Genomic DNA, 1,153,433 nt, shown 5'->3' on the forward strand with positions numbered 1-1,153,433 from the left:
AATATTATTTAGTTCTTTTTTGTTAAAGTGAACTAAATAAAATTCTTGAGAAAGTCCTTTCCGAACAACGCCAGATTGGGTTCTCTTTTTCATAATGATTACTTGAACAGGGGAAAATCCAAGTATATCATTTATTCCATTTTTGATCTCTTCAGGTGATTTATAGTCACTTGAGAGTCCTTTCAAGACAACTTTGAACAAACGTTCAGTTTTGTCGTCATAAGTAAAAAATTTGTGCTTCTTCTCTTCAAGATGTTTGAGAAGAAGCTCACGATCTTTAAGAGTTTCCGGCAAAACGCGACAGTCTCCTTTCTTTGCGATTTGGAAGGAAACCTTGATTCCCCTAATGGAGTTCAAGATCTCCTGCCTAAATCCCCCAAATTCGGAACAACTGACCACGATAGGCGGCACTCTTTGCTTCCTCACTTGAATCAAAGAGCCTGGGCTAGAGGCTGCTTCGATTTGGTGTTCGGAAAATTTGTCTAGAGCATCGAACTGATTGCTCATTTCGATACAATTATTTATTTCACCCTTGGAAGAAAGTTCGCATTCCGGGGAAGCGTCCTTTCTTCCATTCTTGCCACGTGTAGTGACAGTTTTAAAACCCACTTTTTTGGAAGGAAGTAGTGAATTCAGAGATTCACCCTTCCTTTTGTTTGTTGTTGATACCATGTTTAGTTAATAAACGAAAGAAGACGTGACCTTCGAAAGGTTTTTTCCCAAGACGGTGTCCAAGAAGGATTACCACCGCTAGCTTTCGCCAACGGGTCCAACGAAAAATCGAAGGCACGGGTCCAAACAAGGATCGTAAAGGGATCAATAGTAGAAAAAATAGCACTGAAAAGTACCGTTTTTAATTTTAGCACTGAAAAGTACTGTTTGTGTAGCACTGAAAAGTACTGTTTTATTGCTTTAGGTTGTTTTTAAGAAAACTTCCAAGAGCAGAGAGAATTCGTGTACGCACAGCACGAAGGTACGATGCGCACTGGTTAATCATCACTAGTTTATCCAAACGCAAAGTGAATCAAAAGTGCCAAGAATAGGATCTGACTTCGCAAGTTGAAAGGACGTATGTGCTCTCATTATTATAACAAACAATAACGGCGCCAGCTGCGTCTGAATGCAGGTCAATTCGAGGATGGGAGGGAAATGTTGACGTGTTACTGGTATTTAGAAGCCGTTTGAAAGTTTGGATATGAGAAAGGATTATTTAAGGGTTTCGTTTTTGAGGACGGTACAATATAATTAGTGCTCATTTATGATCTAATTTCTCATTCTAATTATTTTAATGCCTATATTTTAATAAAACACAAACTATTCCTCTTCTTTAAACGCTTGTAAATATGACTGCCAAAAGGAAACACTCGTAAAAACGGTTGTCGTGCTTTGGAGGCGGGAGCTTTGTTGGGCTTGTGGAACATATATTGTCCTTTCACCGTTGTTGCCTTTTTATTGGTGATCCATTATTAAAAACTATATTAATGTTTGGCTAAACTTCAACCTCCCAGCCATCCACCAAGGGGTTGCGTTTCCAAGAATGTAATCGGAAACGCCGAAGAGATATTGGCCAAACGACGACGTTTCCGGTTTGGCGTTTTACAGCCATGTTTCATTGCTGGGATCGATTTTGGGCGTTGAGACGAGACGAACAAAAAAAAAAATTGGGTTGAGAATCAAATTGATAGGTAAGTTCATATGGAATTCGGAACGATGAATTTACGGGCATGTTCTCTTACAATGGCCCACAAAACAGAGCTGAAAGGTACCTATTCTCGTTTCACAACGACCAGTGAATGTGCTTCCGCAGCCGGCTATTACATAGTTTATGATTATGTGATTATATCATCGCCCAAAATGTTCTTACTCCGTACAGGGTGGGGCAGTAGAATTTAAAAGAAAGTTATTCTAACTAATCTTCAGAATGAACAAATAATTGCATGTGTATACAGTCCGATAAACTATGAGTGAAATTATGATCCATGTGCAGGCCTTGCGGAATTCGTTATCATTTGATTTTGAAGCATGATCAGAGCAAGCGAAGAAAAACATCCAATATTTATCGGTCTATGATCAGCAATGTATTGCAAGTTGCAACAAGCTTGATAAATAGCAGCAGCGAACGAAACACGTTTTTGTCGCTTATTTACCATTGGGGTTAGGTGTTTTATTTTACTGACATGAACATTCTATAGCAAAAGTGTTGGTTTGGACTTTTGGAGCTTGTTTAGACGACTTTTATCCCGTCGATCAAATTAAAGCTGTAGCATATGTTGATAAACAGACTCTCATGATGTGTTACGGATCGTGATTGTTACAGAGAGCGATAATTGAGAGATATTCTCAATTTTCTCAGAATTCAACCTCTGTTCCTGCGCACGAGATTTTTTTTTCATAATTTCACTCATACTGTTCTGTTCCAAATAAATGTTCCATAAAAGCCGATTTACATACAATATGCTAAACTTTGTTCCCGCATGAGTGATTAGGCTGAATTTTTACAAACAACAAATATAGAAAATTTTGCTATTCTGTAGACCTCTGATTAAACTTTTTCAGATGATTTCTGTGAAGCCATCTGTAGAGACTTCCTTTGAGATTAGTGTGCAAAATTATGAGAAAACTTCTGTTGAGTATTCTTCTGGGGCTTCTGTAGAGGCTTGGGTGAAGACTTTTGTTTAGAATTTTACTCAAATTTCATCGAAGATTTGAATAAGGGCCTCTGCAAAGACCAATGGAGAACTTTTTGTGGGAATCTTTGTTAAGAACTCTTTGGCCGAATGCCGTTTGCCGAAATCTAAAACAAAAGTGAACTACAGTTAGTATGAATTTATAATGAATTTCAAAGAACTTATTCAGCTTATTCATAAAGAAGGATAAATCATCACATTGATAAGCTTTTTAGTGTTAGTATTAGAAACAGTCAGTGCTGAAAGAAGAACACCCTAAATGTAAGCAGTTGTTCACTTCTTTGCTAGTGGTAATAGCCACCAACAGATGTTTTGGCATCGCATTTGTAGTTAGCTTTTGACAGTAACTAAAACGATTTAAGACTTATTCGTCCTTCTGCTGGATCAGGCTCAAATCGTACTAAGTAATATATGTCATAGTTTTGACATCAACAAGTCTTGGCTTCTTCTTTTTACAACGGAAAAACAGTATACTTCTTTGACGTAAGTGTTCATCGAGACGTTTATTGCTTTAAACAAGCAACGGTGCAGTGCTCAGTTCACATGTTGTAATCTTAATCTCGGAGGAGAATGACATCTCACCTAAATTAACCCTTGAGCTAAAAAATATGTTTTGAATAAAACGTATTATAAGCTTTAATTTCAATAACTATGACAAAAAATTTCTCGTGAAAGAACAGCCTATGATCAAAAGAAGGAGAAATTTCTTAAGAAAACTTAAGCAAGTGTAATGCATGTAATCATTTCATCAGTACAACTACAAAGAACTGCCGATGATTTGAAGAAGGAGAAAATCCCAATATAAATATAAGCTGAACTAATGCAGATAGTAATGGAACCAGTATAACTCGAAAGAGTAGCCTATGTTTAAATGAAGGGAAAAAATCTGATGAAATCAATAAAAGCTCTTGAATCCTTATTACACCGTTGGTAATCCAGTGGCGAATCAATCATCACCTCAGAGTCTTGACGTGATGTGTGGAATTTACAACTTCATCCTAAATCAAAGGGTCGATGTTATCATTCTCTTGGAGCTCTTCTATAGTGACAAACATCACGTCCCGTCACATCAAAACAACCAACAAACTAATTAGCTTATCAGTTATTGGGCCACACTTATGAATCCTATACATCAACGATGTAGCAGTTTGGATTTTTTGTTCATGATTCGGCCAAACGGCGTTCGGCCAAATTACTCTTTCGGCCAAATGGCGTTTGGCCAAACGGCATTCGGCCAAATGGCCGGACACCAATAAATGCTGTAAGAAAGACATCTGTTGTTAGTTCAGTCTGTGAAAAGTCTTATGTGGGTATTCCTGAAAAGACTGCACAATTTATGAAAATTACTTTGGAGTTTAAAAGTTGATCTTGAGATTTTTTTAAGGTTATTTAGGGAAAATACTATAGGGACTACTGTTGAGATTCGAAAAGACTTGTGTAGGACTTCTGTAAATATGTCTCTGAAGACTTTGCTTTGGGATTTCTGTAGATACTACTGTGGAAACTACTTGTGACGACTTCTGTTGAGATTACTGTGGAAACTTTCGTAGAGAGTTTTGATGACACTATTTTATAGCCTTATGTGGCGTTCAAAACTTCTTTAGAAATTGTTATGAAGGTTTCTGGTGAGACTTCCATGAATGAAATCTGTGATGATCTTGGAAGGCCTAAAAAAACATTGGATACTCGTTAGAGATTTTTGTTGAGTTTTCTGTAGAGGCGTGTTTGTTTTTGAAGGATATTGATTTTTTTCTTTGGAGGCTTCGGCGGATAATTTAAAAATACTTTTGTAAGGACTTCTGAGCAGACTTCTTCAAAATCTTCTTTAAAGCATTCAATGAAGGCTCCTGTAGATCCGTAGTAGTATGGCTCAGACTGCTTATGTGTAATCATCTATGAAGACCTCTGAAGTGGATCACTTGTGGATACTTGTGTAGTTTGTGTACCTGTGTAGAGGAATCTGTTCAGACTATTATCGTGTTTTCTGTGGAGACGTTTGTTGAGTTGTTTTTGGAGGCTATTGAATCTTTCGTGACAAATTTTATGAAGGCTTCTGCGAATTTCTGGGGAGACTTCTTCGGAAATTTCTGTGAAAACTTAAAAAAAAAATACTTCTATAAAAACTTTTGAGAAAGCTTCTTCGAAATATTCTTTAAAGCATTCAATGAAGGCTTATGTAGATCAGTAGTAGTATGGGTCAGACAGCACGTTCCTGGTGTTTTGAATGTTTCAGTAAAGACTTTCATGAATGCTTACATCTTATCATCTGTGAAGAGCTTTGAAGACATAAAAAAATCATTACATTATTGTGTGGAGAAATCTGTAGAGGGATGATTTAAATATGACGTCCATCATTTTTCGGGATTTCTAGACCCCCTCTTTCTGTAACGTTTTTTTTTCCAATACTTATTCACTGTCGTACTTCCGCAGAAACCTCATCATACACCAATTGATGAACATGATTTCTGAATGATCTTTATTGTTGGGTTTTCTGGGATGGAGGCATCTTTTGAGTTGATTTTGTTTGATTTTGGGATTGGCCATAATCTTCTTCAGTGTGCATAATTCAGTGCCTCTATTAATACAGGGTCAATAACGGCGCCGGTCACGTCCTTGCAGTCAGGTGGGATTGGGGGAAGGAATGTTAGTGTGTAACCTTTGCTATTTGGAGACCGTGTTTGCCTCTGCATCTACATAAAGGTTACTGGGAAGGATGTTTGTTAATGGGGAGGATCGTTGGGTCAAAGGATTCACTTTGATAAGTGATTAGACCATGATAAATAGTTTCTTGTCAAACATAAACATGCTTTTATGAAAATATAATATTTTCATTTGATATGAACAATATCTATGTGAAGGAAAATTATGCCGACACTTGAGGTGACGAACCATTCAAAATTTGTTGAACAAATATCTAAATGTAACATTCCTGCAGCTATCAGGACGAAAGCATGTGTTATTATATTTTACTTATTTGAAAAGAAACAAAAACTCGATTGGCTGGAACATCATAGAACACTCTTATTCTTATGCCAACACTTACAGTGGCGAACCATCCAAAGTTTGTTGAAATTCTTTGTGAATTTCTACAGGAATTTGCAGAGAATTCTTACCATGATTTCCTATATAAATTGCTCGATTTTTCTGCAGAGGTTCTTCCATAAGTTTCCCCAAAAGGATAATTATGAAGACGACTTCACGAATATTTTAAACCTTTTTTTTTGAAGATATCATCAGAAGTTTATTTTGAGATGTTTATGAAGGGTAACTTGAAAACGTCTGTAGAGACTACTGTTGTGATTAGAAAAGGCTTATATGGGACTTCTGTAAATACGTTTTTGGAGACTTTTGTTTAGATTTCTGTAGATACTCCCGTGGAATTTTTTTTGAAGACTTCTGTGAAGCCTTCTAAGGAGACTTTCGTGAAGACTTCTGAGGACACTTTAATAGAGTCTTATGTGGCGACTTAAACTTCTGCAGAATTTCTTTGAAGGAACCCCTATAAATGCTCATGTGGTATCATCTGTAAGTCCTCTGAAGTCTTGAAAAATCAAAATTTCCAGTGGTTTGTCGAGGGAACTCTCCAAGTCCTTGCATTGAAAAAACCTTCAGAAATTCCTTCAGAGATCATTGCAGATTTTTTCCGTTAGGTTTCTACAAACGCTATCTCAAGTGAAGATAGAGATTTTTATCAAGAAAATTTTCCGGAAATTTCGCCATTAATTTCTTGAACAATATTTTTACGGATTCCTTCTGGACATCTTCCAGAGATTTCTTCAAGAATTCATCTTTGTTCTGTCAAATAAATTGCAGAATGATTCTTCTGAAGGCATTAAATATGGAATTTTTCTCCTCATATTTTTCAGGTACTTGAAGTAACATGCTTCAAAAATATCAGATGATACTCATAGACGAGGGGATGACAAAAATCGAGGTCCGACGCCATTTTGGCATCCAAGATGGCAACCTTCGGTTGGAGAAAATCATTGAATACTTAAGCAATATAGTTATTTTCGAAACTGGCATGACGAGAGGATGAAGAAAAGCGATGTCCAACGTGATTTTCAAATTCATGATGGCTACCTTCTTCTCCTTCTTGGCATTACGTCCGCACTATGACAGAGCCTGCGTCTCAGCTTAGTGTTCTTATGAGCTCCTCCACAGTTATTAACAGAGAGTTTTCTTTGCCTAAGTTGTCACTTTTGCATTTGCTAGACATGACAAAACATAACATAAGCGTCCCTACGTTTCCATCCTTCCACCATTATAGCACGCCTTTCCAAACGCCTAATGCATAGGCAGTCTGCTAACCAAACAGCAAACCTTACTGCCATAAAATTATAGCAGCTCTACACATTCCCGCATGATCCGAGCAGCCAATAAAGCTCAAGCTCAATGATAGGATAGAAAGGGATAACTATACAATTTTGTTAATGGTATCTTTCTCCCAAAAGATAGATGATTACATCTAAGCAGATATGCTTGATCCATCAGTAATGAAAAATGCTATCAATTAATAGTGTCTATCAATTAATAGTGATAATCAATTGATAGAGATCTATCATCTTTCCATCGTTTTTCAAGAAGGGATAACAACCGATGATTTATACTATCAAAAGATAGCATTGGCGTAGCCCTGTTCAAAGCCCCCTCCAGAACCGTCCAGGCCCCCCCAGACTTTTTGATGATAATAAAATTAACATGCAACAAAATCTTCTGAATCAATGTACATGACTCTTGTAATTGACAAACATTTCTTCAATAGTTACATTATTTTGTTATAGAACAGTATAGCGAAAAAACCTCGATTGTCTTATACAGCATCAGCGTGGTGGTTCTGACTTTGGTGAATCACGCGACAACCGAAAGCAACCGTCCGGTTGTCGATCGATTGGTAACTGTTAGAACTAGCTTCTTGTTATATGCGGTAAGCGCAATTTTTCGACATATCTATTGCATAAATACCGTGGTATAAAAAAGTGGAAGTTTGATTCCAAAATTCAGTTTTTTTCTGAATAATCCAAGTAATTTTGTTTCAGCATAGAGCAGCACTGCATTCTGATTTATCATGTTTTTGGAGGATACCCTGCTCGAGGTGTGTGGTGATGATGATTACCCTTATGAGAATCCACTTAAGAAATCCATACATTAACTTCAACTCGTATTAGGTCCGAAAAAAATAAATGAAAAAATAGACAAAGTGACTATAGGAATTTCTCAGACAATACAATGCAGGAATTCTTGTCGAAAAATAAGGATCCACTTTCAAGAAATTTTGGCATGGCCAAGTTTTCTTCAAATGAATGGTGGAAGTTTAAGATGACGTAAAAAAAATGAAACAAAATCAACCATAGTGACCATAGCTCTCTTTGATTTAGATTTATATTTTTAAGTAGATTTGCATAAGTTATTTTATTGCTTAATCTATTTTTTTTTTCAAGAAAGGTTATTATTTCCAAAATTATTTGATTAATATTCAACAGATTTGTACACAATTTTTCATAAATGCATTAATTATATTGCATTAAATTTGCATTATAAAATTTTAGGTCAATCAAATACCTCAAAGAATATTTAAGGGTGGCTTCAGAAATTTTGCAAATCTTTTCGAAATTAGTCAAATAATATTGTGAGACTTGTTCATACTTTCAAAGCGAATTCATCCTGGTGGACATCCACTCCTATGTCTATTTTTTATTATCAAATTACTTTCGGAAAATGTTTCCGGATTCACCTTGAAAATGTTACTTTATCTTTCAAAAGTTCAGTTTTTGCTCGCAATTCCTCCAAAAAAATCATTAATTCTGTCAAATCTAATTCAGAGATGTTTCGCTGAAAGTTCTATTAGAAATTCTTCTTTGAATTGCTTTAAATAGTTTTCCCAAGAAATATTTCCAAAATATTTCACAAATTGCGTAAAAAAGTCTTCTATGTTTTCCTTTTTTTTTTGGTTCAAATATCCGGATAATTAAAGAATTAAAAAAAAAAAAATTTTGGAATGTCTTTTGTCCTCGAATCTTTATAGGAAATTTGTTGAAAACCTCCAGGAAAATTTTGCTTCCGAAATTAGTATAGCGGTAGAGGAGTCTGTAGCAAAATAATTGGGAAGGGAACACTTTTTTAAGATATTCATAAAGAAATTTATATTGATTTTCCTTAAAACATTTCTTTATAAATTGATTCTTGGTTTGAATTTTTGTGCGATACGAAAGCGGAAATTCTAGAGGCTTTCTGGCAGAATTCTAGAAAACCTGAAATCAAGGAAGGATAGCTTTTAAGGATAATTTCTAAAGAAGATCCTGATAGACCTTGAAAAATTTGTTTTATTTGTTAATTCATTAGAGAACTTTTTACTATCCTGTAATTTACATGTATAGAAAATATTATAAATTATCTTTTATTGTACCATTGCCCACCTATTATTCGACTTACTTCAACATTTTGTTGTTTCTCCTTCCTTCGCATAACGCTTTGAGGAACCTCATACAAAAATCTTTCCATACTCCCAGCAACGTTTTCAAGCATCTAAAAACGGTAAATTATACATGTTTTGAAAAATTTAAGGTTTTTTTATGAGTATGGTTTCTGATTTCTGAAAGTCCATCAGAAATTCTTGAACAAATTTTCAAAGTAATGCAAAAGTTTCCACTAAGATTTAAATTAGAATCTTACATTTTCGCGTTAAGCTTCTACAGTACTACAAAATAGTCGATAATAAACCTTCAAAAAAGTTTGTTTAGAATTTCTAGAGGTAGGAAATACCAATATGTTCATCATAGAATTATTTATCTTCAGAGTTCATACTAAATATTATATAAGATTCTAGTTACAAATACTTTCAGTAAAGATTGCATATGTTTTAACACGGATCATTTTCTATTATAAAAGAAGTCAAAAAATAACACGTTTGTATGCAGTAAATCCTACAAGAACCACATAAGCTTTTCTGTGAAGTACATTGTTAACATGTTTCAGAAATTTTTTAATTTCACGATAGAAATTCAGTGATCATATAATTTAATTATATTTAAGCTGCAATTATTCAAAAACTTATCAACAAAGTTATTTCAAACCTTTCGTTTTTTTAGAAATCTGATATGAAGTGATTCATAGAGGAATTTATAAAGCAATCCCTTAAAAAATATTAAGTTATTCCAGGAGTAGTTTTTGAACCGAAGAATGGATTATGTGATTAAATTTTTTTGTGTTATTTTTTTTATAAAAGTGTTTAATTTAGAATTTTTTTTTATTCGCAAAAAAAAATGAGTTATTTCTAGAACCTGAAAGAATACTTGATGGAACTTCTGGAGATTTTTTTGAGAAGTTTAAGTATGAATTGCAAGTGCTTAGTGAATCTGGTTAAAAATTTCTTCAATTTAAATCCCAAAAGATTTATTTTTCTATCTTTATTAACGAGATTTTTAGCTAGTTCATCTCGGGCCCACCGGCTTCACTTCCCTTCCGAAGGAAGCCGTCACTTTTTTTTTTCTCAGTGACGGGGATTGGATTCGATCCCAGGTCCTCGGCGTGAGAGGCGTGTGTTCTAACCACTACACCAGGTCCTTCCCCTAAATCCCAAAAGAATCGTTAGTGCGGTTTTAAGAAAAAAAAAATGCTTCGATGAATCTTTGGTATTTTTTTAGAAGAATCTACGGTAAACAAAAATATAATTCTCTAAGAAATCTCTGAACAAATTACTCGGGAATTTTTGATTATTTTCTCGGAAGAGTTTTTGGAAGTATTGCTTAATAAGGCATTTTTGAAAAATAAAATAAAATAAAAATTTTAGAGAGGATTTTAAAGGAAAGCGAGATGTAGCACCTTGATTTTAGATAAATCAAAAAAATAATTACCTGTGAAAAAATACAGATTTATTGCGGAGAGCTTCTTTAAGCAATCATGAATAACATTTCCCAATTGAATTCTTTTAAACTGCTCATGAAATTTTTGTGGAATATTGCTAGGAATCCTTAAAGTAACACCTGGGAGAGTCAATTAATATTTTTGCAGGATGTCTGGATAATTTTGCTACGATTTTTTCAAACAATTCTGTAGAGAAACCTTAGAAAGAAATTCAAAAGCAAAGTTGTAAAAACTGTTGGCGAACTCTCTGAAGAATTCGTGGAATGAATCCTTGCTTGGTGATCGTGAAGTAATTTTTGGTGAGAATCCTATATTTTGCTGCTCTATATTTGGAGAAATCCTTAGAAATCCTAAACAAATTAATGAACATAGGAGGATACTTTAACTAACAGTTGGAATTTATATGTAATGTGTACCTTGAGGACCTTCCAGGAGAAATTATTAAAAGAATTTGTAATGCATTCTCAAGCGGAATTCTTCAAATGATTTTTTAAGTTCGATAGAGATTCTTCGAGAAATTTTCTGATGAGATCAAAAAGTCTAAGAATGATTCTCTTGGGGAATCCCAGGACGAACCCAATGAAAACTAGTAAAGGAGTTCTTGGAAAAAGCACTGAAAAGTACGAATAAATTCTCGTAGGAATTCTCAGAGGAAACTCTTCAAAGCACATGATTGAATACCTAAAAAGATTAAAGAAGAAACACAAAAAACAATCCTTGTGAGCTTTTTGCTAGAATTCTTTCAGGATATTTGATTGGATACAACAAGAATGAATCTTTTTCGTAGCGATAATTTAAATTTACAAATATCACTGATATGCCGGCGAAATGAGACAAAATAAGAAATAAATGAAATCTGTAAAAACTACGAAAATTGTGAAAATTGTGATTATTGCGACCGACATTACTTCAGTAAAACAATTATTTGCTAGGCCCCTTCCCCTCCTCAGGAATAAAGCTACCAATAATGAATCTCCAAACTAATTTCGATTAATTTAAAGAGAAGAAATCCTGGTTTACTTTTGAAACAAAGTTTTGAATTTTGTATGAAAACAGCACAAGAATATTGATTTTTTTTTTGAGAAATGTCTGCAGTAATGACCGTTAAACACATTCGGCAAGTTTCTGATTTATAGGAAATTAAGAAAAAGCATATGGAGCGATTTCATGAGGAACATCGGAAAAAGTACTGGGATCTATCCTTAGAAACAATAGTAGATGAATTTTCTGAGAAACTTTCGATATTTTAGAGTAATCTTTGAAAGTATCTGGAAGAACGCAAATTATTTCTGCAGTTTTTGAAGTAATATATTGATGAAATCGTGGAAAAAAATGGAAAACTCCTGCAAACTTTATTGTGCAATTGTTCGAAAACCTCTTACTTTAGTTCCAAAATAATCGTTGATGTGACTTAAGAATATTGCAACTATTCCATACTTATGGTGGGTAGTGTATATATTCGTAGAGCATTACTTGGAATATTTTTGAAAGGATCCTTGAAAAGCTTCATGAACATGTGTTCAAGTATACTTTGAAAAATAAAAACAGTGTACGACGTCTTGAGGTACTTCTTAATACTTAAAGAAGTCTTTGACATTTTTGAAAATTCGGTAATACCTCTGTATAACGTAACTCGATCGATCAAAGTTTCGTTATATCGAAGCAAAGTACATTTTTTTTATTTTGTTCAATGAGCATATGTTTATGAGAAAATTATATAGAATTTATTTTGTTCACCAAGTAGGCATTTTCAGTCATTCTTATTTTTATGTTATCCCTTGTTCTATTTCTCTCATTCTGTTTGTGTTTTATTGTTTATATTTCACAGCTAGTGTTTAGCAGTTCATTCACGTTTCTAGAGCATAATGGTCGATTTTGACCAAATGTATTGATGGATTCTCTGGATAAATGCTGGGAACAATTAAGAAAGAGACAATAACGGATACCGTTTTGTCTCAAATTCCGAACAGACTCATATTCCGAACACTCGGTTTTTGTACGACGATTTGGTTGAAATGATTGTACCCCGTTTGTCATAAAGTCTTTTGGCATAAGGTCGTTTGGCATAAAGCCGTTTGACATAAAGTCGTTTGGTATAATGACCGTTTGGCATAATGGTCGTTTGGCATAATAGCCGTTTGGCATAATGATTGACTTAGAATGTATATAGGCATTTTCGAAGTTTTTACCGAGATCAACATCACCGAGCCCATAGCAACAATTTTTCGTAGGTTCTCAAGAAGCCTGGTGATTGTTCAAAGATATTCCAAGTTATGAATGTCAAAAATTGTAGTGACATTAGATAGCAGAACTAAATAAAACTCGTGACGGGTCTGTTTGAAGATCTATTCGGAATAATAATTTTCTCCACATCCCAGAACATATCTTTGAGCTTGTTGCGATGTACATATTTGGAAATAATAAATTGGCAAAGAAAGTTCACAATTACTAATAAAGAGAACGCGCATAGAATATATCGCTGCAGATCAAGCTCTGTCCCAGTTTTGACGTAACACTTGATGAAAATTACTTGTTTAAAGAAGGGAACATTTATTTGCAAAACCTTATCCCAAGATCTATAAATGCAGCATAATTCAATAAAAGCCTATATATAAGAGCAGCTTATTTTTCGTATAAAATGTTTAAGACCCTAACGCAAAAAAACTTCTCACAGCATAACTCAATTGAACAACACATTTTTGAATGAAAATATTTGTAGCAAAACTTTTAACAATTCAATATAAATTTTAATTTTGGAAGTGTACATCGAAAACACTGTCTATTATTGAAAGAAGGGAAAATTTGTGATTGAAGTAATATTTTTTCCAGCATATCTCGAAAAGAGATCATGTGTACGCAAAAAAAAAAGTTGAACATAGGCAAATTTTAAGGTAATTTTCATTTTAACAGCACGCCTTGCAAAAATTGATAAAACAGAAAAATATAAAAATGGTTAACATTTAGCTTAACTGAATAAGAATATATATTTAAAAAACAGTATAAATATAAAGAACAGCATATTTTTAAAAGAAGGCAAAATTTATTATTAAACCAATTTAATATTGGACGCCAAAAATAATTGCGGCATAATAAAAAGAAAAGACATCAAAAATTGCGTTCAGCATCATCGAACTGATTGTGCTACTTATCCCCGAATGTCGTTTCTTCGAATGTCAGTTCCCTGAGTGCCATTTCTCCGAATGACCCGTTTCCCCGAAAAGTTTAAATAAATGCTATAATACTCTTCCGTGGCTGGATGGTGAACGAGAAAGAACGATAAGCAATCAAAAGAAGGAGGTATTATGGCATTCTCGGCTACACACATGTCGGCAAAAATGCTGAAGACAGTATAACTCTAAAGAACCGCCAATTAAATAAAAGAGGGTGCATATCAAATGACCAGTTCATTCACCACCCTGAAATGTATAAAATTATGACAATTATGAATGCCAATTTTTTTTTCGGAGTAGCGGGATATTCCGGGAACTGGCATTCGGAGAACTGGCGTTCGGGATTACGACATTCGTGGAACCGATCTTCGGGAAAAAGTAGCACAACCCATCGAAGTAACTGCAGTCACCGATTTCTCGTTTCGCTGAAACGAAGTTGGAAACAAAAAACATCTAAAAATAAAGCTCCATAGAACAGCCTATGTTAATATAAAATAAGGTGAAATTTATTTAAGTTTAAAATCAACAGTTTTGTACCTCTAATTATACTTATATCATATTTGAAAATAAATATAAAATGTTTGAAAGAAGAGTAATTTTGTGCTAAATGTTTCAAAATCATCAGTGCATCAATTTATTCCAATAAAATAATAACTCAAATGAAGAATAAATATTTGAAAGAAGGGTAATTTCAAGATAAATAATAAAATACTATTGGCAATAACTTTTCTAATATGCTTTAGTTTATTCAAGAGCATATGATTGTTGAATAAAGTGACAATTTGTACCAAATAACTCCACAGCATGCCTGTTATCATCAGAAAGATTCAATAGAAACGTAAAAATGAAAGTCATCTAATGAAATTCTTAATTTCAGACTCATTACGCCAAACGACTATTATGCCAAACGACCATTATGCTGAACGACTTTATGCCAAATGACCATTATGCCAAATGCTTTTATGCCAAACGGCTTTATGCCAAACGACTTTATGCCAAATGACCTACCACCGGTTGAAATGTTTCGCTGAAATATGTCATCAAGTTACAAGGAAATGGCGGTCAATTGCAATTCAGTTTTAACGTATTCCAATCCATTGTATAACGCGCAAGTAGTGATGATTGTTTAGTTCGAGACCAGTAAAACTAGCTCAGAGAAATTTATTTGCGAAATTACTTATTCGAATACGATTTATTCGTGCTATTCAGAATTTGAATCAAGGTGTTCGGATTATGAGACAGAATGAACACAGTGTTCGGCATTTGAATCAAAATGTTGCTCCATACTTTTACGTAAAAACTATACTAGACAAGTTTATATAAACAATTTTATCGGCACACCCTACTCGTTAGACTTGGCGAAGAGATTAGAATTTTCACAATTATCAGCTAATTTGTGCCTATCAGATTCATTTGAAGTTACTGTTGTCCTTAATAGTTCGGAATATGAGTCAAAACAGTAGTTAAATAAATAGTTAAATAATTAGTGAAAAACTTAAAACAAAGTTATTTGAAATTTCTTGAAAGAACTTGAGAATAAATTTCGCTTCTTGCTCCCTTAAAAAGAATAGAGGGATTCATGAAGAAATCATAAGACAATTCTATAAATAAACAATAAATATTCCTGAAGAATTTCCCATTGAAGCTTCCAGAAATAGCTAGTTGAATTATTCGCGGTATTCCGGGAACATTCTTCGGGAGATTCGGGGAACTTTATCAGTTTTTGGAGAAATCCTAGAACACATTTGTGTAATAAAAAAAAATAAACAAAAATTCTTGGAGAAATCACTGGAAGAACCAATTGAGAACTTTCTTAAGAAATTCCTGGAGGAATCCATGAAGGATTTCTCTCTACATGAACATTTTAAAGAAATTCAATTTGGTTCGTTACACAATCTACATTTTTTCCATCCCACCCTGTCCATCACTGCAAGCAAACATATGCTTCTGCAGCGTAAGAGCATGTAATAAATTTCCTCTTTCTCCTGCTTCCAGGGGCCCCAATCTCTCATTGTTTGAAGCTTTACCTTGCAACTACTATTCCCGTGTGATTATAGTTATTTCATTGCTCACCCGAAATAATGTAATACTTCACTATTTCCACGAAACGGGTACCTACCTCCAGTATTAGGAGGCTTTCCCCCGCCAAAAATAAAAACCCTCCAATTCATTCTATGGAGCATTTCCAGCTTAAAACGTAAATCGCGTAAACGGTAAATTCTCTGAATTGAAAAATAAAACTAAAAAAACATCCAAACTTTTTTGTTCATCGTAATGATCGACTGGATGGAGCATGTGGGAGAGTTGCTTTCATCATTCATCAACTCTTTTCGTCATTTGAAACCGAAGTTTTTGAAATTTTGAATGTTTCGGTTGAAACACAGCTTAGTAAATATACTTTCACAGCTGTCTATTTGCCTTTTCAATGCACTGGGCAGCAAGTTAATTTGCTTCAAACTGACTTGCGGAAATTGATTCGCTATAAGACAAATTTTTTTGTCGTTGGTGATTTCAACGCCAAACATCGCTAATGAAGCAAAGCAATTCCAATGACAGAATTATTTGATGAGTGTTGTTCAGGATATTTCTCTCTCAATTCAATACCCTTCTACGATTGTTTTGGTTCGACTCTAGACGCGTTTGAAGCCAACTGATTACGGATGAAACGGGTCTCTCCGCCAAAGGACGAAGCCTGCTTGTCATCAAGTATCTTAGACTCATGCTTGATAAAAAATTTGCATTCAAAAATCACACTGAGGACATTCAAGCCAAATGTAATAAGTATATGAAATGTCTGTATCTACTTATTTACAGAAAATCATTTTTTTTTCTTTATAACAAACTTTTGATCCTTAAATAAATTTTCAGGCAAGCCATATTGTATGCTGTACCAATGTGAACTAGATAATGTAATGCCAGGAAGAAAGCTCTTCAGAGGATTCAAAATAAAAGTTTGGAAATGATTCTGAAGCTATCTTTCTGGTATAGTACCAGCGTTTTTTTTTTTCAATTGAACATCAAAAGTTTTTAAATTGAAACAAATGTCAAACATTCTTTTTTTTCAAAATCGTTGCAAATTTTGGAAATGTCATATCAGACAGCTACTAATTCATGCACCCTTTTTGAATTACATTGACCATATCCAGTCTGAACATATCATTTTTAGTCACATTTTGAACTGGAAACACTCTATACTCAGCTAACATCGATCCCGAAAACGATGTTCTGTGGTACCTACACCAGAGCGCTATTACTATTGCGTGACCCAACTTGCTTTACGATGTCGTTGTCGTCGTCGTCGTCGTCTTCACCATCGCAGTCGTTTCAATATTCAGGAACATTAGATCAACCAAATTACTGCTTCGAGGGGACACTTTCAGTTTAATGGACTTTGTGGAATGATGACGACGAGACAAGCGGGGGACACAGAAGGTGACGTGGTCGTTTGTACTAGATAAAAATCGAATAAATTTGAGTGTGTACTAATCAATAATTCGTTACTTTGCTATCAGTTGTGGATCGTTTGGGGTCGCCGCTAGAACTGAACTTTGGGAGAAATGTATGCATTGCGTTTAGGTAAATCGAATTGAACCATTTGATTTCGCCTGGTGGAATGAAGCGTCTGAGTGCGTAACTATATACTGAAGGTAGTCAATGCCGTAAGTACTGAATTTATTCCATCAATTATTCAGAACCACGGTAGGCAAAACACTTTTTTGTTGGTGAATAGAATTGAAGTTAATGGCTTTATTGATAACGTTACCAAACACATGAAACTATTGAGAGAAGGCTGCAATTCTATCATAATACAAAACAAAAAAGAGCTCAAAGCGATCTTGACACTCACAATTTTATAGTAAGGAATTCTAGTAGATCCACGATAAAGACCTTGGGCTTCAATTATTGCCGGAAAATGTTAAACCATTGGTTTTCTATAATTGTATTGGGCCTTCCTTAGCCGAGTGTTTAGAATCCGCGGCTACAAAGCAAAGCCATGCTGAAGGTGTCTGAGTTCAATTCCCGGTCGGTCCATGATCTTTCCGTAATGGAAATTTCCTTGACTACCCTGAGCATAGAGTATCATCGTACCTGCCACACGATTTATGAATGCGAAAATGGCAACTTTGACAAAGAAAGCTCTAAGTTAATAATTGTGGAAGTGCTCATAAGAACAATAAGCTGAGAAACAGGCTCTGTTCCAGTGCGGACGTAATGGCAATTAGAAGAATAGGAGTCCACATGAGTGTATACCTTATTGACTTATCGCCCAGAGATTATTGATTAGGTTCGTTGATCTGTAGACTTAAGCCCTAGAAAGGCAAGAATTACCAAGATACTGATACAGTGGAATCAACACTTGTTAGAAAACTGATTCCATTTCAAGAGAAGATTATTTTTTTAAATTGTTGCATTAGACTGGCTCTAACCAAACATTAGATGATGCGCTCAATCCCATATGTTTGAGCTTAAAATCCCATATTAACTTCAATTAAAATGCGCCAGCTCATAGAACGACCAAATGAGCTGAAACTTTCAGGAAGCTTTCTTCTAACTCTAAGGAATAATTCTGGAGGGTGCCCCGTGGAATTATACAACTTTAATTTTCTCTCATACTAAGCTGGGCCAGTCTATTGTTGCATACCATATGTCCAGCACTAAAAACCATTTTTCTGCCACTCGTTCAACACAAGTCCAGCAATAAATTTTCCATCGGTTCTTAAAAGCTTTCCATGAATCAGATTTTTCTGTATTGGGAATGACCCTCATAAAAAAAAAAGAAAGAAAACACCGAAATCTCATCGGCTTCATTGCATTTCCACTGATCTGCAAATTTGATTCGTCGGAACCGGGAGCCCGCGGTCGATTCTCCACTCTGCGAAAAGCGTGGTGGCCGCAAGGTGAAGTGAGTAAGCGATGATCCGATTCGATTTGGGACCGGTTGCCAACCGCGGGATATTGAAACATCAGGAAGCCACCGTGCAACCTCTTAGCTGAGGGTATGCGATATTTCGAATGTTTTCGTCAAACACCATCTGAAACAAAATACTGTGGAATAGCACGGAATCTATTGAGGCGAAATTTAAGATTAACAATTTCGTTTCCTTTTGCCATTTATAAAACAATCGTTTGTTGGTGAAACGGAATTTCGTGAAATATCGGGAAGAATTTTGGCCAAAAATTGCACAGTACGAACGAAACCTGTAAAATTATAGCGAGTTGAATGTAACAAAAAATGATAGATGTTTATGTGCGATCTAGAAATTACATTTCTGCTGGTTTGAAAATAAGCCATAATTAGCTACCAAACTAAAAGAATGAATATATAAAATGTTAGAGGGGTTGTGTGCAAGACACGACCGCAGTGTAGACGTTGGATAACCTTAGGCTGGTTTAAAATGGTGTGAATATGAACATGCTCTTAAAAATGAGTTTGATGAAAGGTCAATTGTTTTGTGGCTGTCGTTCACATAGTATAGTTTCACGTACCATATTTCGATTTTACCAAAATTGATTAGAGTGAAATAGTGAAATTCATTATAAGTTATATTATTCAAAACAACTTATAAGTAAACTCTTGATGGCCCTGAAAAGGGCCGATTATTTCATATGCTAAATTTCACTTGAACCGATTTCACAAATCACTGCACGTGCAGAAATTTTCAAAATATTCAAAAGCAATCTTTTGACTTGGAATAAATAAAGAAAGATTTTTGTGTGATCAGTTTGTAATATGAACATGATTTATTTTATGGAACTCTTTTAAACTGAGGCTGTTTTCTATTATTGAAACCAGAGATTATTATTATGATTCTTGTAGATTATTCACGATAGATATGACCTAGAGCTCCTTGAAAAAGAAAAACATTCAGCCGCTGTTATGTAAGCAACTTGGATGAGCATATACATATACAATTACGCCAGTGCATCAAATTGAGTAGATATTATATCAAAGCAAATCTTGTTGAAATCTCACACAAAATAAATTACGTGTACTCTACATTATTAAAAACTAGCCGTGCACAACCTCGTTGTGTGATAAATTATTGTTTTATTTGACGGAAATAAGTGCATTAGCCTGATATTATTTATATTAACTCTTTTGTGAAATGATCTTCTGGCCCTGACATTCAATGATGCTAGAACATCATTTGAAACTAGTGTGTGTCGTGAATGAAAACAAAATGCATAATACCCAAATTTGACTAGAATAAAATGAAACAAAACATCGGGATTCTATATTTGCTTCTTAATTTTTAAGCGTCTCACAACAAAACGGGATTTCCATAGATTTTAATATAAATATAGCTTTAAAGTGGTAAAAATCAAAATTTCACCGATAAAATATTTCAAAACTCTCTGATCAACAAACAAACACATAGACCATCAATTAATCTCCAGCGATAAGAACTCCTATTTGCATTCGATTTTTCTAATCTTCTTGTTCAGACATAGCGTGAGTCGTATTATTATTATTTTTTCCACCAGAGTTTGTGCTTGTTATAGTTTTATAAGCAAAAAATAAAGTATGACATGATTATTGAAAAAAATCAAACTCGATGAAAAAAATCGTTTTTTTACCTTATTTTATTTCGCCAATAACATGAAACAGTAGGCTGTGGAATTTTGACGTCTTCGAGAGATTTGTTTATTTCATCAAAATGAACTACTTTGCCGATCATGTCAAGCCTCTAGAACGTCGTAGTATAAAGTTAGATTGTGGCGCCACCTATACGGACGATTTATGACGTTTATGTCAGTTGATGGTCCACGTTGTTACGAAATACTTTGCCGTAAACACCAAATGCCGGAAATGCTTCGTTACCAAGCTATTAGTGGTCTATTTTGTAAATAGAGCAGAGTTCCGTGACTCATCTGTAGTCACTGTCGATCATAATAAGCATGCGTATTTAAGATGTCACCCGTTTGTGACAGTTGACGAAAAACTCGAGTGACAGAGCCGTGTCGAACAATTTTTTGGTCGACAGTGACTCCAGTCGAATCATTTTGATCGACTCGACTAATAAAATAGGGCCTCAACTCTAAATCGAACCATGCATTCAGCAAAAAATTGAACGTGGTAAACTACTGAACATGTTACAGTGGGATTCCGTTTTTAGCATGCTCCATTTTTGGCATGCTCCGTTTTTGGCACCCCCCGATTTTGGCAACAAAACGGATCCGTTTTTGGCAACATTTTTGAATACAACCAAAATAAGGACTTCATTTTATAAAGTGGACACCTTGTTTATGCTATATCTTTTTTATTTATTCTTGAAATCGTAAACGGTTTTCTGTGTATCGTTCAACTATTATTCTACAATATTATGAAATTACAGAAACTTACAAAATGCTTTCGGTTGAAGAACTAAATAGTTTTTGCAAAAACTCCTAAGAAAAACTAAGCTTTTAAAAACATCAATAATATTCCATCAGTTCCTGACGCTGAGTCACTTTAGTGATCTATTCCTTATGGTCAAATTTGCTGATACACCATCTTTTTGCTACCAGCAAAAAAGTAAAGTAATAAGCGTGTTCAAAACTGGTTTAGATTACTAAAGAAACTATATATGTATAAAAAAAAGCAAAATCTTGAGTTTTAAACGCATTCTTGGGTACCAAATTTACTCTTTATGGTCGTTTTATTGAAAAATCCCATACATTTAAAATTATATACGCATGTTTATCGATCTAAAGCAAACTGTAAGCGTTTTTCTCAAAATATTCTGATAGGTAGTCTCAGAATAACACATTCTGAAAATAATACATGCAAAATAAATTTGATTTAATTCAAGCAGTGTTCCCAATCTTGATGATTGTCATTGTGCTTTGAGTGGTCTTCTGAAAATAAATTATTTGTTTTTCTATTGTGCTTAAAGTATGACGTGGGGACTAAATCAGCAACTCTATGAAGGCGTAAGTTATTTTTATTATAAATACTATATTATTACTTCCGTCTGGACGTACTTCAAACCTTAAAATTCTACTCATATCAGTTCCATTTAAATTTAAGATATTTTGCTTTAAAAAAATTGATAAAAAATGATTTTATGATATCTGCAAAATTGCTTCTCCAAAAATAACTTGATATTTTTTAGCAAGCTTCTAATTGATGATGCTTTCTAAGTACAACCATTTTTTGAAAATTAAAAATATAAATTGTCGAATTTTCCTGCCGATTTTTAATAATCCTTGATTTTGATAACCTCCAAAAATCGACCGTTCTAAACGTTGTGCCTTATTAGTGTGAAATCATATTATTTTGGTAACTTTTTTATTACCACAGCATTGTACAATATTAGTCGAACGATGTACAGAAAACCGATTTCGATTTCATTGATAAATTAAAAAGATATTGCATGTCCAAAGTGTCCACTTTATAAAATGAACAGTCCTTAAGTAAATTTATGCAAGTGTTTTCGTGTCTTTTGCTTAAGTTATTTAAACAGCAGGTCAACTTTACACCGACTATGTTCCTGAGCTCCATCGTTTGCGATATTCCCAAATCCCACCATCTACTATGAGCTCACGTGCGCGCTTATTTTCTTCGGAATGGTCATTGGTCATGCATTCGCAACGTTTCATGGGTTCATTAATCTCCACCAGTATTTTAAGTAGAGACCAATCTTTTTTCTGGCATTCATACTGTATAACCAGCCCACTTGAGTCTGCCAGTAGGTAATACACTTAATAATAACCACTTTGATTTGGAAACTGATCGTTTGAACAAAGCACAAAACTTACACAAGAGCAACAATAAGTGTTTGACTCACACAGAGTTTCAATCAATTTTGTTACACTTTTTTTAGCTCGCTGTTTTTATTTTTATGGAATTACACGGGAAACAATTATGTAGTAAAATTTTACTATTGTAGCTGACTACTGGTACATTCGAACAGAACTCATTTTCATCCATCTGGTTTCAACTACAGACATGGTAAAATCAAGTACATTTATGATCTGCTGAACACTTAAGTTAACCTCCTCAAATGGTAGTTTTTACCGCAAAATTGTTATATTGTTATATTGTAATACAAACAAATAAAGCAAAAAGCCGTGTATCTTAAATTTTAGCGAATTTATTTAATATTGCGTAAATTGTGTTTTTAATGATCACTAACGAAATTTATTGTTTAAGAGATTCTGTAAGACGTAAGACCATTCAACATGCTATACAAAATTTGTAATCAAAGATACGGGCCCCATAAAATTACCAAATGTTCCTTACTAGCTGGGACTTTCCTAACTTTATTCTGGAGAAACCTCAGGGGATTCATGGGTTTAGAGGGCATCTCAGACATTTCAACAGATTCTGCAGATTCCTAGTGAACACTGGGGGTTTCTTGCGGGATCCTGAGAATTTGTAATTGTTTATTGGGAATGCTGGGAATTTCTTACAAAGTTTTGGGGATTTTTGAAAGGTTCATGGATTAGGGTTTAGTTGTTTTTGCTTGTCCTTTTGACTGCAGTCAGTTATTCATTAAGACGCTTTACTTTGTCAGAAATATAAATTATCAGAGCCATTCTTAACTCACCTTTTTTTTAATTTTACGCTAATGGCTTAAGCTTAAATTTAACATTCATTAAATCAAAAAACTTATACAGTTTTGTAATATCCAGAGCATGTCTTTTCTTAAAAAGACGTAAAGAATACAGTAATATATTTCATTGTTTTTTTTTTGCATCCTTACAAAGTTTCAAGGAAATATCCAGTAATTGAATAAAGGTCACTTAAGCGATTATTGATTCCACACGGCCCACAAATATAAATAGTGTGCATTTAGCTTATAAAAAATCTTTGAAAACATTTAAGCTATTAAAATTATGTAGAACGTATGTCACAATTAACATTACGGGGCAATAGATTCATAGCATAGTCCAATACTATAGAAATCTGCTTCAAAGTGGATCGTTCCGAAGTCTGGATGTTATATGATTCCATAAGGATGCTGTAGTAACATTTCCATGATGTTTTTAAAAGCAATAATTGAAAAATAAAATTAAAAAAATGGATTCCGATTTTGGCACGGTTCCGTTTTTGGCAACTGAAATTTCGACTTTGTTGCCATAAACGGAATCCCACTGTATTCAACTTCGCTAGACTTGAGAATCAACAGTCCACGGATCTTGAAGAACGTGAAAAAGTGCGTCTAATAGACGAGTATCTTAGGTGTCGGCTATTGTTATTCCTTCCTATTTTCGCTTCGCTTTGCAATTCGCGTCTACCCTGGCACGCCCATAATCTCAACGATTACCCCAATCCGTTACGTCATAGGATCGCCAACAGGATGAATGAGCGCATCGACAAACAGCAGCAAGTGGAAATCCTTGAATAACTATACCTACCGTCGCATTCATTTGGAGCTACCCCGTTTAACATAAATCCATTTGGCAAAACGACCGTTATGACAAAATATGTTATGCCAAATGGGTTTATGCCAAATGTCTTTATACCAAATGACGTTCCCTCCATTCATACCTCACCTGTCAAGTTGACAGAGTTCTACAACGAAATCGTAAAGCTCGCCAAATATGTACAACGTCCTTTCTGTGAGGAAATTCTTTGTTGATATAGACAACGAACATACCACTCTGCACCTTTTGTAGGTGACCACGATGCCCGTGGTGACAGGTGACCAAAATCCCGTGCAACGTTTCGTTTCGTATCGCCATGAGAAAATGCATATCGCATATCCTTACCTGTCTTACCTGTGTGTGGTGGGCGCTTGTTTCGGATGGGCAAGATATGAAACGATTTGCATAATTCAAAACCATCCTTCCCCTTTCACGGTCCAACGCTGCTGCCACTGCTGCAATCTGATATCGAGGAGAACGGATGAACGGTATACGATGCGAAGGATGCGCATCAGCAAGGATATGATATCGTCCGGAACCAATCGGAAAGGATCGAGAGACACGCGTCGTCAGTGGGTTCGCTTTGAAAATCAATTTTTATTGCTTTATCAAAAATAATTCTAAAAAGTAGATTTTCAAATTCTTGGTTTCCGTCTGCTTTTCTCGGGTTTTATTAGTTCCACTTTTTTGTTTACTTTTTATTCTGATTTGTTATTTACTTACTTATAATGAAGTGACTGAAGAGATTTCACTACTGTTAAAATTTACTTCCTTAATTCATTTTCGGCGATTGGTTTCTGCTTAGTTCCTTAATGTCTCACTTAATCATCACTTGTTTCTTTCTTGGTTACTCCTTTGTTTTTATTGTGTAGAAGAATCTGTGTGTTTTGTGTGTGTGATTTATCGACTTTATTGTTTAGCTTAAATCTATCTTTACCAGTTAAAAAGAGAAGTAGCTATAAAGATCAGGAGGTTTTCTCGGGGACACAAATACTCGTTCTCCGACTTCGGGCCTGCACGTTCACTTTTGGGGACCGTTTACATTACATCCTAGTTTGGTAGCGCAGTTCTTACGAGGGGTTTGACTTTTTCCCAAAAATCATGCAGTTTACTTTGTCAATCTTTGTCTTTTAGCTTCGTCTATTCACTCTTACACGTCTAATACATACACAGCGGGAAAATAAGTTATCAAATTTACCATCTAACGCTAGAGATCACCACTAAGCCTACGGAGGAAACGATAATGCAAGCGAGAGCGGAAATAATCGTACTACTGCTGCTCGGCCGAATGGCACTAGCTCCCGAGGGCATCCACGGAAGGTCCAGGATGCCTTTGGATGCACGTGGATTTGGCCCATCGGTGGGACCGATTAGTTCCTCTGGGCAGTACAGCTTCTCCTTGCCGACCTTGAACAGGTAAACCACTTCGGGCTTCTCCTCCTCGATGGCTTCGTTATCCAGGGCGGCATCCTCGAAATAGTCTCCGTCTTCGTCCAAGGGTGATTCCAAGAAAGACGAGTCTGCCGCTTGGTTCTGCCGGGGGTTGCTGTTGTAGGAGTTCTTGGTGCCGATGGTGCATTCGATTTTGTTCAGGCTTTCGCGAAGATCCTCGTTGCGGGTGCGGTTGCTCAGATCGTACACCCAGGAGAGCCGACAGTCGCAGATGAAGCGGTTGTCTGAAAGGAGAGAGATGGAAAGTGTCTTATGAAGATTGTTGAGCTTGTAAAGGTTTTATGTAGGTATTTAAGAAATGATTTTCAAGTATCTTGCAAGAAATGCGCAAAAACGATCAAAAATCTCTCCAGATATCTGCTAAGGATTTTGCCTGTGAAGCCATGAAATATCCCAATTGAATCTATTTTGAAACTGAATTATAGAACGAAGCCACACCTCGAATTTTCAAGAGCATTTGAGAACCAAACAGCGCTCCACGTTGAAAATTTATCCGGTTGGTCACCACCAGCAAGCAAGCAATTTGATCACTCTTCAATGCAAACGGTTGTCAGATTCTCCAAACTGGTGCACTTGAAAATTCCAAGTTTGGTTTACTTTTATGATCATCTTAAACACGTGGTCATTGAATTGAATTTCTAGACCCCACCGTTCCCACATCGTGGTCTTATGTCCATTCAAAAATTTTAAAATTCGTTTGGACTGTGGCCATTGGCCAGACACCATCCCCATCCCACCCTAAATGATAACGTGGTTTATGGACGACCCCAAAGGTTACCTCTACAAATCTTCCAGAAATTCCGTTTAACACTCTTCTTTGTATTTTCATGGAATTAATAGTGCATGAAAATACAATCTCTGAGAATTCGTTCAGGTATGTTTTTAATCTTCCAGTTATCCTTGAAATTCTTTCAGGAATGTTTTAACACTCCGGGCCTCATAATCAACAAAATCCCTTCTAGATCATTGCACATTGAACAATGGTACGGTATTGTGTCGCGTCATTGACCGTTGTATTAAATCTCCGCATATCGTTCAGGTTCATGCTTTTTTGAGTTTCAGCTAGGGTAGATGTACCAATTATGGATGCAATATGTCAACAGTATAGATAAAATTCAAGTTTTAACCGCGTTCCTAAAACGTAAGCATGACTTGTTGTTGTTAATTACTAGTTTGAAGCCTTGCGAAGCAGTTGAATTAAACAGTTTTAGTACTAAATTGACGTTAAGTTTCTAAAAATTGGTTTTAAAAAGCGTTGTCTATGTACCAATTATGGCAATAGCGTTCCTAGCATTCCACATAAAAGTGTTCCAATTATGGACTATCGAATATTTGCACAAAATGAACTCAAACATCATCCAGAGCTAATGATAATGCAACGCTTATATGTAATGAAGTGATTGCTCATGAAATTTTCCAAAAGTTTTGTGTTAAATACATGTTAAATCAATTTATCGCAATGGGTTCATGGGAGCAAATTAATTATCGAAAAGGAGTCGAAATGTAGTGAAAACGCAAATTATGATACAAAACAGCATTAATGAACTCACATTACCTTTACAGCGCCTAATTTTTACGAAAGAAAAGGGAAAATTCAAAAATCGAGTGTCACTGAAAACCCCCCTCTACCATGAAATTAGCATCTTCCGCTTGCGAACGTTTTCGAACGTGTGATTGAAAAATCTTAGCAATTGAGTACAAAACATGAAGATAATGCCATACCGAACCTTCCTGTCGTGGAAGTCACCCATAAAACAGCTTTATTTCTTTTATTTCATTAATCAAAAAATGTAAACAAACTGCCTCCAGAGTATCACCATAATTGGGCTCTCATACACTCCTTGTACCAGTTATCGACATAGTGGAAATAACACGATTTCCAGCTTAAAACAGTTGATTTGGTTGCTCACCAGCTAAATTTATTCATTTGTTCTCACTAGGCAACATACATTAATCTGTTGAAGCAGTTTTTCCGAATAAAAACATACATTTCGTAAGTGGTGTCCTTTAGCAAATTGCTAAGAAGGTGACATATGTGTGACGCAAAATTTTCAAACGTTCATTTTTCGAAGCTTATTGCACGAATGTTCTTAACAAGGTTTAGTTACCATCAAAAACAAATAGGTTTATCATTCCTGTGAATATTAGCCGTTAAATTCTCGTGAAACAATAACAAAAATCCGTTTTTGTTCCCACTATTGCCATAATTGGTACTTCTACCCTACCACACTTTCTTCATGCTGTCTTTTCTTTTTGCGGTGGATTCGTTTTTTATGGCTCTCACTGCCCGGTAAGCTCTCTGTTCTGTCAGGTACCGGCCACAGGCATACGGGTTCTGGCGACATTCTTCATATCGGTCGCTAGCGCACTCTTCATCGAGCCAGTCATTTCGTCTTCGTCGTTGACCAATGCCTATCATTTCCCGCGCCGTTGTTACCACAGCTTCGTGGATAGGGTCCCACAGACTGTTGATATCTCCAGAAACGTTGATTCTTCCCAACTGCTCGTCTAGCTGCTGGTGGTACTGTGCAGCTACTGCATCAGTCGACTAGCATTAGATGTTGAAGGTCGCAATATCCATGACACATCTTAGAAATGTTGCCCATCAGCAAGTACTTGGTCTATTTGGGAGCAGGCATTGTCACTCGGGTGTCGCCAGGTGCGTTTGCGGATATTCTTGCGTGCGAACTAATGATGGCAATCCTCTAGCAACAGCAAAGCATACAAGCCGCACGTTATTATCATTGGTAACGGAATTAAGGCTTTCCCTTTCAATGACGGGTCGGCAGTAGCCTTCTTTTCTGATCTGCGCATTTGCGTCGCCGTTGCCGCATCTTGTTTAAGGCACATTCCGTAGGACTTATATACGCTCTCATAGAATTCATCCTTCATGTCATCGAGCTTATCGTTCGTTGACCGATATATCTGATCAGGTTATAGTTGAAAAACTTGTCCTTTATTCTCAACACACAGATTCGGTCACGTTCCGGTTTCCAACGAATAACTCGCTTGTTCTGCTTCCCAATCACTATGAAGCCAACTCCACGTTCTGCTATGTCACCGCCGCACAGTGGGACGAAACTGAAAATTGACGGTCAAAACGTCTTAGAGGCGTTTTAGGCCATCGGTGTCTTCGGGACATTGTTTTGAATTAGCATCCCGAGTAATAATAAAACATCATTTTTAAATTATACTGAATAGGGCACCCGAGAAAAAAATATTTTTAAGGCGTTCATCACTTTAGCATAATTTTAGATCTATTTATTTTCAACAACTTCGCTTAACAAATCTGATTTTTTTAACTTCGTTTTCACGGTTAATTTTTTTGAATTTTACTTATTTTACCATAAATATCAGTTTTTTGACCATTTCTATGTTCAATGTGTTTTTTTTTAATACTTTTTTCTCGGGTGCCCTATTTTGATTTATTTTTTTTATTATTACTTGGGATGCTAATTCAAAACAATGTCCCGAAGACACCTTTAACTAAACTAAAACGCCTTTAAGAGGTTTTGACCGTCAATTTTCAGTTTCGTCCCACTGTGGCACCGCTGTTGACTGTTGATGTGTTGGCGATAGAATCCACCGCTCGGAACTCACGTTCCCCAGTTATCGGCCAGCGTACATACATTTTATTTTAGAAAACCATTGATCATGTTTGAGCAGAAATTGAAATTTTTAAAACACTCAAAATTTGTTCATACTTTATTGTACTTGAGAAAAATTACGAGAGATACTAGTTTTTACACCCGTTTGCTTGAAAATCAACATTCAAAGAAATCTCAAAAATGTCCTTGAGCACATATAGTAATTTTATACAACACTCATCATTTATTGCACCTAAAATTAAAAAAAAAAACATCTTTTTTTTCAAGCCTTTTCGCTTGTGAATCAAGTGACGTTATACAAATTTCCACAAGTTATTGCATTAAATTTCGGTTTACAGAAAAAAATACACTTGTTAAAGCAGTACAGTTGCTGGCTAGTTTTGTGTGCTATTTCATACCTACAGAATAATGCGAACTCGGACGAGGCCGTGGATATAAATAGAAAGCGTCGTGTTTGGATGGGCATCAAATTCTTCCGAAAGAGGTGCACTTGCCAAAAAGGACCACGCGATTATTGAGCTGAAATCGAATTCAGGTTAACTTCTGCGTCCATGAGTCCTCTCATGGCGTAGGGGTAACGCGCCCTAACTAGAGATCAGGGAGTCGTGAGTTCGACTCTCACTAAGAAAACGTGTAAGTTTTTCGCAAAACTTCACATCATTTTGTCCATTTAATCCAATTGCAAAGTATATGTAATGTTTAGCTTTTCGGTAGTTGTTAAACTACTTGTACCTTCTTCAGTGTCAGTTACTCGTATCCACTATCTACAATCTACTTTTTTGTTTCTCAGTTGTTTAAGGTAAGTGTAGGAATTGAGAAGGGTACTATAGAAGATATCAAATAAGCAGAAGGGCATATAGTTCCTGTAACAATGAAAAACTTAGCAAACGGGAAAAGACAATGACACATATAAGCATGACACATAACACTGCGGAACACGTTTTTGTCTCCAGCACCAAAATACCGCTATTCACTTAATTAAGGGTTGCTGAATCCATTGCCGTTTTCAGAAATATCATAGCACGTCTAGTTTTTGAGATATTGACTGTTGAAAATGCAAAAAATGACTATTTCAGCCAACTTGCATGCAAGTTTGCCAGCTTGTAAGGTAATATATTGGCATAATTTGCCACAGAACTCAAACTTCATGTGTATAACAATACTTATCATCAAAGTTTGTAATACTTTCGATGCGGAAAAGTTATTGTTTAATGGTTTAGAGAATTTTTGTATTTTGCCATATAGAAGAAACGAAGAATTTTGTATGGAGACTGCAAGCATGTTGAAAAAATCGGTTTAATCGAAATTTAATCGAGCAATTTCAATCAAATTATGTCTGAAATGAAAGTTCAAGTTCTATTTTGCATGTTTGATTTTGATTACAAAATTTTTTGATAAATTGTACCTTAAATTTCATGTAAACATGAATAAAACCAGTGTTTTATACAACTTAGGTGACCTGTAGCTAAAAATTGTGACGTGCTGGAACATTTCTGAGAATGGCATCAGATTAAGCAACTCCAAATCTACTAGAGACACATAATTTGATCCTTGAGACACGCAAAAATGTCATTTTTGTTACGCTGTGTAATCTTGTAAAGTGTTTCGAGCGATAAAGTTGTGCTGAAATTGCTACTAGTGCAATTCAGCTGATCCAGCCATTAGATTGGCATGTGCCAGTTCCTCTTTTTCACTCCTATTCCTTACTACTCATTCCTCACACCTCATTCCTAATTTCTCACTCCTAATTTCTCGTTCCTCACTCCTCATCCCTTACTCTCCGTTCCTAACTCATCATTCTCACTCCTAATTCTCTATTCCTCACTCCCCTTACTTTTCATTTCACATTACTCACTCCTCATTCCCTTTTCCTCACTCCTCACTGCTTACTCTTCATTCCACACTTCTCACTCTTCATTCCCCATTCATCAATCCTTACATCTCATTTCTCATTCCTCATTCCTCATAATTCACTCATCTCCTTCCTCACTCCTCATTCTTCGTTCTCCACTTCTCATTTTTCACTTCTCAATCCTCACTCCTCATTTCTCATTCCTCACTCCTCATTCCTCGATTCTCATACCGCATTATTTACTCCTTATTCCTCATTTTTCACTCCTCACTCCCCATTCTTCACTTCTCAGACCTCATTCCTCACTCCTCATTCCTCATTCTACACTACTCATTCTTTATTCTTCACTCCTTTGCTTTTGCTTTTGCTTCTGCAAACTCCATGTTAGGAGCGGCTCACAACAGGGTCTGTCCCCCATGTCAGGGGCGGCTGATCATCGTCCGAGCGCCAGAGAAGGACTCTAAGCTAAACTGCGCACAATGGTCCTCCGGACATTTAGGGGGAATGGTCCTCCGGAAATCTAGGGGGTTGGTGTCAGGCCCAGCAAGCCAACCATAATAACAGATCAGCACAGGAACGTCAGCGAGAGAATACGGACCGGAACAATCGGCAAAGACCACAGCGACGGAAATGGACTAGCGGTTGGAAACTCGTTACGTAGAACTGAAAATCTCTCAACTTCATCGGAAGTACTCGCATACTCTCCGATGTACTGAAGACCCGTGGTTTCGGTATCATAGCGCTGCAGGAGGTTTGCTGGACAGATGTTGCGAACGTTTAGAGGTAATCATACAATCTATCAGAGATGCGGCAACACACGTGAGCTGGGAACACCTTCTATAGTGATGGGTGATATGCAGAGGCGCGCGATCGGGTGGTGGCCGATTAACGAAAGAATGTGCAAGTTGAGGCTCAAATGCCGGTTCTTCAACTTCAGCATCATAAACGTGCATAGCTCTCACTCCGGAAGCACTGATGATGACAGAGACGCATTTTTTTAACGCTCAGATTGGCCAGGAGGAGGAGTTCTGACCGACGATTGGAAAGTTCAGCGCCCACCGGCTGACGAACGAGAACGGCCTACGACTGATATATTTTGCCGCCTCCAAGTATATGGCCATTCGTAGCACCTATTACCAGCACAGCCTCCCGTATCGGTATACCTGGAGATCACCTCAGCAGACAGAATCGCAAATCGACCACGTTTTGATCGATGGACGGCACTTCTCCGACATAACCGACGTCAAACCTATCGTGGCGCTAACATTGACTCCGACCACTACCTGGTGATGGTGAAACTGCGCCCAAAAATATCCGTCATCAACGATGTACGATACCGACGCCCGCCACGGCACAATCTCGAGCGGCTGAAACAACCGGATGTCGCCAAAGCGTACGCGCGGCATCTTGAGGCAGCGCTGCCGGCCGATAGGCCCTAGCCCCTCTTGAGGACTGCTGAAGGACAGTTAAAGCAGTCATTAACGAAGCTGCCGAAAGCATTGTCGGATATGTGGAAAGGAGCTCGACGAGGAGTGCCAGGAGATTGAAGCGAAAACCCGCCTATTGCAGGACAAAAAGCGTTGCCTGGAAGAGTTGGAATACCAAGAGATGGAGTTGCTGTACTATTCTCAAGAAACGCGGAAGTTCTGTCAGAAGCTGAACACATCCCGCAAAGATTTTGTGCCGCGAGCTGAAATGTGCCGGGATAAGAATTCGAGCATCTTGACGGACGGACGCGAGGTGATCGAAAGGTGGAAGCAGCACTACGATGAACACCTGAATGACGCAGAGAACACAGGCACAGAAGGTCAGGACAGCGAAGGCGATGGCTACGTCAGCGCAGCGGACAGTGGAAACCAACCAGCTCCCACGATGGGGGAAGTTAAGATTCTCCCAGATTCTCTTCCGTCGTCTATCACCTATAGCAAACGAGTTCGTGGGAAGTTATCAAGCAGGTTTCGTCGACGGCCGCTCGACAACGGACCAGATCTTTTCCGTGCGGCAAATTCTCCAGAAATGCCGTAAGTACCAGGTCCCTACGTAGCATTTGTTCATCGATTTCAAGGCGGCATACGATATTATTGACCGCGTTGAGCTATGGAAAATAGACTGGCCCTTAAACAAAAAAGTTGTAAAATTCAACGGGGCACCCCCTAGATATGTGCCTTGGAGTAATAGGAAAGCTCTCTCAAAATTTCAACTCATTTAGTTGCTCTCCCAGCTGGCGCATTCAATTCAAAGTTTGTATGGAATATTCGTCTCAAATATATTGAAAATTGACCCTATGTCACTGTTTCGTGTCGTACACTAGTTAATCGCGTTCAATTGAGCCCAGAATGACAAATTCACTAGTTAATACGCTAATGAACATAGTTGCCGAAGGTTGTATCTTGATTTAACCTCATTTTCATTAAGCTTTCAGTTGTTGAAAGTTAGGCTTAGATCAGCACTCCCGTACAATCACACATGTGCATGCACCTTGTGCCGCAGCTCGCCCAGCGTCATAGGTGGCTATGATGCGCTTAGTGGCTACCGCCCAGCTAAGTTGAAGGAATACTAAGCAATATTGCAAATCCACTTCAGATAGTTAAAACACCAACTTTATCAATTTTAATCATCATACAACCTTTTACTATATTGTTTGCTATAGTATCAAGTAGTGTTTTTGACATTCTGGGTTCAATTGAACACGATCAACAATTTTCCTGATTCAAACAGGAGATGATGTGCTATTTCCTATATGTTGGAGCTGAAAATCCCATATCAACTTCAATTCGATTGCGCCAGCTCATGGAACGACCAAATGAGCTGAAACTTTCAGGAAGTCTTCCTCTAACCCTAAAGAATAATCCTGGTGGGTGCCCCGTGGAATTATACAACTTTATTTTTCTCCCATACTAAGATGGGCCAGTCTAATGGAAAAGCATGGACGAGAACAGCTTTCCCGGGAAGCTCACAAGATTGATTAGAGCAACGATGGACGGTGTGCAAAACCGCGTGAAGGTTTCGGGTGAACATGCCAGTTCGTTCGAGTCTCGGCGGGGACTACGACAGGGCGACGGACTTTCGTGCCTGTTGTTCAATATTTCGCTTTAAGGTGTCATGCGGAGCGCCGGACTTAACAGTCGAGGCACGATTTTCACGAGATCCGGACAATTTGTTTTGTTCGCGGACGACATGGACATTATCGGGAGAAAATTTGAAAGAGTCGGGCTAATCCCTAATGCACGATGTTCAAAACGCTCATAAAACTGGTAGTCCTCTACGAGCATGAGACGTGGACTATGCTCTAGGAGGACTTGCAAGCTCTTGGGGGTTTCGAACGGCTAGTTCTAAGGACGATCTACGGCGGCGTGCAGGAGAACGGGGTGTGGCGGCGAAGGATGAACCAGGAGCTTGCTGAACTCTACGGCGAACCCAGTATCGTGAAGGTAGCCAAAGCTGGAAGGATACGCTGGGCAGGGCATGTTGCAAGAATGTCGGACAACAACCCTGTAAAGATGGTGTTCGCTACGAATCCGGTCGGAACAAGAAGACGTGGGGCGCAGCGAGCTAGGTGGATTGACCATGTGCACCAGGACCTGGAGAGCGTGGGTCACAGTCGAGGATGGAGAGAAGCGGCCATGAACCGAATGAATTGGCGAAATATTGTTGGCGAGGTTTTATCAAGATAATTGATGTAAAACCAAATAAATAAATACACAAATTGATACACCACTTGAACTTCACTTCTTGATAAATTCGGAATTTGATGAGGCATGGTGAATAATGCCCTGAAATCGATCCTTGTGCATACACAGCAAAACAAAAAATATCACATCGTTTTCACTGCAAATAACATGAGTTAAATGACGTGATTCGACCAACAACATCAGTTATTAAATGTTATTACATCAATTTGAATGCAATTTTTCGCATATTCACGACGCGAGTGAAGTGCAAAGAAAATTACGTGATACAGTCGAACCTCCATGAGTCGATGTTCCATTACTCGATATCGACTCATGGAATCATGCTAAAATCAAATTAGTAACCCCCTCGAACAGCTTTTTAAGTCATTTTTGATTCATTACTTGATATTTCCTTGAGTTCAAATATCGACTCACGGAGGTTTGACTATAGGATTACAATTTAATTTTCGCTGAGTACATTTGTCTAATAATTTTGTGACCCAATGTTTGAGAAACGATGTTTTAATTAAATCAAGTTTAACATTCAACTCTCAATGTTTTCAACTCGCTATAGCGAAATATACTTCTCAATTACAGTTGACTATCTAAATTTGAGAGCTCCAGAAGCATCAGGGGGATTAGAGACGTTTTCATCAATTTTGGTTTATTTTGGTTTGATTACTGGAAAATTTTATTGTTTCCAAATAGTTCGCAAAAAATAATTTACTTTCTGTGTCCCATACGATTTATATCTAGTGAAAAATTACTGAAAAACTTAAATGTCGTTGTTAGAAGCAACTTGCTGCTAATCCTCTCATATACATTTTAGATATTTTATTTTTTAAGATATTATTATTATTAAAACGAACACTTCGGTTCACGTCGTTGTTCAGGCCGAAGACAAATGTTGAATCCACCCTGTCTTCTTGTTTAAACATGATCAAGTTATTTTCAATTTTGATCCACTAAAGTAAAATCAGAAAAACTTACCTCTGATCGACAGAATCGCACTGTTGTTGACCAGGTTGTCCATGAGTGGAACGACATGACTGAAGCTCAGCGTTTCCAGCGAGTTCCCATCCAAATTCAGCAACACCAAGGCCGAAACACTGGTGAACGTTCCACTTTCCAGCGTCGTCAGCCGGTTGTTCTCTAAGTGCAAATAGTGCAGGTTGTTCAATCCGTCGAATGCTCGTTCGTCTAATTTCTGTTGGTTGGAAAATTAGAAAAAAGCAAATTTAGTCATCTATCCATTTCTATCGAAACTAGCTACGCACCTCAATTTTATTCCCATCCAGGAACAACATCTGCAGACTCCACAGGTCGGCAAACACCGTTGCGCCCACATAATTCACGTCATTGTATGACAGCTTCAACACCTTCAAATTCTCCAACCCCTTGAAGTATTCCTTGGCCAGCACCGAGATCATGTTCATCTCCAGCCGAAGCTCCTCCAATTTGGTTAGCTCAACAAATCCATTATCATGCAATTCCCCAATTGTATTATTCGCCAGGTTCAGTTTGATCAACATCGGCAGGTTGACGAATGCTTCTCGATCTATCCGTCGGATGTCGTTGTTCTCCAGCATAATCTCATCCAACGAAGGATGATTGGCGAAAGCATTGGCGTGCAGTGTTTTGATCTGATTGTTTGGCAGATTGATGGTCCGTAGCTCGGTCAGGTTGCCGAACGCGTACGGATAGATGTCCGAGATGATGCCATACTCGATGGTCAGCGTTCGGAGTTTCTTCAACGTGAAGAGCACGTCCGAAGGGATGTAGGTGAGGTTACCGGACTTGCGTACGGTGAACTTGAGATTCTCCAGGCTGGTCTGCGTGTGAAAGGCCAACCAGTTGGCGTCCTTTCGGGGCAGTTCCCCGTCGAATATCGAGCAGGATGCTTTCTGTGCTTTGGCGTGACCTTCCGGTGAGCAGTGGCAGGCCAGCTTCATGTTGATGTCCTCGGAGCAGAGATCTACCAGGGGAGTGGTGATCGTGGGCTGCGAGGCAGATATCTGTGTGGATTTGCCTTTTCGGTAGCTATCTTTTTCGTAGCTTCGGGCCATAGTCGTCTGCAGGAGGCTTGTGAAGGTGAGCGTTAGAAGGAATGCCAGGGCAGCCCAACTCGAGCTTCGCGAGGAGGGAGTCATGGTGGCTGAATTTCACGAGTTGACGGGCGTTGACGGGTCAATGTTCACCACTGAGGCCGAAGGTGACGGTGATGAGGCGGGGTAATCCTAGATGAAACGGATGATGGCAAACTGTGAAATGGAAGGGAGAGAAAAAACGGAAATGTAAACACCATTCGCTAATTGGTTTGATTTGATTTCGTTTGTAGTGAGTTACGCTTCGGTGGAAGCGAGCAAAGTTAGGTTTGCTGTTTGTTTCACGGACGAGGGTAACTAATCGGGATTGTTTGTTTTTGCTACTGAAGCGACGTTGTGTTTTCCTTTTGTAGGAGAGAAATGGAAAGAGCGATTCGTTTGGCTATGAAGTGTGTTTTTTAGGGAAAATGTCTAGTGAGGGTGAACAATCATTGGGCAATTATAGGATTAGAGGCTTGTTCTGAGTCAACAGAAAGTTGCATAATTGATTATCTGATGAGTATAGTAATTGAAATCAACCAGTTTCATTTGAAATCGAAAGTGTTTCAAAATTTCGCACTGAAAGGCGAAGCGTGATCATAGATGACTGTACAATTCGTAATTGCTACTCCGTGATTGACCAGAATAATCGAAGGTGCACATAGTTCCAATGAATGGGGCTTGGGATCAGTTTAGGATCCTCAATGTACACAAAAGAGCTCAAAATTTGGATGTCAATAACAGTGACGGCCACGTCCATACGATCATCAGGAAATTATGGAATGTTAGTTAGACAATTATTGTTACTTGAGACCGAGTGTACTTCTGCACTCCTCAGTTATCATGGAAAAGCCATTGACATTGTAGGATAAAGTAAGGATATGGAAGTCACCTTTTATTGGTGATTCGAACCAATATTCACGCCTAATCAGATTCGCCATGTATAAATTTAATAGGACGTCACTCTATCTTTGTGTGTGGTGTGCCTTCTGGACGATTCCAGACAGGATTCTTCAGACAGCAAATCCGTGATAGAACGTCGTTTCCAAAGTATCAATTTTAATGCTTTCTGGTCTAAGTGAGTTGCACCTAATTTTTAGGATTTATCGTAGCTCAATAGAGCTCATCAGACTTAGCAGTGAAAACCTTTTTAATATTCTTTGTAGATAGTTAGGAGTGCACGACAACCCGGATGATAACAAATATCGAGTCTAGTTCACAACACTGAAGACGGCCTAACAGTTGAGGTCGAAAGACGCATATCCTGTAAAGGTTACTAAGTCTATTTGAAATGAATGGTATAGTACTAAATTCGTTGTTGAAGGAGTAGGCTGTGTTTTGAAGGAGCTATGAAGTGCTTATTGGAAAATATCTTTAACACATCAACTTATCCTTTTCTTTTTATTTCGGGCGTTACTTCCCAACTGAGACAAATCCGCTCAACTTATTCCACCCATAAATTCTTGCACAGTGCCGTTGTCCACTTTATCTGCCATTTTTTTCAAGGAAACGTCTTAACCTGAAGGGTTTATGGACAAAAGGTCGAAAGACAAAAGGTCGAAAGACAAAAGGTCGAAAGACAAAAGGTCGAAAGACAAAAGGTCGAAAAGACAAAAGGTCGAAAGACGAAAGGTCGAAAACGATTTGCATAGTGGGAAATTTTTCCTTCCTAGTAAAAAGATTTTCGACCTTTTGTCCCTCCTATTTTGTTCTTTGACCTTTTGTTTTTTCGACCTTTTATCTTTCAACTTTTGTCCTTTCAACCTTTTGTCATAGATTCACCTAAAGATGTTTCTATTTCTTTTTATTTTGACTTAATTGTTAGACTTATGCTTGGTTATTCCCCAAGATTTTTCGATCTGTTGTATATATGAACATTTTGGTGAACTGATACTTTTTCACTAAAATTGACATTTTTATGCTAATATTGAGTTTGAGCTTGAACTTGTTTGGCCACCCTTGGTTGCTACTCCAGTAGGGAACCGGGGGGTAATATGCCCAAAGGGGGCGAAACGCGCCACCGTCGATTTGGACAAATGATGCTTCTCCTAATATATTTTTATGTGTTTTTCTTAACCAAATCGTATAAAAAAACGTATAAAAACGTTTTTCGCTGTTTTCGTTGCAATTTTGTGCGATTTCCAATGTCACTTTTAGGTCGATAAATAACCAAATTTCTGAAACTATTGCCGAGAGCTAACTTGTGCACTGCCATAGTTTGTAATACATGCAAAACATATGTTAAATTTTTCCTTAAAAAGCTTATTGAAGGACCTAAACCAGGGATAGGGCGCGACTCAAAACTATTTCGGTGCAGCACGCACTGCCGGAAGACAGCACGTTCAATTTGAAAGAGACGTGCTAGTGCAATATGAATTGTGTTGCACCCGTTCTTTTTTGTGTGCTAAAACTCCCATGTGCCGTTGCTAAGAATCTCTCTGAGCATTAGGCAAGGCTCTCTCAAATAACATCACTTTGCTTTGACGGAGTACGGATGGACGCCTTTCTCAAACGAACCACACAAACGTTTGTTTACTTCATAAATTTTACATGATTTCGCCTCACACATAGGGTAGATGTACCAATAGTGGAGGTACTAAGCATGATTGATCTTTATTTAACTGCAATTCAAGAAGCGCAATAAATGAACATATTAATGTTGTAGCGGGAAGTAACGATCATTGACTTAACGAGAAAAATGATTTCATCGCAGTTGCCAACGGCATGTCAGTGAAAACTGGTACCTCCACTATGGACCAATGCACGAGTTCACTGATTTGACGTTTGAGCACTTGTTGTTATGGTCACGTAAATACGTGGCACCGCTCAAAAGTCAAATAGTGAACTCGTGCATCGGTCCATAGGAACACTTTAACGCAACTATTGGTATAAATAAGAAAAGTTTCAACAATTTTAATGATATTTCATCAACTTTCAAGTAATTTGAACGCTGTTTTCAACTATTTGGTGTATCAACAAGCCAATATGTCGATTGACGGTGTCGATTCTGTGGTCAATGCAATAAAATCAGTGAAAATGGCGTTACCACAACAATAGGAACACCCACAACCAATGGATTACTTACCCTACTTCGATAATTTCGACGACTTCGGTATACTTTTCGTGTAGACCAGGAGTTTTGACAATATCCTGAACAAACGATTGCTTTGATTAGATTCAATATAACTGATAAAATGTTCGCGTGATCGTTGTGTTTATTGTTTTTAGGAACTGAGTCGGTGATCAACACATAAACAAACCAACTTCAAGCAAATTGTAGTTCGGTCGAACCTGAATCGGGTTGGGTTTGAAACTGTGATTCAGAACGGGTTGCGCCAGTTTCAATCTTGGTTCAAAAACGAATTCGACATATGTTATTGCTGTGTGCGTTTGAAACGCAAATATCAAATGCGGTAAGATTTTTTACCAGGAAGGCAAAGTCGAGAATTGCTTTTCCACGGAAGTGTCAAGAGTTTTGTCGTTTTTTTTTGACACCCCCCTCTCCCGAGGGAAGATTTGTAGTATGAAATTAAAAATAATTTGTCTAGCACGTAACAAACAACTTCCTGCCCCCTCCACATGATTGACCCTACACATAAATCCTTACTTAATAAAAGAAAGGCCTCTAATTACAAAATAATTTCCGAACATTGTAAAAAAATTCCTACGTCCTAGTTTAAAATTCACGTGCTTTCTACGTAAGGGTCTATTCACAAATTTGATAACGCTAAAGGGGGTGGGTGTCCTTAAGATGTTACAGCTCATACAAAATTTGAAAAATATTCATGCAAAATGCGTTACGAAGGGATTGGTGGGTGTCAACAATGGACGTTTTCGGCGTTATGAAATTTTTGAATAAACTCTAAAATTATTTTGAAGTAGCTAGCAAAAAATGATTCGACACCGCCGTCAGTCACATTCGTTCTCGATTATGTTTTCAATGAAAAGCACCAAACGAAGCACATTGTGCATTACTCAGAGTTTTAAAGAGCAGAGCTGGAGCTATCTTTTGTCTCTCACACAGTTACGGAAATACTCGCACCTTCTTTTGTGTCACTCAACAAAAACAGGAGACGCACGCAAAAGTCGGGTGCAGCACATGCATATTTTGCACTGCTCCGAGTTTTCTGCCATTCTGTGACCTAAACTTTAACCCGTTAACGCCCAAGGTATCTCACAATTGCAATTCAGCTCCGTTTTTGTTACTCATAGTCGTATTCCCATAAATTAAACCTTATTTCACCAAAAAAATTCAAGTCTATGGTGGGGATCCAAAAGAATTCTTGGAAGTGTGTCGTCCATATCTAGCTGTTCTATAAGTTTATTTTCGAGATAAATCAAATATATTTTCATGCAGTTCAACCCATTACAATGTAAATAAGTTGGAAAAAACTGCTGGTGAGGGGTAATTCATAAATTACGTCACGTACAGAAGAGGAAGGAGGGGGTTACAATGAAACGTGACTACCCATATAAAAATTGGAATCCATACAAAAATTGTGATACAGAAGAAAATTGAGGAGGATGAATATGGCAAAACTTTGCGTGATGTAATTTATGGACGTACCCTGATAAAGAAATTGCAACATAAAGAATAAAAATTTCAGAGGCAAAAGGTGTATGCCAGAACTAAATCATTTAGTGACTTCAATTCAATTTTCTGCTCTACCACGTAAGTAAGATACATACATACATACATTTCCATACATGTACATGTACAATAATGCACACTTAAACCATTTATACCAAAAACAAAATAAAATCTTACATCAAATATTTTGATTTAGAAAAAAACCTACAGATGTTTCAGAATAGTCTTCAAAAAGATAATATACAACTTGCCAGCTGATAATGGAAACATAACTATCAAAATATTTTTTCTGGTTCAAGTTATTAGTATACAATGTGACTCTGATCTGACAGTGATCGAAATTTATATTTGGCAATATCAAAATTTCATTAGTGCTGATCAAAACTTAGTCCTTCAGTCCAATGACAGTCAAATATTGGACTCCAACTATTACATGCTTTACAGATGTGGCACGGAAGCGTGCCCGCTCAAATTTCACAATTCTTGGACCGAGTGAGCTCAGCAAGGAAGGCTCTTTACTGCTACCTCAACGCGTCGCTGGTTCTAAAAAGTAAACAGTCATACAAAACTACGACCAAACAATGGCGAAGGCGTAATCAATTTTCTCGAAAACATTCATTTTGGGAATTAGGGTAATTTGCCTATTATTGCGGTATTCCCTATTATTGCGGTATAAGAATTAAACCCTCATTATTAATCGAAAACTCTGTTTACTATGGATATTATTGATGATTATGAAAGCTTATAGTATTCCCAAGCTGTAGCAGATGAATGCTTTAAAAATTAAACGATTTTGATCGTTGTAAGAACAGTTTCAAATGATGCATCAAGAAAAGCCTATATTTTTAACCAGCCTCTCTATCTACGGGCGGGTTTTCATAAGCTTAAATTTTTTAGTTTAAAATCAAAACAATTATATGTAGCGCGTATATCAGTTCAGTATGGATGTAGTTACATGATAGATATTGAATTTTGAATAAAAATTCTATATTTTTGAGAAAAAGCATATACCGCAATAATAGGACAATGAAAATAGCTTTTTGCCAATTATTGCGGTATCTGCAAAACTCATTCAAAAATTAAATATTTCAATAGTAATTTTATATGTAATTGCTGGAAACATTAATTATATTATTAGGATACTAAAAAGGGACATAATTTTGAGTTAATCATACATTTATTTAGTTGAACAAAAGGTTTATGTTTATTTTTACCATGTGATTCCTCTTATTTACAAATATTTTGCAAATAAACACAATGTATTACCAAAAAAATCACGTAAACTGACTGAAAATCGGAACTCATGCCAAAAATACGTTGGAAAAATAAGGTACAAGATGATCGCAAGGAAGCAATCCTTTAAACTTGTGTTGCTAGTGGTAAATATTTCTAAAAACATCAAAATTGTAGGTTATACTAAGGTCAACAAATTCATTTTTTATATAGCAACTAGTGGTCTTAGATGGCAGAACCTTGTCTATTCACTTTAACATTGTCCACCTACGACGAAAGAGGAGAACACCTACGACAGAAAATCATTCGATTCTGTTGATTTGTTTTCGAATCGTGACATAAAGTAATGCATTAGTTTTCCTCATAGATATGTCCAAAGTCACACAAACTGACAGTACCGTGCAGTGTCATTAACATGGAGGGAGCATAATTTCAATGCTCGAACATTGTGTGGTATTGAATGTATATGGAATGTAATAAAATCTATGATTTTTGATATACCGCAATAATAGGACGGCACTACCGCAATAATAGGACAAAATACCGCAATAATAGGACAGAGGAAGAGCTTCAGATTTATGTAAAAAAAATGTATGTATGATTCCAAATATTACTTTTTTACCTCACTATACTCCAGATAAAGGATAGTTTTAACACTTAACATTGCAAAATACTATAATATTTAGATTTTGGACACTGCAATACGATTTAAATTTCAACACCGTGCTTAAGTCCTCCATAATAGGACGGATACCCTAAGTAGAATTTTCTGATTAAATTGGCAACAACGCACTGTAGTAGCGCGTAGTAAATAACTGCTTGCAAACAATATCCTTCAAGCGCATTTATTACCTGTAATTTTGCGAATAATAATTTTTACTTTTCCACGTTTAAGTCATAAAACTGGTTCTGGACTTAGGTTGGCGGCTATTCAATTTTACTCTCATTTGACAGCCGCCCTTCACCCTTGGAGTTCAGTTCATGGGTTTGTCGTTGTTTTCGTTCTTCACTCCCTTCAAAAGATCAAGAGATCTAAATGGTGTCAAGGTTCATCTAAAAATGTAAGGAGCATTGCATCCGAAATAAGCGATTGTTGCTCGAATCGATAGTTAGTATCCATTGTTTTGATCTAGGGAGACCAATTTCTTATTGGTTGTTTCCTTGATGTTTTGCACATAAAAGCAATTCCCAGCTAATGCGTTTTTTTGCGAAAATATCTACTTTAGTTGATCATCGTTTTCGAAGATACCAAATTTTTCATCACTGGACTTCAATCATGCGAATGACTTCCAAACTAAGAAGGTTTTAGGCGAATAGCTTTCTTCGGATTTAATCCGTGGACTGATATGTAAGCGAATAAAATGTGTGCCCAGTAGTGACATTTAGGTGATTTCCAAAGTAATAAGGTTCCAGGCACTGTTGCATTTGAACGCGTTCGGTTTGCGTTCAAGTTCAAACCTTTGAACGAGGGATCAAGTAGGCTTGAACAATGAGCAGTTCAAAAATTTGAACCCGAGCGAGCGTAAATTGAACGTAAATTGAAAACTGTCTTCGTGGCAGATACACGACATATTTCAATGCGGAAGTTCAGCTAGGATGTTTGGAAACTTTAATGATTCCATATATTTGTAATGCCATGAATTCAATATGTTTTGATGTAGTTTTTCTGGGTTTCAGCTTCGTTGTGCATTTTAAAGTGAACGGGCCGTTCTTGAGCAGGTGCAGAATCTTGCACGAGAGTTCAATGCTTACTAGGTTCTTGTGCAAAATTAGAACGCGTTCAGTTCAAAATGCATCACTGCACAATGGTCGGAAAAAAGTGAAGTTTGGCCAAAACTATATTTATCGCCTTAATCGATGATATATGTAATCTAAATTTGTTATTTGGCGTTTTTGTTGTTTCAGAAGGGATTATTCACAAATTACGTAACTTTGAATAAAATATTTTTTTAAATTTAAAATTGTTATCAAACCAGGCTGAAAGCACAAATTTTGTTTATATTTGATCGAGTTTGATCAAAATGTGTATGAATAGTGGTTAAATAAATTTTAAATAAACTTTGTATGAAAAATATCGTCAAAATATATGTAAAATATTGAATTATTCAAATAGCTCTAACTTGCAAATTACCAAATTTCTGCAAAAATTTTAAAGTTTTTTTGTAAGATCTAAGGATGCTTTTTGATGTGCAATATTCGAAATGGCGGCGACATGACGCGACAAGAGTTGGGAGAATTTTCCAAACTGCTATGTTTCTGGGCGAATAGATCCCATTCAGTTGAACACTTTTGTCGAAGATACCAATTTCGAGAGTTCAATTTTTTTCAGTCTCATCGCTGGACTGATATAAAAAAATAAAATATTTGACCACTAGCGCCACCTTGTAAGTGTTTTCCGAACTAATATGGTTTTAAGCGAATAGGATTCATTTAGTTGTTCAACATTGTCCATGACACAAACTTTGTATCTAATCACTTGACTGAGATATTAGCTAATAAAATTTTTGCCCTCTAGCGCCATTTTGTCAGTGTTATAAGGTTTTATGTGACTGAGTATCATTTAGTTGTTCAACATTGTCCAAGACACCACTTTTGTATCTCATAACAGAACTGAGATGCAAGCAAATACAATATTTGCCCACTAGCGCAATCTAGTGAATGATTTCCGAACTAATAAGTTTTCGGACGAATAGATCTCATTCAGTTAAACACATTTGTCGTAGACACCAACGTTGTATATCAACACTGAACTGAGATACAAACAATCAAAATGTTCGACCATGAGTGCCATCTTTTGAGTGTTTTCCGAACAAATAAGGTTTTAGGTGAATAGTTCTCATTAAGTTGATCAACTTTATCGAAGACACCCATTTTGTATCTCGTAACTGGACTAAGATAGAAGCAAATAATGTTTTGGCTCACTAGCGCCATCTTGGGAGTGTTTTCCGAATTTATAAGGTTCTATGCGAATAGGTATTATTTAGTTGTTCAACTTTGTCGAAGACACCATTTTTGTATCTCATAACTGGGGTAAGATATAAGCAAATAAAGTTTTGACTCACTAGCGCCATCTTGGAAGTGTTTTCCGAATTTGTAAGGTTCTATGCGAATAGGTATTATTTAGTTATTCAACTATGTCGAAGACACCAATTTTGTATCTCATCGCTGGATTGAGATATAAACGAAGCAAATATTTGTACGCTGGAAAGTTGTTTCATATGTTGCCTATATATGCGATATTTGTTGGCGTCTGTGCGCCACCTGGTGAGTTAATTCTGAATTAAAATAGTTACCAAGTGGAAGTCAGCAGTCCTGTGATCAACTTTACAGAAGACAGTTTTCTCCTAAACCTCTTTATTTTCAAGATATTTGCACTACAAGTACTGTCCTATTTATAGGACGCTGGGCGTTCGGAGCTTCCCAACTAACATTCACTCATTTAACAAACACCATAATGGCAGTTTTATCCAGCATCATGTTTTATAACATTTTAATAATTTCCATGGCCAACCTTTGTTAAAGCATTGTTCACACAAATTTGGAGAAACTTTAAAGCATGTCGTTGAATACCGACTTTATTTTTCAGCTTTAAAAACGTTTTACAAGCATTTAGTTCAGCTTTTATACGGCTGGTCTAAAAATAATTAAAGACTAATAAAAACAAAAACAAATTTTCTAGGCACTTTATAAATGTAGTGTGCACTATTATTATGATAGTATAACAATCTTATATAAAAATCGCCTGTATACTGGATTCGAACACGAGACCTTCCAATCGTCAGCGGTATGCCTTGCCATCTGCGCCATCCTAGAATTGATGATTATACCGTCCATTGCAAAATATAAACTTCTCATAGCTGAATATTGACCATGTTCGAGCTTCTATTCGACAACGTCTAATCAACACATGGTACGCTAATCTACAACTGAACAAGCATATTATTCAGCTGCTGTTTAGTGCTGATCCAAGCTGAGTTCAGTCGGCTATTTTGAGCGAACAGTGAGAAAATTTATGTCGATGTTGGTCAAAATAATGTTTATTTACACAAAGTAAAAACAGTCTGAAATGATTAATATAATTTCATAATAAGTTTTAGTTTGTTCAAAAATGATTAATTAACTTAAATAATTTTATAAATTATAGTTTGATTATTTTTTTTATTTGTTTTTTTCATAAACCTATTACATATGCATTGAAGTAAAAGTTCTATGTATGAATATATTTGAATCATTTGAAGGGTTAGTCCTCAGAACCCACCTGAATAGAAAAATATTCGAATATCTTGATACGATTTTTATTTTCAGAAATGGCCAAGTAAATCATTTTTCTTAGAGCGCAGTATTTATTCAGTTGTGAAGAAATGTCATTTCAAATGTAGCTGGCTATAGAAATTTATTTAATCGATTCTGTCAAAGAAATTTCCATTTTTCTTGTACGGAAAAACACCCCGAGCAGGCGAAAAAAGCTTAACAATAGAAAATATAATATGGATAGCAAAAAGTGATATTAACTTGATAGATATATGATATAAAATATCTGGAAATGATATCTAAAATAAACTACTAGAACAAAATTGGCATGTCATATTTAGATTCTGCAAGATTTTACCATTAGCTGCGAGCTATTCATTAGATCTGCGTACATCAAATTTTTCATAGGTTTAGAAGTTCCAGGAACAAAACTTTGATATTGTCTTCAGATATTTTATCTCCTATGTCAATCAAGTCAATATCACGCTTTGTTTGTCAGTACTTTGCTCCTACTCGGAATACTTAGCTTAAATGTTTATTTTTGTTTTTCACAATAATTCTGCATTTCTGGAGACTGACCATGTTTATTTTCTGAACAGCTATTTGAAAAGTTTTAAGAAAGCATAATTTATGGGCTTTGAAATGCATTCGGAACTAAACACGAATTTCGGATATTTTGTCCATTTTATGAAATTTAGCTATAGTGTGATCGCTTTTACAAGGCTTATTTATTGCTGAACAATGTGTTTGTTAATCGTCATTTTGGCCTCTATTGGATCAACTGTTCTTATAATATACTGAAGCTGAATTAGGATTTTATAAGATACTTATTCAGCTCTTATTCATGCTTATGTTAAACATGTGGGAATAGCTGAAGTGCGACGCAAGTAAAACGTTAGTTCGTCTTCTGAATATCCTTTTATACATATACATTTGTTTAGTGGAATATTTGCTTTTTAATTGGGGGAAACATGTCTTGTTCAGCTCATTTGTAAAACAATCTTGACTAGTCGAATGAGAATCTTTGGAAACGTTTAATAAGTGGCGATTCAACTTTTGTTCATTCTAATGCATAACGTTGAACATTGATCTAAGTTTGTGTTAAAAAAAGCACCTTCTCAGCTCTTTATAGAGCAAATTTTTTATTCAGCTGCCATTACCATTATTGAACAATAATTAAACATGCATGCTTGTTTGTGGCTCTGAATTGTTAGTTGGGTTCTGTCCTATTTTTAGGACGCTGGGCGGATATGGATTAAACAACTAGCTTACCCAGCGTGGCTAGCCACGCTCTAACAAAATTTGAAAGCGGAAAGCTATGCATAATCTTCCAAAGATTGATAATGTCACAGATAACAGACGTTGAAGTCCGATATTAACCCTCTAATACCCAACCCCGCCTTTAGACGGGGTACACTTTGGAATTTTGTGTATTTTTTCGTAGTTCGGAAATCAAAATTATTTTATTTTTGGCTTAAACCTTGACTCATAACACGCATGTAAGAAAAGTTTTTTATGAATTTTAAAACTTTTTTGTATTTTTGAAAATTGTTTGAAAAATTGTATTTTGATATAACCTATAAATGCCCGGGGTTAATTTAACGTGTAATATAAAAAATCATATCTTTTATATTTTTCTATGATCGACCTATCACAAAAGAAGAGCCTGGTGGTATCAAAATAATTTCAAACCTGTTTTTCCGTTAGTTACACGGAAAATAAAATACGCTCCGAAAAAAAAAATTGAAAATTTAATATTTTTAAAAGTACCGCAAAAATTTAAATTTTTATTATTGCCAAAAATCAACAACCATAAATGGTTTCAAGAAAAAATGAAAAAAGCTAGGGATGTTCAAACATAAAAATTATAAAAATCAAAAACCAAAATTCAAAAATTTACGAATAAAAAAAAATAATTACCCAGAACGTGTTTAGAACGATTTTAGATAACGAAAAATAATACTTAAATCGAACATAAAAATTTGGGTATTAGAGGGTTAAAACTGTGTAAGACAATTAATGGTCATTTTAACCAGCAAGCAAGCAATTTGATTGATTTTCGACGCGAACAGTTCTCAGATTCTCCAGTCTTGTGCACTTGAAAATTTAAAGTTTGGCTTCGCTTCATAATCACCTTAACGTTCAACGCTCCGTCATCGTAATCATCGTCATCATCGAAACTTCAAAAGCAGTTTTTCTGTTCAAAACTAAACATTATTCGATGAAAATGTGTTTACTGTGTTTTGGTTGGAGAATAGAATACAGTGAACACATTTTCATGTGAATTTTCTTAATTTTGAACGAAAAAAACTGCTTTTGAAAATTTTGAAATCAATGACGGATCCTGCCACCTTAACATGACCCGACATTGACACGTATGATACTAATGACCGCCAAATCGCCTAAATTTATGCTCTGACCATACTCTATTTAGCACGTGGCATTAATGTTGTTGTAATGTTCTAATCTGAAATAATTACAGCCCTAATGCTGTCGTAGTGTTTCTTCAGCTGTGAAAATTCGAAAATTCCAGAACATTCTATGAATCGGAGAGAATAACATTCTCAAATATTCTACAGATCGCAGTGTTGCTGTGTTCCGAAATTTATTGTTGTCTTTCAAAATCACAGTTGTAATGACGCATGGAAATATTGACTCATAGAACAGGAATAATTTGGAAAGTTGTTAACAGTTTTTTTATTCAAAACTAAAATTTATTCCATGAAAATGTGTTCACTGTCTTTCGGTTGGAGAACAAAATACATTGAACACATTTTCCTGTAAATTTACTTGGTTTTGAACGAAAAACCTGCTTTTGAAAATTCAGAAATCAATGACGGATCCTGCCCCCTTAATATGTTTTTAGTTTCACTGTAAATAAAATAAAACTATTTGGCGGGCAAAAATCTGATTCAAACTCGTGTTTATAGGTTGGAACTGTAGAAACCCCTTCTGAACCACATATTTTACCCCAACCGAAGTTTACGATTTGATCACCGAACAACACGTTTCATCGAAGTCACACAAAATTGAGATCGATTCAAACAAAATCGAACGTTTCAACCAACCAATCATGTGTGAAATGTCAATACATTCTGAAAAACTGCTCTTTTGATGATTTCCTTCGCTGTATATTGCACAGCGCTTATCAATGTAATATGAAATTTTTGAAGCAGCATATATCTGCACAAAAATGATTTTGCAGCATGAGTGAACATAGATATATTGGTTCAGAATAGCTCGATTTGGTTTAACTTTTTTAAAAGAGCAGTTCCCAAAAATAAAAACGACTGTTTCGTCCAGGGTTGACCAGGCCCTACGTTGTGTTTCTTTATGGTCCCGGAGGGGCAGACGAATGAACGAACTTGAATTACTTTTACGATGATTTATTGCCCACCACCGAGAGGCAGTGCTCCTGCTCGGTGGGGGATACGAAACGTAACGATCACAACTTACAACTAACTATCACAGGGAATGATCTCTCTTATATATGCGAGAGGTAACAAAATGTACACATCGCATGTAGCATTGTTACATCGCTGTAATGCGCCGATAGCTAGCATCACGCAGCCCAAAGCAACAGCATGAAAGCAAACGGGCTGCTTGCTGCTAGCTGGGGCGAAATGAGACAAATTGAATGCACACTACGCTGCTCAGCGTTGCCAACCTTCCAGATTTGTCTGGAATATTCCAGATTTTTGAGGCCCCATTTTACAAAAATCTGGAAGATCCAGATAAAATTGTAAATGAATTTGTAAGGTTTTGTAAATAATTTGTAAGGTTTTCCATGTACGATATAAGCGATCCAGACTTTTCCAGACAAATTTTCAAAATCTTCCAGATTTTTGAAAAATTGACTTGGCATCCCTGACGCTGCTGCTGTTTTCGAGTGCGCCTACCATAGAAGCCATAGAAGCGAATGGGAGATAGCGTTGCGGTGAGACCGAACAACGACAACGATGAAAAGTTCTAGAATATTCTGTAAAATAACTGTTGTAGTTCTCTACAATTTGAAATTGTAATGTTCTAAGAATCAAATTCACTGTTGTAGCGCTCAGCGAAACTTTTCGGTGAAATATTTCAAAGCGTTACTGACAGACAGACAACTCTGGGATATTATATATATGATGATAACATCTGAACAAACGCTCCGATGTATGTAACCTATAAACAAGCATGATTGTGTGCGTACGTTTACGTTGGCCATGCTACGCCGAACTCAAGCGGGGCGTTTTACCCCGCAAAACAATACATATGCAGTTAAGCAGCATTTTTTAAAAACTGATTTATAAACCCCAGAAAAGCTAAAATGGATAGCTGTCTCTACTGTTTGGTAGAAAACATGTTTGTATTTAAAAAAGAGCATAAAATAATGTTTTTCAGATCTAAAATCGCTGTTGTCCTTAACCCCCAGTCTCCCTACCGCAAAATAACCAGCACTTACACAAGGAACCAACCAGATGACTGCTTGGGACTATCAGGCACCCTCAGTGTAGGGGAACTGGGTGTAATATGCACCTTTGGGGTATAACGCGCCACCCTTGTTTTGAACGAACGACGTGCTCTAAGACGCTGTTTGTCACCCGACATAATAGAAAATGTATAAAAATGCTTCTCTTTATATATTTTTAATTGTTATCCTGGCAAAAACCGTAAAAACACGAAAAAACATTTTTTGCTGTTTTTTTTTGAAATTTTGTGTTATTTTCTAGGTCATTTATCAGGGCGATAAGCAACAAAACTTTTGAAACTATCACCGAGAATCGCCATGTGCACTTCCAAAGTTTGTATTTCATGCAAAAAAAAAAAGTGTTGAATTTATCCATGAAACTCGTATTGAAGGACTAAAACTTTATACAACTCGTGGGGCAAAACGACCGCTCCTATTTCATAACACCATTCATAACAGCCGTTTAAATTCAAATTCCAGCAAACGTAATGTCATGCTGTAGTATACGTAGCGTTGCCAACCTTCTAGATTTGTCTGGAAAATTCCAGATTTTGAGGCTCCATTCTACAATAATCTGGAAGATCCAGATAAAATTTTTAACGCCTTTGTAAGGTTTTGTTAATAATTTGTAAGGTTCTCCATGTAGGAACAAGGAGATCCAGACTTTTCCAGACAATTTTTCAAAATCTTCCAGATTTTTGAAATAGTAATTTGACATTCCTGAATATACGTACCAATTTGAACCTTACAAATGCACTTTTTTCAACTCTGCATGTAAACTAAAATATAAAAATAACATCTGATCAAACGCCCTTAAGTATGCACCTTATGTGCAATCATGATTGGGCATGCGTGCACGCGTACGGTTAATGCCGAGCTCAGGTGGCGCGTTTTACCCCGCAAAAAATAAAAATGTAAAATTAAGTTTTTTTATAGTAGAGGCTTGCTTTTTGGTTAGCGCAAACTGCCTATGTATCAGGCGTACACAAAGGTGTGATATAATGATGGAAGAACAGCAGCGTTCTAGCAAATATTAAGATGTTTCAGGTCCTCCAACTAGTGGTCTATTCATTGATATCCAATATCACTCACATTCTTGAAGATGAAAAAAAATACTCGAAGACCTACGAAGGTCGGCTATTTTTATTCAAATGTCTCAAAAGGTTCACGAAAAAGTATTCGAACGCTCCCATTCGTTTGCGGAAATCTGCAGAGGCCTGCAAAAATCCGTAAAAAGGTCCGCGAAGGTCTACGATAATCTGCAAAAGACCACGATGATACATGAAAGTCAGTAAAGGTTAGCTGAGGTTCACGAAGAACTGCTTAAGCCTGAAAAGGTCTGCGAAAGTCCGTAAGTATCCACATAGTCTAAATCAGCAAAATAACATAGCGTGGTTGTACACAGCAAAAATATGGCATCAGATCATTAGACTGAACTAAATTGGGCCGAAGAACGTTAGGCTGAAGTTCGTTACGTCCAATGTATTATTATGCCGAACTTTGTGAGAACGAAGGGATCATTGAGTCGAAAACTTCAAAACTAAACAGGAACCATCAATTTTTCCTTCTTATATTATAGGTTGTTCTTTCATCCTAATAAAGCATTGGGTCTTATGACCCATTCAGCCTAACATGCTGCGGCCTAATGAACTTCGACCAAACATACTTCAGTCTAACGTATTTTGTCTTTTTTGTACTGGGTCATTAGGCTGAAGTATATCTGACCTAAGTTCATGAGGCTGAAGCATGTTAGGCCGAATGGTGTTAGGTATCAGAAATCCGACTCAGGTGGCACGTTCCCCTACAAATAAGAGATTTGTGTCTCGCTTATTGACAGCCTATATCATCGTTTACCTGAAGGGATGTGGGACTGTGATGGGAAAGGATGGTGAAAAGGTGGTAAGGAAGGGACAAAAGGTTCCATGAAGTAAAACCCTAAAAGTAAATTTTATCTATTCGTAGAACAGATCAATTTTCAGTCTTAGCAACTATACTGCATGAATGCTACATAGAGTTCTTGAATATGAGAACATAAAGTTCAGTATTATTTATAAATATAGAACAAAAATCTACTAGAAGAGTAGATTTTTTTTTTGTTTTAGCAGATTTTTCCTGCAAACATGGCTTACTTACAGCTTTTGAAAACTATAATTTAACCTGAAATTCAGTGTTTTCAGAAGATTATAAGAACAATCATCAACATTACAGATAAACAGACGATTACCTGTAGACATTGATTTAGTTCTCAAAATCATCCAACTACCAATTCCTATTGAAGGCTTCTGGAAGTGAAGTTTTTTAAGGACATCAGTGTCGCTTAAACTTTCGTTTGAGATCGAGGGCATGTTAAAGAACACCTTATGTTGGTTAAGACCGAATGATTGAATGTAGAACTTACAACCATCTACCGGTTTTTCATTTATTTCGTTCAGTCTCTTTTTCAACCAATCAGAGCTCTCTTCATTCTCTGTTGAGAATAAGATTTGACCGAAGAGAAGCCCATGACCGTTGAAACTTGAAATGAACTAAGTACTTAGATGAATCGGCTGGCAGTGTTGTGAGGAACTCAAATTTTAACAACTTAAACTTACAATCGAAATTTGATAACATGTGGTGGTATACTTGATGATCATCTGTTAGCTCGCTTGATGGCTGCAGTTTGAGAAATAGTCCCATATTTCCCAACACTATTTCTATTTTTATATCACTGCACAATAGACCTATTCATATTTTCAAAAATGTCGGGAAATCAACCAGTCAACCAATATTTAGATTTTTCATGTTAAAATGAACTTCTGGTCAAAATTTCAATCAATTTGGAGAAAAATTAGGTGTGCTTCAAATTAATTATGTATTTTTGGGCTAATTTCAAGCTATAAAAAATCATAACTACAGAACGGAACACCAAAAATTATTGGAAATACCTCTACACAGTAGTTGATTCAACTCTACGAACTTTTGTCGAACACGATTTTACGATTGGAGCAAGTTTTAACATAGTTTGGTTGAGGTTTGTGCTTCGAGGTTCTTGAAAATCACTATTTTTAGGAAGCGTTCTCTCTAAAAAACATACCTGTATGAAAATTTTTGATTTTTAGTTTCTAGAACATGATGACTACTCATATCTATAACTCAATCCCGTTGAAAGTTACAAGTTGTCTTACGAAAATAAATTGTAAAAAAATAGTAAATAAGGAAGCACATATGTGAATCCGCTGTGGGGGAGTAAAGAGCACCATCTTGAGCTTTGAGGAATGTAAAAAATGAACACGTTAGCACTGCTTTTTCTAAGTCGATGATGATGATTGTTTTCAAATCGTTCTGAATCGTCAATGAAGTGCGATCAAAACAATCATCAATCGGAAAGAAAAAGCAATGCTAACGTGTTCAATTCATTCATTCGTCGGTACATGTGTCATGCGTGATTTAACTATCATCAGGTTGCGATGCAGTGCTCGATCGTTGGGCAATTTTTGAAATTTATTGCCTTAGATAACATGTAAGCTGTCAATGGTTAATGAATTCACAGCTTTACGATGTTCTATTCCCGTTGAATATGGTCTAAAAAAATAATGTCAATGTGTGTTTTTGTACCATATATATTCAAAAAAACTGTGATTTCAGGGTAATACGAAGAATTTGATCAAACAATGTTAAAACTCGATTTGATCTTATTAGCGTGTTCGACAAACTTTAACAGAATAGAATTAGCTTTCAAGTAGTGGTAATAGCAAGTGGTTTTGATTTTCCAAATGCTAGTTATGATTTTTCAAACCTTGATATAAGCTCAAAAACACATTTTCAACTTGAAGCATATTGAAATCTTTATCAAGAGAGCTGAAAATTTGACCAGACATTGTTCTTAGCATGATAATTCGCAATACTGCTTGACCGGTAGATTTTCAGACATTTTTTCAAATATGAACATGTCTACTGCACAAGTTTATATGCTAAACCAACACAATAAAATCTGATGCACTAAAAGAAATGATTTATAGCGAAGATATTGACAATTCGAGTGACAATTAGAACCCAGACAACCAAAATGCACGTATAACGAAATCACATGGAGGCTTTGTATGTGCGAAATTTCACTTATAAGATGTCGCGAAAAGGCCTTCTACGTACAAAAGTGGAGGCAATATGCGTGCATATATTATGTGATGAATAATAACATACATTGCGAGTTTATAAATAATCTTCCGAACTAACCTGTGATCTTATGCGACTTAACTAATGATAATAAATGTTGATTTGACAGCTGCTACGGATTGATTCGACTTACTTTGTACGAGTGAAGCAAAATGTACAAATGAACTCAGAAAAAAGTGTTTTATGCGAGGAAACTCATCAATCTGGCGAGTTTATCCACTGTGTTTTGCGAGTTTGATGTAATTAGTATGAATAAACGAGTTGCAACGTGAACTTTAATGCGATTTCTGGTTGTCTGGGAAGTTTGGCAGTCAAAACATCGGCGAAGTTCGGCGTCGGCTTTCTAATTTGGTGCTTCGCCGACGCATAAGGATTGCCTTTGTCGGCGTAGCACTTCGGTAGAATGCCGACGCCAAACTTCGGCGAGCTTTCGGTGATATTTCATTTCTCTTATGAACTTCGGTCTAAAGCAGGGGGCCCTAGGGGGCCGTGAAGACTTCTCAGGGAGTCCGCGAAGCCATTATAAATGTGTCATTTTTTATTATTGATAAATAAATGCAAGGAATCTCTATATTGTTTGTTTTGCATATAGCATTAGAAGCGGCATTCCAATTTTTTATATTTCAAATATTAAAACATGAACTTGTTCATTTTTTAAGGACACAATGACACGATATTTTTTATGACAACGTTCCTAGAGGTGTACACAAAAAATCGTGTTTTACTTTTAGCTTAATCATTGGCAGAATTTTTCCTCCTAGTGAGCCCCCTGAAAATTTCTTGAAAGTTCCTTAGCGAACAAGGGAATTAAAAAAATGAAATTCTTCTGTGTTTTAAATTAATTAAGCCAATCTTCTCGAATTTGTTATCATAATTTTGGTGAGTTTTTTTTACTTATATCTGCCTTACTGATCCTTTAAAGATTTCTGCAAAGATTCTTGATTGGACAAGACTTTTGAAGAAACCCTGGCATAATTTTAACGAACTCACGTGGCTTCTTCAAATTTGCTAGTTTATAGAATGATTTCATGCAGCTTGCATGGACGACACCTAACTTTTCTTGGGAATTTTTTTTTTTTCGTAAATTTCGAAAATCTAGCGAAAATCTTTAAGATTTCGAACAGAACTTTACTGTACTATTGTGAATATTTTCAATTCAGCCAGCAAGAACATTTATTGGAAGCATCTCAACTTCCTGATTTTCCGTTGATTTGCGCAAGATCCTTCTCAGAAGTTTTTTTATCGGACTCTTAAAAAGATGTTTAGGGGCGATCCATTAATTACGTAAGACAATTTTCGGGGTTTTTCAACCCCCCCTCCCCCCATGGTAAGATTTTTTGTATGAAAATTAAAAATTAATTGTATGACGCGTAAGAAATCTCAAACCCCCCTCCCCCCATAAACCCTTACATAATTAATGGACAGCCCCTTAGTAAATTCTTGGTGAGATTATGCAAGTTGCTTACACTCTTAAAAGTAATGAAAATCACCTTGGACGTAATTCTGATTGTGAATGAATGATACATGATGTAAGTGATGGAACGATATAAAAACGTGTCCACTAAAATGTATTAAACAAAAAAAAAATTTACATGTTAAAGGATACGAACGCGATGGAATTGTGATCGACATGTCCAAAATCAGACACTAACGTATTAAAAAATTCGACACAAATTTACGTTGTTCAGCTTACTTTTATGTGCATCCCAAAAGACGTTAATCACATGATTTTTTGGGAGTGTGTAGTTTCAATGCTATTTTTAATTGAATACAAACATAATTTTTGGGTGTGCCTGCTGGTTCATAATGAGATCTTTGGAAGGCTTGCATAAACTTTCATTTCGAGACCATCCATTTTAGGGGTCCGCGGGATGTTTGTAGAACTTCAAAGGGGGTCGCAGCTGCAAAAAGGTTGAGAACCACTGGTCTAAAGTTAATCTCAATGCACAATATCGTAACAACACGATAGTGCTTCGATGAGAACGTCCAATACCGAAATCACTACCACTAACATTTAACGCGTTATAAGGCCGGAAGACTTAATATGAAGATGAGTCGAAGCCACACCTTAAATTTTCAAGAGCACATATCTGGAGATCCAGATATGATGATTTTTTTACCATCTATTGTAGCAAGGCATCTGTCTATAGCACTGGAATAATCTGAAAAGCGATTTGATGAAGATTGTGCTGTTGTTCATAAGCAGTCAGTCTCCTGTATGAAGGGCCAAAAACGGATGTGCGGACCCGCAAGCAGAGACACTTGCACGAAACCCGCGGCAGGGGAAAAGAATCTCTGGAGATCCAGTTATGCGTTCAAACTTAAATCTCAATCAATCAGTCACTCGCATGTGGTGACCAATCGATGATTTTCAGAGTGATCGGTTGTGTAGTTCTTTAGATTTGTGCTCTTGCAAATTTGAGGTTTGACTTTAATTCATCTTCACCTTAATTCCTCAAACCATGACAGTAGAAATCATACTTACGAAATTGATACGGAATACGACATTTGATCAACATATGGTACACCTATAACATGACCTTGGGATCAAAATTCCGGTTAAGGATTTGGCTTTGAGCCTTGCTGTATTAATATACTGCTTCGCGACTAAAAATGGGTGAACCAACGTGTGAAGTTCGATTTTTGATCAACTTTGCAGCATCGCGAGTCGCTTCGCTATAGTGCGCATCTATTGCCTTCACCGTGTGCATTATGCGCACTATTGAGAATCGAGTTGCGACGCGGCGAAGTTGATCAAAAATTCAACTTCGCACGTTGGCTAACCCATTTTTCAACGCGATGCAGTATAAACTAACGACATGGTGAACATTTTTACAAGTACCGTAAAACGGGGTAACTTTGATAGTTTTTTCGAAGAAAACTTGAATATTTATGCATGCTGTTTCAAATATTTTTAATTCATATTTTTAAAACAAGTACTGGTATCCTAACTATCGATTCCAGTTGATAGATTTCCAATAGATTTATTCTTAATGGATATATAATTTTTCATATAATCGAAAGTCGGTTTTCTGTTTTGGGGTAACTTTGATAATGGAGCATCACTCGAACAAAATTGAATGAATTACAGAACATTTGTAGGGCGTTGCATATCTTTAGGCGTTTAACGCTATATGGAAATTTCTGACTTAGATTACAAAAATGGTCCCAGTTTGTAAAAATAGTATTCGCTAAGAGTTTTGAGACCGAATTCGAGTTCTACTATAACTAGGCTATCAAGTATAAGTGACGAATTCATTATGACTCCATCAAATAGCGATCGTAGAACAGATTGTTTGATAGCATTTCAAAATTGCTAAAATCTTATAAATTTTCCATATTTGCATATAAATCCTCAAATGTATTTGATTCCAACGGAAATAGCTTTAACATGAAGTGTCATACTAATACTCTTTACTTTTGCATTCGTTTTGCTTAACAGATTAACAGGAACTTTGTTATTTCGTTTAGTATGTTGAGAGTCTCGCATTATCAAAGTTACCCGCATTATCAAAGTTACCCCGTTTTACGGTAACACTTTTTTCAGTGTCAGGTGTAACGCACTGTTTGCGTACATTGCGTATAAAATGCACTCTTTCTGACAAAGAAATTCAAAACGAGACTTGAAACATTTTCAAGTCAAAATGTTTTTGGTTTGCATCGTAATTAGGCTGATACAAATATTAATTTTCTTTTATGTCACCCCCCCTTCGAAAATCCGAAAATTTTGAAGGGGAGAAAAAAAAAGATTCATCATTTTTTTTGACATCAGTTAGGTTTTTTCAATTTACAAGTAAAAAACAAGTAAAAAAATGATCCAGAGGACGATTAAAAACAATTTAACAACTATCATTAAAAATAAAAAATTCGAAAAAATAACTTTTTTTTCATTTTTATTTGTTTGTTCCCTATTTATTTTTATCCCCCCCCCCTCGTACCTTCCAAGTGGTCTCGGACATAAAAGAAATTTAATATTTGTATCAGCCTTAACATGAAAACATAAATTTCAGTTCAAAGCTTCGGCACTATGATGATGCGTTAAAGCTGTGAGGGTTCTAGAAAGTACACCCAACCATCAGATGCAAAACCTTCCTCTATCTTACTCGTTTTTTTATAAAATCTGTAAACATCATGGAAAATAAAAGCCAAAATCATATACAAAATTTAAACAGTTCAGTGCTTTAAAATGTTCTTATGGCTATAATCAATTGTATATTTTTATAGCACTTCCAATATCATTAGAAAACTTCTTAACTTTGTTGTATAACGAATCCCAATGATTTCAATTGTTGATCAAATGTGAGAGCATTAATAAAATTGATGTGTGGTAGCATATTTTTTGTGAAGAGCGCATTAGTTACTGATGAATGAGGTGTGCACCGTTGGAGAGTTGGCGTTGCCCGAGCAATCGCTAGATGCTCACGAGATGGCAGAGCGATACGACCACCTTCGGGATATACCGGTTACATCGTTCAATAAAGGATTCAATTCGTCCAAGGATTCATATCGGATTGAATAATCTTCATACGATGGCGCCAATCGATGCCAGGTTAGGCGGATCAAGAGAACCGATAGCGGTCAAATCACCATTGGGGTGGACAATATACGACCCGAGTAATATAGTTGAATCGTCCAATGCTCATGTTGTCGGTTAGTTTGGGAGAGATAATCGGACTTTTCGTTAATGAAGCATATGAGTAGTAGTAGTGTTCTGGCGAAAGGTAGTCAACCGATGTAAGAGGAAAAAGTGACTGGTAGGTGATTCCGGAGTAACCGCTGAACGGCTACCGGAGTTACGGGCTGGGGAGTGTTGACGGCGCCGAGCTCTACCCCAAGCTGAGCAATGAGAGCGAGAAGTAAGAAGGGTCACCAAGACAAGCAATATGCGCGACCGGTCAACTGCGGTGGAAGGTCGTTGATGATGATGTGTTGTCAAAAGAAAAGTACAAAACATAAACAAAAACGAACGTGTCGGAAGATAGCTGATGTGGAGTTTGAGCAATCTTCTTAACAAATTAATTAGTTTTCTGTGTGAATATATCACGAAAAAGAAGTAGGTGAGATTGGTAATTATCCGAAACGATTTATTCGTAAGTAGGGCGGCTAATCCAATGGTAGTGTGTGTCCCAATAATAGTGGCAGTGCGGTTTAAACCATGTTACAGGCAAGTTTTAATTTTATGTGTTTTTTTCTAACATGGCCCTTGCTGAAATTATATGAATGTGTATAAAAAAAAATTGAATATTAGTAAGGAAGTAGTAGAGAACAATTAAAAACCTTAACTTATTTGCTCCTTTGCACCAGTTATAGTGGAACGTTCCTATAATAGTGAGTCTCAATGGGAAATCAGTGTAAACCACTATTATAGGAACAGAAGTTAGCCAATACCACTATTACTGGAACATGTTCCATTAATGGTGGAAATGATTTTTTGAGAGACCCAATGGTTTTGTAATTCCAGGATATTTTTTTACGTGAAAAAGAATAGAAAAGTTTTCAAATGACATATTCAAATATGAAAAACGAGCTTCCGTTATTTTTTAGCGATTTTTTATTCCTTAACCTGTTAATATTGCCTCTATCACTGGTACAGACGCCCTAATTATAATTTATGTATAACAGGAAGGACTTCTAATCAAAATCAGTACCGCATCGTTGCAAGAAGGACAGAGAGGGAATTATTTATTGTAAGTTTGAAGTCAATTAGAGTTCAGAGTAATTAAAATAAAATATTTTCAGTTTGAGCTGAGCGTAAAACGACTGCTACAAAAAAGAAGTTTTTATCTTGACCAATTCTGAACAGGACCCATCAGTGGAATATGTCCTGTTGGAATCGACTTTGCGTTAAAAATACGTGGTATAGTTATACATCGAAGTTGATCTGGGATTCCATGAGTAATTTGTTTCATGGACAGATCGTGTTCAACTGAGGAACTTTAATAAGTGAAGCGTACACGTGGAGGTTTATAACATGGAAGACTTATGTCAAATGACATGTAGTAGAGATAAACTCTCATAAATTTTGACTTTGTATTCAGTTTGAGCATTCCTTCGAAGTTTTTGATAACGAGTGAGTTGTTTAGTCCACACTTATGGTGAAACGGTTTAGAATCAACTTCTAAGATCGCACTAAAACTTCAAAGGCACAAATCTCGCGAAGAAAGTATCGAACGACAGTGCACTTTTTATTTTGGCTTTGTGCACTAGTGGAAAGCTTAAAATTAGAAGATTAGAAACGTTTGTCAACTATTTCTTCGATATAATGCTTTTGAAAACGTGAATAGGGACACAAGTCGGCTATTGTGACGGCCATCTTTGGATTCCGAGATGTTTCACCTTAAAAAGTATTCTTACAGAAAGCTCCCAAAATCGATTCTGTAGTGGTTAAACCCTTGCCAGAAACTTCAGGCTCGTATTGTGTGTTGATTGCATACAACCTAGGGCGATACACATACAACGATGTTGATTTACAGCTGAGAGAAAACTAAAAGAGGCGTAGTATAGAGCACACAAAATTATTGTTTTATGGAGTTTTATGAAATCTTCCGGGTGAGTACCCCACCATATTCCGGTAATTATTCATTGAAAATTCGTACTTTGTTGGCTTTTACCCATTAAATACTTAATATGGGTTCGCCAAGTGCCTTTTGAATCAAATTAGAACTCAAGGTATTTTGAAATCAAAGACTGGTCGATGTCTGTTCCCAAAAGCTTAAGCTTTGATTAGGCTGGATGCCGCTTCCTAGAAAATACAATCAGTTAAATTTTTTGCGGCACAAACACGATCCCTAAATTGATAGCTCAGGTGGATAGTTTATCAAGGGAATTTGCAGGATGTGCTTTGGTCTTTGCAAGATTGTTGTCTAAGCGTGTATGATTTTTCCAAACAGTTGTCAATATCTTTGATATTAAAATCTATAAAGCAAGGGACTTAAGCATCAGCCTTGGGGAAGTTACATATAGCTGATTCTGGTAGTTGTCAGTTGACCGAAAATGAAGCTCATGTGTTTTTCTGACAACAAATTGTACAAGAAATTATTCAATATTCCAGGTAGTTCATTTACGACAGTTTTAAAACAATATTGATATGGAAACTGAATCAAAAGCGACCTTAATCATGCTTAAATTAATTTCAAATGGCTTTTTCAGTTATCATCAACGCCATTTAGCTGATTTTATAACTTTATGATTTTTGTTATAAATCTATCAAAATCACAGAGACTGTTCTAATAAGATAACATTGGATTTGTAGACGTAGTTTCCAAACTGACTGGACACTTTAATTGAACACCTTAAGGCCCAAGTAAAAATGGTGCAAAAGTCAAAACTGAAAAAGCAGTTTTCTCTTTTTAAATAGACAAATCGAAGAAAATAAAAACACACAGCTCTTTTATTTGCCAAATAAAAAGGCTGTGTGTTTTTATTTTCATCAATTTGTTGTTATAAAAGGAGAAAACTGCTTTTTCAGTTCTGACTTTTGTGCCATTTTTTCTTGCACCTTAATGCTCAATAAAGTATAGACCCTTAGATCTACAGCGTAGCTGGTTTACTCTCGGTGTTATTTTGAACATGACATATACCCAGTAGAAGAATTGAACGCGAATTGATCTTTCAGTTCCTTGTGAGTTTCTGATCTGAGATTAATTTAAAGAAATGCTTTCTGTTTCACAGCTCCTACTCATTATTAAGTTTGAAGTTTGGTAGTGTTTTCAAATGAATTGGAGTGACCAATTTTTTTCCCATTTGTCATAGACACAATTAAGGATCTTTTGTGGATCTAAAAATCATTAGTAAAGCACGAAAATTTTACTCAATATGAAAGATTACACAGCCATTCCATGAAAAACCGATATAGTGGGTCACCGAACTCCGTGAAAATTTGCTATTTTGTTCCTTATCCGAAATAAGAATACACGTGTTTTTGGATTTTTTTTTGATTAGGGTGACCATTTCCAAAATAGGGTGACCAGAAAAATCGCGATTTTGCAAAATTTTTATTTGAAAAACTTTATAACTTTCGAACCGTTCGACCGATGTTTTAAATCTTTTGGGACGAAATGAAAGCTAAAGACTTTGACTTTTCAGAAAAAATATAAAATTTCACAAAAAATGTTTTTTTTACATGAAAAAATAAAACAATAATTTCCGTAGTTTCGTGTTTTGAAGGCCTCAGGACTAAAAGGGCTATTACTGTTGGCTATTAAATGGTCACCCTAATCAAAAAAGCCAAAAAAACGTGTGTACCTATTTCGGATAAGGAACAAAATAGCAAATTTTTACGGAATTACGGAACCCTAACAGAAACTCCAACTAAGTCCAACCCATTTAACGAAATCAGTGTCCTTAATTCAAAGACAATTCTGTTGCATGCACAGGACGGAAACTCTCCCAGTGTTGATATTGGAAAATTCAATTATACCATTAGGAAGCAAGCGAGCGTACTTACAGCGTGTACTGATATTCCCGACTGGTGCACACGCAACCCTCAATTAGAAATTGTTTGCCTAAGTCGACAAAGCGAAACAAAGCTGTTTTTTTCCTACCATTGTAGAAACTCTTTTCTTCCGACGCTCTGACTGAACAAACCACGATAAGGAAGGTTGGGGGATTCGTTAGTAAAAAGTGATGATGGCTGCACACAGGATGAAGCAACAGCCCCTAGGAGGTGAGTTTCAGTAGAAACGAAAAAGTGTAGGTTTGCAAATGTATGTGCCTCTAAGCTAATTAGAATACGCACCCTGGATGCGGATGGTGCCGGCTCTGATTTTAAGGCGATTAAATGTAAAACCACGCGCGCAAGGGAAGTTTATTGTTTTCACCCTTTCAACTGGCATTGTAGGAAGACTAATTGATTCGGTTTTTTGGTGAGTTGTTAGCAAGAACCATAACCGAGGAGGGAAGTCCTGGTCTGTGTTTTCAAACATAAGCTGATTTATTGTTTGTGAAAGGCTGAAGATTCTAAAGGACGGATTATTCGCACGGAATAAAATTCAGAGAGATGTGTCGCGAGTGAAATGTAGTATCAATATGAAAGTGTCTCGAAAATATGGTAGAGTGAGGTGGGGCTAAAGTTCGACCTTACTCAACCACGAATCTCTGAATTACAACTTCCTTCCAAAAAAGTGGGTTTTAAAACATTCACTAAACGTGACAAAAATGGAAGAAAGGACGTTTCTCCGAAATGCGCGCATTCTTCCAAGGGTGAAATGGTCAATGTTGATAATTGTATCGAAATGAACAATCACCTTTAGACAAATCTTCCGAACATCAAATCGAAGCAGCCTCTAGCCCAGGCTCCTCGATTCAAGTGAGGAAACAAAGAGTGCTGCCAACCGTGGTCAGTTGTTCCGAATTTGAGGGATTTAGGCAGGAGATCTTGTACTCTTAACACTACGCTGAGAAGCAGGCTCTATCCCAGTGAGTACGTAAATGCCAAGAAGAGGAAGAGAAGATCTTGAACTCTTGAAAGTATGCTTACATTCTGAACATAAGGCTTCTGCCTAGGAATCACTAGGTACTTATCAGAAGAGCGCCACATTGCTCTGATTCCTGCTGATAAGCAGAGGGTACAACAGCTGCGTTTCTTTTTTTGCCAACCAAATTCAGTTCTGAACCGGTGCTCTAATAATCGATACATAGAATCAGAACTGCATTTCCCTTATATTGCACTGACGGGTGCAACCATCATCGTCAAGTCAAGCCTATAAGCCCAGATAGACTCCCAACCGGGTGGGAACGTAAACAGAATCCACGGGAAGTCCGTTCGAATTCCTTCTATGTTTCCTCACGTTACCGGAGAATAGTTGTGAATGTTATCGAATTGCACAAAAAGAAAAAAAGCTAGGCACTAGAAACGGCTAAATCAGGACGAGGGTCGAACCTTTTGACGTATGAAGTTCATTTTTCAAACTCTCGTTTTTGGCTCATTGTTGCCGAAGTTAATCAAGCCCGTTCTTGGGACGTTCTGGGAGGCCATCAATTTCTGCTTCGAGGCCGCTTTCGCAATTCTATCGGCGGAGGAAACGTGAGTGAAGTCGAACGGTAACAAGAACGGAATTCGATGCCCGTAGGGTGAAATATGCCGGATAATTCATTACTTATTCTATTATTGTGTATCTGAGCAAATAATGGACGGGCATTCAGTCATGATTACCTCTGGTGTGTGTGATGGTTTTCGGTGCGTATATTGGGACTGTCGATGTGAACGGAACAAAAGGTGATAAAGGGAAAATAAATGAAGTTTTGTGCAAATATTGGATAACGCCATGCTGGCGTTTCTCGATGATCATAATTGTTCGTAGGATTCGTTCGAATTATTACGGCTCGTTACGGTACTTGGCTAGCGATTCGGCTGTTTGGTTGAGAAATACGACAATGCTGGATGGTTTAATATATTGTTCGTCATCTTTCCATTGACGAGAGAAATTGGAATTGCGTAATTATAGAATATGTTTGATGGTAGCTCATAACTTGCAAGGTTTCAGTCGACTATCATCGCGGATGGTAAACTTTAAAAACTATCCATGCTTGAAAACATCACCAGGAACTCATACTTTACTAAATATTTCTTATACTTCCATCATGTGCTTCCGAAGTTAAGAGCCTAAAGTAAAGTCTATCGAATAATATAGTTGATTTCTACGAAGGTATTAAAAATCTAGCAAAATATGTATGCAGTTATTCTTAGGCCGCTCTGAAGACGTCCCATGATTGATGCCAGAGTTACATATGGACTCCATATAATTTTGAAACGTTGAGAAAAATGTTTGTCAAAACTCAGTTTAACTTCAAGGCCTGTTTAATTCTAAAACTCTAAAACTCTCTAACCGATATGAAGCAGTTCATTATCCATCATTACGCCTGAATTGACCCATACTGACGTTGCTTAGTGTTTGATTTCTAGTTGAAAAGTCACCATTGTAATCCGGGCAAACAACATCGAGGCAATGATCCGATACACGATACACACACACATGGTAGGTATTCACAGTTTAAAACAGATTTTCCGATTGAGCAACCTCATCCATGGAGCTACTATTATTCAAATATTCCGCGCGGAACAATCAATTGCGATTCCATTGTTTGTGTTTCCAGAAAGGCTTTTGTCAATGTAATTGGAAAAAATCTCACCTTTCGCCACGGTCACATCGAGTGTAATGCAATGCATAGAATGACCTGTGTGGGAACTTATGGGCATAGAACGGAGGGAGGATCAGGGGTCAATGCTCCAATCCAATGGTGATTGGATTCGATTCTCGGTCGGTCCAGGATCTTTTCGCAATGGAAATTTCCTTGACTCCCTTGATCATTGTGTATCATCGTACTAACAACACCCAACAGACCAATGGAGAGTGCTCCGATTGTCGAAAAGCTTCTTCTGACTGGAAAAGGAAGGATAGTTTACTGCGTTACACTTACAATGCGTGTAAGTTACTGCCGCCGTCAGCGCATGGTTGTGAGGCCCATAATAGAAAACATTTTCCTATGGGAAGCGTGCGGGTGGTCATCGGTTTTTCAGTATGGATTAATGAAACAAAAAATATATTTTTTTTTTTTTTAATGATACAGATAGTTTTACCGCTATTTTTTCGACAATTTTATTCAAGGTGAAAAATTTCCCAGGATTTTTTTTTAAATTTTTAATAGATTGTTAAAGAAATTTTCTTCCGATTTCACTAAAAGACTTTCGTTCTACGATGCATAGTTCAGGAGATATGAATTTTTGAATTTTAAGGTACATAGGGAAATCGTGAAATTTCATCTAGAGTTCTCCGGGAAAATTTTTGAATCATGTATTCACGAGCCCTACCTCTGGTAAAACTTTCATACAAATCGGCGAACCTCCGGCCCAAACCTGTCAGATAATTAAAAAAAAAATGCCCAGGTACTGTATAAATTTGAGATGAACCTGCTATACATTCAACGCATTTTGATCATCTGACAACAAAAACTAAATTAAGGATAATTAGTAAATTTTGAATTATTTAGATTATACATTTATACATTTTTAGCATAGGTTATGGAAGATTTGTAATTTTCAGGGATGGACATAAAGCGATATTTTATCTAATTAATCGACATATGTCTCTGTGTCCGTTCATATTTTTATTCCATGGTAATCACAAACAGCAATTACTAGCTATCATAGATTACCAAGTAGGGTAAATGATGGCTTCGGCACCCTGAGAGTAATTTCGGCAGCACTAACTTATCGTTCTTGTTTAAATTTATCTACGGAACAAGAGTTAACTTCACTGTACTCAACATATTACTTGAACTATAATCTACCATGTAAATCACATCTTTCACAAAAATATTATATAACATGGGTTTTATCGTTAAATGAAATGCTTACGAAATTATCGTCATTCGTGAGCTGCCGAATAAAACAACACAAGAACAGCTTACAAAAACTCACCACTTTAAAAGGTCCAATTCTCCGCTCCAATGCCGATTTTTTCACAACAGCTACGCACCGATCACTTATTCACTATTGAACTTTTGATTTGTATATAGAACACTCGAAAATACTTAATTTTTAACTTTTAAATCACAAATTAAAATTAATGCACTTTGATTTCCAAGACAATCAATATTTTACGGGAACAGGTTGCCAGAAAACCAAATTCAATTACGGTGTATTTATTATTCACGATTTAAATTCACAGAAAAACACGACGAAAGAATGACGGAAATCGATGTGCGGCCCCATTTTGAAATCTTGGATTTCTTAATGGCGTCGCTCCTCTTTTTCTGTGATCCCCTCATCGTGCCCATTCCGAAAATACACATACAGTAAGGACCCAATTTTGTCAGCCCCTCAATGAATTTTAGGCTGACAGAATGGGGTACCTGACAAAATCGGGACATATTATTTTGTTCCTGTTTTTCAAATTTTGCAGTGTTACATAGTTACATGGACGTAAAAGGGGGTGATGGACATGGGCGTAGCCAGGTTGTTTATCCAGGTCTCTCCCTCCCCTTAACGTATTGGAAAATTGTTTGTTGATTCGTTGTGGTCCCTTTGATTAACAATTTTGCTCTGACCACTAAGACAAACGGAGTAAACCTGAATTCCTAGTTATACATGATCGTAAAATAATTTATGATTTTCTCCCAGAACACCAAAATTTTCAAAGAGCTTCATATTAAAATTTCTTTTATTTTTTTAAGAAACTCCTCCAAAATAGCATAAATAATTGCCTCGAAGCTCTTTTTGGAATTATTTTAGGAATAATTCAAGGAATTTTTTATCCGGAGATTTCCACTTAAATTTTCATCTTAAAACTCATCCAAAAGCGGTGTGGCATTTTTTCAAGGATTTGACCTGGAATGTTTGTAAAATATTTCTAACAGCATGAAAGCCAAGAAATTTTCTTTAGTTTCCAAGGATTTTTTTTTTTGGTGTGTTCTTAGCGCAAGAGTATTCATAAATTACATGAAGCCGTGAATAAATTTCAGAAATTATTCCTATACCAGTGGGATGATTCAATGCTTCAAAATGTTCTTGGTCAAATTCCTGGTCAAATTTCTGAAAATCCCAGAAAATATTGGAATTACAGAAGAATAGATTTTTATGAATCCTAGGTCAAAACCATCTTGGATTTCAATGGCGTCGGGCATCGATTTCCGTCATATCCTCATCGCGTTCGTTCCGAAAATGCCCGTATTGCATTGGTGTTCAATGATTTTACCAAACCGGAGGCCACCATCTTGGATTTCAAAATGGCGTCGGACATCGATTTCTGTCATCCCCTCGTCGCGCCCGTTCCGAAAATACCCATATTGCATGGATTTTCAACAATTCTTACACTCCTGAAGCCGCAACCTTGGGTTGCTAAATATGGAATTTAGTTAATTTTCTATATCCATCGTCCAACAATTTTTATTCTATAATATTATCAATTGATAAAGTCAGAACCTCTATCGTTGTAATTTGAGAGGTGTTGTACTGATAGTATCATCATGAGAATTTTTTGGGATAGGGATACTATCACTCTATCGTCTATCTCTGATAGAAACCATTCGCTCAGTGATACTATCAGGATACAAGTGATAGTATCATCTGGCTGAACTGATAGTATCAGTTGTCTATCAGATAGATGATAGTATCATCGTTTATCTGATAATTTTAGTGTCTGAACCTGGAATCGAACTAAGAATCTCTCGATCGATAGGCTCGTGCGCACTCCCCTCGTCTATCGACGCCTTGATGTGGGGTGTTGCTATAACGATACATAAAACTTTCGTATTGCAATAATCGTTCCATCTTTCTTAAGGCAAAATATATTAATTTATATAGTCCAGTTGGTGAATTCTGGTAAACAATTTCTTCGACGAGAAAAATTTTTCTTCCATTATTCATCAGCAAGAAAAATGTCTTTTCTTCGAAGTAAATACGCGCCGAAGATCGCCTACAGATCGCCGCGTGTAGAATTGATACGCAATAAGAACAAATCAACTGCAATAAGCCATTTTACGAGACAGTCGGTTGACGTTTTCTGGCGGGCCGCTCATTGTTATTGTTTTAAAAACTAGCATGATATGTGAATGGCGCTGGTAACGTTTTTGTTTGTTTTGTTTTGTTGGTGATGACATTTTCATCTCTTTCTGGCTAGTTTTCTACGCGGCTACATATCTGATGTTACCAGTAAATAAAATGAATTCTTCCCTACGCCATTATTGAATGAGCTCCTTTCAAATGTGACGCTAGAAGAAACGTAAATAAATGGGCCCGCCAGCAAGTTTCAAAGCTGGTAAACAAACAAAAAACATATGATTCGAAATGTCTCATAAAATGGCTTATGCTGTTCTCAATGTAGTCTACACTGAACAAAATCGCCCGCCTTGAATTGAATGATTTTTGCCTCAGCTGAGCCCCATGCATATTTTCAGACACGTTCAGGATGATTTTCATATTTGTCAAAACCATTTGTTTACAAATCACACTGGATGAAAATCATCCGATCTTGGAATGACTTTAATAGTTCCAAAAGATGTTCAACATTGAATGATTATCATACATAGATGTAAACAAACCAGTTCCATCCGCTTCATATTTTCAATAAATTAAAGTTGAATGTTAACAATTTCCAAACAATAATGGTTTTTCATGCTCAACTACATGCGTGCATTTAAGCATCATGATATTTTAGTTTTTTATTAATCAATATCAGAAGTATTCCCATGTGCATTGCAATTTCGGATTTGCAGGAGCTGGTGTCTCCTCAAAGCGTGGCCCGCAGTAAACATGTCGTGATCCATGATTTATGCACCAATATCACAGGGTAGAGCACGTTGTTGTTGTCGGTATTCTTGGAAATACTAAACAGATGCTAGAAATATCGATAAATATTGGTAATTATACACTTACCTATGAAATACACGAAGAAATACCCAAAGCCACGTTGCTGGAGCCATATTTGTTTATTGTTTACAAAGATAATTCGACATCTACGATCATTATCTTTCCACACGACGATAATTGAATGATTTTTGTTTTGGTACATCTGATAAGATAAAATCAGTCAAAAGTTGTATGTTTTCCATTTGTGTCACCTTCATTCAATTATCTAGTTATTGTCATACAGATGTGTACTAAAAGTCTTCGTAGAATTGGATGATTTTTGTTCAATAGTTAGTCGATGCATCATATTCTTATATTTTCATTCAAAATAAGGAATATGCAGGTTTGCAGCCGAGTGAATTATGAATCATTCAATAAAGGACAGGAGTTTTCTTTCAGTGTATATTTTTCTGCGTTGGCCCTTTTAACGAGTAGAACATAATGAGTGACGTTTAAATTCAGGCATAGTCAACAAATACGAAAAGTTACCAATACATAACCTAGTTTTTGTACAGTTTTCGATTGCCGAAGAGAACAATTTAGCTGCCGACAATAGTAATTGCATTGCCGATAAAAGAACAAGTGCCTCGTGACTTTGGTGAGGAAAAATAGATGATTTAGACAACAAAATAGTGTTTTGTGCATAATAATTACTAAATAAAGAGTGCTCAAGTGTAGTTCAGGTGTCTCCTGCTAATTGTTGTGCTTTATTGTTCTATATAATTGCCTTCTTAAAAGTTCAGCTGCTTAGGCTGCCGACAATATGTAAGTTCACCTACTTATCACGTTTTTAAGGATTGCGCCGAATACATGAAGTGTTGAATAAACTTGACTCTTAGATTTTTTGAAGTAATCCAATATATTTGGTTGATACCATCGTATTATAAATCTAGATTTGAATGGGTTATACTAGGGCACATGTGCACAACCTCATGCAAAATAAAGGTGTGCATAACGATCCAACACATTCAAATATGCTACACATTTGGGGCCCAGTGCGGAGTCGAATTTTGTGGCCCATAAAATAGTGGGGAAATTTGCTTTGACTAGACGCGATTCAGAATGCGGATAAAAAGTGGGTTCTTAACCTTCATAATAAAGCATATCAAGTCAATCAATATCTTTGATCCCTCTAGAGCAAAAAATAAATAAAATAAAAATAAAAAAGGAAAGAAAGCAAGCACATATGTGGCTAATAAACGGCAACTATTTTAAAAGTACTAATAAAGTCTGTTTTGGCCCAAATTTTACAGTTCTACCGAAAAGATCTTTTAATGAATTAATTTATCATCACTTATTCTGCTGGTTTCCGTTAGCTATTTGAACTGAGTTCATTCCAGAATTTGTTTTAAATATATAAATTTCGATATAACCTCCAGGCAATCTTTTACATCTTTTCAAAACGTAAACTTTTTTCTTTCTATATTCAGAAAATATCTCTAAAATATTTCAACTTTCTTATGACAGTTTAAGATAATGTTGATGAAAAACTCTTGAAGAAATCCTCAAACTTTATTTTCCTAATATAAAACTTTGGAGTTAAGTCAAAATGTTGAAACATCATTGAATTGAAACAGCTCGACTGGCATACAATCTTTAAAATTTTATAGCTTTTTATACAAAATAACAACATCATACCTGAACCCTGTGTTCATGTTTTAATTGATATCAGTCTAGCATTTCAAATGCTTACAATGTTTTATCAAATTACAACTTCGCTGTTTTAATATCAACTCCCATAAACATCCAGAACCTGATTTCTTTCACTTTATCGAGATATATTTTAGCCAGCCTTTTATGCATGTTAAAAAGACCGTGTATATCTGTTCTAAAGAAAGTTACTGAATTTTCCATTTTAAAAGACCTGGAGATCTGCTAGTAATAAAAATGCTTGTAAGTCAGTTACAGGTTTTCTCAAGTTCGACATATTTGGGGCCCCCAAATATTAGGTGATTCAGAAAGGATAACAGAAGAACGCATATTTGAACCAGAAAACGCGTTATTCTGTTGAGATCGTTGAAATCAACTCTCTACACTCAACTCAACTCTCTCTACAGAATAGTAAGGGGCCCCTAAAATTGTCAATTCAGATCTCTTCGTAACAAAATTTTGTCCTGCGTGTCTATTTTTAAGTTTGTAAGACATTGAATTTAACAACTAAGAAAAATTCTTACCATAATTTCGGGGCCCGATGCCGCCCGCACCCACAGCACCCCCCCCTAGCTACGCAACTGCTTTGTATTCAGCGGTTTCAACTTATTTTAAAGAATGTTGATAAACAGCTAAATGCCAAAGAAATGGTTTAATAACTGTTATCCATTTAACCTTAGTAAGGACCTTGGGTCTTTTTCGACCCATTTCAAAATTCAAATCAATGTAACTTTTGATTGAAAGAACCTAGCAATTTGAAACTTTCTGACAATTATTTTTTTGTGGGAAATTTTGTTTTTGCTCCGGTGGCCATTCCTGGGTTGTTTCGGTGGACCAGAAGAACTAAAGTGGTCATTCATCAATAATTGAACTAGAAGAATCACAGGGATTCAAAATCATGAAGAATGAGCCGCCGCATGCCTAGTTTTTGTACAAAAACTAAAATGACCCACAATACGGGCATCTCCGGTGGCCATTCCTTGGTTATTTCGGTAGGCCAGAAGAATCGAAGTGGGCATTTATCAATAATTGAACTAGCAGAGTCACAGGATTTCAAAATCATGAACAATGAGCCGTCGCATGCCTAGTTTTGGTACAAAAACTGAATTGACACACAAAACGGGTATCTCCGGTGGCCATTCCTTGGTTATTTCGGTGGGCCAGAAGAACCAAAGTGGTCATTCATCAATAATTGAACTAGAAGAGTCACAGATATTCAAAATCATAAAGATTGAGTTGTCGCATGCCTAGTTTTAGTACAATACTAAAATGACCCACAATACGGGTATCTCCGGTGGCCATTCCTTGGTTATTTCGGTGGGCCAGAAAAACCAAAGTGGTCATTTATCAATAATTGAACTAGCAGAGTCACAGGTATCCAAAATCATGAAGAATGAGTCGTCGCATGCCTAGTTTTGGTGCTAAAACTTAGTGGTCCCATATTACGGGTTTCCCGGTGGCCATTCCGGTGCTCCAAAAGGACCAGAATAATCATCCATTCATTCTTTTGGCAAAATACATCCAAACATAAAAAATCGTAAAGAATTGAACACAATTCATTTGGTTTTGGGGTCAAATCTTAGTAATTTAATCGAATTATCCAGATTGGCCATCTCCCGGGTCTCCAGGAACCAGTTCCGAATGGACCATACTGGACCAAATTTTTCAGGGAATGTGCGCCGGTAATTAGTTCCTCATTACAGAAAAAAAATTATGTCAAAATATCCATCAACCGAATAGTATCGATGTGAATTACATATACAGAACTGCGATGGGAACTTACTTTTCGGATGTTCCGGGTTTCCGGAACCGGGTATGGATAACTAAGTGATTTGAGAATCTCAATTCTTAGTCCACGTGAATACCTATTCAACAATATTCAATATTCAACAACGGTTCAGATTGCTTGTTTAGTTACGAAACTACAGGTCGTCAAAGTAAGGGTCTCTAAAGGGACTTTTTTCAGATGTAGCAGGTTCCCGGTGGCCACAGTGACCAAATCCGGATCTCCGAAAGGATTTCTGAAACTAGACATGTGTGCCCTTCATTCAAGCCCAACAGAACTAAATTCGGTCAACACACTGATTTTTGCGAGCTGTTTGAATTTTCGGGTCGAAAACGACCCTATGTCACAATTTGTAACTTTTTGTTAGGGACTAAGGAAGGTTAAGATCGCATTGATTCTTTGACCTGGGAAAAACACCGAGAACATGAATTCCCAAAACCATAATAGATAGCTAACTTACAATGTTGATTTAGAAAAATAATTTCGAAATTTACTCGGCATCGTAATGCCATATATGACTCTATGATACTACCCCGAAAGCCATTACCCCGAATGCATAACATTTTGAGACTTATTCTAGTTAGTGAGTGGGGAGATAATTGTACGATTCCTTGTGAGTATTTAACGAGTTTGGCGCAACAATGCATTTTTCAAATATTAGAAGATTTGTTTGGATTTGTCCTCTTATTTTGGTGAGATTCACATAGCCACATTGCAATGCTCAGAAGTGCAGCCCATTTCGAAAAGAAGGATGAATTTATTATGAAAAGGATTGCTATAATATGCACCAATTTAGGATATAGCAAAGTCTCTTTTTGGACGTCTGTACCCACTTCCTTTACTCATTTTGTAGGTGTCGGGCTACTAGCATTAAGATCTTCTTAAAGATTTTGTTTCGTAAACGATGGTAATGGAAGATCACCTGGAGATAGTCGCTGCAAGTTGTTGTTCTATGGAACCCGCTTGAAGACCAACTTGATTGACAGCCGTTCCGCTATAGCAAGGACACGTTAATACACTTGCACATGTTAGAAAAACGGCGGCCTCTGATTTTACGCTGCAGTAAAAACTTTCATTAGTTTGTAGGATCATTAATTTGAATTTCGATGAGATAACTACAAAATATATATTTTTTTAAGACAATGAAGAAATGATGATGGCAGAAAAGTGGTGAGCAAATCCATAAAAGAACTGTTTGTTTGAATACAAGAAGATAAAGAAAGGGGAAATTTCTGATTAGAATTATCGCAGGATTCACTTAAGTGAATTTCATCCTAGTTTTTCCAAACATTTTTTTAAAGGTTTCTCAAAAAAATCCTAAGCGATTTTCAAAAGTTTATTTAGCTTTTCAAACCAGCTAATACTGCAATAATGTTCCCAATAATTCGTCCGATCATTCTTACACAAACTTCTATAGAGACTATGTCCAATGTTTTCAAGAAATTCTTTTCGAAAACCCTAGGAAATATTATCCCGAGATTCGATTGATTTTTTTTTAATTATCTTAGGAGATTATCTAGGGAATACTTAAACTTCCTCAAGAGTCCAGGTGTTATTTCAGAGATCATAATTCATTAACAGTGACTTTAAAACTTCCCCTAGTTCTATATGAGATTACTTCATGATTTTTTTAAGAAGTGCCTCACGGATTTATTTTTCAGAAAAATTCCCATGGCAGTTTCCTGGAAACATTGCAAGAAAAAGAAAAAACGGTAGAGACTTACTTGAGAAAATCTCAAAGTATTACAGGAGAAATTTCTGCAGAAACCTCAAAAGAAATCTCTGGAGCATTTATTGAAGGTATTTTTAGAGAAATTCCTTGTTGTAATCTTATATAAATTCTCAAAGACACACACTTAGATTTTTTTCACGAGCTCGGCTGTGCAAATCTCGTTTTTCCAATTTTAACCGAGACTCAGCTAACAAATTGCCCGGTTGCTTAGCATCGAAGCACGATTTACTGATACTCGGCTTTTATTACCTGCGATCCCAGAAAAATTTGTTTGCCGACTACTCGGCTGTGCGGATATCGGTTAAAATTAGCCGAGATTTGGCATTTCAAATTTGGGCATTCCAAGAGCATCCTCTCGGGTGGTAAGTCCCATGTCTGTGGCTGCTGTTTAGTCAAAAAATGAATCCTGTGAACAAATGCGCCGGGCAGCTCCGAAAAACACCCTGATCGCCTTTCCTCAGGTACAACCAGGTTGAGTTCTTGAGGCATCCAAAACAATTTTTGTTGGAGAAATTTCCTTAGAAAATCCGTTAAACTCCTTGATAAAATTTCGGAGTTATATCTGAACATTTCATCTGAACAAATTTCAGATGAAATTCGTTGAGAAAATCAAGACTTTTCAAATAGATCTTAGATCTTGATATGTCTGCTTTGTTGTTAAAACGAATCAAACTCTTATCTTCTGGCATCTATTGGGTTTCGTTTTGTTTTTTTTTGGTTTCGGTTTGGTTTCTTTGCGGCCTTTTCTGGTTCCTATTAGGTCTCTAACTTCCTATTTTCAAAGCACTCAGCTACCACCAGCCCTGTAAAGATAGAAAGTCTTAGTGTTGTGGTAACGACTGGCATGAAAATGAGTGGGTTAAAAGCAAAAGGGTGTCAGTGAAAAAAAAACTAGTTTTAAGAAAATCAAGTTTTTCAGCAATTTTTCATTTTGTACCTACTGTATGAGAGTCAAAAACATGCCAGCTCACTAAGTATTATGTTATTTCTTCTGTTGAGCGGAAGAGTCACCTGAAAATATCATTAGAACGCTTGGAAACATTGGAATTTCTCCAATTAAAAACGTACACATCCCTTTGCATTTGAGCCCGTCAAATATAGTAACTTAAAATTTCCAGTATAAAATTCAATAGAGGTAAAACTTTTCTTAGCTTCACTGTGCACAAAATATTTGCCAACGTTTGTCCTACCCATAGTTTCGAACGTGGACGCGCCTCCGTTTGAGATATCGACCCATATGTTCAAATAAGGTTTTAAAATGACAGCCGTAATTTCTGTAGAGAAGTTTTCCAAAATAGTAGTAGGACACGCTCAGTCGAGTTTTTTGATAAAAAATAAAATGTTATCAATAAATTTAGTGTCTATTGTCTGAATCACATGATTCAGCATTCCTAAGTAAACTTAATAATCATCAGGATTACATCCAACATTCAAATGGTGAGATATATTTTAACGTTCCGTGTATGTTTCAAGACATTTCGCTGAAGAACATCTTTTGTTTAGATTCAGGAAAAAAACTTTTTTGTTTGGCAAAATTTCTTTGAAATTGAAAGGATATAACTTTGCTGGAGCAAGTACACCATAATTTGTACAAATAATAAAGCTGGTTGTTTCATTTCTATGAAAATGTTGACCTACCAAGTTTTGAACATCTTACAAAGGATTTTACACAAACACAAACAACTTTCCGGTGGCAACACTGTCCATAGCTTCATTCCAAAGCACTTAATGTGAAATACACAACACCACTGAGGACAAAAATTACTAGAGGAAAGGGTGGTTAAATGAATATCTAGAGGATATCATATTGTTTCTGATAGAAAAATGAGGAATTTGTAAAGTTATATGGCACAACATTAAAACTGGGGATGTTATCTATAGCAGCGACACAAATTTCGACTAAAATAGATAATTTTTCGATTGCAAACAAAAACAAAACGATGCAAATGTTCATTTTACTTGCACTATGTGGGTAAAATGAACAGCTTTTGGTAGTAAAATGAACATCATGCAGAATAAGTGAGCAAAACAAATATTTGTGAAAATCTCCATTGCGTATCTGAAATATATCCATTCAGGATTGTAACCCATTCAAAAAGAAATCTTTAAGTATCGAATTTGACATCACTTATATATAACGTTGTTTACCTCACTGAAAAACCTCAAGACCTCCTAGCTAAAAGATACAACAGTTCTAATTTTCGAACGTGGTTTTCTAATATCCAAGTTTTCATTGATATGTTCACTTCAATTGACGTCCGTGTTCACGCAAGTACTCCGAATTATGCTCTCAATCGTCTGGCGAGATAAAAAATCATTGAAATTTGTTTTCCCTCGATAAAAAGCACGGTTTTCATATTACCACCACTTCCCCTTTTATGTTATAATATTAAACAATTGTTGAAGCCCAATTTTTGAGCAAACGTTTTAAGCTTCGGCGTCCGTAAACTTTCGTGTTAAAGTTCAGAACCACTTCCTGTTCGGCCACGACGATAATCATCAGACTATTGCTCAAGCAGATTTTTCTAAGTGAAGGACTGCGATAGTGTGTTTTCACGAGATATGCAGAAGCAAATTTATGTTATCATCAGCAGAGGTTGGATTATGAGAAAATTGAGAGAATCACTCACTTATCCCTTCATGTAACGTTCATGATTTGCAGAACATCATGAATGCCTGTTTATCGTTTACTGCTTCAGCTCTGATTAGATCGGTGGGATAGCTGTGCATGCTAAAACCCCTCTACACAAGGATGACATTATTGTTATCAGGTGTTCGGGGATTGTTTATCGTGTCAGTAAAATAAAACACTTAACCTTTATGGTAAATAAAAGAGAAAAAAAAGGATTTTATAATCGCTTTCTCTTTGGGGCTCTCTATTGCAAAATGTGAAAAAGTTTGATAAATAAGAGCAATGAGCTTATTTATCAAACTTCTCACATTTTGCGATAGATTTCCTATCATGGACCGCTATAGATGGTATGCTTTTCTTTGCTTGATTTGATGGTGCTCCAAATCAAATGAGAACTGTATCATGTGTCCTAAGAAGTCCAGGAAATTCCTAACCCGAAAAGATCCTCGAGCGGTGGTGCTGGAACCAACGACCCTCAGTGCACAGTGGTCCAGGAATCAGTTTTACGCGGAAAGATGCTTTTTGAGCTTTAGAATGAAACATTAGACAAAAACGGTCTTCTACAAAGTTGTTTGTATTAGTTAAGCCCTTTGTTTGGTGTTACTGAAAATTAGGGTGGACCACATTTTCATAGAAATTGTGTAACTAACGCTCATGCAAAAATATTGATGATATCTATTTTAGTTCAAAAGTTATTAAAGTTTTCCTGCTTAAAAACCTTTGTTTTTCAAGGCATTTTATTAGAGTTACAAAAATAACACATCTGTAAATTTTTGATATAATATACAATTTTATTTTGTCTTTTGAATGCCGTCAAAAGATATGCCCCAATCAGAGATATTTACAATCAAAGTAGGCATATTTTTGAGAGAAAAACAACACTAACTCCTAAACGAAAGGAGAGAGCGAGTTTCTTCACTTACAAAATTACGCATTTTTTAAATCTCTAAAAGTGTTTCATAGACTACTTTGATGAGAAATTTGAATTGAAAACTCTAGAGCCAGAAAACCAGTTTTGTTCGGACCACCCTATGTCACCGTAGGAAAAAAGCTCTAAATCGGTCAATTTAAGAGATACAAAAAAACTTTTTTTGGCAAAGTTGCTTGAAATTGAATGGTCTACAACTTTGCTGAAGCATGTATAATATAATTTCTACAAATAAGAAAATTACTTCAATCATTTCTATGAAAATGTGGTCCACCCTAATTTTCAATAAAACCAAACAAAGGGCTCAACTAATACAAACAACTTTGTAGAAGACCGTTTTTGTCTAATGTTTCATTCTAAAGCTCAGAATGCATCTTTCCGCGTTAAACTGATTCCTGGACCATAGTGCAGTGTAGTCTTGCTGAACGAAATTCCCTACAAAAAAAACTACGAGTTGTGAATCAAACGAATGACATAGATTTGGCCCGAAAATTAAGCTGTCAAAACAAACCTTTCCGGTCCTGTTGAGCTCCTCCTTAAAACTTCGTTCCGACCTCATAACGTCTCCATTTGCAACACAACTTCCAAAGCAAAAGGGTTCACCATCGGATGAACTTCAACAACATTTCTAATTATGTTCCCCTTTCAGTTCCGCACCGGTTGTAAATCAGATTTTCACACCATAAAACCCAATCACCAGCATATTAATAATGATCAAAATTTTCTGACAGCTTCCCATGTGTGTGTATGTGGAAAAAGGGTCTCCTGCAGAGTTGCAAAGTTAATTCCGAAGCCCCTGTCCTGTAGTCGTCGTCGTTGCAGCTCGGAACAGCACTACCGCAAACAGCAAACAGCTGGGCGGAGGCAAAGGAGGGCCAAAAACAAAAACTATTTCACACAAGCCAGGACAAGGAAGCAAACCGAACCCCCTTTCTCACTATTCCATTCCTCTGGCCGCAAATCGCAACCGGATGAAAAATGACTCAAGCAGGATTTTCCATCCAAACTCTGTTATTGGAGGGGTCACGCAACGATGCATCCGATGGCCAGGATTTAATGGTTATTATAGGATCGTTACGTAAGTTTTGTAATGGGTACCTAATCCAGCTACAGCTTGCCTTTTTCCCCTTGATGTTTTCGACGACGACGGTAAGGCAACTTTCTAATGAGCGCAATGTGCACGCGTGTGAGAATTCCCTGCTGAGGCTGGTCCTAGAATTTCTTTCCCTAACAAGCTGCCCTCCTATAGGGAATGCCAACTTCTTGGCGAGATATTGATTGGATTTCTGCACAACTGCCTCCCGTGGTACGGTTCGATAAGGGGATGGTGGGGTATAGTGGTCCAGATTGAAAAAAAAATTGGTTAAAAGGTGTGAATTCTTAGTTGCCCTGGGTCCACGAAACGCCATAGGTCCTCCCTCAACAGGAGCAGTTCAATGGTGAACTTCCAGATGCCGTAGTTTTCGATCCATCTTCAATACTGCAGGGCCAATAACTTTTTTCTGCTCTCATGGCAATGTTACGCAACTCAGTCGATCACCAATTTTAATTATTTCGCATCCATGGAAAAACACACGATTTGAATACCTAAGTGAACTGAACAGACTCATTAATATGAATTAGATATATAGAACTTTCGGGCGGAAGTGGACTAATTTAAGCAGCTAAAGTGAAATTACACTAAGCATATTAATCCAAATTGTAGTAAACTGATTTTAACTGTCCTATTGACGATGGATTATCAATTGCTGAGCTCGTTTCATAACTACAGCTGTTAAAATGGATAAAATATGTTCACACACATCTTCATCGTGACAACGGTAGAAAAGGTTTGGTTGATGTATTTATTCAAAAACAATGATTGGTACCAAGTTTATTATGGATTGTGGGTTTTATTATGGGTTTTATTTTTGAGATCCCTCCAGGTATTCCGACATGGATTTTCTCAGAGTTTTTACAAATAGTATCTAGGAAAAAGTCTCCAAGAAGATCCAAGAGACTGTTACATGAATTATTCCATAAAACGAATTTATGGGTTTTCTCAAGGAATTTTCAAGAAAATCAAACAGGAACATCACTAGGAATTCATACAGAGAATTGTTCAGGGTTATCTCTAGGAATTCTCATCCGGATTGCCCCAAGTAATCGCTACAGATGGCTTTATGAATTCCGGTTGATTGTCTAATGAAACCATTGGCGTAAATACGGGGGGGCTTGGGGGGTCTAAGCCCCCCCTAGAAAAGTTCAAGCCTCCCCTAGAAAAATATATCTCTCATGCTAAGGTCGCATCTTGCTTAAATATTTTATTTTATCGAATGGGTCAAGCCCCCTCAAGGTTTGAGTTCAAGTGACGCTAATGAATGAAACCTTTTAGTGAACACTTCATGGTTTCCGGCTGGAACTCTTCTAGTATTGTATTCGTTGTCATAAAGTTCCTACAGAGCTTCCACAAACTACTCCAAAAATCTCTATGGATGCCTGAGAGAATGCATCAACTTCCAAGAGGAATCCATGGCGAATTATATAATAAAGCCTCCAAACATCTTTACTAGCATTATTCGCCAATGTTTACCTCGAGAATACTTAAAGAAAATCCCTCAAAGATTCCATCTTTAGGATAAATATATCCATATAATACATTTCTTCAGAAATTGTTACAGGAGGTCCAATTATTGATCAGGCATTCCTCAAACATTTTCCTAGAGATTTCATTGATTTCTCTTTACTTATTTTACCACGAATTTAACAAGGAATTTCATTAGTCATTCTTGTAGGAACTCCATAAAAACTCGTAAGATGATTAGAAGGATAGATTCATTTTTTTCTGTAATTTTGACATGATCCCTGCTGGCATTCATCTAGGATTTATAATGCGATTTTTCCAGAAGTTATTCATTTTATCAAAACCATTAATTTCTTTGACTTTTTGAAAACATCTCAAAGGGGTTTTTAAAAAGTATTTCAAAAGTACAAAGTACCTGTTTCAAGGATCTTTCAAAAACTGTGGCAGAGTTTCTGGAGAATTAACTGGAAACATTTATGGCAGAAATTCATGAAGAATTGTTAGAGGTATTTTTGAGGAACTGCAGGAAGTTTATTTTGAGAGAACTACTGAAATATTGTTTTTATAAGACCAGTGGATTCAGAAAATCAATAAATTATTAGAAGAATCCCTGCAGAAATTCTTGAAATTCCTTAGAAAAGTCCTAGACAAAATAAGAATCTTTGAAGCAATTACTCAATGCTAACATACACATTGAAACTCTTGGATAACTTTCTGAAGAAATCATTAATAATATCTGAAGAAATTCCTGAAGCAATCTCAGGATGAAAATTTAGAGGGATCCTGGAAGACATATCTGGAGGAATTCCACAAATAATACCAGGAAAAATTTCCAGAGAATTCGCAGAAAAAAACTCTTGAGCGTATTCCAAGATGAATTCCCCATAACCTGAAAGAAAACCAGGTTGAATATCCGGAAGAGTTTTACTGGATAAATCATTTATGGAATTCATGAGGAATTATTGAAAAAAGTCCAGAAAAAAGCCTTAAGTTAAACTCCTTGAGAAATCCCTAAGGGAAATGTCTGAAAGAACTCTTACGGAAAATTCCTGGAGGAAACTCTGTCACATATTTTTCGAGAATTTATTGACGAAATTTTTTGAAAAAATCTGTGAGTCAAGAAGGAATCTCTGAAGTAAATTTCTGGAGAAATCCTTAATAAAACAACACGAGAAACATTCGCGGGAAATTCTTAGATACGTTAGTAAAGACTTCATGATGGCATTTCTAAATCAATTCTTGGCGAAATTCTTGGAGGAATCATAAGTGGAATTCCTGTACAAATCCCTGGTGGATTTCCTAAACAATCCTCTGGTGAAATTTTACGAGGAAAACCTAGTAGAATGGCTTCCAGAATTCCTCCCAGTGAAATCCCTTCAAGAGTTCCTGATGAATGAAAACGAATTTCATTAAGTATCTTAGGTTGAATATGAAGAAGAATTAAAGGTGGAATTCCTGGAAGAATTTTAGATGGGATTCCTGGAAGAATTTCAGGTGGAATTCCTGAAAAATAAAACGAATTGGAATTCCTGGAAGAATTCCAGGTGGAATTTTTGGAAGAATTCCTGGAAGAGTTCCAGGTGGAATTTCTCGGAGAATTCCAAGTGAAACATCTGAAAGACTTCCAGGTGGGATTCCTTCAAGAATTCCCAGTGGAATTCCTGGAAGGATTCCAAATGGAATTGCTGGAAGAATTCCAAATGGAATTCCTGGAAGGATTCCCGTAAAAAATCCAGGTGGAATTCATGGAAGAATTATAGGTGGAATCCCCGAAAGGATTCTAGGTTGATCTCCTAGTAAAATTTCAAGTAGAGGTCCTGGAACAATTCCAGGAAGAATTCCTGGAAAAAACTCAAGTGGAATTTTTTGGAGAATTCCTAGAAGAATTTTTGGTTGAATTCCTAGGAGAATTCCTGGAATAATTCCAAGTGCAATTTCTGGAAGAATTCCTGGAAAAATTCCAGATGAAATCCCTGGAAAAAGAAATCCGGGTGGAAATCCTGGAAGAATTCAAGGTGAAATTCCTTTGAGAATTCCTGGAAGAATCCCAGTTGGAATTTTAAAGAATTCCTTTTTTAGAATTCCTTTTTAGATAATTCCTGGAAGAATTCCAGGTAGAATTCCTGGGATTCCTCGAACAATTCCAGGTGGGATACTTGGAAGACTCCGTGCTAGAATTCTTGAAACAATCAGCGGTGGAAATCCTGGTCGCAGAATCCTAAAAAAAACCTTACAGGAAATTCTGGACTCATCATTGATAGAATTTCTGGAGGAATTGCTAGTGCAATTCCTGTACAGAAAATAATACTCGGTGTAAATCCTGGTGGAATTTGTAATGAAGTTTCTTGTAGAATAAAATTTTTAGACGAATTCCAGAGTGGAATTTCTGGAGAAATTCTAGATGAAAGTCTTGTAGAGATCCCTAGTGGAGTTTCTATATGAAAATCAGATGTTATTCCTGAATACCTTCTTATATTCCTGAAGGAATCCCTTTAGATTTCCAGAATTAATCTCTGTAATTTCTGGTAAAATTTAATGTTGGAGTTCCTTGAAGGTTCCCTAAAAGTATCCTAGGTTGAATTCCAGAATAAAATTCTAGTGTCGTTTCAGGTAGAGTTCCCAAAGGAATCTCCAGAGTTTGAAAAGCAATAAATACACGTAGTTTTTGGAAAGCCCTTTATGAATATGTATACACACTCCGAAAAAATCATGGGATTTTACGTCTTTTGGATGCACATAAACGAAGCGAGCCAAATGACGTGAATTTGTTTCACATTTTAAATACGATGGTGTCTGATTCGGGAAATGTTAATCATAGCAACATCGTTTTCATGTCCTTCATCATGTAATATTACATTTTTCTTCCAATACATCTTTCAGAGACCATTTTTACGTCATTTCATCACTTACATCATGTGTCATTCAGTCATAATGTGAATTACGTTCGGAGTGATTTTCATTATTTTTAAGAATGTACCCTTAGAATATAGTTTTTCATCCCAAAATCAAATAAACCTATGCCTTGGAAACTTTTCGACTCTTCTGCAATGATTAATGAGGTATAAAGTTTTTGTTAAATTGTACCAAATGTTCTCAAAATTCAGCAAAGTTTCCAGTAAATAAGACTTTTAATTAAATTTCCTTTCTTCTCTACAATAAAACTTCGCCACTACTGTCATTTTTCTGCAGTTGAAAAAAAACCGCATCTCTAGCTGCACGGGCTCTGGGAGAACTTTCTGAAGCATTGGTTCGTATGGTTCGAATTATTATTTTCCTGAGATGCTCTGATTTTTTCGAGCTTTATTGCATATTGTATCATACGATTTTAAACCTCTATAATTGCTCCTCTGCTGGGACTGTCGATTTATTTTCCTTAGTTGATGTTGACTCGTTTCAATATCAAGTAATTGATTCCTTTGGCAACCAGGTCCATTCCAGTATTACAGTGAATTATGCTGATACAAACCGATGCCAAATAATTCTTTCACAAGACGGTTTCCGCCTTGTGCAAAAAGATTTCGATAAATCTTGAGCGTTTATTGAAAATAATGCAATGAAATTATAACTTATCGCTCATCGTTCTATATTCGTCATATCTATTTTCATTTTGGTCGCAATCAGTTTTGTTTCGTCTCACAACTTACGGTTCATTGTGATATAGTGTGTGGTAAAAAATACAACACTTGAACGTTTTTGTAAAATGTTTTACTAGAATAGCTAGATCTACGGGTTTCTTCCTCCATTCTCACAGCATGATGAAAAATGTGAATTTCCCTTGAAATTCATTGGCCTCATCAAAATACAGCCCAAATATATAAGCACAATAACTTTTGACTAAAGTGCATGACGGCTAACAGTGCAGCGAAAACAATCACAATCAAAGGAATCGTTTTCTACACCGAACATCACGCACACATTAATGCGCACAAGTATTTTGTTTTCAGTCCGGACGGATAAATAACTTTCTATATGTTCTCAATTATATGGTGTCATTGAGGGAATTTTATAAAATTTCGTGAATAATAGAGGTTTTACGGCGTATGATTGGAATGAAATCCTTCATTGAAGATGTACGAAGGTTTTCCAAGTGTCCGATGAAGACACAGAGACACAAGGAGCGGGAAAAAAATTGAAACGTTATGTGGTGTGGCTCAATCGATCACTAATCAGAATTTGCTTAGTACGTCTTCGTCCATGCGATTTCGTTGAATAAGTGCAATGTGGATAATTGAACAGAAGTTATTCATCGAAATACAGTAGTTATTTGGAATTTGATGCACAAATGGATGATGCATAACAGCTTCCACAAAATTACACTTGTAAAATTAATCTATATTGCAAGTAAGTTCGAATATCCATCGTAATGGAGCATTTCAAGTTTGATACATCGAATAATAACGCTTGCTACGAAGTAGATCGAAATCTTATATGAACATGTACATTAGAGCGGTTCAAAATTAAAAAAAAAAGTTTGAAAATCCAATTTTTCATATCTTCTTTGCGACCTTTACCATCAAAATAGTGTCCTGTGAAGTGTTCAGTTTTCTATGTGGTGATTTAAAGGTGGCCCAAATAAGATGTAGGTTTATATGGACATTACTATGGAGTAACTTTGAAAAATAGTGTTCCAAACACGTTAGTACTGGAATGTCAGTACAAACTTATCATCCCATAGGTCCACTGTGCAGCGCAAAGGTGACGCTGCCTGGTACGGCAAAAACAACGCACCCATTCCCTGGAAGTTGAGTTATTACAGCACAGCACAGAGCAACGGCAGCCAACGGCGGGCAAGAGGGCAAATTTGCCAATCTTCCATTAGCATCAGCCGTCAAGCCATCAAAACATTACACGCCTTGTCGGGTCGAATGCCGAAGCAGAGGAGATGCCTCCTAGTCTGTCAATCGTGGAGTGCCGTGGAGGCAGGGGGAGAGTCGATTTCCAAGAGCAACTTTAACAGACGAGACGAGAGGCTAATTTGAGCTAAAGTTTTCTTTTTTTTCGTCAGTCGGTTCGACTGCTTTTGATTGGCTCTGACGGTAAGTTACTTGAACTAAAGCCTTCAATCACAGGGAGTTACAGTGTTACCTACTGATGCCCATTTGAGCTCGGAAAGTTTTTCGAAAGGTTACAGGGAAGAGTTTGAACGAGCTGTCGAATTTTCTCTGCAGCGGGAATTGGAAATTTTTCCGGATTTTCTCTGGCAGTTGTCGGGGGGCTACCGAATGGTAAGTTCGACGATTGAATGGAAGTTGTCAGGGCTTATGATAAGCTTTTCCCGTCGGATTCTGACAATCGCTTCGAAAATATGCATGTCATTTAAGACCTGGTGAAGGCAACGGAGGAAAGTTCATCTGTCGATCCCGATTGACGTTCTGATTGGGTATTGGATATCCCCCGGTATCATTGGAATTGACAGATTTTCGCATTTATCGCGAAAATTACCACTTCGAAGAAATGCCAACGTTAATTGCGAACTGAAGTAAGCGTCCGAACGTCCATGTGAATTATAAAATACGATTTGTCCATAGCTGATGAGGTTACTACCTTCGTAGTCATGATTTGGAAATCTCACAGAAAAGAATCATAATTCGGTCACTAACAATTCTACCTTGGACGAAATTATTTAAGGTTTTACCAGTAGCAAATCAAAGCGTGTGACTTCAAAAACAATTTAAAATTCACTACTTTACTACTGTATTGCGACTTTTGCACCCATTTAGTCTTACCCCAAATTTCTTATTATCTCAGTCCTATCTCGCACACAATTTCGCAGCGCGAATGTATACAAGCAAGGTATGTCATAAGATAGATTGTTTTAGATTTTTGGCAGTTGGCCAGTTAGCCTACCTAGTTAAACAGATCTTGCTGTGCGCAATTGTATGATTTGTGCGCAATAAATCGTACTATGATAATTGTTGAGTTTAATCGGAGGAAAATGTCGCAGCGAACTACACTTTATCGAGGCATATATACAGGCCTCTACATGTTTTGGAATGTTTATGGCTTAACTTAGCTCAATGGAAGAACTACAAATTACCTCAAATTTTGATTGAACAAAATGTGTGAAAACTATGGATTTAAAGGTTATAGATCGGTTGAATTTTTGAAAAAGCAATATTGTTAAAAAAGCGATCTAGGGAAAGTCATGGCCATAGTGATTCTTTATTTGGTCATATGTGATATTTCTGTAATTATCACATTTTTTATCTGTTTGAATGTTTTACCATCAATATTGGGGATTTTCCCCTCCAATAGACTCACACCTAAAAAATGGTGTCCAACCAAAATATTCTCACACAATGTTTGTCATATATTGGATGGCGTCGTAGCTAACAAAACCAACACGTAACGCACATGTAACGTACACTGAGCGTGCGTCTGCGAAATTACCATATAAAATGACGTGTGAATATTTATTTTTCCACCTTGAAAATTTCCAGGGCAACAAAATGAACAATATCCTAAAATACACAACACCTTTAAAAATGTGGAGATATTGAAGCTATCACGTATGGCAAAATAGGGAACCACAATGTCCATAACTGATACACATACCTTAGTAGAATACGTCGAAACACCTCGGTGTCTTGGGCGCGTCTATTCATTAAGTGATAAGGAACAAATGCGCTGAAGGCATCAAGATGATTCGAGGCATATTTTTTCTACTAGATCACTTTTTAAATCGTTGAATTTTTTGTCAACCTATCTATAACTTTTCAATCAATAGTTTTCTTATAACTTTTTCTATAGTCATCAAAATCTGAATTATTTTGTAGTTCGTCACAGAAAACATGAAAAGAATCGGTTGAGGAACGACGGAAATATAGCTATCTGAAGTTGACCATTTTGCATGGGAAAACGGCTTTAGTGCATTTTTATATCCCATATTGCTGTTTTGATCATATAACTTTCTTTTTATGCTAACTTAAACCTTGTTATATGGAGACTATTTATGTGAACTCATATTACATTACCGTAATTTCGGGTGAAATTGATCATTTTCCACGGTTCTTCAGGTCTATTTTTAAGTGTTTTATTGATCTGTTAAATTGATTATTGGTGCGCTATTAGTAAGAAATAAAATCTCGTTAATAAAGTCAAACCAACCAACCAAAATCGCGTGTTTCGGTGATCAATTTCACTTGAATTTACGTTACTTTTTTAAAGAAGTTTATAAATCGGAGTAAAATCAATCAATACGGAAGATCGTGTTGAAATAAATAAATTTCACGGTGATTATAAGATTTGTTTAGCTTTTTTGATTGGTATTTCAGAACATTTGTATCCGTTGATAGCCTGAAATGTACAATACACCCGATTCTGTTTTTGCACGGGGGATGCGTACCGTGCAAAAAAGTTTTCAGTTCAAAATTTCAAAAACCGTGCAAAAAAAAGTAACACCATTTCTCGACGTTTCATGCAAAAATAAGGTTTTGGTGGAAAAAATGTATGGAAACTTTTTTTGCACGGCCGTGTAAAAAAAATCCGTGCAAAAACAGAATCGGGTGTACTGAACATTTTTAATATAATATTAAATATTAATGAAACATGGCTCGAATCAATGTAGATCCTTTCAATTTCGGGATCTTTATCAATGCTATCAAAATTTGTGCAAAATCAAACAACTGCTCGAGGTTAACATCTCTCTGAGTTTAAACAAGAACTTATTTAAATGACCGTTAGACCTAGAAGCGTAGCCAGTGACCAATCTGACAATCAAACTGCAGGAGGAAGCGAGATGGTGTGGAGACCGATTTTAGTTCGCACTAATGTCTCCTTCTAAAGCTTTCATCCTACACTGACCATTTCGTTTTTCTCCTTATCCTTACTTATTTGTTTATTTCTATCTCTTTTTCTTACTCTACATACTCCACCGACAGCTATGCTTTGCCTAGGGGGTACGCAGCCTGATACGGACTCGTAGCCGAGTTCCACTTGGTCCTTCGGTTGATCGTCGGCAGATATTCGGCTACCCGTCGAGCCCTAGGCTGATCTGCTAGCTGCTATGACCGATTGTAGTTTGTGTTTTGCCTTCACTGGCTCGTGAAACGACTTTCTCCACCTCGATTGCACCGATACCATGAACAAAGTGGTTCGACGTCAACGATTCCTCCGCTCCCGGTTCTAGACCGACAGGCGTTAGCGGCCGCAAATTAATCAGGTCTTCGGTCTCCGCAATCGTCCGAGCGTCGTTTAGCACGGTGAGTGCTGCTTTTACTGAGCAAACAAGTCGTTTCCAAACCCCTCCCATGTTGGGCACGTTTGGTGGGTTGAAATTCTACCACCCAGACAACCAGAAATCGCATGAAAGTTCACGTTACAACTCGTATATTCATACTAACTACATCAAACTCGCTAAACACCGTGGATAAACTCGTCCGATTGATGAGTTTCCTCGCATAAAACACTTCTTTTCTGAGTTCATTTGTACATTTTGTTTCGCCCCGTACACACGTACAAAGTAAATCGGATCAATCCGTAGCAGCTGTCAAATAATCATTTGTTATCATAAGTTAAGTCGCATAATATTACAGGTTAGTTCGGTAGAATATTTATACACTCGCATTGTATGATATTATTCATCACATAATATATGCACGCATATCGCCTCCACTTTTGTACGTAGAAGGCCGTTTCGCAACATCTTATAAGTGAAATTTTGCACATATAGAGCCTCCAGGTGATTTCGTTATACGTACATTTTGGTTGTCTGGGCAGGTTCTGGAATCCGTGAACTCGTCCTCGCTTACGGCTTGAATCTGCGACACGATTGCCCTGCTTGCTGTTTGGAAGTTCGTGTTGTTGTCGGAGTAGAACTCCAACGGTTTTCCTCTACGGTATCAGACACGCTTGAGTCTTCAGGCTGTGAGCGATCTCAAGGTGGACAGCCCTCGTCGTCATGCAGGTGAAGAGGCAGATGTAACGTTTCTCCGTTCTGCGGCCGACACGCCGGTATGGTTGAACGGATGTAGGTTCGGCGTGACACACGACTCCATCCTGGCATTCGTTGGGCGACATTTGTGCACCTTACACCAGACGCAGAAATTCCCGATACGCTTCATCTCTGCTCGCAAGTTTGCAATGCTGAACCGCTGCCGGATCTCGTTTACGGTAGTGGTTTTCAGCCTCCTTCTTCAGTGGTAACTACAGTTGAGAGATGGAAGGTGCAGTTGAAGGCAACGAAGCGGAGGGTTCGAAGACGAATCCGACGCTGAAGATGATGAAACCGGAGAAAGTGAAGCCAGGGAAAATGCTCGAGAAAGGCAAGTCGGGAAATATATAGCCTGGGAAAGCAGATCCGGCAAAAGTGAGTCCAAGTGATCCTAGAGGAGCCTATCGCAAACATTCGACGCCGAAAGTTACCCAGAAGCTCGCGAAGAAGTCGTTTGGAAGAGGTCCATTAAGTCTTCCTGAAGGTTTCCTGATTGGTCGCGGTGCAGATGAAACGCCCTTCGGACATCCGGAGATCATCAAGAAGGAAACGAAGAAGCACGGTAAGACGATGTAGAAGTTGGTAGAAGTTACCGTATCGGAAAATGAAAAGAGTTCCGAAGGAGAAGAAGAGAAGAAGAAAGTCTGGAAGAAGAAAGGAGCTGCGAGGAGGAAGAAGGCTGGGATGTTTGTCGAAGGCGTAGAAGAGGCGGGCTCCGAAGAAGAATATAGAAGAAGATCGCGTCAGAAACATGGATAAGCCGAAGAGTATCGACGTGTTCATCAACGAGGGCCGACGAAGGCGTAACTGTCCACCCAGCAGTTCTTGACCAGGAAGTTGCCTACGTTTTCCGGCAACCTGAAGGAGTCACCAATGTTCATTAGCAGCTACGAGACGTCGACGAAGGTGTGTGGCTTATCCGACATGGAGAATCTGGCGCGACTACAAGAGTGCCTGAAGGGAGAGGCGCTGGAAACGAGAAATTATCGAGAGGCTGCGCATGCTGTACGGTCAGCCAGAGCGTCTGCTAAAAATTGTTGATCTAACGCAAAGCTAAAATGCGTCGATGGCGCTCTTGTAGAATAGGAAGAAAGATCACCACAACCATTTAACTGACAAGATTTTTGCAATTTAAAGCACAGGAAACCGTAAATATTAATTTCAATTTGAAAAACTTACACAACCTAATCTCACTTTTGATCGCCAATACTGCTATCAAAAGTCCGCAACGAAGCGCCACCGAAAGCAGATCGGCTGGCGAGTTCAATCAGTTTCGGTGTATTAGCTCAGCAGCTTGACGATCACCATGAAGCCACTGGGCACATTTGGTGAACCCGATACTAATCCAGGAGTTACCGAAGAAGCTGTCCGCTGGAACGCAGCTTGAATGGGTGCTGTACAGGAGAAAGAGCAAACTCCTGACCCTGATGACCCTGTAGTGCATTTTGTTCTTCGTGTCCAAAATGTCAGATAGGAACAACCTCTTCCCAAGTAGCACGCGAAACATCTACCAAAGAGATGCTTTTCAAAAATGATTGCAATCGCGTATCAATAAAAACATCTGTAACTTACCTGGTTCTAGTTCGGTTGCATATCAGTATCAAAGCTCATAAAGTTTCATTTCCGTTCCAATAAACATGCATGTCATTCGTTGTTTGACGTTCAACATTTTTGAAACGACAAGATTTGCTGCAAATGTCCGTTGCAAATAGCAATAAAGTCAAGTTTATCAAGATGTTTTCAGCAACTTTTCAAACAAACTCTTGCAGCTTCTCCCAAAATGCCGGTTTTAATGTTATGTTTCAAATTACTTTTATTTAAAGCATTCGCAACTTGCATTCAATTTTCATTTCCATACTTACAACTCAAGAAGATTCATCCCAGTTGCGAAAAAGTTGCACTAAACTACGTGTATGACAGCTAGAATTTTGTTTGTTTCAATCCAGTTGCAATATGGTTGAGTTGCACCTTACGTATCATCTAACAACGAAAAAATGGTCTAGCAACAGTTTGTTTGTTTGAATGGCGTTTCTCATGTGTTGCGCGGAAGTTTTTGCGAAAAGTTTAGATTATTTCAGGCATGGTCTAATTTCACCAGTATTGAACTTATATTCCGAAGGGTGCAGTAAAGTTATAAGCAACAAACTTTGATTAATGGCCATGTGGTCGCTTTTATAGTGCATTGGCAAAGCAATTTTTCGAAGAGCTGGTGGAGTAGTGAGTAGTGGAGAAGATTGTGATCTTGTGGTTGGAAGTTTGATTCTCGTTCATATTTTTGTTTCCATTTTTATTTACTCAAGTATTTTGCAACAAATAAGCAATTTCGATATAACTTTTTTGCTATTTCTCATCGTAATAGGCTGATTTTCATCACGCCAATCTGTCATGAAACGGCCTACTTTCCTGCACTGAAGTATGCAGTGTGGGAATAGTCATTACGTAACTGAAACCAACTGTTTTGAGTTGCGTAATGAATCATTACACAACAATTTTTCAGAAATTGTAAAATAATGGTGAATGCATTCTGATATTATTTCTGATACCCTCAAGTGGTCTTCAACGAAATTGCAAAAAATGTTGTACATAACTCGTTGCAGAACTCGATAAATTTACGACTCGTGCTGTTAAAATCATCATTCTGCAACATGTTCCGTAAACTACTATAATATGTTGCAAACATGCGCTTTTTGCATTGCTATTCAGTGCAATTGTGATTTATATTTGCAACCATTGACAACTCGGATTAGTTGCAAGAGATAATTTTATTCTTGAGCTGAAACAAACTGTGCTGCTTCGGATCTTCTTATTCTTCTTCTTTCTGTCGTGGTCTTGAGGGAACGTCATTTGGTAGTTTATAGAGCCAGTTTCGGTTACTATATGTCCTAGGAACAATTCTGAAGTTGTCACGTTTAAAATAGTAAACCCCAGCAGAAAACTGTTGGTGAAGTGAGCGTCAATCATAATCCAAGTGTCAAGGTTCAAATTTGAACTTATTTTCAAATTTGAAGTTTAAATATGACGAAGCCGTTATTTTAGTGGGAAAATATGCCACGTACACGCTCTGTCGTGTTATCCAATAAAATGAACATTGAAAAATATATTTCAGGAAGTTATTGTTGAAAATTTGACCTACAATTGCACTTAATAGAAAAAAAAGAAAACAAGTATATAAACGAGAATCAAACTTTCAAACTCTTCGAACAATTGCATCATCAATGCACAACAAAGGAGATCACATTGCCAAGAAATAAAAACTTGTTGCTTATTACTCTGCTGCACCATAGCATAGCATAGCATAGACTGACTGTACATGTCAATGGTTGCTACTCCGTGATTGATCGGAACTGGTAAGAATTGCACTACGATCCAAATGAATTTGGGATGGGAGTTTCCGCTTACTCTCGAAGTGCAATTTTAGCAGATCTAATATTATTGATCAATAACGGCGCCGGCCAAGTCCTTACAGTCAGTTGGGATGGGGAAGGAATGTTAGGGTGTAATGATTGTTGCTTTTAGAGACCGAGAATACCTCTGCATCTGAACAATCACCATGGGAAGGGTGTTTATTAGTGAGGGAGGAAAAGATCTGGGAGTCACCTCTGGTCGATGATGCGATCCATGGACAAGGGGGAAATATACGACTTATATTTAAAGCTAGTGTTGTATTTATTCTCGAGAAAATGTTGGTAGAAGCTTTAAAAAATACGTCAACATCTATAATGTCGAACAATTCAAAAAATGTTTTTATTAATGACGAAAACTGAAAATTACATGTATATATTTTAAATTATATGAAACAGGAATAATGCCGACACTTGTAGTGACGAACTATACATAGTTTGTTTGAAAATTACATATGAGTATTACTGTGCATTTTGTCTCGATATGATAGAAGTTTTAAAAAATACTAGTAACGAGTAACTGACACTGAAGAAGACTGCAAGTGGTAGTCGAAATACGCGTATCTGTCAAAGATAAGCATTTAGGAGCGGAATTAAAAGGTACACGGTACTCCATCTACTTTAAAGTTTCTCTATTTGAGATTCTGCTCAGAGGATTCGAACATTCATTAAAGAGTTTAAAAAATACGTCAACATTCACAATGTCGAACAATTCAAAAGATAATTTTTAATAATGTCAAAAAGAGACAAATATATGTATATTGAAATTGTATAAGAAAAAAGCATAATGCCGACACTTATAGTGACGAACCATACAATGTTTGTTTTAAAATTACTTAAAAGTTACGCTTTCAAGAAAATATGTGTTATCACAAGCATGAAACGAACTCACCAGTTGGTAATCCATCCTCGACTGAACACAAAACTGACACTGACAGCAAAACTTCTTGGCGTCCCAAAAACAAACCGTCTTGCTTGTGCCTTCCAAATACCTACCCAGCAAGACGCTCCAAAACAGAAAAAAAAATCTTTGGAGACGAAAACTCGCGCGAAACCGTGAGCCATATCTATCGGACGACGCAAAACCGAACCGTCCTGCTTGGGCTTCACGAAGCACTACCATTACTCTGCTGCACCATTCGGAATAAAAGTCAGTCACTGGAGTAATAATGAAACACCTAAAATAACTAAGGCTCTTGCAAAAAGTTTTGTGCAACTTATGAGGAACACCATTTAAACAAACGAAATGGTACTAGAACATATTTTCGTTACATGCTACGTTAGGCGCAACTGAACTATATTGCAACTGGATTGAAACGAACAAACTAGTAGGGATCATACGTAAACCACGTGGTCATTTATAGGAGGAGGGAGGTTTGCCAAATGACCACGGTTCACACTTATTGTGGACAAACGGTTCAAAAAAATGTGTGGACAAATGACCACAACGGTACGGTGGGTCTGCAATCCCAAAAAAATTACCACGTGGGTAATGGACAGCCCCTAGCTGTCAAACACGTTGTTTAGTGCAACTTCCGCGCAACAGAGATGAATCTTCTTGAGTTGTGGGCATTGAAACGCAACCTAAATGAAATAAGCTTAAGTTGCGGATTTCTTATAGGAAAGCTATTTAAAACATAACATTAACAACGAAGTTTTGAGAAAAGTTGCAAGAGTTTGTTTGAAAAATTGTAAAACATATCCAGAAAACTAAACTTCATTTATATTTTTAGAGAACATTTGCATCAAATACCGTTGATTCAATAATTTTAAACGTCAAACACGAGGTGAAATGAAAATTAATTGGAACGGCAATGAAACTTCGAGGTTTTGATATTAATATGCAACGAAACTAGAACTAGCAAGTTTCAGAGTTAAATCATCAATTGAAATCGTTGAACCACTAGAGAGACGCGTAAAGAACTTGGACATTATAAATTTTCTTAGATATTTATGGAGAATGCTTAATAAAACGAGCCTCGAAAATGAATCTATGACAAAAGGTCGAAGGACAAAAGGTCGAATGACAAAAGGTCGAATGACAAAAGGTGGAATGACAGAAGGTCGAATGGACAAAAGGTCGAAGGGACAAAAGGTCGAATGGACAAAAGGTCGAATGGACAAAAGGTCGAATGACAAAAAAGGTCGAATGGACGAAAGGTCGAATGGACAAAAGGTCGAATGACGAAGAAGGTCGAATGACGAAGAAGGTCGAATGGACAACAATTTAGGAAGAACAAAAGGCTATACTCTTTAGATAAAAAAACAAGTTATTACAAGCGCTACAGCTAAAATAGACGCGAAGAAAATGCGCATATTTTCAGAAAGACCATACTGTGGGAGGTTCAATTTCAGCTGGTCAACGATCTTTTCGGGGTGAAATTTTGTTAGACTTTTCAGGTCGTAGTGCATCCAGAGTTACTGTGTACGTGCTGTAGCCTTATGTGCAAGAGCCACATTCCTTTCATGCTCACCCGTGCACTGTACATTTTGAGACCTATGTTGGTGTTCCTTGCTTTTTTAGGGTAATATCTCATCTCAATGCGTCTCATGCGCTTCGTCACATACGTTGTTCAAAAACAGCACAATAATTGATGTGAAGACACAATTTTAAAACGAGAATCGAATTTGTAGCTTCCGGATCGCGCGTCTTCGAGTGTACCATGTAGACCATCTAGACACCTGTATAATAAGGTAAAAATTGCTGTAGAGACTCTTCGTTACTGAGCAGTTGTTTTACAAATTGGATACCGATGGCGAGCGTAGCATCGAGCAGCGCATGTGTTGAATCTACCCGAGCGCGCGCTTTCAGAATTTTTGTGAACCTAGCGCAGCACACTACGATTCTGATGCGTTGAAAGGCGGTTTGGTTGGAGACTCGTTAGTTCATTTATGTTCTCCTGGTAATTATGTAACGCTAAGTGCATCGAGGAGCATGGCACTCGATCCGCTATGTGTTGGGATTCCGAGTGCTGGAATGCAGTAACTGGGGTTGTCATTCAGATTATACTGGAATTATAGCACCTATGGTGTGCCGCCATGAGTTGACTGCAGAGCAGAGGGTTCGCTCTGCGGAGGCTGGTTCCCTGTTACAATGTTCAAGACGGCTAGAAGAAGCAGTTTGCCTTGGCTTTTTCTTCTGCATATGATAAAGTGTTGCATCGGTTCGGGTTGCAGATCATCTCCTAATAAAAAGCATGATGCACAAATGCAAAAATGATCAAATTATCAGAAAAGCTCTCAGTAAATGCTAGTGTAGCTGAGAAGCAGACTCTATCCTAGTTGGGACCTAATTCCAGGAAGAGGATGATTATTTTTCCCTGATGCTTATTTAAATCAGTCGAAACCAACAGTCAGATAAAACTCTAATGCATAGCCCTAAAATAGCAAAACTTCAAAAGAAGCAAAATCTTTTGTTAGAAATGCAATTGAAATGCTTATAAACTCTGTAAAGTATGAAGAACAGCCTGTATTTAAAAAAAAAAAAATACAGGCAAGATGTACACACTTAGATCAAATCACCGACTTCGGTAATCTCATTACCGAAATCTCAACAGCTGAATGGTCGGTAATCGATTCGGTAAACGAATAAATTACTGACCATTCGGTAATTTGCGCGGTGGACCTCAGCTGTCAAAACTATCGAGTATTCGGTAAACGTTCACCGAAGATCTGTAGTTTCGGTGCACTGGATTTTTCTTCCGGAATAACACATTTTTTTAAGAAAATAAAACTAACGTAGACCTATATTTCACAACAGTTCACCTTTATTTTATCTTGAAATACTATGAACATGATTGGATAATCAGGGACCTAGCAGCATAGACCAAACCATGATGCAATGTTGCGGGGACTCGTGGGCTGTGGGAGAGCGGTGAAGCAGCGATCGTTGCATTCCTGTCACAAATAAGTATGTTAGTCCACATATAAATCATTTTTTGAGCTATTTCTCACTCACCTCTATCGTTTTTCCATGTCGAGCAAATATTTAGAGCACTGTTTGTACCGAAATAACTCAAACATGCACTCCACCAATAATTCAACGATGACAGAAAAAACATATAGGTAAATAATTAGACGCTGTGACTCAGCCGAATGACTGATTTCGGTAATTTGACCCATAGTTTACCGAAACTTCAGTATTTTTTTTACCGTTTTCGGTAATACTGTAAATTCACAGAAGGTTCGGTGATTTTTTTACAGCTCAACAAGATTTCACCGGAGACCGGTAATTTCACATCTGGTGGGCTGTCAAAAGCTCATAAATTACCGAAACTTCGGTACTTCTGTGAATTACAGATGTGTTTCGGTGAATTTATTTACCGAACTCTCACACTCTGTTTGAGTGTGTAAAAGTGAAATCTATGAAGAACGGTCGATTATAAAAGAAGGAATAACCGTCGATACAAGTGTCTACAACAGTATAAAACCATTATAATGTATACATTTATATATAACTCCAAAAGAACAGCCAATGTTTCAAAGAAGGACTCTATTGAAAATGTATCAAATAAAAAACTAATAATAATTACTTTATGCTTTGGAGTATCAAAATAATAACAACCGACATTCAGAAAATGAATCTTTTGTTTGGCAAATAATAGCATTAATACAAATTATTGCTCCAAACGATAGTTCTGAAGAACAGTTATCATCTATATCTAAAAGAAGGAAAAACTTCAGATGCAAAGGGAGGAATTTGTGATTAAAATGTTAGCAACAGAATGTACGATAATCCTTTCAACGGTACAATTTGGACCTTTCGTCCATTCGACCTTCTGTCCATTCGACCTTTTATCCATTCGACCTTTTGTCCATTCGACCTTTTTTCCATTCGACCTTTTGTCCATTCGACCTTTTGTCCATTCGACCTTTTGTCCTTCGACCTTTTGTCATTCGACCTTCTGTCCTTCGACCTTTTGTCCTACAACCCTCGAAAATGACAGCTTATGAACGGTAAAATTGAGACATTTCGTGTAAAATGTTTCCCATACAAAGTAGAGTGTACGAAATTTGAAGCTGTCCGTAATATGCACCAAAATTAGTTGCGGTTAAGCTTATGATCTGCGGTTTTGTGAAGAATTTCTCCACGTTTAAAGATTGGACTCGGAAAAAATGCGTTTTGGGTGTATTCCATCGCGTGGGTAAAAATTGATGAAATTTTCGGTAATACTAGTTTAGAGAGTTGCGTTTATTAGTGCACAGTTTTATCGCGTGAAGTAGTTTTCAAGATGTATTCTAAACAAGAAGAGCTACGCCAGAAAATCGTGGGCGCGGTGATCGATAATCCTGATCAGTTGCACATATGGATCAGCAAAAGACTTGGAATCCACCATGTCACCGTGTTTCGCGTTGTTTACATTTTCAGGAGACGGATAACATCGAGCGGCGCGCTGGAAGCGGTTGAAAACCGAAAACGGAATACCCAGAGAAGGCACGGCAGATAAGGCAGTACTTTAAGAACCTTTCCGCCCGAGGCATGGCCAAGAAGGTCAATTCGTCGAAGTAGTTCATCAGATTATGAAGCGGGCTGGGTTACGTGTTTTTAAAGCCAGGAAGGCGCCAAACCGAACTAACAAGCAAAACACGGTGGCCAAATGGCGTGCGCGGAAGCTGAACCGTGAGTGGCGACATGCATCAAGGCGGACACCAAACAAATTCCCGGCATTGAGTTTTTCTGTCGGTACGTCCCGAATGGAAGTTCCGGAAAGGTTCCGAAAGAGAGAGATGGACAAATTCGCGAAGAAGTACCTGTTGTGACAGGCGATCTGCGAGCGCGGACGGTACAGCAAGCCGTTCGTTACAACCGGAACCATAAGTGGGCAGATTTATAGAGAGGAATGCTTGCAGAAACGCTTGCTGCCCTTCCCCCGATCTCACCGTTCTGGCCGGATCTCGCTTCGTGCCATTACGCCAAGCCTGTAATGGATTGGTACGAAGTGAAGTGCGTTAATGTGGTCTCAAAAGAGGCGAACCTGTCAAATACACCAGAACTTCGTCCGATCGAAAGGTTTTGGGCGATAATGAAGAAGAAGTTCAAGAAAAGCGGAAAATATTCAAAACCGATGAAGCTTTGAAGAAAAACTGGGAGACATTTTGTAAGAAAGATGGGCAAAGTCTCGCCAAGATATAATGAGCAGTGTTAAAATACATGTACGAGCATTTAGCTTGGGGTAGGAAATTAGATTAATAAAATATTTCACAACATAGCTAATATATAGTTATTAATTCCCTGAAACTTTGAGAAGTGTCCGATTTAAAATGAACTTTTGGTGATCATTTTTGAGTGTCTCATTTTTCCGAGTCCAGTATTTATTCTCCTTACTCTTTGAAACTGCCTCTAGAGCCAGCCTACTCAGGAAAGAAAACAGGAAGAAATTACAATGCTTTAATAATCTTCTTTTCTTTGGCGTAACTTCCCAACTGAGACAGAGCCTGCTTCTCAGCTTAGTATTCTCATGAGCACTTTCACAGTTAGTTAACAACCGTGAGCTGTCTTTCCCAATTCACCAGTTTTGCATTCGTATATCATGTGCCAGGTACGAAGATACTCTATGCCCTGGGAAGTTGAGGAAATTTCCAACCCGAAATGATTCACGAACAGTGGGATTCGAACCCACGATCTTACTGACCGCTACTGTCATCTGGTCCCGTAATGCTCTGCTAAAACCATCCTCTAATCTATAAGAAAAGAACAATCTCACTAAATGGAAATTAATTACAGCAATTTTTCCCTTTCTAATCTCGCTGTCGTCCCCTTCCCAACCACCTAGTCCTAAAGATCGATCGTCGTCAGCTTGTTGATTTTTTTTTTCGTCCACGTCATCATGGCCCGACCCCTCATCGTCTCGTTTGTCAGAGCCTCAATCATTGACTGACTGACTGACTAGCTTCTCCGGATCGAGTGGTGCAAAGCCAACCGGAGGGCTTGACTTTTCCACCCTGCTCGTTTGTCGAACGAGGGTTTTTGTTCGATTTCGCAATTAGGTACTTTCCACTCGGCGCTGCTGTGCTTTCCGATTCCTTGTGTGTTAGTGTGTATGGGAGCGAAGTACCCACTTTTTTCGTTTTTTTCTTCCTGGTTGTTGCTTCCATCCACATCAGCAGCAGCAGGATCATCCATCGACGGGACGAGAGTGCCTACTCCAGTTACACATCTTTTCGCTTTTGAGAATGCGCTATGGACCAGAAATCGAAATTTTGCGCCAAAATTTCAAGCACTTTAATGGTGAACAACAATAAACATGAAAACAATATAATCTCAAATAAACGCGAAAAGCAGGAAATCAAGTTACTCAGTATTTCAGATTCCGACATGGATATTCGATTAGGCACCAAATTTTTCGTGTAACAAATTTGATTCGTTCCAACAAATCTGAAGGCTATTCTACTGGTCTTGCTCTTCTAGACATAGAAAAAGCATTCGACAGTGATTGGCATGAAGGCTTGATTGTAAAATTAAATAACTTAAATTTTCTAACATACATTGTTAGGAATATACAAAGTTATCTGTCAAATCGTACACTTCAGGTTAATTATCAGAATTCCAGTTCTGAAAGACTTCCTGGTGTTCCTCAAGGCAGCATTTTGGGACCAATATTATTCAATAATTTCACATCTGACTTACCTGAGTTACCTCAGGGATGTCAAAAATCTTTGTTTGCTGATGACACAGGCCTCTCCGTCAAAGGACGAAGCCTGTTTGTCATCTGTAGTCGATTGGAAATAAGTTTGGAATTTTTTCTTCATACTTGCATAACTCAACTAATAATATTCTCACAGAAACAAAAAGCACTTTATTTGAAACCAAGTAGGCATGTTTTTACGATGAGAGAGGTTACAATAAATTTGTCAGATGAAGTTAAGTATCTAGGGCTCATGCTAGATAAAAATTCAACTTTCAAAAATCATATTGAAGGCATTCAAGTCAAATGTAACAAATATATAAAATGTTTCTATCCACTTATTAACAGAAAATCAAAACTTTGTCTAAAAACAAGCTTTTGATCTTCAAACAAATTTTCAGACCAGCCATGTTGTACGCTGTATCAATATGGATTAGCTGTTGTAATACAAGGAAGAAAGTACTGCAGAAGATTTAAAATAGAATTTTGAAAATGATGCTGAATCTCTCTCCTTGGTATAGTGTAATAAGTTAAACAGAATATGAGATGATACTAGTGAAGGAATTAACAAAAAATCTAATAAAAAGTATTCAATAAAAAAATTGTACTTTTGTAGCAAAATTTGCAATTCTGGCCCATAGAATGTTCGGTCGACATGGATGGATGGGGGCAGCCAACATCGCTTGGATATTCGGTAGGAACGCATCCAGCAGGCTGTATTTTTCTCCTCGGAAATTTGCGAGAGGACTCAAGCCGGGCGTTGAAGACGAAGAAACGCGTGTTTTCAATTTGCTAAGGAAATCCTTCAACTTCCGCATGCTAGACGGACTTGAGTGGCTTGGGGTAGCGTGAACAACATCTGCTCAAGTAATTCAATATTGGTGTTGTTTGATGCGTACCAGCCTACCTATAAAATGGGGGAGGGGATGTTGCAACGAGCTTTTGATGATTTCCGTGAGACACTATCGGATATCAGTTAAGAAAAATAATAGCTCTGTAGGATCAGAATATATTTTTAAGACATTTCCAGGAATTGCCGTTTTGAAGAATTCAGCCAATCATTGCCTAGGTTACGAATGATAATGTTCACATGAACATTTCCGAGTTCTTTTGGCTGCTTTTCGAAACTAGATATACGTACGAATATTAGGGTATTGCTTAGCCGAGTGGTTAGAGTCCGCGGCTACAAAGCATAACCATGCTGAAGGTGTCGGGGTTCGATTCCCGGTCGGTCCAGAATCTTTTCGTAATGGAAATATTCTTAACTTCTCTGGACATAGAGTATAATTGTACCTGCCACACGATATACGAATGTGAAAAATGGCAACTTCGACAAAGAAAGCTCTCAGTTAATAACTGTGGAAGTGCTTATATGGGCACTAAGCTGAGAAGTAGGCTCTGTCCCAGTGAGGACGTAATACCAAGTAGAAGAAGATCTGGAATATCCACAGAAAGAACCAGAAGATCGGAACCCATAATTTCAAAGAATTTCAATTCAATTGTTTAAATTATTCCTTACTTTAATCGTTTTTCTAATCTTTTTTGTGTAGAGAAATAATTACCTGAAAAGAGAAAAAAGAACCTTGTTAGTAATTAAACTCATTTCTATCAATGCTGAAAATATTCAAACTTGCAGGTATTATAACTAGACATCAATCCCCAAAACCAATAACACCGATGAGCACTCATCCGTAGGACAATACTGATCGACGATAAAGCTCACTCATGTATTTTTCCCGCCCATTGAACCGTATCAAAGTAGGGTACGGCGGGGGATGTAATTCAATATCTCTCCCCTCCATTCGGCTCGGGAAAAAAAAAATTCTCCACTTCAGAAACATCAGCCCAAATCAAACGAAACCGAGGAAAAAAAAATAACGGATTAGCTCCGGTCGGCAAAGGCGAACCGCAAACAGGCAGTACGTGGAACTTGACCAGCTACTGCTGCTTGCTTCCACACAAGCCGGCCGGTGTCGAAAAGTTTCTGGCTTCACCACCGTATGTGTATAGAGTAAGGTGGGGCAAACGGTCCTTTTTGAAATTCCTAGCTCAACTCAAAACGAGTGTTAAAATTGTCATTGTGGTTCGAATGCTTTCTTATGACTTTCACCTCAAATATTATGAAGAAGTTTCCCTCGACATTGGCGTTTCCGGTCAGGAATCAAAAATTCAGCGGATTGATTATATCACATCCAACTTTTCGACCCTAGGTTGGAGCCTTCATCAGGAAAGAAGTTTAACAAGCGAGTCAAATTTGTCTTATCAATTTTTAGAGCTTCATTTAATTTTGGGATGGTTGTGACCATAACTTGTTTAGTTTTGTTTGTGAATCACACGCCAAAAATATATTAAAAACAAGAAAAAGCTTTCGTCAAAAAAAAAAATATTCCCCAAAAGTTTTGAAACGACCATTCCGTACCATTCCCATTTTAATTGTTCGTACGTTGTAATGCCTTTAATGTTTGTTCTTAGCATTTTAAATCACTTTTGTTTAACGAGCAATCGTGTAGTACAAAATTAAAAAGCTTTTTCTAATACGCCACCTGTGAAAAACAAGCGGTAACTGTGATTTAAATCGGTATGAAAAATTTCCATAGTACCTATGAACATGAGTGAATCTACATTCAGGCGGCTTGCATTTATCTGCTCGAAACTCGGTTCACGTGGAAAATTCCATAATTTAATTTCGCAGTAGAGAATATTTGAACGGAACAGAGAGCTATTTTCGGTATTATCACGATATCCAATCAAAAATTACATTGTACGCTCTCAGTACACCATCGTGAGGGAAATTGCGTCTTAGTTTTAAATAATATACCAATCCGAACGCGATCGACCATCATTTCAAAAGGAGTTCTTAAAGTGAACAATTCGGATTAGAGCAAGTTAAATCGAGTTTCAAGTAATCGATATTGAAAAATATCGTTTGAGTTTTTATAGCTAAACGCGATTAAATTTAAATAAAGTGAAAAATTCTAATTTGAAATTTAAATTGCAGAAGATTTACCTTTTTTTGAGTTCGGGTAGTTTTTGTTGGTGAACAAATGACCAGTAGTCCACACTGTGCCTTAGTGTGTTTCTTAAATCAGGTAAGCTCTAAAGTGACCATTTGTGAAGAAGTGAGTTATTATAAAATAACACGTTGTTTAGGCATAGCCCAATCAACGAGGGCAGTCAGTTTTGGGCGGTTAAAAAGGAATATCTAAGCCCGTTTCTGGTAGATTCTGGTCGGACTCTACGCGATCCCGACCACGTGGCTGCATTCCGCATTCTTCGACCCCAGATTCTGCCGGTTAGCTGCCTACACGTGCCATTAAGTGATCGTGGACCGTGCCAACTTAAGTGTCCCTACTACTGAACTACGAATACCGTTCATCGAGGCGAAACATTCGAACTGCTCGACCTTTAGTCGAGACACGTGGGGATTGAGCAGAAGAGCATCGAATCACCTTCAAACCATGTCATGTTGTGCGCTTTGAGTCACGTTCTAAGGCTCAGGACTCCACTTAGGCTTCGTTCTAAGGCTCAGGACTTTGATGGTTGCCTCGAAATTTAACATGTTGCATGCTAGCAATCTCCTCTTCAGTAGAGTATGACGTTAGTGCTCATGCTGAATACTATGTATGCCATATCAAGAATAATAATCAAGGATGAAATAATCAAAATATTCCTTTAGAGATCCTGATAACCTCTAGCTGGGTCTAGGAGTTTTCTAACTGGACCTTTTTATATTGGATTCCAGAGAAGTTTCAGTTAAAGGTTGTTTGCGTGATCTTGAGAATGTCCACTGCGCGAAATTTGTAAATTTGTAGTGAACTCCTAGTATTTCAAAGGGGGTTTTGAATTTCCAGCAGAGCACTGTTGATTTCTAGTGTCATTTTATGTTCAGTAATTTTAACAAAATCTTGAGGATTCTCAATTTGGGGATTGCTAGCACTCGTTTGGAAAGTCCTTGTAGACTTAAACGGTATTAGACTTAAAAAAAATCAGCAATATCGTAGCGGAATCCTTAAATTCCATACGATAACCTCAAATTCCCTCTTGGGCAGAATTCTAATCAAGATCCTGAGAGTTCTAGGCTAGATCCTGTAGATCCCTAGCAAGCTACTTCCGAGTCCAATCGGGTTCCTGTAGATCCTTAACGAGCAGCTTAAAGGTTACATAGCAGGTTCTTGCGAATATCCGTTGATTTCACATGGTTGATTTATCACATACCAGTGGTACCGGCAAACTTTGTCATGCCATCAAGAGGCTGTTGAAAAACGCCATGAAACGTCACGTATAAAATGATAGTTCCGTTCACTCCCGTTTGATCCAACTTACCCGTTCAAAATCCTGTGTTTTTATATTCACAATCACGTCGGAACACTTGAAGAACAAAATTATGAAAGAATTGCTTAAACCTGATAGCCTGTTTTCAAGCCATTTCGTGACATACGAACACCATTCAAGTAATAATTATATAGATAAGCACATTTTCTAAATCACAAATAAATTTCATATCATATTAAAGTTATAATAAGCATTGTTATGAGCTTATTTGTGTTTTGTACGAAATTACAAGCCTTAGTTCTAGATCATAAAAGCTTCATGCGGCTTGCGGCTCGCAAAGTGAGCATCACTGTTCAGCATCATTTTGCAATCATTTCTCTTGGAATATTATATTGATATTTCTATGGAAAACTCTTTTCAAGGTCTGGTCAATATTTTGTTTCAAAATTTATCATAATTTTTGTGTGCAGAAATTGATTTCAACTGTTTCTGTGTGATCCTTTGACTACAGTCAATCGATGAGAAATGAATTACCTTGCGAAAAATATTATTTTAAGAGCTATTTTCAAATTGTCAACTGATTTTTTTATGTTTCGTGTCAGCGAGAATTCATGTTTTTTATTTTGGAAAATACCTTCAAAAAATGTATTGTACTTTTGTATTTTAACACTGTTTTGATTAGTTTTTGAATAAAGGCCACAATAGTTTACACAAAGCCTTGAAACATCATTGAGGACATCTAAGCAATAAGAAGTGTGTTGATTGTTTTTCAAAATTTACATGACAGGTCAGTAGGTTCATAAAATACTCTTCTTCTTCTTTCTGGCGTTACGTCCCAACTGGGACAAAACCTGTTTCTCAGCTTAGTGTTCTTATGAGCACTTCCACAGTTATTAACTGAGAGCTTTCTATGCCGATTGACCATTTTTGCATATGTATATCGTGTGGCAGGTACGAAGATACTCTATGCCCTGGGATGTCGAAAAAAATTTCCAACCCAAAAAGATCCTCGACCGGTGGGATTCGAACCCACGACCCTCAGCTTGGTCTTGCTGAATAGCTGCGCGTTTACCGCTACGGCTATCAGGGCCCCTACTCCTACCCTACGAAAATCTGCTCCAAAGTGGACCTTTTCGAAGTCTGGCCATCTTTTAGATGATTTTACAAGATATTCTTGAAACAAAAAAAAATGGGTTCCGTTTTTGGCAACTTATAATTTTGAGTTTGTTGCTAAAAATGGAATACTACTGTACTTAAAAGCAAAATTAAACTTAAATTAAAAATATTATTCTTCACTCGGCTAGAAAACTATGTTTTTTGTTTTACAAAAAAAAAGTTTGCGTTGATTGCAATCGCCATAGAAAATCGTTCATTTCATAAAGCAATGGTATTTGATTGCGCTCCTAGTTTTTGTAGACTATCTTATTCAATTTTTTTTCTCAATTTTCAGATAATGATTTCAAAAGTCAAAGTAATCAATGCGCAAATTGTAAAAAACGGACTTTCTAACCAAATTTAAGAAGGCGACCCAATTCAAAATGGCCGCCAAATTTTGTTTGGGTTCAAATGAAAGCTATATTCTTCCTCTATATGATGCCACTAGGTTTTCTATGTATTCCAAGGGAAATATGAGACATATCACGCGAAGAAATACCTAGGATTTATTAAATAAATTTGTGAATCAATGGGATTTGTCGCAAACTGTTCAGTTACCCGGCGTACAAGGGGTATACCAATTTGAGAAAACCGAAAAGATCACCTTCTAATTTAACCTTCCTTAGTCCCTAATAAAAAGTTACAAATTGTGACTTAGGGTTGTTTTCGACCCAAAAATTCAAACAGCTCGCAAAAATCAGTGTGTTGACCGAATTTAGTTCCGTTGGGCTTAAATAAAGGGCACACATGTCTAGTTTTAGAAACCCTCCCGGAGATCCGGATTTGGTCACTGTGGCCATCGGGAACCTGCTACATATGAAAAAAGTCCCTTTAGAGACCCTTACTTTGACGACCTGTGGTTGTAACTAAACAAGTAATCTGAACCGTCCTCATATTGTTGAACAGGTATTCACGAGGACTGTGATTAGAGATTCTCAAATCACTTAGTTATTCATACCCGGTTCCGGAAACCCGGAACATCCGAAAAGTAAGTTTCCATCGCAGTTCTGAATATGTCATTCACATCGGTACTACTCGGTTGTTGGATGTTTTGGCATAATTTTTTTCTGTAATAAGAAACCAATTACCAGCGCACATTCCCTGAAAAATTCGGTCCAGTACGGTCCATGCGGAACCGGTTCCTGGAGTCCCGGGAGATGGCCAATCTGGACAAAAACTAGGCGTGCGACGGCTCAATCTTCATGATTTTGAATACCTGTGACTTTTCTAGTTCAATTATTGATGAATAACAACTTTGAATCTTCTAGCCCATCGAAATAACCCAGGCTGTGATGCATTTGAACGCGTTCAGTTCTCGTTCCAGTTCATTTTGTTGAACGCAGCGATCAAGTAGGCTTGAACATTGAGCAGTTCAAAAATATGAACCCGTGCGAGCCGAAAAATGAACGCAAGCAGTTTTGACTGATTTATGACAAAATCCAGGTCAAAGTTATGTTTTTGATGTGCATAATATCAAGGGCTGTATGATTTCTACATTCATGATACATTACGACGATTAATACATTCATTTCTCAAGTGGGAGCTCCAATCATTATTGTGAACTGAACGGGCCGTTCTTGAGCAACGGCAAGCTCTTGCTCGTAAGTTCATTGACTACTAAGTTCAAGTGCAAATTTGGCTCGGGCTCGGTTCACTTTTGGCTCGCGTTCAGTTCAAAACGCACCACTGAACCCAGGAATGACCTCCGGAGGTACCAGTATTGAGGGATATTTCAGTTTTTGTATATCGCTCTCTGTAACCATCACAGTGAATCAATTGTCACCCAACACGCAGCAACAAAGACATTGTCACCTCATATTCTTGTTGCAACAATTTTATTCCGCAACATGAGTTTATCATCACTTGAACAGAATATGACAAAGATCGATCACTACGTGCGCAGCGATTTTCTGGGCTTGACATTGCAATTTTCGAGAACTTTCTCCGTATTGGTAAACATTGACACATTATCAAACAGCATCTTTAAAACAAATTTGGTTTTGTGTTTAAAATAACTGATTAATCGCGAGTTGAAAAGGTGGTGTTGCGCTCTGTGATTTTCATGACAATCTTGCTATTGATTGTGTCCTTATCCGCAACAGTTGCGACAAACGATTGTGAGCGAGCTTGCTTTGTTGTTTGTTTTACGTCTATTTTGAAGGTAATTTGATTAACTGAACTATCATAATATACTGCACATTATGAGAGACAGCTTATCGTATACTGCTACAACTTTGATCAGAGTGGGGGGATAGCAGTGCATGATAAAACCCTTCTAAACATGCTCCAAACCTCCATTGTTTATCGGGCCAGTAAAGAAAAACACCTACCCCCAACGGTAAACAAGCGAGAAAAATGGATTTTATCATCGCTCACTCTTTGGGGCTCTCGTTCGCTGTTTCCATTTATCAGACTTGTAACAACTTGCGATACATTGACGATCGTGGACCGCAACAGATGGGATGTTTTTCTTTGCTTGCTTTGATCGTGCTTCATACTCAAATGAGAGCAAATTCTGCAATGCCTGCTTATAAATAATAAGGTGATTGCTTATAAAATTTCCCATAATTGTTGTGTTAATATGATAGTAAGTCAATTTATCACAAAGCGTTGATGGGAGCAACCAATTTAATTCGACAATATTGAGTATCCAAGAGTGTTTATAGAAACCATCTACTATGGAAACAAGTATTGGTAAACCATACAAAGCATCATAACTATAACAACAAGCATCGAAAGTCACAGTTGTCGGAGTAGCAAAAAAAAAAAAAGAATTTTGTCATATGTTTATAACATTTTTTTGAACTAGTACGGAGAGGGTTGACACCAATCTGTTCAAACCTAAAGGAGACCATGGCAACCATGTATATTTGATGGGACAGGAACACTTATTTTGACATTGGATCTGAGGAATCGTCACATTGGATTAGTTATTAAACAAATCTTGCTTTGAATTTGAATTTACCCAGCGCTTCTCCCTTATTTTTGGCAACGTACAATTTTTGACTAGGGATTTGTCCAAAGTCCCTTTTTACATAGGTTTAGTCGTCCATCAGCATACACCCGTTGTACTTGGTCAGAACTTGTTCGTACAACTTCCTTGCACGGGTTTTGGCAACCAGGTTTTGTTTCAATGTCCTGTTGGGCCGTTTGTTGGCGTGATACGACCGAAGTCCTTCTCGCGTACATATTCGCCGAACTGTACTGTGTGACGCAGCAAACACATTCGCCAAATCGCGCCCGCAGATCCCAGGATTCATTTGGACCACCCAGATGATCTTCGCTATTAGTTTTCGGTCATGTGTACTACTTCTACGGTTGTATTGTATTGCTCGATGCTAAACACGGTATTCGCAGTCGATTTTAAAAATATGAAAATAAGTATAAATCGTGATGCATTTTTTACCACTGAATAAACAAACCTTTCGGATTAAAACGCTGTCAAAAGTTTCTCATTATGACAACTTGAGGCGGTACGGTGATTAAAGAGAAAAAGCCAAAGACTAAGTGGAACAGACTTTAAATATCATCAGAATCAAACAGTTTTACTTTTCCTGTAGCCGTTAGCCATTAAATTCTAGTGAAGCAGTTTCTAGTAGAAACAATATTTGACGGAATATTTCGAAATATCGCATACAATTAACTTTTTGTTTTTTTCTTTTTGGAAAAAATATTATAGATCGAACTTTTTACCCACCTTACTCTATCTAGCGGACTTTGGGGCAAGTGTGCCATAGGGGCAAGTGTGCCACCCCTGCTTTCTATAAAAACTATAATATTTATTTTCTGTTTGAGCTTAACAATATGTTCCCTTATAGTTCACAATACAATGATCAAAATATGATGAAAATTGCACGATTTTTCACGTATTTACATCGACTTGTGCAAAGACAACCAAATTTGAGTGAATTTTTATAAGATTTCGTTGTTTCAAAATAGCATGGTGGAGGGTAAATTATTACCAGATTTTTCTAACGTTCTGTACATCGTGAAACTATTCAAATGTGTAAGTTATTGTGGCATTTGAACGAAAAAATTATTTAGTTTTACATACGAAATCCAGTTCGGTTGAAATGTATACTCATTGGGGCAAGTGTGCCACCTATTTGGTAAGTAAAAATTGTTGGAGTGAAATTTATAAAAATCATAATAATTAACCAACATGAGGCACCAGTAGTAGTTTCTGAAGTATAGTAGGGGAATAACTGACATTTTTGCCCCCAAAGTGATTTTTTTCTCAAAATATTCAATAATAACATGTTTTTCGGCTTATTAAGTACCGTTTTACATATCTTCATCAATATTTTACCGTTATTAAGTGCTGATCTAGTTAAATATTATACATATTCACCGTAATATAAGGGTAATACATATATTGTATTGAATGGAGACAAAAATAACCATTTTAGTTATTCGAATTGAATAATAGGGAGTTACGCATGTGTTGAACCTTGTTATAAAGCATCCCCTTATTACGGTAAACTTAAAATTATTTTTTAAACTATCGATTAGCGTCTGCTTTGTAAGTAATATTAATATGAAATTAAGAAAATTTCATTACAAGTAGAATTACATGCGATGTTCATTCGGTGGCCGTCTTGCCCCATAGTGTCGTAAAATAGGTTATTTTGGATGACATTTGAGAAGCTCCAAAACTAATACTTTTTGAAATAATTTTCTTTTTAAATGGCACAGTGGTTATGAAAAGATGTGAAACTAACATCATGAGGCTAAATTAATTGATTTTATAAGCTTTAGACAAAGTTAGAGAACAATTTGCTTAAGGTGGCACACTTGCCCCAAATTCCGCTACCACGCACATACTGCGGTTGGCAATCGAAATCAACAACCGAATGCCGAAAAGCGAGTGGAAGCCGTGAAGCGATAAAACCCAATAGCGTTCCGAAATTTGATATGGGGCTATGCGGGTGCTATGCTCACGTTTCTGAAGAATCATTTCTTCAGATATTTTCTTTGATGAGCTGGGATCCAACTACCGACGACGACGACGACGACGACGAAGATGATGAGAATAAACTAATATTAGCGAGGGTAATCGTCGAATCCACTTCTCTGAAGCGAATCGAATTAAACGGTTATTAGAGAAAGGCATCGTCTGGGAGCAACGTGGAACAATTCTACACCACTGAAGAAACGTTAATTCAATTCTGCCGGGATGTCTAGCACTGCCAACCCAAAATGGGAACCACCAGCTGACAGTTGGAAAGTCAGGCTCCTAAGCTGAGGATTGATATTAATGAACGAACATTTTGCCAACCATTCACTCGTTGAAGCACCGCCAGTATGAATAACGAACTGGGGCAGCGGAGAAAGATAGAGCGAAGTGACGCACCAAATTGTGGCAGCTTAGTGAGCTCCGATGGAATCGCTTACAAATTGCGCTAGCTTCCAGGGTGTATTGTCTTCCACTCAGCGATGCCAATTCTACGAAAATTTTCTTAAATCTACGAAATCGAAGACTTTCTTCGGAACTACGGTTTCCGTAGATAAACTCTAGGAAAATCTACGGATTGTTTTTATAATTCTAATAATGTATATTAAATCTACAGAATCAATGTATCGCAAATCTGGCATCGCTGCTTCCGCCTTGGATGACACCGTTTGCAGTCGACAAACAGAGATCGAGAAGATGAATACACTAAACTTTCAATCTCATCGCTCCTGTGACTAGACTTGACTAGAGATGGATGCGGGCCAACGAGAGTGATTCGGGGGAAAACGATGATTCATTCCGCAATTCCGGTCTTCAAGCTGGGTTGGGTGGCCCGAAGACCGAACCCTCAAACTCTGAACTCGAAACCGCAACCCGCCACTCTTGTTTCGCACGTCATTCTAAATTCATAACATCATATAGCATCTTTTCCGGGGTCCTGTTGGTCTCTCGACCCGAACCCGAAGCCAAGTGAACCTCTAATCCTCTTACACTCGAAGGTTTCTGGCTACTTCTTCCCACAGACGGCACGTAGCACGTTTCCTCCTAGCTTTCGGCTCAGCTGTTTCGTGGGAGGGTGGATGAAAAAAGTGAAACAACTACGAATCCTCAAGGCATCACTAATCTTACCGCAGGCAATCAATCCGACTTCCATCTTCTCCCAGGTCTAAACGAGACCACCAGCTTTGGAAGGGAATACAGCGTGGTCCACAAAAAAAATTAATGAAAACACCATATCACGCCTTACTTGTATGAAAAACGATGAAGGCCGATCAGATTTTAATACGTACAATAATCAAATCAACTTTTTTTTTTGCATTTTATTAAGATTTTGAAAAAAGTAGAAATTCAATCTACCAGGTCTTTTTCACTATCATTACAGCAAAAATAGTGCTCTGTGGAATTTTCAGCTTTTTAGATGATGATTTAAAGGTGACCCGAAGACAATATAGGTATTAATTTGTTTAGGAAATTACGAAACATTTTCAATTATGTTGTTAAGAATGATTTTTCGCTATTGAATTATTATTTTGTGCTAAAGTGTTTGGAACATTTGTCAGAGTTTTTCCATAGTTACTTTCATATAAACATACATCGGTTTTGGACTACCATTGAATCACCATAAAAAGCTGAAAATTTCACAGAACCATTTTTCTGTCGTGAGGATGATTAGGAAGATAATATAGATGAGATTTCTTAATGTTTTTGAATTTCTAATCGCCTCAAGAAAGTAGGTATTGACTTAAGCATTCTATTTTATTATAATTTGATAAATACAGGACTACCTCGATTAAGTTGGATCGATTTTACGTACAGTCAAAATAAAAAGTTTTCATGATGTTTTTAATTATGATACTTTTAATGATGTTTAAAAGTAATTTAATGATGTTTAATCAACTTTGAATATTAATTTTGTAAACTTAAAATTCGTTAGGTGTTTTCTATTAATTACACTCTGCTGGTGCTCATGTCTTGTGGATAAGTATTTCCCACCACCAGGCAACCGACATTTAGAGTTGGCGGGGTTGGTGGTCCAATGGCTTGTGCTTCATGAGCAGAAAATCAAGGGTTCAATCCGTATTCTCGTACTCTGTAGTTGTACTCTTTCACTTGCTTCTGTCTGCTATTCTTAATATATCACATTGCTAGCATTTGCTAGAACCCGAGACGGACAACAAAAACCGTTCCCGACTAGAACCACATAACAAAATTATACCACAATCCTATCAGCAGCAGTTAAAAATAACAAAAGTTGATATAATTTTGTTATCAAGATGACTTTGTTCTCATTTGTTATATTTTCAATAACACATTTATAACAACATTTGTTATAATTTTGACATCTCTTTTATAAGTTTGTTGCAAATACAATCCGATGTCACAAACAGTAACATGATTTGCAATAATTTTGTTGTTTTGTAACATCCTTGCAACACATTCTGTAATATTTTTGTTATAATTATAATAAGGTTTGTTATAATTTAGTTTTGATTGGTGCCAATTTTGTTAGAATTTTTGTTATTTTATCTACTAACGGTACATGTTTTATAACAACTGGTGATATAAAAACATCATATCAGGGGAACACATTCTGTTATAATCTTGTTTCTTCCGTTTGGTCGGGTTTCCTTACGCTTCCATTCTTTCATCATTATAGCACACCTTTCCTTACGCCTGATACATAGGCAGTCTGCTAGCCGAACAGCAAGCCTCTTTGCCATACAAAACATACCAGCACAACACCTTTCCGCATGAACAGGCGTAGACGCAGTTTTTTTGCCAAAAATCCAGGGAGCCAGTTTAATGCATCATCAATTCTCCCCCCCCCCCTTCCTCTCCTTGGTCTGCATTCTGACGTGACAGGTACCATTATCGCCTAAAAATAGAAGATCACCAGCACTTATACACTGAGGGTGTCTGTTAGTCCCAAGCAGTGACCTGGTTGATTCCTTGTGCAAGTGCAGCTGATCTGGCGATACTGGAGTAGCACGGGTAATCAAGCTCAAGCTCCCACCAGGCAACCATCATTGAAGGTTTTGAAGTATTTATTTCTTCAATGAAGCCAAAAGAAATTAATTCCCATATTCCAGTAGAGATTCTTTCAGAATTTTGTTTCATTTCTCCAGTTACTTGACATTCTTGGAGAAATCGTTTCAAAATAATAAGTAATTGCTTCAAAAAACAAGGCATTTTTTAAAAAAGCTTAATTAAGATTTTTGGCAAAAATTTCTCCATATTTGTTGTTTGGTTCGTCTCGTAGATTTCTACATAAACTACTCCAAGAATTTCTGAAGGAGTTTGAAGATTAATAGAGTTCCACTTATGAAAAGTTGAGGAATATCATCAATGATTGCTTCAAATTCCTCCTGGAATCCTCCAGGAATGGTACTCAGGAAAAAATAACAATCTTTTTTTAAAGAATACTGCCAACTATTTAGTAGGAATCAACAAGTAATCTCTTACAAGACTTCAATCAACAATTCCGCCATGAATCTCTTTTTTAAAAGAATTTCTTTGATTCATACTTTATGGCCTTCATTCAGAATCAACAACAGTAACTACTCCAAGTGTCTAAAAATGTCTCCGAGTTCACTTTTTTTTCCAAAGATTCATCTAAGAGATTTCTTACAGAATATTCACAGCAGAGGTGCGTCCACGTTCAAAACCAAAGGTAGGACAAACGTTGGAAAATATGTTGTGCACAGTGGAGCTAAGAAAGTTTTCAACTCTTTGGAATCGTATGCTGGACATTGCAAGTGTTTGTATTTGAGGGGTTCAAACGCAAAGGGGTGTAAGTGACATTTAAGTCAGTTTCAGACAATATTTGTAGGTGATTTTTCCGTGCAACAGAAAAAATAACACAATTCTTAGAAGACTGTTCTGTAAGAATTCAACAGAATCTTTTTCAAGCATTTACCCAAATGTTTAGATTTAACTTCGAAAATTTCTAAAGAATTTCATTTAGTGATTATTTCCCAAGGAATTTATCCACGAATTTTCCTAGGGAATTTCTTCTAGATTTTTTTTATAGGATACCTCCAGAATTCAACCTGGATTTTCTCAAAGAGGACCAGAAAAATGAAATTCCTCCAAAGAATATTTCAGATATCATCTGATTCCTCCAAAAAATCATTGAACATTTTTCAAAAAAGTCCTAACTCCTCCGAGATTTTATCTAGTGATTCATCCATCGATTGCCCTGGGACGTCCTTTAAAATTCCCGGTCAAAACGTCTTCTAATATTAAATCTATAAATTTTCCAGAAATTTCTGAGGATTTTCTGTAAAATTGTCTTTCAGGCTTTATAAAAGGTTTCGACTAGGGATTTCTCTTGAGTTACCTTCAGCGATTGTTCCAGAGATTCCTTTTTAGATTACTACAGAAATTCTTTAAGATTTTCTTTAGTAAGTCTTGAAAGTTTTTCAGAAATACTTTAAGAATGTTTCCATGAAAATGCCGGGGAAATAAATAAATAAATCTGCGAGGCATTTTGGAAAAAAAAAATTCGAAAGTTACCTCTGATAAAACTTGTATAAGTTTTAAAGTAAACAAGAATCTCTAAAATAATTCCTAAAAGAAGTTTTATAAAATATTATTGATAAATTGCTTAGACAATCAAAATCAATCCAATCTCGGGGTAGTATTCCGCAAAATTTTCCAAGAAAAAACATTGAACAGAATCTTTATAGAAATTTGTGTACTAATGATTGGAGGAATTATTGGAAAAAAAATGCTGTAGTATTTCTTTATGAGAAAACTAGAACAAGCTTTTCAAGAATGCATGGGAATTTTTTTAGAAATATTTTTAAAGAAGAGAAATTGGATAAAATGCTGGAGAAATTCAAAAACAAAATAAACTTTTTTCTAAGGAATTTTGGGTTTTTGGGAGGTAACGTGGATGAATTCCTAAGAGAATACTCATGGACAGGCGAACGAATTTGCAAGGGTGTCTTAAAAGAACCTCAAATTTTTTTTTCGTATCGGGTTCTAGCAAATGCTATGAACTGTGATAGATCAACTTAAGAGTCGAAGTTAGCAGCAAGTGAGAGAAAGCAACTACAAAGTACGAGGAAAGGGACGGGCCTAGGATTGAATACATGACCTTCTGCTTATGAAGCAGAAGCGGTAACCATTGGACCCCGTCGTTCCCACACTCCAGAAGCACTCATGATGACGAAAACACATTTAACGAGCAGCTCGAACGCGAGTACGACCACTGCTCAAGCAACGACGTCAAGAGGACGTCATAGGAGATTTGAACGCTCAGGTTGGCCAGGAGGAGGAGTTCAGACGTACGATTGGAAAGTTCAGCATCCACCGGCTGTACATCTGGAGATCACCTCAGCAGACAGAATCGCAAATCGACCACATTTTGATAGATGAACTGCACTTCTCCTACATAACCGACGTCAGAACCTATCGTGGTGCTAACTCCGACCACTGGTGATGGTGAAACTGCGCCCAAAACGATCCGTCATCAACGATGTACGGTACCAACGCCCGCCTCGGTACAATCTAGCGTGGCTTAAGCAACTGGATGTCGCCTATGCGTACGCGCCATCTTGAGGCGAGCTCGATGGGGCCCCTCTTGAGTACTGCTGGAGGACAGTCAAAGCTGCTATTAACGATTATGCTGAAAGCGTTGTCGGATATGTCGAACAGAGTTCAAGAAGCGATTAGTTCGACGAGAAGTGCCAGGAGGTTTTAGAGGAGAAAATGCAGAGTGGGAAACAGCAAATCCGCCTGTTCCGAGACTAAATGCGCCGCCTGGAAGAAGTGGAATGCCAAGAAATGGAGTTGCTGTACCGTTTTCAAGAAACGCGGAAGTTCTATTAGAAGCTCAACGCATCCCTTAAAGGCTTCGTGCCGCGAGCTGAAATGTGCCGGGATAGGAATGGGATCATCTTGACGGACGGACGCGAGGTGATTGAAAGGTGGAAACAACACTACGATGAACACCTGAATGGCGCAGAGAACACAGGCATAGAAAGTCAGGGCATTGAAGGCGATGGCTACGTCAGCACAGCGGACAGTGGAAACCAACCAGCTCCCACGATGGGGGAAGTTCAGGATGCCATTCAGCAGTTCGAAAACAACAAAGCCGTTGGCAAGGATGGTATCGGAGCCGAACTCATCAAGATGGGCCCGGACAGGATGGCTGCTTGTCTGCATCGGTTGATAGTCAGAATCTGGCAAACGGAACAACTACCGGAGGAATGGAAGCAAGGCGTTATATGCCCTATCTACAGAAAGGGCGACAAACTGGAGTGTGAAAATTATCGTGCAATCACCATCCTAAACGCCGCCTACAAAGTGCTATCCCAGATTCTCTTCCGTCGTCTGTCACCTATAGCAAACGAGTTCGTGGGAAGTTATCAAGCAGGTTCTTTTCCGTGCGGCAAATCCACCAGAAATACCGTGAGTACAGGTCCTTACGCACCATCTGTTCATCGATTTCAAGGCGGAATACGACGGTATTGACCGTGTAGAGCTATGGAAGATCATGGACGAGAACAGCTTTCCCGGGAAGCTCACAAGATTGATTTGAGCAACGATGGAAGGTGTGCAAAACTGCGTGAAGATCTCGGGCGAACACTCCAGTTCGTTCATGTCTCGGCGGGGACTACGACAGGGCGATGGACTTCCCAGACAACCAGAAATCGCATGAAAGTTCACGTAACAACTCGTTTATTCATACTAATTACATCAAACTCGCTAAACACCGTGGATAAACTCGTCAGATTGATGAGTTTCCTCGCATAAAACTCTTCTTTCGGAGTTCATTTGTACATTTTGTTTCGTCCCGTACACACGTACATAGTAAGTCGGACCAATCCGTAGCAGCTGTCAAATCATCATTTGTTATCATAAGTTAAGTCGCATAATATTGCAGGTTAGTTCGGTAGAATGTTTATACACTCGCATTGTATGTTATTATTCATCACATAATATATGCACGCATATCGCCTCCACTGTTGTACGTAGAAGGCCGTTTCGCAACATTTATGAGTGAAATTTTGCACATATAGAGCCTCCAGGTGATTTCGTTATATGTACATTTTGGTTGTCTGGGTTTCGTGCCCACTGTTCAATGTTGCGCTTGAAGGTGTCACGCGTAAAGCCGAACTTAACAGTCGATGCACGATTTTTACGAGATCCGGACAATTTGCTTGCTTGGCCGACGACATGGATATTATTGGAAGAAAATTTGTTCACCCGAAACGGGTATACCTTCGAGGTGGTGGACCAGTTTGTCTATCTTGAATCCTCACTGACGCCCTCAGACAGAGATACCCTCAGACAGGGCCTCAGTTTTGTCGAAATTCAACCCCTTATTGCGTACACGTTCTCTAAGACCTCCTCCATCTTCTTATACTAAACAAAGTTATATTTTCAAGAAATAAATGTGATTTTATAAGATGGAAGTTCATCATCAGAATATGTATCAAGCAAAGGCATTTTCTGTCTCTTTGAGTACAAAATCTTCGAGCTTTTTTTGTTTAGGGATATTGGTTAGTTAGGTTAAAAAATATAACAAAAATTGTGGTATATTGCGAAGTCTTGTTGGAATTTACATTCATCTACGATAACAATAAAAAATTACGCTGGTGTATGCTAAATTGAATTTCGTACAATTTTCGCATATTTTTATGGCCCACGCTGTGGAGAGCATAATGGCGTAGATACAAACAGAACACAATTATATTGCGATCAATGAATGCACGGCATTCGGAACCTAGCTAGAGAGTTCCAGAACCGTGGCGCTGGGGAATATAATCCAATCATGATGCGATGATGAAGTGGGGAATGATGCTGGAAGTGGATGGGGTGCTGATGCTTACCTAGTTGAGTCAGGAAACGAACACCTGCAGGCTGACTTGACGGAGGGTCAAGATACGGAATTCGGCGTATTGATGTTTCGATTTAACGGGGCCTTAAGTGCGGTCTGTTGGGAACGACTTCAGAAGTCAAATTGGAAGTGAGATGAAGCTCCAAACTGTATTATCCTGGAATCGGCTCCCAATTGAATGGAATGATTGGATGAGTACGGAAGCATAATAACTTTTCCCGGGTTCGATTCCCGGTCGGTTCAGGATCTTTTCGTAATGAAAAATACCCTTGCCATCGCTGGACTTAGAGTATCATCGTCCTTGCAACACGATATACGAATGCGGAAATGGCAACTTTGGCAAAGAAAGCTAATAACTGTGGAAGTGCTCATAAGAACACTAAGCTGAGAAGCAGGCTCTGTCAAAAGAGGACCAAGTGAATATTGAGTTGAAATCGAATTCAGGTTAACTTCTGTGTCCATGAGTCTTCTTGTGGTGTAGGGGTTACGCGCCCTATCTAGTGAATATGAAGTCGTGAGTTCGATACTCACCGAGGAGAAGTGTAGCTTTTTCACAAATTTCACTTCAATTTGCTTATTTATTCCAATTACAAAGTATACGTAATGTTTAGTGTTACGGTAGTTGTTCAAAGTTCCACTCGGCTGGTTAGCCGTAAACGATAAATCATAAATATTTTAAAAATATGTTTGATAAGCTCAAATTTCTTCTGGGGTAAAACAGATTTATTCAACTCCAGGAGAATGATTGGGTTATGTAGTTACGGTACAACGAGCAGAGTCCTGGGAGTCATGATTATATGAAAACACATCTGGTTTATCTGCATATGATATGTCCACCCATTCGAGGCAGTATGTATTGTTCCGAATCCAATCTAAGGATCCTTTTAGTTTCGGTGCAGACCGCAGAGAACGAGCTACTTCAAAAGTTTCCATATATAAGATGTTGTAGTGTCAATGGCATCATAGAAGTCTTTAGGGCGTATAGTATCCATTTAGGGTGCCAATGAAAATCGATTTTTCGAATTTCAAAAAATGATAGTGCTCAAAGGTTTTGTCTCCTCGAAAAAAGTCCCCATGCAAAATTTGAGCTCAATCGGACTTCATTAAGTGGACCCCCAAAGCGGTCAAATTTTGGCTTTTTTGACCCATGAAAAATCTCCAAAGGGGGGGGGGGGGGTACATGAAATTTCGGAAATCGAAATTTCTTTTGATGCCAGATGTCTTAGAAATGCATGAAACGTCGAGATCTGGTGTTATCTGGAAAACATTTTTTTTTTTGAAAAAATCGACCTTTTGGGACTTAGTAAATTTTTGAGTTGGGGGAGTGAATTGAATTTCAAACGAACGAAACGAATTCAATTGCTGAGAAATTCAAGGCAATAGTATTGAAACATATCCTATATCATTGTTGGCCACTGAAAGCATATTATATGTGATATTTCATTAGGGTGGTTCATTTACTTTCCATTGGGGTGGTCCTTTTTGTTAAAAAATAAAAAAAAAATAAAAAATAGAATTTTAACTGAATATTGAAGACAATAGTATTGGAGCATCTCTCACATTATCGTAAGCCATTTTCTACATTTAATATGTGGTATTTTATAAGAGTGGTTCACTTATTTTCCATTAGGGTGGGCCTTTCTGTAGAAAAATCATAATTTGAATGGAATATTAAAAACAATAGTATTTTATCACCACTTTCATCATCGTAGGGAATTTCCTTCATTAGATTCGTGATATTTTATAAGGGTGGCTCACTTATTTTCCATTGGTGTTTGCCGAAAATTAAAAAAAATCAAGAAATTTTGAATTTAATCCTTATTTGTAGCACAATAGTATTTTAACACCTCTTTTATAATCGTAGGCCATTGTCTTCATTTTTGTTTTGAGAGGCTTTAAATTCCTCTGAATTCATGCGCCTCTAGCTCCATTTGTTAACATATTTCATTAGGGAGTTTCCACAGACAAACAGACGTCACACTCTCATCATTGTCCATCGACCACAATTTTAACGGTCGATTCAAAAATATGGTTGGTGGCCAATTCGCCACCCGCAGCGCTCGCATCGGTTTTCTTCGCGTTTGACGTTTACACACTACCGCCATCTGTTGGCCTGTCGGCCAAACACACCGATTTTAGCATTGGGTGTACATGTCCTAATGACTATGATTTTGATCGAGATTTGTTCTAAGTGTTACGTCTGTTTGTCTGTGGAGTTTCTCTCATTTTCCATTAGGGTGCATCATTTTTCATATAGTTTGAAACCATGATTTCTCGCAAAAGTCTCGTCCACTTTCGTTAATTATGGTAATTGTACATTGTAAAAATTTTAACCTTAATATCTACAGACCGAAAGATTATGGTGTGGACTACTACATAATATTTGCGTAATGTTCGACGAAAAATGTAAAGGTAGCTTAGTTAACAACAAAAAAGTTTTCTAGAAAGCCTCTTATTGTTAAAAAGGTCCTTTTGAAAAGTTTTGCGTGATTTTCATTCGGAATGCAACACTTCATTAAGCTGAACCAGTTCGGAGTCCTCGTCTCATACAAAATCCGCTTGCTACTTCGTGATTTCAGATGCACTCATCTCAGCGATCAAGCATTGAGCCTCAGTGACCTTTCCAATTTAGTTTTGCAAATTCCGAAAGAAATTCCAGAGAAAATTCTGAAGGAAATTCTAGAGGAAATACCGAAGGAAATTCCAAAGGAAATTCCAACGGAAATTCCAGAGGGAATTACGAAGGAAATTCCAGTGGGAATTCTGAAGGAAATTCGAGTGGAAATTCCGAAAGAAATTCCAGAAATTCCAGACGAAATTTCTCAGGAAATTCCAGAGGAAATTTCGCAGGAAATTCTAGAGGAAATTCCAAAGGAAATTCTAGAAAAAATTCTGAAGGAAATTCCAGAGAAAATTCGGAAGGAAATTCCAGAGAAAATCCCGAAAGAAATTCCAGAGGAAATTCCAAAGGAAATTCCAGAGATCATTTCGAAGAAAATTCTAGGGGAAATACGGAATGAAATTCCAAAGGAAATTCCGAATGAAATTCCAGAGGAAAATCTAAAGGAAATTCCGGAGGAAATTTCGAAGATATTCCGAAGGAAATTCCAATGAAAATTCCGAAGGAAATACCGAAGGAAACTCCAGAGAAAATTCCGAAGGAAATTCCAGAGGAAACGAAAATTATAGAGGTACTTCCGAAGAAAATTCCGAAATAGTTTCAAAGCTTCAAAAGAAATTCCAAATGAAATTCCGAATCAAATTTAGCATGAAGCTCCAAAAGGAATTCCGAAGGAAACTCCAGAAGAAATTCCGAAGCAAATTGCAAAGTAAATTTCGACGAAAATAACGTAGAAAATTCCAAATCAAATCCCGAAGGTACCTCCAAAAGAAATTCCAAACGAAATTCCAAAGCAAATCCCGAAAGAAATTCAAAAGCAAATTCAAAAGGAAACTCCATAAAAATAAATCCGAATGGATTTTTGAAGGATGTTCCGAAGCAAATTCCAAAGAAAACTCGGACGAAAATTGCGCAGAAAATTCCAAATGAAATTCCGAAGCTAGCTCTAAAAGAAATCGCAAAGGAAATTCCATAAGAAATTTCAAAGGAACTTCCGAGGCGAATTCCAAAATAAATTCCGCAGGCAATTCCAGAAGAAATTCCGAAAGAAATTCCGAAGGAAACGCCAAAGAAAATTTTAAAAAACTGAAGAAGGAATACCGAAAGAAATTCCAAAGAAATCCAAAATAACTTCCTGAAGCAACTTACTGAAAGAAATTCATGAAGAAATTCCAAAGGAAATTCTGAAGTAAATGAGATATGAAGTTCCGAAGAATACAAAGGAATTTTAAAGGATACTCCTAAGAAAATTCCGAAAAACCAATTCGAAGGAAATTCTTAAGTAAATTCCGAAAAAAATCAACGGAAATTCCGATGAAAATTAAGTAAAAGAGTCCAAAGGAAAATTCCGTAAAAAATTCCAATCAAAACTTCTAAATAAATTTTCGAAATCTCCATAGGAAATTCCAAAGGTTATTCCAAAGGAAATTCCGAGGAAACTCTATAACAAATTTGGAAGTAAATTTCAAACGAAATTCCGAAAAAAATTTCAAAGCGAATTTTGAAGGAAGTAATAAAGGAATTCCAAAAGAAATTCTGAAGAAAATTTGATAAGTAGCCTCAAAGAAAACTGCAAAGGAATTTTAAAGGATACTCCTAAGGAAATTTCGACGGAAATTCCAAGGTTAATTCAGAAGGAAACAAAAAAAAATCCAACGGAATTTCCGAAGCAAATTTCAGAGGAAATTCTGACGAAAATTGCGTAGAAAATTGCAAAGCAAATTCCGAAAAAAATCCAAAGGAAATTCCGAAGGAAATTCCGTGGAAAATTCCAAAGGAAATTCTGAAAACTCCATAGGAAATTCCATAAAAAAATTCAAAGCAAATTCGGAATGAAATTCAAACAGGAATTTCTAAGGAAATTCCGAAGAAAAAATCACAGCTCCAAAAGAAATTCCAAAGGAAACTCGATGGAAACTTTCAAAATATAAGGGAAATCCCGAAAAAAAAATTAAAAAAACTGTATAAAATTCTAAAAGAAATTCTGAAGCACATTTCAAAAGACATTCCGACGACAATTCTGAAAAATATCCAAAGCATATTCAAAAGGGAATTTTTAAAGAAATTCCAAAAAAAATTCCAAAGCAAATCCCGAAGCAAATTGAAAAAAGGAAATTGAAAGGAAATTTCGTAGAAAATTTCTAAGGAACTTTCTATGGAATATCCAAGGCAAATTTGTAAGGAAATTCTCAAGAAAACTCTGTAGAAATTCCAAAAAAAATTGTAAAGGAAATTTCTAAGAATATTCCGCACTAAATTTCAAAGGTCCAAAAGAAATCCCAAATGAAATTCCGAAGAAAGCTCCAAAGAAAATTTCGAAGGAAATTGCAAAGTAAATTCCAATGCTTCGAAAGAAATTCCAAATAACATTTCGAATACAATTCTGAAGGAAGCGCCAAAGATAATTACACAGGAAATTCCGAAACAAACTCTAGAAGAAATTCGAAAGGAAACTCCAAAGAAAATTCCAAAGCAAATTTCAAAGGAAACTCAAAAAGAAACTCCGAAGTAAATTTCGAAGAAAATTCCAATGAAAAGTTCTGAATGAAATTCCGAAGGACGCTTCATAGGAAATTTCGAAGGAAATACCACAGAAAATTCAAAAGGGCACTTCTAAAGATACCGAAGAAAATTCCACAGGATATTCCGAAGCAAATTCAGGATAAATTTCCAATTTTGATGAAAATTCCGTAGAAAATTTCAAAGGAAATTTCGTAGAAAAGCCCAATTAAAATTTTCAAAAGGAATACGATTAAAATTCCAAAGGAAACTCCAAAGAAAATTCCGTTGAAAACTCCAACGAAAAAATCCATATGAAATTCCGACGAAATTTCTATAAGGAAATTTGTTACATCTTTGAAGAATAAACGAGAACTGATTGTTAAAACTGGAATTGCCTACGTTGTCACAACCGAATCGGGTGTACTATAGCATGCAGAAGGCAACGTACTTTTGTTTCGGGAATGAAGGAGCCCAAGGCTGAGAATCTCTTTTGAAAATATAAACTATACACTTTTGTTGCCCTTTATTGTCGCCCATCAAGCTATTGTCATAATTTGAATACGTCAAAAATTATTTCATTCCTTTTTTATCTGTATTTTGATTATGGCAGTTATAGTTGTGCTTCACTGAATTCACTGATTATTGTTATTGGAACGTTTTATTTTAACTATTCAAAGAAAACCTTAATGAAAATATCTTAACGAAGAGTTGCATGCCAATGAAGAATCATGATTCAAAACTATACAAACAAAGTTGATTTTTTAGATCTGTTGAGAATATTTTTTTAAATTTACAAATTAAATGATCACCCTTATGCAAAACTGAGGACAATAGCCCCAATGAAATATCACATATTATATGTTAACAGTTGCCTACGATGACATAGGAGATGTTTAATTACTCTTGTATTTACTATTCCATTCAAATTCTCAATTTTTTTTAAAGGACCACCGTAATGGAATATAAGTGAGCCTTCCCAATGAAATATCACTAATCTAATGAAGGAAATGGCCTACGATGATGAAAGAGGTGATAAAATACTATTGTTTTTAATATCCCATTCAAATTATGATTTTTCGACAGAAAAGCCCACCGTAATGGAAAATAAGTGAACCACCCAAATAAAATACCACATATTAAATGTAGAAAATGGCTTACGATAATGTGAGAGATGTTCCAATACTACTGTCTTCAATATTCAATTAAAATTCTATTTTTTAATTTTTTTTATTTTTTAACAAAAAGGACCACCCTAATGGAAAGTAAGTGAACCACCCTAATGAAATATCACATATAATATGCTTTCAGTGGCCAACAATGATATAGGATATGTTTCAATACTATTGCCTTGAATTTCTCAGCAATTGAATTCAAATCGTTCATATGAAATTCAATTCACTCCCCCAACTCAAAAATTTACTTAAATTTAATTTAAGTCCCAAAAGGTCGATTTTTTCAAAAAAAAAAAAAAAAAAAAAAAATTTCCAGATAACACCAGATCTTGACGTTTCATGCATTTCTAAGACATCTGGCATCAAAAGAAATTTCGATTTCCGAAATTTGGAGATTTTTCATGGGTCAAAAAAGCCAAACTTTGACCGCTTTGGGGGTCCACTTAATGAAGTCCGATTGAGCTCAAATTTTGCATGGGGACTTTTTTCGAGGAGACAAAACTTTTGAGCACTACCATTTTATGAAATTCGATGGCAAAATTTTTCCCATACATTCCATTGGCACCCTAGTATCCATGATAGTATTGCAAATTCCAAAGAAGATATATCGGTAGTCTGATAAAGATTCCTCATCTGACACTAACAATTTGTCTACTCGTGATTGATTTGGGCAGAGCGTTACATCTCTTCTTTATCAGATTAAGGATTGACGATTCAAATCTTAAGTTATCAAAGACCTAAACTACTCAAGTACCGTATTGCAGAGATTCCTAAAAAGCATCACAACAACTTAATCAAAGTCGCAAGCAACAGAATCGTCCATTACTAACAACTCACTAAAGAAACACTAACTTGTTCCATCACTGTCGATTGCTTCATCATCACAACGCTTACTCCTTCAACATCAAACCACTCGTAGGAAACAACCAAATAAAAGCATCATTATCTTCGACATCATCCCCAGTGTGCTTAAAAATCAAAGCATTGCTCTCTTACTGTTGCTGTTGTAGCTGCTGCCTCTATTGATGTTGCCTCTCAACCCCCTGCTAACAAAAACCAACCATCGAGTAGGAAGCACGATCCGACCGACCGAACTCGTCTTCCTTTCCGCCGCAAGCCTTCGGAGGGAGAGAACGTTCCCTCAACCAGATGGAGGCCGTTAATGTTTCAATCTAGATTTCCTAACAAAATTTTCGCCAAATTGAATCAAACCGTAAAGGAACGTGCCGTCGAACCGGGATGCGGATTGGCGACGACGGTATGTGTGATTATCTTGCCCTACAAGAAGCGTCGTCTTCGCGGAAGTTGGGCTGCTTTTGCGTCAACGCCGGCAAGAGGGGTGGGAGGACTTTTGACTGGCACTTATCAATTGTCAGCGTTGATTTCCTGATTCGATCGATGAATCGGAACGACGATGGTGCTCTTCTGGGAAGGGTCGAAACCGTAGTGCAAACCGAACCAATCGAGGCCGTCACAAGTGGGAAATTATGATACACTACGGCGCGTTGCCTGGCCAATATTTTCAAGTGACGAGAAATGAGATTTGTGATTGAGTTTCTGCGTTGGTTTATCCTACCTTATGGAGGGGTTTCTGTACGGGAGCAAGATTGAAAAGTACCAACAGACGAACACAGTTAAGTAAGTTTGATTTCTTTACATTATTGCAATGAAATTAGAACTGTGCCAAATTGAATAATTTTCTTGATTTATTATACGACCTAAACATTACGCTTATATTGCAGCTAGACAAAATTGTAAATTCCTGTTTGGTTATTTCATTTTGACGATTGGGATTATCTCTTTCTGCTTATGGTGGGACAGAGCGTGCATCTCACTGAAAAAATATGGTTGAATCATTTTTGGAAGCATCTGAAAAACTTTTCGTGTGCTGCTTGGGGTCTCTTCTAGCTAATCTCAGAACGATACATGAAAGCTACTACCAGCTGATACTGTGTTGGAACTAATGAGTGTAGTTCTCAAAGGCTCTTAGTCTTCATGAAGAAAGTTTCCGTATCACTGAATCGTCCAGTGTCCTATAATAAATGATTATTTCAAATGAAAAAAAAACATATTAATCAATGCGTGTCCATCAAACTCCCCAGACAGTAGATAAAACCTTATTGAAAGTGAAATGACTCAGAATAAACGGTGCGTTCCCTGAATTGTTGAAAGTTCATTTAATTTAAACTCATTCACTGCGATAAGCCGACCCTAGTTATCGGGACAACAGTTTGATCCCACAGTCCACCCACGCAATCATCACGAAAACCGTCCCATCGATCCCAACCACATTCCTGTCATTTATAACTCAATGAGTGGTCAATCGAATTGAATCGAATCGTACATGGATGGAACATTCCCCAGAAGCCACACCCGAAGAAGAAAACGAAACGAAACGGCCATCAGCGCTGAACGAGCATTTGCCAGGATTCCCGGGACTCGGGACTTGTGTGTTGTATGCTCCGTCCGGCTTATGCTACATCATCACCAATTAAAATGCAAATTCCAATTGCGAGCGCTTTCTTCATTATAAATTTAATTGAGACCATTCTCGGACGACTGACCGACAGACCGACCAACCGACCGACCGAAGAACCGAGACTGGCCACATAAACACAATTTTACTCTCTTCGAATGGCCACACTTCTGTTATGTACCGTAAATATGCAAGAATGCTTCATGATGATGGTAATGTTGTTTTCCCACGACCTGCTCTTCTGTGGTCCCCCGTATCGGGATCTCCGACCATTCCACACTGGGCCAGGAACGATCTTTTGGATTTATTTGCTCCTTAATTTGAAGGTGCAAGGTAGTAGGAAACATCACCGCGTAAATGGCGCTGCAATGCAAACTTGTTTATTGTGCGTCCGTAGCCGTAAAAAGGTTTAGAACGTGAAAAAATACGATAATTGTTGAAGACACCAAACTTCTATGACTTCGAATAACACTGTGTTTTCTCATATCACCAGTTGTTATAACACATTACTTAATGTGCAGTAGTTTTTATTCCGAAAATTCAAACAATAAATGCACCAAAATAATAATTCTATTGTTGTTATAACGAAACTATTACAAAACATGTTTCAAGGATGTCACAAAATAACAAAGTAATGCATATTGTGTTGTTGTTCATGATTACAAAAAACTTACAATTGCAATGTCAAAAATTGAACAAATGGTGTTATAAATGTTTGAAAAAAATTAACAAAGCCAGCTTTATAACATTTTATCAATATCTCTTATTTATAACAGCTGTTGATAGTAATGTGTTATAATCTTTTTATGTGTTTCTGGTCGGATCCGTAAGTGCTAGAAGTTTAGTCTGGCTAAATTCCACTCTTGGCCCAGTGTGCAGTCGTTTCTGCGCCCACCTCATCCCAGTCACTCAGATCCTGTTGAAGGAATTATAGAATTGTGCTTCGGAATATCTCGTTAGGATCTGAAGCAAGCATTCTCTGCCGGCTCGACGACCGAGGCGCTGACTGGCTCCGATGGGCTCGCTGGGAGTAGCTGCTGGTATCCTTTTGAAGTGAACCGGAAGGCTGCAGCAAGCAAATAACGTTTTCCGACTTCAAGTTGTACATTTTTCAAGCATCTGCTGCCGACTACTGCCGATGGAAAGCATAATGCATTCATGGTGATTAGAAACGATTGCCAATAGAAGAAAACTTAATTAGATATTTTCTGAGTTTGAAGTCGTTTGAACTGTTGGCCGGAAAGATGAAGGGAGTCTTCCTTAGCAGAGTGGTTAGAGTCTGCGGATATAAAGCAAAGCCATGCTGAAGGTGTCTGGGTTCGATTCCCGATTAGCCCATGATCTTTTCGTAAGGGAAATATCCTTGACTTCCCTAGTCATAGGGTATTATCCTAATTGCCACATGGTATACATTGACAAAGAAAGCTCTCAGTTAACAACTGTGGAAATGACCATTAGAACACTAAGATGAGAAGCAGGCTCTGTCCCAGTTGGGACGTAATGCCAAGAAGAAGAAGTAGAAGAAAAAGAGGAAAGATTATATGATGTCCATCAGACATTGACATTTCTCCTTTTATTTCCGGTTAATATACCAATCATCGCTTTACTTAAATTGTTCTTCAGTAATTACGCCACAATTTCTACAGAATCTTAGTAATGAATTCCTACAGCTATACTCCTGGTGCTTACACCAGGAATTCATTTATGGATTCATCAGTTCTTCGAGACTTCTGTCAATGATTCCTCCAGGATAATCCCATAAGTTCTTCACTAGGTGAGTTTTCATATTTGTTTAAAATTGCTGGCAGAATTTATGAGAAAACACTTTGAGAAACTCTTACATTCTGCATGATTTTAACAGAGTATTTACAGTCCTTCTTGATTATACTCGACGAATGTTTGGAAGTTTACTTTGAGATTTTTTCGAGGGGTGCTTGCAAAGCACTTCAAGGAATTGTTCAAAATTTCGATAGCGATGCTCATCCACTTTCTTCTGACGAAAACTCAGAACGATTTTTTGAAATTTTCTTAAGGTAGAATTCCTTGCTAATTTCTCACTGGAATTCCAAACATAAAACATGAAATCATCCAAAAAGGAATTGTTGGCGAAAGCCCTGGGAAAGTCAATGGATGAATAACTAGAGAAACCCTTGAGTTTCATCCGGAGAGCAGTTTTGGGATAGCTCCTGTAAGAAGGCCTGGAATGATTTCACGAGGAAACGATAAAAACATTTTTGGTGAAATAACTGGATAAATTTCATGAAAAAAAAATCCGCAATGATCGTATGCAGGTTTCATTAGAGAATTGTAAAAGTTCCTAACTGAATATTTAAGTAAACATTGAGGGAAACCTAAGAGATTTCTTCAAAAGAATTCCTAACAGAAACTTTATGAAAATTCCTGGAATAATCACGGTTAACCAGATTTCTTCCTTGAAAACTTCCATGGTATATAATTGAGGTAGTTCTTCAGAGAACTACTTGTATGATTAATTTTCAAGCTCGTGACACAATTCCTAATTATATTCCAAGAACCTACTGGAAACAGATTCAAGTTTTGAGACCCGAGCAGCAAGCATGTAATAAATGTAATTGGCGTAGGAACATGGAAAGCCAGGGGGCAGGCCCCTTCAAAACTTTTAATGAAATACAAATATATATTGAAAAAACTATATAATCCTGATGTGAAGAAAAATCTCTAGATTATTATTGAAAAAATACGCTTCAGTAGTTTCGTGTTTTTATTTTGTACAACAATAGTGGGAAACGCTTGTCGTACACAGCATCAGCGTGGCGGTTTTAACCTCGGTAAATCGCACGACAACTGAATGATTAATTGTCTTGCTGTCGTCAATATCCTAAAAATTCGATTCCCCACTTTTGTATTTTTTGCAGTGATTATGATTTCCCTAATATGAATTCACTTCAGAAATCTAAATGTTAACTTCAAATCCTATAATGCCCGACAAAACCAATTGAAAAAAACTAGGCATGTAAAACGAATTTCTTAGACAATGTATAGTGGACATTTTTAGCGAAATATAAAGAGTATTTCATTACAGATCTTTTCAAAGGATCTCAACCTGATTAGGTTTTCTTCAAACGGGTAGCAGAAATTTCAACTGGTGTAGTCCAACAGATTCGACCATGAAATTTCAGCAGGAAATTTTTTCTTTGATTTTGCTTCAATTGCTTAAAGTAATTTATAATGTTTTCAATTTTTCAGAAATTCTAACAAAAATTTGACTAATTTCCAACAAATGTATGGCACTTTATTTGAAAACCACCATTCGACATTCCTTGAAAATGTTTAATATAATCAAATTTGTCAAGGAATATTGAGTGATGGCTTCAGAACTTTTACTACAAATATCTTGGAAATTGATCAAATAATATGAGATTCGTCCACAAATCTTTTGATTCTGATGGAACCCCTTGATATATATTTTTTTTCGTGAATTCATTAGAGAGGTTTCCCCTTGAAACCATTCATCGCAAGAGAAAGATTAAAAATAATCGCTTCAACATATTATTGTTTCTCCTCCCTTCGCATGATACTTTCTTGCACAACGTTGTTCAGACACTTTTTCATACGCTTATCAACAACACTTTAGAAAATCAAAATAAAGTTAAATTCTAATAGGTAGATTTAAAAATTGCATAATTCCTACACGTTTTTTCTTAAAGTCCATAACGAATTTCTCAACATATGTTCGAAGAAATGCAGTCAAATCCTCCAAAACTTAATTATGGTAACATTTTTGGTTACGAATTTTACCATAAGACATCTTTGGCAATGTTTTTAAAAAAATATCGCCAATATTTTCGCGCTTTGTTTCTACAGTTTTACCACAATAGTCAATATGCTAACTAAAGTAAATCTTTGGAGTTCATGCAAAACATTTTCTAAGCTGTAAGATACTAATATCTTCAGTTAGAATTCCTACCGTTTTAACGATTATCATTGGGGGTTACCCATTTCGCATAAAGACGTTTCGCATAAGGACGTGTGGCTTAATGGACGTTTCGCATTTAAAAGAAGGCACATAATTCTCATTATGGCAAATGTCTATTATGCCAAACGTCCTTATGCGAAACGCCCTTATGCGAAATGTCCCACCCCCTTATTATTGTCTATAAAAGAGAAAGAAAAAGGAAGGAAAATTTTCCAACAGAAATTCAGTATACGTTATTCAAGTAATCTGTTATAAATTGGAAATGGATATAGAGTGATTCGTTGAGCAATTTATAAAGAATTGATTATAAAACTATTGAGATATTCCTGGAGTAGTTTTTGAATCAAAATTGTTAATTTGATGTGTATATTGATATTATTTATAATAATACATACTTACGTACGTACTTACCTTCTTGGAGAAATGTTTAGTATAATTTCAAAAAAACATTCTCTGGCGAAATTTTTCGAGATATTTTTTAAGCAATTTGAAAAAATGTCTTTGAGAAGTTTTGTGGTAAGATCAAAAATCCTAAAGAAACTTTAGGAAAAATCTGTAGAGTAATAACACCTGAACCCGGGAATGATTTTTTATGTGAAATCCAAGGAAGAACTAGAGCATCAAGAGACCAACAACTATATTTGGCCGGATTTGGTCGAAGTATTCCGGTTCCGGTAGGGTGTGATGTGGATCTTTTAAGACCATCATATAATTCCAAGATGCAACAGCTTAAAGTTCATGATTTTTCATCCAGATCAGACGATAGATAGATGCCATGTTGAAATTCAAACATAAGATTCTTCTTTTTGTTTCTGGAATTACTCCTCACCCAGGTAAGAGCATGCTTTTCAGCTAAGTGTCCTTGTAAGAAATGCTACTGGTATTTACTAAGAGCTTCCCTTGCTGATTGACCATTTTTGCATGTACAGGGGATAGGCAAAATGATTGAGATAGGCAACATTTTGCCCAAATTCAAATGCTTATGAAAAATGGATGAAATTGGATGCATCTGGAAGCAGTCGACGGCAAATTTGGTCCAGTTTTAGGAACTTCCTTGGCCATGCATATTGGCCACTGGACACCGGAGATGTTCCGGATTTTCTGAGGTCATGTCCAAATGTCATTTTTTCTGTCGCTTATATTTTTGTGCGGTGTAAAGTTAGATAGATGTTTGCAATTTTCCTAGAAACTAGAACTTATAGGAAGTTGAATGCCACCGGACGCATTAAGATTGGTTGGAAATCTTCAGAAATATGACCATTTCCGTAAAACTGGTTCCGGAAAGCATGGTCAGTCATGTTTGTATTTCCAATCATGTAAATATTATCCGGAGCTATATCCAAGTGGACATCAACCTTAAAAATGATGTTTCCTGCAGCGTATTCAGAACCATTAGATGCACAGACCACTCTATAGAACGTTCCAGGTGCCCTGGGGGAAGTGGTCAATTAGGAACATATCTGGAACCATATCAATATGGGCATCAAACTTCATGATTTTCAAAGGTTATGCTTTCCGAAGCATTTCCAGCACCACCGGCTGCCATGACCACTTTATAGTAGATTCCAGGTGCCCCGGGGATGTGTTTCTTTGTACCTGCCGTACTATATATACAGGGGATAGGTATATATAGTACGGCAGGTACAAAGAAACACTATGCTCTGGTAATTCGAGAAAGTCGAATCCAAAAAGATTCTCGATCGGTGTAATTCGAACCCATGCCCATGCCGTTACGGCCATATAGGCCTTCCAAACATAAAATTATCATACTAGAATAGCCTTTCCGTTAATGCTAATCATGTTTTTTTTTTTTATCTATGAGTAAAATCGACATTCTATGGCAGAAGAATTATAACTTTTGACAGTATTCGCAATTTTGAAAGCAGTTTAAATGGGGCTCCAGGTGTTCCTTAAAGAAAGTCTCCAAAAATTCCTCCAATAATTCCTATCAAACTATTTCCAGAGACTCTTCCAAAGATTTCTCTAGGGATTCATTCGGAGATTCCGGAAAATCGACCAAGATAGTCTCTACCGTAATCCCTACAGCGATTTCTTTAGGGGATTTTACCAGGGCTTTTGCCAGAGATTACTCTAGGAAGAACTTTTGTTCGCCATGAAATATTTTAGACCGGTTCTGACATGGAGATTACCTTCAGCAATTCGTTCATGAGTTTCCCCAGGAATTCCTCCAAGGCTAGTTCCGTTTCGTTTATTTAGAGATTTCGCAAGGAGTTCCTGCAAGAATGTCTCTAGTGATTCCTTCGTAGATTCCTCCAGTAACATTTTACTGGGATTCTTCAAGGAATTTCCCCAAGGATTCCTTTAGGATCTCTTCAAGGATTACTCAAGATATTTCACTAGTGATTTCTCCAGAGTTTCCTTCGATGATTCCTTCACGGATACATACAAAGATATCCCCAAGCAGTCCTCTCGATATTCATCCAGAAATTGTACCGACGATAATTTCCGGGATTCTTCCACAACCAATTCAGGGGTTTAACCATGAGTTCCTCCAAGGAATTCATCAGGAGTTCCTCCAGGTATTTTTACAGCTCAAAAACTCCTCAATGGATTCCTCAAGAATTTCTTCCAAGAACTCTCCCAGAATTTCCACCAGGAAAATCGCTACTTGACTTACTCCAAGGGTCTTTCCAGATAATGCTGCAGGATTCTCCAGAGATGTCTCGAGAGATTCGTTATGAGCCTCCAAAAAGCCAGAGATTCTTTCAAGAGTTACTCCTGAAAATCTTCCAGATATTCTCCCATGAATTTCTACATTAAAAAAAAGTCTACAAAAATTCCTCCAGTGAAATCTCTATTAATTATCCTTTCGGAAAATCTCTACGTGGATTCCTCTAGAGATTTCTACACAAATTCTTCCATGGATTTCACCAAGGATAATTCCAGGATTTTTTTCTACGGATACCACCAACAAAATCCCTATAGTGATTCTTCCTTTGATACCTTTAAGGAATCTCCAGGGATTACTCCAGAGATGCCTCCAGGAGCCCTTCAGTAATTGACTTAGATCATCCTACAGGAGTTTTTGTAGAGATTACTCTAGAAAATACCTCTACAGAGATTCCTCCATAGATTTCGCCAGTTTTTTTTTTAAGAATTCATACAAAGATTGCTCCAGAAAATCTCTTATAGTTTCCTCTAGATGAGCTGGTAGAGAATCTGGTGTATATTTTAATTAAATAAAATTCTACGATAAATTCCAGGAATTTCCAGGAACTCCTCCATAGGCTCCTGCAAAAATTTCTCCAAATTTTCATCCAGGAATTTTATTGCGGCTTCCTCCAGAGATTACTCTAGATTTTTTCAAGAGGTTCATCCAGGGATTGGTACAGGAAAAAAGTTCATGAAGGAATCTAAAAAAAAACGCGGGGAAGCACTGGCAGACTTCTTATTCTTTATGATGAAATCCCTGGAGAAGTTCATAGAGGAATCTGTGTAAGAAATTATGGAAGAATTCTCATAGGAATCCCCGGTCAATTTTTTAGAGGCCTAGAATGAATCTATGGAGATATTTCAAAGGGAATCCCTGATGCATTACCTGGAAAATTATTACAATAATTCATGTAGTGATTTCCTGGGAGAATTCATGATGGAAAATATTGAGAAATCTCTATAGGAACTTATGAAATTATTTCTTGTAGAATCCCTAGATGAACTTTCAGTGGTATCTCTGGAAGAATTCCTGGAATGATCACTCTCGAGAGGACTGCTTGACGAATATCTGGAGAAATATCAGAAGTAATCCTATGATAAATGGTAGTAGTTTAACCTGAAGAAAGCTTCGAAAACATCTCTGCTTAAATCCCTATAGAGATTTTCCTTGAGAAATCCTTAGAGTTTTGGAAGAAAATTTGGAGTTCCATATCTTTTATAAAAAGGTAAAAAACGAAAATTGATTAAAAAAAAATATTTTTGAGAGCGTTTCAAAGTCATGGGTAGTTTTTTACCCTTATGTGTCACTTTTTTGGTAAGGGCCGCTCCTCTCTTAGCACGAAAATGTTTCAGAAGTGTTTCCAATCCCGCGAACATTTGCCGGGAAATGAGATCTCCCGGGATTTCTGTTTCCGAAGATTCTTGAGGAATACATTTTGGTTTGGTGTCGATAGATATCTTTGTTGCAAATCACAACTGTTATACACAGTACAACAGCGCGACAGCCCGAAGATTACTACAGTTTTTTTTTTCTTTTTAATGGTAGGTATAAGGAATGCAATCTTCACTGATTCTTGAAAGGTACCTGGAATAAGTTTTCATAAAAAAACGGGGTATACTCTCAAATAAAAATTGAATTTTGGAAAAATCCTGAAAAAAAATCATGTAGACATTCCAGGAGGAATAGCTTTCAAAATGACTGGAGTCCATGGCCTCCGAGAGGAAAACCTCTGAAAGAATTGCTAGACTTTAGAACCAGTTCTGAAACATCTTCTATATGAAACGAAAACAGAAACCTTTGATCAATTTCCTGAAGAATCCTTAAAGCTATATTAGATAGCGTCTTTCGTGGAATTTTTTTTTGTCAAATCTTGGATATTTGGAGGCGCAGCATGACAAATCCCGCAAATTTCGGTCTTCCATAGAGTTGAGGTCCCAATGCGATGGCGTGACTATTAATCGCCACTACTAATCCTTGCTTACTGATATTTGCTTTTTTATCGTCTTTTGTTTTGAAACACCATACAAAGGATTAGTTTATCCTCGCGCGTCGAACGCGTACGAATTAATCCGGCAAAAATTGTGAACGTCATCCAATCACGATCCGTTTGCTTTCCGACCGTATCACATAGCCACACATGTTTACAGCGTAAACAAATTTGTGACAAAATTCCTGTCCAAGCACTTCAAACGGTCGGATAAATCCACAACTCAGCGTTTTTTTGTATTCCATTCATCCTCTCCAGCTATACTCTCGCATTATCCAATCGCAAACAACGATGGAAATTGGAGCGCACGAAAATTTTAAACTCAATCACAACAAACACAGACCAGAGCCTTCCCATACCTAACTCCTTTCGGCGCAATGGTATTAAATTATACGCTCCGTCAATCGGAAATGTAAACAAATACTTGTCCCTCCGCTGCTGCGCGCCGACAACCAAACTTCGGATCGGGGACGGATTTACACTCCGGATTTCACTCTTTCTCCGATTTCGTTTGTCCCCTCATAATTTTTATTTGAATTCAATCGACTACGACTGTTGTTTAGGGCAGGCAGGCGTGCGTCCGCTCTCCAGAGTTCCTTAACCTCACTTCTATACACTGCATTGACTCATTGTTCGAGAAAAAGATCTCCTCGAGTCAAAATAGCTTCCAGCAGTTTTTTATCGCTTTGTTTTACACATTGCTTGTATGCTTACGAGCGGAGGTATGTAAATGAAAGCAACTCGTTATTTGATGAAATATGGCAAGCGAGCGCGTTTGAAATATGACCGGGAAGGTTTCGTTTGTCGCCCGGTCGGGAATAGGAGAAGCATTTTTTCGCTCTGTCATTCCACGCTGTTCGGTTTGTCGTCCTATCGTGTGACACATGTCGAGGAAGACAATGCAGATACTTGAAGGGATTGCTCGTTGAGTTGGCAGGATCATGATGAAATAGGATGACATCTGGTTACCGGCTAACTGTTGATGGGTTATCTCATCAAAGGAAGGTGTTCGAAAGGAGAATTATTGGGTATGTAAACATAGGGTAACTGATCCAGGAATTTAACGGTATGCTTCTTTGATAATCTTCTTTGGGAGAAAACAGAACATTGACAGTCAACAATAAGTTGCTCTGAAAAAAAGATTGTTGGTCTCATCAACAGAGAATCAACAGGGAAAGTACCTGCTTCTAGTAACACGTCACCCTCTTATTTTGTTTTTTTTTTTAATTTAACAATAGATTTACTAATAACATTGTTATAAGATTACATTTCTATTTTGAACTTATATTCAAACTCAAAAGAAATCCAAACTTTTTCGTTTGTCGTAATGATCAACTGGATGGATCATGTGGCGGATTTTCTATCATCATTCATAGACGTATAAAACAACATTTTTTTGTCATTTTAAACCAATGTTTAGGGAGTGTTTCGCTTGAACCACAGTTTGGTAAATATACTTTCATGGACTGGACAGCAAATTTATTTGCTTCAAACTGACTTGCAGAAATCGACTAGCAATAAGTCAACATTTTTTGTCATTGGTGACTCTTATAACGTACATCGGTTATGGAATAATTCGCAAAGTAATCGCAACGGCAGAACTTTATTTGATGAGAGCTCTTCAGGATATTTTTCAATTCAATACTCTGCTAGCCCTACATGTTTTTCCTCTTCTAGAAACCCTTCTACGATTGATTTGGTCTTAATCGACTCTAGTCATCTTTGTAGCCAACTGATTACTCATGCTTTTGATTCTGATCATGTCCCTGTTACGTTTCAAATATACCATGAATCGATTATCAATCCTATCAGCTCCATTTTCAATTATTTTTGAGCCGACTGGAATACATATGAAACATATATCGATAGTGATCTTGATATTAACATTTCTTTACAAACAAAACTTGATATTGACAATGCTCTCGTAACTTTAACTAATTCCATTGTTGAATCAAGGGACATTGCAATTCCAAAATGTGAATTCAAATTCGAATTCTTGATTATAAACGATGACCTAAAACTCCCGTTTCGTCTCAAAAACGTGAGGAGAAGGCTATGTCAGCGCACTCGCGATAGTGCTATGTAAATTATATAGCAAGATCTACAAAAAGAAATTAAAAAAGGTCTCCATATAGAAACAAAAATTATTAAAGTATTTTTTTTTCAATTAGACCTTGGCTCTAAGCCCATTTTGAAATTATCTAAAATATCGAAAAAAACCTGGAAAGCCGTTTAAAGCTTTGAAAGAGGAAAGCAAATTATACCTAAACAAAGCTCAAACACTTGCTATGCAGTTTGAAAGCGCGCACAATTTTAATTTAGGATTTACTAGTCCAATCAAAAATCATCTCACTTAAGATTTCGAAATCATTTTCAATCAAGAGAACGATTTTGAAAATTCCTGGGAGACAGATTTGGAAGACGTTAAAACTTATATGAATATTATTTATTTATTTACATCATAACAATAATAACACAAATAACCTTCTAAGGGTTTTCAAAGTATATGCTACTATGCGATAATAATGCTAATGTACAAGACTAACTATTATAAAATAGCTCAATATTATTTTTGAATGAAGAATAATTCCTCGCACTCCTGCAGTTTCTAGGTAGTTTATTCCAAGCACTAATCGCTCGGTGCCGTAACGAAAGTTTTAAATTGCCAGAGGAGCTTCTGGGTACAACTAATAATGGTGTTCTTGGTGATCTGATATACGAGAAGAAATTTTCAAGTTATGATGAAGGATTATTTAAAATTTTGAAAGTTTGTGTACAAACCCTTAAACTTAGATGATTGTTGAAACTACGACCAAGCAGTAGATTGAAATATCTAGAGATATGATCGAATTTTCGAAGATTAAAAACATATCGAGTGATAGTGTTAAAAGCAAGATTGAGTTTACGAAAGTTGTTGTTAGAAACTAGAGAAAACAGTATGCCAGTTAGAAACTAGAGAAAACAGCACGTGTCAGTTGAAATCGAGTATGTTGAGGAGTACACTTTCTGAGACCAACGAGTGAATAGAGAGCTTTATACACTTTACTGCAAACAGCGTTGACTCGATCATTCCAAGTCAATTTGCAGTCCATGAGTATTCCTAAGTTTTTAACAACATCAGAGTATTCAATGAAATCATTATGTACTTTCACTTTTGGAGGATTTATTACTTTCATACGTTTGTTGCTAAAGATGATTGTTTGAGTTTTTTTTTCGCATTCAGTATTAATCCATTATGCACACACCAGCTCAAGATGTTTTGAATATCATTGTTTATTTTTTGGACATTATCATTTAAATTATTTATAGATTCAGAAATATATAGTTGGCAATCATTAGCATAAAGATGAAATTTACAAAAGGACAAAACAAGAGGTAAATCATTAATGTACATAGAGAACAGGAGAGGCCCAAGTATCGATCCCTGGGGTACACCACAAGGAACCAATATCTTGTCCGACATCGTGTTGTTAAAATCAACATATTGGGTTCGTCCTGATAAATAAGATTAAATTAAATTTACTGATAATGAATGCATTATAAATCCAAACTTTAATTTATTGCAAAGCATAACAGTTATCATCTTTTTATCTAGCGCTTCTCTCACATCATTCTCAACCTTGATCAAGGCTGTAATTGTGCTACAAGATTTTCGGTATCCTGATTGAAGGGGAGATAGTAATTTGTTAGAAATTAAGTATTCATCAAGTTGTCAAGTCATAGACTCAAATATCTTTGAGAGCGCATACAAAATGCTAATAGGACGATATTCACTTTCAACAGTCGGATTATCAGTTTTGCCAATAGGTACAACTTTTGCTGCTTTCCAAATCTCAGGGAACTCAGAGGTTGTTATGCAACAGTTGATAATATCAGTGATGTACGGTAAAGTTACCGATAAAGAAATTTTCAAAACATTCAGAGAAATGATATCATTGCCAACAGAGTCACACGACGCTGAAGTGAATTCAGTGAGAATTCCATTACTTGTTACTCCGCGAAATGAAAATCTTGATTGAGCATCGATACCAACAGGATTTTCGACAAAAGTTTCTGGAACAAAATGTGAAATGAAATAAGTATTAAGCGATGCAGCAGTGACATCACCGCCACCCGCTTTAGTATTGACTTGTTTAAGGCCTAAACGTTTGATATTGTTCCATAATTGTTTTGCAGGTAAATCAATGTTCAGTTTTGATGTAAAATATTCTTGTTTTTTTTTTCGTTTGATTTCTCTATTGGCTAAATTACGTAGACATTTGAAGTTATTCCATTTTCCACGATTACTTTTATCACGTTTCCAGCATTCATATGCTTCACTGCGATTTTTAAAAGCTCTACGGGCATGATTGTCGATCCAAGGGCTAATGGGATCTCTTGCCATTTTGTTATTCAAAGGAGCATGCTTATCAAGAACAGAAAAAAGAATTTCGTTAAAAGAATTGAGTTTCTCATTCACATTTGAACAGTAGTATAATCTGTCAAAACAGCAATCACGTAAATCAGATAAAAAAGTCTCATTATTTATTTTATGATAATCTCTAGCCCAGTACACTTCAGGCTTTGACTTTGAAATTTTAAATCTATAGTCTACACAGATAAAATCATGGTCACCAATACCACCCAGAGACGATTGATAAGCATTGCATATATTACCAGTACAGTTACCCATTAGTAAATCAATTACTGATGGTTGACAACCAGATTTATGACAAGTTGGCCAAGTGTCAATTAATTTTAGAAATAGGGAACTCAGTTGATCAATTAGTCTTCGAGTTTGTGGAGAATTATAGTTCAAAATGTTGATATTGAAGTCACCCATCACTAATATATTTGGTTCAGTGGAAGCAATTTCAGAAACAATATTAAATATATCATCCAACTTGGATATATTAACATCAGGAGGTTTGTAGACAACACCACACACTAAATTAGCGAGATTCAGTTTAATAAACAGATAGTCCGACGTCACTGTCTTTTCCAGATTTGCGTAAAATAGAGAATTTAGTATTTGATTTCAAATAAAAGGCAACTCCTCCACCACGTGATTTCTTACTGTTGCAGCGATCAGATCTTACTATTTTGTACCCGTTCAGTTCAACTGATTTGTTTGTTATGGATGGTTTCAGCCAAAATTCTACAATTGCTAAAATGTTAATTTCAGATTTTTCTAAAAACGTTTGATAATTGTCAATATTATTTGACAGACTTCTGGCATTATGCACACCAATTTTTAAAAAAAATCGGGTAAATTTCTCAAGGAAAGTTTTAGTTTGTAAATAGTTAAAGTAATGGAAATTAATGTTTTTCTCGGAAATAACTTCCTTAGTTTGTGCAGGATGTGGAAGTACGCTATTCAGTGTATAATTAGAATTCAAAGGTACATTAGCATTAAAGTCACTTACGTGTATTACATCGACAACATTTGATTCGATCGCATCTCGTTTTTTAACTGAAATTCGCGTATTTCTACACCTTCTGGCCAATTAAAACTATCACCAATTGAAGAAACTAAATCTTCCGAAACACTGATTTTAAATGATATGAAAGACAATCCGTTAACGTTCTTATTACGCGGAACAAGTTTAACGTATTTCACAATGGACTCATTTGTGTCAATGGTTTCCCGTAGATATTCAATGATGTCGTCTTCAGTTTGCTCAATGGTAAATGGAGTGATGTAAAATGATTTAAGTTGTTCCTCAGTAGATTCACGATTCCGAGTTTGACGATGTTTGCTGACAACTTTCAAACGGCAGTTCGTTTGCGGTACACCGTTAGAAACCGAAGCATGGGACGTTGGATGACTATCCCCAGCAGGAAGTGTGGTTCGCAAGATAGGGAATGCAGGAATAGTATCGGTTGGGCACCAGCAGGGTTTGAGGTAGCATTGATGGAGGCGGCGGCAGAGGTGGCGGTGGTAGGTGGCATAACGTTGGCGATAGTGGTGGTAGTTGAGATGGTAGCAGGAGAGACAGAGGTGACGGCGGTAGTGGCGAAGATGTTGGCGGCGGTAACATGAGAGGCAGAGTTGGTAACGTTCGCAGTCGTCTTGGAAACGACAGATGCATACGTTTTAGGACGAACACCTCATGGTTCGATATTAGCATTTGACACTGAATCATCCAACATAGCACCTTGATCTTCCTCAGGAAATACTATTGTGTTGTTGGCAGCATTAGAGTGCAGGGATGAGTCGAGGTTCAGACGATTAATACTGTTGTAAAAGTCAGTATGATCGTGAACAGTTGTACCAGAGAGGAAACGATGTACCCTTGTTGAAACGTCTGAATCTCGTCGCGCTGATGTTGTCAATGAGAGTACACTATTGAGTGTTTTCAGATTTTCGCCAAATTGTCCAATTCTCAAGTCCATCGAATCTACGCGCAGTAGAAGGTCTCGCATGGTCTTGATAATGAGCGCTTCACGGTCCATCACGCTAGGGTTGATATTGATTCGACATGACTCGCAAAACCACAGGAGTCCGACGTGGGCGGTCCAAGCTTTGAAATTCGTCGCATTAAGGCCAACGCATCTGGGATGGAAAACGCTTCCGCATAACCCACTGCACAAAACGCTCCTATCCGATCGCACAAGATTACTACAGCAAGCCTTGCATGCACCCATGATTCAAAAAAGTATGCCCCACCCTAAGTAAGTCCACACGGGATTTGAATTTCCCAACCAAAAGAAGAAACAAGAGTAGTATTGCTACGATGATATAAGTACATACACTATTAAGCTGCACCAAGCAATGTATTGCTTTCCCGAAATCAGCTGTTATTGTTCCACTGTATAGTACTGTTCGCTAAAGCCGGTGTTGAACCAGATCATGCACATCAATTGATGTTTCGGCTTTTGAGACCACCGAACGCACCAAGACACGCTCCTCTATCCAACACAACAGCACCGCTTGTATGAAGCGTGCAAATGCACAAGCAGAACAAATTAAGCAATATCAGTACTAGTCAACTGTGATTGCAGATACGAGCGTCGTGAATGTACAATTATATCACCTCAGCGCCACTAACACAAGTTGTTCAATTTTCGGTACTTTTCAGCGGTTCCAGATTGGCTACCCAGAATGAAAACACAATCTTTGAAGCACTTTTACACTAAGAAATTGATAGCATTTGTTTGACCTTCAGTTGCTTTTTGATATGCGAGTTATACTTTGGCAAATTCCAAAAACAAAATGTTTCAGGCGGTCAGGCCACAGACGAAATATCGATAATTAGTTCGGAGATATCAGAAGCGTGATTATAACTGAGTTGACTGGTGTATGGTCTATATATACTTACTTTTTATATTAATTCCTAAACAATCTTACTCTTACTTATTTAGAAAGTCTTACCTGTAAAGAAAAAAAAAATTGAATTAGTACAACTATTCCATAGCAGTTTGAAACTTTTAATCAAATATTTAAGAGTCATTTTCAGTATTCGTTTAAATCTACAATAACGTCTTGAACCGGCTTCGATTTATTCAGGCCTCCAACCATGACAACCACGCGAATGATTCCGTTTCAATTCCCAACATCATTTCTCGGAACGCCGTCTCGAACCGAATCGAAACAGCCAGTGCCGGTGCCAGCACGACAACCTTCCAAGGAAAACTGACAATCTTCACAAGTGCTCCCACAGATGTAATTTCGTTTCAAAACGAAAGCCAACCTCGACTTGGAATCACTTGAAACGAAAACTGTCACCCATAATTAGGAAGCCCAAGAGTGTTTCCTGTCTTGTTCCTTGTTCCCACTCTTGTGTGCCACCTTTAGCGTCCCTCCAACGTTCCCCGTCGTAATCATCATCGTTCTCGCACGAAACCAGGATCTTCGCTTTAATTAAAATCCCTCTTTGGCTTCCTCGCGCGTTGATTCATCCGGTGGGTCCTTCTCTACAGACGTATTCCCGTCTAGGAGGGTAGTACAATTAAAAGATTGTTTCAAGCGGGTACCTCTCGGTTTCTGCGCTTCACGCTTTTTTGTAGGGGAAGATGGTTCAAAATGGCAACTTGAGCTCAATCACATTATACAGAGAAATAATAAAGATTTACAAAAAAAAATGTAACATATTGCAATTATTCAAAGTATTTGCTTTTACAAAACTATATAAGGTGGAGCAAAAGTTTCATTTAAAAATTCCTAGCTCAATATAAAACAAATATTATAAATGTCATGGTGGTTGGAACGCTTTTCAAGTAAGGGACTTGCACTCCAAATATTATAGAAATTGACTGAAATTGGTAAAAATGATGACTATTCGTTGGTTTTAGCCGTGAAAATTGTAATTTTCGTTTGAACTTTCATGGAAGTAAAATCTTATTCGAATTTATGTTGTAAGGATAATAAAAGGATGCTTTGAGGTATAATGGTGGTGGTCTAAAGGATACCGCTACTGCTTCATGAGCAGAAGATCATGGGCTCAATTCCAGGCCCACTTCTATCCTCGTAATTTGTAGTTGTATCTTTCATTTGGTTCTATCTTCCACTCTTAATCTATCACACTTAAATTATTCGGCTTTAACAATCGCTAGAACCAGAGAAGGACTAGAAACTGTTTCCATTCTTCCATCATTATAGCACACCTTTTCTTACGTCTGATGCATAGGCAGTCTACTAACCAAAAAACAACTCTCTGCCATGCAATTACCTTACCCCTATAGCTTCCCGCATGAAATCGCGTAGATGCAGGAGTATATCCGGTCTTCCCTTAATTGGTCTGCATTCTGACGTGCCAGGCGCCATTGTTGCCTAAAATAGAAGATCATCAGCATTTATACACAGAGGATGATTGAGGAACCAAGCAGTCATCTGGTTGATTCCTTGGGTAAGTGCAGCTGACCTTGCGATACTGGAGTAGCCACCACGGGCGGCGAGCTTTGGAGGAAGGTGAAAGCCGTCAGTGGTAAGAGTAGGCATGTGCAAAAAGTGATCAGGGTAGAGGGAAGCTTCACTAACGATGCGGGTGAGGTTGTTGAGGCCTTTGCTGACCATTTCGCCAAGGTGTCAGCGAACAGCAATTTCAGTGATAAGTTCCTACGGGCGAAGTCGATAACCGAAGCGGAGTATAGCTACTCTGACGAAAGTCGCCGTATTCCTGAATTGGACTATAACAGAGATTTCAACTTGAACTAGCTCGAAAGGCCCTCAGTCGTGGCACTAGAAAGGCTGCGGATCCTGACTATATGAATTATCCTATCCTAAGGAGGCTACCTATTATCGGCCGGTTGGCTCTTTTGGATACTATGAACCAGGTATGGCGCTCCAGTGTCATTCCTTTGGAGTGAATAGAAGGTTTAGTTATTCCTATCCCCAAACCAGGGAAGGATAAGACGCTGACAGAGGTATGTAGACCTATGGTTAAACAACGCTTGTCAACGGATCCACCCACTGCAACACACATTTCAGTGCGGCTATGGGTCAGAGACGTTCTCTCAGAGCTCGATCGTTTATTGGACAAGGCCTCATCGGACGACTTACATGTAGAAATAGTCACCCTCGATGTGTCCAAGGCCTACGATATGCCATGGAGGCTTCCGATATTAGATACACTTAAGAAGTGGAACTTCCAGGGGCGCATGTTTAACCACGTGCAAAACTCTACGGAATCGATCGTTCAAGGTATGGAACGCAAGCGCGACTTCATCCACGAAGATGCTAGAGAACGGCATCCGCGAGGGTCTGTCTTCTCGACGAAGCTTTTTCTCATTGCGATGAATAGCGTTTTTGAACGCATACCCAAAGGAGTGCACATTATTTTGTACGCCGATGATGTTACCCTGGTCATGTTTGATAAATACGCTAGGTGTGTTAGGCATAATATATAAGAAGCTGTGGAATCGGTGGTCCGATCGTCAGATAGCGTAGGCTTTATGATTTCCCCTGAGAAGTCTAAGCTCATGAGCGTTTGCTTCAACCATCACCACTGACCGAGTCTCTCCGTCGTTAGCATCGGCGAGCAGGCAGTCAAGGCAGTACACGTTTGCTAAGCACACTAAGGCAGTTGAGGAATCTGTCAGCACCAAGTTGAACATTCTCCGGACCATTTGTGGCCATTCATCCGAGGCTTTCCACAGCACTTAAACTTAGGTTGCTAGGGCATTGATTGTCCCAAGCGTGCTATATGGTTTGGAACTCTGAAGCAGAGGGGACTCGTCAGTCCTCAAAATTCTAACCTCCTGTACAATGAGGCCCATATGGTTTGCTCAAGTGCGTTTAAATCTTCACCTGTGGTTGCCATTGCTCTACGTGGTAACTGAGTACATGGCGACCAAGCCCTTACCGGTCCTCGAGAGGGGAAGGCCCTTGGTTTAAAGGGCCTTTTCCTGGTGGCACAGGCTAACGGATACCGACTTACTCCTTTTGTGCACAATACCTTGATTGTGACAAAGGCTTTGGGATGAGCCGGCTTCGAAGGTCAACTGGAGTGTGAAGAAGCGGTGCGGTGCCAAAGCCAATCCTAATGTAGCCATGACTGCATATGGTGAAGTTACGACCCAGTATAGCGAAAGACCCTTCCTCTTCACTGATGACTCTTTGGTTCTTGACGAGGTCGGTTACGGTGTGCCTGGAAGTGCCGTAACCACTGCGGCCGGCTGTAGGCTGTGGTATCTTCTCAGCTGAGGCCGACACCCTGTTGCAGTTTTGTAAGCTCGCTACCGGGGTGCCCTACTGGCTGATTCCGCAAGCTGTCTCTCCACCATTGAGCATGGGCAGATTGGTCATCCGTGATTGATAGAAGTACGGCCATAACCTTTGTCTGGGTACCATTCCATACGGGTATCCCAGGCAAAGAGACTGTTGATAAACTAGCAAACCTGGGTCGTCATGCTCAACAGGAGGTACCTAGCATAGGAATTGCGAGACAATCCTAATCCAGATCAGAAAATTTTGATTCGGCTGAGGATCGGACATACTCGACTCACCCATGGGCCAAGGTTCAGGGGCGATACTGCGTATTGCCAGTCTTGCGATCAAAGGTTAGGTGCTCAAGCTCATCAGAGCTCTGTGTTACTACGACGATATTTGAGGGCTGTTCGTTAGAGAGGGTCGATGATACGGCACGCGAGATACCGTACTTGACATGGTTCTTTAGGTGGTAGCACTTTGCTTGAAGGTTGGCTTTCCAAGCTAGCGGTACGATTAGAGGTTAGGTTAGAGGTTAGGTGAGCCGGCGTGCTTGAGCTTCAATACTTAATTTTGGAGGTGGTGCTCTAATAAAGAGATCGTCGTTAGAGGGGTCGATTCTATGGCACGTGAAATGCTATACTCGACAGGTGTTATACACGGCAATAGCTTACTTTGAGGTAGTGCTCCAAGTAAGCGATACGTAGAGGGGTCGATGCCACATCTAGCTAAGCTGCTGTGGTGTTGTAGATGGCAATACCTAGCTAGGAGTTTAGCTATCATTTGAAGTTGAACTTGAAAGAAAACGACAAATGGGTTATGTCATAAAGTTCAAAGCTCAACGGGACATTCCACTGATAGAAGACCACTGACTTGTTTGTCTTGTTGATCCTTCGAAAGTGGAAACCAAGCTTTTCCAGGAAATTATTGAAATCATGATACATCAGGAATAGGTTTAGTTAGAGGTAAAAATGAGACGATGCGCTGGGGCGCAATTAATTAAAAATGAAATTTCCCTAATAAATATTTAAAAGACTACAAACAAGGCTTGTTTGTCACAGCATGTGTAAGGCTATGTAAGCTGTATGCTAATTTGCCTTGATGATCTAGATTAGCCAAGAACACCGTGGAACCCAGGCCTTCAGATCTTCAAGCGTAACCAGTGATCTCTCGAATGTTTATGAACAACATTAATAGTCACATAGGCTCATGAAAATATATCCCGTCAAGCTTTGAGTTCAACTACCGTTCAAGGTTGTACAAGAAGTTCTTTGAGAACTGGCCTTCAGATTTTAAAGCGTAATCAGTGACCTTTCGGAGAATTAGGAACAAGGTTGATATCTTTACGGGCTAATATAATTACACGCTACCAGAATTTGAGTTCAACGACTACTTAAGATTACCCAAAAACTACTTGAAGAAGGAGTCATCAGACCTACAAGCGCAAATAATGACAGAATCTTGCAAACTAGAATTATATGTATACCATGTTTTCAGTTCAACGACCTCTCAAGGCTATCCAAAACTTTCTTCAATACAATTTTTCAGATCTTCAAACGTGTGATCCCTTCAAAATTTATGAACAACATTTATATACAAACAGGCTCATGAACACATGTTCCGTCAAGGTTTGAGTTCAATGGCACTTTAGGGTTATACATGAATTTATGTACATGTATTCAGATCACAGCTGTTAAATGTTATGAATAACACGTGACTTTATCAATTGAATATTGCTAATATCATCCTTCCCCTTAGCTTAGCTTAGCTTAGCTTAGACTGACTACACATATCAATGGTTGCTATTCCGTGATTGACCGAAGTCAGTGAAAATGCACAAAGAATCAACTAGAAGTTCGGCTGGGATTGGCCATAATCTTCTTCAGTGTGCATAATTCAGTGCCTCTATTTATACATGGTCAATAACGGCGCCGGCCACGTCCTTGCAGTCAGGTGGGATTGAGGGAAGGAATGTTAGTGTTTAATCTTTGCTATTTGGAGACCGTGTTTGCCTCTGCATCTCCACAAAGGTTACTGGGAGGGATTTTTGTTAATGGGAAGGATCGTTGGGTCACAAGATTCACTTTGATAAGCGATTAGACCATGATAAATAATTATTTGTGAGATATAAACATGCTTATATGTAAATATAATATTTTCATTTGATATGAACAACATCTATGTAGAGAAAAAAATATGCCGACACTTGATGTGACGAACGTTTCAAAGTTTGTTGAATAAAGTGAACCTTTTGGAAGTCTACACTTGAAGTGTCGAACCATTCAAAGTTTTTTTTTAATTACAAAAATAAAGGTAAAAAGAAGAAAGTGTTTTGAATAAAAATAAAATTTAGACATAAATAATTTATGAATCAGAGTTTATGTCGACACTCACAGTGACGAACCATTCATATTTTTTTGAAAAATCATATTTACGTCTCACCGTTGTAACGATTAAGGGTGCAATCATACATATTTTATAGATTAGAAACAGTAGCATAAAACGAGCTCACCAATTGATCCGTCATCCTTGAGCAGCAACAATCCTCTTTGAACTTCACTCGTTTAATAGGCTATATAAAAGTACTCAGAGAAAATAGGCGTGCAACCCGTGAGGGAAAACAACTGACGACTGCTCGGGCTTTCTTGACGCACTGCCCAGGAGCAAGCGTCAACGTCGGAAGATCAAAAAGAACTAATCGAAAGCGGCACTTTTTCACTTTACTCGATCGACGCGCGACATGTTTGATCCTGCCCTCATCGCCGGCCCCCGCAGGAGCAAGCGTCAAGGTCGGAAGATCAAATACAACTCCATGCCATGGAATCGGAAGACCACACACTACGAACGCGAATCTCTTTTCGCACTCGCGCCACGCGGACCGATAACAATTGGTCTTGATTCCATCGCTCGGCCTGCAAGAGCATGCTATGGAATCGAAAGACCACACACTACAAACGCGAATCTCTTTTCGCACTCGCGCCACGCGGACCGATAACAATTGGTCTTGATTCCATCGCTCGGCCTGCAAGAGCATGCTATGGAATCGAAAGACCACACACTACAAACGCGAATCTCTTTTTCCTATTGCTAATATCATCCTTCCCCGTGGAAAAAGTCGTCGGAAAATGTTTTTCCCGGTGACCTTTTCCGAATTACTATCGGTTGGCAATATTTGCTGATGCGATATTTCGCTTGGAAGAATCTATGACAAAAGGTCGAAAGACAAAAGGTGGGTTCTATGAGCATTTTAAATTTTTAAAAAATTTGACATTCAACAGCACTGATTCAGATCTAAAAGCGTAATCAGTGAACCTTCGTAGATTCATGAATAAGGATTGTTCCCATATAGGATTATCAAAACATGTTCGGAAGATCTCTGGTTACGTTTCTGGATACAAAGACCTGCAGTCAAAGATGTTTTTGGATAACCGCAAGCTATTCATATCCCTACTGGAATCTGGTATGCTCTAACCTGAAAAAAATACTCAAATGCCCATAAACATTCATCGTCACCTTCTTAAACCCCACTTGGCGGGCGACCCTCCTCAGTACCATAAGGGGCTGTCCACGTAAGATGATTTTCAAAAGATTTCAATTTTTCAAGGTTTTTTAATTACCCTCAAAGCATTGTAATGGAAAGATTTTTTAGAACCCTCCCTTCCCATGTAGTTCTTTACGTAATTGGCAATCAATTTCAAAATTTTATTTTGAATCCTCTGCAGAGCTTTTGTCTTGGTATTACAAGAGCTAGTCCTTATTGGTACAGCATATAATAAGGCTGGCCTGAATATTTGTTTAAAGATCAAAAGCCTGTTCTTAAAACAAAGTTTAGATTTTTGGTAATTAGTGGATACAGACATTGTATATATTTGTTAAAATTGGCTTGTATGCCCCCAATGTGATTTTTGAAAGTTAAATTTTTATCTACCATGAGCCCTAGATACTTAACTTCATCTGACCAATTTACTGGAACCTCTCTCATTGTGACAGCATATCTGCTAGAAGGTTTCAAATAAAGGGCTTTTGGTTTATGTGGGAATTTCAAAAGTTGAATTTTAGGAAATTTCTTCCTGTTTTTCCAAGTATGAAGAAAAAATATAAAATTTCTTACAATCTTCTACAGATGACACGCAGGCTTTGTCCTCTGGCGGAGAGGCCTGTGTCATCCGCAAACAAATATTTTTGACATCCCTGAGGTAACTCAGGTGAGTCAGTTGTGAAAATATTGTTGAAAATTGGTTCCTTAATGCTGCCTTGAGGAACACCAATTCTTACAGGAAGTCTTTCAGACCTAGAGTTCTGATAAATAACCAGAAGTGTACGATTTGAGAGATAACTTATTTATTCTAAGAATGTACGCTCGATTTTTTTTTATTTCATAATCAATTCTTCATGCCCAATGCTGCAAATAAGAAGAGCAAGACCAGTAGAATTCCTTCAGATTTGTTGGGACGAATCAAATTTGTTACACGTAAAAGTTGAAGAGTGGTCGAATGTCCATGTCGGAACCCGAACTGTTCATTGGCAAAAATAGAATTTTCGATGATGTGGACCATCATTCTGGTCCAAATGACCTTTTCCAAAAGTTTACTGATGGAGGAAAGCAAGTTGATTGGATGATAGCTAGAAGCTTCTGCAGACTTTTTGACCGGTCTTAAAATTGGAACGACCTTGGCATTTTTCCATTTGTTAGGAAAAAATGCCAACTGAAAACATTTGTTAACTATATTAACCAAGAATGATAAGCTACTTTCTGGAAGTTGCATTTTGAACCACTTCCCTCAGCGGTGTGCTTTCTTCCGAGCATAGTTTCCGTTTCGGTCGCGTCGTCTTCAAGAGCACAAGGTCGTTTCCCACCCGTGTCTTCAAAGCATCCCCCCATCCCACTTTCGCATTATCGCCATGTTTGTATATTTGTTTATTCCGTTTTATCACTCGGATCGGATCCTTGCCTCGGGGCCCCCTTTTGTACATGGTAATGACGACGACCGAGAGACGACGACGTATATGTAAATGGGTAGCTCCTGGCCTAGCTCGATTCCATCACAAGCTGTCATTGTCAATTGTCAAATTCAATTATTTCCTTCTCTAGCTTTCAGGTTCCCTATCGGTTTGTTGGACTTGCCTCGGGCACACGGCTGTCATGTTCATATTCATCGACGACGAGGACGACAAAGCAACAACCGATACAGATCCTGGCCAGGAGCTGTGACTGGAGTGGGGCGTGGAAAGGACGAAAAAGATTTTCAAATGCGAAGAATTGCCAGCGGCGGTAGCTCGCCCTAATGGCCAAAGAAAGACATTTTCCACCGCTTCAGCGTGGCGCATTAATGGTATGCGGTATTTCGAATGATTTCATAAAATAGCGTTCGAATTTTTGGATTTCGTATCGAGTAAAATTCACTTCGTTTCGTAATGCAAAATGCTAAAACTTCCGTTTACTATCGACATGAAAAAATCCATTTCGCACACCCTTACGCTCCGGTTTGGTTTTGTCGAGCGAGTATCGGCAGCCGTTCGTTTCGTGTTAAACAATGGAAATGATATCGCTCGCTTTGGGCTCCGGGTGGAAAATAAGCTTGAGTTGAGTTGAGTGGCGTGTGGCTCCCCCGGGGTAATCGAGAACCGTATGAAGGGAATTATGATTAATGGCCCTTCGGTCGGGGAAGGAAAGACGGGTCCAGCATAGGAGGAAGTGCAACTACGACTAGCGATTGACTTAAAGGAAATCTTTCTAATTGCTGGAAGTTGAGAACAATTAATGGCGGGTAGATAATAAAGAGGGGAAATTGTGCAATAATTGCCTTTGACAATCGATAACATTTTCAATGTTTGTTTTGAAGTCGTTCCGGGAAATTGAGTACATGGAAAAGTAATTATCCTTGGGCTTTTGTTTGAGTACGACTATCATACAAGTCAGGCCTTCTGAAGCTCTGCTTTAAAGAAGTGCTATAAGAACATTGAGTTCATTGCCATTAAAAATAACTCCCGGGGGGATTCCAAGAGAATTCCCGTGAGCATTCCTGGATGAAAACCTGGAGGAACTCCGTAGAATACCTGGTGGAACTGTTGCGGGGAAGTTCCTGGAGAAACTTATGAGATGGAGAAACCCCGGAGGAATTTTGGAAGGTACTTCTGAAAAATTTCCGGTACAGTTTCTAAGGAATTCCTGAAGGAACTCCGAAGGAGTACCTGGATGCACTCCTACGGAATTCCCGGCGGGGCTCCGCAGACTTATCCGAAAGAACTGCAGAAAAATGTCTGATGGAGCTTCAGTGGAGTTTCGGAGGAATTGAGGAAGGAATTTATAGAGGAATTACAAAGGAATTCCTGAAAAAACACCGGAAGAATTCGCGGAAAAACTCCGAAAGAATTATTGAAGAAACCACGAAGAAAATCTGAGGGAATTATCGATGGAGTTCCGAAGGACTTACCAGAGGAACTCTGAAGGAATTCCTGGAGAATATCCGAATAAAATCATAGAATATCTAGGGTTACCATATTTGCTCTCATTGAAAAGAGTACATTTTTCAACTCTTTAAAAGAGTACTTAAGAGTACACTTGGCCTACCTTGAAAAAATTTAGATGTATTACTGATTAAAAATTTAGACATTTTCTCGGAAAAAAAATGTCTGATTCTGAATCACAGACACTTTTTCTACATTTCAATTAAAATTAAGTTTTCCAGGGGGACATTATTTTCAACTTTTCATCAAAGATTTTACGAAATTTAACTCTTATTTCTCTCACCAATTCTGAAATATGCTTTTTACTACAGTTAACTCTCCCTTACTCGATATTTCGTATCTCGATATCGAGTTAGAGAACCATAGTATTAGTCTTTTAAGTGCGTTTACTAAAAGTTCGTTTTCATGGCTACCTCGATGGTCCTTTGGATCGCATTTGCACTGGTTTTGTGTTCTGTGACTCGATACCTCCCTAGCTCGATAGTCCCTTCAATATCGAGTAAGTGAGAGTTAACTGTATATTGAACATGGATTTTTTTCAATCGATATATTTTAAAAGTCGTTCGACTTTTTATAATAATATTGTCTTTCAAATTCTTTCTTTACTACTTAGCAAGAATATTCTTATGGAAATGTAGAACAATATGAGTTTGTGAAGAAACCAGAAGAACTGAGAAGACTGAAACGTGGATCTAAATAGAACCTCAAGCATTTTCTTAGATTTATGTTTCATTATGTCGAAAATGGTGAATTATCTGTGTTATCCTGGGAAAAATGTTGATCTGGTTTCTTCAACAGGTTATTTGATTTGTTGATTATCGTTAATAATAACTGAAAAAGAGTACACTCGAGCTTGTTTAGCAAAAAAGAATAGTACACAAATTTTTAAGGGAAAAAGAGTACTTGTACTCTAAAAAGAGTACGTCTGGTAACCCTAAGAATATCTCTGGAGTGATTCCTAGAGGAGCTCCCGAAGCGTTCCTTTACTCCTGAACTCCAAGGTGATTGCTTGAGGATTTCCGAATAAATTCCTGGATAAACTAAGCAGGTAATCCGAAAAAAATTCCCGGTGGAGCTCCAAAAGAACAACTAAGGAATTGCTGGATCAAATCCAAAGGAATTTGTAGAGGAGCTTCGGAAGAATTTATGGAAGAACTGTGCCATTCCCGGTAAAACTCCGGAGAAACTTCCGAGAAACTGCAGGATGGAATCCAGAGGAATTGCTGGAGGAAATCTAGGGGAATTTCTTGCATAATGTTGAAGGACCTCCAAAGAAATTCCTGAAGGAACTCCGAAAGATTAGCAGGAGGAACTGCGAATCATTTTCAAAAGATACTCCGGAGAATTTCTTGAAGCTAGGATGGAGGGAATCACGGAGGATTTCTAGAGAAATTTCTGGAGGATCTTCAATGGAATTCCTAGAAGAACTGGAGGAACTCAGAGGAATTTCTGGTGGATCCATTAAAAAAATCCGAACAAATTCCCGGAAAATTTCTGAAAAAAGTTCTTGAGGAAATTCTGCAGGGAATCCGGAGAAATTGCTGGAGAAACTCTGAAAAAATCTTGGAGGAATGGGCAGCAACTCTGAAGGAGGAACTCTGAAGGAATTTCTTGGAGGAATTCCGCATGAGTTGCTGGAAGAACTCCGGAGAAATTTCTGAAGGAATGCGGATGAATTGCTGGAGGAATTCATTGGTTCATCCAGAAGAAATCCTGGAGGAATTCTTGAAAGCACTACGAAAAAAATCCAAAAAGAACTATGGAGGAAATCTACAAGAAGTCCCGGTGGAGCTCTTAAGGAATTTCCGGAGGAACTCTGAAGAAATTTCCGCAAGAATTTCTTCCTCGATAATTTCCTAAAGAATTTCAGGAGGAACTCTGAAGAAATTTTTGGAGGACCTCCAAAAGAATTCGGTATCAATTCTCTGAAAAAATCTTCGCAGGAATTTCTGGAGAAAATACCCGAGCAAAATCCCAAGAGGAAGACCTGGACGAAATACCAGCAGGAATTGCTATTGGAAATCCTTCGAGAAATTCCTAGAGAAAATCTTCGGAGAAGTTTTTAGGGGATATCTCCGAAGAGATCTTGAAATTCCGGAGGGATTCCTGGAGGAAACCTCCCAAAAAATTCCTCCAAAGAAATTTCTTGAGAAAATCCCCGGATGAGTTCCTGGGGTAAATCCCCGGGGGAATTTCCGCAAGAAATCCACAGAGGAATTCCAGGAGGAAATACCCGGAGCAATTGCTGGACGAAACCCCAGGAGAAATTGCTATTGGAAATCCTTTCTGGAGAAAATGGAGGAGTTCTTAGGGGATATCTCCGAAGAGATCTTGAAATTCCCGGAGGAATTCCTGGAGGAAATTTCCGAAGAAATTCCTGGTGAATGTTCCCAAAGAAATTCGCTGAAAAATCTCCAATGAAATTTCTAGAGAAAATCCTCGGAGGAATTGTTTTATTAAATCCCCGGAGGAATTCTTGGAGAAAATCCCCGAAAGAATTGCTGGACAAAATCTCCGCAAATTCCCTGAGAAATTCCTGGAGAAAATCCCCAGAGAAGTGCTTGATAAAAATATCCGTTGCAATTTCTGCAGAAAATCTCCGGTGGTGCTTCTGGAAAAAAATCCGGGCGAAACCTCTACAGAAATTCTTGAACGAAATCCTCGGAGGAAATGCTATTGAGCATCCCAGAGAAAGTCCTCAAAGGAATTCTTGGCGGACATTTTTGAAAGAATTACTGGAGGAAATCTCCGGGGGAATTTTTGCAAGAAATCCACTGAGATATTCCAGGAGGAAATTTCCGGAGCAATTACTGAACGAAATTCCTGGTGCAAATCTCCACAAAATTCAGGAATTTCCCGAATAAATTCTTTGAAAAGTACTTCAAGAAATTTGGATATAATGCCTGGTTAATAATGGAGGAATCACTCTCGAAAATCCTGTTAAACACATCGGAGGAACTTCGGTAGAATTTCTGAAAAAGCTGCTGAAACTTTCTGTAGGAGGGCTTCGTTAATGTATCTTCAGATGAGTTCCAGAAGAAATTCGTGAAAGAATCCATGGACTAATTCCCGAAGAAATTCCTTAAGGATTCCCTGGAGCAATCACCTGTTGATTCCTGGAAGTGTTTCTGTGTGAATTTTTGGAGGTTTCTTCGAAGGAATTGCTGGAAGAGGAATAAATATTGTTTAGAAAAACAGCACCGACGGAATATTGTTTCAGTTTTTACTTGGTGGCTGTCTCAGAGAGAAATATCCGAACTGGTAAATAAACATGTGTCAAACCAGTTTTGGGACAAATCTTGATCCAAATCTGACCAAAAATGGACCTGTCAGTAAGCCTGTTCCAAAAAAATAGACCATAAAACTGGAATAAAATTAAATTAAAAGATTATTTTTGCAATTTATCATCGTAATAGGCTGTTTTTCATCACGTCAATCTGTCATAAAACGGCCCACTTTTGTGCACTGAAGCAGTGCGGGAATAGTCATTACGAAACTGAAGTCAGTGCTATAATGCTTCATTAAGCAACTGTTTTGAGTTGCGTAATGAATTATAATACAACAGTACATTCCGACATAATTTCTGATACCCTTAAGTGGTCTTCTACGAAATTTCAAAAAAATTTTGTACACCCCAACCTCTTTTTACGACCGTTATCGTGGTGTCGTAAAAAAAATCGGTCGAAAAAAAAACCAGGGTAATAATTATGTTTTTGAATAATGCAACGTCTAGATGCAGAAATACTGATTCGAGATATTCGGTAAAGTTGAAGCATGGGTTGAGAACTTTCCAAAATGGCCGTTCAAGTTTTCATATTTTGGTAATAGATGGCAACACTGCTCGATTGTTATCAAAAGAGCCAATTTTATGGGGGTGTGATATACAAGTACCAAAAGAAATTAAAGATAACGATACCGAATGTTCACCAAAGTTGAAGGAAGTGTTGCGTGCCATACAGTCGACTGAATCACTAAAGTTCATGTGGCTGGCAACACTTTTTATGAAGAATAAAGTAAAGATCAAAACCATCAAACTTGAGCGGAACAGAAAAGTATAATGCTTAGCAACATAGAAAAACTCTTCAACTGTAATCCAGTTTTTCATGAAGGGTTCAAATTTTATTTCGTAGCTGGAAACACTGCTTAAGTGAAATTGCGCCACCAGGCAGTACAAGTGTGCATGCAAATTTTGTTTTGCGGATATCCCAGAATCCTGACCACTTCGAAAGATGGCGTCTTCGGCAACGTTGTTCAGTAGCTCAAGGACTATCATTATTCTAGCCAAAAGATTCGAGATTTTGCCACCAGGCGGCACTAGTGAGCATGAAACATTTGTTTTGCGGATATCTCAGGATCCTGGCCACTTAGACATATGGCGCCATTGGCAAAGTTGTTCAGTTGCTCAAGGATTATCATTATAAAAGCTATGAGATTCAAAATGTTGCCACCAGGCGACGCTAGTGAGCATGAAACTTGTGTTTTGCGGTTATCTTAGGATCCTAGCCATTTAGAAAGATGGCGCCTTCGGCAAAGTTGTTCAGTAGCTCAAACGCTATCATTATAAAAGCTATGATATTCAAAATTCCACCACCAGGTGGCGCTAGTGAGCACAGAACTTTTGTTTTGCGGATAGCTCAGAATCCTGACCACTTAGAAAGATGGCGTTTTCGGCAAAGCTGTTCATTAGCTCAAGGACTATCATTATTCTAGCCAAGAGATTCGAAATTTTGCCACCAGGCGGCGCTGATGAGCATAGAATTTTTATTTTCCGGATAGCTCAGGATCCTGACCACTTAGAAAAATGGCGTCTTCGGCAAAATTGTTCAGTAGCTCAAGGACTATCATTATTTTAGCCAAGAGATTCTAGATAGGCGGCACTAGTGTGCATGGAACATTAGTTTTCCGGATAGCTCAGCTGACCACTTAGCAAGATAGCGTCTTCGCCAGAGTTGTTCAGTAGCTCAAGGACTATCATTATAAAAGCTATGAGATTTGAAATTCCGCCACCAGGCAGCGCTAGTGAGCATGAAACTTTTGTTTTACGGATATCTTAGGATCCTGACTACATTGACATGACGTCTTGGGCAAAGTTGAGCTACTCAACAAGTTTACCGAAGGCTCCATCTCTCTAAGTGGTCAGGATCCTGAGATATCCGCAAAACAAATGTTTCATGCTCATTAGCGCCGCCTGGTGGCAAAATTTTGAACCTCACAGCGTTTATAATGATAGTCCTTGAGCTACTGAACAACTTTGCCGAAGACGCCATCTCTCTAAGTAGTCAGGATCTTGAGATATCCGAAAAACAAAATTTCGATGCTCACTAACGCCACCTAGCGGCAGAATTCCGCAATTCAATGACAACCATATGTTAGCCCTTCAACTACTGAACAATTTTGCTGAACATCATGATCCTCTATTTTGAATACTTTTTAAGATAATGATCATTTATAAAAACGGTCGTTAATCTGAATTTCGGTCGTAAAAAAGTGGTCGGAAAAAGAACCGTCGGTAAAAACACGGTCGTAAAAAGAGGTTGGAGTGTACGTAACTCGTTGCAGAACTCGATTTTCTCAGCACTCGTCGTAATCATCCTACTTGGTAAGCCTCGTAGGATAAATTTACGACTCGTGCTGTAAAAATCATCATTCTGCAACTTGTTCCGTAAACTACTATTGCAACACTGGTGCCAGCTCTAAATTTTACCATGGTCCAAAAATTTAGACCATACCAGTGATTTGGACCACCGGTGAAGTTGCCGTAAGTGTCCGGTGCAGTTAGATGTACAAAGGAGCGAGAAGAAATTTAAATCGTCATGTGTAGTGGCTTTGTCGATTGCTAATCAGATTTCTCTTGGTACATCTTCATCTATGCGATTTTGGTGAGAAAGTGCATAGCGAATAATTTATCTGAAATACAATAGTTTTATAGAATTTTAGGTGTACGAACCATAACGGCTTTCACAAAATTACACTTGGAAAATGAATTTAAAGTGTAAGTAAGTTTGAATATATGCCATACAAAAACATATGAACTTTGATACGACGAATAATAGAGCTTACGACGAAGTAGATAGAAACCCTAGCAGCTTCATCACGTACTCCAGGCGATCATATTGATTGACAAAAAAGTTTTAATCTCTTTTGAGTTTGGATCCAGTTTTCAAATAGGTTATAACTTCAATGTACATGATGTTACCTTTTTTTTTGTCATGAAACACTATCGGTTCTTGTTGGAAACATCTATATACGAGACATCAATTTTACCGATCATACTTCTGCGAAACGTTTGTATGAGAAATGGGCCACCGCCTGAAGAGATGCGTATAAGGCGACGATATTGATTGGTGAGCTCGTTCCATGGTAATAACACAAGAGAAACTGTAAAAATAGAATCTCGCATGTAATGCATCAACTAACGCATTAGGAATTTTTGAAAGTTTTTATGTAAAAACTGTTTTATGATCATTTTTAAAACAGATTGTTATTAAACATGGCAAATTTGCCTAATTTTTTATTCTTTTTTAATCTTTATTAATTGGTTTTCTTTATAAATTTTATTCTTGAGAACAACTGAAATTGACTGTGAATCGGAATCCGTTCCACTGTATTTAGCTCTGCACAAATTTTGAAAAAGATTGTTTATTTTTCTAGACACTTTTCTTATAACGTTTTCTGTTGATTGAAATTTATCAGATTAACGGTTCACATGAAAATTAACAAAAATATTTGTTAATTTTTCCATATTGTTATTTAAAAAACTACTTTATTTGGACCGCAATGTCCTGATCTAACACATAATTCAAAGCTTTGTTACGGTTGGGCAGGTGATGCAATCAACCTTGAAGTAAATTTTAAAACTATTAAAACATTCGCTGCAAGGAAATTCAAGCCAACTCAGTTCCTCTTGAACAATCACCGCTGCATTATTTATTTCTACTGAAACCACATGTAATCATCTAACCTTTAATTAGCTTCCCTCAGACTGTCATAATTTCCCTCCCATCCGTCGAACGGCAGATGCGGGAGAACCGTTCCAGCTGGTAATTACACCTTCCGACAACCGAACGCCCCTCTCTTCTTCGTTTCCCGACCGAAAAATCTTCAAACAAATGTCACTTCCAGAGCCTCGCCTCCGTTTTTCCAATCCCATAGCGGGACCCGCCTCTACACCACTAACTACCATCCGCCCAAAATCGATTACCAACGGAGCCACGTTCCGGAAACGAAAACGAAAGGGTTCCTCTCTGTACGACCAGTTCTACACTAATTCGTACCAGACCCATCTCCGCCTGTCAGTGTCGAACTCTGGCTGACTGCTCCCTTTCACCAACGTAAAGAAATAAAAATCAAATCCCAAATGCCATTAAGAACTCTGTTTTTGTTTTGTTGATGTAACTTTTCAACAACGAGGTTTTGTTTATTCTAGTCGCTGCTTTGGAGGTTCCCCGCGTTAAAAAGAGCTTCAAACAAAATATATTAACGAGAGCAATTCGGAACGATGAAAAAACAAGCGTTAGCGAAAGGGAAGAATCGTTCTCTGACGAGACGGTGCCACAGAGGAGTAACTGTATTGAAATGATGCAATCTTTAATAGTTAAGCACTTGGTTTAAAGTTGTTCTTATAACAATTTTCAAAAGGTTGTGATGGAACTGTTAGATTTGTTAGCAGTTTAAGTGAATGTTATTAATCATCAACTAACGTTTATAGCACAAACAAACAGCCGTAACACTTTCTTAAAATACATCGTCCAAATCACACCTTCATCATCTGGCAAGCACGTTGCACGAATTACTATTTTGTGCAACAAGACCTGCAGATGGCGGTAGTGCGAATCGTCAAACATGAAGAAAAACGATGTGGACGTCTCCGATTGCGAGCAGGCGTTGAAGAACTCGTTCTCAAGTGATTAAGAAGCACGATCAAAGCAAGCGAAGAAACCATCGCATCTGTAGCAGTCCATGGTCGGCGATGTATCGCAAGTTGTAACAAGTTTGATAAATAAGAGCAGCGAACGAGACTTTTTCTCTCTTGTGACCTCAAACATTCGATAGCAATAGTGTCCCCAGATTAAGAGCTTGTTTAGATGCTCCGATCTCATCAGAGCTGTAGCAGTGTACGATAAATAGTCTCTCATGATGTGCGGCAATACATGATTGTTACGGAGAGGGATAAGTAAGAGATTCTCTCAAGTTTCTCAGGATTCAATCTCTGATGGTGAGGTTTGAAACATAGCGAATTTGAAATGGTCGTAAAATTTGTGGTTGATGGCAATTCCAGCAGTGTTACGTCTGTTTGTCAGCGTACCATTAAACCAAAAATGTTACTTGGGAAGATCATTAAAGAGGCAAACAAACATTTTGGCCATGACTGACTTAAATTACTCCTGTGTGCGATAAGTAAACACACATAAAAAACAAAACGCATTTTTACCACATGAATAGGCACCACACAACACATTTGGGTAAAATCGAATTAAAACAATTGAAATCAGTCAGATATAAGCGAGCGATTACTGCGTCCAGCGGAAGTGGACAAACTGGGCTCTGTCCCTCCTCCAATATCGTCGGCGCAAAGGGCACATATTGAATAAACACAGAAAAAAATCCGAATATAGCTGGAAATAAAACCGTCTGACGATCCAAATCGACGAAAATCGAATAAACGGTCGTCACCAAACATAACCGACGAGCGCGCTAGTCCACTGACGCGTAAAATATGTCGCTCGATTAAATGGAAAATTTATTGAGCACTTTCCGCGGTGGGCGATTCGGCAGAGAAACGAAAAAAGGATTGGGAGCGGGGTCCACCGGTGTTCGAAAGTGTACGCTCGCAGTAGAGTGCACCTATTGTGTTGCAAGTGGGGGCACTTGAAGCCACTCGGTTATTGGTATAATTAAAAGTTTAAAGATTTTAAATCGATTGAAAAATGTATTTTCGATCGATGGAAAACGGTGTTTAAAAGTTTGTTAAATGGTACGATTGTCTGGTGCTTGAAGAGTTGACGATTGGTTGATAATGATCAGTGTCGCGGGAAATGGGTAGGTCGGGTAGGACATGTACTACACACAAAAACATCTGCGTAGGACAGTCAAATGATTGTGCTACGCATAATTTACAAAAAAAAAAAACTATGATCATCAGAAACTATTTATTATCTGCTCAAAATACATAAAAACTCGATCAAGATCGTACTTAATTTTTTAGAGAATCAAAAATCATCTCTGTATTCCACCATTAATCAATCAGGATTCCACTAGGAATCCTCTTAGGATTCCGCCGGTAATTCACTCAGGATTTAATCAAGAATTTTGACAGAAATCCATCAGGATTCCACTCAGGTTACCATTAGGAATTCACTTAGGATTCCAGAAGGATTTCACCAAGAATCTTCGCAGAATTTCACCAGGAATCTTCTCGGGTTTCCATCAGCAATCCTCTCAGGACTCCTTCAGGAATCCATTCGCAATTCTATCAGAAATACTCTCAGGATTCCACCCAAAACATTCTATCAGGATTCCATCAGGAATCCTCTCAGGATTTCACCAGAAATCCTTTTGATTTTAAATAAAACATTGCTATTCCTATTGCTTACTGAGGGCTATTTTGAATTTTGAATAGCCATCCGATTAGAGTTCAGAGTTGAGCAGATATGAAAGTTTTCATTGCCGGAAACGCCGATCTGCTCCGTATTGGGATAGAAATGATGATATGACATTTACTAATATAGAGGCCAGCAATTCACCGTTACCCTTCTAAATATTAAAGATTTGGTTGGGTGATAGTTTAGGAATCAATATAAGTGAGTGACTGGATTATGACCGTTGGGAGTGGTATTACTAAGAATGGTTATACTCACTCCATAGTCATCCGATGGTTGGATCGTCGTTATTTCTGCTAGTGTTCTGGCTTTTATTAAAACCTAGGCTTAAGCGCCACTCATAGTTTAAAATGAAATTATGATTCCCAATACTTACTATCCTTTAGTAATTTAGTTCAGTTAGTTTATAAGCGATATTAAAATATTGTTCTTTAGCATCGTACATTACAGAGATGAAATCGATCTAGTATGCGTTATTATCAAGCGATGCTTAAAGATTATCATATTCTGGGGTGATCTTCAGACGAGCCAGAATTTTTGGGGTTGTATACAAAACAAAGGCATAAAAAACAATGAACAATTTAATGGTGTCCTCCACTCTCAAAAAAAAAAAAATAAGTTCTATATTGATGATTGTACCCCGTTTGACATAGTGGCCATTTGGCATAAAGATTGACTTAGAATGAATATCGGTATTTTCGAAGCTTTTACCGAGATCAACACCACCGTGCCTATAGCAAATTTTTTGTAGGTTCTCAATGAGCGTGGTGGTTGTTCAGAGCAACAATTGTAGTGACATTAGAATGCATAAGAGGATTTTTTTTTATTTCCGTACGGGTTTGGGCCGAAAGGTCTCAGATTTTCATGAAACTTTTTCCACAGGCAGGGCTCATCAATATAAAAAAAAATTGAGAAAAATTCAGGGTCGCTTATATTCCCGGAAAACTCAGTTGAAAATTGTTTGTTTTCCCCTGACACTACTAACTTAGAAAAATCATTACTCAAGAAAAAAGCATCGTAAAAACAAAGTTTTTTTTTATGAAAATGAAAGCAAATTTTCTCAGGAATAAAAAAATATATTAACTGGAAACAGTTTTCCACAAAATTTTCCACCGTTGCGCATATTCGTGAAGAAAAGCCAGAAAAACTATATTCCAATTAGTGGAAAACTTTAAAAAATATATTTTTGAGAAGGTAAGTTCATAAGCTTTAATCGCTGAAATTTTTGAAATGGTATTTTTTTCATTTTTGAGTTATGGTCAATTTTGCTAAAAATGTGCAAATGTGTCATTTTCAGCCTTTTCTTTGAAAAATCATAGCTCAAGAGAAAAGCATCGTAGAAACAAAGTTTTTTTATGGAGAAAAAAAATGTTAACTGGAAAAAGTTTTCCACAAAATTTTCCACCGTTGAGAAAATTCGTAAAGAAAAGCCGGAAAAAACTATGGTCCAACTCGTGAAAAATTTTCAAAAAATATTTTTGAGAAGGTAATTTCACAAGCTTTAATCGCTGAAATTTTTGAAATGGTATTTTTTTCGTTTTGAGTTATGGTTATTAAATAAAATAAAAAATAATAATAATAATCTTGTTTGTTCCATAGAAAAGAAAGAATCCCTTTTCAGTGTAATGAAAAAATTGCGGCAGAAATAGTTTTTTTTTTTCAATTTTTTTAGCGGTGTAATTTTTCATGAAAAATATCATCCATTCCGACTTATACTTCATTAAAACCAATCCCATATCTTTTTTAGATGTTTTAGAAAATTTGCAATTGCTTTGATGAAAAATCTAGTATCATTCCAAACATTACATTCATTTCTTATATCTTGGTGTTCTGTGTTATTTGACAACACTATCATCCTAATTTGGTAAAACAAATTTAAGATTTAATTAACATTTTGTTAACAACATATTACATTTCATTTGCCGTAGCAGTTCAGTTTTTTTTTTTACAGGTGAGTTGATTTCACCTGCTTATAAGAGAAAAAAAAATGTTTTTAATATACTTAACCTAACTTAACCTAAACATATAACGCATTAATCGTGGCAATAGAAGATTGTAACGATTTTTGCCTGAAATTATTAATGATTGTATTTGACATTTGTTCCAATGTTTCAACATTGGATATTCTATGTAACTCATTGGTACTATACCAGGGAGGAAGCCTCAGAATCATTTTCAAAATTTTATTTTGAATTCTCTGCAGAGCTTTCTTCCTGGTATTACAACAGCTAGTCCATATTGGTACAGCATACAACATGGCTGGCCTGAAAATTTGTTTGAATATCAACAGCTTGTTCTTAAGACAAAGTTTTGATTTTCTATTAATAAGGGGATAGAGACATTTTACATATTTATTACATTTGGCTTGAATGCCCTCAATGTGATTTTTGAAAGTTAAATTCTTATCTAGCATGAGCCCTAGATACTTAACTTCATCTGACCAATTTATTGGAACCCCTCTCATCGTGACAACATGTCTACTTGAAGGTTTCAAATAAAGAGCTTTTGGTTTATGTGGGAATATTATTAGTTGAGTTTTGGAAGCATTAGGAGAAATCTTCCATTTTTGCAAGTATGAAGAAAAAATATCCAAACTTTTTTGCAATCGACTACAGATGACACGCAGGCTTCGTCCTTTGGCGGAGAGGCCTGTGTCATCCGCAAACAAAGATTTTTGACATCCCTGAGGTAACTCAGGTAAGTCAGATGTGAAAATATTGTATAATATTGGTCCCAAAATGCTGCCTTGAGGAACACCAGCTCTTACAGGAAGTCTTTCAGATCTGGAGTTCTGATAATTAACCTGAAGTGTTTGAAGATTTGACAGATAACTTTGAATTATTCTAACAATGTATGTTGGAAAATTAAAGTTTTTTAATTTTACAATCAAACCTTCATGCCAAACACTGTCGAATGCTTTTTCTATGTCTAGAAGAGCAAGACCAGTAGAATAGCCTTCAGATTTGTTGGAACGGATCAAATTTGTTACACGCAAAAGTTGATGAGTGGTCGAATGTCCATGGCGGAATCCGAACTGTTCATTGGCAAAAATTGAATTTTCGTTGATGTGGGCCATCATTCTGTTCAAAATAACCTTTTCAAAAAGTTTACTGATGGAGGAAAGCAAACTGATTGGACGATAGCTAGAAGCTTCTGCAGGATTTTTGTCTGGTTTTAAAATTGGAACAACCTTAGCATTTTTCCATTTGTCAGGAAAATATGCTAATTGAAAACATTTGTTAAATATATCAACTAAAAATGATAAGCTACTTTCTGGAAGTTTCTTGATGAGGATGTAGAAAATTCCATCATCGCCAGGAGCTTTCATGTTTTTGAAATTTTTAATAATAGTTCTCACTTCTTCCAAATCAGTCTCCCAGGCATTTTCGAAAACGTTCTCTTGATTGAGAATATTTTCGAACTCCTGAGTAACTTCATTTTCAATTGGACTAGTAAGTCCTAAATTAAAATTGTGCGCACTTTCAAACTGCATAGCAAGTTTTTGAGCTTTTTCGCAATTAGTTAGTAATAATTTGTTTTCCTCTTTCAATGCCGGTATTGGCTTCTGAGGTTTTTTCAAGATTTTAGATAATTTCCAAAAGAGCTTAGAGCCAGGGTCCAATTGAGAAATTTTATTTTCAAAATTTTTGTTTCTTAATTGAGCAAAACGTTTCTTGATTTCTTTCTGCAAATCCTGCCATATAATTTTCATAGCAGGATCGCGAGTGCGTTGAAATTGCCTTCTCCTCACGTTTTTAAGACGGATCAAGAGTTTAAGATCATCGTCTATAATCACGGATTCAAATTTTACTTCACATTTTGGAATTGCAATGCTCCGGGCTTCAACAATGGAATTTGTTAAAGTTTCAAGAGCATTGTCAATATCAAGTTTAGTTTCTAAAGAAATGTTAACATCAAGATTGGAGTCAACATACGTTTTATATATATTCCAGTTGGCTCGTAAATAATTGAAAGTGGAGCTGATAGGATTGAGAATCGCTTCTTGGGATATGTGAAATGTGACAGGGACATGATCAGAATCAAAATCAGCATGAGTAATCAGTTGGCTACAAAGATGACTAGAGTCGGTTAAGACCAAATCAATCGTAGATGGATTTCTAGAAGAGGAAAAACATGTGGGGCTATCAGGGTATTGAATTGAGAAATATCCTGAAGAGCACTCATCAAATAAAATTCTGCCGTTGGAATTACTTTGAGAATTATTCCATGACCGATGTTTGGCATTAAAGTCACCAATGACAAAAAATGTTGACTTATTGCGAGTCAATTTACGCAAGTCAGTTTGGAGAAAATTAACTTACTGCCCAGAGCATTGAAAAGGCAAATAGGCAGCTATGAAAGTATATTTACCAAACTGTGTTTCAACAGAAACACCTAAAGTTTCAAAAACTTTAGTTTCAAATGATGAAAACAGTTGATGTTTTATACGCCTATGAATGATGATTGCAACTCCCCCACATGCCCCATCAAGTCGATCATTACGATAAACAAAAAAGTTAGGATCTCTTTTGAGATTAGATCCAGGTTTTAAATACGTTTCGGTAATAACTGCTATATGCACGTTATTAACCGTAAGAAAATTAAACAGCTCGTCCTCTTTACCATTCAGAGAACGAGCATTCCAATTTAAAATATTTAAATTATTATTTGGATCCATTAGAAAAACGTAATCCAATAACAATTTGATTTGTAAATTTTACACCTACTTGGACTGCTTCAGTCATAGTGGTGGCTTTGAACATTGCATCAATCATTAGATTCAATTGTTCAGTTAGAAAATTAAAATCAGAGGCAGACATGTCATGTGATTTCCCATTGGAATTTCCGGTAGACGAAGAAGCGGAGTTACCTGTGGCGGTAGGGTTTGATGAAAAATCTTTGTTTTTCTGATGCTTCGATTGAAATATGGGTTTTCAAAGAAAAGGTCATTTTTCACAGAATTGGCCATAACTCAAAAACGAAAAAAAGTACATCTCAAAAATTTCAGCAATTAAAGCTTATGAAATTACCTTCTCAAAAAATATATTTTTGAAAGTTTGTCACTAATTGGAACATAATTTTTCCGGCTTTTCTTTACGAATTTTCTCAACGGTGAAAAATTTCGTGGAAAACTTTTTCCAGTTATTTTTTTTTTATTCCTGAGAAAATTTGCTTTCATTTTCATAAGAAACTTTGTTTCTACGATGCTTCTTTCTTTAGTTATGATTTTCAAAGAAAGGGCTCAAAATGGCACATTTGCACATTTTTTACAAAATTGGCCATAACTCAAGAACGAAAAAAAAATTCCATTTCAAAAATTTCAGCGATTAAAGCTTATAAAATTACCTCCTCAAAAATATTTTTTTGAAAATTTTCCACGAGTTGGAGCATAGTTTTTCCGACTTTTCTTTACGAATTTTCTCAACGGTGGAAAATTTTGTGGAAAACTGTTTCCAGTTATTTTTTTTTTATTCATGAGAAAATTTGCTTTCATTTTCATAAAAAAAACATTGTTTCTACGATGCTTCGTTCTTGAGTTATGATTTTTCAAAGTACTCTTGAGTAGTACTTTGTAGTGTTAGGGGAAAACAAAAAATATCTAACTGAGTTTTCCGGGAAAATAAGCGACCCTGAATTTTTCTCATTTTTTTTATTCATATATTGATGAGCCCTGCCTGTGGAAAAAAATTCATGAAATTCTGAGACCCTTCGGCTCACTTTGTACGGAAATAAAAAAAAATCCCCATAACTAAATTAAACTTGTGACGGATCGGGTGGAAGATCTTTTCGGAATGAATTTTTACTCCACATTCCAGAACATAGAGTATCTTTGAGCTTGTTGCGACATGCATAATTGAAAAAAGTAAATTGGAAAAGCAAGTTCGCAGTTATTGATAAAGGGATCGCTGATTGAATATTTCGCTGCAGTTTGGACGTAATACTTGATACAAATGACTTGGTAAAATAAGGGAAAATTTATTTGCAAAATATTAAAATCTCTTATCCAAAGTACTATTATTTCAGCATAATGCAAAAATAGCCTATATAGTGAGCAGATTATTTTTCGTTTAAAATGTTTAAGGCTCTAACGCAAAAAAATCTTCTCACAGAATAACTCAAATGAACAACACATTTTTGAAAAAAAAAATGTTTGTGGCAAAACTTTTGAACGATTCAATATAAATTTTAATTTTGGAAGTGTACATCAAAAACACTGTCTATTATCGAAAGAAGGAAAATTTTTTGATTGAAATAATATTTTTTCCAGTACATCTCGAAAAGAGATCATGTGTTCGAAAAAAATATGTTGAATATTGGTAGGTTCTAAAGTGATTATCATTCTAATAGCACGTCTTGCAAGAATTGATAAAACAGCAAAATATAAAAATGGTTAACATTTAGCTTAACTAAATAATAAAATTTAAAACAGTGTAAATATAAGGAAGAGCCTATTTTCAAAAGAAGGCAAAATTTATTATTAAACCAATAGAAGATTGGACGCCAAAATAAGTGCGACATAATACAACGAAAAGACCTCCAATATTTCGCTCAGAATCATCTAAGTGATTGTGCTACTTTTCCCCGAATGTCGTTTCTTCGAATGTCGTTTCTCCGAATGGCGGTTCCCCGAATGTCTCGTTTCCCCGAAAAGTGTTGCAGTTTAAAAAAAATGCTGTAATAGTCTTCAGTGGCTGGATGGTGAACGAGAAAGAACGATAAGCAATCAAAAGAAGAAAGTATTCTGTCATTCTCGGCTATACACATGTTGGCAAAAATGCTGAGGACGGTAAAACTCAAAAGAACCGCCAATTAAATAGAGAAGGGTGCTTATCAGATTACCAGTTCGTTCACCACCCTGAAATGTATAAAGTTACGACAATTATGAATGCCAAAAACTTTTCGGGGAAGTGGGTTATTCGGGGAACTGGCATTCGGGGTAACGACATTCGTGGAACCGACATTGGAGGAAAGTAGCACAACCCATCGAAGTTAATGCAGCAATCGATTTCTCTTTCGCTGATAACATGAGCAGATCAATGTTATCGATTGTCACCCTGTTGTCAGTTGGAAACAAAACAATATCTAAAAACTATAACCCAAAAAACAGCCTATGTATAAAAGAAGGTAAAATTTTATTTGTTAATCATATTTGGGAGAATGCGAGTAACTTCAACAACATCAAAAACATGATAGGTACATACCATGAACATACTCACGAAAAAGCTAAAAATATACTACCACTATGGTTATAAAAGGTTTAATTGTAAAATTTTTCTTCAGTCAAGCAAACGACACCAAACTAGTCAGTAAAAACTTAAAAGTGATTTTGTTCATTAAAATCTAACGAGCAACATGAGTAGTCGCTTTCTCAACTGTTGCAGGCCGTTTGCAGAAAAAAAGTGTTCGAAAGAGCTACGAAATCTCACCGAAAGCACCATAGATAAACTGAAAGCGGCTGGTTACGCTCCAATGTCTACATTGAATACAAATTTACGCATTTGTACGTCCTGCCGTTTAAACGTTGACAAACGGGCAGTCTGTACATCATCGGTGGATCAGGTTGCAGGAAGTTCGAAAACAACAACAACTGAGGAATTACTAGATGCACCGACAACAACTGAGGAGTTACCAGAAGTACCAAGTGCAGATAGTCTTGCCACGGTACCATCAGCGACATCTGTTTCAACAAATCAATCAGAAGATGAGTGCATCCAGAAGGTCAACATCGAACGCTTCAACGAAGGGATAGCTGGAATAAAAGTGACTCCGATTAAATGGACGAAGATGGGTTACGTCAATTATCCCGAGAAAAAATACCGTGAAATCAACGAAGCTGTACGAAGAAACCTCTTCAAATTAGGACCTGAGGATGTGGAAAATACAGACTACGATGAGGTAATTATGAATATGAAGGAAAGGTTCTCGAATCTAGCCACGAAGACGATGAAGTAAGTAGAGCTATGCCTGGCCAAAAAGATTATGTATCTGTAAAAAAAGATGGAAAGCGTCAAGCAATCCAAAAACGATTAATGATGACTACTTTGAAAGAAGCGTATACACGCTTCAAGGAAATTAACGAAAATATTAAGGTAGGTTTTTCCTCATTTGCAAGCCTTCGTCCAAGGCAATGCAAGCTTCTATCCAATTCAGGAACACATAATGTTTGTGTGTGCACAACACACGAAAATATTAACCTAATCTTACATAGTTTGAAAAGAATCAATTTATCAAAGGATATTAAAATGTTAACTGGTAGTCTTTTGTGTGAAAATACAACATCAAATTGCTATCTACGATCTTGTTCGGATTGCCCAGATTCTTCATCATTGGAAAATACTTTATTCGCTGAGTTTGAAGAAAATTATATTTTATTTTATTTTCGTGTAATCTGTTAATTCATTTTAATTTATACATATATACATATACATATAATATTTATACATATACATAATATTTATACATATAATATACATAATACTAATGAATACATGAAAACGACTTGTTTAATTCACGCAAGGCCCTTAACAATAAAATCAGCAACAAACTGCGGTTCCCGTAATAATTTACACCGAAAAAAGTTTTTTGTTTTCTACTAAATGTGAAAATTGTGACATGTTTGAAATGTCATAACTTTTTTGTTTATTGGTTTACCATCACCAAATTTTTATGGTAGATAGCTAATATAATGGACCGTTTTCCCTCAAAAAATTACGTTGGTATTCCGATAGGGTTTTGAGATATTTGAGTTTTTGTGACAAAAATGATGTTTTTTAATGCAAAAAAAAATTTTTTTTTACTGTGTGTATTTTTTTTGGAATCTTTATTTAGTTGTCTAACATTGTTTCTTTAGTTGTCTAACAATCGAACGAACCGTTTTTGCTGTGCAGCTTTTTGAATATTTTTGAACCATTTTCACATACACCCTTTTGAAAAGTTAGTCGTGACTCAACTTGAAGATTTGATATCGGAAAATGACGATTTAGATGGAACTGGAAAACTGTGCAAAGTTTCAGTTCAATAGAAAAAAATGAATTAAAAAATTTACCAAATTTTGGTGCTGTTGCTTGGAATCACTCCATATGCTTTGGTTTATTCAAGAGCATTTGATTGTTGAATAAAGTGACATTTTGTATCAATTGACTACACAACAATCCTGTTATCATCAGAAAGATTCAATAGAAACGTAAAAACGAATGCCATCTTAAGAAATTCTTGGTTTCAGACTCATTATGCCAAACGACTTTATGCCGAACGACTTTATGCCAAATGACCTACCGCCGATCTTGATCGAGTTTGTACGCATATTCCTGGAGGAATTCCAAAGGGATTCCTGGCAAGAATCTGTTACTTGGTAAAATCCTCAGAGAATTTGTTTTGGAAATCTGAGAAAATTACTAGTGGAATACTGAGAGGATTCCTGAAGGAATTCTTATAGAGTTTTTGGTGGAATCCTGAGGGGATTCCGAGTAGAATCCTGATGGAATGCCGAGTAGAATCCTGACAGGATGCTTGGTGGAATATTGAGAGTATTTCTGATAGCATTGTTAGTGGATTCCTGGGGGAATCCTGAAAGGATGGCTTGTGGAAACCTGAGAGAATTCCTGGTGAAATTCTGTGAAGATTCCTGGTGAAATCCTGGTGGTATTCTGAGGGAACTACTGGTAGAATCCTGAGAGGATTCCGGATGGAATCCTGTAAGAATTCTGGATGGAATCCTAAGAAGATACCTAGTGGAACCCTGAGAGGATTTCTAGTTGAATCCTGAGTGATTCCTGGTGGAATCTTGATGAGGACTCCCAATGGAATCCTGAGAGGATTACGGAAGGAATCATGAGATCATTCCGGGAGCAATCCTGAGAGGATTCCTGGTTGTATCGCGAGAAGATTTCTGATGGAATCTAAAAAGAATTTCTTGTGAAATATGAATGATTATATATTTTTATAACGAATGATTACAAAAGTTGATGCAGTGAATGATTCTAAAGATATAAAACTTTCTTAGTCTTGTGGTAACGACTGGCATGGAAAAGAGGGGGTAAGAAGGGATGTCAGTGACAGAAAACTAATTCTGAAAAAAAAAAAAATATATCTATTTTGAAGTTTTACAGTTATTTTTATTTCATAAAAATTGTGTGGGAGCCTAAAATAAAAACAAGCCAAACTTCTATGAATCATATTTTTTTTTCTATTGAATCAAAAAATCTGCTTCGAATATTGTATTGGCATTCCAAATCTAGTCACTTTCATTTTCCAGCCTATAATTTCACAGAGGTTGACAATTTTCTTGCTTCACTGTGCATAACATATTTTCCAACGTCCTACCAAGGGTTCCAAACGTGGACGTGCATCTGATAATGATTCTCGGAGAGTTTTCGATGTTAAAAATAATATAAATTTCAAACCCATTTCTTTTTTTATTGTGCCCTTGCTAGTAATCTCTGAACCAATAAGCAGGCTTGATAATACTCCTCAACATCATTAGAGTTCGGTGACATACTCTAGAACAGCGTGGGGCCTCTGTCTCTTTGCGAGAGAACGAAAAAATGCTAAGCGGAGAGGTAACGAAAAATGAGCGAGGAAGATGCAGCACAAAACACAACAGAGTAAAAATCCATCAAAACAGAGTGCCACAACTCCTCGAGGACTGTCTTGTTCGGGTGGAACCCTCAAGAGTTTTTTTTTATTTGAAGCGTGACTAAAAGTGAGCAGCGCAATAAAAAAGACAGTGTCCGATAAAATCCTCGCATATTTTTTTTTGCACTCTCACTCGAATCGCTTGCGGATCTGTGTTAAAAATTTTGAATTCCGTTTTTATTCCTCAGAAAAACGGTAAAATCGTCTGACCATCGGGAATACATTTTTGGAAATTCACGCATTTCAATGTTAGTAGAACTATAAAGTCATGAAAACCTAATTGTAGAATGAATATTTATGATTCCATGAACTTAAGTCCTTTCGAGTATTTCAAGAAAAAAATCGTCGCTATTTTTTGCTCATTACAATATTTACCACCGGTGCTTTGTAACCGAGTACATCGCAAAAATATTTAATTTAACCACTCGGGCAGCTGCAGACAGATTGTTAGCGGTAGTTATACCTATATCTTAACGCAGCTCTCCATCAGCCGCCTTACTACCGTATGATGTTGTGCAAAGCAGGAATCAGAAAATAAAAAGCCCCTCAAGAACCTCCCTCCTCACTCTTCTCCAGCGCGATGTAGCAATCCCAGCGGGCTCAACCCAGCGAAAGGGTGAAAATGCTATTATCCCCTTCTCGAGTGAATGTGTCCTTTGTTCCACACCGATCCAACTGACCGACCGACGAAAGCCCGCGCCAAAGGATACTCCCCGGTCCCGGTTCCCCATATGGAACCTCAACAGCTTCTCAGCGGGATAATGTTGATGTTCTTGCTGTTTTTTTTTTCTCTCGTGTTCTGCATCCTTCTCTCGACCCTCTTATATATCCTGCTCGACGTGGTGGTGTGTATCTACAGAAAACAACGAACAATTGCTATCGTCGGCCGTCGTCCTCGGATACGACAATCATATGTGACAGGAAGTAGATAGCAACGTAAGAACAAAAAACCGACCATCACCACACATATAAGTACACACACATCAGTGGTCGGGAATCCCCGAGAGAATGGGGTGAAAAGGGAACGAGAGGGGCCAGTCGCAACCCCAAAGGTCGCAGCTTCATTAAAGTGTTTTAATGAAAATGCCAGCTGACAGTCAGAGAGGAAACCCGGAGTCGGTCTTTGTCGTAGCAACTCGCTGTTGACTTTTTCTCGGTTCTCTCCAGTCCAGTGTGCTTCCGTTGTCCTCAGCAGCGCAAGCCAGAAGCCCGGTTGAAATCATGGGAAAATTTAATTCAAATCCCACAGCTGCATAGCCCTCGCAACAACGGGGTCAACTTCAGAAGCACGACTTGTGGGCAGCAACTAGGAAATTTGTAGGGTGAAGAACGATTTTGGCTGGATGAACCAATTTTAGCGAAATTTGTCCATAGAGAGGGTGAGCCGTTTCACATAATGACGTTGCTTACGATTTCATTTGAGGACGTTTCGCATAATTGGAAATTTGACACAAAGTCAATAATTCGCAATCTTCAAAATGCTACATGTTTTTATGACGTTTTGTCGCTAAATTCTTGTATCAAGCTCTTCAATGCAAAATGTCCATTATACTCAACGTCATATATTTCCATGACTTTTTCATTTAAATACAAAAATTTAAATAATTTTTACAAAATTTGACTAAAATAGGTCATTCTCCGAAACAGTTCTTCTACCCAATTTTCAGTTAAACAAAACATCTTTCTCGCAACATCACAGCACCGTTTAACCATGATGAGTAACCTAATTATTTTCGCTCGGATGCACTGCCTCTGCGGTCAGTTCAGAAAAGTACGGCTACAACAGTAACGATATGCGATATCTATAAAGATTCCTCAAAAGAGCATTCAAAACACATCACGAAATTACTCAGGGTTCTATCTAAGTGCATCATGCTGTGGATTTTGAGTGAATTCTGTTCAGGATTCTGAGTAAATTCCGCTAAACATTCTGAGTGAGCTATGCTCAGAACTCTGAGTGAATCTTGCTCAAGATTATGAGTGAATCCTCCTCAGAATTCTATATAATTTCTGTAGAGGATTCTAAATGAATTCTCTCTCAGAGTCCAGAGTGAATCGCGCTCAAGAATGTTAGTGAATAGTGCTCAGAATTTTGATTGAATCCTGCTCATGATTCTGGGTAAATACTGCTATTAATTCTTAATGAATCCTGCTCAGGGTTCTTTGGGTATTCTGCTTAGGATTTGGAGTGAATCTTTGTCAGAATCCTTAGTGAATACTGCTCAAGCTTCTGAGTGAATTCTGCTAAGGATCCTTAGCGAATCGTATTCAGGATTAAGAGTGAATCCTTTTCTGGATTGTGAGGGAATCCTGCTCAGGATTATTGCTCAGCGTTCAGAGTAAATCTCGCATAGAATTCTGAGTGAATTTTGCTCAGGATTCTGAGTCAATCATGCTCAGAATTCTGAGTAAATCCTGCTCAGGTGAATAATGCTCAGGATTCTGGGCGAATGATGCTTAGGATTTTGAGTGAATCCTGCTCTGGAATCTGAGTGGTTCATTATCAGAATTCTGAGTGATTGCTTCTCAGAATTCTGAACCGGACTCTCGCAGGATCCCAAGAAGGATTGACTCAGATTCCTAATTAGAATTTCTGAGTTAATCCTGCTCAGGATTCCTAATGAATCCTGCTCATGATTCTGAGTGAGTTCTGCTCATGATTCTAAGAGAATCTTCTATATAAATAAAAATGGAATGATGTTTGTATGTCACGAAATAAGTTGAGAACGAGTCAACGGATTTTCATAGTTCTTTTACTGTTGCATACAACAAGGGATGCGACGTGTTCGTGCGTTGAAAAAGTTTAGAAAAGTCTTCGGAATAGCCATTAAAATGAGAGAAAACTAATGTGACATTTTGTATGGGAGATGGCATGTCATTTTTCAACAGCCTACTTGATGGCAAGACGAAGTTTGCCGGGATCACTAGTTCTTAATAAATCATGTCCAGGATTCTGAGTGAATCCTGCTCAGGAGTCCGAGTGAACCATGCTAATAATTCTTTGTGAATCCGGCTTAAGAGTCAGAGTGAATCCTACTCAGGATTCTGAGTGAACCCTGCTCAGGATTCTGAGTGAATCCTTTTCATAATTGTTAGTTAATTCTGCTTAGGATTCTGAGTAAATCCTGCTCAGGATTCTTTGTGAATCCTGCTCAGAATTTTGAGTGATTCCTACTCAGGATTCTAAGTGAATTCTGCTCTGGATGCTGAATGAATTCTGATCAGGATTCGGAGTGAATCTTGCTCTTGATTCTGAGTGAATCCTGTTCATGGTTCAGAGTGAATTCTTTTCATAATTTTGAGTTCACTATTCTGAGTGAATCTTGTTCTTGATTCTGAGTAAATTCTGTCAGGATTCAGAGTGATTCCTGCTAAGAATACTAGTTGCTCAAGATTTTGAGTGAATTCTGTTCAGGATTCTGAGCGAATTCTATTCAGGATTCTGAGTGAACCCTGTTCTTGATTCTGAGTGAATTGCGGTTAGGATTCTGAGTGAACCCTCTTGATTCTGAGTGAGTCCTACTCAGAACCCAGAGTGAATCCTGCTCTTGATTCTGAGTGGATCTTGCTCTTGATTCTAAGTGGATCTTGCTCAGCATTCTGAGTGAATCCTGCTCAGGAATCGGAATGAATCCTTTTCAGGATTCAGAGTGATCATGATTCAGAGTGAATCCTGCTCAGGATTCTGAGTGAATCTTGCTCAAGATTCTGAGTGAATCTTGCCAAGGACTTTGAGTGAATCCTGCTCAGGATTGTGAGTGAATCCAGTTCAGGATTCAAAGTGAATCCTGCTCAGGATTCTGAGTATTTTAAGCTTAAGATTTTGAGTGAATTCTGCTCGGGATTCTGAGTGTATCTTGCTCAGGATTCTGAGTGATTCCTTTCAAAGATTCTAAGTGAGTTCCCTCTCCGGGTTCTGAGTGAATCTTGCCAAGGACGTTGAGTGAATCTTGCTCAGGATTCTAAGTGAATCCAGCTCAGGACTCAAAGTGAATCCTGCTCAGGATTCTGTATAAATCCAGCACAGGATTCAAAGTGATTCCTGCTCAGGATTCTGAGTAATTCCGGCTCAAGATTCTGAGTGAATTCTGCTCGGGATTCTGAGTATATCTTGCTCAGGATTCTGAATGATTCCTTTTAAAGATTCTAAGTGAATTCCCTCTACGGGTTCTGAGTGAATCGCGCTCAGAAATCTGAGTGAATCGTGTTCAGAATTCTGAGCAAATCATGCTTAAGATTCTGAGTCAATCCTACTCATAATTCTGAGTGAATCCTTTACTAGATTCTGAGTGATTCCTGCTCATGATTCTGAGTGAATCCTGCTAAGGATTCTGAGTGAATCCTGCCAGGCCTGGGAAAATACACTCACTCACCCGAACGGTACCGATAAAATATCTGCAAAGTATCTGCTGCTATCGAATGTTCAGTGATTGCCGAACGCTACTAGGGTGAGCGCAATCCCGACGAATCGCAAACGATCAGAGGCGCGTCCGCGTTCAAAACAATGGGTAGGACAAACGTTGTCAATTACCCTTGGGCACAATGAAACCAAGAAAAAAATTAACCCTGGACTGTAAATTGAATGTTACTGTACTTGAAGGGGCTCAAACGCAAACGGGGTGTAAGTGAATTTGGTCAGTTTCGAGTTGAGAAAATTCTAACGATATTTTAAGTTGATTTTTTCGTTCAACAGAGAGATGCATGTTATTTTTTTACTCCCATATAATTTGTATAGAATAAAAAGTTGCAGATAAAACTTCAATAAAGATTCTTGTCACTGACACCCCTTTGCTTCTTACCCTCTCATTTTCATGCCAGTTGTTACCATAAGCTACTAAGTGCCTTAAAATAGTAAACTAGAGACCTATTGCCGGAAAACAGACTTGGAAAAATCATAAAACTAATTAAAAACAGGCTGAAAAGAGACCAAACAGGAACCAAGAAAACCCAACGAAACCTCATGAGAGCCAGGTCATAATAGTTTTATATTTATCATAGCTTCAGAGTATATATTTATCTAGGATATAAGACTTTTTTTGAATTCATCGTGACATTACGTCAAGTATTGCTGTACCCATGTGTTTTTTCACGATTTTCTCTAGGAATTCTGGTGTTTGACAAAATGTTCAGATGTTACTCCGGAAATTTAAGTGATTATTTTTTCCACGTATATTCCTAGGGAATTTGTCCAAGTATTTTGTCAAGAATACCTTAAGAATTATACCTGGATTTTATCAAGGAGAATCACAGAAATGGAATCTCTCCAAAAAATATTTCAGAAATCATCTGAATTCTCTCAAAACTTCTTGAAGAAATTTTTTAAGAAACTCCCTACTTCTCCAGGATTTTATTTTATTGCCTTGATGCATCTTCCAAGATTCCTGGTCAAAACGTCTTTTAAAATTTAATCAATAACTTCTCTTGAAATTTCTAGGGATATCCTTTAAAATTGTCTCTCAAAATTTAGATAGGATTTCAACTAAAGATTTATCACTCATTATTTTTTTTGGGATTTATTCAAAGACACCTTCAGCAATTACTCCATACATACCTTCTTAAATTTCTACAGAAATTTCTCAAGAAATTCTTTGACATTTACGAAAGTTCTGAAGAGTTCTTCCAGAAATATATCCAGGGAAATGACAGTGAAATTTTTCTGAACAATAAATTAAAATACACCTGAATAAAATCCTAGTGTAACTTATGATAAAACTTGTGTAAGTTTTAAAGTCACCCTTCATGATCTTTGAAATTCCTGGACTCTTGAGGAAGGTTTAGAAGATTTTTAAGGTAATCTTTAAAAATCAATAGAATTTTGGGAAAGTTCTCCGCAGGATTTTCTGAAAATCTATCTCAAAAACTATTGGACAAAATCTATAAAAATGTCTAAGAATGATAGGAGGAACTATTGAAAAAAAAAATGCCGTAGTATAAACTAATGTGAAAACTTAAATAAACTTTTGAGGATTGCATGGATTTTTTTTAGAAACTTTGTAAGGGATATTTGTTTATACTGCAGACGAGATACTTGGATGAAAAAAATCAAGTAAATAATAGATTTGTTCGAAGAACCCCCTCAAGCAATATTGAAATTTTGGGAAGAAACGTGAATTCTTGAAGGGATTTACATGAACAGGCGTTACAGATACTCTGGAATAAACCTTTATGGATTTCCTCGGAAATAATTCTGTAGAATTCTTAGGAAGATCTCCTAGATTAACAACTGTATTAGTAAAAAATAGAGGAAATTCTATGACAGTTTTGTACCTAAGGAAATTCGTGGAGGTAGTAGGTTTGGACTTCTCAAGGATTTCCTGGAGCAAATTCTGGAGAAATATTTCTAAGCATCCTTAAAAAATCGCTGGAAGAATTTCTGGGAGAATTGATAGATAAATATTTAGTAGAATTTCTTGAGAAATCGTGTAGGAGGCCCTGAAAGTGTGCTGAATAAAATCAGTATGATAATTCCTGAAACTTTTACTTGGGTAATCTGAAACGAAATTCTTAAAGAGCCTGTTGAACCTTTTATAGTCTCTGAAGGTTTCTTTGGAGCCTGTACAATTTAGCATCACGATTCAACGCAAACAGAATAAGGAAGGAATAGACTTAAGAGACCATTTTGGTTAGAATAGATACTTAAGAGACCTTCCATTAAAAATAGAGATTTTTTTTTTATAGACTTGCATTAAAAAAAAAAACAAGTCTTTAGAAAGAAACCAACTACCAGGATCATTCATTGAATCAATTTTTGTTATTATTCATATTAAAAATTTGAATATCGTTTTCGAGTTTGTATGTATTTTGAACAGATGAAAAATATATAAACTATTTTTCAAGCTTTCAGCTGATCTTTTTTTTTGTGGAATCGTGGGTAGGACAATGCATTGACTGTCCTACTCAGTTGTTTTCGTGCGTAGTACATGTCCTACCTGTCCTACCCACTTCCCGCGCCACTGCAAACGATTGAGATAAACCGAAAATGAAAAGATATATCTTATATATATATTCGTATATATACGGAATACGGAGCGGAGAGAGCACCTATCCGCTCTTAAATGGGAGACACGAAAGAACGCGTTCGCCATTCAATCACTGAATGCTTTCTGCGAAATGTACAGATTTTGCGTTCACTGAATCATTTCGCCTTGTGTATTCCCAGTCAGTGAACGCTCTTCAGCTCTCAAACACGAATGCCACTCGTGCGGAATCGGAATGTAAAGAATCATTCGCTACAGCAATCGGATGCCTTCGGCACAAGGAGTCGGTAGTTAATCATTCTGTTGCCGTTTTTGTCTAACTTGTCGCTCGGTGAACAAGATGAAAGCGTATTGGAAATTGAAACACTCAGCTTGGTTGGAGAAACGGCAATCTCGCTCTTGACCGCTTGTGGAAGTGAGCGAGAGAAACGCAATATTTGAGTGAATATTTTCCATTGTTGATTTCTGCTCATGATTCTGACTTAATTGTGCTTAAAATTATGAGTGAATCCTGTTTAGGAATCAAAGTGAATCCTTTTCAGGTTTGTGAGTGAATCCTGTTCAGTATTTTGAGTGGATTCTGATCAGGATTTTGAGTGAATTCTAATCAGGACTCTGAGTGAATCCTACTAAGGATTCTGAGTGAATCCTACTTAGGATTCTGAGTGAATCCTACTAAGGATTCTAAGTGAATCCTACTGAGAATTCTTAATGAGTCCTGCTCAGTATTCTCAGTAAATCCTGCTCTGGTTTCTGAGTGAATCCTTCTCAGGATTCGGAGTGAAGATTATGAGTGATTTCTGCGCGGGATTGTGAGTATCTCCTGCTTAGGCTTCAGAGTGAATCCTTTTCAGAATTCTTCCAGGGGTGAATTCTAATCAGGAATCTAAGTGAATTCTAATCAGGAATCTGAGTGAATCCTACTAAGAATTCTGAATGAATCCTTCTCAGGATTCTGAGTGAAACCTGCTCGGGATTCTGAGTGAATCCTGCTCAGTATTCTGAGTGAATTCTGCTCAGGATTGTGAGTGAATTCTGCTCAGGATTCTGAATGAATTTCTCTCATGATTTTGAATGAATCCTGCTTAAAATTCTGAGTGAATCCTGCTTATGATTCTGAGTGAATTCTGAGAAAATCTTGCCCAGGATTCTGAGTGAATTCTGCTCAGAATTCAGAGTGAATCCATCCCAGGACTGTAAGTGAATCCTGCTCAGGATTCTGAGTGATTTCTGCTCAGGTCGAAGTTCGTTAGGCCGAAACTTCCAAAACTTAATAGGAATCAGAAATCAGAAATTCCTACTTTTATTATAAGCTACTCTTTCTTCGCTTTTAACTCATCCTGCTTAATGATACATTCGATTTTATGATTCATTTGACCCAATATACTTCAGTCTCAAGAAACTTAGTCCCAACATTCTTCAACCTAATGACCCAGCACCGTGCTTGGACGACATGCCTATTAAAGAAAGCACTTCACTAGGCAATGGACTAGCATGCAACGCCCAAGGGCGTAGGCGGAAAATATTCCTGAGGAAAACTAGCCCTGATTGAAGCGAGAAGTGAAACAAAACTCCTTGAATTGATGCCACCGAATGCTAGGTAACGCTAACCACATGGCCACGAAGGCCACACAATAAATTTAGAATGCCGACAAAAGGTTTTCAACCTATATGTGCACGTCTGATTAGTCTATAGACAATTTCTTTTTCTGAAATTTCAATTTAAAAAATTTTGAGTATTAGCTATGCCAAATGCATAAATTGATATTTTCACAACCAAGCTCAGGAAACAAAACAAAGCGGGCAGATCTTTCCAAGTGATTTCCAGAAAGGATAATGATCTTCATCAGTTTCTATATGCATCAAAAGGAGTTTTTCCTCGTTACCAGTTGACCACAGCCTTTCAGGTGCCTTCTTATGCTTTGCAAAGTACTTGGTAACCCGTGAAAATCTCTTGAGCACCCATTGAGAATTTTAATGTATGGCTTCCCAACTATTTGAATGTCTCTGAAAAACCCTAGATATCTCGTGACAGTCTTTTGGAAACCCCTGCAAAGTTCTGCTGTCACTTTAACCGCTTTTGAAATGTCAGAAAAACTTTGAAACCTCTTAAGAATCACTCGTAAGCTCATTGAAAACCCTTTGAAATGCTTAAGAATCTCTAAGAACGTCTAGGAGCCTCTTGGTAAACTAGGTAATCCCCTGAGAATCTTGGTAAATCCTACGGAAAGCTTAAACGACGTCTGAAAATCTTTTGAAAGTCCTGATTATCTTTCGAGGACGCTACGGAAACCTTCAAGTATGCTTTGGAAATCCCTTTTTTTCAGGATATTTTCAATCCTCTTGGGTATACAGTACTGTAACGGTTCGTAGTACATCCGTATCAGATTATCAAGGTCTTGTATCATTTAGATGTTAACAAATCAAGAAAACTTTTTTGTTGTAGGCTCTACTCCATGTTTGGCCACCGGATCGGTACGCAGCCTACCTACAGCTACATAAAACTTCAAGGCACTGACAAATAAAGGGCACTGCCCGTTTTCGACCATACCAAGATACCAAGAATTTGTATCGAATGGGGGCCATGGAGCTTTTTTTTTTCATTGAGTAGATCTTCGACAATCCAAAGACTAAGATTGGCCATCAGCCCATATAAACCCACCCCAGAGAGAGGTGGGCGAGGTAGTGTGGTTTAAAGGACACCGACCCCTATGATTCTACCACAGAACCGTAATTTATCTCAACATTGTGTAGATTCAGTCCCGGCCATTGCTATACACCAGACTGAAGTCCAGGATGCCGGTGAGGCCATCTGCAGCCTTTTCTCCAGTACGCTCATCAAGCATGGCACCGAAGGTCGCAGGAAAGGCATGGATCGATCAGGAGCAGTGAGGACATTGACAAAGGGGCCCCAAACGATAGAGCAGTGAAACAAGAAAGGTCAGAATAGTCCTAAGAAAGTGGGTGAAGTACGTTGTAAGTAAAAGTTAACTTCGCGCAACAGTAAGGATTAGCGTACCGATCCAAGAGATGTAGAATGTATACAGAGTTTCACTAGCCGCTGAGAAGAGTCACCTTCTGTGAACCGTCCTTAAGTAGACTGTAGCTGCCGGTGATCTGTCGAGAGTTACAGTACTGAACAGAAGAAAGTGGTCACTTTTCCGTACAAAATGATCAAGCTTGGAGGATGGAATCTCAAATTATAGTGCTTTGATTGACCTGTAATTTTCACCACATCTTGAACAATATTTTGAAATTTGCTAATTCGAAACACAACAACAGCTTTTCATAAACAAACTTTTATGCCATCGCATATCTCTCATTTTGATAAAAACGAAAAAAACGAACTATAATAAACCTTTGAATGGAAATATTTTTTTAAAACGCCCAGATAGCCGTAGCGGTAAACGCGCAGCTATTCAGCAAGACCAAGCTGAGGGCCGTGGGTTCGAATCCCACCGGTCGAGGATCTTTTCGGGTTGGAAATCTCGACTTCCCAGGGCATAGAGTATCTTCGTACTTGCCACACGATATACGCATGCAAAATGGTCATTGGCACAGTAAGTTATCAGTTAATAACTGTGGAAGTGCTCATAAGAACACTAAGCTGAGCAGCAGGCTCTGTCTCAGTGAGGACGTAATGCCAGAAGAAGAAGAAGAAAACGCCCATAAGTTGTTCTATTTTGTAAGACAAACAAGTTTGTAAAATAACATGTTTCGTAAAACTGATTATTTTCGAAATGTTTCCAAAAACTATATCTGTTAGTTTTTGCAAAAATAAAAAAATTGCAATAATTCGTAAGCTTGCGTTTGAAATATTGTGAATCTTCCGTTTCTAAAAAATCGTGTCCATGCATCCAAACTTGCCCATTTTGTATAATAAAAACGCCCAGTGCGTACTTTGTCATGTCCAGTGCTATGTTATCCAAAATCTAGTTAAACGAACTAACCCATTTTACAATTTATTGCAGTATTAGAGTTTGTTGTGAACACTCAAAATAAAAAAAAAAAATTCTGATATAGATTTGGCCGGAGTCTCAACATATCCTTTCAAGCTTCACAAGACACTTGTTTAATTAATTGTGATCATTCTTTACGGCTAACCAGCCATGGACAAATTTATGTAAAATTTGCGAAAAAGTTACACGTCTTCTCGGTGAGAATCGAACTCACGATTCCCTGTTCTCTAGACAGGGCACGTTACTCCTACGCCACGAGAGGACTCATGGACGCAGAAGTTAACCTGAATTCGATTTCAGCTCAATTGCAAGGTGGAATTGCAGAATATTTTGCCTCCATCGATTGGTAAAACGTTCTGGATGGACGAGATGCTTTTGAGGCGGCTATGACTCTCTCAAACATAATTGGGCATGTAATTGATCGGCATGTGCCCAAGAAAGCTTTCAATGGTAACAGGAAACCATGGATTACACGTGAGCTTAGTTCATTGAAAACCGCAAAAAGAGCAGCACTCAGGCATTATTGTAAGCACCGCACGATTCCGTTGCGTGATCAATATCGGAGTTTGAACGCCGAATACAAATTGCGAATTCGTGAAAGTTTTAGGCATTACCAACACGGAATCCAGCGAAACCTGCAGGCAAAGCCAACATCTTTTTGGAGTTATGTGAGTTCTCGACGGAAGGAGTCAGGTTTCCCTTCAACCATGACTCTTAATGGTATAGTTACCTCAGAGCCACAAAAAATCAGTCAACTTTTTGCTGACAAGTTTGCGAGTACTTTCTGCGATGAAATAATTTCCGATGAACAAGTCAACCAAGCTGCATCCAATGTTCCTTTGCTGGTAGGGAGCACTCTGAGCTCCCTCGACATCGATGACGCCGTGATATTCAGAGCTGCCTCGCAGTTAAAATCATCTTCAAACCTCGGACCTGACGGCATTCCAGTCGTTTTCGTTAAAAAATACATCGATAACCTCATCGCACCACTTCGACATGTATTGAACCTGTCACTATCTAGTGGGGTATTCCCGTATATTTGGAAAACCGCAATCATGTTTCCTGTCCACAAAAAAGAAGATCGATAGGACGTAAACAACTACCGTGGAATTTCGTCTTTGTCCTCCATTTCCAAGTTGTTAGAACTCATAGTCCTGGATGCATTGATGTCTCACAATAAGCAGTATCTGAGCGATGAACAACATGGCTTTATCTCGGGAAGATCTACCACTACAAATCTCCTGTGCCTCACGTCACATGTCACAAAGAGTTTTGCGAATAAAGCTCAAACGGATGTCATCTATACCGACTTGTCTGCGGCATTCGATAAGATCAATCACGCCATTACGATTGCCAAATTGGAAAAATATGGTGTCAGCGGTAACTTGTTGCGTTGGCTCAAAACATACCTGATTGGACGGAAACTCTCCGTTACTGTAGAAGGTTTTCGTTCAAAAGATTTTCTCGCCTCATCGGGAATCCCACAAGGAAGTCATCTTGGACCGCTAATATTCCTATTATACTTCAATGATGTCAACTACGTGCTTCATGGCCCTCGCTTATCCTATGCTGATGACTTAAAGCTTTATTCAAGGATTCGTTCTAAAGCCGATGCAATTCGGCTTCAACAAGAGTTGGACAACTTCAAGAACTGGTGTACCCTGAACTGTATGGTTGTTAACCCTGACAAGTGCAGCATTATTTCTTTTGCCAGAATTCGCGATCCTGTAGTTTTTGACTACAAGCTGCATGATACCGTAATTCAGCGAGTAGATCATGTGAAGGATCTAGGTGTAGTTTTAGGCAACCAGTTAACATTCAAACGGCATATTTCATATGTCGTAGAGACGGCATCCCGTACGTTAGGGTTTATCTTTCGCATCGCAAAGGACTTCACGAATGTGTATTGTATTAAATCGTTGTACTGTTCGCTAGTTCGATCCAATCTCGAATACTGCTCGGTCGTATGGCATCCTTACTATCAGAATGGTATAGACAGGATCGAATCAGTACAACGTCGCTTCATACGGTTCGCTCGTCGTCGACTTCCTTGGCGTGATCCATTCCATCTACCGAGCTATGAAAGTCGATGTCGAATAATACATATCGACACACTTCAAGTGCGAAGGGACGTTTCGAGAGCTCTATTTGTAGCCGGTACTTTACAAGGCCGGATTGACTGCCCTAATATTCTAGGGGCGGTGAACTTGAGCTCACCGAAGCCCCTCTTGAAGACTGCTGGAGTAGTCTCAAAGCAGCCATAAACAACGCAGCGGAAGGTGCCATTGGGTTCGTGGAAGCAAATCGACGGAACGGTTGGTTCGACGAGGAGTGTCAGACGGTTTTGGACGAGAAGAATGCAGCGCGGGCGATGATGCTGCAGCAAGGCACCCGTCAAAGCGTGGAACGATACAAACAGAAGCGAAGACAGCAAACCCATCTATTCCGGGATAAAAAGCGCCGCCTGGAAGAGTTGGAGTGCGAAGAGATGGAGCAGCTGTATCGTTCTCAAGAAACACGAAAGTTCTACAAGAAACTAAATGCATCCCGCAAAGGCTTTGTGCCGCGAGCCGAAATGTGCCGGGATAAGGATGGAGGTATCTTGACGGACGAACGTGAGGTGATTGAAAGGTGGAAGCAGCACTACGATGAACACCTAAACGGCGCAGAGGAGGAAGATCAAGACAGCAGGAGGAATGGCTTCATCAGTACGGCGGATGAGGGAGACGTGCTAACTCCCACAATAGGTGAAGTTAAGGATGCTATCAAACAGCTCAAGAACAACAAAGCAGCTGGAAAGGATGGTATTGGAGCGGAACTTATTAAAATGGGCCCGGACAGGTTGGCCACTTGTCTGCACCGATTGATAGCCAAGATCTGGGATACAGAACAGCTACCGGAGGAGGGAATAATATACCCAATATACAAAAAGGATGACAAGTTAGAATGTGAGAACTATCAAGCGATCACCATTCTTAATGCAGCCTATAAAGTGCTTTCCCAGATCATCTTCCGCCGTCTTTCGCCACTGGCAAGCAGATTTGTGGGAAGTTATCAAGCCGGTTTTGTGGATGGGCGATCGACGACAGACCAAATCTTTATGTTGTGGCAGATCCTCCAAAAGTGTCGCGAATATCAAGTCCCTACGCACCACCTATTCATCGATTTCAAAGCGGCCTATGATACCATCGACCGCGAAGAGCTATGGAAGATTATGGACGAGAATGGTTTTCCCGGGAAACTGACTAGACTGATCAAAGCAACGATGGATAGTGTACAGTGCTGTGTGAAGATATCGGGTGCATTATCGGACCCGTTTGAAACACGCAAAGGACTTCGACAAGGCGATGGTCTTTCCTGCCTCCTGTTCAATATTGCGCTTGAAGGTGTTATGAAACGGGCGGGCTTCAACATGCGGGGCACGATCTTCAATAAATCCAGCTAGTTCATTTGTTTCGCTGACGACGTGGACATTGTCGGAAGAACGTTCCAGGTGGTTGCTGAACAGTATACCAAGCTGAAACGTGAAGCAGATCGGGTTGGATTGAAGGTAAATACGTCGAAGACGAAATATCTGCTGGCTGGAGGAACCGAGCGCGATAGAGCTCGCATAGGCAGACGCGTGACGATCGACGGGGATGAGTGCGAGGTGGTGGACGAATAACAACTGCAGCAGAGAAATTCGAAGACGTATCATCGCCGGAAGTCGTGCTTACTATGGACTCCACAAGACCTTGTGGTCTGGTAAACTTCACTTCCGTACTAAGTGTACCATGTACAAGACGCTAATAAGACCGGTAGTCCTCTACGGGCATGAGACGTGGACAATGCTCGAAGAGGACCTACAAGCGCTAGGAGTTATTGAACGACGTGTGCTTAGTACGATCTTCGGCGGAGTATGTGAGAATGGCGTATGGAGGAGAAGAATGAACCACGAGGGGGACGGACCTGGTGTAGTGGTTAGAACACTCGCCTCTCACGCCGAGGACCTGGGATCGAATCCCATCCCCGACATAGTCACTAAAAATTTCAGTGACGACTTCCTTCGGAAGGGAAGTAAAGCCGTTGGTCCCGAGATGAACTAGCCCAGGGCTAAAAATCTCGTTAATAAAGATAGAAAAAAAAAATGAACCACGAGCTTGCGCAACTCTACGGTGAACCCAGTATCACGAAAGTTGCCAAAGCTGGAAGGGTACGATGGGCGGGACACGTTGTGAGAATGCCGGACAACAATCCCGCAAAAATGGTGATCAGCTCAAATCCGGCCAGTACAAGACGAAGGGGAGCGCAACGAGCTAGGTGGTTTGACCAAGTGGAGCAGGATCTTGGAAGTGTGGGGCGATCGAGGAATTGGAGGTTAGCAGCCATGGACCGAGTTAGTTGGCGTAACATTGTGGCGCAGGTCATGTCTTGAAGGACGTAGAGCCAGCAAAAGTAAAGTAAGTAAGAACTTGAACGTTCGTCCTAGAACACTTCGAAATAATTCGTTATTAAGACTACCTTTTGAACGCACTAATTACGGACAGAACAGCGCAATAATTGGCATGGTACGGACGTTCAATAGGGCCGCTTCTGTGTTTGATTTTAATTTGTCTCGTGAAACTGTTCGTCGTAATTTCTATGTACTATTTTCCAATTTAAATGACGGTTAGTGATATCCTTATGTGTTATATTTTTTATTGTTAACAAATTATGTATAGGTTAAGGCATCATTGGGACAATTGTTGTCTGTTGGTGTAATACATAATAAATAAATAATCACGTGGTCCTCTTTCGCAAAGCGCACCTCTTTCGGAAGAATTAGATGCCCATCTTAACACACTGCCTATCCTGAGAGCGCATTATTTATAAGGTATTGAAATACCACACACTACTCGCCAACGACGTGCTGGCTGAGAATTCTATAGTTACGGAACATAAGTCCGCTACTTGTTTAATTTATTATGATCATGGTGATTATTGAGCTGAAATCGAATTCAGGTTAACTTCTGCGTCCATGAGTCCTCTCGTGGCGTAGGAGTAACGTGCCCTGTCTAGAGAACAGGGAGTCGTGAGTTCGATTCTCACCGAGAAGAAGTGCATCTTTTTCGCAAATTTCACATCAATTTGTCCATTTAATCCAATTGCAAAGTATATGTAATGCTTAGTTTTTCGGTAGTTGTTTCACAAGACAGTTACCAGTGCAAGAAATTCCGTGCATCGACTCGTTTAGCATAAATCTGCAAAATTCATATCGCATACCCTTTCACAAAAGTGGTGGAAAATTTCAGATGATGTATTCTGCTTCCACCTGATAAGCTAGAGCTAATCATGCGGATGCTGCGATTGACGGTCAACTTATGCGACGACCAAAACCGATTCGTCTCGGTTTTTCCAAGCAAGCAATGCAGCGGCACAGCGCGCAGTCAACATTGGGCACAATTAGTGCTTTCCACGTTTCTCCACGGCCACGGGTCGGGTGGTTGTTGTGATTTCCGAGCAAATGAGATTCATTACTTGTCTGCTCGAAATTGTTTGGAACTACGAACTACTGGTATGCGCGGTAAGTGAATTGCGGTTTGAGGTTGGACTGAGTGCAGTTGAATTGAAGCGCAGATTTCTGGTTATTTTGCGAATTGTTTGAATCGGAATTGAGTTGGTTGGCATGTAATAGTGATTACACATATAATTTGGAGCGATATCAATTGTCATTGATATTTGCTGGAAATGTTGCTTACCCAAACAATGAACTTTAAATTGGTAACTAGGTATGTTTAGAACGCCAATTTAAGGAATTGATACAGATTTTGTGTGTCTAAAGTACACTTACTTACTACCGTATTTAATAGGAAGAAAGAGATCGTAAAAGTGGGTGGAGTGACAAAGATGGAATTCCAAAAACGTCTGGTTTACTCTCTGTAAACTTAAAAAATGAACCATTTTAACATCAACAGAAGATTATTTTTTGCAAATGAAGTGTAATGATGGACATTCAACCACGCATTAACTGTTTTATATAACGAACTTTAATCGTTCTAACCAATCTGAAGGGAATTCAACTCTTCTGGATATACCAGCGTTCGAAAGTGGCATAACAGGTCTTTAATTTCGTAACATACATTGTTGGAATTATTCAAAGTTATCTGTCAAATTGTACACTTCAGGATAATAATCCGAACATCAAGTCTGAAAGACTTCCTGTAAGAACTAATGCTCCTCAAGGCAGTACTCTGGGACCAATTTTGCACAATATTTTCACATCTGACTTACTTGAGTTACCTCAGGGATGTCAAAAATCATTGTTTGTGGATGATACAGGCCTCTGCGCCAATTGACGAAACCTGCGTGTCATCTGTAGTTGATTGCAAAAAAGTTTGAATATTTTTTCTTCATACTTGCAAAGGTGGAATATGTCTCACAATACTTCCAAAACTTAACTTAAAGTATTGCCACATAAACCAAAAGCTCTTTATTTGAAACCTTCAAGTAGACATGTTTTCACGATGAGAGGGGTTCAAATAATTTGGTAGATGATTTATGTATCCATATCTTATAAAAATTTATAATTTTTAGGCAACAAACATTTTGATTATCAATAGTTTATTCTAATCATTTCATGATATCGTATAAATAGCAGAAACTTTCAAATCAACAAAAAATCTGTAAACATGTCAAATTATATTAACAAACAAAACTCAGCACATCCTAAAACAAACCACGCATTAACTTTTCATCGACACTTCCCGACTGTTATCACTATTAAACATCACAACGAAAAATAATAATCCAACACGCACAAACTGTGCCGTGATTCATCCGATAATGGATTCAATTATGCGAAGTCAGCGCACCATGAGCATGCATATTAATGTTTTCCCGGTCCCGGTCGGTACTGTCACAACAAAAAATTTTGGCATCAACCAATACACCATAACAAATAAGGCACGCATGAATGGACGCGCTACTCCATAGACACGTGCGTGCCTTCTAACAAACATTATCGCCATCGGAACCCAGAAAAAGAAAATTATCCCGCGCTGAACGCTGCACTGGTGTTATTTTCCGCAAACAACTACCAGTGGAGACCAATGGGTGTTAGGGCGGTAAAATTTACAAAAAAATTAAAGAATTCAATTGGACCCTGGCTCTAAGCCCTCTTGGAAATTGTCTTGAATTAAACCTCGGAAGACAATTCCGGCATCAAAAGAGGAAAATAGATAGGTACTAACTAATTGCAAAGAAGCACAACACTTGCCACACATTTTTGAAAATTCCTGGGATATTGATTTGGAAGAAGTAAGAACTATTATTGAAAATTTCAAAAAATATGAAAGCCTCTGTCTATCATGACCTAAGAATCAGATTTTTATCCGTGTGTGTTTATACTCTTGTAAACTTCTGCAAAGCTCCGAACAGAATAAGCAACAAATTAATTTGTGTTTTTATAACCTTTTTTTTATTAAAGCTTGAATAAAAAATTTTGTAAATTATAAAAGAGATACGGGAGTAAGAACTTTTCAACTTTTCCTGCAATTCGACCCGCCCTAATGTGCATATCTCAACTGACGAGGTCAGCTTCCTGGATGGGCGACAGGGTACGCGCTGAGCATGAAGCATTTGGTTTCAATTACTCGCTCATTAGCATATGTTAATAATCGGCAGTTCCGATCACCTTCCGCTGCCCGCTGCCCGCTGCCGTTGTTGGTGCTGGACCACAGACAGAGTGACCCTCTGTCCAGTGCAGTCAGTGCTCATTATTGCCCAAAATTCGATGCAGTCAGCCAGCGTGTAGTGACATGCTGTTGTTGTGCCTTCCTGTTTACTTTTCATTATGGGTTTTGATGATCGTTGGCGTGGGCATTTGGATGGATGGGGGTGTCGACAGCATCCATCCTCTAGCAGGTGGTATTCTGAAATTGGGATCGCATCAACAGCCGCGAGTTATAGATTATACTTATCCAATAGATCCATTCCCGTTGGCCATTCCGAACAATTTTCGCATAAATTATGCAGCGAACAAGTTCTCCGCTAACCGCCATTTAATCAACTCCTTCTGGCATACATATAAACGTTCCAAACCATTCATCCATAATACATCGCAAAACTTAAATCCCTCTCTTTTGAACCGCCAACGGTACCCCATCACACAAAGCCGCATCGTGCTAACAACTAATTAACACTCCATCGGCACTCCTCCGAGCTCTTCTGCAGTCTAATCTAGTGGCTCGGCACGCGGAGAATGGGAAATCAATACCCCCGCCTTCGTACTTATAGGGTAGATGTTCCGGTATTGAATATAGTATTAGTATCACCAACCCGGATTATATACCGTTTTCTGATACAAATTCATATAAACTGTTGAACCATCTGAAATAATATGGCAACATTCGAAAAAATCTTAAAATTTTCTGAGAAAAATAAAAAAAAATAATCATATATATTAAAATTTTTGCTTCTCTATATTTTATTACGTCTGAATGTTCCTGGATATGCCATCTTCCATAAAAAAAAAACGAGAAGTGGGAAATTTGAGTACAGGAATGAAAAAGTTGACAAATATTGGTGCAAATCATCCAATATTTGCCACCCAAATTTTTGATAAACAAACAAAGTTCATATACAGTCTTTCTGTAAGTCCTACTAAGATATGTTCTGACTAGTTCATACAAAATAGTTTTCCTTAGGATAACGAATACAGCTTCACCTACCCTTATACCCTTTCTTTGCAGATGGTGTGCGCGTGGGGCGGGAGGAAAGGATAGAACGCACGGAACCCGCACATTATCTCGTTCTTGAGCTCGTTAAAATCTTCACCGTTCCTTCCGCAACGACGACCGAGTGAAAAACCGCAACGCGCTCGTACATTTATGCCGGGAGCCATCACACATAGTTGCTGCGGTTGGCGGTGTTTGTCAGTCGTGTACCGCGCGTTGGAACTCTGATTGACAATTACAAGCAGGACTAAATAGTGGGTACAGTTTGTGTCAGTAAACCTGGAAACTCTGAATAGATTTTATATGGACAATAGATGATACATTTCTGAGATAAGACATTCCTAATTTGACACTTTCATCCTCATATTAAACTCATTACAAATAAGGTGTGTTGTAATTCTGTTAGAATTTTCAACGATTTATATACGAAGAAGTGTCAAAATAAACCTGCAGATTCAAAAGACATAGACAATCCTACTACATATTCTAAGAAGCCCAGAAAGAAGAAGCGGTAAACGCGCAGTTATTCTGCAAGACAGAACTCAAGGTCATGGGTTCGAATCCCATCTGTCGAGGATCTTTTTGGACTGGAAATTTTCTCGACTTCCCAGGTCATAGAGTATCTTCGGATTTACCACACGGATACACACATGCAAAAATGGTCAATTGGCAAAGAAATCTCCCAGTTAATAACTGTGTAAGAGCTAATAAGAATACTAAGCAGAGAAGCAGGCCCTGTTCCAGTTGTGACGTAACGCCATAAAGTAGAAGAAAAGATATTCTAAAATCTAAGATTTAAAGTATACTCTTAAAATTGCAAAAGCCTTTTTATTCTCATTGAAACAAAGTATGTTTTTTTAACAAAATTGTGCGCAATTCAGGTGTCCATTAAAGTGCCACTTCCACCTATCGATAATCACATGTTTGTCCGTATTACTCCTGGGGAACATATTTGGAGTAATTCGCTGGGAAATCAATCCAAGATTAAATATTCGGAGAAGCTACTATTTCTGAAAAAAAACGTGGAAGGAAAAATGAGGAATTTATTAAACATATTTTGTATGATAAGTTCCTCAGAACTTCTGTATAAAGTGATTGTTTAGTTTACTAGAGAATTCACTCGTTGGAATCTATTTGCAGTTTTTTTTTGAAATTCCGTAATTTAATAATGAAAGATTCACACAATAAATAACAATAATGATCCATGCGAAAATTCTCGGGAAATATTTCAGGAGGAATCCCTGTGGAATTGTTTGGAAAAATCACTGGAAGAAATCCTGGAGGAATCGCACAGAATTTTCGAAGGAATCTCTAAAGGTGGAACTCCTGAAAGGATTTGTGAAAGATTTCTTGGAATAATTACGTCATAAAGCGATCGAATTTAAATTTCTTCAGGCATTCCTCGAAAAATCCGTCCTGAATTTACTCCAAAGATTTCGTCAAGATATAATTTACAGATTATTCCGAAAAATCCTCTAGATGTTTCTAGGAAGTTCCTGGGAAAATTTGATCTGGGTTGTAAAAATTTGTTCTGAGTTCCTTCAAGGAAATTCTTTCAAAAAATGTCCGGTGATTTTTTTAAAAGTTTCATGACTTTTTCAGGAATCACTCTAACAGTTCTTGTAGAGATTTAAAAGAATTGCTCCTGGAATTTCTTCAGGGATTTCTCGAAAAACGTCTCCAGGAATTTCTTCAAGGTTTCGCTGGGAAATAAAAAATCATAGAAATTTTCTGATTTCCTTTTAGTTGTTTCTTCAATGATTTTACCAGATGTTACTCAATGGATTTCTTAAGAAATTCCTGCAAGAATTTCTCCTGGGTTTATTCAATTGCTTCATCCAGGATCTCCCTCATGATTTATTGAAGAAATTTTATCAGAAATTTCTCCATGGATTCTTCCAGGAATTCAGTAATTTCTGAAAGAACTATTATAAAAAATCCTTCAGGAATTTCTTAAAGTGCTTCTTAGGGAATTTGTCTAGAGGTTTTTCTAGAATTTTCTATATTAATTTCTCTTGGGATTCCTCCAAAAATTCTGGCAGATATCTCCAAAGATCCCCCAGACATTCCTCCAGGAATATCTTCAGAAATATTTCTTCCAGGAATTTCCCAAGAAATTTTCTCAAATCTTTCAAAGATTTCTCCGGAAATACTCTGTGAATTTCTTCTAAACTTCAGCGTTTTCTAAATGGATTCCTCCAGAAATTATCCTTCGAAGATAACTTTAAGAATTCCTTGAGAGATTTATTAAGGGATTCTTCCAGAAACTCCGATGTATCGGAAAATTCCTCCAGCAGTATCTCCAAGTAAAAGTTTCTTCAGGGTTTTCTTCCATGATATTTTCAAGAATCACTTTGGAAGTTCTTGTGGTCTCCCTCATGTATTACCTTAGAAATTCTTTCAGAGATTCCAGAAAATCAGGAATTTTTCCAAGAAACCCTTCAGGAATATCTGAAAGTGTTTCTAAGGGACTTGCTCTTGTTTTTCCAAAATTTTATCCAATAACTTCTATAAAGATTCCTCCGAAAATTCTTCAGGGATTTCTCAAGGGATCTCCCCACACATTCCTCCAGACTTTTTTGCAGGAATACTAACAAGGATTCTTCTAGGAATTTCCCAAGAAATTTCTTATGCAATCTTTCAAAGATTTCTCCGGAGATGCTCAATGAATTTCTTCTAGAAAATTCTTCAGGGTTTTCTCAAGGGGTTCTTCCAGAAATTCCTTCAAAAATAACTTTAAAAATTCCTTCAGAGATATATTAAGGGATTCTCCAGAAGAACCTCCAAGTAAAAATTGTCTAGCAAACTTTTGAATAGTTTCTCCAGAGATTCTTGAATGACATTTCCAAGAATTACCCTAGAAGTTCTGGCGGAGATTCAAACAAATTTTTCCAGGAATATCACCAGGAATTCCTCGAATTGCCCCCAGAAACTTCTTCAGAGATTTCACGTGGCAATGATTTATAGTTTTTTTTTTATTTCTTCTAGTTGTCCCTTCAGTGATTCCACAAGGGTTCCGTACAATAATTTCTCCACACATTCCTCCAGAATTCTTTCAGAAATTCCTTCAGAGATTTATTCAGGGAATCTCCCAGGAACCTCGATGTATTAAAAATTCCTGCAGTAGAATCGCCAAATATATTGCTTTGAAACAATTAAGTGATTTTCCAGATATCCCCCTAGATGTTCCAGAAATTCCGTCAAATGTTCATCAAGAGATTCGTCCTGGAAATTCAAAAGGGGTCATACTAGGTCAACACTATAGGCATTTTTGAAGAAGTCTCTGGAGTAATATCTGGGTAGATCCATTAAGAAACTTCCTTAAGAGATCTTTGGAATAATTCTGGAGGAAACCCAGAAAAAATTCTTGCAGGAATTTCTGGAGGAATCCATTGAGCGAAAGTTGCTCAAAAGGCTATAGAAACCGTTATGTTATAACGGAATCTTTGGAACAGTTTATTGAGCGAATTCGTGTTAAAAACTCTGCAAGAACGTCTACTGCAATTCTTGAAAAACAATCATGGAGTAATACATGGAAAAATCTTTAAAGGATTTTCCTAGGTAACCCCTGAAGGAGCTCCTGGAAGAATAGAGGAGATATTTTTTTGCCGGAACCCCCGAAAAACACCCAGAGAAATCCCAGAAAGTCCTGAAGGTGGAATTTTTTGAAAAATCTCTAAATAATTTCCAGGTGAAATTTCTGGAAGGATTCTTCTGTTCTGTGTCCTCAATGAATTCATCCAGGTTCTCCCTCAAGATTCACTTTAGACATTCTTTCAGAGATTTATTCAGGTGCTTTTACAAGAAATCCGTCAGGAATATCTCAAAGTTTTTCTTAGGGAATTTCTCAACTTATTCCTCAAAAATTTCCTCTAAAAATAATTTCTCTAGGAATCCCTCCGAATATTCTTTAAGGGATTTCTCCAGGGATCTCCCCAGACGTTCCTTCAGGGATTTCTCAAGGAATACTAACAACAATTCTTCCAGGAATTTCCTAAGAAATTCTTTCAAAAATTTAAGAAGGAATCCTTCTAAAACTCCTTCAAAGATTCCATCAGAGATACTCTCTGAATTTCATCTATAAACTTCTTCTGGGTTTTCTCAAGGGATTCCTCAAGAAATTCATAAGAAGGCACCGTCAGAAATTCCTCCAATAATTTGTCCAGAAATTCTCCCAAAATTTTCTTCAGAGATTACCCTGAGAGTTTCTTTAGAAGATTTTAAGATAAATTCCTTGAGAGATTCCTGAATGAATTTCTTGGAAAATTTCAGGCAGAGACTCTGTTGGCATTCCTTAGAAAGTCCCTGAAGATCCCTGAAAAAAAATCTAAAAGTATTTACGGAGAAGTCCATAACGAAATTGTTGGAGAAATTTTAGAGAAATTACATGAGTAAGAACCATGATGACGTATTCCTGGAGGATTCCTTGTAAGAGTCGCCGGGAGAAATACCTGAAGGGATTCCTTGAAAACAGTCTCGAGTAATTCTCAAAGGAGATCTTTGGGAGAACTCTGGAGGAGACACAGAAGAGATTTTTGTAGGAATTTCTGGAGGAATTCATTGAGGGAAAAGCGGTTACATCACTGTAGAAAAAACTGTATGAATTTGAAATAAAAAAAAGTTAGTTATTCCCTAGCGAAATCTTTAAAAAGGTTCCTTGGAGATTTTTTCGAGGAATCCCTGGAGAAACTCCTGAGCGAATTCGTTTAAAAATCTCTGCAAGAATGTGTACAGTAATATCAGGAATTTTTTTAAGTATTTGCTTAAGGTGAAACAGTTTGGAATCAACTTCTAAGATTGCACTAAAACTTCAAAGGCACAAATTTCGCGAAGAAAGCATCCCACAACAGTGCACTTTTTATTTTGGCTTCGTGCACTAGCAGAAAGCCTAAAATAAGAAAATCAGGAACGTTTGCTAACTATTTCTCCAGTTTTGTGCCTTTGAAAACTTGAGTAGGGGGAGAAGTCGGTCATTGTGCCGGCCATCTTTGGATTCCGAGATGTTTCACATTAAGTAATCCCTGAAGGAACTCCTGGAAGAATTCTGATGCTATTTTTTGCAGGAACCCCCGAGAGACATTTAGAGGAATACCAGCAGGAATATCTGGAAAAATCTCTAAATTATTTCCTAGCAAAATTTTTGGAGTAATTTTATGGAAGTATTTTTCGAGTAAGGAACTCTCGGAGGAATCCATTGAGAAACTTCTAAGGGAAATCCTCGAGAAATCAAAAGAGAATTTTTTGGACAAATCCGTTTATGACACCTGGAGAAATCTTTTAAGGAATTTCTAGACTTATTCCTGGAGAAATCTTAGAGGAATCCTAGAAATTCCTAGTGAAAAATTTCAAGAAGGGATTTCCAAAAGAAATTTGTGTAGAAACTCCTTTCGATGTTCGTCAACCCTTTAGAAGGTTTTCAGGGAAATTTCTTGACAAAATTTCTGAATAAATCTCTTGAAAAATTCCAGGCTGAAACCCTGTAAGCATTCCCGAAAAAGTCTCTGAAGAAATTTCTTGAAGTATTTTTGTAGAAATCCATAAAGGGACTATGTATTGAAGAAATTTTTGAGAGAATAGTTGAGTAAGAAACATGATGACTTATTCCTGGAGTGTTCCTTGTAAAAGATCCTGGAGAAGTACCTGAAGGGATTCCTGGAAAAATATCTAAAGTTATTCTCGAAGGAGATCCTTGCAGGAATTCTGTAGGAAACCCAGAAAAGATTCTTACTGGAATTCCTGGAGGTATTCATTGAGAAAAAATTGGTAAATCTAAAGCAATCCCTGAAGATGCTCCTATGAGAGCTCTAAAGATATTTTTATGGGAATCCCCACTAAGCATCTAGACGAATGCCAGGAGGAATTTCTAGAAAAATTTAAATTATAGTTGTCTCTGGAGAAATCTTTGTGGAAATTCTTGGAGGAATCCCTTAAGAAATTCCTAGTACCTTTTCAGTAAAAGTTCAAGAAGTAGGAGTTCTGTAGGAGTTTCAAAAGAAATTTTGGAGAAATTCCAAAAGGATTTATTTGTAGAAATCCACGATGAGATTCTGAAGGAATCACTTGAAAATTCCTGTGGTCAGAATCTTTTGTAGGAATTTTTGGAAAAGTCTTGGAGAAATCCTAGAGAAAGTGCTGAAAGTGATCTTATAGGAATCTTTTGGAATTACAGGACGAATACCAGAAAATGACTGCATGAATTTCCAGGGGAATTCATGGAGAACGAATACCTTCAAAAACTTCTGGGGAATCACTGTAACAATTTCTGAAGAAATCTGTTGACAAATTCTGGAGGCATTCCTGAAAGTGTTCTTAGATAGCCTTAATTGAAAAAAAAAATCCCATGAGAAATTTTACCTCTCTATATATTTTTGGAGAAATTCCTGGAGAAATATCCGTAGAAATTGTTGGAGGAATCCCTTTAGAAATTCTTGGAGAAATCCCTTTAGAAATTCCTGGAGCAATTTCTGTAAAAGTTCAAGAAGAAATCTCTGTAGAAGTTACAGAAGAAAGTTCCACAGTTCCTGAGGGAGTTTTTTCGAAGAAACCTACGATGAATTTCCGGAAGAACCGTTTGAACATTCCTGGGGCAGAATCATTTGAAGGAATAGTCTTGGAGAAATCCTAGAGATAATCCTGAAGGTGTTCTTGGAGAAATCACATGGAATTTTAGGAGAAATATCTTAAAAAGACTGGATGCATTTCTAGAGGAATTCATGTGGAACGAAAACCTTCAAAAATTGCTGGCGAATCACTGTTACAAAATCTGGAGGAATCCTTGAAGAAATCTCTTGAAAATACTGTAGAAATCCCTGAAAGTGTTTTTAGATATCCATGGAATTTCTAGAGTAACGATTGAAAGAATTAAAGGAGGAATTCTAGAGAAATCTGAAGGGAACCCAGGAGTAGCTCTTGCAGAGATTCCTGGAGGAATCCCTTCAACGAATATCTGAAAGAACCTCTGGAGGAACATATGAATGGAGCTCTGAAACAATCTCTAAATTATTACATAGCGGCATCTTTGAGAACACCTTTGGAGTAGTTGTTCGAGGCCTCCCAGGAGAAGTTCTGGGGAAAATCCTGGGATAAATCTCTGGAGGCATTCCTTGAGTAATTTTAGAGGAATTTCTGGATAAATAATTGAATGAATTCCCGAAGGAATCCCTTGGGAAATCCCTGGAAGGAATGCACAGAGTATTCCTGGTGAAAACTTTGAAGGATGCCCTGGAAAAATTTCTAATAAACTGTTCTGGAAAACTCCTTCGAGATACTCTGCTTGCATTTTTGAAGAAATCATGGGAGGAATTCTTGAGAAGATCCTTGCAAATATTTCTGGAAAAATATTAAGAAAATCCCTTGACAAAATTATTGGAAGAACTCCTGGAAAAATTACTAAGTTAATTCTTTAAGAAACACTTAGCGGAGAAGCTCAGACCCAGTTGGAACGTAACGCCATAAAAAAGCAGAATACGGTTACAGACGGCTGCAAGAAAAGTTTGCCTCACCATCAGGAGGAGAAGAGCTGCTACCAAAACAATGAAAAGTTGATTTGAACTTCAATTTTAAACTGCGGTGGACGTACGCGATAGTAGGTAGATTTTGATGGTCTATACTTTTGGAACTGTTATAAATTTGGACCAAAAATATGGATCAGCAACCAAAACGACCTTAAGGTTGGTTTTTCGATTTTCAAATTGTTGCGTCGTGCAACGGGGGTTTGCTCTGTTGAGCTTGAACGGAACGATCTGTTGATCGTCCGCCAACCTGTTGCTTGGTGCAACAGGGCACAGGACCGATAGCTCGACTGGAATGGACTAGGGCTGACTCAAGCCTTCACGGAAGGCTTTTTGGCTTCCACTGATGGAGGAGGAAAAGATGATTTGCTTCACTTGATTAATGTATTCTTAACTTGCTTATGTTACACAGGTTGAAAGGAAACTGAATGAAACTGATTGAAACTGAATCGAAACTGAATTGAAACTGAATCGAAACTGAATCAAAACTGATGAATTGCTTGCGCATGCAAGCTGCTTATATAGGCTACAGGTAAACGAAATTCTTGCATGCGCAGCGATGTGGGGAATGATGGAAACTTCCACTACCTGGACGATGCTGCAGTGGGTTCGATGATGATGATGATGGTTGTGCTGGTGGTGGTGCAATGTGTCTGATGTACACGATCATGCTATATATAGCTGGCTAGATGGATGGCAATTGAATGAACAGATGAAGGGATGCAAATCGTGCTTTGGGGTATTGTCCGCTCCCTATATTGATGCTGCAAACCGGGTAGCGAAATGGAGGATGTTGATCATGGAATATTCCGCTGCTGCCTGCTGCCAGCGCTTCTCAAATTGCTTCTTGTGACGTCGGGACGGAACATTCTCCCCCCGGTTGAGACCTCGTATCAACAATTTCTTGCAGCGAAGGTTGATGTTGTCCTCGATGGGAAGGATAGGAACTTTGTTGATTGAATGATGAAGTGTTGAACTGCTGACTTGATTGTGGCGGAATGCTTGGAGGATTGACTCGCATCTGATGGCTGGTGTTGCTTGAAGACTTTGTTAATGACGTACTCGTTGAGTGGTACTTCCTGCTCACGATCCTCGGTTACTATGCTCTGGATGATCTCTCAGTTGCTTGGGTGGATGCATACAGAATACGTACTCCGGGATGGCTTCGCTGACTCGACATTGCATGGTGGATTCATCTGGTGGTTTCTCCTGCCTTGAGTTGATATGGGGGTGCTTGAACCACTAGTCGGTTTGACCGGTGGCATCATCTCGATCGATCTCTGGTACGGAGCTTCTCTCAATACCGGACGTAATCTGATGGGCATTAGGATTGTCTCCCTCACTGGACGGATTCCGGCTGTCGTCGGGATTGACATCGAGATCGGTGGAATTGTGGTTGAACGCTGGAACCACCTGGATACCGGATGACTTCCGGTTGACTCTGGACACGACTTCTTCGCTGGATACATCTCGTTCTTCTTCGGGATTGACTTGATCATCGGAAGGATGCCTGCTGACATTCGATGATTCGGCTTGAGACTCGCAGGAATTTCGGTCGGTGACAGGGCTAGCTTGGGTACCGGAGGAATACCGATCAGCAACATGAACGTCTTATGCTCTGGAAATATTTCGGTTGGCGACCGAAACGGCTTGGGAACCGGATGAGGGATACCGGTCAAATCTGGAGGCTTCTCTGGAATCGGATGGGCTCCGACAATACACGGGAATTCTTGCTGAACCGGTTGAGGTCCGGTCGCACAAGCTGGCTGCTTATGGATCGGATGGATTCTGGATACACACATGAACTGCTTGGGCACCATGGATGGATGGAACTCGCTTACAGCTGGAAATCGCTGGGACATCGGCTGGTATCTGGTCACACTGGATGGTTGCTTCAGTACCGGAAGTAACTTGATCACGAAGCTGGGATGCTTCGACACTGGTTGGAATCTTGCTACACGCTGGATAGGCTGCATTACCGAACTGGATTCGGTCAGGCTGGATGGAAACTTCAGTGCTGGAATAGATCCGGCCACACATGGGAATCGCTGCGGTGTTCGACGAGATCCGGTCAAACGGGATGATTGTTTCGACGCTGAACGGAATCTGGTTCTACATGAGAATCGCTTCGCGACCAGACACGATCCGATCGCACTCGGGAATTCTTTGTTGATTGAGCGGAATCTAGTCACACAAGGGATCCGCTGGGGCACCGGACGGGAGCCGGTTGCGCACTGGAATGAATTTACTGCTGGATACTGGAGTAGCTTGGACGCTGAAAGTACTTCTGTTGGCATCGGTACCAATCTGGGCGGTGGATGTAAACCGGGTGGCATGAGGAACGTCTTCGGCAACGCACCACATACGGTAGCTCTCTTGAATGGTGTCGGTCTCGGATGAATTCCAACCTGGTTGATTGGAATTGGAAACGTGTTCGTTGTTTGATGAACTGCTGTTACTCTCGATGTCGACAAACTTGGTTGACTCATTGCCGACGTGGAAATCCGCTGCTGGTGTCGGATTTGCTGGATTAGCTTGATGCTCACTCTGCTTGCTTGGAGGGTTGGACTTGTGTTGGTAGGCAACTGTTGTCACCTCTACACATCTCCTTGGCACTTTTCCACGGTAGGTGGAATCTTCATGGGTTGGTAGTTTTGGTAGCTCACATTGGGTTAGCACCTCTCCTTGTTGAATTGGCACACCTGCTCGTTGGGTTGATGCTTTCTCTCGTTGTGTTGCTTCTTCTTCTCGATGGCACTTCTGAACTATTGGAGCAACAGAAGGCGGGACAATCGGCGTTGGTGCCGACTTGCTCTTGATGACCTCGGCCAGTGTTGATCAGACTCATTTCCCCGAAATTCGAATTGTGAAGCCATGAACTGTTATAACTGTGCGTTGTATTCCTGAGATGGAGCGGGACGTGGTTGGGCTTGAGTGTTGCACATGGGATCCGACAGTTTCGATCTTGGTGGGCCGCAATTCAAGTTTCGGTGAAATGATTCGCACTCACTCACTCACTCATTTCATTTCACCGAAACTTGAATTGTGGCTCTCTGGGATCAAAATTGATCGATTTTGTGTGCAGTACTCAAGCTTAACCATCTGATTTTCTATCTTAGGAGGATAGATCATGGTTGTAGTAGTTCGTGGCTTCGTAGTTCGGAAAATGTTATTTTCGGGGAAATGAGTCTGTACAACACTGACCTCGGCTAGATCACCCTCGGAACGGACCAGGGCTGCTCCACACACAGGATTTAACTTCATGGCTGAAGTTTCAGCGCTTGGTGGCTGCAAGGAATGGATTGGGTTGACGGCAAACTGGCTCACCTTCAACTCGTTGGCTTGGGCTGGGAACAGCTGCTCTGGGAACATCTCTCTCTGTGGCGACGTGTTTGGCTTCTCCATCACGTCTGGAATCGGAACGGACTGTTCCGTCGGTGGACTCGGTGATCGGCTTCGAATCAGTGGGGTGCGCCAACGTGGTGCAGTGGTCGCAGCGAAGTAGTTGGATGATGTTGAACGATACTTCTGATACCTGTCACTGGTGCTCGGGAAAGAAAGCAACATGGTCTCCACCAGTAGACAGGCATCGTCGTGGAGGTCATCGAAGCGCTCATAATCCTTATCCACATCCGAATACCTCTCAACTGGGATTGTGGACAAGATCTCACCGTTCACTCTTTGGTACTGCTTGTAGAAGAACTGAAGCTCTCTTTGATATATCTTCACTTGTGCCAAACTCGGTTGATCGGTACTGTCTCTCACTAACTGCTGGTGGATCTTCTTCACTTTGGCGTCAATGAGGCTACGCTCGGCGAACAGCCTTTTGACGCTGGCCATTTCAGGACACTTCACACGCGCACGTCTTGTCTTGATATGAAACGGACTTTTTTCGTTTGCACTCACTACCACTTTGCTTTCGTTTCCTCTCCGCCAATGGAAACCTGGAATGTGTTCTCTATGCTCTTGTGTCGAGCTACCGGGCAGGAACAACAGCAATCCTCTTGGTAGGAAAGCTGATTGCTATCGGCGATAGCAATTGGATGAAATTGTCTCAATCTGTTGATTGACGACACACTCTGCTGCTGTTGCAGCCTTCAAGGAACTGGCTCCTCTATCCGGTTCGAAGGACCATATGTTGCGTCGTGCAACGGGGTTTTTGCTCTGGTGAGCATGAACGGACGATCTGTTGATCGTCCGCTAACCTGATGCTTGCTGCAACAGGGCACAGGACCGATAGCTCGACTGAAATGGACTACTGATGATTCAAGCCTTCACGGAAGGCTGCTTGGCTTCCAATGGTGGAGGAGGAAAAGATGATTTGCTTCACTTGATTAATGTATTCTTAACTTGGTTATGTTACACAGGTTGAAAGGAAACTGAATGAAACTGATTGAAACTGAATCGAAACTGAATTGAAACTGAATCGAAACTGAATCAAAACTGATGAATTGCTTGCGCATGCAAGCTGCTTATATAGGCTACAGGTAAACGAAATTCTTGCATGCGCAGCGATGTGGGGAATGATGGAAACTTCCACTACCTGGACGATGCTGCAGTGGGTTCGATGATGATGATGATGGTTGTGCTGGTGGTGGTGCAATGTGTCTGATGTACACGATCATGCTATATATAGCTGGCTAGATGGATGGCAATTGAATGAACAGATGAAGGGATGCAAATCGTGCTTTGGGGTATTGTCCGCTCCCTATATTGATGCTGCAAACCGGGTAGCGAAATGGAGGATGTTGATCATGGAATATTCCGCTGCTGCCTGCTGCCAGCGCTTCTCAAATTGCTTCTTGTGACGTCGGGACGGAACACAAATGGTTAGACCCTCAAAATTGTTCAAGGACCAGGTGTTGAATTCTGAGAAATATGAGAATATCTCTTACTTATTACTCTCTGTGACAATCATGATTCGCAACACATCAAGAAAATTCAGTTATCATCTTCTGCTACAGCTCTGATGTTATTTTATGATGCTAACAGTTCATAATAAAATCCACCCATGCAAGCTCCAAATTGGGGGGGCACCATTGCCATAGGATGTTCGGGAATTGTTTATTGTAAATGAGAGAGAAACGGGATTTATGATCGCTCTCTCTTTGGGGCTCTCGTTTGCTGCTGCTATTTATCAAGCTTGTTACAACTTGCGACACATTTCCGATCATGGAATAATACAGAAGGGATGTCTTTCTTCGCTTGCTTCAATATTCAATGGGGACGAATTCTGCAATGCCTGTCAAGAACAGAGCCAGACATGAGATTACCTATGTTTCTAGTAATTTTTAGATAAATACCACTCCAAATGTTAATAATTTACACACTCATCATGTACGACACAAACCCATCTCTGATCAGTAATCTGATGAACTCCCTTTATTCTGTTGCTATATTGGTTCATTCGCGTTCGATTGTGGTGATATTCCAGGCAAGCATGATTGTCACTTACAAGTCTCATTAGTGGCGAACCGAACACGTTCCCTAACCACAGAGGTACTCACTGTAAACAGGCGCTGTCAATGTTCTGCATTGATTGCAATGCAGTTGCATAGAGAAATCAAGCATCACTTAAAAAAAATCAATTCAATATTGATAATCGTCTTTTTTTTTGGAAAATTTAACTTCCTTTACAGTAAAAAATTGAAAATTGCCTTATTTTACGCTAAGAATTGTATTCTCAATTTCCAGAAAGTTCAAAGATAAGAGTTTGAATTTTGTTCAACGGTCCAGATCGAATCAAGTGACTTTGTTTTGAGCGATTTTCATGCAATCGTCTTAAGAGACTCAAGTAGGAGTAACAATTGTCACGTTCGAACAATCGTCAAACCACATTGATTCGCATTGCAATCAAACGGGGAACTCAACAAGCAATCTCAACTGCACGCAAGCAAGTTGTACATATCCACGTCCCATGTTGAAAGGGGGAGATCCGTTCGATTGAAAGGCGCCAATTCTAATGCAAAAAAGGGGAAATTGATGACCGACGACGAAGCACGGAGGATCAGTTTTTTCATAAAGGTGGTATAAACTCACTTTTTAACAGAATCTGTCAATCTGTCGAGAAACGGCTTACTTTGCTGCACGTAATAGCCATTACACAACTGAAATCAGTTGCATAATGAATATTATGCAACGCTTTTTCATTATGGAACTGCTTTGAGCTGAGCAATGAATCATTGGGCAATTCCTCAAGTGGTCTTTAACAACGACCACTTGAGGAATGTAATAAGCAACTCGTTGCAGGATTGTATTTTAAAATCATTCGTCGTCATAATCCCATTCGAAGCGCCTCGTTGGGTAAATGTACGACTCGTGCTATAAAAATATAAAAAAAAAATTGAAAAATTTAAAATTTTTGCCTCCAATGTTTTAAGTCTGAACCACTACGACGACTTTCATGTGGAGTGAAGGTGCAGTGTCGAACGCAATGCGTGCAAGGTGCAATTCCGTATTTCTGGGTTCTGGATGGCTAGCTGGCTGAATGCAGGCTGCTTTGAACTTTGCATAATATGTGCAGTGTAGTTGATTGACACGCACATCCGAGAGGCCTCCCTCTCGGATTGCTTGTTTTGTATTACACGCAATGCACCCATAAATTTGGCGGTGTTGAACACGTCTGATTCGTGGTGTGTTTGCAGGAGATTATGATGCTTCGATGAACGATGAATAAACGGACACGTTTTCAATGGGCTTGCATGGATACAAATTAATGAAAAAACTGCGCTGATAATATGACACTTTCGTTTTCAAAATTAAATTAATCCCTGTTACAAATAAGAATTATAATTTGGAAGCATTGGGAGAAATCTACCATTTCGGAAAGTATGAAGAAAAAATATCCAAACTTTTTGCAATCTACTACAGATGATATGCAGGCTTCGTCCTTTGGCGGAGAGGCCTGTGCCATCCGCAATAAAAAACTTTTGACCCTGGGGTGACTCAGGTAAGTCAGTTGAGAAAGCAATGTTAAATAAATTTTGTTGCAGACATTCTGTATAGTTGTTGAATGATTGAGAGTCTCTAGAAACTACATTGAAATTCCAAAAAGTCTCCTTGTCTTCAATAAAATTCTTAACTTATCATTTCAAATCAAATTCCCATTTCCAAACATGAAGTTCCTCACGTTTTTTTGGACGCCAGTAATCGATTCTATTGTTTTACCAAACCAATCATTCTCACAACAACACCAACCCCCCCTCCCCCACTACTGTGTTGAAATAGAGACAAGCAATCAATAAATCACACTGGAAGCCACTTTGAATTCATACCTGTCAGCGTTAAATAAATAACGACAAATTGCTTGTCTACAAATGGTGCCACAACTCCTCTCGTCAGTCGGGGCTCACCTGTAGGAAACCAGAAAGGAAAAGAAAAGAACAATCAGCATATGTATGTATGTTGCGGGTCTGGGTGGAAAACGGGTGTGAAGTGGTTTTGCTCCTTTGCTGATGCCCAGTCGGTATGGAGACGAAAAGTCACATCCACACACAACAATCTTGCAGTAAGTATTGTAGTCAGCCGTCAGAAGGGAATGACACTGGGGGAAAAAACAGTCATCAAATATTAACACCAAGTGTGACACAACCCAGTCACAGGGCCAAATCAGAACTGGCAGGGTGGAAGGTGCCCGGGTAAGAAATGTTATACAATCATTGCTTGTTTCTCATAAAATTCCACAAAAACAAAAGATATTCTAATTCATTTATGGTCAACAAAATAAAGCAAAATAATGTGGCAACAATTACTAAAATGGGATCCTAATACCTACAAACGGTTAAACAAACAGTTCGTTATTGTTTTGAATGATAATTCCCCTCATTAACAATATAATAAATGGTGCAATTATGGTTATAGTTGAAAATTCTCTATTATTCAACAATTCACAAACAATTTTGCTTTTAAATTGATTTCCAGAAACATTCAATACCATGAATGAACAAAACTGTATTTTGTTACAAAATAACTAATCGATTCACAAAAAATCAAAACTTTGTCTTAAGAACAAGCTTTTGATCTTCTAACAAATTTTCAGGCCAGCCATGTTGTATGCTGTACAAATATGGACTAGTTGTTGCTATACCAGGAAGAAAGCTCTGCATAGGATTCAAAATAAAATTTTGTAAGTTATTCTGAAGCTTCCTCCCTGGTATAGTACTAATAAGGTACAAAGCATATCCAATGTTAAATCATTGGTACAAATGTCGAACAAAATTATAAATAATTTAAGACAAAAATCGTTGCATCTTCTATTTTCGCGATAAATGCGTTAAATATTTAGGTTTAGTTAGGTTAAGTAAATTGAAAGCGTTTTTTTTCTCTTATAAGCAGGTGAAATCATCTCACCTGTGAAAATCTGAACTGCTACAGAAAATGAAATGTAATGTGTTGTCAACAAAATGATAATAAAAGCTGAATTTAATTTTACATAAATAAGATGATAGTGTTTTCTAACACAGATTTCCTAGATAAGAAATAATTTAGTGTTTGAAATGATACTAATAAAGAAAACAAAAAATATTATAGATTTAATCTTCAAATGAGAATAATGTAGCTTGTTGTTGTACAACAATGGTACATTTCTACCCGGGTGGTACTCGACCTAACCACATGGATCGCACTAGAATTAGAACAAAGTGCCCGTTCATTATGCAGCCCTGGTCCTCGTGTGTTCACACAAACGCACGCACACACTCACACATACTCATCATGACGCAACAGTTCCACCGAATGCTGCCAAGATAAAGCCGGGCGAAGGAATGAGGTGACATATTTTGATATATGGACTTGATGGTTGGTTTTTGCGTTTTATGGGATTTTTTTTCGGGAGTCCTTCGTTGCGTGACTAGGAGACGAGGACGAGGTCTAGGTTAAGTGGGGAGCGGGGATAATAACTATTTTTTGTGAATTGGACCACTTTTTTGGATAAGTGAATGGTCTCTTTGTTCTCGTGGGTTGATTTAGGCAGAATGTAGGATAGGAAAAGCTTACTAATTTCTCATGCATTGGTTGAAGGTGCGGGAAAAAGTGAGTTTAAGAGATTGGAGGTAAATTATCTATTACCCAGATAATCAGAATGTACGTATAACGGAATCGCCTTTTTCGTTATGCGATGCTTATATTTGCAAAGTTTCCGTTTAAAACGTTCGCCAAAAGACCTTGTACGTACAAAAGTGAAGGCAATACATGTGTATATCTTATATGATAAAAGTTAGCACGCAATGAGAGTATATAGATTTTATTGCATTTATTTTATTTTATTATCTGTAATCTAACGCGACATGATAAAAAAAGGTTGATTTGACAGATGCTACGAATTGATGCGAAAGGATATGGGATATAACAAAATGCGCTGTTGATCTCAGAAAATAGCGTTTTTTGCCAAGGAATTCTTCATTCAAACGATTTTTCGTCAAGATTTCATTTTAAAATCGAGAATATAACATCTGAAAGAATATGCAAAACACAGATATTTTAAATTGTCAATAAAATTCGAAACGTCATAGAGCAGAAAAAATCTAATGGAAACTTAAGAAGTTTAACCTTCTTAGGCACAAATTACGTTCTAGGGGGAGGGGGGAGTTTGTTCAAGCGTTACGATTCTTACAAAAAATTGAAATTTTTCATACAAAAAGCGTTACGGACGGGGGAGAGGGGGTACAAAAATTGCCAATTTTAGCGTTATATTTTTTTCTTTTTGGCGTTCGGTCCCAACTGAGCCAAAGCTGGCTTCTCAGCTTAGTGTTTTTATGAGCACTTTCCCAGTTATTAACTGAGAGCTTACATTGGCCATGTTGCTATTTTCACATTTGTATATAGTGTGACTGGTACGAGGATACTTTATATCCAGGAAAGACAATAAAATTTCCATTACGAAACAAACCCGGACCGACCGAGAATCGAATCTAGACACATTCAGCATGACTTTGCTTGGATGTAACAAACGGACCATCATGAAGGCCCCAATAAACCTAACAGCTGATGTTCAGTACATTACATGCACAATTATTGTATCAGCGGTGAAGATCTTCACAATGCCGGCTACTGAAAGAGAAAAAGCAATGATCTAACGTTCCATTTACTCGCCCATCACTCGGTCCTGGAAACAGCGTTCTTATAAAATTCAAAGGAGTCGCATAAGTTCGCTGTGGTTATCATGGTGCCAATATTTCCACTATGAAAGGCATACCTTGATTTTGAGTAGGCTCGCTAGGCTTTCAAGGAGGCTTCACGATCAGCTGAACGATCCGGCTTGAAAAACGTTCGTATAAAAGTTTCAGTCGTACAGTTTTGTTCAAAATCAGTCGATTGAATAAAACCCTTGCAAAACCATAGTTCAAATGGATGAAAATCGCTCAACTAATGGCAACTTTACCTCTCAAGATGAATTAGTCTTAGAATGATTGCTTCGTGAAACCCAAGCAGCACGGATTGTTTTTGCGTCGTAGAATGACAGAAATGTTTGATTTCGTTTTCGCGAGTCTTGGTGGGCAGTGCTTCGTAAAGCCCGAGCAAGCTGGCTCGTTATTCATTTAGCCCCTAAGCACATCCCAGTGAGCAAGGAATGGAAACGTGAATCTGAATGTCGGGTTAGATTCCACGTCCAGTCAAGAAGTTAAGGTAGGACATCTCCTTGTTACTTTGTACATGCGTTTTATCACAGAAGATGTCAATCAACAGTGATTAAACCCATAGAAAAATATGTGTTTTATTGTATCACGATCGGTGCTTTAGAATTTTTTTCATTTTTTCCTCGATTACATTTACCTTGACGTTCTGCGAAAGTGCAAAATTTCCATTGCAAAAAAAAATCCCTTCAAAGCTGTTCCCCAAATAAAAGGCGGAGAACTCTTGCTTTTAAATAAATACATTCCAACTGGAGCAATTATTTAGGTTCCTTGCTATCACAACTCGAGTTCTGAGTTTGTTGTCATTATACCAGCTGAGAATGACGTGCTTCAAAGATCTGTCAATATAATTTGTTTTAACAATGTTCATTGAAAGAACAATGTCCTCTATACCATTTAATACCAGTTACCGTTAACCCGAATGAACATACATTCTAAACAAGTAGCACTTTTTTGCTCTTACTGCTTATCAATACTGGATTTACTGGACAAAAACCTCGTTAAACATAGATCTTCACACTTCACTGTTTCCACTTTTGATCATTTTGGACAACATTGTCCTTATTCCAAGTGATCCCACAATTACTTGTAACTTTCCTTACTCTAGAGTATCGTTGCTTCACGGAAAAAATAAGCATATGGCTATTTGGAAAGAACTAAATAAAATAATATTGTATGTCACACTGATGGATCCCTTCCTGAAGGAAGAGCTGATGCTGGTGTATATTCTCGTGAGCTAAGGCTGACTAAATTTAACTTACTTGTGAGACACTGCACCGCACTGCACATATTTGTTTTTATGTGTGGATTAAAATCGGCACTTCAACAGAACGTATTTAGGCATAACAATATACTTCCTTTCAGATAGACAAGATACTATCAAAGCTGTAACTTCGATCAACTCCATGTCGAGATTCGGAACAAATCCAAATACCTTTCAAGTAGTCGGGCTACTGTTATCATACGGCACGCGCGGATTTATCTATTTTACAACCGTTTTTTTTTTTGGGTGGAATTATCGGTTTAAAATCGTTCAAACTACATTCGTTGGGAAGGTATCACCGGAGTGATTGAAGTTACAGTTGAGGAAAAAATCGCGTGTCTCGTACGAAAATTACAATCTAAACCAGGGCTGCCCAACGTACGGCCCGCGGGCCGCATCCTTTTTGAACCGCGGGCCGCAACCTTTTTGAACCGCGGGCCATATCGCAGAAATAATTTTGTGTTGCGGGCCACATTTTTGAACGCACAAATATTTGCATGAAGTTTGACGAAATTCAGTAAACAAAGTTCTTATAATCTGACAAAAATCAGTGAATGAAGTAAATTTCATTTGAAGAAATCGAAATATCTGTTTTTTTGATTTCTTCAAATGAAATTTACTTCATTCACTGATTTGTGTCAGATTATAAGAACATTATATTGCTGGTAAGTATCCTGCTGGATATTATTAGGATGTTCAGGATTTAATAAATATCATACCTGCGAATTCTGTCAAGTTCTGACCTAGTATTATTTACATGACCCAAAATGTACTAAAATCCTGATCAAGCTTTTACAAAAATCTTGGTCAGAATGTCCAGAATTATACAATAACCGTGCCTAAAATTCCTTCTAAATCTCAATCAATAATCATCTCGAAATGAAACCTTGAAATCTTTCTGAATGCTAAAAGTATTTCAAAAGAAACCTGCTCAAAATTTTATTATGAATTCGCTTAAGGTTCTGCAAAATCTTTCATAGCGTTACATTGTAATCTTGTCCAGGATTTTCGAAAAAATACGTATTGAATTTATTAAAAATTTTGGCTAGAGAATAGAATCCTGGAGAAAGTTCTGTAAGAAACGTGTCATTGTTATCCATGAAAGTCGTGTCCAGAATTCTTAAAATATCTTATTCAAGATTTTGTGAAAAGGCTTTTTTATGATCCTGCCAAGGATTCTGCGTCTCAGTTGTTAGTAAAATTTATTTCCGGTATTCGGAAAGAATATTAGTCTATTATTCAGAGAAATTATAAACGAAAGTTTTGCCTTTTGCCTATAACTTTTATTCAGGCTTTATTTTTTTTTAATTTCAGTGGAAGTCATTGTTGAAACATCAAGAATTTGAGATTTAGAATTAAACCATTCATAAAATTGAGTACCAAGATGATTAGAGAACAATTTAAATAATAACCAAGCTAAAATATTAGGTTGAAACTAAATTGAACATTGAATAGTCTTGGTTTGTTCTAACTTCGGGTTGATAGAATAGTCAACGGGCCAAATATGAAAAGAATCTTCGAACCCTCCGCGGGCCGCACAAAATGAGGTCGCGGGCCGTACGTTGGGCAGCCCTGCTCTAGTACGTCATCAAATATCAATGATACGAAATCGTACGATCTCCAAAATCGCAGCCGTAATGATTATATCACCGTCAACCGACAACTCCTAGGGTAAACGTTTCTCTGCTCAGTCGGCCAATAGTGCCTCCATTGATATAGACGAATAATGGATCAAGAACGTAGCCCCAGCATCATTATCTCCAACCTTGCATTGTATTTGGCCCTGAAAACGGACGAACAAATGTTATCACCATTCAGGTTTCCTCTAACGCATTCCAGCCAAGCTCGTCTTCACACATCCTCTGAACTAGATTGTCTGGAGTCGTGTCTCCACCGCATGTGGCAAGCATGCGGTCACGCATTGTGCGGAAACGCGGGCACACGAACAAAACGTGTTCCGCCGTTTCCTCTAAACCTGCACAAACTGGACATTCGGGAGAACCCGGTAGGCATGCTGTGAAATAATTTTCACTGATTAAACGGGAAAAAAAAACTATGTAACGAGGGCTCACAATCGATGGGAACCATGTGCACGATCTGTTTGAAATAGCCGAGCATTTTGTTGACTTTTGTCATCAAATATCTGCATCAAGTTCACAACAAAATCTCAAATCAAAAACAGAACAAGTCCTAGTACGTGATGATCCTTCGTATATGAACAAAGATTTGTCAATTCAGGGCCATTGTCGCAGCAAAAGGACATTCCACTGGAAACGACAACATAGGATACCCTATGATCAGACATCTAGCACCGCACTGGCAGGAAAACTAGCGATGCTTCAAACATACCGTTTTGTTTCAAATTCCGAACAGACTCATATTCCGAACACTCGGTTTTTGTATGGCGACTTAGTTGAAATGTTTCGCTGAAATATGTCATCAAATTATTACGAAATGGCTGTCAATTGCAATTAAATGTTAACGTCTTCAAATCTATTTTATAGCTCTGGAGTAGTGATGATTCTCTAGTTCAAGACCAGTAAGACTAGCTCAGATAAATTTATTTGCGAAATTATTCATTTGAATTCGTGCTGTTCGGAATTTGAGTCAAGGTGTTCGGAATATGAGACAGAATGAACACAGTGTTCGGCATTTGAATCAAAATGTTGCTCCATACTTTAACGTAAAAACAATAGTAAACAAGTTTAAAAAAATATTTTTTTCGGTACACCCAACAGCTAAGAGTTAGACATTGTGAAGAAATTTAAATTTTCACAAATATCACCTAATTTATGCATATCAGATGCATTTGAAGTCACTGCTGACCTTAAGTGTTCGGAATATGAGTCAAAACGGTACTGGGTAAAGGTTACGATTCCGAAATATAAATAATTTTATGTAAAAAGAAATGTGTGAAGTTTTCATGATTCTCTTTCCGGACGCATCCTTACGTTTGTCTTAAATTGCAGATAATTTGATTCGAATTCCGGACAGTTCATTAAAATCATAAACAAAAAAAATCATCATTTGAAATTTCCAATCCACTAAAGAGACATCGATGGCAGCTGAGCTTTAAAATTTGTATAGTTATCTATGGAAAGTTCTTATTAAAATGGGCATGAGCATGAGCATAGATGACCGTACAAATCGTAGTTGCTACTCCGTGATTGACCAAAACAATCGAAGTTGCACTAGGAATTTATTAATGGGGCTTGGGATTACACTGTTCGACAAAATATTTTTTTGGATGGATCAGGGACGCGTCTATATGGGTCCAGAAGTGCAAAAAAAGTGTAGAAAGAGGCCGTTTTCAAATGATTTGCAACACTCTTGGATTATTTTTTAACAAAGTTTGAAAATTTTGCATTTTTGATCACAAAAAGTGAAATAAGCAAAATATCAATATCTTTTTAAAATCAATTATTCAACCATTGAATTTGTCAAATCAATATTTTTAACACTGGACGACTTCAGGGAAACGTGCACTATTTCAGAAGAATATTGGCATCTATTTTATATATGAGTTTGGAATGTTAACGATCATTAAACAAGCAGATGAGGATGTGCACCATATAAATAATACATTTTTTTTCTATTTCACGCGTCTGGTTCATTATATAATAACTACGGAAAATGGATGTGTCTGTTATGTTTATATGGGCTGGTTGGTCTAATAAACTCTCAGCAGTAATACAAAATCAGGTTGGACACTGACATGTAAGTGGTCTTACATGAGCTAGTCGGTTTATCAGGAGGTGCACATCCTCACATGCTTGTTTAATGATCGTTAACATTCCACTCATATATAAAATAGATGCCAATATTCTTCTGAAATAGTGCACGTTTCCCTGAAGTCGTCCAGTGCTAAAAAATATTGATTTGACAAATTCAATAGTTGAATAATTGAATTTAAAAAGATGTTGATATTTTGCTTATTACATTTCTTGTGATCAAAAATGCAAAATTTTCAAACTTTGTCAAAAAATAATCCAAGTGTGCTGCAAATCATTTGAAAACGGCCTCTTTCTACACTTTTCTTGCACTTCTAGACCCATATAGACGCGTCCCTCATCCAACCAAAAATTGTATTTTGTCGAACAGTGTTAGCTTACCATTCTTCAATGTGCACAAATCGAGAGCTCAAATTTTAAAAGTCAATAACGGCGCCGACCACGTCCTTACGGTCATCGGGGAAGCGAAGAAATGCTAGTTAGACAACCGTTGTTACTAGAGACCGAGTATACCTCTGCATATGGACAGTTGTCATGGAAAGGATATTAGGTTAGTGGGATAAGGTAAAGATCTGGGAGTCACTAACGGTTGGTGATGCGATCCATGATATAATCACGCCTAATCGGATTCGCGATAAAATTCGATAAACAAATGTCCATCACTCGCCCACGCAAGAGCAAGCGACTCGATCTATAGATCAAACACTACTAACGGTCCGCGGCGCTTTCTCATTTCACTACTCGACCGACGCGTGACATGTTTGATCCTGCCCTCGTCACCCGCTCCCGCAGGAGCAAGCGTCAAGGTCGAAAGATCAAACAGAACTCTGGAAAGTTTTTATTAAAATGAGCCTCGAAAGTGAGAACTTTTGTACTGCAAATTTTGTAATATTTCTCATACAAAATAGTGTGTTCGGAATATGAATCGAAACGGTACGGAGTGTATCATGCAAAGGTTTTAATAAGGTGTTGTTAGATTTGACTGAGTATTGTAGGTTAAGATATTTGAAACTTTTTCATTGATTTTATGGCCCATGAATTTCTAATCACACTTGGTTTAGCAGACATACACCAAATTTTATAAAAAAAAATGCAGTCAACATTGACTTATCTCGTTTCAGCTACCTTTACCTCGATTCAACAACCATTCTGTCATTTTCCCAATGCTTTCCCCAGCCTAACCGCTCATTGCATAAATAGTTCCCATTCATGTAGTTTCACACTGATGGGATTGAATGCACTCATTCAAAAAAAAAAAACACCTCTCTCCGTTTGTAACACCGCCTTGCTTAAGTACCCGATACCGCACCGTCTCATCACACAGTTGGCAAGTGTCGATCCCGGCACTTGTTGACAAAACCCACAACCAGAGAACCAATTGCCGCCGTTACACCACAACAACAATATCGCCTTTCACTATTGCTCATAACCAAGAGAACCGCCCTTTGCTCCCGTTGAGGAATTTCCCATCATGATGGCCCACCTTCCATAGCACCATTAGGTACATTGTGATGACTGCCGCCTGTGTTGGGGCTGCTGACTGAACACAAATATGGAAACAAAAATAAATCCCAAGCTACACGAAGCTCTTCCACTACTACAGGTTCTGTCTCAGACTCATCACTTCTCGGTGCCTCGCCCCCGCCTTACACATATGGTGCCAAGCAGGAAGCTCACTAGCAGGCGAGTCTTCGTCGACGTCAACGCGTCCGCCTTCGTCATAAAAGGGAAAGGCAGTCAGAGTGGAAGTGCTCTGTTAGGTACCAGGTCGATCCCAGGGCGGCGGGTCTTTGCACGCGCGGTGTGTGTTTTCCTGTGATTCCAAATAAACATAAACATATCAGGATGGGAATATAAACAATACGGTGTACCGTACACGTAGACACTATCATATGCGAACTGAACGGGACAAGAAGCGGGCGTCGTCGTCATCATCATCGCTATCGCCCGATCGGTTACTCCTCCTGTGGGGATCCCAAAGGGGGAAAACCCTGCAAGGTGGAGTGTATATTAGGACCGATATCAGTTGCTCTAGATCTTGCCTAATGGGACTCGAATGGATGGGAAGGGGGGAAAACGATGCAGATTGAAAGCAAGTGAATCAGAATTTCTCCGTCATATTGTGGACGTCGATAACAAGGGAGACGACGGAAACAACGGACGGAAAGACGGAGCTATCGTTATGCATAGAAGGTAGAGATACGCTTCATGGCGTTGTTTTTAGAGGAACGTAAATATTAAAAACAATAATAAATAAATAGGAGCCATCTTGGACGTATGTGTTCACCACGTGGTCCATTGAAGGTGCAGCTGGTGAACGATAACCGATCAAACGACAAGGCTAATATCAGAACATTGTCTTGATTTGTGTGGGGGAAGGCAAACAGCAAGATGTCATCAATCGGGATAGGAATACCCAAGGCAGGGATGGGAAGGGTTTGACGACTTTTGTTTATCTTGAGGGTCGCCATCTAAAGGCAGTTTGTGGAAATAAGTGGAGTTTATCTCCTTCCATTAAAACACATTGGAGTATTGTTAGTTACACTGGAGAGTTTGTCAGACATTCTCATAGAAAAATATATGCGGCACGACATTGCAAACAAAATTTAAGCGTTTTCGTGTCTTATAGATAAATAATGTATCTCCAGTTGATTCTAAATTGATGAATCCAATACCGCTCTTGAAAAAAATCCAGCACGTCAAAATTTTGAGCTATATGGTCATATCTATCAAGCATGCAAAAAGGACTTAATTTTAAACACACGACATAAATTGATTAGAAAGTAGCGAAATTCAGAGCAAGTGTGCCACCCAAAGCAAGTTGTTCTCTTATTTTGTCCGAAGCTGATGAAAGCCTTCAATTTAGTTTCTTGATGCTAGTTTAATATTTTCTCATAACCACTGTGTTATTCAATATAAGAAGAATTTATAAAATTATTAGTTTTGGAGGTTTTCAAATATCATTCAAAATAATGTTCTTTCTAGCAAGTGTGTCACCTATATGGGGCAAGACGGCCACCGATTAAATATCAATTTAACTTCCCATAAAAGCATAACTGTGCCAAATGGAAAAAAGTAGGCATTGAGAAAATAGTGCTAAAAGTATATGATTACTCGCATAACTTGTGATCTTGCCCTTAAAGCCATTGGTAAACAAGTGTGTAGCTCCTTATTTCTATACAAAAGAATGGACCAGAATGAATAGATTTAAGAGGATCTTCTCTTCGGCTTAGTGTTGTTGAATAACGTGTAAATCAGTGTGCATCGTACCTTCGTGCTGTGCGTACACGAATTCTCTCTGCTCTTGGAAGTTTTCTTAAAAACTACCTAAAGCAATAAAACAGTACTACAAAAACAGTACTTTTCAGTGCTAAAATTAAAAACAGTACTTTTCAGTACTATTTTTTCTACTATTGATCCCTTTACGATTATTGTTTGGACCCGTGCCTTCGATTTTTCGTTGGACCCGTTGGCAAAAGCTAGCGGTGGTAATCCTTCTTGGACACCGTCTTGGGAAAAAACCTCTCGAAGGTCACGTCTTTTTCGTTTATTAACTAAACATGGTATCAACAACTAACAAAAGGAAGGATGAATCTCTGAATTCACTACTTCCTTCCAAAAAAGTGGGTTTTAAAACTGTCACTACACGTGGCAAGAATGGAAGAAAGGACGCTTCCCCGGAATGCGAAGTTTCTTCCAAGGGTGAAATGAATAATTGTATCGAAATGAGCAATCAGTTCGATGCTCTAGAGAAATTTTCCGAACACCAAATCGAAGCAGCCTCTAGCCCAGGCTCTAAAAAATTAAAACAATTTTTAACATTAGAGAATTGGGTTCCGTTTTTGGCAACTAAAAATTTCTACTTTGTTGCCAAAATCGAAATCTAACTGTATTAAAAATGTCATATTTCTGTACTCATTGAAACTAGAATAGCTCCAAAACGCATAACATTAGGGGTATGATGTCATCAAAAAAGTTTTTTCTTATTATATTTTCCATCTTTTTATAGGTTTCTAAATAATACTAGTGTTGAGTTTTTGATTATTTAAAAAAAAGGCACTATAACTTTATAGTATTCACATAATCAAAAAATAATTGCGCTAAATTTCCTTGCAAAACTCCGAGGGACCTGCTAAAACTATAAAAAATAAAGGTTTCACAAAATTACAATAAACTAGAAATATTTTATTGTTATTACTCGCTTAAATTGAACTTTTTTTTAATCTCAACGGAGCAACATCTAAACGTAATTTATTAGAGTTCTCTCCATAGAAAAAATGACTGTTTCATCCGTAGATAGAGCCCCCAAGTTTTCTGACGAAGTAACATTTTGGGACAGCATTATGTTTTCGTCATTACTTAAAATAACCTTTGAATAGCTCGCATTATGAAAGCCGCCGTTCTTTTCAGATATTCCAAATATCAACCAGTATGTTTTTACCGCGAAAAAAAATGCAAAACTAGTTTTAAATAAGTGTTGTAATTCTCTTCCTAATCCATGGATTGCATCACCGACCAACGATGACTCCCAGATCTTTTTCCTCCATCACCAATCAACGCCCTTCCCGTGGTGATTGTGGAGATGCAGAGGTATTCTCGGTCTCTAGAAGCAACAATCATTACACCCTAACATTTCTTCCCTATTCCAACTTGCTGTAAGGACTTTGGCGGCAAAGTTATTAATCAATAATATTAGATTTACTAGAAATGTACTTTGAGTGTACGTGGAGAATTCCATTCTTTATTCATTTGCGTCGAAGTACAATTCTTACTAGCACCGATCAATCACGGAGTACGAAAAATTGGGGGCCTTCCTTAGCCGAGTGATTAGAGTCCGCGGCTACAAAGCAAAGCCATGCTGGAGAAGTCTGGGTTCGATTCCCAGTCAGTCCAGGATCTTTTCGTAATGGAAATTTCCTTGACTTCTCTGGGCAGAGAGTATCATCGTACCTGCCACACGATATACGAATGCGAAGATGGCAACTTTGACAAAAAAGCTCTCAGTTAATAACTGTGGAAGTGCTCATCGAACACTACGCTGAGAATCATGCTTGCAGTCTTAGCAGTCGCCGATCTTTTATATTGAAACTTTGAGTATTTGATGTATGCATAAAAAAATTGACTTCGGTTATGCTTCCGGTTTAAGTTCCACATTTTTGGGGTATTTCGAAATGGAAATGATGGGGTAAATGTAGCAAATCTGAACAATACTTTAAAATTCAATATTTATTGTAGTTGTAGTTCAAGTTCAAGTAGGCAGTTTGGAAACAATTGGATACAAATGCTTAAATACTTCAATTTGCAAATAAAGCTCACAGCTCATTAATGTGGACGTTTTTGGTTGCTAGGCTAATTTTTAGGTCCATCAAACAAATCGATTACTTATTTCCATCCAGGCCACCGATACCGATGAACAGTCCAGAATGTATGAAAATGTTACCTTCGCCAACCCATGGATCAACCCACAAAGGTACAACATTAAAAAGCACTCAACCTCGATCCGTCGGTCCCCAAGGTCTGATAAACATCACCCCATCAGCTCCCACAGGAGATGGGAGCAGCCTCGGCCCAAATCGGTAATCAAATCCATTATCCGAAAAACGAAACGAGCCTTTCAACCTAATAAACTCTAATTCAACGGAAAGGTGACCTGACTTTCTCCCGAATGGCCTCCCCGTGTGTTACGTGTTCACAATTTACCGGTTGATAGTTCAGAGAAACATACCTTCCACTTCACTCAAGCCAAAAAAGTGCAACACGGTAAGATACTCCTCGTCAAGTACGAATACTCCTTCCAGTGACAGTTCGCCGTATTCGACACGCGGTCTGCTCGCCTTCGGCTCCCCATCCAAATTCTGATTTTATAACCGTAAAATTTTAATTAAAATTCGGATGGCTCCAGTTAATCACGTTGCCGTTTCGAGGAATCATCCTTCCTCATTTGCGCCTCCGCTTGCGGCCCAGAACAATAAAGTAAATTCCAACCGAATCGAGAGCAGAACTGGGAAGGGCAACCAGCCTTTAAAAGCATAGAAGTCCGGCAACGAACGGCACTGAGCACCAACTACCATCACCATATTAAACAATCACACTGCAATAAACATAATGCTGCTCCGGATTCACTGCTCCGCCGGTCTGGTAGTCTCTTGTTCGTAGTCGTGTGCTGCCGGAGTTGACCTGCAGCAGCGACTCTGCGATGATGACGACTGTTTGAATATTTTGCCGGTTGTTTCCCCGGTGTTGTTCCACAATAGTACCAGCACGGCAATGTTCATATGTCGAGTACCGTAATTTCGGGTGAAATTGATCATTTTTCACGGTTTTTTAGTCTGTTTTCTATAATGTTAACAATTCCAAACAACCAAATGAAGGAAAACAAGTACGAAGGTGAGCCTCATCGACTTATGTACCGAAATTTTCTAACAAATGTCATTTTAGTGTTAACAAATATCTCAATAATAAAAAATCAGAGGGTCTTATTTCGGAGTGAAATTGATCACTTGACAATGCCATTATTGTTAGTTTCCAAAACAACTCTATATGATAAATTTGAGCTCCCTGAATCCAAATATGCTTGTAAAATTCTTAACAATGCAATATTTATATAAATAACGAATAGTTAAATTTCAAGAATTACGCGGAAAACGCCTAAATGTATGCAATTTTCTAAGGAATTCAATGATATCTAACAGAAATTTAATTATTTCAACCATATGAGCTAATTGGTACGAGTTTTGGTGATGAAATCTGGTTTGGGGATATATCTCAAGCATCCTCACAAAATTTCAGGTTTATACCGTGTTCAAATCCTTGCTTATAAATAGAAGTTCATAGCTGTTTGTCAATACTGCACCGTGCATGATTTTGAAATTTTATGTTATTTTCATAGTTATTTTTTCATAGTCAAACTTCACAACACACAATTCTACAATAGTTACGACAAGCAACGTTCATTTACTGCAGCTAACATTGATATTTGTGCTCCATTACGAATAAATAAAATCGTGTGATACGATGATCATTTTCACCCTTCTGATCAATTACACCCGATTTTACGGTAAGTCGCCCAGAGGACGATAGCCTCCGACCTGGTTGGCTGGCTGGTGGAGAGAATGTTCGCATATGTAGTACCAACTCCATTGCGGCGACTGTCTCTGTGGTCGGTGCACAGTAAATTAGAACTAATTTTCCCCATCTTTGAACTTCATCACTTTCTTCTCGGCCGACACGACAGTGACGACGATGATGACGCGTTGCCACCATGTGTTGTGTGTGGGGAGAGGGACCTGGTTCTAGTTATATCCAGCGATGCCAGTTGTATATAAATAGATATTGAATGCAATATTTTATATCAATCTTTAAATTAACAGAACCCGTAAAAAAAATTTACAGAAATAAATTTTTGTTAAGGAATTCATCAGATTTATTATACAATTTTTGATAGTTTTTTTTATTGAACATAAATAAAGTGACAGTTGCCATTTTCATACTTGGTTTATTGATCCCAAAGCATATTCCATGTAAAATGTTGTACAAAACTGCGGCTGCTTGGGCACGTCAGGAGTTAATCATCAATATTAACCTTCTTTTCCCGAGCAGCCTAGATAGCCGCGTAGTGTCGGTAGCGGTTGTTTCAACTGGCTAAGAATTAACACTACGGACTGCCTGTTCCGGTGGTAAAAGTCCACCTCACAGGTGACCCCTAATTTATGGTGTGATGCGTACCGTGCCTAAGAATGAATGGTTAGGGGGGTCTAAATCAAACCTAACCGCAAACGGAGCCTGTGGGGTACCAGGGCGCCCTCCACAGTATTGAGTCCTTCCTGTGCTACCCGGAGCAATGGTGCAGGTGACCTTGTGTTTCTCCGAGATAATCGGCTGCCCTTCTTCAGTCTCTATCTTGAGGCTTAATAAGGGTGGGATTATGAATATGTTGACATTTAATTTAAATTATCACCTATATGGATTCGCATTATGCGTTTTACACAGTGTATTCTGTGCTCTTTCGCCTTTGGCGACTTTAAATAGATACCGATCTGGTTTTTTCGTTGCTGGTCTTTTTCGTGCTGAGATTGCAAAAAGCTTAATCCTGCCTAGTTTGGGTAGTGGCTACGGTTAGGTTAGCTCAGATCAATCTTCAGCATAAAAGAACAGCAACGATCAATCTTTGCAGACTCATGCAAAATGGTGCAGCCCAAGTGGCGCTAGTTCAAGAACCCTACTTTCGTAGAGGGAACTTCTATCTAGGTAACCTTGTGGACCCAGTTTTTGCTACTTTTAGCAAGCTTGAAATGGCAAACTCGCGCTCCATGCCCCGCGCATGCGTGCTCGTTAATAAAGCAATCGTTGCTACACTCATTTCTGAGTTAACTACCAGAGATGTATGTGCTGTCACAATCGATGTTTCTGTTGGTGACCTCAACAGGAAATACGTCTATTGTTCGGTATATTTACCACATGATGAACCATCCCCAACGGATGACTTCAAACGAGTTGTCGTACACTGCGTAACAAAAGGCCTTCCGCTGATTGTAGGCAGTGATGCCAATGCTCATCACATCATCTGGGGCAGCTCGGATATCAATTTGAGAGGCTCCAGTCTGATGGAATACTTAAGTAGTACAGACCTTGGATTACTTAACATAGACAATCGCCCAACCTTCATGGTTTCTAATAGAGAAGAAGTGTTAGACATAACGCTCTGCTCGAATAGAATCAGTCACGAGTTGACGAATTGGCATGTATCAGATGAGGAATCATTATCTGATCATCGCTACATCTTCTTTGAACATTCAAATGTAACTGCGCAGACTTTGCGTTTTAGGAATCCCCGGTCAACAAACTGGGAACTCTACATTGAATTGGTTGCGACCAAATTTCATGGATATTCTCCGTCCATTGAAAATCCAAGTGATCTGGATGATGCCGTTGATACTACAACATCCTACATTATGGAAGCTTTTGAAGAAGCATGTCCTCTGCGGTCTGTAAAGACTACAAGAGGGACCCCATGGTGGAATTCCGATCTGACTAGACTCAGGAAACAATGTAGAAGGAGTTGGAACAGACGCCGTTCAGCTGGATCAGAGTCGTTCAAGTCAGCTCGCAAGGCTTACAAGAAGGCTCTTCGTTCTGCTGAACGATCCGGCTGGAAAAACCTTTGTACAAATGTTTCCAGTTTGAGTGAAGTCAGTCGGTTGAACAAAATTCTTGCAAAATCTAAGGATTTCCAAGTGAACGAAATTCGCTTACCTAATGGTGACTTTACTTCTTCCGATGAAGAAGTTTTAGAATGTTTATTCAATACACACTTCCCCGGATGTGTGGACATAGCATCTACGGATGAACCAACTGTCTTTTCATGTAGTTACGAGTCTCTGGCCTCGGCTCGCAGTATCGTAACTACTGAATCGATTCAATGGGCACTTAATAGTTTTGCTCCTTTCAAATCTCCAGGAGCGGATGGGATTTATCCTGTTCTGCTCCAAAAGGGATTTGAGTCTATCAAACATGTTTTGAAAAAGCTACTTGTAAGCAGTTTTGCTACCGGGTACATTCCCAAATCCTGGCGTGATATTACTGTAAAGTTTATCCCAAAAGGAGGACGTGCGTCGTATGAGGAAGCGAAGAGTTTTAGACCAATCAGTCTGACCTCTTTTCTTCTGAAATGTCTGGAACGCATTATCGATCATCACATCCGTGATGTTTATTTGGCAAACATGCCTCTTCATGTGAATCAACATGCTTACCAATCTGGAAAGTCCACTGTGACTCTTTTACACAAAGTTGTATACGATATCGAGAAAGCATTCGCTCAGAAGCAATCGTGCTTGGGTGTTTTCTTGGATATTGAGGGTGCCTTTGACATAGGCTGACCATACGTACCGTATTTAACGGGACAGTACCGATTTCACAACCTTATCGAGCTGTCCCGTCGTATTATTGAAAAAGCCAAATTTGTCCCGTATTTTCGGAAATAAGATTCATTCCTCACAACATAATTTAAACTATTTTAAAAATAATCATAACTTGCTTATCTTTGTTTTCAATAGTTTTCAGTTTGTCAATCAGAGCCATATTTGAGTATACTACGAGTAGGGAGATGGATCTTATTCTTGGCACTTTTGATTCGCTTCGGTAGTTGGGTTTTTTGAAAGCTACTGAGCTCATATTTGGGCACAATATGCGTCGTATTGAACTGCTTCTTGTTGCAAAGTTTCAGACGATTCAGCCGAGAAACCCCCCCCCCCCCCCCATGCCAAAGTAAATCGTGGAAGTGCCCAAGTAGCTCTGCACCCTATAATATTTTATTAAAATGTTGTGTAATCACTCTTAACATGACAATGTTTTGCTTATTATTATTATTTGCTTTATCTGAGTAATTTTTCGTCCTTGGCGAGTGCCCCACTATCTTTTATGCTCATATAAATGACAAATTTTAATCAAATTTAGGTGAAGATACGAATTTTCCTAAATTTGGCCTAAGTAAAGCTGGAAGTCAGTTTTCTACTTGAGTATATAATTTTCTTAGATTTGTTAAGCAATTGAATCAATTGAATTGATATTTGTTCATATCTTCTTCCAAACGTTCGTTTGTTTTTTTACGAAACTTGACTCTAAACTAGAAATCCTTTATAAGAGAGATTCGCGGAAGCTGACATTTCTGTCAAAGTGTGAGCCAATCGAGCAGCGAGAGCTGTCAAAGTGTGAGCCAAACGTACATGCGTTATGTTTGTTTTAAACTTTTCTTGAGGAGTAATGTTATCCGCTTGAAATTATTCCGGTAAAAGTAATTTTGCATGAAGCAAAAATATGAAATATTTTTCTTTTTTAAATTTTTGTCAATGCGATTTTTAGTTGTTGATTTTTTAGGCTGTTTATTAGTTTGAATATGTAGCTCAAAGATCTATAACGAAACAAAATATTTTTTTTAGCGATGAGGAAGTCATGTCCGTGTTACAATATTGTTCTCGACGCCGAGCAAAATCAGCACTGCTGGTATGTCGCCAAATCTTTCCATTTTACTTCCGCTTATCTCTCTATAAAGGATCACTACTCTAAACTAGCTTGTTTCTGCCTTTCCAGAATCATGATTTTGACCAACATATTGAGGATATTCGCCGAATATATCACCAATACAAAAATAATTTATTGGGTTCCAAAAAATCCTAAGAGATTTTGAATGATTGAGTGAAGAATGATGCGGTTTAAAAAAAAACTTTCAAATCATAGAGAAATTATCTAATCAATTCTTAACATTATATTTAACAACAATTAATCTTTCATTATTGATACATCATTCATAAAACTAAATTCTGAAAAATAAATTGTTAGGAAGATTGCAATTTTCAATCAAAATCATCATTCAAAAATTGTCTCAATTTTTAATGAGTAGGCCCTACTCTTATTAAAAACCAGGAGCAAATTTTTTTATTTAAAATTCGAGAATTGTATCTCATTTTCTTAAGGCCATACAGAATGATAACTTTTTCTTGATAGTAAAATAAATGATTATAGATAATATATGCTTCAATGAATTCAATTTCCAATGTACATTCAGTTTTGAATAACTTTAACATTTGACTTGAATTTTTTAAAGGTTGCATACTTGTTTTTGACCTTGATTTCCAACTATTTTGTTGTTTTATTTATATGATGCAGTGGCTTAGCCAGAAATTATTTCTAGGAACTGTAGGGGTCTTTACAAGAAAATAAATTTTTGATCAGCAAACACAAAAAAAAAAACACTTTTTCAAACCTCCCCTTTTCTTGAATACGTTCAAAACTGCGAAACCATTCATATTGTATATTGCAATACCAAATTATCTTAGATTTATGCATAAAAATTGAAAAACAAGAACATCATAAAACAAATTCCGGATAATCGAATCCCGGATAATCTATTATTATTATTATTGTCTTTATTAACGAGACTTTCACAGGCCCGGATAATCTAGTCCGACCTGTATATTCATTAGGCGGCGTTTGATTAAAAACTCATAACTGTAACGCTTTCGGAACATTATATGTGATCAAAAATTAAGGTAAATGAAAAAAAATTGAACCTATATTTGTTTGACAAATTTTATAAATGTACAAAGCAGAATATATACAGGAAATTTAAATACATTCATGCATCTTTTTCATGTAATTATTTACTTTACTGACAGGAAATAGTATTCACTATGTAGTTCTAAGAGAATGCTGTTTCACAGAGATACATTTTCTAAGAAAATTGTTGTATTTCAGCACATTATTTAATCACAACAAAAATAAATAATCTACAATATGTATGGTTCGGAAAAATGTACGAGTGAGCTTGTAGTAGAAGATTTTGAATATAGATGAAGATTGTCTACCTTTTTATAAGCCTATGTCCCGTTTTTGTTCTTCATGTGTCCCGTTTTTGTTCTGTTTGGTTATGGTCAGCCTACTTTGACAACGTGTCTTTTGATGCCATATTGGAAGCCGCACGAAACCATGGGCTACCTACAATGATTACCAATTGGATTCATCAAATGCTCAAAAACCGACATCTCTTCTCGACATTGCGTCAAGCAGCGATTCGAAAATTGAGTGTTTGCGGATGCCCCCAAGGGGGAGTCTTGTCACCACTTTTGTGGAATCTCGTAGCAGATACGCTATTGAGGCAACTCAATAATTGCGGTTTTCCAACTTATGGATTTGCCGACGACTATCTAGCTCTAATAGTTGGTATGTGCATAAGCACCCTATTCGACCTGATGCAAAGTGCTCTTCAGATAGTCGAGAGTTGGTGTCGCCAATATGGCCTTTCGGTTAACCCGAATAAAACATCTATTGTTCTTTTTACGGAAAGACGAAACCGCGATGGAATTCGACCTTTACGTCTTTTTGGCACTGAGATTAATGTGACTGATCAAGTAAAGTATGTCGGAGTCATTCTAGATTCCAAACTTTTATGGACAGCTCACATTGATTTCAGAGTCAAAAAAGCTTGTATGGCCTTCGGTCAATGCCGGCGAACCTTTGGTAAAACTTGGGGCCTCAAACCCAAATATATCAAATGGATTTACACAACAGTTGTTCGACCAATATTGGCATATGGATGTCTTGTGTGGTGGCAAAAGGGCGAAGTGAGAACAATCCAATCAAAATTGGGCCATCTCCAAAGGATGTGCTTGATGGCGATGTCTGGTGCGTTCTCTACAACTCCCACAGCAGCGCTCGAGGCCCTTTTCGACGTTGCGCCACTACACATATATCTTAAACAAGAAGCACTTTCTTGCTCTTACCGTTTATGGGTACTGGATCTACTGGAGAAAAATCCAGTGAATCGTAGATCTACACACACTTCGTTGTTTCCACTTTTGGTGAATTGGGACAAAATTGTCCTTGCTCCCAGTGATCTCACAATTGCTTGTAACTTTCCTTACAGGACATTTACCACACAATTCCCTTCACGGGAAGAGTGGACGTCTGGCTATTTGGAAAGAAGTATATCAAACAATATAGTATGTTACACTGATGGCTCCCTTCTTGAAGGTAGAGCTGGTGCAGGAGTATATTCTCGTGAGCTAAGGCTGAATCAGTTTTACTCACTTGGTAGAAACTGCACCGTTTTTCAGGCGGAAATATTTGCCCTTATGTGTGGAGTGCAATCAGCACTTCAACAGCGCGTAATGGGTAAAGTCATATACTTCTGTTCAGATAGTCAAGCTGCTATAAAAGCTCTCGCTTCGGCCAACTCAAGGTCGAAGCTTGTTATCGCATGTCGAACTCAAATTGAGGAACTGAATTCAGTCAACTCTGTAAACCTTGTATGGGTACCTGGCCATTCTTCCATCGCTGGAAATGAATTGGCTGATGAGCTAGCTCGCGATGGAGCATCGCATGACTTCATTGGCCCTGAGCCGGCTATTCCAATTTCGAAGTGCTGGGTGAAGCTTCAGATAAACTCTTGGGCGGCAACTCAGCACAAGCAATATTGGAATAGTTTGGAGTCGTGTCGTCAAACAAAATTGTATATTACTGAGCCATCTCCAAAGGTGGCGAAGTATTTAACAAATCTGTCAAAGCAGAATTGCAGTCTCTTGGTCAGAGCGTTGACAGGCCACTGCCGACTCAACTATCACATGGCAAATATTCAGCGTGCTGACTCATTTGTGTGTGATAGTTGTGACTCCGATTATGGAACTTCGTATCACCTGATATGTAATTGTCCAGTTTTTGCGCAAATGCGATTCCAATTACTTGGTAAGCACTTATTAAGTGAAACTGAATACAGAAGCCTGAATCTTCAGGACATCCTGTTATTCTTAACCCGCTGTGGTAATGAGCTATAGGCTCTCTTTACGCTCATGCGTTTTGCAGTGCCCTTTTTAGGGCGCTGTTCGAACCCATTGTGGTATGGAGCTACATGCTCTCATTTCGCTTATGCGATCTTCCCTCTTTAAGGGACCCCACTCCTATTTCCTCCCATCTTTCCCTTCCCTTTCCTCTCCCATCGGGTAGATGATGAAATAGGCTCAAATATGGCGATGGCACAAATCTCCCAACTGGTGGGGAACGTGCCTTTGGAGCCGGCCTTCTGATACCTGATTGAACATAAATAAAGTGACAGTTGCCATTTTCATACTTGGTTTATTGATCCCAAAGCATATTCCATGTAAAATGTTGTACAAAACGATTCAGCAAAAGTGGTGTCAAATATTTGCTTCAAATGAGAGATAATATCTTAGACAAAGTTCAGATAACACAGCGCAAAAAAAAAATGCGGGTCTCAAGCATCAAATTATGTATCTCTAGTATATTTGGGGTTGCTGAATCTAATGGCATTCCCATCTCATCACAATTTTGCGCTACATGTCATCAAAGTTGTATAAAATAGTGGTTTTATTGATGTTTACATGGTATTTAAGGTATGATTTATCAAAACTTTTAGTGATCTGATCTATGAAGTAAGGGTATGCAATATGCATTTCTTCCATGCCGATACGAAACGAAACGATACGCGGAATATCTTGCGCTGATGATGACGAAACGAAACGAAATTTAAAAATGTTTCGTGTAACTCGATACGAAATCAAATATCTCACGGAATTTTTCGAAACGAAACGAAATTTTTGAATTTGTTTCGCGGAATACACGTTTAGATTTTTATTTTCTTCTCAAAAGCTGGAAATTTGACAATAGGCATAAAAAATCTATTTTTAAATTCTCTACCATATGGAAACCTTAGTGTTGCTCAGCGGAATCCCTACATGTTTCGGTAAAGATTTTTTTCTGTTTGTTTGAAATTTTCTTAATAATTTTATAAGGTTTCATTTCAACATATCTGACATTCACACAAGGCCATGAGTGGGTTTAATTTGAATGTTACAACTAAGTAGTGGGTCGAAAAGCAGTTACAAACATTGAAAACAATCTCAAAAATATTGAGAGGATCCCAAAAATAATTTGATTTTTAGAAATGCCTAACATTTTTTTTTAATCATGTGGATGTGATGTTATGCTAATATATACCATAAAACATGGAATAATGATATTCATTTTTTTTTTGCTGTACTTTATGCCTTGTGGCTTGAATGAATGAGATTGGGGACACAAGTCGATAAGTGATCATGAAAACACTAAACTGAGAAGCAGACTCTGTCCCATTTGGAACATAACGCCAGAAAGAAGAAGAGAAAAAGTAGAACAAAGAAATCACTGGAATATTTGCTTTAGTATTTGCTGGAGTATTCAATTAAATTAAATTTTAAAAAATCCATCAACACATACCTAAGAAATCAATCAAGATAAATTTAAAAGAACTGCAAAAGTAATAAACTCCAAGAGATATTGCGGCAGCAACTTAACCAGGATTACCTGTTGGGGTTAATTTAGGAGTTCCTAATAAATTTTCTGGAAAAACTTTGCATAAACTGTGAATTAATTCTTGGAGGGATCAAATCTGGACGAAGGCAAACTATTAGAGTATACCTCGTAGAAAATACTGAAGGTATTTCTATTATTTTGTAGAGCAAATACTGGAGAAATGATCCTATTTCAAAATCTGTGAATAAATTTCTGGACGATTTCTGGAAGAATTAAGGATTGTTGATATTACCTCATTTTCAGATTCTTTGTTTAATACTGACTACAAAATCACATTTTCACTAAATTTTGAACCTCGAGAGTATTTTAAAAAATATTTGAAAATTTCGAAAAAAAAAAGTTTTGAACCTGGACTACATAGCATAGAGGAATCGCAAATAAGACTGACAAGTTCATCCATGTTCGTTCAGACAATCCGTCTTTCAATGAGCTAAATTTAATGTTTGGCTTATTTTTTTTCTCGAGATTTAGATGTGCGAAAATCGAAAAAAAAAATGTTGCGATTTTCCATTTTGAAATACCCTAGGTACCCCACCAAACTTGAATCTATATCCGGAACCAATTTTGATGGTGCATGCAATGCATGAATCAAATTTATAACTGATTTGTAATTTTTCCTAGAATAAATCATCAAAATCGATCGAAAGATGGCGAAACAAGAGAATTTTGAAACTTGTTGTCGGTATTGAAAAGGGTAAGACCTTTGCCTTGCGGCATTTGACTTCCAATACTTGTAATGATATATTATCAATATTCGCATTTATTTTTAATTGGGGGTCGTGAGGAAATTATGTCACGTTATAACAGGAGAGAGGAGTTGATGGTGTGGTATAGCGTGAATAAACCTAGATTCATTTTTCGATATAAAATAATGTAGGTATGCATCTTCCTTGTTTATGGTGAATATAAATCGAAGGCATACCTCAGAATTTCAAGAGCACAAATCTAACGAACCCGACAGCGGTTCAAGCTGAACACTTGATCGATTGGCCATAGAGTAACCAATCGATAGAGTTTTCAGCTTGAATGGACGTCTGGTTCTTTAGATTTATGCTCTTGAAGATTTGAGGTGTGGCTTTGGATCACCTAAATCAACGCGATTTTTTACGGTGACAGCGACAAACAATCGCTGCGATTTCGCTGCTACATGTAGAGTTTTATGACACAACAACGAAATCGCGGCGATTTTTTGTCGCAATCGCGAAAAAAATCGTGTTGATTTGGGAGAGCCTTTACTCATTGATGCGTACTATTAGTTTTCTCTTCTATTCTCCCGCTGTTCTTATGCAGAGTTAAAAGTGACGTCATAGCGGAAAAGCAAGAGAGAGAATTAATGCGCGCATCAATAATCTGCACCACCTGAGCAAATCCAGAATATCAGGGACTCACGCTCCGCAGCTTTTTTTTTTTGACATTTGTGTACAAACAATTATTGCGATATATTAACGGATTTGCTCAAAAGGACCCCGGAGGAAACCGTGGTTCTGCTCTCTTCATTCTTATGGAAGATAACATTGCGGTAGTTCAGCAAACGCAGTTGTTCCTTTCCCGGGCTATTCGCCGCGAGGAATTTAGGGCAAATGGGCGTTTTTGGAAACTTTACAACGGCAGTGCAGTTTATCATATCCTGCGGACCAGTCAATACTACAGTCATCCCACAGTTATGGGTAGCACACAGATATGGATCAAAGTTGGATTAAACGGAGAATATCTCATCAAATAGAGTAGCAATTACGCAGAACCCATTTTACCTATGCGAACCATAAATCTATTCAGCATTGCAATCAACAATAACATGCTTAAACACCTTTTGTTCTATTCGTAGGAAATAAAATGTCATACATATGCCTAGAAGCGTTGATTCATATCTGTGGGGCATTGAAACCCATACCACAGTTATGAATCTAAGATACCGTCAAGCCACCATTCACCGTGCATTTAAGCAAAATTTGCACTTCAAAAAATTGTATAACTTTTCTAAATAATTTGAAGCGTACTAAAATATCACTACGTAGCGTGAAATTATATAATAATCCAGGGAAAATCTAAAACTAGTGATGCATAACAAAAAATTACTCAAAAATTATGTATGAATATGTCATGTTAAGGTCGCCTCGTACCGTTCTTTGTCACCATTTACCGTGCATACTAGTGCACCATTCGCCGTGCGTATGGTTTTCGTCATGATTCAATTTTGTATCTTGAAGAAACGTTGTTGATGGAGAAACTATGTTGCTAGTAGTGTGCGCACTCATTTTTAAGAGTACTCAAATCTTCATTTACAATAAAAACCATACAAAGTTAAAAAATTGGCTAAATAATTATTTTTTTCATTAAAATCGTTATAGGAGGTTTGACTGTATTGTCCAAACCACTCAAAAACTAAATATGAAGCAGGTCAATAACGACATAACAATAAATCTAATATTACCGAATAATTTCATGCCTTTTACACTAATGCACGGTAATAGGAACCATATACATAACCATAACACAATAAAACAATCTAATTTGCATAAAATCTCATTGCTCATACGATGAAATACATCTTACTAATAGTATCCAAAGTGAAAACTTGTTGGAATTTTGAAAAATGCCATACTCTGTCGTTAAAATGAAAAATTTGAATTTTTGGCGTTTCTACTAAGAGTATTGAAAAATCTCATTATCAAACAGAATTCACATGATTTTGACTACATAAACTAGTTTTTTAAAAATACTTTGTGACAAAAACTACTTCATTTCATCAGTTTTATCTCATTTTGCTGACAAAAGAATAATTTGTGAAAATTGTATGAATATTCCGTAGGAATTTTTAAATGTGCACGGTGAATGGAGGCCGCACGGTGACTGGTGACTTAACGGTAAGACGATTCCTAAAGAAACGCCAAAACGTATGCTTTCACTAGCACACCATTCGTTTGCCTCGCAGATAATTTGCTGTTATAGTGTTCTGATCCATGATATGAGTCGATTTGATTCATAATACGGACCCATTTTTGACTGTAGCTAGGAGTAGAAGCGAACGCTTAGCCTTTTTTTGTTCGAAATTAAACTTGAATTTCGCGAAATTCCGTTTTATTCCGTTTGTTTTCAATTTTCCGTGGAAATATTTTACCAATTTGGCGAAACGAAACGAAATTCCAAAATACAAATTTCGCCTGTGCGAGTTCCGTGGAATTCCGCGGAATTTCGTTTCGAAGCGTATTTGACGGAATCATTCGGTATTTCGCATACCCTTACTATGAAGTATGCAAAACAGGATTTCAACTTTCATTTGCGATATAATTTTGTTAAAATTGTACGATAAAATTAAGATCAAATTGACTTTTTCAACATTTTTGCAGTCTCTATAGAAAATTCTTAGTTTTTTTCATACGGCAAAAAAACAATACATAGGTAAAACATAAAAAAAATTTTGAGTGTCGCAAATTTTATGAATTTTGTTGATTAGTGGTTAGAGTCCGCTGCTATAAATCAAAACCATGCTGGGTTCAATTCCTGGTCGGTCCAGGATCTTTTCGTAATGAATTTTTCGTTGACTTACCTGGGCATAAGGCAATTTTGGCAAAGAAAACTATCAGGTAATAACTGTGGCAGTGCTCATAAAAACAATGAGAAGCAGGCTGTGTCCCAATGGGGACGGAATTCCAAGAAGAAGACGTTTTTTTTACACATAAAATTTTAGTTCTGTGAAAAAAAATACATAAAATTTTAGACTCAAATCGAAATTATGCATTTTCAACAGTCAATATCCCAAAAACTTAGCGTGCTATATTTCTGAAATCAGAGATGGATTAACTTTCATTCAACCAACATACTTTTCAATTCCTGAAAAACACACTAAAATGTTCAAAACTTTGTTTGTGTCTCGATAGATTTTGTTAAAATATTCAGAACTTCCCGAAAAACTCTTCTAGTTTGTGTATCAGAAAGCTTGCGAATATGGACCAAAAAAAAAAACCACAAGACCCCCAAATTGGCCAAATTCATTCAAAGGATATCTCAATACCCTGATGTGGTAGATGGTTGGTATTTTCGGCAAAATTCGATAGATCAATGGCGATCTGACAATAATAAATCTAATTGAGATTTTATCCGCTAGGTGGCGCTAGTAACAAATTTCCTTCAATCTTCTATATCTCGAGAGTCAAATAGGCTATAAAGTTGGTGTACAGTTGCTCATCAGATCAACGGCGAACTTTTATTTACGGTCCTGATTGGGAATTCATCCGCTAGGTGGTGTAATGTAATAATTTTCATTCAATAATATGTATATCAAGATCCTGATAAGCTAGGAGGTTAGTATCTTCGACAAAATTGTGTAGCAGATCAAGGGTTATATGACCGAGACAAACTGAATGGGAATTTATCCACTAGGTGGCCAAAGTATCAAATTTTCCTCAATTTTCTATAAGGTACCGTAAGGCAAGTGGGTAATGGATTTCGCATAGTTGGGATTCTTCAATTCCTAGAGACTTTAAATTAAAACAAATGAGGTGTATATTTTTAGCTAGACTCTCACCAAATATAAGCAGTATGCTGAAATTTTATGTAAAATTTAAGAAAAAAGTACAGAATAAGTTTTTGAAAAACGTCTCCTTACTTTTCACTTGCCCCACAAGTTTATCGTTTTGAACAATAAATTCAAAAACTAACAGTTATAGAGTAAGGTGGGGCAAAAGTTCGATTATAGTGGTATAATCGAAGTTTCCAGAAAAAACAATAGCAGTTGAAACAAAACACATACCATACAGTGAACCTTCAACATATTGGCTATAATATTGCTGAACAAACTTATGTCAAAATAATGACCAATGTTTAATCATAACAGTTTCAAAATTGTTTGTCTTAAACGAACTTTTGCCCCACCGGGGGGGCAAGAGTTCGAATCTAGTGTGGGGCTCAAGTTCGATGGCTAAAACACAAAATATCGATACTTTTATGACGGGCATACTTTACACCAACCGTAACTTAAGCTTGCCGAAAAATACACACTAAATTTTCATAAAAAATGCCCAAAATAACTCAAATGTGATAACAATTTAAAAAGATTTATGGATAAAAGGACGAAAGACAAAACGTCGAAAGGACAAAAAGTCGAAAGTACAAAAGGTCGAAAACGATTTGTTTCATGGGAAATTTCTCCTTCTTTGAAAAAAGACTTTCGACCTTTTGTCCCTTCTTTTTTGTTCTTCGACTTTTTGTCCTTTCGACTTTTCCTTGTCATCAAGTAGGCTGTTGAAAGACATCATGAAATCCCAATACAAAATGATCTATAAATCTACAAATCTATTCCTCACGGTGCCCCGACAGATCGTTATTATGCAAAAAAATTGTCCATCAATTCTGAGCACAGGGCTCGATTTCTGAGGTTACTTTGCACCTCTGGACCAATTTTTTAAAAAAAATTCTAGGAAGAATCTCGAGAAATCTTGATTTGAAGTTTTAGATCTAAAATTTCAATATAATCCTCATTAAAATGTTGCAATAGCACTGAAAAAACCTACAAAAACGCTCAAAAAGTTGGCCAAACTGTTCTCAACTAGTATAAAATTGTTACCGTTGTTATAATTAGACATTAACAACTAACTAAACTTACCAGAGTGGCTTAAGAATTTTTGTTTTCATAGATTTCTATAGTTTTTATACTTGTATAGTCGATTTAGAGCTAGTATCAATCATTTGTTTCAAATCTGGAATGATTTGGTACAATACACATGAACATACACGAATGTCTTTCACGGGGCCGCTGACCTCTACCTGAATGATGTAACTTTTTCTTCCGGCATTCTCACTAAATGACCAGCTCACTGAAGTTTGCCTATTTTATTCACACAATAGTTTTCGCTCCTGTTCTCAAATAAATGTACTTTTAGAGCCAATAATATGCGTTTTATACAGGGCAAATTGACAATGGTGATTCATTTAGGCATGCTTGCATTCATCGTTGTTCTGTTTGCATTTTTATTGAAAACTGATTTAGTTTTAGAAACACTTTTCAGTGTTCTGCGATAAAGGGTCGCGAGGTGTTTTGCCGAAGTTGTTAACAAAATAATTGATCTATGAAATCAGATAAGTCTTTATCAAGCAACAGTGTAGAAATGTTATTTCCCATTGCAAGTTGGTCCCTAAGCTGGTTACATAATCCATAAAAGGAGATATTCACAGCTAGTACACGTGTGTTATCATTATTATCGTACGTCATAAGTGTGTTCAGAATAATAGTAGTGAAAGCCGATTTTCATAAAAAATACTCAACTTTGGCATGCTGTTACTTTGTTTCCCTATGAGCAATCGGCTTTAAATTTAGAAAAATTCAAAAACTCAAAATACAGCAGATATACAAATAATGAAAACTACTATTATTTTGAACGATTTCGCCTGGTGCTTAACTTTTTAACCGGTAGTGTGAAAATTAACAAATTTTGTGATAATGAAATTGACTATATTTGTAGTTTACTGCCAAAATTTCATGCTGATTGCTCCTATGGAAAGAAAGTAACAGAATGCCAAATTTGAGCATTTTGTATGGAAATCGGCTTACACTACTATTATTCTGAACACAACTGTACATCTCCATCAAGCACTGCTTCAGCACCAACAAATCTGAATTTCCTTCTTTGTCTACATGCAACCATATACGTTTGGGCAGAGTACATGATATGACAAGCTTATCCTAGTTGTCCACCTTTAAAATAGTGAAACTCTGTTTTACTGCACTGCGGACGATTTCAATAAAGTCATCGTCTGCAAAATCAAGGAGTATATGCGACAAAACGCAATTTTGAACAGTAAATTCTGAAACTCATCTCCTTCCATTCCATGTAATTTCCCAAAAAAAAAAAATAGGCTCCTCGTCTACAATTCTTACACTTCATTGTATTTGCCAGCCTATCAGCTTTATGTTTTATTTTTAAGCATTTGATATTACCTGCTGCAGCTAGAATTTCGTTACTGAGTCGATCGTGATCTAGAAATCAATATATAGATTGGCGATAAATTCAAAAAAAAAAAAAAATAATAACGAAGATTGTTGCAGGTATATAGAGTGGAATTCCTGGTGATGCTGATCTAAAGTATAAAATACCTATTGAGGATTTGTTTGAAGTTGTTAAAGACTTAGTTAATTTTCGAACACTTGTGACATATGACAATCATGTTTCCCATGTAGTTATAATCCTGTTGTAGCTGGAATATTGAAAAGGATATTTTTACACAGAATGGTGAGGGCAGAACTCGGCGGAAAATTAGACATAAACATCAAGAGTAGTAAGTAGTAAGTAGTAGAAACAAATTTTTTTAAGCAAAATAAATACGGCAGACTTTGGTGGGCTGGTCACTTAGTGTGAAAGTCGAAAAATAAGCTGTAAATTACTTATATTCAGCATTGAATGTTTCACGTTTATCGAACGTAATATCAATTGTACATAAGAATTTATTGCTTAGATTTCATTCTATTGAACTAAGCCATGTAAAAACATACTTAAGCCACTCTGGTATGTTAAGTCAGTTTTAAATATACCTAATTATAACAATGGTAACAGTTATATGCTAGTTGAGAACAGTTTGGCCAACTTTTTGAGCGTTTTTGTAGTAATGTAAGGCCTTCGATATCGAGATCAACTAACAGAGAATTAGATTTCGTTAATAAAGTTGAAAAAAAAAATCTAAGATTATTCTCAGAAATTTTTCAGGGGGTTTCGTTGAATTTTCACAAGGATTCATTGAAAAATCTTCTAAAGATGCTCCAGAACTTTCTTCAGGGTTTGAAACATTGTTGTCATAAAAATATACTATGTGAACTCTTTTGTACATTATTCCAAGTTATATTTGAATAAAATGATACACGAAAAATTATTTTTTGTAATATATTATTGATACTTTGGAATCGTTTGTGAAAGATTCCGGGAAACGATTCCTGTGAAATATATTTAAGAAAATAATTTTAAAATCTTTGAAAGCACCACAGTTGGTATTCTGTGAGTTTTTTGTTTGAGAAACTCTTAAAGACATTGATAAAAGATTTCTTCTTAAAATCAGTGGAGTTGGAAACTCAAAAGTCATTCCTGGAGAAATCTATTGAAAACATGAAAAATAATTTTAAATTCTTCAAAAGTATGCCCATGCAAGTTCTTTAAAAGTTACACTTGAAGGAATTCCTGAAGAAATCTTTTTGAAATGTTTATGATAAAAGTGCTTACTTGTATCTATTAGACATTCTAGAGAAATTTCAGGTGGAATTCTCTGACGACTCTTTTGATGTTTTTTTTTCGAGAAACCCAGGAAAACATCTAAAAAATAATTAGGAGAACTCTAATTGAATCCCTGTAGCAACACTTTCTGTTTGAAATTTGTCCATTCCTTTCAAGAATGCTAGAAGCAACTCTTTTAGCAGATCTTTATTCAATCCCGAGAGGAATCTTTGGGAAATCCCTTAAAAGAATACTAAATTTATTTCTTAAAAATTTTAACAAACATTTAAATTTAAAGTGGAATAATAGCTAAAGTAATTTGAGTAGACAAATGAAGAGTTTGTGGTTGGTTCTTTAAAGAATTTGTGAATAAATTTCAGAGTACGTAATTCTAAGCAAATAATCGTCAAGGAATCCGTGAAGAACGTCTGGAGCGTTGCCTGAACATATCTTTAACCCGTATAGGTCTGAGTGAAAGCAAAAATTCTAAAACCCTTACCGCTTAGCGAATCCTTAATGGATTCAAATGATTTTTTTTTTCAGTATACTGGCACACATATCTAGTTTCTAGAAGTAGACAGAGGAACGCAAATTTCAAGTCACAGATAATTTCCGGAAACGGCTATAATGTGGCCTCTACATGACGCAATTTTAAGAAAATTGCATCAGTGTAAAACTTTTGAGAAACGATTGAATTGGATATCTATGAGTTTTGCATTTGATTAATTCTACAAATGACCATTTTCGGGTCTCGGGACGCCTCAAACTTACGATAAAGTGGACAATTTGTATCTGAACATCTGTGCCAAACTTATGAACACGCATTTTAGTGCACAATTATGTTTCATTTCTACTTTTCGAGAAATTAAACGGTTTAGTATCAAACAAAATATCAGATCTCAATGATTTATGCAAATTAAAATGATTGTCACTGTAGATAAACAAAGGTAACCTGTCATGTCCCAAAAAATAGCCCTTTTTAACCAGACTTGACCCAGTGACCCACCGGAATAACTCCGGCCGAGTTCCTTTGACTACTTCTAGAAACTAGAAATGTGAGCCAGTTAACTGACAAAAAATTATTTGAATCCGTTAAGAATTCGCTGAGCGGAGAGGGTTACAGTATTGTTGCTTTCACTCAGGCTTGTACGAGTTAAAGGAATTACTAGGATGCCAATATGGAAATTCTTATATTGGTCTATTTAAAGCATAATCGTAAAGAAATTCGAAAATTGTATCACTTTTCCACAAACAAACAGACGTAACAACTAGAATAATTATCAATTCAAGACATAGTAATGAGCAACATAGTATTTGGCAAAATGAAAACCAGGTGACGGATACAAACGACAAAATTTAACAATAGCGATTACGTGCCATGAATCAACTCGATTCGAAAGCCGTTGGTTAACTTCCAAATATTAGAATTGAGTGCTATTTTGCTGTACGATAAAAATAATGAAGGCATTACATCTGAATTTATACAACGTTCAGATTACGAGGAAGTAAAATGACATTCACTCAACACAGGATTATGCTGCAATATTTCAGATATTGATCGTAGTTTTGTTTCGACCAGAGAGGAAACAAAAATACCATCAGTGCGCCAGTAGCCGCTCATGCCCCTATTACGGCTCACTAGTGCAGAAACTGATGTTTTGTTTGAAAACGCAATCTTTTACGCATGGATATCTTCTAGCAACATTAACAACATTCAAATGAAGTAGTTTTACATATGTAATTTTTATTTGATTAAATAATTTGATGACGGCCTACTTTTCCTACTGCAAGAAATAGTGCTGAAAAGTGCTACTTTTCAGTACTAATATCAGTATCGAAAAGTAGTCTTTTCAGCACTGTTTTGAGAGTTCTCAAAATGACGTCGGATTGCATCCATACATCATCTATTCAATTTTTCTGAATTTCTTAATAACTTAGTCAACTAGGTTCTGATTCTACATCCGTTTGAGGAACCGAATTGATTCGGGTGAGGGATAGCTGTGAGGGATTGACTTTGAGGGATAGCTGAAATAAAACGTAAAGGAGGCAGTAAAATATGTAAGTCCACTACGAAAACAGACAGGAGATCCATGGGGCGATTCGTGTATATGTATTTCCAGACAATTCAGCACACGACTAACTAATAATATGGCTGAAAATTGCATACGGTGTCTTACCTGATCTTTCTTCGGAAGCTGAATGAACAATGGAAGTGAGAAAATTTGTGACAGTCATCCCACAGCCTACCTGATTGATAAATTACGCATGTTACTACGCATGAATGCCCATGTGGGTTTTCTTGAAATTTGTTTATTCTCCAAAAAATAATCTAACTGTAACGGCATTTTCGTAATTGCAAAAATGGTGCATGCAGCTCATTGCAAAACTCAATTTTCCAGCACTCTTTGTTTTTATCCAACACCGCAAGCCTCGTTGGATAAATGTACGGCTCTTGCTGAAAAAATCATCATTTTGCAACTTGTTGTTAGCTATTTTATAATGAGACGAATATGGTACACTGAAGATATTCACGTCTTTGATATCAAAATTGTTTATCAGTAAAGTTGCCCGCAATCGACAATTTTGACTTTTCAAGCCTATTTTGGAAAATATGTTTCGCTGAATCCATGCTTTTACAATCTGGCATCGCTGGCTTTATCCCGCATATGTACAAAATAGGTACGAATGCAAGTTCATTCTTTCGTTCTGCTCCAGTCTCGCACTAAGTTAGTTCGGGTGTGTGTTTCACAGCAATTTAGTTAGGACGGCCCGACGTACGTATGCCTGCCATGTAGGAAGAGGGATCCCAATAATCATAAACCATTTCCCCGTACGGCACTTTCGGTTTTGTAGGAATATGTTCTCCTGGGCTGGTTTGTTGCTGACATCATCTTTATAGTCGTCATCGTCACGAGCGCAAAGTAATGCGATATGGTAGAGACTCTGGCTGCTGCTACTGCGGTCTCGTGTTGGTCTGCCTACTCACTGCCGCATACATATTCTGTTTAGTTAAGTGATGCGTCTTCTCGGCAGTAAACGCTCCTTCTTCGGCCTCGGCTGGATATGACGTTCGGATGGAGTGTAATGGATTGAATCTAATCACGAGATGGTTACAGTGCACTTGTGGACTGGGTTTGATATCGTATCTTGTGGATTCACTTGATGCAAGAGGAAAAGTATGCAACATTATTGCAAATGGTTAGGAGCATTTAAATCTGTTACAGGAATCGGTAATCAATTGTTCGGTCAATGCATGGCCACTTCCCTGTAGACAAGGTACTAAGAATTTGCCAGATGATGAGTACGAGAGCTTGTGCTAAAAGAGCTTTAAAAGCGGTTTGATGATCACTTGGGATTTGAAGCTGGATATCGATTTCTCTCTGGTGAACACAGAGAAATTTATCGGTCCTAATAAACAAAAGTCTACGAAGTTTTTTCCAGTACTGTTAAATAGCATCAATGCCACGTGACTTTGACAATAATATTTTCTAATTGTTCAACCTTTGTTCCCAGAATTATATGCCATCAGATTTTTTATATATGTTACTATTCTTGAACAACTGTCTCTTGTACAAACCACAAGGTTACTCTCAGAAATGTTCCATACGTCACGATTTTGTGAGACAGGTCGTCAAAGTTGTAAAAAATACTGATGTTATTGATATTTGAAGGAAATTTAAACTATGATTTATCAATTTGTTTGTTAATTTGCAGCCTCCGTAAGCGCCGTCTCGTTAATGAACAGATAAAAAAGCTTTTTGAAATCACCAAGAAGGATCTTTTGAGTGAGGAAATTATTACAAGCTTCGTTGGTTCAAATTATTCCACACCTAAAAACTAATTTATGTAGTAAATATAACACATAAGTAACTATTCTTCTTCTCTATTGCGTTACGTCCAGAGACAGAGCCTGCTTCTCAGCTTAGTGTTCTTATGAGCACATCCTCAGTTATTATCTGAGAGCTTACTTTGCCAAATGACCATTTTTGTATGTGTATATCATGCGGCAAGAATGAAGATACTCTATGACACCGAGAAGCCGAGAAAATTCCTTTCACGTAAAGGTCCTCAACCGATGGGATTCGGATCCACGACCCTCGTCTTGGTCTTTCCGAACAGGTGCGCGTTTACCGCTACGGCTATCTAGCGCCCGCATAAATCAGCATACAAGCTGCTTAACATGCATGATAGTTGTAGTGGCGTAGTTAGAGTTTTCAGAGCCCGGTGCGGAGACAGATTTTAGGGCCCCCAAAATAGAGGGTCGCACCGCCGCACAGTGCTTCCAAGGGCCTAAATTCGTGGTCGAAAATATTTTGCACCCGAAAAGTTGGTTTTAGGGGTATGGTGTCTTCGGAGAAGTTGTTCGGGATGTTGAAGCCCTTCTTGAGAAAGTATTATTTTTTGTGATTCAAGGGAAATTTTCTGGTCAATTCGCTCGACAATATCCTGAAATTCCACTTTTCTGTAAATCATTGTTGTTTTTTATGCAATTCTACCTGGCAATCCAGATAAAATATTTGAAGGAACAGTTGATTTTGTTTGAGGAGGTATCCCCAGAGATACTAATAAAGGTATTATAAAAGGCATTATTGGTCAAATTCATTAAGGGCTTCTAAAACAATATTCTGTGGAAGAATCTTTTAAATAAAACTCGCTGAGAAGTACAAGTTCATTTTTGGAACTCTGTAGAATTTCCTAGAAAAAAAATGTGGTGGTATCACATAGAAGGTTTTATGTATGCGCTTGAAGAACTGATTACAGCAATGCCTGAAGTAAGTCCAGGACGAATTCATGAAAGACTTCCTTAAAAAAAAGGACGAATGCAAAATGGAAAGGTTTGAGGAATTATAATAAACTACTAAATAAATACTAACAAACTTAGAAAAACTTTATGGGGCATATTAAAAAATACAGAAAAAAAAACAAATGGTTAGAGAATCCCTGAAGTTGTGTGTAAAGGAAAAACTCCTGAAGGGATTTCCTGGCGTAACCTTGGAGGCAAAATGTGTCCCCAGAGGAATGCTTTGTTCAACCTTTGAAAAGATTCTGGAATATTTCCTGTACGAATTCTTGAAGAATTTTTGAAACAGAATCTAGATTAGGGCATTTACATGTACAGTTTTTCGTACAGAAACGCCAGATAGATAACACTGTTCGACAAAAAAAGTCGATCTGAATGCACAGAGAACGGACACCCCGGGATTGAAAGTATAAAAATAAACAAATATAATGGCATTTTCAGAATGTTCATGTCTGCCCCAGGTCATGTTTAAAATATACTTGAACATTTTGCATTTTTTATTTAAAAATCTAATCTAATCAATATCCCGACACAGTGTTTTATATTCAGGACAGCAGAATTCATGTGCCATATTATGCTAAACTTGAAATTCAATATGAAGAGTTGGAACAAGATTTGCATGTATTATCCCCCCCCCCTTTTTTGTACCCTCTCCATTTTGAAAGTATTGCAAATGATGAAATGTTTGATATAAATGGTTGAAATAAGCGATTTTAGTGATACTACAATCCACTAGCTATCTCTCCAGAAATATCGTGATTTGTGAACAACCCCTTTACAAAACTGTGGAACCATCCATAAATTGCGTGTTCATTTTAGGGGTGGAGTCTGTTCAAAGTTTACGTTTCAGGTAAAAAAAAAAATGAAGAGTTTATTAAAAAGGGGATTAAAACTACCAAAAATATAACTACGTGGTTTATGGAGGATCACTTGCAGGTTGTTTTGTTTCATGCTTACTTTAAAAAATTTAAAATCTAACAGGCTAACGAACTTTTTACTTATTTATATCAAATAGTTTGCTAGTGTAACAAATTCAATTATCAACAATCTTACTTGCGGATTACAGAATTATGCTTTCCCAAAAAAATACCCCAATCTTAAATCACTTAATTTCTATGCTAGTCAGGTGCAAGACTAGCGGAAATCGGAATTCTATAATGAATTTTCCGATACCTTGTTGAAAACAGTCACTAGTTTTACTATCAGGGTGACCGAAGTGATTCACCCGTACAGCGCGATACAAAACTACAAAACATGGTGGACTGCCATTTTCATTCACCCGCCTCCCGCCAACCGACTTCGATAGTAGTCTCAAGCGAACTCCATTTGTCCGTCGCCTTTTGCCGTTCAGATCTGATTCATTGATACTGAAAATTGAAATCAAACTCAAAACAGCTTCATATAAACACTCCGTATCTCTGTAGAATTGTCGAAAGTGCGGGAAAATTGCCTGCTAAAACCACAATTGCTTCAAATTGGTCGATGGGCTATCGTGATCACTTGGTTTCTAATTGCTAATCTGCTCTGATCATGTAGGGGCTGTACTGATGAGCGTCAATCCTCAACGAGCTCACCAACTCACCGCCTAACTCTTAGCTGAGCATCAACGGTGCCTAAGATCAACTGATTTTTGCTCATGAGCTGAGCATTTTCAATACCTGTTCGAGGTACAAAAACCTCCAGTATCCCATCAGAGGTATCGACATTATAATCTCACGACTTCTATTAACAGGAGGCAAAAACTATTTTAATGATTTATGCGGAATGTTTCCAAGCATTGCACAAAGTATTCGTAAAATATTTTTTTTTTAAGAATCATGCTCGGGATTCATCTATCAAGAGTACCTTTACTTTACGGTATTGCGGTATCGCGTGTTAATGTTTTTTTCTGGAATCAATGTCAGATTTTTTAGGAAAATCTATTTAAATTCATAGAACCCAAGTCTTAAGATATATTCAGGATATTTTACTCCATAAATGTCTCATTGGATCCCTACCATGAGGAATTCCAAAACGTAGTCATTAGATACCTGCGGAAACTTCTTTGAGAGTTCATTTTAGGTTTACTCCATGGATTCTTCAAGAATAAGCACCAGTTCCAGTGGTACATCTTCCAGATCTTCTAAATTCATCCAAAGATTCATTCAAAAACTTCATAAACTATATATTAAGGAAGACTTCCAAAATACTGACAGAAACGTGCTCAGAAGCTACGCTTGAGATTGTTTTAGGTATGCTTTCAGAAAGCCCAGCATAATCAGAGATTTCTACTTTAACTTTCTCAAGCATTCCTGGATAAATACACAAGAAGTTTCTGAACGAAAGTATATTAGAATTCCCGAATTTCTGGAGAAACATTTAATGAAATCCAAAAATATCCTTCCATGAATCTGATCTTAATGTATTTCTATAGGATTTTCCGGTTTAATGCACTGTGGGATCGTTAAAATGGTGGTAGGTCATTTGGCATAAAGTCGTTTGGCATAATGGTCATTTGGCATAATAGTCGTTTGGCATAATGAGTCTGAAACCAAGAATTTCTAAAGATGAGATTCGTTTCTACGTTTCTATTGAATCTTTCTGATGACATCAGGCTTGTTGTGGAGTCAATAATAGACAATAATTGATACAAAATTTCACTTCATTCTACAATCATATGCTCTTGAATAAACTAAAGTATATTAGGAAAGTTATTGTCAATAATGGCCATCTGATATGCACCCTTCTTTATTTGATTGGCGGTTCTTTCGATTTTTACCGTCCTCAATATTTTTGCCAACATGCGTATAGCCAAGAATGACAGAATACCTGCTTCTTTTGATTGCTTATCGTTCTTGTTCGTTCATCTTCCAGCCACTACAAACTATTATAGCACCTATTTAATCTGCATCACTTTTCGGGGAAACGAGTCATTCTAGGAACTGGCATTCGGGGAACCGACATTCAGAGAAACGACATTCGGGGAAAAGTAGGACAAGAGCTATGATTCTGAACGCAATTTTTGATGTCTTTCCGTTTTATTTTGCCACAATAGTTTCTGGTGTCCCATCTTCTGTTGTTTTAAACATAAATTTTGCCTTCTTCTAAAAATAGGCTGTTATTTATATTTATAATGTTTTGAATTTTATTGTTTAGTCAAGCAAAATGTTCACCATTTATATATTTCACAATACTTGCATGGTGTGCTGTTAGAATAATAATTACTTTAGAACCTGTAAATATTCAACATATTTTTTTGCAAACACAAGATCTCCTTTCAAGATATGTTGGAATAATATTATTTCAATGGCAAATTTTCCCTCGCTTCGATAATAGACAGTGTTTTTGATGTACACTTTCAAAATTAAAATTTATCGTTCAAAAGTTTTGCCATATATATTTTCTTTAAAAAATGTGTTGTTCATTTGAGTTATGTTGTGAGAAGATATTTAGTGTTAGAGCCTTAAACATTCGAAAAATAATCTGTTCTCGTATAAAGGCTATTTTTGCATGCTGCTGCAAAAATAGATCTTTGGATAAGAGCTTTTAATATTTTGCAAATAAATTTTTTCTTCTTCTACCAAATAATGTACATCAAGGACAGAGCTTGATCTGCAGCAAAATATGTGCGTTCCCTTTATTAATAACTGCGAACTTTCTTTGGCAATTTACTATTTTCAAACATGTATATCGCAACAACTCAACGATACTTTATGTTCTGGGATGTGGAGAAAATTATTATTCCGAAAAGATCTTCCACCAGACCCGTCACGAGCTTTATTAAGTTTTGCTCTCTAATGTCACTACAATTTTTGACATTCATAGCTTGGATTATCTCTGAACGACCACCACGCTTATTGAGAATTTACGAAAACAATTTGCTATGGGCTCAGTGGTGTTGATCTCGGTAAAAGCTTCGGAAATGCCGATAATCATTCTAACTCAATCATTATGCCAAACGGCCATTATGCCAAACGGCCATTATGCCAAACGGACATTATGCCAAACGACTTTATGACAAACGGCTTTATGCCAAACGACCTTATGCCAAACGACTTTATGTACAATCCGTTAAAATATATAATCCTTGAAAAAGTTACTGTGGCAAATGATGGAAAAATGTCCGTATTCTGAAGACAATCTAGATAAAATTCGTCAGAAATATTAGAAAAGCAACTTCGGATCAGTTTCTAGAAAAAAATAATTCGTTATTGTGTTTTGATAAGGGCTTATCTGCATTCATCGATTTCTTTTCATCGTTGCTCTCTTAGCATTAAGGTGTGTCCCACTAAGAATTGGAAGAAACAACTTTGGTTCTTATAACGTTTCTAATGGTCCAATTTAGAAGCTGAACCGTCCACGTGTGCTCTATGACAATAATAACATCACATGATTTTTTTCGCAGCTTAATTCGATCGCACTTCTGAGAAATTCAACATGGAAGAAGAGACAAGGGAAATAATTGCGCACAAAAATTAGGAAAAAAAAACTGTCTTGATCAGGAATAGAAATTGCAAAAGTGTTAGGTTTTTCAATAAATATTGTGTGGCTCGTTCTGAATAAGTACGTAGTAACTATTCAGGCAAACAGATCGCAATCCACAAAGGAAGCGTTGAGCAGTTACTGTGCACCGTCAGCTGTTTGGCCTAAACCGAACTTTTTGCCGTGCAGTACCGTGTAATGGATTCGACTTCGGATATTGAAGCCTCCGCAGACAACCAAATAGGGAACAAAATTGAAGAATTGTGGCCATATTCTGTACCATAAAGTTGTTTGATCAAGTGTTGACGGAATTTGAGGATTTTTTCATGATAGCTGATACCCACCTAATTGACCTCAACTCAGCCCAACTAAGAGTTTTTGGGTTATTATGAAGCGGAAACAAAGAGCGAATCAAAATATCGCCAAAACATCGACGAACTGTAAACTAAATGAGATGAATTTGTCAAATATATGGATGACAATAGGGTGCGCAAATTAATTAACCGTGTTCCGGAAAGAGTCCGACAATTTCTTATAAAAGGGGATGAATATTTCTTTATAATTTTTCCTTTGAAGCTTACAAGCAATGCAACATTTAAGTTGAAACAGAATTCATTTTTGTTGAATTATACGTAAACTATTCCAATTTGTGAATGTTCCTATTCTAAATGAGCCACACCTTATTGCAGAAAACTCGTTCTCTTTTCGAAACATGTTTTAGTGTTGTAGGATGAAAAAACACTAATTTTGTTTCATTGACAAGAAATATTACAATTTTTTATTGAATATAGCGGAGTTACTAGCAAAAATGAGGATCGATGAAGAGAAATCCCTCATGTCAGTTAGGCCCTTATGAAGTAGCAGTTTAGAATTACAAAAATATTCAAGAGAAAACCTTTTGGAAATTCAATAACGTGTAGAGAATGCCAGAAAAATTTTCGGGCGGAGTTAATAAGGTGATACATACGAATTTTCTGAACAAATTCCTTGAAAAGAAAAAGATCTGATAATCCTAAAGTAATTCAAGAAAAAAAAAACTTGAAAAAAAAAATTTGAGGAAATTCTTACATAAGGAAATGCTTGAAGGTAACCTCGGTAAAGTTCTTCAGAGATTTCTGTAAAAATATTTCACATTTTTTTTTTTTTTTGGGAGAAATAATGAGGGAATAGAAAATATTTCCAGAATTTCTACTTCAATTTCTACGGTACCGTAATTTCGGGTGAAATTGACCATTTTTCTACAACTTTTTCAATACCATACAACTAAATGCAGGATAACAAGTACGGCAGTGAACCTCATTGGCTCATGTTCCTAAATTTTCTAACAAATGTAATGTTAATGCTAAAAATCATTTCTTAAATAAAAAATCGGGGTATCTCATTTCGGGGTGAAATTGATCACTTGTCAATATGAATATGATTAGGTTTGAAATCAACTCTACATATTTAATTTGGACCTCCTTAATCCGAACATGCTTGCCAAATTCTTAACAAGTCAATATATTTGGAAAAAATCAATAACTAAATTCCAAGAAAACCGCGAGTAACGCTTAAATGTAGGCAATTTGGAACGGATTTTCCCAACATTCAACAGAAATTCAATTATTTCAACAAATTGAGCAACTTGATGCAAATTTTTATGATAAGATCTGTTTTGGGGACATATGTTAAGCATCCTCACAAACTTTCAGGCTGCCACTATGTCCACATCCTTGTTTAGAACTGGAAGTTTATGGATGCCTTTTAACACCACACCAAACATGATTCTGGAATTTTACATTATTTTCATAGAAATAAACATTCTTTGACACAAAAATCTTTACGACACACAATTCGACAATATCTAAGCCACACAACTTTCATTAACTACAGATTGCATCTATTTTGGTGCACTAGTTACAAGAAACAAAATCGAGTGGTATAGTGATCAATTACACCCGAATTTACGGTACCTCAAGATTAAAATTAGTTTATTTAATATGTGTTTTCTGTCTTTTACTGTCGACTCCCCATAACTCGATATCTAAGAGACCATCGACTTATCGAATTATTGAATTCTAGAATATACCAAAACCAAAAGTCCTAAAACCGAAGGAACAAATTTCGGTAATTTAAATATTTATATTATATGACAATATGATTATTTCTGTAAGAAAGTAATATTATTTTGGGTGAAAGTAGTTAAAACTGTTGATAGATTTTTTATTAAATGCTCGATAATCCATGATTTTTTTACTGACAATCAATATGTTTCTTTTCATGATTTTAAACTTTCATTACAACTTGCACGTATTTATACACCTCCAAACACGAATGAATCCAAGTTTCCCCGAATAAGAAGGATTTTCTAAACGTTATGAAGATAAATTTACCTCTTACGTGACATCGACTAGTGGAGATATCGAGTTATATCGAGTTATAGAAGATCGAGTTGATAAATCTCTGAGCTGTTTAGTAGAAAACCCAAAAGTACCGTAATCCGTGGTAACATTGATCAGCGGGGAAATATTGATCGGTATGACCCTTCTCGTAAAAAGTTCGATTGATCATTTATTGATGGAATATTTTCAAAGCATGAATGGTGCCTCTCCTTCTTACATTCATGTTGGGATCCCGGTATTACTTCCCCAATTGTCCATAATAAGTTCGGATTATAATACACGATTACGCAACATGTTCTATTTCAAACATCACTTTTATTCTAGCGATCAGATCACAACGACCGATCTGTCGCTCGCTTCGTACTTAACTGTCTATTCTCTAGTTCAATACAATCGAGGAACTACAATTCAAACCAAAATCCAATAGAGTCGTCTACAAATAATTTAAACTTAATTTTATTGATACAACATTCGGCTGACCTGACATTCATCCGTCCCGGATGGAAGATAAATCATCCGTCGTCACTATCGCCAACACTGCTTGTCGCATCCAACGAAGAGCTTTCTACCTGTTTCCACATATGCCGTTTGAAACATCTAGCAATAAATCGCCTTGGTTTGGCCGAGAACATCGAAGAGTTGCGCAAATCAAACTTACCAAAACGTAGTCGAAGAAGTCTTCTGCCACTGCGCTGTCGTTTTATGCACCGTTTTACTCGGACCAATGTGGTACCACTGAGAGATCGGGACCGTTCAAATTTGGGTTTCATTTCATCACTCATTGCTGAAGGAATGAGCTCAATTTCATCTACTGCTCCAGCGTTAGTGTTGTTTGTTCCGATCGTCACACGTTCCACGATATGTGAATCCAGACGCTTATAATCGATGGAAACAGCAGCACTATTGTTTGCACTCATGATAGCTACATGTTGATCGTTTTCGCAGCTACTTTCTTTGTTCAATTCAGTGCTATGGAATTGATCACACATTTCATTTATAGATGACTTTACCGATATGTTCACTTTTTTCAGATCATTGAAATCATTTTTGAACTCATTGAATTGACTCACAAGTTCTGATGTTCCTGTCGTCAAAAATAGTAAATGATTCGCAAGCTTTTTGCACATATTCGCCCAGGCGTCCGTTACAAAATCGTCTTGCTGTCCATCCATCTTCCAATCGTAAATCACGTTCATATCACTCAACGATGCTTCCCATTCGTTCAAGCCACCGTAGCGCGGGATTCCCGGACTAGCCCCCAAACTTGTTGGGATCCCGGCATGACTTCCCCAATTGTCCATAATAAGTTCGGATTATGATACACGATTACGCAACATGTTCTATTTCAAACATCACTTTTATTCTAGCGATCAGATCACAACGACCGATCTGTCGCTCGCTTCGTACTTAACTGTCTATTCTCTAGTTCAATACAATCGAGGAACTACAATTCAAACCGAAATCCAATAGAGTCGTCTGCAAATAATTTAAACCCAATTTTATTGATACAACATTCATAAGGTAATAAAAACTAAAATTTTTGCGAAAATCGCATTTCGTTCATGCGTAAATTAATTAACTTTTTGAATCAATGATTTTTATCATTATGGATGACACTATCGAAGATTCGTGTCTCACATGAGTTCTGCAACTGGAATGAGCACAGAAAATGACATCGCCGAAAACGTTTCCGTTGTCAAATCTCTCATAAGTTTATTCAGTTAAGCAACATTAACGAACTTCTATTAGGAATGCAGAATTTTCTTAGGAAATTGCCTACCTTTAGGCGTATTCCGCGGTTCAAAGAGTTTTTATTTTTGAATTAACTCAAAAAGTAAATGACTTGTAAGAGTTTGGTCTTCATATTCGGCTTCAGGGGCCATGATTTAAGTAAGCAACGACATTTTCAACATTACCGAATGTTGTTTACATGGGTGATCAATGGTACCCCATATCAGCTGAATCAAAAAATCACGTAAAACATTAGTTTAAACTTACTTAAATCTTTTGAAAACCGAAATACAGTATACAGTCACGAGCGGTGGGGCCAGTACTTGTATTAAAAATATAAAACTTGCCACATTTGCATTTTCAAATGAACAGTTTAAGAAATATCCCAAAAACTGATCAATGTTACCCTGGATTACGGTACCCTTGTAAACCTAGTGAAATTAAATGGTTAGTACTAAATTCGTTTTTTTTTTCATTTACTAATATAGAGTTGTTAAGAGCCGACTGTAGAACAATTATTTTCAAGAATCCTTGTGTTAAGTGAAGTTGCTAAGAAAACACTTGAAAAGTCCAGGAGTAAATTAAGTAGAACTTCTGTAAAATTCTCTCGAAGACTTCTTTGGAGATACCTGGACGATTTTTATTTGGTGAGTCACAAGTTCCATTTCATCATAATATTTTAGGGATTTTTTTCAAGGCCGATATCATTGAAAGGATGTTGATTCATGAAGTTATTCGAGGCAGGATCACAAAAACCACTAAGAGCATTGGCGTAGCTAGGATTTTTGTCTGGAGGGGGCCTAGGGGGGGCCTACCATATACCTGTTTTTACAGATGTATTATTATTATTATTTCTATTAGGGAGGTTTTTAGTCCACGGCTGGTTCATCTCCAACATACAGATATAATGTCGATCGCAATAATCACGATTTTCACAAATTTCGTATTTTTAACAGATTTGTATTGATTTTAATAATTTGTGATTTTGTCTCATTTCACGGCACATCCGTTTCATTTGTAGTTTAAATGTACAAATTCATTCTTTTTGTAATCCTTCAAGAATTTTAGTGAAAAAATCACAAGGAATGTCCTTTGTGATTCTTCCACGATTTTTACAATGAATCAATTATGTTCTTTGAAGAGATTCCTCTTAGAATTCCTAAGGAAATTTTGTTATAAATTATTTTCATCATTTTCAGTGCTTTCATCAAGAACTCTTTTACCAGTTTTCACGAAGTTCGTCCTGGGCTTTCCACAGAAAATCACGATCACCAAGCAAGGATTCATTTCACGAATTCCTCAGAACAGTTTGCTTTTGAAGCCCTACAGTGCTGTTTGAAAATAATCACAACAAAAATTATTCAGACTTCCCGAAAAAAAATATTCTGGGTGTTACTCTAAATGTTCCTCGTAATATTCCACAAAAATGTTATGATCAATTAGAAAGAATTCAATTGGGAAATTGTTATTCTCATGATTTCTCAAAGAAGTTCTCCGCCTATCTATCTGGAAGGAAGAACAGTTAAAATTGAGTCTCTGAAGAAGGTCCCAAACGGACTGGAACATTGAACAAAATAAAATAACAGTTTTTTAATTTTCTCAGGACTGAAAAGCCAATCTATCATCAACGCAGATCTACCTGCATTTTTTATTTTTTTCTAAAATCAAGGAGCAATATCTCTCATTCCTTCAAAACTTCCTCGGAATTTTAGTTTTATTCTCATTGCTTTGCTTAACTAAGAAATGTTTAAAAAATTCTAACATTTTTATAAAGTTTCTAGCGGAAACTGTTGAACTGTTCTATACTGTATTTTCCAGAGATTTCTTTTCTTCAAACCGCACTTACAAAATTCCCAAAAGAAAATCCCCCAAAAATTCCCGAAAGAATTTTTTTGAAGAAATTTTTCATCGATTTACTAAGATTTTGCAATTCATTCTTGAACTTCTCAAAAAAAAAATCTACAGAAATTCCATCAAGTATTATTTCAGGTTCTAGAAATGATTCCATTTTTTATTGGTAATTTCATGATTCTTTCATAAATAACATTTAAAAATTTATCCACTCTCCATACTTTGGGTTAAAAACTACTCCCTGAATATCTCAACACTTTTAGGAATTGCTTTACAAATTCACTCCATATCAGAATTCTTGAGAAACACGTACAAAAAAGGATGGAAAGAACTTTGTAGGTAATTTTTTAATAATTGCATCTGACATTTAATTCGGAAAAAATTACTACATTCCTGTCGTAAAATTCATAATCGTCTTTTATAATAAAAAATTATAGGTGTTTAAACGCAGCTTTACTGAAAGTAAAATAAAATCAAAATCTTAGATAATATTTTGTATGAATCCCGAAGTGTCATGATACTATATTGTGAACATATTGATGTAGTAAAAACCATTTTTTCCTACCTTTAGAAATATTAAACAAACTAACTTGAATAGTCTATTATCGATTATTTTGTAGTACAGTAGAAGTTAAATGAAGTATTGCTGGTATTTTTTAAGAACATTACTAAAGATGTATTGTACATTACTTTGAAAATTTGTTGATGAACTTTCAGAAATCAGGAACCATACGTTTAAGAATTCTGAAATTTTTCAAAACTCCTTCAATTTACCTTTTAAGATTCCATCAGAATCATCTTTATAAATTATCCTTGAAATCTATCCTTCTTTGACTTCTGGTTTTCTAGGATTCTGCCAGAAAGCCTCTAGAAATTCCGGCCAAAAGTATAGGAATTTGGAATCAGGCAATAATTGGTAAAATTATTTCTAAGGAAGTGTTTCAGGAAACATCAATAATATCCTTTCCCCCTTCCCAGTTATTTTACTACATGTTTCCCTACAAATTCCTTTTCCGCTGTGCTAACTTTGGAAGCTAAAGTTTTCCAGGGGTATTTCAACAAATTTCTTTTGAAGATTCGAAGGCAAGAGATGTTTCAAATACAATTTTCTTTCGAATTCATGAATCAACCGGAGATTTGAAGCAAAATTTCTAGAAAAAAAGCAAAGATGAATTTGACGCAACTTGTTATGTATTTTGGAAACATTTCTTAAGGACCATTGATGAGCGATGCAAAAGAATTTGTAATAAATTTTTTGTGAAATATTGAAAGAAATTCACATAATAATTTCTAGTAGAACTTCCAGTGAAATATCCCAGCATTAGATTTGACAGAAGTAACATTTTTTTGGCAAATCCGGGAACGTATTCCGGAATCAACTTGCTAATAAAAAGTAGACATAGAAGGAATGGATGTCCACCAGGAAGACTTCGCTTTGAAGGTATGAACAATATTATTTGATTAATTTCCATGAGATTTGCAAAAGATCTGAAGCCACCCTTCAGTATTCCTTGAGGAATTTGATAATTATAATATTCTATGAATAATATCAAAAAGTTATTTGAAAATAATTTGCTACAAATCTGTTGAAAATTGATCAAATAATTTATGAAATAATAAGTTTTCTTGAAATAATATAGTCAAAGCAATAAATGTATTCATGCGAATACTTAAAACATTAAATCAAAATCAAAGAAAGAATTTATTTATGGAATAACACTATGGCCGATTTTGTTACATTGTTTTAGCCATTAATCTGATAAAAATTTTCCCATGCCGAAATTCTTTGAAAGTCAAACCTTAATTTTCGTAGTAGTATTTTTAGTAATTTTGTGACAAAATTTGTGTCTGTTTTTTTCAATTATTATATGTTTTTAGTGAATTCTCATATGGGAAATTAATCGGACGGTTAAGCTTTCGATTTTCGCACGATTCACCGAAGTCAGAACAGCCGCGCTGATGCTGTGTAACGTAAACGAGGTTTTCTCAATATATTTGTACAACATTACATAACGTAACTACTGAAGCGATTTTTTTGTTAATAACAAGAGTCATGTACATAATTCCAGAAGAATTTGCGTCATCTTAAATCGGTTTTGTTTTATTTTTTTATTGTCATCAAAAATTCTGGGGGAGGGGCTGGATAATTCTGGAGGGGCCAGGCCCCCCTGGCCCCCCTGTTCCTACGCCAATGACTAAGAGCAATTTGCATAATATCTTGATATATAATTACTAGGAGTCGTTTGAAGATATATTGCGACTAATTAAATTCCGATTGTAATTCCTGGGACAAATTCGGAGAAATAACATGTTAATAAATTGAATTAGTGGAATTGCAAGACGAATACTGGAAAGAATCATAAACATTTGGAGCGAAAACATTATTGGACAGCTTCATGAATAAACTTGCTTGTATTGCTGAAGAAAATGTATTTAAAAAAATAATAGTGCATTTATTAGATAAATTCCTTGTAGAGTTTTAAGAAACATTTCATATTTATTCTCGGAAAAAAAAAACAAAAACAATTCAAAGAAAATATAGAAATAAATCCCTCATCCATACTGAATGAATTGACTTTGAGTTGCTTAAAGCTCTGCTGACGAACCTGTAACCTTTGATTTTTTTCCAGACAGCCATGGGGAATGCAACGGCCCCATCCTGCCCCTCTGGCTACGCTCATGGTGTGTGATCATATAAATATGGACCAAACCGATAAAAGAACAAAACAATAATAGTTGCCTTTTCTTCAATCGTTCGCTTGCATCTTTACAACGATAAATATAGCACTTATAATGGTTCTGTACCACAACTTTTGTTATTCTGGTATTTTTCAATATCGGAGTTCCGCTCAAGAGAATCATGAATTATTCCGAGTAAACATTCATTACTTCTTCGAAATTAAAAGACACTACACGTTAATGCTTCCAGTGGGCTAGTTGCCCTTTGAAGGAAGCACCACACTAGACAACGGACTAGCATGCAACGCCCAGTGGCACAGTCGGAAAACATTCCTCTCGAAAAGTTTTTCGGCCTGAGGCGGGAATCGAACCCACACTCCTTAGCACGATGCGGCTAAATGCCTCGGTGACACTAACCGCACGGCTACGAAGCCCACAAAATAATGCACCATCCTTCTCATAAATCGGTATGGAAATATTATTTTCAATTTGAACATTTGTTCCGAAGTTTGCTTAATCTATGAATTGCTATTGTAATGTATTTGGTTATGTGTCGCTATATGCAATGGTTTTGACTAGCCCGTGCGACTGATGAATATTTCATCAACTGTGATGGAAATTGTTGCTAAACGTGAAGAGTCTCTACAAGTAGCAACATTGCTATTTTTTGCTTCCCCATAATGGAATCCTCATAGGGGCCTTCCTTAACCGAGTGGTTAGAGTCCGCGGCTACAAAGCAAAGCCATGCAGAAGGTGTCTGGGTTCAATTCGGTCGGTCCATGATCTTTTCGTAATGGAAATTTCCTTGACTTCCCTGGGCATAGAGTATCATTGTACCTGCCACACGATATACGAATGCGAAAATAGCAACTATGGCAAAGAAAGCTCTGAGTTAATAACTGTGGAAGTGCTCATAAAAACACTAGGCTGAGAAGCAGGCTTTGTCCCAGTGAGGACGTAATGCCAAGAAGAAAAAGAATGGAGTTTCATTCTGTCTAGTTGAGTCCACACTGAAAGGTACCAGGTCAAATACTATAAGGAATCCATTTAGCAATCCGACAGTTATTGCAATTTCCCGGAATCAGAAATCAAATAACTTTGTGGAGGGATGAGTTTCCGTTTATTACCAACAGCAGATAGCTTTCATAAATTAAGATTTCTACGTAGTGACGTTCAACGGGCCTCATTAAATTTCCATAGAATGCTGTTTTTTATATCAAATATTTTCACCACAGATGTTTGCATACCTTCACTCTCATTCACTCACTTCTCAGAAAATGTTATTGCAAATGAGCCGTGGTCGAAGTTACACTGTATCGCCTACACACCAACCGCCTGATCCCTTGGGTTTCCAATCTAATCATGCACAATCTAGACACCCGCACAATATAATGTCACCTCTTCTGAAGTGGGCTAATCCGATGTCATTTCGCAAAGTGCCAAGCTGAATTAGATTGTAAAGGTGTAACCATTAATTGTAACGATCACCGACATCACAGACCTTTCTCCCGTTTGCCCTAGACCTCTGAACTATCCTCTTCAATGGAGTCATTCGTCACGTAACAATCGATTCGACAATTTATTACATCCACTTCAGCTGTGCGAAAGCCGGCTTAGAAGCAGCATCTACGTATACCTCGACGTCGTTGACAGTGATTGATTGTGACTCGACTGCCTTAAGCAAGCAGGATTTCCCAGAACCGTAAAGTCTTGTTCACCTATCATAATCGTCGGTCGTTACCAGCCTTCTACATTCATCATCTAACCTAGTGGCGCTAGGCTGTTTGTTTTTCAATCTTCACACAAACACCTACCTGAGGATAAGAGCGAGTTCTCGATGTGACGATGTGATGAGCTGAGACTACACACGTAATCCGGCAACGGTACACCACAGCCAACAAGCGACGCTAGAACTCCGGGTCCTGATGGAAACTCAATGTTGCCGAAGCCGTATTCCACGCTTTCTATTTCAGCAAACTCGCCCGTTCACATTCACTGATGTACGTAATTTTCACAGCTTTGGTACTGGCTTCGACTTCGCAAATCCGTTTCACTCACTATCTATCTTCAGCGACTAGAATATCCTTTCATCGTCGTCGACGTCGATCCAGTCACACAACGGCAGAGGTACTAATCTTCATTAAAGTTGACTACACTCCACTAGCTTTGAATAGGTTTCAATCTACCTCGGAAAACTCGCGACCCGCCGCAAATTTGGCCTTCGTCTTCTCAAGAATCACAACACTCGTGCCAAAATCTCACCTTCGTCGCACGTTCAATATATGCTAGCCCTATGTATACGCCGAAAGTTCCCGCAAACCTTACAAAGTGACACACTTTCACCGGGTATTCGTCCGTGGCCAGTCGCGTCTGGTTCAACACTTCCGCTCCGTCCGCGCGGTTATCCTAGACTGGATTGTGGAACGCGAAAGCAAGAGGTCAGAACCCCCACGAGCTAGAAACTTGCTTGCGAGCACCGTCGGAGAATGCATCCCAAAAGGAGTCAGACGCGGAGCACGTTCACAGAAGCGATTCCCAACGATGGACTGTGGAAATGTTCTCGCTTACTCTCTCGTGGTCTGAGTTTCTCTCGGAACAATCGCTCTCCATCATGCGCTTCGGAATTTCTCCAGACCAGGCCAGTCAGTCAGTCAATCGTCGTCGGCCTTGCCGTCTGTTTTCATTTTCCACTTGCTATCCACGCGGTGGAAAGCAGTTTTCCGATTGCATTAGAACAGAGGTTTCCAAATGGTTTTGACGTGAGATTCAACCTGCGTGTGAATCAACAAGTTGCAGATTGATATTTTTGAAGGGAATTGAAGACGCTTAGGCTCCGCAATTGTAATGTGATATGTAGCATTACTACGTCATCTTGCCATTCACTAACAGTAGTTTTCAATTAACCCTCAAAGCACCGGAAAATACCTTTTATTTTCGTTTGATGCTCCGGAACAAATATGAGCAATTCTCTCTGAAACCAGGCCGCCATCGGCACCCATCGTTAGAATTCCAATTTTATGTCACTGGTCGCTAGTTTTCGATAAAACTTAAGGGTAGTCCTTTCGGTTTTATTAAATTGGTGGAACCTTCGTACGCCAGCTAGCTGAACAGTTTGCGAAAAATCTCATTTTTTGATGAATCTTGGGTATTTCTACACGTGAAATGTCTTATATTTCCCTTGGAACACATACCAAACTTAGTGGCATCGTATAGTGAAAGGATACCCAGACAACCAAAATGTACGTATAACTAAATCACCTGGAGGCTTTATATGTGCAACATTTCACTTATAAGATGTCGCGAAAAGGCCTTCTACGTACAAAAGTGGAGGCGATATGCGTGCATACATTATGTGATGAATAATAATATACAATGCGAGTGTATAAATTTTCTACCGAACTAACCTGTGATCTTATCCGACTTAACTTATGATAACAAATGTTGATTTGACAGCTGCTACGGAGTGATCCGATTTTGTTTGTACGAGTGTACGAGACGAAACAAAATGTACAAGTGAACTCAGAAAAGAGGAGGTCATCTATCTGACGAGTTTATCCACGGTATTTTGCGGGTTTGATGTAATTAGTATGAATAAACGAGTTGTAACGTGAACTTTCATGCGATATCTGGTTGTCTGGGTATAGCTTTCATTTGAATTTAAAAAAAAATGAATTCTGAGAACACCATCAGAAAGCTGAAGAAAAAATGCGCAAGATAGGCTACAAAAACTAGGTGAGCAATGGTATTTACCCTATGAAATGAATTATTTTTTTTTAAATCATGCTTCACGATTTTGACGCGTATGGTGAGTGCAATCAATGCAAACATTATTTTTTGTACCACAAAGAAACAAGTTTTCAATCGTTGGTGTTTTATTCGATTCAGATGAAGAAAAGGAGTATTATTTTGAGTGAAATAATCTGGCGGCCTATACGATGCCACTAAGTTTGCTGTGTTCCAAAGGAAAAATACCCATGATTTATCAAGAAATGAGCTTTTTCGCAAACTGTTCTGGTAGCTGGCGTACGAGGGGTCCACCAATTTAAGAAAACCGAAAGGACCACCCTTAAGTTTTATTGAAAACTAGCGATCAGTGACATAAAATTGGAATCCTAACGATGGGTGCCGATGTCGGCCTGGTTTCAACGAGAATTACTCATATGCTCATTGAAATGCAGTTTTTACTATGATCGGTGGGATGAGTTGGACATCCTGTGAGTTGGGTTTTCAAACCGGAAATAAGTGTTCCCTAGTCACTTGAGCAACGAAATCAGGAAAGAACAACGTCATTGTTGATGCCTATTGATTGACAAATTATTCACTGCTTTTGGTTTACCGGAAGTGATCCTACAACCCGACATTGACCATATGGTAAAATTGACAACATTAAGATTTATGTCTTTCATTGGGTTTCTGAGAAGATTTCATGACAGTCAAGTAGCTGCTGGTCAAATTTATAGTTGTCCCACGGTTTCGGCTTTCACCCGGAAAATACTTCCAGAACCAAGTTCAGGCTTCCGCCCCATGCAAGAAGGTAAACCAAATGATGTATTCTTGCATTGGTTCGTTAGTTGAAGTCTAAAAATGGCTTAAACCTATAGCTAACTATTGGTTTCGTTGCTATATGTGTGAAAAACGTGACAAGGGAACACTTATATCTGGTTGAAAAACATGGCCAGACTCTAGGCCAGACCTGAACTTCCGATTTGAAAACCCTATTTGCATGAAATCCAATTCTTCTTTCACATATCTCATGAAAAACATATTCCTAGGAGTGTTCAAATGTTTCCTAGAGTAATTAAATCAATGCAATGAAATCGTGACAAACATAATCGCAAATGTTATTAATGAAAAGTTTTCGACCCTAGATAATTATACAGATAATGCATGTTATTCAAACAAATATTTCGAGCATCCCTTACGAGGCAGATTTGTGTAGATTGCGGATTTCGCATTCCAAAACCTTTAGTGCTTTTGCTATGCATGCTATAGGTTTGTAATTTTCGACAAAGTATTTTGGAATAAGTTGTTCTATATTTCAATCCCTTTAGATTTGATCTAGATAACTTATAACTGATCCTATCAGCTTCAACTATTGTTAAGAACGTCCTAGTTAAACACTTGTTTCTGCCATGTGTTTCAAAGAGACATTTTTTCAACAAAAATTTGCTTTTAGATTTGCGGAGAACATTTTTGAACAGATATATAAATTTTGGATCACACTCTTATATTATATTACTGAAAATAATCTAGAAAAACCTTTTTGTCCTTAACTGTTTGTCTACACACTTAATTTGTTTTACCGAGGCTGGCAAAAATAATTGCCGAGAACCCAACAGCTGAGATCTCGGCAAAAATCTCTTTAAAAGTTCGATGTGCCGATTGTTCCGTAAAATGTAAAATCAACCCAGCTATCAAAATTTAACGAAGAGATCGGTAATCCATTGCCCAAAATCTCGGCACACTATTACCGAAATCCGGCAAAATTTTTTCTTCCTTAGAAGAAGAATAAGAAGAAAATACTACACATAATTTATAATGATAAACACAAATTAATTTAAAGTAAATGTATTATTACATTACAAATGTATGAACCATCACCACTGTGGACATTTCGCTTTGCACTCAATTTGAGAAATGATGCACCTTTCCGTTTGAAGCAAAACCTCACTACAATTTTCGCTGCAATTTCATTTCGAAGAGTAGAAGGCTTTAACTATTGCTGACTCAAACTTGGCTGACTATTGTTGAACGGTTCATTTTAAGACACAATTTTACAATAAATTATGCGAATACTTAGGTTTATTACATGTACAAAAAATAAATACATGTAAGCGCTCTCCACCCTCATCCCGCTTTGCCGAAATTCAGTTAAAATATTTGTTTGTTGATCATTGTGGTAAAATAGATTATCGAGTCTCAGTTATTCACGTAAACTACCGATTTTCGTCCATTTGGATCTGTCAATATTGCAGATTTGTCAAAATTGAGCAATATTTTATGTATAAACCAAAATTCAAAGCACTAACATGTAGTGTTTTTCGACTTCAATTTGATAGCAGTAGTCCAGAGAACATATTTGAGTAGAAAGGAAAATAGGAGATTATACAAAAAAAAAATTATGATTAAAAAACTTCTAGGCATCCTATTTTTTAAGCTATTTGCTTATAAATCGAATTTCAAAACAATGACGTGTAGTTTTTTTTTTTTTTTTCGAAAAAAATGAGTAGTAGGTATGTGTTCAATGAGCAAGTTCGAGCAGAAATAGAAATTTATAATTACACTTACAATTTCTTCTACTCAAAACCTACGAAAAAACAGAGTGCTTCGTGAAGCCCAAGCAGGACGGCTCGGTTTTGCGTCGTCGGATAGATTTTGCTCACGGTTTCGCGCGTGTTTTCGTCTCCGAAGATTTTTTTTTCTGTTTTGGAGCGTCTTGCTGGGTAGGTATTTGGAAAGGCACAAGCAAGAAGGTTTGTTGTCGGGACGCCAAGAAGTTTTGCTGTCAGTGTCAGTTTTGTGTTCAGTCGAGGATGGATTGCCAACTGGTGAGTTCGTTTCATGCTTGTGATAGCACATGTTTTCTTGAGGGCGTGACTTTTAATTAACATTCTACAAAGTTTTTTTTAATATTGCTTGAAGGTTGTGTTGTCACGGGCATGGAGCGGACTCACCAGTTGACACTATAAGTGTCGGCATTATGCTTTTTTCTTATACAATTTCAAAACACATATATTTTTCTCTTTTTGACATTATTAAAAATTATCTTTTGAATTGTTAGACATTGTGAATGTTGGCGTATTTTTTTATAACTTCTACCATATCGAGACAATATGCACAGTAATACTTATATGTAATTTTCAAACAAACTATGTAAAGTTTGTCACTATAAGTGTCGGCATTATTCCTGTTTCATATAATTTAAAATATATACATGTAATTTTCAGTTTTCGTCATTAATAAAAACATGTTTTGAATTGTTCGACATTATAGATGTTGACGTATTTTTTAAAGCTTCTACCAAAAACTTCTCGAGACAAAAATACAAAACTAGCTTTAAATATAAGTCGTATATTTCCCCCTTGTCCATGGATCGCATCACTGACCAGAGGTGACTCCCAGATCTTTTCCTCCCTCACTAATAAACACCCTTCCCGTGGTGATTGTGGAGATGCAGAGGTATTCTCGGTCTCTAGAAGCAGCAATCATTACACCCTAACATTCCTTCCCCATCCCAACTGACTGTATGGACTTGGCCGGCGCCGTTATTGATCAATAATATTAGATATGCTAAAATTGCACTTCGAGAGTAAGCGGAAACTCCCATCCCTTATTCATTTGGATCGTAGTGCAATTCTTACCAGTTCCGTTCAATCACGGAGTAGCAACCATTGACATGTACAGTCAGTCTATACTATGCTCTATGCTATGCTACTCAAAACCTACGAAAAAACATAAATGTTCATGTTGCTAGCCTCTAAATCAATATTTAAAGCAAAGGCATGTAGTTTTTGCGGCATGGATTCGCTTTTAGGAATTCGGTAAATATGTTTGGGCATAAATATTATTTTTTTATTCATTCAAAATTTCTTCCGAAAGTACTTATTTTATTATAATGTTTTGTGTATAAATCGTGTTTCAAAGCGTTGACATTTAGTTTCTCTACATATATTTGATTGTACGGAAACAGTGCGTATGTTTGAGTAGAAAGATAAATGTTGGGATACACTCGGGATTTCTATCACATAAAAATTACAAAAAAAAAGGTTTTGTACCTGATTCCCAGTAGAAAAATAATTTAAAGCAACCATATTTACGCAACATAGTAAAATAAGTTCAGTGTTCATGTATAGGACAAATATAAATTTTTGATTACACTCATTTTTTTTTTGCGAGAAAATTTAAGACAAACAATATATTCTACAACTTTGCCTGTAATTCAAATTTTGAATATACGACATGCAGTTTTTTTCGTAATGAATTATATTAAACTAGGAAATAACTTGCAAGAAACACGGCATTTTAATCACCCACTTTAAAGTTATAACAAATGTCCCATTGTGTAAAAAGTGTTATTTTTTAATGTTTTAAACGAAAGTATTTAGAGCAGTATACTCTTTTACAAAAATGTTTGATTTAAAAAGAGAAACACGTCTGTAGAACAATATTTTCCTGAAAAATTCATTTTTTTTTTTCAAAATATATAAGAACCAAAACCAAAAAGTGCTGAAAAGTAGTAGTACTCCACAGTTCTATTTCTGGAGTTGATAAGAAATTAACCATCATAATTTCGTAAATTTTCAATTTTTTTTTTGCTTAAAACCGATGCAATGTTCATGAAAATCTCTCACTGCATTGCACTCTATAATTCAGTGATTGATTTTCATGAGGATAATTTTAAATGTGACCGGAAAAAAACTGTTTGTTCATTTTTAATGATTGCTGATGATTGAATGATGGATTCTTGAGCCTTAAATATTTGAGTGTCTTCAACGAATTATTTTATACTTTTCATTTACTTTGTCAACTAGCTTCTGCTTCTACATCCGTTGGGCGATATAAATTCAATTCAGGTGAGGAATTCTGAGTGAAAACAGAAATGATGTGCCTATACATTATCGACAGTTTTTGTTATAGCAAACTTTAAATCAAATGACTATTTTCTGTCTGTTCCAAGCCATACGGCTTTCTAAATATTTTTTTTATCGAAGAATCTTCGGTTTATTGCAGTATCTTCTTTATTTGTAGACAGTGGTTGAAAATGGTGAACAAAGTCTGTTCATACGTAACAGAAAAATGCTACCGCAACGGTGATTGTACTCTTACACTATTTTCTCCCAGCGGGGGGCGGACCTGGTGTAGTGGTTAGAACACACGCCTCTCACGCCGAGGACCTGGGATCGAATCCCATCCCCGAGATAGTCACTAAAAATTTCAGTGACGACTTCATTCGGATGGGAAGTAAAGCCGTTGGTCCCGAGATGAACTAGCCCAGGGCTAAAAATCTCGTTAATAAAGATAGAAAAAAAAAAAATTCTCCCGATCGTCCGAGCACGAACACAGCAGATATCATTGCATAATTTGTCACAAGCCCAATTATTTGGCGTATGGCCAAAACCGGTGCTTCTGCCCTAAGCAGACAAATTACGTGTTTGTCTGTTCACATCTTCTATAAAAACACACCGACATATCGTTTTGACTCATATTCCGAACACTTAAGGCCAATAGTGACTTCAAAAGCATCTGATAGGCATAAATTAGCTGATATTTTTGAAAATTTTAATTTCTTCGCGAAGTCTACCCGTTATCTGTTGGTTGTACTGATTAAAATGTTTATTCAAACTTGTTAGTATTATTTTTACATAAAAGAATGAAACAACATTTTTACTCAAATGCCGAACACTGCTTTCATTCTGTCTCATGTTCTGAACACCTTGATTCAAATTCCGAACAGCACGAACAAATCGTATTCGAATAAATAATTTCGCAAATAAATTTATCTGAGCTAGTTCTACTGGCCTTAAACTAGAGAATCATCACTACTCCCGAGGTATAAAATTGATTGGAAGACGTTGAAATTGAATTGCAATTGACTGCCATTTCCTGGTAATTTGATGACATAAACATTTCAACCTAGTCGCCATACAAAAACCGAGTGTTCGGAATATGAGTCTGTTCGGAATTTGAGACAAAACGGTACTTTACAAACACTTCGAATATTTCATGTCAGTGTGACTATTGTCGGCAGCCTCGCTTGCTTCGGCAGCTTTCCCATAAGAACTGCACTCGAATCTGTTCAGCAACACCAAATCAGCCGCATTTTGAAGCGTATTCATTTGAACTGACGACATCTCTGTCAAGCAAAAAAGTTCAGTATCGGAAATATCATCAGTGGGAAGCTGACAGAACAAAGAATAATCTGGTGTATTTTGATAGAAAAATACTGTAAATGTTGCGTTTCAATTATGATTGCCAATAATAGTCGAATGATACCGAAGTCAGAAATTTTTTTTTTTTTTTTATTATTTTAAGGCACTCCGTGCTCGTGGCCACTACTGTGCCGGAATCAGTTTATCTGTATCTTCCTTACCGATACAGTTCTATTTTTAACTAATCTATATTTACATCTGCTTTCGCTCCCTTCTGCTCTTTTGCTCTCACATCGAGCAGGTAGGAGAGTGCTCTGCTGTTGGTCCAATCGATTTACATAAGCCATAGTCCATTGCTCTTGCGCTGGTTCGTTTTGCCGTGTTCCTGAGTCGTTTGAGGCTAGCTGCCTGCGAAGTGGGTCAGTTTGTCTCAGTCACCATCTGACACTGACGGAGGATGGATGTGCTCCCCTAGGCACGGTCCTCCGTGCGGCGTCTTCTGGTGGCTGGACGAGTTATTTTTTTGGAGGGGCTGGGAATTGAATCCATGACCTTCCGCTTATGAAGCGAAAGCGTAACCTCAAGGCTACGGACCCCCCTAAGTCAGAAATTATCATGTAAGTTCTTTTTTGATCTTATTTTGCCTGTCTTATTCTAGAACAAAGTCCACGTCAAGTTAGCGTCGCAAATTTTCTCAAAGTGCTCAAGTATCGAGTAACGTTTTCAGTTTTGTATGCTTCTCGGAGTTTTTAAAATTTTTTCTAGAAAGATCAATGAAGCTTGCTTTCAAACAATCTTGTCCTTAGCTTTTCATAATCACAGCATAGGGGAAAATGTCAAGGAGATCTTCAGCTCGGTATATGTACGTTGCGAAATGCAAAAGGTGAAAAAGCTCGGAATGTACAGTATCCGACGCATCCGAGGATACCATATAGGGATACTAACAATATATTGATTTTTCAAAATCCGTAAGGATCGGATCGGGGAAGCACAAGATCACCTAGTGATCACACAATCTCAAGATCATCTGCAGAGCATAGTAGGTGCACAATAACGAGGCGGAATTTTGTCATGGTATTCAGTTTGTCACTATGTTTGTGTTAGACTGCCAAACCAATTATTCACTTGTAGTTATTCAAATATTGTGTTGCTTTTCCCCGAATATCGGTTCTCCGAACACATGACTCTTTTCCAAATAATCTATTCTCCTGAAAAGTTATGCAATTAAGAAAGTTCAAGAAATTTTCTCAGTAATGGGGTAATGAACTAGAAAAAAACGATAGTCAATCAAAAGAAGGAGATATTTGGTCGTTCTTTACAAAATATATATTGAAATAATCGTCAGAAATCGAAAGAATATCAGATGTCCGATTCATTCCCAACCGTGGAATTTATGAAAGAAACTACATTCTGAGAAAAGTATTAAAACGATGTACACTTAATGGTCAGCCAACCGATTATGAGTCTAGTGGTCCCATGTTCAAGGCTTGATGAAAACTGTTTTTTTCTATTTCCATTGGCGTCTTTTTTTTGATCGTAGAAATTTGGAAAGTCGGGTGAAATACAAATATGGCTTACAGTTTGGTAGGTAAATGGCCTTTCTCTGCATTCTATTACGAATAAATAGATTAAGGTAGAATGATGTGTATAACATAAGTTATAACAACCTAAATGTTAACTGAGGAGGCATGGAATGTGGCATGAACGAAAGTGCATTCTAGCAGCATAATGGAGAACGTCTGAGCAGCAGAGAGTATGATGATTATTCTCCGACGCACTCTCCTCTCTCCTCTCGCAACTGATTTCTCTCACATCCGAACGCACCTTCGCAGGATGCGTATTCTTCCATCTTCATCCGTTGCGGAGTCCCCTCTAGAGGGAACACACTGTAGACTTAAACTAGCGAAGGTTGGTTCGGTACAAAGTTACATTTTGCAACCTGGCCCCAGCAAACGAGGATGTATGGATGAGGAAGCAATGAAAGGAATTTGAAAATTCTTCACAGATCGTAAATCCAAATGAGGCTTAAACTTTAATGCCCTCCCTGTCCACCACTAAAAACGACCGGCAGCGTAACGCTTATTGGTGTTAGGTTCGAATTTTCACTTGCTTCCTCCGTGGAAGGTAAGGAGCTCACCGAGGGAGGTAAAGTTGCGAATAGACTCAGGTCACAGAGCGAGTTTACTTCGTCCGGTTTTTTTCTTTCGAAGGAATGGATATTAACCTACCTGCCGTATAATAGTAAACGGCCGAAGCTGCAGGTGAGGCGAGAAAAGGAATCGATCAAACTGGCAATTGAGCTGGAAGTTTTGGCTTGAGTGATAAAGGTGAGGCTGAAACAAATGAGCAAAACGTACGCCCCCGATTACGGACTGCTGATCATCTGGGATTGATAGGGGTGTGGAAGAGATTTGTTTCGAACTTTGTTTGGGAAACGAGCCGGGGCTGGATGGAGGTTATCATTGCGGTGATGGATTCGAAAGAAGGTGTTTTCAATGTTTACTCTATAAGTTTTCAATTGGGTAATATAAAATAACAATTTAGGATTCACAAACTCAATTGAAAATCAAGTTACTTGGGATTTCGAAAGTGTTCCTAATCAAGAGGATGTTTTTGAAAATTTCTGGGGGACTGATTTGAGAAAAGTGAGAAAAATCATCATCAAGAAACTTCCAGAAAGTAGCTTATCAGTCTTTCAACATATGTTTTCAGACAAATGGACAAATGCCAAGGTTGTACCAATTTAACCAGACAAAAATCCTGCAGAAGCTTCTAGTTAGAGTCCAATCAGTTTGCTTTCCTCCATCAGTAAACCTTTTGAGATGGTCATTTTGAACAGAATGATGGTCCACATCAACGAAAATTCAATTTTTGCCTCATCAACTTTTACGTTTAACAAATTTAATCCGTTTCAACAAATCTGAAGGCGTCTTGCTTTTCTAGACATAGAACAAGCATGCGACAGTGTTTTGCATGAAGGTTTGATTTTAAAATTAAAAAAAAACTTTAATTTTCAAACATACTTTGCCAGAAAAATCCAAATTTATCTGTAGAGCTGGTATTCCTCAAGGCACCATTTTGGGGCCAATATTATACAAAATGTTCACATCTGACTTACCTCAAACACCTCAGGGATGTAAAATATGCAATTTTCTATTGGCACGATTGATGCACAATATGTTTATGTTAAGTTAATTGAAAGCGATTTTTTTTTCTCTTACAAGCAACGCACCTGTAAAAAATTCGAACTGCTACGACAAATGAAATGTAATATTTTGATAACTTAATATAAATAAATGCTTAGGTTTATTTCACCAATTTATGATAAATCCAAATCCAATCCAAATCCTATTCAAATCCTTCGAAAACATCGTCAGCATGATTATGCTCTGGAATGTCCTTTAGTGTCGCAAATATGAAATGGTGCAGCGTCTGCAAAGACTCCACCTGCCTGCATGAAGGACATAACTTACGCAGCCCCAATGCTTCAAGTATCCAATATTCTGTGCAATAACAGCCCAGTGTTGATCTTTGCTCCGCAAACCTATTTTTACGACAGTATGCACCTTGCAGTATGATTCGACCCAGAAACCACCATAAACTGAAAATTGCTAGCAACCTGCTATCCTAATAGCATAAAATTTGTTTGACCTAAAACAATTTAGGTGGTCGGTCAACCATCCTCATTCTTCGGGTTCACACTTTTTGCCGTCGGATGATCCTCAAGGCCTTTTGAATCTGCTGAGTCTCCCTCAAAGCAAACACCAAACGGAGCAGAACGCATGAGTATACACACATATAACGAGCACACAGAATCTTGCTTCTCTCGGTGGGTCCATGGGCGTAGGAATAGAGGGTCCAGGGATGCGTGGTCACCCCATCCGAATCTTGCAGACCACTACCCCGGAATATTATGTTTAGTTGACGTATCGCTTTCAATTTGAACTTATTTAATAATGATTTTGAATATGGCAAAATAATGTTGATCTCACAGAAAGAATCAACTATCATAATTTGAAAGTGAGAATATATTTTGTACCATACCTACCTTGATGGCTACAGCGTAGCGTATTGTAGAGCTCCACCTTCGTCGGTCTAGGGCGAAACTTCTCCAGTTGCCCCGAACGTTTAGGGTTGCCAGGTCCTCTTCCACTGCGTACAGCCAGCGTATTCGTGGTCTTCCCGAAGCCGCCGACCTCTATCTGGTTCCCTGCTGAATATTATTTTCGCAATTCTTGCTTCCGACATTCGCACTTAGTGACCAGCCTATGAAGTCTGCCGTATTTTACACGCTTGTAAATATTCGCATCTGTGTACACTTGATACAACTCGTGATTCATGCGGATTCATACACACCATTTTCGAGTTTCCCACCGAGTATTGTCCGCAGCACTTTACGCTCGAGAACACCGAGAGCTTTCAGGTATGACTCTTTCAACGTCCACGCTTCGTGCCCGTAGAGAGCCACCGGAAGAATCAATGTTTTATACAGGGTGAATTTTGTTTAAATTTGCAAGCTGCGGGACCTAAGCTGGTTACGTAGTCCGTAAAAGGCCCTATTCGCAGCCGCAACACGTCTTTTCACTTCGTGGGAAACGTCGTTTTCACATGTCACAAGTGTTCCAAAGGAAACAAATTCTTCAACAACTTCAAACACATCCCCATCAAACACTACCTCAGCACCTACACTACCATGCCTGATTCTTTCTCTACCTGCAACCATGTACTTCATCTTGGTAGAATTAATGGTCAGGCCTATCCTCGCTGTCTCCCTCTTCAGAGGCACGAAGGCCTCTTCCACTGACCTGCTATCAATTCCAATTAGGTCTATATCGTCCGCAAAGCCAAGGATCATGTGCGACCTTGTGATAATAGCGCTATTCCTCTGCACGCCAGATCTCCTAATAGCACCCTCGAGTGCACTGTTGAACAAGAAATTCGAAAGTGCGTCCCCCGTCTAACGTCACGAACCAGTTTGACACCTCGTCTGCGATCCAAACACTTGATTTCGAACCATCCAGCGTAGCACGTATCAGCCTAATTTGTTTCGCCGGAAAACCATTTTCAGACATTATCTGCCAAAGCTCATTACTTTTCACTGAGTCGTACGCCACCTTGAAATCAATAAACAGATGGTGAGTCTGCAAGTTATACTCCCGGAATTTGTCTAGGATCATTCGCAAGCTAAACATCTGGTCCGTTGTCGAACGACCCTCACGAAAATCAGCTTGGTATTCGCCGACGAAGGACTCCTCGAGCGGTCGCAGGTCTGTTAAACGGGATGCGCGACAGAATTTTGTACGCCGAATTCAGCAGGGTAATTCCTCTGTAATTGGCACACTCCAGTCCGTGCCCTTTCTTGTAGATAGGGCGTATGAGGCCATCCAACCAGCCGGTGGGCAATTCTTCTTCCTCCCATACCTTCAGAAGTACTCGGTGGATCGACTAGTAAAGCTGCTTGCTTCCGTGCTTGAGAAGCTCAACCGGGATCTCGTCCTTCCCAGCAGTCTTACAGTTCTATAGCTCGCTGATAGCCTTTTTAACCTCTCCTATGGTCGGTGGGTCCACAGCTTGATCGTCGTCATCAATGTTAATCCTGTTCCTCGCTACATTTCCATTTCCACCGTCCAGCAATTGCTGAAAGTGCTCCTTCCACCTGGCGACCACCGCCGTTTTATAGGTCAGCAAATTCCCTTCTCGATCATTGCACATGGCGGACACTGGTACGGTATTGTGCCGCACACCATTGACCGTTGCATAGAATCTCCGCATATCATTCCGGTTCATGCTTTCTTGAGCATCAGCTACCACACTTTCTTCGTGCTGCCCTTTCTTTCTGCGGTGGAATCGCTTTTCTTCAGCTCTCGCTGCCCTGTACCGCTCTCTGTTTTGTCGGGTACCGGCCACAAGCATACGGCTTCTGGCGACATTCTTGATGTATGTCACTCTCTGGCACTCTTCATCGAACCAGTCGTTTCGTCTCCGTCGTTGACCAGTGCCGATCACTTCCCGCGCCGTTGTTGTCACAGCTTCGTGGATAGGGTCCCACAGGCTGTCGACGTCTCCAACAACGTTGATTCTTCCCAACTTCTCGTCTAGTTGCTGACGGTACTGTGCAGCTACCCCATCAGTCGACAAGCGTTGTATATTGAAGCGCAGCGTTCTGTTTGTTGTGGAACTCGTGACGCTGGATAACCGCGCCCGAAAAAAAAAGATAATGATCCGAGTCGATATTAGGGCCTCGAAGGTCCTGACATCTATGACATCTGAGAAATGTCGCCCATCAACCAGCACGTGGTCTATTCGGGAGCAGGCATCCCGAGCAAAAGCGAAATTCTGACCATCAAATCGAGATATTGTTTTGATTGACATAAGAGATAAAAGATCTGATGATAATATCAAAATTTTATTCCTGGAACTTCTGATCCATAGCAAAATTTGATGTTTGCAGATCAAATGAATAGCTCGCTGATATTGGTTAGATCTTACAAAAGCTAAATATGATATGCTAATGCTATTCCAGGAGTTAATTTTAGATATAATTTTCAGATCTTTTATCTCTTATATCTATCAAGTTAATATCACTTTTAGATGTCCATATCAAAATTTGCTATTACTAAGCATTTTTCACCTGCCCGGGATCGCCACTCGGGTGTCGCCCGGTGTGTTTGCGGATATTCTTTCGTGCGAAGTAGGTACTGCTGATTGCCATCCCTCTAGCAGCAGCGAAGGTTACTAGCCGCAGGCCATTATCATTGGTAACGGAATGAAGGCTTTCTGTTCCAATGGCGGGTTGGAAGAAATCTTCTTTCCCGATCTGCGCAATTGCGTCGCCGATGACTATCTTGACGTCTTGTTTTGGGCACTCTCCGTAGGCCTTATTCAGGCTGTCATAGAACGCCGACATTCCGCAGTTCACGAGCCAGGAGCCCTACACGCGCGGGTTCATTCAAAGTTCTAACGTTCCAAGATCCAACTTTCCAATCGTTGTCCTTTGTTTGTTGCCGGGTCTGTTACCGTAAAATCAATCCGTTTGCTCTTTTTTTGCCTTTCTTGGTTGGTGAAGAGTCTTCGATAGGCCACCTAACCAGGGTTGCGCTACCTACATCGTGCTAGAGGGGCTGCCTCCTCGGTGCTGACACGATACAGCAATGTCCGTTTGTTCTTTACATGATGATCACGGTCATAGCCATCACAACCATCCACCTTTATCAGGGCTTTGGACCTGTAGCTCTGGTTCTCAATAGTTTTAAGTTCTTTCGCACATGCTACTATAGTGAGCCGTCATGCGCTAGCGGTGTTGTACCATATTTGAACTAAATATGGTCAAACTACAATGTTGGTCTGACACCTCCTGTCGCCCAGTTTCGGAAAGCTTCATTTAATACATGATATCTTTGTAATTTTTGAACAAATGTCTTAAAATTATTAGTTTTTCATTTATTTTCATTTATTTTATTTATTAGAATGAAAATTCAAAACAAGACGTGAACATTTTTCATCATATATGATAGCGGTTTTTTGATGAACCATTAGTTCACTAAATAAAACTCAAATTACTCTTGTGAATGTTGCAAATTCATTCAATTGGCATCTTAATACTAATCCTGGAGTAAAAGCATTCAATGATGTGTAAATTTATAGAATTCGAGGCATTTCGAGATCGTGTCCGGTATTAGGGGCCACCTTTCAATATTGGTCAATTTGATTGATTGATTGACTCTTTATTAAGGGGAAATTCAGCCCGAGGCTGGTTCATCCCCATTGGTCAATTTGGTAAAAGGCAATGTCAAAATTCCATATAATATTTTCTAATTTATTTTTGTGCGCTACAAAAACGATAAATAGGCAAAAAAGACCGTATGAAATAGTGTTTGAATTACGAATTCAGCGACTTAGGTGTCCGGTACTGGAGGATCTCCCCCTACACAGCAAAAAATCCAGACCAAAACTCTCACATAATCATCTAAATAATACCTAGTGGAATACTTATGACCTGAGAGAGACTCGCGAAGAGGAAAAATATCAACGTCATATGCAGCCCAGATTCCCCTCTCACGAAACGTCAAATGCAGCCCATCGTTTTTATTGCTGAAAAAGTGAAAAGTATTGTGTTCAAAGTAAACTGTTATTAAAAACCTCAGTCAGCGGAGCAGTTTTTTCCAAAGTTGCTGATAAATCTAAGCAGAAGATTAATTATTTCTAATGTCTACTACGTTTGCTGGCATGAAATTTCACTTAAACGGCTATTTATGATCCGATGTGATGCAATCTCAATCATTTTCTTCTGAGAGGTACATGTGAGGGTTTGAACGGCTTGCGCATAATTGGTATAAACACAAAGGGGAATAAGAAAAAAACTCAGCAATCACAGAAAAAGAAGACCGTCTTTGCGAGTCTCGTCTCAGCTTATGACTATTGAAAGTTTTGTCTATTTTTTATTATTGAATTTCATTGGGAAATCTTACAGGTGAGCTTTCGATAGATTTTGAAACTGCTGACAAAATTTTATAGAAGTAAATTGTTTACCAAAAGAAATAATTGGTAATAAGGGCGTAAGATTTTTATTAAAAAATGTCACTGGTCCCTTAAGTTACCTACGTTGATAGTCTCCATATAAATATCTTGAAAAGCCAGATAAGAATGATTTACTCCAATTTTGTTGATAATAAATCATCAACAATTTCTATAAAACATTAAGATCAATTACTGAGTGCTAAGTGAAGCCCAAGCAGGATGGGTCATCTTTGCGTAGCCGAAGAAGTTTTTTTTCCTGTTTTCGCGCGTCTTTGGGCAGTGCTTCCTGAAGCTCGTATGCTTCAAGCTTAATGGTGATGGAATTGAATTTATTTGGAGCTCCCCTGTCAGCAAGTGATTATCAATTGGTGAGCTCGTTTCATGCTGCTGTTTCCAAAGAATGAAATAAATGTAAGGTACCGCGGGGCAAGTGGATAAATGGGGTGAGTGAAAACTATTGATATATTTTACTGAATATGTGAATAAACGTTTAAAACTCATGCGTAAACCTTTGAATCCATTGAGAACATTACGATAGGTATGAGATTTCTGAGATTTTTCAGTCATTATTGCACAATAGAGCGAAAAATTGTTAACCTGTCAACTGTTACTCCGTAACAAGGTGGCGGCGTACAATCTTATTTTAATATTTTCAGTGGAAAAAAGTTGGGGAAAATAATTTCCTGTACCACTTCTTAGTTGTCCTCTGTGACAGTTTCAAACTACAATAAAAAAAGTTTTAGAATCAATTCGACGTAGACCTAAAAATAACTAAATTTAAACATCGTCAATTTTCTGAAGTGAAAGGCAAGTGAAAAGTTTATCATTAGAGATTGAATTTGTGTTTTCTCTTTAAGTAGCCATAAGTAAACATGGTTCGCAATTATCATAGAAAAACATAACGTGCTGATAATTCAAGAAACACTATACTCAAGCGTTAAAAGCTATTAGAAATCATGGAACTTCTCTAAAAGATGTTGCCAAACATTACAATACTAATATGTCTACTTCGGGCAGCCAATTAAAAGGAAGACGTTGACTGAAAAGTTGCAATATTAGAGAACACACGGAAATCTCGTGGAATGTCTATGTAAAGCTAGTTCAAAACATAAAAATGGGGTATAGGTCTATCCACATAAAAAAGATTCTAAATACGTTATTGATGGATTCCGTTTGATTTCTCCCGAAGAGTTATTCGACGTCATATCCGACTTTCTCAAAAACAAATAACGAGCGGTGGAAATTCTATAGAGCAGAAATGCAATTGCTGTCCTATAATGCAAGAACTAACATTGGAAATGTTGCAGTTATAATGTTGTCGAATCATTTCAACTAGCATAACTGAATAGAAGAAAATTAAAATTAAAAGAATAACATTTTCTTTGTTTACATGTTACTTATGTTATTGTTCATTGGGAAGCCTTAACAAGTGTTAAAGCTAATAGAAATCGTGAATATAACTGTTTGTTTTTGAATTTATTGTTCAAAACGGTAAACTTTTCACTTGCCCCACTTTTGGGTAAAGTAAGGAGACATTTTTCAAAAACTTTTTCTGTATCTTTTTCTTCAATATTTCATAAAAATCAATTTCAGCATGCTGCTTATATTTGGTGGGAGTCAAGCTAAAAAATATACACGACCTCATTTGTTTCAATTTAAAGTCTCTAGGATTTGAAGAATCTCAACTATGCGAATTCCATTACCCACTTGCCCCACGGTACCTTACACTTTCTCTTTATCTAGAAAACGGTATGAATGTTGCATTTGTTTATTTATTCAAAAAACTAGTAATTGGTTGGACGCTCGGTGTCGGCGTACTATAATTCACATACCTTTACTTCTGCTTGTAATCACATAAAAACTTTGAATAGATCGACATAATAAGTGTCGACATATTTTCCACAGACAGAAGATTATTTTGATGCATGTTTCATGAATCAAATCACTTACCAAGCGCAACAAACTCTTTGAATGATTCGTCATTAGAGGTGTCAACATAATTTTGTACAACATAATAAATACATAAGTTTTTAGATTGAGGTTACATGAATCGCATCACTTACCAGATCCAGATTGTGTAGCTTCCCGAGCAAAGTCAAACATCAAAAAGAAAGCAAGTCAAAAACATATTCTGTTTTCAGCATCAAGTTCATATCATAATTTGATATCAATTTGTCATTGAAATATTCGATGTCATATTTTGTTTTCGTTCTGCTATCATTTAAAATTTTTGGTAATATTTTCATTTTTTATAATTATAAATTTATTCGTGCGACATGCATAAACACTATGAGGATATAAAAATGAAGCATTTATTTTGTCGCAGATTCGTTTCAATATCAATCGAAAATATGTATAACTCAATGAGTTCTCAATGATAGCAGCAACAGTTTTCAATTTGCTGTAACAAAAATGCTGTAGCAAAAATAGTATTCGTTTTGATTTCATTTGCTCTCATCTCTGATATTTTTACCGTTAAAACGACCAAAATGACAGCAAACTGAGTTATCGAAAATCGCGACATCACAACATCAAAATTAGTTTTCAATATGATCTCAAGCTTTGCTCGGGTTCTGAATCCTTCCCACTAACAAAAACTCATTCCCGTGACAATCATGTAGATGCAGAGATATACTCGGTCTTCAGTAACAATGGATGTCATAGGGGGGGACGGACCTGGTGTAGTGGTTAGAACACACGCCTCTCACGCCGAGGACCTGGGATCGAATCCCATCCCCGAGATAGTCACTGAAAATTTCAGTGACGACTTCCTTCGGAAGGGAAGTAAAGCCGTTGGTCCCGAGATGAACTAGCCCAGGGTTAAAAATCTCGTTAATAAAGATAGAAAAAAAAATGGATGTCATACTAACATTCCTTCCCTTCCCCGATTACCGTAAGGACGTGGCCAGTGCCGTTATTGACTTTATAACATTTGAAATTTTCGAAATTATACACTGAAGATGATATTCTACTTCCAAGCTCTTTCTGTTGGTTCCTTGTGCAATGTCGATTATTCTTGTCAATCACAGAGTGGCAACTACGAATTGTACGGTCATCAATGCTCATGTATATGCTCAAATCTTTAAGATCAATTACTCTCGACATGTTGTCATTGATTTTGCTATAAGTTTAAAGAAATATATACCAATAACTTCAGCAGTAATTCATTTAAGATTTAAGATTCAAACGAGTGGTAAAACGCAATGAAGTGTAAGTGACATCCTGACGGTTCTGACTTAGGTAAACTGTAAATTTATACTGTTTCCAAGTTTTCCGATGGTAATGAGGTGTTTTTTTTTTTGTCTAATAGAAGAAATAACATAATTTGTAGAAGATTGGCTTGATTTTTGGCTCAACAGAAAAAATGAAAAGAATCGGTTGAGAAACGGTGGAGATATAGCTATCTGAAGTAGACCATTTTGTATGGGAAAACGGCTTTGGTGCATTTTATATGTCCGATACTGTATATCTTGAAATCCTTGAACGATTGCAAGCGCACTTCTACTTGATATAAGTTTGGGTGACGATTTTTTTGCCAGTATGCTTTAAAAATATTTCAATCTGCAAATTTCCTTCGTTTATTAATATAGACACCTAGACTATCATTGATAAAATTATAAAATTAATTACGAACATAACATCAAAGATTTGAGGGGATTTAGTAGCAAAGCGGATGTAAGCGACGAGAACCTAGCTTGGAGAAAATCGATTTTGAAGTTTTTCCAGAAATTCTTCAAATGAAGAAGTTTACCGCATGTTCTCCTACAGTGCCAAAATAAATAAAATATCAATTGAGATCAATTTTATGAAATTTGCGTGGGGCGAGTTGACAACAGTGTGTTTGTGTCGTCTCGGCCCGATCGTTGCTCACCAATCAATCAATCATAGTAGAGTAGATTACAAAGGAAGACGTGTGTACCCTTCCGAATTGGTTGCAATTTCTCCTAAAATTCGATAAGGAATTCGTCCTAGGATTCCTGCCTAAAATATTAACAGGGATTCCTTTAGAAATTTCGTAAGAAATTTCTGCAGGGATGTCTTTAGTGTTGCCTAAAGTAAAATTTTTACTGGGAATCTTCCAGGAAATTTCTCCCAAAAATCTTGTAAGATCGATTTGAGGAATTCTTTCAGGACAGCTTCAGAATTTCCCCAGATAATTTTCAAGCGATTTCTTCTGGTATTCCTTCAGAGATTACTCTGGAAAATTTAGGATTCTTGCAGAGAATCTTCAATGGTACACTTTTCTAATTGTATGGAGGGATTATTAGAGTATGTTAATCCAGGTTTTTTTTCTCAAGAGTTACACTAGGACAATTCTTTTTAAGGATTACTCAAGATATTTTTTCTAGTGATTTCTTCAGAATTTCCTCCGATGATTCCTTCACGGAAACAGGTAGTCTTCTCAAGATTTTTCCAGGAGTTATTCCGGAAATTTCTTCCAGAAATCATTCACGGATCGCTCCAGGGATTCTTCCAGGAATTAATGCACAACTCACAAATTCCTCGAGATATTCTTGCAGGAATTATCCCAGAGTTACCACAAGGAAAATCGCGACATGAATTGTTTTAATGATGTCTCTATGTAATACTTCAGGAATTTCTGCAAGTACTCGTTCTGAGCCTCCAACAAATCCTTCGGGGATTCCTCCAATTTTCCTTCAGTGGTTATCCTTTAAATTTTTTGCAGGAATTTATTCTGAAATTATCGTAAGAACTATTTCAAGGACTACTTTAGGAGAATTTCTACAAAAATTCCTCCAGTCAATGCTCTACAATATTTCCTTTAGGAAAATCTCTTCATGGAATACTCCTGAAAATTTTCTGAGATTTCTCCAAAAATTACAGGAGTTTTACCAGGGATCTCTCTATACATTTTACCAGCAAATTCTCTACAGTGATTCTTCGTGGGGTACCTCCAAAGATTTCCAAAAGATCTTTCAGAAGCCTTTCAGAAATTCCTACAGGAGTTTCTCCAGAGGCTCATCCAGGGGATTTTCTAGTAATATTGCTACAGCGATTCCGGCAGATTTCTTCAGCTTTTCCATCAGGAACCTTACAAAGAATTGCTCCAGAAAAATCTCCAAATGATATCCTCTAGAAATTGTCCAAGGATGAGGTGGTAGACAATCATATGCACATTTGAATGAAATATGCTTTTCGTCTACGCAGTCTTGATTATAAAAAAGTCATTGAAAAAAAGACAGCGTAGCCAAAAAGCATATTATATGTTCCCGTGATTTTTTCATGAATTCTCCCATAGATTTCCTCAGAAATCTCTCGAAAGGCTCCTGCAAGAATTACTTCAGAGATTTTCCAGGAATTTAACCGGGGATTCCTCGGGTTCGATTCCCGCTTCAATCTGGAAAACTTTTCGTCAGGAACGTTGTACGATTGTGAAATTGGGCGTTGCATGCCAGTTCGTTGTCTAGTGTGATGCTCTTTTCAAAGCACAAACCGTTCACTGAAAGGCATTTACATGTAAGTGTGTTTTTTAAGGTTTCTGCAGGGATTGCTCCAGGAATCTCTTCAGGAGTTTATCCAGGTTTTTTTTAAACTTCTCTAGGAAAGGAGTTCCAAGAGGAACCTCTGAAAAAATCACAGATGAAATTTTGGATAAATTCTTATTCATTTAGATAAAACCTCTGGAGCGATTAATGGGTAAATCTACGTAGAAATTTCTAGAAAAAAAAATCCCCGGAGGATTTTTTGGAGGCCCACAATGAAGCTCCGGAGGAATTTTAAGGGGAATCCCTGTAAGATTACCTGGAAAAATGCTTAAAAGAATTTATGGAGCGATTTCTAGGATGCATGCCTAAGAGAATTCCTAAAGTAAACTCTTAAGGAATTCCTACAGAAATTCACGAAGTTATTTCTTGTAGAATCCCTAGATCATTTTTTCAGGAGAATTTCTGAAGCAATCTCGGAGGAAATCTCAGGAATAATTCGTAGAAGAATCTCTAAAAGACTACAAGAGAATATTCTGGAGAACTAACTGGATAAATATCTGGAACAATCATTGATGAAATCGTCGTATTGTACCTGGGAGAAAGCGTTAACAACCAACTTACAAATGCAACGCCAAAAATATAACAAATTTAATGTAATAAATCTGAACAAAGCCGGAGAGAAAATTGAGAATGGAAATCACATCGAGATAGGGAGATATGGAGATAAGGAGGTTATGGAGATGTGGAGCGTGAAAATGTATGCCGAATTAAGGGATCGAAAAAATCATCGACATAGATAGAGATATCGAGATGTAGAACATCTAGATGTGGAGAGTCGTTGTTTGTTGGTCCAATCCAGACATTTATGTATGGTTCAATCCGGACCTTTTGATATTCGCCGAGTACTCCATTTATTCCAAGGGCTCAAACACGTAAATGTTTCCTCGACATGAAAAAAACTGTGGAATTTCAATATTACATAATGAAAAAAAAAAGGAACGGTATGATCGATTTTTTATATAGTTTTGTGTAGTTATGTAGCATAGGAAGGTGAGTTATGTAGCATAGAGTTATGTGTAGTTATGTAGCATAGAGAAGTGAGAGTAAAAAGTGGTATCTCAAATGTGGACTGTACCTTGTTTGACACAATATAGAATAAAAACGTTATGACTTGCAGCAGGTAAAAATAGCCTTTCATTAATTCTGTGGGAAAATAAATGTGTTCTGTATTTCGGTAATCAGAAAGGTCAGAAAGAGTTTAATACACTCAAAATTTGAACCACATTCGGATACAGCTTACAATCTTTAAGTGAAATTCACGTTTAACTTCAGCAAGTTCTGACTTCAAAGAAATTTAAATTTTTCATCAATTGAGTTTTATTTACGTTTAGAATAAAAGTTCAGTAAACTTGATTCCAAAAAACTGAAGTAGCAATATACTGTATGGTAGTGAAATCACGATAAAATATGCCAATATGCCAAATATCCCATGTTGTAATTTGTACCACCAAATTACAACATGGGAGATCCGATTTGGAAGAGGGTTGGCCCAATTCGAACCTTTTGAAAGTTTTTTCCAAACATGTCTTGTCATATCCCAGTAAGAGATAGCAAAATCACACTGATAGACTAATTTCGCGCTGAATCCATACCGTTCAAAAGATATGGCCAAAAAACTGTTACTAGATCCGAATCGGACCATTTTTTCCTATAATTAATTTTTTTTTTGAAAACTACGAGACTAATAATTATTGCGACGGATATTACGTCTCCAAATCCCAGAAAACGATGAAACTAGACCCCCTCTTTAGAAATCCTAGTTATGCCACTGGGTGTAACCCGGCTTCGCTCTGTCACACACCGGGCTCCGGGAGCAACTTGGAAACGGAGCAGGTGCCAAAACACGTGATTGTGGGACGGTAAAGATTTATGGGTCCTCTGGTTCTTCCCGTTCCGACCCCGGTTGCGGACCCGGCTTCGGATGACCAATACAAATATACACGCGCACCAACACCATGCCAGCTCAGTCGAACGAAAATTGCTTTTTCATGCTTTTCCTTCAAGTTGGTACATCATCCCAAATTTTACTGCTTTTTGCAACGTTTCTATTTTTTTTTCTCTCTCTCATTTCGTCTGCATATCAGTCAGAGGGTCGCAAAAATCAAACCTCGGACGCCGGAGTTCGGAAAGGACACCGGAGAGAGTCGTAAACACGCAAAAAGACATTAGAATACGGATGAATTGCTTGCAGCGCTGGTTCTGTGGACTCCGAAAGGGAAGTGCAGATGAAACTGACATGTATACAGGAAGGGAGGGGACATGATAGTGACAAGGAATTATATCAACAGCATCAGGACATCGTGTACGTACTCCAGCACGAGAGCAGGAGTCAAATTCCATGAATTTTTAAGAACTATTCCCTCATCTCGGCATCCTTTCCATCCGTTTTTCCATTCCCGATAATCCATTTGTGAGCTGCAGAGGGAAGAGGGGGAAACAGGGAAAGTTGCTAAAGTTCATTGTTTCACTGGTTGATTGTATTTTCTCTTGTCAGTTTTATTTCGGAAAAAATAAACTGTACAGTGCAAGGTGAATTTGAAATGGGCAAAGAAGAAGTGGATTTTTTGGGAATAGGGAACAGAGGATATTTACCTGGTATTTGCGTAGAAGGGAGGATTTGTGAATGCGAAATGGTGCAAACCGACAGGTACTTTTTGCGAAATTTGCAGGTTATTTTGGATAGGGATTCAATTATTCATCACATATCATCGTACATTTCTTTTTTTTTTTTCGTTTTGATAGAAATCACAATAAAAGAAATGTTCGTATTGTATACTAATAGAGAAAAGCAAGTAGTACGACAGATACTCGGAAGAATATTTGTCTGTTTTTTTTAATTGGATAATACAGTGTCGATTAAAATTGCCCGGACACCCGGCCTTATTTCATTCAAAAATGAATATTTCCTCAACTTTTATCACCAGTGAGCATTCATTAAATACGAAGAACAATAAGAACAACAAAGAAAGATAAGCTATTTTCTAGCAATTTTACAATGGGAATAAACATCCATCATCCATAATTTTCCATATATTTGATCTTTTTAAATAATAATTCTCACTTCTTCCAAATCTGTCCCTCAAAAACTGTCGATACCCTTTTTTCAATTAAATGCGGAGCAACTAGATGTTCTTTTCAAACTGCATAGTATTGTTTGGGCTTTTCCGCAATATGTTGAATATATTTCTATGTATTCAACTTAGATGACTTCCTTAGAAAATATTTAACTTGCAGTTTTTAATATAGTTTACGAAATTGTTTTCTGAACATCAACGTTCCGATTACAAGTATTCAGAATAATTCGCAATTGTTTTAAACATTTCGTCTGTGATGATGAAATTTTGTATGAGTTGGGAAGTCAGTGTGTTAATTTAGTATTAAGGTGGCATCCACAAATAACGTAACGCTCTGGCGAGAGGGGGAAATAGACTCAAGCGTTACGGCTCATGAAAAAATTTAAAAATTTTCACACAAGAAGCGTTACGAAGGGTGGGGGGTAGGGGGTTGAAAATTTCCAATTTTAGCGTTACGTAATAAATGGATGCTGCCTAATATCTCTACGCCTCCAGTGTTCTATGCTTTCCCCCACAGTAAACTGCATGATATACATTAATCAGCTTTTACTCGTAAGTCATCTTTGAGTAATGTGCAAAAAAATAAGGTTTCAAATTGGTCAGTAGAAACAGCAGATTGTCGCCTTATTATGCTAAAAAACAGTCCTTTCTCCTCTACATTTCAAGAACGCCTTCTTATTTAATATATTAAAAAATATATTCGGTTCTATTTATGAAATGTACACCAATTACAATTTTGTTTGTAAATTTCGCTCAAACTTGGACGCCATAGCCATAGGTTTCAACCGTGGCTTCAATCATTTGTTTCAATTGTTAAGATAAAAAAATCTAAATCAGAAACAGACATGTTATCAGAAGTAGGTACCTTGGCTCCATCCCATTACCCCGAACACCACTACCCCAAATGAGCCATTACCCCGAATAATTCAGAATACAGCGCAGTACTTTCTGTAAGCAATAAAATAGAAGGAGCACGTAGGAGGCGTCTAACATTAGATAGAGACCAACGGAGGATAAATTACGACATACAATTTTCTTCTAATCCATATATTAACTGTTCCTTCTGTTGATGAATATTTTGTCCCTATTATTTTTATCAGAGATTCTACTTTCCGTTGAATATAGGCGGATCTATAGGATCTGTTAAAGTAATTATAAACATCATAGCTGCACGCATTTCATCAGTAATATTTCCTTCTTCCTAAAACAGACAGCTAACGTTACTAAGGGTAATTGATTGAATAATAATAAATCTTCGAGCTGTTTGGTGGAATACCTATAAATAAGTTGAGTTCTTCTTGTTATACGTTATAAAATTAAGATCTTTTACAGAACTGCTCACAAGTTTTCTCCCATTACAGTTTCTTAATCTGGCAGAGTTAATGTCCTGTTTTAGCTGTTATCGGGATTCAGGTCGTCGGGATTTCCTTGTGTCGATACATTTACAAGCTATTTAGCGTTTCTATACTACAACCCTGCAATTTTGATACAGTTGGTCTTATAGATGGTCCTTAAGAATGCTTCTTACGCAGACAGAATCATGATAACCATTCATTGTTGTTACTGCAAAACATGTGGGTGAGAAAACTGGATTGCAGTAGCATATTGAGGACTTTTGAGGGAACAGTATTTTTGGGTATTTCATTTTTTTTTCTCTGTTCGGATGCGCTACTGCGACCAGTATTTAGATCTATTGTGGCATTACCCGTATCCTTGATGTATAGTACATGTCGCATTACTCCATTTCCATTGATAGGTAATGAAGCATCGATTGCTGTACAGTTCTTGTTTTGATTCCTCAGATATTGATACAAATCGACTATGATGAAAAGGTTCCGCTATTTACACCCTTCATAGAAGGCGCGCCCCTGAGCAAACAAAATCGATTAAATTTCTGAGAAACCAAATCGGTACTACTGATGTTTGACCATGCAACGGAGCTCTAGTCCCATCCTTGTTCCGCTTTTAGTTTAGTCCCAGAAAAATACTAGAAAAAAGGGGTTTTATGCTAGCAGCAAAACCGAATCAAGCAAGAAAATTTGTTTAATAATCAGAATTCACGTGAGCCCTTGAATTACCAGCACTTACAGTCCTTGTTGAGTTAATACTCATGATTGTTATCCTGGCTTCAAGTGTAGTCTCGGGACTGACCAACTCCGAGTCTTTAACCGTCTGCTAAGTAAAATAGATTAATTTTCAGAAACAGTTGCCAGTAACAAGGATTTTGTACTGCGAATCCTTGAATTACCAAAACATATTACCCTAGCCCGACAAACAGGATGAGACCAGTGGTGGAAAAGTTCGCATCACGAAGCAGCTCACGAGTGTATACAAACGCATAACAAACATCACTGACTCGCGAACTGACTAGGTGTGAGTAAGTCCGCACCCGTTTGCTCGGGACAACATGTCAAAAGAAGTAGCAACAAGCTCGGGAACGTCTACTCGCGAGTAACAGAGCAAAGTGTGATTTATTATGGTTTTGACAGACAAATTAATTGTAAACCCATCAAATCGACAGTAAACTACTAGTTTGTGGTCAAAAACCCTTGGAAATCATAAATCTCGGAGGGGAAGCAGCTTTTTTCCTAAAAGCACAACATGACTCTGAACTGCTCCGAACAAGCTCGCGAATCACTTTTAGCTTCGGTTACTCGGGAACACGACAGATGCGAGTAAACCAGCGCTCTGACGCTCGGGAGCGTTTGGTTTTGTTTTTGTTCCAGTTCAGTAGAACTGCTCGCCACTTTCCATCACTGGATGAGACTAGGGTTCAAATTGGTAGATCTTACCCCGTAACGCACCACGAAAAGGTGATGTACCCGATATAGTTTTTATTCTCATATGAAATTTTCCCTTTTTTCAAACAGGCACTTCTCGGAGCATTGCTGTTATACATATTAAAATCATGATGCCGTTATGCATACGTTGCTAACTGATCATTGAATGGATCAAATTAACTAATGAATGCTTCCAATTGTTAGGCACAGTAATATTATCCTCGATATCTTTCTGACGATACATCATCACTGGAACAAAAATAACTTGTCTGTCCAACATTATCATGAGCACTTTCGCAGGTATTAACTGAGAGCTAGCTTCGTCAATTGATCATTTTTACATAAGTATGTCGAGTGACAAGGACGAAGATATTCTCTGCTCTGGAAACTCGCGAGTTTCAAACTACAAGTAATCCTCAACCATCAGGTTTGAACCTGCCACCCTCACCATAATCAGTTTTTAATAATATGGCGGTTTATGGTCCACAGTAATATTAAATATCTAATAAATGATTGAAATTCCACATCACATTACTCCACAATTATTAATCTCAAAACACTATGCTCTCGTGGTAATAACGTGCGGGGTAGTGTCATTGAGTCGAAATTATGTGTACCCGTAGCAACATTGGCATAGAAAGCAATTTCAAAAAGACAAAAAAAAAATCGAATGATTACCTGTTTTTGTGATGATAGTTATGATTGTTATACAAGCGATTGTTTATTAAAAAATTAAAAAATCACGCGTTTTCTAACATGAGCTTCGTTATAGTTCTACATACGTATTTCGGATAATTATCAGATGTTGATAGACTTCTGCTTAAGTCACCGCTTGTTTTTTTTATAAACTTTGGAACTTCAGCATGTTGTATCATAATTCTGTTGTTTGAACCTACAGTTAACAACATGCAAATCGTATAATTCTAAGCGCTTTTGATGTTCCATAAGAACTATTTTTTTGTTTATTTATTAGTGAAACTTTACACCAGAAACCATTCCGAATGCATTTGTGTCAGGAAGAAAAAAAATATAACTTTACCTTTTCAATTTTTACAATATTAAGCGTTCACAGTTTTGCATACAATCTTGTATCGCGTATATAGTTCAACAACATCGCATTTGTTTCGTGACTATTATCTAATACTTCTCCCAAGCTAAGCGAGTCGATGGCATATCTTCGTCTTTCCTGCTCATACTTTCTGCAGGGCACAATAAGATGTCGTACATCAATTACGGTTCCGCAACACTCGCAACTGGGCGGAGGCTCCTTCTTCAATAAAATATCAGAGAGGGTTGTGTATAAGACACGACCGCATGACGTTAACTACGCCAAGTGATTTTTTGCATTTGAATTTTAGTCGATTTTCATAGTTGCAGCCTTCCTTTAGTTCAAACTCTAACATAATATCGTGACGGTCCCAACATTTTAGATTTTTAATTGACACCCAGTATATTGCCGTAAGATGTAGTTAACATCAAAAGAAGAATGAGCGAATAAGCTGAAAATGATCTGCTTTTATAGTGCGCTTCCCAACCCAAAAGAATCGTAGAAGACAATATGAACGAGTTTGGTTGTGTAAGAAAGGGGTCGACATTTTTCCAATTTTCGACAGTCTATGGTCAAAAATCAAAAGCTTTCTCCATTCGAGTAAAATGTTGTATAAATTTCCGACCGATTGGTGGGAAAATATTGAAAATCTACCGATAAATGGCTGAGTTATTACCATTCAAAATCTTACATAATTTCGTGACGGTCGCAACATTTTAGATTTTCACATGACAACCAGTATATTGCCGTAAGACGTAGTTAACGTCAAAAAACGTAGAGTAAGTCGCGTATGTCCGATTCTTAGCCTCGTTAGTACGCGTTGATCGGCCGCATTGCCGATGTCCAGACACTTTTGCGTATTATGTTTGATCTCCCTCAACTTCGTGTCTCTCATTGCGTACCATTGAGTATCTCACCGGCGCCGTCGCTCGCAGAGCATCTTCGGCGGGGATAGGAGTGTCGACGGTCGGTTGCTATCGAGCCTCGTTTGCCAAGCGATATAAGCGTTTGCTTATATCTTTTGACCCAATTGATCAATTCTCAAAATTTTAACGGTATTGTGTGTAGGGAATTCGTTGCACCTCTAAATGCATCAACAAAAATGTTGATACCAGTGACTAATCCGGATACTCGGCCTCCTGTTCCACCATGCTTGATAAAATTCCAATATACAGTTGACTCTCCATATCTCTCTGTTCTTTATCTCGATTCTCTTCCTATGACGATAATTTCTATGGTTCCTTCAGTCTGCATACATTTTCTCTCTCTTTCCATATCTCGATATCCTCCTTATCTCGATATCACCATATCTCGATGTGCTCCTGTTGATTTTTTGTTCCGGTATCCGGCCATTTGGCCGAATGCCGTTTGGCCGAATTACGAATAAAAAAATCAGCAAATTGCTGCAATGCTGATGTGTAGGATTTTTAAGAGAGGCCCAGTAAATGGTCAGCTAATAAGTTTGTTTAATTGCCATGATGTGACGGGATGTCATGTTTGTCGCAATGTAAGTGCTTCAAGAGAATGATAAAACCATTGCTTACATTAAGGTTGTTCTTCTTTCAGCACTGACTGTCTGAATAAGTTTTTTGAGATTCAACATGGGAATTGATTACAAATGCATGCTAGCTGTATTTCACTATTGGTTTTCAATTTCGGCCAAACGGCATTCAGCCAAATTACCCTTTCGGCCAAATAGCGTTTGGCCAAACGGCATTCGGCTAAATAGCATTCGGTCAAACGGCTGGATGACCCGGAACCTTTTGTTCCAAATTTTCTCTCCGTATGTCAATATGACCATAATTAAAGGTGACTAGACTAGATTTTAGTGATTCATAACAATTTCAGAACGCGCTTGTTTATTTTTTTTTCTGGTAACGAAGTTATTTTCAATCCCCATTGCCCCCGGGTCCCCACATTTTAGGGGCACAAATCTTGACAAATTTATTTATAGTTGAACTTCTACAAATACTTAGAATCTATGAGATTGTACAAAATTTTTGAAATCGTATGATTTGAAAGATTATTTTTTTAAACAAATCCGGGATAATGGGAAAAATGTATGCAAATAAACTCAAATAAAATTACTTAAATCATATTTTAACATTCAGAATGGGTTTTTGTTAATTTCACGAGAAATGAAAACTCTAAGCAAGATTCAAAGAAGATTTGAACAAACAAGTAGAGTGTCATCCTTTTGCTCAAATCCCTAACGTTCTATAACGTGACTTTTCCAATTGTAACGTAAGCTTTCTCAACAAAATTCAAGACTTGATTCGAATGCATAAGTACCGATCAAGTTATAGGACTTCGTTATTTAAATATTTATTTTGAACGTGACTCTATCGATCCCACTGCAGGACTGGTAGTGTTTAAGTGCCTTAAATATGCGAACTTTAGAAACCTCTAGCTTAATAAAAGAGACCAGACCGGAACCAAAAAGAGACCGAAAATGTACCAAACAGGGAACAGAAATACAAAACGTAACCTAAAAAGAATCAGAATTTAGTGAGAACTTAAGTATTTTTCAATGATTTAGAGATTATTCCGAAGATTTCTAAATGAGTACGTCAAGTAAATATTTCCCGTGGAATTCCTTCACGAATTTTTTTAATAGAAATTCCTCCAATAGTTTTGTTTCCGATATCTTAAGAATACAACCTGGATTTTCTAGGAGTAACCGTAGAAATTACATAAGAGATTTCATCAGTAATTTCTCCAAAGATTCTTTTAGATATTTTACAAGGAAGTCCTTAGTCCTCCAGAATTTCATCCGGTGATTCTTACAACGATTTCTTAATAGTACATCCTTCAAGATTTACGTTTAGAACATCTTCAAACAAACTTTGTAAGACCTTTTAAAGTAACAACTGTAGAGTTCAGTTGAAAGATAAGTGAAAAAATATCTGGAGGATCCGCAAGTATGGTCTTTGGAAAAAAAATGGTGTAATCCCTGAGGCAATTACTAGAGGAATAACAAGAATTTCCTGGAGAAAAGTCTGGAACAAATCCTTTGAATAATCGCTGGAAGAACTTCTGGGAGAATCGGTAGGAGAATTTCTGAAACAAATAACTAACAGATTTCTTGAAGTGTTGAGACATTTGAGATGAAATTCTAGGAAAACCACGTAAAGACTTTAAAGTTTTCACTGGAGCCTGTAGCATATATCAGGATTCACTTCGATCAGAATAAGGAAGAAAGAGACTTCAGATACCATTCTAATTAAAATAGAGACCAAGTCTCTAGAAAAAGATCTACTACCAGCTTTACACCAATTTATTCTACTCTAAATTGTTAAGCAAAGTTGAACATACAACAACTTGAATATTAAAACATGTATAGAATAAGCATAAGAAGGAAATTATCTAATGAATGTTGGTGTTGAATAAGCCCCAAAATCATTGTATTTACCTGTAAACATACAAAATCAACAAAGGGAATAAAAAAGTAGTTAACGTAGTAGTAGTAGTACTAGTAGTACTCAACCTTGTACCAGTCAGTGGAATCGAGTAACTGACACTGAAGAAGGCTCCAATTTTTTCATTTATTTAGTTAACATCTACACAGATAACACTGAATCACCAATTTCACGCCACAATACTCGGTTCGTGGCCGCATCTCTCCATCCTCGGTTCTGCCCCACGCTCGCCAAATCGATACGCACTTGATCAACCCACCTAGCTCGCTGCGCTCCACGCCTTCTTGTACCAACCGGATCCGAAGCGAACACCATCTTTGCAGGGTTGTTGTCCGGCATTCTTGCAACATGCCCTGCCCATCGTATCCTTCCAGCTTTGGCCACCTTCTGGACCGCCGTAGAGTTGGGCGAGCTCGTGGTTCATCCTTCGCCGCCACACACCGTTCTCCTGCACACCGCCGAAGATCGTCCTAAGCACCCGACGTTCGAAGACTCCAAGTGCTTGCAGGTCCTCCTCGAGCATCGTCCACGTTTCATGCCCGTAGAGGACTACCGGCCTTATGAGCGTTTTGTACATGGTACATTTGGTGCGGGCGTGAATCTTTTTTGACCGCAGCTTCTTCTGGAGGCCATAGTAGGCCCGACTTCCACTGATGATGCGCCTCCGTATTTCACGGCTAACGTTATTGTCAGCCGTCAGCAAGGATCCAAGGTAGACGAACTCGTCCACCACCTCGAACATATCCCCGTCTATCGTAACACTGCTACCTAGGCGAGCCCTGTCGCGCTCGGCCCCACCAGCTAGCATGTACTTTGTCTTGGCCGCATTCACCACCAGTCCAACTTTTGCTGCCTCGCGTTTCAGGCGGGTGTACAGGTCTGCCACCTTTTCAAATGTTCGGCCGACGATGTCCATATCATCCGCGAAGCAAACAAATTGACTGGATCTCGTAAAAATCGTACCCCGGCTGTTAAGCCCGGCTCTCCGCATAACACCTTCTAGCGCAATATTGAACAACAGGCACGAAAGTCCATCACCTTGTCGAAGTCCCCGGTGGGATCCAAACGAACTGGAGTGTTCGCCTGAAACCTTCACACAATTTTGCACACCTTCCATCGTCGCTCTTATCAGTCTCGTGAGCTTCCCGGGAAAGCTGTTCTCGTTCATGATTTTCCATAGCTCTACGCGGTCGATACTGTCGTATGCCGCCTTGAAATCGATGAAAAGGTGATGCGTTGGGACCTGGTATTCACGACATTTTGGGAGGATTTGCCGTACAGTAAAGATCTGGTCCGTTATCGATCGGCCGTCAACGAAGCCGGCTTGATAACTTCCCACGAACTCGTTTACTACAGGTGACAGACGGCGGAAGATGATCTGGGATAATACTTTGTAGGCCGCATTTAGAATGGTGATCGCCCGAAAGTTCTCACAATCTAACTTGTCGCCTTTCTTGTAGATGGGGCAGATTACCCCTTCCTTCCACTCCTCCGGTAGCTGTTCTGTTTCCCAGATTGTGCCTATCAGCCGGTGCAGACAAATGGCCAGCCTTTCCGAACCCATCTTTATGAGTTCAGCTCCGATACCATCCTTACCAGCAGCTTTATTGTTCTTGAGCTGGTGAATGGCATCCTTAACCTCCCTCAAAGTGGGGGCTGGTTGGTTTCCATCTTCCGCAGTACTGACGTAGCATTTCCTCCGTTGTCCCGTCCTTCATTGCCTGTGCTCTCAGCGCCATTCAGGTGCTCGTCGAAGTGCTGCTTCCACCTTTCGATCACCTCACGCTCGTCCGTCAGAATGCTCCCATCCTTATCCCTGCACATCTCGGCTCGCGGCACGAAGCCGTTGCGGGATGCGTTGAGCTTCTGATAGAACCTACGCGTTTCCTGAGACCGGCACAGCTGTTCCATCTCCTCGCACTCCGTCTCCTCCAGGCGGCGTTTTTTCTCCCGAAAGAGGCGGGTCTGCTGTTGCCGTTTCCGTTTATAGCGTTCCACGTTCTGCCGGGTCCCTTGCTGCAGCATGACCGCCCGCGCTGCATTCTTCTCCTTCCAAACCTCCTGGCACTCCTCGTCGAACCAATCGTTCCGTCGACTCCGTCCCACGTACCCGACGTTGCTCTCAGCTGCATCGTTGATGGCTGCTTTTACTGTTCTCCAGCAGTCCTCAAGAGGGGCTTCGTCCAGCTCACCCTCTTCCGGTAATGCAGCCTCGAGTTGCTGCGCGTATGCCGCTGCGACATCCGGTTGCTTGAGCCGCTCTAGGTCATACCGGGGCGGCCGTCGGTACCGTACGTTGTTAACGACGGAGAGTTTTGGGCGCAGTTTGACCATCACCAGATAGTGGTCAGAGTCGATGTTAGCGCCACGATAGGTCCTGACGTCGATAATGTCGGAGAAGTGCCGACCATCAATCAGAACGTGGTCGATTTGCGATTCTGTCTGCTGTGGTGATCTCCAGGTGTATCGGTACGGCTGTGCTGGAAGTAGGTGCTACGAATGGCCATATTCTTGGAGGCGGCAAAATCAATTAGTCGTAGGCCGTTTTCGTTCGTCAGCCGGTGGGCGCTGAACTTTCCAATCGTCGGTCTGAATTCCTCCTCCTGGCCAACCTGAGCGTTTAGATCTCCTATGATGATTTTGACGTCGTGGCTTGGGCAACTGTCGTACTCGCGTTCAAGCTGCGCGTAAAAAGCGTCTTTATCATCATCAGTGATTCCGGAGTGAGGGCTGTGCACGTTTATTATGCTGAAGTTGAAGAACCGGCCTTTGATCCTCAACTTGCACATTCTCTCATTGATCGGCCACCACCCGATCACGCGCCTCTGCGTATCACCCATCACTATAAAAGCTGTTCCCAGCTCATGTGTATTGCCGCAGCTCTGGTAGATGGTATGGTTACCTCTAAACGTTCGCACCATTGATCCCTTCCAACACACTTCCTGCAACGCTACGATGCCGAATCCACGGTCCTTCAGCACGTCGGCGAGTATGCGTGTGCTCCCGATGAAGTTGAGAGATTTACAGTTCCACGTACCGAGCTTCCAATCGCTAGTCCCTTTACGTCGCTGTGGTCTTCGCCGATTGTCCCGGTTCGTATTCTCTCGTTGATTATTCGTTGCTTGATTTTTTTACGGCTGGCTTGCAGGGCCTGACACCAACCCCCTAGATTTCCGGAGGACCATTCCCCCTAAATGTTCGGAGGACCATAGTGCGCAGTTTAGCTTAGAGTCCTTCTCTGGCACTCGGACGATGATCAGCCGCCCCTGACATGGGGAACAGACGCTGTTGTGAGCCGCTCCTAACATGAAGTACAGACGCTCAAGGTTTGCAGAAGCAAAAGCAAAAGCAAACCCCTCCTTCCCTGTCAGCATACGACCAAAGTTCCCACCGGAAGGCTCCAAGTGGTAGTCAAAAAACGTGTATCTTTCAATGATAATCAATTAGAGCGGATATAAAAGGTACAAGGTACTCAAATGTACTTTTTTGATACTCTATTGAAATTCTGCTGAGAGGGTTGAATACATTAAAAAGAGAAAACCTAAAAATATAAATAAAATATAAAAAAAAAATTAGGTACATTAATATAAATTAAAAATTGGTTTATTTTCATCATGGATTTAAAACATTTTTTAACGTTTTAATTTTTTTTTTAATCATTCTATGTAACGAGTAAGAATAGACGAGTTGGCTGAGGTGACAAAAGTTCGATTGTCTCTAGTTTAAGATCAGCTTATCTCAACTCGCAGAACATGCCTACTTAGAAGAAATAGCAGCATGTTGATCAGTTTGATGGGAGAGAAGGGTGCATCAAATTAAATAACAAAAGCAAAACCGTACATAGATTGTTAGTAAAAAGGCTGATACTTGTTTCAATTGTTCAATCATTCTGTGTATTATCGACAAAATGTTACTCCTGACGATAATGGAACTAAACGAAAAACTGTGCTTCCATACTGTTTAGATTCGACCACATGTTCTTTCCACGAAATGTCGATTCGGTTTTCACGAAATACTTTCTATTGCTATTAAACCTTTTCGATCAAATGCCATAGATTCCTCATAGGGATTTTGTTGGGAGATTTTGTTCGTATAGTTGCCATTTTGGGTTTTGTTCAGTAGTCCAGTATTTGGTTTCAGAGTTTAAATTCATATTTTTAACAATATATGAATTGGCACGTTAATGAAGTCTTGAAGATAATTCCCATCACAAAAAATCTAACTGTTTCGTGAAGTTGAAGTTATTGGATGTTAAATTTCAGTACCGTAAAACTGGGTAACTTTTTAAGTTTCTTCGAAGAAAACTTAAACAATAATGCATGCTGTTTCAAAAAATTATAATATATATTTTTTAAACAAGTACTGGTATCCTAACTATCGATGCAGTTGTTAGATTGCCGAAAGATTAATCTTGAATGGATATATAATTTTTCAAATAATTGAAAGTCGGTTTTCTGTTTTGGGGTTACTTCGATAATGGCGTACAAATCGAACAAAATTGAATGAATAACGTAACATTTATAGGGCGTTGCATACCTCCAGGCGTTTAAACTTATATGAAAATCTGGCTTAGATTTACAAAAATGGCCCCAGTTTGCAAAAATGGTTTTCGCTAAGAGATTTGACACCAACTATTCAAAATTTAATCAAATAGTAGTCGTAGAACATTTTTTGTAATAGTTTTGAAAATGCTGAAATTGTGTAAATTTATAAATCATCAAATGTTTTTGATTAAAATAAAAACAGCTCTTACATGAAGTGTCATACTAGTATTCTTTAGTTTTGCATTCGTTTTGCTTAACAGAAATTATGATATTTCATTGGTGGGTAACGCACTATCAAAGTTACCCGCGTTATCAAAGAGACCCTATGTTACAACAAAAATAATTTTCAAAGCTCTCTTGTACGACAACAACCATAATATTAGTTGGTTGCTTCTCCAGACATGAGCATCAACCTTCTTTCAATTTTTTTGCAGAAATAATTAGTATCTATTCATCTCACCCATTGAATACTTCATCAGTACAAACAAACCAAAACTAGAGATAGCATTTCTTGGCAGATCTTGTGAAAAACAAATACATTGCTATTTGTATGTATCATCGTAGACTCGCTTTCTCGTGTTAGTCATTGCAGAGGAGACTGAACGTTTAGCATAATGGACGTTTGGCATGAAGATAATTATATGCTTTCTTTAAAGTTCTGCCTGCTTTTATATGAAGCTGCTTCATGCGAAACGTTCATTATGTCAAACATCCTAATGCAGAACGTCCTTATGTGAAATGTACATATATCTTATGGGTCACTCACCGATCTCCAATGTCAAACCAATTATGATCTGCATTTCCAGTGAATCGTTGTTGAAACTGTGAGACTTTGACATTCAAAACGAACATATACGACACAAGAAATGTTGTTAATGCGTCGATGATGACCTGATGGTACTGATATTTGAGAAACGGATTTCGGAAGATGTTGCATGGACTGTACGCTTCAATTAAGAATATACTGCAACAAACCGGATATTTTTTCGCAGTTTTTTTTTATGAGAATGTTGGTTTGATAAAGGAATTCCCAATAGATTTTAGAAAGGCTGTTCAATAAATTTCCAAAGCAAATACAAAGGGGTTTAAGAGTTTACAAGATTTTGTTCAAATCCTCAATGAGGTCATCAAGAGCTGCCCAGTACCTAGAAGGTATGGCACCCAAAGGATTTTCGAGATGGGTTATCAGTAGTGCAATGAATGTTAGGGGTTTCAGGGGTTTACAGCGATTTGGTTTTAGGCAGTTCTCAGAAATGTGCTTCAGAACTAAAAACAAGATATTAAAATATGCTTATTTCTTCTGATAAAATCTGACCATTGAAAAAGCTTTTTGAATCTTGTTGAGAATTCCTGAAAACGTTCAAGAACTTTTTGAGAATCTCTATGAACGCTTAAGAATCGTTCTAGAAACTTTTACGACTGCTACATAGCCGTTGGAATTTTCTAACTTTAGGGAGCTTTAAGGTGAAGATGAATCGAAGCCAAAGCTCAAATTTTCAAGAGCACGGATCTGGAGAACCAAACATCCATTTGAGCTGAAAATTTAATCGATTGGTCACCACCAGCTAGTGACCAATCGATTAAGTTTTCAGCTCAATCGGATGTTTGGTTCTCCAGATCCGTGCTCTTGAAAATTTGAACTTTGGCTTCGATTCATCTTCACCCTAAAAAAACACAGAAAAACCTTTTAAATGCTCTGACTAAAACGGACATCCAATCACGTGCGTAGATTTTGACATCTATATTACGGAGTGCTATGGTATGACATAGGATGTCCGTAACAGATTTAATCATTTAGTTAAACTTCGTGAATTAAATTTAGTTGAGTGAAACAATAATTTTGAAAATATTGACAACTCATCAGTTTCGCTTGTTTTACCATGAAGTTTATTTCATAATGTACTTGGATGACTGTGAATTAAATTAATTGAAAAATGCTTGTTTGATAGGCTGACCATACGTACCGTATTTAACGGGACAGTACCGTTTTTAAGACCTTGATGGTCTGTCCCGTCGTTTTTATAAAAATTCTCAATTTGTCCCGTATTTCAAAAAAATATGGGCTCAAAAAAAGATGATCGAATAATTATGTATAACCTCAACACGTAGGGCCTCAGCACTATTCAAATATTATCGGCAACCGAATTTCAAACGTAAAATACACAGTGTTTTTCTATTAAATCACACCAATGAAAACATTCCTATGAATCAGTCAGCTTCCCGCTGACGCGATTTCCAAGACTGAACAAACAGAACAAACAATGTCGCCAGAGATCTTATCAATTATCTGCAGTTCTTATGGGAAAACTGCCGAATAGAATGAAGCTGCCGACAATAGATACACTGACAAGAGATGCTCGAAGGGCTGTATAAACGCTTCCAAAAAGCTTTTATCAAGTCTGTCGTTGTTGAATCGACAAACACGTAATTTGTCTGCTGATGTCCGAGAAAATTACAAAAGAAGCGCGGCATTGGCTTAGACTGTCGAGAATATGTAAATGCCCCTCTGATGCTTTGTTTTCCAGAAGTTAAATATTATTTACTTTAATTCAATACTTTTATCAAATAAAGTTCTCAGATAAAAGTATGCTTAAAAGCCGGATTTGTCCCAAAGGATCAAACATTAAAATAAACAAATCGGCCGCTATGAAAACATACATTATCGGACATATAAAATGCACCAAACCCGTTTTCCCATACAAAATTGTCAACTTCAGGTAGCTATATCTCCACCGTTTCTCAACCGATTGTTTTCATTTTTCTGTAACGAACTACAAATTTCCTCAATTTTCGAAAAGTTTTGTAAAAGTTGTGTGAAAACTATTAATTCAAAAGTTACAGATAGGTTGAATTTTGACATAAAATATGCACCAAGACACAAAGTTATGTAGCAGAAAAACAACGCGTCGTAGCATCATGGTGTCTTCAGCGCATTTGTTCAATGAGTGATAAGGATCAAATGCGCTAAAGACACCGAAAGGATACGACGCATAGTTTGTCTGAAACATCACTTTTCATCTTGGTGCATTTTTTATGTCACAATTCAACCTGTCTGTAACTTTTAAGCCAATATTTTGTACACAACTTTTTCAATAGTTATCAAAAATTGAGGTAATTTGTAGTTCTTCACACAAAAATGAAAAGAATCGGTTGAGAAACGGCGGAGATATTGCTCTCTGAAGTTGACCATTTTGTATGGGAAAACGACTTTGGTGCATTTTATATGTCCGATACTGTAGATAGCGCCACCGAAGTCTTGTGTGTTTGACAGAACATCAACGCTATCACAATGTCAAATCCCATGTGTCGTTATTTTGATGCGGCGAATTTCGAAAGAGTTGCCTTCAATGATCTATTGGGATGTTACGTTTAAAAATACAACGATGTTTTGAACGAAAAATCTAAGGAATGCTGTTTAAAAGCGTTCAGCAAATATATTTCTTTAGAAGCTTTGGATTTATTTTTCAAACAGATTAATAGTTTTAAATTTTATTTATAAGGAAAAACTTCTTAGAATACGTTAGAGGTAAGTTTTTTCTTCAGCAGAATCAAATGATAACTTTTTTGTTTTTAATATTTTTAACCATATTTTCTAAAATTCTAAAAAAACTCTTTAATTTTTTGAATACTTACCTGTAAATGTATAGCCCACATTTTTATAAGTTGGCTTAGAACAAACTGACCGTCAAAAAAAAGTTTAAAGGTAAATGTTGATCCCCCATTCATTAAATGATTAATATCGACAATGAGTTATTTGGACCACGTTGAAAATTTGTGCAAAAATATAAAGAAACAAAAAAGTTATCGTGATTCATATATTGTTTTGTGATAAAAAATGGAGCTGCAGTTAGAGGGGTTAAGACAACTACACTTGATGATTTGATGAGATTTCACAGGAATCCATGGAATACTCAATTTATACACTTGGCTTGAGTTTGAGTTTAAATGACAATTGAAATTAATTGAATTTAAACTTGAAAATACATAATTTTTACAATATAAAGTTATATTGGACTTTTACAACCATATCCCGTTTTTGGACTTCATTTGTCCCGTTTTTCTTGTATTATGCTATGGTCAGCCTATTGTTTGAAATTTTTGTCCAGAACATCGATGTTACTGAATCGATTCACATTTGAACTGCCGAATCGATTCACTGATGTATTCGAATATTTTGAATCGGATCGAATCGGATTCGAATCGGATGAAAATTGTCATTTATGAAGCTTGAAGTGAGACCAAATGCATTTGCATTCGATTTCAACATCTTTCAATCAAATCAGTTTCGAAAATCAACGATTATTACGATTTCAACAAAATGTATCGAATGAAGAGAATCGATTCACACGGTTTTAGGTATCCGAAACATCGATTCAAAAAATCGATTAATCGGAAAGCCAACATCGATTTTCGGAACATCGATTCAAAATCGCCCAACGCTACCCTAGACTAAAGAAGATCCAGGGGTAGGAGTATCTAAGAAAATCTTGATTTGCGGATCTCTTCAATATATAATCTATGTTAATAGTACATTGAAGTTTAAATGTAGTAAAACATACGCTTAGAACACAATTAATAGTTGCCCACAAAGTAATTCAACTGGTAAACATTACTGCAGCTGGCCCCACTTTGCATTCCATTGCATTTCTATTCAACCAGTTCGCCTGGAACCGTTTCTCAAATCTCCTCAGAAGTAACTAAAAGCTTAGAATCCCACCCCCACATCGCCACACAAAGCAACTGAAAACACTGAACCGAAAATGTACGCTCCTGGCCATCCATGGTCCAGGGCTTTACAGCACAAACCATCAAACAAATGTGATAGCATTAGGTTTCTACGTAGGGGGAGATCCCCCAGTGCCGGACAGCACCCAATACCGGACAAAGTTGAAACATTGAGAAATCATGGTCCAATTAAGATGGTGTATTAGTAGAAAAGAAAGCTATTATGGAGACTAATGTTTGCGTAGAATAACACATCCTTGAAATATGCATCCCTTTTTAAAAAAGTAGAAAAGTTTGAAAATCTTTAAAAAATTGACGTATCTTCTTAATTTTGAGCCTATTTAGTAATTATTTTGAATATGAAAAAATACTTTGGATCCCGCAAGCATGATCGAACATAATCCTAATTTGATAGTATGAATGTATTTTGTACCGTAATTGAAGTAAATATGGACAAATCACAATTTTGGTCAAGCACCTCCTGTCCCTCAGTTTCGGACAGCTTGATTTGTTATATGATATCTTTGTAATTATTGCATCAGTGTCTCATAATACTTTCATTTTTCATGGGTTCCGTCGACCATGGTATCAAACATGCAATAAAATTAAGAAGAATGAACATTCATAACAACATCGTAAAATGTGCTATTTTTCATCATATATGAAAGAGGTTTTTGATAGGCATCTTGCAAACTAAGAAAAACTCAAATTATTTTTGTAAATGTTGCAATTGCATTGAATTGGTAATTATAAACTATTTCTAAAGTGTACACATTCAATGATGTTCAAATTTACAGAATTCGAGGCATTTCCAGATCGTGTCCGGTATTGGGTGCCACCTTTCAAGATCGATCAATTTGGTACTAAAAAACATCATCAGAACACCATGTCAAAACTCATATTTATATTTTCAAATTTATTTTTGTACACTATAAAAATGATAATATTTATCATAAATGGGTAACACGAGCCCATAAAATCAATATTTTTCGAATTATGAATTTAGTGGCTTAAGTGTCCGGTACTGGGGGATCTCCCCCTACTGAGAATCACGTTCAATTCAAACACTTTCCAGCCAGACCTGAGCCAGACTTGAATGAGAAGCGAACACAGAACGGGCAACCAGCTGACCAATTTGTTCGTTCTTACGGGCCATTCCTTTGATATCGGTAATGCTTTTCTCGTTCGCATTTCGACAGAGAGAGAGAGAAAAGAACCGATGTAAGCAGAATGTGTTTCAATATCTACTTGCAGTTTGTCTGAATGGCAGCAGCAGCAGCAGCAATTCTCTTCGAAAGCATTTTATGTCGTTTCAGTCAGTCAGTAGTGCAACAGGATCGATCTGTTGGTTTTCCTCCGCAGACTCCTCTGCTGGGGTTTAGGAAATAGTTTGATGTTTGCTCCACACCGCAATGGCTTTTCTTCTCGACCACGTATATAGGAGTAAATGAAACAATTTTATGGACAAAATGTTTGAAGACTTGTAAATGACACATTCACATTTCAACTTTCTACTTCCAACTTCCAAATTCTAAAATTTAAATTCCAACTTCCAACTTCCAAATTCCAATATGGCTCGAAACGGCTTGACAAAAACGTCAAACATATTTCAGAGCAATTATATTTTGCGTTTTTTTTAGTTTGTAATGTATTTCACAGTATATGTGTAAAAATATCTGTTTATTGGATCCGAAGCCAATCTGCTTAATTGTATTTATAATATCGCAATGTAATGTCTTCAACTATCTCAGAAGAACGGAAGGCATATAAGAACTCTCAGAAAAATCAACTTATGGTCAGGAATTTGGTCCAGCTACTCCTACGTGTGCAACGGTGTGAGTTGAGTTGATTGATGGATTGGGGGAAATAAAGTGCCAGTCAGCTAGCTAGGATATGGGGGTGTAGTAACATCGAGCTGTGCCATGTCCGTCCATGATGGATGCGGTGGAAGCAGATGATTGTCAAATAAATCAAATTTTGAGAAATAGTTTTTCGATGGGTTTTGGTTTGAAAGTTCAATTTCTGGAAATATTCTTCGATTCGACGAATCTCTTGCATTTCCATCGTTAGAGCACAGAAATGCTGTGTTCGGTGAAGTTCACATCCGGTCAAGACGGGAAACGAGCGAAAAGACACAAAGAAACGAAAAAAAAGTCTTATCATTAGTGGGTAAAATAAAAGCACCCGTTTTCTGTTACTTGTTACATTGCGTTCCCATCGAGGGATTCCACTGATTCTTTGTAGCAAGCCAAGAGAAACCAAACAGCAAGCCAAAATCGGAAAAGTGATCTTCTCAGGGCGTGCCATCCAGCTTTTTCTTCGCGTTTCTTCTCCAGAACGATGAATGGCTGCAACCTTTTGTTGTTGTGTCCGCCCGTGGAGTTGCATCGGCATCAGGCAGGTTGCAAAGATGTTTGTGAGCTTTTTTTATTGAAGTCACATAAAAGCTAGCTTGAGACGGATCTCCGAATAAAGGCTGACCAGCGATGCGAAGCAACCGATGGAACATCTTAAGCAAAAGCGGATTAGACATCGGAGTGCGCAGGGCGGTACGGTGTGGGGTCTTTTTTTTTGTTTCAGAGATAAGTTCCTAAGACGTATAAATTTACACATTAGTTGGTGCACTAAATAATGCGAACAAGTTATAACTTCCACTTCAGTGAAGAACCTTGTCAAAGCTTCTCATATATTTCAGAAAGCTAGATATTGTTTTATTTTGTTTAATTATGATTCGTGGTTTACGGCTAACCAGCCGAATGGAAGTTTAACAATTAGCGAAAAACTAAACATTACATATATTTTGTAATTGGATTAAATGGAAGAAATGAGGTGAAATTTAAGAAAAAGGTACATGTCTGCTCGGTGAGAATCTTCTGAAAGAGGTACGCTTTGTGAAAGAGAACCACGTGATTATTGAGCTGAAATCGAATTCAGGTTAACTTTTGCGTCCATGAGTCCTTTCGTGGTGTATGAGTAACGCAACCTATCTAGTGAATAAGTCGTGAGTTCGATTCTCACCGAGAGGACGTGTAACTTTTCGCAAATTTCACATAAATTTGTCCATTTGATCCAAATGCAAAGTATATGTACTGTTGAGTTCTTCGCTAGTTGTTAGATACTGTTGGTTACCTGAGTATGCGTGTATCTTTGTGGGCGATAGGAATGTCACTGATCGAAGGGGATCTCTCAACTGATTGAAATATCAGACAGAAATATCACGACTTGTCATTTCTTTTGCAAGAAGAAACGATTAATTCTGCTATTCGCCTTGATAATCTATAATAACAATCTTGCTGGCAGATAGGAGTTACGCACAAATCACACAAATGGGGATTTTTTTTTATTTCCGAACGGGTTTGGGCCGAAAGGTCTCAGATTTTCATAAAACTTTTTCCACATGCAGGGCTCATCAATATATGAATAAAAAAAATTGAGAAAAATTCAGAGTTGCCTATTTTCCCGGAAAACTCAGTTGGAATTTTTTTGTTTTCCCCCGACACTACTTACTTTGAAAAATCATAACTCAAGAACGAAGCATCATAGAAACATAGTTTTTTTTTATAAAAATGAAAGAAAATTTTCTCAGAAATAAAAAAAAATATTAACTGGAAAAAGTTTTTTACAAAATTTTTCACTGTTGAGAAAATTCGTAAAGAAAAGCCGGGAAAACTATGCTCCAACTCGTGGAAAACTTTCAAAAAAATATTTTTGAGAAGATAATTTTATAAGTTTTAATCGCTGAAATTTTTGAAATGTACGTTTTGAGTTATGGCCAATTTTGTACAAAATGTGCAAATGTGCCATTTCTTTGAAAAATCATAACTCAAGAAAGAAGCAGCGTAGAAACAAAGTTTTTTTTTATGAAAATGAAAGCAAATTTTTTCACGAATAAAAAATAAATTAACTGGAAACAGTTTTCCACAAAATTTTCCACCGTTGAGAAAATTCGTAAAGAAAAGCCGGAAAAACTTTGTTCCTATTAGTGGAAAACTTTCAAAAATATATTTTTGAGAAGGTAATTTCATAAGCTTTAATTTTTGAAATGTACTTTTTTTTCGTTTTTGAGTTATGGCCAATTTTGTGGAAAATGACCATATAGAGTAGTGTTTGATCCTTCGACCTTGACGCTTGCTCCTGCGGGGGCGGGCGATGAGGGCAGGATCAAACATGTCGCGCGTCGGTCGGGTGAAGTGAAAAGTGGCGTGATCCGTTAGTTTGATTTTGATCCTTCGACCTTGACGCTTGCTCCTGCGGGGGCGGGCGATGAGGGCAGGATTAAACATGTCGCGCGTCGGTCGAGTGAAGTGAAAAGTGGCGTGATCCGTTAGTAGTGTTTGATCCTTCGACCTTGACGCTTGCTCCTGCGGGGGCGGGCGATGAGGGCAGGATCAAACATGTCGCGCGTCGGTCGGGTGAGGTGAAAAGTGGCGTGATCCGTTAGTTGTGTTTCATCCTTCTACCTTGACGCTTGCTCCTGCGGGGGCGGGCGATGAGGGCAGGATTAAACATGTCGCGCGTCGGTCGAGTGAAGTGAAAAGTGGCGTGATCCGTTAGTAGTGTTTGATCCTTCGACCTTGACGCTTGCTCCTGCGGGGGCGGGCGATGAGGGCAGGATCAAACATGTCGCGCGTCGGTCGGGTGAAGTGAAAAGTGGCGTGATCCGTTAGTTTGATTTTGATCCTTCGACCTTGACGCTTGCTCCTGCGGGGGCGGGCGATGAGGGCAGGATTAAACATGTCGCGCGTCGGTCGGGTGAATTGAAAAGTGGCGTGATCCGTTAGTTGTGTTTGATCTATTGATCGCATCGCTTGCTCTTGCGAGGGCGAGCGATGAACACTTGTCCGGCGTACAATGCGATTATCGAATTATTTCGCGAATTCGGTTAGGCGTAATTATATCATGGATCGCATCACCTACCATTGGTGACTCCCAGATCTATACCTTACCCACTAACCCAATATCCTGTCCATGACAACCGTGGAGATGCAGAGGTGATCTCGGTCTCTAGTAACAATGGTAGTCACACTAACATTCCTTCCCTTCCCCGATGACCGTAAGGACGTGGCCGGCGCCGTTATTGACTTTTAAAATTTGAGCTCTCGATTTGTGCACATTGAAGAATGGAAAGCTAATACCAAGCCCCATTCATAAATTCCCTGTGCAACTTCGATTGTTCTGGTCAATCACGGAGTAGCAACTACGAATTGTACGGTCATCTATGCTTATGCTTATGCTTATGCTTATTTTGTGGAAAATGACCATATAAGCCTTTTCTTTGAAACCCCATATTTCAATCGAAGCATCGGAAAAACAAAGATTTTTTATCAAAGCAATTGCAAATTTTCTAAAACATCTGAAAAAAAATATGGGATTGGTTTTAATGAAGTATTAGTCGGAATGGATGATATTTTTCATGAAAAAATACACCGCTAAAAAAAACTGAAAAACAAACGGTTTCTGCCTCAATTTTTCATTACACTGAAAAGGGATTCTTTCTTTTCTATGGAACAAATAAGATTATTATTATTTTTTTTATTTTATTTATTCAATTATATAGTATACAACTTACATTTTCATCTTAATACTATCTCAAAATGGCACATTTGCACATTTTTTAAAAAATTGGCCATAACTCAAAAACGAAAAAAACTACATTTCAAAAATTTCAGCGATTAAAGCTTATGAAATTATCTTCTCAAAAATATTTTTTTTTAAATTGGAGCATAGTTTTTCCGGCTTTTCTTTACGAATTTTCTCAACGGTGGAAAATTTTGTGGAAAACTTTTTTCAGTTAATATTTTTTTTATTCCTGATAAAATTTGCTTTCATTTTCATAAAAAACAACTTTGTTTCTACGATGCTTCGTTCTTGAGTTATGATTTTTCAAAGTAAGTAGTGTCAGAGGAAAACAAAAAAAATCCAACTGAGTTTTCCGGGAAAATAAGCGACCCTGAATTTTTCTCAATTTTTTTTTTATTCATATATTGATGAACCCTGCCTGTGGAAAAAGTTTCATGAAAATCTGAGACTCTTCGGCCCACTTTGTGCGGAAATAAAAAGTAAGAGGTTGTTTCCGAGATACGACCGCCAAGTTGACGTTGGATAACGTTAGCTTCTTCTATTTCCTGATTTAGGACCGTCACGAACTTATGAAAGATTTCTAGGTACTGAAAAAAAATCTAATCAATTTTCAAACTATTTGTTGCATGTCAATTCTGATCCATTATAGACATTGAGTGTTATTATTTGGTTGGTCCGGGTAGCACTTCAACACCGATAGAACCGGTCGATGGAAGATGAAGCATGAGCGGTAACTTTTGCTCTCCAAACAAATATACCGGTTGAACGTTAGGTCCATTCATGATCCACTAAGATTGGTTGCTTTAGTGGATTCCGAAGCCAGTTTGAGGTTGAGGCTCTTGTCCATGAAGTCCGCTAACTCTGTGTTCTCCTCTTTGCTCAAATCGATGTTGAAATTACCTGTCACGATGATTGGCATGGTCTCCTTTTGATACTCGAAGAAGTTTCGCGCCATAAAGAACTTCTTCTGCTTCATTGTGGTATCCGGAGAAATGTAGAAGCAAACCAGTAGTGCCCGACAATTCATTATAGTGATCTTGGCAGCGCAAATATCACCATAATCATCTGACAAGCCCAGCTCTACATCCTAACAGGTGCAGAGTTTGCGAATCTGGCGGTAAAATCGATCAGGACTTCTTGATTAAGGCCACGGGACGGTGTTTTAATCACCTATATATGTAGTGCACAACCCATTAAATTTTCAGTTTAATCTGTTCACTAAAACTAGAGATTTGCTTCTGCAAAGTTTTGATGATAATTGTTAGAGTGAGACAAAAGATAGGGAAAATAACACGGTCTCCCGTGTCACCTTAAGACCGATCTGCGATTACAGAGGTTTGTTTGAGGATACCAACTTGTACGCGATCCACGCCAAGCGTGTCACCATCATGCCGAAGTACATCCAGCTGGCTCGTCGTATCCGTGGCGAAGGCGCTTAAATTGCATTGAAGCACAATTTCAAACAACAACCCTTTACAGGGCCACTATTAAATAATTAATATTTAGTTATCAATTGTAATTTCGAATGATAAGTTTTCAACGGAGATAAATGGCAAACAAAGTTTTATCTAGGTTCCCGTTGCTCGGGTCGGGCGGCGGTAGCATATTTGCAGTCTTCTCTGTGTGTGTATTTCGATTCGATCGATAATTTCTTACCAAATCAAAACGTCAACAAAACTGTTGCTGATAAGTTTTAGCTCTTTGTTCGCCAAGTTGATACTGATTTCTCTAGCATGCGACGACGACAACGGCATCATTCAATCATCACTAATTGCGAGGCAAACCGTGATGGATTCTTAATTCAAGTGCCGTTCGCGATTTACCTGACCGCGCGCACAATGGGAATTTTATTTCTTGATACTGTGATTCTCGAGAAGTATTATTTAGCCGTGATAAATGATTGCATGCAAATTACTGACCAAAATCTGAATCAATCACATCCAATCACCAGTAATGTCACTCTTCACGGTAGAAAATTCTCACAACTCTTTCAAAATGAAATGGTCGTCCTGAAAAGGACGGTTGGAGCTAGTCACCGTCGATCGAACTGGGTTGTCAATCCATTGCTAGACAGAAACACAGCAAAAGATTACCGAGGACGATTAAATCGAAAAGCGGTCGGTAATTTTGTGCTTCCTTGTTTTCGTTGGTTTGCTCACTCCTCCGACGGCAATTTAAAAGGTTTCTAAACGAGTTCTCCACGAATTTGATGGTCTAGCTGGATGCCCATGGCCATGATGAGCGATTTCACGGAACCCGCAGCATTTAGCTTGGGTTGGGAATAAACAAGAGCAGAAGCAGCGGCAGCGACGAATGTGTAAAATTTATTCCGATAGGAGTCCTTCTCCGGTTGCTGGTCAACGATAGACTGATGTGCGCGGGGCTCATTGAAGCTTGGTTGGCTTCGACTGAACACGATAGTAATAAAGAGGAGTAAGAAGAAGGCCGAAAGGGGCGTTTCCCTTTGCATGACGAAAGTGGCTAAGATATCGAGCAATGATGTCTGTGCTAGGAATACACAAGAAAAATGTGCTTTTCTATGGAAAATAAGACATGCCTTGATATTTATCGATTTTTCAATAGTTTATTCATGAAAATCAATAGTTTTAATTATTGGAGTCGATTCGTAAAAAAAATTCTAATATTCAATGGTAAGCTATTGATAATCAATAGTTTTCTTTTGTATGAAGCAAAATTTCTGATCCATGGGTGCCAAAATGATGAAAATTGTTCAATGAGAATTTCTTTTAAGAAGCATTCTAAATATGTCGCAATTTTGTTACATATGTTCTCATAAAATATGGCAAGTTCAAGAAGCTGTTAGAAATGCCACTCTATTTTACAATCGTTGTGAAATGTTGTGACGGCACTGCAGCAGCGTCCACGAATACAGTATCAAATTGTAGTGCCATCAATTATTCTTGACAAATTAAATTTTGTATGAAGCTGTGAGATTGATTGAGAAATATAAAATGTAATAAGGTCGACAATATTATTCTTTCAACTCTTTTCAACACATTTGATGGCCCTGAAAAGCGCCGATTTGCTTATACGACGAACCAGCTAAATGACGTGACGTGGATGGCGCACAAGAGCAACGGGTTGTTGATTACCGGGCATAAGTCGAAATCTGCAAACGATGCTCACTCTTAAAATCTTGAGCGATTTCACAAGTCCGACGCTCGATTAGAAGCAGCTCCTTGGATCAGCAACTCAGAGGGCCTGTGGTATTTCGTTCCAAGCGGGCTTGCTTCTTGACCACCCATGCTGAATTCAAAGTCGAAATCTGCAAGCGTGGATAAATTTGCGGCGGCGATGACGACGGCTTGGACGTTTTTCCGAGCGGCAGTAGTTCGCTGCTCGGAGAAGCGCCCAAGCCATCATCATCGCCGCCGCAAATCAACCTTGCGTCTTACTCTTCCGACGACACAAATTGAACTGTGACGGCGGGAGCAAACGCAAAGCGAAAATGACTCGCCCGACAGTGTGAACAGTCCGACCGCAAAAAGAAGACTGAGGGAAGAAGCAGGACCGGTGCGCTTTTATAGTGGGAAGCGGAACTTAAAAATGTGCTTGAACGTGATTGGTTCGATAAGAAAGGGGTCAACATTTTACGATTTTTCAATAGTTTGTTGCCAATAATCAATAGTGTCCTCCATTTGAATCGACGCGTAGATAAATTTCCGATCGATTGATGAATAAATATTGAAAATCTATCGACACATGGCTGAGTTATTAGCGGTCAAAACCTGACCATTTTTCGTTACATGCTCAATTTATCGTTTTTTGAAATTGTACCCCCATATGTTGCCGAAGGACGTTAGCAAAAAGGTTACCGGGTCAAACGAAACTATGCACAGTTCTGCTTTTATACCTTTCGTTTGCTCTGTGAAAATAAGTCACAAGCCACTTACTCCAAAGTTTTGCATGACTCTCGCTTCTGCATTCATCGTATTAGCGGTCTTATTACATGCATAGTCAACCTTACTAATCATAGACTACCGCTCCCAAATAATTCAGTACTTTAATGTCCTTCAACGTTGATCAGAGATCGCTTTGCTGATCCTTAAAGTGTTCTGTTATAAAAGGGATTATAAGAGACAACTGAATCCACACTCTGATTTATTGATCTATATTCGTATTCCAATCTGCATCGCAATTCGATCTCGGTTACATTCAAATATAACATTTTATGATTGTTTATAATATTACGGTTAACTTGTGGTAGGCAATTTTCAGTTTAATTACGCTCAATCTACTCTCGATTTCCATCATCGACAACTTAACACCCTACCACAACTTTCTAACACTTTCCGAATTGTGTACACCGTCGATATGCATATGGTCGGCGTTAAGTCAGAGTGGACCAAGCGACATTTTTCATATTTTGAGAAAAATGGGTTTAAAGTCTAACCCTCTGCAATTTTTGAGCTCGTTTAAAATTTGGTTCAATATTTCTACACATCTTTGTGTTACTTTCAAACAATATAATGTGAAGTGGTCATCATGAAAAATCATAATTCAAACCTCTGATAGAACGATTTTCTGATGGACTATGTGTACTTGGTCCACTCTGACTGAACTAAAGGCCACCGTTCAGTGAGTTGGTCCACTCTGACTGAACAATTTCTAGGAAAATAACAATCATTCAATGCTTGCATGGTCAAACTGGGAGCATATCTTCAAGAAAAACAGATTATCAAGACCCTACGACACCAACATCGTAAATTCTTCAATCCACATCTTCAATACCGAAATCAGTGGCAGTTAGAAAATTAAGGTTTTGCAGGGTCAGAGTACTGAAGGCCAGAAATATTCAAATATGTGTGCAGTCAAAATGGACCAAGTAAAAATCTTGAGTACCGACCAAAATATACTGGTCCAATAAGCGGGTTCTAGTACATTCCAAACATACACCATAGAACTTCCATCGGGCTCTGAAATTGACTCAAAAAATGCAACAATCAAGCAGTTTATTGCTTTTTGACACTTGGTTCGCTCTGTCTGCACAGAAAGTTTGAAATTTTTGACCACCCATCCAATTATTGTAACTGGTCATAAATCAAACGAATCGAAATCTATATAAATAAAAATGGAATGGTGTTCGTATGTCACGAAATGGCATGAGAACGGGTGAACGGATTTGCATAATTCTTTTACTGTTGTATTCGACAGGGGATGCGACGTGTTCGTGCGGGAAGAAAGTTTAGGAAAGTTTTCGGGATAGTCAGAAAAACGGGAGAAAACTAATCTGTCATTTTGTATTGGAGATTTCATGACATTTTTCAATAGCCTACTTGATGGCAAAACGAAGTCTGCCGGGACAACTAGTAAGTAATATTTATGAATTTCTATTGATGGATGAGAAGATGGATAATTCGATGTGAAATATTTGACAAACCACTTGAAATGTCTTTCATTTCCTCGCATTCATCAGTGCGCTGATCATTTTAGCTGTTATGGTAAAGATCACTTGGTCCACTCTGACTGCATACTGTTATGGATTTTTATTGATCATCCAAAGTAAATTTGTTACATATCTCTCGCAGTTTACAACATTCATAAAATCTGATCAAAGTGATAAGGTAATTTTGGATCTAATGGAAGAATAATCCAAATTTCCCAAGATTTGTACTTGGTCCACTCTGACTTAACGCCGACCATTTGAGGAGTAAAATATGTGCCCACTAGTGCCATTTAGGTGATTTCCTAAGTAATACGTTTTCAGGCGAATTAGTCTCATTTAGTTCTTCAACTTTGTTAAAGATACCAATCACTGGATTGAGATATAAACAAATAATGTTTGCCTACTAGAGGGAGAGTTTTCCAAGCTACTATGTTTATGGGCGAATATATTCCATTTAGTTGAATATTTTTGTCGAAGATCCCAATTGTGTATCTCATAACTTGACTGAGATACAACAAATAGAATCTCTGCCCACTAGCGCCATCTTATGAATGTTTTCCGCACTAAGGCAGCGTCCATTTATTACGTAACGCAAAAATTGGAAATTTTCGACCCCCTCCCCCTTCATAACGCTTTTCGTATTAAAAACATTTTTTGTATGATGCGTAACGCTTGAGCCTACTCTCCCTCTCCCTAGAGCGTTATGTAATTTGTGGACGGCGCCTAATAAGTTTTTGGGCAAACAGATCTCATTCAGTTGAACACATTTGTCGAAGACACCAACGTTGTATCTCATCACAGAACTTAGATATAAACATTTCAAATGCTCAACCACTAGCGCCATCTTGTGAGTGTTTTCCGAACTAATGTGGTGTTAGGTGGATAAATCTCATTTAGTTGTACAACTCTGTCAAAGGCACAAATTTTGTATCTCATCTCTGGACTAAGATATAAACGAAGCAAAAATCTGCACACCGAAAAGTTGTTTCATATGTTACTTCTTCATGCGATATTTGTTGGCGTCTGTGCGCCACCTGGCAAATTAATTCTGAATTAAAATAGTTACCAAGTGGAAGTCAGCTGTCCTGTGATCAACTTTGCAGATGACAGTTTTCTTCAAAACCTCATTATTTTCAAGATATTTGCACTACAAGTACTGTCCTATTCATCGGACGCCAGGTTTTTGGGGCTTCTATCCTATTTTTAGGACGCTGGGCGGATATGGGTTAACCAACTAAGCTACAGAACACCTTAAAACACCTCAGAACCAGTCTTGCGTACACGGAGTCGTGAGTTCGAGTCTCACTAGAACGCGTATTTTTTTTTGCGAATCCATGTTCGTCTTCCCCCTCTTGACTCTGCGTGATTTTATCCAATACACCATGAACCAATTCGTATGAATAACGTAATATTTAGCTAGACTTTTAGACGAGTTCTAGTTATGCGCGCCAACAATAGTGAAGACTAGAGCCCATTAAGGCTCAGGAATCCATCATTCAATTATCAGTAATCATCAAAAATGGAAAACCAGTTTTTTCGTTCAATTTTAAATCCTCATGAAAATATATCACAGCCTTACAAATAGCAAGTGCAATGCAATGATAGATTTTCATTAATATAACTTGTGTTGTGTAGTACATATAAAAACCCTTGGTAAACCTTAAAATTAAAACGCGACTTAAAAATCAGACGACAATCTATTAATAACGGGAGACGATTTCCTTACACCCCTTGAAAAAGGCCAAAACCCATCAGCCGAAACGTCGGGAATGTAAAAAAAACATCGTTTAACGGCTTCAAAACTGAGAAAGCCATCCCAAAGTAGTATAGCTTCAATTAACAAAACAGGTTTTGAAAATTTGTAAAACGATGATGGTTAATGAATATTGACTGGACTTTGATGATGGTAATTGGAGATGTCGAGTCACAAATTAAGCGTTGATTATTGATGTTTTTTTTCTTTCAAAAGATATCCCTTTGAATAGGCCCGACTACCAATCTCTCCAAAGCCGCCATAGGGAAGACGTGTTGAACGAAATAGTAATTTTAATGTAATCGTTAGTTTTCCCGAATGAAGTTTTGTGACGTGTGTTCAATAAACATCCGTTGTTTAACCACCAAAAACGGTTATCGGTGATCTTATGTGACCATCCGGTGTATTACTGGACGGCACGGTGGACTTTGATGTATGAGTAGCGTACGGTTTCCCCTGAACGCTGACCACTAGCCGTAACACAAACCAATATTGAAATAGAATAATTGAGTCTAATGAGACAGCGTAAAATTGATAGGAAATGGCCGGAATTTAAAAATTATGTTATACATGTAAATCGCTTTTTTAGAAATAAATCTATCAAGAAAAAAACCTGAATGATTGAGAAAATGTTAAGTTTATTTATCGATATTTCGAAACGGCTGCAATTTTTATTAGCTTTTTGAAAACTGAGAAATTATTTCAGAGCAAATGATGAATCACACAGCATTAAAAAAATGACATGTTTGCGTGTCTCAAGGATCAAATTATGTGTGTCTAGTAGATTTTGGGTTGCTGAATCTGATACCGTTTTCAGAAATGTTCCAGCACGTTATAATTTCTATCTACAGCGCGCCAAGCAACTTTGGCAAAAGAAAGCTCTCAGTTAATAACTGTGGAAGTACTCATAAGAACACTAAGCTGAGAAGAAGGATCTGTCCCAGTGAGGTCGTTAATGCTAAGGAGAAGAAGATGTGGAAAATTTACTGCAGATCGAGGATGGTCGAGTTCTGTGTCTGACCGATTTAACCTGGAATTCGTCCTTACACGATCGTTTTTTTAGATAGACCGTTCAGTCCAAAATGACAGTTACAACAAGAACTCCAACGGAACCCCTCACCCTTCCGATGCGACCGTTTTTTAAGCCTTCCACCTAAGTGAAGATGAAAAAAAGAAGTAATCTTCCCGGGATTGATTCGTCCTGAAACGAAAGTGCACAACTGGTGCAACTGCTGCTATTGGACGTCCTTTCCTTCCGTCATACCAACCATAAGATTACATCAGATATAAGATTTTTCAACGGAAATAAAAAGTACTTGCAAGTTCGCTTTCAAAACCATTCAATGGTTTCCGGACTGGGCGCGCGGTCCGTCGTCCGTCAGTGCATCTAACTAAAAAGAGAGAATAAATGCAACTTGCCATCAGCCTCTTGAAGGGCTGGAGCTGGTTTCTTTTCCTCCGGTCAGTCCATTTAAAGCGGTAAACAAGCTTCACCCTTCAGTGAGGCAACGACATTCATCGAAAGGACGACGACGGAAGACGGAGCACAAATTGTGCGCACTGCCAAATCATTCGGAAGTAATGGAGCCCTGCCAAAAGTGGTACCCGACAATCCATTCAGGTAAGTCGTCTTGGTCGTCGACTTAGGGTTACCATATTTGACCAAGAATGAAGGTGAAGATGAATCGAAGCCAAACCTCAAATTCCCAAGAGCACAAATCTGGAAAACCGAACATCTGTCTAAGCTTAAAACTTAATCGATTGGTCACTAGCTGGCGGTGACCAATCGATTAAGTTTTCAGTTTAAACGGGTGTTCGGTTTTCCAGATTTGTGCTCTTGAAAATTTGAGTTTTGGTTTCGATTTATCTTCACCTTTATGACTAAAAGTCATATTTCAGAAAACATGGAAACATTTAACACTACACACATTTTGAAATCCAGAAAAAAAAGTACTTGTACTCTAAAAAGCGTACGTCTGGTAACCCCAGTCGTCATCGGTATGAATGGAGCAAAAAGTTAAACCAAAACTTTCCGACAAATCAAGCTCCGACGAAAGTTTGTGTTTTACTTGGCCGGTGGATATGTGTCATTGTAACGAGGTGCAAAACTTTTCCAATAAGTTTTTCCCAGTGTTTGCTATCATTATTTAGAAGTTCATCAGTTGGATGGACGACGACGGCGACGGATTGTGAGCCGTTCTTCCTTCAGTTTGCTCTGGCGTCAATGAATTCAATTTAAAGTTGGGTCAAACTCCGGTCCGAGTGGAATGACACACGTCGGACTTGTTTGTTTTTTGTCAGTCCATTGGAAGGCCATTGACAGCTTCCCGATTGAGCAATGTATGGTTTGGACATCACATCATGGTTTTGGTGGTGGGATTGTTTCTATTTTGGTGACTATGAATCTTTTGACGGTGGATAACGTCCAACAATTCGCCAACAATTCGGGTACAATTCCAGAAAACGTAAAATTGCGCAAGTAACGAGAAATGGTCAGGGGTTCACCGCTAATAACTTAGCCGTTAAATTTTCAATATTTATCCATCAATCGATCGGAAATTTATCTACGCGTCGATTCAAATAGAGGACTCTATTGATAATTGACTACAAACTATTGAAAAATCGCTTTTGTGCTGAGTGCTGAGAGTAAGGCAGCTTATAGTTGGCTATAGAAGCTCTTAGTTTTCTAGAAAAATAATTCTAAAAGTGATCCCTTTATGGGCAAAGTTATCGGGAAAGCTAGATAAAGTGCCATAGAGCGTTGTGCAAGTGGAAGACAGCAAGATAGTGCAGTGTATCGTGTGAAAATCAATGCGAAAAAGTGCAATTCTTGCTGGCATTATCCTGCACTGGGGAAAGTGAAGTAAAGGGTTACAAGTAGTGGAGTAGAAGGGGGATACAACCCAACAGCAACGGGCGGCATTGTTTGTTGAGTGCCAGTAGTGACAGTAGTGCACATATAGAAAGGTCGTGTAGGTGCTATCGAGTCACTACCACTGCATCACGTGAAGAGTGTATCTAAGAATCTCTCAAAACAGTGCGCGGTGTGTCAGAAGGCGAATATTAAAAAAAAGGAAATTGTTTTGTATATATATATATATATTTTTTTTTTCTTCTCAATTTGGAAAATTATTAACAAAAATCTAAATTAAAAATAATTCGTGTTGTGCAGCATTATGGAGTCGAAGGAAGAATCCATGGATACTGTACCTACCGAAATCATGGAAGTGGACGAAGGAAAGAAAGAAGATGATCTTCTACAAAGTGTCTCAGCGGATGAACTTGGGGGAGCGGGATCCGTCTCGTCCTCCATTCTGAACTCCGATGATGAGGACGACGGGGTGAATGTTACCATCATAGCTACACGCACTGATATGCAGGAATATCAGCAAAACGAGCAAAGAGAAATTCTAAAGCCAAAATTGAGTGGGGCAAAAAAGAAGCAATTTAAAAAACTGTTGATAAGTGGTCATGGGCGGGAGGAAGCACTTTCGATGGTCCTTGCACCATCAAACGTGTCGACCCCAAAAAGACCACGAAACATCAACAGCAGTACCAACAGTGATGGAAAACCTATTCCCAAAAAACAGAAGGGACTGCTCAATCACCAGTCCGTCAATAAACGGATGGAGAATATTAGGCAGGATCAGCCGACAACAATGAGTGGAGTTCAACAACCAACATACAGTGAGGTGGCTAAATGGGTACGGGTAGGAATACTTCCAACGGACTACCCACAAACCCAACTGACGACGGAACAGATGGACATCGTACAGGGGGCCATTCTACAAAAAGTTACACAGCAAAGAAAAGAGTCCTTCAAGCCGAAGTTTTCCAACTGTTGGCAAAGAACTGGGCATTTGGTAATTAACTGTCAAGACAACGATACGGCAGATTGGTTATATTCGGTGGTTCCTGCGCTACTCCCATGGGAAGGCGCGGAACTAGCGGTAATCGATGCGGACGATATACCAAGATTGGAGGTGATGATCGGCTTTTTCCCCCAAAGTGTAAACGACGACAATGACACTATCCGAATTTTCATTGAAAGTCAAAACGATGGCTTGAGTACCGACAAATGGAGAATCATTCAACGCAACGTTCTCTACGAGAAACATGTTGAATGGTTCTTCACTGTTGATGAGGCATCCATGCAGCATTTCAAAGCATGTAATTTCCTCATCAACTACAAGTTCGGGCAAACAACTCTGCGAAAAAAAGGTATGTACAAATCTGGTTCAGATGGAATGGCTAAATCGAGTGACGATCCCAAAGGGCAAGAGCTGGTAAGTAGCGTATGTTCTGGGAATCTTCATGTCCCGGCGACATGCGCGACAGACGGCAAGTTGCCGGAGTTAAAGTCCTCTAAATACCATCAACAGACCAATCAAAATACTGGACTTCCTAAGGACCAAATTCCTCAAGGGATCCCAGAAGCCCAGAACCATCCAGGGACCTCGAAATCCTCGAGTTATTTTGGGCATCCAGTGACTGGGAAGTGCTCTGGGCATTCAAAAGACCAGCAGTACTCCAGAACACATACGGACCCAAATTCCTCAGAGGGTTCAAAGGACCGGAATACTCCTGGGCTAGCGACGGACAAAAATGAAACTGGGCCACCAAAGAACCAGAACTGTCCTGGGACTTCAAAGTACCATGACGTCTCTGAGCCTTCAAGGGATCGGAACTTCTCTGGGGCAAAAAAGGACCGGAATATATCTGGACCTTCGAAAGATCGGACTATTTCTGGGCCGCCAAAGGACCGGAATGTGTCTGAGCTTTCGAAGGAACGGAATTGTTCTGGGCTATCAAAGGACCGGAATTCAGCAAAATCTAAAAAGAAACAAAACCCTCTGGATCATTAAAAGACCATAGACGTTTTTTAAAATTGAATATATCTAATAAAAGTAAAAACAAAATGAATAACATCAAATTTATTCAAATAAACCTTCACCATGCCAAAGGAGCAACCGGAGTCCTTTGTCAAAGATTCAAGAAAGAAAACTTTAGCGTGGCATTGATACAAGAGCCCTGGGCTCATAAAAGCCGAGTTCTTGGAATCAATAGTCTGATAGGAAAACTAATTTATGACGAAAATAGTTCAAAACCGCGAACAGCAATTTTAATAAAAGGGGGAATCAAATTCGTACCTATAACACAATTCATTACCAAAGATATAGTTGTGATTCGGTTGGAGATTCCTACATCCCGGGGGAAAACAGAAGCCTATATAGCTTCTGCTTATTTCCCTGGAGATGGGGATACAGTACCTCCACCCGAACTGGCAGATTTCGTAAATTACTGTAAAATGCACAATAAATACTTCATAATCGGATGCGATGCGAATTCCCATCACACAATATGGGGAAGCACCAACATTAACAAAAGAGGTGAAGACCTTTTTGAATACATATCTTCAAATAATATGGATTTATGTAATAAAGGAGATCAACCGACATTTGTAACAAAAGTTAGACAAGAAGTATTGGACTTAACAATGTGTAGTCCTATACTTTCAACAAACATAAAAAACTGGCATGTTTCAGATTACGAATCATTATCTGACCATAAACACATTGTTTTTGAGTACATTGCTGGTGCATTAATCAAAATAGCTTTCAAGAATCCTAGGAATACCAACTGGGAGCGATATGCGTCAAAAGTGCAATTTGAAAATATAACCTCGGATAACGTAATCGAATCTACAGAACAACTGGACAGAATTGCAGAAAATATAACTGAAAAAATATTACAGGCATATGATGCAAGCTGTCCAGTCAAAGAAGAACTAACAAGCAGGGATGTTCCTTGGTGGAATAAAACCTTAAACAATTTAAGGAAAAAATCTCGGCAACTTTTTAACCATGCGAAAGTTTCTGGGCAATGGGATCAATACAAGAAGGTCCTTACGATGTACAATAAAGAAATACGAAAATCAAAAAGGCGAACCTGGAGGTCTTATTGTGAAAACATGGAGAAAACTCCAGATGTAGCGAAACTGCAAAAAGTGCTTTCTAAAGACCATTCAAATGGTTTGGGAACTGTACGGAAAACAAACGGTAAATTCACTGTTGATACACAGGAAACTCTTAAAATAATGATGGAGACGCATTTCCCAGGATCATATTTAGCGTCAAGTGAAGATGAACGGGGTGCTCATATTGATGAGAGTTGTAGGCCAACCGGGACTATAAGCAATTCATCCATACCTAATACCATCTTCACGCGATCTAAAGTTGAATGGGCAATAAACTCCTTTGAACCGTTCAAATCGCCTGGGAAGGACGGAATTTTTCCTGCACTTCTACAGAAGGGTGGAGAAGCACTGATTGATTATCTAACAAATATTTTCAAAGCTAGTCTAACGTTTGGTCACATACCAAAGATATGGACTCAAGTTCGTGTTGTCTTTATTCCTAAGGCCGGAAAAAAGGACAAAACAAATCCAAAATCTTTTAGACCGATAAGTCTTACATCTACCATGCTTAAAATCATGGAAAAGATTATAGATGAATATATTAAATCAGAATATTTGCGCACAATTCCTCTTAATAGGTTTCAATTTGCTTATCAACCATATAAATCTACTGTCACAGCTTTACATAATTTAGTTACAAAAATAGAAAGTACTCTTGACAAAAAAGAAATTGCTCTCGTTGCATTTCTTGATGTGGAAGGTGCTTTTGATAATACGACTTACAAATCTATAAAAAAATCAATGGATAAAAGAAACTTTGACCCCAGCGTTAGAGTTTGGATAATGAAAATGCTGAAAAGTAGAGAAGTGTCTTCCGAATTGGGGGAATCATCGATAACGATAAGGACTACTAAGGGTTGTCCTCAAGGAGGTGTATTGTCGCCTTTATTATGGTCCCTTGTTGTTGATGACATTCTCAATAAACTAGTAGAAAGAGGCTTCGAAGTTATAGGATTTGCTGATGATATAGCCATAATAGTACGTGGAAAGTTTGATAATATCATCACAGATAGAATGCAATCTGCACTAAACTGCACTATTGAGTGGTGCCAAAACGAAGGGCTAAATATAAACCCATCAAAAACAGTTTTAGTTCCATTTACTCGTAAAAGGAAAATTACACTCAAAAGCTTGATAATTAATGGATCAATTTTACAATATTCATCCAGTGTAAAGTATCTAGGGGTCATTCTAGATGATAAACTAAACTGGAGCTTACACTTAGAGCAGGTCATAAGTAAAGCCACGAATGCTCTCTGGGTGAGTAAGAAAACATTTGGTAAAAAATGGGGACTCAAACCTAAAATGATTCATTGGATTTACACGGTTATTGTAAGACCCAGAATTGTTTATGCCTCATTTGTTTGGTGGCCTAAAACAAATCAAATTACATCCCAACAAAAGTTAGCGAAATTTCAACGTTTGGTCTGTATGGCTATAACAGGAGCAATGCACAGTACACCATTAAAAGCCTTAGAGGCAGTTCTTTATAAGCTTCCATTACATCAATACGTGCAAATGGAAGCTGAAAGGAGTGCGCTAAGGCTGCGAAGAACTACCATTTTTCTAGAAGGCAATCTTTCTGGGCATCTTAGTATACTGAAAGATTTTCGTATTGATAAAACAGTACAGATGATCGAAGACTGGATGGAAAAAATCCTGAACCTAGATAAACCATATGAAGTGATTAATACGAATCGCCAAATATGGGAATCAGGAGGGCCTATTATTTCACCAGGATCGATTATTTTTTACACAGATGGTTCCAAAATGAATGATAGCGCCGGAGCTGGTATTATAGGCCCGGGGATTCATGTTTCAATACCTATGGGAAGATGGACAACCGTCTTCTTTGCAGAAGTATACGCCATCTTAGAATGTGCATATATATGTTTGAAAAGAAACTACAGACATGCAAGGATTTGCATATTTTCAGATAGTCAGGCGGCTCTGAATGCATTAAAATGTTTCACATGCCAATCAAAATTGGTTTGGGAATGTATAACAATTCTTAAGCAATTGGCTATGAAAAACCAGGTCCATCTGTACTGGGTGCCAGGCCATTGTGGGATTGAAGGAAACGAGAAAGCCGATTTACTTGCCAGACAAGGCGCAAGTTCTCAGTATGTAGGACCAGAACCTTTCTGTGGAATATCTAAATGTGTAACACAATTGGAATTAAAACAATGGAAGGACAATATGATTCAGTTTAATTGGAAAGCTATAAAAAATTTAAGGCAATCCAAACTCTTCATAACTCCAAACAAACAAATAACGGAAAAAATCTTGAATTTAAATAAAAAATCACTAAGAATATTTATTGGGCTGCTTACGGGACACTGTCCGGCAAGATATCATTTGAAAAAGATAAGTCGAAGTCAAATTGATGTCTGTCGGTTTTGTGGCTGTGAAAAAGAGACCTCTCAACATCTGCTTTGTGACTGTCCAGCATTATTTGCAAGTAGGAAAAAATATTTCAACAAGGGCATTCTAAATCCTTCTGAAATTTGGTTACAGAACCCTAATCTAGTAGTAAAATTTATTTTAAAGGTCATTCCGGATTGGGATAACTCGCATCATCAGATAACGGCAGTTATCCTGAATGGTAACTCTCCGTACTGAGCACGTTGCGATAGTAAACAGGGGTATACCACAATAGATCAATTAATGGTCGCAGTGGTTTAAATCCCAACAAAAAAAAAAAAAAAAAAAAAAAAAAAATTGAAAAATCGTAAATGTTGACCCCTTTCTTATCTAACCAATCATTTTCAAGCACATTTTTGGGTTCAGCTTCGCACTATAAAAACACACCGGTTACTGCTTTCCTCTCCATATATGGCCCGTGAAGCCATCGCCAGGATCGCAAATTGGAACACTTGTTCCCTCCGGAAGAAAGCCATCAAGTTCGTCAACTTTCTCGAAGAGAAAAGTATCGCTGGCGACCTTAACGCGAAACACGAAGCCTGAGGGAACCCTCGAAGAAACCGGAACGGAGTCATCCTGCAGCATTGCTTGATGGAAGGTGACTTAAACATCTTTGGCCCGGAAGCTCCCATCCGGTTGAGCAGATCTGGGGCCCATACCATCATCGACCTGTTCACCACCAACGTGGTAAGCATCTCCCAACCGGTCGTCTACCAGGAGCTCAGCTTGGACCACTATTCCGAAAGTGGCGGAAGTTGTGTCCACGGTCAACCAACATCTCACGACTCGGCGCAACTATCATCGTGTCAACTGGGACCAGTTCCGGTAGAGTGTCGAACCCACGTCGACTACGAGGTGCGACCTGAGACATCTGATGACATCGATCGGCAGCTGCAGGCCTTCCCGGAGGAGTTGGAGATCACAGCTGAGCTGATCTTCAACCAGTGTCTCCAGCTTAGCTACTTCACATCGTCCTGAAAGTCGGTTGGGTGACAAAACGTCGAAAGACAAAATGTTGAATGCCAAAACGTCGAATGCCAAAACGTCGAAGGGACAAAACGTTGAAAGACAAAAAGTCGAATGCCAAAATGACGAATGCCAAAACGTCGAAAGGACAAAATGTCGAAGGGATAAAACATGAAAAAGAAAAACAATGCGAATATTTGACGAAACGTCGATCTATTCGTATCAATCTGAAACTAATTGGAATCCGAGGAAAATGAAGAGAATCGATAAATATGTAATATTTATCAACGTTTGGAATAGTTATGACAGTGTAAAATATATTTTTCCAATGTTATTACCGTGATACCGTAATTTCTTCGATTCTTGATCTTGGAAGAGATATCAATAAGTCTAATTGAAAAATGCCAAAACTTGTCTGAAATATTTAAGATATTGTTAGTTCAATAGCAATAGATTAGTTAGTAGCAATTCAATCGATAGGCATGCAATGATGAAGTCAAAATTTTGCTGTTTCCAGCGCCGTCCACATCGCAACCATTTTTCCTTAGCAACACTACTTATTACGATAGAAAAATTACTGCTTTCGACGTTTTGTCTCTTCGACGTTTTGTCAATTTCGACGTTTTGGCTTTCGGCGTTCTGTCTTTCGATATTTTGTACCTAAGCCCTGGAAGTCAGGTAAGTCGTCCCCATCAGGAAACCTGGCTAAGATCCTTCATTTCCCAAAAGCTGTTGCCCCATCAGCCTTTTCTCAATGTTATTAAATCTTTTTGAAAGGGCAGTTTATCGCCGACTTCTTGCTTCTGTTGAATAAAATAACATCCTTCTCGAATAACAGTTTGGTTTCCGACGCTGTCGATCAACCGTGCACCAACTGTCCCGAGTCACCAACATCCTCAGACATTCCTTATCCAAAATCTCTACCATGGCTCTGCTCATGTTCAAAAAGCATTCGACAATGTCTGGCATGATGGCCTGGTGTTCAAGCTTACCATTACAATCTTCCCAGCTACCTGTTGAAAATAGTGCATAACTATCTGTCAGCGTGGATATTCTAGGTCCACCAACACCAACACCGATACCAACGCAGGCGTTCCCCAGGGCAGTATCCTCGGGCCCCTGCTATTCAACCTGTTCACCTCCGATATGCCCGCACTGCCAGGAGGCGGCGCACTGTCACTGTTCGCAGATGACACCTCCATCGTCTACAGTGGACGAGTGATCAAAGCGCTCAGGGCAAAACTCCAACGAGGCCTGGATGTCCTGACAGAATACCTCACCAGTTGGAAGATATGTATTAACGCGGTGAAGACCCAGGTCATCCTCTTCCCCCCACTCCAAATCCGCCAGACTTGTTCCGGCTGAGGATAGCAAAATCACCCTAAACGGCGCAGCGGTGGAATGGTCCAACGAAGCTGATCATCAAGGTTTGACTTTGGACAGCAAGCTGATCTTTCGACAATAAGTTGACAAAACGGCCACGAGGTGCAGCACGATGTTTCGAATGTTGTATTCCCTCGAGGTCTGATAAACCGAAGGTCGACACTGTCTCGATTCGAAAGAACAAGCTCAAGCCGTCACTAAAGCGAGGATCGCTTTAGTGAGTCTATCGAGAGGTACAGGGCTCGTTGCCGCACGACAGACCAGCAAGTCGTCCGCGCAATAGTCACACCCCCCTAGGATATCAAATTTAAAATTTTGTTTTTGTAAATAGTAGTTATGTAGGTTATCAAATTTTTTAAATTACCAGCACTCCAGAAGAGAAAAAAAATAAATTAAATAATTTCCACTATCAACTATTAAACCAACTAGGATTGAAGGGCCCTTGACCTGTATGGTCGCCCTAGTAGTGAAAACTTGTAAAAATCGGACAAAATAAACTTGAAATTAATGCAAAAGAAAAATTGCTTCTTCCCTCATTCTTCTTTCCGCCGTCAGACTGTGAACACGGTTGGAAAGCAAGTTTCGGGCGTCGTTCGCGTCCTCAGTGCAGTTTTCATTGGGACACGAATGGAACAACACGCATATCGGAGCCACCGCAACTAAAGCCACTTTCAGTGTAGGAACCAGTGTCTGCATATTTCAATATACAGTCAACAACGCCGATCCTCAGAAGGATCCGTCATCGTTGAATTCTTCTTTGTGTGAATGTTTTTTTGACAATACATGCACGAATCTGGTTGAACGTGCATTCAGTTTTTCAATTACTTTTTCTACACTGATTCTCATCCACCTACTGACAGAAAATTCAATTTCGCTAGTGAAAAAATTCATTTCCATCAGAAACCCAACAAAAACATCCGAAAATTGCAAAAGTTGTATTTTTTTATTAGAAAACAATCATGATTCATCAACTGGAGGCGTCACATTGCCGTTTTCTTACACCAGTAATATAAAATTCATTTGTGATTTTTTAAATTCAATTTTCAAATACCTCTAGGTGAAATTGAATTTTGAAATGACACCAACAGTGGGTGAAACTGAATGCGTGCGTGTGTTGCACCCACTCTCTTCCTCGTCGCATTCGCACTCGAAGTCAGATTGGCTTCTTGCTAGCGGAGTTTGTTTTTGTTCGTTTTCGCACTGATCGGGTATCATTCGGCTGAATTTTTACGCCACTGGTAGGAACCACCCAGCTTCGTCATTTTTCACCATATATCCGTCTCTGCAAGTTAGTGCTCCGCTGTCATGGTTATCTAGCCTCCGCATAACGCGATCTTTCTGATTGCCGATTCTAAGCGTCACACCCATCGGCGTCCGCGCAAGGGATCTGCAGTGAAATACGGGCTGATGCGTGGCCTCAATTTTAACGCGATACATTTGCAGCTGCTGTATTATCAGGCTACCCCAAAACAAAGTGACCGCGATGAAGAGTGCCGCGGTTTCGTTATTGTTTTTTTTTTATCTTTATTAACGAGATTTTTAGCCCTGGGCTAGTTCATCTCGGGGTTTCGTTATTGTGTTGCAAGCACCCTTATGGAAGCATCTAGACCGACGCGACGAAAATCGCTGCTAAATCGTGCAACCGTGTTTCAGGCACGCTCTTAAAACTGTGCAGTGTACATGCAGCAAAATAACAACGAAATTGCGGCGATTATTCGTCGCAGTCGCTGTATTTTGACTGGCGTTCAATATTATACTACTGTGCAAAATGGCTCTTACAAGGGCCTCATATTATTCTACGAAAGAGTCAACAGGGAATTTCCTTCTCAAATATATAGCTGCCATGAATCTTAAGAATTCAACTTTCTTAATCCCTTCCCGACTAAGGGTACATAACAAAATTATATCAGCATATGTTATTATGTTATAAGTTTTTTTTCGAACATAGGTTGTTACAAACTTGATGTAGGATGTTGTTAAAATAACTAAAATTTTAACAAAGAGTGTATGAATAGTAACATAAACATAACAAAATGTGTTTTAATTCTATCAAAAACATATCAAACCAAGTTATAATGTTTGATTCAAAGTATCAAAATTATAATACTGTTCGATATACGATTATATTGTATATTATTGAAATGCATAACTATCTATTTATTTTGTTAAAAAGTTGTTAAAAATGAACAAAAAAATATCTTAAAGGGAAATAAAACACATTATGCTATATTTCTGTTTTATTATGTTCTGTGGATAACGGAGCCTAACAAAATTATATCATAATATGATATGCATATCATATTCTGATAAAATTTTATTATATTTTTGTTACAGGCCTGTAGTCGGGTTATGATGCTTGATATCGAAATTTAAACTATGGGAAATGTGAACCCAATTTCTAATTAGAAACTAACGATTAAGAATTGCAAATTATTTCAAAATTACCACTAGTCCATCCAAACGCGCCTAAGCATTTTACACGAGATATGTAAATCCCTGGCCAGGACAATAGTTTTGTATACACAACCCGAGCAAAGTTGAATAGCAAAATGTTAATAAATCTTGTTACCTGGTTATCATCATTTGATAACTGATTTTGTGATCATTTTGCCTGAATTAACAGCCAACATAACAAAAATGAGAACTCAAATTTGTTTGTCGAATAACAAAGTAATAGTATATTATGTTATCTATGAGTTCAACTAAATTTACAACATCATATTTTTTTTTAATTTTATGGTCATAAAGCACAGAACAATTTTTAGAAATGAGTGTTTTGGATTAAACTTACGTTTCAAAATAATTTTACGATATGTTGTATGACGAAAAGTCAACTTTGTTTATCAACACACACTTCGCAAAAAATGTTATGGGAAAGATGTGTGATAACATATTTTGTTATCAACCTGTTATCAATATTGTTAGTCACGGATACAATGATAACCAATTTTGTTATCATTCGGTTATCATTGATAACAGAATATCAAGTTGGTAACAGTGATAATGAATGTTGTTATCATTTTAATATCATCCAGTTATTCGCCTTTGCTCGGGAACTGGTGCTTTGTTTAATCAGATGGCGAAGCAAAGAGCATGAATGGGTGGAGATTCATCTGTTGTCTTAGAGGTTTTAAATAAACTCCCTGCGCCAGATTTGGCTTCATTCCTATTTACCAGTGTCTGCATATTTAAATATAGACCAATCCGATTCCCGATGTGGAAAAAAATCAGAAAATCGTTCGAAATCTTTAAAATGAAGAGCTAGCGCTTGAAATATGTAAAAAAAAGTAAAAAATTCAAAAGGGGGTACTTACTTGACACTTGATGGGCAACAATTCCTTGCTATTGCGTTGAATTTACGCCGAATGAAGAAGCTTTCTCCATTGGACCCGGTCCTGGGCCAATCGCTTCCAGTCGCCCTGAACGTTAAGCGACCTTAAATCCTCCTCAACTGCAAAAAGCCATCTGGTGCGCGGCCTTCCACGGAAGCGACGGCCTCTCCCTGGTTTTCTGCTGAATATTAGTTTAGCTTGACGTTCCTCTGACATGCGAGCTACATGCCCAGTCTACCGCAACCTGCCGTGTTTTATACGCTTAAGAATATCCATTTCATTATAGACTTGGTATAATTCGTGACTCATGCGACGCCGCCAGATGCCATTGTCCAATTTACCGCCGAATATTGTTCACAGCACTTTACGTTCAAAGACCCCAAAAGCTCTCCGGTCGACCTCTTTCAACGTCCAAGATTCGTGGCCGTACCGAGCTACCGGAAGAATAAGAGCCTTGTACAACGCGAGTTTGGTCTTCGTCTGTAAGCTGCGGGACTTTAGATGGTTACGAAGTCCGTAAAAAGCCCGACTCGCAGCTGCAATACGCCTTTTAACCTCGCGGGTAACATCATCATCGCAAGTCACTAGAGTTCCAAGGTACACAAAATCTTCAACTACTTCAAAAATATCACCACCTATCACCACCTCACTACCAACATCACCTTTGGGCCCACGATGACTACCAGCGACCATGTACTTTGTCTTTGTGGTATTAATAATGAGCCCAATTCGCGTTGTCTCCCTTTTAAAAGGCACGTATGCCTCTTCCACGGCTCGGCGATCAATCCCGATAATGTCGATATCGTCCGCAAAACCAAGGAGCATATACGAACACGTGATAATAGTGCCATTCCTATACACGCAAGCTCTCCTTATTGCTCCCTCTAAGGGGCGATCCATTAATTACGTAAGACAATTTTCAGGGTTTTTCAACCCCCCCTCCCCCCATGGTAAGATTTTTTGTATGAAAATTAAAAATAAATTGTATGGCGCGTAAGAAATACCAAACCCCCCCTCCCCCCATAAACCCTTACATAATTAATGGACAGCCCCTAACGCTATGTTGAACAATAGGTTTGACAGTGCATCGCCCTGCTTCAATCCGTCTAAGGTTACGAAGGATGTGGAAATCTCATCTGCAACCCGTATACTTGATTTCGATCCTTCCAACGTTGCACGAATCAGTCTAATCAGCTTCGTCGGAAAACCATGTTCCATCATTATTTCCCCCAACTCGTTTCTCTTAACTGAATCGTACGCCACCTGGAAATCAATGAACAGATGATGAGTCTGAAAGTTGTACTCCCGGAATTTATCAAGGATCTGTCGCAGGGTAAACATTTGATCCGACGTCGATCGGCCCTCACGAAAACCAGCTTGGTATTCGCCGACGAAGGACTCTTCAAGCGGTCTCAATCTGTTGAACAGAATACGTGGCATTATTTTGTACGCCGAATTGAGGAGCGTTATTCCTCGGTAATTGGCGCACTCCAATCTATGCCCTTTTTGAAGAGAGGGCAGATGAGGCCATCCATCCAGCTAACAGGCAGTTCTTCTTCCTCCCATATCCTTAGTAGTATATGGTGAATTATTCTATGCAGCTGCTCACTATCGTGCTTGAGAAGTTCGACCGGGAGCTCATCCTTCCCAGCAGCCTTGTTGTTCCTCAGCTCTTTAATTGCCTTCTTTACCTCATCTAGAGATGGAGGCTCCACAGCTTGACCGTCATTGTCGATGTTCATTCTGTTCTCCGATGCTCTATCGTTCCCTCCATTCAGTAACGTTTCGAAGTGCTCTTTCCACCTGGCAGTCACCATCGTTTTATCTGTCAGCAAATTACCTTCACGGTCGTTGCACATGACAGGAGACGGCGCTGATTTCCTCCGCACGCCATTAACAGTTTCATAGAATCGTCGCATATCGTTCTGTTCCATACAGTTTTGCGCCTCGGCTATCACGTTCTCATCAAACTCTTTTTTCTTCCTGCGATGGATTCGCTTTTCGGCTGATCTTGCTCCCCTGTACCGCTCTCTGTTCGTCGAACCATCCGCTTCTGGGGCGCCTTCGAGCAGTACATATCACTTCTCACGCTTTATCACTCACCACTCCTTGGATTGCATCCCATAGATTGTTGAGGTCATTGACCTCACTTATCGGCTCGTCCAGCTTTTGGTGGTATTCAGCTGTAACACCGTCTGCTGAGAAGCGCTGGATATTGAATCGCATTGTTCGCTGTGGTCTTGAATTCGCCACAGTCGATAACCGCGCTCGAATTTTACTGGCAACGAGGTAGTGATCCGAGTCAATGTTAGGACCCTTGAAACTCCTAACATCGATGCCATCTGAGAAATGTCGGCCATCGACCAGAATATGGTCTATTTGGTTGCAAATATCACCATTTGGATGCCTCCAGGTGTGCTTCCGAATATCCTTGCGTGCAAAGTAGGTGCTGCTGATTATCCGGAGTGAAAAAAATAGACACTCCGGATAATCGAGTCCGACCTGTACAACATTTCATAATCAGCCGCTGGATACCAGAGCAGACGCTGTTTGAGCCGCACCTCCTGGTGAACAGACGCTCGGGACGCACCCCCTCACTCTAGCTGATGTCAGAAGGACAACAGTGCCCAGTTTGCACTACCAGCTAAGTACGCAACCCTTAGCTGGCGGTCTTTGTCATCGTTAGACCCGTGTGGAAGCGTGAGTTAGGGACTTGCGAGGACCAAAGCTATGTTGGACGCTCCTTCCTGGTTGTCGACTCACCATTTTACAACCCAAAAGGGGTATCCATCATTTTACCCCCTAGCTTCGTCAGTGTTAGAGATAGATCTTTTCCATCTTCGACAAACTTTCATGAAATTATGTCGCCTACAATACTTTCTTAGACAGTTTTCAATTTTGATAATAAATAAAAAAGTTATTTTTTTCTCAGTGTGTATCACCCTAAGTGAAAAGAGTAGAGTAGTGTTTGATCTTTCGACCTTGACGCTTGCTCCTGTGGGGGCGAGCGATGAGGGCAGGATCAAACATGTCGCGCGTCGGTAGTGAAGCAGTGAAAAAGTGATCGGTTCGTTAGTAGTGTTTGATCCTTCGACCTTGACGCTTGCTCCTGCCGGGGCGGGCGATGAGGACAGGATCAAATATGTCGCGCGTCGGACGAGTAAAGTGAAAAAGTGTCGCGTTCGTCTAGTCCTTATATGTAGGTATGATTTTTCAACAAACTATGAATGGTTCGTCACTGTGAGTGTCGACATAAACTCTGATTCATGAATTATTAATATTTAACTTTTTTTTTCAAAACACCCCTTTCTTTTTACCTTTATTTTTGTAATTAAAAAAACTTTGAATGGTTCGACACTACAAGTGTAGACTTCCGAAAGGTTCACTTTATTCAACAAACTTTGGATGGTTCGTCACTGTAAGTGTCGGCATAAGAATAGGAGTGTTAGGAATGTTACATTTAGGTATTTGTTCAACAAACTTTGAATGGTTCGTCACCTCAGGTGTCGGCATAATCATGTTTATATCTCACAAATAATTATTTATCATGGTCTAATCGCTTATCAAAGTGAATTCTGTGACCCAACGATCCTCCCCATTAACAAACATCCCTCCCAGTAACCTTTGTGGAGATGCAGAGGCAAACACGGTCTCCAAATAGCAAAGGTTACACACTAACATTTCTTCCCTCAATCCCACCTGACTGCAAGGACGTGGCCGGCGCCGTTATTGACCCTGTATAAATAGAGGCACTGAATTATGCATACTGAAGAAGATTATGGCCAATCCCAGTCATACTTCTAGTTGATTCTTTGTGCATTTTCACTGACTTCGGTCAATCACGGAATAGCAACCATTGATATGTGTAGTCAGTCTAAGCTAAGCTAAGCTAAGTGTGTATCACCCTAAGTGAATGTTTTTTTCAGTGTCTAAATGAAGTACTCAACAAATGATGAAACTTAGTAGAATATGTCGAAACGCTGAGATTCTACCCCATTACCCCGAAAGCCATTTTCCCAAATGCCATCACCCCGAATCCCATTATCCCGAATGTACCATTACCCCGAATTCCATCACCCCGAATGCTATTTTCCCGAATTTACAATTATCTTGACATGATGATATTGATAACATTTTCTCATGATACTGGAATTCGGGGTAATGTCATTCAGGGTGATGGGTCGTTCGGGGTTTTGGAATTTGGGGTAATGGCGTTCTGGTTAACGGCATTCGAGGTAATGGGGTAGAGTCAAACGCTAAACCCAATAGTTTCAGCACAAACACACATGTCAGACTCGTTTTTGTCCCACTGTGCGTTGTTTCATAAACACAGTTATTAAAAAGTACTGTCAGAATATCGTAATCAATTATTGCCGTTCTACAAAATGGCTCTTCTCAGTACCAGTAGATCATTTCACAAAAGAGTTTTAACATAAATAATATTCGAATAATAGAACTTCTTCCCTTATTTCCGTCAAATAAAACGATAATATATCACTCACCGTACGAGGTGTTTACCGCCAATCTTCAATAATGTAACGAACAAGTTATTTACTTTGGGTAAAATTTTAACTAGATTTGATTTGATATAATTCCAACTCAATTTGGTATACTGACGGTGCGGCATCATGTCAGCTCATGCTCATCCGAATCGTTTACATAGCAGCGGGTAAGGGTTTGATTTCCATGGAGCTCTAAGTCATATCTATCGAAAATAAGCTATAAGGATTATAATAATCTCTGGGTTTAGTAATAGAGAATAGTCTCAGTTCCATTAGATTTTTATTCTTAACAAAGTCATGATCAGTGAATGGTTGCGTGTATTGTGATTTGGTCCTTATTTCAGACATCATATTAGAAACTGATCACACTCAAATCTTTCTCTGTTGATTCCTATTCTAAAGAGTGCTTTTGAATATTTTGAAAATTTCTTCAGGTGCAATGATTTTGTGAAATCGGTACAAGTGAAAATTCGCATTTGACAAGGAAGTACAAGTGCTGAAATTGAATATTTTCCGCATTCGGGATATCATTGGTGTTGTACATCAGCACTATCATCTAATACATTCGGCCCTTTTCAGGACCTTTAAGAGTTTGCTTATAAGTTGTTTTGAATAATATTTCTTATAACGAATATCACTATATCACTCTAATCAATTTTAGTAAAATCGAAATATGCTACGTTAAGGTGAAGATGAATCGAAGCCAAAGTTCAAAATTTCAAGAGCACGGATCTGGAGAACCAAACATCTGTTTGAGCTGAAAACCTAATCGATTGATCTAGTGACCAATCGATTAAGTTTTCAGCTTAAACGGATGTTTGTTTCTCCAGATCTGTGCTCTTGAAAATTTGAGGTTTGGCTTCGATTCATCTTCACCTTAAACTGAACTATTTGTAAAACCGCCCAAAACAATCGGCCCTTCATAAGGATTATTTCCGAAATCAGATTCATTTTCAACCAGCCTAAGGTTATCCAACGTCAACACTGCGGTCGTGTCTTGCACACAACTCCTCCAACTTTTTTATCAGAAAAAAGGAAAAACATTACATACCTGCCAACCTTATCCGCCTTTTGTTGGTGGAAGTAGAAAATTTCCGAGTCGGAGAAATGTCAGAATAGAAAAGCAAATCAAAACAAAAAAAAAAACAAAGAAAAATTAGAAGCACGTTGCTATTCAGAATATTTCTCTACGTAACAATGCTGTCAGATCATAAGATTGCACTTTGATATCACACTTCAAAGTGTAACACTTTAAAAATGTGCTGTTCTATTTGGTGTACGATGTACCTTATATATTTCAATTCAGCTTTTGGGCAATCTTATCTGTTTTCTACACATTAATCATCTTTTTTTTTCTGAAAAAAAAGCAAATTAAATGGGCTATATATGAGGATTTGTTTTGTTTTGTGACAAATTACCCTGGAATTTCTTACTGTTTTGACCTTAACAAGCTATTAAATATAGAGAAACAGCCAAAACAACCATTGTAATGACTCTATTTTAGGAATATACTAAAAGTTTTAAAAAGTTTTAGAAAAACTTAAAATTAGTAAAAACTTTGCTTAAATTTTTTGAAGCTAGATAAAAATAATTATGAAATTATATTTCTCTGGTGCATGGACGATCCAATGAGCTTCGTAGCCGTGCGGTTAGTGTTATAAAGCATTTAGCCGTATCGAGTCAAGGACTGTGGGTTCGATTCCCGCTTCAGGCCGGAAAACTTTTCGTGAGAAATGTTTTCCGACTGTGCCACTGAGCGTTGCATGCTAGTCCGTTGTCTAGTGTGGTGCTTCCATCAAAGGGCAAACATTAACGTGTAGGTGCCTTTAAAAATTAATTACAAGAAAAAATATTAGTTAATGCTGAGATTGTTATAATTTTAGTTTTGTTAAAAATAACCCACAGAATGGAAAACATTTTTACAACTAATTTACTACATAAGACCATTTCCAGCGAAATTTCCCTGTAGAAATGCTGTATTTCTCGTACATAGCTCTTCAAAGTTATTCGATGTTTTAAAAAGTACCCTTCCTAATAGCCTGACGGTTAGATTTCATTTCTGGAATTAAAACGAAAAAATTGAATTACTAGCTATATAACGAGCGAAACCCTTTCTCAGTATAATGAAATTCAATATCGGAGCCATCATTTGCATCAAACGATGATATCAACCGCTGCGGAATGGGTCGTTTCAAGTGCAATTTTCGATCCATACGAATACTGGATATCGAACATAAAATTTCCACTCACAGACGATCCAAGGAGAATACCATCGTCGTCATCCAGTGGCGCACTTCAGCAGTGATACCTAAGAGTGCATCTGATGGTTATGATTTGGATCCATTCTCGGTATCATCGTTTCCAAAAAGCAGTACGATTGCAGCAGCGTTCTTTTCTGCTGACGACGAACGACGACGATGCGATAGTTCGATTGGAAGCCACCCACTACTCCAATGTGACACTGACTGGTGGAAATTCTCGCATATGGGGATGGGAGGAAAGCACGGCGGAGTAACCGCACCATATCCAGACAGACAGCCAGACAAATAGACGGTTTGAATGGCCATAAAATGCTGGTTTCCATTGTACGTGTCATGCTATCGACTGCATCTACAAATCAAAGTTAATTTCAATTATCGGACCAAACACACCCGCAGATCGGCTGCACCAGTAACAGCAACAGGGCAATAGAGACTCTCTGCCATGTATTGTAGGTGCCGTCCAGCAGTTACATAATTTCCAATGATCTTCCCATGGCATTGATGATGATGGTGCTCGCTTGTTTTGTGACAGTTTATTACAAACGGCACTCGTCGATGCTCGAAATGGAAGTGTTAATTACGAGGCCAACATTTGAGGGGGTGTGTGGCACGAGCATGTGGAGTCACGGAACATGAGAGGAGAATGATTCTCCGATGATTATTGAAAACGATTCGGAGAGGCAAAGGGTAATGGACAGTTATGTTCCGTAAAAGGTCATAAATTAACTTAACACAGTTGGATTCTACTGGTGCGAAATAACTGGTTTTCATGGCAAATTGATTATTACTCCGACGTGATGCTATTGCGATGGGAAATTGTTAATTTCCTGAAGTTGAACATTTTGTATCGGATTCCATCGAAAACGAACAGTGAGGTGGGCAATGCAATAAAAAAGTTCAAAAACTAACAAGCGTTTCGCTAATGAGGGCACTATGGGCGATCAGGTGGCCAATAATCGAAAAACTGACTTGTTCTCATAGGTTTCTCTTGTACATCGTTCCATAGTAAACACATCTATTAAGTTATTCCTGGAATATGATGGCACGATCTATTATATTTTAATTGATACAGTATATCAAAGTTAGAGTTTAAAGAAGAATGAATAATTCAGTACAAACACAAGGTACGCATTGAGTAGAATATACTGCATAATCGTAATATTCTATACAAATCTTTATACGCTGTCCGAAAGCTTATTCAAAAACCCATCTGAGAAAAAAAAATAAAATAAAAATTTGTACTTTAAGTCCGAAAAATGTTGGGAGTGCACTGAAAAAAATAAATTTGATTCTATATCGAAACTTTACGCATCCCATACTTTTTGGTCCCACTTTTTTTTTCTATCTTTATTAACGAGATTTTTAGCCCTGGGCTAGTTCATCTCGGGACCAACGGCTTTATTTCCCTTCCGAAGGAAGTCAACACTAGAACTTTTTACGTCATAAGCGACTATGTCGGGGATGGGATTCGATCCCAGGTCCTCGGCGTGAGAGGTGAGTGTTCTAACCACTACACCAGGTCCGTCCCCGTTACTTGTCCCACGTTGTCACAGGCTAACATGTATTTCCAAGGGTACTTTTATTTCGCTATAGGCCTCATTCAAAAAATAAGTCTCGAAAACTTGTTTTTGAAAATAAAACATCAAATTTATATAACAAAACTCATAAATACGACATGAGATGGAACAAATATTTTTGGTCGCCTGTCTGTATGGAAACCGCCCATAGTGGAGGGGTACAACCGCTAAGGGATGTAAATGATATTTTGTTCGGTTTTGAGATAAGAACCAACAAATAGTAACTGTTTTCAAGATTTCGACAGTAGTTTCGGGTGGTTTTTCGGTCTAATAGGGAAAAAAATACATAAATCATGGATGAATGGAATGGATAAAAATTCCGAACACATATTAACAAGGCACAACACATTTGCTGTGTAGACAATGTTCAAATTTTTCACATATCGTGGAAAGTTGTTGGGAGCTTGTTTATCAACAAAAAACGTTCAATAACATCATAATAGACGATTATCTATAGAATTAGTACAAAATTTAAGCAAAATAATCATTTTGTTGTCAAATCGTATTGCTTTCTAACAGTGTCCAGAGATGCCCCATTTTTGTTTTGAAGGACACATATCTTTCGTTATTCAAGCATTTTTTTTTTATTTCTTGATGGATTTGCTTCAAATTTTGCGCATTAGTTACGTACATGTACAACTTAGATATATGCAAGAATTATCGAAATCTATACATATTCCTTAGAGCTAAAAATCCTCAAATTTGAAAAATGTGGAAATAGTGTCACACAGTTGACGGTAACGAGAACAAAAACTTGAAGAATGTATTCTGAAAATCTTCATGGAAACTTATAAGGTATTCATTCGGGTATTTAATTAATTTTTTTCTGAAAATTTCGCCAAGTATCCATAAAATTCATAAATGTTCACCGCAATTTCAGTCAGGTAATACACCCCAACCTCTTTTTAAGACCGTTATCGGGGGGTCGTAAACAAAATCGGTCGTAAAAAAATAGGGTTATAAATATGTTTTTGAATAATGCAATGTCTAGATGCGGAAATACTGGTTCAAGATATTCGGCAAAGTTGAAGCATGGGTTGAGTACTTTCCAAAATGGCCGTTCAAGTTTTGATAATATGGTAATAGATGGCAACACTGCTCGATTGTTAACATAAGAGTCAATTTTATGGGGGTGTGATATGTAAATACTAATTTTTTTTAAAGATAACGATACCGAATGTTCATTAAAGTTGAAGGAAGTGTTGCGTGCTATTCAGTCGGCCAAACCACAAATGTTCATGTGGCTGGCAACACAGTTTAAGAAGAATAAAGAAAAGATCAAAACCATAAAACTTGAACGGATAGAAAAATAGAATGCTTAGCAACATAGCAATACTGCCCATAACTGCATATTTGTAACATTCGACAAAAGTAGGCATGGAGTAAATAGAGCAACAAGTGTGCGTTTTGTGGCAGTATGGGAAGAAACTAAAATTCATAAAAATTCCTAGGAACTCAAAAATGCTTATTTGAGGCTGAAATTGTGTACAGCTAGTATTGCATATTAGGTGAATAGCCGAAAAATATTTCTGATGGAAATTTCATTGCTACTACATTACTAAGCGCATGTATAATCTCAATGTGACTGTTATGCGGTTATAATTGCCAATGTGACAAAACAACTTGGTTTTTTTTTCGAATTTTCTAGAACAATCTCACAGATTTCAGTAAGTTGATCGAAAGTATTTGTCATTTGATGACTCTCCCCGGTATTAACTCTAAATTGTCAAAAATGTCGAATGTGACTGTTATGCAGTTATGGGCAGAATACTCTTCAATTGTAATCCAGTTTTTCATGTAAGGTTCAACATTTTGTCGTAGCTGGCAACACTGCTTAGGTGAAATTACGCCATCAGGCAGTACAAGCGTGCATGCAACTTTTGTTTTGCGGATATCTCAGGATCCTGACCACTTAGAAAGATGGCGTATTCGGCAAAGTTGTTCAGTAGCTCAAGGACTATCATTATTCTAGCCAAGAGATTCGAGATTTTGCCACCAGGCGGCGCTAGTGAGCATATAATTTTTGTTTTGCTTTGCCGAAGACGCCATCTTTCTATGTGGTCAGGATCCTGAGCTATCCGCAAAACAAAAGTTTCATGCTCACTAGCGCCGCCTGGTGGCAAAATTTTAACAATGATAGTCCTTGAGCTACTGAACAACTTTGCCGAAGAAGCCATATTTCTAAGTGGCCAGGATCCTGAGACAATCGCTAAACAAAATTTCGATGCTCTCTAGCACCACCTGGTGGCAAAATTTTGAATCTCATAGCTTTTGTAATGATAGTCCTTGAGCTACTGAACAATTTTGCAGAAGGCGCCATCTTTCTAAGTGGTAAGGATTCTGAGCTATCCGCAAAATAAACGTTCTATGCTCACTAGCGCTGCTTGGTGGAAAAATCTCTAATCTCTTGGCTAGAATAATAATAGTCCTTGAGCTACTGAACAACTTTACCGAAGACGTCATCTTTCTAAGTGGTCAGGATCCTAAGATATTCGCAAAACAAATGTTTCATAAGTAGATGAAAAAAACCGAATTTAGTACTATACCATTTAATTCCACTAGAGTTTGTATCCTTTGACAGATACGCGTATTTCGACCTCAACTGTAAGGCCGTCTTCAGTGTCGTGTACTAGTACACGACACTGAAGACGGCCTTACAGTTGAGGTCGAAATACGCGTATCTGTCAAAGGATACAAACTCTAGTGGAATTAAATGGTATAGTACTAAATTCGGTTTTTTTCATCTACTTATAGGTATTCTACTAAACAGCTCGAAGATTTATTATCAAATGTTTCATGTTCACTAGCGCCGCCTGGTGGCAAAATTTTGAATCTCATAGCTTTTATAAAGATAGTCCTTGAGCTACTGAACAACTTTGCAGAAGGCGCCATCTTTCTAAGTGGCCAGGATCCTGAGATAACAGCATAACTAAAGTTCTATGCTCACTAGCGCCACCAGGTGGCGAAATCTCGAATCTCTTGGCTAGAATAATGATAGTCCTTGAACTATTGAACAATTTTGCTGAACATCATGATCCTCTATCTTGAATACTTTTTAAGATATTGATAATTTATAAAAACGGTCGTTAATCTGAATTTCAGTCGTAAAACGAACCGTCGGTAAAAAAACGGTCGTAAAAAGAGGTTGGAGTGTATTAAAAAAAAACATTACAATTAGGGAAGGTACCGGTATTCGCCATGTACCAGTTATTTGCCGTCTCGGAAAATATATCATTTTACGACATATATGGCTGCCAATCGTTTAGTGTTCATTAAATTGCTTTAGGATGATACGAAATCATTCTTAAATACCTCCAAATTTGCTCAAAAATTGATAGTAAAAAATTGTTTTATTCAAATATTTCCTCCTTTGCACCTTGTTTCGCCATGGTGTTCCTAACTCGTTACCGTCCATAAGAAATCAACGTTGGTGGCGAATTCAGAAATAAAAATTAAAAACGTGGTGAACACTGGTGCAAGTGGTCTAGCATTCGCCACCAAAATGTTTGATACAAAAACAAATTTTCTGATTAGATTTATATTTTTCCTGCTGAACATGGATTGAAAGCGTTCGTTTAACGTATTGCAGCCATTCCATGAAAACCCGATCTAGTGGGTCACCAAATTCCGTGAAAATTTGCTATTTTGTCCCTTATCCGAAATAAAGATACACATGTTTTTGGATTTTTTTTTATTAAAGTGATCATTTCCAAAATAGGGTGACTAGAAAAACCGCGAGTTTGCATTTTTGACGTTGGATAACGTCTTACGGCAACATATGGGGGTACAATTCAGAAAAACGAAAAATTGAGCATGTAACGAAAAATGGTCAGGTTTTGACCGCTAATAACTCAGTCATTTATCGATAGATTTTCAATATTTATCCATGAATCGATTGGAAATTTATCTATGCGTCGATTCAAATGAGGGACACTATTGATTACACAGCGTAACAAAAATGACATTTTTGCGTGTCTCAAGGATCAAATTTTGTGTCTCTAGTAGATTTGGGGTTGCTGAATCTGGTGCCATTTTCAGAAATGTTCCAGCACGTCACAATTTTTAGCTACAGGTCGCCAAAGTTGTATATAACACTGGTTTTATTCACGTTTACATGAAATTTACAGTAAAATTTATCAAAATGTTTTGTAATCTAATCCACCAAACATGCAAAATAGAACTTGAGCTTTCATTTCAGACAAAATTTGATTGAAATAGCTCGATTAAATTTCGATTAAACCGATTTTTTCAACATGCTTGCAGTCTCCATACAAAATTCTTCGTTTCTTCTATATGGCAAAATACAAAAAATCTCTAAACCATTAAACAATAACTTTTCCGCATCGAAAGTATTTCAAACTTTGATGATAAGTATTGTGATACACATAAAGTTTGAGTTCTGTGGCAAATTAATCCAATGTATTACCTTACAAGCTGGCAAACTTGCATGCAAGTTGACTGAAGTAGTCATTTTTTGCATTTTCAACAGTCAATGTCTCAAAAACTAGACGTGCTATGATATTTCTGAAAACGGCAATGGATTCAGCAACCCTTTATAAAGTGAAAAGCGGTATTTTGGTGCTGGAGACAAAAACGTGTTCCGCAGTGTTATTAGCAAAAAACTATTGAAAAATCGTTAAATGTTGACCCCTTTCTTATCTAACCAATCACGTTCAAGCACATTTTTCGGCTCCGCTTCCCACCAGGGCCGTACATTTTCATTTCATTGAAAGCATTTTCAGTCCCCAACTGACTGACTCAAGCTTGCCTTTGAGTTGAAACTCTACTGTTTCGTTTCAATCCGACGAACCTTTCCTTTCATCGCAGCAAGCGTAGTCTCTCATCTCTTTCGTGCTGCTTATGCGTCGCGCGTCATAAATCGGAGCCTCACCGCAGCAAGCTGGTCTTTCAATCGGTAGTCTCTAACTTTAGGAGCTGATTAATTCAAATGAACGACGTGGTGGCCCGTATAGTATCTGCATCTTAATTAATTACTCAACAAGTTACATAATTACACAGCAAAAAATAGGTCAAATGCAATTTGAAACATTTTGATAGATTTCAATGAAATTAAATGAAACGAAATTCTTACTCTTTCATTTTACCTTTCTTGTTCGTTGCTTTCAATTCGGATAACGAAACGAATGAGTATGGAACGAAAAACAAAGCGACGCAGTTGTTCGTCACCATCGAGACGACACAACCAAGCCTTCGTGTTTCACAAAATGCTTTCGAAAATGTACAGCCCTGCTTCCCACTATAAAAGCGCACCGCACCCTGCTTCTTCCCTCATCATCATCATCAGTTTACGGCCAGCATTCAGTGCGGTCAGTCGATAGCAGTCTCTCTCGTGTAGAAAGTTTTCCGAGCGCGTTGTCAAGTGGTTTTTCGTTCAACCCAAGCATGGGTTAACCAGGCCCCAGCGGTGGCCAAAAGCAGGGCGGAAAGCGGCCGGCCGATATCCACGTCGATGGAGGTCAAGTGAAAAAGTTGCTAGCCAGCAACCCGTACTCGCTACTTCCTGAGGATGGAGGTAGTAAAGTTGAGAAGAAGGAGAAGCTCCCTCCATTCTATGTGAAGGGGCAGCCGCGAGAACTACTCGCCAAGTTAAACGAACAGGTCCGCAAAGGCCTGCGTGCTGAATTCCGACTTTGCGCCGACGGAGTGAAAATCTCCGTTGCAACAGCAGCACACTACCAATCAGTGGCGGAGACACAACAAGTGTGGAAGGTGGAACATTTCACTCACGATATTCCGTCGAAGAAGCCCCTCAAGGTCATCATTCGCGGCCTCTACGATGTCGACGTTTCCGAGGTGGAAGCGGAACTGAAGCACAACAACCTGCAGCCGATGAAGGTCTTCAAAATCGCTCGGCACAACGAGGCCGTAAAATGTCGCGACCAATTGTACTTGGTACATTTGGTAGGCGGCTCCACGACCATCAAGGAACTCCACAATGTCAGAACCCTCATCAGCGTCGTCGTGCAGTGGGAGCGCTACAAGCCGGTTCATCGCGATGTCACGCAGTGTACCAGCTGCTTAAATTTTGGTCATGGCTCGCGAAATTGCCATATGAAAGCCCGCTGTGGAAAGTGTGGCGATCAACACGGCACGGCACAGTGCATCGTCGACACAACTGGAAAGCAACCCGTCTGCGTCAATTGCGGTGGCGCCCACACATCGACTAGTCGTTCGTGTCCCAAGCGGGCCGAATTCATCGCACTCCGGAAGAGAGCAAGCCAGCCGAAGCAAAACAAGAAGAAGCAACCTGAAATTGACCTGGAAACTGGGTTCCCACCGCTGCCTCCCCCCAGGGGCCGCCTGTCCAGCCTGCCAACCGGGGCGTCAAGCAACGCAACCCCAACGCAAGCAGAATCGTACATCCCCCCTCCAGGTTTCTGGGGAAGCCAGCCCGGCCCCACGTCGCCGGCTCCGTCATCCGACAACATGACTCAAATCATCGCTCACCTGACCACGTTGGTGAGTGACCTGCAGAAAATGATGGTGCAAATGATGCACTTTATGATGAACTTTAACATTCACTCTCAACGCCCTTAACTGGAACGCCCACTCTGTGGGTAACAAAAAGCTGGAATTCATCGACTTCCTGCGACACCAACAAATCGATGTTGCGTTTATATCGGAAACGCATCTCAAACCGGAGACTACATTCAGCCTTCCCGATCACATCATAGTCCGACTCGACCGGGTCGGTGACCAAAAGGGTGGTGGCGTAGCCATCGCCATCAAGAGGGAGCTCCAGTTCAAGTTGCTTCCTGATTTCCGGCTAGCGTTTGTGGAAGCTGTCGGTATCGAGCTGGTAACGCCTGATGGTCCCATCGCAGTCATCGCCATCTACTGCCCCGCGCAGTGCAAAGAGTCAGACGGATCAACCGTAAGTTTTAAGAACGACCTCCAAAAGTTGACCCGCCGCAATGGTAATTTTATTATTGCCGGCGACCTGAACGCGCGCCATTCAACATGGGGCAATCTACGAGTGAACAAGAACGGAGCGGTGCTGGCCGAGGGTCTGCAGGCAGGACATTACGTGGTCCTCCATCCGGATTCACCCACTTTTTTCTCACCAAGCGGTGTGGGATCCACCCTCGATATCGTGCTAACCAACATGGCGGAGAATTGCTCTGCCCTCCGCGCCATCACTGACCTATCGTCCGACCATCTCCCGGTGGTGTTCGAGGTAGACAAAGCCGTCGAGCAACGCCAGCAACTCTGGCGAAAGAATTATCATCGAGCGAACTGGATCCAGCTACAGCGCTACGTGGAGGAAAGTGTGGCCGAAAACCCCGCACTAGCAACGAAGGATGACATCGACAACCTGCTGCAAACCCTCTCCGATAGCATCGTCGTAGCAGAGCAACGGTTCATCCCAACTACCCCGATGACATGTAAGTTTACCAACCTTGACGATGAAACCAGACGTATTATTTCCCTTAGGAACTGTATCCGTAGGCAGTTCCAAAGAACACGTAATGTTGCTAGGAAGATCTTGTACAAAAAATTGAACAAAATCATCGCCATTCGGGTGGATAAAATTAGGAATAGGCAGTTTGCTAGAGAAATTAGGAGCTTACCGAACTATTCTAGGCCCTTCTGGCGTCTGACTAAAGTTCTAAAGAACAAGCCTAAGCCTATCCCGCCTCTTAGGCTAGATAACGAGGTTTATTTTACTCCAGCTGAAAAAGCAAACTTAATTTCGAAACATTTTATGGCTTCACATAACTTGGGCCGAGATATTGCCAGCCCGATGGAAGCACCGGTGTCTGAAAGCGTCTCCCAGCTTGCTACTTCGCGTAGTGAGCTTCCGGAGAACCGAAAAATTACATTGGATGAGTTGGTACACTGCATCAAGTCCACTAAAAATATGAAAGCACCGGGTTTCGACGGTCACTTCAACATCGTCCTGAAACATTTGGGACCAAAAGCGCATACCCTCCTGATGAACATCTTCAACCGTTGTCTGGAGCTGGGGTACTTCCCAACAATGTGGAAGCGATCTAAGGTGGTACCGATCCTGAAGCCAGGAAAGGATCCCACAAACTCGTCAAGTTATCGCCCGATCAGTTTGCTCTCCTCGCTCAGCAAGCTATTCGAGAAACTTATCTACACCAGGCTACTCGAACATACCGAAGCAAACGACATCCTTTTGGAGGAACAATTTGGCTTCCGTCGGGGTCACTCGACAGTGGACCAGCTAAAACGAGTCTCGAACTTGGTCAACCAGGCCAAATCAGTCTCCAAAACAACGGTCATGGCGCTACTGGACATAGAAAAAGCGTTTGATAACGTTTGGCACGACGGCTTAGTGCACAAGCTTGTCCAATTCCGTTTCCCAACCTATCTGGTGAAAATTATCTCGGACTACCTGAAAAATAGGACATCACACGTCAGCATAGGCAATGCACTTTCCGAACCATACGAAATTCCCGCCGGAGTTCCACAGGGTAGCATTCTGGGACCGGTATTGTACAATCTGTACACATCGGACATTCCCCCTCTGCCAGAAGGCGGAACGTTGTCTCTGTTTGCTGATGACTCGGCAATCAGTTACAAAGGACGGGTAATGCGCACTCTCGTCGCGAAACTCCAGAAGGGTCTGGATGCGTACACGAAGTACCTCGCCGACTGGAAAATTTGTGTGAATGCGGCCAAAACACAAACGATCGTTTTTCCACATCGCAACTCAGACCGGCTCAAGCCTACAGCAACGATCAAGGTTTTGAACATGGACATCGACTGGTCATCAGTAGCCCGCTACTTAGGCCTATTATTTGACAGCAAGCTCCTCTTCCGTCAGCATGTGGAAGACCGAGTCGCTAAAGGAACACTCATTTTGAAGCCACTATACCCGATCATCAACCGCCGGTCAAAAGCATCCACCGTCAACAAGTTGGCTGTCTACCGACATATTGTTGTGCCCATGCTGGAATATGGGGCCCCAGTATGGAAAGGATGCGCTCAAACGCATAGGAAGAAGCTTCAAACCCTCCAAAACAAATTTTTGAAGATGATATTCAAACTACCGACACGCACTCCGACAACCGAGGTTCATCGGCTGGCAAATCTCGATTTAGTCGATAATAGATTGCAAACGATTACCAACAGGCACCAAACAAGAGCTCATGTTTCAGAGTACGAACAAATAAGAAATCTCTACCCATAGTTTTAGTAATTAGGATAAGTTAGAATTAGGTAAAAAGAAAAATCTTAACAAAACGCTAAATGCTGATATGTACAAAGACAAAAGTCACACATTAAACAGGCAAAATGCCTTCGAAATACTGACTGAAGAATGAATAACGTTATTGTTGACCACTTGAAATGTAAAATTATTGATGTAAAGCAAGCAAAACGAGTAATAAAATGAAATTTAATGTCATGCTTCTTCCCTCATTCTTCTTTTTGCGGTCGGACTGTGAACACGGTCGGGCGAGTCATTTTCGCTTTGCGTTTGCTCCCGCCGTCACAGTTCAATTTGTGTCGTCGGAAGAGGAAGACGCAAGATTGATTTGGGGCGGCGATGACGATCGCTTTGGAACTTCTCCGAGTGGTGAACTACTGCCGCTCGGAAAAGCGCCCAAGCCATCGTTATTGCCACCGCAAATTTATCCGCGCATGCAGATTTCGACTCGTGATAAATTCAGCTTCGGTGGTCAAGAAATAAGCCCGCTAGGAACGAAATACCGCAGGCCCTCTGAGTTCGCTGATCCGAGGAGCTGCTGCTAATCGAGCGTCGGATTGGTGAAATCACACAAGATTTCAAGAGTGAGCATCGTTTCCAGATTTCGACTTATGCCCGGTGATTCACAACCCGCTGGTCTTGTGCGCCATCCACGTCTTGAAACATTTAGCTGGTTCGTCGTATAAGCAAATCGGCGCTTTTCAGGGCCATCAAATGTGTTGAAAAGAGTTAAAAGAATAATATTTCCGACCTTATTACATCTTATATTTCTCAATCAATCTCACAGCTTCAAACAAAATTTAATTTGTCATGAATAATTGATGGCACGACAATTTGATACTGTATTCGCGGACGCAGCTGCAGTGCCGTCGGGGTGAGTGCTCAACATTTAACAACGATTGTAAAATAGAGTGTCATTTCCAACAGCTTCTTAGACTTGCCATATTTTATGAGAACATATGTAACAAAATTGCGACATATTTAGAATGCTTCTGAAAAGAAATTCTCATAGAACAATTTTCATCATTTTGGTACCAGAAATTTTCCTTCATACAAAAGAAAACTATTGATTATCAATAGCTAACCATTGAATATTGGAAATCTTTCTACGAATCGGCTCCTATTATTAAAACTATTGATTTTCATAAATAAACTTTTGAAAAATTGATAAATATCAAGGCATGTCTTATTTTCCATAGAAAAGCACATTTTCTTGTGTAGTCCTAGCATAGACATCATTGCTCGATATCTTAGCCACTTTCGTCATGCAAAGGGAAACGCCCCTTTCGGTCTTCTTCTTACTCCTCTTTATTCTATCGTTTTCAGTCAAAGCCAACCAAGCTTCAATGAGCCCCGCACACATCAGTCAATCGTCGACCAGCAATTGGAGAAGGACTCCTATCGGAATAAATTTTACACATTCGTCGCTGCCGCTGCTTCTGCTATTGTTTATTCCCAACCCAAGCTAAATGCTGCGGGTTCCGTGAAATCGCTCATCATGGCCATGGGCATCCAGCTAGACCATTAAGTTCGTGGAGAACTCGTCTAGAAACCTTGAAAATTGCCGTCGGAGGAGTGAGAAAACCAACGAAAACAAGGAAGCACAAAATTACGGACCGCATTTCGATTTAATCGTCTTTGGTAATCTTTTGGTGTGTTTCTGTCTAACAATGGATTGACAACCCAGTTCGATCGACGGTGACTAGCCCCAACCGTCCTTTTCAGGACGACCATTTCATTTTGAAAGAGTTGTGAGAATTTTCCACCGTGAAGAGCGACATTATTGGTGACTGGATGTGATTGATTCAGATTTTGGTCAGTAATTTGCATGCAATCATTTATCACGGCTAAATAATGCTTCGCGAGAATCACAGTATTAAGAAATAAAATTCCCATTGTGCGCGCGCTGACAATCGTCGACAGTGTGTGCATGAGTCGGATAAATCGCGAACGGCACTTGAATGAAGAATCCATTGCCTCGCAATTAGTGATGATTGAATGATGCCGTTGTCGTCGTCGCATGCTAGAGCGATCAGTATCAATTTGGCGAACAAAGAGCTAAAACTTATCAGCAACAGCTTTGTTGACGTTTAGATTTGGTAAGAAATTGTCGAATCGAAATACACACACCGCCCGACCTGTGCGACGGGAACCTAGATAAAACTTTGTTTGCCATTTATCTCCGTTGAAAACTTATCATTCGAAATTACAATTGGTAACTAAATTATTTAATTAATCAATTGTGGCCCTGTAAAGGGTTGTTGTTTGAAATTGTGCTTCAATGCAATTTAAGCGCGTTCGCCACGGATACGACGAGCCAGCTGGATGTACTTCGGCATGATGGTGACACGCTCGGCGTGGATAGCGTACAGGTTGGTGTCCTAAAACAAACCGACCAGTTAGGCCACGCTCGCTTTCTGCAGGGCCATGATGGCCGAGCTCTGGAATCGCAGATCGGTCTTGATCAAGAAGTCCTGCGCGATTTCACGGCCAGATGCTGGAATGGCAACTTGCGGATCAGCTGTGCCGCACACGATCCGCAAACTCTGCACCAGTTATAATGTAGAGCTGGGCTTGTCAGATGATTATGGTGACATCTACGCCGCTGAGATCACTACAATGAATTGTCGGGCACTACTGGTTTATCTTTACATTTCCCCGGATAGAATGAAGAAGCAGAAGAAGTTCTTCATGGCGCGGAATTTGTTCAAATACCTAAAGGAGACCATGCCAATCATCGTGACAGGAAACGTCAACATCGATTTGAGCAAATAGGAGACCATGGAGTTAGCGGACTTCATGGACAAGTACTTAAACCTCAAACTGGCTTCGGAACGCACTAAAGCAACCAATCTTAATGGATCATGCGTGGAACTAACGTTCAACCGGAATATTTGTCTGGAGAGCAAAAGTTACCGCTCATGCTTCTTCTTCCATCGACCGGTTCACACAATGTCCATAATAGGTCAGATTTGACATGCAACAAATAGTGTGAAAAATGATTAGATGTTTATCAGTATCAGCACTAATTTTGACCTACAAGAATTCTGTGATCATTTTCGGATTTTGATACAAAGTAGGCCAAAATCGTATGAAAAGGTCGAAAAGCAGTGTTGGGTCGAAAATTGGTGCTCTTCCCCTAGAAATCTTTCATAAGTTCGTGACGGTCTCAAGCCGCGAAATAGAAGAAGCTAACGTTATCCAATGTCAACTTGGCGGTCGTATCTTGGAAACAACCTCTTACTTTTTTAATTCTGGGAGGATGCCTGAAGATTATCCTGGAAGATTATCTGTCAGAGAAGGAATATTTATTTGAGTTTGATTCTTGCATGAATCGTTGGAGGAACTCTTGGATAAAGTCTAGAAAAAATTTCTAAACAGATACATGGAAGAACCTGAAGAAATTATCGCTGAAATATATGAAAGAATCTTCTAAGGAACCCATGAATTATTGACTAGAGAGATTTCTTAGGGAATAATTGGTAATGTGGATTTTTTTGCATGAACCCCTAAACGTACAAGAACACGAATGTTCAAAAATAAAATCCATTCGGAACCCCCAAATTAACTCAAGAAACCCAAAAAAAAATCTAGCCGGTATGTATGGAGAAATCACCCGAAGACTTCCAAGAAAGAACTTGTGCAGAAGCCATTTGAGGAATCCCTGAGGAAATTCCTTAAAAAATAAATAAATCTATTGAAATGCCCTTACAGAGACGCATGGAGAAATTAGATGAGGAATTCCTGAAGTGACACTTGAAATAATCTTGAATTAAAATAAATCCAGAAAGAAACTTTGGCAGGAATCCTTAAGAAGTATCTTGGAGACCTTAGAATTAAAAATATAAATATCTAGAGGAAATTTTTCAGAATTTAAAAAAAAAGCAATGTGTAGTAATTTGAGAGTGCTCCAGTTTCAATATTTTTTTTGGGTAATTTTACAGGTAATTTTACAGGATCTTGACACTTTTGAGTTTCTTCGGCAAGGTGTATTTTCAAACCTTCTTTGTACACATTTCGCCAAAATAAGCGTTGCTTTGAAGTTCTTATAATTGCTTTCAGACAATTTGTTAGACGACCCCTCCAAATTCCAAAATAAATCATGCAGGTGGTGTAGGTAAAACAGATCTTTGAAGAAAATTCTTCAGGAATCTTAGAACTAGTTCTTATGAAATAAAAGAACTCTTACTATAATTTAAAGTAACACCCTTAAAAATTCGGGTAGTTTCTTGAAAGAATCTCTGAAGAAATTACCAAATTTAATTTAAGACCATTCACGAAGAAATCACTAGAGTTAGATCGATACATGGTGAGGGTCGAGGAGGAATCCTAGATAGAATTCGAGGAGATATATGTGAACGAATACTTGAAATCGGCTGAAGAAATATTTGTTAGAATCCTTGGAAAAACTCCATGATTTTGTTTAATTTTCTGTAGATTCCAAGAGGTGTCTTATTTCCACATAAATTCTTTGAAGAAATTAAAGCATCCTTTATTCAAGTTATACTTAAAAGAATCTATTGAAAAAAAAAACAATGGAAAATTTTTGGCAGAATCACTGAAGAGATCCTTTTGAGTATTTCTTTTATGGTATTTCTATATGTATCACTAGATGTACGTATTTTTGGAAGAGATCTAGGAATTAAATGCATGCATTCTAGGTTATTGGCGAGCAGAAATTCAAAAATATATATCTAAACAAATCTTTGAAAAGTTTTTGGAAGAATTCTCAGATATTTTTGTGAAATACATGATCAAATTCCAGTAACAATTTTTGGAACGTTCTCAAAAGCATTAATGAAGAAATATCAAAAACAATCCTTGAAGAAGATCCGAATATAAAATGCAAGTATTCCAGGAAAAATTGAAGCGATCCTACGATGAGTTCCATAAAGAATACACAGTGGAAAACTGGAAAACATATTTTTGAAGAAGTCACAAAACATATCGGAAAAATTGAATTGAAATCGGTCAAGCGGTTCAAAAGTTATATATTTTTAAATAAAAATTTTGCAAAATCGGAAATAATCATCCTAATCAAAAAATCTAAAAACACGTGTGTCTATTTCGGATAAGGAACAAAATAGCAAATTTTCACGGAATTCGGTGACCCACTAGATCGGGTTTCCATGGAATGGCTGAACATGTTTAACGGTATAATCATGCCTAATTAAACTATACAAAATTAGTGTTTTAATGGTTACACCTAAAAAAAGGCGTGACCTCAAATTTCGTTTATTTTCTCGTTCAAAACTCAGCCCAGAGGTTACAAATAACTTAACAAACCAACTTTGAAACATGGGGGTCCCGTAACTTCGAGGTTACGCTTTCGCTTCACAAGCGGAATGTCATGGGTTCGATTCCCAATCCCCCCACATAAAAACTCCGTCCAGCCACCAGAAGACGCCGCTCGAAAGACCGTGTATTGGGGAAGAACACATCCATCCTTCGTCAGTATCGGATGGTGATTGAGACACACTGACCTGACCCTCTTTGTAGGCTGTTGCCTCACACGACATATAAACATGGCAAAATGAACCACCGCACACCAATGAACTTCGATATGGATTGGATTTGACAGCACTCTCCTCTACCTGCTCGGTGTGAGAGAAATAGCAATGAGAACTATAAATAGGTTCTGTATATGCTACTCGGCATAGTAGTTGCCAAGTGCACGGAGTGCCTAACAAATGAAAGTAAGGAAAAAAAACTTTGAAACAATTTTTGATAATATATATCTTTTGATAATCACGTCCAATGAGAATGCGTTTAAATATCTCAGATTTCCTTTAAATTTGTAGACTAATGCAATTAAAAGGCCGTAACTCCAAAACGGGCCCTACATTTTTTTTTGATTTTTGCCCAGAAATGCAGCTAAGCTATAAAAAACGACTGGTGATCATCTTTTTCTCTTCGAGCTCGATTAGTTGTGAGGATTTTTCTTGTTGGCAGAAACGACATTCAGAGTTCTGAATCCCGTTTTGCTAAGATAATGCTTACTAGAATAGTGACCAATAATTAAACCAGTTATTACCCGAAGATCACTCTTTTTAAGTTGAAGCAGAGCCCAGGCTTTATTGGTACTGCGTTTGTGAACCTTTTCGTTTATCATATATATTTATCATAGATATTTTCCATATATTTAATTTTATACTTAGAGCACCCTCATGAACTACACAAAATTATTCTGGATACAGGAAGTTCAATACAGATCCTTGTCTAGCTAGACTGTCAGTTTTTTCGTTTCCTTTAATGCCATAATAGCTGGACAACCAGTTTAGTTTAAAATCGTTCCTACAAGCTTTCAGTTAATAACTAAAACTCAATGAATGCTAAGTAGAGAAATATGCTCTGTCACAATGGGGACGTACTACCAAGAAGATACCACTGGTTTATCGTACAACATATCTCTTCGCAGTTGTATTCTCAGTTCATATGTTCAAAATGTATTTTAAACAAAACGTGTAAATAGGTGCATGTGTGAACTTTTTTTTTATTCAACGAATTTCACCAAAACTTCCCCCTGTAACTCAGCAAATCAAACCATGAAACAATTCACCGACGAAAGACCATCATACCCTCTCAATTTTTAATGCAATTTTCTCGCGCGCCATTCGCAGTCACCCGAAAGAAATTGGCCATTTTCATGTCCCAACTCGTATTACCATCAGCAGCGCGTATTTTCCCCCTTTTCCGTTGCTCCAATTTTCGCCTTTTCAACTACCATCTACTCCCCTGCCCCTTTTTTCCCTAACCGACCATCGCGCCGTCGTCGATGGGTTTCATTTTCAAGTGTTGAATTATTAAACGCAACATACATTTATTTGATTTTTAATTAATTTCAGTAAGAAAGGAAAAAGCTGCCCGCTTGAAAACGAGAAAAAAAAACGACACACACAAAAAAGCACTGTGGAATGGAAGAAAAATGATTCCATTCTTTATTTCTGAAATGAACAAAGTGCAATAAGACGGTCGGTTGGATTTAATGGGCGGGGTAGCTACTAAAGCGTGCCATACCCCCTTACCTTCCTTACTCTCCACCCGGTCATTTCTCATTCAAAGGTTTCCACGGATCAGTAGGTTTCGAGTACTGCTCGGCGCTGAAGGAACTAACGACGACGACCAAGACGACGTTGGGAGCAGCAGCCAGCCAGTTCGGTGAGTCGAGTGTGTTTTTATGAACCAATTATTACGATTTAGTATCATTCGATCAGAAATGTATCTACGCATCGTTAGTATTATATCCGATAAGTGAATTTTGTTGTTTAACTATTGAAAATTTGATAAATGTTGACCCCTTTCTTATCCAACCAATCACGTTCGAGCAATTTTCGACGGTGTCGCTTCCCACTATAAAAGCAAATGGATCCCTGCTTCTTCCCCCAGTCTTCTTTTTGCGGTCGGACTGTGAACACGGTCGAGCGAGTCATTCTCGCTTTGCTTTTGCACCCGCGTCACAGTCCAATTTGTGTCGTCGGAAGAGGAAGACGCAAGATTGATTTGCGGCGGCGATGACGATGGCTTGGGCGCTTCTCCGAGCGGCAAACTACTGCTGCTCGGAGAAGCGTCCAAGCCATCGTCGTCGCCGCCGCAAATTTATCCGCGCTCCCAGATTTCGACCCGTGATTAATTCAGCATCGGGCGGTCAAGAAGCAAGCCGATAGGAACCAGATACCAGAAGCCCCCAGAATTGCTGATCCGAGGAGCTGCTGCTAATCGAGCGTCGGAAGCGCTCGAGTTTCCAGATTTCGACACGTGCCCGTGGATCCACTACCCGTTGCTGTTTGCGTTGAGGATTTCCCGTTTGACCATGGCGATCAAGTGATAACTTCCCGCAGTGCTATTCATCTGCAATCGGACCTTGTCAGGACCATCAAATTTGTGGTAAAGAGTTGAAGGAATAATATTTCCGACCTTATTAGATCTTATATTTCTCAATCAATCTCGCAGCTTCATACAAAATTTAATTTGTTATGAATAATTGACTAGTCGTGGACGCTGCTGCAGTGCCGTCGGGGTGAGTGCTCAAAATTTCACTTTAAAAGTACGGAGAATGAGACATGTAACGAAATTAGGGGAGATTTTGAACGTTGTTTATGAACCAATTATTACGATTTTAGTATCATTCGATCAGAAATATATGTACGCATCGTAAGTAATATATCCGATAAGTGAATTTTGTTGTTTAACTATTGAAAATTTGATAAATGTTGACCTCTTTCTTATCCAACCAATCACGTTCGAGCACTTTTCGACGGTGTCGCTTCCCACTATAAAAGCAAATGGGTCCCTGCTTCTTCCCTCAGTCTTCTTCTTGCGGTCGGACTGTGAACACGGTCGGGCGAGTCATTCTCGCTTTGCTTTTGCACCCGCGTCACAGTCCAATTTGTGTCGTCAGAAGAGGAAGACGCAAGATTGATTTGCGGCGGCGATGACGATGGCTTGGGCGCTTCTCCGAGCGGCAAACTACTGCTGCTCAGAGAAGCGTCCAAGCCATCGTCATCGCCGCTGCAAATTTATCCGCGCTCCCAGATTTCGACTCGTGATCGGTGGTCCAGAAGCAAGCCCGTTAGGAACCAGAAACCAGAAGCCCCCAGAGTTGCTGATCCGAGGAGATGCTGCTAATCGAGCGTCGGACTGGTGAAATCGCTCAAGCTTTCAAGAGTGAGCATCCTTTCCTGATTTCGACTTGTGCCGGGGATCCAATACCCGTTGCTATTGTGCGCCATCCACGTCACGAACCATTCAGCTGGTTCGTCGTATAAGCAAATTCCCCGTTTGACCATGGCAATCAACTGATAACATCCCGTAGTGCTATTTATCTGTAACCGAATCGAGGGCTAAGAAAGCCATCGGCCCTTGTCAGGGCCATAACATTTGTGGAAAAGAGTTGAAGGAATAATATTTTCCAACCTTATTACATCTTATATTCCTCAATCAATCTCGCAGCTTCGTACAAAATTTAATTTGTTATGAATAATTGATGGCACGTCAATTTGAGACTATTCGTGGACGCTGCTGCAGTGCCGTCGGGGTGAGTGCTCAAAATTTCATAACGATTGTAAACTAGAGTGGAATTTCCGACAGTGTCTTTGATTTGCCATATTTTATGAGAACACTTCGATTACGAAAATGATCACATGTAACAAAATTGCGACATGTTTAGAATGCTTTTGAAAAGAAATTCCCATTGAACAATTTTCATAATTTTGGCACCATGGATCAGAAATTTACCTTCATATTAAAGAAAACTATTGATTATCAGTAGCGATCTATTGAATATTTAGTAATTGTCAACCCTTTCATTCATGTTCGACCAATTTCTCACGCATTATCATTTTTCGCAATTATCAAGTAATTCTAAGTCCAACTCATTATTGGCACAAATGCATTTCCCAGATTGGTCGATTAGAAAGAGAAGAGCACGAAGGGGAGGAGCATAATCTGCTAATCTAAGGGTATATAGCATGCTCCCTTCGTTGGATTCGGTTTCATTCCGTTTCGACTTCCAAGCTGGCAAGAGCTACTCCAAACCGGCTCAGCTCCTCGCTACCAGAGGCAAGCTACGAGATGGCTGAAGAACATCGACCAAAGCCGCTTGTTGAAGCGCACATCGTCATCCGCAACGCAAATCTCATCGGGCGAGGAGGATTGCAACAAGCGCGCCGTCAAAATGTGTCCGTGTTACGCAAATTCAACAGTTCAATCGGCCCTTTTCAGAGCCAACAAATGTGTTTCAAAGAGTTGATTGTGTAATATTCCCTAATTTGTTCGAGATGATCATCATCCGCACCGCAAATCTCATCGGGCGAGGAGGGTGCAACAAGTGCGCCGTCAAAATGTGTCCGTGTTACGCAAATTCAACAATTCAATCGGCCCTTTCCAGAGCCAACAAATGTGTTTTAAAGAGTTAATTGTGTAATATTCCCTAATGTGTTTACCACATACTTGCTATAATTTCTTAATTCATCTCATAGCAGCATACAATAATTGATTTATTGCGAATAATTGACTTTACGGCAATTAGAGGATGTTTCCGAGGACGCTGCTGCAGTGCCGTCGGGATGCAATAACAGCATAATGCTAATCTTGTACATCCCTTACCCAGACATCAGGTTCATACAGCCTATTTCCCAGATAAGAAAACGAAGAATTTGAAAGGAGGAGCATCACCTGCTATTCTAAGGGTATAAAGCATCCCTCCTTCGCTGAATTCGGTTTCATTCTGTTTTCGCTTTCGAGCTGGTAAGAGCTCCTCCAAACCGGCTCAGCTCCTCGCTACCAGAGGCAAGCTACGAGATGGCTGAAGAACATCGACCAAAGCCGCTTGTTGAAGCGCACATCGTCATCCGCAACGCAAATCTCATCGGGCGAGGAGGATTGCAACAAGTGCGCCGTCAAAATGTGTCCGTGTTACGCAAATTCAACAGTTCAATCGGCCCTTTTCAGAGCCAACAAATGTGTTTCAAAGAGTTGATTGTGTAATATTCCCAAATTTGTTCGAGATGGCTGAAGAAAATCGACCAGAGCCGCTTGTTGAAGCGCACCGAAAATCTCATCGGGCGAGGAGGATTGCAACCAGTGCGCCGTCAAAGTGTGTCCGATCAGCAAGCGGCGGCAAGTTTGTACGAGATGGCTGAAGAAAATCGACCAAAGCCGCTTGTTGAAGCGCACATCGTCATCCGCAACGCAAATCTCATCGGGCGAGGAGGATTGCAACAAGTGCGCCGTCAAAATGTGTCCGTGTTACGCAAATTCAACAATTCAATCGGCCCTTTCCAGAGCCAACAAATGTGTCTAAGAGTTAATTGTGTAATATTCCCTAATGTGTTTACCACATACTTGCTATAATATCTTAATTCATCTCATAGCAGCATACAATAATTGATTTATTACGATTTATTGACAATACTGCAATTTGAGGATGTTTCCGAGGACGCTGCTGCTGTGCCGTTGGGATGTAATATATTTTCAATTGTTACGTGGTCCTACGTCACCAGTTCGTACAACCCCATGGGATGCACCCTTGTGTTTTTGAAGCGAGAATAAGATTTGCCTTCTTTATGGCTTTCCCTCTGTGTCTTGTGTTTCCTCCAAGGAGCAGCGAAAATGGGTGTAGCCAGAGGGGGGCAAGAGGAAGCCGTTGCCCCATCTGGATGACTAAAAAATATATTAAAAATGAAGTAAAAAGAGGTGTTAAAGAAACGACAACATTTTGTTTTGTAATTAACACATTTATTCATAGAATTCATAATTGTAAAAAAAAAATGCTTCATCATAAAACTCTGAGATTTTTCGAATTCAGTTAGAAAGTCAATTTTGAAATCCCAATGAAGATCCTGACTACGTCCATGACAGTGAATAGTGAAGGAAAGCTTTCGGGGAAGGAAATCGGAAAACGGGCTTAGGAATTGGGCCATTCGAGCTGCACCACACCGCAGCAGTCAGTCAGAGCGTGGTGAAATTGATTTTTCTCCCAGCGCACTTTAAAAGGAAATTGAACGCCCAGGCTTTTATTGCAACGGCAGCAGCAGTAGCAGCAAAACCGGGGATGATGGTTATCCGTTTCTGTGCTTTGGATTCCTTTATAGTGGCAGGTTTACTCGGCGTACGTACGTACCTCGAGAAAGAGAGAACTCAATTTTGTGAATTGATCCAAGAAAACAGGTTTCCAGTGGGTGGAAGAACTCAAGGTACGGGTACCGGGCTCTGTTTTAGCCTCTTAGTGGCTGTAAAGCTTCATCGAGCCGGTAGCGGAAGCAGAGGCTGTATGGTGCGATGATGCGCGAGATCAAAGCACATTTGCTACCTTGTTGTTAAGTAATTTTCAATTTGTGCAACTCTCGTTGGTTACAATGTGGAAGGCAAACTGGGTAGGCTTTTCGATGGCGGGATTGAGATGTTTTCAAATATATTTTCTTAATTTCTTACTGTTAGGCTCCATATCGAATATGGACGTGATATTATGCGAACCTTCAAGTATGTATTATTGTGTCTGATAATACTAATCGTTCAGAATGATTTTCGAAGAAGAATTTTAATATAAAATGAATTAAAAATCATGCCCATTTTGTTAACGTAAAACTTATATGAGCCAATGATGTTGTTTTTGTGTAAAACGATGCAAATCTGTCAAACCTAGTCAACAGTTTGCTATAACTTATTCTATACATCATTTTATAAGAATCGTTTAACTCGTTTATAATGTACGACAAAGACAGAGTAGGTATCTTTGGAAACTACTAAGGAGAAATTTTTTTGGCACGATAAATGGCTGGGCATGGCGCACCATTGGTACCTCGCGTACCTGCAGGAATAAAATAGACCCCTTTGTGCGGTCATTAGCCTCTTGCCCAGCAACTCCTATTCCTACCTCCTCATGGTATTGACCGGGGTACGAGTAACCTTGGGGAAGAACCAACCCCGGTGAAAACTTTGGTCGTATGCTGACAGTGAAGGGAGGGGGATTTGCTTTTGCTTCTGCAAACCTGGAGCGGCTGTACTTCATGTTAGGAGCGGCTCACAACAGCATCTGTTCCCCATGTCAGGGGCGGCTGATCATCGTCCGAGTGCCAAAGAAGAACTCTTAGCTAAACTGTGCACTATGGTCCTCCGAACATTTAGGGGGAATGGTCCTCCGGGAAATCTAGGGGGTTGGTGTCAGGCCCTGCAAGCCAAACGTAAAAACACATCAGGAAAGGAACGTCAACGAGAGAATGCGGACCGGAACAATAGGCAAAGACCACAGCGACGGAAATGGACTAGCGATTGGAAACTCGGTACGTGGAACTGCAAATCTCTCAACTTCATCGGAAGCACTCGCATACTCTCCAATGTACTGAAGATCCGGTTTCGACATCGTAGCGCTGCAGGAGGTGTGCTGGACAGGAGCAATGGTTTTATAGTGATGGGTGATATGCAAAGGCGCGTGATCGAGTGGTAGTCGATCAACGAAAGAATGTGCAAGCTCAAAGGCCGGTTCTTCAACTTTAGCATAATAAACGTGCATAGCCCTCCCTCCGGAAGCACTGATGATGACAAGGACGCATTTTACGCGCAGCTCGAACGCTAGTACGACCGCTGCCCAAGATTATCATAGGAAATTTGAACGCTCAGGTTGGCCAGGAGGAGGAGTTCAGACCGACGATTGGAAAGTTTAGCGCCCACCGGCTGACGAACGAGAACGGCCTACGACTGATAGATTTTGCCGCCTCCAAGAATATGGCCATTCATAGCACCTATTTCCAGCACAGCCTCCTGTATCGGTACACCTGGAGATCACCTCAGCAGATAGAATCAAAAGTCGACCACGTTCTGATTGATGGACGACACTTCTCCGGTATTATCGACGTCAGGATCAATCGTGGCGCTAACATTGACTCCGACCACTATCTGATGATGTTGAAACTGCGCCCAAAACTATCCGTCATCAACGATGTACGGTACCGACGCCCACCTCGGTACAATCTAGCGCGACTGAAACAACCGGATGTCGCCAATGCGTACGCGCAGCATCTTGAGGCAGCGTTGCCGGATGAGGGCGAGCTCGATAGGACCCGTCTTGAGCACTGCTGGCGGACAGTCTAAGCAACCATTAACGACGCTGCCGAAATCATTGTCGGATATGTGGAACGGAGTTCAGGAAACGATTGGTTCGACGAGGAGTGCCAGGAGGTTTTAGAGGAGAAGAATGCAGCACGGGCTGCAATGCTGCAGCCAGACATCATGTATACGCGTTTTATATCAAGAGCTGGAGATCAGTTTGCCATGAGCGCACAAAAATAATCGCGCGCTATGGTGAGACACATTTTTTTAGATCTCATGTAGCAATGTACTAGCTCAAACGATCACATCTGCACTGGCTCATGCGCCGTCTCATGAGAAAATCTCAATGTAACAGTGCATTTGAGCCTCGCAAGCGATAAACTATGGATCAATCTACACGTAGGCACTTTCAAAGAACTGACGTGGTTCAACACGGTTGACATTTTAGAATTTGAATTGAAAAACTTTGGGTGGCCACCGAAGAAGCATAGGCATAGACCGAAGTCATATGCTATCGTGGGATTATTGTACTAGGCAAACATAACTGCAAAAAAGTACTCCCAGTAAGCGCATGTGACGAGCCTCACGAGATGTCTCATGAGACTCGCTCACTAAGATATATTTTGTACGTATCCGCATCTCGTGTCTCACATAATCTGCGAGCTGCGATATGAAATATCGCATGGCACACTAGCTCATTTAGGTATACATGAGAAATACGACACTCTGGCTGCAGCATGCTACGCGGCAAAACGTGGAACGATACAGACTGAAGCGGAAACAGCAAACCCACCTATTCCGGGACAAAAAGCGCCACCTGGAAGAGGTGGAATGCCAAGAGATGGAGTTGCTGTACCGTTCTCAAGAAAGACGGAAGTTCTATCAGAAGCTCAACACATCCCGCAAAGGCTTCGTGCCGCGAGCTGAGATGTACCGCGATAAGGATGGGAGCTTCTTGACGGACGGACGCGAGGTGATCGTAAGGTGGAAGCAGCACTACGATGAACACCTGAATGGCGCAGAGAACACAGGCACAGAAGGCCAGGACAACGAAGGCGATGGCTACGTCAGCACAGCAGACAGCGGAAACCAACCAGCTCCCACGATTGGGAAAGTTAAGGATGCCATTCAACAGCTCGAGAACAACAAGGCCGCTGGCAAGGAAGGTATCGGAACCGAACTCATCAAGATGGGCCCGGACAGGTTGGCCGCTTGTCTGCATCGGCTGATAGTCAGAATCTGGGAAACGGAACAACTACCGGAGGAGTGGAAGCAAGGCGTTATATGCCCTACCTACAAAAAGGGCGACAAACTGGAATGTGAAAATTATCGTGCAATCACCATCCTAAACGCCGCCTACAAAGTGCTATTCCAGATTCTCTTCCGTCGTCTATCACCTATAGCAATCGAGTTCGTGGGAAGTTATCAAGCCGGCTTCGTTGACGGCCGATCGACAACGGACCAGATCTTTACTGTACGGCAAATCCTCCAAAAATGTCGTGAATACCAGGTCCCAACGCATCACCTTTTCATCGATTTCAAGGCGGCATACGATAGTATCGACCGCGTAGAGCTATGGAAAGTCATGGACGAGAACAGCTTTCCCGGGAAGCTCACAAGATTGATCAGAGCAACGATGGACGGTGTGCAAAACTGCGTGAAGATCTCGGGCGAACACTCCAGTTCGATCGAGTCTCGACGGGGACTACGACAGGGCGATGAACTTTCGTGCCTGTTGTTCAATATTGCGCTTGAAGGTGTTATGCGGAGAGACGGACTTAACAGTCGAGGCACGATTTTCACGAGATCCAGACAATTTGTTTGCTTCGCGGACGACATGGATATTATTGGGAGAAAATTTGAAACGGTGGCAGATTTGTTCACCCGCCTGAAACGCGAAGCAACAAGAGTCGGGCTAATGGTGAATGCGTCGAAAACAAAGTACATGCTGGTTGGCGGAAGGACTCGCCTAGGAAGCAGTGTTACGATAGACGGAGATACCTTCGAGGTGGTGGACGAGTTCGTCTACCTCGGATCCTTTTTGACGGCTGACAACAATGTTAGTCGGGAAATACGAAGGCGCATCATCAGCGGAAGTCGTGCCTACTATGGGCTCCACAAGAAACTGCGGTCAAGAAAGATTCACCCCCGCACCAAATGTACGGTGTACAAAACGCTCATAAGACCGGTAGTCCTCTACGGGCATGAGACGTGGACTATGCTCGAAGGAGACTTGCAAGCTCTTGGGGTTTTCGAACGCCGAGTGCTAAGGACGATCTTCAGCGGCGTGCAGAAGAACGGCGTGTGGCGGCGATGAATGAACCATGAGCTCGCTCAACTCTTCGGCGAACCCAGTATCGTGAAGGTAGCTAAAGCTGGAAGGATACGCTGGGCAGGGCATTTTGCAAGAATGCCGGACAACAACCCTGTAATGATGGTGTTCGCTACGAATCCGGTCGGAACAAGAAGGCGTGGGGCGCAGCGAGCTAGATGGATTGACCAGGTGCACCAGGACCTGGAGAGCGTTGGGTCACAGTCGAGGATGGAGAGAAGCGGCCATGAACCGAGTGAATTGACGAAATGTTGTTGGCGAGGTTTTATCAAGATAATTGATGTAAAATCAAATGAATAAATAAATGTTATCGAAGGCAGATGGAACGAAAGAAGAACAATCAGCGAAAAGAGTACACAATCAGAATTCGTAATCGGATTGGAAAGTCTATCATACCCGATCAACGAAAAATAAGTTTGTGAGTTCCATACACAGCAGAACGATGCGTTTCAAAAAGCTTGTGCCACTGGTGACTTTATCTACGAAACTGTGCCCATAACAAGGCCGGGTGTAAATGGCACTCTTAAATAATATTTAGATTAAAGAAGATTAAACGGATGGTTTGATGAAGAATGTCAAAGAGTGAGATACGTAAAGAATAGCGCGGTACATACCTGGCTGAACAAAGAACAGTACATACAAGATAGCGAGAGCTGAAGTAAAGCATACAGAAAAAATAGTGATATATGAAGCACACGATAGTATAAACTGGAATCAAATGAGGAGATTTTTGTGGAATGGACAGAAGCGCACGAGCAGAGCCCGTCATGTGCAAGGATTCAAGGAGGAAATGCAGTTACTAGTGAGTATAGATAATTATGGTCGAGTTGTGGACACACCGATTAAAGGGGAGTAGTAGTTGTGGTTTTGGGTGTTCAAAAAATAGGTTTTACGCATTAATTATGAATATATTACAAGTATCTTTTTATGAAAATACTTTAAGCAAAATTGTCAACCAAAATAACACCAGTTAACAAATATTCAGAAGACGGAAATTTTTTTGAGTAAGGAAATCTTTTTTTTAAGAGTCACAAAATCTTTGCTATGGGTCCTTTCACATTGCTCAATTCAGGGCAATGAGAAAGCGGGCGCACGTTTATGAACGCCAAGTCGCCTTCGATGAAATTTTTACAATTATTCGTTAGCAAAACTTGCTAGGTTGGTTACAAAAATGGGATAAAGGGAACTGCAGGTGGTTATATTACATTCTTCCTTGGGCGAAGTCGTGGTTCAAAACAATGAACATGAGTCGAGGCTTTATCAAAGTAATGTACCGGCTGATGTCCAACCACTACTCGCTAGGCTCGCTTTTCCAGCGAATAGGCCTCACAAAGTGCAATCGATGTGGTTGTGGAGTAGGCTACCAAGACATAAACCTTGTTGTCTGGTACTGTCCTTATTTCGGAATTGCCAGATCTGTTTTATGTGTATCGCTCAGGGTCCAAGAGACAACCAGACAAGACATTAGGGACGTGTTGGGTGGGCTGCCCGAGCAAAGTCCAACATCAAAAAGAAAGCAAGTCGAAAACATATTTTGTTTTCAGCATTAAGTTGATATCATAATTTGATATGAATTTTTCATTGAAATATTCGATATCATATTTTGATTTCGTTTTGCTATCATTTTAAATTTTTGGTACTATTTTCATTTTATATAATCATAATTTTTTTCGTGCTACATGTATAAGTATATATTAACCTGTAATCCGCAGTGATCGATTGCTCTTCGTCGATTTTCTCTTTGAATCAGCACACGGAATACAATCGATTTTTGTGACATTTTATGCTGTGGCAAGACGAGGAACGATGAGTACTTTCTACTGAATCAAAAATAGCAATTGAAACAAAATCGTTTGGCGAAGTAATGAGCTAAAGAGAAAATCGACGAAGAGAAATCGATCACTGCAGTAACGCCCTTATGATACTGAACGCGAGATTTGTCATTATTGATAACAAAGTGTAAATCATGCTGAGATGATCATTCAATTACTTTCAGAGCAACACTGCTGTTTTGCTGTAGAGCATAGTAGCCTGGGTTACTTTGATTTATTCTACCCGCCAGGAGCACCACTGTTGCCTGCCGAGCAGTTGGTTAAGCATGCAAAATGCAAACCTAGTTTATGATTAGGATCAGCAAAGTTGTAGCTGAAAGGATTTCACATGAGCAGAGGTTGTTCACATTTCCATAAAATACTATGTCGAAGAGATAGAGGCGTGAACACAAAAAGTTGGAGTTTTCCAGGGTAATCTCCATATAAACTTCAAATGGCTTGTGCACAGTCAAATTTCTTCCGAATCATTTTAAACTTTGGGATGATGCTATTTACCATAATATAAATCGTTTAAGCATAGGGGAGCCAACATTTCAAAATTTGCTTCACTCTTATGCACATTAAACATAAATCAATGACATTCTCGTTAAAAATATCTCTCTTAATATGAATAATAATTCTGAAAGAAGAATGAATTATATTGATAAATTAATAATATGCCCAAATAACAAGAGAAGGCCTACTCGATGGTTGTGTTACTTTTCCTTGAATGTCAGTTTCCTGAATATAGTTTCTCCGAACACCAGTTCCCAGAATGCCAGTTTCCCGAATATCCCGTTTACCCGAATCATCCAGTTCCCCGAAAAGTTATTGGTACTCAATATTGTCATAAATCATAAGGTGGTGAACAAACCGATCTTGAATATGCACCCTTCTTTATTTGATTGGCGTTCCATTCGAGTTTCACCGTCCTCAGCATTTTTGGCAATATGTGTTTAGTCGAGAATGATCAAATATCTCCTTCTTTTGATTGTTCTTTCTAGTCCAGCATCCTGACACTGAAGACTATTCTCGATCCGTTTTAAACTGCATCATTTTTCGGGGAAATGGGTCATTCGAGGAACTGTCATTCGGGGAAATGACATTCGGAGAAAACCAGCACAGTCCTACTCGATATCCTGACTATAGAAATTATATTACAGGATCTGCAAAAATCAATAAAAACCATTAAAAAAAAAATGGGATTATTGTTTCACAATTGAACTCTGGACTTCTTTTCCCCAAATGCCGTTTCACTGAACGCCAGTTCCCCGAATGACCCTTTTCCCGATTTCCATTTTCCCAAATTATCCGTTTCCCCGGAAAGTTGAGAAGTTCAAAAAGGTGTCATAATAGTCTTCAGTGGCAAGGTGGTGAACTAGAAAAACCGATAAGCAATCAAAAGAATTAGGTATTTGATCATTTTCAACCAAACACGTATTGCCAAACATGCCGAGCACTTGAGAGAACCACTATTCAAATAAAATAGGGTGCATATCAGATGAGCAGTTTGTTCACCACTTCGAAATGTTTAAAGTTATGACAACCAAACACTTTTCGGAGCGATGGGCTATTCGGAGAAAAGGGGTATTCGGGAAACTGACACATCCAATTCTGACGTTAGAAGTGTGGAACAAAATATTATTAACTAACGGCCGAGCGCTTCCAATTTATTTTAGAACTTACCAGTCCGATTGATGATGTGGTTGCTCGGGAGAGCAATCTTTTTTCAATACGGCGCATGCAGCAAACCCAAGTAGCACGCGAAACATCTTCCAAAGAGATGCTTTCCAAAAATGGTTTCAAACACGTTTCAATAGAAGCATCTGCAACTTACCTAGTTCTTGTTCGATTGCATATTAATATCAAAGCTCATATAGTTTCATTGCCGTTCCAAAGAACATGCATTTCACTCCGTGTTTGACGTTCAACCTTTCTGAAACGACAGGATTCACTGCAAATGTGCTTTGCAAATAGCAATAATATCAAGTTTATCAAGATGTGTTCAGTAACCTTTCAAACAAACTCTTGCAACTTCTCCCAAAATGCCGATTTTAATATTATGTTTCAAATGACACAACTCAAGAAGATTCATCCCAGTTGCGCGAAAGTTGCACTAAACTACGAGTATGGCAGCTAGAACATTGTTTGTTTTAATTCAGTTGCAATATGGTTGAGTTGCACCTTACTTATCATCTACACGGTGTGCCTGAAACCCGTGTCAAACAAAAAATGTCCAAGGATTTTGCAATTAAGATGCTTGGATATCACATGTTTTGAATGCTTAATGCAAAGCTGATGGTTACTTGACTGGTTTCTAAATTAACAATGATGCACCGTTGGGGAATATTTTGGAGCATGTGAAATATCCCTTCCAAAATAGCTCAACATGTTCAAATCACGATAACTTTCGATTATCAAATCATATTTTCTTGATCAATGTAATCAATAAATTTAAGAGGAAATATTTACATATGGTTTTGTTGAATAAAACCGGACGGAAATATTTCCTTATAATTTTATGGATCACATTTCTTGAAATTTGCCTTAACGTCAATGTATATATGTATGCCAAAATGACATATTATTAAACACGGAATGAGTTGTGTCAATACATTTGTGTCGTCCTAATATCTTCATTAAATTTCCTTTCCAACATCCGGACAGCTTCCGTTCAGAACCGGGAAAGCGCAGTCTTCGCTTAACCGCTTCATTTACCGACTCAATCAGTCCAGTCCATCGTCACGAAACTCAATTATGCCATTAATACGCATTGGGCTCGTTAGCCCTGACACACATTTATCTGATCTGTTTATCCTCACCTCATCAAATAAGAACCTGCAGCACTCTCCGCCGGCAGAAGGCGCACTGTTGCATTAATGATGCACCATTGTTCCCGAGGCAAACATCTAATCAACTCCGGTACAAAGCCGGCCCTACAGGCCATCATCATCAACATCGTCACTGTGTGGTGCGACAGCTGCTGCCGGTGAACAAGTGTCACGACCTGGGGTGGATGCAGCATTGATTGTCTCGCTAATCCCAGGACTAATGCCATCCAACCCTTCCATCCATCGGCGAATGGGACGCAGTGCATCATAAAATAATAAAAATCAACGCGTGGCTCACAACCAATCATTCGACTGAGCCGTTGATCGACTACACGGTAGGGTGGGGCTTATTTTTCGGAAGTTCCCAAAACCAAAAGTTTGTTTGCTCTACTGAATTCAAATTGCATAACCTCAAAGTTCGAGTCAAAAATATTAACATTTTGAAGCGGCGCAACCATATTCTACTTCTTCTTGGCATTACGCCTTCACTGGGACAGAGCCTGCTTCTCAGATTAGTGCTCAATGAGCACTTCCACAGTTATGAACTCAGAGCTTTCATTGCCAAAGTTGTCATTTTCGCATTCATATATCGTGCGGCAGGTACGATGATACTCAGGAGGTCAAGGAAATTTCCTTTACAAAAAGATCCTCGACTGATCGGGAATCGGACCCAGACATCTTCAGAATGAATTTGCTTTGTATCCGTGGACTCTTACCACTCGGCGTTGGGAGGTTTGTGGTGCATTATATAAATATATTATAATTTGAGTTTTAAAACATTTTGAAAAGTAATCAATATCGTTTGAAACCTAAAAAAAGTTATGCAGAACTTTAAAATTCAACTTTAAGTCGCTTGCACCACCTTTTTATCTAATTATATTTGGCTGAAAACCTGAGGTTTCTTTTTCTTTTTGTGATTTTAATTCTGAAGCTCGCACGAACGTTTGGACTTACAAAAAATAAGCCTCACCCTACTACACAATCGTACAGTATCATTATCCGTTCACATACATGACTGCAAACAAATATGATATATCAATGTATAGAGCTGCTGTAACACCCATCTGCTGATCCTTACTCTGCGAGCAAATCCTATTGATGCCTTTGGCTGCAGCAAAACCCATCAAATCAGATCAGATGTCACCGCAATCTCCGAGGGAGTAATTTGAGATTGTATCAATATGCCACTCCACTCCACTTGCCTTCTCTGCAGTCAGTGCACGGTTGAAAATGTTTGTCCAGCACTGAAGCACTGGAAAAGTCAGCAAAAGCTGTTACAGTTTTTATAAATTCCCTTCAAGCATTTTTAACATAACAATCATTTCTCATGGCTAGGCGTTAAGCATGACTTTCGTCTTTATTAAATACAACCTAATAAAGCTATTATGAATTAACATTTTGTTAACAACATAATATGTTATATTATTACGTTTCAATTTATAATTCTGGCATTAGGTGAATTTGTTATGAATTGCCCTAGGACATTATTACTGGAATTTTTAAAGAGCATTTTCCATGAAATTTTACAGGTGAGGTATTTATACATCTGGATTAGATCTAGGAGAAAGGTTTGATGATATATATTACACCAAATTTAGATAAGAAGTGGGCTCTGCCTCAACTGGGTGTAATGATTTTGCAAAGAACTAAATTAATTTCAAAACGAAATTGGCGGTGGAAGAACTCTTGGAAGGACCCATAATGAATTTCTGGAGTTATTCTAGAAGGAATTGGGATAAATTCTGGTAGATCTCTTGAACAACATTCGAATGAATACCAATAGAATTTGGGAAAAATGAAATGAAGCCTTGTGAAATTATTGAAGGAAATATTCTCTTAAAATCACTGGGCTAATTTTAATAGAAATATTTGAAATAATTTTTGAAAGTGCCGTCAAACGAAATGACTTACAAATTACCAACAATGCAACACTTATCTTTCGAGAAATTTAGAGTTCTGCAAAAGTGGAACACTATTGTTGTAAGTCTACGTCATAATCAAAAGGATGATAATTTATCAATCAACTATCAACACCCGGTAGCAATATTGTTTAGTATAGGTATAGGGCTTTAATCATTAACGCCTCTTTTTCCCTTATAAAAATATCTCATTAAGCTTCTTACAAATAAGTCATCGAAATTCTCTTGTAATGCTCCGAATGTTCTAAATGCATGAAAAACAATACATAACAAGTAGGACTAATTAAAAATAATAAAATTCCACCAGGAATTTTATTTATTTCAATTATTGCGAAAACTTTCTCTGAAATCCTTTCAAGAATTAATTCAGAATGCCATCAGGGTTTTCTTCAAAGTATTCCATTTCACCAAACTCTTCAAAAAATATTCTAACCTCATGCATTGAACAGTCATGAGATTCCTTCAGAAATTATCTCTAAAGATTCCTTCATAAAATACTTCAAGGATTCCTCCAGCGATTCATTCTGAAATTCCTCAAATTCCTAATGTCTCCAAGGATTTTCAAGGGATTCATTCAGAAATCCCTTTAAGAGTTTTTCTATAAATTCTTTCACATCTCTCTTGCTCAAAGAATTGTCCCAGCATTTTTTCCAAGAATTTGTTTAGGAAGAACTCGCTTAGAACCGTTCTTTTTTAGACCGGTTCCGATAGAACTCCATTCCATTACTCCAGGGATTCATTCAACGATTTATCCAAAAATTCTTCCAAAGGCTCCTCTGGAAGTTCCTACAGCTTAGCTTGGACTGACTACACATATCAATGGTTGCTATTACGTGATTGACCGAAGTCAGTGAAAATGCACAAAGAATCAACTAGAAGTTGGCTGGGATTGTCCATAATCTTCTTCAGTATGCATAATTCAGTGCTTCTATTTATACAGGGTCAATAACGGCGCCGCCACGTCCTTGCAGTCAGGTGGGATTGGAGGAAGGAATGTTAGTGTGTAACCTTTGCTATTTGGAGACCGTGTTTGCCTCTGCATCTCCACAAAGTTTACTGGGAGGGATGTTTGTTAATGGGGAGGATCGTTGAGTCACAGAATTCACTTTGATAAGCGATTAGACCATGATAAATAATTTGACGCGAGCAAAGGATCAAACACTACTCGGCTCCTCTGGAAGTTCCTATAGAACACTTTATACAAGACTTCTTTCAAAGATTTTTACAAGTGAAGTTTGTAAATTTCTCCAACGATTATTCCAGGGATTTCTCAAGCATAGTCAATACAGTAAAGACATTCTCTAGAGATTTCTCCAAAGGTGCCTCTACAGATGCCTCCAAGGATTCCTTCAATGATTTAACCAGGTAATTTTTCAGAAATTCCTGATAAAATCTCTACAAGGATTCCTCCTGAGATTACTCCAGCAATGTTTCCATAAATTTCTACAGCGGTAACTCCAAAATACTCTCTTCGTGGGTTCCTCCAAAAATAGTTCCAGATTTTTTTTTAGGAATTCCTAAAGGTATTTTTTTAAGGAATTCCAGGTATTTTTTCAAAAAAACTCCCTTTTTAGTGCTTCTTTCAGATATTTAAGCAGAGATTCTCCCAGAAGTTCCTCCATTAAATCCTAGAGAGGTTTCTCAATTTTTTTTAGAGGTTCTTCTAGGCAGGGATTGCCGCAGGAAGCCATCCAGCCATCTCTCCAAAAAAATCTTCAGAAAAGGTGTGAGGAAAATATCTTGGAGGAATCCCTGAATTAATTTTTGAGCCTATTTCTGATTACTGGAGAAACTCATGGGGAAATCTCCAAATGAATTTTTGGAGGCATCCTCGAAAAAAAATGAATATTCAGAACAAGTCTCTAGAAAAATTTCTGGATTAATCCCTGGAGGACTACTTTGGAAATCCTTGAAGTAATTCTGGTAGCGATTTTGCATGGATGAAACACTTGAGGAGTCTGTAAAGTAGTTATTTGTATAATCCTTGGAGAAATCCCTGCAGAAATTCCTGGAAGAATGCCCGGAGTAATCCCTGCAGGGATCCCTGAAGAATCCTTTGAAAAAATCCTGTAGTTTTTTCAAAAGTATTGCATGGGGAAAATCCTACAAATATCCTTCAAGTAATTTCTGGCGAAATATCTTATGTGATCCTAGAAGAACAACTTCCTAGTGTAACGCCTGTAAGAATATTCGAAGGAATCCTGAGTGACAGCTCTGAAAAAATCGCTGTAGATTTTTTTTTTCAGGAGACATCTTTCAAGCAGTCTTTGGAAGAATTTCAGGAGAAATCTTAAAACCCTGGCGGATTCCCTGTAGCAGCTGCTAGAGGAGTTCTCGGAGAAGTTCCTGGAGAAATCTCATTTGAAATTTTGCTGGAGCAATCTATGGAGGATTCTTTGAAGGCATCTCTGCAAGAACTCCTCCTCTCTACAGGTTTTTCTGAAGAAATCTTTGAAATAATCTTTGGTGAAATTCCTGGAGGACCTAAATCGATCGTAGATGCTGCGTTTGGTCTTAAAAAATATTGATTTCACGTTTTATTTAGGTACTTTTCAGTTATTGGATATCAGGTACCAGGTATCAGAAGGCCGGCTCCAGATGCAAGTGCCCCGCCATTTTGGAGATTTGTGCCGTCGCCATATTTGAGCCTGTTTCATCATCTACCCGATGGGAGCGGAAAGGGAAGGGAAAGATGAGAGGAAATAGGGAAGATCACATGAGCGAAATGAGAGCATGTAGCTCCATACCACAATGGGTTCGAACAGTGCCCTGAAAAAGGCACTGCAAAACGCATGAGCGTAAAGAGAGCCTATAGCTCATTACCACAGTGGGTTAAGAATAACGGAATCTCCTGAAGATTCAGTTTCACTCAGCACGCTGAATATTTGCTATGTGATAGTTGGGTCGGCAGTGGTCTGTCAACGCTCTGACCAAGAGACTGCAATTCTGCTTTGACAGATTTGTTAAATACTTCGCCACCCTTGGAGATGGCTCAGTTATTTTTTTTTTTTATCATTCCAAACATTACATTCATTTCTTATATCTAGGTGTTCTGTGTTATTAGACAACACTATCATCCTAATTTGGTAAAACAAATTTAAGATTTAATTAACATTTTGTTAACAACATATTACATTTCATTTGCCGTAGCAGTTCAGTTTTTTTTTACAGGTGAGTTGATTTCACCTGCTTATAAGAGAAAAAAAAAAACGTTTTTAATATACTTAACCTAACTTAACCTAAACATATAACGCATTAATCGTGGCAATAGAAGATTGTAACGATTTTTGCCTGAAATTATTGATTATTTTATTTGACATTTGTTCCAATGTTTCAACATTGGATATTCTATGTAACTCATTGGTACTATACCAGGGAGGAAGCCTCAGAATCATTTTCAAAATTTTATTTTGAATTCTCTGCAGAGCTTTCTTCCTGGTATTACAACAGCAAGTCCATATTGGTACAGCATACAACATGGCTGGCCTGAAAATTTGTTTGAATATCAAAAGCTTGTTCTTAAGACAAAGTTTTGATTTTCTATTAATAAGGGTAAAGAGACATTTTACATATTTATTACATTTGGCTTGAATGCCCTCAATGTGATTTTTGAAAGTTAAATTCTTATCTAGCATGAGCCCTAGATACTTAACTTCATCTGACCAATTTATTGGAACCCCTCTCATCGTGACAACATGTCTACTTGAAGGTTTCAAATAAAAAGCTTTTGGTTTATGTGGGAATATTATTAGTTGAGTTTTGGAAGCATTAGGAGAAATCTTCCATTTTTGCAAGTATGAAGAAAAAATATCCAAACTTTTTTGCAATCGACTACAGATGACACGCAGGCTTCGTCCTTTGGCGGAGAGGCCTGTGTCATCCGCAAACAAAGATTTTTGACATCCCTGAGGTAGCTCAGGTAAGTCAGATGTGAAAATATTGTATAATATTGGTCCCAAAATGCTGCCTTGAGGAACACCAGCTCTTACAGGAAGTCTTTCAGATCTGGAGTTCTGGTAATTAACCTGAAGTGTACGATTTGACAGATAACTTTGAATTATTCTAACAATGTATGTTGGAAAATTAAAGTTTTTCAATTTTACAATCAAACCTTCATGCCAAACACTGTCGAATGCTTTTTCTATGTCTAGAAGAGCAAGACCAGTAGAGTAGCCTTCAGATTTGTTGGAACGGATCAAATTTGTTACACGTAAAAGTTGATGAGGGGTCGAATGTCCATGGCGGAATCCGAACTGTTCATTGGCAAAAATTGAATTTTCGTTGATGTGTGCCATCATTCTGTTCAAAATAACCTTTTCAAAAAGTTTACTGATGGAGGAAAGCAAACTTATTGGACGATAGCTAGAAGCTTCTGCAGGATTTTTGTCTGGTTTTAAAATTGGAACAGCCTTAGCATTTTTTCCATTTGTCAGGAAAATATGCTAATTGAAAACATTTGTTAAATATATCAACTAAAAATGATAAGCTACTTTCTGGAAGTTTCTTGATGAGGATGTAGAAAATACCATCATCGCCAGGAGCTTTCATGTTTTTGAATTTTTTAATAATAGTTCTCACTTCTTCCAAATCAGTCTCCAAGGCATTTTCGAAAACGTTCTCTTGATTGAGAATATTTTCGAACTCCTGAGTAACTTCATTTTCAATTGGACTAGTAAGTCCTAAATTAAAATTGTGCGCACTTTCAAACAGCATAGCAAGTTTTTGAGCTTTTTCGCAATTAGTTAGTAATAATTTGTTTTCCTCTTTCAATGCCGGTATTGGCTTCTGAGTTTTTTTTAAGATTTTAGATAATTTCCAAAAGGGCTTAGAGCCAGGGTCCAATTGAGACATTTTTTTTCAAAATTTTTGTTTCTTAATTGAGCAAAACGTTTCTTGATTTCTTTGTGCAAATCCTGCCATATAATTTTCATAGCAGGATCGCGAGTGCGTTGAAATTGCTTTCTCCTCACGTTTTTAAGACGGATCAAGAGTTTAAGATCATCGTCTATAATCACGGATTCAAATTTTACTTCACATTTTGGAATTGCAATGCTCCGGGCTTCAACAATGGAATTTGTTAAAGTTTCAAGAGCATTGTCAATATCAAGTTTAGTTTCTAAAGAAATGTTAACATCAAGATTAGAGTCAACATACGTTTTATATATATTCCAGTCGGCTCGTAAATAATTGAAAGTGGAGCTGATAGGATTGAGAATCGCTTCTTGGGATATTTGAAATGTAACAGGGACATGATCAGAATCAAAATCAGCATGAGTAATCAGTTGGCTACAAAGATGACTAGAGTCGGTTAAGACCAAATCAATCGTAGATGGATTTCTAGAAGAGGAAAAACATGTGGGGCTATCAGGGTATTGAATTGAGAAATATCCTGAAGAGCACTCATCAAATAAAATTCTGCCGTTGGAATTACTTTGAGAATTATTCCATGACCGATGTTTGGCATTAAAGTCACCAATGACAAAATATTTTGACTTATTGCGAGTCAATTTACGTAAGTCAGTTTGGAGCAAATTAACTTGCTGTCCAGAGCATTGAAAAGGCAAATAGGCAGCTATGAAAGTATATTTACCAAACTGTGTTTCAACAGAAACACCTAAAGTTTCAAAAACTTTAGTTTCAAATGACGAAAAGAGTTGATGTTTGATACGCCTATGAATGATGATTGCAACTCCCCCACATGCCCCATCAAGTCGATCATTACGATAAACAAAAAAGTTAGGATCTCTTTTGAGTTTAGATCCAGGTTTTAAATACGTTTCGGTAATAACTGCTATATGCACGTTATTAACCGTAAGAAAATTAAACAGCTCGTCCTCTTTACCATTCAGAGAACGAGCATTCCAATTTAAAATATTTAAATTATTATTTGGATCCATTAGAAAAACGTAATCCAATAACAATTTGATTTGTAAATTTTACACCTACTTGGACTGCTTCAGTCATAGTGGTGGCTTTGAACATTGCATCAATCATTAGATTCAATTGTTCAGTTAGAAAATTAAAATCAGAGGCAGACATGTCATGTGATTTCCCATTGGAATTTCCGGTAGACGAAGAAGCGGAGTTACCTGTGGCGGTAGGGTTTTTTCCATTTGATTTGAAACAAGTAAAATGGGTTCCCATGGATCGAACAGGGGAGGAGTTCGAATTTCCTGCTACGATATCGGCAAAGGATTTACCGTGGGTAGATACATTCGAAATTGAAAGATTCGAACGGCTACCCGACGGATTAAAATTAGTTTGTGAATGAGCATGATTATGATCTTCCTGATGGGTACGATTCCTAATCAAGCGATCGTTAACTGAAAAATGAGCATTGTTCGATACTCTACCAGGCAAATTCCGGAAACGACCGTTATCGTAACGGATATTATCTTTCATCTACCTGGCACGAGCCTCAATGATCTTTTGCGTGAAGGACAATTCCAAAGATTGGACTTATGATTAGCCCCACAATTAGAGCATATGAACTTGGTGGTATCTTCCTTCACTGGACAGACGTCTTTGGCGTGAGAAGAACCTCCGCAAATCATGCATTTAGCATCCAGGCGACAATGTTTTGTACCATGGCCCCACTTTTGGCACTGACGGCACTGAGGAGGGTTCTGGTAATTTCCTCCAGGTTTCTGGAAATGTTTCCATGTTACACGGACATCAAACAAAAGTTTTGCTTTTTCTAAAGCTTTAATATTATTTAGTTCTTTTTTGTTAAAGTGAACTAAATAAAATTCTTGAGAAAGCCCTTTCCGAACAATGCCAGATTGGGTTCTCTTTTTCATAATGATTACTTGGACTGGGGAAAATCCAAGTAAATCATTTATTCCATTTTTGATCTCTTCAGGAGACTTATAGTCACATGAGAGACCTTTCAAGACAACTTTGAACAAACGTTCAGTTTTGTCGTCATAAGTAAAAAACTTGTGCTTCTTCTCTTCAAGATGTTTGAGAAGAAGTTCACGATCTTTAAGAGTTTCCGGCAAAACGTGACAGTCTCCTTTCTTTGCGATTTGGAAGGAAACCTTGATTCCCCTAATGGAGTTCAAGATCTCCTGCCTAAATCCCCCAAATTCGGAACAACTGACCACGATAGGCGGCACTCTTTGCTTCCTCACTTAAATCAAAGAGCCTGGGCTAGAGGCTGCTTCGATTTGGTGTTCGGAAAATTTGTCTAGAGCATCGAACTGATTGCTCATTTGGATACAATTATTCATTTCACCCTTGGAAGAAAGTTCGCATTCCGGGGAAACGTCCTTTCTTCCATTCTTGCCACGTGTAGTGACAGTTTTAAAACCCACTTTTTTGGAAGGAAGTAGTGAATTCAGAGATTCACTCTTCCTTTTGTTAGTTGTTGATACCATGTTTAGTTAATAAACGAGAAAGACGTGACCTTCGAGAGGTTTTTTCCCTAGACGGTGTCCAAGAAGGATTACCACCGCTAGCTTTCGCCAACGGGTCCAACGAAAAATCGAAGGCACGGGTCCAAACAAGGATCGTAAAGGGATCAATAGTAGAAAAAATAGTACTGAAAAGTACTGTTTAAGTAGCACTGAAAAGTACCGTTTTTAATTTTAGCACTAGAAAGTACTGTTTTTGTAGCACTGAAAAGTACTGTTTTATTGCTTTAGGTAGTTTTTAAGAAAACTTCCAAGAGCAGAGAGAATTCGTGTACGCACAGCACGAAGGTACGATGCGCACTGGAGATGGCTCAGTAATGTACAATTTTGTTTGACGACACGACTCCAAACTATTCCAATATTGCTTGTGCTGAGTTGCCGCCCAAGAATTTATCTGAAGCTTTACCCAGCACTTCGAAATTGGAATAGCCGGCTCAGGGCCAATGAAGACATGCGATGCTCCATCGCGAGCTAGCTCATCAGACAATTCATTTCCAGCGGTGGAAGAATGGCTAGGCCCATACAAGGTTTACAGACTTGACTGAATTCAGTTCCTCAATTTGAGTTCGACATGCGATAACAAGGGGCCCAGATAGCCGTAGCGGTAAACGCGCAGCTATTCAGCATGACCATGCTGAGGGTCGTGGGTTCGAATCCCGCTGGTCAAGGATCTTTTCGTAAAGGAAATTTTCTCGATTCCCAGGGCATAGAGTATCTTCGTACCTGCCACACGATATACACATGCAAAAATGGTCAATCGGCAAAGAAAGCTCTCAGTTAATAACTGTGGAAGTGCTCACAAGAACACTAATCTGAGAAGCAGGCTCTGTCCCAGTTGGGACGTAACGCCAGAAAGAAGAAGAAGATGCGATAACAAGCTTTGACCTTGAGTTGGCCGAAGCAAGAGCTTTTATAGCAGCCTGACTGTCTGAACAGAAGTGAATGACTTTACCCATTACGCGCTGTTGAAGAACTGATTGCACTCCACACATAAGAGCAAATATTTCCGCCTGAAAACGGTGCAGTTTCTACCAAGTGAGTAAAACTGATTCAGCCTTAGCTCACGAGAATATACTCCTGCACCAGCTCTACCTTCAAGAAGGGAGCCATCAGTGAAACATACTATATTGTTTGATATACTTCTTCCCAAAGAGCCAGACGCCCATTCTTCCCGTGAAGGGAATTGTGTGGTAAATGTCCTGTAAGGAAAGTGACAAGCAATTGTGAGATCACTTGGAGCAAGGACAATGTTGTCCCAATTCACCAAAAGTGGAAACAACGAAGTGTGTGTAGATCTACGATCCACTGGATTTTTCTCCATTAGATCCAGTACCCATAAACGGTAAGATCAAGAAAGTGCTTCTTGTTTAAGATGTATGTGTAGTGGCGCAACGTCGAAAAGGGGTGCGACTCGTGATTTAGCAGGTACGAAGTAATTGTCCCGTCGAAGTCGGGCGTATATTCATCGGACGTATATGCATGCTCCATAGGTCTTTATCGAAGCATCACAAAAACCGTGAAATTTCAACGAGAGACAATCCTTCCGGAATGCGACCCATCTCGGAATCTGCAGGTTTTCGACAGGCTGGTCCCGAAACTCGATCCACTGTGCTCGTGGTTCATCCCAAGTAACTTTCTGTTTCCAGAGGGTCTGGATGAATATTTTGGCAGAAATGATCACGACATCGATTAGCCCGATGAGATCGAAGATTCTGACTAGGTCATAAATGACCAAACGTTTGCAGACTTCCGAAGATGTCCACTCTGGTACCTTGAAGCGGAAGGCGTCTATCCTAGGCTCCCAGATAAGTCCAAGGATTTTCTTAGTAGCGCTAGAGTCATCGAGCTAGAATGAGGTGCGCTCCATTTTCATAGGTTGAATCCTTCACCCTTCAGCAGCTGTTTCATCCACGCTTTCAATGCCAGTCATCATGTCGTCGACATAAAAGTCTTGTGGAGTTCGCGGACCGCCCACTGTTGCTGCACCATACGATACATTTTTTCGGCGTCCTCGTCTATGGCAATCCGATGGAATCGGAATCGAAGAACGATAGAGATGATGTCATCCTGAACCGTCGGCCCTACCATCAACGCATTGTTGAGGAAGACACCGGTGGACGTAGAACACAATGCATCGAACACCACCCGAAGCTTTGCTGTTGTGCTGTCGGGCTTGATGACACAGTGATTCGGCATGAAGTATTTTGGCAGAGCAGCATCTTCTTCATCCAAAATTGCCTCCTCCATGTGCCCCATTCGTGACTAAATTCACTGTACATCTGCTTCAGTTGGGGATTCTGGTCCAATCAACGTTCTATCAACAAGAAGCGTCGCATTGCTGTGGATCTGGAGTCTACGAGTTGGTGGATCAGGAAGTCCTTCTTGGGAAGTGTAACTATGAACCGCCCACTTTCATCGCGCACTGTTGTGCGATCGCGTGAGTAAATCGTCCAACTTTTCGGTACATTACTGGCAACGTGTGGCCTGATTACGTCCGACTCGGCAGAAAGGTTTCCGCATACAATCCAGCCTAGCGATGAATCCATCCCCTCCTAGCTTGAACTTCTCATTAACACTTCAGTCGTCGCGCTGTTGTGTTTTGTACAACACTGCTGAGAAAACCTCGCTTTTCGATCACAACAACAGCGCGGTGGTTCTAACGGTGGCAAACCATAAGACGACTGGAAGGTTAAGAAGCGGGTCGAAGTATAATGCTGCTCCGATGATAACATTCAGGCCACCGGGTTCCGTGAAGAGTAGATCGGCGAGTGCGATGTCCTCCAGAAGCTGAAGACTGGTGGAGTCAATCTTCCGAATGGGAAGGTTCAACGTAACTTATGAAAGTACATATAATACCTTCTCCCCAATGAAGGACCTTCAGCATGGCTTTGCTTTGTAGCCGCGGACTCTAACCACTTGGCTAAGGAAGGCCCCGGGGTTATGATTCTCATGACTTCCGGAAATCTATTTAAGACAAGGTCAACATTCATCAGGCCGTTGATACAGCTTGAAAATTTCGGTTGATTTCGTACAGGATGTTAAGCAGCACTTGATTTTGCAAAAATGTATCATAAAACTTATTATTTTTTTTTATAAACGTGAGCGAAACTAGTTAAAAAACGTCTGAGACAAGCTTATTAATCGTCGACAAAGCACGACTAAGCAGGACGACAGGACTTTTGCTTGATTACTTGAATAACTGTTTTATTGATTTTGAATACAGTGCACTGCAGTGGAAGCTCGTTATAACAACAATTTTCATTGTGACAAAAGCTCTCTATAACGACATTTTTCGGTCCCTTGTACAATGTACAATACAATTTTTGTACAAATTGTAGCCTTTTGGTTTCACAGCATTTCGGAGGGGACACGAAAAACAATATATACCTAAAATTTGAGTTTAAACCAATGAATGTGATGAAATCTAAAAAAAACTGCAAACAATGTATTCTTGACTCAAACCAACGAAAAACATTAAAAAAATTAAGTAGGGTGCCGGTGCCATTAGTGGACTACCTAAGCTATAAATAATCATAACAAAATAACGAAAATCCAGAGATCTTTTGGCGTCAACAGAAAGATTTCAACCTCTACTGTATGGGAAAAATATAAAAAGTGTGATAAAACTATTTTTTTTTTAACATAAAATCGCTTGAGCCACTATTGATACACGTGTTCCAGTAGTTACGCTAGTGCTCCAGTAGTAGTAGTAGTAGTAGTAGTGGTAGTAGGGAATGATACAAGGAATTTTAAACAAAAAGGGTAAATTTTTACATAGGTTTAACATTTTCCCCTTGGAACAGCAACTTTTATCTTTCGAATGAACCATAAAGATCATCTCTGAGACTTTTCTTTTCATTTTTATACATCCATTTTAAAAACTGCTTCCAACCGTTGATCCACTACTGGAACACGACGGCAACTATTGCAAGGGAGCCAATGTTTTATGTAAACTTTATTATTTATATGACTTTTTGATAAAATAAAAAGCTGAAATTTGGCAAATTGACTAAACTAGAGGCGATCTATCCACCAAAAATAGTACATGTCGTTTTTATCGAAAAATGTACGTTTTATTCCATAGTCCAATCTACTGGTACATTACAACCATTGGTACCGGCACCCTATATATGTATTTCTGGCCAAAACTTAAGCGTTTGGTACTAAAATTGGGACAGGGCTTTGAGACCCTATTGAGAAATTTTATTTTCTCAATTATGCTGATACAAATATTAATTTTCTTTTATGTCACCTCCCCCTCTTCAAAAATCCAAAAATATTGAAGGGGAGAGAAAAAATAGTTATTTATGCAACAAGAAGCAAACTGATGATTTTTTCAGCACGAGTTGTACATTTATCCAACGAGGCTTGCACAACCCTATTTCAAGAGTATCCACATGTCCTTCCATGCGACGCATAGACTTCGTAGTTTTCAATCAGGTAGGCTGTGATTCAGCAGCCTGATCTTAATTATGACAGTAACAAATTTTTACGCTTCAATCGAGAATCTATTGATCTGATTTCGACGAGGGACCAGACTAGACGCCGCACACAATTTCGACTTTTTAAAGTTATTTCTTATGTACTAAACTGCCTGCACGAACCGTGAAGAAGCTTGAAGCTAGTTTCCAGATATTTTGGGATTTACCCTACATCAACCTTAACAAACACTGGGTGATCTGCTTTAAATCAGAATGGCTCTCTGATCTCCCTTTACTCGGATACTAATCTCCCAATGGTTGCAGAAGCAGAAGCATACATGACCATTGTCAAAAGCTTGAGCTACAGGCGTATAAAGAGACGATAAATCTTCAAGCTGTTTAGGGGAATATGATGAGTATGATGAGACGCAGATTTGGTGACTCTCAAATCAGAACTGCTACTTTTCAGCACTCAGCATTGTTTTTGTTGTTAGGAAAAGTAGGCCGTTATGTTATGCATTACCTTGATATAAAGAAGGCTTATATGCAACGTAATAGCAAAAAAAACTTTTTTTTTATCAGATACCTAGGTATTAAATTTTGTTAACACTTCAGTCGTCGCGCTGTTGTATTTTGTACAACACTATTGAGGAAACCTCGCTTTTCGTCCACAACAGTGGCAAACCGCGCGACGACTGGAAGGTTAAGTGAAAAACAGATAAAATGACAATTGAAAAAAGCTCAACATATATCGTTAAAAAAGAAATCCCGAAAAAAAAATCGTTTCTTATTCAATTTTCACCCTCCTCATACCTTGAAAGTGGTCTCAGACATTAAAGAAAATTAATACTTGCATCAGCCTTATTCTTTCCCGATTCAAAAAAATATTTTTTATTTATTTTTGGACATGCTACCTTATTATTTTTATAGCGGGATCACGTGTATGATGAAATTGCTTTCTCTTCCCATTTTTAAGAATAAAATATTAGTTTTTTACTTACCATTTTGGCCCCTTGCTTCAACAATGGATTTTTTCTAGTGCACTATGCTTCGCAAACAGTGCTGCATTAAAACTTCGGTTTTCCACATCGACCATACCATCAAGTATGGTCTCTCCCTTCGGACGAATCAACATTATACGCACCACCATTGTCGACGCCTCCCACATTGCAGTAACAGCAAACGACCGACAAAACCAACCGAACGGAACCGACATCCAACCCACAACAGAGCACCCACACGCGAGTCATAATTCATTATCAATTAGCAGCGGAAAATCATTTACATATGTTACTGTCATACTGTCGGTTTCGACCTCTCTTTCGGTTTGGGGTTAGGCTAGTAGTAAGCCAGATGCACTGAGTGGTCAGACAGTGTTGAGCGGCTAAGCGTAAATGGTTTGGCGAATGGTTTTAACTGGTAGACAACATCTGTTGATTTGTAATAGAATAAAATATTTGAGCAGAAAATTTCAAAAAAAATATTCCATTCTCAATCCTTTCAACTGACTTATAGTCACTTGAGAGACCTTTCAAGACGACTTTAAACAAATGTTCAGTTTTGTCGTCATAAGTAAAAACCGTGCTTTTTTCTTCAAGATGTTTGAAAAAAGTTCACGATCTTCAAAAGTTTCTGGCAAAACGGTCTCCTTTCTTTGTGATTTGAAAGAATTTCACCAGGTCCGTCACACTCGGGCTCAGATTGGGTACCACTTCTAGTACTGCATTTGGTCCCTCGGTAGTGCAAAAGGTACCCAAGTTTGACAGATCGCAGTACACTTTGAACGGCATTCTAGATTACCTTATGAGCCATACAATTTTGAGCAACTGCAAGGGACATGGGGGTCTTTAATTTGTCTTTGTTTTCACCAATGGAGCTCAAGGTCCTCCGGCCTAAATCCTCCAAATTCGGAAAACTGACGACGATAGGCGATACCCTTTGTTTCCTCACTTGAACCAGAGAGCCTGGGCTACAGGCTGCTTCGATTTGATGCTCAGCAAAATTTTCTAAAGGATCAAACTAATTGCTCATTCCAATGCCGATTACCCTTGAAAGAAAGCGCGCATTCCGGAGAAGCGTTCTTTCTCCCATGTTTACGACGTTTAGTGCCAATAAAACCACACTTTTCAGCAGTTTCTTTGCAAACAAATTCTTGAATAACTGTTCCATTGTCCAAAGCCATTGAAATCAATCCGATCGCTAATAGCTCTTGCAAACAAACAATCCTTTAGCTCTCAAGCCTCCCCAACCCGAGAAAGACCATCCAGGTCCTCAAAGACAAAGCCACAGACGACGGTACTCTCCAGAGTAGCACACACAAATAGGTGAACCGAAAATTAGTCTCACTCTGTCACCTTCCCCGAACCGCCAGGATCAACATTTGACTCTGTCCGGGTCAGCCTTTTGCCATTGTAGACACCGGGCCATCCGAAATCCCCTCCAATTGGTCCGGTCAAATATACTGACCTCCTAGCCCAGCCCGACAGAGTCCATTGTGTCCACTCACTGGAGCCTTGCTATGCGATCCATCTATCTTGAAAGTTGATTATTCGTTGCCAAAGCCGAAAATCACTGAGTCGTCCTGCCCGAAGAATGTGGGGAGAACGGAAAAATATTTCGTATTCAAAGCAGGTCCCTTCCTCAACGACGCTCTTATCGGTAACCGTCTTATCGTCACCACTCCAAAGCAGCAAAAAAAATGAAAATCACCCGAAATGGACCAAAGTGCAAGACTGGAAAGTTCACATCACTATGATATGTTTGTGAGAGTGCGGTGTGGTTGCCTTTCTGGCTCAGAATAGCAGACGTCGTCGTCCTAGTCGTTGCACAGTGGTTCGATCGAGAACAAATGTCGGCCAAAAAGTCAAGGTTCCGTCTACATATGATTTTTGATTTAGCCTTTTACCGGACAGTGATGGTGACCAAATCGAAAGTGATTGGCAACTGCCTTATCAACGATAGATTAACAATTGATGAGCTCGTTTCATGATTCTATTTCAAATAAGTCATATGTGTGAACACAGATCTTTTTGGGCTAAAATATTAACGTCCCATAAAAAAATATAAAATTTCCATAAAAAATGCGAAATTTGCCAGTAAAGAAACAAGGGTAAAATCAACAGAAAAGTTAAAAATTTCCATAAAAAAATAAAGAAGTGCATAGAAAAAACAAAACTTTCCATAAATAAAAATATTTTGAGCAATAAATAGATTCAAAAGTGCCGTAGAATTGACAATAATCTCACTAAAAAATGTCGAATTTTCCATTTAAAAACCTCAAAATGTCCCTATTTTCTTCACAAAAAGCAAGAAATAATTATAAATTTTCCACAAAAAAAGCCAAAATTTGCAATAAGTAAATAATAATTCGGCCACAATAAATCAAAAATTTCCATTCAAAAAATCAAAAAGAGCAATAGCAGTAAATGCAAAGTTGCAATAAACAAACCCAACTGAGCAATTCAAAATGACAATAAATACATGAAAATGTTGTAGAAAATTCCAATATTTAAGTAAAACTTTCCATAAAAATAACGTAATTTTCCAATAATGAGTAATAATGTGTGTAATGGATTTCATGAATTTTCAGTCAAACTGAAGCATTGTTTTCACAATTGGAGCTAATTAGTCGTCGTTTGTAGATGTAGTAATTGCATTTTAGAGTTCGATAATTAATTACGTAAGAATTTAGGGGAGGGCAGAGCAAGGAGATTGGCCAGGTTTTAAAAAATATTTCTTGCCATATAGAAAAAATTAATGTTTTATACAAAAAATCATACATGGAGGGGAGGCGAGGTTTCGAAAAATCACAAAAAAATGTTTTTAAAACACCCCATCGTTAGCCCCACCAGCCAGGGAACTGGTGTTTACAAGCTAAGCATCATTTGTGGCAACACTTTATGCGGCATGATGGAACTTTGCCGAGCGCGCTAAGTGTTGTTAGACCACTGACGTAGTTGCATGAAGTGGGTGATGAGGTACAAAAGTAGCGTTACAGCATGCTTAACCATATTTGTAGTACTGAGACAACCCATTAGATCTAAAAATGAACCTATTAAAAGATATTTTAAAAAGCGTTATGTTAAATAGAAATGTGTGAACTTTACATGATTCTTATTCCGAACGCTCCCTTACTTTTGCCTCGTTTTCCGGACAGTTTGATTCGAATTCCGGACAGGTCAAACAATTCATAAATAAAATAGTCAAATCATCTAATAAAATCGTTAAGCCACTAGAGAGACGCCTAAGGAAGTTGGACATTATAAATTTGCATAGATATCTATGGAAAATGCTTGTTAAAGCGAGCCTTGAAAGTGAGAACTTTCGAAAGGCAAAAATTGAAACATTTCGTGTGAAATGTTTCCCATACAAAGAAGAGTGTCCGGAATTTGAAACTGTCCGTAATATGAATCAAAACGGTATATTTTTTTGTATGAAACATTAATTTTTTCCATATGGCAAAAAATATTTTTTCAAACCCGGCCAATCTCCCCGCTCTCCCCTCCCCTAAATTCTTACGTAATTAATTATCGAACTCTAAAATACAATTACTATATCTACATACGACGACTAATTAGCTCCAATTGTGAAAACAATGCTTCAGTTTGACTGAAAATTCATGAAATCCATTACACACATTATTACTCATTATTGGAAAATTACGTTATTTTTATGGAAAGTTTTACTTAAATATTGGAATTTTCTACATTATTTTCATGTACTGATTGTCATTTTGAATTGATCAGTTGGGTTTGTTTATTGCAACTTTGCATTTACTGCTATTGCTCTTTTTGATTATTTGAATGGAAATTTTTGATTTATTGTGGATAAATTATTATTTATTTATTGCAAATTTTGGTTTTTTTTGTGGAAAATTTATAATTATTTCTTGCTTTTTGTGAAGAAAATAGGGACATTTTGAGGTTTTTAAATGGAAAATTCGATATTTTTTAGTGAGATTATTGTCGATTCTACTGCACTTTTGAATCTATTTATTGCTCAAAATTTTTTTATTTATGAAAAACTTTGTTTTTTCTATGCACTTCTTTATTTTTTTATGTAAATTTTTAACTTTTCTGTTGATTTTACCCTTGTTTCTTTACTTGCAAATTTTGCATTTTTTATGGAAATTTTATATTTTTTTATGGAACGATTAATTGTCTGCCGATCTTTTTGTGACAACGGTTTTAGTATTCAGTTGAACACATCACTGGTAAAACTAATGGAGAATCAACTCCAGAACATATCCCCGGAGGGATCATCAACATCTCTCTTGAAAACCTGCACATTTTTCCCCATCGTTCAATTTTTTAAAGGAACCTTAGAGCTATTTATCCAAAAAATCTATTTAGAATTCCTGCTGGAGTTCGTCCAGGAATTCCAACACGAATTTCTATGGGAATACTCCCGAAGATTCCTCAACAAAGTCCTCCAGGAGCTCTTCCAGGAATTCTACAAAAGTTTTTCCGATGTGTCTTACAAAATCAAAGAAGGATCCAGGAATTCCTCCGGGTGTTTATCCCAGAAAACCCTGCAGGTATTTCCATCAGAAATTACTCCGTGGATTTTGTCCAGAAATTCCTCCGGGGATTTCCTCCAGAAATTCCTCCGGGGATTTCCTCCAGAAAATCCTTTTAAGATTTCCACTAGGTATCCCTCCGTGTATTATCTTCAGGAATCCCTCCTAAGATTTCCTCCAAGAATTTCTCCGGGAACTTTCTCCAGGAATTCCTCCAATTCCTTCGAAGCACCACTGACCATTCCTTCAAAGTTCTTCCGATTGTATCATAGTTACGACATGATATCGTTCAAAGCTCCACTGGGAATTCCTTCGGCTTTCCTACATGGATTCTCCAGGAATTCTTTCAAAGATCCTCCAGAAATTTATCGGCGTTCCTCCAGAAATCCCTTTGGAGTTCCCCTGGAGTTTCTCTGGAGTTTCTCTGAAAGTTATTCCTTCAGATTCCATGCAGGAGTTCTTTTGACGGTTCTGCAAGAAGTTGTTCAGAGTTCCGCATGATTTTTTTTAAGTTCTTCATGGAATTTCTTTTGAGGTTCTCTGAGAATTTGTTCAGATTTACAATGGGAATTCTTTTTGGAACTCCACCAGGAATTCCTTCGGATTTCCTGCATAGTTCCTCCTGGATATTTTTCAGAATTTTTCTAGGAATTCTTCGAAGTTCCTCCAGTAATTCCACGGAAATCCTTTAGAACTCCATCAGGAATTTTTCTGGAGTTACTTCGAAAAATTCCCTTGATTTCTTCCGCAAATTCGTTCGGAGTTCCTAGTGTAGTTCTTCCACATTTTTTTTTCAAAAACTTGCAGAAATTCTTCCGGCAAATTCCTCTGGGTTTTCGGCCAGATTTCCATCGAGAATTCTTTCAGAGTTCTTCTAAATATTCCTCTGGAGTTCCTCTAGCGATTCCTCTAGATTTCATCCAGTAATTTCTGGGAAGTTCCTCCGGAGCTCTTCGGGAATTCCTTCGAATTTCCTCAACAGTTTCTCCAGGAACTTCTCGGGAGTTTCTCAAGCAATGACCCCGGCGTTTCTTCGGAAACGCATCCGAAGTTTCTTCAGGAACGCCTCTGAATTTCCTCCACGAATGGCTCTGGAGTTCCTCCAGGAATTGCTTCGGAGTTCCTCCAGGAATTCCTTTGGAGTTTCTCAAGGAATTTATCTAGAGTTCCTCCAAGAATTGACTGATAATTTCGACCGAGTTCTTACAGAAATTAATTTAATTTCTCCAGAAATTCCTCCAGTGTTCTTTCAGCAAATCTTCTGGATTTCATTTAGTATTTCATCCAAAATTCCTCGAGAGCTTCACCTGGAACTTCTTTGGAATTTTTCATAGTCCCTTTTGGAATACTTCCGTAGTTCTTCTAGGAATTTCTCCAGCGTTCCTTCAGGATTTTTTTTTGATTTTCCTCAGCGATTTCTCCAGTGTTTCTTCGAGAATTCCTTAAGAGTTCTACCAGGAATTTCTTCAGAGGTCCTCCGGGAATTCCTTTAGAAGTGGCTCCGAGCATTTCTCAAAGATTTTTATATAAGTTCCTCCGGTGATGCCTCCAGACGTCCTCCAGAAAATCCACCAGAGCTCTGCCGAGAAATCTTCCAGAGTTACTCCAGAAATTCCTGCAGTATTTTTTTCAGAATTTCTCCAGGATTTGGTACGGAGTTTCTTCGGGAATTCCTTCTGAGTTTTTCCAAGATGTTTTTTGAAGTTTCTCCAGGACTTCTTTGGGAGTTCCGCTATAAATTCCTTCAGGAAATCTTTCAGAATTTTTAACCGGGAACTCCGAAGTAGCTCTACCGGGAATTCCTTCGAAGTTCCTCCAGAAATTCTTCGAAATTTTTTTGGAGATCCTAAAAATTTTCTTCCTTTTTTGTTTTTTCCATATTTCTTTCAGGAATTTCTCTGGAAGTGCTCTAAAATATATCCCGTAGTTCTTCCAGCAAATCCTTTGGAGTTCGTCCAAGAAGCGGGATTTCCTTCGGATATCCGCCATACTTCCTCCAGGAGTTCTTCAGGTTTGCAGTGCTGCACCCCAGGCCAGAACTCCGTATCTCAGTATCGACGATGATACGCTAGCCAGAAGACGCCTGCTGCTCGGGTCATGAGCGTTCGGCATGATCCTTCTCAGTGTGTAGGTAGCCTTTGCCGTTTCTCACATGCATAGGCGACGTGGCTGTTGAAGTTTAGACGATACAGGTGTCTGTGCGCCGCACTGATGCTATGACATATCCCCCGATGGTAATCTCAGCGTGTTGAACCGCTTTGCGATTGCTGACTAGTTACACCTCCGTTTTGTGGTGGGCTATCTTCAGCTTGACTCCATTCATCCAGTTCTCGAGCGTGCTCATTGCCTCCGTGGCTAGCACTTCTACTTCCTTCAGCGTTTCGCCTATTACTGTTAGCATGACGTCATCAGCAAAGCCGACGACCTCGACGCCCATAGGAACCTCCAGTGATAGGACCTCGTCGTACATCCCATTCCACATTGTCGGTATGGACTCTTACGAAACTCCCGCCGTTACTCTTAACTCCTTTCGTCCAGTGTCGGTTGCATACACCAACACCCGATTCTCGAAGTAGCTCTGAGAAATCCGGCACAGATAGGTGGGAGCGCTCATTTTATGCAGTGCTAAGGTGATGGTCTCCCAACTGGCGCTATTGAACGCGTTCTGAACGTCTACCATAACTACGGCGCAGTAACGATTTCCTCTTCATTTCGGCCCTCTCCAGGACCGTCCAAATTGCGTATACCGTCGACTTTCCCTTCCGGAATCCGAACTGCCTTTCTGATAGTCCGTTCTCGCTTTCCGTACATTTAGCCACCCTGTTTAGGATAACCCGTTCCAAAAGTTTGCCCAGTATATCCAGCAAGCATATAGGCCTGTATGATGATGGATCAACGGGTGCTGTTCCTGGCTTCGGAAGCAGCACCAGCTTTTGGATCTTCCATATATCTGGGATGTGACCTTCGTCCAGGCATTTCTGCATCAGCTTCCGTAACGTATCCGGATACGCAAGGATCGCCACTTTAAGTGCCACATTCGGTGTTCCATACGGTCCGGGGGCCTTTTTCACCTTCAATGCCGCTGATACAAGCTCGTTATTGGAGACCTGACGATCTTCGGCGTTTGCTCCTTTCTCATGGACATAACCTTAAGCTTTTCAGCACCAGCATTAATAAACTCTTGACTTTCGCCATGACCACTCGATAAGCGTCCCCACCGAGGTTGGCGTCAGCTGCTTGGCACAGATCCTTGTAGCACTCAGACTCTCTCAGCGTTTGAAAGCAACTCTTGCTGTTTGGAATACGACCTTTCGCTTCTCTTTGACTTCTACGTTGCTTGCTCTCTGTTAACGTCTCCTGGCTTTAAGGCAAGCAGCGCGTAGGGTGTTGAGTGCCTCGTTCCACCAGTACGCGGGACGTTGATCGTTGTGGGGCTTTTGTTTTCATGGCATCAGCTCGTCGGTCAACTCCTCCAACATCCGACTAAATTCTTCGAGCATCCATCTTAGAGGCACGTAGCAGCTGCAAAAGTAAATTCCATTGATTTTGGCGATCACAAACCCCGTGATTGAGCTGGCAGCCACTTCCTGGATAGGAAACCTACCCGTCACTTGTATCACCGCTGCTGCGCCTGTGCAATCCGCCAGCCAAATAGCGTCATTGATTTCAGTTATTATCGCAACGTCGCATTTAGTCTCTGTTGCCGATTGCCACAACAGTTGCTGTGCGGTGTCGCAGTGATTCAGGTTGATCTGCGTTACCTCCGTTACTGTTGAGAAGCGATCACCTTTTGGTACACACGGCAATTTAAGCTTCCCGTTGAATGGGGAGCAGACCAAGCACCATGGTCGATTCTTGCAGTCTTTTCTAAAATAACCTATTTCTTCGTATTTCCTGCACAGTTTCGTTCTGTCCGAACCTTTACCTGAATCAATTTGTTCGCCGTGTCAACAGGTAGCCGGATCTTCGCTGACAGTGTGCCGTCGTACGTCTTCCTCAGATGGATTTCCATAGCCTCCTCTCCAAGGCTGCATTGCTTACGCAGTTTCTCACTCACCTCGTCTACGGTTGTTATCTCGTCCAGATATCTGCACTCAACAACAGCTTCCTGAGTAAGTGCTCTTACGTCCGCCACATTCACCAATGATTTCGCAACTAGCTCCTGATACGCCGAGCTCTTGGTCGTTGGGTCGCTCTACAGCTCTCTCCTTTCTGGGTGCGTTCCTAACTTATCAAAGGATATCTGCGTACGTTGTTTGGTCGTTTGCCTCAACAAGTATGGCATCCCATTTCGGTCACTCACGCTGCAGCCGTCTCTTCGCTTTCTTCGTCCCGTCCTTTTTCTTCCTCATCTTCTCTTTCTGTTTGTTTTCTTATACCTTTGACGTTGACGACGGTTTGCCATCCGTCATCGATCGTTTCCGTCCTTTTCCGATACACCTTTTCCTTGCTCGTTGCGCTGCTTTCTGGGACTTCCTCTTCTCCTGGTGACTCTCTGTCTCGCTTTTTCGTATGTTTGTCACCTCGTATCTTCGGGATCCTAAGCTTGTCCGCCGCTGCTTGCTCCGTAATCTATTTAGTGCCTTTTCAGCGAGCTCTGCTCTCATCCTCAGCGCGGAGTACTCCTGTTGCTGGAGTTATTCCGGTGAATTACTGGGTCAGGTTGGGTAAAAAGGGTTGCTTTTTGGGACATGTCAAATTAACTTTATTTATTTGCAATGACAATAATTCTAACATGTATAAATCACAAGGATCTGATATTCAATATTATAAATGAAGCGGTGCAATTTGGAATGTACCGAAGGTGGTCACTCGGACTTAAACCTCAAAAAACAGGCTTTAGATTTGCTGGAAATTTTCGAAAAGTAAATCTTATACAAAACAGTTCACTAATACGCGTTCCCATTAGCTTGGCACAGATGATTAGATACAAATTGACCACTTTACCGTAAATTCGGGGTGGACCGGAACCCAGAAATGGGCATTTGTAGGATCATTCAAATGCAGGAAACATGGTTATCCAAATCAATCTTGCCTAAAAAGGCTCACATTCAAGCGTTTTTTCTCAAAACTCTTTGATAGAGGGGCCACATTATAGCTGATTCTGGACACTAACTGTGACTTGAAATTTGCCTACGTTCAGGGGCAGAAAAGCACAGCACTCTTCTTACCCAACCTGACCCAGTGACCCACCGGAATAGCTCTGGCCATAGAAACATTCCCGAGATCCTTTGGTCACTTTTAGAAACTAGACATTTGTGCGAGTATACTGACAAAAACTAATTGAAATCCATGAAGTATTCCCTGGGTGATGAAAGTTTTAGTTATTTTCTTTTACTCAGGCCCATACGGGTTAGAAATACTATCACCGTTTGAGCTTTCTTTAGATATATGAAACGCTGAATAATTTTGGACTGCAAATATATTTTTTTTAGAAAATCATGTCTACATTTCTCTCCAAGATATGTATAAAATTAGTATTTTAACCACAAAAGTGTTGAGCAAGCCACGAAAAATATAAGTAAGCGTTCGGAGTTCGAAAAACCTACTTCAGGTTTTGACCACCATTGAACAACTGTGCAAATGGTGGCCAGTGTGCAGTCCTCCGGGCGGAATGCATGCATGCATGCCAAGCTGATCTGGTTGCTCGTCGAGGAGCTCGTCTCGAACTGGCCGGTGTTTTACGAAGGACCGGCGAAGTGCACGATTTTGTTTGGTGCCTGACCTTACCAACAGGAAAGCAGACCCCGGAGGACAAACACTGATTGTCACTTGGGTCTTGCCACTACATACGACCGACGCTGTTGGACTATGGCATAGTTGTAGTGGTGGGGATGGGGTGGGGTTGAGGGGTGACATGGGTGACTGGTATTTGGTTTTCTGTTCGTTCCAAACTAATTTCAAGGATCCTTGCTAGTTTTTCATTCCTTGTGATTGTTTGTTGTAGGTTTGGTGATTAAGAGAGTGGTATTGCATTTTGGAAGGTTAGCCTATTAGTTTAGTAAATTTTAAAAAGAAGAAACGCTTCCAAAAGTAGAAAACACTTTAGTTTGCTTTTAAACATAACTCTCATAGTTTTTATTTATTATAATTAGTAGTTTCGGAATAGCAAGCAAGACCAAATTATTGGTCACAGGTTCGAATTCCTCCGGTTGCGTTGGAAATTTTCTGTATTTACCTGGACACAGAATATCTTTGTACCTGTCACACGATATACACATGACAAAGAAAGTTCTCTGTTAATAACTGTGGAAGTGCCCTTAAGAACACTAAGCTGCGCAGCAAGCTCTGTCGCAGTAAGTACGTAATTCTAGAACGCAATAAATTATCATGACGTATAAATTTATTTAATTGTGTGCATCCGAACAAATAACTAACTAATATCACTGGTAGACTCCCATTCTACGGTGATACGACCGTCTATTTGAAACAGTATATAAATACAATCGACTAAATTAAACATTTCCAACACCCGAATCTCCATCTAAGTGATTGAATCCATACTCTTGCAATTCACCATTACAGTACACACTGTAGATGCGCAATGCATTCTTGGTATCGAGGTTATCCAAGCTTGCAAGATAGAGAACAGCTTCTAGGAACGACAAAGAACACAAACATCCAACAACAAATCCAATGTGTTCCGCCAACCAACCATGAAAGTGTATGGATCCTCCACATGTTCCTCTCACGAACCCTCCAGCTACAACTCTCCCCTGGCAGCTTATGTGCTCCAACATCCCAACCGGTTCAATATTTGCCCCAACTGAACTGTAGTTGCCCCGGAATACCAGAAAGGCTTCGATTTATCCCCGTCTTGTTCGAGTGAAGCCAAGAGACCCTATTGCAATCGAGCACCTGTTGCTTGCTGCATCCCTATATTCAGTTCCTTCTTCTCGAATTGGCGCATAAAACAAAAGGCCATTCACACAATCGCGCTCTTGACCCTTCGTTACGGGCATAAATACGACGAATTTGGGTCATAATTTTTCATTTGCTGTAAATTTTATTTATTTTGCATCTGCCCACGTCCCAAACCGCGGTCTGTGGCAACGTCGCGTCGTTTACATCGACACAAGTAGGGGAAGATGGTTCGAAATGACAACTTAAGCTCAATGGAAATGATTTCTATTCAGGAATTCTGAATTTCTGAATTCTGAACTAAAAAAAGGTTGAAAATCCAATCTGCCATATCTTCCTTACTATCTTCCTCATGAAAATAGTGTTCTGCGAAATTTTCAGCTTTCTGAGTGGTGATTCAAAGGTGGCCCAAAGATAATATAGGTTTATATGGAAATTACTATGGAGAAATTTGGAAAAATGTTCCTAACTCGTTAGTACTGTAATGTAAGTACTAACTAACATAGCAAAAACTTATTCTTCAAACCATAATAAAAAAAAAACTTGCGGAAGAGAGCAATTTAATCCGACGGATAGAAGAACAGATATTCATGAGCTTGTTTGCTATTATTTGGAGTAATATGGGATAATAGCCCAGCAAACATCGATTGTCCGACATTTCCCCGAAAACCATTTCCCCGAATGCAATTTCCTCGAATGACGTTTTGCCGAATGAACTATATCCCCGAAAATTATTTTTCCGAATGTACCATTTCCTCGAAAAAATCGTAATGTTAATGACATACTGAAAGCTATCCTTGTCCCTGCTGCCATAAAGTATTTAACATGTTAGCTGATGTAAGATTAGACGAAAATTGATTAATTTGTTATAAAAATCCATGTGTTTAAAGCTACAGATGTTCAAAATAATGTGCCACGAGCATTTGGCTCAAAACAACTTAGATTAATTTTTGTGATACCCTGATGAAAAAAGCGAGCACATTATAGGCAGTTTCATTTGAAGTATAGATATTTGGCTCATGAACATTTGGACGAATGAACATTCAGCTTAGTTTTGCCTTCTTAGAATAATAGGCTGTTCTTTATATTTATACTGTTCCAATGTTCAGTGACACTTAGCTGATAGTCTTAAATTTCCCTTCTTTTAATAATAGGCTGTTTTTCACATTGTTTCGCATTATTACACAAAGATGCCTTATTTGGCCAAACGTCTCTTCGTGCAATATGTCCACTAGGTTAAACGTTATTTCATTACACTTAGTGATTAGCTACAGTGAAACCATTGATCCTTAGAATCTATTATATCTTGCACTACATAATTAAGCCTTGAGTCTCCCTTCTAATCTTTCTTCTCCCCCTGACAATCAATATTAGTTTCCAGATAAATTTTTTTTTTTATTTCTTGGATAGAAACAATTTTCCAGAACGTCAATTTTTCCAAATCGTTCCTAAATAGGTCATCTAGTCGAAAACGTTCAATACAGAGAACATGTTAGTAATGAATACTAAAAATGCTGATAATCACTAATAAAACAGAAAAAAATCGCCTATTTGAAGAAAAAACTCCTAATTAAGTTAATTAATTAAGAGTAATTAAGTCTTAATTAATTAGGTAGATCGAAATCATTGAAAATGTTGGATCAAAATATTAGAATCTGTAGTATTCGTTCTCACAATGAAATTTGAACTAGTAGCATGTAATTACCAGAAAAAATCTGATTAAAGTTTCAGTAGCTCTGTTAATTTATATTGATATATTTATCTATGAAGAACAGCCTTCAGATAAAAGAAGAGCAAATTAATGATGAAACCAGAAGCAACTGCAAGTAGAATAATATCAAACCAGCAAAGCTTTGAAGAACTGCGTACGATGATAAGGAGGTGAGAGTATTTAAATTATCAACTATTTTGATACCAATGATTATTAGACCAGTAATATAAAGAAGAAGTACCTATTTTCTAAAGAAGGGATTTTTATAAAATTAAAAACAAGCCTTTTACGTTCTCAGTTGTAGTTAAAAAAAAACATCTGCTTATGTTTCAAGAAACACAATCCACTAACGCGGAAATAATGATCGAATGATAGCCTGCATACGGTATGCTGTACTGTCAAATGCGTCCCAAACTAATGTCAAATTCGTTTTTAAGCCTAGATTGGAACTGGCAAACTTGGAACTGGTCGCTCTGACTCACAGTTACAACTCCATCCCGATTTAGGTTCGACCGAGCTACAATTTGCTTGACGTTGGTTTGTTTATGTGTTGATCACTGACCCAGTTCCTTAATACGAAAACGACATTGATGACTCATTCATTCTTTCTAAGTTTTCATGCAGTGAAGATCTCATTAGGGTCATGTCTTTGAATCCTGCAAACTGTGTTCAACCAGTCACACTTTATTTCATTATTCTGCCTTTGCCAATTCAGCTAGATGTCATTAAGATGAATTATGTTCGAACAAACAACATTAAGCGTCAGATTTGTTCATCTCTTGAATGTTCTTTCGAAACATTCTATGCATTTTTATTACGATTCTTATCATAATAAACTTTGAATACCGAACTTTACTTTTTTAACATATTTTTAAAATCAGACCTGCCAGTAAAACTGTCATCAATTTTCACTATAAATATCTCATCTTTCGTTTTTCGATTCAAATCATTCATAAGAAAATCATTCATTTGAAGCGATTATCAAGCTTGCTGAATATAGTCTTAGGCAGCGTCCATTTATTAAGTAACGCCCAAATTGGAAATTTGTGACCCCCACCCCCCATCCGTAACGCTTTTTGTATGAAAATTTCAAACTTTTGTTTCGGCTAGTGACCAATCGATTAAGTTTTCAGCTTAAACAGATGTTTGGTTCTCCAGATCCGTGCTCTTGAAAATTTGAACTTTGACATCGATTCATCTTCACCTTAAAATGTATAACTGTATGACTATTATGAGTTCCAAAAACTTTTCGGGGAAGTGGGTTATTCGGGGAAATGGGATATTCGGAGAACTGGTATTTGGGGAACTGGCGTTCGGGGAACCTCCGTTCGGGGAAAAGTAGCACAACCGTTTCTTCAGCGACATCCTTCATTAAGGTCTGAGGAATTAGTTTTCACTATGGGATGATGAGTTGGTACTTACATTACAGTAGTAACGTATTAGGAACATTTTTTCGAAATTTCTTCATAGCAAATTCCATATAAACCTACATTGTCTTTGGACCACCTTCAAAGCACCACCTAGAAAGCTGAAAATTTCACAGTACACTATTTTTATGGATAGGATGGTAGGAAAATGTTCCATTAGTTGACAGTTCCCTATAGTCGCACTTTTATTTTTTTACGATCTTCTTGCTATAAAACGATGCAAAACATTTCTTGACATGGTGGTCAGGAACTATTTATCGAAGCATCATTGATACACTGCTCGATTTTGCTCAAAAAATGACCGAAATAAATAGTTATGCTTAAAACTTAGGTCCCTTGCATCTATATAAAACTATTGTTCCTGTAGTAGAGTTCCACTACTAAAACAATCTATTTTTTTGTTCAAGAGAATTATTGATAAATTACGAACTTCTTTACATCAATCAAATGCTTTCAATTCACACTTTGAAGGAAAAATATAAAAGTTTTGTAATTATACGGTTTTGAATTGTATTTTGCCTACGCCGTGAAGCAAGTGCTGCTATAAAAACAAAAATAAAAAATAGTGCTGCTTTAGGCATATGTGTTCCTAGAGTAGCACAAGCGATAACAAAAACAAATACACGAGTTTTCGTAGCTTTTATTTTTTTTCCACAAAACCAAGATAAAAAGCTTTCAGAAGATGTAAAAATAATGCCGTTAGCTTTATGTCTCAATTTTGTACGAATATTTGCTCTTAGCTACGCAGATATTGGTGCACCCTAGTAGGGTTGCAAAAATGCTAATCCAATAGGGTAGAATGCACCGTCAGATGGTAGGGGTGCGTTGATGTTCCAAATTTAATTTAATGCAACAGAAATAAAAATAAAAAAAGTGCTACTTTTAAGCACTGAAAACTGTGCTGAAAAGTATTTTTTTTTAGTTCTGTTTTTGAAGTTGTAAAACTTGTATCTAAGTGCGTCCATACACCATTCGTTAAATTTCTCTGGATTTCTCCATGACTCCATTAACTAGCGATTCTGATTTGAAATCCGTCGGATGATCCAAATCCGATTCAGATAAGGGACTCTGGCTTGGAATTGGATCATCTAGCAGACGTAGAGGAGGCAAACAGTTTACTCTCTATAAAGTCGTTATCTTCTTGAATTTGTTTATCGGCATATCGGTCTAATTTGCTCGAAGTAAGAGGGAGCGTGGAGAAGTAAGCAATGAATACTAGATGGATAGGTACCGTAAGGGAACGGCGAGACAAATCGGATTAGATGTTGAAGAGGGCATACCATATGAAACAGTATTACTTGAAACGTCCTTCCTTGTGGCTAACGTGCCCTATGGGAACGGCTTCGGTGTGTTTTTCGAATGACACTACCAAGACAGCCTTTTGGCTGATATATGGTATGCCCTGATTCTTTTGTAAGCCTTTCGAATAGTTTTTTTTGCGTTGTGAAACTTCTGGTAGTGTTTCTTGAACGACATTTTTTTTCGAAGTTGGATATTTTTATTGGGTTTGCGCGTTCTTTCCGGGCGGGTGTTACGCAGCTTACAATGGGATGTGAGTGCTTTTTTAACCGTTCGATGACCCTAGAGGCGATCCCTTCTGCTCTTGTATAAATCTGAGCAGAAAAACAGAGTGTGTTGTCCTCGCTACTTGGAACGCTTTTAATTGTCGGCATTCTTGAGATTAAATTAAAAACACTTGAACAACAAATGCTTTCGGTCTATCGCCAGCTTTCAAGACGAATCCTATTAGCTTCCCTACCCTTCAACTCCGTAGCACTTATGATGGCGTCGATCAGTCCTTCATTCATTTATTTAGTTAACATCTAGACAGATAACACTGAATCAACAATTCCACGCCGCAATATTCGGTTCGTGGCCGCATCTCTCCATCCTCGGTTCTGCCCTACACTCGCCAAATCGATACGCACTTGATCCGCCCACCTAGCTCGCTGCGCTCCACGCCTTTTTGTACCAACCGGATCCGACGCGAACACCATCTTTGCAGGACTGCTGTCCGGAATTCTTGCAACATGCCCTGCCCATCGTATCCTTCCAGCTTTGGCCACCGTCTGGATACTGGGTTCGCCGTAGAGTTGGGCGAGCTCGTGGTTCATCTTTGCGTTTGTCGGCTGCCAACGAAGCCGGCATCATAACTTCTCACTAATTCGTTTACTACAGGTGACAGACGACGGAAGATGATCTGGGATAATACTTAGTAGGCCGCATTTAGAATGGTGATCGCTCAAAAGTTCTCACAATCTAACTTGTCGCCTTTCTTGTAGATGGGGCATATTACCCCTTCCTTCCACTCCTCTGGTAGCTGTTCTGTTTCCCAGATTGTGCCTATCAGCCGGTGCAGACAAATGGCCAGCCTTTCCGGACCCATCTTTATGAGTTTAGCTCCGATACCATCTTTAACAGCAGCTTTATTGTTCTTGAACTGGTGAATGGCATCCTTAACCTTCCTCAAGGTGGGGGCTGGTTGGTTTCTATCCTCCGCAGCACTGATGATGGCATTTCCTCCGTTGTCCCGTCCTTCGTTGCCTGTGCTCTCAGCGCCAGTCAGGTGCTCGTCGAAGTACTGCTTCCACCTTTCGATCACCTCATGCTCGTCAGTCAAAATGCTCCCATCCTTATCCCTGCACATCTCGGCTCTCGGCACGAAGCCGTTGCGGGATGCGTTGAGCTTTTGATAGAACTTACGCGTTTCTTGAGACCGGCACAGCTGTTTCATCTCCTCGTACTCGGTGAGTCGATGAGTCGGTGGCCGCTCATTAAGTAAGTGCTACCCCTATCCTATCCTTCCTATCCCCTATCCTGTGGGCTTCGTGGCCTTGCAGCGTCTAGGCGTATTGCGCCTCGAGGTGTGGGTTCGATTCCCGCTCCATTAAAGATGGCTGTGGCCCGGAATATGGATATTCATGATTTTAATATTTTTATTTATGATGAGAACCATGTATACTCTCCTGTCTTGTTCCTGAAAGCAGTCAGGTTGAGATTATTTAAAAGAAACATGAATGTTGCTAGTATCCACGAGCTTGAGCATGAACATGAGTATAATTGATCGTCCGCAGTTGCTACTCCGTTATTGCAAGAATAGCTGTACTTACATAGGGAACCAACAGACACTACACTAGACCTTCAATGGTGCTCTCATTATTATAACAAAAAATAACGGCGCCGGCTGCGTCCTAATGCCGGTTAATTTAAGGATGGGAGGGAAATGTTGACGTGCTACTTGCTTTATGGAAGCTGAGAAGTCCTCTGCACTTCCACAAGTAGACACTGGTAGTTTGGATATGGGAAAGGTTTGGGTAAAGGATTCGTTAGGGTAAACGATAAATATAGGGTAGGTGTACCAGTTATGGACATAATGGTTCCCTATTTCGCCATACATGATAATTGTATTATCTTATAATTTTCAATCATTCCGTGTGTTTAAGTTGTTTGATATCATAAAAACCTTGATGTTAAAACATTCAAAAATATTCAAAATGTGAAAGTTTTCGAGAAAACACTTATGGCCAAACAGGGAACCCCTAATGCCATAACTGGTACACTTTCCCTATAATTTGAAATGAACACGCCTAACCGGATCCGCGATATTACGCATTGAATGTCGAACAAGTGTTCGTCGCTCGCCCCACAAGAGCAAGTGACAAAATCAAAGGATCAAACACTACTAACGCAATCCGCGACACTATTCCACCGTGCTAAGCGAACCACGCGTGACATGTTCGATACTGCCCTCATCGCCCGCCCCCGCAAAAGTAAGCGTCAAGGTCGAAGATTCAAACACTTCTCCATGACGATTGCTAGTATCCAATTCACGAAGTATACCGTTACAAAGCTAACGCCAACGCTAATCAGGATTGAGTTGCATTGGGGTATTCTGGGATTCCGAAAAATAATCTGAAGTTGTTGTGAGTTCATTGAATTTCGTTCATTTAACCGAGGATTTTAGAGGGTTGAGCAAAGACAAAAATAAGTAACCGATAGATGTTTGAATTTATTTCAAAAACGGTAAGACATAAGTGGTTGGTTTGTTCGGAAAAGTTATTCACTTTCAGAAGTTACGAAAATTTTCAGAACACTTTTGTATGTTTTTAGGGGGTGAACCCAAACTTATGCACGGGAGTGTATGTAATGCACAACCCATAAAATTTTCAGCTTCATCGGTTCACTTAAACTCGAGATTTGCTTCTTGAGTGGAATAACAAGAGATTTTGAGATAGTTCTAGGAATGATTTTATACTACCAATGGAGAGATTTAAAGTATTTTCTAACAGTACTTACTTTAAAGTACTCATTTTCAATTTGATTAAAAAGTAAACTGGCCCCAGTTTACCCCATGACTGCATTTTGAACCACTTCACCCTATTAGCCAGCGACGGCTTCCATTACGGTTTATGGCCAGCTGTTTTAAAGCGTCATTACTCGCAACCTCCTGCGCGTTCTCGGTGTCAGGATTCGAACGCTGTGCAATGCCGTCGAATCGGCCAATCCAGGGCTCTAATTTGCAGTAATTCAATTCGGAGGATTTGCTTCTTACGGCAAACGGGTGGATGTCGAAAATGCCAAATGCTGAGATTTCCGGCACATGTGAGCTTTGTGTGGTGGGGCCGCATCGATTTCAGTGGCTGGCTTTGGCAAAGGATACATGGCGTGCCGCTGTTTTATTGCAGAAAAAGGCTTTGTCCGGATTAGTGTGGAGTTGGTTGAATTGGGGTAACAGAGAGAAATTGGTTGCCCCCCTTCGGGTTTATACGTGGTGCCATTAAGCATTAAGGAAATCGATAAACGGGAGCTTCAAGATAGGAACTGGGTTATGCTGTTTGAAAATGGTTGGTTTAGTTATCCAAGTAAGACATTGCAATTATCGTTTTTATGGGTAATCAAGACGATGATTTCCAAGTAATGAAAATTCTGAAGTATCATTGTCATGTTATCATCATCATAAAGTTGCTACAGCACAGTTACGAAAAATAAAGCATATGCTTGAAGGCAGCATCAATCAACTTCTTTACGTCCGGATACATTATAAATCTGCTAATCAATGAAAACTTGTGATATAAATTATCCCTAATGCTTTGTCTTAAATTCCGAACATGACCCATACTCCGATTAGTGGCGATTTAAAAGGTAAGAATTGATGTTTTCATAACTTTTCAATATGAAGGGCTTGAATCATAGACGAATTAATCATCCTGTGCAGAAAACTGAATGGATTTTTCAGAAATCTATATGAAGAGTCGAGTGTTTGGAAATTTCTGGGAAATTATCTGCTTTTTGAAAAAAATATTGGAAGATTTTTCAAATAAAGGTAAAAAGTACATAATGACATTTCAAGAAGAACGCTTAGAATAATTCCTTTTAATTTCTTAAAGGCGCTTCTCGGGAGATCCCGAGATAATTTGTTACGTTTCTAATGCAAATTCGCTAAAATTTGCTATAATAAAAATATTATGCTTTCAAGTGTATTGAATACAAAACTTATGAGAATACATAATGAATGTTTGATAGATACCAAGTTAAATATTTGGCTAAATATTGGCAAATGCTTTGAATGATTTCAGATAAGTTTTGGCGGAAGCCTGATTTTTTCAGTCTGTCATCAACTCAGTCGAGAAGTGCAAGGTTTAAAATCACCAACTACTTATTATAAGTAATATACTAGATGGAAGATTTCTTTGAATGCTTCCAAAAAATAAACTATAATATTCCCACATAAACTAGAAGAAGTAGGCTTACATAGAAAACCAAGACATAAGGAATGAATATAATGTTTGGAGTGATACTTACAAAAAAACTATATACTATAAAGGACATAAAGTTGAAACATCACCCTTAAATAGCTACAAAGAGAAAGTGATAGACGAAAAGGAATACAGAGGCTATTAAATTCCCACTCGTTCCTGGCAAAAAGGGTACTTTTCTAATTCACTGACAAAAAAAATGAAATCCAAATATCATTGCTCCTTCAACACCTACAAAAAGCAAACCCACTCATTCCCCGATGGACCGGATGGCTAATACCGGTTCTTGCAAATCCCGGCACGAAATCAAAAGCTACGACGAACAGCAGCAGTTAGATGGAATGCAAACATCGTTTCTCTCGTCGAGTTGCTTCTGGAGAAAGGAACACAAACCAAAGGGTTTGCCACAGCTTCCAGGTAAGTATAAAATCTGGGCAAACCATCCGCCGCGCTTCTCTGCGCCCTGGCTGGCTGGCAGGTTGGATTCGTTCCCCGAAGGTTCGGTGCGGCTGTATTACACAAAGGACTTTTTGCGCTACCGTTTGCACCTTTCTCTGGTACCGTAATTTCGGGTGAAATTGATCACTTTTCACCGTTTTCCATGTCTGTTTTTTATGATGTTGCCAATTCCATACAACTTGATGCAGTAAAACAAGTACGACGGTGAGCCTCCTTGGCTTATATACTCAAATTTTCATACAGTTGTGATTTTAGTGCTAAAAATCGTCTCTAAAATAAAAAATCAAGGAACTCCGTTTCGGGGTGAAATTGATCACCTGTCAAAACACTTATTGTTAGTTTTGAAAACAACTTAACTTAATAAATTTGGGCCTCCTGAATCCAAATATGGTTACCAAATTCTTAACAATGCAACATATATGGAAATAATAAACAATTAATTTTCAACAATACCGTAGAAAACGCCTAAATGTAGGCAATTTCCGAAGGAATCTTCTGATATCTATGAAAAAATCAATTATTACAACAATATGAACAAATTGGTACGAATTTTGGTGATAGAATTCGTTTTGGGGATATATTTCAAGCATCCTTACATATTTTCAGGTTGACACCATGTCCAAATCCTTGTTTAAAACTATTAGTTTATTGGTGTTTTCCAATACCACACAGAACAAGATTATGCAATTTTCTATTATTTTCATAGAAATAAACATTCCTTAAGGCTCAAGACACCATCATTCAATCATCAGCAATCATTCAAAAAATAAAAACCAGTTTTTCGTTCAAATTTGGAGAAATCCTTATGAAATCTATCATCACATTACAGGCAGACAGTGCAATGCAATGATAGATTTTCTTGAGCATTGCTTCAACTTTGAGCGAAAAAAACTGGTTTGAAGATTTGTAAAACGATGATGGTTATTTTCCTCTTAACACAAAAACTTCACAACATTGCAATTTGACAATAGTTAAGACAAACAACGTTCATTTAAATAGGTTGCATTGATTTCTGTGCTCTTTAAGAGGGAAATAAAATCGTGTGACACAGTGATCAATTTCACCCGAATTTACGGTACCTGCTGCATAAGGTGTGCAATATTTTAATAGTTTTTTAATACCGTGAAATTGGATAGGACGAAATTAATCCAAATTTTGTGGAATATGTTTCTTCTAATCTACTTGATTATCAATATTATTTACAAATTGTCGAAAGGTCGCTGGTTGTGCAAATAGATTCGAAAAGTATTACTCAAAAAAGTTTTTATTCAACCGCACACAGTCAGACCTTACACTTTTTACCTTGATGGCTACAGCGTATTGTCACGCTATTGCCAAGCGTATTGTACAGCTCTATCTTCGTCTGTCTTGGGCAATACTTATCCAATTGCCCCGAACATCTAGGGTCACCAGGTTCCACTGCGCACAGGCAGACAACTCGTGGTCCTCCATGAAGTTGATTCCACTCTGATTCCACTCTGAATATATTTTTCGCAATTCCTTCTTTGAGATTCACACTAAGTGACCAGCCCACTGAAGGGTGCCGTATTTTACATGCTTTATAATGTTCACATCTTTATACACTTGATATAACTCGTGATTCATGCGTCTGCACCGAACACCGTTTTCTAGTTTCCCACCGAGTATTGTGCGCAGCACTTTACGCTTGAGAACACCGAAAACTTTTCGGTCTACCTCCTTCAACGTCCACGCCTCGTGTCCGTAGAGAGCCACCGGAATAATCAATGTTTTATACAGGGCGAATTTTGTTTTCATTGCAAGTAGTCCGTTAAAGGCCCTATTCGCATGTCGTTGTTACATATCGCATGCCACAAGTGTTTCAAGTTGAATAAACTCCTCAACAACTTCAAACACATCCCAATCAAACACTACCTCAGCACCAATACCACTAGGCCTACTTCTATATCTTGACACCTCGTCTGCTTTTCGAATACTTGATTTTGAGCCCATATCATCATAATTATATTCGCCGAAAAACTTGCTTGAAGCAAATCAGCTTGATTATCAAAACTTAGAGCAACATATCACATGAAATTAGTCCTGAAATCATTATATATGAAGCAAATCAAACCAGAATAGCTAAAAAATGAATTGAATCAAACTTGAAACACTTAATGAAATAAATCGAACGAAAATTAATTGCAAGTGATGTAAATCAGGCTTGAATTACTTGAAAATTGAGTGAATCAGTGAATCAATTCTCAAATATAAAGCAAATCAGCAATGAATCTTTAGTGAATAAAGTCTGAAATACTTAAATTAAAAGTGAATCAGACAAGAACCATTTGAAAATTAAATGAACCACTTGAATATCAAGTAATTTATACCTGAAATAGGTGAATATGAAGTAAGTATTTCAGACCTACATGACTTGAATGTAAAATGAATCAGACCTTAATTACTGGAACAAGAAGTGGATTAGTCCTGAATCATTTGAATATGAAATGAATCAGACCTGAATAATTTGAATATAGAGAGAATCAAACTTGAAATACTTGAAATGGAGTGAATCAGACATGAATCAATTGAAATCATTTGATTATTAAGTGAATAAAACCGGATATATTTGAATATGAGGTAAATCATATGAGAATCACTGCTATATGGAGTGAATTGTATCGCTAGGAATTTAATCAATTAAATATGAAGTGATTCAATCCTGAATCTTTTGAAAATTAAGTGAACCTGACGTGAATTACTTGAATATGAAGTGAATCAATCTTGAAACACATGAATATAAATTGAATCAGGCATTACTCACTTGGGTCTTAAATTTGGTGCCTATTATGTGGTTCTGACTTAAAAATTTCGAATATGATGTTAGTCAGGCCTGAATTACTCGCACATGAAATCATACCTGAATTACTAGAATATGAACCACATATGAAACACTTGAATATACGATTGATCAGTACCGAATCACTTGAATAGTATATCCCATATAGCAAATCATATCAACATTATTACTAGAGTTCCCAATCCTGGGAACATTTCCCAGGAAAATGATTTTCTGTTTCCCGGGATTCCCGTATTACCAAGAAGCTCTATTCCAATAAAAATTGATCATTTTTATTCAATTGTCGTACAATTCTCTTTTCAAATACTTTATACCAATAGACCTCCAAATACTTTATACCAATAGACCTCTAATTATATTTTAATGTTTATTGGTTGTTTTTCGTAACCAAATAGTTATTAAAAAATGCATATATTTCTGACGATATTTTTACAAGAGCCTTTATATGTAATACAATATTAAGGAAAAAACGAGGGAATTTTTTTCATTGTATGAGTAGTAACTTTATATTCCATGGTTTCTATTTATTGTTACAGTCACAATTTTCAACGAAAGACCCAAGTTGATTTTTTTTCCAGTGTTCGAAAAGATTGATCAAATGTTGGCAAATATTATTTGAACTTCATACGACTTGTCTACAATTACCTTCACATGGATTTTTGCTTAATGTTATAAACTTGTTGTGTTTTAAATCATAGCAAAAACCGAAGCAAACAGATTTTTTTGTGAGAAATGTTAATAAATTACTTTTAAGAAAAAAAAAACAATTGTACCATTGTTTTTTTTTCTTAAAAGTAATTTATTAACATTTCTCACAAAAAATCTGTTTGCTTCGGTTTTTGCTATAATTTAAAACACAAAAAGTTTATAACATTAAGCAAAAATCCATGTGAAGGTAAGTTGTAGTTGTCTAACATTATAACTAAGGTAAGGGTAGTTGTCTAACATTATAACTAACTTTGTACTGCCACAGAACTTAAAATTCAATTGTTGAGTGATGCGGTATTTGCCAAACATTGATACTGTCAAAACTTTTGTGATCATTTATAACATATATTACTACATTTAGATTTTTCACAAATTTCAAATTTTATGTATGGATTTCCCGGTCTTTTCGATGAAACAAACGCGTAAGAGTCCTGGATAAACACAATAGTGATAAAAAGAATTTATAAATCAATCCTCAAGACTCAATACTTGTAATAAGCTAAAGCAAAGTAAGAAACATCTGTTATGATTTGGTTTCATTGAATTTAAAATCATAACACTTGCAAAGCCTAATTGTACGTGTTTTCAAATCAAAACCCGAATTCCATTTCCCCGAATGTAATTAGCCCGTGTGTCATCACCCTGAAGGCACTATTATGCTGAATATGTACAATTACTATGAATGACAATGGATATACCCCGTGGTTATGGAATTTAAATGAATACAATTCTACGAACTGGCTCTCGAGGTGATGGTTTTTTAGTGTATGGTAATCGGGATAATAGACATCAGAGTTTAAGGGTATAATTTTAAAAAGATATATACAAAAAATGTGGAAAATGAGTTGTTCATATATTCTGCGTGAATTCCAGTTTTGGTTACCATAAATTGTTATATGGCCCTGTGTAGCTGACTGCCATTATAAGGTTTGAATCCTACGCAAACTGAAGGTTACTGTGTAAGCTTTTTTTCGTTTACAAACTCTGATTGTGAAGTTAAGACTCACCAGCTGCTATAAAACTTCACAAACAATTAAAAAACATACTTTGGAAGCTACACAAACTTTTCCTCGCTGACAAAGACAAACAATTATAATGAAGCTCTATAAATGCAACGATTTTGAAGTCCAATTAACAAAATAATATCAGATGTTCAAAATTTTTGAATTATTTCATTTCATTTCGAATCACTGCTTTCTACGTCGATAAATTTATTGTATTCCATACACCATATGGTTATGGGTATAGCAAACTGAAAACTCAAGTCCGAAAGTATTTCTTGACATATTCTTACACTTCAATATATAACATGTACCAATGAGTTGCATAAAATATAATAAGAATCGTGAGTACATGGGTTTATCTAACTAGCCAGAATATTATGCCACATAAAACTAATATCGTTACTACATGAAATTAGCTTCGTAATATCCCAGATAGCCGTAGCGATAAACGCGCAGCTATTCAGCAAGACCAAGCTGAGGGTCGTGGGTTCGTATCCCACCAGTCGAGGATCTTTTCGGGTTGGAAATTTTCTCGACTTCCCAGAGCATAGACTATCTTCGTACCTGCCACACGATTACGCATGCAAAAATGGTCATTGGCATAGTAAGCTCTCAGTTAATAACTGTGGAAGTGCTCAAGAGAACACTAAGCTGAGAAGCAGGCTCTGTCCCAGAAGGGACGTAACGCCAGAAAGAAGAAGAAGAAGAATATTTTATAGCACTTGAACCTATGAAAAACAGTTGATTGTGAAAGAATTTAAGGGCAATGTGTCATTGAAAACATTTTAACATGCTTAACGGTACCAATTATGGATCCAACAGAATTAGGACAAACATATTTCTAATTTTTTTTTCAATCTCCAAGCGTCGGGACTAATATTTGAATAGTGCGTTGTGTTCAAAACATCGTTAGAATGCAGCGCCATATTTAGAAACCAGCTTAGCTATAGGAAACGATAGATGAGCATAGATTTGATGGAGATTTTTTCTTATAATAACGGTCCGCATCCGGTGATCTGTAGGTGGATTCCGGCGCACAATTTCTTCGAAGAGAAGAAATTACCTTCCATTACTCACCAGCAAGAAAAATTTGATTTCTTCGAAGAAAATACGCGTGTGAATTCGCCTACTGGTGTTACAAAAATTTATCATAACTAAATAACACATCAAGTTGTAATTTTGATAGTTTCAGCTAGTCGGGATGATACTGTTCTTAATAATTTTCCCTTCCAAATGTCAAAGGCTTTCTGAATATTCTAGACATTCTATCTTATCAAAATCAAGAGATTTAATTACAGTTGATCATCCATAGATTGATGTTCCAAATCTCGATATCGAATTAAAGATCCAGAGTAGAATTTGATTTTCATTGACAACTTTGCCAAATACTAGAGCTTGCTATTTCATCAGGACCACACGATAGAACTAGCTTGAAATTTTCAATTCAACTTGTTAACTACAGCCACCTAGTGGCAAAATAACAAACTAAACTAAATCAGATTTCCATGATCATATGAACAATTTTGCCAAAAACTTGACATTCTTTCTTATCAAAATTGTGAGATAGAACTAGTATGTAGTACTCATTTAAACATGATTTATAGCGCCGCCTGACGGTAAAATTATCAATCATACTATTTTCCGGACGACCTCGAAGTTCTAAACAACTTTTTCAAAGGCTCTAGCTTTCGATCTCATCTGGATCACAAGATAGAATTTGTTTCGTAGGTTCGATTAAATTTGCTTAATAGCGGCAACATTATGAATCATACGGTTAAACTTACGGGTGTCTTTGACTTTCTGAACAACCTTGCCATAGACTCGAGACTATCTTATTTGGATCACAAAATAAACTAAAAGATTGCTTAGCATCTCGAGATAAAGCATCATAAACGTTCTGGTTTTGAGGCGATGCTCAACTTTTCAGGGTGATTCGAGTGTTGCAATCCTTTTTCAAGCGTGTCTGTATTTATGACGGGTAGTGTACACGGATTTATATAATTATACTATAACAAGATTTGCGTTCAAATTTGTTTTCATTACGCCAAAAATGTTACTGGTTTGCTAATAGATTTATAGGCTTCTGCTCGTAGGATGGTAACTGGAAAACTTCCAGAGATTACTGGTTACGGGTTCTTCCTTAGCCGAGTGGTTAGAGTCCTCGGCTACAAAGCAAAGCCATGCTGAATGTGTCTGGGTTCGATTCTCGGTCGGTACAGGAACTTTTCGTAATGAAAACTTCCTTGACTTCCCTGGGCATAAAGTATAATCGTACCTACCACACAATATACGAATGCGAAAATGGCAATATTGGAAAAGAAAGCTCTAAGTTAATAACTGTGGAAGTGCCGGGAATCGACCCCAGACACCTTCAGCAGAACTTTGCTTTGTGCCTATCGACTTGAAGCAAACGCATACCGCATACCCTTACTGTGCTACTTCAGTGTCTGCCAAACCGTTAGCGGTGATGGTTGATGTCGAATCGGAAGGTGAATCCTTCCACCGACACCGCTTTCGGCTTCCGACACCAGCACCGACACTGTACTGCCTAGTATTGGTCGGTCGGACGGTACAGAATATATTCATGTGCCTTATGTGTTGTTATCCTTTGCCTACTAACGAGGGACCAATTGAGAAAAGAAGTGTTTTTGGATTTATGTGTCGAAAGGTATGACTCTCAGCGGAGGATGGGTCCGAACAAGGAGACAGGTAGTTTTGGGCTAAAGTGGCGTTAAAGTGATACAATTTTGTGTTTTGGGACGACAATTAAATATGTATATTTGGGTTCGCAGAATTTGAATGTTTCTTAACAACATTTTGTTTTCGAATTGTTTTTACTTTCTTTCAAATAAAGTGCGAAAATCACGGGAGAAAAGGTTCAAACGAGCGAAACACATAATTAGGATCGGATTTTTACTTCAGGCGAAAAAGTTGCCTAATTTAAAAAGATTTCACGGATAATTAGAAGCGAACCCTTGATTTGTTGTTAACCGCCAACGGCTAACAGCGGTTCATTAGCAATATTTTCTGGTAAAAAGATAATTAAAAAACGGTAAACTTGGAAACCAGCTTTTACTGGCCTCCATGACATCAACGGTAAAGGGCCTTCTTTAGCCGAGTGGTTGAAGTCCGCAGCCACAAAGTACAGCCATGCTGAAGGTGTCTGGGTGCGATTCCCGGTCCGTCCAGCATCTTTTCTTAATGGAAATTTCCTTGACTACGCTGGACATAGACTATCATCATACCTGCCACATGATATACTAATGCGAAAATGGCAACGTAGGCAAAGAAATCTCTGTGGAAGTGCTCATTAAGGGGGCAGGATCCGTCATTGATTTTGGACAAAAGCAGGTTTTTCGTTCAAAATCAAGAAAATTTCCAGGAAACGGTGTTCACTGTATTCTGTTCTCTAACCGAAACACAGTGAACACATTTTCATCGAATAATTTCTAGTATCAAACAGGAAAACTGCTTTTGAAGTTTCGATAATGACGATGATTACGATGACGGAGCGTTGATCGTTAAGAACGAGGCTAAGTAGCCGGCTCTGTCTCAGTAGGAACGTAAATGCTAAAAAGAAGAAGAAGACATCAATGGCAGAAGCCATTATTTGCTGTGTGTATTTGAATGGGTTTGAACAATGAAGATTTTCCAAACTATGAATGGAATAAATTTTAATCAAACTTCAGTTAACTGTGGAATGTAAGATAATCAATCAATCGTGAAAATGAACAGGTATCAGATCAGTGCGCATCGTACGCTTGTTCTGTTTTCGCTTCTTGTTTGGACTAGTGCATTCGATTTTTCGTTGGACCCGTTAGTGAAAGCTTGCGGTGGTAATCCCTTTTGGACAACATCTTGAAACAAACCTCTCAAAAGGTCACTTCTTCTTCCGTTTATTCACTGAATATGATTGCAACCACGAAGAAAAGAAAAAGTGATAAAAGGAATAGCTTAGCTTAGCTTAGCTTAGACTGACTACACATATCAATGGTTGCTATTCCGTGATTGACCGAAGTCAGTGAAAATGCACAAAGAATCAACTTGAAGTTCAGCTGGGATTGGCCATAATCTTCTTCAGTGTGCATAATTCAGTGCCTCTATTTATACAAGGTCAATAACGGCGCCGGTCACGTCCTTGCAGTCAGGTGGGATTGAGGGAAGGAATGTTAGTGTGTAACCTTTGCTATTTGGAGACCGTGTTTGCCTCTGCATCTCCACAAAGGTTACTGGGAGGGATGTTTGTTAATGGGGAGGATCGTTGGGTCAAAGGATTCACTTTGATAAGCGATTAGACCATGATAAACAATGATTTGTGAGATCGCATGCTTATACGTAAATATAATTGTTCATATAATTTCTATGTAGAGGAAAATTATGCCGACACTTGAGGTGACGAACCATTCAAAGTTTGTTGAACAAATACCTAAATGTAACATTCCTACAGCTGTCAGTACGAAAGCATGTGTTATTATATTTTACTCATTTGAAAAGAAACAAAAGACTCAATTGGTTGGGACATCATAGAACACTCTTATTCTTATGCCGACACTTACAGTGGCGAACCATCCAAAGTTTGTTGAATAAAGTGAACCTTTCGCAAGTCTACACTTGTAGTGTCGAACCATTCAAAGTTTTTTTAATTACAAAAATAAAGGTATATAAGGGTTGTTCTGAAAAAAAAAAAAAAAATGTTAAACATAAATAAATCATGAATCAGAGTTTGTGTCGACACTCACAGTGACGAACCATCCATAGTTTGTTGAAAAATCATATTTACATCCCACCATTGTAACGATTAAATGTGCAGTCATACATATTTTATAGATTAGAAATAGTAGCATGAAACGAGCTCACCAATTGATCCGTTATCCTTGACTGAGCAGCCACAATCCACTTTCAGCTTCACTCGTTTGCTCGGCTAGCACTCAGAAAAAAAAAAATAGGCGCGCGACCCGAAAAAAAAAAACACGGACGACAGCTCGGGCTTTCTTGACGCACTGCCCAGGAGCAAGGGTCAAGGTCGTCGAAAGATCAAAAAGAACGAACCGATCGCGGCACTTTTTAACTTACTCCAACCGAACTCCCCGATCACGCCACTTTTTCACTTACGAGATCGACGCGCGACATGTTTGATCCTGCCCTCGTCGCTCGCTCCGGCAAAAGCAAGCGTCAAGGTCGAAAGATCAAACAGAACTCAAAAGAAAAAGTGATAAAAGGAATAATTCACAAAGTAATTCCAACGGTCGAATTTTATTTGACGAGTGTTCTTCAAAATATTTCTCAATTGAATATTCTGATAGTCCTACTTGTTTGTCCTCTTCTAGAAACCCTTCTACGATTGACTTGGTCTTAACCGACTCTAGTCATCTTTGTAGCCAATTAGTTACTCATTCATTTATTTAGTTAACATCTAAACAGATAATACTGAATCAACAATTTCACGCCACAATACTCGGTTCGTGGCCGCATCTCTCCATCCTCGGTTCTACCCACGCTTGCCAAATCGATACGCACTTGATCCGCACACCTAGTTCGCTGCACTCCACGCCTTCTTGTACCAACCGGATCCGACGCGAACACCATCTTTGCAGGGATGCTGTCCGGCATTCTTGCAACATACCCTGCCCATCGTATCCTTCCAGCTTGGGCCACCTTCTGGATACTGCGTTCGCCGTATTGCAAAATAAACTTCAAAGTAGATTTTCTCAAAAGGTTTTTGGCACTTAAATGCCTTCGCTGTTGTTGCCACAAAACTGTAAACCTTGTCGCCTTTACAGGGTTGGTAGCGAATGAGTGCTTTAAAAATAGGAAATTAGAGGCCCAAATAAAGAGATCTAAAATGAACCAACAAGAGCCACAAAAAGACCTAGCAAGAACCAAGATAACAAAACGAGACCTTATAGGAGCCAGAAAATAAAAATAAGAATTCAATCCTGCATAGCATCAAGGAAGACATTTTTCTAAGATCTAAGACTTTTTTGTTTTTGAAAATTCTTCGTCACAATCATATCATGATTTTCTCTAGCAAATTCATCAGAAACATAATCAGGTATTTGCCTAAATGTTCAGATATTACTCCGAAAATTTTTGAAAGAGTTCATATAGCAACAATTTCTCAAGGAAGTCCTAAAGTCCCAAAGAATTAAACTTGGATTTTCCCAAGGAGAGCCAAAGAAATAAAATGTCTCCAAATATTATTTCGGAAATCGTCTGAATTCCTCCTGAAAACTAACTGTTTTTTGAAGGTTAAAACTTCTCCAAGATTTTATCCAGTGGTTTATCGATCGATTTCCAATATCCCCGGTCAAAAGTTCTGCTAAAATTCAATCTCTATATTCTCCAGAAATTTTCAGGAGTTTCTCATTAAATTGTCTTACAGGATTGATGTAAGATTTCAACGAGGGATTTCTCTAGAGATACCTTCAGCTACTGCTTAAGAGATCCCTTCTAAGATTTCTACAGAGCTTCCTACAGTAGTTCTCTGAGAGTTTCTCAAGTAATTCATGAAAATTATTTTATTCTCAGAATTTCTCCCAAGAATGTAACCTGGGAAAAATCAAGGAACTTTTTTTTTAAAATAAATTTGTGAGTCCATAAATAATCCATAATCCATAAATAACATCTGATGAAACTTACGTAAAATTAAAATCACCCTTAATGTACAATGATGTCTGAAATAGTTCCTGGACTCCTGGACCGTCGTTTGTCACCCGTAGTAAACGAGTTCGTGGGAAGTTATCAAGCCGGCTTCGTTGACGGCCGATCGACAACGGATCAGATCTTTACTGTACGGCAAATCCTCCAAAAATGTCGTGAATACCAGGTCCCAACGCATCACCTTTTCATAGATTTCAAGGCGGCATACGATAGTATCGACCGCGTAGAGCTATGGAAAATCATGGACGAGAACAGCTTTCCCGGGAAGCTCACGAGACTGATAAGAGCGACGATGGAAGGTGTGCAAAATTGTGTGAAGGTTTCAGGCGAACACTCCAGTTCGTTTGGATCCCACCGGGGACTACGACAAGGTGATGGACTTTCGTGCCTGTTGTTCAATATTGCGCTAGAAGGTGTTATGCGGAGAGCCGGGCTTAACAGCCGGGGTACGATTTTTACGAGATCCAGTCAATTTGTTTGCTTCGCGGATGATATGGACATCGTCGGCCTAACATTTGAAAAGGTGGCAGACCTGTACACCCGCCTGAAACGCGAGGCAGCAAAAGTTGGACTGGTGGTGAATGCGGCCAAGACAAAGTACATGCTAGCTGGTGGGGCCGAGCGCGACAGGGCTCGCCTAGGTAGCAGTGTTACGATAGACGGGGATACGTTCGAGGTGGTCGACGAGTTCGTCTACCTTGGATCCTTGATGACGGCTGACAATAACGTTAGCCGTGAAATACGGAGGCGCATCATCAGTGGAAGTCGGGCCTACTATGGCCTCCAGAAGAAGCTGCGGTCAAAAAAGATTCACGCCCGCACCAAATGTACCATGTACAAAACGCTCATAAGGCCGGTAGTCCTCTACGGGCATGAAACGTGGACGATGCTCGAGGAGGACCTGCAAGCACTTGGAGTCTTCGAACGTCGGGTGCTAAGGACGATCTTCAGCGGTGTGCAGGAGAACGGTGTGTGGCGGTGAAGGATGAACCACGAGCTCGCCCAACTCTACGACGAACCCAGTATCCAGAAGGTGGCCAAAGCTGGAGGGAAACGATGGGCAGGGCATGTTGCAAGAATGCCGGACAACAACCCTGCAAAGATGGTGTTCGCTTCGGATCCGGTTGGTACAAGAAGGCGTGGAGCGCAGCGAGCTAGGTGGGCGGATCAAGTGCGTATCGATTTGACGAGCGTGGGGCAGAACCGAGGATAGAGAGATGCGGCCACGAACCGAGTATTGTGGCGTGAAATTGTTGATTCAGTGTTATCTGTGTAGATGTTAACTAAATAAATGAATGAACTCTTGAGGAATTATCAGAGGATTTCCTAGATAATTATCTAAGATAATCGAACAAAAAAAAAAACAATTGAATCTCGGGATAGTATTCCGCAGAATTTTGTAAAGAAATTTCTCGAAAAACATGGATTTAAATCGCTATATAAATTTGCGTAGGAATGATCGAAGCAATTATTGCTGTAGTATTAACTGGCGCAAAAATTTAAATAAAACTGTTGAAAAATGCATAAGTTTTTTTTATATTTAAAGAAATGTTTGGAAAGAACTGCCAGAGTCCTATTTGAATGAAATGCTGGAGCAATTCGTAGAAAAAAGTAGATTTGATCGAAGAAACCCTTAAAAAAATTTAGATTTCCAGGAGGAAACGTGCATGAAATCTCGAAGAAATCCACATGGACAGGTAGAGAAATCATGCAGTGTTTCTTGAAACAAAACTTTTTTTTTAATTCAAAAATTCTAGAATAATCCCTTTTAGATTTCTTTGGAAGAAATTCTGCAGAAATCATTGAAAGTTCTCCCAGAGCAACAACTGGAGAATATTAGTAGAAGTATCTGAAGAAAATTCTAAGGTAGTTTAGAAGAAAAGTCTAAGTTATGCCTGAGGAAATTATTGAAAGTAGTAGCTTCAGGGTCTCAAAGATTTCCATGGGCAAATTCTGGAGAAATTCTTTTACGCATTCTTTGAAAAATTGCTGGAAGAATAGGTAGAGAAATCTCTAGAAGAATTTCTGGAGAGATCCCTCTAGGAGAATGCATTCTAAATATAATCATTATTATAATTCCTGTAGCTTTTCCCCAAGTAATTGGAGACGAAATTATTGAAAATTCTGTTTAAACCGTCATAGTCCTCCAAAGATTTCATTGGAGCCTGTACAGAGCATCATTCATTGCGAGCAGAATTAGGAGAAAAGAGACCCTAGATACCTGTAATCATAGAGACCAAATCTCTAGAAAGAAACGTACTACCAGTCCTGTCTTTAGGATCATTCATTGGATCAAATTTTGTTATCAGTCATATTAACACTAGGCCCCGAGATCTAATGTCAGTTTTAGCAAAGACTCATCCAGCTCTCAAAATTCTTTTATATGTCTCATTTCTATATTCCAAAGTTTAGTATGCAGCCGTTCCATGAAAAACCGATCTAGTGGGTCACCAAATTCTGTGCAAATTAGCTATTTTGTTCCTTATCCGAAATAAGGGTACACGTGTTTTTGAATTTTTTGATTAGGGTAACCATTTCCAAAATAGGGTGATCAGAAAAATAACGACTTTGCAAATTATTATTTTTAAGAAATCATAATTTTTGAACCGCTTGACCGATTTTCAATTTTCTTGGACGAAATGAAAGCCAAAGATTTTAATTTCTTTTCAAGAAAAATATAAAATTTTACAAAAAATTTTTTTTACATGAAAAAAATAATCAAATATTTCCGTTTTTTTTTGTATTTTAAAGACCTTGGGACCAAAAAGCAGCAATAGTTCTCATTTTTTCTTGAAAATTCAGAAAATTTTACATTTATTGTCAAATTTCCAGCGAAGTATATTTTACAGTTTTTGAGGACAGCACCCAATACCGGACAAAGTCGAAAAATTGAGAAATCATGATCCAATTAAGATGGTGTATAAGAAGAAAAGAAAGCTTTTATGGAGAAAAATGTTTACGTAGAATAACACATCTTTAAAATAAGCATGCCTTTTTAAAAAAGTAGATAAGATTGAAAATCTTAAAAAAATTGACGTATCGCCTTATTTATTGAAGCAATTTAGTAAATATTTTGAATATGAGAAAACACTTTGGATCACGCAAGCACGATCGAACATCATCCTAATTTAATAGCATGTACCATAATTGAACTAAATATAGACAAATTACAATTTTGGTTAAGTGCCTCCTGTCCCCCAGTTTCGGACAACTTGATTTGTTATATGATGGTTTTGTGATTATTGCACCAGTGTCTCAGAATGCATTAATTTTTCATGTATTCCGTCGATCATGGTACCGTCAGACGGGGCTACTTTTGATTCCGGGGGCTACTTTGGACACTCACGTTTTTGATTTATTTCCAGCATAAATATTAATCTGAGCCATTTTGTGTCTTCAGCACTTTTATTAATAAATTTATGTTCAACAATAAGGCATGAATATTTTTTGGAACAACATCAACAATAACAGAATAAACAAGAAAATATATCAAAAAAGTCCAAACAAATATTCACAACCTACAAAACATTTGCTATGTAAACATTGTATGAATTTTCCACATATCGTGGAAAGTTGTTGGAAACATCACAAAACTATCGAATCGTCATGATTCAAAGAAATTTGTGATAAATTTATGTTGAAAGTTGTTTTTTAGAAAAATAAATGATCAAATGTCTTAATTTTACGACTAATATTTAATTATAAAGTGTTGGTTTCTTTATTTTACAACACAATAAAAAATAAACAAAGGATTAAGAACAGTCAACAATTGTAAAACATATATATTTCAATTCGTACAAACAGTAAACTCACAACATAATCCTTAAAAAATATTGTTCAGTCATATTTTACATGAATCTGCTATACAAAGCAATGGCATACTTCAACTGCTAAAATAAACTACTCTTACGTCATCTCAAAACTATTAAGAGCCAAAATGCATCTGACAAAAGCAAACTTTTATTGTTTATGATCTTGTGAATCATTATTCTTATACTTCATGGATTGTATTTGGAATAAAAATTACTTTTAGTTACAGGAATTAATTAGATTCTTCTACATATCGTTCATATAACATAAAGAATCAGAACGAATATTTCTGTACAAAGCTAATTATTCATCGCAGTACTTGGTAGTTACACAATTCGTTTGCATCAACTTTAACTATCAAGCATAAGTCGTTATTTATTAGCTGACATTTAAAAGGAAGTAAAGTTGACATATCATCATGCAAACTAAAAATTATGAATAGCATGTTTTTGTTAAAAGTATTGTATAGGTATGTGTAGTTTTTTTCAAGCTTTACAATTTTCTAAATTATGTATATCATTGAAAAACATTCGAAAACATCACAATGAACGATAATCAATAGAATCAGTCTGAAATTTATGATGAAAAATCATTTTACTATCAAAACGTATTAATTTCTAAAAGTGTCCAAAGTAGCCCCATTTTTGTCTTGAAGGACACATTTTTTTCGCTATTCAAGCAACTTTTTTATTTATTGATGGATTTGCCTCATATTTTGCACATTGATTACTTACAAATACAACTTAAATATGCGCAAGAATTATCGAAATCTATCCATTATTCACAGAGCTACAAATCCTCAAAGTTGAAGAATGTGGAAATAATGTCAAAAGAAGCCCCGTTTGACGGTATCAAATATGCAATAAAATTAAGAAGAATGATTATTCAGAACAACATCGTTAAATGTGCTATTTTTCCATCAGCTATGAAAAAGGTTTTTGATGGACATCTTGCAAACCAAGAAAAGCTCAAATTGTTCTTGTAAATGTTGCAAATGCATTGAATTGGAAATTACATACTATTCCTATAGTAAACACATTCAATTATTTTCAAATTTACAGAATACGAGGCATTTCCAGATCGTGGCCGGTATTGGGTGCCACCTTTCAAGATCGATCAAAATGCAATGTCAAAATTCATATTTATATTTTCAAATTTATTTTTGTACACTATAAAAATGATAATATATATCATGAATGGGTAACACGAAACCCAAAAAACCAATATTTTTAGAATAATGAATTAAGTGGCTTATGTGTCCGGTACTGGGGGATCTCCCCCTATATATCAGTACTTTTTATCGGCACACACTGTAGGTCTCAGCTCATTATATCTTTTATTTAAAAAAAATCATAACTTTTGAACAGCTCAATCGATTTCCAATCTTTTTTTATGGAATGAAAGCTTAAGATTTTCACATGATAATATATAAAAATTTCCTAGAAACTAGAAATTTTTATACATTTTCATGCATACAAAATTTTTTTTCAGGGTTTAATATTTTTTCTGAAATCTTTTGGCAATCTACCAAGTGCAATCGATAGCTAGGACAGTACTGGTTTTAAAAATTAAAATTGTAATTCTTTGAAACAGCATGCATATATATTGAAGTTATTTTCGAAAAAGCTTTCAAAGTTATCCCGTTTTACGGTATCCTTATTTTGGATGAGGAACAAAATAGCAAATTTTCACAGAATTCGGTGACCCACTAGATCGGTTTTTCATGGAATGTGGCTGATGATAGGAAAAAAATATTCCTAGGGTTGTTCAAATTTCTCCTAGAAAAATGATACCAATACAACTTTTTTTCGCACATAGTGGCAATAGAATTGTTTCAAATTTTACCGCAAATACTATAGCTTAAGGGTTTTAAACTCTGAATGACTCAAGTTACCTAGAAAAATCATGTAAATGAAGCAAGAACATATCTTGAACATCTCTGACGAGGCAGATTTTTGTAGATCGCGGAATCCACATACCAAAACCTTTAGTAATCAGGATATACATGCTAGAGGTTTGAAATCTTCGAGTAAATATTTTGGGCTAAGTTGCACTACATTTTGTTCCTTTTGGAATTGATCCTAATAACTTATAACTAATCTAGATCAATTTAATCTCTTGGTAGGAACGTTCTTGATAAAATCATTCTTCTGCTTTAAGGTGGAACAGTTTGGAATCAATTTCTAAGATTGCACTAAAACTTCAAAGGCACAAATCTCGCGAAGAAAGTATCCAACAACAGTGAACTTTTTATTTTAGCTTTGTGCACTCGCAGAAAGCTTAGAATAAGAAGATCAGAAATGTTTGACAACTATTTCTCTAGTTTAGTGCCTTTGAAATCGTGAGTTGGGGCACAAGTCGGCCATTGTGACGGCCATCTTTGTACTCCAAGATGAATCTATGACAAAAGGTCGAACGACAAAAGGTCGAAAGGACAGAAGGTCGAAAGACAAAAGGTCGAAAGGACAAAAGGTCGAAGAACAAAAAAGTAGGGACAAAAGGTCGAAAATATTTTTTCAAAGAAGGAAAAATTTTACACCATGCTAATCGTTTTCGACCTTTTGTCCTTTCGACCTTTTGTCTTTCGACCTTTTGTCCTTTCGACCTTTTGTCTTTCGACCTTTTGTCCATAAACCCTCTAAGATGTTTCACCTTAAACAATTATACAATTTTGACATTTTTTTAATACAAATTTGCTTGCAGAATTGCATAGAATATGTCTGACCAGAATTGTTATGTTTTGATTTCACTTAAAGTTTAAATTACTGAAAAGAACTAAGAAATACCAAATTCAAAGTACTGATATGTATAAACTGATATATGTATACTGATATGCGATAAATCAAATTTCAAAGCGATGACATGTAGTTTTTTCGGCATAATGTCTTTTGCTAAACGCCTACGGAAAACCCTTAATTTTAATCTCGTTTGCCTGTAAAATAATGGTTAAAGCAATGGCATGTAGTTGAGGCAATTTTGATCGTATCCAAAAACAGTCAACCCTCCATGAGTCGATATTGAAGGGACCATCGACCATCATAATAACCATGAATATTCCATTTTAGTGTGGTTCCATGAGTCGATATCGAATAATGGAACATTTACTCATGCAGGTTTAACTGTATTACTATTTTTGCCCAAACATATTCACTATATTTCTACAAAAAAAAATCATGCAACAAAAACTTACTTTCCATTACTTTGAGTATTGTTTTACAGGCAAACAGCATGGAAACTTAGGGCTTCTCGTAAGTTCTTCAACGAAATAAATTTTGAGTGTAATCCAAAATTTATATTTCTGCTCAAACATGTTCACTGGACACATACAATCTAGTTTATGCAGAAAAACTACATTCACATTTTTTAAAAATTTGATTTATATGAAAACAGTATGAATAACATGAATTTTTGTAGTTCATGGAAAATAAATTTTGACTGTAATTCCGAATTTCCATTAATAATTTCCAATTAGCAGTTAGGTAGCGAAAACGCAGCAAAGTTAAACGTTCAAAAAGTGAAAAATTGAGTTGGTTTAGAGCGAAACGTGTAGAATTTCGTTTGTGATACACGTAGGATCGATAAAATTAGTTTTTTTTTACTTTTCTGACTTGAGACTGTTTGAATAAGTTTCCGAGAATTGCCTTGAAAATCGTCAAGAGATCCAGCAATGCTTAGATATATTCTATCAAGAGTGACTGCACGTTTAGGAATCGATAACACCAACTCGTGCTGTGAATAACACGATACGGCTGGTAGTAAATTAATCCATTACTTCATCTAAAGATTTCCCAATAATTGTCTATGGATGTTCCAGAAACTTCTCAAGAACTACTTCCAGGAATGCTCATGACAGTTTGGCTCGAATCATATATAGAGTCGGCCGTAAATATTTTTGAGAAATCATCCATTGACTCTTTCACAAATGCCAGAGAGGTTTGCTCCGTTTGTTTTTCTAACGGTTAGAGAAGTGTTTTGTAACAATTATCGCAGAACATTTCTCAGGATTGTTTTGTTTATTGATTTAATTAATCTGACAACAACAGTCTACATGAATGTGGTTAATTGATAAAAAAAAAAAAACTAATTAATAGAGAGATTCCATAGCACAAAACTACATTAAAAATACAGTAAATTATATTCTTCTTATTCTATTGCGGAACTTACATGAAGGTTCCTTCAAGGCGAAGGATTCAGGTAACCTGCCTTAAGGCAGTGAGGATCTTTGAAGTCTCGAGCTATCTTAGAAATTAAGCCAAGCTGTCTCTTAGCCTTCGCGTGATATTCTCAATCGTTCTTCTCACTTTTCACAACACTTTTGGTGGTTATGCACAAACCATGTCACGCTTTGCCATGATAAACCTTACCGTGACTAAAATAGTTCAATTTACGCCAATGAACGAAGTCTGCGTGTCATTTGTAGTAGATTGCAAAAAAGTTTGGATATATTTTCTTCATACTTGCAAAATGGAAAGATTTTTCCTTATAATTCCAAAACTCAACTTATATATGAGAGCCTTCCTTAAGCCAGTGGTTAGAGTCCGCGGCTACAAAGCAAAGCCATGCTGAAGGTGTCTGGGTTCGATTCACGGTCGGTCCAAGATCTGTTCGTAATGGAAACTTCCTTGACTTCCCTGGGCATAGTGTATCATCGTACCTGCTACACGATAAACGAATGCGAAAATGGCATCCTTGGCAAAGAAAGCTCTTAGTTAATAACTGTCGAATGCTCATTGAACACTAAGCTGAGAAGCAAGCTTTGTACCAGTGAGAACGTTATGCCAAAAAATAATAAGAACTTATAATATTCCCACATAAACCAAAAGCTTTTTATTTGAAACCTTGAAGTAAACATGTTTTCACGATAAGAGGGGTTCCAATAAATTAGTCAGATGAAGTTGATTATCTTGGGCACATGCTAGATAAAAACGTAACTTTCAAAAATCACATTGAGGGCATTCAATACCACCTTGCTGCAAAAAACGATATTTGCTAGAAAAACTTCAATATATTTAAAACTGTCAATATGATCAATATGATATGATATGTCAAAGTTTCATATAAAAAGAAGCTGTTCTCTCAAAAGAACATATAAAAATCGTTCAGGACTCCTTTCTCCTTCACGGATTCGCAACTGCACCGAGCAGCTCCTTCAATCCTATGCCAAGACTAACCATTTTCCATCTTCCCATCCAACTCACCACCAAAGTAATGAATCTCCTGGGCATCCACCAAATACCACAGTGGGAGCAACCACTTCTGCACCGACCGCTCGTTACTCAAGCACCAGGCCGGCCACAAGAGCTCTGCTATTCCTTCCCACATAGAAACTGCAGTCTCTCTTCATACCGCACGAGCTCTACCCAGTTCCAGTTTCGGTCGAGATTCAATTGTTTCGTGTTGCTCGGATTCCTTCCCATCCTTTTGTTCCGGGAGCATAATTTATCTCGTTTCACAGATAAATCGCCTTTCAGAACTTGTACCAACATCCCAACTCGACACAATTGTGATTGCATCCCTCCGTTTCCGAAGCCCTCGCACCGACGAACGATTGGGGAAATTCTCGAAGCGATAAAAATCTCAGCTCAACCCTCTCTCTCTCTCTCTTCATGTGGCCACTTGCTGCCTGGTCCCGAACATGGAGGACACTATTAAAACAAAATGCTTCAACTCAGGAACAATCGAACAGAATCCAGATGACCAATCGATTCCGATTTGGGCCCGGGGGCAAGAAGAAACGAACTGGACGCTGCGGGGAGATAATCGAGAGTGAAAAAAGACCGGATGGACTTGGAAATCGGTTTCCAATCGGTTTTGCAGGATTTGGAGCCCATTATCCGGAAGCTCGTCCGGAGAGCATCTCGTCAATGACTTGCTACTTTGCCACGCGAACCGAAAACGAGAGATAACCATCGCAATTACTGTGAGAAAATTGTTTATACGATCCGACCGAGTCCGTGTGTGTTCTTGTGGGACCTTTTTTCTGGGGAAACGTCCATGGGCGTAGCCGAAGGGGGGAGGGCTGGCCATTATCGATGTTTTAAAGTTCGCAAAAGAATCGAGTTTTTCAAAAAGATTCTAACAGAAATTCGAAGTTTTTGTTATTAGTTCGCAATGGATCTAAATCTGCCGAAAATTTGTTTGAGACTATTAATAAATTACAAGGTTTTTTTCGATTATTGGACCTCCTCTCCCTTGTGATCTTTTGTGATCTTATCTTTGACCAGACTCCCCCTTCTCCCATAAATTAACACGTTGTTTACTGACTGCTTGCTACTCAAACGGCGTCTGCACGGTGCTTTATAGACCGTTATTATGAATAAAAAAATCGTCATCGAATCTTTGCGCATGAAAATGTTTCGCATACAAAGAAGAGTGTGGAATTTGAAGCTATCCGTAAGTTGAATCAAAACGGTACTATATCTGAAAACTGAGGGATACCTGGCGTAATTCCTTAAAAAGGGCTGATGGAATCTATCAAACACATTTCTTGGCGTATTAAAGTCCTGGCTACACCCATGAAGAGGCGTCCAGCGGGTAAGGTCCCCAATCCAGCACCGTGTGATGGAGCACTTCCTGGTCAAGGCGTCAGATGTTGTCGTCGCCCGGTTGTCTACGCTGCCGGGTTGAGGAAATTGATAAATCACGATCCGAAGAAGAGGATTTGGGGAATCGAACCGTAAGACAATCGGACTGCTGAAATCGGGTCTCGACTCGATGATAAATCGATTTGGGATGGAGTCACTTTCTGCTACCATATATTTTTCTGCTCTGGAGGGTCGGATCGAGGCCCCGGATAAGAGAAACGACCTCCAATTTGGGATTCGCATGGACAGCGCTAACAGCATTTCGTTTATCAATCGGACGAAATGGTTGGCGAAGATTGAATCGGGTGAAGGATGATGTGTTTGAGGAAGGATTGAAAATTTGAAATGCAAATTTGTTTGATTTAGGAGGAACATTTTCGGAAATAATTCGGAGCCGTTTACAGCGGAAACCCTTTTGAATCAAGTGATAATCTCTCATTTATTTGAACCGTCTTCAACCAGCCGAGGTTGGGCAGATATATGACAGAATGGAGCATCAAGTGGGCCCAATATTTTTTCTTTTGGGAATATTGTAGACATATTTTATGTTTCAAATAATTTTCGATTAGGAAAGCACTGCTTATTCAATTGTTGGTGGTCTCATTGGCGATATTAGCGAAAATATTTGTAATTTGTAATACTCAGACATGATTTAAAAGAGAGGTGTTAACCTGGTCGCAGAATATCAGTCAGTCAGCCTGGAGCGTTTCTAAATATTTTGTTGTTACAATATGCTATGGGACCAGGAACGTCCTAAAGGAGAAGTTGATGTCGATTTTATGAGGATCCATGAAAAAGCAAAACTTAGACGAGGAGATAAAGCTTGGATGATTATACAGAACATCGACAAAGAGGTATAGCCTGAACACTGAGGTTTAGTCTGACCAAGCTACCTGGGCGAGAAATCAAAAGTTGGAGATCAAGAAGCAAGATAGGGATTTATTTAGCTTAGGGGTGATGTCCACGGCTACAAATGAATTCTGAAGCTTTCATTCCATAAAAAAGATTGAAAATCGGTTGAGCTGTTCGGAAGTTATGATTTTTTCTAAATAAAAAATCTATTCCACTGAGACCTACAATGTGTGCCGATGAAAAAAGGACTGATTTTTTTTTCCAAAAAAAATTATCTTAAAAAATAAGAAACATACATCACTGAAAATTTGACAGTAAACGTAAAATTTACTGAACTTTAGCTTTCATTTCGTCCAAGGAAGTTGAAAATCGGACAAACGGTTCAAAAGTTATGTTTTTTTCACAATATTTACAATATTGCAAAATCGCGATTTTTCTGGTCACCCTTTTTGGGAAATGGTCACTCTAAAAAAAATCCAAAAACACGTGTATCCTCATTTCGGATAAGGAACAAAATAGCAAATTTTCACGGAATTCGCTGACCCACTAGATCGGATTTTCATGGAATGCCTGTATACAGGATCCATAACGTCGCAGGCCACGTCCTTACAGTCAGGTGGCATTGGGGGAAGAAATGTTAGTGTGTTACCTTTGCTATTTGCTGACCGTATTTTCCTTTGCATCTTCGCAATGGTTACTGGGACGGATGTTTGTTAACACTAAGAGCCCCACGATCAAAAATGTAACGTGGAGCCCCGGAATCATCGATTTCATCGATGACTCAACTGATTTACGAAATTCTTTCACGTATCTCATGTCCACATTCTCACGTATTGTACGAATCGAAAAAAAATGTTCCTAGGGTTGTTAAAATTTCCGCAAGGACAATCAAACCAATACATTTTTTTGGTAACTGAAACCGCATAAGAATTGTCTCAGTTATTATTTTAAGTTTCTCAGATTAAAATAAACGTGAATAATAAGAAATATAACGCAAATATTTTAAAACAAATATTCCAAGCACCCCTAACGAGGCAAATAAGTGTTGGTCGCTGATTTCGACTGTTAAAATTCCTAGTACTCTGGATATGCATTCTAGAGATATGGAATCTTGGACAAAGTATTTTTGAATGATTTGCACTACATTTTGATCCCTTTGATTTTGATCTAAATTATTTGTGACTGATCTAGATCTGCTTTACCTTCTGTTATGAATGTCCTAGTTCAAAACACCTTTTGCAATGTTATTCAATGATGCATATTTGACAGTTTTTCGATATAAATTTGTTCGTATAAGAGCAAAGAACATGTTCCAGCGAGAATATGAATTTATAATTACACTTAAAACGCATGTTACTAAAATGCTGCTAAACTCAGAAATACCTTAACTCTTAACTGTATGCATATGAACCGAAATTCAAAGCAATGATGTGTAGTTCTATTCGACATATATTTAATTCCAGTAGTCCAGAGTACATTTTTGAATAGTAATAAAAATAAGAAATTACACTCAAAATTTATATTAATCAAAAAAAAAAGAAATCCAAGTTTTTGAACATGTTTGCTTATAAATCATGTTTCAAAGCGATGATATGTAGTTTTTTCGACACAAACTTGATATTACTTGTTCATTGACATGTTTGAGCAGAAAAAGAAATTTTGGATTACACTCAAAAATTATTTCTTTGAAAAACCTATGAGGAACCCTAAATTTTCACCCCGTTTGGATGTGAACCGATGTTCAAAGCAATGGTTTGTAGTTTTTTTTTTGGCATGAACTCTTTTGTAGAACTCTAGTGAATATATTTGGCAAATATAGTATTTTTTATTTCACTTTCAATATATTATACTAAAAAATAAGGAAAACTTATATTTAACACGGTGTCTCTGGTAGAACAACATTAATATAAAAAATCAGTATCGCTAAAACATCCACCAAATGAAAGCTTAGGCTTTCCCCTTTCATTTGAGACCTGTTTGGAAATGTTCTATCGGGGGGTCCTGAACATTTTTTTCAAAACAGTAAAATGCCGTTTTTTCAGTACTGATTTCTTAATTATGGTTCACACAGTAATTTTCTTTCATGCTTATCTAGGTAGCCATGAGAAATTTTACTACGAATAGTTAACCAATTAATAAAAATGATTTAGATTTAGCATTATACCATTCTATTTAAACCAATTATATACACGACATATCGATAAAGTTGATACGGATAATACGGCTTACAAATGCTCACTATTGTACCTTACTACAGCTCGAAGAAGCTGTCGATCATATGCTTCGGAGTTCTCCGGAACCTTAACATGATTCTAAGCAACTTGAAAATCGAAATGCACGGTTTCACTGGCTTGTTTCCCGTATTTGCTCAAACCACTTCCTGTGATTTCACAAAACTCCGGGATATGATAGCGGAAATATGGAACTTCGAGCTATTGGGTAAGCAATCCACGTTTTTGAAAAGTTCTCAACTTTTCTGCGAAATCATCATCCAGACTCGTTTGAAAACAACTTTTATGTACCTGATCAGAATGATCAAGCGCCTGAAATACATTTTTTCTTTTAAAAGAGATAATGTACAGAACAGTAAGATAAATTACAATTGCTAGCAAACTTAGATCCCATTACACTTCCAAAACATGCCGATTTTTCAAAAGCTTCTGACAGTTTCATCTAGTGAATCCACATTTGTTGTGGCGTTGGAAACTGATGATACTCACCTGTGATAAAAGAATTATTTTAAGGTCATCTTTGTGAATCACACAATCAAACTGCTGATACTTACCCATTCCTCGACATTATTTGGATCAATGTATTATACTTTTTTGTCGACTGGATTTACAACACCTAGTGTCATATGCAAGGAAGGTGGGGGGCAATTTGTTCGTCGGGTGATCCATCGAGCAGCGGATAGTAAATACAATTGAAGAACTGCTCTGGCAGTTTATGGTCCGAGCCGAGACTTTTCCATTTCGCGGACGCGTATGTGACAAAGTATTCGTGGATGACCAGCTAAATTGGATAAATCTTTTTTGTGTGGTACAGTATGGGCAAGGAATTGTTGAACTACCTCCCATTATTACGAAAAACAGATTGACGATTTTCAAATCTCCAACAATGGAGCACCAAAAATTATTCAAAAGCAACAGTGTCTTCCACATTTTCTCAATATTGCCATATTATTCTGGAATGCCAGAAGCAACAGCAAGCAGCAACAGTATTTTTACGCCAGTATCCTTACATCGGCCTTGAGTCCCGATGACGTCGGAATTATGCTCGATAATCGACAGGGTAAATGATTAAAGGACCCTTCTCCATCGCTTGCAGATCGAACTGTCCAGGCCAACCCCCCTTTTTGGACGTCACATAATCAACTAACCCCTGAACGTTCTTCTTCTTGGCATTAACGTCCTCACTGGGACAAAGCCTGTTTCTCAGCTTAGTGTTCTTATGAGCACTTCCACAGTTATTAACTGAGAGCTTTCTTTGCCAATGTTGCCATTTTCGCATTCGTATCTCGTGTGGCAGGTACGATGATACTCTATGCCCAGGGAAGTTAAGGAACTTTCCTTTACGAAAAGATCCTGGACCGACCGGGAATCGAACCCAGACACCTTCAGCATGGCTTTGCTTTGTAGCCACGGACTCTAACCACTCGGCTAAGGAAGGCCCCTGAACGCATTTATATGCATTTACATTTACGTTATTACAGTTTCTGCATTATCGTTCAAATCAAAGTGCAAATGTGTTACCTCTAAAAACCCCTGAACTGATTGGTTAGGTCTGCTTATTTTGAAAGCGATGTTTGGGGCGATTGTAACATCCAGACCCCTTAGACAGCTGCTCAACTGCAACGCTCATCTGGTGCTCAAATCATTTTTTTTTAATCAGAAACAAGTCATCAGCGAACAAATGGGTTTTTTTAGGTTGCACAGATGTTGAATAAGATTCTCAGTTGGATGGTAAACCGTGTAGATTCGACAACCAACCAATTCAATTGGCACTTACTTTTTGCATTACTGTGTCTACCACGTTTTCCCTTTAGTTTTGGTGAGATTGTTGTTCTCACATCATAACATGCTTCGAGTGGTAGGTTTTAAATTGTATTTATATTTAAACAGTGCTATATTCAAAAGTTTGAACTGGTTACTGAACGAATAAACGTGCAAGCTCGACATATTTTTGTAGGACAATACCAGACTGTAATCCTAATGTCGAGAAGAATGTGCTGTTCAATAATATCAACCACTATTGCTGATAACTGTTGCAGACACAAATTCTTTAAACACAATACGCAAATCTTCGAACGATTGTCTTCATGGCTTTTCGGTTTCATGTTTCAGGTCTCCTGACAGAGTGTAGTGTAAATATATATATTTATTATTAGGTGTGAAATTGGGACATATTTATTGTAATTATTAACAGGCATACCTCTAATCAGCAAACCAAAATGTTGACCCAAAACAATGAATTTATAAACTTATCACGCGACACAAGCACCAATTTTTCGCTATACCACCTTAGAACGCGACAACTTAAGTAATGAAGCGTTATAACGCAGCGCCGATTTCCCTACCATTGATGCCAATGTAGTTGTTTTTTTGCAATCTGTGAAACCATTGGTAATAAAGAGATCCATGAGTAAATGTTTTCAAACGCTTTGCTCATTACTAATCGTAAAAAGCAATATCTTATAAAAATATATTTGAATTTTAAGACGGTAGCATACAACTGAATCTAAATAATGGCTATTTATTGGAAATCTTTCAAATCTAAACATTTTTTTTATTCAAAATTTTAAATACTATTTACAACCATTTTAGTTTTGTATAAATGAATAAATTTTGATTAAAGATACACAATTTTACTATTTACTGAATTTATAATCAACTGAACAGCAACACTGCCAAAACAAAAACAAGCTTGTTTTATGGAAATCTGAACAAACATTTAAAAAGGGCACATCGACATAGGTAAACAATGTCTTTGTAAGACGCTGTTGAGCCCAATTCAACTCGATCACGCTTACCAATACAACGCTTATAATACTAATCAGGAAGAGCTAACACTAATCTTTCTGATAGTGGTGTTAGTTTGTATGGGCGAGCTAAAAAGGGCTCAACAGCAACGTTTCTGAAAAAAGGCTCAAGACCTCCCCAGCCCTTTTCAAATGTTTGTCCAGAAATATTTGTCATGGCCTTCTACGGTTCTATTGAGTTGTCATCATATGGTACAAGCGATTCATTGTATCATACTATTGGTGGAAGAAGATCACCTATGGTACGTATCTCTTACTAAAATAAAAAAAAAATGTTCAGGACCCCCCGATAGAACATTTTCAAACCGGTCTCAAATGAAAGGGGAAAGCCTAAGCTTTCATTTGGTGGGTGTTTCATCGATACTGATTTTTTTATATTAATGTTTTCTACCAGAGACACCGTGATTTGTTTTCATTGTGTGCCTTTAAAACGAATTTCACAGCAATAACGTGTTGTTTTTCGATAAAAACTCCTACTATTGGCACTTTTGATTCACTTTGGCAGTGGATTTTTGTTTAAAGGCTACTAAGCTCAAAATTGGTCACAACATGGGTTTCAGACAATTCGATCGATAAAAACCCCCATGCTAAATTGAATCATGGAAGTGTCCCAGTTGCTCTGCACCCTACCTATATTTAACCAGAAAGAGAAACTCTGGATCACATTTAAAACTTCTTTTACTTTAAAAATTACAAAAACCTATAGCTTTACAACCTGTTTGCAAATTAAGAAATCTACTGTTTTACCTGTAAAGTTAAAATTTTCAATTTCGAACTTTATTTTCTCTATATTAACGAGATTTTCGGCCAAAGGTCGGTTCATCTCGGAACTCAATTATGAACTTTGATTTATAACGGATAACGGATATTTGAACTTTTTTTTATCCTCGTCTGCTTCAATTATTTAGGAATATTGTGGTATGACCCAGTGTTTTTTACGGTTAGCTTTCAGGGCCTGACACCAACCCCCTAGATTTCCGAAGGACCATTCCCCCTAAATGATCGGAGGGCCATAGAGCGAAGTTTAGCTTAGAGTCCTTCTCTGGCACTCGGACGATGATCAGCCGCCCCTGACATGGGGAACAGACGCCGTTGTGAGCCGCTCCTAACATGGAGTACAGACGCTCCAGGTTTGCAGAAGCAAAAGCAAAAGCAAACCCCCCCTTCCCTGTCAGCAAACGACCAAAGTTCCCACCGGGGGTTAGTTACCCGATCTTCCCTGAGGTTACTCGTACCCGGCCAGTACCACGAGGAGGTAGGGATAGGAGTTGCTGGGAAAGAGGCTAAGGACCGCACAAAGGGGTCTATTTTATTCCTGCAGGTACGCGAGGTACCAATGGTACGCCATGCCCAGCCATTTACCGCGCCGGTAGAAATATGCAGTTTCCGATTCCGGTAGAAGTATCCACTAGAAATTTAAAATGGAGAGTGAAACCATCTGTACGCAATGGCAAATATTTGGCTTGGTTGTCAAAGTTGAAACTGATGTTTGCCAGTTGATTTATGCCTAGTTAAAAATTTGTACATTTGGCAAAACGTATACTGTTAGCTTTGGTCTTTGAAAACCTGGAAAAGAAAGATGACTAAAAATATTTCTGAAGGAATCTCATAAAGTTATTAGTACACGGTGTCAAATATGCGACTAGGAATTGACAGCAGTCTAAACATTTATTTGACCCTATAAACAATTATTTTGGGGCCCAGATAGCCGTAGCGGTAAACGCGCAGCTATTCAGCATGACCACGCTGAGGGTTGTGGGTTCGAATCCCGCTGGTCGAGGATCTTTTCGTAAAAGGAAATTTTCTCGATTCCCAGGGCATAGAGTATCTTCGTACCTGCCACACGATATACACATGCAAAAATGGTCAATCGGCAAAGAAAGCTCTCAGTTAATAACTGTGGAAGTGCTCATAAGAACACTAATCTGAGAAGCAGGCTTTGTCCCAGTTGGGACGTAACGCCAGAAAGAAGAAGAAGAAGAAAAAATTATTTTGTGTCAAACAACTATTTGAACTGCTAGTAGAACGCCGTTATAAGCTACTATTCTATTACCAAATGAATTTCAATCTACATAAAAACTCAAAAACCAATAATAAACGCAAAAACAAATAAAATTTTGACTTCGAAATTTGCAAACTCAGCAACTTCCTCAATCTAATGTCTCGTTCCGTATAATGGAAAGTTATTCTACGGCTCTTCCCCGACCGACCAATTCGATCTAATTTACCGTTGCTCATAACCTCACTTTGATTCCGTGCGGTCGATTCCGAACCGGAAACAAAGGGCCCAATCGCAGCCAACGGAGTGGAGTGGGAATGACAAGGGTCATCATCGATTTCATCAAGATAAACTCCCGAAGCCAAACAAAGGTGTAGCTTTCAATAATAGCGCCAAAGTCGTCCCCAGAAGAGCAAACATTCCGGGCCGAGCGAAAACATAGAATGCGGCTTATCAGAGGTTCCGTCGCTTTTGCAGTCTTCCTCGTAGGAATCAATCGTGTATAAGAAAATGGGGCCACATCTATTTTGCGAAGGGTAGGTGTACTAATGGTGGATTAAAATATAGATGTTGTATACAACTCATTGCAAAACAAGCTTTTTTTCAGCACTTATCATAATACCTTCAACTCGGCAAGCCTCGTTAGATAAGTAGTTACATTAGTAACTATTTTCTCACTATTGCCATTCTTAGTAACTATTTTCTCACTATTGCCATAATTGGTACATCTACCCTAGCTCGGGGATGGCTGTGGTTGGGTAAATTGAAAGCAAAAGTTTATCCTTATCCATCGTGATCCGGTGTGTGCTCAATGGAAAGTTGGTTTTTGATTCGAAACTTTCTCTCAAATACACATTTCGAGGGGACTGAGAAGAGTGGGAAGGGAATGTTTCCAGAACTGTTTCAGGGCGGAATCAAATGGAGAAAAGCTCCGGTAACCAGTCATCGTCGTACAGGCGGTGGTGGACAGTTGTAATTAGTCTCTAGAATGCTTGAAAACGTGTCCAACTAAATGGTACAGAGCACCTGAAAACCGGTCTCGTCTCGTTCCGGTGTAATAGCATGTCATTTGTAAGTAAGCCTCTAGTCTTCCAATCACAGCACGAACTGAAACAATGGAAAACTTTTGACCACTCGAATACTCACTGCGCTTTATTATTTAAGACCCATTAATCGGATTAGGGGAGAGGCGGGCGGAGTGTACTGTTCATGTAGAGAAATTATAAGCAATTTCAAGTAAAGTTGACAGTCTGGTTTCTGAATGTTCTGAGCATGAGCATGAACATTGATGACCGTACAATTCGTAGTTGCTACTCCATGATTGACAAGAATCATCGAATTGTACACGGAACCAACAAATGTAGCTTGGGAGTCAATAACGGTGCCGGCTACATCCTTACGGTCATCGGGGAAGGGAAGAAATGTTAGTGTGACATCCATCGTTACTAAAAACCGAGTATACCTCTGCATCTTCATGGTTGTCACGGGAAGGAGTTTTGTTAGTGGGAGGGCTTCAAAGCTACATGATCAGGATTCACCTTGGTAACTGATGCGATTCATGTAACCTCTGATTAAAAAGTTATCTATCAATGCGTCGACATCTTAAACATCGAACTATTCAAAGGTTTGAATCACGAAATTTCATAAAACATGAATAAGTGCTTATGTCACCACTTAAAGTGACGAACTATTCATAGTTTGTTCAACAAATTCATAAAAAAAACATGTTATGATACAAATGTGTTATTACAAGCATGAAACGAGCTCACCAAATGGTAATCCATCCTCGACTGAACAGTTACGATCGCAGCGTCAACACGTATAAGCAGGAATATAAAATAACTCCGATGGCGCGCGAAAGAAATGCTAACGAAAAATAAAACACTCCGAACGCGCGAAAACGAATCGGACTGCATTAGGCTTCGCAAAGCACTCGACAATCTGGTTTCTGAATGTTCTAGAAGATAAAATGCTCGAGAGGATGTCAGGCAACCTCGCTCCCATTGATTAAAAAAATGAGTATATATATGAAATAATTTCATTATTGACTTTAATCGAACATGCCATGGAAGCAAACGCGCAAATATTTAGCAATACCATGTTGTGTGTGGTCTGTTCAAATCTCTCCGATTGAGGATCTTTTCAATTTTGCAAGATTTTCCTTAGTAAAGAGTAACTTTGTGATTTCCATATGATATACAATTGCAAACATGGTTAACTGGCAAAAAATGCTCTAAGCTTGTAACTAAGGAAGCACTCAAAATTCAATGAACTAGGAGGCAAGCTCTGTATTTTTATTGAAATTTAAAAGTAAGGCTCCATTTGTTAATCAATTTTGAAATATTAAAAAGCATTGCATGTACGCATTGCTCTGTCAAAAAGTTCAGTGTTTTGTATTTAGCAGAAAAAAAATCCTAGCGTAATAATGAAATAATTATCTGCTTAAACTTCTGGGTACAGAAATATAAAGAAAGCATTTACAGCTGAAAACTAGGACCATTTCGGGAATAACAACACTTTTTTTAATGATTATATTGAGAGACTCTTTAAAAATAAAAGAGATTTCTGCAGGAATTTAATCGAAAATATATTCACATATTGCATTAAGGAACCTCTGAAAAAATTCCTTCAGAGGTTCCTTAATGCAATATTTTACTGATACTTCCGTTTATTGTATCGTGAAAATCAAAATTATTGCGGCAGATGTTACAATGCAAATTTACGCAAATTTGTCTCGCGCTCCATAAAGTTTACATAGAACATGAGACAAGTAGGCGTAAAAGGACAAAACATAAAAAGGGTGTGCCCTTTTTATGTTTTTAAATATGATAAACGTTTTAAAGCATAGGGAAAGTGTACCAGTTATGGCAATAGTGGTTCCCTATTTGGCCATATGCGTTTTCTCGAAAATTTTCACATTTTGAATATTTTTCAATGTTTTAACATCAAGATCCATTTGATGTCAAACTACTAAAACACACAGAATGATTAAAACTTTGAAAATCATCAAATTAGCACGTATGGCGAATTAGGGAACCATTATGTCCATAACTGGTACACCTACCCTATTTTCTGGCACCCCTTTTTTTGGTACGTTCCAAATTGAAACATTCATGAACAATTCTGTAGACACTTCTTAAAAAAAATTGGGGTGGGTAATGTCTATTACATTACCGCGGGGTTGACGTAGAACTACGATGATTAATAATTTGATTTGTCAAGTGTATGAATTTGTAAGTGTACTAGTTTTGTGTTGTTATTGATCGGATGAAGTTTTCAGAAGTATACTCTTTTTGGACTCATTTTGGTAGTCCTGAAAAGAACCATTTGTCGTTCTGTGGTTCCGAGAACCATTGTTTGGTGATCCAGGAATAATGCCGATGATTGAATTTGTTTTTTGGTCGTTGCTTCCTTGTGTTGCTTGGTTGGGTGATCGGTTTCTGGCTCCAGCTGTAGTTCGCCAAACTCCTCCAGTAGATTAGATGTTTGATAGCTCGGGTGCTTCGATCGTTAGAATCGATAGAATCGGTCCAGTGCTTTGGTCTGTAACAATATCCATTGCATGAGCATTTAGGCTCTGTACATTGATACTCATAAATATGCAGGCTTGGCCGCTATGATCCAGTATTTCACGCAGTTCGTCTCAAAGCGTCACTAATCGATGATTGCCTAAGCGCTGCAGCTCATTCATCAAGTCAACCCTCTTGGGAGAATTGCTGCCTTTGGCGTGATGGAACTGAAAAAGTAAGAGGTTGTTTCCGAGATACGACCACCAAAGTGACGTTGGATAACATTAGCATCTTCTATTTCCTGGCTTGGGACCGTCACGAACATATGAAAGATTTCTGAGAGAACAGCACCAATTTTCGACCCAACACTAACTTTCGACCGATTTTCGATACGGTTTTGGCCTACTTTGTATGAAAATCCGAAAATTGGCACAGAATTCTTGTAGGTCGAAAATAAGTGCTCTTCTAATCAATTTTCACACTATTTGTTGCATGCCATTGTTGACCTATTATGAACATTTTGTGTTATTATTTGGTTGGTTCGATTAACTCTTCAACAGGTCGATGGAAGAAGAAGCATGAGCGATAACGTTTGTTCAACAAACAAATATTGCGCTTGAAGGTCCACGCATGATCCACTAAGATTGATTGCTTAAGTGGGTTCCGAAGCCTTTCGATACTCGTCGTATCCGTGGCGAACGTGCTGAAATTGCATTGAAGCACAATTTACAATAACTGCCCTTTTCAGGGCAACAATTGATTAAATAATTAATTTAATTATCAATTATAGTTTCGGATGATTAGTTTTCAACGGAGATAAATGGCAAACAAAGTTTAACATAGGTTCCCGTCGTTGGGGTCGGGCGGCGGTAGCATTTTTGCAGTCTTTTCTGTGTGCGTATTTCCATTCGATGGACAATGTCTTACCAAATCGAAACGTCAACAAAGCTATTGCTTATTAGTTTTAGCTCTGTGTTCGACGAGTTGATACTGATCGCTCTAGTATCATTTAGGTAGCGACGGCGACAACGGCATTATGCGATCATCTCTAAATGCGAAACAAACCGGGAGGGATTCTTCATTCAAGTGCCGTTCGCAATTTATCCGACTCATGCACACACTGTCGAGGATCGCCTCGCGCCCGCACAATGGGAAATTTATTTCCCATTTATGGTTGCGTGCAAATGACTGACCAAAATCTGAATCAATCACATCCAATCATCAAAATGTCGCTCTTCACGGTGGAAAATTCTCACAACTCTTTTAAAATGAAATTGTCGTCCTGAAAAGGACGGTTGGTGGTAGTCACCGTCGATCAAACTGGGTTTTCATTCCATTGTTAGACAGAAACACACCAAAAGATCACCGAAAACGGTTAAATTAAAATGCGGTCGGTAATTTTGTGCTTTCTTGTCCGTCCTTGTATTCGATGGTTTGCTCACTCCTCCGACGGTAATTATCAAGGTTTCTGGACGCATTCTCTACGAATTCGATGGGCTAGCTGGATGCCAAGGGCCATGATGAGCGATTACACGGAACCCGCAGCTTTTAGCTTGGGAATAAACAGCAGCAGCGACCGTCCTTCTCCGGTTGCTGGTCAACGATTGACTGATGCGCGCGTGAAGTCGAGTTTGGTTGGCTTCGACTGAGCACGAGATAATAAAGAGAAGTAAGAAGAAGACCGAAAGGGGCGTTTCCTTTTGAATGACGAAAGTGGCTAAGATATCGCGCAATGATGTCTGTGTCAGGAATACACAAGAAAAATGTGCTTTTCTGTGAAAAATAAGACATGCTTCGATATTTCCCAATTTTTCAAAAGTTTAGTCATGATAATCAATAGTTTTCATTGTTGGAGTAGATTAGAAAGATTTCCAATCGATTGGTGCTCTGTCCCAGTGAGGACGTTAATGCCAAGAAGAAGAAGAATAAGAAGATGTGAATAAGTTCTCAGTTTATTCAACAAACCAGCTAAATATTTCATGGGTGCACAACAGCAACAGGGTAGCGGATCACAGGGATTAAGTTGAAATCTGGAAACGTAGCTCAATCTTGAAATCTTGAGCGATTTCACAAACCAGATTCTGGATTAACGGCTAGCAGGCTTCTAGCAGCGAGGTACTTCTCGCTAAGCAAGTTCGGAGGAGCTCTTACCAGCTCGAAAGCGGAAATGGAATGAAACTGAATCCAACGAAGGCAGCATGTTTTATAACCTTGGAATAGCAGATGATGCTCCTCCCTTTTGTGCTCTTCGCTTTCTGATCGACCAATCTGGGAAATGGGTATGTGCTAATAATGTGTTGGGCTTGGAATTACTTTAAAATTGTGGAGACTACTAATACGTGAGAAATTGGTCGAACATGAATTGTTGGAATGATTGACATTCCCTAAATATTCAATACGAGCTATTGATAATCAATAGTTTTCTTTATTATGACGGTAAATTTCTGATCCATGGGTGCCGAAATTATTACAATTGTTCAATGAGAATGTCTTTTCAAAAGCATTCTAAATATGTCGCAATTTTGTTACATGGGATAATTTTCCTAATTAAAGTGTTCCCATAAAATATGGAACAAAAAAGGCGCTGTTGGAAAAGCCACTCTATTTTACAATCGTTGTGAAATGTTGAACACTCACCCCGACGGCACTGCAGCAGCGTCCGTGAGTACAATCTCAAATGGTTGAGTCATAAATTATTCATGACAAATTAAATTTTGTATGAAGCCGTGAAATTGATTTAGGAATATTAGAAGCTATAAATAAAGTCGTAAATATTTCTCTTTTAACTCTTTTCCACAAATTTGATGGCTCTGAAAAGAACCGATGGCTTTGTTAGCTTCGATGTTGTTACGGATAAATAACACTTCTCGGACCAGCAAAACTCAGGGGGCTTCTGGTATTTGCTTCTAACGGGATTGCTTCTTGACCACCAATGATGATTTCATCACGAGTCGAAATTTTGAAGCGCGGGTCAACAGCTCCTCGGCCGATGAAATTTGCGGCGGCGATGACGATGGCTGGGTGAACGCAAACAAGCGGTGAAGCACAAAGCGAGAATGGCTCGCCCGACCGTGTTCACAGTTCGACCGCAAATTCACCTGTGGACTGCTTCCTCTTCTTCTTCTAGGCGGCGACAGCGGTGATGGCTTTGGCTTCGGACGGCATCTTCTCTCGCTCGCTCGACAGTTTGATTTGAGCGAAGCAAGACAAACGGGGGCGTCCTTCGCTATCGATGTCTGTGCCTGAGAAGCACGCCCGGTCAGAGCAAGCCGATCTGTCGCCTGCTGAGATGCGAGCCAATCGGAGAGTGAAAAGCAAATGACGTCAAATTTTCTCTAGATACCCCTATTTATAGATTTGCTTGAAATGAACGTTCTATTTTAAACAGTTATTAAACTATTTGGACAGGTATGTGGGATTCAGTAAGTAAACGACATGAAGCTTTGATGTCTTATCTTTCGATTGAGGTGCTAATCAAGAAATTTCGTTAGGCCAGCGAAAAGTTATGAACGTTTAAAATATTTCATGCCAGCGTAACGCTCTTGGTTTTGAAATTCCAATTTCACTCCTGTATAGAGAAGAAAGACGTACTTCTACGTCAAAACCCTTTAGAGACTTTCTTTTTTGTTTTAGAAGTTTTCTGTGAAGATCTCTATGCAGATCAGCGAGGAGACTTCTATTAAGCCTTTTGAGGATTTTTTCTCGCGACTAGATTTTTTCTCGCGACTAGACCACAAAATATTTAACTTAAAATTGAACCGAACAGGAAGGATGAACGATGAATTTTCCAAAGAATCTTTTAAAGGAAATAGTTATACAGCCAAAGCCAAACCTCTTTTTGCGCTCACTTTTTTTACGCTCCCTCTTTTTGCGCCCCCTCCATTTACGCTCCAAATTCCAACTTAGGGAGCGCTCGAAATTCCAAATAACGCTCCCTCTTTTTACGCTCCAAAAATTCCATTTACGCTCCTGCCTGATAACGACCCACGAGAACCAATTTAGTAGAGTATCTTTGGAACGGGACCGACGGGTAGATGACGGAAATCGATGTCCGACGCCATTTCGAATCCAAGATGGCGACTTCCGGTTTGGGAAAATCACTTGAAATCCATGCAATATGGGTATTTTTGGTACGTGACCGATGCATAGATGGCGGAAATCCAAGATGGCGACTTCCTTCCTGATTTTCCCAAACCAGAAGTAGAAATCTTGGATTCAAAATGGCGTCAGACATCGATTTCCGTCATCTACCCATCGGTCCCGTTCTAAAAATACCCATATAAAGTAAGTTTCCAATGATTTTCCCAAACTGGAAGTCGCCAGTTTGGATTCAAAATGACGTCGGACATCGATTTCCGTCATCTACCCATCAACCCGTTCTAAAAATACCCAAATTTAGTTGGTTTCAAGTGATTTTCCCAAACCGGAAGTCGCCATCTTGGATTTCAAAATGGCGTCAGACTATGGTTTACGTCATCCCTATTGATACCCTTGAGAAGTACCACGGGTAAACCCCACCTCTTCGCAAAACTTCTCGAGAAAAAACGAAAAGCTTTATTACGCCTCTAATTTTTTTACGCTCCAAATTCCAACTTACGCTCCCTCTTTTTACGCTCCGAATTCGAACTTACGCTCCCTCCTTTTGCGCTCCGATTCTTTTTGCGCTCCCCCAGTTAGGGGCGTAAAAAGAGGTTTGGCTGTATATGAAAGAAAAGTGTTTTTCTGAACTGAAAAGTACTGTTTTTGTTGGTCGGAAGAGTAAGCCGCTACATTGTTTATTCTTTTGATTAAAAGTAGGCTCATATGCAAAGGAATTGTACAATAGTTATTTATGACACCAGTGATGATTGATTTATGCAACAAATGATGATTTTCCAGAACGAGTCGTACATTTATCCAACGAGGCTTGTCGAGTTGAATAATTACGACGAGTGCATACAACATATTTTGCAATTACGACAAATGCCGGTCAATTATTCCTGGGAGAATTAACATATATTAAGAGGATCCCAATGGACATCCATGCGTAGTAGACCTGTTCATATTTTCAAAAATGTCTGGAAACTCCCCAGTCAACCAATACTTTGATTTTTCATTGCGAAATGAACTTCTGGTCATAATTTCACTCAATTTAGAGTAAATTTAGTTGTGCTTCAAATCAATTATGTGTTTTTGGGCTATTTTCAAACTTTAAAAAATCATAACTACCGAACGAAACATCAAAATTTATCGGAAATACTTCTACATAGTAGTTTATCCAATTCTAAGAACTTTTGCCGAACATAATTTTATGATAGGAGCAAGTTTTAACATAGTTTGGTTGAGGTTTGTATCTCGAGGTTCTTGAAAATCTCTTTTTTCGGGAATTGTTTTCACTGAACAGCATGCCTGCATGAAAATTTCGGATTTTTAATTTCCAGACATGATGAAATGCATATCAAAAAGTCAATCCCGTTCAAAGTAACCATTTATCTTACGAAAATAAATTGTAAAAAATAGGTAATTATGAGGCACACTTGTAAATCCACTGTGGATGAGCCAAGAGCACCACCGTGAGCTTCAATGAATACAAAAAAAGAACACGTTAGCACTGCCTTTTCTAAGTCGATGATGATGATTGTTTTCAAATCGTTCTAAATGATCAGTGAAATGCGATCAAAACAATCATCACTCGGAAAGAAAAAGCAATGCTAACTTGTTCAATTCATTCGTTTCCGGTACATGTGACATGCATGATTTAACTATCATCAGGTTGCGATGCGGTGCTCGATCTTTGGGCATTTATTGTAATTTATTGCCTTTAGCAACATGTAATCTGTTGATGGTCAATGAATTCATAAATGTATTATGTTTGATTCCCGTTGACTAGGGTCTGAAAAAATAATACCAATGCATGTTTTATATACCATGTATATTGAGAAAACTGTAATTTCTGGGTACAGCGGAGTACAAATTTGGATCAAACAATGTTAAAACTCAATTTAATCTTGTTAGCATGTTCGACAAACTTTAACAGAATAGAATTAGCTTTCAAATAGTGGTAATAGCAAGTGGTTCTGATTTTCCACATGCTAGTTATGATTTTTCAAACCTTGAAATAAGCCCAAAAACACATTTTCAACTTGAAGCATACTGAAATTTTTATCAAATGAGCTGAAAATTTGACCAGACATTGTTCTTAGCATGAGAATTCCGAATACTGCTTGACCGGTAGATTTCCAGACATTTTTTTTAAATATGAACAGGTCTAATGCGTAGTAACAATTTCGCATTTTTCAATCAGGTAGGCTGTGAAACAATTGAATGACTGTCACAAATTGTCACGCCTTTATCGCTAGTTTACATGTTTTCGTTCTAGGACAACTCATGTAAGACGCCGTACACAATTTGTCTATTACATTGTAAATATTGTTCAAACTGTCAACATGATACGCCACATGAATATACCGACTTTTCACAGGGCAGTCTGATTGCTTCCTCTGCGTCTGCTGCTAGAGCTAGACGATCCGATTTCAACTCAGGATTTCTCACCTGAATTGGATTTGGATCGTCCAACGAATCAGGAGCTTTAATAAAGGGTGTTTGATACTAAATTGACAAAGAAACAGAAACAGAACTGAAAGGTGCAACTTTTCAGCCCCGAAAAGTGCACTGTTTGATATGAAAGAAAATGTAGGCCGTTATTTGTTCCATGTTTTCGATAAAAAATAACCTGATATGCACCGGAAATGCAAAAAAAATAGGTTTTTATTTTTCAAGGAATTAAAAAATTGAATTGAATTAAAAAACACAAGGAAATTACTTCATGAATTGCTCTATTTCTTTTAAGGTTTCTAAAACATACTACTTACCGTGCTGCATCAATATCCGGACGCTTTAGAGGCGCCAAGTGTTCCAGCTCTTCATACAATTAGTTTAGACTCACATCTTAATGAAAACGACGAATATTTCTGTAAAAATTGCAAAAATACCATGAAAATCGTGGAAATAATTAAGCATATCGTGTCTTTAAACCCGGACACATGAATCGATATGCCGGACACCGAAGGATCAAAATCCAGACAGCTTTATCAAAACTCATTAAACTCAACGTTTATACTGTATAATGACTTTAATGAGAACGTAGTACTTGCTTTTGCTATATATTATACTATGAAAGCACAACTTTGTTTGTTATTTATTTATCTTACCTCCTTTCCTTGCTTGCGGTTTGATTCAAAAATTGCATTGATGCGCTACTGAAAAAATCACGTTTGTATCATTTTCCCGTGAAGAATCATTGGCATATCACTGATTGTATTGATTTTCAACTCTAACTATAAGTTTTCTGCAAATATATTTGAAAGATGTTCGTTTACACTGCAGATATATGACGATATCACCATATGTCCGGCTATTGCACCACTGGCTCACAAAGTTGGACAGAATCTTTTCGCCCTTATAATTAATAATTTGACCATAAAATCACCATATTCACCCACCAAACTTTAAAATCTATCGTCTCATTTACCATTTTGAATAAAAAAGTAAAATAATAAACATTTTTCAACACTTCCGCGAATGATCCAATGCCGGTAAGCTCGTCAAAAACCACACAACTAAAACTAGCACGACGCAGAAAAAGTGACAAACTGAAGTTGCGGGTTTATTTTTACTTTTAATTTATTTTGGCAAAGCTTACTACATTGCAAATTGTAATTAAATGATGAAATTAAATCAAATCTAAGAGTACGTGAAAATATAACTAGATTATTGTGGATTTTCATCGTTAAATAATGAATATTGGTTGAGTGTCCGGTTATTGGTACCGTCCGGATTTTGATTCATCACGATATTTAAAAAAACATTCCTCTGAGTATTTTTACACGAATTTTTGAAAAAGCATTTGGTGTAATTTCTCCAGATATTCTTCTCCAGCTATCTTTTCTCAGATAACTTTCTTCACAAACGCGTCAACTACGTGAAATACTTTGAAGTATCAGAAAATTTAAATGATGCAAAACAACCTCTTAGTTTCAATCGTTTCTCTTTTTGTTCTGCACATTCCTTAATGTTTTCTTTTAGTGATTCGTCTAGGAATTCCATTTGTATTTTAATTATAATTTTTTAAATTTAATCAAGCATTTTGACAATAACTCGTTTCCTTGGTGTTCCAGGATATTTTTACAAGGGAAATTTCCTTGAATTTCAGGCAAAGAGTATCATAGTTTGTGCATTTAACTCATTAACTCCCAGTGATCTATTTCGAGATCAATTACTTTTATGAATACAGTTATTTTTCTAGACAAAATTGATGGATGCACGCTAGAGTGGAGTAGTTCCCTATTTCGCCATACGTGATAACTGGAATGTCTCCACACTTTGAAAAGTTTTGTGTGTTTTAGCAGTAAGATATAGGATATATCTTAATGTTAAAACATTCAAAAGATTAAAAATGTGATAGTCATCGAAATTTCATATATGGCCATAACTGGTACACTCTCCCTATATGGGTTATATTTTCATAATCAGTACATTCCATAAGGGAAATTTGGATTTTTTACACTATTTAGCTCATTTCATATTAAAACCCATGAAAATCCCGTTTATCACCAATAGAATATTTTAGAACCTTCTGATTATGAAAATATAGTTAATAAAAAACCAAAAAAATACTGTGATTTTATTTTTTTTATTTCATTTAATTCCCCTAGACTGAGAAAGCCACTAATCAAAGTTAACATCCTTCCAGTCGAGTATCCCGGATAAAAATTACATTTTTTGCTGTTTTGTGAGCAGCTCTTGTCGGCATCGCTACGCTCGTTGTATGTCACGAGAAGAGAGGTTTTTTGCATATCAGAAAATCCTCATAAATTGTAGAATGGATCCTGGAAGCCAATGCAGATTCTGCGATTTCAGTGTGAATTCTGATATATCAGAATGGATCTTAGGATTACAATGCGACTGCTAGTTTTTCAGTGTGAATACTTTGATTCCAATGTATATCCTGGTCTGTAGTGTGGATTGCACACTAGTGTGGACCCTGGGATTGTAGTAAGGATCGCAGAATTGCAGTGTCGACCCTGGAAATTCAGTGTGGATCCTGTGATTCCATTGTGAATCCTGGGTCCCCGATGTGGATACTGGTACTGCATTGAGGACCTTTTGGGAGTTTGAATCCTGGGAATGTAATGCGGATCACAGAATTCCAGTGCATAACTTGGGATTCCATTGTAGATTCTAGGGGTCTAGTGTAAATTCTGGAACTCCAGTGTGAATCCTGGAACTCCATGTGAATTCTGGTATTTCAGTGTTGATCTTTTGATTACAGTGTGGATCTTGGGTTTGTAATATGGAATATGGATCGTGAAATTTGAGTGAAAGTTCTAGGATTGTAGTGTGCATCACAGGATTTCAATATGGATCATGGGATACCAGATATTTCAGTGTGGATCTCCTTGTTCCAGTAAAAATCCTGCTACAGTTGTGTAGATCGTAGGATTTCAGAGTGAATGTGGATCGTAAGGTGACAGTGTAAATCATGGTATTCCAGTGTGCATCCTTGAATTCCAGTATGGATCCTAAAATTCCAGTGTAGATTCTGCTATTCCAGTGTGAATCCACTTGTTTCAGAGTAAAAGCTGATATTCCTGTGTGGATCCTTTTATTTCAGTATGGACCCTGGGAATCCAGTGTGGATTCTCGTGTTTCTGTGTGAATCCTGTTATTCTAGAGTGGATCCTAGGGTGTTAATTTTGATAGTGGAATCTTAATTTTGATCCTGGGATTTCATGGTGGATTCTGGGATTTTTGTGAGGAATCAGGGATTCTAGTGTAGATTATGTAGATCCTAGGTTTCAGTGTGTATCCATAGATCCCGGCGTTTATCCTTTAATTTCAGTGTGGAACCCAGGGAGCCAATGTTTTCAGTATGGATGCTGGTGTTCCAGTGTGGATTTTAGGATTAAAGCGTAGATCATGGGACTCAAGTATGGATCCCCGGAATAGAGTATGAGTCATGGGATTTCAAAGTGGATACTGGGACTCCAGTTTGATCCTGGGACTCCAGTGTGGATTTTGATATTTAAGTGAGGATCCTGACTTTATAGTATGAATATTGGAATTCCTGAATTCCGAGTTTTTTGTTACTCCCATTATTCCCGTGTGAATCCTGGGATTCTGGTGTAGATTCTGGTATTTCAATGAGGATCCTGGTATTCCAGTGCAGATATTTGGATTTTCCGCATGAATCCAGGGAATGCAGTATGGATTCTAGCATTCCAGTTAGGATACTAGTATTCCAGTGTGGATGATGGGAATCCAGTGGATTTCAGAGTGAATCTCAGGATTCTTATGTGAATTATGTTACTTCATTGTGTATCCTAGGCTTCTAATTTGGATATTGCGATACCAGTGTGATTTGTTGTATTTAAGTATAGATCCTTGGACTGTACTGTGGACCATCATTTGTTAGTGTGGGTTTTGTGATTCTGGTGTGGATATTGGGATTCCAGTGTGGACCCTGGTATTCCAGTTTGGATCCTGGGATTGTAACATGGATCGTGATTTTCTAGTGTGGAACCTGATATTTCAGTGAGGGTCTTGAGATTTCAGTGCACAGTGTATAATAACTTGGATCAAAATAACTGGAATTTGGTAAATTTCGGAACACTGTAGCTTTTTCCTGAGAATCCAGTATAGATTCTGGGATTCCAGCGAGAATTATAGGAATCTAGTGTGGATTGTGCTACTTCGTTATGGATCCTAGGCTTCTAATTTGGATATTGAGATTCCCGTGTGGTATCCCTTGAAGCAGATACTATATGCTGACAAGAGTTGCTCAATATTCGTCATATCAGCTGATGACTGATGAACTCAAACAACCAATATCACTTGTGAGCTATCAATATCACTTTTTATTGGACAGCCAATAACAGTGATGCGATATCGCACTCTAGATTAAAATCACCTCAGAATGAATAAGCGCTGTCCAAATTACCCAGTGATATCCACAGTCTATCGCCATAAATGCACTAGTGTTAGAGGAGACAACATGAAGTTGATGTGAGATGTGACATAGAACGATAAAAACTGTATCGCAGTCGGCCTATACAAATCAGCAAATTTGAAGCGTTGATAGTGACAGCGAGCAACTCTGATTCTGACTGAATTTAATAATAATAATAAAATCCGTGAAAAGTTATCAAATGAGTTATTAACTAAAAATCGTGAGACGCGTTATTGAATTATCATTTGAATAGTACCTAGTGCTTAGCGTTAAAATCGTGATAATTTTGTGTTGCTTTCGGGTAGCATTAAAAATAATCGTTCTGTGACAACACCGACAATGGTCGAAAGTTGAGTTACCGTTGGATCGATGCCAATGAAAGTATGGTAAACAATGATAGTGAAAAAAGTTGAAAAAAAAAAGAGATCCCCAATTGTTCGAGAGGTGGAGTGAAATTCGCCGTATTTCAATGACAACTATAAAAAGCTATATATAGAATAGGTAGTTCATAAGGAATACATAACATAAATCTTCAGGTATTGAATTATTCATTCAAAGTAATAGCTGAATATCAGTATTTTTTTGCTCCCTCACAAAACGGCATAGACAGCACGCTGCTCTAAGGCTTGTCACCGAACTGGTGTAGTTGAGAAGTACTATAAAGCCTGATTTCCGTAATGTAAAACGTTCCAGAAGAAGATAAGAAGAAGAAGAAGAAAACGAAAAGAAGAAGAAGAGAGTATTTGGAGAAGTTGCGTTCGGGTTACTGGCGTTCTTGGAGAAGATATTCAGGGAACCGCCAAAGGCCAAAAGCTGCACAACCCTGTAAAGACTTCTGTACAGATATTTTTTTCGTTTTGTTTGAGAATTTTTGTGGAGGCCATTGTTAAAATTTTTATGTTGACATTTGTAAAGATTTCTGTAGAGATTGCTGCGAAGAAGTTTGAGAAAACGTCTGGATTTATTCCAGGTGGAATCTGTTGCAGTTATTCCAAATGATTTTTCTGAAGAAGCTCCCGGATATATTGAGTAGAATCAATGTAGAAATGTCTGATTGATAGATGACTGTTGAATTTTGTGAAGAAATAATTCAATTTTTTTTTTCTGACCTTGCCCTCTAACTTTTTTGATAAGATACTTGTTAATGAATCTTCGTGCTATTTTGAAGTGAATGAACAACGACTTTAGTATTACACCGCCTTATTATAGCAACAATTTGCATTCTTTGATAGTTTTGCGCATTTTGATATAGATTCCAAGTGTTTGTTATGAAGAAATTCTAGAAGGAATATCAGGAAATATTTGCCAAGAGTTTTTTTTTTTGAGGAGTCGTCAGTAGAATTAAAAAAAATGTTTTGAATTCTTAAATGATTCTCAATGGAATTAATGCTTGATGTCGTTAATAGGGAAATCATTCCCAAACTTTTTGGACAGACTTATGAAGTGATTCTTAGTGCTTTAAAAAACAATAACTTTGATGGTTTTTCGTAGAAGGGTTTCAACTTCTTTGAAGAACATCTCAAACAAACCCTTGAAAATCTACAGTAACTTCAAGTTGAAAACCTGAGGTATTCCTGACGGATTGTATTGTTTTGTGCAGGATGCGTGCATAATTTCTGAATTCAAGAAAAAAAGGCAGTTTGGAGTGTTTACCAGCGATTGGACAGTCACCAATAGTTTCTTTGAACTTGAATTCTTGAACGTTTTACATTACGGAAATCAGGCTTTATAGTTCTCCTCAACATCACTAGTTCGGTGACAAGCTTTAGAGCAGCGTGCTGTCTATGCCTTTTTGTGAGGGAGCAAAAAATACTGAGAGAAAGGCAACGAAAAATGAGGGAGAAAGATGCGGCACAAAACGCAACAGAGGAAAATTTATTCAAAAAAGAGTGCCATCACAACTTCGTGAGGCCGTGAGTTTTGTTTGGGTGGGTCGTTCAAGAGTTTTATTAGAGTGTGAGTTAATGTGAGCATGACAGGAAGAGAGGGTGCAAGCATACGTGTTGTACATTTTGAGTGCACTTTGTAGAGACACCAAAATACGTCTGATTTCAGTGGTGTTCTAAATAACAATCTTTATTCCAAAACCTCTTATGTCACTCCCAACATCCATGGCCTACTCTTAACAGTACGATACTACATCTCTCCTTTTTTCTATAATTTTAAAATAATTAAATCTAATGTATAAACCTGCAATAATAAACTAGAGAATAAGGTGAACTTTTTTTTTCTTTGATATAAAAATGGATGTTTCATGGTTCGGCCGTATTGAGCAAATCATCCACGAGGTCTTCATTCTTGTACTGTTGTTGTCTATGCTGTTATAAGTATCCCGCCACACGATCTCTTGTCTCTAAATAAAAGGAAATCAATTAGTAAAAACATATCAACATTATTTACAGTATCGATATGTCATCATTTATACTTAGCTTCATTCAGATACCTCTCTCTCCTCTTTAAACGCTAAATGATGTGCCCTTTTTTCCAAATCATTACCGATTGTTCTTTTGATTCCATTGAAATAAACGCTTTTCTTGCCCATTTTTCATTCTTGAAAATCGTTTGTCGTATAACAGTATTTTCCAAAATTTCTTCAAATATATCATGCCGCACCTAAACTACGAGAAATGTATAAAAAAAATATAAAATTAAAGTTCAAACGCATTTTATGTGAAGTTCCCTTTTGCATAAGGGGCAAGGATCAAATTTAATACCAATGAAATCTAGTTGTGAGTTTGACTACCAGTTATCCTACAACTGGATTTTTTTTTATAGAATGGAAAATTTAGATGTATTTATCGTACATTTAATATGTCATGAACAACAGGAAAGCCAGAAGGACTGAGATGAATCTCCTGCATCTGGTCTGCAGACTGAAACTTTTTATTTCCTTTGCATAACTTTACAAATTTCAATTTTTTTCCAAGAAATTGACCAAATGATACGACTTCAAGTTCTTTTCCGGAAATGGACCAGAATTATTTAATCCTCTTCATTTCTTAAGGAGAAGTAGACCAGAATCATTGAAAATGTTCTCTTTACTCCCTGCTAGTTGACTAATAGTGAATTGGAAATTAGGTATTATTCTTTTTATATATTATTATGACTATTTCGAATCGCTCCACCTCTATGTTTCTTTCACAAAAACCGACCAGGATTTTTTTCCTCTTCGTTTCATATGGAGAAGTTTTCCATGTTCTCTCAGACATTTTTTTTTTTTTCAAGAAACGGACCGGATGATATGTGTTATTCCTACCATATAGTTTTAACAGGACCGAATTTTCACATTCTCCCTACGTTCTTTTTTCAGAAATGGACCAGGATTATCTCTTCCTCATCATTTCTTATGGAGAAGTAGACCAGAATCATTCAAAATGTTCTCTTTACTCTCTACATATTGACAAAGAGCGGGCCGGACGATTTATGTTATTCCTTCATTTCTTTCTAGAAATGGACCGAATTTTCATAAACTCCCTACGTTCTTGTTACAGAAACGGACCAGGTTTTCTATCCTCTTCGTTTCTTTTGGAGAAGTAGACCGGAATTACTTTTAGTATTCCCTTTACTCTCTACTATATATTAACAATCTGGAAATCCTTCCATTTTACACTAGGAATGGACAGAATTGTTTCATCTGCCTGTCTCTCATTTGCAGATACTAACAAGAGCTCTGGTACCTTTGTAGACCGCGATTACTTTACGAGTTCTTTTCATCTATATTTGATTCATTATCATTTTCAATCGTTATTCGCATCTGTACTAGCTTCAAGTTATTTTTTAAAAACGATTAACATATCTTTTATCTTTTAGTTGTTTTCTTCTTTAGCTTGGTATTAACATACTTTTTAACACCTATTTTCAAATTAAATTTCAATCTTTGGAATCCTGCTTCAAAATTAAAATACAATTAAAATTTCTGCATATGCTAACAATTAAATATATTGTCTATTAGTGCATTGAAAATTGAGCATCTGATCTATAAAACACAAATCATAGGAAGTTTTGTACCAATCAAAGTTTTAAATGGGAAGAACCATATGATAGTAACGTCAAAACAATATATATGACAATTATTAATTATCAAGAATCATAGGAAATTTTTACCGACTTAGGCTAAAAACTTTTGACTGGAGTGGGAATCGAACTCAAATGCCTTAGCAGCAATACTACGCCTCGAAGACTAAAATGTCACAAGTTAAAATATGAATGAAAAACTCACATGATCTCACTCAAAATTTAATTTAATGTTTTGATTGCTCTATCCTTTCTAGTTTTTAAAACTATGCGGTAATATACTATTATGGTAGATTTCTTAAAATTAATTTAATATTCAAATAAGAAATTTTTGTTATATCAACTCTCCGAATCATCATAAATATTGAAAGCATGTCAATGCTAATAGTATAACAGAAATAAACGCACCATTACAATTTTTTTCATTTCTATACTTACGACAAATTTCTATAAGCTAAGTCTTGTTCATTTGTTTTTCATTCTTAGTTTTCAATGTAATTATGTGTTTTTCGAAAGATAATCTTTTTATTATTGAATACACAGCAGTTGACAATCATAATATGAATTTCCTAAATTCAAATTGACACAAAAACGCTATATTTACAATCCGTTCAACAAACCAATGCTTATTTATTTATTACTGTGTTTATACAGCATTGTATGTATCTTTATAAGAAATACTCTACTCAGGCTACCTAAATTCAGACCTGTAGTGCTAGTGCTATACATTTTAAAATGTTTGGATATTGTTTCATTCACTAAGCAGTGTGTATCCTACATGTGATGAAAAATAATGTATTCAATGTTGGAAATACGGCTTCACTATCCTTCACTAAGAGCCGTAAAATGATTGCAATTACAGTTATGTAAAATTTTAATATACGAGTAGTATCTGTTATTTACTGTTATTTTGCACTTTCATATTAAAATCATGAAAAGCTCGCTATTTTTATTTATGGACTCATTAAAATGTTCTCTCAATAAGTATCAACTAGAGTTCAATGCGTTTAATCGTTTCATTCCAATTGATTCCCGTTTATTTGTATGGGCCGGAACATGGTTGTCACTAGTCTTAATTTTAAAGTGCCCATTGAATGACTTTTAACGGAAGCTTTAATTGTTTTTTTTTTCTTTTTTTTTCTTTTTGAATTATATAGAGCATTGAAGCAATCTAAATAACGTCCTTTTCTGACAGTTCAGTGTATTTTTTTTTTTAGAGTTTTAGAATTTTGCAAAAATAAAATGCAATTAGTTATTCCGGTTGAAAAACAAATTTTCAGGCCTGCCATGTTGTATTCTGTATCAATATGGACTAGCTGTTGTAATACCACATTATTGATAATATTCAATATCCACTTGCAAACAATCTTTCAATAACCATTTTATAGTACAATCAATTGAAAACCAATTTTGAGAATTCTTCGTCAAACTAAATCTTTGCAAACAATTCCTATGAACACGCTACCTTCACGTCGTCATCTTGCAGTGTATAACCAAAGTATTTTCATATTTACCAATCGTGTCCTTCATCCAACTTGGTTAATGTCTGGTGCGCCTTTCCGGTACTGTGAAAGATTTCAATCTGACTCCACGTTGCATTTGTTTCCGGCTTTCATGTCTCCATAACTTCTACCCAAATATTCAATACAGAGTCTTAACAGGGTAGATCTAACTGTTCTTTTCCTCCTTTTTTTTACAATTTTACTCTCGTCGCCAATGTAGAGACACCAAAATACGTCTGATTTCAGTGGTGTTCTAAATAACAATCTTTATTCCAAAACCTCTTATGTCACTCCCAACATCCATGGCCTACTCTTAACAGTACGATACTACACACTTCTAATAAAAACTTTGAAATCGATTCATTTTTGCATTGCAGAGGAGTTCCTATCATGCCTGACGGAAATTGAATTAAACTGCATTTAAGACTTCACTTTACTCATTGTGACAAAATTTTTGAAGGTGTCGAAAATCATTGTTTTGCAAGAAATTATATGATATCTGGCTCTTGAGAACTTTAATTAAAATTTCATGGAATTGGGTTGAGCGAGCACCAACTAATATTAAACTTGCAGCGTTAGCCATTAGGCTAAATGGTGTCCCAGAAAGCATGGGCACAACATTACCATACTGCCATCTCATGATAAATCTGATTTTCACTCATTTTATTCTTGCGCAATTTTGAGCGATTTTCTGCTATCTGTTTGTTGATGGTGTTAAATTTCTAGAGGCTTTGCACATATCACGTTATTTTTTAGCGAAAATATAAAAAATATATTAATTATTTACGATATGATAAGTTATTAGACTATAAATTATTTAAATGGAATAAATTTGAATAAGATCTGAAATTCCGATTTTAGCTGTGGTTTATTTAAAAAAAAGTCATTAAATTTATATTCAAACATGTAAAAATCTAAAATTTGTGTTCCCTATCCAAAAGCAAAGATATTCAACATGAGTGAATCTGATACGAATTATTTTTATTTATATTCAAAACATCCGAAAAGCTATGATTTTGAAAAGTTATCTTATGTGGAGAGAAAAACAAGTGATTTTTCAGAATTTTACAATTTTGTCATATTTTTTTCTAGCAAAGCCAAATAAAATTTAAAAAGAAAACTCTTATGGAACATATAAAATGCAATATACTTTAACTCGTTATATTGAAGGATTCTTGTTAAGTTACAACAAAACTCAAAAGTAGGGTCTGAGCTGGCTAGTAAAGAATAAATTTTGTAAAATAAAAAATTTCAATTTGAAAGGTTATGTGATCGTACAAAATTTTCACGGGCAGCAATTTAAACGCCCCAAGAAAAAGAACAAAAATATTAAAATACTTATTTGTTTGAAAAATATTATGATTCTCGTTATCAAAGTCGTGCCCATACTTTCTGGGACGCCACTAGTAATTGAATGATGTACAAACATAAGAAAAAAAGGTAAGGCATGACTCCTTCATATTGAAGAAGATCTATTGATAATATTTGATCTCTTGACTTGACAATCATCTTTTTTACGACGAGTATACAGGACGTTGAAAGACGTTACATCCCATGGGCATTTAGTTACATTCTCTCCTAAGTATGAGCGGTGTCGTCCCGGATCCGAATGTGGTTCCCATTGTCGTTTCCCAGTCTGCAAAATTTGTCATTCGACCATCCCAATATCCATAATTGATGTTGGATGTGGAAAACACAGTTCACCTCGTTTTTGTGTGCCATCACCGACGACATGTGCACTGCACACACATACACACACATACTCACACGCAAACACATCCACGAACTCGTCGACTCATCGACATTAAAGAACTATTTTATGGCTCTCGTGATTGTAGACAATTTTATCGGGCTAGCCGGTTGTTGTCATTCGATGCAAACTATGTGTATTTAGGACACCCTCCGGTCCGTCGTCTTTCGTAGTTGTCGTCGTCATCGCTTGAACGAACAAGTAACGTAACAACAGTTTGGGACGGTTTTTGCTTGGCAGTCAAATTAACAAACATTTAAAGAAAGGGGACCCGTTGTATTTTATCGACAAGTAGCCAATAAAATAATTTGACATAAGCAGTGTTTTCAATATTTTAAGCAATAAAAAACCAAAACCGTACTGAAAAATTTGTTGTACAGATTAATTGGTGTACATTTGGAACTAGCAATACAAATCAATCGATAATATTTTTCAAAATTGTAACTGACTTGGAGGTTTATGTGGAGTTTCCTGGAGGAACTTCAGTGGTTGTAAGAAATTATCTGTAGATCTTTGTGAGATTTCTGAAGAGACCTCTGTGATGATCCCTGAAAAGACTATTTTAAAACAATTGTAGATAAACATGTTTAGAGCAGCTCTGGAGATATTTATAGGGACATCCATGGAGAATTTTTAGAGAGATCTACAGGATTTTTTGAGACATTGCATCTGTGGGGACTCTTATGAAGATCATTGTGTATGGTTGTTCTGGAGGCATTCGTTGAGATAAAAGTACAGTGGAAACTTTTGTGAAGTCTTTTTCAGAAATTCATGTGGAAACTCCTTTAGAGATATCTGTTGGGAATCTTGTGAAGATTATTTTGTACACTTCTCCTTTGCGCTCGTACTGGAGTTCCTCATGGAGTCTTCTGTGGAGATCAGATGAAGACTATTGTTAAAACCATCATGGAGGTCATTCTGAAAACCCTAATGACGAATCCTGCAGCATTCCTACTTTAGAGGAGAATCTCTTGGACTCCAACTAAGATTTAGGGTTCTGCGAAAAATATTTGCAGAAATCATTCGAGGATTGTTGGGAATCCGAATCGGATATTTGTTTGTTATAACTACTAGTTATGTCCACATAAAATAGTACAATAAGGTTGTACGATGGATCACAAAAGAAATCTCTCAAATGAAAATAATCAAAAACTATATCTCGATGTGAATATTGGCCGTTTTTGGACAATTATCCTTTTCCTAGGACATGATATTATTTTTCCCCGTTTTTGCTTCGGGGCTCCTTTCGCCAACTGAGCTAAAGCCAAAGAGATGTCTGGACCATAAAAACGTCTCCGGTTTATATTATGACGTTCGGGTTCGAGCTCCCACCATGGCCGGAACCTGTTCAACTCAAACGATGTCAATGGCTTTCTCCGGATGAGTTTTACAACCCAACGCCCCAACAACAACGACGACGACGATGACTTCGACAACCACCGGGGTGGAGTGGGGTGAACCGATGGACTTTTGATCCCTAATCCGGCATTAGCTCACTGATGATAGCGTGTAATTATTTGCTACGAGAAACGGCTAATGCCTCAGTGGGCCGGATAGGCAGGGATAGGCAGCTTGTCCTGTGAATCCCATGTTTATGAACTCTCGGATGGGTTTGCTTAAGCACAGGCTTTATAAACCTGTATTTGAGCAAGGAGCTTTACTGTATCGACGCATCAGATTACAAAAACGAAGTTTGGAGTTGACTGGTGAAACGACACAAGTATGGTTTTGTGTTGGATACGTTGCGTTTACCTTTACCATGAGTACACTCTCCAGTAGAATACTCCATGAAATTGATACGATCTATACAAGCGATACAAGGAGCAGCATGGTTCTTTCGGAATGAAAAAGAGGACCGAAAATTGATCGTTGGTCGAGATGTTTACTTTAGAATTGTGATACTAGCCTTTTTAGTACATGAACTGTTGTACAATATTCAGAACAATCTTGAGACCTTCCTCAACCTTGGGGTAAAATCCGTGGTTAGAAAACAAAGACAAACTGCAGGTGTATGATTTAATTCTCGGTAGTTCAGGATTTTTACGGGTTGGACATTTTCGAGAAGGTTAACATAAACTATACAATATAAAATACATAAATTGCATACAATATAAAGTCGGTGGTCAGCCAGACCGGACTAGATGAAAGTTTAGCCTTCTAAAAAATACACTTACCAGTGCGCATCGTACCTTCGTGCTATGCGTACACGAATTCTCTCTACTTTTGGAAAATTTTCTCTAAAAACTGCCTAAAGCAATAAAACAATACTTTTCAGTGCTACAGAAACAGTACTTTTCAGTGCTGAAATTAAAAACGGTACTTTTCAGTGATACTAAGACAGTACTTTTCAGTACTATTGATCCCTTTACGATCCTTGTTTGGACACGTGCCTTCGACTTTTCATTGGACCCGTTGGCGAAAGCAAGCGGTGGTAATCCTTCTTGGACACCGTCTTGGAAAAAAAAACCTCTCAGGAGGTCACGTCTTCTTTCGTTTTTTCCCTGAACATGGTTGCAACTACAAACAAAAGGAAGGGTGAATCTCTGAATTCACAACTTCCTTCCAAAAAAAGGGATTTAAAACTGTCACTACACGTGGCAAGAATGGAAGAAAGGACGTTTCTCTGGAATGCGAACTTTCTTCCAAGGGTGAAATGAATAATGTTGATAATTGTACCGAAATGAGCAATCAGTTCGATGCTCTAGACAAATTTTCCGAACACCAAATCGAAGCAGGCTCTTTGATTCAAGTGAGGAAGCAAAGAGTGCCACCTATCGTAATCAGTTGTTCCGAATTTGGAGGATTTAGGCAGGAGATCTTGAACTCCATTAGCGGAAGAAAGCTTTCCTTCCAAATCGCAAAGAAAGGAGACTGTCGCGTTTTGCCAAAAACTCGTAAAGATCGCGAACTTCTTCTCAAACATCTTGAAGAGAAGAAGCACATTTTTTTTACTTATGACGACAAAACTGAACGTTTGTTCAAAGTCGTCTTGAAAGGTCTCTCAAATGACTATAAGTCACCTGAAGAGATCAAAAATGGAATAAACGATTCATTTGGATTTCCCCAGTCCAAGTAATCATTATGAAAGGGCTTTCTCAAGAATATTATTTAGTTCACTTTATCAAAAAAGAACTAAATAATATTAAAGCTTTACAAAAAGCAAAACTTTTGCTCGATGCCCGTGTGACATGGGAACATTTTCTGAAAAAAATTTCAATAAACTCATTTAAGGATGGCATCAAATTGTTTTCGAGTCATGGCCCTTCTTCAAGATTTTTGGCTCTGCAATGGATAAATACCGCCTGAGCCTTTAGATTTATATTTTATTATTATTACCATTTTGTATTGTAATTTTGAAAAGACAAAGAGGTTTTGTGCCTTTTTGAGAAGAATTTCATAAGGAAATCACTCAAAGGGGTTTTTCCCTCTTTCAAAATTTTTAGTTAAAAAATAAAATAAATAAATACAATTTCAGAAACCTGGAGGAAATTACCAGAACCTCACTCAGTGCCGTCGGTGCCAAAAGTGGGATCATGGTACAACAAATTGCCGCATGGATGCTTAATGCATGATTTGCGGAGGCTCTTTTCACGCGAAGGACGTCTGTCCAGTGAAGGAAGATATCAAGTTTATATGCTCGAATTTCGGGGGCAATCATAAGTCCAATCATAATCATGCTCATTCACAAACTAATTTTAATCCGTCGGGTTGCCATTTGAATCTCTAATTTCGAATGTATCTACCCAAGGAAAATCCTGGATGTATTTAGCAGTTATTACTAAAACATATTTAAAACCTGTATCCAAACTTAAAAAAGATCCTAACTTTTTTGTGTATCGTAATGATCGAATTGATGGGGCATGTGGGGGATTTGCAATCATCATTCATAGGCGTACAAAATATCAACTGTTCTCGTAATTTGAAACTATAGTTTTTGAAACTTTAGGTGTTTCTGTTGAAACACAGTTTGGTAAATATACTTTCATAGCTGCCTATTTGCCTTTTCAATGCTCTGGACAGAAAGTTAATTTGCTCCAAACTGACTTGCGAAAATTGACTCGCAATAAGTCGATTTTTTTTTGCCATTGATGACTTTAATGCCAAACATCGGTCGTGAAATAATTCTCAAAGTAATTCCAGGATTTTTCTCAATTCAATACCCTGATAGCCCTACATGTTTTTCCTCTTCTAGCAATCAATCGACGATTGATTTGGTCCTAACCAAATCTAGTCATCTTTGTAGCAAGCTGATTACTCATGCTGATTTTGATTCTGATCATGTCCCTGTTACATTTCAAATATCCCAGGAAGCGATTCTCAAACCTATCAGCTCCACTTTCAGGCAGGATTTGCAGAAAGAAATCAAAAAACGTTTTTCATAATAAAGAAACAACAATTTTGAAAATCAAATTTCTCAATTGGACCCTGGCTCTAAGCCCTTTTGGAAATTATCTATAATTCCGAAAAAAAAAACTCAAAAGCCAATATCGGCATTGAAAGAGGAAAACAAATTATTACTAACTAATTGCGAAAAAGCTCAAAAACTTGCTATGCAGTTTGAAAGTGCGCACAATTTTAGTTTAGGACTTACTAGTCCAATTGAAAATCAAGTTACTCAGGACTTCGAAAATATTCTCAATCAAGAGAACGTTTTCGAAAATGCCTGTGAGACTGATTTGGAAGAAGTGAGAACTATTATTAAAAAAATTCAAAAATATGAAAGCTCCTGGAGATGATGGAATTTTCTACATCCTCTTCAAGAAACTTCTAGAAAGTAGCTTATCATTCTTCGTTTATCTATTTAACAAATGTTTTCAATTAGCATATTTTCCTGACAAATGAAAAAATGCTAAGGTTGTTCCAATTTAAAACCAGGCAAAAATCCTGCAGAAGCTTCTAGCTATTGTCCAATCAGTTTGCTTTCCTCCATCAGTAAACTTTTTGAAAAGGTTATTTTGAAAAGATTGATGGTCCACATTAAGAAAATTCTATTTTTGCCAATGATTAGTTTGGATTCCACCATGGACATTCGACAACTCATCAGCTTTTATGTGCAACAAATATGATCCGTTCCAACAAATCTGAAAGCTATTCTACTGGTCTTGCTCTTCTACACTTAGAAAAAGCATTCGACAGTGTTTGGCATGAAGGTTTGATGAAAGAACTTTAATTTTCCAACATACATTGTTAGAATAATTCAAAGTTATCTGTCAAATCGTACACTTCAGGTTAATTATCAGAACTCCAGGTCTGAAAGACTTCCTGTAAGAGCTGGTGTTCCTCAAGGCAGCATTTTGGGACCAGGGCAGCATTTTTACCTCAGGGATGTCAAAAATCGTTGTTGGCGGATGACACAGGCCTCTCCGCCAACGGACGAAGTCTGCGTGTAGTCTGTAGTCGATTGCAAAAAAAGTTTGGATATACAGTATGGCCCATAAAAAAATGCGAAAATGGTCATATCATGTTTTATGGAAGTTTTTACATAGAAAATGTGAATGAAACATAAATATTTTTCATTACTTCCATTATTTAATCAATTTAGACTCAGTTTTTCGCTTTGGATATGATTTTTATCTGTTACTTTCACCTTACCAGAGAGTATTTGGAAGCATACCTTTGAATTTTATCATGCGGATGTCGAGTTCAATATCTGTGTGATGGAAGCTTCTAAAACATCAACGATGGCGTGGGATTCATCACAGGCCTTGTCTCCAGCATACGCCAATATCAAATGATAGAATTGGTCCATACCTGGGTAATTGGAGACTTCAACATATTTTAGAAAAAAACGGCTCATTTTGGAGAGCTTTGATTGAACCTTCATATAAGTGTGATAAGCAGCTCCGTTTTGCTCAAAACCTTTGAGCTAGTATTGATATAAGTTGTAACTAACCGATGAAACAAATTTCATCCTCAAAAATCTGTTATAGGTCTCCGTATTTATTTTTTATTCAACCTTAACAAAAAATAAAGGCATATCAAACCTATAAGACGCAAATGTCCTCAAATATGACCCTGGAGAAATATTTTTTATTGTGATCATGAAAAACACGATCTCTAAGAACTCCTCCATCCTCTGATAGCGAACAAACTAAAATTTTCAACAAAAAAGTGTAATTTTTGAAGGTGGAAAGTTTACCACCAGAGTATACGACAATCAGACGCTGTTTCTAGCTTTGGGCGGACAAAACCTTTGAACTTATTTGCTTTATTACATTATTTAGGACAGTAAAATATGCCAAAAATTGTCCTGGATAGCGAAGTTGTGTCAGAATACACTACAATAATCAGAATTTACATTCACTATGAAAATAACGCTTGTGGATGCTATATTCACGTTCAAACAATTTTCGCATTTTTTTATGGGCCGATTCTACCCCATTACCCCGAATGCCATTTCCCCGATTGCCATCTCCCCGAATTCCATTACCCCGAATGTACCATTACCCCGAATTCCATCACCCCGAATGCAATTTCCCCGAATTTAGAATTATCATGACATGATGATATTGATGACATTTCCCCGCGATATTGGAATTCGGGGTAATGTCATTCGGGGTGATGAGACGTTCGGGGTTTTGGAATTCAGGGTAATGGCGTTCAGGTTAATGGCATTCGGGGTAATGGGGTAGAATCTTCCCACATAAACCAAAAGCTCTTTATTTAAAACCTTCAAGTAGACATTTTGTCTACGATGCGAAGGATTCCAATAAATTGATCAGATGAAGTTAAGTATCTAGGGCTCATGCTATATAAGAATTTAACTTTCAAAAATTACATTGAGGGCATTCAAGCCAAATGTAACAAAAAATGTAAAATGTCTCTATCCCCTTATTAATAGAAAATCAAAACTTTGTCTGAAGAACAAGCTTTTGATATTCAAGCAAAGTTTCTGGCCAGCCACATTGTATGCTGTACCAATATTGAATAGCAGTTGTAATACCAGGAAGTAAGCTCTGCAGAGAATTCAAAATAAAATTTTGAAAATGATTCTGAAGCTTTCTCCCTGAAATAGTACCAATGAGTTACATAGAATATCCAAACAGTGGAACAAATGTCAAATAAAAGAATTATTAATTTCAGGCATAAATCGTTACAATCTTCTTTTGCCACGATTAATGCGTAAAAACGTTATTTCTGCTAGTAATCTTAGGAGTCTGCTCATCCCATATAGATACAGATCGGTATCCTGAAAATTTCGCTACTTTTCTAAGAAGTTCCTTAGGAATCTCCAGAAATCTGTTTATAATCCGAAAGATTTTAGGACCTGCTGAGAATTTTTATATTCCTGCTGGGACTCCATTTATTACTATAAAATCAAATGCAATATGTAAGATTTGCCTCTCACTGTTTTGACATAAATTCCTCTCACCAAAATCACCAATGGTGATTGATGTTTCCTGTACGAATATTTCTTCTACTGTGGTCTTATCCGATCCAGTCAAGCCGCAAAGGGTCGATATTGTTATCAGTGCTCAGCTTTTCTTCAGCCTTCTGCGAGAAGGTCAACTATCTATCGTGGACGGTTCTCCAACAAATCAGCCAATTCTCCAGCGTACCGTGCTCAGCTGGATAGTTAGAGGTCCTGTAAGCATCCATGATCAAACCCGAGGCTTTGAAAGAGTCACTCTGCTGTGCATCACTGATGATCTCTACAAGGAATTGTCTCATTTCTGGGAAATCTAGAGTTCTCCCAACAGTCGTGGCCATTCCAAGAAGGAAATAGCCTGCGGAAGGTACTTCTCAGCATTCTCCACCCGTGATGAATCAGGCTCATTCATTGTGCGGCTACAGAAGAAGGAAGGTGTCTTGAGTCAACTTGGCGACTCCAATACTGGCGCTCCCCGTCGATTCCACTGGATGCAGCGTCGGCTGGCTAAGAATCTAGAGCTGAATGTTCAATACACTGCCTTCATGGCTGAGTACGTCGCACTTGGCGACTCCCTCAGCGGTTCCGATTCAGTAGACGATGCTGTACAGTTGTGCTCCGGCGTGCAACATATTTTGATATCCACAGGGGTCAAACTTCAAAAATGGTCATCCAACTCACCTGAAGTGCTGGCGTATATTCCGGACAACCTGAAGGACAAACGTTCGATTGTGGCAGTCGACGACATCCAAGGATCTGTCAGCACACTCGGCCTTCTGTGGCATCCTGAATCGGATTCCTTCCGGTTTAACATTCCGGCGTTTTCCATCGATCTCTCCATCCCCATGCGAATCGTGGTGTCAGAGATGTCCAAACTATTCGATCCATTGGGCATACTCGGGCCAGTAATCATCAAGGCGAAAATCTTCGTCCGGCAACTCTGGAAGGCAAATTTAGACTGGGATGATTCGCTTCCCAGAACTTTAAGCGCCAATTGGGAAGTCTACCGGCTTGAATTAGCAAGTCTCGGTTCACTATCCGTCCCTCGCCTAGGGAAGGCGCAAGCATGCAACTGCATGGATTTTGCGATGCCTCCCAACACGATTATAATGGTGCACTAACGGTGTCATCCCGTCTCCTTACCGCCAAATCCCGATTATCTCCTAAACAAATACTCTCAATCTCTCGCCTAGAGCTTTGCTCTGCTGTCCTGTTAAGCAAACTTTTCCAAACCATCGCAGCGAGCCTCAACTTCACCACTAACGCATATTTGTGGTCTGATTCCTCCATCAAACTCTCCACTGGTTGTACATCTCCAAGGTACTCATACTTGCGAGCTCAACAATGCCACTCTGTGGTGGAAGGGCCCACCTTGGTTAGCATCCGATGCGTGAGGTCTTCGAAATGCGACCTACTACACTTGCAGCAGTCAATCGTTCAGTTGAGGACCCCGATCACGCTCTGTTCAACCGCTTCTCGTCGCTGGTGAGACTCATTCGTATAGCTGCTTATTGCCGCCGTTTCGTACGGCACTGTCGGACCAAGATTATTGGAACAGACCTGCAAGTCACACCGTTTCTCACCGCCGATGAACTCCAGCAAACACTAATCGGCCTTGTGAAGGTCGTACAAGAGGACTGCTTCAGACACGAAATCGATACGATCCGGACTGGAAAGCAAGCGGATCTCAAGAAATCACCTCTCAAAACCTTGAATCCATTCATCCAGGATGGTCTACACCGTGTCGGTGGCCGGATGAACCACTCATCTTACTCGTTCACCCGCAAGCATACAATTCTTCTGCCAGAAAAGCACCCCTTGAAGTCACTGCTCATCGAATCGGTGCACAAGCAACTACTCCACGTTGGCCCTCTTGCGATGATCGCACATATCCATGAGCAATTTTGACCTCTGTATCTCCCTAAACTGGCACGGCGGTGTGTCCTGCTTACGCTGCTATCGTGTCCGATACTTGTCGGAACACCGGCAAATGGGTCAACTTCCGAAGGTTCGAGTCACTCCGGCTCATGCGTTCCTCAACACCGGCGTCGATTATTGCGAACCTGTCTGGCTGAAAGTCCCAGTACTCCGAACAAAACCAGTTCCACCGATCAGAGCATAAGTCGCTGTCTTCATCTGCATGGTCACGAAGGCCGTACATCTCGAGCTGGTCAGCGATCTCAGCACCGACACCTTCATCGTTGCGTTGGAAAGATTCGACAACGTCACTAACTTCAAGGGCGCTGCGCTGACTGGGAGCTGCGCGATCTCTGCAAGCATCTCAACAACCAACAGCATCAACAGAAGGTAGCGTCGTTCTGTGCTGAGTCCGCCATTCAGTTCAAGTTCATTCCGCTAATGCACTAACGTTCGGTGGCCTCTGGGAGGCCGCTGTCAAATCCATGAAGTACCACTTCCGAAGAGCCGTTAGCCTGGGAACCCTGTCAAGCGAAGCAATGATTACCGTCCTGTGCGAAATCTAAAGCTGCCTCAATTCGCGGCCGTTGACCACCATCTCCGAGGATCCAAGCGACCTGGACATCCTCACTCCGGGGAACTTCCTGGTTGGGTCTGCGCTGCAATTGATTCCGGAGCCTGACCTCTCCGAAGTTCCCAGCAACCGGCTTTCGCTTTGGCAAGCGATGCAACGAAGGGCCTAGATGTTTTGGAAGGTCTTGTCGACAGACTACCTCCACCAACTGCAACAGCGTACGAAGCACTTCTTCTGGCACCCGAACGTCTTGGTCGGCAGGCTGGTACTCCTGAAGGACGATGACCTGCCGCCGCTCAAATGGAACGTAGGTCGTATCGCATCGGTACACCCCGGCGTGGATGGACTGGTCCGCGTAGTGAAGGTCAGACTTGCATCTGGCGCAGTCTTCGACCGGCCTATCGTGAAGGTCTGTCTGCTTTCCATCAACGATGATGCTCGTTTCGCTTCACTTCTGGCGAAGTGCTCAGCATCCAGAGCAACAGCGCAGCAACCGCTGCCAACCTTAGACTTTAAAATCATTGAATTGTTAGATTATGGTGTACTCGTGAACTATTCTGAATTCAAATGAGATGATTTCATGATGACCGGTTTGTTGCGTCCACCGCAATAGAATACGCGACAAAACCCCAACAGATTTTGTTAACAGTACACTTTGCTCATCTAGACACTCCACACTATCACCCGTGCTTAATTTCACCAAAGAGAACCCTACATCATCCCGCCGATCGTTGAATCGCACTCGATCAGATCGCACGCACAGTATTGCAGTTACTTTCGCACTTCCACCCCACCTGGTTACACGCCGTTGTTAAAATGGGACGAAGTGCAGTTCAGTTTTCCACCGACCGAAAAAACCCACAGTGCAGTGTTCCCCCATTGAACCAGTGATCTATCCTGGATGATGCGTTCCGCTACTGTAGGCGAAAAGACCTGTTGAAGAGGCTTCCCTTGCGTGGATACAGCTATATAAGTGATGTGGGAACATGAGTTATATTTCTTCAAAGCCTCAACGGTATCAAAACGTCACATAGCAAAAATACAACAAGTCATAATCCTATTTACTTCAGAAAATGTTTGCTAATCGTCTTGTTGTTCGCCAAGACTAACAAACTAATTTTTGAACAAGTTTAAAGTCAGCCGACCGAAATCTCTTCTGCCCTTTACCATGAACTTAAAGAACCGTATAATTTCCTCCACATGATTACCCAGCAGGGACGCAATTACAGCTACGAGTACATCCCTTTCCACTTCCATGCTCCCATTCCGGTAAGATAATCCTCCTAAGCTTTCGACAGTCGACAAAATCTGGAAAATACTTACCACTTGTGCTCTAGTAAATGTTCCTGCTGCTGCCAAAGGTCAAATCAAAGTTCACAATCTGTAATTAGAAAAGGGCGAGATACAGGAGAAGCGTTAGTGAAGGGGGAAAATATTATCATGCGCTGAGAAAAGGTAATTTGAAATAAAGAAAAATTGAACATCTGCATTCAATAAAATAAATATTTTTCAAAAAAAATATATATAATTTTTTAAAGTATTGGAAATTTTTCGGAGAAAAATTAAATATATCATTTGAAATATTGGAAGCCGATATCAATATTTATAGTTCTTACTGACATTTTTTATTTGTAATGTTCCCTTTTTGTTTTTCCATTGACGTTTTTTTTATTTCTGAGTAAGATATTTTAAACTTTCAATTGATGTTTTTATAAAATATAATAAATTGTATTTATAAATTTTATAACATTTTGATAAAATTTATCGTTTGCTTGATAAAAACATTTTTTCAGCTTTTCTTTCTTGTATTGCTTGAACTATTTTATTAACTCCTTTTAGAAAAAAACACAGAGTTTTCCTCTTCTTAGAATGCTTGTTAATTAAGCTGCCGTTTGTAAAGTTGGATCCACCGGGTGGCGGACCGGTGAGTATGTTTCCAGTTGTAAAACCTTCGTCAAACAAGTTTACGGCATTGGGCGCCTTTGAAGAGTAGTGTAGTGAAGGGGGCACGGGCGAGTAAAATTGTTCGTTTAATCGAGTGCTTGCTGTGTAAAACGATTTGTGCGTGGCAGTTTGTTTCGGGTTAATGAGGGTCACACGGAAGAAGTTGATTAAGATTTCCGAGAAGTTCTTGGCGCGATAATTGAAGCAGTTGAGCGATGAGATAAAGTTTTCTTCTGGTCGTTTAAACCACAATCAGATTGCTTCAAAGTTTATGTTTCCAGATTTATGCTCACGGAGAAACGCTAGATGAAAATCGCTCTGGTGGATTGTTACGATGAATTTGAAACGATGGTAATCGTTCAATAATTTCCCTTGTCGGTTTCCATCAAGTACGACAAGCGAGCAAAAAATACAACCTACTTTACCGCACAGTGGAGGGTCTTTATACAAAACTCAGACAAAACCTCAAACATTGTACAAAGTTGTACACAACTTTTACACTTGTGCGTATGTTCAGACAAGCGGTTAAATTTAAAAATTAAATTCTTATTTTATCAAGACATTTTTTTAATGTTCTGCCACTGTGCATCGGTATGAATTCTAACGATGATGAGACAATGGGCTCATATGCACATACACGCACATACATCCTTGACGAGAAATGGACCCCCATTCAACCCATGGCCCAGGTGAAGTCAAAACGATTAACGGAATAATCGATACACATTTCATTCATATCGCATGCCACACCCGGCTTCGGATGAAAGTTGAAAGGTTGTATGCCTTTTCAAAAACCCAATGAAATACACATTTTATATTTCACTTTGGTTAGAATCGATTTTTTAGTGCCTTTCACAAAGGTTTCAAAATAAACGGATTTTTTTGTTATTGAGCAATCATTTTAATTGTTTTAACACTGGATTTTATCTAGCTGAAAAGTATATGACCCCGTGAACGATTGGAATAATCGTTTTCCTTTCGAAGTATTTCACTTTGACCAGTCCAGTTGCTTTTTCAATATGTAAACTAAATTAACGGCCTTCTCTAGCCTAGAGGTATCGTCAGTGGCTAATAAGCAAAATCATTCTGCAGGTATCTAGATTTTATACCTGATACGATTTAAGTTTTTCTCGTTCTCTAACTTTCGTATACATATTTCGATTTTTACATGATAAAATCATACAAAAATAGGCTCATGTTAATTACTAAGGAAATGTTCTGAGAGCAGTGCCCTGAGAAAACATGCTCCATGTCATAAGGAACGTAAAACCAATAAGAAGAATCAATGAACGTGAAAATTAAAGTTAAATAACGCGTTCATGGGAATAATCGTTACGCCACGATGATGACTAAATTGAGTTTTCACACCGTGTAATTCAGCGAAATCGAATTTTAATGGAACAAGCAACGTTTTATCAAAGGTTCAGCGATATGAGTGTTTTTATGAAAAACAATTAACAACTGGTCGGGGTTCTGCCAAACCGCACCAAGCGCCATTTTTTTCAAAAACGAGTTATCCGCACAAGAGGATTTAGATTATCATAACCTTTTCACATTACAAATATCGTATAATTTAAACCGTCCCTCGTTGTGTAAATTCATAACTTTTCTCTGGCGGGATATGTGAAACTAAAATTGTATCCAACCAGAGCGAACCATAAACCTTAGCATCTGATTGAAGGTAATTTAGTATTCTGATTTAAAACGACATTTTTTCAAATTCTTCCTAAAACATTGCAAAGTGGTCATTCCGGACAACATAAAGGGTCAACGCCAACGGATTTTAGCATGTAATGTAAGCGAACGGCCATGTATAATAAAATATTGTTTCGGTGGTACTGATGTGTTTTCATTCAAATTTTGTTCAGCCACACCGCACCAAGTACCATTTATATTAAAATCGTGTTTTTGCATGAACAAAAATTATCAACACGCGCTTAACGCTCGCCTTTGCTTTTTATATAATATGTTCATGAAGTGATGCAGGAGCAGTAATGAAATAACTAGACATTTAAATTTGATGTTGTTCGAATAATTTGGTAGCACTTGGTGCGCTTTAGCTGTTCATTAAATGACGTTTTCACCATCAAGCCTATTTGATCAGAGTGCGCAGAAGTTGATTCAAGTTTTTTGCACTCAATTCAACAGTTCGAAATGACCGAGAGGTAGCAATCCATATCACCAATCGAAGGACACGAGTTCGAATCCCGATTAATATTTTTTTCGTTGTCCTTAAAAATTGTCATAAAAATTGATCAACTTTCAGCTTATGTGACTATTTTTAAACAATAGAGCACAAACAGTTACATGCACAGCAGGAATGCCGAATTTCGTGTCATTCCTGGTATCCACTTCACATAAAGAATCATGAACTTGTTCAGCCAAAGTGTACTAAATGCGTCAACTTGGTGCGCTCTGGCAGAACAAATTCATGGTTTTCTTCGATCGTTACATTTTTAACTACATCATTATTGTCTCTTTCGAATCTTTGAGCGCAGTTGGACCTTGATTTAACATAATTTCTGTTAAAATAGATAATCCACCTAGAGAAAGACAGATAGAATACGTTTTGGATGCCTTGTACCAATTTATTGTTCACATAGGTCTCCAACATTATACTGTGGGCCAGTTCTATGGGAAATTACAAATCATTCCCAAGCATAGTACATAAACATTTGTAACATGCATTTCAACATGCATGGCGATGGTACAAAGCATTCGTCTTCTTTTATTTTCTTGTATTGCTGGAAATCATGAAACACATTCAGCCAAACCGAACTGAAAAACACATTCTTCAATTTTTGTTCAGCCAGAGTGCACTATGTGCATTTTAATTTGAAATCAAATCTAATTACATAGAAAATATATAATGATTTTCTTGAATATTCTTCCTTGACTTATTTATTGGACCCTGTTAGTCATTTATGAGCGATAAAATTTTGAAAAGAGTCATTCGCGATCTATTCGCATCAGAGTGGACTTTAATGTTAAATATCTCAAAATAATGGTTTTGGTGCTTGGTGCGGTTTAGCAGAACCCTGACCAACTGGTCATATTGAAGTTTTAATTTTTCCTCATCTTGTTCGGTGGTCAAAGTGCTCTTTAATTATTTTTTTTTAATTAAAAACCTACGTAAATATGCATTTGGATACTTCTATTAAAATCCCATGTAGCACACCAAATATGTAGCTGAACATAAATTCCATAATGCCAGAGTGTTATGGACGGTTTGAAAATTTGAATTTACAGGGCTAAGGCAAAAAAGGTTGAGATACGTTAAATTTTGTCAAAACTCAAATTTCAATAATTTACTTGAAAATGCGTCCAAAAGCATCCGGTGAGAAATTTTGTCTTATTTAATAGAATGGTCCAATTGGACATGGTAACTACTGGCCACTGAAGATTAGATTTCCGAAGAGTAGGGTGTCGGTACCAATGGTTGTAATGCACTAGTAGATTGGACTATGGAAAAAAACGTACATTTTTCGATAAAAACGACATGAGCTATTTTTGGTGGATAGATCGTCTCTAGTTTAGTCAATTTGCCAAATTTAAGCTTTTTATTTTATCAAAAAGTCATATAAATAATTAAGTTTACGCAAAAAAAATGCTCCTTAGCTCTAATAGTTGCCGTTGTGTTTCAGTAGTTGATTAACGGGTGGAAGCAGTTTTTAAATTGGATGTATAAAAATGAAGGAAAGTCCCAGAGAGTTGCTGTTCCGAAAGAAAAATGTTAAACCTATGTATTATTCCCGAACGTCTTCTACTGGAACACTAGCGCAACTACTGGAACACGTGTACCAATAGTGGCTCAAGCGATTTTTTGTTAAAAATATAGTTTTATCGCACTTTTTATATTTTTCCCATATAGTAGAGGATGAAATCTTCCTGTTGACGCTAAAAGATCTCTGTTAAGGCTTTTCGTTATTTTGTTATGATTTTTTATAGCTTAGGTAGTCCACTAATGGCACCGGCAACCTATGTCATAAACTCATATTTTTCGTAGCTGACATTACCTTGATTGATAATTTTCCTATGTACCCCACCCCACAGACGTTCAAACGGTTTGACCAACACTCTGGCTTAGCCCTCAATGTGACAGTTTGTGAAACCGATTTGACGGTTGACGAATGGGTCGGTCAAAATCAAACCAGATTGATTTTGCTTAAACCATCGGTGGGCGGAGCCAAATGCTTGACGAACTGATTGTACTGTCTGTAGGGATATTACACAAACATCGACGTCAGCATGTCAAATTGAAGCTTCGGCGTCCAATGAGCTGCCGTTGTCGATGAGTGGCAAGTCAAAATTCGTAAATTTACGCAGCGTCGATGCCATAGTGATCTCTTTTGAGTTGTTTCTATATATTTCACAAACGTTTCGAACAATCTTTAACCGTTTTATTCAACAAATTCACCAGAGATTTGTTGAATATTCCTCAAGCATTTTTTTCCAGAATTATCTTCAGATAATCCATCATCAGTTTAACCTGTGATTTCATCAAATATTCAAGGAGAAATTCATCCACAGGTTGTACCAGGAGTTCCTACAGGGAGTCCTCTTGAAATACCTTTAAGAATTCTATCAAAATTCCTTCATGGATTTCATCGGTAATTCCTTCATGACTCCACCAGAAATTTAATCAATATTTTGTCCAGTGATTTAACAAGAAATTACTGTGAGGATTCGTTAAGAAATTCTTTCCGAAAGTTCTCCTGGAATTCCTCATGGGTTTCCACCAGAAGCACTCCAAGGGATTCCATCGGGAGTTTCTCAAGGGATTCATTAAAAAGTTCTTCCAGGGATTAAATCGGCAGAACTTCGAAAGTTTCCACCAGAAGTTATTGTGAGGATTCCAGCAGGAATTTCTTTAAAGTGTCCATCAGAAATTCCATCAAAATTTCCTCCAAGGATTCCATCAGTAGTTCCTAAAGGGATCATGAGTTATTCTAGAAAATTAAACATGAACTCGTCCAGGCATTCCATCAGGAGTACTTCTAAAGATTCAATAATGAATTCCACGAAGGATTCGTTCAGGAATACCTCCAGGGAATATCTCTAGAGATTCCATCGGAAGTTCCTCTATAAATTCCAAAGGAAGTTCCTCTAGGGATACCAACGGAATTTCCTCTTCAAATTCCATCAAGAGTTCTTCTGGGAATTTAATCAGATGTTCTTGTAGGGATTCCATCAGAAATTCTTTTAGGGGTTCCATCTGGAATTCATCCAGAGATTTCCTACATCAGAAGTTCCTTCAGGGATTGCAGCTGGAACTCATCGAGGGATTCCATCAGAAGTTTCTGCAGGGATTCCAGCAGGAGTTATTTCAGAGATTCCACCTTGAATTCCTCCATGGATTCAAGCAGGAGTTCTTCTAGAGATTATATCTGGAGTTCCTCGAGAAATCCTGTCAATATTTCTTCTAGGAATATCATAAGGTGTTCAGAAGTTCTATCAGAAATCTTATCAGGAATTCCTCAAGGGATTTCATCAGAAGTTTGTCTATTTCAGAGATTCCATCTGGAATCCCTTCAGAGGTTACTCCATGGATGCCGCCATGATGAACTTCAATGATTCCATAACGAATTTTTTATAAGATTTGCTATATTTCCTATAAAGATTCTACCAGTAATTCCTTCAGAGACTTCACCAGTATTTTTTCGAATTATTTCGCCTGTAATTTTTCGTGAGAGAAGTTTTTTTAAGAATTTCACAAGGAGTTCTGGGTGAACACTGGGAATATCACCAGACTTTCGTTAGAATTTTCACCAGAAAAATCTACCAGAGTTTCGTCAGAAGTTATCCCATAAAATACTTCAAAGGTTTTACTAGGATTTCGCTTCAGGGATATCAAAACCTCCTTCAGAAAATCAGCTGATATTCACTAAGCGGATTAAACAAAACGTTTCTCTGAATGCCTTCTGGTTCAATCGCCAAAGAAGCACCAGGAAGATTTCTGATAAAATGTATTGAGCTATTTCTTGAGAAATTACTGGAGAAATTCCTTAATATATTTCTAGGTTGTTAAAGCAATCCTCGAAAGAGTTTCTGAAGGATTCTCTAAGGTAATTCCTGGTGGATTTCTTGGAAAAATCCTTCAAGAAGTACTAGAAAGAATTGATGGATAAATGCCTTTAGGAATCCTCGGAGAAATTTGTGGTAGACTATTGAAGTATTTTCTGCAAAAATCCCAGGACGAATGCCTCATAGGGTCCCTCAGAGATATAAGGAAGAATCTTTGAAAGAAACACTGGTGAAATTTATAAAAGAATTTTTTGAAGATTCTTTAAAAGAATACCAAAGGATAACCTGAGCGAACCTCTCAAAAAATTGCAAGCGGAATCCTGCAAATTTCTAGTGAAAAAATTCTTGGTGGAATTCCTGGAGAAGCTCTTTGATTAATCCTTGGATAAATTCTGGGATGAAACATTGTAAGATTTCCTGGAGTAAAACTCTGCAGAAAAAATCGGTGATAGATTTTCTGGAGGAATCTGTGGAGAAATGACAAAGGGAATAACTAGATGAATCACAGGAAGATTTTTGATAGGAGCAGTTCCTGGTGAAAATTCTTAGTGATTGTTAGTTAGTTGATTTCTCAAGGAATTTCTAGTGAAATTGCAGGAAATTTTCAGGTTGTATTCCCAAAGAAACAGCAGGAAGATGTTTTGAAAGATCTCTGATAAAAACCCATGGAGCTATTCCTTGAGAAATCCATGGAGAAATCACCAAAGAAATTACTGGATAAATTCCTAAATATATTTCTGGACTTTTAAAGCAATTTCTGAAAGAGTTCCTAAAGGATTCTCTAAGGTAATTCCTGGTGAATTCCTTGGAAAAATCCTTCATGAATACTACAAGGAATTGATGGATAAATTCTTCTATGAATCCTCCTTATGGTAGATTATTGAAGTAATTCCTGCAGAAATCCCAGGACGAATGCCTCGTAGGGTCCCTTCAGAGATACAAGGGAGAATCTTTGAAGCAAACACTGAAAAAAATTATAAGAGAATTTATTGAGGATTCTCTTGAAGAATGCCACAAGATAACCTGTGGGAACATCTCAAAAAATTGCGAGTGGAATCCAGCTCGTGAAATCCTTTATGGTTTTCTGCTGGTATCCTTAGTGGAGTTCTTGGTGAAATTCCTGGAGGAGCTCCATGATTAATCTTTCGTGATTGTGATTCGTGATGTGATTACTAGGTAACGCGTGATGGAAAACTTGGAACCAACACCTAGAAGAATTCTTGAAGGAATCTTTGAAGTAATTGTTATAGCATTCTCTGAAGAAATTTTTGGTGGCAGCCTTGGAGTAACCCCTGAAGAACTGTTGGAGAAATTACTCGAGGCATGTTTTGGATTGATCTTTAAAGGAATCAGTGGAAGAAATCATCAATAATCTGTTGAGAAAATTTTGAAAGAATCTTTGGTAGAATACCACCTGAATGATGACCCATAACGCGGGTAGATCACCTTTTCGTGGTGCGTTATGGGGTGAAGATCCACAAGTGAACCCTAGTCCTGACTGCTTCAAACGAAGAGAACAAGATATTATACCGTTTTGATTCGTATTACGGACACTTAAAGCCTCAGTGAGTATAACTCATCAATTAGCTTATAAAATAAACCATTCTGTATGATTCCTACACGTTATAAAGCCTTCAAAACACTTAATTTTCAAATGGTGGGTGAATAGTTTAATTCCATAGTATGAATAATTTTAAATAGATAAAAATTGCGGACATTTTATGATTCTTATTCTGGACGCTTCCTCACTTTTGCCTCATAATCCGGACACTTTGATTCAAATACCGGACAGCTCATGGAAATCATAAATAAAAAACTTAAATCATCAATTGAAATTGACAAACCACTATAAAGACGTCTAAGGCAGTTGGGCATGATAAACTTTGACACATATATACAGAAAATATTTACTAAAATAAACCTCGAAAATAAGAACTTTTGAAGAGCAAAAACTGAAACATTTCGATTGGAATGTTTCCGATACAAAGAAGAGTGTCTGGCATTTGAGGCTGTCCGTAATATAAATCAAAACGGTAGTAATCAAAGGAACATTGTTTAGTCCTTGTTACATTTTTAAAACTTGTTGAAAGTGACCGAATTCTTTTATCACTTCTCAATAGAGCAATTCCACCGAACATGACGATTTTTTTTTTGAATCACCTGAAAATTTGCATACAGATTCTTTATGACCAAAAATGCCATTTTGCACCTTCAGGCCGCCATTTTGAACCTCGCCTTATTTTTGAGAAGGGCGTATCGGAAAATGCATAGCAAATCTTTAAAAAACTGTAACTCGAAAACGGTTTGTCCGATCGATTTGAGATCTTCTACAAAGTTGTAAGTATTGCTTAGGACTGTATGGAGAAAAATATGCACGGTAAAAAAAGTTACAGATTATTTTTTATTTCAAAAACAAAATTTTAAAATCGATTTTCTCCAGAAACGCAGTTTTGATTTTTTTTATTTTTGGATATGTTTTAGGGGACAACTTATGTGATTTATTGCACAATGTTTCAAAATGGAAGAATTAAAAAGTTATGATTTTTAAAAAAAATACAGATTTTGGAAAAAAAATCGAAATAGAGGAAAACAATATTTTTTTATGTGATTATTTGAAAGTACAGAAAAATTGTAATGGAAAAGTACTTAGTTAAATTTTTTCTAGGTTGCATCAATTTCGAGATATACTCATATTTATATAAAATTTTCAAATAAAAAAGTAAAATAGGCCCTTTTCGAACATATTTCGTGTTTCTCCATTCCAGAAATGTTTTATTTTGATTGAGTGAATCGTAGCTGAATTGTTTATTTGTTTGATCAAAACCTATATACTAAAGTATTTAAAAAAATATGCACGGTAAAAAAATATAAACGAAATTTTCAAATGAAAATTTGAAGTTCATTGTTCTTAAAAACCGCAACATTGATGTTTTTAATTTTTGGATATGTTTTGCAGCATATTGATTGTTATTTCTTGCACAATGCCCCAAAACGGAAAATTTTTGGATAAAAAATAAATTATTTAAAAAATAAATAAAACGAATTTATGTAAAACGATATTTTTGGTGCGTTTTTTTTAATACAGAAAAATAACTATATGTTTTAAAATATGAAAAATTTCTATCGTTCCTGGTGATACCGTCTTTAGAAAATTTATCTCTAATTTGTGCAATCATTTCATCAAACTCGTCAATCTTATCTCTGTCCATTTAATCAATTGTATTTAACTTGAATATTTCTCTTCTTATTTTTTCTATTAACTTCTTCATATTTTCGCTTTACATAATTTATTGAATTCATTTTTTACGATCAATTGGAGACGTTAAAATACTGGAAATTGATTTGTTAAAAATTTCAATATTTACACTTTGTGAACATTCACTTAGGGGGGCCCAGATAGCCGTAGCGGTAAACGCGCAGCTATTCAGCATGACCATGCTGAGGGTCGTGGGATCGAATCCCTCTGGTCGAGGATCTTTTCGTAAAGGAAATTTTCTCGATTCCCAGGGCATAGAGTATCTTCGTACCTGCCACACGATATACACATGCAAAAATGGTCAATCGGCAAAGAAAAGCTCTCAGTTAATAACTGTGGAAGTGCTCATAAGAACACTAATCTGAGAAGCAGGCTTTGTCCCAGTCGGGACGTAACGCCAGAAAGATGAAGAAGAAGAAGAAGAAGAACATTCACTTATTTCAGAATCAGTCGTATTGACCAAGGTCATTGACGGTACAGTTACCAAAGACTCCTGACTTGGAACATTCATTTCAGTATCAGAAGTTACATGTTCATCACTGCTCGATGAATCATCGCTACTAGATAGTTGAGTACAATTAGACAGTTTTAAACGACAAGAATCACAAATTTTAAGCTTACTATTTAATTTATTCTGTTCAGCAAATCCCAACAAAACCAATTTCTGAATATTATCTTCCGTAAGATTTCTACAATGTTTAGAACACTTTAATACATCTTGAACAGATATAACTTATTACGAAAAAATGATATTTGTACAGCTTCACGCACAACAAAAATAAATACCTCTGTAAAACGCCTCCTTAATCCACAATATAATGCTGTATCTTCTTTCGTAGCACGTCAATTTCACAGGCAAATAAACGTCACCTACAATCACTGAACAATCACTGTTGATACAACACTAATGCTCTCACGGTTTCAGACATACCTTATATACTACATAGGTACTTCAAACCACGAAGTTTTTGCAGCGCATTTTTTTCAATGATGATTGCTACAGTGATAAAACTCGACAACATAGCGCATTATTTTTGTACCCATGAAGTACGTTTAAAAAAAGCATCGTTTTTGTTTTATTCATTTACCATGTCCAAATGTATGGGTATGGGAAAAACGTGTTTGTTCATCATACCTACTAACACAGACAAAAGTGATGAAAACATGATGTGGAGTAGGGTTTTCAATCCCGGGAACATTTCCCGGGAAATGAGATTTCCCGGGATTCCCGTTTCCCGGGAAATGATTTTCTGTTTCCCGGGATTCCCGTGTTTCCCGGGAAGATCTGTCTCAATGAAGAATGGAGTATCGATATTCAAGTAAACTATCGCACAATTTACATCTCTTATCATACCAACAAATGTCCTCACTAGATTACTAATTATATTTTGATGTTTATTGGTGTTTTTTTTTGTAATCGAATAGTTAATTATGAATGCATATATTTTTGACGATATGTTTTTCCAAGAAAGTTCATATGCAATACAATATAAAGGAACATTCGAGGGATTTATTCTATGATTTAAGTAGGTTTATATACTTTTTATGAGTTCTATATTTTTAATGCTTTCTATACGAGCTCGGACCTCATTGATCCATCTCGCTTACGGGTTTTATTAAATGTAACAGACAATTTTTAACGAAACACTCTAGTTGGTTTTTATTATAGTGTTCGAAATGATTGATTAAGGGGTCTATTTTATAAGTCGAGTCGAAAACGACTCGACTGGAGTCACTGTCGACCAATAATTTAGATCAACACGACTTTGTCACTCGAATTATTCGACAGTTGTCCACTCTATGTGACAGGATTAATATGGTAGTCAATGGGTGACTTCTGAAATTCGAATGCCTTCTGTGTTCGACAGTGACTGCAGACGAGTCACATAAAATGGTTCGATTTACAAAATAGACTCCTAAATGTTGACAAGTATTATTTGAATTTAAGATGATTTGTCTAGCATGACCTGATGAAGGCTTCGACTATCAAAAAACGAAACCAACGGATATTTTTGGAGAAACTCACAAATAAGAGAAATAATCGTGGCAATTTACTGTTCTAAAATATAATATACATTAAATATAAAAAGGGACGAATGACCTTCGGGTTAAAGTCCCTTTCAAATCAAATAACAACGACAACATTAAATATAAAAAAAATCATAGAACTCCATCAAATTAGCTTAATTTACAGGTTTTTAAGGTTTTCCCGGGATCCCGGGAATTCCCGGGAAATGACAATTTTATTTCCCGTTTCCCGGGAAACCAAATCCCGGGAAAATTGAAAACTCTAATGTGGAGCCTGTTTAGTAGAATGCCTGTAAATATACAAAAAGATGAGTAGTACTGTTCCTTTTAATTCTACTATTGTATCCTTCGACAGATACGCGTATTTCAACCTCAACTGTAAAGCCGTCTTCAGTGTTGTGTACTTGACTTGACTTGGTTTGTGTTGTTGAAATCAACATAAAATTTTCCGGAATGGAGAAACACGAAATATGTTTGAAAAGGGCCTATTTTTCTTTTTTTATTTGAAAATTTTATATAAGTTTGAGTATATCTCGAAATTGATGCAAACTAGAAAAATTTTACTTAAGTACTCTTCCAATGCATTTTCTGTACTATCAAATAAACACATAAAAAATATTGCTTTCCTTTATTTCGATTTTTTTTTCAAAATTTGTAATATTTAATAAAATTATAACTTTTTTGTCCATAATTCTTCCATTATGAAACATTGTGCAATAAATCACATAAGTTGTCCCCTAAAACATATCCAAAAATAATAAAAATCACAGATGCATTTTCATAGAAAATCGATTTTAATTTTTTTTATTAAAAATATCTGTCATTATTTTTACCGAGCATATTTTTTCCAAATAGTCCTGAACAATACAATACAATACAATACAACAACCGCAAAATATATCCAAAAATTAAAAACATCAATGTTGCGGTTTTTAAGAACTATTAGCTTCAAATTTTCATTTGAAAATATCGTTTATATTTTTTACCGTGCATTTTTTTTCAATACTTAAGCATAAATGTTTTGATCAAACGATAAACGATTTAGCTACGATTCGCTCAATCAAAATAAGTTTTTTTCTGGAATGGAGAAACACGAAATATGCTTGAAAAGGGCCTATTTTACTTTTTTTATTTGAAAATTTTATATAAATATGAGTATATCTCGAAATTGATGCAACCTAGAAAAAAATTACTTAAGTACTTTTCGATTGCAATTTTTCTGTACTTTCAAAAAATCACATAAAAAAATATTGTTTTCCTCTATTTCGATTTTTTTTTTCAAAATCTGTCATTTTTTAAAAAATCATAATTTTTTCCATAATTCTTCCATATTGAAACATTGTGCAATAAATCGCATAAGTTGTCCCCTAAAACATATCCAAAAATAAAAAAAAAATCAAAACTGCGTTTCTGGAGAAAATCGATTTTAAAATTTTGTTCTTGAAATAAAAAATAATCTGTAACTTATTTTACCGTGCATATTTTTCTTCATATAGTCCTAAGCAATACATACAACTTTGTAAAAGATCTCAAATTGATCGGACAAATCGGTCCGTTTTCGAGTTACAGTTTTTTAAAGATTTGCCATGCATTTTCCGATACGCCCTTCTCAAAAATAAGGCGAGGTTCAAAATGGCGGTCTGAAAGTGCATAATGGCATTTTTGGTCATAAAGAATCTGTATGCAAATTCTCAGGCGATTCAAAAATTACAAAATTAATCGGGTTTGCGAAACGGCGTGGAATCGCTCAATAGTGACAAAAAAAACACGACATGAACTAAACAAAGGACACTGGATATACTACAATAGATCAAATATTAGTCGCAGTAGTTTATGTTCCGAACAGAAAAAAAGCATGAATGATTTCCCCCGGAGTGATTTCAGGTTGAATCAGTGGATAAATTCCTAGAGAAATTATTGATATTATTGATAAAAATTCCTAGCCATTTGCAAATCGATGACTGCTTAGAACAATCCCAGGCAGAGAACGCTCATTATTTCAGAGTTTTGAATTAAGAATTCCACATCAATATCTATTTTTTCCAGTACTTAAATTTTGAAAGTTCTACGATTATTACCAAAAAATCGTAGAAATATTCTCCCCTACAGCCACAGAATTTAAAAAAATATTAATCACATTTTCACTAGACTCACCGAGATCATTCAAAACGTGCGTAGAAATATTGTATTGCTGTAACGAACTTTGACAGTCGGTCAAACGGTTGCATAAACATAAATCAGTTTGACTACCTAGGGAGCGGAGTCAATGTGAGTCAAACCTTCTGAGCGTCTGTGAGCATTATACATGAGTATATATTTAAAACGGATGCCATGACCTAATTTTGCTGTAGAAATTACCATTTCCGCAAAACGATTCTGATAAAGTGAACATTTGTGTTCTATATGGTCGGGGTTCTGCTGAACCGCACCAAGTGCCATTTTTTCCTAAATTGAGTTTTTTACACCAGAGGACTCATATAACCAAAATCTTTCCACCATAAAAATATCGAGTCATTTGAATAGTCCCTTGTAATCTTAGATCACAATTTTTCTCTGGAAGGACATGTAAAACAGTAATTTTGTTCAGCCAGAGTGAACCATAAACCAACGCACGCCATCAGAGGGAATTCGTTTTTCTAATATAAAGCAAATTTTTTTCAATTTTTCTCTATATCCTTACAATTTATGCATTCCAAGCAACTCATAGAAACAGAGGCCGGTGATATTGGGCAGCAATTGATTAATTTAAATTAAATATTGCTTCGGCACCGTTTATCTAGTTTCTTTGAAATTTTATCCAGCCACACCGCACCAAGTACTGTTTATCTGAAAATCACATTTTGACATGATGTAAAGACATTGACATGAAATAAATACTTACATTTGCTTGTTATATAATGTATAAATTGATTCACACAGGAGCCGTAATGAAATAAGGATTTAATTTCATGTGATACTGTATGAACAACTGAGGTGGACTTGGTGCGCTTTAGCTGTTCAAAAAATAGCGTTATTGCCATCAAACCCCGTCAGACAGAGTGCGCTTGACTTGCTCCAAGTTTATCATCCCTCACTCAAGAAGTGAAGATAACATAGCGTTAGCGAACTAGATTACCACTCAGAAGTCACAAGTTCGAATCCCGATGAAACTTTTTTCTGTTGTTCTATTCGATGGTAATGGAAATCAATGTTCTATTCGATGGTAATGGAAATCAATTCAAATTCTGTGATTATTTTGACATCGGCAGATTAATGTACAGTAGAAATGATGGCCATTTCTGGTGTAGACTTCACGCTTTAAACTGTGAACTTGTTCAGCAAAAGTGCATCAAATGGGAGCAACTTGGTGCGCTTTGGCAGAGCAAATTCATGGTTTTGTACGATCATCACCATTTTGAACACATTACTATTGTCTTGTTAGAATCTATGTATGAACGAACGCGTGAGGACCTTGAATCAATACATATTAATAAGTTTTATGAAAATGGATAACTCGCTTATTCAAAGATATATTATGGAAAGCGTAAGAGAGCCGTTGCATTAATTGTTCACATAGATACACAACGCAAAAACATTTCCAGACCTTTGAATAACAACGAATTCTTCCCAATCACAGTACATAAGCATTTGTGACATGGATTCCAACATGCATAGTGATGATAAACATCATTTGATTTCAATTTTACTCGTGTTGTTGAAAACTACGAAACACATATAACCATACTGAACCAAGAACCATTTTTTTTTGGTTCAGCCAGAGTGAACTGAGTGCACCATATGTTTAAATAAAATCCAATAACATCGATAATTTATGATAATTTACTTGTATGTTTCATCTCGGGTTACTTATTGGACACTGTCAATCGCATGTAAGCGATAAAAAATTCAAATTAATCGTCCGCGATCAACTAGTACACGATAAAAATTGAGAGTCAAATATCTCAGAATAAAGTTTTTGGCACTTGGTGCGGTTTAGCAGAACCACGACCATATCTAAGTAGCTATTTGCAAGACTTCAAGTCTCGCTAATGCCCCTGTGATAGTTTCCGAGTGCCCTATGAGATGTCCTCAATATTAGGGTGCGGCTTATTTTTCAAAAGTTCTCAAAGGCCAAAATTCGTGTGCGCTTCTGAAATAAAATCACATAAAATGGGAAACCTCAAATTTTGAGCCTAAAATATTAAGATTTAGAGGTGGTGCAAGCCTTCCTTAGCCGAGTGGTTAGAGTCCGTGGCTAGAAAGCAAAGCCATGCTGAAGGTGTCCGGGTTCGATTCCCGGTCGGTCCAGGATCTTTTCGTTATGGAAATTTCTTTGACTTCCCTGGGAATATAGTATCATCGTACCTGCCACACGATATACGAATGAAAAAATGGCAACTTTGGCAAAAAAAAGCTCTCAGATAATAATTGTGAAAGTGCTCATAAGAACATTACGCTGCACACGCTTTTGCTAGTCTAGCAAGCATAATGGAATCTTCGTTAATCGAAGAATAAGTATATGGGCAAATGAAAGTTCTCGTCTAGATTAAAACCGAACGATAAGATTGCACCTTTACAATAACAGTTGCCCTTCTGCCATTCAAACCGAAAAAGAATTCTGGGTCGATGAAATTTGAACAGTTCCTCATGACAAAACTGCATTACGTACATTCTGACAGCTGTCGTTCAACATTCCTTGATCGAAATCTGCAACCACCCGCGCCATCCAGCAAGAGCAAAGGTAGAAAGGTGTTCAATTTCCACCCCCGATGATGGTCCTCCATTCGTTTCTCATCAAATGTGTGGCTCACACAGTTCCATAAACACACCTTTTATTTTACGGAGCCATAAAGTGCAGAAAACTGAAGTGGATTGTAATTTTGTTTGAATGTGAAGGCATTGTCAGAGAGTATAGGACGCATTCAATTCAAAAGAATGGTTCTGGATGCTCGGTTTGCCGTGCCCATCAGATATCGGAGCTCCCAGGCAGGCAGCCGAGGGTCTGTCAGTCAGCCAGTCAGTCAGTCAAGCTCTTGAACGAACGATCGTCCTGGTAGGGATCTGTTTGTGTAAGCAGCATGAGATGATGAGTTCATCCATCCGTCTATCTCTGTCAGTCATTCCGCGACCGCGTGTAAAGTGAAAATGCGAAAAAAGAATGTGATAATTATTATCGAATTTTTGATCTAAAGAACTGCGAGAGAGGATAGGAAGAAGAAGAGGATACTGTTCTAGTTATGATGTGATATTTTTTCTTATGTATATTTTTATTAGTATCATTTCAAACATCACATTTGTTTCTTATTTTAGGTGTTCTGTGTTAGGCAACATTGTCATCTTAATTTGGTAAAACGTACTCACTTGGACGAAGTCTGCTTCTCAGCTTAGTGTTCTTATGAGCATTTCCATAGTTATTTACTGAGAGCTTTCTTTGACAAACTTGCCATTTTAGAAATCGTATTTCGTGTGGCAGGTACGATGATACTCTATGCCCAGGGAAGTCAAGGAAATTTCCTTTAAGAAATGATCCTGGACCGACCGCGAATCGAACCAAGACACCTTCAGCATGGCTTTGCTTTCTAGCCACGGACTCTAAACACTCGGCTAAGGAAGGCCCCAATAGAGAAATAGTGTAGGTGTTAAGACAACCGGCACTCAAGTAGCAAAAATATTTGAAGATGTTTATAGTGTTTATACCATTACACCTATATTAACTATATAATGTTCTGACAAATTCAAATTTTGGCTTCGAATCCGCAGCTTAACGCAAATGAGTCCAAATTTTGATTCGCTGTGAATTTTGAACCAAACATCGCATTGAACCACAAATGGTCATACATCCGTCCATATCACACTAATGATCATGAATTTCACCCTCAGCAATTTGATTTGTACAATCCACCCACACGATATGATGTAATTACGGAAAATGCCGGTTTCGGTTGCAGCACCGGTTAGCAGGTTTGCACTGCACTCTTCTAGGGGACCACCCCGGTCGAGGGCAGCAAAAACAGAGGAAAAATTAAACAACCACTCACTCGATATGACCACCGCATACGCCCTCATTCAGAGTACGTTCCCTGTCATTAGTCGTCGCTTTGGCTCTGACCGCACAGTGGTCAAAATTTAAGCAAAATCATGGCAATATATTAAACAATAGGAAACAATGAGTTATCGACAGGTAAAAAAATGTTTAAACACAAATTTGCATGGAGAAGTAGTAAATTTTTAAAACAAATAATGATTATTTTTCCTTAACTCTTTAACACCAGCTTAATTATTTTTACTCAAAAAATTATTAATATCACGATAACTTTTTTTTATGTTTGTACCATTTTTTCACAAGTTCTCAATAACCTTTTCTATTTTCAGAATTTGTAACAATTGACCATCAGACATCTGGTTTTGCAAATATTTTGGGGTAACGGCACTTAACATATAAAATTTTAATAGCCGCCAATTCATGTTTTCAGTCAATTTAAAAAAAAAAAAACTATAATAATAATAAAAATAATATGGGCTATATAATTAAAGAAAGGTTTCTGCAGAAATCAAACAAATCGAATGAGCTGCCTTCAATCAATCTAAAAATGATAATGTTATTTATTTTAAGTGTTCAATATATTTTTCGGAATGGTTTCAGAAGCATAAAAGCTCATTTCTCAAAAACGGTTGCACTAATTTGTTTCATTTTTAAACAATAGACTTTCATCAAAGTATTACTCTGAAAAGCGAATAACCAAACAAGAGAAAACGTCTGTAGTCTGAGATATTTACATGGGTTATGGCTACGCTTCAACCCTCAAACAATTTTGGAATATCTTCGAAACAATGATCAAAATCGACCATGAAAAATAATAAAATTGCTGTTTTGTCAGCTTTTCCAAGCATCGGACCTCTGTGCGTCGGTGGCGGTGGCGGCGGTTCGTCCACAGCTTGGGAACGGCACAATTACTGAGCGATTATTTTCCTATCAGTTATGCATGGGCGAAGTGGTCCGTACCGAATACCTACCACTCACAATGCACCCCTTCCTCGTATGGGTCAGTCGTCCGATATAAATAGATAGGTCCTCGTACCCACAAAAGAGGCGTAATTCAAAAAGTCAAAACACGCACGCAATCCATTCTTCAGCCGGTTGGGTTGAGGACGACGGTACCTCTGCCATACAAGGGTGCCAGGTTGGATGATTCCAATCGGAAGACATTTGGATGACGGTTGGTAAATGGCTGGGCATGGCGTACCATTGGTACCTCGCGTACCTGAAGGAATAAAATAGACCCCTTTGTGCGGTCCTTAGCATCTTGCCCAGCAACTCCTATCCCTACCTCCTCGCGGTACTGGCCGGGGTACGAGTAACCTTAGGGAAGATCGGGTAACCAACCCCCGGTGGGAACTTTGGTCGTATGCTGACAGGGAAGGGGGGGTTTGCTTTTGCTTTTGCTTCTGCAAACCTTGAGCGTCTGTACTCCATGTTAGGAGCGGCTCACAACAGCGTCTGTTCCCCATGTCAGGGGCGGCTGATCATCGTCCGAGTGCCAGAGAAGGACTCTAAGCTAAACTGCGCACTATGGTCCTCCGAACATTTAGGGGGAATGGTCCTCCGGAAATCTAGGGGGTTGGTGTCAGGCCCTGCAAGCCAGCCGTAAAAAAATCAAGCAACGAATAATCAACGAGAGAATACGAACCGGGACAATCGGCGAAGACCACAGCGACGTAAAGGGACTAGCGATTGGAAGCTCGGTACGTGGAACTGTAAATCTCTCAACTTCATCGGGAGCACACGCATACTCGCCGACGTGCTGAAGGACCGTGGATTCGGCATCGTAGCGTTGCAGGAAGTGTGTTGGAAGGGATCAATGGTGCGAACGTTTAGAGGTAACCATACCATCTACCAGAGCTGCGGCAATACACATGAGCTGGGAACAGCTTTTATAGTGATGGGTGATATGCAGAGGCGCGTGATCGGGTGGTGGCCGATCAATGAGAGAATGTGCAAGTTGAGGATCAAAGGCCGGTTCTTCAACTTCAGCATAATAAACGTGCACAGCCCTCACTCCGGAAGCACTGATGATGATAAAGACGCTTTTTACGCATAGCTCGAACGCGAGTCCGACAGCTACCCAAACCATGACGTCAATTTCATCATAGGAGATCTAAACGCTCAGGTTGGCAAGGAGGAGGAGTTCTAACCATCGGCTGACGAACGAAAACGGCTTACGACTAATTTATTTTGCCGGCTTTAAGAATATGGCCATTCGTAGCATCTACTTCCAGCACAACCTGCCATACCGAAACACCTGGAGATCACCACAGCAGACAGAATCGCAAATCGACCACGTTCTGATTGATGGTCGGCACTTCTCCGACATTATCGACGTCAGGACCTATCGTGGCGCTAACATCGACTCTGACCACTATCTGGTGATGGTCAAACTGCGCCCAAAACTCTCCGTCGTTAACAACGTACGGTACCGACGGCCGCCCCGGTATGACCTAGAGCGGCTCAAGCAACCGGATGTCGCAGCGGCATACGCGCAGCAACTCGAGGCTGCATTACCGGAAGAGGGTGAGCTGGACGAAGCCCTCTTGAGGACTGCTGGAGAACAGTAAAAGCAGCCATCAACGATGCAGCTGAGAGCAACGTCGGGTACGTGGGACGGAGTCGACGGAACGATTGGTTCGACGAGGAGTGCCAGGAGGTTTTGGAGGAGAAGAATGCAGCGCGGGCGGTCATGCTGCAGCAAGGGACCCGGCAGAACGTGGAACGCTATAAACGGAAACGGCAACAGCAGACCCGCCTCTTTCGGGAGAAAAAACGCCGCCTGGAGGAGACGGAGTGCGAGGAGATGGAACAGCTGTGCCGGTCTCAGGAAACGCGTAGGTTCTATCAGAAGCTCAACGCATCCCGCAACGGCTTCGTGCCGCGAGCCGAGATGTGCAGGGATAAGGATGGGAGCATTCTGACGGACGAGCGTGAGCCGATCGAAAGGTGGAAGCAGCACTTCGACGAGCACCTGAATGGTGCTGAGAGCACAGGCAATGAAGGACGGGACAACGGAGGAAATGCCTTCGTCAGTACTGCGGAAGGTGAAAACCAACCAGCCCCCACTTTGAGGGAGGTTAAGAATGCCATTCACCAGCTCAAGAACAATAAAGCTGCTAGTAAGGATGGTATCGGAGCTGAACTCATAAAGATGGATCCGGAAAGGCTAGCCATTTGTCTGCACCGGCTGATAGGCACAATCTGGGAAACAGAACAGCTACCGGAGGAGTGGAAGGAAGGGGTAATCTGCCCCATCTACAAGAAAGGCGACAAGTTAGACTGTGAGAACTTTCGAGCGATCACCATTCTAAATGCGGCCTACAAAGTACTATCCCAGATCATCTTCCGTCGTTTGTCACCCGTAGTAAACGAGTTCGTGGGAAGTTATCAAGCCGGCTTCGTTGACGGCCGATCGACAACGGACCAGATCTTTACTGTACGGCAAATCCTCCAAAAATGTCGTGAATACCAGGACCCAACGCATCACCTTTTCATCGATTTCAAGGCGGCATACGACAGTATCGACCGCGTAGAGCTATGGAAAATCATGGACGAGAACAGCTTTCCCGGGAAGCTCACGAGACTGATAAGAGCGACGATGGAAGGTGTGCAAAATTGTGTGAAGGTTTCAGGCGAACACTCCAGTTCGTTTGGATCCCACCGGGGACTACGACAAGGTGATGGACTTTCGTGCCTATTGTTCAATATTGCGCTAGAAGGTGTTATGCGGAGAGCCGGGCTTAACAGCCGGGGTACGATTTTTACGAGATCCAGTCAATTTGTTTGCATCGCGGATGATATGGACATCGTCGGCCGAACATTTGAAAAGGTGGCAGACCTGTACACCCGCCTGAAACGCGAGGCAGCAAAAGTTGGACTGGTGGTGAATGCGGCCAAGACAAAGTACATGCTAGCTGGTGGGGCCGAGCGCGACAGGACTCGCCTAGGTAGCAGTGTTACGATAGACGGGGATACGTTCGAGGTGGTCGACGAGTTCGTCTACCTTGGATCCTTGCTGACGGCTGACAATAACGTTAGCCGTGAAATACGGAGGCGCATCATCAGTGGAAGTCGGGCCTACTATGGCCTCCAGAAGAAGCTGCGGTCAAAAAAGATTCACGCCCGCACCAAATGTACCATGTACAAAACGCTCATAAGGCCGGTAGTCCTCTACGGGCATGAAACGTGGACGATGCTCGAGGAGAACCTGCAAGCACTTGGAGTCTTCGAACGTCGGGTGCTTAGGACGATCTTTGGCGGTGTGCAGGAGAACGGTGTGTGGCGGCGAAGGATGAACCACGAGCTCGCCCAACTCTACGGCGAACCCAGTATCCAGAAGGTGGCCGAAGCTGGAAGGATACGATGGGCAGGGCATGTTGCAAGAATGCCGGACAGCAACCCTGCAAAGATGGTGTTCGCTTCGGATCCGGTTGGTACAAGAAGGCGTGGAGCGCAGCGAGCTAGGTGGGCGGATCAAGTGCGTATCGATTTGGCGAGCGTGGGGCAGAACCGAGGATGGAGAGATGCGGCCACGAACCGAGTATTGTGGCGTGAAATTGTTGATTCAGTGTTATCTGTGTAGATGTTAACTAAATAAATGAATGAACATTTGGATGACGGAAGATATTTAGAAGACGTTGAAACTGACTTTATGTTCAGGATTCACACGGACACCCATAACGCTATATCGAATCACAAATCAGACTTTGCTAAAACAATGAAATGAATAGTTCTCTTTAGGTTTGGTTAGATAACTTTATTAGTAGCATATTAAACATTGCTTTCATCTTGCACGGTTTATGTTGCTGAGCTGGCAGCAATCAACCCGCCGACCACTTCTTCATCTTCTCGGATAGTCTCAGTTCTATTGAGGCACTCCGATCGATGAAACCCGTAAAGCATGCATCTTACTTTCTTACAAAAATAAAAGAGAGCAGATGTGGTCGAAAGATCATATAAGATTACCTTTGTATGGGTTTCTTCACATTGCCTAATTTATGGCATTGAGAAGGCGGACTCTCTCGCAAAGGTGGGCGCTAAGGAAGGTGAGATTTATGATAGACGAATTTAACACGATGAATTTTTTATTTAGTATCGTAAAACGGGGTAACTTTGATAGTTTTTTCGAAGAAAACTTGAATATTTATGCATGCTGTTTCAAAGAATTATAATTTATATTTTTAAAATAAGTACTGGCATCCTAGCTATCGATTAAAGTCGATAGATTGCAAAAGGATTTATTTTGAATGGATATATAATTTTTCATTTAATCGAAAGTTGGTTTTCTGTTTTTGGGTAACTTTGATAATGGACAACAAAATTGAATGAATAACAAACATTTGTAGGGCATTGCATACCTCAAGGCGTTTAACGTTATATGGAAATTTTTGACTTAGATTACAAAAATGGTCCCAGCTTGTGAAAATGCTTTTCGCTAAGAGATTTGAGACCGTATTCACGTTCTTTGATAACTAGGCTATCAAAGATAAGTGGCCAACTATTCAAAACTACATCAAACAGTGATCGTAGAACAGATTGTTTGTAAGCGTTTCGAAAATGCTAAAATTGTGTCAATTTTTAATATTCGTATAAAACATTGCTTCCCAAACTTATTCGACTTTCGCCCCCTTGAGACCAATAGTTATCTGAAATCGCCCCCCTGATATGTGAATTCAATATTTTAATTTAATTTAATTTAATTCAATATGTACAATTTAAAATATTTTTTTTGAATGTCGACAACCCCCAATTGATAGGAATAATTTACTGGACTGCAATTTATAAAAGCAATTTTCACAATATTTTGCGTGCATTACAGGCTACTGAATCGGTTTTCGATACAAGTTCGGCCCAGTTTAAACAATTTTAATGTAATATATGCAAATGCGCCAACTTGTGGCGTAGTTAGGGGATGATTTGTTAATTGTGAGTTCATACTGATTTATCCTCTGTTTCTAAAATTACTGCAATAATGTTTAATATTTCTGGTAAAGCTTTTTTATGTATTCAAAAAATACTGAAAAAGTATATGGAAATCCAGAATGTTTTTCTATTTCTTTTTCAATGATGCAATGATTGTATTTTTTCTAACACCAAGAAAAACTCAGCTTTTTTGGACATACTGAAGGTTGAAATCTGACGCATCTCTGATATTTCTTCAAATTTATTTTTAAATAGAATGTCATTCGTATCCGGCATCAAATGGTTTGGTCGTTGGAACCCGATTTTTGTCTGCTATTTTTTTTTAAATTTGTCTCTCAAATTATACAAGAAATGATAAGAATTAGAGTGCAACCGAAACTTCAAAATGGGTACTGTAGATTTTTTTCTGTAAAAAGCTGGATGCCAATAAAAGAAATATTAGCTTCACAACCTCAAACTTCTCACACAAGAAAAGTTCTTGTATAAAATATAGGGCATTTGCAAAAAGCTTCAAAATTCAGTCGCCTCTCCACATCTCGATATCGAAGGGACCATCGAGATAGGGAGAGATCGAGACATAGAACAAATTTTTAACGAATACTAGATTGAAAATCACTCCATTGCCAGGAAAATAAAAAACAAACAGATGTCATTTCGTCTTTGCAAATTGTTTTGAATCTCTAAAATCTAGTCTAGTAACCTTTGATAATGGGCATATCGACATACGGAGAGAAAATTGTGAACGAAAATCACATCGAGATAGGGAGATATCGAGATAAGGAGGATATCGAGATATGGAGAGTGAAAATGTATGCAGAATGAAGGGACCGAAAAAATCATCGACATAGGGAGAGATATCGAGATTTAGAACATCGAGATGTGGAGTGACTTATCAACCGACCTTGTAAAAATCTCAACTATCGACCATTCTGAAAATTCACATGATATTAAAAAACATGTATGCATCATATAAACATTTTGTGTTTGACATTTATTAAGTGTTGCTTATCATAATTTTAAAATGATCATTACTGGAGATATATCGATCTAAGGTAAAATATTTCTGGAATTAGCTAAGTTCGGAATCGATTAACCTTCAGATGTGTGTCCTCCAAAGGTTATGTGTAATTATTTTCAAATGATCCAGTGTTAGCCTTTTCGTCCCCTTTCTGGATTTTTCGCCCCCCAAATTCTGTTTTACAAATTTTCGCCCCCTTGAGCTTGAAAATCGCCCCCAGGGGGGCGAATTCGCACACTTTGGGAATCACTGGTATAAAATGTTGATTCAAATGAAAACAGCTCTTACATGAAGTGTCATAGTAATATTCTTTAGTTTAGCATTCGTTATGCTTAACTGATAACAGAAATCATGATATTTCGTTTAGTATGTGGTGTGTTACGCACTATCAAAGTTACCCGCATTATCACAGATACCCCGTTTTACGGTACGTCAAAGTTCTCTTCACGGTTGGCAAAGCGATAGACTAAATGGCCAAGTGGGACGGTGGTTACATTCCATAATTCCTAGAGTTTCCTTGCGAGTCTGGTGGAATGGTTTGGACGTATGTCGAGATTTCATTCGCGTGATGTCAAGACTTATGTCCAACCATTACTCGCTAGATGCACATCTACACAGGATTAAACTCGCGCTGAATAATTTGTGTAATAGGTGTGGTTCCGGTTATGATGACATCGACCACGTAGTTTGGCAGTGCCTGGATATGGACGTCTCCAGAGCGTAACTTTTGAATACCCTTGCGGCCCGAGGTAGACAACCCTATGTTCGATTTCAGCTCAATAATCACGTGGTCCTTTTTCGCATAGTGCACCTCTTTCGAAAGAATTAGATGCCCATCCAAACAAAACGCTTTCTGTTTATATCCAATGCCTAGCCCGAGAGCGCATTATTTTTTAGGTAATGAAATAGCACACAACACTAGCCAGCAACTGTACTGGCTGATGTTTCTATTGTGTGGGCTTCCAATGGGTCGCGACGTTCTCAGAAAGAGGTGCACTTTGCGAAAAAGGACCACGTGATTATTGAGCTGAAATCGAATTCAGGTTAACTTCTGCGTCCATGAGTCCTCTCATGGCGTAGTGGTAACGCGCCCTAACTAGAGATCAGGGAGTCGTGAGTTCGATTCTCACTGAGAAGACGTGTAACTTTTTCGCAAAACTTCACATCAATTTATTCAATTAATGCAATTGCAAAATATATGTAATGTTTAGCTTTTCGGTAGTTGTTAAATCAAAGGAGATGATTTGCCATTATGTTGGTAGGACTGTTAAAACGTCAAATTGACAGGGGCATGTTGGCTGGCGACGATTCTGGCGACAGTTACATTGGTGACGATTACAAATCGTCGCGTTCGATAAGGTGCGAAATTTACAATACCTTTTAAATCTAACATTTAACTTATCTTGACAGATAGGCGTAACGTAACGTTACGTTAAGTAATGTAGTGTTTCTATGGTAGAATCGCAAGGAACTTGGTTTCATAAGGAACGCATTCGGATGATTTGATGCATGATCCCAATCTCATGACTTTGCTGGAATCTAAGAACGGCTATAGTTTGTACAATGGACTGCGCTTGCTAATTGCATCCTGTTCTACAGGCTGCCTTTGTTTTTTTTTTTGACGAAGAATTAGTTGTTCATCTGGATACCGATTCTGCTTGCTTCTTCTCTTCACTGCTCGGAACTGCTTCACTGCAATGTTTCTGTTTGCTGCCGAACCGTAAAACGAACGCCATCGTTGCAATTAACTACTTCCCACTTTGAAAAGTCTATGATTGTAGTCGTTGAAGGGGGCTGATGCACGCAAACTATCTTCAACTCTTCGGCTGTGACTTGTCCAATTGACTCTTCCGGCCACTCGTACTCTGGGTCATATTGTAATTCCGATGCTTTGTACTATCTGCTTTCTTCCTCGAAACAAGGACCACGACCTTTGTGGTCTCGTCGGCTACGTTCATTCTTGACGGCACTTTTCTCAGAGACACGGAACGCCACGAACTGCCGGAACTTTCGTGGATCAGACCGTATCAGTTGGGTACCTTTGCAGAGTCCCTCCACAAGACTTAGGCAACGTGTGGTTGCACATTATGGTCGGAAGAAATGGAATTGGCCACTTGGTTGCGGATTCAAATGGGGTAAATTTGTTGGTTCACGTAGTTTTTTCAAGATTAGCGGTAATAAAATTATTCATTGTGTATTTTCTAAGAATAAAAGATGCCATAAGGTCTAATGACATTGGTTCTCATTGATTCTGGCCATTTCGGATACCCGGTCGCTTGGCACCGTTTCCTGAATGTACCCAAAGAGGACATTTTCTGAAATTTAAAGAATAGACCATGCGACGGCTCAAAACTCGTGACTTTCTATCTTCAACATCATAGATATAATGCCAAGGACCAATATGAGGTTCTGGCCACATCCAAATACCTCGGAATCGCTGATAGAGTCTCAGAGGAACACCTTGGCCCTATCTGAACCAATTTCAGGATATTCGGATGTAGCCAGAACCTCATATTGGTCCTTGGCATTATATCTATGATGTTCAAGATAAATAGTCACGAATTTTGAGCCGTCGCACGGTACTATTATTTAAGTTTCAGAAAATGTCCTCTTTGGGAACATTCAGGAACTCAGCCCTATCGTTCTGCTTAGTCGGGCTTAGTCGACGCGTAAGAAGCTATTCTCAGAGATTTTCTCAACGCCCTATAGGACATCAATTAAAAATTCAAGATATATCGCAGACCTGAAGTAATTTTACATGGTTTCATGTAGGTCAAGTGCAACTTAACGCCCCCAGTATAACACCAATCAAAGTTATCTAGCTGTATCAACGTCCTGCAGTAATTTGACCTTGTCTTAAACAGATCAGCTGCATATTAACGCCCTGTAGGATATCATTTAATAATTCCAAGCTGTATAAACGCCCTGAAGTAATTTGACCTAATCCTATGTAGATCAGGTGTATCTTAACGCCCTGTAAAACATCGATAGTAAATTCCAAGTTGTATCAACGCCCTGGAATAATTTGACCTTATTCCATCTTAATGCTCTCTATAACATTAATCGATCAAACTGTATCAACGCTCTGGAGCAATTTGACTTCATTCTACAGAAATATTTGCTAGATCTGGAGCCCCGTAGAGAACTGCATCACCATCCAGGATTATTTTGAATTTTTTCCATGTATTTATTTCACGTAGATTAGATGCATCTTAACGCCCTGTATGACATCAATCGAGCTGTATCAACGCCCTTGAATAATTTGACTTCATTCCACACATACCTTTGCGAAACCTGTAGCATGTTGACGCCCTTAAAAAAAATAATCAAAATTCCTACCTGTAGCACCGCTCTGGAGTATTTCGACATTGCCCTATGTAGATCAGGTGCAACTCAATGCCCTGTAGGACATCAATTGGAAATTCCAAGCTTTATCGACGCCGTAGAGTAATTTTGCATTATTCCACGTAGATCCATGCTGTATAAAGGCCCTGGAGTAATTTGATCTCATTCCATATAGATCAAGTGTATGAATTCCAAGCTGAATCAACGTCCTGGAGTAGTTTTACAATTCCACGTAGATCAGATGAATTTTTACGCCCTGTATGACATCATTCGATCAAGCTGTTTCAACGCCCTGGAGTAATTCTCTTGTCGACCAAATGCATCTTAGCGCCCTATAGGACATCCATTGTAAATTACAAGCTGTATCAATGCCCTGGAGTAATTTGACATAATTCCATCAGATCAATCATAATGATCTTTATGACATCAATCAATCAAGCCTGAAGTGATTCGACTTTATTCCACTCAGCTCTTTGAAAGATCTTTTTATTTTTTTTTATTAGTATCATTCCAAACATTACCTTCATTTCTTATATCTAGGTGTTCTGTGTTATTAGATAACACTATCATCCTAATTTGGTAAAACAAATTTAAGATTTTATTAACATTTTGTTAACAACATATTACATTTCATTTGCCGTAGCAGTTCAGATTTTTTACAGGTGAGTTGATTTCACCTGCTTATAAGAGAAAAATACGCTTTGAATATACTAAACCTAACTTAACCTAAAAATATAACGCATTAATCGTGGCAATAGAAGATTGTAACGATTTTTGCCTGAAATTATTGATTATTTTATTTGACATTTGTTCTAAAGTTTCAACATTGGATATTCTATGTAACTCATAGATACTATACCAGGGAGGAAGCTTCAGAATCATTTTCAAAATTTTAATTTGAATTCTCTGCAGAGCTTTCTTCCTGGTATTACAACAGCTAGTCCATATTGGTACAGCATACAACATGGCTGGCCTGAAAATTTGTTTGAATATCAAAAGTTTGTTCTTAAGACAAAGTTTTGAATTTCTATGAATAAGGGGATAGATACATTTTTCATATTTGTTACATTTGGCTTGAATGCCCTCAATGTGATTTTTGAAAGTTAAATTCTTATCTAGCATGAACCCTAGATACTTAACTTCATTTGACCAATTTATTGGAACCCCTCTCATCGTGACAACATGTCTACTTGAAGGTTTCAAATAAAGAGCTTTTGGTTTATGTGGGAATATTATTAGTTGAGTTTTGGAAGCATTAGGAGAAATCTTCTATTTCTGCAAGTATGAGGAAAAAATATCCAAACTTTTTTGCAATCGACTACAGATGACACGCAAGCTTCGTCCTTTGGCGGAGAGGCCTGTGCCATCCGCAAACAGGGATTTTTGACATCCCTGAGGTAACTCAGGTAAGTCAGATGTGAAAATATTGTATAATATTGGTCCCAAAATGCTGCCTTGGGGAACACCCGCTCTTACAGGAAGTCTTTCAGATCTGGAGTTCTGATAATTAACCTGAAGTGTACGATTTGACAGATAACTTTGAATTATTCTAACAATGTATGTTGTAATATTAAAGTTTTTTAATTTTACAATCAAACCTTCATGCCAAACACTGTCGAATGCTTTTTCTATGTCTAGAAGAGCAAGACCAGTAGAATAGCCTTCAGATTTGTTGGAACGGATCAAATTTGTTACACGTAAAAGTTGATGAGTGGTCGAATGTCCATGGCGGAATCCGAATGGACCATCATTCTGTTCAAAATGACCTTTTCAAAAAGTTTACTGATGCAAACTGATTGGACGATAGCTAGAAGCTTTCCATTTGTCAGGAAAATATGCTAATTGAAAACATTTGTTAAATATATCAACTAAAAATGATAAGCTACTCTCTGGAAGTTTCTTGATGAGGATGTAGAAAATTCCATCATCGCCAGGAGCTTTCATATTTTTGAATTTTTTTATAATAGTTCTCACTTCTTCCACATCAGCCTCCCAGGCATTTTCGAAAACGTTCTCTTGATTGAGAATATTTTCGAAGTCCTGAGTAACTTGATTTTCAATTGGAGTAGTAAGTCCTAAATAGGCTGACCATGAGCCAACCAGATAAAAACGGGACAAATAAAAAACAAAAACGGGACAATTTTAAAAGACATAGATTATGCGATTGTGCTTCTTTTCCCCGAATTCCAGTTCCCCGAATGGCCCATTTCTCCAAAGCCATTTCCCCGAATGACCCATTCACTTGTAAAGCAATGCAGCTCAAAAAAGTGCAATAATAGCTAAATAACAGCAAATTTTGATATGGACATACAAAAATGATATTAACTTGAAATATATAAGAGATAAAAGATCCGAAAAGAATATCTAAAATTTACTTCTGGAATACTTTTAGCATATCATATTTAGCTTTTATAAGATCTCACCAATATCAGCGTGCTATTGCTTAGATCTCCCAACATCAAATTTAGCTATGGCTCAGAAATTCCAGGAATAAAATTTTAATATTATCTTCAGATCTGTTATCTCTTTTCTCAATCAAATCAATATCTCGATTTAATGGTCAGAACTTTGTTTCTGCTCGGGTAGTGAAATAGTGTTGAATTAGAAAGATTGATAAGCTACCAAAGAAGGAGATATTTGATCATTCTCGACTAAATACATATTGTTCACCACCTTAAAATGCAAAAGGTTATGACAATTATGAGTGTTAGAACTATTCGGAGAACTGAGCTATTCGAGGAAATAGCGTTCTGAGAACTGGCGTTGGGAGAACGACATTCGGGAAAATGCCATTCGAAGGAAAGTAGCAGAACCAGATTATGCAATCCCAAGCCACATGTCTGTATGATTCAATAAAAATCACTTAAAAACCTTGAAGCTCATTCTTTGATTTCCAAAAGGCAGTGTTTTTTAAGAATTTCCTAAAAAAATCGTCACACTTTTCAATTTTTCAAATGCAAACGTAAATTTTCCTAATATTTCATTACTTAATTGAAATATCCTCTTTTAAAGCAGTTAATCCAATCAATTGCGTATCAGAAGTAAACACATAGTTGTTCTTTTTCATTGTAGGTATATGAATAATTATCTTATGAAGATCGGTATTTTGGAAATCCACCAAAATTTGGTATAAATATGAGTAAAGAAACGCAAAAAGTTAAGCAGAAGCATGTGCGGATCAAGTTTAACTCTGTTTGAGAAACTAATAATTGCTTGGAAAATAGATGAGTAAGACGATAAACTCTGAAATATTTATAAAAACTGTTTGTTACGTTTTTATTTTTATTCTTTTTACTGGTGTTGAAAATTATGTGCCAATACTCCATTTCCTAAAATACGGGACAGTTCGAGCATTTTCCATAAAACGACGGGACAGTCCTTCGAGGGGATGAAAACGGTACTGTCCCGTTAAATACGGTACGTATGGTCAGCCTAGTCCTAAATTAAAATTGTGCGCACTTGCAAACTGCATAGTAAGTTTTTGAGCTTTTTCGCAATTAGTTTGTAATAGTTTGTTTTCCTCTTTTCTTTTGAGAGGCATCACCTGGCATCCCTGCTCCCATATCCTGTTGAGCACGACAAACACACAAACGTATGCGCCAACAATCACTCCACACATATCCCATCCTTCACCCCAGTAGTGGACCGGCATCGATTCAGCACGATCAGGAATTGCTGATTGCCGGTTGTCGGCGGCGCGGCACTGGAATTTGTTGCATATGGGAAGGAACAATCAGTTGATGGGGCGGCTACTCACACACACAAACACACACAGGCCGGAAGCAGCGGAAGGACAACGCGGCGCTATTTGATGTAATGTAAATAATGGAAAACGGTCTCGACGGCTGGCTGTCTGGTGGTGCGCGACGAATGCGCGAGGTGGAAGAAGTGACAACCAAGGCAGAAGAGGGCACGTGTTTTTGTGGAATCACTTGATGCGAGTTGAATGATAGAGGCACATTAAGTTGATTACCACCACCACTACTGAGTGAAAGTTCGGGAGGCTTGAAAGGCACTCTGCACCGGTGGGCCGTTTGCAAATGGTAAAAAGAATGACTGTGATCAATTCATATGGCGGGAAATTTCAGCTTCCGTAGTGATCGTTGAACAGCCTTGTGTTGAAAGGTAAAAATAGAAAAAATCGTAAAATTATCAATCATACCAAATATTTGAACTAACCTTTTGCTACCTAAGATTTCATTTTCCATCTTAGTAATTATTTACTGAGCTCCGATCATCAATGTTTTCTGTTCACCCAAAACTTTTGAAAATTGATTTACTAAACTAAAAAAAACCCTAATAACAAGATATTGAACAACAGTGATAACCCAACATACCAAGCTAAACCTGCGTTTGAGAACTTAGTGAAAATACTGAGCTAGAAAATTACAACATAGTCTGTATCTAGGTTTCTAGAGCAATGCGGGGTAAAGGTTCACACCTAATTTGTGTTAGAAGATGTCTATCGAAACAAAATCATTTTGAATCTGGTTTGTAACGTAAATTACACGTCAACATATTACATTCAAAGCATAGTAATAGATTTTCTAAAATTAATTTCTATTTCAACAAACATAACGTCTAGTATCTAGCAATTGCGAACTTTTGCACCATGGTGGACGAAAAAGTTCGCACTGAGTAAACGACTAGGTTATGACGTGCAAATTGTTTGCAATCTCTCTTTTTACACTTATTTAGTTTCCCTTGTCCCTGGTCGGATATTTGTCCCACGGCATCTGCTATCGTTTACCCTTAAACCGAGGAAACAACTAAGGCGTCTTCTACTACTTAAATGTTTACGTTATGTCAGATGCATCCAATAATTACCTAATCAACACTCAGAAAATTACTAGGGTTTCTTAAGGGACGAATGACTTTCGGGTTAAAGTCCCTCTCAAACAACAACAACAACTAGGGTTTTTTAGATTTTTTTAAATAGATTAAATTATTAAACACATTAAACATCCAATGATCTCTTTATATTGTCCAGTCGTGGATTGTGTTTTATCTTCACGCTTTAGCAGCTTCAAATCTGGATCTATTCGAATAGACACAGGTCGACAATCCTCCATTCCAAAACGCTCGAGAGTTTTCTTGACGTAACGCCTCTGGTTTCAATACACCATTCTTCAGGCCCCGTTGTATGTTTAGATTAAAAGGTTTCACAGATCCTCAATTTCAAACTTCATGAACAATTTTCTCTTCAATTTGCGATAGTTGCTTCAGATGCACACTGTAGCCGTTTCTGAAAAAACGTGATCGAAATCGTTTTGACCTTGAAAACATGGTTTTTGTACCATAGTGTCTTCGGGAAAGTTTTTCCATAAAATAAACGCTATTTTATGAAAGTGTCAATTTGGTGATTAATTCACCTAAAAGTGAGAACGAAATTTTATTTTTCGTATTTATGAATTTAAAAATAAAGTTTATTCGGGAAAGTTGTAGGCAATATTAAAAGAAACAACGTTGCTGTAGACACCGTATGCATAACTTTAGTTTTTCATGTACATTTGTAGAGTTTTTCATGTAACACCCCTAAAAATCACTTTTTTACAATAACTTTGTTGGATGATTCTGTACAATTTTCAATTGTTCTAGTGTTATTTGTTACTTGCAAAAGCGAATAATTTTCTCGAAAAGAGTATATTTTATTTCTCATACTTTTCGAGTTATTGAAAGATTTATATGAGATTTTGCTCCTTTTTGACACTAAAAATCATTAGGTTGCGCACATTTCCGCAGTCTAAAACTTGCACATCCAATTGTTTGATACTAATACTATGAAATGCAGAGATAGCCACTTTTAGCCTGACGGTCAAAAGAAAGTCTGAAAAATGTTTACTTACATGCCTTACACCTACTCACAATACCCTATATAAGCTCAACTTGAATATCTGGCAGTCCTGTATCGAATCCTATGCAATCGAAACAATAATGTAATCAATCAACAACAGATCGGGACAATGTGTTCAGATGGGTTTATCACGGACCTTTCTAACGTTAGCCTTGCCTTGCCGATCACGGTTCATCGTTGACATAGCTGATTTGCTTTTTTTCAGAATGTTTCTCATTGAAGACAACATAAAGTGCGACGAATATTTTACTTCCATTCCATACTCGGTATTCGTTTGGCGCGCACCCGACAAAAACAGCAATTTGTCAAACAAATTCATGCAACTCCTCCCAAAATGCTGACTGCAATGTTATGTTTTAATCTACTTACATGTAAAGTAAGTTCCGGGTCATTTGGCCGAATGCCGTTTGGCCGCACGCCATTTGGCCGAAAGGGTCATTTGGCCGAACGCCATTGGGTCATTTGGCCGAACGCCTTTTGGCGAATGCCGTTTGGCCGAAATTGAAAACAAAAGTGAACTACAGTTAGCATGGATTTATGATGAATTCCAATGAACTTATTCAGCTTATTCATAAAAAAGGTAAATCATCAGCTTTTGAGTGTTAGTTGAAGAAACAGTCAGTGCTGAAAGATCCTAAATGTAAGCAGTTGTTCACTTCGATGCCAGCGGTAATAGCCACCAGCAGATGTTTTGGCATCGCGTCTGTAGTTAGCTTTTGACAGTAATTAAAACGGTTTAAAACTTATTCGTTCTTCTGCTGGATCAGCTTGCTTCGATCTCTCGAACCGTACTAAGGCTGTGAACCGTTTCACCAGTTCGTTTAACTATTAGTTAAAATTTGACATTTCAATAGTTATTTTCCCCTCAAATGGTTAAATTGAACATCGCAGTCGACCCATTTGAGCTTTGACAGTCGAGTAGTTATTCCAGAACAAAGTTGACAGATGGTTAGTTATTCTCAAATTCACGGGAGCAAAAAATAACTTTCAAACTGTCAAGTTTAACCATGCTCCAGAGCAGGGTTATTTCTAACCGGAGGGGAAATAACTATCGAGCTGTCAAATTTTAACTAAAAGTTAAACGAACTGGTGAAACGGTTCACAGCCTAAGTAATATATGTCATAATTCTGGCATCAACAAGTATTGGCTTCTTCTGTTCAAAACGGCGAAACAGTGTGCTTCATTGACGTAAGTGTTCGTCGAGTCGTTAATTGCTATACTCAAGCAACGGTGCAGTGTTCAGTTCACATGTTGTAATCTTAATCTTGGAGGAGAATAACATCTCACCTAAGTTAACCCTTGAGCTAAAAAATATGTTTTGAATTAAACTTATTATAAGCTTTAATTCCAATAACTATGAAAAATATTTCTTCTTCTTCTTCTTTCTGGCATTACGTCCCCACTGGAATAGAGCCTGCTCTTCTCAGCTTAGTGTTCTTAAGAGCACTTCCACAGTTATTAACTGAGAGCTTACTGTGCCAAGAAAATATTTCTCTCTTGAAAGAAAAGCCTGTGATCAAAAGAAGGAAAAATCTCTTATGAAAATTTAAGCAAGTGTAATGCATATTATCATTTCATCAGAACAACTACAAAGAACAACCGATTATTTAAAGAAGGAAAAAATCCCAATTAAAATATTAGCTAAACTATTATCGATAGTAATGGAACCAGTATAACTCGAAAGAAAAGCCTTTGTTTAAAAGAGGGAAAAAATTCTGATGAAATTATTAAAAACACTTGAAACCTTATTACACCGTTGGTAATCCAGTGGCATTTCAATCATCACCTCAACTCAAAGTCTTGACGCGAAGTGTGCTGTTCACAGCTTCGTCCTGAATTAAAGGTTCGATGTTATCATTCTCTTGGTGCTCATATAGTGGCAAGCATGACGCCCTGTCACATCATAAAAATCGACATATTAATTAGCTTATTGTTCACACTTATGAATCCTATACATCAGCGTTGTAGCATTTTTTTTGTTCATAATTCGGCCAAATGACCCTTTCGGCCAAATGGCATTCGGCCAAACGGCATTCGGCCAAATGGCGTTCGGCCAAATGGCCGGACACCCTTGAATCAATTGCATTCAAGTTGCGTTACAATACCCACAACTCACGAAGATTTAACCCACTTGTGCAAAAGTTGCACTGAACAACGTGTTTGACAGTTAGAAGTTTGTTTGTTTCAATCCAGTTACTATTTAGTTGAGTTGCACGTACCAGGTTACAACGAAAACATGCAACAGTTTATTCGTTTAAATGGTGTTCCTCTTATGTTGCGCAAAAGTTTTTGCAATATATTTTGTTTATTTGAGGCGTGGCCTAGTCTCGCCAGTAATGCACTTGTTTTCAAAGGGTGCAGTAAATGTAGTGCTTTCTTCTTCTTCTTTCTGGCATTACGTCCCCACTGGAACAGAGCCTGCTTCTCAGCTTAGTGTACTTAAGATCACTTCCACAGTTATTAACTGAGAGCTTACTGTGCCAATGACCAATTTTGCATGCGTATATCGTGTGGCAGGTACGAAGATACTTTATGCCCTGGGAAGTCGAGAAAATTTCCAGCCCGAAAAGATCCTCGACCGGTGGGATTCGAACCCACGACCCTCAGCTTGGTCTTGCTGATTAGCTGCGCGTTTACCGCTACGGCTAACTGGGCCCCAATGTAGTGCTTTATTTGCCGTTATTATCCAATAAAATTTCCATCATTAACGCCGGTTGATTAATATGGTTGTTCTATACCTCTTTGTTAAGTTGTTAAGTCCGTGCTTGTCACACAATATACACTATGTGGAAATGGGCAATTGTCAGAGAAAGCTCTCAGTCAATTATTAGGAAAATTCTCATTCGAACACCTAGCTGAGAAACAGGCTCTGTCTCCGGAATCCATACGAATCTATGACATTTGGTCGAGAGTACATTTGGTCATAAATAATCTAATTGCTTTAAGAATCATATGATATTTAGTCATTGAAAAACAGGAAAACATGTGTGGTAAGTGTTATTACTGGAAGTCACATAGAGTAAAGTGGGTCAAAAGTTCGAGTGGGGCAAGAGTTTCTTTTTAAGATTTCTAGCTCAATTCAAAACACAACTTATAAATGTCATGGTGGTTCAAATTCTATTCAAGTAAGAGACTATCACTCCAAATACCATAAAAATTGATTGAGATTTGGAGAAGTTATGACTATTTGTTGATTTTCGACGTGAATATTGTAATTTTTGGTCAAACTTTCGTTACATGGAACCAAATGGAGATAAAATCTTTTTCAATGTTTTATATAAGGGCGTCTCTAGGCCTATCATAAGAATGCTTTGAGGTGTATTAGTTTTTGCATAAATGCTTGGAAACAGTTTTTGACCCATAGTGTGGCAAAAGTTCGAATCAGCGGGGCAAAAGTTCGACCCATGTATAAACTCACGGAAAAATTTGCAAATTGTCTTAAATCCACATAATATCTTCAAATTTAGCTACATTTTCCTGATCATACAAAAAATGTCACAAAAATTTTAAATTTCCACTTAGTTTTGCGAAAAACTGCTATTTTGGAGTATATTACAATTAACCCTGTTTTGGGCAATTTTTTGATGAACATATAGTGTGTATTTTTCGGCAAGCTTAAGTTTACGGCTAATATAAAGTATGCCTGTCATGAAAGTATCGATATTTTGTGTTTTAGCCAGCGAACTTTTGCCCCACACTAGTTTCGAACTCTTGCCCCACCGGTGGGGCAAAAGTTCGTTTAAGACAAAGAATTTTGAAACTGTTATAACTAAAAATTGGTAAATATTTTGACACATGTTTGTTCAGCAAAATTATAACCCATATGTTGAAGGTTCACTGTATGGTATTTGTTTTGTTTCAACTGCTATTGTTTTTCTGGAAACTTTGATTATACCACTAAGATCGAACTTTTGCCCCACCTTACTCTATGCTAAAACAACACGATAGAATTAAAACAATCTGCATTGGTGTACTGGTATATGTTGAACAAACTTCGATAAGTGACGAGCAATATTTTGGGATTCCAGTTGATTGGCCCCTTGCGTTTTTGTCGTTACTTGATGTAATTTTTTCTCATTCAGGCTCATTCAGCGAGTCGGATGAATCGCAACGAGATTCATGAGATCAAATTGAAGCAAGTCAATTTTATCACCTAAGTCGACTCGTCTCACTTCCCTGGGATAATCGTACGAAAAATTCCCAAAATTAAGATTCAATGGACCAAACACTACTCTCTCAAGTGCCGCACTGACGCAGTCCTTGAAGAGCGAAGGTTTTGTGTACAGAATACAACAGCATACAAAAATCAAGAAGAAGGATCGTTTGTAAATTATCTAAATTTCCAGTAAAGTTGCTTGTCTTATCAACAGCTTTTTTGTGGAAAACAGTCTTGTAAACGGTTTATGAATTATAACCAAAATATGTGTGAAACTGTCAGTTTTTGTATCAAAACACTACGAAAGAATGAGAATACCGTCACGAGATGTTTACAAAAGTTGTGTTTTTGTGTTAACAACATTTCGTACAAAGGTTGCATTAATAATATCTTAATAGTTTGTGAAACATTGTGTTAAGGGAAAATTATGCTTTCAATTTCGAAATAACCTTTAAAAACTCAAATATGGGTTTGCTAGTAAAAGTTCGTACTTTCTTGTTTACATTTGATGACCTTCAAAATGTTACACTGTGTTAACGAACAACTTTACCGAAAACACCAGCTTTCTATCGAATTTATATCGGCCAATATATAAATTTTAAATGTTCAATGCTCACAAGCTTCTTCTAGTAATGGCATATTCAACTAACAAAGCTTACAAACACATAGTCCCGAACCGAACGAATGAAATTGCCGGACAAGTTTGCTTTGGCTACAAATCAAATATGGTATTTTAAAATCGTTAAGATATTTCTGTAATCTTCGTTTTGTTTTCAATATCCCGTGCCAAATCGTAGAGCTGTAAAGTGCACTTTCAATTTTGGAGGACAAAATAATTCTCATGAAACCAATGCAATTCCGCTTGCTAAACGATGCATAAAATTCGTTTTAAAACCCCAACACAGAAAAAACATAACGGGCACACGGGGTCAACGTCGGTTGGCTCGGAGTTCACCTTTCCGGAGCATCCCTCGTCTGTGCGACACTGAATCAAGTGCATATCGAATGCCATCGTCGTCTTCCTCTTCGGTGGCGTCGGTGTAGTCGAAATAAATGTTGGCAAATAAGCTTGCCGGAGCTAATTTCATGCTATTTACGTTTTCTCATAAATACACATCTATTCAATATTTATCATTCTAAATCCCCCTGGCCTGGTGCCGTCCAACCTCCCCCATCGGTGTAGAACTGCACACGTTTACTAAGTATATTTGAATTCGGATATGGCCCTACCACAGACGGAACCTTGAAATTTTCACTCCGGCCTTGCTGTTGTTGGAGTTGTTTCTAAACTTCTCCGAATGTGCTCTGTCAGCGCACTATGGGACAAAAGTCAAAAGTACGTAAAGTAATTCCATGCCCTTTAAAAAAATATATGAAAGTATATGAAACTTTCATGTATAAACAAGAGCCTTGTTTAGAGTAATTCAAATGCATTTGGAAAAGAAATTTAAAAAATTGTAAAATCTATTGAGTTCAGAGAAAAACAAGTGATATGTAATGTTTTCTCTTGAAATTCGCTTATTATTCATAGTACATAGTCAACTTTCAATCATATCTTAGATGCATTTCAATATATCTTGTATCATAATCACCATTGAAAATATAGTTTTTTAGCTTAAACAAAGTTCAGCTTCATAATTGAGAAGCGCGAATAAATTATGCAACAAATACATTACACATGTTACACAACGATAAATTATTAAAATCAATTTTATTCAAAAAAAATGTTGGGCTTTTGTTACGATATTTTGATTTCTGGCAAAGATTCCCTTTAATCAACAAGAATATATATATCTTAAAATTCTAGCCCATAGTGCAGCAAGTGCAAACAAACATAGAAGCTTAGGAAAAGGCAGGAAAATTTCTACATTTGTCGAATGTTGTGCTTGCTGGTACGACTCCGAGGGAAAAGGGGGAGGAAACAATGATTTAAAGCGGAAGCTTAGAGGAAAAACGGGGGAAATTCAGACGGCGCCCGGTTTAGAGTTTTGGTTGGTATCACGCACGAGTTCACGAACAAAATGGAGAAACATTCCACATTCGTCCACTTCCAGTCGCAGGATTTGACTGACTGTTCCGCTGGGAACTGGCTTATGTGTGTGGAAAGACGAAGACTTGTGTCGCGTTGGAATGGAGAGGGGCACGGGCATCGACCCAATCATTAAAGCTGTTTTCGGAGAATTTCAGTGGCACTGAATTGACGCCGCATAGCTCGTGACCGGAAGGAGGACAAATGTGGAGCCTGGTGCAGTTGTCGATGCTCGCTAGTGGTTACGATGGAAATCTATGTGGCATCGCGTGTGGCACTGGTCTCGGATTGCAGACGAGATTAGAATAAATTTCAAGGGAATTGCGCTTATCGATTTACGGTGAAATGCGGTGTTTAGAAGACTTTTAGTATTCGTCGCCACAGGGTATACGAGTTTCAGAGTAGAAGAATCAATTTTGTTTTTGAACGTAAGTGCATACATAAACAAGCTGCATTATATGTTTCTTTCTTAAAATTCTTCATTAGTATTCTTCCAAACATTACATTTGTTTCTTATTTCTAGGTGTTCTGTGTTATTAGACAACACTATCATTCTAATTTGGTATAACAAAATAAGGCTTTTTCTAACATTTTGTTAGCAACATATTATAATTCATTTTTCGTAGCAGTTAGGAATTTCAGCAGCTGAGTTGATTTCACTTGCTTATAAGAGAAAAAACGCATTCAATTCACTTAACTTAACTTAACCTTAAAATATAACGCATTAATCATGGCAATAGAATAGTGCATCGATTTTTGTCTTAAATTGTTAGTTTTATTATTTGACATTTGTTCCAATGTTTCAACATTGGATATTCTATATTACTCATTGGTACTATACCAGGGAGGAAGCTTCAGAATCATTTTCAAAATTTTAATTTGAATTCTCTGCAGAGCTTTCTTCCTGGTATTACAACAGCTAGTCCATATTGGTACAGCATACAACATGGCTGGCCTGAAAATTTGTTTGAATATCAAAAGCTTGTTCTTAAGACAAAGTTTTGATTTTCTATTCATAAGGGGATAGAGACATTTTACATATTTATTACATTTGGCTTGAATGCCCTCAATGTGATTTTTGAAAGTTAAATTCTTATCTAGCATGAGCCCTAGCTACTTAACTTCATCTGACCAATTTATTGGAACCCCTCTCATCGTGACAACATGTCTACTTGAAGGTTTCAAATAAAGAGCTTTTGGTTTATGTGGGAATATTATTAGTGGTTTTTTTTATAAGCATTAGGAGAAATCTTCCATTTTTGCAAGTATGAAGAAAAAATATCCAAACTTTTTTGCAATCGACTACAGATGACACGCAGGCTTCGTCCTTTGGCGCAGAGGCCTGTGTCATCCGCAAACAAAGATTTTTGACATCCCTGAGGTAACTCAGGTAAGTCAGATGTGAAAAAATTGTATAATATTGGTCCCAAAATGCTGCCTTGGGGAACACCAGCTCTTACAGGAAGTCTTTCAGATCTGGAGTTCTGATAATTAACCTGAAGTGTACGATTTGACAGATAACTTTGAATTATTCTAACAATGTATGTTGGAATTTTAAAGTTTTTTTAATTTTACAATCAAACCTTCATGCCTAACATTGTCGAATGCTTTTTCTATGTCTAGAAGAGCAAGACCAGTAGAATAGCCTTCAGATTTGTTGGAACGGATCAAATTTGTTACACGTAAAAGTTGATGAGTGGTCGAATGTCCATAGCGGAATCCAAACTGTTCATTGACAAAAAATGAATTTAAAAATGAATTTTCGTTGATGTGGGCCATCATTCTATTCAAAATGACCTTTTCAAAAAGTTTACTGATGGATGAAAGCAAACTGATTGGACGTTAGCTAGAAGCTTCTGCATGATTTTTGTCTGGTTTTAAAACTGGAACAACCTTAGCATTTTTCCATTTGTCAGGAAAATATGCTAATTGAAAACATTTGTTAAGTATATCAACTAAAAATGCTAAGCTAATTTGTTAAATATATCAACTAAAAATACGAGCCTCAACGACTTGCCTACGCGAAGGGGAAGGCCAAAAATTTGACTTATGATTGCCCCCACAATTTGAGCATATAAACTTGGTGGTATCTTCCTTCACTGGACAGATATCCTTAGCGTGAGAAGAGCCTCCGAAAATCATACATTTAGCATCCATCCGGTAATTTTCCGGTAAACCCCACTTTTGGCACCGACTGCACTGAGTGGGGTTCTGGAAATTTCTTACAGGTTTCTGGAAATGTTCCCATGTCACACGGACATCGAACATAAGTTTTGCTTATTCTAAAGCTTTAATATTTTTTAGTTCTTTTTTGTCAAAGTGAACTAAATAATATTCTTGAGAAAGCCCTTTCCGAACAATACCAGATTGGCTTCTCTTTTTCATAATGATTACTTGGACTGGGGAAAATCCAAGTAAATCATTAATTCCATTTTTGATTTCTTCAAATGACTTAAAGTCACTTGAGAGACCATTCAAGACAACTTCGAACAAATGTTCAGTTTTGTCGTCATAAGAAAAAAAATGTGCTTCTTCTCTTCAAGATGTTTGAGAAGAAGTTCGCGATCTTTAAGAGTTTCCGGCAAAACGCGACAGTCTCCTTTCTTCGCGATTTGGAAGGAAACCTTGATTTCCCTAATGGAGTTCAAGATCTCCTGCCTAAATCCCTCAAATTCGGAACATCTGACCACGATAGGCGGCACTCTTTGCTTCCTCATTTAAATTAAAGAGCCTGGGCTAGAGACTGCTTCGATTTGGTGTGCGGAAAATTTTTCTGGAGCATCGAACTGATAGCTCATTTCGATGCAATTATCAACATTATTATTTCAGCCTTGGAAGAAAGCGCGCATTCCGAAGAAACGTCCTTTCTTCCATTCTTGTCACGTTTTGTGACAATTTTAAATTTCACTTTTTTGGAATCTAGCCTTCCTTTTGTTTGTGGTTGCAATCATGTTTAGTGAATAAACTAAAGAAGACGAGACCCCCTAAGAGGTTTTTTCCCAAGACCAAGGTGTCCCAGAAGGATTACCACCGCTAGCTTTCGCCAACGGGTCCAACGAAAAGTCGAAGGCACGGGTCCGAGGGAGGTACTATTTTAGTAGCACTGAAAAGTACCGTTTTTAATTTTAGCACTGAAAAGTACTGTTTTATTGCTTTAGGTAGTTTTTAAGAAAACTTCCAAGAGCAGATATATATTGGTGTACGCACAGCACGAAGGTACGATGCGCACTGCACGATACACACTGCTTTATTCGTATTCAATCGACACGTCACGAGTCATGAGCGATTCACAATCTCTTCCGAGCCATTTCTTGTAAATGGAATATTTATTCTTCTATAATACAATATTTGTAAATTCACCAGTACTGAGGAATCTTGCATGCCCCATCACACAAAGCTCATAGATGCCTTCACATGGTTCTTCAAATCTTGTTTCGCCTTCGCACGATTTCTTAGAAGCTTTTCCGTGGATTGTACACTCTCTACGAGGACGCTTCAGATCTCCGGCGGCAGGCGGGCAACTCGAGAAAGTTCCATCAGAGTCCGCTTGCTTACTGGAACACGCACTCTCAAGATGGTGCCGTTCTCTTTAATCCCAACTTGTGTTCTGTGCGCAAAAAATAACCAGAACTTTGATGGCGTTATTTTCGGCGGCGGTGGCGGTGGAATGTTGGAATTGAATTTTTCCATATCCCTGCCCGGTGGAATCCGCTCCTTTGTCGGATGGTGACGGCTTTTTAGGATGACGATGATGCTGCTTTCCGGGTAAAACTTCACCTACATCTAGTGGGCTAAAAATATTGCTTTCGCCTTCATGGGGAGATAACCACAACTAAGATGGTGCACATCGGGGAAAAGTGGAAGTATTATTGGCTGAATTTCAATTCACAAAGCTCAGACAATGCTTTCGTGACCCTGCTATGGAAGTTATACGTTTGACTCAATACAGAAACAAAAAAAAATTGATAAAATGTCTCAATTAGACCCTGGCTCTAACCCTTTTTTAAATTTTATATAATTCTTAAATAAAAACAAATATGAACTCAAAAATCAATTCCGTCCAGAATAATAAACAATAATCAATTGAGAAAGAGCTCAAAAACTGAAATGCACTTTGAAAGCGAGCATAATTTTAATTTAGAACTCACTTGTCCAGTAGAAAATAAAGTTACTCAGGACTTCGAAAGCATTCTCAATCAAGAGAACGTTTAAGAAAATTCCTGGGAGACTGATTTGGAAGAAATGAGAACTATCATTAAAAAATTAAGAAATATGAAAGCTCCTGGAGATGATAGAATTTTATACATCCTTATAAGGAAACTTCTAGATAGTAGCTCATAATTCTTGGTTGATATATTTAACAAATGTTTTTGTTTGACATATTTTCTTGAAAAATGGAAAAATGCCAAGGTTGTATCAATTTCAAAACCAGAGCAAATTCCTTCGGAAGCTTTCATCTATCGTCCAATCAGTTTGATTTCTTCCATCAGTAAACTTTTAGAAAAGATAATTTTGAACAGAATGATGGACCACATCAACGAAAATTTAATTTTTGACAATGAACATGTCACATTCGACCACTCATGAGTATTTAAGTGTAATAAATTTGATCCGTTCCAATAAATCTGAAGGCTTTATTGTTTGGTGTATTGTTTTGAATGATACTAATAAAAGAATAAAAAAAAGTGTAAATCGGAAACATCTACATTTTTTACTTCGTAATGTTTTTCCGCAAATATCCCAATGTACAACTTCGGCAAGCAGCAAAAAGGGTTAAGGCACGGTCTCTCCACTAGGCGCTTCTTCAAGCTTCAAGCGGCAGAAGACACTTCTGGTGAGATTTTCGTCAAATAGATAAGCGGCCCGTTCCGTTGCATATTTTTTGGGGAACGAACGAAATTTTACCGCCATCATCTTCGTTTGGTTTTTTCTTCGCCTGTTTCATTCTTTTGAAGCCTGACTGGAACGGGGGATGTCCCTTTTGATGTAGGTTTTTGAGCTAAGGAGAGGGAGGGGGACTTTCCGGAAATTGTCTGCGAGTGCTTTCAATGATTTTTCTGCCTAGCTTTCCACGGAGTGCCGTGTATGTTTGTTAAAGATTGCGTAAAAAATGATAAGAGAAGAATGGAGTTTTGAAATAGTTGGCGGGAACGGGGTGAGGGCAAAGGATATTGCTGAACGATATATTTTGTTAGCAGTTATTTTTAGTAGGAGAGAATTCTATGGGAGGAGACAACGGATATTGAAACGATCCACATAGATTTTTTAAGTCATCCTATGGTTAGTGTTTCGTTTGATCCATAGTCTGAATAGTAAGGTGTGGTACTCCGATGTAAACTGAATTCGGTGTGCGATATTTTTGCTGCAATTAAACTGAGTGTTACACTGGTATAAAGCATTCAAGAGCTACGTTCAAAGACGAAATATTGAAAAATCTTGTAGAGCACCCACGAGCTTTGTGTGATAGAGAAATGCTTGATAATTTCTTATTGCAATAACTTCTTACAACGAAAATTCAGATGAACTATGTTGGCCACGCCAACTGGAGGGAACGGTTTCCGAAAAATTGAACCACCTCATAGATTTTCGGTTGGTTAAAATTTCTTTTAATGAGAAATTCATAAGTGATAGTATAGTATACAGTTATCATATCAGACAGCCTGGTAGTGTTATACTCAAAACATACCCAAGCCGTTCCCATAGGGGACGTTAGACACAAGGAAGGACGATTCAAGTAATACTGTTTCATATGGTATGCCCTCTTCAACATCTATTCCAATTTCTCTCGCCGTTCCCTTACGGTACCTATCCATCTAGTATTCATTGCTTTCTCCTCCATGCTCCCTCTTACTTCGAGCAAAATAGACCGATATGCCGATAAACAGATTCAAAATATAATTATCACGGTCGATACCTTTGTATGTTTACAAATAGTTTATTTAAAAACGCGAATAACTTATGAAAATGGCCTATTTTGATATTTGAACAATATTTTTTGCATTAAACTTGATATAATTAGAAAATGGCTAATTCTAGAAAAATTATTCATATAATCATTATGACATTATGACTTAATTTTTTTTCTTGTAGCCCAAACAGTTCACTACAACTTCTTCATAGAACATTTTTCTCTAAAATCAACAGTTTCGGAGGTAGAATTTTCCAAATAAGTTGCATGTAAGAATTTATGGGCCATTTTCAAAAGTTATTTACATCTATTCTACCATACCAAAAACATGTGCAAAATTTAATACAAATCGAAGATGATCGAGTTCTGTGACTGACCGATTTGACATGGAATTCGTCAGCTACGTCCCGGCTCATGGCTTTACGAGGGGCGAACGCTTGCCGCACTATATCGTCAGTGGCAGTATGCGTTATCGCTGGTATGATCCCCATCTGCATCACTCTGGCTCTCTTTGGGGCTCTCGTTCGCTGCTTCCATATCAGACTTGTTATTACGGGGAAATTTAAAAATTTGGATCAGCTCGCGGAAATAACGCGCACAGAACAAAATTACCAAAGTGTGCTTTGCGTTCTGATTGATAGAAGCATCATCAAATTAGTCACCTGGCTGCCCATAACTACATAACAGTCACATTCGACATTTTTGACAAATTGGAGTTAATACCATGGAAAGTCATCAAATGATAAATACTTTCGATTAACTTACTGAAATCTGTGAGATTGTTCTAGAAAATTCGAAAAAAATACCAAGTTGTTTTGTCACATTGGTAATAATGACCGCATAACAGTCACACTGTGATTATAAATGAGCCTTGTAATGTAATAGCAATGAAATTTCTATCAGAATTATTTTCTGACTATTCACCTAGTATGCGATATCAGTTGTACAAGATATCAACCTCAAATAAGCAATTTTGAGTTCCTGGTAATTTTTAGAAATTTTAGTTTTCTCCCATACTGCAATAAAATGCACACTTAATGTTCCATTTACTCAATGCCTACTTTTGTCGAATGTTACAAGTATGCAGTTATGGGCAGTGGGGGTCTTTTTCTGTCATATCGTAGATTAACAATATTGCTGAAGAAAACTTGCCGTTAGAACTTTTCAAAGATTTACATTATTGTCAATTCAGATTTTTTCTCGATTTGATTTTTGTCTCGTTAATCGCGTAGATGGCAACCTGTATCTGATTCCGAGTAATTTACTCCAGCATGATACCATGCCGTATAGCTATGTTCTTGTAGCAAAGTTACAACGCAGTCTTATCATGGTTCTCAATTTAATTATGAGCATTCTTCGGTTTTGGCACAAATCCTGTAAGCCTCGAGTTTTTTATGTACGCGAATCAATAGTATATCTCAGCGGTTTGCATATCGTGCTCTGCGGAGCACTTGGTGCTCCGCGAGGCCTTGGCAGGTGCTCCGCGACAATTTTGAAAATTTACTATTACCTTAAAAAATTTCAACTTATTGCTTTAAAATTCGCTTTCACTTATACCAAACCAAGCCAGAATTTACAAGAGTTCAAATTTGAAATAAAAAAATTCGATCGCGTTGAAATTTTTATCGATTAGTTACTCGTTGGTTGCGACCAATCGATCGAATTTTCTTTTAAGACTACTGATTTGTCCTTCAGATTTATGCTCTTGAAAATTTATTTAATTCATCTTTATTTTATGACGTTTTTCGATATTATAGCGGAAGACGAGTCTTATGCACACGGTGTCAAAATCTCGATCATTATTCCATTTACCTCCGATATGTCTACTGAAATGTTCAGCATTTAGTCTATAATTTTGTTATTGGAAGATTAAAAATATTTTGACGATGAAAATTGTCCCATACGTTTAGTTTTGGACAGTTTAAGTTGCAAAATTGAGTTTTCTTGAATTTAATATGGAGAACATTGCTTTAAGAAGAAATCCTATTCCCCTCGATAGAATGTTTTGAAATTTCAGGGTGCAAAAGTTTTGTTGGGATATTTATCCTCGTAAAAAATCTGATGTAAGGAGGTGGATCTTTTGATTCACTTCGGCAGTGGGGTTATTTGATAGCTACTGAGCTCATATTTGGTCACAATATGCGTCGTATTAAAGTGCTGCTTTTTGCAAAATTTCAGACAGTTCGGCCAATAAAAACTCCATGCTAAAGTGAATCATGGAAGTGCCAAGTAGCTCTGCACTGTACATGCAACGTCGGCAATAATTGAAATTTTGACACCGTGATACAAAATTATGAATATTTCACGAGTTTCATTGAATTTATGAATATTCCTAATGTGTTTTACTTGTGGTTAACCCATTCAGACATATTAATAAAGGCTTCGAAAAGAAATATTTCGCTACAGAAACCCGCTCAGTTGTTCGAACTAACAACAAAAGTTGAAAAATTACACAATTATTACAATTCTGTCGTTTTGAAGCCACGAATCTGAAATATTTGACAAAAAACCAAATATAGTTCTATAAATTAGCCATCCTTGTCTTAGTTTAACCTTGAAATAAAAAAGTGTGCTGAATCACATAAAACAAATCTTTTTAAATTCGAATATATATTTAAGAATAAAGTCAAAATAAAAAAACATTGACCATCTTTTATGATTTATCTTATTTAACGAATTCCATTACAATTATAGGGTCTATTTAAGTGTATACAAATAAACCAGATTATATACGGAGTGATGATGAAGAACAGGTGCTCCGCGCAACAATGTTATTTCAAAAAGTGCTCCGCGAGCCGAAAAGGCTGAAAACCCTTGGTATATCTGAATAACAATGCCATTCCTATTCCAAACCTTGCCAAACAGAATAATTGCGATCCACAACAACTGTTGCTGTAATTGGGTGCAAATAACATTTCATCACATCACACCTCCATGCGTCACCGTTCCTTGGATGTAGCGCTCCTAAAGCTCGAACTGTTTAACCGAAAGCCGTGGGCTCGTGTGTGGTGCAGAGGGCCACATCCAAGAAACGGTGAAGCATGGAGGAGGAAATGTGATGGTCTGGGGGTGTTTTTCATGGAATGGAGTAGGAAACCTCGTGAAAATCGACGGAATAATGACGGCAGATTCCTACATCAACATCTTGCGGGAAAATCTGGAGGTTTCGCTGATCAAGACGGGCCTTGAAGAGAAACTCATATATCTCTAGAACAACGACCCAAAGCATACTGTCAAGAAGACCAATTCTTTCTTCCGGTCTTGTTGGATTAAACTGCTGGAATGGCCTCCACAAAACCCAGACCTCAACCCCATCGAGAATTTGTGGGCGATTCTCGATGCCAGGGTTGACAAAACTGGTGTTACCAACAAAAATAATCATTTTGAAGCCTTGGAGCGTGCCTGGGAAGAACTAGAACCACAACACCTACAAAACCTGGTGAAAAGCATGCCGAAGCGCCTCCAACAAGTCGTTAAGGCCAAAGGAGGACACATCAACTATTAAATTGCTTTTTATTTTTCTTGAATCACCTTTTCTGGGGCCAAGAAGGAAGTGGGCACTTTATTTTGTCACTATTTTTTTCTCAATACAAATTGATTTTCTTTTTCTTTGAGTAAAATTTTTTGTTTTATCAAAATTTCGTAAGTGCAACTTTAAAAGAATATCGAAAATAAAATATCAAAAAAGATTTAAGTGTGTTAACTTTAATTTGAACCAAATCAATGAGAGAAATTCGAAAACTGGTGAGGTGGGCACTTTATTTTGCCAATCAGTGTATATTAGGGTGCGGCTTATTTTTCAAAAGTTCTCATGACCAAAAATTCGTGTGCTCTACTGAATTCAAATCACATTAAAAAGAAACCTCAAAATTTGAGCCAAAAATATTAACATTTAGAGGTGGCGCAAGCGTCTTGAAGTTGAATTTTCAGGTTATAAAAAATGACTTTCAGTGAAGTACACATAACTTTGTTATTTTTCAACCGATTTTAAAACTTTTAGCATCAATAGCTTCAAAATTAAATTTGTAAAAACTTTATTGAACACCAAATTTGTCTAAAATCAAAACAAGTTTAAGTTAAAAGTAATTTATTCCAAATTTTTCCTCATTTTACTAAAAATTTCAACTTTGTTTGACCATAACTTCATGATTACTCAACCGATTCCAAATCTTTTTACATGCTTTTGAAGCTAATTTAATTAAAATGTCTTGACCAAGTTATTCAACAAAAACTGCACAAAAACATTGTTTTTTTTAACGAAAAATGCCAGTTTTGTCAAATCTTTTGCTGTTAAATATTGTCTCTTTTTTTTTTTCAATTTTTTTTTTTTTTTAAGGCACTCTGTGCTTGTGGCCACTACTGTGCCGGAATCAGTTGATCTGTAGCTTCTTTACCGATACAGATCTATTTTCAACTTATCTATATTTACATCTACTTTCACTCTCTCCTACTCTCACACCGAGCAGGTAGGAGAGAGCTCTACTGTTAGTGAGGCTAGCTGCCTGCGAAGAGGGTCAGTTTGTCTCAGTCACCATCTGATACTGACGGAGGATGGATGTGCTCTCCAAAGCACAGTCCTCCGTGAGGCGTCTTCTGGTGGCTGGACGGGTTTTTTGTGAAGGGGCTGGGAATCGAATCCATGACCTTCCGCTTATGAAGCGAAAGCGTAACCTCAAGGCTACAGACCCCCCTAATATTGTCTCTTAAGGTGAAGATAAATCGAAGCCAAATCTAAAATTTTCAAGAGCACAAATCTGGAGAACCGAACAACCGTTTGAGCTGAAAACTTAATCGATTGGTCACCACCAGGCAGTAAACAATCGATTAAGTTTTCAGATTAAACGGATGTTTGGTTATCCAGATTCGTGCTCTTGAAAATCTTAGGTTTGGCTTCGATTCACCTTCACCTTAAGCTGAAACTGATTTTTCTCATTTGTTAGACGTTTGGGAAGGACATTGCAACAATTTTGAAATAATTTTGAAACAAAATTATGTTTGCATATGTTAAAATATATATGCAGTATTCAACTCGTAATTAGGGCAAGATGCTTTACATATTTAAGTTTTATAGAAAAAGTGCTATTTTCGGCAAAAAAAACTTAAAAAAATTAAAAGAAATTTGATTTTTTCATTGAAAATCATGTTTTTGGGTAGTTTTTGTTGAATACCTAAGTCAAAAATATTGTTTAGAAAAAAATGTTGTATGTTGAGTTTGAAAACAAATAAATTTGCTTCAAAAGTATGTAAAAAGATTTGGAACCGATTGAGTTTTAATGAAGTTATGGTCAAACAAAAATGATTTTTTTAGCAAAATAAGGAAAATATTGGATAAAAGTATTTTTAACTAAGACAAGTTTTGATTTTAGACAAATTCGATGTTCTACAAAATTTTTATTTATTTAATTCGAAAGAAAATGGTGCTTAAAGTTTTGAAATCGGTTGAAAAATAACAAAGTTATGTTTACTTAACGGCAGGTCATTTTTTATAACTTGAAATTCACCTTCAACACGCTTGAGCCATCCTAAATGTTAATATTTTTGGCTCAGACTTTGAGGTTTCTCTTATAATGTGATTTAAATTCAGTAGAGCACACGAATTTTTGGTTTTGAGAACTTTTGAAAAATAAGCCGCACTCTAGTGTATATATATATGATATTTGGATAGTATTTTTGCAAAGTTCCATAAGGATTGTGTGAAAATTGAAGTTTTGAGAGTATTTTGAAGAACACGAGCAACGTAATTGTATTTTTTGCTCCTTTGTAAAATATATGGAGAAAACCAAATGAAATTCATGTTAGTTTTCAAATATGAGCACACATATGCACACATATGACACTAGTTTTAAATTGAAGATTTTTCAATCAAGTTTTGGTAAATCATAGATTCATCTTGCGCAAACTTGCGAAACATAGGTTCTCTGTCGTTTGACTAACCCGATTGAATGTGACTGTTCTGAGTACGATAATATATTAATGAGTGTAATGAATACTTTTGTTTGGGTGGTAATCAAAAGGCGTATTTGTTTAAAAGATACATTTATAACGATACTGACGTATTCTATTTTCAAACCATTCACTAGCTGGGCTCAAGTGCCGTATTGCTTGACGAAGCCAAATCACATGTTGATAACATTAAATTCTGATATATTAGTAAATCACCTAAAAACAGGTTAATCATACAATGATAATGAATAGTTCTAAAACATGAACAATCTAGTCAATCAGAATAAAAAAAAAACTCTACAAAAATATAAGAAATCTATTTCAAGACTTTTTTTCCATTTTTTGTATGGAGAGGAATCACTGTGTGGCGGGGACTATTTTGAGTAATACGAGCGTATCACCGACATGAGTAGAAGCGCTAGTGAACCAGAAGCCATCCTCCAACAGGATTCGCTGGACCGACTTAAGCACTCTACCGGTCAACAATGGAGTAAGAATAACGCATAAATTCACTGGTTTCGAGGGTCGGGGAACTCTAGCTGGAAACTACGCTAAGAAGTATTGACACGACGATCCGCCTCCTGTGGGTCATCGCTTGCGAACTGGAAGTTACCCTTCAAACGGAATCGCAAGACCGACCTCGGGGTGATGGCATTCGGGGAAATGGCCTTCAGGGTAGAATGGGGGAGAATCAGACTTGAACATTGGACATGGTACATTTGGTGCGGGGTTACACCTTTTTTGAATGCAGCGTTTTTATCAGCCGACAGCAATGCTCCAAGGTAGACGAATTTGTCTACCACCTCCAACGTATCCCTGTATACCTTCACACGGTTTCCTGGGCGAGCCCTATAGCGCTCGGTTCCGCCTACTAGCATGTGCTTTGTCTTGGACGCATTCACCACCATCATAACTTTTAGACGTTTAAGGTTGGTGTTTGAATCTGCCACCATTTTAACTGTTCGGCCGACAATATCCATATCATCGGTGAAGCAAACAAATGGGCTAGATCTCGTAAAAATTGTACCCCGGCTGTTAAGCCGTAACATCTTCCAGCGTGATATTGATCAACAGGCATCTTGTCGTGCCTACTATGAGTTATAGAGGAAACTGCGATCGAGTAAGATTCACCCCTGCACCAAATGTACCATGTTCAAAACGTTAATAAGATCGATGGTCCTCTATGGTTATAAGATCTGCAGGGCTGTTACAATAGTCGTGAATTTCACGATTCTCACGGATTTGTTTCGCCAGTCGCGAAAATCGCGGATTTATCAAATCATGACGCGAAAGTCGCAAATTTCTGTTTTACAAAAAAGAGCCACACTTTGTTTATATTGGATGTGCAGAAAATTTTGAACATCTCCCAATTAGTTATTATTTTCTTTACAATTTTTTTTTTGTATAAATACATCTTTTTTGCTCGATTGGAATGCGGATTTGTATGGAAATGATAGTTTTTATATTGACGCCACTCTCATCTAAATCCACTCTGACCAGCACGACTCTTGAGGTGTTGAAGCAAGAAGACATTATAATACTATCAGAGTATGTCTGGTTTGCAAAATGTATGAATTAAGTACATTTCCAAGCCAAGATTACCGTATGATAAATCTAATTTCAAATTTTATTTCTGTCAATTGAAGTTTTCTTGGACCATTCAAGAAGATTTTTTGCTAATGACTATGAATGTGTCAAATGACTTTGAGTGTCCATCCATCCGGAAAAGCGAAAAAAACGGGAAATACAATAGGCTGGGAAAAATTCTGCAAATACCCGGCAATTTGAACAAACAACAATTTCAAGCTTATGGACGAAACAAGAAAACTGCCTGACAACTCGAAACTTATTATTTGTTTTATCAAAATCCTAAAAAAAAAATCGGTGGTTTCCTAGAGAATTGTTCGATTGTAGATTAGTCTAACCATTCTTACCGATTTCTTGTGAATCGCTTCGTAGATTTATTGCGGAAAGATATTGAACTAATTCAAAGGAAATTTTATAGAACATCAACATTCTTAGAAGGATATCTAAGGAATCCTGGCAATGTTATTGGTGAGATGCTTGATAGATTTCCATTTGGATTCATGGCAATTTTTTGATAAGATCTTTGCAGAGATCTCCACATGAATCGAGGCAGTAATTAGTCAGTTTGTTAAAAGTTCTTTGAGAGATCACTAAAAAGGTAATTGGTAGATTGCTTATAATGTTTTTAGTGGATTCTAGAAGTCAATATTGAGAGAATTACTTCAGGTATCGAAAATGATTGTTTTTCTCGTGAGCAAACATGTAATATACATAAAAAAAATAAACTACGTTCTCGCTTAACTTTAAGGTGAACCCAAAAACCCAAGTGAAGCGGAAAGAGTACTGCAGCCGAAACAAGAAGGCAGGTAAATAAACTTGGTGCACTATGACCTGAAGAGGGTTGGCCTCACTATTGTAGATCTTCAAGACCAGTTCTCAATAAATCTCTTGTATAACTTGAATTAGCCGTTTGAGTCCAATATGGTTCTACTAATTACTCTGAATCATATTACCCACAATGCCATCGAACCAAGTGCCACTACCGACTGAATCATAACCCCGAATGCTACTACCCCGAATGTACAATTATTTTGATTGAGGTTGTGAGTCGTTCGGGGATATGGAATTCTGGGTGATGACATTTGGGGTAATGAGGTGGAATCGTTTGAGTCTACTTGAATATGTACAGTCGAAGCTTGTTATAACGACATCGCAAAAGACCGTCGTTATAGAGAATAATTATTACATTTAAATGTTTTTAAAAGGACCGAAATGTGTCGCTATAGAGAGCTTTTGTCGCTATAAAAGTAGTCGTTATAACAAGCTTCGACTGTATCTTATTCATTAATTTTCGAGAAATCCCTGGCTCAAAGCAGGATTTGATTTGCCGTAAACAACTAATGTTCTCCCGTTGAGCTCTAAACATTATAAACCATAAATGTTCGATCCTATGTGAGCTTGTATTGCAATGAAGTTTCGGATGATTACTGAAAATAAATAAAAATTTTCCACTATTCTGCATAGACCAAAATTCACACAAATTCTATTTACGTAAATGAAATTAACGTAAATAGAAGTTACATAAATGAAAGTTTCAATATGATGGAAATGCTAATTACAGCCGTTCGACAGTTCCATATGCAGCAACCATTCCATCAGACTCCTCAAAATCTACGGAAGCCATCCGTCAATTCAAAGAAAGCAATTTCGAAATTTGTCATTCATAAATCAAACTCGATAAACGTGAATCCGAGAAACGCCGTGCCTTCCAATCCAACTTGCCAGAGCGGAATTACCTGTTGAAATAGTTTATGACTTTGATCCGAGCCAATCTCTACAACTCCATCAATTATGAATACGTATGCATTAGATAGTATCTCGTTCCGAGAGCAGGATTCAGCATCCCCCTTCGGACCGGCGGAACACAGGTGTGCAACATACCGAAGATTAAACACATAACTCAGCGATTGTGTATCATTATTATCATTTTCTGTCCAGACCGGAGCACATGTACCAACGCTGCTGCACCTGAAGCCCAGCCATTTCCAGATGTTGGTTGCATTACATACAATGCGATGATGGAAAACATGTTGCTATCTAGCTGGCAAACAGCTCCGGATGGTATGATTTACGACTCGGCGACTATTAGCTCGTTCCCGGCTACGGACCTACTGGAATCAAGTTCTAAACGCACACAACCGTCGCACTATGGACCAGAAGTCGAAATTTCGCGACAAGAGTCCAACAATTTTTTAACCAATTATAAGAGATTAGTTTTCTCTCTATTAGGTACATAAGTATTTGAATATCGAAGTCTTTATTCTTTAAAAAAACATCAGGCTTTTTTCAGAAACACTTTAAATTACATGAAAGATATCTATGAATATTGACTATGTTTTCCGTAATATGGAACACTCTAAAATTTTTACTCAAAATACGACGGTTTATATACCTATATTTTGATAAAACTTTTGGATTTATTTTTCTTCATTACTTACTTATAGTTTTGTCGCGAAATTTTGGTTTCTGGCCCATAGTGCACCGGTGGGAATCCATGCCCGTGCAGCGAATATTACAAGTTGAGCTCGATTGCGAAGCCTCTGGAAATGTTTACCGTGAAACAGTCGCGTTTGCTCGTAAAATGATACCTACCTTACCCAACTCGGGATGCAGCTAGTTTTCCGCCCAGTTGGAGCAGAAACCAGTGAACATTTCTGTTCAGTGTTTCGTCTTGGGAAACGCGCTGTTGTAAGACAACAGACCGCAAGTCACGTGCGTTGGTCGTTAAAGTCAAATGATTGAAGACCTATGTCCAAAAATCGGTTTCTTTCTGGTTCGATAATCGATTTTATGGCCAACCGATTACAAAATATAAACCGGCAACAGGCTCCGAGAAAGGCGATGACGACGGTCAACTAGGTCATCGTTACGCAGAAGATGTCTGCCCTTTGTCAGCAGTTTTCCATTTGAGTTATCTTCTATCTGGAACGGACTGCGGGCATGGGTGGAGGTTCTGCTCTGGGTGTGAAAAGATTAAATCACTATCTATTTGCGTCAAAACACGGATCGTTTGAGAAAAATGTGTTACATTGAACAGGTGTGAATTTCTGGTGTATGGGAAAATGATAGGATAATTCCAGCTTCTTTTTATTTAGCTGGCACGAGAAGTACAGGCCGTTTATAGGTATGTTACTCAGATGCTTTTGTCATCCGATTGTAATGTATTATTTTAAGGAGAAGAACCTGAAAGTGATTCCTCGTTAGTAAGCTGACATTATGTCGGATCTATCTAACGTCAATAACAGTGAAATTCAGCAATAGGTTTAGGTTTGTTAGGTAGATCTCATATGAGTTTGCTCTTGCGGGAGAGTTCATGCTTGAGTATTTGAGTTTACCAACATTTATTTCAAGAGTAATTTCTATGGGAATTCCTCAAGTAAACCCCGGGGAGGAGTTCAATGAAAAATACATCTGATTTTTCGAAAGATGGCTTCAAATAATTTCTTTTGAATTCGTTTAGGAATGATACTCGAGATTCCTCTAAATAAAAATTCAAGGATATTGTCAATGCATGATTCCAAGAATCAATTCAAGATTTTTCACGAAACTCTTTCAAACTTCATCTAACATTTTTCTTTGGAAAAATATTCTCTTGGTAGTTTAGCTGGGGCTCTGTCAAAAATTTTCCATGAATTCTATAAAAAAAATTTTGCACAAAGTTTTTCCCTGAGGAATTTCTCTGGAGATTCTCAATGCAATTCCAAAGAGGAATCTATCAAAATTTCTTTCAGAGGTATCTTAGAAAAAACTAAGATTATTTTATCAGATCGCAAGTATTCCTACATATATTTACCATATAAGAATTTCTTCATGAATTTTATCTAAAAAAAACTGCCCAAACGATAATTCGAAAGAATTCCCCCAGCATTTCATATACGGATTTCTTACATTTTTTTGCAATAATGCAAAATACATTGAGGGATTTCTTATGGACATTCTTCTTTAAACACTCGAGAAATTCTTTCAGGAACTTCTCCAAGAATCTGTCCAGATTTTTACTTAGAATATCCAATGCAGAAAATTGTTGAAGACATGAAGAAAAATTCTGAAAAAAATATCTACAAATTCTGCAGAACAAGTTTCGATGTTGTTAGACGCATTCATAGATAAATGACAGTAAACCCTGATAACAGTACAAGACGAATTTCTGAAAAATCTCTGAAACAATTTCTAACGCATCTGTGGAATAATCCACGTTTGAATATTTGGAGAAATCGCTAGAAAAATCATTAGATTTTTTAAGGGAAAATACAAGAATAATTATTGGGCGAATCAATTCTTAAATAATTTTTCTGACGCAACTCTTGAGAGATTTCGAAATTTCATTAAGAACTATCTATGAACTTTTAAGAGAACTGCAGAAAGATTGTAGAAATATCTGAGAAAATAAAAAAACGGTCTAGAGAATGTTCGAAAAAATAAGGTAACAACAATCCAATCGGTGGTAGGTCATTTGGCACAAAGTCGTTTGGCATTATGGCCATTTGGCATAAAGTCGTTTGGCATAATGGTCGTTTGGCATAATGGTCGTTTGGCATAATGGTCGTTTGGCATAATAGTCGTTTGGCATAATGAGTCTGAAACCAAGAATTTCTTAAAATGACATTCGTTTCTACGTTTCAATTGAATCTCTCTGATGACATCTGGCTTGTTTTGGAGTCAATTGACACAAAATGACACTTTATTCACCAATCATATGCTCTTGAATATACTAAAGCATATTAGGAAAGTTATTGCCAATTGTGTTTTATTTGTTATCCAGAAATCACCCTTTTTTTCAAACAATAATTTTTCTTTTGAGTTTCGCTATTGGAACATTTTTTTGCTCTGAAGATTTTGATATATTTAGCACAAATTTACCCTTCTTTCAAACGTTCTATGTTTTTTTTTGAAACTGATTCTTCTTGGCATTAACGTCTCCACTGGGACAGAGCCGGCTACTCAGCTTAGTGTTCTTATGAGCACTTCCACAGTTATTAACTGAGAGCTTTCTTTGCCAAAGTTGCCATTTTCGTATTCGTATATCGTGTGGCAGGTACGATGATAGTCTATGCCCAGGGAAGTCAAGAAAATTTCCATTACGAAAAGATCCTGGACTGACTGGGAATCGAACCCAGACACCTTCAGCATGGCTTTGCTTTGTAGCCGCGGGCTCTAACCACAAGGCTAAGGAAGGCCCCTGGGCTAAGGAGGAAACTGATGTAATCATAATTATAGGTGTAAAAACTGTTAATTTAAATAAATTTCACCTTCTTTTATACATAGGCTGTTTTTTGAAGCTAAATTTTTTAAATATTTTATTGTTTACAACTGACATAAGGGCGGCATTCGATAACATTGATCTGCTCAAGTTATCAGCGAAAAGAGGCATCAATTACTGCAGTTACTTTGATGGGTTGTGCTACTTTTCCCTGAATATCGGTTCCCCGAATGTCGTTTCTCCGAACGCCAGTTCCCCGAATGCCAGTTCCTCGAATATCCCGTTTCCCCGTTTAGTCAATTTCTCCGAAGAGTTTTAGCACTCATAGTTGTCGTCACTTTATACATTTCAGGGTGGTGAACGAACTGGCCATCTAATATGCACCCGTCTTTATTTGATTGGCGGTTCTTTCGAGTTTTACCGTCCTCAGGATTTTTGCCAACATGTGTATAGCCAAGAATGACTAAATACCTCTTTCTTTTGATTGCTTATCGTTCTTTCTCGTTTACTATCCAGCCATTGAAGACTGTTATAACACCTATTTAAACTGTACCACTTTTCGGGGAAACCGGTCATTCGAGGAATTGGCACTCAGGAAACCGACATTTGAAGAAACGACATTCGAGGAAAAGTAGCACAATAACTTCGATGATTCTAAACGCAATTGTTGATGTCTTTTCGTTTTATTATGCCGCAATAATTTTTGGCGTCCAATCTTCTATTGGTTTAATCATAAATTTTGCCTTCTTTTAAAAACAGGCTGTTCTTTATATTTATACTTTTTAAATTTTATCATTAAGTAAAGCTAAATGTTAACCGTTTTTATATTTTGCTATTTTATCAGTTCTTGCAAGACGTGCTGCTATAATGTTAATTACTTTAGAACCTGCCAATATTCAACATATTTTTTGCGAACGCATGATCTCGTTTTGCGATATGCTGTAAAAATGTTATCTCAACCACAAATTTTCCCTTCTTTCGATAAAAGACGGTGATTTTGATGTACACTTCCAAAATTAAAATTTCTATTGAATCGTTGAAAAGTTTTGCCATGCTTTATTTCTTAATAAGTTGTTCATTTGAGTTCGGTTGTGAGAACATTTTTTGCGTTAGAGCTTTAAACATTCTAAACGAAAAATAATTTGCTCTCTATTTTTGCATTATTCTGCAGTAATAGATCTTTGGATTAGAGCTTTTAATATTTTGCAAATAAATTTTTCCTTCTTTTATCAAGTAATTTTCATCAAGTGCTACGTCCAAACTGGGACAGAGCTTGATCTGCAGCGAAATATTCTATGACCGTTCCCTTTATAAATAACTGCGAATTTTCTTTGCCTATTTACAATTTTTAAATATGTAAATCGCAACAAGATCAAAGATACTCTATGTTCTGGCATGTAGAGAAAATTATTGTTCCGAAAAGATCTTCCACCAAACCCATCACGAGTTTTATTTAGTAATTCTCTCTAATGTCACAACAATTTTTGACTTTCATTGCTTGGAAAATCTCTGAACGAACGCTTGTTGAGAATCTACCAAAAACTTTTGCTAAGGGCTCGGTAATGTTGATCGCGGTAAAAGCTCCAATAAAGCCAATATTTATTCATTATGCCAAACGGCCATTATGCCAAATGACCATTATGCCAAACGGCCATTATGCCAAACGACCATTATGCCAAACGACTTTATGCCAAACGGCTTTATGCCAAACGGGGTACAATCAATCCAGTCGACTAGTCTAATGGCACAATTACCAGTCAGGCCAAAGTGTTGATCGAGCAATTGATCCAAACACTTAATTCAGCTTAGGTACCATTTGACCATGCGAACATGGACCTAGATAGGAATCGATGAGCCAGCAGTGGACCTAAGACTTGGACATCGGAGCATCGGACCATCACGTGGTCTGACATGTAAAATAGATGCGTAAGCAATAACGGTTAGTAGTCAGGTAGTTTCCAGTTATTATTGATCATGAATAAAATTTATTCTTAGTTGAACTATGAAGCAGTGGTAATGCCGTTTTATATTTTTATTAAAACTCCGAAGCTCCTTAACAGTTGTTAATTTATGTACAGCAGGAAATCCTACACAAATAACAATTCTCTGCAAACTTCTTCAAGCTCAAAAGGTATTTCTGGAGACGTTTCTATGATTTCGTTCTAAATGCTTTTATAAGTAGTTTTCCGTATATTTCATATTTTCAAACAGAGTTACAATAGTGAATAGGTGCTCCGCGCAAAAAAAAATAATTGGAAAAGTGCTCCGCAATTCGAAAAGTCTAAAAACCCTTGCTTAAGACAATTAAGGAATGGTTTCCCACATACAATCCTCTGGAAACAGATCTAAAAATTCCTACCTAGAGTAACCCAGGAGAAAGTATGAATATGGAAATAGATTCCTAAGAAACCCTTTGAAGCTCTGATTACTTCTGAGGAGTAGGGGGAGATCCCCCAGTGCCGGACAGCACCCAATACCGGACAAAGTCGAAACATTGAGAAATCATGGTCCAATCAAGTACACCATCTTGTAAAAAAGAAAGCTATTATGTAGACTAATGTTTGCGTAGAATAACACATCCTTGAAATATGCATGCCTTTTTAAAAAAGTTAAAAAGTTTGAAAATCTTTTAAAAAATTACGTATTTTCTTAATTTTGAGCCTATTTAGTTATTATTTTGAATATGAAAAAATACTTTGGATCACACAAGCATGATCGAACATAACCCTAATTTGATAGTATGAATGTATTTTGTACCATAATTGAACTAAATATAGACAAATTACAAGTTTCGTAAAGCAGCTCCTGTCCCCCAGTTTCGGACAGTTTGATTTGTTATATGATATCTTTGTAATTATTTCGTCAGTGTCTCAATATACTTTCATTTTTCATGGGTTCCGTCGATCATGGTATCAAACATGCAATAAAATTAAGAAGAATGATTATTCAGAACAACATCGTAAAATGTACTATTTTTTTCATCATATATAGAAGAGGTTTTTGATAGGCATCTTGCAAACTAAGAAAGACTCAAATTATTCTTGTAAATGTTGCAAATGTATTGAATTGGTAATTATAAACTATTCCTATAGTGTACACATTCAATGATGTTCAAATTTGCAGAAATCGAGGCATTTCCAGATCGTGTCTGGTATTGGGTGCCACCTTTCAAGATCGATCAATTTGGTACTAAAATACATCATCAAAATGCATTGTCAAAATTCATATTTATTTTTTCAAAATTATTTTTGTAAACTATAAAAATGATAATATTTAACATAAATGGGTAACACGAGCCCATAAAATCAATAGTTTTTGAATTATGAATTTAGTGGCTTAAGTGTCCGGTACTGGGGGATCTCCCCCTACTGGTACTACACAGCAACAAATAAATAAGTATTAAATTATTTAAGGATCAAGATTCGTACGTAATGCATTCGATTACATTTAAATTTTCAATCGACGGTTCATTTTATACGTTTAAAAGATGTGATTGTACTTTATATTTGCGACTCTATTGATTTGAAGCCACAACTACTTGATATAACCAGAGCCTTGGGATCAAAACCTACTAAAACAATTCTTTTTTTTTTTTTAATTTTACAGTTCCTTTATTTAAATTGACATTTGTGTCTACGACCTTACGGTTAAGCCGTTAAAGGCAATATAATCCAAGTTTTCAAAAAGTCATAATATCGAAGAATTTTCCATCAACGTCAATCCCGTCACAAAACTATTCCAACAATCCAACCTATAAAGAAAGCTTTAGTGACGAAAAACTTAAAAAGTTATAGTGACGACTTCCTTCGGAAAACAAGTAAAGCCGTTGTTCTTCCCAAGATAAACTAGGGCTGAAAATCTCGTAAATAAAACTAAAAAAATCTGATCAACAATTGGTGGATTACGCTCGTGGAGCAGAAGTTTGAATCAGCGAGGCAAAAGCTTGTAAATTGCCATAGAGTAAGGCGAGCATGAACATCATTGACTGCCTGCAGTTGCTACTCCGTTATTCCACGAACAGCTGTACTTACACAGGAACCAATAGACGCTGCTCGGGATCTGTAGCATCCTCAATGTGTAAAATCTGGTGCTCTTATTATTAAAACCAACAAAACCGGCGCCAGCTGTGTCCGAATGCAGGTTAATTCCTCTACCGGCAGCTTCATTGTTTACCGCTAAAAATATACTCAAATCACGTTACCATTTTTGTTTCTCGATATTTTTTCACTAGACCTCAAAAAACTTTATATTCCAAAATTTCTTGGGGGACCGACGCGTAGGCTACAGAATTTTTATCGTATTCGGATATTTACTCCTCAAAATGATACATTAATGCAAGTTTGTTGTGATAAAATGAAGCAATTTGGTGCAGCCGTTTTTGAGTAATGAGCATTTATGTTTCTGATACCACCCTGGACAAATAAAGATCTTGAAAACTCTGAAAAACCTCATATCGTAATTATCAGATTTCTCCAAAAATAGTGAACCGATTTGTATGATTTTTTCAGAATATCTCTTTATTATCTGGTAATGTATAGTACACATTTTTTTTTTGATAAATTGACCAAAAACAAAATGGCCGCCTGAGACATTTTATATGAAAAATGTCGGTCCCCCAAGGAACATCAGACTATCTATAAAACCATATCACCAATGATTATTATCAAAACGGCTTCTTTAACTAGAAGAGTTTTTAGAGATTTTGTGAAAAAAATGGTGCAAAAATATCGAAAAAAAAAATAAATTATCGCTATTTAAATATTTTTTTGGCGGTAAAAAATGAAGCTGCCGGTAAAGAGGTTATTTAGAGGGGGAATAGAGGACGTATACTTGCTCTCTGGCGCCGCGAAAATCTAAAACCGTCAAGAGTACAAATCTAGAGAACCAGACAGCGGTTCAAGCTGAAAACCTGATTGATTGGTCATCACCAGCCATTTGATCAAGCCCTATCCCGATCCGCTGTCCGGCTCTCCAGACCTCATTTCATTTATTTAGTTAACATCTAAACAGATAACACTGAATCAATCAATCGGTTCTGCCCCACGCTCGCCAAATCTATACGCACTTGATCTGCCCACCTAGCTCGCTACACTCCACGCCTTCTTGGACCAACCGGATCCAAATCAAACACCATCTTTGCAGGTTTGCTGTCCGGCATTCATGCAACATGCCCTGTCCATCGTATCCTTCCAGCTTAACCTCCCAAAGTGGGGGCTGGTTTCCATCCTCCGCAGTATCGACGAAGGCATTTCCTCCATTGTCACGACCATCATTGCCTGTGCTCTCAGCGCCAATCAGGTGTTCGTCGAAGTGCTGCTTCCACCTTTCGATCACCTCACGTTCGTCCGTCAAATTGCTCCCATCCTTATCCCTGCACATCTTGGCTCGCGGCACGAAGCCGTTGCGGGATGCGTTGAGCTTCTGATAGAAATTACGCGTTTCTTGAGACCGGCACAGCTGTTCATCTTCTTGCACTCCGTCTCATTCAGGCGGCGTTTTTTCTCCCGAAAGAGGCGGAACTGCTGTTCCGTCTATAACGTTCCACGTTCTGCCGGGTCCCTTGCTGCAGCATGACCGCCCGCGCTGCATTCTTCTCCTCCAAAACCTTCTGGCACTCCTCGTCGAACCAATCATTCCGTCGACTTCGTCCCACGTACCCGACGTTGCTCACTGCTGCATCGTTGATGGATGCTTTTACTGTTCTCCAGCAGTCCTCAAGAGGGGCTTCCCCAGCCCACCCTGTTCCGGTAATGCAGCCTCGATGTGCTGCGCGTATGCAGCTGCAACATCCGGTTGCTTAAGCCGCTCTAGGTCATACAGGGGCAGCCGTCAGTACCGTACGTTGTTAACGACGGAGAGTTTTGGGCGCAGTTTGACCATAACCAGATAGTGGTCAGAGTCGATGTTAGCGCCACGATAGGTCCTGACGTCGATAATGTCGGAGAAGTGCCGTCCATCAATCAGAACGTGGTCGATTTGCGATTCTGTCTGCTTTGGCGATCTCCAGGTGTATCGGTATGGAAGGCTGTGCTGGAAGTATGTGCTACGAATGGCCATATTCTTGAAGGCGGCGAAATCAATAAGTCGTAGGCCGTTTTCGTTCGTCAGCTGGTGGGCGCTGAACTTTCCAATAGTCGGACTGAATTCCTCCTCCTGGCCAACCTGAACGTTTAGATCTCCTATGATGATTTTGACATCGTGGCTTGGGCAGCTGTCGTACTCGCGTTCGAGCTGCGCATAAAAAGTTTATTATGTTGAAGTTGAAGTACCGGCCTTTGAGCCTCAACTTGCACATTCTCTCATTGATTGGCCACTACCCGATCACGCGCCTCTGCATATCACCCATCAAAATAAAATGTGTGTTGCCGCAGCTCTGGTAGATGGTATAGTTACCTCTGAACGTTCGTACCATTGATCCCTTCCAGCACACTTCCTGCAACGCTACGATGCCGAACCCTCGGTCCTTCAGCACGTCGTCGAGTATGCGTGTACTCCCGATGAAGTTGAGAGATTTATAGTTCCACGTACCGAGCTTCCAATCACTAGTCCCTTTACGTCGCTGTGGTCTTTGCCGATTGTCCCGGTTCGTATTCTCTCGTTGGTTATTCGTTGCTTGATTTTTTTACGGCTGGCTTGCAGGGCCTGACACCAACCCCCTAGATTTCCGGAAGACCATTCCCCCTAAATGTTCGGAGGACCATAGTGCACAGTTTAGCTTAGAGTCCTTCTCTGGCACTCAGACGATGATCAACCGCCCCTAAGATGGGGAACAGACGCTGTTGTCATTGGTGTAGGAACAGGGGGGCTGGGGGGCCTGACCCCCTCCAGAATCATCCAGCCCCTCCCCCCAGATTTTTTGATGATAGTAAAAATTAAAATTGAAATTAAAAATAAACACGAAGCAAAATCTTCTCAATCAATGCACTTGGCTCTTGTAAGGGACGAATTACAATCAGGTTAAAGTCCCCCTTATCAAACAAGAATAACGTGACCCTTGTTTTAGACAAAAATCTCTTCAGTGGTTTCGTTATTTAAGAGAACACCATGCTTGTCTTACACAGCATCAGCGTGACGGTTTTGACTTCGGTCAAAGCTTAACCGTCCGGCTGTCGATCGATTATAACTAGCTTCTTGTTTTATGGGATTAGCGCAATTTTTCAAAATCTCATTGCAAAAAATACCGTTGTACAAGCGTCAATTTTATTCCCAAAATTAGTTTCTTTTCTGAATAATCCAAATTATGCTGTTTTACTATAAAGCAGCATATTCACTGCCTTCTGATTTTTCATGTTTTTAGGATACCCTACTCGAGGTGTCAGGTGATAATGATTTCCCTTATGAGAATTCACTAAAGAGACTCTATAATGTTCGAAAAAATAATTGGAAAAATAGACAAAATTACTAGAGGAATTTCTAAAAACAATACATAGCGGGAATTCTTGTCAAAAAATAAGGCTGAACTTTCAAGGAGTTTCGGCATGGCCAAGTTTTCTTCATATGAATGGCAGAAATTTAACCTGGTTTCCAATCCAAACAAATACATAAAAAAAATCTTTGGTTTTCTTTGATTCAATTGTTTAGGTATTTTCACATGAATAAATTTACTGATTAATTTGACTAATTTTCTACAGATTTCAACAACATTTTTCAGAAAACTTTTTAATATTCTTTATAGAATTTTAGTGTAGTCAAATTCCTCAAGGAATATTGAAGGGTAGCTTTAGAACTTTTGCAAATTTCTTGGAAAATAGTCAAGTAATGTTGTCGGACTTATTCAAAGCTCCATTCCTTTCATGCCTTCTTTTTAATGGTAAATTGATTTCGGAGAATGTTCCCGGATTTACCTAACAAAAATCTTTCAACAGTTCAGTATTCCCTCGCAGTTCCTCCGAAAAATCATTAATTCTGTCAAATCTTATACTGAGACATTTTGCTGAAAGTTCTACTAGAAATTCTCCTGTGAATTTCTTTAAATATTTTTCCCAAACATTTTATTACCAATTCTTCCGCAAAGTTAATCAAAAGTCCTTAAAAAATGTGTCCAAAATACATCACAAATTGCGTAAAAAAAATCTTCTATGTTTTTTTTTCTAGAAATTTTGCTTCAAATCGCCGGATTATTCCAGAAATGGAAAGAAAATTGTTTTTGAAATTTCTCTTGCCTTCGAATCTTCAGAGGAAGTTTGTTGAAAACCCCCATGAAAAAAAAGAAGATTCATTAAGATATTCATAAAGAAATTTTTATTGATCTTCCTTGAAACACTTCTCTACAAATAATTTCACCAATTGGTCGGTGTTCAGACAGACTGGATTAGATGATATTTAAGCCTTCTAAAGATAAGTAGAGGACTGTATAAATTTTGATACAGATGTGTTACGAAATTCATAAGCTTCAACATTACAGCAAACAAGGCAAATATTTGGTTACTCCAAATGCTTGAAGTACGTTTTCCAGAAATCATTCAGAAATACTTGCTCCAGTCTATCTAAACACCAATATTGGTCGGTGTTAGAATTGTTAGAATCCATATTCTTGGTTTGATTTTTGTGCGATACGAGGGCAGAATTTCTAGAGGCTTTCTGGTAGAATTCTAGAAAACCAGAGGTCAAGGAAGGATATATTTCAAGAATAATGTTTAAAGAAGATTTTGATAGAACTTCTTAAAAAATTGCTTTATTTGTAAAATTATCAGAGAGGTTTTAACTATCGTGTAAATTACAAAGATTCTAGATTATAAATTATCTCTCATTGCACCGTTGTCCATCTATTGTTCTACTTGCTTCAACATTTTGTTGTTTTTCCTTCTTCGCATGACGCTTTGAGGAACTTCGTACAAAAATCTTTCCATACTTCAAAAAGAAACATTTTGAAGAATCTTAAAAAAGGTAAAATAGAAGAGGTTAAAAAAATACAGAATTCTTATGCGTATAGTTCTTGATTTCTGAAAGTCCATAAAGAATTACTCAACAATTTTTTAAGTAATGTAAAAGTTTCCCACAAGTTTTAAATTACATGATGAGTTTTACTACACTACATGTTCGGTTATGTTCTTAAAAATACCGGCAATATTTTCGCGTTAAACTTCTACAGTAGTACAAAAAAAAATCGATAAAAAAGTTTGTTTGGAATTTCTTAAGGTAGGGAAAATGAATTCTTTCTACATCAATATGTTCACAGTAGTATCATGAAACTTTAAAGTTCATATAAAAAATTATCTAAGATTTTAATTAAACACATTCAGTATAAGTTCCACCCGTTTTAACACCATTCGTGTTCCATTAAAGAATCCGAAGAAAAAAGAAACAAAAATGTCTGTGGTAAATCCTTCAAGGACCTTTTAAGTTTTTCTCAGAGGTACAATTTCAACAAGTTTCAGAAACTCTACGGCTTAATTCTTGAATCTACGACAGGAATTTAGTATTATTTCCGAATTACATAACCCCTCTACCGGCAGCTTCATTTTTTACCGCAAAATTTAAATTCAAATCGTTATAACTTTTTTAATTTTCAATATTTTTGCACCATTTTTTTAACAAGGTCTTCTCTTCTACTTTCAGGATATGTGTCGATATTGATCATTGGTTATATGGTTTTGAAGATATTCCAAAATTCCTTGGAGGACCGACTCGTAACTAGAACCCCTCGTTAATTTCTCAGGCTACAGAATTTTAATCGTATTCGGACATTCACTCTTCGGAACAATACATTAATAAGAGTAGGGTATCCGTCCTATTATGGAGGACTTAAGCGCGGTGTTCAAATTGAAATCATATTGCAGTGTCCAAAATCTAAATATTATAGTATTTTGCAATGTTAAGTGTTAAAACCATCCTTTATCTGGAGTATAGTGAAGTAAAAAAGTAATATTTGGAATCATACATACATTTTTTTGACATAAATCTGAAGCTCTTCCTCTGTCCTATTATTGCGGTATTTTGTCCTATTATTGCGGTAGTGCCGTCCTATTATTGCGGTATACCGAAAATCATAGATTTTATTACATTCAATATACATTCAATACCACACAATGTTCGAGCATTGAACTTATGCTCCCTCCATGTTAATGGCACTGCACGGTACTGTCAGTTTGTGTGACTTTTGACATATCTATGAGGAAAACTAATGCATTACTTTATGTCACGATTCGAAAACAAATCAACAGAATCGAATGATTTTCTGTCGGTTTCGTCTCCTCTTTCGTCGTAGGTGGACAATGTTAAAGTGAATAGACAAGGTTCTTCCATCTGAGACCACTAGTCGCTATATAAGAAATGAATTTGTTGACGTATAACCTACAATTTTGATGTTTTTAGAAATATTTTCCACTAGCAACACAAGTTTAAAGGATTGCTTCCTTGCGATCATCTTATATCTTAGTTTTTCGACGTATTTTTGGCATGTGTTCCGATTTTCAGTCAGTTTACGTGATTTTTTGGTAAAACATTGTGTTTATTTGCAAAATATTTGTAAATAAGACGAATCACAGGGTAAAGATAAACACAAACCTTTTGTTTAACTAAATAAATGTATGAATAACTAAAAATTATGTCCCTAATTAGTATCCTAATAATATAATTAATGTTTTCAGCAATTACATTTAAAATTACTATTGAAATATCTAATTTTTGAATGAGATTTGCAGATACCGCAATAATAGGCAAAAAGCTATTTTCATTGTCCTATTATTGCGGTATATGCTTTTTCTCAAAAATATAGAATTTTTATTCAAAATTCAATATCTATCATGTAACTACATCCATACTGAACTGATATACGCGCTACATATAATTGTTTTGGTTCTAAACTTAAAAATTTGAGCTTATGAAAACCCGCCTGTAGATAAAGAGGCTGGTTAAAAATATAGGCTTTTCTTGATGCATCATTTGAAACTGTTCTTCTAACGATCAAAATCGTTTAATTTGTAAAGTATTCATCTGGTACAGCTTGGGAATACTATAAGCTTTCATCATCATCAATAATATCCATAGAAAATAGAGTTTTCGATTAATAATGAGGGTTTAATTCTTATACCGCAATAATAGGGAATACCGCAATAATGGGCAAATTACCCTATGTTGTGAAAAAATGAAGCAATTTGGTGCAGCCGTCTTTAAGTAATGACCATTTAGGTTCAAAAACTTCAAAAAACATCATATCGTAATTTTCAGATATCTTCAAGAATACTGAACCGATTTGTATGATTTTTTCAGAGAAGCTTTTTGTTATCTGGCATTATATAGCCCACATTTCATTGTTTTGATAAATTGATCAAAAACAAAATGGCCGTCAAAGACATTTTATGTGGAAAATGTCGGTCCCCCAAGGAACATCGGAATATCTTTAAAATAAGATCACCAATAATTAATATCGACACGGATTCCTAAACAAGAAGAGTTGTTTGAGAACCTGTAAAAAAATGGTTCAAAAATATTGAAAAACAAAAAAGTTATAACGATTTGAATATTTATTATGCGGTAAAAAATGAAGCTGCCGATAGAGGGGTTATAGCTGCAATTATTCTAAAAATTACCAACAAAGTTCCTTCGAACATTTTTTGTATGCATAGAAAACTGATAGTGATGGAGTGATGCGTAGAGGAATTTATAAAGCAATCGCTAAATATATTGAGATATTCCTGGAGAAGTTTATAAACCAAAAAATGTAGAGTTTGGGCATTTTTTTTTAAATGTTATTTATGGAAGAATCCTTGGAGATGAACCAGCCACGGGCTGAAAATCTCCCTAATAAAGCTAATAATAATAATAATAATGGAAGAATCCTGAGATTACCATTCCGAAAAAATCGAGCTATTTCTAGAGTCTGAAAAAACACTTGATAAATTTTCTGAAAAAATTTCTCGAGAATTTTCAGAATAAATTGCAAAATTTCTTCAATAAATTCCCAAATTAATCGTTAGAGCTGTTCAAAGAAAAAAAAAATCTCTGAAAAGTACTGAGATTAATTTTTGGTAAATTTTTCGGGAGGATCCTAGGAAAACCATAATACGGTTATCTAAGAAATCCTTTAACAAATTACTCGGGACAACTTTGAGTTTTTTTGCGGAAGAGTTTTTGAAAGAACAGTTGAACGTATTCCGCTAGTAATATCAAAGGAATGTTAGAGTTCTCTAAACACTTTTAGTTAGGCATTTTTGAAAACATAAAAAAAATATTTTCGTGAGAGTTTTGAAGGCATATGGAAAGTTGCTGTGGATGTCTTAAATGAAATCTGAAAAAAAAATATTTGTGAAAAAATGCAGATAGATCTGCGGAAAACTTCTTTGAGAAATCATGAATAACATTTTCCCAATTGAACTCTTCTTAATTGCTCATAATGTTTTTGTGGAAAATTACAAGGAAGCCCTAGAGCAACACCTGGAAGAATCTTTTTTTTTGCAGAAAGTCTGAATAATTATTTTGTTTCCATTTTTTTGCTTCAGCTGTAGGTGAACTCTCTGAAGAATTCGTGAAATGAATCCTTACTTGGTGATCTTGAAGACATTTTTGGTGAGACTCTTTGAATTTTCAGTACCAATTTTTGGATAAACGCTCAGTAATTTCTGAACATTCTAAACAAATTATTTATAAACATCTGGAGAATACTTTAAACTTACAATTGCAACTTATATTTGATAATTACGTACAGGGCCTTCCAGGAGAAATGATCGAAAGAATTTCTAAAGCATTCTCTGGTGGAATTCTTTGAGAATTTTTAAACAATTCGATTTTCCGAGAAATTTTTATGGTGAGATCAAAAAGTCTGGGAATGATTTTCTGTGAGAATCCCAGGACGAACTCATTGAAAAGGAGTTCTTGAAGAAATCACTGAAAAGTACGAAAATAATTCATGAAAAAATTCCCGTACTAGTTCTAAAAGGAATCTCTTCAAACCACATGGTTCTTCTTCTTCTTCTCTGGCGTTACGTCCCCACTGGGTCAGAGCCTGCTTCTCAGCTTAGTGTTCTTATGAGCACTTCCACAGTTATTAACTGAGAGCTTACTATGCCAATGACCATTTTTGCATGCGTATATCATGTGGCAGGTACGAAGACACTCTATGCCCTGGGATGTCGAGAAAATTTCCAACCCGAAAAGATCCTCGACCGGTGGGATTCTAACCCACGACCCTCAGCTTGGTCTTGCTGAATAGCTGCGCGTTTACCGCTACGGCTATTTGGACCCCTCAAACCACATGGTTGATTACTAGAAAAAATTGTTGGGCATTACTTGTGAGTTTTTTTTGCAAGAATTCTTGAATAATTTTATCACTGGATTATAAAAAGAATTAGTCTTTTCCGTGGCCAAAATATAAATTTACAAATATCATTGATACGCCGCAAAATGAGACAAAATAACAAATAAATAAAATCAATACAAATCTGTTAAAACTACGGAATTTGTGAAAATCTTGTTATTGCGACTGACATAACTTCTATAAAACTAATATTTGTCAGGCCCCCCCTAGGCCCCCTCCAGCAAACAATCCTAGCTACGCCAATGGCTGTTGTTGAGAATTTGCTGAGCGGTGAGGGTTATACACACTTAGATTATATTACTGGGGTCGGTAAAATTTCACTGGGTTTTGGAACTACCGAAAAAGTCAGTAAAATGAAAACTGTCGCCACGCGTAATTGAAAAGCAAATTTCACCATGTTTTATTTTTTATCGATATATGATATAAAAAGAAAGCTCTCTGCAAAATTTCAGTGAAAAATCTCTGTTTTTCGATTTCTGACATTTTTTTTGACGTTGGATAACGTCCTTCGGCAACATATGGGGGTACAATTTAAAAAAACGAAAAATTGAGCATGTAACGAAAAATGGTCAGGTTTTGACCGCTAATAACTCAGCCATTTGTCGATAGATTTTCAATATTTATACATCAATCGATCGGAAATTTATCTACGCGTCGATTCAAATGGAGGACACTATTGATTATTGGCAACAAACTATTGAAAAATCGTAAAATGTTGACCCCTTTCTTATCCAACCAATCACGTTCAAGCACATTTTTGGGTTCCGCTTCCCACTATAAAAGCGCACCGGTCCTGTTTCTTCCCTCAGTATTCTTTTTGCGGTCGGACTGTGAACACGGTCGGGCGAGTCATTTTCGCTTTGCGTTTGCTCCCGCCATCACAGTTCAATTTGTGTCGTCGGAAGAGGAAGACGTAAGATTGATTTGCGGCGGCGATGACGGCGAACTACTGCCGCTCGGAAAAGCGTCCAAGCCGTCGTCATCGCCGCCGCAAATTTATCCACGCTTGTAGATTTCGACTTTGAATTCAGCATCGGTGGTCAAGAAGCAAGCCCGCTAGGAACGAAATACCACAGGCCCTCTGAGTTGCTGATCTGAGTAGCTGCTTCTAATCGAGCGTCGGACTTGTGAAATCGTTAAAGATTTCAAGAGTGAGCATCGTTTGCAGATTTCGGCTTATGCCCGGTAATCAACAACCCGTTGCTCTTGTGCGCCATCCACGTCACGTCATTTAGATGGTTCGTCGTATAAGCAAATCGGCGCTTTTTAGGGTCATCAAATGTGTTGAAAAGAGTTGAAAGAATAGTATTTTCGACCTTTTTATATCTTATATTTTTCTCAATGAATCTCACAGCTTCATACAAAATTTAATTTGTCATCAATAATTGATAGCACGACAATTTGATACTGTATTCGCGGACGCTGCTGCAGTGCCGTCACAACATTTCACAATGATTGTAAAATAGAGTGGCATTTCCAACAGCTTCTTAGACTTGCCATATTTTATGCGAACATATGTAACAAAATTGCGACATATATAGAATGCTTCTGAAAAGAAATTCTCATTGAACAATTATCAATCCCAGCCGAGCACGTGGATTTTTTTCATAATTTCACCCATAATTTGTCCATCTTTACCACGCGTAATGAGTTAATTAATTTAATTATCATCATTTTGGCACCCATGGATCAGAAATTTTCCTTCATACAAAAGAAAACTATTGATTATCAATAGCTAACCATTGCATATTGGAAATCTTTCTACGAATCGACTCTAATAATTAAAACTATTGATTTTCATGAATAAACTATTGAAAAATCGATAAATATCAAGGCATGTCTAATTTTCCATAGAAAAGCACATTTTTCTTGTGTATTCCTAGCACAGACATCATTGCTCGATATCTTAGCCACTTTCGTCATGCAAAGGGAAACGCCCCTTTCGGTCTTCTTCTTACTCCTCTTTATTCTATCGTGTTCAGTCGAAGCCAACCAAGATTCAATGAGCCCCGCGCACATCAGTCAATCGTCGACCAGCAACTGGAGAAGGACTCCTATCGGAATAAATTTTACACATTCGTCGCTGCCGCTGCTCCTGCTCTTGTTTATTCCCAACCCAAGCTAAATGCTGCAGGTTCCGTGAAATCGCTCATCATGGCCATGGGCATCCAGCTACACCATCAAATTCGTGGAGAACTCGTCTAGAAACCTTGAAAATTTCCGTCGGAGGAGTGAGCAAACCAATAAAAACAACGAAGCACAAAATTACCGACTGCATTTCGATTTAACCGTCTTCGGTAATCTTTTGGTGTGTTTCTGTCTAACAATGGATTGACAACCCAGTTCGATCGACGGTGACTAGCCCCAACCGTCTTTTTCAGGACGACCATTTCATTTTGAAAGAGTTGTGAGAATTTTCCACCGTGAAGAGTGACATTACTGGTGATTGGATGTGATTGATTCAGATTTTGGTCAGTAATTTGCATGCAATCATTTATCACGGCTAAATAATGCTTCTTGAGAATCACAGTGTCAAGAAATAAAATTCCCATTGTGCGCGCGCGGTCAGGTAAATCGCGAACGGCACTTGAATGAAGAATCCATCACGGTTTGCCTTACAATTAGTGATGATTGAATGATGCCGTTGTCGTCATCGCATGCTAGAGCGATCAGTATCAACTTGGCGAACAAAGAGCCAAAACTTATCAGCAACAGCTTTGTTGACGTTTTGATTTGGTAAGAAATTGTCGATCGAATCGAAATACACACAGAGAAGACTGCAAAAATGCTACCGCCGCCCGACCCGAGCGACGGGAACCTAGATAAAACTTTGTTGGCCATTTATCTCCGTTGAAAACTTCTCATTCAAAATAACAATTGATAACTAAATATTATTTATTCATTTGTGGCCCTGTAAAGGGTTGTTGTTTGAAATTGTGCTTCAATGCAATTTAAGCGCCTTCGCCACGGATACGACGAGCCAGCTGGATGTACTTCGGCATAATGGTGACACGTAGACAGTTAGGCCACGCTCGCTTCCTGCAGGGCCATGACGGTCGTGCTCTGGAATCGCAGATCGGTCTTAAGGTGACACGGGAGACCGTGTTATTTTCCCTATCTTCTGTCTCACTCTAACAATTATCATCATAACTTTGCAGAAGCAAATCTCTAGTTTAGGTGAACCGATTAAACTGAAAATTTAATGGGTTGTGCACTACATATATATATATATAATGCTAGTGATACATTTTTCGCATCGATATATTGAGTGGTACTTGAGATTAACTTTTCAAATGGAGAGGGTGATTAAAACACCGTCCCGTGGCCTTAATCAAGAAGTCCTGATCGATTTCACCGCCAGCAACAACGATTGCTGTGGCGCACAAGATTCGCAAACTCTGCACCTGTTATGATGTGGAGCTGGGCTTGTCAGATAATTATGGTGACATTCGCGCTGCCGAAATCACTATAATGAATTGTCGGCCACTACTGGTTTGCCTCTACATTTCTCCGGATACCACAATGAAGCAGAAGAAGTTCTTTATGGCGCGGAACTTCTTGGAGTATCAAAAGGAGACCATGCCATCGTGACAGGTAACTTCAACATCGATTTGAGCAAAGAGGAGTACACAGAGTTAGCGGACTTCATGGACAAGAGCCTCAACCTCAAACTGGCTTCAGAATCCACTAAAGCAACCAATCTTAGTGGATCATGAATGGACCTAACGTTCAACCGGTATATTTGTTTGGATAGCAAAAGTTACCGCTCATGCTTCATCTTCCATCGACCGGTTCTATCGGTGTTGAAGTGCTAACCGAACCAACCAAATAATAACACTCAATGTCCATAATAGATCAGAATTGACATGCAACAAATAATTTGAAAATTGATTAGATTTTTTTCAGTACCTAGAAATCTTCCATAAGTTCGTGACGGTCCTAAATCAGGAAATAGAAGAAGCTAACGTTATCCAACGTCAACTTAGCGGTAGTATCTCGGAAACAACCTCTTACTTTTTTAGTTTACTGACTTTTTCGGTAGTTCCAAAACCCAGTTATTTTTATTGAACAGATTGAGTGTGTAGTAATTTTGCTTTCACTCAGGCCTGTACGGGTTAAGTTTACTTGTTTAGTTATGAATTTACAGGTTGTCAAAGTAATGGGTCAAGAGTTTAACCCTATAATACCCAACCCCGACGGGGTACACTTTGGAATTTTGTGTATTTTTTCGTTGCTCAGAAATCAAAATGATTTTATTTTTGGCTTATACCTTGACTCATAACACGCATATAAGGAAAGTTTTTAATGACTTTTGAAACTTTTTTGTATTTTTAAAAATTGTTTGAAAAATTGCATTCATATATAACCTACAAATGCCTGGGGTTCATTTAACGTGTTATATAAAAAATCGTACCTTTTATATTTTTCTACGATCAACCTATCACAAAAGAAGAACCTGTTTTTCCGTTAGTTACACGGAAAATAAAATACGCTCCGATAAAAAATTAAAAATTTAATGTATTTAAAAGCACCGTAAAATTTTAAATTTTTATTATTGCCAAAAATCAACAACTAGAAAAGGCTTTAAGAAAAAATGAAAAAAGCTAGAGATGTTCAAAAATAAAAATTATAAAAATCAAAAACCAAAATTTAAAAATTTGCAAATAAAAATAAATAATTGCCCAAAACGTGTTTAGAACGAGTTTAGATAACGAAAAATAATACTTGAATCGAAAATAAAAATTTGGGTATTAGAGGGTTAAGATCATCGTCAATAATCACGGACTCGAATTTTACTTCGCATTAAAGGATTGCAATGCCTCTTGCTTCAACAATGGAATTTGTTAATGTTTCAAGAGCATTGTCAATATCAAATTTTGTTCGTAAAGAAATGTTAACATAAATATCACTATCGATATATGTTTCATGTGTATTCCAGTTAGCTCGAAAACAAAGTGGAGTTGATAGGATTGAGAATCTCTTCATGGGATATTTGAAATGTAACAGGGACATGATCAAAATCAAAATCAGCTGATTAACCAGTTGGCTACAAATGTGGCTAAAGTCGCTTTATCGTAGATGGATTTCTCGAAGAGAAAAAACAAGTAGGGCTTTCAGAGTATTGAATTGAGAAATTGACATTTTGCATCACGCAAAATTTTCCCTACAACAATAACGGTATCCGTTCTTACAACTGTTTTTTCATGCCCATTTTCGAGCAAATCAACAGAGCACAGAACGAGTTAATTATTAACGGTTGTGACTCTTTCCCCACTCTACATATATATTATTCATCACCAAGCTGCGTAGTATTTCCATAAAAGGCATCCCTTCCACTTTGTCCTCACACTTTCTGGTTCATTTTAGATCAAATTTCTTATGAAATTCCAAACACTTTTTTGCCGTTTTCGCCTTTTACCCTCTCTTTGTATATCACATCTTTGGTGCATCTTTTCGACTGAAAATGATTTCCAAGCCGTTCGTCCGTATTGTCTCTAAAAATAAGCCCCTCCGCTACGGTTCCCACCGAAGGGACTAAAAAATTGACTTCTACTACAGTGTCTCATGGATGAGACTTTGGCAAAAGAAAAAAAAATGTCGCCCCAGCATAAGATGCTATCAGAAGCAGCAGCCGCGTCGGCGAAGGGTCCCGATGTCGTCTTTTGCTAATTTAAATATTTATTGTGTCCCCCCGTCTTCATCCTTGCCCGCTGAGTCCAGACCGTCTGACTGTGTCGATGGATAACGGAGAACCAGCTGGGTGAGATTTGCTAATTCCAGCAGCTCCGAAATGATGCGCTTGGGAGGCAGTTTTGATTTCGAAGAAAAGAACGCACTTTTGTGGAAAATTTACGTGGAATTGTGGCGGTTGCTGTGCAGGATGCGATGTACGTAATATGTGGAGAAATTGGCATATCGGTGACAGGGCACTGTAAAACGCATGGGCGTTAAAAGAGCCTGTAGCTTCTTACTACAAATGGCTAGGAATAATAAAATGTCCAGAAGATTCTGGTTTCTGTAGTCAGTTCCACTTCATAAACGCTTCCCAAGTACTAGGAAAGAACTGTAGAACAGCTTAAACTACCGCGCCCGTTGATTGTCGAACACTTCATTCTGCTTGGATAGATTTGCTAAAAAAATGTTAACTCCTAAAAATCCTTCGCCACCACACACTGTTTTCCTGCACACCGTCAAAGATCGTCCCTAAGCACCCGACGTTTGAAGACTCCAAGCTGTTTGCAAGTCCTCCTCGAGCATCGTCCACGAAGTTAAACAACCACTCGTTGATCCTTCACCTGTTCGTACGCAACAATAATTCGTACCAAATGTTAAACATGCCATACATTTCTCGGTAATCTGCTGCATGCTTATTACGTTGTTCTTCATGAATACGCAAAACCCGTTCAACATCGTTTCGCCATACCAGCTCTCTCAACAAGCAATATCAATAAAATTAACCTTATCGTAACGCGAATCGCTCGATACGCACTCGGCGTGCAAAGTATTTAGAGTCTCCGCTGCTTTCACTTCATTTCCTCTGAACGGCATTTCCATTTGTTGATAGCTGAGTTTTCACATCTGCGTGATACATCGGGACAACCGTGAAACAGTGGAACGGTATTTGCAAAACAAAACAACAAAAAAAGGCATCACGAAACATGCCACCCCTCGCTTCCGATTACGCCATTCACTAGGTACTGGCTTGGCATCGAACGAACAAATAAAGAAATCCTAAGCCCTAGACGGCACCTAAAGGATTATTTCCATAAATTCTATCCTCCTTGGAAGCGCCGGTAACGGTTTAGTCGCGTTTCCGCCGACGGTGCAGGGAGGATTAGGTGTGTGTGCTGGCATTGGATTTCGCTGGGACAACCGTCGACGAGCAATGGCAAAAATAGATTTTTTTTCGGAAACCACGAGCCAAGATTTTCCGCAACACTCGCGCCTAAACGTGTGGGTGGTTTTTGCCCAAATCTTTGCAATCACTTTAATATGCCGGGTTTTCTTGGTGGGGATATTCGCCGTTAGAGATTTGTTGTGAGAGTTGGTGGTTGGTGGAACGTGATGGAGACTCGGACAATTTTGCATGCATTGAGATAGAAGTTAAAGTGAAATGAGGAAATTAGTATCCCAGAAGGATTACGACGAGAGGGGTTCTAATAAATTGGTCAGATGAAGTTATGTATCTAGATCTCATGCAAGATGAAAATTTAACTTTCAAAAATCAATTCAAGCCTAATATAAGAAACATGGGGTATGACACTAATTAATATTGGTATTAATATTCGTTGATACGGATTGATATATATTATTTTTATGATATCATCGAGTTACCTACAATTTTCCTTAAGACATCTGTCAGAAGTATCTTGAATTTAAGTCAACAATGGTGGGGGTTTATAAACAAGAGGCTAGGGGTTGTGGATTGTATGTCTTGCCGATCTGACATACCATAGGAGACAAATTGCATCGGAATCGAGTTGCTGAATGGCCCGGAAATCGTAGAAAGATGTGGGGCAGTGATGACAATGGAGCTTCACTGAATGTGATGCATCGTACAGGTGCCAGTCTCCTTCTAGCCAGACTACCAGATGGATGTTGGCATCAAACAGTGTGGTCTATGTTGCATTGGACGGATTTCTCATATATTTTGCTCAGACGATCTGACGATAAACACAATTTGTTTTTTCATATAAATAATCAATTTGCCTTGGCAACTCCGGCAACAGGCAAACAGCAAAACTCTATGCAAACTTGATATTCTCCTCAATATCGATATTAATATCATTAATAAATATTAATATTTTAATACTGGATCTAGTGTCCTGCCCCATGATAAGAAACATATAAAATGTATGTATCCACTTATGAACAGATTACCAAAACATTGTTTTAAGAACAAGCTTTTGATCTTATAACAAATTTTATGGCCAACCATGTTGTATGCTGAACCAATATGGACTAGCTGTTGTAATACCAGGAAGAAAACTCTACAGAGGATTCAAAATAAAATGATTCTGAAGCTTCCTCCCTGGTATAGTACTAATGAGTTGCATAGAATATCCAACTGTTCGAACCAGTTTCACTCTTCCATTTGGTCAGATCGTCCGCTATATTGCTTCTCGTCGATATCCAACGCCACTCGCTGTGCTTCGTGAGGCCAATCCGGAACGCTACAAAAGGCTTATACCGCCGCTGCTCCGAATGAATCCAGGAGATGAAGGTTCTTGAATCCGACCAAATGAACCATTTTTTTTTCAGGATTCCTCCAAGAGTTCCTTCAAGAAAATCTTCCAGGAGTATCTTCAGGAATTCCTCCATGAGTGTTTTCAGAAAATCCTCTAGCAGATCTTTCAGGAAATCCTCCAGAGTTTCCTTCAAAAACTCCTTCAGGAATTCCTCCATGAATTCCTTCGATAATTCTTCCAGGAGTTCCTTCAGGAATTACTCCAGGAAATCTTTCAGAAAATCTTCAAGGATTTACTTCAGGAGTTACTCCAGGATTTTCTTCCGGAATTCCCCCAGACATTCTTTCAGGAGTTTTTTTCAGGAATTACTCCAAGAGTTTCTCTAGGAAACCCTTAAGGAATTGCTCGAGGAGTATCTTAGGGATATCTCCAGGAATTCATCCAGGATTTCTCCAGGAATTCTGCAGGAAGTGCTTTCAGGAATTCCTCCAGAAAATTCTACAGAAATTCCACCAGGAGTCTTTTAAGGAGTTCTTTCGGGAAAATACTCCTCTAACAATTTCTTCAGAAACTACTTTTGGAGATCTATAAAGATTTCCTCCAGGGTTCGCTTCAAGAATTGCCCCAGGAGTTCCTTCAAGAATTTTACCAAGAGTTCGTTCAAGAATTACTCCAAGAGAATCTTCAGGAATTTCTCCAGGTGTTCCTTCTGTAATACCTCAAGAGTTCCTTCAGAAGTTTCTATAAGAATTTCTTTAAGAAGTTCCTTCAGGAATTACTTCAAGAGTACCTTCAGGAATCTTTCCAGGAAAATCTCTAGGAATTCATCACGGAGTTCCTTCAGTTATACCTTCAGGAGTTCCTCCAAGAATTCCTGAAAGAGTTTCTTCTGAGATTAGTCCAGGAGTTCCTCCAGGTATTCATCCAGGGATTCCTCCAAATATACATCCATAAAATTCCTTCAGGAATTCCTCCAGGACATCTTTCAGGAAATCCTCCAGGGTTTCCTTCAACAATTCCTCCAGGAATTCATCCATGATTTCCTTCAAAAAATTTTCCTTCAGTATTTACTCCAGGAAATCTTTCAGGAAATCTTCGATGATTTACTTCAGGATACCCTACACGTATTCCATCAGGGAGTTCCTTCAGGAATTCTCCCAGACTTCCTGTAGGAAACCCTTCGGGAATTCCTCCGGAAGTTTCCTAGGGATTCCTCCAGGAATTCTTCAGGATTTTTTCCAGGAGTATTTTCAGGAATTCCGTCTGGAGGTTGTTCGGAAATTCCTCCAGGAGTTCTTCCAGATATTCCTTTAAATTTTACTCCAAATATTCCTGCAGGAGTTCCTTCGGGAACTCCTTCAGGGTTATTTGCAGGAATTTCTCCCGTAGTAGCTTCAGGATTTTCTACTGGAGTTTCTTCAGGTTTTTCTCAGGAATTTCTGCAGGGGTTCTTTCAGGATTTTTTCCAGGAGTTCCTTTAAGAATTATTCTAGAAGTTCCTTCAGGAATTCCTACAAGAGTGCCACTTGGAAACCCTTATGGGATTCCTCCAGGAGTTTCTTCAGGAATTACTTCAGGAGCTCCTTCAGGATAATCCTTTAGGAATTTCTTTAAGAGTGCATTCAGAAATTCCTCCACGAGATTTCAACAGGGTTTCAGGAGTTCCTTCAGGAATTTACCAAGAGTTCTTTAAGGAATTCCTCCAGGTGTTCCTCCGGTAATACGTCCAAGAGTTCCTTAAGGAATTTCTCCAGGAGTTCAAATAAAAAAATATATATATATATATCCTTCAGGAATTATTCCAAGAGTTCTTTCAGGAATTCATCCAGTTCCTCAAGAAATCCCCTCAGAAGTTCCTTCAGGTATTTTTCCAAGGGTTCCTTCTGGAGTTTCCTCCAGGAGTATCTCCATGATTTTGTCCAGGAATTCCTTCAGTAATACCTCCAGAAATTCTTTCAAGAATTTCTCTAGGAGTTCCTTCAGGAATTCCTCCTGGAGTTCGTTCAGGAATTCCTCCAGGAGGTTCTTCGGAAATTCCTCCAGGAGTTCCTCCAAGTATTCTTTTGAATATTACTCCAAATATTCCTCCAGGAGTTCCCTCTGGAATTCCTTCAGGATTTACTTCGGAAATTATTCCAGGAGTCCCTTAAGAAATTCCTCCAGGAGCTTCTTCAGCGATTCCTCCAAGCGTTTCACGAAAGATTCTTAAAGAGTTCCGCTAGAGATCCCTTAGGAGTTCTTCCAGGAATTCTTCCTTGAATCCCTTAAAGGATTTTTTCAAGTTCCTCCAGAGATTTTACCTTATGGATTTCTCCAGTTGTTTTTCTAGGAGTTCCTTCAGGGATTCTTCTGAAGTTTCTTCAGGAATTATTCTAGGAATACTTCCAGGAGTTCTTTCAAAGATTTCTCTTGGCATTCTTCCTGAACTATCAGATTTTTTTTCCAATATGGAATATTTACGATTGTTCCGGGCTAGTTTAGGAATCATAAAATGACCATAATGGTCAAACATTCATATAACTTAATTCGACATTTAAGATTACTTAATTTTTACTAACATGGAACATAGAAACTATTGAAACATTTTTTTCAATTTGACGGGTGTTCCGGGTTAATTGCAGAACCATAAGAAGGTCAAAGTGAACAAACATTCATATCACTAAATCCAATATATTAGTATACTTAATTTTAATCAACAAGGAACATATGAATAATCTTTTTTTCTCAATATGGAAAATTTTACAGATGTTCCATCTTTACGGAACAATAAAATGGCCGTAATGGTCAAACATTCAGATTACTAAATACGAATTGTAAGAGTACTTCTTTCTAACAAACAAGAGACAATGGAACTATCACAAATTTTTTTTTTTCAGTATTTCCATTTTTTTGGATGTTCCGGGTTTGCTCCGGAACCATAAAATGGCCATAACGGTCAATCATTCATTTCACTGTATTCCCCATGTAAGAATATTTTCGTGTGCGGCTTCGCAGCAAAACGTAATCATGACAGTTTATTTCAGTTCCATTAATTCTACTTGCTGTAAGGATCTCAGGATGATTCCAGGGCTCTATGTGGCCAGGGCGAAGTCTCCGGTCAATGGGACCGCCACCAATCGATTCAGCAGCCTTTTCCGATCTAAAATGGCCAAAATCATTTCCTGGATCCGATACCCAGCTGAGATATTGCATTTAGTCACGTTTTGGTGCCCGATTTCCTCACTGTGCGTTGTTTGATGTCTCACCAAAAAGCAAGTGGGCCCATAAACTGTAAGCACCCGGAAATATGCCGCTGCACCATACGCATCCTGGCTGGCGTCGACAAGCACGTGAAGTTGAAGCATACCACAATCCACGGACCTCGACCCATGAAAATAGTAGCGGGGGATCTTGACGGGGAGACGAGCTATCCACCGATCCCACTTCTCGCACCTTCCATCGTCGATCGGTTGATCCCAGTCGCTGCCGCTTTGCCGCAGATCCTGGATCAGCATTTTTCCGTGGATTAAGAATGTTGCCAGCATTCCTAACGGATCGAACAGATTCATGACGCTGCTCATCACCATCCTCCTTGGCGGCCGACGTTCGCCAGAGAATTACGGCACCAGATGTTCTCGAAGCTTCGTCAGAAAGGTGAACTCTTCGCTAACTGGATTCCACACTATCCCCAGCACACGCTCCAGATTGGATTCTTTATCCTGCAGGATCTGCACGCTCTGATTAGTTTCGGATCTCGAACCCGCCCTTGGAATGGACGAATTTCACTTCTTGGGCCCTCTTTACTGCTTCTTCGACTGTGTCCGTGCTGTCGAAATAATCGTCCACGTAATGATTTTCGACTATAGCTCTAGTCGCTTCCGGAAATTGTCCGGCGTATTCCTCTGCGTTACGATTCTTGACGAACTACGCCGTGCAAGGAGAACTCGTCGCGCCAAACAGCGTCACATCGATGATGTAAATCTTCATCTCTTCTGACGCGCTCCCGCGGAAAACGAACAGCGCTCGCTTGTCTGCTGCACGCATTCGCACCTGCAGATACATCTCCCTGATATCGCCTCCGAAACCTACTACTCGCTCACGGATCTTCGCTAGATCATTAGCAAGCGGAGTCAACAACCCCTTCAATAACTTTGAGTTCAGAGATGCACCGTTGACCGCCGCCACCGCGTCCCACATCAGATGAACTTTCTCCGGCATCTTGGGATGCACCACCACGTCGCTACGTGAATGTGGCCCTTCATCGTATAGTCGTTAATCAACTCGCTTACCTTCTTGCACAGCTGAACGTCTTTCGCTAGCCGCCTTTCCAGACAACGCTTCATCACCACCGGGTAGCTGTCGGAGAACCGTACTTCGTCCTCCTTCCGCAATAACCCCGTCTCAAATCACCAATTCGCGCAGTCGCATTGCTGTGAATCGCATTCGCTCGCTTATGTTCTTCGGATTCCGGCAGCATCGCCACAGAAATCACCGACTCTTCCAGAGTGTAGTGGTTTTGTAGCATGCCGTGCAACTCCTGGTTCGAAACCGCTTCGCAGTTGTGATGGCCGACTATTCCAGACTCGGCTCGGCTTGCACACGTAGGACCGTAGATCGTCCAACCAAGCTTGGATCGGACGGCGATTGGTTCATCCGGATTGCCAATCCTGGATTCAAGAGGCGCGTACAGATGGATGTCCTTCAGTCCTTTCAAAATTTGCGGGACTCCTCGATGGAAATCGGTCACCGGCAGACCTCGTAGGTGGGGATCCAGTGAATGATAGGATATATGATAGGATATATGAGTACAAATGTGGAGGCGTTATACGTACATTTTGCATGCAGACTAATGGCGCATGTACGTATATCGCCTCCACTTTTGTACTCTTATGCGCTATCGTATACGAGTTTGTGTTTACTGGGGATGGCCGTTGACGACTTCTGACATAGCGACCGTTTGCTGCGGTTCGCAAGAGAAAGTTGGACAATGTCCGGAGCGTAACGACTTGGGGTTTCATCCGGTACCGCACCCATTCCAGCAGCGTGCTGGCAGGTAGTTTTTCCGTCAACTCCTGGATGAGCATCGGGTTGATGAGATGCGCTGTCAATCCCGTTGCCTCCGCATGGTCGGTAAGCTTAAATACAGCATCCGCAAGGTTTTGATAATTTGCGGCACTGCACTAGGAAGTAGTAACCCGCTTCTCACCGCATCCAGCGCTTGACCCTTCAAGCACTTTTGAAGTCGTGCGAGATTCTCGACATTGGAAAATCCGCACGCTGTAGTGGACGTCTCGTAGGCACTGATGGATATCGGCCATTCTTCGAGCCGCCCCGTGAATGTCGGAAGCTTCTTCGACAGGACCTGCCGAGTGGATAGTTGGGCCTTCGTTGGTCCACGCATGATGACTTCGGGACGCATTCCGAAGACTTCCTCCTGCGACGAGCTTTCTTTCTCTCAAGCCTCTTCTTCAACGAACTGCTTCTTTTTCTTCTGCAACGTTGGATGCCCTAGCGGAGTGCGCTTGTCGCTCACAGCAGGTAGCTAGGTCTAATCCTGCAGTACAAGTGGTGCAACTCCGGACGTTTTCGGTCCGGAGGAATTGCTGAAGGCTCCACGGTAATCCTCACGGGCTGGTTTCATCGGTTCAGCTGTTTTCCAGTTTGATTTGCGCGACTTTCGTTTCTCAGGCTCATCTTCATCCGGCTTTTTCATCCCCGACTACGCTTGCTTGGACTTTCATTCTTCCTGGCTTTCTCCATTTACAGCTCCGAATACTCCTCTTTCCCGTTCTGCTACCTCTTTCATTGCTGAATCGACCGTTACATTCTCCAGCTTCGCTTGCATCTGCTTCAGCATCTCATCGCGCTTCTTTCGGTGGGCTTCTTCTTCTGCCACCTGCAGTTTCATTTGCTCCTGCTCGTACGCCAACTCCATATCGCGCTTCTCCTTTTCCGCCTGCTGACGCCGCAGAAACAGCTTCTTCTGGTGCTTCAACCTCTTTTTGTGAAGGATTTTCTGCAAATCTATGGCCTGCCTTTCCTTCTCTTGCTCGAGTTTATCCAACTCTTCTTCTAGGCCGGGTGGCCCCGATTTGTATGCATTTGTCCCTCACATCGACCGACACAACAGCACATCCGAAATGGTACCACCGCTGACAGTGGTCACAAAACACCATCTCACTCGTCATCATCCGCAGTTGAAACCTATCCTTTCAGTATTCTGACTTGGTCTCGATATTATAAAAATTTTCAAGAATGTTCGGACCAGTCATCGAAATAAAATGTTCACAGTGTTATTCGGTTACAGCAGCTTGCAACTAAATTTATTAAATTAATAATTATTCCTTAGCGCGATTAACAATTTTCAAACTTCAATTTTATAGTTTCTCTTCAATCCCTTTCTTTCTTCACAGGTTTCGTCACCGCTGAGCTAGTTCATTTATAGTTTCCTAGTTCCCTTTAACTATTCTTTTCTTTTCAAGGTACGTTTACTATCGCAGGATCCAACTTTTCAATAGCTATATCCGAAACTCAGAAATAATTTCCGGACTACGACACATCAATGATTCTGCTTCTTATATTTCACTCAAGATCCAATAAACTAATTTTTGCATCAACAAATTCACTTTTACCTTTTCGCAATGGCTTTAATACGATGATCTATAGCAGTGCTTCCCAAACTTTTTCAAGTTTCGCCCCCTTGAGACCTATATTTATCTGACATCGCCCCTTGATTTGTGATTCAATTATTAATCCTCGACTACTATATCCATAGAATCATAATACAATAACTCTCATGTACATTTAAAAATATTTGTTTAGATATCGATAACCCCCAATTATTAGGAATAATTTACTGGACTTTAATTTATTAAAGCAATTTTAACAATCTCTTGCGTGCATTACAGACTAGTGAATCAGTTTCGATACAAGTTCTGCAGAGTTTCAGCTATTTAAATGTTATGTATGCATAGGCATAGTTGGTGGGCCAAATTACAATGTTTTCCAAGCAAACGCACTTTTTTCACATGAATATGTCATATTTGGGTGAACTGCATTGATTTTGTTTGCAATTGTACGTTTTTGAAAGGACTCACAAAGTTCTCATACAAAAGTTCCTTATATAAAAAATTGAGAATTTACAAAAAAAAATCTCAGACACATACCTTGTACATCCATAATATGTTGCGTGATTTAAATGTGATCTGTGAATAATCATTCTGACTTTAAAAAATCTCTAATACCCTTCATTTTTAAAACTCCCCCGATATTAAAATACCTGAATGCAGAACACAAACATTTTGTGTTTGAAAATTATCAAGTGTTGTCTATCATAATTTTAAAATGACCATGATTATAAATATAACAGTCTAAGGAAAATAGTCCTGGAATTAGTAAAGCTTGGATTTGATTAACCTTCAAATGTGTGTCCTCCAAAGATTATGTGTATTATTTTTTCAAATGTTCCCGTGTTAGCTTTTTCGCCCCCTATCTGAATTTTTCGCCCCCCAAATTATGTTTTACAAATTTTCGCCCCCTTGAGCCTGAAAATCGCCCCCAGGGGGGCGAATTCGCCCACTTTGGGAATCTCTGATCTATAGTTTACAAAAATTCTTATGCTTATGCGTTATATATTTAGGTGAATTTTGGTTAAGTAAATTGAAAGCGTTTTGTTCTCTCGTATAAGCAGATGAATACAACTCACCATTGGCGTAGGAACAGGGGATCATACAGGCCCCCCCAGCATTTTTGATAATAATAAAAATTGAAATTAAAAAAATAACAACATAAGACGAACCAAAAACTTTTGAATCAATGGCTCTTGTTATTGACAAACATCTCTTCTGTAAGTAGTTACGTTATTTTAGAGAAAACCTCGCTTGTCTTACACAACATCAGCGTGGCGGTTCTGACTTCGGTGAATCGCGCGACAACCGAAAGCTTAATCGTCCGGCTGTCGATTGATTAGTTACTGTTGGAAGTAGTTTCTTACTGTATGCGATAAGCGCATTTTTTTCGACATCTCTGTTGCTCAAACACCGTGGTACAAAAAGCGTCAATATCCTGGAAATTTGATTTCTAAAATTATTTTTTTCTGAATAATTCATATAATGCTGTTTGAGCATTAAGCAGCATATTCACTGCATTGTGTTTTCTCATGTGTTCGGTGATGATGATTCCCCCTATGAGAATTCACTGAAGAATATATATTACTAAGATTACACATACAAGAACGTTAACTTCAACTCGTAAAATGTCCGAAAAAATAGACAATATTACTAAAGGAATTTCTTAGATAATACATAGCGGGAATTTTTGTCGAAAAATGAGGCTTAACCTTCAAGGAATTTCGACATGGCCAAGTTTTCTTCAGATAAATGGCAGTAATTTAACCTGGTGTAACAAAATCGACCATAGTGTTTTATTCCAACGATAAATTCTTTTCGATTCAATGTTTGAAGTATTTTCGCAAGAATAAATTTATTGCTCAACTCAAAAAAAACTTATTAGTTCATAGATTATTTGAATGATTTTCAGCAGATTTGTAGCAAAATTTTGTCATAAAACTTTTCGATATTCTCAATAGAATTTACGTATAATCAAAATCCTCAAAGAATATTGAAAGGTGGCCTCAGAAGTTTTGCAAATCTCTTGGAACTTAGTCAAATAATAATGTGGGACATTTCAAAGCTTCAATTCCTCCTGGTAGACATTCATTCCAACTATGTCTACTTTTTTTGCTTTTTCCAGGTTTATTCAAAAATTTGGAAGAAAAATGTTTTTGAAATGTATCTTGCCTTCGAATCTTCAGAGAAAATTTGTTGAAAACCCCCAGGAAAACTTTTGCTTCTGAAATTAGCATAGCGGTAAAGGAATCCGTAGAGAAACGTGTACCGAAATAACTGGGAAGAGGGAAACGATTTTTTAAGATATTCATAAAGAAATTTGTATTGATCTTCCTGAACACTTCTTTTGAAATAATGTTACCAACTATTGTCAGAATCCATATTCTTGGTTTGAATTTTTGTGCGATACGAGGGCAGAATTTCTAGAGGCTTTCTGGCAGGATTTTAAAAACCAGCGGTCAAGGAAGGATAGATTTCAAGGATAAATTCTCAAAAAGATTCTGATGGAACTTCTTGAGGAAATTGTATTATTTGTAAATTCATTATAGAGGTTTAACAGTCATGTAATTTACCCCTGGAGGAAAGATTTTAAACTATTTTCCATCGTTGCTTCTCCTTCCTTTGCATGACGCTTTGAGCTTTCCATACTTCAAAAAGCATCATTTTAAAGAATTTAAAAATAAGCTTAATTATAGCAGTTTTGAAAAATTACCGAAGTCTGATAGTATGGTTCCTGTTTTTTAAAAGTCCATCAGGAATTTCTCAACAATTTTGCAAAGTAATTCAAAAGTTTCTCCTAAGATTTAAATTCTTTAACATCTTACACTACAATTATAATCTCAATACATCTTTGATAATGTTCTTAAAAAAACCGGAAATATTTTCGCGTTGAACTTCTACAGTACTACAAATAATAAATAACACTTTGAAAAAGTTTGTTTGAAATTTCTAAAGGTATGGTTCTTTCTACATCAATATGTTCATGAAACTTCAACAAATTTACCAACAAAATTCTTTTAATTTTTTTTTACGTTTCCCTGGAAATCTGGTATGGAGTGATTCGTAGAGGAATTTGTAAAGCAATCCCTAAAAGTATTGATAATTTCCTGGAGTAGTTTTTGAACCAAAAAATAAAGAGATTTCGCAATTCATTCTTCAACTTCTTAAAAAAAATCTACAGAACTTTCGTCGAGAATTATATTAGGTTCAATAAATTCTCTAGAAAATACTTAGATAAATCTCTGGTGAATTTTTCGGGAGAATCTTAGGAAACAATAGTGTAGTTTTCTAAGAAATCCCTGAACAAATAACTCCGGAAATCTTTGAGTATTTTCACAGAAGAGTTTTCGAAAGAACTGTTGAACGTTTTCAGCTAGAAATTTTATAGGAAAGTTAGAATTCTATAAATATTTCTTAGTCAGGGTTTTCAAGAGGGTTTTGAAGGAATGCGGGATGTTGCTCATTGATGTTAGAGAAATCTAAAAAATTAACTATCTGTGAAAAAACGCTGATAGATCTGCGGAGAACTTCTTTGAGAAACATGTTCCCAATCGAATTCCTTTTAATTACTTATGAAATACTTGTGGAATTTTACAAGGAATCCTTGGATTAACACCTGGAAGAATTTTTTTTTTTTTTGCTGGAAGCCTGGATAATGTTTTCTGCGATTTTTTCAAACACTCCTGTAGAGGAACTTTAGCATGAAGTTCAAAACTAAAGTTGGAAAAACTTTTGGCAAACTCTTTGAAGAAGTCGTGGAATGAATCCTTGCTTGGTGATATTAATGACATTTTTGGTGAGACTTCTAGAATTTAGTATACTATTTTGTTTGGAGAAATCCTCAGTAATTCCCGAAAATCATTAACAAATTAATAATGAACAACTGGAGGATACCTTAATGTAACAATTAATAAAAAGTAAATTGTAACAAGTACGTAGAGGACCTTCCAGTCGAAAATATTAAAAGAATTTCTAACGAATTTCTGGTGGAATTTTTCAGCAGATTTTTAAGCAATTCGATAGAGATTCTTCGACAAATTTTATGGTGATATTTTCTGTGGGAATCCCAGGCGAACTGGTAAAGAAGTCATGGAGAAAGCACTGAAATTCACGAAAATAATTCATGAAGAAATTCCCGTAGGAATTTACAGAGGAATCTTTTCAAAGCACATGGTTGAATACCTGAAAAAATCGTGGAAGCATCACAAAGGACATTCCTTGAGAGTTTTTTTTTATTAGAATTCCTTAAGGATTTTAAACTGGATTACAGCAATACTGAATCTTTTCCGTAGCGAAAATTGAAATTTACAAATATAAATGATGTACCACGAAATGAGACAAATAAATAAAACAAAACAAATCTGTTAAAATTACGAAATTTGTGAAAATCTTGATTATTGTGACCGACATTACTTCTGTAAAACAAGTATTTGCTAAGCCCCCCCCTAGGCCCCCTCCGGAAAAAAATCCTAGCTACGCCAATGCAACTCACTTGTAAAAATTCTGAACTGCTACGGCAAATGAAATGTAATATGTTGTTAACAAAATGTTAATAAAACGTTAATTTAGTTTTACCAAATTGAGATAACAGTGTTGTCTAACACGGAACACCTAGATATAAGGAATTAATGTAATATTTAAAATGATACTAATAACATAATAGTACAAATATACTTTCTATAAAAATTTCTTCTGGTTGTCAATGAAATTTAAGAAGCAATTTCTTCATTAAATATTTCTTCAGAGAGCTTCCCGACTAAATTGAATTATTACCAAATTAAGTACTCAAAGCACAAGGTGATTTAATAGAAAGCTTCGTAAATATATTTACCAAACCGACGATCATTACATTCCAAGATAAAGATTTACATTCCGCATCCCCACTCCGCCAAACCGGATCGGTTTCTCACCTGCTACAACCGACGATAACATCGATGCCTTTCCCAAGTGCATCCCACTTCTTGGTCGGCCTTATGTTGCACAATCTTCTCCCCCACACCTTCCCCCACATCATCGAGCCCAACAACTTAATACCATTATCTCTTCCAGTCGAGCGCTTCTCCTGACGCTGATTTCCACGTTTGCACAACACCGGGAGAAAATTAGATACCTTCCGCTGCGCTGTTGCTGATTCTATTTCTACTCCGTGTCTACCTGCTTGAGCCGAGCTCGTTTGTTTGATTATGTAACCTGATATGGCGTATAATCGAAGGAAAATCGATAAAAGTAGCAACCATTCGCCGCACCTTCACCTTCAGCCACCCTTTTTTCGCTGAGGGAACGCGCCGCTTGGCTGCCACTCGATAAGCTTCAACTGCTCGATTGCAGCCTTTGTTGAAGCTTCCCATCACCGCGCTGAAGTGTGCATCGAGTTCGTTCCACATTTTACACGCTGCTTCGATGTGCCGGTTTTCGATGGTGCTGGTGGCGATGGGTTTTCCGACCACTACCACACGTCTTCCGCAGTTGCATATGCTGTAGCATTTTTACTTTTTCTCTGCTTTCTAGGCGTGAGGTGGGTGTGAGCCATCATCTTCACAGTTGTAATACAGGGTTGGTCTTAGGAAGTGCATCGTTACAGGCGTACATATCCTAATAAAGTTAAATTTAAATTTAAAAACATAGGTTTTTGTATCATTTATCATTCATCACTGTAGCATCACTGATTGTCATCTTGTTATCAGCAGCAAAGACCGTATAAACCACTGCATCTAAGCCAGTTCATGCGGGAGTGTATGGATAGGGGGAAAGGCATGGCAGAGAAGTTTTGTTTTTGTGGTTAGCAGACTGCCTATGTATCAGGCGTAAGAAAAGGTATGCGCGTGGAAGAATGGAAGCGTTAGGGAAATGGTTTCTTGTCCGTCTCTGGTTCTAGCGTTCGCTATGAACGAATAGTTTGAGTGTGATAGATTTAGAATGGAAGATAGATGCAAGTGAGAGATATATAACTACAAAGTGCGAGGAAAAGGACGGGCCTGGGATTGAACCCATGACCTTCTGCTTATGAAGCAGAAGCGGTAGCCATCAGACCACCAACCCCGTCCGAAAGAACTGCAGGAGTAATCTGTCGAGACATTCCTAGAGAATTTTTCGGAGGAACTTCATAAAGAATCCCAGGTTGAATTTATTGAAGGATTATTGGACGAGTATTAAGAAGCTTTTGGAGCAATTTCTGGAGTAAATGTGGATGATTTACTGAAAAAAAAAAAATCATATGTAAATGCTTGAAAGAAAAACTGATGAAATTGGTGTAAGGGTTCTCTCAGATCTTCGCGGAAAAATCCCTCTTGAGTGTTTCTTTGTTGAATTTCTTTGCAGAAATCCTTCAGAGATCTTCCAAAGATGCTTATAGTAACTCCAAAACTGTTACTATAAGCAATTTTTCAAAGATCTCCAAAGAAAGTGTTTCAAAAAAATCAGTAAAAGTATTTGTCAAAAATATCTGGAGGAAACCCAAAAATACGCTCTTGGAATTTTTTTACAGTAATCCTTGTTGAAATTACAAAAGGTAAAAACGTTGGAGTGCTCTAGGACGTTTTTGAGCAAATAGTGAAGAAATTCCTTAAAACACCACTGGACAAATTTCTAGTGAACTATTTGGAACAGTCTCTGAAAGTATGCCGGAAGAAATACAGGGGATAGGCAAAATGATTGAGATAGGCAAAATTTTGCCCAAATTCAAATGCTTATAACTTTATGAAAAATGGATGAAATTGGATGCATCTGGAAGCAGTCGACGGCAAATTTGGTCCAGTTTTAGGAACTTCCTTGGCCATGCATATTGGCCACTGGACACCGGAGATGTTCCGGATTTTCCCCGGCCACATCCCCGGGGCACCTGGAATCTACTATAAAGTGGTCATGGCAGCCGGTGGTGCTGGAAATGCTTCGGAAAGCATAACCTTTGAAAATCATGAAGTTTGATGCCCATATTGATATGGTTCCAGATATGTTCCTAATTGACCACTTCCCCCAGGGCACCTGGAACCTTCTATAGAGTGGTCTGTGCATCTAATGGTTCTGAATACGCTGCAGGAAACATCATTTTTAAGGTTGATGTCCACTTGGATATAGCTCCGGATAATATTTACATGATTGGAAATACAAACATGACTGACCATGCTTTCCGGAACCAGTTTTACGAAAATGGTCATATTTTTTAAGATTTCCAACCAATCTTGATGCGTCCGGTGGCATTCAACTTCCTATTAGTTCTAGTTTCTAGGAAAATTGCAAACATCTATCTAACTTTACACCGCACAAAAATACAAGCGACAGAAAAAATGACATTTGGACATGACCTCAGAAAATCCGGAACATCTCCGGTGTCCAGTGGCCAATATGCATGGCCAAGGAAGTTCCTAAAACTGGACCAAATTTGCCGTCGACTGCTTCCAGATGCATCCAATTTCATTAATTTTTCATAAAGTTATAAGCATTTGAATTTGGGCAAAATTTTGCCTATCTCAATCATTTTGCCTATCCCCTGTATATGAAGAAATCACTACAATGGGATTCCATTTTTGGCAACAGAGTCGAAATTTTCAGTTGCCAAAATCGGATCCCATTTTTTTTATTTATTGGTTATTGAAAACACCATAAGCATGTTGTTACATCATCCCAATGGAATCATATGATATCGAGACTACGGAACGGTCCACTTCTAAGTCGATTTCCGTGAGGCTGGGCTATGCTATGAATTTTAGCCCTGTAATGTCAATTGTGAGATACTTTCTACAATCTTCTTACCGCTTAAATGTCTTCTATGGTGTTAAAATCTACTACAGTTGACTCTCCATATCTCGATATCGAAGGGACCATCGAGATAGGGAGAGGTCAAGTCATAGAACAAATGTTTAATGAATACTAGATTGAAAATCACTCCGTTACCAGGAAAATTAAAAACAAACAAACGTCAAATCATCTTCGCAAATTGTTTGAAATCCCTAAAATCTAGTCTAGAAACCTTTGGTAATGGGCATATCGACATACGGGGAGAAAACCGGGAAAGAAAATCACATCGAGGTAGGGAGATATCGAGATAAGGAGGATATCGGAGGAGAGTGAAAATGTATGCAGAATAAAAGGACCAAAAAAATTATCACCTATTGACTGCATTCAATAGGGCAATCATAAACCACTAGAACTTCCCAAATTCCCCTAGAAACTTTTTCAAAACCCCCAAGATTTCATCAGAAATATTGAAAATACCACTAAAATCCACAGTATCCCGTTAGGAATTCACAGGACGCCCTAGAAATCTTTGGAGTTTGTTGAGAATAATCATATTTCGTTCAGCATCTCCAATAATCATACATACATTCTCAGTACCCCACAGAAACCTCCCAGTGTCCGCTAGGAATCTGAAGAAATCCTAAAGAATGTTTTACAAGCCCTGAGGAGCCCCCTATAAACCATTCTTCAGGGTACAATTAGGAACTGCGACTCGTATCATTGATTGAAAATCTTGTTAAGAATCGTTTCTTAAGGTGAAGATGAATCGAAGCCAAACTTCATATTTTCAAGAGCACGGATCTGGAGAACCAAACATCCTTCTTCTTCTTTCTGGCGTTACGCCCCTATTGGGACAGAGCCTGCTTCTCAGCTTAGTGTTCTTATGAGCACTTCCACAGTTACCGTGATGCATCATTACCCGGACACTTAAGCAATGCCGAAACTTTAAACACTGTTTTGAATATGTTTTTGTCACTTCTGGTATCACTGTTATTGTTATTCACATAGATACACATTAAAACTTTAAATCTTGGACAAAAAATTAACTGGAAAATGCAATTATAACATGTAAAACGTTAAATTAATGAAGCATATCGTGTTTTTAAATCCGGACACATGCATCAAAATGCCGGACGCTTTTGAATCGAAATCCGGACAGGTGCGTTTGGTTTGATAATACAAATGAAAAATCAATAAAATGCACTTCACTTTAACTGAAAATCCCAATATAATAAAATTAGATGCATGCATTTGCATACAGGGATCAAAATATTGGGTAAAGTTATTTTTGTTTTACCTTCATCGCTGTCAACATCCTGCACTTAAGGTTCACGGGAATGATTCTCAATACTAGCACTTTTCTTCCGTAAATCCATTCACAAGAGATTGATCACAGTTCTTGAAATGTTACTATACAACTTTTCGTCAATTCACATTATGTTTGTTTTTCTAAAAGCACTAAATATAAGGTTTCCATTAAACGTCCGGGTTAATGATCACTTGCCTATAAATCCGGACAGCACTTGAGGCAGCCTTTCTTCACACTAAAAATGCTTATTTTCACAGGTTTTCCCACTCTTTCGTGCACACACTTGAAAATTATTATACCATACACTTCTTAGAGACGTACAGTTCCAAAATCTTTAGTAACTTAACCGTAAGTCTGAAGTGGCTGATTTTGTTGTCGAAATTTTTACTATAAAATTTTATTCTTTGCAGGAATGACGCCGAGCTGGTGCAGCCAAATTGTTTTTATTTTTAATATTTTTTGCCAAGGATTACTAGATGAAACAATGAATTAAAATGAACAGCAATATTGAAGGTTGAAAATATTAATTACAAAACAATATTTAATGTTCGATTTCATATTTAATTTATTAGTTGGTTGGTTTGGTTTGACTTTATTAACGAGATTTTTAGCCCTGCGCTAGTTCATCTCGGGACCAACGGCTTTACTTCCCTTCCGAAGGAAGTCGTCACTATAATTTTTTACGTTATAAGTGACTATGTTGGGGATGGGATTCGATCCCAGGTCCTCGGCGTGAGAGGCGAGTGTTCTAACCACTACACCAGGTCCGTCCCCCTTTTAATTTATTAATTACAACCAGAGTGTCCGGACATTGGTACCGTCCGGATTTTGATTCACCACGGTATTAACTGAGAGCTTACTATGCCAATGACCATTTTTGCATGCGTACCGTGGTGAATCAAAATCCGGACGGGATCAATATCCGGACACTCTGATAATAATAATCAAATAGAAGTATTATATAATTTCAATATGATTGGTTTTGCACATAATTTACACTGTTGAAAACGCTGATCATTTTCCTATCATTTGTAATCTAGTTACCATTGCTAGATAATTGATAGAAATAAAAACAAAAAATGTAACCCTGTTAGACGTCATTTCTTTGGCAGCGCTAGTTCAATTAGTAAAACGGTGACGAACGCATCACAATGTTCAATCAACGGAATAGTGCTGAAATTATATTCTTTAATTATTGTTTCAACATAAAAACGATAAGCTACGATTATCCAAAAATTTGGCTACCAAGCGGACTGAAAATATAGTGTAAATTAACATTTCAAGTTGTGAACAAAGGCTGTCTGGAATCACAGGCAAGTGGCTTTAAATCCGAACATCATTTTAAATCCGTATGTTCAATTGTTCGGGTTTGGATTTGAAGAAAATGAATACAATATCGCTACATAATTATTGGAAAAAGTGTTATAAGTGAACAGATGCCCATTCGATTGCCTAAAATCGATTTTTTTAAATCATCAGTGAAAAAGCTCAAACCCACAGCGACGACTCGGATATCTTCAGTGTTAACAGAGGCAATCAAAACCTAAATATGTTTTTTTTTTTGTACTCATTAGTGTAAGTTGAAGCTTAAAATTCGTATAACTGAGGTATTTATCGATTAAAGCTATACCATGACCCCACAGTTATGGATCAAATAGTGTGGAGTCCAACCTATAAAATTCAATAAAACGACATGGAAAACGTAAAATTGTAATTTAAAAGCACGAATCGAATCGTTTCAAATTGGAAGTTCGGTTAGTAAACTGTTTTGAGTGTAATATTTACATAGGATTGCATAAAAATTAAAAATTGTATCGGTTCCTGAAACCATATTATGGATCAATTTTCATATTATGGATCAAATTGTGACATATTACGGATAAGTGCGCAAAATCAAGAGATTTTCAACTCAATGCATCTGTATTGCATGGTATGGCGAATGTTAACAATGTGTCATATATTACTGCCAAAAATAGTAGTTTTAGAGCTGGAAACAAGGGTAAAATGCCCTTTTTATTGTGATACTGCATTGTATTAACTGAGACATGAACTGTTTGCGCTCCACACCAAGTTTTCCACCCATTTTTGTCGGCAAAAAAAATGAAATTTACAAACCTTGATGTTTTATTAGTTTAATCCTTAGTGCTTTTATCTGAAAATGTCGAATTCAGTGCATAAAATAGCAGAAATCTACATTCTTTGGAAGTGATCCATAACCGTGGTAAACAATCATTTCCTGGTCCATATTATGGATCACTAGTTAGAAGTGCTAATATTCGGTATTTAGAATAAAAATTCAAGTAAAATGTTTTCCAAAGATGAATTCATTCTAAATCAAAGCGAAAGAGCATAAAACATGCTATAACATTTGAATTTTACCACCTGTGGGAGCTTATGAATGCTGACGGCACTTCTTACAGGAAACGACCATATAATGATAGCTGTGTGCTACCAACTAAACATTTGTCAAATACACCGTTATTTAGCGGTTGAATGTTGTGCTTAACATTACAAATGGTAGAAGACAAATAGTATAACATGGGAAAAATATGTTTTACGTCATCGTTTATGTTTTGAGCGAGTTATCCGATGTTGAACGCCAAAGTGATCCGTCACTGTGGGTGATCCGTAACTGTGTGGGCATGGTACCGTCATAAACTTCCACGAATTTTTCACGTTACAAAGTGGCTGTCCGGATTTTGATTCGAAAGTGTCCGGATTTGAATACAAAGCATGCTTCTGGTGTCCGGATTTAAGGACAAGACTTACCTCATTGTATTAGTGATTTACACGCTATAATTGTAATTTTTAACGTAAAATTTACCATTATTAGCTAGATAAAAAGTATATTTGTCTGTATGACAATTGGACTTCAACTTGACTCAAAGAAAACTTGTTCAAAATGGAGTTTGAAGATTTGCATTTGCTTAAGCGTCCGGGTATTGATGCATCACGATATATCGTGTGGCAGGTACGAAGATACACTATGCCCTGGGAAGTCGAGAAAATTTCCAACTCGAAAAGATCCTCGACCGGTGGGATTCGAACTCACGACCCTCAGCTTGGTCTTGCTGAATAGCTGCGCGTTTACCGCTACGGCTATCTGGGCCCCTAACCAAACATCCGTTTAAGCTGAAAACTTAATCGATTGGTCACTCGTTGGTGGTGACCAATCGATTAAGTTTTCAGCTCAAACGGGAGTTCGGTTCTCCAGATCCGTGCCCTTGAAAATTTGTAGTTTGGCTTCGATTTATCTTCACCTTAATAAAATTGCTAACAAAGACGTAGTTCAAATTAATTGTAAAAAATATAAATTAAACTCTCAATCTTATGTATCGCACGTTTCAATTACATGATTGAGAATAAAGAGTAGGATGGACTGTGTTCGCATTTGTCATGAGGGTGGTATTGGATGTTTGGAGTTCCAAATAAAAAATATGATATAAAATATAGTGATTTTATGTTTACACTTCTGCAATAGACTAGAAAACACAATTTATTTTAACAAATTCCATAAAAGTTAAGACACACGAGTTTTGCTTTATTTGTTAATATTACCGTGGGGTGTTTTTACATGAATTAATGTAATTCTATAATAATATGAACTGTGAATAAAATTTATGTTTGCTACTCTGTGTGAGACTTTTTGTTGCTCCTGTGCTCGTGTCCTACCTACGAAGTTTACGCTCCTGTGTCAGTAGTTGTGTTTTATTCAAACAAGCTGTTCCGAATGTGGAGAAAAGTGTTTTTCAGGTATTACGCCTACTGGAAGACCCAAGTGGACTGGTCACACAGTGTGAATCCCTGAGAAAAAAAGGTTAGTCTCTAGTTGTGATACTGGTGGAAATTAATGACCTAATGAAACGTAGCGAGTGCATGACCAATGCCCATCCCGAAGTAAATAAGTGTCTAAGACGGGCTGTCGGTAGGATTTAGGGAAATATCGACGAAGATAAAGCTTTGGAATGTAATCGGCGAGTTGCTGACCTGTTGTTCAACTGATGAAAGCAAGACCCTCGATGATATTGACAACAATTACAAATACAACAATTCAAAAATGTTGCGAAAAATTGATCTATTTTGTAACCAATATCGGATGATGCCAAAAATTGAGCATGCCAAAACCGGAATCCCACTGTATGAGAATTACTGAAGTATTTTATCGATGAATTTGAGAAGAAATTCTTGAATTACCTGTAAAATAGTCACTCTATAGTCATTGGAGGTTTTTCTTTAATCTATAGAAAATATAAACAACAAATCTTTAAAAAAAATAGACCTGCTTTCAGCCCACATAATGCGCCTCTATATCTCATACAGTCACCAGCAAAGATTCGTGTTTGCGAAGCGATCAAATTGTCATTCAAGTCATTCACACATACCAAATATCATACTAAGTTGGTATTGATGATTTATTTCAAGTATACAGTCAACTCTCCTAAATTCGTCTTTTTAAATCTCGACATCGCATCATGGAACCATAACCATAAAAAGCCACCCATGGCTTCCGACGGTTTTCTTAACTGCAGTTGCACTGATTTTGTGTTCTCTTTCATTCCATAGTCCATTCAATTTCGAATTATCGAAAATTGACTGGATAACATCATGTTTCTGTCATTTAATAATAAATAATTACGTAATAGGTTATACTTCAATAGTTATAATATACAAAATGTGAGATTCTACCTCCATTACCCCGAATGCCATTTCCCCGATTGCCATCACCCCGAATTCCATTACCCCGAATGCACCATTACCCCGAATTCCATCACCCCGAATGCAATTTCCCCGAATTTACAATTATCATGACATGGTGATATTGATGACATTTCCCCGCGATATTGGAATTCGGGGTAATGTCATTCGGGGTGATGGGACGTTCGGGGTTTTGGAATTCGGGGTAATGGGGTAGAATCAAAATGTGATATTATTTTATAATGAATTTGATTTTCAACAGTTTTTTTTTTGTAGAGGTAATCTCGTTATTTTTTTTCTTGTTTTAACTGTCAACCAGCTGAAAGAAGAACACATTTTGCTAGAAAAATAAAACGAACGCATTAAGTTACAATATTTTTATCAATTCTGTAGTAATCCACTGGTTTGGAGCCCTTTTTGAACCGATTGCAAGGTAGTAGAGAAGGCTACAATTTGTTCAAGGAGAGAGAATGAGTGTAACAACAAAATTTCGCCAGAATACTCTGATCAATTCATCAATTGCTTCTCAGAATCCCTGTGTTGTTCACCATTTTAATACACCCAAAGTTCAAAAGAATGTTTATTCTTCTGAGAATCGTACATGTAAAAATGGCCTATTTCGACTAACCAAACCTGTTCATCGCATATGGTAATATCGCAACTACAAAGGATTGGCCGGCCCTCGCTTGTTTACTGGAGTGCCTGCTATTCATCGCTATCCATTCATCGGCAGTCAGCCAAACAGCCGGGACCTAGCTGAGGCAGGTTTGCTGGGAGACAGGAAAGGTTGCTTGCTCCATTCGATGTGAATCAGGCCAAACTTCCATTTAATTTCCTGACACAAACCCACCATGAGCCTACATCATGAAGCAAACGGGGCATCCACTGCAGCAGTGCGAACTCTCCGGTGAGAAGCAGCAGCAATGTAGGTGGTCATGGGCGTAGTCAGGAACTCCACGTGATCTAAAAATTTCATTCATTAATTCCACACAAAGCGATAATTATATACAACATCTTCATTTTTTTTGCATGAAACAATGAACTATGAAGAACATCCATCCTGAGTTTGCTGAAACATATATTGATTAATTTTGTTAGATAATAACGGGCTAAGGGGGTGCAACGACGCCATCCCGTCCCCTTGCTACGCCCATGTGAGCAGTATGTACCGCCCCTGAGCGCAAAGGTGTATATGCAGAGGGAAATTTGGGAAAACTGCTTGACGGCAATGAAGCGGGTTATTAACGAGTGGAAAACTCGTTGGCTTTTCTGGGCCCAGGATTCTGCTGGGATCCGGATGTGATGAACGCTGATGATGTGTGTTGTTGCACTCTCTCAGGGTCCATTCTGGTCAGTCATAAGCTTATCTCGCCCCGTTTGCATCCGCTCGAATATTCAAACACGATGAAAGGTAAGTTGATTTTTTGCGGCTTTGTGATTTTACGGTACTTTTCAAACTGGACAAGGCTTGTTGCATTTTTGTTGCCTTCCAGTGATTCAGGCTTCGGGGGGGGGGGGGGGGGGGGGTTGCCTTTTGAGGATTAGATAAGGTCGGGCGTAATTCGGAAACTAAAAGTAACTTACGGTCACAGTATACATTTTAAAATGAGTTTTGGATATTATGTATCTACAAAACCGAAGCGGGTCCAAAGCTCTTCAGGCTTTGTAGAATTAATGCTTACTGGTTTCCTGGCAGTCAGATCTTTTTTAATCCTGTTGCTCTCATATAAATTTGTAAGCTTGGCTCGACCCTTAATAATGCTCATAATAAATCTTGGGTTTAATAGAGCTGATCAAAATTTAAACAGACAGGAAACATGGATGGAAGGAAGGATACATTGGAAAATAATAATTTGAATGCATAACCAATAAACATGCCCTTAAAGATTTGGATAAGAATTGATATCGAACTAGAAAGTTTCTAGTAGAAACTTTTTTTTACCACGTTTATTATATCGATAATTCCGTTAACGAGCACCATTATACAATCAATATAGCTAGCGGGCCTTTCTCAGCTAGCAAAGTCATGCTGAAGGTATCTGGGTGCGATTCCCAGTCGGTCCAAGATCTTTTCGTAATGGAAATTTCCTTGACTTCCCTGGTTGAGAAACAGTCTCTGTCCTAGTGAGGGCGTCATGCCAAAAATAATAAGAAGAAGTGTAATGAACATACTTGATTAGGAATATAAATTATTGATTACACTCAAAATTTGTTTTACTCAAAAAACTGAGAAATACTTTAAGTTTCCAACACATTTACATGAAAATCAAAATTCATAGCGATGATATCTAAGGTTTTCGGTATCAATTTGCTTGTAAAAGTACAGTGAACAAATTTGAGCAGACTTAGAAATTTTTGTATACATAACAAACATATATATTACCAAAAACTTACGAGAAACCTTAGATTATCAACTTCCCTGCCTTTGAATCAATATGTATTGGAGCGGTTCCATTTGAATCAGAGTTGCACAATATCGGTCAAATCAGTTGATAGCTGATGGACTAAAACTATCAGTATCAGTTGCGAACTATCAATATCACTTGGATCTGACAACCAACAGCTGTGATGCGACATCGCACTCTAGATCACAATCACTGCAGAATGAGTGATCACGTGGTAATTACCCACGCTATTAGTGTTTTTCAGTGACCAACACACAGTTTCAATCCGTCTGCAGCACTATCAAGAATATATATATGTATTGACTCTAGCCTTACTTTTGAGAAGGGCCTAAGAAAAAAATCCTTTATAACTTTCAAAAAATTATAACTTAGAAACGGTTTGTCCGATCAGTTTGGTGTCTTCCGCAAAGTTTCAGGTTATTGTTGGGACTATCTGGAAAGAAATACCGTTTTGATTCATATTACGGACAGCTTCAAATTCCGGACACTCTACTTTGTATGGGAAACATTTCACGCGAAATGTTTCAATTTTTGCTGTTCAAAAGTTCTCAATTTCAAGGCTCGTTTTAGTAAACTTTTTCCATAAATATCTTTGAAAATTTATTATGCCCAACTACCTTAGATGTCTCTTTGGTGGTTTAACGATTTCGATTGATGATTTGACTGTTCCATTAATAATTATCATGAGCTGTCCGGAATTCGATTCAAAGTGTCCGGAATATGAGGCAAAAGTGAGGAAGCGTCCGGAATAAGAATCATGAAAAGGCCACACATTTTGATTAATTTAAAATTATTGAAGTTGCGGAAGCGTATTCTGCACCCACCATTCGAAAGTAAAGGGCTTCTGACGCTCGATAGCGCTAAGGAATCATACAGAATGATTTATTTTGTATGCTCTATGCTGGGTTATATTTCCCTGAGTCCTTAAGTGTCCGTAATATGAATCAAAACGGTATACACTGTAAAAAAATGTTGTAATTTTTTATATATCGAAAATAAAGCTTAAAAACCAATTTTCTCAAAAATCGTATTTTTGATTTTTTTTTATTTTTTTATATGTTGAAGTAGACAAAAAATGAAGACTTTTGCACAGTGGGTCAAGATGGAGAAATCATGGACAAAAAAGTAATGATATTTTTAAAAAAGGTGAACTTGTTGAAAATGGTCATAATAAACTTTTCAAATGTTTCGGTAGCAATTAGAAAAATTTTCTCATATACCATTTTTGTTGAAAATTTTGCGTACTTTCATAAAATCGGGTCGAAAAGCATTCAAAAAGTTTATTTAGACCATATTGAAAAATCAACCTTTTTTAAAAAAAATCATAACCTTTTTGTCCATGATTTCTCAAATATCCACTTAAGGTCTACAATAGCCCTATTTAGCACGAGACATGAAAAATGAACTGTCGCACGATATGTATTGGAGTTCAATATCAATTGTCCCTAATTATAGGTTCCCTCTGGAACATCCGGTGGTCCCGGAAGTAGTCACTGTAGTCAACTATCCATTTTGAGTCTACAGTTGCCCTATTTACGACAAGACATGAAGAATGGGCCGTCGCATGATATGCTTTGGTGTCAAAATCGAAATGTCCCCTATGCAAGGTTCCTCCGGGGCACTTGGCGGCGTGATGAGTGGCCAAATCTGTACAAGACTCATTTTCAACTTATAATAGGGTATTTTATGATAAGCTAGGGAGAAAACAATATTGCGCGACATATTTTGAGTGAATAAATTGTTTGATCCCAATTCGGATCCACTACCGGCACCGATTCCGGGGAAATGGCCATATATTGGTAGTTTCTGAACCAATATTAATACTTGGCGCACCAATCGCTTCAGAATAAGATCTTCTATCTTCATGTGTATTAATATTTTGATTTTTTTTTAGCCGAGACCTTTGCTAAAAACACGTCATAATTTTACTGCATAAGACATGCTTCCGGAAATCCTAATTATCACCGGTATCCGGTGGTCATAGTTCATCTCCGTGGATGCACCTCAAAACTAGATTAGTTGACCCGTCCATTACTTCTTAAAGAATTGAAATCGGTCAATTTTTGTCAAAGTTACAGCATTCCAAAGTTGGCCCAATTTTTGCCTGTCCCAGTTATTTTGACAACCCCCTGTATATCAAATATTCCATCATTTGCGATACTTTAAAAATGGGGAGGGTGCAAAAAAAGGGGGGAGGGCTCCCTGCAAATCTTATTACAACTTTTCATATTGTATTTAAAGTTGAAAACATTATATGGCACATGAATTCCCCTGTCCTGAATATAAAACACTGTGTCGGTTTATTGATTAGATTAGATTTTTAAATAAAAAATGCAAAAAGTTCAAGTATATTTTAAAAATGACCTGGGGCAGACACGAACATTCTGAAAACGCCATTATTTTTGTTTATTTTTATACTTTCAAGCCCGGGGTGTCCGGTATCTGTGCATTCATATCGACTTTTTTTGTCTAACTGTGTAATCAGTAAGTTTGACATATTTGTGATTTCGAATATTTATAAAACCAAGCGAAATATACTGAGTAGTCTTTAAGAGCGCCATTTTGTAAGCTTGCCAACAAAAGAAAGATGCCCTTCAAACTCACTACATTTGAACGGCATAATTTTCTATTTCCAGTTTATCTTGAAGCTAAGAACCTGTACATCACCGTAAATATCAATAGGAAAATTAATTTAATCTCATGGAGAAATCAGGGAGAAAATATCTCCTGATTGACTAGCAGTCTCCGGGGAAAATGGCTTCGATTATTTCAAATGGGTGAATATCAATACGAAACAATCACTTTGAAATTAGTTAAAATTCTTTTGTTTTTGTTAACAAGTAAAGTATTAGAACAGGTACATAGACATCGATATTTTATTGTTATTGGCAACAGATAACCTTTTCCAATTGTTGTTAATCAGATAACATGCGAACACTCTGTAGTTCATAATTATTAATTTAATTGTACAAGATCAGTGGTTGTATTTGAACTGAAAGAGAAATTATTTATTGAACTCAATATTTCTGTGAACTAGCAAGCCTGTAAATTGAAATTCATGACATATATTTGTATGGCATTTATGTTCTTATACAAGTTGGAGAACATGTTTGAGATTAAATGAAAATTAAGGATTGCACTCAAAATTTATTTTGCTAAATTGAAAGTTAATCCAAACTTGAAGCGATGACATCCATTTGTTTTCGGCATAAAATTTGTACTAGAAGTCAAGAAAGTGTATTTGAGCACAAATATAAATTTTGAAAAGACTCAACATTTTTTTTACCTAAAACTATTTAAAATCTTATTTGATTCCAAGTGTTTGCCTGTTAATCCAAGTTCATGGTAGTTACATGTACTTTTTCCGACAGAACATTGATTTTAGAAGTCTAGTCAACAAGTCAGAGCAGAAACAAACTTTTTGCCTACATTATTTTTTTTTCCAAGTGCTACTCAAAGCTCTAGGTTTAATAGCCGGTAAATTACAAATGAAAGCAATGATATGTTTTTTTGAAAACAATTTGCTTTCAGATTTCTAGTGAAAATATTATTACTATTTGCTTATTGATGTTCAAAAAATTGCATGTCTTTGTTTTATTATTAAGCTGAATGACATGAACAGCCAAACAGATCCCAATGATGCATAATTTATTCAATTTCAACAAACAAAAACATAGTCCACGATAAAAATACAAACACAATATCATTATTCGTCAAGAAATGAATTCAAAACAACTTTCAACTTTCTCTGAATCGTTTGTCGGGAAATATGGAAGTCGAGACATTTTTAAATTTTTGATTTGTAGGCAAAAGATTGTAAGCGCTTTTCATAGTTTTTGAAACAAAATAAAATTTTTAATTCAAGCAAAATTGTATTTTACTACAAAAACAAAAACTCTTTTTAAACTTTTTTCTGCAAGTCATAAATGAAAAAAATAATCGTTTAAGTAATTTAAAAATTACGTCTAAGTAGTTTTAAAAATAAAAATCAATTAGAAGTGTAACCAAAAGTCTATATTTCTGCACAAACTTATTCAAAAGATTTCGAGGGTAATCAAAAATAAATATTTTGAGTGCAATCAAAAGTTTCTATTTCTGCCCAAAAATGTATTCTAGGCTTCTACAATCAAATCGAAGAAGAAAAAAATCTACACGTCTCCGGGTCAAATTTTGATATTTAGGGGAAAAGATTAAAAAAATATATATTTCTTTTTTTATTTTTTCTTGGATAAAACAAATTTTGAGTGTAATCATAAATATATATTCAACTGAAATATATAAATTTGGGTCCTGAAACTTATTTTTCCCAAATAAAACCATAATTTATCATCTTTAAAATTGTTTCACTGTTTAATTTTTGCCAAAACCCTTACAGGATAAAACTAGGAAGCACTTTTTGTTAAATGAAAACTTTGAGTACAATATCTATTCGAATAACTTGGTCCCGAGATGAACTAACTCAGAGTTGGAAATATCGTAAAAAAATATTAAAAAAAGCTTACTGCATAAATTTTGAAAATCGCTTAGAAAATGACAAAGATAAGCATTGTCAAAGTTGGACTATTTTTTTCCGAAGCGTAAGATTTATGTTCTTCGGTAGTAAAAGATTTGAACTCTTTCAACCGAAAATGCGTGGTAGAAGAGCTTCCCGGTTGAACTTCAGAGGAACTTCTGGGGAATTATTGGATGAAATCCAGGAAAATTTTGGGAAGAAAGGAATTCCTGAAGGAACTCTGTAGGGATTTCAGGAGCCACTCTGAAGTAATTCCTGAGAAATTCAATTTTCTTGAAAAATTCTCGGAGGAACTCTGGAAGATTCCTCGAAGGATCTAGGAATATTTTCGAAGTAACTCCAGAAGAATTCCTAGATGATTCCGGAGTATTTTTGAGGAATTATTGGAGGAACTCCGAAGAATTCTTGGACGAACTCTGATAATATTCCTAAGGAATAATGGCGCAAATTTTAATGAAATAACGGTGGTGCTCTAAAGTAATTCCCGGAGCAACTCCAAAGATAATCAATGTGGAGCTCTCAAAAAATTCTTGGAAGACCTTCAAAAAAATCAACTCCAAAGGATATATTGAAAGATCTGCCGAATATTTTTTTTAGAAACTCCGGAGAAATTGCTTAAGGAACTATGGAGGATATCCCGGAGGAACTCTGCAGAAATTTCTGGAGCATATTCAATGGGATTTCTGGAGAAACTCCAAGGAATTTCTGGAGGAACTCCATGGAATTTCTGGACGGTTCCTAAGAATTCTGCAGGATCTATGGAGGATATTCGAATGAAGTACCGGCGGGCTCCGAAGGAATTCCCGACAAAAAACTTGAAGCTATTCCTGGAGGAGCTTTTAGAGGAACACCAAAGGAATTCCTGGAAAGACTACAAAAGTATTCCTGGAGAACTCTGAAGGAGTTCTCGCAGGAACTCTGAAGGATTTCCCAGAGAAGGTCTTCTAGAAGAATTGTTGGAGGAACTTCGTAGGAATTGCTGGGGTAACTTCGGAAAAATTTCTGGAGGAATTGTGGAGATATTTATGGGGGGAATCCGAAAAAATCCTGGTGGAACTGTGGATGAATTCCTGAAAGAACTAAGGTACCGTGGTGCAAATGAGAATCCAGGGTAAGTGGGGCGTTTCGTCATAGCTCAACTAGGAAAAGTTTTTCATAGGGGTATTCTTCTAGAAAGTTGAAGATACAATGACAAGGAATGTATTTAGTACTAAACATATTGTTATTTTTATTACCATGTGGTTCATGTAACAGTTGTCAGTTTAGCGCCATTTCCAACTTGCATGATAAATTGTGACACGTTTCACGTCTTACATTAACCCGCAAAAAAAATGTGTTTTAAATCGAATTTCCATCAGTAAGCTATAATTTTAAGTATTATTACAAGCTGCTAACAATAAACCAGTATTTTGTTTTCATTTCATATGCAATTTTTGATGGTCTATCTTACCCCAAAATATAATTGTACCTGGGGTAAGTGGGACCTATCAAAACAAAAACCAGAATCAAAACTTTTCGTACACGTTTCATACATTTTGCTAGAGAGTAGCACTAAAACATTCTAACAAATGATTTTTATCAAAAAAATCAACCTCAAATTACGTAATTGCAGAAGAGGGAGAAGAAAAGTGTTATTATTCTTATTTTTTTAATTAATTTTTTATTTTTGAAAAACGACTTCAAAATTGAACAAACACACAGCTGAAATTTGAAGTACATCATGATAACGATTACTTTTCTATTTTATTTGAAATTTATTTGTTATTTTTACCAAATTAAGAAGTGATGGAAAACAATTCCATCCCATAAGGGGGTTTTCTGCCATGCATATAAATAATAACAAAACATATTTATAATTTCGTCAATTATTGACTGTTTATGTGCTACATTTTAATTAACAACTTATAAATGATATATTTTGAACATGTTTAATTCCTCTTTACGCTTTTATTGAGGAATTTTCAGTTAATATTAAATGTGAGGTGACATATTATTAGATGAAGGGTTTCTTCCTAAAACGTATCGTATTTTATGGTTTATCCCTTATGTACATCAAATATGTATCTAAAATTAAAAATCTATGGCTTATCAATCCTATTATTGTAATGCTTGACTTACTGATGTGAATTGACGCATGAAACAGGATGTGTCCCACTTGCCCCGTTTAGCGAGGCAACTGCGTCCAATGGCTCATTCTAAAACTTTCTTCCAAGGTTTTCACAATTTTGAAATTATTCGATTAGTTTCATGCACACACCAGCAAATATGTTGCCAAAACGTGATTGTGTTGATGGATTTGAAAAATTTTGACATTTGAAAATGTTATTGAACAATTTGTTTGAACTATCGTTTTTTTCGTTCCCACTTGCCCCGCGGTACCTTACGGAAAAACTCGAAAAGCTACTACGAAGAAAATCAAAAAAGATTCCCGGTGGAGTTATGGAGGAACTTGGGGAAAATGCCAGATAAAAACCAGAGGAATTGCTGAAAGAACTCCGGAGGAATTTCTGGAACAACTCCGGAGAAATTGCCGGTAAAGCACCAAAAGAATTCCCGGAGGAACTTTGAAGATATTCCCGGAGCAACTCTGAAAGAATTTCAGGAGAAATTTTGAAAGTGTGTCAGGAGGAATTTTGAAAGAGTTCCGGGAGGAATTTTAAAAGAATTCCAGGAGGAACTCTGGATCAATTTTTGAAGAAACTTCGGAGGCGTTCCTGGAAGAACTCCGGATGCGTTGCTGAAAAAACTCCGGAAGCGTTTCCGAGAGAACTTCAAGGATGTTGCTTGAGGAACATAGGATAAACCATGGAGGATATTCGAAAAAAATCCCGATGAATCTCCAGAAGAACTTTCTCGGAATTTCGGGATAAAATCCAAAACAAACTCTTAAGGAACTCTTGTGAAATTTCTGGAAGAACTTAAGAAAAATCCTGGAGGAATCCCGGAAGAAGAAGAAGAAAAAGAACTCCCGGAGGAAATCTAGAGGAAATTCCCGGCAGAAATTCTTGAGAATATTCTGAGGAACTCTGAAGGAGTTTCCGGGAAAAATTTAGGGTTTTTTTTCCGAAGAAACTCGTGAAAAATTCCTAGTGGAATGTCTAATGATTTCCAACGTATAACTAGACCTCTGAAGAACACCTGAAGAAAGTCAAAAAAAATCCAGGAGGAACCCTGGAGGAAATCTGAAGGAATTCCCGATGGAACTCACAAGAAATTCCATGAGGAACTCTGAATAAATTCTTGTAGGACTTTAAAAGAAATTCCTGCAGGAATTGCTGGAGGATTATTAAAGAAGCTGATTAATCCTTGGAACCTTGGAGGGAATCCCGGAGGAACCCTGAAGAAAATCCGGGAGGACCTCCAAAGAAATTCCTGAAGGAGTTCGGAGAAATTTCTGGAGGAAATCATCTGGGGAATTCATTGAGGAAATCCCGGAAGGAGTCCTTGGAAAAAATCTCCGTAGGAATTTCTGAAGGAAATCGCAGGAGAAATGCCTGGAGAAAAATTTCGGAGAAATTCCTGGACGAAATTCCGTGGAGAAATTCCTGGTACAAATTCCCAAAGACAGTCCTGGTGGAAATCCCCAAATAAATTCTCTGAATAAATCCCTGAAGGAGTTTGTGGTTAAAGAATCTGGAGAAATTTCATAATGAAATCCCCGGAGGAAATTCCTAGACAAGGAAATTTCTGCCGCAAATCCATAAAAACATTCTTGAAAGGAATCCCCGGATGACTTCTCTGAAAAAAAAACCCAAAGGAATTTCGGGAGAAAATGCTTGAAATTTCCGAAGTAATTCCTGTACAAAATCCCCAGAGGAATTCCCGAAGGAAACCCCTGGGAAAATTCCTAAAGGAAATCCACGGTGGAATTCCTTGTGGAAATCCTAAAATGATTTTATGGAGGAAATCTTAAGAGGAATTCCTGGAGCAAATCTACGGAGAAATTTCTGAATGAAATCCACGGTGAAATTTCACCCGAAGGGATTCCTGGAGTAAATTACCGGAGTAATTCTTGTGGCAAATCCCCGGATAAATGCCTGGAAGAAATCCTCAGTGGAATTCCTGGTGATAATCCTGGTAGACACATTGAAGTTGCTTCGGTAGAATTCCTGGAAGAGCTCCTGGAGATTTTTTTAGGTGGACTTCAACAAGTTCAAATAAACATTTTAACGGCACACCCAACAGCTCACAGTCAGACTCTGCGAAGAAATTGAAAGTTTCACAAATATCCTCTACGCCTATTATATGCGTTTAAAGTCACTGTTGGCCTTAAGTGTTCGGGATATGAGTCAAAACGGTATTTACATTCAGCTTTAGTGGCATTCGGGTTTGAGTGCTGATAGACGCTCACTATCTCGAAATACACCCGGCGGAATGATTCAGTAAGCGCGATATCCGTACATTCAGAGTAATGCATTCAAATTATTTTGCGCATTTATGTTCTCTGACAAATATAAAAAATTCTAAAAATATCGAAAATCAAGTTATTGGTATTAAATTTTGCTCCTGATAAGCAAGCCTCAAGGTGAATGAAACCCATTATCTATATAAATAAAAATGGAATGGTGTTTGTATGTCACGGATTGGCTTACGAACGGGTCAACGGATTGGAATGATTCTTTCTCCGTTTTGTTCGTCAAGGGTTCCGACGTGTTTGTGTATATAACAATCCCAGGATATTCCCCGGGAAAGTTGAAAAAACGAGCGTGAACGAAATTGTCATTTTGTATGAGACGATTAATAGCGGTTCTCAACAGCCTACTTGATGGCAAGACGAAGTTTGCCGGGACCACTAGTTTACTGTAAAACTTATTACAAAAACTTTTATCGGAAGACGAATACTAATAGACCCTTTTAAGCTTAGCAGGCGGTGGAATTCTTCTTGGAAACATTTCTACAACGCTGTGGACCTTTTTTTCTATGGGAGGGCCATATTACCCGGGTTGTTTTGAAGACGGATTTCACGCAAACTCGACAAAGGGATTGGCAGCACCCCTTCAGAATTCAATGAAACTTTCTGGGTGTGAAGACTATGCGAAACTAAGATACTTTACATACTTTGTTTTTTCAAAACCGATCTAGACTTACATTTGGAAAGGGTCAAAGTTTTTTTTTTACTTTTTTTTATAAACCCGTATAACTTGAAAACGGTAAGACCTACAAAAAAGTGTTGTATGGAGGACTGTCGTGAAATTTCCTGACGTTTTAGAAAAAAATATTAAAAAAATAAAAACACATTTTCTACACTGAAAAAAAATATTCAAAACATTAAAGTCGATTTTAAAAAAACGGCCACTTCAGATTTTGATCATCCTTAAGCAAAAAGTTTCGTAATTAAATTTACTAAAAGTCGTCCATACATTGCAAATTGGGCATATTTTAGAGAAAAAAGTTTTTCTAACATCGAATTTTTTAAGTCCAAAATGATTTTTTTATTTAATTTTCATTTCGCTTTAAATAGTCTAGTCTGATCATATTTCCAAGTGATAAATGAGTTTTAATCACAAAATAGATTATATTTGTTGTAACCCGGCAGCCTTACGAGTTTCCCGGATGTAAGTTAAAGTGGCTTATGCGCCACTCCGATTGGAGACCACTAACCGTTTTTGGAGGTTGCCCGACCTTTTGAGACCCTTCAGGGGAGGGTTAAAGATTTTCCTAAAGTTATTGGGCGGGAAACGAGTTGGCTGACCTAGGGAAACAAGATGCCTCACGACGGTGAAGTCGTGCGAATCAGAAAATTTGTGTGTGAAAAAGCGAACTCTGCCGGTAACTAGACAATTGTCGCGAGGGGTATCATCACGGGCAGACTTCACCAGTAAACACTTCGAACAAGCCACGTTCGATGAGAGAAAAATCCTTGGTTGGATTCAGGACCAACCTTCCCAGAAAATACTCCAAAAGAGACTACAAAAAAAAAACGACCGAAGTGTGAAAATACTTCTACATTTACCGCTTCAGATTTCTCTCATACGAAATGCTGTTCAAAAACTGTTGATCTATCGTGTAACCCAAACTCCCATTTATTCAACTAATTCAACTTTTCATTTCAACATTTGTATTTACAATTCTTCTTTATCGACATCGAGTTCATTTGCTTATAGGCCTATCTATCTACTATTCATTCCCTCTTACGCTAGCTAACTATAAATCTAATATCGTGCGGTATTCTTCTGCGGTGCGGTGTTCATTTCGATGAGCGACTCAAATTCAAAACTTAAAGCCTGCTACCGGCGCTCACGCGCGGCCAAACGGTACGGCTATTTGCAGCGGCCACACTAGCTGATTTGGCTAAGGCTAGGGGCAAATCTCACCATGCGCATGGGAATCAAAAAGCATGCATGCTACTTACGGTTTGGACGCTGTCTACTGTCGTGGGGGCATCTGCGGTTTACTGACTTGGACTATTAGTACCACGTGTACTACACGCGGTCTCCTCTCCGGTGCTCGACTCTTGGTGCTACGCTGGAGTAACGTACGCTGCCCTCTCCGGCCACGTGTACCGCCGGGACTTCCTTCGCAGCAGGAAAGCGGGGTCGAAAACGGTCGCTATCAAAATGGGGGTGGTGTGACGGGCTCGCAACGTGCCACAAATCTATTTAAAAAAGGTTGATGGCGGGTATTGAACACTGACGCTTCATCATTCTGCACAAAAATCTTACCGCTTAATCCGCAAGTCTACACTAGCACAAAACCGCAAGAAACGGACTACGCACTTTCTACTAACTACTAACTAGTCGAGGGAAACGAAAGAAAATCTAAATTAATAAACTTTGAAGCACTTTCACACTTTAATTTAGTTCACCTTCAAGAACACACCACGGCGCGGTAACCAAAGTTGGACCGTTCTCGCCTCTTCCGCGAACCTGAACGAAGTGAACGAGCTAAGTCTGAGAGTCCTCAGATAAGGCGCGAGATGTGAAGGTCTTCGTCACCGGATATTACGCGAAACTAACGAAGTTAATTTCGCGAAGGTCAAGACTTCGCTTTCACGCACACCAACGTTCTAACTCGTCGGGTGAAAGCATCCCCTTTCCCCAAGATAGATCCTCCAAATCGCTGCCCTCCCGAAGATTATGAATAGGAAAGGCCGGGTCAACGATTCTTCAATATGATCTCGACAGGTCGATGTCCGAGGATCGTCACATGGTCGCTTCAACAAAGTTCGTATGGCTGCTGAGGTTTGGCGCCAGAAGGCTAGTTGGAACTCATTTAGTTTATGGACTGCGGTGTAGAGCAAGTGAGGTCAGTGAGTTCATTGAGTTCTATCCTAATATTCACTCAATCTGAGCGATCGATTTCAAGGGGTAGTTCAATGGTGAAGTTCATTACATTTGCTACTAATGCTATTTATTTACAAATTATAATTACAAATTCATGGTACTGCTACATTGTTTTATTGGGAGTAGTTAAAAGAAATAAAACGAAATTATACAGTTTTTTTTGATTAAATTCAATTGATCTCGCACCATACCGCTTATGAGAAAATCAACTCCTTCTAACAATCCGATGGGTTTTTTTATGGTTGGAAAGATATCACAATAATATTTAATTTCTTATTTGGTCAAAGTCAATCTTAACAGGTGTCTGTAAATATTATGCTTATGAAAAAAGTCGTGGTTTGTTTTTATTTTTATTATTGCTATATATCCTAAAACGTAGTATCTGCACATGAATATTTACATTATTTTTGGACTTTACTGAATAAATTGAATATTTTTGGTTCATCCTCTGAATTGGTATACCGTTTGGCTGCAATTTGTGCATCACTAATAGGCATAAAACAATGATATTTTTGGGTACCAGGGACAGTTTTAACCTTATCAAACAATTCCACCAATACCTCTGACATTTTAACATATTGTTCATTAGATTTATAACAGAAATTTAATTTGGTGATACATGTATCAGTTTGTTTCACTGCCCAGTCGAATAGTTCTCGCGGAGTTGCGATTGTGTTTCCATAGTATTTTGCAAGACTTGCTCTTTTTGCCATTCGCTTGAGAGTGCCCCCATTATTATTTTTTAACTTAAAATTTATGAGCTTTAGGTACATTCCATCCCTCTTTTGTTGAAACTTTAAATGCTGAAAGGTACATCACGGGAACGATTAGTAGGTACCAAGTTGAATAGCCATGTATTGCCGTTGCCGTTGTCTCTGTTGAGTAGCGTCGTAGGTACCTGTTTGCAAATTTCCAGACTCTCCGCCACATCCAGTTTCCAAGGAGAAGAAACATTTCTCAAAATTTTGATATCGGCCGTCGTAATTGTATGTCCTTCTGAAAAGATATGTTCTGCCACCTTAGATTTGAAATCGTATGTCATCCCCTTGTCTATCGTCTTCTGAGCTTTTCCTATTTCCGCTAAGTGTTCCTTGAATCTAACCTCGAGAGACCGAACTTACAATTTCGAAATCTACAGGAAGCCTACAAACACCCAGCGAGTTATCCCTTACACATCGAATCATTCGTTCCAGCATAAGATGGCAGCGTTTCACCACATGATCCACAGGATGCAGACTCTACCCCTCAGCGAACACGGAAAGACCAAGGAACTGGAATATATCTACGAGACGGCAAGTAATCAACGGATACAAGGAAAGGACGATAAAAGCTATCATCGACAAAAAGGAAAGACAGCGAATTCGGAATGCTTTGACGACACTAACCCCTATCACCGAACCCATGAAGAGAGTCTCCATCCCATACGACGTACACATCAGCAAACAGCTCCGCCCAAAGCTAAGGAATTTCGGAATCGATTTGGTATTTTCCAGCAGAGACAACCAACTTAGAACTTCGTTAGGCTCTACCAAGGATCCGGTAAACACACTAAACAAGGCTGGTGTTTACAAAATCAGCTGTTCCCACTGCAGCAAGGTCTACGTTGGTCAAACAAAGCGGTCTCTCGAGGTTAGATTCAAGGAACACTTAGCGGAAATAGGAAAAGCTCAGAAGACGATAGACAAGGGGATGACATACGATTTCAAATCTAAGGTGGCAGAACATATCTTTTCAGAAGGACATACAATTACGACGGCCGATATCAAAATTTTGAGAAATGTTTCTTCTCCTTGGAAACTGGATGTGGCGGAGAGTCTGGAAATTTGCAAACAGGTACCTACGACGCTACTCAACAGAGACAACGGCAACGGCAATACATGGCTATTCAACTTGGTACCTACTAATCGTTCCCGTGATGTACCTTTCAGCATTTAAAGTTTCAACAAAAGAGGGATGGAATGTACCTAAAGCTCATAAATTTTAAGTTAAAAAATAATAATGGGTAGGGAAATACGTTTATACCTAGTGTTAATATATAATGTGTGCATACGATGGTTTTCTTCAAGTCGAGTCTAGTACACGACACTGAAGACGGCCTTACAGTTGAGGTCGAAATACGCGTATCTGTCAAAGGATACAAACTCTAGTGGAATTAAATGGTATAGTACTAAATTCGGTTTTTTCATCTACTTAACTTTTAAGAAATTTATTTTTTGTTTAACAAAATTTATCAATTTTGAAATAAATAGATGAACTGTTACTGTGTCATGGGTCTGATATTATCAGGTATCAGAAGGCCGGCTCCAAAGGCACGTTCCCCACCAGTTGGGAGATTTGTGCCATCGCCATATTTGAGCCTATTTCATCATCTACCCGATGGGAGAGGAAAGGGAAGGGAAAGATGGTAGGAAATAGGAGTGGGGTCCCTTGAAGAGGGACGATCGCATAAGCGAAATGAGAGCATGTAGCTCCATACCACAATGGGTTCGAACAGCGCCCTAAAAAGGGCACTGCAAAACGCATGAGCGTAAAGAGAGCCTATAGCTCATTACCACAGCGGGTTAAGAATAACAGGATGTCCTGAAGATTCAGGCTTCTGTATTCAGTTTCACTTAATAAGTGTTTACCAAGTAATTGGAATCGCATTTGCGCAAAAACTGGACAGTTACATATCAGGTGATACGAAGTTCCATAATCGGAGTCACAACTATCACACACAAATGAGTCAGCACGCTGAATATTTGCCATGTGATAGTTGAGTCGGCAGTGGCCTGTCAACGCTCTGACCAAGAGACTGCAATTCTGCTTTGACAGATTTGTTAAACACTTCGCCACCTTTGGAGATGGCTCAGTAATATACAATTTAGTTTGACGACACGACTCCAAACTATTCCAATATTGCTTGTGCTGAGTTGCCGCCCAAGAGTTTATCTGAAGCTTCACCCAGCACTTCGAAATTGGAATAGCCGGCTCAGGGCCAATGAAGTCATGCGATGCTCCATCGCGAGCTAGCTCATCAGCCAATTCATTTCCAGCGATGGAAGAATGGCCAGGTACCCATACAAGGTTTACAGAGTTGACTGAATTCAGTTCCTCAATTTGAGTACGACATGCGATAACAAGCTTCGACCTTGAGTTGGCCGAAGCGAGAGCTTTTATAGCAGCCTGACTATCTGAACAGAAGTATATGACTTTACCCATTACGCGCTGTTGAAGTGCTGATTGCACTCCACACATAAGGGCAAATATTTCCGCCTGAAAAACGGTGCAGTTTCTACCAAGTGAGTAAAACTGATTCAGCCTTAGCTCACGAGAATATAGTCCTGCACCAGCTCTACCTTCAAGAAGGGAGCCATCAGTGTAACATACTATATTGTTTGATATACTTCTTTCCAAATAGCCAGACGTCCACTCTTCCCGTGAAGGGAATTGTGTGGTAAATGTCCTGTAAGGAAAGTTACAAGCAATTGTGAGATCACTTGGAGCAAGGACAATTTTGTCCCAATTCACCAAAAGTGGAAACAACGAAGTGTGTGTAGATCTACGATTCACTGGATTTTTCTCCAGTAGATCCAGTACCCATAAACGGTAAGAGCAAGAAAGTGCTTCTTGTTTAAGATATATGTGTAGTGGCGCAACGTCGAAAAGGGCCTCGAGCGCTGCTGTGGGAGTTGTAGAGAACGCACCAGACATCGCCATCAAGCACATCCTTTGGAGATGGCCCAATTTTGATTGGATTGTTCTCACTTCGCCCTTTTGCCACCACACAAGACATCCATATGCCAATATTGGTCGAACAACTGTTGTGTAAATCCATTTGATATATTTGGGTTTGAGGCCCCAAGTTTTACCAAAGGTTCGCCGGCATTGACCGAAGGCCATACAAGCTTTTTTGACTCTGAAATCAATGTGAGCTGTCCATAAAAGTTTGGAATCTAGAATGACTCCGACATACTTTACTTGATCAGTCACATTAATCTCAGTGCCAAAAAGACGTAAAGGTCGAATTCCATCGCGGTTTCGTCTTTCCGTAAAAAGAACAATAGATGTTTTATTCGGGTTAACCGAAAGGCCATATTGGCGACACCAACTCTCGACTACCTGAAGAGCACTTTGCATCAGGTCGAATAGGGTGCTTATGCACATACCAACTATCAGAGCTAGATAGTCGTCGGCAAATCCATAAGTTGGAAAACCGCTATTATTAAGTTGCCTCAATAGCGTATCTGCTACGAGATTCCACAAAAGTGGTGACAAGACTCCCCCTTGGGGGCATCCGCAAACACTCAATTTTCGAATCGCTGCTTGACGCAATGTCGAGAAGAGATGTCGGTTTTTGAGCATTTGATGAATCCAATTGGTGATCATTGTAGGTAGCCCATGGTTTCGTGCGGCTTCCAATATGGCATCGAAAGACACGTTATCAAAGGCACCCTCAATATCCAAGAAAACACCCAAGCACGATTGCTTCTGAGCGAATGCTTTCTCGATATCGTATACAACTTTGTGTAAAAGAGTCACAGTGGACTTTCCAGATTGGTAAGCATGTTGATTCACATGAAGAGGCATGTTTGCCAAATAAACATCACGGATGTGATGATCGATAATGCGTTCCAGACATTTCAGAAGAAAAGAGGTCAGACTGATTGGTCTAAAACTCTTCGCTTCCTCATACGACGCACGTCCTCCTTTTGGGATAAACTTTACAGTAATATCACGCCAGGATTTGGGAATGTACCCGGTAGCAAAACTGCTTACAAGTAGCTTTTTCAAAACATGTTTGATAGACTCAAATCCCTTTTGGAGCAGAACAGGATAAATCCCATCCGCTCCTGGAGATTTGAAAGGAGCAAAACTATTAAGTGCCCATTGAATCGATTCAGTAGTTACGATACTGCGAGCCGAGGCCAGAGACTCGTAACTACATGAAAAGACATTTGGTTCATCCGTAGATGCTATGTCCACACATCCGGGGAAGTGTGTATTGAATAAACATTCTAAAACTTCTTCATCGGAAGAAGTAAAGTCACCATTAGGTAAGCGAATTTCGTTCACTTGGGAATCCTTAGACTTTGCTCAGCCGACTGACTTCACTCAAACTGGAAACATTTGTACAAAGGTTTTTCCAGCCGGATCGTTCAGCAGAACGAAGAGCCTTCTTGTAAGCCTTGCGAGCCGACTTGAACGACTCTGATCCAGCTGAACGGCGTCTGTTCCAACTCCTTCTACATTGTTTCCTGAGTCTAGTCAGATCGGAATTCCACCATGGGGTCCCTCTTGTAGTCTTTACAGACCGCAGAGGACATGCTTCTTCAAAAGCTTCCATAATGTAGGATGTTGTAGTATCAACGGCATCATCCAGATCACTTGGATTTTCAATGGACGGAGAATATCCATGAAATTTGGTCGCAACTAATTCAATGTAGAGTTCCCAGTTTGTTGACCGGGGATTCCTAAAACGCAAAGTCTGCGCAGTTACATTTGAATGTTCAAAGAAGATGTAGCGATGATCAGATAATGATTCCTCATCTGATACATGCCAATTCGTCAACTCGTGACTGATTCTATTCGAGCAGAGCGTTATGTCTAACACTTCTTCTCTATTAGAAACCATGAAGGTTGGGCGATTGCCTATGTTAAGTAATCCAAGGTCTGTACTACTTAAGTATTCCATCAGACTGGAGCCTCTCAAATTGATATCCGAGCTGCCCCAGATGATGTGATGAGCATTGGCATCACTGCCCACAATCAGCGGAAGGCCTTTTGTTACGCAGTGTACGACAACTCGTTTGAAGTCATCCGTTGGGGATGGTTCATCATGTGGTAAATATACCGAACAATAGACGTATTTCCTGTTGAGGTCACCAACAGAAACATCGATTGTGACAGTACATACATCTCTGGTAGTTAACTCAGAAATGAGTGTAGCAACGATTGCTTTATTAACGAGCACGCATGCACGGGGCATGGAGCGCGAGTTTGCCATTTCAAGCTTGCTAAAAGTAGCAAAAACTGGGTCCACAAGGTTACCTAGATAGAAGTTCCCTCTACGAAAGTAGGGTTCTTGAACTAGCGCCACTTGGGCTGCACCATTTTGCATGAGTCTGCAAAGATTGATCGTTGCTGTTCTTTTATGCTGAAGATTGATCTGAGCTAACCTAACCGTAGCCACTACCCAAACTAGGCAGGATTAAGCTTTTTGCAATCTCAGCACGAAAAAGACCAGCAACGAAAAAACCAGATCGGTATCTATTTAAAGTCGCCAAAGGCGAAAGAGCACAGAATACACTGTGTAAAACGCATAATGCGAATCCATATAGGTGATAATTTAAATTAAATGTCAACATATTCATAATCCCACCCTTATTAAGCCTCAGGATAGAGACTGAAGAAGGGCAGCCGATTATCTCGGAGAAACACAAGGTCACCTGCACCATTGCTCCGGGTAGCACAGGAAGGACTCAATACTGTGGAGGGCGCCCTGGTGCCCCACAGGCTCCGTTTGCGGTTAGGTTTTATTAGACCCCCCTAACCATTCATTCTTAGGCACGGTACGCATCACACCATAAATAAGGGGTCACCTGTGAGGTGGACTTTTACCACCGGAACAGGCAGTCCGTAGTGTTAATTCTTAGCCAGTTGAAACAACCGCTACCGACACTACGCGGCTATCTAGGCTGCTCGGGAAAAGGAGGTTAATATTGATGATTAACTCCTGACGTGCCCAAGCAGCCACTAGAAACTGGATGTGGCGGAGAGTCTGGAAATTTGCAAACAGGTACCTACGACGCTACTCAACTGAGACAACGGCAACGGCAATACATGGCTATTCAACTTGGTACCTACTAATCGTTCCCGTGATGTACCTTTCAGCATTTAAAGTTTCAACAAAAGAGGGATGGAATGTACCTAAAGCTCATAAATTTTAAGTTAAAAAATAATAATGGGTAGGGAAATACGTTTATACCTAGTGTTAATATATAATGTGTGTATACGATGGTTTTCTTCAAGTCGAGTCTAGTACACGACACTGAAGACGGCCTTACAGTTGAGGTCGAAATACGCGTATCTGTCAAAGGATACAAACTCTAGTGGAATTAAATGGTATAGTACTAAATTCGGTTTTTTCATCTACTTAACTTTTGAGAAATTTATTTTTTGTTTAACAAAATTTATCAATTTTGAAATAAATAGCTGAACTGTTACTGTGTCATGGGTCTGATATTATAATAAAACTAACATTTTCCAATTTATTATCTTTTTATGGTAAATCTAGAATTGGTGTATCACTGCTTGGGAAGTATTCCAGTGATATCCTTGAGCAGCGTTATAATTTTCAGAAAAGTTGCTAATTACCAGTATTTAACCTTCGTCCTTGACGCTTTTTTGTCTTTTTTGTTTCGTAGAAAAGAAGACTGTTATTTGCAAATAAAATCATGAGTTATGAGCTTATCAACTTTTTTTAGGTAGATAACAATACAAACATATTCATTATTTCTTATTCATCTGGCGTTTAAGGCAGGTACGTTTAGTAAGTTATTTTTCACAAAACTTTTTCTAGAAGAGAATTTAATGGGATATGGATGAGGTTGTTACTTTTCAATGTTTGCAATACTGTTGTGATACCTTTCAAACCATCAAAGTCCGTCGGATTGTTAGACGGAGTTGATTTCCTCATAGGCAGAGGCGAAGTCCATTGATTTCCTTCATTTGTAAAACATAATCACTGTATAAATCCGTTTTTTAACTATTATCAATAAAAATACAATTTAGTTTCTGATTCAAACTCATTTATCACTTGAAAACACGATCATATTTGACAGTTTAAAACAAAATCTTTGAAAAAAATAATCAGTTTTGGACTTAAAAAAAATCGAAGTTAGAAAAACTTTTTTCTCTAAAATATGCCCAGTTTGCAATGTATGGACGACTTTTAGTAAATTTAATTGCGAAACTTTTTGCTTATGGACGATCAAAATCTGAAATGGCCGTTTTTTTTAAATCGACTTTAATGTTTTGAATATATTTTTTTTCAGTGTAGAAAATGTGGTGTTATTTTTTCAATATTTTTATCTAAAACGTCAGGAAATTTCACGACAGTCCCCCATACAACACTTTTTTGTAGGTCTTACCGTTTTTGAGTTATACGGGTTTATAAAAAAAGTAAAAAAAAACTTTGACCTTTTCCAAATGTTAGTCTAGATCGATTTTGAAAAAACAAAGTACGCAAAGTATCTTAGTTTCACATACTTTTGACATCCAGAAAGTTTCATTGAATTCTGAAGGGGTGCTGCCAATCGCGTGTCGAGTTGGCGTGAAATCCGTCGAATCGTAAACATTGGGACCGTTTACAAAAAAAAAGTATTTCGTTAAGGGGGACGTATTACACCTTTTTACCTTAAGTGGATGCTACTGAACGCCCTTTGCTCTTATCCGCAACCCAGTGCACGCGCCCTGTTCAAGGGTCTGATTGTGCTTTTCTAATCAGCTTGAAGTTATATTTTCCTGGAGTAAAAATGATTTCAATGAATGGTAACCGTATTATGCAGTGTTGATAGGATCATTAAGGTGAAGATGAATCGAAGCCAAACTTCAAATTTTCATGAACACGGATCTGGAGAACCAAACATCCGTTTGAGCTGAAAACTTAATCGATTGGTCACCACCAGCGAGTGACCAATCGATTGAGTTTTCAGCTCAAACAGATGTTCGGTTCTCCTGATCCGTGCTCTTAAAAATTTGAGGTTTGGCTTCGATTTATCTTCACCTTAAATCAGAGTACAGAAAAAATCTGATTGTGATAAAAACTTTGCCATTGTTTTGAAATTCATGCTACCTCTAATCAACACTACAAAATGCAGCGATCAAATATCTAAAATCATCGCTCCCTAGAAAACAAAATTCCAAGTCCAGGGATTTAGGTCGTTTTGTAAATCTGCAAATTAAAGTTCTTAAAGTGAAAACCGAGTACATTAAAAGTGAAATGTGTAAAGTTTTGTCTGTGGAATACGATGAATTGATAATGTAAGTTCGTCTACTATACGGAGATAAATATGTTTGAATATTTTTTCCAGAAGCTCAAAACACAAGCTTATTTGAAACAGGTAAGAGTGTATGGGTCATGTATTGCAGCTAGGTCAAGGCTGGGCCACAATGGTGTGAGCGGCAACGCGGCGCGGCAGGTTTTGACAGAAAATGTATGGGTTAACTGTCAAATCTTGCCGCGCCGCGTTGCCGCTCACATCATTGTGGCCCAGCCTTTACTATTGGCTCTTCTTCTTCTTTCTGGCATTAACGTCCTCACTAAGACAGAGCCTGCTTCTCATTTTATTGTTCTTATGAGCACTTCCAGGTACGATGATACTTTATGCCCCGGGAAGCCAAGGAAATTTCCGTTAGGAAAAGATCCTGGAGCGACCGAGAATCAATCCCAGAAATGGCAGCATGGTTTTGCTTTGTAGCCTGGCTATTATCAATTGATAGTCCATTAACCACGTTGCCATATAGGAGAGAAGTGGGGTTCTGCCAAATGACACGGTCCATATAAATTTCAAAATTTGCGTATGGACAGAAAACAACGATCTAATAACGGATGTGTGTTGGGATATTTGAATTATTGTCAGATCTTAGATGTTGGAAAAATGTTAAATTCTTCCTCGTTAAATTACGCCATCAGGGAATCAAGCTGTATTTCCACATTTTTTCTGCATACAATTTCGAATAGCTACAGTTGGCAGATTAAAATTCTCGTTTCCTCTCCTCTCGCAGTAACAACAGCGCGAGCCAACAAACGTCATGCTGATTGGCTGACAGCCAACAATCAATGCGCGTATGAACAATCGTTGCACTGTCAAACTCGGCCGAACGTCAAAACGATCAAAAGCCATCCATTGACGACGTGACACACATGTTCCGCATTGAGCTTCGCGGCGCAAGGAGGGGAGAAAAGAAAGCAGATCATTAAAAATCCATATCGAGATAATTGGCTTCCCGTTCTGCATCGGGATTGGCATTATTTTAGCCTACGATGAGCCGAGAGCTGCGCTCACTCTCGTCTTTCCACGTGCTTCTCCGCACACAGTCTAGTTGTCACTCACCCAAAAATAATGGATAAAACATGGAAGCGCGACGACGACGACGACGACGACTACATATGTCCCATCAATGGGGAAGAGTCTATTGCTGTCGCAGTTCCCAAAAGGAAAAATTTATATTCGGAACAAAACGAGCACAAAAGTGAGAGAATAAGGAAAGTCATTATTTGTAGCGCGCTTGCTTGCTGGTATTGTTATCATGTGGTGCAGCAACAGAAGAAAAAACGCGAGTCGTGGCGCCACCCTCGAGTTTTCGTTTTTTATTATTTCTCGGCGTGTCACAATCAATGAAGTATGACACCATTGTTAAGGTCGAGCCTCTGCCCCATGGGAATTTGCAGTGAGATCTGATAGATGGAATCCACGCAATATCGACAACGGCGTGTGCGGCATTTGAATACTGCTATACATGTTCGGGATTGGGGAGCTGACAAAGAAATTCCCCCGCGGGGCTGATGCGATGTGAAATGTGACGTGACGTCATTATTGCTGTCCCTTGAGGGGGAAACGGGACGAAATTTATTAGTCTTCAACGTCAATAAATGGTTGAGGAGGATGTTTTTGGAATACGTGAAGAGGGGTACTTCAGATAATGATGAAATATGAATTACTTGATTGTTAATATTTAACGATCGCACAATATTATTTAGGAGGCTACTATTCATGTATGCAAAAATGCAAGAAAGGACGTTCCTCTGGGGCCCACATAGCCGTAGCGGTAAACGCGCAGCTATTCAGCAGGACCATGCTGAGGGTCGTGGGTTCGAATCCCGCTGGTCGAGGATCTTTTCGTTAAGGAAATTTTCTCGATTCCCAGGGCATAGAGCATCTTCGTACCTGCCACACGATTATACACATGCAAAAATGGTCAATCGGCAAAGAAAGCTCTCAGTTAATAACTGTGGAAGTGCTCATAAAAGAACACTAATCTGAGAAGCAGGCTTTGTTCCAGTTGGGACGTAACACCAGATAGAAGAAGAAGAAGACGTTCCTCTGGAATGCGCACTTTCTTCCAAGGATGAAATGATTAATGTTGATAATTGCATTGAAATGAGCAATCAGTTCGATGCTTTAGACAAGTTTTCCGAACATCTTTTCGAGCTGCCTCTAGCCCAGGCTCTTTGATTCAAGTGAGGAGTGCCGCATATCGTGGCTGGATGTTCCGAATTTGGGGGATTTAGGCAGGAGATTTTGAACTCCATTAGGTGAATCAAGGTTTATTTACAAATCGCAAAGAAAGACGCCTATCGCGTTTTGCCGGAAACTCTTAAAGATCGCGAACTTCTTCTTCAATTTCGTGAACAGAAGAATCACATTTTTTACATATGTCGTCAAAACTGAACGTTTGTTTCAGATCGCCTTGAAACGTCTCTCAAGTGACTATAAGTCACCTAAAGAGATCAAAAATGGAATATGGGGTGTCCCAGAAAGTATGGGCACGACTTTGATAATGAAAATCATAGTTCTTTTCCAAACAATCAAATATTTTTGTATTGTTGTATTTTCTATTGTCTGTTTCAACCAGCATCTGTGATATATTTGTTTGATTTAATAATCGTTTACATTGAAAATTTAAATTTTAGAAAATCAATTCTTATCTGGTCAGCACAGACCCCACATATTGTTATTGTTGAAATATAACCAGGGTTGGGAAAAATCTTGAAATTCACTCTACAGTAGCCAAGCAAAGCCAATCACAGTCAGCGAAGCCAGTGAAACTCACGCCCGTCGCTGCTGTAGGCAAAAAACCTTGAAAATAGCAAAACACTCGTTGCTAAGGGCAACCTAGAATTACTGTAGAAAAATGTTCTATTTCCCGCTGCATTTCCCGCATTTTAAGCCTTCAATGACACTCATGATTAAGAAAATTCGTGCACTCAACATAGACTACTTGATGAGATTCACGTTTTTGAACTACTGTACTGAAGAGCCACGTGATTTTCGCGAAAATTCAAGCCTACTACTATTACCATTCCCAGCACTGAATATAACTAGTAAAATATGTGTTTATCAAAATCTTTCGCCATGGTGAGTTCTAGTGCATTGTATCAAGGATGTTTCACATAATTTTTCGTTTGAAATTTTATTTGGCTTTGCTAGAGAACACTTGAAAAATTGTAAAATTTGAAAAATTTCTTATTTTTATCTCCACATAAGACAACATCACGAAGTTGTAACTCTTCAGGTATTTAAATAGTTAAAACAAATAATACATTTCAGATCTACGAAAGGTTAATCCATATTTTTTTAGATAGGCAACTTTAATTTTTGATTTTTTCATGTTTTTACATAAATATAAGGATTTGTTTTCGATCATTTCAAATCGACCACGGCTGGAATGGGGTTTTCAGTTCTAATACCAATTTTACATGCTTAAGTTTAAAATTTCAATTTCAACAATCCCTATTCTTTTAGATAGGTAACTTTAATTCTTGATTTTTTCATGTTTTTACATACATATAAGGATTTGTTTTTGATCATTTTCAAATCGACCACGGCTGAAATGAGATTTATAGTTCTAATACCAATTTCACATGCTTAAGTTTAAAATTTCAATTTCAATAAGTGATAGTCCGATCAATTATCATAGTTGATACATATTTTTTTTAGATTTTTATTGTACGCACTTTCTGACAACTTTTGTGAAACAAAATCGCTTAAAAATAAAGAGAATTGTGCAAGACTGATAAGAGCTGATTCAAACAAATGCTACGTAATCATCTTATTAATAATTAAAATATTTATTAAAAAATTGCAATCTACTCTTGTTGGGTACAGTAATCAAATATGTAAAAATCAGATTTAAATCTTCACAAGTTTTGAAACGGCAGTTTGGTGAAGTCGTGCCCATACTTTCTGGGACACATGATTAACTTGAATTTCCCCCATTCCAAGTAATCATAAAAAAATCCAATCTGGCATTCGTCGCTTTTTAGAGCTTTCTAAAAAATAGTATATACTTCACTTAAACTGAAGTGAACTAATAATATTAAAACTTTAGAAAAAGCAATACTTATGTTCGATGTCGGTGTGACATGGGAACATTTCCTGGAGAAAATTGGGTTAATTCTACGAGTGGCATGAGGTGACAATTGTCGGTGTCGTATAGCGAGGTGACAATTCTCGACTCGAATAAAGTGACTCTCTATTTGATTTGCACGGCGAGTCACTTCACTCGAGTCGAGAATCGTCACCTCGCTATACAACATCGACAATTGTCACCTCACGCCACTCATGGAATTAACCCAAATATCTAGAACCCCATTCAGTGCCATCGGTGCCAAAAGTAGGATCATGGAACAAAATATTGCCGCATGGATGCTAGGTGCATAATTTGCGGAGGTTCTTCTCACATCTGTTCTATGGAAGAAGATAACAAATAGATTGTATGCGTAACTTTTCATAATTCTTTTTTTGGATAAGTAAACGACATTTATTGCTGGTGAATTTTTGGCACCTATCGCAATTTTGAGACTTGTTCAAATAAAGCACCAGACGAAAACCTCCAGAGATTTCTTCAAGAATTCCTCTCTAAATATCTCCAGAGTTTCTTCCAGTGATTTTTCCTGAAATTATTTAGTAGATTCATTCAGCGATTTTACAGAAAAATTCTCCAAGATAATCTCTACCGTCTCTACTTCCAGGAAGGACTTTTGTTCGCCATGATACATTTTAGACCGGATCCGATACGGCTCCAGGAATATATTTGCAATTCCTACAGGAGTTTCTCCAGGGATTCGTCAAAAGATTCCTGCGCAAAATATATTTATGATTTCGCAAGGAATTTCTGCAGGAATGTCTCTAGTCATTCCTTTATAGATTAATTTAGTATTGTTTTTTGAGATGCTTCCAGGAACTTCTCCCAGGAATCTCTTTCAGGAAAGCTCCGGAATTTCTAAAGAGATTTTTCAAGCGATTTCTTCTGGTATTCCTTCTTGCAGAGATGTTATTCACTATCGGGCTTAACACTGGGTCTTTAGTCACGACACTAACTTAAAACGCATAGCACTTAAACAGACTGGTTCACAATTTTACGACATGCAATAACTTAAACACGCGGCGTGTGTGAGAAGCAACGATCCGATCGAATGTATGGTTTATTGCAGATTGATTAGATACAATTATCTGTGTTGCCTACTGACCGGGTGCGATGTTTCTGGACATCGGATTGTGAAGCGATTGATACGGTATTGAAATGAGAAAGAAAAGTACCACTGTAGTTAATCTGCTCGGACACTAATGAAGGAGTTAGTGGTCCTGTAGTGGTATGTAATGGATATCGTCGAGATTTAAGAGTCGAAGCAAAGCTAAATGGATTTGTGTCTTATAAGCTGATGGCTATCGGCGATTGGCTCAAACAGATGTCTTCAGGGTTTTCTCCATGAATTTCTCCAGGAGTTACATAAGAACAATTTCTTCCTGATTTCCTCCGCGGATTCCTCCACGGTAACATATAGAGATTTTCCTATTAATTCTTGTAAAAATTTCATCAGAAATAATCCTAAAAACTACCTCAGTGATTATTTTAGGAAAATATCTACAAATATTCCTATAGGAAATGCTCTACATCAATGCCTTTTGGAATTATGAATTCCTCCAGAGATTTCTCCTGGAATTTCTTCATGAAATATTCCAGGGATTTCTACAGAAAAATTTCAACAGAGGTTTTTTCCAGGGATTCTTCGTAGGATACCTCCAAGCATTCTCAAGGAATCATCCCAGAATTTCTTCCAGAAGCCCTGCAGTGATTCCCACAGGAGTTTTTCCACATACTTATCCAAGGCTTTCTCTAGTAAAATTTCTACAGCGATTTCTGCAGAGATTTCTTCAGCTTTTCCTTCCAGAATTTCTCAAAGAATTGCTTCAGAAAAAAGATTTTCTCTAGAAATTGTTCCAGGGATGAGCTAGTAGACAATCAACTGCATATACCGTTTGAATTCATATTACGGACAGCTTCAAATTCCGGACACTCTCGTTTGTATGGGAAACATTTCACACGAAATGTTTCAATTTTCGCCGTCCAAAAGTTCTCATTTTCGAGGCTCGTTTTATTAGGTTTTTTCCACTACCTTAGACGTCTCTTAAGTGGTTGAACGATTTCAATTGATGATTTGACTGTTCCATTAATGATTATCATGAGCTGTCCGTAATTCGAATCAAAGCGTCCGGAATATGAGGCAAAAGTGAGGGAGCGTCCGGAATAAGAATCATGAAAAGGCCACACGTTTTGATTTATCTAAAATTATTCAAGTTGCGGACGCGTATTCTTTACCCACCATCCGAAAGTTAAGGGCTTCCGACGCTCGATAACGCTAAAAAATCATACAGTATGATTTATTTTGTATGGTCCATGCTGGGTTATACTTCACTGAGGCCTTAAGTGTCCGTAATATGAATCAAAACGGTATTAATGAAATATGTATTTTGTCTACACAGTCTTTATTATGAAAAAGCCGTTGGAAAAATAAAAACTGCACAGCCAAAAAGCATATTTGATTCCAGGGATTTTTTAAGGAATTCCTCCAGAGATTTCCTTGGGAATCCCTCGATAGGATCCTGCAAGAATTTCTCCAGCGATTCTTCCAGGAATTTAACCCGTTAACGCCCAAGGTATCTCACAATTGGAATTCAGCTCCGTTGTTGTTATTCATAGCCGATTCCCATAAATTAAACCTAATTTCACCAAAAAATTTCAAGTCTATGGTGGGGATCCAAAAAAATTCATGAAAGTGTGTCGTCCATATCTAGTTGTTCTATAAGTTTAATTTCAAGATTAATCAAATATATTTTCATGCTCTTCGACCCATTACAATGTAAACAAGTTGAAAAAACTGCACTTGAGGGGTAATTCATAAATTACGTCCCGTACAGAAGGTGGAAGGAGGGGGTTACAAGGAAACGTGACTACCCATATAAAAATTGAAATCTATACAAAAAGTGTAATATAGAGAAAAATTGAGGAGGATGAATATGGCCAAACTTTGCGTGACGTAATTTATGGATGTATCCTGATAAAGAAATTGCAACATAAAGAATAAAAATTTCAGAGGCAAAAGATGCATGGCAGAACTAAATCATTTATTGACTTCAATTCAATGTTCTGCTCTACCAAGTAAGTAAGTAAGATAGAGACATACATACATTTCCATACATGTACATGTAGAATTATGCCCACTTACACCCTTTATACCAAAAACAAAATAAAATCTTACGTCAAATATTTTGATTATAAAGAAAACCTACAGATGTTTCAAAATAGTTTTCAAAAAGATTCTATAAAACTTGCCAGCTGACTATCAAAATATTTTTTCTGGGTCAAGTTATTAGTATACAATGTGGTTCTGATCTGACAGCAATCGAAATATATACCGTTTTGATTCATATTACGGACACATAAGGCCTCAGTGAAGTATAACCCAGCTTGGACCATACAAAATAAATCATTCTGTATGATTTTTTAGCGTTATCGAGCGTCGGAAGCCCTTAACTTTCGGATGGTGGGTAAAGAATACGCGTCCGCAACATGAATAATTTTAAATAAATCAAAACGTGTGGCCTTTTCATGATTCTTATTCCGGACGCTCACTCATTTTTGCCTCATATTCCGGACGCTTTGATTCGAATTACGGACAGCTCATGATAATCATTAATGGAACAGTCAAATCACCAATTGAAATCGTTCAACCACTTAAGAGACGTCTAAGGTAGTTGGGCATTATAAATTTGCAATGATATTTATGGAAAAAACCTAATAAAACAAGCCTCGAAAATGAGAACTTTTGGACGGCGAAAATTGAAACATTTCGTGTGAAATGTTTCCCATACAAACGAGAGTGTCCGGAATTTGAAGCTGTCCGTAATATGAATCAAAACGGTATTTGGCAATATCAGAATTTCGTTAGAGCTAATCAAAAGTTAGACCTTCAGTACAATGCACATTGGTCCCAAAGCCATATCTAGGAAGACAAAAATGATTGCGCCTAAACCGTCAATTTTAGATGTATGGTGTCTTCGGCAAAGTTTCTCCATATTTTTCAGACATTGTTTTCAGAGATGTGAAATTAGGGTGGCCCACATGGTTTACGACATCAGCACATAAACTTTTTTTTCTGACGCATTTAGGACTACACAATGTTCTACAATGTTTTAGAACAACCGATTTGGAGCAACTTTTCCGAAGAACCCAAATTTCTATCTCTTATGGTTCGCGAGTTATGATTTTTTTTAAACAAAAAAGTTAGGGTGGTACTGAAAAATCAAATTTTTCTTGATAACTTTTTATACGATAATTTCTCGCAAAAACTTTATTCCGAGCACTTTTAGAACTTTTGAATGCGCAACTTTTTGCCGAAGAAACTACTATTCTATCTCTTATGGTTACGAAGTTATCAGAAATTTTCTTCGAAAAAATGGTTGTTTTCAAATGCCGATATCTCCGAAAGGCGCAAACGGATTTCCAATCTTTTGTCGGCATTAGAAAGATTATTTCTTTCTCTGTTTATGGTGAAAAAACTGTGAGGACGTAATAACGAAATAACTGTATGTACGTCATTTATAATTGAATACACATGTATTGATATCGATCATAGTAAGCGGAATCTAAGGAGTTGAAAAAAGGAAAATTATTTGCTGAAGCAGTTTTCAAGTGATCAAGGCCCACCTTCTGGTTCGTTACCTTAGACAGATATTTGGTATTTATATCTGGCTCTTGTTCAAGATTCATGCATTCTTCAACAGGCGAATGCTGCCCTGACTAATTCGTTGTGGCAGATTTATTGGATTTGATTGAATTGAATGGGATAAGTTGGATGCCCAGATAGATTAATTACAGATACTTCTATATTTCTATGGGAGGATATCACGGGAAGTAAGGTTTTGGTAATTTGAAGGAATTCTTCAAAGTATACGTTTTGTTATCATTTGGGGTTGATAATATAATAAACGGAACCGGTATTGAACGCATAACCTTCTGCTTAGTAAGCCGAAGCGGTAGCAATTTATAACCAACCACGGCATAGGTTAGCTGGACAAACATTTTGTCGCGTGAAATAACAAGACACCGTTTATGGATTAATGTTCCATGGATCACTGTTAAAACTGCTTCAACAACTAACTTTCCCTAACTCCAAACATTTCGCTTACTGTGATCGATCTTATTTCATTACATATATTTTCAATTTTAAATGACTTTACATACAGTTATTCCGGTTGTTCCAGCAAATATCTCTTTTTTTAGCTTTCTTTACCATATAAAATTCGGTTTATGGTGAATATATCTCAAAGCAATGATTTTTTATGAATACTTTGTATGAAGCACTATCAGAACATTCAATTTTGCACATTTTTGCTGAAGGCACCAAAGAGCTATCTCGAATATTTTTCAAGTTATGGACAATTTTTGGTTGAAAAACATATCATTTTCAAAATTTTGTCAATCTTTTCAAACAAAAAACGTCCTCACAGTTTTTTCACCATAAACAGAGAAAGAAATAATATTTCTAATGCCGACAAAAGATTGGAAATCCGTTTGCGCCTTTCGGAGATATCGGCATTTGAAAGCAACAATTTTTTCGAAGAAAATTTCTGATAACTTCGTAACCATAAGAGATAGAACAGTAGTTGCTTCGGCAAAAAGTTGCGTGATCAAAAGTTCTAAAAGTGCACGGAACAAAGTTTTTGCGAGAAATTATCCTATAAAAAGTTATCAAGAAAAAACTGATTTTTCAGTACCACCCTAACTTTTTTGTTTAAAAAAAATCATAACTCGCGAACCATAAGAGATAGAAATTTGAGTTCTTCGGCAAAGTTGCTCCAAATCGGTTGTTCTAAAATATTGTAGAACATTGTGTAATCCTAAATGCGTCAGCAAAAAAGTTTATGTTGTGATCTCGTTAACCATGTGGGCCACCCTAATTTCACATCTCTGAAAAAAATTTCTGAAAAATATGGAGAAACTTTGCCGAAGACACCATACATCTGAAATTGACGGTTTAGGCGCAATCATTTTTGTCTTCCTAGATATGGCTTTGGGACCAATGTGCAATGACAGTCAAATATTGCACTCCAACTGTTACATGCTTTACAGACGTGAATATTTGAAGCCAACATAATTCGTCTATAGCGTTGAAGTTACTGCATATGGTCTTATCCACCGATAGAACCGAATCCACGCGGTCCAAGATTTTTGATACTAGAGATTCAAAAGATAATCTTTTTCATTCGACGGCTAGAAAACATGTGTTTTCTTCTTTAAGCCTCCAATAAATGGTGTCAAGGTTCATATAAAAATGTAAGGAGCATTGCATCCGAAATAAGCGATTATTGCTCGACTCGATAGTAGGTATCTATTGTTTTGATCTAGGCAGACCAATTTCTTATTGGTTGTTTCCTTGATGTTTTGCACATAAAAGCAATTCCCAGCTAATAAGTTTTTTTTGCGAAAATATCTCCTTTAGTTGTAGGGGCCCAGATAGCCGTAGCGGTAAACGCGCAGCTATTCAGCAAGACCAAGCTGAGGGTCGTGGGTTCGAATCCCACTGGTCGAGGATCTTTTCGGGTTGGAAATTTTTTCGACTTCCCAGGGCATAGAGTATCTTCGTACCTGCCACACGATATACGCATGCAAAAATGGTCATTGGCATAGTAAGCTCTCAGTTAATAACTGTGGATGTGCTCATAAGAACACTTATCTGAGAAGCAGGCTCTGTCCCAGTGGGGACGTAACGCCAGCAAGAAGAAGAAGAAGAAGAAGAAGAAGTTGATCAGCGTTTTCGAAGATACCAAATTTTTCATCACTGGACTTCAATATAGGCGAATAAAATATTTGCCGACTAGCGCCATCATAAAAAGGACTTCCGAACTAAGAAGGATTTTGGCGAATAGCTTTCTTTGGATTTAATCAGTGGACTGATATATAAGCGAATAAAATGTGTGCCCAGTAGTGCCATTAAGGTGATTTCCGAAGTAATAAGTTTCCAGGCGAATAGGTCTCATTTAGTTCTTCAACTTTGTCAAAGACACTAACTTTGTATCCAATCACTGGATTGAGATATAAGCAAATAATATGCTTGTCTACTAGCGCCACCTTGAGAGAGTTTTTCAAACTACTATGTTTCGGGGCGAATAGATCGCATTTAGTTGAACACTTTTGTCGAAGACAACAATCTCGAATCTCATCGCTGGACTTGACCACTAGCGCTACCTTGTGAGTGTTTTCCGAACTAATAAGGTTCTAGGCACATAGGATTCATTTAGTTGTTCAACATTGTCCAAGATACAAACTTTGCATCTAATCACTTGACTGAGAGCAAAATAAAATCCTCTCCCACTAGCGCCATCTAGTGAATGTTTTCCAAACTAAAAAGTTTTCGGGTGAATAGATCTCATTCAGTTGAACGCATTTGTCGAAGACACCAATTTTGTATCTCATCACTGAACTAAGATATGAACAATCAAAATGTTCGACCACTAGCGCCATCTCTTGAGTGTTTCTGAACTTATAAGGTTTAAGGTGGATAGGTCTCATTTAGTTGATCAACTTTATCGAAGACTCCTATTTTGTATCTCATAACTGGACTAAGGTATAAGCAAATAAAGCTTTGGCTCACTAGCGCCATTTTGGGAGTTTTTTTTTCCGAATTTATAAGGTTCTTTGCGAACAGATATTATTGAGTTTTTCAACTTTGTCGAAGACACCAATTTTGTATCTCATAATTGCACTAAGATATGAGAAAATAAAGTTTTGGCTCACTAGCGCCATCTTGGGAGTGTTTTCCGAATTTATAAGGTTCTATGCGAATAGGTATTATTTAGTTGTTTAACTTTGTCGAAGACACCAATTTTGTATCTCATAACTGCACTAAGATATGAGCAAATAAAATTTTGGCTCACTAGTGCCATCTTGGGAGCTTTATCCGAATTTATAAGGTTCTATGCGAATAGGTATTATTGAGTTTTTCAACTTTGTCGAAGACACCAATTTTGTATTTCATCGCTGGACTAGAATATAAGCAAACAACGTTTTGGCTCACTAGCGCCATCTTGGGAGCGTTTTCCGAATTTATAAGGTTCTATGCGAATAGGTATTATTTAGTTGTTTAACTTTGTCGAAGACACCAATTTTGTATCTCATCGCTGGACGGAGATATAAACGAAGCAAATATTTATATGTCGGAATGTTGTTTCATATTTTGCTTATAGATGCAACATTTGTTGGCGTTTGTGCGCCACCTGGTGAGTTAATTCTGAAATACAATAGTTACCAAGTGGAAGTCAGCAGTCCTATGATCAACTTTGCAGAAGACATTTTTCGCTTAAACCTCTTTATTTTCAAGATATTTGCACTACAAGTACTGTCCTATTTATAGGACGCTGGGCGTTCGGGGCTTCTGTCCTATTTATAGGACGCTAGGCGGATATGGGTTAAACGGGGTTCCTCAAGAGGTTTTTTTTTTTCTAAAGTTACAAATCATTTAGCCTCATCGATTTAGGAGTAAGGTCTCGGTTCCCACTTCAGTCCGGAAAACTTCGTTAGGATCGTGTTTCGATTGTGGAATAATATAATTGACATGAGAAAGAAAAGTACAACTGTAGTTAATCTGCTCGGACACTAATTAAAAAGTTAGTGGTACTGTAGTGGTCTGTAATGGATATCGTCGAGATTTAAGTGTCAAAGCAAAGCTAAATGGATTTGTGTCATATAAGCTGATGGCTATCGGCAATTGGCTCAAACAGATGTCTACAGGGTTTTCTCCAGGAATTTCTCCAGGAGTTACATAAGAACAATTTCTTCGGAATTTCCTCCGAGGATTCCTCCACGGAAACATATAACGATATCCCCAAGTAGTCCTCTCAGGATTCTTTCAGGAGTTATTCCGGAGATTTCCTCCGAAATTCCTTCTCGGATTGCTCCAGGGATTCTACCATGGATTCCTGCAGGTGTTCCCTCAATAATATATTGCAGGAATTCTCCCAGAATTACCACGAAGAAAATCGTGACATGAATTGTTCTAACGATTTCTCCGGATAGTCCTCCAGGGATTCCCCAGGAATTTCTCTAGCGACTAGTTCTGGGCCTCCAAAAATTCTTCGGTGATTTTTTTAGAGTTCTAGTGGAAATTCCTTCAGAGATTTTCCTAATAATTCCTGCAGGAATTTCAGCCCTGAAGATGGTCCAATAGCCGGACCGAAACGTCGGCGATGATAAGAAATAAGTCAACGCAATTAATTAGACTGAAAGCCGAAACTCCGAAAATATCTTTCATCAGAAATAATCCTAAAATTTACTTTAGTGATTATTTTAGGAAAATATCTACAAAAATTCCTCTACATCAATTCTTTTAGGAAAATCTTTTCATGAATTCCTCCAGAGATTTCTCCTGGGATTTCTCCAAGAAATATTCCAGGAATTTCTCCAGAAATAAAACACTACAGGGTTTTTTCAGGGATTCCTCTAGAAATTCCACCAGCAAAATCTCAACAGTAATTTTTCATAGGATACCTCCAAGCGTTTTCCAGGAATTCTCCCCGAAATTCTTCCAGGAGCCGTTCAGTGATTTCCACAGGAGTTATTCCACATACTCATCCAAGGATTTCATTAGTAACATTTCTACAGCGATTCCTGCAGAGATTTCTTCAGCTTTTTCACCCGGAATTTCTCAAAGGATTGCTTCAGAAAAATCTCTAAAAGATTGCCTCTAGATTTTTTCCAGGGAGGAGCTATTAGACAATCAACAACATATTTTAATGAAATATGTTTTTTGTCAACTCATTCTTTATTATAAAAATGCCGTTGGAAAAATAAAAACTGCACAGCCAAAAAGCATATTTGATTCCAGGGATTATTTAAGGAATTCCTCCAGAGATTTCCTTGAGAATCCCTCGATAGGCTCCTGCAAGAATTTCTTCGGCGATTCTTCCATGAATTTAAACGGGGTTCCTCAAGAGGTTTTTTTTTTTTCTAAAGTTACAAATCATTTAGCCGCATCGATTTAGGAGTAAGGGCTCGGTTCCCACTTCAGTCCGGAAAACTTCGTTAGGATCGTGTTTTGATTGTGAAATCGGGTTTTGCATACTAGTCCGTTGTCTAGTGTGAAGCTTCCTTCATAGGACAAATCGTCCACTGGAATCATTTACGTGAAGGTTCAAAATTCTTATTTAGGAAAGGTGTTTCTAAAGTACTCTAAAAACTTCGCAGATGAGATTTTGGATGAATTCTTCTTCATTTTGATGAAATCCCTGGAGGAATTCATTGGCGAATCTTTGTAAGAATTTCTAGAGGAATTCCAAACAATTCTACGGAGGAATTTTTGGGAGGCCCAGAACGAATAAATTGAGAAATTTTAAGGGGAATCCTTGGAGAGTCTCGAGAAGACTACCAGAGAAAATTCTGGAGATATATCTGGAGTAATCCTTGAGGTCAAAAACAATTTCTTCCCAACTTCTTCTCTTCATTGGGTCCATGTGGTGGCATTTCCAAAAGTAGAAGATCTTAATAGTCACCGGGTTGTACTAGCTGATCAAAAGTCTGCACAATTCGTCCGAATCCCGCCAATAGAGATTGTATTTCGGTAGCTGACTCCTTAGCCAAGTTTGGAAGCCCAAACAAGGCCTGAAACTGCCACCGCTTCGGCTGTTTGCTGTCCTTATATCGCTTCGTTAGGATGTCCCACGCAATATGGTACCCAGACAACCAAAATGTACGTATAACGAAATCATCTGAATGCTTTGCATGTGCAAAATTTCACTTATAAAGTTTCGCGAAAAGGCCTTCTACGTACAAAAGTGTAGGCGAAATACGTGCATATATTATGTGATGAATAACAGCATACAATGCAATTGTATAATTTTTCTACCGGACTAACTTGTGATCTTATCCGACTTAACTTATGATAGCAAATGTTGATTTGACAGCTGCTACGGATTGATTCGACTTACTATGTACGAGTGTACGGGACGAAACAAAATGTACAAATGAACTCAGAAAAAGAGCGTTTTATGCGAGGAAACTCATCAATCTGACAATATCATCCACCGTGTGTTGCGAGTTTGATGTATTTTGTATGAATAAACGAGTTATGAGCCTTTGTACGTGCTATAAATTCTTTTGTTCTTTTGACTTTTACTGTGCGCCGTGTGTTGGTTCTGTCTCGCTCTCTCTCACGGGTAACTTGAAAACAGGGCGCACAGTAAAAGTCAAACGTTTTATAGCATGCATAGGCTCATTACGTGATTTTTCATGTGACTTCTGGTTGTCTGGGTAGTTGGTTACTTGTAATCGCCAACGGTTCTACCAGCGCCTTAGCTTATCATTTTATATAGGGGAACTTACGTATTCTCGGCAGTCTAAGCCGATTCCGCGCTTCTTTTGTAATTTTCTCGGACATCAGCAGACGTATTCCGTGTTTGTCTGTTAACATTTATGTGCTGCTCAATCCTCTATCGATTCACACCGACAGACTTGTCAACATGTTTTTGGAATTGTTTTTAAAACGCTGCGAACATCTTTTGTCAGTGTGAGTATTGTCGGCAGCCTCATTCTCTTCGGCAACTTTCCCATAACAACTGCAGGTGAATCAGTTCGGCAGCTCCAAATCAGTCGCATTTTGTGGCGTCTTCATTTGAATCGATGACATCTCTGGCGATATTGTTTGTACAATCTCGAAAATTACGTCAGCGGGAAGCGGACAGAACAAAGAATCATCTGAATGTTTTCATTGATGTATTTTGATAGAAAAAATATGTGTATTTGGCGTTTGAAATTCGGTTGTCGATAATAGTCGAATGGTGCCCCAGCCGTAAGTCTCCCTAATAAAACTTTTCCACATCTGGTAGATCCGTCTTCAAATGAATGAGCGACGCGTGTGGATCCAAAACCATTGAAATTCATTTGCAAAGAAATGTCGATAATAGGGTGATATTCAAGACTGAAAAGGCAATAGATGGCTCTTTTTCAGTGGTAGTAAAAACGAAATCCTGTAGTAAGGAAAATACCACGGAAGATGAACTGAACACAAAAAGTTATGTATTCTTATTACGGTTGATTGCTAATAACTACTTTTTTGATCCAGTTTCCTAAATGCAAGTAATTTACGTTTTTCATTATTTCCCATACGTTTTGACAGTTCTCGACTACCATTCTTCCATGCGCTTGTGTTGATAGTTTGAGAAATTTGAGAATCCAGCGTATCGCGAATCGCGATCAGTGAGTGGAATATAAACATCAGTGTCGGCGCTCGGCGGCCAGTGAAAGACACTGAATGTTCGAAAAATGGTTGACTGTCCTTTTGCCGCTGTTGCCAACTGTTAGCGTTTAAGAACGAAATAAACAATCGTTCCGCAAATGACCACGGTGAAGGAGAAATATTCAAACTAAGCTAGAAAGGTAATTGTTGTGCCTCGAATTATACAAGAAACTTCTTCTTCTTCTTCTTCTTCTTTCTGGCGTTACGTCCCAACTGGGACAAAGCCTGCTTCTCAGATTAGTGTTCTTATGAGCACTTCCACAGTTATTAACTGAGAGCTTTCTTTGCCGATTGACCATTTTTGCATGTGTATATCGTGTGGCAGGTACGAAGATACTCTATGCCCTGGGAATCGAGAAAATTTCCTTTACGAAAAGATCCTCGACCAGCGGGATTCGAACCCACGACCCTCAGCATGGTCATGCTGAATAGCTGCGCGTTTACCGCTACGGCTATCTGGGCCCCACAGTGTGCAGTGTGCCGGAATATCACGATTCACAAACTCTTTTTTCCGCAATAGTGGAAGCTTCAATCGGATAATCGCATTTGCGCATCATAAGACCATAAGTGACGAGATAAAAACAAACACACATGTACAGTCAGGTCTCCTATTAGACACATGGTTGGGAAGCGTTATAGGAACCTGCGTTATATGAGACCCCGGCATCATTGGATTTCATCAATTTCGGGGTATTGCTGAATAGCTCGTATGCGTTAAGAGATAGCACAGTTCCAGTCTTCCCAAACGAACACCGAACACGTTGGTTCAGGCGGTTTCGTACTTTCCTTGTACTCTGTTTGCGTGTGCAAACCGAAACGCTCGAAACTGAACCTTAACCCAAACATGTGTAAAGTGAACATCGGTTTTCAAAAGGGTGTATGTGAAAATAGTTCAAAAATATTCAAAAAGCTGCACAGCAAAAACGGTTCGTACGATTGTTAGACAACTAAAGAAACAAAGTTAGACAACTAAATAAAGATTCCAAAAAAAATACACACAGTAAAAAAAAAAATTTCTTGCATTAAAAAACATAATTTTTGACACAAAAACTCAAATATCTTAAACCCTATCGGAATACCAACGTAATTTTTTGAGGGAAAACGGTCCATTATATTAGCTATCTACCATAAAAATTTGGTGATGGTAAACCAATAAACAAAAAAGTTATGACATTTCAAACATGTCACAATTTTCACATTTAGTAGAAAAAAAATTTTTTTTTTCGGTGTAAATTATTACGGGAACCGCAGTTTGTTGCTGATTTTATTGTTAAGGGCCTTGCGTGAATTAAACAAGTCGTTTTCATGTATTCATTAGTATTATGTATATTATATGTATAAATATTATATGTTTATGTATATATGTATTAATTAAAATGAATTAACAGATTACACGAAAATATTTTTTTTTTTTTTTACTAGGATATTTTTTTTAGAGTATGATCGATGAGTTTCTAAATGTTATATATAAACTTCAAAAGTTTTGAATTTGGGTATGCGTTATGAGATCATGAAAACATTTTATTAATACTTATTTATTTATTTATTGTTATTCAATTTTTTTACAATATCGAACACTTTTGCATCATTATCAGTACAGTTCGAGTATAGTTTTGCTTTAATTTTATTTTCTGACATTTTCACACAAAAGACTACCAGTTAACATTTTAATATCCTTTGATAAATTGATTCTTTTCAAACTATGTAAGATTAGGTTAATATTTTCGTGTGTTGTGCACACACAAACATTATGTGTTCCTGAATTGGATAGAAGCTTGCATTGCCTTGCACGAAGGCTTGCAAATGAGGAAAAACCTACCTTAATATTTTCGTTAATTTCCTTGAAGCGTGTATACGCTTCTTTCAAAGTAGTCATCATTAATCGTTTTTGGATTGCTTGACGCTTTCCATCTTTTTTACAGATACATAATCTTTTTGGCCAGGCATAGCTCTACTTACTTCATCGTCTTCAAAATATTGAATTATTTTTTCTTTTGTCTCATCTGTTAATGAAGTACTCGACCTAGCATTTTTGGTTGCAAGACAGTTATTTTTGAATTGTTTTGTCTTTTTTGCTGTATTTCTATTGGTTTTGAACTCATCAATGGCGTCTTGAATAGACCACGAGCTTGGCAGCATCGACAAAATCAATAATTTTTCTTTCCTTGTCGTGGCTAGATTCGAGAACCTTTCCTTCATATTCATAATTACCTCATCGTAGTCTGTATTTTCCACATCCTCAGGTCCTAATTTGAAGAGATTTCTTCGTACAGCTTCGTTGATTTCACGGTATTTTTTCTCGGGATAATTGACGTAACCCATCTTCGTCCATTTAATCGGAGTCACTTTTATTCCAGCTATCCCTTCGTTGAAGCGTTCGATGTTGACCTTCTGGAGCACTCATCTTCTGATTGATTTGTTGAAACAGATGTCGCCGATGGTACCGTGGCAAGACTATCTGCACTTGGTACTTCTGGTAACTCCTCAGTTGTTGTCGGTGCATCTAGTAATTCCTCAGTTGTTGTTGTTTTCGAACTTCCTGCAACCTGATCCACCGATGATGTACAGATTGCCCGTTTGTCAACGTTTAAACGGCAGGACGTACAAATGCGTAAATTTGTATTCAATGTAGACATTGGAGCATAACCAGCCGCTTTCAGTTTATCTATGGTGCTTTCGGTGAGATTTCGTAGCTCTTTCGAACACTTTTTTTCGGCAAACGGCCTGCAACATTTTTTTTTTTTAAATCTTTATTAGAGTGTATTTTAACGCACGAGGGCTAGTTCTACACTTACGGCCTGCAACAGTTGAGAAAGCGACTACTCATGTTGCTCGTTAGATTTTAATAAACAAAATCACTTTTAAGTTTTTACTAACTAGTTTGGTGTCGTTTGCTTGACTGAAGAAAAATTTTACAATTAAATCTTTTATAACCATAGTGGTAGTATATTTTTAGCTTTTTCGTGAGTATGTTCATGGTATGTACCTATCATGTTTTTGATGTTGTTGAAGTTACTCGCTTTCTCCCAAATATGATTAACAAAGTCTATTCTCTACCAAGGCGGGTCTATAGCCAGGTGTAATCAGATTTTAACTTTGTGGAGAAAACCAGCGCCGAGAAAACCGACCTGCTTTACGTATACTAGATCACCTGGGTATAGACCCGCCTTGTTCTCAACGAGGTAAACTTTTTGCAGGTAAACTAGTCGTACACCTGCATAGAAAACTTTTTTTGTAGCTTTTGTCTTCAATATTAGATTTCTTATAGGTTTCTTTTATCAAAAGGTTTCAACACTATTGAGAGAATTTTTCTTCAGTTACGTACAATAAAAAATATGACACTATCAAGCTTTTAGATCACAACACTGGATCGCGTCTAACTTTCTAATAGTTGCTATAATAGTTATGAATAATTAAATAAAATATCATGAAAACAACTTGTTAACCTCATGTGGTACCCTTAACAAAAAATTCAGCAACAAACTGCGGTCCTAAAAAAAAATAACAATGAAAAAAAAAAATTTTTTTTCACTAAGTGTCAAATTTGTGAAATATTTGAAATGTCATAACTTTTTTGTTTATTAGCTTACCATCACCAAATTTTTATGGTAGATAGCTAATATAATGGACCGTTTTCCCTCAAAAAATTACGTTGGTATTCCGATAGGGTTTTGAGATATTTGAGTTTTTGTGACAAAAATGATGTTTTTTAATGCCAAAGAAAATTTTTTTTACTGTGTGTATTTTTTTTGGAATCTTTATTTAGTTGTCTAACAATCGAACGAACCGTTTTTGCTGTGCAGCTTTTTGAATATTTTTGAACTATTTTCACATACACCCTTTTGAAAAGTTAGTCGTGACTCAACTTGAAGATTTGATATCGGAAAATGACGATTTAGATGGAACTGAAAAACTGTGCAAAGTTTCAGATATTTTTGAAATGGTCGATCAGAATCGACTTGCATGCCTCCGTGGAATCCCTCTATAGTAAAATCATTGTTTTTTTTTCCTAAAGTTATCGCTTAATGTTATTTAAGGTATTGATCTTAGTTGATCTACTTAAATGAAACATTTATTCAAGCCTCAATGGTCTTGCGATTTGAACCAATAAGTTCCATATATGATCGTAGAAATTTATCCGCGTGGATTTCAACCGTTCCCTGTCTGCCTGCTTGGTGCCATTATTTAAACCCAAGTTAGAACCAAACTTTAAACCGAAGTTCACATGTACCGGGTTTGGTTTGATACACTGGTACAGAGACGAAGCGCGTTTGCGGTTCAACACAAGTTGCAAGGTTCAAACCAAAGTTGTACAACGGTTTGGTTCATGGGAAGACTGCACAGTACTGTCTTCGACGGAGTTTCAGCACATACTACGATCTTCTTTAAGGAGTTTCAGATCATCCTTTTAGTTGAGAACTTGGTCGGTAAGGGCGCTTTTGCTGGCGTGCACAATGAGGGATAAGAATGCAAACTTTGTAACATATGATATCTTTAGATCTTGATGTTTTGGAAGGATGGTGTCTTCGACAAAGTTCTTCAGTAGTACAAGGGCTAACATTATTTGAGCCATTTCTTATCCAAAGTTAGCATTTTAGCATTAGTATATTGTGTATCAGGTACGCTGATACGTTATACCCTAACAAGCCAAGTAAATTTGGATTATGAAAAGATTCTGAGCTGTCCGGGAATCGAACCCAAACTCAAACACTTTTAGCCGCAGATGCAAAAAAAATTGCTTGTATTTTCAAAGTTTTTTAACGCAAAGTCCTTATTCTTATTTTTTCTGCTATAAATATAACAAACTTTTACAATTCAAACAACAATATGGGATTTTACCAGATTGCCGGTGTATTTTAATGATTTAATTAACCACGAGCAATAGATTTTGCATTGAAATTTCATGCCTGAACTTTTCTAAGCAGATCTCTGATGAGCTTGCCCTCACAGGGGAACACAATGATTGAGATTTTAGTGTGAATTTTAAGAGAAATTTTTGGAGCAAATAAAAAGTTTTTGGAAACCTGCAGAACATAGATTATAGAAAACCCTGTAGGGATGTTCAGAGAGACTTTATAAGGAATAAGTCACGTAATCCCTGGGAAGAAAATCAGAAATTTCTGGAAGATACCCTGGATTTTTGAAGAGTTTCGTGGAGGTTCATTTTCAATTAATACTCGAAAATATTCCTTGAAAGTATTATGGAAGAAGTTTTGCAGGAAGAGTTTTTTTTTCTTGTAAAATGCCAAAATCAATTGGTTAAGAAATCACTCAAGTTATTTTTGTGAAACTCTAGAGAAGAAAATAATGGTAAAAAAAATCATGAATGAATAATATGCTGCTATTTCTGAATCCGCGAAGAATTTAAAAGAATTAAAAAGTTGAAATAATAAAACAAATTCTAAAAAACTTTCTTGTTATTTTAGAAACATACTTTTTTGAGCAACTTTTTTTGTTTCAACGCTTGTGAAAACAATACAATTTCCCAATTTAAACAAAAATGTGAAGTTAAAGTTAAGCACAAATTGTATGTGAATTCAGTTAGCTCATTTATAAGTAAATTATTATCAATCTCGTGTGACTTGTTCTAATCTTGTATAACGTTTAGAAGAATCATGGAATAAGATAGCTCCTTAGTTTATCTGTTGCTTTTGCGGCTTTGAAGCAAAGTCATACTGAAACTGTATGGATTTGATTCCCAGACAGCCCAGAATATTTTTATGATACAAATTTACTTAGCTTGGTATGGTATAGAGTATAAACAAACTTGACACACAATATACTAATGCAAAAAAAATGCTAACTTTGGCAGAGAAAGCTCACGTGGAAGTGCTCATTGAACACTAAGCTCAAAAGTAGGCTCTGTCCCTGTAGGGACGTAATGCCAAGAGGAAGAGAATGAAATTAGATGCACACATAGTGCAAGAGGTCTATGGAAAAGCAGTTAGGTTTCAAAATTATTCAAAAAGTGACCTTTGAATGTCAAATTCTTAACCCGGACCGAAACGGTAGTATCAGGAAGACTGCATTAAGCACAGAATTTATAAATATTCGAAGCTTAAATTGTGATTGAAAAGTACTATGGCAGGCAACTATAGGAATAGTTATGCTGCATTACTTGATCCATTCACCCAATGAACATATTCGGTGACAGATAGATGCAAGTGAAACAAAAAATTGAAATTCCATTCCACACCACCCCGGCTTTCAAATCCGTGCTGATTGTTATCTAGGACAATGAAAAGTTTACTCCCTGATCGACACTCATCATGACCGAAAGCACTCGCAGTTGGAAAATACCACACACCACCATCCACGCCACGCGGATTGACGTTCATGAAGTACCACACTCAGCAGTCTGCTCGACAGCAGCAGCACAAAATCAGGACGGCTGGGGTACCTACGTAAAGCAATCCCAATATCCACTTGGGGAATCTATTTCAGACAACCAGACGCAAGCGATATGCATCTAAAAAGCTAGTACCCATAGCACTGATTTGCTTGCATCGCACTCTCGTCCAATTGCATACTCGTTAGGGTGTCTCAAAATTGCGCTTTGATGGAAAATTCGGGGACTCAACCTTAAAATCGTAGGTAAGGATGTTGTAAACAAACTTTTTTATGGAAGAGCTCTAAAAATAACATAAAATGATTTTTTTTAGAAAGTTCAGACCTTGGTATGTGTTACGAAATTAAGGCGTTACGAAACTTCGCAGAATTTGAAATACTTTTTTTATATTTGTCACAAAAAAACTAAAAAAATAAATGATATTATTCTCAAGATTTTATCATACAAAAGTTTCTTTATATGATCCTTGACTACCATTTGGAGGTTTAGTTCCCATGTTTTCAGACCAAATGCAATTTTGGGACACCTCAATACACATGTGATTCACTCATTCAACGCCGCCGTCGTCATCATCATCACCATCAGTATCATCAGCAGCATCCTCCCAAACGACACAGCTGGTCGCTTTGGGTATCGGTTAGATCAACATTCATTTTTAAAAATATGCCACCGACAGACCTTGTTTTTGCCCTAGCTGGCTGGTTTAGCACTGCTGCCATGATCACACGACGACGAGGCGAAAGGCTGTCGCGTCGCGTGTCGGAGAGGCGAGGAAAGGTCCCCGAAGAGCGCATTTGGTTTCAGTCTGTGTTGGGCATCTAACTTATACAGTACCGAGCAAAAGTTTTAAGTCACTCCCGAAAATACTCACAAAAATTTATTGTGCATATTTCTAAGATTACAGTTCTAATCGAAACTCTCTATGGGTCATTCAAAACGCCATGACTGTATAGGTATTTTGACCAATTCTATTTTATTTATTTATTTCTTATTTAAATTGTGACATTTTTCAAAATTACACTGAAGATGTAACAAGTTTTTTCAGCATTAGCCCAACCATAATATAACAACAGTACGACATTAGAACAGTAGTCTTGTCATTTTGATTCAAATTCCGGGCACTCTGTATGGGAAACATTTCACACGAAATGTTTGAAAATTTGTCGGCCTTTCGTTTGAAAATTTGTGTTCCTAATCGTTTTAATAAGCAATTCTTTCTTCGCTTAAAAATTCAAATTTCAATTCCATTGGAAAAGAGCCATCGGTTGCCATTTGTGTTTAACTGCCTTTTTATTGCACTCAGTGTTTCATCGAAAGGTTTGTTAAAATTTTCATAAACTCTTTAGCCATTATTTTGCCAATGAACATGAAAACACCGTACAGTAATACCAGAAAGTCTTGTTTAAAATTCGGTCCGAAACCCGCCTAATATTCTTTTGTGGACTGTGGCATAACGCCCATGTTGGGGACTGTCAATCAACCACGTGGCCATTGCTTCCCGAGTTTTAGACCGAAAACGCGCCACTATTTTTAAGGTAAAATGATTGATTTGCTTTATTATATATACTTTATTTATATAGACCCGTCAATGTGATCATTCTTCCTCCAACTCTGAAACCAAAGATGTCGTCTACTCCTTTATTTTTTTGTTTTGTTGAACAAAATAAGGACATTTTCTTGTATATACTTGGCACGTTTCATTCACTTCGTCAATAGGATGTTTTGAAAGTTAGTAAACTTATATCTGGCTACAATATAAGTCGTGAAATGCATCTAATTGCAAAGATTTAAACAATTGTGCCTAGAAAAAAAAAACATGTCAAAGTTCTCTGCATTTGCCCTACTCCCTACAAACAAAAAAAGGAAAAAACTGTTGATGTTAATATTTTTGATTTTTTTTATTCTTATTAGCAGGGTCTCGGTACCAATGGTTGTTATGTACCAGTAGATTGGACTCTGGAACAAAATTTGAAATTTTGAATTAAAACAACATGCTTTATTTTTGGTGGATAGATCGCTTTTAATTTCATCAAAAAGTCATATAAATAATTAAGTTTTCACAAACAAATTGCTCACTTGCACCAGTAGTAGCTGTCGTGTTCCAGTTGTGGATCAATTGATGGAAGCAGTTTTCCAAATAAATGTATAAAAATGAAGAAATATCCCAGTGATAACCTTTTTTGTCGTTCGAAAGATTTTAGTAGCTGTTCTGAGGAAAAAATGCTAAAATTATGCCAACTATCAACTATTCTGTTTAAAATCTTTTGTATCATTTTCGAACGTCTACTACTGGAGCACTAGCGCAACAACTGGAACACGTGTACCAATGGTGGCTAGAGCAATTTTATACTCAAAAAATAATGTTATAACTCTTTTTATATGTTTCCATATAGTAAAGGTTGAAATCTTTCTGTTGACTCCGGAAAATATCTGTTAAAGGGTTGTCCATTGATTACGTAAGGGTTCATGGAGTGAGGGCGGTTTTAGATTTCTTATGCGTAATACAAATTATTTTTATTTTTCATAAACAGAGTCTTACAAAAGGGGGACGGGGGGTCTTAAAACCAACAAAATTGTCTTACCTAATTAATGGACAGCCCCTAAGGTTTTTCGTGATTTTGTTCTGATTTTTTATTGCTTAGGTAATCCACTAATGGCCCCGTCACCCTATTATTTCAAACATTACATTAATTCATTATATCCAGTTGTTCTGTATTAGAAAACATTATAAACCTGATTTGATAAAACTAAATTAAACATTTTTTACATTTTGTTAACAACATATTACACATCATTTATCGTATCTCTCCATATTTTTACAGGGGTGTTGATTTCACCTGTTTAAAAGATAAAAAACGCTTTCAAATAACTTAACCAAAGACAAATTAAAGACCCCGATGTCCCTTGCAGTTGCCCAAAATTTTATGGCTCATAAGGTAATCTAGAATGCCGTGAAAAGTGTACTGCGATCTGTCAAACTTGGGTACCTTTTGTACTACCGAGGGACCAAATGCAGTACTAGAAGTGGTACCCAATCTGAGCCCGAGTGTGACGGACCTGACTTAACCTAACTTAACCTAGTTATTTTATTTATTTATTGATCTCTTCAAACTTAAGACTGTTGTCTTTTATGTTTAAGTGCTGAGGATAAGAATAACATGATTACAAAAAAAAACGCTGAGAAACACATTAAAAATTAACACAACTTCCAACTTACTAATTAAAATGCTCAAGACACGCCCTTTTGAAACCCCATGTGGAATTAATGGTTTGAATAAGAGAAGGTAGTTCATTCCAGAAATGTATGCCTCTTACAAAAAATGAGCTCCCGTATTGTGATGTTCTATGACGAGGGATTTGAAACTTCCTGCCACGCTGACTTCTTAATGGTACTATTTGAATAATATGGTGGTGTTTTGGATTGTACAATGTTTTGAAACAAAACAACACTTCTAAGTTTCGTAAACTTGTCAAACCTGCAAACAATTATAAAATGCTGTAAATGAGTCACGCTTGCATATCTATTGATATTGAATACAAATCTAACACAACAATTTAAAGCTACTCTAAGTCGATTTATAGTATTTGCAGAAGCTTGCGACAAAATAAAATCACAAAATAAAAAGTGTGGGTAGATTAGGGATTTGAATAGCATCAATTTAGTCTTTGCTCCAAGACATTCACCTTTAATTCTAAGGGTTTGCAAGGTTGCAAATATTTTGCCGCATTGTTTTAGAATAAATGTATCCCATTCGAAATTGCTTTGAATGGTAATTCCTAAACTAAGAACTTCGTTCGAAAACTCTATTTTATCGCCATTTAGAAAAATATTAGGTTCGTTTACAATATTTCTGTTACGTGTAATAAGCATAGCCTGAGTTTTTCGCGTATTTAGAAGGAGAGAGTTTGCCATGGCCCACCTAGAAACATCAGAAAGACATTCGTTGATTAGATTTTCGACTGCTGCTGTTTCTAAACTGGTACAATCAAATAAGATCTGTACATCATCAGCGAAAAGGTGCACCAAACAGTTTCTCAAAGTTGAAGGCAAATCGTTTATATACAGTGAGAAGAGCAGTGGACCTAACACTGATCCCTGTGGAACTCCAGAACTGATAGGCAGCAGTGAAGAAAAACTATCATTATGAAAAACAGTTTGGTAACGATTTCTTAAATATGATCTAATCAAACACACAGCTCTTGAGCAGAATCCAAATTGTCGTTCTAATTTACGACAAAGATTAGTGTGACAGATTGTATCGAACGCCTTAGAGAAGTCCAGAAGAATCATGATAACATGTCCATTTCTATCTAAGACAGTTCCTATGTCGTCAGAAATACTGAGCATGACTGTTTTTAATGCTGTGTCCTCGACGATAACCAGACTGGCAAGGTGACAGCAAGTTATGTCTTTCAATGAAGCTACTTATTTGTTTTTTTACAACCCGCTCAAATGCTTTCGATAATGCACTTAGTATGCTGATTGGCCTTAGGTTTTCAAGAGAAGGATTTGTCTTTTTCTTTTCAATCGGAATTATTTTTGAAATTTTCCACATTTCAGGGTAGATACTAGTTTTAATAATTTGATTAAAAATGTATTTTAGAGGTGTGATTAACAACGGAAGAATTAATTTAATAAACTTTACAGGAATGTTATCTAACCCTACAGCATTCGATTTAATATCATGTATGGCGTTGATGATTTCAAATTCCTCTATTTCATTGAACTCAAAAGATTGAGACAAATTCTCATTTTCGCTGGAACTGCTAATCGTATTATTCAAGGAAAAATTGTTTCTGAACTGTGCGTTGATTTGATCAGGAGTGTAATCCAGTGGTAAATTTGTTGTTTTCTTTTTGAGACCTATTCTATCAAACTGTTTCCACAAATCTTTAGAAGACATTTCATTCACAAACAAACTTCTAATGTGATTTTCCTTAGCCGTAGTAATTAGTTTAGTTACTCTGTTACGAAGCCTTTTATAACAGACATGATCCAATTCATCTTGGCTACATTTCCATTTTTGAAAAGCGAGATCACGGTTTATGATTTCTTTTGATATTTCAGAATTGAACCATGGTTTGTATCTTTTACGCCTTTGAAAAGTTTTCAGCGGAACACACGAATCATATAAGTTTAGGACATGCATTGTGAAGAACTCAACGAGCTGATCAGGATTTTCCATTTCAAAAAACCTATTCCAATCAATCGAATTATATAACTGTATCACTCTACCTGGGTCAAGTTGATTATAATCACGGTAGCTGATTGTTTCAGAAGTGAAACAATAATCCATGTCATAAGATACAAATATTAAGTCATGATTCGACATAAAAGGAACACTCACTTGATTGAACTTTAATATTTTGTTACGGCAGTTCGTCAGCATGAGATCAATTTGCGATGCTCCAGTTCTGTGAAAATGTGTTGGTTCACTTCCAATACATTCAAGAGATAAGTTATTCAAAAACCTCTGAAATCGCATACTTTTTTCTGAGTTTATGTTTAATAAGTTAGTATTGAAATCTCCCATTAATAGGATATTATCATACTGATTACTGATGCTCGATAGTTTCTCATTTAGAACAGCGCAGCAGTCGACCTGAGGAGGATTGTAAAAAAACCCGAAAAGGATTTTTCATCGTTCAGTTTAATCTCTATCAAAATGTATTCTGTTTGTGGGCTCTCAATTTCTGAACCAGACTTTTCCAAGATTCTGTACTTTAGGTCTTTTCTTAAATAAACAAGAATTCCGCCACCTAATCTACCAACACGATCGTTTCTAAGGATTACATAGTTTTCTATGAGCAGCACATCATTTGGGATCGTTTCATTCAACCATGACTCACATACGCACATTACATCTACCTTCGAAATCATTGCAATATTACGGAGTTCCTCAATTTTAGTCATTTTTCTGGCACATATACTTTGACTGTTCATACAGCAAGCGGAAAGCTTTCCATCAACCAATGCAGATTTCATCACAATACCAGGTAAACTCAAATTTGAAGAGACATTGGTACTGGATACACTAGCCATTATCGATATAATTGCTAAAAGTGGGGATCAAAAAAGCATGTCGAGGGAGCATTTTATTACTAAAACTAAGACTAAATGTTATCATACGATTTTCCAAATATATTACAATAAAAAAAATCTAATCATGTACTTCGAACAAACTAACGTGAAGATATTATATCGATCAAAAATCCTTCAGCACGTAATAACGAAACTTCATTTACGAACCACAGCAGCAGATTATCAACAACAGCAACGTTCAGCAACACAGCAACAATCACCGGCATGACTTTCAGGATGGAATCATGGAAATTAAAGGATGGAAAGGAAGGATAAAAAGAAAAACTATGAAGGAAAGGGTTAATTGCGTTGGGCGATACGAAATAAATCCTCCTCCGTCTTGATGACATGATCTTGATCCGAATTAGGAAGCCTGATGTGCACGATTCCCCCTCGGCAATAAACACTGGACAGTAGACCTTGCTTCTTCTACTCGACAGCTTTAGACTTAAGTTTCCTAGCAGACGGTATAAAATTCTCATTGATGAAAATCCTGTTTTCCGACTTAAACCCAAGTTGTGCCAATGTAAATGATCTGGATCGCAAGTATTTGGTAAAGAAATCGTTCCGCTGATTAGTGATAGCGAACTGAACGAGAATGAAACAGTTTGATCCTTCTCGGAGTGGTGATCTAGATAGACGGCGTAGATCTACCATGGGCACAGTTGAATCGGCGTATCCCAGGACTTTGCACCATATTCTGAAGTACTCTTGCAGATTTTCAGTCATCATAAACGGTACATTGCTGATGATCAAATCGTTGGATAATGATGATCTTGCAATTTCATCGGTGTTATCGGCTACATTCCTCTTCACTTGCGTCAATCCAATGTTTACTTCAGCTAGATCACCTCGTATACCATCCAGTCCTTTGTTGATCTCCTCTCGCAGTTCATTCCCAAGTCTGTTGATTTGGTCCTGCATTGTTTTCCCCTGTGCAGCTATCAAGCCTGCTAGTTCATTATTGGACACATCTTTGGTAGTGTCATTCTTCGCCATCCCGCCTGTTTTGCTGCGAAGGCTCACTTGACTCATCGACCAATGGTTGGATAACAACAGATACAAAAACAGGCAGCACTGTTTATCCGAGAAGTGGAATATCGGCAAACAAATTTCGATTTTATACCGACAACGTCTGATATTTTTCGACGGATAACAGCAACTCCAATACGTTTCAGTTTTATCTCAGCAACAATGATCGATTAAAGCAAAAACTCAGCATATATCAACGTTGATTTTTGTTCTTATGCACACTAGCTATGCAACCACTTCATTCTTACCACTGTTGCCAGAACTATAGTTATATAACACATTTATCGTGGCAATACGAGATTGCAACAATGTTTGTCTAAAATTTCTAATATTTTTTTTTTCAACTTATTAGTGCCGTACCAAGGTGGGAGCTCAGAATCATTTTCCATATTTTTTTTTTGAATCCTCCTGGTATTACAACAGCTGGTCCATAATACGTTTAAGAGTTCCAGTAATTTTAATGAGAACGATTTATTTGTATCGAAAATCGAACTGGCTGAACCCAGTCTGTTATGGCTTTAGGACATTTGGTTGAAAGGCATTTTGTCGAATGACGTTTGGTCGAGTGACATTTGGTGGAAGGGACATTTGGTCAAAGAGACGTTTTGTCGAATGACTTTAAATTTCGTCGAAAGATTACAGGTTGATCGAAATATCGTTTGGTTCAACAGATATAAAACCGAACTATTTTTTGCACAATGGATGATCTTGAGTTTTCTTTCCAATTCTTGAATTGAAAGTTGAGATGTTTTATTTAAAACAATTTTCTAGAAGTTTAATAGTAAATATGTCTATTTATTTCTCAAATTGTGACACGTGAAATTGTCTGCATTTTATGCACTTTTGTACGTACAATTTAGGGAACGACTTTGGTGAAGTGCGTCAAAAGTTCCGCCTGTAGGACACGTTTCTGTATTCATGGTTAATTATTGTTGTGATTGCGTCTTACAGCTAAATTACATTGCTGGGGCAAACCTGTGACTTTTATAACGGAGTGGATGACTCCGATTGATAATAAGTTGAAAATGAAGGTGATTATAGAACGAAGCCACATCTCAAATTTTCAAGAGCACAAGACTTGAGAACCAAACAGCGTTCCGCGTAGAAAATGTATCCCATTGGTCACCACCAGCAAGCAAGCAATTTGATTGGTTTTCATTGCAAACTGTTGTCAGATTCTCCAGTCTTGTGCACTTGAATATTCAAAGTTTGGCTTCGTTTTATAATCACTTTAATTCAATCGAAAATAATCAAGCAAGAGCTGCTAAATGACTGAAGACGGTTTTCGTGTCTTTTAAAATATCGCTTGTCTTATATTGAAGGCTTGAAGTATGTTCAAGAAATACCAATAACTACACCAATGCAGATTCCTTACCTTTATCATGTTGTCCTAACATATGCAACGTTAGAATGAAACTCTGTAAAATACTCAGGAAAATCTTTTTTCGACTAATTGTCCTTCCGACCAAATATCAAATGCTTTTTGAGACAATTAAATTCTTTTCGACCGAATGTCCATTCGACCAAATTTCAAAGAATCGTCTGTTATACCGATAACAATAGCACAATCTTGAACATTTCTTCCTTAAATTTTCCAAGCAAACAGTTCATTCGGGAAATGGTTCTCGGGAAAATGAAGGAAATTCGAAAAATCAGAAAAGTATTCAAAGTTTTTTTGGATTTTTTGTGTTCAACTAACTTATAACACTCAAATTCTTCATTTCGCGGAATGATATTTCCTGGAATGACCAGTATTCCAAAGAGATAATTATAAATAAGATAATGAATGTCAAAAAAAAACTTTTTAGTTTTTATATTTGATATTCTGATTTTAGGAGCATTTTTTCCAGCTAAATGAACAACACATCAACCCCTCTACAAGCAGCATCATTTTTACAACACAAAATAATTTAATTTGTGGTATTTTTTTCTCAATTTTTTTGCACAAGTTTGTTACAAGTATGCAAAACAAAAATCAAATAATTCTATGTTTGAAATCGGCTGCGATCATTGGCCCTCTGGTTCCGTAGATATTTTAAGTTTTCTTTAGGAGGGGGGGGGTCGATTCCAATGTTTTGTACGTACAATGGTAATGAGGTAATGAGAAAGTCATTATGTAATTGTATTAGTGCAGTTAAAAGTCAAAACAAACATTGAGGAGAAGATGAGTGACGTCATACCGTTTCAATGAAATGCTGTGAGTGGATGCAAGACCCTTCATATCGTGGAACAAACCAAGATCACACTGGCAAAATCTGCAGCTAACACTTAAACTTGTATGGGTTGATTCCAGGAATAATGTTTTTGCACTAAATTCGTGGATGAAAGCACTTTTCTCACTTCTCTTAATTTTATTTAATTTGAGCACTACATGCATTGATGAAGCACTTAGGAACTACAGGGGTTGCTAGCAACGAAACTCCGAAAAAAATGATAACAAACTGTATGACGTCACACAGCGACGGAATGCAACGGGTTGCTGTGTATAAAGTTAAGAAATTTACTAACACGCAAGCAGTTGTGTATTACACGAAACCATCACTCACCTCTATTAAAGCACATTACACATTGGTCTCAAAGCCATATCTAGGAAGACAAAAATGATTGCGCCTAAACCGTCAGATTTTAGATACATGGTGTCTTTGGCAAAGTTTCTCCATATTTTTTATACGTTTTTTCAGTGATGTGAAATTAGGGTGGCTCACATGGCTTACGAGATCAGCATATAAACTTTTTTGCTGACGCATTCAGGCCTACACAATGTTCTACAATGTTTTGGAACAACCGATTTGGAGCAACTTTGCCGAAGAACCCAAATTTTCATCTCTTATTGTTCGCGAGTTGTGATTTTATTTTAAACAAAAAAGTTCAAGTGGTACTGTTCGATCAGTTTTTTATTGGTATCTTTTTATATGATGATTTCTCGCAAAAATTTTGTTCCGAGCACATTCAGAACTTTTGATTGCGCAACTTTTTGCCGAAGAAACTACTGTTCTATCTCTTATTATTACAAAGTTATCAGAGATTTTCTTCTAGAAAATGGTTGTTTTCAAATGCCGATATTTCGGAAAGGCGCAAACGAATTCTCAATCTTTTGTCACCATTAGTAATATTATCTTTTTTTTCTGTTTAAAATGGAAAAACTGTGACGACGTTTTTTCTTTGAAGAGATTTACAAAATTTTGAAAATAATATGTTTTTAAACGAAAATCATCCATAACTTGAAAAATAATCTAGATAGCTCTTTGGCGACTTCAGCAAAATTGTGCAAAATTGTTCCGAAAGTGGTTCATACAAAGTATTCATAAAAAATCAACGCTGCTGGAATAAACAAAATAACTGTATGTAAAGCCATTTAAAATTGAATATACATGTATCGATATTAGACCGATCACAGTAAGCGGAACCTAAGGAGTTGGGGTAGGAAAATTATTTACTGAAGCAGTTTCAACAGGAACATTAATCCATAAACGAAGTTTCTTATTTCACGCGAGATAAAGATTGTCCAGCTAACCGTATGACGTGGTAGTTTTTAAATTGCTACCGCTTTGGCTTACTAAGCAGAAGGTCATGCGTACAATACCAGTCTTATAATATCAATCCTAAACGATAACAAAACGGATACTTTGATGAATTCCTTCAAATTAACAAAACCTTACTTTCCTTGACATCCTCTCTACAATTATCCTATCTGGGCATCCAACTTATTCCATGCAATTCAATACAATCAATTAACTCTGCCACAACGAATTAGTCAGGGCAGCATTCGCCTGTTGAGGAATGCATGAATCTCATACTAGAGCCAGATATAATTCCCAAATGCCTGTCTAAGATAACGAACCAGAAGGTCCTTGATCACTTTAAAACTGCTTCAGAAAACAATTTTCCTTCTTTCAACTCCTCAGATTCCGCTTACTATGATCGATCTAACATCAATACATGTGTATTCAATTTTAAATGACTTTACAAACACATAGTTCAGATCTTCTAGCAAATATCTTTACGCATTGATTTTTTTATGAATACTTTGTATGAAACAACTTCAGAATTATCAATTTTGGATATTTTTGCTAAAGGCACCAAAAAGCTATCTCGACAATTTTTCAAGTTATGGACGATTTTTGTTCAAAAACATCGATCTCTTCAAACAAAAAACGTCGAACAGTTTTTTTTTTTTCAACATAAACAGAGAAAAAGATAATCTTTCTAATGGCGAATAGAACTATACGACCTCTCATAGAAGTTACGGGTTGTTGTAAAATGTTGATGGAAAAGATTGTGCCATAGAATACGTTCGGAAGACGTTCTGGACGACAAATGGTTAATATTTACACATTGTGATCATGCGCTGCTAATCAGAACAAACTCACCAAATTCCTTTTTCGAAACTCCTCTGTAATCTGTCGCTCCTCTAATAATGAACAATAGTATGAGCCGTTACTTAGAACTGCCCATCAAAATGCACGCACCGCACGAAAAATCAAGAAAAAATAAAATGCAACTTTTGACTAAACACGCTTAACACACACAGGAGATAAAAAAAGAAGGCACGCGAAACGAATTCAATTGCTGGAGTGCTCTCGAACAAAAAGCCAGCAAATCGGAGAAAAGAAAAATACACACTACAAATCATCTTCAGATACCTATAATCTCCTTAAAGAAAAACAATCACTTTCATCACTTGAAAAACATTTTTTTTTTGTTTTATTGTCACTATAATTTCAGCCCTGAGCTGGTTCGTCTCTGACTTGAAAAACATGTTTCCACAGAACATTTGCACGTGGCATAGCACCATCCGTCAAATCTTATTTTCACCAGCCGAATTGAAAAAGAAAACAAACAAAAAAAAAAACGCGGAACGAGGTAAACGTGACACAAAATTCAAAACGATGCCACTCGCGCGCACGGCTTGCTACGATCCGTCTTATTTTCTTGAGTCATGGGATTATACGAATATTATGTCACGCACTATCATAACCTTGACCACCTCACCTCATGGTCACCAACTCCTTCAAGAGGAACAGAAGAGTTAAAAAGTTAAACTCCTGTGGCGTTTGTATCGACTAAGTGAGCGTCAATTATGATCAAAAGTGTCAAGGTTCAAATTTTGACCCATATTTAAATTAAAGTTTAAATATAAGGTAATTCACGGCTTCGGCACCATTCGATTATTATCGCCTATCATGTTTCAAACGCCAAGTACACAGTATTTTTCTATATCAGAATACACCAACCAAAACATTTAGATTTCAACTGACGAGATTTCCGAGACTGAACAAACAAAATCGCCAGAGATGCCATCAATTCAAATGAATATGCCTCAACATGCGGCTGATTTGGAGCTGCCGAACAGAGTAGCCTGCAGTTCTTATGGGAAAGCTACCAAAGAGAATGAGGCTGCCGACAATAGTCACACTGACAAGAGATGTTAGAAACGTTGTAAAAACGTTATCAAAAAGCTTTTACCAAGTCTGTCGGTGTGAATCGATAGAGGATTGAGCAGCGCATAAATGTAAACAAATAAACAAGTAATTTGTCTGATGATGTTCGAAAAATTACAAAAGAAGCGTGGCATCGGCTTAGACTACCGAGAATACGTAAATTCCCTTAAAATCGCCGTTATTTGGGCGGGAAATTTTGCCAAAGTAACAATAAGAACACGCTCTATAGTGTTATAAAAACAAGATTTTATCAAGAATTTTAGGACCCAATTGACAAAGAAACTTTGTGCCGTGGGAAATAGAAGAAGCTTCCAACCTGAAAAGATACTCGACCGGCAAGATTGGAACCCGCAGGCTGTGGTTTTGCTAAATAGTTGCGCGATAAGGTGAAGAAGAATCGAAGCCATACTTAAAATTTTCAAGAGCACAAATCTGGAGAACCGAACACCCGTTTGAGTTGAAAGTTTAATCCATTGGTTACCACCAGCTAGAATGCTTGAATCTCCGAATCTGTGCTCTTGAAAATTTGAGGTTTGGCTTCGATTCTGCTTCACCTTAATCGTTACGAATATTATGGCTCTTTCTTATCATATGTAAGCCACTCAGTTTTGACATTTGCAGCGCAAAAAAAAATCCGCATTTGTTTATTTCTGGTACATTTCGAGAGATGCGTTATTCCGAAAATGGTTTCCTGGGATATGTAATAGAATCCGCATGCCAAAGATAGTTTCAATCAGGCATATAATCACTGAGATATGATCAAAGCTTCTTTGCATGTTCTCTAGGAAGTGACCCCAAACTTTTGTACGATAGTGTAGTAACGCTCCTCATTGCCGGGTTGGGGTCAATTGGCGTAGCTGCTACTGCTGTGGCAAATGCCATCAAATCATAACCGATACTTATCCTCTCGAGAGGGGGGGGGGCGATTTTTTTACCCTGAATTCTGGGGCACCAGTTGTGATGTATCGATTGGAGCTTGAAGGGGCGATGGCAATGCACCACATTGTGAACGTTGCAGACAAGCGCGGACAGAAGGGTGGTTTTGCAGTTGGCATTTTTCAATTAACGATCCAAAGGGGCTCACTTGTCGCTTGAATGTTCGGAAGAGGCATCCCAAATGGAGATTTGGATGCGGGGAAAATGAATGAGGACTACATGTGATCGGAGGAGATAGCTTTTCGAGTGGCAAATATGGTGCTACAGGATGATGATAACAGGTTTTTAGTGGGATATGCAGATAAATTCTAGTCAAGTTAATAGAGATCAAAGTATAGCATTGTTTCTTAAAAGAATGAAGATTAATTTTGGTATGAATTCGTTTTAGAGTAAAACCGAATTTTATAAATCAAATTCTTTCCAAATTTATACTCAAGAAAACAAATTGGATGTGGCATATGAGTTCAATTTAGTTTTAGTGCGTGCATAAATTAGAATCAAATCATATAGCGTTTCAATCGTGCGTATTGAAAAGGATTAATAATAGAAGTCCCTCTAAACATTATGGTACTGCCCACGACTACAAAGTTAATGTTGAAAGATCCTGGGTTTAATTTTTGTTACACGATCCAGATTCATAATCAGAATACTCTCCTTCATAATGGATACAAAAATAGTAGCTTTGACGAAGAATACTAATAGATAGATCAGCAAGTACAGAAGAAGGCACTGTATCATTGTGAATGTAATGTCAGTACCAAGGCTAAGAAGAGTATTGAAACAGATTATTGGATTTCAGGCGTTGAAGAGTATTGTTTTCAACAGTAAGCGTGGGCTTGATAGGCAATTCAAAACTGTGTAAAACCCATCATAGTTAGTGATGTGTTCTGAACCAAACATTAGTAGGGCTCATTCATTGTTCGCCGTTATGGCAATCCATGCAACAGATGCTTTATGGTGCATTTTCTCTCCGCGCTTCCGGCGGTGCAGGATTTTCCCCGGAACCTGACCAGTCATGCGGGGTTTCCCATTATTTCACATCGTAAATGAGATTAATGATGCGAATCTGACCGGTCGGCACACAGAAAACAATGCCCATTTACGCACATACACACTGCGTAAAGCATATTTGTACTGCAGCATCGGAAATTGTACACCGGATGGGCAGGGTCGGTTTGAAGAAAGAAAGGGTACTCGAAATAGTCAGTCAGTCAGTCAGTCAGTCAGTCAGTCAGTCAGTCAGTCAGTCAGTCAGTCAGTCAGTCAGTCAGTCAGTCAGTCGTGACGATAGATGTGAGAAACGCCTTTAACAGTGCAAGCTGGGAAGCCATTGCTGTGGCGTTACATAAAATGAAGGTTCCGGATTATCTGTGCAAGATACTAGGAAGCTACTTTGAAAACCGGGTCTTGAGCTACAGCACTAGCGAAGGACAGAAGTCGAGGTCGGTAAATGCGGGAGTTCCACAGAGCTCTATCCTGGGTCCAACGTTGTGGAATGCTATGTACGACGGAGTGCTGACGCTTAGGCTGCCAACAGGCGTCAAAATCGTTGGATTTGCAGACGACATCACGCTTGTGGTCATTGGTGACTCACTGGAAAGGGTGGAGGTTCTCGCTACAGAAGCAGTGGACGCAGTCGAAAACTGGATGTACGAGAAGAAACTGGTGATAGCCCACCAAAAAACGGAGCTGTTGCTTATCAGCAACCGAAAAGTGGTGCAGAAGGCTGAGATTACAGTGGGAGAACACACCATAGCCTCAAAGCGGGAGCTAAAACACCTCGGCGTAATGATCGACGATCGGCTGAACTTCAACTGCCATGTCGATTACGCGTGCGAGAAAGCAGCAAGGGCAGTCACGGCGCTGTCCAGGATCATGCCGAATAACTCGGCGATTTGCAGCAGTAAGCGGAGGCTATTGTCTAGCGTGGCTACGTCGATCCTGAGGTACGCTAGCCCGGCGTGGGGAACCGCAATGAAGACGAAGAGGAACCGAGTCAAGCTTAGTAACACGTATAGGCTGATGGCCATGCGGGTAGCGAGTGCCTACCGAACCATATCTTCGGAGGCAGTATGCGTGATTGCCGGAATGGCCCCTATCGGCTACGTTTTGGAAGAGGATAAGGAGTGCTACGAAGCTAGTAGTACTTGAGGAGTCCGGAAGATTGCACGAGCCGACACGATGGTGAAATGGCAACGCGAGTGGCATACCACTGAGAAGGGAAGGTGGACTTATCGCCTTATTCCAAATCCGGCAAAATGGGTGAGCAGATCCCATGGGGAAATCAACTTCCACTTGACGCAGTTCTTGTCAGGTCACGGCTGCTTCAAGAAATATCTGCACAGGTTCGGCCACGCTGAGTGCCCAGTCGTAGAGGAGTCGCCGGAACACGTCATTTTCGAGTGTCCACGTTTTGCTGCGGAACGTAGCGAGATGACAGCGGTCTGCGGTGCTGACGTAACCGTAGACAACGTAGTGGATAGAATGTGTAGCGATGAGGTGATGTGGAACGCGGTGAACATGGCTGTGACGAAAATAATGTCATTGCTTCAGCGGAAGTGGAGGGAGGAACAAGCCGGTGAAACGGAAGTCAGTCTCCAACCGGAATCGCCGAACCGACCTCGGCACCCAACCGGTAGGTAAGCTTGATCCACCGTCGGGGACAAGACCGAGTAGATCGTGGAAAAGCACCGGAAATTGTAGGCTTCGTGGCCGTGCGGTTAGCGGCGTCAGTCGTTTAGGCATATTGTGCCATGAAGTGTGGGTTCGATTCCCACTCCAGTCGGTGGAAACTTTTCGTCAAACGAAAAATTCATCATTGGGCTACTGGGTGTTTCGTGTTGTCCGTTGCCTAATGTTTGTGATTGTTCAGTCTGTGCAGCCTTGAGCTGAAGACGGTGTAAATTGTCTTGTCAAATTGGTCGTCAGGGCACCTGTGAACCGGAAGTCATCCGCCAACCGGAATCGCAGGACCGACCTTGGCACCTATCCGGGCAGCATCGGTACCGGAAGAACTTCCACCTCCGGGGAAGTCTTCGTCGGGGTAGGGTAGATTCACCGCCGGGGACTATCCGAATAGTGCGCGAGAACCTGAAGTGCTAAATGGCATGCGTCCAGCACCGAGAGAACTTCCTTCGTCAGGGAGTTTCTGGCACCCATGGTATCGTGAGCCGAATGGCTGAATATGGCATGTTTAGATCACAAACTAGGAATACTAACAAATTATTAATGGGAGCCGAAGGGCTCAGCATGGCATGGATTAGGAACTAACAAATTAATGATGGAGCCGAAGGGCTTAATGAAGGGTGCGCGTAGCATGTGTCGCCTCTTCTTCGAAGTAATACCGCAAGGTGGTGCCGGAGAAGAATTCTTTACGGTGACGGTGTACCTAGGAGACTGTTTTTTAGTGGGTAGGCGCCCCATTGCGAATCCCACACAGTGCCAAACCATACACTGTGGCATGAGCATGAACAAATACAGGCCAGTCTTGAGAAGATTTTTTTAACTCCTAGAGATGCATGAAAAAAAAAAAAAAAAAAGTCAGTCAGTCAGTCAGTCAGTCAGTCAGTCAGTCAGTCAGTCAGTCATTCAGTCAGTCAGTCAGTCAGTCAGTCAGTCAGTCAGTCAGTCAGTCAGTCAGTCAGTCATTCAGTCAGTCAGTCAGTCAGTCAGTCAGTCAGTCAGTCAGTCAGTCAGTCAGTCAGTCAGTCAGTCAGTCAGTCAGTCAGTCAGTCAGTCAGTCAGTCAGTCAGTCAGTCAGTCAGTCAGTCAGTCAGTCAGTCAGTCAGTCAGTCAGTCAGTCAATCAGTCAGTCAAAACCTTTTTCAAACGAGATTGCCATATTCTGTCCCAATGGAAGAGCGACCCTGTGAGATAATGAGAATATGAATCCGTGAAATCCAGCCTTGTTTGCATGCTGTGGGTTCGCAATTGCTATCATTGGATTTTCAATTAATATTAAAACCTAAAAAACGAATCCGCACCGAAAACAATTTGAGTTTTACTCCATTGATTCGATTACCGTATTGATCCGACACACCATTCGTTCTTGTTATCAACAATGAATCACAGAAAAATATATCCCACCTTCGAACGCCGGAAATCCGACGAACAAACGACTGTTTTAAAAAGCTTCGGCAAACTCCAGGTGATATCGTGCTATCAGTGGAACACACAGAAATCTGTAATCAATTTCCAACCTCCGTAATACCATTATTTGTTGCAGCAATTTTTCATCATTATTAATTATTTCTACCTCATCCTATGGTGAGACCATCAATCGCCTAGAGTGCCTACTAGACGATACCCAACACCTCCCTCAGACCTCACAGCAGCAGTCCCTGAAAGAGATCTGTCTCACTTACAGCACATAAGAACTGTATTGAAAAGTAAAACAAAGTTTTCATTTGTCCCAGAAAAGTTGGGTCGATCTTACAATTTACGTTACAAGGTTTTGACGTTCTTCAAAATTGACAAAAAAAAGAGCAAAATTCCTTAGGCCGGAATAGCATATAATTTGACCAAAAGTTTGCACACACCCCAAAGAGGTTAAAATTACATAAACTGGGCAAAGTTGATTCAAAGCAATCATATTGCAGGAATAACAAAAAAGAATAAACTTTTTTTTTTTTTCAACATACTTCTACATCCCATTGAGCGGAAAAAACAATGTTTTTTAAATTGTTTGATGAATTGACTGTTACAAATTTCTTTCCGACACAGTCCTTGTTTGCTCCACTGGGGTCACGTTGATTAATAGCACCCGAGTGGAATTTCGATTGCATTATTTGGACCGACTCACACCCTCTGCTTCCCCGTTTTGGCAGTGATTATTTGGCTTAAACCATCATCATCATCATCTAGGTATCGTCCCCACCACGCGCACGTGCATCGAACCGGAGAGGCGCGCTGCAAATCAAATAGTCATAATTAACATAATTTCATAAAATTGTTATCGTTATTGAAACAACGCAAACAACCATTTTCATTATGGAAATTCCCGGTTTGGCGTGGTTCCCACCGTCGTCCAAACAGGAATTTGCGGGATTTCACGTCGATGGGAATGCGCACCCGAGCTTGCAAGGGGTTTATCCATGAAATCCATTTGATGGGAACCTCTCTGCAGTAAGGGTATGCGATATGGATTTTTTCCATGTCGATACGAAACGAAACGATACGCGGAATATCTTGCGCTGATAATGACGAAACGAAACGAAATTTAAAAATGTTTCGTGTAACTCGATACGAAATCCAATATCTCACGGAATTTTTCGAAACGAAACGAAATTTTTGAATTTGTTTCGCGGAATACACGTTTAAGTTTTTTTCTTGTCAAAAGCTGAAAATTTGACCATAAAAAACGTATATTTAAATCCTCTACCATATGGAAACCTTAGTGTTGCTCAGCGGAATCCTTACATGTTTTGGTAAGACTCTTTTCTGTTTGTTTGAAATTATCTTAATAACTTTATAAGGTTTCATTTCAACATATCCGACATTCACACACACGGAGACGGAATTCAACTCAATTTTGGGTTGTTTCAACGCAATTCCATAGTTGAGCCCAATAACTCAAGTTTGGCTAAATTTCCAAGGTCCCCACTAGGTAGTGTGGCTTTAATTCCAATAGAAAAATATACTCAATTTTGGGTTAATTAAACGCAAAATTGAGTTCTTTCGACCCAAACATAAGAAAAGTTGCATTTACCCAAATTTGGCTTATTGGGCCAAAGTACCCCAATTGGGTAGATGCAGCTCTCTCTATTTTTGATAACATTCGTTTGGGAGAAAGAGAAAACCGAGAGGTTTTGGGTTGAAACTATAATCGATATACTTAATTTTGGGTAAAGTGAACTTAAAAATTAGGTAAAAATATTTCTCCGTGCAAGGCAATGAGTGGGTTTAATTTAAGGCGAAGTAGGCCGTCATTGAAATTTGTACACGTCGTTGATGATTGGTGCTGATTCATCTCACGATTTCGAATCAAATAAAACCATTTGGTTTTGAACTGACACAGCTGAAAAAGTATCAGAATACTTTATACATGTTAGCGCGTACAGTGATGCTTTATCAAGTCGATAAAAACTATCAAGACTTAGTTATATCACTTTGAAAGGCAAGCTGAAAAGGCATCATTGTTGCCAAAACGAATGACGGGTTACTTAGCCTTAAATGCTACAACTGAGAAGTGGGTCAAAAAGCAGTTACAAACATTTAAAACAATCTCAAAAATATTTAGAAGAGCCCAAAACTAATTTGATTTTTAGAAATGCCTTACAATTTTTTTTAATCATGTGGATGTGATGTTATATGCTAATATATACCATAAAACATGGAATAATGATATTCATTTTTTTTGCTGTACTTCATGCTTTGTGGCATGAATGAATGAGATTGGGGACACAAGTCGATAAGTGATCATGAAAACACTGAACTGAGAAGCAGACTCTGTCCCAGTTGGAACATAACGCCAGAAAGAAGAAGAAAAATAATTAGAACAGAGGAATCACTGAAATATTTGCTTTAGTATTAGCTGGAGTATTGAATTAAATTAAATTTTAAAGAATCCATCACCACATACCTAAGAAATCAATCAAGATAAAACCGTGGTTTTGCTTTCTTCATTCTTATGGAAGATAACATTCACAGCAAAAATTTGTGAATATTAAGCAGCACGCAATTTGGACATCGACGGAATATTGTGGCAGGCATTTGAAAATTACAAGCGTTATGACCATCTGTCAACCAATCAGGGCCTTTCCAGCTATATTTCAGTTAAATCCACTAGAAATTTACATGAATCTGCCTCAAAACAAACCCAGCCATGCTCAACAATCACGCGACCGAGAGCACTCCGCATTGTTGATTGCTATTTCAATAACTTCTCGATGAAGCCACCAACCGTCGAAACGATTCTGTGATACACTCATTTTACGCAGACCATAATCAACTTTCATCAGCCACTTACTAAGATGGTGGAACAGCCGAGAAAGCTCGGGCGTGTAGCTATCGCTCCAGAGGTCGCGAGTTCGCAACCTGTTTAGAACTTTTTTTCTTCTAGTTTGGTAGCTTATTATAGCTAATTTTGAAACCAGCAGCAATGTAATTTTAAGATCGCACATAAATATCTATCATATATGATGGAGTCCTTTTGTTACACTCGCTATAATTTTACAGGTTTCGTTCGTACTGTGATGCTTAAAATATTTCCCCAAAACAGATTTTATAATCGAAATTCATACCAATTCGCTCATTTGGTTAAAATAATAAAATTTATGTTAGTTAACTCGAAATTCCTTTAGAAATTGCCTACATTTAGGCGTTTTACGCGGTACTTTTGAAATTTAATTATGATTTGGTTTCAAAACTAACAATAATCGCTTTGATAAGTGATCGATTTCACCCCAAAATGGGATCCCCCGATTTTTTATTTTAAAGATAATTTTTAGCACCAAAATCACATTTGTTAGAAAATTTCGTTACATGAGCCAATAAGGCTCACCGTCGTACTTGTTTTCCTGCATTCAGTTGATTGAAATTGACAACATTATAGAAAACAGATCAGAAAAACGGTGAAAACTGATCAATTTCACCCGAATTTACGGTGGCAATAACGCAGAACCTATTTTACCTACGCGAACCATAAATCTATAGAGCATCGCAATCAACAATAACATGCTTAAACACTTTTGTTCCATTCGTACGATATAAAATGTCATACATATGCCTAGAAGCGGTGATTCATATTTGTGGGGCATTGAAACCCATACCACAGTTGGTCGGTGTTCAGACAGACCGGACTAGATGATATTTTGGCGTTCTAAAGATACGTTAAGGACTCAATCAAATGTTATTTTTCCTATGCTATTTTTATACAGATGTATCATCAAATAGATAAGTTCCATTATTACAGCAAATAACACAAACGTTTGGATATTTCGCATGCCTGGGGAACGTTTTTCTGGAACCATGAAAAAACACTTGGTTCAGTCTGTCTGAACACCGACCAGTTATGAATCTAATGTCGAATTCGTTTTTGAACCTAGGTTGGAACTGGCGCAACCCGTTCTGAATCACAGTTCCAACCCCAACCCGATTCAGGTTCGACCGAACTACAATTTGCTTGACGATGGTTTGTTTATGTGATCACCGACTCAGTTCCTAAAAACGAAAACGACATAAGATAAGACGATTCCTAAAGAAACGCCAAAACGTATGCTTTCACCAGCACACCATTCGTTTGCCTCGCAGATAATTTACTGTTATAGTGTTCTGATCCATGATATGAGTCGATTTGATCCGTAATACGGACCCATTTTTGACTGTAGCTAGGAGTAGAAGCGAACGCTTTGCCTCTTTTTGTTCGAAATTAAACTCGAATTTCGCGAAATTCCGTTTTATTCCGTTTGTTTTTAATTTTCCGTGGAAATATTTTAACAATTTGGCGAAACGAAACGAAATAGCAAAATACAAATTTCGCCTGTGCGAGTTCCGTGGAATTCCGCGGAATTTCGTTTCGAAGCGTATTTGACGGAATCATTCGGTATTTCGCATACCCTTACTCTGCAGATGGCATGAATATGAGTTCGGCATCAATCAATATTGTTCATTATATGAATGAGGTAATTGTCAACAAAATAAAATACGTAGTTGAAGTTGATGATTTTAACTGTTTCGGTTTATTTGTTTAATTGAAGAGAAATTCTCACAGATCTGCTTGTCGTCTTGCGTAGTCATCTCTGTGGAGTGGAGCTCCTGGTGGAACTTATCGTAAAATTTCTGGAGTTGGAGGAAATCTTGCCTACCATTCTGGAGTAACTTCCGGGAACGGAATCCTCAGAAATCCTTGGAGGTTCATTGAAGGAACTCCTGGAGGTGTTTCAGTGGAACTCCTGGGATTCCCGGGAGCATTCCTGGAGGAACACTTGGGGAGATCCCTGGAGGAACTTCGGTAGAATTCCTGGTGGAACTGCCAGTTGGGTTCTTGGAGTAACTCGCTGGGAAATTCCTGAAGGAACTACGGTGGACTCCCGGAAGAGCTTCAAAAGAGTTCTCGGTAGAGCTTCGGAGACTTTTCCGGAATAAATTCTGAGAAATTCTCGGTGGAGATCCAAATAAACTTCGGAGGAATTGCTGGAAGACTCCGAAGATATATATAATGGAACATCCAAGGAATTTTTGGAGGAAATTCGGAGGAATTTCTGGAGGAACTCTCGAGTATTTTCCGTACAAAGTCTGAAGGAATTCTCAGAGAAACTCGCAAAGAAATCATGTAGAAACCCCGAAAGAACTCCTGGAGAAACCCCTAAACAATCTAGGAGGAAATTGGAAGGAATAACTGATGGAACTCCCGAAGAAACGCTCCAAAGGAACTACCGAGGAATTGCAGGAGAAACACCTGAAGAATTTATAGAAGAACCACGGAGCAATTTGCAGTGGACCTTCGGAGGAACTTCCGAAGAATTGTTGGATAAAATTCAGAGGAACTGCTGGAGGAACTCTGAAGGAATTTGGGGAAGAAATGAACTCTTAAAGGAATTCCGAAGGGATTTCAGAAAGAGCTCTAATATAACCCTGAAGAAATTCCAGGAGAAACTCCGGAGAAATTTTTGAAGTATTTCCTGTGGAGCTCCTAAGAAATTCCCGAAAGAACTCTTGGGGAATTTCCAGAGGAATCCAGAATAAATTTGCGGTGGAGCTCCGGAGTCTTTTCCGAAAGAACTGCTGAGAAATTCCCGGTGAAACTCCAGAGAAACTTTGCAGGAAATGCTGGAAGAATTTCGAAGGGATATATAGAGGAATTTCTTAGTTAATCCTGGAGAACATTCGGAGAAATTTCCAGATCAACTGTAGTGGGATTCTCGAAGGAACTCTACAGGATTTCAGGAAAGAGTTCTGTAGTACTTCACGGAGGAAGCCTAAAGGAGTTATCAGAGAAACTCCCGAGGAATTCCTATTGAAACCCCGGAAGAATTTCTGAAGGAAACCCAAAAATATCCTGAAAAAACTTTGAAGGAATTACTGGTGAAACTCCCGAAGAATTGCTGGAGCTCTAAAGAAACTACCGAGGAATTTATGGAAGAACAATGTAACAATTCGCGGTTGACCTCCAAAGGAACTTCCGAGGAATTGCTGGATGAAATTTAGACGAATTGCTGAAGGAACTCATGAGGAAATCCTGAAGAAATTCCTAAAGAATTTGAAGAGAAGTGCCGAAGGAATTCCCGACAGTACTCCAAAGGAATTCTCGGTAGAGCTCCGGAGACTTTCCCTGAAAAATTGCTGAGAAATTCATGGTAGAGCTCTAGAAAAATTTCGGAGTAATTGTTGGAGGAACTCCGAAGGAACATTTAGACGAATTTTCGAGGAATTCCTGGAGGAACTTAAAAAGATTTGCCTGGAAAAACTCGGGAAGAATTTCCAGATCAACTGTAGTGGAATTTCCGAAGGAACTCTGGAGGATATCCCTTAAGAATTTTGGAGTACTTCCCGGAGGATGTCTCAACTCAACGAGGAATTCCTGTAGAAACTCAAAAAATGAAAAATCCTGGAGGAAATTAGAAGGAATTTCTGGTGGAACTCACAAAGAATTGCTTGAGGAATAATGAATAAAATCTAAGGGAATTACGGTTGGATCTCCTGGATTGAAAAAATCCTCGAGAACTCCAGAGGATTCGATGAAGAAACTCCTGTGCGATCAATAGATGAGCTTTGGAGGCGTTCCTGTAGGTACTCCAAGATAATTGCCTGGATCAAATGAAGAGGACTTGGTGCAGAAACGCCGGAAGAGTTTATGGGAAAACTTCTGAGAAATTTGCGGTGGAACTCTGAAGAAACTTTCGTGGAATTTCTGGACAAAGAAATTCTTGGAGGAACTCCGGAGGGATTTCAGGAGGAACTCTGAAAGAGCTCTGGAGGAATTCTAAGATAAAGATTTGGAAAATTCCTGGAAATTCTGGAGGATTTCTGAAAAATATCTAGGGAAACTTTTGGAGTACCTCCCGAAGAATTCCTAGTGAATTCCTGGGCAAAATTTGACAATTTTTTTTGGAAGAACCATGGCAGCAATCGAAAGGAATTGCCAGTGCAGTGGAAAAGGAATTTCCAGAGGAAATTTGAAGGAATCCCCGGAGAAACTCTGAAGATATTCCAATGGGAAATCAAAAGAAATTCTTGAAGGACCTCCAAAGGAATTGCTGGAGGTATTCCGAAGGATTTTCTGGAAGAACTGCGGAATTTTTTTTAAAGAAACTCCTAAAACAACAAATGAGGAAATTTTGGAGGAAATCTAGAGAAATTTCTGAAAGATCTCCATAAAAAATCCTTAAGGAGCAGTAAGCAAATTCTGTGGGAATTCCACGAATTTTAAGGAAGAACTCCGAGTAAATATTTTGGGGGTCCTAAGGAGGAAATCACAAGGAATTTCTGGTGCAGCTCCGATGGAATTACCGGAAAAATATGGGAGAATTCCAGGAGAAATTCCCAATAGAACTCCAAAGGAATTCCTAGAGAAGCTCGGAAAGAATTCCTGAAGGAACTCTGAAGCAAATCCGTTCCTTCAAGAATTTCTGGAGAAATAATTTACGGAATACCCGGAGTAACTCTGTATGAGTCCTTGGCAAAGCTCTGGAGGATTTCTCGGAGGAAGTAATGAAGAATTGTACACCCCAACCTCTTTTTACGACCGTTATCGGGGGGTCGTAAAAAAATCGGTCGTAAAAAAATCAGGGTAATAATTATGTTTTTGAATAATGCAACGTCTAGATGCAGAAATACTGATTCGAGATATTCGGTAAAGTTGAAGCATGGGTTGAGAACTTTCCAAAATGGCCGTTCAAGTTTTCATATTTTGGTAATAGATGGCAACACTGCTCGATTGTTATCAAAAGAGCCAATTTTATGGGGGTGTGATATACAAATACCAAAAGAAATTAAAGATAACGATACCGAATGTTCACCAAAGTTGAAGGAAGTGTTGCGTGCCATACAGTCGGCTGAATCACTAATGTTCATGTGGCTGCCAACACTTCTTATGAAGAATAAAGTAAAGATCAAAACCATCAAACTTGAGCGGAACAGAAAAGTATAATGCTTAGCAACATAGAAAAACTCTTCAACTGTAATCCAGTTTTTCATGAAGGGTTCAAATTTTTTTTCGTAGCTGGAAACACTGCTTAAGTGAAATTGCGCCACCAGACAGTACAAGTGTGCATGCAAATTTGTTTTGCGGATATCCCAGAATCCTGACCACTTCGAAAGATGGCGTCTTCGGCAACGTTGTTCAGTAGCTCAAGGACTATCATTATTCTAGCCAAAAGATTTCGAGATTTTGCCACCAGGCGGCACTAGTGAGCATGAAACATTTGTTTTGCGGATATCTCAGGATCCTGGCCACTTAGATATATGGCGCCATTGGCAAAGTTGTTCAGTTGCTCAAGGACTATCATTATAAAAGCTATGAGATTCAAAATGTTGCCACCAGGCGACGCTAGTGAGCATGAAACTTGTGTTTTGCGGTTATCTTAGGATCCTAGCCATTTAGAAAGATGGCGCCTTCGGCAAAGTTGTTCAGTAGCTCAAACGCTATCATTATAAAAGCTATGATATTCAAAATTCCACCACCAGGTGGCGCTAGTGAGCACAGAACTTTTGTTTTGCGGATAGCTCAGAATCCTGACCACTTAGAAAGATGGCGTTTTCGGCAAAGCTGTTCATTAGCTCAAGGACTATCATTATTCTAGCCAAGAGATTCGAAATTTTGCCACCAGGCGGCGCTAGTGAGCATAGAATTTTTATTTTCCGGATAGCTCAGGATCCTGACCACTTAGAAAAATGGCGTTTTCGGCAAAATTGTTCAGTAGCTCAAGGACTATCATTATTTTAGCCAAGAGATTCTAGATAGGCGGCGCTAGTGTGCATGGAACATTAGTTTTCCGGATAGCTCAGCTGACCACTTAGCAAGATAGCGTCTACGGCAGAGTTGTTCAGTAGCTCAAGGACTATCATTATAAAAGCTATGAGATTTGAAATTCCGCCACCAGGCAGCGCTAGTGAGCATGAAACTTTTGTTTTACGGATATCTTAGGATCCTGACTACATTGACATGACGTCTTGGGCAAAGTTGAGCTACTCAACAAGTTTACCGAAGGCTCCATCTCTCTAAGTGGTCAGGATCCTGAGCTATCCGCAAAACAAATGTTTTATGCTCACTAACGCCGCCTGGTGGCAAAATTTTTAATCTCATAGCTTTTAGAATGATAGTCCTTGAGCTACTGAACAACTTTGCTGAAGACGCCATCTCTCTAAGTGGTCAGGATCCGGAGATACCCGCAAAACAAAATTTTCATGTTCACTAGCGCCGCCTAGTGGCAAAATTTTAAATCTCATAGCTTTTATAATGATAGTCCTTGAGCTACTGAACAACTTTGCCGAAGACGCCATCTCTCTAAGTAGTCAGGATCTTGAGATATCCGAAAAACAAAATTTCGATGCTCACTAACGCCACCTAGTGGCAGAATTCCGCAATTCAATGACATATGGTATGTTAGCCCTTCAACTACTGAACAATTTTGCTGAACATCATGATCCTCTATTTTGAATACTTTTTAAGATAATGATCATTTATAAAAACGGTCGTTAATCTGAATTTCGGTCGTAAAAAAGTGGTCGGAAAAAGAACCGTCGGTAAAAACACGATCGTAAAAAGAGGTTGGAGTGTACGTAACTCGTTGCAGAACTCGATTTTCTCAGCACTCGTCGTCATCATCCTACTTGGTAAGCCTCGTAGGATAAATTTACGACTCGTGCTGTAAAAATCATCATTCTGCAACTTGTTCCGTAAACTACTATTGCAACACTGGTGCCAGCTCTAAATTTTACCATGGTCCAAAAATTTAGACCGTACCAGTGATTTGGACCACCGGTGAAGTTGCCGTAAGTGTCCGGTGCAGTTAGTAGTACAAAGGAGCGAGAAGAAATTTAAATCGTCATGTGTAGTGGCTTTGTCGATTGCTAATCAGATTTCTCTTGGTACATCTTCATCCATGCGATTTTGGTGAGAAAGTGCATAACGAATAATTTATCTGGAATACAATAGTTTTAAAGAATTTTAGGTGTACGAACCATAACGGTTTTCACAAAATTACACTTGGAAAATGAATTTAAAGTGTAAGTAAGTTTAAATGTATGCCGTTCAAAAACATTTGAATTTTGATACGACGAATAATAGAGCTTACGACGAAGTACATAGAAACCCTAGCAGCTTCATCACGTACTCCAGGCGATCATTTCGATTAACAAAAAAGTTTTAATCTCTTTTGAGTTAGGATCCAATTATCAAATAGGTTATAACTTCAATGTGCATGATGTTACCTTTTTTTTGTTATGAAATGCTATCGGCAAGTCTAGGTCTAAACCATATTAACCACGTTAAAAATCAGCAGAACTGTTATTTAGATCTCTTAATGACCAATACTGATGAAGATTTCTGTGTGGTAGAATCATTGACTCCCTTATGGAAAAACGAACTTTTTCATACAGCTATTGAGTTTTCTTTATTCGTGCATGGAAATAACAGACCTAAAGATTGCGACTTTGAAGAAGTTCATGATTATCGTTCAGCAAATTATGACAATATAAGACTGAAAATCAATCAAGTAAGTTGGCAAAATGTGTTAAGAAACGAAGAAAATGTTGAATCTGCCGTTAAAATGTTTTACAAAATTTTAAACGACATAATACACGACGATATACCCTTAATAAAAAGAAGAAGGAATCATAACTCAAAGTATCCTATATGGTTTAGTAGGCGGAATGGCTGGAGCAGCTCTGAAGGAGTTCCTGGAGGAACTCTGCATGAATTGCTAGTTTAACTCCGGATAAATTATTGAAGGAACTGCGGAGAAATTCATCCGGAAAAAACTGGAGAAAATCCCTAAAGAACCACGGAAAAATTCCAAAATGAACTGAAATTCAGTAGCAACTGAGGAGAAGTTACCGGTGAAGCTCCAAAAAAATTTCTGGAAAAACTCTGAAGGAATTTCCGAGAAGGTTCTGAACAATATCTTAAAGAAATTTCAAACAAATTTCTGAAGAAACTCCGGAGCAAATTCAAATCAATTCATACTCTAGAGGCGTTCCAAGAGAAAAATCTTAGGCATTCCTGGAGAAACTCTGTAGGCGTTGCTGGAGAAACTCGCGTTTCTGAAGAAACTCCGGAAGCATTTCTGGAGATACTCCGAAAGCGTCTCAGGAGAAACTCCGAAAGCGTTTATTGAAAAAGTCCAGAGGCATTTCTTGAGTAACTCCGAAGCCGTTTTTGGAGAAACTCCGGAGGCGTATCTGGAGAAACTCTGGAGGCATTTCTGGAGAAACTCCGGAGGCGTTGCTGGAGAAACTCCGGATGCGTTTCTTAAGAGACTTCGGAGGCTTTTCTGAAGAAACTCCTGCAGCGTTCCTAGAGAAACTTCGAAGGCGTTCCTGGAGAAACTCTGGAGTCGTTTCTGGGGAAACTCCAGATGCGTTTCTAAAGAAACTCCGGGGACGTTCCTGGAGAAACTCCGGAGGCGTTTCTGGAGAATCTTTATAGGCGTTTCTGGAGAATTTCTAGAGAAACTTCTTAGGCGTTTCTGGGTAAACTCAGGAAGCGTTTCTGAAAAAACTCCGGAAGTATTTCTGGAGAAACTCCGGAGGCGTCTCAGGAGAAAATCCGAAAGCGTTTATTGAAAAAGTCCAGAGGCATTTCTTGAGCAACTCAGGAGCCGATTCTGGAGAAACTCCTGAAGCGTTTCTGGAGAAACTCCAGAAGCGTTGCTGGAGAAACTCCGGAAGCGTTGCTGGACAAAAGTCAGGAAGCGTGTCTTGAGAAACTACGGAGGCTTTTCTGAACAAACTCCTGCAGCGTTCCTAGAGAAACTCTGGAGGCGTTTCTGGAGAATCTTTAAAGGCGTTTCGGGAGAATTTCTAGAGAAACTTCGGAGGCGTTTCTGGGTAAACTCAGGAAGCATTTCTGGAGAAACTCCGGAGGCGTCTCAGGAGAAACTCCGAAGGCGTTTATTGCAAAAGTCCAGAGGCATTTCTGGAGCAACTCTGGAGCCGATTCTGGAGAAACTTCGGAGGCGTTTCTGGAGAAACTCCGGAAGTGTTGCTGGAGAAACTCAGGAAGCGTTTCTTGAGAAACTCCAGAGACTTTTCTGCACAAACTCCTGCAGCGTTCCTAGAGAAAATCCGGAGGCGTTGTTGGAGACACTCCGGAGGCGTTTCTGAAGAAACTCTGGAGGCGTTTCTGGAGAAACTCCGAAGGCGTTTCTGGAGAAACTCTGGAGTCGTTTCTGGAGAAACTCTGGAGTCGTTTCTGGTGAAATTTCAGATGCGTTTCTGGAGCAACTCCGGAGCCAATTCTAGAGAAACTCCGGAGGCGCTTCTTGAGAAACTCTGCAGACTTTTCTGTACAAACTCCTGCAGCGTTTCTAGAGAAAATCCGGAGGCGTTTCTGGAGAAACTCCGGAGGCGTTTCTGGAGAAACTCCGAAGGCGTTTCTGGAGAAACTTCGGAGTTGTTTCTGGAGAAACTCCGGAGGCGTTTCTGGAGAAAATCTGGAGGCGTTTCTGGAGAAACTCCGTAGGCATTTCTGGAGAAACTCCGGAGGCGTTTCTGGAGCTAATTCTGAGACATTTCTGGAGAAACTCCGGAAACGTTTCTGGACAAACTTCGGAAGCGTTTCTGGAGAAATTCCAGAAGCGTTTCTGAAAGAACTCCTGATGCGTTGCTGGAGAATCTCCGGAGGAGTTCCTTGAGAACTTCCGGAGGACTTTATGGAGAAACTTCGGATGTGTTCTTGGAGAAACTCAGGAAGCGTTTCTTGAGAAACTCCGGAGACTTTTCTGTACAAACTCCTGCAGCGTTCCTAGAGAAAATCCGGAGGCGTTTCTGGAGAAACTCCGGAGGCGTTTCTGGAGAAACCTCCGAAGGCGTTTCTGGAGAAACTTCGGAGTTGTTTCTGGAGAAACTCCGGAGGCGTTTCTGGAGAAAATCTGGAGGCGTTTCTGGAGAAACTCCGTAGGCATTTCTGGAGAAACTCCGGAGGCGTTTCTGGAGCTAATTCTGAGACATTTCTGGAGAAACTCCGGAAACGTTTCTGGACAAACTTCTGAAGCGTTTCTGGAGAAATTCCAGAAGCGTTTCTGAAAGAACTCCGGATGCGTTGCTGGAGAATCTCCGGAGGAGTTCCTTGAGAACTTCCGGAGGACTTTATGGAGAAACTTCGGATGTGTTCTTGGGGAAACTCCGGAAGCGTTTCTGGAGAAACTCCAGAGGTGTTTCTGGAGAAACTCCGGAGGTGTTTCTGGAGAAACTCCGAAGGCGTTTCAGGAGAAACTCCGGAGGCGTTTCTGGAGAATCTCCGGAGGCGTTTCTGGAGAAACTCCGGAGGCGTTTCTGGAGAAACTCCGGAGGCGTTGCTGGAGAAACTCCGGAGGCGCTTCTGGAGAAACTCCAGAGGCGTTTCTGGAGAAACTCCGGAGGCGTTTCTGGAGAAACTCCGGAGGCGTTTCTGGAGAAACTCCGGAGGCGTTTCTGGAGAAACTCCGGAGGCGTTTCTGGAGAAACTCCGGAGGCGTTTCTGGAGAAACTCCGGAGGCGTTTCAGGAGAAACTCCGGAGGCGTTTCAGGAGAAACTCCGGAGGCGTTTCAGGAGAAACTCCGGAGGCGTTTCAGGAGAAACTCCGGAGGCGTTTCAGGAGAAACTCCGGAGGCGTTTCAGGAGAAACTCCGGAGGCGTTTCAGGAGAAACTCCGGAGGCGTTTCAGGAGAAACTCCGGAGGCGTTTCTGGAAAAACTCCGGAGGCGTTTCTGGAGAAACTCCGGAGGCGTTTCTGAAAAAACTCCGGAGGCGTTTCTGGAGAAACTCCGGAGGCGTTTCTGAAGAAACTCCGGAGGCGTTTCTGGAGAAACTCCGGAGGCGTTTCTGGGAAAACTCCGGAGGCGTTTCTGGAGAAACTCCGGAGGCGTTTCTGGAGAAACTCCGGAGGCGTTTCTGGAGAAACTCTGAAGGCGTTTCTGGAGAAACTCCGGAGGCGTTTCAGGAGAAACTCCGGAGGCGTTTCAGGAGAAACTCCGGAGGCGTTTCAGGAGAAACTCCAGTGGCGTTTCGGGAGAAACTCCGGAGGCGTTTCTGGAGAAACTCCGGAGGCGTTTTGGAGAAACTCCGGAGGCGTTTCTGGAGAAACTCCAGAGGTGTTTCTGGAGAATCTCCGGAGGCGTTTCTGGAGAATCTCCGGAGGCGTTTCTGGAGAAACTCCGGAGGCGTTTCTGGAGAAACTCCGGAGGCGTTGCTGGAGAAACTCCGGAGGCGTTTCTGGAGAAACTCCGGAGGCGTTTCTGGAGAAACTCCGGAGGCGTTTCTGGAGAAACTCCGGAGGCGTTTCAGGAGAAACTCCGGAGGCGTTTCAGGAGAAACTCCGGAGGCGTTTCAGGAGAAACTCCGGAGGCGTTTCAGGAGAAACTCCGGAGGCGTTTCAGGAGAAACTCCGGAGGCGTTTCAGGAGAAACTCCGGAGGCGTTTCAGGAGAAACTCCGGAGGCGTTTCTGGAAAAACTCCGGAGGCGTTTCTGGAGAAACTCCGGAGGCGTTTCTGGAGAAACTCCGGAGGCGTTTCTGGAGAAACTCCGGAGGCGTTTCTGGAGAAACTCCGAAGGCGTTTCAGGAGAAACTCCGGAGGCGTTTCAGGAGAAACTCCGGAGGCGTTCAGGAGAAACTCCGGGCGTTCAGGAAACTCGGAGGCGTTTCTGGAAAAACTCCGGAGGCGTTTCTGGAGAAACTCCGGAGGCGTTTCTGAAGAAACTACGGAGGCGTTTCTGGAGAAACTCTGGAGGCGTTTCTGGAGAAACTCCGGAGGCGTTTCTGGAGAAACTCCGGAGGCGTTTCTGGAGAAACTCCGGAGGCGTTTCTGGAGAAACTCCGGAGGCGTTTCTGGAGAAACTCCGGAGGCGTTTCTGGAGAAACTCCGGAGGCGTTTCTGGAGAAACTCCGGAGGCGTTTCTGGAGAAACTCCGGAGGCGTTTCTGGAGAAACTCCGGAGGCGTTTCTGGAGAAACTCCGGAGGCGTTTCTGGAGAAACTCCGAAAGCGTTTCAGGAGAAACTCCGGAGGCGTTTCAGGAGAAACTCCGGAGGCGTTTCAGGAGAAACTCCGGAGGCGTTTCAGGAGAAACTCCGGAGGCGTTTCTGGAGAAACTCCAGAGGTGTTTCTGGAGAATCTCCGGAGGCGTTTCTGGAGAATCTCCGGAGGCGTTTCTGGAGAAACTCCGGAGGCGTTTTCTGGAGAAACTCCGGAGGCGTTGCTGGAGAAACTCCGGAGGCGTTTTGGAGAAACTCCGGAGGCGTTTCTGGAGAAACTCAGAAGGCGTTTCTGAAGAAACACTCGAGGCGTTTCTGGAGAAACTCCAGAGGCGTTTCTGGAGAAACTCTGGAGGCGTTTCTGGAGAAACTCCGGAGGCGTTTCTGGAGAAACTCCGGAGGCGTTTCTGGAGAAACTCCGGAGGCGTTTCTGGAGAAACTCCGGAGGCGTTTCTGGAGAAACTCCGGAGGCGTTTCTGGAGAAACTCCGGAGGCGTTTCTGGAGAAACTCCGGAGGCGTTTCTGGAGAAACTCCGGAGGCGTTTCAGGAGAAACTCCGGAGGCGTTTCTGGAAAAACTCCGGAGGCGTTTCTGGAAAAACTCCGGAGGCGTTTCTGGAGAAACTCCGGAGGCGTTTCTGAAGAAACTACGGAGGCGTTTCTGGAGAAACTCCGGAGGCGTTTCTGGAGAAACTCCGGAGGCGTTTCTGGAGAAACTCCGGAGGCGTTTCTGGAGAAACTCCGGAGGCGTTTCTGGAGAAACTCCGGAGGCGTTTCTGGAGAAACTCCGGAGGCGTTTCTGGAGAAACTCCGGAGGCGTTTCTGGAGAAACTCCGGAGGCGTTTCTGGAGAAACTCCGGAGGCGTTTCTGGAGAAACTCCGGAGGCGTTTCTGGAGAAACTCCGGAGGCGTTTCTGGAGAAACTCCGGAGGCGTTTCTGGAGAAACTCCAGAGGCGTTTCTGGAGAAACTCCGGAGGCGTTTCTGGAGAAACTCCAGAGGCGTTTCTGGAGAAACTCCGGAGGCGTTTCAGGAGAAACTCCGGAGGCGTTTCTGGAGAAACTCCGGAGGCGTTTCTGGAGAAACTCCGGAGGCGTTTCTGGAGAAACTCCGGAGGCGTTTCTGGAGAAACTCCGGAGGCGTTTCTGGAGAAACTCCGGAGGCGTTTGATCGGTTGGAGAAACTCCGGAGGCGTTTCTGGAGAAACTCCACTTCTCGATAGTGACAAAGTAACACGACATGCACTACACAAAGGACAAGGGATATACTACAATAGATCAAATATTGGTCGCAGTGGTTTATGTTCCGAACAGAAAAAAAAATCCTGGATTCTCTGCGGAATTTCTGGAGGAAATCCCGACAGAACTTAATTTCCGTTTTTGAAAATATCAGAAAATAAATCTGCAGGTTGTACAACTTCTGGTGTTTTATTTTCTTGTGTCGCCCATAGTGCTTGGTATTGAAACAAACCGGTATTTTTATTTTTGAAATATATATTTTCTCGTTGTGTTCTCCAAATAACTGGGTAATTTCCGTATTTTTTATGGTCATTTATAAGTCCCGTAGACAAATGTGGTAAAATTAAACCATTTTTCAAGTTAAAATTACTATTTCAAGTGTATTTTGTCAACATAATGTGAACCTAAAAATATTAACTGTTACAAAAATACATAGAGACAGGTCTCGAAGGAGTGAACAGGCCCCTTAAAAAGTAACTCTTTACCAGTGCAGATTCTTTTCTATTACAATCCGCAACCACTAAATTCTGACCCTCAGAATGGTGTCACAGCAAAACAAACGCCCTACCAACCTTAATCCAACCGGGGGGATCAGAACCCCTATAGGTTGCCGTTCAGTAGTGACCTTTCTTCCGGACCCCACACACAACACAAGTAAAGCAGGTGAGCAATGTGCTGAAGTGATGATGACGTTTCTCATGCGACATCCAAACCACACTCGATGCGATAAATGGCGAAGGCGACGACGACAAACGGTTACAAACCGATGATGGTGGCAACATGACGCCTTTCGTGACGGGAAACGGAAACGGAGCAAGAATGTGTGGCCTTACGAGAAGAAGGCAAAGGCATAAGCTCGGATACGAAATACACTGCCGTGCAAAAGCTTCGGCATCAAAATCAGCCTTGTTTTTCAGTTGAATTTAAAAAATGTCATAATTTCAAGTAAAAATAGCAAACAAAATTCAAAAACGTTATTTTAAAAGTACTTACAAAATAAGATTTATTCGTTGCCTTAACTAATGAGCCATAACAACGGAAAAAAAAACTTTGGAATGGTTTCCGGGAATAATCCCAAAATATCGCACGGGAGTGTAGGTGGGTGCAATTTTATTTCAGCTTCGTCGTAACTTAAGCTAGAACAGTGCCAACGAGAAGCATGACCGAAAGAGGAAATGTGAAACACGTGATCCGTGGGAAGCAATTTTTTTCCTGGTGAGTGTCTCAAGGCGGACAGCATGGTACGGTATCAGCGGGGTGCAGAAATTCCCAAGACCTAGTGAGAGAAAATTTTAGTTTGGTTTAGGTGGCGAAAGCATAAAAATCGGTCAAATTTTGTTTGCTGTCAAGGGGCAGCAGGGAAGTACCTAGTTCAGCTTTTCAAATATGAATGTATTAAAATGCACGTGAGGTTACGAAGTCAGTGTCGTTATCAGTAGTGTCGTGGGACTACATTGAAAACTTCATATAAGTTTTCATAATCCCGGGTAAGATTAATCAGTTTTTTTTACACATTTTTTTCAAATTTCATTTGAAATTGCAAATAATGCAATAGTTTTATATTTCCAAAACAAGTACTGGCACCAATAGATTGCGACTGTATATTGTGTTAAGAATGTAAATAAGAAAGTTAAGGAAAAAATTTAATGAGACCTTTTGATTGAGCTTATATGGGATATTGTTGATCACCCATGTAAATAATATTAGGGAATTTTGAAAATACCGTTACTTAAATCCTTGAAACCGAATATGGCTCTTAAAAGTTATCTACTTTGCAAATTATTTCATAATTGAAAACTCCTTAAAAATTTTTTTCCAAGGAAATTCTGCACTATTTGCAACAGTTCGTTCTAATTATGACCTATGAGTTTTTCCTCTTTATTGTATGGAATACTTTAAAAGTGAAACTTTAAACTATGCGTGTTGGAACGTATGGTATTTGTAAAAATGGTATAACATATTGAACAAGCAATTTGAAGTCATCACTCTGATACCTCATCATAACATGACATGCCTTATTACGCCTTCGGCCACATTTGCACTGACCTGATTCTTCAGCGCGTGCATCGGAAAAATTTCCTCAACCAAAACCGACCGGCTAAGGTCTGTAATTTTTCCCGAAAACAGCGAAAACTGTTCCCAACTTTGCGGGTGGTTTTCCGCAAGACGTTGATTGCTCTCTCCCATTCCCCCTCCTTCCTTGTTATTTTTCCAGCACCACTACGATGACGGAGAAACCGATCCCCTCCCGAAGAGTGCAACCCTATGAATAGGAAAAGTAAATATTTGAGAAAGTTTTTCGCATATTAAAAGACTTCCCGCTGCCTTGCTGACTGGTGTGCCAGTGCCGTTGTCAAGAGCTCTGGTCTTGCTCTAGGTATTTCTGGGCATTGATAGGGTACCAGAGGAAAGTTTTGGCACTCCTTTTAGGAGTGGCCACTCAATTTTTGCTTGAAGGTTTACATGTATGCACTGAGACGAAAAACGGATCCACACCCTACATCCGTTTTGGGCAACCCATCAGGATCCGAAAAATGACGTCGATGATGTCGACGATGATGGCTGCTGACGAAATGGCTACCCCAAGAAGATTGCCGGTGGTTGAAACTTTCGGCAGCGACGACTTCGGGTGTGTGTAAGTGCATTATGCATCGCAATTCTGTGCGGAATGAGTTACGGGCATGGAAGATGCATGGGATTCTTGCAACAGCCAAGTACAATATGTGCAGTAATGAAAGAATTTGAAACATGCACTGAAAGTGGAATTTATTTTCACAGGAACGAGGGTCGAAAAAGGGGAAATGCGAGGTTCATCCTTTCGTGTTTGGATTTTCCTGTCGTTCGTCCGTAGTTACTCGGATAGAGTTTTTCATCGTTCCCGGAATCGGTAGGATCATGAACAGAGGAAGTCAAATACAGGATGCGGGATTTATTCATGAGCAAAATTAGGAGTTCAGTTTATTCTTGGTTTAAATGGGAAAGAATACATTTCACGAATTGTCATTTAAACCGAAACTCTCAACATCTTTTTGGTGGTAGAGATTTCGCAATCCATATTTTGTTCTGGCATTGTTTGCGAGATTTTTGTCTTGATGTAGAGGAAGTATCGTATTCTCGACAGTCTAAGTCAAAGTCGCGCTTCTCTTGCAACTATTTCTGACATACACACTAAGCTCATTTTACCGGAAATCGTTGAATTTCACCGTAATCTAAGCAGCTGAACAGTTCGGTGAAATAAAACACCGTAATTCCGTCGAAATTTGACGGATTCCAGTGATTTTATACCGAATACTGTAAAAATTTACCGTACTCCGTTAATTTATTTCACCGAACTGTTCAGCTGTTGAGATTTCACAGGAATCTGTAAAATAATTTAAGTCTTGCTTTTTTCAACGATTGCCGAAACCTGTATTGAAACGTTTTAACGATGCTTCCAACTTTTCATGTGAATGCGACAATTGTCGCTAACCTGATTTTCTTCGGAAACCTTTCCATGCGGGTAAATCTGTTGTTCTGTTATCGGAAACTCGAAATCAGTCGCATTCTGAGTCGTTTTCAAAGTTGTAGTCGTATGTAAGCTGTTGCAAAATTGTTTGTTCAGTCTATGAATTAGTATAAGGCTGAAGCTAACAGGACAAAATGAAAACCATCTGAATGTTAACACAAGAAAGCTACAAGCAAAATAGTATGATTTCAATGTCTCAATTTAAAATGCCGATTGTAGTCGAATGGTTCTGAAGCCGTTTTTAATCATATTTGATTTAAATTAAATAAACCATAAATATGAAGCTTTCCGATTTTCCAGCACACTGTTACTTACGGATTTGAGTATTTCCGTTAATATGTATCATAGTAGAGAAAAAAGAACAATTTTGACAGCAGTAAGAACAATAATAGTAAGAAGCATTAGGATCTTTGGCGTAGCTAGGATTTATTTTTCTGGAGGGGGCCTAGGAGTGTCCTAGAAAATTTCTGAACTATCTGAACACACGGACGCCTAAGATTACTCTGCCCAATTTATTATTTTAAAAGTGGCAGCGCCCAGCAATTTGATCTCATTGCGGGTTTTCTTTACGCTCCATTTTTGTGCCAGATGATCGTTTACTATTACCATTGGTGCCTGTGAAGCAGCCTTCTTGACTTTGCAATGTTGGCAATCACTAGCGACTTGTTTGATGACCTGGTGCAACTGTGGAATCCTGAAGCGCTGCCGAAGTTCGTTGAACACAGTGTCGTTATACATATACGGGAAACGTCGATGAGCGCTGTCAACCAGGAGACGAGTCACCACATGATCCTTTGGCAGGATTACCGGGAATTTTGCTTCAAATGAAATCGATGGAGCGTTAGAGATCCTGCTATTCATTCTGATCACTCCCACATCATCCATATGTTGTATTCGATGACTTCGGAGGCTGAGAGTAGCACACGCGTTGTTGGCTTAACTTATTTATTCTACCATCAAAGTCATCCCTGTCCTGTTTTTTCACAAGAGGGAGAGGCCTTCCGGACTCCCCTCGCAGGCAAGTATCTAAATAATGCATCTCCTATCGTACCTGAAATATTCTTGGATCTCGGTAATGCTAACTGTGAAAGAGCCTATTTTGGTGGCCAACCTGTTCTTGGAAACCTGATGATCCCCGTTCTTATATGGGCTCCCGACGTGCACTACATCATAATTCACCGTTCTTCAATCAACATTCGCCGGGATGTACCAGCGAAAGCTTCATGGAAGACTCCAACCCACCCGAAGTAGTCGAGCCAATCAACGAATATTCACTTTATTTGCATCACCTGATCAGTTCCTGCCAACGTAGACATCCCGGTTCTGTTTTCGTGAAAAGGGAAGGGGTGTTCCAAACTCTTCTCGCAGGTAAGTATCTGCTCTCCAACTTTTCCTAGCCTTGAGATACTTTCGGATTTTAGCAAAACTGGCGATGAAAAGGTGTCAAGTGAAACATCGTACCCGCTTCCTAGTTTTCATCAAGCAACAATGGACCTTTTCGTCTTCAATCAAACTTTGCTGGGATGCACCTGCGGAAGCCATGAGGAAGACCCTGTCCCACCCGAGACAGTCGAACCTTCCAACAGTAGCCATCAATCATTTTTCTCTCATCACTGGATCAGAGCGTATACTATCAAAATGTTAGGGGAATTTGTACTAAAACCAATACGCTTCGCCCTGTGACTACGATGTCATCGTCTTCACCGAAACATGTCTTCGGCAGGATATCGCCGATAGTGAAATCTCCTCTGAATATAACTTCTTTAGATGCGATCGTAGTACGGCAACAAGTTTTCGACGGGTGGCGGTGTACTAATCACTGTCAAGACTGCTCTGTAGTGCACTTGAACTAGGTGATTCCGGCAACTCGAACAGATGGTAGTTCGCATCAACCTTGCCAATCGATCACTCATCATCGTCGCTATATACCTTCGACCAAACTCCATTTTAGCTAGTTACATCGCTCATACCGACGCCATCCAAGCTCTTTGCGATATGGTTTCAGATACCTCATACTAGCTCTAGGCGATTACAATCTTCCTAATCTTCAGTGGCAGTTTGACGAAGACATCAATGGCTATTTACCGACGAATGCTTCTAGCGAACAAGATATTGAGTTGACCGAATCTTTTTCCACTAGTGGCCTCATTCAGTTGAACTCTATAAGAAACTCTAATGGTAGAATCCTAGACTTGGCATACGCAAACACTCCTCACTACATCGAACTCATCGACCCACCTTTGCCCCTGATAAAAATGGACGATCATCACAAACCGTTGATTTTAAGACTTGACACACGATACACTTCACCATGTTTTGACAACGTCCCAGTGGATGCCACGGCTTTCGACTTCAAGCGATGTGATACTGATGTGCTTCGCTATAAACTCTCCTCATTCGATTGGATACATCAACTCGGCTGTTCTTCTGTGGACGAAACGATTTCTGCTTTCTACAATATTTTGTACGGCGTATTCGATGAATGCGTGCCTCATCGTCGGCTTGCTCCAGCCATCGTCAATCGTAAACCTTGGTGGACAGCTGCGCTCCGTCATATGCGTAAAAAGTAACGAAAAACTCGGAATCGATTCTTCGGCGATCGAACTGATGCAAATCGAGCTGGAAACTGACAACAACGACTTGCTTTTATCGACCTATCTAAACAACATCCAATCCAACTTGAAGCAGAATCCATCCTCGTTTTGGTCCGAGCACAGAAGTCATCTAAACGCATCCATGCAACGTCGAATACAACGGACAAACAGCAAGCTCCGCCAAAGAGGCGGCAAACCTATTTGCCAACTTTTTTCAAAGCATGTTTCGAGATTCTTCTCCAGCAGCCAGATTCCACCACCTTCCATCATATGACGTCAACTTGCCGGATTTCCGGTTCTCCACCGGGGAAGTCTTAGAACTGCTCCACTGTCTCGATGCATCCAAGGGACCAGGTCCAAGGGGTTGACGGACTACCACCATCGTTTATCAAGAGTTGTGCACACGAGCTGGTCATTCCAATAACGCTGATCTTCAATCGCTCTTTAACAGAGAGTACATTCCCGGCTATGTGGAAAACTGCAAGAATGGTAGCAATCCACAAAGGAGGATCCATCAATCAAGTCGAGAACTACAGGAGCATTTCGATACTGTGCTGCTTTGGTTAAATGTTCGAGACTGGTGTTCGTAGATATTTATACAATGCCGCAAAACCCTTTATTAGCGAATTCCAGCATGGCTTCGTCGATAATCGGTCAACAACGATGAATTTGATGGAATTCGTCAACACTCTGTTTCCTGCAGTGGAATCACGATGCCAACATGACTCTGTGTACGTGGACTTTTCTAAGGCCTTTGACCTTCTCATTAAAAAAAACTGCGTCATTTGGGCTTCCCGAATTGGATCACTGACTGGCTTAATTCATATCTCACAGACCGCAAAGCGTTTCTCCAAGTTAACCAGCAAGTTTCGAATCATTTCTCCGTCCCTTCCGGAATTCAACAAGGGAGTGTGCTTGGTCCTCTAATATTCGTCCTGTTAATCAACGATCTGGCGGACCGAGTGTTTTCAGGGAAATTATTATTTGCCGATGACCTCAAAATGTTCCGGATTATATTATTCCGCCTTAGACTGTACAGCCTTACAAAATGATATAGATCAACTTATGGACTGGTGCCAAGAAAATGGAATGTTCGTCAACATAAAAAAGTGCAAAGTAATCCCTTTCACTCGATGTCATACTCCTATTTGTTTTTCCTATAAAATCGGTTCAGCCTCACTTGACCGGGTTGAGTCTATTCGTAACCTGGGAGAGTAGAAGCATTAGCCGTAGAAGGCCAATATCGCGACTGTTCGTGTGACCAACATCTAGTTTGCCACGCTCTGACAGTCTGAGTACCGGGTCTATAAGTGTCAAATCAAATTTTTCAACCACAATAACACATTATCTACGACATGGCACTAAACAAACAATCAATAATTTCAATAGCAAGTATTAATAAAATAATTTATTTTGTGATAACAGCGCCACTAGCGTTCTACTACTTTTATTTCTATTCCTGGGAGTGATAATGGATAGAAGATTGAATTTCAACGAACATATCTCATTGGCGGTATCCAAGGCGTTTTCTGTACTTGGTCTCGTTCAGCGTCATTCAACGTTCATCACTGATATCTACGCTCTAAAAGCCCTGTACTGTTTTTTAGTTAGAAGTTTACTGGAATATGCCGCCCCAGTGTGGGCTCCACACCAAGTAACACAGATTTTGAAAATCGAGCGTGTTCAAAAGTTCTTCATTAGGTTTGTTCTTCGTCAACTCCCCTGGGAAAACTCTTCAGAATTGCCCCTATACAACTCGCGCTGCCCCTATACAACCTGGAGACGCTATCCGCCAGGCGCACAAAGCTGCAACGCGTTTTCATATTTGATTTGCTCTCAAATCGCATCGACTGCTCTGCTCTGCCTAATAGTCTCAATATAAATATCCCCTCTCGCATCTTTCGAAGCCATAATGCATTGGTTCTCCCAGTTAGTAGGACGACTTACGGGTTCAATAATACATTTTATGTTTGTATTCGAGCTTTCAACACTGTATTTCATCTGTTTGACTTTGATTCAAGTAAAAATGTATTTGTTAGAAGAATTAAGAATATAGCGTAGAATAGCGTACAGTATGTGCGGCTAAGGCCAAAGACGAAGAATCAATAAATAAACTATACTTACAACGGTGTTGTTCGAAGAGCAATAGAGTAAGGTGGGGCAAAAGTTCGTCCTTAGTGGTATAATCGAAGTTTCCAGAAAACCAATAGCAGTTGAAACAAAAAATATTATACAGTGAACCTTCAACATATTGGCTATAATTTTGCTGAACATACAAAATATGTGTCAAAATATTTACCCGTTTTTTATTATAACAGTTTCAAAATTGATTGTCTTAAACGAACTTTTACCCCACCGGTGGGGCAAGAGTTCGAATCTAGTGTGGGGCAAAAGTTCACTGGCTAAAACACTAAATTTTCATACTTTTATGACAGGCATACTTTATACCAGCCGTAAACTTATGTTTGACGAAAAATACACACTAAATTTTCATCAAAAAATTGCCCAAATATTGTTAATTTTAATACACCCAAAAATAGCAGTTTTTCGCAAAACTAAGTGAAAATGTAAAATTTTTGTGATATTTTTTACACGATCAGGCAAATATCGCTAAATTTGAAGATAATATGTGGATTTTGGGCAATTTGATTTTTTCCCGTGATTTTATACATGGGTCGAACTTTTGCTCCACTATGGTCCAAAAACTGTTTCCAAGCATTTATGCAAAAACTAATACACCTCAAAGCATACTTATGGTAGGTCTAGTAACGCCCTTACATAAAATATTGAAAAATATTTTATCTTTATTTGGTTCCGTGAAACGAACAGAATTCGAACCACCATGATATTTATAAGTTTTGTTTTAAGTTTGAAACCCTAAAAAAAAACTCTTACCCCACTCGAACTTTTGCCCCACTTTACTCTACATTGAAGAGCACTTCACAATCTCTCTGATTGCTTTTATAGTATACCAATTGTATTGCCTGATTGGATTCTCATCTAACATTAGCGGATATTAATTATCACTGAGTTTCTTCCCTAGATCAATATCTATGAGTTACATTGCAATATCTAGATACATAACACCATAAAGGGAGATTCATGATACAGCACACTACTTTTATCTAACTGCATTGACGCTTCGCTCGGAAACTGTAGGTTATGTTTGGGTATAATATATTCATCTGGGTAGACATGAGATTAAACCTGACGCCACAGAAAATTTTCGGCGTGCAACTGTTCATCACTTGTCAGCTCTCCGAAGAACTTTCGCCCACGACACCTTTGCGCCGTTTGATGTGTGTACAGTATGGCCCATTACAAAATGCGAAAATTGTTTGAACGTGAATTTAGCATCCACAAGCGTTATTTTCATTGTTTTTGCTAGTGAATTTAATTTCTGATTATTGTAGTAAATTCTGACATAACTTCGCTATCCAGGATAATTGTTGTCTTATTTTTCTTACTGTCCTAAACAATGTAATAAAGCAAAGAAATTTAAAGGTTTTGTCCGCTAAAAGCTAGAAACAGCGTCTGATTGTCGTATACTCTGATAAGCTTTCCACCTTCAATAATCACACTTTATTGTTGAAAATTTTAGTTTGTTTGGTATCAGAGCTATGGTCCGAATTGGACCAGGTTCCCCTATGTATCTACATTTCTACTAACACTATAATAAATCTTAAAATAATATTTACATAAAATGACCATGCTACACGATAAACAAAAATGTTTGGATCCCTTTTGAGTTTGTCATATCACAATTGACCTGATGAGTATGATTCCTAATCAAGCGATCGCTAACTGAAAAATGAGCATAGAGGAATTCCGAGAACGAAAAACATTACCGTTCATCTGCCTGGCACGAGCCTCAACAATTCGTTTACGTGAAGGGCAATCCCAAAAAATAGACTTATGATTGCTCCCGAAATTTGCGCATGCAACCTTTTTGGTATCTTCCTCCACAGGACAGACGTTCTAAGCGTGAAAATAACCTCCGCAAATCATGCATGTTGCACCCATGCGGCAGTGTTATGTACCGTGACCCTACTTTTGGTACCGATGGCATTGAGTGAGGTTCAGGAAAGTTCCTCCAGGTTTCTGGAAATATTCCCATCTCACACGGAAAGGGAAGATAGTTCGTGCTTCTTCTAAAGCTCTAATATTATTAAGATCCGTTCCGAAAAATGCCAGATTGAGTTCTCTTTTTCATAATGATAACATCCAAGTGTAGAGTCAAGAAATAAAATAAATCAAACTTAGATCGACTTTTAATCTTTATCTATTAATTCTGCCCTTGCAGCCGAGAGTGCACAACACTAGGGTACAATACGCACAGAGGAAACATATTTTTTAAGCCATAGTCTACACGCATAACAAACTAAACAATTTTGTTTGAATGCAGAAATTAGTATGATTCCTTTATTCTGAAATAATCAACCTTTTACCCACAGAAAAGCGACACTTGTCAATCAAAATGTATCCCACAAAATACAAACTCAATCAACCATCTTCACGCATCGCAGATCAGATAAAAATAAAAACCAGCAAATACAAATTTAATAACCACATTCGACTGCAGGGCACGCAAATAGCTCACAACTGGCCGATAATTAAACTGTTGGCCGTGCGCTTAATCTCGCCATTTAATTCCAACCGACAGCCATCATAAGTGACACTCAATAAATTTTGCAAATTAATTAAACTAGCAGTTGCCGGGGTTTTCATTAAAATCGAGTACCTTGAACCACTACTGCCCACTGGTGGTATTACCGGGAACGAGTTAGGTGAATCTAATTGGGGATTTTGGTGACAACGGTCATGTGCTCTGGAAGCCAGAAGCTGGAAAAATTAGTCAAGTTTGCTAGGGGCTTCCACTGCTGCATTCGTCCAAAACTAATGCGTTAAGTGACAGCGTGGAAAATTAATCAAATTTGTGTTGATATATTCTGTTTGAGCTTGGCTGACTGTGAGTGGATTCCACATCGGTAGTGCCAGATCAACTAATAAGTACCCACAGGATCCAATTAGACAACTGCTAAAACTGATAAAAGCCAGGGACCGTCATCGATAAAAAAGGTACAAAATAAATGATTTTTAGTAAAATGACAATTGTTATTCATATCGGCATCTAAAATTGCGTCACTCCTTTCAGATAGGGTTAATGTATATGAAATGATGTTCTTCTGTTTTGAGCAACAGTGTTGCTAACCACCTCAGAATGCAATTCAATAAATGGAAGGAAAAGTAATTTATTTACTCTGGATACAAATGCCTTCACTATTTTGTAGCTGTCACTCTTTGAAACTCTAAAAAGCAGATTCTCAAGCGCCACACTATGAGTTTTATCTCATAAATTACCAAAGCATTCCACCTAATCCTTTTTCGAGCATTGATTAGATGTGTCAATATTTTCGCCAAACATCCTCATCGGAGCCAAACAACCAAACAATGAAAACTTTCTCTCCGTGTAAATCACCGGAAAAGTTGTGCCTTCCCACTTTGTATTTACTCATCACACCGAACGAAGCTCAATGCTCTCGACATCGTAATCCATTCCGAGCAACAATTGCCAATTACTAATTGCTTCTTTGTTTTCGGTTGTGTTAGGACTCGGAGTTAGGGTTACCATCCGTCTAGATTTAGCAAGATATGTTCTGATTTTGAAATTCTTCTGAGATGCTCTGATGCATTATTCAAGAATATCCTGAGTTAGCTTAGGTATGTGCTGTGCACTATCCTTTACTTAGGGATGGTACACAAATTTTGTCACGCTAAATTTTAACTTTTTCGTCCCCTTTGTCACGCTTTTTGTATGAGTCCTCAAGCAATTTTGTATGGCTTGTTACGCTTGGCTTGACCCCCTCCACCCCTTGGAGCGTGACATAATTTGTGCTTTACCCATTACAGATTAGTTTCAAAAAATACAAAATGTGCTAATTAGAATCTCCAGGAAATGGTAACCCTACTCGGAAGCTGCCAGATTTTGCCCTGATTTCCACCCAATAAATACCTACAATGTTACGCGCCTTTGATCTCATCCTCATCGCCGGCAGTTCTTGCAGCACGTCAGAACTTTTCTTTCCGGCGGTTACACCAACCGAACCATGCTCCGGAGCATGATGGATGTACTTCCATTAATTGAATCACATAGAGGGAAAAACCTCTAACCCTCTGGGGGTGCCCTCCCGGAACCGTAACGGGGGAAAACTTTTGTTTCGCAACAAACTGCCCCCTTGGGGGTGGAAGTTCTCTCGTGCCACCATCATCTTGAAGAAAGAGAGCGAGAGCCCAAGACAAACAAAGACATCAATTAGGACCTTTCCACCATCGAACCGACATGCCATCGTGTAATGAAACATAATTTCCTCGGTGGAACTTGTAGCTCACAAGTTCACCACTGCCGGTTCCCTCATCCTCTCCGCTAATCCCATTAAAGAGTTGAGGAAAATTAACTGCCTATCAACACGTGTGGGGTCGAACGTCTTAACGTGTGTGATCATGGGCGTAGCTAGGATTGCCATCAAGGAGGTATGTACAACCCCAAGGACATTATTCACCAAATCCTCACTAAATGATAATTTTCGATGCTTCATTTTCTCGACATGAGTAAAGCCAAAAAGGAGTAGAGGGGACCGTTGCCCCACCCCTTAGTCGAAAATGGGAATTCCCTCGAAGAATACTTTAAATAATTTGATAAGAGAGAGCTCCATATATTCACCAAGAACTAACTCATCATGAAAATCATCTTGATGTTTTCTTTCCATTAATAGTCAATCCAGGGTTTATTCCAGAAATCATTTCTCCCACGAGTCTTCAGCAATGCCTCAAGGTAGGAATAAGTCGTCTGAGAAGACACGTTTGGAAATTTTTCTGCATGATACTAGGAAAGTTTTGCATGCAATTTCTCTTCAACTTGGTCCAGAGATAAACCCAGAGTTCTGCTCTAGGAATTATATTTTGCTAGAAATCACTCTAGAAGTTTTTTTTCAAACGTATTTCTTGTAGAATTCGTCCTTTTCTTTTCTCTTCACTAATTATTCATTTACAAATTGTTTCTGACAACTATCCATATATTGCTAAATTATTCCATAATCTCCTGCAAGAATCCTTCTCAAAGTCCCTTTTCCTGAAATTTCCTCTAAAAATTATTGATGAAATCGTTAACCTTACTAAGCTTAAAATAATAAAAAGAGTTACTATGGGAAATCATCTACCCACTAAACACATGATCGTATATGACAGGATATAAGAGTACAAATGTGGGGCTATATACGTACTTTTTGCACGCAGTCTAATGGCGCATGTGCGTATATTGCCTCCACATTTGTACTCTTATGTGATATCGTATACGAGTTTGTGTTTACTGGGTAGGAGCTCTTTTAAAGATTCTTCCAGAAATGCCACTAATTTTGCTTTTATTTTTTTTTTACAAAATCAACAATAATTTCAATATGCATGATCATAAGGAGAAAATCCCCCAGAAACAGCTAAGATTATCGAAGGATTCCTACAGGAATTAAACCAAGAATTTTTCAAGGATTCGATCAGCAATTTCACTAGGAATCTTCAAGCGTTGCATTTTCACCAAATCCTCCAATTTGCATTCTCGAATAAATTGCTGAAAAGTATGATTTAAAGTAATTTATCTAGAATATGGTTTCGCCACTGTCTTAAAGTTTTCACTAAAAAAAAAGAATAAGCTTCTTAAAAGTTCGTGATGTGTGTAGCAGTTTTTAAGCTTTCCTTCCCAGATAAATGTTAATTTAAAAAATCTATAACGATTCCTGCAGAAACTTATTCAGGAAATTCTTTGGAATTCCAACAGAGATTGTTTCAAAAATTTGATCTAGCATTTCTTCCTTGAGTTCTATCAAGAGAAACAATCGAAAGTTCCAATGGAAAGATAATTCAAGAATTTAACCAAAAGTATCTCAATCGCTTAGATTTGTCCAGCAATTATGAAAAATAGTCCATTTTTGCTTAAAGATTCATTCAAATATTCAAACAGCAAATCAAAAATTCATCTGTTTTTTTTTGCCCTTAAGTCATCTGCAACTGCAAAAAGCTAACGAGTGCGCGGCCTACCACGAAGCCGACGGTCTCGTCCGGGTTCACTACTGAATGTTAGTTTTGCTTGTCATTTTTCCGGCATTCATATCACGTGACCAGCCCAACGCAGCCTGTCGTGTTTTATGAGCTTGATAATATTTACTTCTTTATATACTTGATACAACTCATAAATTAATGCGACGCCGCCAGATGCCATTTTCTTGTTTACCGCCGAGTATTTTTCGCTGCACTTTACGCTCAAAAACTCCAAACGCTTTCCGGTTGACTTCTTTAAAGATCCAGGATTCATGGACCGGAAGGATTAGTGACCAATACAGCGCGAATTTTGATTTCGTCTGCAGGCTACGGGACTAAACAGTACATCAAACATTTAAAAAAAAACTCTTTTTTTCCATGGTGTAATAACATTGAATATCAAACCAAATATATGAAAATCAAGAATAGCTATCAGATAATGCTTCATCATAGGAATTTTGATAATTGAAACCACATTATAGATCTCTTTAAGTCTGTACATGTGGGTACGGGAATGATCAACTTCTCCCCACTCACAACTACACCCCGAATTACGGTACAAAATGGAAAGCGATATACGTGCAAATTGTATATGATGAAAACTATGCGAATGTTTAGATTTGTTTGCGCTTTAAACTTATGCGACTATTCATAACTGTGAGAGATGAGACAGCCCACTGACAGCTGTCATGTTTTCTAGCCTTCTATGACTTCTTTTTTTTTTTAATTCTTGGGTAGTGCACAACGTTCAGATGAACTTATTTTGGTCAAAATCAAATTTACTTCATGTTGTTCGATTTGAAAAATTATATGAATACAAAAAATCAAAAGCAGTTAGCCAACACACAACTATATTTAGGTATTCTACTTTTAAAAACGTGAAATTATCGATAAACACCTAGTAATTTTAATTACGCTAACTTGAATTTTGACGCTTTTTCACGTTCTGCCCTCCGAACGTGTTGGTTTCCCAATTACAGTTGGTGACAGGTTCCCTTTAATTTTGGGAGCTCGCAATCTAAGCCAGTTGTCTACTCTCTCTTAGATTTATAATAACAAAGTGGATTTGACAGCTGCTTCGGATTGATTCAAGTTTATTTATATGTGTACGTTCTGAGGACTATGCACCTGAAAAAAAAAAGAAATCGAATATCTTTAAGCGCGTGGGATTTTTTCAGAAATGGTCAGGTAAATCATTTATTCATAGATTGCAGTATTCAGTTGAGAAAAAACGTCATTTCAAATGTAGCTCGCCACAGAAATTTCTTTAATCAATTTTGGCAAAAAAATCCTACTTTTCTTGTACGGAACAATATATCGAGCAGGCGAAAATAAGATAAGCAATAGCAAATAAGCAAAATTATAATATGGATAAATCAAAAGTGATATTAATCCTTAAAATCCCGACACGAACCTTGAATTTTCAAATGGCCACCATTTGGAGACCAGTAGATCAATTAATGTACAATAAAGTTAATCCCGTTTGTTCGTCTTACAATCATTGGGTGAGACATCCCCCTGACCCCTCGCCTTTTTCTAACTTACGGAAAAAGCATGGACACGAGGGGTCCAGAAAAGGGTGATATATGAACATCCAAATGAGCTAGAAAGTTGGTGCCTTGGTCAAAGTTATTCATCAGATCAAGGGTTAACTGGTGATGAAAAATTTGACTGAGAATGTACTTGCTACGTGGTGGTAGTGGCAAATGTTGTTCAATCATCTGTATATCAAAATTTTGAAGCTTGAATCAAAATTCTGAATTTTCCAAAAAACTCCTTGTCTACAATTCTTACACTTGATTGTATTTCCCAGCTTAATTAGCTTTAAGTCTTATTTTTAAATCTTTGATATTACCTGCAACAGCTTGATTTTTGTTACTGAGTCGAACGCGACCTAGAAATCAATAATCAGATTGACGATGAATCCCGAAAAAATTAAAACGAATTATATGTTTGCATTTATATAAAGTGTAAATCCTGGTAATGTTAATACTTTAGTAATACTTATTGGGGACTGGTATGAAGTTGTTAAAGACTTTGTTAATCTTCGAACACTTGTGACATATGACAATCATGTTTGCCGTGTAGTTATAATCCTGTAATGGCTGGAACGTTGAATCGAATATTTTACGCAAAATGGTGAAGGCAATACTCGGTGAAAAACTGGGCGTAAACATCAAGAGTAGTACCAGATGTAAGGTACCGCGGGGCAAGTGAGAATACGGGGTAAGTGGAGCGTTACGTCATAGCTCACTTAGGAAAAGTTTTTCATAGGGGTATTCTTCTAGAAAGTTGAAGATACAATGACAAGGAATGTATTTAGTACTAAACATATTGTTATTTTTATTACCATGTGGTTCATGTAACAGCTGTCAGTTCAGCGCCATTTTCAACTTGCATGATAAATTGTGACACGTTTCACGTCTTGCATTGACTCGCAAAAAATAGATGTGTTATAAATCGAATTTCCATCTTTAAGCTACAATTTTAAGTATTATTACAAGCTGCTAACGATAAACCAGTATTTTGTTTTCATTTCATACGAAATTTTCGATGGTCTATCTTACCCCAAGATATGTTTGTACCAGGGGTAAGTGGGACCTATCAAAACAAAACCCAGAATCAAAACTTTTCATATACGTTTCAAACATTTTCCTAGAGAGTAACACTAAAACATTCAAACAAACGATTTTTATCAAAAGAGATCAATCTCAAATTACGTAATTGCTTGAGAGAGAGAGAAGAAAAGTGTAATCAATCTTAATTTATTTTTAATTTGTTTTTTATTTTTGAATTACGACTTCAAAATTGAACAAACACAAAGATAAAATTTGAAATGCATTATGAGAACGATTACTTTTCAATGTTATTTGAACTTTATTTGTTATTTCAACCAAATTAAGAAGTGATAGAACACAATTCCACCCTATTAAGTTATTTTCTGCCATGCATATGTATAAAAAATAAGAAAACATATTTATAATTTCGTCAATTTTTGATTGTTTATGTGCTACAATTTAACTAACAACATATACCGTGCTGCATCAATATCCGGACGCTTAAGAGGCATCAAATGTTGTAACTTAATTTTCGACACTTTATTGTCTCATCTAATTATAGTGTTGTTTTCATTCAATTAGTTTAGGCTCTTATCTTCATGAAACCGATGCAAATTTTAACGAAAGTGGCAAAAATAGCATGTAAATTGCGGATATAATGAAGCATGTTGTGTTCTTAAACCCGGACACATGAATCGATAAGCCGGACAGCTTCAATTAAATTGATCATTTCTATATGAAACTCATTTGAATAAACTTTGTAACCAATAGAAATTGACTTTTCTGCGAACACAGTACTTGCACTTGCTATATCATATACTATAAAAGCACAACTTTGGAAGTAATTTATTTTTTTCAGCGGCATTTCCTACCTCCGGTTCGATGCGTCATCTATGTTGCAGCGCACCTGAAATACTCATGTTTTTATCAGTTTTTATGTGCATGATTATTGCCTTATCACTGATTAATTGGTTTTTAACTTAAACTTCATTTTTTCTACGAATATGCTTCATAAATATTTGTTTATACGGCAGATTTATGACGATATCACCATATGTCCGGCTATATAACCACTGGCTCACTAAGCCGGACAGCATATTTTTCTTCTTAAAATAATTAAATTACAAATACAATCACCACTTTCACTTATAAATCTTTACAATCTATCATCACATTTAATATCCCGAACACAACACGTATAAAAAACTATCATTTATCCACACTTTCATGAAAGAACCAATGCCGTAAAATTAGTCTAAAACTACGCAACTAAAACTTGCACGACGTAGGAAAAGTGCCAAACTGAAGCTGCGAATTTGTTTTTATTTTAAGTATATTTGGCAAAGCTTACTAGATTGCAAATTATTGTTAGATGGTGCAATTACATTAAATCTATGAATACGTGAAAATATTACCAGATAATTGTAGATTTTCATTGTTAAAATAATAAATATTGATAGAGTGTCCGGATATTGGTGCCGTCCGGATTTTGATTCATCACGGTAAATGATATATTTTGAACATCCCCTTTACGCTTTTATAGAGGAATTTTCAGTTAATATTAAATATGAGGTGACATACTATTGAGTTTTCTTCCTAAAACGTTACGTATTTTATGGTTGATCCCTTATGTACATCAAATATGCACTTAAAATTAAAAATCAATGATTTATCAATTCTTTTATTGTAATGGTTGACTTACTGATGTGGATTGACGTATGAAACTGGATGTGCCCCACTTGCCCCGTTTAACGAGGTAACTGCGTCCAATGACTCATTCTAAAACTTTCTTCCGTGGTTTTCACAATTTCGAAATTATTCGATCAGTTTCATGCACACACCAGCAAATATGTTGCCAAAATGTGATTGTGTTGTTGGATTTGAAAAATATTGACATTTGAAAATTTTTTTGAACAATTTGTTTGAACTATCGTTTTTTTCGTTCCCACTTGCCCCACGGTACCTTACAAAGAAACCAACTTTATTAAGCAAAATAAATACGGCAGACTTTGGTGGGCTGGTCACTTAGTGTTAAAGTCAAGATATAAGCTGAACATTAATGATATTCAGCATTGAATGTTTCACGTTTATCGAACGTAACATCAATTGTATGTTAGATTTTATTTCTTGGATTTTATTTTATTGAACTAAGCTTATTGGTTTAAGCCGTAAAACATGCTTAAGCCACTCTGGTATGTTAAGTCAGTAGTTAATACAGTTAACTTTCTCTTACTTCATATTCCATATCTCGATATCGAGTTAGAGAACCATAGTAAAAGTTGGTTTTCATGGCTAACACGATGGTCCCTTGGATCGCAAATGCACTGGTTTTTTGTTCTGTAACTCGATACCTCCCTAACTCGATGGTCCCTTCAATATCGAGCTAGGGAAAGATGAATGTATTTCAAACTATAACAACGGTAACAGTTACATACTATTTGAGAACAGTTTGCCAAGCGTTTTAGTAGATTTATTCAGTGCTATTGGAAAAAAATATTATATTGAATTTTTAAGTCAAAAACTTCAAATCAAGATTTCCCGAGATTCCTCCTAAGGATTTTTTTAAATTAGCCTAGAGCTGCAGAATGATCTCAGAAATCGAGCCCTATGCTCAGATTTGATGGACATTTTTTTTTTTGCATAATAACGGTCTGTCGGGGCACCGTGTAGAGCTTGCTCGATGCGCAAAACCTGCTCAGAGCAAAGCTGTCCTCCCCATAGCACTACCCATCAGTTGTTCCTAGGTCTTCGGAGCAGCACAACTGATGAACAATCGTACTAGCAAGCTTCCAGAAGAGATAAGAGAGGCCAGAAACGACGACGCATGGAAGACAACAGTAGGTTAGGACCTGTTAGGACCACAGTGGAGTGTATTCAGATGTTCGAGGGCGACGATCATTCGGGTTAGCCGAGGGTCTGCAGGAAGTATCACAGGATGCCGTTCATCAACGGTCAGGGCCGCGTGGTGAAGCCAGCCGCCAACTCTTATTCGAACGAGCGGCGTGAGGGTTGAGTACCGATCAATAATTTCTATTGGTTCTGTAATGACAGGCAAGGTGAGAACTTTTTTTAACTCTTAAGGTGTTTAAGAGTCAAGTGAGAACCAAATTCGGAAATTTTTCGAGATTCATTGCTACATTTTTCTTACTGATGATAATGCTGATATTGATTTGGTTTTCGCATGTTAATGTTAGAGACCTCTTCCGCCCTCCTTCCAAAGCGTTATACTATTTTATGGTAATGCATAATTTTATGTTTATATTGCTGAGGCAATGCGAGATCAACATATTCTAGAATGACACTAGACTATGGTTCGAAAAATTTAAGATGAGAATGATTACTAATATTATACTGACAACTATTAAAAAAGAACATCGCCAAAGAACAACCGATTATGAAAGAAAAAAAAATCACTGATGAAAACGTAATAATTATGATACCGACAATCACTTAGCAAGAAAAACTTTCGAAAGAATATCAAATAATTAAAAGAAGGACAAATCGCTTGTTGAAAATGGTAATACCGACAAGATGTAATACAGACAAGTAATGCAGGGGCTTATTTTCAAGGTTACTGTCAACTTTGAATTTCGCTCAACACAATTCTGTCACTCGATTTTTTTGACGGACGTCTCAAACTTTAACTCAAATAGTACAACTCAAAAGAACAGCCTATTGTGCTTATTCTGCGCGGCGTGTGAGTCGAGATGAGCCGCTCTCACCGCGAGTGATGTAAGACGACTAGTGTTAATCAAGTGGGAGCGAGTCGTCAATTGTCACCTGATTTGACTCGTCTCACCTCACACGCCGCGCAGAATAAGCACATATAACTCAAAGAAGGGAAAATCATTGATTAAAATTTTTACACTGGCATTATCCAACCTCGGAAGAACAGCCAATGATTGAAAGAATAAAAAAAATCACTGATAGAAATGTTAGTTGTTAATACGCCGACAACTTTTTTAACACTGCCAGGAAAACCTCGCTTGTCGTACACAGTACGAGAAAGATGGATTTTTAGGCTAAAATTCACGAGTGTCCTTGAAGAATTTCTTGAAGTAGATTGTCCGACATTTCCCCGAAGGATTTTCTCCCGAAAACCATTTCTCCGGATGTACTGTTTCCCCGAAAGCTTTCTGCAAACACATTTTTCATTTTTTTTTCAACTAGCTGAGTAATAGACTGAATTCAGTTAGTGAGGTAATCGCTTCAAACTAATGATTCTCTTATGAAAGATTTGAATCGAGAAACGACAGACGAGATATTTGGATTGGAAATCGATGACTCAAGGATTAAATTATGTGTCTCTAGTAGATTTAGGGTCGCTGAATCTGATGCCGTTCTCTGAAATGTTCCAGCACGTCACAATTTTTAGCTACAGGTCGCCAAAGTGGTATAAAATACTGATTTTAATGATATTGACATGAAATTCGAACTATGATTTATCAAACTTTTTAGTGGTCTAATAGTAAAATAGGCCTTGAACATTCATTTCAAATATAATTTGGTTGAAATTGCACAATTGAATTATGATTAAATCGATTTTTTTCAACATGCTTGCAGTCTCCTTATAAAACTCTTTGTTTTTCTTATATGGTATAGTACAATTCTTTTCCAAATAGCTAAAAATAACTTTTAAGCATAGAAAGTATTATGAATTTTGCTGCTAAGTATTGTTATACACATAAAGTTTATATTCTGTGGCAAATTAAGCAAATGGATTCCCAATTAGCACTTGTAACATAGCTACTTTTTAAAGTATAAAAAAATGTTGCAAGATAATTACATAGGGAATACCCTGAAACAAGTCAAGTTGCATATACTAGGCAAATGTCACTAGTTAAAAATATTCCGACTTTTTATGAGAATAAATTACAAATATGGTACACAGTAGTGAACGCAAGTTGTTTGTTGAAAAGTAACTGAAATCAAACATTTTAAGTTGCAATGCATTAATAAGGCTACTATCCAATAACATCTATGCAAAATGTTGTGATATTGTGGCCACTGGTGAACTTGAATGTAATAAACTTGTTTTGATTTAAAGTTTTCCAAAATACGGATGTGAAAATGGATCTTCCAAACTTAATCAGTGAAAAAGATAAGAAAATATGGAGAAAACTCAAGCGTAACGGTAATTTTGCTAGAACAAAAAAAGTGTTAATACAACGCGCTAAAAAAATCGAACCCAATAAACTACTTAATCATGGAATAATAAATCATGCACATAAGGAATGTATCTCATATGTTTCGGAAGTGCCGGATCAAATTGGGTCATCGATCCAATGCAGTGAAAATCTAAATCCTCAAAAGGATGAAGTATTGGATTCCGATTCTGAGCCTGAATCTGAAATTAACGACACTAACCCAAAGGCAGACATGGAAGATCTTCGAGAGGACTTGAAAAATTGGGCAATCAAGTTTCAAATCAAACATACAGCAGTAAATTCTTTGCTTAGTTTGTTAAAAAGCCATATCCCAGATAACATACTCCCCAAAGATGCAAGAACATTAGTAGGAACCCCTCGTAGCTCTTGTGTCACTTCGGATCCAAACATTGGAGGGCAATACTGGCATTATGGATTGCCCAAAATCCTCAAACACACGTTATCAACGGATGGGGAACTTCCAAATAAATTATCGCTGAATGTAAATATTGATGGGTTACCAACGTTTAAGAGCTCATCCACATCATTTTGGCCAATACTCGTAAATGTTCACGTGCTTCGAAACACAATGTCCCCTTTGGTAGTTGGTGTTTTTTGTGGAGCAAGTAATTTGACAGCGAATAATCTTTTCTTATAGCGTAATTAAACTGCTTTTATTTTACAGCTAAACTCAAAGACATGAACGGTTTTCTTAGACCATTCATTTCTGAATTGAATTCTCTTATTGATCATGGACTTTTTATCAATCAAAAATTGATAACCATAGAACTACGTTGCTTTATCTGTGATACGCCAGCTCGCTCCATGCTTCGAGGCTAGTATAAGATAAATAGTGTCAAGAACTAACTAATAGATTCTCTTTTCTAGGTGTCATCGGTCACAACGGTTACAATTCGTGCTTAAAGTGCGTAACTGAAGGTAAATATTCGTATGCCTTCAAAACTATGATATTCCCTGAAATGAACGCCGCTCTACGAAACGATTTGGATTTTCGCTCTAGAACATACGAAGGGCACCATAAGTTTGATAGTATTCTCGAGGATATTCGTGGGCTAGATATGATCAAAGATTTTCCAATTGGAGATTCGTTGCATTTGATCGATTTAGGTATAATGAAACGACTACTGAACGGGTGGAAAGCGGGTACTCTCAATAACTATAATGCAAGATGGTCAGCCAAACAAATAGAGAATATTTCTTGTTTTCTTAAAACATGCAAGTTGCCACGAGAGTTTAAATGACCAGTAAGAGGTTTGGATCTACTTCCTCGATGGAATGGATCCGAATTAAGAACCTTTTTGCTATACATAAGTGTAGTCGTTCTGAAAAAAATTTCCGAGTCTGACGAAATACTGGATCACTTCCTAAACTTCTTTTGCGCCATTCAAATTTGTATGAGATACGACCAAAACCCAGAAAATTATGAAGTGGCACGATGTTTAATAATAGATTTTCTCAATGGAGTGAAAACCTTGTACGGTGAACAACTTTTCTGTAGTAACTTCCATAGTTTAAAACATTTAATTGACGATGTAGAAAGATTTGGACCTCTCGACATTTTTGACGCCTATCCATTTGAGTCAAGACTATACACTTTGAAGCGGTTGATTCGTACTGGAAATTTGCCATTGTCACAAGTTGCTAGAAGAATAAGCGAAATGCAGGAAAATGTTTCACAACCTTCTGAACCCAAACAGCGCCCTATTCTAAAACGAAAACTTAGTGGAAATAACTTCTCAGACCAACATTTTTCTCAAATAGAGAGAAATTCAGATGTGTATTTCTTTGTCGATTTCGGAGACTTTTGTATAGATACGCAAAAAACTGTAGACAAATGGATCTCAACAAGAAACATGAAAGTAATGACGGTAGATAAAATTGTCCAAAATAATGCATCTGAAAGTGTATTTTTATTCGGGCAGATATTAAGTGATCTCAGTGATTTGTTTGAGAAACCAGTTGTATCTTCATCGTTGCAAATTTTCTGCTCCGACCTAGAAGTTTCTCCTGCAGTGTTGATTGAATCAAGCGATATATTCTGTAAAATGGTCAAAATAGATTTTCAGGACCTTATGTTACCTAAATCGGTTTTCTTCCCTTTGATCCATACAATTAGACACGCTAGGCAACACAGTAAGGATTGATCAAAATAAAATAAAGCAATATTCCAATCAGAATTGAAAAGAATGATAATTTTATTGCTGTACTATTTCTTTAATCCGAGCCATTTAGTATTGTTAATTGGTACTGCTCATGTAATAAAAATCATGTATTGGATGTAATCACTATCGGAAGAACGATCATCATCACTTCCTGTCTCATCTTCAGTTCCACACTCACTGCTATGGCTCTGAACAGCGGGTGGTAGCTGCAACACGTCTCTGGACATTTGGGAAGACTCGTCAAGATTTGAACAATTCTCTGTTTGCACAGAAACTTCAGCGATATCCTCAGTTTTCTGTCGTTTGTGCCTCTTCCTTGAGGATGATGCTCGACGCTCACCATTTCCGTTTTCATACCGTTTAAGCTCCAACATCTTGTACCTGAGAAGGTTCTTAAACAAGTTTTCATTTTGCTCGCGAGTAGTACAGCAATCTGCTGCGTGTAAAACATGATGCATCGTTTTAATGAAATTGGGAAAGGTTGCTTGAAAGTTGATGTTCAGGCCAGGATCACCTGTTGATCCTTTCTTCGTCCTTTTGTTTCCCATCCAAGAATAAGGAATAAGAACATTTGGAGCCAACAGTTTCCGCATGAGTCTTCGGAACAATGGTCCACTGTCTCATTTTCCGTTCAAACAGTAAATCGAATGCAAATAACGGAAAAACTTTTCGGAAAATTTTGGATCAGCCAAACATTGTTCAAAACCCTTAAACGATTCGTCGGAATCGATTTTTGTCATTTTGTCGAACTCGGAAAAATCCTCTTCTTGGCGCGTTGCAATTGTTGGCACATCATTCTTATTTCTTAAAGCCATAAGTTTATTGAAGTTGGCCATATAATCTGTCAGTTTCACTAACACGTCCTAGCGTTCATTTGTTTTCCGTATCTCAGTAGTGATGTCGAATAGTTTCCCCTCAAAAACATTGAGCCGATCATTTATTTTCCGGAGCTCGATAGTTGTTGGCGAATAATCAGGTTCATCACAGGCTGGCGATGAGGCACCAACCATGTTACAATCGTCATCTCCCAAATCAACCTCGTCTTGCTTTATGGGAATGGACAATGGTTCCTCGGTGATTTCGTTGCTGTTATCATCGATCGCATAGTAATATCCTGGAAGGGAGGCACCGATACTACACACGAAATATAAGACAACGTTATTTTGAACTGCAAGATAACTCCTGCTTGCCAACAACAATCAAGGCAGGCTTCGAGAAAATCGGTAGTTTCCTTTTGTTGTGCACCTTCGATCTTTCTTGACAAACATGAAAAAAGGGTCACAGTTTTCTATGCACTAAATATTCATTTTCATTGGAAAAAGTAGAACGATGCGTTTTTCAATGCTTTATGTTCAATCAAATTAAATGTTGCTCACGTGACATTATTTGCGTTATGTTCATGAATTGATTTTCATTCGATTTTTATCACTTTTGAAGAAATACGAAAATGTGTTTTAATCAGTTATCAGTTTCATGTTAGTCCAATGTTTGAGATCTGGGCTCACAGTGACAGTTCGTGACAGCGGAATCTCGGCTCACTATGACGTACAGAAAATTTGTATTGGTTTCTCCCTCCCAGGTAATATCCATTAGCAAGTTGTGCATACTGCTTTCCATCGGTACCCGTGACAACTGGAAGACTTATCTGCTGAGACACCTAAAACAGGAAACATCAAATCTCTTAGTATCAACATCATGAAACCAATCTAGATCAGTGTTTCACCATATTTGCCATGTAGCATAATCTACGTAAGCCTAATTGACAATTTCAGCATTTGAACTACAGTTAAACCTCCATGTGTCGATGTTCCATTACTCGACATCGATTCATGGAACCATACTAAAACAAAAAATCATGGTTACTGTTATGGTTCTTTCAACTTTACAAAGAATATCTGTTCTATGAGTCGATGGTTCCTTCAATATCGACTCATGGAGGTTTGACTGTACATTACTAAACGTATGGATGCAAATACTATGTTAAAATATCAATAGCACATTCGTTCTATCGCTCATCAAGATTCCTGCGAATGATATTCCGGTCATATAACGATAATGTACTAAAACTACAGCATATTAGCATACCAGCAGCCACTCATTTTATTAGAAGTTTTGTTTCAAAAAATATCAAGGCACCGTTGGAAGAGCACATACCCCTTTTACAGCTGATACACAAATTTTAAATTTTTCCTGCCAAAAATGTTACGTAGGGGGCAAGGGGATTCAAATTTTAAATTTCATTGTTACGTAGTAATTAGATGATGCCTAATTGAACTTCAATATAATCATCCAAATTAGTGGTTGGAATTGTTTTTTGAGAAACACTGCTCTAGAAACTGGATCACAGTGGGACGAAACTGAAAATAAACGGTCAGAACTTTTTAGACGCCATATGTGTCTTCGGGACGTTGTTTTGAAATAGCAGCCCGAGTAATAATAGAAAATAATTTGTTAATTAAACTGAACAAATCATGCGACCAAAAATACATTGTTAGAAATATATTTTTGAGCGATCGCTACCTAACAAAATTTTAGTTCTACTCCTCTAGAGGTTTTGCCCGCATAGTTGCAGATACGTCCCACTGTGTGGATGCATTTATATTAGATTTATGATAGAAAAAGCTTACCGAATTTTCCTCAACAGAATCTGACGAAAGGCTGTATACGCTCGTCACTGCTGGTGTATTTCCGTAAACGAGGTTTTCATTTCCAGGAACATGAAGTTGGTGTACAGTCTGGACAGTGTGTGGCATCGAGGAAGTGGAGGATGTAGATTTCATACTTTGATTATGAACTTTTTGCATTGCATTCGTTACTGGACTGAACTCCGAAGCCTTGCTGGTATGATGCAATTGTACCACATCTACTGGAACATGATGAGCAGCCATAACTGGTCGGCTTGCATAGGGTAATGGCTTTGGAACTGCAACCTGCAACTGAGCTCCATCAGAGGAAACGGTACACAACATCGGCGCAGGAGAAGTGAATTGCGTATTGATGGGCATTCCGGTTGGTGTCGAAAACTGGCAGGCATCTGACCCTACAGCTTGGGATTCCGGAACGACCTTGCGATTTGCGATTGTCTTGAGCTGTTGATCTTGCGCAGTAGATTGCGTTTTGAGCAATGGAGCATCTGGCAGGGCGGGTGGAACAATCATCATGAGCTGGGTCTTATCGCCAGGAGCTGAGCAATTTCTGGCAGGACACCTCGGATAGACAGAATGCGATTCGGAAACTGTTGCGGAACTCGTATTTTCTGGAAGGGTGGTTGGTAGAGTTGCCTGCTCACCTGCTTCAGCTGAGCCGAATTCCGTTCCAATCGATGATGCCTGGGGTTTATAATGGATGTTATTGAAGACGGGGGTATTGCGATCGTAACTACTGACCAATATATAGCTCTTTGATTTGAATTTAGGTTGTTTTTTTGCTGGTTTCGCTCTTGTACCGTGACCCATCTGAGCGGCGTCTTCGGAGTCAGTCACTTTTTCAAGTAAAGCCATCATTTCTTCTGCCAATTCGAAAGTTCCAGCTCGTCCTGCTAGCTTGCACTTTTTCTTTTTCCACATTTGTTTATCTGGGATGGAATTTTCGTTTTTGGAAAGACTGACCAGGTTGTTTGGTGGCCAAAAAACCCATTTATCCTCCACCCAATTGGCTGGAACTACGGTCATTGACGGCAACGATTTTTTGGTTTTACGCGTTTGGACGATACAGAAAGACATTCTGATTTATTTTAATATACGAGAGGCATGAATAAATAAAGCAAACCACGAAAAATATTAAAAACTTCGAGCTCAAAGATTCGCGCACAAACTCTGTTCTACAATCAAATCAAACGCAAGAATTGGTGGCTGTCAAAACTGTAGTTACACTGCGGCAAAACGTTAAACGCAAATCAGTTATTTGATAACATCATTTGTTTATTTGTGTCGATAATACAACATAGAGCAATAAGAAATATTGCGGCTGTATTATTTAAGGTTTCAATGTTACCGCTGATGTATAAATACAAGTGACGTGTCAACTTATAGGAAGTAAATTATCCGTTTCAAATCAGTTACAGTGTAATCGTCTGGATCCATTGCGACTGTAATGTAATGTTTACATCATGTTGGAAATTTATAACACTGCCGATTAAATGTTTTGGTATGCTTGGTTTTATTTGTTGAAATAAATTTAAATACAGTTTTATTTTATTAAAACACACTTTCTCATTTTTCTTTTTCACCAAAACTGCCTATTAGTTACGTATTGCAAAATTATACTTCGAAAAGATATTGGCAGCTGTCACTAAGTCCCGATTAACAGGAATAAATAAATAATAATTGGTCATTGTAATTTCTAGATACCTAACTAGCTAAATCTAACAGAATTCAAACTTGACGAGTTGTTTAGTTATGAGCATTTTTTCTAACAATGTGCCGTTCACGAATTGTGTAATGTATATTTTTTGCAGACCAATGGAGGTTTTGAAATCGTCTACTGGTCCGGAGTGGGTCACTAGGTAAGATTGAGTAAAAATGATCGGAACTTCCTTTCCTCAACCAATTGGTATAAATCCAACTAAACTTGCTTCATAATTTCAACTACGAATACTAGTTATGAAAAAGACGACGCCTCCATGGAATTGGTCCAAGATAGGTCTAATTTTGTTTTTCTTCTAAACGGGCAAATATGTTTGTAAAACTTCATCATTAACAAAAAACACTCAGACCTGAGGGAGAAAGAGTATTATTCAAGGTCACCCAGAATCGAAAAATAATCTACTGTTATTCAGGATTTCGAAGTCTCCCCATTTCGTAAAACACCTTGTTCACAACAAATTCACTGAACTTGTCATCTATGAGGCAACTATCTTTGTAATGAGTCTACTTGGACTTGTCTGTGTTAGATTTTGAAAAAATTGAAGTTTTACACCAAAATGTGACAGTTTAAAAAAAATAATTAAAAAAAAACAAAATTGAACTATTTGGGATCAGTTAAAGGAGATCCGAGCATAAATCAAAAATTGCAAAATTGTCTAATTTAGTTTAATTTATAATTCAGTTCTCACACCACATTCGTAGCCAAAACTTTGAAAACAACTTGAGTTGGAGTCAGATTTAGACTAAATAGTCGATCAAATACATATTGCCAAAATTCCAATGGTCCTCAAATCTAGACATCGGCATGTTTCCTTTGGAGCGTCGAAAATTGTCGAAATGGTAGCGTTTGGAACTTTTTTTTCCACTTGCTAGACAGTTACGATTCAGGAAAAAATAACCTTTTTGTTTAATATTATAACAAAGTGCAAGTTTTTATTTCCACATGGACACAAGTGATGTTTCTCAAATGTGTTTTAATTTGCACTTGTATTCAATAATATTTATGTTGTGTGAGTCAAACGATATTTTCGAGCATTCATTCGGCAGTGTAAAGCCAAAGATATGGCGATAAATTCGAGGTAAAAAAGGTTTTTAATGAATAATACAATTTAATTAACATATTGTAATGGAAAACTGGAAGAATCAATAGAATTATAAATGTCTCAAGTTCGTTCGGTATAAACATATTACAAATATCACTTTACTTTCAAAAACGATCGCATACTTTTCATATTGATTCTATACATAAGCTAATAATTTGCCGCTCAATCCGTAAATATAAGGAAGTTTCAAAGCGCGTGAATTCTTTAAACTAGAAGGCTCAACATCACCGTAAATTTTGATTCGCATGTTGTATTTTAAATCAGAATTACAAGTTTATATCAATATATATAGAGCGAAATAATTTATCTAAGATTTAAGAAAAACTCTGCCGTTCAGCGATAGTTAGCATCGTGAACTGAATCTGTAACACAGGAAAAAAGGAAATTATTTCGAAATTTAGTTAAATTGAAACAACCATTCACTTGTTGAGCGTTTCTCAAAGATGTGAAAGTTTATTTTTTGTTCTACATCACTAATGTGTGACAAAGGAGGTTATATATTAATTACATAAAAACATCAATTGCAACAATCAAGAAGTCGCATTTAGGCTCCACCTCTTGCGCTTTTTAGGTTACACAGATGTGATGGTCAATGTTGCAAAAGCCCGCATTTATATTTAAAATTTGTTTCATAAAAATTGTTGTCACTAAATTGTAACTTAGTGTGTTGCTTGGGTTGCCATACAAACTGGGAAACTTGCATGCAAGTTGGCTGATATGGTCAAATTATGCATTCTCAACAGCCAATATCTCAAAAACTAGACGTGCAATGATAATTTTGAAAACGGCAATGTATTCAGCAACCCTTAATTAAGTAAATAGCGGTATTTTGATGCTTGAGACAAAAACGTGTTCCTCAGTGCTATCCAACCGAGCACAATGTATTTTCCATTCCTTAATTGTGTGTTAAATAGTGTACCGATTTTGAATAATTTCAAAGAAATTGAAACATTAAGTTATCACCGAAATTTGGTGTTAATTTAGTATGTTTAAACGCCGTAATTTAATTGTATTTGTCATTTTCTCTTTGGAATAGATACGACAATAAAAATTTCAGTCATCCATTTTTTTTATTATCACAGGCTTGACAAAAGGATAGATCAAAATGTGATAAACCATTTTATAAAGCAGAACGTTATGACGGTATACTTGAACAAATGTATGAGATCGGCATCTGGATTTTATTTTGAAGTTTTTATTTCAGATACACTTACATTTTATATTTATTTGATGGTCGTCTTGCCCCGCCTATGTGGTACACTTACACCGTAGTACGTTATTGTGGATATTTGATGAGCTCAAATCTTAATACTCTTCATTTTTAATTACCCATTGCTTATGAGTAGATGTGAAACTAACATCATGCTGCTAAATTTATGGGTTTAATAAGCTTTGGACAAAGTTAGAGAACAAAATACATAAGTTGGCACACTTGCCCCAAATTGCACTTTCCATGCTTCAAGGTTATAACCTCCAAGAGCACCAAGTATGTCTAAGAATCTGATGCTTGAGTGGTTTGATCTTATTTTGACACTATCAGGTATCAGAAGGCCTGCTCCAAAGGCACGTTCCCCACCAGTTGGGAGATTTGTGCCATCGCCATATTTGAGCCTATTTCATCATCTACCCGATGGGAGAGGAAAGGGAAGGGAAAGATGGGAAGAAATATGAGTGGGGTCCCTTGAAGAGGGAAGATCGCATAAGCGAAATGAGAGCATGTAGCTCCATACCACAATGGGTTCGAACAGCGTAAAGAGAGCCTATAGCTCATTACCACAGCGGGTTAAGAATAACAGAATATCCTGAAGATTCAGGGTTCTGAATTCAGTTTCACTTAATAAGTGTTTACCAAGTAATTGGAATCGCATTTGCAAAAAAACTGGACGTTTACATATCAGGTGATACGAAGTTCCATAATCGGAGTCACAACTATCACACACAAACGAGTCAGCACGCTGAATATTTGCCAGTCGGCAGTGGCCTGTCAAAGCTCTGACCAAGAGACTGCAATTCTGCTTTGACAGATTTGTTAAATACTTCGCCACCCTAGGAGATGGCTCAGTAATGTACAAGTTTGTTTGACGACATGACTCCAAACTATTCCAATATTGCTTGTGCTGAGTTGCCACCCAATAGTTTATCTGAAGCTTCACCCAGCACTTCGAAATTGGAATAGCCGGCTCAGGGCCAATGAAGTCATGCGATGCTCCATCGCGAGCTAGCTCATCAGCCAATTCATTTCCAGCGATGGAAGAATGGCCAGGCCCATACAAGGTTTACAGAGTTGACTGAATTCAGTTCCTCAATTTAAGGCCGAAGCGAGAGCTTTTATAGCAGCCTGACTATCTGAACAGAAGTATATGACTTTACCCATTACGCGCTGTTGAAGTGCTGATTGCACTCCACACATAAGAGCAAATATTTCCGCCTGAAAAACGGTGCAGTTTCTACCAAGTGAGTAAAACTGATTCAGCATTAGCTCACGAGAATATACTCCTGCACCAGCTCTACCTTCAAGAAGGGAGCCATCAGTGTAACATACTACATTGTTTGATATACTTCTTTCCAAATAGCCAGACGTCCACTCTTCCCGTGAAGGGAATTGTGTGGTAAATGTCCTGTAAGGAAAGTGTCAAGCAATTGTGAGATCACTTGGAGCAAGGACAATTTTGTCCCAATTCACCAAAAGTGGAAACAACGAAGTGTGTGTAGATCTACGATTCACTGGGTTTTCCTCCAGTAGATCCAGTACCCATAAACGGTAAGAGCAAGAAAGTGCTTCTTGTTTAAGATAAATGTGTAATGGCGCAACGTCGAACATGGCCTCAAGCGCTGCTGTGGGAGTTGTAGAGAACGCACCAGACATCGCCATCAAGCACATCCTTTGGAGATGGCCCAATTTTGATTGGATTGTTCTCACTTCGTCCTTTTGCCACCACACAAGACATCCATATGCCAATATTGGTCGAACAACTGTTGTGTAAATCCATTTGATATATTTAGGTTTAAGGCCCCAAGTTTTACCAAAGGTTCGCCGGAATTGACCGAAGGCCATGCAAGCTTTTTTGACTCTGAAATCAATGTGAGGTGTCCATAAAAGTTTGGAATCTAGAATGACTCCGACATACTTTACCTGATCAGTCACATTAATCTCAGTGCCACAAAGACGTAAAGGTCGAATTCCATCGCGTTTTCGTCTTTCCGTAAAAAGAACAATAGATGTTTTATTCGGGTTAACCGAAAGGCGACAATCAGAGCTAGATAGTCGTTGGCAAATCCATAAGTTGAAAAACCGCAATTATTGAGTTGCCTCAATAGCGTATCTGCTCCAAGATTCCACAAAAGTGGTGACAAGACTCCCCCTTGGGGGCATCCGCAAACACTTAACTTTTGAATCGCTGCTTGACGCAATGTCGAGAAGAGATGTCGGTTTTTGAGCATCTGATGAATCCAATTGGTAATCATTGTAGGTAGCCCATGGTTTTGTGCGGCTTCCAATATGGCATCGAAAGACACGTTATCAAAGGCACCTTCAATATCCAAGAAAACACCCAAGCAGGATTGCTTCTGAGCGAATGCTTTCTCGATATCGTATACAACTTTGTGTAAAAGAGTCACAGTGGACTTTCCAGATTGGTAAGCATGTTGATTCACATGAAGAGGCATGTTTGCCAAATAAACATCACGGATGTGATGATCGATAATGCGTTCCAGACATTTCGAAAGAAAAGAGGTCAGACTGATTGGTCTAAAACTGATCGCTTCTTCATACGACGCACGTCCTCTTTTCGGGATAAACTTTACAGTAATATCACGCCAGGATCTGGGAATGTACCCGGTATCAGAACTGCTTACAAGTAGCTTTTTCAAAACATGTTTGATAAACTCAAATCCCTTTTGGAGCAGAACAGGATAAATCCCATCCGCTCCTGGAGATTTGAAAGGAGCAAAACTATTAAGTGCCCATTGAAACGATTCAGTAGTTACGACACTGCGAGCCGAGGCCAGAGACTCGTAACTACATGAAAAGACATTTAGTTCATCCGTAGATGCTATGTCCACACATCCGGGGAAGTGTGTATTGAATAAACATTCTAAAACTTCTTCATCGGAAGAAGTAAAGTCACCATTAGGTAAGCGAATTTCGTTCACTTGGAAATCCTTAGATTTTGCAAGGATTTTGTTCAGGCGACTGACTTCACTCAAACTGGAAACATTTGTAAAAAGGTTTTTCCAGCCTTGCGAGCCGACTTGAACGACTCTGATCCAGCTGAACGGCGTCTGTTCCAACTCCTTCTACATTGTTTCCTGAGTCTAGTCAGATCGGAATTCCACCATAGGGTCCCTCTTGTAGTCTTCACAGACCGCAGAGGACATGCTTCTTCAAAAGCTTCCATAATGTAGGATGTTGTAGTATCAACGGCATCATCCAGATCACTTGGATTTTTAATGGACGGAGAATATCCATGAAATTTTGTCGCAAACAATTCAATATAGAGTTCCCAGTTTGAATGTTCAAAGAAGATGTAGCGATGATCAGATAATGATACCTCATCTGATACATGCCAATTCGTCAACTCGTGACTGATTCTATTCGAGCAGAGCGTTATGTCTAACACTTCTTCTCTATTAGAAACCATGAAGGTTGGGCGATTGCCTATGTTAAATAATTCAAGGTCTGTACTACTTAAATATTCCATCAGACTGGAGCCTCTCAAATTGATATCCGAGCTGCCCCAGATGTGTGATAAGCATTGGCATCACTGTCCACAATCAGCGGAAGGCCTTTTGTAACGCAGTGTACGACAACTCGTTCGAAGTCATCCGTTGGGGATGGTTCATCATGTGGTAAATATACCGAACAATAGACGTATTTCCTGTTGAGGTCACCAACAGAAACATCAATTGTGACAGCACATACATCTCTGGTCGTCAACTCAGAAATGAGTGTAGCAACGATTGCTTTATTAACGAGCACGCATGCTCGTTAATAAAGCAATCATTTTGCATGAGTCTGCAAAGATTGATCGTTGCTGTTCTTTTATGCTGAAGATTGATCTGAGCTATCCTAATCGTAGCCACTACCCAAACTAGGCAGGATTAAGTTTTTTGCAATCTCAGTACGAAAAAGACCAGCAACGAAAAAAACAGATCGGTATCTATTTAAAGTCACCAAAGGCGAAAGAGCACAGAATACACTGTGTAAAACGCATAATGCGAATCCATATAGGTGATAATTTAAATTAAATGTCAACATATTCATAATCCCACCCTTATTAAGCCTCAGGATAGAGACTCGAGAAGGGCAGCCGATTATCTCGGAGAAACACAAGGTCACCTGCACCATTGCTCCGGGTAGCACAGGAAGGACTCAATACACTTGCCCCAAATTGGTCCCGTCAAACTTCGTCTTGCCATCAGGAAGGGTGTTGAAAAGTGCCATGTTATCTCCCATACAAAATTACATATTGTTTTCTTGCGTTTTTCGACTATTCCGGAAAATTTCTTAAACTTTTTGTATGTACGAACACTTTGGACTCATAGAGATCAATTTGTTGGTCAACCAATAAACTTTCCAACTATTATTGTTGTTGAGATTCGTTATCTCTGGTTGAACTAAATTTTGTCGATAGCAATGTTCAAGTAACACAGAGTAGAGAGTACAGACTAATTAATTTACTTACATTCTATTATTAGGCTTTAGCTTTTCCAGAGGAACAAATCCGCCAACTATCATTATTCTATAAATTTCAATCAACAACCAATCTATTTAAATGCAGTTCTATATAGCTATATTTATCCGTGTTGAAAGTTTTGACAAAAATCCATTGCAACAATTTGGATCTTATAATATCGTGCCAAGAGATTGTTCAGTTTGTCTCCTTAATTATTTGTGATATTGGCTATGATAAAGACATTTAAGGAAACGAAAGAGAGGACTATTGGGCAAGATTCGTGAATTCACTTGAAACAGAATCAAAGAAGGATAACAGATATATTTTTTAAAATACATGAATGTTTTAATGAAGCATATTTCTTTCTCCTTTTTAAGTGAAATTTATCCAGGATTTTCTGTATTTATTTTGGAAGAATTTCTGAAATATTTGCATTAATTTCACAAGAATCTTTGAAAAATTCGAAGGAAGATTTTCAGGTACAAATCTTAGAGGAATTGTTACATAAACACCTGGAAAAATTGCTGATGCCTTTCTGGAGAAATAACCTAAATCAGAACAAAAATGCTTCAGGTTCTTGGAAGAAATCCTAAACAAACTAAGGAAACATTTGACTACACCCATGTGCGTGTGAGTGTCAGTCAGACTGTGATTCAGTTTGAGCAAAAGTTTTCCTCACTTGGGAGCCGGTTTCCGTATCGCCTTGTATATCCGTTCACCCACAAGTCGTTCCGTTTTGCGACGCACGGTGAGGTGCGTTTCCGTTTTCGCTGAGCACTCGATTATTTATGAGATATTCCCCCGGACGGTGAGCAATTCATTACACGACAATCAACCGCCGCGGAATCTGACAGTGGGAAAACGTGAGCGAGGTCTTGGCTGGGAAAGTTATGCGGTGGGAAATGACGGGTTATCCGCTTAGTGGCTTCTATGGCCCCGGCGGTGATGGATTCCTAACGTGGTGTGGAATTCAATTAAACGAAGCTATAATATGGATGATTAGTCAGATTAGTAGTGATTAATTGACGGTGGCCATCGGCAAATTGTTTTCGACCGTTGCCGGCTGGCTTAGATGAATGAATCACAGCTTTTTAAGACAGCAATCAGAATTAGATATCCGTCAGGCCTTTTTTTCTTTCCGTTTTGCTAGACTCCTTATTATTTACCGTCGTTGGGGTGACAATGGGTCAAAAAGGCATATGTACGATTTGTTTATTGAATAACTATCGCAATTTAGGTCCAAGAAACTTCAAATTTGGTGTGTATGTACTTTGATGGTACATTAACAACTGATCAAAAAATTATTGAAAAATATTTTTTCACAGCGGCACTACAAGTCAATGAAAAATGACCCAATCTCACCCAGGGGGTCTCATCTCAGGGGGTGACATTGGGTCATTATTATTGAAATAACTTATTTTTGAGAATATGATTACAAAACCATTCACAGCCGAAAAATATTGATGAAATATGATGCAAACAAGACGAAAAGATATCTAAGATGTTTCACAAGTATGATAAACCCACTTAAAAGAACGATTATACCACAAATTTGAAGAGCTATGAGAAAATATATGAGACCCAACATTTATCGTCAAGTTTACATAAATTTTCTTGTTTGTTTCCCTCAAATTATCCTCAAAGTCTCATCCCCATTGCCATAAAGCCTATTCAGTTTTCCCAGAGGTGTACTGAAACAGTGATTATTTTAAACCCTCGCAAAAAGTCATATTTCGGCGCGACATTCCTCGATCAATATATTTCAGGCAGATTTTGACTTCATGGTACCGGTATTTCAGCGATCCAACTCATCCGTACTTTCGTGAGATGTTTCTGTAATATGAAAACACTAATAAATAATTAAATTTATAAAAAAAAAAAATTGATAAAATTTTACGATGTTGCTGCGCACGAAACACAGTTGCTGGTTTGAGAGAAGTTGTCAAAATTCGGTGCATTGTTAGACTTGTTTGATGTTTCAGAGATGCTGTATTTAGAAATAATAAACACATCTTAATGAGGAATGAGAACACCCGGCACCGTAAAATGTCAAAAAAGTGGTCTTGCAATTTAATTTACTATCGTTCTTGCTTGACCCAATCTCACCCCCATTTTCAATGTTTTAGACATCGTACCGAAAAAAATAAAATTTTTGTGGAAAAATCAATTTGATTTTGGAAAATACTTGTGAAGTGTAATGAAAAGTTTTTCAACCTTCAACTAATACAACGATAGAGGTTAAAGTACATGCGTTATACTTTGCACAGGAGAAATTCAATGATGTAAATTTTATCTAGTTTCAACATACAAGTTTGTTGATATAGTAAACAAAAATGACTAATTCTAAAAATGTATATTGTGATGAATTATGTGTAATAATATGTTCCCCAACATATGAATAATAATTTCTAGCGATATCAGCGTTATTAGCTGATATATTGCATAAATCATAATTTTCCGTTTTGACCCAATCTCACCCCCTAGACCCATTGTCACCCCCATCGACGGTATTACCAGAATTTCAGTTGGAAGACGGTTACAACAAGTTACAACTCCTAGTGGTTTTCTACCAAAATTTCAACCAAAATTACTTTGCACAATGCTGATGAAGTTATCGACTACGCGCCTCACGTTGTATTAGTGTAGATTGAAGCAGTCTTCTCTGTAGATGTCTTTTAAAGCGCGACATTTGTAGCGTTTCATTGACATAATGTGTTGTCTCAGTTCTACCTTTAATATTACATAGAAGATTCATCATTCTGGCGCGATTACCCCAAGACCTGTTTCGGACCATTCCCGATGATGTGCACCATAGCACGCAATTTCACGATTAATTTGAGTCGTTCCATAAACAACCTGTGAGAGTGCCGTAACCGCTGCCCAGCCAAGTTAGTGATGCGTGGGACGGAACCAACAAAACTGCGGAAAATTTGAGACACGCTCTGGGTCTGCTTTCCGACCAACAGAAAGCGCAAGGATTACAACTTCATGGTCGAGTGGGTGGGTGACTGGGTGGGCGGTCGCGAACCTCAAGAGAAGCAAAAAAAAAACGACCACAATCAAAGTGAGGGTGAAAGCCTAGGCATATAACCCGACCGTGACCGACCGTGAAATGTGGAAAACCAGACGAGCTCTCGATCTACCACCCGGTCCTCCCCAGAAATAACTTTCCAACGAGCTATTTAGTAGTCACTTTGTGCGAAATGAGCGGTAATCCACCTTTTCGGAGCGTGGTCCGTAACTGTTTAACCTGACCTAGGCCTGCTCGTTCCTGAACTCTGTTGGGGCGGAAAAGTGGGAATGGTGGGAAAAAACATTAAGTAGCAGTGAGTGTGAGCCGGCGGTAATTTGAGCTCATTTGGGCAACAAAAATGCAAATGAGTAGCAATTATTTTGAGTGAGCTTTAAGTTCGATTCGGTGAAATCGCACCTGGGGTTGGGGCCTTCCGGGGATTTGGAGCGATCGAGGGCGGGACAAATTTGTTTCGGGTAATCTTTTTGGGTTGTGGGAGTTTTTGACATATCATTTAGTTTTTGAGACTCAAGGTCAGAGCTTGTAGAGTTAAAAAAAGATAGAGTTTCGAAACAACGTTGTGTGATACTGAATGAACATTGTCATAGATCTTGTCTGCCCATAACTGCAAAACAGTCACATTAGAAATTTTTGACAAATGGAGTTAATACCATGGAGAGTCATCAAATGATAAATACTTTCAATCGACATACTGAAATCTGTGAGTTTGTACTAGAAAATTCTAGAAAAATACCAAGTTGTTTTGTCACATTGGTAATCATAACCGCATAACAGTCACATTGAGATTATAAATGAGCCTCGTAATGTGATGGCTTTTTTTCTGACAATTCACCTAGGGTAAGTGTTCCCTTAGTTGTGGGTGTTCCTATAGTTGCGGTAGTGCCGTTTTCACTGATTTTATCACATTAGTTACAGAACCGACACTGCCAATCGACGTAATGGCTTGTTGATACACGGAACTCTTGAAAAGAGCGTTCGAATTGCCTTAAAACTGATGAAATACCACTAAAATCCTAGAACTTTTCTTACTTGTACCAATATTTGCGGTAAAGTGTTCCTATAGTGGAGGATCCCATAAGAAAACAACGGATACCGCAACTATAGGACCACAAATTATAAATATACCGCAACTAAAGGAACAGAGTACCAATAGTGGAGGAATTATTTTTCACTGACATGCCGCGGATTACTGCGATGAAATCATTTTTCTCATTAAGTCAATGGTCGTTACTTCCCGTTACAACATTAACATGTACATTAATTTCACTTCTTGAGTTTAGGCGGTTAAATGAAGTTCAATCGTGCTTAGTACCTCCACTATTGGTACATCTACCCTAGTATGCGATATGAGTTGTACAAAATATCAGCCTAAAATAAGCATTTTTGAGTTCCTGGTAATTTTTAGAAATTTTAGTTTCCTACCATATTGCCATAAAATGCACACTTAGTATTCCATTTACTCAATGCCTACTTTTGTCGAATGTTACAAATATGCAGTTATGGGCAGTTGTCTTCCAACCCTGTTATGATGGATGATAATGAACAGCCTGTTGAAAGAACTCCGAGAATGTACAATCGGATCGGATATCAAACGATCTAGTAGGCATGGCACAACTTCGACGCCTCACTCCTATAGTAACGTCAGAATGGAATAAAAGATTCATCGTGGGGCTCTCGCTTTCCAACAGCGATTCTGAGCTCCACAAACGTTTTGGAAGGTACCACTTAAAAGGGTTTCAAGGGCAGGGTATCTGAAAAAAAAACTATGCTGCTAAACCCAGATAAAATTTATGGTAAGGAAATGAAATCAGAATTTAGTACTATCTCGTTTAATTCCTTTAGAGTTCTTCAGTGTCGTGAACTTGATTCGACTTAGTGGTTTCCTAATGAGATGCGGGCAAAACAATCTAAAAATGTGTGTTGAAATAGTTTTTTATTAAAGTTTTGAACAGTTCGAAAAAAAATCCAGAACGCATTTATATTTACAGCGGGGTTTCGCTGGTTGGAACACGACTGCCTTCCATCTAACGAAGCCGACCCGATAGTTGGAACGACTGACAGCTAGTGAAAATGTTGCAGACTAACGCATCTGCAGCGCAAATCGTCACGAAACGCACATATACTTGCACATTTGTTCTATATATGGACACTTCAATGCGACGGTAGTCAGACGTCAAAGTCAGTTTGACATCTTCTCCTGACCAGCGTTGTTAAAAACTCAATTTCTCATAACTCACACTTGATATTTTCATGCGTGAGTTGTCAATCATGCAACTCAGCAGTCAAAAAATCATGGATGAGTTGGATCACTTTTTTGACTCATTGTCTCGTATTTCCACAGTTTACTCACACACTGCGATCATTTCTTTTTAGTCTGATACAATTATAGTAATCCTTCCTAACGTAAACAACAACATTCGGGTTTCACGCGTTTTTGACGGGTTTAGCGACTGAATCATTTTTTACGGTTTGAGTTGATTGAGTGATTTTGCATCAAAATTTCAAGCGTGAGATTTGCGAAGCAGATCTATAATGAGTTTGCTCTCACGGGAGACCGTATTGATTAAGATTTGAGTGTGAGTCTATCAACACTGCTCCTGACATTCGAGTGCTTTTTAGTTGGATTTTTTTCCAATCAGCGAACATCCAACCATCGAGTCATTCCATGTAGACCTCCATGTCCCTTAAAGTTGCCCAAGGTAATCTAGAATGCCGTGAAAAGTGTACTGTGATTTGTCAAACTTGGGTACCATTTGCAACAACCGAGGGACCAAATGCAGTACTAGAAGTGGTACCCAATCTGAGCCCAAGTGGGACGGACCTGGTTGATCAGTGGGAAAATGATTCCATCAATCGTCTTTACACATTCCATATGATAATATCTTGAAATACAGATTTTTAAGGGATTCTTTGATGAACTGTTGATGAATTATTTTCCATACAGTCGACTATAGCCAATGATATATAAAAGCATCATTTAAGGCTAAGTAGCCCGTCATTCGTTTTGGCAACAATGATGACTTTTCAGCTTGTATTTCAAAGTGATAAAACTCAGTCTTGACAGTTTATATTGACTGGAAAAAGTATCACTGTACGCACTAATATACATAAAGTATGCTGATACTTTTTCAGCTGTGTCAGTGCAAAACCAACTGATTTTCTTTGATTTGAAATTGTGAGATGAATAAGCAACAATCATCAACAACGCGTACAAATTTCAATGACGGCCTACTTCGCCTCAAATAAATTGTTTCATACATTCCAGATTTGGTTTCTGAACCTAGATTCAAATTTGCATTAAAGATAATCTTTTTTCCAGAGAAAAAAAGTTCTTTTTGTGAACTGGTCGCCGCATTCATTAAAACTGTCTCCCTTAAGGTGATTATAGAACGATGTCATACTTCAAATATTCAAAAGCACAAGACTTGGAAACCTAACAATGCTCCGCGTTGAAAATTTATCCCATTGATCACCACCAGCTAGCAAGTAATTTGATTGATTTTCAAAGCGAACTGTTGTCAGATTCTCCAGTCTTGTGCACTTGAAAATTCGAAGTTTGGCATCGTTTTACAATCACCTGAAGATGCTTAAAGTGCTTTGTTTTACAGATTCACATATTTCAATTCCAAAATTGATAGATTAATCAACAACGATCCAGACGTTTTCCTTGCGAATGATCTTAGATAAATTCCAGAATAATTTGCAATCTCATCTTCTTTTTATTGATTTCAGTGCATGGAAAAGAGTTGTGGCAGCTAATTTATAAACATGGTATTCCGGTGAAACTTATTACGCTGATACGTGCTACGCTGGATGATTCGAAATCACGTGTGGATGGTGGGTGGCAAAAATTTTGGATGCAATCGAAAACGTTATAATATACATAGACGATATTTTGATATTTGCTAGGTCATTAGGAGACCTTCACAAGACAGTGGCTAAAGTGCTGAGGATTTTGCGAGCAAACAATCTTAGCTTGAATTTGTCTAAATGTGAATTCGACCAAGAAAGCATACAATTTCTCGGACATCTGCTTGATATGGAAGGCTTCCATATCGAAAAGGCAAAAATACGACACGTACAGAAATTAGCTTCATAACATCTGATGCTGTCAGCTTTTCTTAGTCGATACATACCGAATTTTGTCAGTCTAACTGCCCCGTTGTGGGAGGCCGCCACAACGAAATTTTGGACGTGGGGTTTACGTCAGCTTTTGAAGCTATTCGAAAGAAAATAGCTCACTGTACAACTACTTTGGATTATTTTTATGATGTGGATAGAACAGTGCCGTACACTGAAGCCTCGCCGGCTGCCCTTGGAGTCATTCTTGTACATTCTTGTATTCTTGGAGTCCCCTCGCGTAATCAGTTTCGCATTAAAAGCTTTAACCCCCATGGAGAAGTAATACGCCCAAAAACAGCGAGAGTCCTTAGGCGTTGTCTGGGCTGTGGAGTATTTCTCTTATTATTGGCTTGGAAGACGTATTACTTTGCGCACCGACGCCAAGGAAGTTGCCTTCGTTCTTAACCGCTCAAGAGAGAATTCTTAAAAGGCACTGACCACCGATGGTTGGGCCTTACGGCTTACCTTACTCATATTGCTATGTGGTTGAATATGTCGAAGGGCGTTTCAACATAGCAGATCAGTCATCGCGCCTTCATAGTGGACATGACAAACCATTCGATGAAGCAGTTAGTCCGTGGGAGGTTGCATCACTGTGGGTTTTCTAACGGATGAGGAAATAAGGAAAGCAACCTTGGTTGATATCTAGGCTGACCATACGTACCGTATATAACGGGACAGTACCGTTTTTAACCTCTTGCCAGACTGTTCCGTCGTTTTATGGAAAATGCTCGAATTATCCCGTATTTTGAGGAATGGAGAGTTATTACATAATTTTCAACACCAGTTAAAATAACAACAACAACATAACAAACAGTTTTAAGAAATATTTCAGAGTGAGACAATAAACTCATCTATTTTCCAAGCAATTATTAGTTTCTCAAACAGAGTTAAACTTGATCTGTAGACAGTATAAGCTTCTGCTTTACTTTTTGTATTTCTTTGCTCATATTTATGTCAAATTTTGGTGGATTATCGAAATACGGATCTTCATAAGATAATTATTCATATAATACCTAAAATAATTCTGATTTAGTAGAAATACTTTTGGGAAACTTTTTATGCCATAGCATAAAATTGAAGCTGATTTACTAAAATTGGGAAGACCCATTTAAAGGTGAGTCAAGTAATCGAACGTACTGTCAAACTGCTTCAAAATTTTATATTTTTACAAAATATTGCTGTGTGCGTTTGAAATGCTAATATCAAATGCGGGAACACTAAATGCGGTAAGATTTTCCTCAAGAAATGCAGTGTCAAAGATAGATTTTTCTTGCTAGGTCGGCGACGATTTAGATAATCGTTGCTAGGTGCCCTTTGATTGTTTTGTGCTACCGCATTTAGAGCACTTGTGGTCAAGATTTGCACCTCAAATGCAAACAGCAATATATAATTCGAGCCAAAATTTAGGGCCATTCAACGATTTCATTTTTTACTTTTTTTTTTCAAATAAACTAAAAAGTGCTATTTGCTATTCAATTCGGTTAAATTCATATTTCAAATAAACCTTCCAATCAATCCATCTAACAAATGCTGTTAATTATATTGAAGGACTATGTGTTTACTTCTGATACGCAATTCATTGGATTATCTGTTTAAAAGTGGATTTTTCAATAAAGTAATGAAGTATTACAAAAATTAACGTTTTATTTAAAAAAAATAAAAATGTAACGAATTTTTTTAGAGGGAAATTCTTAAAAAGCGCTATTTCTCAGAAATCAAAGAATGAGCTTCAAAGTTCTTAGGTATTTTTTATTGAATTATACAGACATGTAGCTTAGGATTGCATAAACTGGTTCTGCTACTTTTCCCTGTATGTCGTTCTCCCAACGCCAGTTCCCAGAATGCCAGTTGTTATACACACTTAAATTCAAAAATCGATCTCGGTAAACAGATTCGCCGAGAACCCAACAGCTGATATCTCGGTAATTATTTGCTGAATCTCGGTAAAACTTTTACCGAGATCTCGGTAAACGTCTACCGAATCTCGGTAACGTTCGCTGAGATCTCGGTAAAAAATTAGGTTTTCCGAGAAGTACCGAGATTCGGTATTGAAAATAACCGATATCTCAGCTGTTGGGTTCTCGGCGAAACGTTTTGCTGAGGTCGGTGAAATAATTTAAGTATATAACCTTTTGCATTTCAAGGTGGTGAACAATATGTATTTAGTCGAGAATGATCAAATATCTTTTTCTTTGGTTGCTTATCGATCTTTCTAATTTAGCACCATCGCACTATAGACTATTCTTGCACTTTTTTGAACTGCATCACTTTTCGAGGGAACGGGTCATTCGGGGAAATGGCTTCGGAGAAACGGGCCATTCGGGGAAATTACATTCGGGGGAAAGTAGCACAATCGCATAATCAATGTCTTTTAAAATTGTCCCGTTTTTGTTGTTCATTTGTCCCGTTTTTATCATTTTGGCTTATGGTCAGCCTATTAATATCACTACAATTGATGTATGCTCTGGAGACCGGAACCTGGCCTAAACATTTACGGCAGTTTGAGATACTATCTGATGCTCTTCGTATCAGAGACGGACTAATAACTAAGGAAAGCTAAGGAAAGTGTAGTTGTCCCGGAAACCCTCCGCTCTAAAGCCTTGGAAATAGCTAATGCAGGTCATCCCATGACAGAGAAACTTAAGACCATACTTAGAGAACGCGTTTGGTGGACGGGCAACGAGAATGTATACCGAGGTGAAGAAGAAGACATTTAGTGTTCGTGACATCCATGTACGGTGCAAAATGTTTCACAACTACAAACGAGCGAGCTCCCGTAAGAAGCCATGTAAATTAGTGACGTAGTTATTTTTGTTTACGTTTTTACTCTTCACTAATACATAGTCGTTGCTTCTTTTTCCACACCTTAGTATTAGCGCATTTGCCCAAAATTCCACGCGGTGTATGCTAGCCGAAAGGAACGGCCACGCTTACATGAAACACCGCGCTGACTGAATCTGTCATATATTCACAATCATTGTTGTTGTTGTGCATTATAGTGCAAATAGTACCTGAAAGGAAATTTAAGAATTGCTTCTAGATTTTCTTGAGTCGTAATGGTCCATGAAGACGTTTTGAACCATGTCTAGCATCGACATGTGAGTGTTAACACCATCTATCATTGCCTTTACGCCTTTTATTTCCTGGGAATGGATATTTGAAAAATCAAAATCGATAGTCTGCAAATGTATCCGAAAATATGTTCGGAAAAGCTCATCGACAATGGCTTTTGGAACACAACACAAGATTTTTGACATTGCAAAGCATTCAGGATGATACCAACATTTTTTCATAACAAATATCAAAAACAAAGTTTTTGCTCGTATATACTGAATTTGATCTAATTTAAACAGATGCTCACTAGTAGCATGGGACACGGTTATATTTAAAATTTAAATTCTCGCTCCAGTTCATTTTTTGGATTGCATTTAGGTCCCATAACAACTGTGCAAAATTTCAGCTCGATCGGAGAAACTATATTTTAGCGCCAGCCGTTCAAAGTTTGTATGGGATTTACTATGGGAAAACTTCCTTTTACAAAGAAAAATCGCCAGAGATCGCCCACTGTCCTCTATAAATATTCTGAACACGGATCTCGATAGGTATTGCTGCTACGATGAACAACATTGCCGAAGACCGTAAAGCAATCCGATGCTTGTGAAAAAAGTTATTAAGCATAGACTATTCGGAAATTTTGCCCGATTTTGTTATTATTGTTATTTTTTTACGTGTTAATCAACGTCGCCTTGCCAATAGGTTTTCATTGAATAACTTTTTTAACAAGTGTCGGATTGTTTCGCGGTCTTCGGCAATGTTTTTCATCGTAGAAATACCTATCGAGGTCTGTGTTCAGAATTTTTATAGAAGACAATGGGCGACCTCTGGCGATTTTTCTTTGTAAAAGGAAGTTTTCCCATAGTAAATCCCATACAAACTTTGAACGGCTGGCGCTAAAATATAGTTTCTCAGATCGACCTGAAATTTTGCACAGTTGTTATGGGACCCAAATGCAATCCAAAAAGTGGACTGGAGCGAGAATCTAAATTTTGTCCCACACTAATGCTCACTTAAGGATTTCGGAAGGGATTTTTTTGTCAAAACATAACAATTTACCCATCCATGCTTTAACATAAATGTGAAATATGCTTCAGTGAAGTGAAATATGAATTGTAAATTTTTAGATTTGAAATGAGGCTCTACTTGTGAAAATTGCGCAAACGGGGTAAAACTGACCACTGTTGATGGGGTAAGACCGCCACCCCTAATTTATACTAAATATGATGTCTAAATCATTTTTAAAGTTGTAACCACGTTGTACATTACTATTCAAGTTAAATAAAATCAATTTTGTTAAAAATACAAAATGAATTCGCATATTTATTGAAAAATATGGGTGTTTTAAGGTACTGATAAGTATATATCTAAGTTTTTGAATTAATTAACCATTAAAATGATTCAATATCCACGTTAATCAATGTAGAATTTATAAAACAATATACTTTTTAGAATAACAGGGAATTGATATATTTTTTCGCAAAATTGTGAACGAAAATCGAGGTGGTCGCTTTTACCCCGTGGGTTGACGGTTATCCCCGTCGTTAAAAATAATCGTGATAAGAAATCACTTTTTCAAGCTTCAAGAAATAAATAAATTTTACAAATACAACTCCTGTGATATTTTTTGATCATACCCAGGGCTTCAAAAAAATACATGCTGTGTCAAAAAAGGAATAATTGATACTTGATTTTGACATGCGAATTAAATTGCTTAGGCGGGCGGTCTTACCCCGTCTTCCCCTACATGAGTTATCTTGATAAAGCCTCGCCAATTCCCTCGGTTCATTGCCGCTTCTCTCCATCCTCGACTGTGACCCACGCTCTCCAGGTCCTGGTGCACCTGATCAATCCACCTAGCTCGCTGCGCCCCACGCCTCCTTGTTTCGACCGGATTCGTAGCGAACACCATCTTTACAGGGTTGTTGTCCGGCATTCTTGCAACATGTCATGCCCAACAGCGCTGCAGGACTAGCTTGTAAAAAAAAATGAGAGACGAGCAAAACAGATTCGTAAAGCAGACATTCTGAAATACGTTGGAGAGTTGGATTCCATAAAATGGCAGTTTCATTAACTTATTTTCCTGGACGAAGTATCGTTTGACTCAAGAGACATGCTTCGAAATCATGGGTATGGTGTTAAAGGGCAAAAAGTTCTCTACCGTGGAGAATTTAATCGAAAATCTCGAGAATCTTACCTTTGCCTCTTGGGTCAATCAGGGATGTTGGAATCATTTCGGACCAAGCGGACTTTTCCCCGTAAAAAGTTTTTCGACTGTTTGGTAAAATTTGCTACCCAAAGACGAAAAGTTGAAACGTTTCCAGGCCACCATTCCATATGGATTAGGGGTGGTGCTAGAATACATTGCGACAAAAATAAAATTTTGTATCTAAGATCGATTGGAATCTTACCAGTATTCGTGCCAGCTTATTGTCCAATGTTAATGTACACACTTGTTCCATAAGTGCGGATACACTTCTGGAGGTAATGGATCATCAAAGGTAGTTTTTGTCAGTGCTCTCCGCATCAAAACAAAGGCGCCACTGTAAATGAGATTTAACATTGTGACAGCATTGTTGTTCTGTCAAACACACAGGGCTACGGTGGCGCTCCTATGCTTTCCATAGCGGCTGATCCATTTCGATCCATCTGTAGGTTTGGGACAATCATTGAGTTAAGTTAAATAACTAATCGGACTTACAAAGTTAAGATTAAAAAAAGCAAATTGACTGCAAAGCAAAGCAAAGTTAATTTGATAAATAAATGTTGATAGAAATAAAATATATTTCGTTTTTAGTTCATAAAAGAATGTAGTTAGTAATCAAACCACATGTGGTCAATATCCATCATATCGCTTACTTGTTCGCGCAGTTTCTGACTGAGAACTGTTTCCTGTGGGGCAGTCGAGGTTTGCATACCACGCAGCATGTCATGGCAGATGTTCAGCTTCTCCTTCAGACCTTGAGCGCACAGTGTTACTTCAAATGCGGAATTCATCAGCTGATCAGCTTTATGACACAGCTCCCTAACGCCGGCAGAAAGATTGTCCACAATATTTTGAGCAACCGTCAATCCTTGACGAGTGCATTCAATTCGTGTGCTTTCAGCTGTTGGTAGAAACCAAAACATCCCTCTCATCTCTGCTGGTGGCATTTGCTTTTTCATCTTTTCTTTGAGATGTGCTGGAGATGCATGAGTTGTTGTAGCCCATTGTATCCATCCGGAATCATGGCTTTCTCCTTTAGCTCTCGCACTAAACCATCTAGGTTGGCGTTGTTGAGGGCACCTGCTCTATCGGTTTGCGCTGGTTGTAAAAGAGACTTGTTTACTTCGTCCCAAATCGCCACTGAACTTATCGAATACGAATACACAAATACGAAAACAGTAATCATTTTTTCTCGCCAGTTCAACATGATTTTCCCTTCTCCCAGTTTAGTTGACCATGATACTTTAATGCCATCCACTTCACTAACGTCGATTTCCCGGCGAATATGTGGCTCGATAAAATTCCATAAGAAGTCTAACACTTCCGAAAGGGTATTCCCTGAAACAGGTTCCGGTTGCTGCGCGATTCAGATTTGACAGATGTTTATTTTGATTATTTTTCTTGAATCAGTGTTACCAGTTTGAGTGTGTTTCTCGCAAAATGTACCGGTGACACGAATAATTGACTAGCAACACTATAGCGGCATTTCGAGTAAATATGTGTGCAGTTGGTGCGGCGTACACGTTTCAGAGAATGGCTCTCATTAGGTGGCCGTGTATGTCGAAGGATGCAGAAAACTGGATCAAGTCGTGCCAAACTTGTGCGACCAATGGAATTCCTGAAAAACTTACGCCCCAAAAATATCTGGGAAACGATCGCTATCGACTTTAACCCTTATCCTCTCTTGATACGTTTTGAGCATTCGTAAAAAGACTCAAAAAATCATATCTCCGTTATTTCTGAACCGATTTTTAAAATTTTACCACCAATGCAACCGGTCACTTCTCTAGTTTCCATATGTCATAGAGAATATGATATTGGCCACATGGTTCCGGAGTTATTCCGGGGTGTAGTGGGGTAGGTTTTTTCCCGGATGATGATCCACTTACAAAGTGCTTCAGAAACCTGGACTTCGACATGTCATTCTTCATGATTTATAAAGAGGAGGTCACTTTAAACCGCTTTGGGCCTTTCTGGCCACTTTGGCTGCATTCCGGTAGTCTTCCGGTCACTTGGTTCCCCTGGGGAAGTGGCCATTTACGGACTGGTTATGAAGCAGGGCTTGCGGCATATCAATCTTCAAGATTTAACGAATCAAGTACGTTGGAGACTATATCAATTGATTTTGGCCACATTGGCCACGTTCCGGAAGTCCTCCGGGCACCTGGTCCCCTCAGGAAAGTGGCCATATATGGAACGGTTATGAAGCAGGGCTTGCGACATATCAAACTTCAAGATTTTACAAATCAAGTATGTTGAAGACTATATCAATTGGTTTTGGCCACATTGGCCTCCGGAAGTTTTCCGGGCACCTGGTCCCCTCAGAAAAGTGGCCATATATGGGCCGGTTATGAAGCAGGGCTTGCGACATATCAATCTTCAAGATTTCACGAACCAATTATATTGAAGACTATTCCAAACGTTTTTGGACACATTGGCCACGTTCCGGAAGTCCTCCGGGCACCTGATCCCCTCAGGAAAGTGGCCATATATGGAACGGTTATGAAGCAGGGCTTGCGACATATCAATCTTCAAGATTTCACGAACCAATTATATTGAAGACTATTCCAAACGTTTTTGGACACATTGGCCACGTTCCGGAAGTCCTCCGGGCACCTGATCCCCTCAGGAAAGTGGCCATATATGGAACGGTTATGAAGCAGGGCTTGCTACATATCAATCTTCAAGATCTCACGAACCAATTATATTGAAGACTATTCCAAACGTTTTTGGCCACATTGGCCACGTTCCGGAAGTCCTCCGGGCACCTGGTCCCCTCAGGAAAGTGGCCATATATGGAACGGTTATGAAGCAGAGCTTGCGACATATCAAACTTCAAGATTTTACAAATCAAGTATGTTGAAGACTATATCAATTGGTTTTGGCCACATTGGCCTCCGGAAGTTTTCCGGGCACCTGGTCCCCTCAGAAAAGTGGCCATATATGGGCCGGTTATGAAGCAGGGCTTGCGACATATCAATCTTCAAGATTTCACGAACCAATTATATTGAAGACTATTCCAAACGTTTTTGGACACATTGGCCACGTTCCGGAAGTCCTCCGGGCACCTGATCCCCTCAGGAAAGTGGCCATATATGGAACGGTTATGAAGCAGGGCTTGCTACATATCAATCTTCAAGATCTCACGAACCAATTATATTGAAGACTATTCCAAACGTTTTTGGCCACATTGGCCACGTTCCGGAAGTCCTCCGGGCACCTGGTCCCCTCAGGAAAGTGGCCATATATGGAACGGTTATGAAGCAGAGCTTGCGACATATCAAACTTCAAGATTTTACAAATCAAGTATGTTGAAGACTATATCAATTGGTTTTGGCCACATTGGCCTCCGGAAGTTTTCCGGGCACCTGGTCCCCTCAGAAAAGTGGCCATATATGGGCCGGTTATGAAGCAGGGCTTGCGACATATCAATCTTCAAGATTTCACGAACCAATTATATTGAAGACTATTCCAAACGTTTTTGGACACATTGGCCACGTTCCGGAAGTCCTCCGGGCACCTGATCCCCTCAGGAAAGTGGCCATATATGGAACGGTTATGAAGCAGGGCTTGCTACATATCAATCTTCAAGATCTCACGAACCAATTATATTGAAGACTATTCCAAACGTTTTTGGCCACATTGGCCACGTTCCGGAAGTCCTCCGGGCACCTGGTCCCCTCAGGAAAGTGGCCATATATGGAACGGTTATGAAGCAGAGCTTGCGACATACAGTAATACCTCGATATAACGTTACCTCGATATAACGTAACCTCTTTATAACGTAACTCGATATAACGTAATTTTTACCTCGATATAATGTAATTTTTTTTTTTGACCCCATTTATTTTTACAATTTTTATCAAAAACATGGTTTATGAACTGCTATAAACATTTTTCAAGATTCAAACACCAACCAATACTAAATCAAAGCAATTCAAGCGTTTACTATCACTGAATACAGTCATAAATCGATATCGAAATTTCTCGACGGATTCTGAGGATGCCTCCAGATATTCCGACAATAATTGCTCCATGGGCTTATCTTAAACTGTCCTGGTATTCATGTATAAACTTAAAACCTATTCTTAAAATAATTCCGACAGGGATATTCCAGAAATTCTACAAGTTGACCCTCCAGATATTCATGTGTTATTTCTCCAGGATACAAAGTGGATTCAACTATGCATTCTACAAACAATTCCACATATGATACCTTATACTTTTCCGGAGTCTAGAAATTTATAAATTATTTCAGCATTTTTTCATGAATTCTTCCAGCGGCCTTTTTAAAGAACAATCCAGTTATAATTCTTGGAATGCTCTACAAATAATTTAAAAAACCGTACAGGTATTCGTCCAAAAACCTGAAGAACAATTTTCTTGGCATTTCTCCACCAAATCAATTATGATTTTCTGCAAAACTTTTTACAAATATTTATGCAGAAACCATTCTATATACCCAGTAAACACACCATCGTATATGATGGGATATAAGAGTACAAATGTGGAGGCGATATACGTACATCTTGCATGTATCCTTATGGTGCATGTACGTATATCGCCTCCACATTTGTACTCTTATGCGCAATCTTATACGACTTGGTGTTTACTGGGTACTACTTTAGGTTCTTCAAGGATTCTATGTGAAATAAAATCTTACATTGATTCCAATACGAATTTCTAAAGAAAGATTCCAATGATTTCATTGGGTTCTTCAAGTAATTCTTGAAGACGATAAGTCTAGAAATTTTTCTATGGATGTTTTTTTTTATTACAAAAATATATTCAGGGATTCCAAAAACTGAGCATCCTCCTCCGGAGATCCTCCAGAAATCTCTCCTAAAATACTACCGAAAATTCACAACGTATTCGTTCCGAAACTTTCGCATGAAAAATAACTCGAAGATAGTTCTTGTTTTTGACAGTTTTCTAGTGATTTCTTCATGAATTCCAAAAAAAAAACATTTTTCAAAGAATTCTTGGGACATTCATTCTAAAATTCTGTCCAGAAATTACAAAAAGATTTGCTTTAAGAGTTTTACCACGAGTTCCTCATAACAAAATTATTGAAATTCCATAACTGCTTGCTAGAAATGTTCATGGATTGCTCAACATTGACATTTTTAAAGATTTCTGAAAGATCTCATTTATGAATTTATTGTATAGTTTCTCCGAGTGTTCAAGGATTCCTCCAAAGTTTTTTCCTGAATACATTTCATTAGGGAATACTGAAATAAAAAGGTAAAAGTAAAAAATAAAACAAAAAGAAAAATATAAGAACATTTCATACGGAAAAATATTTTTTAAAAATATGTGAGATAAACTGAAAATGCCTGCTAGTTCAATAATATCAATGTAAGACCCATTTTCTCACCAAACAATACATGATGAACGAAATTCAGAAAAAAAATATTTTGCTTCGATATAACGTAACGAAAATAAAAATCGAGTTACGTTATATCGAGGTATTACTGTATCAAACTTCAAGATTTTACAAGTCAAGTATGTTGAAGACTATATCAATTGGCTTTGGCCACATTGGCCTCCAGAAGTTTTCCGGGCACCTGGTCCCCTCAGAAAAGTGGCTATATATAGGCCGGTTATGAAGCAGGGCTTGCGACATATCAATCTTCAAGATTTCACGAACCAATTATATTGAAGACTATTCCAAACGTTTTTGAACATATTGGCCACGTTCCGGAAGTCCTCCGGGCACCTGGTCCCCTCAGGAAAGTGGCCATATATGGAACGGTTATGAAGCAGCGCTTGCGAAATATCGATCTTCAAGATTTCACGAACCAATTATATTGGAGACTATTCCAATCGTTTTTGGACACATTGGCCACGTTCCGGGAGTCTTCCGTACACCATGTTTCCTCAGGAAAGTGGCCATAATGGAATGGTTGTGAAGCAGGGCTTGCGACATATCAATCTTCAAGATGTTACGAATAAATATGTTAGAGACTATTTCAATCGTTTTTGGTCACATTGGCCATATTCCAGAAGTCTTCTGGCCACCTGGTTCACTAATAGAAGTAACCATAAACAAATAAGCTATGAATAATGATTGCGACGGATGCAATCTGCAAGATTTGTTGGAGGCTATTACAATTGTTTTTGTCCTATTGAGCACATGCCGGAAGTCTTCTGGGTATCTGATTCCCACGAGATAGATAGGTAATAAACTTATAAATTATGAAATAGGACTTGCGACATATCAGTCTTCAAGATGTTATGAAGCAAGTATGTTTTAGACTATTTCAAACAATTTTTTAATATTTGACGCATTCTGAAGGTCTTCCAGTCCTTTGGGTCCATCGGGAAATTATTATAAATGGATTAACTATGAAACAATGCTCGGGACACAACAGTTTTTAGGATTTTATGGAATATATATGTTGGTGACTGTTTCAAACACATCCCATAATCTGGAAGCTTTGTGGTCAACCGAATTTTCTTCTAGAAAGTATATAATGAAAAAATGAATATGCTCACGATATTGAAAACCATTTTGAGCTTTTTTTTGCCACATTGGCCATATTCCTGAAGTCTTCAGGATACTTGGTTCCTCTGAAAAAGTGGCCAAGAACGGAACAGTTATGACACAAGGTTGGGAACATATCAATCTTCAAGATTATGTGTATCACATATTCAGGAAACATTTTCAAACACTTTTGGTCACATTGCCATTTTCTGGAAATCTTCCTGATTCGAACGGATTCTTCCATAAACGGATCAGTTATGTAACAAGACTTACGATACATAAATCATCAATTTTTTACACCAATTTTTTAAGGTTCTTTTAGAATTTTTCTGCATATTTTTTCATGTTATTTACTATTACAGTCGACTCTCCATTACTCGATATTCAAGGGACCATTGAATAAAATAATTATCGAGTTATAGAATATACCTACGAAAAAAAATCCAAAATCGAAAGAACAAATTTCTGTATTTCCAATACATATATGATGACTTCTGTAAAAAAGAAAAAATATTTTGTCGATATTATTTTACAATATATATATATATTTGAAAACGTTTTTCGAAATGCACGAAAAATATCACTTATTTTACTGATAAAATATTTTTTTTTTATTTATTAAAACTTGCAAGTATTTATTCACTCCAAAAAAGCATTAGTACAAATTACCCCGAATAAGGAGGATTTAAAAATGGATATCGAGTTATGGAGGGAAATTTTCCTCTCACGTTACATCGACTAGTGGAGATATCGAGTTATAGAAATATCGACTTATGGAGAGCACAACGTATGGAAATTTGAAGGGACCGGAAAACCCATCGAGTTATTGAGTACATCGAGTTATAGAATATCGAGTTGTGGGGAATCGACTGTAATTGATTCAGGACTTCCGTAAGGTTTTTTTCCCATAGCATGGCACAATTCCCTTATTGGTAGGGGTCATGCCATCTGACACAGATTTTTTTTAACAAAATATTAAAATAATCTCCAAAATACATGATCTACAAAAACTTGACCAAAAGCAATTGAAATAATCTTCAAAATATTTATTCGTACAATTTTGTAGATGTACAATTTTGTAGATATGTCGCAAGCCTTGCTTTATAACCGGAACATTTGTTGCCACTTTCCTGAGGGAATGAAGTTTCCGGAAGATTTCGGAATGAAGTCAATGTGACCGAAAAGAATTGAAATAGTCTCCAACATATTTATTCGTAACAACTTGAAGATTGATATGTCGCAAGCCCTGCTCCATAATAGTTTCCAATATAATTGATTTGTAAAATCTTGAAGATTGATATGTCACAAGCTCTGCTTTATTACCGATCCATATATGGCCACTTTCCTGAGGGGATCATGTGCCCGGAGGATTTCCTGAACGTGGCCAATGTGACCAAAAGCGATTGAAATAGTCTCTAATATAAATGATTTGTAGAATCTTGAAGATTGATATATCGCAAGCCCTGCTTTATAACCTATATGGACCGGTTATGGCCACTTTCCTGAGGGAATCAAGTTTCCGGAAGATTTCCGGAATGAAGTAAATGTGACCGGAAGGATTGAAATAGTCTCTAACATATTTATTCGTAACATCTTGAAGATTGATATGTCGCAAGCCCTGCTCCATAATAGTTTCCAATATAATTGATTTGTAAAATCTTGAAGATTGATATGTCACAAGCTCTGCTTTATTACCGATCCATATATGGCCACTTTCCTGAGGGGATCAGGTGCCCAGAGGAATTCCTGAACGTGGCCAATGTGATCAAAAGCGATTGAAATAGTCTCCAATATAATTGATTTGTAGAATCACTTCCGGAACGTGGCCAATGTGGCCAAAACCAATTGATATAGTCTTCAACATACTTGATTTGTAAAATCTTGAAGATTGATATGTCGCAAGCCCTGCTTCATAACCGGTCCATATATGGCCACTTTCCTGAGGGAATCAAGTTTCCGGAAGATTTCCGGAATGAAGTCAATGTGACCGGAAGGATTGAAATAGTCTCTAACATATTTATTCGTAACATCTTGAAGATTGATATGTCGCAAGCCCTGCTCCATAATAGTTTCCAATATAATTGATTTGTAAAATCTTGAAGATTGATATGTCACAAGCTCTGCTTTATTACCGATCCATATATGGCCACTTTCCTGAGGGGATCATGTGCCCGGAGGATTTCCTGAACGTGGCCAATGTGACCAAAAGCGATTGAAATAGTCTCTAATATAAATGATTTGTAGAATCTTGAAGATTCATATATCGCAAGCCCTGCTTTATAACCTATATGGACCGGTTATGGCCACTTTCCTGAGGGAATCAAGTTTCCGGAAGATTTCCGGAATGAAGTAAATGTGACCGGAAGGATTGAAATAGTCCCTAACATATTTATTCGTAACATCTTGAAGATTGATATGTCGCAAGCCCTGCTCCATAATAGTTTCCAATATAATTGATTTGTAAAATCTTGAAGATTGATATGTCACAAGCTCTGCTTTATTACCGATCCATATATGGCCACTTTCCTGAGGGGATCAGGTGCCCAGAGGAATTCCTGAACGTGGCCAATGTGATCAAAAGCGATTGAAATAGTCTCCAATATAATTGATTTGTAGAATCTTGAAGATTGATATGTCGCAAGCTCTGCTTCATAACCGGTCCATATATGGCCACTTTCCTGAGGAGACCAGGTGCCCGGAGGACTCCCGGAACGTGGCCAATGTGGCCAAAAACGATTGAAATAGTCACCAATATAATTGATTCGTGAGATCTTGAAGATTGATAAGTCGCAAGCCCTGCTTCATAACCGTTCCATATATGGCCACATTCCTGAGGGGACCAGGTGCCCGGAAAACTTCCGGAACGTGGCCAATGTGGCCAAAACCAATTGATATAGTCTTCAACATACTTGATTTGTAAAATCTTGAAGTTTGATATGTCGCAAGCTCTGCTTCATATCCGGTCCATATATGGCCACTTTCCTGAGGAGACCAGGTGCCCGGAGGACTTCCGGAACGTGGCCAATGTGGCCAAAAACGATTGAAATAGTCACCAATATAATTGGTTCGTGAAATCTTGAAGATTGATATGTCGCAAGCCCTGCTTCATAACCGGTCCATATATGGTCACTTTCCTTAGGGGACCCGGTGCCCGGAGGACTTCCGGAACGTGGCCAATGTGCCCAAAAACGATTGAAATAGTCACCAATATAATTGATTCGTTAAATCTTGAAGATTGATATGCCGCAAGCCTTGCTTCATAACCAGTCCGTAAATGGCCACTTCCCCAGGGGAACCAAGTGACCGGAAGACTACCGAAATGCAGCCAAAGTGGCCAGAATGCCCAAAGTGGTTTAAAGTGACCTCCTCTTGATAAATCATGAAGAATGACATGTCGAAGTCTAGGTTTCTGAAGCACTTTGTAAGTGGATCATCATCCGGGAAAAAACCTACCCCACTACACCCCGGAATAACTCCGGAACCATGTGGCCAATATCATATTCTCTATGACATATGGAAACTAGAGAAGTGACCGGTTGCATTGGTGGTAAAATTTTAAAAATCGGTTCAGAAATAACGGAGATATGATTTTTTGAGTCTTTTTACGAATGCTCAAAACGTATCAAGAGAGGATAAGGGTTAACGGACCTTATTCGAGATTCGGTGGAGATTATATACTGGTGTTGGTAGAATACAGACATATATATTAGACCTGTTCATATTTAAAAAAATGTGTGGAAATCTATCGGTCAAGCAGTATTCGGAATTCTCATGCTAAGAGCAATGTCTGGTCAAATTTTCAGCTCATTTGATAAAGATTTCAGTATGCTTCAAGATGAAAATGTGTATTTGGGTTTATTTCAAGATTTGAAAAATTATAACTAGCATGTGGAAAATCAAAACCACTTGCTATTACCACTATTTGAAAGCTAATTCTATTCTGTTAAAGTTTGTCGAACACGCTAACAAGATTAAATTGAGTTTTAACATTGTTTGATCCAAATTTGTACTCCGCAGTACCCAGAAATTACAGTTTTCTCAATATACATGCACAGTACCAAAAAATAATGTGATTTACGTCTTTTGGGATGCACATAAAAGAAGCGAGCCGAATGACGTAAATTTGTGTCCAATTCCAAATACGTTAGTGTCTGATTCGGGAAATGTCGATCACAGTTCCATCGTTTTCGTGTCCTTTAACATGTAAAATTACATTTTTTGTTCAATAAATCTTCAAGGACACGTTTTTGTGTCATTCCATCACTTACATCATGTGTCATTCAGTCATAACCAGAATTACGTCCAGAGTAATTTTCATTATTTTTAAGAGTGTGGTATATAAAACATGCATTGGTATTTTTTTCAGACCCTAGTCAACGGGAATCAAACATAATACATTTATGAGTCCATTGACCATCAACAGATTACATGTTGCCAAAGGCAATAAATTACAATAAATGCCCAAAGATCCAGCACCGCATCGCAACCTGATGATAGTTAAATCATGCATGACACATATACCGGAAACGAATGAATTGAACAAGTTAGCATTGCTTTTTCTTTCCGAGTGATGATTGTTTTGATCGCATTTCACTGATCATTTAGAACGATTTGAAAACAATCATCATCATCGACTTAGAAAAGGCAGTGCTAACGTGTTCATTTTTTGTATTCTTTGAAGCTCACGGTGGTGCTCTTGGCTCACCCACAGTGGATTTACAAATGTGCTTCATAATAACCTATTTTTTACAATTTATTTTCGTAAGATAAATGGTTACTTTGAACGGGATTGACTTTTAGATTTGCATTGTCATCACGTCTGGAAATTAAAAATCCGAAATTTTCATGCAGTGAAAACAATTCCCGAAAAAAGAGATTTTCAAAAACCTCGAGATACAAACCTCAACCAAACTTTGTTAAAACTTGCTCCAATCATAAAATTGTGTTCGGCAAAAGTTCGTAGAATTGAATAAACTACTATGTAGAAGTATTTCCGATAAATTTTGATGTTTCGTTCGGTAGTTATGATTTTTTAAAGCTTGAAAATAGCCCGAAAACACATAATTGATTTGAAGCACAACTAAATTTACTCTAAATTGAGTGAAATTTTGGCCAGAAGTTCATTTCGCAATGAAAAATCAAAGTATTGGTTGACTGGAGAGTTTCCAGACATTTTTGAAAATATGAATAGGTCTAATATATATGCACGGCCGGTAAAATCGACTTATTTTGAATGTACAAAAAACGTATTGGAAAACAATTTTGATAAGGAAGGGTTCAATGGGCAAGAGTTCGCTCAATACTGCAATGACCGGGGAATCAATACCATCTACTCCACTCCATTGTTTCCCAACAAAATGGCCTTGTAGAAAGATACATGAAGCTCATCAATAAGGCCACGGCAACTGCTGCATCCAATTGGACTTACTATTTGGATGAACTCAGAGCGGTCGTGAAAGCACACAACTCAGCAGCTCACGTTGTAACCAAGGTCGCTGTAATTCCTTTCATACCTTTAGGATTACTTTCTTGGAGGTACGACTGTTATGGTTTTCAGTCTTAAATAAAACTCAAAAACGGATTTTCGCTTACATCCGACGTTTCGGACACATGGGTAGTGTGTGGTCTTCCGATTCCATGGCATCCTCTTGCAGGGCGAGCGATGGAATCAAGACCAATTGTTTTCGGTCCGCGTGGCGCGAGTGCGAAAAGAGATTCGCGTTTGTAGTGTGTGGTCTTCCGATTCCATGGCATGGAGTTGTGTTTGATCTTCCGACCTTGACGCTTGCTCTTGCGGGGGCCGGCGATGAGGGCAGGATCAAACATGTCGCGCGTCGATCGAGTAAAGTGAAAAAGTGCCGCTTTCGATTAGTTCTTTTTGATCTTCCGACGTTGACGCATGCTCCTGGGCAGTGCGTCAAGAAAGCCCGAGCAGTCGTCAGTTGTTTTCCCTCACGGGTTGCACGCCTATTTTCTCTGAGTGCTTTTATATAGCCTATTAAACGAGTGAAGTTCAAAGAGGATTGTTGCTGCTCAAGGATGACGGATCAATTGGTGAGCTCGTTTTATGCTACTGTTTCTAATCTATAAAATATGTATGATTGCACCCTTAATCGTTACAACGGTGAGACGTAAATATGATTTTTCAAAAAATATGAATGGTTCGTCACTGTGAGTGTCGACATAAACTATGATTCATAAATTATTTATGTCTAAATTTTTTTTTACTCAAAACACTTTCTTCTTTTTACCTTTATTTTTGTAATTAAAAAAAAAAACTTTGAATGGTTCGACACTTCAAGTGTAGACTTCCAAAAGGTTCACTTTATTCAACAAACTTTGAAACGTTCGTCACATCAAGTGTCGGCATATTTTTTCTCTACATAGATGTTGTTCATATCAAATGAAAATATTATATCTACATATAAGCATGTTTATATCTCACAAATAATTATTTATCATGGTCTAATCGCTTATCAAAGTGAATCCTGTGACCCAACGATCCTTCCCATTAACAAACATCCCTCCCAGTAACCTTTGTGGAGATGCAGAGGCAAACACGGTCTCCAAATAGCAAAGATTACACACTAACATTCCTTCCCTCAATCCCACCTGACTGCAAGGACGTGGCCGGCGCCGTTATTGACCATGTATAAATAGAGGCACTGAATTATGCACACTGAAGAAGATTATGGCCAATCCCAGCCGAACTTCTAGTTGATTCTTTGTGCATTTTCACTGACTTCGGTCAATCACGGAATAGCAACCACTGATATGTGTAGTCAGTCTAAGCTAAGCTAAGCTAGCTAGCTAGCTACATCCGACGTTTTGGACACATGTATTGTGCCTTTTTCAAGGATCTGTGGACAATGATACATTATGTCGTGTTATGTGTATGTGTATGTACTCACTAGCTGTGTTCCGTTTTACCGTTTGCCCACAGCATAGGCAACTTTTGTCCAACAACATAAAACGCTACGACAAGATTATCAGTTACCAGACGATCACAATTTACAGGCGGACTTTCTTATCATCCGGATACAGTACTTCAGCGGAGTTTCAGCACTTAGTACGATCTACCTTTGGGAGCTGAGGATCATCCTTTTAGTTGAGAACTTAGCCGGTAGGGGCGCTTTTTCTGACTTGCACTGTATGAACTATGAGGGATAGAAACGTAATTTTTTTAACAAATTATATCTCTAGAACCTGATGTTTTGGAAGGTTGGTGTCATCGGTAGAGTTGTTCAGTAGCTCAAGGACTGACATGCGGTGATCATTCTGATACGGAATTATGGCACCAGGCGGCGCTAGTGAGCATTGAAGTTTTATTTGGCGGATAGCTCAGTAGCCTGACCTCTTAGAACGATGGCGTCTTCGGCGAAGTTGTTCAGTAGTACAAGGGCTAACATTATTCGAGCCAAAAGTTCCGAGATTTTGTCCACAGGTGGCGCTAGTGAGCAAGGAATTTTTGTTTTTCGGATAACTCGATAGCCTGATCATTGAATTTTTACTTGGGCCTTAATTCAGAGTTTTGCAACCAGGCGGCGCTAGTGAGCATGAAACTTTCGTTTGGCGGATATCTCTGGAGCCTAACCACTTACAAAGATTGCGTCTTCGGCTAAGTTGTACAGTGGCTACAGGGCTATTATTTTTGTAGCCAAGTGGCACTAGTTAGCATAAAACATTTGTTTTGCAGATATCTCAGGAACACCAAGAATGAAATTTATGGTTTGTTATAGTTTATGTCAAATGAGCTATGCTCATGGTTTGTTTTGGAAAAAACTATAAATACATGTTATTTCAACTTAAATAATTATTCCTCCCAGTTTTTAATCACATAAATTTGATTGAATTTATGAACGTCAACCAGCCGCAATTTTATCCCATTGTAGAAAATAATTCACCGCATGTATTTTTCCGTAGGCACTTTTACTTTAACGCGAAGAAAAATGATAGTCTTGTGCTACTGAACAACTTTGCCGAATGATAATAACCTCTGAAGTACCTCCAGTAATTTCTTCACTATTTATCCGGAAATTTTACTGGAGTTCCACCTGGGATTCCTTCGAAGCTCTGGTGGGATCTTCTTAGAAGTTCTTCTGAGAATTTTTGTTCGAATTTCTTCAGAGCTCCACCGGGAATTCCTAAGATGTTCCTGGGAATTGTTCCAAGAACCCAGCTGGGAGTGTCACCAGGAATTCTTCCGGAAGTTTCATTTGGAATCCTCCCAGGTATTCTACAGGTTTATTTCCAGAGAGTTCTCCAGGAAACTTCCCAGGAGGAAATCGCCCGGAAACTCATCCATTAATTCAGCTGTTCCTCCATAAATTTCAGGAGATCTTCCAAGAATTTCTGAGGATACGAAACTTTTTTGTTAAAAAGGTAGTTTAAAAACTTAAAGAGAGAAGAACTCCATGCTTACCAGGAAAAAGCTTTCCATGTTTCACACGAAAAATAAGTTCCTTCAAGATGAATTCCAAATCCCGATGAAAAATATTTCTACGAGATGAATTCTAAATTCCAATAAGAAGTATTCCTTACTTTTGAAACTTTTACGAAAACACTGAGAAACTAATGGAAAGAAATATAACACGCTTATGATCTTTCGTCCTAAAAACTCTTTTCTTGGTGTTTTTCCTACAAAGTTAGACTGTCAGACTTTTTTCTCATATTTTTTTTTGTTTTTGAAGTTTATCCTTCCGAGTTTTTGTCTTCTATCTGATAAGTTTTAGTATTGTGTTTGACCTGCTGTTTTGTGGTGCAGAAGTTCCGAGTTTACTGTACAGTATTGCTTTGGCAACTTTCAAATTACCCTCTGAAGTTTTTTCGTGTGGATGTCACTATGAAGCTACATGAAATTCTATAGTGCCAAAGCTCGTGAGGTTGCATGGTGGCACATAAATTCATAAGCAGCTTAAACTACACTCAAATAGGAAATACCCCACGAAGTTGTGTGATACCGCTGAAAAAACGTGACTGCAAATATCACTCATGTCTAGTTCAATCTACTGTCAGTAAATTAATGCATGCAATTCATTTCATTTTTATTCAAAATCCACTTGCACAATCAAACAACTACAAACCGATCAATTACTGCCCTCAGAAATCCACTCATTTTGATGTGCTTACAAATCAGCAAAACTCAACATCATTAATTGATCCCATATTAAAAACTCAAATCAATCATTGCCGATGGTTTCAGCCATTTGTTGCAGAAAAAAAAACAACCCTCTCAATCGAAATCGATCAACGGTAGCTCTTTCTCGATAATTGCCCACCAATAAAGCGTGAATCTGTTTTTACAATTTTTCTTCGATATTGCTTTTTCTCTCCATTTGGCTGTGGGCGCCCGGCTGGTTTCCACTTGCCAAAGAAAACTCAACCCCTGCCGATTTCACACGGATGGAAAAACCTTTGGATGCCTTCCATTTGGACTTTGTTCGTTCGCCCTGCCGGTTTGAATGTGAGAAAAAAGCAAGAAAACAACAAGGAATTCTACTAGCTTTGATTTCTGGACGGTTTTTGTTTGTGGGCCAGTTGCGTTGCTTGTGCGGGGTTTCCCACTGAAAGATGACTTTGCTAAACGATGTTTGCCACTGGGAGGCCGATTTGTGATTCGCCTTCGCTATGGACGTGATGGTTTTTTGGTGAAGAAAAACGGTAATTGGGTACGACTTACCTATTTTTTGCGGTGCCCAATTGATGATTTTGCTGAAAGGAAAGCAAATTATTTGTGAGTCTAATTTTAATGCTATGGAACTGTTCGGAAAAAAAAATGTGACAAATTGTTAACAGCGACCTAAAGAAAGTCAAATTAGAAGCAGCTTACATTCATTTCTTAAATCTAAGTGTTCTGGGTTCGAATACGTTCTTTTGATTGAGAATTATTTTTATTTTCAGTTGGATTAAAATTGTGCGCTTTTTCAAGCTGCATAGAAAGTTTCTGAGCTTTTTTTCAACTAGTAAGAATTCGAGACAAACCGGTATATTTATACCGAAATAAGAAAGAACATCTATTTTAACTTGATTCTTGTTCTGAAAAACGTATCTCACGCTAGCTAAAGCTGTGAAAAGAACAATCTTTGCATTGTATGCATGAAAAATCTGCTGGATAAATTAAACTCTTAGCCGTGATTCCACGCCATCAACTTTCAGAATCTGCTTCCCAGAAGCGCTTCCAAGTGGAACTAGGTGAAAAGTCATCGAGATTTGCTAACATGCACTCCACTTTATGAACAACGAGGAGAAGATATGATGCTGACGATGTCTTATGAGGCAGCAACATGATGTGGAATGATGGCGATGCTGTTTTTCACCCTTGCATGCAAGAAGGGATGAAAAATCGCTGCCATCGTTGCAAATACAATATTCTCTGAGTAGCATTAAAAGGTGAAGATGATGACATTGTCATCAGCATTCTCATCGTCACCCATTCAACAGGGTGAGCAACATATGTCATCTTGATCTTCTACAAGTCTTGGGTCAAGTCTTGAGTAGAAAAGTTTAAGCAGAAAACAAAAAAAAAGTAGATGAAAAACCCGAATTCCGTACTATACCATTTAATTCCACTAGAGTTTGTATCCTTTGACAGATACGCGTATTTCGACCTCAACTGTAAGGCCGTCTTCAGTGTCGTGACGGCCTTACAGTTGAGGTCGAAATACGCTGATCTGTCAAAGGATACAAACTCTAGTGGAATTAAATGGTAAAGTACTAAATTCGGTTTTTTCATCTACTTATAGGTATTCTACTAAACAGCTCGAAGATTTATTATCAAAAAAAAAACTTCTATGCAATTTACACGCAGCCTGCGTCCTTTGGTGGAGAGGTCTGTTTGATCCGAAAACAAAGATTTTTGACATCCCTAAGTTAACTCAGATAAAGCAGATGTGGATATATTATATGATATTGGTCAAAAAAGACAGCATCATCATCAAATAAACTGGTGTTATTTGATGATGAGGCGTTTGAGGCGTAAAGTTTGAATTTGCATATTATTCCATTAGAGTAATTCCAAGCAACAGCACCAAAATTTGGTAAATTTTTTAATTCATTTTTTTCTATTGAGCTGAAACTTTGCACAGTTTTCCAGTTCCATCTAAATCGTCATTTTCCGATATCAAATCTTCAAGTTGAGTCACGACTAACTTTTCAAAAGAGTGTGTGTGAAAATGGTTCAAAAATATTCAAAAAGCTGCACAGCAAAAACGGTTCGTTCGATTGTTAGACAACTAAAGAAACAAAGTTAGACAACTAAATAAAGATTCCAAAAAAATACACACAGTAAAAAAATTTTTTTTTGCATTAAAAAACATAATTTTTGACACAAAAACTCAAATATCTCAAAACCCTATTGGAATACCAACGTAATTTTTTGAGGGAAAACGGTCCATTATATTAGCTATCTACCATAAAAATTTGGTGATGGTAAACCAATAAACAAAAAAGTTATGACATTTCAAACATGTCACAATTTTCACATTTAGTAGAAAAAAATTTTTTTTTTCGGTGTAAATTATTACGGGAACCGCAGTTTGTTGCTGATTTTATTGTTAAGGGCCTTGCGTGAATTAAACAAGTCGTTTTCATGTATTCATTAGTATTATGTATATTATATGTATAAATGTATATGTATAAATATTATATGTATATGTATATATGTATAAATTAAAATGAATTAACAGATTACACGAAAATAATTTTTTTTTTACCAGGATATTTTTTTTAGAGTATGATCGATGAGTTTCTAAATGTTATATATAAACTTTAAAAGTTTTGGATTTGGGTATGCGTTATGAGATCATGAAAACATTTTATTAATACTTATTTATTTATTTATTGTTATTCAATTTTATTACAATATCGAACACTTTTGCATCATTATCAGTACAGTTCGAGTATAGTTTTGCTTTAATTTTATTTTCTGACAATGGAATGAAACAGTGAAATTTTTGGGTTCCTTGGATCGTTTTCGCGTTATTATATTGCTCGCTGAGCTCTGATGCCCTTAATTCGTACTCTTCAGTAGTAGTAATACAAAATGATAATTTTGTTAAATCTTCTTCTTTTCTGCGATTCGCCCAATCAAATAGTTCTTTTGCAGTTTTAATTGGATGCTCACGTTCTTTGGCTAAACTTGCTCTTGTGGCCATGCGCTTTATGGTTCCTCCAATAGCATCACAAGGACCTTTGCCATGTGACGTAGCAAAGAAATGCCATTCTGCATCAATTCCGTACTTTGATTTAAATTGACATAGGCTCGAAAAATTCTTACGGTTTTTGTACTGCGATGCTGCTCCATCAGACATGAAATATATCTTTCTGATTTCTTTATCCTTATCAACGCGTAAAAAGTTAATCATTTTGGCAATGAACAAATTTACAGATACTGAGTCGTGTCTTAAATCTTCGGAAATTACAATAAAACTAAAATGTCCAATTTGCGTATTTCCATTGAAATAAATAACGAATGGATGAATTGTAGCTTGTTGTACGTTCCAGTGATAGGACTGCACTTCATCTTGCAATACAAAGCTATAGTTTTCAGAAAAAACACAAATGACTAAAAATTCACCATCTTGTAATGTATTTTTCGTATTTTTCAAAAAGCGGGATTGCTCTGTTTTAATAAAGTTGTGAGGAATTAAACTTTCTAATTTCAAGCAAAAAAATGACACAAACTCATCTACAGGTTTTACAATAGTTTCTAGGTCACACCTATCCGTGGTCACCCATTGCTCAAATGATAACTGATCAATATAATTTTCTTCAAACTCAGCGAATAAAGTATTTTCCAATGATGAAGATGATGATGAAAATTTTTCACTAAGTGTCAAATTTGTGAAATATTTGAAATGTCATAACTTTTTTGTTTATTGGCTTACCATCACCAAATTTTTATGGTAGATAGCTAATATAATGGACCGTTTTCCATCAAAAAATTACGTTGGTATTCCAATAGGGTTTTGATATATTTGAGTTTTTGTGACAAAAAATGATGTTTTTTAATGCAAAACATTTTTTTTTTACTGTGTGTATTTTTTTTTTGAATCTTTATTTAGTTGTCTAACTTTGTTTCTTTAGTTGTCTAACAATCGAACAAACCGTTTTTGCTGTGCAGCTTTTTGAATATTTTTGAACCATTTTCACATACACCCTTTTGAAAAGTTAGTCGTGACTCAACTTGAAGATTTGATATCGGAAAATGACGATTTAGATGGAACTGAAAAACTGTGCAAAGTTTCAGATATTTTTGAAATGGTCGATCAGAATCGACTTGCATGCCTCCGTGGAATCCCTCATTAGCGATTTTTTGCATTAAAGTCACCAATGACAATGACTTATTGCGAGTCAATTTTTAATAAGTTAACTTACTGCCCAGTGCATTGAAAAGGAAAATAGGCAGCTATGAAAGTATATTTACCAAGCTGTGTTCAACAGAAACACCCAAAGTTTCAAAAACTTAAGATTCAAATGACGAAAAAGCTTGATGTTTTATACGCCTATGAATGATGATAGCAACTCCATGACATGCTCCATCCGGTCGATCATTACAATACACAAAGGTTCACTGAGTAAGAATGTATCCAATTCAAGACAAAAAATAATACAATAAAACTATATTGGAACGAATTCATCCAATACTCATATCATGGAACGTCCATTGCAACAGTCATCTTCTCTTTTATCCCAACTTCACTGAGCACACATTTTGAACAAATTCGGACTAATCCGACGAGCAGGGCCATTTCTATAACAGACAATTTATATTCAATCAACTATCCTAAGCTCATCATTCAAACATCACCGACCACCATAAATTCCCGCGCGTGATCGCCATATACGCTTATCTCCGTTTTCCCAATTGGCGCTGCTGCTACTGCTGTTCCTGCTAATACTTTCAATCGTTCCAATTCCCTCGGATCGATGTTCTCACTCTCGACCATCAAGCTCCAATCGTAATGCCACCCCTCCACCATTTCCTTCACCACAACTGAGCGGGAGTTCCCGATAAAATGGTGTTATTATAACACTTTCATTTTGTAACAATAGGTCTACCATTGAGGTAAATGCAGTATTCTTATATTCACTTTTCATATATTTTGTTATTTTGATCATTGAATTAATTGTAAATAGCATTTCTACTGTGGAAATAGGAGTCGTGACGTACAATAGAAGTTTGGAACATTTTCTATACTAAATTGAGACTTAAACAATGTAATTTATGATACATTCATTGAATGGTTTTCAAGACATTTTTCACAAAAAAATAAAAATTTATTGCTTTTCTACAATTATTTTTGCGTTATACAGTATTGTACTTAAAACTCATCAAAACGATTTAATGTAACTGCAAATACGACAAGAGCTTTTAAAGTTGTCATAAATAGTTTTACAGATTTTGAACATAATGAATAAATTGAAGAAATTGTTTTGATACGAACAGTTGTGCAGTGCATAATTAGGAAACTTGTATTTAAAAATATAAACTCTCGTCTTCTCATTGAGTGCTGTAGGGCCCAGTTTTGCAAGGGCAGAATTCGCCATTGATTTGAGAAAAAAAAACATATTTTTTTGTTCAAAATCTAGAAAGTTTACATGAAAATGTTTCACGGTATTCAATTTTCCAACGTAAACGGAGTAATCATTGTCTGTAAGATTTTGTTTATGTTAATGTTTTATTCTTCGTACCAATTGTTCATTTGTAGATCCTTCGAAAAAGGCACAATAAATGTGACCGAAACGTCAGGTGTAGAACGGAAATCCGTTTATGATCCCTCGAGACTGAAAGCCGAAAACCCAAATACATAACTTTCACAGATCTTCATTGACTTTTGCGGACGAAATCGGCTTTCCGTTGATCACATTCTGTTCTCGTCGATGTTCATGAACTATCGTGGTCTTTCAGAAATCTTCAATCTTTCATGGATCTTCACGAAGCTAAGGCATATATTTTTTGGAGTTCATGGAAGATCAGAAACATCTAATCAAATAAGCACAATACTCAATTCGCTTAAGCCAACATTCAAAAAACTTTGCAAAATTTAAGAACAAACAATACCACTAATTAAAATTGTAGCTTCTAAGGCCTATATTCGACTGAGTTCTTAAGGGACCAAAAACATTCGTACAATATAATATTACGAGTCAGTGTGCTTACACGAGGGATCAAATATATATGTTACAGTTCAAAACTTATGTGATGGCTGAGGAGTTGTATGATTACTAAAAACTATCAATAAGTAACTACGCTTTTACATCGTAAGACCTGGAGTTCTTCTTCATTGATGATGATGATGATGATGATGATGTGGTACTACCATCTATTGTAGCAAGGCATCTGCCTATAGCACTGGAATAATTTGAAAAGCAATTTGATCAAGATTGTATTGTTGTTCGGGATCTGTCAGTCTCCTGTATGAAGGGTCAAAAACGCATGTGTGGACCCGCAAGCAGAGACATTTGCGCGAAACCCGCGGCAGAGGAAGAGAATTTTCCAAAAAAAAAACTTTCACAAACAACTGAACAACTGTACAATTAAGCCCTTGATTAACAGAATACTCCCAATAAATGGGGTCGAAGAGCCCGCCCTCAATCCACGAAATTTTAGCAACAGGGAGCAGGCAGTTCCAAGCTCCCTGTCTAATCGTTTCATTCGGGTGCCCTGATGGTCCCACCCATCCCAAAATATATACAGTAGTAGAAATATAATTTAATAAAATATAATCCAACATGGAAAGATCTCACCGGTTTCTTTTATCCTTGTGTATTAATTAAGAATTGAAAGCCTCAACTCCAAAGGATTATTGGGAGAGCTTAACTCACTGAAACAGCTATAACAACGTTAGTCGTGAAACACGGAGACGCATCATCAGTGAAAGTCGCGCCTACTATGAGCTCCAGAAGAAGCTGCGGTCGAGAAAGATTCACCCCCGCACTAAATGTACCATGTGGAGTGCAGGAGAACGGTGTGTGGCGGCGGAGAATGAACCACGAGCTCGCTAGGCTCTACGGCGAACCCAGTATCCAGAAGGTTGCGAAAGCCGGAAGGGTGCGCTGGGCAGGGCATGTTGCAAGACTACCGGACAACAATCCTGCAAGGATGGTGTTCGCGTCGAATCCGGTTGGCACAAGAAGGCGGGGAGCACAGCGAGCGAGGTGGCTTGATCAACTTTTATGTCAGACACAATTTGGTTGGACCACTAGCCTGGCAAACTTTGGCTTGCCATCAAGTAGGCTGTTGAAAAACGCCATGTAATATCATACCAAATGACATTTATGTTCACTCTCATTTTCCAATTTTCCCGGTGTATATTTTGAGCTTTTTATACATACATACACGTCGGAATACTTCAAGAACATAACTGTGAAAGAATCAGATAAACCCATTGACTCCTTCTCAAGTTGTTTCGTGACATACAAACACCAATCCATTTTCATTTAGATAGATAGATAGATAGATAGATAGATACAAGATAGATTGTTTGTTTCAAACGCGCTTGCATGCCCATACAAAATTCTTCATTTCTTTCATATGAGAAAACAACAATACTGTTCTAGACCATAAAATATAACTTTCGAGCATCGATAGTGTTACAGTTTTTGTTGATAAGTATTGTTATACTCATAGATAACGTTTAAATTCTGTGACAAATAAATTGCCATTCAAGCTGGCAAACTTGCATGCAAGTTGGCTGAAATAGTTAAATTTTGAATTTTTAAAAGCCAATATGAAAAAACAGGCGTGCTATGACATTTTTGAAACATAACAACCCTTTATTAAGTAAATATCGTTTTTCAGTGCTTGAGACAAAAATGTTTTCCGCAACGTAATCAGAATGATTCATACAATGAAAAACTGACAATTTTCAGTAAGAACAATAAACATTTCAAACTTGCTGAAACATTCATCAATAAAAATAAAAGTTTCTATGGTAGACCATAACTTTATGGTGTTTCAATAAGTTCAACTATTGCATCAATTGTGAATTTTTATTCGGGTTGAGCATTCTTGCGCTGAGAATTGGTCGGTCCATTGGTTGGTTGGTCTGATCCAAAAAGCAAGCCAGCAACGTCTTCGGAATGCGCGCTGCATTCCGGTCCCGATCCCGGACGCCCATTCGGAAGGAAAATATTTATTCGTATATAGTTTTGAGAATGGAAACGGAAAAATTTCATTCATCTCGTGCCATTGAATTGGCGTTCGATCTGAGGGGTTATGAAACGGGGTGCACTATTGGATGGAAGCAATTTAGGTCGGATTATCTCTTCCTGTGGATGGGCGAGAGCAAAGTTGAATTCCGTTCCCGTTCTCGACTGTGTGGAAATGGAAGGTTTCGGGGTGCTGTGCTGCTGAGATATGAAAGTTGATTTTTACCGATTCTGATGCTGCAGATGTAGCGTTTCGAAAGATGCCAGTAGTGCTCGGAAGCATAAGATAACAAATTCGAACGAAGTAACGACGTGCTTCGGGGAGTTTCTCTTGAAGTGAGAGCATGCGAATGGTGTTGATTTCAGTTTGGCATGTTTAAGTCGATCGGAGAACTTTGTTGCTTACATACCGGGAAAAACGATTGGAAAGAAATTCAGTTGGTAACTGTTGAGAAATTTTGAGGTTGCCATTATTACGTACGTATCTCATTCAAGTGTCTCTACTATCTCATGTATGATAATATTTAAGAACTCATTATTTTAGGAAGAGAAATATTAAAGGCTAATTTGGAAATTAATCCTTATAGAAGAAACTTGCTTATCGTGAGAATATTATCAGTTCAATACTCATAACTTCAACTCTGAATTAAAAAACATTTACTACGATGCATACAAAATAACAAATCAAAGTTATTGCAAACGTGCTGAACAATGTTTTCTGAGTTTTACATCTTTCAAACATAAATTAAAGGTTGCACCTGAGAAGCTATGGCGGAACCTGTGCCAAGTACTTTGAAGTGATCAAATTTTTTGAAACCGAAATACAATTTTGTTTATTGATATGTTCTTTCGAATGGAACTGGAAAAGCTCAATCAGTAAATAATAAATTGATTCTTCATTTATTGACGAGTTCCCTCGAATTCATGAATTCACGAATTCATGTTTGGGACAAAAAACGGAAATGTCCGCAAAGAGGCCCTGGTGGAGGTTGTAGGATAAAAAATTGAAGGAGAAAAGATCAAAAGACAAAAGGTCGAAGGACAAATGGCCAAGAAGACAAAAGGTCGAATAAAAAAGTCTCTTTTGAGTTTCGACATATTTTTATTTCTTCCAAAACTTACTGCTTAGTTGCTAACACTTTCACCACAAGTGTTTCCCTTCTCATCTGTGATTTTTTCCTTCTTTCCAATGATAGTTGTTCTTTTGAAGAAACCATTTGAAGCAATTTCTGTTTAGGTTTTTTTTATATCTTTATAAACGAGATTTTCAGCCCTGGCCTAGTTCATCTCGGGACCAACGGCTTTACTTCCCTTCCGAAGGAAGTCGTCATTGAAATGTTAGTGACTATCTCGGGTATGGGATTCGATCCCAGGTCCTCGGCGTGAGAGGCGTGTGTTCTAGCCACTACACCAGGCCCGTCCCTTTTTTTTTGGGCTATTGTTTTCCATACGAAGCATTCATTTTCTGTACGGATTTTATTATTTCGAGTTATGCTCTTGAGTGGTCATAAGCTTTAAATTTGACAAATTTTTAGGGATAGAATTGTATCTTTCTTTTAAACATTGGCTATTCTTGTGTAACTAGATACTTTAGTGATTTTATACAGGTGTGGGCAATTGTATCGACGATTATTCCTTCTTTAAAACATCGGTTCTGCTTCATAGACACCTTTATATTATACCTTCTTCTGAAAAACGGCTGTACTTTATGCTTTGAATTGTGTGTGGGCATTTCAAGTGCATATTTGACAAAGGATTGTCCTTGTTTTTAAGTTTTGCTGTTCTTTAGGGTTATGCATCGTAGTATTATCTGACTTTTGGTTTCGAATGATTTCAGATAGCATCAGGAACTAATCATCATCTTTTTTCTGGCATTACGTCCCAACTGGCACAACAGTGAAAAAAGAAACGAAAATTCGACAATAGTGTTTGACCTGTTGCATGCTCCTTTGTGGGCGAGCAACGGAATCTGGATCAATTGTGTACGGTTCGCGTTGTGCAGGAGAAAAATTAACAAGGCATGCGAGTGAAAAAAAAACATGATCTATTGAATTTGTTGCGTACTCCTTCTTGAGTTTAGGCGGTTGAATGAAGTTCAATCGTGCTTAGTACCTCCACTATTGATACATTTACCCTATAGCACTTTAACGTTCAAAGATCCGTCCTCGTAATAATCGTCATAATCGAAACTTCAACAGCAGGGGCAAACATTCATTAATGTATCCTGAGTTGCGTCCTCCTGGTCCAGTTGGTCGTAGAGCGTGCGACCGCACTGAGAGCTCAACGCATACTGAATTTCGTGCCGGCAAGTGTTCGGCTTATTCGAGTGGACGACAGTGTTGCCACATTTTTCCGACTCTCATCTGTGTTTTCGGCTGAAAAAATATTTTTTATCTTAAGTCAACCTCCAAAAATCTTGGCAAAAATCTGTGTCGCAAAATATCCATTTTTTTTTTTAATTTTTAGACTAGGATAAACTTTTGCAAACGTTGGCATGTCAAAAAATTTTAAATTTGACTAAACTAATTCTTCTAAAAGTAAGTTAAAGTACATAGATAGTTTCTAAAATATTAAAATACTTATTTTTTTAGAACAACCAAGCAGAGTAATGGTATTTCAGATTTATGTCTTCCAAAACCGTGTCATAAACTTGTGAAATATCCTAAAATCTTAAAAAAAATATTTATCCCAAAATTCTGTGATCACAGATATCTGTAGATAGGGGGGTCTGTAGCCTTGAGGTTACGCTTCCGCTTCATAAGCGGAAGGTCATGAGTTCGATTCCCAGCCCCTCCACAAAAAACCCGTCCAGCCACCAGAAGACGCCTCACGGAGCACATCCATCCTCCGTCAGTATCAGATGGTGACTGAGACAAACTGACCCTCTTCGCAGGCAGCTAGCCTCACTAATAGCAGAGCTCTCTCCTACCTGCTCAGTGTGAGAGCAAAAGAGTAGGAGAGAGTGAAACTAAATGTAAATATAGATAAGTTGAAAATAGATCTGTATCGATAAAGCAGCAGATCAACTGATTCCGCCACAGTAGTGGCCACGAGCACGGAATGCCTATAGAAAAAAAAAAAGATATCTGTAGACAATAATAGGAAAATATCTGTGTAATTACAGATAAATCTGTGTTCACCCGATTCTGTTATTGCACGGATTTTTTGACACGGCCGTGCAAAAAATGTTTCCATACAAATTTTTCCGCCAAAACCTTATTTTTGCATGAAACGTCGAGAAATGGTGTTACTTTTTTTTAAACGTTTTTTGAAAATTTGAACTGAAAACTTTTTTGCACGCTACGCATCCCCCGTGCAAAAATAGAATCGGGTGTATGTGGCATCACTGGTGGACGAAGGTACGGTGCTGCCATCTGGGAAAAATTTGCTGGATGCGTGAAGCGTCGAAAATTTTACCCAGTAAGGTATAGGAAGTGAAATTTCAAATGCTTATATAAAATTAACTAGTTAATAGTTTTTTTTTTAACCTTCTCAGTATATGTTTATAGACTTTCGATGGGCTACATTAAAGGCATATTCTAATATGCTGCTGATTCTATATTTTATCAAAAGTCTAACCCCGTACACTTAACAGAATTAAATTGAAATGTTTTGATTTTTTAGAAGCATTTGAAAATTGAGTTCCTATGCTTTGCCATGTAAATGATTCGGAGCTTCACGCACAGGGTCAACTGTGGTAATTACCTTCGAAGACGCGAATAGGTATGTGGCTGTAGAGCGTAAGAACTCAGCATCCATAAACAAATCGCGTCTACGAAGGTAATTACTACAGTTGACCCTGTGCGTAAAGCTCCGTGAAAAGTTTATCAACATATACTGAAAAGATTTTATATAATGATTGTAGCTAATTTTATATAAGCATTTTAAATTTTACTTCCTATACCTTACCGGATAAAATTTTCGACGCTTCACGCATCGAGCAAACTTTTCCCAGATGGCAGCACCGTATCTTCGTCCACGGAGATAAAAACGTGAGCGTGTTGGGGGTTTGGCATCTAAGTCCGAAAAAGACATGGATTTGCGAAAAGAGATGTGTTCATAGTTAGTACTCGGATTCAGTTTGGCTTTCTATTCCGCAGAATCATAAGGTGTTCTGTAGCTTAGTTGGTTACAGCGGCGGTCTAGCGTACACGGAGTCGCAAGTTCGAGCCTCACTAGAACGCGTATTTTTTCGCAAATTTATGTCTCAATTTGTCAAACAAACACACTGTGTCTTCTGATTACAAAAACTCAACAGCAGTTTTTTATAAAAAGTGAGTCACAAAAGGGCATTTTTTTTCCGTACGGGTTTGGGTCGAAAGGTCTCAGATTTTCATGAAACTTTTTCCACAGACAGGGCTCATCAATAAATGAATAAAAAAAATTGAGAAAAATTCAGGGTCGCCTATTTTCACGGAAAACTCAGTTGGAATTTTTTTGTTTTCCCCTTACACTACTTACTTTGAAAAGTCATAACTCAAGAACGAAGCATCGTAGAAACAAAGTTTTTTATAAAAATGAAAGCAAATTTTCTAAGGAATAAAAATAAATTTTAACTGGAAAAGTTTTCCACAAAATTTTCCACCGTTGAGAAAATTCCTAAAGAAAAGCCGGAAAAACTATGCTCCAACTCGTGAAAAATTTTCAAAAATATATTTTTGAGAAGATAATTTCATAAGCTATAATTGCTGAAATTTTTGATGTGTACTTTTTTTCGTTTTTGAGTTATGGCCAATTTTGTAAAAAATGTGCAAATGTGCCATTTTGAGCCTTTTCTTTGAAAAATTATAACTCAAGAAAGAAGCATCGTAGAAACAAAGTTTTTTTATAAAAAGGAAAGCAAATTTCCTAAGGAATAGCAAAAAAATGTTAACAGGAAAAAGTTTTCCACCAAATTTTCCACCGCTGAGAAAATTCGTAAAGAAAAGCCGGGAAAACTATGTTCCAACTCGTGTAAGATTTTCAAAGAAATATTTTCGTGAACAGAATTTTATAAATTTCAATCACTAAAATTTTTAAGATGTACCACTTTTTAATTCCTGCGTTTGGTCATAGTTTTGTGAAAAATCCTCAGATTTCTCGTACAATTTTTTTCGTTCGAAAATCATAACTGAAGATAAAAGCGTTACAGAAACATTTTTTTTGTCAAATCGGAATCAAATTTTCTCAAAACTTTGAGATTTTTTGAAATGGAATAAGTTTTCCAGGACATTTTTCACCGTTAAGGAAAATAATATTAGCATTAGTAGTATTAGAAAGTCAGCAGAAATTAATAACGCCAAACAATTTTTTGACTGGGCTGTGTCGCAAAAGGTGAAAGACCAATTTAAAAAAGATTGGGAATTTATCTATGCAACTGAAAGTGACTATTCAGAGGCTGAAAAATTTCTTCAGGAAAGATTTTCTAACCTTGTTCCAATTCCTGGAACAAAAAAATATCATTCATTTATACCAAAAGACGAACGAAGCATTTTTGCTAGTGAATTCTCAGATGCACATGAAAACCAAGAAAATACAGCATGCTTTGTTCTTAATAATACAAAGAAACGAAAATCTTCTGGTGTTAGCAACCAAAGACAATCTTCACGGTTGAAAAAATAGATAGTATTAAGATGAAAATGTAAGTTATATACTGAATAATTGAATAAATAAAATTAAAAAAAAATAATATTAATATTATTTGTTCCACAGAAAAGAAAGAATCCCTTTTCAGTGTAATGAAAAATTGAGGCAGAAACAGTTTTATTCAGTTTTTCTTGGCGGTGTAATTTTTCATGAAAAATATCATCCATTCCGACTTATACTTCATTAAAACCAATCCCATATCTTTTTTTCAGATGTTTTAGAAAATTTGCAATTGCTTTGATAAAAAACCTTTGTGTTTCCGATGCTTCGATTGAAATATGGGTTTTCAAAGAAAAGGCTTATATGGTCATTTTCCACAAAATTGGCCATAACTCAAAAACGAAAAAAAAGCACATTTCAAAAATTTCAGCGATTAAAGCTTATGAAATTACCTTCTCAAAAATATATTTTTGAAAGTTTTCTACTGATTGGAACATAGTTTTTCCGGCTTTTCTTTACGAGTTTTCTCAACGGTGGAAAATTTTGTGGAAAACTGTTTCCAGTTCTTTTTTATTCCTGATAAAATTTGCTTTCATTTTCATTAACAAAACTTTGTTTCTACGATGCTTCGTTCTTGAGTTATGATTTTTCAAAGTAAGTAGTGTCTGAGGAAAACAAAAAAATTCCAACTTAGTTTTCCGGGAAAATAAGCAACCCTGAATTTTTCTCATTTTATTTTATTCATATATTGATGAGCCCTGCCTGTGGAAAAAGTTTCATGAAAATCTGAGACCTTTCGGCCCTCTTTGTCGGAAATAAAAAAAAATCCCCAAAAGATACCTTGTTCGACAAATTAATAGTTTAGGCATCAACACCCACCAGGTGTTGCACAGGATGCACGATCAGCAGATTCCCTGACGGAACCTGTGTCAGATGCTCTGGAGTGGCCAAGGCTGTTGATATTTAATTTATTTTCCTTTAGTGGCACGTTCTTTCGAATTCACGAAGATTGAGATGTCGAACGATATAATTTTGACATAATGCGAAAATGTTTCCAAAGGTTGTCCCGGAACGGTCCACAGTTTCAAATTATATATAAATGACGACAATCGATCATTATCTTACGTTTTCAATAAAAACTTCGGTGTTGTAACTGCAATAAATAGAAAAAAACGGCACCCTCGTGACTTCAGTACAACCCGGAATGTCACCGGTGTGATTCCAAATTCAGCTTTATCCATTTTCGACAAATAACTCGTCCCCTTAATGCTACAACTAGATAACTCGAAAATCAAATTTTGAGATGTGCAACTTTGAAAATATGCTCGTTGTACAAGGTGATGGCTAATCGCAGAGAATTTGATTGGAAAGTAAATATCAACTTATGTATTTTCAATCACACACTTATGAGCTGTGGATATTTTGCAGATCTAATTGATAATAATGTTTTGACATATTGAAGTCAAAAATTTCAAATATCAAGTTATCTAGTTGTAGCATCAAGGGGACGAACTGGTACCTACCTTTTTTAAAATAAACTCAGGGTGTTCTAAAAAAAATGAATGGAAATTGACGAGATAGCAGCTATTAAAAAATGTCTTGTCGGAGGTCGGGAATGTAAAAGTTGATGAAAAACCATTTAAATATATCTGATTTCCTTTCATTGTTTGGACTTATAAAAATAATTCATAGAGCTTGTTTTGAAGTAAGTCCGTGAGCGCAACTTCAAAATGAACTCTACGATTTTTTTTTAAATTTTGCCCAGACACGCTGCTTAACCATAGACAACGACTGGTGAGCACAGATTTATTGAAGATTTTTTTTCTGATAATGACGGTTTGTACATAGTTTTAGTTTTACACTGTACTACATCCAATCCGGAAGAGCATCTGTAGAAAAATGTCAGAAAAATCACAATAGATTTTTTTTTAGCTAATCAAAAAAAGCAATCTGCAAAAACCCTGATGAAACCCCTTATACTATTATTGAATTACTACACGGGATAACAAAAATGACATTTTCGCGTGTCTCAAGGATCAAATTACCATTTCGATTCATATTACGGACACTTAAGAACTCAGTGAAGTATAACGGCTAACCTAGCATTCTGAAGGTGCACGTGTAAATTTGAGATCATTCAAATATTACGTTACGCAATAGGGAGAGGGAGGGGGTATTTGATAGTGTTAGGGTTCATAAAAATATTTTAAATTTCCGTTTAAAAGCTTTAAGCAGGGAGGGGGTCACAAATTGGAAAATTCTGCGTTACGTAATGTTTGAATCATCCCTTTTCTGCAACTTGCATAATTGAATGAAATAAGATCAACCGCGAAGGTGCAATGATTATGTACGCACCTAACTGTTGATTATAGATGGAACGGAATTTACCGGACAATATTCTTTCCATACACGACAAAAGGGCGTATCTGCCTATCCTGTCCAAGAATTTATACAGATATATTAAAATGCTTTTGACAATTTCATGAAATTACTATCAGGTGTTTGATTGGTAGATATCATGTTTCGTGTATTAGTTGATTAGTAATAACAAATCATTGGTCGGTCTAGAAAAAAATTATAAAATGTATTTTTCAATAACTGAAACCAGGTAAAAAATTAAAACTACAAAATTAAATTATAATCTGTTTGTTTTAACAAGTTAAAGTGGCATACTTCAGGTGATTTCTATCATATACACTTCAAAAGGGCGTAACTCAAAATTCAACTGCTGACTGCCGTTTGGATGGTATATTTTTTGATAATAACGATAATTGAAGCACCGTGCGAGTACAACAAAAGCAGCCATTAACGTCGCAAACGAGAACATTGTTGGGTAGGGTGCAGAGCTACTTGGGCACTTGCTTGATTCACTTTGGCATGGGCAGTTTTTCTCGGCCGAATTCTGAAACTTTGCAACAAGAAGCACTTTAACACAACGCATATTGTGGCCGAATATGAGCTCAATAGCTTAAAAAAACCACTGCCGAAGTGAATCAAAAGTGCCAAGAATAGAATCCGGCTCCCTGCGTTGAACGGAGTCGACGGAATAGAGAATACAGCGTGGGCAGTAATGCTACAGCAAGGTACTTGCAGGCATGCGAAATGTTCACTTGATTGTTGCGTTCCCCTCGCGCACTTCCACACGCAATTAAAAGCGAGGTTGCCGTTTCTCCTACCAAATTGAGTGCTTCAATTTCCAAAGCGCTTTCTACATCTTCGCCAAGCGATAAGTTAGACAAAAACGGCAACAGAATGATTCACTACCGACTCCGTGTGCCGAAGGCATCCGATTGCAGTATAGTAGCGAATATTATTTACATTTCGACTACGCTAGAGTGGCATTCGTTTTTGAGCGCGCTCATTGACTGGAAATACACCCGGCGGATTGATTCAGTGAACGCGAAATCCGTACATTCAGTTGAATGCATTCAGTGATTGAATGGGAACGCGTTCTTACGTGTCTGGTGTCTCTCAGTTGAGAGTGGATTGATTCTCTCTCCGCTCTGTGAGTCTTTTAATTTTCGGGTTATCTCATTCGTTCGTGATTCGTCGGGATTGCGCTCACCCTAGTATCGTTCGGCTGTCACTGACCTGTCGGTGACAGCAGATACTTTGCTATTTTAATCGATAGCATTGGGGTGAGTGAGCGAATTTCTCCCTGCGAGTACCACAGAACGTGCAACGTTATAGACAGAGCAGATCGTTCCGACACACTGTGTTGATCGGTTGTCTTCGTACACGCGTTCGAGTTAAACCAGGTGTTTTTCCGAGTTTTTCGCGGTTTTCGCGATCGAAACGCGTGTGTATCTGTGGTTGCGGTGGTGAAGAATAAGTACATATTGAAGGTTTGGTGAAAATCGGTGTTGAAACGGTCGAAAACAGTGATAAAAAGTGGCACCCACGGGCTTTGAAACGGCCAAACAAATCGCCGTCAGCCGGCTTCCCGGCCGTTCGCATTCAGCATTCAGTGGTGCACAGTGTGCTTGATTTGTTCTTCGCTGAAAAAAAAAAGTGTCGAAAGTTTGGGAAATTAGTGGTATTGAGAAAGTGAGCGATTCTCATCAGGGTTTCACTACAGTAGTCTCCAGTAGTGTCTACAGTGCGGCACAAAATTTTGGGAACACCTGGGCATCAGTCTCTACGTCCGAGGATAAAATAAGGTAGGATCTTTCCTTTTATTTTTTCATCGCCAATTGGGGTAGGTAACGGGTGACCGTTGCCAGTGGAAGTGTCTTCCACATAAAACAACATGGCGGCCGCTAGTAGCGGCGACCCAGGGGGGTCCGCCAAACGTAGATTGCCAGAATATATGGATCCAACGAACCAATTTGGCGAATTGACGTTCCTCCAGCTGTCTGGAAAAAACGGAACTCCACTTCCGATCAACCCGTACATTACCGGGAAATCGGTAGAGGCATGTGCCAGCGGTCCAATTGAGAGTGCGAAGACCGAAGCACAGGGAACAAAATACACTCTAAGTGTGAAGCTCCCTCGTGCCTTAATTGCAAGGGTGATCATCGGCCAGCCAACCGCCAGTGTCCGGTGTATACAAAGGAAGTGCAAGTGATTAAGATTAAAGTGAACGAAAACCTGAGTTTCCCAGAGGCCAGAAAACGCGTAGAGCAACAAGCTGGTAGCTTCGCCCAGGTAGCGGCCCAACAGAGCGTTTTTGAGAGGAAGCTGAAGGAGCTGGAAGCGGCCATGCTCCAAAAAGATAAAGAAATCGCCAGATTACAGGAAGAGAACAAAAAGAAAGAGGAGATGATCGAGCAGATGATGGCTTTCATCAAGCAGGTCAAGCAGCAGTCTAACCCAGAAAGAGTGCATCATGTGAGCGAAACCGTCGTCGTTGAGAAGCCCCGCCACAGCCGAGAACAACGAGTGGTCCAGTCGACGGCTGGCCCGATGACACGCTCAAGGAACAACTCCCCGGCCGTTCAGGAGACCAAACGCGGAAGACCTCCAAAATTCGTCTACCCTAAACCAGCCTCCTCGCCAGACATCAGCCCGCCCCCAAAGAAGACCGCACCCACTACCCATGACCTGACTCAAATGGAGTATTCCGGCGAAGAGTCTGAGGTATCGGAGACACCTCCTAACCAGCGTCTTCGATAATCCCACTCTCGAACAACGTTCGGAAAACAACGATGACCCTCGCACGAACACGGACAATGAGACTTTTCGGTTCGGAAGTAGGGAAAGTGTAGTACCTCTTCCGACGCAAGTACGGCAGGCTGAAGGAGTCATCCGGGACGTCTTACCCCAACCCGTTGATGACGAGTTCACCTCCGTAGCCGACGGATCCAACGACTATACCACGACACTACAAACTCAATCGGCATCAACATCAAGCAACAGCATCGAATCCAACCACCGACTCACCGACGATACTACACAAAGTCTTTCCCCAGTGCCGGCTATTGCCGGTGTTTCTGGAAGCAGTCGTGTAGTAGTTTCGGCAATGGCTGGCACTGTGGGGCAAGACGTCCCACAGGTCAGTCCTATCTATTATCAACCGCAAACAGGTACTGCCGCGCCTGTTATTTTTTCAGATCCCAACCAAACGACACCAACCGTAGCAACACCTGATCAGTCTACTCCAACATCAACCAATCGCCTCGCCATCAACAACCACCCCGAAGAAACTACACAAAGTCTTTCCCCAGTGCCGGCTATTGCCGGTGTTTCTGGAAGCAATCGTGTAGTAGTTTCGGCAATGGCTGGCACTGTGGGACAAGACGTCCCACAGGTCAGTTCTCGATTATCCCTACCACAAACTGGTACTGCCGCGTCTGCAATATTTTCAGACACCCACCAAACCACACCAACCGCTGCAAATCCCAATCGACATCAACCAGCACCAACCAACAACCTCGTTTTCAACAACCACCTCACCGACGATACTACACAAACTCTTTCCCCAGTGCCGGCTGTTGCCGGTGTTTCTGGAAGCAATCGTGTAGTAGTTTCGGCAATGGCTGGCACTGTGGGACAAGACGTCCCACAGGTCAGTCTTTTTAAATTCCCTTCCCAAACGGTTGCTGCTGCGCCTGATTATCTTTCAGGGTACGCCGCATCACCACCATCTCCCGGAGAAGGCCCTTCGAGAGTTCATCGCAGAAACATTACACAAAGCGCTTCCCCAGTGCCGGCTGTTGTCGGTATTGGCAGAACTAGTGTAATGGTTTCGACAGCAGCTGGCACTGTGGGACAAAGCGTCCCACAGGCAAGTGACAGTTTGGTTCTTTCGTCGTCAGAGGCTACCGCACTCCCTCTTTCTCCGACAACAGACACGCCGACCAGAAGAACATCAACCTCATCATCCACCACACGATCAGCTACGGATAGTCGCTCTGGTGGCTGTTTCGCTCTCCAGTGGAATATCCGTGGTCTACGCGCCAACATCAGCGAGCTAAAGCTTCTCATCTCCGACCTCGAACCGTGCGTCGTAGCTTTGCAGGAGACTAAGGTGAACCAGACGGTTGTTCCGCCAGACTTCGTTGGCAGAAACTACACGTTGCTGCTACAGTCGACGAACGCCAACTACTGGCAACATGGTGTCGGCCTTGCCATCCGGGAAGGCATACCGTTCGAACGCATCTAAATCGATACCTCTCTGCATCTCGTTGCTGCTCGCCTTCACGCGCCGATCCAGGCAACTGTTGTGTCGATATACGTTCCGCCTAGTTCAGCTCAGTGCCAGACCGCACTGGATGAATTATTCGACCAGCTGGAAGGTCCGATTTTACTCCTCGGGGACTTCAACGCTCATCACATCGCATGGGGATCGCACCAATCAAGCGCGCTAGGGCGATTCATAGCCGAAACAACCCTGACGAAGCGAATGGTGATCTTGAATGACGGCTCAGCTACCCGCATCGACCCAGCTTCGGGTAACACTTCGGCGATCGATGTGACCATCTGCACAGAAAGTCTGGCTCGGAGGTTCACCTGGCGAACCTTAACAGACACGCACGGTAGCGATCACTTCCCGATTGCAGTATCCATACCTGGGTGGTCGAATCAGCAAACAACGCGACGAAAATGGCTGTACGATCGGGCTGATTGGGAGCTATACGAACGGATTACAGCAGAAACCATCCGCCCAGAGGTCGAGTGGAATGTAGGAAGCTTCACCGAAAAACTAATTGAAGCAGCGTCTAAGTCCATCCCGCGGACTAGTGGCCGAATCGGTCCGAAAGCGGTACCATGGTGGTGCCCCGAGGCAAAGGCGGCAATTCGTCGACGACGAAAATGTCTTCGGTCACTTCGACGTTTACAGCAGGTAAATCCAGATCAACCCGAAGCGTTGGCGGAATTTCAAGCAGCGAAAGCGGAGGCGCGAAAGGCGATTAAAGAAGCGAAGGAGAAATCGTGGGAAAACTTCTTAGGGAAGATCTCCCCGCACAGTACAACGACCGAACTGTGGCGCACGTTTAACACCTTGCGTGGAAATCGGCAGAAACGCTCAGTTATCCTCAAACGGCCTAACGGTTTCACGGACAACCCCGAAGGAGTAGCGGAAGAACTAGCGACGTACTACGGCGAAAGATCGGCGACGTCCAGCTACCCTCCATCGTTTCGGATGGCGAAAATGGCAGCTGAGAGAGAGTCCATAGATGTTTCGTCTAATACCGGCGACGCGTACAACGTTGACATCACCCTAGCCGAACTTCTGTGGGCTCTCGACAAAGGGCGAGGTGCCTCGACAGGTACCGATGGGATAGGGTACCCGCTGCTTCAACGTCTTCCCGTGTCCGTAAAATTTGTACTGCTGGAGCTGCTGAACAAGATCTGGCGCAACGGTGAGTTTCCTGCCAGCTGGCGGAACGCTCTCGTTGTCCCGATTCCAAAATCGAACTGCCAAGATTCCGGTCCTGCTGCCTTCCGTCCTATCTCGCTTACCAGTTGTATGGCGAAGACACTCGAGCGAATTATAAACCGTCGTCTAATCACGGAGCTGGAGTCGAACGGACGACTTGACAAGCGTCAGCACGCTTTTCGTGTGGGACGCGGCACAGACACTTACTTCGCCGAGCTCGAGAAGTCTGTACCGAACGCCGACGAGCACTGTTTGATAGCATCTCTGGATTTGTCGAAGGCATATGACACCACCTGGCGACACGGTATACTTCGCTCCCTGAAATCATGGCGGATACGTGGTCGGATGATGAATCTTCTGCAGAGTTTCCTCTCGGAGCGAACGTTTCAGGTGTCGTTGGGTGGTTACACGTCCAGAGAACAAAAGCTGGAAAATGGTGTGCCGCAGGGATCAGTGTTATCCGTAACGCTGTTCTTGGTGGCGATCCAGCCTATCTTCCGGGTATTGCCGAATGGGGTCGACATACTCTTATACGCCGACGATATCCTCCTCATCGTTAAAAGAGCTAAAAACGAAGGGCTACACACGAAATTACAGGCCGCCGTGAAGGCTGTCTATAAGTGGGCGAATAGTGTTGGATTTGCCATGTCTGCTGCCAAGTCGCATGTATTCTACTGCAGCCCGAATGCGCGTCGGGAGCCTGCGCGGAACATCATGGTTGAACAAGTCTCCATCCCGAAAACCAACCGGCTGAGGGTTTTAGGGGTCACTCTGGACCGTACCTTAACATTCAAACCGCATTGCAAAATGGCCAAGAAAGCATGTGAGTCACGGCTGAGAATACTCCAAATGATCGGAGCAAAACTACCGCGAGGCAATCGGACAAGTGTACTACAAGTCGGATCGGCGTTGGTAACAGCAAAACTGACGTACGGTATCGGATTGGTGAGCCGAGGAGGTCCAGCAACATTGCAGACCCTCGCTCCGGCTTATAACAAAATGGTTCGGTTTGCTTCTGGAGCGTTTGTCACCAGCCCGATAATTTCGGTCATGGCCGAAGCGGGAACCCTACCATTTGAACTGCTAGCGGTTCAGTGTGTAGCGAGGATAGCAATCCGTATTCTGACGAAGAACAGTTGTAACAACACTCTTCCCTTGATTCGACGCGCTTCGGAACGTTTGGAGGAACTAACCGACGCAGCACTCCCTGCTGTCGGTCACCTTGAGAGACAGGGCGATCGTGCTTGGAATGAACGGAAACCTTCGATTGTGTGGGACGTGAAGAGAAATATTCGAGCCGGTGACCCTCCGGAGAAAGTCCGCCCAGTCGTCCAACAACTTCTGTCGACACGCTTCCGCAACTCGACCGTCGTCTACACTGACGGTTCAAAGCGTGAAGACACGGTAGGAGCCGCTTTTTATAACAACGGCATCTCCGGAACCTTTAGTCTACCGAAGGAGTGCAGCGTTTTCTCTGCAGAAGCGTATGCGATCAAGAAAGCGGTTTCAATTCCAAACATTCGGAACGAGGTGGTGATCCTAACGGATTCGGCGAGTTGCCTGCAGGCCCTAGAGGCCGGATCTTCAAAGCACCCGTGGATTCAGGAGGTTGAAAACATAGTGCGAAACAAAAACGTTCGGTTTTGTTGGATCCCGGGACATGCTGGCATAACCGGAAATAATGAAGCCGACCGCTTGGCCAACGAAGCTCGACAACAACCGGCTATCGACATCCCTATCCCCGGCGAAGATGTACTGAGAGCGACGAAAGCAGCCATACGGCGCCGATGGGATTGCCAATGGTTTAGAATAAGAGATAACAAGTTGAGAGAAATCAAGCACGATACCAAGAGATGGACAGAACGTGGCAATGCTGCCGACCAACGCGTGCTAACGAGGTTGAGAATCGGCCACACCCGGTTCACACACACTTTTCTTTTGAAAAGGGAATCTCCGCCTACTTGCGAGTGTTGTGGAACCACAATTGATGTGCGGCATCTTAGTCTGCACTGCAGGAAGTTTGATCACGAAAGAAGACGATACGGCATCGATATGCTAAGCTTGAAAGAAGCCCTCGATGACAATCTAGAGAGAACAACGAGGCTGTTGAAGTATCTACACGAAACAGGATTGTACAAGACATTGTGAACATGGAAAATGAATATCGTCATGTAAATTAGATTGAACATCTTTCACCGACACGAATGCACCCTTCTGGTGTAAAGTGTCATTAATAAAAAAAAAAAAAAAAGTTATAGACAGAAATAAAGCAGCAGACCCGTCGGTTCCAGAAGAAAAAGCGCAGCCTGGAGGAGACGGAATGCGAAAAAATAGAGCTGTTGCATCGCACCCAAAAACGCGAAAGATCTATCAAACAACTCAACGCATCCTTGAGAGCCATTGTGCCGCGAACCGAAATGTGCTGGGATAAAGATGGGAAAATTTTGTCGGACGAACGCGTGGTGATCGAAAGATACAACGAACACTTGAATGACGCTGAGAGCACAGGTGCGGATGTTCAAGGCAGCAGGCGAAATGACTACGTCGGAAAATTGAACAACAGCAACCAACCAGCTCCCACTTTAAGGGAGGTTAAGGACGCCGTTCAACTGCTCAAGTTTAACAAGGCAGCTGGGAAGGATGATATCGGAGCGGAACTCATTAAGATGGTCCCGAAGAAGTTGATAGCTTGTCTGTATCGGCTGATAGCCAGAATCTGGGAGACAGAATAGCTAACGGAGGAGTGGAAGCAAGGGGTTATATGCTCTATCTAATAACTATCGTGAATCCTTTGTAAACCTTTTGAAAAAATGCTTGGAAAAATATTGAAAGAAATTCTTAAGGAAACTCTCACAGGCATCGTTGTAAGCATTATTGTGAGTTTCCCCCAATGGTCCCTTTGTATGCGCTATGGTAATTTTTATCGAACAATTTTTCAAGAGATGTCTTATGTGTCGTTTTTCTAATGCATTTACAAGACTTATTACAATGTGGAAGTGCTTAAGACACAATAAGCAGAGAAGCAGGCCCTATCCCAGTGGGGACGTAATGCCAAAAAGAAGAAGATAATGGAAATTCTGAAGAAATAGCCTCAAGAATCTAGGACACAATCTTGTAGAAGCCGTGTATGGAAACCGTTAGAGAATTCACAGTAAAATTCTTGGGAAATTGCATAAAATATTTTCACAGATTTGTTCAAGAAATTCCAGGATTATTTCTTAGCATTATCTGTAAAATAAGATACAGATAAACTATTAAAAATCAACGATAAGTCTAGATATTTGTTGAAGGAATTTTTTTTTTCTCGGAAATATTACGGCAGTATGCAATAAGGAAAATCTAGCGGATTTTCTATAAAAATATCAAGAAGAATGCTTGAAAGGTTTCTAGAACGATTTTTGGAGCAATCCATTGCAAATATTCTAGAGAAACTAATAACGAAAATCTCATCAAAATAAACGTTATTTGACATTCAAGAAACATCTGTACAAATTTTGCAGAAGCATTTGGAGTAATCCCTGCATACGTTCTTGTTATTTTTTTATCTACAGGAAGCCCTGGAGGAATTATTTTGGGGAGTTTCTTGAGAAATTGTAAAATAAATATATTAAATTTTCATAAAACTCAGTGGAAGGATTCCTGCAGGAATATCAGATGGAATTCTCGAACCCTTCTTGGAAATCGACCAGAATCTTGAAAATATCCCAAGAGTGACGTTTTGTGTATTTTTATTTTTGAATTGAATGAAAAAGTCCTTGAAAAAAAATCCGTAAAGAGAGATTCTGGAGAAATCCGTAAAAGATTTTTAGATGAAAAAGCTTCAGTCACTGGATTTGTTTATGATGGAACCTTTAGGAAAGGCATAGACAAACATTGGGAGCAATCCATGGAAGAATCTGTGGAAAATTTCCCGAAGTAATTCTTTAACGAATAAAAAGTAGGTTTGAATCAAAATCAGGAGAAATTCCTGAAGAAAAGTTCAGAAGTATCACGCCCACTCTGTAAAACACTTCTGTGAAGTATTTAAAACGAACTCCATGGAAAACTTTATGGACATAAACATGGTGCTAAGAATCCTAGGTTTTCTGGGCAAATATTAGAACAATTTCTTCAAGGAACTCCAAAAAAAAATCTTGTTGGAACTACTGTTAAGTTTAGGAAATATATCAAGGTATGCATTGGATAATCTGGAGGAATATCTGTAGGAGTTCTCAAAACGAATCACTGGAGAAGTTTTCAGCAGACTTAATTAATAAATCTTTAGAAAAATTCCTTGTAGTACTTTGAAACCGTTTCTGAATTACTTTTGGTTGATTGTATAAAACGATGTCATATAAAACCTGAAAGTATATCAGTAGTTAATAATTCAAAACTTCGAAAAATGTATCAATCATGCTGTTACAATAGCGGTGGAAGTGCCTAAACAATACATGAGCAGGCATGCAATGCTATATTAACAAGAGAAAAGAATATTTAAAGTAAGATAATATTGAGTTAAAATTATGAACAAAATGTCTCAAGCTATTAGGGAAACATGTTACCTAATAAAACTTAACATCACGAATAGAATACTTGTTATCTTTGTAGTAGATTCCCTTACTTTCAGCCAGTTGTTTAAATTTGTTTTAAATTCTTAACAAAATGAAACAAAAAACAAAATCAACAATCTACTGGCAACGTCTTGAGCCGAACTGGTTCCGACACCTTGCTGCCAATAACACACATCTCGCAAACGACCAAAAGTTTTCCCATTTTTCTTCGACTGCGTCCTTTTCATGTTTTACCTTTTGTTACCAAAGGCCAGGTCCAAGTCGAATAACTCAGTTTTCCCGGATCGAGTTGGGGGAAAGTTGATTAAGATGCCACATCAAAAATTCGCTAAACATTTACATATCTCTATTTCAGTTTGAAAATTTTCAACATATGTGGTAGAATTCCATTGCAAATGACAAGGCGTTTTCCACAATGGAATGATTAAGAACAAGTCAGAATATTGATGTTTGATGAGTAAGTACACACCAGTAAGCTGTGAATTACAGAGCTTCCCTTGAGGAAAGTTCATTCCTCTAGGAGTGCTTTTAAGCTTCAATCTGATTTATGCTGTGGGAGCATTTTGAATCATCTTCCCCTGTCCACCTCAGCCCGGAGGCTGATCTGTGTTCACCGTTATAAAAATTGATTCCTTCCGGGAAACTTTGGTCAACATTAGATAAACTCCCAACAGTTGACTTGCTGTTGACCTCCATTTGAACCCTCGAGCTCAAGCAGCAGCAGCATCAGTAGTTGAGGAAAATTTATCGTAAAAAAAAACTTTCAACTATACCCGGAGCACAGTTTAGAGTGTGCCAAGTGCACCCCAAAGTTGCTGCGAGGAACCAACTGTGAAAAATGGAACTCTGCGAAAGCTCGAGAGTCGGTCACTGCCGATAGAATTGTGTCGCCTGCCGTCTGCCATTAACCCGGAAAAACTGCTCGGTTGAGGGTCAAAAACAACGCGAAGCTTCCAGCAGAGACTCAACTCAGACCCAAAGTGTGTGGAATGCAATTTTCGGACAATTTCCTGTGCAGCTCGGACTAATTGGATGCCGTTGCTGAGTTTTGAAGCTGGATTCGAAATGAACAAAAAAATAGTGGAATAATCTACTTAAAAGGAATACTGTCGGTTTGTGTTTGAGTTTGAAATACTAAAAAGAATGCACTGGAAACCTATGAAGACATTTGCATAATCAATCAGACTACCATGTTTCATAGGAATTTTACCAAGCCTTGGCAGGTCATGAAAGCATAACTGTGGGAGGGACATTTCGCATGAAGACGTTTTTCGTAAGGACGTTTGGCATAATGAGAATTATATGTCTTCTTGAAAATGCTACCAGTTCCTCCTTATGCGAAACGTCTTTTTCGCCAAACGTCCGTTGGCAAAATGTGTCGGTTCGTCAATCCATATGAAACACTTATGTTTTCATGGACAGTTAAGTCAACCCTTGATTTCCCGCATGAATTTATTACTTTTCGATGGGAAACCCAGAAAAAAAACATCCCGAAAGCAAAGGCTGCGGGAAAACGCTGAGCCATAATTAAACGTCAGCTTTTGAGTGCTCCAGGCCAGGGAGCGATTGGCGGTGTCAGCCAGTGGAGGCCCTAAATGAAATTAAAAGTTTACCTCTGGCAATGCGGCTCTGCAAAACTACGATTTTTCCGGTGACCGGAAGAGCACTGTTGACATAATGGTTACGGACCGGCGAATATTGAAGACGGCAAATTTACGCAATTCGGTGGGAAAAGTTTGCTGAAATTTATTGGAATAATTCAAGATAGTTATTCTGGCTCTTACTTTTCTTAACACTATTTTACATGCATTTCTCAACACACAATATTACTATTTATTTTATGCTTTGTTATTTTCTTGTACTTAGGTCGGTTTCACCGGTCGCGGTCTATTCCAAATTCTGACAGTTAAATAGACCAAACCAAAATTTTACATTTCCACCGGGGCGCTCTAAATTTCATTTTAGAACAGTTCCGTTCCAAATAAAATAATACTGTCATACGCTTTGTTTTATTTCATGCAAAGTTTGGAACGGGAGCCCGTCTGTTCCAAATTGCTTGACAGCAGTGTTTTGTTTTCATTTTGCATTCATTCTTGCAAAAATTAAGTTCTCCTGGATGTTTTATTTGTTTGATCGGATTTTATTATCTACTGGAATACCTATAGAGTGATCAGGAATGCTTCCTTCAATTCCGTATCGATAGTGTCACGGGTATTGTTCCGATTCGCGTGTGCTGGTATTGTACGGAGATTTCCAGATTGGACACGGCGGTTCTAAACCGCCGTTCCTCAAATCGCCGTCCAAATCGTCGGTCGATGAAAGAGAGAGATGTATTCGAAATCGACTGACTCTCTGACATTTTTGTATACACCGTTGCCGTTGGTGCAACACGTACGTGAGATTGCCTTTTCACTACCGCGATTTTTGTGTGGTTTGTTTTGATTCCTTTTGACAATTTTTTTATGTTGCTTATGCTACGAGCTGGAGGGAAGCATATTTGGAGGGGCGTTTTGATGCATATTTGGAAAATTTTATTTTGGTAAAGTTTTCAATTACTTAAATTTCAATCAAATATTTAGAAATGTGTTCGAAACTGGACTTCAATGTAATGGTTATATCTAGAATCGTCTATTCACAGATGTTTTATGTGAATTATGAGTAACTGCGAGCCACAATCCTATTGAATTAGATGATATTCATACCGCCTGAATGTATTGGAGTGCCCCTTGAAATTTACCGCTGATTTCAAACCAGCTGAAGCAATATCCCTTCAAATCCATCTTCCAAGAAAATTCACAATAATTTCAACCGAAAAAAGATCGCAAACATCGGCATGGAAGTAGCTTCCCATGTATCGGATTACATCAGAACAACGGTGGTGCATCATTCCAAGCTGCTATTCAATAGCAAAAGGAGATTCGCGAAGTGATGAGAGATTGGGTTACAATGTCGATGCCATCCAATTACCCACTGAACCACTGACATCAAGTTGCAGCTAGTTCGGGAACCGAAACGGTAACAAATTTCTGGTTTATGATTTTTGATTGTGGCTATCATTGGCTAGTGAAAAAGGCCTCCTGAAGGTAGGTACTGCTACAGTTACATTACCCTTGGCCTCAGATTATTTCTTCCCGGAACCACCTTACGGCATTTCTTCGGGGAGGGGCCAGTGCATATTGCACTTAACACATGTAGCAGAAATAATTCTCTCTCTCCCACTAACCTATAAATTTTTCTCTCTAAATGAAATTTCGGCAGATGTCCTAAAGTAATTCACCCGAAAAATTCTTCCAATAGTTCCTTCAAGGATCCCTTAGGGGATTTCTCCAGTGATTCTTCCAGGATTTAACAAGGTATTCAGGGTTTCTCCAAGAATTTCTCAAGGGGTTTCTTTCATAAATTTCACAACAAATTTCTCTACAAGAACTTCTACGAAGATTTCTCCATAAATTACTCCAAGGATTTCTCCAGACATTTTTCCAGGCGTTCTAACAGAAACTGATTCAGGATTTTCTTAAGGAATTCTTGCAGTGATTTGTCTATAAATATACACACAATCAAACCTCCATGAGTCGATATCGCAAGGGACCATCGACTCATGGAGGTATAGAGTAATAGAACAGAAATTACTTGGAAAGCTGTTTGAGGGGTATGATGGTCCCATGATTTCTTCTTTTGAGTATGGTTCCATGAGTCGATATCGAGTCTCATGGAGGTTCCACTGTATCAGAAATAAATTCCTCCAGAGCTTTCTTCAGACACTCCTGCAGGGATTCCTGCTTGAACTTCTTAAAAAATATCTCAAGGGATCTCTTTTACAGTTCTTCTATGTATCCTCCAGAAGCTACTCCAGAGTTTCGAACAAAAATTTCCTCATGATTGCTCCAGGAATTTATCAAGGGATTTTTAAAGAATTCCTTGAAAAATTCCTCCAGAAATAATTTATATAGTCTTCCAATAATTCCTAAAGGTATTACTCCTATGATTTCTCCATAGATTTCTACAGGGATTGAAACAGTAATTCCTCCAGAACTTCGATCAGAAACTTTGACAAAGATTCCTCTATGGACGTCTCAAGATATTCCTTCAAAAATTTCTCAAGGGATTCCTCTTACAACTCCTTCAGGTAATCTTCATTCTCCAGAACTTTCCTCAGAAACACCTGCAGGGATTCCTCCAGAGACTTCTCTTTCTAACATTTCCTAAGGGATCCCCCCTATAATTATTTCAAGGATTCTTCTATGCATCCTGCTAAAACTATTCCAGAGTTTTAAACAGGGATTTCCTCAGGATTGCTCCAAGAATTTCACCAGGTTTTTTCAAGAATATCTCGAAAAATCCCTCCACAAATAATTTTCATATTCTTCCAAGAATTATTTTCAGGATTTCTCCAAAGATTTCTTCAGGGATTCCAACAGTAATTGGTCCATAAATTCAATTAGAAATTCCTGTAGTATTTCATAAGAGATTCCTATTACAATTGCCCCCGGTATTCTTCGCAGATTCCTCCAGAAACTCTTACATGGCTTCTTTCAGGAATTTCTCAAGAAATTTCTTGAAGGACCGCTCCAGGAATTTCTCAAGTGATTTTTTCAGAAATTTCACCAGAAATTTCAACATTCTTCCTTGAATTTCCGCAAGGATTTCTCCAGAAATTCCTTCAACCATACCTCCGGGGATTTCATCAGAGATTACAACAGTAGTTCTTCCAGAACTTTCATCAGGAATTCCGGCAAAGATTCCTCCAGGACCGTCTCAAGGGTTTCCTTCAAAATTTTCTCATGGAATTCCTCTTCTAATCCTTCCAGGTAATCTTCATTCTCCAGAACTTTAATCTGAACACCTACAGGGATTCCTCCAGAAACTTCTCCTTCAAAAATGTCCTAAGGGAATTATAAGATCTTCCAAGAATTTTTCTACATATCCTCCGGAAACTAGTCAACAGATTTAAACAGGGATTTCCTCAGGATTGCTTCAAAAATTTCTCCAGGGTTTTTTTTTTGAAAAATTCCTCCAGGGATTAAAACAGTAAATTCTCCAGAAGTTTCTTTTGTAATTCCGGAAGAGATTCTTCCAGGAACGTTGTAAAGGATTCCTTAAAATATTGCTCAAGGGATTCCTCTTACAATATCTCCAAGTATTCTTCCATGTACCCTCCAGAAACTCCTGTAGAGATTTCTACAGGAATTTCTTCAGGTTTTATTTAAGGAATTTCTCAAGAAACTCTTACATGGATGCTTTCAGGATTTTCCCAATATATTCCAGGAATTATTTAGGAGATTTTTTAGGAAATCTACCTGGAACTTCAACTTCATCCAGGGGTTGCTCGATAAATTCCTCCAGAAATAACTTTGAAGCTTTAAACCATTGCCCAGATTTCCCAGACATTCCTCCAAATGTTTGTTTATAAATTCCTCCTGAAATTGCTTCAAAGATTTCTCCAGGAACTTCTGCCGAGATTTATCCATGAATTCTTCCAGAAATTTCCCAATGAATTCAAAGATTTCTCCAGAGATTTCTTCGAAGATTCCTCCAGAAAATTCTCCAAATATTTCTCAATGAATTCCTCCAAGGAATCTTTCAGAAATTATTGTATGTATTGTTCCAGATATTACTTCAGGATTTCGAACTTCCAGAAATAACTTCAAAGTTTAAAACAATCTGCAGATTTTTCCAAAAATTGCTCTAAATATTCCTCTAGGAATTCCTCTAAGGATTCCTTCAGGTATATCTCCAGAAATACTTCCAGAGATTCCAACAGTTATTCCTCCAGAACATTCTTCAGTAACATCCTCAAGGAAATTCATCTTTAACATTTATCTAGGGATTTTTCTATGCATCCTCCAGAAACTACTCCAGAGATTTGAACAGGTATTTTCTCAAGATTGCTCCAGAAATCTATCAAGGGATTTTTTCAGGAATTCCTCGAAAAAATTCTCCAGTAATAATTTTCATATTCTTCCAAGAATTCCTCCAGGTATTACTCCTATGGTTTCTCCAAATTTCCACAGAGATTCCAATAGTATTGCCTCCAGAACTTTGATCAGGGATTTCGACAAAGAATCCTCCATGGACGTCTCAAGGTATTCCTTCAAAAATTTCTCAAGGGATTCCTCTTACAATTCCTCCAGGAATTCTTCATTCTCCAGAACTTGCTTCAGTAACACCTGCAGGGATTCATCCAGAAACTTCTTCTTCAAATATTTCCTAAGGGATCCCTAAAATTCCTCCAGAGATTCTTCTGTGTATCCTGCTAAAAAAGGGATTAAAACAGAGCTTTTCTCAAGGTTGCTCCAAGAATTTTTCCAGGGTTTTTTTTTTGCAGGAATTTCTTGAAAAAATCTTCCAGAAATATTTTTTATATTCTTCGAAGAATTAAAGGATTTCTCCAGAAATTTTGCATGACTTCTTTCGGGAATTTCTCAAGAAATTCCTTGAAGGTTCGCTCCAGGATTTTTTTAGGGGATTTTTCTTAGGAAATTCACCTGGAACTTCAAGTTTATCCAGGGATTGCTCGAAAAATTAAAAAATAACTTCAAAGTTTTAAGCCATTTCAAAGATTTCCCAGACCTTCCTCCAAAACGAAGAAAAAAATGTTTCTCTAGAAATTGCTCCAGATCTTCGTTCAAGGATTTCTTCGGGAATTTCTACAAAGATTACTCCATGAATTCTTCCAAAAAATTCCCTAGGAATCCTTTCAGTGATTTCTCCAGGTATTTCTATAATAATTTGTTCAGATTCTCAGGTATTCCTCTTTAAATTTCTCCAGGAAATTTTTCAGAAATTCCCCCATGTATTCCTTCAGAGATTTCTTCAGGGTTTCGAACAGTTATTTTCCCAGAACTTTCTTCAGAAGCTCCTGTAATTATTCAACTTCTACATTCTTCCATGAATTTCCTCCAGAAATTCTTTCAAGGATTCCTCCGGAGATTTCTCCCGGGATTCCACTAGTAATTCCTGTTGGCCAAATCAAATAAAACAGGTATTACATTATTTATTGCTTACTATTTTACAAACGGGAACAGAATGACAATTCTTTTTATTTTTCCTCAATTTCGTCACCCTGCTTGCTTCGATTTCAAATTTCAAACATTTTCCAGAGCCACTATTTCTTGCATATACCAACAATTCGTCCAGAACTTTCATCGGGAATTCCTGCAGAGATTCCTCCAGAAACTTGTTAAAAGATTCCTTCCAAAATGTTTCAAGGGATTTCTCTTACTTTTACTCATGGCATTCATCCATGTATCTTTAAGGACTCCTCCAGATATTTCTTCAGTAATTTTTCTCAGAATTTCCTCATGGGATTTCTCCAGGCACTCATACAGGGATACATTCATTAATTTATCATTGGTTTCCTACAAGAAGATTTTTGCTATGGATCCCTCCAGTTTTATCAAGAAATTTCACAAGAGATTTCTCCAAAAATTTCTTGAGGTGCTTGTTCTAAAAACATTTCTTAAAATAATTCTTCAGAAAAATTTTATGAATATTTTCGAAGAATTTCTACAGTAATTCCTCAAGATATACCTCCAGCGACGCCCTCAAGAATTCCTTCAAAAAATCTTCAGCAATTTTCTCAGGTAATCGCCAGGTAGTTTTTTAGGTATAATTATAATATATCAGAAACCAAAAACTCTTCATTGATTCTCATGAATAAATTCCAAGAGGAATTCTTAGACAAGATTCAAGTGGAGGTCCGGGAAAGAAATTTTTGATTGGAGTTCTAGAAGAAATTCTGAGAAAGACCGTTCTCATGAGGAATCATTGAATTGCTGGTGAAACTCTTGGAGAAATCCCTGGGGTAATGCTTGGAGGATTCTCCGCAGGTATTCCTGGATGAATTTCTTAAAAATATCTGAATTTATTACTTGGTGAAATCTTTGTACAAATCCTTAAAGAAAATTCTGAAATCTTCTAAAAAAACTTAAAAGTTCTCAAAAATATATTTTACTTCTTGTCGAAAAAATCTTGAAGGAATTCCATAAGAACCTACATTAAGAATTCCAGAAAATTCTCAGAGAATCCCAGGAAGAGTTTCTGGTGAAATCCATGAGGAAATTTCCGAAAAATGTCAATCTGGAACCTATGGAGGATTAACTGAAATCCCTGCAGGATTTTTTGAAAAAAAATCTCCAAATCATCCAGCGGTGATATTTTCCGAGAGCAATCCGTTGAAAAAATCCTGAAGGAGTTTTTACAAGAATTCTGTTAAGGAATCTTGGAAATAATGCTAAATAATCCATTATCGAACCCCTGGGGTACACCTTTGAGATGTCTTGGAAAAATCCCTGAATAAATCTGTGGAAGAGCGTCTGGAAAAGTCTCTGGGGGTATCCTTTTTCGAAAATATCTGAACTATTTCATGGTGAATTTTTTGAAGAAATTCTCTGAAGGATTTTTGCTTTCTCTAGACGAGTTTTCGAAAAAATCATCGAAATAATTCCTATTGAAATATTCCTAAAGAAATTCGCTGAGAACTCCCTGAAGAAGCTTCTGGAGTAATTCCTGAGCAAATCCCAGAACAAATTTCTGAAAGAATTCCTGGAGGGGTTCCAAGAAAAATAACAGAAATAATTATTGAGGCATCTCATGGAGAATTCTCAAAGAATTTTCGGAGGAATCTGTCCAGGTGAAATTTTCGTAGGAATAACTGCAATGCTTGAATTATTTCGAGAAATCTGTATAAGTTTCTGAAGGAAATCTGCGGAGGAATCTTATGAAAATTCTTTGAAGAAATCTTTTGAAGAATTACTGGAGGTTTCTTTAGAAGAGTTTCTGGGAAACATCTGAAATATTTCATGGAAGAAACTTGTAAGGAAATCCTTGGAGAAATAAGTGTAATCCCTGGAAAATTTTTCTAAAATATCTTTGCATTATTACCTGTGGAAATGATATTAGAGAAATTCGTTTACAAATCCCAGAGCGAGCTCTTGGAGGAATTCCGCGTGGTTTTCCTGGAAAATATCTGAATTATTTCTTGAAGAAATCATTGAAGAAATCCTTGAATAACTGGAATACCCAGAGAAGTTCACGAAAACATTTTTTTTTTCTTCCCTGAGAAAATTCCAGGAGAAATCCTTGGAAGATCTTCTGAATAATTGGGGCCCAGATAGCCGTAGCGGTAAACGCGCAGCTATTCAGCAAGACCAAGCTGAGGGTCGTGGGTTCGAATCCCACCAGTCGAGGATCTTTTCGGGTTGGAAATTTTCTCGACATCCCTGGGCATTGAGTATCTTCGTACCTGCCACACGATATACGAATGCAAAAATGGTCATTGGCATAGTAAGCTCTCAGTTAATAACTGTGGAAGTACTTTTGTGAAGCGAAATTGGTGAACTCCCTGATGGAATCCTGGAGAATTTCCTGGAAAAATTTCTGAAGAAACCTGTGGAAGAATTCCGGAAGAAGTCGACAGGAATTCTTGGATACATTTCTGGAAATCTCTAAAAAAAAAATACTGAAATCATTGGCGGGGTTTTTGAAAGAATCTTTAAATTATTTCGCGGCGAAATTTCCCTATAGATTTTTTCCACGAGCTCACTGAAAACAAAAATCCTTTGAGGATTTTCTAGAAGAATTCCTGGAGAAATTGCTGGAGTAATTCCTGGAGGAATCCTTTTTAGAACCCTAGAGGAATATCTGTGGGAATCCTCGGAAGAATTCCAGATGAAATCTGTGGAGAAATTTCTGGAGATGTCTTTGCATATATTCTTGGAAGAATTTGTGGAAAGTATCTGAATTATTTCTTGGTGAAATCTCTAAAGAAATCCATCAAGGATACACTGGAGTACCCAAAGAAGTTTTCAAAAATATCTCTGCATTATTTCCTGACAATACACCCATAAAGAAAATCCTTGGAAAATTCCCGAAGATGCTTCTGGAGAAATTCCTGAGGGAATTGGTAAACAAAAAATATAGTGGAATCCTTTTAAGAAGTAATCCCTTGTGAAACTAGGAGAGATCTCTGGAGGAATTCGAAGAAAAAAAAATCTGGTAAATGTCAGAATTATTTCTAGGTGAAAACTTTGAAGAAACTACTGAAATCATTGGAGGAGTTAAAAATCCCTGAACTATTTCGTGGTGGAAGTTTCCTACAAATCCTTAATGAGATTTTTTTTTGAAATTGAATTTAGACCAAACTGCGGTGGAAGCGGGTGAAATTTGTTCTATTTTTGGTGGTCTATTTTTTTGGAACTGTTATACAAATGGACCAAAAAAATGGAGCACCGGTGAAAACGACCTTAGTATTCAAAATCTCTTTCTAGAATGAGTCGGATCAACCTTGACATTTAGCTCTATGAACCTCTATGCCTCTGCAGAGTTTACCCATTGTCGCATCCATGCAAAGGCCATCCAAAGTTTAGCACAATCCAATACATTTCAAGCCCTTTTTCTATCTAAGGGAATTTAACAGAATAAGTAATGCCTCCCCTCGGAGACCTACGAAAGCAAGGAAACCCCGAAAAACGAGTGAAACTATATTAACGCTCTGAAAATGGAAGGAAACTGAACGCACATAATGGGAAAAAAGTAACTGCGCAAAATTCCCCAAACTAAGCGGAAGGTTCAAGTAAACTACGAAAAAAGGTGCCTTTGATGGATAACGAATTTTCCTTATTAAATTCATCGCTGCCTCCGGAACCATCGCAGTGGAAATTTGTTTTCGCTTCTCGTCTGAATATTAATTGTTATTAAATGAGGTCGGCGAAAGATAAAATTTTCTCCGCTCCACCGGTCGGTTGATGTTCCGGGCAAACGAGCAAGTTGCCGGGTGCAAAACGTAATTTCATTCACTAATCAACCTGCACGTTCCAGAGACTCATTACAACTACTCCGGGTGCTGAATGTTCTTTTGCTTGGCTTAGGCGTGGGGCGTGGGCGGGGGAAAATGTGAGCAAAAGTTCAAACGAGCTTCCACTCTTTAATGAACACCTGTACCTACACTATAAAAAGTTTCCCAGTTTTATGTTGATTTCATTCATTTAACACCTCCACCCACTGCCATCCTATGGTCCGGTGCAGACTGCTAGACCGGTTCATCAGGAGGGAACTGCACGGCAATCAACGACTAAATCGCTCACAATACGGACTAATCTAACTAAGCACTAGGAATACTGCCCTATAAAACCAAAGCACCACCTAGGTTTGCCCTCGAGCCCCAATCGGTGATAGACTATTCGGGCAGTTCACGCTCGGGAAAACTTTACAGACATTTAGTCAACCACTCCCATTTTACATTCCAGTCGGAATGGCGCGGTTCAAAATAGCATCGAAAGTTTTCATCGGGCGGAAGATGAGGGACGACGGGGAGGCAGAACCACGGTGCTCGTAAAACCGTTATTTTCAAAAATAAATCTCCATCAAATCTTTGCTTGCTAGTCATTTTCTTTGGCTAAGATGCATGTCTGAAATGAAATTGAACGTTTTAAAAGTGAAAAGCCGAGTTGGTTTAAAGCGGAACATGTAGAATTTCGTCTGCAAAACACGTACACACTTAAACGGATTCACCGAGAACCCAACGGCTGATATCTCGGTAATAATTTGACGATTCTTGGTAAAACTTTTACCGAGATCTCGGTAAACGTTTACCGAATCTCGGTAACGTTCGCCGAGATCTCGGCAAAAAATTTGTATTGCCGAGATCTTGGTAAAATGAGTACCGAGATTCGTCATTGAAAATTACAGAATTCTCAGCTGTTGGGTTCTCGGCGAAAAGTTTTACTGAAGTCGGTGAAATAATTTAAGTGTGTAGGATTGATAGAGCAAGTTTGTATACTTTTCTGACTTGAGTCTGTTTGAATAAATTTTCGAGATTTTTTTTAAATTTTACTCAGACATGTAGCTTAGCCAAAGAAAAAGAGTGGTGACTTCGGATTTGATGTAGATTTTGTTCCTGATAATGACGCTGTAGGGAGTACTGTGTACCGTGACCCGTTGTCCTGCCACCGCTCTTGACCACCCTGGTACAACAAATAGGTAGCCGACCACCACCATCCGAGAGCGCAGTGCGAGCGAAAAATCATCACCTGGAAACCATTGCCGCATCCCTTTGATCATTACTGGACCGTAGGAATTTTCGCTTTTCGGTTGAGCACATGCAGCATGTGTAGCTGTGGGGGTTCCTTTCCATAGTGCCGGTTGCTGCCCTTCTTAACTACAACTACGGCGACCGGTTTCGGTTGGTTACGATGGCGTTGAACCGCCGAAAGCCATGGGGGAGTGCTTAGCGTTGTGGAAACGGAAATCTGGGAAGCGACTTCGGGCGGTGACTTCGATGTACCGTTTTGATTCATATTACGGACAGCTTCAAATTCCGGACACTCTCGTATGTATGGGAAACATTTCACACGAAATGTTTCAATTTTCGCCGTCCAAAAGTTCTCATTTTCGAGGCTCGTTTTATTAGGTTTTTTCCATAAATATCATTGCAAATTTATAATGCCCAACTACCTTAGACGTCTCTTTAGTGGTTGAACGAATTCAATTGATGATTTGACTGTTCCATAATTGATTATCATGAGCTGTCCGTAATTCGAATCAAAGCGTCCGGAATATGAGGCAAAAGTGAGGGAGCGTCCGGAATAAGAATCATGAAAAGGCCACACGTTTTGATTTATTTAAAATTATTCAAGTTGCGGACGCGTATTCTTTACCCACCATCCGAAAGTTAAGGGCTTTCGACGCTCGATAACGCTAAAAAATCATACAGAATGATTTATTTTGTATGGTCCAAGCTGGGTTATACTTCACTGAGGCCTTAAGTGTCCGTAATGTGAATCAAAACGGTACTTTTTTTTAGTTTTCTACCACATCAAGTTTGAACTGAATGCAGCAGAAACTATCAGATTTTTTCTTAGGAATTTATTACTTTCATAGCTGCATTGTGCGATGCTGATTTAATTGTTTTTGTTTAATGTTCACTGTATAAAGAGAGTAGTGTTGTTGTAGTTCACCCTAGGATCACGACGTTTACTTCGGTGGGGGCAAAGTGTCGCGGATCGCAATTCGCGTTAGTAGTGTTTGATCTTTTGATCGTATCGCTTGCTCTTGCCTTGCAAGGGCGAGTGATGGACACTTTCGGCGTACAATGCGAATCCAGTTTGGCGTGAGAATGTCAAAGATCGCATCACCAACTAAAGGCAATTCCCAGATTTTTACCTCATCCCACCAACCCAGTTGTTTTCGCAGCGACCTCTTTTCCGAAAGGAAGAATTTTAGGTCACCGGGCAGGAAAAGGTTTACTTGCGGATCACCTCTTTGAGAGTCACGTTCCCTGGAACTTGGACTCGATTCACTGGTATGGGGCAGCTTTCACGACTTGGTTCACTTTTTCGACGGTCAACGAATAACGACTTGGTTTGGGCTAGATTGGTAAGTATATTTTACTTTCGATGGTAGTTTGATAATGATTTATACATGGCATCAGGGTCTCTATTTATATCATTTCCCACCCCGTGGGTCCTTATGGAACCTGATTGAGTCAATGTGCACCAAAGGGCAATCTTGTTCTCAAATCCGAGCCAATCAACGTTGTTTCCAACAATGATCTTGAGCACTTGAAGAACGAAATCCAGGCGCTTAGTGCCAAGCTTCAAAAGCTGCAGGATGAACTCATTACCATCCAAGCTGGCACCAAAAAGCAGATGCAACGTCTTCAGAATCAAATTCAAGTGATGATTCGCACTGAAGCTAAGTGTGAGAAAAACGACAAAATTCTGAACAATATCGATCAGAAACTCGAAATCATCGAGTCCGGTGTGAAGCTAGCTGAAACGTGTAGTCAAAACGTGAACGGTTTCAGGATAGCATTAAACAAAATCCCTGTGCAGCAAGGCGAGAACATCAAGTCAATAGTTGAAAGAACACTCGACATCCTTGACATGCCTGAAGCAAAGTCACGCGTAACAAACTGTTTCCGTCTACCGTACAATCCTTCAAAATGGACCGACAGGTCGATATCACCTACGATTGTAATCGTTTTCGACGGAAATAAGATTCGACAGTTCGTTCTCCAAAAGTACTACGAAAGACATAAGGATTTCAGGCTTTGCAACCTTGGAATTGGTATGCCACTTGACTACCGATTCACCATGAACGAAGTACTGTCCATCTCCAGTTTCCGTGCCCGAAATCTTGCGTTTCGAATGAAACAGAAGAAACTCGTTCGATCAGTTTTCGTCCGGCACGACAGTGTCTCAGTGCTACTACCAGGTAATCAACGATATACCCCTGTGAAGGATTCTCAGCACTTGCTCGAGTTAGTAAGATTCGCAGACAGCACAAATGATTCATCCGTTTTTTTCGACGCCGAATCGACTCAGATTTCCCTTTCGTCTAACCACCACTAACTTTCCGCATGAACTATGACGACGATTCCAAAAATAATGAATATGCCACGTCCGAACATATCAAATTTGCGTGTCGGCCACCTCAACGTACGAGGTTTAGAACGACACATCGACGGAATTAAGTTACTACTTAACAAACAAACATGCCACTTTTTTGGAGTAACTGAAACAAAGCTGAAATCATCGGCACCAGTCAGTCCAATTCGAGTTCCCGACTATAATTTTACTAAACACTGCCTCCCATGCAATGGAGGCCGTGGAAGCAAAACGTATGGAGGAGGTGTGAAGGTGTGAAAGCAGTGCCGATACTGAAATCAGAACATGATCCGCAAATACCGAAGAATATGCGACTCGAATACCTGGTAGTTCGCACCGAGGTAAACGACCTCAAAGTTGGAGTAGGTGTTATATACAATCCTTCCGGGGTTAACCCACTATTCGCTCAACAATACGAGAAGCTTCTGGTTGATTTGATGGATTTCGACCTCGATCAGACCTATTTCCTGGGTGACTATAACATCAATGTAGCCTCAACGACAACATCAGCTAATGTTGCGGCACTTCATCAAATCTACACCACTTTCGGTCTCACAGTTTTGCCCACATCCTCAACGCGTATTACCGAGAGCAGTTCTACAACAATTGACCTTATGGTAACTGACCAACCTGCTTTAATCCAGTGCTCTAGGACGTCCACTGGAAATACTATCTCCGACCACGAAGTCATCTTCTTAGTCGCCAATGTTCGTGTTCAAAATCCTCGCCCTCAACGCATTAAGGTACGTAACTTTAGGAGAATTGATCCTCAGGCGCTCCAGATCGATTTCCAAACCAGCAATCTGCATCAAATTAATAACGCAACAGATGTGAACACGAAGGCAGAACTACTCACGTCTGCATTACAGTCCCTGATGCAACATCATGCCCCCGAGACCATAATCACAGTCCGCGACCGACGAACGCCTTGGATTACTGCGGAAATCGAGCGACAGATTTCACTTAAGGACATGGCTTTTGCTCTCTATAGTAGGAATCCAAATCGAGTCAGAGGAGACGCCCAATGGCGTGACTACGTGCAGAAAAGAGATAGAACAAAAACACTAATCTTCAAGGCCAAAAAGCGTTACGCTGAGCGTAATTTTGATTGCTCTCTACCAGCTAAAAAGTTATGGTGTAACTTGCGCCGTGAAGGGATCCATAACAATGCTAAAAACGTTTCACCCGAGGATCCTGTAGATGCAGAAGCCCTAAATCGATTCTTCTCTGAAGGTCATCTATCTCTCGCAAATCAAAATGTAACGCAACCCTTGAACGGCGTCAGAAACCATCCTCTCCCAAATGAACCAGTTGAGAATCCTAGACCAAATGCTTTCGCTTTTCGACCCAAGAACGTGCGCGAGGTCGCTAACACCATATTTGAAATTCAGACGAGTGCAGTTGGCAGCGATGGTGTACCAGTGACGTTTATTAAGCTGTTGAGCCCCACTATACTCCCTGTATTAGTCAACATCTTCAACGTTATCATCGAAACCAAATCTTTTCCCTCCATCTGGAAAAAGACAGTAGTTACCCCTATTCCCAAGAAGACATGCCCGGCTACTCCACAAGACTTTCGTCCAGTAAGCGTATTACATTCAATTTCAAAGATGCTGGAAAAAATCCTGCTTCTGCAAATTTCTGAATACCTGAAGGAAGCAGAACCTCCACTTGTCGCTGCCAACCAATCTGGATACAGAAGAGGTTACAGTACCAGTACAGCGCTGTCTAAGGTAACACATGATATTTATGCGAACCTAGATAACGGGCGATGTACCCTGATGGTGCTAGTAGATTTTTCTCTAGCATTTAACTGTGTAAAACACAAGAAGCTTGAAGACAAACTACGACGCGAATTCAATTTTTCGCCATCTGCGATCAATTTAATATCGTCCTATCTCAGTGGAAGAAGCCAGATTGTCCGTGTAGGAGACGACTATTCAACGGAGCTACCAGTGGTAGACGGAACGCCTCAAGGTTCGTGCCTAAGTGCGATGCTGTTCAGTCTATATATCAATAGCATAGCCGACGTAATTGAATGTGAATATCACCTATACGCCGACGACCTGCAGCTGTATGCCTCTGGACGGATTGAGGAAGTAGACGTACTAGTGGACAAAATTAACAGGGATCTTGCATCAATCGAACGTTGGTCGATTTCCAATGGACTGTTTCCCAATTCGAGAAAAACGCAGGCCATCATCTTTTCACGCAACGGCACCATCGCCCCGAACAACAGCATCTCCTTCTGTTCGCAACCCATCCAGCTTTCCAGTAGCGCGAAAAATCTCGGCCTGAAATTGGTCAGCAACCTCTGTTGGACTGAACAAGTCAACGATGTTACTAGGAACGTCTATATTACACTTCGCACGTTTAGACGTTTTTCGAGCATTTTGTCTACCGAAACCCGCAGAAAGCTGGTTGTAGCAGTAATTGGACCTCTCTTCATGTACTGCGATACGGTATACTACCCTGGCCTCTCTGTTGGTCAAAAGCAACAATTAAACCAAGCGTTTAAATCAGCAGTCAGATTTGTGTTCAATCTGAAAAGACGCGACACGACTGCTACTTTCCGGAATTCCGTATTTGGACGAGACCTCGAAGCGAACTATCACCACCGGACCTGTTATCTCTTGAGAAAAGGGTACCATAGTGAACTACCCAGTTACCTCCTACAACATCTGCGAAGAGGACGAATGGACAGGACACTTTCCTTCGTTGTGCCAGCCCATACAACAGCTTCCGGGAAAAGTATACTGATATACGGGGCACAATGCTGGAACCGATTGGCAGTAGCAACCAGAAGATCCCCTACGATGACATCCTTTAAAGCTGCTCTGGACGCTGAGCATACTCGACAGTGACCATGTTACTTGTTAGAAATTAAGATGTGATTCTTTGATTAGCTGTTCGCTGTTAATTTTTCTTATTTGTATGTCCACTTCCTTGACTTGAATAATGGTTGTTACCAATAAGTTTACGTGATGTTAACAATAAAATTACAAAATTACAAATTACAAATTACAATTTGGTTGTTTTTCAACCTTCATTTGCCCTCTAAATTCAATAGATTTGATTTATCCTCAGTCTTCCTGCAGAAAAATAACCGTCGATTTGTGTGCGTGTAAACACACACTTTTATGTGACACTTGCTTTCCCTGTATAAAACTTGCATGCAAGTCGATGCTGTCAGTTTGTCAAAATGAGACTATGTAGGTTGGCACTCACTAACTCATGAATGCCTACTAATACTATTGTGTAATCATATGTTGCTATTGTCAACTCGGCAGAAAATAAACAAACATAATTATTTTGAGTGTGAATGATTGGGTTGGTAAGTAGCTAATCGACTTTTAATGATTTACTGTCTTCTAATTCAAATTTCTCTTCTTTCTAGGGGCCTAAACTGCTCGGCCAGAACACCAATATTCATTTCCCCAATGACCGTAAGAACGTTATTGACTTTTAAATTTTGATCTCTTGATTTGTGCACATTGAAAATGGTGAATCCCAAGCCTTATTCATGAGATCTCTGTGCAACTTTGATCGCTCTTGTCAATCACGGAGTAGCAACTACGAATTATACGATCTTCTTATGTTCATGCTCAGTTTAATGTTAACTAATTTGCTTAATTTTTATTTTTCAAAAATTATAACTTTTGAACCGTTTAACCGATTTTCAATCTTTTCGGACGAAATGAAAGCTAAAGATTTTGATTTTTCATGAAAAAAAGGAAATTACACAAAAATGGTTGTTTTACATGAAAAAAATCAATAATTTCCGTTGTTTCGTGTTTTGAAGGCCTCGGAACCAAAGGGGCTATTGCTGTTCTCATTTTTTTTTTTTTTTTTTGAAAGTTCAGTTAATTTTACGTTGACTGTCAAATTTTCAGCGATGTGTGTTTTTTTAGTTTTTGAGATATATTTTTTTTGAAAATAAAATATCAGCACACACTGTAGGTCTCAGCGCATTAGATTTTTTATTTTTAAAAAAAATCATAACTTTTGAACTAGAGTTTTCAAATTTCCCGGGATTTGATTTCCCGGGAAACGGGAAATAAATTTGCCATTTCCCGGGAAATCCCGGGATCCCGGGAAATTTTCAAAAACGTGAAGCTAATGCAAATTTGATGATTTTTTTTTAATTATTCGTATTTTTGTTATATTTTTATACCAGTAAACTTGTATGATACCTATATTCTCTTTTTTGTAAGTAATTTATTCATGTTTCTCAACAAATCTATTGATTTCGCTTCAGAACAACACAAATTATGATATTGAGTCCATGTGGAGATTATTCTTGTGAAAGAGGAAGATCTTTATTATGGATCAAATCGATCAAATCGACTCATATTATGGATCAGAACACTATAACAGCAATTTATCTGCCGCTTCTGGGAATACGGTTGGCATTTTATTTCCCACAGACGAAAAAAATATGCTTAAGCATATTATTATTGATTGCGATGCTTCACAGATGTATGGTTCACTTAGGTAAAATATGTTCTGCGTAATTGCAACTCTATTAGATGAGATATTCCCGTTTTATTCCAACTCTGATCCATATCTGTGTGCTATCCATAACTGTGGGGTGAATGTTGGCAAAAAAAGGGGTTTGAAAAAGAGGTTTTTTGTATGCCGGTCAAAATAATTTCTTCCCAAGATCCCTAATGTTCCTAGAAATAACTTCTGGCTACGTCACTGCATTATATAAATAAAACAACGAAAAGAGATAATATTTATGTTCTTATAATGCAGATTTTAATTTTTCTTTTAGTGATTCGATTATCTGGAGGATTCGATTATCCGGAGTGAAAAAAAAATCGATGCAACGGATAATCGAGTCCGACCAGCATTAAATCAAACCTTTCAAACACTAGAATAAAAACCAACTAGAGTCTAACGACGGCAAATGTGACGGTTAATTCCATGAAAACTTTATGAGCATACTCAATTCATGGATGATCCCTCGAAAAATCCTGTATTTTGTGTAGCATATAATCTATTCTGAGAAAAAAAACCTATCGTCAAAAAGCTATCCATTTAACAAAAAAAAAAAAAAAACAAAGTATAACTAGTGAACTAGTAAGGTTAGAATGATATGAAAAGTAAATTATACGATAGTTTTGGTTTGAAAATGGATGATCAATCCTTTTTTATTAGAATACCCGGGAAATACAGAAATCTCGGGAAACAAAAAATCATTTCCTGGGAAACGGGAATCTCGGGAAATCTCATTTCCCGGGAAATGTTCCCGGGATTGAAAACTCTATTTTGAACAGCTCAACCAAATTCCAATCTTTTTCTATGGAATGAAAGCTTAAGATTTTAACTTTTCAGACAAAATTGAAAAATCCTAAAAAAAATACTTGCAAAAAAATATAAAAACTTCAATGTTTTTTAGAAAGCTTCATTATGTTCATGTAAAAAAATATTTTTTCAAAGTTTTATATATTTTTTTGAAAAGTTGAAATCTTAAGCTCTCATTCCATAAAAAAAGATTGAAAGCCGGTTGAGCTGTTCAAAAGTTATGATTTAAAAAAAAAATAAAAAATCTAATGCGCTGAGATTAACAGTGAATTACTGATTTTTTATTTTCAAAAAATATATCTCAAAAACTAAAGAACATACATCGCTGAAAATTTGACAGTAATCGTAAAATTAACTGAACTTTCAAGAAAAAATAAGAACAGTAATAGCCCCTTTGGTCCCGAGGCCTTCAAAGCACAAAAAAACGGAAATTATTGATTATTCTCATGTACAGTCAGTGACAATAGTTAGTAACTAAATGCTGTTTTTCCATACAAAATGCTCAAGTTTGGGGTGCTGTATTTCAGCTTCTGGTAGTCCAAATTGGCTGAAATTTGGATGACGAACAACAAATATTTTTTATAGAGTTTCAGAGGGTTGTTCAAAGATAAAAGTAAGTAACCGAGAGTTTTTTATTAAAAGTTTGAAAACGGTAGGTTGTGGGAAATTGGTCTGTTCCACAAAGTTGTTCAATTTCAGAAGTCACACATGTTTGCAGAACACACCAACTTCCCAACACTTACCGTTTTTGAATTAAATAAAAAAGTCTCTTGGTTACTGAGTTTTGTCTTTGAACAACCCTCTGAATCTCTTTGAAAAATGACTGCAATGTGATAATTCCTTTACAGACAAAACTTCAAGTTATTTGTAGTTCGTCATCCAAATTTCAGCCAATTCGGACTACCAGAAGCTGAGATACAGCACCCCAAACTTGAGCATTTTGTATGGAAAAACAGATATAGCACAGTACTGTCTTCGGCGAAGTTTCAGTGCTAAGTACGATCTACCTTTAGGAGTTGAGGATCATCCTTTTAGTTGAGAACTTGGCCGGTAGGGGCGCTTTTTCTGATTTGCTCTATATGAACCATGAGGGATAAGAATGTAAAATTTTGTAACATATGATATCTCTGAATCCTGATGTTTTGGAAGGTTGGTGTCTTCGGAAGAGTTGTTCAGTAGCTCAAGGGCTGACATGTGGTGGTCATTCTGATACGGAATTACGCCACCAGGCGGCGCTAGTGAGCATGGAATTTTTGTTTTGCGTATAGCTCAGTTGCCTGACCACTTAGAAAGATGGCGTCTTCGGTAAAGTTACTCAGTATCACAAGGGCTAACATTATTTGAGCCAAAAGTTTCAAAATTTTGCCACTAGGCAGCGCTAGTGTGCAAATAATTTTTGCTTTGCGCATAGCTCAGTAGTCTGACCACTTAGAAAGTTGGCTCTTCGGCAAAGTTGCTTAGTATCACAAGGGCTACCATTATTTAAGCCGAAAGTTTCGAAATTTTGCCACTAGGCGGCACTTGTGAGCAAATAATTTTTGTCTTGCGGATAGCTCAGTAGCTTGACGGACGGACGTGAGGTGATTGAAAGATGGACAGCACTACGATGAACACCTGAATGGAACGGAGAACACAGGCACAGAGGGTCACGACAGTGGAGGAAGTGACTACGTCAGCACGGCGGACGAAGGATACCAACCTTCCCTACATTGAAGGATAAGATTAAGGATGCCATCAATCAGCTCAAAAATAAAAAGGCCGCTGATAAGGATGGTATTGGAGCTGAACTCATCAAAATGGGCCCGGAGAGGTTGGCTGCCTGTCGGCACCGGCTGATTGTCAGAATCTGGGAAACGGAACAGCTGCCGGAGGAGTGGAAGCAAGGAGTCATATGCCCCATCAACAAGAAGGGCGACAAACTGGAATGTGCGATCGCTATCCTGAATGCCGCCTATAAAATGCTATCCCAGATTAACTTCTGTCGTCTATTACCAATAGCAAATGATTTTGTTGGAAGTTTTCAAGCTGGTTTCATCAATGGCCGCTCAACGACGGACCAAATCCTCCAGAAATGCAGTGAATACAAGTCCCAACGCATCACTTGTTCATCTATTTTCAAGCGGGTTATGATAGCATCGTCCGCGAAAAGCTATGGAAAATCATGGACAAGTACAGCTTTATCGGGAAGCTCACAAGACTACTAAGAGCAACGATGGACGGTGTGCAGAGTAGCGTGAAGATTTCGGGCGAACATTCCAGTTCGTTTGAATCCCGCCGGGGACTTCGACAGGGTGATGGACTTTCGTGCCTGCTGTTCAATATCGCGCTAGAAGGTGTCATGCGGAGAGCCGGGTTCAATAACCGAGGTACGATTTTCACAAGATCCAGCCAATTTGTTTGCTTCGTGGATGTTATGGATATTGTCGGCAGAACATTTGGAACGGTGGCAGACCTGTACACCCGCCTCAAACGTGAAGCGACAAAAGTCGGCCTGGTGGTGAATGAGTCGAAAACAAAGTACATGCTTATAGACGGAACCGAGCGCGACAGAGCCCGCCTGGGAAGCAGTGTTACGATAGACGGGGATCCTTTTGAGGTGTTTGATGATTTCGTCTACCTCGGATCCTTGTTAACGGCAGATAACAACGTTAGTCGTGAAATAGGAGACGCAACATCAGTGGAAGTCGCGCCTACTATGGGCTTCAGAAGAAGCTGCGGTCGAGAAAGATTAACCTCTGCACCAAATGTACCATGTACAAAACGCTTATAAGACCGGTGGTCCTCTATGGACATGAAGCATGGACCATGCTGGAAGAGAACCTGCAAACACTTGGAGTGTTCGAACGAAGGGTGCTTAGGACGATCTTTGGCGGTGTTCAGGAGAACGGTGTGTGGCAGCGGAGAAATATCCACGAGCTCGCTAGGCTCTACGGCGAACCCAGTATCCAGATGGTTGCGAAAGCCGGAAAGGTGCGCTGGGCAGGGCATGTTGCAAGACTACCGGACAACAATCCTGCAAAGATGGTGTTCGCGTCGAATCCGTTTGGCACAAGAAGGTGGGGAGCACAGCGAGCGAGGTGGCTTGATCAGGTACAACAAGATCTGGAAAGCGTGGGCCAAAATCGAAGTTGGAGGGACACAGCCATGGACCGAGTAAATTGGCGTAACATCGTTAAGTTTTTTTATCATGTTTTCATTTCAGTTCGGTCGTGCTATTGTTCCTACTTGAAACACTTGCAGCAGTGGACCCGATAGAAATAAAACGGCACCGTCTGCATAAGGTCATCTCCATCGCGGGGAGGGTTTGGTCGTCATAATAATGTTCTAGTCTAGTCTGTTTGAATTAACTCGAATAAAATTCAACATAGATCTTTTGGACACATTACAAAAATCTTTATGACTTTGAGAAGGGAATCAGATCTATTCCTAAAACTTTCAACTCATTTCGGCAAAGTGGATATTAAAAGCTTCTGGGCTCATGTATGGCAACAATATGCGTTGTTTTGAAATATTGAAATTTTGAGTTGAAATTATTTTATTGCAAAGTTTAAAAAAAAATCGGGTTAGAAAAACTTCTTATATCAAAGTGAATAATGGAAGTGCTCAAAAAAAAAATCTACACCCATTATTTTAACAAATCATCTCAAATTTTCTTAACTTGGAAATTTAAATTGTGAGACTTACGGCTTCGGCACCATTCTCCTATTATCGGCAACCAACTTTCAAACGCCAAATACACAGTATTTTTCTATCAAAACACATCAATGAAAACATTCAGATGATTATTTGTTCTACCCGCTTCCCTCTGACGAGATTTACGAGACTGAACAAACAATATCGCCAGAGATGTCATCAATTCAAATAAACACGCCTCAAAATGCGACTGATTTGGAGCTGCCGAAGTGATTCACCAGTAGTTCTTATCGGAAAGTTGCCTAAGAGAATGAGGCTGCCGACAATAGTCACACGGACAAGAGATGTTCGCAGCGGTATAAAAACTTTTCTAAAAGCATTTTAACAAGTCTGGCGGTGTGAATCGATGGAGGATTGAGCAACGCATAATTGTAAACAGACAAACACGGAATTCGTATGCTGATGTCCGTGAAAATTACAAAAGAAGCGCGGCATAGGTTTAGACTGCCGAGAATACGTAAGTTCCCGTACATTAAATTATACGTAAAACGCAAAATTTCCTTACATTAGACGTGATTCTATTCAATATGATTTGATTTGAATGATATAAACTAGCAACAGTTGATCCCTCATCTGATATTTGAATAAATAGTTCTGACGATAAAATGTCTTATAGAAAAATTATTGTACTTGATTAAGTGTAAATAGTAAAAAAAATCAGTTCTCCTAAAATTCGAATAATGGTACTTATTAGCACATTTTAAATTTGGGACCTCACTGGTATAAAATCGAACTTTTTATACATTTTTTTCCGATTTCAGTTACTTTTATATTAGTACATGTAAATGTGGTGGAACAACATATTTCAATGAATTTTTCCACGTACGAACAATTTAGAGCATAAAACACTTTCAAAGTCAATTGAAGTGGAAACATCCACGAAAACTAAGATTGTGGTGAAGCATGTTTGAAAATTAAAATTGATCTAACTTATAGCTCGGTGGTCTTGAGGTTTTTCAGTGAGTTGATTATCGTTAAAATATGATGTCAAATCTGATACCTGTAGATTTATTCTTGAATGGGTTTCAATCATTCATAGATATATTTTTAGAAGTGCAAGGGAAACTTTCAAAATTATCTGTTTTTCTCACGTTTTTTGTGTTTTGTATTTATTTGACCGTATCAGAATAAGTTCCGAGTATTCAAAACAGCAAAATGAAAATCAGATAGGGTATAAACACCGGTTTTGGCCAGCCTAAGAGAAAATGTCAATGAAAATTAAATGGGAAGCCGTATTTATACTACAAATATGTCAAATGCAAGCTTTTAATCCATATTATGTGTGTAAAATATCAAAACTGAGCTAAAACCATTTTTTTGCTTTCAAAATCCCGTTGGTCAATATAGGCCAACGGAACCAGTTTCGGCCAGAGATTTAACTTCGGTTCCTAAATTGGCCAATTGCATTGATTTCTCATGAGAGTGACCAAATTAGGAGTGCCCTGGCCGAATTAGGTGTATGGAACTTTAAATTATAAAGAAAATTAATTATTTTTCTTACGTTTTGAATCAATTTGGATGAGTAAATAAATGTAGCTCTATCATATGAATGTGATCTACTGAACACAAAAGGTTTCATGCTGATTGGCTATGTAAAATGGTGTATAATCCACTTTGGCTACAACTGGCGTATGGCTAAAACCAGTGTTTCTACCCTAGGTGCTGTCTCTAAATAATTGCTTTTGGATATGGAAATATGAGCACAAGTTGGTCATTGTGGAAGCCATCTTTAAGCTCCTCAACTAGCGTTATAACTTAAATACCACAGCTGAGTACCCTAATTTGGCTCAGACTCAACCGTTTAAGCCTAACGACACTTAAAGATCACTCAACCCACATCGTAGCTCTCAAACGGACATAAAAACGATCCTCAATTGGCAATAAAAACTTACCCAATTAGGTTGCACAGCTGACAAGATTCTCCACCCGGGTTACGGTTCACAGTTCCTTTTTTACGATAAACAACACTAACACTTCGCCTTCAATCACGGTTCTCCTTTCTTTCCTTGTGTGTTTTTTGTTTTCTTTTTTGCTCCGGTGCACAACTTTTCCGTTTTCCAATTTTCTCTAATTGTTATTTTACCATTGGCAAGGTTAATGGCAACGGGCAGCCACCCGTCCTTGGACCCAACTTTGCCCCCCGCTCCCTCCGAATCCGGAACAAAATGGACAAAACTCGACTCGCTGTGGCAACCGGAATCCCACTGGCAATAAATATCAATTTACACTTGTTTTTCACCCCCCGCTCCCGAACGCACCCTCGCTGGATCGGTTCGCGCTAAACTTCGGCTTCCAATATAGGGTCTCTTCCTCTTGACGATTTCTTCCCCGACTCCTATCGAAACGCGATAAAACAAAAACTCACTTTTCTTCGCCGCGGTGATTTTGATTTCGCACGAAGAGCAGCAATTGGCCGGCGGCAAGTGGAGGAAAACTTCTTGGAAATGGTTGTCTCGAGTTTCGAATTTGTACAGAGTTGTTTGGCTAGCTGGAGCACATCCCTCTGTGAACCAGCGCTCTGATAGATGGGCAAACTTGACGGTGCACAGAGGAGTAATTGGGAAAAATTCGTGACCATAATTTCAAAATTTGTTAGGTTATTAATGATTTTAATCTCTAGTCATTATTTATTTAGAATTATTGGTTTTCTGTAGTGATTTTTTCCATAATTGCTGTTTATTGTTTTGCAACAATTTTTGCTTATTTTGTTATAAAAAATCTTCCACACATAAACATTACGTGCCATATATGCTATTTTTTTACTATATTCTGCTACTACAACGCACAGGCAGTGGTGAAAATGTTCGCATCACGAAGCACCTCAAGAGTTTAAACCAACACACACGACAGACTTGCGAGCAGGCTTGGCATGAGTTAGTTCACATCAACCTGCTCAGGAGAACATACCAAAAGAAATAACAAAAAGCTCGCGAACATTTACTCGCGAGTAACCGAACAAAGTCTGATTTATTATGGTTTAAAAAGACCAATCAAACCATCAAATCGACAGTAAACTACCATTTTGACCAATCCTTGGAAATCATAAATCTCGGAAGGGAAATGCCTTTTTTTCCAAAAGCACGATTTTCTCTGAACAGCTCCGAACACGTTCACGAATCACTTTAGCTTCGTTCACTCATGAGCATAGCAGATACGAGTTAATCAGTACTCTGATGCTCGCGAGCATTTGGCTTTGTTTTTGTTCTGGTTCGCCACTTTCGCCACTTTCCAAAATTGGACGCCAGTGAGCATTGCAAGTTTTAAGCTTTTACTGCTGCCGATGCAGATCAGTACGAAGGTTGATGTTTTCGATAAAGTCGTTTGACTTTACTAGACAGAGGGATATGCGGTACATATCTGATTGAAACAATCGGCAATCAAGGGGCACTGGTGAGTATTTTCGATATTTTAAAATCTTACATATCAAAATTAAAACTCATAACTAAATTTCAATTGATGACTCGGTTGTAGGCATTTTTAACAAATCTTCGTAAGCAATTAACTGATATGAGCGATTTCTTTTCAGTGATCCTCTTATTCGTTAAGAATTTCGCCAAATTAAATATTCCAGATTTCTCCAGGAATTCCTTCGAAGATTCCTCCAGGGATTGTACTAGAAATTCGTCCAAGATATTCTCTATCATTTCGACAGAGATTTCTCCAGGAATTTCATTAGAAATTTTGTCAGAGATTCGTCTGAGAATTTCCTCAAGGAGAACTTTAGATCGTTACTAGATTCTTTATACCAGTTCCATCAGGGCTCAAAGAATACCTTCGGCAATTCCACCAGAAATTCTGTCGGATGTTCCTCTAGGAATTCCTCCATATTATTCCAGAGATTTCTGCAGCGCAATCTCTACAAGGATTCTTCTAGAGATTTTTCAAGTAGTGATTCCTCCATAAGTTTCTCCAATATAGTTTTTACTGATTTTCCTCCAGGAATATCTCATAGATTACTCCGGGAACTGATCAACCAATTATTGGAGGGAGTTCTCCAGGGATTCTTTCAGAGGTTTTTTTTTTAAGAATTCTTCAAACGTTTTCTCCTTATATTCCTACAGACTTGCCTCCATAAATCTTAGCTGAGACAATACAAAAATTCTTGACTTTGTCCAGGAATATCTCCAGAGGTCTTAAATAATTCCTTTTATTTGATCAGCGATTTCTACAGATTTTTCTCTAAGTATACATGTGATAATTTCCCCCTTTCGAGATTCCTCCAGGAATTATTCTGGAGATTGCTTCAGGGATTCTACCAAGAATTTCTTCAGAGGTTCCACTAGGAATTCCTTCAGGGATTCTACAAGGAATTGCTTTAATATTTTCCTTAAAAAATTCCCACCAATTTTTCCAAGTAAACCTCTGAAAATTCCTGTAAAAATGTCTTTCATCATAAATTCCTCTAAGGATCAATCAGGAATTACCCTTAGAGTGCCTCCTGGGATTCCTTCAAAAAATTTGCCAGGTATTGCTTGAATATCTCCTTTACTGAAGAAGTTTTTGATAAGTCCCTGGATAAATTCCTGGAGTAATCGCTGGAAAAGTTCGTTGAGCCATCCCTGGAGAAACCTCTAGAAAAAAATCACGATGAAATCCTTAGAGTAATCTCTATAAATCCCTTGATAGTCCTCTCTAGAAAAAAAATAGGGGGAAATCTCTTTAGTATTACATGAAGAAATCCATAGAGTAATCTCAAGAATAAAAAATGAGAGGATCCCTTGAGGAATCCTTTCCAAGTCTCTTGCAGAAATCTTACAGAAGACTTTGGGTAAATACCCGATGAAATCTCTGCAGATATTCCTGAAGAAATCTCTGGATCAATTTTTTGAGGATCCCGTGTAGATTTTTATGGAAAAAATGCTGAAGAAATTGCTTAGTAAATATCTGGAGAAATTCCTGTAGGAATCTCTGATGGATTATATAGGAAAATAGATGAATGAAGTTCTTCTTCTTCTTGGTATTTACGTCCTCACTGGGACAGAGCCTGCTTCCCAGCGTAGTGTTCTTATAACTTCTTCCACAGTTATTAACTGAGAGCTTTCTTTGCCAAAGTTGCCATTTTCGCATGCATATATCGTGTGGTAGGTACGATGATACTCTATGCCCAGGGAAGACAAGGAAATCTCCATTACGAAAAGATCCTGGATCGACCGGGAATCGAACCCAGCCACCTTCAGCATGGTGTTGCTTTGTAGCCGCGGACTCTAACCACTCGGATAAGAAAGGCCCCAATGAATGGTAATGGGGGTACCTGGGTTTATTTATGAAGGGATCTTTGGTCTCTTATCCGGGTAAACTTGTGAAGGAATCCCTGGGGTCATTTCAGGAGGAAACCCTGGGGAAATTCCTGGAGTAATCCTTGGAGGATTACTGGAAGAATAATTTTGAAGATTATACGGGATAAATCCCTGCAGAGATATTTCTGGAGAAACACCTGGATAATTCTTGGAGAATTCCATGGAGAAATCACTTGAGAGAGCCATTTTGAGCAGTTTTAAGACATTTTAAGCCATTTAAGTCATTTTAGGCCATTTAAAGCCATTTAAAGCCATTTTGAGCCGTTTTAAAATATTATAATCCGTTTAAGCCATTTTATGCCATTCTAGGTTATTTTTTAAACAGTTATTTTTTTATTTTGAGCCATTTTAAACAGTTTCAAGCCACATTTAGCCATTTTAATCCATGTTTTACCATTTAAAGCCATTTTAAGCCGTTTTAAGGCATTCTAAGCAATAATGAGTCATTTACGGTAATTTTGAGTCAATTATATCAATTATTTTGGCCTTTGTTATCGATTTTCAGTTTCGAATATAAACCATTTTTAAACATATAAAGCAGTTTTTATCCATTTTAATCCATTTAAGCCGTTTTAAATTATTTAAAGCCATTTTTAACCATTTTAAGCCATTAAGGAATTTTAAGACAATTTAAGCCATTTCAAGCCGTTTTAGGCCATTTTAAGCCATTTGCAGTAATTCTAAGCTGAACCTTCTTGAGGAATCCATGAAAAGTTTTACCTAGAGTAGTCTAGGTAGACATTCACCTAATGTTATCCTTAGAGATCCTAATAGGAATTCTTAGAGTATTTTCTGATAAAATTCCTGGAGGATGATTCCACGGTTAATTTTTGAGGGAATTCCTAAAGAAATCCCCTGAGGAATTTTGAAAAGGCCAAAACGACTCCCTAAAAAAAATCTGATGGAATCCATGAAAGATTACCTGAACAAAATCCTTGCAGGATTTCTCGTTGCGATTTGCCAGCAGGTATTCCTTCCCGTGCATGTATTCTTGGAAGTATTCATGGAGGAATTTCTAATGAAATATCTGGAGTAATCCTTAAAGTGATTGTTCTAGTGTAATACCTGGAGAAAGACTTGGGAGATGTCTCGAATAATTGCTATAGAGTTTTTTTCTGGGTGAATCCTCGAAGGATGCAAATCCACAATTTACCAGGAAAACAGTGTTTTCTCTGATGTTGTTGATTTTATACGATCAAGGTCTGCAGAGAAGTTATTCGTAATTGAGTTTTGCAACTTTAAGGACAAAAAATTGCATAGGGTGGTCCTTATTTAGCTTGAAATTTTGACTCAAACTTTTTTGTTTGATGAAATTTATGACTGCGCTCTTTTGCAAGCTTTTAGAAAATGTTTTTTGAACAACTTTGTAGAAGACTTTTTTGATCTAACTCTTCATTTGAGCTAAGTAAATTGATTCTGATAGTTATGACTTAGGGTGGACCCCAAAAATCAGTTATTTTGGTCTAACTTTTTTGTTTTCAGTTTTACGTGAATGTGGTCTTCATAAGAGTTGTAGAGGAAGTAATGATACACATTATTGCCGAATAGAACAAGTTTTTAATTCTTATGATTTTAAAGTTATAAGCAAATTTAAGTGAAAAACTATGAATGCTTTAGATGCCCGTAACTTATGGAGTTGGTTCGATATTTTTTTTTCTTTTAGTGGCATCCGAAAGACCATACCTTAGGCTATTTTTGCTGCAAAAACAGTGAGAATGTAATTTACTAAAATTTGCATATAACTTCAAAACCACAAAAATTACAAACTTGCAATGTTCAGCAGAAATGTGTATCATAACTTCCTCTACATTTCTTTTGAATACCGCATTTACGTAAAACTGATAACAAAACAGTCAGACCAAAATAACTGATTTGTCAGGTCTACCCTAAATTATAGCTTTCAGAACCCATTTACTTAGCCCTAATGAAGAGGTAGATCAAAAGTGTCTTCCTGAAGTGTCTTCAAAATGACATTTTCTAAAAGTTTGCAGAAGAGCGCTGCCAAAAATGTCATCAAACAAAAAAGTTTGAGGTAAAATTCTAAGCTGAATAAGGACCACCCTATTCAACTTTATTCTTAAAAGATAGCGTTAGCGTTAGCGTTAGCGTTAGCGTTAGCGTTAGCGTAGTTACGGTATACTTCGTAGATTGGATACTAGCAACATTCATGTTTCTTTTTAATAATCTCATCCTGACTACTTTCAAGAACAAGGCAGGGGAGTATACCTTGTTCAAATCATAAACAAGAATACTAAAAGCATGAATATCGCTATTCCCGGCCACGCCCATCTTTACCGTAACTTGGGATAGGGGAAGGAAATGTTGATGTAGCACTTACTTAATGAGAGGCCACCGACTCAGCGACACCCTCATAAGTGCTACGGAGTTGGAGGTTGGGGAAGGTATATTGTCAGGATTCGCCTAGAAAGCTGGCGATAGACCATAAATATTTGTTGTTTAAGCGTTTTCAAATTAATCTTTTGAATGCCGGCAATCAAAAGAGAAAACAATAGCTTATTTATAGTATAAATAGTATTTCGCGAAATGCTTGTCGATTGTGCAGTAATATTTTTGCTCAACAACCAGTAAAAAGCAAAACCGATCCCTCCAGGGTCATCGGATTGTGTAACGATACGCGTAAAAAAAAAAATCACGCCTATTGAAAAACTGTACTGTGCCCATTGAAAAACTGTACTGGGTGGTACTGTATTTTTAGATAATCGAAAAACGAAAGGAAGCGCGTTCGAACTAAACACCCTAGGACACAGTCGGTTTTTCTGCTCAAAATTATACGAAAAGCAGGATCGATCCCTCCAGGGTCATCGAACAGTTAAAAAGCATCCACAACCGATTGTTAGTTGCGTTACACCCGCCCGGACAGAATGCGCAATCTGAACATAATTATCAAACTCCGAAAATAACATTTTCCGTTCAAGAAACGATCAGAAGTTCCACGACGCGAACAAAAACGATCCGGAAGGCTCACAAAAGAAAAAGTATCATACTGGAACAAACTCACCGGATTGATTCTCTAAATTTATGTGCTGCATGTCACTTCCGGATGGTTCGGTGAACTTCGGGCGGCCAAAAACCAACAGTACTGAGGACACAAATCAAACAAATCACTTTTTCATTTTTCACTATTCCATTTCTGAATGTAAAAACGGTCCTGCTTGGGCTTCACGAAGCACTACCCAGCAAGACGCTCCAAAACAGAAGAAAAAAAAAAATCTCCGGCGACGAAAACATGCGCGAAACTGTGAGCTAAATCTATCGAACGACGCAAAACCGAACTGTCCTGCTTGGGCTTCACGAAGCACTACCCAGCAAGACGCTCCAAAACAGGAAAAAACAAAATCTCCGGCGACGAAAACATGCGCGAAACTGTGAGCTAAATCTATCGGACGACGCAAAACCGAACTGTCCTGCTTGGGCTTCACGAAGCACTACCCAGCAAGACGCTCCAAAACAGGAAAAAACAAAATCTCCGGCGACTAAAACATGCGCGAAACTGTGAGCTAAATCTATCGGACGACGCAAAACCGAACTGTCCTGCTTGGGCTTCACGAAGCACTACCCAGCAAGACGCTCCAAAACAGGAAAAAACAAAATCTCCGGCGACGAAAACATGCGCGAAACTGTGAGCTAAATCTATCGGACGACGCAAAACCGAACTGTCCTGCTTGGGCTTCACGAAGCACTACCCAGCAAGACGCTCCAAAACAGGAAAAAACAAAATCTCCGGCGACGAAAACATGCGCGAAACTGTGAGCTAAATCTATCGGACGACGCAAAACCGAACTGTCCTGCTTGGGCTTCACGAAGCACTACCCAACAAGACGCTCCAAAACAGGAAAAAACAAAATCTCCGGCGACGAAAACATGCGCGAAACTGTGAGCTAAATCTATCGGACGACGCAAAACCGAACTGTCCTGCTTGGGCTTCACGAAGCACTACCCAGCAAGACGCTCCAAAACAGGAAAAAACAAAATCTCCGGCGACTAAAACATGCGCGAAACTGTGAGCTAAATCTATCGGACGACGCAAAACCGAACTGTCCTGCTTGGGCTTCACGAAGCACTACCCAGCAAGACGCTCCAAAACAGGAAAAAACAAAATCTCCGGCGACGAAAACATGCGCGAAACTGTGAGCTAAATCTATCGGACGACGCAAAACCGAACGGTCCTGCTTGGGCTTCACGAAGCACTACCCAGCAAGACGCTCCAAAACAGGAAAAAACAAAATCTCCGGCGACGAAAACATGCGCGAAACTGTGAGCTAAATCTATCGGACGACGCAAAACCGAACTGTCCTGCTTGGGCTTCACGAAGCACTCCAACTTTATTCTTAAAAGATGCAAAACTCAAATACGAATAATTTCTCTGATGACATCGAACGTCTTAAACCACCGAGAACAGAGAATGCGCTTTTTTCCTGCTAAATTGTACCAAACGAAACTATTTCACATTGGTTGCAAGAGTATTCCAACGATTTTCCTTCAAAAATGAACTCAGAAACTTTTTGTCTACACGGATAGAAAACAGAATCTCAAAACTATGGTTTTGCTCATGATATCATGATCCCAGTGTGTGTTGTAACCCAACACACGCGTTACATTTTTGGCGCGTTTTGCGTGGAATCGTGAATCAAATGCATGAAAACATGACTCCTGTATCCATTTATGATCGACATAATGAGGAAAAAACTGAAGAACAATGTCACAACGGGATTCAAAACATGAACCTTCTGATTGAAAGCCACTCACTCTATCAAACAATCACTTCGTCGTGTTATCGATGAATTTCGTGACTCGTAAACCATGATTCAAGAATCATTTTTTTTTCGTGTATAACGGCAAACGATTATAAAAATCTTTTTTAATCAATATTAGGGCATAAATAGGGATTCGATTCCCGGTCGGTCTAGGATCTTTTCGTAATGGAAATTTCCTTGACTTCCCTGGGCATAGAATATCATCGTACCTGCCACACGAAAAACGAATGCAAAAATGGCAACTTTGGCAAACAAAGCTCTTAGTTGATAACTGTAGAAGTGCTCATAAGAACACTAAGCTGAGAAGCATGCTCTGTCCCAGTGAGGACGTAAAATCCAAGAAGAAGTAGGGAATGAAAACATGATTGGGGAGGAAAATAAATTTGTCCAAGATTGACCCAAATTACTCCTCTGCGCGACGACGACGACGACGACCGTGTCGGCCTTTCCCCGTGGATGGGGTCCCGAGTCACCCCTGGTCGTGCCGGGGAGTTCTGCAAAACTTGAAACTTCCGTTCACACCTCTTCACTTTCGATTTTCGACCGTTTGGCTGCTGCCAATATCTTCGTCCCTTCCGCCGTAATGATACTCGGAACGGTTCGAACGGAACTCGGGGTGGGCAAGTTTGGCAATCAGTGTTCTCTGTTTTGACTTTTGATTTAAAGCACTCCAAAAAGGGGATTGGGATTGTTTCCGACCTTTGCTCTGAATTGGCTGTTGTTTTCGTGAGTGATGGCCCTTTACTGGAGAGTGCTGATGGATGTCCTCTTGGAAAGAGTTTACTTTATGTTGAGGAAACTGGAGGGAAGAAAAACAAGAAGAATGAAGTTTATTGATTAGTGATACATGAGCAATTTGTATTGGATGTAGAACTTAAACTAAAGTTTATGTTTCTTCTTGGTATCATTTCAACATTGTGAACATCGAGTAAAGGAGACATCGAATTTTGAAACACAAAATCAGTTTAAGTATGATTCAAGAAATCATCGAGGCAGCAACGCTGAATATATGATTAGTTTTACACAACTAAATCATTCATATTAACTACAAAATGATTTCTTCATTCCTCGTCGTGCGCTCTATCGAGACGGTCGCCTTTATTCCGTGCTCTGAACCATTCGTTTTTTCGGTAGAGTTTTTCTCCAAGTGGAGTTTTTTTATCATTCGCTAATCCTACCAGTGAACGAAACGGTAATCGCGCAACACGTGGAAGCAGCTAGTCCTGGCTTAGTCCTACGGCTAGACTGTGCGTCGAAGCATCACCAAAGGGCAAACCGGGGGTCCCTCCTCCCCGTCATCTACCATCGTGCCCATCGCAAACATCAACGCGCTTTCATCGTTGTACCCAGCTCCAGCAGATCGAACGAGCCAAGGTCAGAAAACGCCGCCTGTTTGACTACCTACAGTAAGCAGATAACAAGCTGTAGCACGCTGTGGTTAGGTAAATTGTTCATATTTTCTTGGTTGCATTGTTTGCCGTCGGTCGGACAATTTCATCTACGTTGACTTACACAGTGGTCTCGAAGTGTTTTTTCCCTTGACTAAAATAGAATTTTTTTTTTGCTGAATTATTATTTTTTTTTTTTTTTTTTGTATTATTAATTTGATTTTTTTTTGTGTTGCATTAATATTGATTAACTCACACAGCAGTGCAAAATCAATCAAATCATTTTTTTTTTTTTTTTGGTTATTATTGCTATTGTTATTTTTCTCGAAGCGTGAACCAACGCTACTTTCTGTGAGCTAAATTAAAAAAAGCCCACTTGTAAATATTAGTTAGGTTTTTGATTTTCCCTTGTGTTAATATTACAACACAATGGATCCAAATGATGAAGGCGGGGGCAATTCGCAATTTCTAATATCCTCCGAAGACGAGTCAAACAATAATTTTGTTGAAAATGTCTCCCCTATGGAGACCGGCGTATTAGAAACAGGGTCTTCTCCCCTACAAGGAGCGCCTGAATTACAAACTCCAGTGAGGTTGCCTGAAATCGAACAGTCCATTACCCATCTTTCTGAGGATGAATCTATTGAATCACCATCGTACGAAACATTGGTCAGTCCACAAGTACCAATGGAAACATCCTCTTCGAATTCTTCCTCTGCACATCAACGGCAAGCGCTCCCCTCCACCTTTGGTAAAGCGAACCCCCGCCAGAAAGCTTACCCGCCCGGATCTAAGGGTCCCTTTCTGGTTTTTTTCCGGCCCAAAGGTAAACCGTTAAACAAATTGCAAATCGAAAAAGATTTGGCAAAGTCGTTTCGGGGCATCGAGTCTGTAGATGCACCCAGCCGTGACAAGCTCCGAATCACTGTCAGTGATCGTGAACAGGCAAATAGAATTGCTTCCTACGAGCTCTTCTCGATGGAGTACAGAGTATACATACCAAGTCGAGACATTGAGATCGCAGGGGTTGTCACCGAACCGTATTTGAGTTGCGCTGACATCAAAGCTGGTGCTGGAGGGTTTAAAAACCGTGATGTTCCCCCAGTCACTATCCTTGATGTCAGACAAATGAAGAAGGTGGCTCCTGATGGCACAAAACAGCCCTCAAATTCGTTTTGCGTCACATTCTCTGGATCGGCGCTTCCGGACTACTTGGTGATCGGGAAACTTCGGTTACCCGTTCGCCTCTATAAACCTACGGTCATGCACTGTGATAAGTGCCAACAGATTGGTCATACCACACCTTTCTGTTGTAACAAACCACGATGCGCTAAATGCGGTGAGCAACATGTTGAGGGTGCCTGCAGTACAGAACCTAAGTGTACATGCTGTGGTCAAGCTCCACATGAGCTCACCACATGTCCTAGGTATATAGAGAGGGAGAAACATCAAATTCGATCTCTACAGCAACGATCGAAGCGTTCTTACGCAGAAATGCTGAAGAAGATCGCCCCAGCTGTTGCTCCGCCAGCCCAACCAATAGCTAGCAACAATATCTTCACCTCCCTAGCTGACGATGAGCAAGGTTCTGACTCTGAGGAGGGTGAAGAGTATACTATTGTGCAAACAGGATCAAAGAGAAAGCGAGCTGTTGCTAGACAGCTGCGACATCGTCAGCAAAATTCTCAAAACGCACAGCAGGAACTCCGACCCTCCCTGAAAAAGTCAAGAAGTTTCGAAAAAGCTATCAAAGCAAATCCACCAGGTTTCAGACTTGTCCCTGGAGATTTTCCGTCACTTCCGGGATCATCTAAAACCCCAGATATCCCAGTTTTTCGCCCAGAAAGCCAACACGCAAATATTCCTTCGGCTCGACAGGAAAGTGTCGAAACTTCCGACAAACTAACACTTTCTGGGATTGTGGAAATCATCTTCAAAATATTGGAAGTTTCTCCCGCAACAAGAAACCTCATTAACATGGCTCTTCCTTTCGTGAAACCTCTTCTGAAACGTCTGTTTTCACAATGGCCGATTCTTGATTCGTTCATATCTCTCGATGGATAATTCAACCAACGAGGTCGGGGATATGATCGTAATCCTACAGTGGAATTGTAGAAGCATTCTTAAAAATATTGATGCGTTTAAATTTTTAGTCCACAGCACGCGCTGTGACATATTTGCCCTTAGTGAAACATGGCTCACTTCTGATAAAGATATTTCTTTCCACGATTTTAACATTATCCGTCAGGATCGAGGGGACGGTTATGGAGGGGTGTTATTGGGGATCAGAAAACTCCACTCCTTTTATAGAGTTGACTTCCCCCCGATGACTGGCACCGAAGTAGTCGCATTGCAGGTCACGATACGAGGCAAAAGCTTTAGCATAGCAAGTGTGTACCTGCCGCCGAGCGCCAGGGTATCTCGCAGGGACCTTGCAGCCATCTGCTGCGCTATGCCGGCTCCACGGATAGTCGTTGGCGATTTTAATTCGCACGGTACAGCCTGGGGGTCAATGTATGACGATAACCGTTCGTCCTTGATATACGACTTGTGCGACGACTTCAACTTGACAATTTTAAACACTGGGGAAGCAACACGAGTAAGACCTCCAGCTCCACCTAGCATGTTAGACCTCTCAATCTGTTCGAATTCGCTATCATTGGATTGCACGTGGAAAGTGATTCAAGATCCCCATGGTAGTGATCACCTGCCTATCAAAATTTCTATCACCAATGATTCGTGTCAGGCCCGCCAGATCGACTTAGCGTATGACCTCACGAAACATATTGACTGGGGAAAGTACGCTGAGTTAATCATCGATGGCGTGCATTCGGTCGAGTTACTTCCTCCGTTGGAAGAGTATCAGTTCCTATCCGAATTAATCGTCAACAGTGCTCTTCAAGCACAGCGTCGACCAATACCGGGATCGAAAGTTCGACGTCGGCCACCCACCCCGTGGTGGGATGAGGAGTGCACCGCAGTATATCGGGAAAAATCCGCCGCGTTTAAAGAATACCGGAAACGCGGTTCTCGGGAAAACTACGAGCGCTATACCTCTCTTGAACGCAAGTTTGGTAGCCTTGTCAAAGCGAAGAAACGAGGATATTGGCGAAATTTCGTAAACGGACTTTCGAGGGAAACGTCGATGACAGCATTATGGTCCGCCGGGAGAAGAATGCGCAACGCGTCGTCGGTAAATGAGGATAAAGAACACTCTTCTCGGTGGATCTTCCAGTTCGCTAAGAAAGTGTGTCCTGACTCCGTTCCCGTGTACAGGACGGTTCGCGCTTGTTTGCCAGAGAGAAACGAAGTTGATAGACCCTTTTCGATGCTTGAGTTCTCACTTGCTCTCCTTTCATGTAACAACTCCGCCCCAGGAATGGATAGGATTAAGTTCAACTTGCTCAAAAACCTCCCAGACGTCGCGAAGAGGCGCTTGTTGGACTTATACAATCAGTTTCTTGAAGGCAACATTGTTCCGGATGATTGGAGACAAGTGAGAGTAATTGCCATCCAAAAGCCCGGAAAACCCGCGTCGGATTACAACTCGTACCGCCCTATCGCGATGCTGCAGTGCTTACGCAAGCTGTTAGAGAAGATGATTCTTTATCGGCTTGACAAATGGGTTGAAGTGAACGGCTTTCTCTCAGATACGCAATTTGGTTTCCGCAGAGGCAAAGGAACGAACGACTGTCTTGCGTTACTTTCAACAGAAATCCAACTAGCCTATGCTCAAAAGGAGCAAATGGGCTCAGTATTTTTGGACATTAAGGGGGCTTTTGATTCAGTATGCATAGATGTCCTTTCAGACAAACTTCAAGATTGTGGACTTTCATTATTGTTAAACAACTACTTGTATAATTTGTTGTCTGAGAAACGTATGAGCTTTTCTCACGGTACCTCAACAACTTCACGAATAAGTTACATGGGTCTCCCCCAGGGCTCATGTTTAAGTCCCCTTCTTTACAATTTCTATGTCAGAGACATTGATGATTGTCTCGTGGAAAATTGCTCGCTAAGACAGCTTGCGGATGATGCCGTTGTTTCTGTAACAGGACCAGGGGCGGATGATTTGCAAAGACCACTGCAAGATACTCTAGACAATTTGTCTACTTGGGCCTTGAAGCTGGGTATCGAATTCTCTCCGGAGAAAACTGAGTTGGTTGTCTTTTCTAAGAAGCGTGATCCTGCAAAGGTAGAGCTTCAACTCATGGGTAAGGAGCTTGCTCAGGGTATTTCACACATGTATCTAGGGGTCTGGTTCGACTCTAAATGCACCTGGGGAAAGCACATCAAATATTTGTATCAGAAATGCCAGCAACGAATCAACTTCATGCGTACCCTCACTGGAACATGGTGGGGAGCCCACCCGGAAGATCTGATAAAGCTATATCGAACAACGATTCTGTCGGTTCTCGAATACGGTAGCTTTTGTTTTCAATCCGCCGCGAAAACACACATCCTGAAGCTGGAGCGTATCCAGTATCGTTGTCTTCGGATCGCGCTAGGATGCATGTCATCAACTCATACGATGAGTTTAGAAGTTTTAGCAGGAGTACTGCCTTTATCAGATCGTTTCGCGGAATTATCGCTACGCTACCTCATCCGATGTGAGGTGTTAAATCCATTGGTGATTGGAAATTTTGAAAAGCTAATCGAACGAAATCCTCAAACAAAATTTATGACACTGTACTACTGGTACATGAGTCTGGAGGTTAACCCTTCATTGAATGCTCCAAATCGTAGTTGCTTCCCAGACTTCTCCAGTTCTACTGTAGGTTTTGATCTGTCCATGAAGCAAGAAATCCATGGAATTCCAGATCATCTCCGAAAGGAGTATATTCCACTAATTTTTGCAAACAAGTTCGGTCATGTCAGCAGCGACAGAACGTTTTACACTGATGGGTCAAAAACAAATGATTCCACTGGATTTGGTGTTTATAACGAATTTCATAGTGCCGCCCATAAACTTCAAAACCCATGCTCAGTATACGTCGCTGAATTAGCGGCTATACATTATGCATTAGAGCGAATTGCCTCTCTTCCCTCTGATCGATTTTTCATTTTCACGGATAGCCTCAGCTCCATTGAGGCTATACGTTCAATGAGGCCGTTAAAGCACTCCTCGTATTTCCTTCGCGAAATACGATCTTCATTGAGTGCTTTATCGAATCACACCATCACCTTGGTATGGGTCCCTTCACATTGTTCGATACCGGGCAATGAGAAAGCAGACTCACTCGCCAAGGTGGGCGCTATGGAAGGCGATATTTATGATCGTCAAATCGCCTTCAATGATTTTTTTGCAATTGCTCGTCAGCAAACCCTGCTCAGTTGGCAACAGAAATGGGACAATGGTGACTTGGGTAGGTGGTTGCATTCCATTCTCCCTCGGGTGTCCAGGAAGCCGTGGTATAAAGGGTTGGACATGAGTCGAGACTTTATCAAGGTAATGTGTCGGCTGATGTCCAACCACTACTCTTTGGGATCGCATCTCTATCGAATAGGGCTCTCAGACAGTAACCGTTGCGGTTGTGGTGCAGGATACAGAGACATCAACCACGTGGTGTGGTACTGTTCCGAATACGGCATTGCCAGATCCGATTTATGTGAATCCCTCAGGGCCCGAGGGAAACCAGATAAGGAAGACATTAGAGATGTTCTGGGTAGGCTGGATTTCGATTACATGATGCTTATTTACAAATTTTTGAAGCAAAATGATGTCATTGTCTGATTTCCCATTCTCGCTGTCCACATAGTTCCCTTTCTGGTTTCGTTTGTCCACCTTGTCCCCTCGAAATACGTTTGTTTGTACCGTTACAGGTTGTCGTCATGTCCACTCTACGGTTGACCTGCAGCAACAACGATACTCACTACCACGCTGAACGTCAACATGTAAACCTTAACCCTATCCTCTCCTTCATTTTTTTGTTATCCTTAACCTCGGCCAAACCGCGAGTTTTACGGTTCCCCAAAACTAATATAGATTATTAAGAAGCAATTATGAATTTGTAAAAAAAAAATCAATTGAATTCGGCTCCGTTATGCCTAGTGGCGCTTGAGCCTGTTAAATAAACGTTAAAGTAAAAAAAAAAAAAAATGATTTCTTCTCTGCTATGAAGCAGTTTCATACCATGTATGTAAACAGCTATGACAATATAGGTTCATATGTTATAAAAATATACGGTTTGCTGAGATAAAATAAATTATTTTCTATGAAAATAATGTACGAAACCTGGGAGGGAGGCATAGATACTACACACGAAATAAAGAACAACGTTTGTTTGAACTGCAAGATAACTCCAGCTTGCCAACAACAATCAAGGCAGGCTTGGGGAAAATCGCTAGTTTTCTTTTGTTGTGTACTTTCGATCTTTCCTGACAAACATGGAAAAAGGGCCACAGTTTTCTATGCACTATGCACAATATTCATTTTCATTGGAAAAAGTAAAACGATGCGTTTTTCAATGCTTTATAATCAATCAGATTGAATCACACTTGCATTGTGTGCATGAATTGATTTTCATTCGATTTTTGTCACTCTTGATGAAATGCGAAAATGTGTTTTAATCAGTTACGCGCTTTTTCCATGTTAGTCCAATGTTTGAGATTTGGGCTCACAGTGACAGTTCGTGGCAGCGGAATCCCGGCTCACTATGACGTACAGAAATTTTGTATTGGTTTCTCCCTCCCAGTACGAAACCATTTCAGAAAACAACGAAAAATCAAGAAACGATCAATGTTGTAATACTTTACTTTCACTATTAAGTCTAGTAACGATGGTGAAAGAAAAACACAACAAATACGAAAATGCTCTTCTACGAATTGCGAAATGTGCTTTTTATGAATGTATCAAAGTTGCAAAATCGCGAAATTTTGACAAGTGCAAATATTTTAAATGTAAAACGGATAAAATGCGAAAAGCTGTTTTCAGTGCATGACTAGGTTCTCAAACTTAATATGAAAACACAGAATATCGGGATATAGAGAGTTAACTAAAGCTTTCAGAACATAATGCAGAGGAATAGACAAATAGTTTACTAATATTCTTAATATTCATGGTTTTCGGGGTCCGTGAGCAATAAGGCTGTCAGAGAGCTTTAATAAAAGACATGAGCTTATATTCAAGAGGGGCGCTGGACATTTCTTTATTTTTTTTTTCTGAAAATAGTCGTGTAATGAATTTATTATTAAAATGTACAAAAAAAAAAGTTTAGTGGACGATTTTTGTTCTTTGGATAAAGTATTACACTAGAGATCGGAACAGCATGCAACGTCAAGAGGCAAAATCGAGAACCGTTCATCAAGAGAACTGGTGTGAGAATCAAACTCACATTCCTCTGTATAATACGCCTAAATACTTTAAAGCACTAATAACACGTAAGTAAGATATGATCTTATGAAATCTGTATAAACAACTACCGTTTACTGGTTACTGTGTCACGCGGTTTCATCTCTGCGGATGTGAATGTAGTTTTGTGTTTAAATTATATATTTCTCCAAAATTAATAAAAAATCTAGACCATGTCAAGTACGGTAGTAACGAACATGAATAAACTATTGATTATAAACAAGAACTTAAATATGGTACCAGACTAAATCTTGTGTGCTTGAACTCGAGTTGCGTTACAGATTCCATCAACAAAATCTGTAATCTCTTGTTAATTGAGAAAAAAACAATAATACATATTTTGTTTATAAGTTGATCATTTTTTAGAAATGACATAACTTCTCTCTTGGCTCTCTTGAAGATAAATTTATAATTATTTAAGATGATTTAAGATCTCCGCGTTTATGGATGGTTGTACAAGTAATGAGTAACATTTTGAAAAAATAAAACGCTTGTCCATGTATCATTTGATTATTTTAGACCAGTAGATATACAATTGAGGTTTCCAGCTCAGTTCACACCGAAATTAAACTAATCATAGCTAAAAGTTGTTGTATCTTTCCATTCTTCTGTTTCACAAACTAGGCAAACAATCTGTAGTTACGTCAACATACATATATATCAAAATATATCGGTTGGTATATCAAGCTCAAGCATTCCACGTTATATGTATAAAGTACATTTTTGAGTATATGTTACTCTATATCGACCACTAAAGAGAATTAATGTTGAAAAAGGCGCAACAATATTCACAGTGTCGAACCTGGAAAGTCAGGGAATTCATTTGTTTATCCGGGAAGTCAGGGAAAGTCAGGAAATTTCACTAGAGGTCAAAAATATCAACAACATACTACAACATCAAACACGTTAATTGTCTGCGATGTTATCAATTAGGCATTCTCAGCAATACAATAATCATGATGTTTTCATTGAATACGATTTCTGCACGAAATTAGTGAATGTATCGTTCACAATAGCAGCTCATCATTGAGAAAACGCTCTTATTCATACTAGAGTCTATTTCACTACCTATATATAGCCTTAGAATTTAATTTTTCTGGAACAAAAAACATCAACAGTGCTCTCCGAACGATTGATTGATTGATTGATTGATGGGTTTAAAAGAAAAAAAAAATGCCGTTAACTATAATCACCAGTTTTCCGATTTTTTTAAATGACTTGATTTGAGTGAGAGCGTTACTTCTGAACTGTATCAGGAGCTTTATTTCTTCTTTTTCATTTTTTTTTTCTTAGAATACACTCAGGAAATCCTCCAGAAATTCTTAAGATTCTTTTAAAAATGTCTCATGAAATTCCTTTCCGAATAATTTCACAAACGAAAGGCTTTCTGAATAACTTCTCGGAAGAAATTGGTTTTGGTAATCCAGAAAATCTGTAGATAGCATAAATTCTAGGATTTTAGCTTGAAGGAATCTCCTAAATAATGTATTAAAATATTGTTAAAAGTCTTTGTGATATTTATAGAAGATTTTGAAGAAGTTTCTTAGAACAAGAGAGAGAGAGAATTATATCCCGTTAGGTTGAATTCCGTTAGGCCGAATGTTGTTGGACTGAATGTCGTTAGGCCGAAGGCCATTAGGCCGAACACCATAAGGCCCAAAAGGTGGTTAGGCCGAAAATGTCATAGTTCTAATGAACCGTAAGGTCGAATGGGTAATTACCGTAATCCGGGGTGTTATTGATCGCAATGATCCTCCTCGTAAAAAGTTCGAATCAACATTTATCGATGAAATATTTTCAAAGCATGAATTGTAATTCTGTACATGCGTTATTTTTAAATTTTTGGAACCAATGAATTTTATGATTATGAATGAGACGATTTAAAAATCATGTCTCACATGAGTGCTGAAAACGATTTGAGTAAGAGAAATGCGGTTGTTACTATATATAACATTCCGTTGTCAAAACTTTCATAAATATGTTAAGCAAAATCCACAAATTAACATAAGGAATGCAGAATTTCCATAGAAAATTGTCTATATTTAGGCGTATTCCGCAATTCAATGTGTTTTTAATTTTGAAATGACTCAAAAAGTAAATGATTTGTAAGAGTTTGGCCTCTATATTCGTCTTCAGGGACAATGATTTGAATTTATAAAGATATATTTCAATATTATTGAACGTCATTTTCATGGGTGATCAATGTTACCCCATATTACCTAAATAAAAAAATCACTTAACACATTTTTTATACATGCTTTAAACTTTCATGAAACAAAATACAGTATATAGACATGATCAATGGGTGACAGTACTTGGTTGAAAAATGTAAAACTTGCATTACATGCATTTTGAATTGAAAATTTTAAAATATAAAAATATCAATGCTACCCGAATTACGGGAATCTATGACATTTGGTCGAAATACATTTGGTTGAACGACACTTAGTCAAATGACGTTTGGTCGAAAGTACATTTGGTCGAACGGACATTTCGTCGAATGGACATTTGGTCGAAAAGGTTTAGTTGCAACAGAAAGCATATGATATTTGGTCGAACCCACGTGGAAAGAGTTGTGCTTGAATCTAAATCGTATGGAAACCAAGTTTTACGTTTAGTCTTACTACCGTCGAGAGTAGCATTTTGTCGCTAATAATAATGAGTAATGAATAATTGAAAAAGTACGCAAAGAATCGCAATTCAGTCCCATCTGTAAGAAGTAGGCATTGAGAAATGAGCGGTGAAGGTTCCAAAGTCGTTTTTCATACGAATATTCACAAAATTCCAGAGAATTGAAACATGTTCAAGTTCAAATGAAACGTTCAAAATTTGCACTTCACTACGATATCTTTCCGAGAAAAATACAAAGATGACCAAAAAATGGTTCATTTTTGTGTAAAACAGTGTGGAAATCTGTAGTGGGACTGATATGAGTTTATTTTTATTATGGGACAATTTCACTTGCTGCTTTTTCCTAATTTCATCGAACAAATTATAGTATCTCATTGAGGCAGCTGAAAGAGCATTGGAAGATGCTGTTGAAATCTGAACTCAACTCAATTTTGATTAAAATGCGGATAGGACTGACTTGCGATTCACGCCAGTATATGTGATTAGCAAAAATTTGATATTCATTTTTATGGACGCTCTACCGTTCAGGTATGTTCTAAGATTCGAGATAAGCTGATCTTACATGGAAACAAGCCAACTTTTGTCACCTCAGTGAACTCGTCTTTCCTTACCCGATGCATAGAATAAGCACAATTTTTATTTTTAATAATCCAAAGTTTCTACTGCAAACTCTGTTATTCACCCGAGGTCATCGAAATCATATATTTGCTTTAGGAATGTTATTGAGCTGGACGTCATAATAAGCCAATTTGCTATAAGTAGAGTTACCGACACCTAACATTCACTTCGCGATAAAGGTTTTTCTTAAAGCTAATTTTTCCCGCAATTTTTTCTGATTTCCGCATTCAAAAATCTTACCCACGTCCGTGAGCTGCAAGACCCGGAAAGCAAAAAAAGATTCCGAGCACTCTCTCCGAATGCTTCCATCTGGTGAGCTGATCTTCATCGCGAAGAACGATGATATTTTAAAAGAATGATAAATGAAGAAAACATGAAGTGAACATAATCACTTCGTTTAGTAATAAAATAACTTGTTGAGCACTTTTTCAAAGAATGATGATATTTTAAAAGAATAATAAATTCACTAGAGCTAAGTGTTTCAGTCAATGGAAAAAAAACTACTAAAAACATCAATAATCATTGAAACTTTAGATTTTGGCATAACTTTAAAATACAAATAAAAAGTTGTATTAAATTTAAAAATAGGACTACGTAAAAAGTCCAATTTTTTTGAACAACAGTTAATGATTCAGATTATTCAAAAGAATACGTTATCTTATCACTTTGCAAACTTAGAAAACAACAATCAATTTTACCAAATGATCTTTCAATAAACCTCAATCAAATTTCCGTTCAACGAAACATCATTTGACCAAAATAAGTGTTCTAAAGCCATTCGACCAAATGTCCTTTCGACCAAATGTACTTTCGACCAAATGTCATTCGATCAGACGTCATTCGACCAAATGTCATTCGACGAAATGTCCTAAAGCCGAATTACGGATAGATCAGGATAATTTGAATCCGCTGGATGAATTTTTAGGTCGAATTGTTAGTTGTTAGATCAGGATAATTTTCATTACCTAACCGCTGTGAATTATAACTAGAAGAACAGCCTATTTTGAAGAGAAGGAAAAAACACTTATGAATGTGTTAGACATTCGAAATAGTAGTAAATTATCAAATATTTTTTTGGACTAACGATCCTTTCGGCCTATCGACATTCGGCCTAAATACCTGTACCCCCTTTTTCTTTCTTTGTCAATGAGATTTTCAGCCGTAGGCTTGTTCATCTCATATCATAAAACTTATTCTTAGAGCATTATTCAATTCCTGAATGCAGTACGTTTAAGAATCTTTAGATAAATTTCTCAGGAAAGAGTATCCTAAAATAGTAACCTGTATAAATTACCTATAACGAATCATTGTGAAGAATTATTGAAAGTACATATTAAGGTGGTTTAAAAACTCATTGTTGCTGCACACCGCTCATTAAACTCTCAATCATATTCTGAGCATCCTCCCAAAATATGAGCTCATTAGGATGAAAACTGGGACTACACGAGTCCTTCAAAGTTTATATGGGAACTCCTATGACAAAAGCAAGCCATTCGTGCAATCGGTAATAGTCTTCGTCCATGTAGTCTTGAGAGTTGGAGCTACGCTAATACTGTTTGATACATGCGTCAACTAAAACTTTGCCGAAAACCATGCTCAAATCAGTCGCCTCAGTAATTAGTTTTTGATTTTTGTATGAGTTGAAAATCTTCGGCTATAATAATTGAGTTGCTCGGCAGGCATCACTGAATATATGCAGTGAAACATAGTAGCCATGATTTGTGTGTGCTATCTTTTTCACCACATGCAGCAATGTTGCCTGTTCAAAAAATAAATGAGCACTGTTGAAGAATTTCCATCTGGATATAAATCATAGTATCAGCATAGTTCTAACCCTCGAAAGCATATAGGCAAACACTTTGACCGATTTAATTATTCTTGGAGAAATTTAAAACAGAATTACTAAAACAAATGGAAGGCCCAAACGCAAAGGAGTGTAAGTGACGTTTTGGTCGGGTTTAAGCAAGATACACTCAAAAATTCGACTGTTTGTAAGCTATACAATGGTATTTGTAGGCGTTTTTCCGTCTAACAGAAAAAAATAACACGATCCAAAGAGTATTGGCTTGTTATTTCACCCACAAACAATTTGTATGGAATGATAAATTGTTGAATAACTTGAAAGTCAATTTTTTCAACGCTACACACTTAGAAAATATCACCGACTTCGGTAATTTTTTTACCGAAATAAAAACCGCTGAGCGCTCGGTAATGCTTTCGGTAAAGTTAAGAATTACCGAATAATCTGTAACTTTAATCAACACACAGCTGTCAAAAATTTACAGTATGTTCGTAGAATATTACCGACCGAAATGTTAAATAAATTACCGAACGCTTTGTTCGTAACAGCAGGTAGAATAGAATAGAATTATAAAAAAAACAACGAAATTTATATTGGAATCAAATGTAATGAATCAATTTATTTCGCGAATTATGCTGTTTCCTTTTCTTTAGATGAAGAGTAGGCCATTGAACACCGTCAGCGGGATCAGGTAGGACATCGGACAACAATCCTGGCTGTTTACCCCCTATGAAGAAAACCGCTGCCGGTGCGATTCCGTCATGGGTAGTTGTGCTCGTAACGCGATGCTGCAATCCGGGAACGTAAATTGGCGGCTGTATACTACAACGAAAACATTTATTTCCATCTTCATAGAAACACTCTGGTCATACTTACGTAAAATACGTATCGGACGCTAATCGCGCTGCTGTAGTTAAAAAAAACAGATGCTATTCATCTGATCTTGTTGATTAGCACTTAGACACAAACATGGTGGCCTCAGAATTTTCAAATTACCGTTTGTTCGGTAAAGCATTGAGCATATTGAACTGAAGTACGGTAAAAACTTACAGTCTACGGCGAATCTAAACGATTTACAGTTTTTTCGGTAATGAAACGACGATTTCGGTAAAACTCGTGGAATATTGTTTTGATTTTTTTTATACATTTAAGGTTTTTCGGTAAATCTCGTCTGCATTACCGAAACCTCAGTTAAATATTTATTTACAGTACGTTTCCGGTAAGATAATTTACCGAACAACGAGAAAAAATCTAAGTGTGTAGGTTTTTGTCGCCTACATCCTTTTGCCTTCCTTAGCCGAGTGGTTCGATTCTGCGGCTACAAATCAATGCCATGCTGAAGGTGTCTGGGTTCGATTCCCGGTCGGTCCAGGATCTTTTCGTAAAGGAAATTCCCTTGGCTTTCCTGGGCATAAAGAATCATCGTACCTGCCTCACGATATGCGAATGCGAAAATGCCAACTTTGTCAAAGAAAGCTCTTAGCTCATAACTGTGGAAGTGCTCATAAGAACACTAAGCTGAGAAGCAGGCTCTGACCTAGTAGGGATGTTAATGCCAAACAGATGGCCCCACGAAACAGCTTCCAAAAGGATTTCTGTTCCATTACTCGATACTACCATGAGTCGATGGTCCCTTCAATATCGACTCATGGAGGTTTGACTGTATTAGGTATGGGAATATTGACTACGATGGGGGAGGAGGGTGCTAAAAATTGGCCAAAAAATGCCACGTTATTTATGGATGGTCCCTTAAGAATTTTCCAAAAGAAATTTCCAGGGAAATATCTGTTGAATTTTTTGCACTTATTTTCCGAGATAGTTCTTAATCAATGGAATATTACCTTGTAAAAACTTGAAGTACGGTTCAAAAACGTTTGTAATTCATCAAAAGAGTAAAGATAACTTTGATTCGTGCAAATAATGGAATATGTAGCTTCGAAAATCTTACATATTTCGGTTCAATTTACCATTTCAGTGGTCTGAAATTTCCCTGAAAGTCGACTTAAAGATCAGGGAAAGTCAGAGAATTTTATTTTTAAAACTGCGTGGAATTACGATTGCCGTAATCCGCGGTAACACTGATCAATTTTTAATATGTCTTAAAAATTTCGTTTGAAAATGCAAATACTCGGCTCGCGGCCGCATCTCTCCATCCTCGGTTCTGCCCCCCGCTCGCCAAATCGATATGCACTTGATCCGCCCACCTAGCTCGCTTCGCTCCACGCCTTCTTGCATCAACCGGATTCGAAACGAAAACCATCTTTGCAGGGTTGCTGTCCGGCATTCTTGCAACATGCCCTGCCCATCGTATCCTTCCAGCTTTGGCCACCTTCTGGATACTGGGTTCGCCGTAGAGTTGGGCGAGCTCGTGGTTCATCCTTCGCCGCCACACACCGTTCTCCTGCACACCGCCGTAGATCGTCCTAAGCACCCGACGTTGGAAGACTCCAAGTGCTAATCGTTAGTAACTATAATATTTTTCTTTTTTTTTTTTTTCTAATGGCTATTCATAAAGTATTCTAGCAACTTGTCCCATTGTTTTTATTATTTAAGTTTTAGTTTGCTGTGAAATAGTGGCCCAAAGTCACCCTTATGGTCCAATGTCACCCCGCACGACGGTACTTATGACAGTTCCGACAACTGGATCGTTCTTATCGATACCATTTTTAGTAACAACCGCATTTTCCTTACTCATATCGTTTGCAGAAATCATGTGAAACATGATTCTTCGATAGTGTCATTCATTATGATAGAAATCATTGTTTATAAAACTTGACAAATTTGCACATGTCCTAAACTCAATTTTTGCAACAATCTTAATTTTAATTAACTCATTCATATAAGAAAAAGAAGCATCATTCATGCTTTGGAAATATTTCATCAATTTCGATTCGATTCGATTTTTTTAAGATATGTCACCCCGGTTTACGGTATTGTGCTCTCCACTGTGGAGTGACTGTAAGTTTAAGAGGTACCTGAAGAAGGCCTAACATCAGCATATATGTGGATATTCATAGTACTCAATTATAATTAATAGCACTACCACAACTCCCGCAATAGCATTGCATTTGATATTAAACTGCTTCATTTTATTGATATCAGATTCTAGAATGTACCTACTATCATGTTCTGTTTCTTATAAGCCAATTAACTTAAAACATGAGAAATTTTGCAATCATGTTAAACCAAACTTCCTTACTGCGTACCAAAACATTTTTTTAAGTACCATGTCATGTCAGTCTTTAAATTTCCATAATTCTATATGAGATAGTGAGTGGATTCTAATGAATTATAAAGACTGCACAGTCTTGTCCGGTAGTCTGTTCAACTTCTTAACAACCACTGCATTTATTGATGCCATTTTTATAGATCCATACCAATTTCCCGGATGGAGTAAATATTGTGAACGTTGGAAACATTGGGCATTGAAATTGGACTCCTGGAAATTAAAGTTCTTGAAATCAAATTTTATAGGAACGCAGAACTCACTAAAATTAAGACTCAATATTCTCAATATTCAATTATTCAGTATGTCTCAAATAAGGAATAAAATTAAATTTTCCATAGCATTTCATCAGATATATATCAATTATCCCCAGAAATGAAGCAAGATATAAGAAATTATTCAAAGATTTTAGAAGTAACTTAGTTTTCGGTAAATGTATGCAAAAATTGCATCTAAACTTACTTATGTGGCTCTTGAAATTCCATCTTGTGCCTTGTAGAATAATATAATCTCATGAAGTCTATTGGGATCTTTTGGGATATTTATTTCTCTCTGCAAATAGTTGCAGCAGACGGGGTTGGTGGTCTAATGGCAACCGCTTCTGCTTCATATGCAGAAGGTCTTGGGTTCAATCCCAGGCCCGTCCCATTCCTCGTACTTAGTAGTTGTATCTTTCACTTGCTTCTATCTACAGCTCTTAATATATCACAGTTGATGTATCTATCTCAGTTCATAGCATTTGCTAGAACCTGAGACGGACAGAAATAAACCGTTTCCCTACGCTTCCACTCGTTCATCATTATAGCTTGCCTTCCTTTACGCCTGATACATAGGCCGTCTGCTAACCAAACCAGCAAGCCTCTCTGCCATAAAAATTACCCCACCCTTTCACCCTTCCCGCATGAACTGGCGTTGACGCAGTGGTATATACGGTCAACCGTGGAACCCAGTTGAATGCTTCATCAATTCCTTCCCCTTCACCTCATTGGTCTGCATTCTGACGTGGCAGGCACCATTGTTGCCTAAAAATAGAAGACCACCAGCACTTATACACTGAGGATGCCTGTTTATCCCAAGCAGTCATCTGGTTGGTTCCTTGTGTAAGTGCAGCTGATCTGGCGATACTGGAGTAGCATCCACGGGCGGCCAATCATGCTCAAGCTCAAGCTCTCTGCAAATAGTTGCAGCATTTTCTACAGATGTCTGTCACAGATCTGATTGGAAGCCCTCCATAGGTAATCAAGAAATTCGATAGGAGTATGCAGTAAGTATCTTCAAGACTGTACCACCAAAGAATGGTTTGAATTTAATATTTTTTGAACGAACTCGCCTACAATTTTGCTAATTGCTAGAAATCTTTACAGGAACGTTTAATTTCGACAGTTTTATTTTAAAACGAATTTGTTATGAGCTCCGCCAATAGTTCTTCAAGGATCTCAGGGACAGGGACGTTCAACTAACTTGAGAGAGATTTTTAAGCTTCCTGCTCTGATGAACTCTGCAAGAACAGAACCAAAAATTATATCAAAAATACCTCTAGAGGCGTTCATCATAAAAATATTACCTGTAATTGCACAGCAAAAACTAAATTCTTATCGGCTTACGAATTCTCGCTGTGTATTGGAAATCGGACGTAAGTGAATTTGATTACATACTTCCGTTTTACAACAATAATCCACTCATCACATAATCGCATTCATTTGACGAAAATGTGAAGAAACCTATTACGAGAAGCTACACAAAACTTTTTCCTCATCGAACTCAGCGTATTTAGCGTGGTACTTGCTCGCTAGATCATGGTTGAGTGCGATTTCAATTCATTTTTTTAAATTTATTTTTCCAACCGGTACTATCGATTGCTAGACTCCGATTTTCAGCTATCAGCAGTTGGTTTAGTACGTTTGAAATATGTAGTGAAAGGCTCCATAAAGCCGAGCAGTATCCGGAAAATAAATATATCATGATCCAATCAATATGCATACATGCAGTATTAGCAGAAAAAGAAGCTGTTACAGAGGCTAACGATTACACATCTTTGAAAAAATGCTTGAAACTATTTGGAAAATGAGTACAATGTAATTAATTCAGTAAGACAAAACTTCAAGTTATTTGTAGTTCGTTATTCAAATTTCAGCAAAATTAGTATCCACGATACAAAACCCTTAACTTGGGCATTTTGTATGGAAATACAGAATCTGGTTACTCACTTACTGTACGTCTTGAAGTAAAGATTAATTTTTGTTATCTTTATTTCAAGGCAAAGTTTAACTCAAATAACCCATACAAGATGCTTTGAATTGGTAGCTTATGACTCCTACTGGAGAGGAACATTAAATAAACCACAAATTAAATAACTTCGAAATGTTTCAGAGTTGTGTCCGGTATTGAAGGTCACCTTCCTATATTAACAAATGTTCATATGAAATACATCATCAAAAACAAGCTTAAATTCGGATTGATATATCCAAAGTTAGTGGTCATATTACAATATTTTTTTAGTATCGAATTTGACGGCTTAGGTATTCAGTAGTAGAGAATCTCCCCCTAATGTTACACTACATTTACGACGGGATTGATGTTCAGCTAAAATAACGTGTCATGACACTTTATTTTTGGCCCCTCTCCGACTCTCTCCCTATCTGAAAAAAAAAACTTGCTATGCTTACTAATCCTTGAAATTTCACTTACTCTCATGTAGCTCTTGCTTCCAAGAATTTCTTGCATATAATGTTGAATACAAGCTGTACATATATGTACCTATGATGAGAACTTCTGTTGGTTATCAATCTCATCTAACTACTGAAAATTGCATGCAAAATGTTGGCGATCATGGTCAAAAAAATTGAGAGACTTGCAACTCGAGACTAATTCTCTTCCCATAAAGGCTAACAACGACTTGTTACTTCTAAACTGCCACCAGTGTCAGTTTCAGATGGACTAGTAGCTTTCAATCTATTGTCCACTTTTTAAACAATATCTAGATGTTCTGCCGTTGGGTACTAATTGTAGTCATTGTACGCACTCAAATTCGGAAATCGATCTCGATAAACAGATTCACCGATTCACTATCATTTTTTATTCTCTAATTTATGGTTTCAGAAAGTTAAGTAGTTTGATTTGATTATCAAGTACAAGAAAGTCGACTAATTCGAAGTTTCAACAGAAAAGCTGGGTGTTTTTTTTTTTAATCTCTTAGAAATGAAAGTTTAAAAATAGTTTTTAAGTGTACAGCCATTCTGCGTATTCTTCAAAGTTCATATACTTTGACTTAACAGATTTGAAGCCGAAAAAATTTATGTTAATTGATGTTCGTAAAATTATGAGCAACCATGCGCCTCCATAAATTTCATCATTGATCCTGAAGAAGAGAAGTTGAAATTTTTAACTTTATGAAACCAGTAACAAAATTTAGCATATGCTTCATATCTCAAAGTACGCGATTTATATGCACATCAAACCGATTGAAATCTCGCAAAACTGTTTTCTTCGTAATACAAATATCACCTATAGTCTACATTTCTCGTACTCACTTCCACTACTTCCAACTAGACCGAGCACATCTTTCAACGATGTGGCGAGCCTTCGTCACTTCGTCACCTTGCCGGAAGCACCTTTCCAATCAGTTCAACCAACGACCACCATCCACTAAAAGCAACAAAATCCCCCTGCGGTTCCCTATTCCACTCTGCTCCACTCGCTTGGAAATAATCACGCACGCACCTCACGCGACTACCGCACCGTTTCCGTTTTCCGGCTAGACCAGGCGATAACGACGAAAAGCGAATTACGATAACAATAGCAAAGAAACCGAAACCGACCGATCGGCGAACGGCGAGAAAGCGCACACCTGATGGCCCTCCAACGAATTCCAACCAACTGATTCGATAATCTTTGGACCAGCGTCGAGAAAGGCGTCAGGACTTGGCCCCAATTTTTTTTGTTCCAGTCTGTTTTGCTCCATTCCTGCCTGGACCCCGTTTTCCTCCATGGGGTCCCACGCCGCGCCAGCACCTTCGCCTTTTCAGGACGCAAGAAAATGCTCCCCATCGTGTTTATGCGCTGCATATTTGCGAGATTTCTGTCACATGTTGTCGGGCGCATCAGCGGGATGCGCTCTCTTCCTTACTCTCTTCTCTGATCATTGAGAGAGAATGTAAAAGTGCAGTTTTATGTGTTGCACGACAAGTTTTGAAAACCATGTTGCATCGTCACCTCATTCCATTGCTATCTGGGAGCAGTGATGCCAGATTTTTAAAGTAATTATTCCGTAGCATTGACTTACCGTCAAACGGATTAACTTGTAACACTTTTTAACTTCAAACACTGTAGACGACAGCTCAAAAGTTTTAAATTTAATAAGAGGACGAAAAATGTGCACTTGGATGGACCATAATCATCAAGTTACAAAAACATTTTGAGTTACATCACTCAAAATTTACCTCCAAAAGCTACTGTGATTCTGAGGTCAGAATTAACACATTGAATAACTACACTGATGAATATGCATAAATTTCAAATTCTTTTTTCTCAAAGTTGAAATGTTTATCTTTGAGTTGAAGCTCATTCTACACAATAGCCAATATATTGTGCCTAACTGGGCTCATTCGTTTGACTCATAGGCTTGTATTCCACTGTTAATTCTCGCAAAGCACTTCAGATTTGTATGTAACGAACCTCTCCAATATGAACATTAAAATTGGGTTTTGACTGATTTCCGATGGGTTTATGATTGAACCATTTTTGACGATATGGGTGATGTGGGAACAAGTGATTTTGCATCAAAATATCATGCGTGAGTTTTGCGAAGCAGGTCTTAAATGAGTTTGCTCTCGCGGGAGAACTCAATGAATGAGATTTGAGTGTGAGTCTACCAACACTGGGGATGATCAACTGTTCGGCGAAACAGTGAAATCCAGTAGTTTACTGTCATAATCTAGGTTATTTGGTACCAGGAATTAGTTACGGCTTATGAATAGAATTCATTTTATTTGGAATGCAGAGATATGGCTGAAGTTAAGGATTTCAAAGTAATTTGAACCTTACTTTGAGTTCTTTCGGGGATCACACTACGAGAACAAGATTACCTTCCTAGGTGTTCCCTATACAGGGAACAATTCGGATGATAGACTTCCGCAAATCAAGGCAAACTCGCTAATGTGGTGGTTTCACGTAATGTATTGGCGAATTAGTTAAATTTTGTGTTTAGTGTCTACGTAACTCTTCGTTACGTTCAGAAGGCAGTTTGCTACGGTACGCTCTCTATTATCAGTGTTCTGCTGTAGTTAATTTACAAGTGTAGGGAAAGCTCATTTACTACTCTTTCCACAAACACTTGCAATTGTGATTCCAACATAAACGTAGCTAAACTTTCGCTGAATGTAGTTCATCTTTAAATGGTATTCACTGCTCTACTTCCAAATTATTGAAATCGACCTTAAGCCAGTCGAATACTTTCACAGATATTTAAATTTTATTAAATTTAATTAATTTTAAGCATGAATATCAAAAACTATTGAGTAAACCGAACTACCGATAAAAATCTTTCACATTGTTTTACTGTTTTTATATATGTTCTTATTTATCTTACGTTCCACTGCTGCGTCAGCTATGTTGATCTGAGCCGTTGATGTTGACTCCCGATGGGCGCTCGTTGGTAACGGAGGCGCGTCCGCCGATTGCGGAACAATAAGAATTCCTCGGAATATTTCTACTTGAATGTTTCACCCTTTCGGTTAAGAATACCTTAAGCAAACCTTGAACGTCTCAGGAAATTTCTCTGCAATAAATTGAAAGTAATCAAGAAAACCTCAATGTATTGGTGTATGGAAGGTTTAAGAGTATTCTCCTGAGATTCTTACAAAAAGTTCCACATAAGGGGCCAACACACAGGGGTGGAAGTGTCATATGGCCGGTTTCAAATTAAGTATACTAAGATACTCTATTGTTTCCAAACATTACAACGATATTTTAAGGTGATTTTCTGTGCAACAAAAAAAATAAGACTAGCTTGTTTTTTGTCCAATTATATTTCTATGAAATGAAAAAAAAGCGGAAGTAAACATCATAACCGTATTACACATAACAAGGTTTTTGGAATTTCCACCCATTAGCTTCTAAGGGAAGTCTTGGAGTTACTCTTATGATTCATACTATATTTTTTACCTTATTTTTTTGAAGTTTAATTATACTGACTGAAATTAAAACTCTTCACATTTTTACTAGGATGATTCTCCAAAAAACATTGCACTGCATTCCATTTCGCAGATAAGTGAGACACCCGGATAAAAACGTATCATTCAGTGAATGGAATAAACCATTAATGTACAATATAACGTATTGGATACAATGCAGCGTATTGTAATTGAATGTCGAAGCAACATTATTCTTGTTTGGATATACAATTCAAAAACAATATAATATATTGTTACAGAACATTGTATTGTTTTTAATTGGTTTTATACCTTACAATTTTGGCCAAATTTTCGCATAAAACAACTGTTGTTTTTTTCTATGTAGCTTTGCTGAAAGAAGTTAACAAAACAAGTTCAGAAAGCAAGAAATGTTGGGTGAAAAATATTCAAAAAGTAAAAATAAGTAGTTTTTTAGTAGTCACTTGACATTAGCTGTAACGACGAATGCAACCATGATAAACATCTTTACTTCTATAAAAGTTGTAATTACGTTGCTACTTTTGGCACGAATATCCGGTAAGTTGGGGGACAATCCATACAAAATACAAATTCTATACTTTTCACCACTAATTGAAATACAGTTCGATGAATTGTTTTCGTATTGTACAACAATACACGAAATGCTTATCAAGACAATACATGAACAATATATCGTATGGTATTTTCAAAATGTTTGTATGAGAAAATATTTATATTTATATTGTTACGATACTTAACCACCCATACATTATATTGCAAAAATCTCATATACCATACAGTGAACTGTTCTGTACTGTAATTGTATTGTCATTTTACAATATACTGTATTGTATTTCCAATACATTGAATGATACTGTTGCAATACGTTATATTGTTATATACCCGGATAAAAAATACAATACAAATATTTTTTATCCGGGTAGTCTTTTAAAACACGATTGTTGATATTTATGGTGAAGAGGGAAGGAGTGGGGGGTTTCTCAAGAATCATACAACGTATCTACAAAATATCTTACCATGGAAGGAGAGGAAGATTTGAAAAATCGCCGAATTTAACTAAATGAGTAACTCAGGTTATTCTCTGAATTGCCCTGTAAAATCAGTATTGAACCCTTCATTTGAATCATGCTTTTGGCCCTGGGTTAGTTTATCTCGGGACTTACGGCTATACTTACCTTCCAAAGGAAGTCGTCACTATGGCTTTTTATGTCATAAGTGACTACTTCAGGGATGGGATTGGATCCCAGCCATCACCTTTCTTCATACATGATCCTAATGTGAAAACAGATCTTCTGAATCAACATGTACACATTTTGTACAACAACCTCGCTTGTTGTACACATCTTCAGCGAGGTGGTTCTGACTTTTATGAGTCACGAGACAACCGAAAGGTTAAGCGTCCAGCTGTCGCTCGACTGGTTACCGCTAGAACTAGCTTTTTCAATATATCCGTTAAAACAAATACCGTGGTACAAAAAAAACGTCAATATCCTAGTTATTCAAATCTCAAAATTTGTTTATGTTTTAGCATAAAGTAGCATATTCACTGCATGATTATTTCTAATAGTTCTGGACGATGCCCTGTTCGAGGTGCCGGTCATGTTGATTTCCTTTACAAGAATTCGCTATAGAAATCCATACAATAACTTCAACTTGTATAATGCCCAACAAAATGGGCAAGATTTCTAAGGCAACTAAAACTAGGCTTAATTCAAGGAAATTCAAACTAGCTATGGTTACTCCAGATGGATGGCAGAATTATAACCTGGTGCGAGAAAGTCTAACAAAATTGCAATAGTTTTTTTTATTTCTGTAAGAATGTTTTACTTTCATTTTGCTTACATTTTCTTAAGTAATTTGGCATCAATAAACTTATTGATCTCAACTACGTTTTTATAATTTATAAGTTTGACTGATTTTCAACATATTTGTAGCAAAGTTTTGGAAGCCACCTTTCGACATTCCTTGAAAACAGTTAGTATGATCCCTCAAGGAATATTGAAATAAGTCAAATAATATTTTAAGATTTGTTCATACTTTCAACGTGAATTCCCCTTGAGGACAATAATTTCTTCTCAATCTTCTTTTTATGTCCAAGTTGATTCCAGTATATTTTCAAAAATTGAACTAAAAAAATTGTTTTCTCTTTTTCCTTCGCTTGATGTTTTCTTAGAAAATTTTGTACGAAAATATTTTCATACTCCAAACAACTACACTTACGTAAAGTAAACTCTAGGCGTTTTGAAAATTATTTGTACAACTACCTGATTTCAAAAAGCCCATCGAAAATTCCTCAACAAATTTTCAAAGTTATTCAAACAAATTCTCTAAAGTTTGCATTTAGTTAAATTTTACCTTACGTTTATCACCAAAATTTACGTTTTTTACTTCTAAAGTTCTACCACAATAATTATAGCAGTTATAAAAAAATAGTAGCTGTATCAGTCTGTTCGCAATAGTATCACTAAACTTCGAAGTTCATGCAAAACATTTTCTAATATGTCATATAGAAATACTTTTTTAAAAACATCCATCTGTTATTAGTCAAACATTGTCCATCATTAAAGACGAAGAAAAGGAACAAGATTTTTTGGAGTAAACCCCACAAAACGAGTTAAGCTATCCTGTCAGGAAAATCCTCAGAATTTCGAATTTTAACTAATTTTAGAATTTTAACTAAGCTGAAATTATCCAAAAAAATTCCCTATAAGTTCTCTCAAACCGTTGTTTTACTTGTTACTCTACATATTTGATGAATTGGATATGGATATGATTGGTCAAGAAAATTGTGAAGCAAATTCTAAAAATATGGTAAGGCGAATTTTTCGGTGCGATCAATATAATTCTCGGAAAACATCTCTGAACAAATTTGCAATTTTTTGAGTATTTTTGCGGATAAGTTTTTGAGAAAACAGATAAAAGTCGAAAACTACGTGCTGGCTGTGATGTTTGTTTTAATTTTGTTTTTTTTTTTAAATGACAATTTGATTGATTAATATTCTACATAAAACCAGCATAAAACACGATAAGATAATTGTCGCATTTTGATTGGGCCATACTGTACTTCGATTCGCGATTTCAAACTAAGAACTAAGGGTTTTCCAGTGTAGTTTTTTCTTCTCTACCTAAATCATATTAGTGAAAACAACTTTCTTTTGGCTTTGCAGTTCTGGACAACTTTTCTCTGTGTTATTTGTTCTAAACACTAATTCTAACTTAAAAGCAAAACAGAAAAGTCAAGCAACTGACAATCTGCTTATTCGCCTTTTTGAACTTATGAGGCCGCTAATATAGGGCATGTCAGTTGTATACAGTGAAACCTCCATGAGTCGATATTGAAGGGACCATCGACTCATGGATATATCAAGTCATGGAACAGCAGTCCTTTGGAAAGCTGTTTCAAGGAACCATCATAGTAACCATGAAATTTTGTTTCTAGTATGGTTCCATGAGTCGATATCGAGTCATGGAGATTTCACTGTAATTGCACTATAATCATCACGCCGCTATTTCGTTATTTGAGAATACTGCTGAAAACAAAAACCACGAAAAATATATATTACTTTCTAGGTACCGTCGTTGGGGGTGACAATGGGTCAAAAAGGGATATGTGCGATTTATTTTTTGAATAACTATCGCAATTTAACTCCAATAAACTTCAAATTTGGTGTGTATGTACTTTGATGGTACATTAACAACTGTTCAAAAAATTAAAGACAAATATTTATTCACAGCGGCACCACAAGTGAATGAAAAATGACCCAATCTCACCCCATAGAGGGGGTGACATTGGGTCACTGTAATTTAAATAACTTGTTTTTGAGAATATGATTTCAAAACCATTCACAACTGAAAAATTTTGACAAAAAACGATGCAAACAAGACAAAAAGATATCTAAGATTTTTCACAAGTATGATAAACCCACTTAAAAGAAATATTACTGGAAATTGAAGAGCTATAAGAAAAATACGTAAACCCAACATTTATCGTCAAGTTTACATAAATTTTCTTGGTTTTTCCCTCAAATTATCTTCAAAGTCTCATCCCCATTGCTATAAAGCCCATTCAGTTTCCCTAAAGGTGTACTGAAACAGTGATAATAGTTAAATTTCGGTGCGACATTCCACGATCAATAAATTTCATGCAGAAGTTGACGTCATAATCCCAGCATTTCAGCGATCCAACTCATTTGTACTTCCGTGAGATGTTTCTATAATATGAAAACACTGATAAATAATCAAATTTAGAAAAAAAAACACCCTTTTGATAAAAATTTACGATGTTGCTGCGCACGAAACACAGTTGCTGGTTTGAGAAGTTGTCAAAATGCGTTGTATTGTTATTCAATGCACGGAATACTCAAGTAGACTTGTTTGATGTTTCAGAGATGCTGTATTTAGAAAGAATAAACACATCTTAACGAAAAAAGAGAACACCCTGTACCGTGAAATGTCAAAAAAGTGGACTTGGAATTTCATTTACTATCGTTCTTGCTTGACCCAATCTCACCCCCATTTTCAATGTTTTAGACATCGTACCGAAAAAAATGATTTTTTTGTTGGAAAATCAAACAGATTCCGGAAAATACCTGTGATGTGTAATGGAAAGACTTTCAACATTCTACTAATACAACGATAGAGGCTAGAGTACATGCGTGATACTTTGTACAGGAGAAATTTAATGTTGTAAATTTTATCTAGTTTCAACATGCAAGTTTATTGATGTAGTAAACAAAAACTACTATTTCTAAAAAAGTATATTGTTATGAATCATGTGCAATAATATGTTCCCTAACATATGAATTATTAATTTTAGTAATATCAGCGTTATTAGCTGAAATATTTCACAAAACATATTTTTCCGTTTTGACCCAATCTCACCCCCTAGACCCATTGTCACCCCCATCGACGGTATTACAGAAAGTTCCAATAAAAGCTGTTCAAATTTTGTAAAAAATGATTTTTGTAGCAAAACATTGATTCCCACAGACATTATCTGCATATGAAATCAAAACATCCATACATTCTGTACATCTGGCATCACTGTATGGGATTCTGCTAGCGTGACAACACACGCTACACTCTCTTTTCGCCGTCGCCTCTCTCAGCAACCGAGCTTTCCCCACAAGAAAACAACGAGAGTGAGTGCCACCGCCGTTAACCCGAACACCGCAACGTGGGAAAATCGCGAAGAAAGCACACCCGAAACGATCCCATCATGACTTGAGAGCTTCGTTCGCCTCACAGTCGCAGATGTGTTTTTTCATCGATCCTCCCAGGTTTGCATCATGCTCCGGGTGATGGATGTGATGAGAGGTAGGAGCGTAGTTCTGGGCAGGGAAGGGCGCTCGGGGGCCGTTGGTTGTTGTTATGATGCCTCCCGGAAGGATAACAATGAAGCACTCCGGCTATAGGTACCTCGCTGCGACCGGTTGAAGATGAGCGAGAAGAGTTTTGCTGCAGCGACTCCGACGGAGTTTTGTCTCGGAGCTTTTGTTGATGGTGTCCGTTTTTGTCGATTCCCGCTAGCCAGCTTGTGTCGAGTGGATCGAAAATAAGCGTCGAGGGCTCAACAAGTTGGTGTATGAATGCTTCCGGTGAAAATGGGAGCTATCGGAGGGGGGTGAGGGTTGTAGTAAGTCATGGTTCGGGTTGAGTGAGTGGGAGTTTTTTTTTGCAGACTTTGGGGATTTTCAGGAAGATTAGAACTTTCCTAAGGGAACATGAACCTGATGTAAACAGGTCCAGTCATTCTAGTCAGTTGTCTGGCTTAATGATTATATGAAGGAGGACAATTTCCTTCATAAAGCGAGATATTTGCTTCTAACAACACTAATTAGCTAGGGGTCATTATGAAACTTTCGTATACCTAAATTTTTTCTTCACATGAAGTTGCAAACCAAGTGCGCATCGTATGGAAGTTTTTTTTCAAACTACCTAAAGCAATGAAACAGTACTTCTCAGTACTATAAAAGCAGTACTTTTCAGTACCATTTTGCTACAATTAATCCCTTTACTATCCTTGTTTGGACCCGTGCTTTCGATTTTTCGTTGGACCCGTTAGTGAAAGCTAGCGGTGGTAATCTATAAATCACTTGAAGATATCGAAAATGGTATAAATGATTTGATTCGATTTTCTCCAGTCCAAGCAATCATTTTGAAAAAGAGAATGATGGCATTCTTCGGAAAGGGCTTTCTCAAGAATATTATTGAGTGCACTATAACAAAAGTGATGTAATAGTTATTTAGGCAACAAGTTGCAAAATGATGATTTTTTCAGCACGAGTTGTACATTTATCCAACGAGGCTCGCCGAGTTGGATAAATACAACGAGTGCTGAAAAAATCGAGTTTTGCAACGAGTTGCCTACAAATTTTTTTGCTATTTAAAAAAAATGCCATTTCAGCTGGATGAACTCTAAAAGCACAAACAAACATTTCAAGAGAACCCACATGGGCACACATCCATGCGTAGTATCAATTCAGTACTTTTCAATCACGTAGGCTGTGATACAGTAGTACTTACCCATGTCACAAGTTTTCACGCTCCCATCGAAATCAGGTAAGACAGCACAAACAGTTGCTGACTACAAATGTTGGACTATTCGATTCCAAATCAGAATCACGTGGTCATTCATGGGGAGAGGGAGCGTCTGGCCAATGATCACGGTCCATACAAATTTTATAAATTTGTGTATGGACAAATGACCACGAGGGGGGAAGGGGTTGACCAGGAATCCCAAAAAACTGATCACGTGGTGAATGGACAGCCCCTGTCGGAATCAGATCGCACGACGGATCAGATGCAATTATGCTAATTCTGCGCGGCATGTGAGGCGAGATGAGTCGAATGAGGAACAATTGTCGACTCGCTCCCATTGGATTAGCTTTAGTCGCCTCACATCACCCGAGGTGAGAAGGACTCGTCTCGACTCACATGCCGCGCAAATAAGCACAAATGGCATGAAGAGGCTGGGTTGTTCGGATGGTGCCTACCAAAACAGTACTGAAAAGAGTGCTGAAAAGTAGCACTTTTCAGCACTGTTTTTCTCAGTAGGAAAAGTAGGCCGTTATGTTAATCAACTTCTCAATGAAAAGTTAATTGATTTGCAACGGAATTGCAAAAATAATATTAAACCTTTGGAAAAAGCAAGACTTATGTTTGATGTCTATGTGACATGGGAACATTTCCAGAAACCTGCAGGAAATTACCAGAACACCACTCAGTGCCGTCGGTGCCAAAAGTGGGTTCATGGTACAAAACATTGCCGCATGGATGCTAAATGTATGATTTGCGAGCATTCTTCTCACGCTAAGGACGTCTGTCCTGTAAGGGAAGATACAAAAAAGTTTGTATGCGCAAATTGCTTTGGCATTCATAAGTCTAACTTTTGGGATTGCCCTTCGCGTAAGCGATTCGTCAAGGCTCGCTTCAGGCAGATGAATGGTAATGTTTCTCGTTCCCAGAATTTCATTGGTAGAGTTTCATACAATGCTCATTTTTCAGTTAACGATCGCTTGATCAAGAATCATATCCATCAGCTGGATTGTAATCATGATCATTCACAAGCTAATTTTCTTCCGTTGGGTAAGCGTTCCAATCTTTTAATTTCGAGTGGATCAAGCTAATTCATATGCCGATATTGTAGCAGGCAGTTACAACTCCTCCTCTTAAAATTTCAACGGACAATCAGTACAATTTGTTTCAAATCGTATGGAAAAACTCCTGCCCCTGCAGGAAACTCCTATTCGATCTAATTCCATCACATTAACGGATAATCCCATCAAAAATTATCAGAAAATGCACCTATTTATAGTGAGATGTCTGTCTCTGATTTTGATTTTTTTAACTGAACAATTGAATCAAATGATTGATGCAATGTTCAAAACCACCACAATGGCTTAATCAGTCCAAGTTGGTGTAAAATATTCAAAATTGTTATCAAACTCCTAGTATAGTCTTTGGAAAAAAAAAAATCCGGGTGATCCCTGTGGAAATAACTGGAGGTGAATCGGTGGAGTGCTCAAGGTTTTCTTGGATAAAATCCTCTAAGTATCCTTTGCAAAATCGCTGGAAGAAGTTCTGGGAGAATTGATTGAGGAATCTCCAGAATTTACTGTAGAGGGATCCCAGTATGAGTCTCTCTGGGAAAATCAATAGAAGATTTCTTGAATTCTTGATTTCGAATTTCTTGATTTCTATGTGATATATGAGAGGAAATGCATAAAGAACCTGCTGAAAAGCTGCATTGAAGCCTTTGATTTTTTTTTCTCTGGAGCCCGTAGAATTGTGCCACGGGATTCACTGTAACCCTGATGAGGGAAAAAGTGACTCTAGAGAGCATTTTGATTGAAATAGAGACGTTAGAGGTCTTCCACTATTCAGAGACTTTCATTAAAATAGAAACCTACCCAACAAACATTAGTAGCTGAACAACAGTTTATTCAGCTGAAATATGTTTGAGAGTGGTTGGTTCAACTCTTATTCCATAAAAATATTTATTGGGAAGTCTCAAGACCTGCTACCAGCCCTACGACCATTTTTTTTTCAACTTAAAACTGTCAAATAAATCTGTTTGTTCAATAACTTGAATTTTAAACATGAGTAGAATAAAAATAATTTGAATTAAGGTAGGGGAAAAGCTCTAATTTTCGACCTACAACAATTCGGTGCTAATTTTCGGATTTCCATACACAGTAGAGTAAAGTGGGGCAAAAGTTCGAGTGGGGTAAGAGTTTCTTTTTAAGATTTCTAGCTCAATTCAAAACAAATCTTATAAATGTCATGGTGGTTCGAATGCTATTCAAGTAAGAGACTTTCAATCCAAATATCATAAAAATCGATTGAGATTTGGAAAAGTTATGGCTATTTGTTGTTTTTCGACGTGAATATTGTAATTTTTGGTCAAACTTTCGTTGCGTGGAACCAATTGAAGATAAAATCTTTTTCGATATTTTATGTAAGGGCGTTTCTAGGCTTTTCATAAGGATGCTTTGTAGTGTATTAGTTTTTGCGTAAATGCTTGAAAACAATTTTTGGCCCATAGTGGGGCAAAAGTTCAAATCAGCGGGGCAAAAGTTCGACCCATGTAAAAAATCACGTAAAAATTTTCAAATTGCCAAAAATCCACATATTATCTTCAAATTTCGTTAAATTTGTCTGATCGTGTGAAAACTGTCACCAAAATTTACATTTCCACTTAGTTTTGCGAAAAACTGCTATTTTTGAGTATATTACAATCAACCCGGTTTTGGGCAATTTTTTGATGAAAATTTAGTGTGTATTTTTCGTTAAACTTAAGTTTACGGCTGGTGTAAAGTATGCCTGTCATAAAAGGATCGATATTTTGTGTTATAGCCAGCGAACTTTTGCCCCACACTAGATTCGAACTCTTGTCCCACCGGTGGGGCAAAAGTTCGAATAAGACAATCAATTTTGAAACTGTTATAACTAAAAATGGGTAAATATTTTGACACAAGTTTGTTCAGCAAAATTATAGCCAATATGTTTAAGGTTCACTGTATGGTATTTGTTTTGTTTTAACTGCTATTGTTTTCCTGGAAACTTTGATAATACCACTAAGGTCGAACTTTTGCCCCACCTTACTCTAATCGTATGGATGGGTCAAAAATTAGTGTTGGATCGAAAATTGGTGTTTTTCCCTACCTATAAGAATAGAATCATCAAACAAATTTAAAAAAAGTACATTATCTACATTAATTCCAATTTCAAATTGGTTCGACTCTGGTAATTTAAACCTTATAAAAACATTGCAAATATCTAGTCAATGTTAAAGTATCAAAATGTTTTTTTTTTCTGGGAGAACGGCCCATACACGATAATAGCCCCCAGGACCTTACATTTGTAAATCCGACCCTGTGTGTATGTATGTACAGTGCTGTTCTGAATAATAGCAGCGCATGTCGATTTTCATACAAAATGCTCAAATTTGACTTGCTGTAGTTTTGTTCCCTTTCAAGCAATCGACTTGAAATTTTCTCCACAGAACTACAAATATTTCCAATTTTGTAAACACAAAATTTCAAAATTTTCTAAGCCCCTGCCGGAAAGTGAGATACTAGGTGAAATTGTTCGAAAAAATAGCAGTTTTAAAAAATTTGAATTTCGGCTTGATATTATAGTTTTAAATTGTATATCACTTACCATTGGAACAATCTCCTCCTACTTATCAAACCTACACCTAAACCGAAAATGTTTAAAATATTTGTAAAAGAAAAATTTTAAAATGAAAAACTGCTATTTTTTCGAAAAATTTCACCTAGTGTCTCACTTTTCGGCAGGGACTCAGAAAAAACTGAAATTTTGTAGTTACAAAATTGATTATATTTGTAGTTCTGTGGAGAAAATTTTAGCTCGATTGCTTGAAAGGGAACAAAACTACAGCATGTCAAAGTTGAGCATTTTGTATGAAAATCGACAGGCGCTGCTATTATTCAGAACAGCACTGTATGTATGTACATACACATCAAATACTAAAATACCGCAGCAAAAATTACTACTCAAAAAATAATCAAATTGCCTTATCTCCTAATAGTAAACGAACTTACATTACCGATTCATCATATTCCGCAGACAAAATTCTACACATTTCATTTTGAACCAAATCGGTTTTCATTATCAGAAAGCTCAATTTCAGGATTTACAGAACAACTTAAGGTTAGACTTTTAACCTTCGCAACCTAAACACTGCATTAACCACTCTGCTATATGGAGAGACAAAGTGACCTATCCACTTAAAACTAAAAACAAAACACTACATGAGTGGCTTTTACACTGGAACAAAAACGTCATAAGTAATTGAATCAAATGGTGTATCAGTTTTGTCATCAAATTTTTGTGGAAAGAAATAGAAACTCCCTAGTTTCAGGTGTAAGCAGTGCTGTGAACAGAGCTGAAAGAAGAACTTCTCTACTAGCGGCAACAGTTGCCAGTAGAGATTTTTTTCATTGTGTTTGTAATCATCTTTTGACCGTGATTAAACGGTTTACGACTTACCCGTCCTTCTGCAGGATTTGTTTGTTTAGATTCCTCAAGAATCGTACCTAATAAATTATTTCATGGTTCTTGCAATCAAATTAAAATGCAGCTTTTGATAACACGAAATATTGGCATATTCTTTTGACAACGGAGAAACAGTGAGCTTCTTTGACGTGAGTGTACGCCGAGATATTTGATTTACGGCTTCATGCAATCAACGGTGCTGAGTTCAGTTTACAATTTTGGAAAAGAATAACAGCTCTTATAACCATTGTGCTGTTTTGAATAAGACTCTATAACGGTTACAATACGTTATTAACACCTTAAATCCAATAATTATGGAAGAACAGCCTTTGGTAAAAAGAAGGAAAAATCTCATATGAAAATATAGCAAAGCTAATGCAAATAATCGTTATATTAGTATAACTACGAAGAACTGCCGATGATTTAAAGAAGGCAAAATCCCCAATTAAAATATAAGTGAATTCAAATAAAATAATCAATAATTTCAGGCAAAAATCGTTACAATCTTCTATTGCCACGATTAATGCGTTATATGTTTAGGTTAAGTTAGGTTAAGTATATTCAAAGCGTTTTTTCCCTTAAAAGCAGGTGAAATCAACTCACCTGTAAAAAATCTGAACTGCTACGGCAAATGAAATGTAATATGTTATTAACAAAATGTTAATAAAATCTTAGATTTGTTTTACCAAATTAGGATGATAGTGTTGTCTTAAAACACAGAACACCTAGATATAAGAAATAATGAATGTAATGTATAGAATGATACTAATACAGAAATTAAAAAAAAATATAAGTGAAATTGTTGCCAATAATTAATTATGAGCAATATTTTTTTCTTGGAAAAAACAGCCTTTAGTTGAAATAATAAAAAAACGTCTATGAAAACATAAGCGAATGTAATGCAAATAATCGTTAGATCAGTATATCCCTAAAGAACTGCCGATGATTTAAAAAAGGTGTAATTCCCAATTAAAATGCAAGCGAAATTATTGCCAATCCAGCTTTTTACGCTAGCATGCCATAAATTTACGTAAATCACCCCCGTTTGACTTTTCTTGCACGCACTATAATTTATATAGCTTGATCAAAGCAAGCCTAACAGTGAAAAAAATGTTATGTTGACATAGAAAAGTCAAGCTTACAATATTGTGTTTTCGGAAATTGAATTTTTGTAAATTGCCTATTTGATTCTAATCGTTTTAATATTTTAGGTTGATGTGCAACGGTGCAACGAGCAAGAAATGTGTGCCTTTGGTTCAAATTAATACTGCAGAATATATAAACCGATTTCTTCAAGGATCATCAAGTAACTTAAAATGCGTGCGTAGAGTTACTGTGCACGTGCTGTCACCTTAGGTGCAGGAGCCTCTTTGCTTGCCAGCGCACGGGAGCGCAGTATATTGTGAGACCTTTTTTGGTGCGCCTCATTTTGCATGAGATGTGTCTCACTGCGGTCTCATGCGCTCCGTCACATGTGCTGTTTAGAATTCAGCGCAATAATTGAAGTGATTATAAAAGAGTTCAAGGAGGATTTAAATTGTAACCCTTGGATCGCGAGTCTTCGACCATATCTTGTAGGCCATCTAGACACCTGCATAACGAGGAGAAGATAGTTGTAGAGGTTCTTCGTTACTAAGCAATTGTTTCACGACTTGGATACCGATGGCGAGCCATAGCGCCGAGCAGCGCATGAGACGAGTCCCCTCAACTACATTACACGTTGCGTAATATCTTCTATATAAATAAAAATAGAGTGATGTTTGTATGTCACGAAATAACTTGAGAACGGATTAACGGATTGGCGTCAGTTTTTCACAGTTGCACACGGCAAGGGGTGCGACGTGTTCGTGTGAGAAAAAAGTTTGGGAAAGTCTCCGGAATAATCGAGAAAACCGGGGAAAACTAATGTGTCATCATTACATGACGTTTTCCAACAGCCTACTTGATGTCAAGACGAAGTTTGCCGGGACCACTAGTGATAAATAACCATGAATGTTCTCAATACACAACCCTCATTTTTGATGAGAGTTAACCAAATAATATTAATACTAAATATTCATTAAAATTGTCTTATTTATTAAAAATTTATGAAGATATGAACCTAAATCTCTAGTTTGTTAGTTTCTTCGAGATTCCAGGAGCTTGATTCAATTTGGATTTGAGATAATCGCAACGGAACTTTCGTTGGTTCAACCAAGTATGAGCAAAAATGTGTTACCCTACCGAGTAAAAGAGTCAAAGATGCAGGTAAGGTTGCTTGTATATCATTTCATAAAAAAACGACGCGTCTTCTAAAATCCTCTTTGAAAGCCCAAAAAGTATAATAGAAATTAGACGAACGAACGAATATAAAACAGTATTTCGAAATACTAATCCTGAGCACATTCCAAATGTTGTGAAAATTTTTGACATCTCAATCAAAAAACTAGATTTACTGCCTACTTTGATTGAACTATAAAATCTGTTGGCACAAAATGTCTAAATCGAATTACCCCCAGTTGTTTTATGGCTAGCGTAAAAACCTGGATAGTAATGAAAACAGTAGAACTCGAAAGAATAGTCCATGTTTAAAAGAAGGAAAAATTTCGGATGAAATAATTGAAAATCATTTTAAACTTCAGCACACCGTTGATAACCCAGAGATGATTGGTTTGTCTCGAAACGGTGTGAAGTTCACAACTTCGTCCTGAATTAACAAGTCGATTTTTTTCATTCTCAACAAACAAACATGATGTCCCATCCTATTACAGTTATTGGACCACTCTTCTGAATCCTGTTGTAGCAATTGGATTACTTTTTGTTTGTTATTCGGCCAAATGGCATTCGGCCAAATGGCATTCGGCCAAATGGCGTTCGGCCAAACGGCATTCGGCCTAATGGCCGGACACCATAATAATCTATAGAAAAGCACCAATATTGCCTGCCGAACAGTTGGTGAAGCAAACTACAGGCAAACCCACTTTATGATTATGAATAACAATTTATCCTGACGTCCAATCAAAATGTGGTCTTCGGCAAAGTTGTAGTTAAAAGGGCTTTACACGAGAAGAGTTGGTTCACTTTTATATAAAATATTAAGACGAAAAGATAGAGGGCTGAAAACAAAAGGCTGGCGTTTTCCATAGTAATCTTCATATAAACTTCAAATGGCGTGTGCACAGTCAAATTTCTTTGAAATAATTTGAAACTTTTGGAGGACGCTTAAATTTCAATATTTGCATCACTCTAATACAGCCATTCCATGAAAAACCGATCTAGTGGGTCTCCGAATTCCGTGCAAATTTGCTATTTTGTTCCTTATCCGAAATAAGGATACACGTATTTTTGGATTTTTTTGATTAGGGTGACCATTTCCGAAATAGGGTGACCAGAAAAATCGCGATTTTGCAAAATTTTTATTTTTAAAAAAATTATAACTTTTGAACCGTTTGACCGATTTTCAATCTTTTTGGACGAAATGAAGGCTAAAAATTTTGACTTTTCGGGAAAAATATAAAATTTCACAAAAATTGTGTTTTTTACATGAAAAAACTCAATAGTTTCCGTTTTTTCGTGTTTTGAAGGCCTCAGGACCAAAGGGGCTATTGCTGCTCTCATTTTTTCTTAAAAGTTCAGAAAATTTTACGCGATTTTTCTGGTCACCCTATTTCGGAAATTGTCACCCTAATCAAAAAATCCAAAAATACGTGTATCCTTATTTCGGATAAGGAACAAAATAGCAAATTTTCACGGAATTCGGAGACCCACTAGATCGGTTTTTCATGGAATGGCTGAATACACAAACAATGAGAAGAGCTCTTACAGGGGATGGATCGGCATGAAGCTTGGAATCCACCATTCCACAGTGTCCTGCGTTTGAAAGATATTCCAGGAGACGACGACCATCGAGCTGGAAGCGACTGAAAACCGAAAACGGAATACCCAGAGAAGACGCGGAAGATAAGACAGTTCTTCAAGAATAACCCGAACCTTTCCACCCGAGATGTAGTCAAAAAGGTTAATTCGTCGAAGTGGTTTGTCCAGCGGGCTGAGCTACGTGTTTTTAAGACCAGTGCCTTTCTGACTGGACTGACAAGCAAAACACGCTGGCAAAATTGCGTGCGTGGAAGCTGTACCCTGAATGGCTGGTCAATCCAGGCTGTCTCGTCGTCTATCAAGGCGGACACCAAACAATTTCCCGGCATCAAGTTTTTTGTCAGTCCCGCATGGATGTTCCGGAAGAGAAAGATGGACAAATTTGCGTAGAACTACCTGCTGTGGCAAGCGATCTTCGAGTGCGAACGGTACAGCAAGCCGTTCGTTACAACCGGCACCATAAACGGGCAGATTTATCGAAAGGAATGCTTGCAGAAGCGCTTGATGTCCTTCCTTCGCTCTTGCCGTGGTTACACGCTGTTCTGGCCGGATTTCGCTTCGTGCCATTACGCCAAGCCCAAGCCTGTAATGCATTTGTACGAAGTGAAGAGCGTTAATGTGGTCTCGAAGGAAGTGAACCCCCCAAATACACCAGAGCTTCGTCCGATCGAAAAGTTTTGGACAATAATGAAGGGCTAAAATATTAACGTCCCATAAAAAAATATAAAATTTCCATGAAAAATGCAAACTTTGCCAGTAAAGAAACAAGGGTAAAATCAACAGAAAAGTTAAAAATTTCCATAAAAAAATAAAGAAGTGCATAGAAAAAACAAAATTTTCCATAAATAAAGAAATTTTGAGCAATAAATAGATTCAAAAGTACAGTAGAATCGACAATAATCTCACTAAAAAATATCGAATTTTACATTTGAAAACCTCAAAATGTCCCTATTTTCTTCACAAAGAGCAAGAAATAATTATAAATGTTCCACAAAAAAAGCCAAAATTTGCAATAAATAAATAGTAATTCGCCCACAATAAATCAAATATTTCCATTAAAAAAATCAAAAAGAGCAATAGCAGTAAATGCAAAGTTGCAATAAACAAACCCAACTGAGCAATTCAAAATGACAATCAATTCATGAAAATGTTGTAGAAAATTCCAATATTTAAGTAAAACTTTCCATAAAAATAACGTAATTTTCCAATAATGAGTACCGTGGTGAATCAAAACCCGGACGGTACCAATATCCGGACACTCTGATAGTATTTAGCAAATTAAATATAAAATTAAACAGTAAATGTTGGTTTGTAATTTATATTCATAGCTATATTTGTATTCTTAACCTTTCGGTCGTCGCGCGAATTTTTGTAACGGGAGTAGTCGCGCGTTGTACTTTGTACAACACCCTAGGTTTTGCAAATATCCCAGGAGTATGAACACTTAGAAAGATTACGTCTTCGGCAAAATTGTTCAGTAGCTCAAGGACTATCGGCGCTAGTGAGCATGAAACTTTTGTTTCGCAGATCTCAGGATCCTGACCACTTAGAAAGATGGCATCTTCGGCAAAGTTGTTCGGTAACTCAAGGACTATCGTTGTTTGAGCTAATTGATTCGAAATTTTGCCACCAGGCAGCGCTAGTGAGCATAAAATATTTGTTTCGCAAATATCTCAGGATCCTGATCACTTAGAAAGGTGGCGTCTTCGGCAGAGTTGTTCAGTAGCTCAAATTCTTTTTTTGTTTAATCTTTAAAGTTCGAGATTTTGTAAAATAATGATAGTCCCTGAGCTTCTGAACAACTTAGCCGAAGGTACCTGTCTAAAAAGTCAAGATCCTGCAGTATCCGCAAACAAAAATTTCATGCCTGGTGGCAAAATATCCTATTTTTTGGTTCAATTAATGATGCCCTTGAGCCACTGAACAAATTTGCCGAAGATTCTATCTTTCAAAGTGGTCAGGCTCCTGAGATATCTGCAAACAAAAGTTTCATGCTCACTAGCGCCGCCTAGTGGAAAAAATTTGAATCAACTAGCTTAAAAAATGATGGTCCTTAACTTACTAAACAACTTTGCCGAAGACACCATCTTTCTAAATGGACAGGCTCCTAAGATATCTGCAAAACAAAAGTAACTTCCATGCCCACCAGTGCCACCTAGCGGTCAAATTTCGAATTAAATGAGGTACCATCAGATAGCGCTTCAACTTCAGAACAACTTTACTAAAGACCCCAAGTTTCTATATTATCTGGATTTTGAGATATAACGATTTGAAACTGTGGATTCCTTGAACCGTATATAGTGCGTTCATTATTATGCGACTTCCATGTACATTTGTTGATTTAACCGTATTATAAAGGGCCAAACTGTAAATAAAAACGGTCGAGTATTGTTCTTAACAAGATTCTTGAGGAATACATTTTGGTTTGGTGTCGATAGATATCTTTGTTGCAAAATGATAGCATATAAATCATAACTGTTGTACAAAGTACAAAAGCGCGACAGCCCGAAGGTTAACTATATTTTTGGTCCATGATACAAAGTTTAGACGTGTACCTATGTGAATAACTATAACACTTGTACTAAATGTGGCAGAAACATATTTAAAATACTGTTTGAACTTTCGGCGTTGCTTAGGTGTCCGGATAATGATGCATCACGGTAATAATGTGTGTTTTTTGTATGATAGGTTTCTCTACTGAGCTAGTGACGAGTGATTTTAAACATAATACGGACTCATAATACGGAAATTCACTTTCATCTTTGGTGTAACTGCCCACAGCAGCTGCAGAAATGTGTATACTTCGATTGATGAGTTTTTTCCTAAATATTTTTTTTTATTTGCATACGAACATAACGTTTTTTAAAGTATCTTCTAATAGGTTAATTTTTAGATCTAATGGGTTGTCTCAGTACTACAAATAAGGTTAAGCATGCTGTAACGCTACTTTTGTACCTCATCACCAACTTCATGCAACTACGTCAGTGGTCAAACAACACTTAGCGCGCTCGGCAAAGTTCCATCATGCCGCATAAAGTGTTGCCACAAATGATGCTTAGTTTGTAAACACCATTTCCCTGGCTGGTGGGGCATGAGAGCATAAGCTTCTACCATCAATTTAGTTGGACATAACCCAAGCAGTGACATAAGTGTTCCTAATATTGGAAGATTAGATATCACATGTTCCATGTTTCATTTCAACTTTGCCGAAATAATTAAAATTGTAGCGCCTAACGATGGGTGTATTAAAAAACATTTTTTTGTGATTTTTCGAAGCCGCGCCTCCCCTCCATGTATGATTTTTTGTATGAAACATTATTTTTTTCTACATGGCAAGACATATTTTTTCAAACCCGGCCAATCTCCGCGCTCTCCCCTCCCCTAAATTCTTACGTAATTAATTATCGAACTCTAAAATGCAATTACAGTTAAACCTCCATGAGTCGATGTTCCATTACTCGATATCGACTCATGGAACCATACTAAAAATCATATTTCATGGTTACTATGATGGTCCCCTCAAACAGCTTTCCTAAGCATTGCAGTTCCATGACTCGATATTTCCATGAGTTGATGGCCCCTTAAATATCGACTCATGGAGGGTTGACTGTACTTCATCTACATACGACGACTAATTAGCTCCAATTGTGAAAACAATGCTTCAGTTTGACTGAAAATTTATGAAATCCATTACACACATTATTACTCATTATTGGAAAATTACGTTATTTATATGGAAAGTTTTACTTAAATATTGGAATTTTCTATAACATTTTCATGTATTGATTGTCATTTTGAATTGCTCAGTTGGGTTTGTTTATTGCAACTTTGCATTTACAGCTATTGTTCTTTTTGATTTTTTGAATGGAAATTTTTGATTTATTGTGGGCGAATTATTATTTATTTATTGAAAATTTTGGCTTTTTTTGTGGAAAATTTATAATTATTTCTTGCTTTCTGTGAAGAAAATAGGGACATTTTGAGGTTTTTAAATGTAAACTTCGATATTTTTTAGTGAGATTATTGTCGATTCTACTGCTCTTTTGAATCTATTTATTGCTCAATTATTTTTATTTATGGAAAATTTTGTTTTTTCTATGCACTTCTTTATTTTTTTATGGAAATTTTTAACTTTTCTGTTGATTTTACTTTTGTTTTTTTTACTGGCAAAGTTTGCATTTTTTATGGAAATTTTATATTTTTATATGGAACGATTAATTGTCTGCCGTAAAAGAAGTTGAAGAAAAGCGGAAAAATATTAAAAATCTATGAAGCATTAAAGAAAACCTGGGAGAAATGGTGTAAGAAAGATTGGCAAAGCCTCGTCCAAGATCTCATGAGCAATGTTAAGAAAAATGCACGAGCATTCAGCTTGGGGGAGGAAAATTGGATAATTATTTCATTAGATGCGAAATTATCATACCTCCATTTCATTTTGATCAGATTTGATAAATGTTGTAAACTGCGAGAGATATGTAACAAATTTACTTCGGATGATAAATAAAATGGATTAGTAGTAGTTTTGGTAGTTGTAAGGACTGTTCATTTTATAAAGTGGACACCTTGGACATGCAATATCTTTTTATTTTATCAATGAATTCGAAATCGGTTTTTTGTACATCGTTCGACTAATATTGTACAATGCTGTGGTAATAAAAAAAGTTATCAAAATAATATGATTTCACACTAATGAGGCACAACGTTTAGAACGGTCGATTTTTGGAGGTTATCAAAATCAAGGATTATTAAAAATCGGCAGGAAAATTCGACAATTTATATTTTTTATTTTCAAAAAATGGTTGTACTTAGAAAGCATCATCAATTAGAAGCTTGCTAAAAAATATCAAGTTATTTTTGGAGAAGCAATTTTGTTGATATCATAAAATCATTTTTTATCATTTTTTTTAAAGAAAAATATCTTAAATTTAAATGGAACTGATATGAGTAGAATTTTAAGGTTTAAAGTACGTCCAGACGGAAGTAATAATATAGTATTTATAATAAAAATAACTTACGCCTTCATAGAGTTGCTGATTTAGTCCCCACGTCATATTTTAAGCACAATAGAAAAACAAATAATTTATTTTCAGAAGACCACTCAAAGCACAATGACAATCATCAAGATTGGGAACACTGCTTGAATTAAAACAAAATTTTTTTCCATGTATTATTTTCAGAATGTGTTATTCTGAGACTACCTATCAAAATATTTTGAGAAAAACGCTTACAGTTTGCTCTAGATCGATAAACATGCGTATATAATTTTAAAAGTATGGTATATTTCAATAAAACGACCATAAAGGGTAAATTTGGTACCCAAGAATGCGATTAAAACTCAAGATTTTGCTTTTTTTATACATATATAGTTTCTTTAGTAATCTAAACCAGTTTTGAACACGCTTATTACTTTACTTTTTTGCTGATAGTAAAAAGATGGTGTATCAGCAAATTTGACCATAAGGAATAGATCACTAAAGTGACTCAGCGTCAGGAACTGATGGAATATTATTGATGTTTTTAAAAGCTCTACCTTAAGTTGAATAGTAAAGGATACCAACATACAATTTGTTCATTAAATTTAGGTTTTTTTAAGCGAAAAATAATGCTTAAACTTGACGAACAGTTTTTCTTAGTTTTTGCAAAAACTATTTAGTTCTTCAACCGAAAGCATTTTGTAAGTTTCTGTATTTTCATAACATTGTAGAATGATAGTTGAACGATACACAGAAAACCGTTTACGATTTCATCAATAAATAAAAAAGATATAGCATAAACAAGGTGTCCACTTTATAACAGAACAGTCCTTATGGTGTCTATATGGAATGTCGAAGAACCCGCTTATTGGACCAGTATATTTTGACCCTTACTCAAGATTTTCACTTGGTCCACTGTGACTGATCGCATATTTGAATATTTCTGGTCTTTAATGCCCTGACCCTGCAAACAAATTTCCAAGCTACTGCAATGCAACTGGTTTGGGGATTGAAGATATGGATTATTGAAGAATTTACGATACTAATGTCGAAGGATGTTTATAGTCTGTTTATTTTAGAGATAGGCACCCAGTTTGACAATGCAAGTATCAAATGATTGTTATTTTCCTAGAAATTGTTCACTCAGAGTGAACCAAATTACTGAACGGTGGTCTTTGGTTCAGTCAGAGTGGACCAAGTTCACATTGTTAGAAAATCGTTCTATTAGAGAATTGGGTTTTGTTTTTTTCATGATTATTACTTCGCATTTATTGTGCAGATGTGTAGTAATATTGAACCAAAATTTTAACAAGCTTAAAACTACGAAGTGTTAGACCTTAAGTCCATTTTTCTCAAAATTTGAAAAATGTCACTTGGTCCACTCTAACTTGACGCCGGCCGTTCAAACCCTGAAAATTTAAAAAGTATCTGATTTAAAATGAATTTTTGGTGATCAGAAAACATGGAGAGATTAACTTCCTGACCCAGTTTTTGTCAGGCCACGGATGCTTCCGGAAATATCTGCACAGATTCGGACACGCAGAGTCTCCACATTATCCGGTCTGTTCAAATATCGAGGAGACCCTGGAGCATGTTCCCCCCAACTACCCCCGATTCAGAGATATACGAAGCGAGATGATGTCAGAAACCGCAAGCGTTCCCATGCATCCCTTTTAAAATTTTAACAAAAAATCTCCACATTGCAAAACAAAAAGATTTTTTATTAATTATTTTTGTTGATGTAATGGCTTTAGCTGGACTTAAACTTTGAACTCTATGATTTCTTTATTTATTCTGTAACCAACAATATTTGTTTGGGCATTACGTGATAAACGAACGCTGCCTCATTGCTCGCGGTTATATTTGCACCACTAGTAGTTGTGATGCAACACATTCTTCTCTTTGACAGAAATGATGTCCATAAAATAAACAAATATTCAAATACAATCATGAAGAATTCCAGTAAATGTATACATTTGAATAAGCTGGTCTGATTTGGTAATACGTTTACCGAATTGATTTTGATGAAATACTTTGTCTCTCATTCAATTTGTGTCGGACGAAAACCACTCCACACAAATTACACATTTATCAGAAGTACATGCTCATCGGAGAGTTCCTTTTTTCTATTGATAATAAGATAGAATGCTTTCACATGCCAAGTACCAATGAATCTAAATGGAACGCTCACATTCGGGAAAACAATCCCATTTGCTCTCGATACGACATCGACATCAATGGTTACATCAACATCAACATCACCCAAGAGACCTTTTCACTAATTAACCATCTCCGGTAATTCCTTCAAATAAAAAAACAGCCCACATCACAGTATTTCATGCCCATCTCGGCAAAAACAGTCCAATCCCATAGAACAACCGTGTCACTTCTGGTCATATCCATATCGTCTCGCAAGCTCGGCCAACTTCTAATTAGTTTCATTGAACGCCATCCGTCGTTTTCGCTCAACCTGGGCATAATATTTTCCCAGTGGATTTTTTTTTCTGCTCTTTGTTCCGGCATAATACCACAGTCAGTCAGATGGTTGGTTGTCGTCGTTAGGAAACATACAACAGAATTTCTACCGCATTCAGTCACCTTTGACAAACTCACTCCGCTGCACTGTGGGTTATAAACTATAATTATAAATTCCGAGCACTTCGATGGTGGAAAAAATCAACTCTAAAATGCACGATAACATCATATTTGAGTTCATGTCGTGCAATAAATCGATAGTCCATAATTGGTACACTCTAAGGGCGAATGTCAGAAACGCTATTGCCATAATTGATTCAAAGACAGTTATTTTGAAAATATAAGTGAAGAAGGGTGTCACCCAGACTAAGTTTTAAAAAAAGAACTTATTCGATCTACTGCCTAAAACGAACTGAACCTTTATTCAATTATTAATTACGATCAAACCTCACTACCTACTGCAATGCTTATGCTGTTGCTGTGGAAGAACTGCTGATGCCGCGGGTCCAAAGGGCTGTGGCTTCGTTTAGTGGTCTCGTTCGGTGGTTGTCCACGTAAATGTTACCTATGTTGTCAGGTGATGAAATGCTGATGCTAGACTACTGTTTCCGTTCTACTAGCTGGGCTATCGTCGTCGGTGTGGTGGACGTCGTCGTTGTTGTTGTTGTTGCCGGGAATGATGAAAATGATGATACACCAATAAAGCGATTGGTGTATGGATGATTGTTGAGGATCGGTAAGGGTTCGATCTTAACTTATATATTTAGATTATTTAAATCAAGTTGATTCTACAACAGTTTATTTAATTACTAAAAGGCGTATAACCCATGGTGTAAGATCTTAAGCCGATGATGTAGAGAAATATGATAAATAAGTTTTTAGTGAAGTCTTAAGTTGACGTTTATTTTAAATGAAATATGTTAAATTTACTAAGTTTCCATTTCAAAAAACGTTTTTAAAAATTAGATGAAATGGTATTTACACAATCAGATATAAAAAAACATCGTAGATAATTCATTTTATTAAAAAATAGATTTGACTTTTTCCGTGAAATTCAGCTTACTAGCCCATAATGCGCTCTGGGCGGCAGTCGATGCTTTGAATATGCACCCAACAATGTGGACCAACTCCAGGAATACCGGCACCACACCGCAGAAATGGCAGCCGAAGCTCTCGCTCTAGAGAATGAAAGACGTTTGACTTTCGGTCAGCAGCCAGAACCACCCTTGCGATTGAGCTTTTGGTTTTGTTCGGGGATGAATAGAGTTGTACTTTTTCCTTTTCTTCTTCGTAAAGCATAGAAGCGGACATAGTTGTTTGATGTTCTATGTCCAGATAGATGACCAAAGGCGTTGAAGAACGCTTTTCGAGGTTTTGTTCTGAATCGCACTGGTTCATGGTTTATAGTTAGATCAATGGCAACGTGGCGTATTTGAATAGAACTGTGGTCATACAAATCTGTTGTTTTCGTGTTCTTTTTTTCCATCAAAACAAAATTATGAAAGGGCATTGATGCGAGATGTGGCATGTTTTTCAATCAGATAAATTCAGTGAACTCGCCATCTCCATGTTTGTGCAGATGGCGATAGGTATCTAAAACATGACATCAGTAGTTGAGATGCGTACAGTTCGACATTTCCGATAACAGCGCAATTTATATATCAGCGGCCGCGCTGTTGTGTTTTATACAGTACAGGTAAAAACACTTGCTTTCCATATCTAGCATTAGCGCGGTGCCTCAGGTGCTTGTCAATAGCTTGACAACTGAAAAGTAAAGTTATAAGTTTACCATAAAGAGGTCGGATTAGAACTTCCTTTTCACCATTCTCTAGTTAGTGCAGGTTCAGTGCATAAAAAGGTGATAAATTCGCTGTTATGAATGCGATAAGCATAGAACGAGATGTATATACGCACTAGAATGAAGAAATGATTGTCATGGGGTAAGTGAGCACGTCAAAAGTCGATTCGAGAATTATGAGATATTCAGAAAAGCTGACAAAAAACGTTAAAATTGAAAGCTTTCAATAATGATAAACACGTACACTGATAGGCAAAATAAAGTGCCCACCACACCAGTTTTCTAATTCCTCTCATTGATTCGGTTCAAATTAAAGTTAACATTGATATTTTATTTTTGATGTTCTTTTGAAGTTTTTTTTTTTAATTTCTTCATTAGTATCATTCCAAACATTACATTCATTATTTCTTATATCTAGGTGTTCTGTGTTATTAGACAACACTATCATCCTAATTTGGTAAAACAAATCTAAGATTTTATTAACATTTTGTTAATAACATATTACATTTCATTTGCCGTAGCAGTTCAGATTTTTTACAGGTGAGTTGATTTCACCTGCTTATAAGAGGAAAAAGAACGCTTTGAATATACTTATCCTAACTTAACCTAAACATATAACGCATTAATCGTGGCAATAGAAGATTGTAACGATTTTTGCTTGAAATTATTGATTATTTTATTTGACATTTGTTCCAATGTTTCAACATTGGATATTCTATGTAACTCATTGGTACTATAACAGGGAGGGAGCCTCAGAATCATTTTCAAAATTTTATTTTGAATTCTCTGCAGAGCTTTCTTCCTTGTATTACAACAGCTAGTCCATATTGGTACAGCATACAACATGGCCGGTCTGAAAAATTGTTTGAATATCAAAAGTTTGTTCTTAAGACAAAGTTTTGATTTTCTATTAATAAGGGGATAGAGACATTTTACATATTTATTACATTTGGCTTGAATGCCCTCAATGTGATTTTTGAAAGTTAAATTCTTATCTAGCATGAGCCCTAGATACTTAACTTCATCTGACCAATTTATTGGAACCCCTCTCATCGTGACAACATGTCTACTTGAAGGTTTCAAATAAAGAGCTTTTGGTTTATGTGGGAATATTATTAGTTGAGTTTTGGAAGCATTAGGAGAAATCTTCCATTTTTGCAAGTATGAAGAAAAAATATCCAAACTTTTTTGCAATCGACTACAGATGACACGCAGGCTTCGTCCTTTGGCGGAGAGGCCTGTGTCATCCGCAAATAAAGATTTTTGACATCCCTGAGGTAACTCAGGTAAGTCAGATGTGAAAATATTGTACAATATTGGTCCCAAAATGCTGCCTTGGGGAACACCAGCTCTTACAGGAAGTCTTTCAGATCTGGAGTTCTGATAATTAACCTGAAGTGTACGATTTGACAGATAACTTTGAATTATTCTAACAATGTATGTTGGAAAATTAAAGTTTTTCAATTTTACAATCAAACCTTCATGCCAAACACTGTCGAATGCTTTTTCTATGTCTAGAAGAGCAAGACCAGTAGAATAGCCTTCAGATTTGTTGGAACGGATCAAATTTGTTACACGTAAAAGTTGATGAGTGGTCGAATGTCCATGGCGGAATCCGAACTGTTCATTGGCAAAAATTGAATTTTCGTTGATGTGGGCCATCATTCTGTTTAAAATAACCTTTTCAAAAAGTTTACTGATGGAGGAAAGCAAACTGATTGGACGATAGCTAGAAGCTTCTGCAGGATTTTTGTCTGGTTTTAAAATTGGAACAACCTTAGCATTTTTCCATTTGTCAGGAAAATATGCTAATTGAAAACATTTGTTAAATATATCAACTAAAAATGATAAGCTACTTTCTGGAAGTTTCTTGATGAGGATGTAGAAAATTCCATCATCGCCAGGAGCTTTCATGTTTTTGAATTTTTTAATAATAGTTCTCACTTCTTCCAAATCAGTCTCCCAGGCATTTTCGAAAACGTTCTCTTGATTGAGAATATTTTCGAACTCCTGAGTAACTTCATTTTCAATTGGACTAGTAAGTCCTAAATTAAAATTGTGCGCACTTTCAAACTGCATAGCAAGTTTTTGAGCTTTTTCGCAATTAGTTAGTAATAATTTGTTTTCTTCTTTCAATGCCGGTATTGGCTTCTGAGGTTTTTTCAAGATTTTCGATAATTTCCAAAAGGGCTTAGAGCCAGGGTCCAATTGAGAAATTTTATTTTCAAAATTTTTGTTTCTTAATTGAGCAAAACGTTTCTTGATTTCTTTCTGCAAATCCTGCCATATAATTTTCATAGCAGGATCGCGAGTGCGTTGAAATTGCCTTCTCCTCACGTTTTTAAGACGGATCAAGAGTTTAAGATCATCGTCTATAATCACGGATTCAAATTTTACTTCACATTTTGGAATTGCAATGCTCCGGGCTTCAACAATGGAATTTGTTAAAGTTTCAAGAGCATTGTCAATATCAAGTTTAGTTTCTATAGAAATGTTAACATCAAGATTGGAGTCAACATACGTTTTATATATATTGCAGTCGGCTCGTAAATAATTGAAAGTGGAGCTGATAGGATTGAGAATCGCTTCTTGGGATATTTGAAATGTAATAGGGACATGATCAGAATCAAAATCAGCATGAGTAATCATTTGGCTACAAAGATGACTAGAGTCGGTTAAGACCAAATCAATCGTAGATGGATTTCTAGAAGAGGAAAAACATGTGGGGCTATCAGGGTATTGAATTGAGAAATATCCTGAAGAGCACTCATCAAATAAAATTCTGCCGTTGGAATTACTTTGAGAATTATTCCATGACCGATGTTTGGCATTAAAGTCACCAATGACAAAAAATTTTGACTTATTGCGAGTCAATTTACGCAAGTCAGTTTGGAGCAAATTAACTTGCTGCCCAGAGCATTGAAAAGGCAAATAGGCAGCTATGAAAGTATATTTACCAAACTGTGTTTCAACAGAAACACCTAAAATTTCAAAAACTTTAGTTTCAAATGATGAAAACAGTTGATGTTTTATACGCCTATGAATGATGATTGCAACTCCCCCACATGCCCCATCAAGTCGATCATTACGATAAACAAAAAAGTTAGGATCTCTTTTGAGTTTAGATCCAGGTTTTAAATACGTTTCGGTAGTAACTGCTATATGCACGTTATTAACCGTAAGAAAATTAAACAGCTCGTCCTCTTTACCATTCAGAGAACGAGCATTCCAATTTAAAATATTTAAATTATTATTTGGATCCATTAGAAAAACGTAATCCAATAACAATTTGATTTGTAAATTTTACACCTACTTGGACTGCTTCAGTCATAGTGGTGGCTTTGAACATTGCATCAATCATTAGATTCAATTGTTCAGTTAGAAAATTAAAATCAGAGGCAGACATGTCATGTGATTTCCCATTGGAATTTTCGGTAGACGAGGAAGCGGAGTTACCTGTGGCGGTAGGGTTTTTTCCATTTGATTTGAAACAAGTAGAATGGGTACCCATGGATCGAGCAGGGGAGGAGTTCGAATTTCCTGCTACGATATCGGCAAAGGATTTACCGTGGGTAGATACATTCGAAATAGAAAGATTCGAACGGCTACCCGACGGATTAAAATTAGTTTGTGACTGAGCATGATTATGATCTTCCTGATGGGTATGATTCATGAACAAGCGATCGTTAACTGAAAAATGAGCATTGTTCGATACTCTACCAGGCAAATTCCGGAAACGACCGTTATCGTAACGGATATTATCTTTCATCTGCCTGGCACGAGCCTCAATGACCTTTTTGCGTGAAGGACAATTCCAAAAATTGGACTTATGGTTAGCCCCGCAATTACAACATATGAATTTGGTGGTATCTTCTTTCACAGGACTGTCGTCCTTAGCGTGAGAAGAACCTCCGCAAATCATGCATTTAGCATCCATGCGACAATTTTTTGTACCATGACCCCACTTTTGGCACCGACGGCACTGAGTGGGGTTCTGGTAATTTCCTCCAGGTTTCTGGAAATGTTCCCATGTCACACGGACATCAAACAAAAGTTTTGCTTTTTCTAAAGCTTTAATATTATTTAGTTCTTTTTTGTTAAAGTGAACTAAATAAAATTCTTGAGAAAGCCCTTTCCGAACAATGTCAGATTGGGTTCTCTTTTTCATAATGATTACTTGGACTGGGGAAAATCCAAGTAAATCATTTATTCCATTTTTGATCTCTCCAGGTGATTTATAGTCACTTGAGAGACCTTTCAAGACAACTTTGAACAAACGTTCAGTTTTGTCGTCATAAGTAAAAAATTTGTGCTTCTTCTCTTCAAGATGTTTGAGAAGAAGCTCACGATCTTTAAGAGTTTCCGGCAAAACGCGACAGTCTCCTTTCTTTGCGATTTGGAAGGAAACCTTGATTCCCCTAATGGAGTTCAAGATCTCCTGCCTAAATCCCCCAAATTCGGAACAACTGACCACGATAGGCGGCACTCTTTGCTTCCTCACTTGAATCAAAGAGCCTGGGCTAGAGGCTGCTTCGATTTGGTGTTCGGAAAATTTGTCTAGAGCATCGAACTGATTGCTCATTTCGATACAATTATTCATTTCACCCTTGGAAGAAACTTCGCATTCCGGGGAAGCGTCCTTTCTTCCATTCTTGCCACGTGTAGTGACAGTTTTAAAACCCACTTTTTTGGAAGGAAGTAGTGAATTCAGAGATTCACCCTTCCTTTTGTTTGTTGTTGATACCATGTTTAATTAATAAACGAAAGAAGACGTGACCTTCGAAAGGTTTTTTTCCCAAGACGGTGTCCAAGAAGGATTACCACCGCTAGCTTTCGCCAACGGGTCCAACGAAAAATCGAAGGCACGGGTCCAAACAAGGATCGTAAAGGGATCAATAGTAGAAAAAATAGTACTGAAAAGTACTGTTTTAGTAGCACTGAAAAGTACCGTTTTTAATTTTAGCACTGAAAAGTACTGTTTTTGTAGCACTGATAAGTACTGTTTTATTGCTTTAGGTAGTTTTTAAGAAAACTTCCAAGAGCAGAGAGAATTCGTGTACGCACAGCACGAAGGTACGATGCGCACTGATCCTGTAAATCTATTAAAAATCCTTTTTTTTTTTTTTTTGACTTCTGGATTTCCCAGAATTCTTCCAGAGTTGTGTTTGATCCTTCGACCTTGACGCTTGCTCCTGCGGGGGCCGGCGATGAGGTCAGGATCAAACATGTCGCGCGTCGGTCGAGTGAAAGTGAAAAAGTGCCGCGTTCAATAAGTTTTTATTGATCTTTCGACGTTGACGCTTGCTCCTGGGCAGTGCGTCAAGAAAGCCCGAGCAGTCGTCAGTTGTTTTCCCGCTCGGGTCGCGCGCCTATTTTCTTTGTGTGTTTTCATATAGCCGAGCAAACGAGTGAAGCTTAAAGTGGATTGTTGCTGCTCAAGGATGACGGATCAATTGGTGAGCTCGTTTCATGCTACTATTTCTAATCTATAAAATATGTATGATTGCACCATTAATCGTTACAACGGTGTGACGTAAATATGATTTTTCAACAAACTATAAAAGGTTCGTCACTGTGAGTGTCGACATAAACTCTGATTCATAAATTATTTACGTCCAATTTTTTTTCTCAAAACACCTTTTTCCTTTTACTTTTATTTTTGTAATTAAAAAACAAAACTTTGAATGGCTCGACACTACGAGTGTAGACTTGCGAAAGGTTCACTTTATGCAACAAACTTTGAAAGGTTCGTCACCTCAAGTGTCGGCATAATTTTTCTCTACATAGATATTGTTCATACCAAATGAATATATTATATTTACATATAAGCATATTTAAAGCTCACAAATAATTATTTATCATGGTCTAATCGCTTATCAAAGTGAATCTTGTGACCCAACGATCCTCCCCATTAACAAACATCCCTCCCAGTAACCTTTGTGGAGATGCAGAGGCAAACACGGTCTCCAAATAGCAAAGGTTACACACTAACATTCCTTCCCCCAATCCCACATGACTGCAAGGACGTGGCCGGCGCCGTTATTGACCATGTATAAATAGAGGCACTGAATTATGCACACTGAAGAAGATTATGGCCAATCCCAGCCGATCTTCTAGTTGATTCTTTGTGCATTTTCACTGACCTCGGTCAATTACGGAATAGCAACCATTGATATGTGTAGTCAGTCTAAGCTAAGCTAAGCTAAGCTCTGGATTCCCCAGAATTCTTCCAGCAAGCCAGTCAGGAATTTCGTTATGAAATTGCTCAAAAATTTAACACCAAAACATGTAATTTGCCAATAACGGATAAAAATATTTGTAAAGAAAAGTTTTAGAAAAAAATTATAAAATAGTTTATGCATATCTTAAAAAAATCCTTATTCCTTCCCAGTCACTTTGCGTGAATTTTGTCCACAGGTTACTTTACTGGGGTTTTCAATAAATTACAAAAGACGTTACATAAACACTTTTCGTATTATCGGGGTATTTGAATCAAAATTTCAAGAGAAAAAAAAACAAATAACAAGGTTTGATGCATTTTGTGATGCATTTTGACAGATTTGTCAAGGACTTTGGATGAACCTCGTAAATTTCACTTTATTTGAGAAAAACATTTGATAGAATTCATAGGGAAATTTCTAGTAGAAGTTAAAGCAAAATATCTCAGTATAATTTTAGACAAATTTTAATGAATGAAAAATGATTTTTCGGATGAATTCATAGGAAAAAGTTGAATTTTTACAAGGCTAAGTTATCAATCAGATCAATTAATGGTCGCAGTGGTTCAAATCCCAAAAAAAAAAAAAAAGGCTAAGTTATTTGTTTAATTGAATTCGGTACCATCCAAATAAATTTATGAGTAGACATAAAAGGAATGGTTGTCCTCGCGAAGGAATTGACGTAGAAAGTATGAACAAATCTCACAATATTATTTGACTTGTTTCCGAATGATTTTAAGCAAAAGGTCTTAATTGGATTACATCAAAATCTTCAAGAAAGATCGAAGGGTGGTTTCTAAAAATTTACTACAAATTTGTTGGAAATTAGTCAAACATTTTTTGTAATATTTCAAAAATTTCAATCATAATAAGTTTTTTTGGCAAAATTTAGTTGTTTTTTATTTCAAGTTTATTTATGCTCAATTACTTAAAAATATTTAAGCACAATCAAAGAAAGAACGTGTTTCTAGAATAAACCATATGGTCTGTTTAGTTAGACTTTTTCAAACAATGTTGAATTCTCGCCAAGTTGAAATTCTTTGCAAATGAGCCTAATTTTTCGCTGAAAATTCTCGCGTTCTATTATCCTTTAGTATTTTTTTAATCTATTTTGTCGGACATTTTTTTGTAGGTCGACCAATTACTATGATCTATAAACATTTAAAAATTTATTAAACCAAGAAGGTGAATGGGGTTTTCTGAAATGCGAAATAGATGACCACGGTGTTCATGAGCAATCTCAAATGTGTGGCCTTTGAGTATCAAATAATTGTGGTCTGGAACCGTTCCCATGGGGCCATAGTAAATTCCCAAGGTGAACTTTTTGGGGTTTTAAAACTGCAATCCAATAGTAGTAGAATCTACTTAGACAACATCCATTAATTTTCGCAAACACGCAAAGTTCTTGAACGAGCTTCCAACGAACTGCTGCGCCATCAAGCGGTCTCTAGCTGAAACTAGGCTTCTCTTTCTCTCCAAGTTTTGACTTTCTCACGTTGCAATAAACCAAACTGTTGATCCACCAGGAGCTCTCAGTACATCACAATTGTTAAATGCCTTGGGTGTGAGAAAAGGACAAAACATGGTTTCATCTACATACGCACGTTGTCAGTTCGTAAATGCTCTCTATCCACAGATGCAGTTCAACTCCACGTGACACAACCCAATCTGTCAAAAGCGACAACAATCGCCGACTTATCTTCCGCTGTCACGCTGCAGGATACTGCCACTCTCTCTGTTTCCATTTCATGAGCATTGATGTATAACACTCTCTCTCCTAGTTGGATTACAATTTCACAATAACAACAACGAAAAAGTGTGCCACTTGTTGCTCTCCCGTGGAAATTCGTAAGAGCGGGTGGCCCATTTTCCTGGAAAGTACACGAATTGTGAGCGCGAGCGAATCGGAGCCACCGTGAGAGCAAGGGTACGCGCTCTTGCCGCAGTAAAAATGTCGCGTTGCACCACCCCCCGTGACATCACTCGACAGTTCGCGAGAGCACCATCAACCCGTGAGGGGAAAATCCACGCCCGTGAGCGTGAGAACCCCGTTCTACAGGTCGCCGAACAGCTTATGAGAAAGCGGATGTGTTGGCGCCTCGCCGTTGTTGCGCCGTTTTGCGAGGACGAGTGAAAGTGATCCCGAGCTTCTTCGGTGTCGTTATCGGGGTGGGTGCCAACTTTCTTCCGCTGGGTCCTCGGTCATCACGATGTCGGATCGGCAGCAGCCCGTTTAGTTCGCAGCCAGATCAATCCGGACGTGGACGCGTAGAGAGAGACACGCTTTACGGAAGCTGAGGCCGATTCGGTTTTTTGGGGACAAAAGGATATATTCGGTATTATGTTCTGGTTCAGAATGGCGACGATTTGGATTTGTATTGAGATGAACTAGTGGAAATTGGGTGGATTTTGATCGATGGATTGAATAGTGGTCGAGGAAGTTGGGTGATAAGTGCGTTGCAAGGAGGACTGAGGGCAGACGTCCTCGCAGTAAATCTGGTGCAATTGTGAATAATTTAATAGACGTGAAAGTGTTGCGTTGAGAGGGAAGGGTTGAGGCGAGGTTTCAACGAGAAGAGACGAACAGTGTATGTGTCGGTTGCTGAACAAGGAAGTGAACGTGACGTTAGCTTGGTGTGCGCGTCTGCTGCTGATACTCCTTTGATACTCGCTGCCGGTGATGGTGGGAAAATTTATGGGCAAAGCGTGCCACGAGTTCTGTTCGATGGATTAGAGTAAGCTCGCATGTTCCCTTAGACCGGTGCTCCGTTATATCGAATCTGACGCTTTCGTATCAAGCGCCGGGTGTGGTGTGCATGATTAATGGTGGTGCAAATTTGCTCTAATTACTAATAATCGCTTTGAGGTCAGTGCCGCGTCCAACCAATCGCCGCAGTTGTGGCCCCCTGATGGACCATAAATCACCTTCAAAACCTATTAATCAAAAACGTCCCAAAAGCCCGAAACCAATTGAACAAAAATATATAAATCCAGGGAAGTTCCACACGAAAGCGAATTCGCAGTAAAAAAAAAACACATAAAGCCCAACTGCAGCTACTCCAGAAAAAAAGAAGCGAACAATACGGATAGCAAAAACAAAACACATTGTTTGCTCGCATTTCCCCAATGTCTAAAAGTGTTCAACAAAAACTCCGACCAGAAAAAAATCCTCGAAAAAACATTCACATATAAATTCGCAAATATTCTCCGACTGCCTGGTTCGCCATCCACCCACCCGCCAAAGAGGATTATAGGATCCATCGTTTCTGTTGTCTCCCTGTAAGCGCAGTCCCCCGGGGGAAGGGAGTCCTGTACTCTCACGATTCGGGTAATACGAGGGCCCAAACCCTACGGGCTCGTCTCTTTCGTTCGCTTGGGATCCCGGGGCCCCACTAGTGGATTAAATCCTTAACGCCAAAATTATATACCTCACAGAAACGCGGTGCAACCGGGTTCACCGACGTCAGTTTCAGTTAGCGCGCCCCATTGGACCCCATTTGGCGCATTTTTACTACGGCGGTGAGTGTAGGTGTCACGTCATCCATCAAATCACAGAAAGTGGACCATCAATTTGGGGCTTTTCAGTGAAATTGCTAGGGCGGGTGACACGTTTTTGTGTTTGTTGTCAGATTGGAGGATCGAATTTTGGAGACCCACTCAACGGACTAGGAGAATTCACATCATTCGAGTGCATCGAAAGGGGATTAAACTTTGCTTTTTTTGTGTGTAAGAAGGGATCGACATCGGTTTTACGTATACAACAGCGAGAGCAGAGATTGGATTCGATTATCCCGGTGTAATCGCACGAACGAAGGATTTGGATATATTTGAACAAGGTAAGTCGACATGTGTTATCGTTAATCAGATAACATATCATTGAATTTGTTTAATGTGACGATGGAGAATTCTTTCAGCTGCCTTTCAGAGAATCCATTCGAGATATGAACTTTATGAGAATACAATATTAAAAGGCTGCTTTGAAGAATAATCAAGTACTCATTGCTATGGCATAAAGCTTGTTAGAAATGTATTTTACATTTGTTTTTAAGCTGATGAGAAATTTGAAAAATGGGATCATCACAATCTGGGGGATGCGTACTGAATATCAACAAGCAGCCAGACTGCTGTCAAACTAAAATTTTCGTAAAAATGATCGAAGTATGGCTGGTCACGCTAAAAATTGTGATACAATTTATGTTACATAGAGAGCCCCAACTATTAAAAGAACAGTTGAGATTAGTTAAAATTATACATAAGTCTTTTACAACTGTTTTAAAATATGTTTCTTTTCTTACATACAGCGAGAAACTTTCTGTTTAAGTTTATTTATTTGTTTTATTGTCTGCATTGAACTAATGAAACATTGGGTTAAATATGTTAGGTGTGCGCTTTCAATGTGGTTTCCTGCAAGACAAGCAAACAAACAACGGTTAGCACTTGTGGAAAAGATTGTATTCAATTTCAGTGCGCATCGTACCTTCGTGCTGTGCGTACACGAATTCTCTCTGCTCGTGGAAGTTTTCTTAAAAACTACCTACAGCAATAAAACAGTACTTTTCAGTGCTTATAAACAGTACTTTTCAGTGCTAAAATTAAAAACGGTACTTTTCAGTGCTACTAAAACAGTACTTTTCAGTACTATTTTCTACTATTGATCCCTTTACGATCCTTGTTTGGACCCGTGCCTTCGATTTTTCGTTGGACCCGTTGGCGAAACCTAGCGGTGGTAATCCTTCTTGGACACCGTCTTAGGAAAAAACCTCTCGAAGGTCACGTCTTTTTTCGTTTAGCAACAAACATGGTATCAACAACAAACAAAAGGAAGGGTGAATCTCTGAATTCACAACTTCCTTCCAAAAAATTGGGTTTATAAACTGTCACTACACGTGGCAAGAACGTTTCCCCGGAATGCGAACTTTCTTCCAAGGGTGAAATGAATAATTGTATCGAAATGAGCAATCAGTTCGATACTCTAGACAAATTTTCCGAACACCAAATCGAAGCAGCCTTTAGCCCAGGCTCTTTGATTCAAGTGAGGAAGCAAAGAGTGCCGCCTATCATGGTCAGTTGTTCTGAATTTGGGGGATTTAGGCAGGAGATCTTGAACTCCATTAGGGGAATCAAGGCTTCCTTCCAAATCGCAAAGAAAGGAGACTGTCGCGTTTTGCCGGAAACTCTTAAAGATCGCGAACTTCTTCTCAGACATCTTGAAGAGAAGAAGCACATTTTTTTACTTATGACGACAAAACTGAACGTTTGTTCAAAGTCGTCTTGAAAGGTCCCTCAAGTGACTACAAATCACCTGAAAAGATCAAAAATGGAATAAATGATTTACTTAGATTTTCCCCAGTCCAAGTAATCATTATGAAAAAGAGAACCCAATCTGGTATTGGTCGGAAAGGGCTTTCTCAAGAATATTATTTAGTTCACTTTAACAAAAAAGAACTAAATAATATTAAAGCTTTAGAAAAAGCTAAACTTATGTTCGATGTCCGTGTGACGTGGGAACATTTCCAGAAACCTGGAGGAAATTACCAGAACCCCACTCAGTGCAGCGGTGCCAAAAGTGGGGTCATGGTACAAAAAATTGTCGCATGGATGCTAAATGCATGATTTGCGGAGGTTCTTCTCACGCCAAGGACGTCTGTCCAGTGAAGGAAGATACCACCAAGTTCATATGCTGTGATTGCGGGGCTAATCAATTTCAGTCAAATTTTTGGAATTGCCCTTCACGCAAAAGAGTCATTGAGACTCGTGCCAGGCAGATGAAAGATAATATCCGTTACGATAACGGTCGTTTCGGGAATTTGCCTGGTAGAGTATCGAACAATGCTCATTTTTCAGTTAACGATCGCTTGATCATGATTCATACCCATCAGGCAGATCACAATCATGCTCATTCACGAACTAATTTTAATCCGTCGGGTAGCCGTTCGAATTTTTCAATTTCGAATGTATCTACCCACGGAAAACCCTTTGCCGATATCGTAGCAGGAAATTTGAACTCCTCCCCTGTTCGTACTATAAGTACCCATTCTACTTGTTTCAAATCAAATGAAAAAAAAAAAACCCTACCGCCACAGGTAACTCCGCTTCTTCGTCTACCGAAAATTCTAATGGGAAATCATCAGATAATGTACCCACTTCAAGTGACATGTCTGCCTCTGATTTTAATTTTCTAACTGAACAATTGAATTTAATGATTGATGCAATGTTCAAAGCCATCACTATGACTGAAGCAGTCCAAGAAGGTGTAAAATTTACAAATCAAATTGTTATTGGATTACGTTTTTCTAATGGATCCAAATAATAATTTAAATATTTTAAATTGGAATGCTCGTTCTCTGAATGATAAAGAGGACGAGCTGTTTAATTTTCTTACGGTTAATAACGTGCTTATAGCAGTTATTACCAAAACGTATTTAAAACCTGGATCTAAATTCAAAAGAGGTCCTAACTTTTTTGTTTATCGTAATGATCGACTTGATGGAGCATGTGGGGGAGTTGCAATCATCATTCATAGGCCTATGCAACATCAACTGTTTTCGTCATTTGAAACTAAAGTTTTTGAAACTTTAGGTGTTTCTGTTGAAACACAGTCTGGTAAATATACTTTCATAGCTGCCTATTTGCCTTTTCAATGCTCTGGGCAGCAAGTTAATTTGCTCCAAACTGACTTGCGAAAATTGACTCGCAGTAAGTCAAATTTTTTTGTCATTGGTGACTTTAATGCCAAACATCGGTCATGGAATAATTCTCAAAGTAATTCCAACGGCAGAATTTTATTTGATGAGTTCTCTTCAGGATATTTCTCAATTCAATACCCTGATAGCCCTACATGTTTTTCCTCTTCTAGAAATCCATCTACAATTGATTTGGTCTTAACCGACTCAAGTCATCATTGTAGCCAACTGATTACTCATGCTGATTTTGATTCTGATCATGTCCCTGTTACATTTCAAATATCGCATGAAGCGATTCTCAATCTTATCAGCTCCACTTTCAATTATTTTCGAGCCGACTGGAATATATATGAAACATTTATTGACTCTAATTTTGATGTTAATATTCCCTTACAAACAAACAAACTTGAAACTTTAACAAATTCCATTGTTGAAGCCAGGAGCATTGCAATTCCAAAATGTGAATGTAAAATTGAATCCGTGATTATAGACGATGATCTTAAACTTTTGATCCGTCTTAAAAACGTGAAGAGAAGGCAATTTCAACGCACTCGCGATCCTGCTATGAAAATTATATGGCAGGATTTTCAGAAAGAAATCAAAAAACGTTTTTCTCAACTAAGAAACAAAAATTTTGAAAATAAAATTTCTCAATTGAATCCTGGCTCTAAGCCCTTTAGGAAATTATCTAAAATCTTGAAGAAACCTCAGAAGCCAATACCGGCATTGAAAGAGGAAAACAAATTATTACTAACTAATTGCGAAAAAGCTCAAAAACTTGCTATGCAGTTTGAAAGCGCGCACAATTTTAATTTAGCACTTACTAGTCCAATTGAAAATCAAGTTACTCAGGACTTCAAAAATATGCTCAATCAAGAGAATGTTTTCGAAAATGTCTGTGAGACTGATTTGGAAGAAGTGAGAACTATTATTAAAAAATTCAAAAATATGAAAGCTCCTGGCGATGATGGAATTTTATACATCCTCATCAAGAAACTTCCAGAAAGTAGCTTATCATTTTTAGTTGATATATTCAACAAATGTTTTCAATTAGCATATTTTCCTGACAAATGGAAAAATGCTAAGGTTGTTCCAATTTTAAAACCAGACAAAAATCCTGCAGAAGCTTCTAGCTATCGTCCAATCAGTTTGCTTTCCTCCATCAGTAAACTTTTTGAAAAAGTCATTTTGAACAGAATGATGGTCCACATCAACGAAAATTGCCAATGAACAGTTCGGATTCCGGCATGGACATTCGACTACTCATCAACTGCTGGTCTTGCTCTTCTAGACATAGAAAAAGCATTCGACAGTGTTTGGCATGAAAGTTTGATTGTAAAATTGAAAAACTTTAATTTTCTATCATACATTGTTAGAATAATTCAAAGTTATCTGTCAAATCGTACACTTCAGGTTAATTATCAGAACTCCAGGTCTGAAAGACTTCCTGTAAGAGCTGGTGTTCACCAAGGCAGCATTTTGGGATCAATATTATACAATATTTTCACTTCTGACTTACCTGAGTTACCTCAGGGATGTCAAAAATCCCTGTTTGTGGATGACACAGGCCTCTCCGCCAAAAGACGAAGCTTGCGTATCATCTGTGGTCGATTGCAAAAAAGTTTGGATATTTTTTCTTCATACTTGCAAAAATGGAAGATTTCTCCTAATGCTTCCAAAAGTCAACTTATAATATTCCCACATAAACCAAAAGCTCTTTATTTGAAACCTTTAAGTAGACATGTTGTCACGATGAGAGGGGTTCCAATAAATTGGTCAGATGAAATTAAGTATCTAGGGCTCATGTAAGATAAGAATTTAACTTTCAAAAATCACATTGAGGGCATTCAAGCCAAAATGTAAAATGTCTCTATCCCCTTATTAATAGAACATCAAAACTTTGTCTTAAGAACAAGCTTTTGATATTCAAACAAATTTTCAGGCCAGCCATGTTGTATGCTGTACCAATATGGACTAGCTGTTGTAATACCAGGAAGAAAGTTCTGCAGAGAATTCAAAATAAAATTTTGAAAATGATTCTGAGGCTTCCTCCCTGGTATAGTACCAATGAGTTACACAGAATATCCAATGCTGAAACATTGGAACAAATGTCAAATAAAATAATAAATAATTTCAGGCAAAAATCGCTACAATCTTCTATTGCCACGATTAATGCGTCATATGTTTAGGTTAAGTTAGGTTGAGTATATTCAAAACGTTTTTTTTTTTTTCTCTTATAAGCAGGTGAAATGTTGTTAACAAAATGTAATAAAATCATAAAATTGTTTTACCAAATTAGGATGATAGTGTTGTCTAATAACACAGAACACCTAGATATAAGAAATGAATGTAATGTTTGGAATGATACTAACATAGAAATTATAAAAAAAAAAAAATAAAAAAAACTGTTCACGTTCTCTGGTGGATTCAAACCCACGATACTGGTATGCCAGACAAGCTCTTTATAAACTAAGCTACCAAGCCACTTGATGGCTCTTGTAACCTTCTGAGTTATTTAGTGGGTAAAAAATGCGATGCGGACGGCACTGAGATCAGCAACATTTACATTCTTCATCACAGTTAGCATGTAACAAATTTTCAGATAAAGTCACTCTTACATCCATTTCAGACGAGGAAAGTAGTACTTTGTGAATCAAATGGAAATTCAAGCCTTAGAGATATGCCGAAGTGATGAAACCAGTCAACCATGATGTTGGGGGATATAGGTTCGATGTGTGAAAAATCTTTTTCCTTTCTTTCCCAATATTGACAATCCTTTTCCAAGTCTACTTTTACAAAAGTTCCTTATACAGGAACTAAAAACTTCCTTCGAACCTGGTCCTTTCCATATGATAATGACTTCCTTATAGGTCCCAAGTAAAAATGGTACAAATTTGAACATTGAAAAAGCCTTTTGTTGTAATTTCTCATCGTAATAGGCACATATAGATAAATTAGGATAAGATAATACCAAACTATAAGAGCTATACAAGTGTCAATAGGTAAGTAAATAGAAACCGATTTGAGTACGATACCATTTAATTCCAACTAGAGTTAAATGTTATTTTTATTTTTCTCCTTTCAATGTTTTTAGTGAAAGTGGGAGACTCCAATAATTGTTTTATAACCTGAAGATTGAAAAATGTTTTGGCAATTTTCAACTTCATTTTTGTACTATTCCTTCATAGACCAACTAGAAATACATTATCATGGTAATATCATTGGAAGCAATTTAAGCATTTGCATTTCACGTTACGAATTTATAGATTATAGATAGATTTATAGATAGAGATCCTTTGATTAATATCGAATAGATGGACGTTTTGTCAGACATTCAGAGTTTTTTATTCTTTTTGAACTTATGTCCTTTCGACTTTTTAGCATTCGACATTTTGTCTTTCGACGTTTTGTCACCCAGCCGTCCTGTTTGTTTCAAGTTGACAGAACTGTTCAATTGAAACGATGGAATGTTTTTTGAATCCACGGCAAAAAGGAAACTAAGAAAAAACTCCTATTTACCGCATACTTGAGATCAGTTCGGCGTTCGAAGACTCCCTGTGATTTCCTCAGGCATCATCCACGATTCTTGCGCACAGAGGACTACTGGCCTTATGAGCGTTTTGTACATGGTACATTTGGTGCGGGTGTGAATTTTTTTTATCGCAGTTTCTTGTAGAGGCCGTAGGCCTTCCACTGATGATGCGCCTCTGTATTTCACGGCTAACGTTATCATCAGCCGTCAGCAAGGATCCAAGGCAGACGAACTCGTAGACCACCTCAAATGTATCATCGTCTATCGTATCATTGCTTCTTAAGCGAGCCCTGTTGCGCTGGCTCCAGCTAATAGCTTGTCCTGAGTCTCGCACGCATTCACCATCATTCCAACTTTTGCTGCCTCGTGTTTCAGACGGCTGTACAGGTCTGCCAACTTTTCAAATGTTCGGCCAACAATGACCATATTATCCGCGAAGCAAGCAAATTGACTGGATCTTGTAAAAATCCTGCCCCGATGGTAAGCCTGGCTCTCCGCAAAACACCTTCTAGCTCAATATTGAATAACAGGCACGAAAGTCCATCACCTTGTTGTAGTCCCTGGTGGAATCCAAACGAACTAGAATGTTCGCCTGAAATCTTCACCCAATTTTGCACACCTTCCATCGCTGCTCTAATTAGTCTTCCCGGGTTCCCGGGTTCTCGTCCTTTATTTTCCATAGCTCTACGCGGTTAGTACTATCGTAAGCCACGTTGAAATCAATGGAAAGGTGATGCGTTGGGACCTGATATTCACGACATTTTTGGAGAATTTGCCGTTTAAGCTCTGGTCCGTTGTTGATCGGCCGTCATGGAAGCCGGCTTGATAACTTCCCACGAACTCGTTTACTACAGACTAAAAATGATATGGGATAACACTTTGTAGGCCGGGTTTGGGCAGTACTGACGAAGGCATTTCCTCCGTTGTCTCGACCTTCATTGCCTATGCTCTCAGAGTCATTCAGGTGTTCGTCGAAGTGCTACTTCCACTTTTCGAGCACCTCACGTTCGTCTGTCAAGATGCTTCCGTCCTTATCGCTGCACATCTCGGCTCGAGGCACGAAGCCATTACCGGATGCGTTGAGCTTCTGATAGAACACTCGCGTTCCATCTCCTCGCACTCTGTCTCCTCCAGGCGGTTTTTTTTCCTCCCGAAAGACGCGGGTGTGTCCTTTGCTGCAGCATGACCACCTGCGCTGTATTCTTTTCCTCCAGAATCTGCCTACATTCGTCGTCGAATCAATCGTTCCGTCGACTCCATCCCACGTACCTGACGTTGCTCTCAGCTGCATCATAGATGGCTGCTTTCCCTGCTTCATAGCGGTCCTCAAGAGGGACTTCATCCAGTTCATCCTCTTCCGGTAAGGCAGCCTCGAGGTGCCACGCGTATGCAGTTGCCACAGCCTATTGCTTAAGCCGCTCTATGTAATATCGGGGCAGCCGTCGGTACGGTACGTTGTTAACGACGGAGAGTTTTGGGCTCCGTTTATTTATCACCAGATAGTGGGCAAAGCCGATGTTAGCGCCACGATGAGTCTTGACGTCGATAATGTTGGAGAATTGCCGTCCATCAATCAGATTAGATCTCCTATGATGATTTTGACGTCGAGGCTTGAGCAGCTGTTGTACTAGCATTCGAGCTATGCGTAAAAAGCGTCTTTATCATCATCAGTGCTTCTGAAGTGAGGGCTTTATTATGCTGAAGTTGAAAAACCGGCCTTTAGCCCTCAACTTGCATATTCTCTTTTTAATCGGCCACCACCTGATTACGTGCCTCTGCATATCACCCATCACTATGAAATTTGTTCCCAGCTCGTGTGTGTTGCCGCAGCTCTGGTAGATGGTATGGATACCTCTAAACGTTCGCACCATTGATCCCTTCCAACACCCTTCCTGCAACGCTACGATGCCAAATCCGCGGTCCTTCAGCACATCGACGAGTATGCGTGTTTTCTCGATGAAGTTGAGAGATTTGCAGTTCCACGTACCGTGCTTCCAATCGTTAGTCCCTTTACGTCGCTGTGGTTTCGACGATTGTTCCGGTTCGCATTCTCTCGTTGCTTGATTTTTTACGGCTTGCAGGGCCTGACACCAACCCCCTAGATTTCTGGAGGACCATTTCGCCTAAATGTTCGCAGTTTAGCTTAGAGTCCTTATCTGGCACTCGGACGATGATCAGCCGCCCCTGACATGGGGAACAGACGCTGTTATGAGCCGCTCCTAACATGGAGTACAGACGCAATGAGCTACAGCACAGGTGGAGAAGACCAGGATTTGCATTTGTATTGGTAACCAAAAAAGTGGTGACGTCACTATTTGATTGCAAGCACGAGTAGATATGGCATATTTGAAACAAATTGAATGAATACCATGAAAATTGATTCAAACCCCAGGTAACCAGTAAACATTTAAATAAGCCGTGTGGGAGACTATAGTCAGCATTTAAACTGCTCGCTGCACTATCAAAGCAGTTTGGTAGCTTTGCTGTTTTTAATCAGCAGTAGCACTGCTATTAAAAATCTCAAGGTTGTTGATAAGCATTTCAGCTGCCCGGACTGGTTAAGATTTGAAGAAATCAAAATGCTTTTTTGTTGCTGCATGAATGCCACGTTAGAGGCGTGCAGGTCATATGTTACCGGTTTGACAGCATATCTTGTCTCTGTCGCACGCATTCCACGTTTATGCGGACCAATTTTGACACCTCCATGAATAAGAGAGATCGCCAATCGCTCTCTTACTAACGTGAAATATAGTAAAAAATGGTAGCGTATGTGGAAAGAAAAAAGCAAAAAATATGTCGCTTCTTCTCTTACACAGAGAACATCAGCAATTTCGAGGTCCAAAATAGCATCTATGCTATTCCATATGCTCAAAAAAGAATATGAATGTAGTGAATCAGCCAACAAAAACCCACCACCCAGAGAGGATTTTATCCAAAAGGAAACATAACCAGCTTATCTTTTTGCTACGGAAGGGAGTTGGTTTGTCTATTTCATTTCAATTAGATTGATGCACAGCATTCACTTTAGACCATCATCTGGCAGATTCTGCATCGAAAATTTTAAATGAGTGCAGAATTGGCACACAACAGAAATTAATGCATGCCAAACGTGCCTTTTAAGAGGTATACAATTTTCGCACAGCATAACATTTTCTGTAGCGTATCCTGTAGCGTGAATATCACCAATGCCACTCTGCGAAGTACCGGGTAACCAGTTCAAGTTCCAATTATAGATGCAGATAGCAAAAAAATGCACCATAACAACAAAAAGTGTCCACTACCCGAGACCAGGACCGTGTGGGATAGAGAAGAATAACATATAGTAATTTTGTTTTGCTCTTTTCAGGAGGCGTTACTCTTTTTGACAGTCAATTGCAACGTTCCCGAAGGTGTAGCATTAAAGCAGCCCGTTATTTCGCCAAAACCTGCTCTAAAGGCAGATATACGTTTAGAGAGCATTTATAACCTTGCTTTGTAGCCGCATATAATGCTGAATGAATGCTGGTTTAACTGCTCAGTGGTTACTTGGGACTAGATGATTTGAGATTATTGTTTTTATCGTTGGACTATTTCTACACAGCAGACATAAAAATATTCAAAATAATCATAAATTTAATCGACGTTTGCCTAGTAAGAAATAGGGTATTTCCAAGGGCGTCGCGTTGCTGCTGCTGCTTTGTGTTTTGGTTGACTGGCAGAATCAATTAACTGTGGTAAATTGTGGTCACAGTTTCCAAGCCTGGACCAGACTATTTCGACCTGCACCTGTCAACGATTTCCGGATCGAAGCATTGAACACAAAATCGTCAGATATGAAATGCAGGGAGCATGCATAAAGCGATGTACCCAGATGTTTGATAAGCCCACAAAATTTCATCCATTTTAATAGCTTGCTAGGTTGTTTGGGGAAAGTGTGGAAACTTTTGCAAATATCCGTGTTCTTCGCTTCCTGTGTCGTTATTTTACACACATTGACTCCACACTGCGGCATTCTATCGAAATGTTTCCAGAAATTGTCAAAAATGTACGAAATAAAGTGGAAAGATCAACGATGAATTGGTGTTAGATGTAATTTTCAACTTTATACAGTTGTCACACACACTATTACACGGAACTGCGCCACCTGTTCTGTAGCTCATTGGTACAGACGCTCCAGGTTTGCAGAAGAAATCCGCCCCTCCCTATCAGCATACGTACAAAGCTCCCACCGGAGTTGGTTACCCGATCTTCCCTAAGGTTTATCGTACCCCGGCCAGTACTGCGAGGAGGTAAGGATAGGAGTACCACACAAAGGGGTCTATTTTATTCCTTCAGGTACGCGAGGTACGAATGGTACGCCATGTCCAGCCTTTTACCAACCCGGGATTCTTAGCCTTGAATCGAAAAATTGTTTTGCCCTACGTGTCTTTATCGAGGATTGAACTGTGTACCGTCGATTGTTTTTATTAGCATTTGCCCTGATGCATTAAGGAGCTCCTAGAACTCAGTTTGATACATTTATTACAGGTGAAGGAATTTAGGACACATTTTTACTGTTATCAATTACATGTACTACACAGTGTTACCAACAAGTCACGACATTTCACGACACGCTGAGGTGCTTAGTATTGCGAAGATTCCTTATGTGTTATGTACTTTGCTAAAAAGAAGAAGAAATCATCCCAGGATAAGTTTTTCAGAATTTGTTAAAGTTATACACATGATGTGTTGTTCCAGGAGAGGTCGATTTGAGATTCTTACACAATTTTATGTAACTTTGTTTAGGCTTATACAGCTCTATACATATTTTTTTTTAAAGATTTATATATCATTTAATTTTTCCTTCAATCATGCAAAGCCAACCCTCATGCATTTTTCAATGACAAATCTTACTCTCCAAAACAAAGTTATACAAAATCTGGCTCTTCTGGAATCATACACGGATACCCATGCGTGATTGGTAACAAATGGTGCGTAATTTGACCAAGAGGATGGAGGTAAAGAACAAACAGAAACATGGAGGCCCTTATGTTTCTGTTTGTTCTTTACCTTCATCCTCTTGAGGATTACTGGACTCAGCCTTGGATTGGGAACCTAGGAATTAGATTTTATTAATGAGTAAGGAAGAGCTTGAAGCGGACATAATCTTTCCATGAAGTTGCATGACATTATGATTTAAACAGTGGTTCCCAACTTTGGTAAATACTGAACAACGGCTCGCTGCAAGGTGCCCGTTTCAGTGAGCTTTTCACATGGTCGGAGGTCCGCGGACTCCCAGTTGAGAAACGTGGATTTAAATGAAAGTTGCAGCAATTTAGCTCTATAATTTCAAATTTAATAAAAGAAGTAAGAATTTTTTTCTCCATTCGTAACGTTTTCTAGACACTGTTCAAGTGCAGTGGTAACACTATTATGGGTCACCTACTCATATGGGTTCCATTCAAATTACATGTGGTACACAGTTACTAATAATCGTGACTATCTGACCTTCAGCGGTATATTCTTGAAAGTAGCTTGTTTCAAGAGACTTGTCAGAGCATATCCTTCTATCGTATTGTCATTCGATTTCTTATCAAACAAAATTATAATTCCCTCATCAAGAGTATATGAGTATATACACAGGAATGTTTTCTCCTTAAGTTTATTTGAATGAAAGAATAGTGTCGATATTTTAGGAAGCCTTTAGGAATTTTATCGTTCTCGGGGGATTTTTCCACTGATGCTTGAACTATTTGTGGGAAAAAATCCGCAGTTGTGATTTCTTTCATCATGGAATTAATTGTATTAAAGTCTGGAGGAATCACTCGATTGGTTGAGAAAAATTTACACTGTAATTGAGTTCTTCCGCAGTATACACATTTTTTATAGTACTCAAACATCAATTTCTATTTCGAAAAATAAAATATCTGTGAGACAATGCTTCTGATGCCGAATGGAATATTCAGTTTTTTTATAATGATCGGCTAATTCAAAAACACAAACTTTGTCACCGCTTACAAATCGGCCTTTCGAACGTATATGTGCTTTGAAAACCGGATATGAATATGTCATATTTTTGATTTTGTTGCGTTGACTTTTAAGCGTCCATAATCCGAATGTCAGTTGCCCGAATACCCCGTTTCCTGAATAAAAAAAGCTTTTGGAACTCATTATGATCTTAGTTTCGTGCAGTTTGGGGTGGTGAATAAACCAGCCATCTGATATGTCTTTATGTGATTGGTGGGGTTTTAAAGTTTCCGTTCCCGGCATCTTTGGAAATATGTGTTTAGTCGAGAACAACTAAATTTACTTCTTTTGATTGCTTGGCATCGTTCTTTCTTGTTCACCTAAAGACTATTCTTGCATATTTTTGCACTGCATTACTTTTCAGGAATATGGCTCATTTGAATAATTGGCAATCGGGGAAATTACATTCGAGGAAACGGCATTCAGGAAAAGAGCAAAACCAACACAGTTCACTACACTTTCTGTTAGCGCCCCATTGGAACTAATTTATCACATTTTTACTACGGGAAATGCTGGTGTCACGTCATCCATCATATCACGGAAAGTGAACCACCAAATTTGGGCTTTACAGTGAAATTGAAACAACACGTTTTTGTGTTTGATTGCCGGATTGGAGGATCGAATTTCGGAAGCCCACTCAACGGTCTAGGATTCACATCATTCGCGTTTGCGTGCATCAACAAGGGGATTAAACTTTGATTTCTTTTTCGTGTGAGAAGGGAGCGACAACGGTTTTAACTATTCAACAGCGGGAGCAGAGATTGGATTCGATTAACCCTGTGTAATCGCACGTGAGAAGGATTTTGCTATATTTGAACAAGGTAAGTAATGTGATGATGGGGAACTCTTTTATTTGCCATTTAGGAAAACAATTCGAGATATGAACTTCATGATGATACAATATTTAAAATCTGATTGTAGAATAATCTAGAACCAGTTTTTGCAGAATAAAGCGTCTCAGGAAATGTATTTGGTATTTGTTTCAATTAGATGAGAAATTTGGATGATTTGATTATTCACTCCGTTGAATCGTTTGACTTGTTGCTCCTGGAATACACTTATTTCTTTGTCGACGAACGTAGAACAATAAATAGAACGTATGATTCTACTGAGAACATCTGCTTCGAAATTTCTCCTTTGTGTTAAACCAGCTTAGTACAAAGAACGTATTCCTATTGAATTTCGTTCAGTTCATCGGAAGTCATTTTATCATTTGGAGAATGGAATTTGTCAGTTATGAATGAAAGCCGCGTGAATCGTTTGGATTTTAGTTTGTCAATGAATTAATTGCCGAGCTCACTAATTTGACGTTTGAGCGAGGCTGAATTCAATGATTTCCATGGTCACATCACTTAAATAACACGGCACCGTTAAAACGTCAAATAGTGAACTCGTGCGTTATTCGTCTTTTGTAACCTTCAAAGCGAATGATGCAACAAGTACCTTTATAGCTTAGTTGATATTACCATTAATGAATGGTCATAAGCGAATGTCAATTCCAGACCAAAATCCACGAGCAAAACAACCCACAAACGGAAAACGCAGCCCCATCGACTGCCTTGAACTTGAACCACCCTCCTCGCCCTTCAGTTCCGATCAGAAGGGAAATTAAGCTCCACCCATTCGATGTTTTCCATGACGAACACCATATCTAATATCCATATCGCCGGTTCGCATCAACTTCAGCGCCATCACACATCATCGTTCGAATTGGCTCACGTCACGAGCTACGGTCCCTCGCTCCCGTTTGTGTGTTCGCGCGGTGATTGGCAGGCACGCGGAATGGCTACCCGAGGAGGAACAAATAACTCCCCAATAACTTATGCATACCATTTTTTGGTATCATACCAAAATTAGGTATTGTTCAGTTGTCAATATCTCAATTTGGTATTATAATGGTATTGAAAAAAATCTTTAAAGCAATTAAAAATACTTCATTGAGGTATTAAACAGCTATTGAGGTCTGCTGGAGGTATTGAACTACAATTGAAAAATTTCATTTTTATATGAAAATCCATGAAGTATTATTGAGGTATTACAATACCTGATCTAGTTATCAGTTTGGTGTTCGTAGAATATGTTAGAGATATTATTTGAGGTATTTTACCTCTTATGCAGGGCTAATTCATACCTCATTCAGGTATGTAGTATTGGAAATTATCTGGTATGGAATACCTCAATTTGGTATTCAGTAGTTATTTTCTTCTGCTCGGGTATGCAGCACGGAATACTTACCTACTCTGTCAATTTCCGCTGTTGTGCGATTACAACGGTCGCGATTGGAGCTCACTGCTACGGGTGTGCGATATGGATGCTTATTTGTGAAATAAAAACTCAAAGTTATAATGTTTCGCTATATTTATATGTACATTCCGGAGGTTTTTTTTTTTTGAAAAAATAGTTTTAGTGTAAAATTTGAATAATGACTTCTTTCAGAATTTCTTAGCCGATTTTTGTTTCGAAGCAAAATGGCGGAATCATTCAGAGTATCGCATACCCTCACTCACGGCTGCTGGCAAAAGTAAGACATCGAGCGAACTGATAATGCTGCTTTACATGCCGCCCTCGTGATGCGTGCTGGCACGTATGGATTATAAATCGGACAATTTCCCAATTTACCCGTCCAGTTGGGTGCGGAAGCGCCTCGTTATTAGCAACTACAGCAACGGCGTCTGACGGATTAACAAGATTCAAAATTTTGTGTGCGAGGCGAAATGTATTACCCTAAAATGGATGTTTTGGTGCTGGTGGTGCTTCTTCCGATGATGGCAAGCATAATGGTAGGTTAAATTTCACAGTTTCTTGTTCGACATATCAACGCAAAATTGAGGCTTCATTGTGTTCTACGTGGTATGCTAGGCGCAAGGGGACCAAGCGGAGTACGTCATCGACATTGAAGATTTCTTCCAGGATTGCGACAACGGGAAACCTTTTCCGGCCATCAAGCTGGAAGATTTCGAAACGTTACAAGACGATGAAGGAAACTCGCTGATGAATGGGAACTTGATATTCGCCGATGAGTATAATGATCCAATTGAGGTAATTTTCGACACTGTGATGAACATGATTTGAAAATTTGAAAGTTGTGACAATTAACCTGAAGTGTACGATTCGACAAATAACTTTGGATTATTCTAACAAAGTATTGCGTTGCGTTGCGTGGTAACGGAGTATTTCGTAAATTGCATACTGAAAACTGTCATGTTAGAAACTTTACAACACTTATTCCAATTACTCATGGAAAACTATTTTGGATCAAATAGTTATTCAATCGGAATTCAGAGATGCAAAGACATGATAATTTCCATTACCGGCCACGCCCATCTTCTCCGTTACGGAGAAAGCAAAGGAAAATGATGATATGACACCTACTTGAAGAGAGGCCAGCGACTCACCGACGCCCTCATAGATGTCAAGGAGTTGGATGATGGGAAGGGTAATGGTCTAGGATTCACTATAAGCAAGTGATGCGACCGGATTGAAATTTAGTGTATGTGTAGTTTAGTATACTTTTTGTAATTGAGTGTAAGCGTGAATGTAAAGTTTTCATCATCGTTGGGAGTGACGTTGCTAAGAAAGTTAAAGTCACTCCATGCGTGTTCGTCTCCCTGGAAGACGCCAGGAAGACACAGGTATTTCCACCTTGTGCCCTAGCTAAGAAGCTTTGGTTTAAGCGCCATTACTCGCTCTCTGAAACGAGAAGATAAAGTGACCCAACCCCATGCTACAGAAATAGCCCAGAATTAATAATAGCGGTTAAATCGGAACAAACTCACCAAATCCGTCCACTTATCAAAACGCCGAGTAAAAACACTTTTCCTCAAAAACTTTAATATTAATCTGTTGGGAATTTGAATCGACATCCTCTGAATGGTTTCTTTCATATCTGAATTTGGTTTGAACTAATTTCTGCGTAGCACAATAATTATCACCGAAGGCGGCTTTCATACTTAACACAGGTTTTCAAATTAAAAATGATTAAAATCTCACAACCGTATGATTTTTTTATCTTATTTTGTCAAAGTCACACTTATTCCAAACGAAAAAAAAAATCGGGGGGCGGGGGCGTAACACTAACGGAATCATGCAAAAATTTAGCACGCCACATACCATCTTTAAAATCGTCGCAAATAAAAAATAACACGTAAATCACTGCATTATCAGCCAGTTTTATTGCAGCTGTTTATCACTGTACAAAGCACTACAACCCGGATTACGTTGCACCTGCTAATGTCGGCGGATTTGAGAACAACGAGATCACAAAAAAATTTGAAGGTGGCATAGCGCCATCAGCCGAATCTATTTTTCACCGTCCGAAACGCGGAACCGAAGTAAACGTGACAGAAAATTCAAAACGCAGCCGCCCGCGCGCACGGCTTGCAGCGATCCTCCTGGATTATTCTAACAATGTATGTTGGAAAACTGAAGTTTTTTGAATGTAAAATCACGGCTCCATGCCAAACCCTGTCGAATGCTTGTTGTATGTCTAGAAGAGCAAGACCAGTGGAATAGCCTGCAGATTTGTTGGAACGAATCAAATTTGTAACACGTAAAAGTTGATAAGTGGCCGAATGTCCATGTCGGAATCCGAACTGTTCATTGGCAAAAAATGAATTTTAGTTGATGTGGACCATCATTCTGTTCAAAATGACCTTTTCAAAAAATTTACTTATGGAGGAAAGCAACCTGATTGGCGATAGTTAGAAGCTTCTGCAGGATTTTTGTCTGGTTTCAAAATTGGTACAACTTTGGCATATTTCCATTTGTCAGGGATATATGCTAACTGAAAAAAATTGTTAAATATATCAACCAAGAATGATAAGCTACTAGCTGGAAGTTTCTTGATGAGGATGTAGAAAATTCCATCGTCGCCAGGGGCGTACATATTTTTTTTATATATTAACGATAGTTCTCACTTCTTCCAAATCAGTCTCCCAGGAACTTTCAAAAACGTTCTCTTGGTTGAACCTGTGATAGCGTTTTGTTACATAATTCCAGATGAAAATATACTCCACTCGACAGAAACAGGGCTCTTGGGTAGATGGCGAAATATCTCGCGACGTGATGAACGTCTGTCCGCTTATCATGAGCTCTTCGGAACCCTGGTATGTGATAACGTCTGCCATGAAGAAACAGGACTGCCCATTTGAAGCTGGAGTAAGTCTACATTGATGTTTTCTGGGAACAACGCTACTAACTTTTGATTTCCTCTTGTATGAAGCACACCGAAAAATTTGAACTGCTTCCGATGGGTGATATGGGTTTTGGCTCCATTCCGGAGTCGTTTGCTGGCAACTGGAGGCTGTACGTGGAAAGCACTACCCAGAGAGGCGCTGAAAAGGTAACCGAATGCTTCAGAGTTGCGTTTAGTATTATTGAAAAATAGTTCAGATGGTATTTTGCGTTTGGAGCGTTGGACAACAGGGGTTTCATTGCACTTTAACTTTGGGTTTTTAAAAAATAGTTAGGACGAATTATCTAAATTCTAATACTGCACTTATCTACTACTACTTAGTACTGAGTACTCGACTTGAAGACGACATAGCATGGTTTTACGCGTTTAGTAAGAAAAATGTTAGCAGAAAATCCATTTAGCATTGTAGGGCTTAATGAGTACATTTGGAGTATCAGGGACATACCTTAGGGTAATAAATATTCAATGCATGACATTTGCGTACTATTTGAGTGAGTAATGTTTTTAACAATAAAGAGCACACAAAAATATATTTAAATATTTGTTTTTCTTTTGATTGCGCCTTCCTTGCTTGTTTCTTGGTAAATACGTGTAGTTCGGTTCGAGTTCCAAGCACATTTAAGGGAGTTAATCAGTGGTTTGGAAAGAATTAAAGTTTTTCTCATATCAGGGGTTTCTGAGGGCTTTTAGGAGAAGATGCATCGAAGCCAAACCTCGATTTTCGAGAGCACAAATCTAGAGAACTTGAAAACCGTTTTGCGCTGAAAATAAGTCGGTTGATCACCAGCTTCACAAACGTTTGTCTAAATCTCTAGATTTGTGCTCTTTAAAACTCGAGATTTGGCTTCACTGAATTCTAGCCATCAAGAAAATCTTAGGGTATAGCATTGGATTGTTTCAGGTTTCAGGTTCTCAAAATGATCCAAAAAGTTCTCAGGAATTTTCAGGTCTTATTATGGAGCTTTCAAAGGAGTTTTATAAAAGTATTTAGAGATATGCAATATGTGTTGAGAAGTTATCTGGAATTCAAATATACATATAGTTTTCAGAAATTTTAAAGAGATTTTCATTGATTCTTAAGGGTTTCTCTTAGGTTTTTTTTAAGTTCCCAGAAATTTTTATTTTATGATTCCCTTTGAAGGCATGAAGAATACTTGAGAACCTTTGAAACACTTTTGAGATCCCTTGAGAATACCTTGTACATTGTCTTTTAATTTACTGAAAACTTCACGGAACATGCTCAGTGGTTTCCTACGGGATTTTAGGAGGTTCGAAAGCTCCAAAGGCGTTTCGGGAGGTTTCCCTTCTAATTTTGGGGCGTTGTAAGGAATACCTTTGATATACATAAAGGGTTTCAATGCTTCCAAGGGTTCCCAGAAAACTTTTAGTTTCTCTTGAAATCATCCGAAAAATACTCCATAAGCCTTTGAACATCATAGGATTGGGTTTTTCAAGTAGCTTTCAGTGGTTTTCAGGCTATCTTTGGTGAACAGTAAAGGTTATTATCCAATGATATTAGAATCATACTTTAAATCACCTGAAAACTTTAACATTCCCTTGGAATTTTCTGAAAAATCCGTTGAAAACTGATGGATGATTCTAACAATTCTTTGAAAACTTTCAAAACTACGGTCAAACCTCCATGAGTCGACATTGAAGGAACCATCGACTCATGGAAATATCGAGTCATGGAACAGGTATTCCTTGAAAAGCTGTTTGAGGGGACCATCATAGTAACCATGATTTTCTGAACTTAGTATGGTTCCATTAGTCGATCGAGAAATGGAACATCGACTCATGGAGGGTTGACTGTATTTCAAATTTGCTGGAAACTGATGGAAAATTCTAACAATCGTTTGTGAAACTTTTGAACCATTTCGAGTCATCTAAAAGCTTTTTGCAAATCACTGGAAAATTCAAAGGTTCCCTTATTAACTCGGAAAATCTCATAGCAATTCCTAAAATCTCTGGAAACCAGTGTTGCGATGGATCTTCTGCGCGAACGATAATCTGCGCATCTTCGCGATCCAACATTCGTCAACATTCATTTTTAATTTTTGCATCACGACGAGCACCACAAAATGCGAATAGAAGCAACGCCGAAGGTGCAAAATGAGCGCACCGAAAGGTTGCTCGTGAAGCCTTTCGCTCGCAGTATTCATTTATCCACGCCGCTGTTCATTCTCGTGATTCATTGCAATATTGCTTCTTCTCACAAACTCCACCAAACACTATTGTGCATTCAGATTAACTTTAGACCGAAGTTCATAAGATAAATGAAACATCACCGAAAGTTCACCGAAGTTCGGCGTCGGCATTCTACCGAAGTGCTACGCCGACAAAGGCAATCCTTATGCGTCGGCGAAGCACCAAATTAGAATGCCGACGCCGAACTTCGCCGAAGTTTTGACTGCCGAATTTCTAATTGTCACTTGAATTGACAATATGCTGGTCGCATCGTGTTCTGAGAAGACACAGCCCGAAATATGCACGCTTGTTGTACACAGGGCGAAAGTGAGTGGGTGCTGATGGGTTTGACTGAGAGTGCGAACGCTCTCTAGTTACCTGCGCAACACTATTTCATATTTTCTGGTAGTGCATTAGGTACAATGAATCGCAAAAATTACATATTTCGACACTTATTATTAGGGAGATGTGAAAATATCGCTCCGCTCTATAAAAAACTAAAACTGTTTTGGTTATTTTGTTCTTGAATTCAATTTCATTGAACGTTGTTGAACAAACATGGTAGGTTTGGGAGGTTTTCATTGCAGGTTTTCAAAAGAATAAGAATTTCAACCATTGAAATGAACCATAGGTACCGTTTTGATTCATATTACGGACACTTAAGGACACAGGGAAATATAACGCAGCATAGAGCATACAAAATAAATCATTCTGTATGATTCCTTAGCGCAATCGAGCGTCGGAAGCCCTTAACTTTCGAGCGGTGGGTGTAGAATACGCTTCCGCAACTTCAATAATTTTAAATAAATCAAAATGTGTGGCCTTTTCATGATTCTTATTCCAGACGCTTCCTCACTTTTGTCTCATATTCCGGACACTTTGAATCGAATTCCGGACAGCTCATGATAATCATTAATGGAACAGTCTTATCATCAATCGAAATCGTTAAACCACCAAAGAGACATCTAAGGTAGTTGGGCATTATAAATTTGAAAATATGGAAAAAGTTTACTAAAACGAGCCTTGAAATTGAGAACTTTTGAACAGCAAAAATTGAAACATTTCGCGTGAAATGTTTCCCATACAAAGTATAGTGTCCGGAATTTGAAGCTGTCCGTAATATGAATCAAAACGGTACATGCAAGTCAATGTCCTTTTTCGAATAAGGGATGGTGGGAGGTTTGAGATTTCTTACGCGTCAAATTATTATTTCAATTTTCATACAAAAATCGCCCCTAAATAAATGAATTACCGACGCGCATAGCAAACACACCAGCCTGTTGGAGGCCCGCATGAAGATGATCGGAGTGAATATTTTTCCGCTTCTCTTCGCGAAGAGCAGGGAGCGTGGATCGTACCGCTTACATAACCGAGCGATAAACGATCACCCGATTAAAGCGTCGAGAGAAGTAGCGATCCGAAAATGAATCACAGATGATTGGAGCACCCGAACGGTTGTTCGTATTTAATCGCTGATTCTCTTCTGATGCCTACGAACATTCATCATGCTTTGTGTTTCCGATCGCTGGTCAGCATCACTGCTGGAAACTTCTAAATATCGCTTGGAAATTCAATAATGAGTGCACCAGTGAACGATTTGAAAATAATTTTACGAAAGAAGTGTCAGAAGTTTTTCAAAACATTCTCATGAATCTTCAAGGGTTTTCCAAAAAGTTTACAGCGATTCTTATGAGATGTAATGATGATAACTGGAGTTATATTGAATTCAAAACGTTTACAAAGAGGTCCTTAGCAAACCTGAAGAGGTTATCTTTGATTCTCCAGATATTTATTCCAGGAACTTATAAAATCATAATCTGACTGAAAATCGATGGACCTTTCAAAACCTCTTTGAATCTCCATCAAAAAATATCCTTTAAATTCATCAAAACGGTTATGGAATCTAGAGCAACCTTCTAGCACTAGGCAGTCTGAAAACGTACTATCAAGAGTTTTCAGAGAAGCTCTCAGTGGTTTTCAAGGGATCCTTGGTAATTCTTTACAAATCACAAAAACCTATACTGCCCATAACTTCATAACAGTCACATTCGAATTTTTTTGACAATTTCGAGTTAATACCGGGGAGAGTCATCAAATGACAAATACTTTCGATCAACTCACTAAAATCTGTGTGATTCTTCTAGAAAATTCGAAAAAAAATACCAAGTTGTTTTGTCACATTGGCAATTGTAACCGCATAACAGTCACATTGAGATTATACATGAGCCTCTTAATGCAGTGGCAACGAAATTTCTATCAGAATTATTTTCTGACTATTCACCCAATAAGCGATATGAGTTGTACAACATTTCAGCCTCAAATAAGCACTTTTGAATTCTTAGTGATTTTTTGAAATATCAGTTCCCTCCCATACTGCATGGGCGTTGCATGCTAGTCCGTTGTCTAGTGTGGTGCTTCCTTCAAAGGGCAAATCGTCCACTGGAAGCATTAACGTGTCGGTGTCTTTTTTTTTTTTTAAATGCAAACTTGGGATTCCATTTACTCAATGCCTACTTTTGTTGAATATTACAAATATGCAGTTATGGGCAGTATATAGATCCCTTGAAAACCACTGAAAACTACTGGGAAATTCTTAAGGATTCCTGACGATTTAAATTCTACAGGAGATACTCACTGTCTCTAGAATTGCTAAAGTTTTCCATCGATTACCATGAAACCAGAAAGATGAAAAGGGTTATTGAAATTTACCAAGGGATTCCTTTGGGTCTTCATCAGCGCATAACCCTTGAGCACACTTTGACAATCTTATATCTCGAGGAAATCTCTTTGAAAACCTTAAGAAATGCCTGAGGCTAGCTAGGGATCCCCATCTAATGCTTTTCAAAATGCACATAAAAAAATAATGTGTACATTGTGTAAATTGAGGCATGGAGTAAAAATAAACCAAACTCAACAATTGTTACGGCATTTCGTTTAGTTTCCAACCAAAGATGCTTGAAAGTTACATATTCGAGTAAGTCTAAAGTGCATTTGATTGAAAATAAGCGATTTACCATTGACGGATTTCACGCCAACTCGACAAAGGGATTGGTAGCACCCCTTCAGAGTTCAATGATACTTTCTGGGTGTGAAGACTATGTGAAACTAAGATACTTTACATACTTTGTTTTTTTCAAAATCGATCTAGACTCACATTTAGTGAGTTGTGTTTGATCCTTCGACCTTGACGCTTGCTCTTGCGTGGGCCTGCGATGAGGGCAGGATCAAACATGTCGCGCGTCGGTCGAGTGAAAGTGAAAAAGTGCCGCGTTCGATAAGTTCTTTTTGATTTTTCGACGTTGACACTTGCTCCTGAGCAGTGCGTCAAGAAAGCCCGAGCAGTCGTCAGTTGTTTTCCCTCTAGGGTCGCGCGCCTATTTTCTCTGTGCATTTTTATATAGCCGAGCAAACGAGTGAAGCTGAAAGTGGATTGTTGCTGCTCAAGGATGACGGATCAATTGGTGAGCTCGTTTCATGCTACTATTTCTAATCTATAAAATATGTATGATTGCACCTTTAATTGTTACAACGGTGAGACGTAAATATGATTTTTCAACAAACTATGAAAGGTTCGTCACTGTGAGTGTCGACATAAACTCTGATTCATAAATTATTTACATCCAATTTCATTTTTTTTTTCTCAAAACACCTTTTCCTTTTACTTTTATTTTTGTAATAAAACAAAAATTGAATGGTTCGACACTACGAGTGTAGACTTGCGAAAGGTTCACTTCATTTAACAAACTTTGAATGGTTCGTCACCTCAAGTGTCGGCATAATTTTTCTCTACATAGATATTGTTCAACCCAAATGAAAATATTATATTTACATATAAGCATATTTATAGCTCACAAATAATTATTTATCATGGTCTAATCGCTTATCAAAGTGAATCCTGTGACCCAACGATGGGGGATGGTTAACAAACATCCTTCCCAGTAACCTTTGTGGTGATGCAGAGGCAAACACGGTCTCCTAATAGCAAAGGTTACACACTAACATTCCTTCCCCCAATCCCACCTGACTGCAAAGACGTGGCCGGCGCCGTTATTGACCATGTGTAAATAGAGGCACTGAATTATGCACACTGAAGAAGATTATGGCCAATCCCAGCCGATCTTCTAGTTGATTCTTTGTGCATTTTCACTGACTTCGGTCAATCAGTCTAAGTAGTCAGTCTAAGCTAAGCTAAGCTAAGCTGAAATCGATCTAGACTCTCATTTGGAAAGGGTCAAAGTTTTTTTTTTACTCTTTTTCATAAACCCGTATAACTCGAAAACGGTAAGACCTACAAAAAACTGTTGTATGGGGGACGGTCGTGAAATTTCCTGAAGTTTGAGAAAAAAATATTTAAAAAATTTAAAAAAAAAACATGTTTTACACTGAAAAAACAATGATTCAAAATTAAAAAAAAACGTCATTTTGATCGTTCTGAGGCAAAAAGTTTCGCAATTAGGGTTACTAAAAGTCGTCCATACGTTGCAAACTGGGCATATTCAAGGGAAACAAGTTTTTCCAACAACGATTTTTTTCCAAGATTTTGTTCTAAACCGTCAAATATGATCGTGTTTTCAAGTGATAAATAAGTTTAAATCAGAAAATAGATTGTATTTTTTATTGAGAATAGGTAAAAATAAACGGAATTATATTGTGATTATGTTTTTTTAAATGAAGGCAATCAATGGACTTCGTATCTGCCTATGAGAAAATCAACTCCGTCTAACAATCCGACGGATTTTTATGGTTTGAAAGATATCACAACAGAATTGCAAACATTGAAAAGTCTCCATTAAATTCTCTTCTAGAAAAAGTTTTGTGGAAAAAAAACTGACTAAACGTACCTGCGTTACACGCCAGATGAATAAGAAATAATGAATATGTTTGTATTGTTATCTACCTAAAATGTCCGTTAACGACATGAGTTACTCAACAACCACCGCGTGAGCGAATAGAAAGATAGGTATTTAACTTACAATTGTCGTTCTACCTATGCAGATAACTATTAAGCTTGATGTTTATCGCGAATTTAAATTTCGAGATGTTGCACCGGTATAAGCAATCCTAAGTACAGGTGTAGCCAGTTACGAAACATTTTGCTTAAAGATGATCAAAATCTTAAATGCCCTATTTTTTAAATCGACTTTAAAGTTTTGAATCATTTTTTTTTCAGTGTGGAAAATGTTTTTTTTTTATTATTTCAATATTCAAACTTCAGGAATTTTCACGACAGTCCCCCATACAACACTTTTTTGTATGTCGTACCGTTTTAGAGTTATACGAGTTTATAAAAAAAACTTTGACCCTTTCAAAATGTTAGTCTAGATCGATTTTGAAAAAAAAAATATGCAAAGTATCTTAGTTTCAGATACTTTTGACATCCAGAAAGTTCCATTGAGTTCTGAAGGGGTGCTGCCAATCGGGTGTCGAGATGGCGTGAAATCCGTCAAACAGGACTTAAACTATCATTTAATAATCGACTTAGCAACATGCTTGCAATCTCCACACATTTTTTTTTATTTCTGTCATATGGCAAAATACAACACTTTTTTAGTCATCAAAGAAAACTTTTTAGTATCGAAAGAATCATGAACATTGTTGAAAATTATTGTCAAACATAAGAAGTTTGAGTTCTGTGGCAAATTAGGCAAATAAATCGTCATACAAGCTGACATCCTTGCATGCAAATTGGTTAAAATCGTCCAATTCTGCATTTTCTACAGACAATATCTAAAAAATTCAGACGAGCTATGATATTTTGGAAATCGGCAATGCAGAATACCCTTAACTAAAAAAATTACAATGGTTTTTGAAGAGGTCTTCAAAGAAATCTTCACAAATATATGAATACGTTTCGACAGAGGCCTTCACAGAAGTCATGTCTCCACAGAAGTATTCACTAAGGTATCCAGTAAAACTCCACAGAAGTCTCTACAAAATTTGTCTCAAAGGTTTCTAAATAATGGAGTCTTTGCAGAAGTCTCCACATAGGTCTTCGACGTGTGGTGAAATAAAAAGTGCAATGTTCTATATTGGAGTAAAGTTAAGTTAGGAGCGCAAAATAGGAAAGCACAAAAGGTTCTGTACCAAGGATATGATTATTAGAATTCAAAGATGGCTGTCACAATTATATTCTTGATTTCAATAAAAATAAAATAAAAAAATCATTTTGGGCTTAAAAAATTTGATGTTAGAAAAACTTTTTTCCCTAAAATATGCCCAATTCGCAATGTATGGACGACTTTTAGTAAGTTTAATTACGACACTTTTTGCTTAAGGATGATCAAAATCTGAAATGGCCGTTTTTTAAATCAACTTTAAAGTTTTGGATTATTATTTTTTTTTTCAGTGTAGAAAATTGTTTTTATTTTATTTTTTCAATATTTTTATCCAAAACATCAGGAAATTTCACGACAGTCTCCCATACAACACTTTTTTGTAGGTCTTACCGTTTTCGAGTTATACGGGTTTATGAAAAAAAGTAAAAAAACTTTGATCCTTTCCAAATGTTAGTCTTAGCAAATATGCAAAGTGTCTTAGTTTCACATACATTTGACATCCAGAAAGTTTCATTGAATTCTGAAGGGGTGCTGCCAATCGCGAGTCGAGTTGGCGTGAAATCCGTCAATAATGTTGTTTATGGTGTTGTCTCTTGTAGTGTGTTGTTGATTGATGAGACTATGTGGTAGAGATCTTGGGTAATGGTTACGCTGTATATGTCAATCTATGATGTTGTTCGACATTGTTTGCTGTAGATTCGTGGTAAATTGATAAGAAATTTTAAGAAACGGCCCGAAACTATAGGTTTGTAATACCATTCCGTTTTAATAGACTGATCCGGAAGACGAATTTTCTTATTCCAAATCCATATCCAAATAAGGAAGCCTATTATATATCTTGTTCCCTCGCTATGGTGAACTGAATATTAGCATGTAGCTGTTGAACAGTACGTAACGAAGTCCAATTTGTATTAAAAAACTTTAATTTTCCAACATACATTGTTAGAATAATTCAAAGTTATCTATCAAATCGTACACTTCAGGTTAATTATCAAAACTCCAGATCTGAAAGACTTCCTGTAAGAGCTGGTGTTCCTCAAGGCAGCATTTTGGGACCAATATTATACAATATTTTCACATCTGACTTACCTGAGTTACCTCAGGGATGTCAAAAATCTTTGTTTGCGGATGACACAGGCCTCTCCGCCAAAGGTCGAAGCCTGCGTGTCATCTGTAGTCGATTGCAAAAAAGTTTGGATATTTTTTCTTCATACTTGCAAAAATGGAAGATTTCTCCTAATGCTTCCAAAACTCAACTAATAATATTCCCACATAAACCAAAAGCTTGTCACCACTCCGCAGAGGGCGCATGAGACTTGGAGACAAAAAAAATTAGTAAAATAGAAAGGTAACGAGCATTGGTCCCCCGACCCTAACACTTGACCCTTAGCAGCAATCTGGTTCGATCAAAAGCGGAACCACAACGCTGACTTTAGCGAGCCATCCCAAACCAATAAAGAAATTACAGCTTTACATACAAAAAATGGAATGATCAATTAAAGTGTACTTACATTTATTGATGAACTTATCCTAGAGTTGCGCTTAGCCTAATGTTCTGTTGAGTGTGGTGAGTGTGTTGAAGTGTATCCCACGGCGGCTCTTCAAGGGAATTCTGTCCGGACAGTCGGGGGGGGGGGGGGGGAGACTACCAGCGCCATGCCGGCCAGCCCCGCTGCTTTGCACGCCATTAGCGTATTACCACCACGACATCACCACTCGATTCCGAATCACCACCATGCTTGGATTAAAGAAAGGCCGATCTCATTGAAATCCTCTACTCCCGCCTATGCATCGAAATAGCAGTTTTAGCCATCATGATTATCATGCTACGTTCTGGGGGAAACAATTAAACACTTGTTCAAAGGGGGTATACAAATTTGCACCACACAACTCACAATCGGTCAGACCAATAAATTAACTGGGAGACACTGGGAATCTGACTGTACTTCTTTTTCTGGCACACAAATGGTCTGCTTGGTGTTCAACCGATAACTGATGGCTCTGAGCAACCTGTGCAATGGTTTTATTGGTATCGATTGTATGCGTTAAGAAGTGATGGGTGAGTTTAGGTACTCAAACACGATCGGCCTGATCGTCAACGGGAGATCATAATCGATCTTATCAGAGAATGAGTGTCTGCTGTTAGGGTTTCTGATACCGGTGGATTTTTTTATGGTGGTGATGATAATGATGTGGATCAAAATTATTGGGGTGATTATTGGGTGCTATCAATTGGGTGATGTCGGATGAAAATTAATCTGATAGCAAAGCAGCCTGCGCCCAGCGGAGCATACATTCGAGGCATGCGGCGCGATTGATCGACAATTGGCAACGATCAATCTGATGAGTTGTTCTGTTGTTGGTGTTGTGAGAGTGTGATGATTCGACATGGTAAATCTTTAACCAAAACTCCTGTGTTGGTTGGTGAGGCTTTGAGCACCATCAGTGGCTCAACACACGAGTAGTGATCACCCGCTATAGCCACCACCTGCTCCTATAAGGTTACAAGCTCTTTATTTGAAACCTTCAAGTAGACATGTTGTCACGATGAGAGGGGTTCCAATAAATTGGTCAGATGAAGTTAAGTATCTAGGGCTCATGCTTGATAAGAATTTAACTTTCAAAAATCACATTGAGGGCATTCAAGCTAAATGTAATAAATATGTAAAATGTCTCTATCCCCTTATTAATAGAAAATCAAAACTTTGTCTTAAGAACAAGCTTTTGATATTCAAACAAATTTTCAGGCCAGCCATGTTGTATGCTGTACCAATATGGACTAGCTGTTGTAATACCAGGAAGAAAGCTCTGCAGAGAATTCAAAAGAAAATTTTGAAAATGATTCTGAGGCTTCCTCCCTGGTATAGTACCAATGAGTTACATAGAATATCCAATGTTGAAACATTGGAACAAATGTCAAATAAAATAATCAATAATTTCAGGCAAAAATTGTTACAATCTTCTATTGCCACGATTAATGCGTTATATGTTTAGGTTAAGTTAGGTTAAGTATATTTAAAGCGTTTTTTTTTTCTCTTATAAGCAGGTGAAATCAACTCACCTGTAAAAAATCTGAACTGCTACGGCAAATGAAATGTTACATGTTGTTTACAATATGTTAATAAAATCCTAAATTTGTTTTACCAAATTAGGATGATAGTGTTGTCTTATAACACAGAACACCTAGATATAAGAAATGAATGTAATGTTTGGAATGATACTAATAAAGAAATTAAACAAAAAAAAAAGTCCAATTTGTCCTTTAAAAGGATAAAAAAAACAATTAAAACGTTGGGCGTAGAAACAAATCTTGTAGTTCTGATTACCGTTGAGACTGAAAGCCGTCAACAAAATCTCCGGTGTTAGAGCATTACCTAATTTTTGGAATTCTTCTGGACATTACGTCCTCACTGGGACAAAGCCTGCTTCTCTTCTAAGTGTTTTTGTGAGCACTTACACAGTTATTAACTGAGAGCTTTCTTCGTCAAAGTTGACATTTTTGTTTTTGTATATCGCGTGGCAGGTACGATAATACTCTATGCCCAAGAAGGTCAAGGAAATTCCCATTACGAAAAGAAATCGAACCCAGACACATTCAGCGGCCCTCAAAATTTACTAAGTGACTTCAGCATTACATTCCTAAACTTCATATAGCCAACTTGCAATCCAGTCTTATTTATTTTACAGAACGAGAGTAATGAGCAGATTCCTCATATTTTGCTAGCCAGAGAGCTCAACAAAAAACTTTCCATTATATCGCGCTAACTGATTGTTCGCTTCAATGTCATTCGGTCAAATGCTTCTTGCCAATGGCCTCCGACAGCAATCCCCAAAGGTCTCCGCCTTTTATCTTTCCCGCCATTTCATGCTCAGAATTTTCCCAACTCAAAAGCAGTGAAAAAGAAACAGTCAGCCTACGCTGCCCACCTTATTTGATCATTATTCATCTGACACCTGACTGATGATGGGGTGTCGGTCGAGCGGAATCCTGTCCGTGGCCCCAGACACGGTCGCCATTATAAAGCCGTAGAGTAAAGTGGGGTTAAAGTTTCAATGGGCAAAAGATTCATGTAGCTCAATTCAAAACAAATGTTATAAATTGTATTGTTGTTCGAATGCCGTTTGAGTAACAAACATTATGGAAATCGATTGATTTTTGAAAAAGCTAGGGCTATTTGTTGTTTTATGACGTGAAAAATATAATTTTCGAATTTAGTACTATACCATTTAATTCCACTAGAGTTTGTATCCTTTGACAGATACGCGTATTTCGACCTCAACTGTAAGGCCGTCTTTAGTGTCGTGTACTGTACACGACACTAAAGACGGCCTTACAGTTGAGGTCGAAATACTCGTATCTGTCAAAGGATACAAACTCTAGTGGAATTAAATGGTATAGTACTAAATTCGGTTTTTTCATCTACTTATAGGTATTCTACTAAACAGCTCGAAGATTTATTATTATAATTTTCGATAAAACTTCTATTGCATAGAACAAAACAAAAACAAATGTTGATTCGATTTTTTTTATAAGGATAGTTGGGTCTGGGGCATATAACAATAAACCCTTTTTTAGCATTTTGTTTGAAATTTAGAGTGTATTTTTATAAATTATTACTTTAAATAATATTGATTATTCCACTAAGGTCGATTTTTTGCCCCACCTTACTCTACAGAAGGCCCCAATCTTCCTTCTTCTTGTACCCCCTTCGTGAAAGAACGTCCGGCGAGCAAGCAGCTCAGATTATCCCATCGCTTCATCTCCGGGCTATCTCCGGGGAGCTTTCAACCCCGCTTCCGTCTTCCCAGTGTTGTTCTAACTGAAGGGGTACCTACCCAACATCTTCGTCATCAGTCAGCCAGCGCCATCATCGCCTTCAGAACAATAATGTTTTCTTTATTCATTCGCTTCGGGGGGTCCCGATGGGTACATGAGGGAGGGTGTGGACCGGAATCACGGCTACCGGCTTTTATCCTTTTGTTATGACTTTTAAGAAACGATAAAGAATTACCCCTCGCCGTTCTCCGTATCGCATTCTTGGGAGACTCCTCAACTAGAACAAAAAATAAAACGCTTCGACAGTGATGACGTCGATCGGGCACAGCACCGATAGGGGGAGATAGGGGGAGATTATTTAAAATGTCAACTATCATATTTTATATATTTAGGCTACCTAATTACGTCATTCCTTCATTTTCTTCTTCTCTGGGACAAAGCTTGGTGTTCAATGAGCAACTCCACAGTTGTTAACTGAGAGCTCTCTTTGCCAAAGTTGCCATTTTCGCATTCGTAAATCATGTGGCAGGCGTGATGATACTTTATGCCCAGCGAGATCCTCGGCCGACTGGTAATGTAAACTAGGCCTTTTTACCCCATAAGTGCATATTGAACCCCTTTACTCTTCTGACCGACGACTAAGACGAACGGCACACTGTTGTCCTGCAGCGCCCTCGAGGTTTAATTTATTTTCATTAACTTGCAGGGGCGGGCGGGCAGTGCTTGGTTAAATTGAATAAAACTGCTTGCTTCAACTCGTCGAAAAGTGGGAGATGGAGTTAGCCGTGATTGTGCTTGGACCAACGAATGAAAGGAGACGGATGGGGGATGGGGGGCAAGTCTACCGGATGTTCTCTGCTGTCGTCGCTTTCAATCGATTTTGTTAATGGATTTTAAATGTTTCTCCAAGCTCTTCCAAGCAACTAGGGAGGAACGGGAAGTTTAGAGCTATGAGGCAAAGTAGTCTACTTTGAAGGATAAGACACTTTCCGATAGAGAGTCTTAACTCATTTCCCATCAAGATCAGATCAGAAGGCTTATAATGGAATCGGAAGCCTCCTCCGGGAAGGATATTGGAGAAAAGCGATGAGCTCCGATTATGATTGGACCTATGAAGGAAAATGGATTTTGATAGGGATGCACTATTGGAAATCGATCATGTAATGAATTGAGTTACGCTCCATTCTTCGGAGGAATCTATGGTGGACGTTAGTACTTTGCATGGTACGGGATATGTTTTTTAAGCTATTCGATTACCAGATTTACGAGAATTCTTCCATGCTTGTTTACTCGCTTTTTGAATAATATCTAGGCAATAAAACCAGGTAATTTCCCCAGGGGTGCATGCTACCTCGCATACCCTTACCAGAATTTTTGCAATATTTCCAATAGCTTTTTGACGGTTTTTATCTCTACATCAATTAAATAAATGTGATGTAGACCGTAATAAATGGTATAGTACTAAATTCGGGTTTTCATCTATTTATAGGTATTCCACTAATCATATAAACAGCTTTAAATGGATGCAGAATATGGGTGTCATTTTTGTTTTATGCAACATGTCGTCCCCTAAATGGGAAGGAATAACTTGGAAAACCCAACAGCCCATTATTAGTCACTATAAATAACCTCTCGAATTCAATAACTGCCCGTCAAAACATCACACCCATCAATGTCAATCTCCTCCAGTAGTGGCCCAATCATCCATTGGTGACCTACTTAGTGACACTGATAAAATTACATTTCATCGCCCACAATGACAATTCTCCATGTCGGCACTTTCCCCTCCCAGGATCGCATCGTCCCAGGGTGGCCATTTCCGTCCGCTCGAATTGGATTTTAATCAACCACTCAGCGAAAGTTCCATTCGGCAATCGATTTAACGTCAGATGTCAGCCTCACCGGGTCACAAATTTCGCAGCTTCAGCTATTTTTCCGAGGTCCAAGACAGTGGCGCGATAGTGCGAAGCATCGTCGTCGCACTTCCTCTCATGGGTGTAGACAGAGGGGGGCAGGGTTGACGGAAAAAGAATTTGAAATGAACTAGTTCACAACAATGATAGAATTTATTTTTGAAATTTTGAAATAAATAATGTCTACAGCATTTTGGAGAGTGTGAGGTCCTTTGTTGCATGCTACTGTAGGGTGAGCGACGGAATCAAGATCAATCGTATTCAGTTCGCGTGGTTCGTGTACGAAAAAATATTCATGTTCATTCGAGGATGAATTTTCAATTTGTGTTCTCGTTTCATGCCTATGATAACACATTTTTGTTCTGGCAATGTTACTATTATGTAATTTTTGAGCAAACTGTTGATTGTTCGTCATTGCAAGTGTAGACATAAAACCTTCATCCTTTTTCATATAGTTTTAATGTATACATACCTTGCTCTTTTTGTTTTTCCTAAAATTAACCTTTGAATAGTTCGACATTATGAATATCGATTAACTTGTTTTATTATTGTACCAATCTACCTCTATACCTTTATTGCGAGATAGAAAATCAAAACTAGTTTTAAGTCAGCCTCGTGTTTTTCCTCCGTATGCGTTCCATCACCGACCAAAGGTGACTTCCAGATCCTTTTCCTACCTCACTCATTAAAACCTTGGAGATGCAGAGGTATGTTTGGTCTTTAGAAGCAACAATCACACACATTAACATTCCTACCCCATCCCAACTTTGCCGCTGCTACGCGCCTCCAAGATGGACGCTCGAAGAATTTGGTCATATGTTGGAGGAGTTGACCGACGAGCTAGTTGGTCGAAAACCAGTGCTGATTGGAGGTGACTTCAATGCATGGGCCGTGGAGTGGGGTAGCAGGGTAACCAATGCCAGAGGTTACAACCTACTGGAGGCTCTAGCACACCAAGACGTAGTATTGTGCAACGAAGGCACCGTTAGCACATTTCGGAAAGACGGACGGGAGTCGACCATTGACCTAACATTTTTTAGCCCATCACTGGCGGGCAACATGAACTGGAGGGTAAGCGAAGAGTACACCCATAGCGATCACCTGGCGATACGCTACAGTATTGGCCGGCGGCAGTGCAGAGGAACACAATTGGCGACCGGCAGTGGAAGACTAAGGCTTTTGACAAAGATCTCTATGTTGAGGCACTTCGCACCGACAGCGATGCCCTGAACTTGGATGCGGTAGGGCTGACAACAGCGATGGCAAGGGCATGTGATACAACGATGCCACAGAAACGGGAGCCCCGCAACGATCGACGTCCCGCGTACTGGTGGAACGAGGCACTCAACGAACTCCGAGCTGCTTGCCTTAAAGCCAGGAGGCGGTACCAGAGAGCAACGAACGTAGAAATCAAAGAGGAGCGAAAGGTCGTTTTCCAAGCAGTCAGAGCTGCTTTCAAACGCGAGATAACACTGAGCAAGTCTGAGTGCTACAAGCAGCTGTGCCGAGAAGCTGACGCCAATCCCTAAGGGGACGCTTATCGAGTGGTCATGGCAAAAGTCAAGGGTCCATAAATTCCGGTTGAAACGTGTGCTGAAAAGCTGAGGGTTATTGTCGAGGGTCTCTTCTCTACGCATGATCCGACACCGTGGCCAACCACGCCGTATGTCGACGAGGAAGAAGCAATCACTGAAGATCGCCAGGTTTCCAATAACGAGCTTGTAGCAGCGGCGAAAGCATTGAAGGTGGAAAAGGACCGGATGGAATACCGAATGTGGCATTTAAAGCGGCGATCCTAGCGTACCCGGATATGTTCCGGAAAGTGATGCAGAAATGCCTGGATGAAGGTGTTTTCCCAGATATATGGATGATCCAGAAGCTGGTGCTGCTACCGAAGCCAGGAAAACCACCCGGTGATCCTTCATCATACAGGCCTATATGCTTGCTGGATACACTGGGCAAACTCTTGGAACGGGTCATCCTAAACAGGGTGGCTAAATGTACGGAGAGCACGAACGGACTATCAGAAAGGCAGTTCGGATTCCGGAAAGGAAAATCGACGGTCGACGTAATTCAGACGATCCTGGAGAGGGCCGAGAAGGCATCGAAGCAAAAGCGAAGAGGAAATCGTTACTACGCCGTAGTTACGATAGACGTTAAGAACGCGTTCAATAGTGCCAGTTGGGAGGCCATCGCCACAGCGCCTGACTATCTGTGCCAAATTCTGCAGAGTTACTTCGAGAATCGGGTGTTGGTGTATGCAACCGACGCCGGCCGAAAGGAGTTAAGAGTAACGGCGGGAGTTCCGCAAGGGTCCATTCTGGGTCCGACGCTGTGGAATGGGATGTACGACGGGGTCCTATCATTGGAGTTACCCATGGGCGTCGAGATTGTCGGCTTCGCTGATGACGTCGTCCTAACTGTGATAGGCGAAACGCTGGAAGAAGTGGAAGTGGTAACCACGGAGGCAATGGGTACGGTTGAGAACTGGATGAATGCAGTCAAGCTGAAAATAGCCCACCACAAAACGGAGGTGCTACTAGTTAGTAATCGCAAAGCGGTTCAACACGCTGAGATTACCGTCGGGGGACATGTCATAGCATCACAGCGGTCACTCAGACACCTGGGCGTGATGATAGACGATCGGCTAAATTTCAACAGCCACGTCGACTATGCATGTGAGAAGGCGGCAAGGGCGACCAACGCACTCACAAGGATCATGCCGAACGCTCATGGTCCGAGAAGCAGTAGGAGGCGTATTATCGTCGATACTGAGATACGGAGTTCCGGCCTGGGGTGCAGCACTGCAAACCAAGCACAAGCTCAACAGCACGTTCCGGCTTATGGCTATGAGAGCAGCAAGCGCATACAGAACAATATCGTCGGAGGCGGTATTTGTGATCACCGGGATGACTCCGATTTGCATCACCCTGCGAGAAGACATCGAGTGTTATCAGTGGAGAGGCACTAGACAGGTGAGGAAATTGGCGAGGATCGGCTCGCTGGACAAGTGGCAGCAAGAATGGGATGCCTCTGAGAAAGGTAGATGGACCCACAGACTCATCCCGAATGTGTCGACCTGGGTAAACAGGAAGCATGGCGAAGTAAACTTCCACCTGACACAGTTCCTGTCGGGTCACGATTGCTTCAAACAGTATTTGCATCGGTTCAGCCACGCGCCGTCACCGTTCTGTCCTGTGTGTAGTGAAAGAGAGGAAACGCCGGAACATGTTGTTTTCGACTGCCCGAGGTTCAACATGGAACGAAGCGCGGCGGTGGCTGCTTTTGGACAGGACTTCAATGCAGACAGAATTGTAAACAAAATGATAGGCGATGCTAATCTTTGGAATCTGGTGGAAAAAATGGTGGTGGAGATAACATCTATCATGCAGAGAAATTGGCGGGAAGAGCAGCGAAGTGAGAGGCAGAGAGCAGTGCCTGGCATCGGGTCGTCGGGGCGCTAATGAACCGGAAGTCAACCCCCAACCGGAATTGTTTGACCCACCTCGGCACTCGAGTCAGCCTGACGAAGAAAGAAGACGAAGATCTCCCCTGCGATAGCCGCCGGTAGTCGGGGCACCATCAGTGCGGACGTCTCCCCAACCGGTACTGGTGACAACCTCCGACGCCGGGGGAAGTCAGAAGGAGAAGGAAGCGAGAAGAGATGAACGATGAGAGGAGACAGAAAAGCGGAAAAAGATGGAACGGCAGTCTGCTCAACATGCAAGAGCAAACCACTGGCAGACTGCGCAGAGTGCAAGAGCACAGAGCGGGAAAACGTCAAGAACGTGAGAGAAGTGCTGATGCACAGCCCCACGCCCCGACGAAGTCGCATCTAGTGGAATCCGGGGGATCCAGGCTACCGCCGAAAGTGAGGACTAGGTTTTAGTGGATAGGCACGCAAGTGAATCCCACACAGTGCCAATAATTAACAGGCCAGGTTTTTGAAACTTTTTTGATACCCCACTATAATAATATTAAAAAAAAAACCATCCCAACTGACTGTAAGGACTTGACACGGCACTCACCACACTCTTCGAAGATAATACATAGTGGAACCTTTCAATTAGAATCCTTTCCTGTGATCAAGTTAGGATTTACAATTGTACGAAAACCGAATGCTTTATCACTTCTCGATAGTGACAAAGTAACACGACATGCACTAAACAAAAGCCACAGGATATACTACAATAGATCAGACATTTGTCGCAGTGGTTAAGGTGAAGATGCATCGAAGCCAAACCTCCAATTTTCAAGAGCACAAATCTAGAGAACCTGACAACCGTTCGTGCTGAAAATTTATTATTTATTTATTTAGTTAACATCTACACAGATAACACTGAATCAACAATTTCACGCCACAATACTCGGTTCGTGGCCGCATCTCTCCATCCTCGGTTCTGCCCCACGCTCGCCAAATCGATACGCACTTGATCCGCCCACCTAGCTTGCTGCGCTCCACGCCTTCTTGTACCAACCGGATCCGAAGCGAACACCATCTTTGCAGGGTTGCTGTCCGGCATTCTTGCAACATGCCCTGCCCATCGTATCCTTCCAGCTTTGGCCACCTTCTGGATACTGGGTTCGCCGTAGAGTTGGGCGAGCTCGTGGTTCATCCTTCGCCGCCACACACCGTTCTCCTGCATACCGCCGAAGATCGTCCTAAGCACCCGACGTTCGAAAACTCCAAGTGCTTGCAAGTCCTCCTCGAGCATCGTCCACGTTTCATGCCCGTAGAGGACTACCGGCCTTATGAGCGTTTTGTACATGGTACATTTGGTGCGGGCGTGAATCTTTTTTGACCGCAGCTTCTTCTGGAGGCCATAGTAGGCCCGACTTCCACTGATGATGCGCCTCCGTATTTCACGGCTAACGTTATTGTCAGCCGTCAGCAAAGATCCAAGGTAGACGAACTCGTCGACCACCTCGAACGTATCCCCGTCTATCGTAACACTGCTACCTAGGCGATCCCTGTCGCGCTCGACCCCACCAGCTAGCATGTACTTTGTCTTGGCCGCATTCACCACCAGTCCAACTTTTGCTGCCTCGCGTTTCAGGCGGGTGTACAGGTATGCCACCTTTTCAAATGTTCGGCCGACGATGTCCATATCATCCGCGAAGCAAACCAATTGATTGGATCTCGTAAAAATCGTACCCCGGCTGTTAAGCCCGGCTCTCCGCATAACACCTTCTAGCGCAATATTGAACAGCAGGCACGAAAGTCCATCACCTTGTCGTAGTCCCCGATGGGATCCAAACGAACTGGAGTGTTCGCCTGAAACCTTCACACAATTTTGCACACCTTCCATCGTTGCTCTTATCAGTCTCGTGAGCTTCCCGGGAAAGCTGTTCTCGTCCATGATTTTCCAAAGCTCTACGCGGTCGATACTGTCGTATGCCGCCTTGAAATCGATGAAAAGGTGATGCGTTGGGACCTGGTATTCACGACATTTTTGGAGGATTTGCCGTACAGTAAAGATCTGGTCCGTTGTCGATCGGCCGTCAACGAAGCCGGCTTGATAACTTCTCACGAACTCGTTTACTACAGGTGACAGACGACGGAAGATGATCTGGGATAATACTTTGTAGGCCGCATTTAGAATGGTGATCGCTCGAAAGTTCTCACAATCTAACTTGTCGCCTTTCTTGTAGATAGGGCAGATTACCCCTTCCTTCCACTCCTCCGGTAGCTGTTCTGTTTCCCAGGTTGTGCCTATCAGCCGGTACAGACAAATGGCCAGCCTTTCCGGACCCATCTTTATGAGTTCAGCTCCGATACCATCCTTACCAGCAGCTTTATTGTTCTTGAGCTGGTGAATGGCATCCTTAACCTCCCTCAAAGTGGGGGCTGGTTGGTTTCCATCTTCCGCAGTACTGACGAAGGCATTTCCTCCGTTGTCCCGTCCTTCATTGCCTGTGCTCTCAGCACCATTCAGGTGCTCGTCGAAGTGCTGCTTCACCTTTCAATCACCTCACGCTCGTCCGTCAGAATGCTCCCATCCTTATCCCTGCACATCTCGTCTCGCGGCACGAAGCCGTTGCGGGATGCGTTGAGCTTCTGATAGAACCTACGCGTTTCCTGAGACCGGTACAGCTGTTCCATCTCCTCGCACTCCGTCTCCTCCAGGCGGCGTTTTTTCTCCCGAAAGAGGCGGGTCTGCTGTTGCCGTTTCCGTTTATAGCGTTCCACGTTCTGCCGGGTCCCTTGCTGCAGCATGACCGCCCGCGCTGCATTCTTCTTGCTGAAAATCTAATCGATTGATCATTACCAGCGAGTGACCAGTGAGTAGCATTTTCAGCACAAACGGTTGTCTGGTTCTCTAGATTTGTGCTCTTAAAAATTCGAGGTTTGGCTTCGATGCATCTTCACGTTAATGTTCCGAACATAAAAAAAATCTAGTAGCAATTTACTTCGTTTATTTTGACTATGACAACTAATTAGAAAAAAAATCAATTAAATTTATAGATGCATTAACCTTGGCCAAATAAGCTACTTTGTGTTCTTAGTTTTTCCAAAATTTATCTTGACTTTTATTTGAAAAAGGCCAAACTTGTTTACCCGATTTTTTTTTATAGAATAATGTAATCTGAGATGATTGTGACCCTCACTTGTTTAGTTTTGTTTGAAAATGACACTCTAATAAGAAATAAGTAAAAACAAGAAAAAATAATATTATAATTATTAGAAGATGGGCTTGTTTTTCTAGCACCCATACAATTTGTATTGAATGAAAAACTGCTGAAAAACTTTTAAAATCGATTTGCTCAAAACAAGGTTTTTTGTCACTTTAACTCCTTTGCTTCTAACCCCCTCAATTCAATCAAAATATTTTTGTAAATTGCGACAAATGAAAAAAAAATCGAAGAAGTTCAGAACTGGAATTTTTCAAAGAACTACTATTTAGACGCATTGATGATTTTACCTACCCTGTACCTTGATGGCTACAGCGTAGTGTCACGCCGTTGCCGGGTGTACTGTAGATTTACATCTTCGTCGGTATTGGGCAATGCTTTTCTAGTTGCCCTGAACGTTTGGGGATTCAGGCCAGCATGTGTTCGTGGTCTTGCACGAAGTCGCTCAACTCTACCTGGATCTTTACAAAATATTTTCTGGCATCACTGCCCATGTATGTATGCAAGCCAATTTCGGTCTCATAATTTATATTAGTTTTTAACGTTAACTTGAAAGTGCAAAATCGTAGTTTTGATTTAATCGTCCGTCTGTGAATCCTCTGAAGAAAATTAGTAGACTTTTATGTGCTAGTGTGACGTGCATTAGAGATCAATTCCTATTTGACGAGTGATTTGTTTTGCTCGTTCTGGTTCTGCTATTCACCAAACGCTTGCTGCCCTTCGCGCCGAATTTTTTTTCACCTGAAGTGACACCTACCAGCATTCATCGCAAACTGGTGCTAAACGTTGCTTATCCGCTTATTTGTGCATTCGGGTACCGCTACTGTTCAAAAGTGCTCCAGGAAACATACCCATAGGCGCTTCGAGATGGCTAAAAATTGTGGAACATGCTCAAAAGCTATCAACGGAATTGACGTGGTAGTGTGCCGTGGATACTGTGGAGGATTTTTTCGTTTGAATGAATGCTCTGAGGTAACAAGACCGATGCAATCGTACTTCACATCAAACAGGAAAAACCTTTTCTGGATGTGCGATAACTGCGCCGAATTGTTTGAGAACTCCCATTTCAGAGTAATCTCAAATCAAGCTGATGAGAAATCTCCTCTTACCTTGCTTGCATCGGCTATTACTGAGCTGCGTACAGAAATTAGACAACTGCATGCAAAACCAGTGCCATCTCCAGCAGAATCACCGTGCTGGCCTACTTTTGATCAAGAAGAGGTGTTTTAAGTGATTTTTTGATATAGCTGATATGGGGTAACATTGATCACCTATGTAAACAACGTTCAGTAATATTGAAAATGACGTTACTTACTTAAATCATGACACCCGAAGCCGAATATGAAGACCAAACGCTTACAAGTCATTTACTTTTTGAGTTATTTTAAAATTAAAAACACCTAGAACCACGGAATACGCCTAAAGGTAGGCAATTTCCTAATGGATTCCAATGTACTTAAAAGTAATTCGTTAATGTTGGCTAATTGAGTATAATTATGAAAGTTTTGACAACGGAATCGTTTTCAGCGATGCCATTTTTAGTAAGAACCGCATTTTCCTTGCTCATAAGGTTTGCAGAACGTATGTGATACATGAATCTTCGGTAGTGTCATCCTTACCCATTGAAATCATTGTTTCGAAAAGTTAACAAATTTACGCGTAAGGTAAACGCGATTTTCGCAAAAATGTTCGCTTTCATTAGTTCATGAATATAAGAAAAAGAAGCACCATCCATGATTTGGAAATGTTCCATCAATAAATGATAAAACGAACTTTTTACGAGATGAGTCATTCCGATCAATGTTACCCCGCTGATCAATGATACCCCGGATTACGGTACCAAGCGGCCCAGTATAATCGAAACAAATGTGCGCGCCCAGGATAGCTGTCGTGTTGGTAGTAAAAAGGCAGAAGAGAACGTAGTATCAGTCGCGATATGTAAATCTGAAACAGATAATAGATTTTGGCTATATCTGTCTAAAATTCGCCTAGACGTCACAACGGAAGCAGTACCAAAAGGAAAACAAATCGAATCACTTTCTTTCGTCTCCTTTAAAATTGGCCTGGACCCGAGCTAACCTTCACGAACTAAAATAACACTTGCATGAAATTTGGTGATTCCAATATATTTAATGACTGTCAATCGTTTCTGTATGTAGAAGGGCTCTACCTCAATCATTAAAGCTAAAAAGAACCTTTCTGGGTTCGCTACTTTGCTCAAATATTGGATTCTTTCACGGCCCTGCTTATGTGCCAATTTGAAACCGAGAAAACCTTTAAGTCAAATTTTGAAGGACAATTGAAGCAAAAAATAAACTTCTATACCGTCAGACATTTCAAATGCATTACAGATTTCATGCAGTGTATGAACATTTGATGAAGTATTCATATTCTCAGATATTGAGGGGGTGTCCATTTCGCCATTTAAGTTATAAAACACGATAAAATTCCACAAAATTAGTTTAAAATTAGTTCGCATGCCCTGCTCGGGAGAGAAATTATTGGAAGAATGCTTTGTGCTGAGAAAGTTCCCGAAGAAATTCCTAATATATTTCTCATATATAATTACACTACTGGTGAAGGAATCAGTAATGTTTCTAAAAGCAATACTTCAGATGTGTACATTATTTTAATACTAGTAAAATTTCAAGTTCCCTGCAAAATTTCTGAAAAAAATCCAGAAGAGATGTCTACAGGAATCTTGGGAACCTTTTTTGAGAAGTTCTAGAGGAAATCCTATGAAAACTCATTGTAGGATTACTGCAAACCTTTTTAGATCTTTCTCTAGGTTGATTTCTAGCCTCTTGTCATCGCTCAAATCTTCAGACTTTTCTCCAATCCGTTCAAAGCCGTTAACCCAATGGATATCCTACAAACGCCAATGTTACATCTATTCGATTTCGAGGCGCACGCGAACCGGAATGGCCCTCACGCCATTTGGAGGCCCAACTGTGCGTACGGTAATGTCTATTTTTGCACTCTGTTGTTGTTTGTGGCGCTCCGGTCGCCATTTGGCAGCGGACGTTCAGAAAGTTGAAATTGGACCGTTTCCAGTCCGTTTCTCACACCAATCGTGTTTCGAAAGCTCACGACCGACCTCCCAATTTTCTCGGCAGCTCGAACCAAAACGCCTGTCAAGGGAAATAAGGAAGGACGTGTCAACTACTTAACGGCATCGCTTGGGCTGCTGGCTGAAGAAGAAACGTTCTTTTTCGGTCGTTTTCAAGGAAGCTGGTTGTTTACCTTGGATTGTGAAGAGTATTATCTTGTTCCAATATCGGATGATGACGATGAGTACATTAAACCGGTCCCGGGAATTTGTTTGAGCCCAGGGCCAAGTGCTTACCCAGATGAGCGTGATTAGGGCCCGGATGGCGACGGTTGGATTCTTGCGAGGAACGATGAATTTCGGCAAACATAATAAACTTAGTGAGGAGCGAATGCTGGTGGTAGAGCAAGTGCTGCAGAATAATGGATTTTGGGTTTAATAGTCATTACAGATGGAAATGAGGCCGAACTACTGTTGTAATTGGGGCAGAACTTGAAGATAGTTATGAGTATTTGGATATGAAACTATAATTAGTGGTTCCTTTAAATGTGTTCCGCTACCGAGAAGCTCAATGTTGTGAAGTTGATGATAGGCTGGTTTAACTTACAGTATTTTGAATGCAATGGACTTTGTGATTTGAAGAGCTTCGGACAAGACCATTTTACCAAATTACCCATAACGCGGGTAGATCACCTTTTCGTGGTGCGTTATGGGGTAAAGATCTACCAGTGAACCCTAGTCCTGACTGCTTCAAACGAAGAGAACAGGATGTTATAGTAATCAAAGGAACACTTTTAGTCCTTGTTACATTTTAAACCTTGTTGAAAGTGACAAGTCTCGGTTTTCCCAGTTGCCGAGAATGATCTTGATACAAGGAAAAAAATGAGTCGAATTCAACAATTTGTTTTCTAATCTTTTATTTATTTCGTTCTCTAGTTTGAAGAAGTAAGGACTAGGATTCTGATGCATGGACAATATCGGTGTAATTTCTTGGCTTTATCGAGGGATCCGATTTTGCCTGATAAAGGGGCGCGCCTGTGGAGAGTGCATGCTCCACACTCTTCGAAGGGTAGGAACCTTTCAGTTAGAATCCTTTCCTGTGATCAAGTTAGGAATTACAACTGTAATAAAACCGAATGCTTTATCACTTCTCGATAGTGACAAAGTAAAACGACATGCACTACACAAAGGACACGGGATATACTACAATAGATCAACTATTGGTCGCAGTGGTTTATGTTCCGAACAGAAAAAAAAAAAAAAGACCATTAAATTCAGTTGAGCAGTCTTGAGATACCATTGTCTTCGGCAAAGTCATAACTGTTCCATATTGAATTTTCAACCTACATATTATTTTCCATCGAAACATTCATTTTTTCATACTTACTATTCTTGAGCTTGAGCTTAAGCCTGAGCTTGCTACTCCAGGATCGTCGTGATGATCTTCTATTTTTAGTCAACATAGCGTCCGCCACGCCAGAACGAAGATCAATGAGGCGAAAAGAGAAGAATTGATGGTACATTTGAAACAGGCCCACAGCAGACCGGATATACCCCTGAATCTACGCCACTTCATGCGAAAAGGTATAGGGGTAAGGTATTTTTATAGCAGAGAGGCTTGATTTTTGGTTAGCAGACTGCCTATGTATCAAGTGTAAGGAAAGGCGTGCTATAATCATAAAAGAATGAAAGCATATATGCTATAGGGAAACGATTTCTTGTCCGTTGCTATAAACAAGCTGCGTTGTTCTCACATGGCAGTTTATTTTATGTTGTATAGTATCTACGAGTATTGTATTCGTTCTGCTCATATAGTAACGATTTTTACATGGTCCGAACACTCAACTGGTCAACAAACGTCCACCTTCCCCTAATAAATAATTCAGCTGATAACACACCAAAGTCGTTGAAAATAACTTCCTTGCTTTATTACTATCTCAACCTCAAACAAATCGCACAGCGATGCAATCCCCGGCGCACGTATGACCTCCTCTAAGGTAAATTGCCGAATAATGGCTCCGATTGTGGCAAATTAAATCACACACTTTATGAAGTTTCATACGACCAACATAAATATATCAAATCTTATTAGCAGTAACGTCGTTAGAAACGGCTCCGAATCTTTTGCCCATGTCCTGTCCTGGGGGGTGAAAGCTCAGAGCTCCACATTGAAATTCAACCGGCACACGCACTGGCTGGAGCCAGAAGGTCACAAGTCATTTCGGTGCTTCTTTCTTTTCCCTGTAACCCCTCCGCATATAAAGGGACAGTGTGGTCTGTCAGTCGCATCACTGGACGACCACCACAAGCCGTATGGAGAGGAATCTGAAATGGAACGCTTTTCCACGTAGTCTGAATCCGGTATTCTTTGCACGTAGCAATATTTTCCTCCCGTTTATCCCTTATCTTTATTATCGCAAACCCAACGACGCTGGGCAGTACGCAGTGGTTCCGAAAATGGAAGAATGTTTACAATAATTGTATGGTTTTCTACAAATGTTGCAAGAAATTCCATATATTTATATTGTTTTAAAAAATGCATTAAATGTTGGTAAAAAACATAAAATATTGCAACAGTTTCACATTGAAATTGAATCCATATTAACAGTTCGGCTCCAAAGGCACGTTTCCCACCAGTTGGGAGATTTGTGCAATCACCATATTTGAGCATATTTCGTCATTAAACCAATAGGAGAAGATGGGGACGGGAAAATGGGAGGAAATTGGAGTGGGTTCCTTGAAGAGGGAAAATCGCATAAGCGAAATAAGAGCATGTAGCTTCATACCACAATGGGCTCAAAAACCGCCCAAAAAAGGGCACTGTAAAACGTATGAGCGTGAAAAGAGCCTATAGCTCATCGGGTTAAGAATAACAGAATGTCCTGAAGATTCAGGCTTCTGAATTCAGTTTCACATAATAAGTGTGTGATATTTGGGAAGATCAATATAAAACGTCTGATCAGTTAGCCGGCCGTAATTCAAGTGATTTTATTGTTCGTATTGTAGATGAGCTCATCATTAATTAGTTAGAGATAGTGTACAATTTCAGTTCAGTGCTTTGTTGCCATATTCATAAAAACTGCCTTCTTGTATGCAAGATATTCCTATGCAGCAATTGTGGATACTTCGTATATTACATCTTTCCCTCAAAGAAAGGATACCTATTTATTCTTTAAATTAGCCTACTGTTTACAGTTTTAATCCAGAAATTTTTGTTTAGAGAAGATGTAAATTTTAAAGTAATTATTTCCAATTAAATTTGGGTGAAACATAGAAATCTGCATTAGATCTCACTGGTGTTTAGCTTTGAACCATTCACTTCTCTTAAGTTCGCGATCACTTCCAGAGTGAGAACCATCGAATTTTGTTTTGACTTTACTCGAAGACTGCTTATCGTTACTCAAAGGATTTTGATCAGTTTTTGAGCGATCCGATAAAAGATCTGGATTATGCTTGTGACGATCAGTATTTTTTTTTTCAGGTGATGTTTATTCCTCCTATACACTGAACCATCAGAGTTGCGTATCCAATAGGATCTTGGTGTATCAGCCAATGACGTAACTATTGCTTCGAGCCATTTTCCGTTTTTATCTAAATAAACCACCTTATCTTCCACCGCAAGATCACCTCTACACAGAAAGAAAAATCCATGTAAAGTTCAGCGTAAAATCATGCACATATAGGGAATGCCAGATATGTCGCAAATTTACACTTCATATCGTGTAAAATTACAATAAAATCATGTAAGTTTCCGCTATACATCGTGTAATCAAGCATGGGCTCTAACCATTTACACGATAATTCGCATAACTTTACATGATGTTGATGTAATTTTACACGATGTGTCATGTAAATTTGCGACAAATCTGGCATTCCCTTTATGTGCATGATTTTTCGCTGAAATTTACATGGATTTTTCTTTCTGTGTACATTTGCTATTTCTATCATAGTACCGTAAAATGGGGTGTTAAGGGATGAAAAAAAATTCAACTCGAATTTCCAGCAACTTTCAGTATGTCAACAATTGAACAAAGGACAGCCCTATCATTCTCTCGTCGTGAATATCAAATGCCAAACACAATTATGAGGATCCTATGACAGATCTCTGAAATAATCATGAAAATGTGTGATTTTTGACGGAAATGCAAAATGGGGTGTTAAGGAATTTGAGTTTCGTAAATAATACCATACTTTGCCAACAATAAAACATAATCCTTTTGGTCAATAACTTTGACGCTTTCATTCAATTTCATAGGTTATGTTCAACCTTAATCAGATAATACATTAATGTTATTGAACTTGGAATTCCTGCAAACGCAAATTTACCTGCTAAAGTTTTCATAGTTATTTATCCTTTTGGGGAACTATATCGTAAAATTGTCTTGAAATGATTTTTATACTTATTTTAAACAGGATAGTAACCTATACATTTTTTGCAGTTTACGAATCGTATAAGCTTTGTAGAGCAATTTCTTGAATAACCTATTGTTGGTTGATAGGTAAATCAATTTGCGCAGCTCAAAGCTAAAAATAGATAATTGTTTATTAGACTTCTTTTCAGAAAATTGTGCCATATTCCATACATTTGGTTTCGCCTATCGGTTCAGAACCCTACCGGATAAAGCCAAGATTCCTATGGTAGATGTACCTGCGGTAGCAAAATGATGATAATTTAATTACTCATTGTATCACATAATCGACCTAATTCATATCTTGTCGCACGTATTTAACAATTTGAGCTTCAATTTATCGGATTTATAACTGGAAAACAGCTATTAATTATCGAATCTGCGATAGGAATATTACAATAGGAGTTCAATACAATAGACCTTTAGGTTATCAAATAAATTATACCGTTAAGTCACCAGTCACCGTGCGGCCTCCATTCACCGTGCACATATACAAATTCCTACAGAATTTTCATACAATTTTCACAAATTATTCTTTTGTCAGCAAAATAAGATAAAACTGATGAAATGAAGTAGTTTTTGTCACAAAGCATTTTGAAAAACCTAGTTTATGTAGTCAAAATCATGTGAATTTTGTTTAATAATAAGATTTTTCAACACTCTAAGTAGAAACGCCAAAAAATCACATTTTTCATTTTAACGATAGAGTATGAAATTTTTCAAAATTTCAACAAGTTTCCAATTTGGATACTATAAGTAAGATGTATTTCATCGTATGAGCAATGAGATTTTATGCAAATTAGAATTTTTTATTTCTTTTCAGTCGAAACCCAAATGCACGGTGAATGGACCCTTTTCAATATATATGGTTCCTATTACCGTGCATTAGTGTAAAAGGGATGAAACTATTTGGTAATATTAGATTTATTAATACATTGTCATTAAACTATTTCATATTTAGTTTTTGAGTGAATATGGAATGGTTTGGACAATACAGTCAAACCTCATATAACGATTTTAATGAAAAATAATTATTTAGTTAATTTTAATTTTTTTATGGTTTTCATTGTAAATGAAGATTTGAATACTCTTAAAAATGAGTGCGCACACTACTAGCAACATAGTTGCTCCACCAACAACGTTTCTTCAAGATAGAAAATTAAATCATGACGAAAACTATACGCACGGTGAATGGTGCACTAGTGTGCACGGTAAATGGTGACATAGAACGGTACGAGGCGACCTTAACATGACATTTTCAAACATATTTTTTGAGTATTTTTTTGTTGTGCATTATTAGTTTTAGATTTTTCCCTTAATTATTATATAATTTCACGCTACGTAGTGGTATTCTAGTACGCTTCAAATTATTTGGAAAAGTTATATACTTTTTTGAAGTGAAATTTTTCTTTAAATGCACGGTGAATGGTAGCCTGACGGTACACTGATCATTACCGGCGCCCTTTGGCAAACCACCTCAATATTGCAATCCACGGTCTACACCAAAAAGGTGGTATTTTGGTAATCAGCAATCACTTAACTCAATAAAAAGCATAGAAATAAATCGTAAATGTGCCAAATTCATAGAGCTCAACAATGTGGTGCACGTTTCACCCACTTCACTGTGCTTTTCAATTCTTAATGTCTAGGTAGCTCTCGATCTATCATACAGTCGGATTCTGCATACCGCTCCGGTTGTCATCGTCCGTGCTGCCAGAACACCTATCATATAAGTATAATTTCAACAAGCTTTTAGTTTTAATTGGAGAAATGGCCAATTTGACCTATATATAAAACACTACACTAAATAACGTAGTTGCATGCAGTGATGCCACATACACAGATTTATCTCTAATCACACAGATTTTTTCCTGTTCTTGCCTACAGATATCTGTGATCACAGATCACAGATTTTTTAGATGAAAAAGATTTTGAGATATTTTTCCGGGATTAGGACATGGTTTTGGAAGTTACAAATCAAAAATGCCATTACTCTGTTTAGTTTTTCTCGAAAGCTTAGGAATTTAAAATTTTAAGAATCAATTATACATCTATAACTTACTTTTTGAAAAATCAGTTCAAATTAAACATCTTTAACATGCCAAGAACAGCCATAATACGTTCGTAAAGGTACTTTTTGATCAAAAATTAAATAAAAAATTGGATTTTTTGCGACACAGATTTTTACTAAGATTTTTGAAGGTTGACTTAAGATAAAAAAGATTTTTTCAGCCGAAAACACAGATGAGAGTTGGAAAAAATGTGGCAACACTGGTTGCATGTAACAACCAGTAGCATGGTCGAAAAAATTCTGAAGAATAGTGTTCCAGTACGCACACTCTATAACGCAATGCGTTAAGTGCCCGACGAGGCCACGAATTTTCACAAAAAGAGCTTAGAAATGAAATTTCAGTCAACTCTCCCCTACTCGATATTCCGTATCTCGTTATCGAGTTAGAGAACCATAGTAAAAGTTGGTTTTCATGGCTAACACGACGGTCCCTTGGATCGCAGTTGCAATGGTGTTGTGTTCTGTAACGCGATACCTCCCTAATTTGATGATCACTTCAATATCGATTTAGGGAAAGTTGTTTGTAGTATCAAGAAAAATCCCATATTTACTTGAATACGTTGTTGTCAAGAATTACCTACCAGTTTTACCGATTTTTCGAGATTATACATTTTTGGTGATATTCAGTAACAAACCAAATAGACTTGTTAACTTTTACAATGCAGTTTACTTCACAGAACAAGCCAAAAGTATATTGAAATTATGGCGGCATTAATTGAATGAGTTTAGTAACTTGGAAAAAGTAGAAAAGATAATCCCTTAATACCGCACTTGTATTCAAAAAGAGACTTTTTCCATAGAAATTATTAAAAGTCTAAATCTAGATAGAATTTTCAAAAAATTTTGTCCGCGTTATGATCTCAATTAAATATACTTATATTTTAAGTTACTCTCATATATTTTTTATATTGTTTCATTGTTTTGTAGTCAAATGTATTTAGCCTATAAAATTCGAACAAAAATGTTTTGAAACGTTTTCAACATCTAAATTCCACAATACTTTATTTCAATAGACATCCCTTATCACATAATGCAGCTCACAATCCTCCGAACAAATGAAGCATTTCAGATGACTGATATATCGACTTTCAACGTTTCTGTGATTTGTCAAACTTGATTGAGAAGTTCAATCCCTTAAAACCCCACTAGTCCTTAACACCCCATTTTACGGTATTGCTTTTGTTTTGAAGAATGCCTATCTTGCAGTTCTCTAACACAGTTTTTGATTTGGGTACTAGCAATGTATTAGAGACATGCAAGTATGTATTGCATTTTCTACTCATCAGTAACTCAGCAGGGGAAATTTTCAAATCCTTTAGTGGTGTATTGCGATATTCTAATAACGCTTTTTGAAAATCGAATTCTTTTGATTTGCGAAGAATGTGTTGAGCGATGTGGACAAACTTTTCGGCAAGTCCATTTGATTTTGGGTAATGCGGACTGGATGTAATTAAATTAAATTCAAATTCGCTAGCAAAGTTCCTAAATTCCTTAGAACCAAATGGCATATTATCTGCAATTACCATCCTTGGATGTCCGTGAGTAGCAAAAAGATCAATCAATCTGTCTATTATTGCTGATGTTATTTTGCTAGTCAGCCTAGTTATTTCCAGCCACTTAGAAAAATAATCTAGTGCGACCAAATAGGGTTTTCCTTCAAAGTCTAGAATAACCATTCCCAGTTTAACAAATGGCAATTCTGGTATTTCATGTTTCAACAATGGCTCCTTCACATTTTGCTTAGAAAATTTAAGACATATTTTACATCCACCAACTTTGTCTTCAATATCGGTAGCCAAACCTGGCCAGAAAAACAATTCCCTGGCTCTTACTTTGGACTTTTCAATTCCGAAATGGCCAACGTGGAGCCAATCCGAGACAGTCCGACGAAGGCCTGTCGGTACATAAATTTTGTCCTTCATAAACACAATATCGTCTTCAACATGTAAGTCATGCTTAAATTTACAAAGGAATCTGAGATTTTCGTGAAGGGATTTATTATCGTTCGGCCAGCCGTTGTGGTAAATTTTCAAAAAGTCACTCAGAACAGGATCATTTTTCGTAGCGACAACAAATCGTTGTTTGCGATTGTCACTAATGTTAATTGTGTGTACGTATTCCGTCATGTCCTCTTCGACATCGTCTGGGCCTATTGTTCTTCTAGAGAAACGTGACAGCACATCGGCGATGTACATGTATTTCCCAGGTAAGTACTTCAGCGTTAGTGCGTACGGAAGTAATTTGATACGAAGTCACTGCAGCCTAGCTGAAGGTATTCCACACAACGGTTTTTCCATGATGGCAACTAACGGCTTATGGTCCGTTTCCACCAAAAACTGGCGACCATAAACATAGTTGTGAATTTTTTTTGCAAGAAAACACAATTGAAAGCATTTTTTTTCAAGTTGTGCGTACCGTTGTTCCGCGTCATTCAAACTACGAGAGGAGTACGCCACAGGTTTTCCATCCTGTAAAAGACATGCCCCCAATCCAAATTGAGATGCATCACATTGTAGTTTGATTGTTTTTCTATCATTAAACGCCGACAGATGAGGAGAGTTCTTAATGAGTGTTTTAATATGCTCCAGACAATCCTCTTGAAGTTTAGTCCAAGTGAAAATGCAATTCTTCTTGAGCAAATCTCTTAGTGGCTTTGAAAATTCCGCCAAATTTGGAATGAACGTTCTAATGTAGTTGATCATACCTAAAATCTTTTGCAATTCAACTATGTTTGATGGTGCTTTTATTTCCTGAAGATCATCGAATCGATCTTGATCTGGTCTGAACCCATTTCGCGAGATCTCATGGCCTAAGTAGGAAACTTATTCCACGCGGTACTGCAGTTTCCTGGGATTGAATTTTATGTTCCTCTCGCGTGCTCTTTCCATCACCTTCTCCATAATCCGATCATGCTCTTCTACGCTATTTCTCTTCTTTCGGTAGAATTGGTTTGGAATAGAGCATGAGCATGACTAACCAGTGATTACCACAAGTTCCTACTCCGTTATTGTAAGAACACTGACCCTATGTTTATAATTGTCACATGTTATTATAACCAACCCTCCAATGAGGTTTTGGGTAAACTTTAACGGTCGATGCACACTGTAGCCGTCGCTGAAAAAACGTGATCGAAATTGTTTTGACCTTGAAAACATGATTTTAGTACTATAGTGTCTTCGGGAAAGTTTTTCCATAAAATAATCGCTATTTAATGAAAGTGTCAATTTGGTGATTAATCCACATAAAAGTGAGAACGAAATTTTATTTTTCGTATTTATGAATTTAAAAATAAACTTTATTCGGGAAAGTTGTAGGTAATATTAAAAGAAACAACTTCACTGAAGACACCGTATGCATATTTTTTGATTTTCATGTACATTTGGGGAGTTTTTTGTGGAACGCCCCTAAAAATCACTTTTTTCATCATAATTTGGTTGGATGATTTTGTACAATTTTCAATTGTTCTAGTGTTATTTGTTACTTGCAAAAACGCATAACTTTTTCCAAAAGAGCATATTTTTATCTCTCATACTTTTCGAGTTATTGAAGGTTTTATATAAAATTTTGCACCTTTTTGACACTTAAAATCATTAGGTCGCGCACATTTCCGCAGTCTGAAACATGTTCATCCAATGGTTTGAAACTAATACTATGAAATGCAGAGAAAGCCGCTTTTAGCCTGCTTTAGCCTGACGGTCAAAATAAGGTCTGAAAAAATGTTTACTTACATGCAGATATAATTTACACTTATTCACTACACCCTATATTGGCTTAACTTGAATATCTGGCATCACTGTATCGAATTTTATGCAATAAAGTCAACAATATAATCAATCAACAAAAGGTCGGAATAATCTGTTCAGACAAGTTTATCAAAGACAAACAGACAACATATATCCAACACACTTTTCGTCGTTCACCTTTCGAACGTTAGCTGTTTATTTTTTGCAGAAAAACACTTATTGCTATTTTTTCTGCAGGAAGTCTCAGTCCTTTCTTGAGAATTTTTCGGAGCTCGCAACAAAAACTAAAATGTATAATATAACTATGAAACATTTATTTTTTCCTTTAAAATTCATATGCAATCCATAAATCAGTAAATATTAATGTTTAAGATTATCATCATTATTTTTAGCTTCGCTATCACTGGTTTGTTCGTTATCTTTTTTAATCAAAAGATTTTCCCATCCTGATAAGGAAACACTTTTTTCTCGGGAATGTTCTAATAGATGTTATCACAGGATTTGATGTCGCCAACAAACAGTGTAATAATTCTTAGTCAGTATCAATTCTGGAGGTCCTCTCTGCAATTCTTAATATCCTTATTACATCCTCTTGAGCCTCTTCGGTAAACTGTCCAATAGAGACCAAAAAAGAAATTACCTTACTTAATCGTATAAGGATTCAGTGTACAAAGCGTTGAGCAAATTTCTCCATAGCATCGATGTTACTGAATCGATTCACATTTGAACTGTTGAATCTATTTATTGATTTAATCGAATCCTTTGCATCTATATATTTGAATTGAAATTTATGAAGTTTGGGATGGGATCAAATGAATTAGCAGTCGACACCAACATCTTTCAATAAAATCAGTTTTCATATTCGATACAACAAATTCACTAATTAAAATCTTGGTTTCTCTCCCATCAATTCATCAAGAAATATTTATCGATTTCTACAAAATGAATCGAATCAAAAACTCGAGTTAAGAAAATCAATTCATTCGATTCTAGATGCTCCAAACATCGATTCAAAATATCGATTAATCGTAATGACAACTTAAATATTCGAAATATCAATTTAAACTCAGCCAAAGCTAGTACGGATGCAGATATTGGGTGCCACTCATATAAACCAAAAAGCAATTAAACAATTTGAAATGCATACTTACCGATTTTCTCGCATTAAAACATATTTACACAATTATGAAGAAACAATCCACAATCGCCTACGTGTACTGCCGTTCTACGCATGTTTGGCTCGCAGCTCATAAGGTTTACATAGAAAATGGGACAAGTAAGTGTAGATGAGCAGTGTAAGCAGGTAGTAGTTTATTTATGGTCCCTTTTATACATGGGTTCGATCACCACAAATGAACAAATTCAACAAAATGTTATCATAGAAAAATGTATGAACAAATTTTGTTACATGATCTATAATATGATCATGTTTAGATTTCAGTAATTCCGCTGTTTTATTTTGTATGATGCTGATAAATAACCTTCGCCAATCGTATCATCAATCAAGCGTTTCTAATGATGGCAAATCACATGACACGAGGATAAATATTTCCGATAACTATTACTAATATTCTAAAATATTTCAACATATGTATTTTTTTTATTCATTCTCCACAAATTATCAACTATTTATTGTAAAATGCATATATGTTATAATTGTGAATAAACTAAAATATAGGGATTTCTTATGAACAAACGAAAACTATAACATTTTTTATTGGTTTAGTGGTAAAAAATTTCATTATCGGTATTTTACTAGAACTACCGATGAATCTATGACAAAAGGTCGAAAGACAAAAAGCCGAAAGGACAGAAGGTTGAAAGACAAAAGGTCGAAAGGACAAAAGGTCGAAGAACAAAAACGAAGGGACAAAAGGTCGAAAATCTTTTTTCAAAGAAGGAAAAATTTCCCACCAAGCAAATCATTTTCGACCTTTTGTCCTTTCGACTTTTTGTCTTTCGACCTTTTGTCCTTTCGACGTTTTGCCTTTCGACGTTTTGCCTTTCGACCTTTTGTCCATAAACCCTACCGATACTGATCGATGTAGTACCACCGTTGAATCGGTATTTACCAAAAGTAGTCGGAGCCGGAATCCCTAATTGACCCCCTACTTCATATATGGAACTAACGTTAGAAAAGTGAACGATGAAAAGAGTGTATGATATTAAGTCTGTTTGTCTGTGGTAAACCTGTCCGAACAGATTATTTCGATTTGTTGTTGATTGATGTCATTGTTGATTTGATTGCATAAAATTCGATACAGTGATGCCAGATATTCAAGTTAAGCCAATATAGGGTGTAGTGAATAAGTGTAAATTATATCTGCATGTAAGTAAACATTTTTTCAGACTTTCTTTTGACCGTCAGGCTAAAGCAGGCTAAAAGTGGCTTTCTTTGTTTTTCATAGTATTAGTTTCAAACCATTGGATGAGCATGTTTCAGACTTCGGAAATGTGCACAACCTAATGATTTTTAGTGTCAAAAAGGTGCGAAATTTTATATAAAACCTTCAATAACTCGAAAAGTATGAGAGATAAAAATATGCTCTTTTGGAGAAAGTTATGCGTTTTTGCAAATAACAAATAACACTAGAACAATTGAAAATTGTACAAAATCATCCAACCAAGTTATAATGAAAAAAGTGATTTTTAGGGGTGTTCCACAAAAAACTCCACAAATGTACATGAAAATAAAAAAATATGCATTCGGTGTCTTCAGCGAAGTTGTTTCTTCTAATTTTACCTACAACTTTCCCGAATAGAGTTTATTTTTAAATTCATAAATACGAAAAAAAAATTTCGTTCTCACTTTTAGGTGTATTAATCACCAAATTGACACTTTCATATAATGGCGATTATTTTATGGAAAAACTTTCCCGAAGACACTATAGTACTAAAATCATGTTTACAAGGTCAAAACAATTTCGATCACGTTTTTTCAGCGACGGCTACAGTATGCGATGTACTCAAATAACGGTAGAATGGACTGACCACATCAACCTTGTACAGAACCCTCGAAAAGATCACTAATTGCGATCACATATAAAGGCTCATTTTCAAATGAGTTTTTGTAGAATCTTGAACAACCGTTGAAGTCATAAACTGCCGGAATATGTTTCCAAGATCCAAGGTATTAATGTTGTTCAGAAATCTCCAAGGTTTTTTCGTTACGCTTGTAGGTCTGAAGGCCTGTTTTCGTTGGAATTAAAGGCTCACCCAGAACATCAAAGCAATTAAATTTATGTAAGGATTCCATTGAGGTAAAATTTTGACATTTAGAACCACTGAGTAACATCCGAAGCTATTGGTCTAGCAACTTCCAGCATCGGTACTGTCCGCGTCCATCCATTCGTCTGACTTCACCACGATCTGAACCGTTCGAAGAAAAAGCAACAATTGTGATTGAAACGTTGCTAAACCGTATTCGAATGGGGGATGGGAAGGGGTTGGACCCCGGCGACGACGTAGACGACGACAACAACAACCAACCGAAGGTCACGTCTGTTAAGATCTCCTCCTTCTGGTTGCGGAAACGTAGGACATGGAAACGACAAGGGCCCTCTATGGCTGCTGCTGCTGCAACTTGTTCGCTGGTAAATATTTATGGATCAGCTCGGGCGCGCAATCTCGTCGCCGCCACCAGACCGAGCAGACTCGTGGTCGTGTCCCGTTGACAGTAATGGCCATTGGAGCGAACGCTTGGTGCTAGATTATTGCTACATCGGAATTTGTACTCGGGGAATGTGCCATTACTGCCGGTTGGTTCTGGGTGACCCATAAATGCGGGACATGAGTGCTGGGCGATATGGTCGGACGCGATGGGGAAGCTTTAATGGAGACTGGTGGATTGCAGTAAAAAGCTTTGATTTTAAGTTGGAATAAAATACAATGTATCGAAGAAAAAGGACTCTTTGCCTTGTGAAGCATGTGCTCTACATATAGGGAATACAAGTGTTTTTGTCAAGCAAAGTAGACACGGTGTCTGAAGTGTCAACATCACTAGATCAAATCAAAATTTGGTTTTAAATAGTATTTTATAATGGATTTAACTAGTAATCAAAATGTTGACTTTACGTTTAGATCCAGAAAATGTTGATAATTTTTTTGTTAATACGTTGTGGGAAACAAAATATGGCACTGCAATTAGATAATGCTCAAGTATAATGCCAGTAATGCCTATTTTATTTCACATCGCTCTGGACTCCACTCTTGAGTATCATAACTGATTAATTGCGTTCAGTCAAATTGATTTTTTAAGCTTTTTGTGCCACGTTGATGTCATAGGTAATCTTTCAAGTAGTCCATGCTTAAATATTTCAATGGAATTCCAAAAATAAATCACTTACATGCACTCTGAAAAAGTTTATGGTAAATTAAAAACATTGATTTACTTTGTGAAGCTCGCTTTCAACTTATGAAACCATTCCCCCATTCACTGGAAAACGATTCCTGATCAAACATTGCGTCTTCGCAATCGCTTACGTTTCAAAGGTAAACACGGTGACAGTAAAGTAACAGTGACAACCCTTTTGAGCGTATCACTTGCTGTAAAAGTAACCGCTCGATACTCGGTAAAGTGCTAATTTGAAGCCATCCTTTCTTTGAAACAAGGCACAAGTAGAACCAGGGTGACAAACACGCGAATCAGCAGCAGTCTCGGCGTTGTTTCTACCACCCCATTTCTTCTGTGTATGTGTGTGTGTGGACATGTAAGCGGAGTACACGACGTTGAGTATAAATACGATAGGCATAAATGTGAAAGGCATAATATCTAATATACGTCAGTCATAATGGAAGATTACCATAATGGGCGAGAGACATATTTTTCTAAATGAAATGGAAATCATTCTAGCAATAAATGATGTATAAAGGATGGTTAACTGTCTGGGCTTAAGTGTCACAAAGTTGGCGCGGGAAGTAGGCAGGACATTTACTATACATAAAAACTCCTGGGTAGGACAGTCAAATTAAATTAAAACTAATTATCATCTGTTCAGTTTACATATAGACTCGATTAAGACACGATAAGAGTTTTCATTGTTTACTCATGCTTAAAGAAGCGTGACATGGTTTGCACAAGACTCACAATAGTTCTAACTTCTGAAGAACAATTGAGAAAATTTATGGAGAAAATCCTGGGAAACAAAGTGTAAGATTAATTACAAAACTTCCTTTAGCGTTGGAAAAACTGGTAGAGCAATTTTCTATGGAATATCAGCATGAGTCCATAGATGGTTTCTCAAAACAAAAAATCAACGCCCAACGTTGTATATGTTCTAGGACCGAGCTGCCCAACGTACGGCTTGAAGAATTTAATTTCAAATAATTATTGTAATTTGTAATGGCTTCAGACCTGCAAAACAAAAATCTCGCTCAACTTTTATACTCTGTTTGATTGAAAAAAAAAAAATCATTAAGCTTGATTTTTTTTTATTAAAAGTTGTTGGCTGGATTTTTTCATAAAGTTTCAATGCTAGTAATGGACCCCTTAGTAGCTGAAATTCATTCTCGACGCTTTTCCGCAATGATATCTCAGACGCATATAAGTTTTGTGGAGTCGAACAACAAGTTCAATGTTTTTACTTTATTTACAATATTGAGTTATCAGAAGAATCGTTGGAAGAAGTATTGGATTAAACTAAGACCAGTCGAATCGTGTGGTCACCTCAGCACGAGTGTAGCGGTGCTAGCGATTTCCGAACGTGTGTTCACTCTTGATATAATCAATTAAGCATTGCTTAATTTCTTGACGGTTTTCAGAGCCATTTCTCTAAAACTCCCACAGCATACTCTCTAGAAGTTGTATGCAGATTCAGACTTGGCGTAGGAATTTCTGGAAGTAGTTCCTAGCTGATAAATGATTTGATCAAATTCCCACTGATGTTTTGTGGCATCATTCATAGAAATATTCAGAGCAGATCTTCAAGACTTTATGATTTGTTCTGCAGTATTGTTGAAAAAATTCCTGCGAAATATTTGAAGGAGCTCCTGCGCGATGAAACATTTGAAAGAATTTTCAGTTTTTTCAATTTTTGTGCCAGATCACTTCAGTGCAAGAAAAAACTGCAGAATCTAGAAATAGATAAGGATATAAGAACAACTTCACTGATTTAAAGGCAATTAGTTTAAAGCAGTCAAGTAAGTAAGTAAAAATTGATATAAATATAAAGAATATTCATATATTTAAACAAGTTTTAAGAAAGCATACTTTGAAGTTTTCTCAGCATTTTTCATTCTATACAAATTAAATACGAGGCAAAAAAACACGCCAATTTTCTAAAAATTTCTAAAAATTGTGTTACGTTTCTGCAACGTAAAATTAGCTGAAAATATTGTTATGAAGCTTGCAGGCAGTTAAATTTTGTAATTTATATTGCAACTCAAAACTGACCAAAATTGTATATAAGCCCTTTTGCGTTTGGGCCCCTCAAATGTAGTCACTTTCAATTTCCAACCTTTCATAGGATTTAAAATTTTCTCAGCTTCACTGTGCACAAAATAGTTGCCAACGTTTGTCCTACCCATGGTTTTGAACGTGAACGCCCCTCTTGTTGTTTTTATTCCTCTACAAAAATAGCCCCTTAAGGGCTATGCATAATAATCTTTCTATACTTTTCACTTTTCTTTGATATTGGATCCTTCGACCTTGACGCTTGCTCTTGCGGGGGCGGGTGATGAGGGCAGGATCAAACTTGTCGCGCGTCGTTTTCTCAGAAATACAAAAAAGCGCCGCGGATCGTTACTAGTGTTCTATTGATCGCGTCGCTTGGTCTTGTGAGGGCGAGCGATGAACACAAGTCCGGCGTACAATGCGATTATCGAATTATTTCGCGAATCTGGTTAGGCGTAATTATATCATGTATGACATCACCAAACATTGGTGACTCCCAGATCTCTACCTTACCCATTAACCCAATATCCTTTCCATGACAACCGTGGAGATGCAGAGGTGATCTCGGTCACACTAACATTCCTTCCCTTCCCCGATGACCGTAAGGACGTGGCCGGCGCCGTTATTGACTTTTAAATTTGAGCTCTCGATTTGTGCGCATTGAAGAATGGTAAGCTAATCCCAAGCCCCATTCATTAATTCCCTGTGCAACTTCGATTGTTCTGGTCAATCACGGAGTAGCAACTACGAATTGTACGGTCCTCATGCTTATGCTATGTATATGCTATGCATGAGTAGTATGAGTTTTGTTTTCAAGCTATAATTTAAAATAGTGTTAAGTTATGGCTTACAGAGAAAGCCAAGGTCCCAAAAAATATGACAGCGATGACTGAAAGTTCCATATTTGAATCTATGGCATTTGGTCGAATGACATTCAGTCGAATCACGTTTGGTAGAATGACATTTTGTCTTATGGACATTTGGTCGAAAAGAATTTAATTGTTTTAAGTGGTATATTATAAAATGGTCGAAAGAAAAAGCCACTCGGTCAAATGGACACCAAAAGTATCTTCGACCAAATATTGTTTCGACCAAATGTCATTTGACCAAACGTCCTAAAGCCCCACATTTTGGTGTTTTGCGTTTCGCAATCTCACAAAAACATGCAGTCACTATTAGGGAGCTTTAGTGAATAAGTTTTGATTTTACACAGTTATTTCTGCTTCACTAATTGACTGTGAAAATCTAAATTTTGTTATTAGGGTAATTGATCCATTAGTTGTGGGTGTTCCTATAGTTGCGGTACCACCAAAATTGTATAAACTTTTCTCACTTTTACCAATAGTTGCGGTAAAGTGTTCCTATGGTGGAGGATCCCATAAGAAAACAACGGATACCGCAACTATAGGAACACAAATTAAAAATTTGCCTCAACTGAAGGAACAGTGTACCAATAGTGGAGGTATTATTTTTCACTGACATGCCGATGGTTACTGCGATGAAATCAGTTTTCTCATTTAGTCAATGGTCGTTACTTCTCATCGAAGTGTGCTGTGATCGCGAGTGAAATTTTTTTCCTCCGTTTGAGCTCCTGTCAAATGTTTGATTGAAATATTAGTTTTTGAAGAATGCAAAAGATTGAAAAATGGGATTTTCATACAAGCTGGCAGTTCCATTTGTCCCGTTTTTTCGACTTTCCTGTTGAATATCTACTACTTTTTGTGCACACTATCATGTCGGAATACTTCAGAGTTCATAAAAGTTATAGTGAGAAGAAGTGAAATAGTTACTTGTGTATTGTGTACCGGGTTTCAGCTGGATTTTGTCTACCGTAGTGTAACGACGATGCATTTTTTTCCGTCCGGAAGTCACAGACGGCACATAATCTCAACAAATCCGGTGAGTTTGTTCCATTTTTGTATGCATTACATTATTGGAGAAATAGGATCGATATGCGCACACTATCGTTTAGTTTTCACAGAACTGAATGTATGTTGTAGTATCGCGAACGGTTTTATTTTATTTATTTTCATTGTTTTCGCTCATTTTCGGAGATCATCTTTTTAGGTTTAAGGCGTACGGGCGGATGATTCTTAGCTAGTTGACAGTGCGATGTTATTTCTTTACCGATTTTTGCCCGCGTATTCAAAGTGTGTTGTTGTCTTCTTCTTTTTTTTCAACGACCCGATGACCCTGGAGGGATCGATCCTATGACCTATTACCCCTCCCAACCTCCACCTCCGTAGCACTTATGAGGGTGTCGCTGAGTCGGTGGCCTCTCATTGAGTAAGTGCTACATCAGCATTTCCTCCCCCTATCCCAAGTTACGGTAAAGAAGGGCGTGGCCAGGAATAGCAACATCCATGCTTTTGGTATTATTGTTCATGATTGAACCAAGGTTTACTCCCCATCCTTGTTCCTGAAAGCAGTCTGGATAAGATTATCAAATGATACATGAATGTTGCTAGTATCCAATCTACGAAGTATACCGTAACTACGCTAACGCTAAGTAAATGGTCGTTACTTCTCATTACAACAATAATATATACATTTATTGCGCTACTTGAATTCTGAGGGATTACATGAAGTTGAACCGTGCTTAGTACCTCTACTATTGGTACATTTGCCCCATAGCCGAGATTTAGCTAACTGTTTTTCAAATTCATTAGCATACTCAAAGAATAAACGGTGTACAGGTGCCTACATATTAGGTATCCACAAAGCATGACTAAACATATTTATAATAAAAGAAATCGGTGAAATGGTAATGGCTTCTTCGATTCAAATTTGAAATTTTAAATTCAAGGTAGGGTTTCTGCTGAGTACCGGTATTACGGTACTGCAATGTTCCGTACCGGTAAAATACTGCTACTGTCAGTGTTATTATCAAGAAAAATATGCCTATTTTATTTTTTTATTATGAAAAATGAAAGTACTGTGAATATAACCTCTATTTGAGGTTAAAACCCTAGATTCATAGACCCTAGAAACAAAGCTTCGCTAAACTTTACTAAAAGACTTATGTAACAATGAGAGATTCTCTCCCCTCTCTCAACTTCTTTCGATTATAGCAATGCGATACTGTCACTTCTGAGAAGTTTTTCATTGTAAATCGACAGATAATGTGCTTGGCTAGCGTTCCAACAGAACAGAAAGGTTATTGATTAAAGATAAAGCAAACAAATGCTTATCAATGTGAGAAAGGTCCCTCCCAGTTAACATTTTGGTTGGCATATTTTTTGCTATACATCATTATATATGAATTAAATCACTCGTATAAAATGCATGAAAACGCTATATACACACCAAAGTGGAGGCCATATACGCGCTTCCCACGACTTTTTCAGACTTTCCATGGTCAGCAATACGATGCCACAAAATTCCGATAAAAATAAAAAATAAAGTTTACAACGAGACTCGAACACCGGACTTTTGGATCTCTTACCCGGTACCATACCACTACGCCACAAACCGCTTCATGAATAAAGTGTGATTATTTGCCAACATGAAAGGAAGTTTGCTATACAGCAAACACGCTTTGTTATTCTTTGAAGCCCACCGCCAGAAGATACCAACCTCGGGTGGCAAATTTTGCTAAGTTATTGCGATTTCATTTGATGCTAGTCTGCATTGATATGTGATCTGTCAGTTTATACAACTTGATGCGATTCTAGATTATACTATTTACGTCATGGTTTGTTATCAACAAAGTTTGTCGACAATGAATCGTAGTGGAGAATTATATACAATTTGTGTTAACATTTATTCGTTTTGATTTGACATATTGTGCGATTCTGATTGTTGACGTATGAATATGAGTTTTTTGGCGCACATTCTTATACGATACGTGGTTCACTGGGCTCTGAAAAATTGCACGATGATTATTTCATGTTTTAGATGAGATTCAAAACGAAAATCCATATGTATATAATTGTATGCCAAACGTCTTTTTTGCATAACCTATTTTAAGCTTAAAGTTTTTGCTCCATGCCGCTCATTTGATTCTAGATAAAATTCTGAGTGTCATCCCAAATTTTGAGCTTGTTTATATGAAAACTGAGGCTGCACATACTCTCAAAATTTGTATAAGAGGTACTATGGGAAACGCGTGAAATTTATGTAATTGGTCATAGTATTCGCCCACATGCTGTTGAGGGTTAAAACTACGCTGATACTGTTAGATACATTTGTCAGCTACAACTTCGCAGAAGACCGTTTTCAAATCGGAAGCTTCAGTAATTGTAAATTTTTGTTTGAAATAAATAGCGTTGGATCAAAGAACTAAGCTGTTCTGCGGGCATCACTGGATATACCGTTTTGATTCATGTTACGGGCACTTAAGGCCTTAATGAAATATAACCGATTGAAAATCATATAAATTGAAACGTAATGTATGACCAGGCCTTTAAAATACTTAACTTCCATACGGTGGGCGAAGATTCGGATTCCACAGGTAATAGAAATTATTGATCTTTCCATGATTCTTATTCCGAACGCAACCTCACTTTCGCTTTATTTCACATACACCTTTCAAAAGCGAACGAAAAGCAAAACCTAAATAGTTTAACTAGAAATAAAACTCCCCTATTTGTAGGAGCAACATCTAAACTAGTTGCGCATAGGGGACGGACCTGGTGTAGTGGTTAGAACACATGCTTCTCACGCCGAGGACCTGGGATCGAATTCCATCCCCGACATAGTCGCTTATGATGAAAAAGTTATAGTGACGACTTTTTTCTGATGGGAAGTGAAGCCGTTGGTCCCGAGATGAACTAGTCCAGGGCTAAAAATCTCGTTAATAAAGATAGAAAGATAGAAAAAAGTTGCGCATTATAAATGGTTATGGATTGCTATTTAAAATTATTATTTAAACGCATCTGAAGGCTGGGAACATTCGAACGATACATTTTGAAACATTTCAATTGAAATCGTTACCATACAAAGCAGAGTGTCCGGAATTAAAAGCTGTCCACAATTCGAACCAGAACGGTATGTAGTGAAACATAGTTGCCATGATTTGTGTGTGCTTATGTTTTTCGCCAGATGCAACAATGTTGCCTGTTTATAAGATAGATTAGCACTTTTGGTACAATGGGTATAAATCAATTACTAATTACTGAGACGTCCGATTTGAAAAGTTGTATCAGATAAATGTATCTAACAGTTTGAATGAGTAGCACACTTTTTCCATAGTAATTCCCATGCAAATTTTGAAGGGCCTTTGCAGTTTCATCCAAAGGTTTCATCCCAATGAATTTAAGTGTTGGGAGCACACTCAGAATTTGATCTAGAATCGAATAAGCGGTGTGGAGCTAAAACGAATTTTTGCCTATAGTCCATTGTACATCAAATCCTTATATCCAACGTATTTATGTCTTTTACGGGGCATACCCATGTAAGTGCGTTTGTGCGTTTCCGGAACGGAAAGTAAACATTAACTCCACAGGATACATTCGATGGTGCTGCTGGCTGTCGTCAGACAAGAGAGTGGGCGGCAAAGCTTCAATTACCTAGCAGCTTGACGGCGTCGTGGTGCGTTGGTACAAGGACACATAGGTATCCTACCTCGGAATGCTTTCATCACCGCACCGTGCCGGGGTTGTTATGTGTTGATGGATCTGAGACATGGGAAACGAACAGCTTGGGACGTATAATCTTGTTTTTATTTGTCTGCTGAAACCCGTATTTCAATCGCCACGGGTTCGCAACAATTGTTAGCTAACGAAAGGGTGCACGGATGAAAAGAGTTTATATCTTGCACGGAACACGTGGGCTTAAAGAAGTGCGTGGTCGTCAGATTGGGATAAGACGTTTGTTTTCGAGTAAAACACAGAAATAAAGCTTGAAGTGAACTGCTGGTGAATGAAATAAGCGAAACCAAAATCAACATTTGATAGCACTGAAATCGTTCAAACCTGGAAATGGATTCAATTTTTTGTCACCCGCTTGAAATATTGGTTTTCGATAGGGAAAGTCGGTTAGGATGAAGAATGCCGGAAAGAAAAAAAACGTAGGGGAAGTAAAAATGCCTCGGAACGGGCGAAATTGGATCATATTTCAAATTTCCATCGAACGATAAACCACTTTTTGCTGGTTGATCCCACGTTCTCGTTCCCGCATAAGATGGGGAACGATTGAAGTTGGAGCGCGCATCCGATTACGTTCGCGCCACATTTATACTGGGACGGCGTGCCGCCTTGGATAACAAGGGGAGAAACTGGTTTATGGGCTAATCGATTTTGGTGCGATCCAAATTGATTCTTTGAAGATGGTTCTGATGTTTCACGGAAAATGTGCACTCAAATGTTCTTTTACATTTAGATTTCTGGGACAATGATGAATTCAAGCATTTTATTTTGCTTTGTGTTTTGGCTATAATAATGACAGAAAAGAAGAAATATCATGCTATTAAGAAAGCGAAACGTAAACGTATTTTTCTGCACTACTAATGCCAATATTAGAGCATGTGGGAATCGTAAGTTGTTTTCGCCTGATTCACCTGAATAGACCTTCTATGTGATGCTGTTGATAGGTGTGTCTGCATAAGTTATGCTATTACAATGCATAAATGAATTCCTAATGGTTATTGATAAATGTTATCTATAAATATATAAGATATTTATCGATATTTCCTTGACATTGTGTGTAATTGAATCACGTGAGATTTTAAAGATTCATTGAATATTTTAATTACGAGCTCATATTCTTAAGCTTTACTTTCCAAACAACAATTTTTCAACTTGAATTTTTATCTTTTCTTTTCAGGTACATTAATGCTGACCATATTCCGAGGATCTAGTGTCACATGATATGGGCCACCTGAACATCGGTAGATGGTATGATACCTAACTTGACACATCCAATAAAAAAAAAACCAATTAGGAGTTGTATTTGTTAACGCTTTATGGCCATTAACAAATTTCAGAGTGATAAACACAATCTCATCAAAACTTTGTCTTGTTTTGATTTCCTTGTGAGACCTGATTTGTTTCTCGATTTTCAATCTGATACAGCATCTGTTTGAGGTACGAATTCGAATCTAGTATGGAAAATGATTGTTAGGCCAATATGTAGATTAGTTTAATATGTATCAAATCCTACTAATTTTAAGTTCATCATTGCCAAAATTTGGTTAAACAGCTCCTGGCTATTGAAAACCATTCTAAAAGTATGTAATTAGATTATTCCACAGATTTCTCCCCAAGGCAGAGACTATCAGGCAAGAAAAATAAAGCCGAAGCTGCTTTCATCTAATCCCCCCTTTTAGGAAGATCAAGAGTAATGGAATCGAGTGCAAAACCTGTCTATGATAAAAGCTTCAACGGTTGCATCCGGCTTTGGCTTTGGTTCTTTGGAACGGTGATGATGCCCAGCCAATAGAAAGTGCTCATGGTCTGTGTGGTGGCAGGAAGTTTTATGTATTGAAAAGAAATTATCCAGCTTGACCCCGGAATGATTTTTTTGTCAAGTCAATAATGTGACCTTCCTATCGTCTACGATGAAAGCACATCCAATGATAAAATCGGAGAAAAAGCTTCCACTGTGTTTATTGGTGTCTTTGCGGAATCATTTTTTTTTATTCTATTATTAGTATCATTTCCAATATTACATTTCATCATTCGTTCAGACACACCGTGTTGACCGGTTGACATTGTGCGCGCTCTTGGTACAAACCATGTGTTTTTTCGTGATTGTTCGCGCTTTTCGTGATCGAAACGTGCACAAATCAGTGGATGTAGTAGTGAAGAATAACCAAACAGTGAAGGTTTGGCAAATATCGGTAAAAAAAACGGCCGAAAATGGCGAAAAATTGTGCGCATCACGTGTTGTGAACGGCAAAACACATTTGGGGTAGGTAATGGGTGGCCGTTTCCAATGGAATTCAGGGTTGTTAACGTTAATAAACGATTAACGCCGTTTCGTTGATTCGTTGACGTTGATTGTATAGTTAACGAAACCTCCGTTGATTTTTCCCGAGTCGTTGATCAACGATAACGTTAACGTATGGCGTTGATTTAACGTTAACGATAACGTTGTTTCTTACGTTAATGAGCTCGAATTAGTGATTTCTAGTTATAGATAATATAAAACTTTGTTGACTCTGGATTTCAAACTATATAAATCGGATAAGACAAAAATACAACAGTTCATGAAGCATGTAAAATACATGTTTATTAATTCTCATTACACTGCGGAACACGGTTTTGTCTCAAGCACCAAAATACCACTATTTACTAAATTAAGGGTTGCTGAGTTCATTGCCGTTTTCAGAAATATCATGGCACGTCTAGTTTTTGAGATATTGACTGTTAAAAATGCAAAATATGACTGTTTCAGCCAACTTGCATGCAAGTTTTCCAACTTGTAGGGTAATTTATTTGCTCAATTTGTCACAGAATTCAAACTTCATGTAAAGACCAATAATTTTCTTCGAAGTTCATAATATTTTCGATGGTAAAATGTTATTTTTTGGTGGTTCAGAAAAGTATTGTATTATGCCATATAAGGAAAACGAACAATTTTATATGAAGTCTGCAAGCATGTTGAAAAAATCTATTTAAACTAAATTTTATCATTAAATATCAACTGATTTGTATCTAAATTGAAAGTTCAAGTCCTATTTAGCACGTATGGTAGATCATATCACAAAAAAGTTTGATAAATCATACGTTAAATTTCATGTAAACATCACTTAAACCAGTATTTTATACAGCTTTGGCGACCTGTAGCTAAAAATGGTGACGTGCTGGAACATTTCTGAGAACGGCATCAGATTCAGCGACCCAAAATCTACTAGAGACACATAATTTGATCCTTGAGACACGCAAAAGTGTCATTTTTGTTACGCTGTGTTATCAATAAAATAACAAGTAATGTATGTTTTGGACGTTCATATGTCCATATGTATTTATATCTTAAAAGTTTTGCGTGAATTCCAAAATCGCATGCATTAGCAAACAGTCTCCATCATCCATTATCAATCATGTGGCGAGGGATTACAATAAAATGACAAGACTAGTGTGGCTGTAGCATTGTAAGATTGTGCAGCATTAATCTGTGCTAGATAAAACCTGGTAACAAAGCCACGGAAATGCTTCTATGTCATCGGAGTAGTTCATGTTGATATTTAGCTGTAAGTTTTTGCCCAGATCTCGAAAAAAATCTTGATGTTTTCGGCAGACACTGATGTAGCCCTCGTACTCGCTTCGGCCCTGTTGTTTATGAAGAAGTAGGGTAGGTGTACCAGTTATGGACATAGTGGTTCCCTATTTCGCCATACGTGATTACTTTAATGTCTTCAAGTTTTGGAAATTTTTGTGTGTTCTAGTAGTTAGATTTAAGATATATCTTGATGTTAAAACAATCAAAAAGATTTAAAATATTAAAGCTATCAAAATTTCACTTATGGTCAAATTGGGAACCACTATAGCCATAACTGGTACAGCTTTCCTAGTATTTGATTGAGTTGACACAATTGTAATTGTACGGGAATACCTACACTTTGATAGAACGTCAAGAAAATCTGCATCGAGGCAAGTTAATTTTGAGCACACAATGGTGAAGATTTGTATAATCCCTTCTTGCTTGGGTAGTTAGTTTATCAATTCAACTAAGTTTGTCGCGTCAAAATTCTTGAATTGGAATCCATCGGTCGATGACATCATGCTGAGGTTGCTCGGAGTTGTTTGACTAGAATCTGTGGGCGAAACACATTTTGCACAACTTTCAATATTAACTTAAATTACCGTTTTGCATCGAATTCCCGGACGCTTCGAAAGCCGGACACTCAGTACAATTTTAGCTATTTTTACATGCATATGTACTTTAATTTTAAATAATTATATATGAATCGATGCCTAAATTTAAGTTCTACATGATGATAGATTTTTCATCATAGTAACCTGGTCAAATAATTGATAAAACATTTAAAAAAACAAATTCGTGTCATGTTGAACGTAAGTTTTCGCGCTGGTTCGGTCGGAACTTTAGATTCTCTACTTGAACGAATCTTATAATTTTAAAATTTTTAAACACAATGAAGTTATATTGATCATAATTAGGCAATATTCTTGCTTACAGTGATGTTTTCGAATAGTGAAAAGTTCTAAAAACTGCTTGAGTGTTCAGTATTTGTGAAAAAAAGCAGTGTCCGGGTTTTGAAGCACGAAATTCCACTGTTTCGAAACTCGGACACACCATGCTTCATAGTGATTTTTAAGAGAAGATGAAAAAAAAAATCATGCTTGCTAATAATAAGAGTGTAAATTATTGTTTTATGGTCGCTGAAAACTATACCATGCTAGGGAAAGTGATGGGCTGTGTGTGAGCTAGTATTTAATTCAACATCAAAGCATGTTGTAGTCTTGCACTACATCTGATGATGATGCTGTGATAATTTTACCTATATATTTGATTATGCAAAAATAGGGTAAGTTATTGATTAAAGAAAAGGTGCTATTCAGCAGTTGTATCCTTGTCCAGTGGAGGAAACAGAATATGTCTTCAACTACTGGAATTCGATTCAGGCTTCAGTTTAACTAATTCTATCGAAAACAGAAGATGAAAACTTTTAATAAACATGCATGCTTTCTGCATAGAAGTAGTACTCATTCTACTATTTATAATAAATGTGAGCTTCAAAAGAATATTATTGATTTTTAATCGTTGACTGATAAGATTAAAACTAACTTTATTATGGAGGCTTTAAGCTTTAAGCAGGTTCACATCTTAGCTTTGACTGTTCCTTCTTGTCTGTAGTTAATATAACGAATTTTACTGTAGTCTTGTTTGTTTGAATTGTATCAAATCTTTATTAGGTTTGTACAACGTGTCGGAAAAAATTCTCATAATTATCCATAACATTTATAGTGTTAATTGATAATTTCAGAGTGTCCGGATTTCGGAGCAAAAATGTCAGGAATTTGAAACAATCATTTTTCAGTGTCCGGATTTCGAAGCAAGACATGCCACACATTTAATGTTTTTTAGTGGTTTGTAGTTCATTCCTAGTTATGTTTAATGAACTATTGCTCTTAAAAGACAGTTGTTTTCATACTTCAACAACATGTTTGGTCCCTGAAAATGAAATTCCTTGAAAAATATTAGATTGAAAGTGTCTAGGTGCTTAAGTGTCCGGATTTCGAATCAAAACGGCACTAGAAATGAGAATCTTCAGAAAAAAAAGTGTAAGCTTTAAACAGATCGGCAATCGAGAACAGAGTGATGAAAAATATTAGTTACCTCATGGATTTTCTTCATTCTTGGATACCTTGGATACGATATCTGTATAGCAACCATTTGTTTATAGATGTAAATTGAAAACTTGCAGCTGCACGAACCGCACAGACAATCAACGATAAAGTTAACGCTATAAGTTATCGTTATTTCAACGCAACCCGTTGACGTTGACGCTAACAACCATGAAAATCAACGCAAAGACGTTGACGTTAATCAGGATCTACATTAACGTTAACGACATGCAGTATCAAAAAGCGATCATCAGATTTGTCACAATATAAATATAACGTTCATTTATTTCTGTACCAGATAACGATTACTTTGAGACTGATCATTGACTTAACTTGCAAACGCTCAAGGTTCCTCGAAGTTGCGCGTAAATAAAAAAAATTAAGGATGCGTTCAACGTTCATCACAACTCAAAACAGTAGCGATGTTTTTTTTTAAATTTTTACTTGGGAAATATTACTTTTGAAAATGCTCTTTGGTTTCTTATTACACCATTTGCTGTCAATCTAAATGAATTGCCAAAATACGAGCAAATTCGACCTCGGTGACCCCTCTCTTGCCAATAGCAAATCGAAATCAACCATTGTAACCAAATGATGCCGAACACGAAATTGGAATTAATTGCAACATGTTTCGAGCTCTCATTGAACTTTTTTTTCACTTTTGCATCGGTTACTATTTTACTTTTAAATAAAGACAGCCATGTAAGTAAAAAGATCACTGAAAGACATTTTTACAGTTATGTCTACCCTTAGAGACATGATCCACTGCAACACGCCATGTTCCATCATTTTTGGATCAAAACCCCATTTTCTGAAACGTTACGAATAACAACGTAATAGTTTTGAATCCTTTGGATCCTAGTGACCGAACTGTTCTCAACGGTTAAGCATATGGCGTTTTAAAACAATATAGATGTTTTTTTTTATTGTGAAGAGGCTTACCTTGGAATTACCGCATCTTAGTTCCAAACCATCTAAACATCTGTATTCAAAACAATATACATTTTTATCATTTACCTCTATTTTTCGATGCACCGGTACGCTTTATCTTTCACTTTCAAACCGCAGGCGCAATAGCAAAACAAAAGAAATATCGGCTCACCACAGCCGCTTTGTTCTGCCAAGGTCAATCGCAACGAGGCTTTTTCAAACTCCGGTTCAGTTCATCGCCACATGATTTTTTTTTCTGCACCCGTCCACTACACAACTTATCACTTGACAATCGGCAAATTAATTTACTTTTGCAACGGAGATGACACTGTACCGTTTTGATTCATATTACGGACACTTAAGGCTTCAGTGAACTTCAACTAATCGAAACATATATAAATTGAATCGTTCCCTATACAACTTAAGCGTAATCAGGCCTTGCAAACACTTAAATTTCGAATGCTGGGTGAAGATTTGGGTTCCACAGCGTTAATTCACTTTAATCAACAAAAATGTTCGGCCTCTTCATGATTTTTATTCCGGACACAACCACACTTTTGCTTCATATTCCGGACACATTGATTCGAATTCCGGACAGCTCATGAAAAACACAATTAGAATAGTCGAATCATTAACTAAATGCACTAATACATTAGAAAGACGTCAAAACTAGTTGAACATTGTAAATATCCATGGATTGCTATGTAACATGTTTATAAAAATCATCTTTCAAATTGGGAACTTTTTGACGACCCATTTTGAAACATTTCGAGTGAAATCTTTCCCATACAAAGTAGAGTGTCCGGAATTTGAAGCTGTCCGGGATTCGAATCAAAACGGTATTTAGATTTAGGTTCGAAAATATTGTTTTTCCAATGAGTATCCCATCCTCGTCGCCATTTTGTGGTAACGATTCAAAGAATCAATCCTTGATCCATGACACGCGCGCTGTCGAGGCCAACGAACCACGCTTGTGCAAAGTAGAAATAAGACTGGCTAGGTGAATCACGACGCATCCAGAACGATGGTAGTCGGGTTGATAGAGGGCGGCGAAGTAGGTACACATATTAACACTGATGGTATCACAGCACTCATCATATAAAATTCTGCCGTTGGAATTACTTTGAGAATTATTCCATGACCGATGTTTGGCATTGATTTATTGCCAGTCTATTTTCGCAAGTCAGTTTGGAGCAAATTAACTTGCTGTCCGGAGCATTGAAAAGGCAAATAGGCAGCTATGAAAGTATATTTACCAAGCTGTGTTTCAATAGAAACATCTAAAGTTTCAAAAACGTTATTTCAAAAGACGAAAACAGTTGATGTTTTATATGCCTATGAATGATGATTGCAACTACCCCACATGCCCCATCAAGTCGATCATTACGATAAACAAAAAAGTTAGGATCTCTTTTGAGTTTAGATCCAGGTTTCAAATATGTTTCAGTAATAACTGCTATATGCATGTTATTAGCTGTAAGAAAATTAAACAGCTCGTCCTCTTTACCATTCAGAGAACGAGCATTCCAAAATATTTAAATTATTTTTTGGATCCATTAGAAAAACGCAATCCAATAACAATTTGATTAGTAAATTTTACACCAACTTGGACTGCTTCAGTCAATGTGGTGTCTTTGAACATTGCATCAATCATTAGATTCAATTGATCAGTTAGAAAATTAAAATCAGATCATCTTCGAGAGGATTACCACCGTTATCTTTCGATAGCGCGTCCAACGAAAAATCGATTGTACGGGTCTAGCCTTTATTTTGGTAGGTCTATAGCCTTTCCGTGCATTGCATGAGAGAATTGGTTCATAGATAATAATGTATGTACAGGGTGATTACTAATTCCTGTCAGTAAAGTAAATGATCGTAGATAAAAGATGCATGTATTAATTTTAATTTCCGGTGTACATCCTGTTTTGCACATCTATAAAGTTTGTTTTGACAAAATAAAGATTAAATCTTTTTTCATTTACCTTAGTTTTTAGTCATATGTGTTGTTTTAAAGGCATTGCACCTGGCACGCACGTTTTCCACAGATATGTATTTTAGACTAAACTCCGCTGAAAAAATTGCCTGATTGAAACAGAATATTATCACAATTTTCTAGACTTACTAGGGAATAGCATAAGACTGATTATGGAAAATTTTAGCGAAAAGAATATGTCTTTTTTGGTAAAAATATATGCTTCTGAATAACGTGCGTGTTAACTGTAATGCTTCTGAAACAACGCACGTGGCTGGAAATTGAGGGAAAAAAATTAATATGTTATCTATGTATAGCGAAGACAAATGTTATAGATGTCCAAAACTGGATACGCACTGGTAATTAAAATTCATACAACCATCTTTTTTGTATGATTACTTATTTTATTGCGGCGCTTATATTAAATCCACATCCAGCGGCGGCGGTAACGCGCAAAAGATATGCGCGCAATTCAAACGCAACGTCAAAATTCAAGTAGGCTTGGATTTTTTCGTGCTTCAAGGACACAAATGTTTCAAATTTGCTAAATCTGAAACATTTATTGATTTTCATTATCACTGCGACGGTATATCGACATTTTCAGATAATCGCATTATGTGGATTTATCTTGCAGAGCACAATACCGACAGGATATAGTAATCACCCTGAATAACAAAAATTTTACCATCCAAAATGTTGACTGGTCAGGGTAAAACTGATGGAATCGCTAAAAAAAAGATCGGCAGTCTGTAAAAACGTTGCTAAGTGCAACCTTTCGGTAACTTCCCATATGTGCTTTTGCAAGTATCTTTTTATCGAATCTTCGGACAAAAAACATGTTCTCAATCAGAAGGTTTCTTCTTCGCCCTGCTCATGCCATCATCATCGCCATGCAACGTCTCACCGTGTCTCTGCCATCAATTTGCCGTCCCAGTCACATATGCCACAGAGCGCATTGACAAGATGGATCAAGCAACCGCGCGCCCTGGAACGAAAATGCATCACGTATCGATGATAAAGTGTGCTCAATTGAGGGTAAGCTCCGTCAAAAGTCTCACTACACCACATCCTGTTTCGGCACCCCAGCCCTAGTAACGTACTCCACGACCAGCGACGTGTGCAATTGACGTTGGAAGATGTCGTGGCCATCCCGTTCGCGGTTTAGTGCTACTTCGGCAAGTTTTGCGGTGAAATTTACGGACCATGTGACACTGGAAGCCCCAATACGACAGGGTCAAATTAGAAAATTAAGAAAATGAGGAATTTATAATTTTTTTTATCAATTTAAAAAATTAAAAAAAAAAATAAAAAATATTAAAATTTCAAAATTATTGAAAATTTAACATATTTAAAATGAGTTGCTAATTTGCAACATTCAATAAGTTCAAAACATTTATTTAACTTGGAATATTTTAAAAATAAAAAAATAACGAATTTAAAGATAAAATATATTGAGTTTGAAACGTTGAATTGAATCAATTGAAATAATGATGTAAATTTCAAAAAATAGAAAACTATTTAATTTGCAATATTTTATAAATTTGAAAATATTACAAATTTGAATTCAAAAAATTTGAAATCCTTAAAGTTTTCAAAATTTGTTACTTTAAACCTAAATCCAGTTCTGCCGGAAGCAACATCTTCCAACCCATTTCGTCCTCGCCCAACATCATCTAAACGTCGCGTTGTCAGCTTTGTTCCGGTCGCTTCTGGTCGCCGGCAGCCATATTGAGCACCAAGTTTGTATGTGGGTGCATCGAAACGTGAATAATGAAATAATAAACTTTGCTCCTCTCGTGAAAGAGTGAGCGAGAATGATGTTGGATGCTGATCCTTCTTTGATGGCGGCGAGCTGCGGGGACGAATAAACGGCGGTGGCTATAATGATGAATGGCATCGAAATGGATCGGTTGTTCGGGCGAGAGAATGATGGAAAGTGGTTTCTTCAAGTCGAGGAAAAGCTGCCACACTCAACAGATGTTGCGAGAGGATCAATTTCTGTTCGACAGTTTTGAGATACTTTGGGGAAACTTTTGACAGAGACGGAGATAGCTTTTGCGCGTTTGTTTCTGAAAAGTTGATATATTGCGTTCTTGAAGAGGACAACGTTTGCTTTTCAGTCAACGGAGATTAACCCTCGAATCCAAATATGTTCCAACACTTTGCACAAAGTAGATTATCTTCCGTAAAATACGAAAAATCAATCGAATGACATGTGCATCCTTGTACAACCATTTGACCGAAGGGCTTCATAGCCGGAAAATCTTTCGAATTTTGCGAGTCTGCCCATACAATGTACTGATGCAGGCTTCCAGGCCATATTCCATAGAAAACGAAGTACCATCAAGCATCTTTCGTGCAGCGAAAAGTGAGTGAACCACCGATCCATTCCGGAAATGACCAAACCATCTCGTACGTTCGATTTGAAAAAGTACATCGTTCCACACTGCTTGGTGCACCATATAGCTCGACCAAGAGTGGATGCTTGTTCTGGGAAATCATTGAAAGGTTAGCACATTTGACTGCTCCAGTGGCTCCCCCCGGAGGAGGTGTTTCTGACCAAATGCACTGATTCTGAGCTTGTTGCAGTGCAGTGATTGGTTGGAATAACGACCGACCGACTCGCATACAGCAGCAGATCGATGTGCTTGCCGATGTGACTACTTATTTGAATTGCTCATCTCGAATGAAGTCGTCCCTCAGGGCCACGGTCAAGTTGCAATCAAACTGGTGATTCTACATGGAACTGAGTGCACGGACAAGTGGCAACTATGAAGCTCACATGGGTTTGAGTGGAGCTTCTTCCTTTTTTTGGCGTTTCGAATCAAATGCTTTTCAGCTTATTTTTGAAGCTTTTCTCTGAGAGGTTTCTTTGCAAATTGACCATTTCTTGCATTATTTTTATCTGCATATAAGCAGAATCTAACTACAGTCGGCTTTCCACATCTTGATGTTTAACATATTCACTTATCTGGTATTCAAGCAGAAATGGCAACTGTTTCAAAGATTCTTAAACCTAGCTCTGTCGAATACACGATCACACGGGCAAATTATGTTAACACTTATGAATCATCATTCGTGAGAATTGGTTCACTAAATCATGGAGTTCCATACGGCGTAGTCAGAATTTCAAACCCGTTAGAGGAGATGTCACTTTTCCTAAGGATTCAGTCACCTGAAGCAGACCGTAGTTCGAGGAAATCATCTTAAAACTCCCATTTGGTTTCTTTTTGACTCATTTTTAAAATTCATAAAGTTTGATAAGTCGAAAGCATGGCTTTAGAACCTCTATATTGGCGGTTCTCAAGCCATGGCTACTTAATCAGGGATTTTGTCCAAGTCGTCCAGAAAATCATGAGCTGTTCTTTTTTGCATTTGATTCGGAAAATCTTGAAGTTTGACATGGTACGAACAAGCTTTCAGTAGCAATGTTGTTATAAAGTCAACTCTTGATAACTAGATATTGCACCTAGGGAGATATCGAAGATATCTACAAGTTTTGGCACTTCTCAGCAAAAAATGCTGGAAACTTTCATCTACCCCGGGCAATCTGTATGCCAAAGCGGACTAGGGTCTGTGGATCTCATTCGTCAGTTTTTATTATCCTGAAGAGTCTGCTGAATGAGCATCTCAGTTGTGGTGATTCAGGAACAGTCTCAATAAACTGCAGGATCCAAGAATCACCGCTTTTTGGATGCTGTTTAGGTTAAGGGTATGCGATATGAGTATTTTCCATGTCGATACGAAACGAAACGATATGAGGAATTTTCAAAACTGTTCGTAGCGAAGCGAAACGAATAATTGAAATATTCCGTAAAAACTGATACGAAATTTAAATCCTCACAAAATGTTTCGAAACGAAACGAAATTTCCTGAACATTCGACGAAATTGTTTGTGTTGTGATAATTTCGGCATACATAGTCGTAGGGTGATTACTAAAAAAAAACTCGTGAAGATTCTGGTGGTAGATCTTTTCGGAATAGTAATTTTCTCTACATCCCAGAATATAGAGTATCGTTGAGCTTGTTGCAATATACATATTTCAAAATATTAAATTGGCAAAGAAAGTTCACAGTTATTAATAAAGGGAACGTTCATTCATTGAATATTTTGCTGCAGATCAAGCTCTGCCCCAGTTTGGATGTAAAACTTGATGAAAATTTCTTGATTAAAGAGAGGAAAATTTATTTTCAAAATATCAAAAGCCATAATCCAATAATCTATTTCTACAGCATAATGCAAAATTAGCCTATATACGTGAGCAGATTATTTTTCGTTTAAAATGTAAGAGCCTTGAATAACGCAAAAAATATTCTCACAGCATAACTAAAATAAACAACATATTTTTGAAAGAAAATATTTGAAGCAAAACTTCTCAACGGTTTTAATGTTGGAAGTGTACATAAAAAAACGTCTTTTATCAAAAGAAGGGAAAATTTGTGTTTGAGATAATATTTCTTCCAGCATATCTCGAAAAAAAATCATGCGTTTGCAAAAAAAATATGTTGAATGTTGGCAGATTCTAAAGTAATTATCATTTTAGCAGCACGTCTTGAAAGAATTGATAAAACAGCAAAATATAAAAATGATTAACATAAATAATAAAGTTTTAAACAGTATAAATATGAAGAACATCCTATTTTTAAAAGAAGGCAAAGAAGATTGGACGCCAAAAATTATTGCGGCATAATAAAACGAAAAAAAAGCAACAATTGCGTTCAGAATCATCGAATTGATTGTACTATTTTATTCCGAATATCGGTTCCCCGAATGCCAGTACCTCGAATGACCCGTTTCCTCGAATGCCATTTCCCCGAATGTCCAGTTTCCCCGAATAATTTAAATATGAGCTGTAATAGTCTTAAGTGGCTGGATAGTGAACGAGAAAGAACGATAAGCAATCAAAAGAAGGAGGTATTCTGTCATTCTCGGCTATACACACGTAGAAAAAAACGTTTAGGACGGTAAAACTCGAAAGAACCACCAATTTAATAAAGAAGGGTGCATATTAGATGGCTGGTTCGTTCACCACCATGAAATGTATAAAGTTACGACAATTATGAGTGCTAAAAATTTGAGCAAATCAATGTTATCGAATGCCGCCCATTTGTCAAATGGAAACAATAAAATATTTAAAAAATATAGCTCCAAAGAACAGCCGAAAGGTGAAATTTATTGAAATTTGAAATCAACAGTTTTTATATCTATAATTATGGATACATCATATTTAGAGAAAAAAAAACATAGAACGTTTGAAAGAAGGGTAAATTTGTGCTAAATACATCAAAATTTTCAGTGCAAAAAATATTCCAAGAGCGAAACTCAAAAGAAGAATTTATTTTTGGAAGAAGGGTTATTTCTGGATAAATAACAAAATACTTTTGGCAATTACTTTTCTTATATGCTTTAGTTTATTCAAGAGTATATGATTGTTGAATGAAGTGTCAACTGACTTCAAAACAAGCCTGATGTCATCAGAAAGATTCAATAAAAACGAACAAACGAATGTCATCTTAAGGAATGCTTGATTTTAGACCGTTTATGCCAAACGACCATTATGCCAAACGACTTTATGCCAAATGACCTACCTACCTACCTACTGATCGAGTTTAATTAGGATTTCCTAATCAATTTCCTGAAAAAAAAACCTTTGAAGAAAAATGGCTGGGAAAATTAATGAAAATATCTAGAGGAAAGAAAATGTTTAGGTGACTTCAAAATCAAATTATCAATAAATTTGGTTCCTCGAAAGTCGTTTAAAAATTATTTGAAAATTATGAAAAAAGTGCTGAACCTGGACAACATAGCATTAGACTGCAAATTAGATTGAAATGTTCATCCATGTTCGTTAAGACAATCCGTCTTTCAGTAAACGAAATTTTATGTTTGTATTTATTGATTTCTTACGGTTCAGATGTGCGAAAATAAAATACTGTTGTGCTATTCCACTTCGGTACCCAAAAAAATTCGGACCTGAATCCGAAACCATCATCAAATTCAAAATAATAAATACAGGAATCAAAAACATAACTCATTTGTGATTTTTCATTGAAAAATAATCATCGAAACAGATCGAAACTATAAAGTTTTGTTACTTTGATGTCGGTACCCAGTACTGTAAAGTACAAAACCAATGCCTTGCGGTATTTTGCATCCTATATTTGTAAAAATAAGTGATCAATAGTAAACATCACGATTTTTTTTTATTAGAGATCGCCCAAAAATGTTGTCACGCCATAAAAGGGGGAAGCGTGATTAAACCTAGCTTGATTTTGTTTTTATTTAAAATAATGTACGCATTGGAGCCCTTCAAAGTTTGTATGAGAATTATTGACCTTTGCATGAATAATTATATTCTATTTACATTTTTCATTTGCTAGATACAATCTACGCACTCACAAACACCAGTAGGCGTAGGCTTTAAAAGCTGTTACATTTCAAAATAGAAAGACACAATTTACAAAAACTTGTTTATTTTCGTGCACGTTCGCACTTTGGAATGCTTTTTTAAGGAACTATCGCGGTCATGTTTGGCCACAATAAACAACGAATTGGTTGACGAATGCTGGGCATGGCGTATACCATTGGTACCTCGCGTACCTGTAGTAATAGAAAAAAACCTTTAAGTGATCCTTAAGCTTTGTTTGCACAGTGCGTGTAATGCAAGAACATTTGTGCAAGTCGCAATTTTAGTAGGATAATAAATCTTCGTACTTTTTTTTTTTATTAACGACACTTTACACCAAACAGGTACTGTTCAATGGAATACCTATAAATAAATGGTATAATACTTTACTCGGGTTTACATTTATATAGCATGTGAAATAAACAACTACTGAATGATTCGACGAAAGAATTCAGGGGGTAATTTCTAGTAAAATCTCTGAAAAATATTTTCTTGTAGAGAGGTCGTTCATAAACTACGTTGACATTTAAGGGGGGCGGTTGGCCAATGACCACGGCCAATACAAATTTTAAAATTATTGTATGTACAAAAAAAAAAACTAGTGGGGAAGGGGTGGTTCTGGAAATACGCAAAAATGACCATGTAATAAATTGACGTCCCCAGAAGATTTCTTGGAGTGGTTCTTGCTGGAATTGGATCACTTGAAGAAATCTATGGTAGTATTCTTATTAAATTTCCGAAAGAATATTTGAACAAAAAAAAATCTGATAAGACTGCTGCGAGATATTTGAATATATTTGGAGGAACTCGTGAAAGGAAACATGGAGAAATATTTGGAGGAGATCTTTGCAATGCGAGGTTGGGAGATCGAGAAAGCAATATAGTGTCATCATGAATGCAAATACAAACATACATATAAACGTGACAATAATTCTCTGATCAAAAACTTATTGATAAAGTTTAGTATAGAGGGTGAAGAATTACCTACTTCGCCACTTCCATTTTATGATTCACTTTGGCATGTGAAGTTTTTTTTCGGCCAATTTGTCTGAACCATTGCAATAAGATTTTCAATATGACGAATGTTGTGGCTAAAAAAATCGAATTCTGACAGTAACATTTCGAAATTATTCCACAGGGGCTTAGGTATTTTTTACAAGTTTTCTTTCGATAACTCCCAAAATATTACCAGAGATTTCTTCGGAAATGCTTTTATTAATTACTTCAGGGATTTTATCAACAATTTTTTTCAGAACTTTTGGAAAGTCGAATTATTGGTTCTTGGTTCCAGTAATTCATATAGGGACTCCTTGTGTTTTTTTGGAGGAATTTCTCCAAGTATTCTATCAGTAATTATACCATAAATTCTACCAGTATTCCCCCTGAAATTTTAGAGGATATTTACATTTGTTTTAAAATTTAACGTAACCACCTAGACATAGTTCAAAGAATGCGCCAGACAATTGTCTGGATTTTGTTTGAACAAATGGAGTTTTGCTATACATGTTACCAGGAATTCTTTGAGGGCCAAGACTAGTGGATCCACTCAATATATTACAAAAACCAGCTCTTAACAACTGAGCTTGAGCTTGAGCTTGATTGGCCGCCCGTGGTTGCTACCCCAGTATCGCCAGATCAGCTGCACTTACATAAGGAACCATCCAGATGACTGCTGGGGACTAACAGGCATCCTCAGTGTATAAGTGCTGGTGATCTTCTAGTTTTAGGCAACAATGGTGTCCACCACGTCAGAATGCAGACCAATGAGGGGAAGGAGAAGTAGTTGATGATGCATTCAACTAACCCCCACAGTAGACCGTATATACCACTGCGTCTACGCCAGTTCATGCGGGGAGGTGTAGGGCTGGAAAAAATTTTATAGCAGAGAGGCTTGCTGTTTGGTCAGCAGACTTCCTATGTATCTAGCACAAGGAAAGACGTATTATAATGATGGAAGAATGGAAGCGTAGGGAAACGTTTTTTTTGCCGTCTCGGGTTCTAGCAAATGCTATGAACTATGATAGATCAACTGTGATATATTAAGAGTGGAAGATATAGCATGTGAAATATACAACTACAAAATACGAGGAAAGGGTTGAGCCGGGGATTGAACCCCTTCTTCTAATGAAGCTTAAGCGGTAGCCATTGGACGGCCAACCTTGTCTATCTGAAATACATATAGAATTTACACCAAACTAGCAATTCCACTTAGAAGAGTTCAGGCATTCGCCAAAGATTTTAATTTACCTTGAGTAGTTTAAAGATTTTATCCTAGCATATTTATAAAAATCATATAAAAATATTTAACAAAAGTTTCTGCTAGAATTTCTCTAGGCTTTTGTATGGGGTTCTATCTGAAAATTTTCATGGAGTTTTGTATTAAAATTATCCCTTGAGTTATTTGAGGATTTCTTTAAACAGTTCATCAACAATTTGCGGAGAGATTTCCGAAATTTGGAAATTGCCAAGAATTCAAAAAAAATATCCAGAAGTACAGAAGTACTACTGTCTAATTGGTATCTCCAGCAAATACTCCTGTCATTTCACTAGAACATTTTTTTTATTTAAAAAAATCCTGGACATTTGGGTTGATTTTTAGGCTTTATTGAAAAACAAAATATTTTTAAGGACTTCATTCAATGCTTCCTTTAGGTTTAAGTTTTATGACGACAATTTACTTTTTATTATCTCCAAGAACAATACCAAACAATAATTTGCCGAATCCAAACGAATGATGATACTTCCTGGATTATCCTGATTTCTGCAAGTGGAAAAAATCCTGGATGAGTTTTTGGAGGACTTTATGTAAGAATGTCAAAAATAGCTTACGAAAAAAATCTTTAAATACTTCTATAAGGAATTTACAGGATTCTTTATAAAAAATATGTTGAAATCTATGGATGAAATTCTGGAGAAAAAAATTTTTTTCCAAAATATATTAAATAAACTTCTGAAAAAATAATTTAAAGGTGTTTCTAAAGAAACCCACAAAGTAGCTATTATATAAATTCATACAGAAATTTTGGAAATCAAGGAGTAATTCTCGATTCTAGGAATATTTGTTTGTGCTTATTCTGTAAAAATAATCTAGAAAAATATTATAAAATAAATATTTTTTTTACAGTTTTGCTCACAGATACACACGAAAGAGCTTTGGAGAAATCTTTAGATTTTACATTACATTTACATTACATAATCATTTCTTTACATTACATAAACATTACAAAATGCTTATGATTTTACAAAAAAATCTATCAGGGATTCTTCTGAAAATATCTCTGTAGTTTTTCCGAAATACCCCGGGGAATTTTCTGAAATTTTCGGTGATTTTTCCGATATTCCTACTAGGAACCTTCCGGATACCTTTCTAATATTCCTTCGTGAATCCCTCCAGGATTTTACTGGAAATCCATTTGAGATTCTTCCGGAAATAATCTGGGAAGCTTCAGAGATTGCTTTGAGATTCTTTCCAAAATCCCTTTGGATTCTTCGAACATTTTCTCAGGTGAACTTCCTCAGGGATTCTGAATTCAATCACTCTGGGTTTCTCGAAGATTTTTTTTCTGAGATTCTTCCGGAAATCTCTAAAAAGCCATTCATAAATCCTTCCGGATTTTTGACAGCATTTCCGCTAAAATTGTATCAAACACTCTCATAAATCTTACTGAGATTCTTCCGGCAATCCGTCACTGATTTATCTGAATTCCTGAGATTTTACTCAAAACCCCTCTGAGATTCTCTTACTTAAATTCTCTAGGTAATCCGTCTGAAAACCCTCTGCCGTTCCTTTCGGCATTCCTTCTGAAAAACTTCTTGAAATTTCTTCGCGATTCTTTAAGAGATGGTTGTGTCTGGGATTTTCCAAAAATACTTCTGAGATTCTTGCACAAATCTTCATGGGTTTATTCCGAAAATTCTTGGTAATTCTTCTGGAAGTACCTAAGAGATTCTTTCCGAAACCCCACTGGCATTCTTTCGGAAAACCTTTTGAAATTATATAAGTTATCTTTTTGATATTTTCCACATATCCCTCTGATTCTTTAGTAAATCTCCCTGCGACTCTTTCAGAAATCTCTGCTTTATTATTATGGAAATCCTTCCAGGATTCATCAATAAAAAATTTCTGTTTTTCTGCCAAAAATTTTTCAAGGAGTTTCTGAGAAATTTTTCTGGTATCCATATGATTTTTTTTAATATTCTTTTGTATATCTCGAAGCTACTTCCGCAAATGCTTTTTGAAATCCCTCTTAAATTTCTCTGGATTTTTTTTTTTCTGAAATTATTATATTAATCACTCTGATATTTTCAGAGGAATTCCGAAAATATTTCTCGAAGAATACCAGAAGACTTTCCCGTTGAATCCCATGGAAATTTCTAGATGAATCCTTGATTAATATCCCTAAAAATACCAGAACGATTTTCGGGATCCCAGAAATACTTTCGGTAGAATCTCAGTGGGATATCCGGAAAAATCTTCGAGGGATTTCTTGCATGATTTTAGGCGGGTTTCCGAAACGATTTCAAACGAATTCCAGGAAGAATCTTAAGTGGCATCCACAAATTACGTAACGCTCGAAGGGGGTAAGGGGTAGGCTCGAGCGTTATGACTCATACAAAATTTAAAAAAAAATCCATACAAAAAGCAATACGGAGGGGGGGGGGAGGCGGTCGCAAATTTACAATTTTAGCGTTACGTAATAAATGGATGCTGCCTTACCGAAATTTGTGAATGTATCTTTACGGGAATTCCAGAAGGGTTCCAGAAGAATTCTGGAAATTAACGATAGAGTCACAGAGGGATTTCTGGAAGCATCTCAGAAAGATTTCCAGAAGAATCCTTGTAGTGGTTCTGGAAGAATTTCAGGAGAATTTCCGGAAGTATCATCGAAATGGAACCTGAAGAGTTCCAGTAGGATTTCTGGGAGAATTTTATAGAGATTACCAAACAAACACCAGAAGGTAATCTGGAAGAATCATCCAAAGATATTCCAGTGAATCTCAACAAGATTTGCGGAAGGATCCAGAATTTAAAATAAAAATATCTGAAGGCTTTGTGGAAGATCCCCAGAAGGTTTTCTCGAAGAATCCCAGAAAAAAATTCGGAAAAAATCTTGGAAGACATCCTGAAGAATTTCAGCAAGGTTTCGGAAGATTTCCAGAGGAAAACCTCATGAAGGGTATCCAGAAGAATCTCAAAAGTCATTTTGGAAGAGACCCAGGAAGATTTTCGGAAGAATCACAGAAGAATTTTCTGAAAAGTTATGGAGAAATATCTTGAACTGTTCCCACCGAAATCGATTTAGAATCTTAGAAGCATTTTCGGAAGAACTCCAGAGGCATTTTCGTAAGAATCTCGGGAGCATTTCCCGGAAAATCATCTTAGAATCATTTTTGGAAGAGTCTAATGTCGAAAGAGACAAGATCCTCGCCTATGCCGCCACCTCTTTAAGCCTAAATAGTCAAAACTTACAAAGGAAAGCCGCAATGGGAGTTAGCAGATTTTTGTTTTGCATCACTACGGCTGCCACAGACAACATTCAAGTTGTTCTCTCTGCTTTGGAAATCCGCATGGAAACCTTACCCTAGAAGTGTGAAGATAAAAACTCTTCGCTGGAAAATTCAAAGCTCGGAAGAGCAAAAGGCAAGAAGCCAACAAGTAAACCGGCAAAGCCCGGCTGGTGTTGGAAGTCAGCGAGGCGCTTGTGATTGATAAATGATGATAATGGGTATTCTTCGTTCAAATTCTCCTGGCGACCTCCAAGCCAACGATGTGTTGTAAACATGATTATGTGGGTGTGTGCGTGTGATGTGGGGGTGGATATGTGCTTGGTTTAACGGGTAGTTTCAGCGGAGCTTCTTTTATCTCTCGAATACGTTCACTTGGAGGAGGGCGCAAAGAGTGAAGATGAGCTGCAAGACTTGGTCAAATCCCTTAACATCATAAATCAATCTCATCCTGTTTGGTCCCCGTCTGGCGTTGATAGGGATTCCAGGTCACCGGAATCGGGCAGACGGTGCTGAAAGATGCACCCTTTTTCCATATTTTTAGGTTCACTTTTATTTCCCATAATCCAGTGATTCCGAAACTGTACGCCGTTGATGTTCCAGCTATGCCGCAAATAATTAATTCATCGGTATAAATAATTAAAAAACCAAATAAAAATCTTTGATTTTAATTGGAATCCATGAAACGCCAACAGACAGTTTTAAAAATGGAGTATAAAGTGTATCATTGACTCTCATAAAAAATATAAAAAAAAAATCTTTCAACTGTATTGAAAAGGGATATTTACTTCAGTGAATGTTTAACTGACCGCAATTCCTAGAAAAGGTCGCTTTGATCTTAAATCGTTTGGGAATCTCTGTCAGAATCTGTTGAGTACGGTGACCGTAGGGCAAAAATTAAAGAACACTTAGACCGCTCAACCGAAAGCAGTTTCCCTGAAACTAGAACAAACGCAATTCCTCCGATGTAACATGGCTCGAACAAAGCCCGGTAGATGTTTGTAACAATGTTCCAAATTGATTGCAATTAAACTCAAACTCATGTTTTTCCTCCAGCAACAAACTAGGCCATGAACTTCTCAACTAACCGACATGCAAAGACGACGATTGGCTGTGGAGATGGGCTTCGATCGGGTGGTGTAGAACGTCATGTTCGTCGAATTGCATCTCTGGCATTTGAAATAATTTCATGCATCGACACAGGAAGTTCTCACGCACGCTCTAAACTAACTCTGGTAGCATGCAGTAAAAGTTGCCCCGGAGCGTAGTTTCTGTTCTGCAGAATTGGAATTTGCTGAACGTTTATGTACTTCTATCCATTGGTGTATGCAGGAGGAACCTATCTCTCCTGGTCGACGAAAACAAAAGGTTTCTGATAAGGGCTAATTCCACATTCATTATACTTTCATTTATTTAGTTCATCTAAACTAAACAGATAACACTGAATAAAAATTTCACGACACAATACTCGGCCGCACCTCTCCATACTCGGTTCTGTCCCACGCCGGCCAAATCGATGCGCATGAACACCATCTTCGCAGGGTTTCTGTCCGGCGTTCATTCAGCATGCCCTGACCATCGTATCCTTCCAGCTTTGACTTCCTTAGAGATACTGGGTTCGCCGTAGAGCTGGAAAAGTTCGTGGTTCATCCTTCGCCGCCACACACCGCCAATAATCGTCCTAAGCACCCGTCGCTCGAGGACTCAAAGTCCTTACAAGACAAGTTTTATGCCCGTAGAGAACTACTGGCCTTATGAGCGTTTGGTACATGGTACATTTGGTGCGGGTACGAATCTTTTTTGACCGTAGCTTCTTGTGGAGGCCATAGTAGGCCCGACATCCACTGTTGATGCTCCTCCGTATTTCACGGCTAACGTTATTGTCATTGTTATTGTTATTGTATCCCCGTCTATCGTAACACTGCTACCTAAGCGAGCCCTGTCGCGCCCGGCCCCACCAGCTAGCAAGTACTTTGTCTTGGTCGCATTCACCACCAGTCTAACTTTTGCTACCTCGCGTTTCAGGCGGGTGTACAGGTCTGCCACCTTTTCAAATGTTAGGCCGACAATGTTCATATCATCCGCGAAGCAAACAAATTGATTGGATCTTGTAAAAATCGTACCCCGGCTGTGATGCGTTGGGACCTGGTATTCACGACATATTTGGAGGATTTGCCGTACTTTACTGTATCTGGACCGTTATTCGATCGGCCATCAACGCAGCCGGCTTGATAACTTCCCATGAACTCGTTTACTACAGGTAACAGACGACGAAAGATGATCTGGGATAAAACTTTGTAGAATGGTGATCGCTCGAAAGTTCTCACAATCTTGTCGCCTTTCTTGTATATTGCGCATATTACCCCTTCCTTCCACTCCTCCGGTAGCCATTCAGGTGTTCGTCGAAGTGCTGCTTCCACGTTCGTCCGTCAAAATGCTCTCATCCTTATCCCTGCACATCTCGGCTCGCGGTACAAAGCCGTTGCGGGATGCGTTGAGCTTCTAATAGAACTTGCGTGTTTCTTGAGACCGGCACAGCTGTTCCATCTCCTCACACTCCGTCTCCTCCAGGCGGCGTTTTTTCTTTCGAAAGAGGCGGGTCTGCTGTTGCCGTTTCCGTCTATAACGTTCCACGTTCTGTAGGGTCCCTTGCTGCAACATGACTGTCCGCGCTGCATTCTTCTCCTACAGAATCTTCCTACATTTCTCGTCGAGCCAATTGTTCCGTCGACTCCGTCCCACTTACCCGACGTTGCTCTCAGCTGTATTGTAGATGGCTACTTTGAATGTTCTCCAGCAGTCCTCAAGAGGGGCTTCATCCATTCATTCTGGTAGTGCAGCCTCGAGGTGCTGTGCGTACGCAGTTGCGACATCCGGTTACTTAAGCCGCTCTAGCTCATACCGGGGCGGCCGTCGGTACCGTACGTTGTTAACAACGGAGAGTTTTGGGCGCAGTTTCACCATCACCAGATAGTGGTCAGAGCCGATGTTAGCGCCACGATAGGTCCTGACGTCGATATTGTCGGATAAGTGCCGTCCATCAATCAGAACGTGGTCGATTTGTGATTCTGTCTGCTGTGGTGATATCCAGGTGTATCAGTATGGAAGGCTGTGCTGGAAGTAGGTGCTGACGGATTTCACGCCAACTCGACACGCGATTGGCAGCACCCCTTCAGAATTCAATGAAACTTTCTGGATGTCAAAAGAATGTGAAACTAAGATACTTTGCATACTTTGTTTTTTTCAAAATCGATCTAGACTAACATTTGGAAAGGGTCAAAGTTTTTTTCACTTTTTTTTTATAAACCCGTATAACTCAAAAACGGCAAGATCTACAAAAAAGTGTTGTATGGGGGACTGTCGTGAAATTTCCTGACGTTTTAGAGAAAAATATTAAAAAATAAAAACACATTTTCTACACTGAAAAAAAAATATATTCAAAACTTTAAAGTCGATTTAAAAAAAACTTCAGATTTTGATCATCCTTAAGCAAAAAGTTACGTAATTAAATTTACTAAAAGTCGCCCATACATTGCAAATTGGGCATATTTTAGAGAAAAAAGTTTTTCTAACTTCGATATTTTTAAGTCCCAAAGTTTTTTTTTTTTACTTTTTTTATAAACTCGTATAACTCGAAAATGGCAAGACCTACAAAAAAGTGTTGTATGGGGGACTGTCGTGAAATTTCCTGAAGTTTGAGAAAAAATATTGAAAATAAAAACACATTTTCTACACTGAAAAAAAATATTCAAAACTTTAAAGTCGATTTAAAAAAACAGCCATTTCAGATTTTGATTATCCTTAAGCAAAAAGTTTCGTTAATAAATTTAATAAAAGTCGTCCATACATTGCAAATTCGGCAAATTTTAGGGAAAAAAGTTTTTCAAACTTCGAATTTTTTAAGTCCTAAACTGAAATTTTTTTTCAAAGATTTTGTTTTAAACCGTCAAATATGATCGAGTTTTCAAGTGATAAATGAGTTTGAATCAGAAAATAGATTGTATTTTTTATTGAGAATAGTTAAAAAACGGAATTATACAGTGATTATGTTTTTTAAATGAAGGCAATCAATGGACTTCGCCTCTGCCTATGAGGAAATCAACTCCGTCTAACAATCCGACGGATTTTTATGGTTCTAAAGGTATCACAACAGTATTGCAAACATTGAAAAGTTACAACCTTATCCATATCCCATTAAATTCTCTTCTAGAAAAAGTTTTGTGAAAAATAACTTACTAAACGTACCTGCGTTAAACGCCTGATGAATAAGAAATAATGAATATGTTTGTATTGTTATCTACCTAAAAAAAGTTGATAAGCTCATAACTCATGATTTTATTTGCAAATAACAATCTTCTTTTTCACGAAACAAAAAAGACTCCTTAAAACAAGGTTAAATACTGGTAATTAGCGACTTTTCTGAAAATTATAACGATGCTCAAGGATATCACTGGAATAATTCCCAATTCTAAATTTATCATAAAAAAAGATAATAAATTGGAAAATATTAGTTTTATTTTAATATCAGACCCATGACACAGTAGCAGTTCAGCTATTTATTTCAAAATTGATAAATTTTGTTAAACAAATCAAAAGTTATTTTTAAGTCAGATGGAGCTGCAGCTCATTATAAAAATAAAAAAAAATGTCGCCTTATGTAATTTCAAGAAAATACATGGATTGGAAGCAGAGTGGCACTTTTTTGCCACATCCCACGGCAAAGGCCCCTGTGACGCTACTGGTGGCACTCTCAAGCGAATGGCAAAAAGAGCAAGTCTTGCAAAATACTATGGAAACACAATCGTAACTCCGCGAGAACTATTCGACTGGGCAGTGAAACAAACTGATACATGTATCACCAAATTAAATTTCTGTTATATATCTAATGAACAATATGTTAAAATGTCCGAGGAATTTGTGGAATTGTTTGATAAGGTTAAAACTGTCCCTGGTACCCAAAAATATCATTGTTTTGTGCCTACTAGTGATACACAAATTGCAGCCAAACGGTATACCAATTCAGAGGATGAACCAAAAATATTCAATTTATTCAGTAAAGCCCAAAAATAATGTAAATATTCATGTGCAGGTACTACGTTTTAGGATATATAGCAATAATAAAAATAAAAACAAACCACGACTTTTTTCATAAGCATAATATTGACTTTTCCAACCATAAAAAAAACCATCGGATTGTTAGAAGGAGCTGATTTTCTCATCAGCGGTATGGTGCGAGATCAATTGAATTTAATTTAAAAAACAAACTGTATAATTCCGTTTTATTTCTTTTAACTGCTCCCAATAAAACAAATATAATCTATTTTGTGATTAAAACTCATTTATCACTTGAAAATATGATCCTACTAGACGATTTGAAGCGAAATAAAAATTAAATAAAAAGTTCATTTTGGACTTTAAAAATTCGATGTTAGAAAAACTTTTTTCTCTAAAATATGCCCAATTTGCAATGTATGGACGACTTTTAGTAAATTTAATTACGAAACTTTTTGCCTAAGGATGATCACAATCAGAAGTGGCCGTTTTTTTAAATCGACTTTAAGTTTTGAATATTTTTTTTAGATTAGAAAATGTGTTTTTATTTTTTCAATATTTTTTTCTCAAACTTCAGGAAATTTCACGACAGTCCCCCATACAACACTTTTTTGTAGGTCTTACCGCTTTCGAGTTATACGGGTTTATAAAAAAAGTAAAAAAAACTTTGAGACTTAAAAAAATCGATGTTAAAAAAACTTTTTTCCCTTAAATATGCCCAATTTTCAATGTATGGACGACTTTTAGTAAATTTAATTACCTAACTTTTTGCTTAAGGATGATCAAAATCTGAAATGGCCGTTTTTTTTTAAATCGACTTTGAAGTTTTGAATAATTTTTTTTTCAGTGTGGAAAATGTGTTTTTATTTTTTTGATATTGTTTGCTAAAACGTCAGGAAATTTCACGACAGTCCCTCATACAACACTTTTTTGTAGGTCTTAACGTTTTCGAGTTATACGGGGTTATGAAAAAAGTTAAAAAAAACTTTGACCCTTTCCAAATGTTAGTCTAGATCTATTTTGAAAAAACAAAGTATGCAAAGTATCTTAGTTTCACATAGTCTTCACACCCAGAAAGTTTCATTGAATTTTGAAGGGGTGCTGCCAATCCCTTTGTCGAATTGGCGTGAAATCCGTCTGCTACGAATGGCCGCGAAATCGATTAGTCGTAAGCCGTTTTTGTTCGTCAGGGAACTCCTCTTCTTGGCCAACCTGAGTATTTAGATCTCCTTTGATGATTTTGACGTCATAGTCAAAAAGTTTTAAAATATTACCCAAGCAATTTCTCCAGGACTGCTAGTTCAAAAAAGTTTTTCAAATCCATCAGATAATTGAAAATTATTGTAATTTTTTTCCCTGTATATTTTTCCAAGCATTGCTTCTCGGAGTTTTTAAGAAATTTCCAAGTGTCTCATAAAAGGACGTTATAACGATATTTTTTCAAGAATTTTAACTCTTCCTGGAGTTATTTTAAGGATTTCTTAAAATTGTTCCTCAAAACCACATACAGAAATTTCCGAAGTTTGTAAAATTTCTAAGGATTTCAAAAATTGAACTCAAACACAACATAACGATTTCCTCCAGGTAGAAGTACATCTAAAGAGTATGACATTGATTTTTCCAGGAAGTAATGCTGAAATTTTCCTAGAATATTTTTCCATAGAATTACTCCAAATGTTGAAAAAAAACTTAAGAGTACGTTGGAGATTGATTTAGATTTTCTCAAATATTTTTTTTAGGTTTTCATCCACTGCTTTTTTAAAAACAATAATCTGCAGAACAAAAAGAGTCACTATAAAAAAGGTCACTTTTTTGAATCCCTCACTTTCTTCAAGGATAATTTCTAGAAAAAATAGTAAATCAAATCTTTGAAGGACTTTCTGAAAAAATCTGAAAGAAGAGTTTTTGAAGAGGTCGAATTAGCTATTCACAGAACATGACCATCTTTGATTTGCATTTCTTCTTCAGTTAAGTTCTAGAAGTGTTCCGACGTGTTAATGTGTACAAAAAGTCGAAGAGCTTTACGAAAAAATTCTGAAAAACACACTGACACTTGCTTAGTAGAATTTTGTTTCACATTATCAAAAAAACCTAGTTATGGACAAAAAGAGATTTGTCGACTCATCTAGTTTGATATAAATTTTGAACTAAATGTGGCTAGTTGATCTTACAACCTTGGGTAAAACATCCCCGACCCTTCCCCTTTTTCTAGATAATGGAATAAGTGTGAGCATGCAACGCCCAGTGGCACAGCCGAAATACGTTCCTGACGAAAAGTTTTCTGGACCTAAGCAGGAATCGAACCCACACTCCTCGACTGGAAGCGACTAAATGCTTGGTAACACTAAACGCCCGGCCACAAAGTCCACAAATCTCATTGAGAATTCATCCGTTAGGTGGCGCTAATGACAAACTGTTTTCAATCATCTGCCGATAGATAGCCCTTGATCCGTTGAACCACTTTGCCGAAGACCCCAATCTTCTAGCCGAAAAGGATCTTGAAATAGAAATGATCAAAAATTGCTTTTACTATGGCCATCTAGCGGATGGATTTTCAGTCGGATTCTTCACCGCCAAATGGCGCTTACTCTACTAAACAGTTTTTCCAAGAACACAAACCTTCTTAACAATAACGATCATGAGATACAGTGGTTTCTAGATTTTATCACTACTCGTTTTAATATCGCTTCATTATATCACTCTCGATTTTAGCACGGTTTCCTGTTCGATTTTATCACGCCTCAGAAAATGTATGAAGTTCATACATTTTTCAATGGAAAACGACCCAAAACAATTATCATAGATCTATTTGATCCATCTACTACGTGCTTTTCATTTCATTTGCTGTTTTGCTGCCACATAAATCTCAAATTTTGATTAAAATTATAAAGCAGAAAAATATGTTTTCATTTAATCACGCTTCGGTATATCACGCCTGATATAATAGAGAAATTACTGTATAGGCAATTGAAGAAAAATTTTTACTAGTGCCACCTAGTGCCTAGTGCCTGGCTATCTGAAGGAGCCCTCAATCTACTGAACAACTTTGCCGGAGACACCAACCTTCTAGCTTATTTGCATGTTAAGATATCCATTTGGAGTAAATTTTGGACCCCTCCTGTCAACGAGAAAAAAAAACAAAATATGTTCGTACTGGTCAGTTTCAGGGCTTGAATATTTCAAACAAATTGCGTGCAAAAACGTTTAGGAAATTTTCAGAATTTATTCTTAAGTCGATTTATACATGAAAAACACTTATTCTACCATACAAGTGTAAATATTATCCAAATCGAAACATTATCGGACACGATTTTTAAAATTTTTGACTTATTCTGGATGGAATTTGTCCATTCTGTGTAAATTTCGAAAAAAAAACATCAACAATGGTTTACAGTTTATCTCAAAGATATCCCTTAAAGAACTTTTGGAGGAACTCTTAGATGTACTTCACTGAGAGTCTCTAAAGATTTTTTTTCCAAGGAGATGGAAGAATCTTTCATAGAATTCTGAAACATGTATGGCGAAATGCCTGAAAAAATATAAGGAGTAATTTCTAGATAAATATCTTGACGATATGCCAAAACACAAAAGTCTATGAAGTTGAGAACAACATTTTTTTAAACAATTTTGTATACGTTCCTTTAACAAATATTGAAAGTAGGACTGAAAGAATTCAAGTGGAAATATTTGAAGGAATCTGTTGAGAAATAGATTGTATCATTAACACTTGATAAATCTTTGGAGTAGTTTGAGAAGGAATCCTTTCAACAAATGTAAGTATAAAATGCATGGCCTTGAGTTTTCTAAAATATAAAATTCCATAGAGGAAAAACTTAAATTAAATTCCTGAAGAAATCTGTACAGGTATCGTGGGGAAATTATGACAGATTTCTTAGAGGAATACTTTGAAACTCTATTTAAAGGATGTCCGAAGTAATTCGGGATGTATTTCTGGAAGGAATGTTGGTGAAATCTATCATAGGAAGCATTGAAGGAACTGTATGAGTGTTAAATCCCGTGTCATGAATTGGCCTGGATAAAATTGATGGATTTATACCAATCGAATTTTTGAATTGAACAAATACGTGTTTGGGCTCCACTTTGCTCACTGTGGATGAAAAAGGAGAATGGATGTCAGGGTGCAAATGATGTGTCCTCAATTCATGACAGAAATCCTGACTACGCCCATGTATCCTTCCATCGTTCACCGCACATTGCCTCAACAAGTCACACTAGTTATGTCGAATTGTGCAGTGAAACTCTAATATCGTGTGTAACACAGGAAAGGGGGTGTCGGGGTAATATACAACCCAAGGCGACTTAAATAATGTGGTTTCTTGCATTCTTTGTCCCAGTTAAAATCTCGTCTACGTACTTGTTGCGAAAGAGACATCAAATAAAATATTAAAAGTCACAGTGGTTCGTTCCTTATTGCGTCACCCTTGCTTCCCCTACTTATATGTTTCATCAGAAAAGCTTCAGCATTAGAATATGCGAAGAGATCCTTTTTGTTCGCTTGCTTTCCGGAAAGTACCAACGGTAAATAATGGAGTTAAAACTCAAACATTGAATATTGTTGACGACAACTACGGGGCAATGTTGTTACATGAACTCTGCAAACTAGCTTGGAAAATAATGGAACTTTTCCTGATTGGGAACCGTGCTGTAATCGTTTCGGTTTGATGATACCGGTTACAGCTAGGGTATTGATGGTTTAAGCAAATTTGATAGAATTTAATTTGGGAATTGATGTTCGGCAGAATGGTGATTGACTGAAAGCTCGTTTCATTGGATAGATATTTGTTTGAAAAATGGAACATAATCGTGTTCGAAAAAAATTGGATTATCACAATCATCATCGAAAGTAAGCGGAAAGTCCCATCCTTTATTCATTTGGATCGAAGTGCAATTCTTACCAGTTCCGATCAATCACGGAGTAGTAACCATTGACATGTACAGTCAGTTCATGCTATGCAACGCTAAACGGTGTACCAGAAGCTTACTGCAATACTCTGAACTTGATAATTTAGTTTGAAAAAGGTTTTTTCAAGTACCCCATATGGACAAACTCGATTATGCATTTGGACATAGTCATATACATTGATTGAGAATTCGTTTGCATTTTATACACATAAACAAATATGCAGACATATAGATACAGATTGTTACCGAACGGTAACTTTGCACGCCAGTGGGGATGTAGGGAAGGAAATGTAAAGGTAGCTTAACGGTCAGTTCAAATGAGCGGGCATTGAGTGTGTCGATCTAATGGCACCTGTGCGTCCAAAGCGGGTGGTGAATTCAGCCAGCCAACTGAAGTGGGTGGCGATGGGGGCGGAAATACCCGACCCGAAGACAAGGCACCGGGAGAGCATCATACGATGGGGCTGGGAGTTGAGTGAATACGAGAGTTCGGGATCAGTCAGTGACAGGTTGCTCTAGACTACAGAAGTGTGCCAGCTCGAAGCAAAAATTATATAACATGCCTTGGAAGAAGAAGTGTGGCCTACGCACCGAAAATATATTACTGGGTAGTGACCCGAGCGTGCACCTCAACACCCTGGTGCGTCGGAAACCAGCGATTGCGTGAAACGGTAGTTGCGGCCGATCAATAATCTGGCCAATTACCGACCACGTGCCAGTTGCGGGCTACCATCGTTGGCGATACCCGGTGCCCCAATATCCAGTACACCGAGTACGACCCATCCGAAGAGGGCGCCCAGTTGGCGCTACAAAGCAAATCTCTCGTAACTCAGAACACCGCTACTGAGATACTCACGTCCGCCCTCCGGACGTCCTTAGTACTCCCCCATCGGGATCCATTGCCAGCGGGACCGAAGCCCACGCATTGGCGTCGGCCATCTTGCTGCAAACATCCGACGAATAGTAAGGCAAGCATCACCAAACGCCACCGGTGTCGTCGGCCACCCTCCTGCGGTATCATTGGCCCCGTCCGACAGCCGCTGTGGAACACCGTGGCATCGACTGCTCTTCAGGTACCTCCGGGGACACCTACGATTTCCATTCCCTATGGTCCTGCGTCAGGCATCGCTCTTCAATTGATTCGGTGACGCGTCCCCATGCGGCGCCCGTAATCCAGCGTGCCGAAACCGTAACGACGACACCGTCACCACCCCGATTTTTTGACGCCCCTCCTGGATTGAATACAAGTATTTGAAGGTAAATTTTAATATTTTCGCTAGGACCTCCCCACCGAAAACTTCCCCATCCAACAACGCCCTGGGACCCGGGAGACAAAAGAGGCCTTTGGTGCCCACTCCGGAAGCTGCCGTTGGCTAGTACCAGCAGCTTGGGGTTAGGCACGTCCCCGTCTGGGACGGTGCAGTTATCTCCCGGGGTCAAAAGTAGTTTCAAGATATAAAAATGCAAGAATAATACCGTCCCCAGCTTTTGTATTAATTAATTGGAGAGTTTCTGACTTCAAGAAATGTCTGACGATGGAATCATTTTACTGATTGGACTTGAAATTCATTATTGACTTTAGGTGTTATAATGCTTCTTGTGGCTTAGTTTTGATTATGCATGCCAAAGGAACTAACACTGGAAACTGACAATAACCAGAATCTTTGAAAACAATCGTAAAGGAAGTAAAACCACACGTCTTGTGTATTGATTGGAAGTGTTCCTTTGCTACGTAGAAGAAAAGCTCAAAATCAGAAAAGTTGACAGAAAATAAATTGGAACCAGATTTTTAAATTCAATCTCGAGTGTATCTTTAACAAGAAACAATTCCTTACATCTTCACCTCGAAACCGATACAACAACTTGATTGATGCACATCTGTTCGTTTCGGTTGATTGCACACATTTGCACATCTGTTCATTCTAAACCACAGCCTGCATCAAACATTTACAAGCAAACTGCAGGAATAATCATCGTAGAATTGCATTCAATCTCAAGTGTCATCTAACACACTCAGCTGGATCGATCAACTACTGAAGGTTTACCGAAGCACATCACTGATGTGATGTGTATCTCTATTGATGCATCCCGAATGAAGTCGTATCGGATTCATTACCCACCCAGGCCCATTAAACCCAGGAAAAACATGACCAGATTACATAATGACACATGTACTGGCCCATCAAGTCTATCATCATTAATGCAAGAACAGTTAACCCACTAAAGCGACCCAGATAGAAACCAAATCAAACTGAATCACTTCTTCCCGGTAGTTTCCAGAGTTTGTGCATCTGCTGACTGATGCCGTCCTTTTCCCCAATCATCCATCGGGTGGCCGCCCGTTTTCTGCGCGCAGTTGATCTAGTAAACAAAAACAAATCATTTCCCAATTAAGTAGAATTAAGTTTCGTCGCTCGTTCGTTTCCGCAGTGGATGATCTGGTGAGAAGAGCCTACGACGAGATTTGCTACATGCTCTACTGAGGGGAGGTAATGAAGTTGAGAAGTTTTTCCTCACTCCACTCATAGAAAGGGAATTCGGCCGCTTTATCAGCGCATTGAGCCGTGGTTCCGAAACCGGGAAAAGCGTAAACAGATCCACGAGAGCTTTGAAGCAAACGTAATCATGTGATAGGGCAAAAGTTCGAGTGGGGTAAGAGTTTCTTTTTTGGGATTTCTAGCTCAATTCAAAAGAAATTTTATAAATATCATGGGGGTTCGAATGCTATTCAAGTAAGAGACTTTCACTCCAAATATCATAAAAATTTATTGAAATTTGGAAAAGTTATGGCTATCTGATGTTTTTTTACGGTAATATTGTAATTTTTGGCCAAAGTTTGGTTGCATGGAACCAAATACAGATAAAATCATTTTCAATATTTCATGTAAGGGCGTTTGTAGACCTATCATAAGGATGCTATGAGGTGTATTAGTTTTTGCATAAATGCTTGGAAACAATTTTTGGCCCATAGTGGGGCAAACGTTTGAATCAGCGGGGCAAAAGTTCGACCCATGTATAAACTAATGAAAAATAGTGCAAATTGCCTAGAATCCACATACTATCTTTAAATTTAGCTAAATTTGTCTCATCGTGCGAAAAATGTTACCAAAATTTTACATTTTCACTTAGTTTTGTGAACAACTGCTATTTTTGGGTATATTATAATTAACCCGGTTTTGGGCAATTTTTCGATGAAAATTTAGTGTGTATTTTTCAGCAAACATAAGTTAACGGCTGATGTTAAGTATGCCTGTCATAAAAGTATCGATAATTTGTATTTTAGCCAGCGAACTTATGCCTCACACTAGATTCGATCTCTTGCCCCACAGGTGGGGCAAAAGTTCGATTAAGACAATCAATTTTGAAACTGTTATAACTTAAAATTGGTAAACATTTTGACGCAAGTTTGTTCAGCAAAATTATAGCCAATTTGTTGAAGGTTTACTGTATGGTACTAATTTTGTTTCTATTGTTTTGTGCTATTGTTTTTCTAGAAACTTCGATTACTAAGGTCGAACTTTTGCCCCACCTTACTCTATAGAAAGTGTGTTGAATCCAGGGAATGATATTATCGGCCAGGAAGATAATTTTAAACTCAGGAAAAAACATAGAGACGCTTTATGCAAATTCAGCACAAGAAATCGGGATGAATTGCATAAAATTGCCTTAAGAAACAAACGGATAGGTTTTCATCATAACCTGGTGCCGAATCAAGAACCTTGCTATCAATAGATTCGTGCGTATACCACGCGTCCATCGACGCCTACGATGCTCGCTAATTGTTGAACACGCCATAAGAAATACACGGACTGTTCAACAATAGGTGACGTTTTTAGCCGTTCAATATTTGGCGAATTGTCACAATCGTCGTATTCTTCTATTTTTCTTTGACTCTCGGTAGTCTACAGTTGTACTACTTCCTGTGCATTTATCTTAGATTTGCTGGTCTCAGCAGTAACCGCTTCGCCACTAGTCTAGTCAGCAATTACTCGTATCGAGACAATAGTCCTAGTGGGTCGGGGAAGTCCCCAAATAACATGAGCTCAAAATACACATTTCGTACATCATCGCTATTCTGGTTTGAATGTATAATAAGGACTGTTCATTTTATCACGTAGACACCTTGTACATGCCATAATTTTTTTTACCTTAACTACGTCGTACGGCAATATACTGGGTGTCAATTGAAAATCTAAAATTTTGCGACCGTCACGAAATTATGTAAGATTTTGAACGCTAATAACTCAGTCATTTATCGATAGATTTTCAATATTTTTCCACCACGCGAATGGAACAACAAAACGCCGCCGCGACTGAAGCCGCCTGTTGAAGCGCCCATTGTCATCGCCACCGCAAAACTCATCGGGCGAGGAGGATTTTCACCAGTGCGCCGTCAGCACCTCTCTACCTGATGCACAAAGCTTGATCATCAAGCGGCTGCAAATCCAGTGTGTGGATTGTGAAATCGCTCAAGATTTCAGAATGGAATCGCGCTTCCAGAATTGGCCCTGCAGGAATCGTGGCGCAAAGGCAGGTTTGTACGAGATTGCTGAAGAAAATCGACCAAAGCCGCCTGTTGAAGCGCACCGGTCATCACACCGCAAATCTCATCGGGCGAGGAGGATTGCAACCAGTGTGCCGTCAAAATGTGTCTGTGTTACGCAAATTCAACAATTCAATCGGCCCTTTTCAGAGCCAACAAATGTGCTTTAAAGAGTTATTTGTGTAATATTCCCTAATGTGTTTACTACATACTTGCTTTGATCTCTTTATTCATCTCATAGCATCATACAATAATTGATTTATTACGAATAATTGACAATACGGCAATTTGAGAATGTTTCCGAGGACGCTGCTGCTGTGTCGATGAAATGCAATATATTGACGTTTACTATGTCTTACGGCAATATACTGGGTGTCAATTGAAAATCTATAAGGATGCGACCGCTACGATATCATGTTAGAGTTTGAACTAAAAGAAGGCTGCAACTATGACAATCGACTGAAATTCAAATGCAGAAAATCACTTGGCGTAGTTAACGTCATGCGGTCGTGTCTTGTACACAACCCCCTCTATTTTTTTAATGCAATTGCAATCGCTTTTTAGTACATCGTTCGACTAATATTGAACAATGTTGTGATAATAAAAAAATACAAAAATAATTAAATTTCATACTAACAGGGTACAAGGTTTGGAACAATCGATTTTTGGAGAATATCAAAATCAATGATTATTAAAAATTGGCAGGAAAATTCAAAAATCTATACTTTTTATTATCAAAAATGGCTTGTTCTTCAAAAGCACCATCAATCAGAAGCCTACTAAAACATTTCAAGTTTTTTTTTAATTTAAATGGAACTTACTACTTCTTCTTCTTCTTTCTGGCGTTACGTCCCAACTGGGACAAAGCCTGCTTCTCAGATTAGTGTTCTTTTGAGCACTTCCACAGTTATTAACTGAGAGCTTTCTTTGCCGATTGACCATTTTTGCATGTGTATATCGTGTGGCAGGTACGAAGATACTTTATGCCCTGGGAATCGAGAAAATTTCCTTTACGAAAAGATCCTCGGCCAGCGGGATTCGAACCCACGACCCTCAGCATGGTCATGCTGAATAGCTGCGCGTTTACCGCTACGGCTATCTGGGCCCCTAATATAAGTATAACTATAAGGTAACTATAAGGTTTCAAAAACACGCTGATGGAAGTAATAATATGGTATTAATATGAAAAATAACCTACGCCTTCAAAAAGTGGCTTATTTAGTCCCCACGCCATATTTTAAGCACAGTAGAAAAACAAATGCTTTATTTTCAGAAGCGCTATGAATCCTGAGAAAATTGAGAGAATCTCTCACGTATCGCTCTCTGTAACTATCATAACATGCTGCACATTATGAGAGACTGTTTATCGTATACTGCTACAAGTTTGATCAGATTGGGGGGATAGTAGTGCATGATAAAACCCCTCTAAACATGCTCCAAGCCTGGGGGACACTATTGTTATTGGAAGTTCGTGGATTGTTTATCGTGCCAGTAAAGAAAAACACCTATCCCCAACGGTAAACAAGCGAGAAAAATGGATTTTATCATCGCTCTCTCGTTGGGGCTCTCGCTCGCTGCTTCCATTTATCAGACTTGTTACACCTTGCGATACAATGACGATCGTGGACCGCAACAGATGGGATGTTTTTCTTTGCTTGCTTTGATCGTGCTTCATTCTCAAATGAGAGCGAATTCTGCAACGCCTGGCTATGATTATTATTAAAGTTAGAAGCACTGCTGTAACGAAATCGAATTAATTTTCCATGTATTTTTTTTCCAGAATGTGTTATTCTGAGATAACCTATCAAAATATTCGGAGAAAAACGCTTACAATTTGCGTTAGAATATGCGTATGTTGGCGCTCATCTCAGACGCGTTGTCACACGCTAAGACAGCTTCACGCAGCGCATGTGTCAAAACTACACAGAATGAGGCAACCAATGCAGGACTGGCTGGCTGAGTGAAAATTATGTGTAAGTCGCACTCATGCTGTGTGTAGCCGATGTGTTGGCCTTCGGATGTGCGGGGATTGATGGAAACGGAACTGTCAATCATCTCCCGCGCGGCAAGAAACAGTTGGCCGTTGGTGATGGGGAGTTTTCAGAGATTTTTTCCAGCGATAAGCCGGATGATACTAGCAAATGAGAAAGTATTTTCCCCATTTGCTTCCGCTTCGGCTATTCGAATGAAAAAAAATCTCTGAAAAACTTAAAAATCGGAAAGTTTTTTTAATGTTTACAGAAGCAAAACAAACATGGAAGCGAATTCCGCATTCCGAGCGTTCCTCCTCTGTGCGCATTTCACTCATTCGGTTTGTATACCACCGTTTGCACAAAACTGTGTACAGCTCTCTTTGCACAGAATCTGTGCTATCCTTTGACAGATACGCATATTTCGACCTCAACTGTAAGGCCGTCTTCAGTGTCGTGTGCTGAACTCGATAGGGCATCATAGGGACACTTTTGTAATCTTACTTACTCATACCGTGCGACGGCTCAAAATTCATGATTTTTTTATCCTGAACACCATAGCTATAATGCTATGGAGCAATATAAGGTTCTGGCGTCAGAGGAACATATTATTGTAATCCTATTCACTCATATCGTGTGACATTCAACGAAATGTCCTAAAGCCATTGGTCATGATTATCTAGTATGGGATCAGTAGAACAAGCTCAATGGATCATTGAAGGTAGTTTTTGTCAGTGCTCACCGCATCAAAACAAAGGCGCCACTGTATATGGAATTTAACATTGTGACAGCATTGCTGTTCTGTCAAACACACATGGCTACGGTGCCGCTGGCTTTAGGACATTTCATCGAATGACATTTGGTCGAATGACGTTTGGTCGAAAGTACATTTGGTAGAAAGGACATTTGGTCGAATGGACATTTGGTCGAATTGCTGTGGAATACTTATTTTGGTCGAAAGACGTTTACTGCCCATAAACGCATAGTTGTCCCATGTACATAGGGAATCCAGCAAACATGGGACTGACATGCGTTTATAGGCAGTTTAGTTGAACGGAAATTTGGTTGAAAGCTTATTTTCAAATGGTTTGTTGAAAGAACATGTGGTAAAATTTTTATTGTTCTAAGTTTTACAAAGTTGGTAAGATAGAATACGTGATCTTACCAACTTTGTAAAACTGAATAATCTGAATCATTAATTGTTGTTGAATAAGAAATGGGACAATTTATGTACTCTGGGTTTTTAATTTCATACATCTTTTTATTTGTCATTTGAAGTTATGTCAAAATCTATGATTTCGATGATTATTCAAATAAACTTTTCAAAAGTTTTTTATTTTTGCACATTGACTGGAGTATTTAGTTCAAGTGAATTCATTATTCTTTGAAAATATCATCATTCATTGAAAAACTGCTAAGCAAGTTATTTTGTTACTCAACGACTTATTATTTATTATTCTTTTGAAATGTCATCGTTCTTCATTATGCACTGCTGATCTTTATCTGATTGAAGCATTCAGAGAGAGTGCGCGGGATCTTTTTTTGAATTGCGGGTCTTGTAGCTTACGGACGTGGGTAAGATTTTTTAATGTAAAAATCAGAATTAGGACGGCAGCAAAAATGAAACGTCTAAAACCCAAGAGGCTAATTAATATGCTGGGAAAGCGTCCATCAAATTGAATAACAAAATTTTGCTAATCGCATATAGATTGTTGGTAAAATGGCTGATACTTTTTCAATTATTCAATCACTGTCGTATTAACGACAAAATGCTACTCTCGACGATAGTCAGACTTACGGAAAAATTTTGTTTCCATCCAATTTATATTTGACCACTATCCTTTCCACGAAATGTCGGTTCGACCAAATATTATATGCTTTCTGTTGCAACTAAACCTTTTCGACGAAATGTCCATTCGACCAAACGTCCATTCTATCAAATGTACTTTCGACCAAACGTCATTCGACTAAATGTCATTCGACCAAGTGTTTTTCGACCAAATGTCATAGATTCGGTGACGAATCTATGACATTTGGTCGAAAGACATTTCGTCGAATGACATTTAGTCGAATGACGTTTGGTCGAAAGTACATTTAGTCGAACGGACATTTCGTCGAATGGACATTTGGTCGAAAAGGTTTAGTTGAAACAGAAAGCAAACGATATTTGTTCGAACCGACATTTCGTGGAAAGAATAATACGCGATAATAATATAAGAGTGATTGAATAATTGAAAAAGTATCAGCCATTTTACCAACAATCTATATGTGATTACCAAACTTTAATATTCAAATTGATGGACGCTCTTCCAGGTATCAGAAGGTATCAGAAGGCCGGCTCCAAATGCTGCTGTTTCGTTCAGGCATATTCTGCGATTCGAGATAAGCTGATATTAAATGGAAACAAGCCAACTTTGTTCACGTCAGCCAGCTCGTCTTCTCTTACCCGAAACATAGAATTAGCGCAGTTTTCATTTTTAATAATCCAAAGCTTCTACTGCAAACTCTGTTATTCACCCGAGGTCATCAACACTGTCAGCTTGAGGAATGTTATTAAGCTGGAAGTCACAATAAGCCAATTGGCCTTAAGTAGAGTTGTGATTTCCGCATTCAAAATTCTTATCCACGTCCGTGAGCTGCAAGACCCGGAATTTAAAGAAAGATCCCGAGCACTCTCTCCGAATGCTTCCATCAGATGAGCTGATCTTAATTACGAAGAACTAAAATTTTTCCAAAGATTAATGAATGAAGAAAACATTATGTTTACCTCGTTGTGTAGTAATATAACTTGTTGAGCAGTTTTTCAAAGAATGATGATATTTTATAAGAATAATAAATTTACTAGAGCTAAATATTTCAGTCAATGTACAAATAAAACTACTAGAAAGTACATTTCAATAGTCATTGAAATCCTCGATTTTGGCATAACTTCAAATTTCAAGTAAAAAGGTGTATTGAATTTAAAAATAAAACTACATAAAATGTCCCATTATTTATTCAACAACAGTTAATAAATCAGATTTTTTAGAAGAATACGTTATCTTATCAACTTTGCAAAACTTAGGAAACAATAATCAATTTTACAAAATGATTCCGTTCAACTTAACATCATTCGACTAAAATAAAATTTCCAAAGCCATTCGACCAAATGTCTATTCGACCAAATGTCCTTTCGACCAAATGTACTTTCGACCAAATGTCATTCGACCAGACGTCATTCGGCCAAATGTCATTCGACGAAATGTCCTTAAGCCGAAGCTTAGCTATAGAAAACGACTGATGAGCACAGATTTGACGGAGGTTTTTTCCTGACGGTCTGGGGAGCACCGTGAACGGCTCTACCGTTACGCCAAAAACCATGATTAATTTCAACGTGTAACATGCGAACTTTAAGAAGATGATAATCTATAACTTTATTTTAAAATAACCTTGAAATAAAAGGCCTACAGAGATTTCAAATCAGTTCAATACCAAGCACCATGTCATTTGACCTTGTTCATCAGAAATGTCATGACTTTATCAACAACGATTTTCATTAGTTATGATAATCAGCATAATAAATCTTATTTTCCCTCAAACCAAGTGAAGATAAAACGCCCTTCTTTAGCAGCTCAATGTCCGGGGCTTGACTTGAAACGTTCATTTCCCACGTCGTACTCCAGCTTCCGCCATCGGAGGAACATGTCGATTTACGGGCCAGGAACTTTTTCAATTAAAAGCCGTGCAATTGATGTGAGCAGGGTTCTCCTCCTCTGGTTCTGCTTCAACGAGTAGAGAGCAGTATCCTGTTCGTAATGTTCAGGTAACATGCCTCCATATAGGGTTTTGGGCCGCAGCATATTGGAGTAACCACCCCAAGAAATGAAAGTTTCCGTTGTTTTACCGGATGTGAACCACACGGGCTACCATATTTTGACTTAATCTTGGCATGTTGGTTACACAGGGAAAAATACGAAGCGTGTGCGCGTTTTCTTTTCGGTTGACATGGCGTTTTCGGAGTTATATTTGACTTCTGCTTGTTTACCAACGTTTGAGTAATGGGGTTCTTGCTGACATTAGCCAAATTAATATTCGTGGAAGCACCAAAACGTAAGCAGAGGAAATTTTTTGATGCACTCTGTTTGCTCGTGGAGGATTCCTAGCTTGAAATGGAAATTCGATGGTAATGCTCATAATTAGAGACAGAGCGATATAACTTTGTATAATAGTCACTTTGAGATATGAATAATCAGTTGACTACAAAGGTGACTAGAGTCGGTTAAGACCAAATCAATCGTAGAAGGACTTCTAGAAGAGGAAAAACAAATAGGGTCACCAAGGTTTTGAATTGAGAAATATCCTGAAGAGCACTCATCAAATAAAATTCTGCCGTTGGAATTACTTTGCGAATTATTCCATGACTTATTGTGAGCCAATTTTTGCAAGTCAGTTTGGAGCAAATTAACTTGCATTCGAGAGCATTGAAAAGACAAATAGGCAGCTATGAAAGTATATTTCCCAAACTGTGTTTTAACAGAAACACCCAATGTGTCAAAAACATTGATTTCAAGTGACGAAAACAGCTGATGTTTTATTCGCCTATGAGTGATGATTGCAAATCCCCCACATGCTCCATCCAGTCGATCGTTACGATAAACAAAAAATTTAGGATCTCTTTTGAGTTTGGATCCATGATTCAAATGAGTTTCAGTAATAAAGAGGGTATAATTCACACTGGTAACTCAAAATTCTAATTTGTTGTTGTTTCTATGTTTCTTTCCAGGTAACCAAACAACTATTCTGTCCCCATTTCAAAGTGAGTATCGTCATAACTATTCCATTGAAAACAAAGCCACTTCCACAATCCCAAATCAATGCCGACCCGAAGCTTTTGATCTTGTTAATGTATTCAGCCGTCTAACAAGGCATCACAAATGTAAAACACACGAAACCCAAGATCCCAAAGACAGATTCGATTCATCCGACCGAGGTCAGGTTTCTCACGGTTTGTGATTTCACTTTGGCCTCCACCTACAAACGCCATCCTAAACGGCAGTGGGTTACCATGACAGGGGATCCTTTTAGGGATAGCTGAACCCATTCCTCCGAAAAACCACAAATCACACAAACACATATTTAGCCGCGTGGGTGATTAAATCTTCTCAAAGCGTTGGGTTGCCCCCTTAGGATACCTTTCGGCCGTCGAAGCGTAAAATTCGACAAACCACATTATCATCCCCTTGAAGTGAGACTAAGAGTTGTTCGGCTCGGGATGTGCAGAAGTCAGTCGGCGGTGGTGAACAGTGGAATGTTCATTTGGAAAACTGCGCAATAATATCAATTTATTGGGACAGTTTTGTTAGGTCGAACGTTAACACCTGCAAACTTCTTTGACAAATATTCGAGGAAAAATACCGACCCCCCCTCGCCCCCCAAATAGTAAGACTTCCGCAACCCAAACCACTTGACCACTGTGCCATTCTAGCCACGAATATCTTTGGCACTTTTTTTTGCACCATTCAATCCAAGTTTGACCTTTTTCCGAGTACAACCGGCTTCAACGACCTCTCGGGTGAACAAAGACACGACTAAATCATCGAAGCGAAACGTAGACCTATTACGGAGATGACAAAAGTTTGGACCATCCTTGGGCGTAGCCAGGATGTGTGTCGAGCGAGTTCAAACCTTTTTCCAAGAATTGGATACAAATCGATCATTACACAGCATCTCTTTACCTTTATTTTTTTAATCAAACGTTAAATATAGGCTACTCCACTTTATTGATTTCACAGATTTAACAATGTGTCAGCTGGCTAACAGGTACATTTAACGGAATTTTTTTTTCATATAATGCTTGGGGATTTTTGTTGTAAAATCCAAGCAGCAAAGCTTCAGAAAAATATTCAGAGGAAATTCCTAAAATATGAATTTTTATTCTGCTTAGAATTGTCCGACACTTGAAGAGTAGGATAGTGACCTTTTTTACAGTGTTTTTCCCGTTTTTCCCTTCAGAATCACTAATTTCGACGTCTCCTACATTCTTCATTTATTGAATCTGTCGAAATATAGATTTTTCAGTGAATTAAAACCGGTGTACGGGATTCGAAGCTCCCGGGAAATTCAAATCAACAGGGTATCTGAAATGTTTCGTAAACTTCCTGGGACAAACTTAGAAAGCATTATTATAGAAATTTCTAGAATAGTACACTAAAACTCCATGGAATGAATTCTGTTTGAACGTTTATTCAATTTACGTAATTGAGTAATTCGGCTTTAGGTCGAAAGACATTTGGTCGAAAGTACATTTGGTCGAATGGACATTTGGTCGAATGTACATTTGGTCGAATGGACATTTGGTCGAATGGTTTTAGAACATTTAATTGAGAAAGTATGTAGTAATGGTTGATTCAAGAACCGGTTGGTTCCGAGCTAGAAAGCAAAAAGATTTCATATCAGGTATTAATAACGAAGACTTCTTATCAGATATCAATAACGAGTCTATCTACATGATAATTGTTACCTGCGCTTTACATCGCGGTTAGTGTTTATAGTTGTGTCAATATAGGATAAATTATTCTTGTCAATGTTTCTTTTCTTTAGCCGTTTTTGAAGTGGAAAATGGCCAAATGATTTAGATTGCTTTTTCCACGTTTCCATATTTGGGTATTTTGAGTGAGGTAGTACTGTGGCTGTACGTTGGAAGTATAATGATCTGTTGAATTTATTATTCTCTCAAAATATCATCATTTTTTGGAAAATTGACTGCCTAATATTTCCATCGTTGAGTTATTAAAACAACAAGCATTGCTGAAATTATTATTCCTTCAAGATATTAATCGTTCTTTACATATAACCGTTGATCATTATCCAATGACAGCATTTAGTGTGAGTGCTTTATTAAGTACCAAGTTTTTCAACATACGGCCGTGGGTACTTATAAGCTTGGAATGCAAGGACCAGACCTGATACGGTTGGGCATAAAACAACTTGGTCACCTAGGATTGTCTGTATATAATGTACTTTTATACGTAGAATATTTGGGTCAATTTTGATGGCCATGAATTTTAGGAAACGCTTTTGAGTAATAATAAGTTTGAATAAGAAAAATGACATCAAGTACCGTTAACATTGCAAAGGGTCAATCGATTTTGCGGTAAAGGCTGGACAATCAAAAGGAATACCAAATTATCGCTCGTCGCATATGGAACGCTTGAAGTCTGTTCAAGAAATACCCAGACACCAATGCATATTTCTTGCACTCTATCATGTTGTTCTACCATATGCTACATCCAGTAATAGCACGTACCATATATGATTTTCTCTTTTTCAATGACTCAATCACTGTGTATTAACGTTTAAATGCAACTCTGTAAATTCATCAGACAAATCCCTATTCGACTAAATTTTAGACTAAATGTCCTTTCGACTAAATGTCATACGTTGTTTAAAACAATTAAATTCTTTTCGACCAAATGTCCATTCGTCGAGATGTCCATTCGACCAAATGTACTTTCGACCAAACGTCATTCGACGAAATGTCATTCGACCAAAGGTCCAAGATTCCTCCTGTCGAGTAACTAAAGAAACTGCATTCGGTTGGTCTAATTGATGGAGCCCTCGGTAATTATAATCGAAACCGTTATTGAGGACCCCTCGATTTTTGAAAATTCTTGCCTCACTCAAATTAACTAATTTAATTTGTGGTTAAACTCCTCGATAATTTACTAAAGGTACCCTTCAAAAATTACGGAATCTTTGTAAGAATGTTTGAGAATCCTTTGAAGAAGTTCTCATGGTTGAATTTTGAGAATGACTTGGAAAAGTCTCAGGAAAAATAATTAAGGAAATTTTGAACATTCAAAGATGTAATGCTGAGAAACTTTCCGGAATAAGTTTAAAAAGCATTTCGAGAAAAAAATCATAAAAAATGCCTAAAAACTATTTAAAGCGAATTTTTTTAAAAAAAAAATCTTGATTTATTTAAGGTGGAAATCGCGAAAAAAAAGCTTGGAAAGATTTCTGAATGAAATCCCTATCAGTGGAAATAATTGAAATAAGAACGTGACTGCCCTGACAGTTCCTGAAACCTGTAAGAATATTTCTTAGCAAAACTGCAATAATTCCAAGGGGAAAATGAGTGGATTTTCCGACGGAATCTTCAAAACAGTTTTTAGAGCAATTTTTAGAGGTCGATATACAGATTTTCTCAAAGACACCAGCCATTAGGAATTTCCTGTTTTTTTTATTCGTTTGAATACAAAGGGTTTTTGATTGAATTTGTTAGGAAATTCATGACAGAATTCCGAGAAAAGGAATATCGTTGGAATATATCGAGAAAAAACATGGATAAATTGAAGTAAGCATGCAAGAAGAAAATTTATTATTTAAAAAAAAATACTGAATAGAATTTCCGGATGTAATTACTTAACGATTTAAACAAAAGGAATGCATGGAGAAAATTCTTCATTTCAGATGAAAACTTTAAGGAAACCTCGTAAATTTTCTACTGAACAATGCATGAAAAAATTGTAGTTTGAAATTGAAAAAAGTTTTAAAATAGATTATTTTTAAGTCTCAAGACCCTGATGAGCTAGAAGTTTGGCGACGTCATTGAATTTAATTAGCGATTGGGCTATCTTACCGTGACAAATTTGATAAGGAATTCATCCGCTAGATGTCACTATTAATAATTTTTTTTTTAAGATAAAAGATTAGTGTCTAAGACAGAGTTGTTAAGCAGATCAAAAGCTATCCGGTAGTAACAAATCTGGTTAGAAATTCATCTGCTAGGAGGCGTTGGTTACAATTTTTCTTCATTTTTATTTATTTTGCGAGGTTAAGGTTAAAGGTCGCAAGTCACTTCGCTATAGTGCGCATCTATGCCCTCCACCTTGTGCATAATGCGCACTATTGAGAATCGAGATGCAACGCGGCAAAGTTGGTCAATAATCAAACTTGACACGTTGGTTAACCCATTTTTCAACGCGAAGCAGTATATCTTCGGCAAAGCTGTTCAGCAGATCAAGGGTCATATGTAGTGAAAAGTCTTATGAGATTTTCACAGCTTTCCAAATGTCTGTAATCTCCTGTATCTCAAAATGTAGACTATCTGTGTTTTAAGTCTGGATTAGGTATGTTTTGTCAAAAACTATTTCAAGTAAATAACTGGGGCCCCTGGTGATTTTATGAAATATTCCATAAAATTTTCGATGAAGTCTAGTTTTACTTGGTTACTCGAGAGATCCTGTTCTTGCAACTACTTTGCCAATTTTTAATGCAGAGCAATTCTCGTAGAAACCAGGCTACCATCGGCATACATCGTTAGCATTCCAATTTAAGGTCACTGATCGCTAATATATGCTAAAGCGAGAAGGAAGTCGTTTTGATTTTTCTCAAATTGGTAGACCCTTCGTTCGCTAGCTAGATAAAAGGTTTGCGAAGGCCCATGTTATGATTAAACTTAGGTATTTCATCACGTGATATGTCGCATATTTCCCTTCGAACACAAAGCAAATTTAGTGGCATCATATAGAGGAAGGATACAACTTTTATTTGAAGATAAACAAAATATTTGCGGGAAAATTGAATTTTGTTTTGTATTTTATTAGAAAAACCCTTTTTGTCACCATTATGTGGTCTTCGTTGAAAAAAAAAACAATAAGATTGTTACAAATTGTAATATCTCTTGCTATTCCTGAACTCGGAAAAATGCCGAAGAATCGTTCAGGTACCAAATAAGCGTTTAAAAAAATCCTATTGAATAACCTTTTATTCATAACTAAGCTGCGAAGCATCCTTGGTTGCAGTAGGGACGTAGCGCCAGGAAAAAAATATTAAGAAGAAAATGCGTAACCTGTTTATTGAGTGCTGCAAAGGTGAAAAACTCATTTAACTACTTAAAATCAAAATGGTGTCAAAATCCATGATGGCCGCCAGATTTTTCCATTCAAATTAATACTCTTATTCTTAACTCGACTCGAAGAAAACACCAACGATTGAAATCTTATTTCTATGCTGTACAAAAAAATATGTGTTTGACCGGGGATGAAATGGGCCGCGAATCCTGGTCACGGCACCAATGTTTGATTGGAGATGGAGCCCTACGTTGTGTTGGAAGAAGGATGACGGGGACAACGACGAAGAACAACGGCTACGATTTGAACTTCTAACTTTACTAATTGGAACTTTATTGCCACCGAGAGGCAGCGTGCCTACTCGGTGGGGAGAGAAAGAAACTATATACAGAGCATACAAAAATACTGTCGCCTTTTATAGGTGACACAGTACGGAGACGAACAATTTAAACCGTGCGCACAGCAGTGCACTGGATGCTGCCTATCGTTGCGTTGGGCTGACGATGCGATGAAGCAAAAGAACCAAACAATGGGCAAAAATTGAATGGTTCAATTTGCGCTTGGCTTGGGTGCTGCTATGATGATGCCGTTGTCGGTGTGAGATCGAACATCCCGGCGCCTCAAAACGAAATTGAAAATTCGTTTTTTTTATTTTGCCTTGCTCGATCGATGCCTGCCGTTGAAACGATGATCGTTGGATGACTGCTGTAGGTAGCATGGATGATATTCGTTTACGTTGCGGTCCGTTCGAATTGGATTGATTGGATTTGATTGATAGTCCGGGTAGTTTGGTGGATTGGGATGATATCACTGGGGCTGGTCGATGGAAGATTCTTGTTGTCTCGAGCAACAACTTGGCCTGACTTCGCCGAGTTGAAGGCCAGAATTTCCGAGTGCCAGCGGATGCGGCCGTTGGTCGAATCGGATGAGAAGGAACACCTTCGGAATTTCCACAACGCCGGTGGAAGGAGCAGCCAATTGATTCGACCATTTGGGAGATGGATTTGTCGTCGGACTAGATGCCATCATAGCCCGAAAGTGGACGCGCCGGTCCGGAGGATGGATGTAGCGGTTTGGAGATGAACATGCCGGTTTGGAATTTGGACACTGATGAAGAACGCGCCGGTTCGAAGGATTGGATGGTTACCGGTGTGATATTTGGACGTACCACTTTGGATGGAGAGCACGCCAGCTCGAAAGGATATCAGTTCTTGCTATAGGATGGACACGCCGGTCCGGAGGAGGCTTCTCCAGTCCATGGCTTGAAACGCTGGTCCAGAGATCTTTTCGTTTAATCCGTAGGTGGACACGCTGGTCCGGAAGGAGGAAGTTGTAGGTCCGTTTGTCTCTGCCGTCGTCTTGGATCCCGTGGTACTGTTGGTTCATGATCGCTGGCAGTGCGATCAGTCCTTGGTTCGGTCTATCCGTGGTCGCTCCGTGGCGGCCAATCCTGGTCACGGCACCAATGTTTGACCGGGGATGAAATGGGCCGCGAATCCTGGTCACGGCACCAATGTTTGATTGGAGATGGAGCCCTACGTTGTGTTGGAAGAAGGATGACGGGGACAACGACGAAGAACAACGGCTACGATTTGAACTTCTAACTTTACTAATTGGAACTTTATTGCCACCGAGAGGCAGCGTGCCTACTCGGTGGGGAGAGAAAGAAACTATATACAGAGCATACAAAAATACTGTCGCCTTTTATAGGTGACACAGTACGGAGACGAACAATTTAAACCGTGCGCACAGCAGTGCACTGGATGCTGCCTATCGTTGCGTTGGGCTGACGATGCGATGAAGCAAAAGAACCAAACAATGGGCAAAAATTGAATGGTTCAATTTGCGCTTGGCTTGGGTGCTGCTATGATGATGCCGTTGTCGGTGTGAGATCGAACAATATGTTTGCATTGATTGCACTCGTCATATACGTCACAATCGTAGAACATAATACTCGTTCAATTCATAGGGTAAAAACCATTGCTTACCTGATTTTTGTAGCCTATCGTACTCAGTTTTTCTCAGCATTCTGATGGTAACCTCAGAATTTCAAATAAGCGGTGCGCTAATGGTGGAAAAACGATTATTCTAATAAAATTTAAGATGGCGGCCAAATTCAGAATAGCCGCTGAAGATTTTTTTAGTTTCAAACGAAAGTTACCTACATCCTTCCTCAATACGATGCCTTTAAGCTTTTTGTGTTCAATGAGAAATATGAGACATGTCACGTGAAGAAATGTCTATGATTACCTTCGACTTTCACTTCGCTGGCAAAAATCCATTAGGGTTGCTCAATCTGACATTTCAGATATAACACGGAAATAATTATTCACCTCAACTCTGAGTTAGTTTCAGGGAATGTGGCAAATACTAAAAAAAAACAAAATAATTTATTTTTCGGGCTTCAGCCAATTTAAAACATAATAAAATAAGATTAATATTGAAAAAGCACTTTTAACAAAAATTGAGACAGGGCATTAGAACCGTATTCTAGAGAAAATGCTTGGAATCATTTATGAAGGAATTTCCTGGAGAATCCTTACCATGCGGAATACCTGTGATGTTCTTTGTGAACATGACTTATTTTTGGTAGATCCTCGCATTGTACATCGTTGACTTTTATCAACAGTTCAAATGAAATAAATCTTCAAATAAATTCTCGTTAGATTTTTTTTGAAAAACTGAATGTTTGGTAGACTCAAAAATATCTCCAATATGTTTTTTTTATGAATTGGAGTATCTGTGAATCTCTGACAATTTCAAACACAAGATCAATTCCCGTGGTATTTTTCTTAATCAAACACGAGGGAGCTCCTCTCTGGCTACCCCCATGGTCCAATCTATCGCTTTCGCAAACTGCCGTTCATCGTCGTGCCAAGGTGCCGAGTTGTGATTAGGAGAAATTTTATGTGGTTCTGGTTCTGTCACCTCGCAAGTCTTTCTCTCTTTCACCCCCCCCCCCCACACACTAGCTAAGTGGAAGACCAAAATTGAAAGGCAAGTGGGAGGAAAATTAATGGGGAAAACTTTCGTCACCCAAAGTACACCCATTTGTTTGTTGCGATGCACGGTAAATTGACCCGAGTTAACAACTGTCGTCAACGGCGTCTGTTTTTTGCCGAAATGCGATGGGATGGCCTTCGGCTGAGTGAAACATTTAGCAATTCATTTCGACCGAGGTCTGGTTTTTCGATTTCCTTTGTTGCCGAAAAGTTGATTTGATGAATTTTTGGCCATCATCGTGTCCGTGTTCGTGTAGGTGTGGTGGTCTGGGAAATTTATTGTTGGAGAAGTCAATTAGAAAGCTTTGCAGGGATTTGACAATGTCGAATTGTTTAATTAGGAACGAACTGGTGAAAGTCGAGACCGAATGGTTAATATTTGAGTGTCAAACATAATTTATGGCATTGCGATTTAGATTAATTAAATGGGTTTCAACGCAGAAGGCGAGGTATTTCTGACAAATTAACATATACAAAGTCAATAGTTAATTTAAAAATAACTACGCCAATTTCGTGATTATAATTGAGAGGGTTGGAAGCAAAGGGCAAAGTGGCAAAAACGTACTCTTGAGAAAACTGACTGACAGTCTTTTTTTTTTTTTTTTTTTTTTTTTTTTTTTTTTTTTTTTTTTATAGTAAAATAGGTTTTATTTGCTAGTCAATTTAAAGTTTTACAAAAACAGTTATGTACAATTTCAAAATTCTAAGTCCAGGTGAAAATTAAGCTGATTTACATCAATCATTCCGTTAACATTATCAACAAAACAGATGTACTTTATAAGCAATTTTAGTATCTTCACTCTTGTTGCTCTTCTAATACCGGGCAACGCCGGTCGCATCAAGTCGTCGAACGAAAGTCGTCTCCATCCATTCATTAGCGCTGCAAGTCTCTGCTGTATACAGCATATAGGACCGTCCAAGCCGGGCCGACACGAGCACAGTCGCAAAATTTATGCCGGAGCGTTTCAATTTGCTGTCCGCCGCAGTGCGTACAAAACTCATCATCTGCCCTTCGCATCACGAACAGTAGTTTTCGGTGCTCCCACTTCTCATTCACCAACAGGTAGAGCTTTGAGCGCTCCGCCGAGAAGAGCTTGTTGTCGCTGATGTTACGCCACACACGGAGCCAGTCGATCGTCGGATGATTTCGTTCTACCTTGGGCATATCCGTTTGGGAGACGAAATGCCGGTGGATGAGATCGGCGGAGGGGTTTTCTTGGATAAGGGGTGGAATGTGGGAATAGTTTGTCAGGATTATTTTGAGGTCAGGATGGTCTATTGAGATTACTGGGCGGGGATGATCGTGGAATAGAAAGGATTTATAGTAGGGAAGGGAATCGATCTCTTTTAAATGTCGGTTGATTGCCAACGACTTCGCCTTGAATGCTGGCAGATGGAGATTCAGTCCTCCATTCTCCTTGCTGCGAGCCAGCTGTACCATTGGGACGCGGGCGGGGATTCCTCTCCACAGGAAAGCACCCATCGTGGAGGTGACTTTTGCCGTATGCACTCCTAGCGGTGGCAATACTGATGAAACGTACCATAGCTTCGATGTGCCGAACGTGTTCAGCATGATCACCTTCTGTTGTAACGTCAGAGTTCGCAAAGATTGCAGCCACATTTGCTGCGTAAATTTTCCCACCAGCGCATTCCAATTAAGGGTGGTCATTAATCGAATCGAGTTTGCGAAGGTAATACCCAAAATTTTGACAACATTGGCTGTTTGCAGCCATTGGGTGTTTATTAAATTACCCTCGCAAAATCCAACATCGATCGCCACAGTTTTACGCACGTTCAAACGCGCGCCGGCAACAGTCCCGAACCGGGTGAATATTTCATTCATTAATTCTATCTGCCCGGCTGACGTCACGATGACGCTGATGTCGTCGGCATATGCGACCAATAAATCATTGCCACATGCTTGCTCGAGTCTACATACCAGGGGGTGGAGGTAGAGCACGAAGAGGTGCATGGACAACGGGTCACCTTGCCGGACCGATCGTTGGATGTCGAACGGACGTGAGAGACGCCCGTTGATGAGCAGCCGAGAGGTGGATCGGCTGGCGATGCGCGAGAGAAGAGCGATGAGATCCCGATTGAAGCCGAGCGAGCACATGGTGTCGAACAGGAATGAGTGGCGAACCCGATCGAAAGCGTTCTCCAAATCGAAGCTGATAAGCTTGCCGGTGCGCCGGTGGTGACGGAGACTCGCAATCCGATCTTTCAGTGCGAGAGTGGCTTGGAAGATGTTTCGCTCCGAATTAGAGCATTTTTGCCCATCGCTCAGCACGTGGTGGGCTCGCATGACGCACTCTAGCCTGGTTTTGAGAATGCGCGAGAGGAGTTTGTAGTCGCTGTTGAGCAGCGAGATGGGTCGATATGATCGGGCTGTGTTGTCGCCTCCCTTCTTCTTCACCAGCACGATGATGCCCTCCACAAAAGCAGGGTGGAAGGTTTCCTGCTAGTGCTTCGTTGAGCAGGAGATTGAGCTCTCGATGGATCACGTCGAAGAGACGCAAATAAAATTCCCGTGGGATACCATCATTGCCGGGGGAACGCCGTGGGGCACTCGCTCGGATGGCAGAGAAGATTTCTGCAGTGGTGATCTCGTCCGTGCAGGCTTGATTGATGGGATCATTGGGTGGGATCACACGCTCGCATGTAAACCCGTCATCGTTGTTATTTTCTGCTGTGGCTTCCTCCGTGTAGAGACGGGAGAAGAAGTTTAGCAAATTTGCTTCGATCGCTACTGGCTCAGCAACGGTCTCATTCTCCTCGGTTTGCAACTGGGTGATGACGGTCCTTCTCCTTCGTCTCTCCCCCAATTGAAATATCGAGACGGGTTCTCCCGCCACGTGCGTCTCGTTCATCCGCATAAACATGTGCGAAAAGTTACGCTGAAGCGCCAACATTTCGCCTTTCAATCGATTGATTGTGGGTAACATTTCGGGATGCTGGTAGTACCCGTCGTACGCTAGCCGGAGCTCCGCATAAAGACGCTGATGTGCGTCGTGAAATTCGTCAAAGACGATACGCGATTTACGCTTGAAAAAGGTTTTGATTTTTGGCTTAGCGTACGAAATCCACCACTCGATCCATGAGCCGTAGTTTCTGCGCTGCCGAGTCCAATATTGCCACTGTGTTTGGAACTCGGCAACGTTCTCGTCGGTGAGAAGATGCGGTCGAAGGGACCAGAAACCACGGCCGGGCTCATGACCAAGCTGGGGAAGGCAAAGACGGAGTGTCAGCGCTTTGTGGTCCGTGAATGAGCAGACATGCGTATGCGCGGTACGCAAGTGCTCCCGCAAACCGCTGCTCACATAAATGCGGTCGAGGCGCGATTGTGCGTTCCGGCAAACATACGTAAAACCGGCATCCCGGGGGCGCAACTTTTCCCACACATCGTGGAGCTGCAGCTGCTGCACAGCAGTTTTGAGTGCAGGGCTGGTATTGGGGCTGGACGAATCGCATGCTCGAAGCACGCAATTGAAATCGCCAGCGAGGATGACGTGCTGAGTGGCATAGCGCAGATAGTAGGCGAGAGTGCCGTTGAAGAAATCCTCCCGTGCTGCGCGCTGAGCAGAGCCGGACGGAGCGTAGAGGTTACAGATCGTGGTATCATGCACTCGCAGAGCGATTAGGCGGCTATCCAGGCTTTTCTCGATGTGAGAGACTTGAATGTGTTCCTTCAGAGCAACAGCTGTTCCTCTTCTTGTGTGGTCTACATTCGTGTATACGACGAAGCCAGGCAAGGAGAGCTGGTCGTTTTCCACTTCTTGTAGACACACAATATCGAGGCATTGGCTGTTGATGAAGGTGCGCAGCGCTGCTATTTTCGTGGGATTGGTGATGGTGCCGATGTTGATGGACGCGATATTGTAGGATGTGAGAGCCATTACGATTGGGAATCCTCATCCTGCTCGTCGTCATCGTCTTCTCGGCGTGGCTTTTTGCCGGGTGGTCGGCCTCTGCTTCGCCTGCTGCTTGTAGATGCTGTCGATTCATCGGTTTCGTTGCCGTTGGCATTCTTGCTGTGCGATCGCAGCGCATGGATCGGCTTTTTGAACAAGTCCACCACAGCAACATTAGGTTGGGTAGCTTCGGTGGCTTGTTGAGTCGATCGGTGAGACGACGACGAACCGTGCGCGCGTTGTTGATGCGGGCTGGGGAGCGCCGTTAAATCAATCTTGTCGGATTGACTTTTTGCTTTCGTCACCTGGACAGACTGTTCGGTCCGACTCGGGGGCTTCGGCAGCTCGGGAAAAGCAGCCGACGAGGTGAGTGATGGCGCGGTTGGACCTACCGATTTTGTTCTCGGTGGTTTCACACCGGACAATTTTTTCGGTGGCGGACGGTTGCCACTCTGCTTTGCTACATTGGCGTAGCTCTTCTGCACCAGAAGTTTTTTGTTCTGGACACAAGATATGCCAGAATGTGCCTGCTCTTTACAGTGCTTGCATGATATCAGCTGCCCCTTGTACACCACATACGCCGGCTGCCCATCGATGGTGATCCACGAATCAATGTTTCGGTTTAACAGCATACGGGCCGACCATATGCCGAGTGGTACGCCGGCGAACTCTTAGCCCTCTCCCCACGTTAGTTCGTGGATTGAGATCACTTCACCGAACGCACGCAAGAACTCCACGATCTTCTCTTTCGTCACGTTTTCGGGGAGGTCATGGACCTTCACCTCAACACTTCCATCTTCGATGGTTAATCGAAGCTTGTGCTTCTTCCCATCTAACTCCACTTCGTGTCGATCGTTATGTTCGTCCACTATTTTTTGTGCAAGCGTCAGGTCGCTGACCTTGACGAATGCACATTGTTCGCCTCTACTGCACTGTAGTCTTAGCACATCTTCCTTCTTCAGGCCGAGAACTGTGCGGCAAAAGCCGTGCACCTTTTCGAATGCCGGCTTCACGGGGAAGCTCGAGTAATCGATGCGGAAGGTGTTTTCTCGCCTCATCGCGTAATCACCACACACGCGACGCGGCACTACGTAATATCGATAAACGATCAGAAAAAATAGGCCTGACTAATGAGGAGCGCAGTCGTAAAAACGTCTTCGCGTCTCAGAAGCTGAGCGATAACTTAACTCTTATTCACAATATCAAGCGAACTAAAATATACTCGCTCCGACGTTTCGGTCCTGGATTGGGACCTTCCTCTGAGATAAAGAAATGATGAATCCCTGAGGAAGGTCTCAATTCTGGTCTGAAACGTCGGAGCGAGTATCGTTATGTTCGCTTGATTTTTAAAATAGGACTGCCGAGCTAACCCATCTGACGCGTTAAAGAATTATTCAGTCGTCAAATCTCGCATGAATATGGAAATTGAAGTTTAAGTGTATTGAGAAATTTGAGATGGTCCTTGTTATTTAATATTTACATCTTAAAGTTTCGTTCCAAGCAACGCGTAATGAATGTACTTTGGCACAAATTGTGTCCTTGGGCGTGATGTCATGTCTCCAATATTAGAAAAGGAGACCCTTCTGTGAAATCATTCTGCTGCTTCATTCATCTCACATAAGAAGCACACAATTTATGTTTATTCAATTGACTATCGGTCATTTGCTGTCGTAGCCCATCAAGTAAGAATAACACTCGACTCATGTCTCAAAAATAATGTGCCTTGACACAATTCGGAGAACACATCATTTATGGATTCCTCAGCTAATCTTCAGACCAATCATCGATCGAAAGTAGTGTTGTTTGCTTAAGAGCAATGATTGCTTCTCCCTTTTACAATACAACAAGTTCTAAGATTGTCCAGTCTTAATCCGAAAATCAAGAGCACGTTCGTGATAATACGGAAACAACATTGTTTCAAACTCGCTTTATGAGTCAAAAACATGATATTGCGCCCAGCATTGTATCAATTCATGACAGTCCTAGTGACAGTCTCTATTTGCTGATCCATAAACACAAATCAGAGGTTATAACTAAAACCAACATGACCACTCCACAAAAAGCGATAAAATCACCAACCGTGACCAAAATATCCATTTCTCACCCATTAATTCAATTTCCCTTTTCTGCGACATTAAGCATCCTTTCGCTCATTAAATTTCCTGTCCCTTCATCGTGGTGGAGCGCCACCCCCCTCCCCTTCGACTACCCCACGATACAAGAGCGATTGCTTTTCTTCCGAACCAAATATACAACCAGTCGTAGCCTCCACCCACCCATTCTCCGATCCGGGCCCATCTTGATCCCGTTCTGCAAACAACAAATTGCCAGCTTCCGAGGAGTATAAACAAACATCCCAGAGCGAAGCAACAATACGGCGATGCTCCGGTTGTCTGTGGTGAGGCTCGAATTCGTGCTTCCTGATAAAGCCTTCCCCCAAAAGCTCCGTCACAAAAATGACACAAAATCGAGTGACGAAAAGGCTACGACGACAACGCACTAAGGGATGTTAGGCGAATCTAGCTGACCAAAAATCGTTTTCAAAAATTGTTCGGATTTCGAAATAAAGTTTTGTACGATACTTGTTTGTGTGTGTGGAACGATACGTCATACTTAATTTTCCTGTTATCTAATAAGCGCTGCATCAAACTTAAAGAGTTTATATTTTTGCATATATTAGCTCCTTCTTTTTCCCAGGTCGTTCATCATCATTTGTTCTCGGGTTTTCGACTACAACTTAAGTTTCGGATCACAAAACTCAATAAAAAAATATACAGTCATGCAAAAAAAAAAATACATGTTCAGTATAAGATTTATGAACACTAGAAGTAGAAGCCGACAAACAAACATTTGCAGTTTTTAAACGTGACAATAAGTCTCACTTGGACTTATTTTGACGTTTAAAAACTGCAGCTTCCTAGTGCTAGAAATTAAAGTTTTCCAACAATTGTTGGATTTGTTGCTAGATTTAGATGCGTGAATGTGATTTATCAATTGTATTTACTTTCAATAAGATTTTAAAACCTTGGTATTCAACATTTTGATTAGCCGTTCAACAATCCCAATTTCATATTTTCTCTTTTTCCTCCCGTTCTTCTTCTTCTTCTTCTGCTTCTTGGCATTTACGTCCTCACTGGGACAGAGCCTGCTACTCAGATTAGTGTTCTTATGCGCAATTCCACAGTTATTAACTGAGAGCTTGTAACCTGCTCCTTTGCTTGATGGCTGTGGTAGGATCTCATAACACTCGTGAGTTCAGCCTCAGATAGGGCTCTCAGCTTTGCCAATCAACAGAGGAGTTCTAGTTAATTTACCTTGTCAAGCCACCACACTTTTACAACATCTACAACAGAACATATCGTTGGGTCGATCGTTGTAAATTATCGATTGACCGCGCCGCATGCCTGAATGTATGCTCCGCTGGGCGCAAGCTGCTTAAAGTCTATATAAAATTCTATTCAATTACCACCCAACATCACCGTAGCAACACCATCTAATCATATCACCCCAAATTGATTAAATGCAGTACCATAAAAACACTACTGACTGGTATCAGGAACTCTATTGCAAGTTCTCACTCTCTGATAGGAGAATGACATTGATCTCCCGTTATCACTGAGGCCGATCTCATCTTAACACCACTCATCCACGATCTATGCCGATAAAAACCAATGTAATATTGAGTACAGCCATCAGTTGTCGGTTACCGTCAAGCAGACCGTCTCTATTGTGCTTATAGAACGAAGCAGATAAATGATGGCTGAAATAGCATTCCCGATGGCATGGCGAGAGTGAACTAGAAATCTTTGAGATCGGTAAAATCTGGCAAGAGTGAATCTCTTAACAATATCCAAATCGCCTAAGTAGATCATTAATTGTGTCTCTCGATGCCATTAGGCCTTTTTTTTGATCCAGCAAAACATCATGGTGATGTATTTCCCCATGGTCACGTCAACGGCGTGCTAAGCAGCGGGGTTGCCGGCATGGTGCCGGTGGTTATTTCCCCATCTGTCCGGACAGGATTCGCTCTGCAGACGCCGTGGGATACACATCCACAAGATCACCATACACCAACAGAACCCTAGGATAAGTACAAATTAGGATTAGATCAACAATAAACGTAAGTACACTATATATCATGACAATATTTTCTCTGTGAAACCAGAAGTCCTTTCTTGATTTGGGATGGCTCGCTTAAGTCAGTATGGTTACGCTTTTTCTCGAACCTGGGTAATGCTGCGGGTCAAGTATGTGGGTTGAGGAACCAATACTGGCAGCATCCATTCTTTTTTACTGAATTTTGTTTCTCTGTCTCATGCGCCCTCTGCGGAGTGGTGACAAGCTTTCTTTGCCAAAGTTGTCATTTTCGCATTCGTTTATCGTGTGGCAGGTACGATGATACTTTATGCCCAGGGAAGTCAAGGAAATTTCCATTACGAAAAGATCCTGGACCGACCGGGAATCGAACCCAGACACCTTCAGCATTGGCTTTGCTTTCCCGTTTCCCGTTTTATTTCTGACATCTCGGGAATTCCGGGATTCCCGAAATGTACGTAGATGAAAACCACTAAATTTCAATGAAAAACAATGCCACTTTTTCTCACTATCAAGGTGTCAGCTATGTGTCTCTACGGACATTGGTGTCCAAATGGTATTGTATTGGGTTTTCATCTCAAATTAGGATTGTATAAAACGTCAAAATACTTTATTGTGTTTTCCCAAAAAGAAGTTAAAAAATGCTTTCTATATCATCAACATTAACTTTAACTATTTCCGTGAAAATTGTTTATTTTATTATCAATAAAGTAAAGTAAAGTAGAGATTAACTAAACCACCTCTCACTTTTGCTAGATAATTAATCAGTAGTTTGAGTTCTCGACTGGTCACAAAAAACGATCATATTCTTAACGTGAACGTTTGTTTTGTTCTCTTAAACTATGCTTTATGAACCAGACTTGACAGAAACTCCTCTGTGATGCAAAAATGAGGCGATTTTGGCGTTTTTCTGAGGAGTAAAAATTGCATTCAAAATTTTCAACACAGATCCCCAAACGAATCGAGTCAGAGTGCCAAAAATGCGAGGATTTTTTGTGGTACTCTTTCTTTCTTGTTACTTTTACTCACATTTTAAAAGTACTCTTGAGTGTCCCGTCCGAACAAAACAGCCATGGCACTCTTTTTTATGGAATTTTGCTCTGTTGTGTTTTGTTCTGCATCTTCCTCGCTTATTTTTCGTTGCCTCTCTGCTACCACAACGGTGATTCCTATTGTGCGATTACGTTCTTACTTTCTACTCTAACGATTGCCCGAACACGAACACTGTAGATGTAGAGAAAGTCACATCCTTTTATTTTGACATGCACTCGCGCATCAGATTACCCGTGATGTTTCTGTGATAACACTATGTAGGGTCAAATGGTCCAAAATGCTACTTTAAGGATCCTGATAAGATCCTCCTGATAATATCCACATTTTAATGACACTCGAAGTAATGGGGTAGATTGCCATTTAGTATGGAGAACAAGAAGTTAGCAACCAACCCGACTAGAGGCTTGTAACAAAAATATAATAAAATTTTATCTGAATATGATATGCATATCATATTATGATATCATTTTCTTAGGCTCCGTTATCCACAGAACATATCAAAACAAAAATATAACATATTGTGTTTTATTTTCTTTTAAGATATTTTTTTGTTCAATTTTAACAACTTTGTAACAAAATTAAATAGATACTTATGCATTTCAATAATATACAATATTATCGTATATCGAACAGTATTATAATTTTGATACTTTGTATCAAGCATTATAACTTGGTTTGATATGTATTTGATATAATTAAAACACATTTTGTTATGTTTATGTTACTATTCATACACTTTTTGTTATAATTTTAGTTATTTTAACAACATCCTGCATCAAGTTTATAACAACCTATGTTCGAAAAAACCTTCTAACATAATAACATGTGCTGATATAATTTTGTTATGTACCTTTAGTCGGGAAGTTTCTCCATGAGTTTGCGCTGTGGTATGAAAACGCTTATTCCTTAATAAAATCATTGAAAAACCTCATTATTTAGGCAAATAAGTGAACAATGTTGAATTTTACCGGAAAATAAGAGAAAAATCTATGAGTTTATGTCCAAGGATTGCGGCGAAAACTCTTGGGAAACTTATTTTAACATCGTTTGGCAAAGAATACAAATTAAAACGTTCTAGGAATGATTTGATGAGGTGAGCCATTTTACCCTATCAGTGCGTCTAAGACCATGTTCCCCTATCAGTCAACTTTGTCAATTCGGTCACACATTAGTTTGTAATCTATCTAGGGGAATTTACGCATTCTCGGCAGTCTAAGGCTTCATTCATTTATTCAGTTAACATCTACACAGATAACACTGAATCAACAATTTCACGCCACAACACTCGGTTCGTGGCCGCATCTCTCCATCCTTGGTTCTGCCCCACGCTCGCCAAATCGATACGCGATTGATCCGCCCACCTAGCTCGCTGCGCTCCACGCCTTCTTGTACCAACCGTCAACAAGGATCCAAGGTAGACGAACTCGTCGACCACCTCCAGCTGTTAAGCCCGGCTCTCCGCATAACACCTTCTAGCGCAATATTGAACAACAGGCACGAAAGTCCATCACCTTGTCGTAGTTCCCAGTGGGATCCAAGCGAACTGGAGTGTTCGCCTGAAACCTTCACACAATTTCGCACACCGTCCATCGTCGCTCTTATCAGTCTCGTGAGCTTCCCGGGCAAGCTGTTCTCGTCCATGATTTTCCATAGCTCTACGTGGTCGATACTGTCGTATGCCGCCTTGAAATCGATGAAAGGGTGATGTGTTGAGACCTGGTATTCACGACATTTTTGGAGGATTTGCCGTACAGTAAAGATCTGGTCCGTTGTCGATCGGCCGTCAACAAAGCCGGCTTGATAACTTCTCACGAACTCGTTTACTACGGGTGACAGACGACGGAAGATGATCTGGGATAATACTTTGTAGGCCGCATTTAGAATTGTGATCGCTCGAAAGTTCTCACAATCTACCTTGTCGCCTTTCTTGTAGATGGGGCAGATTACCCCTTCCTTCCACTCCTCCGGTAGCTGTTCTGTTTCCCAGATTGTGCTTATCAGCCGGTGCAGACAAATGGCCAGCCTTTCCGGACCCATCTTTATGAGTTCAGCTCCGATACCATCCTTACCAGCAGTTTTATTGTTCTTGAGCTGGTGAATGGCATCCTTAACCTCCCTCAAAGTAGGGGCTGGTTGGTTTCCATCTTCCGCAGTACTGACGAAGGCATTTCCTCCGTTGTCCCGTCCTTCATTGCCTGTGCTCTCAGCACCATTCAGGTGCTCGTCGAAGTGCTGCTTCCACCTTTCGATCACCTCACGCTCGTCCGTCAGAATGCTCCCATTCTTATCCCTGCACATCTCGGCTCGCGGCACGAAGCCGTTGCGGGATGCGTTGAGCTTCTGATAGAACCTACGCGTTTCCTGAGACCGGCACAGCTGTTCCATCTCCTCACACTCCGTCTCCTCCAGGCGGCGTTTTTTCTCCCGAAAGAGGCGGGTCTGCTGTTGCCGTTTCTGTTTATAGCGTTCCACGTTCTGCCGGGTCCCTTGCTGCAGCATGACCGCCCGCGCTACATTCTTCTCCTTCAAAACCTCCTGGCACTCCTCGTCGAACCAATCGTTCCGTCGACTCCGTCCCACGTACCCGACGTTGCTCTCAGCTGCATCGTTGATGGCTGCTTTTACTGTTCTCCAGCAGTCCTCAAGAGGGGCTTCGTCCAGCTCACCCTCTTCCGGTAATGCAGCCTCGAGTTGCTGCGTGTTTGCCGCTGCGACATCCGGTTGCTTGAGCCACTCTAGGTCATACCGGGGCGGCCGTCGGTACCGTACGTTGTTAACGACGGAGAGTTTTGGGCGCAGTTTGACCATCACCAGATAGTGGTCAGAGTCGATGTTAGCGCCATGATAGGTCCTGACGTCGATAATGTCGGATAAGTGCCGTCCATCGATCAAAACGTGGTCGATTTGCGATTATGTCTGCTGTGGTGATCTCCAGGTGTATCGGTACGGAAGGCTGTGCTGGAAGTAGGTGCTACGAATGGCCATATTCTTGGAGGCGGCAAAATCAATTAGTCGTAGGCCGTTTTCGTTCGTCAGCCGGTGGGCGCTGAACTTTCCAATCGTCGGTCTGAATTCCTGGCCGACCTGAGCGTTTAGATCTCCTATGATGATTTTGACGTCGTGGCTTGGGCAACTGTCGTACTCGCGTTCACGCTGCGCGTAAAAAGCGTCTTTATCATCATCAGTGCTTCCGGAGTGAGGGCTGTGCACGTTTATTATGCTGAAGTTGAAGAACCGGCTTTTGATCCTCAACTTGCACATTCTCTCATTGATCGGCCACCACCCGATAACGCGCCTCTGCATATCACCCATCACTATAAAAGCTGTTCCCAGCTCATGTGTATTGCCGCCGCTCTGGTAGATGGTATGGTTACCTCTAAACGTTCGCATCATCGATCCCTTACAACACACTTTCTGCAACGCTACGATGCTGAATCCATGGTCCTTCAGCACGTCGGCGAGTATACGTGTGCTCCCGATGAAGTTGAGAGATTTACAGTTCCTCGTACCTAGCTTCCAATCGCTAGTCCCTTTACGTCGCTGTGGTCTTTGCCGATTGTTCCGATTCGTATTCTCTCGTTGATTATTCGTTGCTCGATTTTTTACGGCTGGCTTAAAGGCTTGACACCAACCCCCTAGATTTCCGGAGGACCATTCCCCCTAAATGTTCGGAGGACCATACTGCGCAGTTTAGCTTAGAGTCCTTCTTTGGCACTCGGACGATGATCAGCCGCCCCTGACATGGGGAACAGACGCTCAAGGTTTGCAGAAGCAAAAGCAAACCCCCCCTTCCCTGTCAGCATACGACCAAAGTTCCCCCTGGGGGTTGGTTACCCGATCTTCCCTAAGGTACTCGTACCCCGGCCAGTACCGCGAGGAGGTAGGGATAGGAGTTGCTGGGCAAGAGGCTAAGGACCGCACAAAGGGGTCTATTTTATTCCTTCAGGTACGCGAGGTACCAATGGTACGCCATGCCCAGCCATTTACCAACCGCAGTCTAAGGCTATGCCGCGATTATTTTGATATTTCCGGGTAAATTACATTCCTTGGGAAAACATGTGGATTTGACGACGAAATCGATTTTGTAGGTGAGTTTGGGTGATCAACTGGAATCCCGAAATATCGTTCGACGCATATTGAAGGCTTTTTTAAAGTTTGTTTGGGAGTTACCAGTACACCAATGCATATTTCTTGCACTCTTTCATATTGTTCTAGCATGTGCAATTTCCAGTCATAGCACCTACTATACATGCTTTCCCCCTTTTTAAATTAAGAAATTACTGAATATATACGTTAAGTAATCTGAATTATTCGTCCAAATTTTTGACTAAATGTCCATTCAACTGAACGTCATTCGACCAAATGTTATTTATTTATTTCATGTCGTTAATCAGAAGTAGACCATTTTGTTACAATTTTACACTTAATATTATATAGTTTGAAAACGTTATTTTTGACGGGGTTGGTGGTCTGATGGCTACCGCTTCTGCTTCATATGCAGAAGGTCATGGGTTCAATCCCAGGCCCGTCCCTTTCCTCGTACTTTGTAGTTGTATATCTCTCACTTGCTTCTATCTTCCATTCTAAATATATCACACTCAAACTATTCGTTCATAGCAAACGCTAGAACCAGAGACGGACAAGAAACCGTTTCCCTAACGCTTCCTACTTCCACGCGCACGCCTTTCTTACGCCTGATATATAGGCAGTCTGCTAACCACAAAAGCAAACCTTTCTGCCATGCCTTTCCCCCAATCCATACACTCCCGCATGAACTGACGTGGATGCAGTGGAATATACGGTCTACGTGGGAGTCAGTTCAATGCATCATCAATTCCTCCCCCTTCCCCTCATTGGTCTGCATTCTGACGTGGCAGGTGCCATTGTTGCCTAAAAATAGAAGATCACCAGCACTTATACACTGAGGATGCCTGTTAGTCCCAAGCAGTCATTCGGTTGGTTCCTTGTGTAAGTGCAGCTGATCTGGCGATACTGGAGTGCATCCACGGGCGGCCAATCAAGCTCAAGCTCAAGCTATAGTTTGAAAACGTTATTTTCTTAATCTAGTTCGAATTTTGATGAGACATAAATTTTTGTTTTAATTCCGATTTCGTCATAGTAAAGTCAATGGTTTCGCAATGTTTATTGTAAACAGACATTATTTGATTTAAAGGCTCAAATTTGGCATAATTTGTGCGGTGATGGTTTGTATAAAAAATACTACGACTTCGCAGTTGTCTTGAAGGAGCATAACAATTTAATTTTGATAAAAGTTTCATCGAGTCAATACGATGCGAAACTATATCGTTTACAAACGAGACCATTGCAAATTCGCGACGTTTCTTCAATGTTTGAATATTAATGAGCATGCATCGTGCTTCATAAGATGGTAGAGGTAACCTTGTCCAACCTAATTTTCGAAGTGCGAACAACAGAAATTGTTTTTGAACTGATTCTATACGATTTTCATGGGTTGATGAAAATGGTGACCAAACTATGCTACAGTATTCTAAAATTGAACGCACATAGGTTATGTATAATGTTTTTATAGTGTATGGATCGTGAAAATTATAGCTAAATCGTTTTATAAATGCTAACATCTTGTTTGCCTTGCTGATAATTGTATTATAGTGATCTATAAAAGTAACTTTGGAATCTAAAATCACTCCTAAATCTCTTATTCTTACGCATTTTTCTACTAGTTGATTCCCTAGGTAGACTGTTGTGTTAGGTATACTACGCTTTCTGCTGAAGGATATAGAATAACATTTTTTCACGTTCAATTGAAGAAGGCTTTTATTGCACCATTTGTAAAACATATCAATTTCATTTTGAAAAGTATGTATATCTTCATCGTTTACTATTTCAAGAAACAGTTTCATGTCATCAGCATATATGAGAGCTTTCACTTTTTTCAGAATGAAGGAAATGTCGTTAACGTATAAAATAAAGAATAATGGCCCTAAATGAGACCCTTGAGGAACTCCCGATGTAACTTTAATTGGAATAGATTTTACTCCTTTGTATCTAACTATTTGTTGACGATTAGTAAGATAAGACTCTACCCATTTAAGAAGGTCCGGTTGAAATCCTATTTTTTCTAACTTAAAAAGCAACATTGGTATGTCAATGCGATCGAAAGCTTTACTGAAATCTGTATAGAGAGCTTCCACGTGATTACCATTATCCATGGCTGTCAAAGAATAATGAATGAACTCCAGCAAGTTTGTGCATGTTGAGCGTCCCTTAAAAAAACCATGCTGAGTATGAGTTATTCTGTTTTTAACCATATCGAATAAAATTTTATTTATTATTGCCTCGAAAATCTTTGGAATACAAGAGATAATGGCTATCCCACGATAATTACGTATGTCGGATTTTTTGCCACTTTTAAAGATCGGCACTAAAAATGAGCTTTTCCATGTTTCAGGGAAACTACCTGATTGCAGAGACATATTGTAGAGCCAAAATAGCGGAGATGCGAGTTCGATTGATAACATTTTCAAAAATACAGGTGGAATCCCGTCAGGTCCAGCACCTTTGGAGACATCTAGACTTTTTAGTGCATCTACAATATCATGTACTTTGATTTGATTGACGCAAATGTCATTTGGGATTTCCGGAAGAAATGAGAAATATTCACGATCTCGATTATTTTCCGAATAAGTAATGTAAACGTCTTGAAAAAATGTTGCAAACAGATTGCAGCTTTCTTCAGGGTTCACACCAATTTTATCATCAAGGTGCATTTCAGATGGAAAGTTGTTAGATTTGGTTTTTGTTTTAACGTATTTAAAGACATTTTTAGGACATGATTTCAATTCACGCTCAGTTCGCTGACTTCTTCTCAGACGTTTGACAGTCACGATCGTTCCTAAAAACATCATAATTATTTCCAAAAACTTCTTCACTATTCACAGTTTCATCCCAGCTAGTTTCTGTTGCCAAAATAACTGTATAAGGACATGTTAAAATTCTACTATGGATTTCTTTCATCTTAGAAGCGCTTTTCATACGGTTAAAGTTTTGGCAATAAACCAAAACTTCTGTACCTAACTGTGAAGAAGTTTTAAAAGTAGTAGAACAATCTGATTTACTTAGATTAGTTACCTCTTCATCTTGCAATTCGGTAGTTGTTAAATTTGAAGATATATTTAGATCTAACACGTCATTGTTGTTTCCTTCATCTAGGGAGAGCGTCAGTTTCGTTGAAAACACGAGTACCTACTACATCCACACGATTTGCATGATGCAGTTGATGTTGAAGGACAGCTCGGCTCCATCCAGTTTGTTGGTTGGTTTGTGGCGGGAACGTGACGTTGTTGACCATTGCAGACTGGATAGGGGTTTAGAGTTTCCCCCCTTTGGAATTGTATAGGTGGGTAGTTCGTTGGCGGTCTAGAGTATCGATCCTTTGCTACAGCCAGAAGCTCCCTGTCAGGTGGAAGGAAATTGTTTCCTTTTCGACATCTGTTTATGAACACCTTTGGTTTTTGGCTGTTGTCATGATCACACTTTCCGTTACTTCTGCCCCTGAAGTGACTGTCGTTATAGTTCATAAAGTTTGGTAAAACATTTAACGGCTTTTCTTTTTTGTTCATATTAGTATTTATCGTGCTCTTAGAAGTGTTGAAGCTTTTCTTTGTTTTCTTCCGCTTTTGGGCCTTTTCTTTGGCTTTTTGCTGTAGTGCACGGCGTTTCTGACGTTTGTCATATTCCGTCCGAACGCCAAACTTTTTTAGTTCCAAGTAAACGCAAACCTGCGGTACCAGAGTTTAAATCAGCAGTTTCAGCCAACTCTTGTAATAGGCTTGGCGGTGACTCATTTTCCACAAATCGGGCAGTACCAATGCTAGCGTTATGTTCATTGCAATGAGCAGCCATTTCAATGGTTAGGCTGCTCAACGACTGAACCTCGGTACAGATCTTTTTCAATTCATCAGTCAGATCCACCGTTAACGCCTCAACAAAAACTTCAATATGTTGCTTTGAAGATTTTATACAAATATCTAAAAGGCCAGTTAAATGGTTTTTTTTAGCAATCAAATCGTTGCTGGGCATATCATTTGTATTTCCTGAATATTTTTCGGCCACGCGCGATAATGCCGATACAGCATTTGATACGCTCGACGATGTGCTGCTGTTAATGCACAGCACCGATTCCTTGAGCTGAAGCTCAATTTGGTCAAATAATTCACCCATTGCGCTGAGCTTTTTCAGATCAGCAGCTATTCGAAGATTGGCGTCAGTTTGCGCCCTAATTGAATTAATTAGCTGCTGCTGTTGATGCAGCACTTTGCGGGTGTCAATGCCGGTTTTCAAATTATGTTGACAATCGTCACATAGAGGTACCATGTAGGACAAGATAAAACACTCTTGGTGCCGTTGTACTCCAATGCACGCCGCGTGGTAGTTTTTGGAGCAAAACTCGCACTTCCATAGGAACCGATCGTCACTGATATTACAGGTTTTCACACTACACTGCATTTTTGCCGGTCGCGCGCGATGTTTGTCAATAAAAAAAAATTAAATAAAAATAATTACGGAGCACTTAAAAAACGCGTCTACCTCCGACGAATGACTGAACTGAATTCCTGAACTGAATAGATTCTCAAAAATCATATCTGAAATACACCACAAATAATGCAAGAATTCCGCAATGAATTTCTATGATAAAACGAATATTATCGTCTACATACAATTTCACATGAGTACTTTTGCCGTGAAATTGTGATTTCTCACCCATAGTGCAACGACAAGGACAAAACCGGGATGACGAAGACGTTGATGATGATGTCGTGTGGGTGAAAAGGATGTGAGGAATCGACAAAAATAAACACTGCCGCTGGCATATTTTCCGATGGCGTCATGCAAAAAAAGGCAAACCATCTGGTTGAAGATACTTACCGGGATGGAGGGGATGGGATTGGGAGTCTGAGGGTTGACGTCGACCAAAGACGAAGACGAAGGCATCCTGGTGTGATGATCGAACCAAACTGAACCCGCCCCCCTAGGCCCCGAGTGCCGGCTGTGCAAAAATGGAGCATTCATCATCATTTTCCACATCCGAGAAGGTTTTCCTCCACCCATTTTGAGTGCGAGACTGAGCTCTTGCGGCTTTTGGTATGTGATGGGCAGAAGGGGGGGGGGCGGGGGGACCTCGTCATGTCATCAACTTTAAGACGATTATTTTCGCTGATGCAGAAATCTATCCGGATCTTAGCTGGGGCGTTCGTGTTCTCCATCGTCGCACATTCCAGCAGCCGGACCGTGGCGAAACTTGACTTCGCTGGAAGAACGGCGTCTAGATTTGTTTGTTTTCCGAAGTGGAGGGTACAGTTGCAACCCAAATAGATAAGGTTTCGATAGTGTTGGTTTGGGATCATTTTCAAAGAAACTCTCTACGTAACCATAAGGTAAGATTTAAATCTACTAATGATAGCTTCTTCCTTTGGTGGAGACGCCTGTGTCATCCGCAAACAAAAGTTTTTGACATCCTTGAGGTAGCTCAGGTAATTCAGATGTTAAAAAATAATATAATATTATTTATTTATTTATTGATTTATTTATTTATTTATTTATTTATTTATTTATTTATTTATTTATTTATTTATTTATTTATTTATTTATTTATTTATTTATTTATTTATTTATTTATTTATTTATTTATTTATTTATTTATTTATTTATTTATTTATTTATTTATTTATTTATTTATTTATTTATTTATTTATTTATTTATTTATTTATTTATTTATTTATTTATTTATTTATTTATTTATTTATTTATTTATTTATGCTGTTATACATGTAGAGTAAGGAATTCTCCTTTTTCAATTCTACAATTAGATTGATAATCAAGTTCATGATATTTTGGTAATTCTTACATAACTAATCTTTACTCGTTTAATTTCTAATTCCTTGTTGCAAACCATGCCGTAACCTCTCTACGGAAAGATTGTAAATTTCTTAGAGATTTGATTGCGGGTGGAAGTTGGTTCTAACCAATGGACAATGCCACGTACAAAGAAAGTTCCACCATAGTGCGAAGTGTTGTAGTGAATTAATCTGAAATTTCTATGACGCGTACCATGAAAAGGTTGTAGTTAATATTGGTCCCAAAACGCAGCCTTGAGGAACACCAGCTTTAACTGAAAGTGTTTTAGACTTGGAGTTCTTATAATTTACCTTTTGTGTACGATTTGACAGAAAACATGAATTATTCTAAAAATATATGTTGGAAAAATAAAGTTTTGGACAAAATGGCATGAAGTTGTTTTATACATGAACAGGTTGCATTCTGAAAAAGGCATATCCTTATGCTAATTGTCAATTATTCTGTCCCAAGCGATTTAAACTAATGTAACTTCAGTTGCCGAATATGCACCAGCACAAGTTTTAGCATTGAGCAGTAAATGTTTCAATCAATTGATTCAATAGTTTTTGATGAATCCTTAAAATTTCGTTAACAAGACGTTCATTCAAATATCCTTTCAATGTCCATAATATGGAAGAATTTCTCAAAGCATTTCCCAAGGAATTTTATCATAAGTTAATCCTTCCAAAACTCTCCTCTAAGAAGTTTCTCCATTCACAAGAAGTTCCAACAGTCCACCAACAATAGAAGCCCCAGCAAGCGAATTGCCCGGAGCTTCCTGTAAACGCGGCTAACGTCTTCATAATGACTGGCCCCCACCTTCCGTCATCACATCCGATGATGAGTGGATATTAACATAATAGCTGACGCACTGCCGAGAGAGACGATTCCGTTGTTGGTTTGAGATGTGAGATCCTTGCTTGCTGCCGATGAAGATGATGATGCGCTGTTCAACTGAGTCGAGCTCAGTCAAGCACACTATTATACATATACCGTTTTGCTTCGAATTGCCGGACGCTTCGAAAGCCGGACACTATGATAATATTTTACATTTTTCATACAGTAAATTTGAATTTTATTATAATACTTATGCACAAAACTATTCTTCAATTTTAGTTGTATATTATAGATGTGAAAGTATCGCTGTAGGCATCAAGATATCATTAACAAAAATCAAAGAACAAATTGCGTACCGATTATCGTCACATTTCATTGCGCGTTGAACTGCATCTCACGGTTGCCATGAAGTGAGAGAATCGATTTTGCCCAAACTTTATTCACATTTCTGGTAGCTTCAGAGTTTGTCACGACTCGATACTTTTGTGATAACTTATAGTAAACCGTTAATAATCCTGAAATGTAGATTTTATACAAAATATGCGAATATTTCGTCAAAAAGAAGTGTCCGAAGCAAAAGTGTCCGGATTTCGAATCAACTTAATAAGAGTGTCCGGATTTCGAAGCAAGACACATCGCTTGGTTTTGCATATTTAAACGTTTTTTGCATAAATAATCGTTTTTATACTACACCATCCTAAATAATGAACATTTACCGTCGTAAAACATCACAGTATCTTATGAAAACAGATATAATCAATTATAAAATGATGTTGAAGTTATCCCGGTGCTTAAGTGCCCGGATTTCGAGTCATAACGGTACGTACAAAGAAGAAAGGAGCGCCGTCTCAATGGCGCTTGCGAATTCGAACAACTGTTGGTTTTCGTGCTGGTTGCTGCTGACGGTTGCACATAGGAGTGACAGGACCAATTTCTTGACAACAATGTTTAAAGACTTTTCATTGACCTATTATACATTTACGAAAAGTAACAAATAAAGCACATCGAATTATGGTCAAACTTTAAGCTTAGTTACTCCCATGTGAGTCAGTAGCCTTGCCACTCAGCATTTCAAGGACCGGAAGAAGTAGGTAGGATGGATTTACCGCACACTTACTGCGGGTAGGGTGCTCGCTCGCCTATGCAAATTTATGGTGTGCCTTCTCAAAGCAGGCAAAGAGGGATGCGGTGAGCGGAGGCTTTGGGCGAGAACATTAATAGTTTGTTGTTTGCGGATTGGTGCAATGGCATGAGCTTTGTATTGACAGTTAATGCAGCTATGGAAGCAAATTGCAAATGAATGCGAAGAAATTGATTTTCTAGCTTATATATCGCACAATGATTTCCGGTGGAGTAAGTTTTGAATATCATCTGGGGCTTTTTGTGTTAGTGCGCATAAAACCTTTGTTTTAGGTACACAGCTAAAAAATTTTTGTAAATTTAAGTTTATTTTCATGCACATATTTGGAGCATCAAAATAAACCTAAATTTCAACGATTAATCCATTATTTTTCAATCGAATTCACTTTAAATTTACACGGTCGTGTAATATTCAAGCATTTTTAGTTGAAAATTGAATGTATATTAATTTAAGCCTACACGATGCGGTAACAACACATGAATTTGATTTATTTTTACAGTAGACTTCAGTTTACACTTCATTGAAATTTAAATATTGTTTTCTGTGTATATTTCCGGACCCTGAATAGAAAGAAAGTTGGCGTCTTCGTTAAATTTGTTCAGTAGCTCAAGGTTCATTACTGTTCTGTTAGAATAGTTGAACTCGTTGATCGGATATCTCGGGATTCTATCCACTTTGAGAAAAGGCGTTTTCAGTTGATTTGTGCAGTAGGTCAAAGTCTGAACAATAGTTTTGAAATCGCCAGTAAGCATGTCAGATATTTTGGAAAGTCTTTTGAGAAGATCATAAAATATATTCAATATAAAACAATTTCCAAAAAAAAAAACTTCACAGAAGATAAACCTCTATTTGGCGACTTCTGTGGATATCTTTCTGTTAAGACTGTGAAGACCTTTGTGAATAATTTAGTGGAAACTACTGATGAGGCCTCTGGGACTTAAGGAAAGAGATCTGTGGAGACTTTTGTTGAGAACACTGGAAAAGCTCTGTGGAGATCACTGTAAAGGCTTCTGAAGAGACAGCTGTGGAAACTTATATGAACATTTTTGAAAAGTCTTTTGTGAGGACCTTTGTGCACGTTATGGAGTCCTTTAGGTTGCCATAAGATGATATGTAACGACTGGCTTCTTGTTAGTTTTCTTCTACTCTTTTATGATCTTTGTGTTGTCAGAAATCTGATACAAATCGATAAAAATTTAAAAGAGTAGCGGAACTTAGAAAGTTACCGTGCAATAATCATTCTTGGCAATGCTATATTGTGGATCAATCAGGGGTCGGTCCGTTTTAGCTCCATAATGAAATACATGTGTCTCAGAGATGGCCATGCTCCATTATGGAAACCCTTTTGAAACCCTTGTTGACATTAGTCTGAAGATTTATGAAAACTGAACACTGTTTGAATTCCAGTGCCAAAACTTAGTGAACATTTTGTGTAACACTTTATGTCGATATCAGAAAATTCCACTTGGGCCACTGGAATTTTTGTGAAACTTCCAGAAGATATTGTAAGAATAAAACCAGGAAAAACGTTCAACGAATTTCCTCCAATAACTTTTGCAGTAATTTTAGTAGAAACTCTTGAAGAATCTCCTCAAAATACTTGAAAAAATTCGTCTGTGAAATAATATTTGAAGGATTTTCTAGAGCTATGCTTAAACGAATTCTAAAAATAAGTGCTAAAAAGTTTATGTTAATATTTAAACCTATCCTAGAATTTAAAAATTTATAGATTTTGGTCCAGGATCTTTTCGTAAGGTTCAGTCGTCGGTCCAGGATCTTTTCGCTATGGAAATCCTTGACTTCAAATGGCAACCAACTGAGGAAGTGCTCTTAGAACACTACGCTGAGTTAACAGGCTCAATCCCAGTGGAAACGTTAACGCCAAGAAAAAAAAAGAAGAGGAAAAGATATTGGAAGCATGGAATATCATCCTAAATTTTTGGAATATATTTTGGTACATTTCCTGGAAGAATCGCAGAAAGTATGTTTTGTTGTGTTTGTGGTGATAGCTCCGAAAATTATCGCGATATCGCTCAATGATTTTTGAGAGTATTACTTGGCTATCTTTTGTTAGCAATCCCTAGAAAAAATCCGTGAAAATTGTATTTATTCTTTGGGCTATCGCGCTGTTGTACTTTGTACCGTTTTGTCTCAAATCCCGAACATAACTCATATTTCAATCACTCGACTTTCGATACCGATTTTTCAAGAAAACCACTTAAGAGGAAAATAACCATCATCGTTTTAAAAATTTTCAAAACCAGTTTTTTAGCTCAAAATTTAAGCAATGTTCAAGAAAATCTATCATTGCATTACACTTGCTATCTGGATAGCAATGATAGATTTTCATGGGGATTTCTTTAAATTTGAACGAAAAAACTGGTTTTTCGTTTTTGATGATTGCTGATGATTGAATGATGGATTCTTGAGCCTTAATTTTCATAACAGGATGATCAATTCTTTAATGGTTCATGCTCTCTTCATTTAAAATATGTGAAAATATTAATTCTCATCATTGTAATCGCAACTGTTCGGAAAATGAGTCATGTTTTGATTTCGAGGCAAAACGATACTACAGTTGTGATTTATATGGTATCATTTTGCAACACCAAACCAGAATTTATTCCTCAAAAATCTTCCTAAGAATAATATTCCACAGTTTTGTCTACAGTATGGTCCTTATTAATGCGATAAAATCAACAAATGTATATAGAAGTCGCATAATAATGAGCGCTTTATATGCGTTTTGAGTAGATTACAATTCGAAATCGGTATTCTCAAAATCCAGATAATTTCGAAACTTGGAGTCTTCAGTAAAGTTGTGCTGGAGGTGGAACGCTATCTGATATTTAATTTGAAATTTGACCGCCAGCTGGCACTAGAGGGCATGAAAGTTTGACTTTTGTTTTGCAGATATTTCAAGGATCCTGACTATCCAGAAGGACGTCCTCTTCGGCAAAGTTATTCAGTAAGTTAGGGACTATCATTATTTGATATAATTGATACAACATTTTGCCACCAGGCGGCGCTAGTGATCATGATTTCTTTTTTGTTTTGCAAATATCTCAGGAGCCTAACTCTTTATAAAGTTTTTTGTTAAACAATATAAAGGAAAAGCAAATACTCTGTTGCATCAACCGGAAGCCTTTGATTAATTCTTTAAAGGAAAAAAAAATAAGAGATTTGTAAAAATACGATTTTGATTTGTGTTTCGTCTAAGCCGTGAAACTAGTGCTACTATAGGAACAAAAATTATAAATAGTGCTACTATAGACATATGTGATCCTGAGGCGACGCATTTAATGCAAAAATGTGATGTTTTGCAGTTTTCATATTTTTTTCCTATGAAATCACAATAAAAAGCTCTCAGATGAAGTAAAACTGATGGCGCAGGCTTTATTTTTCCATTTTATACGAATATTTATTCTGAGCTAAACGGCTATTTGTACACCGACCCTATCTACTGAAATCCCTGGAGCTAACCCAGCAGAGCATAAAGTCCTATAAAAATTTCTTATATTTTTTTTTTCAAAAGAATCCTCCGTGAAACATTGAAGAAAGTCAGGAGTTGCTTCAGGAATACCTCTAAGAGTTTCCCTAGGAAGCCTTCAGGAATCGCTCCAGAAATTCCTCCAGAAGTTTATAAGGGATTCCTCCAGGAATTCATCCAGAAACTCGTTCATAAATTTCTTCGAAAGTTTCTTTAGTAATTCTTCCAAAAGTTCTTTCGGGAATTCGATCAGGAGTTCTTTCAGGAAGCCCTCCTGCAGGTATTCCTTTAGAAAAATCCTCCAGGATAATTTTCAGAAATTCCTCCAAAAGTTCCTTCAGAAATTCCTCCAGGAGATTTTTCAAAACATCCTGCAGGGTTTTCTTCAAGAATTCCTCCAGGAGTTCCTTCAGGAATTCCTCCATGAATTCTCCCAAGAATTCTTCCAGGAATTACTTCCATTACTATCTTCGAGGATTTATTTCTGGAATTCTTCTATAAATTCCTTTAGTAGTAACTCCTTGGTTTATTTCAGAAATTCCTCCATGAGTTCGTTCAGGAATTTCTCAAAGAATTCCTTTTGGAAACCCTGCAGTAATTACTCCAGGGGTTCCTTTAGGAGTTTCTCTCTGGATTACTCCAGGAGTTCCTCTAGGTATTCCCCAAAGTTTTCCTCCAGCAGTTCCTTCAGGAATTTTTCCAGGGGTTGCTTTAGGAATTCTTTCCAAGACTTCCTTCAGGAATATCCCCCTTAAGCAATCACCCCAGGAGTTCCAACAGGAATTCCTTCAGAAGTTCCTTTAGGAATTCTTCCAAGAGCTCTAAAAGGAGTATCTCCAGGAATTCCTTCAGTTATACCTCCGGGGGTTTCTTAAGAAATTCTTTCAAGAATTGCTACAGGGATTCCTTCAGAAGTTCCTGCAGGATTTTTTCCGAGAGTTCCTTCAGGAATTTCTCTATGAGTATTTTCAATAACACAGCGTAACAAAAATGACACTTTCGCGTGTCTCAAGGATCAAATTATGTGTTTCTAGTAGATTTTGAGTCTCTGAATCTGATGCCGTTCTCAGAAATGTTCCAGCACGTCACAATTTTTAGCTACAGGTCGCCAAAGTTGTATAAAACACTGATTTTATTGATGTTTACATGAAATTTAAGGTAAGATTTATCAAACTTTTTTGTGATATAATCTACCAAACATGCTAAATAGGAATTGAACTTTCAATTTAGATACAAATCAGTTGAAATTCTACGATAAAATTTAGGTTAAATCGATTTTTTTCAACATGTTTGCAGTCTGCATGTAAAATTCTTCGTTTCTCTTATATGGCATAATACAATACTTTTCTGAAACACCAAAAAATAACATTTTACCATCGAAAATATTATGAGCTTCGTTGATTATTATTGTCTTATACATAAAGTTTGAATTCTGTGACAAATTGAGCAAACAAATTGCCGTACAAGTTGGAAATTTTGCATGCAAGTTAGCTGAAACAGTCAAATTTAGCATTTTCAACAGTCAATATCTCAAAAACTAGACGTGCCATGATATTTCTGAAAACGGCAATGGACTCAGCAACCCTTAATTAAGTAAATAGCGGTATTTTGGTTCTTGAGACAAAACCGTGTTCCGCAGTGTAATCTGTCCAGGAGTTCCTTCAGGAATTTCTCCAAGAGTTTCTTTAAGAACTCCTCTAGGAATTCCTTCAGCACTTCCTCTAAATAATTCGTCAAAAATTCCTCCAGGAGTTCTTTCAGAAATACCTCCAGGAGTTCTTTCAGAAATACCTCCAAGAGTTACTTAAAAATTCCTCTAGGAGTTCCTACAAGAATTCCTTCAGAAATTGTAACAGGAATTCTAGCAGGAGTTCCCCCAGGAGTTGCTTCAGGAATTCTCCAGGAGTTCCTTAAGAAATTCCTTCAAAAATTCTTCCAAGTGTTCCTCCAGGAATTCCTCTAAAAATTCCTTCAGGGTTACAACCAGGAATATCTCCAGGAGTTCATTCAGTAATACCTCCAGGACTTTCTTTATAAATTCCTTCAGCAACTCCTTCAGAAGTTTCTTTAGGAATTCCTCAAGAAGTATCTTCAGGAATTCCTCCAGAAGTTCATTCAGTGATTTCTCCAGAAGTATCTTCAGGAATTCCTCCAGAAGTTTCTTCGGGAATTCCTCCAAGAGTTACTTCAAGAATTCTTCCAAGGGTTGCTTCAGGAATTTCTCCAGGAGTATCCCGGGAAATACCTCCAGGAGTTCTTTAAGTAATATCTGCAATAGTTCCATAAGGAATTCCTACATGAGTTGCTATAGGAATTTCTTCAGAAATTCCTTCAGGAATTCATCCAAGAGTTCTGTCAGCAATTCCTCTAGGAGTGTCTCCAGGAGTTCTTCTAAGAATTCCTTCAGGAATTCATTTAATTATACTTCCAAGAGTTCCTTAAGGAATTCTCTCAAGAATTTGTACAGAGATTTCTTCAGAATTTCCTGCAGAATTCTTTCCAAGAGTTCCTTCAAGAATTCCACCATGTGCATTTACAATAATTCGTCCAAAAGTTCCTTCAGTAATGCCTCCAGGAATTCTTTCAAGTTTTTTTTTTTCTAGGAGTTCTATTAGAAATTCGATTAGGAATTCCTTCAGGAATTTCTCCACATCTTAATTTGGGAAATCCTCCAGGAATTCCTCCAGCAAATCCTTCAAATAAGAGTTTCTTAAGGAATTTCTCCAGGAGTTCCTACAGGACTTCCTTCATAATTTATATCAGGAATTCTTCCAAGAGTTCATTTAGAAATTCCCCCAGAAGTCTCCATGAGTTCTTTCAGTAGATTTTTGGGCTTACTCCCCCAAAAATATATTCAGGAATTCCTCCACAAATTCATTCAGTAATTCCTCCAAAAGTTCTTTCAGGAATTATTCCAGGAGTTGCTCCAGAAGTTCCTTTGAGAATTTGTTGCTGTTGAGAGTTGCTTCAGAAATTCCTCCTAAAGTATCTGCAGTTGTACTTCCAGGAACATCTTAAGGAACTCCTCTAAGAGTTCCTACAGAGATTGCTTCAGAATTTCCTTCAGGATTTTTTTCCAAGAGTTTCTCCTGAAATTCCTGAGAAGAATTTTCAATTGTTCGTCCAGGAATTTCATCAGAAATACCTCCAAGAATTCTTTCAGGAATTTTTCTAGGAGTTCTTTCTGGAATTCCTCCAATAGGAATTTCTTCAAATATTATTCTTTCTTCTGGAAGTACTTCAGGAATTCCTCCAAATATTGCTTCAAATATTCCTCCATGGATAGTTCCAACATTGCTTCAAATATTCCTCCAAATATTGCTTCAAATATTCCTTCAAATATTGCTTCAAATGTTCCTCCATGGATAGTTCCAACAGTTCTTCCAAGGCTTCCTACAGCAGTTCCTTCAGAGTTCCTCCAGTAATGTTGAAGGAGTTCCTCCTGGAATTCCTTCAGAAGGAATTCCTTCAAAATTGCTGGAGGAACTCTGAAGGAACTGCTGTAGGAAGCCTTGGAAGAACTGTTTTTCACCAGAAGTTCCTCAAGGAATTCCTCCAACAGTTCTTTCAAAGATTGCTCCAGGAATTCCTCCATGAGTTTCTCCAGCGATTGCTTCATGAATTTTTCAAGGATTCCTGCAGGAGTTCCTTCAGGGCTTCCATCTAAAGTTTCATAAGAAATTCCTTCAAGAATTCTTCCGGAAAATCCTGGATGAACTCCCGTAAAAATGTAGAAATTCATTAAGGAATCCTTCCAGTGACTCATACAGGGATTCATCCAGAATATGCGCAAAATATTCCTCAGGGAACTGCTCCATGGAATTCCTCCATGTAATTCTCCGGAAAATCCTCCAGATATTCTTTAAAGTATTACTGTATGATATTCTGGAGAATTTCCTAATGGTATTTGTGGAGGAAATCCTGAACGAATTCGTGGAGAAATTTCTGGGAGAATTCTTGGAGTAATTATTGGAGGAATTCCTGACGGAATAAATAGAAAAATGCCCAGACAAAATACTGAAAAACCGGTAGATAAATGGGTGGTGAATATTTATGAAGAATCTTTGGAAGAATTCATAAAGAAATCCCTAGTCTGATAAATGCAAAAAAAAAAATGCAAGAAAAATCGCTGGAGTAATCACTGGAAGAATTTCGTTAGGAATCTCTCGATGAACGCATTTAGGAATCCCTTAAGCAATCCTGGAATATCTTGAAGTAATATAACTGGAGAAGGAAATCTCTGGAGGACATGCCGTAAAAATTTCACTAGGTTTTCCATCGGGAATCTCTTAACTAATCTGTTAAAGAATTCTTCCGGAAAATCCTTCAGTAATACCTTGAGAAACTTCCGTAGAAATCCTTGCAGTCTTTGAGGAATTCTTTCATCGACACAAAAGAGATGCATCCAGACATTGCGTAAGTTTTTTCTCGCGGAACTACTCAAGGAATTTTTGGACGAATACATTGATCCTGAAATATCCTGAAGGAATCTTTAAAAGAATTCCTGGATGAATTCTTAGAAAAGGAAATCTCTTAACAATATACTGTAGGAGTTTCTGGAGGAGGAAATCTCTGGAGAATATCCTGGAGGCATCTTTGAAGGAATTCCAACAAGATTACCTGGAGGACTTAGTAACTGCAATAATATTTAGATTAATTCCTGGAGGACTAGATGATCCTGGAAAAAATACTGAAAAAATCTCTTCAGGTATTTCTAAAAGGAACCACTGGAAAAATCATGGAATATCATGGATGAATTCTTGGAGTAATTCCATGATGAATTCTTACAGAAAATCTTGAAATTTCTGGAGGAATTTTGGAAGGAATCCTTAAATAAATTATTTGGAAAATCCCTGAAGCAATCACTGGAATAATTGAGTAATTCCTGGCGGTATCACCAAATTAATTCTGATGAGAATCTCTGGAGTATTTCCTGAAGAATATTCTGAAAGATTTCCCAGAAGATATCCTTAAGAAATCCCTGGAGGAATACCTGGAGTAACTGCTGGAGGAATCCCTCAACTCCTTTGAAGAATACCTCCTAGAAGGACTCCTAGAAGAATTTCTTGGTGGTATGCCAGGAATCCCTGGAGAATTTCTCCGAGTAATCCCTGGAGGAATATCAGGAGAAACCCGAGGAGAAATTCTTAGAGTAATCCTAGGTGGAATTTTCGAAGGAATCTTCAAAGAAATTCTATGAGAAATCTCCAGAGGAATTTCCGGATGAATCGCCTACAGGAATAGCTTGATAAACTCCCCGTATACAAATTCTTGTAGGAATTCACGTAGCAATCTTAAAAGAAATTGTTGCTGAAATTCCCAGAGGAATTCAAAAAAAATTAAGACTGATTTATTATAAATTCTCTAAAGAATTTGTCAAAAAATTGTATGATAATTCAAAGAAATTTATTGAAATTATAAAAAAAATGTTCCAGAAATTTTGTTTAATGATTTATACAAATTAAAATGAATGTCATTGCAAATATATAAAGATAACTTGGCATGTCCCAAAAAATTGCCCTTATTTTCCCCGACTTGACGCAGTGACTCACCGGAATAACTCCGGCCGCAGGAATATTTCCGAGTTCTTCTGACCACTTTCAGAACCTACACAGTTCGAACGAAACCTGTAAATTTCTGAGACATATAATGCACATAATTGGAGCGTAGAATATCATGGATATTTACATGATATGTCATGTAAACTTCAATTATATGTCATGTAATCCAGCAGGATCCTCAGTGATTACATGACATATAACACATATTTACATGATTTCAGAATTAAATTTACATGACGTCATGTTTACATGGCATAAATTAAGTTTACATGACGTGTAATCTTCATTATTTTTAACCCGTATAGGCCTGAGTGAAAGAAAAATTACTAAAATTCTCACCGCTCAGCGAATACTTAACGGATTTCAATTATTTTTTGTCAGTATACTCGTACACATATCTAGTTTCTAAAAGTGGTCAAAGGATCTCTGGAATGTTCCTGCGGCCGAAGTTATTGCGATGGGTCACTGGGTCAGGTCTGGTGACAAGGGTTCTGTGCTTCTTGGCCCCTGGATGTAGGCAAATTTCAAGTCACAGATAATTTCCAGAATCGGCTATAATGTGGCCACAATATCAAAGAGTTTAAAGAAAAACGCATGAGCGTAAGCCTTCTGATAATCCATTAAATTGAATAACTATGTCAACTACATTTGATAGATCCTACAAATGACCATTTTCGGGTCCCCGGGATGCCTCAAATTTATGATAAAATGCTCAATTTGTATCTAAACATCTGTGTCAAGCTAATGGGAACCCATTTTATTGAACTATTATGTTCGATCTAAACTTTTAGAGATTTCAAACGGTTTAGTACCTAACAAATCTAGAGCCGGTTCTTCAGGGCATTAAGTCCGATTGGCCGCATCTGGTACACTCTAGGTGGTGCAAAACTATTTATTTATAATGTTGAATATCAGAACTTAATGAATTAAGCAAATTAAAATGATTGCCATTAGGAATAAAAAAGATAACTTGGCATGTCGCAAAAAATAGCCTTTTTCTACCCGACTTGACCCAGTAACTCTCCGCAATAACTCCGGCAACAGGAGTATTCACGAGTTCCTCTGGCCACTTCTAGAAACTAGATATGTTGGCCAGTATACTGACAAAAAATTATTTGAATCCGTTGAGCATTCGCTACGCGGTGAGGGTTTTAGTATTTCTGCACTCAGGCCTATATGGATTCAAAATGTCCAATACGGTTTCTTTTCATAAAAATGTCATTTCACTATCTTACATAAAACTGCATTTCGTTAAGAAGATTGAACAGTAGTTTAAATAGACTTGTGTCATACTTCTATCAATATATTTTTACCGTGAGACAAAATGTAAACATATTTTTAAGTAAATCGTATTTTTCTTCCTTATCCACAGATTGCATCACTGTCCAAAGGTGATTCCAGATCTTTTTTTTCCTTTATTACTAATCAGAATCCTTCCCGTGGTAACTGTGGAGATCCAGAGGTATTCTCGGGCTTTAAAAGCAACAATAATTACATACTAATATTCCTTCCCAATCCCAAAAGACTGTAAGGGGTCGTCCATAAATGACGTACTATTATTTTTTCTTTGTTTGACTTATAAAGTTAAGTTATAAAATGATGATTCAGCTTCAAAACATTCATATTATTAGATTGAAAAAAATCTAAGAAATTTTAGATTTTCTTGATAAATGCAAACAGATTTTTTCAATGCTTTTAACAATTATATGAACATTATATTGTGTTCTTAACTAAATAAATTAATTTGTAAATAAACAAATTGAAAGTAAATTAAATTAATTGAAAATCAATGCTTTAACGACTTGGAAACATTCGTTCAGTTCAATTAATATTTTCTGTAAGAATTAAATTCTTAAAAAAACATATCTTCGTTTTGGCAAATCTTCTATATAAATAAAAATGGAATGGTGTTTGTATGTCGCGAAATGGCTTGAGAACGGGCTAACGGATTTTGAAAATTCCACCATAGTTATGTTCCTGAAGTGTTCCGACGTGTTTATGTATATAAAAGCAAAGGATGTTTAACGGAAAAGTTGAAAAACCAGGAATCAATGGAACTTCTATTTTGCACGGGGCGTTCCATGACGTTTTTCAACAGCCTATTTGATGGTAAGACGAAGTTTGCCGGGACCACTAGTATTACATCAAAATAAGATATTTATTCTGTGAATACATACGTTACAGAAGATCTCCACCCAATCAACTCATCGATTTGTTTTGATATAGCAATGCTTCCATCAAGAGCATGAATACAACTTCATGGAATAGCCTTGACAACAGATTCGAGTGTTATCGAATTTGTTCTATCGTTCAATTTTCTTAATGATTACCGAGTCCGCTTGAAGAAAATAGATTCTTTTTATTTTTTAATTGTTTCGTTTTAGGTTGTGTAAGATTATTTCAGTATGAGGAACGATAGTGAAGTTTAGCTGAAATATTCATAAAGATGAATAATTTGTATAATAATCGCTAAGATTTTCGAAACATTCCAAATATTACAAGTGTAATCTTATCTATATCTGGCCACTGATTACTAAATGGATTTGAGTTTGGATAATAATGACTAATATCCATTTCAAATTACGAAATTTGTTTTCAACATATTATAAAATATATTGTACCCTAACTCGTTACTGAGCTTCATCAATCCAAGCAAAGATTTTTCCTTTCATTTCTACATTTTTAGCTGTAAACTTGTTTTTCATGGTAACAACAGCAAAAGTAATACAATTTAGCCAACAACTTAAACAGGAAAAGGTTTATTTAAAACTGTTTTACAAATTATTTTTGAGCGCTACTGTATATCCAACTTTTATTCGTTAGATTATCCTTACGTTTCAGTCAGTTATTAATATCAAACTTTGTATTGAGCTTCTGCTCCAATTTTTTGTTGTAACCCAATTGCTAAGGAAAACAAATAAAAAATTATAGAGGGGGGGGTTGCTTGATATGCTACGTATTTTCCAAGGGGTGGTATAAGCATTTGTGACGAAATGCTACGAAGGGGGAGGAGGTGTAAAAAATCAGCGAAAAAATTGGCCGGCACCATTATCGACCAATAATTTGAGTACGGTTGAAATGTGCACTTGGAGAATGAACGGAAAGTCCCATCCCTTAGTCACTTGGATCGAAGGGCAATTCTTACCAGTCCCGATGAATCACGCAGTAGCAAACATTGACATGTACAGTCAGTCGTTATGCTATGCTATGCTACAGAGCCACGTATGGCCGAAAATGTAATTATTTGAACAGTATTTTCCATACAAATGGTCATTTTTTTCATACAAAATTCAAGCTGAAGATGGCGCACGAAATGGCCGTTAATAAACTCTTGACGTCGTTAGCTTCTTCCGGAAGAAAATCAAACTATTGCCAATCCGTTCAAACCCATTCAGTACGCCTTGTATATCTAATCCAGTCGTTCAATTTGTAATGAATCCCGTTACTGTCATATTTCACTGCACTTCGACTGCAAATGTAAACTTTTATCGACGCGAAAAACTCCCCGGCTAATGTCAGCATGGATTCCGCTGTCACCCATTGCGATGTAATGCACCCACTTAGGAGCGACTTAGCGACAACTGCAAGAACTGCAGAAGACGAGCAAACCAAGAAGAACTACTTTTCCAACGCCCGGAAAGTTTCAGAAACAATATCGTCTTCCGTTCGGATTGTAAGAAAACTCTTTTCTTTCCGGTTAACTTTCCCCCGAAGGAAGTCCCACTAGATGGGGAGGGGGGGGGGTGAGGGGAAAACTGTTTCGCCTGTCGTCATCTCGGTTGATGACGGCGACATTGTCCACCAGAGTGTTGCTGGCAGTTGCGGAATCATCGTCGGTTGGGGAGTATTTGGGGGTCTGGGGTTATATGCACCCTGGAGTAAAATAAACTTTTTCGGGTTTCTAAGAATATTTTAAAAATTGAGAGTATTGAGACATATTTCGTGCAATCGTATCAAATCGTTTGATCTGAAACCTTGCTATCAATTCCTAATGAAAATTGTTCTGAATTATTTCTTAATAATAAGCCTCTTTTTACGTAAGATTTATTTACGTTAATTCAATTTTCGTAGTTCCATATAAATATTACCACGTTATTTATTTTTTTTTTTTTCATTAACGAGACTATTAGCCCTGGGCTAGTTCATCTCGGGACTAACCGCTTTACTTCCCTTCCGAAGCAACTCGCCACTGACATTTTTAGTGACTATCTCGGGGATTGGATTCGATTCCAGGTCCTCGGCGTGAGAGGTGTGTGTTCTAACCACTACACCAGGTCCATTCCCGCATTGAATAAATTGAATTTTTATGCATTTGAGGCCTCGCAGCTTTAGTTCGGTCTTTGTGTGCTTAATTCTTGTCAAGAAAAGCCCAGTGAGCCATTTTGCCTCAAGGCTACACATTACCCCAGCTTCCCTCATCGTTTTGCCGAAGCCGAGTGAGTGGCTTCGAGGAAGAACGACAAACGGAGCCGGAAAATTTCCCATCCACTTTCATTAGCGTTTTGTTATTTAAATTATGACGGCAAAGCGCATTAAATTGCATTACCTTGTGGGTGCTTCTGCGGGAGAGATGGGCGGGTATTAGCTTCAGGTAATTGGTACACCCTTTGGTGCCACATTAATGCGCTTAGAACTTGGCTCTCATTTCACGCGAGATTTGTTTAATAACTTGTTCTGTCATAGAAACAAGTTTGGCTGGAACAAAAATTGACCGTTGAAATGGTTTCACTCAATGTCATTTTTTTTTTTTGCTTCCAGACTGTATTGTGTCGTTTTCATGAATACTGCAGGCCTGTTTTCCGGTCAACGATTATTGTTGTGGTGTGCTCTTTTGCTTTCTTAACAGCACTTGGAGGAACACTGGTACTGGTTATCGTCGTAATAATTTTCAATGGCCTCGTCGTGTCCAGTCTGATGGTTTCCATCATCTCTTAGATGGTGTCATAATCGTGAAAATGGCCAGAAGCTGGACAAATGCTTGTTTTTTATGCTCTGTAAACTTTTAAAGAAAATTCTAAGAACAAGTTTTTGTTTTTTTTTTATGGAGTTGCAAGGTATGTTCGTTGATAAAATGTTAACCTTCCAGTCGTCGCACGGTTTGACACCGTCAGAACCACTGCGCCGCTGTTGTGAACAAAAAGCGCGTTTTTTCAGCGGTATTGTACAAAACACAACGGTGGTGGGTCATTTTGCATAAAGTCGTTTGTCATAGAGCCGCTTGGCATAATGAGTCTGAAACCAAGAATTTCTTAAGATGACATTCGTTTTTAAGTTAAATCTATCTGATTATATCAGGCTTGTTGTGGAGTCAATTGATACAAAATTACACTTTATTTAACAATCATATGCTCTTGAATTTGGGCCCAAATAGCCGTAGCGGTAAAACGCGCAGCTATTCAGCAAGACCAAGCTGAGGGTCGTGGGTTCGAATCCCACCGGTCGAGGATCTTTTCGGGTTGGAAATTTTCTCGACTTCCCAGAGCATAGAGTATCTTCGTACCTGCCACACGATATACGCATGCAAAAATGGTCATTGGCATAGTAAGCTCTCAGTGAATAACTGTGGAAGTGCTCATAAGAACACTAAGTTGTGAAGCAGGCTCTGTACCAGTGGGAACGTAGCGCCAGAAAAGAAGAAGAAGATGCTCTTGAATAAACTAAAGCATGTTAGGAAAGTTCTTGTCAAAAGTATTTTATATATTCAAATATTCTTTATTTGAGTTTTACTATTGGAATAAATTTTTGAACTAAGGATTTGGAACAATTTAGAACAAATTTACAATTCTTTCAAACATTCTATGTTTTTTTTTTTTCTAAATATGATGAAACCATAATTATAACTATAAAAACTGTTGATTTAATATTTAAAGAAATTTCACCTTGTTTTATTCATAGGCCTTTCTTTGGATCTATATTTTTAAGATATTTGTCTGTATTCAAATGACAAATGGGCGGCTATCGATAACAATTGTCTGCTCGAGTTATTAGCGAAAATAGCAATTGATTACTGCAGTTACTTCGATGGGTTGTACTACTTTTCCCCGAATGTCGTTTCCCCAAATAGCCCACTCCCCGAAAAGTTCTTGGCGCTCATAGTTATCGTAACTTTATACACTTCAAGTCGGTGAACGAACTGGCCGTCTAATATGTACCCTTCTTTAATTAATTGGCGATTATTTCGAGTTTTACCGTCCTCAGAATTTTTGCCAACATGTGTATAACCGAGAATGACAGAATTCCTCCTTCTTTAGATTGTTCATCGTTATTTCTCGTTCACTATCCAGCCACTGAAGACTATTATAGCACCTATTTAATCTACACCACTTTTCGGGGAAACGGTATTCGGGAAACCGACATTTGGAGAGACGACATTGGGGGAAAATGCAGCACAATCACTTCGATGAGTCGCAATTTTTTATGTCTTTTCGTTTTATTGCCTTTTCGTATTGCCGCAATATTTTTTGACGTCCAATTAGTTTAATCATAAATCTTGGCTTTATATTTTGCTGTTTAATCAATTCTTGAAAGACGTGGTTTAAGAATGATAATTATTATAGAACCTGCCAATATTCATCATATTTTTTTTAATTTTCCCTTTTTCCGTTAAAATGTACACTTTCAACATTAAAATAGTTTTTTTTTAAACGTGTTTTTTATTTGAGTTATGCTGTGAGAAGATTATATTGCGTTCAAGCCTTAAACATGTTAAACGAAAACTAATCTTCTCTTGTATAAAGGCTATTTTTTCATTATGCATTATAATCAATTTTTTGGATAAAAGCTTTTAATATTTTGCAAAAGAATTCCCTTCGTTTACCAAGTAATTTGCATCAAGTGCTACGTCCAAACTGGGTCAGAGCTGCAGCGAAATATCAAATGAGCGTTCCCTTTATTAATAGCTGCGAACTTTCTTTGCCAATTTACGTTTTTCAGATATGTATATCACACCATGCTCAAAGATGTTCTGGGATGTAGAGAAAAGGATTGTTCCGAAAAGATCTTCCACCAGACCCGTATCGAGTTTTATTTTGTTATGCTCTCTAATGTCACAACCATTTTTGACATTCAAAGCTTGATAAATCTCTGAACGAACACCACAATTGTTGAGAAACTACCAAAAAGTTTTGCTATGGGATCGGTGGTGTTGATCTCGGTAAAAGCTTCATAAATTCCAATATTCATTCTAAGTCAATCATCATGCCAAACGGCCATTATGCCAAACGACCTAATGTCAATCGACTTTATACCAAACGACCTTATGCCAAACGGGGTACAATCAATACGAAAGCTGAAGTGTTAAAAATGAGATATTTGTTCTTTCTTCAGCGTAGGCATCACAGCTAAAAAAAAATGCTATACATTTAAGTTTTTAGCCATGCACTTTTTGGAGCCTCAAAATAAACATAAATTCGAAGAGAAATCTCTTATTTTTCAATCGATTTCACTTAAAATCTACACAATCATGTAAAATTCAAGCTGTTTAAGTTGTATTCTGAATGTATATTCATTTAAATTTACATTAGGCTGTAATAATAGGTTGCGTTGATTTTAGCAAAAATTTGAAATCGATAACGTGCTCAGTAAATTATGGTAGGCAAAAATAAAAATAAAAAATTCTGAATGACAATTTCAATTTTACAGTATGGAGAAAGTTGCATTTTCAAGAATCATCGAAAAACACTATTTTAAAGCAACGCTCAAAATCCGGTCGCACCTTGTGAAATTCGGGCACACATTAGCGATGTTTTTTAGTCGACGACACGAATTTGATCGGATCCACAGTACGGAAGTTATTTAACTTTCAAGTTCGACAAATATTTGCCTCATGATTTGATGCATTTTCAATTGGCAACACTGAGCTAGCACTCTCAAGCAAAACAGGTGGTGGTCTGCGTTTAATTTTTCACAGACAGGGTGGAAAGGAGCCGGCCAGTGGCGGATTGAGTTGATTTTTTAATGTTAAATTATGATTTTTTCCGTTATAGAAGTAAAGTGTCTTCGGGAATGTTGTTAACAAGTTCAGGGATTACAGGATGGTGGGTTCAGCAGGGACCGTTGACGTATTACGTTACGTAAAAAATCATTTTTGACACCTCCTCCCAGTTATTTTCATCCCTTTTATATTAAAGTATTGGAATGTGTTTGTTTATCGCGACTCTTTGACAGCTTCCACCCCACTACTGGTTAACCGATTTGTGAAAGGCCCCTCTGCTTGGAATTTTAACACACCATGTTATTCGCTTTATATGTGACGCTGGGCTGGTGGATTTACTCTTTTAGGAGGTGGTTAAATATTAATAAAAATTAATAAAAAAAAACAGGAAAATGTGTTCAATGTATTCTGTTCTCCAACCGAAAAACAGTGAACATATTTTCATCGAAGTATTTACAGTTTTGAACAGAAAAACTGCTTTTGAAGTTTCGATAATGACGATGATCACGATGATGGAGCGTTAAACGTTCATAAAATTTTTTGTTTCATGATATCATGACTGGAAGTCATGAAATCGAGACTATTATGCACGAATTGGTATACTCAGGGCGTTACACAAATCTAACTGTTACTTTCTTCACGTTAGTCATGCATAATGATGCCTACCATAATTTACTAGGCACGTTATCGATTCCATTTGTTTGCTAAAATCAACACAGCCTACTGTAACAATCCATGAATTTGATTTATTTTTACAATAGCCTTCAGATTACACTACATCGAAATTTAAATATATTTTTCTGTGATAACTACCTTATTCAAGAACAAGGCTAGGACTGTTCATATATCGATATTACTATAATACCGATATTATCGTGTTAAATGTATCGATATAATAACCAATCTCTTTCAAACTGATATTTTCCGATACCGATTAAACTATCATAGGTCCGACAATCAGACCAACACTTAGAGAAAGGTGGTGCAAAAGTTTTACCTTAGTGGAATAGTCAATATTTCTAGTGAAGCTTTAATGGTCGGAAAGAAATAAATACCACACAGTGAACCTTCAACATATCGGCTAGAATTTTGCTGAACAAACTTGTGTCAAAATATTCATTTTTTTTTTAGTTAAAACAGTTCAAAGTTCATGGTCTAATACGATTCCCGATTTGTCCCATCGGTGTGACAAAAGTTTGAATCTAGTATGGGGCAAAAGTTCGCTGACTGAAACTCAAAATATAGATACTTTTACGACAGGCATATTTTATAACAATCATAAACTTATGTGTGCCGACAAAAACACACTAAATCTTCATCAACAAATTACCCAAAATATAACTAATTTAAATATACCTAAAAATAGTGTAGCAGTATTAGTGGTATAGTGGTATTTGGATTTCAAACAATTTGCATTTATTTTTCAACGATATAATAGATGGCTTGAACTTTTACCCCACTATGGGCCGAAAATTATATACAAGCATTTATTCAAAAACTAATACACCTTAAAGCATCCCTATGGTAGGCCTATTACCGTCCTTAGAAAAAAAAAACAGAATGAGATTTTATATTTATACTGTCCCACGCTATTAAAGTTCGACCAAAATGTTAACTTTCTAATGCGGAATATAATTAGGTAAGATAATAAAATCTTACGTATACTCTCACTGGTTTGATTAATTGCTTACCAAATCTAACCATCGAAAGCACTTGCCTGGAGATTTTATGGTGATCTGATGGTTGAGGAACAAGACAGGCGAGTCGTTCTTGCCAACGATGGGAAACAGCAAGGCCCGCTTGTACAAGTTGCGGAACTCCAAAACTAAGGAGCGATTGATGCTTGCAACCGTTATTGCATGCCAAGTCTTGATTGTTTAGAATTAACAGAATGGACAACTTCTTCTTAAAATTGTGTACGGAACTCCCAAATGGTACAGATATCGATATGGGGCACAACAATTCAGTTGGAGGAACAATTGGCACGATAGTTCAGTTCAACAGAAAGTAGTGACAGTATTATGTTCATAATTGATCCAAGAAATGATCATAAGTTACTAGGTATTCTGTTATGTGTTGAATGGCTTACAGGAAGGGATTCATTACGGTCCACAACAAAGATAAATGAACAACTACAGTGCGCATCGTACCTTTGTGCTGTGCGTACACGAATTCTCTCTGCACTTGGAAGTTTTCTTAAAAACTACCTAAAGCAATAAAACAGTACTTTTCAGTGCTACATAAACAGTACTTTTCATTGCTAAAATTCAAAACAGTACTTTTCAGTGCTACTAAAACAGTACTTTTCAGTACTATTTTTTCTACTATTGATCCCTTTACGATCCTTGTTTGAACCCGTGCCTTCGATTTTTCGTTGGACCCGTTGGCGAAAGCTAGCGGTGGTAATCCTTCTTGGACACCGTCTTGGGAAAAAACCTCTCGAAGGTCACGTCTTTTTATTCACTAAACATGGTTGCAACAACAAATAAAAGGAAGGGTGAATCTCTGAATTCACAACTTCCTTCCAAAAAGTGGGATTTAAAACTGTCACTAAACGTGGCAAGAATGGAAGAAAGGACGTTTCTCCGGAATGCGATCTTTCTTCCAAGGGTGAAATGAATAATTGTATTGAAATGAGCAATCAGTTCGATGCTCTAGACAAATTTTCCGAACACCAAATCGAAGCAGCCTCTAGCCCAGGCTCTCTGATTCAAGTGAGGAAGCAAAGAGTGCCGCCTATCGTGGTCAGTTGTTCCGAATTTGGGGGATTTAGGCAGGAGATCTTGAACTCCATAAGGGGAATCAAGGTTTCCTTCCAAATCGCAAAGAAAGGAGACTGTCGCGTTTTTCCGGAAACTCTTAAAGATCGCGAATTTCTTCTCAAACATCTTGAAGAGAAGAAGCACAATTTTTTTACTTATGACGACAAAACTGAACGTTTGTTCAAAGTTGTCTTGAAAGGTCTCTCAAGTGACTATAAGTCACCTGAAGAGATCAAAAATGGAATAAATGATTTACTTGGATTTTCCCCAGTCCAAGTAATCATTATGAAAAAGAGAACCCAATCTGGCATTGTTCGGAAAGGGCTTTCTCAAGAATTTTATTTAGTTCACTTTAACAAAAAAGAACTAAATAATATTGAAGCTTTAGAAAAAGCAAAACTTTTGTTTGATGTCCGTGTGACATAGGAACATTTCCAGAAACCTGGAGGAAATTACCAGAACCCCCCTCAGTGCCGTCGGTGCTAAAAGTGGGGTCATGGTACAAAAAATTGTCGCATGGATGCTAAATGCATGATTTGCGGAGGTTCTTCTCACGCTAAGGACGTCTGTCCTGTGAAAGAAGATACCAGAAAGTTTGAATGCGCCAATTGCAAGGGCCCTCATAAAGCTAACTTTTGGGAATGCCCTTCACGCAAAAGAGTCATTGAGGCTCGTGCCAGGCAGATGAAGGATAATATCCGTTACGATAAGGCAGACAATTAATCGTCCCATAAAAAAATATAAAATTTCCATAAAAAATGCAAAGTTTGCCAGTAAAGAAACAAGGGTAAAATCAACAGAAAAGTTAAAAATTTCCATAAAAAAATAAAGAATTACATAGAAAAAACAAAATTTTCCATAAATAAAAAAAAATTGAGCAATAAATAGATTCAAAAGTGCAGTAGAATCGACAATAATATCACTAAAAAATATAGAATTTTACATTTAAAAACCTCAAAATGTCCCTATTTTCTTCACAAAAAGCAAGAAATAATTATAAATTTTCCACAAAAAAAGCCAAAACTTGCAATAAATAAATAATAATGCACCCACAATAAATCTAAAATTTCCATTCAAAAAATCAAAAAGAGCAATAGCCGTAAATGCAAAGTTGCAATAAACAAACCCAATTGAGCAATTCAAAATGACAATCAATACATGAAAATGTTGTAGAAAATTCCAATATTTAAGTAAAACTTTCCATAAAAATAACGTAATTTTCCAATAATGTGAATAATGTGTGTAATGGATTTCATAAATTTTCAGTCAAACTGAAGCATTGTTTTCACAATTGGAGCTAATTAGTCGTCGTTTGTAGATGTATTAATTGCATTTTAGAGTTCGATAATTAATTACGTAAGAATTTAGGGGAGGGGAGAGCGGGGAGATTGGCCGGGTTTGAAAAAATATTTCTTACCATATAGAAAAAAATAATGTTTCATACAAAAAATCATACATGGAGGGGTGGCGAGGTTTCGAAAAATCAGAAAAAAATGTTTTATAATACACCCCATCGCTACAATTTTAATTATTTCGGCAAAGTTGATATGAAACATGGAACATGGGATATCTAATCTTCCAATATTAGGAACACTTATGTCAGTGCTTGGGTTATGTCCAACTACATTGATGGTAGAAGCTTATGCTTTCATGCCCCACCAGGGCTCCATCCCATTACCCCGAATGCCACTACCCCGAACGCCACTACCCCGAATGAGCCATTACCCCGAATAGTATGAGACACAGAGCGGTATCTTGTTTGGCGGGCAAAAATGCATCTATAATGAAAACTGGTAATTAATGGTACGTAAAATTCATCAGTAAAATGTTCCTCACATATTTTCCCTTATTTTATATGTCAGCTATTCTTTCGAAATATCTTGTTGGTTACTGTCTTCTCCTCATTCTTTCTGAGACAGTGCCTGTTTGTCAGCTCAGTAGACACTTTCGCAGTTCTAGGGTTCATTCCCAAATGTCATATCGCTAAAAATATCCTTTTTTGACACCTACCCATCCCTTCATACCATTTTTGTATGGAAATTCTACATATTGTGTATGGGCTATAACATTTAAGGACCATCACCCACAACACTTGTTTGTCCTCTTCAGCGTTACGAAATTTGTGAATGGGCTTTTAATAAAATTAGGGTGGCTGATCCAGTGGTAGTGTGCGTACCAATAATAGTGGTAGTGCGGTTTCGAACGTGTTATAGTCAATTTTTATTTTTATGTGTATTTTTCTAACATGGCCCTTGTTAAATTAATATGAATGTGTAAAAAATTTGGTTGAAAATTAGTAAGGAAATAGTAGAAAACAATTAAAAGCCTTAACTTTTTTGCTCCTTTGCACCAGTGATAGTGGGACGTTCCTATAATAGTGGGTTTCAATGGAAAATCAATGTAAACCACTATTATAGGAACAGACGTTAGCAAATGCCGCTATTACTGGAACATGTTCCAGTAATGGAGGAAGTGCTTTTTTGAAAGATTCGGTGATTTTATTATTCTTAGATTATTTTTTACGTAAAATAGAATAGAAAAGCTTTCATTCAACGTATTCAGATATGAAAAACGAGCATCCGTTATTTTCTGGCGATTTTTTATTCCTCAACCCGTTACTATTGCCACTATGACTGGTACAGACGCCCTACTCTTTTATTGACTGAAAGCTTTCCTTGTCAACTTTCCATTCTTGACCATGTGCTTCTATGCCCAGGGACTACAAGAAAATGTTAAATGCATAAGATCAGCCACCGGAGGAATTCGAACCCATAACCCTCAATATGGTTTTGCTGAATAACTGCGTGATCACCGATATTTGGACTTCTTAGTGGTGTTCAAATTTCAATTTTGTGATTAAACAAATATTTTCCTTTCTTATGAATGTACGTTGTGCTATAGCATCACGTTGTAACAGTGATCATTCACGTCATAGCTGAAAACATTTCACCAGAAATTTGGCCTTCTTTCCTAAATAAGCTGTTCTTTCAAGTTTTCGTTGGAAAAGCTAGTCACTAATATTTCCATATAGAACAGTTTTTTTTAAGGATGCACTAAAGTGAATACTGCTATAATTCTAATCAGAAATTTTCCCTTTCTTTTATCTTCTTGTATTTAAACAGACAGGTATCTTTCCGTAGAGGAAATTTTCTCGATTCCCAGGGCATAGAGTATCTTCGTACCTGCCACACGATATAGAGTAAAGTGGGGCAAAAGTTCGAGTGGGGTAAGAGTTTCTTTTTAAGATTTCTAGCTCAATTCAAAACAAATCTTATTAATGTCATGGTGGTTCAAATTCTATTCAAGTAAGAGAATTTCAATCCAAATATCATAAAAATCGATAGAGATTTGGAAAAGTTATGGCTATTTGTTGTTTTTCAACGTGAATATTGTAATTTTTGGTCAGACTTTCGTTGCATGGAACCAATTGAAGATAAAATCTTTTTCAAAATTTTATGTAAGGTCGATTCTAGGCCTATCATAAGGTTGCTTTGAGGTGTATTAGTTTTTGCATAAATGCTTAAAAACAATTTTTGGCCCATAGTGGGGCAAAAGTTCGAATCAGCGGGCAAAAGTTCGACCCATGTATAAAATCACGGAAAAATTTGCAAATTGCCTAAAATCCACATATTATCTTCAAATTTAGTTAAATTTGTCTGATCGTGTGAAAACTGTCACCAAAATTTTAAATTTTCATTTTGTTTTGCAAAAACCTGCTATTTTTGAGTATATTACAATCAACCCGGTTTTGGGCAATTTTTTGACGAAAATTTAGTGTGTATTTTTCGTCAAACTTAAGTTTACGGCTGGTGTAAAGTATGCCTGTCATAAAAGGATCGATATTTTGTGTTTTAGCCAGTGAACCTTTGCCCCACACTAGATTCGAACTCTTGCCCCACCGGTGGGGCAAAAGTTCGAATAAGACAATCAATTTTGAAACTGTTATAACTAAAAATGGGTAAATATTTTGACACAAGTTTGTTCAGCAAAATTATAGCCAATATATTGAAGGTTCACTGTATTGTATTTGTTTTGTTTTAACTGCTATTGTTTACCTGGAAACATTGATTATACCACTAAGGTCGAACTTTTGCCCCACCTTACTCTACACATGCAAAAATGGTCAATCGGCAAAGAAAGCTCTCAGTTAATAACTGTGGAAGTGCTCATAAGAACACTAATCTGAGAAGCAGGCTTTGTCCCAGTTGGGACATAACGCCAGAAAGAAGAAGAAAATCTTATGGATATGCTCACCACTTTCTGCTATAATAATTTCTTCATTGTCTTGAATTAAATAAAAAAGTTTTTTTTGATGATTATCTCAACGAAATCCAAATTAATGATCCCACAAAGCAATGAAAGTTTTTACTGTAGCAAAAATCAGAGGCTGCTGGTTTTTCTAACATGTACAAGTGAATTAACGTTTCCTTGCCATAGCGGAGCGGTTGTCTATCAGGCTGGTCTTCAAGCGGATTCCATAGGACAACACTTGCGACGACTATCTCAGGGTGATCTTCCATTACCATTGTTTACGAAACAAAATCTTTAAGAAGAACCTAATGCTAGTAGCCCGACACCTACAAAAATGAGTAAAGGAAGTGGGTACTAACGTCCAACAAGAGACTTTACTACATCCTATATTTTGCATATTATAGCTATCCTTATCATAATAAATTCACCCTTCTTTTCGAAATAGGCTGTTCTTCAGAGTATTGCGATGTGGCTGTGTGAATCTCACCAAAATTAGAGGATAAATCCAAACGAAACGTAGTATGTAAAAATTATTTGCTGAAAATAAAGTTGCTTTTTTATCTTCTTATCTTTGAAAAATACATTGTTGAGCCAAACTCGGTAAATACTCATAAAGAATCGTGCAATTGTCTCCTCACTCTCTAACTAGAATAAGCCTAAGAATGTCATGCATTCGGGGTAGTGACCCATTCGGGGTAGTGGCGTTCGGGGTAATGACCCATTCGGGGTAATGGCTTTCGGGGTAGTGGCATTCGGGGTAGTGGCGTTCGGGGTAGTGTCATAGAATCCCCACCAGCCAGGGAACTGGTGTTTACAAACTAAACATCATTTGTGGCAACACTTTATGCGGCATGATGGAACTTTGCCGAGCGCGCTAAGTGTTGTTAGACCACTGACGTAGTTGCATGAAGTGGGTGATGAGGTACAAAAGTAGCGTTACAGCATGCTTAACCATATTTGTAGTACTGAGACAATCCATTAGATCTAAAAATGAACCTATTAGAATATACTTTAAAAAGCGTTATGTTCGTATGCAAATAAAAAAAAAATATTTTGGAAAAAACTCATCAATCGAAGTATACACATTTCGGCAACTACTGTGGGCAGTTACACCAAAGATGAAAGTGAATTTCCGTATTATGAGTCCGTATTATGTTAAAAATCACTCGTCACTAGCTCAGTAGAGAAACCTATCGAAGAACAGAGACTTACCTTGTTGTGCTAAACTCGTCTAACGTACCTTCGCCAACTCTGGTTACTGAATCGGGAATCGTTAATCAACGCATCTACAAACAACGACTAGTTAGCTCAAATTGTGAAAACAATGCTTCAGTTTGGCTGAAAATTTATGAAATCCATTACACACAATATTACACATTATTGGAAAATTACGTTATTTTTATGGAAAGTTTTACTTAAATATTGGAATTTTCTACAACATTTTCATGTATTGATTGTCATTTTGAATTGCTCAGTTGGGTTTGTTTATTGAAATTTTGCATTTACTGCTATTGCTCTTTTTGATTTTTTGAATGGAAATTTTAGATTTATTGTGGGCGAATTATTATATATTTATTGAAAATTTTGGCTTTTTTTGTGGAAAATTTATAATTATTTCTTGCTTTTTGTGAAGAAAATAGGGACATTTTGAGGTTTTTAAATGTAAAATTCGATATTTTTTAGTGAGATTATTGTCGATTCTACTGCATTTTTGAATCTATTTATTGCTCAATTTTTTTTTATTTATGGAAAATTTTGTTTTTTCTATGCACTTCTTTATTTTTTTATGGAAATTTTTAACTTTTCTGTTGATTTTACCCTTGTTTCTTTACTGGCAAACTTTGCATTTTTTTATGGAGATTTTTTATTTTTTTATGTGACGTTAATATTTTAGCCTTACGATAACGGTCGTTTCCGGAATTTGCCTGGTAGAGTATCGAACAATGCTCATTTTTCAGTTAACGATCGCTTGATCATGAGTCATACCCATCAGGAAGATCATAATCATGCTCATTCACAAACTAATATTAATCCGTCGGGTAGCCGTTCGAATCTTTCAATTTCGAATGTATCTACCCACGGCAAATCCTTTGCCGATATCGTAGCAGGAAATTCAAACTGCTCCCCTGTTCGATCCATGGGTACCCATTCTACTTGTTTCAAATCAAATGGAAAAAACCCTACCGCCACAGGTAACTCCGCTTCTTCGTCTACCGGAAATTCCAATGGGAAATCACATGACATGTCTGCCTCTGATTTTAATTTTCTAACTGAACAATTGAATCTAATGATTGATGCAATGTTCAAAGCCACCACTATGACTGAAGCAGTCCAAGTAGGTGTAAAATTTACAAATCAAATTGTTATTGGATTACGTTTCTCTAATGGATCCAAATAATATTTTTAATATTTTAAATTGGAATGCTCGTTCTCTGAATGGTAAAGAAGACGAGCTGTTTAATTTTCTTACGGTTAATAACGTGCATATAGCAGTTATTACCGAAACGTATTTAAAACCTGGATCTAAACTCAAAAGAGATCCTAACTTTTTTGTTTATCGTAATGATCGACTTGATGGGGCATGTGGGGGACTTGCAATCATCATTCATAGGCGTATAAAACATCAACTGTTTTCATCATTTGAAACTAAAGTTTTTGAAACTTTAGGTGTTTCTGTAGAAACACAGCCTGGTAAATATACTTTCATAGCTGCCTATTTGCCTTTTCAATGCTCTGGACAGCAAGTTAATTTGCTCCAAACTGACTTGGGTAAATTGACTCGCAATAAGTCAAAAAAATTTGTCATCGGTGACTTTAATGCGAAACATCGGTCATGGAATAATTCTCAAAGTAATTCCAACGGCAGAATTTTATTGGATGAGTGCTCTTCAGGATATTTCTCAATTAAATACCCTGATAGCCCCACATGTTTTTCATCTTCTAGAAATCCATCTACGATTGATCTGGTCTTCACCGACTCTAGTCATCTTTGTAGCAAACTGATTACTAATGCTGATTTTGATTCTGATCAAGTCCCTGTTACATTTCAAATATCGCATGAAGCGATTCTCAATCCTATCAGCTCCACTTTCAATTATTTACGAGCCGACTGGAATATATATAAAACGTATGTTGACTCTAATCTTTATGTTAACATTTCTTTAGAAACTAAACTTGATATTGACAATGCTCTTGAAACTTTAGCAAATTTCATTGTTGAAGCCAGAAGCATTGCAATTCCAAAATGTGAAGTAAAATTTGAATCCGTGATTATATACGATGATCTTAAACTCTTGATCCGTCTTAAAAACGTGAGGAGAAGGCAATTTCAACGCACTCGCGATCCTGCTATGAAAATTATATGGCAGGATTTGCAGAAAGAAATCAAGAAACGTTTTGCTCAATTAAGAAAAAAAAAATTGAAAATAAAATTTCTCAATTGGACCCTGGCTCTAAGCCCTTTTGGAAATTATCAAAAATCTTGAAAAAACCTCAGAAGCCAATACCGGCATTGAAAGAGGAAAACAAATTATTACTAACTAATTGCGAAAAAGCTCAAAAACTTGCTATGCAGTTTGAAAGTGCGCACAATTTTTATTTAGGACTTACTAGTCCAATTGAAAATGAAGTTACTCAGGAGTTCGAAAATATTCTCAATCAAGAGAACGTTTTCGAAAATGCCTGGGAGACTGATTTGGAAGAAGTGAGAACTATTATTAAAAAATTCATAAACATGAAAGCTCCTGGCTATGATGGAATTTTCAACATCCTCATCAAGAAACTTCCAGAAAGTAGCTTATCATTTTTAGTTGATATATTTAACAAATGTTTTCAATCAGCATATTTTCCTGACAAATGGAAAAATGCTAAGGTTGTTCCAATTTTAAAACCAGACAAAAATCCTGCAGAAGCTTCTAGCTATCGTCCAATCAGTTTGCTTTCCTCCATCAGTAAACTTTTTGAAAAGGTTATTTTGAACAGAATGATGGCCCACATCAACGAAAATTCAATTTTTGCCAATGAACAGTTCGGATTCCGCCATGGACATTCGACCACTCATCAACTTTTACGTGTAACAAATTTGATCCGTTCCAACAAATCTGAAGGCTATTCTACTGGTCTTGCTCTTCTAGACATAGAAAAAGCATTCGAAAGTGGTTGGCATGAAGGTTTGATCGCAAAATTAAAAAACTTTAATTTTCCAACATACATTGTTAGAATAATTTAAAGTTATCTGTCAAATCGTACACTTCAGGTTAATTATCAGAACTCCAGATCTGAAAGACTTCCTACAACTACAAACAGTTAGAAAAAAAGTGTTGAATGCTGCAATAAGTCTAGATTTTTAGCCACAAAATTTTGACTCTATATTTTGTCTCTTAAAGGTTTTGAAGACAGCTTGTAGCCGAATTACAAAATATTATTTTTAAGCAACTTTAGAGGTGACCTCTAACTGTTGTAACATTCACGTAACCGTCATAAAACATTAATTATTCTACACGAATGTCAAAATTCGGGGCTTCAATAAAGACATTGATGAGTGCAATAAAGACATTAAAGTTTCCCACAGCTCTTTGCTGTTGTTCTGATGCTGATCAATTTTCCTCTGAATATATTCACCGGATCTCTTTATTTAACAATTATTATTACATATATCGCGCGTTGTTCCTTTTCCAGTCAGTATCATTATCATTTCTTATACAATTCTAACACAATTTAACATTTTAAGTTTAGGACTTTAAAGATCTAAACTGTACCATGTTTCGAAACTTTTCAAAGATTAAAACTTCTGTTCGACTAGTTTGTCGGTACTTGTTTTCAAAACTTTCTTAAGAGCATCTGCTGTATTATCCAAATCCCAGATTTCACTGCTTTGAAAATTTATGCTCTTTGCAACAAGACTGCATTCCGTCTGATCAGAATGTAAGGTTAGTTTCATTATCAGTTTTCATTACTGGAGTTTCGTGAAGAGTTTTTAAAGAGCATTTGAATCAAAAATCGAAAACTTGAAGTTTTACTTCTTTACTTTTGATTAAACCTACACGTTTATTAAGGCTCAAGACACCATGTTTCAATCAATATACAAAAATCTGGTTTTTTACCGTTCAAAATCAGAGAAATGGCTAAAGAAATGTTTTCAGGTAGCGCATGAGTAACAGGCATAGATTTTCATGTAAAATACTTATCTATGGAGCTAGAAAACTACCCGAGCAGCACACATGTTATAATCGTGCATTATCAACTGATATATGACTAAATCTGGTCATATATAGTTTTAAAATACTCTATTATAACATCTGTGTTGCTCGGGTAGTTACGGTTTATTGGAGAACGATGATGTTTATAATTTTCTTTCTCTTATTGTAACTAAAGCTTAAAAATGTGGATTAAATATAGAGATGACCCGCAAATCTGCAAATCATTTTTGAGATTTTCTAAACGTAGGCACCGTTCTATGAGTCTTAGGAGAGAGACAGACCACCCTGTCCCTTTCTTCTTATTAACGCTTATGAGCATTTAACTAGGGCGGTTCAAAGTTTGAAAATGTTTGAAAATCCAATCTCCCACATCTTTCTTACGTTAGTACTGGAATGGTAGTTCAAAATTATCATCCCATAGAGAAAACTATTTTTTATTGCCGTGGGTTTTTAACGATTCAAAAGCCTAAATGAATACAAAACAAATGAAGTATATGTTTTTTATGAGTATACTCGTTTTCAAAATCTTCAGAGAGATCCTATTTCTACTGTTGTGATTTTGAACCTCCTGTCTACCGGAGTTATTTTATGTATCTACCCGTTAAGCGACTGTAACATCTGGCATGTATTTATGATTCCTATGCTCAACCCAGATACCTTCTTTCATGTATATAAATAAACGTCCAGTAGCTGTAGCCCAAGTAGAAGGTCAGGAATGCTTTGCTTGATGGTCCCATTTCATTCCTTCATTCCAACGAGGACCAACTTTTGCAGATATATGGACCATCCTTCGCCATACCAAGTAGTGGTAGTTATTGTTCCCATATCAGCCAAGGCACAACTATTCACCACCACACACTCACAATCACTCGCTTTGATGAACACATTTTCCACGCCTCAACGCAACCAACACATTCGTTTGGTGACGAACCGTAAAAAGGGTCTCATTTCTTATGCCGCCCCCCAGATTCAATCCACAGTTTGAAAGCCTAAGTTCGACCGTATCCTAACCTGACTCCTGCTGGACCACACCCGGGTCAGTATGTCATATAGGTTAAGTGCGCCGCAGAAGGGAAAGAAGACAATCCACCGCAAAATATCATTCCATTTGAGAAAACCTATCCTCCCACCACTAATGCATCCACATACCTTGACCGTTGTCAACAGTGTTTCTTTGGCCTTTCGGATCCCACTTCATCATGGTGTAGCAGTTCTTACATGCTCCATAGTGTAGCAGATGTCAATATTTCGTGTCAAAACTCCGATAAGCTTTTTTTGAATAGATTGAATAATATGAGATGAAGTTCCCATTTTTGAGAAAATGTGGAATTATGTGAGGGAGAAGCTTAGACTTCCTTTTTTCAAAATAGTACCATATATTTGAGTATGGTATGGATAGATCGGTGTATGTGAACTGTAAAAATTTGAACGAATTTATGATTTAAAACATGAAATTTTGACGAATCTTTCACTCGATCAGACATATTATTAATTTAAAAATAATATGTAGGGGTCTTCCTTAGCCGAGTGGTTAGATTCCGCGGCCACAAAGCAAAGCCATGCTGAAAGTGTCTGGGTTCGATTCCCGGTCGGTTCAGAATCTTATGGTAATGGAAATGCTCAGGGCATTGGCATAGTGTATCATCATACCTGTCACACAGCGTAAAGCTCTCAGTTAATAACTGGGGAAATGCTTATAAGAACACTAAGCTGAGAAGCAGGCTTTGACCCAGTGAGGACGTAAATCCAAGAAGAAGAAAATGTAGATTTTATGCAGATTTTAAATATATGACTAGAATTTTGACCCGATACGATTTTTTAATGATTGTCTTTCTTTTAGGTTGATTTTTCGTTGCTGGGAATTTTGTTTCGAAGTTCGGATTTTTCGCCCACAGTGCGTCGGTAGGGCTTCCAAGTGACGTTCGGTAGATTCTCGATTACCCTGCTCTACTGATGCTGGTAAACTCTATTCAAATGCAATCAAGACACTGTACCAGGACGACTATTCCTGGCTGTTGTGACTGCTAAAAGGCAAAAGCAACAAACAATGAGCCGACTTCTTCTGACTGCCACCGGCAAAATCCCGGGTTCAATCTCGAAAATCGACCTGTCACTTGGCAGGTGGATCGAGGACTGAGTTTAGGTCCGGCTATCATAACACCGGGTGACAAATGAACTTGGAACCGCACCACAAAAGCTTCGGCACTCTCCTCTGGGTAGCTTCAAACTGAGGCATTATGATATTTGTGGCGAAGTGGTTTTGCCCATTTGGGCCTATCTTATGATAGCTTTCTCTGTCTTCTGATATCATTGCACCATGGGATTATGGGTAGCAGTAGTTACACCCATTATTGTCGGGCATGGCCATTACTTGATGAGATTGTAGGAAAAGTGTAACTTGTTCTCATCGGTTATGTACCAAAACATAATAATTGGTCTGAATCCTATTGCTGAGGAATGGATTTGGAAATGAGGAGAATTCATAGTTTTTGGATGATCTGAATCCAAGCTCATAGAGAAAATTTTGATTCCATGCTCTGCTTAAACAAATCAGTAATGCAGCATTAAAATTGGAGATTTTGTTTTTCTGTCTTTATTACTACGGTTCTCAGCCCTAATCTTGTTCATCTAATAGAAATTAGGCTCTCTGTTGTATCTTAATGCTCCTATCTTTAAATCTGGATCCGATTTTACACATTTTCTGCCCATCTACAATAAATTCGCAAGTTGATTATCCAAAATGATTTAGAAAAATTATTAATCCAAAATTTGCTTGAAATTTTGCAAAATGTGGTTTTTACTGATATTGTAAAAAATTCTCTGAAGTTCAGCTTTTTTCAGAAAAAAAAAGATTTCTTTTGGGAATTAAGTTAAGTGTGGAAAACAAATATGTGTGAATTATCATAACATAAAATCGAAATAAGTAAGTTATCACCTAACTACATCCCTCAATTTTATTTATTTCTCGAAAAAGCTAAATTGTTCATAATTTTTAGAAAAATAGTCCAATGTTGAAGCTTTGCTCTGACTTTATTTTCCTATTTTGACTCATTTTCTGAAAATTTGTCAAGAATCCGAATTTTCCAAGAAAAATAAATCAAGATGTAGTTTAGAAAAAATTGACTTTATTTTTTTTTTATTGAACAATCCTAGGGGTGGGACAGCACTGCTCAGAGCAACACTTTAGACCTTGATCAAGCTTGAGTTACTCGCGTTTCGCTCGAAAAAGCTTACGATTACTTGGATGTAAAAACCGAACCGTTTTGAGTATTTACAACATTCAACATGCTATATGTCAAACAGGTTTTTGCAACAGGAGACGAATCACGTGTAATGGTCAGAAAATTAAGGACCAGGAATAGAATCCTATCTCCAAGATGGTCATTTAAAGTCTTGACTGACGACTTTTTTGTGGGGCCTTCCTTAGCCGAGTTGTTAGAGTCTGCGGCTGCAAAGCAAAGTCATGCTGAAGGTGTCTGGGTTTGATTCCCGGTCGGTCCAGGATCTTTTCGTAAAGGAAATTTCCTTTACTTTCCTGGGCATAGAGTATCATCGTACCTGCCACACGATATACGAATGCGAAAATGACAACTTTGGCATAGAAAGCTTCCAGTTAATAACTGTGGAAGTGCTCATAAGAACACTAAGCTGAGAAGCAGGCTCTGTCCCAGTGAGGATGTCAATGCCAAGAAGAAGACGGCTTTTTAAGGAAAAGAAAGCCATTGGTCCTGAGCTTTTCAGTGTAAAAATTCTCGGTTAAAAGCTGAAAAAAAATGCGACAAGATGAAACTTTATTTGATATTCCAGACGATGGCCAGAGTTCAGGAGTTCTAATAGGGTCCTAAAGCCCTGTCTCAATTTTAGTACCAAACGCTTAAGTTTAGGGCAGAAACACATGTTTACTCATTTTTTAATTGATTTTCATTGGTTTAAGTACAAAACACATTTTTTTATGATTTTGTCACACCTTTTGGTTTAAACTCAAATGTTGGGTATATTTTGTTTTCCGTGTCCCTTCCGAAATGTCAGATAGGAACAACCCCAGTGTTCAAACTATATGCCCTGTGGCATTTTTGTCGAAAAAGTGAATGTCAAACAAGATCACTAGTGTCAAGGTTCATATTCGAAACCATTTTTAAAATTGAAGTTTAAAAATGTTATAGCCGTTATTTGAGCTGGAAAACTTGCTAAAGTTGTTGCAATAACATGCTCTTTCGTATTATTAAATAAAAACAAGAATTCATTAAACATTTTAGGACCCAATTGCAATCATCATTGTTAATATTACAACGCACAACATCTCGTATGGTAGAATTTGATTTGCACCAAAACTTCCGGTGTGACATAGAGGAGAAGTAAAATCAAAAATTACATTTTCCGTGACGTATTTATTAGACACCGTAATACCGTCGGACGGGGCTACTTTTGATTCCAGGGGCTACTTTGGACACTCACCTTTTGTATTTATTAGTAGCGTAAATATTAATCTGAGCAATTTTGTGTCTTCAGCTCTACCACTAGGCATGATTATTTTTTGGAACAACATCAACAATAACAGGATAAACAAGAAAACATTTAAAAAAAATCCGAATAAATATTCACAAGGTATAAAACATTGGCCATGCAAACATTGTTTGAATTTCACCCATGTCGTGGAAACTTGTAGGGAGCATCACAAAACTATCGAATCATCATGTTTCATGAAAATCTTGTGATTTGTTTTGCTTAAAAATGTTGTTTTATTCAAATAACTGATCAAAGGTCTTATTTTTACGACTTTTATTTTATTATAATGTTTTTGTTTGCATATTTACAACATAAAAAAAATAAAATAAATCTCTTTAATTAATGTTCGAATCCTCTGAGCAGAATCTCGAATAGAGAAACTTAAAAGTAGATGGAGTACCGTGTACCAGCGGTATTAAAAGGTACACGGTACTCCATCTACTTTTAAGTTTCTCTATAAAATAAATGTTAATAAAAGTGAATAGACATAAAACACACATATTTCAATACGTACTAATGACAAGTTCACAACATAATCTCAAAAAAAATATTTTCCGTTATACTTTACATGAATTTGCAGTACTAAACAATTGCATCCTTCAAATGCTTAAAATTAACTGCTCTTAAGCCAGCTCTAAATTGCTAAGAAGCTTAAAGCATATTACAAAAGCAAACTTACTTCTTTATGATCTTGCAAAACTTTACTTCATAGATTGCGACGCAATCATTGCGTTTTTATTGAAAATTACTTACTGGTATTAAATTATTTATGTGATCAATATCGTTCATATAACAGTAAGAATAGAAAAAACAAAGCAGTTTTTGTAAAAAACTCATTAATCATCGCAGTACCTAGTAGTACATCGTTCGTTTATTGCAACCTAAAAATCAAGCATTCGTAACTGATAGTTCCTTCTAAGAGGAAGTTGCAAGTTTAAGTTTCATACTGCAAACTCAGATTAGTGAATGGCATGTTTCGTTGAAATTTGTTATATATGTGCAACTGTTTCTAGCTTTGCAATTTTCTAAATTATGATTATCAATGGAAAACGTTCAACAGCATCACAGTGGACGATAATCTATAGAATCAGTTTGAAAGTTATAAAGAAAAATCATTTTATTATCAAATTGTGAAAATGTCCAAAGTAGCCCCTTTTTTGTCTTGAAGGACACACTTTTTTCGCTATTCAAGCATTTTTGTTATTCCGTGATGGATTTGCCTCATATTTTGCACATTTGTTACGTACATGTACAACTTAAATATAGGCTAGAATTATCAATATCTATCAATAATTCTAAGAGTTACAAATCATCAAAGTTAAAGAATGTGGAAATATTGTCTAAAAGCTGGGATTCTGTCTGATCTTACATTTTATTTGTATAAAGAAACTCATTTACAAATTTGTTAATTTTGCATACAAATACTTTTTTCGCGTATTTTCAAATGCTCTAGCATAATTTACATCAATCCAATGCTTCAGCTGGAGGTATCATTCAGAATCAGATTGGAACATTATTACATCTTAAAAAGATGTTCTACTTCCACAACTATCACATGGAAACTCCTGAAGTCCGGTATCAGTAAGGCCTATGATGTCCATAGTATATTTAGCCATAATCATATGCCATCAGATCGGGGTCTACGATATTCCTTTTTATAGGGAAGAAAACATCAGCACTTAAATTCAAGAAACAAAATGAGATTCCTTCCTTCGCAAACGCACTCATTGACAGCATCGGTATCAACAAAACAATAAGGCGCTAACTGGGGTTGCTATGTGCAATTGAAATTGAGCAATGTTGACTTTCCATCAACAAAAATATAGCTTGGAACAACCAAATTTTGACCTTAAATTTCAACAAAATAAATGGCGTGCTATTTTAAAGCAGGTTCTGGCACAATAATGTGCTGCATCAGTGCTACACCTTCAGGAGCGTTCAATGTTTCTGTCAAAAAAAAAGCGTAACGCCTCCGAGAAGGCGAATGAAATCAAAAATATTTTCTCTCTTCTTCTTTGACTCTCACTTCTCGCCGTTGTTGGATACTTTTCGAATCATTAATTCATTACACGTTGCAAAGATGGATATGAAATTATAAAAAAAATCCAGATGAGATTCGAATCCACGACATTTATATGCTAGACTAGCACTCCACAAACTGAGCTACCGAGGCCTTTGGTGACTCAATAACTCAGAAGGTTACAAATCCCTACAGCTCACGCAGACCCTTCTAATAACCCATATCCATCCATCTCATGTATACACAGGCGCGTTATAAAAAAAAAGTTGAACTGTCAAAAATATACCGTGAGCTACCGGCACGTTTTCATGAACGTTCTCGGGGTTAGGCAACACACGTAATCTAGTTCACGGTGTATTTTTGCTTGTTCTCGAGATCATGACAGCTTTTTCACGGATGCGAGAACGGATAAGTTTCCGTGCAGAACTAATATATCAAGGATTTTTTTATTTTCTTTGTTCAACAAATATTGTAGAATAGTATATGGGGAGGAAGATTGGCGAATACTGGTATTATGGCGAATACCGGCGCATTACCCTTAACGCTGTTCAGACAGGAATGTCTGGTTCATCGTCAATAATTTTTGAAATAACAACTCGGAACAATAGTTTATGGATGAAAGTCGTAAAGAGCTCTGAAGAAAATATTGGCAACTTTATTTGCAAGTCACCAGAATTTGGAAAACTTTTAACGTTCAAAGAACAACACCTTCTGGAGTGAAATAATGTTTTGAATAAAAGCAGAGTGAGATTTTTAATTTAACACCCCTGTATTGCAGTAATACGTCGTTAAACCTAAAAAAAGTGTTGTCAGTGAATAGGTAAGCTAATTGAAAACTAATTATTTCATTTCGACCTCAGCCTAGTACACGACACTGAAGGCGCTCTCACAATTAAACTAAAAAACGCGTAGTTGGTACACAAAATAAAAGTTGGATTTATGTACAGTCAAACCTTCATGAATCGATATCAGAAGTGACCATCGACCCATGAGCAATTCTCGCTGAAACCAGGCCGCCATCGGCACCCATCGTTAGAATTCCAATTTTATGTCACTGGTCCTAGTTTTCGATAAAACTTAAGGGTGGTCCTTTTTGTTTACTAAAATTGGTGGGCCCCTCGTACGCCAGCTAGCTAAACAGTTTGCAAAAAAAAAACATATTTTGATAAATCTTGGGTATTTCTACACGTGATATGTCTCATATTTCGCTTGGAACACATAGCAAACATAGTGGCATCGTATAGAGAAATGATATAGCTTTCATTTCGCCATCTTGAATTTTGTTAGAAAAATCGATTTTTCACCATTAGCGCACCGCTCGTTTTGAACTCTGAGATCACCATCAGAAAGCTGAGGAAAAATTGCGTAAGATAGGCTACAGAAACTAGGTGAGCAATGGTATTTACCCTATGAAATGAACGATTTTCTAACACATGTTCTATGATTTTGACGTATATGGCGAGTGCAATCAATGCAAACATCATTTTTTGTACAACAAAGATACAAATTTTCAATCGTTGGCGTTTTATTCGAGTCGAGTTAAGAATAGGAGTATTATTTTGAGTGATAAAATCTGGCGGCCATCTTGGATTTTGACGCCATCTTGATTTTAAGTAGTAGAATTATTTTTTTACCTGGATAGCACTCAGCCTGTCGAATTTAGAGGCTTTCAATAAAAACAAGGTTACGTATACTCTTCTTCTTATTATTCTTCATTTTACTGACGTTACGTCCCTACCGGAACCGAGTCTAATACTCAGCTTTATTAGTTATAAATACAGGTTATTAATTAGGAATTTTCTTTTATAATGCGATTTTTGATAACAGAATAATTCTTCGACATATCTTTGAATTTAGTAATAATGAATAAATAAATTCGATAAATGAAAACCGTCCAAAAACATTGATTGAAATAAACAAACCTTTTTTAACCATATGCATTGTTGTTCATTGAATGAAGTTTTTAGATTGCGCGTTGGGACATTAGTAAGTCTTATGGTAATACAGTGATACCTCCATGAGTCGATGTTCCATGACTCGATATCGACTCATGGAACCATACTAAAAACAAAATTTCATGGTTACTATGATGGTCCCTATAAGCAGGTTTGCAAAGGATTGCTGTTCCATGAGTCGATGGTCCCTTCAATATCGACTCATGGAGGTTTCACTGTATCTATAGTTTTAATGTAAAAAAATGCCTGAAGTGCATAAATTAAGAATGGATATCTTAAATTTTAAAGCAAAAAAAAATCCTTGATTATCTGAGCCATAAAGTATCGTTTTTACTACCGCCGAACATGCATTTGAAAAATAGCGAAATTGAAAGATGAGAAGCAAGCTTTGTTCTATTGTGGACGTAATGCCGACGCGCAGGTGTATCATTTTGAGGTTGGAAAATCTGGCGGCCATCTTGGATTTCGTCGCCATCTTGGTTTTTAGCAGTTGAATGATTTTTTACCATCTCAGCGCTCATCATGTTGAATTTAAACAAACAATCAGATTCTTTCTTACTTATCTTATCTCAGCTGTTCAACTGATTGTTTATTGCTATCAATGGTTTTAGACCAAATTAATGAAATAATTAATGATATTTTTCAACTCGAAGATATTCAAGAGAATAATTCAAGTAGCAAATAAGCGTTAAAAAATCCTATTTGATCATTTGTTTCTAAAGCTGGTTAAGCTGAGGGGCTGGCTCTGTTCCAGTAGGGACGTAACGTCAGGAAAAAGAAGAACATGAAAAAAATAAGTGTAACGGTAGCATTGAAATTCAAAATGTTGAGTGCTAACAAGGTGAAAAATGCATTCTACTACTTAAAATCAAGATGGCGTCAAAATCCAAGATGGCCGCCAGATTTTACCACTCAAAATATTACTCTTATTATTCACTCGACTCGAATAAAACACAAAGGGTTGAAAACTTGTTTCTTTGTTGTACTAAAAATAATGTTTGCATTGATTGCACTCGCCGCATACGTCAAAATCGTAGAACATGATTTAGAAAATCGTTTATTTTCATATGGTAAAAACCATTGCTCACCTAGTTTCTGTAGCCTATCTTACGCAATTTTTCCTCAGCTTTCTGATGGTGATCTCAGAATTCAAAAAGAGCGGTGCGCTAATGGTGAAAAATCGATTTTTCTAATAAAATTCAAGATGGCGGCCAAATTCAAAATGGCCGCCAAAAGTTTTTTGACTTTAAATGAAAGCTATAGCCTTTGTCTATACGATGCCACTAAGTTTGCTATGTGTTCCAAGCGAAATATGAGACATATCGCATCAAGAAATAGCCAAGATTTATCAAAAAATGGGCTTTTTCGCAAACTGTTTAGCTAGCTGGCGTACGAGGGGCCCACCAATTTGAGAAAACAAGAAGGACCACCCTTAAGTTTTATCGAAAACTAGCGATCAGTGACATAAAAGTGGAATTCTAACGATGGGTGCCGATGGTGGCCTGGTTTCAGCGAGAATTGCTCCCATATAAATATCAAGAAATGCTTCGGAAAGCTGTTTGAGGAGACCATCATAATAACCGTGATTTTGTTTTGTTTTGGTATGGTTTCATGAATCGTTATTAAGTCTGGGAACATCGACTCATGGAGGTTTAACTGTAGTACTGTACTGAGTAAGGTTTGATAATTACAGATATTCTACTAATAAGCTTGATAATTTATCATGAAATTCTAATGTTTTCCATATTTTGCTGGTTTTTTTTCAGGTATGCCTGATTGATTTTGATGTGTTCCTCAGACCTCATGTGGGGTCAATTTGAAGCGTTCACGACCGGTAACATGAGGTAAGTTACATCTAGGGAATGAAATTTTCGTTTACGATTACAATAAAAAATGCGATAATATTAAACCCGTTTGTGATATGTTTTCACGAGATCTCCAGCAGCAAAACTGTAATACCACATGTAGGAGAAATTGACTTACCCGTTCTCTAAAGAGTTAAAAGGGTCAAGAGTACGATAATATCGATAATTTATGTAAAACTCGAGTGCTTCATAGAATTGTGGGTAACATTATTTATCCTTCGATCATAAACTATCAGAATCTTGTGGCATAGTAGAATATCAATGATTGCATCCCAACCAAATATTGCCCACTTGTCAATATTCGGGAAATATCATATAGCTGGTATTGAAATGAAAACCTAATGTCGATGTTAAACACTATTTTATACTGCAGTCTAACTACCAGTTATCTCTCATTGAAAAGTGCAAAATCATGTATTTGAACAGAAATTAAACTATTGAATGCAGCGCTGTTCAAGTAGCACCCAGGTTGATATGTCAGCTAAATGTTTCTTTGTACTTGTACTTTGCAAAAGGATAGGACAAGGAACGTTCAAGGAATGATTCCGCTACCAAAAATACTTGAGCTGTACGCTACTGAGAAGTACAGTCAGGCAAATGGACTATCGGAATACATAGGAACCACTTATGAAAATTCGCCACAATAAATCGGATTGAAGTTCATAGCTTAGCCTTATGAAACCAAACTTTGTTAACAAAAAATGTTCTCACGGCAACCTGCAATCGAACCAAAGACCTTGCCATCGTTAGGCCCGTGCGTACACCACGCGCCTATCGATGCCTTGATGTGAGATTATGCTAAAACGATACATAAAGCGTTCGTATTGCAATAACCGTACCACCTTGCATAAGGCAAAATGTATGCATTTCGATTGTCTAGTTCACAGCGTGTAGAGCTGATTTCTTAACGTCGGTACGCTTGCCGTACAAATCAAATGGAGCTGTCACTTCCTTCGTAAGCCACTTAACGCTGATTGATCGGTTAGCAAAGACGGGGCCGAGACGACACAAACACAATGTTGTCATCTCGCCCTACACAGTTGCATTTTTATAATTATCAGCCAGTCATAGTTGAACAATAGATGGTACGTGCCAAAGCTCTTTGTTAAGGTCAAAATGTAAAATTCAGTTCTATAAATTAATTAACTCATTATACGTGGTAAATATGCATAAATTATGAGTGAGGTTATGAAAAAATCTATCCAATCCACGTGCTCAGATGGGAATCGAACCCAAGACTCTTGTATGCTAAACGAATGCTTTACCAACTAAGCTAACGATCCACTTGGTAACCCTGGATGAGAGTACTGTAAATATTTAAATATAAATATGTTAATGCGATAAAATTTGGTTCAGTTTTAAAATGTTATATCGTGTTATGTGTTGAAACTTTACGGAAAATAATTCAACTATTGTCATTGGACGTATAGTATAAATCACCCTGATTGATCAGAAGCTTGTGGAAACCGTATTCGTGATAAGGTACTTGCACCATATATATATCGAAGGCCTTCAAGAACAATACCCCAACAATGGCCTTCAATACCAACAACATCCACATAATCGTGATATCTATAAGAGGATCAATAAGAGTTACAAAATACAATTGAGCAATTGTCTTTTTATCTCTATACACGTTTGCTCAAACTTAGCCACCACAAAAAAAATATATCGGAAAAATCTTTTCCAAATCTCCATCATCCGGAATGTGGCCCGGATAATGACAGCCGCAGTTGATCTCGATTCTCGTCGTCGTCTTCACGTGTGCTTTTCTACCAGCAAAACCCCCCTTCCCCTTCGAATCCGATTGCTTCATGCATAATAACATTATTCAAATCACTTAACGAAATTTGAATAATTTATGGAATACTTGATCCCGGGTGCTCTACCGGGTGTCACATTCTGTTGCGCTGCCTCGGCAGAATCATAAAGACATTATTATGCTGCAGCGTTCCACCAAACTGAGACGACTGAAAGAAATCGTACCGTGGAACGGGGTGGCTTTGATAGATTCCCTGACGAATAACTGTAGTTTTTCACATAATCGAAAGTCGATTTTAGATTTTGGGGGACTGTTGGACTTCATTGCTGTTAGAGCTGGTTGCTTCCCTTGTTTCGATATTGAATTAAACGTAAATCAATCGTTTTGCTTATAAATTAGTATATTCAAAAGAAAATCGAAGCATATTCTTCATGTATGTAGGGCGTTGCATTCTTCCTGTCACTAAACGGTGTAAGGAAACTATAACTTTTGTATTTCTATAATTAGCATCAAACGCTTTTAAACCATAAAATATCGATTGTTACACTAACAAGTCTCAATAAATTCAAATATTTGAATATAAAGCCTCGATTTTCCATGATTTCAGTTAATAGCTCTCATATGAAGTGTTTTTCTCAACTGAATAACAGAAATTCTGTTATTTAGTTTAGTATGTTCTAGTTCCTGCACTATCAAATTTACCCACATTTTCAAAGATATTCCAATTCACGGCACCTACAACATTCGAAGATCGGAAGCAAACGTTCGAGCCCGACGCAAAATGGCCTCTCCCACAGCATGAGAGCGAGCGCTCGTGCCTCTCGGTGTTGGAAGGCAGGTAGGTATGTAGGTAGGTACCAATCAAAAGAGGCGGCGGGCCCACGCGTTGCGGCTAGGTGTTGAAGGCATCACCTTAACGATTTCCACCTTGACGGAATGTCGGTCGGTCGGTGCAAATTCTTTCCTGCTGTGAGGGAGCGACTATTGTACGATATGAATGTATGTATGGCAGCAAGCAACGTCAGTAGGGTGTCCCAAAAAATAAGAACATGGTATTTTTTAGTGCCAAAAATACAAGTTTCATACATGAAAACCCAATCTTAAAATTTTTAGAAAGTTCTTCTTCACTGCGACAGAGCCTGTTTCTCAGTGTAGTGTTCAATAAGCACTTTCACAGTTATTAACTGAGAGCTTTCTTTGCCAAAGTTGCCATTTTCGCAATCGTATATTGTGTGACTGGTACGATGATGCTTTATGCCCAGGGAAGTCAAGGAAATTTCCATTACGAAAAGGTCCATGATAGACCGGGAATCGAACCTAGACACCTTCAGCATGGCTTTGATTTGTAGCCGCGATCTAACCACTCGACAAAAGAAGGCCTCTCTTTTTTACATTAAGGTGTCTGGGTTCGATTCTCGGTCGGTCCAGATCTTTTCGTAAACTTTTCCTTGATTTTCCTGGGCATAGAGTTTGAACGAGATATGAATGTGAAAATGGCAACATAGGAAGAAAAATGCTCTCAATTAATAAATAAACATTAAACTAAAAATCCGACTCTTTCCCAGTGGGGACGTAATGCAAAAAAAAAATGTATCTTTTGCACATTTTCATAATTTTGGGACATTCTAGTCGTCAGTCGTCGTCGTCTGAAATTGAATGACGTGCATTATACTGCTGGAAAATGGCATGTTTCACGTCGTCCCTTCTCTCTTGAGATTGATCTGATGATGAGCTAACAATGATATCCGAGATGATTAGAGTCGTGCTCTTGATGGGCGGGAAACTGCTAGACACTTTGGATTGGGACGTCTTTTTGAGCAAGTCAGTGACGACCGGAGCGCGGCGTGTCGTTAAGTGACGCCAGATGATGAACAGAACACGTTAGCTCAAAATGTTGATGGTAATGAGCGAGAACTGATGGTATGGTGGATTGTATTTTTTTGATTGTGCTGGAGAGGAAAATAGGGAGGTTTGTAGGTTTTCTTATTCGTTATTGAAGCATTTTGTTACTATTGATCAGCAGAAATTACAAACAGCAAATAAATCAAATTAGTGCGCATCGTACTCTCGTGATATGTATACACGGCTCCATCCCATTACCCCGAACGCCATTACCCCGAACGCCACTACCCCGAAAGCCATTACCCCGAATGGGTCATTACCCCGAACGCCACTACCCCGAATGAGCCATTACCCCGAATAGTATGAGATACAGTACAGTATCTTGTTTTGCGTGCAAAAATGCGTCTCAAATGAAGGCTGGTAATTAATGGCACGTAAAATTCTTCGGTAAAATGTTCATCATATATTTTCCCTTCTTTCATATGCCAGCTATTCTTTCGAAATATCTTGATGGCAACTATATTCTTCTCATTCTTTCTGAGACAGTGCCTGTTCATCAGCTCAGTGGCTGATAGCTCAGCTTCACAAGTCAAGGGTTCATTCACAAATTTCATTTCGCCAAAAATTGCCATTTTTAACACCTACCCACCCCCTCATATTTTTTTTGTATGGAAATTCTACATATTGTGAATGGGCTGTAACATTTTGAGGACAACCACCCACAAACTTTTTTGCTCCCTTCAGCGTTACGAAATTTGTGAATGGGCTTTAATAAAATAAGCCTTTTATTGACTGAAAAGAATTCGAATTCATAACCTTTAATATGGTGTTGCTTAACAGATGCGTAACCACCGGTATTTGGACTTGTTGGTGATGTTCATATTTCAATTTTGTTTTTGAACAAATATTTTTCTTTCTTATTAATATAGGTTGTGTCATAGCATCACGTTGTTACAGTGATCATTCACGTCATAGCTGCAAACATCTTACCAGAAATTTGTCCTTTTTTTTTAAATAGGCTGTTCTTTCACGATTTTGTTGGATAAGCTAGTCACTCATATTTCCATATGGAACAGCTTTTTATAAAGGAATATATCTTGAAGGCATTCACTAAAGTGATTCCTGCTATAATTCTAATCGTAAATTTTCCCTTTCTTTTATCTTCTTGTATTAAAACAGACAGGTCTCTTATGGATTTACTCACCACTTTTCTGCCATCATCATTTCTGCATTATCTTGAATCAAAAAAATATTTTTTTGTGGTTATCTCACATAAATTCAAATTAATGATCCCACAAATCAACAAAAGTTCTTACTGTAGCGTCAATCAGAGGCCGCCGATTTTTCTAACATGTACAAGTGTACAAGTGCGATATCGGAACGGTCGTCTATTAGGTTAGTTTTTAGGCAGGTTCCATAGAACAACACTTGCAGCGACTATCTCAGGGTGAACTTCCATTACCATCGTTTACGAAACAAAATCTTTAAGAAGATCTTAATCTTAATGCCCGACACCTATAAAAATGAGTAAAGGAAGTGGCTACCTACGTCCAATAAGAGACTTTACTACATCCTAATTTTGTGCATATTATAGCTATCCTTCTCATAATAAATTCACCCTTCTTTTCGAAATAGGCTGTTGTTCAGAGCATTGCAATGTGGCTGTGTGTATCTTCACAAAATTAGAGGACAAAACTTAGTGTGTAAAAATTATTTGCTGAACAACTAGCTGCTTTTTTATCTTCTAATATTTGAAAAATACATTTTTGACCCAAACTCGTGAAATACTCAAAAGGAATCGTACAATTATCTCCCCACTCTCTTACTAGAATATGTCTCAAAATGTTATCCATTCGGGGTAATGGCGTTCGGGGTAGTGACCCATTCGGGGTAGTGGCGTTCAGGGTAATGACCCATTCGGGGTAATGGTTTTCGGGGTAATGGCGTTCGGGGTAGTGGCATTCGGGGTAGTGGCGTTCGGGGTAGTGTCATAGAATCGTATACACAAAATATTTATGTTAACCGAAGTTCTGAAATTACATATTGCTGCGGACTTACTTTCTAAACCTATCGTTTACTTATTCGATACCTATCATAGCCATCATCAGGTAAAATTTAAAAATGCTCATCAATAAGCTATATTTCTTCATGTTGAGGCAGGTAATCGTTCCATTTTTTTTTTCAACTTAAATGGAGATACCTATGCCAATGTTGCTACGGGTACAATTTCAATTCCACATGTTCACCACTCAAAAAATACCGAAATGTACCTATTTCTGGTAACATGCCTAGGGACCTTCCTTAGCCGAATGGTTAGAGTCCGCGGCTACAAAGCAAATCCATGCTTAAGGTGTCTGTGTTCGATTCCCGATCGATCCAAGATCTTTACGTGATAGAAATTTCCTTGACTTTCCTGGGCATAGAGTATCATCGTAGCTGCAACACGATATCTGAATGCAAAAATGGCATCTTTGACATGGAAACCTCTCAGTTAATAACTGTGGAAGTGCTCATAAGAACACTAAGCTGAGAAGCAGACTCTGTCTCGGTGAGAACGTAATGCAAAGAAAAAGAAGATGGTAAAATGCTTGCCTCTGATAATTACTTCATTTTGAACGATTGTAACACATGATTGAAGCACTGTCTTAAACAAGTATGGCTAATGCATTGGAGTGAAATTTACAAACAAATGTACATATATATGATTATTCCAAATTGGAATGCTCGTTCTTTGAACAGTAAAGAAACGAGCTGTTTATTGTTCTTTCTTTAAACACACTGTTGTTTGTACTGTTGTATTTTGCACAACACAGGTTGAAACAAGCTCGCTTCTCGTACACAGCATCACCGCGGTGCTTCTGGTGGTGGCCAATCGTGCGACTGATTGACGAGATCTGAACCCACCACCCTAAGCATGGTTTTGCTGAATATCTGCGCGTGTACCATAACACATATTGTGGTCCCAATTTCACCGTTTGTTTCAAGGATCTTAATGTAGGAAAATTTTCATCATGAATTTAGAACACATAAGGAAGATCTTATTAAAAGTCACCCCCTCAATGGGTACGAGAGTAGGCGTCGAAAGTTGACTAAAACGTGCTAAGTAATTAATTAAATTCTCGTTCCAAATTGTGTAACGTATGTCATCGCGTTCGCGTTCGGTGTTCAACACATAAGAGGTCGTCTTTCCGGTGACAAATGATACGTATGTGTTTTGTCTGCGCTTGAAGCATCGTTAGCCATGGTGATGTTTAACGCGTGGATTCGTTTCGCAATAACAAACGCCAAGGATTCATTACGTTTTTTGAACAATTTTCGAAGGGGAAAATGGTTTTCTGGCAATTTGAAGTTAGTTTGATTGTTTATATATTTATATTTATGGTCTTTTTTTTCTCATTCGATAAATTAAATTTATCTCTATCGAATAAATCGTGGAGGTAGTATCATTAGGAACAACACATTTTCATCCATTGCAAAATCCAATTACAATAATTATAAATATGTTGATCCCATTTACGTAATACAGTAAACTCGCCATAACTCTGAAAGTGAAAAATGAAAAAGTGATTTGTTTGATTTGTGTCCTCAGTACTGTTGGTTTTTGGCTGCCCTAAGTTCACCGAACCATCCGGAAGTGACAGGCAGCACATAAATTTAGAGAATCAATCCGGTGAGTTTGTTCCAGTATGATACTTTTTTTTTTGTGAGCCTTCCGAATCGTTTTTGTCCGCGTCGTGGAACTTCTGATCGTTTCTTGAACGGAAAATGTTATTTTCTGAGTTTGATAATTATGTTCAGATTGCGCATTCTGTCCGGGCGGGTGTTACGCAACTAACAATCGGTTGTGGATGCTTTTTAACCGTTCGATGACCCTGGAGGGATCAATTCCGCTTTTCGTATAATTTTGAGCAGAAAAACCGACTGTGTTATCCTAGGGTGTTTAGTTCGAACGTGCTTCCTTTCGTTTTTCGATTATCTAAAAATACAGTACCACCCAGTACAGTTTTTCAATGGGCACAGTACAGTTTTTCAATAGGCGTGATTTTTTGGTTTTTTTACGCATATCGTTATTTTATACAATCCGATGACCCTGGCGGGATCGGTTTTGCTTTTTACTGGTTATTGAGCAAAAATATTACTGCACAATCGACAAGCATTTCGCGAAATACTATTTATACTATAAATAAGCTATTGTTTTCTCTTATGATTGCCGGCATTCAAAAGATTGATTTGAAAACGCTTAAACAACAAATATTTATGGTCTATCGCCAGCTTTCTAGGCGAATCCTGACAATATACCTTCCCCAACCTCCAACTCCGTAGCACTTATGAGGGTGTCGCTGAGTCGGTGGCCTCTCATTAAGTAAGTGCTACATCAACATTTCCTTCCCCTATCCCAAGTTACGGTAAAGATGGGCGTGGCCGGGAATAGCGATATTCATGCTTTTAGTATTCTTGTTTATGATTTGAACAAGGTATACTCCCCTGCCTTGTTCTTGAAAGTAGTCAGGATGAGATTATTAAAAAGGAAACATGAATGTTGCTAGTATCCAATCTACGAAGTATACCGTAACTACGCTAACGCTAACGCTAACGCTACAGTAAACTCGCCATAACTCGATATTGAAGGAACCATCGAGTTAGGGGGTACCGAGTTACTGAACATAAAACCAGTGAAACAGCGATCCAAGAGACAATCGAAGTAGCTATGAAAAGTAACTTTTAATATGGTTCTCTAACTTGCTCTTGATATATGATATATGAAATGAAAAATGACTGTATAACGAATTTTAATGTATTTCAGGCTATGCCACAAACTTTAAGAATGTTTTTGAACTTGGGTTATTGAAGCTTGTACTATACCATGGGACACCATTAAGATATTGTTTTCCTTCGTGATTTTTCCCTTCGTAATATGTACTACATAGATATGTCTACTTGAACTTAGAACCTTTTATCCAGATACCGTATTCCGGGGACAAATTGATCACTATTTTAAAACTTTTTGTTGTGATATCCTTCAGAATTCAAATATTGTCAATTAATTTCCAAAAAACCAGTACTCCATTGATCTTAATCAGTTTATGAAATTGATTTTTCATGAAATAATAATTAACATATCATAAAAATAGTTTTAATATCAAAAATTTAAAATGACACAAAGCAGATTTTAGAATTAAAAATTTTAATGTATTGCTTAAAACTGCGAATATTTACATGCAAAACTGACCCTAATAAAAATGAAATAGTTCAAAATCATCATTAGACATCTATAAACTAGAAAACATGGAATGTCTGTTGTGCCAAAGAAACCTTGGGAGGAAATGTTTTTTGGTACCGACCTGATCAAATTCACCCCAGTGATCAATTTGCCCGGATTACGGTACCAGAAGACGCATAACAATTTTTAAACAAAATCGTTTATGGCATAACATAGCATTAAGGTGAAGATGAATCGAAGCCAAGATCAAAATTTTCAAGAGCACGGATCTGGAAAACCAAACACCCTTTAAAGCTGAAAACTGAATCGATGCACCACCAGCTACTGACCAATCGATTAAGTTTTCAGCCCAAACGGATGTTCGGTTCTCCAGATCCGGGCTCTTGAAAATCTGAGGTTCGGCATCGATTCATCTTCACCTTAACGACTGTATAAATCGTGGATGGCTGTACAATGCTCAACTCAATTGGTTTTGAGAAATCTATATATAGTGTCGCAAAAAGACGTTCGGGATGAACGTCTTTTTCTACATAATAGAAATACATAAAAACAAGCATCATATTGTACACCTGGCCACGTCCTCACAATCGCTAGGGGAAGGGAAGGAATGTTAGTTCAATGTCTACTTAAGAAAATACAGGGAACCCAAACTATCTTCATAGACGTCTCGGGATAGGGAGATTGGCTCCATCACATTACCCCGAACGCCATTACCTCGAACGCCACTACCCCGAATAGTATGAGATACAGTGCAGTATCTTGTTTTGCGGGCAAAAATGCATCTCTAGTGAAAACTGGTAATTAATGGCGCGTAAAATTCGTCGGTAAAATGTTCATCATATATTTTCCCTTCATTTATATGTCAGCTTCTTCTCATTCTTTCTGATACAGTGCCTGTTTATCAGGTCAGTGGGCACTTTCGCAGTTCAAGGGTTCATTCACAAACTTCATAACACCAAAAATTGTCATTTTTGACACCTACCCTACGAGGGTGTCCTCGTATCATTTCTTGTATGGAAACTCCACATATTATGTATGGGCTGTAATTCGAACCCATAACCGGTCTTACTGAACAGCTGCGTGATCACCGGTATTTGGACTTATTGGTGGTGTTCATATTTCAATTTTGTTTTTAAACAAACATTTTCGTTTCGTATGAATATAGGTTGTGCCATAGCATCACGTTGTTACAGTGATCATTCACGTCATAGCTGCAAAAATTTTACCAACAGTGAGAGATTTTATTTTTAGCGTCGCACTGTTGCCTTGTTTGTGCCACACTACTCATGACCCACGACTCCCAATACTCGCCCAGTCTAGCGTCGTGAGATCGAAGCCCACCAGAACGATTCTATTATTTTTCACAATTTTACATCTCAATTTGTCCAAATTGACTTTTGGGTCTACGACCTTCAAGTATTTTCAAAACATCGTCGGCTGGTTAAGCCGTAATAACCATGACAACCCTAGTTGAGTTAAACAGGCTGTTCTTTCAAGATTTCGTTGGATAAGCTAGTCACTAATATTTCCATTTATAACAGCTTTTTTCAAAGGAATACATCCTGAAGGCATTCACTAAAGTGAATCCTGCTATATTTCTAATCAGAAATTTTCCCTTTCTTTTATCTTTATGTATTAATACAGACAGGTTTCTTATGGATTTGCTCACCACTTTCTGCCATCATCGGTTCTTCATTGTCTTGAAAAAAAAATATGTTTCTTGTAGTTGTCTCATCAAAATTCGAATTCATAGCGGCAATCAGAGGCCGCCGTTTTTCTAACACGTACAAGTGTATTAACGTTTCCTTACTACAGCGGAACGGTTGTCTATTAGGTTAGTCTTTAAGCGGGTCAATAGAACAACACTTGCAGCGACTATCTCAGGGTGATCTTCCATCACTATCGTTAACGAAACAAAATCTTTACGGAGATCTTAATGCTAGTAGCCCGAAACCTACAAAAATGAGTAAAGGAAGTGGGTACCGACTAGAGTGTCCATTTCACGGCCATTTTGCTCGTCCCGGGATGCGGGACAAAAATCTAAGCTTATCCCGGGAAATCCCGGGATTCCGGGATTTCTAAAATTTTCAATAAAACTAATATTTTGGAAGAAATGAAAGTACAAATTCAAGAATACAATGTTTTTTCAGTGGTAGAAAAAGATTATGTAACTTTTCAAGATAATATGTGAATTAGAACAAATCACATTTCATGTATGCCTTTCTTATTCTGAAGAAGTAACTTAACAAAAATCAAAACATAGCATAATAAGTTACGGGTTTGCAAGTGATTAGAGTAAGGTGGGGCAAAAGTTCGACCTTAGTGGTATAATCAAAGTTTCCAGAAAAACAATAGCAGTTAAAACAAAACAAATACCATACAGTGAACCTTCAACATATTGGCTATAATTTTGCTCAACAAACTTGTGTCGAAATATTTACCCATTTTTAGTTATAACAGTTTCAAAATTGATTGTCTTATTCGAACTTTTGCCCCACCGGTGGGGCAAGAGTTCGAATCTAGAGTGGGGCAAAAGTTCGCTGGCTAAAAAACAAAATATCGATTCTTTTATGACAGGCATACTTTACACCAGCCGTAAACTTAAGTTTGATGAAAAATACACACTAAATTTTTATCAAAAAATTACCCAAATCCGGGTTAATTTTAATATACTCAAAAATAACAGTTTTTCGAAAAACTAAGTAGAAATGTAAAATTTTGGTGACAGTTTTCACACGATCAGACTAATTAAACTAAATTTGAAGATAATATGTGGATTTTAGGCAATTTGCAAATTTTCCCGTGATTTTATACATAGGTCGAACTTTTGCCCCGCTGATTCGAACTTTTGCCCCACTATGGGCCAAAAATTGTTTCCAAGCATTTATGCAAAAACTAATACACCTCAAAGCAACCTTATGATAGGCCTAGAAACGCCCTTACATAAAATATTGAAAAAGATTTCATCTTCAATTGTTTCCATGCAACGAAAGTTTGACCAAAAATTACAATATTCACGTCGAAAAACAACAAATAGCTATAACTTTTCCAAATCTCAATCGATTTCTATGATATTTGGATTGAAAGTCTCTTATTTGAATAGCATTCGAACCACCGTGACATTGATAAGATTTGTTTTGAATTGAGCTAGAAATCTTAAAAAGAAACTCTTACCCCACTCGAACTTTTGCCCCACTTTACTCTACTTATTAATGGAATTATGGTAAAAAATTAAGTCATAATATTAAAGCAATTTGCTTCAAACATTTGAAATATCATTAAAACTGTTCTGAATAAACGATTAAAGATCATTACAGGTATTGTAGAAGATCATGCAAAAAGTTAACTACCCAAAATACTGACTGAAGTATAGGTGTACTTTTAAATTTGCTTCCTCAGCCTAGGATTATAAAACCGGCTAATGTTGAAGAGAAAAGCATTGAAACTTTGCAACTAGACAAATAAAAACATGTGTTTCCCACTAGGTAAATTGGTCTTTTTGAAAATATTTATCATCTATCCTTATTTCATGCTGCTTTTCTATTTTATCAAATAAGGCTTGATAGTGCGGAAAAATGTCATTGAAATTTAGTGGCTTTCATGAAATTTTACGTACATTTCGGGAATCCCGGGACTCCCGGGATGTCAGAATTGAAATCCCGGGAAACGGGAAATCCCAAAATTTGTCAAATCCCGGGATTTTTTGTCCCGGGATGTCCCGGGATGGACACTCTAGTACCGACGTCCAATAAGAGACTTTACTTTATCCTAATTTTGTGCATATTATAGCTATCCTTTTCATAATAAATTCACCCTTCTTTTGAAATAGGTTGTTTTTCAGAGCATTGCAATGTGGATGAGTGAATCTCACCAAAATTAGAGGACAAATCCAAACAAAACTCAGTATGAAAACATAATTTGTTAAAAAACTAGCTGGTTTTTAATCTTCTTATATATGATAAATACATAGTTGAGCCAAATTCGTTAAATACTCATAAGGAATCGTACAATTATCTCTTCACTCTCTAACTAACTAACCTTGTAAAAAGTTTAAAACTAATAGGTTATCGTCGCAAATAAATAAACACACATACAACTAGAATAAGTCTCAAAATATTATGCATTCGGGGTAATGGCGTTCGGGGTAGTGACCCATTCGGGATAGTGGCGTTCGGGGTAATGACCCATTCGGGGTAATGGCTTTCGGGGTAATGGCGTTCAGGGTAGTGGCATTCGGGGTAGTGGCGTTCGGGGTAGTGTCATAGAGTCAGGGAGGGCTCCATCCCATTACCCCGAACGCCACTACCCCGAACGCTACTACCCCGAATGCCACTACCCCGAATGGGTCACTACCCCGAAAGCCATTACCCCGAATGGGTCATTACCCTGAACGCCACTACCCCGAATGAGCCATTACCCCGAATAGTATGTGGTACAGTGAAATATATTGTTTTGCGGGCAAAAATGCGTCTCTAATGAAAACTGATAATTAATGGCGCGTAAAATTCGTCGGTAAAATGTTCATCATATATTTTCCCTTCTTTTTCATGTCAGCTCTTCTTTCGAAATATATTGTTGGCAACTCTTGTCATTCTTTCGGAGGTACCTTTTTATCAGCCCAGTGGGCACTTTCGCAGTTCAAGGGTTCATTTACAAATTTCCAAAATTTTCTATTTTTGACACCTACCCACCCATTCGTACCACTTTTTGAATGGACAACATTTTTTGTCCCCTCCAGCGTTACGAAATTTGTGAATGGGCTTTTGATAAAATAAGCCGTTTATTGACTGAGACCTCTCCTTGTCAACTTACCATTATTGTACATGTTCTATTGTTCCTGGACATAGAACGTCAAGGAAATGCTTAATGCATAAGATCCACCACTGGAGGAATTTGAACCCATAACCCTTAATATGATCTTGCTGAACAGCTGCGTGAACACAGATATTTGAACTTCTTGGTGGTGTCCATATTTCAATTTTGTTTTAAAGCAAATATTTTCCTTTCTTGTGTATATATGTTGTGTCATAGCATGATATGACATATCATTTTTTTACATATCACGTTGTTACAGTGATCATTCACGTCATAGCTGCAAACATTTCACCAGAAATTTCCCCTTCTTTCTTAAATAGGCTGTTCTTTCAAGTTTTCGTTGGACAAGCTAGTCATTAATATTTCCATATAGAACAGCTTTTTTTGAAGGAATATATCCTGAAGGCATTCACTGAAGTGAATCCTCCTATAATTCTAATCAGTAATTTTCCCTTTCTTTCATCTTCTTGTATTGAAACAGACAGGTCTCTTATGAATTTGCTCACCGCTTTGCTGTCATCATCATTTTTTCATTGTGCTGAATTGAAAAAAAAATTGTGATTGTTTCATCGAAATTCAAATTAATGATCCCACAAACCAACGAAAGTTTTTACTGTAGCGGCAATCAAAGGCCGCCGTTTTTCTAACATGTACAAGTGTATTAACGTTTCCTTGCTTTAGTGGAACGGTTGTCTATCAGGTTGGTTTTTAAGCGGGTTCCATAGACGAACACTTGCAGCGATTATCTCAGGGTGATCTTCCATTACCACCGTTTACGAAACAAATTCTTTAAGGAGATCTTAATGCTAGTAGCCCGACACCTACAATGAGTAAAGGAAGTGGGTTCTGACGTCCAATAAGAAACTTTACTACATCCTAATTTTGTGCATATTATAGCTATCCTTTGCATAATAAATTCACCCTTCTTTTTGAAATAGGCTTCTTCAGGCTGTTCTTCAGAGCATTGCAATGTGGCTGTGTGAATCTCACCACAAATCGAAATAAAAATTAGTATTTAAAAATTATTAGCTAAAAAACTAGCTGCTTTTATATCTTCTAATGTTTGAAATATAAATATTTGAGCCACTCGTTAATTACTCATAAGGAATCGTACAAATATCTCCCCACTCTCTCACTAGAATAAGTTCCAAATTTTATGCATTCGGGGTAATGGCGTTCGGGGTAGTGACCCATTCGGGGTAGTGGCGTTCGGGGTAATGACCCATTCGGGGTAATGGCTTTCGGGGTAATGGCGTTCGGGGTAGTGGCATTCGGGGTAGTGGCGTTCGGGGTAGTGTCATAGAATCACCCAAATTACCTCGTAAATTTTGCGTAAAATAAATAATCTGTATTAAATACATGAAAAGTCATGAAGATCATGAAATTGAATTTTGATTTGACTTTTCAAATCGTTCTCAATCAAATCTAAAACTATTTTTTTCCAGTTGCAATCAAGACTATCACCCCTATTCTTGTTTAAGCTCGAATGCTTTTTCGATCGAAAAGCATTTTGCATTCCCGTTTACGCTAGCAAAATCAAGTAGGCGATGGATTCGAATGAATAGGATTCGATTGAAAGTTGGATCCGCCGTAAACAAGAATGATGATGTATATGATTCGTCGAGACTTGGATAACAATTTAAAAGATTATATTAAGAATTTTTGAATGTTGCTGCTGATATTTCCATTTATTGAATTTGATCAACAGTCATTATTGAAGCGACAAGCAAATCGATTAGCTGTTTTATTTTATTGTGCAGATATTTATTGGTTTCCTGCTTTTATTGTTAGAAAAAGTGATCCTATAACAACTGGATTAAGCAATATGTATTTAAATTATCAATTTGATTTCCGTAACGGTTAAGAAACAAACAATTTTCTAACATTGTTTTAATCAGATATTTAACTAGTCTTTACAGACAAGGAGCAATTGCTTTCAAAAAAGCACATGAGTGAAGCTCGGTCAACAAAAAACTTCCAGAATTAGCTATATGAGTCTTCTCAAAGGCTCATATGTATCTTAGTCCCTTGCTCTATAGTTTTAATACTCAAGACATTGACAACAGTTTGAAAGAAAAATGCACGTTTAGACTGCTTACAGATGATGCTATACTCTCTGTCAAAAAGCCCTCTAGAGGAAATCTTGCAAAGGCAATAGGCACAATAACCAGTTGTGAACTAGTAATTTAGAGATCGGAATTTTGGTCAAAACTCTGATTTATTTTAAGCTGTTAGGTAAAATTACAATGTTTACACAATTTTTGTGGATTTTGGTCAAAATTATAGTGAAAGCAGAATCGCAGTATTTGAACAAAACTATTGGTTATTATTTTATACAATATTTAAAAAATCTGTGACAGTTAGATGTATATTTACCCGAGAGTTTTAAAGTTTTTGATGTAAGCTTGATTATTTTAATAAACCAATATAAAGTTTTTAATTTTAACTGAAAAATACAAAAGAAAATCGTTCGGAATTTACTACTAGCTATAAAATAACATAATTTCAAGTCATAATATATGTATCTGTTAGAAATTTTCCGTATAGGATTTCATATTTTAAAATTAAAATCATTTATGTTAAAATAATTCATAGAATTGTGTTTCACTTTCTGCACTTTTCGGGGGGCCCCCTTGATCGGGGGGGCACCCCCTTGGCCCCTTGGCACCCCCTCCCAAATCCGGGCCTGTTTATTCGTAATAATATGAGAGAGCAGACAGCTAACTGACAGTTGGCATGTTTATTCGCCTTCTTTGACTTCTTTCTTTAATTCTTTGGATGTGAATAACGGTCAGATGAACTTATCTTGGTCAAAATCATATTCACTTCCAGCAAGCTGTCTACTCTCTCTCTCTCGGGTTATAATATGGCTAAACGTATGTTGTGTTGCGAATAGTGCATGTGGTGATAGATTATAAACTTAAATGGATGCAATGCAAGTGGCGCTTGTATGTGCAAACTGTTTATTTAACCCTCCAATACCCAACCCCTTCTTTAAACGTGGTACATTTTTTTTTCGTAGCTCAAAAACCATTATGATTTTATTGTTGGCTTAAACCTTGGACGATAATATGCGTATCAGGACAGCTTTTCATTACTGTTGAAACATTTTTGTATTTTTAAAAATTACTTGAAAAAATTAATTATTTTATAACATTTGTAGGTTAAATGCATGGGAAACATTTAAAGTGTAATATAAAAAATTATTGTAAACGTTTGCAAATCCTCAGTGGACTCATACCTGAGCAGAATATATTTTCATGAGCCCTCGTGAGTTGTAAATGAACATCACTAGTTTCGATTGTAGATCGGGAGAGCTGAACTCAAAAAAGTTTTTGAATAGCATTAAATAATCACTGAACTCAAAACTTGGTAGAACTCATTTAAATTATCGTGTATGAGAATTCTCAATTTTCACAAGTTTCAAACACCGCAGTTATTACGTATGTAGATCTATTTTCCTGTACTCGCAATAGGTCTTGGTTCCCGTTGTAATAAAATTGTGATAAATTGAAATCAACATTTTTAATAATCCTAGGAAAGATTACTATGAGGCCCAGATAGCCGTAGCGGTAAACGCGCAGCTATTCAGCAAGACCAAGCTGAGGGTCGTGGGTTCGAATCCCACCGGTCGAGGATCTTTTCGGGTTGGAAATTTTCTCGACATCCCAGGGCATAGAGTATCTTCGTACCTGCCACACGATATACGCATGCAAAAATGGTCATTGGCACAGTAAGCTCTCAGTTAATAACTGTGGAAGTGCTCATAAGAACACTAAGCTGAGATGCAGGCTCTGTCCCAGTGGGGACGTAATGCCAGAAAGAAGAAGAAGGAAAAATTACTGGTTACGATTGTAGATCTGATGGCCCATACTCAAAAAAGTTCTTGCATAACCTCAACCAGGAATATATGTTCATGATCTTAAATAGGTAAGGTACCGTGGGGTAAGTGGATACAGAAAAATCAAAAGTCAACTTCATTGTTAATTTCAGCTAACGTGAATAATGTTATTCTAACTTTTTCCTGTGGATAACAAATGAGGAACTAATATACTTCAAATCGTTATTTGTTTTAATTTTTCTGATTGCTATGTATTGAGTATGAGGGACTTGAAAATTTGCGCCAAATGATCCACTTACTCCACCATGGTGGGGTAAGTGGATCACCTATAAAAAAAAACTCTTTTCTCAATACAAATGTGATGTAATCATTTATAATAAAAATGATATTACTGTCATTCTTGTTATAAGTGCTATGCTATGCATTTCGATGGCTTCAAAATTAAAAAAAAAATATTTTATTAGAATATTATGATAAATATTTGTACATTAGTTTATACTTACATTAGTTTATATTACTTCGAACAAAAACAAACACCGTAACCAGAATATTTTGGAGAAAATCATCCATTTTATACACCTGAGTTATACGGAAAGATTGAGGATTATTCCTAACGATGTTTTCGAAAGACACTCGTAGTTGAACAATATTAATTAAATTTACTTTTATTTAACATACTGAAATCTTTTTATTTTATTGGCATATTGTTATATATGCTAATATTTTTATCGTCTGTCCAAAACAATCAATATGGCCAAATAACGTACGAAAGTATGCTTTCAGTTGGAGAATTTGTATAGTTTGCTTCTTTGCATTTCAGCTTAGATAAACCACGAAAAATTTTGTTTGAATTATTCAATTTTATTTTTTTTTATATACTAGAAAGACTGACAACACTTTTAGGTGGATTAATTAAAATTTTCTGAGGTCAATTTGGAAAATTCAAGCTAGGAATGAAAAATGTAAAAGGAAAACAACGCTTGATGACACTAAAACTTATTAAAATCCGCGTAGGTGGTCTGCCAATATTTGATAACAATACTTGATCCACTTACCCCATCCCATTAAAAAGTGCGGGTAAGTGTACCATGACCAATATATCTGTATTTATTTACAAAAATTACATTTTTTTATTGTGATTTATAAAATTAGAACTGGAATGTTCACCATGTGTTGAAAAAGCTAATGGTATTCGATTTTAGGCAGTTTTGCAGTAGTACCAGTGTGTACGTGAGAATATAACCTAAAATGAAGCAAAGGTGTGAAAACATTCGAAATATTCAAGTATTTATGCTTATTACGGACAAATGATCCACTTACCCCACTGCTACACTTCCCCCACGGTACCTTATTAATGTTGTTCATAAACCTTAGAGAGATCTCTGGTTACGTTTGAATATATGTTTCCTATGGAGTTCGTGATTGCCCTAGATTTACACAAGCTACGTCAATTAAGTCTGATTTTCAATCTATTTGATATCAATCTACGAAAATTTAAAACAAATCGAATATAGAGGGCGTTATCCTTGAACACATTTCATTTACGCAATATTGTGTTAACCAACTCTTTACGGAAAAAGGGGTTTCTGAATACTTTATTATTCCTCTTTAGTTAAACCACATTAGATGTATTTTATAGGCGCTTATTTGTGGCTGCAAATTTTAAACCTTCATAGTTAATCACATTGTAGTTTACATCGTGATAAGTTGAAAGGAATGTGGAATCATGAAGTGTAAAGCTTCGTAGATTAAATCCATCTGCGTTGTGAAATCTTCCTCTCTGTTCGCAAGTTTGCTATTTATAGAAACTAAATAGATGAAAAGTTATATTCCTTATACTGGTTGAATAATACTTTGATGATCAAAACATTTCCTTGTTTGGATTTGCATCGGTATTGTAAAGGTATACATGGGTATAACTAGGAATTACAGCACTTAAACTTTTCTGTACATCGTCGAGCATGAAGTAACCTTGATTTTGTTTTGCCATATACAAAGGTAGAAGACTATTATGAGATGTTCATCCAGTGATAGTATGTAATGAAGAACAACCAACAAAATCCATTTCAAGATTCCTGCACCCTTCCCCCAGAGACCATCCGTGCATCTCCGCCGAGTAGAAGTTATAATTGATACTTGTCGAAGTAACAAACACGATCTCTCCTGGTCAACCACACTCCGGAGCGCGAGTTGAAAAACACACTTCATCTGAAGAACAGTTGTCTCTCCAGTGGATCCCATTACTCCTGTACTGCTATAGAAACATTTCTATTCCACACCCATCCACTTCCCACATTGTTGCGCGATAGAGAAGACGAACCTTGCACCGGAACTCAAGGAGCGAACGTGAAAAGCATTTTAATTGACGACCACAACAAGTGCCTTCTAGAGGAGGATGTTTCCATTTCCGATTCGCTGGCTGATAAGAGAAGTGTGGGCGATGCGCGTCAGTCGGGAAGAGGTAGTCCAAAATGCACCTAGAAGTGTTCTGACAAGAATGTGGAAGAAATAAATAGGATTATTCAAATTTAAGAGCTATTTTTATAGCTCTTGTAAGACATGTAAGACAAACCAGAACAGCCATTTTGTACCACCATCCCCACTGCCGGACTAGCTAACAATGCAAGTAGCTACATCGAAGTGAAGTTCTTGTGAACTCATCATCTACCGAGCGAAATCAATCAGCAGACCATCAGCCAGTTCAGCAACAATTCCAAGTGGCAACAAACAACCCATGCTGGTTTTGCTAACGAATGTGGTTGCAGTGCACTATCATCGATTGTTGTGGGTTTCATTTTTTTCCTGTTTTGTTCCTAACCACTACTCGTGAAGCAATCATTAGAAATAATTGTCGGAAACAATCGAAACCGTTCGATGATGTGGTTGGGTGGCCTGCAGCTAGGAGATGGTAACAATAACTGGGGAGAAAATTACCGCATGACTTACATTATAGTAGGAGAACAATGATAAGCTCTTTGGATTCCGTACAATACATCTGCCTGCTGATGCAGAAGATTATTACAACCGTAGCATGATGTGTAAGTTATTAAAAATGTTAAATACAATACGCACAGCAAGCGCAGTCAACTATGTTTGGACGGATATTTTTTCAATAAAATTGTATCGATGAATTGCAAAACTATACAGTAAACTACAGCAAGACATTGCTCATCTAAAGGTGTTGTTGAAATTTTGTTATATCAGCAAACTGAAAGTCGAATATTTTGGTAGACAGAATGTAGCCATTTTTTACTGCTTTCTTTGATACTTTCATGGAATCTTGACAAGATACTTGAAAATTGGGAAGGTTCTTGATGAATTCTTAGTCAGATTTTCAATAGATGTTAGATCTTCAGTAGATTTTAATACTTAAAACAACCTTGATGAATTTCTGATACACTATTTCGCAAACTTCTTGTGTTGGTACACCGATTCTGGAGTCCCGGTATGCTCTAACTTGTGATGAATACAAATACAAACGTGAACGTTGAAAAAAAAACATTCACTTGTCCTATAATGACCGTTAACCTCTATGTTCACAATGATCTTAACGAATCAGACTTGAGATTTTTGATAGATTGTTTGTCATTGCTATACTATTTGAGATTTCATTTGACATTACAACTGATGCGACATTATTAGTGAAATTAGTTCAAGTCTTTGTGGAAACTCTTACAAATTTCAGAGAAGATTATCTCCGATTTCAGAAGATGAACTGCTTAAAAATTCTTCGAGCTGTTGAAATCTATGACCATCTACGGCGAGAATAACGGATTAACTGTAATATTTTGTAATGGAATCCTTTATTTTTCGAGGAGCTATTTCAGGAATATATCCTTAAGTTTTTTCGAATCCTGAGCTATGTTTTCAGAATAATCCAAGGAAAAATTCTAAGAACAGCAATTTTTCTAACAGTTTTTCAAATAAACTTCACAGACATTTCTGGAAATTTTCTTATAAAATCTTGAAGGATTTTAATTTAAATACAATTGGAACTTTCCTTTACGGGTTGTTATTTTAGGGAAACATAATATCGTGCCCTAGAAAAACGATAATCATCACTTATTTATTCATAACAACCAATAAAAAAAACAAGCTATAATTGAGTAGAAATTCCCCATACAAAACACAGAACAGCATTTGAAAACATATGTTTTACCAAATAAATCGCGAAAACAAGCAGAAAAAAACATAAATTAGCATTTAGGAATGCAATATGTTCAAAGAAGAATCTTAAGAAACACTACAAATTTTCAAAGAGAAAAGTGAAATTATACATTCTTCTTCTTTCTGGCGTTACGTCCCACTGGGACAGAGCCTGCTTCTCAGCTTAGTGTTATTATAAGCACTTCCACAGTTATCAACTGAGAGCTTACTATGCCAATGACCATTTTTTGCATGCGTATATCGTGTGGCAGGTACGAAGATACTCTATGCCCTGGGATGTCGAGGAAATTTTCAACCCGAAAAAATCCTCGACAGGTGGGATTCGAACCCACGACCCTCAGTTTGGTCTTGCTGAATAGCTGCGCGTTTACCGCTACGGCTATCTGGGCCCCTATAAATAAATTATACATAATTTTCATAAATAGCAGTAAATTGTTACTTTTTTATTGGAAACTGTTTGAATTTCGATTGCTTATTTTGTAGTGCGTAGTTTCAATGATTTTATTGATGATATTTTTTTATCACTAAAGAGATTTGATTATTTTTATATCATCACAAAGATTTATTATAATTGAGTTTCAGTGCGCATCGTACCTTCGTGCTGTGTGTACACGAATTCTCTCTGCTCTTGGAAGCTTTCTTAAAAACTACCGAAAGCATTAAAACAGTACTTTTCAGTGCTAAAAAAACAGTACTTTTCAGTACTATTTTTCTACTGTTGATCCCTTTACGATCCTTGTTTGGACCCGTGCCTTCGATTTTTCGTTGGACCCGGTGGCGAAAGCTAACGGTGGTAATCCTTCCTGGACACCGTCTTGGGAAAAACCCTCTCGAAGGTCTCGTCTTCTTTCGTTTATTCACTAAACATGGTATCAACAACAAACAAAAGGAAGGGTGAATATCTGAATTCACAACTTCCTTCCAAAAAAATGGGATTTAAAACTGTCACTAAACGTGGCAAGAATGGAAGAAAGGATGTGAATGATGAAATGAATAATTGTATCGAAACGAGCAATCAGTTCGATGCTCAAGACAAATTTTCAGAACGCCAAATTGAAGCAGCCTCTAGCCCAGGCTCTTTGATTCCAGTGAGGAAGCAAAGAGTGCCGCCTATCGTGGTCAGTTGTTCCGAATTTAGGGGATTTAGGCAGGAGATCTTGAACTCCATTAGGGGAATCAAGGTTTCCTTCCAAATCGCAAAGAAAGGAGACTGTCGTGTTTTGCCGGAAACTCTTGAAGATCACGAACTTCTTCTCAAACATTATTTATTTATTAAGTTGGTATTACATCAGTTAATTTGATAAAACCTCGTTAACGATGTTACGCCAATTTACTCGGTCCATGGCTGTGTCTCTCCAACTTCGATTTTGGCCCACGTTCTCCAGATCTTGTTGCACCTGATCAAGCCACCTCGCTCGCTGTGCTCCTCGCCTTCTTGTGCCAACCGGATTCGACGCGAACACCATCTTTGCAGGATTGTTGTCCGGTAGTCTTGCAACATGCCCTGCCCAGCGCACCCTTCCGGCTTTCGCAACCTTCTGGATACTGGGTTCGTCGAAGAGCCTAGCGAGCTCGTGGTTCATTCTCCGCCGCCACACACCATTTTCCTGTACTCCGCCAAAGATCGTCCTAAGCACCCTTCGTTCGAACACTCCAAGTGCTTGCAGGTCCTCTTCCAGCATGGTCCATGCTTCATGTCCATAGAGGGCCACCGGTCTTATAAGCGTTTTGTACATGGTACATTTGGTGCGGGGGTGAATCTTTCTCGACCGCAGCTTCTTCTGGAGCCCATAGTAGGCGCGACTTCCACTGATGATGCGTCTCCGTATTTCACGACTAACGTTGTTATCAGCCGTTAACAAGGATCCGAGGTAGACGAACTCATCAACCACCTCAAAAGTATCCCCGTCTATCGTAACACTGCTTCCCAGGCGGGCTCTGTCGCGCTCGGTTCCGCCTATCAGCATGTACTTTGTTTTTGACGCATTCACCATCAGGCCGACTTTTGTCGCTTCACGTTTCAGGCGGGTGTACAGGTCTGCCACCGTTCCAAATGTTCTGCCGACAATATCCATATCATCCGCGAAGCAAACAAATTGGCTGGATCTTGTGAAAATCGTACCTCGGTTATTGAACCCGGCTCTCCGCATGACACCTTCTAGCGCGATGTTGAACAGCAGGCACGAAAGTCCATCACCCTGTCGAAGTCCCCGGCGGGATTCGAACGAACTGGAATGTTCACCCGAATTCTTCACGCTATTCTGCACACCATCCATCGTTGCTCTTATTAGTCTTGTGAGCTTCCCGGGAAAGCTGTACTCGTCCATTATTTTCCATAGCTCTTCGCGGTCGATGCTATCATAAGCCGCTTTGAAATCGATGAACAAGTGATGCGTTGGGACTTGGTATTCACGGCATTTCTGGAGGATTTGCCGTACAGTGAAGATTTGGTCCGTTGTCGAGCGGCCGTTGATGAAACCAGCTTGATAACTTCCCACAAACTCATTTGTTATTGGTGATAGACGACGGAAGATAATCTGGGATAGCACTTTGTAGGCGGCATTCAGGATAGTGATCGCACGATAGTTTTCACATTCCAGTTTGTCGCCCTTCTTGTAGATGGGGCATATGACCCCTTGCTTCCACTCCTCCGGCAGCTGTTCCGTTTCCCAGATTCTGACAATCAGCCGGTGCAGACAGGCTGCCAACCTCTCCGGGCCCATTTTGATGAGTTCAGCTCCAATACCATCCTTACCAGCGGCCTTGTTATTCTTGAGCTGGTTGATGGCATCCTTAACTTCCCTCAATGTGGGGGCAGGTTGGTTTCCTTCATCCGCCGTGCTGACGTAGCCACTTCCTCCGCTGTCGTGAACCTCGGCGCCTGTGTTCTCCGTGCCATTCAGGTGTTCATCGTAGTGTTGCCTCCACCTTTCAATCACCTCACGTCCGTCCGTCAAGATGCTTCCGTCCTTATCCCTACACATTTCGGCTCGCGGCACGAAGCCTTTTCGGGATGCGTTAAGCTTCTCGTAGAACTTTCGCGTTTCTTGTGAACGATGCAGCTGTTCCATTTCTTCACATTCCGCTTCTTCCAGGCGGCGCTTTTTGTCCCGGAATAGGCGGGTTTGCTGCTTTCGTTTTCTTTTATATCTCTCCACGTTTTGTCGCGTTCCTTGCTGCAGCATTGCAGCCCGCGCTGCATCCTTCTCCTCCAAAACCTGCCTGCATTCATCGTCGAACCAATCGTCACATGTCCTCCTTTCCACGTACCCGACGATGCTCTCGGCTGCGTTGTTGATGGCTGCTTTTATGTTGCTCCAGCAGTCCTCAAGAGGGGCTTCGTCAAGCTCGCCCTCTTCCGGCAACGCTACCTCGAGATGCTGCGCGTATGCGGCAGCGACGTTCGGTTGGGCCAGTCGCGCTAAGTTATACCGAGGCGGGCGTCGATACCGCACGGTGTGCTGCAACACACATATTATCGAACTTGCATGAACCTCCGATCTTTTTTCACTAAAAGTTAGCCTTGGTAGTCAAAAAGAGCTTGCGGCATATTAAAAAATCTTTCATCGGCAAAAATTTGAAAAAAGTCGATTTTTGTATTCTTGCCCTTTCTCCATATAAGGGTTCATGGGAGAATATTAGAGTTACACTAATTTTTATGAATTTTTAACGGTTAACGACCTATTTGACGTATATTGAACACGAATGAATTATCAGATGTTTTTAATTGAGCATCATTGAGTGCGCGTAGGAATACAATATGACCAGCCCATGGTAGTATGCCGTTTTATAACGACTTCACTTATTGACATAACCTTTTATAAATTTAAAGTAAACACACTACAACTCATCAATCTAATCCAGGCCGGCCTAACCTTTTTGGTTTATTTTAACATAAATGGTTGATCCGTTTGCAATATTAATCTGACCAGAGAAATTATTACCTTTAATGAAAATATTAAAAATCACTAGCTTTAAATTCTATATGTTGCTTATCTAGACAGATAGGCTTATTTCGTCTGCGACTTACAGACTTCTTCAATGTCGAGTGCGCGACTTTGGGCAGGCCTGATTTAATCCATGTTTCCAATTCTACTGCATAATTGGAATCATTGGAAAATATTAACAAACATGAAGCTTTCTTAAGATAGTTGCAAGCCAATAATATTAAACAATTACATACAGCCATAAACATAAACAGATATACAAATATATAGGGCACTGCTCTGTTACGATTTTATACGGCATTTTTACTCCTTCTTACATTGTTGTTCACAATTATTTTGAATTTTTTTTTTTATTTTTTTTTTTTATTTTTTTTTTATTTTTTTTTTTATTTTTACGCAGAGCTCTATACGGTATGTCTACATTAAAAACTAGAGCTTATACAAATAATGTAAAATATCTTTACATGTACAGAACATTAAATTAAAATTAGAATTTTAATTTTATGTTCTGTGTATGTAAAAATATTTTACATTATGTGTATAGGCTCTAGTTTTTTAAGTCAAAACAAAGAATCTCTAAAAGCCAAACATTTCATGTAAGTGTAACAATATAATGCGATATTTATAAAGTTTTTATTCAGAATTGTATTTAAATCTTGTAGCCGCTCGTTGTAAAGGTTTATAGCACCCCAGACAACCAGAAATCGCATGAAAGTTAACGTTACAACTCGATTATTCATACTAATTACATCAAACCCGCAAAACACCGTGGATAAACTCGGCAGATTGATGAGTTTCCTCGCATAAAACACTTCTTTTCTGAGTTCATTTGTACATTTTGTTTCGTCCCGTACACTCGTACAAAGTAAGTCGAATCAATCCGTAGCAGCTGTCAAATCAACATTTGTTATCATAAGTTAAGTCGCATAAGATCGCAGGTTAGTTCACTCGCATTGTATGTTAATATTCATCACATAATATATGCACGCATATCGCCTCCACCTTTGTACGTAGAAGGCTTTTTTCGCGACATCTTATGAGTGAAATAAGGCACATACAAAGCCTCCAGGTGATTTCGTTATACGTACATTTTGGTTGTCTGGGACCTCACACCATTACGTATCCTTAGTTCCATTCACCTATCTAAAACTAAATACTTAAATTTATGTCTTCATGTTACACTCAATTCTCCAACCTCGATATTAAGAGAATCATCCATTAAGGGAGGTACCGAGTTACAGAACACAAAACCAGTACATATACAATCGTAAGGACCATCGGGGTAGCCATAAAAACTAAATTTCACTTTGGTTCTCAAACTCGAGATACGAAATATAAAGTAAGGGAGAGTTGACTATAATAGTTAATGAAATTGTTGTGTCTGTTTTTCAAAATGTGCCGTCCATGAATGTGAGGTCGTAAATCAAAGTGCGGGATTACGTTGGATCGATTTGCTATCAACGCCGCATAATTCTTCATTTTATGACAATCGATCCGACGTGATCACGCTGTACTGTGCGCAATGCGAAATATAAGAGCAGATTATTGAACGCGCGAAACTGTGTAGGCTATTCACTGTAAATCATGTTAAATTGAACCAAGACTTCAAGACTTTTGCGTGTAGGGTAGATGCGCCGATTTTGGTCAAACGCAAATTGTAGCCATAATGGATTATACACCAGCATGTAACCTTTTGTGTTCAGTAGATCACATTTACATGATAGAGATTCATTTATTCGTCAGAATTGATTCAAAACATAAGAAACACAATTCATTTCCCTTGTAATTTGAACTCCCATACACCTAATTTGGCCAGGGTTGTCCTAATTTGGCCACTCTCATAAGAAATCAATGAATTTGGCCAATTTAGAAACCAAAACTAAATCTCTGAACGAAACTGTTTCGGGTGGCCCATATTTACCAACGGGATTTTCAAAGCGAAAAAATTGTTTTAACTCATGTCGAATATTATACATACATTATATGAATTGGAAGCCTGCATTTGACATATTTGTAGTAGAAATAGGGCTTCCAATATAATTTGTATTGACATTTTCTCTTAGGCTTCGCAGAACCGGTGCTTTTACCGTACATGAATATGTAGCCTATGTGTATCCATTTCAGGGATTTCCTATTCTGATTGGAAAACTCTGCCGCATACGTCAATTAACAAGTACTGATTTGATTCAGCTATTATGATCAACTCCTTAGGTATGGAAACAATGTAGACACCTGATGGAAAAAACTTGCATAAGCTCACGGTCTATGTCCAAGTTGGAACGTTTTTCCAGAATGAAGAATACAAAGTGTTCGTATGAATAGCTAGCTATCCAGAAAAGAATAATGATTTTTCATTATATAAAATGCGGCATACCACCATGGGCTGGTCATATTGTATGAGTGTGCGTAGGAAATGATGCTCAATTTAAAACATCTGATAATTCATTCGTGTTCAATATACGTCAAATTGGTCGTTAACCGTTAAAAATTCATAGAAAATAGTGTAACTCTAATATTCTCCTATAAACCCTTATATGGAGAAAGGGCAAGAATACAAATATCGGCTTTTTTCAAATTTTTGCCGATGAAAGATTTTTTAATATGCCGCAAGTTTTTTTTGACTACCAAGGCTAACTTTTAGTGAAAAAATATCGGAGGTTCATGCAAGTTCGATAATATTTGTGTTTCAGCACACCGTGTACCGTACATTGTTAATGACGGATAGTTTTTGGCGCAGTTTCACCATCACCAGGTAGTGGTCGGAGTCAATGTTAGCGCCACGATAGGTTCTGACGTCGGTAATATCGGAGAAGTGCCGTCCATCGATCAAAACGTGGTCGATTTGTGATTCCGTCTGCAGTGGTGATCTCCAGGTGTATCGATACGGGAGGCTGTGCTGGAAGTAGGTGCTGCGAATGGCCATGTTCTTGGAGGCGGCAAAATCTATCAGTCGTAGGCCGTTCTCGTTCGTCAGCCGGTGGGCGCTGAACTTTCCAATCGTCGGTCTGAACTCCTCCTCCTGGCCAACCTGAGCGTTTAAGTCTCCTATGATGATCTTGACGTCGTGGCTTGGGCAGCGGTCGTATTCGCGTTCGAGCTGCGCGTAAAATGCGTCCTTGTCATCATCAGTGCTTCCGGAGTGAGGGCTATGCACGTTTATGATGCTGAAGTTGAAGAACCGGCCTTTGAGCCTCAACTTGCACATTCTTTCGTTGATCGGCCACCACCCGATCACGCGCCTCTGCATATCACCCATCACTATAAAAGCTGTTCCCAGCTCACGTGTGTTGCCGCAGCTCTGGTAGATGGTATGATTACCTCTAAACGTTCGCACCATCGAACCTGTCCAGCACACCTCCTGCAGCGCTACGATGTCGAAACCGCGGATCTTCAGTACATCGGAGAGTATGCGTGTGCTTCCGATGAAGTTGAGAGATTTGCAGTTCCACGTACCGAGTTTCCAATCGCTAGTCCATTTTCGTCGCTGTGGTCTTTGCCGATTGTTCCGGTCCGTATTCTCTCGTTGACGTTCCTGTGCTAGTGTACTTTTACGGCTGGCTTGCAGGGCCTGACACCAACCCCCTAGATTTCCGGAGGACCATTCCCCCTATATGTTCGGAGGACCATAGTGCGCAGTTTAGCTTAGAGTCCTTCTCTGGCACTCGGACGATGATCAGCCGCCCCTGACATGGGGAACAGACGCTGTTGTGAGCCGCTCCTAACATGGAGTACAGACACTCAAGGTTTGCAGAAGCAAACCCCCCCTTCCCTGTCAGCATACGACCAAAGTTCCCACCGGGGGTTGGTTACCCGATCTTCCCCAAGGTTACTCGTACCCCGGCCAGTACCACGAGGAGGTAGGGATAGGAGTTGCTGGGCAAGAGGCTAAGGACCACACAACGGAGTCTATTTTATTCCTGTAGGTACGCGAGGTACCAATGGTACGCCATGCCCAGCCATTTACCGTGCCATCAAACATCTTGAAGAGAAGAGGCACAATTTTTTTACTTATGAAGACAAAACTGAACGTTTGTTAAAAGTTGTCTTGAAAGGTCTCTCAAGTGACTATAAGTCACCTGAAGAGATAAAAAATGGAATAAATGATTTACTTGGATTTTTCCCAGTCCAAGTAATCATTATGAAAAAGAGAACCCAATCTGGCATTGTTTGGAAAGGGTTTTCTCAAGAATATTATTTAGTTCACTTTAACAAAAAAGATCTAAATAATATTATAGCTTTAGAAAAAGCAAAACTTATGTTCGATGTCCGTGTGACGTGGGAACATTTCCAGAAACCTGGAGGGAATTACCAGAACCCAATCAGTGCCGTAGGTGCCAAAAGTGAGGTCATGGTACAAAAAATTGTCGCATAGATGCTAAATGCATGATTTGCGGAGGTTCTTCTCACGCCAAGGACGTCTGTCCAGTGAAGAAAGATACCACTAAGTTTATATGCTCTAATTGCGGAGCTAATCATAAGTCAAATTTTTGGAGTTGCCCTTCACGCAAAAGAGTCATTGAGGCTCGTGCCAGGCAGATGAAAGATAATATCCGTTACGATAACGGTCGTTTCCGGAATTTCCCTGGTAGAGTATCGAACAATATTCATTTTTCAGTTAACGATCGCTTGATTAGGAATCATACCCATCAGGAAGATCATAATCATGCTCATTCACAAGCTAATTTTAATCCGTCGGGTAGCCGTTCGAATCTTTCAATTTCGAATGTATCTACCCACGGAAAATCCTTTGCCGATATCGTAGCAGGTAATTTGAACTCCTCCCTTGTTCGTACTATGAGTATCCATTCTACTTGTTTCAAATCAAATGAAAAAAAAACCCTACCGCCACAGGTAACTCCTACTCCGCTTCTTCATCTACCGAAAATTCTAATGGGAAATCATCAGATAATGTACTCACTTCAAGTGATATATCTGCCTCTGATTTTAATTTTCTAACTGAACAATTGAATCTAATGATTGATGCAATGTTCAAAGCCACCACTATGGCTGAAGCAGTCAAAGTTGGTGCAAAATTTACTATTCAAACTGTTATTGGATTACGTTTTTCTAATGGATCCAAATAATAATTGGCGTCGGCCCGTTCCAAAAATACCCATATTGCATGGGTTCCAAGTGATTTTCCCAAATCGGAAGTTGCCATCTTGGATTCCTAATTGGCACCGGACATCGATTTCCAAGAATCTCTTCGGAATTCCAATAATCCCTATGGAACTAATTTTACACGGTTTCTCGAAATAGCACGGATTTTTTTTTGCACGGTTTCTCGAAATAACACGGATTTTTTTTTTTCACGGTTTATTTTTACACGATACGCATCCCCCGTGCAAAAACAGAATCGGGTGTACGTGATTAGTTTAATGTTTTAAATTTTGAAAATTTTGGTGTGTTGTGGTAGTTAGATTTAAGATATATTTTGAAATTAAAACATTCAAAAAGACTTAAAATGTGGAAGATATCAAAATTTCACATATAGCCAAATAGGGAATCACTATGGCCATAACTGGTACACTTTCCTTAAGTCCATTTCGCGCTTGATGAAATCATTATCCAGGTCTTTTCTATTGCCATGATTAACGCGTTATATATTCAGGTTAGGTTAGGTTAAGTTGATATCGTTTTTTTTTCTTTTGACACCAACTCATCTGTTAAAATTTGTAACTGCTACGGCAAATGAAATGTAATATGTTGTTAACGAAATGTTAATAAAAACCTGATTTTGTTATACCAAATTAGGATGATAGTGTTGTCTAATACAGAACACCTAGATATAAAAAATGAATTTAATGTTTGGAATGATATTAATAAAGAATTAAAAAAAAAAAAAACAATCTGCATAGACTGCCTCTTTACGAGAACCGCTGTGAATAATCAAATTTGAGCCATTACGCACACATCGTGTAGTTCTCCAAAGAATGTTTGCTTTCGATGTCTTGACGAATCGGATTGATTGCCCTGATCCGCTACGACTAGCGAACTTTTTCGTTCCAGCTCGTAGATCCTGCCCACGTTCGTTTTTTTTTTTTTGACCCTCAAGGCATCGTACGGTGTTTGAACAAAATAATCCGATTGAATGATGCTTTAGTCTGTCAAATGTTAATGTTTTTGACTTTGATGTGATAATGTGATGTGATGTTTGAAGCTAGAATAAAACTGTTTCATTAGATCAAAACCAATACAGTCTGTACAGCAATGCTGAAGTCGAAGTAAATACAGTAGGATTCCGTTTTTGGCATGCTCCGTTTTTGGCATGCTCCGATTTTGGCACCCCCCGATTTTGGCAACAAAATGGATCCGTTTTTGGCAACATTTTTCAATTCCATTAAAATTTGTAAATTTTTGTAAATATTATCGTGTCTGTTGCATTAGTTACTTGAATAGCATGTCAACTCCACACCGATTACATTCCAGATCTCCATTTTCGTCGATGTTTCCCCAAATCTCACCAACTACTAAGGACTCGCGTACGCGCTTATTTACTTCAGAATGGTCATTGGTCATACATAGGCAACGTTTCATGACACCAATAATCTCCACCAGTATCTCAACTTAAGACCAATCTCTTTTCATAGGCATTCATATTGAGTGACCAGCCCACTTGAGTCTGCCAGTAGGTGATACAATAAAAAAACACTGATCTTCAGTTGATTTCATAATTTCAGTTGATTTCATAAGGCAGGTGTAAAACATATATCAAGCTGTATTAAAAATTATTTCAAGTAAAAATTAAATTCTACACAATTACAAGACATTTATGCATCTTCGCATGCTCATGTTTGCCCTTTTGATACAGTTAACCAATCATTATAAAATGCTTTACTTTATCAGACACATAAATTGAAGGAGCAATTCCAAACTTACCGAATTTTTCAAATTTTAAGCTGAAGTCCAAAAGTTAAACTGATTTTAAATACTTGAATTATGAATCGTGGTTTACGGCCAACCAGCCGAGTGGAAGTTTAACAACTACCGAAAAGCTAAACATTACATATAATCTGCAATTGGATTAGATGGACAAATTGATGTGAAGATTTGCGAAAAAGTTACACGTCTTCTCAGTGAGAATCGAACTCACGACTCCCCGATCTCTAGTTGGGGCGCGTTAACTGGTTGGCCGTAAACCACGATTCATAATTAAAACAAGTATTTATCGAGCAACGGACTCATGTTCCGTAACCGGTCGTTTGAGAACGTCGCGACCCATTGGAAGCCCACACAATAGAAACCTCAGCCAACGCAGTTGCTGGCTAGTGTAGTGTGCTATTCCTATATCTAAAAAACAATGCGCTCTCGGGCTAGGCATTGGATATATATAGAAAGCGTTGTGTTTGGATGGGCATCTAATTCTTCCGAAAGAGGTGCACTTTGCGAAAGAGGACCACGTGATTATTGAGCTGAAATCGAATTCAGGTTAACTTCTGCGTTCATGAGTCCTCTCATGGCGTAGTGGTTAACGCGCCCCAACTAGAGATCGGGGAGTCGTGAGTTCGATTCTCACTGAGAAGACGTGTAACTTTTTCGCAAATCTTCACATCAATTTGTCCATCTAATCCAATTGCAGATTATATGTAATGTTTAGCTTTTCGGTAGTTGATTTTAAATGTTCATTTAATTAGAAAAAAAGGTCATGCCGTTTTGCAATACCCAGTGCTTTTGATTCGCATATACGTCTTTAAAAGAAAACATTTTTTTTTTCGTTTTCTCTCATAGTTTTAAGAAAATGCCCAGCTCTTCAATAAAAGTCACTTATGCGATTATTGGTTTTATAAGGCCCAGGTATCAGGGGCCCAGATAGCCGTAGCGGTAAACGCGCAGCTATTCAGCATGACCAAGCTGAGGGTCGTGGGTTCGAATCCCACCGGTCGAGGATCTTTTCGGGTAGGAAATTTTCTCGACTTCCCAGGGCATAGAGTATCTTCGTGCTCGCCACACGATATACACATGCAAAAATGGTCATTGGCATAGTAGACTCTCAGTTAATAACTGTGGAAGTGCTCATAAGAACACTAAGCTGAGAAGCAGGCTCTATCCCAGTGGGGACGTAACGCCAGAAAGAAGAAGAAGAAAAAGGCCCTTTTATACAAAAATTATGCATAAAAATTCTAAAAAAAATGTTGACGTTGAGGCGTAAAACGCGACCAGAAAATCGTTTGCCAGATTTAATATTGCGGAGCTATAAATTCATAGCATAGTATAACCCTTCAGGAAAATGCTTCGAAGTGAACCTTTTCGAAGTCTCAACGTCTTATGATTCCATAAAAATGATGTATTAACATTGTAATGATGCTTCCAAAACCAATAGTTGAAAAATAAAATTTGAAATATGGGTTCCGATTTTGGCACGGTTCCGTTTTTGGCAACTGAAAATTTGCACTTTGTTGCCAAAAACGGAATCCCACTGTAAATATAATTCCATATAATAATATTAATTGTGCTACTTTTCTCCAAATGAGCCCCTAATTCTTGACTATATACTTGCTAAACTATATTAGGGCGGTTCAAAATTTAAAAATGTTTGAGAATCCAATCTCCCATATGCTCCTTACTATCCTTACCATAAAAATAGTGTTCTGTGAAATTTTCAGCTTTCTAGGTGGTGATTTAAAAGTGGCCCAAAGACAATGTAGGTTTATATGGAAATTACTATGGAGAAATTTTTAGATACGTTACAAACACGCTAGTACTGTAAGTACAAAATTGTTATTCCATAGTAAAAATTCATTCTTTGAAGAAATTCGCTGAAGAGAGAAATTCAATCCGACGGATAGCAGAAAAGATAGTCATGAGTTTGTTGCCTATTATTTAGCTTAATATGGCATTATAGCCCTGCAAACAGGGTCGTGTGTTCGAATCCCACCGGTCGAGGATCTTTTCGGGTTGGAAATTTTCTCGACTTCCCAGGGCATAGATTATCTTCGTATCTGCCACACGATATACACATGCAAAAATGGTCATTGGCAAAGTAAGCTCTCAGTTAATAACTGTGGAAGTGCTCATAAGAACACTAAGCAGAGATGCAGGCTCTGTCCCAGTGGGGACGTAACGCCAGAAAGAAGAAGAACATTTGGGGAAAAGTAGCACAACCAACAAAACTGTATAATACGACCATTTAATTTTCATCATCAACTAAGTCAATTAGCCAAAACTTACTTAGTCTATTACGTTCACGAAACATTATCAATCTTCTATCTCCCCAACTCCTCTTCCGAATAACGTCACAATCCTCTTATCGGATGCCATTGCCCAGCCCAAATCCATGATTCCCAAATAATTATTCCCAATTTGCAGCCGAGCCCCACCGATCATTCCGAGTTTCCACCCAAAAAGAAATCCATGCGCCTAATTAGCGGCAGCGAGATTTGTTCCAGAACTGGTGTGCCGCCTTTAAAAACTTTTCATTCCGGCCCATGCTTTGTTCCCTCGAGGGGGGCGGGCCAGCGGACTTACAATCGCGTAGACTCATCCTTCGAGGCTTTCAGAGCTTGGGGAGCTTGAAATTTAATTACGACATGAGAAAAATCCAATCAAAATCATGTAATCTAATTTGCGCTTTTATTTCGTGGCCGTATCCCGTGCTTCGATTTTTTTGGGGGAAAAATCACGAATAATGTTTCTTTTCCGCTGCTTTCTGTTTTTGGATGTGTCTTTGTCGACGAGGACTACGCCGAGAATGGCAATAGATATCTCACCAGTCTCAGTGGATAATCCGGCAGAGATCGTCGTGGGAAAACGTTGCTGGAAGCGTGTGCCTCCAAAAACCCGGTCCAGAGCCTGAAACTGAATGCAATCACATCCGCTCGGCATATACAGACTTTGCACAGTGAACACATTTGCCATCATATTGAGTGTCTATTAAGGTTCGAAAAAATTGACGATTTGTTCAAAATTTGTATAAAATATATGAAATTTTGACAAAAAATATACAAAATCAAGCGAAATGGGACACTTACCGATGTTTTACATGAAAAAACTAAACACGGCGTAAAATTTTGAATCTTAGATACGAATTAGCAAATGGCTGAATGTATATTAAAATAAAAATAAAAATGATAATATTTGAAATTTCTTTGCTTAAATAGAGTTTTTTTCATAAGCCGTTCAATTTCGACTGAATTTCATCCCTTTTTTTCTCAAAATAACACACTTTGCGTTGTGTTGGTTTGAGTTCTGATAGCTTTTGTCGGAAGGGAAAACTTAATTCGGAGTACGAAGATACACAGACGGAGACGGGCCGAGATTAGAAGGAAGCGACCGAGAGCCACTAATTCCTGTTTTCCGGAACGTGAACTCCCGCACGAATGAATGTGACAGATCTGAGGCTTGGTGTTGGGAGAGGTGAAGATAGCGGATGCGGTGGTACTATCTCTCGGTCGGTAAGCTTCCGAAAACAAAAGCCTTCGATCCGATTAGGGATGAGAAATGGAAGCTTGCGGTGCAAGGCACTTATTTAAGCTGGGTGCTTTGGGCTCTGGGAAATGGAATAAAAACGGCTCTGGTATGTGAGCGGAAAATCAACTATTTAGTGACGGAGAAGATTTAAGGGGCTGCTTGTATGAGTTTTGATCGTCGGACGTTCATTTGAACTAAGAATGCTGCGTTATATTAGGTCACTCTTTCTCAGATGCTAGCGGAATCTGTCTCAAATTCTAGCAGAACTCTAGTAGAATCTGTCTCCGATTCAAGCAGAGTCTGTTTCAGATTCAAGCAGAATCTGTCTCAGATTCTAGCAGAATCTGTCTCAGGTTCTAGCAGAGTCTTTCTTAGATTCTAGCAGAATCTGTCTCAGATTCTAGCAGAACTCTAGTAGAATCTGTCTCAGATTCTTGTAGAATCTGTCTCAGATTCTTGTAGAATCTGTCTCAGATTCTAGCAGAATCTGTTTCGTATTCTACCAGAATCTGTCTAAGATTCTAGCAGAATCTGTCTCAGATTCTATCAGAATCTATCTTAGATTTTATGAGAATCTGTCTCAGATTCTAGCAGAACCTGTCTCAGATTCTAGCAGAACCTGTCTCAGATTTTAGCAGAATCTGTCTCAGATTCTAGCAGAATCTGTCTCAGATTCTAGCAGAATCTGTCTCAGATTCTAGCAGAATCTGTCTCAGATTCTAGCAGAATCTGTCTCAGATTCTAGCAGAATCTGTCTCAGATTCTAGCAGAATCTGTCTCAGATTCTAGCAGAATCTGTCTCAGATTCTAGCAGAATCTGTCTCAGATTGTAGCAGAATCTGTCTCAGATTGTAGCAGAATCTGTCTCAGATTGTAGCAGAATCTGTCTCAAATTCTAGCAGAATCTGTCTCAAATTCTAGCAGAATCTGTCTCAGATTCTAGCAGAACCTGTCTCAGATTCTAGCAGAATCTGTCTCAGATTCTAGCAGAATCTGTCCCAGATTCTAGCAGAATCTGTCTCAGATTCTGTCTCATATTCTACCAGAATCTGTCTCAGCTTCTAGCAGAATCTGAATCCGATTCTACCAGAATCTGTCTCAGATTCTAGCAGGTTCTAGCAGAATCTGTCTCAGATTCCATCAGAATCTGTCTCTGATTCTTCAGAATCTGTCTCAAATTCAACCAGAAACTGTCTCAGATTTCAGCAGAATCTGTCTCAGATTCTATCAGAATCTGTCTCAAATTCTATCAGAATCTGTCTCAGATTCTTCAGAACCTGTCTCAGATTCTACCAGAATCTGTCTCAGATTCTATCAGAATCTGACTCAGATTCTATCAGAATCTGACTCAGATTCTATCAGAATCTGACTCAGATTCTACCAGAATTTGTCTCAGATTGTACCAGAATCTGTCTCAGCTTCTACCAGAATCTGTCCCAGATTCTAGCAGAATCTGTCTCATTCTATAAGAATCTAATTCAGCTTCAAAAGAATCTGTCTCAGATTCTGCAAGAATCTGTCTCAGATTCTGCAAGAATCTGTCTCAGATTCTGCAAGAATCTGTCTCAGATTCTGCAAGAATCTGTCTCAGGTTCTGCAAGAATCTGTCTCAGATTCTGCAAGAATCTGTCTCAGATTCTGCAAGAATCTGTCTCAGAATCTGGCTCAGGTGCTGCAGGAATCTGGCTCAAATTCTGCAAGAATTAGTCGCATATTCTGCTATAATCTATCTCAAATATTGCATGAGTTTTTCTCGTTGGATTATTAATTTTCATAAAAATGGACGCAACATTTGAGCCCTGTATATCTTAATAAGCATTGTTTTATCTGAATACTCATCGCCTGCTTCCGATTTCGGTCATCCGAAAAATTTTATTGCATCCAATTTCTTGATCTTCCTTCCTGCTTCGTACTGGTAATGCTACTTGCTGCTTCAACGGAAGTGTAACAATTTCCCATCAAATCAAGGGTGTGAACATTTCCGTCACACCATCAACCAACGAACGACGATCGTCACGCTTGGAAAAGTGCTATCGAAATGGTAGTGCCCCTTTTCGTCGTCGTCTTCGACCAGTGCGTTTCACAGCATCCTTTGCAGTAAAACCGATGAATGCGATCGCATATATCGCCATCATTATTATCGTTATGATTATGGATTTTTCCAACCCTGGGCCCCCTTTGGTCCGATTGTGCTTGATGGTGCCAAAGTCGCCGTTTTGCCGTATGGATCCGAAGAAAAATCTACTTTTTTCCTTGCTGCCAAAGTGATGGCGGTTGTATGGCACAGCTCTTTTATTGCGGTGTGAAATCTTTTCCCCTAGCATCTCGGTGCACCAAACCGCCACCCACCCTTTTGCCCATTGATAATAGCAAATGAATTCATCACGCACGGAAGATTGTCGTCACGCGTGAGTAGGAAGCCAATGCGAGCGTGGAAGGCGAAAAAAATCCTGATGGATCCCCTTATGTGGCGGTGTGATCTTTCTTGTGGTTTAAAATGGAAGAAATTGGAAAATACAGTTTGGCTTACCGTAAAACCGGGTGAAATTGATCAATAGTGTAATCAGTAGCACCTACTTTATTTCTTTCAAGTGGAATATCAATAATATTGTAACATACGCTCTAGGCCTTTTCACGAGACGTTTCAAATCAGCTGATTTTGAAGCACTTTGAAACTTCTAGGGAATTGACAGCCCTGTGTATGTATCGGGCCTCCACAGACATAAACAAATGCAAACCTCTCACATGAAAAGGTCTATATGAGCACATATTACCTCAACTTATATCGATTTACAGTTTTAAAAATTATGTTCAACATGATAGTTGGAGATAGTCATATACTTCCAGAACCAAATCTTGTAAACCTAGGTGATGACAGTCCGAAAGCTTAACCAGACTGTTGAAGTAGATCCTCGAATCACAAATTATTATTTATTTCTCACGTTCAGTATTATAAGGGCGTAACTGATGTGATTGATTTCTCATCATCGATTTTGTCCTAGGCCCTAGTATTGACTCGAATCATTATCTCGCTGTAGCTAAAATTCGTGCTCGGTTATCCAGCGTCACGAGTTCTAGAACTAACAGAATGCTGCGCTTCAATATCCAATGCTTGTCGACTGATGGGGTAACTGCACAGTGCCGCCAGCAGCTAGACGAGCAGTTGGGAAGAATGAACGTTTCTGGAGATGTCAACAGCCTGTGGGACCCTATCTACGAAGCAGTGACCTCAATGGCGCGGTTCGATGAAGAGTGCCAGAGAGTGACAGACATGAAGCATTCTTCGCCAGAAGCCGTATGCTTGTGGCCGATACCCTACAGAACAGAGAGCGATACAGGGCAGCGAGAGCCAAAGAAAAGCGAATCCATCGCAGAAAGACAAGGCAGCAAGGAAGTGAAGAAAGTGTGGTAGCTGAAACTCAAGATAGCATGAACAAAATACCGTACCAGAGACCGTCATGTGTAATTATCGTAATGATGTCTAATGATGACGATCAACCTGTGGACTTCTGCTGAATTCGGCGTACAAAATTTATTCGCGCATCATATTTAACAGACTGAGACCGATCGAGGAGTTCTTCGTAGGCGATTACTAAGCTGGTTTTCGTGAAAGCCGCTCGTCAACGGACCAGCTATTTACCATGCGTATGATCCTGTGGTAACTAGAGCTGGTATATTTAGATTTAATATTCGAATGAATATTATGTATTAGCATTCATTTCCGTGCATTCATACATGCTGAGTACAAATATTTGAGCGTGTATGTCTAATTCCAGTATAAACCACATAATGAATACATTACATTGAGTGTGTATGACGAACAGCTGACAAGCGTATGAACGTCATGACGCGTGACGGAAAACCAAGAGTTCAGTTTTGTGAATATTGTTGTGGCGAACGGTTGTGTCGTAGCTTTCGAGGTCAATCATTCGGCTGATGGTGGAATCAGCCGATTGATCTGATTCACGGATACTACAGATCCTAGATAAATTCCTGGAGTATAACTTGCAGAAACTCACACGGTCGCTCATGCTTCTGGATTTTGCGGACGATATCGACCTTATTGTAACACTGCGGAACACGTTTTTGTCTCCAGCACCAAAATACCGCTATTCACTTAATTAAGGGTTGCTGAATCCATTGCCGTTTTCAAAAATATCATAGCACGTCTAGTTTTTGATATATTGACTGTTGAAAATGCAAAAAATGACTATTTCAGCCAACTTGTATGCAAGTTTGCCAGCTTGTAAGGTAATATATTGGCTTAATTTGCCACAGAATTCAATCTTTATGTGTATAACAATACTTATCATCAAAGTTTGTATTACTTTCGATACGGAAAAGATATTTTTTGATGGTTTAGAGAATTGTTGTATTTTGCCATATAGAAGAAACGAAGAATTTTGTATGGAGATTGCAAGCATGTTGAAAAAATCAGTTTAATCGAAATTTAATCGCGCAATATCAATCAAATTATGTCTGAAATGAAAGTTCAAGTTCTATTTTGCATGTTTGGTGGATTAGATTACAAAAAAGTATGATAAATTGTACTTTAAATTTCATGTAAACATTAATAAAACCAGTCTTTTATACAACTTTGGCTACCTGTAGCTTAAAATTGTGACGTGCTGGAACATTTCTGAGAATGGCCCCAGATTCAGCAACCCCAAATTTACTAGAGACACATAATTTGATCCTTGAGACACGCAAAAATGTCATTTTTGTTACGCTGTGTAATCGATGACAGGTCAGTAGAGGAGGATTTCGTGCCTTTGAAGAGGGAGACAGCGAGGATAGGTCTGACCATTATTTCTACATAGCAAAACGTAATACATGGTTGCAGGTACAAATAGGGGCAGGCTTGGTGGTAAAGATGCTGAGGTAATGATGAAGATGTGTTTTTTTTTTTTAATTTCTTTATTAGAATCATTCCAAACATTACATTCATTTCTTATATCTAGGTGTTCTGTGTTATTTGACAACACTATCATCCTAATTTGGTAAAACAAATTTAAGATTGAATTAACATTTTGTTAACAACATATTACATTTCATTTGCCGTAGCAGTTCAGTTTTTTTACAGGTGAGTTGATTTCACCTGCTTATAAGAGAAAAAAAAATGTTTTTAATATACTTAACCTAACTTAACCTAAACATATAACGCATTAATCGTGGCAATAGAAGATTGTAACGATTTTTGCCTGAAATTATTAATGATTGTATTTGACATTTGTTCCAATGTTTCAACATTGGATATTCTATGTAACTCATTGGTACTATACCAGGGAGGAAGCCTCAGAATCATTTTCAAAATTTTATTTTGAATTCTCTGCAGAGCTTTCTTCCAGGTATTACAACAGCTAGTCCATATTGGTACAGCATACAACATGGCTGGCCTGAAAATTTGTTTGAATATCAACAGCTTGTTCTTAAGACAAAGTTTTGATTTTCTATTAATAAGGGGATAGAGACATTTTACATATTTATTACATTTGGCTTGAATGCCCTCAATGTGATTTTTGAAAGTTAAATTCTTATCTAGCATGAGCCCTAGATACTTAACTTCATCTGACCAATTTATTGGAACCCCTCTCATCGTGACAACATGTCTACTTGAAGGTTTCAAATAAAGAGCTTTTGGTTTATGTGGGAATATTATTAGTTGAGTTTTGGAAGCATTAGGAGAAATCTTCCATTTTTGCAAGTATGAAGAAAAAATATCCAAACTTTTTTGCAATCGACTACAGATGACACGCAGGCTTCGTCCTTTGGCGGAGAGGCCTGTGTCATCCGCAAACAAAGATTTTTGACATCCCTGAGGTAACTCAGGTAAGTCAGATGTGAAAATATTGTATAATATTGGTCCCAAAATGCTGCCTTGAGGAACACCAGCTCTTACAGGAAGTCTTTCAGATCTGGAGTTCTGATAAACAACCTGAAGTGTACGATTTGACAAATAACTTTGAATTATTCTAACAATGTATGTTGGAAAATTAAAGTTTTTTAATTTTACAATCAAACCTTCATGCCAAACACTGTCGAATGCTTTTTCTATGTCTAGAAGAGCAAGACCAGTAGAATAGCCTTCAGATTTGTTGGAACGGATCAAATTTGTTACACGTAAAAGTTGATGAGTGGTCGAATGTCCATGGCGGAATCCGAACTGTTCATTGGCAAAAATTAAATTTTCGTTGATGTGGGCCATCATTCTGTTCAAAATAACCTTTTCAAAAAGTTTACTGATGGAGGAAAGCAAACTGATTGGACGATAGCTAGAAGCTTCTGCAGGATTTTTGTCTGGTTTTAAAATTGGAACAACCTTAGCATTTTTCCATTTGTCAGGAAAATATGCTAATTGAAAACATTTGTTAAATATATCAACTAAAAATGATAAGCTACTTTCTGGAAGTTTCTTGATGAGGATGTAGAAAATTCCATCATCGCCAGGAGCTTTCATGTTTTTGAATTTTTTAATAATAGTTCTCACTTCTTCCAGATCAGTCTCCCAGGCATTTTCGAAAACGTTCTCTTGATTGAGAATATTTTCGAACTCCTGAGTAACTTCATTTTCAATTGGACTAGTAAGTCCTCAATTAAAATTGTGCGCGCTTTCAAACTGCATAGCAAGTTTTTGAGCTTTTTCGCAATTAGTTAGTAATAATTTGTTTTCCTCTTTCAATGCCGGTATTGGCTTCTGAGGTTTTTTCAAGATTTTAGATAATTTCCAAAAGGGCTTAGAGCCAGGGTCCAATTGAGAAATCTTATTTTCAAAATTTTTGTTTCTTAATTGAGCAAAACGTTTCTTGATTTCTTTCTGCAAATCCTGCCATATAATTTTCATAGCAGGATCGCGAGTGCGTTGAAATTGCCTTCTCCTCACGTTTTTAAGACGGATCAAGAGTTTAAGATCATCGTCTATAATCACTGATTCAAATTTTACTTCACATTTTGGAATTGCAATGCTCCGGGCTTCAACAATGGAATTTGTTAAAGTTTCAAGAGCATTGTCAATATCAAGTTTAGTTTCTAAAGAAATGTTAACATCAAGATTGGAGTCATCATACGTTTTATATATATTCCAGTCGGCTCGTAAATAATTGAAAGTGGAGCTGATAGGATTGAGAATCGCTTTTTGGGATATTTGAAATGTAACAGGGACATGATCAGAATCAAAATCAGCATGAGTAATCAGTTGGCTACAAAGATGACTAGAGTCGGTTAAGACCAAATCAATCGTAGATGGATTTCTAGAAGAGGAAAAACATGTGGGGCTATCAGGGTATTGAATTGAAAAATATCCTGAAGAGCACTCATCAAATAAAATTCTGCCGTTGGAATTACTTTGAGAATTATTCCATGACCGATGTTTGGCATTAAAGTCACCAATGACAAAAAATTTTGACTTATCGCGAGTCAATTTACGCAAGTCAGTTTGGAGCAAATTAACTTGCTGCCCAGAGCATTGAAAAGGCAAATAGGCAGCTATGAAAGTATATTTACCAAACTGTGTTTCAACAGAAACACCTAAAGTTTCAAAAACTTTAGTTTCAAATGACGAAAACAATTGATGTTTTATACGCCTATGAATGATGATTGCAACTCCCCCACATGCCCCATCAAGTCGATCATTACGATAAACAAAAAAGTTAGGATCTCTTTTGAGTTTAGATCCAGGTTTTAAATACGTTTCGGTAATAACTGCTATATGCACGTTATTAACCGTAAGAAAATTAAACAGCTCATCCTCTTTACCATTCAGAGAACGAGCATTCCAATTTAAAATATTTAAATTATTATTTGGATCCATTAGAAAAACGTAATCCAATAACAATTTGATTTGTAAATTTTACACCTACTTGAACTGCTTCAGTCATAGTGGTGGCTTTGAACATTGCATCAATCATTAGATTCAATTGTTCAGTTAGAAAATTAAAATCAGAGGCAGACATGTCATGTGATTTCCCATTGGAATTTCCGGTAGACGAAGAAGCGGAGTTACCTGTGGCGGTAGGGTTTTTTCCATTTGATTCGAAACAAGTAGAATGGGTACCCATGGATCGAACAGGGGAGGAGTTCAAATTTCCTGCTACGATATCGGCAAAGGATTTTCCGTGGGTAGATACATTTGAAATTGAAAGATTCGAACGGCTACCCGACGGATTAAAATTAGTTTGTGAATGAGCATGATTATGATCTTCCTGATGGGTATGATTCATGATCAAGCGATCGTTAACTGAAAAATGAGCATTGTTCGATACTCTACCAGGCAAATTCCGGAAACGACCGTTATCGTAACGGATATTATCTTTCATCTGCCTGGCACGAGCCTCAATGACCTTTGTACGTGAAGGACAATTCCAAAAATTGGACTTATGGTTAGCCCCGCAATTACAACATATGAATTTGGTGGTATCTTCCTTCACTGGACAGACGTCTTTGGCGTGAGAAGAACCTCCGCAAATCATGCATTTAGCATCCATGCGACAATTTTTTGTACCATGACCCCACTTTTGGCACCGACGGCACTGAGTGGGGTTCTGGTAATTTCCTCCAGGTTTCTGGAAATGTTCCCATGTCACACGGACATCAAACAAAAGTTTTGCTTTTTCTAAAGCTTTAATATTATTTAGTTCTTTTTTGTTAAAGTGAACTAAATAAAATTCTTGAGAAAGCCCTTTCCGAACAATGCCAGATTGGGTTCTCTTTTTCATAATGATTACTTGGACTGGGGAAAATCCAAGTAAATCATTTATTCCATTTTTGATCTCTTCAGGTGATTTATAGTCACTTGAGAGACCTTTCAAGACAACTTTGAACAAACGTTCAGTTTTGTCGTCATAAGTAAAAAATTTGTGCTTCTTCTCTTCAAGATGTTTGAGAAGAAGCTCACGATCTTTAAGAGTTTCCGGCAAAACGCGACAGTCTCCTTTCTTTGCGATTTGGAAGGAAACCTTGATTCCCCTAATGGAGTTCAAGATCTCCTGCCTAAATCCCCCAAATTCGGAACAACTGACCACGATAGGCGGCACTCTTTGCTTCCTCACTTGAATCAAAGAGCCTGGGCTAGAGGCTGCTTCGATTTGGTGTTCGGAAAATTTGTCTAGAGCATCGAACTGATTGCTCATTTCGATACAATTATTCATTTCACCCTTGGAAGAAAGTTCGCATTCCGGAGAAACGTCCTTTCTTCCATTCTTGCCACGTGTAGTGACAGTTTTAAAACCCACTTTTTTGGAAGGAAGTAGTGAATTCAGAGATTCACCCTTCCTTTTGTTTGTTGTTGATACCATGTTTAATTAATAAACGAAAGAAGACGTGACCTTCGAAAGGTTTTTACCCAAGACGGTGTCCAAGAAGGATTACCACCGCTAGCTTTCGCCAACGGGTCCAACGAAAAATCGAAGGCACGGGTCCAAACAAGGATCGTAAAGGAATCGATAGTAGGAAAAATAGAACTGAAAAGTACTGTTTTAGTAGCACTGAAAAGTACCGTTTTTAATTTTAGCACTGAAAAGTACTGTTTTTGTAGCACTGAAAAGTACTGTTTTATTGCTTTAGGTAGTTTTTAAGAAAACTTCCAAGAGCAGAGAGAATTCGTGTACGCACAGCACGAAGGTACGATGCGCACTGATGAAGATGTGTTTGATGTTGTTGAAGATTCTTCTTACCTTGGTACACTTGTGACATGTGATAACGGGGCCTTGCTCGCGAAGTGAAAAGATGTATTGCGGGCCTTTTATGAACTACGTATCCAGTTTAGGTCCCGCAGCTTTTAAACGGAAACAAAATTCACCCTGTATAAAACATTGATTCTTCTACGGGCACAAAGCGTGTAGCAATGCTTAATGTCTGTTACTCTCTATTGAAAGTGGCAGACCGGAAAACCATAGGTGTTTCCATGTGTAAAGTACTGCGGACAATACTTGATGGGGAAACATTCTACAGGTTCTACAGGTTCCTCAATAATTTCTTCATGCTGAAGAAATGTTTCTTACGAACTCTCTTCAAGAATACTGCCAGGGATTCCTCCAAGGATCTCTCCAGCAATATTTCTATGGATTTCTACGCCACTCATGAATTGGTCCAAAAATTCCACCAGCGATTTTTCAAGGGATGCTAAAAGAAATTCTTCAATTCTAAAGATGCTGAGGTATTCTGAAAAAAAATATTAAGTTCTGAAACGCTAATTTCTTCAGTAATTTGCACAGGAAATATTCTAATAAATGTCTCAGCTTTCTCTTTTCAGAATGTAGTTTGTGTTGCACATTGCGTTCGATAAAACGAAATACAATCATTTGTTTACGCTGGCAACACCGATATAATGGTTGGTATAAGCTACATACAGTCAGACCCTCTATAAGACACATGGATGGAAAACATTAGAAGAGACCCAGGGCTGGGATTGGGGCCTTAGGGGTGTTGTTGAATATCTCGTATGCATTAAAGATAGGTAGCGCATTACTGTCCTCGGTGAAGTTTCAGTACTCAGTACGATCTACCTTTAGGAGTTGAGGATTATCCTTCTAGTTAAAAACTTGATCGCTAGGGGTGCTTTTTCGAAATTGCACAATATGAACCGTGAGCGATGAGAATGTAACCTTCGGAACATATGAAATCTCTAGCTCCTGATGATTTGAAACGTTGGTATCGTTTTGACTTATATTCCGAACACTTAAGGCCAACAGTGACTTCAAATGCATCCTATTGGCATAAATTGGATGATATTTGTGTAAATTTAAACTTCTTCGCAAAGTCTAACTGTTAGTTGTTGGGTGTATCAATAAAAATGTTGATATAATTTGTTTATGTATTGTTTTTATGTAAAAGAATGGAACAACATTTTGATTCAAATGCCGAACACTGTGTTCATTCTGTCTCATATTTCGAACACCTTGATTCAAATTCCGAACAGCACGAATAACGGCCCAGATAGCCGTAGCGGTAAACGCGCAGCTATTCAGCAAGACCAAGCTAAGGGTCGTGGGTTCGAATCCCACCGGTCGAGGATCTTTTCGGGTTGGAAATTTTCTCGACTTCCCAGGGCATAGAGTATCTTCGTACCTGCCACACGATATACACATGCAAAAATGGTCATTGGCATAGTAAGCTCTCAGTTAATAACTGTGGAAGTGCTCATAAGAACACTAAGCTGAGAAGCAGGCTCTGTCCCAGTGGGGACGTAACGCCGGAAAGAAGAAGAAGACGAATAACTCGTATTGAAATGAATAAATTTGCAAATAAATTTTTCTGAGCTTGTTCTACTGGTTTCAAACTAGAGAATCATCACTACTCCCGCGGTAAAAAAATATTTTGGAGACGTTAAAAATGAATTGCAATTGACTGCCATTTTCTTGCTATTTGGTGACATATTTCAGTGAAACATTTCAACCAGATCGCCATACAAAAGGCGAGTGTTCGGAATATGAGTCTTTTCGGAATTTGAGACAAAACGGTATCCTAGTTGTTCAATAGCTAAAAGGCTGACATGCGGTGGTCATTGAGCTACGTAATTCCGCCACCAGGCAGAGCTAGTGTCCATGAAACATTTGTTTTGCGGATATCTCAGCATCCTGACCACTAAAAAAGATGGCGTATTCGAAACAATTGTTTATTTTAGCCAAAAGGTTCTAAATTTGGGAACCAGGCAGCGCCATTGAGCATAAGATTTTTATTCTGCAAAATATCATAGAATCCTGACTACTTAGTAAAATGACACTGTTGGGAATCACTGTCGAAGATCCCCCGCCTGAGAAACAACGATTGACGCATCGTTCTACCTAACGGCGATCGACCTACATAGGTAGGCCACGGGAACAGATTGGGATGGATCATCCATTGTTTGATTAGCATCACGCAGATGACAGTGTAGCCCAAAAAGCTATTTTTACCTTTATTTATCAAAATTGAATTAAAACTTACAAACTACGAGAGTTAAAAATTGCTGATCTTAACAAAGCTTTCCTTAAAAATAGTAAGTAAAAATTTTAAACTATGACTACAATAGATATTGATTACCATGCAATATGGATTTAAAGAACGTACAGGCAGCAGGACCTATTTTGTTGAGAGGACCTCTTAGGGTGAGGTTAGACTCGATGTGAGTATTACAAATTAATAGCTATAATATGCTGAACTAATAAAATTTATAGCTTGGACTCGTTGGCGAAAGCTAGCGGTGCTAATCCTTCTTGGACACCGTCTTGGGGAAAAACCTCTCGAAGGTCACGTCTTCTTTCGTTTATTAATTAAACATGGTATCAACAACAAACAAAAGGAAGGATGAATCTCTGAATTTACAACTTCCTTCCAAAAAATTGGGATTTAAAACTGTCACTAAACGTGGCAAGAATGGAAGAAAGGACGTCTCCCCGGAATGCGAAGTATCTTCGTACCTGCCACACGATATACACATGCAAAAATGGTCATTGGCATAGTAAGCTCTCAGTTAATAACTGTGGAAGTGCTCATAAGAACACTAAGCTGAGAAGCAGGCTCTGTCCCAGTGGGGACGTAACGCCGGAAAGAAGAAGAAGACGAATAACTCGTATTGAAATGAATAAATTTGCAAATAAATTTTTCTGAGCTTGTTCTACTGGTTTCAAACTAGAGAATCATCACTACTCCCGCGGTAAAAAAATATTTTGGAGACGTTAAAAATGAATTGCAATTGACTGCCATTTTCTTGCTATTTGGTGACATATTTCAGTGAAACATTTCAACCAGATCGCCATACAAAAGGCGAGTGTTCGGAATATGAGTCTTTTCGGAATTTGAGACAAAACGGTATCCTAGTTGTTCAATAGCTAAAAGGCTGACATGCGGTGGTCATTGAGCTACGTAATTCCGCCACCAGGCAGAGCTAGTGTCCATGAAACATTTGTTTTGCGGATATCTCAGCATCCTGACCACTAAAAAAGATGGCGTATTCGAAACAATTGTTTATTTTAGCCAAAAGGTTCTAAATTTGGGAACCAGGCAGCGCCATTGAGCATAAGATTTTTATTCTGCAAAATATCATAGAATCCTGACTACTTAGTAAAATGACACTGTTGGGAATCACTGTCGAAGATCCCCCGCCTGAGAAACAACGATTGACGCATCGTTCTACCTAACGGCGATCGACCTACATAGGTAGGCCACGGGAACAGATTGGGATGGATCATCCATTGTTTGATTAGCATCACGCAGATGACAGTGTAGCCCAAAAAGCTATTTTTACCTTTATTTATCAAAATTGAATTAAAACTTACAAACTACGAGAGTTAAAAATTGCTGATCTTAACAAAGCTTTCCTTAAAAATAGTAAGTAAAAATTTTAAACTATGACTACAATAGATATTGATTACCATGCAATATGGATTTAAAGAACGTACAGGCAGCAGGACCTATTTTGTTGAGAGGACCTCTTAGGGTGAGGTTAGACTCGATGTGAGTATTACAAATTAATAGCTATAATATGCTGAACTAATAAAATTTATAGCTTGGACTCGTTGGCGAAAGCTAGCGGTGCTAATCCTTCTTGGACACCGTCTTGGGGAAAAACCTCTCGAAGGTCACGTCTTCTTTCGTTTATTAATTAAACATGGTATCAACAACAAACAAAAGGAAGGATGAATCTCTGAATTTACAACTTCCTTCCAAAAAATTGGGATTTAAAACTGTCACTAAACGTGGCAAGAATGGAAGAAAGGACGTCTCCCCGGAATGCGAACTTTCTACCAAGGATAAATTAATAATTGTATCGAAATGAGCAATCAGTTCGATGCTCTAGACAAATTTTCCGAACATCAAATCGAAGCAGCCTCTAGCACAGGCTCTTTGATTCAAGTGAGGAAGCAAAGAATGTCGCCTATCTTGGTCAGTTGTTCCAAATTTGGGGAATTTAGGCAGAAGATCTTGAACTCCATCAGGGGAATCAGGGTTTCCTTCCAAATCGCAAAGAAAGGAGACTGTCGCATTTTGCCGGAAACTCTTAAAGATCGCGAACTTCTTCTCAAACATCTTGAAGAGAAGAAGCACAATTTTTTTACTTATGACGACAAAACTGAACGTTTGTTTAAATATGTCTTGAAAGGTCTCTCAAATGACTATAAGTCACCTGAAGAGATCAAAAATGGAATAAATGATTTACTTGGATTTTCCCCAGTCCAAGTAATCATTATGAAAAAAAAGAACTCAATCTGGCATTGTTCGGAAAGGGCTTTCTCAAGAATATTATTCAGTTCACTTTAACAAAAAAGAACTAAAAAATATTAAAGCTTTAGAAAAAGAAAAACTTACGTTCGATGTCCGTGTGACGTGGGAACATTTCCAGAAACCTGGAGGAAATTACCAGAACCCCACTCAGTGCCGTCGGTGCCAAAAGTGGGGTCATGGTACAAAAAATTGTCGCATGGATGCTAAATGCATGATTTGCGGAGGTTCTTCTCACGCCAAGGACGTCTCCAGTGAAGGAAGATACCACCAAGTTCATATGCTCTAATTGCGGGGCTAATCATAAGTCAAATTTTTGGGATTGCCCTTCACGCAAAAGAGTTATTGAGGCTCGTACCAGGCAGATGAAAGATAATATCCGTTACGATAACGGTCGTTTCCAGAATTTCCCTGGTAGAGTATCGAACAATACTCATTTTTCAGTTAACGATCGCTTGATTAGGAATCATACCCATCAGGAAGATCATAATCATGCTCATTCACAAACTAATTTTGATCCGTCGGGTAGCCGTTCGAATCTTTCAATTTTGAATGCATCTACCCATGGTAAATCCTTTGCCGGTATCGTAGCAGGTAATTTGAACTCCTCCCTATTCGTTTTATGAGCAGTAAACCCTACCGCCACAGGTAACTTCTACTCCGCTTCTTCGTCTACCGATAATTCTAATGGAAAATCATCAGATAGTGTACCCACTTCTAGTGATATGTCTGCCTCTGATTTTAATTTTCTAACTGAACAATTGAATCTAATGATTGATGCAATGTTCAAAGCCACCACTATGACTGAAGCATTCCAAGTAGGTGTAAAATTTACAAATCAAATTGTTATTGGATTACATTTTTCTAATGGATCCAAATAATAATTGAATTATTTTAAATTGGATTGCTCGTTCTCTGAATGGTAAAGAGGACGAGCTGTTTAATTTTCTTACAGCTAATAACGTGCATATAGCAGTTATTACCGAAACTTATTTGAATCCTGGATCTAAACTCAAAAGAGATCCTAACTTTTTTTGTTTATCGTAACGATCGACTTGATGGGGCATGTGGGGGAGTTGCAATCATCATTCATAGGCGTATAAAACATCAACTGTTTTCGTCATTTGAAACTAAAGTTTTTGAAACTTTAGATGTTTCTGTTGAAACACAGCTTGGTAAATATACTTTCATAGCTGCCTATTTGCCTTTTCAATGCTCTGGGCAGCAAGTTAATTTGCTCCAAACTGACTTACGAAAATTGACTCGCAATAAGTCAAAAATTTTTGTCATTGGTGACTTCAATGCCAAACATCGGTCATTCTCAAAGTAATTCCAACGGCAGAATTTTATTTGATGAGTGCTCTTCAGGATGTTTCTCAATTCAATACCCTGATAGCCCAACATGTTTTTCCTCTTCTAGAAATCCATCTACGATTGATTTGGTCTTAACCGACTCTAGTCATCTTTGTAGCCAACTGATTACTCATGCTGATTTTGATTCTGATCATGTCCCTGTTACATTTCAAATATCCCAAAAAGCGATTCTCAATCCTATCAGCTCCACTTTCAATTATTTACGAGCCGACTGGAATATATATAAAACGTATGATGACTCCAATCTTGATGTTAACATTTCTTTAGAAACTAAACTTGATATTGACAATGCTCTTGAAACTTTAACAAATTCCATTGTTGAAGCCCGGAGCATTGCAATTCCAAAATGTGAAGTAAAATTTGAATCAGTGATTATAGACGATGATCTTAAACTTTTGATCCGTCTTAAAAACGTGAGGAGAAGGCAATTTCAACGCACTCGTGATCCTGCTATGAAAATTATATGGTAGGATTTGCAGAAAGAAATCAAAAAACGTTTTGCACAATTAAGAAACAAAAATTTTAAAAATAAAATTTCTCAACTGGACCCTGGCTCTAAGCCCCTTTGGAAATTATCTAAAATCTTGAAAAAACCTCAGGAGCCAATACCGGCATTGAAAGAGGAAAACAAATTATTACTAAGTAATTGCGAAAAAGCTCAAAAACTTGCTATGCAGTTTGAAAGCGCGCACAATTTTAATTTAGGTCTTACTAGTCCAATTGAAAATCAAGTTACTCAGGACTTCGAAAATATTCTCAATCAAGAGTATGTTTTCGAAAATGCCTGGGAGACTGATTTGGGAGAAGTGAGAACTATTATTAAAAAATTCAAAAATATGAAAACTCCGGGCGATGATGGAATTTTCTACATCCTCATCAAGAAACATCCAGAAAGTAGCTTATCATTTTTAGTTGATATATTTAACAAATGTTTTCAATTAGCATATTTTCCTGACAAATGGAAAAATGCTAAGGTTGTTCCAATTTTAAAACCAGACAAAATTCCTGCAGAAGCTTCTAGCTATCGTCCAATCAGTTTGCTTTCCTCCATCAGTAAACTTTTTGAAAAGGTTATTTTGAACAGAATGATGGCCCACATCAACGAAAATTCAATTTTTGCCAATGAACAGTTCGGATTCCGCCATGGACATTCAACCACTTATCAACTTTTACGTGTAACAAATTTGATCCGTTCCAACAAATCTGAAGGCTATTCTACTGGTCTTGCTCTTCTAGACATAGAAAAAGCATTTGACAGTGTTTGGCAACAAGGTTTGATTGTAAAATTAAAAAACTTTAATTTCCCAACACACATTGTTAGAATAATTCAAAGTTATCTGTCAAATCGTACACTTCAGGTTGTTTATCAGAACTCCAGATCTGAAAGACTTCCTGTATGAGCTGATGTTCCTCAAGGCAGATTGTTTGTTTTACCAAATTAGGATGATAGTGTTGTTCAATAACACAGAACACCTAGATATAAGAAATGAATGTAATGTTTGCAATGATACTAATAAAAAAATGAAAAAAGTTGCTTATCGTCGTTTGCCAGCTATCAGGGTTCGTTACGAGCATAAGCTCGAGAGGAGGGGCCAGTGTCCACTTTTTAGTAGACTGACGAAAAGTTGTTTTTGCAATTTCTCATCGTAATAGGCTGTTTTTCCTCACGCCAATCTGTCATGAAACGGCCTACTTTCCTGCACTGAAGTATGCAGTGCGGGAATAGTCATTACGCAACTGAAACCAGTGCTGTAATGATTCATTACGCAACCCTTTCTCATTACGCAACTATTTTGAGTTGCGTAATGAATCATAACAAAACAATTTTTCAGAAATTGTAAAATAATGGTGAATGGATTCCGATATAATTTCTGATACCCTCAAGTGGTCTTCTACGAAATTGCAAAAAATGTTGTACGTAACTCGTTGCAGAACTCGATTTTTACAGCACTCGTCGTAATTATCCTACTCGGCAAGCCTCGTAGGACAAATTTACGACTCGTGCTGTAAAAATCATCATTCTGCAACTTGTTCCGTAAACTACTATTTTGGGGGCTGAGAACCAACCCCATGATCATTCGCTTATGAAAGCGAACGTGCAGCTAATCTGCTACACTTTCTGCAGTAGTCAATCATAGAAGTAAGTTCTAAAGTAACTTCTTAAGGTATCCTCAGAGAAATTCTTGGTTGACATCTTTAAAACATCGAAGAAGCACTAGACATACTAAAACTTTTGGAAGAATCTTTGGATGAACTCCTGAATAAAATCATGGTTAAGTCTCTGGAGTAATATCTGAAGTTATCCATGAAAAACTACAGATGTCCTGAGGATATCTTGAACAACTTTCATGTAAAATTCAAATTTTTCAGAAATTTGTGAAGAAGTTTTTTTTTATAATTCCTTGGCGATTTGCTAGATAGAGAGATTTCTACATGAATATGTTGATTTTTTTAAGGAATGCTCTGAGTAGTTTCTGATGGTATGCTTACAGAAACTTCTTGCTGAAATCATATGAGCAAAAATTATTTAAGTATTTCTAAGAAATCCGTCGAGCCATCTCTGTTATTTCTAAGTGATTTTTGTAAAACTTGAAAATTGAACTCCCATAAAGGGGAATCTGAAACAAAATTTTAGATGGATCTCTGGGAGAATCGACAAAATAATCAATTGATTAATTCCTGGAACACTTAAGGGCTTCCTCACGATATTTGTGAACGAATCTTTGGAGGAATTGCTAAAACATTTCCTGGTGCTTTTTCTGAATCAAAGGAATTACATTGCCTTTGATGGATGAATTTCCTTAAAAAAAGTCCGTTTACATTATATGAACTCCGGAAAAAAATCTTCGATAATATCGAAAGGAATCTTTGAAAACACTTGAATTAATTTATGATCTTCAGGAGAAATTCATGAAAAAATGCTTACAGTACTACAAGCAGCCATTCTTGTCGTAATGTCATGAGAAATTTAATAACACTGTCAAAACTATCATTAGAGAAATTTCTGGTCCTGGTGAATTTGCATAGAAATGCTTTCGAATGACGAATTCAGATTTATTAAACGAGCATCCGTTATTTTTGAACGGTTTTTCATTCCTCAACAAGTTACTACCTGTTACTACTACCTTCACTCTGGTACAGACGTCCTATAGAAATGTTTGTAAAACAAACGTTGATGATACAGAAGTTATGTGTACGTAAGCCAATGAAGTCAATCGTTTTACTGCATTGAACTTGTTGTAATTCAAACAATTGTGAAAGCCAGGAATCAATAGCGTAAACAAGGGGACCTGACCACCCTTAAACATGGATTTTATCAAATCTGTAGTTTGGTGGTGGGGGTGTAGAAGTTACCCCAAAACTGAAAATCGACTTTCAATTATATGAAAAATTAAAGTTCCGTTCAAAATAAATCGTTATGCAATCTTCCAAATGCAATCGTTAACTAAGATATCAGTACTTGTTTTACGAATAAATAAAATTCTTCCAGAAAGCTATCAAACCCACCCCGTTTTAAAGTACATACCGTAAAACGGGGTATCTTTGATAATGCGGGTAACTTTGATAGTGCGTTACCCACCACAATCGGTTAAGCAAAACGAATGCAAAAATAAAGAATATTAGTATGACACTTCATGTAAGAGCTTTTGAATCGAGAATATTTGAGGCTTTATATACGAATATTAAAATTGGATACTGTTTTAGCATTTTCGAAACGCTCATAAACAATCTGTTCTACGATCACTGTTTGATGTAGTTTTAAATAGTTGGTCACTTATCTTTGACACCCTAGTAATCATAGAACTTGCATATGGTCTCAAATCTCTTAGCGAAAAGCATTTTCACAAACTGGGGCCATTTTTGTAATCTAAGTCAGAAGTTTCCATATAACTTCAAACGCCTAGAGGTATGCAATGCCCTACAAATGTTACGTAATTTATTCAATTTTTTTCGTTATCAAAGTTACCACCAAACAGAAAAATAAAATAAAAATCTATTAATTGCAATCAGTAGCTAGGATGCCAGTATTTGTTTTAAAAACATAAAATATAATTCTTTGGAACAGCATGCATAGATATTCAAGTTTTCTTCGAAAAAACTATCAAAGTTACCCCGTTTTACGGTACTTCAATTTCATTTAATTGTTCTCTTTTCCGGAAAATCAAATAATATCTTAAAAGTGGTATTACACCTTTTCAGTACTACTAGTACGAGACAATTGGTAAAAAGCGGATGACGCGACCAGGTTCGCACTGACTGGCTGGGGAAACGTGATCGTGATTGCATTTCAAATCGGAACGAAATTCTGGTTGAAGCGAAGGTTTGCGTTTGATACCTTTCCTCCTTTGGAAAGGTTTACGTTTCGATTAGATTGCCATCGATGGGATTGGTTTGGGTAATCGGTACGGCTCATGGCGTCGTGTCATGATAGCCCATTTGGGGGATATTTGTTTGCACTTGTTGTTTGCTTTTTTGAAGTAGGTATTCGTGTTTCATAGGAGGCGAACCAACGGCTGCTGGGTGGAATCATGTGACCAGACCGCAGTGTGAATTGAGTGCCCGATTAGTTTTGTTGCTATTAATACAAGCTTTTCACTATGAGTAAATAGTCAAGCGAGCGACGTCCATCACGTATTTAGGGAGGATGGGGATCGGAAAAAGTAGCATTTTATTAAAAGATTTATTTCTTATATTGAAAACCAATAGAAATCCATTCAAGATCTTCCAGGAATCCATTCCAGTATCCTTGGAGGATTTATTCCAGGACTCTTCGGGGACTCATTCCAGTACCCTTCGGAAGTTCATGTCAGGATCTTTCGGGGTACCCTTAAAGTATTTATTTCAAATTTTTTCAAGAATTCTTTCCAGAATCCTTCAAGTATTTGTTCCAGGATCCTTCGAGGATTCATTCCAGAGATAATCTTTCGGGAATCCATTCCAAGATCCTTTATGGGACCCATTTCAGAATCCTAAGAGAATCCATTCCAGAATTCTTCCAGGATCCTTCGGAGATTCATTCCTGGGGATCCTTTTCAGGATGCTTTGGTGATCTATTCCAGGATCTTTTTGGCTATTTTTTTGACTTCCATGACCAAAGAGTATGTGCTTGTCAACAAGTGCCAAAAATGATCAATTGACAAAGAAAACTCAGAGATTATGGAATCTGCAATAGAGTTGTCTTTAATTCAAACAAAATTCAACGCAATTCCAACAAGACGCATTGTCAAAATAGATTATAAGTTTTCATTCTCCCCGCATCATATGTGCCCATCTCGAAATCACATTCCGATGGCAAACATTCAGAATTCACACGATTCCCACCATCTGCGTGCGATCTCACTCCCAAGTAATACGAAAGCACGGACTGCGGCATTAGCATCCTAATCCAGCTTAATGTACCCGGACTTGCCGGAGTTTTAGGCAACATCCGTCTTGGTTAGGTGCGCCTTCCGTCCCCTCCTTCAAAAGGTACCGGTTTTTCGCTCTTCGCATTCGGCACAGTAGTAACAATCCCGAATAGCAAGTTACATCAAAATAATTTCATAAATATCAATCATTTTTTTATCATTTAGGTATGGTTAAATTTATTTTTAAAGTTTTCTAAGCCATACATGTTACATTTCTTTTCTACAGAACATGTTGCAAAAAAGTATATCAAATCTTAGATAGGAGCTTCGTTTATCATTATAACTAATTTATTGCATAGATTATATCATGTTTATTGCATAGAGAAACAGAGAACCAGTTGAGCTTATATCAATCTTAACTGCACGTGTACCAATAGCCTCCAAAATAGGGGCGTCAAACAGGTACATGCCTTGGTTCGAATCCCGGTGAATATATAATTTTTAACAATACTAAAACTTTTATTTTTTCAAAAATGCACACTGAAAACATATAAACAACAAAGAGTGAAGATATATAGTTCTAACTCTAATTGAAGTTTAAAAATGTGATACACTTTTGATACGCTGTATGCAAAATTTGAAATAGTTCAAAATATTTCTACCCAAATAACTCATCAAGTTATAGTTCTGTTAGATTCAGCTACTCAGAACGCCACCACACAGGCCGAGGCCGGATGATGATGAAGTTGATAGAAAATGTGATTTTTTCAATCTTCCAGCCATACCTACTCGCCATAGGTACCAACATTGTACTTTTCCGTTTCGGGTTTAGCCGCGGCACGCACAGACCCCGGCGTCGAAAACCCCCACACAGAGTTGCAGCAGCACCATCAGTACATTTGACGTACCGCAGCACGAGCGTAAAATTTATAGCCGGAAAAAAGTTGAAACCATAAATTCAGGTGATACGACAGCTGTGTGACGGATGGTAACCGTGAAAATGCCGCCAACCCGCACCCGCAACCTCTCTCAACTCAATATGGATTCTGCCTTCTGCCTAAGTTGGATGATCGCACAATGGTCGGAATAGAAAAGTTTAACCAAAATATCTATTTCTTGTTATTCTTGCACATTCACTATGTATTGGTTTTCGTTTCGGAATCGGAGAGCTGAATGTTTTCAACAGGAAAATATCTGAGAAACAATGGAATCAAAATCTTTTAGATAAAATAATACTCATTCATCAAAATATACTGATTTTATTAGAAATAATACAAAATTGATGGAAAGCACAAATTTTGCATGTTGATCGTGTTTGGTCTACAGTGCTGTTCTGCTATTTTTTCGAAAAATTTCACCTAGTGTCTCACTTTTCGGCAGGGACTCAGAAAAAACTGAAATTTTGTAATTACAAAATTGATCATATTTGTAGTTCTGTGGAGAAAATTTCAGCTCGATTGCTTGAAAGGGAACAAAACTACAGCATGTCAAAGTTGAGCATTTTGTATGAAAATCGACATGCGCTGCTATTATTCAGAACAGCACTGTAAATTTGTGCCAATCGAAGGTGCTCATAGGATAATTCAGTGGGATTCCGTTTTTGGCAATCCCGGTAGAAATACCTGAAAAACAAACTATGGGCAAATTGCTGGAGCACGCCCAGGTGTAATCATAAAAGATCTCTGGTGAAATATGATTTTTCTTTTATCTGGATCGTTTTAGAGAAAAAAAAATGGTACAGAAACCTCTGGAAGTGTTCCTAAGAAAATCAACGAAGAAATTTGTAGAAGTAGCAAAAAAGCTAGCGGAAGTTGAAACCTTTCTTTAAAATATTCTAATCCTGGTTTCTAATGGAATATCAAAATATATATTTCGAGGATTTTGTACATAGCCAAGAGAAATTTTTGAGAAATTTTCACCAGAGTCGACATTTCTGGTGGGTCTACATAATTACAAAATATATTCTTATTCCATACTAATGGTTCTATGAGATTTTTTTTCGAAAGGCTACAAAATTCAACTTTTATGACAGCATCTTAGATAAAAAAAATTAAATCATCCATGACCTCTCAAGTAACTCTTTCAACATCTGTGGTGCCTCTTGTAGACCACTTCTAAACTCCTTAAATAATTTCCAGAAGATTGATGAAGATTGAAGATTGTCTGAGATGCAGTGATAAGGCCAACCATGACCTTATAGAGAATTTGCTATGGAATGGTCAACTTGTACATATGTATGCATCCTTCATTAACTAAAAATATACTAAATTTATAAAAACCAAATTTAATACTAAACCATTTAATTCCACTAGAGTTTGTATCCTTTGACAGATACGCTTGTTCCGACCTCAACTGTAAGGCCGTCTTCAATGTCGTGTAGGGGAAGTGGTGGTAAAATGAACACCGTGCCTTTTACCGAGAAAAATCAAATTTTAATGAATTTTTATCATGCACGGACGATTTTAAGCACAATTCGGTGTGTTCGGGTTGATACGGAGGTCAATTGAAGTAAAAATTTCAACGAAAACTAAGAATTTAGAAAATCGCGTTCGAAAATTAGAACTGACGTAACTTTTCGCTCGGAGGTCTAAAGGATTTTCAGTGAGGTAAATATCGTTATGATATGATGCCAATTCTGATATTTTCCTGGGATTGGGATTATATTTTCCAGGGAGCGATGAGTTTTGATAATTGATCGCTGTTGTTAGTAGCTTTGATTAGATGTTGGGTGAATTTCAAAGCAATGGCAACCTTTTTATTACAAAATTTAGATTTTGTCTTCTGACCTAAAGATTCTGGTTAAACTACTGCATAGTATGGCTATCATTCATCAAAATTACTTTCACTTCGGGAAAATATAATTTCAAACTGGCGAGAAGATTACAAACTGAGGGTGGGTTAGAAGCACAGTCAGACCCTTGAATGTGCAATGTGGGGTAGTAATTGGGAATGCCATTGACGGTTTGTAATCTTCTACGAGGTTTTCGAAAACCAACAGGGCGCGTGCACCGGGTTGCGGATAGGAGCAAAGGGAGATCAATAGCATCTACTTAAAATAATAGAGCAAAAAGCCGTTCCATGATTAGGTAATGTTTAGCGATCTTCTATGGTGTTCTAGTACTATTAAATTCTTCACTCACTGGGAATTCTGGCCTTGATAATATCCATAGTGATAAAAACATAACATAATACCTAATACTGTAGTAATAAACGAAATAAAATCAATCTTCTATACTTGACAAGGTTTTGAAGACAATCAATGAGTGAAAGAACTACCTATTAAAAAAAGCCACATCAGCTAAGGCTATACATATACAAATGTTGGTCATAGGGTCATGACGAGCATTCGGTATGTATGTTTATGATTGATTCTTATCTAATAGGGGCACTAGAAGACCACGTGGACAATTTCGAAACAAACTATTTTTATACATCGGTCTTATGATCCGAAAGGCTCAGCTATGCTGTAATGTCATTTTTAAGCTATTCATTAGTGCTGTTTAATTGTTTATTATTTTAACAAAACTACATAATTACTCATTACTAATCACTGTTCCTATATTCTCTCTTTCTCACCTTCTTATCTGTTGCATGATTATGATCATTACTAATATAATGCATGAGCATGCACAATAAGAATAATTTCAGAATTGTAAGCAGTCAATGGATAACTGGATAGAATAGCTTCGAAAAGGGTGCTCAAAACAGAATAATTCTGGTCAGGGAAGTATAAACATCTTGAACAAGTAACACATTTCATTTAAATAATATCAAATATTTTTATATAAATCAGCACCGCCAATCAGTGAACTGAAGTATAATTTTATATCTGTACATGATAAAAACAGATAAAGTTTGTAAAGTTGTCACCATCGATTGAATTGGGTTCTTTATAGTAATGTTCAATCATTATCAAAAGCTCCTAAAGCGTCGCATCGTGCCATCAGCAGTTCTTAGGATCACTCTTATATTGTTATTACTTTGTTGTTTATTAAATTTCTATAAAGCGATCAGCTCATTCTTTCTTACTTGTACAATTGTTTGGAATTTTAATAAATCAAACCAAACTTCAAAACTCAAATTAAATTGCTCTCAGCACATTTACATTTTGCAGCATTAATCGCATTACTGTGTCAAGTCTTCTCCAATTTCCTATACCCTACCCCAACCCTTCCTATCATTTCCGATGGTGATCAAGTGGTCCGCATAGACTATTACGGCCATTACCTATCCCTGCCCCCGGCTTTGGACTGACTTGCGCTCTCATTGCCCCACCAAACGCTGCAAAATGAAAATGAAATGAAAATGATATGATGCCAATTCTGATATTTTTAGATTTCTTTTTGAATGGGTTACAATCCTTAAAGGATATATTTTCGGATATGCAATGAAAATTTTCAAAAATATTTGTTTCGCTCACGTTTTATGCATGATGTTCATTTGACCACCAACAGATGTTCATTTTACCCACATAGTGCAGGTAAAATGAACATTTGGATCGTTTTTTGCTAACGATAAAAATATGTGAAAATTTAGCAATTTTAGTCTGAATTAGTGTCGCTGCTTTAGATAACATCCCTACCTTTGATGTTGTGAGATAGAACTACAGAAATTCCTCGTTTTTCTATTAGAAACAAGATGATATCCTTAAGGTGTTCATTTACCACCCCTTCCCCTACTAGACTCGTCAAAGAATACAAACTCTCATTGAGTTAAAGGTTATAGTACTAAATTCGGGTTTTCATTTATTTTTAGGTATTCCACTAAACAGCTCGAAAAACAGCTATTATAAAAATAAACTACTTAAAAATTTTCCTCAATATAGATAGCCCTTACCGAAATCATATCTCGACTAGAAATCATTTACAGGCCGTTTTGAATGTAATTGCTTATCAGTTGTGCAGGCAAGCTATACCAAATTTATAAAATCTATCAATTACTGGCAGACCTAAGTAGGCTGGTCTCACTGTGCCTGATATTGATATTGAGAATCCAGCACAGATTCATAAAGAAATCGGTGATTTCGTCAAAGATTGTGCACACATGACCATTACACAGTGGAAATGTACAGTCACCCCACAGTTATGGATAGCACACAGATATGGATCAAAGTTGGCTTAAACGGAGAATATCTCATCAAATAGAGTTGCAATTACGCAGAACACATTGTATATACGTGTTCCATAAATCTGTGCAGCATTGCAATCAATCATAACATTTTCTAGCAAATTTTATTCGTCCGTATGAAATAAAATGTTATCCGTATTCATAGAATCGTTGATTCATAACTGTGGGTCATTGAAACCCGTACCGTAAAACGGGGTATCTTTGATAATGCGGGTAACTTTGATAGTGCGTAACCCATCACATACTAAAGGAAATATCATTATTTCTGTTAATCGGTTAAGCAAAACCGAATGCAAAACTGAAGAATATTAGTATGACACTTCATGTAAGAGCTATTTTCGTTTGAATCGAGAACATTTGAGGCTTTTTATACGGATTTTAAAAATTGACACAATTTTAGCATTTTCGAAAAGCTTACAAACAATCTGTTCTACGATCACTATTTGATGTAGTTTTGAATAGTAGGCCACTTATCTTTGACAGCCTAGTTATCAAAGAACTTGAATACGGTCTCAAATCACTTAGCGAAAAGCATTTTCACAAACTGGGACCATTTTTGTAATCTAAGTCAGAAATTTCCATATAACGTTAAACGCCTAGAAATATGCAATGCCCTACAAATGTTCGTAATTCATTCAATTTTGCTCGATTCATACTCCATTATCAAAGTTACCCCAAAACAGAAAACCGACTTTCGATTATTTGAAAAATTATGTATCCATTCAGAATAAATCTTTTGGCAATATATCAACTGCAATCGATAGCTAGGATGCCAGTACTTGTTTTAAAAATATAAATTATAATTCTTTGAAACAGCATGCATAAATATTCAAGTTTTCTTCGAAAAAACTATCAAAGTTACCCCGTTTTACGGTACCACAGTTATGAATCAACGATAAGACGATTCCGAAATAAACGCCGAAATGTATACTTTCACTAACACACCATTCATTTACTTCTCAGATAAATTGCTTTTATAGTGTTCTGATCCATAATATGTGTCGATTTGATCCATAATGAGGACCCTCCTGTTCCACTGATCCACATCTGTGGGATGGACAACGTTTGAAATTTCTATCGAAATCGACACTTTTTCGTAAATAACCGCGATTTTTCATGTGTATTCTCGAAAACAACAATATTGGGCATTGTCTGGCAGGTAATGTTGTTTTGTACAAGGTCACCATGATTTGTAATCATATTTTATTCTATAAAATGACCCTTAGCTGATCCATAACTGTGGGGTGACTGTAGATGGAAAAATTGAGGAATATGGGGCTTCAAAAAACTATCGTCGTGAAGCCGGGCAACTTTTTAAACGACGAGAGCAGAAAAACACGATGAAATGCAAACTTTAATCGCATTGAAGATTGTTACCAAAAACGGAATCTGATGGTATTGTCTTAAAACATGTATTTTTTCATCTTCATACATGATAAAAATGTTGAACTACCTACCTTGATACCTTGATGGCTACAGCGTAGGCGCCGGGCGTATTGTAGAGCTCCATCTTCGTCGGTCTTGGGCGAAACCTCTCCAGTTGCCCCGAACGTTTAGTGTCGCCAGGTCCTCTTCCACTGCGTACAGCCAGCGTATTCGTGGTCTTCCCCGAAGCCGCCGACCTCTACCTGGTTCCCTGCTGAATATTATTTTCGCAATTCTTTCTTCCGACATTCGCACTAAGTGACCAGCCCACTGAAGTCTGCCGTATTTTACACGATTGATAATATTCGCATCTTTGTACACTTGATACAACTCGTGATTCATGCGTGTGCGCCACACACCATTTTCGAGTTTCCCACCGAGTATTGTCCGCAGCACTTTACGCTCAAAAACACCAAGAGCTTTCCGATCTGACTCTTTCAACGTCCACGCTTCGTGCCCGTAGAGAGCCACCGGAAGAATAAATGTTTTATACAGGGCGAATTTTGTTTCCGTTTGTAAACTGTGGGACCTAAGCTGGTTACGTAGTCCGTAAAAGGCCCTATTCGCAGCCGCAACACGTTTTTTCACTTCGCGGGAAATGTCGTTGTCACATGTCACAAGTGTTCCAAGATAAACAAATTCTTCAACAACTTCAAACACATCCCCATCAAACACTACCTCAGCACCTACACCACCATGCCTGACTCTATCTCTACCTGCAACCATGTACTTCGTTTTGGTAGAATTAATAGTCAAGCCTATCATCGCTGTCTCCCTCTTCAGAGGCACGAAGGCCTCTTCCACTGACCTGCGATCAATTCCAATCAGGTCTTTATCGTCCGCAAAGCACGCCAGATCTCCTCATAGCACCCTCCAGTGCAATGATGAACAGTAAATTCGAAAGTGCATCTCCCTGCTTCAATCCGTCTAACGTCACGAACGAGGTTGACACCTCGTCTGCGATCCGAACACTTGATTTCGAACCATCCAGCGTAGCACGTATCAGCCTAATTAATTTCGCCGGAAAACCATTTTCAGACATTATCTGCCAAAGCTCATTTCTTTTCATTGAGTCGTACGCCGCCTTGAAATCAATAAACAGATGGTGAGTCTGCAAGTTATACTCCCGGAATTTGTCTAGGATCATTCGCAAGCTAAACATCTGGTCCGTTGTCGAACGGCCCTCACGAAAACCAGCTTGGTATTCGCCGACGAAGGACCCCTCGAGCGGTCGCAGTCTATTAAACAGGATGCGCGACAGAATTTTGTACGCCGAATTCAGCAGGGTAATTCCTCTGTAATTGGCACACTCCAGTCTGTGCCCTTTCTTGTAGATAGGGCAGATAAGGCCCCCATCCAACCAGCCGGCCGGCAATTCTTCGTCCTCCCATACCTTCAGCAGTACTCGGTGGATCGACTGGTAAAGCTGCTCGCTTCTGTGCTTGAGAAGCTCGACCGGGATCTCGTCCTTCCCAGCAGCCTTACAGTTCTTCAGCTCGCTGATAGCCTTTTTAACCTCTCCTATGGTCGGTGGGTCCACAACTTGATCGTCGTCATCTATGTTCATCCTGTTCCTCGCTTCATTTCCATTTCCACCGTTTAACAATTGCTGAAAGTGCTACTCCTTCACCTGGCAGCCACCGCCGTTTTATTGGTCAGCAAATTTCAGTGTTTGGATTTCGATCAGAATAAGCCGATCGAACCATATTTGGAGAGTGGTACAGTTCGCGAACCATAGCAGTTCGTGGCACATCGCATTCGGTGAGCCCTATGAATGTAAACATTCACTCTCTCGTTTGGTACGTGGCAAGAGAGCGTTCGAGAGCAGCAACTCTCACAGACTGCAACAGATCGAGTCGTTCGGGTGATTTATGTTTTGTCTATAATTGGTAATAACTTCCATATTTACCGATAATGCAGCCTTTAACAACCTAATTATAATCTATTGAATCGTTGAACATCTCTTTGGTCACAAACATAGCGCAGAAAATGGAAAATATTTGCCTCTGTTTCTCGATCAGAATGAGAATGGGTCAGCAAATGTTACAAGTGTTGACACATAGTGATCGGCGCCAAAGTGGTGTGTGTCTGTCTTGTTTATGTTCATAGCTCGTTATCTTTAACGAACGGTAAATGTCATGGGTATTGCATGAATGTAGACGAATAAATGGGAGGACATTATGGCTCGTGTGTCAATGATCGTTAAATTTTCCAAAGCCTGGCAAATTCCCTTCTCGATCATTGCACATGGCGGGCACTGGTACGGTATTGTGCCGCGCACCATTGACTGTTGCATAGAATCTCCACATATCATTCCGGTTCATGCTTTCTTGAGCGTCAGTTACCACTTTCTCCGTACTGCCTTTTCTTTCTGCGGTGGCTCTCGCTACCCTGTACCGCTCTCTGTTCTATCGGGTACCGGCCACAAGCATACGGCTTCTGGCGACATTCTTCATGTCTGTCACTCTCTGGCACTATTCATCGAACCAGTGGTTTCGTCTTCGTCGTTGACCAGTGCCGATCACTTCCCGCGCCGTTGTTGTCACAGCTTCGTGGATAGGGTCCCACAGGCTGTCGACGTCTCCAGCAACGTTAATTCTTCCCAACTGCTCGTCTAGTTGCTGACGGAATTGCGCAGCTACCCCATCAGTCGATAAGCGTTGCATATTGAAGCGCAGCGTTCTGTTTGTCGTGGAATTCGTGACGCTGGATACCCGTGCCCGAAGTTTAGCTACAACGAGATTATGATCCGAAACGATATTAGGGCAACGGAAGGTCCTGACATCCATGACATCTGAGAAATGTCGCCCATCAACCAGCACGTGGTCTATTTGGGAGCAGGCATCGCCACTCGGGTGTCGCCAGGTGTATTAGCGGATATTCTTTCGTGCGAAGTAGGTACTGCTGATTTGCTGATTGCCATCCCTGTAGCAACAGCGAAGGCTACTAGCCGCAGGCCATTATCATTGGTAACGGAATGAAAACTTTCCTTTCCAATGACGGGTCGGAAGAAATCTTCTTTCCCGATCTGCGCATTTGCGTCGCCGATGACTATCTTGACATCTTGTTTTGGGCACTCTCCGTAGGCCTTATCCAGGCTCTCATAGAACTCATCCTTCATGTCATCGGGCTTATCGTTCGTTGGCGCATATATGCTGATCAGGCTGTAGTTGAAGAACTTGCCCTTCATTCTCAACACACAGATTCGGTCGCTTACCGGTTTCCACCGAATAATTCGCTTCATCTGCTTCCCAATCACTATGAAGCCAACTCCACGTTCTGCTCTGTCGCTGTAGTAGATGTGGTACTTGAATAAAGTGTTGGCGATGGGGTCCACCGCTCGGAATTCGCTTCTCCGGTTCTCGGCCAGCATATTTCCTGGATAGCTGCTACGTTCACGCCGACATTTCGCAGTTCACGAGCCAGGAGCCCAACACGCGCGGGTTCATTTAAAGTTCTCACGTTCCAAGATCCAACTTTCCAATCGTTGTCCTTTATTCGTTGCCGGGTCTGTTGCCGTAAAATCAATCCGTTTGCTCCACTTTTGCCTTTCCTGGTTGGTGAAGAGTCTTCGATATGCCACCTAACCAGGGTTGCGCTACCTACATCGTGCTAGAGGGGCTGCCTCCTCGGTGCTGACACGATACAGCAATGTCCGTTTGTTCGTTACATGATGACCACGGTCTTAGCCATCACAACCATCCACCTTTATCAGGGCTTTGGACCTTTAGCTCTGGTTCTCAATAGTTTCAAGTTCTTTCGGACATGCTACTATGGTGAGCCGTCATGCGCTAGCGGTGTTGAACTAATAGGTTTGAAATGGTGCACAATAGGACAATTCGCCTGATGTTGAACGGCTAGGTCAATGTTGAACAATCCGTGTATTTCTTATGGTATGTTCAACAAGGAGCGAGCGTTTAATGCGTTCAACAAATGTCGAATGACTCTAGTAGTGCAATATTTTGTTCCTTCATTATATATTTTTGTACTTTATTTTCATACCAATTTTATAAAGTTCCTGACCTTGGCCGATTTAACGACATAAGAGTCAAGGGATTTTAAATTTTAGTACATTTTTACTACAGAATCGTTAAAAAAAATACATAGAGTAATGTGGGACAATGTTTGGTTAGAAAATATTAATAAAGAGTAGTTCAGCTGCAGCTTGCAGGGCAAGTTAAATCCCAACATATGGCCTTTAGAACGTAGTACAAGATTTTTTCAAGTTTTATTTATATATCAAGAAATATAGGGGGTCGCAAAAGTGCACGGGCAAAGGCTGTTTCTCGGCCTAGTCACAAATTTCAGTTGAATTTCTCTGTCGTAATGAATTATGTCTTAGTTTTGTACAATTCATCCATTTGTAGCAATCTTTTTATATTAGTTGGTCAATTTGAAGCATTTGAAGATATTTTTATTGTTTGGTTTGAATATCTAGTGCGAAGTTTTGTCTCAAAGAGCCTGCGAACCATTACCCCATAGCCGAGATAAAAAAGTATTCTACTAAAAGTACTTAATATTTTACGTCAAATAGAAGACACTCTACAGTTATTCATAATGTATCTAAGACTTAACAAGTAACCAGAACTTGTATGATTTATTCTTACTTTTGCAACCCACAACTCCTATTGAACACTTTTTTAATATTAGAATAAAAACGGCTAAAACGACTCAATACACTACATCGTTCAAAACTTCGTAGTAGGGTGCAGAATCACTTGGGCACTCCCATGATTCACTTTGGTACTTTGGCACTTTGGGGTTTTTTTCTTGGCTGAATTGGGTCCTAAAATTTTTAATGAAATCTTGTTTTTATTCAATAACACGAAAGAGCACCTTACTGCAACTACCTTAGCAATTTTTCCCGCCCAACTAACGGCTATATCATGTTTAATATTGGCTATATCAATGTTTAATATTGGGTCCATACATGAACCTTGACACTTAAGATCATGTTTGACGTTCGCTTAGTCGACAAAAACACCACAGGGGGTTTAGTTTTAACACTGGGGTTGTTCCTATCTGACATTTCGGAAGGGACACGGAAAACAAAATACACCCAAAATTTGAGTTAAAGCCAAGGGGTGTGACAAAATCTAAAATAAACATAGAAAATGTTTTTTGTACTTAACCTACCGGAAAACATTAAAAAATTGAGTAAACATGGGTTCTTGGCCTAACCTTAAGCGTTGGCGCTATAATTGGGACAGGGCTTTAGGACCCTATTGTCTGAAACTTTGCAATAAGAAGCACATCTGTGCAGAATAACAATCTGTGGACAGCAGACATAATAAGATGTCTTACCCATACAGTGTTTCCGGGGTTTAAGTTGCGTGCGTCGAACCGAACTGCGTACTTTTGCCCCGAATAACTCTAAAGTGGTTTTTAGAAGAATAGGTAGAAACATATTAGAAATATTAAAATAATTTCTGATAGTTTTGGTCGCCTTTTGGTATTTAGCTCGACCATTGTGCAATCGGTCGGTCGGTCGCTCGGTCGGTTGTTGGTGGAAAATGGTGAAAACTTTCCGGCGGTTTTTTGATGTTTTACTTTAGGTCTCTCAACACACAGCCACACACATCCACATCCCGGGAACCCGGGAGACGAAGCACTGTTTTGTTCGTTGGTGGATGAAATTTTCGACAGCTTTATGTGGCAGTTTTGCGACAGGATGCTTACCGCGTGAATGAGTTTCCTCTGTTTTCGGGATGTTGTGGGTAAACAGGTCTTGTTCTCGTGTTCGGCGCGTGGTTTTTTTCGCTCATTTTATTAGTGCGAACAGCGGTGATTTTTTCCTTGTCGGGAGTCCTTGTAGGTACCTACTAAATAATTCCACTGCGATGGGTGGTGAAAAATTATTGAGGCAAATTCAGGATGGAGAGTTTATCTCCCGTAGCCGGGGACCACGTGGGAGATGAATTATCCCCGAAGCGGTGTTATAAACTTCCGGAGTATGCTTCCCACGGAAACCGGTGTGCGAAAGTGTGTTCTGTGCACAAGGCAGGGGGTCCTGTACAAGTTTGTAAGTTCAGAAATGTGTGCTTTGGTTGTTAAAACAAAAACTAATGCTTTGCAACGATGAAGATGATGATCTTCATGGTTCTGCGTTGCAAAGAGACTGTGTAATCTGTCCTTAGAAGCTTTCAGGAATGTTGCATTTTTTCACACTTCAATTTATTTTATCGAAGCAAGGCAACTTCTCGCTTCTCGTTTTGAGAAGGACTGACTAGACCAATACTTTCTACGAACTACTTTGACTTTGCCAAAACCACTAGGACACCGAATAAATAGAAACGTGGGTTGCTCAGGGAAAAAGTAATATAAACTACATTCGTTTAATCATGATTGATTTTTGACATATCTGCCACAGCCGAAGAGGAGTATGCTTTCAGACAGTGCGGATGGTCCGTTGAACCTCTGCCACGTGAGTGTACTACGCTGTCCACCTTCCATCAACGAAGCAAACAAATTAAAAAAGATCGTCCTCGAGGACCCTCTTCATAGTGGAGTGACAGCTCATCCTTATCAGAAAAACATCCGCCCGTGAAAGTGTTGAACCTCGGGTTCCGTTTTCGGCGATATCGATTTCAATTTTCCGGAATAAAGGTTTCCATACTGTCGGTGCAATTTCGGCTTTTTTGGTCAAAAGCTTTTGAGTTTGAAGCTATTTTTAAACGGGGGGAAATATTATCATGTCCTAGGAAGGAGATAACCATCACTAGTTTATTTAAATACAGCTAATAAAATTATTCGAAACGAAAACAATTGAGTATAAATTAGCAATGAAAAATTGTTAAGCATCAAGAATACACGTTTTTCCGAAAAAAAATCGTAAGGAAAGCAATGAAAAAAAAAAATGAAAACATGCAATGCAATATTGGGAATTTTCCAAAAATAAACTAAAAAATTGCGCTTTAAATTTTTTAAATAGCTATAATTTTTTATTTTTGACTTTCTATGAATTTAAGTGCTTGTTTTGTTATGGCGTTTTTCATGCTTAGTTTAAATTTTTAACTGGAAATGTTTGGGTTATTATCTTTTTCTTGGATTTTTTGAATTTGTGCTTATTTTTATTCCTGGTGCTTTTTTCATTTTTTTTCTATTATAATATCTATTATTCCTTTTTTGCTAGTTTCAAATTAATCAATAATTTTTCAGTGTTTTTTTTTTTTGATATTATTAAAATTGTTCAAACTATTGCCTTTGATTTTTTTATTATATAAGGTACTTATTGATTGCCATTTTTAAAGAGAATAGCTACCACTTGCACTTCCACCCGTTACGTACGAAACTCCGAAAAAAAATATAAAAATTCCACTCGTGCCGGGCCCACACCTTCTCTTGGCACTCATTAAAAATGGAAACTTTCGATCTTACCGCACACGGGTAGCTGCTCACCGCGCTCATTTCAACTTTAATCAATTCTGGGATCGCTCTGTGAAATTTTTAACGAGCTCTCCTGCTATGGCACAAAAAAAAGAACACGGCCTGACGACCTGCGGGATGGCCTCTGGCATGTTTCAGTTTTTTTGTGTTGCCTTTTTTTCGGATCAGCCGTAATGTGGCACTAGTCCAAGTGAGGGAAGATCTCACCTCGCGGAAGCAGTCATTTTTTATAATGATTCTGGGTCCTGCATTCTGAATTTATGGGGTGTGTGGGATGAGAAGCTTATTATTTTTGCTTACATCAACCGAAAGCTTGTGAAGTTGAGCAGAGCAAATGAAGAATAATTATTGGAAGCATGTGTCATCTGAATTGTAAACAGTTTCGAAATGAATGATTAAAACATTCAAATTTAAATGTTTGTCATATCCTGTGCTTCTTCTTCTTCTTTCTGGCGTTACGTCCCCACTGGGACAGAGCCTGCTTCTTAGCTTAGTGTTCTTATGAGCACTTCCACAGTTATTCACTGAGAGCTTACTATGCCAATGACCATTTTTGCATGTGTATATCGTGTGGCAGGTACGAAGATATCTATGCCCTGGGAAGTCGAGAAAATTTCCTACCCGAAAAGATCCTCGACCGGTGGGATTCGAACCCACGAACCTCAGCATGGTCATGCTGAATAGCTGCGCGTTTACCGCTACGGCTATCTGGGCCCCGATCCTGTGCTATTTCGATTTAATTATTCATGAATTATACATATAATTTTACAGAACTTGTGGTGGATTTTCACCAAGAATACTTATTAAATGTTAAGGGGTCTTCCTTAACCGAGTGGAATGTTCACGACTTCAGAGCAAATTCATGCTGAAGGCTCGATTCCCGGTTAGTACAGAATCATTCATAATGGAAATTTACATGAATTTGCTGGGCATAAAGTATCATTGCTCTTGTCACACGATATATGAATGCGAAAATGGCAAATTTGGTAAAGATATCTCTCTGGTAAAAACTGTGAAACTGCTCATAGAATAATAAGCCAAGGAGCAGGCTCTGCACTAGTGACGACGTAATGGAAATTAGATAAAAAAGAACTTATTAAGTGTAGAGTAATAACTTTTTAAAAACTTCAAAGAAATGCTCAAATTGACTACTCTGTAAAAATGTATGGGATGCTTTCTATGGTACATAATGTGACATAAGCCTTATATGATATAAGTCTCCACTTGTACACCTCGCAGTGACAGTTCCTCTATTCAATACGATCTCTCCGTGAACAAGCTATTCATGGAATTCCAGATCCACTTCGATATATAAATATACATTAGTCCTTCTATCTACTTACACTGGTTCCAAAGCTCAAGTGTTCTTGGTATAGTTGTGTCACACTTCCTCTCTAGCGTTTTTGTTAACTACATGGATAAAAATCTGATCCCCGGAACATGCTTTACAAATCATGAAAATCATGAATTGGTTAGGTCATAATATCAGAACCACAAATCATGGTTCCTGGAGTCAGTGCCGTAGCGTGCGGTTGGCCAGGTTGGCACTCGCCAAGGGCACCAGCCTTTGGGGGGCGCCAAAATGCATCAATTATTTTTTAAATTTTGAAAGAGGCGCCTCTACAAAAAAAATATCAAAAGAAATTGTTTAACCCTCTAATATCCAAATTTTTATTTTCGATCTAAATACCATTTTTAGTTATCTAAAATCGTTGTAAACACGTTTTGGGCAATGATTTATTTTTATTCGTCAATCCATGAATTTTGGTTTTTGACTTTTAAAATTTTTATTTTTTAAGATCCCTAACCTTTTTAATTTTCTTTTTTTGAAGCCTCTTCTAGTTACTAATTTTTGTCAATAACCAAAATTCAAATTTTTATGATACTTTTGAAAATATAAAATTTTTATTTTTTTTTCTGGAGCATATTTTATTTTCCGTGTAGCTAACGGAAAACCAGGTTTGAAATTATTGTAACACCACTAAGCTCTATAATATAAAAGGTACGATTTTTTATATTACACATTATATGAACCCCAGGCAGTTGTAAGTTATAAAAAAAATACAATATTGGCTTTGTGAAGTTAAATGACGCATCAGCCAAGCAACAACAAAAATAATATGAAGACCTTCAACTTCTTTACATTAGAATTTTTGAAATGATTTGTAAATGTTTATTCCTTGTTTCAACATTTCAACAAGAATGTTCATTGAATTCATATAAACATTTTGGCTACTCAGATTTGTAGCATCTAAATTCTTCAACCAATCGAAAAATATGGTGCGCAAGACGAACCTTTGATTTTCTGAAGGTTGGTATAAAATCTACAGTTTAAGCCTAGTGGAGTATTGTCAATTCAAGTGACAATTAGAAGTTCGGCAGTCAAAACTTTGGCGAAGTTCGGCGTCGGCATTCTAATTTGGTGCTTCGCCGACGCATAAGGATTGCCTTTGTCGGCGTAGCACTTCGGTAGAATGCCGACGCCGAACTTCGGCGAACTTTCGGTGATTCATTTCTCTTATGAACTTCGGTCTGAAGTTAATCTGAATGCACAATATGTGTGCAAGTGTGCGCTAACATTTGAAAACTTAGTCGAAGTTGATTATAATTCCCCATACATGAACACAGAAACACAAGAATTATTCGTACTTCAAAAAATTCTGGGTTTGAATTAAGAAGAAAAATACTTTCAAAATTGATAATGAAACTTTTTTTAACTTTTTCCCGCCTTGGCATCACTGTGCAGCTGGGCAGAATATTCAAAAAATCAACACATGGGAGAAACTCTTACAGAATCCTGAACAACATTTTCAGAGAATTTAGTGTCAGTGAAAAGCAAACATGAGTTAAAAAGAATGAATTTATGTTTTCCTTAGTATGAAAATATTCAATGCTGACTGACTATAGTTGTTTTAATGTTTGCTTCGCTTTGGCTCAGTAGCTTAGTTGGTAAAGCGCTCGTCTAGCAACCAAGAGTCTTGGGTTCAAATCCCAGCCGAGCACGTGATTTTTTTTTAATAATTTCACCCATAATTTGTCCAACTATACCACGCGTAATGAGTTAATTAATTTTTCTAAATGATATAATGACGAAACACAAATATAATTAGCACATTGTATTCAGGAGATCAAAAAAAAATGCTATGCTCAATTGTGATGCGACTCATTAACAATAGATTTCTTACGAATATCTTCAAAACAAATTTTATAAAATCTTACACAGTTTCAAGAAGAACTGGTAAACTGGTAAACTGGTAAATATTTATTAATATTTACCAAATATTTTAATGTATTCTAAATTAGCGAATGCTTGAGTTCGCAATTTGATATTTGTATTCATGTAAGAGTCGTCCTAGTATTTTAAAAAGGATCTTTATAGCAATTGACTAGTATCCCGAACAGAAACTGCAATCAATGCATATAAACGGTATAAGTAAACCTAGAAATACTGTAAAACAACAACTAAAGTTTGTTTACAGTGGAAAAGGGACCCTCGACAAGCATTTTTGTGTTATATTGACACTCTAAACTCACTCAAAATTGCATCATGAAATACAACTGACTTTGGGGCGCCCAATTGGAGGTTTGCCCAGGGCGCTGTGAGGCCATGCTACGGCTCTGCCTAGAGTTCTAATCATGATTCTTGATGAAGCGTAACATCCAGTGTGAAAACACTAAGCGGTGCACTTTGCTTCAGCTCAACCGTATCGATCACCCACAATTCAAGATTACGAAGTGGTTGAGTGGTACGGTACGTGGCTATCAATCGGAAGGTTCATGGCTCGAATCTCAGTGTATGCTATTTTTTTTAATTTTGTTTTCTATTTTGTCGATCATAAACGGATGCGCGACTCAGCATTTTTGGCATTTTAATCATGATCCCGAGCAATCAGCAACAAAAAGCGTGTGTTGCGTTACGGCAATCTGACTAATGATATCATGAGTCCAAATCATGGTGTATTTGGAATCATGATATCATGAGTCATAATCTTGTTTTTGGATTCTGATTTTTACCCGTGTAATCTTCATCGATATTTGGAGTGTTGCCATCTGCTCGGAAAACTTCGTCGAAAAATGGCTTGTCAAAATCCTTCGTCTTCCACCCTCGTTCACCATTCCTCTTCCGCTTTGCTGCATACCTAGGCTAATGTTATAGAAGTGTAGAGGATGGCCTGATGGTCATTATGCAGAGCTAGCACCTCGACCATGAATTCCCAACCTTCCTTGCAGAATTTGCTAATAAGGCCATTAAGCTTCGCCAGAGCTTCCAGTGCGATCTACATCTTAGCATGTTACCCCACTTCACGGCGTAAGTATTGAACTTTTCTTCGATGATAACCAGTGTTCGACCGATCACTTTGTCGTCTAGCACCTCCTTGATATAAATGTTTTGCTCTACTGTTCAACTTGGATGAGTTTAACCCCACATTTCCAATAGAGTTCAGATCTATCCGTATTGTATACTCGAGATCGCTGCCTCCTGGGATAAGGCTTCAATACTTGCCTCGTTACTCAGCGACTTCGCGAAGAGCTTCTGCTAGGCCGTTTATTCCTTTCTGGTTCTCATCACATTTTTACCCAGCTCTGTAAGATCCGGATCTCTCTCACTCTCCCAAAAAGCATCGCTCTGGTTGTCTCGTCAATTGCCTCGACGACAATGGCATCGCCCTTGAATCTGCTACGAGTTATCCTTTGCTTTCTTTCTTTTTCGGTATCTTTCTTCTTCTGTCTTCCTTTTGTACTGTCTGCTTCTTTTTCGGGATTTTTCTGGCATTGCTCATTACGCACTTCTTTGCTTTTCAGGTTCTTCCTAGTCACTCGATGTCTCCCTCGTCCTCCGAATCGGTATTCGGATGAATCTTAGACATCTCCATTGATAGGGCTGCTTTTTGTACTACGGTTAGTGCAATCAGCACTTTCTTCCTCTAATCTTGAGTTTTATTTGTTCGTATTCTATAACGTTTCTTTCATTGATTTCACGCTCGTAACCAGCTGCTTGAATCTGGTGTGGACATTGATTTTGGCTTTGATGAACTCATAGAGCTTGTTGACTCCCCTCTTCACTTTCGTCAACTGACTTGCCATGCTGCAGGCTGTCTTATTTGTTGTCTTGAATAGATTTCGGTGTGAACGCTTGTCTGCACCCTCTAACTTTTGGCAGCTTACTTACTGGTAGCTGCGGCTACCAGAGAGCATCTTCCAGCTTCTTGCGAACACGGTTGCGTTTTGTTTCCTGTACACTAGTCTTCAGAGTGTCGTGTACAAATCCAGATCGTCGTACATTCGACCCTACTCTTTGCCGAGGTAGGCGATAGTGTACGATGGAATGCAGAAGATAACGTCGAAGGTGGTTTCTCGGCTGTCCTTGAAGAATGTGCTAGCGGGGCTGTTGAGCTTCATCAGAGCTTCTAGCAGGCTCTACACGGCCCAAGATTGCTCTCTCCTTCGGCTAGCACCCCATGCATGTGGGTGTACTGATTCTCTGTTCACCGTCATGCAATGAATACAACATCAATCTTAATTTCAATTGCCAACTACCATAATAGTTGATATGCGGTGTCACAATGATTGAGGTTCTGAAGAATGCCGGCATGTGCCTTTTTCTACATATTGGGGCATTTAAAGTCACCCGTCGTATGGTATTTCATCCTTCTTGCTAAGTTCGGTTCTAAACGATCCTTCGTTGTTCCTCGCCTCTATGTCTCTAGGGATGAAGTTCTAATACGTTGCTCACTCACTCCAGACCTCGCAACAAACCGGGAACGCTGAAATCCTGATCGACGGGTCTTCCTTGAGTTCGAAGAGCATCTCTCCTACCTGAGTGCTTCTGACTTCGGGTCCTCTCTGACTCTCCTGAGAATCACGGCGTAGGTCGTCCTATCGCTTGATTCGACAACAACAGCAGTGGTCAACACCATTGAACCGTTCACGAGGTGACAGTTGCTTATTTTTATTCTCCAGTATCTCTCTTTTTAGTTTTTTTTTTCTTCTATTTGTGCTGTCACACGCTAAGCCTGCTCAACGCAGAGCATGTGTAAAAACTACACAGAATGAGGCAACCAATGCAGGACTCTCTGGCTGAGTGAACATTCTGTGTAAGCCGCACTCATGCTGTGTGTAACCGATGTGTTGGCCTTCGGCTGTACGGGGATTGATGGAAATGGAACTGTCAATCTCTCCCGCGCATCAGCAAACAGTTGGCCGTTGGTAAGATGGGGAGTTTTCTGTGATTTTTTCAGGCGAAAAGCAGGAAGATGGTCGCAAATGTGGAAGTTTTTTCCCCATTTGCTTCCGCTTCGGCTATTCGAATGAAAAAATCTCTGAAAACTTGAAAATTTGAATGTTTTTTTAATGTTTTCAGAAGCAAAACAAAAATAGAAGCGAATTCCGCATTCCAAGCGTTCCTCCTCTGTGCGCATTTCACTCATTCGGTTTGTTTACCACCGTTTGCACAAAACTGTGTACAGCCCCCTTTGCACAGAATCTGTGCTGCATGAAGAGAGGCTAATTTTGTGTACTCGGCACTCATTTCTGAGCGTGCAAGTTTAGCGTGCAGTTTGTACGTCACTCCCCGATATTCTTCAGCTCGTTGAGGCGCACCTATTCGTTTCTATGTTTTCTAGGATCTTACTGCCTTCCCGGTATATACCTCATCCTTTTCTCCAAGCGGTTTTTAGCTCTTAGGTGTTTCTTGTGGATCGAATACTATCGCGTTGCCCCCCGTTAAATTCTGCATTCCAATCTAGCACATATCTTCTCTTGTTATATAGAGTCGCATTTGATGATCCCACGTTTGCCTATGCAAAGAGGGTCTGTGCAGTCTTATATGGGAATCGCGTTCAGAGTCAAAAATACTACTTTTCAGAGTTGGTGGCGAGATACCAATTTCAAAGATTTCCTCAGGACATGGTCAGTCTCCTTATAATGTTAATCGTCAATTTCAAGTTGGTGTCACCCTTCCGGAACAGGGTTGGTGGTCTGATGGCTACCGCTTCTGCTTCATAAGTAGAAGGTCATGGGTTCAATCCCAGGCCCGTCCCTTTCCTCGTACTTTGTAGTTGTATATCTCTCACTTGCTTCTATCTTCCATTCTAAATCTATCACACTCAAAACTATTCGTTCATAGCAAACGCTAGAACCAGGGACGCGCATGCCTTTCTTTACGCCTGATACATAGGCAGTCTGCACCACAAAAGCAAACCTCTCTGCCATGCCTTTCCCCCCGATCCATACACTCCCGCATGAGAAGTGGCGTAGATGCAGTCGGACTCCACGGTCTACAGTGGGCCAGTATAAGTGCAACATAATTTCCTCCCCCTTCCCCACATTGGTCTGCATTCTGACGTGGCAGGCACCATTGTCACTGAAAATAGAAGATCAACAGCACTTATACACTGAGGATGCCTGTTAGTCCCAAGCAGTCATTCGGTTGGTTCCTTGTGTAAGTGCAGCTGATCTGGCGATACTGGAGTAGCATCTACGGGCGGCCAATCAAGCTCAAGCTCAAGCTCATGTTTCAAGTTGGTATCACCCTTCCGTAATCAGGAAACAAAAGAGTATACTGCCAGCCCCCAACCGTCAGTAAACGACCCTAGGCTGCCTTCGCTAGGGCTGTATAGAAACCAGAAACTACGCCAAAGGAAGTGTCAAGGGTAGTGACCATACGGGTCAATGGACATATTTCACTTGAGAAAAATCCGAAGCTCCAAATTGAGACTGCCTTGTTTTAGACGTAGGACTACGTCTTTGTTTTCTATATTAGGGTGCCCTTTAAAAGTACGGAAAATAAGACATGTAACGAAATTGAGGGAGATTTTGAACGTTAATAACTCAGTTGTTTATGAACCAATTATTACGATTTTAGTATCATTCGATCAGAAAAGTATCTACGCATCGTTAGTAATATATCCAATAAATAAATTTAGTTATTTAACTATTGAAAATTTGATAAATGTTGACCCCTTTCTTATCCAACCAATCACGTTCGAGCATTTTTTGACGGTATCGCTTCCCACTATAAAAGTAAACGGATCCCTGCTTCTTCCCGCGTCACAGTCCAATTTGTGTCGTCGAAAGAGGAAGACGCAAGATTGATTTGCGGCGGCGATGACGATGGCTTGGGCGCTTTTCCGAGTGGCGGACTACTGCCGCTCGGGGAAACGTCCAAGCCATCGTCATCGCCGCCGCAAATTTATCCGCGCTCCCAGATTTCGACTCGTGACAAATTTAGCATCGGTGGTCAAGCAGCAAGTCCGTTAGGAGCCAAATACCAGAAACCCCCAGAGTTGCTGATCCGAAAAGAAAAGAGCAGCGAATCGAGCGTAGGACTTATGAAATCGCTCAAGATTTCAAGAGTGAGCATCGTTTCCAGATTTCGCCTTGTGCCCGGTGATCGACTACCCGTTGCTGTTGTGCGCCATCCACGGACCACGGCAATCAACTGATCAATCCCGCAGTGCTATTTATCTGTGACCACAGCGAGGCTAAGAAAGCCATCGGCCCTTGTCAGGGCCATCAAATTTGTGGAAAAGAGTTGAAAGCAGGGACGAAAATACTCAATCTACCCTCGCCTACATTGATACTTGCTGGGTAGAATCTTCGTTGATTTTAATTTGTTTTTATCCTCACCTTGACAACACAACACAGATTGGCAAAGCGCTTGCGCAAGATTGTAAGTTTCCTTTTAACCTGCTGCTACTCAACCGCTTTTTGATAATCAGAAACAAAAAATGATATTCATTCTAACCAGCTTGACTTTTTTACATTCCGCTTCGGGAAGTTGTAATTTTTGCACGAGGCACACTAAAGACGCGTCAATACAATCCATTCAGTGCATCGGATCCTTCATTACCCGTATAGCAGCATATTTTTTAAATAATTTGAACCTCATTGATAATCAATTTTCTAAAATTGATACTCTTCTGCTTCTGATAATCAAAAACACCAACGACATACGGGCATCGTTGTTTGTTTTGACCATCTACTTTTGTGCCATCTTCATTGGTATAATCATATTGGAGGTGGTGCGGTTACTTTGATGGTGGCATAAGTTCAGTGAATTGAGTATAGTGAGCATGATTTTTTCGTCCCTGGTTGAAAGAATAATATTTCCGACCTTATTACATCTTATATTCCTCAATCAATCTCACAGTTTCGTACAAAATTTAAATTTGTCATGAATAATTGATGGCACGACAATTTGAGACTATTCTTGGACGGTGCTGCTGTGCCGTCGGGGTGAGTGCTCAACATTTCACAACGATTGTAAACTAGAGTGGCATTTCCAACAGTGTCTTTGATTTGCCATATTTTATGGGAGCATTACTATTATGAAAATTATCACATGTAACAAAATTGCGACATGTTTAGAATGGTTTTCAAGAGAAATTATGATTGAACAATTTTCATCATTTTGGCACCCATTAATCAGAAATTTACCTTCATACTAAAGAAAACTAGTGATTATCAATAGCTAATAGAGAATATTTAGTGTCAAGCATTCCAACTATTCATGTTTGATAAATTTCTCACGCATTATCATTTTTCGCAATTTTCAAGTAATTCTAAGCCCAATGCACATACCCATTTCCAGATTGGTCGACTAGAAGAGAAGAGCATGAATGGGAGGAGCATCATCTGCTAATCTAAGGGTTTCAAGCATGCTTCCTTCGCCGGATTCGGTTTCATTCCATTTGCGCTTTCGAGCTGGTAAGAGCTCCTCCGAACCTACTTAGCGAGGAGCACCTCGTAGCCAGAAGCCTGCTGAGCTGTTGATCAGTATCTGGTTTATGAGATTTCGGCTCGTGATAAACTCATCTGTGGTGCAGTCAAGAATCAAGCCCGTTAGGCATCATTACTACTATTATTAGACAAATCGTGCGTCCGGCTTGTGGTATCGCTCAAGATTTCAAACATAAGCTACGTTATCAGATTTTGACTTCAGCCGTGTGATCTAATACCTGTTGCTGATGTGTGCCATCCACACCACGAAACATTCAACTGGTTCGTTTTATAAGCAGAGAACTTATACAAATTTCTACACTTGCGTTGGGGATTCTTCGTTTGACCATGGCAATCAACTGATAACATCCTGTAGTACGATTCATCTATGACAGCATCCGAGCTAATAAAGCCTTTGGCTCTTTTCAGGGCCACCAAATGTGTGTAAGAGAGTTAACAAAGTAATATTTCCGACTATATTTATCACATTGCCAAGCAATGAATAATATTTCTCTCAAACCATAAGATCAACAAAGCGATGACTAAAGCTTTCATTATAATCCTCGAATAACTTCCTATAGACACATTGCATGCTGAACAAGCCTCAATCACTACTGTTCTTTCCAATGCTACCATATATTTCATAGGAGGTTACTAATATAATTTCAAAATGATTATACAACCTGAAGTGAAATTTCACATTTTCGTAGATAAATATGACGAATTCATCGGATAAAGATAAGGTATATTTGGGACATGATTAAACGTACACTTGGCTGCAAATCGTTATATCTATATAAATAAAAATGGAATGATGTTTGTATGTCACGAAATGGCTTGAGAACGGGTGATTGGACTTACATGATTCTTTCACTGTTGAATTCGTCCAGAGCTCCGACGTGTTTGTGCGAAGAAAACATTTAAGAAAGTTTTCGGAATAGTGGGGAAAACGGGAGAAAACCAATCTGACATTTTCTACATGGGACTTGCATAGCGTTTTTCAACAGCCTACTTGATGGCAAAACGAAGATTGCCGGGACCACTAGTTCCTAAATATTTACGAAAGTTTCGAGCACTGAAAACAGCATGAAGTCAAAACGAGCAACAAGAATGACATCAAATTCAGTTGAATTAACCATCGTGGTCCTACGTCACCAGTTCGAACAACCCCATAGGGATGTACCCTTATAGTTTTTCTTTAGAACTTCTGCACTTCTATCAAACCTAGAAATTTTTACCTACCCCGGCTATCTGGGATGCTATAATGTTGTTTAGGCTCTGTGGTTCTCACTCAACAGTCTTTTACTCAACAGTCTATTACGGATGCACGGCTCGAGTGTGGTACAGAGAAAAAGAGGGAAAAAGACTCTGTATCACGCCACCTTTATTAGGCTTGGGCTACAAGTACGATACCCCCCGGAACTACCTCATGGTATTACTTCTGGGGCCTGAGAGCTTGTTGATGTCTCTACGCCATTTCGTTACCTCTAGCTTCATTTGCTCTGGCTGCGATTTGTTTCTGTTCCGTCATTTACATTTTGGGGCCGGCCATACGTTTGTTGGATCTCTAGACTATACTGCGCTGCTAGTCATGCTCTTCAAGCGGACCGTTTGGATGCCGAGGTCGGTCTTGTGATTCCGGTTGAGGGGTGACTTCTGGTACGCAAGCGCCCCGACGACCCAAAGCTAGCGGTGAAGCTAGCCTACTCCGATGAAAAGCTCCCCGACGGAGGAATATCTCCCGAAACCGGTAACGTTACGCGTTGTTCTTATTCTGTTGTTGGCCGTTAGAGTGTCAAAGTCGGCCCAGCGATCCCGGTTGAAGGATCACTGGCGCTCCAATGACTCAAGCCGGTGACTCGCTACGGACTACTCAGAATAGTCCTTGACGGTGGGTCTATCCTACTCCAACGAAGATTTTCCCGATGGCGAAAGACCTCACGAACCGATGCTATCCGGGCAGATGCCGTGGTCGGTCCTGCAGTTCCGGTGGTGGGAAACTTCCGGTACACAGGCGCTCCAACGACCATTTGCCGGTGATATTTCGTGATCAACAGGAACAGGGGGTAATATGCCCATAGGGGGCAAAACGCGCCCATCTCGATTTGGACAAACGGTGTGGTTTAGAATCCTTTTTTTCACCCTAGGTTATAGAAAATGGATAAAAATGCTTCTCTTAATATTTTTTATGTGTTTCTCTCAAGAAAATCGTTAAAAAACGTATAAAAACGTTTTTCGCTATTTTCGTTGCAATTTTGTGCGATCTTCAAGGTCAAATATTAGGTCGAAACTATCAAATTTCTGAAACTATCGCCGAGAGCCAACTTGTGCACTGTCACAGTTTGTATAACATGCAAAAAATATGTTGAATACTAGCTTACCCAGCGTGGCTAGCCACGCTCTAACAAAATTTTACTGCGGAAAGCTATGTATATAATCTTCCAAAGATTGAAAATGTTTATGTTTAACTGCAAAATGACAACATGGATTAATAAATTTCTCTGTTGATAACTGTGAAAGTGCTCTATAAATGATAAGCTGAGAAACATACTTTGTCAAAGTGGAGGTGTAACGTTAGAAGTAAAGGATAATGGTTATTATTTTCTTTAACATGACCCGACAATGCCACGCATGATAATAATGACCGCGAAATCGCCTAAATTTATGCTCTGACCTTACTCTATTGTACACGTTGCCTTAATGCTGTTGTAGTGTTCTAATGTAGAATCATTACATATCTCATGCTGTTGTAGCGTTCCTTCAATTGTGAAACATTTCGAAAATTCCAGAACATTCTATGAATGAGAGAGAATGACATTCTCGAATATTCTAATGAATAGTTTTTGCAGTGTTCCATAATTTATTGTTTTCTTTCAAAATCATAGTTGTTATGACGCATGGAAATATCGACTCATATAACAGGAATGCTTTGGAAAGCTGTTTTGGGGGACCATCCTAGCAACTATGAAATTTTGTTCTTAGTATGTTTTTATTTGAACTGTAATTAAAATACAAACTCGATTTGGCAAACAATAATCTGATTCATGTGTATATTGCTTTTCTACCTGTCACAACTCGTGTTTATAGGTTGGAACTGCTGAAATCCCTTCTGAATCACATATTTAATCCCAACCCAATCCAAGTTCGACCGAAATACAATTTGCTTGAAGTTGGTTTATTTACGATTTGTTCACCGAACAACACGTTTTTTTTGACGTTGGATAACGTCCTTCGGCAACATATGGGGGTACAATTTCAAAAACCGAAAAATTGAGCATGTAACGAAAAATGGTCAGGTTTTGACCGCTAATAACTCAGCCATTTGTCGATAGATTTTCAATATTTATACATCAATCGATCGGAAATTTATCTACGCGTCGATTCAAATGGAGGACACTATTGATTATTGGCAACAAACTATTGAAAAATCGTAAAATGTTGACCCCTTTCTTATCTAACCAATCACGTTCAAGCACATTTTTGGGTTCCGCTTCCCACTATAAAAGCGCACCGGTCCTGCTTCTTCCCTCAGTCTTCTTTTTGCGGTCGGACTGTGAATACGGTCGGGCGAGTCATTTTCGCTTTGCGTTTGCTCCCGCCGTCACAGTTCAATTTGTATCGTCGGAAGAGGAAGACGCAAGGTTGATTTGCGGCGGCGATGACGATGGCTTGTGCGCTTCTCCGAGCAGCGAACTACTGCCGCTCGGAAAAACGTCCAAGCCGTCGTCATCGCCGCCGCAAATTTATCCGCGCTTGCAGATTTCGACTTTGAATTCAGCATCGGTGGTCAAGAAGCAAGCCCGCTAGGAACGATAGCTGCTTCTAATCGAGCGTCGGACTTGTGAACAACGTTGCCAACCTTCCAGATTTGTCTGGAATATTCCAGATTTTTGAGGCTGCATTTTACAAATATTTTGAAGATCCAGATAAAATTTGTGATGAATTTGTAAGGTTTTGTAAATAATTTGTAAGGTTCTTCATATACAACACACAAAATCCAGACTTTTCCAGACAAATTTTCAAAATGTTCCAGATTTTTGAAAAAATTGACTTGGCATCCCTGCTTGTGAAATCGCTCAAGATTTTAAAAGTGAGCATCGTTTGCAGATTTCGACTTATGCCCGGTAATCAACAATCCGTTGCTCTTGTGCGCCATCCACGTCACGTCATTTGGCTGGTTCGTCGTATAAGCAAATCGGCGCTTTTCAGGGCCATCAAATGTGTTGAAAAGAGTTGAAAGAATAATATTTTCGACCTTATTACATCTTATATTTCTCAATCAATCTCACAGCTTCATACAAAATTTAATTTGTCAGGAATAATTGATGGCACGACAATTTGATACTGTATTCGTGGACGCTGCTGCAGTGCCGTCACAACATTTCACAACGATTGTAAAATAGAGTGGCATTTCCAACAGCTTCTTAGACTTGCCATATTTTATGAGAACATATGTAACAAAATTGCGACATATTTAGAATGCTTCTGAAAAGAAATTCTCATTGAACAATTTTCATCATTTTGGCACCCATGGATCAGAAATTTTCCTTCATACAAAAGAAAACTATTGATTATCAATAGCTAACCATTGAATATTAGATTTTTTTCTACGAATCGACTCCAATAATTAAAACTATTGATTTTCACGAATAAACTATTGAAAAATCGATAAATATCAAGGAATGTCTTATTTTCCATAGAAAAGCACATTTTTCTTGTGTATTCCTAGCACAGACATCATTGCTCGATATCTTAGCCACTTTCGTCATGCAAAGAGAAACGCCCCTTTCGGCCTTCTTCTTACTCCTCTTTATTCTATCCTGTTCAGTCGAAGCCAACCAAGCTTCAATGAGCCCCGCGCACATCAGTCAATCGTCGACCAGCAACCGGAGAAGGACTCCTATCGGAAAGAATTTTACACATTCGTCGCTGCCGCTGCTTCTGCTCTTGTTTATTCCCAACCCAAGCTAAATGCTGCGGGTTCCGTGAAATCGCTCATCATGGCCATGGGATCCAGCTAGACCATCACATTCGTGGAGAACTCGTCTAGAAACCTTGAAAATTGCCGTCGGAGGAGTAAGCAAAACAACGAAGCACAAAATTACCGACCGCATTTCGATTCAATCGTCTTCGGTAATCTTTTGGTGTGTTTCTGTCTAACAATGGATTGACAACCCAGTTCGATCGACGGTGACTAGCCCCAACCGTCCTTTTCAGGACGACCATTTCATTTTGAAAGAGTTGTGAGAATTTTCTACCGTGAAGAGTGACATTACTGGTGATTGGATGTGATTGATTCAGATTTTGGTCAGTAATTTGCATGCAATCATTTATCACGGCTAAATAATGCTTCTCGAGAATCACAGTATCAAGAAATATAATTCCCATTGTGCGCGCGCGGTCAGGTAAATCGCGAACGGCACTTGAATGAAGAATCCATCACGGTTTGCCTCGCCGTTGTCGTCGTCGCATGCTAGAGCGATCAGTATCAACTTGGCGAACAAAGAGCCAAAACTTATCAGCAACAGCTTTGTTGACGTTTTGATTTGGTAAGAAATTGTCGATCGAATCGAAATACACACACAGAGAAGACTGCAAAAATGCTACCGCCGCCCGACCCGAGCGACGGGAACCTAGATAAAACTTTGTTTGCCATTTATCTCCGTTGAAAACTTATCATTCGAAATTACAATTGATAACTAAATATTAATTAATCAATTGTGGCCCTGTAAAGGGTTGTTGTTCGAAATTGTGCTTCAATGCAACGGATACGACGGATACCGACGAGCCAGCTGGATGTACTTCGGCATAATGGTGACACGCTTGGCGTGGATCGCGTACAGGTTGGTATCCTCAAACAAACCTCTGGAATCGCAGATCGGTCTTAAGGTGACACGGGAGACCGTGTTATTTTCCCTATCTTTTGTCTCACTCTAACAATTATCATCAAAACTTTGCAGAAGTAAATCTCTAGTTTTAGTGAACCGATTAAACTGAAAATTTAATGGGTCGTGCACTACATATATATAATGCTAGTGATACATTTTACGCATCGATATATTGAGTGGTACTTGAGATTAACTTTTCAAATGGCGGGGGTGATTAAAACACCGTCCCCTGGCCTTAATCAAGAAGTCCTGATCGATTTCACCGCCAGCAACAACGATTGCTGTGGCGCACAAGATTCGCAAGCTCTGCACCTTTTATGATGTGGATCTGGGCTTGCCAGATGATTATGGTGATATTTGCGCTGCCGAGATCACTATAGGGTCGATGTACCAATAGCCGCATAGCTAAGAACAAAAATTCGTATAAAATCGAAATATAATGCTAGCGTCATTATTTTTACATCGTCTGATAGCTTTTTATCTTGGTTTTGTGGGAAAAATATAAAACCTACGAAAACTCAAATGTTTGTATTTATTATAGCGTGTGCCACTATAGGAATACATGTGCCTATAGTAGCACTATTTCTAATTTCTGTTCCTATAGTAGCACTAGCATCACGGCGTCGGCAAAATACTCATCAAAACCGTATTTTTACAAAACTTTTATATTTTTCCTACAAAGTGTGGATCTTAAGCTTTCGTTTGATGTAAAAAAAAGTTCTTAATTCATCAATTATTTCGTATAATTAAAAATAGTTTCTCTCAGTAGTGCTACTATAGGAACAATAGGTTTACTATAGGCGCAAGGGAGCTCAAATTTTAAGCAAAAAAAATTTTTTCGATCATTTTTTGAGCAAAATCAAGATGTAAATCAATCCAAGTACCATCAATGGTCCTGACCTTCATGTCAAAAAATATTTTGAAAAGATTTAGCAAAACGGCCGTGAAAAGTCACTAGTGCGACTATAGGGGACTGTCCACTAAGGGAACAGCGACCCTAATGAATTGTCGGGCACTACTGGTTTGCTTCTACATTTCTCCGGATACCACAATGAAGCAGAAGAAGTTCTTTATGGCGCGGAACTTCTTCAAGTATCAAAAATAGACCATGCCAATCATCGTGACAGGTAATTTCAACATCGATTTGAGCAAAGAGGAGAACACAGAGTTAGCGGACTTCATGGACAAGAGCCTCAACCTCAAACTGGCTTCGGAATCCACTAAAGCAACCAATCTTAGTGGATCATGAATGGACCTAACGTTCAACCGGTATATTTGTTTGGAGAGCAAAAGTTACCGCTCATGCTTCATCCTCCATCGACCGGTTCTATCGGTGTTGAAGTGTTAACCGGACCAACCAAATAATAACACTCAATGTCCACAATAGATCAGAATTGACATGTAACAAATAGTTTGAAAATTGATTAGATTTTTTGTCAGTACCTAGAAATCTTTCATAAGTTCGTGACGGTCCTAAATCAGGAAATAGAAGAAGCTAACGTTATCCAACGTCAACTTGGCGGTCGTATCTCGGAAACAACCTCTTACTTTTTAATTAATACACTAATTAATATTAGTGTATTGTTAATCAAGAAGGTATATTAATTTGATTAGAATAACAAATTGATATCAAGAAATCATAATAAAGAAGATGACAGATATGGCATACAGAAAGGAGGTTTCTTAGATAATTCCTCTCACAGGAGTCGGCTAAAGCGGGGAATTCTGCTTCCTACCTTATGTTTGCATTAGGATTCTTACTCATATACTTGCGATAATAATTCACATGTCCATAAATTCTCCAGATGTGCTTCAAATATAGTTTTTCCCATTCTAAGCACCGGTATTTTACTGAGTAATCGAATATGTCTACGTCATTTTGTCGCCACATACCGATGTGGGAATCGATTAGAGATCTATATTTCAGTCTCGCATTTAAAAGATCTTGCTCGGATAGAATTTCTGTCATTTCTTCTGCGCACACAAGGTGATCAGTCTCCCTCTGTAGTATTCTATGAATCTCGGGATGGTTAGACAAGAAAGTGGTGGTTGACCAATTTGGTTTTCTCGCTTCTACGATTAATGACTTTATCACATCAGAGATAGTTTTCTCTATACCCCGTTTAACATCTGGCAATTTGCTGATCAAGTTCGCGGGCGTTACCATTTCCGCTGCTGCAGCCCCGCATGTTTTGCTCACACTTTCTCCGAAATTAGAATTGAGTCCCAGATTTTTGCCTATGTTGTAATAAATCGATATTATATCGATATTTATTTAATCGAAGTCACGCAAAATTGAGAACGATTCAAGCAAAATCGAGCGTTTCAACCAACACATCATGTGTGTAATATCAATACATTCTGGAAAACTGCTCTTTTGTTGATTTCTTTCGCTTTACACTGTGTAGTTTTTCAGCGCAACATAAAATTTTTGAAATATATAAGCTTATATCTGCACTTGACTTTGTTCAACTTTTGACGTTGGATAACGTCTTACGGCAACATATGGGGGTACAATTCAGAAAAACGAAAAATTGAGCATGTAACGAAAAATGGTCAGGTTTTGACCGCTAATAACTCAGTCATTTATCGATAGATTTTCAATATTTATCCATGAATCGATTGTAAATTTATCTACGCGTTGATTCAAATGGAGGACACTATTGGTTATTAGCAACAAACTATTGAAATATCGTAAAACGTTGACCCCTTTCTTATCTAACCAATCACGTTCAAGCACATTTTTCGGTTCCGCTTCCCACTATAAAAGCGCACCGCACCCTGCTTCTTCCCTCAGTCTTCTTTTTGCCGTCAGACACGGTCGGCGAGCAAATTTCGAGAGTCATTCGCGTCCTCAGTTCAGTTCAGGAAGCGAATACAACACGCATTAGAACCGAAGAACCACGCATTTCGGAGCCGCAGCAACTGAAGCCGCTCATTTGAGTGCACCAGCCAGCATAATCGTTTCCGGCCAGAAATCGTCGCTACCAGCCAGTGCTCCGCTGTCATTGCCATGCGGGAGGCTAGCGCAGTCATTCTAGTTCATTAGATCGAGCGGCACAGCCGTCACCGTCCGTGTAATATTCCCTAATTTGTACAAGATGGCTGAAGAAAATCGACGAAAGCCGCTTGTTGAAGCGCACATCGTCATCCGCACCGCAAATCTCATCGGGCGAGGCAGACTGAAACCAGTGCGCCGTCAAAATGTGTCCGTGTTACGCAAATTCAACAACTCAATCGGCCCTTTTGAGAGCCAACAAATGTGTTGTAAAGAGTTATTTGTATAATATTCCCTAATGTGTTTACCACATACTTGCTATAATCTCTTAATTTATCTCATAGCATCATACAATAATTGATTTATTACGAATAATTGACAATACGGCAATTTAAAGCTGTTTCCGAGGATGCTGCTGCAGTGCCGTCGGGTTGCAATAACAGCATAATGCTAATCTGTACATCCCTTACCCAGACATCAGTTTCATATAGCCTATTTCCCAGATAAGAAAACGAAGAATATGAAAGGAGGATCATCATCTGCTATTCTAAGGGTATAAAGCATCCCTCCTTCGTTGAATCTGGTTTCATTCTGTTTTCGCTTTCGAGCTGGTAAGAGCTTCTCCAAACCTGCTCAGCTCCTCGCTACCAGAGGCAAGCTGTTGTACGTGATGGCTGAAGAAAATCGACCAAAGCCGCTTGTTGAAGCGCACATCGTCATGCGCATCGCAAATCTCATCGGGCGAGGAGGATTGCAACCAGTGCGCCGTCAAAATGTGTCCGTGTTACGTAAATTCAACAATTCAATCGGCCCTTTTGAGAGCCAACAAATGTGTTTTAAAGAGTTATTTGTATAATATTCCCTAATGTGTTTACCACATACTTGCTATAATCTCTTAATTCATCTCATTCCATCATACAATAATTGATTAATTACGAATAATTGACAATACGGCAATTTGAGGCTGTTTCCGAGGACGCAGCGTAGTTAACGTCATGCAATCGGGTCTTGTTCACAGCCCCCTCTGATTTTTGTATAGAAATAAAAATAAATTAAAATATAAATTGTATGGCGCGTGAGAAATCTGAAACCCCCTCCCCCCATGAACCTTTATGTAATAAATGGATGGCCCCTAAGGATATTATTTCCATCTATTAAATGTAAGGACTAAAGAATATGATTATCTCTGGGATTATTCATAAGGAACGGTCGCATTTCCCAAGTGATCCATTTCATTCATAATTTTCTTGTCAATTATCGCAGTCATGATCATTGATTAGTTGCGAGTTTGGTGATGCATTCCCTATTACGGACATCATTTTCATACTACAAACAGATCACCCAAAACTCTTTCTCTGTTTATTTGGAGAGCAAAAGTTACCGCCCATGCTTCTTCTTCCATCGACCGGTTCTATCGGCGTTGAAATGTTAACCGAACCAACCAAATAATAACACTTAATATCCATAATAGATCAGAATTGACATGCAACAAATAGTTTGAAAATTGATTAGATTTTTAGATTTCTAGGTAAATCTTTCATAAGTTCGTGACGGTCCTAAATCAGGAAATAGAAGAAGCTAACGTTATCCAACGTCAACTTGGCGGTCGTATCTCGGAAACAACCTCTTACTTTTTTTTAACAGAAGTTCCCAAAAATGAAAACAACAATTATGAAAAATTCTAGAACAATCTACGAATAAGGAAGACATGTGTTCCATAAAATTCTAGAACATTCTGTCATATACATGTTGTAATGCTCTACAATTTAAAATTGTAATGTTCTAACAATCAAATTTACTGTTGTAATGCTCAATGAAACTTTTCGGCGAAACATTTCAAAGCGTTACTGACAGACAGACAACTCTGGGATTTTATACATATGATTTTCTTTAAAAGCTTATTGAAGGACCTAATCAACTCGTAGGGCAAAACGCCCACCTCTATTTCATAACACCAAAACAGCCGTTTCAATACAAATTCTACCGAACGTAATGCCAATTTGAAGTTACGCACAATATGGAACCTTACAAATGTACATTTTTCGCATCAGCATGAACACTATTATTGAACAACTAGCTTACCCGACGTGGCTAGCCACGTCCCAACGAAATTTTAATGAGAAAAGCTAAGTATAATCTTTCAAATCGCTTGATAATGATGACTGAAAAATCGCCTATATTTATGCTCTGGCCGTACTCCATCGAGCACATGGCCTGAATACTGTTGTAGTGTTCTTATCTAAAATAATTACAGCATTATATGCTGTTGTAGAGTTCCTTCTGTTGAAAAATATTTCAAACGTTCTAGAAGATTCTAAAAATTAGAGAGTAGGGTAAATTATGTATTTTGGACAGGCTAAGGATATGTCTGGAAACGGCGATCGATTAACTGCCTTAGATGCTGATATTTTATTATGTTATGATACTTACATGCTTAATGTATCATTGTTTTCTGAGTTTCTGGAGAGAAAAAGCTTACAAACTGTAGCAATAAGTGCCAAAATAGCGTTTTTCAATTGCCTGTCTGTTATACATTTCGGACATCAAATATAAATTTTGGACACCCTAATATATGAATATAATTTGGACAGGGGTGTTATTGTTGTTAGTTCAAAAATTCGATGGTCGATTTTTTATAATCACATTGGTAAAAATAACGTTTATGCATCTTACCGTATTTGAGCACATTAATGATTTTCTCTTCTTGTGGTAACTCCAGCTCTACGATATGACGGTATTTGGCGTAATCAAGTTGCAAGTTGACAGACTTGTTAGCAATGGTACGTCCTGGCATTCTAATCATTATGGTTTTATAAGGACTACTCTCAGAAACCAGACTATCTGTTTTCAAGGTCGATGGAGCGTCTGGGTTGACTGATGCTTTATTTAAGAACCAAGCTCGAGGGTTTATACACTGATTCCTAGTTTCAGATCCACCTACTGTAGTTGTGATTTGAGAATTCCCTCTTTTGGTGAACAGATGATTCTTCACCGGTGGTCTGAGGGAACCTGGCGGAACATCCCCTCCAGTAGAACAGATAGGTAGAGATGCTGACCCACGAGGACTTCTTGGGAGTTCAGTTATTGTTGCTGATGAACGAGCGGATCCCCAGATGGTAGAACTAGTCTCGTTTGGCACGACATATCCGAACATCCGGTTGCCTTGGATTGAGACTCTATCCAGTTTCACGTCTTTATTTAATTGCGCCTGTAACAAAAAAGTATTAAATCCTTCAAATATGGATTGAATATTGACACCATCCTCATCGACCAAGCAGTCATATGTCCAGCTGTCTGATTATCGCAGACCCTTTGTCGAAATACCAAGCTCCAATGCCTCTGCTTCCATTTCTCCCTCTGTGTCGTCATAATCATCGAAGATGGCGGCGTCAGTCGAGGATGAAGTATCTTCCTCAACTTCTTTCACCCCAAGAGTTGAAAAAGGACGTCCGATAGAGGGTAGGACGGCCGTCGTAGATACCCGGTCGATAGATCTAATAGGGACCGGTCCTGTTGAATGAGAAGAATCAGATATATATCCTGCTCGTCCCTGACTATCGGGTGCACTAGATGATCTTGCTGGGTCTAGGTGAGTGACGGGGGAGAGAGCCAGAGGTAATGGGTTGCCCTGCTTACATCCCGTCACCTTATAAAAAATTGCTGTCGGGATGTCCATATTTGAAGCGTATTCTTCTCGCCTTATTGATTGAATTACCTCTCCGAGCCCTCCGAGCTCCAATCTAGGGCGATCGTTATAATTACCAGACAGTTGAAGAAATGAATTACGCTCAACCAACGACTTGTTTCGATCGCTGCTATCTTTCGTCTTCTTTCCTATTTTTGCAATCGTATTCTCTTTCTCGGTCATCTTCTCTTGAAATTACACTTTCCAATTCTTACTGTAAACAATTATGATTTGTGTTGTTATCTCACTATCTATTCAATGGTTTCTTAAAAGAACGATCATATCATAATGTTTGAAGAGTTTACATGTGACTTATGCATTTTTTTGCTTATTGGATGTGTATATTAGTGATAATCAATAATTTCATTGAATGGAAGCAAATATCATCAGATCCACGAAATACGCCTGCAAGTATGCATGCATGCAACATTCCAGTGCGTTTCATCAGATGGCCAAATTATATCAACTGAACAAAAAGTTAGAGATTGTTTCCGAGATACGACCGCCAAGTTGACGTTGGATAACGTTAGCTTCTTTTATTTCCTGGTGTGAGACCGTCACGAACTTATGAAAGATTTGTACTGCTAAAAATCTAATCAATTTTCACACTATTTGTTGCATGTCAATTTCGACGTATGTATTATGAACAGGTTTGATAATACTCCTCAACATCATCAGAGTTCGGTGACATACTCTAGTGCAGCGTGCTGCGTTTGCCTCTTTGTGAGGGAGCGAGAAAATGCTAAGCAGAGAGGCAACACGCTTAGCCTGCTCAACGCAACGCATGTGTAAAAACTACACAGAATGAGGCAACCAATGCAGGACTCTCTGGCTGAGTGAAAATTCTGTGTAAGTCGCACTCATGCTGTGTGTAGCCGATGTGTTATCCTTCGGCTGTGCGGGGATCGATAGAAATGGAACTGTCAATCTCTCCCGCGCGGCAGCAAACAGGCCGTTGGTAAGATGGGGAGTTTTCTGTGTTTTTTTCAGGCGAAAAGCCGGAAGATGGTCGCAAATGTGGAAGTTTTTTCCCCATTTGCTTCCGCTTCGGCTATTCGAATGAAAAAATATCTGAAAACTTGAAAATTTGAATGTTTTTTTTATGTTTTCAGAAGCAAAACAAAAATGGAAGCGAATTCCGCATTCCAAGCGTTCCTCCTCTGTGCGCATTTCACTCATTCGGTTTGTTTACCACCGTTTGCTCAAAACTGTGTACAGCTCCTTTTGCACAGAATCTGTGCTGCATGAAGAGAGGCTGATTTTGTGTACTCGGCACTCATTTCTGAGCGTGACGGTGGTAAACAAACCGAATGAGTGAAATGCGCACAGAGGAGGAACGCTTGGAATGCGGAATTCGCTTCCATTTTTGTTTTGCTTCTGAAAACATTAAAAAAAAAACATTCAAATTTTCAAGTTTTCAGATATTTTTTCATTCGAATAGCCGAAGCGGAAGCAAATGGGGAAAAAAACTTCCACATTTGCGACCATCTTCCGGCTTTTCGCCTGAAAAAAACACAGAAAACTCCCCATCTTACCAACGGCCTGTTTGCTGCCGCGCGGGAGAGATTGACAGTTCCATTTCTATCGATCCCCGCACAGCCGAAGGATAACACATCGGCTACACACAGCATGAGTGCGACTTACACAGAATTTTCACTCAGCCAGAGAGTCCTGCATTGGTTGCCTCATTCTGTGTAGTTTTTACACATGCGTTGCGTTGAGCAGGCTAAGCGTGTCGCATTTTTTTGCACTCTCATTCGAATCCTTCGAAGATCTGTGTTGAAAATTTCGAGTTCATTTTTTTCTCTGCAGAATAGTCTGCTCTGTGTATCGGAAAGGAGTTTCTTTAAAGCCTGATTATGGAAATTGTGTGTTATTATTTGCTTGGTTCAGTTAACACTTCAACACCGATAGAATTAGTCGGTGCAAGAAGAAGCATGAGCGGAAACTCTTGTTCTCCAAACAAACATTCCAGTTGAACGTTAGGTCCACGAATGATTCACTAAGATTGGATGCTTTAGTGGGTTCCGATGTCAGTTTGAGGTTGAGGTACTTCTCCATGAAGTCCGCGAACTCCATGTTCTTTTGTTTGCTCATATCGATGTTGAAGTTGCCTGTCACGATGATAGGCATGGTCTCCTTTTGATACTCGAAGAAGTTCCACGCCATAAAAAACTTCTTCTGCTTCGTCGTGGTATCCGGGAAAATGTGCCTCTCCATTTAGCAGTAGTGCCCGACTATTCATTATAGTGATCTCAGCAGCGCAGATAACACCATAATCATCTGACAATCCCAGCTATGCATTATTATAGGTGCAGAGTTTGCGACTCGTGCGCGCCACAGCCATCGTTGTTGCGTAGCCGCAAGTTGTCATTCCAGCGCCTGGCCGTGAAATCGCTCAATATTTTTTGATTAAGACCGATCTGCGATTCCAGAGCTCGGCCGCCATGGCCCTGCCGGAAGCACAAATATTAATGCAACCTACAGTGAATCAACGGTGTTTGTCGTAACTATTGTCAAATTGTGTTGAAGTTTTTTTTTGTGTTAAATAATGTTTATTTCTATGATAATAATGGAACTACAGGAATCTCGTACTTTCAAGCCTCGATTTTTTTCGATTGAAGAAAATATCAGAACTAGAAGATGGAACTTAACACCGGAGCCGATTATGCACGTGTGCGGCCTATGTTGGAGCTGGCCCGTAGCTTTGTTGAACCTATGAGTAATCAGATCAAATATTTAGTCACAGGAGGGTTGACCGAGGCTCAGTCGATCGACGCAGATGGAGAAAACAATGAAGATGTGGTTGTGCGAGGGATCGGATCGAACCCAATCCAGGAGATGCGCCTCGAAAAGGGAATCCCTCCGACGTATCCCCTACAGTGGTTTTCCGCTAACAAATGGAATAAGCCACCGATAACTCTCCCCGGACCCAGAGCAGGAGCAAACTTGAACGACTATTACCATATCATTGCTAGCACATACCGCAGGGAATCCGTGTCTATTACATCATCTTTAACTTTCCTTCAGATGCTCTGTCGTCAAATGACCGGTATATTGAGATTTGACTGGGTGTCTTTAGGGGTTCTAATTGGGTACAAGGATTCTACTATCACTCCCTTGGATGTCTTTACGGTGCGCTTAAGGCCGCACGGGACGTCATCATAATCACCCTATCCATTTCAAGAAGCAAATCCCAAGAACCACTCCATATATCGATGCAAAAATGTATCACTATGATTCTATATATGTAGTGCACAACCCGATAAATTTTCAGCTTCATCAGTTCACTAAAACTCGAGATTTGCTTCCACAAAGTTTCGATGATTATTGTTAGAGTGAGACGAAAGATAGGAAAAATAACACGGTCTCCCGTGTCCCCTTAACGGAGATAAATACTAATATTGGATCGAGTCAAGACGACGTTTCGGATGATATGTTATATGACCTCGCCCTTCTCATTCTTGGGGGATTCCGGATCCACATGGCGTCGAATCAGACTTATATCGATCGCCTCCAAACAGCGCTGAAGACCCAGTTAATGAACCCTGATTTCGCAGATGGCGTTGAAGTTGCGATCACTAATTTCGCGCAACTCTATTCGGATCCAGAATTCGTCAAATTGACATGCGGAATAGACATGTTTTTTGCAGTCTTTCCTCAGCATAACCGGGCAAAACTACGATTCGGGACACTAATCATGGCGCACAAAGACTGCACTGGTCTTTCTGCGATCACCGCCGGGTGTGAGCTAATGCACCATACAACACGTGTGTTCTCTCGGTGGTTAATGACACCGGTCCTGAGATCCGACATGAATCGGATGACGATCCCAGGACAAGAGATCTGCATTCCCTACTTGTCAGGACTGGGCATAGTGGACAAGAGCCCATATTCAGCGGCTCTCAATTGCGGGCTCCACATGTTCACCCATATGATAGGGTGCGCCGTGCCGATGGCTCGATCCGTAAATGCCATTTATTTCCAGCCATCAGGGCTCCAGGCAATAATTGACAATGCTATACTTTTTATTTATGCACACTCCTGCACTGGTTCTCTCCAGATGCAGTTCTTCCGGGCATCGGAGGTGGGGACTGTAAAGAAAGTGGAGGAAGAGTCGAGACAGTATATGGAAGAAATGCGGAAAAGGCTACAAGACTTCAAAGAGGACGAAGAACAAAATACAGAGTCCGTCGACGAGGAAGAAGCACCATCCAGACCAGGTACTCCAAATTCTTCTCTCAGCGAAGGAGGCGGAGGTGATCTGGAAGATTTAGAAAATGTATCGGAGTTGGGAGGGGTTGTTGAAGGTGAGCCAACCAGTAGAGATGCTCTCGACTGGTACATGTATATATCACGCTATTATCATGGATCCCTCCCCTCTAGGATGCGAGCTGTTGCCTATGACCGTTGGTCCAAGTTAACAGATGTCCGACCTAATACCGTCGGGGAGTTTGTGAAGCGGATGAGCAAGAATGTTCAGCCGTGAGGGGGCATGAAAAAAAAAAAGTAAGAGGTTGTTTCAGAGATACAACCGCCAAGTCGACGTTGGATAACGCTAGCTTCTTCTATTTCCTGGCTTGAGACCGTCACGAACGTGTGAAAGATGTTTTGTTCTACTGAAAATCCAATCAATTTTCATACTATTTGTTACATGTCAATTCTGACCTATTATGGACATTGTGTGTTATTATTTGGTTGGTTCGGTTAAAACTTCAATCCGATAGAATCAGTCGAAGGAAGAAGAAGCATGAACGGTAACTCTTGCTTAACAAACAAATATTCCGGTTGAACGTTAGGTCCACGTATGATCCACTAAGATTGGTTGCTTTAGTGGGTTCCGAAGCGAAGTTCCGCACCACGAAGAACTTCTTCTGCTTCGTCGTGGTATTCGGGGAAATGTTGAGGCAAATCTGCGATTCCAGAGCTCGGCCGTCATTGTCCTGCAGGAAGCGAGTGGCCTTACTGATCGGTTTGTTTGAGGACATCCAGCTGACTCGTTGTATCCGTGGAGAACGCGCTTAAAATGAATTGCAGCACAATTCTCGCATAACTTCTGATCTCGCCCTAAAAGCCATTGGTAACCATGTGTGTAGCTCGTTGTTTCTGAGCATTTGAATGGATTTTCATGTTATTTAACAACGCTATGGCAAAGAAAGGATCATTATCTACCTGCCCGTGATGTTGGTTTGGATGCTTATTCTTTCTTGTGCTCAGAAACAATGAGCTACACACGTGGCTACCAATGGCTTTTAGGGCGTTATCTCAGAGTATGCGAGAATTTCAAACAAAACCGCCCTTTTCAGGGTCACAACAATGCATTCGACGTAAAAGAGTTACAACCAGAGACATTTCATCTATTAATAGTAATAGATTATAAAATTTATTTTTTTTTTCAATTATAATTTTAGTTGATTAGTTTTCAATGAAGATAAATGGCAAACAAAGTTTTACCTTGGTTCCCGTCGCTTGGGTCGGACCGGACGGTGGTAGCATTTTTGCAGTTTTCTCTGTGTGCGTATTTCGATTCGATCGACAATTTCTTACCAAATCAAAACATCAACAAAGCTGTTGCTGATTAGTTTTAGCTCTTTGTTTGACAAGTTGATAGGTACTGCTCGCTCCAGAATGCATGTAATGCATGTAGATAGTGTCGACGACAACAACATTATTCAAAGTGAGTAAAGTTTGTAAAGATGCTGAAAATACATCCCCGAGCCCGATTTCATCTTCTAAACTCGTACCAATTAGCTCATACGATTGAAATAACTAAATTTTTGTTAGATATCAGGGATTTCTTTAGGAAACTGCCTACATTTAGGCGTTTTCATCTTAAAGACACGGACACCGTCTTCAGCCATTTAGCTGCACAGACTGTACCTTAACACTAGACAACGTTTATTATGAATGGATATATAATTTTTCATATAATCGAAAGTTGGTTTTCTGTTTTGGGGTAACTTTGATAATGGAGTAGGAATCGAACAAAATTGAATGAATAACGAACATTTGTAGGGCATTGCATACCTCTAGGCGTTAAAGGTTATATGGAAATTTCTGACTTAGATTACAAAAATTGTTCCAGTTTGTGAAAACGCCATTCGCTAAGAGATTTGAGACCGTATTCAAGTTCTATGATAACTAGGCTGTCAAAGATAAGTGGCCAACTATTCAAAACTACGTCAAATAGTGATCGTAGAACAGATTGTTTGTAAGCGTTTCGAAAATGCTAAAATTGTGTCAATTTTTAATATTCGTATAAAAAGCCTCAAATGCACTTGATTCCAATGAAAATAGCTTTGACATTAAGTGTCATACTAATACTCTTTACTTTTGCATTCGTTTTGCTTAACTGATAAGCAGAAACTTCGTTATTTTGTTTAATATGTTGTGGGTCTCGCACTATCAAAGTTACCCGCATTATCAAAGTTACCCCGTTTTACGGTACCGTAATCCGGGGTAACATTGATCATTTTTTTGAATATTTCTTAAATATTTCGTTTTAAAATGCAAAAGTTGCTAATTTTATATTTTTAAAACAAGTACTGCCACCCATAGTTTTTGACTGTATACTGTATTTTGTTTTTTGAATGATTTAAGCATGTTTAAAAAAATGTTTTGAGCGACTTTTTGATTTAGCCGATATGGGGTAACATTGATCACCTGTGTAAACAACGTTCGGTAATATTGAAAGTGTCGTTACTTACTTAAATCATGGCCTCTGAAGCCGAATATGAAGGCCAAACGCTTACAAGTCGTTTACTTTTTGAGTTATTTTAAAATTGAAAACACTTCGAACCAAGGAAAACGCCTAAATGTAGGCAATTGTCTAAGGGAATTCTACATTCTTAACAGTAATTCGTTAATGTTTCCTAATTAAGCATACTTATTAAAGTTTTGACAATGGAATCGTTTTTGGCGATGCCATTTTTAGTTAGAACCGCATTTTTGTTGTTCATGTCGTTTGCAGAACTTATGTGAGACATGAATCTTCAGTAGTGTCATCCTTTACCATTGAAATCATTGATTCGAAACGTTGACAAATTTACGCATAAGGTAAACGCAATTTTTGCAAAAATCTTAACTTTCATTAGCTCATGAATATGAGAAAGCAATGTACCATTCCTAATTTAGAAATCTTCCACCAATAAATGATGATACGAACTTTTTACGAGATGAGTCATTCCGGTCAATGTTACCCCGCTGATCAATGATACCCCGGATTACGGTGCATGTAAACTTCAAACCGTCAAAACCTTATAACAGCAAGAAAAATGTGCCTTTCTATGAAAAATAAGACATACCTCGATATTTCACAATTTTTCAATAGTTCAGTCATGAAAATCAATAGTTTTCATTATTGGAATAGATTCGTAGAAAGATTTCCAATCGATTGGTGCAAGAATCTTGAAAATCTATGCGGGCGTTAGTAAGTTATTAACCGTCAAAATCTAACCACTTTTCGTGACGCGAGCGATTTTTCGTTTTTCGAAATTGTACCCCAGTATGTTGCCGTAAGACGTTATCCAACGTCAAAAAAGTAAGAGGTTGTTTCCGAGATACAACCGCCAAGTTGACGTTGGATAACGTTAGATTCTTCTATTTCCTGGCTTGATACCGTCACGAACTTATGAAAGGTTTCTACGGATAAAAATCCAATCATTTTTTGACGTTGGATAACGTCTTACGGCAACATACTGGGGTACAATTTCGAAAAACGAAAAATCGCTCGCGTCACGAAAAGTGGAGCGAGCGAGGGCCTATTCTTTGAGGGTACTAACATGTGCGCGATCCACGCCAAGCGTGTCACCATCATGCCGAAGGCCTTCTAGCTGGCTCGTCGTATCCGTGGCGAACGAGGTTAAATTGAATTAGGACGCAATTTCAAGCAAACGGCCCTTTTCAGAGCCACAACAATGTATTCCACGTAAAAGAGTTACCTTAAGATATTTCACCTATTATTAATTAATTAATTATTTAATTGCCAATTTAAATTTCGGATGATTAGTTTTTCAACGGCAAACAAAGTTTTAGCTAGGTTCCCGTGGGCGGCGGTAGCATTTTGCAGTTTCTCTGTGCGCTTATTTGGTTCGATCGACAATTTATTACCAAATCAAATCATCAACAAAGCTGTTGCTGATAAGTTTTAGCTTTCAATTTGAACAATTTATACTGATCGCTTTGGCATGCATGTGACAAATGACTGACCGAATATGAATCCATCACCAGAATGTCGCTCTCACGGTAAAATTCTCATAACTCTCTTTCAAAATTAAATTGTCGTCCTGATAAGGACGGTTGGTGGGTAGTCACAATCCATGGAACTGGTTTTCATTCCATTCTTAGACAGAAACACACCAAAAGATTACCGAAGACGATTGAATTAAAATGCGGTCGTGCGCGTGCGCGTGAAGTGGAATTTGATTGGCTTTGACTGAACACGAGATAATAGAGAGAAGTAAGAAGAAGACCCAAAGGGGCGTTTCCCTTCGAAAGACGAAAGTGGCTAAGATATTCTCAATGATGTCTGTGTCAGGATACACAGGAAAAATGTGCTTTCTTCGAAAAATAAGACATGCTTCGATATTTCTCAATTTTTCAATAGTTTAGCCATGAGAATCAATAGTTTTCATTGTTGGAGTAGATTCGTAGAAAGATTTCCAATCGATTGGTGCAAGAATCTAGAAAATCTATCCGGGCATTAGTAAGTTATTAACCAGTCAAAATCTAACCACTTTCGTGACGCGAGCGATTTTTCGTTTTTCGAAATTGTACCCCAGTATGTTGCCGTAAGACGTTATCCAACGTCAAAAAAAGAAGAACTTTTGCATCTGGCGGTACTGAGGAAAATTTTATCTTGGCTTTGGCAATGACGGCGCATCACAACGGAGATTGGAAAACATGCGAACGCAGTGACGACATCAGGCCTTATCGTTCAAATATATCTTTCCGTCACAGGGGAGGGAGGAGGTCTTCCATAGTGTTACAGCCCTTATACACAATTTAAATCTTCCATACAAAAGTTGTTACATGGGGAAGGAGGGTCTAGAACTGGCACATTTTGGGTTATGTAATATTTGAATCATTCCTTAACAATAGAAAATATATTTATTGCATTCCGCCAGCACGACTCGGAAACATTCTCGATTTGTCGTTTTGTCAATTATTCATAACTAATCAGATATTGTATGATGCTACGAGATGAATAAATGTAAGAATATGGTAAACACATAGCAAATATTACACAAATAACTCTTTAGGACACATTTGTTGGCACTGAAAAGGGCCGATATGAACTGTGAGAATCGAGTAACGCGGACACATTTTGCCAGCGAACAGGTTGAAATCCTCCTCGCCCGATAAGATTTGCGGTGGCGATGATGATGGGCGCTTGAACAAGCGGCTTGAGCTGATTTTCTTCAGCCATTCTCGTAGCCAGCGATTTCACAAACCGGACACTGGATTTGCAGCAGCTTAAGGTGAAGATGAATCGAAGCCAAACCTCAAATTTCAATACATACGTTTAAGCTGAAAACTTAATCGATTGGTCACTCGCTGGTGGTGACCAATCGATTAAGTTTTCAGCTCAAACGGGTTTTTCGGTTCTCCAGATCCGTGCTCTTGAAAATTTGAGGTTTGGCTTCGAATTATTCTTCACCTTAATGATGTAAATTATTGATGCTGGTTTTCTTGTCTACACACTAAGGGTGAGTTACGAATTTGATAATAACTCAGCAGTGGAACTTCGGTAAAACAAAATTTGTAGATATTGTTGGAATTTTACTGATTTTGGTAAAATGTTTACCGCAAATCACTAAAATTTCACCAAAACTATTATTTTTGATTCACCGACAGTTCTGTTGCTGTGACTATTGCCATAATGTTGCGTGAAATATTTCGAAACTCTTTCAAAATTAAATTGTCGTCCTGAAAAGGACGGTTGGGTGAGGATATCGTCGATCGCATTTTCATGCTCAGGTTTGTGAATTCAGTGGTAGTTTTGCTGTCGGTGATGGGGACGATTTAGCTTCCAAATCTGTACAGCGTATGCCCTGCCACTTCAGAGCGTAGCCGACAGAATTCTGGATGACTTCAGCACACCGCGGGTTTCCTCATAGATGAGACCGGAGGTACGATTGACGTCGCACGGCGAGCCAGACGGCGGATGGCGGGCTTGGTGATGATGCACTGGATGTTGTCACGCTTGGCGCTTTCTTTTCCGAGGCCGGTCTAACTTCGGCAACGATTGTAACAAAACTGATGCTCGGCCGCCGGCTCGGCTGCTTTTATGCGGTAGCGATGGATGAATTCTTCTTGCTCGCTCGCTGTTCACTGTTCGTCTCGCTCGCTCGCAAGAGAAGGTCATAAAAGGGACCGGCAGCCGCGCAAATTCAATCATTCGTTTGTTTCAATCCGTCCAGAGAACACCACTACGACGATGGCTGGAAAGCAGCCCCTCGCAAGCAGCCGGTCACGAAAAGTCGCTCGCAAGAGCGCCCCAGCCACCGGAGGAGTCAAGAAGCCGTATCGCTATCGGCCAGGAACGGTCGCTCTGCGTGAGATCCGTCGCTACCAGAATTCTACGGAGCTGCTGATCGACAAGTTGTATTTCCAGCGCCTGGTCCGTGAAATCGCTCAGGACTTCAAGAGCGATTTGCGATTACACAGCTTGGCGTCATGGCCCAGCAGGAAGCGAGCGAGGCCTATCTTTGAGGGTACTAACATGTGCGCGATCCACGCCAAGCGTGTCACCATCATGCCGAAGGCCTTCTAGCTGGCTCGTCGTATCCGTGGCGAACGAGTTTTAAATTGAATTAGGACGCAATTTCAAGCAAAACGGCCCTTTTCAGAGCCACAACAATGTATTCACGTAAAAGAGTTACGGCTTAAGATATTTCACCTATTATTAATTAATTAATTTATTTAATTGCCAATTTAAATTTCGGATGATTAGTTTTTCAACGGCAAACAAAGTTTTAGCTAGGTTCCCGTCGGGCGGCGGTAGCATTTTTGCAGTTTCTCTGTGCGCTTATTTGGTTTCGATCGACAATTTATTACCAAATCAAATCATCAACAAAGCTGTTGCTGATAAGTTTTTAGCTTTCAATTTCGACAAGTTTATACTGATCGCTTTGGCATGCATGTGACAAATGACTGACCGAAATATGAATCCATTCACCAGTAATGTCGCTCTTCACGGTGTAAAATTCTCATAACTCTCTTTCAAAATTAAATTGTCGTCCTGATAAGGACGGTTGGTGGTAGTCACAATCCATGGAACTGGGTTTTCATTCCATTCTTAGACAGAAACACACCAAAAGATTACCGAAGACGATTGAATTAAAATGCGGTCGTGCGCGTGCGCGTGAAGTGGAATTTGATTGGCTTTGACTGAACACGAGATAATAGAGAGAAGTAAGAAGAAGACCGAAAGGGGCGTTTCCCTTCGAAAGACGAAAGTGGCTAAGATATCTCTCAATGATGTCTGTGTCAGGAATACACAGGAAAAATGTGCTTTTCTTCGAAAAAATAAGACATGCTTCGATATTTCTCAATTTTTCAATAGTTTAGCCATGAGAATCAATAGTTTTCATTGTTGGAGTAGATTCGTAGAAAGATTTCCAATCGATTGGTGCAAGAATCTAGAAAATCTATCCGGGCATTAGTAAGTTATTAAACAGTCAAAATCTAACCACTTTTCGTGACGCGAGCGATTTTTCGTTTTTCGAAATTGTACCCCCAGTATGTTGCCGTAAGACGTTATCCAACGTCAAAAAAAAAGAAGATAACTTTTGCATCTGGCGGTACTGAGGAAAATTTTATCTTGGCTTTGGCAATGACGGCGCATCACAACGGAGATTGGAAAACATGCGAACGCAGTGACGACATCAGGCCTTATCGTTCAAATATATCGTTCCGTCACAGGGGGAGGGAGAGGGTCTTCCATAGTGTTACAGCCCTTATACACAATTTAAATCTTCCATACAAAAAGTTGTTACATGGGGAAGGAGGGGGTCTAGAACTGGCACATTTTGGGTTATGTAATATTTGAATCATTCCTTAACAATAGAAAATATATTTATTGCATTCCGCCAGCACGACTCGGAAACATTCTCGATTTGTCGTTTTGTCAATTATTCATAACTAATCAGATATTGTATGATGCTACGAGATGAATAAATGTAAGAATATGGTAAACACATTAGCAAATATTACACAAATAACTCTTTAGGAACACATTTGTTGGCACTGAAAAGGGCCGATTGAACTGTGAGAATCGAGTAACGCGGACACATTTTGCCAGCGAACAGGTTGAAATCCTCCTCGCCCGATAAGATTTGCGGTGGCCGATGATGATGGGCGCTTGAACAAGCGGCTTGAGCTGATTTTCTTCAGCCATCTCGTAGCCAGCGATTTCACAAACCGGACACTGGATTTGCAGCAGCTTAAGGTGAAGATGAATCGAAGCCAAACCTCAAATTTTCAATACATACGTTTAAGCTGAAAACTTAATCGATTGGTCACTCGCTGGTGGTGACCAATCGATTAAGTTTTCAGCTCAAACGGGTTTTCGGTTCTCCAGATCCGTGCTCTTGAAAATTTGAGGTTTGGCTTCGATTATTCTTCACCTTAATGATTGTAAATTATTGATGCTGGTTTTCTTGTCTACACACTAAGGGTGAGTTACGAATTTTGATAATAACTCAGCAGTGGAACATTCGGTAAACAAAATTTGTAGATATTGTTGGAATTTTACTGATTTTGGTAAAATGTTTACCGCAAATCACTAAAAATTTCACCAAAACTATTATTTTTGATTCACCGACAGTTCTGTTGCTGTGACTATTGCCAATAATGTTGCGTGAAATATTTCGAAACTCTTTTCAAATTAAATTGTCGTCCTGAAAAGGACGGTTGGGTGAGGATATCGTCGATCGCCATTTCATGCTCAGGTTTGTGAATTCAGTGGTAGTTTTGCTGTCGGTGATGGGGACGATTTAGCTTCCAAATCTGTACAGCGTATGGCCCTGCCACTTCAGAGCGTAGCCGACAGAATTCTGGATGACTTCAGCACACCGCGGGTTTCCTCATAGATGAGACCGGAGGTACGATTGACGTCGCCACGGCGAGCCAGACGGCGGATGGCGGGCTTGGTGATGATGCACTGGATGTTGTCACGCTTGGCGCTTTCTTTTCCGAGGCCGGTCTAACTTCGGCAACGATTGTAACAAAACTGATGCTCGGCCGCCGGCTCGGCTGCTTTTATGCGGTACGCGATGGATGAATTCTTCTTGCTCGCTCGCTGTTCACTGTTCGTCTCGCTCGCTCGCAAGAGAAGGTCATAAAAGGGACCGGCAGCCGCGCAAATTCAATCATTCGTTTGTTTCAATCCGTCCAGAGAACACCACTACGACGATGGCTGGAAAGCAGCCCCTCGCAAGCAGCCGGTCACGAAAGTCGCTCGCAAGAGCGCCCCAGCCACCGGAGGAGTCAAGAAGCCGTATCGCTATCGGCCAGGAACGGTCGCTCTGCGTGAGATCCGTCGCTACCAGAATTCTACGGAGCTGCTGATCGACAAGTTGTATTTCCAGCGCCCTGGTCCGTGAAATCGCTCAGGACTTCAAGAGCGATTTGCGATTACACAGCTTGGCGTCATGGCCCAGCAGGAAGCGAGCGAGGCCTATCTTTGAGGGTACTAACATGTGCGCGATCCACGCCAAGCGTGTCACCATCATGCCGAAGGCCTTCTAGCTGGCTCGTCGTATCCGTGGCGAACGAGTTTAAATTGAATTAGGACGCAATTTCAAGCAAAACGGCCCTTTTCAGAAGCCACAACAATGTATTCCACGTAAAAGAGTTACGGCTTAAGATATTTCACCTATTATTAATTAATTAATTTATTTAATTGCCAATTTAAATTTCGGATGATTAGTTTTTCAACGGCAAACAAAGTTTTAGCTAGGTTCCCGTCGGGCGGCGGTAGCATTTTTGCAGTTTTCTCTGTGCGCTTATTTGGTTTCGATCGACAATTTATTACCAAATCAAATCATCAACAAAGCTGTTGCTGATAAGTTTTAGCTTTCAATTTGACAAGTTTATACTGATCGCTTTGGCATGCATGTGACAAATGACTGACCGAAATATGAATCCATTCACCAGTAATGTCGCTCTTCACGGTGTAAAATTCTCATAACTCTCTTTCAAAATTAAATTGTCGTCCTGATAAGGACGGTTGGTGGTAGTCACAATCCATGGAACTGGGTTTTCATTCCATTCTTAGACAGAAACACACCAAAAGATTACCGAAGACGATTGAATTAAAATGCGGTCGTGCGCGTGCGCGTGAAGTGGAATTTGATTGGCTTTGACTGAACACGAGATAATAGAGAGAAGTAAGAAGAAGACCGAAAGGGGCGTTTCCCTTCGAAAGACGAAAGTGGCTAAGATATCTCTCAATGATGTCTGTGTCAGGAATACACAGGAAAAATGTGCTTTTCTTCGAAAAATAAGACATGCTTCGATATTTCTCAATTTTTCAATAGTTTAGCCATGAGAATCAATAGTTTTCATTGTTGGAGTAGATTCGTAGAAAGATTTCCAATCGATTGGTGCAAGAATCTAGAAAATCTATCCGGGCATTAGTAAGTTATTAACAGTCAAAATCTAACCACTTTTCGTGACGCGAGCGATTTTTCGTTTTTCGAAATTGTACCCCAGTATGTTTGCCGTAAGACGTTATCCAACGTCAAAAAGAAGATAACTTTTGCATCTGGCGGTACTGAGGAAAATTTTATCTTGGCTTTGGCAATGACGGCGCATCACAAACGGAGATTGGAAAACATGCGAACGCAGTGACGACATCAGGCCTTATCGTTCAAATATATCGTTCCGTCACAGGGGGAGGGAGAGGGTCTTTCCATAGTGTTACAGCCCTTATACACAATTTAAATCTTCCATACAAAAGTTGTTACATGGGGAAGGAGGGGGTCTAGAACTGGCACATTTTGGGTTATGTAATATTTGAATCATTCCTTAACAATAGAAAATATATTTATTGCATTCCGCCAGCACGACTCGGAAACATTCTCGATTTGTCGTTTTTGTCAATTATTCATAACTAATCAGATATTGTATGATGCTACGAGATGAATAAATGTAAGAATATGGTAAACACATTAGCAAATATTACACAAATAACTCTTTAGGACACATTTGTTGGCACTGAAAAGGGCCGATTGAACTGTGAGAATCGAGTAACGCGGACACATTTTGCCAGCGAACAGGTTGAAATCCTCCACCGCCAAGTCGACGTTGGATAACGCTAGCTTCTTCTATTTCCTGGCTTGAGACCGTCACGAACGTGTGAAAGATGTTTTGTTCTACTGAAAATCCAATCAATTTTCATACTATTTGTTACATGTCAATTCTGACCTATTATGGACATTGTGTGTTATTATTTGGTTGGTTCGGTTAAAACTTCAATCCGATAGAATCAGTCGAAGGAAGAAGAAGCATGAACGGTAACTCTTGCTTAACAAACAAATATTCCGGTTGAACGTTAGGTCCACGTATGATCCACTAAGATTGGTTGCTTTATGGGTTCCGAAGCGAAGTTCCGCACCACGAAGAACTTCTTCTGCTTCGTCGTGGTATTCGGGGAAATGTTGAGGCAAATCTGCGATTCCAGAGCTCGGCCGTCATTGTCCTGCAGGAAGCAGGAGTGGCCTTACTGATCGGTTTGTTTGAGGACATCCAGCTGACTCGTTGTATCCGTGGAGAACGCGCTTAAAATGAATTCCCCGATAAGATTTGCGGTGGCGGATGATGATGGGCGCTTGAACAAGCGGCTTGAGCTGATTTTCTTCAGCCATCTCGTAGCCAGCGATTTCACCAACCGGACACTGGATTTGCAGCAGCTTAAGGTGAAGATGAATCGAAGCCAAACCTCAAATTTTCAATACATACGTTTAAGCTGAAAACTTAATCGATTGGTCACTCGCTGGTGGTGACCAATCGATTAAGTTTTCAGCTCAAACGGGTTTTCGGTTCTCCAGATCCGTGCTCTTGAAAATTTGAGGTTTGGCTTCGATTATTCTTCACCTTAATGATTGTAAATTATTGATGCTGGTTTTCTTGTCTACACACTAAGGGTGAGTTACGAATTTTGATAATAACTCAGCAGTGGAACATTCGGTAAACAAAATTTGTAGATATTGTTGGAATTTTACTGATTTTGGTAAAATGTTTACCGCAAATCACTAAAAATTTCACCAAAACTATTATTTTTGATTCACCGACAGTTCTGTTGCTGTGACTATTGCCAATAATGTTGCGTGAAATATTTTCGAAACTCTTTCAAAATTAAATTGTCGTCCTGAAAAGGACGGTTGGGTGAGGATATCGTCGATCGCCATTTCATGCTCAGGGTTTGTGAATTCAGTGGTAGTTTTGCTGTCGGTGATGGGGACGATTTAGCTTCCAAATCTGTACAGCGTATGGCCCTGCCACTTCAGAGCGTAGCCGACAGAATTCTGGATGACTTCAGCACACCGCGGGTTTCCTCATAGATGAGACCGGAGGTACGATTGACGTCGCCACGGCGAGCCAGACGGCGGATGGCGGGCTTGGTGATGATGCACTGGATGTTGTCACGCTTGGCGCTTTCTTTTCCGAGGCCGGTCTAACTTCGGCAACGATTGTAACAAAACTGATGCTCGGCCGCCGGCTCGGCTGCTTTTATGCGGTACGCGATGGATGAATTCTTCTTGCTCGCTCGCTGTTCACTGTTCGTCTCGCTCGCTCGCAAGAGAAGGTCATAAAAGGGACCGGCAGCCGCGCAAATTCAATCATTCGTTTGTTTCAATCCGTCCAGAGAACACCACTACGACGATGGCTGGAAAGCAGCCCCTCGCAAGCAGCCGGTCACGAAAGTCGCTCGCAAGAGCGCCCCAGCCACCGGAGGAGTCAAGAAGCCGTATCGCTATCGGCCAGGAACGGTCGCTCTGCGTGAGATCCGTCGCTACCAGAATTCTACGGAGCTGCTGATCGACAAGTTGTATTTCCAGCGCCTGGTCCGTGAAATCGCTCAGGACTTCAAGAGCGATTTGCGATTACACAGCTTGGCGTCATGGCCCAGCAGGAAGCGAGCGAGGCCTATCTTTGAGGGTACTAACATGTGCGCGATCCACGCCAAGCGTGTCACCATCATGCCGAAGGCCTTCTAGCTGGCTCGTCGTATCCGTGGCGAACGAGTTTAAATTGAATTAGGACGCAATTTCAAGCAAAACGGCCCTTTTCAGAGCCACAACAATGTATTCCACGTAAAAGAGTTACGGCTTAAGATATTTCACCTATTATTAATTAATTAATTTATTTAATTGCCAATTTAAATTTCGGATGATTAGTTTTTCAACGGCAAACAAAGTTTTAGCTAGGTTCCCGTCGGGCGGCGGTAGCATTTTTGCAGTTTTCTCTGTGCGCTTATTTGGTTTCGATCGACAATTTATTACCAAATCAAATCATCAACAAAGCTGTTGCTGATAAGTTTTAGCTTTCAATTTGACAAGTTTATACTGATCGCTTTGGCATGCATGTGACAAATGACTGACCGAAATATGAATCCATTCACCAGTAATGTCGCTCTTCACGGTGTAAAATTCTCATAACTCTCTTTCAAAATTAAATTGTCGTCCTGATAAGGACGGTTGGTGGTAGTCACAATCCATGGAACTGGGTTTTCATTCCATTCTTAGACAGAAACACACCAAAAGATTACCGAAGACGATTGAATTAAAATGCGGTCGTGCGCGTGCGCGTGAAGTGGAATTTGATTGGCTTTGACTGAACACGAGATAATAGAGAGAAGTAAGAAGAAGACCGAAAGGGGCGTTTCCCTTCGAAAGACGAAAGTGGCTAAGATATCTCTCAATGATGTCTGTGTCAGGAATACACAGGAAAAATGTGCTTTTCTTCGAAAAATAAGACATGCTTCGATATTTCTCAATTTTTCAATAGTTTAGCCATGAGAATCAATAGTTTTCATTGTTGGAGTAGATTCGTAGAAAGATTTCCAATCGATTGGTGCAAGAATCTAGAAAATCTATCCGGGCATTAGTAAGTTATTAACAGTCAAAATCTAACCACTTTTCGTGACGCGAGCGATTTTTCGTTTTTCGAAATTGTACCCCAGTATGTTGCCGTAAGACGTTATCCAAACGTCAAAATCGCTCGCGTCACGAAAAGTGGTTAGATTTTGACTGTTAATAACTTACTAATGCCCGGATAGATTTTCTAGATTCTTGCACCAATCGATTGGAAATCTTTCTACGAATCTACTCCAACAATGAAAACTATTGATTCTCATGGCTAAACTATTGAAAAATTGAGAAATATCGAAGCATGTCTTATTTTTCGAAGAAAAGCACATTTTTCCTGTGTATTCCTGACACAGACATCATTGAGAGATATCTTAGCCACTTTCGTCTTTCGAAGGGAAACGCCCCTTTCGGTCTTCTTCTTACTTCTCTCTATTATCTCGTGTTCAGTCAAAGCCAATCAAATTCCACTTCACGCGCACGCGCACGACCGCATTTTAATTCAATCGTCTTCGGTAATCTTTTGGTGTGTTTCTGTCTAAGAATGGAATGAAAACCCAGTTCCATGGATTGTGACTACCACCAACCGTCCTTATCAGGACGACAATTTAATTTTGAAAGAGAGTTATGAGAATTTTACACCGTGAAGAGCGACATTACTGGTGAATGGATTCATATTTCGGTCAGTCATTTGTCACATGCATGCCAAAGCGATCAGTATAAACTTGTCAAATTGAAAGCTAAAACTTATCAGCAACAGCTTTGTTGATGATTTGATTTGGTAATAAATTGTCGATCGAAACCAAATAAGCGCACAGAGAAAACTGCAAAAATGCTACCGCCGCCCGACGGGAACCTAGCTAAAACTTTGTTTGCCGTTGAAAAACTAATCATCCGAAATTTAAATTGGCAATTAAATAAATTAATTAATTAATAATAGGTGAAATATCTTAAGCCGTAACTCTTTTACGTGGAATACATTGTTGTGGCTCTGAAAAGGGCCGTTTTGCTTGAAATTGCGTCCTAATTCAATTTAAACTCGTTCGCCACGGATACGACGAGCCAGCTAGAAGGCCTTCGGCATGATGGTGACACGCTTGGCGTGGATCGCGCACATGTTAGTACCCTCAAAGATAGGCCTCGCTCGCTTCCTGCTGGGCCATGACGCCAAGCTGTGTAATCGCAAATCGCTCTTGAAGTCCTGAGCGATTTCACGGACCAGGCGCTGGAAATACAACTTGTCGATCAGCAGCTCCGTAGAATTCTGGTAGCGACGGATCTCACGCAGAGCGACCGTTCCTGGCCGATAGCGATACGGCTTCTTGACTCCTCCGGTGGCTGGGGCGCTCTTGCGAGCGACTTTCGTGACCGGCTGCTTGCGAGGGGCTGCTTTCCAGCCATCGTCGTAGTGGTGTTCTCTGGACGGATTGAAACAAACGAATGATTGAATTTGCGCGGCTGCCGGTCCCTTTTATGACCTTCTCTTGCGAGCGAGCGAGACGAACAGTGAACAGCGAGCGAGCAAGAAGAATTCATCCATCGCGTACCGCATAAAAGCAGCCGAGCCGGCGGCCGAGCATCAGTTTTGTTACAATCGTTGCCGAAGTTAGACCGGCCTCGGAAAAGAAAGCGCCAAGCGTGACAACATCCAGTGCATCATCACCAAGCCCGCCATCCGCCGTCTGGCTCGCCGTGGCGACGTCAATCGTACCTCCGGTCTCATCTATGAGGAAACCCGCGGTGTGCTGAAGTCATCCAGAATTCTGTCGGCTACGCTCTGAAGTGGCAGGGCCATACGCTGTACAGATTTGGAAGCTAAATCGTCCCCATCACCGACAGCAAAACTACCACTGAATTCACAAACCTGAGCATGAAATGGCGATCGACGATATCCTCACCCAACCGTCCTTTTCAGGACGACAATTTAATTTTGAAAGAGTTTCGAAAATATTTCACGCAACATTATTGGCAATAGTCACAGCAACAGAACTGTCGGTGAATCAAAAATAATAGTTTTGGTGAAATTTTTAGTGATTTGCGGTAAACATTTTACCAAAATCAGTAAAATTCCAACAATATCTACAAATTTTGTTTACCGAATGTTCCACTGCTGAGTTATTATCAAAATTCGTAACTCACCCTTAGTGTGTAGACAAGAAAACCAGCATCAATAATTTACAATCATTAAGGTGAAGAATAATCGAAGCCAAACCTCAAATTTTCAAGAGCACGGATCTGGAGAACCGAAAACCCGTTTGAGCTGAAAACTTAATCGATTGGTCACCACCAGCGAGTGACCAATCGATTAAGTTTTCAGCTTAAACGTATGTATTGAAAATTTGAGGTTTGGCTTCGATTCATCTTCACCTTAAGCTGCTGCAAATCCAGTGTCCGGTTTGTGAAATCGCTGGCTACGAGATGGCTGAAGAAAATCAGCTCAAGCCGCTTGTTCAAGCGCCCATCATCATCGCCACCGCAAATCTTATCGGGCGAGGAGGATTTCAACCTGTTCGCTGGCAAAATGTGTCCGCGTTACTCGATTCTCACAGTTCAATCGGCCCTTTTCAGTGCCAACAAATGTGTCCTAAAGAGTTATTTGTGTAATATTTGCTAATGTGTTTACCATATTCTTACATTTATTCATCTCGTAGCATCATACAATATCTGATTAGTTATGAATAATTGACAAAACGACAAATCGAGAATGTTTCCGAGTCGTGCTGGCGGAATGCAATAAATATATTTTCTATTGTTAAGGAATGATTCAAATATTACATAACCCAAAATGTGCCAGTTCTAGACCCCCTCCTTCCCCATGTAACAACTTTTGTATGGAAGATTTAAATTGTGTATAAGGGCTGTAACACTATGGAAGACCCTCTCCCTCCCCCTGTGACGGAACGATATATTTGAACGATAAGGCCTGATGTCGTCACTGCGTTCGCATGTTTTCCAATCTCCGTTGTGATGCGCCGTCATTGCCAAAGCCAAGATAAAATTTTCCTCAGTACCGCCAGATGCAAAAGTTATCTTCTTTTTGACGTTGGATAACGTCTTACGGCAACATACTGGGGTACAATTTCGAAAAACGAAAAAATCGCTCGCGTCACGAAAAGTGGTTAGATTTTGACTGTTAATAACTTACTAATGCCCGGATAGATTTTCTAGATTCTTGCACCAATCGATTGGAAATCTTTCTACGAATCTACTCCAACAATGAAAACTATTGATTCTCATGGCTAAACTATTGAAAAATTGAGAAATATCGAAGCATGTCTTATTTTTCGAAGAAAAGCACATTTTTCCTGTGTATTCCTGACACAGACATCATTGAGAGATATCTTAGCCACTTTCGTCTTTCGAAGGGAAACGCCCCTTTCGGTCTTCTTCTTACTTCTCTCTATTATCTCGTGTTCAGTCAAAGCCAATCAAATTCCACTTCACGCGCACGCGCACGACCGCATTTTAATTCAATCGTCTTCGGTAATCTTTTGGTGTGTTTCTGTCTAAGAATGGAATGAAAACCCAGTTCCATGGATTGTGACTACCACCAACCGTCCTTATCAGGACGACAATTTAATTTTGAAAGAGAGTTATGAGAATTTTACACCGTGAAGAGCGACATTACTGGTGAATGGATTCATATTTCGGTCAGTCATTTGTCACATGCATGCCAAAGCGATCAGTATAAACTTGTCAAATTGAAAGCTAAAACTTATCAGCAACAGCTTTGTTGATGATTTGATTTGGTAATAAATTGTCGATCGAAACCAAATAAGCGCACAGAGAAAACTGCAAAAATGCTACCGCCGCCCGACGGGAACCTAGCTAAAACTTTGTTTGCCGTTGAAAAACTAATCATCCGAAATTTAAATTGGCAATTAAATAAATTAATTAATTAATAATAGGTGAAATATCTTAAGCCGTAACTCTTTTACGTGGAATACATTGTTGTGGCTCTGAAAAGGGCCGTTTTGCTTGAAATTGCGTCCTAATTCAATTTAAACTCGTTCGCCACGGATACGACGAGCCAGCTAGAAGGCCTTCGGCATGATGGTGACACGCTTGGCGTGGATCGCGCACATGTTAGTACCCTCAAAGATAGGCCTCGCTCGCTTCCTGCTGGGCCATGACGCCAAGCTGTGTAATCGCAAATCGCTCTTGAAGTCCTGAGCGATTTCACGGACCAGGCGCTGGAAATACAACTTGTCGATCAGCAGCTCCGTAGAATTCTGGTAGCGACGGATCTCACGCAGAGCGACCGTTCCTGGCCGATAGCGATACGGCTTCTTGACTCCTCCGGTGGCTGGGGCGCTCTTGCGAGCGACTTTCGTGACCGGCTGCTTGCGAGGGGCTGCTTTCCAGCCATCGTCGTAGTGGTGTTCTCTGGACGGATTGAAACAAACGAATGATTGAATTTGCGCGGCTGCCGGTCCCTTTTATGACCTTCTCTTGCGAGCGAGCGAGACGAACAGTGAACAGCGAGCGAGCAAGAAGAATTCATCCATCGCGTACCGCATAAAAGCAGCCGAGCCGGCGGCCGAGCATCAGTTTTGTTACAATCGTTGCCGAAGTTAGACCGGCCTCGGAAAAGAAAGCGCCAAGCGTGACAACATCCAGTGCATCATCACCAAGCCCGCCATCCGCCGTCTGGCTCGCCGTGGCGACGTCAATCGTACCTCCGGTCTCATCTATGAGGAAACCCGCGGTGTGCTGAAGTCATCCAGAATTCTGTCGGCTACGCTCTGAAGTGGCAGGGCCATACGCTGTACAGATTTGGAAGCTAAATCGTCCCCATCACCGACAGCAAAACTACCACTGAATTCACAAACCTGAGCATGAAATGGCGATCGACGATATCCTCACCCAACCGTCCTTTTCAGGACGACAATTTAATTTTGAAAGAGTTTCGAAAATATTTCACGCAACATTATTGGCAATAGTCACAGCAACAGAACTGTCGGTGAATCAAAAATAATAGTTTTGGTGAAATTTTTAGTGATTTGCGGTAAACATTTTACCAAAATCAGTAAAATTCCAACAATATCTACAAATTTTGTTTACCGAATGTTCCACTGCTGAGTTATTATCAAAATTCGTAACTCACCCTTAGTGTGTAGACAAGAAAACCAGCATCAATAATTTACAATCATTAAGGTGAAGAATAATCGAAGCCAAACCTCAAATTTTCAAGAGCACGGATCTGGAGAACCGAAAACCCGTTTGAGCTGAAAACTTAATCGATTGGTCACCACCAGCGAGTGACCAATCGATTAAGTTTTCAGCTTAAACGTATGTATTGAAAATTTGAGGTTTGGCTTCGATTCATCTTCACCTTAAGCTGCTGCAAATCCAGTGTCCGGTTTGTGAAATCGCTGGCTACGAGATGGCTGAAGAAAATCAGCTCAAGCCGCTTGTTCAAGCGCCCATCATCATCGCCACCGCAAATCTTATCGGGCGAGGAGGATTTCAACCTGTTCGCTGGCAAAATGTGTCCGCGTTACTCGATTCTCACAGTTCAATCGGCCCTTTTCAGTGCCAACAAATGTGTCCTAAAGAGTTATTTGTGTAATATTTGCTAATGTGTTTACCATATTCTTACATTTATTCATCTCGTAGCATCATACAATATCTGATTAGTTATGAATAATTGACAAAACGACAAATCGAGAATGTTTCCGAGTCGTGCTGGCGGAATGCAATAAATATATTTTCTATTGTTAAGGAATGATTCAAATATTACATAACCCAAAATGTGCCAGTTCTAGACCCCCTCCTTCCCCATGTAACAACTTTTGTATGGAAGATTTAAATTGTGTATAAGGGCTGTAACACTATGGAAGACCCTCTCCCTCCCCCTGTGACGGAACGATATATTTGAACGATAAGGCCTGATGTCGTCACTGCGTTCGCATGTTTTCCAATCTCCGTTGTGATGCGCCGTCATTGCCAAAGCCAAGATAAAATTTTCCTCAGTACCGCCAGATGCAAAAGTTATCTTCTTTTTTTTGACGTTGGATAACGTCTTACGGCAACATACTGGGGTACAATTTCGAAAAACGAAAAATCGCTCGCGTCACGAAAAGTGGTTAGATTTTGACTGTTAATAACTTACTAATGCCCGGATAGATTTTCTAGATTCTTGCACCAATCGATTGGAAATCTTTCTACGAATCTACTCCAACAATGAAAACTATTGATTCTCATGGCTAAACTATTGAAAAATTGAGAAATATCGAAGCATGTCTTATTTTTCGAAGAAAAGCACATTTTTCCTGTGTATTCCTGACACAGACATCATTGAGAGATATCTTAGCCACTTTCGTCTTTCGAAGGGAAACGCCCCTTTCGGTCTTCTTCTTACTTCTCTCTATTATCTCGTGTTCAGTCAAAGCCAATCAAATTCCACTTCACGCGCACGCGCACGACCGCATTTTAATTCAATCGTCTTCGGTAATCTTTTGGTGTGTTTCTGTCTAAGAATGGAATGAAAACCCAGTTCCATGGATTGTGACTACCACCAACCGTCCTTATCAGGACGACAATTTAATTTTGAAAGAGAGTTATGAGAATTTTACACCGTGAAGAGCGACATTACTGGTGAATGGATTCATATTTCGGTCAGTCATTTGTCACATGCATGCCAAAGCGATCAGTATAAACTTGTCAAATTGAAAGCTAAAACTTATCAGCAACAGCTTTGTTGATGATTTGATTTGGTAATAAATTGTCGATCGAAACCAAATAAGCGCACAGAGAAAACTGCAAAAATGCTACCGCCGCCCGACGGGAACCTAGCTAAAACTTTGTTTGCCGTTGAAAAACTAATCATCCGAAATTTAAATTGGCAATTAAATAAATTAATTAATTAATAATAGGTGAAATATCTTAAGCCGTAACTCTTTTACGTGGAATACATTGTTGTGGCTCTGAAAAGGGCCGTTTTGCTTGAAATTGCGTCCTAATTCAATTTAAACTCGTTCGCCACGGATACGACGAGCCAGCTAGAAGGCCTTCGGCATGATGGTGACACGCTTGGCGTGGATCGCGCACATGTTAGTACCCTCAAAGATAGGCCTCGCTCGCTTCCTGCTGGGCCATGACGCCAAGCTGTGTAATCGCAAATCGCTCTTGAAGTCCTGAGCGATTTCACGGACCAGGCGCTGGAAATACAACTTGTCGATCAGCAGCTCCGTAGAATTCTGGTAGCGACGGATCTCACGCAGAGCGACCGTTCCTGGCCGATAGCGATACGGCTTCTTGACTCCTCCGGTGGCTGGGGCGCTCTTGCGAGCGACTTTCGTGACCGGCTGCTTGCGAGGGGCTGCTTTCCAGCCATCGTCGTAGTGGTGTTCTCTGGACGGATTGAAACAAACGAATGATTGAATTTGCGCGGCTGCCGGTCCCTTTTATGACCTTCTCTTGCGAGCGAGCGAGACGAACAGTGAACAGCGAGCGAGCAAGAAGAATTCATCCATCGCGTACCGCATAAAAGCAGCCGAGCCGGCGGCCGAGCATCAGTTTTGTTACAATCGTTGCCGAAGTTAGACCGGCCTCGGAAAAGAAAGCGCCAAGCGTGACAACATCCAGTGCATCATCACCAAGCCCGCCATCCGCCGTCTGGCTCGCCGTGGCGACGTCAATCGTACCTCCGGTCTCATCTATGAGGAAACCCGCGGTGTGCTGAAGTCATCCAGAATTCTGTCGGCTACGCTCTGAAGTGGCAGGGCCATACGCTGTACAGATTTGGAAGCTAAATCGTCCCCATCACCGACAGCAAAACTACCACTGAATTCACAAACCTGAGCATGAAATGGCGATCGACGATATCCTCACCCAACCGTCCTTTTCAGGACGACAATTTAATTTTGAAAGAGTTTCGAAAATATTTCACGCAACATTATTGGCAATAGTCACAGCAACAGAACTGTCGGTGAATCAAAAATAATAGTTTTGGTGAAATTTTTAGTGATTTGCGGTAAACATTTTACCAAAATCAGTAAAATTCCAACAATATCTACAAATTTTGTTTACCGAATGTTCCACTGCTGAGTTATTATCAAAATTCGTAACTCACCCTTAGTGTGTAGACAAGAAAACCAGCATCAATAATTTACAATCATTAAGGTGAAGAATAATCGAAGCCAAACCTCAAATTTTCAAGAGCACGGATCTGGAGAACCGAAAACCCGTTTGAGCTGAAAACTTAATCGATTGGTCACCACCAGCGAGTGACCAATCGATTAAGTTTTCAGCTTAAACGTATGTATTGAAAATTTGAGGTTTGGCTTCGATTCATCTTCACCTTAAGCTGCTGCAAATCCAGTGTCCGGTTTGTGAAATCGCTGGCTACGAGATGGCTGAAGAAAATCAGCTCAAGCCGCTTGTTCAAGCGCCCATCATCATCGCCACCGCAAATCTTATCGGGCGAGGAGGATTTCAACCTGTTCGCTGGCAAAATGTGTCCGCGTTACTCGATTCTCACAGTTCAATCGGCCCTTTTCAGTGCCAACAAATGTGTCCTAAAGAGTTATTTGTGTAATATTTGCTAATGTGTTTACCATATTCTTACATTTATTCATCTCGTAGCATCATACAATATCTGATTAGTTATGAATAATTGACAAAACGACAAATCGAGAATGTTTCCGAGTCGTGCTGGCGGAATGCAATAAATATATTTTCTATTGTTAAGGAATGATTCAAATATTACATAACCCAAAATGTGCCAGTTCTAGACCCCCTCCTTCCCCATGTAACAACTTTTGTATGGAAGATTTAAATTGTGTATAAGGGCTGTAACACTATGGAAGACCCTCTCCCTCCCCCTGTGACGGAACGATATATTTGAACGATAAGGCCTGATGTCGTCACTGCGTTCGCATGTTTTCCAATCTCCGTTGTGATGCGCCGTCATTGCCAAAGCCAAGATAAAATTTTCCTCAGTACCGCCAGATGCAAAAGTTATCTTCTTTTTTTGACGTTGGATAACGTCTTACGGCAACATACTGGGGTACAATTTCGAAAAACGAAAAATCGCTCGCGTCACGAAAAGTGGTTAGATTTTGACTGTTAATAACTTACTAATGCCCGGATAGATTTTCTAGATTCTTGCACCAATCGATTGGAAATCTTTCTACGAATCTACTCCAACAATGAAAACTATTGATTCTCATGGCTAAACTATTGAAAAATTGAGAAATATCGAAGCATGTCTTATTTTTCGAAGAAAAGCACATTTTTCCTGTGTATTCCTGACACAGACATCATTGAGAGATATCTTAGCCACTTTCGTCTTTCGAAGGGAAACGCCCCTTTCGGTCTTCTTCTTACTTCTCTCTATTATCTCGTGTTCAGTCAAAGCCAATCAAATTCCACTTCACGCGCACGCGCACGACCGCATTTTAATTCAATCGTCTTCGGTAATCTTTTGGTGTGTTTCTGTCTAAGAATGGAATGAAAACCCAGTTCCATGGATTGTGACTACCACCAACCGTCCTTATCAGGACGACAATTTAATTTTGAAAGAGAGTTATGAGAATTTTACACCGTGAAGAGCGACATTACTGGTGAATGGATTCATATTTCGGTCAGTCATTTGTCACATGCATGCCAAAGCGATCAGTATAAACTTGTCAAATTGAAAGCTAAAACTTATCAGCAACAGCTTTGTTGATGATTTGATTTGGTAATAAATTGTCGATCGAAACCAAATAAGCGCACAGAGAAAACTGCAAAAATGCTACCGCCGCCCGACGGGAACCTAGCTAAAACTTTGTTTGCCGTTGAAAAACTAATCATCCGAAATTTAAATTGGCAATTAAATAAATTAATTAATTAATAATAGGTGAAATATCTTAAGCCGTAACTCTTTTACGTGGAATACATTGTTGTGGCTCTGAAAAGGGCCGTTTTGCTTGAAATTGCGTCCTAATTCAATTTAAACTCGTTCGCCACGGATACGACGAGCCAGCTAGAAGGCCTTCGGCATGATGGTGACACGCTTGGCGTGGATCGCGCACATGTTAGTACCCTCAAAGATAGGCCTCGCTCGCTTCCTGCTGGGCCATGACGCCAAGCTGTGTAATCGCAAATCGCTCTTGAAGTCCTGAGCGATTTCACGGACCAGGCGCTGGAAATACAACTTGTCGATCAGCAGCTCCGTAGAATTCTGGTAGCGACGGATCTCACGCAGAGCGACCGTTCCTGGCCGATAGCGATACGGCTTCTTGACTCCTCCGGTGGCTGGGGCGCTCTTGCGAGCGACTTTCGTGACCGGCTGCTTGCGAGGGGCTGCTTTCCAGCCATCGTCGTAGTGGTGTTCTCTGGACGGATTGAAACAAACGAATGATTGAATTTGCGCGGCTGCCGGTCCCTTTTATGACCTTCTCTTGCGAGCGAGCGAGACGAACAGTGAACAGCGAGCGAGCAAGAAGAATTCATCCATCGCGTACCGCATAAAAGCAGCCGAGCCGGCGGCCGAGCATCAGTTTTGTTACAATCGTTGCCGAAGTTAGACCGGCCTCGGAAAAGAAAGCGCCAAGCGTGACAACATCCAGTGCATCATCACCAAGCCCGCCATCCGCCGTCTGGCTCGCCGTGGCGACGTCAATCGTACCTCCGGTCTCATCTATGAGGAAACCCGCGGTGTGCTGAAGTCATCCAGAATTCTGTCGGCTACGCTCTGAAGTGGCAGGGCCATACGCTGTACAGATTTGGAAGCTAAATCGTCCCCATCACCGACAGCAAAACTACCACTGAATTCACAAACCTGAGCATGAAATGGCGATCGACGATATCCTCACCCAACCGTCCTTTTCAGGACGACAATTTAATTTTGAAAGAGTTTCGAAAATATTTCACGCAACATTATTGGCAATAGTCACAGCAACAGAACTGTCGGTGAATCAAAAATAATAGTTTTGGTGAAATTTTTAGTGATTTGCGGTAAACATTTTACCAAAATCAGTAAAATTCCAACAATATCTACAAATTTTGTTTACCGAATGTTCCACTGCTGAGTTATTATCAAAATTCGTAACTCACCCTTAGTGTGTAGACAAGAAAACCAGCATCAATAATTTACAATCATTAAGGTGAAGAATAATCGAAGCCAAACCTCAAATTTTCAAGAGCACGGATCTGGAGAACCGAAAACCCGTTTGAGCTGAAAACTTAATCGATTGGTCACCACCAGCGAGTGACCAATCGATTAAGTTTTCAGCTTAAACGTATGTATTGAAAATTTGAGGTTTGGCTTCGATTCATCTTCACCTTAAGCTGCTGCAAATCCAGTGTCCGGTTTGTGAAATCGCTGGCTACGAGATGGCTGAAGAAAATCAGCTCAAGCCGCTTGTTCAAGCGCCCATCATCATCGCCACCGCAAATCTTATCGGGCGAGGAGGATTTCAACCTGTTCGCTGGCAAAATGTGTCCGCGTTACTCGATTCTCACAGTTCAATCGGCCCTTTTCAGTGCCAACAAATGTGTCCTAAAGAGTTATTTGTGTAATATTTGCTAATGTGTTTACCATATTCTTACATTTATTCATCTCGTAGCATCATACAATATCTGATTAGTTATGAATAATTGACAAAACGACAAATCGAGAATGTTTCCGAGTCGTGCTGGCGGAATGCAATAAATATATTTTCTATTGTTAAGGAATGATTCAAATATTACATAACCCAAAATGTGCCAGTTCTAGACCCCCTCCTTCCCCATGTAACAACTTTTGTATGGAAGATTTAAATTGTGTATAAGGGCTGTAACACTATGGAAGACCCTCTCCCTCCCCCTGTGACGGAACGATATATTTGAACGATAAGGCCTGATGTCGTCACTGCGTTCGCATGTTTTCCAATCTCCGTTGTGATGCGCCGTCATTGCCAAAGCCAAGATAAAATTTTCCTCAGTACCGCCAGATGCAAAAGTTATCTTCTTTTTGACGTTGGATAACGTCTTACGGCAACATACTGGGGTACAATTTCGAAAAACGAAAAATCGCTCGCGTCACGAAAAGTGGTTAGATTTTGACTGTTAATAACTTACTAATGCCCGGATAGATTTTCTAGATTCTTGCACCAATCGATTGGAAATCTTTCTACGAATCTACTCCAACAATGAAAACTATTGATTCTCATGGCTAAACTATTGAAAAATTGAGAAATATCGAAGCATGTCTTATTTTTCGAAGAAAAGCACATTTTTCCTGTGTATTCCTGACACAGACATCATTGAGAGATATCTTAGCCACTTTCGTCTTTCGAAGGGAAACGCCCCTTTCGGTCTTCTTCTTACTTCTCTCTATTATCTCGTGTTCAGTCAAAGCCAATCAAATTCCACTTCACGCGCACGCGCACGACCGCATTTTAATTCAATCGTCTTCGGTAATCTTTTGGTGTGTTTCTGTCTAAGAATGGAATGAAAACCCAGTTCCATGGATTGTGACTACCACCAACCGTCCTTATCAGGACGACAATTTAATTTTGAAAGAGAGTTATGAGAATTTTACACCGTGAAGAGCGACATTACTGGTGAATGGATGTGATGGATTCATATTTCGATCAGTCATTTGCCACATGCATGCCAAAGCAATCAGTATAAACTTGTCGAATTGAAAGCTAAAACTTATCAGCAACAGCTTTGTTGATGATTTGATTTGGTAAGAAATTGTCGATCGAAACCAAATAAGCGCATAGAGAAAACTGCAAAAATGCTACCGCCGCCCGACGGGAACCTAGCTAAAACTTTGTTTGCCGTTGAAAAACTAATCATCCGAAATTTAAATTGGTAATTAAATAAATTAATTAATTAATAATAGGTGAAATATCTTAAGCCGTAACTCTTTTACGTGGAATACATTGTTGTGGCTCTGAAAAGGGCCGTTTTGCTTGAAATTGCGTCCTAATTCAATTTAAACTCGTTCGCCACGGATACGACGAGCCAGCTAGAAGGCCTTCGGCATGATGGTGACACGCTTGGCGTGGATCGCGCACATGTTAGTACCCTCAAAGATAGGCCTCGCTCGCTTCCTGCTGGGCCATGACGCCAAGCTGTGTAATCGCAAATCGGTCTTGAAGTCCTGAGCGATTTCACGGACCAGGCGCTGGAAATACAACTTGTCGATCAGCAGCTCCGTAGAATTCTGGTAGCGACGGATCTCACGCAGAGCGACCGTTCCTGGCCGATAGCGATACGGCTTCTTGACTCCTCCGGTGGCTGGGGCGCTCTTGCGAGCGACTTTCGTGACCGGCTGCTTGCGAGGGGCTACTTTCCAGCCATCGTCGTAGTAGTGTTCTCTGGACGGATTGAAACAAACGAATGATTGAATTTGCGCGGCTGCCGGTCCCTTTTATGACCTTCTCTTGCGAGCGAGCGAGACGAACAGTGAACAGCGAGCGAGCAAGAAGAATTCATCCATCGCGTACCGCATAAAAGCAGCCGAGCCGGCGGCCGAGCATCAGTTTTGTTACAATCGTTGCCGAAGTTAGACCGGCCTCGGAAAAGGAAGCGCCAAGCGTGACAACATCCAGTGCATCATCACCAAGCCCGCCATCCGCCGTCTGGCTCGCCGTGGCGACGTCAATCGTACCTCCGGTCTCATCTACGAGGAAACCCGCGGTGTGCTGAGCTGAAGTCATCCAGAATTCTGTCGGCTACGCTCTGAAGTGGCAGGGCCATACGCTGTACAGATTTGGAAGCTAAATCGTCCCCATCACCGACAGCAAAACTACCACTGAATTCACAAAACCTGAGCATGAAATGGCGATCGACGATATCCTCACCCAACCGTCCTTTTCAGGACGACAATTTAATTTGGAAAGAGTTTCGAAAATATTTCACGCAACATTATTGGCAATAGTCACAGCAACAGAACTGTCGGTGAATCAAAAATAATAGTTTTGGTGAAATTTTTAGTGATTTGCGGTAAACATTTTACCAAAATCAGTAAAATTCCAACAATATCTACAAATTTTGTTTACCGAACGTTCCGCTGCTGAGTTATTATCGAAATTCGTGACTCACCCTTAGTGTGTGGACAAGAAAACCAGCATCAATAATTTACAATCATTAAGGTGAAGAAGAATCGAAGCCAAACCTCAAATTTTCAAGAGCACGGATCTGGAGAACCGAAAACCCGTTTGAGCTGAAAACTTAATCGATTGGTCACCACCAGCGAGTGACCAATCGATTATGTTTTCAGCTTAAACGTATGTATTGAAAATTTGAGGTTTGGCTTCGATTCATCTTCACCTTAAGCTGCTGCAAATCCAGTGTCCGGTTTGTGAAATCGCTGGCTACGAGATGGCTGAAGAAAATCAGCTCAAGCCGCTTGTTCAAGCGCCCATCATCATCGCCACCGCAAATCTTATCGGGCGAGGAGGATTTCAACCTGTTCGCTGGCAAAATGTGTCCGCGTTACTCGATTCTCACAGTTCAATCGGCCCTTTTCAGTGCCAACAAATGTGTCCTAAAGAGTTATTTGTGTAATATTTGCTAATGTGTTTACCATATTCTTACATTTATTCATCTCGTAGCATCATACAATATCTGATTAGTTATGAATAATTGACAAAACGACAAATCGAGAATGTTTCCGAGTCGTGCTGTCGGAATGCAATAAATATATTTTCTATTGTTAAGGAATGATTCAAATATTACATAACCCAAAATGTGCCAGTTCTAGACCCCCTCCTTCCCCACGTAACAACTTTTGTATGGAAGATTTAAATTGTGTATAAGGGCTGTAACACTATGGAAGACCCTCTCCCTCCCCCTGTGACGTAACGATATATTTGAACGATAAGGCCTGATGTCGTCACTGCGTTCGCATGTTTTCCAATCTCCGTTGTGATGCGCCGTCATTGCCAAAGCCAAGATAAAATTTTCCTCAGTACCGCCAGATGCAATTTCTTCTTAGCAGACGCAAAAGTTATCTTCTTTTTTGACGTTGGATAACGTCTTACGGCAACATATGGGGGTACAATTCAGAAAAACGAAAAATTGAGCATGTAACGAAAAATGGTCAGGTTTTGACCGCTAATAACTCAGTCATTTATCGATAGATTTTCAATATTTATCCATGAATCGATTGGAAATTTATCTACGCGTCGATCCAAATGGAGGACACTATTGATTATTAGCAACAAACTATTGAAATATCGTAAAACGTTGACCCCTTTCTTATCTAACCAATCACGTTCAAGCACATTTTTCGGTTCCGCTTCCCACTATAAAAGCGCACCGCACCCTGCTTCTTCCCTCATTCTTCTTTTTGCCGTCAGACTGTGAACACGGTCGGCGAGCAAATTTCGAGAGTCATTCGCGTCCTCAGTTCAGTTTTCAATAGGACGCGAATACAACACGCATTAGAACCGAAGAACCACGCATTTCGGAGCCGCAGCAACTGAAGCCGCTCATTTGAGTGCACCAGCCAGCATAATCGTTTTCGGCCAGAAATCGTCGCTACCAGCCAGTGCTCCGCTGTCATTGCCATGCGGGAGGCTAGCGCGGTCATTCTGGTTCATTAGATCGAGCGGCACAGCCGTCACCGTCCGTGTAATATTCCCTAATTTGTTCGAGATGGCTGAAGAAAATCGACCAAAGCCGCTTGTTGAAGCGCACATCGTCATCCGCACCGCTAATCTCATCGGGCGAGGAGGATTGAAACCAGTGCACCGTCAAAATATGTCCGTGTTACGCAAATTCAACAACTCAATCGGCCCTTTTGAGAGCCAACAAATGTGTTTTAAAGAGTTATTTGTATAATATTCCCTAATGTGTTTACCACATACTTGCTATAATCTCTTAATTCATCTCATAGCATCATACAATAATTGATTTATTACGAATAATTGACAATACGGCAATTTGGAGCTGTTTCCGAGGATGCTGCTGCAGTGCCGTCGGGTTGCAATAACAGCATAATGCTAATCTGTACATCCCTTACCCAGACATCAGTTTCATATAGCCTATTTCCCAGATAAGAAAACGAAGAATATGAAAGGAGGAGCATCATCTGCTATTCTAAGGGTATAAAGCATTCCTCCTTCGTTGAATCTGGTTTCATTCTGTTTTCGCTTTCGAGCTGGTAAGAGCTCCTCCAAACCTGCTCAGCTCCTCGCCACCAGAGGCAAGCTGTTGTACGAGATGGCTGAAGAAAATCGACCAAAGCCGCTTGTTGAAGCGCACATCGTCATCCGCACCGCAAATCTCATCGGGCGAGGATTGAAACCAGTGCGCCGTCAAAATGTGTCCGTGTTACGCAAATTCAACAATTCATCAATCGGCCCTTTTGAGAGCCAACAAATGTGTTTTAAAGAGTTGATTGTGTAATATTCCCTAATTTCCCCTTTTCAGGGCCACAAAATCAATGAAAAGAGTTATTTTGAATTAATACATTTGAAAAACAATTCTTCAATATAATCTCCCAAGCTTCTGAATACATGTAAAGTGATTATTTTGTATTAACACAAAATAATAACACACAATGTCTATAATAAATCAGAATTGACATGCAACAAATAGTGTGAAAATTAATTGGATTTTTAGCAAAAGAAATGTTTCATAAGTTTGTGACTGTCTCAAGCCAGCAAATAGAAGAAGCTAACGTTATCCAACGTCAACTTGGCGGTCGTATCTCGGAAACAACCTCTTACTTTTTCGTTTTTCTGAATTGTACCCCCATATGTTGCCGTAAGACGTTATCCAACGTCAAAAAGAAGATAACTTTTGCGTCTGCTAAGAAGAAATTGCATCTGGCGGTACTGAGGAAAATTTTATCTTGGCTTTGGCAATGACGGCGCATCACAACGGAGATTGGAAAACATGCGAACGCAGTGACGACATCAGGCCTTATCGTTCAAATATATCGTTACGTCACAGGGGGAGGGAGAGGGTCTTCCATAGTGTTACAGCCCTTATACACAATTTAAATCTTCCATACAAAAGTTGTTACGTGGGGAAGGAGGGGGTCTAGAACTGGCACATTTTGGGTTATGTAATATTTGAATCATTCCTTAACAATAGAAAATATATTTATTGCATTCCGACAGCACGACTCGGAAACATTCTCGATTTGTCGTTTTGTCAATTATTCATAACTAATCAGATATTGTATGATGCTACGAGATGAATAAATGTAAGAATATGGTAAACACATTAGCAAATATTACACAAATAACTCTTTAGGACACATTTGTTGGCACTGAAAAGGGCCGATTGAACTGTGAGAATCGAGTAACGCGGACACATTTTGCCAGCGAACAGGTTGAAATCCTCCTCGCCCGATAAGATTTGCGGTGGCGATGATGATGGGCGCTTGAACAAGCGGCTTGAGCTGATTTTCTTCAGCCATCTCGTAGCCAGCGATTTCACAAACCGGACACTGGATTTGCAGCAGCTTAAGGTGAAGATGAATCGAAGCCAAACCTCAAATTTTCAATACATACGTTTAAGCTGAAAACATAATCGATTGGTCACTCGCTGGTGGTGACCAATCGATTAAGTTTTCAGCTCAAACGGGTTTTCGGTTCTCCAGATCCGTGCTCTTGAAAATTTGAGGTTTGGCTTCGATTCTTCCTCACCTTAATGATTGTAAATTATTGATGCTGGTTTTCTTGTCCACACACTAAGGGTGAGTCACGAATTTCGATAATAACTCAGCAGCGGAACGTTCGGTAAACAAAATTTGTAGATATTGTTGGAATTTTACTGATTTTGGTAAAATGTTTACCGCAAATCACTAAAAATTTCACCAAAACTATTATTTTTGATTCACCGACAGTTCTGTTGCTGTGACTATTGCCAATAATGTTGCGTGAAATATTTTCGAAACTCTTTCCAAATTAAATTGTCGTCCTGAAAAGGACGGTTGGGTGAGGATATCGTCGATCGCCATTTCATGCTCAGGTTTTGTGAATTCAGTGGTAGTTTTGCTGTCGGTGATGGGGACGATTTAGCTTCCAAATCTGTACAGCGTATGGCCCTGCCACGTAGCCGACAGAATTCTGGATGACTTCAGCTCAGCACACCGCGGGTTTCCTCGTAGATGAGACCGGAGGTACGATTGACGTCGCCACGGCGAGCCAGACGGCGGATGGCGGGCTTGGTGATGATGCACTGGATGTTGTCACGCTTGGCGCTTCCTTTTCCGAGGCCGGTCTAACTTCGGCAACGATTGTAACAAAACTGATGCTCGGCCGCCGGCTCGGCTGCTTTTATGCGGTACGCGATGGATGAATTCTTCTTGCTCGCTCGCTGTTCACTGTTCGTCTCGCTCGCTCGCAAGAGAAGGTCATAAAAGGGACCGGCAGCCGCGCAAATTCAATCATTCGTTTGTTTCAATCCGTCCAGAGAACACTACTACGACGATGGCTGGAAAGTAGCCCCTCGCAAGCAGCCGGTCACGAAAGTCGCTCGCAAGAGCGCCCCAGCCACCGGAGGAGTCAAGAAGCCGTATCGCTATCGGCCAGGAACGGTCGCTCTGCGTGAGATCCGTCGCTACCAGAATTCTACGGAGCTGCTGATCGACAAGTTGTATTTCCAGCGCCTGGTCCGTGAAATCGCTCAGGACTTCAAGACCGATTTGCGATTACACAGCTTGGCGTCATGGCCCAGCAGGAAGCGAGCGAGGCCTATCTTTGAGGGTACTAACATGTGCGCGATCCACGCCAAGCGTGTCACCATCATGCCGAAGGCCTTCTAGCTGGCTCGTCGTATCCGTGGCGAACGAGTTTAAATTGAATTAGGACGCAATTTCAAGCAAAACGGCCCTTTTCAGAGCCACAACAATGTATTCCACGTAAAAGAGTTACGGCTTAAGATATTTCACCTATTATTAATTAATTAATTTATTTAATTACCAATTTAAATTTCGGATGATTAGTTTTTCAACGGCAAACAAAGTTTTAGCTAGGTTCCCGTCGGGCGGCGGTAGCATTTTTGCAGTTTTCTCTATGCGCTTATTTGGTTTCGATCGACAATTTCTTACCAAATCAAATCATCAACAAAGCTGTTGCTGATAAGTTTTAGCTTTCAATTCGACAAGTTTATACTGATTGCTTTGGCATGCATGTGGCAAATGACTGATCGAAATATGAATCCATCACATCCATTCACCAGTAATGTCGCTCTTCACGGTGTAAAATTCTCATAACTCTCTTTCAAAATTAAATTGTCGTCCTGATAAGGACGGTTGGTGGTAGTCACAATCCATCGAACTGGGTTTTCATTCCATTCTTAGACAGAAACACACCAAAAGATTACCGAAGACGATTGAATTAAAATGCGGTCGTGCGCGTGCGCGTGAAGTGGAATTTGATTGGCTTCGACTGAACACGAGATAATAAAGAGAAGTAAGAAGAAGACCGAAAGGGGCGTTTCCCTTCGAAAGACGAAAGTGGCTAAGATATCTCTCAATGATGTCTGTGTCAGGAATACACAGGAAAAATGTGCTTTTCTTCGAAAAATAAGACATGCTTCGATATTTCTCAATTTTTCAATAGTTTAGCCATGAGAATCAATAGTTTTCATTGTTGGAGTAGATTCGTAGAAAGATTTCCAATCGATTGGTGCAAGAATCTAGAAAATCTATCCGGGCATTAGTAAGTTATTAACAGTCAAAATCTAACCACTTTTCGTGACGCGAGCGATTTTTCGTTTTTCGAAATTGTACCCCAGTATGTTGCCGTAAGACGTTATCCAACGTCAAAAATTTCAAAAATATATGTTAAAATTCAAGTTACATCTGATGTTCTGTGAATGTTTCATTCGAAAATATTTCCATAAATAACTGAGATCTAACTTACCAAAGTTGGTCATTTTGTATGGAAAATCGAAAAAGTTGCAAATGCATGCGAATAAGTTGGGGCCTTCCTTAGCCGAGTGGTTAGAGTCCGCGGCTACAAAGCAAAGCCATGCTGAAGGTGTCTGGGTTCGATTCCGGGTCGGCCCAGGATCTTTTCGTAATGGAAATTTTCTTGACTTCCCTGGGCATAGAGTATAATCGTACCTGCCACACGATATACGAATGCAAAAATGGAAACTTTGGCAAAGAAAGCTCTCAGTTAATAACTGTGGAAGTGTCATAAGAACACTAAGCTGAGAAGCAGGCTCTGTCCCAGTGAGGACGTTAATGCCAAGAAGAAGAAAAAGAAGAAGATGTGAATAAGTTCTCTGTTTATTCGACAAACAAACTTAATATTTCATGGGTACACAACAGCAACAGAGTAGCGTACAAAGGGATTTAGTTGAAATCTGGAAACGTAGCTCAATCTTGAAATCTTGAGCGATTTCACAAACCAGATTCTGGATTTACAGCTCAGCAGGCTTCTAGCAGCGAGGTACTTCTCGCTAAGCAAGTTCGGAGGAGCACTTACCAGCTCAAAATCGGAATTAGAATGAAACTGAATCCGACGAAGGAAGCATGTTTTATAACCTCAGAATAGCAGACGATGCTCCTCCCTTTTGTGCTCTTCGCTTTCTGATCGACCAATCTGGGAAATGGGTATGTGCCAATAATGTGTTTTGCTTGGAATTACTTGAAAATTGCGGAGAATACTAATGCGTGAGAAATTGGTCGAGCATGAATTGTTGGAATGATTGGCATTCCCTAAATATTCAATACGAGCTATTGAAAATTAATAGTTTTCTTTATTATGACGGTAAATTTATGATCCTTGGGTGCCAAAATTATTACAATTGTTCAACGAGAATGTCTTTTCAAAAGCATTCTAAATATGTCGCAATTTTGTCACATGGGATAATTTTCCTAATCAAAGTGTTCCCATAAAATATCGAACATAAAAGGCGCTGTTGGAAAAGCCACTCTATTTAGCAATCGTTGTGAAATGTTGAGCGCTCACCCCGACGGCACTGCAGCAGCGTCCGCGAGTACAATCTCAAATGGTTGAGTCATAAATTATTCACGACAAATGAAATTTTGTATGAGGCCGTGAAATTGATTTAGGAATACTAGAAGTTATAAATAAAGTCGAAAATATTTCTCTTTTAACTCTTTTCCACAAATTTGATGGCTCTGAAAAGAACCGATGGCTTTGTCAGCTTCGATGTTGTTACGGATAAATAACACTGCTCGGACCAGCAAACCTCAGGGGGCTTCTGGTATTTGCTCCTAACGGGATTGCTTCTTGACCACCAAAGATGATTTCATCACGAGTCGAAATTTTGAAGCGCGGGTCAACAGCTCCTCGGCCGATGAAATTTGCGGCGGCGATGACGATGGCTGGGTGAACGCAAACAAGCGGTTAACCACAAAGCGAGAATGACTCGCCCGACCGTGTTCACAGTTCGACCGCAATTTCTCCTGTGGACTGCTTCCTCTTCTTCTTCTAGGCGGCGGCAGCGGTGATGGCTTTATCTTCGGACGGCATCTTCTCTCGCTCGCTCGACAGTTTGATTTGAGCGAAGCAAGACAAACGGGGGCGTCCTTCGCTATCGATGTCTGTGCCTGAGAAGCACGCCCGGTCAGAACAAGCCTTTCTGTCGCCTGCTGAGATGCGAGCCAATCGGAGAGTGAAACGCAAATGACGTCAAATTTTCTCTAGCCACCCCTATTTATAGATTTACTTGAAATCAACGTTCTCTTTTAAAACTGTTATTAAACTATTTGGACAGGTATGTGGGACTCAGTAAGTAAACGACATGAAGCTTTGATGTTTTGGCTTTCGATTGAGATGCTAATCAAGAAATTTCGTTAAGCCAGCTAAAAGTTATAAACGTTTAAAATATTTCATGCCAACGTAACGCTCTTGGTTTTGAAATTCCAATTTCACTCCTGTATAGAGAAGAGAGACGTACTTCTACGTCAAAATCCTGTTCCATGACTCGATATTTTCCTGAGTCGATGGTCTTTTCACCACAACTGTGATTTTGAAAAAAAAAATTTGGGGTGGGTAATGTCTATTACATTACCGCGGGGTTGACGTAGAACTACGATGATTAATAATTTGATTTGTCATGTGTATGAATTTGTAAGTGTACTAGTTTTTGTTGTTATTGATCGGATGAAGTTTTCAGAAGTTAACTCTTTTTGGACTCATTTTGGTAGTCCTGAAAAGAACCATTTGTCGTTCTGTGGTTTCGAGAACCAGTGTATGGTGTTCCAGGAATAATGCCAGATGATTGAATTTGTTTGTTTGGTCGTTGCTTCCTTGTGTTGCTTGGCTGGGTGATCGGTTTCTGGCTCCAACTGTAGTTCGCCAAACTCCTCCAGTAGATTAGATGTTTGATAGCTCGGGTGCTTCGATCGTGATAATCGATTGAATCGGTCCAGTGCTTTGGTCTGTAGCAATATCCATTGCATGAGCATTTAAGCTCTGTACATTGATACTCATCAATATGCAGGCTGGCCACTATGATCCAGTATTTCACGTCTCAAAGCGTCACTAATCGATGATTGCCTAAGCGCTGCAGCTCATTCCTCAAGTCAACCCTTGGAATTGCTGCCTTTGGCGTGATGGAACTGGGAAGAATTGGTAGAGTTTGTCAAAAATAGTCCTTGCAGTGAAGTAACCCGCGACAAACCAACATATACCAATTGCTGATCCTGGCTTTTGTCATAGTCGTACACGACCTCGGGGAAAGTTCCACCTTGCGACTTATGAGCAGTTAAAGCACAGGCACTAACCATCGGGAACTGAATGCGTTTGCATTTGATTATGCCGCACAGTTTGAAAGTAAAATAAAAATTCTCTATACAGGAGTGAAATTGGAATTTCAAAACCAAGAGCCTTACGTTGGCATGAAATATTTTGAACTCTTATAACTATTTGCTGGTTTAACGAAATTCCTTGAATGGCACATCCATTGAAAGACAAGACATCAAAGGGTCATGTCGTTTACTTACTGAATCCCACATACCTGTCCAAATAGTTTAATTACTGTTTTAAAAGAGAACGTTGATTTCAAGCAAATTCATAAATAGGGGTGCTAGAGAAAATTTGACGTCATTAGCTTTCAATTCTCCGCTTCGATCGCATCTCAGCAGGCAACAGATCGTCTTGCTCTGACCGGGCGTGCTTCTCAGGCACAACCATCGATAGCGAAGGACGCCCCCGTTTGTCTTGCTTCGCTCAAATCAAACTGTCGAGCGAGCGAGTGAAGATGCCGTCCGATGATAAAGCCATCACCGTTGCCGCCGCCTAGAAGAAAAAGAGGAAGCAGTCCACAGGAGAAATTGCGGTCGAACTGTGAACACGGTCGGGCGAGTCATTCTCGCTTTGTGGTTCACCGCTTGTTTGCGTTCACCCAGCCATCGTCATCGCCGCCATCATCAGATTTTGACTTAAGCCCGGTGATCCACTACCTGTTAATGTTGTGCGCCATCCACGTCACGAAACTTTCGGTTCGTCGTTTAAGCAAATAACTTGCTCAAATTTATACTTTTGAGTTGAGGATTCCCCGTTTGACCATGGCAATCAACTGATAACATCCCACAGTGTTATTTATCTGTAAGAGCATCAAAGCTAACAAAGCCATCGGCCCTTTTCAGGGTCATCAAATTAGTAGAAAAGAGTTAAAAGAGAAATATTTCCGACTTTATATATGGCTTCTAATATTCCTAAATCAATTTCACGGCTTCATACAAAATTTCATTTGTCATAAATAATTTATGACTCAACATTTTGAGACTGTAATCGCGGACGCTGCTGCAGTGCCATCGGGGTGAGTGCTCAACATTCCACAACAATTGTAAAATAGAGTGGCATTTCCAACAGCGTCTTTGATGTTCCATATTTTGTGGGAACACTTTGATTAGCAAAATTATCACATGTAACAAAATTGCGACACATTAAGAATGCTTTTGAAAAGACATTCTCATTGAACAATTGTAATAATTTTGGCACCCATGGATCAGAAATTTACCGTCATAATAAAGAAAACTTTTGATTATCAATATCTCGTATTGAATATTTAGTTAATGTCAACCCTTCCAGCAATTCATGTTCGACCAATTTCTCACTCATTAGCATTCTCCGCAATTTTCAAGTAATTCTAAGCCCAACACATTATTGGCACATACCCATTTCCCAGATTGGTCGATCAGAAAGCGAAGAGCACAAAAGGGAGGAGCATCGTCTGCTATTCTGAGGTTATAAAACATGCTTCCTTCGTCGGATTCAGTTTCATTCTAATTCCGATTTTGAGCTGGTAAGTGCTCCTCCGAACTTGCTCAGCGAGAAGAACCTCGCTGCTAGAAATCTGCTGAGCTGTCATTCTTCAAGCTGCCAATCCAGCATCTGGTCTGTGAAATCGCTCAAGATTTCTAGGTTGACCGATCCGCGCTTCTAGATTTCGCCTCGTGGTAAACTCGTGGTCACAGCATCCAAGCTCAATCGGCCCTTTTCAGGGCCAACATACGTTCATAAAAGGGTTTATTGGATGATATTTACTGATTTATCTATAATGATCTAAATATCGCGGTATACTACAATTTGGTTCACATAATTTACCCCACATAATTACATGAATTTGAGAATTTACCACTGCAGCGCCGTCGGACCGTAATAACATCATGTTACTCAGCATTGTATGGTATTGCTGTGTGCATTTGAAATGCAAATACCAAATGCGGGAACACCAAATGCGGTAAGATTTTCAACAAGGAAGGTGAAGTCAAAATTTGATTTTCTTTGCTAGGTTGGCGATGATATGCATCATGATTGCTAAGTATCCTTTGGTTACTTGGTGTTACCGCATTTGAAGTTCAGTTAGACTGGATTTGCACGTCAAACGCAAACAGCAATATTTCAAACAGCATCGTTGATTTATCATATAATGGGGGAACACTTCCTAAATTCTCGAGTATTAAATTGGAAAATGTATTAAAATTGCGATAGATTTTAAATACTGTTCAATATACTGTTTCCTGACCAATTGTAATAAGTAACTATTGATCTGAAATTTTTTTACATGTTAGTCTATTGCGTTAATCTGAGAAATAGGCTATATGAAATTGATGTCTTGGCAAGGGATGTACAAGATGAGCATTATGTATTAATTTTCCAATTTCCGTACTCGAGAATTTTAGAAGCGGGGGCCGTGATGCTCGGGAGGGATTGTCCTCCATGACTGGTCCTGGCTGGAAATATTCGTGGGGAGAAACTCGACCCTTTGCTGCAGGAATTTCATTAACAACTCTTTGGTAAAGCAGAAATTTCTGATAAAAGTGAACTTTTTCAAAACAACTCTTATTGATTGGAATATTGATCAACAACTCTTTGTTAAGTAAAATCATTCTTAATAACTCTTTGCTCCATCGCCAAACCAAACCATTTCATTGAATTCATCAAGTACAAGAATATGAATGGTAAGGAGAGGCAGATGGTGTATATTTTGCTAACGTTACTTTCCAACAGGTCGCCGGTTGGCGCTGACTACTAATCCGTCCACTGAATGATTTTCAGTTGTTGCTTTCGCTCTCTGGTTCCGTTCGCTACTCGCACACTGCTGTGGCTTTCACGCGCTCTTCTTTGCTGCTCCGCTGCTTGATCCGTTCGTTATGCCGTTCGATTTGTGAATGAGCTGGGAACAGAACAACCAGTGGTTTTATTTGCTCGAGCTCCGTTCACCGATGGCGAGTGGTGGGGCTCTCGCTTGTTTGTTTCGTCACTCCGTTCGCTACTCGCACGCGATTGGTTATTGCTTTCGCGCTATTTTCGTTGATGGTGTGATTCTTCGCTGAGAAATAAAAAACTTGTGGGGGTTGTGTACAAGACACGACCGCATGACGTTAACTACGCCAAGTGATTTTCTGCATTTGAATTTTAGTCGATTGTCATAGTTTCAGCCTTCCTTTAGTTCAAACTCTAACATAATATCGTAACGGTCGCAACATTATAGATTTTCAATTGACACCCAGTATATTGCCGTAAGACGTAGTTAACGTCAATATATTGCATTACAATGTTACTACCCCGTCGGAAAACCCTCCTGTCGATACTTACAAACTTAGTTTGCAAGAATTTCCTCCTCCTGCGTTGGCGTGCCTTCTTCTTGATCGTAGAAAGATTTCTACGATCGAAGGTCACGCGTTTCTTCGTGGTGACACCTCCTGGTTTCGTCATCTCGAGCGCTTCAAATGAAAATGATGGCAGACAGATGATGTCTGCATCTTTTATACCCCCAGAATATAGACTTAGGCTCCTCCCCTTCTAGAATTTATCATAGACATTATGAAACAAGATTATTTTTGCTGCTGTGAAGAAGAAGAATTTGCATCTTGTGATATTAGGCAAATTTTTATCTTGGCTTTGGCAATGATGGTGCATCACAACGGAAATTGGAAAACATGCGTTCAAATATTACGTAACGCAAAAGGGGAGGGAGAGGGTCTTTCGTAGTGTTAATATAAAAATTTAAAATCTTCCAATACATGGGGAAAGAAGGGGAACCAAAGCTGGCAAATTTTGCGTTACGTTATATTTGAATCATTTCTTAACAATAGAAAATATATTGCATCTCAACGGCACAGCAGCAGCGTCCTCGGAAACATCCTCAAATTGCCGTATTGTCAATTATTCGTAATAAATCAATTATTGTATGCTGCTATGAGATGAATTAAGAAATTATAGCAAGTATGTGGTAAACACATTAAGGAATATTACACAATCAACTCTTTACAACACAATTGTTGGCTCTGAAAAGTGCCGATTGAATTGTTGAATTTACGTAACACGGAGACATTTTGACGGCACACTGGTTGCAATCCTCCTCGCCCGATGAGATTTGCGGTGCGGATGACGATGTGCGCTTCAACAAGCGGCTTTGGTCGATTTTCTTCAGCCACCTCGTACAAACTTGCCGCCGCTTGGTGATCGAACACACTTTGACGGCGCACTGGTTGCAATCCTCCTCGCCCGATGATATTTGCGGCGCGGATGACGATGTGCGCTTCAACAAGCGGCTTTGGTCGATTTTCTTCAGCCATCTCGAACAAACAGCTTGCCTCTGGTAGCGAGGAGCTGAGCAGGTTTGGAGGAGCTCTTACCAGCTCGAAAGCGAAAACAGAATGAAACCGAATTCAACGAAGAAGGGATGCTTTATACCCTTAGAATAGCAGGTGATGCTCCTCCTTTCAAATTCTTCGTTTTCTTATCTGGGAAATAGGCTATATGAAACTGATGTCTGGGTAAGGGAATTACAAGATTAGCATTATGCTGTTATTGCATCCCGACGGCACTGCAGCAGCGTCTTCGGAAACATCCTTAAATTGCCGTATTGTCAATTATTCGTAATAAATCAATTATTGTATGCTGCTATGAGATGAATTAAGAAATTATAGCAAGCATGTGATAAACACATTAGGGAATATTACACAATTAACTCTTTAAAACACATTTGTTGGCTCCGGAAAGGGCCGATTGAATTGTTGAATTTGCGTAACACGGACACATTTTGGCGGCTTTGGTCGATTTTCTTCAGCCATCTCGAACAAATTAAGGAATATTACACAATCAACTCTTTAAAACACATTTGTTGGCTCTGAAAAGTGCCGATTGAATTGTTGAATTTACGTAACACGGAGACATTTTGACGGCGCACTGGTTGCAATCCTCCTCGCCCGATGAGATTTGCGGCGCGGATGACGATGTGCGCTTCAACAAGCGGCTTCGGTCGATTTTCTTCAGCCATCTCGTACACACAGCTTGCCTCTGGTAGCGAGGAGCTGAGCAGGTTTACAGGAGCTCTTACCAGCTCGAAAGCGAAAACAGAATGAAACCGAATTCAACGAAGAAGGGATGCTTTATACCCTTAGAATAGCAGGTGATGCTCCTCCTTTCAAATTCTTCGTTTTCTTATCTGGGAAATAGGCTATATGAAACTGATGTCTGGGTAAGGGAATTACATGATTAGCATTATGCTGTTATTGCATCCCGACGGCACTGCAGAAGCGTCCTCGGAAACGTCCTCAAATTGCCGTATTGTCAATTATTTGTAATAAATCAATTATTGTATGCTGCTATGAGATGAATTAAGAAATTATAGCAAGCATGTGATAAACACATTAGGGAATATTACACAATTAACTCTTTAAAACACATTTGTTGGCTCCGGAAAGGGCCGATTGAATTGTTGAATTTGCGTAACACGGACACATTTTGGCGGCTTTGGTTGATTTTCTTCAGCCATCTCGAACAAATTAAGGAATATTACACAATCAACTCTTTAAAACACATTTGTTGGCTCTGAAAAGTGCCGATTGAATTGTTGAATTTACGTAACACGGACACATTTTGACGGCGCACTGGTTGCAATCCTCCTCGCCCGATGAGATTTGCGGCGCGGATGACGATGTGCGCTTCAACAAGCGGCTTCGGTCGATTTTCTTCAGCCATCTCGTACACACAGCTTGCCTCTGGTAGCGAGGAGCTGAGCAGGTTTACAGGAGCTCTTACCAGCTCGAAAGCGAAAACAGAATGAAACCGAATTCAACGAAGAAGGGATGCTTTATACCCTTAGAATAGCAGGTGATGCTCCTCCTTTCAAATTCTTCGTTTTCTTATCTGGGAAATAGGCTATATGAAACTGATGTCTGGGTAAGGGAAATACATGATTAGCATTATGCTGTTATTGCATCCCGACGGCACTGCAGAAGCGTCCTCGGAAACATCCTCAAATTGCCGTATTGTCAATTATTCGTAATAAATCAATTATTGTATGCTGCTATGAGATGAATTAAGAAATTATAGCAAGCATGTGATAAACACATTAGGGAATATTACACAATTAACTCTTTAAAACACATTTGTTGGCTCCGGAAAGGGCCGATTGAATTGTTGAATTTGCGTAACACGGACACATTTTGGCGGCTTTGGTCGATTTTCTTCAGCCATCTCGAACAAATTAAAGAATATTACACAATCAACTCTTTAAAACACATTTGTTGGCTCTGAAAAGTGCCGATTGAATTGTTGAATTTGCGTAACACGGACACATTTTGACGGCGCAAAGGTTGCAATCCTCCTCGCCCGGTGAGATTTTCGGTGCTGATGACGATGTGCGCTTCAACAAGCGGCTTTGGTCGATTTTCTTCAGCCATCTCGAACAAATTAAGGAATATTACACAATTAACTCTTTAAAACACATTTGTTGGCTCCGGAAAGGGCCGATTGAATTGTTGAATTTGCGTAACACGGACACATTTTGGCGGCTTTGGTCGATTTTCTTCAGCCATCTCGAACAAATTAAGGAATATTACACAATCAACTCTTTAAAACACATTTGTTGGCTCTGAAAAGTGCCGATTGAATTGTTGAATTTACGTTACACGGACACATTTTGACGGCGCACTGGTTGCAATCCTCCTCGCCCGATGAGATTTGCGGCGCGGATGACGATGTGCGCTTCAACAAGCGGCTTCGGTCGATTTTCTTCAGCCATCTCGTACACACAGCTTGCCTCTGGTAGCGAGGAGCTGAGCAGGTTTACAGGAGCTCTTACCAGCTCGAAAGCGAAAACAGAATGAAACCGAATTCAACGAAGAAGGGATGCTTTATACCCTTAGAATAGCAGGTGATGCTCCTCCTTTCAAATTCTTCGTTTTCTTATCTGGGAAATAGGCTATATGAAACTGATGTCTGGGTAAGGGAATTACATGATTAGCATTATGCTGTTATTGCATCCCGACGGCACTGCAGAAGCGTCCTCGGAAACATCCTCAAATTGCCGTATTGTCAATTATTCGTAATAAATCAATTATTGTATGCTGCTATGAGATGAATTTAGAAATTATAGCAAGTATGTGGTAAACACATCAGGGAAAATTACACAATTAACTCTTTAAAACACATTTGTTGGCTCCGGAAAGGGCCGATTGAATTGTTGAATTTGCGTAACACGGACACATTTTGGCGGCTTTGGTCGATTTTCTTCAGCCATCTCGAACAAATTAAAGAATATTACACAATCAACTCTTTAAAACACATTTGTTGGCTCTGAAAAGTGCCGATTGAATTGTTGAATTTGCGTAACACGGACACATTTTGACGGCGCACTGGTTGCAATCCTCCTCGCCTGGTGAGATTTTCGGTGCTGATGACGATGTGCGCTTCAACAAGCGGCTTTGGTCGATTTTCTTCAGCCATCTCGAACAAATTAAGGAATATTACACAATCAACTCGTTAAAACACATTTGTTGGCTCTGGAACGGGCCGATTGAAATGTTGAATTTGCGTAACACGGACACATTTTGACGGCGCACTGGTAGAAATCCTCCCGATGAGGTTTGCGGTGGCGATGACGATGTGCGCTTCAACAAGCGGTTTCAGTCGTGGCGGCGTGTTGTTGTTCCATTCGCGTTCCATTGAAAACTGAGCTGAGAATGCGAAAGGCACTCGAGACTTGCTCGCCGACCATGTTCACAGTCTGACGGCAAAAAGAAGAATGAGCGAAGAAGCAGGAATCGGTCTGGTTTTATAGTGCGAAGCGGAACGCAAAAGAAGCGTGGAAAACTGCTTGCACGTGATTGGTTGCGTAAGAAAGGGGTCGAGATTTTCCCAATTTTCAATAGTTTATTGTCAATAATCAATAGTTTTCTCCATTCGAGGAAATTGTTGTATACATTTCCGATCGATTGGTGGGAAAATATTGAAAATCTATCGATAAATGACTGAGTTATTAGCGTTCAAAATCTTACATAATTTCGTGACGGTCGCAAAATTTTAGATTTTCAATTGACACCCAGTATATTGCCGTAAGACGTAGTTAACGTCAAAACTGCAACTCTTTTGATTTTTCATGCAAAATGACCAACTTTGATAAACTATATCACAGTTATTTATGGACTGATTTGAATGAAATTTTAACAGAATATCAGACATAACTTAAATTTTAACATATGTTTTTGAGTGATTTTTCCAATCACACGTTGAAAAGCATAAACGGTTTGACTAAAGAGAATTTTTGACGATTTTTTATGATTGACATAACTAAACATATTGAAGGAATAGCTTCATGGAATCCTCAGAAAAGTTGTAGATTTTGACGAGATGAATAAGTTTGTTGAAGACAGTTTTGACGTTGGATAACGTCTTACGGCAACATATGGGGGTACAATTCAGAAAAACGAAAAATTGAGCATGTAACGAAAAATGGTCAGGTTTTGACCGCTAATAACTCAGTCATTTATCGATAGATTTTCAATATTTATCCATGAATCGATTGGAAATTTATCTACGCGTCGATCCAAATGGAGGACACTATTGATTATTAGCAACAAACTATTGAAATATCGTAAAACGTTGACCCCTTTCTTATCTAACCAATCACGTTCAAGCACATTTTTCGGTTCCGCTTCCCACTATAAAAGCGCACCGCACCCTGCTTCTTCCCTCATTCTTCTTTTTGCCGTCAGACTGTGAACACGGTCGGCGAGCAAATTTCGAGAGTCATTCGCGTCCTCAGTTCAGTTTTCAATAGGACGCGAATACAACACGCATTAGAACCGAAGAACCACGCATTTCGGAGCCGCAGCAACTGAAGCCGCTCATTTGAGTGCACCAGCCAGCATAATCGTTTTCGGCCAGAAATCGTCGCTACCAGCCAGTGCTCCGCTGTCATTGCCATGCGGGAGGCTAGCGCGGTCATTCTGGTTCATTAGATCGAGCGGCACAGCCGTCACCGTCCGTGTAATATTCCCTAATTTGTTCGAGATGGCTGAAGAAAATCGACCAAAGCCGCTTGTTGAAGCGCACATCGTCATCCGCACCGCTAATCTCATCGGGCGAGGAGGATTGAAACCAGTGCACCGTCAAAATATGTCCGTGTTACGCAAATTCAACAACTCAATCGGCCCTTTTGAGAGCCAACAAATGTGTTTTAAAGAGTTATTTGTATAATATTCCCTAATGTGTTTACCACATACTTGCTATAATCTCTTAATTCATCTCATAGCATCATACAATAATTGATTTATTACGAATAATTGACAATACGGCAATTTGGAGCTGTTTCCGAGGATGCTGCTGCAGTGCCGTCGGGTTGCAATAACAGCATAATGCTAATCTGTACATCCCTTACCCAGACATCAGTTTCATATAGCCTATTTCCCAGATAAGAAAACGAAGAATATGAAAGGAGGAGCATCATCTGCTATTCTAAGGGTATAAAGCATTCCTCCTTCGTTGAATCTGGTTTCATTCTGTTTTCGCTTTCGAGCTGGTAAGAGCTCCTCCAAACCTGCTCAGCTCCTCGCCACCAGAGGCAAGCTGTTGTACGAGATGGCTGAAGAAAATCGACCAAAGCCGCTTGTTGAAGCGCACATCGTCATCCGCACCGCAAATCTCATCGGGCGAGGATTGAAACCAGTGCGCCGTCAAAATGTGTCCGTGTTACGCAAATTCAACAATTCATCAATCGGCCCTTTTGAGAGCCAACAAATGTGTTTTAAAGAGTTGATTGTGTAATATTCCCTAATTTCCCCTTTTCAGGGCCACAAAATCAATGAAAAGAGTTATTTTGAATTAATACATTTGAAAAACAATTCTTCAATATAATCTCCCAAGCTTCTGAATACATGTAAAGTGATTATTTTGTATTAACACAAAATAATAACACACAATGTCTATAATAAATCAGAATTGACATGCAACAAATAGTGTGAAAATTAATTGGATTTTTAGCAAAAGAAATGTTTCATAAGTTTGTGACTGTCTCAAGCCAGCAAATAGAAGAAGCTAACGTTATCCAACGTCAACTTGGCGGTCGTATCTCGGAAACAACCTCTTACTTTTTGTGTAAGGCTATCAGATTTTAAGATAAAAAGTTTTGAATTTTTCGTCGAAAATTACAGTTTAGTCAAACCGTTATTACTTATAAACTTGTGATTGGAAAAAGTAAGAGGTTGTTTCCGAGATACGACCGCCAAGTTGACGTTGGATAACGTTAGCTTCTTCTATTTGCTGGCTTGAGACAGTCACAAACTTATGAAACATTTCTTTTGCTAAAAATCCAATTAATTTTCACACTATTTGTTGCATGTCAATTCTGATTTATTATAGACATTGTGTGTTATTATTTTGTGTTAATACAAAATAATCACTTTACATGTATTCAGAAGCTTGGGAGATTATATTGAAGAATTGTTTTTCAAATGTATTAATTCAAAATAACTCTTTTCATTGATTTTGTGGCCCTGAAAAGGGGAAATTAGGGAATATTACACAATCAACTCTTTAAAACACATTTGTTGGCTCTCAAAAGGGCCGATTGATGAATTGTTGAATTTGCGTAACACGGACACATTTTGACGGCGCACTGGTTTCAATCCTCGCCCGATGAGATTTGCGGTGCGGATGACGATGTGCGCTTCAACAAGCGGCTTTGGTCGATTTTCTTCAGCCATCTCGTACAACAGCTTGCCTCTGGTGGCGAGGAGCTGAGCAGGTTTGGAGGAGCTCTTACCAGCTCGAAAGCGAAAACAGAATGAAACCAGATTCAACGAAGGAGGAATGCTTTATACCCTTAGAATAGCAGATGATGCTCCTCCTTTCATATTCTTCGTTTTCTTATCTGGGAAATAGGCTATATGAAACTGATGTCTGGGTAAGGGATGTACAGATTAGCATTATGCTGTTATTGCAACCCGACGGCACTGCAGCAGCATCCTCGGAAACAGCTCCAAATTGCCGTATTGTCAATTATTCGTAATAAATCAATTATTGTATGATGCTATGAGATGAATTAAGAGATTATAGCAAGTATGTGGTAAACACATTAGGGAATATTATACAAATAACTCTTTAAAACACATTTGTTGGCTCTCAAAAGGGCCGATTGAGTTGTTGAATTTGCGTAACACGGACATATTTTGACGGTGCACTGGTTTCAATCCTCCTCGCCCGATGAGATTAGCGGTGCGGATGACGATGTGCGCTTCAACAAGCGGCTTTGGTCGATTTTCTTCAGCCATCTCGAACAAATTAGGGAATATTACACGGACGGTGACGGCTGTGCCGCTCGATCTAATGAACCAGAATGACCGCGCTAGCCTCCCGCATGGCAATGACAGCGGAGCACTGGCTGGTAGCGACGATTTCTGGCCGAAAACGATTATGCTGGCTGGTGCACTCAAATGAGCGGCTTCAGTTGCTGCGGCTCCGAAATGCGTGGTTCTTCGGTTCTAATGCGTGTTGTATTCGCGTCCTATTGAAAACTGAACTGAGGACGCGAATGACTCTCGAAATTTGCTCGCCGACCGTGTTCACAGTCTGACGGCAAAAAGAAGAATGAGGGAAGAAGCAGGGTGCGGTGCGCTTTTATAGTGGGAAGCGGAACCGAAAAATGTGCTTGAACGTGATTGGTTAGATAAGAAAGGGGTCAACGTTTTACGATATTTCAATAGTTTGTTGCTAATAATCAATAGTGTCCTCCATTTGGATCGACGCGTAGATAAATTTCCAATCGATTCATGGATAAATATTGAAAATCTATCGATAAATGACTGAGTTATTAGCGGTCAAAACCTGACCATTTTTCGTTACATGCTCAATTTTTCGTTTTTCTGAATTGTACCCCCATATGTTGCCGTAAGACGTTATCCAACGTCAAAAAGAAGATAACTTTTGCGTCTGCTAAGAAGAAATTGCATCTGGCGGTACTGAGGAAAATTTTATCTTGGCTTTGGCAATGACGGCGCATCACAACGGAGATTGGAAAACATGCGAACGCAGTGACGACATCAGGCCTTATCGTTCAAATATATCGTTACGTCACAGGGGGAGGGAGAGGGTCTTCCATAGTGTTACAGCCCTTATACACAATTTAAATCTTCCATACAAAAGTTGTTACGTGGGGAAGGAGGGGGTCTAGAACTGGCACATTTTGGGTTATGTAATATTTGAATCATTCCTTAACAATAGAAAATATATTTATTGCATTCCGACAGCACGACTCGGAAACATTCTCGATTTGTCGTTTTGTCAATTATTCATAACTAATCAGATATTGTATGATGCTACGAGATGAATAAATGTAAGAATATGGTAAACACATTAGCAAATATTACACAAATAACTCTTTAGGACACATTTGTTGGCACTGAAAAGGGCCGATTGAACTGTGAGAATCGAGTAACGCGGACACATTTTGCCAGCGAACAGGTTGAAATCCTCCTCGCCCGATAAGATTTGCGGTGGCGATGATGATGGGCGCTTGAACAAGCGGCTTGAGCTGATTTTCTTCAGCCATCTCGTAGCCAGCGATTTCACAAACCGGACACTGGATTTGCAGCAGCTTAAGGTGAAGATGAATCGAAGCCAAACCTCAAATTTTCAATACATACGTTTAAGCTGAAAACATAATCGATTGGTCACTCGCTGGTGGTGACCAATCGATTAAGTTTTCAGCTCAAACGGGTTTTCGGTTCTCCAGATCCGTGCTCTTGAAAATTTGAGGTTTGGCTTCGATTCTTCCTCACCTTAATGATTGTAAATTATTGATGCTGGTTTTCTTGTCCACACACTAAGGGTGAGTCACGAATTTCGATAATAACTCAGCAGCGGAACGTTCGGTAAACAAAATTTGTAGATATTGTTGGAATTTTACTGATTTTGGTAAAATGTTTACCGCAAATCACTAAAAATTTCACCAAAACTATTATTTTTGATTCACCGACAGTTCTGTTGCTGTGACTATTGCCAATAATGTTGCGTGAAATATTTTCGAAACTCTTTCCAAATTAAATTGTCGTCCTGAAAAGGACGGTTGGGTGAGGATATCGTCGATCGCCATTTCATGCTCAGGTTTTGTGAATTCAGTGGTAGTTTTGCTGTCGGTGATGGGGACGATTTAGCTTCCAAATCTGTACAGCGTATGGCCCTGCCACGTAGCCGACAGAATTCTGGATGACTTCAGCTCAGCACACCGCGGGTTTCCTCGTAGATGAGACCGGAGGTACGATTGACGTCGCCACGGCGAGCCAGACGGCGGATGGCGGGCTTGGTGATGATGCACTGGATGTTGTCACGCTTGGCGCTTCCTTTTCCGAGGCCGGTCTAACTTCGGCAACGATTGTAACAAAACTGATGCTCGGCCGCCGGCTCGGCTGCTTTTATGCGGTACGCGATGGATGAATTCTTCTTGCTCGCTCGCTGTTCACTGTTCGTCTCGCTCGCTCGCAAGAGAAGGTCATAAAAGGGACCGGCAGCCGCGCAAATTCAATCATTCGTTTGTTTCAATCCGTCCAGAGAACACTACTACGACGATGGCTGGAAAGTAGCCCCTCGCAAGCAGCCGGTCACGAAAGTCGCTCGCAAGAGCGCCCCAGCCACCGGAGGAGTCAAGAAGCCGTATCGCTATCGGCCAGGAACGGTCGCTCTGCGTGAGATCCGTCGCTACCAGAATTCTACGGAGCTGCTGATCGACAAGTTGTATTTCCAGCGCCTGGTCCGTGAAATCGCTCAGGACTTCAAGACCGATTTGCGATTACACAGCTTGGCGTCATGGCCCAGCAGGAAGCGAGCGAGGCCTATCTTTGAGGGTACTAACATGTGCGCGATCCACGCCAAGCGTGTCACCATCATGCCGAAGGCCTTCTAGCTGGCTCGTCGTATCCGTGGCGAACGAGTTTAAATTGAATTAGGACGCAATTTCAAGCAAAACGGCCCTTTTCAGAGCCACAACAATGTATTCCACGTAAAAGAGTTACGGCTTAAGATATTTCACCTATTATTAATTAATTAATTTATTTAATTACCAATTTAAATTTCGGATGATTAGTTTTTCAACGGCAAACAAAGTTTTAGCTAGGTTCCCGTCGGGCGGCGGTAGCATTTTTGCAGTTTTCTCTATGCGCTTATTTGGTTTCGATCGACAATTTCTTACCAAATCAAATCATCAACAAAGCTGTTGCTGATAAGTTTTAGCTTTCAATTCGACAAGTTTATACTGATTGCTTTGGCATGCATGTGGCAAATGACTGATCGAAATATGAATCCATCACATCCATTCACCAGTAATGTCGCTCTTCACGGTGTAAAATTCTCATAACTCTCTTTCAAAATTAAATTGTCGTCCTGATAAGGACGGTTGGTGGTAGTCACAATCCATCGAACTGGGTTTTCATTCCATTCTTAGACAGAAACACACCAAAAGATTACCGAAGACGATTGAATTAAAATGCGGTCGTGCGCGTGCGCGTGAAGTGGAATTTGATTGGCTTCGACTGAACACGAGATAATAAAGAGAAGTAAGAAGAAGACCGAAAGGGGCGTTTCCCTTCGAAAGACGAAAGTGGCTAAGATATCTCTCAATGATGTCTGTGTCAGGAATACACAGGAAAAATGTGCTTTTCTTCGAAAAATAAGACATGCTTCGATATTTCTCAATTTTTCAATAGTTTAGCCATGAGAATCAATAGTTTTCATTGTTGGAGTAGATTCGTAGAAAGATTTCCAATCGATTGGTGCAAGAATCTAGAAAATCTATCCGGGCATTAGTAAGTTATTAACAGTCAAAATCTAACCACTTTTCGTGACGCGAGCGATTTTTCGTTTTTCGAAATTGTACCCCAGTATGTTGCCGTAAGACGTTATCCAACGTCAAAAATTTCAAAAATATATGTTAAAATTCAAGTTACATCTGATGTTCTGTGAATGTTTCATTCGAAAATATTTCCATAAATAACTGAGATCTAACTTACCAAAGTTGGTCATTTTGTATGGAAAATCGAAAAAGTTGCAAATGCATGCGAATAAGTTGGGGCCTTCCTTAGCCGAGTGGTTAGAGTCCGCGGCTACAAAGCAAAGCCATGCTGAAGGTGTCTGGGTTCGATTCCGGGTCGGCCCAGGATCTTTTCGTAATGGAAATTTTCTTGACTTCCCTGGGCATAGAGTATAATCGTACCTGCCACACGATATACGAATGCAAAAATGGAAACTTTGGCAAAGAAAGCTCTCAGTTAATAACTGTGGAAGTGTCATAAGAACACTAAGCTGAGAAGCAGGCTCTGTCCCAGTGAGGACGTTAATGCCAAGAAGAAGAAAAAGAAGAAGATGTGAATAAGTTCTCTGTTTATTCGACAAACAAACTTAATATTTCATGGGTACACAACAGCAACAGAGTAGCGTACAAAGGGATTTAGTTGAAATCTGGAAACGTAGCTCAATCTTGAAATCTTGAGCGATTTCACAAACCAGATTCTGGATTTACAGCTCAGCAGGCTTCTAGCAGCGAGGTACTTCTCGCTAAGCAAGTTCGGAGGAGCACTTACCAGCTCAAAATCGGAATTAGAATGAAACTGAATCCGACGAAGGAAGCATGTTTTATAACCTCAGAATAGCAGACGATGCTCCTCCCTTTTGTGCTCTTCGCTTTCTGATCGACCAATCTGGGAAATGGGTATGTGCCAATAATGTGTTTTGCTTGGAATTACTTGAAAATTGCGGAGAATACTAATGCGTGAGAAATTGGTCGAGCATGAATTGTTGGAATGATTGGCATTCCCTAAATATTCAATACGAGCTATTGAAAATTAATAGTTTTCTTTATTATGACGGTAAATTTATGATCCTTGGGTGCCAAAATTATTACAATTGTTCAACGAGAATGTCTTTTCAAAAGCATTCTAAATATGTCGCAATTTTGTCACATGGGATAATTTTCCTAATCAAAGTGTTCCCATAAAATATCGAACATAAAAGGCGCTGTTGGAAAAGCCACTCTATTTAGCAATCGTTGTGAAATGTTGAGCGCTCACCCCGACGGCACTGCAGCAGCGTCCGCGAGTACAATCTCAAATGGTTGAGTCATAAATTATTCACGACAAATGAAATTTTGTATGAGGCCGTGAAATTGATTTAGGAATACTAGAAGTTATAAATAAAGTCGAAAATATTTCTCTTTTAACTCTTTTCCACAAATTTGATGGCTCTGAAAAGAACCGATGGCTTTGTCAGCTTCGATGTTGTTACGGATAAATAACACTGCTCGGACCAGCAAACCTCAGGGGGCTTCTGGTATTTGCTCCTAACGGGATTGCTTCTTGACCACCAAAGATGATTTCATCACGAGTCGAAATTTTGAAGCGCGGGTCAACAGCTCCTCGGCCGATGAAATTTGCGGCGGCGATGACGATGGCTGGGTGAACGCAAACAAGCGGTTAACCACAAAGCGAGAATGACTCGCCCGACCGTGTTCACAGTTCGACCGCAATTTCTCCTGTGGACTGCTTCCTCTTCTTCTTCTAGGCGGCGGCAGCGGTGATGGCTTTATCTTCGGACGGCATCTTCTCTCGCTCGCTCGACAGTTTGATTTGAGCGAAGCAAGACAAACGGGGGCGTCCTTCGCTATCGATGTCTGTGCCTGAGAAGCACGCCCGGTCAGAACAAGCCTTTCTGTCGCCTGCTGAGATGCGAGCCAATCGGAGAGTGAAACGCAAATGACGTCAAATTTTCTCTAGCCACCCCTATTTATAGATTTACTTGAAATCAACGTTCTCTTTTAAAACTGTTATTAAACTATTTGGACAGGTATGTGGGACTCAGTAAGTAAACGACATGAAGCTTTGATGTTTTGGCTTTCGATTGAGATGCTAATCAAGAAATTTCGTTAAGCCAGCTAAAAGTTATAAACGTTTAAAATATTTCATGCCAACGTAACGCTCTTGGTTTTGAAATTCCAATTTCACTCCTGTATAGAGAAGAGAGACGTACTTCTACGTCAAAAATCAATGAATCATACTACTTTGTAGCAGCTATTCGGGAGAATATGCTAGAAGATTCTGTAACTTTTGAAATATTTCACAACAGAAGAAACACTACAGCAGCATATAAGGATATATTTATTTCAGATTAGAACACTACAACAGTATTGAACCCACGTGCTCGATGGAGTATGGCCAGAACATAAATTTAGGCGATTTTGCGGTCATCAGTATCATGCGATTTGAAATATTATACGTAGCATTTTGCTCTAAAATTTCGTTGGAACGTGGCTAGCCACGTCGGGTAAGCTAGTCATATATATAAAATCCCAGAGTTGTCTGTCTGTCAGTAACGCTTTGAAATGTTTCATCGAAAAGTTTCGTTGAACACTGAAACAGCAATTGAAGAGCACTACAACGGTCAATTTTAATAAAAGAATGTTGTAATGACAACTGCAAATTGTGAAGCACTACAATACCTCTTCGACAGAATATTTTGTAGTTCTCTGAAACTTTGTTCATTCCAATTCGTAGAATATTCTCGAACTGAACCCTTCATCATTGTCGTCTGCTTAGTTTTTTTGACGTTGGATAACGTCTTACGGCAACATATGGGGGTACAATTCAGAAAAACGAAAAATTGAGCATGTAACGAAAAATGGTCAGGTTTTGACCGCTAATAACTCAGTCATTTATCGATAGATTTTCAATATTTATCCATGAATCGATTGGAAATTTATCTACGCGTCGATCCAAATGGAGGACACTATTGATTATTAGCAACAAACTATTGAAATATCGTAAAACGTTGACCCCTTTCTTATCTAACCAATCACGTTCAAGCACATTTTTCGGTTCCGCTTCCCACTATAAAAGCGCACCGCACCCTGCTTCTTCCCTCATTCTTCTTTTTGCCGTCAGACTGTGAACACGGTCGGCGAGCAAATTTCGAGAGTCATTCGCGTCCTCAGTTCAGTTTTCAATAGGACGCGAATACAACACGCATTAGAACCGAAGAACCACGCATTTCGGAGCCGCAGCAACTGAAGCCGCTCATTTGAGTGCACCAGCCAGCATAATCGTTTTCGGCCAGAAATCGTCGCTACCAGCCAGTGCTCCGCTGTCATTGCCATGCGGGAGGCTAGCGCGGTCATTCTGGTTCATTAGATCGAGCGGCACAGCCGTCACCGTCCGTGTAATATTCCCTAATTTGTTCGAGATGGCTGAAGAAAATCGACCAAAGCCGCTTGTTGAAGCGCACATCGTCATCCGCACCGCTAATCTCATCGGGCGAGGAGGATTGAAACCAGTGCACCGTCAAAATATGTCCGTGTTACGCAAATTCAACAACTCAATCGGCCCTTTTGAGAGCCAACAAATGTGTTTTAAAGAGTTATTTGTATAATATTCCCTAATGTGTTTACCACATACTTGCTATAATCTCTTAATTCATCTCATAGCATCATACAATAATTGATTTATTACGAATAATTGACAATACGGCAATTTGGAGCTGTTTCCGAGGATGCTGCTGCAGTGCCGTCGGGTTGCAATAACAGCATAATGCTAATCTGTACATCCCTTACCCAGACATCAGTTTCATATAGCCTATTTCCCAGATAAGAAAACGAAGAATATGAAAGGAGGAGCATCATCTGCTATTCTAAGGGTATAAAGCATTCCTCCTTCGTTGAATCTGGTTTCATTCTGTTTTCGCTTTCGAGCTGGTAAGAGCTCCTCCAAACCTGCTCAGCTCCTCGCCACCAGAGGCAAGCTGTTGTACGAGATGGCTGAAGAAAATCGACCAAAGCCGCTTGTTGAAGCGCACATCGTCATCCGCACCGCAAATCTCATCGGGCGAGGATTGAAACCAGTGCGCCGTCAAAATGTGTCCGTGTTACGCAAATTCAACAATTCATCAATCGGCCCTTTTGAGAGCCAACAAATGTGTTTTAAAGAGTTGATTGTGTAATATTCCCTAATTTCCCCT

At 38.4% G+C, this 1,153,433-nt stretch overlaps 3 protein-coding genes across 6 annotated transcripts; 2 read left to right on the top strand and 1 right to left on the bottom strand.

Moving 5' to 3' along the window:
• Positions 1-24,650: 24,650 nt before the first annotated feature.
• LOC5574559 (connectin) lies at positions 24,651-789,446 on the bottom strand. 4 transcript variants are annotated; one of them, XM_021849123.1, is made up of 9 exons: positions 789,094-789,446; positions 769,248-769,347; positions 760,369-760,680; positions 709,678-709,709; positions 465,448-465,505; positions 209,372-209,449; positions 35,934-36,917; positions 35,647-35,863; positions 24,651-25,749 (listed from the first exon to the last, which is right to left on the bottom strand). In XM_021849123.1, the coding sequence occupies exons 7-9, from the start codon at positions 36,804-36,806 to the stop codon at positions 25,268-25,270; spliced, it is 1,572 nt and encodes a 523-aa protein (XP_021704815.1). In that variant the 5' UTR covers positions 36,807-36,917; positions 209,372-209,449; positions 465,448-465,505; positions 709,678-709,709; positions 760,369-760,680; positions 769,248-769,347; positions 789,094-789,446; the 3' UTR covers positions 24,651-25,267. The 4 variants fall into 4 exon arrangements, with proteins under 4 accessions (XP_021704815.1, XP_021704813.1, XP_021704814.1 ...); XM_021849121.1 differs by having other exon boundaries at positions 760,369-760,811; XM_021849122.1 differs by lacking the exons at positions 769,248-769,347; positions 789,094-789,446 and adding an exon at positions 760,842-761,010.
• Positions 463,038-463,541, top strand: LOC110677745. The gene has a single exon (XM_021849015.1). The coding sequence runs from the start codon at positions 463,038-463,040 to the stop codon at positions 463,539-463,541; it is 504 nt and encodes a 167-aa protein (XP_021704707.1).
• A 51,383-nt stretch (positions 789,447-840,829) lies between the features above and the next one.
• LOC5572709 lies at positions 840,830-844,000 on the top strand. The gene is made up of 4 exons (XM_001660472.2): positions 840,830-841,054; positions 841,134-841,313; positions 843,273-843,431; positions 843,496-844,000. Exons 1-4 carry the CDS (start codon positions 840,989-840,991, stop codon positions 843,658-843,660), a joined length of 570 nt encoding a protein of 189 aa, XP_001660522.2. The 5' UTR covers positions 840,830-840,988; the 3' UTR covers positions 843,661-844,000.
• Positions 844,001-1,153,433: the final 309,433 nt, after the last annotated feature.

Source organism: Aedes aegypti, chromosome 3, assembly GCF_002204515.2.
Source record: "Aedes aegypti strain LVP_AGWG chromosome 3, AaegL5.0 Primary Assembly, whole genome shotgun sequence".
In the NCBI taxonomy this organism is placed as follows: Eukaryota; Metazoa; Arthropoda; class Insecta; order Diptera; family Culicidae; genus Aedes; species Aedes aegypti.

Bases quoted from the DNA above. Each gene is read 5' to 3' on its own strand.
- LOC5574559 (XM_021849123.1), bottom strand. From the start codon at position 36,806: ATGACTCCCTCCTCGCGAAGCTCGAGTTGGGCTGCCCTGGCATTCCTT. The intron at 35,864-35,933 runs GTGCGTAGCTAG...TCCAACCAACAG, and splicing joins TGGATGGGAATAAAATTGAG to AAATTAGACGAACGAGCATT. The intron at 25,750-35,646 runs GTAAGTTTTTCT...CTCTCCTTTCAG, and splicing joins TGCGATTCTGTCGATCAGAG to ACAACCGCTTCATCTGCGAC.
- LOC110677745 (XM_021849015.1), top strand. From the start codon at position 463,038: ATGCGACCTACTACACTTGCAGCAGTCAATCGTTCAGTTGAGGACCCC.
- LOC5572709 (XM_001660472.2), top strand. From the start codon at position 840,989: ATGTATTACCCTAAAATGGATGTTTTGGTGCTGGTGGTGCTTCTTCCG. The intron at 841,314-843,272 runs GTAATTTTCGAC...ACATAATTCCAG, and splicing joins AGTATAATGATCCAATTGAG to ATGAAAATATACTCCACTCG. The intron at 843,432-843,495 runs GTAAGTCTACAT...TCTTGTATGAAG, and splicing joins ACTGCCCATTTGAAGCTGGA to CACACCGAAAAATTTGAACT.